At 42.0% G+C, this 1,137,783-nt stretch overlaps 4 protein-coding genes, 2 long non-coding RNA genes and 4 pseudogenes across 27 annotated transcripts; 5 read left to right on the top strand and 5 right to left on the bottom strand.

The window, feature by feature from the left end:
• Positions 1-12,074: 12,074 nt before the first annotated feature.
• On the top strand, positions 12,075-16,254 carry LOC119622110 (uncharacterized). Its single transcript, XR_005238714.2, has 3 exons — positions 12,075-12,384; positions 13,830-13,989; positions 14,218-16,254. It is a non-coding gene; the product is annotated as an uncharacterized lncRNA (long non-coding RNA).
• A 5,829-nt stretch (positions 16,255-22,083) lies between these two features.
• On the top strand, positions 22,084-116,636 carry RGS9 (regulator of G protein signaling 9). 4 transcript variants are annotated; one of them, XM_008012065.3, is made up of 19 exons: positions 22,084-24,026; positions 43,590-43,686; positions 48,200-48,250; positions 49,668-49,774; positions 49,985-50,036; positions 50,303-50,361; positions 52,452-52,528; positions 57,641-57,722; positions 67,291-67,362; positions 79,403-79,432; positions 80,256-80,317; positions 83,655-83,768; positions 87,226-87,341; positions 92,367-92,454; positions 94,557-94,695; positions 98,831-98,916; positions 101,392-101,509; positions 113,894-114,378; positions 116,212-116,636. In XM_008012065.3, the coding sequence occupies exons 2-19, from the start codon at positions 43,611-43,613 to the stop codon at positions 116,342-116,344; spliced, it is 1,947 nt and encodes a 648-aa protein (XP_008010256.1). In that variant the 5' UTR covers positions 22,084-24,026; positions 43,590-43,610; the 3' UTR covers positions 116,345-116,636. The 4 variants fall into 4 exon arrangements, with proteins under 4 accessions (XP_008010256.1, XP_008010255.1, XP_008010254.1 ...); XM_008012064.3 differs by lacking the exon at positions 22,084-24,026 and adding an exon at positions 26,434-26,670 and having other exon boundaries at positions 67,291-67,353; XM_008012063.3 differs by lacking the exon at positions 22,084-24,026 and adding an exon at positions 26,434-26,670.
• A 220,838-nt stretch (positions 116,637-337,474) lies between these two features.
• Positions 337,475-338,342, top strand: LOC140708779 (uncharacterized). The gene is made up of 3 exons (XR_012088983.1): positions 337,475-337,648; positions 337,967-338,049; positions 338,323-338,342. It is a non-coding gene; the product is annotated as an uncharacterized lncRNA (long non-coding RNA).
• A 69,656-nt stretch (positions 338,343-407,998) lies between these two features.
• AXIN2 (axin 2) lies at positions 407,999-441,241 on the bottom strand. Of its 7 annotated transcripts, none has more exons than XM_037993396.2 (12): positions 441,043-441,204; positions 437,347-438,283; positions 429,097-429,237; positions 428,316-428,369; positions 420,944-421,046; positions 417,624-417,764; positions 416,801-417,312; positions 416,346-416,540; positions 415,794-416,027; positions 415,101-415,196; positions 413,369-413,536; positions 408,185-409,520 (listed from the first exon to the last, which is right to left on the bottom strand). In XM_037993396.2, the coding sequence occupies exons 2-12, from the start codon at positions 438,159-438,161 to the stop codon at positions 409,394-409,396; spliced, it is 2,586 nt and encodes an 861-aa protein (XP_037849324.2). In that variant the 5' UTR covers positions 438,162-438,283; positions 441,043-441,204; the 3' UTR covers positions 408,185-409,393. The 7 variants fall into 7 exon arrangements, with proteins under 7 accessions (XP_008010250.2, XP_037849328.2, XP_037849324.2 ...); XM_037993397.2 differs by lacking the exon at positions 441,043-441,204 and adding an exon at positions 440,387-440,811; XM_037993398.2 differs by lacking the exon at positions 441,043-441,204 and adding an exon at positions 439,514-439,918.
• Positions 441,242-517,463: 76,222 nt separating this feature from the next.
• CEP112 (centrosomal protein 112) lies at positions 517,464-1,066,981 on the bottom strand. 13 transcript variants are annotated; one of them, XM_073005103.1, is made up of 27 exons: positions 1,066,756-1,066,981; positions 1,057,920-1,058,033; positions 1,052,681-1,052,871; positions 1,050,532-1,050,704; positions 1,008,683-1,008,776; positions 1,005,746-1,005,823; positions 975,739-975,786; positions 975,411-975,491; positions 954,177-954,263; positions 951,030-951,129; positions 947,446-947,564; positions 938,289-938,432; positions 913,086-913,240; positions 912,342-912,471; positions 911,532-911,624; positions 910,728-910,787; positions 888,744-888,823; positions 845,854-845,989; positions 814,191-814,298; positions 788,456-788,638; positions 731,134-731,364; positions 633,399-633,461; positions 625,497-625,646; positions 570,623-570,712; positions 523,181-523,282; positions 519,012-519,076; positions 517,464-517,897 (listed from the first exon to the last, which is right to left on the bottom strand). In XM_073005103.1, exons 2-27 carry the CDS (start codon positions 1,058,023-1,058,025, stop codon positions 517,894-517,896), a joined length of 2,871 nt encoding a protein of 956 aa, XP_072861204.1. In that variant the 5' UTR covers positions 1,058,026-1,058,033; positions 1,066,756-1,066,981; the 3' UTR covers positions 517,464-517,893. The 13 variants fall into 13 exon arrangements, with proteins under 13 accessions (XP_072861204.1, XP_072861207.1, XP_072861205.1 ...); XM_073005106.1 differs by having other exon boundaries at positions 975,411-975,488; XM_073005104.1 differs by lacking the exon at positions 1,066,756-1,066,981 and adding an exon at positions 1,066,419-1,066,741.
• Positions 525,355-526,483, bottom strand: LOC103243174 (chloride intracellular channel protein 1-like; annotated as a pseudogene).
• On the top strand, positions 536,186-537,809 carry LOC119622157 (dynactin subunit 6 pseudogene; annotated as a pseudogene).
• On the bottom strand, positions 883,640-886,742 carry LOC119622970 (nuclear transport factor 2 pseudogene; annotated as a pseudogene).
• A 5,438-nt stretch (positions 1,066,982-1,072,419) lies between the features above and the next one.
• Positions 1,072,420-1,073,435, top strand: LOC103243173 (26S proteasome non-ATPase regulatory subunit 7 pseudogene; annotated as a pseudogene).
• Positions 1,073,436-1,086,376: 12,941 nt separating this feature from the next.
• APOH (apolipoprotein H) lies at positions 1,086,377-1,104,898 on the bottom strand. The gene is made up of 8 exons (XM_037993064.2): positions 1,104,688-1,104,898; positions 1,103,506-1,103,682; positions 1,101,515-1,101,611; positions 1,099,203-1,099,279; positions 1,096,229-1,096,417; positions 1,092,082-1,092,261; positions 1,089,134-1,089,331; positions 1,086,377-1,086,532 (listed from the first exon to the last, which is right to left on the bottom strand). Exons 1-8 carry the CDS (start codon positions 1,104,830-1,104,832, stop codon positions 1,086,477-1,086,479), a joined length of 1,119 nt encoding a protein of 372 aa, XP_037848992.1. The 5' UTR covers positions 1,104,833-1,104,898; the 3' UTR covers positions 1,086,377-1,086,476.
• Between the last annotated feature and the right edge of the window lie 32,885 nt (positions 1,104,899-1,137,783).

Below are 1,137,783 nucleotides of genomic sequence, written 5' to 3'. Positions count from 1 at the left end.
CACCATGTTGGCCAGGCTGGTCTTGAATTCCTGACCTCAAGTGATCCGCCTGCCTTGGCTTCCCAAAGTGCTGGGATTATAGGCATGAGCTCTACATAGCCATGATTGATTGAATCATTGAACATTGGTGATTACTTCAGTCTCCAGCCCCTTGTCCCTCTCCCCTCCCCAGAAGTCAGTGGGTGGGGATAAAAGTTCCAACCCTCTAATCATGCCTAGTTCTCCTTTTTTTTGTTTTTTGGTTTTTTTAAAAATTATTTATTTTTCTTGGCATGCAAAATAAGAGCTATTGTCTAGGTCTTTCTGGTGACCCCTTCATCCCGAACTAACTAGAAGCCTCCAGCCACTAGTCATTTCATTAGTATACAAAAGACACTCTTGCCACTGTGGAGATTACAGGAGTTTTGGGAGCCATGTGCAGGGAACCAGGAACAAAACCCAAATATTTATTTTTTCTCATCCCACAATGATTGACATTGGTCTGTAATTTTTTTTTCTTGTAATATCCTAGTCCAGTTTTTCTATCAGGTTATGGCCATATAAAAGGAGTTGGGAATTATACTCTGTTTTTCTATTCTTTGGTAGAGTTTGTGCAAGTTTATGCAAGATTGCTATTATTCTTTTTATTTTTTAAAGACAGGGTCTCACTCTGTCACCCAGACTGGAGTGGCAGTGATGCCATCACAGCTCATTCACTATAACCTTGAACTCCTGGGCTCAAGCAATCCTCCCACCTAAGCCTCCTAAATACCTGGGACTCAGGTGCATGCTGCCATGCTCTGCTAATTTTTAAATTTTTTATAGAGGCAGTGCCTCACTATATTGTCCAGGCTGCTCTTGAACTCCTAGACTCAAGTGATTCTCCTACCTCAGCCTCCCAAAGTGCTGGAAGTATAGGTGTGAGCCACCACGCACAGCCCATGATATTATTCTTTAAATATTTGGAATAATTAACTGATGAAGTCATCTCCGGTTTGGAATTTTCTTTGTGAGCAGCTCTTGAATAGATTCCATTTTATTTATTAGATATTGACTATTCAGATTTTATTTTTTTATGTGGGCTTTGGAAAGTTATATTTTTCAAGGAATTTGTCTATTCTATCCAAGTTGTCAATATTTGGGTGTGAAGACAATAATATTCTCTTATCTTTGTTATATTTGTGGGATCTGTACTGATATTCCTTTCTAATATTGAAAATTTGTCTTTCTTGTTTCTGTTGATCAGTATTGTTTGGAGTCTATCAATATAAACAATATTTTCAAATAACCAACTTTTGATTTGGTTGATTTTTCTCCATTGTATATGTGTTTTCTATTTCTTTTCTTTCTTTCCTTTTTTTTTTTTTTGAGATGGAGTCTTGTTCTGTTGCCCAGGCTGGAGTGCAGTGGCATGATCTCGGCTCACTGCAAGCTCTGCCTCCTGGGTTCACGCCATTCTCCAGCCTCAGCCTCCTGAATAGCTGGGATTATAGGCGCCCGCCACCATGCCCAGCTAATTTTTTTGTATTTTTAGTAGAGACGGGGTTTCACCGTGTTAGCCAGGATGGTCTCGATCTCCTGACCTCGTGATCCGCCCGCCTCAGCTTCCCAAAGTGCTGGGATTATAGGCGTGAGCCACTGCACCCGGCAGATTTGTTTTCTATTTCACTGATTTATAATCTTTATTACTTACTTCTATTTTCCTTAGATATAACTGACTGTTCTTTTGTTCTTAAACTAAAAAAATAAATCATTGACTTTCAGCCTTTCCATTTTTCTAATATATAAATTTTTAAGGTTACAAATAGTTCTCTAGTCCCTACATTACCTGCATCCTATGAGTTTTTAGAAGTTACGTCTTTTATGGGGTCACATTCAGTTCAAAATATTTGCTAATATCTGTCTGGATTTCTTCTTTAATCTATGAGTTATTTAGAAATTTCCAGGCCGTGGATATTATCTTTTTATTATTGACTTCTGACTTAATTTCATTCTGGTCAAACAACATTCTCTGAATGATTTCAATGTTTTGAAATTTGTTGAGGCTTTCTTTATTGCCCATCATATGATCAATTTTAATACGTTTCATGTACACTTAAAAAGTAAATTCACACATGCCTGTAATCCCAGCTACTTGGGAGGTTGAGGCATGAGAATTGCTTGAACCTGAGAGGTGGAGGTTGCAGTGAGCCAAGATTGAACCACTGCACTCCAGCCTGGGCAACAAAAGCAACTACTCCATCTTAAATAAATAAATAAATAAATAAATAAATAAATAAATAAAATTCTATCATTACGGGTACGGAATTTGATATATATATAACAACTAAGTCAAGTCTGTTAGTTGTGTCATTTAAATCTTCTAGATCCTTACTGCTCTATTTTCTTGTTCTATAAGTTACTGAGAAATGTATGTTACAGTCTTCCACTATGATTGTGGATTTGTCACTTTCTTCTTTGAGTTGCTTAATTTTTGCTATATGTATTCTGAAGTTATAAGTACGTATAGATTTGTGACTTGATATCTACTAGTTGGATTGACTCATTATAATATGTACCTTTTAATTTGTAGTAATGCTTTTTGCTTCAAAATCTTACTTCATACTGCTATAGATATGCCTGGTTTCTTTTGTTACACTTTTATAGTCTATCTTTCCTTTTCCTTTTTCTTTAATCATCTATCTCCATGTATTTAAAGTGTCTCTCTTAGAAGTTACATATAGTTAGGTTTTGTGTTTTTTATTCAGTATGATAATCTTAGTTTTTTTTTTTTTTTTTTTTTAGACGGAGTCTCGCTCTGTCGCCCAGGCTGGAGTGCAGTGGCGTGATCTTGGCTCACTGCAACATCTGACTCCCTGGTTCAGGTGATTCTCCTGCTTCAGCCTCCCGAGTAACTGGGATTACAGGCACGCACCACCACACCCAGCTAATTTTTGTATTTTTAGTAGAGATGAGGTTTCACTGTGTTGGCTAGGATGGTCTTGATGTCCTGACTTTGTGATCTGCCCACCTGGGCCTCCCAAAGTGCTAGGATTAGAGACATGAGCCACTGTACCTAGCCAATCTTAGTCTTTTATTTTGACTATTTTGTCTATTTACATAATAGTAAAGTAATTATTGATATAAAGTTGGGTTTATTCTTACTATTTGTTTTCTGCTTGACCATCTGTTTTCTGTTGTTTTTCTTCTTTCCTGCATTCTTTTGGATTAATAAAATATCTTCTATCATTCTACTCTCTACCTCAAACTTGTTAGTTATACAGTTTTGTTACATGTTCTTTTTCTTTAGCTGTTATCCTAAAGATTAAACAACATGCAATCTTGACTTATTTCTGTGTAATACAAATTATTACTTTTACCAGTTCCCAAAACATTTAAAACTTTAGGAAACTTTAGTTTGATTTATCCCCTTCCTCATTTTGTGTTGTTTAGTTCTACACATATATTTAAATTCCATAAGACATTATAACTATTGGGTTGGCAATACATATTCATTCATAATTACCTATATATTCATCTATTCTGGTATTTTTTCTCTTTTTTGAGAGACAGGGTCTTGCTCTGTCACCAAGGCTGTACTGGTGTGGTAGCACAATCACGGCTCATTGCAGCCTCAATCTCCTGGGCTCAAGCGGTCTTCCCGCCTCGGCCACCTAAGTAGCGGGAACTACAGGCATGCGCCATTATGCCTGGCTAATTTTTAAATTTTTGTAGAGGTGAGGTCTCACTATGTTGCCCAGGCTGGTCTCAAACTCCTGAGCACAAGCAATCCTCCCACTTTGGCATCCCAAAGTTCTGGGATTATAGGTACTCCTGGCCTATATATATATATATATATATATATATATATATATTTATACACACACATACACATTTTAATTGAAATATATATATACACATTTTAATTGAAATATGGTATTCACTCAGAAAACATGTACAGATCAATACATTTTCACAAACAGAATGTGGTACATATATTTTAAAACATTAAATTCTGTTTAAAGAAGCAAAATTTTGTATTTTAGGAACACATTACTTACTGTTCAAACAGATGGTTTCCTGAGGAAATGTGTGTGACTTCACACTGTGGGGCTGTCTTTGTCAGCCCTCCCAGATCGCCCCATCTGTGACTTGATTTTTTTTTCTCCTTGTCAAGGTGTCCTCCTCAATTCAGTTCACCTCTGTTTCAGGCCAATCGAGACAGTGTCCTTTTGTCAACCTTCTGGCTTCCTTTGCCCTGAGGGATGGAAGCCTTTCTCCACAACCCCCATCAGCTTCTCTTTCTGCATATTGCTGATCTGGAGACCTGCTGTCATTTGTGGCTGCTCTGAGACATGGCCTGGTCATGGGGACAGAGCCTCCCTTTGACTGCACCATTTGTTAGCTGTGCTTTAACCTCCTGTGGAGATTACAACTGGAAAGGCTGGAGACACTGATAACTGATTCAGCAACAAGGGCTTGAACTGTATGGGAGGAAAGACTGAATATTACAATTTTAGCAGTCATTACTGGGGAAGCCGGGCAGGAGGATCATTTGAGCCCAGGAGTTCATGACAGCCTGGGTAACAGCAAGACCCTGTCTTATTAAATTTTAATAATAATAAACTGAATTATGGACAAAATGAAGTTAACAAATTTTTTTTAGCAGTTACCATTCCTTAAGTGCCTACTGTCAGGTGCTCTGCCAGAAACTTCTATAGAGCATCTCATGAATACTCAAAACAATTCTGTGAAGAAAATATCATTACTATCTGATATGGTTTGGCTGTGTTCCCACCCAAATCTCATCTTGAATTGTCATTCCCATAATCCTCACGTGTCATGGGAGGGACCCAGTGGGAGGTAATTTAGTCATGGGGGTGGTTACCCTCACGCTGTTCTCATGATAATGGGTGAGTTCTCACGAGATCTGATGGTTTTATATAGGACTTTTCTCCTTTTGCTCTACACTTCTCCTTCCTGCTGCCATGTGAAGAAGGATGTGTTTGCTTCCATTTCCACCATGATTGTAAGTTTCCTCAGACCTCACAAGCCATGTTGAACTGTGAGACAATTAAACCTCTTTCCTTTATAAATTACCCAGTCTTGAGTATGTCTGTATTAGCAGTGTGAGAATGGATTAATACACTATCCAACTTCAAATAAGGAAGTGGAAGCTCAGGGAAGCAATTTGCCTAAGGTCACACATCTAGTAAGTGCAGAGAGTGTTTGGATCAGATTTAATTCATGCTCTTTGCTTAGGTCCAGTCACATTTTCTATGCCTATCTCAGCTGCTGACACGTGACTCAGTTGCTCTCATTTTCCTTGGAAAAGCAGGAGCTGGAAAGGACCTTAGAGGTCATCCACATCAATCATCTCATTTCACTGATGAGGAAACTGAGACTTGGACCAGGTCAGTGGTTGTCATTCACACCCATGTGCCATCCATACCCACGTGCCAGTCACTCCAAACTATACACATTTCTCCAAAGGCATCTGGGTGTTCCCACCTCTCTGCTTTTGCTAACTATTTTCCCTCTGCTGGAAGTCCCCTTTCTCCTCATTTCACACTGTTAATGATCTTTTCAGCTTTCAAGGTTCACTCCAAGCATCATTTCTCTCATCATCTCCTGAGTATCTGCAGGCTACACTCGGCAGTTTCTACCGTGCAGAGGAGAGTTACCACAGCACGCCTGAGACTGCTATCCTTAGAAAAGCCTGCTTTCAAGGTTGACCCTTCTAAGGCTGGCATGTAGGAGCTTGGGTTTCAGGAGAGTTCCCATGATTCCCTGATAAAAGTGGTTCACTGTGCCTGGACTGTTTGTGCAAACAGTGTGGCTTATGTGAAACACCTGCTTTCCTTCTGGGAGTCTGGAATCTTGGTGCATGCTAGGCAGAGGTTGTCTACATGGCCAGCCCCCAGCAAAATCTTTGGGTACTGAGTCTCTAATGAGCTTCCCTGATAATAGACAACATTTCACACTTGTCACAGTGCATTGCTGGAGGAATTAAATGTGTCTTGTGTGATTCCACTGAGAGAGGCTCTTGGAAGCTTGCCCCTGGTGGCTTCCAGACTTTGCCCCCGTGTGCCTTTTCCCTTTGCTAATTTTGCTTTATATCCTTTCATGGTAATAAATTACAGCCATGCTGATGGCCATACTTTGAGTCCTGTGAGTCCTCCAAATAAATCGCTGAACCTGGGAGTCTTGAGTGGTCTTAGGGATCCCCAGCGCACCTGCCGTATGTTCTGCCATATGCTTGAATGTAGATTTCCTGCATTAACACTCAAATGCTGCAATGTTTTGGTTTATGAATCACTCACTCACACTGTTGAAAAGCAAGTATGTCTCACTCTTCTTTTCTTTTTATTTCAATAGCTTTTGGGGGAACAGGTGGTGTTTTCTTACATGGATAAGTTCTTTAGTGGTGATTTCTGAATTTTGGTGCATTCATCACCCGAGCTGTGTACACCGTACCCCATGTGTGGTCTTTTATCCCTCACGCCCCTCCCACCCTTTCCCCAGAATCCCAAGTCCATCGTATCAATTTTATGCCTTTGCATCCTCATAGCTTAGCCACTTATTTTATTTATTTATTTATTTGAGACAGAATCTCACTCTGTCGCCCAGGCTGGAGTGTAGTGGTGCAATCTCAGCCCACTGCAACCTCTGCTGCCCGAGTTCAAGCAATTCTCCTGCCTCAGCCTCCCAAGTAGCTAGTATTACGGGTGCCTGCCACCACCCCAGGCTAATTTTTGTATTTTCAGTACAGACGGGGTTTCATCATCTTGGCCAGGCTGGTCTTGAACTCCTGAACTCGCGATCCACCCGCCTTGGCCTCCCAAAGTGCTGGGATTACAGGCATGAGCCACTGTGCCCGCCCTGCTTTGCCACTTATAAATGAGAACATACGGTGTTTGTTTTTCCATTCCTAAGTTACTTCACTTAGAATAATGGTCTCCAATTCCATCCAGGTTGCTGTGAATGCCATGATTTTGTTCCTTTTTATGGTTGAGTAGTATTCCATGGCATATACACACCATATTTTCTTTATCCACTCGATGATAGATGGGCATTGGGCTGGTTGCATATTTTTGCAATTGCGAATTGTGCTGCTATAAACGTGTGTGCAAGTGTCTTTTTTGCATAATGACTTCTTTTCCTCTGGGTAGATACCCAAGAGTGCGATTGCTGGATCAAATGGAAGATTAGTTCTTTCAGGAATCTCCACACTGTTTTCCATAGTGGTTATATCTTACTCTTCTTTGCCATTCATGAGTTAGCATGAAATTCAATTCTATCACCCACCAGGGGGTTTTCTCAGGGGACTCATCTAAGTATTTAGGTTCACAAGACCTCCATAAGCCACCCTGTCACTCATTTGCTAAGACAGGAAACAGGACAGACAGGGGCATTCCTTTTCTAGGGGAGTCCTTGCAGTGGTCCATATAGCTATCTTTTCTCCAGGTGACTGCTCAGCTATGAGGAGATGAGATACACATCAGGTGGCTGTGGAAATCAGCCTGGCTTAAAAGCCTCATTCCTCACAGGAGCCAATATTTCTTATAACCACTACACGGGCATTTCTTTCAGGGTCCCTGTAGTTATAAGAGTTGCCATTATCAGGAAAGCCCAAAACTGTGGCTTCCTGTTAGAGGTTATAGGTCTTCCAGCCAGATGCAGTTGACCAGTCAGGGGTCACTTTTCTCTTAGGCAGTAGGCCCAACAAGAAATTGACATACCACCTTAATAGGTTACCAAGGGAACAGCAAGAGAGTTTTGGTAGCCAGCTTCCAAGATGGCTCCCAATCATCCCTGCACCTGTTTTCATGCCTTCTCACACTGAGTAGGGTCCACTTATGTAATCGCTAGGTTATTGGGGAAATAATGGTGTGTGACTTCTGAGGTTAGGCCATAAAAGATATTATGGCTTCCGTCTTACAGACGACTCAGCCTCCCAAAGTGCTGGGATTATAGCACTTTTAAACCACTTATTCCAGGGGAAGTCAGCTGCCATGTTGTGAGGACACTCAAGCAATCCTATGAAGAGGCCTGTGTGATGAGGAACTGAAGCCTCCTGCCAACAGCCATGTGAGGGCACCATCTTGGAAGCAGATCCTCCAACTCCACCCAAGCCTTCAGATGAATATAGCCCTGACGAACACCTACACTACAGTCTCATGAGAGAACCCTAGCCAGCACTACCTGGCTAAGATGCTGCCAAATTCCTGACCCACAGAAACTGTGAGATAATAAATACTTGTTGTGTGAAGCCACTACGTTTTGTGGACATTTGCTATTCAGCAATAACTAACACAAGTTAGCTGAAGGTCACGTTCTTGTTGAGTAGTGGAAAGAGTTTTGTTAACCTTTTACCCACTGTGGTTCACTTGATAAATGGCAGACGAATAAAGAGTGAAAATGAGCACAAAAGTGCCTAAGAAAATGTTCTTCTTTATTGGATGACGAAAGGGTCTGGAACTAAACTAATGTAAAACTATGAAAGGATGATGGGTATAATCAAAATGACATATAAGTAATGAAAATGAATGAGCTAAACACCACTACATATATTAATGTTAGCTGCATAATGTTGAGTAAAAAAAGCTAGTCCCAGAAGATAAAATACAGTAAGACACTCTTTTGATAAAGTTTTAAAAAAGTAAAAGTAACCAATGTATTGTTTAGATATAAATGGCTGTGACAAAACAAAAAACTCCAAAGGCAAGAGCATAATCTTTACAGAGTTTATCATAGTGGTCACCCCTGTAGACAGGGAAACAGGAAGGTTGGTCAGACAGGAGCATGTTGTAACTGTTAAGTTTTTGGTCATGTTGGTTCATGAAATATTCCCAATACTATTAAATAAATCTAAATAGAATAAAATAAATAGAAAGGGCCATGCATGGAACAAAGATGTTTGTGTACCAGGGACTGAGAATTATGACTAACCCCAATTCAATAAGCCTGAGGTCCAATAAAAAGGGTGGTAGTGATGGGGGTTAGTCTAAGGCCTGAAGAAAGGGAGGGATGTTAACACTTTAAATACTGATAGTCAAATATGAAGCAGAGGCAGGTGGTCAGTGGGATGGAGACCCCTATAAACAAAATGTATGGTTTTTTTGCTATTTGGGGGTAAAAGGTAGCACAATTTCAGTACACTTTATTTATTTAGTTAGTTAGTTAGTTAGTTTTGAGACAGAGTCTCGCTCTGTCGCCCAGGCTGAAGTGCAGTGGTGTGATCTCGGCTCACTGCAACCTCCACCTCCAGGGTTCAAGCGCTTCTCTTGCCTCAGCCTCCTGAGTAGCTGGGGTTACAGGTGCATGCCACCATGCCCGGCTAATTTTTGTATTTTTAGTAGAGACAGGGTTTCACCATGTTAGCCAGGCTAGTCTTGAACTCCCGACCATCTCCTTGTTCTGATTCCAAGCTCACTATGTTTCAATACAATATAAGAATCTAGCCTCCCATGTAGATCTTCCTACCGGAAAGAAACACACTGTTGGCAAATACAATGATCCAGTCTGACGGATAATTATATTTTTTCATTAGAAAGGAATTAACTCACTTTCCAGGTTTATACAACTTCTTTTAGTTTGGTTAGCATGTGTCCTCTGGATCCTGCTTACCTCTGTGTCAACTAATGGAATCAGCTTTTTGGCCCTACAGTGAAGCACAGGACACTGGAAGAAGACAGTCCAAGGCATTGTTACCCAGTCATCCCCAGTCAGGTCACGTTTGAAACTCCAACAGTTTAGTAATATACTAGTAAGTCAATTTGTAGCTCTACTTGAAGAAGGTTTATGCCAAACAAGATAGTTTCAGTAATGAAGCTATATTGAATGATATTCAAAACAATTGTTCTAAATTTTACTCTATAATGTCAGAGCAAGGTTCCAATGAATATCAATGCAAATATACAACACATTTAAATGGTTTTTAGTTACATTCTATTTATACAGTTAGAAAATATTGATTATGTCTTATTAAAATAGGTCCATCTAGAAGACTGTGAACAAATTTCTAGGTTTGTCATTAAGAATCCCTGAATCTACTGAATTTTAGAATTTCCTTAACACAATTCACATTTTTCCAAATAATAATTTCTACTGTTTTATAAATAACTGTATATTGATAGTGTTTGCTCAATAATATTGAGATGTTATTTACTGTTCATGATGTATGCGGAGGAAGGTCAAGGCTAGGTTTTGTTCATTTCCTTTTCCAGGTGTTATATGGCTTGTGGCACTTCACTAATTAGAAATCATTTTCTCAAACGTTCATAAAACGGAAACTATCCTTACCGAAATCCAGTCAGATGATTTCAAAAAAGTAGATCTGAAATGCCTTTTGAGAGCCGAGAGTGCCTTCCGAGCAGTTCTGTGCCCAGGTGAATGATTTATGTCAGCATTTTGCAAAATGTGTTCTGGGAAAAACCACATGGGAGGGATATTAATAGAGTGTTACTTTAAAGTTACTGTGGTCAAAATGCTACAGAAACACCAGACTAAACAAAGTTAAGCAAGTTCATTACTGTAGGCCTTCTCTGAGCGATCTAATATTCTATTAACTGTGTTAAGAGACAGGCAGATCCCAAACTTCCTTCTTTCTCATTTTCTCCTCAGGAACACATCATGGTAAATGCTTCTTTATAGGGACTATTTCCCAACACAGTCTCATACAAGTGTCAGAGAAGGTGTATCAGTTTCACACATGAATAGTTTCCATTTTATGAATGGATAGTTTCCGTTTTATGAACGTTCAAGAAAATGATTCATAATCAGTGAAGTGCCACAAGCCATATAACTCCTGGAAATGGAAATGAATAAAACCTGGCCTTGGCCTTCCTCCACCATACATCATGAACAGTAAATAACATGTCGAAATTATTGAGCAACTAACACCTGTGGTAAATGGCTGCCCTGGTACAGAATCCAGGCCAGTATTCTCAAACTAGTAGTCTACACTCATGAGTCCCATTTCTCCTTGGTAAGATTTTTTTTTTTTTCTTAAGATAGGGTCTCATTCTGTCGCCCACGCTGGAGTGCAGTGGCACGATCTCAACTCACTGCAACCTCCGCCTCCCAGGCTCAAGCCTCAGCCTCCGGAGTAGCTGGGACTACAGGCGTGCACCACCCCGCATGGCCTTTGGTAAAGAGATCTTGATTTTGTCTTCACCCTCCTCTCCCACAGGGAGGACGTTAGGACCCTTTCTACCCCTGTACCTCCAATCCTCCTTCCAAGTGGCATTGTCTGCATAGTTCTTGTACTCTTCTCTTCCAGGGTCATAAGAACTAATCTTCTTCCCCATATCTGGTCACAATACTAAAGTGCATTTTTTGTTTTGTTTTAGTTACTTGACTGTTTTTAAAATTGACAAGTCAGTCGTTCTCCTACATACGGGAAAAATGGGTCCTAAAAAAAAAATATATATATATATATATATATCTACAGGTCTCGCTGCGTCACCCAGGCTGGAGTGCAGGGGCACCACCACGGCTCACTTGCAGCCTCGACCTCCCAGGCTCAAGCGATCCTCCCACCTCAGCCTCCCGAGCAGCTGGGACCACAGGTGCACACCACCACACCCGGCTAATTTTTGTATTTTTTAGTAGAGACGGGGTCTCGCTATGTTGCCCAGGCTGGTCTCTAACTCTTGAGCTCCAGCGATCCTCCCAACTTGGCTTCCCAGAGTGCTGGGATTACAGGCGTGAGCCAATGCGCCCGGCCTAAACTAAATACTTTTAAGTTGCAGTGTCACCATTATTTTTTTCGAGCCTGTAGGGGTTATATAGAGGAAAGTCCAGAGCTTAGGTATTTGAGGGGCCGATCTTGAAGTAGCACTTAAGAGAAAGGAATCCCGGCGCTACGGGCTTCAAGGTGGCCCCTCCGAAAAGCCTTCCACCCTGGCCCAAATCCCGCGGCGTGCGAGTTCCGTGGAGAAGGCCCCGCCTGCGGCCCCAGAATCGGCATTAGGGGCTCGCGTCCACCCGGCAAGGCCTCCCCTAAGCCCAGAGCAGGGACCTAAGTAGATGCGAGAAACCCTCCAGTAGACAGAAGCCCGCGAACTCAGTGCACTCGCGCTGCCTGAAGGAAGCCGGAAGTGGGCCGCCGGCAGAAGCCGACTTCCTGAGTTCGCATTTCCTCTCTAGGAATCCGGAGGTTTCTGCATCTCTATGGTCTGGGCCTCAGGCGGCAGAGCCTGAGGTCTCTGGTGCAAAAGAAAGTGGCCTCGCAGCGAGGAGGGGAAGGAGCATCGGTTCATCTCTTCGTGATCCCTTTCCTACCCCTTCACACTCGTGCGCACCTGGCAGTACCACCAGCAGAGTCTCGGAAATTGCTTTCATCACGATTTAACAAAATGAAGACACAGGAACACACTAGGACATCGCCAAAGTCAACAAGTCTCTCTAGCGGTTTTTCCGGTAGTGTATGCACACATGCATTTAAAAATTTAGATGAAGTCTAACATTCATGCAATAACACAGCTGAGATGACTAGTAATAATAATAATAATAACCCAAACATGTTTGACATTTGAAGTTCCTTTTGAGTTTGAACCCCAGGCTGGGTCTGAATGAGCTGGTCTCATATCTCAGCACAGACCCTGCCCTCTGGTCCCTAGGGCCGCGGGCAGGAGAGACACACCTGTCCTTCCATGGGCTCCCAGGGCTCCAGCTGGCCCATCTGTTGATTCGAAGGTTCTTGCTAACCAACTTATATAGACTTTCTTTTTTTTTTTTTTTTTTGAGACAGAGTCTTGCTCTGTCGCCCAGGCTGGAGTGCAGTGGCCGGATCTCAGCTCACTGCAAGCTCCGCCTCCCGGGTTCACGCCATTCTCCTGCCTCAGCCTCCCGAGTAGCTGGGACTACAGGCGCCCGCCACCTCGCCCGGCTAGTTTTTTGTATTTTTTAGTAGAGATGGGGTTTCACCGTGTTAGCCAGGATGGTCTCGATCTCCTGACCTCGTGATCCACCCGTCTCGGCCTCCCAAAGTGCTGGGATTACAGGCTTGAGTCACCGCGCCCGGCCTATAGACTTTCTTATCTGTATTTTCCACTCTAAAAAGGGATAGGGAAAACGATGCAAATACAAATAACTGTAGAATCTAGTAAAATTAGAATTGTCTAGGTTTATAAAACATATGGCATCCAACACAAATAAAGGTGTGGTGAAATTAGTTCATTCTGAGCAGACGGAATGTAAATATATGCCATCCTGTTGAAAAACTACTTGGCATTTTATATCAAAAGCCACCGTGACTCATGGGATCCCATCTGTGAAAATTTATCTCAAGCAAATAATGCAAGAGAAAGGAAAAGCTGTATTTTTGAAGTGATTCTGCAATGGACAACCATTGTTTTTGTTTGCCCAACATTCAGTTTTTCTTTTAATGATTTTAACAGTAGGATTTTTCTGTGGGAAACCTGCTAGCCCTCAATCTACTTCTGGGGTGAGCCCATGACGCAGGTCTGGCCAATGAGAATATCCCAGCATGGTGAGGCAGTAAGACATGAAGTCAGGAGCCAGACTGAAGGCCCCCTAGTCCTGGCTCTGCTGCTTAACAGATGCATGTATGTCAGCTTGTTATTCAGCTTCTCTGACTCTCAGTATACTCATTTGTTGAATGAGCACATTAATAGTCCCCTGCCTCACAGGGTAAAAATTAAATGAATGAAGCAGATATAATAATGCTTGTTACGTCCTACCATCATCAGTTCCTGCCTCTGTGACTCTGATCAATATTTTCTCTGTCTAGCACGCTTTATCACCACCTTTCCTTTCTTTCCTTTTCTGTTTACTTTCCACATGTTGCAATATCATCTACTGCATTATCCTAGACATTTATTTTATATTTTTCTTTCCTACAGGGAATACCCCAAAGGTGGGACTGTGTCTTATTCACCTTTGTACTCTGGGTGCTTAACACTGTTCCCACCCCAGAAATGGTGCTCAATAAAGTCTTCTTGAAGAAAACAGAATAGCCTCGAGTCCAGAGCTGAGAAAGAAGTCGGAACAACTAGTGAAAAGGTAATAAAGCCTAGATGATCAACAAAAGGGGAATAGAGGGAACCACATGAATATGAAGAATTTTCTTTAAAAAAAACCATAGAAACAAAAAACTTGATCCCTGGGGATTGCAGACTGCCTATCTCCCTATCCCTAGACTGGCTCCCATATGGTGGACAGATGAGTTCTAGGGACAGACTTGTGCTTAAGATTCACTTTCTGAATTACTGCTTCCTTTTTCTGCCTTAGGAATCATCTCTTTCCTTGGAGACTAAAAGGAGAAATGAGCATTCTCTTCAGATCCAGATCGATCCAGTCTACCTTCAAGAAAGACCGCCCTGCAAGGCCGGTATTCATACGCAAACATTCAGACATAAAATGCAAAGCGTAGAGGAAGCTTAAGATACAGTCAACAAGGCCGGGCATGGTGGCTCACAACTGTAATCCCAGCATTTTGGGAGGCCAAGGCCGGAGGATCCTTTGAGCCCAGGAGTTCAACACCAGCCTGTGCAACATAGCAAGACCCCATCTCAACAAAGATACAGTAAGACACTAGGGAAGGGGCAGGCTTCATTAGGTGCCTGGAGCAGATGTGTCAGGCCGGCCTGGAAACCCTTGAAAACCCTTTCTTTCTTTTTTTTTTTGAGACGGAGTCTCACTCTGTTCCCCAGGCTGGAGTGCAGTGGCCGGATCTCGGCTCACTGCAAGCTCCGCCTCCCAGGTTCACGCCATTCTCCTGCCTCAGCCTCCCGAGTAGCTGGGACTACAGGCGCTCACCACCTCGCCTGGCTAGTTTTTTGTATTTTTTAGTAGGGACAGGGTTTCACCGTGTTAGCCAGGATGGTCTCGATCTCCTGACCTCGTGATCCGCCCGTCTCGGCCTCCCAAAGTGCTGGGATTACAGGCTTGAGCCACGAAAACCCTTTCTAATGAGTGATTGCTCATCTTTTGATGGTGATACTGAATGAGTGATACCAGCATCAATTTCTCTGCCGTACAAGACTCTCCTGGAATCCATCTGAGACTCAGAAATTCTCAGAGTTGAAAGAGATGGACAGGAGCACAGTTTGCCATTGAGTATAGAGTAGATCTCATCTACAACTTTGGACCATGGCCACTAACGCTGGGAACACTCCAAAGACACCCAGTTGCCTGGTCTGTGAGATCATCTGCTTAGTTTAAAGAACAAAATTAGTTGTTAGAAAGTTTTTCCATGAAGTCCTAATTGGTATTAATGTAATGGTGTCCTAATTCAGGTACTGGTAACCCTTAGCAGCCTTCAGTGAGGCAGCCGGAACCTAACAGATAGAGGACTTCTTGACTTAACTAACTTCTCCTACCACCAGATTCTGCAACTGAGCAAACATTTTCACTTTTTTTTTGTTTTTTGAGATGGGGTCTCACTCTGTTGCCCAGGCTGGAGTGCATTGTCATGATCTCGGCTCACTGCAACCTCTACCTCCCAGGTTCAAGTGATTCTCCTGCCTCAGCCTCCCAAGTAGCTGGGATTACAGGTGTATGCCACCACACCCAGCTAATTTTTGTATTTTTAGTAAAGATGAAGTTTCATCATGTTGGCCAGGCTGGTCTCAAACTCCTTACCTCAGGTGATCCGCCTGCTTTGGCCTCCCAAAGTGCTGGGATTACAGGCGTGAGTTACCATGCCTGGCCTAAACATTTTCACTTACAATATTAATTATAATTTGTTAAGAATAATTTGATTTTCTCATAGCAAACAAATGAATTATTAGAAAGTGGAGGCTTTGCCCAGAGGCACACATGTTAGTAAGCAGCCAAACCAAGACTCAGCCATGGTTTATTTTGTTCCAAATTCTGTGCTCTTTCCATGACTGCAGTGCTCAGCCTCCCTGAACTGGTAGATAACAGTGACATAAATTCAGTGAAATAAATTCTGGCTGTGTTGGCCAGGCACGGTGGCTCATGCCTGTAATCCCAGCACTTTGGGAAGCCAAGGTGGGCAGATCACTTGGGGTCACGAGTTTGAGGCCAGCCTGGCCAACTTGGTGAAAGCCCAAGTCTACTAAACAAACAAATGAACAGAAAACAAAATGAAACAAAAAACCAAAACTCAGCCGGACATGGTGGCATGAGCCTGTAGTCCCAGCTACTCAGGAGGCTGAGGCAGGAGAATTGCTTGAACTTGGGAGGTGGAGGCTGCAGTGAGCCAAGATTGCACCACTGCACTACAGCCTGGGCAACAGAACGAGACTCCGTCTCGAAATAAATAAATAAATAAATAAATAATAAATTCTGGCTGTGTCTACCTGGGTATGGGATTGATTGATCCATGACTGGGAAATTTTGGACAAGTCTGTTAGAGAGAAGGTGAGGGGCTCTTCTTGAGAGGCCCTTAAGAAGGTAGTAGGCCAGGTGCAGTGGCTTGTGCCTGTAATCTCAGCACTTCAGGAGGTCGAGGTGGGTGGATCGCTTGAGCTCAGGAGTTCAAACCTGGGTAACATGGCAAAACTCCATCTTCACCAAAACTACAAAAAAAATTTAGCCGGGCATGGTGGCACGCGCCTGTAGTCCCAGCTACTCAGGAGGCTGAGGGCAGAGGATCACTGGAGCCCGGGAGGTTGAGCCTGTGTGAGCTGAGATCACGCCATTGCACTCCAGCCTGGGTGGCAGTGAGACCCCTGGGCGCAGAGAAAAATAAAAAGAAATGAAGATAGCAAATGTGGCAGACTTAAGCTGAGAGGAGGGAAGACCTAACTCATGAGGGATGGGACACTTGGAGCAAACAGAGGGTCCTGGGACCTGGAGGTTTCATGATGATGAACAACAGGTAAGTGAACCCTGAGCAGGACTGAATGCTGGACTTAGAGGACAAATATGCAAGTTCAAGACTTTCCAAGATGACTCAGCTCAAAGTTAAGATTGGGATATGGCCATGGAAGTGGTTAGCTGAAGTGAAGCAGAAGCAAAGATCGCTGGAAGGGAGGAGGTTGAGGGTCAGAAAGTTGGGAGTTCATCCATTGGGACTCTGAAATCACCCGGGATGGACAAGAGGAGGATGTGGGTAAGGTGCTCAAGTTCTGTGGGGGAAAATCTGGAGAAAGACAAGAGTACTAGGAGGAGTAGGGTGGTGGAGATGGGTGTGTACGCCTCAGAGGAGGAAGGGTTTAGCACCAAAGTGGAAGAACGATGGTTCAGAAGTGGCAGTGGGAAGCTTGGGGAACTCATAATACCAGCCTGGAAATAGGGTGATGACAGAGGAGCAAAGCAACCTCCCCTATAATGGGTATGACACCCCGGGGGACAAGCCCAGTTGCCCTTAGGATGAAGATCTAGTAGAATATTCTAGGAGGACAGAATGCTCCTTCTATTATCATTATTTTTTTTAGAGACAGGGTCTTGCTTTGTCACCCAGGCTGAGGTGCAGTGGTGCAGTCATAGCTTACTGCAGCCTCACACTGCTGGGCTCAAGTGATCTTCCTCCCTTAGCCTCCTAAATAGCTGTGATTACAGGTACATGCCACTGTACCTGGCTTATGTATTTTTTAAAAATTGAGATATAATTCACATACCATAAAATTTACCCTATTAAAGTACACAACTCAGTAGTTTTGGCATATTCACAGGTTGAATCTCTACTACAAATTCCAGAACATTTTCAAGAAGAAACACTAAACTCATTAGCAGTCGTTTCTCATTCCCTCCACCCCTAAGGATTTGTACTTTTTTTTTTTTTTTTTTTTTTTGAGATGAAGTCTCACTCTGTTGCCCAAGCTGGGGTGCAGTGGCACAATCTTGGCTCACTGCAATCTCTGCATCCCAGGTCCAAGCGATTCTCCTACCTCAGCCTCCCAAGTAGCTGGGATTAATGGGCATGTGCCACCATTCCCGGCTAATTTTTGTATTTTTTAGTGGAGACTGGGTTTTGCCATGCTGGCCAGGCTGGTCACAAACTCCTGACCTCAAGTGATCTGCCCACCATGGCCTCCCAAAGTGCTGAGATTACAGGTGTGAACCACTGTGCCCGGTCAGAATTTGTACTTTTTAACACCTCATTTGCTGTCAGCAGGGTGGTTGAAATTTTGAACCCAGAAGGGCTGTCTACTAAAGATAAAGAAAGATGAGAAAAAAAGCACAATTAGCTTTTCCAAGGTTCAGGTGATGTAACAAGACATAGAGATGAAGATGGATGGATGCATGGATGGATGGATGGATGGATGGATGGATGGATGGATGGATGGATGGTTAGATAGACAGACTGATTGATTCACAGATAGAGAAAGCGATTATTAGGTTCACACATCAAAACAAAGAGAAATGAGCCTAGGGAAAGTGGATCTTTAGAAGCAACACCTGAACTGGATTAAAAATGCATTCTTGCAGGAGTTAATGTTTTTATTTTCTTTGTGTCTCCTGTATCAATCATCTTCCTGTGCCCTTCCAGACATTTCCATTTCTGGGAAAACCAAGGGTAAAACGGGCAGGAGTTTTGGAAAATCCCATGCTTTGGAAAACCATAAGACAGATGCTTATTCCCTACCACCCTCTCAGTTCCTTACAAAGAGTGGTGGTGGCTGGTGGAAGCTGAAGGAGGAGGTGGGATCCCCCCCTATCCACACAGCTGTGGTGCTGTAGCCATCCTGTCACAGTCAGGGCAAGGGGGGAACCTGGGCAGTTGGCAGAAACACTGAGGGAGGCACAAGCCTCCAGCTGGATCTTGGGGGCCAGTGTCAGTAGAGGACCCTCAGTTGGCGTGCATTCTGTTTAAGCATCCTTTGCAGGGTGGGAATGTTTGGCCAAAGAAAGGGGCTTCAGTAAGATTAATACAAATGGAGTGCAGCAATTAGTACATTTTCCTGAGGTCTCTTTTTCTAAAGTAGGTCCCTCTTGCCCCATCCCTGATCTCTGTGTGATAACTTGTAGGGAATGTTGTTGGTAGCCTTCAGCTTTTTTGAATGTCTGCCACATGGAGTCCCATTTTGGGGTGGTTGGTCTAAGTTCAGAAGGGCCTTGACTTAGGGGGAGCACTGTTCCCATTCTGCTACACCTCAGGGCTGATTGAGCTTTTTATTCTCCTCAGAATACTGACCTCATAGGATTTCCAAATTTGAGGGGAGTTTTGAATTCATCACGTCTGTTTCTTTTTGAAATTACATATTACTAGTGAGAAACCAGAGAATCAGAGAGGTTAGGTAACTTGATCAAAGTCACCCATCCTCACTGGGTGTGGTGGCACACATCTGTAATCCCAGTTCCTTGGGAGGCTGAGGCTGGAGAATCGTTTAAGCCCAGGATTTGGAGTCCAGCATGTGCAACACAGCGAGACCTTGTCTCTACAAAACATAAAAGAATTGGCCTGGCATGGTGGTGCATGCCTCTCAGCTACTCGGGAGCCTGAGGCAGGAAGATTGCCTGAGCCCAGAAGTTGGAGGTTGCAGTGAGCTATGATCGTGCCACTGCACTCCAGCCTGGGTGACAGAGCTAAAAATAAATAAATAAATAAATAAATAATAATTAAAAAAAAAAACAAAGTCACCCATCCAACTAATCCATAGTGACAGAAAGCAGGTCAGTGGTTATGTGGGGACAGTGTAGGGAAGGAGGCGAAGGTCAGAAGGTGGTGCAAAGAAATTTTGGGGGATGATGGATAATTTCCCTATCTTGATTGTGTGTACAGTTTCATGGGTGTATATATATATGCCAAAACGTATCAAATTGCACACTTTAAATATGTGCAGTTTATTGTATGCCAACTATACTCCATGAAGCTGTGAACAAAAGGCTCCTATCTGGTCAGAGGCAGCGGAGGGACAAGGGCACACATCTTGTGCTTCATGGTCTTCACACCCTGCTAATCCCAGCACTGTCTTAAAACCAAAGCTTATTATAAGTCATAAAAGTACCTTTTCCCATACTGTCATTTTTTAAAACTCTGTATTTCTAAATTTTCTATAATAAAACATAATAATACCCTTAAAACAAGTAGCAAATGCCCTTCAACAGTTCTAATCTGACCTGGTCCTTAGATGGAAGTGTACCCTACAGAATTGGGAAGGGGTGGGGAACAGAGAAAGGTGCGATTTGTTCTTTTTTTGCTATGTTCATCTCGAGCAATGCATGTGAAAAATATCTTTTCTGGATGCATCCAGTGAATTTAATTTAGGATAAAAAAGATTGAGAGGAACCAGGTTTCTATGATAGGACTGTGGTTTGTGGTGGTAGCTGGTGGTCCCCACTAGGTTGAAATAGTTTCTGAACAATCCCTAGATGAGGAAGAGGCAGGAAGCCTTCTAGGAAGTACCAACTCTTCTTTTTCTCCTTCTTTCCCTGATCAAACACCCGGGGCCACCAGGTTTGGCCAGCTTCCAGAGGTCCAACATGGCTTCTTTGTAGAGAATGTGAAAGTGCAGAGATAAAGGTGGGTGCGTCCAACCGTCACTTCCCTTTATTGTTGAACTTGGGCTGACCCATGAGGTGCATAGAGACTCTGCCCAGCTGACTTGATATGCTCAGTGTGGAAAATAATGCCCTTTGGTTTCCCACCAGAGTATGTCTTCATGCTGTATTGGCTACAAGGACCTAAGAAGAAACATTCATGCACCTGAAGGTTTTTCTCTCTGTATAATTTTTTTTTAGAATTGCAAATGTAATATACACTTATAATACTTTACACAAGACAATTAGATGAAACGTAAGCAAGGGCAGAGGATGGGCAGTGACTCCGGGAGTCAGATGAACCCGACACCATTTCTGTCCAGGTCAGGGATATGTCTCTTTGTGCAGGTGTGGGAGGTGCTGTACCTGAGTTGTCCAAAGTGCTTGGGGACAGAGGATGAACTCTGAGACCGAGATCTGGGCGTGCACACTACCATAGACATTTAACCCATGTGCTGCCTCTTCACAGTGTGACTCCCCTGTGTCCTTTCCAGCCCCCAGAATTTTTGCCCTTCTCTGTCTCTGCACTGCAGGAGGCTGACTCTAAAAGACTGCAGACCCATTGCCCTCTGGATTTGGGTCAAGACTGAACACTGGGAGGAAACAGGAGATGGAGGGCAGGAGGAGAGAGAGCCGGGGTACGTATTCCCTCAGGCTTTCTCCCTCCAAGATAACAGCCCCCCTCCCAGCAGGGCTCTGGCTTTCCATCCTTAAATGCCTAGAAAATGGATAACAGCTTCCCATGGTCGCTATTATATTACCTGGGATCTTTAACATCCCTTAGTGGCTCCTTTAACCCTGCCACACTTCTAAGAAGTCCCTTCATGGAAGTCTTGGCTTGGCAGCGATCTGAAACATCCATCATGTCCAAATGAACTGTTTAAGTTTATGTTTCTTTCCCCAGACTTTGAGAGGGGCACAAAGGCAGGCAACAGGTCCTTTTAAGCTTTAGTGCAGCGCTTGGACTGAACTAAATTGTTGGGTTGACTAGGGGTGTTGCGATATTTTATTGAGATGATCTTAGACCTGGACGTTAAAGGGCACTGCTGCTTGCGTGTTCTGTCTGGATGAACACGTGATTGTACTGGGATGAGGTTTTAGCCTACAGGGAACAAGGTCCAGGACTGTGTAGATCACGTTGTACAATACCCAGGGCAGCATGACTCCGCTTAGGGTCTGAATCACACTCTTTTGTTGATAATGATGCAGAGGACGCTAGTCACAAAACTGATGATGATGTTGATGTTGATGATAATGGAACGTCCATTTACTGACTCAGTCAGAGTCACAGGAGGATTTAATTTTAGTATGGGTTTATTGCAAGGTACTATTTGCTTTTTTGGCCAATTTTTTTTTTTTTTTTGAGACGGAGTCTCACTCTGTCACCCAGGCTGGAGTGCAGTGGCACGATTTTGGCTCACTGCAACCTCTGCCTCTTGGGTTCAAGCGATTCTCCTGCCTCAGCCTCCTAGGTAGCTGACATTATAGGCATCTGCCCCAATGCCCAGCTAATGTTTGTATTTTTAGTAGAGCCGGGGTTTTACCATGTTGGCCAGGCTGGTCTTGAACTCCTGACCTCAAGTGATCCACCCGCCTCAGCCTCCCAAAGTGCTGGGATTACAGGCGTCAGCCACTGTGCCTGGCCTGTTTTTTTTTTTTTTTTTTTTGAGGCAGGGTCTCACTCTGTCACCCAGGCTGGAGTACAGTAGTGATCCTGAGCTCAAGTGATCCTCCTGCCTCAGCCTCCCCAGCAGCTGGGACTACAGGTACGCACCACCATGCCTGGCTAATTTTTAAAACTTTTTTGTAGAGACAGCATCTCACTATGTTATCCAGGTTGGGTCTCAAACTCCTGGCCTCAAGTGATCCACCTGACTCAACCTCCCAAAGCATTGAGATGACGAGGCCAACCTTTTACTTGAGGTAAAGTTTATATTCGAGGTATAGTTTACATATAATTACATACTCTAATTTTAAGAATAGTTGGATGAGTTTTGGCAAACTTATTTCCCTGTTTAACCAGCACTCCCATCAAGATATAAAACATTTTTTATGTCCCTTTCCATTTAATCCCTGACCCAAACCCTCTAAATTTTTCTTTTCTTTTTTTACCTTTTTTTTTTTTTGAGATAGTCTCTCTCTGTCACTCAGGCTGGAGTGCAGTGATGCGATCTTGGCTTACCTTGGCCTCCTGGGTTCAAGTGATTCTCCTGCCTCATTCAGCCTCCTAAGTAGCTGAGATTACAGGTGCCTGCCACCACACCCAGCTAATTTTTGTATTTTTGGTAGAGACGGGGGTTTCACCATGTTGGCCAGGCTGATCTTGAACTCCTGACCTCAGGTGATTCTCCCGTCTCGGCCTCCCAAAGTACTGGGATTACAAGCGTGAGTCACCATGCCTGACCCCTCCAAACTTCTTGACCTTGTGTCCAACAAACTCCTAGTCATCACCCTCAAATTATGTTAATCCTTGCCTCTGCACCTTTTGTTGTGCTGTTCTCTGTGAGGAAATTTTGTTTGCCCCTACACCTGGTTAACTTCCTATCTTCTTTAAGACTCCTCTTCCAGGAAGCCTTCCTGATCTTCTCTTCCATTCAGGCTGGGTGAGGTGCCTTTCCACAAAATCCTGTATTGCATTGACTACATCTTCATTACACATAGATTTTATTTTATAACTTTTTAAAAAACATTTCTTTTTCCACTTTAAACTCTGAGCTCCTTGAGACAGGAACTGGATCACATTCTTTTTTTCCTTCTTTATATTTGTATTTTTCTGGTCTTATTCTTATAGAAAGGACTGAGTCATATTCTGCTTTGAATTCCAGACTCTACCACAATGGCTGGCAAACAATATGTTTGTTGATTAAATAAATCGATGAATTAAATCAATTTTTTCCCCCCAGGACACTGGCATGAAACTTTGAATACCATGTTACATGACAGGCTCTTTCAGTTGCAAGAAACAAAGACTCAGATAATGTGGGAGGATTCCCGAAGACACCCTTGCCCTTGGGAAGGCACTGACCCAACTTAACCTGAGGGGCTTGTCTGTGTCATGGCCCCTCCGCTGCTCTCTGTTCAGCTTGTTTGCTTCCCTTTTTTTCTTTTCTTTTATATGTATATTTTTTTGCCCAAGCTGGAGTGCAAATCTCTCTGTTGCCCAAGCTGGAGTGCAAATCTCGGCTCACTGCAACCTCCACCTCCCAGGTTCAAGCGATTCTCCTGCCTCAGCCTCTCAAGTAGCTGGGATTACAGGCATGCACCACCACGCCCAGCTCATTTTTTTGTATTTTTAGTAGAGATGGGGTTTCGCCAGGCTGTCTCGAACTCCTGACCTCAGGTGATCCACCAGCTTCGGCCCCCCAAAGTGTTGGGATTACAGGCGTGAGCCTCCGCGCCCAGCCTGTTTGCCTCCCTTTTCTGATCGGCTTCTTCTGCTCACCTTTCATTTTGCCTACCTCATAACTTCAGCTTGCATTTGGTCTCAGCTTCCTGTGGCCCTGACTTTTATCTGACTCAAGCTGACATTTGTGAAGGGAATAATCTAACAAGCTCCTCTCCGTTTTTCAGATCCACATCATGGTCCTATCGTGTGGGGAACTGGCCTCTGGGTCCCATGCCCAGCATCTCTGGTCCGGTGAGCAAAGGTGGGTCCCACAAAACGTAGTTGCTTGGAGAGCAGGGCCTGATAGAAGGGATGGGGAGGAGAGTGGCAGGCACTGAGGCCTCTCCTATCCTATTAGTGAGCAAAGCGCTTTGTATTCTTGCCTCTCTTTGCTCCTGAATAATTTTTCTCATCCTTCATTTTAGGAAAGCCACTTATCTTCTCGATGCTTAGGGTTTCTAGAGATAAGGGATGCTGAAACTGGAAGGAACTTCATAGCTCATCTTCTTGGTCAGATCCCAGCATGTGCTCTGCATGACAATAGGCTCAAAAGATGCTTTATGAGAAAAAAATCAAGATATTCCAGCATTTTCTTAGGATTTCAGCTCACACGAGCATACTTCTCCATGGTTCTATTTGCTTGGCAGAATCTCTGGTCTTCTGCCTGGATGGATCTCTGCAGCGTCCAGGGTCCTCTAAATAGGAGGCTCTGAATCAGGGATTCCTGAAAAGGCACAAGAGGGCCCAGGCATGAAATTGTTTGCAAACTTCAGTCAGTGTTGTGTGAATGTGTGTGTATGCATGTGTGTATGTGTGTGTGTTCCTGAGTGTCCATAGTTTTCATCAGATTCTTACAGGTAAATATCACCTGTGAGAATGGAGAAGAACCACTGGTTTTTTTTTTTTTTTTTTTTTTTTTTGAGACAGAGTCTGACTCTGTCACCCAGGCTGGAGTGCAGTGGCTCAGTCTTGGCTCACTGCAGCCTCTGGGTTCAAGTGATTCTTGCACCTCAGCCTCCTGAGTAGCTGGGATTACAGGTTGTGCCACTAGGCTGATTGATTTCTGTATTTTTAATAGAGATAGGGTTTTGCCATGTTGGCCAGCCTGGTCTCAAACTCCTGACCTCAAGTGATTCGCCCGCCTGGGCCTCCCAAAGTGCTGGAATTATAGGCGTGAGCCACCACAGCCAGCCAAGAACCACTGCTTTAAAGGGACATTGGTTGACTGTGCCTTTCTAAGGTAAACGCCTTCTTGTTTTCTTCCAACTTAAACATTTTATCTGCTACACTCAATAACCATCGAGTATGTTTAAGAGAAAATGCTTTATATGACAAAGCAGAAGGGCTCTTGATAGTAACTTAGAGGCTTCATCCTTGCCATTTTTCTCAAGATGAAAATGCTGACATAATGTGGTGTCAGTGTAGGTTCATCAATTGCAACAAATGGGCCACTCCAGTGGAGGATGTTGATCATGGGGGAGGCTGTGCATGTGTGGGGAGAGGGAATATATGACATGTCCCTATACCTTCTGCTCAGTTGTGCTGTGAAACTAAAACTGCTCTAAAAAATAAAGTCTATTAAAATAAGCAAACCAGCCAGCTGCAGTGGCTCACTCCTGTAATCCCAGCACTTTGGGAGGCCAAGGTGGGCAGATCAATTGAGCCCAGGAGTTTGAAACCAGCCTTGGCAACATAGTGAAACCCTCTCCACAAACAATTTTTGTAAAAATTAGCTGGGTGTGGTGGCGCGGGCCTGTAGCCGCAGCTACTGGGGAGGCTGAGGTGGCAGGATTGTTTGAGCCTGGGAGGTTGTGGCTGCAACGAACCGTGATCACACCACTGCACTCCAGCCTGGGTGACAGAGCAAGACCCTGTCTCAAAAAAAAGTTAAACAACAACAACAACAACAGCAAACCCCAACCAACCAACCAACCAACTAACCGAAACACTAAGAACCAGAGAAGTAAAACATAATTCGCTCAATGCCAGACAGCTAGCCCCGTGAGGACTACAACCTTCCCCTCTTCCTTCTTCACTTCTTTGCTCTCTCTTTTTAAACCCACATCTTAGCAATTCCTCTATTGGTTCAATAAATCGCCACCTCTAATTTTTTTTCTAAGCATTTATTGAGGGCCAAGCACTGTGTTACACATCTCCTCATTAAAATGGTATAGCAACCTATTCTGTTGATATTATGATCCCATTTTCCAATTTTTACTTTTGAGTGAAGGACATTGACACTTAGAGATTGTAAGGAACTTACCCAGGGCTGCCGGCTTGTTAATGGCAGAGCTGAAATGGGAAAGTCTGTATTTTCCACCGCGCTGCATTAGTGAGGGCTCTTTGTGTCACTTCTGTGCATAACTCCGCCCCAAGTTAAAAGTCTCGCTCATCCCTCCGGGTCCCACTCCTCTTCCTCCCCCCCTCCCCGCCCCTCCTCCTCCTCCCCGCCCCTCCTCCTCCTCCCCCCCCTCCCCGCCCCTCCTCCTCCTCCCCCACTCCCCGCCCCTCCTCCTCCTCCTCCCGGGGCCCTGCCCTGCGGGTCTCACCTGCTGCTCCGCGGGGTGCCGGCAAGGGCCGGACAGCGCCCCCTGGCGGCAGGTGGGCGCCCGCGCAGCGCATGCTAATGAGCCCGCGGCGCCGCTCGCGGATTGGCTGGCGCGGATTCCAGCTGCTTTCCAAGTCAGCGGCGCCTAGTGAGAGTCAGGGGGGCCCGGCCCGCGCCCTCCCCGCCCAGCCGCCTCCCCGTCGACGCCCAGGGCTGGAGCGAGCCAGGCTGCCTTTCGAACTTGGGGGGCTTCTCTTGTCTCCCACTGGTGCTCTGGCTGTGAATCCATCCAGGGGCCAAGATGACAATCCGACACCAAGGCCAGCAGTACAGGCCGAGGATGGCATTTCTCCAAAAGGTAACCCTGGTCCCTTACCTGGGCCCTGGGAGGCAGGCGGGGGACCGCGTCTGCGAGGCGTCCGAGGACACGTGGGGCAGGAGTGGAGGGCACCCCTTTGGGTCGATTTGTGCTGCTCGATTTTATTAAGTGACTTCTTTGCTGTGTGTGTCGATATTGATGACTATAATAATTAGGTTTTCGTGTGCCCTGCCTGTAGTGGAGAATCTGAAGCCAGCGCGGATGGTCTGCGGGAGGTGAAAACAACCTGTTACTCGGGAGAGGCAGGTTCAGTTCAGGCTGTGGCAGATTTGAGACAGCCTGCTGATATTGTTGTAAGACGACCAGATGTGACATTACCATTTTTGCCTTTTTTTTTCTGATTCAAAACTGCACTATTTTAAAGTGTGTGTGTGTGTGTGTGTGTGTACACATAGCCCATGAAAACGGGGTGATTTGTAGGATAAAGGGCCACCTTAAAGAGCCCTCATTTGAGTGTATCTATCTGTGCATCTCCCGCTGTCTGCGCTGGCAGCAGAAGTCCCAACCTTTTCGCTTCCCTTGTGAATGCTTTCCCAGACAAAGTGTCTGGGCACAGGGTGTGCACACAGGATGGACATGTGGGAGGTGGAATGCACCTGTGGGGTGATGTGTGTGGGGACAAAGTGGTTCATTTAGTTCTGAGCTTCTGAGATAATCACTGTCAGAAGAGATCTATGGAGGATTAGGTCCCGGGTCATGTCTTTGTCCTTCCTCCCACCCACAGCCACTTTTCACAGCATAGTGTCCATCTTCTTAGGCTTATCTTGTTAAGTAGAATTAGTTGAATGTTTTGTGACGAGCTGGGCTCTCCCTGAGCCCCTGGAGCTCAGCAAATTGGTATAGTCAGTGACCACTGTCCTGATTTGCCCAGGACTTTCAATGCTAAAACTGGGACAGTTCTGGGGACCCCGGGACAGTTGGTTGCATCTGGTCCTTCAAGATGCTTGTGCTCATCTCCTGGGTAGTAGAGGTGTGGGTATCATCCATAAAGCAGACAGGCTGGATGTTGTTTCCCTCAGAAAGAACCCTGAGAGCCTGTATTGCAGATACCAGTTACTAAAAGCAGAAGAAACTGCCTAAGTTGGCTATCTCAAAGCCACACATCATCTTCCAGGATTTACCCTAGGACTGCCTCCTCCCAGGCAGGACAGCTCTGGCTTGGAGGCTCAGAGAGTAATTGTCTGGAGATATTCAATTTGTTTATTGAATCTCTGGCATTCTTTTCCATCACGACTCTTCTCTAGTAGATTCTCCTCTCTTTACCTTGGTCTTCTAACTGGTGTCTTGGTCTCTAGTCTCTCCTCCACCCCAGGCTGCCCTCCTCCTCCCCAGCCACCCGTCCTCCACCCCAGCATCCTCTCTTCCACCCTAGCCTCCCCTCCTCCACCCAAACTCCCTCTCCTCCACCCCAGCCTCCCCTCCTCCACCCTCGCCTCCCCTCCTCCACCCAAACTCCCTCTTCTCCACCCAAACTCCCTCTCCTCCACCCCAGCATCCCCTCCTCCACCCTAGCCTCCCCTCCTCCACCCAAACTCCCTCTCCTCCACCCCAGCATCCCCTCCTCCACCCTAGCCTCCCCTCCTCCACCCAAACTCCCTCTCCTCCACCCCAGCATCCCCTCCTCCACCCCAGCCTCCCCTCCTCCACCCTAGCCTCCCCTCCTCCACCCAAACTCCCTCTCCTCCACCCTAGGCTCCCCTCCTCCACCTAAATTCCCCATCCTCCACCCCAGCATCCCCTCCTCCACCCTAACTCCCTCTCCTCCACCCAAACTCCCCATCCTCCACCCCAGCATCCCCTCCTCCACCCCAGCCTCCCCTCCTCCACCCCAGCATCCCCTCCTCCACCCCAACATCCCCTCCTCCACCCTAGCCTCCCCTCCTCCACCCAAACTCCCCATCCTCCACCCCAGCATCCCCTCCTCCACCCCAGCATCCCCTCCTCCACCCAAACTCCCCATCCTCCACCCCAGCATCCCCTCCTCCACCCCAGCATCCTCTCCTCCACCCAAACTCCCCATCCTCCACCCCAGCATCCCCTCCTCCACCCTAGCCTCCCCTCCTCCACCCAAACTCCCCATCCTCCACCCCAGCATCCCCTCCTCCACCCCAGCATCCCCTCCTCCACCCCAGCATCCCCTCCTCCACCCTAGCCTCCCCTCTTCCACCCAAACTCTTCCTCCTCCACCCCAGTCTCCCTTCCTCCACCCTAACCTCTCCCTCCTACATTTCAGCTCCCCCTCCTCCACCCCAGCTCTCCCCCCTCCACCCACCTTTCCCTTCTCCACCCCAGTTCCTCTTCCTCCACCCTGTCTTCCCCTTCCTCTACCCCATTGTCCTCCTCCTCCCCAGCCTTCTCCTCCTCCATCCTAACTTACCCCTCCTCTACCCTAACCTCCCCTCCTGCATCCCAGCTCCCCCTCTTCCACCCCGCCTCCCCTCCTCCATGACATCTTTCCTACACACAGTTTTTTTCCCCCAAATCAATGGTGACCTCCTTGACTTGAAACCCTCCACTGGCTTCCCACATTCCCAGGATAAAGTCCAACCTTCCCCTGAGCACCCTGGCTACCCAGGATCCCGCTCCCACCATCTTCCTGGCTTTGCCTCCTGCCTGCCTGCCTTCCACACCTGCCCTCTGGGAAACAACAAAGCAGCTACAGGCACCCCTGGGCTCCTGCCTCAAAGACTTCTTTCCTTTTTAGGAACCTGTGCCCTTTCATGCCTCAGGGTCCGTCTGCTGGGAAAGTCCTTTCTCCCCCTCTCGCTTGCCAAGCTCCACTTCTCTTCCCATGCCCAGCTCAGCTACCCCTCGTCCGTGAAGGCTGGTTCTCCTAATGCCCCTGGGCAGGACAGCTCCCTTCTCTGTGCCCTACAGACCCTGCCGCACCTCCAGCATTTCTCTTTCCCTAGACCTTGTGCTGGTAAGGGCCCTGTCTATTATCCTGTATATCTGTGTATGTATTGGTCATGTCACAGAGCTCCTTGGAGCAGGGGACAGAATAAAGTTCTGCAGAACAGGCCTCAAGAGCCTGTGCCAGGCGATCCTTAATGAAGACCCAGCTGCATTCTATGTCCAGCTTTCTGGAGAAGGGCCTGGAATTAACAAGTGTGGACCTGGGTGCAGCTGTCACTCACCACTCGTTCTGTGCGTGTGATGAAGTATGCTGTGCCCATGATGGGGTGGGGAGGAGCGTTATGTGTATTATCTCATCTATTTCATAAGCTGGAGGTTACGGTCACCATTTCACAAAGAAGAAAGCGGGGGCTCAGAGGGGCTAAGCGGCTTGCCAGTCACGCAGCACTAGATGGTGAAACCAGGAAGAAATACAGGAGTGGTCGTTGTCCGTCACAAGTGGTGATGCAATGCCAGGAGCTTTCCCATGATGTAAGGCAGAGTGTGGAGGCTGCGGGAAAGCCCGGCGCAATGTGCTTAGGGACACAGAGCTGAGACCTGAAGGATACACAGGGGTTTCCAGGCAGAAAGGGAAAGATGTGTCAGGCAGAGGGACCAGTGCAGGCACAGAGGCGTGCGAAAGCTAGCGGGGTGGGGCCATGTTCTGTAATGGATGGATTTTGAAGTGCAAGGGGAGTGGGAAGCTGGAAAGGAAGGCGGAGGTAGCAGGTGCATATGGGCCTTCAAGACCTTTGAAAGGTTTGGTTTTATCTCGTACAGAGCCACTACAGAAATGGGAATGGGCAAGTGATATGGCAGATTTGCAAATTAAGAAGACCCCTGGTGGGCCAGATGCAGGGGGTCATGTCTATAATCCCAGCAGTTTGGGAGGCCGAGGTCAGCCTGGCCAACATGGCAAAACCCTGTGACTACTAAAAATATAAAAATTAGCAGGGCGTGGTGGTGGGCACCTATAATCCCAGCTACTTGGGAGGCTGAGGCAGGAGAATCGCTTGAACCCGGGTGGTGGAAGTTGCAGTAACTTGAGTTCACGAGTTCATGCCACTACACTCCAGCCTGGGTGACAGAGAGATTCTGTCCAAAAAAAAAAAAAAAAAAAAAAAAAAGCCACTAGTGTAAGGCCACCGGTGTGAGCCAGAGGAATGGATGGGATGCCTTCTCAATGAACTAAGAGAGTTCACTCAGGATCCTCTGTGCCCCTGCAGCTCCAGCCTCTTGAGAAATGACAGCTGTCATGGGGCCAGGGAGAGCCATGCTGGTCAGAAAGGCCCTTGTGCGATTCCTGAGGTTCTCACACCCGTGCCTCCATCTCAGTCTCAATGTAACCATGGGTCAGCATGCCCACCAGCCATGCTGCTGCCCACCTCTGATGGCTGGGCTCGTTTAAGATGTGGTAGAAAGAGGCAGAGGCTTTGCTGGGGAATTAGCTGATGGCACACAGTGGACAGATGAACGCAGCTAGGTGGCCTCCTGTGGTTCCAGCACCCGTGGACTCTTGTTCTGGGGATGGCCCATTCCCCTTTGCAATTACCAGATCACCCTCCGAGCCAGTACCACCACCGCCCTTGGGATTCACCATGGGATGGACTTTCTTGGGGAAGCCTTCTGGTAGACAGCTTTGTTTTCCTATGTGGCTTCTGGCAGCTCTTTTTGCCTGAGAAAGGAATGCAGAAGCAGAAATATTGAGGATATTCAGGCAGAGTTTGGTATCTCTTGCTTGTAATGTTCTTTCATTCAATACAGACACATAATTGGGCACTTATGGGCTAGATGCTGTGCCAGGTCCTGGGAGCACCAAGGAGCTTAGAGTCTAGTGGGGAAAGACAGATGTGTAAACAAGGAGACAAGAATTGTTCCATAGGCTGTGACAGACATTGTTAGAGGATACATGTAACACCAAGCAGGGGGTGGTCAGTTCTATCTGGGGTCACGGGGGATCAGGACAGATTTCACAAGGGGGCTTGCAATGGAGTCGAACGATAAGAAGTCAGTAGTTTTTGGCCAGGAGGTTGCGGAAATGAGTGACATTTTAGGCAATACAAAACATGGACATGTAAAGTAGCAGGGTGGTTTGGGAGATTGCCTGGGGGTCGGGAGAGCTGGCTCCAAGTGTGCAGGAAGTGAGCTTGGCATTGATGGAGGGGAAGGTTGGTAGGTAAGAACTCCCCAGAACTGCCTGTGCGGTGGCACACGCCTGTAATCCCAGTACTTTGGGAGGCCGAGGCAGGCTGATCACTAGGTCAGGAGTTCAAGACCAGCCTGGCTAACGTGGTAAAACCCTGTCTCTACTAAAAATACAAAAATTAGCTGGGCGTGGTGGCATGTGCCTGTATTCCCAGCTACTCAGGAGGCTGAGGCAGGAGAATCGCTTGAACCCAGGAGTCAGAGGCTGCAGTGAGCTGAGATTGTGCCACTGCACTGCAGCCTGGGTGACAGAGCGAGACTCAGTCTCAAAACAAACAAACAAAACAAAACAAACACAAAAAACCAAACGAACAAAAAGAAAAGCCCAGAACTGGAGGGCTTCCTAGGTCATGCTACAGAGTTTAATGACTTCTGTGTTTAATGAGAAGCTGTTTGACGTTTGAAAATCAGGGATGAATAAGATGAGTTGGTTTATAAGCTGGAAAGATGATTCTGGTGAGAGGGAATGAGTAATTCTCAACCTGGACTGCACTTTAAAAAACGTTAATATCAACTCACCGTACTTTGAGTTTCTGATTTACTTGGCCTGGAAGTGAGGCTTAAGCATTGGTCTTTTTATGCCACTGGTTTTCTTCCTTCTTTTTTTTTTTTTCTTTTTTTTTTGAGACTTGAGTCTGTCTCTGTTGCTTAGGCTAGAGAGCAGTGGTGAGATCTCGGCTCACTGTAACCTCTGCCTCCAGGGTTCAAGTGATTCTCCTGCCTCAGCCTCCGAAGTAGCTGGGACTACAGGGACCTGCCACCACGCCTGGCTAATTTTTGTGTTTTCAGTAGAGACCCCCGTCTGTACAACACGTTCACCGTGTTGGTCAGGCTGGTCTCAAACTCCTGGCCTCAGGTGATCCACCTGCTCTGGCCTCCTAAAGTGCTGGGATTGCAGGTGTAAGCCACCATGCCTGGCCTGGTTTTCTTTTTTTTAAACAATTTCTTTTTTTAGAGGTGGGGTTTCACTATATTGCCCAGGCCGGACTAAAACTCCTGGGCTCAGGGGATCCTCTCACCTTGGCCTCCTGAGTAATTTCACTTACAGGTGCCTGCCATCATGCCAGGCTTAACCATTGCCCTTTTTGAAAAGTTTTCCAGGTGGTTTGAATGTGCAGTCAGGATGAAAGCCCCCAGGGACATTTGGCAATGTCTAAATACATTTTAGGTTGTCATACCTGGGGGTGCTCCTGGCATCTAGTAGGTGGAGGACATGGATGCTGCTAAACATCCTACAACACTCAGGACAGCCGCCCCCACCAACCCCCAAAGAATGATCCAGCTCCAAGCGTCGATGGGGCCACGGTTGAGAGCCCTGAGCGAAGGAGCACCCCGGAGGCTGGAGACAGATGCCACAGCTGAAAGGCAGAACCTGATAGTTCGGGAGACGGGTTAGAAGAAGTTCCACGGAGGCAGGATTGAGTGGGCAGGTAAGAGATGTGTTGAAAACAAAAGCAGTCAGACTGGGCAACATACCAAGACCCATCTCTACAAAAAAATTAAAAAAATAGCTGGGGGCCAGGAGCCATGGCTCACGCCTTTATCCCTGCACTTTGGGAGGCCAAGGTGGGTGGATCACTTGAGCCTAGGTATTTGAGACTAGCCTGGGCAACATGGTGAAACCCTGTGTCTACCAAAAATACAAACACACACACACACAAATGAGCTGGGCGTGCTGGCAGGCATCTCTAGTCCCAGCTCCTTGGGAGGCTGAGGTATGAGAATCACCTGAACCCAGGAGGCAGAGGTTGCAGTGAGCTGGGATTGTACCACTGCACTCCAGCCTGGGTGACAGAGCCAGAACCTGTCTCAAAAAAAAAAAAAAAAAAAAAAGAAAAGAAAAGAAAAATTAGCTGGGCAGGGTGGCACTTGCCTGTAGTCTTAGCTATGGGACGCTAAAGTGGGAGGATCACTTGTGCCCAGGAGTTTGAGGCCACAGTGAGCTATGATCGTGCCGCTGCACTCCAGCCTGAAAAAAAAAAAGGGATAAAAAAGCCCATTCAACAGAAGTTGGCCACATCTTGGCTGGGGTTGCCTGGAACAATTCCCAGGCTTTTGACCAGGGTGGGAAGAGCAGATTTTGGTGAAAGACTACGAAGCACTGGTTAGGGCATAGTGCTCGTGTCTGAGCGTCTGGGAGACATTGGGCGAGACAGCGGGAGGGTGGCTGGACTCTGTGTGGCCAGGCTTATTAGCAGGAACACATCCTCCTCTGTTAGAAAAACAACTCTGCAGTTCTGGGTCACTTTTCCCATCTCTGTATAGAAAAGTACCGATTGTTATTGTTCCCCCGGGTGCCTTCTCCAGCTTAAAGGAAAATTCCAGCCCCAGAGATCTTCTGCCGTGAGTGACAGCTCCTTAATGTGAGGAGCAGTGTGGGCGTGGTGGGTGGGATGTCAGATCCATCAAAGCCCTCATTCCCGATCCCTCTGTGATGTCGGGGTTCCCTGGCACGCCCACTGTCATGCCTCAGCACGTTGGCATCTGAGAGGGGAAAGGTGCAGCTGACACCCTGACACCCTTCTCCCCAACACGGGGTCAGACAGGGTCCCGCGGCGGCCTGGTTGTGCAACACTGACATGTTGCCTGGGAACGAAGCGGGGCTGATGCTTTGTCTTGGGAGGAGCTGGGAAGCAGAGTGCGTTTGGGAATGAGAGTGTTGGCCTTTGAGGGTGAGGATGCCCCCGAGGACACAAGGAGGAGAGTGCAAGGTCTGCTGAAGTTTGCAGCAGAATAGCAAGGGCATCTCACTCCCTGGAGAACTGGGGAAACAGTTCAAATTCTCCCCGCTCTGTGCAGGGGAAGGGATGTTTCTGATTGAATATAGGACACAGAGTCTGTATGAGTTTGTAGGACTGTTGTCACAAAGAACCATAGACTGAGTGGCTTAAGCAACAGATACTTTTTTGCTGACAGTTCTGGAGGCTGGAAGTCTGAGATCAAAGCGTGGCACAGTTGGCTTCTCCTGAAGCTTCTCTCTTTGGCTCGCAGATGGCTGTCTTCTCTCTGCCCTCGAATCATCTTCCCTCTGTGTCTCTCTGTGTCCTAATCTGTTCTCATAAAGACACTGGTCATAGGGGATTAGGGTCCACTCCATGACCTCATTTCACCGCTTTATTTTATTTTTTTTATTTTTATCGAGACTGAATCTCGCTCTGTTGCCCAGGCTGGAGTGCAACGGCAAGGTCTTGGCTCACCGCAACCTCCGCCTCCCGGGTTCAAGAGATTCTTCTGCCTCAGCCTCTCGAGTAGCTGGGACTACAGGTGCCCGCCACCATGCCTGGCTAATTTTTTTGTATTTTTAGTAGAGACGGGGTTTCACCATATTGGCCAGGCTGGTGTTGAACTCCTGACCTCTTGATCCGCCCGCCTCGGCCTCCCAAAGTACTGGGATTACAGGCATGAGCCATATGCCCAGCCTCATTTTTACTTTTTTGAGACTGAGTCTCGTTCCGTGATCAGGCTGGAGTGCAGTGGCTCGATCTCAGCTCACTGCAACCTCCGCCTGCCGGGTTCAAGCGATTCTTCTGCCTCAGCTCCTGAGTAGCTGGGATTGTAGGTGCCTGCCACCACTCCTGGCTTTTATTTATTTATTTATTTATTTATTTATTTATTTATTTATTTGTATTTTTAATAGAGATGAGGTTTTGCTGTGTTGGCCAGGCTGGTCTCAAACTCCTGACCTCAAATGATCCACCCATCTCAGCCTCCCAAATTGCTGGGATTACAGGCGTGAGCCACTGCACCTGGCCTCATTTCACCTCTTTAAAGATTTTATCTCCAAAAGCAGTCACGTTCTGAGGTACTGGGGTTAGGACTTCAATGTACGAATTTATAGGGGGACGCAGTTCAGCCCATAGAGCTAGAGTTCTGTGGTTTCCTGGGGTGACTGAGGAGACGCCTCAGAGGAATTTGTACGGGGAAAGGTCTGAGGAGAAAGGATCGGGATCCCAATGGGCCAAACTCCCTCAAAATGTTCCTGAGGTTCACGTGACATTCCCTCCTCCCACCCAGCCCTTCTTTCTGTGAAGGGTGACACACCTGCTAGAAAGAAATCTGACTCCCCTCATTGTGTTTTAAAAATAACTCTCATTATTCCTCCTTTGAAGGTTATTTTCAAACTCTTTATAACTCGATTTTTTTTAAATGCAAAGACAAGGAATCAAATCTGCCAACTTTCTATCGGAGAAACTCAGGTTTCTAACTTTTAAAGTGGGATTATATGTCTTCTTCAATATATGGACTCCCTGTTTTTATAACATGCTGTTGTTACATCTAATAAAAACCATTTTGAATGAAGGCAGCCTTTCATCCGGCAGCTAATGTGGGAAAAAGGAGTCTTGGGCCCTCATATTAGAAAACCTTGGCTGGGCATGGTGGCTCACACCTGTAATCCCAGCACTTTGGGAGACCAAGGCGGGCGGATCACGAGGTCAAGAGATTGAGACCATCCTGGCAAACATGGTGAAACCCCGTCTCTACTAAAAGTACAAAAATTAGCTGGGTTTGGTGGTGCACACCTGTAGTCCCAGCTACTTGGGAGGCTGAGGCAGGAGAATCGCTTGAACCCAGGAGGCGGAGGTTGTAGTGAGCCAAGATCCGCCACTGCACTCCAGCTTGGCAACAGAACGAGACTCTGTCTCAAAAAAAAAAAAAAAAAAGAAAAAAAAGGAAATCTTGGCCAGGCATGGTGGCTCACACCTGTAATCTCAGCACTTTGGGAGGCTGAGGCGGGCAGATCACTTAAGGTCAGGAGTTTGAGACCAGCCTGGGCAACATGGTGAAACCTCGTCTCTACTAAAATACAAAAAGTTAGCGTGGGATGTGTGCCTGTAGTCCTGGCTACTTGGGAGGCTGAGGCATGAGAATCGCTTGAGCCTGGGAGGTGGAGGTTACAGTGAGCCAAGATCACACCACTACACTCCAGCTTAGGCCATGGAGTGAGACTGTGTCTCAAAAACAAACAAACAAACAAAAGAAAATCAGGCACTTCTTGGGTACCATGGAGACCTGAGGTCACAGTTAGTGGAGAACTCCAGAAGGAGTCACTCCCGCAACCTGTCGGCTCCTTCGTTCCCTGGGCCACTCCCAGGAGCAGCAGCTCTACCTCCCAGCGCCCCGCAAACACCCTCCTGGGGTTGTCCCTTTGCTCCCCTCATTGCTGCTGGACCTACAGCTGACCCAGTGACCTCAGATGCTGCCAAGTCCCGACACTGCAGATGGCCAAGGACTATGGCTCTGAGTCAAGTCAAATTAAGTATTTTCTGTTCCAAAACAATTCTGTGAGCCGAGAATGTATCCGTGCAGAGGAAGCTGACAGTCAGTCTTGCACTGGGAGTCCCTGGAGCTGCCTGGGTTCTGCATGCTGGCTGGCTCTGTGCTCAGAGTGGCCTCAGCTGTGTACCTGCCCTTGGCCCATTTCTCGAAATCATGGTTCAGCTGCAAATGCTGGTTTAGCAACAAAGATTGAAGTAGGGAATCTCACCCCTCAGCATCAAATTAGGACATGGTCCCACGCTCCTTGGGAAGGTGGGAGCCTTCCAGCTTCAGGCTGCCTGAGTGACAGGCGGCAGGTAGCATTTTTCCACTTCAGGACTCCCTTGAATGACCCGTCACCTTGAATGCACCTGTATCATTCTCTTTCTCTTTTAAAAACTTTTTTTTTTTTTTGAGACAGAGTCTTACTGTGTTACCCAGGCTGGAGTGCGGTGGCGTGATCTCAGCTCACTGCAACCTCCACCTCCCGGGTTCAAGTGATTCTGCTGCCTCAGCCTCCTGAGTAGCTGGGATTACAGGCATGTGCCATCACACCCGGCTAATTTTTGTTTTTTTTGTAGAGATGGGGTTTCACCTTGTTGGCCAGGCTGGTGTCGAACTCCCGCCCTCAAATGATCTGTCTGCTTCACCCTCAAGGTGCAGGGATTACAGGCGTGAGCCACTGTGCCCGGCCTCTCTTTAAAAATTTTTTATTTTATTGCGGTAAGAACATTTAACATGAGATCTACCCTTTCAAAACTAAGTGCATAATACAATATTGTTGACTTGAGGTACAATGTTGTACAGTACATGTCTAGAATGTATTCATCTCATTTAACTGAAAGTTCTTTATGTCTGTTGAGTAGCAACTCCCCGTTTTCCATTCTCCCTGACCCCTGGCAACCACCATTCTGATATTTGATCTATGCATTCATCTATTCTAGGTACTTCATGTAAGTGGAATCGTGTGGTATTTGTCCTTCTGTGACTGACCTATTTCACTTAGCATAATTAACCCCAGGTTCATCCATTTGCTTGCATATTGCAGAATTTCCTTCTTTTCAAAAGCCAAACAATGTTCTTTTGTATGCATAGAACACATTTTCTTTGTTCATCTGATAGTGGACACTTAGGTTATTTCCACATTTTGGCTAACGTGAATAGTGCTGCAGTGAACATGGGGGTGCAGGTATCTTTTGCAGAGCCTGATTTCAATTCTTTTGGATACATACCCAGAAGTGGTATTGTTGGATGCTGTGGTAGTTCTATTTTTAATTTTTCTGATGAACCTCCATACTGTTTTCCACAGCAGCTGCACCATTTTGCATTTCTACCAACAGTGCTCAGGGTTCCCATTTCAATGTCTTTCCATTTCTGAATTAAGAAACCTGAGTCCTTCTTATACCACCCGTCCCTTGGAGTGAAGCTGGGTCCTCACCATCTGTGGAGATTCTGTTGGCCCTCTCTGCACTCTTTTTATGATCATCTCAGCCAGTCTGCAGTTGCTATTTTTTGAGGGGGTGGTCAGGGGGAGGAGGACAAGGGCTCCCTGTGTTTCCCAGGCTGGTTTTGAACTCCTGGGCTCAAGTGATCTTCCTGCCTCAACCCTCCGGGTAGCTGGGATTATAGGCATGAGCCACCATGTCTGACTTGCAATTGCTATTTCATAAATACTTTGTGCACAGAATGATATGAAATACTTTGTTTGCTTAATCTCATTTAGTCTTCACAATATCCCTATGATGAATGGTTTTGGTGTTTTTTTGTTTTTGTTTTTGTTTTGAGACAAGGTCTCACTGTTGTGCAGACTGGAGTGCAGTGATGTGATCTCGGCTCACTGCAACCTCTGCCTCCTGGGTTCAAGGGATTCTCCCACCTCAGCCTCCCAAGTAGCTGGGACTACAGGCACCTGCCACCACACCTGGGTAATTTTTGTATTTTTGTCAGATATGGTGTTTCACCATGTTGACCAGGCTGGTCTCGGACTCCTGACCTCAAGTGATCCACCCACCTTGGCCACCCCAAATGCTGAGATTACAGGCATGAGCCATCACACCGGGCCTGATACTATTGTAAGCTCTGTTTTACAGATAAATGAGTCTTAGTGAAATTTAGCAATTTACCTAAAGCCTCTAGCTTCTAAATTGGAGCAGAGATGTGAACTGAGCTTTCTCTGCATTCCGACTCCTAGCTTTCATATTAGTTAACTTTTTATTTTCATGTAACTGTCTGCTCAACTCTCTGAAGACTGGATATAAGTCTTTTACCTTGTATCCTTGCAGTGCAGGGTTCTTAATACATGCTCCATAAATACCTATACTTATTTGCTTTGTTGACCTGGGTTTCTATTCCTGGGCACCTAAATACAACCCTGCATGCAAAGTTTCAAAATGTATTAGTATGAATGCTACTAATATTAGTAATTCTAACCATAGCAATGAACATATGTCTCTCCTGACACAGCATATATCATTATGCATACATAACATATATCTCTCCTTATAGAGCATTTTACATAATTAAATTCTAAGGGATTATAAAGCCACAAATTAATTAAATTCTAAGGTATTATAGAATCATTTAGTAGTCCACATACTATCATGGTGCCCGTGTTATGGCAGAGAAAGGAGATTCAGAGAGGTTAAGTGAGTTGCCCAAGATCCTACAGTACAGAGAGAAGGGAAATCCCACGGAGCCTGAGTGCTTTTTCTTTGGACCGCAAGCAAGTACCTTCAGATCACAAAAGGATTTTGTAAATTTTAATGAGCCAGTGTTGGGAGATGTTGTTTAATTCAATGCCAAGAGACTAATGATGGTGTAAGCAAGGTGGCTAAATGGAGGGGAGAGGGAAACAGGTAAATGAATGAAATGTTTTACTTCGGGTAATGGTGGGAATGTGGACAGACTGGGTGTGAGAGCAGCCTTCCACATGGATGTCCAGCTGCACGCAGCAGCCCAGACCTCAGGAGAGAGCCCTGGGCTGGGTGAAGGCAGGAAAGCGCTTTGTTCCCCGCTGCTGGTTCACGTTCTGTGCTTCTGCTTCTGTGGCCCTTCCACCTGGAACACCCTCACCCATGCTCCTTTTCTCTTTCTGCTTCCTAATACTTGCTAAACTTTGTAAAATTCAACCTAGGAGGCTGGGCGTGGTGGCTTATACCTGTAATCCCGGTACTTTGGGAGGCCGAAGTGGGTGGATCATTTGAGATCAGGAGTTTGAGACCAGCCTGGCCAACATGGTAAAACCCTGTTTCTACTAAAAATACAAAAATTAGCTGGGCATGGTGGTGGGCGCCTGTAATCCCAGCTACTCGAGAGGCTGAGGCAAGAGAATCGCTTGAACTCAGGAGGTGGAGATTGCAGTGAGCTGAGATCGCGCCACTGTACTCCAGCCTGAGCAACAGAGCAAGACTCAGTCTAAAAAAAAAGAAAAATCAATCTAGGAGGAGTCCTTCCCTCCTGCCCAGCCCTAGGCACTGCTGTGTTCACATGACACCATAGACTCACCCTTGTCATTGCACGTTCTGCATTGTCCTAGAATATGCTTGCGCTGGTCAGTGAGATCTTTGGGCTCAGGGACCACAGCTTCTTCTCTCTGGTTTCCCAGAGTCGATCATGACTGTGCCTGGGTGTCGAATGACCAACTGACCATTGGCAAGTACATCTGGGACACGGGGAGTAGACAGCTTACCCGTTAGTGAGGGCTTTTCTAGGGGAACATGAAGTTTGAAACCTCTGCACATGAAGCTTTGTCAAGGTCAGTAGCAAACACCGAATAACAAGAGAAACACCTGGGTTTTCTCTAGTCATCTTTGTTGACTAGTGTCAAACATCCAGTTTGTTTTAAAAAAAAAATCCTTCAGGCTGGATGAGGTGGCTCACACCTGTAATCTCAGCGCTTTGGGAGGCTGAAGTGGGTGGATCACTTGAGGTCAGGAGTTCAAGACCAGCCTGGCCAACATGGCGAAGCCCTGTCTCTACTAAAAATAAAAAAATTGGCCGGGCGTGGTGCCATGTGTCTGTAATCCCAGCCACTTGGGAGGCTGAGGCAGGACAGTTGCTTGAGCCCAGGAAGTGACAGTTGCAGTGAGCCAAGTTCGTGCCACTGCACTCCAGCCTGGGCGACAGAGGGAGACCTGCCTCAAAAAATAAAATAAAATAAAATAAAAATAAATCCTTCAGTTGATATTATTTCCATTTAATTTTTTCAAGTGGGAAATAATTTTTAGTAATAAAAATGAAAAAAAAAAAACTCTAAAGATAGTCAGGACTGTCGTTGTGGCTGCCTTCCTGCAGTTCAGGCTTCCTCAGACGGTTTCTTGATTCTCTTTAGCTTCAACTCTCCCTGACATTCATGGCTCTAATTCATGTCTCTGACCCTGTCTCTTCTGAACCTGGGGCAGTCATTTCTAATCACCTCCCAGACGTTGTGGGAATCTCAGCAGCCACTTGCCGTCGACCTGCCAAGGCAGATGCCTTTGCTTCCAGAAGTGGCTTCTTCTTTTGCATTTTCTAGTTTGGTAACTGGTAACTCTGGTCGCATAAGTTACAAACCTTGGCATTATTCCGTGTCACCCTCAGTGAACCACTCAGTCACTTGCAAATACAGTTTATTTTTGCTCTTCTAGGGCTCTGAAAGTCATGCCTCCTCACCATCTTCCTGACCACTGCCTCATTTATTTATTAATTCACACATCACCTGCTTACTGGGTACTACCTATGTGCCAGGCACGCTTCCTGACACTTGACATCCAGCAGCAAACAACAACAGACAAAGACCCCCAGGAAGAGCTTACTTTCCAGGAGCAAAGGGAGATGCACCATCAACAATGTAATAACTAGGTCAATTATTTTGTATGTTTGAAGAACACGCATGCTCTTGAGAAACGGAGCAGGGGGTCAGGAATGCCAAGAGTGGAGTTCAGGGTTGCAGCTTTAGGAATGGTCAGGGTGGGCCTCCTGAGACCGTCAGAAGGGGAAGAAGGTGAGGAGGGAGCCAAATTGGTCTCTTGGGAAGACTGGCCCAGGTAGAGGGAATAGCCAGAGCATGGGACCCACCCAAGGCTGGCTGGGAGTGTCCTTGGTATGGCTGGGGGAAGGAAGGTGGCCAGTGTGGCTGGATCAGAGGGAGCTGGTGGGGAGTGGTAGGAAAGAGGTCAGAGAGGAAGGAGGTCCCGAACATGTAGACCAGTAGGGAAACTTTATCATTTACTCGGTGTCAAGTGGCCCTTGCAGTGGAACAGCCACGCAGAAGAGTGACATATTCTAAAATAATGGAAAATCCATCTGCCTGCTCTGCTGAGAGTACGAAGAGTGGGAGTGTTAAGGGTTGAAGCGCTGTCATTTCTTTTCTTTTTTTAAAAAGAGACAGGGTCTCGCTCTGTCACCCAGGCTGAGTGCAGTGGTGCGATCATAGCTCACTGTAGCCTGGAACTCCTGGGCTCAAGTGATCCTCCTGCCTCAGTCTCCCAAGTAGCTGGGAACTACAGGCATGTACCACCATGCCCAGATAATTTTTAAGTTTTTCGTAGAGGCAAGACCTCACTATGTTGCCCAGGCAGGTCAGAAACTCCTGGACTCAAGCGATCCTCCCACCTCTGCCTCCCAGAATTTGGGATTACAGGCGTGAGCCCCTGTGCCTGGTCACTGTTGTTTCTTACCTGGGCTGTATGCAATAGCTTTGAAGAGGTCACTGCACTTTTCTCTACCTCTGCAAACTTCTTCATACTTCTTACTTCATGTTCTTCTCTCTGTCATGGGCCACGTTTCCAAAATGCTCTCCAGGAACAGTCACTGGAACAAAATCCACACTGCAGGGGTGGCTTTGAGGTCCATGTGATCTGGCCTCCACTGGCTATTCCAGCCGCAACTCCTGCTGTTTTTTGTTCCACTAACCCTGGGAGCTGTCATCCTTCCACGCCTTTGCCCAGCACTTTCTGTCCAGCAAAATCCTTTCTTTTTTTTTTTTTTTGAGAGAGAGTCTTGCTTTGTTGCCCAGGCTGGAGTGCAGTGGCGCGATCTCAGCTCACTGCAAGCTCCGCCTCCTGGGTTCACGCCATTCTCCTGCCTCAGCCTCCAGAGTAGCTGGGACCACAGGCGCCCGCCACCACGTCTGGCTAATTTTTTTGTCTTTTTTGATAGAGACAGGGTTTCACCATGTTAGCCAGGATGGTCTCGATCTCCTGACCTCGTGATCCGCCCGCCTCGGCCTCCCAAAGTGCTGGGATTATAGGCGTGAGCCACCGCGCCCGGCCCAGCAAAATCCTTTCTCGTTAAGCTCCATCTTTCCTTAAAAGCCACCCCAGAATCTCCCAGTCAGGATGAATGTGCGAGTCTTCACACCAGGGATGGGATCTGTGGTTGTGGAGCACACCTTAGTCCTGGCTGCGTTAGAGTCACTCAGTGCCCACCTGGCTCCTGTACCAGATGGGGAACCCCGGGGTCCGCCTTTGCGTTTTGAGACCCCTCTCAGTGCAGTGGAAATGGCCCTGCACAACTTTCAAAACTGTTCTCATCAGTCGGCTTTTTCACCTTCTGTCTTACAGATTGAAGCGCTCGTGAAGGACATGCAGAACCCAGAGACAGGGGTCCGAATGCAGAACCAGAGGGTCCTGGTCACCAGCGTTCCTCATGCCATGACAGGTGATGTAGCTTGCACTTTAGTCTTGGCCCGGTATAGACCCCAGAGGCCCAATATGGCCTACCTCCTGTATTTGTAAAAAACTTTATTTCTGAATAAAGTTTTATTGGAACATATCCATGTTCACTCATTTACGTATTGTCTATGGCTGCTCTTACACTACAATGGCAGAGTTAAAATATATAGTTGTGGACAGGCACAGTGGCTCACATCTATAGTCCCAGCACTTTGGGAGGCCAAGGCAGGTGGATCACCTGAGGTCAGGAGTTCGAGACCAGCCTGACCAACATGGGGAAACCCCATCTCTACTAAAAATACAGAAATTAGTCAGGCGTGGTGGTGCATGACTGTAATCCCAGCTACTTGGGAGGCTGAGGCATGAGAATCGCTTGAACCTGGGAGGCAGAGGTTGCAGTGAGCCAAGATCGCACCACTGCACTCCAGCCTGGATGACAGAACAAGACTCCCACAAAGCTGAAATGTTTATTTACTATCTAGCGCTCTGCAGAGTACATTTGCTGACTCCTGGACTAAAGTCTTCCTCTGAGGAAGGGGTTAGGAGGGAGAAAAGGACTCAACAGGTCATTTCCTGAAGCCATTCCTCCCAGAAGTTCATTTTAGAAACCTTCACTGTCATTTTTTGTTTGTTGTTTTGTTTGCTTTGTTTTAATGAAACCAAGTAGCAGGAAAAAAAAAAAAATACTATTTAGCAGAAAAAAGTTGGCCTTTGTTTTGCTCCACCTTCTACCTTCTAATTCATTTCAGGCCCTTCTCAACTGCCCTTTCGGGATGATGCCACTGTCTCCTCTCTCTCTCTCTGTGTGTTGGGGGGGTGACATGCCTGCAGAGCATCATTTGGGGATATTGGCAAGAGGGGCTGGACACCAAACTAGGAGAGCATTTTGGTTAATGTGTTACCTGTTTTCTGATCTTGATTTTGCAGTAAAGACAATGTTTCATACTTAGGTGTATTGCCTGCAGAAGCAGACAGCTTCTCATAGCCCAAGCCAGGGCCTCACCACTGCTGTGCTCAACGTGAGGCCTCCCTCTATGCCACCCCTGACCTGACTATTTATTTTTCACTCAAGGTGCCCTAGTCTTTGCAGAGACAAGCTGGCTCACAGCCTCCCCTTTCCCTTTCTGACTGCTTAGAAGAAAGGATGCCCCCATCAGCAATGTGTCACTCAGGTTTCCTTGCGTGCAAGCAACAGAAGACCCACTCTTTTGTTGGAGCAAAAGGGGAATTAATTGAAACGCTATAGAGCAGCTCATGGAGGAAAGGAAACATTGATAAGCCAGACTTTGGAAAGGCTAAGAACCAGAGTAGCTCTGGGCACCCAAAGAGTGGAAACAGTGGGCAGACTTTTCAGGGTGCCTTTGCATCCCCCATCACCTCAGATGCAACCGGGACAATTCTTCCTGAAGGCATCCCTGACCCCGTCCCCCTCCCTGCCTCTGATTGTCATTAATTTTGGCCTGAATTCTCCACTGGACTGGGGCCCTTCGAGGAAAAGTATCTTGTCTTGCTCATCTGGGTAACCCCAATGCTTAGCAGAGCTGTGTTTGTAACAGATGGTTAGTAAAAGTTTACTGAATGCGTGAGTCACTTCTTGTCTGTCATTGTGTGGAGAGTGCAGGATTAAATCCTTCAGGTGTCTTTTCTAGCTATAGCCCTGGTCTCAGTTTACTCTCTCCATTGTTTTGTTTGTTTGTTTGTTTGTTTGTTTTGAGACAGGGTCTCATGCTGCCTTCCAGGCTGGAGTGCAGTAATGCAGTTATGGCTCACTGCAGCCTTGACCTGCTGGGCTCAAGTGATCCTCCTGCCTTGGTTTTCCAAAGTGCTGGGATTGCCAGCTCAAGTCTTCACAGCTGGCCAGTTTTCTCATTTTTAATGCAAGAATAGCAATCCCTCCCTAAGGGAACGAGTGCAGGAAGGAAGTGAGAGACTGTTGTGCAGGTGCTGAGTGTGCAGTGGGTGCTGGATGGTGGTGGTAGCTAGCGCTTGCCCATGCGTTGTCTGTTAACACCCACGATAAAGTTAAGGGTGGATATGACTGCCCACTTTTTGCACATGGGGCTGTGGAGACCAAAGAGTTTCAGCAACTTGCCTTCATGTCCTTAAGCTCATTTCATGAGTGAACTTGAATTTCAGCCCAGCAGTGTGACTCCAGAGTCCATATATATATATATATTTGTTTATTTATTTATTTAAAATTTTTACTTTTATTTATTTATTTTTTTTGAGACAGGCTCTTGCTCTGTTGCTCGGGCTGGAGTGCAGTGGTGCTATCTTGGCTCATTGCAGCTTCTGCCTCCTGGGTTCTAGCGATTCTTGTGCCCCAGCTCTGAAGTAGCTAGGATTATAGGCGCCCACCACCACTCCCAGCTAATTTTCGTATTTTTAGTAAAGATGGGGTTTCACCATGTTGGTCAGGCTGATCTCAAACTCCTGACCTCAGGTGATCCGCCTGCTTTGACCTCCCAAAGCGCTGGGATTACAGACATGAGCCACCGCGCCCAGCCCAGAGTCCATATTCTTATCCACTGTCAGTGTGCACCAGCTGCTTTCCTTCCTTGCGCACGGGGCACACTTGGTTCCTGGATTTGGGCGAGGTTGCCCATCCTGCCATGTTTTTCCTTGTTCCTCCTGCACAGGTGAATTCCAGCTGCTGTAGAAACAACACAGGGAGAAGCCCTGGTCCTGCAACATCAGCACCGATAAAAACAAATTGTTTAACTTCTTGGATGGCAGGCGTCCCAGGGCTTCCTCGGGACAAAGGTGACTGATGGGGGAGCCTGAGCAGTCTGCCATGCTGTCAGCACAGACTGTGTGGTACAGAGGCTGGTGGCACCATAATCTCATTTGATCTATTTCGGGAGGCAGTCAAGTGGATGAGAAAGCCCTCAGCTCCTCGGTGGAGAGAGCTAATCAGTCTGATGTCTGCCTGGGTCTGTCTCTCTCTGCCTGCGCAACGCTGTGTAGCATTTAAAGAGAGAGACTTGGTGTGGAAAGTCTAAACACCTAGTCCTAGGATTTTAAGTAGGAGTTTAGATGAAGGATTTTGCTTTTGAACAGCCAACCAGGAGTGAATGATGCTAAGAACAACAGAAGCAGAACCATGGAAAGCCACGATGGTGTGCATGCGGACACTGACGGAGATCATGGCTGGACATTTGTGTCCCAGCGTGTGGGCATGAAGGGAGGAATTGCAGGTTGTCTATACCCAGTCATGGTCATAGGCAGGCAGTTATGCCCAGAGAGTATGTATGTGGGTCATAAGAAGAAATGTCCCTGCACCACCTCCGAGGAGGGAAGTATCATTGACAATTATCCAGACATAAGAACACAGGCAGTGGGGTGTCAATCCTGGCCCTCTTCTTTGGTGTGTTTTGTGGGCCTGTTCCCATGCAGCTTAGCCTTTGGAAAGCAGGCTAAGACTGCTGGAAATGTGACCACTGGCGTCTGCATGATGGCCTCTGTGATGGGGTGCTTCGTTCCAGGGCACCTTGTCTGTCTTCTGAGATGCTCTTACCTTGTGCCTAGGAGGCGTACCTTCTGCTTGTGAGGCCAGAGGGCCCAGGCTGAGGAAAGGGGCTCAGAGCTTCTGTGGGGGTGTATGTCACCTCTGGGCTTGTTGATGGAACTTGGCTTGCCTTGACCCTTAGACAAATCTGAATCCTTGAGGGGAGCGGGTGGGTGGGACAGGTGCACGGGTACACATTCTCTCCTGCCTCCAAGCCTACATCTCCTGCTGTTTTTCATGCCAGTTTTTCACTTTTTTTTTTTTTTTGGTGTGTGTGTGTTGTTCCCAAGCCAGCCCCTAAGATTTGCCAGGCCTGGGGTGAGGGTACACATGGAGCCTTCATTCCATCATCTAAAGTTATAAATCAACTAGGATAGGTCCCATCTTCCTACCCTGACAAAAGTACCTTCACAACGTCATGGAAGGCCAGGTTCAAGTTTAGAGTTTTCTGACTCCTCGGAGTTCTGCCTGGGAACTTGGGGAGATGGAGAGCCAGCCCCAGCCCCCAGCCTGTCCTCTTCCCATCCCTGGGTCTGTTTTACTTCCATGAGTCCTAGCTTGGTCCAGAGCCCTGCAAACGACTTGCCTCAGGTCTGCTGTGTGTGTGTGTGTGTGTGTGTGTGTGTGTGTGTGTGTGTGTGTTTAGACTTAGTCTATTTACTATTTAGTTAGTGAATAATAGTCCATGCACAAGTTATTGTCAAGTAAAAGGTCAATAAGAGACGATAAAGATGAAGTGTGTGTGGGCGGGGGCTGGGCCGGGCAGTGTGGTGTTAAGTTGCACATCTGCTGGAGTGAGATCATGGATAGCCTTGAATTACAGGCTGCAGAGTTGGGACTGAACATGATGAGGTGGGGGTTTCCGAAGGTTCTGAGCAAAGAGGAATGAAATTGCAGCTGAACAGGAAGGAGACCAGTCAGGCAACAGCGTGGAGGAGCAGGGATATGTCAGGAGGCTATGACGATAACCGCAAACGTCTCTGTTTTGCAGGAAGTGATGTTCTGCAATGGATCGTCCAGCGGCTTTGGATCTCCAATCTGGGTGAGAGCTCATCTGGCAGTCAGTTATCCAGGACAGCTGTGTGTACAGCACCATGGGAGAAACTAAATAGAGACTTAGCCTGTGTTTCTGAGAAATTTGCATTTTAATTGGAGGGTCATGACCTTCGAGTGTAAAACTGCCAGAATCAAAAGCAAAGGCAGGATAATTTGGGGACAAAAGAGTTATTTTATACCAAATATTTAGAGCATAAATAACAGGGATAAGTGGGGAGGACTCAGTTAAGAAAGTCCTGGAGGGGGTGCTGTGTGTAGCTGGTCTTGAAAGAAGTGATGCTTGTGAATTGGTGAAGAGGAGCTCTGAGGGTCTTCCTATAAGGGGACACTAGCAAGAACAATGGTCTAGAAATGGAATGAGCGGAAAGTGGAGGCGCGACAAGAGAGATTGAGAGTCATGGCTCCAGATGGCTATGGAGGGTGGCAGAGGGGTGGAAGAGCACCTGAAGATCTGGGAGATAGGCAATAGGTAGCCACAGACAATTTTCCAGCATGGCCGTGTGCATGATACTCGTATTTCAACTAGGGTGCCTGGCAGCAATTTAGAAGATGGATTGGAGCAGAAAGAAACTGGAGGGGATTTCACACTAGAAAATAGGCTGTTGGTACAATGAGGCATACAACTTTAGGACTTGGTCTTTGACGGAGGGAGCGAGACCTGGAGAGGGAGGGTTGGGGAGGAGGTCTTCCCACACCTTGGAGGCTGAGCTATGGGATGGGGAGATGGGTTGAGTCCTTGGGCTGGGGGTTCCTGCAGGAATGGAGGGATGGAATCCCCTCCAGAGGATGGAAAGACATCTGCTTTCATTGGTGCTTTGGAGAGAGAACCAAAGAAGTTTGTCCTTTAATTGATATAATTGATAAACAAGGCTGTGCTTCCAAATAAACTGGAGCAGGGTAGGAATTAAAGTGAAATGGGAAGGAGAGGACCTGGGATCAGGTAGAGGTGAGCTTGGGATAGAAGTTGGCAATAAACATGGTGCTCCTCGCTCATTCTTTGAGTGACAAAGTGTCCGTTGGTCCAACAGAGACATTTTCTTCCCAGTCCTGTGACCTTTCCCAGACACAATGGGCCTACAGAGGCTTCTCTAGGCCTTCCTTAACCGTCACCCGCTGCAGCAGACCACCTGTGGGTTCTGTTAACATCCAGGTTTCCTAGTTCCCATCCAGACTTACTGAGTTGTCATTCCTGAGGATAGGACCTGGGAGGTCCTCCTTTTAGTGTGCAACCCAGCTGATGCTTGTCCACAGCCAAGTTCAGGAACCAGTGTCCTCACTGCTCATGAGATGCAGTGCTGCTAGGAAGGGGAACCTGTCCTGGAGTTTGGGGTGCCGTGGGGGCTGGCAATGAGCTCCTGTCTCAGCCCTGCTCTTAACATCTGTGTCTGAACTGCTTTTCCCAGAGGCACAGAACTTGGGCAACTTTATTGTCAGGTATGGCTACATTTACCCCCTGCAAGACCCCAAGAATCTCGTTCTCAAGCCTGATGGCAGCCTCTACCGATTTCAGGTGAGTCTTGGCCTTGACCTTGGCTGTTCATATAGGGTTGATCTCATTTGAAAAGATCTCATTTGTAAAGGTCGGGTTCATAGTTTCACAGATCAGGACTTCAGAAATGGTGGAGGGGGCTAAGGTGGTTCGATTTCTTTAGTCACAGAGTTGGGGTCCATTGAGTCACAATCCAGTTTTAAAGTGTGGTTTCCCTGGTTTCTTTTGCAGACACCATATTTCTGGCCCACCCAGCAGTGGCCAGCTGAAGATACCGATTACGGTAAATACTTCAGTCACAACTATGCCTTTGGTAGTGCTTAACATGCTGCTTATTTACTTGCTGCATTTTGGTGACATTTGTCTTGCTGTCATCATGACCTTTATGTCAGTCCGCATCTGCACTGGGCATGTCCCCAGGGGCAAGGGACTGGGTGTGCTGAGCATTCTCTCCCCCACTCTAAGAGCAGCAGCCTCAGGCTCAGGGAGGCTGCAGATGGGGTTTTGAAAGATGATGATGATGGAAAATGTCATTGCTTTCTTTTCCAGCCATCTATCTGGCCAAGCGAAATATCAAGAAGAAAGGAATTTTGGAAGAATATGAAAAGGTATGGAGGTGCTTTTAAGTAGAGGTTATTATAATTGAGTGGAATATAGTTTTGAGCTGTACTTTCCTCATTCTCACATCACTACATTCATATGCGCCCTCATGATCCATCCAGCCAGCCAGCCAGCTAGCCATCCTTTTACTAATTAGAAGCAGCTAACTGAAGTAAATTCTTTCCCATGTCTAACTTTAGTTTGTCTTGCTGTAATTTAAGCCCTTACCTCAGTGGCTACTGGGCACACAGTGGCTCCCTGCTTCCTTTTGCCATCCCAAAACAATGTGACATAATTAATATGTACTCTAATGGACAACCCTTGGTTAACAGATTTGAACTTGAATTTTTTTTTTTTTTTTAAGACAAAGTCTTGCTCTGTTGCCCAGGCTAAAGTACAGTGGCATGATCTCAGCTCACTGCAACCTCCACCTCCCGGGTTCAAGCGATTCTCCTGCCTTAGCCTCCCAAGTAGCTGGGATTACAGGCATGTGCCACCACGTCTGGCTAATTTTTGTATTTTTAATAGAGATGTGGTTTCACCATGTTGGCCAGGCTGGTCTCGAACTTCTGACCTCAAGTGATCTGCCTGCCTCGGCCTCTCAAAGTGCTGGGATTATAGGCGTGAGCCATTGTGCCTGGCCTGAACTTCAATTTATGATGGGAAAACAATAGTACTGTATAGACTTTTGTTTTAGGCTAGGTGAGTCCAATTTCCCAAAGAACATACGCTAGCCCCCAAAAGGCTAGAATTTCTGGGCAGAGGGTGAAAATCTTGCTGTGTTCTTTTATTTATTTATTTATTTATTTATTTATTTATTTATTTATTTCTGTGACAACATCTTGCTCCATAACCCAGGCTGTAGTGCAGTGATGCAGTCTCGGCTCACTGCAACTTCTGTCTCCTGGGCTCAAGCCTCAGCCTCCCTAGCAGCTAGGACTACAGGGGCACACCACCACACCCAGCTAATTTTCGTATTTTTTTGTAGAGACAGGGGGCCCAGGCTAGTCTCAAACTCCTGGGCTCAAGTGATCCACCCACCTCAGCCTCCCGAAGTGCTGGGATTACAGGAGTGAGCCACCATGTTAGGCCATGTGTTTTTATTCTTACAGGCACGTTTTCAGAAAGGCCGGCTTATCTTTGGTTTATCTTAGGGTTTATTTTTGTGAATTTATGATGCTCTGTTGCTGAATAGTGAGTTTCCAGGTTGGATGCGGTGGCTCACGCCTGTAATCCCGGCATTTTGGGAGGCCAAGATGGGAGGATCACTTGAGGCCAGGAGTTCAAGACCAGCCTGGCAACATAGTGAGACCTTATCTCTACGAAAGGTTAAAAAATTAGCCAGGTGTGGTGGCATGCACAGGTAGTCCTAGCTACTGAGGCAGGAGAATGGCTTGAGCCCAGCACTTTGAGGTTGCAGTGAGCTATGATTGTGCCACTGCACTCCAGCCTGGGCAACAGAGTGAGACCCTGTCTCAGAAAAAAAAAAAAAAAGATTTTCAAATTCTTTTTCTTCTTTGATGCTTTCTTCCTAATCAGATTTGGAATTTATTTATTTATTTATTTATTTGAGACAGAGTCTCGCTCTGTCACCCAGGCTGGAGTCCAGTGGTGCGATCTCAGCTCACTGCAAGCTCTGCCTCCCGGCTTCACGCCATTCTCCTGCCTTAGCCTCCTGAGTAGCTGGGACTACAGGTGCCCGCCACTACGCCCGGATAATTTTTTGTATTCTTTTTAGTAGAGACCGGGTTTCACCATGTTAGCCAGGTTGGTCTCAATCTCCTGACCTTGTGATCTGCCTACCTTGGCCTCCCAAAGTGCTGGGATTACAGGCGTGAGCCACCGCGCCCGGCCGGGATACATTTATTTTTACAAAAGCGAAGAAAAGCAATAAAAGTGAGGCTTCTTATGAAAGCGTTTTGAGAATTCAGCTGCTCTTTGAGTGAACACCAGGGTAAAACCAGCTCAGACACCATCAGGCTGGGTCCATTGTTGCCATGAGCCAGGGGTGTGCCCTTGTTAACTTAGAGTTTGTTGCCCTGTGGCACATGGCATATGTCTTGGGGCTTACTGTTCTCATTTTGTTTTTCTTCTCCAGGAAAATTACAATTTCTTGAACCAAAAAATGAACTATAAGTGGGACTTTGTCATTATGCAGGCCAAAGAGCAGTACAGGTGAGTGAAAGGAGACCGTGCTTATCCTCTCGATGTCTTTCCTCCCTCTCTTCCTTCTTTGTTTCTTTTTATTTATTTAATTTTATTTTATTTTTTAATTTTTTTTGAGACAGAATCTTGCTCTGTTGCTCAGCCTGGAGTACAGTGGCGTGATCTCGGCTCACTGCAACCTCTGCCTCCTGGGGTCAAGTGATTCTCCTCCCTTGCCTCCCAAGTAGCTGAGATTACAGGCGCCCACCACCATGCCCAGCTAATTTTTGTTTATTATTATTATTATTTGTATTTTTAGTAGAGATGGAGTTTCACCATGTTGGCTAGGCTGGTCTCGAAGTCCTGACCTCATGATCGGCCTGCCTCAGTCTCCCGAAGTGTTGGGATTACAGGCGTGAACCGCTGCACCTGGACTCTTTCCTTTTATTAAAATAAACTTGTTCTTGAGCATTTGTGTGCCTAACACTGGGCTGGGCAGGGGGAATAAAAAGACACAGTCTCACAGGTCAGGCAGATGAAGGAATAGGCTATGGTGCTGCTGAGAGATGAGGGCCACCTGGCTGGGGTTTTCAGAAGGAGTCGTAGAAATGGCATTGAACCCGGGGAATGCATAGGAGGGGTCCAGGTGAAGGATGGCCGTTGTGGAGGAAGAGGAGAGGTGTGGTGGGAGGAAGGGGCTCCCAGCAGGCAGAACCAGAGCCTGGAGGCAGGAGTGTGCCCACTTCAAGCAGTTCCTTGCAGGTGCATCTGAGAGTGCAAAGTGTGGAACTGGCAGAAGTTAGCAGGATGTGAACTAGAGATGTTAGCAAGAGCGGATCGTGAGAGGGCTTTGTGCTGAGGGCCACAGGGAGGCACAGAATGATGTTTAAGCAGGGGAGGGATACACAGTGATCAGATTTGCGTGTCAGAACCACGCCTCGCTCACTTGCCTTTGCCTGTTGCCATATCAGAACTGGAACTGGAAGTCCCCTCCAGGGCTCTGCCTTAACGAGAGCCGGATGCAGATATTGGGGACAGGGAGTGGTAGGGAGAGGGTGTCTGTCATGACAAGGTTAGGCTATCATAACAAACAGCCCCCGACTCTCAGGGGCTGGAAGCCGTAAGGTCCATTTCTTGCTGGTGCTCCCCATCCACTGTGGGGCAGCTGGGACCCTGACATGCTTTCCCCACCTCCAGGTCCCATGCAGAAGAAGCAGCACCATCTGGGCTTTGTGCGTTGCTTAGCAGGGACAGGGATTTCCTGTGTGTATCAGAGCAGCACTGTCATCCTGCTCATGAGTCACAAGGCAAAGCAGGTCAACTTCAAAGGTTGGTGGGTGGGGACATAGAATCCTACCAGGTGCCTGAGAAGAGGGACAGCTGGGAACATCTGGTGACCCGCACCGGTGATTACCAAAAGCGATGATCCCCCGGTCCGACCTCACTCACTGTGACAGTCCTGGATCCAGGAAGGTCTAGACTTGCTGGTGCTCAGCTGGGCTGGATGGGGAAGACCTGATTCTCACCCAGCAGCCTAGGTATTGGAATAGTGATGAACACTATTTACGGGACAGCTGGTCCGGGAAAAATAGATTCTTATGGCAGAATAGCTTTATTGCCCTGCATGGGGGAAAATATGTTCTTAGGGTTTAGAATCAGGTAGAACATCAGTGAGAGAGCCGCCACTACTCGTTAGCCACAAGCATGTTTTTACCTGGGCACGTTTGAGGCGAAACAACATGGGTTATCTTTAATCACTTACATTTGCTCATAAAGCTTCATGTGGTGAGTTTTTGGGTACTGTCTCCCTTTATGTTGGTGTGGGGAAATACCATAGTAATTATTGTCACCCTGCATTTCTACAAATGGGGAAACTGAGGCTTAGGGAGGTGAAAGTTACTTAGCTGAGGTCACTTGGTGAGATGATGGTAGAACTTGGGCTGATATTACTTAATTCCATTTGTTGCACCAGTTTTGAGTTTCTGATGGGTTCCAGGACTAGGCTGGGCTTCAGGGACATGGGTGGGTAAGATGTGCCCCTCTCCCTCAGCTCGTCCATCCCCTCCTCCTCCTGTCTGCTCTGAGCAGGACGATCCCAGCAACCCACAGGACTGTGAACCCTGATATCTGCTTTTCTGGGCACTCTGGGTGCTCTTGCAGCTCAGAGCTGTTCTCAGTGATCCCTGCAGGTCCACCACCAAGGCCTTGGCCTCAGCTGGGATAAAGCTCTGTGCTGCCCAGATCCTGGGACATTCCCCTCTTCCGTTCTTCCAGGTGCCTTGGAATGAGTGATTCCTAAAAGGCTTGCTCCACTTGAGATGACTTTTTCCTGCTAATTTTATGGCTTAAAGGCTCCTCTGATTTCAGATTTAGGGTCTCAGCACAAAACGAGGTTGACCGTGTAGGTTGGCCCATGAAGTAGTCGTTTTGTTATGCTGAGTCCCATCTTCCAAGTTCCACACTCAGCATCCAGCTACTTACTCAAGATCTCACATTGCTATCAAACCTCAGACTTACCTTGTCCATATTCGAATATGTCTTTCCCTCACTCTCCAAACCTCTTCCTCCAGTATCACCCATATCAGGACCTCTACTGCCGCTACCCTGGTTGAACCAACCTCACCATCACCTGAACCATGGCAACATCCTCCCGACTGGCCTCTCTGCTCCCAATTTGCCCCCGTGTTTGAAACACAAATAAGATCACCTCACTCCATCTTCTCTAGCTATCAGGGAGAACACTCACTTCCAATGTAACTTCCACAAAGAGGCTTTTCTGATTAGCTGCATTCAGATCATCCTAAAGTTAGTGGCTCAAAACAACAATTATTTTATTATGTGTCCTGATTTCTATAGGTTAGGGATTTGGGAATGTCTTGGCTGATCAATTCTGACTCAGAGTCTCTTGAGTGGTTGCTGGCAGATGGCTGGAGCTGGCGTCCTGGAGCAACTGGGGGCTGGCTGGCATTTCCTGCTCTCTTCTTGTAGCATCTCTTTGTGATCTAGCTTGAGCTCCCTCACAACATGGCTGCATCAGGGAGGGTTGTTAGATAGCTTACAGGTGTTTGGGGACTTCAAGACCACATATTCCAGTAAGGAGGGTGACAGCTGTCCCACCTTTTATGGCCCACCCTCAGAAATTGCAGTGCCATGCCTGACTTCCCATGTTGGCAGAAACCACCACAAAAATCCCACCTGGCTTCAAGGGGAGGAGACGTAGACCCACATCTGTCAACGGAAAGAGTGTCAAAGAATTATAGACATATTTAAAAATCACCACAGAGGCCATCCCTGATGCTCCATGATGGTACCCTGAATGTTTCCTTATGGCACATAATGCAATTTGCAATTCTGTATTGATTCTTTGACTGTGTATGTGATGTTTAGTTTAAAAGCTACTCAAGGACAGGGACTATGTTTGGTTCACCAGCAGACTCCCCGTGCTTGGAACTTAGTGGAAGATCAATGAATACGTGAATGAACGAACGAACGAATGAATGAATAATTAAGCAGATGCTGTTGCTGAAAAAATCGCAATATGACAAACGAAAGTAATTCCTAGGTTACTAACTCTCTTGCATTCCGTTGATCACAACTCTCCTCTAATAACATCTGTCACAGAAAAGCAGAAGAGCAAAGCCGGAAAGGACCCATGGGGTAAATCAGAGAGTGACTCTATTTGCCAGGCTTTCCAGCATTGTGGAAACTCTGTAATGCCTCAGGTCAGTTGTGGCCCATGCTCCTGAGGTCAGGGGCTAGTTAACCTGGTAGAAAAATCCAGTTAGGCTGTCAAGGGGAAGTTTGAAGACAGTGTTTGTATTTAATTTCCAGAGGAGCCTGACGGAACGCCCAAATGAAATGGCGCTGTTCACCCATCTGGCTCCCTGAGTGTTATGATGTTTTTCACAGTATGTTAATGGGGAGATGAATCCGCCGACTCTGTCTAGCAGACGGCATGTGCGTCATCCCACGTTGCCTGGGAAAACAAGCATTAACAAGTGTGAGCGCGGGTCGCCGTGGAAATGGTACAGAAGGGGGCCCATGGCAGGATCATTAGTGTTACTTTGCCCCTGGAGGAAGAAGGCCCTGCATCGTTTTCCATCCAGAGTGGGAAAGGGAGAGAGACTGAGAGATAAAAAGCAAAATAAACAGCTTTTTTTTTTTTTTTTTTTTGAGACAGAGTTTTGCTCTTGTCACCGAGGCTGGAGTGCAGTGCTACAATCTCGGCTCATTGCAACCTCTGCCTCCCAGGTTCAAACGATTCTCCTGCCTCAACCTCCTGAGTAGCTGGGATTACGGGTGCATGCCACCATGCCCGGCACATTTTTGTATTTTTAGTAGAGACAGGGTTTCACCATGTTGGTCAGGCTGGTCTCGAACTCCTGACCTCAAGTGATCTGCCCGCCTCGGCCTCCGAAAGTGCTGTGATTACAGGCATGAGCCACAGCTCTGGGCCATAAATAGCCTTTTATAGCAATAAGGTGTGCTCAGAAAAACCCCTGATGTGGCATGAACTCTTTGCAGTGGCAGAGTAGAAGTCACAGGCAGGGAGGAGAGAGGACTCCCCAGGCCAGCATCTTCCTTGTCACCATCCCACAGGTGGGATGCCCAGACGTTGACTATGTTGTCTGCCCAAACAGGGAAAAGTTAAGAAGCCAGGAGGTCAAATGCCAGAGGGTCACCCATGTGCACTTCGCTCCAATGTTGATGTTGGTGGAGTTGGTTTGATTTAGGGCTCGTGGCAGCAGTGTGATCTCAGTGCAGCACTGTGCTATCCAGGGGAGTTAGACCCTGGCCAGACTCCCACGTGCAAGTGCCACTTGTGCCAGTTGCTGGCAGTGTGACCCTGGTGGGCTGGTGGGGCATTCACCCCCTCTTTGTTTCAGTGCCGTGAACTTTGAAGTGAGAAAAGGCCACTGGGAGGATTAAGTGGAATTAAAAGAGTTAATCCGTGTCAAAGTGGTTAGAAGGGTGCTAGTACTTAAGTGTGATGTCAGCGCTTGCTGTGTTCATTACTATTACAGTATACGTGAATTACTTGGGCAGGTTGGGAGAGGGGTCTAGGTCATCAGGAATCGGCGGCATCACTAATCAAAAGATACAAAGTCTTCCTGGCCTTAAATGTGGCTTTTGGCTTTTCAGGGCTGGAAAGGAGAGGAACAAAGCAGACAGATATGCCCTGGACTGCCAGGAGAAGGCATACTGGCTGGTGCACCGATGCCCGGTGAGTATCCTCCTGCCTGGTGTCCTCTGTCTCTTCCTGTGCCGCCCACTTCCATCCTGTGCTCTCCATGCCTATTTCCAACTCTTCTTTCTCTAGGGTGAGAATTGGATCAGCAGGAGGAGCTGCTCAGTGTCGGGTTAGCATCCCAGGGCCTCTTGACCAGAAAAGGAAGTTCTCTGTCTGGATGGGGTCTGCTCATGGCCCATGTGTTGGTGTTAGGTAGGGAGGGACCTGAATGAATTTGTCTTTTATGAGGGCTGGGACTTTTTTTTTCTTTTTTGCTAGGATATCATACCTTGGGAAAGGAATATAAGGAGAAAAAATTAGAATGTAGGCCCCAATGGAGGCTCCAATGCAGAAAAATAGAGTCCCGTGAGAATGGAAACTGCATGGCCAAAGTTCTCCTTGGTGTCTCCTGCTCCCTCGCCTTTTCCTCTCCTAGACCCAGTTCCCAGCAGCTGAGATGGGAGGAGAAGAAAGAATACGTCTGTGTCGAGCTGCTTCTTGCTTGGAGCACACTGAATCTCTGGCTTTGGGACTTTCAGTGGCCTAGAGAGACAAGCTGTACGGAGCTGGTGTAACTTGCCCCAGATCATCACTGGGAAATGGTAGCCTCATTCCGCAGCACACAGAAGTGGGCTCTGACTGCCACATACTGGGATTAACTCTGCTGCCTCAGTTTCCTCCTGTCTCAGCCCCCTGTGCTGCCTATTGGTCAGAGGAGGTAGGAGATGTGAATGAGATTCTGGAAACCAAAGAGTTACAAAGAAATGTTCTTCCTCCTCTTCCTTTAGCTTCCTTGCCTGCCAGGTATTAGACATTCTCAGAACCAGAAAGAGAACTGAGTGAGGCCTGGTGTCAGAGTTTATGGATTTTTGAACTTCAAGCCCATCTGATTTTGGTTGCTTTGCTTATTTTATTTATATACTCAAAACAGATTCTCCTAAGGTGTTCCACCCTATAGGGGCATGGGTTTGGATGCTGTGTTGCTGAGGTTAAGGTTCTGAGGTTGATCCCCAAGCAGCTTGTTTGATTTTTTCTTGGCTTCAGGATTTCTCCTCTAGGGAAACCAGTTTATAGATGCCTGACACAAGTATCTGGGGGCTGGGTGACAGAGAACAGGGTCCTGGAGACAAGCACCCCTTCTGGTTGGTAGCGTAGAAGCTCTCTGTATGAGAAGGAGCCTCACATTGCTCGTGTGTTCCAGAAGCACTCTGTGGTGAGAATAAGGAGACGTGGTGGATATGCCACATTTGGCAAGACACCTTGGTGCCCAGTGGCACCATGCCTGAGGGAACTCTGGTTCTTTCAAGGTAAAGAATGGCTTCTATATTATATGCAGAGACTCCTCACTGTGGGATTGCCCATGTGACTACATTCCTTGCAAAGTGACATGGACTAGCTATGCAGTAAAATGAAAAACTGATCAGCCAGGTTCTTCTCAGTTCTCCTGGGGTAAGCTCTCAGCCCCCACCAGGCTAGTGGCTGAGTGGCTCTTCACAGCATGATGCGGAATCACATAAATATGACAACGTGTCTCTATGACCACCACCTCCCCACCGCCCATCTCCGCCACCATGACTGTCATCCCACCTCCCACTCCCTCACCTCCCTTATCTCCCTGACCTCTACCACATCTCTTATTTCCACTTTCACCACCACCTCCACCACCCTTATTGTCATCGTCATTGTGGTCATTGTCACCATCACCATCACAGTAGGCGTGAACTGAGAGCGCCCAGTGTGCTGAGCCTTCTGTATTCTTCTTTTTTTTTTTTTTTTTTTGAGATGGAGCCTTGCTCTGTCGCCAAGACTAGAGTGCAGTGGCACGATCTCGGCTTGCTGCAACTTCCACCTCCCGGGTTCAAGTGATTCTACTGCCTCAGCCTCCTGAGTAGCTAGGATTATAGGCGCGCACCACCATGCCCAGCTAATTTTGGTATTTTTAGTAGAGATGGGGTTTCACCATGTTGGTCAGGCTGGTCTCGAACTCCTCACCTCGTGATCCGCCCGCCTTGGCCTCCTAAAGTGCTGGGATTGCAGGTGTGAGCCACCGCGCCCGGCTGCCTTTTGCATTCTTATTGAACCTTTGCAGCCCTGTATGGAAGGGCTTATTATTATTCTCATTTTACTGATAAGCAAGTGAAAGCTCAAGGATGTTGCTAATTTGCCCGAAGTTACACAGCTAGTAAGTGCCAGAGGGTCTGAACCTACATACCGCTGACTGTGGCACCCCTGCGCCGACTTAGCCCTGTGCACTTCTGCCTCTCAGGCAATGTCGTGTGATGTCTTGGCGCAGTTCAGTCCTTTGGTAACCTCCTGGGTCATTAGAACGTTGCCTGGGTCACTGCTACTCTAAGAAGCTAAATGCCTGGGTCCACACGTGCCTGGTCCCTCTTTGACAGCACTGGGGACCCAAGTTCAGCTTGAGGCTTTGATGAACTCAGAGTGGTCCTAGAACTTCCAGGACATAAAACTGCTCCCCACATCTAACCTCTTTCATGACTGCTCCCTAAGCGAAAACCAGACCAGTAGTCAAAGATGAGGCAGGAGAGTGCAGTGGCCCCACTCTCTGCGATTTTCTTAAAATTCTCCCCATCTCTTGATGGCCTGTTGGCCTGAGGGGGTGGAAGATAGCGTTTTTGAAGAGCATCTCAGTCTAGAAATTGAGCAATCTGACTGACAGGCTCAGGAAGCCCCGGAGCTCACAGACTGCCAGACTGTTTCCAGGAGACCCAAACAAACCGTCAGTTCAATGGGAAAAAAAGCCAGCCAAGGCAAACAAAGCACTTGGCGCTGTGGAGTGTCATGGCCACTCCGTGTCAGACTGTAACCAACAGTTGTAGAGTGAGACGCGGCCTGCCATTACTGAACCAACTCATTCACTTGTTCATTTGTCTGTTCATTGATCCATGAAACCTTCATTGAGCCTTGACTTTGTCCCAGGGATGGGGTTAGGTGCTGGGTGTGAAATAACAGTCAAGAGTCATTGAGTGCTCTTCTGTGCCTGTATTAAGCTCTTGGCACAGATGACCTCATTGACGTCCAATGCTATGATATAGGGAATATCACCATCCCCATTATTCAGATGGAGAAATTGAGGCTCATTGAAGTTCAGTTGCCTGCTCAGTTCTGGGAGAGGAAGCCACACCTTTCTGATGGCAAAGCCTGATATGCTACTTCTGTGCAAGGAGGCCCCACCCGTGGTCCCTCTCTCAGCTCAAGGAGCTCAAAATCCAAATTGCTGAAGCACAGGTGAGTAACACTCTCTCAGAGATAAGACCTAAATGCAGAAGGGGCATAGCGAGAGGTGGTTGATTTAGAAAGGCAGGGAGAAATGTCTGATAGATGCTGTATCAAGGAGATCATCACTGGCAAAGGCCAAGACCCCACGTGGGTGGTGGTAGTTGAGGGCTCTGACCTGAATTCCTACCCAGAGCCCAAATGACACCTGTGATTCAGCATCCTGTAATGAAGGAAACTGATGTTCCTCACCCGTTTTTTACCCAAATGGTACCAAGTACAGATCTGAGCACGATGCAAACAACAGTAAGTTTTGTAAATGAACAAAGGGAGAAAGTGCTCCCTCAGACAGTCATGTGGAGGCCTTCCCTGCATCTTTGCTGTGCCATCTGTGACTTCCTGCCTCCCAAGGATGTAGTCTGAGGCTGCTTCCTGGTGGTGGGTGTGCTAAATCAAGTGATCCCTTATCTGCATATCAAGCTAAATGACCCTTGTTTCAACCACATATGCAGACACTTGGCAGAGATGTCTGCCCTCCATTTCCCATTGAGGTTGGGCTAAATGTCCAACCATGGAAAATGGCAAAATAAATTGAGGTATATTAACATGATGGAACATTGTGAAGCTATTCAAATAATATTTTCAAAGGCCATTCATTGACCTAGGAAAATGATCTGACATATAATGTGTTTTTTTGTTTGTTTGTTGTTTTTTGTTTATTTTTGAGACACAGTCTCACTCTGGGGTACAGTGGCATGGTCTCGGCTCACTGCAACCTCTGCCTCTTGGGTTCAAGAAATTCTCCTGAATCAGCCTCCTGAGTAGCTGGAATTATAGGTGCCTGCCACCACACCTGGCTAATTTTGTATTTTTAGTAGAGACGGCGTTTCACCATGTTGGCCAGGCTGGGCTTGAACTCCTGACTCCATCTTGGCCTCCCAAAGTACTAGGATTCCAGGCGTGAGGCACTGTGGCGGCCTGACACATAATATATTATAAAACCAGGGTGGGTGGAATGCTCCATGTGCTGTGGTCCAGGAAAAAAAATAAAAAAGTTAACGTATATTTTGTGAATATCTGCTCTATGCCGGGTACTTACTAGGCAATGGGGATATTTGGATTATGAGCCAAGACAGACATTGCCCATGACCTCAAGGAGTTTCCTGTAGTCTGGTGGAGAGACAAGGACTAAAATGATTAAACCAATGAATGAGTAACATGCAGAATGCCGCAGCAGCTGGTAGGAGGCAGGGACCCTGTGTCCAGTTGGTGGTCAGGGAACATGGAACACAGGATGTGGAGAGTGACATTCAAGCCAAGATCCTCTAGGAGCTGACTTTCCTAATGCTGCAATGTAAAATTATCTCCCTGTTTCACCTCAACTCTATTTCTTTCTTTCTTTTTTTTTTTTTTTTTGAGACAGAGTCTCGCCCTGTTGCCCAGGCTGGAGTGCAATGGTATGATCTCAGTTCACTGCAACCTCCGCCTCCCAGGTTCAAGCGATTCTCCTGCCTCAGCTTCCCAAGTGGCTGGAATTACAGGTGTCTGCCACCTTGCCTGGCTAAGTTTTTGTAACTTTAGTAGAGATCGGTTTTTCACTATGTTGGCCAGGTTGGTCTCGAACTCCTGACCTCATGATCTATCTGCCTCAGCCTTTCAAAGTGCTGAGATTACAGGCATGAGCTACCACGCCTGGCCTCATCTCTATTTCTTTCCCCTGTCTTATTTTGTTTAGAAAACGAGTTAGTGTTTTACTTATTATTTGTTTTCTATTCCATGCATCAGAAAAGTCTGATACTTTTGGGAAGAGAGTGAAGCTAAGAGAAGGAGGGGCGGGGGGACACGGTGGAGTGCCACCGAGAAGTGACCATCAGCTCCCACACTGGCCCTGCTCTGTATGTGGGTTCCTGGGAACGTCGCCTCCTCACCAGCAGTTGTCACGAGTACAGGAGCTCCTTTCCTGACCTGAACGATGAGGCATTGAGCAAATTGCCTCTTCGGCTTACACCCAAGGGATGTTGTTGGCGGTGGCAGGGTCACACCCTGGTGTTCACAGTTCCTCAGGATGAAGGAGGGGAGCTTGCAGGTCTCTGAAGGCTTCCTGCGTGAGGCACCAGGGCAGAAAGCGCCTGCTGCCTCCTTATCTGTGGGCGGCACACCGCAGGATGCATTGGCTGCCCTTACTTCCTGGGTGCTAACAGTCAGTCCTGGTTATCTTCACCTGAACACCCTGTTATGTGCCAGAAACTGCGTCAGCAGCGCTCTGGTGATGATCACAGTGGATCAAAGACTTTACACTACCTGATGAATGAAGAAATGGATGAATGAAAGGAGCCTGGGGGTCTCTGAAACCAGCAGAGGCAGAAAGGCAGCCCCCTCATGAGTTTCGAGGGCAGGGAACTGGAAAAGGACCACGGCTTGATTGGGAACGACTGAGACTCAAGGGCTGCTGCCCACAGAGGCTCAAGAGCCAAGGCAGCAGCCGCCAGAGGACTGTGCCTGGCTGTTCTGTAGGGGAGGCGTGGAGAGCCAGGTTGGGGCTGGAGCTGGACAGGCTGGCAGAATCATGAAGCTCAGTGGGTGGCTGTGGATCTGAGAGTCTAAGGCCGTCTGGTCTGGGCAGCTGAGGGCACAGAGGAGTCTGTCTCAGTTATGCAGTGCACTGTTGAGCACTGGGGCAACCAAATTTATGTCAGAGCCTGGGGCACGTTGGAAGGGAAGAACTAGATAACGAATTCAAGACTTGAGCAGATGACCACACTGAAGTCACTGAGGCAGTGAGCACCTGTGGAAGAGCAGCCGGACAGTGGTTGTAGGGCGTCATGGGCACAGGCTGTGTGTGTGTGTGAGTGTGAGTGCATGTCAGTGTGTCTGGGTCTGCATGTATGTGAGTGAGGGTGTGCGAATGTATGCGTGCGAGTGTGTGTACATGTGTGCATGTATGTGAGGATGTATGTGTGTCTGTGTGTTGGCGTGTCAAGGTGTGAATGTATGTGAGCATGTGTATGTATGTGTGAGAGTGTGTGTAGATGTGTGCATGTAAGTGAGCATGTATGTGAGTATGAGTGTGCATATGTATGTGTGAGAGTGTGCCTAGGTGTGTGCATGCATGTAAACATGTATGTATGTGTCAGTGTGCACATATATATGTGTGAGTGTGTGTGAATGTGTGCATGTGTGAGCATGCATATGTGTGTGCATGTATGTGAGCATGTTTTTGTGTATTCATTCTCATAGTGCTATAAATACTCAAGACTGGGTAATTTATAAAGGAAAAAGGTTTAATTGACTCAGTTCTGCATGACTGGGGAAGTCTTAGGAAACTTACAATCACGGTGGAAGGGGGAAAGGCACGTCTGACATGGTGGCAGGCGAGAGAGAGTGAGTATGTGAAAGAGGGACTGTCAGACACTTATAAAACCATCAGATCTCATGAGAACTCACTATCATGAGAACAGCATGGGGGGTACCACGCCTATAATCCAATCACCTCCCACCGGGTCTCTCTCTCAATCCCTGGGGATTATGGAGATTACAATTCAAGATGATATTTGGGTGGGGACACAGAGCCAAACCGTATTAATGTGTGTATATGTGTGTCAGGTCATGCATGTATGTCAGCATATGTGGGTGTGCATATGTACATGTGGGAATATGCGTAGGTGTGTGCATGTATGTGAGCATGCATGTGTGTAAGTGTGCCGGTGTGTCAGGGCATGTATGTTATGTGAGCATGTGTGAGTATGAGTATGTATGTATGAGAGTGTGTGGGTGGTGTGAGTGTGAGAGTGTGTGAACATGCCAAAGTGGGTGTATGAAGTCTGTCTTCAGTTATGCAGGGGGATTTCTCCATAACAGATTCAGGGGGCAACTCCTAGAACCCTTTTTGGCAAAGACACTGACTTTGCTGAGCCCCTGCCATGTGAGGTTAGATCCCATGGTGTTATGCTTTCAAGACACCTGTCTCAACTGTAATTTATCCTTTGTGTGATTAATTGCTGAGTGGCTACCTCCCCCTTGAGACTGGGAGTGCCTCAATATGCCTGCTGGGGAGCAGTGGTCTCGGGGCACACTCACTATGGGCTCCCCAGGGCTCAGCACAATGTCCGGCACATAGGAAGTACCCCATAGATATTTGCTGATCAAGATCCACTTGTAACAACTAGGGTAAGGATGGCTGTTCCCTTTCCCTGTCCTCCTCCCCACCCACTTTCTATTGCCTTCTCCTTTCTCTTCCTTGTGTCGTCTTGTCTGCACGTATTTGCCTCCATGGTAGCCTAATGAGCTAGGTTGCTAGCAAATAAAATACAGGAAATTTGATTGAATTTGAATTTCAGATAAACAACAAATAATTTTTACGTAAATGTATTTTGTATATTTAGTATAAACATACAATAAGCATCAAAATATTGGGGCAGAAATTATTTGCCATTTATCTTAAATTAACTGGACTTCCTACATTTTATCTGGAAGTCTTACGTCTGAGCTAAAACCCAGTCTGATCCCATGGATGAGGCTGAATCTGATGGCAAGAAAGCCCAGTTGCTTCTAAACTCTTTGCTTCAGTGTAGCCAACCTGGTTTGTCACGTGGGCTGAGCAATGGGTGGATGCCTGGCATCACACCTGCATCAAGGGAAGTGAAAGACCCAAATTATTGGCCTCAAAGAGTCAAGGAGTTGAGAGAGATCAAGTAAGAATTTCTGGAGAGTTGGGTTACCTGCTGGAAAAGGGAGCTAACAGAGATTATAGTCCCAGTTTTGGGCCGTTCTTTTACATACATAATCTTAAAATGACTACAACCCCTTCTTCAGCAATAGCTACCTTCTGTTGAGAGCTTCACACCCTATCTTGTTAAATCTTCACAAGAACCTACCACGTAGGAGGCTTCTTCTCTGTTTCTTAGAGTGGTTAGTGAGTGCCGAGACAAGGAGTGTTTTCCAAGCTCTTCTGCATAGCTGGGAAGTGACAGAACCAGAAGTGGCACCCAGAGGTGCCTGACAAGCCTGGACTCTCCCAAAGCACTGCTTTGTCACTTCTCTTTTCCCACCCAGCCCAAGATGAAACCACAGAGTGTGGGGAAGCACTGTGGGAAGAGTCAGGAGGCCCATGTATTAGTCTCAGTGAACTCTTCTGGAGCCTGAATGTTACCCATCCATATGTCCACTCACTCATCCATCCATCTACTCATTCAACCATCCATCCATCCATCCATCCATCCATCCATCCATCCATCCATCTCTCTCTCCCTCCCTTCATCCAATCATCCCTCCATGTATCCATCCCACTATGGTGCTGAGTTTGACATCCATCCATCCATCCATCCATCCATCCATCCATCCATCCATCTCTTCACTCATCCATTCACCATCCATCTACCACCGATTTACCCATTCATCCATGCATCCGTCCCTCTGTCTATCCATCCCATTATGGTGCTGAGTTTGCCATTCATCTGTCTGTCTATGCATCCATCCATCCATCCATCTGTCCATCCATTCATCTCTTCACCCATCCACTCACCATCCACCTACCACCCATTTATCCATCCAGCCATCCCTCCTTCCCTCCCTCCATCCATTCATACACCATTCCATCCCTCCATCCATCCACCTCACTATGGTGCTGGGGATGCCATTCATTTGTTTGTCCATCCACCCATCCATCCATCCATTCTCCATCCATCCTTCCATCCCTCCATTCATCCATCTCACTATGGTGCTGGGGATGCCATTCATCTGTCTGTCCATCCATCCGTACATCCACCCATCCATCCATCCATCCATTTATTTTCCCACCCACCATCTACCTACCACCCATTTACCTATTCATCCATCCGTCCATCCACCCATCCCCCTCTCCTTCTCTCCTTCTTGCCACCCATCCCACTCTGGTGCTGAGAATGCCATTCATCTGTCTGGCCATCCATCCATCCATCCATCCATTTACTCATCCACCCATCCACCATCTACCTGCCACCCATTTACCTGTTCATCCATCCACTCATCCATGCATCCCACTATGGTGCTGGGGATGCCAACCACCTGTCCATTTTTCCATCCACCTACCCACCCATCTACCCATTCTTCTCTCCATCCATCCTTCCATCTCACTATGTTAGGTACTGGGGATATTGGGAGACAGAACAGCCCTCATGAAGCTCAACAGCTCACCTGGAGGGTTTACACCCACTCAGAACTTCCTGTGGGCTAGGCCACAAGTTCTTCTCAGCTGGATCTCACAATTGGCAGATTAACTGAGACCCACAGTTAACCAGAAACCAGAGACTCCCTGTAATGATCCTTATGTTGTTTTTATTCCGTTTAGCCTGGAATGGACAATGTGCTGGACTACGGCCTGGACCGAGTAACCAATCCGAATGAAGTCAAGGTAAACCAGGTATGTCTCTGCCGCATAGTTTGGGTAGGGCCTAGGTCGGATTCTGGGGCTGGGAAGGTGTCCACACGTCTATTCGTGTCTGTTAGAGCAACGATATCGCCCCTTTGAGACTGCCAAAGAGAGGAGGACTGTGGGCTCTGTGGACTCAGGGCTGGAGGAGAAGTGGGACCATGGCAGGGTGCTGGGTAAGGAGAAATTATGATTGAAGAGAGACAGAGGCTGTACAGTGCAGGGAAGAGCTAATGGGATCTAGATGGCTGGTTTTCAAACTTTTCTGAGTCACTTCCCCCTTTGAAAATCTGATGAAAGTTATGAGCTCATTCCACTCAAAGATGCACAGACAGACGTTCTGTACACACTTTCAGCCAGTTCCTTGATCCTGAGGAGAGTGTAGACCCCAGCCTCAAAACTCTTGAATCAGCTTTGCATTTAACCTTAATCCATGACAGGACCTGGAATCTAACACTTTCTTTCATATCCCAGTGGAGGGGGATCTTTGTAAAGATTCTCCAAGCAGGTTTCATTTAAAAAAAAAAAAATACCCTTTCCTCAAATAGGCCATCTTTCGTGATGGATAACCAATGTCCTATGAGTATTTATTTATTTATAGAAATACAGTTCATAGGCCGGGCGCGGTGGCTTACACCTGTAATCCCAGCACTTTGGGAGGCCGAGGCGGGCGGATCACGAGGTCAGGAGATCAAGACCAGCCTGGCTAACATGGCGAAACCCCGTCTCTACTAAAAATACAAAAAATTAGACAGTTGTGGTGGCGGGCGCCTGTAGTCCCAGCTACTCGGGAGGCTGAGGCAGGAGAATGGTGTGACCCCGGGAGGTGGAGCTCGCAGTGAGCCGAGATCGCACCACTGCACTCCAGCCTGGGGGACAGAGCGAGACTCTGTCTCAAAAAAAAAAAAAAAAAAAAAAAAAAAAGAAATACAGTTCATAAGCTGTTGAGCCCATGGTCCTATTGACATTTTGGGCCAGATAATTCTTTTTTTTTTCTATTTATTTATTTAATTAATTTATCATTTGAGACAGGGTCTCACTCTGTTGCCCAGGCTGCAGTTCTGTGGCATGCTCACAGCTCACTGCACCCTTGACCTCCTGGGCTCAGGTGATCCTCCTGCCTCAGCCACCCAAGTAGCTAGGACCACGGGCACATGTCACCATGCTTGGCTAATTTTTAAAATTATCTGTAGAGACAGTGCCTTTTAATGTTGCCCAGGCTGGTCTTGAACTCCTGGGCTCAAGCAATCCTCTTGCCTTGGCCTCCCAAAGCACTGAGATTATAGGTGTGAGCCACTGTGCCTGGCTCAGATAGATAATTCTTTGGTGAAGTTGTCCTGTGCATTTTAGAATGTTTAGCAGCATCCCTGGCCTCTGCCCATGAGATGTCAATACCTCCTTTCCTCTCCCTGCCCACCTAAGCCCCAGTCCTAACAGTCAAAAACATCTCCAGACATTGCCCAATGTACACTGAGGAGGGAATCAACATTGCTCTGGCTGAGAACCACTGATTCCAATGAACCAGCCTAGATCCATTTAAACAGGTCTTAGATGGGTTCATTGCTTTCTGTCAAACATTGTCTTTAGGTAGCAAGGGTCGTCATCTCTTTAGCCTAGCGTGTATCTATAGGGCTCTGCAGAGCCTTAAGGCATGAGTGGGGACCTGTAGGGGTGTGCAGGGGAAGGAGGAGGGTGGAAGTGGGAGGGGAAAGAAAAAGGAGCCAGAAATGTTGGCAAGGCAGCTCTGGGACAGTGTTTGCTTTTGCTCCCTGGAGAGTGTCACCGGGAGAATCATTAGGTCTCTTGTCCACAAACCGGAGAGACCCTTCCTTTGATACACACAGGGCGCAGTCAGCCTTAACGCCGCTATTCCCAGGGCAGCCTTTCCTGTGTTCCCCTTGTCAGATAACAGATCACTGCTGAGGCCTTGTAGGCTTGGTTGCCATGGAAACAGAATCCTCGAGTAAAAGACTGAACCTGGGTGGAAGGTTTGCTTTTTTTTTTTTTTTATGGCTAACTAGCAGCTCTGGAAACCTCTTTCCTGGGGAGGAGAGAGAGGGTGGAGGCAGAAAGCACATCACTCATTCTGACATAGTGGGTGGGGCACCAAGGGGCACCCATCCATGACCCAAGCCAGGATACTGCTCAGCTGTGTGTGTGTGTGTGTGTGTGTGTTGAGGGTGTTAGGCATGACCTTAACTTCATCCATTTGAGAGGGAAGCTAAGGAGCTGAGCTGCTCCATCCTGGATGTGACTTCCGAGGAGGGTGACCAGATTACTGTCTTTACTGGGGAGGCATCTTTGTGCCCCTTGGCCCTCAGAGCCCATTTCTTGTGGATGTGGATACTGGCAACACTCTCAGCCCAGAGCCCAGTGGGCAGGTTGGGTGTGCGACAGAGGGTGCCTTTGCCATGGTGGGGTGTGATATCGGCCATGTCTCCGCTGTTGCTTACCATTATCTTCTCTGTCTTTCTCTCTCTCTCTTCCCAGCTATCTTTCTCCTGTGCACTCTGGCTGCTGTGGAATAAAAAGTATTAAGAAGAATAAAGAACTGCAATTCTCATGCATGCAGAGCCCCTTCCAGCCCTCCCCTCAGCCAGCCCCAGCATGCTGTGGTTTATCTATCTGCAGCATTTCCCACTGTCTGCGAGTCCCCTGTGTTCCTGGGTTAATCTGCCCTTAGAGGAGAGGGTTGCCAGGAGCACGAAGCATCTCCATGAAGACCTGGGAGTGCAGAGGCTTTGGATTTTTGTCTCACTTCAGAGAACTCACAGTGCCTGAGCTGGTTTGAAGAGACGTCATTTTGAGAAGGAATCAATCCTTCTTCCTTTTTTTCTTTTCTATTTTTTTTTTTTTTTTTTTGAGACAGAGTTTCGCCCTGTCGCCCAGCCTGGAGTGCAGTGGCGCAATCTCGGCTCACTGTAAGCTCTGCCTCCCGGGTTCACACCATTCTCCTGCCTCAGCCTCCTGAGTAGCTGGGATTGCAGGCGCCTGCCACCACGCCTGGCTAATTGTTTTGTATTTTTAGTAGAGACGGGGTTTCACCGTGTTAGCCAGGATGGTCTCGATCTCCTGACCTCATGATCCACCCGCCTCGGCCTCCCAAAGTGTTGGGATTACAGGCTTGAGCCACCGCGCCCAGCCTCTTTTCTATTCTTTTTTTTTGAGATGGAGTCCCACTCTGTCACCCAGGCAGGAGTGCAGTGGCCCGATCTTGGCTCACTGCAGCCTCCGCCTTCTGGGTTTAAGTAATTCCTTGCCTCAGCCTCCAGAGTAGCTGTGATTACAGGTGTGTTCCACCACGTCCAGCTCATTTTTTCATATTTTTAGTAGAGACAGAGTTTCTCCATGTTGGCCAGGCTGATCTCGAACTCCTGACCTCAGGTGATCCACCCACCTTGGCCTCCCAAAGTGCTGGGATTACAGGCGTGAGCCACTGTGCCCAGCCATCAATCCTTCTTTTTAAACTTTTATTTTAGGTTCAGGGATTACATTTCAGGTAAATTGTATGTCACAGGGGTTTGGTGTACAGATTATTTTGTCACTCAGGCAAGAAGCATAGTACTCATGGGTAGTTTTTCCATCCTCTCCCTCCTCCCACCCTCCACTCGGCCTGGATGTCTGTTGTTCCCTTCTTTGTGTCCTTGTGTACTCAGTGTTTAGCTCCCACTTATAAGTGAGACCATGTGGTATTTGGTTTTCTGTTCCTGCATTAGTTTGGTTAAGATAATGGTCTCTAGCTCCATCCATGTTGCTACAAAGAACAAGATTTCATTTTTTTTTTATGGCTGCATGGTATTCTGCAGTGTATATGTACCACATTTTCTTATCCAGTCTACCAATGATGGGCATTTAGGTTGGTTCCATGTCTTTGCTATTGTGAATAGTGCTGCAGTGAACATAGGCATGCATGTGTCTTTGTGATGGAATGAGTTATATTCCTTTGGGTATATACCTAGTAATGGGATTGCTGGGTCAAATGGTAATTCTGTTTTAAGTTCTTTGAGAAATCATCACACTGCTTTCTACAATGGCTGAACTCATTTCATTCCCACCAGCAGCATATAAGCTTCCCTTTTCTCCTTGCCAGCATCTGTTATTTTTTGACTTTTTAATAATAGCCATTCTGACTGGTGTGAGATGGTATCTCATTGTGGTTTTGATTTGCATTTCAAGAATGAGTAAATTCTTGAGAAGATGTATCTGTTTTCCCCAAATAGAGGGAAGTAACCGTCAACCACAAGGAGGAAGCTTATTAGGTTGGCAGGTGTCTCGGGCCCTGGGTGGCCCACTCCCACTGGCTGATGGCTGCTGGGAGGGACTGGCCAGGGGCTGGGACCACACTCTAGAAGTGAGTCCTCCTTCAGCTCCAATACCTTGAGGCATATGGAGCCTCCAAGTCCTCCACCCCAGGAGGTGATGGGGGCAGGGGCTGCTCATGGCAGGGTCACTGCTATCATTTAGGGATGAGGGCAGTGCCGGGTGCTGAAGAGATCCTTGACATAGGCCTGAGCTCCAACTCTGCCACTTCCGGTCCACGTGATCCTGGGCGAGCTCTTTCTTGAGGCACAGTCTCAGTTTCCTCATCTCTAACAGGGGAAGCGTGCTAGTTCCTTCCTCAGAGGATTAAGTGGGATCACTTATGTGTAGTGTCCAGAATGCTAATCAACACATAGAGACACTCCACACACAGCTGGTGTTATTCTAAATGTTGTCATGCTGTGAGAGAGAATTTGTGGAACTTGTAGACCTCAGACTCCATGTTAGGGTGCTGTACCTAGCCGGTTTCCCCTTCTACCTCTTCACCTTCTCATACGTCTCCTCTGGTTGGAGGTGGAAGGAGGGGTTACATGCCACTTTCAATCTCTCCGCTTACTCCAATAAGCAGCTGCTCAGAACCTCAGTCTACACTGGCGAGTATACAGATCTTTCGGTAAAAGGCAGAAATATGGCCCGGCAGTATAAACTACTGTGCTCTGCAGAGGTGCTCAGCCTGCAGCCCTCAGTGAGCAACACCCCCTCCCACACCATATGCTCCCACCAATAGGGGACAAACTGCTTTCTTCTTGTGGCTTCTGTGTGACCATGGCTGGCTGAGGGAAGGGAAGGGGCTGATGTTTGCTGACAGCTCCCTGCGTGCCAGGCACGGAGCTGAGTGCATCACCCCTTGTCACAACTCAGCTAAGACTCGCTACTGCGTTATGAGGTAGATGGCCACATTGACCTCTGTTTCACATTTGAGAAAGCAGGCCGAGAGAGAGGCTGGCTCCCCCAAGGACACACAGCTGAGAAGTTGTGAAGCCAGGATCTGAACCTCAGCTGATGGCCGCCAGAGCCCACTCCACAACCTGCCTGACGTTTTCTAATGTCTTTATTGTGGCTTTTAGAAGTTTTTCTGGATTTCCTGAAATCCATTAACAGAGGTAATGTCAGTTTCCTTTTTCACGTGGAGAAAACAAAGTAGAGAGACACAGCCATTTGCCCAAGGTGACCCAGCCAGGATTCAGTTACGTGTTTCCAATTCTGTAGCTCATGCACCTCCCTGATACCACCACTGCTCCCCTTTCCATCCAGCAAGGCCTATGTCCTGCACCTAGGGCCGGCTTCATGGGCAGGGAGCTTGTACAGCCGCCCAAGACCCCACCCTCAGAAGAACCCTTGTTTGGTTTAATGTTCTGTTACCATCTCAGAATTATCTACACTTTTTTTTCTGAACAGTAAACCTGCATTTTTATTTTGCATTGAGCCTTGTAAATTGTAAGCAGTTCTACCTCTACCTGATGAGGTCGTACCTGGCTGGATGGCTATTTACTTCTCATGATCACAGTCTTGAATCCAAGACTCCTTAGACAGCTGCACCCCCTTAATTTTTTAAAAAAGTCTCTATCTATCTATCTATCTATCTATCTATCTATCTATCTACCTACCTACCTACCTACCTACCTGCCTACCTATCTATCTATTTTGAGACAGTCTTGCTCTGTTGCCCAGGCTGGAGTGTAGTGGTATAATCTCGGATCACCACAACCTCCACCTCCTGGGTTCAAATGATTTTTGTGCCTTAGCCTACTGAGTAGCTGGGATTACAGATGTGTGCCACCATGCACGGCTAATTTTTATATTTTTAGTAGAGACAAGGTTTTGCCTTTTTGGCCAGGCTGGTCTCGAAATCCTGGCCTCGGGTGATTCGCCTGCCTTGGCCTCTCAGAGTGCTAGGATTATAGATGTGAGCCACCACACCTGGCCTTTATTTATTTATTTTGAGACCAGGTTATAAGACTGGCTAATTTTTGTATTTTTAGTAGAGACGGGGTTTCACCATGTTGCCCAGGCTGGTCTTGAACTCCTGGGCTCAAGTGATCCACCTGCCTTGGCCTCCCATAGTGCTGGGATTACAACAGGTATGAACCACTGCGCCCAGCCCCATCTCTTTTCTTGCCTGCTTTGCCTTAACCCCTTGTGTTTCTGGATCTCCCGGTTTCTGACTTTAGATCCCTCTCTGCTCTCAATGCCAGTGCTGCCTGATTCCTCACGGTTCTCCCCATCTCGCCTTTGGCTCCGTGGTTTTCTCGGCCCCGCGCCTGTGTTTCTCTGCAGATACCTGCCCAGCTACCCATTCCCAAGGTCCTTCCTTATTTCTCTCCTGCACTCCTGCCGGTGGCCTGACCCCTCCTGCCCCGTGATAATTGTTTGCAGCCTCCATCCCGGGTTCACCTGTCAGCCAGCCCAGAGCTATGTAAACAACAAGTCTAGATGTGTCCCTATTTGGGCAACTCTGCAAGGGAAAAATGAGATGTTGTTAGAATGCTAAGAATCCAGAGATTCCTTAGGTGGAATCTTCCTCCTGTAGCAAAGTGTGTCGCTGAGATGAGGCATAAAGAAGTGGCTTTGCTCCAGGAGGGCTGGCAGCTAAGAAAGGAGGGAAGTTGTGTGTAAATGCCAGGCTGGAAAAAAACCCCTTATTTCTTATTTTATCATGAGGTGGTTTTCTTTGAGTTGCTTAGAATTGTGTGTACTCTTTTTTTTGTAACAACTTCACTTTAACATAATGTTTCTTATTGCCTTCGGCTAAGATATAATAATATTGATAGTAGTTTTGCAAGACTTAGCAAATAAAAATACAGGATTCCCAGTTATGTTTGAATTTCAGATAAGCAATGAATATCTTTTTCACATAAGTAGGTCCCAAATATTGCCTGTGAATCCTGCGTTGTATCTTACGACGAGGGCTAAAATTGTGCCATGCACATGTTCAGTGGTAGTGTAGTAGCCCTAATGAGTAGGCTCTGTGTGTGGGTCTCTGTTATGCAGCAGGCACCTTATGTCTATTATCTCATTTAGTCCCTCTTTTTTTCTATTCTCCTTTTACAAATGAGAAATTAGAGGCTCTGAGATGCTGAGCAACTCATCCAAGGTCATAGCCAGGAAGTGGTAGGACCAGGATTTTAACCTTTGTCTGACCCCCAAAGCCCATATACTTCTATTTCTTTCCTTCCTTCTTTCTTTCCTTCTTTCCTTCTTCCCTTCCTTCCTTCCTTTTTCTCTCTTTCCTTCCCTCCTTCATTCCCTCCCTCCTTCCTTCCTTCCTTCCTTCCTTCTTTATCTCTCTCTCTTTCTCTTTCTTTCTCCTTCCTTCCTTCCTTCCTTCCTTCCTTCCTTCCTTCCTTCCTTCCTTCCTTCCTTCCTTCCTTCCTTTCTTCCTTCCTTCCTTCCTCCCTTCCTCCCTTCCTCCCTTCCTCCCTTCCTCCCTTTCTCCCTTCCTTCTATCTGTCCCTCTCTTTCTTTCTTTTTTGAGACAAGGCCTTGTTCAGTCACCCATGCTCCAGTGCAGTGGTGCCATCCTAGCTCACTGCCGCCTCAAACTCCTGGGCTCAAGCAATCCTCTGGCCTCAGCCTCCAGCAGTTGCTGGGACCACAGGCATGTATCACCATCCATACTCTTTCCTGAATCTCTTCTCCACCACTCCCTCCAAATCAAATTGTCTCTTCACCTTTTAGAGAAGTTCAGGACTGTTTTCCCTCACTGTCCTCTCCCTGCACGCACTCCTAGAAGAGCAGAGATCCCTGTATGTCAACCTAGAGGAAGCAGATCCCATGGACGGCTAATATTTCCAGGTTCATAATTTATTGTACAAATTGAATTATCACATGACAAGTTGACATGAGCTTCTCCAGGCATGAGAACTTAATGGAGAAGGCACAGACAGTTTAGAATCCATTATGTTGCTTTCACAACTGGAGTTTTTTTAGATCTTGACTTGGAGTGAAAGGTCATCAAAGCAATGCCTCCATATGTGGCCAGTACACAACTCATTCTACTGGTGAGCATCTAAAAGTTGAAATGTATTTTAGTACCTGGGATTGGGCATCATTTTCTGGACCTGCCATGATTTCAATCTAGCCAAAGCCACACATTCTGCAGCCACTGTCCTTCAACGTACGCAACCTGGACAGCTATTTTTAAAGCTAGAAATACAAGCTAAAATTCATGTGGACAATCCAAGGTAGAGGTGGGAAAGTCTCACCTTCAACCAAATCCTATTAATGGAGAGTAGGCTGCAGTTTCATTCCCAGAAGGTAACTGGTAATTCTGGGAATCAGAACACAAAATAGCAAACTACAGCGCAGAGGCAGAGCCCTAGGGAGAGAATAAAATCAAATGAAGTGAACAGGAGTATACAAATTGTAAACCCCTGAAGACTGAGATAATGACCCTAGAAGCAAGTATATTAGGCCAAAGGAAGACCCCCTAGAGGCAGAATGGAAATGAGCATGGCAGAAAGTCCTGCAAATACAGCTCCCTGCAGGGCCCAGAGAACACCAGGCAGCCAGGGTGCGTCCACTCAGGAGCCCTGTGCCCCCAGGTTCTGGCTGCAGAACAGTGACCGACAGGCGGAAAGCTTGATGCTGGGGTCTGGACTCCTTGGAGGTACTTAAGACACTGGCTGCTGAGTATGGGCCTAGAATGATTCTGGTCTTCACCATCATGAGTGTTTAGGACAGAGTGTTTCTGGTACTTGTGTTTGTCTTGTGTTAGGCTCTAATTCACTTTTGCTTTACATATTATTTATTTATTTATTTATTATGAGATGGAGTTTCGCTCTATCGCCCAGGCTGGAGTGCAATAGCATGATCTCGGCTCACTGCAGCCTCCACCTCCTGGGTTCAAGCAATTCTCCTGCATCATTCCCGCCTCCACCACCACGCCCCCTCCTCCCCCTGCCGCCAAGTAACTGGATTACAGGTGTGCACCACCATGCCTGGCTAATTTTTGTATTTTCAGTAGAGATGAGGGGCTCACCATGTTGGCCAGGCTGACCTTAGGTGATCTGCCTGCCTCAGCTTCCCAAAGTGCTGGAGTTACAGGCGTGAACCACTGTACCCGGCCTTGTTTACATTTTAAATTAAGTCACTGGACAGAGTCATTCCATCCTGTAGCACTCTCAGCTTCAGGGCAAGGAAGGAATGGGAAGAGAGCAGGCTAGGAGGAGAAAGTGAACAGGATCAGCTAGTTTGTGTTTCTCAACAATCACTCTTCCGCTTTGCAAAGGGAGGAGCTGGATATGAATCCTGGCCCATCCAATTACTGACCAGGAGGTGTTGAGAAGGTTACTTACTACCTCTCAGGAGCTTTGTTTCCTCAGCTAAAAATGAGTATAATAAAATCTCCTTACCTTAAGCTTTGTAAAGGCTCAAAGAAGTGTAAATTGCTTCACAGTAGTTGCTAGGCAGTTATCATTATGTAAAAGTACAGCTCCCCCTTTGAGCAGAGGGCATAGACCAGTAGATGCTATTCTGAATAACCCACTCCAGCAAGGCTCCAACAGAAGGAAGTAATTATACAGTATTAGATTTGAATGTAAGTCCACTCTGGCCCCAGGGTCCTTTTCTACCTGAAATGTGCATCTTCTAAAACAGTGCCTTATGTTGGAGGAGAATGGGATCAAATAAGTATGGTTGCCAATGCATTTGGATCATTTGGGGAGTGCTTTCCATTTTTTAGTGGAAAAAAATGCTATTAAGCTTAGAAAATGTCCCCATTATTCTAGGCCCCCAAGCACAATGAAGTCATCATTTATTACATATTTACAGAGCATCTACTCTGCATCGGACATTGTGCTAGGGAAGATAGACATGGCCCCCTGCCTTTAATGGTGCCTTCATATTGGTTCATACATTGAACAAAGAGTCACACAAATAAGGATAAAATTCAAATGGTGATCAGTGCTATGAAGGAGCAAGTCAGGATGTATAAGAGCCTAAAACATAAAGAACTACATGAGCCTTACCTTTCTGAGATAACTCTTCCTAATCCCTTATGCAGGAAAAAAGATTTCTTGTGAAAAGCAATGATAGAAAAGCAATCCAGGGAAGCAAAATGAAACCCAGCCTGAGTTAGAAAGGAGAGACGAGTATATCACAGTCTAGATTGGACTCTCCTTTACTCCTTTTCAATGGGCTCATGGACCAGTGTTTATTTTGCTGACTGGCTCAAAGGAAGTAGTGGCCTCCTCAGACTTACGACTCTTTTCCAAGTGAAGACTTGGGGGGCTTAAGCAGCGTGGATATTAGCAAGGCAGGAATTAAGAGGCTCTGCGTGAGGCCGGGCAAGGTGGCTCACGCCTGTAATCCCAACACTTTGGGAGGCCAAGGCAGGCAGATCACGAGGTCAAGAGGTTGAAATGATCCTGGCCAACATGGTAAAACCCCATCTCTACTAAAAATACAAAAATTAGCTGGGCGTGGTGGTGCATGCCTGTAGTCCCAGCTACTTGGGAGGCTGAGGCAGGAGAATCACTTGAACCTGGAAGGTGGAGGTTGCAGTGAGCTGAGATCATACCACTGCACTCCAGCCTGGCAACAGAGCGAGACTCTGTCTCAACAACAACAACAAACAAACAAACAACAACAAAAAAGAGGCTCCTCTTGAAGTGTAAGAGTCAGTACCAACCAGCCCCTGGACACAACCAAACCCAGGAGAACTGAGGCTGGGATCACCACCTTGCCCAACCTCCAAGAGTTCTGTGGAGCAGAAAAGCAGCACAGACGAAGCACAGCCCACTGCAACTGCAGATCTATGTATTTTAGCCAGAGATAGATCTGAATGGCTTCCAGGAGCTTCTAAGAGCCTGAACATGAAGCCCCTCTTGGAGCTGTGCACGCAGTGCATGCTGGCCTCAAGCCTTTCCATTATGTGCTTTATTTTGGGTAACATTGGTTTATTTTTCAACTTATATTATTGGTCAAATTGTTATGACTCTTTGAGGAATGCATCTCACCATTGCTTCAGAGCTCTCCCCATAACAAAAGAAACCAACACCCAAGCTCTGTGCTAGTTTTTCTATCTCCTCTCTCTCTCTCTCTTTTTTTTCTTTTTTGAGACAAGATCTTGCACTGTTACTCAGGCTAGAATGCAGTGGCATGATCATGGCTCACTGCAGTCTCAACCTCCCAGGATCAGGCGACCCTTTCACCTCAGCCTCCCAAGTAGCTGAGACTGCAGGTGCATGCTACCATGCCTGGCTAACTTTTTATACTTCCAGTAAAGACGGGGTTTTGTCATGTTGCTTGGGCTAGTCTCGAACTCCTGGGCTCAAGCGATCCTCCCTCCTCAGCCTCCCAAACTGCTGGGATTACAGGCTTGAGCCACCACACCTGGCCTTCCCCATTTTCTCTTAATCCATATCTCAGATGGGAATCTTTATCTCTCACTCTACAGATCATTCTGTAGGCACTATGCTAAATTGGCACCAATCCCAAACTTAGTCCTTAATTCATCTTGGCCTTTAGGCAAGCAAAGTTACAGTGCCAAATTCTGCTCCTTTGCTTGCCAAATCTCTTAGTTGGTATTTATTCCACAGGGGTTACATAGAATAGAGTGGAGGCAGTAGAAACAGGGAAATCCTACCTTTTAAGAAAGACAATAATGGGCATTTTTCTCATGGGGAAGGATTTTTATTTTTCAAATGGGTGTTTGAGCTGTAATGATTTCATGACATCTGTTTAATGGTTTTGTTTCTTTGTTTTACAGAAACAAACAGTCATTGCTGTCAAAAAAGAGGTAATTAGTCTTCCACTTCCAGTGAAGAATGGTTTTAAATCTTCTGACAGATTATATGTACTTTGCTTTACCCTCTGCGCTTGGTAATGAAATGAAAACCATGTGCTGTGTTCAAACAATTATTTCCAAATTCATGGATGGCACAGAGTGATGAAGCATCTTTTGTAAGCTCTGGCTGGGTCTGAAAAACCCCTCAAAGGCACAGAGCTGAGGGGTGGCCAGAGAGGACTGTGGAACAAATGCTGCAGGCTGTAGAGACTCTACATCCCCAGCATGGCCCCTGTGCCTATCATCACAGGGCCAGAATGTACCCAAGGTGCCAAACTGCCTATTCTGGCAAATCTTATGTCTGGGGCCCAAGACAGAGTCCTGGGAAGCATTGGGCATTGAGGTGGGATGTGCGGTTAGCTATCTGAACGTGGAAGAAGGTGGTTGAGGAGGGGATAACTTGCTTTGGCCAATGCTGCAGAATCAGGAAGTTTAAGGATGTCACCTGTGGTGGGGACCACTCTCTGCTTCTGTCAGCCAGAGGCACGTGAGGGAAAAATCAGGTATTTGTCCCCGTGTCTCAGTTGAATGCTCCTTACAACTTTTTTTTTTCTGCTCATGCTTTTTCCCAGACTAATACATAATGGCTGAAGGAGGCCACTGATTTGAAGTCTGTGGTCATCTGTCCACCGTGGGCCTGACCCACTGGTACTGAGGGGACTGGCTTTGGGCATGGGTGCAGCTGTGGGTAAATGGCTTCTGGGTTTGGGGGCTGTGTGTAGTGACACTGAAGGGTGGGGGGTTGAACACCTTCTGACAACTGCGTCTCTTCCAGATCATGTATTACCAACAGGCCTTGATGAGGTCCACAGTGAAGTCTTCTGTGTCCCTGGGAGGGTATGTCCCTGATTTGTTGATCTTGCTAAAGTCTGAGCAATAGGTAAGACAAGAGGAGAACTTCTGTTTTAAGGCAAACTCAACAGGTCCTGGGCTGATGGACTGAAGATTCAGCAGAACTGTGAGGGACAAAACCAGTCTCTTGGGGGCTTAGTTCCTAGTTCATCTCTCAGGATAAGCCTCCGGGTCTCATCTTGGGTTAGACAAAATCAAGGGTAGGTGAGATTCTAGAAAAGACTGTTATGTTTCTTGGAATCCACTAATGTGTGGATGGGGAAGTTGGAAAGAGTTGGAAGTCCATGGACTGAAGACCCTGTGAGGATCCAAGACAGCCTGGGTTCCTATCGTAACCCGTTCCAATTCATTAGGGGTGTGGGAGTCATGTTTACTGGTTCCATGTGCTACTAAATGTCCGTCGTTCATCTTTGATTTAAAATCCCATTAAGATAAATAGGACATTTATGTTTGATTGGTTGAACTTTCTGGCTACCTTGACCCAGCCCCCCATAGGACATCATCTAGGAGACAAGAAAGAGCTGAGTGCCGCCTCCCACATGCAAGCAGTTATTCCTTTAAAATGCGGAATTTATTTTAGGACCACATTGCTAACTCTGGGATTTTCCTGCACACATGAAAATAAACTTGGCTTATTCCTGGGAGGCACGATGTGACTAATCATGTATTCTGACTGTGTAAGACTCAAGTCATGGTACTAATCGGGACTGAAGATGCTATGTTTTGTTTAGTGCCTTCCTTCAATATGGTTAAGGGTTGGGCTCTTGTAAAAATTTTTTACGTCTTCCTATGTCCCCAGTTTGCAAAAATGCCACCTGCCTGAGAAAATATGCCCTGACCCCACCCACATTTCAGTGACCCTGCTGCTACTGAGCCGTGATCCTAGCTGAGGAGGGCACCTGTGTACTCAGGGGCACTTACTTTGCGTTATAATAATCCTCATTATTCTATGATAAACTCAAAACCATGTACTTCTGTGTTCCATAAACCCAGTTTCATGAAACCAAACAGAAAGAAAATGAGAGGAGACCCAAGGATATTTCTTAGACATACTTTCCAATTTTATTTGTCTCCGGACCTTATTACCATAATTTTGACATCATTAGTGTTTTGACCTGTGAACCAGTTTTGTTTTTGTTTTTGTTATTTTCCTCCAGCTTCTCCGCTGGCAAAGGTCTGGGCCAGGTGAGGTGGTGTGCGCCTGGTAAAGGTCTGGGCCTGGTGTGCACTGGTAAAGGATTGGGCCGGGTGAGGTGCTGTACGCCTGTAATCCCAGCACTTTGGGAAGCCGAGGCAGGCAGATCACGTGAGGCCAGGAGTTCAAGACCAGCCTAGTCAAAATGGTGAAACCCCGTCCCTACTAAAAATATAAAAATTAGCTGGGCATGGTGGTGTGCGCCTGTAGTCCCAGCTACTTAGGAGGCTGAGGCACAATAATTACTTGCACCCAGGAGGAGGAGGCTGCAGTGAGCTGAGAGAGCGCCACTGCGCTCCAGCCTGGGAGACAGCGCAAACTCCGTCTCAAAAAAAAAACATAATAAAAAGGTCTGATTGTGGCCTAAGAGAGTCTCGGGAGAGAAGCAGCCTGGGGGCTTGAGTTCTGCATAGAATTGCAAACCCAGTGCTTGTCGCTAAGGCATCAGTGGTTTATCTCTAAGGCGTGGATCCTGTTCTGTTCAAATCTCAAGGCTGAGGGAAGACTTCAGGGCAGGTGCATTTCACATTCACTGTGGACACAATTTTTCAACTACGGGGAGGAGGCACAGCAGGTTTTCAATACCCAGACAGCAGGAGATGTACTAACTCAGAAGGTCTGACTCAACTCAAGGGAATTAGCTCTTTTTTAGAAAAGTTTTTTTAAATTGACACGTAATTGTACATGTTTAGGGGTACATAGTGATGTTTCAGTACGTACAGTGTATACTGATTGGATCAGGGTAATTAGCATATCCATCATCTCAAAGGTTTATTATTTGTTTGTGTTGGGAGCATTCAATATATTCTTTTCTGGCTATTTGAAAGTATATAAAGTAGAACAGAGGTTACTACAGACTGGGAAGGGCAGTGGGGAGGGGAGATAGGAAACTGTTTGTTAAAGGATAAAAAATTAGGCTGGGAGTGGTGGCTCATGCCTATAATCCCAGCACTTTGGGAGGCCGAGGTGGGAGGATTGCTCGAGTCCAGGAGTTGAAGACCAGCCTGGGCAACATAGTGAGACTCCATCTCTACAAAGAATTAAAAAAAAAAAAAATAGCCAGATGTGGTGGTGCATGCCTGTGGTCCCATCTCATGATCAGGCTGAGGTGGGAGGATGGCTTGAGCCTGAGAGGTCAAGGCTGCAGTGAGCCATGATTGCATCACCGCACTCCAGCCTCAGTGACAGAGCAAGACGCTGTCTCAAAAAAAAAAAAAAAAAAGTTACAAAATTTCAGCTAGACAGTGTTCTGTAGCACTGTAGGATGACTGTAGTTAATAATAATATAGTATGTGTTTCCAAATAGCTAAAAGAGAAGGAATTAGCCCTTCCTCCAAATAGTGTGTTTGGGCCAATTAAGCCCCAGGTTTAAATAATGGGCCTAAGTTTCCAAACCCAGGCATTATCCTGACACAGGGTAGAACCCAACATGGCAAGAGTCTTGGAGTCTATGGCAAATTTGGGCTTCTAAGATGGGTGCAGAGACACAAGTTTGAACACTCCAAGTTGGCTTTGAATCTAAAAACCTATTGATAAAATAGAAACAGGCAATATTTTAATGAAATAGGTACAGAAAGGCTGGGCGTGGGGGCTCACACCTGTAATCCCAGCACTTTGGGAGACTGAGGTGGATTGCTTGAGCCCAGGAGTTTGAGACTAACCTGGGCAACTTGGCGAAACCCTGTGTCTACCAAAAATACAAAAAAAAAAAATTAGCCTGGCATGGTGGTGCGCGTCTGTGGCCCCAGCTACTCAGGAGGCTGAGGTGTGAGGATTGCTTGAACCTGGGAGGCGGAGGCTGCAGTGACCCAAGATTGTGCCACCTCACTCCAGCTTGACTGTCTCAAAAAAAGGAAGAAAGAAAAACAAAAGAAAGAAATAGGTACAGAGGAATGACAGAGGGACTGGATGGAAGACAATGTTTCATTTCACAAGTAAGATTGGGACTGATTTTGTCAAATACCTGCCAATCCCTAGGGTTATTCTATTTGAGGAAGTTTCAAAGAAGACAGTAATAAGTATGTCACCAAATCAATACAGGAAAAGAGGCTGGTCAGTTGACCTGTGTATTGATGTCATATCTTGGGTGTCGAGCTTCTTGGAAATTGTTTTCTGTTTGCTTTTCAGGATTGTGAAATACAGTGAGCAGTTCTCATCCAACGATGCCATCATGTCAGGCTGCCTTCCCAGCAACCCCTGGATCACCGATGACACCCAGTTCTGGGACTTAAACGCCAAATTGTATGTATTTTATATATTGGTGTTTTCAAAAAACCGTTTTTGAGTGACAATTCACATGCCATAAAATTCACCCATTCAAAGCATACAGTTCAATGGTTTTTATTATATTCATAGAGCTACAATGTTAAAACACGTTCATTACACAGAAAAGAAACCCTGGACCCCTCCAGCCTTAGGCAACTATGAATCTGCTTTCTATCTTTACGGATTTGTCTATCCAGACATTTCCTATCAATGGCATCAATTGGAATTGGAGGAATGACAGAGGGACTGGATGGCACACAATGTTTCATTTCACAAGTAGAAGAGGAACTGATTTTGTCAAATACTTGTCAATCCCAAGGGCTACTCAAGTTGAGCAAGTTTCTAAGAAGACAGTAATAAATATGTCACCACATTGATACAGGAAAAGAGGACAGGCTGGTCAGTTGACCTGTGTATTGATTTCATCTCTTGGGTGTTGCACTTCTGGGAAATCTAGGAAAGACTATGGGGTCTTTTGTGACGAGCTTTTTTCACTTAGCATAATGGTTTCAAGATTTATGAATCTTGTAGTATGGATCAGAACTTCATTCCCATTTATGGTCGAATCATCTTCGTGGTATGGATGCACTAGAGTTTGTTTATCCATTCATCCGCTGATGGACATGTGGGTGGTTTCTGCCTTTTAGCTATTATGAAGAATGCTGCTATCAACATTCGTGGGCAGGTTTTTGTATGGGCGTGTTTTCATTTCTCTCGGGTGTATATCTAGGAGTGGAATTGCTGAGTCAAATGGTGACTCTATGTTTAACAACAAATTGGTTTTGAAAATTAAAAAATCATAGGTATGGCTTTGCAAGTTTGATATCTAATTAGAGTAAACTTAAGTTCTGGGCGGGCAGAGCCCTAAACCTGCCCTTTCCCTTGCCCTTTGCCTCTGTCTGTCAGTTTTGAACAGTCTTTGCTCACTGGACCTGCATGCATGTGTTATTTGGAAGAGGGGGCAGAGGCAGAAATGCAGGAGAGTTCCAGCACACAGAGGGAGGAAGAAGAGAAGGGTGTAATGGTCAAGTTAGAGTGAGAGAGAGAGGAGGACAGGGGAGAAAGGACAGGCCTGAGTGTGTGAGGGAGGTGGGGTGATGGGAAAGGAGGGCGTGCCAGGTATAGGTCACCGCTTGGGTCAACACTGCCAAGGCCATGAGGAACACACAGGTGACACTGAGCCAGCTGGGTAAGCAGGCTTGGCCTGGGAGGGTCCCGCTTCTCATCTCAAGCAACACTGGTACCTATTCCATGTGGCCCGCTCTGGGCAGCCAATGGGTTAAGGAGGCCACTCCTCTGGAGTTGGGGGTCCCCTGTCTACTAAGGTCAACTGCAGAGCCAAAGACTCTAGAGCTGTCTTCTGGGGAGGCTTCCCTTATCCTCTGTGGCCTCTGTTATTGGGGTGCTTCTCTGCAGCCCGTGTCTGCCTCCCAGGGTACTGAATGAGAGAGGCGACCTGTGTCTGCCTGTGGACAAGCGTGTGCAGAAGCCAGCTCTCCATGGAGGAGAAGGCAGGGCACCTGGCCAAGGAGAGGGTTGTCCTAGGAGGGCTTGGGGAGGAGAGATGGATGGCAGCTGAATTTTAAGTAAAATGGGGAGCATGGTATCGAAGACAGGTAGAGGTTGCTGGAGAGAAGAAAAGGGTGTGTTCTGTGTAAGAACTGTTGATCAGAGGGCACTGGGTGGGTGACAACTGGAACTCCCCATTAAAGTGGGAAGCCCTGTTCTTTATCATGGATCCTATATGTTTATTGAACCTATTTTATATATATATATATATATATGTATATATATATATTTTTTTTGGTGCACCTGTCACCTGAGCAGTATACACTGAACCCAATTTGTAGTCTTTTATCTCTCACTCCCTTTGCACCCTTTTCCCCTGAGTCCCCGAAGTCCATTGTATAATTCTTTATGCCTTTGCATCCTCATAGCTTAGCTCCCATGAAAGCGGGAAGTCTTGTTCTTAATGGTTTAGATTTTAGAACATTATTATGATTATTGGGGAAGCTTAACAAACACATCAATGTTCAGGCCTTATCCTCCGAAACCTCTTATTTAATTGGCCTGGGTTGCTCTCTCACCCCTATCGGTGTTTTTTGAAAGCTCTGCTGATTTTCACAAGCAGCCAGGATTCTGAGGCTGGTTTAGAGCATTGATTCCCAGTGTGGTCCCTGCACCAGCAGCGTCCGCAGCACCAGGGAACCTGTCAGACGTGCGTATTCTTGGGCCCCACCCACTCCTACTGAATCAGAACCTGTGAGGTTGGGACCCAGCAATCTGTTTCAATGCGTCTTCCAGGTGATCCTGATGCACGAGGAAGTTTGCAAACCACCGTCGTCATTTACAACTCAGCTTCTTACTAATTATGTGAGACTTGGCAAATATTTAACCCCTTTGAGCCTCGGTTTTCTTGACAGTAAAATGGGATAGTAATACTCAACTCATAGTGTTTTTTTAAGGATTCAACGGTATGTGTGTAACACACAGTACCTCACATAGGACAATGCTCTGTGAATGGCAGCTGTTAGTGTTATCGGATTTCTTATTGTTTCTACACTTGTTCTTAAGGAAAGTGTAAAACTTGCTTGGCAGGCTTTATCTTGGATCCCATAGACATGAATTGTGCCTGGTTCTGGTCCTAGCTGCTACATCAGTGGGAAACGTGGTGTGATGGACTTGACACCTTAGTTTCAAAGGTCTGTGTTAGGTTTAGGAGAATTCCATAAGGGATAGGGGAGAAAACTGAGTCTTTTTCTGATTCTCTGGAATGTTAGATCTCTGCTAGCTGGGCTCCAATGTCCTACCTGGGATCAGGGAAATCTTTCCAAACAAGGAACGCAGTGGGACATGCATCTTAGAGGAAGCCCTGAAAGGGAGTGCAGAGACAGCAAATGGGTCTACTCTGAGGCACGTGGCCTGAGGCAGGTACGGGAGGAGCCACCAGCTTCCGCCAGAAGCCAGGGTGTGCCATGGTGGAGGGGCAGCTGTCATGGGTGATAGGCACCCAGCAGGTGGCAGTGATTGTAGCACCCATCGCCAATGCTGCTCCAGAATTCTCTCCTGATCCAGGTGGCAGCCTGACCCTCTGCTGGCCAGGCTCCAGGCTGTTACCAGGCCTTGGAGGAGGCGTTTGAATTCGTTTGTCCTTAAGGCTAAGCGAGCAGGACCTGAGTGTGGGGTCCCCACACTGGGCATGCTCCTCACCTCTGGGATGGTCATGTCTTTGATGTGAGCCCCAGGGGACTTGTCTGTGGCCGCATCTTCCTAGCAAGTAATTACTTGGCTTGTGTGTTATGCAGGGATTGGGAGGAAGAGGAGGATTGGATTGAGCCCTAAGGGCCATTCGACTAAAGCCCCTTACCCCAACCCAGGCCACCATCTGGCACAACCCCTACCTATTTGGTGCATTTACGAATCGTCCTTGCAGGGTGGAAATCCCAACCAAGATGCGAGTGGAACGATGGGCCTTCAACTTCAGCGAATTGATCCGAGACCCCAAAGGTCGACAGAGCTTCCAGTACTTCCTCAAGAAAGAATTCAGTGGTGGGTCTTTGTTTAAAAAAAAAAATTAAAATAACTTACTTTTAGAAAGAGTCCTTTAATGTCTGGCCTAGGGTTTGGGGAATTTCTCAGCAGATGTTTTCAGAGCTTTGCTTATGCCCTCAAACAGTCGCTTCCTTTCACAGCTTTAAGAATGGGACCTGAGCCCAAGACTCGTTCTTTCCATAGACTCAAAGAGGCCGCACTGTCTGGGGGAAAATTGCACCTGCTCACAGAATCCACATTTGGATCCCTCACATTTCTGAGGGCTCCATCCATCCTGGATGTCCCCACTGTCACCCGAGGAGCCCCTGCTCCTTCCAGCCTAAGTATAATGAACCTGGAGGAAGGGAAGGGAGACAGGCAGCCTTTCCCTTTCTTTCTCTTTTTGTCCCCCAGCCTGATTTTCTTTTTTCTTTTTCTTTTTTTTTGTTTTGGAGACAGAGTCTTGATGTGTCGCCCAGGCTGGAGTGCAGTGGGATGATCTCAGCTCACTGCAACCTCCGCCTCCCAGGTTCAAGTGATTCTCCTGCCTCAGCCTCCCAAGTAGCTGGGATTACAGGCACCTGCCACCACACCTGGCTACTGTGTTGTATTTTTAGTAGCAATGGGGTTTCACCATGTTGGCCAGGCTGGTCTCAAACTCCTGACCTCCGGTGATCCGCCCTCCCCAGCCTCCCAAAGTGTTAGGATTACAGGCGTGAGCCACTGCTCCTGGCTTCCTGATTTTCTTTAGCTCAGTGGTTCTGCACATTCAGTCTGCCTGGGGATATTTTAAAACTTGTTTTCCTGGATCTCATCCCTAAAGTTGCTTTTAAATTGGTGGGGGTTGGAATCCCTGAAATTTTGGAAACTCCTCAGATGATTCCAATGTGTGGTGATCGACAGCCATCACCTTCGCTCCTGGTCTGATTTCTTCAGGGCCTTAAGAGGGTGTGGATTTTAGTGGAATGGGCAGGGCCACATTTTATATCCCATCTCTGGATGTCACCTCATAAGGGGCACTGTGACTTTTTTTTTTGATATGGAGTCTTGCTCTGTTGCCCAGGCTGAAGTACAGTGGCACAATCTCGGCTCACTGCAACCAACGCCTCTGAGGTTTAAGTGATTCTTCTGCCTCAGCCTCCCAAGTAGCTGGGACTACAGGCACGTGCCACGACACCTGGCTAATTTTTATATTTTTAGTAGAGACAGGGTTTCGCCATGTTGGCCAGGCTGGTCTCGAACTCCTGACCTGAAGTGATCCATCTGCCTTGGCCTCCCAAAGTGTTGGGATTACAGGTGTGAGCCACCGCACCAGGCCTTTGGCTTTTTAAATATACTGCACTTCCCGGAGAAGCATCCGCGAAAACCATGAGGCCAGATCAGAACCAGGCTGTGCATTCACCACCTTCATTGAAATATTTACCGTTATGGGATTCTTTTATTTCCTTGCTCAGTCCCCAGCCCTGGGGGCATCACGCTTGAGCCTTGGCACTCAGCGGCTTACTACCCGAGATCCACTTGTCTGTGGCACTGCTCCAGAAACGAATCCTACTGGACATGCCTTTAGCCTGGCTGACTGCCGGATGCAGAACATTACATGATAATATGGATTGTTGATAATCCGCCTCCCTAATCAAGTCTAATTGCCACTCTAGAACAAAACCCAGAAAAGATGGATGGACTGGTGAATAAGTGGTTATAGTGCCATCTAGTGGCAAAGGGACAACATACACCCTGAGTTTATTATCTCCACCTCCCACCCCGCCCGCACTCATTCCTTAATGAGAATCCAGCGAAAAGATTTCCCGGCGTTATTTAAACTGTATTGTTAGCAATCTCCTCATGAGATTCCCGAGGCTTTAGGTATGAACAGGGCAGATAAATCATCCATTTGCTCATTTACGTTTTAAAAAGATTTTTAAATTGAAATATTATTTGCATATCATGAAATTAACTTTTTTAAAGTGTACAATTTCAGGGGTTTTAGTGTATTCACTAAATTGTGCAACCATCATCACTAATTCCAGAACATTTTTGCCACACTAAAAAGAAACTCTCTACCCATTAGAATCATCTTCTATTCCTCCCTCTCCTGCACCCCAGCCCTAGGCAACCACAGATCTACTTTCTACCCCTATTCGCCTCTTCAAGACATTTCATATAAATGAAATCATGCACGATGTGACCTTTCATCTTCTTTCACTTAGCATAATGTTTTCAAGGCTTGTCCGTGTTTCAGCATATAACGGTACTTCCGTTCTTTTTTTTTTTTTTTTTTTTTTTTTTGACAAAGTCTCACTCTGTCACCCAGGCTGGAATGCAATGGCGTGATCTCATCTCACTGCCACCTGTGCCTCCTGGGCTCAAGCGATTCTCACGCCTCAGCCTCCCGAGTTGCTAGGATTATAGGTGCCCACCACCATGCCCGGCTAATTTTTGTATTTTTGGTAGAGACGGGGTTTCACCATGTTGGTCAGGCTGGTCTCAAACTCCTGACCTCAGGTGATTCACCCACCTTGGCCTCCCAAAGTGCTGGGAATACAGGCGTGAGCCACTGTGCCTGGCTGCTTGGTTCCTTTTTTTTTTTTTTTTTTTGAGACGGAGTCTCGCTCTGTCGCCCAGGCTGGAGTGCAGTGGCCGGATCTCAGCTCACTGCAAGCTCCGCCTCCCGGGTTCTCGCCATTCTCCTGCCTCAGCCTCCCGAGTAGCTGGGACTACAGGCGCCCGCCACCTCGCCCGGCCAGTTTTTTGTATTTTTTAGTAGAGACGGGGTTTCACTGAGTTAGCCAGGATGGTTTCGATCTCCTGACCTCGTGATCCGCCCGTCTCGGCCTCCCAAAGTGCTGGGATTACGGTTCCTTTTTAAAGACTGCATGATATTTCCTTCCTTCCTTTTTAATGACCCCATACTATTTCCTTGTTTGTATGTACCACATTTTGCTTATCCATTCGTAAGTTAATGGACATTTGGGTTGCTTTGTCTTTTTAGCCATTATGAATAATGCTGCTATGAACTTTTGTGTACACATTTTTGTGTGCTTATTTAATATTTTTGGTGGGAAAATATATGTAACATAAATTTTACCATTTTAACCTTTTTTTTTTCCTTGAGATGGAGTCTTGCTGTGACGCCCAGGCTGGAGTGCAGTGGCGTGATCTCAGCTCACTGCAACCTCCACCTCCCGGGTTCAAGTGATTCTCCTGCTTCAGCCTCCTGAGTAGCTGGGATTACAGGCATGTGCCACCATACCCAGCTAATTTTTGTATTTTTAGTAGAGACAGGGTTTCACCATGTTGGTCAGGCTGGTCTCGAACTCCTGACCTCGTGATCCACCCACCTTGGCCTCCCAAAGTGCTGGGATTACAGGCATGAGCCACTGCACCCAGCGGAAATCTCCTTCCTTTTTAAGGCTGAATGATATTCCCTTGTAGTCTGCACCCTATTTTGTTCATCCATTCTTTTATTGATGGACATTTGAGTGCTTTCCACTTTTTGGCTATCATGAATAATTGCTTGCTTAATTTTACTAAGCAATCAACTGTCTTTTGCTGTGGGCAAGACAGTTTACATGGCATTTGTTGTCAGGTCAATTACATTTTAGTGAAGAGCATCACTGGTCTGTGATCTCGGTCCAAAGAACGTCCTAAAGTTCATGCTGAAGAGGAAGGACCTCCACAGAGCTGTGGGACAAATGCCAACTAGTTTAGAATTGTGCAGCCTTTTCTAATATGAAACACCCAGGAGCTTTAAAACAATACAGTTGAGCCTTGACCAACACTGGTTTGAACTGCACGAGACCACTTATAGGTGGATTTTTTTTTCAGTAGATATATTTAAAAACTTGGGGGGGATTTACAGCAATCTGAAAAAACTTGCAGATGAACTGCACAACCTAGAAATAGAAAAAAAGTTATGAAAAGGTATCATGAATCCATACAATAGATATGTAGCTATGTATCCACTTATGTGTCCATTGACTGTTTATGTTATTAGGCCTCTGGTAAACAGCAGGCTATTTGTAGTTAAGTTTTGGGATTTTCCGCTACATGGGGGGCTGCGCCCTAACCCCTTAGTTGTTCAAGGTCAACTGTACTGAGAAAGGAGAGGAGAGGACTTTGTTGTTTATTTCCCCACACTGTGACACACTCCACGATTTACACACACACACACACACACACACACACTTGCTCTCTCGTGATCATCTTTATTTTCCCAGGCAAAAATTGCCACCTGGGGCCACCGTGTGAACATATGCATGGTGCCTCTGGGCGCTGCAGGTTAGAGAACTTCCAGTTGGAGGGAGATGAGGGATTTGGGGGAACCTGGCTTTTCCTTCTGGGCCAATTCCCTCTGGCTCAGGTGATGCTTAGTTCAGTCCTGCTCCCGGCCAGACCTTCCCTGAGGGTCAGTCCATCAGCACTGCTGCTTGAGCAGCCTCTCCGTAAGAACCATGGCCTGGAATATGCCCGCTCAGGGACTGGAAATGACGGGTTCTCTAAGCACAGCCAAACAAAAGGAGGAAGAACTCACGCACAGTCATTCAACAGGAGCAAAGGAAGGAGGTCTTTGTGAAGAAAACCATAGTGTAGCAACGCATGTATATAAGCCTATTCATGTGCAAACTCATTCAAGCAATATTTGCTACAGCCAAATTCTAGAATAAAAAAGCGTATGACAACCTCTGGGGGGGTGATATGAACACTGGCCTGTGTATTGTTGGAGGAAAGGAAGCCGCCACAGTGTGAATGCATTGCTGCAACATGGTAGGTGCCCATCTAGTTTATTTCGAAGGCCATGTATTGAGCAATTACTAAGTTCCCAATGTTCTCCCAGGCCGTAGAAGTGAAGATGTGACTCCTTTCCTCAAGGAGTATTTTTGTCTAGCATCGCAATATACAACAGCTTGTTCTGCGGCAGGAAAGGTGTTCACCAAGCTGGGAAATGGAATCCATCCCGGCTGACTCATTTCTTTTATTTCCTCTTTTCTTCTCCCAACTTATTTCCTGCCCGGCCCTCATCCACGTGGACTTCTCACCACGCAGGAGAGAATCTGGGCTTCTGGGAAGCCTGCGAGGATCTGAAGTACGGAGACCAGTCCAAGGTCAAGGAGAAAGCAGAGGAGATTTACAAGTAAGCATCAGCCAGGGTGCTGGAAAGCCTTCCCCTGGGCCTCCGAGAACCACCCCATTACGCTTGAGGTGGAGATAGGACGAGAGGACCACAGCCTGGTGGCTGGCTGGGGCCTGGTCAGCATCGGTTCACTGTACTTGCCATGCTAGAAATACTTCCCCGCTGCTTTGGGAGGTTTGGGGGTTCCCTGAAGAAAGCCTGGTGAGACATGCAGTGTGAGTCTCCTGTTTCTATGGGAATGTGTCTAGGGGTTAAAAAAGCAGGCTGTCCCGAATTACAGTGCAGAGTGCTCTGTCTTTGACTAAAGCCTTCTTAGGTGTCCTGAGGGCTGTGCATGTGTATGTGTGTGTGTGTGTGAGAAAGAGAGAGAGAGAGAGCAAAAGGGGGGGGGTGAGGGGGGAGAGAGAGAGAGAGAGAGAGAAGCAGCAACATGGGAAAACCTATTCCTTAGAGATGTGAGGATCACAGGGGAAGGGAGCTCCTCCCACGTGTCTGGGACAGTGAGCGTAGCTTGGGGTACAAACATGGCTGGGCACACCTCACACCTCATTCCTGACATCACGGCTCTAGCCCCCACTTGTTCCGAGCAGCAATAAGTCTGTCCCTCTCCAGGCCTGTCTCTCCTCCAAATTATACAAGAGCCAAGGGTTCCAGGTTAAAAGGGTCAGTCCTGTTTTCAATGGCCAAGTGGAGAAGCGGGGGAAGGTGTGATGAGGCCCCCAAGGTTGCTGAAAGCCACACTCCCCCTCCCCGACACTCCTCCCCATGCAGGCCTGGCGGGTGCTCCTGTCCTGCTGTGGTCCCATCTCTGTGGGTTCTTTCATCTGCACTGGCTGCAGTGGACATGAGTCCTGGACACCGAGGGCCCAGCATTTTTAGTTCATACTCACATGCTTAGCTGTGTTTCCCAAAGCCCAAGCACCATGCTGGGCTGGAACCAGCCCTTTTGCGGCCACGAGACTGTGGTGCTGAACTTCGGGCAGCAGGACAAACAGCCCCTTCCTCTGAGGACTTAGCCTCTGGACCCTGGATGTCCTTCCTGCAAATGAACTCAGGTTGCAACACCCCGGTTTCCAGAGAAGCACCCCCAGCATTGAAGAGAAAAGCTTGAGGTCTCACTTCTTATACTTAGAGGTTCATGCACTCTCTTGCAAATTTGCCCAGCTCCTCCCACAGGGAGGGGATCCATGCATTGAGAGAAATGGGGGTGCGGGTGTGGTGCAGTGGGGAGGGCTGATGGTCCAGGAAGGTTCCATGACATCCTTCGCAGAACAATGGGTGCCTGACTGCCTTACACACAGTGACACACACACAACTCCTGATTCCGAAAATCTGCTACAGGAAGCCTGCTGCCTCTGCCATTAGTTTGATTCTCCTTCTTCCCCAGGCTCCCTAGTTATGTAAATCTCAGTTTGAATTCCAAAATTTTAAGGTACATCTTAGAAAGGTGGGAAAATATTCATGTGAGTATTTCTAATCCAGCAACAGCTCAGAATTGGAAAGACTGAGAGAGTTCTGCATCCCGGCATCCCAGGTAGAGCCACAGGCTCAGGAAGTGTGGCCAAGTTTGGTCTAACTGGGAGCCTTGGCCTGTCTGCCCAGGGGGTCAGACCTCTGGGTTCCGGGACCATGGGCTGCCTCTCACCGCAGCGTGTGAGATTCATTACAAAGCACATCTGGATTGGGAGAGGGAGAGCAGAGACCCCCCAGAACACCTGTGTGAAGGTGTCTTAGCCTGGTCCCAGGTCGGCCCTGGAATCCTGGTGTAGAAGGTGTGAAGTTGGAGGCTGAATTTTTCACCCTCATGGCCAGGGCCTAGTCTGACCTGGCCTTACCCCAGCCCCTTCTTGCTCTCTCTCCTGGAGGCTGGAAACATCAAAGTTAAATATTGGCATTCGCAATACTGGATGTTTCTTGCTTCGAGGAAAAATTGCTTGACGGCCTCTTCAAAAGTTCACGCTCTTTAGTGTCTCCTAAAAAAAACTGCCACCCTCACCTCGGGGAGCCTGAGTCACGTCAGGTCTTCCCTTCCAAGCAGCTGTGAGCTTTTCATGAACCGACTTGGTTTAGTTACTTTTACTAACATCTCCCTCCCACTCCAGGCTGTTCCTGGCCCCAGGGGCGAGGCGCTGGATCAACATAGATGGCAAAACCATGGACATCACGGTGAAGGGGCTGAAGCACCCCCACCGCTACGTGCTGGACGCTGCACAAACCCACATTTACATGCTCATGAAGAAGGTAGGTGGATCCGTGCTGAGGATACGGGGTCCAGAAAGGCCTTCCATCCCTAGGTGCCTGGAAAATTCTTTACATATAGGAAAAAGGGAGATGGTACGTGGATAGCACTTTGCCGGTTGTGGGATGCAGCTAGGCATGGGGGCTCATGTCTGTAATCCCAGCACTGTGGGAAGCTGAGGTGGGAAGATTGCTTGAGCCCAGAAGTTTGAGACCAGCCTGGGCAACACAGTGAGATCCTGTCTCTATATATATTAAAAAAAAAAAGAGAGAGAGAGAGAAAAAAAAAAAACCCCAGAATTGTCAGCCATCTCTTCCCCCTGTCTATTGGAGTGGACTTGCCTTGAGCCCCTCACTCATGGGCCTAGAGGGACTCCTGTAGAAGCTGTGTGCATCCTTACGGGCCCCACTCTGCAGTAGTAGGCAGGTAGGAGTGATGGCATTAGTAATGCTAGCATTATGATAACAACCTTCATTCATTGAGAGCTTACAAGGTGCAGTCACTGTGCAAAACACAGAACTTTATGCTCAGAGACAACCCACAAGTTAGGCTTTGCTGCTCCAGAATCTAGTGGCTTGGTCAAGGTCTCACCAGAGATGGGGCTGGGATTCATAGCCAGGTCTGCCTGGGTTTCAAGGCTGAGCTCTTAGTTTCTGCTGTAGAGTGATGGCAATTCTCACCACCCTGGCCCTAAGCAAATATTACATATAGAGGCATAGTGTCTAGAAGAGACAAATTTGTGTGTGTGTGGTTGTAGTAAGACCCTGTGAGAATCCAGATAGCCCTCTGGATTATTAACAAAGTGTGAAGGTGGTGGTAATGTTTTAAAAAATGCATGAAGTGGACCTAAGAGAAAAATCAATCATTTTCTTAAGAAACTAGAATTGGAGGCTCAGAGTTAGCCTTAGAGAAGTTGACTAGTTTGATTCTTCTTTGGTGCCATCCTTGACAAGACTTTCTTTGGGTGCTTCAACTTCCCATTATGGCAATGATTTCTTTAATGGCAAAGTAACTTTATAGGATATAGGTTATGTGATATAGGTTGTATGAGATAGATTATGTGATATAGGTTATGGATATTGGTTATGTGATATAGGTTATATGATACAGGCTATGTGATATAGACCATCTGATATAGGTTATATGATATAGGTTATATGATACAGCTTATATGAGATAGATTATGTCATACAGATTATCTGATATAGGTTATGTGATATAGGTTATATGAGAGATTATATGTGGTAGGTTACATGATGTAGGTTATATGATAATAGGTTATCATGTGATATAGGCTATCTGATATAGGTTATGTGATATAGGCTATATGAGATAGATTCTATGATATAGGTTATATGATGTGGGTTATATGCTATAGATTATAATGTGATATAGGCTATCTGATATAGGTTATGTGATATGGGTTGTATGAGGGCGATTATATGATATAGGTTATATGATATAGATTATGTAATGTAGGTTATATGAGATAGATTATATGATATAGGTCACATGATGTAGGTTATAATGTGATATAGGCTATCTGATATAGGTTATGTGATATAGATTACATGAGATACATTATATGATATAGGTTATGTGATATCAATTATATGAGATAGATTATATGATATAGGTTATATGATATAGATTATTTAATATAGATTAGATGAGATAGATTATATGATATGTTATATGATATAGATTATATGAGATAAATTATATGATATAGGTTATATTATATAGATTAATATAGATTATATGAAATAGATTATGTGATATAGGTTATATGATATAGATTATGTTATATAGGTTATATGAGATAGATTATATGATATAGGTTGCATGATGTAGGTTATATGCTATAGATTATAATGTGAGATAGGCTATCTGATATAGGTTATGTGAGATACATTATATGATATAGGTTATGTGATATGTTATATGAAATAGATTATGTGATATAGGTTATATGATATAGATTATGTAATATAGGTTATATGAGATAGATTATATGATATAGGTTATGTGATATTGGTTATGTGATATCAGTTATGTGATATAGGTTATATAATATAGGTTGTGTGATATAGGCTATCTGATATAGGTTATGTGATATAGGTTATATGATATAGATTACATGATGTAGGTTACATGATGTGGGTTATATGAGATCGGTTATGTGATGTGGTTTATACGATGTAGGCTATGTGATATAGGCTATTCGATATGGGTTATATGAGATAGATTATATGATATAGGTTATGTGATATAGATTATATGAGATAGAGTATATGATATGGGTTATATGAGATAAAGTATATGATATGGTTATGTGATATAGGTTATATACATTGGTTTGTGTGAATGGTAAATGCTGATTAGCTTTCCTGATTTATATTTCTTCTAATTTACATTTCTTCTACTTAGTCTTTTATTGTATCATTTTAAAATATTTTTACTTTGTTTTTAAAGCATGTAATAATTTAGAATTGCCACCAAGCCAGATTAGCCATTTTCATTCTTTTTTGGATCAGTGGGGTGTCTCTGTGTTTTTGTTACTAGAAGATTCACAGCAGGGTTTCTTCATTAATAATCCTCTTTAATATATTTTAAAACGTTTTAGTTCCTAAAAATGTAGCTTTCGGCTGGGCGCGATGGCTCACGCCTGTAATCCCAGCACTTTGGGAGGCTGAGGCGGGCAGGTCACGAGATCAGGAATTTGAGACCAGCCTGGCCAACATGATGAAACCCTGTCTCTACTAAAAATACAAAAATTATCTGGGCATGGTGGTGGGCACCTATAATCCTGCTATTTGGGAGACTGGGGCAGGAGAATAGCTTGAACCCAGGAGGTGGAGGTTGCAGTGAGCTGAGATCTTGCCACTGCACTGCAGCCTGGGTGAAAGAGCGAAACTCTGTCTCAAAAAAAAAAACATGTAGTTTTCATACAGCCTTTTAGGGGCTGCCCAGGGAGGCCAGCTGCTAGCCAGAATGGAGCAGTCAGGTAACTTCAGAAAAGAATGGCATATATGCCCACTGGACTCTCTATATGCCATTACAGCCATGTCCTATGGCGATACACTCAACGTATCCCGGTGGCTCCATGATCCCTATTCCTAGACTCTATTCTAGTTTTACTGCTCCCACTTAGTCTTTAGAATAGTGCCATTTCAATAACTTTTAAAAATATCTCAATCCCTGGTTTGTTGCAGTGGGCTTTGTCCCGTATTGGGTATGACTAGAGTTTTCCGCTGGCTTAAAAGTGACAAGCATTCATGAAGCTTCTCTGAAATTGCCCAGGGTCCCAGTAAACATCCCCATAATTGGACTCTAAGTGTTGGTTGTTTTTGGTTTTGCTTTGGTATTCTCTTGCCTTTACACCCAAAACACAGGGCAGATAGGGATGTCAGTGGCTTAGAAGTGGTCTCCATACTCCTGGCTGCTCATCTTCCTTGGAAGAAAGTCTTGGAGAGGAGAGGTCGGGTGTCCTCTTGTCTCATGCTGGCTTCACTGAACCACGCCAAGGTGGATCTTCGTGGGTAGGGTTACAGACTGTAGTTCTCAAACTTAAAGGTGCGGCAGAATTACCTGGAGACTGTTCAAGTAGTTGTTAATTGTTAATTGTTTAGGTATCCTCATGTGAGCAAATGATGACAGACTATGTCTCAGTACGTGACCAGCTGTCTCACTTGTTTGGCATGTAGCATGCAGCATATGAGAATCAGTGAAACAAATTAAGCAATTCTGGGTCTGGTGTACTTTTAACTGTAGCAGCTTTTATGCAACTGGGTACATTTACAACATAGGCTGAATCACAGACAACGTTGATAGGATCTGAAGCTGTGAGCTATAAAACATGAGACTGTTCAGGCTCAGGGTGACTCTCCCAGAGTTTCTCATCAGGAGGACTGGGGCAGGCCCGAGAAGTTCTCAGGTGAAATTGATGCTTCTAGGGGGGACCACACTTGAGAACCACTGCTCTCAACACCTCCCCAAACACCTTTCACCCAAGGAGACAAATTCTCATAACTTCTCCGTTCTACTGCCAAGGGAGGCTTGAAAATGGCAAGGGTATTGGTTTGATTTGACCCTTTTTTCCTCTCATAATTACTGTTGTTTTCTTGTTCCCACTAGGATTCTTATGCTCGCTATTTAAAATCTCCGATCTATAAGGAAATGCTGGCCAAAGCTATTGAACCTCAGGAAACCACCAAGAAAAGGCAAGTGGAATTATCTGTAATTGCTGGCTGCCTGCTGTTTAGTTTACAGAGAAGTGAGGGTCTCTTTCAGCCAAATGGCTATTATGGAGATATTTGCTTGATGAAAATATTGGGGATTGGGAAGTATTGCTCAGGGAATGAGTGCCTCATTTGCTTCATAATGCCCTGAAATCACTCTAGCAAGATTTCCTTAGTAATTACCACCAGTGAGTTTTGTTTCCTGAATGCTGGCTTGAAAGAGTTTGGATGATCAGACTAATAATTCCCCTTATCACAAATGGAAGCATCTCCTTGGTTTTTAAACTGCTCCATGTTACCTTCAGACTGATGCATGGGAATTAATTAAGCTGCATCCTGGTATTTAAATTGTTCTAAGACCTCAGAGAGAATACCAGACTGCACCCCAAGAGAAAATGCTCAACGGAGGGGAATCAGACAGTAACGGGCCAGGTATTCCTGCTGCCTCCAGGGACCGTGTTTTAGAAGTCCATTTTAGAATGAATGAGTTGTTCATTCTCACTTTTCTTATTGGAGATGTGGATCATCTCATCTGGTAGAGCCACTGGGACAATGGACGAAATAATGTTCTGAGGGGCAGATTGAACTCTTTTGGGGGGGAGTTCAGTCTGCAAGGATTGAAGATTCAAAATAGTAATCGAATGGCAGCTTGAACAAAACTGTAAGGCTTTGAAAGAGGTTTTTCCACTGGCAATCGTGTGTCCTGTCCCCAACCCCCATAGTGACTGTTCTCCTGTTTGCCAGGTCAACCCTCACTGGGCTCCGTTCCAGCATCTTCCATCAATTCAAACAGGGGATGACTGGACCAGAGACTTTATCAAAGGAGAGAAAACAAAACAAAACAAAACAACCCAACTTGGTTTCATTCTTGAGGATAATGACCCTGTTAGGAAAAGGAGGGAAAGAAGGTCTCTGTGGTGCTATTCTTCTGGGTTTACCAAGTAAGGAAAGGAGTTCAGTGTCCCTGGGGACTTAAAAGCTTCTACTTTAAGCCAGAAGAAAGGCCCGTAATAGCTCCAGAAGTTCTGCCAGAAAGTAATGAAGGGAAAGAAGAGGAGTCTCATACCTCTCTCTCCAGATATTTTAGAAGTTGGGGCAGATGTGAGAATTCTGACTATTGTGAGTGAGAATTACATGTGGATGCATTCGTAAAGTGTGAAGCCTGGTCTGTGTCCATGCCAGGACTGCAGTGGGTATGAATTTTGTTCCATGATCCCAGGTATAAGACAATGTATTCAAACTTACTTTTTCCATGACAAGTTGCACCTAGTTCCAAGCCTTCCCCTTGGCAGGGCTGCTGAGAGATCCAATGTCAATATCAGGCTTTATGTCCTGGTAGGGGAGCCCTTCTTCTCCCTAAGATAGATGTAAGAGTTCAAGGGGCTTATGTAGTCCAGAAATCTGGAGTAGGTTGCAGGTCTTTGTCTATCATTGCTGCTGAAGTGCTGGGCTCCAAGCTTGCGTGGGCCCTCAAAGACAGGTGTCTCTGCTGCTCACTGTCTGTTATATCACTTGGATACCTAGAGCTTTGTCCTGGCTCCTAAGGCCATGGCAGGGAGAGTTTGGTTCCAGGAATCCATGCTTGGCTTTGAAGAAGGTTCTGGCACATGTCAAGATATTGTACCTGAGCAGGGTACCAACAGCCCACCAGCCCTCTTTAGGCCTCTTCCCTCTTTCTCTGTTCATTGAGGCCTAGCTATCTTGGACAGTCCAGCTCTTTGCTTCCTTCCCAGAACCATAGCTTTTGAAAACAAATGCTCTAGCCAGGCACAGTGACTCATGCTTGTAATCCCAGCACTTTGGGAAGCTGAGGCGGATGGATTAGTTGAGGTCAGGAGTTTGAGACCAGCCTGGCCAATGTGGTGAAACCCTGTCTCTACTAAAAATACAAAAATTAGCTGGGTGTGGTGGCACATGCCTGTAGTCCCAGCTACTTGGGAGTCTGAAGCATGAGAATGGCTTGAACCTGGGAGATGGAGGTTGCAGTGAGCCGAAGTCGTGCCACTGCACTCCAGCCTGGGTGACAGAGCGAGACTCTCTCCCCTGTGCCCACCCCGCTACCCCGACCCCCAAAAAAGAAAAGGAAACAAATAAATGCTCCAACTATCTCCAGTACCCAAACCTTCATTACTCACTTCTTTCATAAAGATTTTACAAGAAGTTAAGAAAACAAATTGGTTTCTAAATCTTGTAGAAATTCAATGCAACTTCGCCAACCAAAGGGTCTTCCTTGTGCCTGACCTAAAATCTAATGGAAGTTGGTACTCACTCTGGTCTTATCCTCCAAGTGGGGTGAATGGAGGCAAGGTTGGACCCCACTGGAGGTTCACTGGGAAAAGGAGACAACAAAATCTAGATTTTGGACCTTCCAGCCCCAGCTCCCACCAAGTGTGAGAGTGTCAGTGTTGGGCAAGCTGTGTCATTTTCCTCCAACCACCAATCTGTCCTTCCTTCCAGCTCCACCCTCCCTTTTATGCGGCGTCACCTGCGATCCAGCCCAAGCCCTGTCATCCTGAGGCAGCTGGAAGAGGAAGCCAAGGCCCGAGAAGCAGCCAACACTGTGGACATCACCCAGGTCATGAGCAAGCTGGACCGGAGGAGCCAACTCCAAAAAGAGGGGCCTCCTAAATAAATCTGTGATTCCTGGGGGTGGGGGCATGCACGTGGGAGAGGCAAATGAAGAAGGGTAGGGTCAGAGTCTAGAAGGTTCCATTCCCCATTTATGGAGGTCATCAGGTTCATCCCATACTCCTCTAACTTTCTTCATGGGGGACTTCCTAATACCACAGCAACCAGAGCTTGTTCTCCCAAGCCCACTCATCAGGGGACAGGGTGGGCGAAGATGGTGGGTGGGAGAGGGGATCACCTGACTCAATTGCTGTGTGGCTGCCTAGTATACCTTAGGGAGTTCTTAGGGGAACTGAGAACTCTCACAGTGAGAGCCAGGGGGAAAAAGCTCTCTCAGTGAGAGCCACAGGGAAACGTGGTACACAAAGCTCTCTCTCAGTGACAGCTTTGCTTTGGAAAATTAAAGAGAAGGCCTCTCCCCACCCCCAAGGCTTAGTGTTTTTCAGGGAGATTTGTTTAAAATAGCTTTATGAAGCTCCTCATCCTATCTCTCTAATTTAGACTACTGTTTCCAAATGAGTCTGAGATCCCGCCAAGGGGCTAGTTGCAGGGAAGTACTTTCTCTGAACTCCCCTGCTTTGCCTGCCTGGAAAGGCCCTGCTGAGACATTTCTTCTGTGGAGTTTGTTCTTAGTCATAATTACTGGAGGGTTGACCGGCTCTCTTCTTCCTATATCCCCATCCGCTTGTCCATGCTGGGGAAACAAGTGGCTTTCGGGAATGAAGGACTCGAATGGCCCTCTGAGGAGCATCTTTTTGGCTAAAGAACAAAGGCATTGATGTCTTCATTCATGGGAAGAGGATGGTAGACCTCAAGATGAGTGAGGATCAAAGATGATACTATCTAGGACATTTTCTAGATGTCGATGCTTCCCTCTTCTGTAGGTGTAGACGAGGTCAGCCCTGTAGTCAGGACTTGGGGAGAGGATAGTTCTAACTGACCTTGGGAGGTTTAGAAGGTCATTCTCGAAGTTAAGCTTGCTCCTTACACTTGTGCAAGAATGCAACAGACATAGAACACAGAGGTAAGCAACAGACCAGCCTGACCAAGTAGGAATACTCGCTCATTCAGCACATCTATTGAGCACCTACTATGTGCAAACATCGGTGAATGAAACAGACATGGTTCTCTCTCATGGAGCTTCTGGTCTAGGACTGAGACACAATAATTAAACAAACTATTAGGTAGCTATTGCTGTGTGACCATCAACCAGAAAAACAGAGAAACATACAGCAAGTGTTTATTGTTCATACACGTGGGGTCATCTGTGTGGCTCTGTGGATCTTGGCTGGGTTCACTCATCTGTCTGGGGGTGTCGCAGTGGCCTAGGCTGAGCTGAGTGTGATTAGTTTTCTCTGCTTCATGTACCTCTCATCTCCCAGCAGTCTCGCCTAGGCAGAATCCCATGCTGAGGACTGAATTGCAAGGGAGCAAGTAGAAACACACAAGGCTTCACATAGTCTCTTCTACTTTATTTTATTGGCCAAAGCAAGTCATAAAGCCAGCCTAGATTCAAGGAATAAGGGAATAGACTATACCTCTTTAGTGAGAAAAATTTCAAAGTCTCATGGCAAAAGATGAAATTTCAAAGTCTCATCGCAAAAGACAGGGAAAGGTGAAGAATGAGGGCCATTGTTGCAATTAACAACACAAATGCCTGCCCAAGGGATTATAAAGGAAATTAATGTGGTACTGGGATAGGGAAGATGGGATGTGTGTAGACTACGCCCCTGCCAGGTGGTGACAGAGAAGCAGGGAATGAGAAAGAGTTGGCCGTAAGAGCACGTGGGCCAGGCAAGCAGAACGTTCTGGGGAGAGGGGGCTGTGTGGGCAAAGGCTTAGAGCCAGGAAGTGGCTCCGAGTGAACCGAAAGGCCAGGTGAGTGAAGCCTGCTGGGTGAGGCGGAAACGGTGCAAGATGAGTTTACAGAGTGGGCAGGGGCCAGATCGTTGATGACCTTCAAGGCCGTTCTAAGGAGTCTGTGGTCACCGGTTTCATGTTAGCAAAATGGTTCTAGCCCAGAAGAGGGGTGCTTATGCTTTCCATTTGCACTGGTTGCAGACCAGTTTCCATGCTGAAAGCACACGGAGGGATATGCTTTGCTCATCTCTCTTCTGGAGAACCTTGGAGTCTTCCCACTCTGGAAGGTACCCCAAGTAGAAATCTAAACCATTGTAAACTGGGTGACACGAGTGGAGGGACTGTATTTATTTCATTCATTAATTGGAGCCTGATTCCTGACACCCAGCGGGTTCTGCACCAACATGAATGACGTGAGTGGATGAATGAATGAATGAATAAATGAATGAATGAAAAGAGCTCTGGATTTGGAGAAAGCCTCCTGGTTCCCACTCCTGGCTCTAGCACTAGTCATATAGCCTTAGACAAGTCACTTAACCTCTCTACGCCCTTATTTGTGAAATGAGGGATCGGGACCAGCTCTAAACTTTTCAAAGCAGACTTTGTGAATTCTGACTGGGAACCCGGGCTGGGGCATCCAGTTTACTTGAAGATTTGGAATGGGACGAAAATTAGGTAATTTCAAAAAGTTTCACATTAAAATAATCGTGAATATATTATGAAGTAGAATGCAAAATGTACATGAATTTTTAAAGATACAATTTGAGACATCAAAGGCATTTTGTGCTTGGCTGTGGCAGGCTCAGGCTCTGCCCTCCAACTTCTGGGGGAACGTGTTTTCGGGTCTCCTGCTGTGTGGCCTACTTTTATGGGAATGTTTGAGAAGCGTGAAACCAGAGAATATTGGCTGGTCCTTTTGGTCACTCCATATGAGCTGAGATGACATACCCAGCAGCGTGGTAGTGAGGGTGGTGGTGAGGGCATCACAGGCATTGTGGCTTCTACAGGGCATAGAACGTGTCTTGTTCATCTTTGACTCCAGTGTCCCCTGTCTCACTCACCACAGGTTTGTGCTCCAGTCTCTCTCATTCTCCCACAGGCTACTGTGTGCTCTGTGTCAGGCTCCTACGGGGACTCCTTGTGTATTGATGGAAGCCTGCTCAAGTTGAGACACACAGGATCTCACAATCTAATGAGAGACACAGCATGTAAACAAAGCAGATGAGCATTCTTTATTAAATGAATGAGGACGTGAGCGTCTCAACACTGTCTGTCTAGAGGAAGGAATATGAATGGCTTCATGGCTAAATGGCAGCATTTATGCTTCATAGATGTATTCTATTTATTTTTTTTTTGTTTGTTTGAGACAGGGTCTTGCTCTGTTGCCCAGGCTGGAGTGCAGTGGTGCAATCATGGCTCACTGCAGCCTTGACCTCCCAGGCTCTAGCAGTTCTCCCATCTCAGCTTCCCAGGTAGCTGGGACTACAGGTGTGCGCCACTAGGCTTGGCTAATTTTTTGTATTTTTTGTACAGATGGGGTTTTGCCATGTTGACCGGGCTGGTCTTGATTTCCTGGGCTCAAGTGATGCACCCACCTCAGCCTCCCAAAGTGCTGGGATTACAGGCATGAACCACTGCACCTGCCCCATAGATATATTTTAAGGACCTTTTTTGTGTAAGAATCTGTGGTGGGTGCTATGGTGGATACAAAAATGAACAAAATGGTCTCTGCCCTTAAGGGGCTGACAAGATGCATGGATGCAAATGGCTGTAGCCAGAAGCAGGACGCAGTTAAGACCCGATGATGATCAAGGATGATGATTGTTGACTGAGACCACACGCTGGAGGAACCCAGAGGTGGGAGAGAATTGTTTGGCTGCGGGATGATGATAAGGTTTTTGGAGGAGGCATGCTTGAGGTGGATCTCGAAGGAGAGTAGGGTGTCATCAGATAGCGACTGGGGAGTGAGCACTGCAGGGCATGTGGGCAGAGCCCAGACAGGGCTACTGCTGGCCTCTAGGGAGCTTACCGGGTCAGGCAAAGGTGCTCCCTCCAAGCAGGTGTCCTTATAACACTTGGCTGAATTTCAGTCCCACCTTGCCCCTCAGCCGGGTGCCCCTGAGCAGCACACAGCTTGCATAACCATTTGGTGGCCCTGAGCACAGGGTCCAGGAAGCAAAGCTGGGCGGGTGCTGGGTTGAAGATGTGTCATGGAAGGCTGGCACGTGGACTCTTTACTGCAGTCTCATAAGTGTCATTCCCCACCCACCCCTGGCTGGTTTAGATGCCCCTTCTCTGGCTCTCCTTCCTTTCTGCTCACGCCTCTGTCTGTGAATGCTGCACCGTATTGAAACAATTGTTTATGTGTCTTTTTCTCTCACTGGACTGTAAAACTCCTTAAAAAGGAGAGACAGTGTCTTGTGGGGTTTTGTGTCCTCAGGGCTAGACACAGCATGGGCTTACAGTTGGCATGCCGGGTGTTTGAAGAGCTTCAGCACACTGGAAATCAGGAGCTGAGGAGCGAAGATGAATTAAGAAGTGGTTGCTCTGGTCTCCATCAAGGGAAAGGTGTGGATTAGGAGGGTGATGATGGGTTCAGAGGAAAGAGGAGAGATGCTGGAGGCAGGTGGATAGGACCTGATTGAAATGGGGTGATGTGGGGGAAGAAATTAAAGAAGACCCAGAGATTTTGATCCTCCTAAGATAAGAGTGATGTTAAGAAAGGTATTGATTATGAAAGAGGACTGGATTTTGTGTTAGCAGTTGGGGAGGGACCAGGGAGGTTTGGAGTCCCAGATGAAAATGTATACACTATTCATGTAATAAACATTTACAGAGTTTTTTCTTTCTTTCTTCCTTTTTTTTTTTGAGACAGAGTCTTAGGCTGGAGTGAAGTGGCACCATCCTGGCTCACTACAACCTCAGCCTCCCAAGTTCAAGTCATTCCTCTGCCTCAGCCTCCCCAGTAGCTGGGATTATAGGTGCCCACCACCACGCCTGGCTAATTTTTGTATTTTCAGTAGAGACAGGGCTTCACCATGTTGGCCAGGCTGGTCTTGAGCACCTGACCTCAAGTGATCCGCTGGCCTCGGCCTCCCAAAGTGCTGGGATTACAGGTGTGAGCCACTGCGCCTGGCCATGGAGCTCTTATGTACCAGACACTGGGAGCCTGCAAAGCCCCTCAAGGAGTTCCAGACTAGGAAAGAGATAGACACACTGTACAACTCACTGACACAGAGGATATCAGGACTCATAGCGGAGCAAGCAGAACAGGAGGAGAATGTCAAGGAGGAAGTGATTGATCCTATCTAGAGGCATCAGGGAAACTGGACCTCAAAGATTGAGTAGAATTTTCCAAGTGGAAGGCAGAGAGCTGTGGTTAATTATAGTTCCCCCTTCTTCCAGAAGGGATTTGAGGCAGCTTAGAATACTATAATACCATATGATGGAATGTCTAAAATGATAGATTGAAAACCAGTTTTAAAAAGTAGTTTTTACACAGTGAACCTTGGATGACTGGGTTATCAAAACTGAATGTTACTTTTTTTTTTTTTTTTTTGGCATGAAATTTTGCTCTGAAATTCCTGACAACAACCAAGCAAACAGAGAGACAGATTGGTTTTAGAATTTTGTGTCGGGCCAGGTGCTGTGGCTCACGCCTGTAATCCCATCACTTTGGGAGGCTGAGGTGGGGAGGTCACGAAGTCAGGAGATCGAGGCCATCCTGGCTAACACAGTGAAACCCTGTCTCTACTAAAAATACAAAAATTAGCCAGGCGTGGTGGCAGAGAGAAAGATGTACATTCCGTGACACTCCTTGGTCAGCCAAGCAGCCATTCAGGAAACCTTTGGAATTTCCAGCAGCTTTGTCAATGGGAAATGCTGTGGGATGGCCACAGGAAGGAGGGAGGGGTTGTCTTCCAGTAATCACTGACTGCTTTCCACGCAGAACTTTAAGAAACCCGCTTGCTATCAGCTTCTAGTCAGAACAGCACTTGTAAAGGGTTGATCCTTAAACATCACTGAGTGAACACATCTCTGTCTTGTGGTTCCAGGAATTTTAATCCTTGAAGCTAGATGGTATGAGAACAGTTTTTTTTCTGAAGCCAGGCTTGAATGGGTAGGAGAAGGAATGTGGACTTTGGGGTTAGGCAGACATAGTTTTGATATTTTAGCTGGGTGACTTTGACCTTCAATCTGGCTGAAGTTGTAATTTCTCTTAGAAGGTTATTGATAGTAGAGAGTGTCTGGCATAGGGTGGATGCTCAGAAATAGCTCTGTCTCTCTCCTCCCTCCCCCTTTCTTTCTGCCCTCTTCTTTCACTGTCTTTCTTGCTCACTGTCTTGCTTCTTGTAATCTGCCAAGGCTGGGATCCAGAGTTCTAGCTTCTGTGAATATAGAGGTCAGGCTCTGATACCAGTTTTCCTCTATCTGTTATGAACACTCAGTGTTCAACAGAGACATTCAGCACCTGTTACGTGCCCAGCATCCTGCTAGGTGCTGGGGATCACCAGTGAGCAAGAGAGACACCCTTGGGGCATTTGCTGTTCAACAGAAAAGACAATTAAACCAAATGGTGTGATATTATAAGGAAGCCACCTAATGTTTTGGGAGTGGTTGGCAAGGACTGCTAGCCTGATGAGGGCGGTGGAGACTTGGGGAGATCAGCAGAAGCTAAAGCAGAGGGGCTGTGGGCAGGGCAATTCACTGGTGATCAGGACCAACGGCCAACCAGGACCGTCCATCCTGGAAAGCTCTATGCAGCTCCTAGGGACTCAGGGCTGTGTGCATTTGTGTGACTTCGCCATGATCTCAACTCCAGGTATCAGCTCTTTTCCACTCTTACACCTGCCTCTCCCCAACTTCAGTATATGCCAGTGCTCTGCTCCCCAATCCTGGAGTCCACCAGGCAATTCTCATGTTTGGTAATGAAGGGACTGAAGGTTCTGAGGGCTTGCAAGAGCATCTGTGGCTGCTGCTATTATTCCAGCAGGTGGCAACTTCTCTTGCTAACATTTAAGCTTTGTGTCCCACAGGGCCCGTTGAAATCCCAAATAGCATTAAAAAAAACATTTATTTGGACAATATTAATAATATATTTAAATCATTATGAAAATCTCTATTATGCATTAGACATATTTTAATTTCTTAATGTTATATTTTAAACAACTTAACAAGTCCCTGTATCCACGGGGTGTATAGCTTGTGCTAGGATATAAGTTATTCTGTAAGTACAAGGATTTCCTTTATAGAATTCCATTTTCCAACTTGACTTTTAGCGAAAAGACTGATTTCATTGTGAATATTAAGTAAAAATGTCAGGGCCAGGGACAAAATATGAGTAAAGACCTAGGACCATGCCTGGCCTATTATAAGCACTCAGTGAACACTAGCTGCTATCATCATCATCACCACCATCATCATCACCACCATCATCATCGTCACCACCTTCATCACCATTACTATCACCATTGTCACCATCACCATCACCACCGTTACCACCATCACCATCATCATTCATCATCACCATCATACCATCATCATCATCACCACCATCAACACCATATCATTATTATTATCATCACTGCCATCCTCACCATCACCATCACCATTAATACACCATCATCATCACCATCACCTAGTCTTAGAGTAAGCTTGTGCTTTCTTCCAGCTGTTGGTGTTGTCCAATATAGTAACTCATTATTCTTTATTTAAGGCATTTCTTGAGAGATATTTAAAACGTTATAATCTCAAACCATCTATCTTCTCTGTTCTTTGAGAATTTTGCAGTGCAGTCCTCCAGCTCTCCAGGGAACATTAGGATATATTTGAGGGGAGAAGGGCGAGAAGTTGATGTCATGTCCTCTGTCTGCAGCTTCTAGGAGAGGACTGACCAGCAACAGTGTAGTGACTGGTCAGTCCTGTAGTCTGGAGTTTCATGGCTGAAGTAAGGGTGATTGCTAACTGAGAAGGTCTTGTGCTAGACTGTGTCAAATGGGATGACCAGTATGGGGTCATGCCATGTGTTCACCCATGGCAGACTTTTCCCCATGGGGCTAACTTTGCACATTTGCTTGGGGATGGTGGGGAAGGGGAGAGTGGGAAGGCACTGGAAGAGGGGACTTTGCACACTGCATGCTGCACTTAAATGTGGCCCTCTGCTCACCTTCCTGCTCCCAGGAAGTGGGAGTTCAGGTGGCCCCAAGGTCTCCTTCAAATTCTCAACCACTTTCTAAGGATAGAAAATGAATTGCATCTCTGTGCACTACCTGCTTTGCCATTCATTAAAATGCCTATGATTGTGTTCTCCTGTTTCATTTCATGCTCCTTTACTCCCTTCTCTTGGTTCTCTTGCACAATAAAACAGCAGCATGAAACAAAAGAATGCCAAGCTCTCCTTCACTGCATCTCTGTGGTGTCACATTTCTTTGCCATGTGTCATGCATGCCACTGCTTTGCTGCCTCACACCAATGGTAGGTGGGGCATGGGCTGGAGGGGCTAGGTCTCCAAGCAGAGCCGCCGGTCTCCATGGGAGGGACCAAGGTAGGGAATTGTGGGAGCGGATGGAAAAGACATCTGCTTAGATTGTCCAGGATCAATAAGGCTAATGGTCATTTGCCCAGAAGAAAGGACCATCTCAGGCCAGGTAAGTGGCCATCTTCCTCACCTGTCCGTCATTCATCCCAGCAAAGAGAAGGTGCTAGGGGAGGAGTGGAGCCAGAGAAGGACAGAGAGAGGTAGGAGGGTGGGAGGAGGGCACAGAGTTGGGGGAGGGCATATGGAGAGGCTGGTCTGGTCACTAATTATGATTTTTGTCAAGTTGCATCATATCCATGAGCCTCAGTTGTCTTATCTGTATAGCAGGATGATAGAAGTTTATCACAAATTCTGAGGAAGTGGAATGGAGGTTAATTCTGTATCTCTCTTGACAAAGCTGAGTTCCTAGATTTGGTATTTTTCTATGGCAATATGAATCAGTAAGGAAAGCAAGGCCCTTTGAGTCACACAGAGCTGACCTCAGGTTCTCATTTAGTCACTGCTTCGGTTTTCTATTGCTGCATAGCAATGACCACAAGCACCAGCCAGGTATGAGCTCAGTTTTCCAGGAGACATTTGGCTGATGTCTTGTTCAAGGGGCTGTAAGGAAATTCCATAAACTGGGGAATTTACCAGCAACAAACACTTCCCACGGTTCTGAAGGCTGGGGTGTCCACAAAGGAGGCCCTGAGAGGTTCGGGGTCTGGTGGAGTCGCACTTTGTGGTTCATAGATGGTCTCTTTGCCGTGTCTTCCCATGGTGGAAGGGTCAAGCTAGTGCCCTGGGGCCTGTTTTGTAAGGGTACTGATCCTCTTCACAAGGGCTCTGCCCTCATGACGAATCATTTCCCAGAGACCCCGCTTCCTAATACCATCACCTGCAAGGGGAAGGACTTCAACATATACATTTTGTGGAGGACACAAATCTTAGACAGCACAGCTGGGCTCTCGGCTCAGGGTCTCACACTCAAGGTGTCAGCCAGGCTGACGGGGTTCTTATCTGGATGCTCCTGAGAAGAATCTGCCTCCAAGCTCACTTGGGTTGCTGGCAGGATTCAGTGCCTCATTTAAGACTCAGGTCCCTGTCTTCTTGCTGGCCGTCAGCTGGGAGCTGCTCTCAGCAGCTGGGGGCCACCTGCCTTCCTTAACCAGCTCCCCCTCCATCTTCAACGCCAGCCACGGAGACCTTCTCCACAACTGAATCCTTGCCAAGCTTCCAATCTCTCCGCCTTCTGCCTCTGGCCTCTAGACTCAGATGGAAAGGGCTCCTGTGACAGCTGGAGCTCACCCAGACACTCCCCCTTTTTAAAAGTCAGCTATGCCTTATCACACAGCCTGACTGGGAGTGACTGCCCCATCACATCGATGGTTCACCTGCACAATCAAGGACAGGGGTGGGAATCCTACATGCCACAGTCACTGTGATTCTACATGCCACAGTCACTGACTAGTCATGAGAGCTGGGAAACGGTAAGGAACCCCTGTGGGCCTCAATGTTCTGTTCTCTAAAATGGGGTGGTTACAGATAAGCCAAGTACCTAGCAGGTAGTAGATACTTGACAGATCTAAGAGCCACACTTTTCCACCTAACAATTGTCTCCCAAGTCCCTAATCAAGGCCCAGCTTTCCCTGCTGTGTATTCTCTGCAGAATGTGTCCTAAGTACAGTTGCACCTCCCTATAAAAGGGAAGGGGTTAGAAGCTTAGTGCAGAGTCCCTTAAGCTTACAGGGCAGAATAATCTCAGATGTCAGCTAGAAATGCTTTCCCTCAGTTGTTCCCCCCGATATTCTCTTTCAGTAGGGCTGTGGTGGGGCCAGGTTCTGCCTTTGTACCAAGCACCCTGAGTGATTTTGATGTGACTGATCTGCAGACCACACGGAGGCATCCTGCCAGTGGTGACTGCACCGACTCCAAGTCAGCCAGTTGGGTTTCAAAGTCTGACCCTGCTGTTCCCAGCGGAGTGTCCCTGCAGGGATGGTTGGACTTCTCTTAGTGCCCTCATCTGTAAAATGGGGACAATAACAGTTGCCTCACTGGGTGGCCCTGTGGAGTATGCAATAATCCACAATAGTGGATTTGCAATTGCAATTGCAGTAACTATTGCAAACGCAATAATTCATGATTATTGAGTAAAGTGCTCAGCTCGGGGCCTCACATTTGCTGTGTTCTCACTGTGAATTAATGTGATTGTTATTACTATAATAACGCCATGGCCCTGGGCCTGAGCCTGCCTCTGCTCTGCCGCCCTGTGGGATTCTGGGCAGTGAGGCAGAATGATGGGCTCTGAGCTGCTGTTTGGGAACAGAATCTTGTTTGAACTTCAGGGAGCTGGTGGGAGGGAATGAAACAAGCTCTCCATGCCCTCCCGGCCCTGCCCTCGGTGACCCCTGGCCTTTCTTTTCCCCCGAAAGCTGTTCTTGGGTGTGCCTGCCCTTCCCTGTTCAGGCTGGGACCTGCCCAGCAGGTGATCTGAAAGCCAGGCCACCCTCTGCAGCAGCCGCCTGCTCAAGGACAGGGGCTGCCTCCTTCAGCCCAGGGCAGTGCCCAGACCCCGGGGTCAGGCAGCTCTCACTGAGCAGGGCAACTATGTGGCTGTGCTGTGTGTTAGGCCATCTTTGCTCTGACTGTCCTGGAGCCCCTCACCTCCTTCTCCCAGGGCCAGAGCATCCCCAGCTTGTTCATGCCGGACTTTTTTTTTTTTTTCTCCCCAGACTGAGTCTTGCTCTGTCACCCAGGCTGGAGGGCAGTGACGTGATCTCGGCTTACTGCAACCTATGCCTCCCGGGCTCCAAGTGATCCTCCTGCCTCAGCCTCCTGAGTAGCTGGGATTACAGGCACCCACCACCACATCCAGCTAATTTTTTTTTTTGTATTTTTGGTAGAGACAGGGTTTCTTCATGATGGCCAGGCTGGTCTTGAACTCCTGACCTCAGGTGATCCTCCCGCCTCAGCCTCCCAAAGTGCTGCGATTACATGGGCGAGCCACCGTGCCGGGCCTCATGCCAGGCTTTGATGTGACTTGGACCACAGCAGGCCTTTAGAAGGGAATCCAGCAAACCCAGGCCCATGGGCCAGTCTGTTCTGCCGCGGGCAAAGGGGTGATAGCAGAGAGGCTCCCTGAAAATTCTGATTTTAATTTCCTTTTGTCTGCTTTCAGGCAATTTTGGGCTGTAAATGCCAGATTTACTCCTCTTGCCCTATGCTCTAGGGGCTGGGGCCATGGTGGCCCAGGAAGGTTGAGATCCTTCCCCTTTCTCCACTGAACACCTCCTTGCCATGTATTCCTGTCTCCTTCTCCCTGGCCTGGCCTGGTTCCACATTCAACCTTTCTTCCTGGCCACCCCGGCTCTACCTGAGGGGAGGTCTGGGAAGGTGCTGGGCCTAGACCACCCCAAAAGGGTTGTCACTGTGGACACTGGGCAGGGCTCAGTGCATGGAGTGGCCTCAGGCCTGGAGCAGTCAGGAAGGCATGAGCTGGGACTCCTTCTGTCACCTCCACTTATCCGCTAAAAGTGTTTAAAACGCCTCCAGACCTAAGGTTGGGGCCCGAGGATGGAGAAGGCAGGGCATGGGCTGTGGCAGGTACTACGCATTGGGGGGTGGGGGGAGTTGAGGGGTGATTGGGAGTGCAGCCTGGCCACACTCCAGCATCCTTGGCCTGGAAGAAGGTCAGTTTGTGTCCCAGGATGCAACTGCTTAGCCCTGGGACTGTGACCAGAGCAGGGCGACAGGCAGGTCCCTGGACAGGAGGCCTCTGCGTAGCTGTGCCACTGTCATAGGTAGCTTTGGGCACCGTTCCCAGCTCTCCAAGAGGCAGCCATATCAGGCCTGCACTCTTGTCTCCGGAAGGGGACTAAGTTAACAGAGGACAGCGCAGTTGCTGGCCAGGGCCATGCAACTCTTCACTGAGCTCTCTCCTTTCCTCCTCTACAGCCGGGCCAGCACATGGCTCCCAGCCCCCATCTGACTGTGTACACCGGGACCTGTGTGCCCCCGTCTCCTTCTAGCCCCTTCTCCTCCTCCTGCCGCTCCCCCAGGAAGCCTTTCGCCTCGCCCAGCCGCTTCATTCGGCGACCCAGCAGCACCATCTGCCCCTCACCCATCAGAGTGGCCTTGGAGAGCTCATCGGGCTTGGAGCAGAAAGGGGAGTGCAGTGGGTCCATGGCCCCCCGTGGGCCCTCCGTCACTGAGAGCAGCGAGGCCTCCCTCGACACCTCCTGGCCTCGCAGCCGGCCCAGGGCCCCTCCTAAGGCCCGCATGGCTCTGTCCTTCAGCAGGTTTCTGAGACGAGGCTGTCTGGCCTCACCTGTCTTTGCCAGGCTCTCACCCAAGTGCCCTGCTGTGTCCCACGGGAGGGTGCAGCCCCTGGGGGACGTGGGCCAGCAGCTGCCACGACTGAAATCCAAGAGAGTAGCAAAGTAAGAACCAGAAGGGACGTGCCATACACACGGGTGGCTGTGGGTGTGCAGGCCTCTGCATGTGAACGTGCATGCTTTGGGCCGGGGACTGGGGTGGGGGAGAACAGGTACCCCAGGCAGCCCACTCAGATCCCTTGGCCACTGGAAGGTCTTCAGAAACTCAGTTTTGTCCTCCACTCCCTTCCTGAGGAGGAGAAAGAACAGGTGTCCTTCTTTTTCATCTTCCAAATCTTTTCCATTTTTCCAAATCTTTTTTCTCCTTATATATTCTTCCACTCACCTTATCCCATCCCAAGACCGTCATTAGTTTAAGGAATCCACTGCATCTGTAGAGAGCAGGAAAGACTGATGGCAGCAGTGGGAGCTGCAGGTGGCGGGATGCCCTGGGCATGCTTCCGGGTGCTCCAGCCCCCTCCCTCACCATAAGTGCCCTTGCTGCCCTTCCCCCCACCCTTTAGGAAACCTTCCCACCTTCCTCTCCATCCATTGGCACAGTCTCTTAGAGGGACTTTCAGGGAGCCTTGTCTGGCAGTCATTTCTGTGAAAATGAAAGTTCCTAGCCTTTGCCTGACGGGTGGCCCCTCTCAACTTCATTTTGGGTGGTCTTGCAAGTCTGATCTCTGAGAATCCCAAGTTCCCTGAGACGGCCCAGGGGGTGCAGAACGAAGGCTCTGAGGAGTGCTCCATAATGCCTGGATCAGAGCAGAAAGAAAACTTGCAAGCGATGAACACAGAGAATCAGCTCCCACTCTTACTGAGTTTTGGGGGAGACAGTCAGGGGCACCCCTGCACCAATCAACATGTGTTTGGCCCTGCCTGGGCTTGGAGAAGAAAGCGCCATGCAGAGGTCTTAGGTTGCCATGGATACCCAAGGAACGTGGCCTCTGTTGTGCGGTGTGCATGGGGACAGCCAGGCAGAGGTTGCTATCCCTCCTGCCTGTGTCGCTCAGGGGGAGAGGGAGGAGCAGGAGACTCCGGCAGCCTTAGGAGGGGAGTCAGAATCCGGTGTGAGTGTGTCTATTGATTTTTCCCAACTGGCCCTGCAGAGGGAACATTCCAGCTTTGGGGCCGCTGCTATGCCTCATACATGGGCTTGGGACTTTTAAAAGGCTGTCTTCTCAAGGGCCACTACTACTACCTCAGAAGGCGATCTTGTGTTTGGTTGTTTTTTTCTTTTTTTTTTTTTTTGAGTTGGAGATTTGCTCTGTCGCCCAAGCTGGAGTGCAGTGGTGCAATCTCGGCTCACTGCAGCCCCTCCGTCTCCCAGGTTCCAGCAATTCTCCTGCCTCAGCCTCCCAGGTAGCTGGAATCACAGGCACATGCCACCATGCCCAGCTAATTTTTTTTGTATTTGTAGTAGAGACGGGGTTTCACCATTTTGGCCAGGCTGGTCTCAAACTCCTGACCTCAGGGGATCCACCTGCCTCGGCCTCTCTAAGTGCTAGGATTACGGGCATGAGCCACAGTCCCCAGCATACATGAAGGCAGTTTAAAGGGGTTGATGACTGAAGTCCTGGTATGCCCTACAGGGACCTCCTGAATCCTTCAAAACCATAAAGATTCAAGCACCTCAAAAATGAAAATAAAGCACCGTCAGAATTATCTTTCATTCGACATGAAAATATGACTCCCCAACAAAAAGATTCCACTGAGCCAATCACTATACACACAACCTTTGTAGTCAAATGCTCTACCCCTGAGCTATACCTGCCCCATCAGTGTTTGGCAAATGCACCTGGTATGTTCATCTTCAAAGATGTCAGGATAATTTGGGGATGTGCTGTCCCTCCTGCCCCTGCCCCTACATTACTGACTTTCCTCTCGCACCTGAAGCTTTTTCCAGATCAAAATGGATGTGCCCACGGGGAGCGGGACCTGCTTGATGGACTCAGAGGACGCTGGAACAGGAGAGTCGGGTGACCGGGCCACAGAAAAGGAGGTCATCTGCCCCTGGGAGAGCCTGTGAGGGAAAGGCAGGCAGAGCTGGGGGCTCTGGACCAGGAAGATGCTCTGACAGATGCCATGGGATGGGCCACAGGACACACTCACTCGAGAACCAAAGTGCATTTGGGTGACATTTGAGGGTTGGGGAGACAAGATGGGGTAGATTGTGGCAAAGAATGCTCTGGCTGGTTACCAGGGGCCAACTCCTTCTCCTCCTGACCCTCCCTCCCTTGGGCAGAAGAAAGGCATGTAGACCAGAAGACTTTCCCTGCTGCCTTAAAAACAATAAAAGGTTAACTTTAAGTTTCTTGGAATGTTAGTGTGTGCCTGGTTTTGTTAGTAATTTATGAGCTATTATTTATGAGTTAAACTCACGTCTTCTTCAATCTTCTGGACAAAGGGACATTGAGTCGCTTCCAAGAGCTCTCTCCTTGTCTAAATGGTTTGTGCACAATGCTTTTCTCATTAGCAGAGCTCCCCAGGGGGTGCCCCAGGGCATGGTATGTCACAGGAATGGAGAGAGGGCTGGGAGCAGGTACACTCCTAAAACGCCAGGTGTGTTGTCTCAGGTCCTCCAAGAAGCAGACACCAAGGTGAGATTCTGTGGACAAGAGATTTGTTGGGGAAAACACCTGTGGTAGATAGAGGAGGGGCCGGATCTGGAGAAAGTTCAAGTTGGGTGTTGGGGGGGGGGGGGGTCAGGGCAGGGGGCAGTCCAGACTGTGCTGCAAGTCTGACCTCTGGGCAGGCAGAATCTTAGATGGCAGTGCATTCCAAGAAAGTTTTCACCAGGCTGCTGGGGTGTCCTTGAGCCAAAGTCATTGCTGGAGAGGGCCTGCATCTCTGGCAATGGCCCTGCATTCGTACCCCCACACTGCATGGTCATGGGTTGGGAGATCCCGTGGGAAGCCTGGCCTTGGCATGGACATGTTGGTGGATCCTGAGCTGCAGCAGCTCACCCATCAGCCCACATGCTCCCTGCAGTAGGAGCTCTGAGTGCTCATTTTCACTTCTGCTGCACTAGGCCAGTGGGAAATTCTAGAGCTTTGGGCTTTGGTGTGCTCCTCCCACCTCCTCTCCTAGTTACTCACTCAACAAGTGTTTATTGAGTCCCTACTACGTGCCAGACACTATGATAGGTGCTGGGGATGTTGCTGTGAGTAGGACTCCTTGTCTCATGGAATTAATCTGGGACAATGTTTCTCAACCAGGTCAATTTTGCCTGCCAGGGAACACTGGGCAGTGTTTGGAGACATTTTTGGTTGTCAAGACTGTGCCAGCGGGTGGGGGTTGCTACTGGCGTCTAGTAGGTAAAGGCCAGAGATGCTGCTCAGTTTCCTACAATGCACAGAAGCCCCCACAACAAAAGATTATCAGCTCAAAACATCAGTGGTGGCACTGTTGAGAAACCCTGCACTAGAGATTAGTCTATATACTTGTCCCTGGTTTCTGCCCATGCTCTGAAGTATTACCCCAAAGGGCACTGCTGGGATCATGATTAGATTGGACAGTGGATTGAGATTAAGGGCTACGTGGTGAATAAAACAGCTCTTAAAAGTTGAATGCGAAGTCCTCACAGGAGAAAAAAATCAAGTTGTTTGCCAGACCACTCATTATATCCCTCCCCTTTAGCCCTCAACTTCCTCAGAATTCAATTAGTAGATAAGAGCCCCTGACTTGCTTTTAACCTCTGACAACTTATTCAGCCCATAAATACTGGGGTTGCTGACTCGTCTCTGCACATTTCTACAAATGAATGTTGGGTAGGTGCGTGGCTGAAACCTAAATTTGCTAATTCCTGTAGGGAAAACACAGATGTTTCAATATTTAAAGACCATTGCTCATTTTAGATTTTACTGAATCTATTCCATGGGGCTCACAAGAGTCACTCACAAAGGGCTAATAAAAATTTTCTGCCAGAATGTAAGTGAAAGAGTCTGGTCCTTTCTTGGAAGGGTGGGTGAGCTGTTAATCTGATGCCTTTATTTGCAATACTGCTCTAAAATGAGATAAAAGGCAAAGCAATCCATACCCTTAGTTTACTACCAGCCAATGTCAAGAAATAAGGAGAATCTCAACCCCAGGTTTGGATATCAATGTTTAAGGGTTCCTCTCCTAAGCCCTCAGGGTCCTAAAGAGAAACTAAGCCCACATGGAAACTAAGATCCACATGGATACAGCATCAATGACAGAAGACTCCAGAATCCAATGGTTGGATTAAACAAAGTCCAGGCTAAAGTTCAGTAATAAATAGACCTCAGAATGGAGGAAGTGGGTTCTAACATGAAAGAGTTTCTGTCTGTAACACAGGGTTACCTAAAGGCAGTAGGGCCGTCCAGGTCATGGGCTGTGAGTGAATGGAGACCAGGGAGGAGAAAAAAAAAAATCCAAGGACCAATATATTTTTTTATCTTGTTACTCCACCCATCCCCTGGTCACAAGTATGATGATTCTTCATCTTGTCTGGACATTAGAATCCCCTGGGAAAACTTGAAAGATCCTGCTGTCCAGGCCACATGCACAGAGCTGTGGCACTGGGATTTTTTAAAGAGCCTTTCCCAGGTGGTTTCTATGTCCAGGTGAGCTTGAGAACCACTGCCTTGAGGTAGTGATTGAAGCTGGTTCACCACCCCTACACCCATGCCAATACGCAGGGGGATAACTGAAAAAGAGGCAATGGTGGGAAGGTGGCTTCATCTTAAGTTCATAACCACGAAGTAGCGTGTGAATTTCCATTCACAACCCATTGATTGGCCTTTGGTCACATGACCATTGCCTAGCTGCAAGGGAGTCTGGGAAACGTAGTCTTCAGTTAGAACAGTTTGTGAGTAGCTAAACTTCTAGAGGTTCAAATACTAGGAAGGAAGATGGGGAGAGTGGATATTGGTGGACACTTGGTCTCTCCCACAGTGGAATTATTACACAGTCTTGGGGGGAATGGGTTACCATAACATAACATAACATAACATAACATAACATAACAACATAACATAACGCATAACATAACATAATGCAAGAGGTGGGGCAAGAGGAGACAGGAGTGACCAGTTAGTTTCTATTTGGCCAATATTTGGTAAATAATGTAGCAATGCACTAGACCAGTTGGGTGCTTTTCATTCATTCAGGCTGAACACCAGGTAGGTTTCAAACACCAAGTGAGGTCCTGGGAGTAAAGCTGACTCCCTCATGGAGGTGCTATCATTGCTTGGGGAGCAAGTTGGGGGCATTGGATCTAGTCCCTGCTGGGGGAGTGCAGGGCTGTGGGCTGTGGGAGTCCCACCCCACCCCTTTAAAACTTGGAATAGCTCCTTGATTTCCTCATCTGCGAACTGGGAGTAACAATTTGATCTTCTTCACAGGGATACTTGGGAACCTATGGAATGAGATGATATGGATATAACTGTGTTGCCTGCTCAGAACCTAATATGGTGTAAGAAAAAAAAAAACAAAACTTTGTTTTTTCCCCACAATGCTTCCTTTAAACCTATGCTGCAAGTTATTTCTTTTCCTAACCCTGGATGAAAACTCTGAGAAGGTCCCATAACTTTTCTGGTCACTTTTGGGTAATACAGGTCCTCCAAGTACTATCAGTGACAAGAACAGTCTCCATTTAGCTCTGTATGCAGTTCAAATGTTAGTAAAATAAGCAAAACTTGGAACTTCATTCAAAGGCAAGGTTCCTTCCCTCCTTGGGCTTGGGGTGTTGCAGCTGGAACGTCTGCAGGGAGATGGAGGTGGGGACCCTGGGAAAGCAGAGGTGGAGAGGGGAGAACAAGAAGGTTCTTAGTTGACTAACACATAAACCATTCATCATGGTGCTCCTGGGATCCCCCTGCTGGCTCTCACTTAGGTAGAGGGTTTCCTAGATTTTTGAGGCCTTCTAGCCTGATATGGTTTGGCTCTGTGTCCCCACCCAAATCTCATCTGGAATTGTAATCCCCACATGTTGAGGGAGGGATCCAGTGGGAAGTGACTGGCTCATGGGGGCGGTTTCCCCCATGCTGTTCTCACGATAGTGAGTGAGTCTCGCGAGGTCTGATTGTTTTATAAGTGTTCGGCGTTTCCTTGGGCTCTCTCTCTTTCCTGCTGCCTTGTAAAGAAGATACTTGCTTCTCTTCTGCCTTCTGTCATGATTGTAAGTTTCCTGAGGCCTCTCCAGCCGTGTGGAATTGTGAGTCAATTAAACCTCTTTTTAAATAAATTACCCAGCTGCAGTTAGTTCTTTATAGCAGTGTGAGAATGGATGAATACAGTGGCCCACTAACAGGGTGAAGTCATTGAGTCTGAGAGGAGGCAGTGCTGCTTCCTGATTATTTGCTCAGGAAGAAAAGAAGAAGGATCACTAAGGAGTCTGTACAGGCCAAGGACTCATAAGCTGAGGAGGCTGAAGGAAGCCAGGGACCTGGGGACACTTCATGCCTCACACATCCCAGCTTCAGAGGCCAGCCCTCCCCTCTGGGCAGCTGTCACCTCCTCACACTTCACCAGAAGAGGGAGTCCTAGGCTCACAGATCCCTAAAGAGAGGCGGCTGGGAGTTTCTTGTTAGCATTCAGAGACCTGTGTCGGAGAAGGGAGAGGGGCTTGAAGAACGGTGCCTTCCTTTTTGGAAAGGCAGATTGGGGTGTGGGGGTAGCAGGATAAGCTGGCCAAGGTGTGGACCCATGAAAGAGAAGCGTCTTGCCTGCCTGTGCGACCCTGGGTGACTGTGGGGCCCCTGTGCAGCTCTCCTGGCTACTGTGAGCTTATGCGGACCAGGGATGAGGAGGCTGGGAGGAGGGAGGCAAGGATCTGCCCCGGTGGCTTTGAGTGAGGGTTGGAACCCTTTGCGGAAAATCTCCAGCAGAAAGAAAGAAAACCCCCTCCCTCTCCTGCAGACTGCGGCCAGAAGAATCCCACTCTCGAGGAGCATTTGTGTCAAGCTCTGACTCCTAGGACTGGAGGCCCACAAAGCCTCATTCATTTTTCTTTTTTACAGACAGGGTCTCGCTGGTGGGCAATGGTGATCATAGTTCACTACAACCTTGAACTCCTGGTAATCCTCCCACTTCAGCCTCCCAAGTAGCTGGGATTACAGGCACTTGCCACCATGCCCGGCAAAATTTTTAAGGTTTTTTGTAGAGATGGGGTCTCCCTGTGTTGCCCAGGCTGGTCCTGAACTCCTGGGCTCAGGTAATCCTTCTGCCTCGGCCTCCCAAAGTGCTGGGATTACAGACATGAGCCACTGTGCCTGGTCCCTCATTCATCTTTGAAGACAATCTGAGGGATTATCAGCTCCTCTGCTGAGGGGGTGAGGCTTGAGCTGGGGCACCCAGAGGGACCAGAATGGGGTGGCATGTAGGGGGGATAAACGGGATCAGAAAACAATCTTTTGAACTACTCAGTTGATGGGAGGGACCTGTGTATGGCCTCATGAAAAGCGACTGAAGGAGGCGCAGTCTCCTTTTCTTCTGGGAAGAACAGAATGAGAGTATTCAAGGACTCCTGGGAGTGGGGGGAGTATATTTATGAGGGACAGCTGGCTTGGGATATGGCACTGGTTAGAGCAGCATCAACCACGTCTAAGGAGGGGCGGGAGCCTGCGTGCATAGAGGTGCGCATGTGCAATGCAAGGGCCCAGGGCCACACTCTGGTCCATGCATACTGGTCCATGCAGGCATGGAGTGTCTGCGTGGCACATGCATTGAGCGCTGTGGCTATGCGCCTGGTACTAGCACAGGTGTCAGGGGAACACTATGCAACCCCCAATACAGCGGTTACTCCGTGGGAGCATGGGCAGGCTTGTGGAAAGCATCACCAGGATGTTTGTGAGAAGCTCTTTGCTTTACGAAGCGCACTTCTGTCTCCCTGACCCACCATATTTAGGGAAAGGGGAGCACAGTGTGTTAGACGAGGCAGCTGGGGTGCGGAGGGACTAAACAAATGTGACCAAGGTCATACTCTGGGCTGGTCCTGGGCACATTACAGCAGGTCTCCCTACAGAACCTTTAGAAAACTTTTTCATAGTCCATCTTCTAACTTTGGCACCCTTTATTCTCTCACGTTAACCCATAGGTAGCAACCAAGTTGTTTTGTCGTGAAAGACTCCATCTTGGGGAGTTAGGGATTCAGACAACCACAGCTTACAGGCTTACGTTTAAAGAGCCCCTCGTGAATTCCTGCTCACATTTAATCCTCACTACAGTGTTGGGAGGCGGGAGACCGCTTTCAGTTTGCAGATGTGATTTCCCCACTTACAAGTGGTAGAAACACTCCAATTGAAGCCTAATGGCCTTTATTCTCTCTTTCTCTGTATATATACACATTATATGTTATATACACTCTATATTTAAATTTTAGAATTTTGGTCAACCACAGTGGCTTACACCTATAATCCCAGCACTTTGAGAGGCCGAGGCGGACAGATCACCTGAGGTCAGGAGTTTGAGACCAGCCTGGCCAACATGGCGAAACCCTGTCTCTACTAAAAATACAAAAATTAGCTGGCTGTGGTGGCAGGCGCCTGTAATCCCAGCTACTTGGGAGGCTGAGGCAGGAGAATCCCTTGAATCTGAGAAGCGGAGGTTACAGTGAGCCGAGATCTCACCACTGCACTCCAGCCTGGGTGACAGAGCAAGATGCTGTCTCAAAAAATAAAACAAAGTAAAAAAATAAATTTTGGAATTTTGAAAATACAGAAAATACAATAAATTATATAGTAAACATCTGTATGTATATTACTTAGAATTGCCTAAAGTTAACATTTTGCCCTAATTATTTCTAATGCTTAAAAAAGGTAAAATAATATCTTTATTCTCCTTTTCTCATCTACTGTCCCTCTCATCTTCTATGTCAACAATTTCTTTTTCAGTAAATGGTCAGTTAACAAACATTTTAGACCTTGCAGACCACATTTGGTCCCTCCTCCTCCTCCTTCTTCTTCCCCTTCCTCCAACTACTAAAAAATGTAATATCGATCACCCTTTCCTGATAAAGGTTTAATACCCAGAATATATAAAGAATTCCTCCAACTCAACAATAACAACAAAAACAAACAACTTGATTAGAAAATGGGCAAAGGAGAAGGTATAGTGGCTCATGCCTATAATCCCAGCACTTTGGAAGACCAAGACGGGTGGATCACTTGAGCTCAGGAGTTTGAGACCAGCCTGGGCAACATGGTGAAACCCCATCTCTGTCAAAAATACAAAAATTAGCCAGGCATGGTGGTGCATGCCTGTAGTCCCAGCTACTCAGGAGGCTGAGGTGGAGGATCACTAAAGCTCAGGAGGTGGAGGTTGCAGTGAGCGAAGATCGTGCCACTGCACTGCAGCCTGGGTGACAGAGAGGGATTCTGTCTCAAAAAGAAAGGGGTGGGGGAGGGGTAGTGGGCAAAGGACTTGAATAGACATTTCTCCAAAGAAGATACACAAATGGCCAATAAGCACATGAAAAGATGCTCAACATCACTAATCATTAGGGAAATGCAAATCAAAACCGCGATGAGATACCACTTCACACCAACCAGAATGGCTGTTATAAACACCAAACAAAATAAAAGGGAAAAATGGTGCAGCCACTATGAAAAACAGTACAGTGTTTCCTTTAAAAACTGAAAACAGAGTTGTCATGTGATGTGGTAATTCCACTTCTGGTTAGATATCCAAAAGAATTGAAAGCAGGGGCTCAAACAGGTATTTGTATACCTATGGTCATAGCAGCATTAATCATAATAGCTAAACTATGGAAACAATTCAAATGTTCATCAGCGGAGGAATGGATAAACAAAACGTTGTTTATACATATAACGGAATATTGTTCAACCTAAAAAGGAAAGAGATTCTGACACAGGCTACAACATGGAGGAACCTTGAAGATGCTATGCTAAGTGAAATAAGCCAGTAACAAAAGGACAAACACTGTCTGATTCTGTTGGAGGTGTTCGATCTAGAGCAGCTCCATCTTGAACAGGTGCTGGGTAAAATATGGCTGAGACATACTGGGCTGCACCCAGGAAGTGAAGGCATTCTTAGTCACAGGAAGAGATAGGGAGATAGGAAATCAGCACAAGATACAGGTCATAAAGACCTTGCTGCGAAAACAGGTTGTGGTGAAGAAGCTGGCCAAAATCCACCAGGCACGCCAAAGTGGGAGGATTGCTTGAGCCCAGGTGTTGAAGATAAGTTTGGACAACATAGGGAACCCTGTGTCTACAGAAAGTTTTTCAAAAATCAGCTGGGTGTGGTGGTGCACGCCTATAGCCCCAGCTACTTGGGAACCTGAGATGGGAGGATTGCTTGAGCCTGGGAGTTAGAGGCTGCAGTAAGCTTTGATTGCATCGTTGTGTGCTCTAGCTCCAGCCTGAATGACAGAGTGAGACCTTGTCTAAATAAAAAAAAATAAAAAAGAAGAAAAGAAACTAAAAAGAGGAATTGAGGAATCGCTGGGTTAGAGTATGCATATTTTTTTTTTTTTTTTTTTTTGAGACGGAGTCTTGCTCTGTGCCCCAGGCTGGAGTGCAGTGGCGCGATATCGGCTCACTGCAAGCTCCGCCCCCCGGGTTCACGCCATTCTCCTGAGTATGCACATTTTAAGACCAAACTTCCATGCCAAGTAGTCTTTTTAAAAAATTTATTTTTTTTGTTTGTAGAGATGGGGATCTCCCTATGTTGACCAGGCTAGTCTCAAACTACTGAACTCAAGCAATCCTCCTACCTTGGCCTCCCAAAGTGCTAGGATTACAGGTGTGAGCCACCACGGCGGGCCACCAAACCGCCTTTTAAAAGTCTGTACTAATTTAGATTGCTACCAATAATACATGTATGAGGATAATCATGCCCTTCCATCCTAGCCGGAACTGTTAGGAATACTTTCACATTGTTGGTGCTAGCACTTACTGCAGCAGTGAGACCACGTGGGGCTGAGCAACACATTCTTCTAGACGCCAAGAATGTTAGGAGCCCTGGTCCTCCTGCAAACTCCCAACCCTGGGAGGACAGAGATGATAAGGATGACCAGAGAGACTGCGGGGCATGAGCCTCCCTGCCTGTCCTCTGGTGTGTCCTAGCCTGCACCAGGTGATTCAGCCTCAGTGGGGCTTTTGGTGCTTGTCTTGTGCCACCATCATCAGTGGTCCCAGTGTAAAGCTTAATAGGAAATCAGAAAATCTGTTACATTTCACTTTGTATCTTTTTTTTTTTTTTTAAAAAAAAAAACACAGGATCTCATTGGTTGCCCAGGCTGGAGTGCAGCGGTGTGATCAGGGTTCACTGCACTCAAACTCCCGGGCTCAGGTGATACTTCCACCTCGGTCTCCAGAGTAGCTGAGAATATAGGCATGCACTCCTATGCCAGGCTAATTTTTTTTTTCTTTTTTGGTAGAGACAGGATTTTGCCATGTTGCCCAGGTTGGTCTCAAACTCCTGGGCTCAAGTGATCTGCCTGCCCTGGCCTCTCAAAAGTACTAGGATTACAGGCGTGAGCCACTGCACCTGGCCTGTATTATTTTATTTGTTTGTTTGTTTGTTTTTTGAGATGACGTCTCACTCTGTTGCCCAGACTGGAGTGCAGTGGCCCAATCTTGGCTCACTGCAACCTCCACCTCCCGGGTTCAAGCGATTCTCCTGCCTCAGCCTCCTGAGTACCTGGGATTACAAGTGTCTGCCACCACGCCTGGCTAATTTTTATATTTTTAGTAGAGACAGGGTTTCACCGTGTTGGCCAGGCTGGTCTCGAACTCCTGATCTCAATGATCCACCTGCCTTGGCCTCCCAAAATGCTGGGATTACAGGTGTTAGCCACCGCACCCGGCCTGTATTATTTTAATATGTGATTTATCTTTCTGAGAGTTTGTGAAGTCATTGGGATTGGGGACTATGCAGTCCTCTTTGCATCCCTGGACAAAGAAGAGCCTGTTCCTGGAAGGGACGGAAGCAGGAAGCTGTTTTAGCCTCCTTGTTGGGGTTCCGCCCTTAAGGCTGCTGGTACCCTCATGTCTTCTCCAGTAACACATTTGGTCTCTGGAAACATGAGTGTGACGTCCCACTCCCCTATGGAGTCAGGCCTCAGGATGTCAGTTACGGGGGCAGGTTGGCCTGACCCCAGAAAATGACTCAGATGCCCCAGGCACACCCTTGTCTCTTGTTGCGGGAAGTCTCACGCTGGAGAGGCCGACTCCAGGGTTGTTGAAATAGAGGAGGCAGGTTCTGCTGATGACTGCTTAAAATTCATGTTGCCATGGCAGCGTGGCATTAGGCCACCGGTGATCCTGCTGCACAAAGCTTTGATCTCGGAGAAGGCAGAGTTTCTTTTGCTCTTTAGCTGGTTCTGAGGGGACTGCCTTGGGACCAAGCTTTGGCTTTGCTCCTGGGCCTGGGGATTGTCCTAGAAGCAGAAAGCCGGGGACAGCAAGACAGAGAGCAAGGCCTCAGAAGTCGACTAAGCCCCGAGACTGCGATTCTAGTCGGAGGGAGTTGGCTGGAAACCCTAAGGGCAAGATATCTGGGTCTGAAGAGAGAGCAGTCAGATAGATCTGTAATGAGAGGATGTGTATGCGCTGCTTGACTTGAGAGAAAAGTGCAAATGAAACGGTCTGTGTTTTTAGTAGCAGAGCTAAGAAGAGGGTGGCTTATAAATGGGCTGACTCAGCATGTCTCAGCACCGTTAGTAACTTACACATTCATTCAACACCCATTTATTGAGGATATACTATGTGGGTGGTGCTGAAGGATGCGAATGGCTCACATGGCTTCAGTCCTTGAGGACTTTCTCAGCTGTCAGGGCATGAAAATGCACAAAAATAATACAAGGCAGCCCAGGCGTGGTGGCTCACACCTATAATCCCAGCACTTTGGGAGGCCAAGGTGGGAGGATCACTTGAAGTCAGGAGTTTGAGACCAGCCTGGCCAACACAGTGAAACCCCGTTTCTACTAAAAATACAAAAATTAGCCTGGTGTGGTGGCTTGTGCCTGTAGTCCCAGTTACTTGGGAGGCTGAGGCAGGAGAATCACTTGAACTTGAGAGGTGGAGGTTGCAGTGAGCCGAGATCACAGCACTGCACTCCAGCCTGGGTGACACAGTCAGACTCCATCTCAAAAAAAAAAAAAAAAAAAAAACGCAAAGCAGAATGTGATCAATTGTCTAGAGATGACGACATTTCAGAGGGAGAGAATCACCCCACTGGTGCAATCAGGGTGTCCCTAGATGAATTTGGGTTGGACCTCAAATGACAGGGAGAGAAATAGGAAGCATCTAGTTGGAGGGTAGGACGAGAATAACAGTGTGGCGAGGGGATGGGGGCGGACGTGAGAACCATAGGGAATCTGGTTCATTAAAGGGATGGAAGGAGATAATATTGTAAAGGTAGGTTGATCCTAGAGCTGAACTGAGTTTAGACTTCATTTGTCAGGCCATGGGGAGCCATGGAGGCTTTTGGGACTAGCAGAGGCTGATTGAAGCTGCGCTTTGGAAAAATGAATCTGGGTGCAGCTGTGGGATGGACTGAGAAATGAAGCGGCTATAAGGTGTTGAAATCTCCATGGGGCTGAAGAGGTGAAGAGACTGTGTTAGGGTGGCATGACGGCTCTGGGATGGAAAAGGAAAGGACAGCCTGATGGGGATGAACAGGACCTGGAATGCGACCTGGGGGAGGTGGGAAGGAGAGGTGGAGTCAATGGAGGCTGAGATGTACAACCAAGTTGTATTCTGGCACTGCTATAAAGAAATACTGGAGACTGGGCAAATGATAAGAAAAGAGGTTTAATTGGCTCATGGTTCTGCAGGCTATACAGGAAGCATAACAACATTTGCTTCTGGGGAGGCCTCAGGAAGCTCCCAATCATGGCAGAAGGCAAAGGGGGAGCAGGCACGTCACATGGCGAGATAGTGAGAATGAGAGCAAGCAAGAAAGACAGAGAAAGAGAGAGAGAGATATCACATCTTTATTTATTTTTTTTTTTTTGAGATGGAGTCTCACTCTGTTGCCCAGGCTAGAGTGCAATGGTGTGATCTTGGCTCACTGCAACCTCCGCCTCCCAGGTTCAAGAGATTCTCCTGCCTCAGCCTCCCAAGTAGCTGGAATTACAGGTGCCCACCACCATGCCAGGCTAATCTTTGTATTTTTAGTAGAGATGGGGTTTCGCCACGTTGACCTGGTCTCAAACTCCTGACTTAAAGTGATCCGCCCGCCTCGACCTCCCAAAGTGCTGGGATTACAGGTGTAAGCCACCACATCTGGCCATGCCACATACTTGTAACAACCAGATCTCGTGTGAACTCAGAGCAAGAGCTCACATATCACCAAGGGTTTGCCTGAAGCCATTCATAAGGGAACCACCCCTTCATGATCCAAACACCTCCCGCCAGACCACACCTCCAAGACTGCGGATTATATTTCAACATTAGATTTGGGCTAGGGTGGCGGGGGGACAGATATCCAAACTACATCACCAGTGCAATAGAGGAAGGCACTGCCAGTCCATGGGGCCAGGAAATCAGGAGGAGGAAGCAGTTTAGGGGAGACAAGCTCATGATGTGAGGTTGAAAATGACTAACTTGTACCTGGGAGAGGAAATAGGACTGGAGATGTAGTCTTTGGTGACATCATCCTCTTTGACATAATGAAAATATTGGGGTCCTGGAAGGGAGGAGGCATTGAGGGACAGAGTTGGGGGTGTGGGAGAGGAAGTATTAGGACAGAACCTGGAGGAAAGTTGGCCTTAGGGAGAGAAGCCAGGGAGGGAGGCCGGAGAAGATGAAGGAGGGTCTGGCGGTGGAAGTGCATGGAGAAGGTTCAGGAAGCATCTGGCACATGCTAAGTACTTGCTGCATACACCGTCATTTCCAGTGGAGCATTCCAGGGAACTGAGACTGAGAAAAAGCCACTGCCTTCTGGAAACGAAATTCAAGAGTTAAAGAATGGGCAAGAGTGGTGGCTCATGTCTACAATCTCAACTCTTTAGGAGGCTGAGGTTGGTGGATCGCTTGAGCACAGGAATTTCAGACCAACTTGGGCAACATGGTGCAACTTCATCTCTACAAAAAATACAAAAAAAAAAAAAAAAAAAAAAAAAAAAGCTGGCTGTGGTGGCGTGTGCCTGTAGCCTCCAGCTACTATGGAGGCTGAGGTAGGAGGATCACTTGTGTCTGGGAGGTTGAGCCTGCATTGAGATTTGATTGTGCCACTGTACTTGAATGAGACCTTGTCTCAAAAAAAAGAAAAAAAAAAAAAGGAAAAGGAAAAGAAAAGAAAAAAAAGGAAAAGAGAAAAAAGCGTTAAGGAATGAATGCTATAGGCCTAAGAAATTTGGCAGTGAAGAGAGTGAGAGATGATGCTAACAGGGTCAAGGGAAGATTTTTTTTTTTGTGGTTTTATTCTCTTGCATACTGAAATTTCTTTTTAGAATAGGTAGACCATCTAGAGTTGTTTTGTGACCCAGCCACTCCACTCCTAGGTGTATACCCAAAAGAATTGAAAACATATGTCTACAAAAAACTTATACACGCATGCTCATAGCAGCATGATTCATACATAATAGCTGAAAAGCAGAAACAACCCAAATGTCCATCAGCAGATGAATGGATAAACAAAATGTGGTCTATCCATATAATGGAATATTATTATTCTGCCATTAAAAGAAATGAAGTTCCAATACACACTCCAACACTGATGAACCTTGGAAACATTATGCTGAGTGAAATAACCCAGACACAGAAGACCACCCGTTATGAGTACATTTATACAAAATGCCCAGAAGAGGCAACCCATAGAGACAGAAATTAGATGGATGGTTGCCAGGGACTGGGAGACGGGAGAAGGAGGAGCGGCTGCTGATGGGATTTCCTTTTGGGGTGATGAGAATGTGCTGGAATTACACAGTGGTGACGGTTGCACCACTCTCTGAGTATACTAAAAAACAATTTAATGGTCTGCAATAGAAAAAAAAGAAGGGGTAGATCAAATACTCTCTTTAGATGAAAAGTTCATGGGTTGAATATGGGAGAGGATAAGTGGCAAAGCGGGAAAGATGGGGGAAGTGATCATGACCAAAGGTAAAACAATGTAGTCTAGGAGGGGGATGTTCCTTCCTTCCCAGGGATCAGAGCAAAGAAAGAGATGCAGCAGCCGACTGCTCCTCCAGCACAGCAGGCACTGTGGCCGGGGCCCGTGCTATACTTAGGCGTCCACAGAAATGTTTTATTTTCTTTTAAACTTAAGAAAAAAAGGATGAATGCAATTCAACTTGGATTATATCAATCTTTATACCAACACGGTTGTAACGTACATAATTTTTTATTTTTTTTAATTCTGTGAATGAAAACATTTACGTCAAGGGCCGGGCATGGTGACTCACCCCTCCAATCCTAGCACTTTGGGAGCTGTGGATCACTTGAGTCCAGGAGTTCAAAACCAGCCTGAGCAACATGGCGAGACCCTGTCTCTACAAAAAATATAAAAAATTAGCTGGGTATGGTAGGGTGCACCTGTAGTCCCAGCTACTTGGGAGGCTGAGGTGGGAGGATCACCTGATCCCAGGAGGTGAGGGTTGCAATGAGCTGAGATCATATCACTGCACTCCAGCCTGGGCGACAGAGTGAGACCTTGTCTCTTAAAAAAAAAAAAAATCACATAAGTGCCCAAAGCCCATGAAAGTCATAGTAAGGTCCTGGATGCAGTCTGAGAAGGAAGAGTGAGATATAGAGGGGACACATTGTCTTTTAAGAAAGGCACAAGGAAGGCCAGCAGTGGGAACTGGAAGGAGAAACACCTCATTTCAATGAAGTTTTGGCTTTTCTGAGCACGTTCACGAACTTTCTCTCAGGCAATCCTCAAACATTGCTTGCTATTCACAGCCCCGTTGACCTTTGAACAACACAGGTTTGAACTGCGTGAGTCCATTGATACACAGATTTTTTTTCTTTTTCTTTTTCTTTTTTTTTTTTTTGAGACGGAGTCTCGCTGTGTCACCCACGCTGGAGTGTAGTGGCCGGATCTCAGCTCACTGCAAGCTCCGCCTCCCGGGTTTACACCATTCTCCTGCCTCAGCCTCCTGAGTAGCTGGGACTACAGGCGCCCGCCACCTCGCCCGGCTAGTTTTTTGTATTTTTAGTAGAGACGGGGTTTCACCATGTTAGCCAGGATGGTCTCAATCTCCTGACCTTGTGATCTGCCCGCCTTGGCCTCCCAAAGTGCTGGGATTACAGGCTTGAGCCACCGCGCCTGGCCCAGATTTTTTTTTCAATAAATATACTGAAAAATTAGGGAGAGGGGATTTGTGACAATTTGAAAAAACTCACAGGCAAACCTCATAGCCTAGAAATATGGAAAATAATTAAGAAAAAGGTACATCATGAATTCACAAAATATATGTAGACAGTGGTCTATTTATATGTCAATTGACAGTTTATGTTATAGGTAAGGCGTCTGGTCATTGATGGCTATTGGTAGTTAAGTTTTGGGGGAGTCAAAAATTACATGTGAATTTTCGACTGGGTGTGGGTGGGTGCCCCCAACCCCTGTGCTGTTCAAGGGTCAACTGTATTCACATAATATGCATTATTACAGACGATTGTAACCTTTTTCCTCCAGTACCTAAACTGCAAGCACAATGTTGATGACGTATAGGCAATTTGCACTCTTTCATAAGACTTCAGGTTTGTTGTGTTTTCTTATGAGCTGGTGCCTAGATCCCAAGACTACTAGGGATTGTATGGATAATGTCAGCTCACTCTCCTTGTCACTTAATTTCCTATTCCCTCTCCCTGTGCCCCTGCTGGTCCTTTCAGTGCCTTTGTGCAAATTAGAATAATGGTATCTTCTCCAGATAATCCTAATCCTTCAGGCATGTGGCTTGGCAAGCACACTACCCCTTTGTGCAAATTCCAAAAGGCACCCTTTCTTCTACCATTCAGCTTGTGAAGAGGAGCAAAGGCTGGATTTTGGTCTTTGCTGACCCCCACGGCTGGGGACCCAACCTGTCGACTGTGGCAGGGACCTGTCTCCTCTTCACCTCCGAGCTTAGGATGCGGCATCCTTGCTCTCCTCTGTAGTCATTGGCTTACCCGGCACATCCAGACTTTGCAAATTCTTGAAGAAAAACATCATGGCTTGTCCTTTGCAAAGCTCTGCATCTCTCGACTGCAACATAAGTTTCTTGGTTTTTTTTTTTTGAGATGACGTCTTGCTATGTCACCCAGGCTGGGGTGCAGTGGCACCATCTCGGCTCACTGCAACTTCCATCTCCTGGGTTCAAGCGATACTCCTGCCTCAGCCTTCTGAGTAGCTGGGACTACAGGTATGCACCACCATGCCCGGTTAATTTTTTTTTCTTTCTTTCTTTTTTTTTTTAGTAGAGACAAGATTTTTAGCACATTGGCCAGGCTGGTCTCAAACTTCTGACCTCAAGTGATCTGCCTGCCTTGGCCTCCCAAAGTGCTAGGATTATAGGTGTGAGCCACTGTGCCCAGCCTTGGAATGTAAGTTTGTTATTTGCTTTTTTTTTCCCCATAGGAGATGCCTCATGAATTTTTACTGTTACTACTAACTTCCAGTTGCTGGGTTCTGTTTTAAAGGCTGACTGTGTGTGCCAAGCATTCCATTTCTCTCTCTCTCTCTCTTTCTTCCACCCCCCCAAACACACACACACACACACACACACACTCACACATGCACTCTTATTGAGTCTTCACAATCGTATGAAGCAAATACATCCCCGTATTCTTTCGATAGGCTGCCATGACAAAGTACCACAGGCTGGGTGGCTCAAACAGAAATTTATTTTCTCAAATTTCTGGAGTCTGAAAGTCTGAGATCAAGGTGTTGGCAGGTTTGCTTTCTCCTGAGGCCTCTTTCCTTAGCTTGCGGACGGCCACCTTCTCGCTATGTGTTCACATGGTCATCTCTCTGTGTGTGTGTGTGCCCGGTGTCTCTGGGCTGAGGACAGATGGTGGAGGTGAGGGTGAAAGCAGGAGGACTGTGTAAGAGGCTCTCAGATACCAGGGCGAGAAAGGATGATGTGTTAGAACATAGTGGTGACAGTGGAAGTGTGAGAAGGAGATGGGTTCTGCTTATATTTTGACATGAAAGCTGAGGGATTTCCTGATGGCTTGGACAAGGAATATGAGCAGGGAAAGGGTCAAGAGTGACTCCACATTTTATTTGGCCACAGAAATAGGGAAGATGACATGGCCTTTATTGACTTGGGGGAGAGCAGTTATTGGGAAGAGTTTCCTTACAGACAGGTTAAGTGTGGCTGTTTACTGGATACTGAAGCAGGAAGTTAATATGTAAGTCCAGAGCTCAGAGGATTGTCTGGGACTGAAGTTATAAATATGGGAGTCTCCAACTTATATATGAGATCACCTAAGGAGTGAGTGTTAATGGAAAAATGTAAAGGCCCAAGGGTGGTCCTGAGGTAGTCTACAACTGGAGGTCATGTAAGTGAGGAAAAGCCAGCAAGGATATGGCAAAGTAGCAACAGATGAAGGAAGAGAACTAGACAAGTATGTTCTGGAGGAAGGGAAGAGCGTGCTTCAAGAAGGAGAGAGTGATCAGTGGTGTCAGATGCTGCTGACAGGTCTAATAAAGTGTGGGCTTATTCACCATGGCTTTAATGATGTGGAGAGCGTTGATGGCCTTGATATTATAATAGTAGTTTCAGTGGGGTGGGGGCTGACAGTGGTCCGATGGACTTTTGGGTTCGAGAGAGTAGATACAGAGAGAAATAGGAGACAGTATGGAATAAAAACTTTCTTTCAAGAAGTTTTCTTACAAAGGGAGGATGAAAATGGGGCAGTAGCTAGCATGAGGAGTAGGGGCCAAAGAGTTTTTAATTTAAGACGGGAGAAATAACAGCATGCTTTGCAGTTGATGAGAAAGATTCAACAGTGAGGGGAAAACGAAGATCCAGGAGGGAGTGGGAGGGATTCTGGAGGGATGTTTCTGCTGGGGTGAAAGCAGATGAGGAGAATGTGCAAAGGGAGGGATGAGCTTCTGCTGGGAGCACAGAAGATCAGAGGAGAGGCCAGGTCCACAGGCACAGATGCAGGGGGGTGGACGGATGTGGCAGTGGGAGCAGGGCAGAACTCTCTTCCAGTGGCTTCAGTTTCTCAGACACAGAGAGCAAAGGGACATGGAAAAGGAGTTATGGCAGTGTGTGGAGAGTGGGGATTCCAGATAGTCGTGGAGGAGAGTGGGAGTGAGAATGGGTAAGGTGAGTGCAGAGGGTTGCCTGGTAGCATTAAGAACCCATTTGTGGGCCGGGAGCGGTGGCTCAAGCCTGTAATCCCAGCACTTTGGGAGGCCGAGACAGGCGGATCACGAGGTCAGGAGATCGAGGCCATCTTGGCTAACACGATGAAACCCCGTTTCTACTAAAAAATACAAAAAACTAGCCGGGCGACATGGCGGGCACCTGTAGTCACAGCTACTCAGGAGGCTGAGGCAGGAGAATGGCGTAAACCCGGGAGGTGGAGCTTGCAGTGAGCTGAGATCCAGTCACTGCACTTCAGCCTGGGCGACAGAGCCAGACTCCGTCTCAAAAAAAAAAAAAAAAAAAAAAAAAGAACCTATTTGTGGTGAGAGAGCATGAGCTGGCATTCTGCATTATAAAATGCAGAATTGCACAAGCTTGCATTTTGCTTTATGCTACAAGTTTTCATAGGCAAATGCCTCAGCCCCACTACTAACTTACAGGTCCAAATATATGTCTTTTACTCCACTCTTTGTTCAGGCTGACTCTAAATATTTGACCTCATGAGTAATGTTTCTGGTAACTTTCAACTTCTCCTTTTCCCAAGGCATAGTTAAAATTCCCTCCTAACATTCCCTACTCACCTTTACGTAGTAGGTAGGAAAAAAATGCTTTATCCTTAAACAACTTTTTCTTTCACATTTCTCCATACCTCTTTGACCCACCATGGGTAAGGATACGATTTGGTTCTGTGTCCCCACCCAAATCTCATCTCGAATTGTAATCCCCACAATCCCCACGTGTCGAGGGAGGGACCCAGTGGGAGGTGACTGGATCGTGGGGCGGTTTCCCCCATGCTGTTCTTGTGATAGTGAGTGAGTTCTCATGAGAGCTAATGGTTTATAAGGGCCTCTTTCTTCTTCGCTCCTCACTCTTTTCCCTCCTGCCGCCTTGTAAAGAAGACGCCTGCTTCCCCTTCACCTTCCATCAGGATTGAAAGTTTCCTGAGGCCTTCCCTGCCATGCAGAACTGTAAGTCAATTAAACCTCCTTTTGTTTAGAAATTATCCAGTCTTGGGTATTTCTTTATAGCAGTGCAAAAATGGACTAATACAATGAGCATAAAAGTAACAGTATCATTTTTCCTTTTCTCATACATGTTAATGGTCATTTATATCCCATCTCAGTGATTTCTAAAACTTTGCAGCTATTTTTTTTTTTTTTTTTTTTTTTTGAGACAGAGTTTTGCTCTCGTCACTCAGGCTGGAGTGCAATAGTATGATCTCGGCTTATTGCAACCTCCACTTCCTGGCTTCAAGCAATTCTCCTGCCTCCACTTCCTGAGTAGCTGGGATTACAGGCACCTGCCACCACATCTGGCTAATTATCATAGTTTTAGTAAAGATGGGTTTCACCATGTTGACCAGGCTGGTCCTGGACTCCTGACCTCAGGTAATCCACCCACTTCAGCCTCCCAAAGTGCTGGGATTATAGGAGTGAGCCACTGTGCCTGGCCTGCAGCTTTTAAAAAAGTTATTATTCTATTCCACTCACTTATACCAAGTTTAAAAGGAATTAAGAAATGGAATTTATTTAGCATGTATATGTTTTCCCATTATATTAATTAAAAATTACGTAGCTCTCAATCAGCTCTTCTGATCTGTAGCTTTTCTGATAGTTTCAGGATGTTGTAAGTCATTCATATGGCCAGAAAAAAGTGTGAGGAATGGAGGGACCAGGGACAAAGCTAGAGGAGTGAGCCAGGTTATAAGCACTTTCTAAATAGGGAATTAGTCTGTAAGACACTGGAAAGTCATCAAAAGATTTTAAATTAGGAAAGACACAATAAGATTTCTATGATTGAAGCTCTGTCTAGGAGCAATGTAAAAAATACATTGGCTGAACCAAGAAAGTGGCAATGAGGATGGAAAGAAACAGATTTGAAAGATATGTACATCATAGATTGAATAGAACTTGGGGAATCATTTGAGTGAGAGAATGAGGGTTGAGGACAAGAGAACAGTGTTTGATGGCATCAGATTTAGGGCTGGAACATAGCAAAGTAAGGTCATAATGGATTCCAAAGAAGCAGTCTATCACAGAGAAGAGGCTAGTACCATGGGACACAGGACATATACACTTGCAGGGAAATGTATAAGCCAGGATGTAAATTCATTTATTCAAATATCAATGCCACTAACATTGATCAGATGCTAGCTATAAGACAAACCACCCCTTCTTTTGAGAAAGTGACTCCTTAGGGAACCAGATGTAAAGAAACAAACATCAATACAGTCTATTATAATAAAAGTATAAACAAAGTTTATTTTAATATATTTCCTTCAGGTTGTTTTTATTGCACATACAATATTTTCTTAAATAGTTTACTTTGTTGGCTTCTCTGAAGAGCATGCATTCTTTTTCCCCTTTAGGACTGTGACTGCAAATTGTCAGTCATGCTTTGGATTTGGCTCATGGTCATATTTTTTTGGCTCAGTGTTTTGAAAATAAGAAGAATTTATTTTCAATATATTTTTAATATACTAAAACTGAGCTATTTTTTATATAAATTCAGGTTCTCAGGTCCTCTTGAAAGCTGAAAGATCGGGCAATAATATTCCCATATGGCAATTCCTGATTGAAGCTGAATAGTGACTCCCTTAGACTGCACAATTTCCATGGGTGCTATGAATCATGTGGCCCATCAGGACTCTCTCTAAGCACCAGCTCCAGGGAGATCAGAACTAAATCTTCCATGAGTACTGTGTGTCAGAGCTGTGCATGTGTTAAATGGATAGAAAAAAGAATGAAACACGTATTTAATGTATAGGAAAGAGAATGGAAAGAAATGTGTTAACGTTTTATCAGCAACATCTTAGGTGGGTTTCCCAAAAGTAGACCCCGAGATGAGAATTCACATGCAAGGGATTAACCAGAGAAGCGGTTCCTGGAAAAATTAGTCAGGGATTGGGGAAGCAGGACAGGCAAGGGGAGAAGCCAAGAAAGGGTGGAATGTCAGTACCATGGAGAGTAGCTTCAGTCTCCTCTCACAGGACAACCCTGGAGTGGGAGGTGCATCTGCCAGGGTTTTGTAGTCCTTTGAGCACAATCTGCCCAGTTACTTCCACATCTCTGCATATTTGCACAAAGCAGCTCTGATAACTTGTGTGAAGTCTTTCAGAATCCCACTTGCTGGGAGTTAGAAGCAAAACCACACTGAAGTCGATAGAGGAGCTCCAGAAATGGAAAAAGAGATCCAGGACTCTGAATAGAGCACCAGTGTCCACTACCCAGTGATTATTTCTGAGCAGCAAGATTACAGGTGATTATTATACTTTTTGACACATTTTTGTAATGTTCATATTTTCTCTATACACTTGAAATATGATTTTATAGCTAGAATAAAGACTAAAATGTTAAACCATCCCTTGATCCTGTATCTTCCTCTAGGCACAACTCTTTCTTCTGTTGTTATTTGCTAAGCTTCCCTTAAAAGAACATTCAATATAAATTTAATTTACTTTCTCATTCTAAAAGCAATACAAAGAGAAAATACAGATGAGTAAAAAGTGAAAAATAAAACCCTCGAATCCCACCACACAGAGATAACCACTGTAATCACCTTCAAGTATACAGTTCTAGGTGTGTGCGTCAAATAAAAATGAGATAGTACTATAAATACCTGCTTTTAACAGTATTTAAATAAGGCTGTGCACGGTCACTTATGCCTGTAATCCCTGCACTTTGGAAGGCTGAGGCAGGCAGATTACTTGAGGTCAGAAGTTTGAGACCTGTCTAGCCAACATGGTGAAACCCCATCTCTATTAAAAATACAAAAATTAGCCGAGCGTGGTGGCACATGGCTGTCATCCCAACTACTTGGGAGGCTGAGTCATGAGAATCACTTGAACTCAGGAGGTAAATGTTGCAGTGAACCAAGATCGCGCCACTGCACTACAGCCTTGGGCAACAGGGTGAGTGAGACTCTATCTCAAATAAACAACAAAAAATTAAATTAACTTTTAAATTTTAGAATAGTTTCAGATTTACAGAAAAGTTGAAAAGATAGTACAGAGAATTCCTGTATGCCTCTCACCCAGTTTAATACTTGCTTTTTTTCATTTCATTCATTTATTCATTCATTATTCATTTATGCAATTCATTCATTTCATTTCATTTAACTTGTCATGCACACTTTCCCATACCAATAAATATTCATCTCCACATCATTTTTAATAATGGGCATTCAATTGTAGAGATACAGTGTAATCCCATTTTGTTGGAGATTTGGAATATTTCTAATTTTGTACTATTAAAATTTTTTAATTTTAATAGTGCAAAATGAATGAATTCTCCTGAGAAAATTTTTTACTTTTATAGGTGTTTCTTACCAAAAGTTTCTAGGGGTAGAATTGCTTGGTCAAATGCAAAAAAAATTCTTAAGGCCTGTAATACCAGTTAATCATTGCCTTCCAGGAGAACATGCTCGGTAGAATATGAGAGTTTTCATTTCACCCACTTAAATTTTACTATTCTTTTAATCCCATGGATGGCATGAATTGTGTGGTCAATCAGGACTTTCTCTAAGCACCAGCTGGTATACCAGCTGATATAGTTTGGCTGTGTCCCCACCCAAATCTCATCCTGAATTGTAGCTCCAATAATTCCCACGAGTTATGGGAGGGACCTGGTGGGAGATAATTGAATCAGTGGGGTGGCTTCCCCTATCCTGTTCTTATTGTAGTGAATGAGTCTCACAAGATCTGATGGTTTTTTAAGGGGTTTCCCCTTTTGCTTGGCTCTCATTCTTTCTTGCCTGCCACCATGTAAGATGTGCCTTTCACCGTCCACCATGATGGTGAGGACTCCCAGTCATGTGTAACTGTGAATTTATGAAACCTCTTTTTCCTTATAAATTACCCAATCTTGGGTATGTCTTTATCAGCAGCATGAGAACAGACTAATACACCAGCACTCTGAGTATTATAATTTAAGAAGTACCCTCCCTTTCATCCCACTGCTATGATCTTTGTCTAAATCATGGCCATCTCTGGCAGAGCCCATCTCCTCCTCTTTGGGTTCCCTATCTGTAATCCTTGCTACCCATTCTGCACACTGCCTCCAGCGTGAGTTTTTAAAAACAGATGAGCATGCAAGCACCCTGCTTAAGATCCTTCTGTGGTCCCACACTGACTTCAGAATGGGTACCAAACTTCCTGGAATGACATCTAAGGTTGTCCCCAAGTGGGTTCCTGTCCATCCCTTCAGGCTTTGCTCTTCCTGTATCCCTCCTACAGATTTCCTGCTATTTAGGGGACACACAGCTGCTTGCATTCCCTAAACTCATCATGCTGCTTTCTTTTTCCAGAAGTTTCTCATGCTCTTCTTCCATCCTGCCTGCCTGCCATATATATATATATATATATATATATATATATATATATACACCTTTTTTTTTTTTTTTTTTTTTTTGAGACAGGGTCTCACTCTGTCACTCAGGCTTGAGTGCAGTGGTACAATCTTGGCTCACTGCAACCTCTGCCTCCCAGGTTCAAGTGATTCTCCTGCCTCAGTCTCCCAGGTAGCTGGGATTGCAGGTGCATGCCACCACACCCGGATAATTTTAGTATTTTTAGTAGACATGGGGTTTTGCTATGTTGACCAGGCTGGTCTTGAACTCCTGACCTCAGATGATCCCCCTGCCTTGGCGTCTCAAAGTGCTGGGATTATAGGCGTGAACCACCACACCTGGCCCTGCCTGACATTATTAAGTGTCTTACCCAGTTTTTTAAGACTCACTTCAAGCATTACCTTCTCTAGGAAGCCTTTATGTACTTCTTTTCCCTCCTTCCCCAGCCTTCTACCTGTCCTAATGGCTTTCCCTTTTGTGCCCAACTCTTGAGGTCAACTTAGTCAAGGTCAAGTCTCATTCTCCAGTTAACTGACATTTTAAAAATGTGCCATAGGTCCCTAAGGTGGTAACTAAGGTGAAGACTGATGTCCAGTTATGTGTCTACTCCAGTGATCTAGGCAACAGGCTGTTGTGGATGGGATGAGAGAAGAAGCATTGATTCTGGACATATGAAGGAGATGAAATCACAGGGTTTGGGTGACCAAGGTGAGAGGAGTGAGAGTGAGTGAAAGGAAGGCTGTAGGAGGAGTCCTGGTTCCTGCTGGTGATTGACAATGCACAGTGGTTTCCCAGCACTTTTTGCTCGGCTTTGTCTTCCCATCAGATCATCAACATCCCAAGGCCTTAATTCCCCAAAGCACTAAGCACAGTGTTAAATATTCAATAAGTCCTCAGTGATCCCCTGTGGCTCGTACACCGTGGCTTTAAATTCAACTCAGAAGCAGCACCAGGGCAGTGCAGTGGCTTGTGCCTATAATCCCGGCACTTTGAGAGGCTGGGGTGGACCAACCGCTTAAGCTCAGGAGTTTGAGACCTGCTTGGGCAACATAGTGAAACCCCATCTCTACAAAAATTACAAAAATTAGCCGGGTGTGGTGGCACACACCTGTAGTCCCAGCTACTTGGGAGGTGAGAGTGGGGATGGGGGCTGAGGTAGGAGAATTGCTTGAACCTGGGAGGTCGAGGGAGCTGTGAGCCATGATTTTGCCACTGCACTCCAGCCTGGGTGACAGAGTGAGACCTTATCTCAATTAAAAAAAAAAAGAAAGAAAGAAAGAAAAAAAGAAAAGAAGTAGCACTAAACACCATGCTAGGCTCCTCATTGACCTACAGAATTTTATGTTGTGCCAATGTTATTGATTTGTAAGGTACACCTAGTTAAGTATTAATATGGAATTAATATGGAGTTGTTAAAAAGCCTAGAAGGCTATAGGATATTTTGGTGGTGTGGATGGTGCCTCTCCTACTTTTATCTGCCAGGGCATGGGTGTTTGAACTTTTCTGACTGCCGTGCATGGTAAGGAATACATTTTACAGGGCAAAGCCGATGCTGTTGGTGCTCCATCTGTATCCCCTGGGTCTACCCCGAGGTCACTGTAGACAGCTCTTTTGCACTCCTGTGGATGACCTAGCCCTCTCAAGGACCTTCTCTGGCCATGGGGGCACACTTGGTCTCTGTGAGATGCATCCTAGGAACTAATGCCCAGGCGAGACTCCAACCAACAGAGGACGGGTATCGTGGCTGACACTCCGCTTCCTCACCTTAGATAGGGACAGCTCTGAGGCACCTTCCACAGGGTCCCTCCAAGGGTCTCCATGAGATTGAGCTCCAGGGTCCCAAAGCAGGAGCCCGGTCATAAACAAAGGCTTCACTGACTTTTCTCTTTCGTTGCCTCCTTTCCTCCATTCCCTCACAGTACATTCTAGAATGACCTCCTCCACAATAACCCATTTGCCCTCAAACCTTTATCTCAAACAATAGGATAACTACAGTCAATGATAACTTAATTGTATATTTAAAAATAACTTAAAGAATGTAACTGGAGGCCAGGCGCAGTGGCTCATACCTGTAATCCTAGCACTTTGGGAGGCTGAGGGGCGCAGATCATGAGGTCAGGAGTTCAAGACCATCTGGCCAACATGGTGAAACCCTGTCTCTACAAAAAATACAAAAATTAGCTGGGCATGGTGGCGCGCACCTGTAATCCCAGCTACTCAGGAGGCTAAGGTAGGAGAATTGCTTGAATCGGGACCTGGGAGGTGGAGGTTGCAGTGAGCTGAGATTGCACCACTGGACTCCAATCTGGGTTACAGAGTAAGACTCTGTCTCAAAAAAAAAAAAAAAAAAGACAGAATGTAATTGGATTGTTTGTAACTCAATAGATAAATGCTTGAGAGGATGGATACCCCATTCTCCATGATGTGCTCATTTCACATTACAGGCCTGTATCAAAACATCTCATGTACCCCATAAATATATACACCTACTATGCACCCATGCAAATTTTAAAAAATAAACTCTACCTCAGAGTCTCTTTGTGGGTAAAGGGGCAGTGAAGATATTTGGTGATCCAATGTACTCATATCTGTTTTTTGTTTTTCTTTTTGGAGATGAGGTCTCTCTGTGCTGCCCAGGCTGGTCTCAACTCCTGGCCTCAAGCAATCCTCCACCATCCCCCTCCAGAGTAGCTGGGATTATAAACATGAGCCACTGTGCCTGACTCCATACTCATATGTGAAACAAAAGTTTTGAGAATGCTTACCCTAATATATCAAATGCAGCTGATCTTTTCCCTTCCCCTTCCCCTTCCCCTTCCCCTTCCCCTTCCCCTTCCCCTTCCCTTCCCTTCCCTTCCCTTCCCTTCCCTTCCCTTCCTTCCCTTTTCTGCTGTACAAGACCTACTGAGCTAATTTGATGACCCCCTCATGAGTCTCAGCCTGTAGTTTGGAAATCACCATTCCAGAGGGTAGGTGTATTAAGGAGAATTGGGTCTTGATCACAAGCATAATTTAATAGTCAAACTGCTCCTTAGGAGGCACTGTGAGCCTTGAGGTCAGCTGGGAGGGTTTCTAGTGGTTCGTGGATGCCTCCATTTCATTGAATTTCAAGCTAATGCTTCTTGTCAAGGGGCTACTTTATTGGCTTTGCTGACCATTTTGGCACGAAGCCCAGTAGAAACAATGTCCCCCTTTTCTCTGAATAGTTCTTCGGGTCACCTCAGACAAGACCAGGGCTTGGAATTGAGGGTGGAGAGAGCAATTAGGAAGGAGGAGGAGAAGTGGATGTGGATTTTCAAAGGTCAGGCAGAGTACAATTAGTGAACTCTTAGACTTATTCCAAGTGCCTTTCCTGACTGGAAAAACAACAATAAAAGAAAGAAAGAAAAAAAAAAAAATCCAAACCCACAAGTGGGGTAAAAGTTGAAGAACACTTTAATTCATAAGGAAAAGGACTTGAATAATTGATGCTGCCGCCATGCCAAAGATAATTTCAGCGCTCTCTCTATCTCACAAAGACATTTAGCATTGATTGAGATCAAAGTATCAGGGACCCCTGCTGCTAGGCTGAAAGGCAAAACTCACAGCGGCCTTTCTCTGCTCTGATAATGTCGTCTTTATGTAGTTAATAAACTGCACACTTCAGTCAAACTATATCATTACAGAAGACTTAGGGAGCTAATAATTTAAAAGCAAAGAATTGCCTCTGTTCTTCACTTTGAACTAAACAACATTCTGTTGAAGGAGGAGGACATCAAAGTCTTGTCACTATTACCAGTGTGGATTGAGCAGAAGGCCGCACAGAGAGGGTACTTCAGTCATCAAGGAAAAAAAAAGAGAGAAAGAAAGAGAAAGATTAAAGATATTGGCTTATCAACCCAAAGGCAGTAGCAGGTGTTTTATTATTATTTTTTTCAAGGATGTAATAAGCATCAGGTGGCTAGTCGTCAGTGAGTGTCCTTGTTAAATGGATGTACATGAACCAGCTCACAGACTGTTCCCTTCCCACCTTGGCCCCATTCTGAACTTTGTCCTTAACTACCTTTATGTTCACTTTCAGCCTGACCACCCCTCTTGCCACCCCACCCCTGGCCTCCCTTAGCCTCCTGGGGCTCTGTTTTGGTGCCTTCCGCGACCTCTCTTTGTGAAGAGCAGTAGAACTCCACATCTCCAGCCCCTCAGGATTGGCTTGTCTGTATTTTGCCTCTGAGACTCCACTGGCGTGCTGGAAGAGGTGGAGATGGAACCATTTGAACAGCAGTTTTCTGAGCTCGAAACCCCATTCCACTAGTGTTCAAGAGCGACACTACGTAAAGCACATGGGGCTTCTCCCTGGCCATCCTCACACACTGCTCTTGGAGGCGTTCTTAGTATGGATTCGCTGGAAGTGGGGATTCTCATACAAGCGATTTATGAAGGAAGGCTCTTGGAAGAAAATCCTTTACGGAAGTGATGGAAACAGGGTAGGGAAGAGGAAGAGGCCAAGATGTGATTCAGCTGAAGTCTCGTCTTGGCCTGATCCCAGTGGGAGCTGGAAAGTGTGAAAGGCAACACAAGGTGGTCCCCACTTTTGGCCTTTGTACCCTGTATCAGTCACCCATTAGCTGCAGCTGCCTCTGGGTAGTAAGCTGACATTCCAGACACTTCCTGCCTCAGTGGCTCCTGCAACAGGCAAAGGGCAGTTCTCCTGGTAGCAGCCAGGAGCCTTTTGCATCAACACTCACAGCAGCTGGGAGACGGAGGCGTTGTCCTGGCATAGGGGCTCTGGGCAGGGTACTATGGAGGGTCAATCCAATGATTTACCAGAAGACTGTAGAAAATGTTCTTGTCGTTTAATCTAGCTGTTTTGTGTTTAGGTCTTTATCCTGAGGATTATATCACGAATTTGTGAGAAGTTGTGTTGTTGTCATCATCAGCATAACCGCCGTCATCATCCTCTGTTGAGCGTGTATTTGCAGCGTACTTTACAGATACTGTCTCACTTAATCCTTTCAAGCATTCTCTGAAGTTTAGAGAGATAATTACTCTTGCCTTTGAATGCAGGGCTTGAGAGTGGCATGTTCAGGGGATATTCATTGCAACATAATTTACGGTAATAAAGATTTGGAAAGAATCCATTTCTCCAACACTGGGTACAGAGAGGTAAATTACTTACCTCTGTAGAATGGCATAATGTGTAGACCATAAAAATGCTATAATAATACAGGGGTGAGTCTACAATACACTGCTAAGTGGAAAAATTAGGCCACAAAGCTGCGTTACACCGGTGCGTGCATGCATGTGTGTGTATGTGTGTGTGTGTAGACAATATTTTTTAAATATTAAAGGATATTTTTGTGTCCACATTTCCTTTTACCCTTTGTGGAACCTCCTCCCTACCCCCATCCTCTGTATTAAAGTTCAGCTCTTTGGTGCTGCTCGCCTCAGGGAAGGGAAATAAAATAGTAGGCAGTGGAAAAGTTGGAGGAGTAAGAAGAGGGGGAGGAGCTGGAGGCAAGGCGAGGCCACCTGGTCCTGGGTTCTAACATCCATCCGTGGACCACATCCCCTTGCCCCTCATCTTCTCCCCCTCCTATTCCAAGAAGAGAGATTGAACTGGAGATTTGGAATTCCTGCCTGCAGGAATCAAGAATCACAACAGAAATCAAGCTGAGCTAGAGGAAATAAAGATCTATTTCTTGCCTACCTAAAGCTGTGGATGGGGATTTACGCCCACTGCTTGTGCACAGGAAAAGAGTAAAAGGAAATCCCACAAAATGATGATTCAGTGGTTATCACTGAGTGATTCGTATTTCCTTCTTGTGCTTTCCTGTGTGTTTCGTGTTTTTTTATTTTAATAAAACAATTTTGAAGTCAGAAAAAAAAATTTTCAAAAAATGTAGAGAGTACTTTATTAGTTTCTGTGGTCAGACTCATACAGATAAAACTTTACATATTTAATACAGTGTGTTACCTTTGTACAAAAGAAAAAAATTAAGTTTAACTTTTCTAGAGCAATATGGCTGTTAATTTCTGTACAATGCCACCTCAACATGGTAAACTGGAATATTTTTCCAAAGTGGATAGCGCAGCTAAAGTTTCCGAAAATTCAAATTATATGTAGACCAATAATAGCAGTGTGTTAATCATTAATAGCAGCAACAGCTTAGAAAAAAAGTTACATTTAAAATCTTTCTCTTAAAGGGAATACTTACACACTGTTGGGAATGTAAATTCATTCAGCTACTGTGGAAAACAGTTCGGAGATTTCTCAGAGAACTTAAAACAGAACTACCATTCAACCCAGCAATCCCATTACTGGATACATACCCAAAGGAAAATAAATCGTTTTACCAGTCATACGTTCATCCCAGCACTATTCACCATAGCAAAGACAGGGAATCAACCCAGATGCCCATCAGCAGTGGACTGGATAAAGAAAATGTGGCACATCCACACCACAGAATACTATGTAGCCATAAAAAAGAATGAAATCATGTCCTTTGCAGCAACATGGATGCAGCTGGAGGCCATTATCCTAAGTGAATTAATGAAGGAACAGAAAACCAAATACCACATGTTCTCACTTGTAAGTGGGAGTTAAGCATTGGGTACATATGGACATAAAATAGGAACAATAGACACTAGGAACCACTAGATGGGGGAGAGAGGGAGGGGAAAAAAGAGCTGAAAAACTGCCTATTGTGGACGATGCTGCCTACCTGGGTGATAGCGTCATTTGTACCCCAAACCTCAGCATCACACAATATAACCAAGTGACACATTTGCACATGCTCTGAATCTAAAATAAATATTGAAATTATTTTTTAAAAAATCTTTATCTTCCTCCTTCTCCTCCAACAAGAACAGCAACAACACCAGCTTACATTTATTAAGGGAGCTTCATATGTCAAGCATGGGGCTGGCCACTTCATATTATCCCATTCATTTCTCACAACTCCCCTGTAGGGTAGGTACTATCATTCTTGCATTTTACAGATGGGAAATTTGAAGCTCAGAGAAATCAAGCAACTTACCCAAAGTGGCAGAAATGTGGTGATAGTCCAGGTCCATCTGAATTCAAATCCTGTGTCCTTTCTAGCTCACTCCATTGTCCATCTGGGGAACGTTTTCTGCTAAACACAAAATTAGCCAAGGCATCTGGGGATGGGGTTAAAGACTGCAGCAAAGCCCAGGTGCGGAGCAGTGCTAGCCTTGCCGATAAACAGAAGAGCCCATAAAAAGGGCTGGCCAGTGTGGGGCCTGGGACACAACTCTCTGTATAGTGAAAAAGAAAAATTTGCCATGATGAATGATGTTGATGCAACAATGAAAGGATCATTTTTGAAAGAACTGAATTAAGAGACAAAGGTACATGAATCACATCAACATTGATCTACTTAGTATTACTTCTGAACTAGACAGTTTTTTTTTTTTTTTTTAAGACATGGTCTCGCTTTGTCACCCAGGCTAGAGTGCAATGATGCAATCACAGCTCACTGCAGCCTCAACCTCTTGTGCTCAAGCGATCCTCCCACCTCAACCTCCCGAGTAGTTGTGACTACAGGTGTGTGCCACCACACTGGGATGGTTTTTTGATTTTTTTGTAGGGAAAGGATCTCACTATGTTGCCCAGGCTGGTTTTGAACTTGTGAGCGTAAGTGATCCTCCTGCCTTGGTCTCCCAAAGTGCTGGGATTATAGGCCTGGGCCATGATGTCTGGCAGCATTTTTTCAAGGTACATTTCCATTGAAGTCTGACAAAGAAGAGCACACAGAAAACCAGGATACAGCTTAATGAATTTTCACACATTGGGAGCTGGTTACACACACTCATGTAACCAGCTGGAAATCAAGAAACTGGCATTCCAAGAAACCCAGAAGTTCTCTCATGCCCTCAGCCAGTTACTTTCCCCTCAATAAAGGTAAAAACTATGGTATGTTAATGAGATTTATCCCTGATGTTTATGTAAAGTTTGTTCATGCTCATTGACATATAGCTTTTCACATGTTTATCATATGTGAGTATTTACAGTAGAATTTACCCATTCTTCAGCCCATTCATTATTTACCTATTCATCATTTACCCAGTCATCAACAGTCAATGCTGATTGGCATTCATTTTTTATTTATTTATTTTTTTTGTGTGTTGTTTGGTGAACATATATATACATTTCTTTTGGGCATATACCTACATAGGTGCAGAATTGCTCTGTCACAGGGTTTATGTATGTTCTACTTTGGTAGATGCCACAAAAAAAGATTTCCAAAATGATTGTATCAAGTTACATCCAGTTACAAGTGTGTAAGAGTTTCCAATTTCTTTACATCTTTGGCAACACTTGGTTTTCTATTTTGGTGGGTGTACTGTGGCACATCATTGCCTTAGCAAAGTTAAGTACCTGAATACTTTTTCATGGGTTTATTTGCCAATTAGATATTCATTTTCTGAAGTCCTGTTCACATCTTCTGTATAGAGTAATTAAAGAATAATTACTATAGTCCTTTGTAAATGGTAGAATTCTGATCCTTACTGTTGGTCTTGTTGGACATTGTGGTTCATGTGGTATAGTTTTTGATGTTTTCTTGCTCAAAAGTATATGTGTCCATTAGACTTTTCACTGATGCATAAAATGTCTATGTCACAGTTTCTATTGATTAAGATATTAGTTGCCTACCCAAAAAGTGTAGATGTCAGAGAGAGAACAGAGTGTGGTGTATGATAGGTTCTTTTAAGTTGTATGGAACAAGGGCATATTATGATATGGGTATGCAGGAAACCTAGAGAGACGGCAAATGTCTCAGCAGCCTCGTAGTCAATCTCCACAAAGAACTGGAACATCTCATAACATGAGTACTGTTGTTTTAACAGCAACTTCAGTTACCCAATGGAGTGACCTGACCATATGCTTTCCTTCTGAGAAGAAGGTGTCATTTATCAGCTGCATGGCCAGTGGGCTCTTGCTGTTATTGACAAAGCAGTACTAGATTTTCTTTCTTCCGACTTCCCAGATTCTGCCACATTCAGGCTTCCATAGTCTCAGAGTTTCTACAGCCTCTGCATAATATCTTCTCTCCATGTGTCTTTTCATGGCTTCTCCTACTCCACTAATATCTCTCTTTCTCTGCAGGCCTCACTTTTGAGTGAGGAATCTGACCGGACAGTCATTGTAGGGCACTCTATGAACAGAGCTCTTGCACCAAACCACTTAGTGGGCCACTGGCCAGCCAAGATGGTTGCCTCATGTCAGTCAGCTGTGTCGGCTTCACATGTGCTATGGATTAGATGTCTGTCCCCTCCAAACCTCATGTTGAAATTCGATCCCCAGTGTTAAAGGTAGGGCTGAGTAGGAGGTGTTTGGGTCATTAATCTATGTATGAGGGGTCATGCAGATCCCTCATACATAGATTAATGCCCTCCCTGTGGGAGGGGGAGTGAGTTCTCGCTCTATTAGTTCCCATGAGAGCTGGTTGTTGAAAAGCTGGCACCTCTCCCCTCTCTCTTGCTACCTCTCTCACCATATGATCTGTGCATACACCAGCTCCCATTTGCCTTTTGTCATTAGTAGAAGCAGCCTGAGGCTTTCACTAGAGGCAGATGCCCACCTTTGAACTTTACAGCCATCAGAATCATAAGCCAAATAAACTGCTTTTCTTTATAAATTACTCGATCTCGGGTACTCTTTTATAGCACACAAAATGGACTAATATTTTGTTCATTTCATTTTAGAGAGGAGAATACTGAATGCCAGAACACTTCAGTGGCTTCTGTAATTTACATTCTATAAATGGTAGAGCTGGGATTTGAACTCATCCCTATTTTATTCATTTATTCATCTATGCCATAAATTATGTTATTTATTTTTAACTGACAAAACTACACATATTTTTGGTGTACAAAATTATATTTTGAAATACATATACATTGTAGAATGGCTGAATTGAGTTAATTAACATATTACCTCATGCATTTTTTTATGGTAAGGACATCTAAAACCTACAGTACATTTTTATTAACTATCATCACCATGTTATACAATAGATCTCCTGAAATTATTCCTCCTCCAACTGAAATTTTGTGCCCTTTGACCATTATCTCCCAAATTCCCCTTAAATCCCAGCCCCTGTAAGTTACAATTCTTTTCTTTATTTCTATGAGTTTGATTTTTCAGATTCCATATACAAGGGAGATTGTGCACTATTTGTCTTTCTGTGCTATTTATTTCACTAAGCACAATGTCCTCCAGATTCATTCATGTTGTTACAAATGGCAGAATTCCCTTCTTTAATAGTAGTATCCCATTGTGAAAATGGACATTTTGTTTGTTCATTCATCCACTGATGAACGCTTGGGTTGATTCCATATCTTGGCTGTTGTGACTAATGCTGCAGCGAATATGGGAGAGCAGACATATCTTTGACACACTGATCTGATTTCCTTTGTAGGTATACCCAGTAGGGATTGTTGGATCATATAGTAGTTCTATTTTTAATTTCTTTAGGAACTGCCATACTGTTTTCCATAATGACTAGCTAACTTACATTGTTTCCCTTTTCTCTGCATTTTCACCAACACTTGTTATCTTTTGTCTTTTTGATAATAGCCATTTTAACAAATGTGAGGCAGTATCTCATTGTATTTCTCTGATTGTTAGTGATGTTGAGCATTTTTCAAATACCTGTTGGCCATTTGGATGTCTTCTTTTGAGAAATATCTATTCAGCTCCTCTATTTTTTTAGTTGGGTTATTTATTTTCTTGTTATTGAGTTGTTTGCATTCCTTATAGATTTTGAATATTAACCCTTTATCAGATGTATAGTTTGCAATTTTCTCCCATTGTGTAGGTTGTCTCTTCACTCTATTGATTGTTCCCTTGGCCGTGCAGAAATTTTTTAGTTTGATGTAACCCCATTTGTCTATTTTTGCATTTGTTGCCTGTGCTTTGGGGTCATGTCAAAAAAATCATTGCCTAGACCGATGTTATGAACCCTTCCCTTGTGTTTTCTTTTAGTCATCTTACAGTTTCAGGTCTTTTGTTTAAGTCTTTAATTAATTTTGAGTTGATTTTTGTATATGGTATGAGATAAAAGTCTAACTTTATTCTTCTACATGTAGATATTAGTTTCCCAGTGACATTTATTGAAGAGATTGTCCTTTTCCTGTTGTGTGTTCTTGGCACCTTTGTCAAAAATCAAATGACTACATATGCATGAATTTATTTCTGGGCTCTCTATTCTGTTCTATTGGTCTATGTGTCTTTTTTCATGCCAGTATCATGCTGTTTTGATTACTGTACCTTTGTAGTAGATTTTGAAATCACATAGTATGGTGCCTCCAGTTTTTAAATTTTTTTTTTTGTTTTGAGGTTTTTTTGCCCAAGATTGCTTTGGCTACTTGAGTTCTTCTGTGATTCCATATGGAGTTCAGGATATTTTATCTATTTCTGAGAAAAATGTCATTAGAATTTTGATAGAGATTGCACTGAATCTGTAGATCACTTTGGGTAGTACGGACATTTTATCAATTTTAAGTCTCCCAATTCATTGACACAGAATATTTTCCATTTATTTGTGTCTTCTTCAATTTATTTCATTGATGTTTATAGTTTCCAATGGACAGATCTTTCATGTCCTTGGTTTAATTTACTTTTAAGTATTTATGGCTTTTATGAAGGTAAATGTGTCCTGAAGAGATGTGGAGAAAAACACAGCTGTAGCCTGTGGCAGAATATGCAGGTCAGGGTGGTGGTCGGGTAGCATCTTTATGTTCTTCATGTCTCTCCTTCTGGACACAGAGCCCTCCCTTTCCATTCAGCTACCACCCCAAATCTGGCCTGACCAATCAGAATATTTATTCTAATTTTCTAGTCACGGTGATTGGTTCGGGAATAGGCACCTGATCCAAGCAAAGTCTGTAAGAGTTAGCCTTGGGACTTTAGCTAGAACTACTGGGAAAGACTCTTACTTTTTTCATGATGATCATTGCCTGTAAAGACAAGTAAGCTTGGAGCTACTTGGTGTGCAGCACCTTTTAGGGCTCCATGTTTAAGAACCTTGGAGAATGAAGCCAAAACTGAGGAAAGCAAAACTGAAAAATGAAGAGAGAGTAAGATTTTTGACCGCATTGTTTATGGACCTGATTTCAGCTACATATAGTGGCAAATTTACCTTTGGATTTTTTGTGTATAGATACCAATACATCCTCTGTGGGGCTTAAGTCAGATTGAGTTAGTTTGTTGCCCTTGCAATTAAAAAATGTTCTGATTCATGTAGTCAGCTTCCTACATAAATGTTAACATGGAGAAATTGAATCAGAAGTTTGCAATGTTCTCCTTGGAAAAAGACTTCAAGGTTCCAAGAATATGAAATCATCATGTAAAATAGCTCTTCCTGCTTCAGAAGAGATGAATCTGATGCAAGGCTGGGCCTGAAAGAAATGACCTATACCTAAGGGAGGCTTGTCTGGGTCAGGAAAGATGGGACACATTTTTGCTTCTGCAGTGACACTTGCTTCTGCAGATTTTTATTATGATAGTGTCTTAGTCCATTCATGCAGCTGTGACAGAACACCATAAAGTAGGTAGCTTATAAACAACAATTTATTTCTCACAATTCTGGAGGCTGGGAAGTTCAAGATCAAGGCACTGACAGAGTTGGTGTCTGGGGATGGTCTACTTTCTAGTTCATATATAGCACCTTCTAGTTGTATTCTCATGTGTTGGAAGGGGGGAGGCAGTTTTCTCGGGCCTATATATATATATAGAATTAGTGCCTATATATGAATAGTGAATAGAATTAGTGTCTATATATATACACACATATATATTAGTGAATTCTATTCACTAATATATAGACACTAATTCTATTCACAACAGCTCTTCCCTTATGATCTAATAATCCCTAAGGCTCCACCTACTAATACACATTGGTGATTATGTTTCAACATATGAATTCTGGGGGAGACATAAACAGTTAGATTATAGCAGATATGGAATTCTGGGCAGGATAGAAAACATTTGTTAGTCCAGTAAAATTTCCATCCACCCATCTATCCAACCATCCATCCATCTGTCTCTACTTTTGCCCATTAATTAAACAAATATCTGTTGAGTTTAAATAAGTGCTAGATATAGGACTTCTGAGAGAGAGGGTTTGAAGCACTAGGTCAAGGTCAAACTAGCAAGACGCTTCCTCTCCTGGAGGCCAGGGTTCAGCCAGATGTCCTCTTTTTCGTCTGCAAAATAAGAATATCTAACCTAGAGACTTGCTCACGTCTCTTCCAGTGCTATCATTTGATGATTCAAACAATTTTCAAGGCCAGGCATGGTGGCTCACAACTGTAATCCCAGCACTTTGGGAGGCCAAGGTGGGCAGATCACGAGGTCAAGAGACGGAGACCATCTTGGCCAACACGGTGAAACCCCCTCTCTACTAAAAATACAAAAATTAGCTGAGTGTGGTGGCACGTGCCTGTAGTCCCAGCTACTTGGGAGGCTGAAGCAAGAGAAACGCTTGAACCCAGAGGTGGACATTGCAGTGAGCTGAGATCACGCCACTGCACTCCAGCCTGGCAACAGACCAGGACTCCGTCTCAAAATAAAACAAAAAACAATTTTCAAAAGGGCTGATACCTTCGAGTGTTATCTGGTTCAATTTTCTCATGTTTGGGATGAGAAAATCTAAACCTGGGGAGCTTAAGGGATTTGACCTGAAGTCCACATCACTCTCCTGGTGACAATTACTCAGTGATGCTGTGATGACTGGTGGACATGGACAGAAGAGGCTGTAGGCAAAACGCATAGGTTCCAGAACAGTAGGTTCAGTAAAGACCAGCGGTAGCTGGTATGGAGGCTACCTCAAAGGGCTGGCTCAACCCAGGCACGGAAGGTGGAAAAGATTGGGGGATGGGGACAGAAAAGCTGCCCCCTGGTTTTCTTTCTTTCTTTCTTTTCTCAACAATTGAAACCCAGCACATATCTGTGTGGGCATTGAGAGAAAACAGGCCCAGCTGCCTTGCAGTGGCCCCAGGAGCCTGTGAAACGTCTGCTCGGACCAGGCTCACGGAGGGCGCCAGGATGCTCTGCCCAGTGGCTGTTTCCTTGACTTCTCTCTTCCAAAAAGGAAATTGCAGGCATGTTACTGCTTTGCTCAGGACCGGGGATTATGGAGCTTAAACTCTCTCCTCCAAGCCATGTTCAAGTTTTTGACTTAAAAGGGAAATGTTTCATTTTAGGCCAAATGCATCCCCCTCTTTCCCCCTTCTTGGAACGAGAACAAAGCAATTCAAATCAGAAAACAGGGGGAACTCCATGCGCCCTGTCCACGGGGACCCGGCTCCCAACTGGATCCCACGGAATTTGATTGAAGTGCAACTGAACCCCTCCGCGTTTGTTCAAATGTCATTTAAATAGAAACGTTTCAAATCTCTGCCAAGGAACTACCCAGGGGGCGGCATGGAATGGAGTCAGGCCCTCACTGCTCTGCGGGCTGCGGGGTCCAGACCACAGGGGCGGGACCCAGGCGAGGCTGACTGAAACCCAGCACGAGGGAAAAGCAAAGTGGTGGGAAAAGAGGGGAGAGGGGAAAGAGGAGGGACGGCAAGGGGACAGAGGTGGACTCTCGGCAGTTTTTACACTAAAGATACAAGATATAAATGAGACACAAGATGTCTGCATTTTGGCATTGTATAAAAATACTTTAATATTTTTAAGATAGAGACAAACTCTCAAAGCCTGAAAGGATTCATGATCAGGATTGCAGTGAGCCTTCAAGATTTTGGCTGTCACCCTCTTTGGTGTCATGACGATTCAAACGTGCATGCATCATCGCAGCTGTTTTTAGCTTACCAGTTTGGAAAGAGAAGAACAATGTTTGACTTGCCTGGGTTTTGTCAGGGCTGCTGGATAAGATTTAGCTTGAGGTTTGGGGCTGAGGGTGTGGGTCTTCCTTTCCTTACCTCACTCGATAAAGGCAGCCATGAGTTTGGAGGTTTGAGATACTGTTGGTACCCAGGACTGGAAATCTGCAAGCATTGCCATGGTGTACCCTGGGGGTGCCCAAGAGGAGGAGGCTGGTCTTTCATTCTCCACTCAACTATAATGACTACTCTTTGATTTGTTTTACGTTTTGAGTTCTGGGTAAAATTTTGTGACAAAAAGAAATCTGTCACTAACAGCAGTGTTTAGAAGCACTAAAGTAGACATTTCAAGATTCATGGTTCTGACCTTCTATGAGATCAAAATTGGGGAGAGATTGTAGTGACGGTCATTCCTTCATCCCTGAGGACCCATTAGCATGGGATAGACTTAATTTGCTACATTAAGACCTCCTTCCTGGCTGGGTGTGGTGGCTCATGCCTGTAATCCCAGCACTTTAGGAGGCTGTGGTGGGCAAATCACCTGAGGTCAGGAGTTCAAGACTAGCCTGACCAACAGGGAGAAACCTCATCTCTGCTAAGAATACAAAAATAGCTGGGCATGGTGGTGCATGCCAGTAATCCCAGCTACTCAGGAGGCTGAGGCAGGAGAATTGCTTGAACCCAGGAGGCAGAGGTTGCGGTGAGCCAAGATGGCGCCATTGCACTCCAGCCTGGGCAATAAGAGCAAAACTCTGTCTCAAAAAAAAAAAAAAAAAAAAAAAGACTTCCTTCCCGGCCTGGCACAGTGGCTCAGGCCTGTAATCCCAGCACTTTGGGAGGCCAAGGTGGATGAATCACCTGAGGTCAGGAGTTCGAGACCAGCCTAGTCAACATGGTGAAATTCCATCTCTACTAAAAACACAAAAATTAGCCAGGCATAGTGGCTCACGCCTGTAATCCCAGCTACTTGGGAGGCTGAGGCAGGAGAATCGCTTGAATCCAGGAGGCGGAGGTTTCAGTGAGCCAAGATCACACCATTGCACTCCAACCTGGCTACTGGAAAAACCATGTTGTCAGGACACTAGAACTTGAGAAAGATTCACATGGGCCTGGATCTAGCAGACGGGTGAGTGACTTAGGACTTATGAAACCCCAAGAAAACTCAGTATTGGTGACACTACAATATGAGCCTCCCATGAATTGAAATAACCTGAAGATGTATAAGAAGTGCAACTCAAGAGTTGCTGATGGGGAAATCGCCCCTCCCTCATAGACATTTACTCTTTCATCTTAGAGAACCTCATAAAGCAGCAGGATATGGTCAAGCAAGGCACATCCCCTTTTCATCACTATGTTCAGCCCAGAAGTAGCTCTGAGACTGAAACTGCCTTTGCAAGGTTATGACTAGTGACTGAGACAGTGAAAGAGATCTAACCTAACTGACTCCATCTTGCTTCTAACCTTTAAGCTATCCTTGCTCCTTCCCGGGTGTAGGTTGGACTAACTTTGGGAGGAACTTAATTTACAGTTATAGTTTAACAAAACAAAACAAAACAAAACAAAAAAAACCCTCCTTTTTGCCTGGGGACTCAACTGCCTTTGCAGGACTAACAAATTAGCCACAAGATGAGAAATTATGGTTTAGGAGTCATGCAACTGCAGGCTACAAGATCTGGACTCTCCCTAAACTGTTCCTAAGATCAGTGCCTGAGCCATTTTGCAGCCCCTGCACTTGATGGATCAGGTGGCACCACTCAGATGGATAAACGGGTTCATTTGATCCTGTGGCCCCCACCCAGAAATGGACTCAGCACAACAGGACAATTCTCTGTGATTTTATCTCCTACCTAACCAATCAGCACTCCTGGCTCACTGGCTTCCCCCCACGCACCAAGTAGTCCTAAAAAACCCTGATCCCCTCATCAGGGGATGCTTGGGAAGACTGATTTGAGTAATAATAAAACTCCGGTTTCCCGCACAGCCCGCTCTGTGTGGATTACTCTTTCTCTGTTGCAATTGCCCTGTCTTGATAAATCGGCTCTGTCTAGGCAGCGGGCAAAGTGAACCCATGATACAGTTACAAGACACCCCTTTCAAGAGGAACACCAAGGGAAGGTGATGGCTCATGCACTGAGCAAAGACCCGAGATGTGAAGGAGCCATTCGTTCACTAAAACTTGGCTACTTACTGAAACCGTAGACCTTCAGAACTAAAAGACACCCAAGAACCATCTCCGTTTACAGATGAGAAAACTGAGGCTCACATCTATGAATATTCATACATAACTATTTCATTAATCAGTGATATAATTTGGCATACTTATACCTTCATAACTTTCATCAATTTTCAGTGACTTTGGTTACAAATCACAAAAAAGATTGGGTGCAATGGCTCGTGCCTATAATCCTGGCACTTTGGGAGGCTGAGGCAGGTGGATCCCTTGAGGTCAGGAGTTCGAGACCAGCCTGGCCAACATGGAGAAACCCTGTCTCTACTAAAAATACAAAAATTAGCCGGGCATGGTGGTGGGCGCCTGTAATCCCAATTACTCAGGAGGCTGAGACAGGAGAATCACTTGAACCCGGGAGGTGGAGGTTGCAGTAAGCCAAGGTTGCGCCACTGCACTCCAGCCTGGGTGACAGAGCAAGACTCCATCTAAAAAAAAAAAAAAAAAAAAAAAAAAAAAATCACAAAAGGTATGCCATTTAATTTCAAGATGGTGTTCTTAACCTCAAATCAAACTTACTGTGCATCTTGACACTCTTAGTCATAGATTAAATTTGATGCAAATCAACTCATTCCTTTGCAAGTGGTTATGGAATAAGATAGGCAAATATAAAATGCCCCTTTATTGCACAGATTTGGATAGAAAGCTGTGTCATTTTGCTGTCATTGTAAGGTCACAGCCATATCGGCTTTTATCAGTCAGTGTAAGACAATTGGCCTGAAGAACAGACGTTGTCCTTTTTCCATTATCAGTGTGCTAAGAAAGTTCCCTTATCTGCTCACAGCTTTTCTTCCCTTCCCTTTTCAAAGATAAAATGCTATGGGGTCAAAATCCCCGCTTTCCTTTTTACGGGAATTGTCAAGCTGGTTCAATAATTCCTACGGAAATGCAAGGGACCCAGAATGGCCAAAACAATTTTGAAAAAAAAAAAAAAAAAAAAAAAAAAAATTTGGAAGGCACACACTTTCCCAATTTCAAAGCTGTAGTAATCAAGACTGTGTGATACCGGAACAAGGACAGATCTATGGATTGTTGGAATAGAATTGAGAACCCAAAAACAAACCCAATTCAATTGATTTTAGACAAAGATGCCAAGACAATACAATGGGGGATAGAATAGTGTTTTAAACAAATGGTGGGGTCAACTGGATTTCCATATGCAAAAGAATGAGGATGGACTCTGACCTCACACACCATATACAAAAATTAACTCAAAGTGGATCAAAGCCCTACATGTAAGAGCTGAAACTTTTAGAAAATAAACATAGATATAAATCTTCATGACCTTTTATTAGGCAATGGTTTCTCAGATATGACATCAAAGGAGCAAACAACCCAAGAAAAAGTTAAATTGGACTTTATCAAAATCAAGTGATTCAGAGGACACTATCTACAGAATGGAAGGAACTGTGCATTTCTAATAAATGTCTAGTATACAGAACCCTTACAACTTAAAAGAAAAACAACAACAAAAGAAAACCAAAAACTCAATTTAAAAAATTGGCAAAGTATTTGAATAGCTATTTCTCCAGAGAAGATGTACAAAAGGCCAGTGAGCACATGAAAAGCAGCTCAATATCATTAGTCATTAGAGAAATTCAAACAAAAACCACAATGAGATTCCTCTTTGCATCCAGTAGGCGGACTCTACTCAAAAAGATGGATAATAATAAGTACTGGCAAAGATGGTGGAGAAATTGAAACTCTCATGCTTTGCTGGTGGGAATGTAAAATGGTGTATGAACTTTGGAAAATGATTTGTCAATTCCTCAAAAAGGTAAACATGGAGTTACTTGAAGACCCAGCGTTTTCACTCTTAAGTATATATGCAAGAGAATGGAAAACAAATGACCATACAAAAGTTTGTACACAAATGTTTATTGCAGCATTATTCTTGTTTTTTGTTTGTTTGTTTGTTTGTTTTTTTGAGACAGAGCCTTGCTCTCTCACCAGGCTGGAGTGCGGTGGCGCGATCTCAGCTCACTGCAACCTCTGCCTCCTGGGTTCAAGGAATTCTCCTGCCTCAGCCTCCCAAGTAGCTGGAACTACAGGTGCCTGCCACCACACCCAGCTAATTTTTGTATTTTTAGTAGAGATGAGGTTTCACCCTGTTGGCCTGGATTGTCTTGATCTCGTGACATCGTGATCCACCTGCCTCGGCCTCCCAAAGTGCTGGGATGACCAGTGTGAGCCACCGCACCCGGCCTATGGCAGCATTATTCTTTTATTTTTATTTTTATTTTTTTTGAGACAGAGTCTTGCTCTGTCACCAAGGCTGGAGTGCAGTGGCACGATCTCGGCTCACTGCAAGCTCTGCCTCCCAGGTTCATGCCAGTCTCCTGCTTCAGCCTCCCGAGTAGCTGGGACTACAGGCGCCTGCCACCACGCATGGCTAATTTTTTTTGTAGTTTTAGTAGAGACAGGGTTTCACCGTGTTAGCCAGGATGGTCTTGATCTCCTGACCTTGTGATCCGCCTGCCTCGGCCTCTCAAAGTGCTGGAATTACAGGTGTGAGCCACCGCACCCGGCCTATAGCAGCATTATTCTTAATGCCCCAAAGCTAGAAACAACCCAAATATTCATCAAACATTATTCATTTTTATGAATAAACAAAATGTAGTATATCGTACAATGGAATTTTTTCAGCCGTAGAAGAGGAATGAAATACTGCTATGTGCTGCAGCATGGATGAACCTTGACATCATTATGCTAAGTGAAAGAAGCCAGACATATTCAGGCCATTTTATATGATTCCATTTATAGAAAATGTCCAGAATAGGCAAATCCATGGAGACGGAAAGTGGACTGGTGGTTTCCAAGGACTGGGGGTTGGGGATGGGGTAGAGAGTGACTGCTAATGGGTATAGGATTTCTTTTAGGGATGATACAAATATTCTGAAATTATATAATGGTGATGGTTGCACAACTTTGTGAATATACTAAAAACCACTGAGTCACACACTTTTAATGGGTGAATTTGATGATATGTAAATTAGGTCAATTTTTAGGAAAGGCAATGGAAATGAATTTGGGGGATAGTTTAAGCATGCTAACAGGGACTAATGAGAACTTTGGAGACATCGAGGCTCATTTCTCTTGGTTCACCCTAGGACTTTTCTTAATCATCAAATGTAGGTGGTACAGGCAAGAGGTCACTTGTCCATCATGTCACTGGCCCAAAATGGTGTCATTTCTTTCCTTGCTACATAACTTTCATGCAGTCAATGGATATCTTATATTCTCCTATATGTGTAGGTGGCTTAGTACAGAAGAAAGGATATGAGCTTCAGAGGCCAGCAGCGTTGCGTTGAATTTTGGTTCTGTCCTTTGCTCATTGGGAGACCTCAGGCAAGTTACCCAGCCCCTTGGACCTCAATTTCCCCATTTATAACATTGGTTGGTGGGAAGACTCAATGTCAAGTTCCAGGCACATGGTGCATACCCAGTCCATGTTAGTGTCTTGCTCTTTCCTTCTCCTTGTCTTCCCAGGGTGGTGAGAGCTCAGTGTTTATACACAAGACAGCCTAGGTAGGGGAAGTCTGGTTAAAGGGGCAAATTGCATCCCCTTCCCTCCTTTACTCAAGTTAAATAACAGGAGGGGAATCTGATCACAGCCAAATCTCTCAGGTGTAGATTTTGTCTGAGGGCAACTTCCATGAGCCGTACAAGGATGCAGCTGAGCCGTAAGAATCAGAGCTGGTTGAATTTTCTAAACCAGGTGACTACAATGAGTTTCCAGGCACCCAAGCTTCTGCTGCTTCCTCACCTCCCCTAGAATAATCTGGATAGCTTGCCAGACTCGTAGGGATCTGAACCATTGCAAGGTGTCACCTGACTTCCCTTAGTGACCTCCCTGGCACCCCATCCTTATCATCAGAGAGAGCCCTCAGCAGGGGCAGAAACTGAGTCAGACGCTTCTTCCAGAAGCCAGTCCTTCTCTCATCGCCCTCCCCCGCCACCTCCTCTAACCCACAAGCTGGCTTTCATTTCCCCTCTCTCTCAAGCTGCGAAGAGTATCTCTTCCTAACACTTGTCAAAAATTAAAGCGAGACCTGCTTTCAAATGTTCTGTCTGTACTCGCCGGCCAGGAAGGCGAGTCTGTCTCCAAAGAATTTGCATTTACAATTCCAAATATGCACTCGTGCTAAGACGAAAGAATGTCTCCTCGCTTTCAAGCTGAGTTTGGCATGACCTCTAGGTTTTAATATTTTCAACAAAGTGTCATTTGACAATTCAACCACATTTAGAAAGAAGAGAAAAGTGAATGTCCTCTCATAAATGTGCCAACCGGATTGAGAGTCAGATGAGAAGACTTAGCCCAGAGTCATCGACTTTATTTTATCTTTTGCTTTCACCCATTATTTAATTTTTTTAAATCTCCACAGAAACATGATCATTTCCATTTCTGGGTCTTAACTTCTGTTTTGGTTACAAGGGTCAACATGAGGCTTCCTAAGAAGACCAGGGAATCTGCATTTCCTGATGCAAAAACATTAAGCCAAGTCGTTTTCCCTGTCTGTCTCTGTGTCTTGCATCCAACCCAGCCTCCCTACCTTCCCGATCCTGGCTCCAACAGGAAGGGGATCTAATCACAGCCAAATCTCCCAGGTGCAGATTTTGTCAAAGGGCAATACCCCATAAATGCTACAGGACTTCCAGGGACTCTGTTCTTTGCCCCCAAGCAATGGTGAATAGTCACTTCCAAAGGCCGCCTTGGAGTCTCAGGTCATCCCGCAGGCAGGGAGCCCAGTTTCATGGGTGCAGTCCCTCGAGAGGCCAGGAGGAGGGGGTCTTGTCCTTCAGAAGTCCTGTTATGGGCCGCGATCCCCCTAGCACCGAAGGCTCCATCCTGATGAATGTGTGGCATTGGCTTCACGACTCAGCCTGCAGATCTGCTTGTCACAATAATCAATGACGCCTCAGGCTGTGCCACCCAGCTCCGTTTCACTTAGAAGTCGGTGGAACAGTGGGATTCCTCATGATGGCTTCATTCAGCACTCCAGCAGGCCTGTGGGCGCAGGATGGGGGCAGGTTTACACAGATGCTAGCCTCTCTGGCACCCTAGCAGGTGTCTGCTAACCTCCCTCAGACCACCCTCACAGTAAAGAGCCCACCTCGGGTTTGAGATATAAGAGTCCAGTCTCTGGAGTGGTCTTGGGGGAAGGGATCTGCTACCTGCCTATTGCCCACAGTTTGGCTGGTGCCTGAGGACTTGCATCCACGTGGGAAGATGATAACACAGGGTCCAGCTTTGGCAGACCACACGGTTGCTTCGTGCAACACTGCATTGATGACTCCTGGCCACCCCAAGTGGTATTACATGCCCATTTACCCATGAGGAAACAGGCTCAGATCAATGGCGTGCCCTGCCAGAGGTCACAAAACCAGCAGGTCACAGACCCGGGTCCTGATCAGCAGCCTTTTGCCCATGCGTGGACTGCTGCACCACCTGTAAAAACAGATCGGCCCCTTGGAGGCTGAAGGAATAGCCAGCCACCATCAGATGCTTTAAACTTTTAAAAGGCTTTTCTCGGCTGGGGGCGGTGGCTCACGCCTGTACTCCCAGCATTTTGGGAGGCCGAGGCAGGCGGATCACGAGGTCAGGAGATCGAGACCATCCTGGCTAACTTGGTGAAACCCCGTCTCTACTAAAAATACAAAACATCAGCCGGGCGTCATGGGGGGCACCTGTAGTCCCAGCTACTAGGGAGGCTGAGGCAGGAGAATGGTGTGAACCCGGGAGGTAAAGCTTGCAGTGAGCCAAAATTGCGCCACTGTACTCCAACCTGGGTGACAGAGTGAGACACTGTCTCAGAAAAAAAAAAAAAAGCCTTTTCACATTGACTTCCGGTATTTTTTTTGGTTCTCCCAACACACTCCCTGCCAGACTTAGAACTGATGTCTTCCCTCAAGAGACACTGTAACTGTATTGGGAAGCCTTCTGCCAGGAAGATGCAGGCAGCCACCCTCCCACCTTGACGCCTCCTGAGCTTAATGGCCTTTATTTGCACTGTGAACTGATGGGACTCACCTGTACCAAAGAGGAATGCAACTGAATGACATCCTCCGAGCACCTGGAAAGGCCACCGCCAAGTGCGGTATTTGCAGTGCTTCCCAACAATGTCCACCTGTGTGTCCTTAACAGTGGAGGCGAGGGAGGATATCTGAAAATTCTTTGAAGTGTTATATTTTATCTAAAAACAAATAAGGTTTGTGAGGCCAGGTGCAGTGGCTCATGCCTGTAATCCCAGCACTTTGGGAGGCTGGGGTGGGCGGATTGCTTGAGGCCAGGAGTTCAAGACCAACCTGGCCAAAATGACAAAACCCTGTCTCTACTAAAAATACAGAAATTAGCCCGGTGCGGTGGCGGGCGCTTGTAATCTCAGCTACTCAGGAGGCTGAGGCAGATGCGTCACTTGAGCCTGGGAGGTGGAGGTTGCAGTGAGCCAAAATTGCACCACTCTATTCCAGCCTGGGCAACAGAGCAAAACTCTGTCTCAAGAAAAAAAAAAAAAAAAAAGAAGTTTATAGAAAATTACTTTCTACTTCATCACATATCTGTTTCTGCTTTTTTTTTTCTAAAAAATTATAGTAAAATATGCATACCATAAAATTTGCAATCTGAACCATTTTTAAGTGTACAGTTCAGTGGTGTTAAGTACATTCACACTATTGTGCAACCATCCCGCCATCCGTCCATATGGCCTGTAAATCCTAGAAGATTTGGCTGAGATCAGACTCCCTTCCTGGTGGAGCCGGGATGAGGTATGGTAGGGAGGTCAGGTTGAAGGGGAGAGATGAAGAGAGACTGGACTCTTTTTCAAATTACAAACTGAAACTTTATACCCATTAAACATTCATTTCCGGCCAGGCACAGTGGCTCATGCCCATAATCCTAGCACTTTGGGAGGCCGAGGTAGGCAAATCACTTGAGGCCAGGAGTTTGAGACCAGCGCGGCTAACATGGTGAAACCCTGTCTGTACTAAAAATACAAAAAGTCGCTGGGTGTGGTGCCGCATGCCTATAATCCCAGCTACTCAGGAGGCTGAGGCAGGAGAATCGCTTGAACATGGGAGGTGGAGGTTGCAGTGAGTTGAGATTGCGTCACTGCACTCCAGCCTGGACGACACAGTGAGGCTTCATCTCAAAAATAATAAAAATAAAATAAAATGAAAATGAAAAAGATTCATTCCCCATTTCCTGCTCCTCAACCGCTTGCAACACATTTTTTTTTTTTTGTCTCTATGAATTTGACTGTTCTAAATACCTCATATGAGTGGAATCATACAGTATTTGTCTTTTTGGTGATTGGCTTATTTCACTCAGTGTAATGTTCTCAAGGTTCATCTAAGCGTAGGAATTTCTTCTTTTTTAAGTTGGAATTTCTTTCTTTTTTAAGACTAATATCCCATTGTACATCTATATCACATTTTGTTTCTGTATATGTGTCTTTTAAATAAAATGTATTACATTACTCACCAGTTAAATGAGGTATTCACATTATAATAAGGCCTGACATGTAAGGCCAGGCCCCAGCAAACTTTTTCTTAAAGGACAAGATAATACATATTTTAGGCTTTACAGGCCATTTGGCCTCCATTGCAATCACACAACTGTGAAATTCTGCTGTTGCAGCACTAAAGCCACGACAGACCATGTGTAAATGAATGGATCGGGCTGTATTCCAATAAAACTTTATTTACAAAAACAGGCAGTGTGACAGATTTGGCCTGTGGCGAGTTGTTTTCAGACCCCCGGTCTAGGAAGTCAAACTGGTGTATCATTAAGAGCATAGGCTTTGGTATCAATTGAGTTTTTCAATTCACACAAAAAAACCTTTTTCTTCTTCAGGGTTCACATGTGTCCCCGGGTACCCAACTGGATTACTCTGCTCAGAACTGCCCTCACCCCTGATCTTCAGGTCCTGTGACTGAATCTGACACACTCTGGTCAAACTCCTCCACAAATGACTGATTTTTTTTTTTTTTGGATGACTCACATGTCCTCCCCAACATGATCACCCAAAGTTGAACACATATGCCTGTGAGTGACTGAGTGACGATTGTGTACAAGAAGGTTGATATGGTTTGGCTATGTCCCCACTCAAAATCTCATCTTGAATTTCAATCCGTATAATCCCCACGTATCACGGGAGAGACCAGGTGAAGGTAATTGAATCATAGGGACGGTTTCCTCCATGCTCTTCTCATGATGGTAAGTTCTCAAGAGATCCGATGGTTTTGTGTTTGGTGGTTTCCCTGCATTCATTCTCCTTCCTGCCACCTTGTGAAGAAGGTGCCTTGCTTCCCCCTTTGCCTTCTGTCTTGATTATAAGTTTCCTGAGACCTCCCTAGTCATGCTGAACTGTGAGTCAACTAAACCTCTTTTCTTTATAAATTACCCAGTCTTAAGTATTTCCATATAGCAAAGTGAGAATGGACTAACACCCAGCTTTCCCTGCAGTAGGTCTTCAGACCTGACATAGGCCCAGATGGGTACAGACCCTTGGGAAATTGAATGTCACAACCGCAGATGCTAAGAGTAACCGAAGGTCAGTCCTGGCCCAAACAAGAACTCTATGTCACTCTGTTACAGTAAAATCTTTGTGGTTGTTTGCAAAGTGTCTATTCCCTTCATGGAAGGGATTTTTACTGGGGACAGTTGGCCCTTTATCTTGGGCTCCCAGAGATTCTGACTTTAAACCAAGAATGCCAAATGATGTATCTGATGCTTCCACCAGCATCTCAGGCGGAGAATACATGAGTTTGGGGACCAGGTAGGTTGTATAACCTCCAAAACAAGGTTTCCAAGTGGAGGATTTCTCCCCTGTCTTCTGAACAGTCTTAAGATATTTTAAAAAATAACTTTATTTAGGTATAATTGACATATAATAAGCTGCACATAAAGCATATAATTTGATGAATTTTGTCATAGATCTATATCCATAAAACCATCACTACAACCAAGATAGTGAACAGTTCCATCTCCTGCGAAGTTTCCTCGTGCTCCTTAGTAATCCCTCCCTATCTCTCCAACACCCTTCTCCCCAGGTAACCACCTATTCACTTTCCATTAGTTTGCATTTTTTGGAGTTTTGTGTAAGTGGATGCATATAATATGTACTATTTTTTGGTTCACTTCTTTCGCTAAGCATTTTGAGATTCATCTGTGTCATTGAATGATCAATAGTTTATTTCTTTTTATTGCTGAATAGTGTTCTGCTGTTTGCATATGCCACAATTTGTTTATTCATTCTTCTGTTGATGGGCACTTGGTTTATTTCTGGTTAATTTGATCAAGTTGGATTAACAGTACTGTTCAAGTTTACTGTATCTTTTCTGATTTTCTATCTACATGATTTATCAATTACTGAAAGAGGAGTATTAAAGTCTGGCAACAGTTGTAATTTGTCTATTTTTCCTTGCAGTTCTGTCAGATTTTGCTTCATCTGTTTTGAAGCTCTGTTATTAGGAGCACATATGTTCAGAATTGTTATATCCTCCTGATTAGCAGATCCCTTTGTCCTTATGAAATGATTCCATTTATGCCTAATTCATGGCCCACAAGGCAACATTCTTATTGCTTAAGTTTAATTTTACCAAGTAAGACTAGGGACTCAGGTGAAGTCAATGCATTGTGGGAGGCCAAGTCACACTCATACCTGGCTCACCTTGATGGGCTGTGCACAACACCATCTCTAGTTTCCTTCCCTTGTTTCCCCACTTTGGAGGGGCTTAATGGAAGCCAGATCCCAGATGGAGAAGGATTCGGGTTAGAGGTACAGGACATGGAATATCTCGGTTTATTACTGGGCATGCACCTCAACCTGGTGATATATGAAGACCCACAAGTGGCAGAAAGGTCAAAGTGACTTTGTCTAGACTCTGCATTTATTTTTAAGACAATTTTGGAACCAGGGACCAGACTGTTCAGTGTGTTCTGAGGTGGTGCTAAAAGAATCTACTGTACAGGGGCGACATCCTAGGTTTACAGTTTCCTGACTAATTCCATCATAAACTTAATTGCCTTTTCTTTGGCTTTGAAGCCCGAAGCCTCCCTTGGCACAGGGCTTCCTCCCCATATACCCAGACTCTTGGCAGGAAGTAATGACTGAATATCCAAGTGCCAGGACTCCTTGACTCACTCTCCAAACGGTGACTTCTGCCTGGCCCAGGACCTGGACTCTCCCTCTTCAGGAGATGATGTCAGAGAGAAGTCACTTTGCCAGCAACCCACTGGAGCCTTTAGAAGCAAATGCCCAGGAGTCACTACTTCCAACCTCTGTCTGGAGTGCTGCCCCAAGCACTGCAACTTGCAGCCCATTGTCTTGTCCCCACAAACACAGCCTCTACATAGTAGGAGCTCTGCCAGCTCTGCCAGATGCTTTAGGTGCATTATCTCGACTTCATTTCATTCTCACTGCAACCCTCGGAGCAAGGTGATAGTGTGCCAATTTTACAGAGAGAACACTGAAGGCCTGGGTGAAGGTAACATAGTTGTGCACAGATACACAGCTATGAGGTACAGAGCCAGTTGTTTGACTGTAAATACAGAACTGGTCCCATTACGCTACACAAATCTGTATTAGTTTCCTAGGGCCACCCTAACACATTACTACCAAGTTGGTAGCTCAAGGCAATAGGAATTTACTTGCTCACAGTTCTGGAGGCCAGAAGTTCAAAGTCAAGGTGTTGGCAGGGTAGGCTCCTTCTCGAGAGTCTGTGAGACAAGCTGTTCCATGACGCTCTCCGAGCTTCTGGTGGCTGCTGGAAACCCTTGGCATTCGTTGGCTTGTAGATGCATCACTAGTCTCTGCCTCAGTCTTCACATGGGTTTTTACATGACCTTTTTTTTTTTTTTTAATTTTAACTTTTGGCCGGGCACAGTGGCTCGTGCCTATAATCCCAGCACTTTGGGAGGCCAATGCTGGTGGATCACAAGGTCAGGAGGTGGCCAGGCCACCATCCTGGCCAACATGGTGAAACCCCGTCTCTACTAAAAATACAAAAATTAGCTGGGCATGGTGGTGTGCACCTGTAGTCCCAGCTACTCGGGAGGCTGAGGCAGGAGAATAGCTTGAATCCGGGAGGTAGAGGTTGCAGTGAGCTGAGATCACACCACTACACTCCAGTCTGGGTGACAGAGCCTGACTCCATCTCAAAAAAAAAAAAAAGAAAAAAAAGAAAATTAACTGTTATTTCAAGTTTGGCATACGTGTGCAGGTTTGTTACATAGGTAAACTTTTGTCATGGGGGATTTTTGTACAGATTATTTCACCACCCAGATATTAAGCCTAGTACCCATTAGTTATTTTTCCTGATTATCTTCTTCCTTCTACTCTTCCTCCAATAGGCTCCAGTGTGGGTTGCTCCCTTCTATGTGTCCATGTGTTCTCATAATTTAGCTCCCACTTACAAGTGAGAACACACAGTATTTGGTTTTTTGTTCTTGTGTTAGTTTGCTAAGGATAATGGTCTCCAGACCCATCCATGTTCCTGTAAAGGATATAATCTCATTCTTTTTTTAGGGCTGCATGGTATTCCATGGTTTATATGTACCACTTTTTTTTTTTTTTTAAATCCAATTTACCATTGATGGGTATTTAGGTTGATTTCATGTCTTCGCTAATGTGAATAGTGCTATAATGAACATAAGCATACATGTGTCTTTATGACAGAATGATTTACATTCCTTTGAGTATATAGCCAATAGTGGGATTGCTGGGTCAAATGGTATTTCTGTCTTTAGGTTTTTTAAGAATTGCCACATTGTCTTCCACAATGGTTGAACTAATTTACACTCCCACCAATAGTGTATAAGTGTTCCTTTTTCTCTACAACCTTGCCCGCATCTGTTATTTTTTCACTTTTTAGTAATTGCCATTCTGACTGGTGTGAGATGGTATCTCACTGTGGTTTTGATTTGCATTTCTCTAGTGATCAGTGATGTTGAGCTTTTTTTTTTTTTCATACAATTGCTGTGCATGGCCTTCTTTTGATAACAGTTAAGTAAGTTGGACAGTTGGAAGCACTGTAGGAAAGGTAACCTAAGTTAAAAGAGGATTTAGAGTCAGGGGCTTCTGGGCTGAATCTTGGGCAATCAACTCCAGCTTTCTACACTTGAGCTTCCTCATCTGTAAAATGAGGACAGTAATGGTGTGTACCTTGTGGGGTTTCTTGTAAGAGTTAAATGTTTGTAAAGGGCTTAGCCCCATGCCTGGCACCTAGTAAGAGTTCAATTAATATTAGTCATGAAAAAATATGATTGATAAGATGGCTCCCATCTCACTGTGAATAAAACTCAAAGTCCTTGCCATGGTCAACAAGACCTTCCGTTTATGGTCTCATCCTACCCCCACCCATCTTTCTGATCTCATCCTACCCTCACTCATCTTTTCTCTGCATTTTAGCTGCCCTGACCTCATGCCTGTTCCCTGCCCAAGACCTTTGTGTTTGTAGTTCTTTCTGCATGGCCTGCTCTTCCCGGCATGTGCTACTCACTGTGTTCTGGACTCTCGTTAAAGGTCATCTTATTTGAGACCTTCACTGACATTTCTATTTAAAATACCACCTCCTGCCTTCTGTGTGTCCCTTCCCAGCACTTCTGGCCCCATGCACTGCTTTATTTAGTTATTTAGCACTTATCATTAATTGACATATATATATACACACACACACGCGCGCGCACACACACACACATATATATATACACGATTGTTTATTTCTGTCTCCACCAGAGTGCATGCTCAGTGGGAATCTGTTTGGCTCATTGCTGCATCCCTAGTGCCCATGACAGTGACTGCCAGATAGTAGTTTCCAATAACTCTTTGTTACATGAATGAATGAATGAATGAAATCTGACTGGTCTGTTCCAGTTGGTAATGAGATCCATGTGTATAATCCTGCCCCATTAGCTATCTTTTGAATAAAGGACTCAACAGTTGATCAGTAAAACAGTGAACTACAGCAGAGGGTAGCTTTGCTGGATGCCTGGCCGGCTGAGACCACAAGGGAAATGACCATGTGCGCCTAGCATATATGCCATGCACTGTATACAGTTCCTTGATTTTATCTTCAAATCTACTTTCAAAGCTGAAGAAACAGGCTCAGAGAGGTTAAGTCAGTTGCCCAGGATCACACAGTTAGTAAGTAGGGGGAGCTGGAATTCAAACTCATATCTGCTTGTCTCAGTGCCTGCCTGCTTTCTATCACCCCAAGCTGGGGTCTCCCTCAGCTTTGACTTCTAGAGGAGGAAAATATGGGTAAAGATGGAATTTGTCCCATCAGGGGGCTCCATGGGAAACTCTCCAACCTCAGCTCCCAGAAGAGGGTCTTGGCCTCTGGAATTCTTGGCAGGAGGCATGAGATGTGCCTGGACCCTCCTGTCACTGACCTTGAAGAAGTATCTCTGGAAACTCTTTTAATCAAAAATCCCCTGCAGCTTCCAGCCACCCACATCTGAAATCGTGTCAGCAGAACCCTCTCATATTTGACATTCTTTCCCGGAGTTCCTGACCCCAGCATTCTCCAGCAGAGCTATCTTAAGCATTCCCACCTCTGTGGTTAGTGGAGCACCAGAGGAGGAGGGGCAGAGGGCAGGATGGGCTGGGAGGCTTCAGCCACTCACCAGGGACAAGAAGCAGCAGTTCCTCTGTGACTTTGTCTCAGAAAATCCATCTCTAGAAAGGGTTCCAGAAGTTGTCATGAGATGTTGGGGCTCTTCAAGGGATGTCTAGAATCAAGAGCCCAGGATTGTGATTCAGTGCATGCTGGGTTCAACTTCAGAGGCAACTGACCCACCCCACAGGCCAGCAGAGTCATCTGCCTGCTGTGGCTGGGTCTGTGCTCAGACAATGGGAGGCCGCCCCCCTCCTGCATCTCCAAGTCCATCTTGCATTGCTCCCATCTCCACCATGACATCTCCATTAGAGTGAACATAAGTTTGTTTATGGAGTCAACATATAACTTGTTCCTGGCTCTGGATCCTTCATGCTCACTTGGAATGTACATCCCACTTTCCCTGCCAATCCATTGCTTGGTCAAAACTTAGCTGTTATCTCAGATGCATCCTGAAGCCTTCCCAGGTTAACTTGGATTCCTCCAAACCATACTCCACGTGGTAGCACAGATCTGGTGACCGCAACCGCCCTGCTCAAGAGAATCCGGTGGCTTTCAAAGCTCTTGGAGACCGGGCTGGCTTCCTCTCCTGCCTCATTTTTGCTGCTTCTGCTCTCAAGAGGTGCTCCAGACTCACTGACCCCCTTCTTTGGTCCCACTTTCTCTTTCTTCTTCCAGGCTTTTGCTCCAGCTATCCCCCATGTACTGGGTGGAATAGTGTCCCCCCAGAATTCATGTCCTTCCAGAAAACTCATAATGTGACCTTATTTGGAAATAGGGTCTTTGCAGACATAATTGGCTAAGATGATGTCCTACTGGAGAAGGGTAGGCCCTTGATCCAATATGACCAGTGTCCTTATAAGAAGAGACATGTGGGGAGGAGAAGGCCATGTGAAGATGGACGCAGAGATTGGAGTGATGCAGCCACAAGCCAAGGAATGCCAAGGATTGTCCACAATCATGAGAGTTTAGGGTGAAGCAAGGTGGCCTTCTCCCCTGAAGCCTTCAAAGAGAGCACGGCCACTGCCAAAACCTTGATTTCAGACTTCTAACCTCTAGGCCTGAGAAAGAAAAACTTTCTGTTGTTTCAAGTCAGCCAGTTTGTGATCCTTTGTTATGGCAGTCCTAGAAAACTCATAGGAAATTAAGACAGTAATCCCACAGCCTCAGCATGGACATGCCTTCACCACCGCCCAATCCTATATCCACTCTACCTTCACTCTAGCACCCACATCTTACTGATCTCCCAGGCTCACCACATCAGACATCACCTCCTGACCTCCCCAGACCAGGTCAGATTCCCCAGAAACACATCACGTTTTTTCTTATTGAAGCAATGTTCTGTTTGCTTGCCATCCATCCCTCCCACTCCCATCCCCAGTTGCAAGTTCCTGGAGGGTGAGGCGTCAGGAGTATGGCTCTCTGAGCCATTCCAGGCAGATCTAAGCATATTTTTCAGGGCATTTACTAAGAGATTTCCTCTGAATACTTCCGTGGTTGTAGTAGACATGACCATGAACCCATGTGTCTGCTCAGATTCCCTTCACTATCATTTTCTTCCTCCCTCTGGGCGGGTGTCCCACCTTGCTGGGACACTCTTTCTCTTTTAGACTTCAATGGAAGCTCATACCTTCAGATATAGAATTTGGAGCGGCTACAAAAGAACCAGATGACACAACCAGATGGAGTCAGTTTCTTGTGAAGGGAAATTTGACCAATGGGACCTGGGAAGGAGCTGGACACATATATTTTCCCTCTTTCTTTAGTGGGGAAACTCTGGAGTGCCTTGCCTCCTCATAGACATTCGGGAGAAATCCTGTAGGTTCAGCCAACACACCTGCTGAGCTGCCTCATTGTAAAGGTGATACTGTGACATTGCTTTCCATTTCAATTTGTTCTCTTTCCCTTTCTTCACCTAGCTGCTCTGGGCTTGTATCTTGCAAATAAAGTGCCAGCCTTTCATCTTTTTTTTTTAGGCTTTGCTTTCTACAAGGCCCAGTCCAAAAGAGTGGTCAAATAAGATTAGGAATCATACATACTTTACCCTGCTCCTCACCTAGAGGGCGGATTGCAATGCCCGTAAGCACGTCAAAGGCCCTGAGAAGTTCTGCAGTGGAAAAGAACTCAAACACGTGTTTAACTTATAAGGTAATATTTACTGGACACTTACTCGATGACAAACAGGATTCTAAGAACTTTACTTATATTAATTTGTTAATGTTCCTACTGCAACCCTCTGAGGTAGGAATCATTATCCCATTTCACAAACAGGGAAACTGAGGCACGGAGCTGTTAAGTAACTTGTCTGAGGTAATACAGTTAACAAGTAGAGAAGCCTGGGTTCTAATCCAGGAAGGCGGGCTCCAGAGTGAGTGCACATAATCACCATGCTATATACATGCTTTGCTTGATCTCAAAACTGCCCTTAGTTTTTGATGTTGGATTGTTTTTAATCGGATCACCTGTTATCATCAACTGAACTGGTTCTACTGAAAACAGTTTGCTGTTTACAGTAGAAGTTTATCTTGATTTCCTGCAGAGATGTCGTGCAACCAGCAATGATCTTTCTGCCCTTATCTGCTCAGAGGCCTAGCCCAACCCCCTGATTAGCGCACAACTTTGCACTACAATAAACACTTTGAGGAAGGGAAGGAAGGAACAAAGGAAGGAAAGGTTGTCCTTATAAAAAGACCAGGGCCCCTGTCTTAAGAGAAGAAACCCTGGGTAGAAATTCAGTGGCATTTTCAATTTCTGGTTATGGCCCAGCCATCAAGCTGAAAGTGAGAGCCTTCTTCTAGTACATGCATGGCCATCCATTGCTCTACTTCTTTGTGGCTTCTAAACATGGGCATTGCCAAGAAGAAAACTAGGAAAGTCTGCTGTGATGATGAGGCATGATCCCCTGGTTTCTGGGAGTGAAGTTGCCAGGTACAGTTGCATAGGTTGTATACTGCACAACTGTAGGGGGTACTGTTCACATAATTTTCATTGAACAGTTGCCCTGCATGAGAACTACACTGTATGGCAATTGCAATGCTGAGGTTTGGGTGGGGTGGAGTGAGGGTAATTGCAGGACTAAAATCATTACAAACACAATCTGTCTTATCTGAGTGGCTCAGGGTGTAGTCCGTGCCGTATCACAAAGCACCAGGAAGTTCTGACACTGGCGCCTGGAAACTTGCCCTGTCTGAGGCGAGGCCTGGGTTCCAGCGGGAGTGTCTGAGTGGCATCTCGCTGACCACATGGCATGGGGCACTCACTTCCTCTAGCATTATGTGGAGCTCTGACTTGCCTCTATGGACATTTGGGGCCAGATCATCTTCTGTTGTAGGGGTCTGTCTCATGCATTGTAAGATGTTTAGCAGCATCCCTGGTCTCTACCCACAAGATGCCAGTAGCACCCCTCATCCCAAGCTGTGCAACCAAAACTATCCCTAAACATTGCCAAATGTCCCTGGGAGGAGCCAAATCACCTGGGGTTGAGAAACAGTACTGTAGAGGTTAGCTCAGTGTTCTCTCATGCAGTCACCACTAGCCACATGCAACTTTTTATGTTTTTTTTGAGACAGAGTCTCGCTCTGTCCCCCAGGCTGGAATGCAGTGGTGCGATCTCGGCTCACTACAACAACTACCTCCCGGGTTCAAGTGATTCTCCTGCCTCAGCCTCCTGAGTAACTGGGATTACAGGCGCCCGCCACCATGCCTGGTAAATGTTTGTATTTTTCCATAGAGACAGGGTTTCACCATGTTTCACCATGTTGGCTAGGCTAGTCTCGAACTCCTGACTTCAGGTGATCTGTCCATCTCCCAAAGTGCTGGGATTACAGGCCTGAGCCACCACTCCTGGCCCACATGCAATTTTTGAGCACTTGAAATGTGTCTGGTCCAAACTGAGATGTACTCTAAGTGTAAATTATACACCAGGTTTCAAAGAGCTAGTACAAAAAAATGTAAAAGATCTCAATGATAATTTTTAAACATTGATTACATGTCAAAATGAGAATATTCAGGATACATTGTGCTAATTAAAATATGTTACTTCAACTGTTTCTTTTTAAAACTTTTTAAAATGTGGCCCCTAGAAGGCCAAACATTACATGCGTTCCTTGCATTAGATCTCTACTGGACGGTGCTGAGTTAGCTCGCCTCCGCTTGTATTCAGTCCTCTAGGCAACATTGTGAAGTCAATTTCCGGGGGGCTGCCTCTGTCTTACCCTAACCTTTCCCCTCTCCAATTCCTAGAGAACCTTCTGCTGCATCTTGGCACTCTAAGTTGAGACTTTTATTTTTATTTTATTTACTTATTTATTTTTTTGAGACAGTGTTTCACTCTTACAGCCCAGGCTGGAGTACAGTGGCACGATCTTGGCTCACTACAACCTCCGCCTCCCAGGTTCAAGCAATTCTCCTGCCTCAGCCTCCCTTGTAGCTGGAATTACAGGCGTGTACCACCAAGCCTGGCTACTTTTTGTATTTTTACTAGAGACGGGGTTTCACCATGTTGGTGAGGCTGGTCTGGAACTCCTGATCTCAAGTGATCCGCCCGCCTGGGCCTCCCAAAGTGTTGGGATTGTAGTCGTGAGCCTCTGCGCCCAGCCCCTAAATTGAGATTTTTTCATGACCATCCTCAGACGATCTTTAAAAAGACGGTCTTTGAAAAGATGGTGTTTGAAACTTCACCCCATCAAAAGCATTAAGGAGGAAGGATTCAGTCAGCCTGCTCCTCCACACTGACTGGTCATGCCGTACCCCTGCCCCATAGGCATCTGCATTTTGTGCCCCCGGTCATGTGGTCCTGCTGTTTTTGCCACCCTAGGACCACTCTGTCAATTTCTCAACCACTGTTCCTGACTCTCCTGTCTTCCTTCTGCAAACTCCCAGACGCATTGCTCTGATCCTATTAACCCCTCTTTAACAACTTTCAATGGCTCCCTCATGACACCTGGAGGAGGAAGCCCTGATTCATTAGCTGGAGCTTCAAAGCCCATTGCAAACTGGCCACAATCCCCTCTTCGGGAGGCCATCATCGTCACAGGCTTTACTTCCTGTTCCAACCAAACGGGTACACTTCCTTGCACTGTTTGCCTCTTCCTCACTTGGCATCCTGCCCTCCTTATTTCTGCCCGTCAAAACCTATTTACCTGCTAGGTCCCTTTTAAATCCCTCTTCTTCCCAGAAGCCTTTAAGGTTTCCATAGTGACCTTTCTTATCTTTAGAACATGTCGGCACCAATTAATTGGAAACATTCATCCAATTGTCTCGAGGATACTTTGGTATCAAACCGATCTTAATAGACTGTACCACTCCTTAGATTTGCATCTTTGTTTAGTTAATTTTTTTTTAAGAGATAAGGTCTGAATCTGTTGCCCAGGCTGGAGTGCAGTGGAGTAACCATGGTACACTGTTGTCGAATTCCTGGGCTCAAGCAATCCTCCCTCCTTAACCTTCCAAGTAGCTGGGACTGTAGGTGTGAGCAACCATGCCGAGCTATTTTAAAAATATTTCTGTAGAGATGGGGCCTCACTGTGTTGTCCAGGCTGGCCTCAAACTCCTGGGCTCAAGTGATCCTCCCATTTCGGCCTCTTAAAGCTCTGGGATTGCAGGCCTGAGCCACCATACCTGGCTAATGTTTTTCATTTCTTTAGCTCTTCTTCGCTCTTCAAATGAGTGAAAGACTTCTGTGTGTTTTAGATCTTCTGTAAACACTGCTTATTAAGTTTGTAAAGTACTTGTCTTATGTGAATATACTCACTGGAATAACTAGAGAGCATATTGTAAAGTGAGGGATCATCCTCCCACATTGGAGAGAGATGCTGATCGTATTTAAGCTTCTTGCTATTCCCTAAAACCTCCACACTGGACATGCCACATCTGTGGATTCAGAAATATTTCTTAGTTAGTTTAATGGGGAATGGGGTCCCCATTCAGAAGAACAAATCAAATGGGAGTTGGTTCTGGTAGAAACAGCTGTCTACTGTAACTATGCATGGCCGAGCCCAGCCCAAATGTCCTTCCCTCCGCTGGTGGGGGCCTTGTTGGCCATGGTGGCCCCCAGTCTTTGGCAGCACATCTGAGGAACAATCTTCTTCACTGTCTTTTAGGTTAGTGATTTCCTACGAAGCGAAGTGGCTGTCCCCTCTTCTCCATCCACCTTGCCGCTCATTATTTGAACAGGCAAATGATGGCAATTAACCAGAATGGGGGCCTCATTTCTCTGCATCAAGTGGTGCCAGCCTCAGATGAGGAGTTGTAAACCTGATTCAAAGGAAGGGAGGATAGACAGCGTGCCCAGGAGGGTGGGCCTTCCAGAATCACACGCCCAACATCAAATAACAAATCAACCTGCCCTAAGCGGATACTTCTCTCTATTTGCATTACAGAAAAGCCACCCTCAGTTTATTTGGCTGTGAATGGCCCTGCCTCCAGTCTTCCTGGCAACTTTGCCAAGCTGGGATCAGCCTTGTGCAGGGGACTGGTGCTTTGCTGTCAGAGTTACCTCTTCCCTTTTGCTTCTGTGCTTAGAGCAGGACAGGAGGAAGACAAAGGTCCTCCCAGGCCTTTTTAAGGGACCCGTCCAGCTTGGCCTAAGAGCAGGGATGAACCCAGAGGAAACTCTACCAAATGGCTCTGCTTACCAGGCTCTCGGTGGAATGGGGGCCCTGAGCCAGGTTCCTGCGTTTCCAGGGGCCTGTGCTCAGAGCAGCCAGTAGGTGTCTCCATCACACACTGTTCGAGGACTCGCACCAGAGCTGACTTAGAAAGGCCTTCAGCTCTTTCCCAGGCTGCTCAGGGAGGCTCTGAGGGTTCCTCAGGCACTGCCTTCTTGGGAGGAAGCAGGAAATGGCATTTTAGGGATTGCGAGAGGAACGAAGACTAGCAGGTAGGACCAAGTGTGAAGGGATGGAGGGAAGGGCGAGTGCAGGTTTGCACAGTGGAAGAGGGGCTGGAAGGTGGAACAGTTACTGCTGGGGAAAGGTGAGGAGAAGCGGGGAGAGACGAAAAGGCTGAGGGCAGGCAGGATTTACGGAGGAGTTCAGTGCACAGCCCCTGGAGGAAGGTCTGGGGCTGGGTTTGCACTGAAGTTCTGGCTCTTACTGGCTGTGGGGCTTTAGGAAAGTGATTCAGCCTCTCTGCGGCCACCCACTCATCTATAATTGAAGACCCTAATACCACATAGAGGTGTTGGGTTATTTAAGTGAGAGTCCACATGAATAGTGCCTGCCATCTAGTAAGCACTCAATACATCGCAGTTATTTCTTATTAATTCGACAAGATGTTCAGGAGAGGGTGGTGCAAACTTGTGTGGCTCCTGCCCCACTTGTCCACTCCTCAACCCCCTTAAAGAAGCAACTGGAGGCTGGGTGCGGTGGCTCACGCCTGTAATCCCAGCACTTTGGAAGGCTGAGGCAGGCAGATCACTTGAGGTCAAGAGTTCAAGACTAGCCTGGCCAACATGGTGAAAGCCTGTCTCTACTAAAAATACAAAAATTCGCTGGGCGTGGTGGCAGGTGCCTGTAATCCCAGCTACTCGGGAGGCTGAGGCAGGAAAACCTATTGAACCTGGGAAGCAGAGGTTGCGGTGAGCTGAGTTCTGCCACTTCACTCCAGCCTGGGAAACTAAACAGAGCGAGACTCTGTCTCAGGGGGAAAAAAAAAAAAAAAAAGAAGCAACTGGAAAACTTGGAAGCCAGATCTATTCAAACCAGCAGGACCTGTGGTGATGTTACCCAAGGGGTCCCTAAGGGACTGGCACAAGTCAGGGTGGAGCTATTGTTTTAGTGGCATCACAGAGGACAAGGGTGTCCCCAGCGATGGAAAGCAGCACATGACTGCTCAGCTTTGAAGAAGGAAATGGGAGCACACCAGCCTGTTAGCCAATGGCCAGCAGGCTTAGCCTTCCTTGAGAAGATGCTAGAATTGAACACCAACCGTCCGAGGGACACAGGGGTGATGTAGCTTAGGGACAAAGAGCAGGAGTTCTGCTATAGTAAGAGCCTCAGCTCTTTGTCCCTAAGTTAAATAAATACTAAGGCTATAATTGGTTATGTGGCTGTAGCACAAGTGACTTTAAACCCTATAGTGCCTATTACCCCCAATGAGGGTATTGTAAGGATCCAATGAATTAGTATGTGTGAAGGGCTAAGTAAATGAGGACTATTACTGTGAGACAGGAGGGAATAACCAAATGATGTTGTAAAGACCACATTGTCCCAGCCAAATGATTTATATTCATCTTCACTTAAGGGGAAAACGTGGAAAGTTGGGACTACAAGTGAATCTGACCATTTTGCTGAACCAAGACCCAGAGAAAAGAAAATTATCAAGGTCATAAGCTTATTAAGAGCAAAGGAGGGACCGGGTCTCCTGAGTTTAAATACTTTAATAAATTACTATTATTCTTCATCCCGATGTCAAGATAAAATCTATGACAGCATTTCTTCAAATGTTTCTCAAAAGAATAGTCATAGGTTCTTCTAGAAACAGGATCTGATGGATTATTACATTTGGAAAATGCTGAGTTAGAAAAAAAATCACATAAATTGTAGGACTTCTCAGAGTCTTCTTGTTTTTCTTTTCTTTTTCTTTTCCTTTTTTTTTTTTTTTTGAGAACAGTCTTGCTCTGTTGCCCAGATTGGAGTACAGTGACATGCTCTTGGCTCACTGCAACCTCCATCTCCCAAGTTCAAGTGATTTCTGGCTAATTTTTGTATTTTTAGTAGAGACAGGGTTTTACCATGTTGGCCAGGCTGGTCTTGAACTCTTGACTCAAGTGATCTGCCCACCTTGGCCTCCCAAAGTGCTAGGATTACAGGCATGAGCCACCACATTCGGCCTTCTCATAGACTTTAATATGTCTACACACATTGTGACTTTAAAAATTAATAGATTTTTAAGTTGCAGGACTTCTCAGAGCATTTAATATGTCTACACACATTGTGACTTTCCTAGACATGAGTATAGTGAAAAGCATTTCTCAAAGGAATAAACCATGCTACTCTTGTTTTCCTGGAACATCTCACGGGGCTAGTATTCAAGGAATATAGTTGGGATTACCAATACAGTTGTTCCTCAGTATTCATAGGGAATAGGTTCCAGGTCTCGCCATGGATACTAAAATATGCAGATGCTCAAGTCGCTTATATAAAATGATGTAGTATTTGCATGTAACCTACACACATTCTCCCATATACTTTAAATCATCTCTAGCGACATGATCTCAGCTCACTGCAACCTTGGGTTCCAGGGTTTAAGAGATTCTCCTGCCTCAGCCTCCTGAGTAGCTGGGATTACAGACATACGCCACCATGCCTGGCTAATTTTTGTATTTTTAGTAGAGATGGGGTTTTCCCATGTTGGTCAGGCTGGTCTCAAACTCCTGACCTTGTGATCCGCCCGCCTCGGCCTCCCAAAGTGCTGGGATTACAGGCGTGAGTCACTGCACCTGGCATATTGTTTAAAAAATTTGTTTTATTATTGTATTGTTATTTTGAATTTAAAAGATATTTTCAGTCTGTGGTTGGTTGAATCTGAGGATGCAGAACCTTAAGAATCAATCTAAAAGTTCTTATTACCTATAACAACTTTTGATTTCAGAATGTCTTTATGGCAGTCAAGTGCAAATAACTAGCTCTGGGAACATGCTATATTATCAGATCTGCTAATAAGCATGTCACAGTACAATCCATGCCACTTAGTCTATACTGATTAATGTATATATTTAACAAGCGGGATCCATACCGAATGACAGCATTTGTGTCTTTGTAGTAGGATTACGAATCATTTTTGTTTCCTTCTTATGCTTATCTGTACTTTGTGAATGTTCTACAATGAACATATGTGTCTAGAGCCCAAAAGAAAGCTCAGTCTTTATTGCATAATCAGTGGTGAGGCATCTACTTGAAAGAAAGCCACTCCTCTGGGGATTAACTGCTGGGGCCTATCTTACTAATGACTTAACAACAAAAGGATGGGGCTTGTGTCCATCAGATATTCACATGATACTAAATTTGGTGGGTTGGCTCACACTCAGAGAGCCAAGAATAAAATTTAAAACAACCACGACAAATTGAAAACATGGGCCTACAAAAACAAGATGAAATTCAATAGTGCAATTATAAGGTGATATATTTAGGGCTAAAAGCAGCCACCATATGTTTAGAATGAAGTCAGGACCAGCTTCCAGTCGGTCGGCAACAACCAGGTGAAACCCTACCAGGTAACTGACCTCGAGATGAGGCTTGGTGCCAGGCACAGGTTTAGGAAAAAAAAAAATAGACCTGGTAAGGATCAAAGTCCACGGGCCAGGGACACATGAGCAAGATGGTCCCCAGGATCCCACTTTCTGAATACAAAATCCTAGCGAAGGGGTCTGGCATGAGCTACAACTTCTGGTTTGCATAATGGAAGGATCTCTGAAATCAGAACAACTTTCCCATTCCAGGACTGCCATCGTGTGACCTCACCACATCAGGATGTCATCTGCCCCCTGCCAGGCTAGGGGAACATTTTGGTGTCACGTCCATGTGTTAGAGGCACTCTGGAGTCTGCAGTGGGGAAGCAGAAAAGTTAGAAGTTCTGGGACATTTTACTGGTTTATGGGGACAATCAAATAGAATATTTGAAATCCGAGCCATCTCTGAAGAGCTCGTTTTGGAAAATCCAGGGCATCTGGTCGCAGTCAAAAGAGCGCCTTGCCTTCTTCAAAGCTCCCTGGATTCCGCACACATAAAAGGCCCATGACATGCTGCGGCCCCCAAGTCATCCCCCGTCTCAAGTCTTGCATTAGTCAGCCCCTGATTAGGCTGCTGAGTCGAGTCTATGTCACTCCCTCCTAAAAGAGCTTGGAGAGGCTGGAGGATGTCCAGGCAGGAGACACAAAAATGATCAAAGAGCTGGAAACTGGGCCCTGTGAAGAAAGGTTAAAGGAATTGGAAGTGGTTTGCCTGAAAAAAGCAAGGAAGAGTCTGAAGCACCCAAATTCAGAGATGAACCACACAAACCTCGCGTTAGCCTCGGTTTTCCCGCCACTTGCAGCTTTCATCTGCAGGGTCAAACAGAAGCAAGAATCCATTGCTCACTTTGATCATGAACTTACGATGCTCCCAACTTTCTCAGTACTTGGCGTGGTTATCTCATTTCATGGTCAGGACAGTCCTATAACTTTCAGATGAAGAAGCGGAGGTCCAACGGAGAAGTTATGTAACTAGCTTGAGTTCATTCCACTAGGGAGCGATGGGTGCAGGCTAGGGTGCACCCCAGGGAGTGATGGGTGCTTCGGACTCCATCTCCATCTCCAACAGCAAGTGTTTTTCATGGGTGTCCTTTTTTTTTTTTTTTTTGAGACAAGGTCTTAGAGTTTCATTCTGTCACCAAAGCTGGAGTGCAGTGGCGATCATGGCTCACTGCAGTCTTGAGCTCCTGGGCTCAAGTAATCCTCCTACCTAGGCCTCCCAAGCAGCTGAGAACACAGGTGCTTGCCACCACTCTTGGCTAATTTTTTAAAATTAATTTTTTGTAGAGTTGGGGTCTTGCTGGGTTGGCCAGACTAATCTCAAATTTCTGGCCTCAAACCATCCTCCTACTTCAGCCTCCCAAAGTGCTGGGATTACAGGCATGAGCTGCCATGCCCCGCCTACAAGTGTCCTTTAAAAACGCACCCTCGTCTCATGTGGTACAGCATGAAATTTGCAGATGATTGTTAACAACAAAAACTCCTTAAATGACTGAAGGCATTGAGCTGTCACCAGCTTCGGGTTCAGCAATGTGCCCTATACAATGTAATATCACCACTTCCCCTGTTACCTCAGGTGTTGTGGGCTCAATTGTGTGTCTCCTCCCCCACCCCCAAATTTATGTGTTAAAGTCCTAACCTCCAGTACTTCAAGTTGTGACTGCATTTGGAGATACAGTCACTAAAGAGGTAATTAAGTTAAAATGAGGTCATTAGAGCAGGTCCTAATTTACTATGACTGGTGTCTTTATAAGAAAAGGAGGTTGGGACACAGATACCCTCAGAGTAAAGATCATATGAAAGCACAGGGAGGCAGCCAGGCGCGGTGGCTCACGCCTGTAATCCCAGCACTTTGGGAGGCCATGGTGGGTGGATCACTTGAGGTCAGGAGTTTGAGATCAGCCTGGCCAACATGGCGAAACCCTGTCTCTACTAAAAATACAAAAATTAGCCAGGCATTGGTGGCTCATGCCTGTAGTCCCAGCTACTCAGGAGGCTGAGGCTGGAGAATTGCTTGAGCTTGGGAAGTGGAGGTTGCAGTTAGCCAAGATCGTGCCACTGCACTCCAGTCTGGATGACAGAGCAAGACCCTGTCCAAAAGAAAGGAAGGAAGGAAGGAAGGGAGGGAGGGAGGGAGGGAGAAAGGGAGGGAGGGAAGGAAGGAAGCAGAGAGAGGAAGGAAGGAAGTAAGGAAGGAAAAAAGAAAGAAGGAAGGAAAGAAAGAAAAGAAAAAAGAAAGAAAGAAAAGAAAAAGAAAGAAAGAAAGAAGGAAGGAGGAAAGGAGGGAAGGAAGGAAGGAAAGAAGGAAGGAAGGAGGAAAGGAAGGAAGAAAGGAAGAAAAGACAGGGAGAAGACAGCCAGCTGAACCACGAGAGAGATCTCAGAAGAAACCAACCCTGCTGACACCTTGATCTTGGACTTCCAGCTTCCAGAACTGCATGATAATAAATTTCTGTTGTTGAAGCCACCCACACTGTGGTACTTTATTATGGCAGTCCCTTACAAACAATACACTGGGCAATCCTCAAAAATAACCTGCTATTAACCCCCTTTTAGAAAGAAGAAACAGAGACTTGGAGAGTCTTAGTCACTTGCCCACTGTCACACAGATAGCTGGTGGCAGAAATAGATTCAAATCCCTTTCTTGTCATTCAGAGTCCAGTGTTCCTTCTAATGTCCCTCCAGAACATAGTGGAGAGAAAGAAACACAAACAATGGGCAACACCTGCCTGGGAGGTCAAACCCTCGCTGACATCGACTGTGTTTCCATCCTGCAGCTCAGCAGGCACAGGCCTTCCCATCTCATAATGTGGAGACACAGAGTTTTATTTAATAGGGAACCCAAACGTGGGCAGGAAGACCCTGTCAATTGCAAAGCAAACAGGGGCAGAAGGGCTTCTCAAGGTGCTCTTAAAATGCAAGAGCCAGGTGCAATGGCTCATGCCTGTAATCCCAGCACTTTGGGAGGCTGAGTCGGGTGGATCACTTGAGGTCAGGAGTTCAAGACCAGCCTGGTCAACATGGTGAAACCCCATGTCTACTAAAAATACAAAAATTAGCCAAGTGTGATGGTGCATGGCTGTAATCCCAGCTACTTGGGAGGCTGAGGCACAAGAATTGCTTAAACCCAGGAGATGGAGGTTGCAGTGAGCTGAAATCGTACCACTGCATTCCAGCCTGGTTGACAGAGAGAGACCCTTTCTCAAAAAGAAATAAAAATGAAAATATAAAATAAATGCAAGTCTGAAAAAGCCTAACTGGCTCCTCAGGGGGATAATGCCATGGGTCAGTGCATCTAGAACTATAAGAAAATTCCTTCAGATGAAAGAACATGCTGGTCATCACCATGCTAGGAAAAATGTGGATTTAGGCCTTCATAATCAGACCTCCACTTCAGTACAGGGGCATGATCACCACTGAATTAATAGAAATGGATGACTAAGTTCCACAGTCCAGCTCTAGCTCTCCACGTTAAGGTAGGAGATGGAGCCTACAGGAGAGGGCAGTCCTAGGTGCCAAGGGCTCTAAGGGGCCCCCCAGAGATCATCAGGATCTGGCTTCCCTGGAGGAAGCTGGTTTCTGGATGGGGAAGTGGCATCAGGAGGCGGTTGTGGGATTTGCTCAGGGATCTTGGACCAGAGGAGATCCAATGTCCTCTGATTTCTGCCCATGAAGGGTACAGTCTTTGTATACCACAGTGATGACTACCACTTATAACAGGTGCTGTGAGTACCAAGTACTTTATATCTATTTTATTTCAAGGCTTGGTAACATATCAAGATATTCTTATTTTATATGGGAAGAAACAGAAGCACAGAGAAGTAATTAAACAGAAGCCACACCAACCATAAAACTGGCAGACCCAAGCCTTGAACCCAAGTCTGCTTTATTTTAAGACTCCTGCCCTCTAAAATATGCCACGTTTTCTCCCGACTCCTATCTTTTCTTTGCTTTTCAACCTTCAGCCTGATGCTATACCCAGTATGGGTGCCCAGTTCTGCTGTATCAAATAAGAGCCGTGGTAAAACACAACCCAAAGAATCCATCTCTCCATTGCACCAAAGCATTATTTGAGTGTTTCTCAAAGTGCCCATTGGGATGCGTTGCTCCTCACCAAAAGTGTTCTATGGTGAGATAAGAGTGAGGGCCATGCATATCACAGCCCCTTCTCTGAGAACCACAAAGCACATCAGAGTGTGGAAGGAGCAGAGGATGCTGGGTGGACTCAGCCCAGCTCAGCCCTTGACTTCAGGAGGAGCTCAGCAAATATTTATTGACCAAACAAATGAATGAATGAATGACTGTGTTGAAACCTGTTCACCTGGCTTACCAAAGTGTATTAGCCTGCTCAGGCAGCCATAACAAAATGCGGTAGACCCGGTGGCCTCAACAACAGAAATTTCTTTTCTTTTTCCTTTCTCTTCTCTCTTTTCTTTTCTTTCCTTCTTTTTTTTTTTTTTTTTTTTTTTTTTTTTTGAGACAGCGTCTTGCTTTGTCACCTGGGCTGGAATGCAGTGGTACAATTTCTACTCACTGCAACCTCCACCTCCCAGTTTCAAGCGATTCTCCTGCCTCAGCCTCCTGAGTAGCTGGGACTACAGGTATGCGCCACCACGCCTGGCAAATTTTTTTGCATTTTTAGTCGAAACAGGGTTTATCCATGTTGGCCAGACTGGTTTTGAACTCCTGACCTCAGGCAATCCAGCCTCCCAAAGTGCTGGAATTACAGGTGTGAGCCACCATGCCTGGCCCCAGAAATTTATTTTCTCACAGTTCTGGAGGTTGGACATCCAAGATCAAGGTCTAGTAGGATTGGTGTCTGGTGAAAGCTCTCCTCTTGGGTTGCAGACAGCTGTCTTCTCACTGTATCCTCACATCACCTTTCCTTGTTACACACAGAAAAGAGAGAAGGAGAGAGAGAGGAAGAGAGAGACAGAGAGAGAAAGTGCACTCTGGTGTCTCTTCTTTTAAGCACACTAATCTCATTGAATCAGAGCTCCACCTTAATTACTTTCTTGGAGGCCCCATCTCCAAATACAGACACACTGGGAGTTAGGACCCCAACATAATAATTTTGGGGGAGACATACATATTCAATCCATAGCACCCAGTATCTCAAACTTATTTATCTAGCAAATCTCCCCTTGGCAGGTGTGTATCCCCAAAGCATTGTATTCTGGAAGCCTTATAGAAAGGCTAGCCGGTGTTAGGACTGGCTGGCAAGGCACCCCCAGATAGCTGCACTGGGGTGGGGAATTCCCACAGGGCCAGGTTTTTCAAAGTCTCTCAGTAGAGAAACTGGAGACCGAGTGGTGAATGAGCTCGAGGTTTAGGGAGGAAATTCGGCCACGTCCAGATGCTATCTGAGGGTGTAGTGAACAGAGGGAAACAAGACATAAGACCAAGCTCAGCTGGGGTGAGACAGGCAGAGTTCAGGGCCATTCTTGGGTCAAACTTCAGGTCACTCCACAAAGAGCAGATTTTCCCTGAAGCTGAGAAGTATTCAGGAGACCTAGTGTCTTAGTCTGTTAGGCTGCTGTAACGACAACAACAAAAAAATCCCACAGGCTGGGTGACACAACAGACATCTATTTCTCATGATTCTGGAGGTTGGAAAGTCCAAAATCAAGTCTCCAGCAGATCTGGTATCCGGCAAGGGTGCCCTTCCTGCTTTGCAGACAGTCTCCTCCTGGCTGTGTCCTCACATGGGGCAGAGTTCAGAGGACGTGTCTCTCTGTGTCTCTTCTTATAAGGGCACTAACCTCATCACAAAAGCTCCACTGTCACGGCCTGATCACCTCCCAAAGGCCCCAACTCCTAAAACCATTACTGTGGAGTTAGGATTTCAACATATGGATTTGGGGTGGGGGACATAAATATTTAGATCATAACATCTAGGAAAAGGATCCTAGTATTTTTCTTGGAAATTGAGAGGGGAGAGAAATTGGAGAGAGATTGAAAGAGAGAAAGAGAGAGTGAGGAGAAGGAGGGGAGAGAGAGGGAGAGGGAAAGAAAGACGGAGAGGGAGAGATTGAAGATTGAATAAGCACAGCCTGGACACCTAGGGGTAGACACAAAATGACCCGGCAGGAGGCAAAGCATACAGCAGGATAGAGGCAAAGTCAGTGAGTGCCTGTAAGAACTGAATCCAGTGCCACAGACCCATGCTGAGCCCATGGGTTGACAGAGGCTTGCTCTGCTGCAAACTTTGAACCCTTCATGCCCACTGGTGGGCACAAGGGCAGTGGGGCTGGACAAGTTGGCAGGATGAGGGCTCAGCATCAAGTTGGCAAAGTACCCACTGGTGCCCCGAGTGACTCAGGCTGCACCATACCCAGAGGAGCTCTGGCTCGGGGCTGCTGCTTCCTGGGGAGGGGGCGGCCCCATGACGCCTCCCCTCAGAAAGCGCACTCAGGTTCTCCTCCTGCCTCTGCTGCTGACCCGGTTGCGTTGACCTGCGGTGGTCCACTCTGGCCTTGGCTTTTTACCTTCCCAGGGCCCCTCTGTAAGTTCCCTTCCAGTAGTGACGACATGGCTTTACATGATCGTGAGGGCATCTAGGGAGGCTTAGAGCCCATCGGCCAGGAAGTGAGAAGGTCTGGCTCCATGGGAAGGAGGAAACCGCACCACATCCCCTTCCCTTCTCCAAAGCAGGAGCCCAGTCTTGTTGAATCCATAACATAACAGAGTCAGTTTGGAATATTTTTGTTCCATTCATGGAACTCTAATGGAATCAAGACCAGGCTATTTATATTTACAGATGGTGCAAACTTGAGTGGAACATCAAATGTGCCAGATGTCGTTAGGACAGAGGAAAATTAGTGAACTTGGCTAATCGAAATCAAAGAGCTCCCGCTCCCACCCCGCCGCCCCGGAGAAGGCTTTCTGGTCCCAAAATGCAAAGGGCTCTGAGTGTGCAGAAGATAAGGAACTCGGGGATTGGAGACCCGCTTGATTTAGTGCAACTTCTGCAAACCAGCATGGAAAGTTTGTTCCAGCTTGTTTTGCTTGGGGAAAAAGAAATGCAGTCACTGTCTGCCTCCATTGTTTCTTCTGAGACTGTGCGGGGGACCAAGCAGCAGGCGTTTCATCTCCAATTATTTTCAGCCAAGGGAGAAAACAGATGGTAAATAGCATTGAAAAAATTCTTTTTAGAATTAATATTAATAAAAGATGTGTTGGAGGCTCTGACTGAATCCCAAGGAACTAGGGCCAGCCTCAAGTGTGGGATGGGGGAAGGGAAGGTGGAGGTGTCGGAGGAGGGCCGGGACGGGAAGAGGGGGCACTAGAGGAAGACCAGGCACATGGGTCTAAGCTGAATGCTCCCCAAGTGACCCCAAGGTGCCAGGGGACAGTGCAGTGGTGGTGCACCCTTGGGACCCCAGCATGTGGCCAGGAGCTGGAGCCCTAATGCCACGTGGCGCTTCTGGAGGTGGTGAGCACTGCCGGGGAGGAGAGTGGTGGGGCTAGGCGAAGGGCTGCCCAGTGCTCCCAAGGAACACTGGCGCCACTGGACCCCCTCTTCCAACCGGGTGTGACCCAGATGTCTCTTTTGTGCAACTGCAACACACAGTGGAGGTCGGGGGGGGTGTCCTCACCTCCCTGGCCAACGCCAGACTCTGTTCCCACCCCAAGTGCTATCGAGTGTCCACCAGCTGCCCGGCTGCCCTCTGAGAGTTGAGATTCCACATTCAAGCAGAGAAACTGTTCGGCTCCTTTGGGGTTTCTAGACTTCACTGGGAGAAAGGGCTGACACACAATGGGACATGTGTGGAGGGGGAGAGGCTGGTTCCTGAAGACATTCATTTATTCAGAAGAAAACCTCTTGGGCACTCACTCCATGCTTGAGATTATTCTAGGCCAGCAGTCCCCAACCTTTTTGGCACCAGTCATTTGTTTCACGGAAGACAACTTTTTCCACTGGCTGGGATGGGGGGAGGGGTGGTTTTGAGATGATTCAAGTGCATTATATTTATTGTGCACTTTATATCTATTATTATTACATTGTAATATATAATGAAATAATTATACAACTCACCAGAATGTAGAATCAGTGGGAGCCTGAGCTTGTTTTCCTGCAACTGGATGGTCTCATCTGGGGGTGATGGGAGACAGTGACAGATCATCAGGCATTAGACTCTCATAAGGAGCACACAACCTGGATCCCTCACATGCACAATTCACAGTAGGGTTTGTGCTCCTATGAGAATTTAATGCTGCTGATGATCTGACAGGAGGTGGAGCTCAGGTGGTAATGCAAGCCCTGGGGAGCAGCTGTAAATCCAGATGAAGCTTGGTTTGCTCACCAGTCAATTACCTCCTGCTGTGCAGAAATGGGCCATGGAGGTTGGGGACCCCTTTTCCAGGCCCTAGAGAGACAATGAGGAGCAAAACAAATGAGGTTCAGCCCTCCAGTGAGGGAGAGAAGCAATCATCCAATGCACACTCAAGTGTGTGTGAACTACTGTTTACCAAGAGGTTTCTTCTAGCTTCTGTCTCCCTTCAGCCCAGAGGTCAGGGACACATGAGTTTGGAGAAGAAGCTGAGTAGAGAGTTTGTATTGCAGTTGTAAACTATAGACACTAACATTAAAATAAAAGCTATCTCACAAGATAGAACTCCCAACCTAGGACCATCCCATTGTCCTGCCTATCTATTCTTGTTTCTTTCCTTGCCTTGGCCGCTAGAAAGCTTAGAGGTGAAAGCATGGCTTACTTAAGCAACAGACATGAAGGACTTCAAGGTATGTCCTTGTGAAATGATCGCATCCGCAGCTTCAGCTTCTCTTTTCTCATATCCCCTCTGTTTCATTTATTTCAACTGGTATTTGTGGTTTGTATTTTATCTTATTATGTATTTATGTCTTTTTGTATGCTCTTTGAAATCCTTTCTGAAACCCAGTGTACAGTACATAAACCAAACAGCATGGACATTGATGGGGTTCAATTAAGGCCTAAAGATCATCCTTACTTTACGTGATTCTGGATAGATCATGAAAACAATAAGAATTGCTATAATGGACACATGTTGGGCGTAGCTGATGAAATTGGAATAGAACTCTAAATTAGATAAAGCATTGTCTTAATGGAAATGTCTTGAATTCAGTAATTTACTGTAGTTATATAAGAGAACGTTCTTGCTTTTAGGAAATGCACATCAGAATATTAAGAGGTCAAGGGCCGCAATGAATGCAACCTACTCAAATGGTCCAAAAGTGAGGGAAAAATCTATCAAAATCTATCTATCTATCTATCTATCTATCTATCTATCTATCTATCTACTTATCTACCTATGTACCTACCAGCTGTCTAGAAAACAGAACAGGAAAAGAGTAATGGTTGCAATCTCATACTTGAAAAATGAGAGCACTTGTATGTCCAAATGAATTTGCTCCACAGTTTTAATTACAGAGGGTGCCCCTTTAAAAGGGAGTCTCAAAAAAATGATTCTGTCTTGCTTTCCACACTCCCTTTTCTTACTGCCTTCTTCTATCCTCTCTCCCAAGATTCCCACCCCCACTGGAACGCTAAAAGAAGACCGAATTGTAGAGCGATTCCAGGAAGAATTGTTTTCAGACAATTAGGCATGGTCCGCATTTGCCTCTGGCACTGGTGTAGATATAAAAATCCCATCTGGGTCATCAGCGAGTGTTTAAGCTTTTAAGCATTTTCTTTTGGAGGTTTTTATTAATCCAGGAAGAAACACCCTCAGAGTCTCTCCCCAAGCCCCGAGTTCTTGTCATTTGCAATCCAACTGCTTTGGGCTTCAGAAGAAAAGAAAGAGAACACTGCCAGTAAGGGTAGTCACAGATTCTCTAGAATCAGAAATAAGCACTTTCCACCAGCTCCGCTGCAGCTGTTGAGTCCCTTCCAGCCCTGTGCCCCTCCCTCCCCTTCTCTCATAGCTCACTCTCCACCCCAGGAAGGTGGGCTTGGCCAGAGCTCTACAAGGGAACTGTGAGCTCAAACGTGTACCTGTTGTTCAAGAAAACCCAGTGTGCTCCAGACTTCTCCCCACTCTGTACTCTTATTCCCGAGGCATCAAGTAGTCAAACTAAGGAAACACCCTTTTAAGAAGGTGGCGCACATACACATCCTGCTCCCTAGGCTACCTGGCCAAGTCTTCAGTTCTGGCCAATGCTCCCTCTCTCCAGACGAGCCACTGTCTTCAGACTACAGAGCAAACACCCAGTGCCTTCTGGGCTGGCGCAAGCCCAGTTGAAAGGACTTTGATTTGTACCCAGCAAGAGAAAATTGATTACACCTGCCTCTCTACTGCGCGAAACCTCAGTGGCCTTCTTATTTGTTCACCTTCCTCTTTCTAGTGATCCTCAACCTTCTGTGGGTGTTCCGCTCATCTGCACTTAAGTGAATGATAAAGTGATCTTTGACTCTCTGATGGTCCCTTTCTACAAGTCATGGAAAAGGCTATTGAAACGCATTTCTTTAACCCAAAGCAATTCCAGGTGACTGGGCGTCAGTAGGAGTTATCCCATTCTATGTATGGGGGTGGGGAGGGAGGGAAGAAAAGATGGTAATGGCAGAAAGGCTTTTACTGAATTAAAAGGTGGGCCGGGCACGGTGGCTCATGCCTGTAATCCCAGCACTTTGGGAGGCTGAGGTGGGTGGATCATGAGGTCAGGAGATCAAGACCGTCCTGGCCAACATGGTGAAACCCCATCTCTCCTAAAAATACAAAAATTAGCCCGGTGCGGCGACGCATACCTGTAATTCCAGCTACTCAGGAGGCTGAGGCAGGAGAATTGCTTGAACCTGGGAGGCAGAGACTGCAGTGAGCCAAGATCGTGCCACTGCACTCTAACCTGGGTGACAGAGCGAGACTCCATTTCAAAAAAGAAAAAAAAAAAATAGTGATGGGAATTCAGAGAAGAAAGCAACTTTCCTTGCCACACCTAGAAGTGGCATTTTGTCCCCATAGTCCATTATCTCACTCTTTTCCAACACTCTCCTTTGAACACTTTCATACACGCAGTTCAACGTGTTTTTCCAACTCAGAGCTCTTTAATCCCAGCGATAACTGCCTGACAGTGCAAATGATGATGGTGATTAGACTGGCAGAGGGAGGAACCTAGGCCCGGCAGAACAAGGGGATTAAGCCTGGGACACAGTCGAGTTGACCTTGGCACCCCACAAGCTGCTTCTGGGAGGTTGGGCTGGAGAAGGACTCCAGGGACAGGTGGAGGCATTGGAGGTGGGGAGAGTGGGCTGACCGGGGGCTCCTGGGTCTCTCCAGCCGGGGGCAATGATGGCTGAAGGCCAAGGTCAAGACTGAAAATAGACGCCCTTCATCTTGAATCTGCACAACCTCACTGCTCAGTCCCTGCTCTGCCTCAACCCTCTACTCTGTCCCTGGATCCCTCATACTCTCAGACCATCCATCCTACAGATGCCAACTGGTAGGTTGGAACTTGAGCATATTTTGGTGTCTCTGGGGAGTCAAGGTGTCTGACTTTCTTGAGGTGGTCTGTACCTGACCTGGACAATCTCATCCTTCTCTTACTCTTGTTTATTTATTTATTTTGTTTGGTTTTTTTGAGACAGAATTTCGCTCTTGTCTCCCAGGGTAGTACAATGGCATGATCTTGGCTCACTGCAACCTCCGCCTCCTGAGTTCAAGCAATTCTCCTGCCTCGGCCTCCCGAGTAGCTGGGATTACAAGTGCCCACCACCATGCGTGGCTAATTTATGTATTTTTAGTAGAGACGGGGTTTCACTATGTTGGTCAGGCTGGTCTCGAGCTCCTGAGATCAGGCAATCTGCCCACCTTGGCCTCCCAAAGTGCTGGGATTACCACCACACCCAGCCCTCTCTCTTACTCTTAAATGAGTTTGCTTTTATTTTTCTTGGAGCCCTTCTGCTCTCAGCCTACAAATCAACTTATATTGAGGCTGATGTAGGCAGATGGGTGACTGGGGTTCCCCTTCTGGGAAAATGTTCACATTAATTATTCAGACCTTGTGTCAAGGGCTAAGTGGATGATAATTGGCATGTGTGTTGAAGAGATGCATTGGGCAATCTGCCTCCCCTGCCCCTTAATAATAGCAGTGACAATGACCACCACAGCACTTACCACCAGAGCCACCAGAGCATTTACTAAGCATTCATTCTGGGCTGGGCACCACGCTCATTTTGCCCCAAACCACATTGGCCTGGTGCGGTGGCTCACACCAGCACTTTGGGAGGCCGAGGCAGGTGGGTCACGTGAGGTCAGGAGTTCAAGACCAGCCTGAACAACATGGTGAAACTCCGTTACTACTAAAAAAAAAAAAAAAAAAAAAAAAATTAGCTGGACGTTGTGGTGCCCAGCTACTCAGGAGGCTGAGGCAGGAAACTCTCTTGAACCCAGGAGGTGGAGGTTGCAGTGAGCCAAGATGGCGCCACTGTACTACAGCCTGGGTGGCAGAGTGAGACTCTGTCTGAAAAAAAAAAAAAAACCGTAGGCTGACATCATCCCCATTTTGTAGATGAAGACACTGAGGTCCAACATGTTTACATAACTTATAGAAGGTCCTTGTGCTGGTAAGTAGCCAAACCGTTCCTCACATCTGCCCAAAGTCATCATCTTGAGTCAAAGGCACTTCAAAGAGCTCCCAGGAAACAGACAAAGGGCAGAATTTTATCCATTAATTTAAAAAAATGTGTATTTCCATTGCCAAGATGTGCTATGTCTTGTCCTAGGCACTGGGGAAAAGTGGTATATCAAATGCAGACCAAGCCCTTGGAGAGTTTCCAGTCTGGTGTGGGTTGCATCCTTACAGATTGTGGTAAATTTCCAGAGTGAAGGGGGCAGTACCTGGCAGGGAAGGGACCACTTTGGGTCACGTAGTTTGCAAGGGCCCCATTGAGGAGGTGACATTTGCGCTGAGATCTGAAGGAGGAGAAGGAGCTAGGAGAAGCAAAATCCTGGTGGAGATTACCACAGGGACAAAGGTCTAGAGGTAAGACTGAGTCTGGCAAGTCAAAGGACCCCAAACTGGCCCAGCGTGGCTGCAGAGAAATGAGCTCAGGCCAAAAAGGCCACATCAAGGGGGCCTTTGCAAGTCATAGGAAGGTGTTAGGGTTTTATTTTATTGGTGAGATTCTAGCAGGAAGCAGAATGTTTTGATTCGTGATTTAAATAGATGGCTCTGGTGTTGAGGGATGGGTTGGAATAGAAGTTGGAGACCCATCACGAGTGTCAGGGAGGAGCCTACGCATCTTACACTGTGCAGAGAAGAGTCTTAGGAACAAAATCAGTAAGCAGAACCCTAGCACCTGTATTGACACTTTGCTGAGCCTGGGAGGCAACCGGTGCAAGGCACAAATAGACCACATAGAGCCCATTGGGATGGGGCTCAGCCTGCTTAGATGTAGCACAATGATAAGGTCCATTGCAGGCACCGTTCAGAGGGGTCAGCACCAACTTTGCCCTCCCCAGAGCTCCCTCTCGAAGCAGCCCCTCCAGTGGCACAAACGCTCCTCTGGGTAGACAAATCCCCAATCATTCCCCCTTCCCATCAGCAGCTGCAGTTTTAGCCTCTGTTTTAGCCCCCAGCTGTGAGCTCTTGTCCCACACTACACAACGGGCAAGCTCAGAAGGTGATTAAACCCCTTATGTGGAGCTATCGGGGGCATGAGGCAAGGAGCAGAAAAATCATGGTAGCTGACAGGCTGTGGACGTTTCCCTGTACCAGGTACTCTGGTCTCATCCTCAAACAACCCTATAAGGCAGACACTAGGATTATCCCCACTTTACAGGAAACTGAGGCACAAAGCAGTTAAGCAACTTCCCGAAGGTCACAGAGAGAGAGAGTCAGGGAGCAGCCAGCATTCCAACCCAAGCTGTCTGGCTGTGGAGTTCCTGCTGTTGTCTTATGCTGACTGCCCTCTCAGAAAGTCCTTCCAGGGCCTAAGAACACACAGATCCTTCAAGGTCTAAGTAGCCTCAGCCTTCTGTAACCAGAAGCAATTCATCTTCCAAAATCATGCCATCAGAAAATGAGGAAACCCCAAAGAGAAACGAAAAGGATGAGAATTTTGAGAAACCCTAAGGTGCAAAAATAGTTAAAGAAACACAGTCCTGTGATTATCAGAGGAGAAAGGCCCCTGTTGTGGCTGAGTCCACAGCCTCGCTTCCCTGGGAAGGCAGAGGGCTAGGGAAACCCTCTGGTGGTGCTTGGTTGCTGATGCTGGGAGAACCAAGCCCTTCTGTGGGAAAATCAATGGTGGCAGTGACTTTTTCCCGGTCCCAACAAACCTATACTTAAGCATGATTAAATACACTTTCTGCAAAGGAAATACCCTATGGTTTATCCAAATACGGGGTCACCCTCTCTCTCCCATGCACTGTTCTGGTGGTTTACGTGGCATACTATATTCTGAACGGACTCAAGTCTGTTAGGCCAAGTTCCAAACTATTTTTTTTTTCTAGCAGTCAGGCCTCACTTATGCCAAACAGGTCAGACCATGGGCGCTCCATCCCTGAGCCCCACTCTTCCCTGAGACTGAGGAAGGGCAAACACCAAACGTCCCCAGATGGTTCCTCTCTGTGACTCTGTGCTCCACCTGCGGACTTTCCAGTTCATTTTTCTGAGTCTGAAACATTCAACTTCCCTTCTCCAGGGGGAAACATTGGGAAGAACAGTGTATTTCTAGGTGACAAAAGAAAAACATATATATTTGTCCCTTTCTCATATCAGGCAATTAAAAGAATTAGAGGGTGACTTGGTAAAACCAATCCCCTTCCCTCTCCTCCCACCCCCAATTCAACTCAGAAATAGAGATAATGGTTTCCATTTTCCCTCTCCAGTGTAGTTGGAGGAAAGCCATTTTGTTCCCCTAATTATATGGACACCCACTCACATACATAAATATCCTCATATGAGATGATACGTGTGCTTGTGTGTGTGTCTACACCCTCACGCATCTGCTTCCAGATCCTGTAATTAACACCCCATAAAGGACAATTCTCTGTACTTGAAGACACCAGCCTAGATCCTGGGTGATTGACAAGCCAGAAAACTGAATTTTCCCTCTTTGTAGGAGAGATCTTTTAAGCTACTGTTTGATAGCCTTACCAGATTAGCTAGCTCTGAACTGCTTTGGAGAATATTGTTCCTTTACCCAAACTCCCTGCCTCTCCCTCCCCACCCCTAGAGCGATAAGGCATCTGTAAACACTCTGAAACTCCTTCCCCAATGTTCCTGGGTTTGCCACTTTGAAGTAGAATTGCAGGAAGACCTCTGTATGAGATGAAAATGTCTTGCCAACTGATAAAGAAGTGCGGATCCAGCTAAAATCCACTCGGTAATAGGGATTAGTGAACCTGAGAAGGTTTGTTTGGATTGAAGACTGTGTTGAAAAAAAAAATGTGAGATTTGGATTCCATCAAAATGAACCCTAACCCCAGTCTCCCACCCTCCCAGCCCCACCTTGCAGACACTGTGAGTGCCCCTACCTTCACATTCAGAAAGTCCTTCAATTTCAGAAATGGTTATCACTTTTCCTCTACACTGTGGTTCTCAAATTTCATCAGGTGTTCAAATCACCCAAAGAGCTGGTTAAAATGCAGATTCTTGGGATGATACTGCCGCAGGATCTTATTTGCATAGCCTAGGTTGAGACCTAGTGAATTGGATTTTTAATAAGACTCCAGGGGCTTCTAAAGTGATCAAGACTAGATTTTTTTTTTTTTTTTTGAGAAGCAGTATCACTCTGTCTCCCAGGCTAGAATGCAGTGGCGCCATCTTGGCTCATTACAACCTCCGCCTCCTGGGTTCAAACAATTCTCATGCCTTGGCCTCCCAAGTAGCTGGGACTAGAGGCACACCACCACACCTGGCTAATTTTTGTATTTTTAGTAGAGACAGGGTTTCTCCACGTTGGCCAGGCTGGTCCAGAACTCCTGACCTCAGGTGATCTGCCCACCTCGGCCTCCCAAAGTGCCGGGATTACAGGCGTGAGCCACCATGCCCAGGGCAAGACTAGATTTTTAAAAATACTGTTCTGGAACCAGCTGACCAGTGGCCCCAATACCACATATGCAGGGCTGTGATCCAAAGGGACATCCTAGCACTGGGGTGAAAATATTGAAATACTGGGCTAATGGTTGATAAACAGCCACAGCTTCTAGTTTCCTGCGTGCCATCTGCTGTCCCAACTACTTGCCTGCTCTCCCAGGACCTCCTGGACTTCTCCACATTTCAGACACCTAAGAGTGAATGACTGATACAGCAGAGGGTCTCTGGGTCCCTGAACCTGCTGCTGGGGCCCGCATCTGCTCTGACTGGCCTGTGTCTTATCACTGGCTAAGTATTTTCACTATTCCGCTACACACGCAATTGTACGACAGAAGCATACCCAGCCATGGTTGACATCGGGGACGTGGTTAACCACTTGTTCCTGTCTACAACACCTTCCCTGCCACCTGCCTGGTGTCCTCCTACCCTTGACCTCTGTCTGCTGCGTCTCCTTTGCAGTTCCCTTATTTTTGTTCCGTAAGTGTTGAATTTAAGCTCCATCTAAATGTCCTGAACTCAGAAGGCAATAGACAAGCTTATCAGACTTGTGTAAAAAGTAAAAGTTAATAATTCTGAGGAAGGCAGAGACTCTTTCTCAAAAAGAAAAGATGCCTATGGTTTATTGTGATGGTCCCCAGACACTCATTTGTGGACTAACCATAGCAGAATTACCCAGGACACATCTGAACAATGAAGATTCCTTCAACTCCTTCCCTAGAGGACCTGTTTCAGTAGGTATGGAAAGGGTTCTGAGAATCTCTATTTGTTCAGAAGCAGCCCAAGCAAAGGACATGAATAGATAGTTCTCAAAAGAAGATATGCAAATGGCCAAGAAACATATGGAAAAATGCTCAAATGCATATCACTAATTATCAGGGGTATGAAAATTAAAACCACAAGGAGCTACCTACCACCTTACTCCCACAAGAATGGCCATAATTTAAAAACAAAAAAATAATAGATGTTGGTTTGGATGTGGTGATAAATGAACACTTTTACGCTGCTGGCGGGAATGCAAACTAGTACAACCGCTATGAAAAACAGTATAGAGCTTCCTTAAAGAACAAAAAGTAGAACTGCCATCTGATCCAGCAATCCCAAAAGAAGTTGTATGAAAAAGACCCTTGCAATGCAGGTTTATAGCAGCACAATTCACAACTGCAAAAGTATGCAACCAGCCTAAATGTCCATCAACCAATGAATGGATGAAGAAACTGTGAGATTTATGTATGTGTATATAAACACACCATGGAATACTACTCAGCCATTAGAAGGAACAAAATAATGGCATTTGCAGCAACCCTGGGTGGAGTTGGAGACCATCAGTCTAAATGAAGTAACTCAGGAATGGAAAACCAAACATTATATGTTCTCATTTACAAGTGGGAGCTGAGCTATGAGGGTGCAAAGGCATATGAATGATATAATGACTGAGCTATGAGGATGCAAAGGCATATGAATGATATAATGGACTTTAGGGACTCAGGGGAAAGGTGGGAGGGGGGTGAGGGATAACAGACTGTACATTGGGTACAGTACACTGCTCGGGTAACAGGTGCACCAAAATCTCAGAAATTACCGCTAAATAATTTATCCATGTAACCAAACACCACGTGTTCCCCCAAAACCAGTGAAAAACAAACAAACAAACAAACAAATAAATAAGCAGCCCAAGCTGTTCACATGCTTATTTGGTAACTGCTAGCCTGGTGCACAGGCTACAGGGAGAGGCTTTACCAACTGCCTCTGTGACTTGCCACTATTGACATTTTGGGAGGGACAGTTCTTTGTTGTAAGAGGCTGGCCTATGCATCCTAAGGAGTTAAGCAGCACCCCTAAACTACCTTCTGGATACCATAGCACCTCTCTCTCACTGTGACAACAAAGTGTGTCTCTAGACATTGCTATGTTTCCCTGGGAGGCAAAATTGCCCCTGGTTGAGAAACTCTGCTCTGTTCTGGACAGCTAGATGGTTGATAGGAGACCTCTATATTCTATGGTCTAGAAGATTCAGTTACCCAAAATATACAACAGTATACGCAGCTGCTCATAAGGCCAACTTCTTGTATACGAAATGATTGCCTAAGCTGATAGCCATCTGTGCTGCCTAATTGTGTACACGAAAATCAAGAACAGCTTTTCACTAATCAAAAAGAGATATCCTGGTCAAAGCTTATTTGAAGACTGCCATGTTTTAAAACTCGACACAACTTAAAACAGAATCCTATAAGTTCCTTTGCTAAAATACTTTCAGGATGTGTTAGGTATAACAATAGTTTGCTACATGAAAATGGCTTTGAAAATCTTAAAAGTGTTTTAAAAGAAAAGGGACTTTTTTTGCAAGGCATTAAATCAGATGTGAATATGACAGATTTCAAAGACTGTCAAAATAACGAATTTACATCATAAATGCGTCGGCTTTCTTTTTAAAGGCTCTTCCACCACTCAGGAAGGCATTTAATGGTGAGCAGGTTCAAAATGTCGCCAACTCCCACTGGTACAAAAGGGAGGCAATCCCCACCAGAGTCTCCGGGCTTCAGATAATGTCTCTGCCTCTTTTCAAGTTAATAAACTGCACTCCTGTCAAATTGCAGATAAATGAAAGAGACGGCACCATTGTTTTCTCCCACATCTTGCTAAGAAAGATATCTCCCAATATTTCGGGAGGACCAGTATGCCAAAAAATAAACTTGAAATAAATCCACCCTGCCGTGGCTTTACCGGATCAAAGACGATGGAATTTCCACAGAAGCACTTTTCTGAAGTTTGCTGTGTTTTAGTTCAGATAGTGGCTCATTATGAAGCTTCTAATGCATTTGATTGTTTCAAAGTTAGCCATCTAAATTTTTAATCATGTGTGGATGCAAGATAGTCACAGGGTTGGGCCCAAACACTGCAAATCCTTGATATTCTAAAGAGTCATGTCAATATAATATTTTCCTGAATAATCAGCAGGTAGGCTTGGGGAGGGGGCTGCTTCAAACAGCTCCACTCTTTGATAGAGGGGTGGACAGGTTTCTGAAGTTGCCTTTTGAAAGAAAAATAAGTCTGAGCGTTTGAAATCTGGATTCCTTTCTTTTTCAGGGAGTGAGGCTGCTGGTCTCTTTTCTCCTCTCTCTCCCTTTCTTTTGGCTGAGATGGGACTGCTGTTAATAAGACGGGGAGCAGAAGTGTTTAACTGGGATCCCACCCTCTTCAAGTGGGGTCTTTAGGACAAGAAACACACTCATTTACTCACACTGTCAGGTTAAGTTTCTTCCAGCACAAACCACAAAATGGTTTTTGTATTTACCTCCTCTTTGGGGATAGTCTGGTTTTCTTTCTCAAGACCCTAGTATTTGATTGGGAGCACAGAAGGGCACAGGAGCTTGCTACCCACAGCTGCGTAGCTCTCAGCCTAGTCTCAGGGCATCAGCTGCTTTGTGCATGTTGGAGTAGGAGCTGCACTTATTCTGGGCAGAAGGTGAGGAAGGGGAAGGGGCTTGGAAGAGACCTGTCTGCAACCTCCTTGTAGAAAATATGGCACAGTTGACCTGGATCAGAAGAACCTTGAGGGGCCACCAAATTCATCCCTTGGCCTTGAGACAGCTCTTAAGCCTCTCCATATTTATTAAGCATTTACTCTGTGCTGACCCCTGTTCCAAGCATTTTATACAGATTAACATATTTAATCATTACATCAACTCTATGTGGCAGGTTCTTTTACTGGCTCCATTTTATAGATGAAAGAGCTGAGACTCAGAGCTAGTGAGTTGCAGAACGAGGATTTGAACCTAGGCACTCAGACTCCAGAGTCCATGCCATGGATGTCTGGATGTTGTTCTCATTGATCAAGTCCAGGTAGCAGAGTTGGTTGCCAAGTCTAGAGTTTTTAGAAATACAATTAAACTTTGCTGTTTTCCAGGGCCATGAAACTGACCCTTCTCCCTGGCTCAACCAGCCCTTGACAATGAACATGACCAGAGACAGGAAGTGAGAAGAGCTAAAACACTCAGAGCAACCAACTCTTCCACTGGGAAGATGGCCCTAGACAGGAGATCCGTGGCCTTGCCTTTAAAGATGAAGTGACATTGAGCATCAATGGCTTAATTCCATCATCAAATGACTTGATATTTGGGGTAATGAGATTCTGCCTGTTCATAAATTCCTTTATGCCCAACCTCTCTTTCGTGCTTGGATACCGGATACCTTATACTTTATCTCCTGCAAAAACTGTCCTATTTAAATGCTTTGTTGTCTAAGTGGATATCAGGATGATATTTCCCATTGAGTGTTGCTTTTTACTTTTTCTTAGAAGTTATTATATGTTTTCCAAAGACTCCCATTGTTTTGATGCAACATCCAGGAAGAAATGGCCCCTGTGTTTTATAACAGCAACAACAGATTCCATTTACCAAGTTTTTATTATGTATCAAGTACTGTTTTAAACATTTAATATGTATCAGTGCATTTAATCCTCATGTCTAAAGTATGAGATTTTGCAATTATCACAATGGGAAAAATGAGGCATAGCAAAGTTAGGTTACATAGTTGAGGCCATATAGCTAAGAAGTGGTAGAATCAAGACTATATCTAGATAACTATATCTACACCTGTATCTATACAATCTGTATCTATATGTCTATGTCTATATGTCTTTATCTGTGTCTGTCTATAACTATCTATATCTATATTAGAGCAATATTTATGCTTTTTTTTTTTTTTTTTGAGATGGAATGTCACTCTTGTTGCCCAGGCTGGAATGCAATGGCAAAATCTCAGCTCACTGCAACCACTGCCACCCAGGTTCAAGCGATTCTCCTGACTTAGCCTCCTGAGTAGCTGGGATTACAGGTGCATGCCACCACGCCCAGCTAATTTTTATATTTTTAGTAGAGACAGGGTTTCACCATGTTGGCTAGGCTGGTCTCAAACTCCTGACCTCAGGTGATCCACCCGCCTCGGCCTCCCAAAGTGCTGGGATTACAGGTGTGAGCCACCGCGCCCAGCCTATTAGGGCAGTATTATACCATGACCCACTTTTGTTTGGAGATTATGAATTCATCTTAGATCTTATTTTAAAAACCCTTCCAGAAACACAAGAACTTTTCTAAACTTACAGTTCATCTATGTGTGCTGCTTTGCACAGGACTCTGAACCTTAGAAGGAAGCCATGGCTGTTGTACGGGAGAATGCTCCAGAAAGTCTCCCAGGAGGTCTCAGATGAGGACAGCAGGATACATTTGTGGAGAAAGAATCCATGGTGACTCAGAACCCACTGCAAAGAGATGGGCCAGGTCACTATGTGGGTAGCAGAGCAGGAGCAGCCTCTTATCAGTCCAGCCAAGGGGGTCTCCAAGGTAAGACAAACATGTGAGCAGAGAAGTGCTCATGAATGCTATTCTACCTTTCTGATTAAAAAAAGATAAAACTCAAAGTGGGCACAGATGTGGGGAAATAGGCACTCTCAGTGTCAGGGTGAGACAGTAAATTGGCGCTACCTATCTGGAGGGCAATTAAACCAACATAAACAGCCCTAAAAATGTGCACACTTTTCAATGCACCTAGCAATTTATTCTAGAAGAAGCCTACATATACACAAAGATTTAGCTGGATGTTCCTTGTAGCACTTTTTATAAGAGTGATACGTTTGAAGCCATCTAAATATCCAAAAAATAGAATAGTGTTTATATAATTTGAAGTAGGTCTACAACAAAGAATATTCAATATTAAACATGTTGCAACCACTACATATGACATATGAAAGAGTAATGACATAGTACACAATGCATACCATACAATTAAGATAAAAAGCAACTTACAAAGTAATATATAGTACGATTTCATAAATAGGAAATAAACACGTTCACAGAGAAAGAAGGGTATAGAGACAGTATTAGTCTGCTCAGGCTGCTCTGACCAAGTGCCATAGACTGGACAGCTTAAACAACAGAAATCAATTTTCTCACGGCTTCAGAAGTTGGGAAGTCCGAGATCAAAGTGAAGTTGATTGGTTTCCTGTTGAGGGCTTTCGTCCTGCTTTATAGCCACCTTTTCGTTCTGGGGTGACATGGTCTTTCCTCAGTGCATGTGTGTATTTAATAGAGAGATCTCTTTCTTTTCCTCTTCTTGTAAGGCCACCAATCCTATCAGATTAGGACTCCATTCTTATGACCTCATTTAACCTTAATCACCTCTAAAAGCTCTATCTTCAAATACAGTCACATTGGGGTTAAAGCTTCAACATATGAAGTATGGAAGGACACAGTTCAATCCATAGCAGAGAAAAAAATGTTGAGTAATTATATGCAAATGATGCTGATGATAGATTTTTAGTTCCTTTATTTCCACCTGATTTTTTTTTTTTTTTACAATAAACATAATTTATTTGGTATAATAAGAAAAAAAAACTGTTTATAAACTTCAGACTTTTGGTCCAAGTGATTTTAATCCAGTTGGTACATATGAATCCTGCAGGTCTCACATTTAGCAAATCCTTTGGCCCCATCCCTCCACATCTAGGGTTATTTTATTTTATTTCTTGAGACAGAGTCTCACTCTGTCGCCCAGGCTGGAGTGCAGTAGCGCGATCTCGGCTCACTGCAACCTTCGCCTCCCGAGTTCAAGCAATTCTCCTGCCTCAGCCTCCGGAGTAGCTGGGATTACAGGCGCCTGCCACCACGCATGGCTGATTTTTTGTAGTTTTAGTAGAGACAGAGTTTCACTATGTTGTCCAGACTGGTCTCGAATCCCTGACCTCAGCTGATCTGCCCACCTTGGCCTCCCAAAGTGCTGGAATTACAGACGTGAGCCACTGCGCCCGGCCTAGGGTTATTTTATAACATGGAGCCCTGCCTTTGTCTGCTCTGAAGTAGCCTGAGAAGTGCCTAGATCAGAGCATCTCCTGAGGCTGGTTCCCAAGCAGGCCCTGTGTGTGGCTGATGTTGTTGGGCCAGGTGGAATCTGGCAGTGGCTGCACAGTGGCTGGGACTTCTGTAGATAGCACCTTTTTGTAGCCATGCTACTTAGAAGCGGAACCAAAGTGCATTTGGCAAGGTGGTAACTTGAGAGACAAATATTTGGGGCTTTGTTCAGGAGGATGCCAACAAATCCACAGCCTGAATGTCTGGGAGGAGAAATTCAGCAGACTGGAACAGCCTCAGCTTTGTGGCCAAACCATGAGGTTCAATTACCACGTGGGAGGCCCTAGACAGGGAGTCTCCACTTACAAATTCCACCATTCTCAAGCAGGGAAGCCGAAAGGATCACTGTCCTACCAACCTAGAAAACATATCAAGGACAAGATCCAGGCTTTGACATTCGTTCAAGTGTTTCTTCCCCAAAGTTCAGTCTCTTTCTGAGGTCAAGCCTGCAGACTTCGACTGATTTGCACAGATGAGCAGGAAGCATGAAAGTGAACTCGGATATGCACTGTTGCAGTTATCACTGCAATGAAAAGTATGGCCTCAGCCAGGAGACCTGCACCCTAGCCCTCCTCTACTGCTGACTGCAGGTGTAACTCTGGGCAACCCATTTGCCTCTCTGGTCTCCATTGACTCAGCTTTCAGATCAGAATAAAAATATGTGCCTGCCTACCTTACAGGATTATACTGAACATAGAGTCCCTCTTGTTTACTGTTATATCCCTTGTGGCTTGTGCAGTGCCTGGCAACAGGACAAAGCTGTAGGGAAAGATTCCGTGGTGATTTGGAAGTTGAAACTGCTTAGCCCAGGGCTGGAGTCAAGTCGCTGTGCAGGTAGCAGAGCAAGAATGCGCTCTCATCAGCCCAGCCAGGAGGACGCCTAAGGGGGAGACAAACCTGTGAGCAGAGAAGCACCCACAAATGTTTCTAGGGACAAAGAGGAAGTGCAGAAGGCCACTCATGTCTTCTTGAGCACACAATGGGTGCTCAACAAATATATCTTGAGGCACTGGATAAAGAAAAGAAAAACATGAGTTAATACCTATGAAAGTGGTCTTCAAAGTATAAGGAACCTTAGCCTTTGTGGCAGAGGCTGAGTAGCTAGGCATCTTCTCTCTTTCCTAGACTCTTTTTGTTGTTGTTGTTGTTGTTGAAACAGAGTCTTGCTCTGTCACCAGGCTGGAGTACAATGGCGTGATCTTGGCTCACCGCAACCTCTACCTCCCGGGTTCATGCAATTCTCCTGCCTCAGCCTCCCAAGTAGCTGGGATTGTAGGCGCACACCACCACACCTGGCTAATTTTTTTTTTTTTTTTTTTTTTGTATTTTTAGTAGAGACAGGATTTCACCATGTTGGCCAGGATGGTCTCGATCTCCTCACCTCATGATCCGCCCGCCTTGGCCTCCCAAAGTGCTGGGATTACATGCGTGAGCCATCGCGCCTGGCCTCCTAGACTCTTTTGCTATTATGGCAGTGTGGTAGCACGAAACCTGGCCATGAAAATACCTGGGAAGCCAGGCGTTGGACACAGCTCAGCCATGAGATGAAAGGAGACTACATCTCTGAATGTCCATTTGAGGAAACCCTGCCCCCAAGTCACCAATTAGGCTGACTTCTTTTGATTTTATGTAAATAAGTAACAAACATCTATTTTGCATGATCCCTTATACATCTTGGAGGTTGCTGAGCATCTAGTGATATCTTAACTAACACAGCGTCTCTGATATAATTCCCATCATTGCACTCTGATGTTTCTAGAGGCTGTGGGATGTTGGCAAGGGGGCGGCTCTGGAATGTTGGACCCAATTCTATGGCAGTGACTAGCATGGAAATAAGCCTCAAGAGAGTTGGAAGCTTGTAAAAATGTAGCTGTGACTATGCGGTTTCAAATGGTCCCAGTGCAGATGCACAACAGGATATGCCTGAAGAAACTAAATGTAAAGGGAATGCCCAGAAAGCTTACATTCTAAAGGACACATATAACAAAAGGTGAGAAGGTCACATAACCAAGAACAAAGATGCTAATTGTGGACAGGTAGTTTAGAATTAGAAGAATAGCATCAGGCAGGTGAGACTTCTGAAAAATACTTAGGATGACTCTATTAATTAGAGCAACACTAGCCACTGAAATCAACAAAGCACAGTTCAATGGGCATATCATAATTAAAGCTTCTTTCTCATTCATGTAACAGTTCAATGAGGGTGTTCTTATCACCAGGAGGCCTTTCATGTGGTGATGCAGGGATCCATGCTCTTTCCACCTTGTGTTTCCACTTTCCTCCAGGAGCCCTTTGCTGTCAGCCCACAGGGGCAGGAGTAGGGGACTAGGAAAACAGCACTCACATCGTAAGCTGTTAAGCCCAGAAGTGACACTTATCACTTCTTCTAGCGTTTCACTGGAGAGAACTAGTCACCTGGCCTCTCTAGGTGCAAAGAAGGCTGGGAAATGTAGTCCTTGGCAAGCAGTCATTCACAGGTAAAACCCTACACCATGAAAGGGAAAGGATACATTGCTGATGGATATCCAGCTGTCTCTGTTACAGCAATATGAAAGACTTTTCTTTTTTAAAGTGATAGTTAAAGCAAGAAGATGACCAAGAAAGGGGTAGACCTACCTTCTGTGTCTAATGTTAGAAAATTTATAATGGAAAAAAGAATAGGAAGTTCTTCATCTCCTCTTGCTTTGATTCTCTGGAAAGAGAATAATCAGACTGACTAGAGTAGAGTTGACACTGGTAAGAAGGAATTAAAGCCCAACCTGAAATACTTACTGACTCCAGTTGGATCTCCTCTCTTGACTGGATGGTTCTACCCTAGAGATCTCATGAAGACTTGATAAAATAGCACCAAATCAAGCATCACAAATAACAATAAACACATCAGACAACCAAAGATGGGTAAAATGCACTCCTAATTGTTATAAAAGAGAAGATGGTGTTTTCATGCATGCTTGCTTGGTGTATTGATGACTAATCCCAGGTTAACTCCTAGAAAATCCTAAAAACAATATTTTAAAGGATAGTTTGTATGATCTTAGAAAGGTAAATAGTGATAGTTAAGAGTCAGCATAGGATGGGTGCGGAGGCTCACGCCTATAATCCCAGCACTTTGGGAGGGCAAGGCAGGTGGATCACGAGGTCAGGAGTTCAAGACTAGCCTGGCCAAGATGGTGAAAACCCATCTCTACTAAAAATACGAAAATTAGCCAGGCGTGGTTGTGGGCACACATGTAATCCCAACTACTTGGGAGGCTGAGGCGGAGAATTGCTTGAACTCGGGAGGCAGAGGTTACAGTGAGCCGAGATCATGCTACTGCACTCCAGCCTGGGCAAGAGAGTGAGACTCCATCTCAAAAAAAAAAAAAAAAAAAAAGAAAGAAAGAAAGAAAGAAAAAAAAAAAAGGAGTCAGCATCGTTCTCCAAATCAAGACAGGTCAGGCTAGTTGCAGTTTTATCTTCCATGGTCTAAATAATCTGTAAGTCAAGGAGACACAGTGAACCCTGATAACTGAGTTTTATGCATCATTTAACAAGATCTCTTATAAAATCCAGGGGAGACTATATGGCCTGGCAGGTGGTACAATTAGGTGGATTTATAACTGGTTGAGAAATCAGACCCAAAAGGTGCTGATAAATCGAGAGTAGAGGCTGCTAACTTAATACCTTTAGGAGTGAGACAGATATCATCAATGAGTGCGAGTGGTCAGGTGCTTAGTAACAAGGAATAGTGTGGGAACAGAGGCAAAATAGAGAGCCCATGTCTTGCCTAGTGGCTGTGGTCACTACACGCATCCAGGTGGAATGTGCAGTCTAAAACCTATACAATCACGTATAGCTGCTCTTGTTGTTGAATTGTGAAGTCAGTGTTGAGACATCTTTGATCATCCAGGGAAAGCTAGAAGTCCAGATGTTGGCCACTAATTCAAAGTTTAAAAAAAAGAAAATATTATGCGGGCCAAACAAAACACATCTGCAGGCCACATTTGGCAATCAGACCATCAGCATGTGGCTTCTGACCCCAAGAAAGATTTCTAGTAGCACAGGGCTGTTGTCATTGGTCAGGTTCTATTCAACATTTTTATCAATGGCTTGGATTAAGTTCTAGAAAGCATGCGAATCAAATTGGCTGTTGACCCAAAGCCAGAAGGACAGCTGGATGACCGGCTCGGGATTTTGAATAACCTTGACAGACTAGGGACGGGACTGAGCTGCACAAGAAGGAACTCTTGGGTAGTCTAATGTTAGATCATGTACTTACGTCAAAAAAAAATTAGCAGTACAAGTACAGAATGACTTAACAAGGGCACATGTTAAGAAAAAACAAACACTGTCAAGTTTTAGTTGCCTGCAAATCAATATGAGGCAACAGTGTGGTGTGGTTGCCAAAAAGCAAAGGCGATCTTAGGCTGCAGCAAGAGGAACGTATCTTGCACTGCTCAGGCCAACTGTATCTGGAGCTTTGCCTTCAGTTCTGGGAAACATTTGAGGAGGAACATGGAGAAACTGGAACACATTTGGAGGATTTCAACCAGGAGGGTGAAGAGATTAAAAAGTATTCAAATGAAGGACAGCTAAAGACGCTAAGTCTCCTTCCCTTGGAAAAGGGGAGCCTCAGAGATACATAAATGCTGGGTTTCAACATTTTGGGGAGTTGTCTTGTAGATGAGGATGCAAATGCCAAGGCGGAAATGGTACAGAGAGCCAGAGCTCAGTTCAACGTTCACATGCCCTTCAAAAATGTGTCTGGTTAGGGGAAGGGCTGCCCAGGATGAAGTTAGCTACCCAATCCCACTCCTAAAGATAGAAATGTGGAAGCAGTGGGTGGGTAACCTTTGGCCAGGGATAGGGTGGATGGAATGGGTGGCCATCACAGCAATGATGGACACACCTGAGATGGAATGCAGAAAGAGTCCAGGTGGGGTGGAGGGCTTTCCTAATCATTGCTGAAAATAAATAGCCACACAATAAACCTGTGACAGACAGGGCTGGTAGGGAAGAGCACATCAAAGAAACTTATGGGGGAGGCAGGCTGGGCATGGTGGCTCATGCTTGTAATCCCAGCACTTTGGGAGGCCGAGACAGGTGGATAGCTTGGGTTCAGGAGTTTGAGACCAGACTGGGCAACATGGTGAAACCCTATCTTTACAAAAACACAAAAATTAGCCAGGTGTGATGATGTGTTCATGTAGTCCCAGCTACTTGGGAGGCTGAGCTGGTAGGATTGTTTGGACCTGGGAGAAAGAGGTTGATCACGCCACTGCAGCCTGGACAACAGAGTGAAACCTTGTCTCAAAAATAAAATAACATAAGAGAAAAGAAACTTATGGGAGAGGGAAGGGCAATGACAGTGTGGATTTAGAAGAAATATAAGTATAAGCATCGTTGCAAAACATAGTCTCAAAAGAGTAAATCATGCAAATTAGAGTCAGCTGAAGATGGCACATAGTCCTTTGGGAAGATAAGGGGACTGAATGTTCTGTTGAATTTTCAGTAAGGTTGTGGAAATTCTGGGTCCCCTTATAATTGTCTTCCAATTAGCTTAATTGTGTATCACCAATTGAGCTACAGTTCTAGAACAATGTCTCCTTGAGTCCTTCAACCAGAAACCTCATGGATGAAAGGTTCAACCTCTTTGTAGCATAAATTAGGAATTTGATTCTCAGAAAGGAAAAATGTCTTGTCTAGGGTCAGATAGCTGGTAAATGACAGGAAGAGAACCTGAACCAGGTCTCCTGACCCAAGCTTTTTTCATAATCGTCATGACTCAGTTTGGACATGCCACAGAAAACTTGACCTTGGAATCACATTCATGCTCAACATCGTCCCCATTGTGGTGGCATTAAAAATGGTCTTGGTCGTCATGACAATGGTTTTCAGACATGGAACCCTCAAGAACCTCAGAGATGAGTCTTCAAACACATCCATTCTGGTTTCCACGTATTTTCCCTCCAGGTGGATTGGTTTTGAGACTCATGTTTCATATACATTCTTTCCGTATTATAGACCTCTACTCTCTGTGGTTCCTTTGGCATTTTCTTGCCAAAATGCAGATCCAGTAGGGTCCCTGGGGAGAAACTGGAGCCTTCTCAGTACATCTGCGGAAGCCAATTTCCAAATCCCCTTCACAGTCATGTCTCTTCTCTGAAGTCCAACTGGCATGATGAGGCAGGTAGAGGCTGCCAAGGTCCACCCATCCACCAGACTGGGCCTGAATTCATTCCATGGGTGGAGTTCAGACTCTGCCTGAACTCATTGCCATGCCAATCTCATCCCTTGCTCTCCTGGGAAATATTGCTGAAACACTACTGTGTGGAGATGAAGACAGCCCCTGCCCACAAGGGTAGGGTCACTCCATGCTGACGTACCATCACAGTTCAATGAGTCCCCTTCACCGTCCACCCACCAGTGGCCAGAAAGGGTGATGGAGCAATGCTAACCAGAGAGTCCATGTGTCATCACACCAAGGTCCCCCGGGTAGAAGCTTTCTTTTGGAGGTTTGGATGTTATTCTCTTGGGACAAGGCTTCCTGAGAATAGAGCTGAGGTGGCATCCACAGGGTTTGACTCCTTGCACATCAGCAGAAACCTTGGTTCTCTCTGTTGCCTTTCCCTTCTGTCTTACTGAAGTTCAGTGATTTCATACTTTGATAGTTGTGATTTTCTCAACAAGTTATGTGACCTTTTTCCACTCCCAAGTTCTGAAACAGGAGAAACCTGGACCAAGTAGGGTAGCTTATGCCAGTAATCCCAGCACTTTGAGAGGTCAAGGTTGGAGGATGACTTGAGGCCAGTAGTTCTAGACCAGCCTGGACAACATAGGGAGACCCTATCTCTAAAAAAATGAATAAAAATTAATTGGATGTGGTGGCTCATGCTTGTAGTCCCAGCTCTTAGGGAAGTTGAGGTGGGAGGATCGCTTGAGCCCAGGGGGTCAAGGCTGCAGTGAGCTGTGATCATACCACTGCACTCCAGCCTTGGCCACAGAGCAAGACCCTGTGAAAGAAAGAGAGAGAGAGAGAAAGAAATAAAAAAAGAAAAAAAGAAAGAAAGAAACCAAGAAAAAAAGAAAGAAACCAAGAAAGAAAGAAACCAAGGAATCAAGGAACCAAGGAAGGAAGGAAGGAAGGGAGGAAAGAACCAAGGAACTAAGGAAGGAACCTGCGCCCTTAAGCCTAACTCAAAGCAAAGCACGGGGGATCAATTGTCTTCCAATGACAGGAGGAAATGTACATGTTACTATTGCCAAAGGAGGAAGAGAACCTTTGGAGTCCAGAGTCTTTTCCTATGCTCATGTAGGTCTAAGGCTGCTCTAGGAAGTATTAAAAGCACCTGTCAGAACAGGAAGTGAGATGACCTCCAGGTAAGGCAGGGAATCTGAGCTAGGGCTTGACCTCCTGGTCCTCTTTTACTTCATATCACTTCATACTGACTGTCCTGTGGTTGAACAAAATGGACCCAAATTTGTTGCAGACCATGAGTTTGGTCCTTGGTTTTGCTCAAGAGGGTTCTGCTCATGAGCCTTTGTTGGCAGTGCAGTGATGCTGGCTCGCAGTGAGCAGAGAAGGCCTTTAGGCTGAGACCAATCGTTTTTGTCTGTACCTTTAAGGTGACCTCCAACTGGAGCTTGAGTGTCATCGAAATTGTGCACATCAATGGCACAGTAATTTTCCTGAGTGAAAGAACATCTAATTCAATTTCTGTCCTTAGTACTTGGCCTTGCTCACCACTCTGTGATAGCCAGCCTCCAAGATGGTCCCTAATCATTCTTGTTTTCTGAGGCTCACACCCATGTGCAAATCCCTCCCACACTGAATAGGGCCAACTTGAATAAGGCTGGCCCCTGAGTGAACATGATATTGCAGGAATGATAGAGACTACTCAGCCAAAGTTGTAAAAAATATTGCTCTTTCTTAAATCACTTGCTGTAGGAGAAGCCAGTTGCCATGGTGTGAGGACGCTCAAGGAACCCTACGGAAAGGTCACATGTCAAGGAACCAAAGTCTCCTGCCAACATGTGAGTGAATGAGCCACTTGGAAGCAGATCCTCCAGGCTGAATCAAGCCTTCAGACAACTGTAGCCCCAGCTGACCCCTTGACTACAATCCCATGGAGGACCTGAGCTGGGACCACCCAGCCAAGCTGCTCTTGAATTCCTGAACTGTAGAAATTATGAAAGATAATAAATGTTTATTGTTGTTGCTACATTTTGGGGGTAATCCATCACACAGTAATAGACAGCTGATACATTCTCCACAAATTCTTGGTGAATGAATAAATGAATAAAAAATGAGTGAATAAATATGACAATGTCTTACAAGACTCAATGGTCAGTGCTCTCATTTCTATTGAAAAGAGGCAAATGGACCATGTCCTGCCACAGAATTCCTCAATACCTGTCAATACAGCAGGAAGGAAGTGGAAAACCTGACATGGCTCTCGTTCTGCCAAAATAAACTCATTTTTCACCATTCTCCATCAGGCAAGATCCTTTTTTTCCCCTAAACAGACCATCCTAAATATCTGAAACCTGTTCCTTCATACCTCAACACCATTGCATGGGCTCTCTACCTTCTCTGGGAGGCTCTTCCCTCATTCTTTCTCCTTGTAACTCCTACTTATATCTTTAAAAAATGAGAAGTTATTTTTATTTATTTTTTTGAGATGGAGTTTTACTCTTGTTGCCCAGGCTGGAGTGCAGTGGCGCGATCTCAGCTCACTGCAACCTCCGCCTCCCGGGTTAAAGTGATTCTCCTGCCTCAGCCTCCCAGGTAGCTGGGATTACAGGCATGTGCCACCATGCCCAGGTAATTTTGTATTTTTAGTAGAGATGGGGCTTCACCATGTTGGCCAGGCTGGTTTCGAACTCCTGACCTTAGGTGATCCACCTGCCTTGACCTCCCCAAAAAATAAGAATTAAAAAAATGTCCAGAGTGAACTTATAAATCCCCATAAATCTTCCAGGGACTGTGGACCCCAGTTTAAGAAACTGAACAATATGATGGAATATTATAGTCATTTAAATGGATATTGCAGAAGAGTCCATGAAAGAAAAATGTTTGTAAGATACTGCTAACTGAAAAAGAAAAAACAAACATGCACACTTCAACAACTATTACATCATGTAATGTTTGTAATTACTTATATTATTAATAAGAATTACATAGTTGTATGTATAAATGTATGGATAACAAAATAAATCCTTCCAGGTATTAACTCTTATGTAAAAAATAAAATAAAATAAAATACATCCTCATATAAACTTAGAGGTAAGTCGATTGAGAGAGAGAGATTATACATAAAATGCTAAGAGTTCACATCCCTGGGAGGGTATGATGAATAATTTTTAAAATAATTTTTGATGTTCTGTAATATCTAAATTTCTACCATGAACACATGTACATTGCTTACAAGCAGAAAAAAAATGAGTTTTTTTTTTTTGAAAGGCTGAAGACAGGGCTTGTGGCTGACTCCTCAGTCTCTGGGAGAAACCCTGCTCCTGGGGGCTGGAAGAACAAAGGGACAGTCGTGCCTACTGGTCCTTGGAGAATCTCCCGCAGTTACAGGGCAAGGCCTGATAGGGAGCGGAGGCCTCGCCAGGCTCCCACAGGCACGAGGAGCTGGGAGCAGCCTAGGGGCCACCATCTGGGCTGGAAGGTCAGAGTCTTTTCCTTCTAGCACAGCAGGAGTGGGATGAAGGGGTGTTGGGAGAGTAGGAATACAGAGCAGGGACAGGGAAACTAGGTCACCAGGAAATCGAGGAAATAAACAAAGGGTTCCTGTGGAGGGAAGCTCGCTTTGATCCTGGGTGGGAATGGGATGGACCAACTCTGGGAAGAGTGACCAAGTAACTCTGACATCCTCAGCCCACCACAGGCTGACACAGTGAGAGCCTTAGAGCTGCGCAACTGGGAAGGGGGCAGGGCCCAGGAGCCACTCACCAGCCTCCCTCCGCTCTCTCACTCCCCCACTGGCCACCCCACAGCTCCACTCCCACTTCTGGTGACCACACCAACCTCCGAATGAAGTCTCAATCAGACACCCACCTTTGCCTCTGCCGATCCCTCTGCCCGGACCACTCTCCTCAGCTCTGCTTGGTGAACAAACCTCCCTTAAGAGTAAATTCGGCTCTCCATTATCCAGAGCAGAATTATCCATGTTCATTTTCTTTCTTTCTTTCCTTTAGTCAATTTTTAGAAATTATGGTGCAATGCATATAACACAAAATATACCATTTTAACCATGTTTAATTATAGAGTGGTGTTGAGTATATTCACATCATTGAGCAGCCATCACCCCTGTCCATCTCCAGAATGCTTCATCTTTCCAAACTAAAACTCTGTACCCAACACACACTAATTTCCCATTCCCTACTCCCCCAGCCCCAGGCAACCACCATTCACTCTCTATATGAATTCGACTATTCTAGAGACTTCATATAAGTGGGATTATACAATGTTTGTCCTTTTGGGGCTGGCTTATTTCACTAGCATAATGTCTTCAAGGTTCAGCCATGTTGTAGCATGTATCAGAATCTCCTTCCTTTCTAAGGATGCATCATATTCCACTGTATGTATGTATCATATTTTGTTTGTCTATTCATCTGTCTTTCAATGGACACTTGGGTTACTTCCAGGTTTGGGCTATTGTGGATAAGGTTGCCATGACATGGGTATACAACTGGGTTACACTTTGACTGCAACAAATCTTACTTTGGACTTTGCTGACATCCAGCAACACTATTAGCTCAATCACTAGCTTTATTGATGTTGGAATTTTATATTCTAAAATTCTAAAAATGCTTTTCTAAAAGAGGACATTGGAAACCTTCTTGTCTCTTGTGTAAGATAAGTTTTCAGAAAGGGTAAATCCTAGGGCTGCACCTTGCATCAATCTAAAACACAAAGGCAATTGATACAGATTTTGTCTTCACTGAATACGTACAAGTTAGGCGGAATAATGCCCTCCAAATATGTTCACATCCTAATACTCTGAACCAGTGAATATGTTACCTTATATGGCCAAAAGAACTTTGCAGATGTGTTTGAGTTAAGGATTTTAAGATGCAGAGATTTTCCTGGATAATCTCAGGGGATGCACCGTAATCACAGAATCTTTATAAGAAGAAGACAGGAGGGTCAGAATCAGAGGAGGTGATATGATAATAGAAACAGAGGTCAGAGCAATGCAAGGACGAGACCATGCACCAAGGAATGCACGTGGCCTCTAGATGCTGAAAAAGACACAAAAATGGATTTTCCTGCAGAGCTTCCAGAAAGAACACAGACCTGTTATACCTTTATTTTAGGACATTTGACCTCTAGAATAGTAAGTTAATAAATGTGTGTGTTTTCAAGCCATTACGTCTACAGTGATGTATTGCAACAACAATAGAAGTGAACACACTGACTGCATGCCAAACTTGTTCTAAGCATGTCACTCATTTGTTACCCTTAATCTCTTGCTACCCCAGGAAATAAATGATATTATTGTACTTATTATATGGGTAGGAAACTGAGGAAAGGGAGTGACTTGCCCAGAGCCTCCTGGTGATAATTGCTTTAGCTGTCCAGAATCTTTGCCCCCTACTTTTGGGAAAGCAGCCCCATTTCTTTGTGGCAGATTATTTCTCTCATCGAGGCCAATGTGTGGTCACATGACATAAACCAGGCCAATCCTAGGATGTGACTCTTGAGTTGAGTCACCTAAAGACAGAGTGGTTGCAGCAAATTCTTTCCAACAGAGGCATTTTCATAACTGCCTGCTACTTCTCTCCACCCACTGCATTCCCACTGCAAGAGTGGCCCTGGTTCCAGCTCATTTTCCAAGTCAGAGACAGTTTCTGTTGTTATGTATGAGGAACTTTGCACAAGGTTACAGCCTCCACCTGAGATAAAGTAGACAGCAGGAGTAAGGGGAGCAGATCAGACTTCCTGAATTCCAAAATACCTGCCACGGTCAAATACGGCAGATTTGGAGGGTGTATTAGTCTGTTTTCAAACTGCTATAAAGAAATGCCTGAGACTGGAAAATTTATAAAGAAAAGAGGTTTAATTGACTCACAGTTCGCATGGCTGGGGAGGCCTCAGGAAACTTACAATCGTGGCAGATGGGGAAGCAGGCACATCTTACAAGGCGGCAGGTGAGAGAGTGGGTGAAGGAGGAACTGTCCAACACTTATAAAGCCATGATAACTCATTCTTTTTCATGAGAATACCATGGGGGAAACTGCCCCCATGATGCAATCACCAGGTCTCTCCCTCAACACATGAGTTATTGACACAATGGTGATTACATTTGAGATGAGATTTGGATGGGGACACAGAGCCATACCATATCAGAGGGTCACATTCCCTGGTTATAATTCTGCGCCCCTCATCTGGGCACAGATAGCCAAGAGTGGACCACATGGTAATACACACACTTTTTCATCCCCTTGAACAAGCAGGGGAAGCAGTGACAAGCTGGAAGACCTTAAAGACAAGCCTCTAAACTTGCAGTTACAATCGCATCCAATAGAAGTTCCCCAATCTGGCAAATCTTACAGGTTTTTTTTTCCCAAGAGGTCCCTTAGGGCCCTGAGTTGCCCTCATGACTCTCACCACCCTGCATGGTGATGATGTCATTTACCTGTCTGTCTTCCCCAAAGCCCTATTGAGACTCTTCTTATTTGTTTTGTGTCCTCAGTGCCTACAGAGTGTCTGGTACGGTTTCCATGCTCCCACATTGTAAGTAGGTGAGTGAGCAAATAATTCCAGAAAGAGGATATGCTGTTTGCCTAGATGATAGATTTCTATTCCACGCAGAACTAATCTTCAGTGGCTAGATGCTTAGGCCTGCCTGGCTTTGCTTGATGTTCAGAGCAGCACGTCCCAGAGAGTGCAGGTCATTCTGACATCCCAGCATTTTCCTATGCGAGGCAGAGCTGCAAGCAAGGGCAAGCCACTGCTCATGGTTAAATGTTTCTGCTGTCTTCTTACTTCTGTGTATATTATGCACAGAAATGCATTATTTTAATTTGTACCTAAACCTCCCTACCCCCTTCACATCTATATCCCAAACACATATCCCTTAGGTCCAGGAGGCGGGCAGCATGGTGGCCTCAAATGCATAGCACTACAACTAATTTTAAGGAAAAAATCCAGAAAACAAAAGCAAGAAAAGACTGCCTTTGTCTATTGCTACTCTTTGGGGTTGGCTTGACCAATAATAAAATGAAGACTAATCAGCCTTCAGATTGTCTCTTTCCTTCTCAGACCTGCTAAACACAAGCTACAGTAAGTACAATTTATTACTGAAGAAAGAAATTTTTAAATATTTAGTGTCACCTAAAAGTACAGTGTTTATGTTTACAGTCATGTGCAGTAACCTCCTAGGCCCTCACATTCACTCACCCCTCACTGACACACAGGGCAACTTTCGGTCCTGCCAGCTCCCCTCATGGTAAGTGTCCTATCCAGGTGTACCATTTTTAATCCTTTATATTGTATTTTTGTTGTACCTTTTCTATGTTTAGATATACAAATACTTACCTCTGTGTTACTGTCACCTACAGTAGTCCGTACAGTCACATGTTACACAGATTTATGACTTAAGAGCCATAGGCTATACCATATAGATGGTAAGCTATACCATCTACGTTTGTGTGAGAGTACTCTATGATGCTTGCATAATGATGAAATCACCTAACGATGCTTTTCTTATAATGTATCCTTATTGTTAAGTGGCACATGATGTCTCAATGTTGCTGTGAGGACACGAGGAGCAGATAACTGTCAGGCATGTAGCATGGTGGGAGACACTGTGAAGGCTCTGAATAATGACCACTATGGTTGGATAGCAGTCCCCATGATTCCAGTCAGAGCTAAATTAATTATTTCTCTGGCTCTTGACTGCTTTGTCCATCAAATGAGAGAGGAAAGGGCTAGGCTGTGCACTTCAGCTGTACAGATCCCTCCATTCCCTGTGTGTATCTCATTCCTTCTCACCATTGGGACTTTGTGCTCATTGTTGGGGCACAGAATTAGTTAGGATTAAATTAATTAGTTAGCATAAGTAGGATTAAATTCAGCTGCATAGAGAGAAAAAAAAAAACAACCAGCGTGTAAAATGATATTGGAGTTAATTTCTCTCCAGGTAGGTAGTCTAAAGCTGATCTACCAGTTTCAAAACAATCAAGGACCCAAGCTCCTTCTATCCTGTGGTTGCACTGTTCTCAACCCGTAGTTTCTACCTTGGGGCTAATACAGTTACTCAGTTTCAGCAATCATATCTACATTCAGCTAGCAGAAAGTTGAAAAGATAAGGCAAAAGGCACATCAGCCCCTTTTAAAGACACTTCCTGGAAGTTGCACGCAGACTTCCACCTATATCCTATTGGTCAGAATTTAATCACATGGCCTCACTTCCTGCAAAGGAGGCTGGGAAATATCGTTTTCATGCTGAACAATCGTATACACAACTAAAATTTGTTGAAAATGTGTCAAAAGTTTAGTTAAAACTGAAATATGTTAAAAGTCCTCTAGTACTATCGAGGAAACAATAGATATATCAGGTATTGAGGAAAACTAGCAGTCTGTGATACAGTATTCTCTTACCTTCCTTTTCTTCTCCTAGTAAACTCTCATTCATGAATTAGGTGAACAATTACTTTCACAAGAAAGAATTATTTCCATCCTAAAAGCCTATTCATTTCCTTTACAACATTTATTTCATGTTGTAATTACACATTTTAGTGTGATTATTTAATTAGTCCCTCTCTTTTTTCCTAAAGTATAAACACAATGAGAATGAGGATATTGTCTGATTTTATATACTCACTTTATCCCCAGTGCCTAGCATAGAATCTAAAATGTAGTAAACACTCAGTTAATAACGGAGTGAAATAATCATGTGTTGTAAGGACTCTACTAGCTCTCACTTACCATGGCCCTGTAATGTTTCTTACATTAGTTAGAGTGCCTCATTTGGCACCTCTCTAAGTCAGCACTTGAATTTCTTCTTCACAGACACATACAGTCTCCCACAAGACTCACAGCTCATCCTCAAAACTTACTGTAAAACTACAGCAATCAACTACTGTAAAAAACAAAACCAATATCACAGTGTGATATTGGTATAAAGAAAAACAGATCCACAGAACAGACTAGTCCAGAAATAGACCCATGTATACCTGGGTTCTAAACAACTGACTTTTAAGAAGAGTGTAAATGCAATTCAGTGGAGAGAGAAGAGTCTTCTCAACAAATGGAGCTGGAACAATTGAGTATCATTAAAATGAATTGGATGTAAATTAAGTGGAGAGAGAAGAGTCTTCTCAATAAATGGTGCTGGAAAATTGAGTACCAATAAAATGAATTGGACAAATTGGAAAATATTGAACATGAATAAAAGTGGACAATAAAAAGGGAAAATAAAAAGAAATAAAGTTGATTGTCAATAAAAGTGAACTTGGACATCAAAAATGAATAAATAAATGTTGAGTCATACTTTATATCATGTGGAAACAAATTAACTTTAAATGGATCATTGACTTAAATGCTAATACGTAAAACTATAAAGCATCTGAAAGGAACTAAACTTTTGTGACCTGAGGATTAGGCAAAAGTTTCTTAGAAATGACACCAAAAGCATAATTCATAAAATGATAAATTATTAAATTAGACTTCATCAAAATTTTTAAAATCTGCTCTTTAAAAAAGACTGTTAAGAGAATGAAAAGACAAGCTACAGACTAAAATAAGATATTTGTAAAGCATATATCTAATTAAAAAAACTTAAGTATAGAATATGTAAAGAATGCTCAAAATTCAATAATATGAAAGCAAAAACAAAACAACCCAATTAAAAAATAGTCAAAATATTTGAAAAGAAACTTTATCAAAGAAGATATATGGATGGCAAATAAGCACATAAAAAGATCCTCAACATCGATTAATTTAAATTAAAACCAGGGAAAGATACAATGATATATCTATCAGAATGTTTAAAATTGGAAATGTCTGACCATGTCAAGTACTGGCAAGGATGTGGAGGAACTGTAACTCTCATACACTTCTGATGGAAGTGTAAAATGTAAAATGGCACACTATGGTACCTTGGAAAATAGTTTGCCCTTCCTTCCTTCCTTCCTTCCTTCCTTCCTTCCTTCCTTCCTTCCTTCCTTCCTTCCTTCCTTCCTTCCCTTTCTCTCTCTTTCTTTCTTTCTTTTCTTTTCTTTCTTTCCTTGGGTATCTCACTCTGTCACCCAGGCTGAAATGCAGTGGCAGACAAAGGCTTCCTGCAGCCTTGACCCTCTGGGCTCAACTGATCCTCCCACCTCAGCCTCCCAAGTAGCTGGGACTACAGGTGTGTGTCACCATACCCAGCTGTTTAAATTTTTTAATATATATAGAGAGATGGGGTCTCATTATGTTGCCCAGGCTGATCTCAAACTCCTGGGCTCAAGCGATCCTCCGATCTTGACGTTACAAAGTGTTGGGATCACAGGCATGAGCCACCATGCTTGGCTTCAGTTTAAATAAAATTAAATACTTAGCTACCATATGATCCTACCATTTTACTCCTGGGTATTTACTGAAGAGAAATGACACCATATGATCTACAAGGCTTTTGCATGAATGTCTACAGCAACTTTATTTGGTTTTTAAATTTTAATTTTAATTTATTTGTTTTTTTAATCATCCAGTCCAAAATGTCAAGCAACTTTATTTGTAATAGTCCAAAGCTGAAAACAACATAAATGTCCTTGAACTATGATATATTCATACAATGGAATACCACTCAATAATAAAAAGAAATGAACCACTGATACACATTACAACATACCTACATTATGCAGAGTGAAAATTCAAACAAAAAAGAGTACTAAATTATCTTATGTGTCTAAAATTGTAGAAAATGCAAACTAATTTATGGTGACAGAAAGCTGATCATGATTGCCTGGGGACCATTGGGAAGACGGGAAGGGGCAGGGAGGAAGAAAGGTTCCAGGAAGCATTTCTATAAATACAAAAGAGGAAAGAAGAATTGCTGTGGAGAGTAAAAAAATACTAGCATATCAAATTCAACTCTATATATATATAATTCAGCTATATATATATATAATTCTGCTATATATATAAAATTCAGCTCTCTCTCTCTCTATATATATATATAGTAAAGACTAAGTTGTAAGCCTAACTTCCATAGAAAGTATTCTAGGAATATGTTTCTAATTAACTTTAGAAAATCTAGGTATGTGTGGCCAGGAATGATGGCTCACATCTGTAATCCCAGCACTTTGGGAGGCCAAGGTGGGCAGATCACTTGAGACCAGGAGTTCGAGACCAGCCTGGCCAACAGGGTGAAACCTTGCCTTTACTAAAAATACAAAATATTAGCCAGGTGTGGTGGTGTGCGCCTGTAGTCCTAGCTATTTGGGAGGCCAAGGCATGAGAATTACTTGAATATGGGAGACAGAAGTTGCAGCAAGCTGAGATTATGCCACTGCACTCCAGTCTGGGCAACAGAGTGAGACTCTGTCTCAAACAAACAAACAAACAAAGAAAAGAAAATCTAGGTATGTGATTCAACACATTAACATATTTTTAAATGACAACCATATTATCATCTTAGTATATGTGACATAAAGTATTCAATAAATTTACCACCCAACAAATCAGTAATATAAGGGAACTCCCTCATCCAATAACTTTAATACATTTCATACCTAATGTAGAAACATTACAAGCTTCCTTTTAAAGTCAGAAATGATATAAATATGGTCCCTATCACTGTTTCATATATCTACTCAACATTGCACAGGTGATCCTAGCCAATGAAATAAGACAAGAAAAATAAATGAGAGGTAAAGTTTGAAAAAGAACAAATAGTTTTGGCAAAGATACAATTTTCCACACAGAAAATTCTTAAAGACTCTACATAAAACCTATTCAAACTATTAGTATAATTTTTAAAGTTGATTACTTGGGTATAAATTGCATGTTGAGCCAGAGTCAGGCATCCAGGGCTACAAGGGACTGTGATGAATAAATCTAGTTAACTTCCCTACTACTAAGTAAAATAACAATAACTACTGCTTATTAACAGTCTGCTATACCACACAAGTGCAATAAAAATTACACTTTATTAACCATAATATCATCTACCTATAATGAAAATATAAGATGGAATATATGTATAAGACATAGTATTTATATAGCCTATCCATAGTGCCTGGTGCTCCTGCAAATTCGCTTAAGTTGAAGTAACCTCACCAACCCTAGATGTCTGCAACTAACAGGTTGAGATCCACTGCCATGGAGAATTATAGCTTTTGGAGTTAGTTAGGCTAAACACTATTTCCTTAAATATTTTTGTCCTGTTTATGCATGTGTCTTCTTTCCTTGTATCTAGTAGTAGGGAAACAAAAGCTTTCTTTAGACTTAGGGAAGTCACAATATTTACCTCTTAGAAGAAGTATGTGATGAGTAGCAAATGCCTTTGGTGGGGAAAGGGAGAGTCTTTAGATCATAGATACTGCTTTCCATATTTGCAACAATTTTTTTGAGGCTGATACTGTTACTGTCTACACATTATAGTTAAGGAAATTAAGGCAAAAAGAAGATATTAATAAGTCAACCTGCTTAGGATCACACAGCTACTAAGAGATAGAGTTCAGATTTCATCCAGGTCTGTCTGATCTTACCTTCCAAGCTCTTTCATCCTGCTAGGCTACACCACTCCAAAAAGATGAAAGGTTACACTGTTTTAAAAATATCTTCAGATGACCATAGTAAACAAAGAAAACAGTCAAGCAGGTAGTTCAAACTGGCAGATAATAAAACATCAATGGCTTTGAAGTCAGACGAGTTTTAAATCCCTGCTCTGCCATTTCTACCTGTATGACTAGCAAGTTTCTTATTCCCCTGACCCTGTTACTTTATTTATAAAATGATAATAATAAAATTCCAGTTTTACAGAGTAGGTTTGAAAATTATTTAGTCATTAATTTATTCAACAAATACGTGTTGAACAACTGCTATGTGACAGGTATTATAGTGCTTGAGATTCACAGAACAGACAAAAATTCTGTCTCCATGGGCCTCTGAGCAATAACAACTCAGTAGCAATAATCACATCTGGAGCCCAGATCATGGTTTCTAACACCATTCTCTAATACAAAGAACCAGGACTTATTGGAGAAATGGCTGTTTCTGGGCTTTGGGCACAGAATATACAAGATGAACGTGTAGCATCTTATAGTGTTAGAAAGTAGGAAAGTGCTCAAGGAACAAAACCATGGGGGCATATCAATAACACAGGTGCCAACTAGAAAGGGATCCCAATAGCCAAAACTGAGTAACAAGATAAATAACAGTATTGGGTTACAATCTAGGGTGTAAAATAAATATTCATGAGCCCATACTGATATAAAAATGATTGCATAAATAATTGAATGGGGGCACTGCTCAAAGAAACTAGAGATGACACAAACATATGAAGAAACAGTCCATGCTCATAGACAGGAAAAACCAGTATTGTTAAAATGGCTATATTGCCCAAAGCAAATTATAAATTGAATGCTATTCCTATTAAGCTACCATGACTTTATTCACAGAGTTAGAAAAAACTATTTTAAAATTCATGTGAAACCAAAAAAGAGCCTGAATAACCAAAGCAATCCTAAATAAAAGGAACAAAGCTGGAGGCATCATGTTACTTGACTTCAAACTATACTATACAGCTACAGTAACCAAAACTGCATGGTACTGGTATAAAAACAGACACATACACCAATGGAACAGCATAGAGAGCCCAGAAATAAAGCTGCACATCTACAACCATCAACAAAATAAGTTAAAAAACAAAACAAGCAATGGGAAAATGTCTCCCTATTCAATAAGTGGTGTTGGGATAACTCACTAGCCATATGCAAAAGATTGAAACTGGACCCCTTCCTTACACTATATACAAAAAGCAACTCAAGACGGCTTAAAGACTTAAATATAAAACCTAAAACTGTAAAAATTCTGGAAGACAACTTAGGAAATATCATTCTGGACATAGACCCTGACAAAGATTTCATAATGAAAATGCCAAAAGCAAGTGACTAAACTTGAAAAAGTGGACCTAATTAAAGAGCCTCTGCACAGAAAAAAAAAACAAAAAAACAAAACACTATCAATAAACAGACACCTACAGAATGGGAGGAAATATTTGCAAATGATGCATCTGACAAAGGTCTAATATCCAGACTCTATAAGGAACTTAAACAAATTAACAAGCAAAAAACAATCCCATCAAAAAGTGCATAAAGGATGTGAACAGACACCTTTCAAAATAAGACATATATGTGGCTAACAAGCATATGAAAAATGCTCAACATCTTTAATCATTAGAGAAATGCAAATCAAGACCATAGTGAGATACCATCTCACACCAGTCAGAATGGCTATTATAAAAAGCCAAAAACCAAAGTCTTGCTCTGCTGCTCAGGTTGGAGTACGGTGGTGTGTGATCTCGGCTCACTGCAACCTCAGCCTCCCTGGTTCAAACGATTCTCACGCATCAGCCTCCTGAGTAGCTGAGATTACAGGCAGGCACCACCATGCCTGACTAATTTTTACATTTTTAGTAGAGACAGGGTTTCGCCATGTTGGCCAGGCTGGTCTTGAACTCCTGACCTCAAAGGATCCACTCGCTTCCACCTCCCAAAGTGCTGGGATGACTGGCGTGAGCCTCCGCGCCTGGCCCCACTGTCATTTCTTTAGTTGTGACAAATGTACCATAATAATGTAAGAAGTTAACAATGGGAGAAACTGGATGTGGGGTGCATGGAAACTCCATTATCTTTGCAACTTTTCTGTAAATCTAAAACTCTTCAAAAATAAAAAACTGTGTTTTAAAAAATTTCCTGCCCTCGTGGACTTATATTCTGGTAGGTGGACAGGGACAAACAACAATAAACAATCGGTTTAAATTCAGTACATTATATGGTATGTGCGAAGGACATACATACTCTTTCTATAATTATTCATGTGGCAGCTCTGCTTTCCAAATATTTTGGTGGATGTTCAAATGAATTGCATGATAAAGTCCACATAACAGAGGGCAAGGAGAAACAACCCTAAAACTTGCTGGTTCACAAGAGGAAGAAAGATTTAAACATTTGCCTACAGGTGATCCACAAAATGAGATGAAATTTACCAACACACCTGAGACTGATGGCTGTCTATTCCACTAAAAATCTCCTGGGAAGGGAGGGGAACATCACACACTGGGGCCTGTCAGGGGATGAGGGTCAAGGGGAGGGAGAGCATTAGGACAGATACCTAATGCATGAGGGACTTAAAACCTAGATGATGGGGCTCACGCCTGTGATCCCAGCACTTTGAGAGGCCGAGGCTGGTGGATCACGAGGTCAGGAAATCGAGACCATCTTGACCAACATGGAGAAACCCCATCTCTACTGAAAATACAAAATTAGCCAGGTGTGGTGGCGCACGCCTGTAATCCCAGCTACTCGGGAGGAGAATCGTTTGAACTCGGGAGGAGGAGGTTGCGGTGAGCTGAGATCGCACCATTGGACTCCAGCCTGGGGAACAAGGGCGAAACTCCGTCTCAAACAAAACAAAACAAACAAACAAACAAACAAACAAACAAACAAACAAACATAAAACCTAGATGATGGGTTGATAGATGCAGCAAAACGCCATGGCACATGTATACATATGTAACAAACCTGCACGATCTGCACATGTACCCCAGAACTTAAAAAAAAAAAAAAAAAATCTCCTGGGAAACAGACTTTACAAGAGCCCACTCTTTTAGGTAACAAACTCAAGATTTGGAAAATTCTATTTTAATATTCCCATTGTTGGTGATAAATAATGATAAGAAAAAAGAGTTACAGCTATGTATGGAGCTATGAAAAGAATTATAGTCGTGCATCCTAAGTGTAGAGTATTATATGTATCTTAAGTGTAGAGTATTATAAAGTCTACAGTAGTGAACAGTAACATCCTAGGCCTTCGCGTTCACTCACCACTCATTCACTGACTCTCCCAGAGCAACTTTTAGTCCTGCAAGCTGCATTCCTGCTAAGGGCCCTGTACAAGTGCACCATTTTGTATCTTTTATACTGTATTTTTATTGTACCTTTTTAGGTTTAGATATGTTTTCTATGTTTAGACATGCTTTTTGGCATGCCGACTGGGTGTCATAATAACCTCAGAATAACCCTGTGAAGGAGATCATATTTCACCCATTTTACAGGTGAAAAAAATTGAGGTAGTGTGTGTTTAGAAAACTTGCCCCAAGTAGCCAGTAGCCGGGTGCGGTGGCTAACGACTGTAATCCCAGCCCTTTGGGAGGCCGACGCAGGCAGAGCAGGACTCCTGAGGTCAGGAATTCGAGACTAGCCTGGCCAACATGGTGAAACCCCGTCTCTACTAAAAATACAAAAGCTAGCCAGGTGGGGTGGCGGGTGCCTGTAGTCCCAGCTACTCGGGAGGCTGAGGTGGGAGAATAGCTTGAACCCGGGAGGTGGAGGTTGCAGTGAGCCAAGATGGCGCCACTGCACTCCAGCCTGGGCAACAAAGGGAGACTCCATCTCAAAAAAGAAAAAAGAAAAAAACAAAACAAGACAAAAACTTGCCCTAAGTCGTGGAATTGAAACCTTAGTACCTAAATTCCTCCTGTTAGTCTTTGACGTGGAGGACCAAGTACAAGGCGAGGGCAGCTCATTTGTTCCATTCTTAGGAGCCATGAGGGTCCACTACCCCACGCTCCCTTAAAATAGGCTGGCCAGACACCCCCATCCCAACCCACCTCAACACATGCCAAAGAACCAGAAAGTCTCCATTTATGTGGTCCCACAGGAAGTGAACACACGCAGGGCTGATGACGGTGACTCACAACTTCTAACCCTCCTCCTGGTCCATTGCATAAACTTTTCCAATGTATTGAAGTCTTGTAGAAACAGTGCTTCATGGGAAGATATCAAGGAAGGCGTCCCAGGAGCCAACCAGCAGGACCTACTCGGAATCCTCGGCCCCTTTTTGAGGTTTCTCTTTTTTTTTCCCTCAGCAATTCCTTTCAAAAAAATTTTTTCCCTCACCATTGACCTTGTTAGAGTTGCTAGTACTTTTTCCCCTTACACTGTAGCACTTCTGTAAATGTTTTTGTTCTTTGTTCTACTTCCTGCACTCTTTGAGCTTGGCTGTGATGTCTGTTCAGTGGGGCCTTTCTGATCCAATTGGCCCTTGCCTGTACATCCTCTCCCCAGGTATCAAAAATGAGGGCAGCACGGCCTGGAGAGCCCCTCATTAGAGGGAGGCGGCTCAGCTCTCCCACCAGTCACAAGCGGAGAGGGCAGAGCCGACTCCACGAATGACCAGTATTGAAAAGAAAGCTCCAGGGGTGAGAGAGAGACACAGACTGGCAGAGTCAGAAGCAGAAGGTTAAAAAAAGAAAAGGGGGAGAAAAAAAACCAAAAAAAAAAAAAAAAAAATTCTTTCTGACTGCTTAAGCGGCTCCCTTTCAGGACCTGAGGCTTTCCAGAAAAATGTCTTGTAAAGAGCAGACCATTTCACGCTGCACACTCTTCCATCAGAGGGCAACACCTTGGTACATGGGGCATTCATTCCCAGGCTTTGGGCCGGGCTTGGCTCTCCACTCTGGAGATGAGGAGATGCCTTTTATCCCAGGAAACTCTGTCATGGTAATCAGAGGGTGTGTTGGTGGCCAGCTCCAGCAGGACCAGAGTCCAGGAGCTTTGCTTGGAATCCAGATGAGTCAGTTTCCTTGGAGGGAGGAGGATAAAGAGAGAAGTCTTGGAGCACTGCCCAGGGTGGGCCAGGGCTGGGTGCAAGACCTGGGCAGAGAGCTACTGTGGTTGGCAGGGACGCTGGCTTTCCCCAAAATGGAGAGGCTTGGTCCTCTACAAAGAGCACCATTTATTCTGCATAGTGCAGGCAGCACTGGCTGTGGGCAACTGAAGACCTGGCTTTGAGCCCCGGCTGACCCAATGTGACTTTGAGCAAACCATCCCAACCCTCTGAACTTTATTTCCTTTTCCATAAAATGGGGACAATGCCTTGTCTTTATTCTGCATTGACTGTGTGTTTTCTTGAGCACCGACTCCATGCCAGCTGCTGGAAATAGACAGACATCAAGATGGCAAGATGCCTGCCCTCAAAGACCAATCACTCTAGTAGGAGAGGTGGACACTGGACACTTAAATTGATCATTAAAGTCCAGAGAGATGAGTACAGTGAAACAGGTATGTTCAGGGTGAATACATAACACAGGGGAAACAGGCATTCTTTCTTTCTGGGGAGATTATCGATGCTGATGCAAGTCTTGAAAGTTAACTGAGGAGTTAGATAAGCAGATGAGTGGGGAAGAGAAAATGGCATTGTAAGCAGCCATTTTGACACCCTTGGTAGCAAAGTATGAGGAGCTCAAAAAAACTGGGATGTGTTTTGTAGAGGTGGAGAATAGAGTACCAGTTGCGCGTGCGTTGTGTGTGTGTGTGTGTGTGTGTGTGATGCAGGGCCATGACTAGAGTGAAGCAAGTGAGGCATTTGCCTAGGGCCCCAATTTTAAGTAGACAACAAAAGAACAACCCCAGTCATCAACATAAAGAAAATGTCCATGCAAGATTTTAAAAACTCAAATTAGTGCAAAAAAATCGATGATGAAAACAGTGACAGAATTTTAAATAGAGGCAGGATTGGGCCACACGCTTGCACAACTCCCCTTAGTTGCCTCACCCTAATCGTGGCTCTGTCAGATCCTCCCACCCTTTATCCAGCCGAAACATGAAGGTTCAATAAACGTGGGTATTTCTGAGCAAGCGTTCCGTGTAACACAGCATCTGTTCTCTCTTTTCAAAGAGCATCTTCCTCTAGTCTATGGGGGACGGTGGGGGTAGAAGGAGGTCAGGGCTGGTTAGTTTTTCTGCTGTTTGTCATGCTGTCCCCATTTGACACAGTGCTGCGCTGCTGTTATGGTACCCACAGAAGAGAGATAGTCCGGGGGCAGACCCCGCTTCCCTTGACCGCTTTAATTCCCCTCAGCACACATACATTGCCAACATAAGGCTGTTGTTTATATAGTGGACGTTGCTGAAAGTATAGAGATAAATAGAAAAAAAGTAATGTAAGGAAAAGTGTTTCAAACTGAATATGAAATATGAATGTTTCCAGAACTGAAGGGAATCAGGAAAAAAGAAAATAGGATAAACTCTTCCAAGCTGAGCTTCCTTGCCTTAAGGTATTTTTCTTTCCTTCTTTCTTTAGACATAGAGTCACCTCAATCCTTTTATCTCTGCTTCTCTTTAGGAAACACAAAACATTTTGTTTCTCCTAAAAGTGTTTGAGGCCGGGTGTAGTGGCTCACGCCTGTAATCCCAGCATTTTGGCAGGCAAAGGCGGTTGGACCACCTAAGGTCAGCCGTTCGAGACCAGCCTGACCAACATGGAGTGTTTTTAGTCTCTACTAAAAATACAAAATTAGCTGGGTGTGGTGGCGCATGCCTGTAATCCCAGCTACTCAGGAGGCTGAGGCAGGAGAATCACTTGAACCTGGGAGGCAGAGGTTGCAGTGAGCCGAGATTGTGCCATTGCACTCCAGCCTGGGCAACAAGAGTGAAACTGTCTCAAAAAAAAAAAAAAAAAAAAGAAAGTGTTTGAAGCATGAAACAAAATGTTTGTTTTGTCTGGGAGCTGTTTTGTCACCACCAGTGCAATTCATGGGATGTAATAATCTCTGAACTACAACCCAACCACCTGAGTTACACAGCCTGCAGTAACACTGTAGGGATCTTCTGTGGGGCAAGCCAAGGTGGGCACTGGTGCTGCAAATTTAGTCTCTTTCAAAGTCTTGGCACCAGTGAGACTTTAGATTTGGACAGGATACATATAACTTCCACGGATATCATACAACTCTCAGAGATAGTGGAACCTAAACTCATATTCAGAGTAATAAATATTTTCTTAAAATGACATAATAGGTCAAGGGTTTCCCAGAACCTAATACAGAAATATAGGCAGAGAAATTTCTATTTTTCTTTTTTATGAATTCTTCTGCTTATAGAACATGTCCACCAGACCTAAGAAATGGGAGCTGTTCCATTACCTTCACAAACAGTCACGCACTCTTTATGTCCATCCTAGCTACATGAAGGCTAGGTAGGAGCTTTGAAATTCCACTTTTTCTCCACTTTAGCTAATACAATTCTTAATCATGCCTGTCAGCACTCTGGAAGTAGAAGAAAGGTAGCAGAATCAAGGTTTGTTTGCCTCAATCCAGAGCATGTCTTCAAAAGTAAGGAAAGAGAGGGTTTCTTCCATAAATTATATCAGGCACAGAATTCCTCTGCCACGAATTCTAGGCTTATCATAGGCATTACTGTGTTTTCTCCCTTAAGTAAAAAAGGAGGTGGGAACAAATAGTAAAACTGAAATGTTATGACTCTAAGGCCACTGCAGCTTGAGCCACGTGCAGTTAGTGATAGGGAGAGAAAAAAAGCTTGTATTCTAACAGGCGGTCCAATGATTGGTCCAGGAGATGTTGCTACTTCTAAATCTACCCACTAAATCCAGTGGTTTAAACTATATGTTGAGGGGATATAGCAAAGTCACCTTATAAGATGAGTGCAATTCATAGAATACTGATTATGTGATGATTAAATTATGTCATCTCAAACTTCGCTTCCAGGAATGCAGAACAGGGTAACTTAGACTAATCTCCCAAACTATGTAGCATGAGATAAACTGGATAAAGTAGTCTTAAAATCACTCTAAGGCAGAAGAGTATTAACAAGGTTCTGAAGAATTATTGGGCCAAGATCTAGGAGAGGATGGCAACCCAGAGAGATGAGCCTGGATTTTAGGACTGCTTTCTTCTGTGAGCATTTGGCTATTCTAGAAGAGACACTGAGACACTGAAAGGCTGAACAGTACCGTCTGCAGACTCCCAGTAGTAAGAGAATAAAGTTGTTGTCCAGCGTCTTCCAATGTTAGATGGCACCTGGTAAGACTTCTGCACTTAGAAAGATCTATGACAAAGACTACAGTCCAACTTTCAGTAATCTCAGTGGAAATAGGATTAAGGCAATGCCATATTGCTGATGTTCCCTGCAGAAGCAAATGAAAATTCTTTCTAGAAGATAACCATCATCTTAGTCCACAAATTATTTCCAAAAGTCATTTTTCAAATATAAATCCTAGCTCACAGTCATCATCATCATCATTGTGATCATCACCATCATCATCAAATACAAAAAAGACAAGAAAACATGAATGGGAACTAGTGAGATAAAGATAATAGAAACAGATCTACAGGAACTCCAGATATTGAAGTTATTAGACCCAGATTTTAAAATAACTATGCTTACTACAATCATGAAGAAGAGATAATTTTTGACAAGTAACTCTAAAATACTTTTTTTAAAAAAGAGAGAAGATAGCATATTTTAAAAGAAACCAAAAAGAAAATATAGAACTAAAATACATAATAACAAAAATTAGAACTCAATGAATAGATTTTTTAATAAAATTAGACAAAACTGAAGAGAGAATTAGTGAAATGGAAGGTAGGTAAAACATAATCACAATGAAGGAGAGAGAAAGAGAGGGAGAGACTAAATTGATGTTATAAAAACAATTAGAGCCAGGAGTGGTGGCTCATGCCTGTAATTCCAGCACCTTGGGAGGCTAAGGCTGGTGGATCCCCTGAGGTCAGGAGTTTGAGACCAGCCTGACCGACATGGAGAAACCCCATCTCTACTAAAAATAGAAAATTAGCATAGTGTGGTGGCACACGCCTGTAATCCCAGCTACTTGGGAGACTGAGGCACTTGAACCTGGGAGGCAGAGGTTGCAGTGAGCCCAGATTGTGCCATTGCACTTCAGCCTGGGCAACAAGAGCAAAACTCTGTCTCAAAAAAAAAAAAAAAAAAAAAAAAAAAGTAAGTTAAATAAAAACATTTTAGACGAACAAAAACTAAGTATTCATCACAAACACACTTTCACTAACGGAAATACTGAAGTGTATTTCAGACAGAGGAGAAGTTATCTCAAATAAAAAATAGGAAATGCAAGAAAGAATGAACACCAAAAACGTGAAATTATGTGGATAAATCTAAATGGATTGTCTAAAACAGTAATAATAAAGAGATAGGTAAATAGCCCCCTGCTGATAAAAATTGTTCCAGGGTAATCACTAGAGAAAGAGCAACAGAGTGTGTAACTTGCAAGTTACTAGATAAATAAAATAGGATGATAAAATACACTTAATCCAAATGAACCCTCGCTCTTTCAAAAGGAAAAAAATAAAGACAATAGATTAGTGAAACCATAGGCAGTTCAGAGTAAAATAATAGATGTCAACCCAAATACTTCAGTAATTGCATCAAGTATAAATGGATTAGAATGTGCCAATTAAAAGGCAAAGATTGCCAACTTAGATTATTATTATTAGGTATATATATTTTTTGAGATGGAGTCTCACTCTGTTGCCCAGGCTAGAGTGCAGTGGTGCAATCTCAGCTCACTGCAACCTCTGCCTCCCAGGTTCAAGCTATTCTCCTGCCTCAGCCTCCCGAGTAGCTGGGACTTCAGGTGTCTGCCATCATGCTGGGCTAATTTTTGTATTTTCAGTAGAGATTGGGTTTCACCAATCTCTGGCCTGTTGGCCAGGCTGATCTTGAACTCCTGACTCAGTTGATCCACCTGCCTAGGCCTCCCAAAGTGCTGGAATTACAGGCATGAGCCACTGTGTCTGGCCACCAACTTAGATTATTTTTTAATAACACCTAACTATTTGACTTTCCCCAGAGATTCATATAAAATATAAGGACACAAAAAATTTCAAAGTGAAAACATGGAACAAGGTTTACCGTGTAAACATAAAACAAAAGAAGGCCTGTATAACTATTCAATCAGACAATGTAGATTTTAAGGGAAAAAATAATTACTAACGACAAGAAAGTTTAAAATGCAAAAAGTTAAAATTCTTAAGCAAGTCAAATAGTAATTCTGAATTGTATGCAGCAAACAAGACCACTTTAAAATATATAAAGCAACAATTTTCAGAAGTATAAGGAGAATGAATAAGTTCACAGTCATAGAGAAATATTTTAATACAGTTCATAAGTTACTAATAAAGCAAATAGACAAATAATCAGTAAGAATATAGTAGATTGGAATAACATAATTAGCAAACTTGACTTAACTGATATATATAGAATGCTGGAATTAACAACTCCAGATACACATTCTTTTCAAGCATTCCTTAAAAGCATGATCTGTAAATGAATATATGCTGGATCATAAAGCAAATATCAACAAATTTCAAATATGAAGTCATACTTAATAAATTCTCTGAACACAATGCAATTAAGCTAGAAATCAATAATCAAACAATAAGTAGAAAATTCCCATATGTTTATTAAGCAATATACTTCTAAAACATACACATGTAAAAGAATAAATCATAATAGAAATTAGAAAATATTTTTAACTGAATAATGATGAAATGTGACACATTAAAATTTGTGGGATATAACTAAAGTAATGCTTAGAGTAAGCTACATAGCCTTAGTTTCATACATTAGACTAAAGAAAAAAAAGACTGAAACTCAGCAATGTAAGTACCAAAATTGAGAAGCTAGAAAAAAAGAACAGTAAATTAACCTCCGTCCACCACAAAGTAGATGGTAATAAGAAATAAAACTAACAGCAGGAAAACAAATAAAAATGTAGAAATTAAATAAAGCCAAAAGCTGATTCTTTAAAATAATTAATAAAACTGATAATTCCCTCATAAGGTTAATCAAATAAAAAGGAAAGAAGACAGAAATAACCATTATCAGGAATTAAGTTTAAAAGGAGATATTACTGTGATTCTTAAAGGCATGAAAATGATAATAAAAGAAGATGTTATAAATAACTTTACACTAATACATTTGAAAATTTAAATGTAACAATCATTTAGGAAAATTTAGTTTACCAAAACTGACACTAGAAGAATTGAGAAATGTGAATAGTTCTAAATCTAATAGAAACAATAAATCTGTAATTATAAAGTTTTCCAACATTGAAAGATTCAGGTCCAGATGGCTTCACCAGTAAATCATTTCAAACACTTAAGAAAAAAAACACCAATTTTGTATAACTCTTCGAGAAAATTTTTAAAAAATGAAGTTTTTCAGTTCAATTTGTGAAGACAGTGTAACCTTGACACCAAAATCTGATGAGGCATTTATAAGAAGGGAAAATTACAGACTGATGTATCATATAAATAAGATGCAAATTCTGAACACAAGACTGGAAAACCAAATCCTGAGATATTTAAAAAAGGTAATATATTACAACCAAGTTGAGTTTATTACGGTAATTCTGGGTAGACTTTTATTTTAGTAATAGACTCAACTTTACTTAACACTAGAAAATTAACCACTGCAATTCACCATACTAGCAAAATAAATAAGCAAAATTGTATTACCTCTATAAATGTAGAAAATTTGCTTTATAAAATTTTATAACCATTTATGATCAAAAAATAAAAGTCTTTATAAATTAGGAATAGAAGAGAACTTTCTTAACCTGATAAAGGGTATTTACCCAAAACAACTTACTAGAAGCATTATATTGATAAAGTCTCCCCTTGAGATCAGGAAAGACACATGGCTGCTCACTACAACCACTTCTATTTAGTATTATACTGAAGGACCTAGCCAGTGCAATAAGGCAAGAAAAAGAAATAAAGGTGTAAGAAATATTATTCAGAAACAGCACAATTGTGCTTGTAGAAAATGTAAAAGAATCTCTGATTAACTGAAATAAATAAGATATTTAGAAAATTATTTGAATATAAATTTAATATTAAAAATCTAATGTATTTCTACATACCTGCAACAATTAGAAAATAAAATTTTATTTTTACATACATAAAAAGCCATTAAACATACAGTTAGTCTGAAAACTAGTAAAGCTCTTCAGCACCACTATCATAAAAGTTACAAAAGATTATTGAGGAAAATTGAAGATAATTTTTAAAAATATAAAGTTATATCATATTCATGTATTGAAAGATGTTAATTCTCCCTAAACTGATATGTTAATTCAGTGCAATCCCAATCAAAATCTCGACAGACATTTTATGTGTGTGTTGATCCTAAAATTTATACTGAAATGCATATAGCCACGAATAGCCAAGATAATATTGAGAAAGAATAATAAAATAAAAGTACTAGCTGTACTTGATATGAAGATATTAATTGCTATATTTAAGACATTGTGGTAATGGTGACATGTTAGATAAATGAGCCAAAATAATAAAATGAAGAATTCAGAAACCTACCAATACATATATAAAACCTTTATATATTATAAAGGTGGCACTACAGGACAATGAAAAAAGAAGGATACATCTTCACGATAAATAGTGCTGGGTCAATTGGATATGCATATAGAACAAAATTAATACTGATTCTTTTTTATACCATCTATGAAAATCAATTCTGGGGTAGATTTTAGATGTAAATAGTAAAGCTACTACACAGAAAAACATCTTCACTATCTCAGAGTGAGCAAAGATTTCTTAAACAGATCTCAGAAAGCACTTACCATAAAGTAAAAGTTTAGCAAGTTGGACTACATCGAAATTAGTAACATCCTTTTTTCCACCCCCCAATGACACTATCATAAAGTGAGAAGGAAAGCCACATGATGGTGGAAGATATTTGCAGTAAATATAACAACAAGGAACTCAATGTAAAATATATAAAGAACTCTTACAAATCAATAAGACAAAGCCAGAAATCCCAATAGAAACATGGTCAAAAGATATTAGTGGGTAGTTTACACATTGGATATTCAGACGTCCTCTAAACAAGAAAAGGCGATTAATTTCATTAGCCATCAAGAAATGCTAATTATAACCACAGTGACTTACTTCTATATACCCATCAAAATAGCTAATATTTAAAAAGCAAAAACAACTAGTACTAATAATTGGTAAGGATGTGAAGTAACTAGAACACTCATGCATGGCTTATGGAAGTGTAAATTATTACAATCACTCAGGAAAACTATTTGGCATTCTTTATTGAGGTTGAAGATAGGCTTATCCTATGAGCAATTCTACTCTTAAGTATACGCCTAACAGAAATATATGTACCTGGGTACGATGAGGCTTACACACAAGTGTCCCTAGCAACATTATTCATGTTGGCCAAAAATTGGAGACAAACCACATGTCTATCAACAGCAGAATGAATAATAAATTGTGGAATATTCATATAATGGAATGCTATCTGGCAATGAAATTGAATGAACCAAAGCAACACAAGAGAGTGGATCTGTCTCACGATGTTGCGCAAAAGACATCAAATGCAAAAATATGCATTCCTTTGTATCCTGTATTATTCAATTTATATACAATTCAAAAAAGCAGGCAAACTATAGTGTTTAGGAATGCACATTTAGGTGATATAGCTATAAAGAAAAGTAAGGAAGTGGTTATAAAATTTACTCATGGTGAGGAGGGAAAGATTAGTAATGGGGAGGGGATATGAGGGGATATGAGGGATAAGTGATAGGGAGGGGATATTAGAGTGTGTTTTTTGTTCTGGCTACACGGGTTTTCACAATAAATCTGTGGTAATATGCTGAGCCATACATTTTTGCTTCGTACACTTTTTTGTATGGATGTCAATCTTGTGTTTATGTTCAGCTGCTCCTGCTGAACCTCTGTGGAAGAGGGATGGGTGCAAATACTATGGAACAGGAAGCAACATGCGAGTTCATTCTAATGCCCCATGAGGGATCCACTCTCAGCCTCTCCAAGGAGGAAGTGACTCTTTTCACCAAACAAGGCTTGAAACCCCGGCCCATCTCCAGACCTCAGAAGAAAGTAGACTCTTCCAGTCAACAAAACCATCATCATCTGCTTCAATAGCTACCCCCAGGGAGGAGAGGGGAATGAGGAACCCAGGCTGGAGAGACTGACTTTCCTGGTGGTTTCTTATTATAAGCATATATTACAGTTATTGAAAAAAAATTTTTAGACATGGTCTTGTTCTGTCACCTAGGCTGGATTGCAATGGCTTAATCTTAAGCTCACTGCAGCCTCAAACTTCTGGGCTCAATTGATCTTCACTCCTCAGCCTCCTGAGTAGCTGGGACTATAGGTATGTGCCACTGCACCCAGCTAATTTTTTGTAGAGATGGGATCTTTCTTTGTTTCCCAGGCTGCTCTCAAACTCCTGGCCTCAAGTAATCCTCCTGCCTTGGCCTTCTGAAATGCCGAGATTACAGGAGTGAGCCACTGCATCCAGTCTGAAGACAGAAAAAGAGAGAGAGAGAGATGATGACCATGTTTAAAAAGAAAGAGGTGAGCAGGGCATGGTGGCTCATGCCTATAATCCCAGCACTTTGGGAGACTGAGGTGGGAGGGTCAGTTGAGCCCAGGAATTCAGAACCAGCCTGAGCAACATAGTGAGACCTCATCTCTATTTAAAAAAAAAAAAAAAAGAATGAGGCAGAAGACATGAACTGAAATAGAAATATCAGATAGATAGGTAGATAGAGAGATAGATAGCCAAGTTCAAAAAGCAAGTCACAGAATGATATACAAGTACGTATATATAGGATAATCTGAAGATTTAGCAATAAAAATAATATGCATATGTATATTACAAATTTTGAAGCTCATGTCCAGATGTCCAAAATAATTGACTACTTTGAAATTCAACTTAGTGGTAGGAAATGGAGTCACAGTTGATTCTAAGGAAACTCACTCCATAAGATTTTTTCCTCTTTTGTTTTTCCCCCAGGTGGCCTCTGACCTTGGAAGGAAGACTGCTCAGTGTCCTGCTGCTAGAAGAAGGGTCTCGTCTGGGAGCTGTGTCTGTCCACGCCAGATTCCCCATTGATAGATGCTCCAGTCTGGCCCCCAGGAGAGGCTCACACCACACCCGCATCACTGGAGGGGTCTCCACTGCTCTCTCTCTACCTCTCAGGTCTTCTGAGCCTCCCTTCTAGCTACTGCAGCTATCCTTTTATTCGCAACAGCAGAGGCACATGAGGACGGCTCTCCCTCCAGCTCCCCTCTAGGACCATGGGACACCCAGTGGCACTGCCTCCGGTCCTCTCTAGCCCTGGCAGCCCTTGTGGCTGCCTCTATTGTTTCCACACTGTGGAGACCGAGAGCTCCTCAGTGGTAGCCACTTCCCAGCCAGGGAGCCAGGGGCACGTTCCACTGTGCTGGTGGATTTCCAGACATTTCCAAGGGAGGGTTCTTTTGCCACCTTCCTGCTCTTGCAGCTTGCTGGGAGTGAGGGCAGCACGTGAGTAGGGGTCTGTGTAGGGTTCACGTCCACCAGCCCCCGAATCTCTGACTCCTCCTCTTCCTCTGCCCAGACAGTGCCTGCTCCTGGCTGGTGGGGAAAAACTCCTCAGCAAGGAAGTTGGTCTCCTGGAATCTGGCTTTTTAATACATAAATGCCAAGATATTTTGATGCCTTTGTTCTCTACATTTGTGGTCACAACTCTCCCTCAGGGCAACAAGAAGTAGGAAGAAAACGTGAAGAAGAAAGAAATAGACATTGGTCCCTATTATGCGATATCATCCTGCCACCTGTGTGTGGCTGTGGCTGATGGGGGGAAGATCTGGAAGGAAGCCCAGTGACCCACTCTTGGGGGTTATCATAGGAACTGAAGTGAGCTGGAGCAAAGTACAGGCAGCGAGAGAGAGAGACTTCATTTTTTATCTTATATATCAGGTTGGTGCAAAAGTAATTGTGGTTTTGCAATTACTTTCAGCGGCAAAACCGCAATTACTTTTGCACCAATCTAATACTTCTGCAATGTCTGAAATGTTTACAGTAAGTTTATAATAACACATTCTTTCAGTAATTTTGAAACTACGGTTTTTTGTTTTAAAAGGAAACAAAATTGATAGTACTCAGAGGCTTCTGTGGCTGAATGCAGAAGCACAGGTTAAGCTTAGAGGTGGAGGCTCTGAAGGGCATTTTGGAAATGTTAATATTTCTCAACAGAGAAATGGATGTTTTCATTCCCATCAGCGTAGTAGTACCCTTCTTGGAAATTTGTCCTAAGAACTGATCAAAGATGCATACAATAATTAATATAAAAAAATTTCATAGTAACATTTATAACGGCCAAAAATTAGGTGCAATAATAGGGAATTTGGGTGAGCTGTGGTGTAACCATATTATGAGCTACTACGTGGTCATTAATATGGTGATATGGGCCAGGCGCGGTGGTTCACGCCTGTAATCCCACCACTTTGGGAGGCCGGGGCGGGTAGTTCACTTGAGGTCAGCAGTTCTGGGTATCCAGCCTGAGCATCACAGTGAAATCCCATCTCTACTAAAAATACAAAAATTCACCGGATGTGGTGGTGGGTGCCTGTAGTCCCAGCTACTCAGGAGGCTAAGGCACGAGCATCACTTCAGCCTTAGCCTTAGGAGGTTGCAGTGAGCCAAGATGGTGCCACTGCACTCCAGCCTGGGCAACAGAGTGAGACTCTGCCTCAAAAAATCAAACCAAAAAAAAAATAAATAAATAAAAGGGAGAGAATAAAATGGTGATATGGAAATGTTAACTGAATAAAGTAAGGTGCAAATTGCATATGATTCAGATTGATTGATGGGTGGATTAATCGATGAATGGATAAATAGATAAGTGTGTATCAGTCAGCATTCTCCAGAGAAACAGAACCAATAGGAAATATATGCATGTATGTACGTATAAAGGAATTGATATTGCAGTCTTGCAACAGAATTTCTTCTTTCCTGGGAAACCTCAGTTATGCTCTTAAGGCCTTTCAACTGGTTGGACGAGGGCTGTATTAGTCCGTTCTTGCATTGCTATAAAGAAATACCTGAGACTCTTGTAAAGACAAGAGGTTTAATTGGCTCACAGTTCTGCCAGCTGTACAGGAAGCAGGATGCTGGCCATCTGCTTGGCTTCTGGAGAGGCCTCAGGAAACTTACAATCATGATGGAAGGTGAAGGGGAAACAGGCTCATCTTACAAGGCCACAGCAGGAGGAAGAGAGTGAAGGAGGTTGGGAGTAGGGTGCTACACACTTTTAAGCCACCAGATCTCATGAGAACTCTAACATGAGATAGCACGAGGAGGATGGTGCTAAAACATTAGAAACTGCCCCCATGATCCAATTACCCCCCCATCAGGCCCCACCTCCAACACTGGGAATTACAATTTGACATGAGATTTGGGTGGAGACACAGATCCAAACCATGTCAGGGGCCAGCCAGATTATGGAGGAGAATCTTTTCTATCCAAACTCAACTGATTGCGGATGTTAACCACATCTGCAAAATACTTTCACTGCAACATCCAGATCAGTGTTTGATTCAATAGGTGGATACTACAGTGTCTTAAAATACAGGTTTTATTATTATTCAGGTATTGTATTCAGATCAGGGGGCAACTGCCATTGAACCAATAGTTATGCTCACACATCACATGAGGAGGGGTGCACCATGCCACAGTGGGGGCCATGGGAGGACACACAGGGGAGCACCAGGATCTGTCAGGAAGCACAGAGATTGAGGGGAAAATGCAGGCAAGAGCCTTTTTTGTGGTTTCTACAGGAAGGAATGGGTGAGTCAGGGTAGGCAGGCTTAGGATTGACTCACCTAAATAATTTCACTGGGCTCTGGGGCAGGGTGGCTGTCCCTAGTTGCTGATAGTTGGCTCTGGAATGACTGGAGAACGTCAATAGTAAGTAGCCCTGAGTATAAGAACCCAATTTTATTAGTCCATTGTCACCCTGCTTTGGAGAAATACCAGAAGTTGTGTAATTTATAAAGAAGAGGTTTAATTGATTCACAGTTCTGGATGGTTGGGGAGACCTCAGGAAACTTACACTCATGGTGGAAGGCACCTCTTCACAAGGCGGCAGGAAAATGAGCCGAGCAAAGGGGGGAAAACATCTTATAAAATCTTCACCCCCTTGATTCAACTACCTCCCACCAGGTCCCTCCCATGACACATGGGGATTATGGGAACTACGACTGAAGATGAGATTTGGGTGGGGACACAGCCCAACCATATTATCAATAAGGGAGGTGCTTGGGGTGTGGGCTCTGGATTCGTTGGTTTGCATGTGCAAGGAACTCTAAGTGAATCTCTTACTATCTGTAGAAATTGGCTAAACTTGGAGGAGCCCGTACCTCGAGGGTTAGCAAGGCCTCAAGATGTTAAAGCATTAGAGTAAAGAAAAGGTGTGATTAATTAAACTAAGCATGATAATAGGCAATTAGAAAAATGACTAGAAAGTGTAAACAGAATTGTTAACAATAGTTATCTCTCAGTGAGCAGTGAGATTGTGTTGTGGAGTATTTTCTTTTCTTTTCTGTCATTTCTACATTTTCTGTATAATCATGAATTTCTTATCTGATGGGCACGGAGGAGGAACTAGATTAAATCATCATTTTTGGTGTCCAGAGGGACAAAACTATTAAATAGCTAAGCAGCTGCCCTCTAGAGTTCTGCTCCTGTCTGGGCTGGTGCAGGTGACACAGGTGACACTATGTCCCTGTCCAGCCCTCATTGTCTTCTCTGTCCCCAAGGGCCAGGCTGACCCAAGGATAGCAATACCTCCTCTTTCCTTGCCCAGGCACTCTGAGAAAAAGGGACTCCCTTAGAGGACACTAGGGTGTTTCTTCTGAGGAGCCTGTATGGAAACCTCGGCTTTTGGGGGGCTGTGTGTAAGTGCAACTGTGAGTGCCTGTACATGAGTGTGTGTGTACAGGTGTGTAGGTAGGTGTATATGAGTGTGTGACCAGACATCACAGTGTGTAAGTGTGTGTGTCAGGAAGTATGCATATGTGTGAGTACATACATGTGTGTGTGCATGTGTTAGTATGTGTGTACATGAGTGTGTGTGCATACATGTATGTAAGAGTGAGTAACTCTACGTGTGTGGATGTTTTGGGGTCAGCAGGCAGTGGGAGAAGAGTGGAAGGCAGGAGGAGGCACAGACACCTGCGCTCTGGTGTCCTGGATGAACTACAGTTGCAGAACCCAAGAGCCACAGAAGGAGACCAGTCCCAGTGTCCTGTTCTGTCCAGGTTATATCCATGAATTTTCAGGTGCATAACCCCCTGCCAGGAGGTCTGCATGGCTGGCCAAAGGGGCAGGTCTTCACTGTCACCGAGGCCTGCATTACTTCTCAACCAGGAGAGGGATCAGCCCCCTCAGGGGGCATTTGGAACTGTGGGGGGACATTTCTTGATTGTCGCATGTCTAGGGAGGACTCTGATTTAGTAGAAAGAGGCCAAGAATGCTAAATGCCCCTCACAGTGCAATGGGCCTGTTGCAGCTAGGGGCTTGGTGGCAGCTGGGGGCCTCATTCCCGCTGTCTTCCCAGAGCCCTCACTCCATGCTTGCTGGGTCTGCCTCTGGAGAATGTCAGCTAAATGTGAAACAAGACACTGGTGCAAAAACAGTCTCCAGTGAACCTACCCAGGGCCATCAGCATTCCCGAGGTGCAAACAAAAGCACCCGAGGCAATCACACACCAGGAGAGGTCGTGAGTGCCAAACTCCCACCCCTCCCAGCCCCACCCACGTACATCTTCCTGGACCCAGACTGAGATGACATGAAACAGATGAAACTGGGGGTGGGAAGAGGAGGAAAACAAGGTTTTTCTTTCAAAAGGGACGTCCTTCCCCTCCGCAATGAGAAGGCCTTTCCTCCGGGGAGTCACCCGCAAAGTGCTAAGGCTTCTCTGAGCGGGAGCTAGCCCCCAGTCACACATTATCTTTGAAGCTGACCTCCTGGTGCTGGGGCTGCGAGGGCTTCATGGGATGTCCCAACCCCTTGGTGGGAAAGTATTTGAAGTGTCTGGTGAGGCCGAGCTTCTGAGCAGCTGAAAGTTCTGCATCAGACATTCAGGCAGGAGAGGGATGTGGACTCCTCAGGTGGGGAAGGGCAGGGGATGGAGAAAGGCGCTGAGCCTTGTGTGAAGTTGAACAGGAGCCAAAATGAACAAGGGGCCAGGGGCGGTTCGAGGTCCTTGTCCCCACCCTGCCAGGCTGTCAATCTTGGCAGCTGATCCCCCAGATGCTGGGGAGGTCCCGGGCCCCAGGCGCTTCTGATTCTGCCCTTCCTGAAGTCAAAGATGGGGACCTGTCCCCTAAGCCCCCTATCCCTGACAAAAGCAGCCAGAGACACCTGCTGAAGGGATTCTCACTCTGTGAGCCCCTCCCCCGGCCCCCCTGTCCTCCAGTGCCCTGCCACTCAGGGTGTGGGCCAGGAACCAGCTTCATCAGTTCCATCTGGGTGCTGGGAAGAAACGAAGCATGTGGAGCCCCACCCCAGACCTGCAGAATCGGAATGGACATCTTAACGAGATCCCCCAACCAGAATTCAGGTGCAAGTGGAAGTTTGAGGAGCACCACTCCACAGGAGTAAATAACCTCTTTGCCTGTCTCTGGGAAGAATATATAATCCCTGTCTGGAATAAAACTGCAGTGGAGAGGAAAGTAACCCAAGGCGGCATTAACTGGCACAGGACAAGCTGTCTATTCTGCAAAAATTCCTCAATCCTGGTAACTGCTGGTGAGAGTTATTTTATTTTATTTTATTTTATTTTATTTTATTTTATTTTACTTTCGAGATGGAGTCTCACTCTGTTGCCCAGGCTGGAGTGCAGTGGCATGATCCCAGCTCACTGTAACCTCCACCTCCCAGGTTCAAGTGATTCTCTTGCCTTAGCCTCCCAAGTAGCTGGGATTACAGACACACACCACCACGTCTGGCTAATTTTTGGACTTTTAGTAGCTATAGGGTTTCACCATGTTGGCAGGGCTGGTCACAAACATTTGACCTCAAGTGATCCACCCGTCTCAGATTCCCAAAGTGCTGGGACTACAGGCATGAACCACAACAGCCAGCCAAGAGTTCTAATATGATGAGTGTTTCCATTTTGGAGACAAATAAATTCATCTGGGCTTGTGTAGAGGGAGGTTATGAGATTTAATGAAGCCACACAATCTCTGACAAACAGATATAGGACTGGGACTCAGGTCTCCTGGAAGGTCAGCAGGCCAACTTTCTACCACCCTGGTGACCATTTATCAGCCACCCCAGTGGAAGGATGCTGGATAGGATGGAGAGTCAGGAAACCTCAAATTGTCTCAGTTTGGTCCAGGCTTGGCTGGATGACCTTGATCAGGTCAATTAACCCCTTTGGGGTTGGGACCACATGACCTAGAAGAACAATTTCTGCCCTGAAATTATGTGCCTCTTTCCTCTCTGGAGGAGTTCACTAGAGAATATTTTCTTTGTATATTTCAAAAGGCGATTCAACATATCAAAATGCTGTTTACATCCACCCATTACATAAAACGCGGCACTTGGATGTCCCTGGAGGTCACCAGGGAAGGAGAGTTAGACTCAGGTTTCGCATGTCACTAACAGGGAGGTGATTGTTGCTCAGTGCTCAAAGCAAGGTCAAGAAGAAGCCTGTCTCAGAAGAAAAGGATGCTTCCCAGGTAACCACAGGTCTCAGTGAATGCCCACTGGCAATTAACTATAAAATAAACACTGAAGGTCGGAGGGAAGCCTCCCCTTGCTCACCTCTCCTCTCCTTCCTGTTTTTGTGGCTTTTGTCCCTGTGACTTAAAAACATTTTTTTTTTAATGAATAAACTTTATTGCTTTTTTTTTTTCAGGGTCTGGCTCTGCCACCCAGGCTCGAGTGCAATGGTGTGATCATGGCTCACTGCAACATCTGCCTCTTGGACTTAGATGATCTTCCCACCTTGGCCTCCCGAGTAGCTGGGACTATGGGTGTATCCCACCACGCCTGGCTAATTTTTCTATTCTTTGTAGAGATGAGGTTTCACCATATTCCCCAGGCTGGTCTTGAACTTCTGAGCTCAAGCAATCCTGTCTCCTTGGGCTTCCAAAGTGCTGAGATTACAGGCGTGAACCATCTCGTCCAGTTAGACTTTATTCTTTTTTTTTTTCATTTTAATCCAGATCCTGGCCAAGACTTTCTTTTTTAGAGTGGTTTTAGGCTTACAAAAAATAAGTGAAAATAACAGAGCTCCCATATTACACCACCACCAAATTTCTCCTATTATTAACATCTTGTTAATAACACATTAGTGTGGTAGATTTGGTACAATTGATAAGACCATATTGATACACTATTGCTAACTAAAGTCTATAACTTCCATGAGGGTTTTTCCTTTTTGTGTTGTATATTCTATGAGTTTTAACAAACATACAATGATACGTATCCATGACAGTCTCATACAGAAGAGTCTTACTGCCTTAAAAATGCCCTATGCTCCACCTATTCACCCTCTTCCCTCTCCCTGCCGGCAACCACTGACCTTTTTATTGCCCCTATAGTTTCGCCTTTTTCCAGATGTCATACAGTTGGATTTGTATAGTACATAGCCTTTTCCGATTGGCTTCTTTCACTTAGCAACATGCATTTAAGTTCTTTCCACATCCTTTTGTGGCTTGTTAGCTCATTTCTTTTTAGCCCTGACCCTGACCTTTTGATATGGGGCTGAAGGTCCTGGAGGTTGGGCCAGGATCTTCATGGGAGACCCTCCAGGGTCTGGCTGTGCAGTCTCAGAGCAGCGCACACAGCAGAGCCTGCCTCCATCAGCTAAGATGTGCCAACACGTGAGGGACAGAAACAGAAGAAATGGGCCCAGGCTGTTGCCAAAGCCTAAACAAAATGGGTAGAAGGAGCACCAGGGAGAGCTTGTGAGATGGGCTCTTGGCATCCTCAGATACACACCTCCTTGCAAATGATGCAAAAGCCATCACCTGAATATGGGGTGATGACTTGTGACAAGGTGACCCCTCAGCACCTCCATGCTCTGTCTTGCTCCCTTCCCCTAACTAGGGAAAGATAATTCTGGGAGGAGAAAACCCAACTTCCAACCTGCCTTAAATCACTGTCATTAGTCTGAGCTCACCAGCCCATGAGCCGTAACAGTTGCCCAGGAACTGGCCAGAAAAGCATATTGGCTGTCTCCCAGCCCCTCCCCTGGTAGGTGGTTTTCCAGAGAAACCAGACAGTGTCCTGAACACCCCCAGCATAGGCAGGGTCAGCTTGATCTCATCTGTCTAACTCCCTCCCGGGCCAGGACAAAAGTGTCGCTCTGTGTCTGACACCGAGGCCTGATTTGCTCTCACCCCTGCTGTCCCCGTCAATGACTCCCAACTTTTGAGGCCTCATTCCTGGCTTTAGCCTTTGGCTGCCATTATTTATCACTGCAAAATGAACAGAGGAACATGCTTTTCACTCAAGGACACCACCCTTTGGGAGGAACTTATCCAAAGTTTTGGAAAACTTGGGCAGAATCAAAGTCTCACCTCTTTCCTCTTGATGGGCTCAAGAAGGTTCAGACTCAAAGAATTTCTGCACAATCAACCAAAGGTGGGGTATAGAGGCAGGAGGAAAACAGGAGACACAGACTACCCCCAAAAGAAGAAAAAGTCCTTTAAACACCATCTGATAGCTCCTCTGCACAGGGTTTGGTGGAGCTGTTTTTAAAGTCTACATTTAACAATCTCGTGTACCCCAGGCCTGTGTATCTCAGTTTCAATGCCTCTGAAGCAAAAACTACAAGTCTCTGATGTTTCTTCTTTCAGACTTTTTTTTTTTTCCACGATATGAACTTTTTTAAGGCTCCTGCTTCCCAGTGAACTTGCCTCCATCTCTTTTTCTTGCTGAAGCTGCAGATGTACATTGCGGTAGTGTGAAAAAAGCTAATTAAACTGCAGCGGCTCGGCGGGAGGCAGGGAAGGCCCCGCGGAGCACATGGGATGATTGATTTGCACTGTCACACGGCTCTGCTGGGTGTCATAACTTAGTGACAAATCAAGGATTACAGTGGCCCAGAGTAACTCTCTTCTTTTGTTGTTCCATAGACATCAAAGCAGCCAAGCATATTAGTGTTTTTAATAAGTAGTTAAGTCAGGAGTAGCTTACAGTTTGAAATTACTCTGTGTACAGTCGAAGGTGTTGGGGGGCAAGGGTAAGGAAAACAACAGCCCAAATGTTTTAGTTAGATTTTTAAAAATTTAATAAAATAAAACAAAATAAAATAAAATGCAGGCCATGCACCAGGAGTAAGTTCTTGGTAGGGGTTGTTGGAGATTTTTGCATTATTTGTGTAAGCCACGTGGAGGCCTGCTGTGGTAAGGCATACCCTCTGGAAATTAGGTTTTCTAGGGAGAGAAAAAAAAATGACTATCAATGCCACAGGTCTGGGGGGTTTCCTAAGCAAACGGCTTCATTTTAATCAGCACAGAAGGAAGCTGGGAGGGCCTCGGTGATGTGTTTGAGGATGAATATCCTGTTCCCCAACAGTTAGAATCATAAAATGATTGGGGCAACTCACCTTATCTTGAAAGTACACAGATCCCTGAAGACAGCTGCAGCCAAGGTTTGTTTTTCTTGGGATATTTACCCTCCACCACAGAAGAGAGGCCTGAACATCAGAGCAAGGTGGGAATCTGAAATGTATTCCTGCCTATTACGCAATTATCATCACTGTGCTGCTCATGGTTTCTCCCTGGATGGGCTTGAGTCCCTCTGGAAGATGCCGCTGGGACCAGGGCCGTGATGAGATGCTGGAATGGATGGCCACCTCGCTCTGTGGGTGCCCATTTCTCCTCAGTGAGTTTAAGCTCGGTTAGCCCCGGATATGGAGAAATACCACCGTAATTCCAAGATGCACCCTGAGATGCACACGTTTCCATTGACTGTGGCACAACCCAGCCCTTTTGGACCCAGCCCACTTGGGAGAGGAGCAAAGGTGACTCAGGACAAGTCTGTCAACCTCCCTGGGGCTTGGTTTCTTCATTCTTCACAATTGGAGATCATCCCTTCCTCCTCACTCACTAGGTTATGAAAATCTAATTAAACAATGCTGGTGGAAATATTTCACAAATTCCTAAGCATTATGCAAATCAATCAGAAAATGGGAGCACAGGACAAAGTCATCTTCCTATGCCCACGCTTCATTGGTGTGGGTGGAGGAAGCCTGTCATGGAATCACCCCTGTGAGCACCCATGACAGATTGGAAACTCCAGCATTTCACTGAAATTCACTTTGGTCTATGTTGTGTATAGAATCCATTTGGGGTTAAACAATGGTCTAGATTTTTTTTTTTTTTTTTGGTATATCTATGAATCTATGCATTCCTATTTGCATCATTATGAACAAAACCCAAAACAATTTAAAATTGCAGTCATATGTTCAGTTTTCATTATTATGAATTAAATGAGGGAATTGGCCAGTTTTATGTAAAACAGTGAGGGTGAGCGAGGCGGGCTTCCCCACACAGGGAGAAGGAGGCTGATAAAACAACACCCACTGGGGGAGATGAGGCTTTAAGGAACTGATGGTCCTTCAAGCAAATTCATGTTGACTGATGAGCCAGAGGGGACAGTTCCATCTGAAAACTGGGATTCACTAGTTAGTGCCATGGGTAGCCCCAGCATTCCCTGACTCTTTCTCCTTTGGCTTTACCTCAAACACATCACAATTATGTGCATCACACTTTTGCCTACTTAGAAGAGTCCACTATCTAACAGGAGAAGCACCCTGTATTCACTGATGCATCCCACAGCCTGAGCTCCTTCCATGTATGCCAAAGTTCTTTGTTTATGTGGATTCTTATTTATTAAAATTGCAGACTTGCTTTTTAAAAAATTTAATAAATTCCTTTGTAATGGTTAGAGAAGCTACTTTTGAACCCCGCCCCCGCCCCCCGGAGCTATGTTCCCCTTTCCTAACTACAGAGAGCTTTCTTCAAATGACAGCTCTTCTGGGGAAAAAATAAAATAAAATAGTTCTGTTTTGTCTGATAAAGTTGAATCTGCTCATAACACTTTGAACCAGGAATTCTGTTCACCAGTGTATGTCCATGTGCACCAGGAGGCAGCACAGGGAATGTTCATTACAGCATCGTATGCAATAGTGAAAATCAGAAACTGCCTATATGCCCATCAGTAGAAAGGACAAATTGTGGCATTTTAATATAAAGTAAAACTATTGATTAGAGAAAATATCTAATAACTATGGATACGAGCATGAGTAAATTTCAACAACATGAAAAAATGATGAACAAAGAAATGTGTCATAGAAGAAGCCATAGAATATGTGTATGATTTCATTAATACAAAGTGCAAAAACGGTAACAGTAAACAATAAATTGATGACGGATACATACGTAAAGAATGAAACTATGAGAAGGAAGAAGAAAGGAAACATGGAAAGAGGAAGAGAGAAAGCAAGGAAGGAAGCAAGGAAGGAACAAAGGAAGGAAAGGAAAAGAAAGGAAGAAAAGAAAGGAAGGCAGAAAGGCAGAGGGAAGGAAAAGAGAAGTGTTCTCATTTCTGGGGAGAAGTGGTGTCCTCTCCTAACTCAGAGAATTACTGTGTTAGAATTGAGAGTAAAAATAATGAGGATTTCCTAGGAACTTGGAGTCCTTAGCATTACTACACAACATTTAGATCTATGGTTAGTAGGTACCAAGAGTTTGCTAGCCAGAATGCTTACATAATTGGCTTATTTTCTTTGGCAGTCCTTTGGAGAAACAAAGGAGGACTAAGGTAGTTCACGCCAGGGATGTATGAAAAACAAAGAGCGTCTAAAAGACCGTCTAAGGCTAGCAGACATTCAGGATGGCCTCCCACACTTCCACAATCTCCAACTTGCATCATACACTTTACATATTCAACATGCTGCTCATGAACTCCTCAGATGGAGTGGGGAACATGTGGAGTGTATAAGGACAGGGGAGAATGGGGTCTTAGTTCCGATACAAGAAAGGGGGTGGAGGGAACAATAGGCGGCCCCAGATGGTGAATGGTCTGAGGCTGCCTCTTTGACTGTTAATGTGTGAATGTCAGTGTGAGTCTGTATAAGGGAGAGATGACATACACATGGCATCGGAACGACTCTCAACATTAAGTACTGTTAGAGATTAGAAAGCTAACAAAGAAGGAAGAGATGTACCAGTTATTCATATTATTCACCTTAAAAGCCGCCTGCTCACAAAGAGGGGGAGTGACCACTCAATCACTTACCAACATATCAGAGTCTATTTTAATCCTCTGCATAGTACTTAACACTTAACAGTATCTCACATTTTATGATCTGTTTGTGTGTTTGTTTACGGCTGGATTCTCCGAACCTCAAACCTCGTTGCCTGCCACTATTCCCACCATCAGGACAGAAGCTTTGTTCTCTTTTTATTCTGTTTTTGAAAAATGTATATATCTTTTTCATTTTTTATTTTTGTGGTTATATAGTAAGTATATATATTTACACAGTACATGAGATATTTTGATACAAGTATACAACATGTAATAATCACAACAGGGTAAACAGGATATCCATCACCTCAAGCATTTATCCGTTTTTGTTTGTTTGTTTGTTTGTTTGTTTGCTTTTGAGATGGAGTCTCGCTCTGTCACCCAGGCTGGAGTGCAATGGTGTGATCTCGGCTCACTGCAACCTCTGCCTCCTGGGTTCAAGCGATTCTCCTGTCTCAGCCTCCCAAGTAGCTGGGATTACAGGGGCGGGCCACCACGCCTGACTAATTTTTATATTTTTAGTAAAGATGGGGTTTCCCCATGCTGGCCAGGCTGATCTCAAACTCCTGACCTCAAGTGATCCACCCGCCTCAGCCTCCCAAAGTGCTGGAATTATAGGCATAAGCCACTGTTCCTGGCCACTCTATACTTTTTTAATTGACTATTTTACCAAGCACATGTATTTCCATACTAAAAGTTTACCTTACTTAAAATCTCCTTCTCTGAACTCTCTCTCTCTCTCTGTGTATCTTTTCTTCTGCCTCTGTCTCTGTTTCTTTATGAATTCACCAGAATGAATGTTTGAAACTACCTCATTTAAAGTCCTTTAGACCTGACTAATGACGTTTCAAGGTTCACCTTCAAGTCTCTCCCGCATTTTAGAATTTAGATAAAATATATGCGTGTTTCTTTTGATTTTCTTTTAATCCCCTTCACTGTCTTTTTCCCTGGAGGGGAAAGGAGAAATTTTCCAGAAGAATCTTGGGACATGATCTGCTAGTCTGCCCACCTCCAGAAGCGAGGGTTGGACTTGTTCTCCTGAGCATTTGTTGGCATGAACCGTAGCAGCATAAACAAAAGCTTTCTCCTCTCTCTTGCTGATGTCCTGCTGGGTTGGACCTCTGCACCTGAGCACCCCAGCACGAGTCTCCCCAGAGCCAGTCGGCTCCCTCCTGTCTGCACTGGAAAGAGCTTCACTCTCCCAGAAGGAACCAGGTAGAGGGGACTGTCCATCATCCGTGCCAGTTGGCCAAGTTCCTCCCTCAGCAAAATCAGGAAGCTCATAAAAAGACCTTATCTCTGGGTAAGCCACGACTCTTCAGTTCCCACCCGCCTGGCGCCTGGGAAAGGACAACAAAGGGGTGTTGAGAACAATGACCATCTGTAGAGCCGAGCCTGCACCAGCAGACTCATGGGAACCCCAGGGTCTCAGTGCCTCCCTTCCCCGGCCCGGTGCCCGGCGGGATCAGGTATCCTCCCAGGTAGACAGGTGGCCCTGGTGGCCACGTGTGCTCTCGGGCTTGTGGTGTTACCCACATCCTATCTTAAGTGTTACACCTCTCCTAAAACAGCCTGATGAGTGGCCTAGACTTCTCCTTTTATTTCTTAGAATACTCCTAGTGTCGCAACTGCAGAGTAACTGTGCCATTTCATTTCTTACCACCCCCTTCCTGAACTGGGCTAAAGACAATGTCCAGTGCAACATGCCACACCCTGCCCCTCACTTGCCCCCTGCCCAAGTTGAATCCTCTGTCCACTAAGACCACAGCCCTAGGAGTTAGGAAGTGGTTCCATTTTCCTCTGCCTTGCCTGAGCCACACAATTACCTGTAAATGCCAAGACATCCAGTCGTCTCTCCCGTGAGATATGGTTTCCCCTGACCCTTCAGGCATTTAGGTCCTCAAGGTAGGCCTCCAAACTCCCCCATCAGGGCCCTCACCCCCGCTGAGTAACTTCATAATCTTTTCTTTACAATTCCCGCCTGCTGTTTCACTAGCAATTTATTCACCAACCTGAGATATAAATAGACACGTGTTTTATGGATAAAGAGACTCAGGCACGATTTGTCTAAGGTCGTTATGTGTTGCTGACTGACAGAGAACTCAACACCTTTGACAGCTAACCTAAGGCTTTTTCAATTCTATTACCATTTTGGGTACACATCACTAGATTTCGGTCCTAGTCCATGTCTCTATTCACATCATAGACTGCTAGGGCTGGGAAAGACTTCAGAGTGTATCCTTGTCCCCCATCCTCATGGTGAAACTAAGCCCCAGAGAGAGAAGTGGCTTCCAAGGTTACGTAATGAGTTGGTGGCCAAGTTCGGACGAAGTGGTTGGGCCAGTCCCCAACTCGGCCTCATGCCAGACCTCCAGGCTCCCTGTTGCCAGCATCCAAAGCCCTTTCACCCTGAGCCCTCTCCTCCCCTTCCTCCCTGCCAAGGTCAGCAGGTTTGCCAGGCAGTCCTTGGCCTCCTGGCCCACAAGTCCTTCTGCGTGGTGCTTGTTGGTGCTGGTACTCTCTGAAGGGGGCAGGAAGCAGGGAGAAAGTCTGGGGGACTCCTGGGGTCCAGGGGACAGAAGGGGAAGAAAGCGAGAGGTGAGAGACATAGGAAAAAGGACAAAAAGTGCAGTCATAAGGGACATGAGACCTTGGGAAAACCCCTCACCATTTATGCTGATTATTGGTTCAGTCCAGAAGAACCAATAAAATGAGAACAAACAAACAAACAACAGCAACAACAAAAACGATGTTGGTTCTGTAACACCACCACAAATTAGAGGTGATGAAGCAGAATGCTGTTCCCTGGGTCTGGTTGCCGTGTGGCTCCATAACTGTGCGTCATCAAGAATATCAGACGGACTTGCTGCACGCCGTACTTTAGTAGAACGGTAAGCTGTATCCTGCCTGTTCAGTCTTCCAAGCAGGTTGTCTCGGCAACACGGCCATAGCTTCAGGGTTAGAAGGGACTTGAAAGGACAGACCCCTACTTAAAACAAACCTAAGCGAAAAGATGGTGTCCTTGAGTTTTGCCTGTGGCTCCTTCCCTTTCTGGTTTCTAAGAGGTCACACTGAGTAGCCAGCGGGGCTGCTTAGGTCACTTATCAGCCCTGAGTTAAGTTCTACAGAAGCTGGGGTGAAGAGCAAGCTGCTCACTGACCTCTTTCATTCCTGAGCAAGAGGGGTGAGTCACCTTAAAGTGGGGACAGGAGCACCATGCAGCCAGGATGGCAGGGACACTGAGTTCGGAGCATGCAGGGAAAAGGGTACTTTCTAGCTTTTGGCCTGGAGGTTGTAAGTTTAGTGGATTTCCTCACCTTCCTTTGATGGGAGGTGTGAAACTGACATCCCTCCCAATTTGTAGCAGCTCCTCCCAAAAGCTGCCCAAACTATTATGCTTTCCAGTAAACACATGCTTGTTTTGCAAACACAGCTTTAAGACTTGTCCTCCAGCCTCCCCTTCTACCAGAACGCTGTCCCCAAACTCTCTCATATGGAAATCTGGGAGCCGTCACATAGGCCTAGAAGTTATTTCCCTGGAGAGTAAAAAATTCTATGCAGAAAACACACACACACACACACACACACACACACACACACACACCCCTAGAGGGAAATACTCTAAATATTAATGGTGATTTTCTTTCTTTGGTTGGTGGGATAAAGCCTAATTTTTTCCCATTTATTTTTTTCAATTTCTAAATGGGCTATAATGAGTATATAATATCTTTATGCTATAAAATATAAACTAAAATTTTTAGCAACACTAATTAGCACTGTCGTCCATGTAACAAGAATACAGTGAGCTATCTCCATGCAGACAGAGTCCCCAGAGGGAAAGTTCTTCCCCGAATGAAAGCAGGTCCTGAACTATATCCCCAGTGCTTTCTGTGAAAAGCTCAGTTTAAGGATCCTTAAAGAGGTTTACATCCTTCAAGAGCTTCTCATTCTCTCCTGACCTCACAGAGATAGGGCCATATGGGGAAAGATAAATCTCATTATCCTCCAGCTCAGCTAAATGGTGAGAAAATATAGACTGGTGCAGGCACCCGCGTTTTACTATGAAGTTTCAAAAACTGCTTCTAAGTCTTTCTCTGGCTTGCTTCTCTCCCCCATCAGGTATAAATATCCTCAGATAATAAATAAATATCTCTTCAGGTAGCTCCAATGCAGTGAAGGATTTTAACCTTTAATGTCCTGCACGAGCTCTGATCTTAACTTCTTTAACACATTAAAAGCTTTAGCTACTTTAAACATAGACTTACCAGGGGATTTCTGGAGCAATTCTATTCCTAGGTATATAATTAAGAGAGTTGGAAACATACATCCACATGAAAGCCTGCACGTGAATATCTATCTGTAGCAGCATTATTTATCAGAGCTGAAATGTGGAAACTACATAAATCTCCACCAACTGTTGAATGAATAAATAAAGCATTGCATATCCTCACAGAGGATCATTATTCAGCCACCAAAACAAATGAAGTACAGTCTGTCCTCCTTATCTGTGGGTTCCACATTTGTGAATTCAGCCAACTGTAGACCAAAAATAGAAAAAAACAAAAACAAAAACAAACAAACAAACAAAAAAACTCCATGAAGCTCTAAAATGCAAAACTGAATTTGCCATACCCCAAGTACTACACTGAATCCAAGTGAATGAAGAGATGTGTAGCCTTGTTTGGGGGTATTTATAAGTGATCTAGACATACATGAGAGGATGTGCATAGGTTAGATGCAAATATTACGCCATTTTGTATAAGGGACTTGAGCATCTGTGGATTTGGGTTTATGAAGGGAGTCCTGGAACCAATCCTCCTCCTGGATACCAAGGGACGACTATAATGACACATGCTACAACATGGATGAACCTTGAAAACATTATGCTAAGTAAAAGAAGCCAGACACAAAAGGCCACATCATATATAATTCCATTCACATGAAATGTCCAGAAAAGGGAAATCGATCTACAGAGACAGAAAGTAGACTAGTGGCTTCCAGGGAGGGATTAAGGGGTTGGGGGAAGTAGGGAGTGATAATTCAAGGGACTGGGAGTTCCTTTCTCATCATTGACGATCATATTCTCAAACTGATTGTGTTGGCTGCACAACTCTGTGAATATACTAAAAACCATTGAGATGTACACTTTCAGTGGGTAAATTGCATGGTAGGTGAATTATAACTTGACTTATTTTTAAAAAGCTTAGCTAGTTTATTCACAAATAAATCACATGCACACGCTTGCATGCCAGTTGTGTAGCAGCTCTGAGGCAGGGCAAGAGAGAAAGTCAAGGTTGAGCCCAGCTCCTAGGTGGCCAGATCAACAATCCATGCAGAAAGCAAACATCCGGCTCAGGATCCAGGAGGCCAGAGAGATGTGCCAAGAAGTCAGAGCAGGCATGGGAGGGCTTTGCAGACATCCTGGAAACCCCTAAGTCAGGTGCACCCAGTAAGGGGTGGGAGAGGAGCAACTGCTCAGAAGAAACCAGAGGTTGCAAGAGGGGCTGGATTCTTTTCTCATGAAAAGCAGCGCAGTTCCCTTCAGCCATGCTGGCCCATGTTTTTTCACCTGGACTTGCTCCACCCAGGGGCTTTTTTGCTCTGAGGTCATGCTCTGTGCCCTAGTTTCTTGGTGCCCTGGGTGGGTTCCCTTCTCCCTGGAAGGCCGACACGCAAAGGGGAAGGGGCAGCACTCAGATCACCTGCACAGAGTTTTGTGAGGGTTTGCTTTATGGATGCTGACCCCTGTACTTTGGAACATTTTAGTTCTTGAACTAACTTGCAGGCCAGGAACAAGAATTTCTTTGTACCAGGCGAGGAGTGGATCTTGACATTCCCTATTTTCCATTAGAGAAAACAGGAGACTGATTCAATGTCACTTCCACACACAAAACCTTTGCAGAAAGGTTGCTGCTATGGGGCAGAGAAGGCCACGGTTAGAATCAAGGGGAAAACCACTCACTATGTGCTAGGCACTGTGCTTTATAGACATGAACTCATTTGAGCCTCTTAATTATCTATGAGCTTCAGTTTCCTCCTCTGTATAGTGAAAACCAGGCCTCAACCCTGCAAGTTATTTCAAAGAGTTGAGTGAAGTAAAATATATGAGATTTTCCAGCACTCTTAATGCATCAGAAATCTTAGGTCTTATCATTGTATAGGATATTTAGATACTGTAGGCATGCTTTCATTTGATCCTGGCTGGAAGATATATTATCTCCCTCTTAAAGATCAGAAAGCTGAGATCAAGTAACCAACCCATGGCTATACAGAAAACTAAGGAATCATGGAATTAAAACCACCTCCCCTAGTGCCCCTCCCATCACCAAGGGTCTCAGAGTTCACTTACATCTGAACCATGCGGGCACCTGTCAAAAACAGAGGCCCAAGACCTACCCCAGACCTATGGAATTCAAATCCCCAGAGTGGGGCCTAGCCACCTGCATTTTTAAATATTCCTCAGGTGATTCATGTGCATACTATAGTCAGTCTCTGCACTGGCAAGAAGAACTAGGCAAGAGAAAACCTGAAGGAAAAATAAAGAAGTAACCAGAAAAGCTAAAGGGTAAAGAAGAAGCTAGAAGATACAACCTGCTTATATATTACAGCTTTTAGGCAGTGTTTACCACATGCAGAGTATGGTTGTAAGTGCTTTGAAAGTCTTATACGAACTTAGTTGAGTCTCAGAGTAGCACCCTACGACACAGGTGCTATTATTAGCCCCATTTTACAGATGAGAAAATTGAGGTTCAGAAAAGTGATAAGTTGTTTGCCCAAAGTCACATAGCCAGTAAAGAAAGGCAGGAGAGAATTTTTTTTTTTTTTTTTTTTTTTTTTTTTTTTTTTTTGAGATGGAGTTTCACTCTGTCATCCAGGCTGGAGCGCAATGGTACAATCTCGGCTCACTGCAACCTCTGCCTCCTGGGTTCAAGCCATTCTCCTGCCTCAGCCTCCCAAGTAGCGGGGACTACAGGCATGCACTACCACCACTGGCTAGTTTTTGTGTTTTTAGTAGAGACAGGTTTTCACTATGTTGGCCAGGCTGGTCTCGAACTCCTGACCTCAAGTGATCCACCCGCCTCAGCCTCCCAAAGTGCTGGGATTATCCAGCATTGTGAGTCATTGCGCCTGACCAGCAAGAGAGAATCTTAACCACCTTGATACCGCTGTAGAGAGGAAAGTGAGCCGAGATAATGAGAAAGGAGAAAGGGCAAGAAAGAGGCACCATGGAAAGCTAGCATGAATCAAAGCTGTGTCCAGATCCCGATCTATGTCTTCAGAAACCCACCTGTGGACTTGGCAAGTTTGAGAACGGGACTTGGGTACCTGTAAAAATGTTCATGGTGTGTGGATGGCAAAGCCAGTCCAAATGCTTCCCTGCCACTTGGGGGCGGGGGCACCCCACATTGGCTATAGTGGTTTGAATGGTGACTCCTAACTATATGTCCATGTTCTAACCCTCAGAACCTATGAATGTGACAGTCTATGGGAAATGTGACAGTCTTTGCAAATATAATTAAAGATCTTGATTTTTGAAATTATCCTGGATTATCTGAATGGACTCTAAATCCAATGACAAGTGTCCTCATAAGAGGAGAAGACACAGAGAGGAGGAAAAGGTCATGTGAAGATGGAAGCAGAGACTGGAGTAAGCAGCCACAAGCCAAGAAATGCTGACCACCCCAGAAGCTGGAAGAGACAAGGAAAGGAAACTCCTCTGGAGCCTCTGGAGGGAGCGTGGCCCTGACAACACCTTGATGTTGAACTTCTGGCCTCATGTTGCTTTAAGCCACCAGATTCTGGTCATCTGATACACAATATAGCAGCCCCCAAAAACTACACACTGGGCAATGTTCTATTGATAACTGTTTTGTTTGTTTGTTTGTTTGTTTCAGACCGCGTCTTACTCTGTCACCCAGGCTAGAGTGCAGTGGTGCGATCTCAATTCACTACAACTTAGCCTCTCAGGTTCAAGTTATTTTCTTGCCTCAGCCTCCCAAGTAGGTGGGATTACAGGTGTGTGTCACCACGCCCACCTGGCCTGATAAATGATTTAGTGGACACTGCTGTTTAAGTCTGCCTAGCATCCCTTTTTCATTTTCTCTGGTTATAACTCCTCCCTCTCCCTAGACACCTGTTTCCTAAAAGCTCTTGCATGTGATTCTGGTGGCCCATTCTAGACACAGGAAGTGCCATTCGTCCAGAACTGGCCAGTCAGAGAACCCCATCTCTTTAGCTACAGTGATTGGTCCAGGGGTGGCTCATGACCCAGGCTGGGTCAATCAGAGTCTTTCTCCAGATTTTTGTAGAAGTGAGCTGTGAGAGTTATATTTCTCTTTCCTTTGGAATTGTTAAGTTGATGCACCACTGAGGGGCATGTTTTTCTGTATGGAGAAAGCCCATCCATGTACAGTAGGCAGGAACGAGGCCAATGTGCAAAGGGAGACAGAAATGAGTGGTGGAGTTAGAGCATGAGGGAATCCTGATAGTATCTAAGTTTTTGGAGCACCTGTAATGTAGTACACACCCATCGTTAAGTGTGAAACAATGTTTCGCCCTTAAGTGAAACAATGTTTTGGCTTAGGCTACCTTAAGTTAGCTTCCTGACCTTGTAACCATCAGAGCTTGGACTAACACAAGGGACTCAAAGCAATTGCTGTTTTCTTCAGGCAGAAGAGAAGCATCTGGGGATAAACTTTACTGCACCATTTGCATCTCATCCATTTCAGAGAAGATCTGAGGATAAGGTCAAGAGCTAGTGGTGAAGAAAAGACTTGGTGAAGAAAAGAAATGTGAGAGAAACATGCTTGAGAAAATCAGTCTCCTTTACCTTGATAGCATCAGGCAGAATGTCCCAAAGACTGAATGGGGACCATCTCCAGGCAGAAGCAGGTTCATTCTCATTTGGCAGAGCATGGAAAAGAGAAGGAAATGAAAAGATTCAGACAGGGAAGCAAGTCAGGGGTGGGCAGAGAGGTCCTGATTCCCCTTTTCATAACCACGCGAAGCTACCTCTACATCCAAACGCCAGCCTCAGGATCGCAGTGACATCTGAAACTTCATTTAGCCATTTCCTTCCCTTTTCAGGTCTCTTTGGGTTGCTCAGCTCATACGCTGCTAATTTTTCATCTTTTCAAAACTCTCCATCGCATGTAAAGTCAGAATGCATCCTATTCATCACTTCTGAATTTGAGGCGGTGGAGCACAGAGGTCAGCAGGCCTTGAACATAGAAAGTAAATGAGCAAGCGAAGCCGTGCATGAACATGTGTGTGCATGTGAGCACACACATAACTTATTATTTCTTGCCTTAATCCACTTTTCAGCTCCACTGTGCAAGATCACAAGAAAGACTTGGGCAGTACCTCTTAGAAAGGTTCCTCACTTCTCCTTCAAGAAGCTTCTTCCTAAAAGTTGCCTTTTGTTGTTCACCAGGTCTGCTGTGCAGGCTTCAGCCAAGCTAATTACTGGTCAGCCAGCAGTCGCTTTGAACTAGTCACACACCAGACACCCTCCAAGGATCTTGTTTGCTAGGTGACTGTTTTCATACAGTGCCTATTATGTTTTCACGTGGCAAAGGGCTCTTTCTCTCTCACTTGAGGCAGAGCAGAGAGGAAGCCCCTCCAATTAAAGCAGCGACAAAGAAATGGAGGAAGGCTGGGGCACATGGTCTTCTGACAAGGCTCAACAGAAAAGGGGCTCACAGAGAAACCAAATTTGGCTGCTATAATCCACTTAAAGGAAAAACTAAATCAAAGGAAGAGAGTGTGTGGAATAGGGGTGTGAGCCATTGGTTTCCTTCAGGCATAACCACTAGATTTCCAATCTGTTCATGGCCATCTGCACCATCTGCAGAGTTACCAAGGGAGTTGTATATAGGTTTGGACATAAGGATCCTACTCACCTAAGGTAGCTTAGAGTGGATGCCAGGAAAAGAGAAAAGTGTCAGAGGTCATTCCTTTTACCAAATCAGGCCTTTACAAGATAAGCAATAGGGAAAAAATAGTGAAGACCAAAAAGTTGATGGCATTCAGTCCCAGGCTGTTAATAAATTCATTATAAATATGACCTTAATTTCTGAACCAAAAGTGAAGACAAATGGTCTTATGACTAGGAGTATACATGGAATCCATGGAATAGAATTTTTAAAATTTGACTGCTCCTGAAATTATAGAGTAGTAGTTCTCAACTAGGGGCAGTTTTGGCAATGTCTGGAGACAATTTTGATTGCCATGATTGGGAGGGTAGGGTGTGTGTGTAGTATTGGAATACCTTGCATAGAAGCCAGAGATACTGCTCAACATCCTCTTGGGCACAGAACAGGCTCCAACAACAAAGAATTACTTCGTCTTAATGTCAAATGTGCCACTTTTGAAAAATCCCGAGTACAGGTTGTATAATTGGCAAACCCATCAGAGTCATCTGATACGGTGTGGCTGTGTCCCCACCCAAATCTCATCTTGAATTGTAGCTCCCATAATTCCAATGTGTTGTGGGAGGGAACTGGTGGGAGATAATTGAATCGTGGGGGCGGTTCCCCCCATACTGTTCTTGTGGTACTGAATAAGTCTCATGAGATCTGATGGTTTGTTTTCCCTTTTGCTTGGCTCTCTTTCTCTCTTGCCTGCCACCATGTAAGACATGCCTTTTGTCTCCTGCCATGGTTGTGAGGCATCCCCAGCTATGTGCAACTGTGAGTCCATTAAACCTCTTTTTCTTTATATACCCAGTCTTGGATATGTCTTTATCAGCAGTGTGAAATCGGACTAATACCCCATACGAGACCATTTTAACCCCTAGGCAGTATCTTCCCTAAATTACGAGTGCATTTCTCACTAAAGACCTTGGATGCCTCCTCTCTGAAGAGTAAGATATTTTTCTTACAAACTCTCCTTTTGGAAATGATGAAGCCAGGTACATTTTAATCATGATTTATGTCAACCCCAACTACATCTTATTGAACTGAGATGGACAACTGACCCAGGCTAGGTAGCTCAGATTCTTCCACCAATAATTTATATTCACACAGGGAGACAGTCTATTAATTAGGAAAGGATAGGATATGCTGCAGTAGTAAACAACCCTCAGATCTTAGTGGATTAAAAATAGTTTATTCCTTGCTCACCTGTTTATTCCTGGCATTACATGCAAAGGTAGGTTGCCAAGTGTGGGATGTGGGCAGGAGACTTTCTCTGTTCCACATAATCACTCAGGCCCCAGGATGACAGAGGTTCACCCATCTTACGACACTGTCATCTCTACGTGAGGCTTCAGGGTTCACCTTAGCAGAGGAAGAAACCACGGAAGGGGCTCCTGCTGGCTTTAGAAGCTTCGACTGGTAAGTGACACATGCTCCCTTCCTCTCACAGCCCATTGGCCAGAGCTAGTCACATGGCCCCACCTGCTTGCAATGGTGTAGAGGTGTGCAGTCTTCCCAAGACCCAGGAGAAGTGAGGAGCCAGTGAACTGTGAGAAGGTGGGCTGCAAGGCCATGTAGTACCAGGGCTTGAGTGGACATCAGAAGGAGCCAAAGCTGAGGTTACAGGAGAGCAGACCTCAGGAGAAAACAGAAGAGGCTGGTCAGAAAAGAGAAAATGAGGCAGGGGTGCAGGGAAAAGCAGAGAGCAGGAGGTTCCTGAGAGATCCAGAAAGTAGATGCTTCAGTCTTGGGCAGCTTTCTGCTCTCCAAGTAGCCTGCTATGCTCTGTTTCATGAGAACTCTAGGTCAGTACACCAATGCCTTGCTCTGAGCCAGTGTGAATAGATTTCTCTTCCTTGCTACCAAAACAGCTTTGACTCAGCTTTGACTGTAGTACTACAGCTAGTACTACAGCTTTGACTGTAGTACTCATGCTTGCCATTTGTCCTTCTTTAATACGTAATTCCCTGTTACGATTGTTGGGTTGTGGAAGGAAGCTGGACTCTCAAACTAATGGAACTGCCCAAAGATGACGAAACTCCTGGGGTGAGCTTTTCAGAAGAGCCCAACTTTCCAACACCCCCAGCCTAACACAGCCAACTGAGCCCAGGCAGGTAGCAGCCACTGAGGCAATTTAAGAGGCTCAGAAGGACAATCCCTATGTCCCAGTGCCACCCCCACATCCAAAAGATGCTGGTGCAGGGCTTCTGGCCTGCTTTGTGCCATGTTCCCTTCTCAGAAAAATGCTTTTCAATCCTTTAAATATTTTTAAATGCAAGAAAATAAAATACATAGGATTACAAAGCAAACCAATTACACTGAAAAACAGTTAAAATATTTTAAAATCGAGACATAGTATTATGTGCACTTGTTGTTATTCCTTTTAGAAACTCTAGTGACAGATTTTTACCTATCATAATTTTAGTAACACTGAGAATAAATAACTTCAAGATACATGCAACTACTACAACTTCATATGAAAATATTTATTTGTTTTGATGGTAACAAAATCAACAAAATCACAGACACTTTTACTATGTAAATGTTTACTCTGTAAGTGTTTATTATGTAAGTGTTATTTTACTATGTAAAACAGTAAAAACCATTTTACTATGGTTTGTTGCCTGCATCTGTAACGAAAACGTGTCAAATTTCCATTAGAGGTTTGTGAAAGGAATGATGTATTTTATTGTTTAGTTAAAAAAATACATATTTTGTTGTTAGTGAAAATAAAAACATACTTTCCCAGACATGTTCATGGACCCCTTGAATTCTATGACCCGTTGGCCGTCCGTAAACCACAGATTGAGCATCTCTAGCCACAAAGCCCCAGACAAAATTCAAATAGATTTTCTGAGCAGGAAAACAGTTGGTGAAGAGGAAACAGAAATTATTTATTATTGTAAGGCTAAGCCATAAACAATAAACAATGAGTGATACCTAAGGCAATATTAATTGATCAACTTAGCTCTTGTCACCCATTAGAGACTTGAGTATGAACAGAAGAGGTAAGTCTTAACGAGAACTTGGTGTCTGTAGAGGATGCTGAATCAGAAAACACGAGTGTGGGCTCACTGGGGTGGAACAGCCACTGCCTGCAGCACTATCTTCAGGAGCAGGGACACATTGGAAGTGCCACCAAAGCAAAGGAAGAAATATATGCCACTAGGTTTCAGGCCTGGTCACTTGAAGGAAATGTTCAAAATGTTCTTCAGAAATTAACCTGATAATTGAGCAAAGAGAAAAAGTGTTGGGGGCGGGCGGTGGTGGGGAGTCAAGGCAGATGGAATGAAATTCATGGGAACCAAGTTTGTAGAGTGGAGGTGGGGAGGCCAAAGTCAAATTCCTCAATCACTGCAACCCAAGCCCTACATTCTTTCTGTGGCTGAAGGTGCCTGAAAAAACAAAGGTTGTATGTGTTTGGGAAAGAACCGAAAATTTTCTGAACACATTTACAAAAGAAGAAACAATGAACTGGGTTCTGATTTCCCTTTTGCCTCTCTCATCTGCTGGGCCATCTGAGTCAAGTCTTTTCACCTCTTTGGGCCTCGGTTTGCTCGTGTATAAAATGGGAGAGTTAGATTAGATAATCTCATGGGCAATTATTTTACAACTTTAAGAAACAGCCACCGATACCCTAGCACTGTGATTCTCAATCCTGGCTGCACATGGAACTCTCCTGGGGAGTTTTTTTCAAAAAACAAACAAACAAATACTGACGCTTGGGTCCTGCTTCCAAAATTCTCATTTAATTGGTCCGATGTGGCTTGAGCATGCAGAGTTTTAAAGTTCCCCAAGTGATTCTAACATACAGCTAAGGTTGAGAAGCAGTGTTCTAGCACAAGTTTGTTTATTAGGTTGACTCTATTCACTCAATAGAGCACTTTGAGCTTGGGTAGAGGACAAAAATCAGACACCTGGGACAGACCAAAGGTTCAATAGGCTCAGCCACATTGAGACATGGGAGGACCCACAGAAGACAGTAGACATCGTGTAGGGGTGAGCAGGGAATGAGGTAGTTTGGGCCTGGAATGCAAGGAACGAATCTGTCCAATTAGCTGAGTGAACTTGGGCCAGTAATTTCCTCTTTCTGAACCTCCATTTTTTCATCTGTAAAATGAGCCCTGTGTAGAGGAAGGGGAAACCAACATATGTTAAATACTCCCTAGGTGGCAGGCCCTGCCTGAGGTGCAGTACCTCTGTTACCCAATCTAATTCTCACACTGCATTTGACAGATGAGGAAACTGCTGATGGAGAGGTTAATTAATCTCTTTCCCTATCTCATTGAGTTACTGCAGAGCCAAATGAGAACAAGCGTCGGAAATAGTGTTGCCACCTTCCACAAATAAAAATACAATATGCCCAATTAGAGTTTTAGATAAACAATAATTTTGTTAGTCTATCTCAAATGTTTTGTCTGACAACTCAAGTTGGAAATCATTTTATTAACCATGAAGTATCATTTAGAGTCTTATTGGGTTATTTGGCTTACTAGTAAGAAATTTTTCTGTATTAGGGATATTAACCTTCTGACATGCGTCCTAAACATTTTTTTACTTTGTTTTCAGTGTTTGTTGTACAGAAGTTTTTAATTTTTATGTTGCCACATGTTCCAATCTTTCTCTTTTGGCTTACGGCATTTGTGCCATGCCTACACGTTTCTGTCCAAAGATTATACAAGTATTCATCAGTGCTTTCTTTGAGCACTTTTACGGCTTTATTTTTTACATCTAAAGCATCTGGAATTTATTGAGGGGGATGATGGCACCTTCCCCCCAAATGGCTAGCCAGTTGTTCCAATAGTGTTCAATAAATTATCTTTTCCCTTGCTTGTTTGAAAATATCCTTTATCGTAGACTGAATTCTGAGATTTACATGTTGATATTTCTGGAACCTCTAATCTGTTCCACTACTTTGTCTTTTCCTTTCTCAGTGACACTATTAAAATAACTGCAATTGAATAGCACGTTTTATTATCGCGGGTGGGGATGGCTACTTTTTCCTTGTTTTCCTTCTAAGGATTTCCTGTTTATTCTCACTTTTATATTCTTCCAGATTAATTTTAGAATTATTTTTATCAATACCCAAAACACTTGTTGAGGTTTTGATTAATGTTGGGTCGAATTTGCATAATAGTTGAGAGAGAAAGGACTTCTTAACAATACCGTATGTGCCTATCCAAAAACAAAGGATATCTCTCCATTTAGTTTTCTCTTTATGTTAGAAACATTTTCTTCATGTAAGTTCTGCACAATTCTTATTAAATTTATTCTTAGTGTTTGATATTCCATTGATATATTCTATTTGATTATTATTTTTGTGCAAAGTGTTTATCTTTTCTTTCTCTCTCTCTTTCCTTCTTTTCTTTCTCTTTCCCTTCCTCTCTCTCTCTTCTCTATCCTTCCCTCCCTCCGTCCCTTTCTCTCTCTTTTTCCTTTTCTTCCTTCTCGTTCTCTCTTTCTTCCTTTGTTCCTTTCTCTTTCCTCTCTCTCTCTCTCTCTCTCTCTTTTTTTTAATAGGTTCTCATTCTGTTGCCCAGGCTGGAGTACAATGGTGTGAAGCTTCAAAATCCTGGGTCCAAGGATTTTCCTGCCTCAGCTCTCAGAGTAGCTGGGACCACAGGCATGCGCCACCGTACCTGGCTAACGTTTTTATTTTTTTGTATCGATAGGGTCTTGCAGTGTTGCCCAGGCTGGTCTTGAATAGCAATCCTCCCAACTCGGCCTCTCAAAGTGCTGGGATTACAGGTGTGAGCCACCACAGCTGGCATGAGTAGTTTCATTAATGGGAAGAAGGCAGGAGTAGCAAAGAAGGAAAGAGAGATAAAGGCAAATTTGGTCAACCTCAGAGTGTTACCTTATCTTCCCAAGAGATTCTAGGGAAGGTTCAATTCATGATGGTGACACCCCTAAAGGAAAGATGGTATGTTTGAGGACATCATTTTAAAAACTGGAGAGTCAGAAGAACCAGATACAATTCTCCCACACCGTTCTACAATAACAGACTATTTCTCAGCTAAGGACAGGCTTGGAGAACAAGGACCCAGCCCCTTCCCACAGGAGCCTGCCATCTTTGCCCTGACCACGCCAGGCATCCCGTTGGCTCTCAGGGAAAGCCCTGCCCCTTCCTGCTGAGGCTCCACTTCCGGTTCAGAGGAGCCAGTGTTTTCTGGAAATTCTCTCTATCGTTTTTCCTCTCTGAGCTTCTTTCATGATAATTTGCTCCTCTGAAGGGAGTCTGGCATCTGCCTGACAAACACGTTTGCTGAAAGATTTACATTTTCGATTTCCTCACCCATTTTCTGACTGCATACATAAAAGAGAATTGTAAATGTTTAGAAAAATCAAAGTTCTTCTTAGACACCTGCGGTTCCACCCAGTTAGTTTTCTCAATAATTCATGCCAAGAAAAGGCTGAAGAAATGAGGTGGAATAACCTGGTCATTTTCTTGCTGAGGTTTTCCAGACTTTATTTCCTCTCATTCTTGGAGTAGCTTCAAATTCTCAGGGCAATTGGGAAGCTTGTCAGATAGAGCTCCCTGCTTTCCTGGGGCTAGAGGTAGTCCTGGGAGCCCCCGGTCGCTCCTCATGGGTATAAGTGCCAGGGGAGGAAGGGTACGGACAGCAGCCACTGCTGAGGCTTGGAACATTGGCCTGGCCCTGGTTAAGGGCTGGTGCTCAGCATGTCTACTAGACACTGCCGTTCCCACGCCACAGTGTAGACCCTCTTGCCAGACCCTGCCCCTGTCCGTCCTTCTCTGCCCCCTCCTTCCTTCCTTCCTTCCTTCCTTCCTTCCTTCCTTCCTTCCTCTCTCTTTCTCTTTCTTTCTTTCTTTCTTTTTCTTTCTTTCTTTCTTTCTTTCTTTCTTTCTTTCTTTCTTTCTTTCTTTCTTTCTTTCTTTCTTTCTTTCATTTACTTTTTCTTTCTTTCTTTCATTTTCTTTTTCTTTCTTTCTCTTTCTTTCTTTCTTTCTTTCTTTCTTTCTTTCTTTCTTTCTTTCTTTCTCTCTCTTTCTTTTTCCCTCCCTCCTTCCTTCCTTCCTTTCTCTCTCTCTCTCTTTCCTTCTTTCTTTCTTTCTTTCTTTCTTTCTTTCTTTCTTTCTTTCTTTCTTTCTTTCTTTCTTTCTTTCTTTCTTTCTTTCTCTTTCTTTTTCTTTCTTTCTTTTTCACCCTCCTTTCTTCTTTAGTTTCTTTCTTTCTTCTTTCCTTCCTCACTCCCTCTCTCTTTTCTTTTCTTTTCTCTTCTCTTCTCCTCTCTTTTCTTTTCTTCTTTTCTTTCCAGAGTCTGTCTTTATCACCCAGGCTAGAGTGCAGTGGCATGATCTCGGCTCACTACAATCTCTGCCTCCAGGGTTCAAGCTATTCTCCCGCCTAAGCCTCCCAAGTAGCTGGGACGACAGGCCCATACCACCATACCTAATTTTTTTTGTATTTTTAGTAGAGACGGGGTTTCACTGTGTTGCCCAGGCTGGTCTCAACTTCTGACCTCAAGTGATCCACCCGCCTCAGCCTCCCAAAGTGCTGGAATTACAGGCGTGAGCCACCACCGCGGGTCTCTGCATATTCCTTTTCTTTCGTTTAGTGTCTGTGGGGTGCCAGTGGCCCTGCAGAGGGCATTCAGGGCTGAAGAAGGCTGCAAGCTGTTGACAATTAGCAAACATTTGCGTGTTAATAAAACATTTGAGTGTTAATAAATTCACACTCAGAAAAAGCATAAGCTGGGTTGTCATTTCCAGTTTTTCAGATGGGCAAACACAAATGCTGAGAATCTCAAGGCTGTCCCTAGGAAGATGTGGAAGGGGAGTGCCCTTACTGGTCTCAAGAAGGACCAGTCCTAGGCTCATGCTCTTGGCCCATTGCAGGGAATACTTGCTGAGTGAGTCTAGGACTTCTAGGCTGAGTGACATTTATCTGTGGAACACTGGCGACGAAAGCTGATTGCACAACTCTCTACAGGCTCCTTGGACACTAACTTTCAAACCACCCCAACCCAGATTGCTAAGAGAACCGCACTATCACGTTTCAAGTTCACATCACATTGCCTTAAAAACCCCATGCTGTTCCTACGACCATACCTACAACTTTCCCTTGAAAATGGAAAACTCCGTTCCATAAAACAGGTTTCCTCTTTCAGGTGCCCCACCAGGACCCTTCAAGAGAAGTTTGAACTATAATGAATCAAAATTTCCCACATTTCCCACATCCCAGTTACGAAGGAGTGGACCACATTACGATTTCCCCAGGGCTTATATAAGACATCTTTCTATTTCTCACTTTCCATTTAAAGGAAGGACCCTTTTGGTCATCTTAATCCTCTGGGCAGAGACAGAAGAAAAGACCCTATTCTCCAATTCTTTCCCCTGTTAGACACAGTTCCTTTGAATGTTACAAAGAAAAGATACAGACCAGAAGTACCTTTCCAGGAACTGATTTCAAATGTTGATTCCATATACTACCAGAGACTGCTGGCATCCACAGCTGCAATCTTCATTGAATAGTGTGTCAGGAGAAAATTGTCAAGAGCTTGAGACCGTTTTGATTGCATGGAGAGTTGGGTTGGGCAGTTTGTGCTATACTCAGCAGTATAGTAAGTTTGGACACACCGAAGTTAAAGAAAAGAATGAATTCTGGACAAGGACCCTGCTTCTATCCCTGGGACGTTCACAGTGCTCTTCCTTTTTGGCCTACTTATGTACCATTCATGGGTTCTAATTTCGTGCAAGCTTCTTATCCTTCAACCCAGCCTATAAAAATGAGAGCATCTGGGAATTCCAAGGCAGGGTGATAGGGGAAACAATCTCATGGCTCCTCTCCCTCTCCCAGCCTCATAAGTTTTTATTGCTTCACAATTCATGATCTCACTCCTTCCTCCACCTCTCACCACCATCCTTCTGTTCACACAGGTCCTATGGGACAGTTCATCTGGAGGGGGATTCATGTTCCTTTGGAATAGCCACTGGATGAGGATAGGCTCAACCAAAGGCCCAGCTAGGAATATCCCTGCCCCCTTCAACATTCCCTCCATCTGGCTTACTGTGGAGCAATTTCAAGGCTTGCCACAGCTAAGGCTTGGGGTGTTTCCTTGATTTCTGCTTCTCATCTGTTGTACATTCCGCAGGAACAGTCTGGGGATGAGAGTCAGGTAGCAGCAATGCAGTGAGTCTCTGAGACCAAAAGATAATTGAAAAATCCCAGTAAGTCCATTCCCTTTGGCCTTGAGTTCACATATGGTCACCACATTAGAGACCTTGTCCAAAAGACCAGCTTGGGACATGGGGTGGAGGTGATTTCTGTCATTAACACAGCCACATCTTCCCCCAAGTCAATGGGCAATCAGGGCTCTGTGTACTCTGATTCATTGCAGGGCTGACCATGTCACTGGTTTTAACCCAACATGATGTCCTTTCTAGAATGGTCCTCACTCTAGGAGATAAAGTAGCTGTCTTCATGAGTGATTGCTTCCAGACCCAATGAAGAGAAACTCATGTGTTTGAAATGCCTGCCATTCTTCTCCGTTTCACCATAAAGTAGCCAACTTAATTTTGCACAATACCGTTTGATAACAACCATGTGTGTGTCTTCTGTATTTATATACTCAGGAAAGGACCTACTTGGTCAGTGTGAGATGATTTCACAAGAAAAATGGAACCAGATGTGACTCCTTTTTATTTGACTCTTCAAGCTCAAGAAATCTAATTCCGAGGTCAGCCTTTACGCGGGTTTTCGGTTACCTTGCAGAAGAGGATACTTTTACACTACAGCGTTTGCTTTTCCAAGGTCCCTGACAAGCAGAAGTAGGCAAAAGATTTTAGGGAATTTGTTCTCAGCTTAGCACTTTCCAACATTTCCAGGCATAGAGATTCAGTGGGACAGACTGTTTCCTCTTTTGGAATAATAGAACATGCCTTTTCGGTAGTAGACATCCCCACCTTTAATTCAACCATTCTTCCAGCTTCCCAGAATGCACAAGCACTTTGGGCCTGGAACCCAAGATCAGATAGTACTAAAGTGACTCATTCAAAACTCCAAAGCCAAGGAGGTGGCGGGACTGACATCAGAGAAGGGCAGGCTTTTCTCCTTTCATCTTGGTTCTTCTTTTCCTAAACAAACAAACAAACTTTCATCCCAACTTCTGCTGGTAGGCCTGCCATGTACAGTGGTACAGTTTGTGCACTGCACAAAAATGCTTAGCCAAGGGAGCAATCAGGGACTGAAATGCAGTCTGTGCTACACTTATCAAGCCATGTACCCCAGAAAGTGATACATCTGCTTGGAAGAAGAAGCACCCCCCACGAACCCCTCCCCCCAAATATTAACTGCTCACCAAGTTGGCAACCCTGTGCATGCATCTTTGCAGCAGTGCACTTTTCTAAGAAGCAGCATGTGCTAGTGGTACCTTGCATACTGGTGACAGCCTGAGATATGAATAAATATGCAAACCCCAGAGGATGTGGCATCTACTCCTGTGTATATTAGTACTGTTCAATGAGCCACACTCAACCCCAAGATAAGTCATCTAGAGAGGCTTTAGATGCAGGATAATGGCTACACGGCACTTCTGCCATGACTCCTACAGCTGATGTGACTATCAGTCCTGGAGTTCTCTCACACTCAGCCCAAATTCGTCACAATCCTTTTCCACTCAGTGGATCACTCTGCTCAATCACTACCAATTGAACGGAGTTGACATTCAAGAGAACACCTATCTGCCATCTGCCCCAGCTAGCTCTTGCCACGAAAATGCTGCATAACAAACTACCCCACAACTCAGTGGCTGAAGACAGGAATCATTTATCTTTATTCTCCTATCTCTGTGGGAGCTGTACTTTGGCTAATCGAGGCTGACAGGCCAAGAGTGCTCTGCTTCGAGCTGCCCTCCAGCTGAGCTTGTCTTCTTGCTGTGAGTTGGACTTGAGTCTGCTCCATGTGTATCCATTCTGGAGTCTGTGTGAAAAGTCAGCAGCCAGCCAGGGGCCATTCTTCTCATGGCAAGAGAAGAGGCACAAGAGGGCAAGCCCAGCCACACAAGCGCATTTTCAGTCTTTGCTTACATCGCATCCACTAACGTCGCATTGACCAAAGCAAGTGATGTAGCCGAGCCCAAAATCAAGGGGTGGAAAGGCTGCCCTCTCACTCCAACACAAAGGCCGGGGTGAAGAATTGTGAGAAAGGCCGGGCACAGTGGCTCATGCCTGTAATCTTTGCACTTTGTGAGGGCAAGGCAGGAGGATCATCTGAGCCCAGGAGTTTGAGACCAGCCTGGGCAACACAGTGAGACCCCATCTCTGCAAAAATTAAAAAATTAGCCAGGCATGGTGGCACAAACCTGTAGTCCCAGCTATTTGGGAGACTGAGGTGGGAGGATTGCTTGAGCCCAGGAAGTCGAGGCTGCAGGGAGCTATGATGGTGCCACTGCACTCCAGCCTGGGTGACAGAGTGAGATCCTGTCTAAAAAATTTAAAAAGTGAGCAAGACTTAGAGCTGCCACAGCATCTGTGCCATAGGCAAAGGGGCAGGAGAAGTATCAACCCACATTTGGTGTGATGTTCCCTGCTTGGCTGGTGCTCCTATAAAACTGTCGTTAAACCCACCTTCCCTGGACAGCCAATCAACCTCTTGGCCTAGTGAGGGAAATAGCTGGGAAGGCTGAACTTCAGAGCCCAGGATGAGGGATACAGTGGCTCTTTATATAGTCCAGCTGGTGAACCTGCTGAATAATGAGAATTAAGCTGGATCTGAAACAGGTGTTTGCTCTAGGAAATGGGTCCATGTAAATAAGTCAGAGGGCCAGGTGGCTTCAGGGTGCTCAAGCTTCAGGGTGTGTGATTTGGAAGAAACAAGAGAGTGAAGTAACAAGAGCAGGAGTGATGGCTGTTTAGGACAGAGCAACCCAGAGCATGGAAACCCCTGCTGGGCCACGCCTGAAGGGCTTTTCATTTTCACTCATCAAAAGGAAAGCATCCCTTCAGGCCACAACATCTCTGATGATGGTGCCCGTCATCAAAGGCTAATCTAGAAAATTACAGAGCCAATGTCCTGCTCTTCAGGACATCACAATCTGAGATGGAAACACAAGCTGCAACTCTGAGTAAAATATAAACAAAGAACCAAGATGGTGTGAGGCAGACAGGTGGCAAAGGAAGTTCCAACTGTGGAGAAGAAAAAGCAGGGATCGATCCCAGCAGGCTCCTGGGAAGAATGGGCATTCAGAAGCTCCTCATGGGAGTGCTGCGCAACCAGAACAAGGATGCGACTTAACAGAGGACAAGGAAGTAGAGGTGAGGGGTGGGGAGAGAGGGCTTTTACTGTGGATCTGGAGAGAAGAGAGTAGAGGGAAGGGGCTGGATCAGGAGCTCAGTCGTGTGCTGCTCAAATGATGGTCAAGAGCTTTGCACCAGCCTGACAAGGAGGCTTTAGAATGGTTGTAAGGGGCCGGGCATGGTGACTCACACCTGCAGAACCAGCACTTTCAGAGGGCGAGGCAGAGGGATTGCTTGAGGCCAGGAGTTCAAGACATGGCAAAACCCTGTCTCTACAAAAAATACAAAAGTCAGTCAGGCATGGTGGCATGGACCTGTAGTCCCAGCTACTTGGGAGGCTGAGATGGGAGGAATCGCTTAAGCCCAGGAAGTCGAGACTTCAGTAAGCCATGATTGCGCCACTGCACTACAGCCTGGGTGCCTTGTCTCAAAATAATGTAATAAGTAAATAAATAAAAGAAGGGCTGTAAGGATTTCCCTCTAAGAGAAGTTTAGCTGCCTCTTAAAAAAAAAAAAAAATTACAATGCTGAGTACAAAACAAAAAAGTTGACAGAAAGACTTGTTACCTCCCAATCGGACATCTTAGAAAGGTGAAGTAAAAAGGGAGGAGGTCACCAAGTCTGCATAACCCCCACCCACAAGGACACCAAACCAAATCTAACCCGCCTGTATCCCATCCTAATCATGTGGATCCATCAGGCCAGGCTCTGTGGGAAGTACTTTACATATTACCGCAAAACTGTGAAGTAAGTACTATTATCATCCCTTTCTACAGATGAGGAAATTGAGGCTTCCAAAGTCAAGTGGTTAGAGAATGCTAGTCCTAGGAGTTGAACCCAGGCCATCTGAATTTAGAACCCACATCCTTAACCACTGTGTGATACAATTCCTAAGAGGCTTCACTTGCTTAAAAGACACAACAGACCAGGCCAGGCGCGGTGGCTCACGCCTGTAATCCCAACACTTTGGGAGGCCAAGGCGGGTGGATCACCTGGGGTCAGGAGTTCGAGACCAGCCTGGCCAACATGGTGAAACCCTGTCTCTCCTAAGAATCCAAAAAATTAGCTGGGTGTGGTGGCACACACCTATAATCTCAACTGCTAGGGAGGCTGAGGCAGGAGAATCACTTGAACCCGGGAGGCGGAGGTTGCAGGGAGCCCAGATCGGGCCATGGAACTCCAGCCTGGGCAACAACAGTGAAACTCTGTCTCAAAAAAAAAAAAAAAAGGCGCAACAGACATTGAATTTACTTTAGCTAGGCCCAGCCAGCAACTGTAGGACATGTTTGTCAATCAAGATGCCGAAATATGGCTGTGAAGTTTTCAGCCACCCAGAAAATTGATGTGGCCTCATTTTCCACATTGTTCTGAAAAGCATGCTTCCTAAAACATCCAAGACCCTTGGGAATGTTCTTTTATCAAATGGGTCCCAGGTTTTTCCCTCTGTGCTGCAAAATCCTGGCATGTTTTCTTTAGGAGAGAAGTAAAGTGTTAGTGACAGGCAAAGAGAGGCTGAGGGAAATATACTCTTCCCTTTCAAGCCAGGTTAACCGAGTCTGGTTTGTAGGCAGGTGAATCATTGATTTTCCTCTCTTCTCCAGAGAGCACTGCCATAGTTACATGGATAAAAGCCGAGGAATAAAGACAGAATTGAATGGTCCAGGTTGAAAGGAAACTTTTGAAACAGGTTAGAAGACTCCAGTCGGGGGTTGGTTTGCAGTGTGAAATGTCTACTATCCAAGCAAGATGCCCAACATTGTTTAGTTGTGGTTGAGAGGGAGGAGAGGTTACATAATTATCATGCCTTCCGAAAGCTTAAAGGAAACCATTTTCTTTTGTCTTCTTTGTTGTTACTTGCAGCTTGTACCTGCTGTTCTGCAAGTCTGACTTTGAGCCTGGATTTTTCTAAAAGAGTTTAGGATTTTTGCTTTTATAATGCCAAACTTCACACAATCCACAGTCAACTTTCATTGATACTGAGGCTTCCATCTTGCAAATAACAGTCTCAAAATCATCAGAGAGGGACTGACAATGCTAGGACAGGTGGGTGGGAAGGAAGCCACTTTGCCGGGATGCCCGGTGAAGCATGCCCTGCTCTGGGACCCTGGGAAATATTCTTGGAAAAATTGTCTTCCAGTAGAGATCAGTCAAGATGTTATCACATCTTTCATGGGAGGTAATTTGTCTTTGGTAAAAAGAAGGTAGAGGGAGGTGGTGGGTGGGACTGCAAAATAGGAAACATCAATTCACATCCACATATATTCTTTGAAGGCCAGAAAATGTACTAAATAATGCAAAGAACCAAATACATTTTAGCCACTTTTCATGAGAACCTCAGGAAACAATCTTAGGAAAAGGTAAGAAAACAAATGAGCAAACTGGGTTCTCTTTCCAGGCCAAAGAACCACAGATTTTTTTTTTTTTTTTTTTTTTTTTGAGATGGAGTCTCACTCTGTCACCCAGGCTGGAGTGCAGTGGTGCAATCTTGGCTCACTGTAGCCTCTACCTCCCAGGTTAAAGTGATTTCTCAAGCCTCAGCCTCCTGAGTAGCTGGGATTACAGCCACCCACCACCACACTGGATAATTTTTGTATTTGTAGTAGAGACAGTGTTTCACCATGTTAGCCAGGCTGGTTTTGAACTCCTGACCTCAGGTGATCCACCTGCCTCGGCCTTCCAAAGTGCTGGGATTACAGGCATGAGCCACCGCACCCAACCATAACCACAGATTTTGAATGGAATCAGTTAGGAGAAAGAGAATTCTATGCATAAAAGTTTGTGATAGTTGATGTGAGGGCTACATCCCTGTAGCCCCATGTGCCCTCTAAATAAGCCAGAAAAGTCAAGATAAAGATAATTCTGTGGACCCATCATCAAAAGAGCACAGACTAGGAGGTGATTTTCCAACATGAGATGGGGTATGTTGAGTTGAACCATCTGTGCTTCTCCACTGAGTGTGTCTTGTGACAAACCGCAGATATTTGCAAGGTTGAAGATCAAGGTTAAAGATTTGGTCTGAGCAAAACTATTTGGTCCATCTGGCCCAAGGCAGCCCCTCAAGTCTTGGCCACATTAACACTGTTCTTGCTTGTCAACCAGTTCATGCTCTAGTTTGCTCACTTCCTTTTTCTTCTAGGTTTCTTGACACATGAAAGAATTTTCACCCAGTTCTTCCTCACTAAACTCCATTGTGGTTCTCTTTGGAAAATAATGACTCTCCTTCAGCCCTTACTTAGCTGGAGAGACTCAGAGATTGGGCCAAGTCATAGAGTTCCTTTGGGCTCAGCTTTCAAGACCACTTCACAGGTCAAGCTAAGTTTTGAGGGTGAATGAAAATTAGAACAACCTGTGCAGCCAAGTATGTGGGGGTGAGGACTTTGGGACACACAAGAGTCCTTAGAGCCATCTGCCTGGACTGCAGAAGGAAAGCCGTCTGCGCTCTGCAGATGGCAGAGCCACTTCTCATGAGCAGGAATATTGTTTTTGCACTTTTCACCACTAGCAAAGGCTGCTAGTAGCCTTTCTTGCCTGCTTTCCCAGGAATGGCACTCTCCCCTAGCTCTTTCAGGCTGGGCATGTGGCCTGATGATTATATTGACCATACTTTCTTGCAGTGACTAAGCACTAGCCAGTGAGGTACAGGAAGCTGTAGGTGCCATGCTGGGAACATCCTCAAAGGGAAGGGAGTGTGCTCTTATCCTCCTGCTTTTCTCCTTCCTGCTGGCTGCAATGCAGATGTGATGGCCTGAACTAGAGTAACACTTCCATTCTATGAGGACAAGGGTCTTACCCTAGGTCTTCAGATTTTTTGCTCTTAGGATCCCCTTGTTATGGTCTGAAGGTCTGAATGTCTGTGTCCCCCCAGAATTGCTATGTTGAAATCATGCCCCTCAAAGTGAGAGTATTAGGGAGGTGATCTGGTCACGAGGGTGGAGTCCTCATGAATAGAATCCATGGGATGCCCTTATTAAAAAGAGCCCAGAGGGCTAGCCCCGCCCTTCCATGTGAGGACACAGTGAAAAGTCACCATCTGTCATAGACAGCCAGACTCCAGATTCCTCATGGGAGAAAAAGTAAATGAAGTTTCTTCGTAGTTGAAGAGGCTGCTATTTGGGGCCTTTTGTCCTTTGTGGAAAAACATAATCCTAAGTCATCTGCTCTTTGAGGGGAGGATTAGTGGAACATACACAGTGTCTCTGGCCCTATTTCTGCGATTTTTTTGTCTCCCCAGAGGCTAAAAATAACACTTGCATTCTCACGCAATTTGAGCAAATTTTTAAAAGACAAAAATTTTCAGGAAGGCATTCCTTTTTCTCTTTTGTTAGCTTTTAAGATAAAATACCTTCTTACATGCATACATATGTTCACTGCAGCACTATTCACAATAGCAATGACATGGAATCAACCAAATGCCCATCAATTATAGACTGGATAAAGAAAATGGGGTACGTATATGCCATGGAATACTATGCATCCATGAAAAGGAACAAGGTCATGTAATTCGCAGACATATAGATGGAGCTGGAAGCCATTATCCTCAGTAAGCTAACACAGGAACAGAAAGCCAAATACCAAATGGCCTCACTTATAAGTGGGAGCTGAACAATAAGAACACAGGGAGGGGAACAATACACACAGGGGACTGTCAGGGAGTGCGAGGGGAGGGAGAGCATCATGATCAATAGCTAATGCATGCGAGGCTTAATACCTAGGCGATGGGTGGATAGGTGCACCAAACCACTATGGCACACATTTACCTATGTAACAAACCTGCACGTCCTGCACATGTATCCCAGAACTTAAAATAATAAATAAATAAATAATAATAAAAATATCATGTTCACTTTTCCTACATAATGAGGGGAGCCGTACATGGAAATTCTGAGTCACGGGGTTCACTTGATGTGCAGTTGCACCACATCATTCTAAATATCATTCCTGAATTTAAAAGCACAACGCAGGACAGAGTTAACATTGATTTTCCCCACACCCCTGCGAGATGAGTGTGATTATCCCCATTGTGCAGATGAGGAAGCCAGAACATGAAGGAACTTGCCAATTATTATTATATCATGCTTGCCATTTTCAAAGCATCCCTGTTCATTAATTAGCACATCCTCTCAATAAGCCTGTCAGGTACATAGTGTACTTTGTCCTCACATCCAAGCACTCCTATATCCTTTATGAATCCTGAGCTCATTAATAATCTTCTAACAACCCCTGAAGTTTGTGGAGTATCTGGAAGAAAGAGGAGTAGGTATGCAGAGGAAGGAAGCTGCAACCCCCTGGTTAAAAAGGAATGAATGAAGTGGTCAGGTCATGCCTGAAGCAAGATCACAAGATTGTTAAATATTAACCTGTTGTCCAGATCATTAGAACGCCCATCTGGGACTCTCTCCACTCCTACTATGAGCTCCTCTCTCAGAGTCCAATACCAATTATGTTCAGGGTAGGACCTACTGCAGCTAGCTCCCTGTGAGTGTGTCTTAAATACAGATCCATGAAACGTTGCTGCGAGGCCCAGCAAGCCTCCAGCTTCACCTGTATTCTCTTGGAGGCACCCTTATTGAAGAAGTACTGAGACCATTCAGTGGTCTCTCCCAACTTCTCCCAAGGTATATTTCAGTGGGTTTGAAATAGACTAGGGAAAGGAAAAGCCATCAAGCTATTAATACTCCTCTAATGACTATAGGTGGTTGAGAGAATGACTGCCAAAAATCTGGTAGTGGATCCTGCTGTAAAACATGACATGGTACTTATAGCACGCAACATACTGCCATAAATTGTGCATGCTCCAATGCCATAGGGCATTCAATTTAATTTTTTAGTGCGGGGAAGAAGAAATGGAAGTAGGGCAGCCTTCTGGGGGTTGGGCATGATATTCCCCAAGCACTTTATAAGTCTATAAGGAATGAAATAGTCCAGTTACAGATAACATAATTGATCATATTACAAGGGAAAATGAATAAAGTAGGTAGCCATAATTTTTCAGAAGAATGAATTTTAAAAAATACGTGTTGATTTTTTCCCCATATCTCTACTCCACAGATAATTTCAGCAAGGCAAGAATGTATTATTGATGAATGAGCAAAGATGAACATGATATTATGACTTAGGATAACACAGATAATCTACTCATTTTCAATGTGATAATGCAAATAATATTATTCTCGCTCATACTTCATCTCTCCTTGCCTTCTTCCTTGCTAAAAATGTATTCATGGGCAAAATAAAAAATACCTATCTCTATCAACATCACAGCTCTTAAGGGCTATAATAAGTCACAATTGGCACAACTCTCAATGATACATCAGTATTTGTAATTCATGACTGGCTTGGCACTCTTATAGAGATACATAGGAATCCATCCTAATCCATTGATTAACGTAGAGACCAAGATGATAACCTCTTTCATTCCTTCCCATTATTACGATGTCCATCACCGACAGAATTATGCATCCATTGTATTGTGAGTAACAAAGTAACCTGCAACACCTGAAGTAAAAATTGGAGCTGTTGAGAATGCCTCCTCTAGGCCAAGGCACTCAAAGCGTGGTCCACAAACTGATGTTGGCCCATGAACTGATCTGACTTTGCCACAACCTCTTAGATGATCCCAAATGATTGTGGATTTGTGTCATTGAACAGTGTATAGATCATTTCTGAAGCTGTCTGACTTCCTTGGTGAGCCATTTTGGTGACACCTGACACCAGTTTTATGCAGTAGAACAGCATGTTGGTCTGCAATTGACTGAAAATTAATGCAAACAAAAATAAAATAAACAACCACAGTGAGGTTAAGAAGCACCATGGTAGCCCATTTTCATCATGGAACCAGTATTCTCTGCAGAGGTGAGTATCTTGCTGCTGGACAGAGTTGAATATAAAGATTTGAATTTCTTTCTTTTTGAGACGGAGTCTTGACCTGTCACCCAGACTGGAATTCAGTGACGTGATCTTGGCTCATTGCAACTTCCACCTCCCAGGTTCAAGCAATTCTTGTGTCTCAGCCTCCTGAAGTAGCTGGGATTACAGGGGTGCACCATCACACCCAGCTAATTTTTGTATTTTTAGTAGTAAAGACAGGGTTTCACCATGTTGGCCAGGCTGGTCTTGAACTCCAAGTGATCCACCCGCCTTGGCCTCCCAAAGTGTTGGGATTACAGGCCTGAACCATGGTGCCCAGCTGAGATCTGAGTTTCTAATAAGTAAACCCCTTTGGGTAAACATGTCCCTCAAAGCTAAGAAGTGGGCATTTGGGAGAGAATGGAGTTTATTTAAAGGGGAAGGACATAACTCTTTTGTTCTGGAGATTGCCAGGACAGTAAATGGAACATGAATTGAGTCCATTATGTGGATCAAACCGTCAGCCCAACAAATCTAATTTCCCAGGTACATCCAGATCCCCAGCTTTCCAATTCCTGGAAATTGTAATGCAAGGCTCAAAACCTCTCCCTTTATAAATCTCTTCACAGACATAATACTTGATCAGAGAGAAGTTTGAGTCCATTCTTTTGTCATTGAGTGGCTCAAGAATATAACAGGTTTGCTCATCGAGGAGAAGTATCAGAGGTGCTTAATGACGGTGTGGCGATGGCAAGCACAAGCACAGTTCTTCCTGGTCCCCATTGTTGTCAATGAATTTCCTTGATCATTTCCTAGGTTTATATTTGTGAAGTTGAGTTTGCACCAATATGTTCACTCGGGGTCTTTAGAAACTTCCAGCAGCTGGAGGCATGGTACCCAGTATCATTCTTCTTCACACCACCTGCCAATCCTCTTTGTCATCCCCAGATCCCCAGATCTTCTTTTTTTATTTTTTTCTCTCTTTTTTTTTTTTTTTTTGAGATGAAGTCTTGCTCTGTTGCCCAAGCTGGAGTGCAGTGGCACAATATTGGTTCACTGCAACCTCTGCCTCCCCGGTTCAAGTGATTCTTCTGTCTCAGCCTCCTGAGTAGCTGGGACTACAGGTGTGCACCACCACACTGGCTAATTTTTGTATTTTTAGTATAGACGGGCTTCACTATGTTGGCCAGGCTGGTTTCGAACTCATACCCTCAGGTCATCTGCATGTCTCTGCCTCCCAAAGTGCTGGGATTACAGGCATGAGCCACTGCGCCCAGCCTACCCCCAGATCTTCTAATAGCCAAGTTAGAATCAAACACCCAAGAGAAAAATATCTTAAAACACCATCCAAAAACAGTATGTCCGTAATTAAGAGAAGATTTTAATCCTTAAACAGGCAAACCAACATATGTTAAATGCACGGAGAACCAGACCAAAAAAAAAAGAAAAAAAAGCTGAAAACTTGAAACGTTTCATTTTTTTAAATATGCAGATTTCTAAGAAAATGTTCCTGCTGAGGGTATCTTAAATTTTGGCTTAATATTAATTGACAGTCACATCAGCATGAAAACAGTGGTTTGAAGAAAATTTCTTTGGCCAGAGTGTTACATACTGCTTTGTTCTTTCATACTTTTCAGCAATTACGAAAGAACGGTTAAGTATCCCTTAGTGTTGAATCGTAACAGAAAGAACTAAAATTCAAGAATGATCTTAACAGGAATAAGTTGGATACAGCTCTTCCTAGAAATGGGCATGACCCAGAAATGGGAGCTAAGATTCCTTCCAAGTTTAAACTCCCAGGATAACTAACTTGAAACTAAGGATAAGTCTATTGATTGATTCAGAGAAGCTTAATTAAAAATGCTTTTCCTAAATGTACTTTGAACTTGAGTTTTTACAGAGCCCTTCTCTTGAATACCTTATCAACAGGCAGCCAACAGAGCCTTCCCTTCCTTCTTCTTTCCTTCCTTCTTTTCCTTCTTCTTTCCTTCCTTCTTTTCTTTCTCCTTCCCTCCCTCCTCTTTCTTTTCTTTTCCTTGTTTTTTCTTCCTTCTTTTTGTCCTTTCTCCTTTTTTTCTTTTTTCTTCTTTCCTTCACTCTTAATCCTTCTTTCTCTTAATTTTACCTTTCTTGCCTTTCTTCTCTTCACCCTGTCCTCTTTTCATCCTTCTTTCTTTTTTCTGTCTTTCCCTCCTACTTTTTTGTTCCTCTTTTCCTTAACCCTCCCTTCTTTTCTTCCTTCCTTCCTTTCTTCCTTCCTTCCTTATTTCCTTCGTCTCTCTTCCTCCTTCCTTCCCTCCCTCCCTTCCCTCCTTCCTTCTTCTCTCTTTGCATTATTCTTTCCTTTTTCTGCTTTATTTCTCTCCTTCATGCTTTTCCTTAGCTTTCTTTGTCAACTTCCTTTATTTTCTTTCTCTTTGCTTTCTTCTATTACGTCTTTCTCTTTATTCTTTCCTGCTTTTCTTTCATATCCTTTTCCTTTCTCCTTGCTTTTTTTTTTTTTTTTTTTTAAATTCTAGATGTGTGGGCAAAACACTTTCTCCAAATTGGTTCCATGCAATACTTATTCATTAGCTCCAAGTTGTGAAAACAAAAGCAAAAAGCTTACAATCACTTCTTATTTCCAAGACAATAAAATGTTTTGATATTATAGAACATAACTTAGTAAAATTAGTAAAAACATTGCCCCCTACTAACGCTTTCCTTTGAAAAGTTGCTCTGTGCAAGTTTCTTTAAAACCTCAGAAGCATTAAATCCTCATTAATATAAACCCAGTGTATTTATGGTGTCAAAATATGTTTTAGAAAAGCCAAAAGCAACCGTTACACAAGTTGCCTCATTATCAATAATCTAGCATTATGCCTTTTATGTGTCATTTCTTTACACAATATACTATCATTGATGACTTTTAGCAAATACATCATGGCAAAGGATTACTCTCATCAGAGGCAGCCTTTGAAAAGGATATGCTAATTTCTAGGGAGCAAGAAAACATCAAAACAGTGCCAGCAAATAGCCAAGGGACTTTTATGTCTTAATATCCCTCAGAAGTGCTTTATCTCCTAGTGCAACGTGTATCATAGTATAAACAGGAAATGAAACAGCCACAGCATCAAAGAAGCGCCAGGCCATGGCTGTAATTTCAGATCAGGTTTAATAAAGGTTATCTATAGTAGGCTAATCAAACAAAAGGGTGCATGTTTTAAAGAGCCATTTGATAATTTCCACTTAAGGTGCCCTATCAAAGAGATCCCAACAATGTCTTAAGACTCCCACTGAGTCCCAGCACCTCCTTTCCAACACGACTCCCTTGGATGGTTGCAAGCCTATCTAGATGTCCTAATTTTTAGTTGATTCTAATTTTGAGGTGATCAGCTTACCAGAATTTGACTTCTTGCAGGCCTTGATTTAAAATATATATATATATTTTTTCTATGTATGCATATATATATTATATATATGAACAAAAGAATCAAAACTGGAAAAGAGTTTGAGCACCAAGAGAAGAGTTTCTGGAAAGGCACCAAGCAATTATGTCCAGATCCACAGCTAAGCAAAGGCAAGTATCAGCCTTTTACCTGTCCGTAGAAAAACTTGGTGCCTCCAATACGGCACTGAATTTAAGTCTAGTGCAACATCAACTCATGGCTTTCACCAGAGCCTGAACTTGAGAGCAACCACAAGAAACAGTCCTTCTTCTACTTATCAGTTAGGTAGAGGAAGTGTCATTAAGTAGTTCAGCCTTCAAGGTTCTCATTTAGGTACCAAAAATGTGTCTTGGTATACCCGTGTCAGTGAATGACCAAGAAAGCAAATCCAATCTTCTCTCTGCTCCCTACTGACCATAAACGCCTGGACAGTCATAAACCTGAGATCTGCAGACCGAGAGCAGAAGGCAGAGGCTTCGACATCGGGCTCAGCTCTGAGCTGGGAGTCATCCTGTGTCTTGGGTGACACGGCACCATACCCGCGTCCCCATGCAACCACGCTGCAGTCCAGCTGGGACTCGGCCCCGCTTCCCAGCTGGGCAGAGAACACCCCTAACATTTGCAAACCAAACGCCCCATTCAGCTCCTCCCAGTTGATGACCATGGAGATGCTGGAGGACAGATGGGCCACCTGTCAAAAAATCTCACCAGGGGAGAGACAGTCGGGAGAGAAAAGGTCATCTGCTCAGATGAGGTCCTGGCTCAGCTGGGGTCCACGTAAGTCATTCTGCGGAGTCCTCCCCTCCAGGCATTTCCAAGAAAACTGAGCAGGCTATGGCCAGTCTCTGGGCTTATTCTGTTCCATGGGGGATATGGGGGGTAGAGTGGGTAGGGGAGTTTCTGGCTGGGGACACCTACAGTTTTGGGTCCCCCCACCCCCACCAATGTCCTAGCTCTAAGCTTCTCCAGAAAGCAAGGCCTTCCTGCTTTTCCCCAGGCTGTGCCCCCGAGCCCCTCCACAGACCCCAGGGAGGGGCAAAGACGAGGGCCTCAGGCACATGGCCGGCAGCCCATCCATCTCAGCCCATCAGGCAGGCAAGGCTGAGCTGCATCTCCCCACCCCCTCCCTTCCCCCAGCTGTTGCCATGACAGGCCTCTGTGCAGTGGAGATCCAGGCAGCCCAGACACTGGTGGCCAGGGCACAGAGGGTCAACGCCATGGCTGGGGCAATGCCATATGCCAAGGCCTGCAGCACTGGGCTCTATCCACCAACAGTCGCCGACTGGGACCCCTCCAGCTCATTGTTGAAGCAGCTGGGGGGCGGGACATTTTATGCTTTGTTGAGAGATAGTCTGCCTTTTTCATCTCTTCCCTAGACCTCTGGCCCCCAACAGAGGCCTAACTGTGTTCAGTCGAAGCACACCAATCGGCTACGAGCCGGGGCTACGTGAGGGCAATGTTGATGGGGCCAGGGTCGCAGAGTGGAGTCAACAGTCCACACCCCCCACTCCCACCCAGGCCCAGAATCTAGCCCCCACAAGCAAAACTCAAGTTTGACACATTCCCACAGCACAAGCGACCCAACCCATCCGAATTCCAAACCTGTACTGTAATTTCTCCACCCTATATTCTGTGTGTAGGAATCTGATAAAACAAAAACTCAGTCACTCCCACAAACAATGCCTGCCGTCCCATCCATTCAGGGTAACAGATCAAAGGCACCAAGGACAGATAGAGTCATAAACATCAATCTCAATCCCCCAAGAGCTTTATCCCTGGATCTCCACCCCACCCATTATAAACGTACAAATGTGGTCTGGAGGCTCTGGGATGAGTTTCAGGACAAGTGTCTTCCCTTGCTGTGAAAACTGGCCATGGGAAAAGTTCCAGGGAAAATAAGCTTGTCAAAATCAATTTTTAAAGGCTTGCTTATAACGTAACTGGAGTGAAGCTTTTAGTTTTTTTCCTTCCTTATAACTTAACTTTTAGCCAATAGGGAAGTTGCCTGGCTAACAGGTAAGTTTGTGTCAGTTGGGGCTACAGGTAACTACCTATTACCATTATTTTAAATTTTATTCAATCATTAAGTATTTCTGGGAGGGTTTCTTTCTTTTTTTTTTTTTTTGAGACAAGGTCTCACTCTGTCCCCCAGGATGAAGTGCAGTGGCGTAATCTCAGCTCACTGCAGCCTAGACCTCCCGAGCTCAAGCCATCCTCCCGCCTCAGTCCTCCAAGTAGCTGGGACTACAGGCATGAGCCACCTTGTCTGCCTAATTTTTTTTTTATTAGACTTTAAGTTCTAGGGTACATGTGCACAACGTGCAGGTTTGTTACATATGTATACATGTGCCATGTTGGTGTGCTGCACCCATCAACTCGTCATTTACATTAGATATATCTCCCAATACTATCTCTCCCCTCTCCCCCAACTGCACGACAGGCCCTGGTGTGTGATGTTCCCCATCCTGTGTCCAAGTGATCTCATTGTTCAATTCCCACCTATGAGTGAGAACATGTGGTGTTTGGTTTTCTGTCCTTGCAATAGTTTGCTGAGAATGATGGTTTCCAGCCTCATCCATGTCCCTACAAAGGACATGAACTCATCCTTTTTTTATGGCTGCATAGTATTCCACGGTGTGTATATGTGCCACATTTTCTTAATCCAGTCTATCATTGATGGACATTTGGGTTGGTTCCACATCTTCGCTATTGTGAATAGTGCCTCAGTAAACATACATGTGCATGTGTCTTTATAGCAGCATGATTTATAATCCTTTGGGTATATACCCAGTAATGGGATGGCTGGGTCAAATGGTATTTCTAGCTCTAGATCCTTGAGGAATTGCCACACTGTCTTCCACAATGGTTGAACTAGTTTACACTCCCACCAACAGTGTAAAAGTGTTCCTATTTCTCCACATCCTCTCCAGCACCTGTTGTTTCCTGACTTTTTAATGATTGCCATTCTAATTGGTGTGAGATGGTATCTCATTATCATTTTGATTTGTATTTCTCTAATGGCTGTTTGGCTAATTATTTAATATTTTATAGAGATGTGGTCTCACCATGTTGTCCAGACTGGTCTCAAACTCCTGAGCTCAAACGATCCTCCCGCCTTGGCCTCCCAAAAGCACTGGGATTACAGGCATCAGCCACTGAGCCCAGCTAGGGTTTCTTTTTACACGAGCTCAGAAGGACACCTACTAGAGTTCAGAACCCACTCTGTTTTACATGAATATAATATTCCACTCCTCAGAGGGCTGTTACAGCAGTAGGTTACTCTAATTGCTATATTACCATGACAGTTTTTTTGGGGAGTCCAAGTGACACATGAGAACTTGGATAGACCTGGATTTCAAACCATCACTGCAATTCATTATCTGTGAGATCCTTGATCTCCTCTTCTATAAACCTTATAAGACTGTTATAAGGATGAAATTGTCAATAATTATAATGGCAAATTCACTGAATTCTTAGTATGAACTAGGCATTGTACTAGACACATAAACCTTTCTTGTTTAATCTCAACTACACTATGAGATAGGTACTATCATTATTTATATTTCAAAAATGAAACAGGAACAGAGAGGTCAAGCAAGCTGCACAAGATCACACAGTTACCTAATGGTGTAGTTGAGATTTGAACCCAGACAAACATGCATACATATAAAATTACAATGTGGAGAACAAGTGAAAAAAAGATAAATCTGTGCTGTCTGATACACGTAGACAGCACAGACAGAACATGTCCACCATCACAGAAGGTTCTATTGGAGGCCAGGCACTGTGGCTCACGCCTGTAAATCCCAGCACTTTGGGAGGCTGAAGCAGACAGATCACGTGAGGTCAGGAGTTCAAGACTAGCCTGGCCAACTTGGCAAAACCCTATCTCTATTAAAAATACAAAAATTAGCCGGGTGGGGTGGTGGGCACCTGTAGTCCCAGCTACTCAGGAGGCTGAGGGAGGAGAATCGCTTGAACCCGGGAGGTGGAGGTTGCAGTGAGCTGAGATAGTGCCACTGCACTCCAACCTGGGTGACAAAGCAAGACTCTATCTAGAAAAATATATATATATGTGTGTGTGTGTGTATGTGTGTGTATATATATATATGTTACATGAAACCTCAATGTATCACATAAACAAAAGTGCCACTTCAATTAGCATTTATTTATTTTCTAAAGTCAAATTAGGCCAGGGGCATTGTTTCACGCTTGTAATCCCAACACTTTGGGAGGCCAAGGCGGGTGGATCACCTGAGGCCAGCAGTTCGAGACCATCCTGGCCAACATGGTGAAACCCCGTCTCTATTAAAAATACAAAACTTAGCTGGGCATGGTGGCATGTGCCTGCAAGCTCAGCTACTCGGGTGACTGAGGCACGAGAATCGCTTGAACCCAGGAAGCAGGGAGTGCAGTGAGCTGAGATTGTGCCACTGCACTCCAGCCTCCACTGCACTTCAGCCAGAGTGAGACTCTGTCTGAAAAAAGTAATAATTTAAAAATTAAGGTCAAATTAATAACATTTACTAATTACGAAGTCGGTGATAAACATGATTTTTGTATATGTTAATTTATATACTACTTATTTTAAAACAATTTTTATTGTGAAATATTACATATGCATATGAAAATGCATAGAAAATAAATGTGGATTAGCGAATAATTACAATGTCGACACCCAGGTAGCCACCCCCATGGGAAGAAATTGAACATTGCCTGAAATTGAGTTTCAATTTCCTTTCCACCCCCACATCTCTGCCCCTTTCCAATCACATCCCCTTCCACCCCCCAGAGTTTTTTGCCATCATGAAGCTATTTCAGTTGATGAAAACAATATTAAATTTAGGGTTATAGATGCAAAATCAGCAAACAGCTTGTGAGTTAAGAATGATTTCTAGGGCTACAGTGGCTCACACTTGTAATCCCAGCACTTTGAGAGGCTGAGGTGGGACAGTCCTTTGAGTTCAGGAGTTTGAGACCAGCCTAGGCAACATAGTGAAACCCCGTCTCTACAAAAAATAACAAAATTATTCAGATATAGTGGCACACACCTGTAATTCCAGCTACTCAGGAGGCTAAGGTGGGAAGACTGCTTGAGTCTTGGAGGTCAAGGCTGCATTTAGTCCTGATCTCGCCACTGTACTCTAGCCTGGGTGACAGAGCAAGATTCTGTCTCAAAAGAAAAAAATAAAAAGGCTCTACCTTTTTACACGGTTTCAAAAAAAAAATCAAAAGAACATTTCATGACACATGAAAATATATGAAATTCAAATTGCAAGGTCCACAGTCCACAAATAATGCTTTATTGAAACAAAGCCATAATCATTCTTTTACATATCGTATGTAGCTCCTTTTCTGCTGCCAAGGCAGAGTTGAGTAATCAGGACAGAAATTGCATGTTCCACAAAACCGAAAATATTTATCATCTGGCTCTTTACAGAAAGAGTTCGCCTACCCCTCTTCTAGATGATAACTCATTCTTAAACCAGCCTCAGCATCCAATGTATAAATTATTTCTACATTTTATTTTGGCTATACATTAATAAAAAAACTTTTGATTTGCACAGACTAGAGGTTGAGAATGGTTTGTTTGTTATACATCTCACCTTGCAATCTCAGAATACTCTTCAATTTTAAGTGGATCTGAAGACTCAAAAGAGACGTAGCTTGAAATTTTATTTTCAAGTTGAAATACATACAACATCTAACCTTGGTTTACATGCTTTATCATACATATAGAAGTGAAAGAGGAAGCATCTTAACCTAGAACAAGTGCAGAAAATATCTATAATACATATTATCAGGACACATGTTATGTTTACTCATTATCGTGCAACTGACAAGACAATGCCAAGAACATGCGCTGAGCAGATGTGCCTGAGTTCTGTCTGCCTGTGAATGGAGTTGAGCCCATGTCAGCTGTGGCAGTACAAAATTTCATGTGAGCAAACCTGCAAAACGTGAACTTAGGAAAAAAGCAATTCATTCTTTCCAATCAATGACAGATTGATAAGGATTTAAATAGACCTACAGAGACAATAAGTTAAGAAAGATATGGTGGTTTCTGATGTGTTACAATTTGGGAGATAACACTCATGTGTAGACCTGTTGTTTTTTGATAACAGTTTTTTGAAAGTCTTGATTTTTTAAAATAGAAATTGAATTCAGTGAACGGGGAACCCCCAGTTACTCACGCATGTTCCACGGAATGTTCCCAGGATGAGAGAAAGAGTTGGGATTTGTTGTTGATGATTCTAAGGTAGTAATTTTCAGAGTCCCAAGATGGAGATGACTCTGCTCTGCATATCAGAATTGGGGAAGGAGATGTTATATTCGTAACACAGACCACACAGAGTCAAGTCCAACAAAGCCTTCTTGGGGCCTATGTTGTAAAAGGTTGATGAGCTCTGCCCTGGGACTGAGCTGAGCTGTCATTAGCATGCTTTGTGGAGAGAGGAATAAATTAGCACATAAGCAATGGCTCCATCATCTTCCCAGTACCTTCTAAAATGGGCTGCTAACACTCCCTCACTCAGCCAACTATCTTTTCTCGTTTTTTTTCTTTCCTGTTCTCCAGCCCCACAACTTTACTGTCACGGACCACAACTTTCCTGACCTCCTGCTGTTCTTTCCTTTCTCAGTGCTTGGCCCAGCTGTACCATGTCATCTGCAGACTGATTCCAGGGCCCCCTACCGTCTACCAGGTGATGGTTAACAACTGAAACTGGCCCAAGACCGTCAGTTCTTGCTCTGTCCCACTCCAAAACTACATTTTCCTGGACTGATTCAGTATGCATCCTTGTGCCAGCTTCATACCTTTCGCCATATATAAGACTCATCAATTTTACTCAAAGATTCTTATTATATTATTAATGATTAAAATACTATTAAAGTTATTGACTTATTTATTTTCAAATATTGTTTAGATTTTTAAATTATTTCAGTATTATTAAAATACTTATTTTAAAAGGAAATGTTCTATTCACCCCTTTGATGGAAAAGAAGCAGGACTGCCATGCATAAAAGATACCTCATAAAAATCAATGCAGTAGGAACAAAGCAACATTAAATTAGATTCTCTGTGGGTCCTATTTCAGCTGAGGGTTCTAAGCCTGGATCTTGTTCTCTGCCGTTTAAAGGTAGGGGAGATTAGCAGGTTAGAGGGGTGTTAAAGCCACTCTCATCCCAGACTGAGCCTTTCTTCTTGCCTGAGATCAAGAGGATTTAAAGAAAGTTGCAAGGAGGGGTAACTGTCTTGCTGTGTGATTCGACACTATTTAGGCTGTATTCCTTTACAATCTAAAATCATCTCTCCTTCCTAGAAATCACACACATCCCATAGATTGGGAAACAACGCACAGGCATACCTCGGATATTGCGGGTTCAGTTCCAGACCACAACAATAAAGTGAGTCACATGAAATTTTCGGTTTTCTCAGTGCCTATAAAACTTATGTTTACACCATCCTGTGGTCTATTAAGCGTGCAATATCATTATTTCTGGGGGGAAAAATAAAGGACATAATTAAAAAACACTTCATTGTCTAAAACTACTAACAATTATCTGAGCCTTCAACCCGCCATCATCTTTTTGCCTTGATGTTGATGGCTACTCACTCATCAGGTGGTGGTTGCTGAAGGCTGGAGTGGCTGTGACAATTTCTTACAATAAGACGACAATGAAGTTTGTCACATCAATTGATTCTTTCTTTCATGAAAGATTTCTTTGCAGCGTAAGATGCTGTTTGATAGCATTTTACCCACTGTAGAACTTCTTTCAAAATTGGAGTCAATCTTCTCAAACCCTGTTGCTGCTTTATCAACCAAGTTTGTGTAATCTTTCAAATCCTTTGTTGTCATGTCAACAATGTTCACAATATCTTCACCAGGAGTAGGTTCCATCTCAAAAAACCACTGTTCTATCAATGGAGCAGAACAGAGAACCCAGAAATAAATCCACATATTTGCAGCCTACTGATTTTGACAGAGATATCAAGAACACACTTTGAGGAAAGGACAACCTCTTCAATAAATGGTGCTGGGAAAACTGGATGACCATACACAAAAGGTGGGAAGTAGACCCCCGTCTCACACCATATACAGAAATCAACTCAAAATGGATTAAAGACGTACATGTAAGACCTGAAACTATGAAACTGCTAGAAGAAAACATAAAAGAAATGCTTCAGGACATCTTCTAGACAAAGATTTTATGAGTAAGACTAAAAGCACAGGCAACAAAACCAAAAATAAACAAATGGGACTACATCAACTAAAAGGTTTCTGCATAGCAAAGCAAGCAACAAGCAGAGGGAAGAGACAACACACAAAATGGGAGAAAACATTAGCAAACTATTCATCTGACAAGAGACTAATATCTAGAATATACAAAGAACAGCAAAAAGGTAAATAATTCAATTTTAAAATGGGCAAAACATCTGAATAGACACCTCTCAAAAGACATACAAACGGCAAACAGGTATATAAAAATGCTCAACACTACTAACCATCAGGGACATGCAAATCAAAACTACAGTGAGATATCCTCTTACCCCAGTTAGAATGGCTACTACAAAAAAGACAAAAAATAATAAATGCTGGTGAGGTTTCAGAGAAAGGGAAACACTCATGCATTGTTGGTGGAAATGTGAATTGGTGTAGTCATTATGGAAAACAGTATGGAGGTTCCTCAAAAAACCAAAGAGAGAACTACCATAAGATCCAGCAATCCCACTACTGGGTATTTATCCAAAGGAAGAAAAAAATCAGAATACCAAAGAGTTACCTGCATCCTTGTGTTTATTGTGGCACTACTCACAGGAGAGAAGATGTGGAATCAACCTAAATGTCCATCAACAGATGAATGGATAAAGAAAATGTGATATGTATACACAGTGGAATACTATGCAACCATAAAAAAAGAATGAAATCCTGTCATCCACAGCAACATGGATGAGCCCGGAGGACATTAGGTTAAGTGAAATATGCCAGGCACAGAAAGATAAATACTTCTTGTTGTCTCTCACATGTGGGAGCTAAAAAAATATTGAGCTTACAGGAGTAGAGTAGAATACTGGTTATTAGAGGCTGGGAAGGGTGGGTGAGGGGAGGATAAGGAGAGGCTGGTTAATGGATGCAAAATTACAGCTAGATAGGAGGAATAAGTTCTAATTTTCTAACACAGCAGTCACTAGCCTTTCTGGCACCAGGGACCAGTTTTACGGAAGACAGTTTTCCCACTGACCAGATTTGGGGTGGGATGGTTTCAGGATGAAACTGTTCCATTTTAGATCATCAGGCACCAGTTAGATTCTCTTAAGGACTGTGCACCCTAGAACCCTCGAAAGTGCAGTTCACAATAGGGTTCAGGCTCCTATAAGAATCTAATGCCACCACTGATCTGAAAGGAAGTGGTGCACAGACGACAATGCTGGCTGGCCTGCTGCTCACTTCCTGCTGTGTGGCCTGGTTCCTAACAGGCTGGACCAGTATCAATCCACAGCCCAGGGATTGGGGACCCCTGTTGGGTAGCGCTATAGGGTACACATGGTTAAAAATCATTTATTGTATGTTTTCAAAATGATATAATTTTTTTTCTTATTTTTTTTTGAGACACAGCCATGCTCTGTCACCCAGGCTGAAGTGCAGCGGCTAAGATCTTGGCTCACTGCAACCTCCGCCTCCCAGGTTCAAGTGATTCTTGTGCCTCAGCCTCCTGAGTAGCTGGGACTACAGGCAGCCACCACCATGCCTGGCTAATTTTTGTATTTTTAGTAGAGACGGGGTTTTGCCATGTTGGCTAGGCTGGTCTTGAACTCCTGACCTCAGGTGATCCACCTGACTCAGCTTCCCAAGGTGCTGGGATTACAGCTATGAGCCACTGCACCCAGCTCAGAAGAGAGATTTTAAATGTTCACAACACAAAACGTGATAAATGTTTGAGGTGATGGATATACTAGTTACCCGGATTTCATTTTTACATATTGTATACATGTATCAAAATATCACTCTGTATCCCATAAATATGTACAATTATTCCATGTCAACTAAAAGGAAAAGAAGTTTTATCATGAGATTGCAGCAATTCAGTCACATCTCCAGGCTCCACCTCTAATTCTCTTGCTATTTTTCCTACCTCTGCTGTAACCTCCACTGACATCCTGAATCTCTCATAGTCATCCATGGGGGTTAGAATCAACTTCTTCCAGACTTCTGTTCATGCTGATGTTTTGACCTCCTCTCATGAATCACGAATGTTCCTAATGACATCGACAATGGTGAAACCTTTCCAATTGACTTTGCCCAACTCCATCAGAGGAATCACTATCTATGGCAGCTACAGCCTTATGAAATGTATTTCTTAAATTATAAGACTTGAAAGTCAGAATGACTCCTTGATCCATGGACTGCAGAATGGATGTTGTGTTAGCAGACATGAAAACATTAATCCCTTTACGTATGTCCCCCAGAGCACTTGGGTGACCAGGTGCATTGTCAATGAGCAGTAATATTTTGAAAGGAATCTTTTTTTTTTTTTTTCCTGAGGAGTAGGTCTCAATAATGGGCTTGAAATATTCAATGACCTATGCTGTAAAGAGATGTGCTGTCACCCAGGCTTTGTTGTTCCATTTATGGAGCACAGGCAGAGTCAATTCAGCATCATTCTTATGGGGTCCAGGGTATTCAGAATGGTAAATTAACATTGGCTTGAACTTAAATTCACCAGCTGCTTTAGCCCCAAACAAGAGAGTCAGCCTGTTCCTAGGAGTTTTGAAGCCAGGCATTGACTTCTCTCTAGCTATGAAAATCCTAGATGGCATCTTCTTCCAACAAAAGGCTGTTTCATCTGCATTGAAAATCTACTGTTTGGTGTAGCCAAGTGCATCAATGATCTGAGCTAGATCTTCTGGATAGCTTGCTGCAGCGTCTCCACAGCACTTGCTGCTTCGCCTTGTATTTTTATGTTAAAGAGATGGCTTCTTTCTTTAAACCTTATGAACCAACCTCTGCTAGCTTCCAACTTTCCTTCTATAGCTTCCTCCCCTCTCTCAGCCTTCATCGAATTGAAGAGTTAGGGCCTTCCTCTGGATTAGGCTTCAGCTGAAGGGAATGTTGTGGCTGGTTTGATATTTTAGCCAGATCACTCAAACTTTCTCCATATCAGCAATAAGGCTTTCTCACTTTCTTATCATTTGTGTGTTCACTAGAGTAGCACTTTTAATTTCCCTCAAGAACTTTTCTTTTGCATTCACAACTTGGCTAACTGTTTGGCACAATAGGCCTAGATTTCAGCCTATGTCAGGTTTCAACATGTCTTCTTCATTAAGTTTAATTATTTCTAGCTTTTGATTTAAAGTAAAAGATGTGTGACTCTTCCTTTCATTTGGACACTTAGCGGCCATTGTAGGGTTATTAACTGGCCTAATTTCATTATTGTTGTTTCTTAGGGAACAGGGAAGTCCAAGGAGAGGGAGAAAGGTGGAAGAACAGCTGGTCAGTGGAGGTCAGAACACACAGCACATTTACTGATTAAGTTTGCCATCTTACATGGGTCCAGTTCATGGCACCCAAAAAAAATTATGATAGAAACATCAAAGATTGCTGATCACTGATTACAGATCATAATGGATAAAGTAATAATGAAAAAGTTTAAAAATTGCAAGAATTAGCAAAATGTGACACAGGGACATGAAGTGAGCATATGCTGTTAGAAAAGTAGTGCTGGCCAGGTGTGGTGGCTCACGCCTGTAATCCCAGCACTTTGGGAGGCCAAGGCAGGCAGATCACTTGAGGTCAGGAGTTCAAGACTAGCCTGGCCAACACGGCGAAACCCCATCTCTACTAAAAATACAGAAAAATTACCCAGACATGGTCACGCACGCCTATAGTCCCAGGTATTTGGGAGGCTAAGACAGGAGAATCGCTTGAACCCAGGAGGCAGAGGTTGCAGTGAGTCGAGATAGTACCACCGCACTCCAGCCTGGATGACAGAGCAAGGAAGGAAGGAAGGAAGGAAGGAAGGAAGGAAGGAAGGAAGGAAGAAGGAGAAAAGGAAAAGAAAGAAAAGAAAAGAAACAAAAGAGGTGCTGATACATTTGTTCTACACAGGGTTGCCACAAACCTTCAATTTGTAAATAACACAGACTATCTGCAACGTGCAATAAAGTGAGGTGTGCCTGTAGTTACTGGCACAGAGGGCAAGGCTCCAGGACTGCTGCTGCCACTCCTGAGCTCTGTGTCCCTGGCAAGTTCTTACAGTTACTATGCCTTCCTGGTCCCTTCTGGACAAGGATAGTAACAGCCTCTACTTCAGAGCGACAGTGCCGGCATTAAATGTGAAGTTTTTAAACACGGCTCCCATCACATAGTATGTGTGCAACAAATGCTTCATTTATTCAACAAATATTTCTCGGCTACCTGAAATGTGCTGAGCACAGCTCTGGGCATTGGGGATTCCACTGTTAAAAAAAAAAAAAAAGCCCGAAGAAACTCCCTCTCCTTGGGGAGTCACATGCTGTTGTTTAACTATGGCAGCCACAGACAATCTGATGAAAAACACTTAGATTACTCCTGGTCTTCAGAGTGACATCATTTTGGTCTGAAACTTGGGGCAGGCTTAGGATCTGACCACAGTCTAGTGTTCTGTGCAGTTGTTCCTGCGTCATCCTCTCCCGCTAATGCTTTTGTCAGTGAGCTTACAGGGGTCATCCTTTGTGCATCAACGGAAAGCTTCATGGTAAAGATGCCTGCTCTCAAAAATGAGATCAAAGACTCCAGGTAACCAAGGCAACCTGTGAGAGAGACTCCAGGATGCCAGCCTCCCGTTCTGAATCATCTCTGGCTACAGCTGAGCTGTGTGGCAAACGTTTTCCTAGTGGGGCTGGTGTGCTTGGAAGAACAAGGTCTGTGGAACACACAGAACCTTCCACTTTTCCTCTTGTGAGGAGGGAGGGCCTTACCAATACTGATGATGCCTGAGTTTCAGGACCCCTCACTCACGTGGGCCCCTCTGAGTGCTGGCAGGTGCTAGGAGTTCTTGAATGTTCTAGTGGGGAGGAGAAGCCAGGTGGCGATCAAGACACATTTCTCTGTAAGCATTTCTGATACTTTAGTAAAAATTTGTATTCTTTCTCTTAAAGAGGAGACCCCAAAACTGTGTAAGCTACAGACCCTAGAAAACCTGAGTTTGGTCCTAACTGGGGGTTTCTAGACATACTCTCTGGAGGATGCCAGTCCAGGGAAGAGCAAACCATGAGGCAAGCAGGTTCTAGCCCCAGCTCTTGCCACAGACAAGCTGGGTGAGCGTGGGCAAGTCCCTCTCTGGACAATCACCAGGTAAAGGGGACAGGAAGGCTGGCTTCTCTGAGCCTTCTTGCTCTGTTTATTGAGTCACTCTTCTCTGCCCCGGCAGGCCCTGGAGCCAGGGGAGCCACAGGCAGAGGGAACACCAAGAGCACGGCTTCCACACCACTGTGAACTGGAGGAGGGTGGGGGCTTCTCCCATCCCAATCCCACTATAAGGACCACCCCCACCGTAGGCGTGACTGAGGAGTTTCTGTGCATGCGTTTTCCACTGCACTGTCTCCAAACTGGCAAGTAATCTAGATATTAATAACCACTCTGTATTTTATTCATCAGAGTATGAATTGAGATGGGCATCTTTATTTTTTGTTTTATTTTATTTTTATTATTTCTTTTATTATTTATTTTATTTTATTTATTTATTTTTTTCTGAAATAGAGTCTTGCTCTGTCACCCAGGCTGAAGTGCAGTGGCACCATCTCAGCTCACTGCAAGCTCTGCCTCCGGGGTTCACACCATTCTCCCGCCTCAGCCTCCCAAGTAGCTGAAACTACAGGCACCTGCCACCATACCGGGCTAATTTTTTGTGTTTCTGGTAGAGACAGGGTTTCACCATGTTAGCCAGGATGATCTCGATCTCCTGACCTCGTGATCCACCCGCCTCAGCTTCCCAAAGTGCTGGGATTACAGGCGTGAGCCACTGCGCCTGGCTGAGATTGGCATCTTTATAATGAGTATGAATTGAAACGTGCATCTTTATAACGAGTATGAGTTGAAATGTGCATCTTTATAACAGGCAGTACATGATTAAAGGTTGCTGATACACACAAGCATGCCCCTGTGTGTGGAACTTTCTTTCGTTTTTTCTTTTTCTTTTCTTTCTTTCCTTTTTTTTTTTTTTTTTTGAAATGAAGTCTCACTATGTTGGCCAGGCTGGAGTTCAATTGTGTGATCTTGGCTCACTGTAACCTCTGCCTCCTGGGTTCAAGCGATTCTCCTGTCTCAGCCTCCCAGGTAGCTGGGATTATAGGCAGGCACCACCATGCCCGGTTAATTGTTTGTATTTTTAGTAGAGATGGGGTTTCACTGTGTTGGCCAGGCTAGTCTCAAACTTCCAACCTCAAGTGATCCACCCACCTCGACCTCCCAAAGTGCTGGAATTATAGGTGTGAGCCACCACACCCAGCCTGTGCATGGAACTTCATGATATATGACATCTCAGCTGAACCAGCCCAAGGTCATTTTGGTTAAGCAACTCAAGGAAATTCCATGTAAAGAAGGTGTCACCGGTCCTGAAGCTTGCATGCATGACTTCATTCATTAGTCTGGTATTTAATACAAAAAATGTTATTTATCTAAATAAATGGATAGATAAATCTCCATGTAGCAGTGAGGATGTTTTTGGCTACGAACGGCAGAAAACTCATATTGAGCTAGCCTGAATACAAAGGGAAGTTGTTGATTCTTATAATGAAAAGCACAAAGATCATGTGAGCTTCAGGAGCGGTTTGATCCAGACATTCAAACTATCATAAGGACTAATGTATTTTCTCTGCCCTTTATAATATGTCACTATCTTTGGTTGGGTGCCTGGAGAGGCAGAGTCTGATAGCAGGATTCTCAGAGGCAAGTGGTTTATTTGGGATTCCCATAAAACTCCAGTAGGAAGTGGGGAGATGAGACGGGAACAAGGAAGATGGTGAAAACAGGGAGTGTTGTCAAGCAAGTGACCACTAAGGGCAACTGGAGCTTAACCCACAGAGCAATACAAAGAGACAATGTAGAGCATGCATCTTCAAATTACCCTGCCCAAAGAGCAAGGGAGGAGGGCATTTATCTGCCCATCCCAGTCAGTAGTTATTGGTTTAGGGTAGAGTTCCCTTATGGTAACAAAGATTCCAAAGCAGTCAAAGGCCTCACTCCTCACCCCCCACAGAAGGAGAGTACAGCTCTCTCCCAGCTTTCCACACCAAGACGGAGAGCCACTCTGACACACTGATGCATTGCACACTCAATCAATCCTGAACGAACTGTATGGCAAGGGAGGGGACAGGATGTGCTGAATGGCTTAGTGCAGAGTAGTGCTGTCTTTCCCCAACCACTACGTGGCTTTCCAGCACAGACCGAGGACTTTAGAAAAGGGGAAGGGAAAAGAGGATGCAGGCATCTACTGCACAATAATTAAGTAATGGTCTGGACTAATTAACAAACACTAGATTATTAAACTCGAAGGTACCAGAGGTCTCCTGCACGGTCATAGACCAAAATGCTCCAGTGTCAGGCAATATTGCAAACGGTCAAAGTGGGCCAGCGGGAGGCTGCTGTGTTCTGCAGGCGCACATCCCAGCCAGAGCAACCAGACCCTGCACTCAGCCCTGGCCAACGGCTGCCACGAGAGAATGTGGGCCCAGGGGTGCCAGATTCTCTGATATTTCAAGAGTAGCCAGAAATCTGGATTTTTAAATGAAATCTCCCCCTCTGAAATGTTGGAAATGAATTCAAAATGTTTTGGATACTTCGTGGGCCAAATGACACACATCTGTGAGCCAGACGCAATCTTGGATTGCCAGTTTGCAGTCTCTGATGCAGATCCACCCCTTAATTTTACAGAAGGGAAAACGGAACAGTTCCAGAGACACTCAGTGACTTACCCAAAGTCACGCAGCTGGTCAGTGGCAGAGCTGGGACTAGAACTGTTGTTTCGCCATTGTGGTTTTTTGTAATCGCTGATCAACTGTGCTTAGGAAAGATCCACTCAGTGCCCAAACTAAAGATGGCAAACTAGAACCCCTGGGGCCAATTCTGACTGGTAGTCTGTTTTTGTAAATAAAGTTTTATTGGAACACTGCCACACACATTTGTTTACATATTATCCATGGCTGTTTTCCCAATACAACAGCGGGACTGAGTCACTGGAACAGAGATCACATGGCCCACGAAGCTTGAAAATATTTACTATCAGACCCTGAACAGAAAAAGTTTGCCAATCCTTGTTCTAGACTCTTGATATTTTTAGATGTCGTAATTTTTGTTTCAACTACTCATGAGATGTCTCAATGGTCTGAGGATATTATTTAATAACCCATCTGAATGCTATTTGCAGTGTGGCAGGTCTGGGTTGCAGGTCCCAGGAAGGAACAGTGATTGAGCCAAGCAGCTGAAGCTTATCTCATCCTATGCAAGTCATTCCCATGAGATGATGAAAAGAAAATTACTGCTATCACCACCACCATCAGTGATGGCAACAACAAAAACACCTTCTCTCAATAGCCCTGAAAGAAAAAAAGAATTAAGAGGTCTAAGAATATAAAGTTTCTTTTCTTTTCTTTCTTCTTTTTTTTTTAATTGAGACAGACTTTTGCTCTTGTTGCCCAGGCTGGAGTGCAATGGTGTGTGACCTCGGCTCACTGCAACCTCTGCCTCCCGGGTTCAAGCGATTCTCCTGCCTCAGCCTCCCACATAAAGTTTCTTATAAGTAAACAGAAATTTTAGATAAATGGTAGAATTTGGTGATGGCAGTGAACAGGAAAGGCACATGTACACACAACCCTCTGGAAACAAGAAAATGTGATTTGTGAAGCAATTTCAGAGACTGCTCCAAGCTGCATAAAAATTGCATGCAGCCAATGAATGGGACAGCATTGATGTGGATGAAAAAGTTGCCAAACCAAGTGAGACTCAGCCAGGACTTCCACCTCTTGCAGGAAACATGATCTCAGGAAGGGCTTCTGTTAGGGGCACTTCATCCCCCTGGCTTCAGGCTTCCACCAGGGTGGTGTCCAAGCCTTTCTCCCCACCCACCTCTGCCCTGCTCCTGGGAGCAGGGCTTGCTGGTCTGATTGGTGAGGTTGGCAGGAGAAACCAGGCATACTCAGCTCAGTCCCTCCTGGGCTCACGTTGGCCACAGAGTGGCAGTGCATTCTCAATGCTTCTCTACCACATGGAAGGCTCTCACCCTGGCAGAGGGGACCTTTGCCTCTGCCCGGGTCTGGGTGGGTAGGAATGTCCAGCTCAGGGATGAAATATTAGAAAGCCCATTGGGGCCGTATGCCTAAGCCATGCCTCCAATCCAGCTTCAATCACTATCTTCAGCCATCTGACTCCTCTCTCTTGATTTGGAACTTGGAAAAAGGAAAGAGGTGCTATTTATTAGACATGACTGTTTATAAGGTAGCAGTGCTACTATTTCACAATGCGTTTTGTAGGGGAATTATCTGCTATGGCTGAAGTCACAGACTTGGAGATTTTTATGTTCCCCACTCAAATGCCAAAGGCCCTATTGCTGATCTAGAAGCTATCAATGCGGGACAAGAAGCCCGGCCCACAAGATGTTTATCATCTATCCAATAGTTAGTAGATGATCAATAAGTTAGTTGATGATCAGTTAGTAGATGATCAATGTGTTGCTTAATATATTAAATAAATTGTTGAATAAAATATCACAAAATAATTTGGAACATTATAGAGTACAGGTTTATATATATATATATATATAAAATATCAAATCAAATGGATATTTATTAGGCATTTGCCATCTGTGATTCAAACTCTGATATACTACTGATACATGCTTTTTTTCATCAAATAAGTGTGTAAATAAAAGTTCTTTGGGAGGAAAGGAACAGCTTCTCAAGTCCCATCAACTAAGAAGTAAAATCACGTTGCTTCAAAGGACAGGCTTGTAGATAAACAACTAGAAAATAAAAGATACTTTAAAAAATCTACATGCTCCTGGCCAGGCACAGTGGCTCACGCCTGTAATCCCAGCACTTTGGGAGGCCAAGGCGAGTGGTTCACAGGTCAGGAGTTCGAGACCAGCCTAGCCAATACGGTGAAACCCTGTCTCTATTAAAAATACAAAAATTAGCTGGGTGTGGTGGCCTGCACCTGTAGTCCTAGCTACTCTGGAGGCTGAGGCAGGAGAATCGCCTTTACCTGGGAGGCAGAGGTTGCAGTGAGCCAAGATCATGCCACTGCACTCCAGTCTGGGCGACAGAGCGAGACTCCATCTCAAAAAAAAAAAAAAAAAAAAAAAATTCTACATACTCCTCTGACATCATGCTCTCCCCTGTAACCAAAGGGTCATTCTTCACTTGAAATCAATTCATTAAAGCTCTCAGAATCCACCAGAATGCATGGGAACTGAAGTGAAGCTTGTTCAAAGAGCTATTTCTTCTGGTCTTTCATTCTAAGATTCGCTAGAACCAAACAGAGTTAGAAGGCTAATTTGGAAGCATGTGTGTATGTGTGGGTATTTATTTACATAGACATTATCTATATAACACACACACACACACACACATATATATATACACATAAATAGCATTTCATTCTAACTTTTCTGAGCATGAATCAACTGACGGCCAGTGACCGGGACCTTTCTGGGTGGCCTAATAGAAGTGAGATGTGTTATGGAGATATGTAAATGAGCAACTAATTGCAGGTATATGAGCTAGTGTAATCTATCTGGAGAACAAATTAGCAATTTGGATCAAGTGCTCTCAAGTTCAAAGACTTGGACGCCGTAGTGGGAACCTAGGGCTCTATGCTACAGGAAGAATCAGGATGCAGAAAAAGATGTACTTTTTTTTTAATCAGAAAAAGATACAAGACTGTTTGTTGCTGCTTTATTTATAATAGAGAAGAAAGGTATTGATCTGAATGTCCAACAAGAAGACAACAAGTAATTGCGGGTTTTGCTACTGAAAGTAATGGCAAAAACCACAATTACTTGTGCACCAACCTAACATCCAATCAATTGCAATTTGTTTATATGGGGAGAAGCAGGGGCAGGTGTCATGATGCCTGACCAGAAAGACAGTGTGGCAGAGTAGTTGAGCATGTGACCTCTTAATCAGATTGTTGATGATCCCTCATGATGTTAACCTAAAGAAGTTAGCTTTTTGAGTTTGGTTTTCCTCCTCTGCAAAATGGGGATAATGTTGATAACCAACCTCATAAGGTTTGGTGAGGATTAATTCACTTAGTACGGGCAGTCCTTAGAACAGTCCCTGGCATGTAGTAAGTGATCAGCCATTGTTAGCCATTTTATGAAAACGGGACATTTTGTAGTCACTGGACAGCATGTTTTAGAAAAATCTCTAGTGACACAGGGAATCTCTGTAAGTACATTCATAAACATTGAGGTCTAACATAAGTACATAAATCTTAAGCTTACAGTCAATGAGTTTAGGCACATAGGTAGTCCTATGTAATGTCCACTGCACACCCACCTGAGAGCTAACCACTATTCTGACTTTATCATCATACATTTATTTTGCATATTCTTGAATTTCATGTAGATGGAATCGAACTGTCTGGAGACTTGTGTTTGGCTTCTTTTGCTCAACTTCATGTCTGTGAGATTCATGTATGTTGTCATGTGTAGCAGAAGTTGATTTTTTAGTGCTGTATAGTATTTCATTGTATGAATGTATCACATTTTTAAATCTTTTCTACTGCTGTGGGCGTTGGGTTACTTCCAATTTTTGGTAATTATGAATAAAGCTGCTATGAACATTTTTGCACATTCTTTGGTGAACATAAGCACTTGGGTATTACTAGGGAATAAATTGTACCCTCTCATTCATATGTTGAAGTCTTTTTTTTTTTCTTTCTTTTTTTTTTTTTTCAGACAGAGTCTCGCTCTGTTGCCCAGCCTGGAGTGTAGTGGTGGGATCTCTGCTCACCACAACCTCCACCTCCAGGGTTCAAGCAATTCTCATGCCTCAGCCTCCTGAGTAGCTGGGATTACAGGCGCACACCACTGTGCCTGGCCAATTTTCACATTTTTAGTAGACTTGACCAGGCTAGTCTCAAACTCCAGAACTCAGAGATCAGCCCACCGCAGCCTCCCAAAGTGCTGGGATTACAGGCAGGAGCCACCGCGCCTGGCCCTATATGTTGAAGTCTTAACCTCTAGTACCTCAGAGTGTGACCATATTTGAAGACAGAGTCTTTACATAAGTAGTTAAGTTAAAAATGAGGTGATTGGGGTCAGCCCTAATCCAATATGACTGATCTCTTAATAAGAAGAGGTAATTTGAACACACACACGTATAGAAAGAAGACCATGCGAACGCACAGGTAGCGGCCATCCACAAGTCAAGGAGAGAGGTGTGGAAGAGATCCTTCCCTCACATCCCTCAGGAGGAACCAGCCCTGACACCTTAATCTTGGACTTCTAGCCTCCAGAACCATAAGGAAGTAAACTTCTGTGTTTTTAAGTTACCCAGTCTGGGCTGGGTGCAGTGCCTCACATCTGTAATCCCAGTACTATGGGAGGCAGAGGAGGGTGGATCACGAGGTCAGGAGTTCGAGACCAGCCTGACCAACATGGTGAAACCCCGTGTCTACTAAAAATACAAAAATCAGCTGGGTGTGGTGTCGCATGCCTGTAATCCCAGCTACTCGGGAGGCTGAGGCAGAAGAATCACTTGAACCCAGGAGACAAAGGTTGCAGTGAGCCAAGATCGCACCATTGTACTCCAGCCTGGGCAACAGAGCAAGATTCTATCTCAAAAAAAAAAAAAAAAAAAAAAAGGTTACCCAGTCTGTAGTACTTTGTGATGGCAGTCCTAACAAACTAATATAGGCATACACCTAAGAATTGAGTTGCTGAGTCATAAAGTACTTATATCAATCATATAATCATAAGCTCTGGTAGATACCACTGGACAGCACACAAGTTAAATTTAAAAATCAGGGGAAATTATACATGCTTTATGTTTCCAATTGTATGTGTGTACATAGATATAAATACAGACACATATATATCCAGATAGAAATATAGTCAAATAGAGATATATGATAGAAAGAAATTGATCTGAAAGTTAACTGTAGATTTTTTTTTGTCTTTTTAAAAATAATTAACATGACTCACTTACGTAATATAGAAATGTAATAGTTACTACAATTTTAATAGTGGTCATTCTGGGCGATGTGATTATCAGTGTTTGGTAGTTAGTATTACACCAGTTTCTGTAGTTTCAGATTTTTCTACAGGGGACACAAGTTCCTTTTCTCACCAGAGGAGGGAAGTGTTCCTAATAAAGAAAAGAGAAAAGGCTGGAAGAAAATATAGTAATGTGTTACTGGCATTGACCTCTGGGTTGTGAAACTTGGGATTATTGTTGCCTGTCCTTCATTTTAATTATCTGCATTTTCCATGTACTATAATGACCATATGTTACTGTTATCAAGGGGGGGGGGAGAGAAGAAAGGTTTTTCTAGAAAATCAGCAGGAAATAAACTACAAATCTACAATAAACTACAAATAGAAATCGTGGTAATATCGTATTTCAACAATTGTTGACATACGACAATTGTATGATGCATTATTATTTTATTTACTAGTACGAAGAAAAAACACTTTCAACTGAACTATAACCTTTCATCAGTTATAAGATACATACTGATTTCAGGGATGTTCAATTGTCGGGGGAAAAAATGCATCTCACCACTGAAGACATTCAGTGAGTAGCGTCACACACACTATATAAGAAGCAATGTGATTTCAGAGTCCCAGAGCCTAAGCAGTCCTCGCCACACCCAGTAGCAGAAAAGATTGAGGGCTGGGAAGGTCAAAACAGAGCCCGGCAGAAGACTGAAGCTGGAGGAGCTGGGGTCTTGGCTCTGACCACCACTTCCTGGTGGCCAAGGGGGGAAGGAGTCACCCACTTGCTGCGTGGTTCCCTCCCTGGAGGACACCCACTGACTGGGCAGAGAACTGTGACGTTTAATTGGCTAATGTCTGGAGAACACTTTGAAGATGAAAAGTACCAGGTGGGTATCATCACCATACACTTCTTAAGATGATGCATGAGAATAATAATAAAGTTCTCCCCAACTGGGCCTTTCATCCACGGATTTCAAAGCACTTAGCAAACCTTAATTAACTCTCCCAGCACCTCTATGAAGTAAGCATTAATAGCCTCTTACATTAGAGGGACACAAAGAGGAGGTGAGTGACCTGGCCAGGCCCTCAGAGAGTTAGAGACCAGGTGGACAATATGCGTTCATCAGGCAGGCGTGCATTCAGTGTCTCCTTTGTGGCAGATCTCATGCCAAGCGTTGGGGAAACCCCATGGGGTGCCAGAGCTGGTCAGTGCCAGCTTGCAATCTCCAGTTGTCAAATTTTCAAGAATTTTGCAAACCAGTTATGAAACAAAGTCATTATTCAAAGTTAAATTATATGAATGTATAATTAAATAAATTGTATTGGAAACACAGGTAATGAAAGCTCAAAATGTATCACTCCTAATTATTTTACAACTTTCTACTGTTATCTACACACTCGGGGTTATTCACCTGTAGAATATCTGTGGGGTGGAAATAGTGCAGAAAGCCGTGCTGCTGTGCACCCCTTCCCAGCTCCCAGTTCAGTGACATCCCAGTGGTCCCTTGAAATTGACCACAGTGAGAGTATTTACACCACGGAAATTGGCAGATGCTACAGACCAAGGCTTGAGTTACTGTCTTCTGGACTTCTAGACTTTAAAAAGCGATGGAGAAAATGTTAAAAATGCAGGTTAATATTAAAAGTGTGTCATTTCTATAGCCATTACATTGTGAATGGCACACACAAAAGATTGAGGAAAGACTTCCAGGCTTCAAAAGCCATTATCCAATTCAGCAAAGAAATCACTCACAACGTCCTAGACAAAAAATGAGTGAGGTTCCTACGTACATCCTCGTTGTTTCACTTCCATCTTACTCCGGACCGAGGAACACATTCCACCAGTCTCCATCAAGAGGGCCAAAAGCCAAGCATGGGCCCTCACCCAGCAGAGAGGCCCAAGATCAGGGACCTGGACAGTAGATGTGTCTGCCCAGTCCAGTTTCCCATCCTGCCACCCCCTGCCCCCAACCACCATGTGACTAGCATAGAAACAACTACTTTATATAACAAAACCCTGCTGCCTTCCTGGCCACATTTGATTGGTCAAAGGCAGGCTCCTGGTCTCTTCTTAAGAAATGTGGGACTGGCACTGAGAAAGAGAGCCAAGCCTTCTGGTAGCTGAAGCTGTAAAATATCAATCTATGAAGCTGTGGTAGCCAGGTCACAAGGAATCCACCTTACAGATAAAGCCAATCAGGGGAGAGCAGAAAGAAGGCAGCCAGAGCAGAAAGATTCGGGGGAGATATATGATACAGTTTGGTTGTGTCCCTACCCAAATCTCACCTTGAATTGTAATAATTCCCATGTGCCAAGGGCAGGGCCAGGTGGAGATAACTGAACCATGGTGTGTGTGTGTGGGGAGGGGGGTTCCCCCATACTGTTCTCGTGGGAGTGAATAAGGCTCACAAGATCTCATGGTTTTATAAATGGGGGTTCCCCCTCACAAGCTCTGTTGCCTACTGCCATGTAAGATGCTACTTTGCCCCTCATTTGCCTTCTGCCATGATTGTGAGGCCTCCCCAGCCATGTGTGAGTCCATTAAACTTCTTTCCTTAATAAATTACCCAGTCTCAGGTCTATCTTTATTAGCAGCAAGAAAATGAACTAATACGAGATATCTTGGCAATGTGTTGGTCCCTGATTCCAGGTGGCCCTGAATCCATGTGCTTTCCTGACCCTCTTGCCACTTGGAGTTCAACTTTTCTTTGGATTCTACATTATGCCCCACTGATATGGTTTGGCTGTGTTCTCACCCAAATCTTACCTCGAATTGTAGCTCCCATAATTCCCACATGTTGTGAGAGGGACCTGGTGAAAGATAATTGAATCATGAGTGCGGTTTCCCCCATACTATACTCATGGTAGTGAATAAGTCTCATGAGATCTAACGGTTTTTTAAGGGGAAACCCCTTTCACTTGGCTCTTATTCTCTCTCGCCTGCTGCCATGTAAAACGTGCCTTTCACCTTCTGTCATGATTATGAGGCCTCCTCAGCCACGTGGAACTGTAAGTCCATTAAACCTCTTTTTCTTTATAAATTACCCAGTCTCACGTATGTCTTTATCAGCAGTGTGAAAACAGACTAATATACCCAGTATTTTTCCAGCAAGTTCCCCTCTTTTGCTAAGCTAGCTAGGTTTCAGTAACTTCAATTAGAATTGTCCTAACTATTATAACCACCAAGGATGCTAAGTTGATTCTTTCAAAAATCTTCACTGGGCTTCTCTCTAAGTTCATGGCGTGGTATAAAGAAATTGTGAGCACTCAATACCTGAACACCGAAGTTGACCACCTAGGATATACAGCGGGGGGATATATGCATCCCAAAGACAGACAATTGGATAAAACCCAAGAACAAATCCAAAGCAAAAAAGGTAATTTCACACAACATCAGAATTAGAAGTGAACTTTAAGGCCACCAAATCCAGTGCCTATCTGACATATGAAATGGCTCTAAATTTCGACGTCCTGAAGGATTTCAATCCATTTTCAGTGCGTTCTTATGACAAAAAGATTCATCTAGGTTGAACCAAAATCTGATTCCTTGTAACTTTGAACCACTGGTCTTAATTATATGCCTGGGAGCTATACGAAATAGATCAAAGACTTCCTTCACGTGATAGCCCTTGAAATATTTAAAGTCAAAATACTATTATTACTATTTCCATTTATTGAGTAATTACTACATGCCAGTACATGGTTATCATGTTTAATCTTCATCACATGCTGAGAAGTAGATGGCATCTGGAGCCTTATTTTACAAATGAGGATACTGAGACAGAGCTGGGGATGGGAAGGGAAGGGACTGAGGTCTGATCACTGTCATATGTCACCACCTTCCAGCGAGGCATTCTGAAGACTTCAAGAATTGGACCTTCCAGGTTGTTCTGGACTTACACATGTCACAATGGGAGGATGGAACATATTTCATAGTTTGTGGGCTTGATTTGTTCAAGAGCTCTTCCTTTAGGCTCTTCCATCAAGAGCCTAAAGAGTGAGCATTTCCAGAAAGCAAGGTGGAATTGTGTGATATTTCTTCGCTCTAACCCCAGGAGTCACACAGCGTCACTTCGGTCATAGTCTACTGGCAGAGGAAGTGAACAAAGGTTTTCCCAGGCTTAAGGGAGGGGACATGGGCCCCCACTCAATGGGAGAATTCTACAGTATAAGAAGAGCATGGCATGGGAGATACTGTTGTGGTCATTTTGGGAAAATTTTATTTTACACAGGGAAGAAAAGAAGAAAGGATGGAAATGATGCTTGAGACCACGCTCTATATTCGATTCTCTGTACTAACAACTCCATTGACCATGCCACGTGGGGGTCCTTATTCTGAATTTGCAGGTGAGCAGATGAAGGCTCAGAGAAGTTCCAGTTCTTCACTCCTACACTGCTGGTGGGAATGTCAACTAGTACAACCACTATGGAAAACAGTGTGGAGATTCCTTAAAGAATTAAAAGTAGAACTACTATTTGATCAGCAATCCCACTACTGGGTATCTACCCAGAGGAAAAGAAGTTATTATACGAAAAAGATACTTGTCACGCATGTTTATAGCAGCCTAATTCGCAACTGAAAAAATGTGGAACCAACCCAAATGTCCATCAATCAACGAGTGGATAAAGAAACTGTGGTGTGTGTGTGTGCATATATATGTGTCTGTGTGTGTGTGTGTGTATATATATAAATGCATATATATGGTATCTCTTCCACAATGTCTGATGCATATATATATGCATATATATACACACACACACATATATAGATATGTTATGGATGCAAAGGTATAAGAATGACACAATGGACTTTGGGGACTCAGGGGGAAAGGGTGGAAAGGGGGTGAGGGATAAAAGGCTACAAATTGGGTTTAGTGTACACTGCTCAGGTGATGGGTGCACCAAAATCTCACAAATCACCACTAAAGTACTTACTTATGTAACCAAACACCACCTGTTCCCCCAAAAACCTATAGACATAAAAGAAATAAATTTAAAAAAGAGAAGTTCGGGTTCTTGCCCAAGATCACACAGAAAGTGATAGCATATACCAGTGGTACTCAAACTTTATGGAGTAGCAGAATCAAATGAGGGGCTTATTCAAACACAGATTGTGGGATACCACCCCCAGGGATTTGGAGTCGATCAGTCTGGAGTGGGCCTTGAGAATTTGCATCTCCAACAAGTTCCCACGTGATGCTGATGATGCCAGCCCAGTGACCACAGCTGGAGAACTGCTGGTATACAGTTTTTGAAGCCATATCTGGGTGAACTTCTGCCTCATTATGCTTGTGTTGGAGAGCATTGGTATTCCTCACCCAGGACCAGAGAAACAGAAGGATGACTCACAGCCATCATGTCTTTAATTCTAAGAGAAAACATTATATGTAGCAAGATAGGATTTTCATTATTCCTTAGCCACTTCTCTCTCTCTTCCACTCACCCTTGGAGTTCTTCAGTAAAACAGCATAAAAGAACACAGACTTTATCAGCACGATAACCTACCAGGGTATTCTCTGAGAGGCCATCGATAATAGCAAAATCAAGGGGGATCTAATTTGGAGCTTCATTCTGAAAAACCAAAGATGTCCCGTTACACGAATGTTTAAGATTGATATAAGATGTAATGTGTCCATTAGCATTCTTCATGGAATGGGACTCCATGAAGAGAAAAGAGAGGGGCAAAAAAGAAGAGAAAATCTTGAAGAAGAGGAAGGGACATTAAGAAATTGTAAGTGCTTAACATCCATGGTTTCCAGTTCTTGCATAGGTAAGATTGCATGTCCTGGCCCACTTCCTGTTGGATGGGGTCAGGTGGCTAGTTCATGCCAACTAAACCAAGAAGAAGTGATGGGCATTGTTCCCCTGCTGGGGTATTTGATTACCAATGAGAGACCCTTCAGCGCTTTCCTTTTCTGTTAGCATGGTAGCTGGTGATGTTCACGATGATGGCAGCTACATCAGTCTGGGGCAGAACACCTGCCAACCCACGAGGCACAGGTGAAGTGGGTGAGAAACAAACATTTGCATAGTTTAAACTCCTAGATTGGAGGGAGTATTTGTTATGGTAGCATGGCTAGCCTATTCTAACTGATACAGGAGAAAAGAGAGAGAAGGAACATCCAGGTGTCTCTCCAAGGAGCATTATGAAGACACCAAAGTAAGACTGGTTGGGAAAAGCAAATGAATCCTTTGTATCATTCCCTGGCCCCTGTGAGATTAATGACCTTCTTATAGTAAGACTCGTACGTCTCTTCCAGATTTTACAAGGGCATCTAAGGAAATTTGGATCTGCACTTCCTGTCATTCTCCACCCCATCACTTAGCCTTAACCATGTTAAACCACAACTAAACCTTCAGAGTACAGATGCCCTCTGAAGTGTAACTTCAATACAACCTCCTGTAGCCAGATTCAAGGCTGAGATTCTATGACTCCTGCCCCTCACTGAACCTCAGTTCTGGGTCCTAACAGAGCTTGCTCAGCAACACACTGTTTTCCGCAGGTTGGTGAAGGTGCCAAGGCTTTGTCAATGCTGTGCCTGCAATATTTCTCCCGCCACCTACTTACTGAGCATCCTTTGGAAGATGCCCAGGGCTGCAGCAGCCGGCATTCATGGCATTCCTGAAAGTATGTCCTGCCAGGCAGGAAAAAGGGGAAGCTTTGTGCTGCTGGGTTCTCAGCTCCCAGAACTGCACCAATGACCAAGGGGCCTGGTTCAGACCATTGTCTTGCTTGATGGACATAGAGGGTCCGAGTTCCAGCAGAAGCAGCTGGGATCCAAGCCTGGATAACAGAGGGTGGGCCGGAGCTACCCCAATCCCCCCACCTCACCATCTGCCTCTCTGGGTTTCTGTTGCTGTCTGATTTTTAAAAATAAGTTCAAATGGAAAACAAAGCAAACTTGTGAAAAACAATGTGAAGCACTGAAATAATTTATGTTTAGAGTCTGACCCAAAAAATGTATCTCCCCCATGTTTAGCTCTATAGTCCTATGTTTTTCATCAAACTTTGAAAAGGAGAACAACAACAAATTATGGCATGCCTTTAGTGTACTTGGTGTCACTCTAGGAGTCTCTGTTTGGTCTCCTCACACCCTCATAACATTATCTCCAAACTACTCCATGTTGGAAACAGACCCTGAAACGTCGCCTGTGAACAGTAGCCACACCCCACCCCACTGCATTCCCTACATAGTTATTTTCCTCTTCATGGTCTGCATCTCACCAAGACAGAAGCCAGAAATTTACTTTCCCATCCTCCTCTGCAGCAGGGGCATGGTCATGTGACTTAGGCTCAGCCAATCAGAAGCACCTTCATGGGATATGGATTCAGGGGCACCTATAAGAACTGGGCACAGCACAAGATTCATTTAGTAAAGGATGACTGTGTAACCAAACATCTGGCTTCCAGCATAGACGTGGAGCTTCCAGAGCAGAGGCTGCAGGGGCAGTTAAGTCCCAGGCTCTGCCTGCATTTCTCAAGTAAAATGACCAGGGTTTTAGGGTCATTTGGACATCGTGTCAGGCTGCAGAGCTTCCAGGCCTGGTTCTCTGGTCTTTGTTAATATTTTTACGTAAATTTCTTATCTGTTTATACTCTCTAGAGAGAATTCTGTTGTTTGCAATTATGAATGTTGACTAACATGATAGTTAACACAGCATCCCTGTTATCCAAAATGTATGTTCCCTTTTACGTAACCGGCCTCATAACAAAGAGAAAGATATTTTCTTAAGGCTCTTCTATCCCCTCCGATCCTGGTGTGGTCCAGAGAAGCATCTGGATTAGGAGGCTTTAGAAACTTTATTCATGGCTGATGTGGTTTGGCTATGCCCCCACCCAAATCTCATCTTGAATTGTAGCTCTATAATTCCCATGTGTTGTGGGAGGGACCCAGTACCCTCAGATAATCGAATCATGGAGGTGGTTTCCCCCATACTGTTCTCGTGGTAGTGAATAAGTCTCACAAGATCTGTTGGCTTTATAAGGGGGAACCCCTTTCACTTGATTGTCATTCTCTCTCTTGCCTGCCACCATGTAAGATGTGCTTTTCACCTTCTGCCATGATGGTGAGGCCTCCCCAGCCACGTGGAATTGTGAGTCCATTCACCCTCTTTTTCTTTATACATTACTCAGTCTCAGGTATGTTTTTATCAGCAGCCTAAGAACAGACTAATACAATGAACAGACTAATTCCTTTATTCAAAAGATAGTCACTGAGTACCTTCTGTGTTTCAGGCAGGACATGATGATATCCTGGATGCTAAGTTGATCCTTTCAAAAATCCTTTTTGGGCTTCTCCCTAAGTTCATGATGTGGTGTAAAGAAATTGTGGGCACTCAATCCCTGAACACTGAAGTTGACCACCTAAGATACAGAGCAGGGGGATATAGGCATCCCAAAGACAGACAATTGGATAAAACCTGCACTCACGTGGCTCAGAGTGTGGTAAGAGAGACAGACTTTAACCAAAAAGCCACACACACTACTGCAAAGCTGCAGTTGTGACAGAGCTCTGAACCAGAGAAAAACAAAGTAATAGGTGCCTACACGTGGAAGACTTCACTTTATGCAGAAAGTAACGAAAGACTCAGTTGAGGATATGGCACTTGTGATGGAAACAATGCTATGTAGTCATCAAACTTCCATTTTCCTCCTGGACACATAAGAAGACTACATTTCTCAACCTTCCTTACACAACTAGCTGGGCCCATGTGACTAAGTTTAGGCCAGTGGAATAAAGGCAGAGTAAGGTAAGTCATTTCTAGGCCTGGCCGTCAAATATCCTTCATGCAATCTTCCATAGCCACTCACCACTGCATTCTAATTTCTCTTTGAAATTGGCATTCTCAATTCCAAGATGACAGAGCTATGCAAAGGTAAGGTCCTGGATCCTTGAGTGATTGCTTCAAAGAGACACATCAGCCTTTAATAGTACCAAAAAGGCCAGGTGCAGTGGCTCACATCTGTAATCTCAGCATTTTGGGAGACTGAGGCAGGGGGATCACCTGAGGTCAGGAGTTTGAGACCTATCTGACCAACATGGAGAAACCCCGTCTCTACTAAAAGTACAAAAATTAGCCAGGCATGGTGGCATATGCCTATAATCCCATCTACCCAGGAGGCTGAGGCAGGAGAATCACTTGAACCTGGGAGGCAGAGGTTGTGGTGAGCTGAGATCATGCCATTACACTCCAGCCTGGGCAACAAGAGTGAAACTCCGTCTCAAAAAAAAAAAAAAAAAAAAAATTGTAGCAAAAATTAGACTACTTGTGTTGAGCCATTGAGCTTTCAAGGGCTATTTGTTACTGCAGCTTAGCTCATCCTACCCTAATACGCAGTTGAGCAGAGAGCTGAATAATGAATAGGGTCTAAATAAAGAGAGAGGAAGTGAAAGCATTCTAGCAGAGAGAATGGCCCAATGCAAAGGCTTTGTGGTGGGAGTGAGAAAAGCAAGAAGGAAGAATTGAGAAAGGCCAAGGAAGGTGAACAGAGTGAGAGAAGGTGGATTCAAGATAAGGCTGCAGTGGTTGGCAGAGTCGAGACTGTGCAGGCCACGTATTGGCCAAGTGAAAGCGTAGCACCTGCAAGATTCATACCTGTTCACATTCCCACTATCCAGAGACTCTGGCTGAGGTCTTGTCTATTTTCAAGAAAGAGACCCTGGAGTTCTTCACTGTTAGCCTTCCTCGCTCCCAGATGCTGAGAGCCTTGAGAAGACGCTGTACTTTTCCGTTCTACAGTAAGCTGCCCACATCAAAGCCCAAGAAGCCACAGGCATTTGGGGGAGTTGTGGGTCAGATATTTAATTATTCTAATCTAGAAGTCTATTCTCCCGACACTGCCAAGAACAGAAAGTTCATTTTGGAAAAAAGAGGGTAGTTCCTTGGAAGGACTGAATCTCATCTTTGATCTGCAAAGCTCTCAGACCCACCTCAAGATTTCCAAAGCCCAGAAACCCACAGACACTATCCCTCGCCCACAATAATGGACAAAACAAGAAGCCGCTAGTGCTTGTGGTCGAGGGAGGTGAGGGAGGTCTTGGACGTATTTCACTTTTATTTATTTCTAAGAAATACCACCTTTAAGATGAGGAGACGTGAGTGGCCATACATTTCTAAACAACTTTGTTGATCTGATAAAATCAGATAAAGAAATTACTGTAAAAATATTGCCTCATCTACAAAGCTCAGGACATTTTTTTCCCTTTTGCTTTTTTTTAATCTTTGAGAAAGATAATGAAAGAGGAAGCTTGAAACCCCGTTTCCATTGATGTTCGAACACACAACTGCTGGGTTTAAAAACCAGAGGAGATCAAAGGGAATGGGGCCCATTCCGATAAAATTATAGCAGCGCTGGCAGAGGGTGTGGGCTCATTTAGGAACTTGGAGGCAAGGAGTTGTTGACGCACCTTCATCAGAGCTGAGGACAGAAAGAAAAATGCCTGAAATTCCAAGGGATTAATTAGGAGTGTAGCTCATAATGTTACAGCAGCCGCACACACAGTGAGCTGATACGTTTCCCTCGGTGAACACCTCGAGCCCCGGATATCAGTACCGTTCATAGGAAAAATGGATGGTGGTGACTCCCAGTTCCAAAGGAGAGGTCTTCTGCCCTGAAAATGTAACTGGCCTAGGCCCAGTTATATTAAGTCTGGGGTGAGAGATTGGGAAAAACAAATAAATTTGGAAATACAGTGGCAAGTAAGGAACCAAAAACATTTTGGGTTTATATTACATTAAAGTAACAACATTTTGGTATTTCATTAGCCCCATTTTACAGATGAGAAAACAGATTCAGAGAGGGTGAATAATTGTGTATAACTGTGCATAGCCACTTAGCCAGCTTTGACTGAATTCTTACTGCTTTCCACTTAAAATGAGTATTCCAGTGGTTTTCTAGCCCCCTTCAATCACTGGTGGGTGGGACCTCCATACCCAATACCTGACCATTAGGCTGTTGAGCAGGTATGACAAATCAGGTGGGAATGTTTGGGAAAAACCCACCTGGATGGTCCTTGCAAATGCTATCAACAACTACATAAATCTAGTGCTGATATTAAGAACTGACTCTCTGTATTAAATAGTAGAGACGTGAACATTCCACACTGCTGTCCTAATCCTGTACTCCTTAGTCCATGCCAATTTAAAGGGCACAGGAAGTTGAAAAGCCTAGCCAACCGTTTTTATCCTAAACCAGTCATTGCAAATGAAAATATGCACTCAGGGATGCAACTTCTGACAATTGGTTGAAGTAGAGTCCACAAAAACCAAATGACTTTAGTATTAGCTTAATTCAAGTGTAACCAGGAAGGTGAATTAATTTCAAAAAGAGGGCCAGGCACGGTGGCTCATGCATGTAATCCCAGCTCTTTGGGAAGCCAAGGTGGGAGGATCATTTGAGGCCAGGAGTTCGAGACCAACCTGGACAATATAGCAACATCCCATCTCTACAAATTTTTTTTTTTTTTTTTAAGTAGCCAGGCATGGTGGCACACAACCGTAGTCCCAGCTACTTGGGAGGCTGAGGCGGGAGGATCGTTTGAGCCCAGGCTCTCGAGGCTGCAATGAGTTATGATCACGCCAGTGTACTCTAACCTGGGTGACAGCACAAGATCCTGTCTCAAATATATGTGTATGTACCTATATATGCTAAAAACATATTTTAAAACATAACATCCCTGTTTCTTTACCACCTTTTTAATGGAAATAATAATATTATTAACAACTAGAATTTGCTTAGCTACAAAGGGTACTGTATGTCTGATATGCCATTTAAATCTTCTAACAACCCATGGAATAAAGTAATTTACTATCCCCATTTTAAAGATGAGGAAACTGAGACTTGGAGGGGTTAAATCATTGTGTATCAATGTGCATAATCAGACAGTGAGTGGGAGGGCCAAGATTTGAATCCCAGTCTATCTGACCACTTTCCCGCCTCCAATGCCCCAGTCAGCACTCTCAGCTGGCTCCCCACCCTGCCTCTCAGGAGGAAGCTCATCAAGTTCCCAGCAATAGAGACTGTAATGATCAAATCAGCAGAGAGTGGGGCAGAACTGACAGATGATTCCAGAGCAGATGATCCCATTTAACCCCTGAAAATGAAACTGCTCTGAAGAAAAGTAGCAACTCCCGCGCCACCTGCCATGCTTTAGTTGGTCAACCTATAGTAGAATGAATTACTGAGGAAAGCAGCATTTCTAACTTAGCTGCAAATAGCAGTCCAAATTTTAAACAAAACAAGGCCTGGCACAGTGGCTTATGCCTTGTAATCCCAGCACTTTGAGAAGCTGAGGCAGGCAGATCGTTTGAGGTCAGGAGTTCGAGACCAGCCTGGCCAACATGGTGAAACACCTTTTTTACGAAAATACAAAAATTGGCGTGGGGCGTGGGGGCACACACATATAATTACAGCTACTCAGGAGGCTGAGGCAGCAGAATCACTTGAACCCGAGAGGCAGAGGTTGCCGTGAGCCAAGATCGTGCCACTGCCCTCCAGCCTGGGCAACAGAGTGAGACTTTGTCTCAAAAAACAACAACAACAACAACAAAAAGTTTACCCTCCCAGGGTGTACTTGCTTCTTTGCATCTTGGAAAAGCATTCACAGTAAAACATATTGGGATTTAATGTTACCCAATAATAATGATAGGATAAGGTAATGTAGTTACTGTGTATCATGCTCTTGCTAAAAGGCAGGCACAGTGACAGGCATTTGAAATCTCTCATGCCATCCAACTCACAATTCCATATGTAGGTACTTCCTTTCATCTCATTTTTCAGATAAGGAAACAAAGCATCCAAGATGTGAAATAATCTGCCAATTTCATACGGCTCCTAAGTGGTAGAGTTGGGATTTGAACCTGCATTGTTCCAAAATTTTTCCTCTCTCCTACGACTACAGGCTGCCATTCCTGTTATGACCTGCTTCTATCCCAATCAGTTTCTCCTGCCCCGTTTTGAGCAAGGCACCACAATCCAGGCTTCCTACCCAAAACCCGAGAGTCTGTCTTGTCTTCTCCACATTTGGTACCGCCCACTTCTAATCAGTCAATGTATACCATCGACTCTAATTCTATTACCACTCAAAAGTGTCCCCTCCTGTTTGGATCCTTTACCAGAGGACTACAGGAATGGAAAGAAATCACCAGCACCATGAGGGCGTTGGGGATGATAAAAGAGCATTTGTGGCCAGGCGTGGTGGCTCACGCCTGTAGTCCCAGCACTTTGGGAGGCTGAGGTGGGTGGATCACTTGAGGTCAGGAGTTCGAGACCAGCCTGGCCAATATGGTGAAACTCCGTCTCTACTAAAAATAAAAAATTAGCTGGGCATGGTAGCGGGCCCCTGTAGTCCCAGCTACTTGGGAGGCTGAGGCAGGAGAATTACTTGAACCCAGGAGGCAGAGGTTGCAGTGAGCCAAGCCAGGCTGCACTCCAGCCTGGGCAACAAGAGCGAAATTCCGTCTCAAAAAAAAAAAAAAAAAAGTGCATTTGTACTTGAAAACCACTTGAAACATAACTACAGGTTTAACTTTCCCCATTACAGGCAGGAGAGGAAAAAAAACGACACAATAAATTATATTTTGAAATTTTTAAGTCTTGCTCCTACTCTCATTGAAACATACTCCTACATCTCTTATGGCTATGAAAATTGATACAACCTTTTTGGAAAATAATTTGGCCATATATATCAAGAGCCATAAAAATGTTCATCCCCTTTGACCCAGTAATCCCAGTCCCAGGAATTTATCCGAGGGAAATCATTCAAAATAAAAGAAGAAAAAAGAGCTAGTTGTGTACAGATGTTTGTTACCTCTTTGTAATCGTAAGAATCTAAAAGCCAAATAAATGTAGAATTATAGTGGAATAATGGAGCCAATTTCAGTGTAGTTAACTCAATGGTATATTAAGCAGTTGCAAAAATAATAAATATGGGCACCAGGTAGAACTTTGGAAAAATACACAGGAAATAATGCTGAATGAAATATATATGTTCTGTAATTATAACTACATAAAAATATATTTTTACAGATGAAAAATGAAAGGGGTCATGGAGGAATGTAAACAATGCATATGATTGATTAGCGGGATTACAGACACGGCTTCTTTGATGCTTTAGAGTTGGATGAAAATGTTATAAAGCCTTTTGGAAGCTCCCTAATGAAGGGAGTGGTTGTGACCATGAGAAGGGACCCCAGCCCCAGACCTGGGGAGGGAAGCGGCTTCCTGCTACTTTCTGTGCTGCATGTAGGGAGGTCGGCCAGCCCCGCAGACAAGACCATGACTGCCCTACGGTAGGCACAGCCGGCAGAACCCTCAGAGGCTTTTCTCGTCTTGGGCTGGGATGTTGGTTCAGCAGAGTAGCGACAGAATCAGCTCCTTGTCTCCCTGGCTTCTGGGTCTGTGAGAGCAGCCTGAGGCTCTCATTTTACCAAGGTCGGGGACTGGATACGGACCCTCCCCTTAGGATAAAGCTTGTCCAAGTTCCAAACAGCAAGCAGAAGCACGGTCAGGCCTCCTGGCCAAGGCGAGGAACCCAGATGAAGATCCCGGTGAGGGCTGGTGGAAGATCAGAGAGATGCGGCAAAGCTCCCACAGAAAGGATTCAAACCCCAAAGGGCCTTGAACCTGACCTCACTGCCCACTGCCCAATCAGGAGGAGATCGAGCGGCGGTACCAACCTAATGCCCAGCCAATTTGCTCAGCCGTCCCGCATGGCAGGGCCCTCTTCCCTCTTGTGTGCCTCTCCCTCCTTTTTATCCTTCCCTTTTCAGCCCTCCTTGACCTCAGACCTGTGAATGACACACACCCAAGGACACAGCGTAGTCCCTCAGTGCGGCCCAGTGCTGAGTGGTGAGTGACTCATTAGGAGCAGTCCTTGCAGATGCAGTGTTAGATTCATCCACCGTCCCTGCTGAGCAATTCCAGAACTGGCCATTTGCTGGAGGCATGGGCGAGGCTCTCCCCAGAGCCATCCTGTGAGTAAACACCCCTTCGTCACAAACAGGATGCGTGCCGACACTGGCTTTCATCTGGCTGCACATAGAAGAGATGGAGAATCCAGGCTTTGGCTGATCAAAACAGTGGGCAGGAAGCCAGCAGGGGTCCATTGTCCCTTTCCGCCACCCTGGACTTTGCTCCCACACAGCTGCCTTCGGATTTTTAAACAGCATTTGTTCAGGAGACAGTGTTTTTGCCAAGGCTGGCACTGGACTCAAAGGAGTTGGAAAGTGGGTAGCTCTGAATCACAATGATTTCTCTTAGCCCTTCCCTCTCTTGGCAGGTGTCCTCTGCGTCCACAAGAAGACGGACAGATCCCACTTACAGAGAAACTTGTGGAGAAGAGGCCAGAATTAATTAACAAGAAGATATTGTTATAAACAACATTTGCTTAAGAAATGCACTCATTACTTTCATACCCAAAGGTAATAAATCAGGCAAATCCAGAAGAGACTAGGAAAGAAACTGCTTCAAGGATATCAGAAAAATGACGCGTTTCTGCGTATCGTTTGTAGATCGGTAGGTCCACCTAAGTTCTCAAGGGCATTTAAAACATGAAAAGCTTGTTTGTTTGTTTGTTTGCTTGTTTGTTTTGAGATGGAGTCTCGCTCTGTCACCCAGGCTGGAATGCAGTGGCATGGTCTCAGCTCACTGCAAACTCCACTTCCTGGGCTCAAGTGATTCCCCTGCCTCAGCTTCCCAAGTAGCCAGGACTGCAGAGGTGCGCCACCACACCGGGCTAGTTTTTGTATTTTTTGTAGAGATGGGGTTTTACCATATTTGGCCAGGCTGGTCTTGAACTCCTGACCTCAGGTGATCCGCCCGCCTCGGCCTCCCAAACTACAGGGATTACAGGTGTGAGCCAACACGCCCAGCCCCAAAAAGCACTTTTAAATATTCCGTTTGAACTCTTCTTATACTTTGCAGCATTTGGTGGTGGCGGTTGTTAATTTAAGGCAGGGTTTCTCAACCTGGGCTTGATGGACATTAGAGGCTGGATCATTCTTTGTTGTGACGGTCCTGTGCTGTCAAGAATGTTTAGCAACATCCCTGGCCTCCCCTCACCAGATCACAGTAACACCCCCTCGGTTGTGACGAGCAAGTATGTCTCTAGACATTCCCAAATGTCCCTTGGGCAGTAAAGCTGCCCCCTCCTTTGAGAACCATTGATTTAGGAGGGAGAAGAAGTCAAGGAGGAGAAAGTTTTCTAATTCAAAGTAAAATTCAACCTAGTTCCTGCACAGACCGTCACTTCCTTATAAAAAGGCAGACCTTTATGAATGGGATATTGTGGTGCTTTATATTGGAGCTTGACTATATAGGCAAAGTTTCTAATGTTGTAATCTCCAGAGGAAAAGCATTCACTGGAAAAGGCAAAGCTGTTAACGTTGGTCGTGTAGGCACATCTGAAATGTCCCTGCTTTTTAAATGACCCCTGTTTGGGCAGGTTTGCTTACAAACTGACACAGCAGACAAAGTAAGGATATTTCTTCTACAAAAAAAGATTCATCCCCTGGCTCCTTGAAATGAACCCCCTTAGAACTTTTCCAGTTCTCAGTGTTTGGTGTTATTAACTTGACAGACTGTCTAGGCTGCAGAGAAACTGAGAAGATTAATAGAAATGAAGAAAGCATTTATAAAATTCTTATTCACATCAATTTTGTGTAAAGTGATATCTCTGTAAAGTGATATCTCCCTAATGGTTTTACTCCTGCCTTTTTCAGCTAACATCTATTGGCCAAACTGAGGCTCAAAACAAGGGATCAGGTCTCTGAAAGTTTGCCATTTTACAGGGATTCACCCTTTGAACACTGGCTGGGCCTAACCTAGACACTCGGTAGTAATGATAAAAGAGTAAAGTATTAGTCAGCCATGTTCAAGGTGCACGTGATCTGTTAGGAGAAGCAGAACATTCACTTTTTAACCAACTATGGAAAACAAGTCAGATAACAAGTAAACTCTCGTTGTATGGATTGCACTGAGCAGAACATTCTTCCAAACAGGTGAAGTAAATCAAAGGAGACTTCCTGGAAGAGGGGGCTTTGAGTCGGGCAGGGATCAGTAGAGAGTCTCTGCATACCCCCACTGGATCCCAGGGAACACTGCTGACCACCAGAGCCTGGATGAGCAGTAACTTCAACCTTCTCACTTTCTCCTCCCCTCTTTCCTGTGCCTGGCAGATCCTTTTTCAGGGACTGCAGTGAGTACAGCCATTTCCTAATCATGTGATCCCATCCTCCTGGCCACAGTTGGTTGGTTCAGGGGTGGGCATCTGACCCAACCTGAAACCATCCAAATTCCCTCCTCTGGCAATTTGGAATATGAACTACAACCTTACATTTCCTGTGACTCCAAGTCATATCCTGTTTATCTAACAAACACATATAAATGCTTACTATGTACCAGGCACTGTCCTAAGTGGTTCATAAATACAAATTCATTTAATCCTCATAACAGTTCTATGAAGTAGATACTATCATTGTCCCTCATTTTACAGATGGGCACACAGAGGTACAGAGAAGTTAAGTAACTTGCCCAAAGACACACAGCTGGTAAGGGGCAGAGTTACTAACCATTTTGCCTTGGGGAATTAAAAATAAGCGTGGGCCAGGAGCAGTGGTTCATGCCTGTAATCCCAGCACTTTGGGAAGTCAAGGTGGGTGGATAAGCTAAGGTCAGGAGTTTGAGACCAGCCTGGCCAACATAGTGAATCCCTGTCTCTACTAAAAATACAAAAATTAGTTGGACGTGGTAGCGGGCACCTGTAATCCCAGCTACTCAGGAGGCTGAGGCAGGAGAATCACTTGAAACCGGGAGGCGGAAGTTGTGAGTCAAGATCGCACCACTACACTCCAGCCCGGACAACAGAGAGAGACTTCTTCTCAAAATAAAACAAAATAATATAAGCACATACAAAGCTGGAGTCAGCCTTCTTGTCCCATTTCTGCCACTTTCAATTTGCCCTTGAGTAAATTGCTTAGCTTTGCTGCCCACAGTTTCCTCAGCTGTAAAAGACAAGGGTGGATTAGATCAGTGTTTTCCAAGTGTGGTGTAGATACTGGTGGGATGAGAGATTATAATATTTTTTCCATAGCTATATATTTATCTTCATGTATATTAGAAAGGACACATAATAGATGATAGAGGGATAGATAGATAGATAGACAGATAGATAGATTTTACATACATATAGATATCCCCAAGCCTGTGATATCACAAATAGTATTGCTTGAGATGAAACCAGAGTGGGTAGTAACATCATAGTTTAGAAGGGAGTTCAGGAAACACAGGATCGTACAATGGGAAGCGTGGCCCTTGACGTTCACATGTGCCTGCACTGCCTGAGTCGACGTGGTTTCAGTGGGGATGACTCCATTCCTGCACGCCAAGGTGCATTTATGACCCCGGCCAGCCACAGTGATTGTCCTGGGGAAGGACATGTGATCCAAGAGGACAAGTGAGGCCCCCTGGGGAATTTTGCTGGACCAATCAGAAAAGCCCGGTGCTGCCAAGGGCATCTGCCACCACCCAGAGAGGACGGAGGCAAGGCAAAGACACCGTTAAGGGCTGGAAGAGGGAGAGGAGGGCCTGTGAACGCGCCATCTAGCCTCAGAACCAGTGGAGCTGACATCACATCTACCCCCAGGGCTTTCCCTTACCTAAGGCAACACAGTTTTCTTTGTGCTTTCCACTGACTGTCGTTTGAATTTGCTTTTTGTCCCTTGCAAATAGTTTTGATGAACACAGGCAGGCAATGCAGTCTTAGGACTTAGTGAACAACTGCTACTTTCTAGTACCAGGTGGTGACACCACAGTCTAAAAAGCCACAGTGACTTCGGTAGAGAGAAAGGACAGACATCACAGCTTCCATGCTGAAAGTGATGACTCTGTCTCAGGCAGCATGGGGGAGAGAAGAGAGGCCAACTTTGACATTGACTATCCTCAGCCTCAGTTTCCTCCTCTGCAGAGTGGCAATAATAGTATCTCCGATGCATGGTCATCCTAGGGACAAATGGCATAATAGAAGCAAGCTATCTAATGAAGTTTCTTAACTCAACAAAAGGTAGCTATTACCATGTTGTGCCAGGAGTTTTATATAAAGTATTGTAGCAAATTCCATGTGATCCTCACCAAAATCCTGTACTTTAAAATCACCAGCTTTACTCCAGAGAAACTGGGATTCAGAGAGGTTAGGTGACTTGCTCTCAAGCAAACAGCCAATAAAGAACAGAGCTGTCCTTCAAGCCAGATCCAGCAGACCCCATCCAAGGCTGGGGGGTGGGGAATATTCCAAGGTTTTGGAAGCAAGACTCCAAGGAGCCAGTCATCAGGGGCAAAGGAATGTGAAAGCCACTGGTAGGGGCAAGTGAACCAGACAAGATAGCACAGGAAATTCCCTGAGAGCTCTCCTTACTTCCTGCCCACTTTGGAAAGTTCCTTGGAAAATCCTGGGGCTCAGATTTGGAGGAAAATCAGCTTCGTGGAACAAAGGCATAAAATAATCCAGCAAAGCACCCAGTCCTGGTGCATCAGGAGGAACTAACATTAATACACGGCCACAGATCCCAGATGTTGTTATGGTTGGATTACACGGACTTGGAAAGTTCAGGCATGAGATGCCTGAATGATAACAATAGAAAACAGATCAAAAGCCCAAAGAAAGAAATCAAGAGAAATGAAAAACAGAAGGAACTGCAGGGGAAGATGAAAGAGGAGAATTCTAATTCGACACTGAAGGAGAGCCAGTGTTTAAGGTTTTCCTGGCAGTTGATCCACAGCCAGATGAGACTTTTTGTAGCATTACTGGCAGTATGAAGTTACAATCCTTGAGCCCTTTTGTAGACTTTGGAGACCTTAGGGTTAAAAGAGTTCCCTGAGAATCTCCTAAGTCCATCTCTTCCTTTAAATCATCCTGGAGGTGTTCAGTGCCTGAATCTGCATAGATCTTGTCATATTCAGCTCGTCCATCAACACCAGGGAGAGCAGTAAGGTATAGGAGGAATTCAAGGTAAGGTGGTACAATGCCCTGGCCACAATCCCCTAAGAGTCTCAGTGCTCCAAGTGTCAGAAAACTCCCAGTTTCTCAGTTCAGATAATAGAGAAGCTAATTTACACTGACAAACAAGAGAGGAAATGAATTGACTCAGGAAACTGAACAGTTGAGCAAGGTCTAACTAGCTTCAGGTATGGTTTGATCCAGGAGTTCAAAAGATGTCACAGGGCTCAGTATCTATGTTTCACTCCATATTTGCTTTTGTCTCAAGCTCCACATGGTGACAAAATGGCAAATTTCATATTTGTATCCTCCCATGTTTGAGTCCAACAGAAAGAGAATATGCCCCTCTCCCAAAAGTCTAAGCACTAGACTCATCAAGACCCATTGGCTCTAATAGGGTCATATGCCCATCTCAGTGGCTAGAGCAATATGATGCTCTGATTGGCCAAGCCTGTACCTAGAACCAGTAGCAAAGTCAACTCCATCCCCAGACTGAGAACTGAGGGTGGAAGACAAGTGATTCCCTGGGAAAAAGTGAATTGCATCATCAGGAGTTGGTAAATGAATGCTGGGAATCAAAAAATAACGGGTCTCCACTATTTCCCATCCCAGCTCTGTCTCCCGCATGTGACACTCTTTTGCCATTTTCTCTCCTCACAAGAAAATAGGAAGTAACAGCATTATCATCTGGTCCTGAAATATCAATGGCATATACAATTTCTCCCTGTCAGTTAAAAAACTAAAGCCCAAGTCATTTTACATTTGCTTTTCCAAAATGTATTAAATTGGATGTTTTTGAGTCTTTATGTACAATACATAAATAAACAAATAAAAATATACCAGCAGCGGCAGGGCACAGTGGCTCATGCCTGTAATTCCAGCACTTTGGGAGGCCGAGGCAGGTGGATCCCTTGAGCCCAGGGGTTTGAGACCAGCCTGGACAATGTGGTGAAATCCTATCTTTACAAAAGGTAAAAAAAAATTAGCTGGGTGCGGTAGCATGCACCTGTAGTCCCAGCCACTTGGGAGGCTGAGGTGGGAGGACTGACGGAGCCTGGGAGGTCGAGGCTGCAGTGAGCCATGATCACCACTCACTGCACTCAAGCCTGGGATATATATCATCTGCATAAGAACCACTCGTTGACATCTACTTTTGACCATGCAATGTCTTAAGCACTAGGGGATACAAAAGGGTTACAAGACCCCAGTTCCTGTTGCTGAGAAACCCACACTCTAATAAGGTTTAGGGAAGCATTGGCCTTAATGGCAAAATATCAACCTGAAGTTTCTCATGAAATTTTTAGTTGTTTAATTAAGTCTCTCAGAAAGAGACCTGTCCTGGCACCCTTCCATCCCTCAAATTTTAACCAATGGCTTGACAGTTAATAACACATTTTTACATTTACTTTTGTATCTGAGACTTCCAATATCTCTAGGAGGATTGATTCTATTTTTAATTGGCATTTTATGGATGAGGGAGAAAATTCAGACAGGTTGAGTGACTTGCCTGGGGTCACATAACTAAAAAGTGATTATACCCAAACTTGACATCCACTCCCTCATTCCTACCTCTAGTCATGTGAACCTACCTGAAGTCAAAAACATCATTACTAACACTGGATACAGAGGAAGCCAGAGGTCCACCAAGAGGTTGTCCCAAGACAGAAGAGCCCAGAAGCAATTTGAGGTCCATGCTGTTATCTTGCATTCTGTGCTACTCAAGCCACATGGATAAAACTGCAAGCTTTCCTCCATCATTCTCAGCAAGCTAACACAGAAACGGAAAACCAAACACGGCATATTCTCGTTCACAAGTGAGAGGAGAACAATGAGAACACATGGACACAGGGAGGGGAACATCACACACCGGGGCCTGTCAGAGGGTGGGTGGCAAAGGGAGGGACAGCATTACGACAAATACCTAACGCATACGGGGCTTCAAACCTAGATGATGGGTTGATAGGTGCAGCAAACCATGGCACATGTATACCTATGGCACATGGGTATGGCACCTGCATACCTATGTAACAAACCTGCACATGTGTCCCAGAACTTAAGGTAAAATTGAAAAAATAATTGTAAGCCTTCCTAAAATGGAACAAGGAAACAGCAGCCTTTATTTCTTTGTTTTGTTGGCCTGTCTACTAGATGCCAGGCCTTGGGCTAAGTCCTGAGATTACCCCGACACAATGAGTCCCTGTCCTCCAGGAATACACATTCTTAGGAAGTGGAAGAGAAGGACTCTTGACAAAGTCATGAGATGAAGACAATGGTTAAGAAGTGCCCAAGCAGCTCAGGGAGCTTGGAGGAATATACCTGTCCAGACTGGGAAGGCTGGAGGAAGAGGGAGAAGGTGGGATCTGTCAGGTAGCAGGGTTGGACATGCGAAAGAAGGTTCGTGTGAACTGAAGTGGAGAGTAGGAACAGGGGTCAAGGCGGTGAGGCTGGTGATTCTGGCAATGCTTAAATAGGCACAAAGGAGATGGCCCAACTGACCCCTGAAGACCATCGGCAGCTCCAAAGAGGACAGAGGCTTTTTTTTTTTGTTATTTTGGGTGCCTTCCAGATGCAGTGCAGTAGGTGAGTTGGACGTGGGCACGTGTGCAGGTGGAGAGAGCTGTTAAGAAGCTGTCAAAGTTACCCAGGTGAGAACAAATGGTCACCAAAGCTAAGCAGTGCTGGGGCCATGGGGAGAAATACTCAGGTTGGAGAGGGATTCCAGGGCCAAGTTCAGACAAGGCCAGGAGGGCTGCTATAGGGGAGCAGGAGAGTGGAGAGTCAGAGGTGGCAACCAGGGTCCTGGCACAAGTGACGCTGTTGTGAGACGGGTGGGGGGCACAAGAGAGGAGGATATGAGATATTTTATGATGTTTTGAGATTGTGGTGCTCACAGGAAAGGAATGAGACAAGTCTGTGGAATACAGAGGAGTGGGGCTTCCAACCTGGGCTGGAAAGACAGCTGGGAGTCATCCCGGGGTGTCCACGGCCACGAATGTGAATGGTGGCTAGAGCACTAGATTGAATGCATCACTCAGGGGAGAGTTTATAGAACAAGAAACAGGACAAGTATAAAGTCCCAGAAGACAAATGAAGGGGTATGAAGAAAACCTGGAGAGAGGGGTGACCTAGGAGCCCAAGAAGGAAAAGCTTCTTAAGGAGAGGGTAATAGTCAAAACCTGCAGGAAAATTGGTCAGATAAGGACTAAACAGTGCTTACTGGATTTTGCAATAAAGAAGTCCCTAGCTTTGCTGGCAAGCATGTCGGGGAAATGGTGGTACCGGCAGCCAGTACGCAGTTGATGGATAGGAAGATGGGAGGTGATGACATGGCCTTGTGGCTGGGGACAACTCTTTCAGGAAGCTTGGCAGGGAAGGGACAGAGAGAGATAGGGCCACAGGATGGAGAGAAGGTTTAAGGCTTAGAGTTTAGGCTGTTGTTATTTTAAGAGAGTAAAAGGCTTGGACATGTTTATAGTATGCCTAAGGACCCTCAGCAGGTGTAGGGGTGGAGGGGGATTGATTCGAGTTTAGAAGGCAGGGTGCACCTCCTCTTCTGAGGTTGGAGGAAAGAAGAGAAGGAAGTGTCAAGATTTAGATAAATGTGTCCATGGGAAGGCAAGATGTCAACAGAGGTCACCCTGATAAGCTGGATTTTCTTAAAGAATTAGTGGGCAGAAGTGTTTGCCAGAAGTGAGGGGACAAGCATGGGGTGACCAGGCTAGCTCTGAGACAGTGGTAAAGATTCTGAGCAGCACTGAAGGGGAACAGGAGAGGCTACTGAGCTGTGCCAGGATCATGGAGCTTAAAGCCTCTGAGGTTCCTAGTGGACCAGAGCAGCCCAGTTGTATGGTTTTCCAATCTTTTGATTTGGAATTCATGGCAAGATCAGTAGGGACTAGGCTGAAATATCTTGCTTATGAAGAAAGAATGAGCTAAACCAATAAAGACAATAAAATGAAATTAAAGAGAAATGTTTAATCTACTCAAGGGAGCAAACTTCTCAGCATTTTAGCAGGACCTGTCTACGGTCCAAGCGATACGATTATATAAAAAGACACTCATCCATTCAATGAGGTAGGTCTGCAGAATTTCTACTTGACAACACTTCTTAACCTGGATTGCTTTACTAAACGCTTTTGGAAGTAAAACCTTCCCAAATGTACCCTAATTTATACTTTTCAATAATTCAGATGGGGCAATGAGAATGAGTAAAAATGCTGATCTTAAAATTTAATGGAATTCTACATTTTAAAAAATTAATGCTAAGAACTCAAATACCAGCTACTGGAAAGTTCAAGTCATATAAGGCACGCAAGCCACACTCTGGATATGTGCTTTAGACTTGGAGCGACATATGTCAATGTCCCTGTCAACCCAAAATAGAGTCACTATAGGGGAGGACTAGGGAGGGTGAGCAAAGGTCCATCCTCCCAGCCCTTAGAAGCACTGTATTCTGTAAGATGAGAATGAGGGTGGGGGTAGGAAAGAGACCCAACCTCCCTGATAGAGACCACTGAAAGGAGCTGTTGTTAATTAGCAGGCACCCTGGTTGGTGACAAAAGCAAGAGCCCATGTTTATTGAGGATTCCCTCTAGTCTGACATTGTGCTAACGACTTTACGTTGGGCTATCTCAGGTGATTCAAACAACAGCTTATGACCTGCTTACCATTATTATCGTCCTCATCTTGGAGATTAAAAAAAAATGGAGACCTATTGAGGTGAAGAGTATGTCTAAGGGTGCATGGTCAGGACAGGGCAGAGCCAGGACAGAAGCCCAGATTTATCTTATTCAAGGCCAGAGTTCTAAACCACGGTGCCTTACTTTTTCTAACCTTACATGAAGTCACCACTGCCCACATTTCTGGCTGTCTCAGAGAGGCCCAAGCAGCTACAGACAAGCCTATGAGCTTTGAAGCAGGTACTGAGTTCTGAGCATAAATATTAACATAACTGGGTGGGGGCCACTTAGTGATAGGAGCTTTCAATGGAAAAGGTGGTTGCTCTTTTCTAAGCATGATATCTTATAGCTGGGGTGCTGCAAGATGTGAGAGAGAGTGGGAGAGTCAACAAGATTGTGTGTCCAGCACAAGGAAGGCACTCAGTCATGTCATAGAGGTGAAAAAAGAGAAGCAACTATGGCAGGAGAGGAGGAGGTAAGAAAGGTTCCCGGCCACTAAGTTTGAGATAGCAGGTTTCTTCTTTCTACAAACATGTATGCAGTTCCTAACATTTGAGTTCCTAACATTCCTAACTGCAGAAGGAACTTATGTAGTTCCTAACAGGTGCCAGATTCTTTTCTAAGCAATGAAATCGTTGTGGAGGCAGAGGGGGTGGAGACTGTGCCTGATCTCAGGGAGCCACAGTCTAGACCAGCAAGGACAGCACCCTTACAATAAAGTATGAAGATGCCATGGCCAAGGACACTTGGGACATAGAGTATAAAGGAAGAGTGGGAAATTCACCTTGGGGTTAGGGATGGACAGATTTTAAGGGGGTCCTGTGAGCCCCACCTCTTTATATCTATGCCTTTGTGGGTCCCTTCCCCTTGAGTGTGGGCAGAACCTGTTAATCACCTCCGGTCTACAGAATGTGGCAAAGGTGAAGAGATGTGCATGACCACGTGTATGTGACTGTGTTAACATAAATTTGCAATACCCGTCTTGTGAAGAGACTTCCTCTTCTTTGCTGCCTTTAAAGAAGCCTGCTGCCAGTTGTGAGCTACCATCCAGAAAAGGCCACATGACAAAGAGCTGAGGGCAGCCTCTGGCCAACAGGTAGCAAAAACAAAACAAAACAACTGAAGGCTTTAATTCTGCAGCCTGCAAGGAACTGAACGTTGCCAAGAAACACATAAGCCTAGAAGCAGATCCTTCCCCAGCTGAGCCTCAGATGAGACTGCAGCCCCAGATGACATCTCTATTGCAGCCTTGTGAGATCCTAAGCAGAGAACCCAGGTAAACGGTGCTCAAACTCTTGACCCGCAGAAACTTTAAGATAAAGAATGCCTGTTGGTTTAAGCTGTCATATTTGTGATAATATTGTCATGCACTGATAGACAACTAATATGGGGGCCAAAGGGACCTTCCTAGAAGATGGAATCTTAATGTCTTTCTTTCCCAAACTTTAGCCATTTGGCTCTACCTTTCACAGAAAGACTAGTCTACCCTCCAGGGTGATTCCTCTTCTCAGATTTTCCAAAACAGCCCAGGTTTTGTGTGCTATTCCTATTTTTAAATAAAAGTGATTCTATGTACAATAAAATTTAATAGAAAATGCATCATTCATATTCTAATTTATATACCAGTGTAATACTTTTTGGTGGGGAAAAAAACCCTTGCAATTCAGGAAAACAATTTTTGTCAGACTATGTTTCTTCATTTGGGGTTTGGAAAATACAATTTCACATTTCCTTTTTCTGACACTGGGGAAAGCCACAAATGTGCTAAAGTTGTAGTTTGGGAAACTGAGTACAATGTTCAGGTAAAGTTTACTGGCTCAAGCATTCTGTCTAAACTACAGGCCAGTTCTACATGATTTCTGAGGAGGGAGAGGTTATTCATGCCAAGTGGCCACAGTCATGACTAAGCATACAGGAGGCAAGCCTAGTTGATCAACCCAGAGGGAAAGAGAAAATTCAACAAGTTAGCTGGTAAGAGCTTTCCAAGAAGTCCTTTTTTTTTTTTTTTTTTTTTTTTGAGACAAGAGTCTCACTCTGTTGCCCAGGCTGAAGTGCAGTAGCTCAATCTCTGCTCACTGCAATCTCTGCCTCCTGGGTTCAAGCGATTCTTATGCCTCAGCCTCCCAAGTAGCTGGGACTACAGGTGCATGCCACCACACCTGACTAATTTTTTTTTTTTTTTTTTTTTAGTAGAGACAGGGTTTCACCATGTTGCCCAGGCTGGTCTCAAACTCCTGAGCTCAGGCAATTTTGCCCTCCTCAGCCTCCCAAAGTGTTAGGATTATAGGCATGAGCCACAGTGCCTGGCCAGTTACCTTGGGTTTTGAAAGCAGAAGGGATAGGAAAGAGGCTCTGGAAGAAACCAGGGCAATGAGGATGCTAGATTTCAGGAAGTGCTTGGAATGAAAACAGTTAAGGGAAAATGCAGCCAGATGCTTGAATTGAAATATGGGTATAAGAAGGAAACAGCTGAGAGGAGGGTCTGGGTGTCAAAAGGACACAGGGATAGAGGTGCCTGCCTCTAGGACAAAGGAGTAGGCAAAGAGCAGTGTAGGAGAGAAAACAAGTAGAGACACAGAGGGCAAAGAAGGAAGAGGACAATGTTGCCCGATGCAAAAGATTACCGGAAAGATCAACAAGAATATGCAGAAGCAAATGGAGCACCATAACATAAATGCCACAGAAGCAGGGTTTTGTCTATTTTGGTCATTGCTATATCCTGAGCCTGAACTCTGTCTGCCACCGACACTCAATAAATATTACTGACTGACTGAACAAAGACCGAAAGAAATAAAAGAAGATAATACAAAGATACCAAAGGTGGGGCAGAAGAGAGGTTTTACTCAGTTCATCCATCCATCCATCCACCTATCAATCCATCCACAAACAGTTGTTGAGCCTTTTCTTCGGGCCCAACACTGTAACCATCAGGAATAAAGCCACAATCAAAACAGCCAAGACACCCTGCTCTTGGGAAGTTCACATTCTACTTGGGAAAGACAGGTGTCATACAGGCAAGCAAATAAAATAAATACAAAAATTTTAAAAATGCTATGAAATAAATGAATCAGGATTTAGTAGGGGAGAGTAATTGGGTAGGGGGCAATGAGCATGTGCTCAGAGAAGATCTAGCAGAAGAAGAGGCTGCTGTTAGAGCTAGAATAAGATAAGAAGCAGTAGCCAGTCATATGAAGAGAGAGTAGAAGTGCATCCCAGTCGGGGTGAACAGCAAACACGGTCTCTGCTGTGACCTGAATATTGGGTCCCCCCAGGATTCTATGTTGAGACCTAATCCCCTATGTGATGGTATTTGGAGGTGGCCCTTTGAGAGATAGTTAGGTCATGAGAGTAGATCCCTTATGAATAGGACTAATGTCCTTATAAGAAGGGACACGCAAGAGCTGGTTTCTTTCTTGGCTGTGTGAGGATGCAACAAGAAGGTGGCTGTCTACACACAAGGAGGAGAATGCTCACCAGATACCAGATCTGCCAATGCCTTATCTTGGACTTCCCAGCCTCCAGAACTATGAGAAATAAATGTTTATTATTTATGATTATTAAATAAATGTTTATTTAATTCAGTCTATGGCATTTTCATTATAGCAACCCAAACTAAGACATTCTCAAAGATGGAAATCCATTTAGGCACACAGAGGGACAGCAAACAGCCCATATGGGTACAGTAGGGTTCAATGGGGAAGAGTCTAAGGTGAAGTCCTAAGCCAGCAGGAACCAGATGGTGTAAATGGCAAGGAACTTGAGAAGATATCAAAGGTGAATAAATGTCACCTGACTTACTTACTTGAAGGTCACTCTCGTGTCAGGGTTGTGAAGGGGCAAAAATAGAAACGAGGAGACCACATAAGGGGACTGATGAGACAGGACAGTGGCTTCCACCACTGCAAATGATGGCCCTGGGGAGCAGAGAAGTGGGCAGGCTTCTGACCTGCTTACTGTTATTATCGTCCTCATTTTGGAGATGAAAAAATGGAGATTATTGAACGTACCTTGGAAGAGGAGTGGACCCATCTTGCTGAAATGTTGAAACAAACTGGAAAGGAAGAGAATAGATCAGGAATGACTGGCATGTTCCTAGCTAAGAACTGAATGGATGGCAGTGCCATGGCATGAGATGGGTAAGGGTTGATGGGGACCATGCTGAGGAGGGTGCTCCTTGGGGAGATATGCAGAGTTCCATTTAGGACTGGTTGAGTTGAGATGTCTACTGAACATCTAAATGGAGATGTCTACCCACTTGAATGGATTGGGAGTTACGGGCCCACATGACACCATGCAGAGAGTGTAGAGAGAGAAAGTCATTGATTTTTTAAAAAGTTTTTTTAACAAGACAGTTTTTTCCAGGCCGGGTGTGGTGGCTCATGCCTATAATCCCAGCACTTTGGGAGGCCAAGGCGGGCGGATCATGAGGTCAAGAGATCAAGGCCAGCCTGGCCAATATGGCGGAATCCCATCTCTACTAAAAATACAAAAATTAGCTGGGCATGGTGACACGCGCCTGTAGTCCCAGCTACTCGGGAGGCTGAGGCAGGAGAATCACTTGAACCCGGGAGGCAGAGGTTGCAGTGGGCTGAGGTGGTGCCACTGCACTCCAGCCGGGTGACAGGGCAAGATTCCGTCTCAAATAAAAAGACAGTTTTCCCCCCTTTCAAATTAGCTAAAATGAAAAAGAACGGGAAGACTCTGTTTCTCAGTTTTGGCAAAGATGTGGGAAAACGAACACTTTCAAACACAGCCACCGAGTGAGCAACCGAGCTATGTGTATCTAATGCCTTAAAAGTCAACATGTCCTTAAATCCAGCAATTACAGTTCTAGGGATGTGGTGGGAAGCAGGGATGTGGAATGTGCTCAAGTATGTCTGTATCCATATGTATGCTCCTGGTAGCTTTGTTTAAGTACTGAGAAATAGAGTAGTTTGGTACAATGGAGTACCACGTACCCATTAAAAAATGATGTGGTAAAATTTTACTGTTGTGTCAGAGATAATAACGAAAGATTTTGAAACCGAGCAAAGGAGTATGGAATGTCATTTGCATGGAATGCTGCGTGGCATCTAGTGCGCCCTTTGAGGTAATCTGATTCTATAGGTGTCTCCACCTTGCATTGTCTTTGATGAGGCTATTTTGCAACTCTCTAAGTTGTAAAAAAAAAAAAAAAAAAAAAAAAGGTAGTCATGCAAATCAATCTTATTCCTAGAAATACAAATGAATTTTGTCCTAATTGTTGTCCACCCTGCAGAAAATATGATTCCAAATGTAACATTTTATGGCCATTGAGATAGTAACCCATTTGGCATCTGTTAACAAATCATTTTGGATATTCTGATGGCCTATAGGCTACAGTTTCATGTGTCCCCTCCAAAATTCGGGTGTTTAAAATTAATGGCGAGTATGCTAGCATTAACAAGTAGGAGCCTTTAAGAGGTGATTAGGTCTTGAGGGTGTCTCCCACGTGAATGAAATTAAGACCCTTATAAAAGAAGCTTCACGCAGCAGTCAGCTCTCTTGCCCTCCACCTTCCCCACATGAGGATACAGTGTTCCTTCCCTCCAGAGGATACAGCAACACGATGCCATCTTAGAAACAGAGACCAGGCCCTCAACAGCCTTCATGTTGGACTCCCCAGCCTCTAAAACTGAGAGAAAGTAAATTTCTGTTCTTTATAAATTAACCAGCCTCAGGCCAGGCGCGGTGGCTCATGCCTGCCATCCTAGCACTTTGGCAGGCCAAGGTGGGCAGATCACCTGAGCTCAGGAGTTGGAGACCAGCCTAACCAACATGGAGAAACCCCATCTCTACTAAAAATACAAAATTAGTTGGGCGTGGGCATGCCTGTAATCCCAGCTACTTGGGAGACTGAGGCAGGAGAATTGCTTGAACCTGGGAGATGGAGGTTGTGGCGAGCCGAGATTGCGCCATTGCACTCCAGCCTGGGCAACAAGAGTGAAACTCTGTCTCAAAAAAAAAAAAAAAAAAAAAAAATTAACCAGTCTCAGGTATTTTTTATAACAACACAAACAGACTAAAATGCTATACATATGTCTGTTCTTCAGATTCTCCTTGAACAGGTTGTAACATATTACTGGGATTCCTAGTTAATTAATGAACTGAATAAAATCTTTGACATATGTCTATCTTATATCTGCATGACAGTCACAATTTTGCTTTTTGAAAATTATCCTGTAACAGTTGGCACAGAAAGGTGTTTATGCTACAGACCAAGGACTGGCAAACTATGGGCTGCCAGGCAAATCTGGCCTGCCACCTATTTTTGTAAATAAAATTTTATTGGAACACAGACATGTCCATTTGTCTTCATACTTGTTTTGTACTGTAGCAGCAAGGTTGAGAAGTTGCAACAGAGGCCTTATGGCCTGCAAAGCAAAAAATATTTACTATCTAGTTCTTTAATGGTAATGTTTACTGACCTCTGCTATAAATGAAAAACTATTACCAAGCAGGATTCCAAAAATGCATTTTATGTGCATATATATACACACACACACACAGAGTCAAAAGTGTAGGAGGGTATACAGTAAAACGTTTTCTAGAAATCATTGTGGATTTGAACATCTTGCCTTTATACTCCACCCACCAGTCATGACAGAATCCTCTGAATACTAAAGGGAAGTCCAACCTTAGAATTCTCATAAAATGTTTAATATAAAGTTATTCAAAATGATTCATGAAAGCTACAAGATGGAGTGGACTTGGAATCAGGTAACTAGTTTGTCCAAGCTTGCCCAAGACTTATCCAGTTTTAAAATTAAAAAGTCCCATGCTCAGAGAACCTCGTCACTCCCAGACAAACTGGGGCAACTGATCACTCCAGCAGGAAATCGTATACTACCGTGGCTTAGGTCCTAGATCTGCTACTCACCAGCCACTTGACAGCATTTACCCTCTCTAAGCTGCACTTACTTCAACTGCAAACATATACTCCCCTGTTCTGATATCACTGTGAGTATGAAGTGAGTTAGTACACGCACATGTGCCCAGTAAACCATGATGGCAAACAAAAAAGGTCATTATCACTTGGTCCCCTACATAAAATGATGCAATGGCTAGACATTGTGTGACATTACAACATAGACAGGATGACAGGAAATTACCTAGAAGGTTGTCATGTAATTATAAGGTTACCACATAATATAATTTGTTGTCTAAACCAGGACAGTGTTGAGAGTGGAAGGGGGACCCTATAATTACATTGGCATAACAGGAGCAAACCAAGCCCCTCCTGAGCAAGCCTTTACATACTGTCAGGGATCACAGGGTAACATGGTATTAAGGCTGGCTTCATGGGTGTCAACCTGTACAGTCACACATGGCCTCACACTCAGAGGGCCGTGTGCTTGGTTTCATGCTCTGATACTTCAGAGCATGAAAAATTGCTCTTGAAATGCCATCTTGAAATTCTTAATAATTTTTCAACATGGGTCCCCACATTTTCATTTTGTGCTAGGCCCTGCAAATGATGTAACTGATCCTGCATAGGGAGGATCCTATTGGGCAGAAAGACGAGATGGTATGACCTCTGAAACCCCTTCCAGGCCTAGGCAGCTAAGCTTCCAAGCCCCTAAGGAGAAAGTTTCAGTTTTAACATCAGCTAGTTCAGATCCCCTGAGGTTAAAAATAACAGCGCATGATGAGGCAAAGGATGGAGGCTGGGGTCCCCAAGCAGCCTCTCTGTCCCACTCAGAGCAGGTGCCAGCCTGCTATGAGGAGCCAGCCAACATGAGCTCAGAGGTGCTGCTTAGGCTCCACCTCACGCCTGTTTGAACTCTGATTTTGTCCATGGCCAACGTTTCTGCAACCTGGCAAAGGCTTGGGTAACTGAGCAGCTGGACAAACCCTAGAGGGCATTGGAGTGTTAGTCATCCTACAAAGTTCAACTTACCCATCTGGCAACCCAGCCCCGCTAATGGCTGTGAATGCCATTTATGGGGCTTTCATGGGCAGTAACTGTAGAATCCAGCTCACTGTCTTAACAAACCAGAACAAAGCCGGGTGGCATTGCCAGAGAACTGCAGCTGCTTGCACGGCAACTAAAAAGTTGATTTTAAACTCTGGGGTGAACCCTAGAAAAGACAGCAAGATGTAAACCAATAGAAAAACCACTCCAGGCTTATTTTGGAGAAGGGGAGTGGCCGTGGACACTGACCATTTTCAGGTTGCACCTCCCAGAGCCCCAGTCATTCCCATGAGTTACAACAGACTTTCCCAACCCCAGCGCTATTGACTTTTGGGCTGGATCACACTTTGTTGTGGGAGCTGTCCTGTGCACTGAAGAATGTTTAGCACCGTCCCTGCCCTCTGCCCAGAGATGCCAGTAGCACGTCCCCCACTCTCCCACACATTTGTGACAATCCAAAACTGTCTCCAGACTTTGTCGCATGTCCCCTGGGGTGCAAAATTGCCTTCAGTTGAGAACCCCTTGTTTACGGCATCAAAGACTATCCACATGAATGGTGATTATGGGAATGAAATGAGTTTACAATGGTTCACCCTCTTAGGACAGTACCTAACAGGTTAAGCACTACCTGAGTATTTGTTAAATAAATGAGATTATTGTACCCCACTACCCCCACCCAGCCCACGTGCCAGCTGAAGCGCCCCACTCACCCTACATAGCAATCATACCATGCGCTTCTCTGTGTCTGTACAGCACCTCCACCTCTATTTTTTGCTTTTGCCTCTATCTGTGGCTCAGCCACTTGCTACCAGGGCAAATGTCTTCACTTCTCTGAGTTTCTCAGCTGAAAACTGAGAAAATCGTATTCATCTCATGGAATTGTTTTGATAATTAGATGTGTTCCTGTATGACAGGCACCTGCAACAGTGGCTGGCACACAGCAGGTGCTCAGGGCCTAATGAAGAGGTATTGTTTTTACCACCCAACATTGCCTGACAGGTGTTTGAAAAACAAAAAAAAAATGCACCTACATTGCATGGACACTGTGTGTGTGTTTCAGACTAGGAACTTGGCAATGGATTCCGAAGATCAACACGGGAGTTTTCTTTCTCTTCCCTCTCTCGCTTATAAATGAGGGCACAGCTGGGTTCTGTGATAAAATGCCCAACTCCACCTGCTCTAGATGTGACAAGGTAAGTTTGGGCTCCTATAAGTCTGCTCTGTGACACACCTGCTTCTGCAGCTCCTTCCTGGGGTGGGGAGTGGGGTGGGGACACCTGATCATAGGGTGAGCAAGCGGCTCACCAGGACCAAGGGGGTTTCGAGGAGGTGGAACTTTCAGTGCTAAAACCCAGAATGTGCTGTCCCAACCAGGAAAAGCTGATCACCTTCCCTGAGAGTTTGGGATTCTATGAGGACTCCTGTCTGGAGTGCAGCCCCGCTGCTAGGGCGGCCCTTTGTTGTCAGAAACCTTATTCCCAGAAGGAGACATGAAGTGGAAACTGAGTGTCCTCTGCCCTGCGGTGCCCAGCTTCATTCAAGGCAAGCTTGGTCCCCCGGCTTTCATGGGGATGTGAACGCCTTGCCAGGCTCCTCTCTGCTCCCTCCTCACTCCTTAGCACTGGCCTTGGCATCCTCTAGCTGAGCCCAGGTCCTGTCCCTGAAGAGCTGCTGCCCCAGCCCCACTGCCAGCACAACCCCTCCCACCCCACCTGTCCCAGGGCCACCTGCGCTCACTTAGGCTCTATCTCTGCTTGGGGGCCACCCTAACACTGGTTCTCTTTTCACCTTCAAAAGAGTTGCTGGAACTGAACCCCAGTGACTTGTCAGCATTCACGCCACTCCTTCCAAACCCTCCAGAAAGCACACCTGTGGACGAGAGGCGCAATTAACGTTATCAGTCATAAAGGATCAGAAGGAAAACCCAGTGGCCACTGGGAATTGTGAGTGCCATAACCACTTCCAAGCATTTGGGGTTTTGTTTTATTTTCTCTGGCCTGGAGGGGTGTGGAGAGGGACCATATATAAGACAAAGCCAGTTTTCTCTTTTTGAGACACAGTCTCATTCTGTCACCCAAGCTGGAGAGCAGTGGCGCAATCTCAGCTCACTGCAACCTCTGCCTCCCGGGTTCAAGCAATTCTCATGCCTCAGCCTCCCGAGTGGCTGGGACTACAGGCACACCCCACCATGCCCGGCTAATTTTTTGTATTTTTAGTAGAGATGGGGTTTCGCCATGTTGGGCAGACTAGACTCGAACTCCTGACCTCAAGTGATCCACCCGCCTCGGCCTCCCAAAGTGCTGGGATTACAGGTGTGAGCCACCGCGCCCGGCCCACTTCAAATTTACCACTCCAGACCTTTCTTCTAGAGGGGGAGAACTGGAACCTACGAGAAATCATATGGATCTGAAATTCACCCCTGGAAACTGACCTGGGGTAAGGACACCAGGTGGAATGAACCCCCAAGCAGACCCTACAGAGGCAAGGAAGGAGATTGAGACCTGTCTGTAGAAAGCTGTTATGAGCCTAGAATTTTAACTTATGCCATTGACACCATGCCAAGTACCCAAGGAAAAGGAAAGAGAAGAACCTACACCTCCTCCCCCTTGCTAGTGAGTGAGGTAAAATGATCTGGGGAGGAAAAACAAAACAAAACAAAACAAAACGAGGTAAGGAACACCAGATGGAGCAGAGAGGCTGCCCAGAAATTGCTGCTTTTGTCAACCTAGATTTGTTTGCAGGTGAGTGCAGTGTTGATAGAAAGCAAGTCTATTTCGAGAGGGGATCCCCAGGATCTCCTATCAAAGAACAAGCTCTGGAACTAGTCCCCAAACACAGACAGATCCACTGACAGAACCACAATCACTCCAACCCCAATCTCCCAAGAGGTTCTGAGGATACAATAGTTCTCAATCCTTAAGTGCACATATTGTTCACAGAGGGTGACTCAGTGGTTAGTAATGGCTTATTAGGTTGTTCCTGGAGGTAATTTACATCTCGTTTGAGCCTCTGCTTTTCAGGCATTTTTCTGCAATGGCTCTAGGCTTTTTTTTTTTTTTTTTTTTTTTTAAAAAGAAAGTGAATCCATTTAATACTCATGCATATTCTCCAAAATGCCTTAAATCAGTACCTAAAACTTGAAACTAGTTTTTCCCCCAATGAAGAAATTATCTGGCCCTGTTGTCTCTTACTTGCTGTCCTATGATTGAAAAGCACCTTTTGTGGGGGAATTTTTAAAATAATTGCCACCAAAGACTTCAAATGGAATTCAGATTGCAACCTATTTCACATTTCATGCTTTTGTGACATTCTTGTTCAGGAATGAATCTTTTATGAAAGGTCTATTTTAAGTTGCACCTTCCAGAACCTTATTTTTGTCTCTGAAAGGAAGAGGCAGAGCAGAACCTGGATTCTTCCAATTCACTGATTCACTGTGAGCTTAGCATTGGCTCTCCTGGGGGTCGGCAGGGTGGGGTTGATGGGCTCCAAGCAGAGGCAGGGGGCACTGGCTTTGCACTCAGCCTTGCCTTTTTTTTTTTCAATCAGGCTGTCTTATTCAACTGAAAACAACCCCCCAAGGATTTAAGCACGCTTTCTCGTGCTTTCTCCAGCTCCTCCCCGAAGGAAAAACTCACTTGATCTTAAGCACCAACTGCTGTCCAGTCAAATTTCTCACCTCTGCCAAGGAGCCATGCCTTCGAGTTCCCAGCACCTCGTGGGGACTGAAGGCTAATTGTGGCCTCTGTCAGTGGACCCAGAGTTGTTTTCCCAGGTGTGGGGGAGGGTTTTCCCAGTGGGGAAGGGTTTCCCCTGAGACTTCTCCACCCACGCTTGTCTGTTCATTCCACAGATTTTTTTTACTATCTTCCTTAAGAGAAAGTATCTAGAAACTTGAAAATGAGGCAAAAAGATGCCTTCATGCCCTTTCCCCAAAGCCATCCTAGCATTGTGTAATAAGTCCTGTGTTAGATTGGTCTCCCCTGATACGGACTCTGAGACAGGCAGGTGTAAGAACAGGGTGTGGGGGCTGCTCCAGGTGGGAACTCTTGTGGAAAGGGAGGCAGGGGTGAGGGAGAAGCTCACCCACAGCGAGGCTACTGCTGAGGCCTCAGCCTGTCCCATGGAAAGCTCTGGAGCCCAGGTGGCCATTGGTGTTGTTGCAAATTAAGGCAAGAGCACCAGGCTTTGTATCACCTGTTCAAGACCAACCAGGAGTAAGGGAGGGAAGGTGTACACTTGGGGGAGGAAGTTTCCTTCCATCTCAGGTGATTTCCAGGTAAGAACAGAGCTGTAAGCCGTCTACCCATATCAGCAGCTGATACTCCCAGCAGCTGCGGGACAGGGCTGAACCCCAAAGAGGGTATCTGGGTAATATCCAAGGGTCCGTCAATGTGAAGGGATGGGCACTTTGAGTTAGTATGCATTATTGATTAAGGCCCAGATTCCAGACACTAATTTAAAGGAAATTGCTAAGTTGCAAATGATGTTTGTCTGGTAGACATGCAAACAGTTCCTGTCTGATAGAAAAGATAGCCCCGGGCTGGGCGCGGTGGCTCAGACCTGTAAGCCACTTTGGGAGGCCCAGGCAGGCGGATCACCTGAGGCCAGGAGCTCCAGACAAGCCTGACCAACATTGCGAAACCCGAAACCCCGTCTCTACTGAAAATACAAAAAAATTAGCCGGGCAGGGTGGCAGGCACCTGTAATCCTAGGTACTTGGGAGGCTGAGGCAGGAGAATTGCTTGAGCTGGGGAAGCAGAGGCTGCAGTGAACCGAGATCACGCCACTGCACTCCAGCCTGGGCAACAAGAGTGCAACTCCATCTCAAAAGAAACAAAGCCCCAAAGGTTATGGTTTCATTGTCCTATATGTAGGACATAAACCAGTTTTGAATTTGATTTAGCAAAACCATTGTCAGTACTCCCTCTTTTAACAGCTACATCTACATGTGTCTGTCGTACACTCCTGGGACCAATGTTACTATCGTGCTGGTTTCCTACTCCCTTGCCTCACCCTAGTCCTGGCCCCAGCCCCATGTTGCCTATATTTGCCTGAGTCATGATTTCAACATTTTTTTTTTTTTTTTTTTTTTTGAGACAGGACCTTGCTCCATTGCCCATGCTGGAGTGATGTGATTATAGCTTACTGCAGCCTTGGCCTCCCAGGCTCAAGCAATCCTCCCACCTTAACCTCCTGAGTAGCTGGGGCCACAGGCACACACCACCACACCTGGCTAAGTTTTTTTTTTTTAATTTTTAGTAGAGATTGGGTCTTGCAATGTTGCCCAGGTTGGTCTCGAACTCCTGCACTCAGGTGATCCTCCCACCTTGGCCTCCCAGAGTGCTGGGATTCCAGGTATGAGCCACTGCACCCAGACATGTTTTCAACTTTGACATTTCTGAGTGCCTCCTGTAGAAACAGTGTTGATGCAGCCACCCTCCGGTGAGCTCTGGGGATTTGTCAGGGTCTGTACTTCACTCTAGATGTGATCGGAGGTAGACACGTGCCTACTATGATCCAGGCGTTGTCCCAGATGCAAGGATGAAGCCAGGAAGCTAGCTCTACAGGTGTGTTGCAGCTGAGACCCTAGGGCCAGTCAAAGTGCGGCTCAAACCTCACTGCTCACTGTTAGCCGTGTGACCCTGAACAAATGATTGAGACTTTCTAAGCCTCAGTTTTCGTATCCTTAAAACAAGGCTAGTAACAATGAGTGCCTTGAAGAACTAACGCCCATAAAATGCTTTGTCTAGGGAATACTATATTCAACAAATGGCAGATATTATCAATAACCATTCTCTATTTTTACTGTGGTAAAATGTGTGACAAAATTCACCATTTTAATCATTTTCAAGTATACAGTTCAATGGAATTAAGTCCATTCACATTGTGGTACAACCATGGCCACCATCCATCTCCAGAATGTATTCACCTTTCCAAACTGATCCTTTGCCCATTAAACACGAACTCTCCATTCCCCTCTCCCTCCAGCCCTGGGTAATCACTATTCTACTCTCTGCCTCTATGAATTTGGCTACTCTGGGTACATCTTATAAGTGGAATCATACACTATTTGTCCTGTTGTCTGTCTTTTTTCACTTAGCATAATGTCCTCAATGATGTTGTAGCAGTATCAGAATTTCATTCCTTTAAGGCTGAAAATATTCCATTGTACACCTATATATCACTTTGTGTTTATCCATTCCTCCATCAACCGACATTTGGGTGGTTTCTGTCTTTTGGCTATTGTGACTAATGCTACTATGAACACAGGGACACAAATATCTGTTCAAATATCTTCTTTTGATTATTTTTGGCATATATCTAGAAATGGAATAACTGGATTGGATTGTAATTCTATGTTTACTTTTTCGAGAAGCATCCATACTGTTTTCCATAACGACTGCATCATTTCACGTTCCTGTTAGCGACGCACAAGAATTTTAACTTTCCCACATCCTCATCAACACTTGTTATTTTCTGTTTTTTGTTTTTTGACTTTTTTTTTATAACAGGCATCCTAATTGGTGCAAACTGGTATCTCATCATGGTTTTTATCTGCATTATTTGCATTTCCCTAATGATGAGTGATGCCGAGCATCTTTTCACATGTTTATTAGCCATTTGTAAATCTTCTCTGGAGAAATGTCTACTCCAGTTCTTTGCCCATGACTCTAATTGGGTTGTTTGTATTTTTTTTGATGTTGAGGGGTGGGACTACTAGCTCTTCTTAAGAGGAGGAAAGCCACTCTGTGTTGTCCCAACAGACATTCATACACACACTCCAGGTGATGGCCATAGAGTTGAGCCAATGGGACAGATCCCTGAAACACAAAGCAAGGAACTGCTGCAGCAGTGCACAGACTTGCCTGGAAATCAGCCCCACGAGTCAGGGGTACAGGCTGTACTCATAAGCAGGATACTCCAGCCAACCTCTGAACACACTGGGACATTGGTTTCATGAGTGCAGCACACTCTAACCCAGTGAGATAAGAGACTACAGATGAAGCAACTCAAATACCAAGACAACTTGGCTCAGCACCCACTGGGAGAGAACGTGGTCTTTTCATACCCGCTTCTGTACTGGGCTTGTCAATCTCACCTTGCAGAGAAGCTGAACAAACCCTGGCCTGCCCTTCTCACCCTACCTGATGCCAAGACGATGAGGTAGCCAGTGACCAGGAATGTCTGAGCTTCAAATAGAGATGCCCCATGCCAAAATCAAGGTTTTCCTTTGGAGTAAGTATAAGCACCCTGATGTCTTCTAAAAGTCTGGTCTGGTTTCTTTGGGCCATGCATCTAGCACAGAGCCTGGAACATTAGAAGGGGTTTAACAAAAGTTGCATAGAACTTTGTGGCCCTGGGTGAAACCTGGGGAGAGCCCACAGAAAAGTGACTCTCCCCCTTTGTAATGAAAATCAAGGCACTTGCCTTCCTGAAAATCCGACATCCTCACAGCCACTGAAATTGTTTCCATGGCAAAGCAATGAACAACACATTACATTCATATTAATTTGCTAGGGCTGCCATAACAAAATACCACAGGCGGGGTGGCTGAAACACCAGAAAAAGTTCTGGAGCCTAGAAATCCAAGCCCAAGGTATCGGCAGGGGTAGATTGTTCTGAGGGCTGTGAGGGGAAGTCTGTTCCATGCCGCTCACCTGACTTCCGGTGGTTTGTGTTCTTTGGCTTCTACTGCTTCACCTCAATCCTGGCTTCACCTTCACGTGGCATTCTCCCTGTGCCTCTGTGACTTTCCATAGTCATCTTCCTATATGACACCAGTCATACTGGACGAGTGGCCCGTCCTTCTCCAGTACGGCCTCATCTCATCTTAATCACGTCTGCAATTACCCTGTTCCCAAATAAGGTCACTTTCTGCAGGACTAGGGGTTAAGACTTCAACATATGAATTTTGGGGGACACAATTTAACCCATAAAAGCATCTGAAATCTATTTCAGCCTGTATCAAAACATCTTATGTACCCCTAAATATATACACCTATTATGTACTCACAAAAAAATTTTAATTAGAAGAAAATTTAAAAAGAAAATCTATATCTGTCACCTCTTTTCATTCTGAAAAGCCACAAAATAGCAATGATAATATTTCTCAATTAATGTTTGCAGAAGGTTTCTTTTCATTTGGGGAATCCCTACCCCTTAGCACAGGCCTTATAGAAAAGGTAACAGCACAGGTTTCAGAGTCAAACAAGTTTTGCCTTGAAGCCCGGCCTCAGCATTTCCTTCCTGGATGACCTAGAATGTGTTACTTAACCTCTCTAATGATCAGACTTCTCATTAATGTACAGAAGATAAAAATATTGGGTTGGTGCAAAAGTAATTGCAAAACCTACAATTACTTTTGCGCCAACCTAATAATCAAATTGCAGTGTTGTTGGGGGCAAAGAAGGTAAAATATAGCACTTAATCCATAACAAAAGCTTAGATGCATCAGTGCGGGAGAACGCTAATTGCCGCCTTTTCTCATAGCAATAGAGACCCCAATTTTTAGTGGCATATGACCACCCAACTTCTCCAAGCTGCTGAGTGTGATCCTGTGGCCAAATTCAGCCAATGGCATTGAAGCGTAAGTGTCAAGTGGCAGCTTCTAGGCATCTTCACTAAGCAAACACTGGGCACGCTCTGACTTTCTTCATTATCTCTTCCACCTGTCTGTTGTTGAGGAACATGATGGCTGGAGCTGGAGCTGCCGCCTTAGACCATGAGGTGATATTGGGAGTGGAGACATGTATGGTGGACCAGAACAAGACAGAAGGAATCCAGGTCGGTAATGCTTCCTAGAGCAGAGCCCCACACCAACCCTGGACCACCTGCCTCTGAGGTTTTATGGGAGAAAGAAACAAATTGGCATCTTATTTAAGCTGCCGTTACTTGGAGGGGGAGCCTCTATTACTTGGCAGCTGAACATAATCCTGACTGGTACAGTTGGGTCCTTTCCCTGGCTCATTCTAAGTGATCATTAAATGTGTGTTGAATTGGATTATGCCTGTGGTGTTGCATACAATTTCACAAGTTTCCATGGTTGGCCTTCAGGGTTAGGTGTTCTGACTCTGAAGAGCAGAGGGGTAGGTGCCTCTCCTTCAATCCATGTCCCTATGCAAGTAGTGGTGAGTTTGTGACTCAGAATACAAACCCCTGTAGCCCTCTGAGCACAATGGAGCCTGTTACTGAAGGCCTGTGAGGTAGTTTGTTCTATTTGCAATAGAATGAGGGTGGGTAAAAGGGATAGAGAGAAAGAAGTAGAAAAAAAGCAAAGCAGTTTTCTGTGCCATTCTGCTTTCTCTCCCAATCTCCCAGGAATAGGGCTACTCTTTCTTTTTGTAATATAATGCCCTTTTTTTTTTTTTTTTTTTTAATAAATACAGGGTCTCACTGGGTTACCCAGGCTAGATTCAAACTCCCGGATTGAAGTGATCCTTCTGCCTTAGCCTCTCAAGTAGCTGGGACTACAGGCATGCTCCACCATGCCCAGTGTAGAGTTGCTATTTCTTGAACACAGTTTATATCCATGATTACCAATCCTGCAGGCCAGAGAACATTTCCCCCGTTTTGCACACGGTGTTCTACAGTTTGCTCAAGGCTCACAGCTATGGAACCACAGAGCCAGGATTGGAGTCCACGTCTGCTGGGCTCCAAAACCTGAGCTCTCCTCAAACCCACATATTATACATCTCCCCCAGAACCCTGTCTACCTTGCTGTTTGGAAAAACTTGTAATCCCAGGTCTGCAATCAAGTTGTTCTGAGTTACTGTCAATGCAGGAGCCCACCACAATCCAGGACACACAAGGTGGCAGAGAGGATGGGCTTCTGAATGCTGGGAGATCAAAGTACAAATCCCTGCTCTCCGGCTTAGCATTCATGTGAGCTTTGGGTACATTTCTTGGCCTCTCCATATTCATTTCTTCATCTGCAAGTAGTAAGAACATCCATCTTAAGGGTTTTCCATGAAGGCTAAGTTTTAACCAATGTGATAACTTACATAAAGTGTCTAGCAAAAGAAGGAGCCTGTATTAGTCCATTCTCACGCTGCTATAAGGACATACCCAAGACTGGGTAATATATAAAGGAAAGAGGTTTAATTGACTCACAGTTCCACAGGGCTGGGGGGGCCTCAGGAAACTGACAATGACGGTGGAAGGGGAAGCAAACACTTCCTTCTTCACATGGTGGCAGCAAGGAGAAGTTCAGAGAGAAGCAGGGAAAGACCTCTTTTAAACCCATCAGGTCTCGTGAGAACTCACTCACTATCCTGAGAGTGGTATAGGGGAACCACCCCCATGATTCAATTATCTCCCTGTGGTCCCACCATTACAATTCAAGATGAAACTTCGGGTAGGGACACAGCCAAACCACATCAGAGTTCAATAAGTATAAACAGTAACTCTCTTCCCCTTGGTTTTTTCTAGAAATTCTGCCTAGTAAGGAATATGCGGGCACACATGGGTAAAATCTAACTGGTCCCTCCAACCCACCCCCAAGCCCTTTCTGCCTCTTGCATTGCAGCCTGGGAGAGTGGATGGAGATGAGTTAGAGAATTGGAAGACTCATGAGCCAGTACTGTCTCGGCCACTTGCCCGCTGGGTGACCTTGGGCAAGAAATATAACCTCTCTGGAGACCTGAGATTGCACACTGAAAGAATTTTATTTTATTTTATTACACTTTAAGTTCTAGGGTACATGTGCACAATGTGCAGGTTTGTTACATATGTATACATGTGCCATGTTGGTGTGCTGCACCCATCAACTCATCATCTACATTAGGTATATCTCCTAATGCCATCCCTCCCCCCTCCCCCCACCCCATGACAGGCCCTGGTGTGTGATGTTCCCCTTCCTTTGTCCAAGTGATCTCATTGTTCAATTCCCACCTATGAGTGAGAACATGCGGTGTTTGGTTTATTGTCCTTGAGATAGTTTGCTGAGAATGATGGTTTCCAGCTTCATCCATGACCCTACAAAGGACATGAACTCATCCTTTTTTATGGCTGCATAGTGTTCCATGGTGTATATGTGCCACATTTTCTTAATCCAGTCTATCATTGATGGACATTTGGGTTGGTTCCAAGTCTCTGCTATTGTGAATAGTGCCGCAATAAACATACACACACTGAAAGAATTTTATAAATGATAAAAGGCTGGTCAAACAAAGATGGCAACCCAGCACTCAGATGTAGAGTGGGGATAGAAGCCATCACTCCATGTTTTATTTTTAGAGGACAGCTGGACAAAGGACTCTCCTCCACAAAAGACTAGGGAAGGCAGTTTGGTTAATGGTCCTTCACCCACAGGCCAAAAGGTGGAAGGTCACAGCAAGGCCTTGTCTACCAGGAAGATTCCTGCTGGGAAGCCTGGGGGCTAGCTGCCCTTGCAAGGCTGGAGCAACTGGTTTTCCAACCAAAGAAAGGAACACTTTGTATTCAGGATTCTAGGGAAGAAGAAAGAGGAGGAGAATGGAGAGCCTGAGACTGCCAGAGTCTCCCCCTTGCTTCCTCACTAACTGAGCAGAATCCAGTGGCTCATTTAATGGCGGCCATTGTTGCTATTATTAGTTAATACCTACTGAACACTGTCTAGGGCCTGGCATGGTGCTAGATAAGCACTGTCTCATTGAACCCGCATGACTGCCCAGTGCAAGGTTGAGGTATTCATTTGGCTGATCTGACAACTCCTCATTTGACTGATCTGGCAACTCAGGTTAGAGGCACTTCCCTGCCTGACTCCAAGTACGTGGCATCTTACGTAGGTGCTCATCACCCATGTGCCATCCTACATAGGTATCCATCACCCATGTGCCATCCTACGTAGGTGCTCATCACCCATATGCCATCCTATGTAGGTGCTCATCACCCATGTGCCATCCTACGTAGCTGCTCATCACCCATGTGCCATCTTATGTAGGTGCTCATCACCCATGTGCCATCCTATGTAAATGCTCACCACCAGTGTGCCATCCTATGTAAGTGCTTACCACCAATGTGCCATCCTATGTAAGTGCTTACCCATTACCTGCATGCCATCCTACATAAGTGCTTGCTCATCACCTGCACTCCATCCTATGTGAGTGGTCATCATCTGTGTGCCATCCTATATAAGTGCTCACCACCCATGTGCCATCCTATGTAAGTTGGGCTCATTACCTGTGTGCCATCCTATGTAAGTGCTCATCACCCGCATGACATCTTATGTAAGTCCTCATCACCTGCGTCCCATCCCACATAAGTGCATACTCATCACCCGCATGTCATTCTATATGAGTACTCGTCACCCACATGACATCTTATGTAAGTGCTCATCACCCAAGTGACATCCTACGTAAGTGCTTACTGTAGATCAGGGTGTGCCAGTGAAGCACTGAGGAGATAGGAATGACCCTGACAAGGTGCCTGGGTCATAGTCCATGAAGCGGGCAAAGGCCTAAACAGAAACAGGGTCGCACATGGGGCTTACAGGACCCCACATCCTATCTCCTCCTTGTTCTTATGCTCAGTTTGGGAACCACCACCCACCAACTACCCCAGGATTCTAGAATCATGGGGTGCAGGGTCTCCTTCTCCTCTCCCCTACACTCAGCCACTTGTCCAGGTCAATCAGTTTGATGCAAGGTCAAGCTGCAGGTGCCAGGCTTAGGAGTGACTGACAGTCTTTATTATTGGGTCCTATCACTGAGCGTCCAAAGGCAACCAGTACCAGTTTTGTTACAAGGAAAGGAACAAGACGGAGAAAAGGACCTGGGTGCAGTGGTGCATGACTGCAGTCCCAGGTACTCAGGAGACTGAGGCAAGAGGATCACTTAGCCCAGGAATTCAAATAAGCCTGGGCAACCTGGTGAGAACCTGTCTCAAAACCAAACCAAAACAAAACAAAACAAAGATCAAGAAAAGGGCAGGTCATTGCAAAGACAGAGTGATCTTCTTGGGCATCTTCACTTAATTGGTCATTTCACGGGCTCTCTTTCCATCCTCTCAACAGCTCTGGGATGTGATTGGTGTCCCTATTTCATAGATAAGGAATCTGAGGATCAGAGAGGGAAGGAACTTGCCTAGGATCACACAGTGAGGAAGTGGGCAAGCCAGATGTTCCCATTCTAGTTCATTTCCATCTAGATCTACAGAGCAGGGAGAAGGAAACCATTAATTAGGCTTGTAATAAATGCTTGTAAAAGATGCTTCCAAAAAGACTTCTCAGAGGAGGGGCCTCATGGGCTAAGGGGTAAACAGAATGGATTTGGAAGTCCATCTGCCTGGGTGTAAGTCCTATCTCCACACTCACTAGCTTCCAGACCTGTTTCCTCTTGTAAAACAAAGGTGATAATAGCACCTGCTTCTTGGAAATTGTTGTGAAAATTAAATAAGCCAATGAAGATAAAGCACTAGAATAATGTTTGAAACACAGTAGCTCGGGCATTATCTTATCATTGAAAAATAATAATATTATTCCCACTATATGACTATTGAAGAAAGATCACAATTTGTTGAGCATCTATTGTGTGCCAGGCACCATGACTGATGGTATTTCTATTATCACTACTCCACATTATAATACTACAAAGTAGGTATGGTTATTATGCCCAGAGAGAGAAAATCAAAACCCAAAAAGAATATGTAGCCAGCCTCCAAGGTGCTTCTCAATGTTCCTTCCCCCTGGTATTCATGTCCTGCTGTGACCTTCTCCCACATCAGATAGGGCTGGCTGACCCATGTAACCAACAGGATGTGGTGGAAAAAAGGATGCATGACTTCTAAGGCTACATCATAGAAGACATGGAAGCTTCCATCACTTTCTTAGATGGCTAACTTTGGGGAAGCCAGCCACCATGCCATGAGGGCACTCAAGCAGCCCTGTGGAGAGGCTGGCATGATGAGGAACTGAGGACCCTTGTCAATGGCCAGCACCAATTTGCCAAGAAAGTGAGCTGCCAGGGTAGCAGATTTTCCAACTTCAGCTGACGTGTTTACCACAGCCTCATGCGAGACCTGTAGCCAGAACCACCCAGGAAAGCCACTCTTAAATTCCTCATCATAGAAACTGTGAGATTAAAAAAAAAATAAGCCTCTCTCTCTCTCTCTTTCTCTCTCTCCCTCTCTTTTTAGTAATGGGGTCTTGCCCTGTTGCCCAGGCTGGAGTGCCGTGGTGCAATCATAGCTCACTGCATCCTCAAACTCCTGGGCTCAAGCGATCCTGCTACCTGAGCATCCTGAGTAGTTTTTTTGTTTTTAAGTCTCTAAGGGTTGGGTAATGTGTTACAGAGAAAATGACAGTGAATACAGAGGATGGACAACACGCCTGGGAATAAGAAGATTGAGATGCAGGTGTGCCTGGCTCAAAGTCCATGCCCATAACCCCCACATCATTAAAAAGAAGGAGAAGGATATTCAGGTTGTGCCATATGCCTTCCTCCCCTAGCCCCTCTAACCAGAGTCCAGCTGTCTGGGGAATAATGGCACACAAAGACCCCATGCTGAAGGCTAGAGCCAGTCCAGACCTGGCTCAAGAGAAGAGGTGGGGCTGCCCAGGGACTGGAGGCAGCCGGCTGTCTGCCCCCTTCCCTGTTTTGAGAGGCCCTGCGGAGAGGAAGGGGTATTCACCTTGTTTGGAAGCTGCCCGCTCAGGCCAGTGGCCATGGCAACCCTCACCATTCAGAGCTTCTCCTCCAAGCCTGAAACTGCCCAGAGTACCAGCTGCCACCCTCAGATGTACCCACCACGGCCCAGTCTGCCACCTTCCTCCAGGCAAAGACTTCCACAGCTGCTGGAGCCTCCCCTAGGAGCTCCAGTGGGGAGAAGCAGAGGTCCTCTCCTACCCCTTAGCCCTGGGGTCTGGAATTCAACCCTCCCCCACTCTGTTCCCAGTTGCCCTCTGTTCAGCAAGAGGAGCCTGGAAACCACCTCAATCCGAGTCCTCAAACTCCCTCTCCCCTGTGCCGCTCTGAATTCCAGGCTATCACCACGACATAGCCAAAACACCCCGGCTCGCTTTGAAAGTGTCTGGGGAGTTTTGATCCCCTGAAAAAAAAAAAAAAGGCATTTATTATCAGAGACTGTTTGGACCAGATTTTAGTGTCCTCAAGAGACAAAGAGAATTCTCTCTGCAGTTGAGGAAGCTTCAAAATAGAAAATCGGAGGGTGGGGTAGGTGACGGCCAAAAAGAAACCATCTATCAACCAGCAGGGAAGCGAGGACCATAAACCTCTTTGGTGGCTACAGATTTCATCACAGCCTGACTTATGCATCTAACTCTGGAGAGGAGGTGAGAATGGGGTGTGCAGAAGTCAGAGGGTCCCGCAGTCTTCCCTCCTTCAGCATTGGTGGCCACAGTCCGTCTGTGGTCACCTGCTCCCATAGCTCCCCGCTCTGCCTTCCATTTATTGAGACCTTCCCTTTGCATTTGCAGAGGGGGAAGAAGCAGAGGTTAGGTTGCTGACATTCTGCACACCCCACCACTCCCCAGAGAAATCCTGGGGCCGATCAGTAGAATCCAGCCACCTCTCACTGGTAGAAGGCACGTGTTTTTCTCCCTGGAGGTTTTTAACCTGTTGCTTCATGTAAGCCTCCTATTGTCAAGTAGAGAGAAACTGAGGGACTTTGGAAGCCAACAGACTTGTGAAATTCTTGGCAAATTCTTAACTCTGTCTCTTTGTGGGTGACCTGGGATATGTTCCCGGTGTCCTCAGCCTCTGAGTGCACTTGGAAGATTAAATAGGATAATCCATGTGGAGTGACCAGTGCAAGGCCCAGCACGTTCTAGAAGCTCAAAGGAATGGCTACCATAGGTCAGGGTAAGGACGCTACCACTTTTCACAAATGATACAACTGAAGCTCAGAGAGGGTGAGTAACAATCCCAAGGTCACAAAGCATATTGGATGCAGAGCCCAAACCAGAACCTGGGGCCCTAGGTCTCCGTCCACCTTGCCATTTGTTTCTCTCACTCAGCTAGACATTTTCATTCCCATCTGTAAAATGGGGATAGGGATAGTACCTATTTGTAGGATAGCTGGAGGGACAGTGTGGGAGGTGGTCAGGTGTGTGGACTCTGGTACCAAGTTCCTAGGTTCAAATCCCAGTTCTCCATCTATGAACTTTGTGACCTTGTGTAAATTATTGACATCTGGGTGCCTCATCTCTCCCATCTGTAAACTGGAGCTAATATGGATCTAGCTCACAGGCTTGTTGGAGGAATAACTTGGGTTAATAGTCAGTAAAGATCCCTCAATAATCTAAAACCCTGCTGCCTGGGGTTCCCACACCCAGAGGTCTAGGCTAACCAAGCCCAAGGCAGGCTTCTGGGAGATAGTGAAGCTGGCTGCAGACCGTCCAGACCCCACAGAGGGCTTGATGGGATGAGGAGAGGCACTGCCCCAGCAGGACTGGGACTGGGAGGGAAGGTCAAGGGGACTGGAGGCCTCTATCCCATGCCACTTTCGGCCAGTATGACCCGAGAATTGCTCCCTCTCTAGCTGAGTGGAGTGTCAGGCATGCGGGCCAAGTTCTTGGGTAACCCAGTTTTAAGCAATTCTCTAAAGGAGTGTTAAGCCCCAGAGGAATGCATGTCGGCTGTGTTGGTACAGCTTCTGGGTTTGATCTCTGTTTTAAAGACATTCATTAATCAGCCTCCACTCTATTTTTAGACAACTCATGCCTAGCCATCCACCAGACTCTGGCCCCTCTCTGAGACTGGACTTTGTTTTCTGATTTAAAAAAGAAAAAAAGTGAGAGAGAGAACTGAAGCAATTTTCTTAATGCTCCTTTAAGAAGGGGGTAATACAGAAATCACTTCTCAGCACATCAGCAGTTTGCTAAATGTACACCAAATTGCTGTCCTGATAATGCTGTGTTCATTCCTCTATATTTGGGATGTTTTGCCTGTTTTGTGACTGTTTCTTTAGGAGTCAGCTTCCTCTACCAGACTGAGAATAAGCAGAGAGTCTGTCTGTCTTGCTGTTGACATGATTTCTTTATTGGTGTCCCCAGCATCTAACACAGTGTCTGGCACCAAGGATCTCCATGAATATTTGTCAGATGGATGCCCATTCTTCCTGTCCCTGTCCCTTCTTTCTCTTCAGCAAGACATATGGCACCTTGAGGGTGGTCTCTGAGGGATAGAGATTTTGCCAGTCCAGCTAACTCTCTTTCCTCTACTTTTCATACAGAAATCCCCTTTCCACTAGGATTTCCACTAGGGACCCATTTCATGTGGTTCAGACAAGGTGAACCTTGTTCACGGGGTCAGACATATGACCCAGACCTGGCCACAGTTCCCAATCTCCGTGAACACAGTTGGTTCAGACATGGCCCCATGAGCTAAGAAAAGCTGATGAGAGCACCCACAGGAGAGTAAGGTACAGACAGCACAGTTTGGGATCTAGATCTGTGCTGTCTAATACAGTAGCCAGTAGCCATGTGTAGCCATTTAGATATAAATTTGAATTAATGAAAACTAAAAATTAACTAAAATAAAATAAAAAATTCAGCTCCTCAACCACATTATTCATATTTCAAGTGTTTTAATAGCCATGCATGGCTAGTGGTTACTGCACCATACAGCACAGATATAGGAGAGTTCTATTATCATAGAAAGTTCTGTTGGACAGCACAGACACTGCCATTTCTGAACCAGGTCCCAAAAGATTTCTTGATCTATCTATCTTTCTGCCTTCCTTCCTTCCTTCCTTCCTTCCTTCCTTCCTTCCTTCCTTCCTTCCTTCCTTCCTTCCTTCCTTCTTTCCTTCCTTCCTTCCATCCTTCCCTCCTTCCTTCTTCCCTTCCTCCCTCTTCTCTCTCCTTCCCCTTCCTCTTCCTCCTCTTTTTCTTCTTCTTCTTCTTCTCCTTTTTATATTAAATTTGTTTGAGTTGGCTTTCTATTATATAGAACCCAAACAGTCTTGACCAAGATAGACAGGACTAATTATAGTTCATCAAGCACTCCTAGATGCTAAAGTTCATCCAGATGAGATCATTTAACACCCACAGAGTCATTGAGTTTCCAGACAAGCCCTTATCAGTGGATCACAGAATACCAGTTTATCTTCTCAACTTTGACCAGGCAAATATCTCACCCTTTCTTCCAGATATTGATGATTCCAGATAGATGATAGATAGATAGATAGATAGATAGATAGATAGATAGAGCATCACTCACTCACCTGGGACAGTAATCTTACACCTTTCTTCACTTAATTACCTCCATTCTGATCTGATATTCAAGTTGTTCCTATTTGCACAATGAAAACCTCCTGCCTTTGAGAAGCAAGGATCTGAGGCTTAATTGGACCCCCTTAAATTTGAGGGCTCCCTCAAATTTAAATTAAGGAACTTGGGTCAGTAAGAAAGAGAATTCTCACAAAAATCATAGAACAACTCCAAACTCAGTCTTTCCAAAGGTTAAATGTGATGCAGAAGATGACAGGAAGACCAGGAATCAAGACACTATTCTCTTGCATCTTCTGTAGCACCTGATTATTAATGTGACTCTATCCCCACTACTAACTGCTAGACTCTCAACTTCTATACCTTCAGCTCAAATCTTAAAGACAGAGACTCTGAGGAACCTAATTTGCCCTTGCCCCTGTTAAGAAAGTTCCAGACCAGACCTCTCCATAGACTACCAGCCAGCCGATGAACTGGTTGCTCTTGGGTCAGATGCTTTCCTCTGGTCCAATCAGCTGAGGTGGAAGGGGTCACATGATATCAGAACAATGACAGGTCTGATCTCTCAGCAGAGATGGTGGATGGAGCAGTGGTTCTAAATATACAGTGTTAAAAAAGTATCAGTGGGATCAAGGTTAAATGTACCGACTGTGAGGCCAGACTGGGCTCAAATGTAATTCTTCTGTTCATTAACTGTGACCTTGGGCCAGTTATTTCAACTCTTATCTCTAAAATGGGGGTAATAATACTTATCTCACCAGATTGGTTAGCAGAGAGCCTGTTGGCAGCAAGCACGCATACTCTGTTAGCTATGTTTTTATTTATTTGTTGAATTTATTATTTTTTGAATTATATTATTAGCCTGTTCTGGATACCAAGGAAGTTGTCCACAGAGGGAAAAAATTATACCAAGAAGCAAGAGAGCCTGTTTTCTGACCCCCTCTCAGTCACTTGGTAATTATTGTTCCTCAGTCTTCACATCTGAGAGTATAACAATTTTTCCTGACTGAAGACAGAAGGGGTATACCAGATGGTTTCACCGAGATCCATCAAATTCTAGTCAACGATTCTTGTACTTTAATTAAGCCCATTCCTTCCTGTTTGATCTCCTAAGGGCACAGAATAACCATGTAAGCTCTGGCCATTTTAAAAAATCATCATTCCTGCTCTAATCCTATCAAACCATTCATTCACTGATCACCCTGGGAAGGTCAACAGCAATCTCTGAAGAGTCTGGTACCATGCCCTGCTCACAAGTCACTGCTATAAGACTGACATTTATCGAAATGTCTGCCCATCTCCGCAGAGACGCTCCTAATGTGACTTGTTTCTGCTTCATGACAATGACCTTGGTTACAGCCAATTGGTCCAGGAATAGGCACCTGACTCAGTCTGGGCCAATCTGGCTCCCTCTCTTGGGAATGGTGACCAAAAGAGTCTGTCTCAGCAGAAACTGGAAATGTAACATAAACAGTCATAAGCCAGGGGCCTGCCGGGAGTGCCGTGGGCGCTAAAGAACAGAAAAGCCTAGTCTACAAAGAAAGAAGAGAATGAAATTGATGTCCAAGAAAACTGGATTCAAGACACCAGAGAGAAAACGAGTCAACCCCTTCACACTTCCAGGCCCTTTCTGAGGCGTGACAATGTGGCAGAATGTGTTTTCCAGAATGGTTACAATATTTTTCATCCCACACGCTGTTCCAGAACCTTGCCACTGCATCAAAAGATGGTGTCTATATCCCTTCCCCCTGAAACGGTGAGCCTCTGTGACCGCCCACAGTTCTAGGATGTGGCAGAAGTGATGCTGTGTGATTGCTGAGTCTAGATCATAAAAGGCAACACAGCTTGCACACAGCTCTATCTCTTTGGACACTCATCCTTGGAACACAGCCACCATGCTCTGAGGAAGCACAGGTCACATGGAGCGTCCCATGGGGAGACAAATGGAGGCCCCCAGCCGTCAGCGCTGGCTGAGCAACCAGCTGACAGCCAGCACCAACCTGCCACCAGGTGAGTGCGCCATCTTGAAAGCAGATCCTCCAGTCCCCGTGAAACCAGCCCAGGTGACACCACGTGAAGCAGAGGTGAGACTTCCCCACTGAGCTCCATGTAAACTGCAGACTCAGGAGCAATATATGATTGTCATTTAAAACTGCTAAATTTGAGGTTGGTTTGTTAAGCAGCAATAGATCACTAGAACAATGATGTCTCTGTCTTCAGTTTACAAAAGACAGTCCTATATCCTTAGAGCAAAGCCCCCATTCTGGCTTAAGCTAGTTCACATGGATTTATTTGACCTGCAACTAAAGAATGAAGGCTATTGAAGGCTTCTTTTCCCACTTTAAACAGAAGTGAGAGGAGGGAAAGGAAATTAAGGCTCTCTTTCTACTCTGTACCCCACCACATGCATTCAGGTAAGAGTCCTTAGTCCTTTCCACATGTATGTGTATATTTGCATAGCTGGAACCTTAAACTTTTTTACTCTCTTAAGGATTAGTTATGAGGTTTTGCTCACTTCACCCCAAAGACGACTGTCAGTCACAGAGTGGTAACAAAACCAAAAGACTGTTTCCGTTAAGAACAATGATCCTGACCGGGCACGGTGGCTCACACCTGTAATCCCAGCACTTTGGGAGACTGAGGCGGGTGGCTCACCTGAGGTCAGGAGTTCGAGACCAGTCTGGCCAACATGATGAAACCCATCTCTACTAAAAATACGCAAAATTAGCCAGGTGTGGTGGCAGGCGCCTGTAATCCCAGCTACTCGGGAGGCTGAGGTGGGAGAATCGCTTGAACCTGGAAGGCAGAGGTTATAGTGAGCTAAGATTGTGCCATTGCACTCCAGCCTGGGTGACAAGAGTGAGACTCCATCTCAGGAAAAAAAAAAAAAAAAGCTGGGCATAGTGGCTCACGCCTATAATCCTAGCACTATGGGAGGCTGAGGCAGGTGGATTACCTGAGGTCCAGAGTTTAAGACCAGCGTGGCCAATATGGTGAAACCCTGTCTCTACTAAAAATACAAAAATTAGCGAGGTGCAGTCATGCGCCTGTAATCCCAGCTATTCTGGAGACTGAGGCAAGAGAATCACTTGAGCTCGCGAGACAGAGGTTGCGGTGAGCCAAGATCACACCACCGCACTCTAGCCTGGGCTACAGAGCAAGACTTCATCTCAAAAAAAAAGAACAGTGATCCTTCCTGGCACAGGCTTCTCTGCCCAGCCACCATCACATAACATGCATCACATAACACAGACCACATAACATGCATCACATAACAGACATTACATAACTTTGCCATATAACACATCACATAACACTTAACATAGCACTGCATCATAGAACATACATCAGGTAACAATGCATCATATACAGCACATAATACCACATAGCATAACATACACACCACATAACACTGCATCATGTAACATGCATGATAAAATACCACATCACATACCTTACATCATCATATAACACACATCACATAACACTGCATCATATATCATATAACACTGCAACATATAACATATCACATAGCATGCATCACATCATATATCATATAATACTGCAACATATACATCACATAATATCATATCACATACCATACATCATCACATTACATACATTACATAACACAGCATCATATACATCACATAACGCTGCAACATATAACATACCACATACTATACATCACATAACATATATCAGATAACACAGTCTCCCATAACATTTATCACATAATTGCAATATATGTATTACATAACATAACACATGTCACATCACATATACCACATAACACCATATCACCAAATGTACATGCTTCAGTAACTCATTATCTTGTGCAGAAGAAAAAACAAAGACACAGAGTCTGGGTGTCCTGGATGCTGCCCCCTTAAAGTCAGAGTCTGAGCCACTGCCAGGGACACTCAGGACTCCTGGGTACCTTTTGGTTGAGCCCAGCCTTCAGTCACAGAGACTAAGGATCCACCATCAGGAAAGAGGTGAGAAGAAACTGGAAACAGTTGTGGCCCGTCAAGAAGTTTCGGCCAATCAGGATGGACCCACCATACATGGTTACCACAAATCCCATCACAGCAAAACCTCTATGTCATATAAACATTTCCAAGCCCTGACAAAAACCAGTATACTGAGTTCCAGGGAAATCAATACATTTCAACAGAGTCTTCATATATCTGGCAATGAGATTTGACCCAGTGTCATCTCCAGGGTTGAAGAAATGTTGGAAATGAGTTCCAGGGAAATCAATACATTGCAACAGCTTTGGCATATATGGCAATGAGACTTGACCCAGTATCATCTCCAAGGCTGAAGAAATGGCAGAGCAAAAAGCTGTTGCTATGCCACTCTCCTGACCTGGCTGTGGAGTAAGGACTAAAATTAAGGCCAATAGTATATGCTGCCTTGATATCTGGTGAGACTGGGAGGATGCTGCGTGGCCGAACCACAAGTTCCTCTCCCCACTCCTATGGGAAAGATCCCCTAGCCAAGCAATCCTCTTTGGCAAAGGCACCAAGTGCAGTTCTTGCTTATCCTTGAGTAGTAGGTTTCAGTTCTCTGCCAATCATGGACTTATTCAAACAAGTCAATCACATCCCCTCATGGAAATCAGGGGGCACCTCACCCTCTTGATACCACAAAGCCTGCCTCCCACAGCCCTATTTGTTCCTTCTGTGCCTGTCTCAGCATAACCCCTGCACTCAGCTGCTATTGGGCTCATCTGCCCAGTGTCAGCTGCTATGTATTTGGCCATCGCAGTAACCCTAGTGTGGGAGTCCCCTTCTCACCCATTGGGTGAATAGGAGGCAATTAAACCACTGGTCTTTCACAAGGTTCTGGTGCTTCCCATCCAGGAGTCTTGGTGGTGTTGAGCATCAGGATTCACTGGCTCTGCAGTCCATTTATTCAACAACAGTTATTGCATGGGTTTTGGGGCCAGGCACTGGCCTCCAGGGTCATATGCCCAGTTGCTGAGACCTTGTCCCTGACCCATTGTGGACATTAGTCAGCAACATTTACTGACGACACACACGCACCCAATTCCCAATCATTGGGAAGCAATTGGCCCAACAAACCAAATCCCACTGTGGGATGTGTATGACATGGGGCTGCAGTAAGGTCCTTGGTGCCATATTTAAGCTTCTACATATTCTAATCCTGGCTCTTTCTTCCCCTCTAGAAGGCTGGAAACTTTTAAAAGAAGAAGAGGGTGTTACTCTGACCATATTAGCCATGAGCAGCCACAGTGAAAGAATTAATGAATTAGTTGCCTTTGCTTGTCTTGGCCCTGGACTTCAGGTGTCCTTCAGGAGCAATGGAGGGATCCAAAAGCCAACACTGGAAGACGTGGATGGTGCTTCCAGCTCAAGGATGTGGCCTCCAGCAAGTCCCTGAACATCTTTAAGCCCTCACCTGTCAGACAGGGTTGATGATTAATTTTTTTTTTTTTTTTTTTTAGATGGAGTCTCACTCTGCCTTCTAGGCTGGAGTACAGTGGTGTGACCCAGGCTCACTGCAACCTCCGCCTCCCAGGTTTAAGCAATTCTCCTGCTTCAGCGCCACCCCTACCCACCCCCCTCCCACCACCAAGTAGCTGGGATTACAGGCATATGCTACCACGCCTGGCTAATTTTTGTATTTTTTTAAGTAGAAACAAGTTTTCGCCATGTTGGCCAGGCTGGCCTTGAACTCCTGACCTTAAGCGATCCACCCACCTTGGCCTCCGAAAGTGCTGGGATTGCAGGCATGAGCCGCCACGCCAAGCCAATGATTACATTTTCCTACCTAACTCCCTGGGCTGCTGGGATAGCAGGTGAGAATGGGTGAGGGGCTCTTTGGCGAGTGAAGGTGGTGCTGTCCAACAGCTATGTCAGACTACTATGGTGTGAGTGTTTGTGTCCCACTACCCTGAAATGGGTATGTTGAAATCCCAAGCCGCGATGTGATGGTATTCACCTTTGGGAAGTGATTAGTCATGAGGGTTCTGCTTCATGGGGTTAGTGCCCTTATGAAAGAGGCCCAAGAGGGCCGGGTGTGGTGGCTCATGCCTATAATCCCGGCACTTTGGGAGGCAAGTGGGGGGCGGGTTTCACCTGAGGTCGGGAGTTCAAGACCAGCCTGACCAACATGGAGAAACCACATCTCTACTAAAAATACAAAATTAACCGAGCGTGGTGGCACATGCCTGTAATCCCAGCTACTCGGGAGGCTGAGGCAGGAGAATCACTTGAACCCAGGAGGCGCAGGTTGCAGTAAGCCGAGACTGTGCCACTGCACTCCAGCCTGGGCAACAAGAGTGAAACTCCGTCTCAAAAAGAAAGAAAAAGAAAAAGAAAGAGGCCCAAGAGAGTTCATTCACCCCTTTCATCACATGAGGACACAGCAAAATGATGGCTATGAATCAGGAAGCAGGTCCTCACCAGACACCAAATCTGCCGATGTCTTGACGTTGGGCTTCTCAGCCTCCAGCACTGTGAGAAATAAATGTCTGACGTTTATAAGTCACCCAGTTTATGATATTTTGTTATAGTGACCCGAACGGTCTAAGACAGTCACCCAGTAGAAGGCAGCCCCTGTGTGTGGGCAGGTTCCACACAAAGGCAAGCCCAGCCCCAAGGTCGCCACCAACAAACCCAAGAGCCATTTTTCCATGGGGCCTGAAAACTACACCATTAGATGCTGCTTAGTTTAGGACTTTGTATTGGGTTGAATTATGGCTCCCAAAAAGGATGTCTGAGTCCTAATCCCTGGCCCCTGTGAATGTGACCTTATTTGGAGAGTCTTTGCAGCTGCTATTAAGTTAAGGATCTCAAGATGAGATCATCCTGGATCAACCAGGTAACCCTAAATCCAATGATGAGTGGTTTTTTTGTTTTGTTTTTGTTTTTGTTTTTGTTTTTTTGAGACAGAGTCTTGCTCTGTTGCCCAAGCTGGAGTGCAGTGGTGCAATCTCAGCTCACTGCAACCTCTGTGTCTCAGGTTCAAGTGATTCTCCTGCCTCAGCCTCCCAAGTAACTGGGATTACAGGTGTGTGACACCAAGTAACTGGGATTACAGGTATGTGACACCACACCCAGCTATTTTTTGTATTTTTAGTAGAGATGGGGTTTCACCATGTTAGCCAGGCTGGTCTTGAACTCCTAACCTCATGATCTGCCCACCTTGACCTCCCAAAGTGCTAGGATTACAGGCGTGAGCCACCACGCCCAGCCTATAAATGCATTTTATAAGTTCAAATTGGCATTTACTTGTTATGGAAGGTATTCATTGAGAATAGTTAGTGATATGGTTGGGCTGTGTCCCCACCCAAATCTCACCTTGAATTGTAACAATCCCCACATGTCAAGGACTGGACCAGGTGGAGATAATTGAATCATGGGAGCAGGTTTTCTGTGCATTTCTCATGATAGTGAATAAGACTTATTAGATCTGATGGTTTTCTAAAGAGAAGTTCCCCTGCACATGCTCTCTTGCCTGCTGCCATGTAAGACATGCCTTTGCTTCTCCTTCTGCCATGATTATGAGGTCTCCTAAGCCATGTGGAACTGTGAGTCCATTAAACCTCTTTCCTTTATAAATTACCCAGTCTCCAATATGTCTTTTTTTAGCAGCATGAGAACAGACTAATACAGTTAGGCTATTAAATAAATGCACAAATCTGTAATATGGATTATAGATACAGTGAACATATTGCCCAAACCTGCATGAAATTAATTAAATGGGATGACAGGAACTGTCTGCAGATGACCAGGATCAAATGACCCTACTTATTAATGACGTTTTTCTTCCATCAGACCCCAGGGCCCGTTAAACTCAAGTCAAACATTTTTCCAGTTTCCCAGGCACCTCTGTGGAATCCAGTTTGAAAAACAGCGTCTTAAGCTACTCTTGGCCTGCTGATGTTATCACATCACACGATACCCCCAGCAGATGTGAAGATTAGAACCCTGGGCCAGGAATGTCTGAGGAGGGAGGCTGGGGGTAGGTGAGATGGCAGAGGAAGCTAATGGGAAGCAAAGGAAAAGAGGAAGAATCTGAAAGGTCTGCCAGGGATGGGTTTTGGAGTTCAGGGTAAGAAAGAAGAAAGACTTCACCCAGGAGAGATGTGGAGAGGACACCACCTCCCAAATCTGTGCTGTTCATGAGGGTACCTGACAGTAACCTTGTTGATCCCCCAGGGCAAGCAAACATCTGAGGCTCAGTGAACCTGGAGGGAGAGCAAGCTGGTGAGGTTCTGCACATCAGGTGTGTTTTAGGAATTATTTGCCAGGCTTTGAGAGAATGTTCTCCAGGCTTATCAACTGTGTTCAGCTTCCATGGTGTATTAAACAAACGGAGAGGTTTAAAACAACAAAAAGCGTGTTCTTTCACAGTTCTGGAGGCTAAAAGTCTAAAGTCAAGGTGTTGGCAGGACCACGCTTCCTCTGAAGGCTCCAGAGAAGAGTCCTCCTTGTCTCTTCCAGATTCTGGGAGCTCCAGGCTGTCCTTGGCATTCCTCGGCGTGTAGCTCATCACCCCGATCTCTGCCTCTGCCTTCACAAGGCCTTCGTCCATCTGTGTGTCTCTGTGTGCACTCCGATTCTTATAATATAATGACTATAGTCATTAGATTTAGGGCCCACCCTAATCCAGTATGACCTTATCCTAAGTAATTACATCTGCCAAGACCCTATTTCCAAATAAAGTCACATTCAGAGGTTCTAGATGGACGTGAATTTTGGTGGAGGGCAGACACTATTAAACTCACTATGCATTGCATTCATTAGTATTGTAGATCAATACCTTACTGGTTTATCTAGTACTGACTCCAGCTAAGGAGAAGGCAAGCTTTCTGTAAGCAGTCTGCTGCTTCTAGTTACCCCAGAATATTCTCCCTTCAATCCATCTTCTGAACTCTCCGTCTTCCTTCTTTACAGGTCCCCCTTGTCCTACATTCCCTATGTTGCCAAATAGAGCAACCACATGTTCAGGAACTACTCATGCTAAAAACTTGCAGGTCAGTCTCAACAGCTCACACCCGCTCACTCCCGCCACCACCGATCCTAAAACTCACACAAATCCTTGCGTGCTTATTCCCATTTCTGTCATTCCCCTCTCTCATTTCTGCTTTATGTCTTTATCGCCGTTCACCTGGACTGCCATGAAAACGCCACGTCCCCGTCCACTCAACACTTCACTGATCTCAAATGCAAGACTAGCCATGCACTCCACAAGCCCCTTTAGGAATCACTTGAAAGTAATAAACCCTCTGCTTCAGAACAATTTACATAAGCACCTACTGCACACCACACTGAGTAGCAGCGAGTACATGCATAATTATGACTCCTTCCATCACAGTAATTGTACCCATTATTGTATCATCTTATTTAATCCTTCCAGCAACCGTACAAGACTGGCATTATCATGCCCACTTGATGGGTTAAAGAAACAATGACAACAAAACAGGTTTGGCCAGAGAAAGTAAACCATCCAAGGTCATATCACCAGTAAGTACCTTCAGAGCCAAGATTTGTACTCAGATCTACCTGTGTCTATATTTTTGGCTCTTAAACCAATATTAATGCCCCACCCCTCTTGTCATCAAAGCAGACGAGATGTCCCCTCCTTGGTTACCCATAGCAAGGACTTCTTTCAAGCACTGTTAACGTTTCAATCCTAGTTCCTTGTTCACAGATTTGTCTTTGGTGTTTTTGAGTTCCCAGCACTTGGGCAATGCCTGGCACAGACTAGGTGCTTAACAAATGTTTTAGTCATGGAGTTTTTCTTGTGCCCCACTGAGCTGGGCCCCCGTCTCTCAATTCAGTCTGAAATTAATTGTACTTTCTTTTTAAGTCAGCAGGAGACCCCTCGAGATAAGCTACACTAGCCTGGGGTGGCAGCCAGGCACAACACCTGGTCACTGGCCAGGGAGGGAGACTCTCTAGACCAACAGGTGGCCCCCAGCCCAGATCCTCAAGGAGCCCCACCCTCTAAGAGACCATGGCTGGGAGGCCCATCTGGCCCAGGCTGCGCCTGAGTGCTGAAGATCTTTGTGTCTCCAAGCTGAGAACTGGGTCCCTGCTCCTTGCCAACCATTCACAGGGGAGAAATGATTAAAACGCTGGAGAGACTGACTCATGGGGAAATATGAAAAAAGCACAACAGTCCCCAAATATGTTTAGCTTGGCCCCATCACAAAGGGGGGATGTGATAAGGGCTCCAAGCTAAAGGGAGGCAAAGTAAAGGCGGGAGAATCGTGCAGAGCCAGCTGGCTGGGAGGGACTCAAGGGAAAATGAAAATGAGGCAGAGGGGAATGAAATGGGGCATCGAGTTGGAGGAAAAAGAGTTTCTGGAGCTCAAGGGCATCTTTCCATAAGGAGATCAGAGTTGGGAACCACTGCCAGAGATTTGAAACAACTCCCTCCACACTGGCCAGGCATTGCCTCCTACTCTGTGCCAGGCATTGCCCAAGTGCTGGGAACTCAAAGACACCGAAGACAAATATGTGAACAAGGAATTAGGATTGAAATCTTCGGCCAGGCGTGATGGCTCATGCCTGTAATCCCAGCACTTTGGGAGGCTGAGGCGGGCAGATCACCTGAGGTCAGGAGTTCGAGACCAGCCTGGCCAACATGGTGCAATCCCATCTCTACTAAAAAATATAAAAAATTACCCAGGGGTGGTGGCGGGCCCCTGTAATCCCAGCTACTCCAGAGGCTGAGGCAGGCGAATTGCTTGAACCTGGGAGGCAGAGGTTGCGGTGAGCTGAGATCGCACCACTGCACTCCAGTCTGGGTGACAAGAGCAAAATTCCGCCTCAAAAAAAAAAAAATTCTGGAGCTCAAAGGCATCTTTCCATAGGGAGGTCAGAGTCGGGGACTACTGCCAGAGATTTTAAACAACCCCCTCCACACTGGTCGCTCCCGGCTTTGGCAGCAGGAGACTAAAGTCTCATTCATTCCTTCAGCAAACACTTCCATGCCCACCCCAGGCCAAGCACAGTGCCAGGCTTGAGGTTGCTGAGTGGCGAAAACAGTGCCTCTACTTTCAGACAGCTTATATTCTACCAGGAAGAAGCAGTCCCTGAGGCCTCTGCCTTAGCCGTGCCATCTGCCTAGAACGTTCTTCTACCGGGTGTTCGTATGGCCACCTCCCTCGTCTTGGTCAAGTTTTATTCAGGAAGCCCCTACTCCATGGGGCAGACCCTATTTATTATGGAAACTGTCTTAGTCTGTTCAGGCTGCTAGAACAAAATGCCTTAGACTGGGTCGTTTATAAACCTCAGAAATGTATTGCTCACAGTTCTGAGGGCCGGAAAGACCAAGACCAAGGGGCCAGCAGGTGCTGTGTCTGGTGAGGAGCTTGCTTTCTGCTTCAAAGATGGCACCTTGCGGCTGTGCCTCACACGGCAGAAGGGGCTAGGGAGCTCCTTCCAGCCTGTCTTATAAGGGCACTGAATTAGTCTGTTTTGCATTGCTGTAAAGAAATACCTGAGACTGAATAATTTATAAAGAAAAGTTTAATTGGCTTACGGTTCTGCAGGTTGTACAGAAAGCATGGCCCCTGCATCTGCCTCTGGTGAGGCCTCAGGGAAGGCGAGGCAGAGCCAGTTCATTCCATGGTGAGAGAGGGAGAAAGAGTGGGTGGGGGAGGGGGGAGAGGAAAACGGAGTTGGGGAGGAGTAGAGGGGAGGAGGAGAAATAGAGAGGGGGAGAGAGAGGAAGAGACTGAGGGAGGGAAAGGGAGGAGGGGGAGGGAGAGGGAGTGGGCAGAGAGAGAGAGGGGGAGGGAGAGGGAGAGAGATAGAGGGCGAGGGAGAGAGGGAGAGAGACAGAGGGAGGGAGGGAGGGAGAGGGACAAAGAGAGGGAGAAGGAGAGAGAGAGGGAGGGAGAGAGGGGGAGAGAGAGTGAGGGAGGGAGGGAGGGAGAGAGAGAGAGGGAAGGAGAGGGAGAGGGAAAGAGAGAGGGAGGGAGAGAGGAAGGGGAGAAAGGGGAGGAAGGAGGGGGAGAGAGAGAGAGGGAGAAGGAGAGAGAGGGAGAGGGGGGTGAGGAAGAGGGAGAGGGAGAGAGAGAAGGAGAGAGAAAGAGAGGAAGAGAGAGAGGGAGGCAGGGGGAGAAAGAGAGGGAGACGGGGAGAGAGAGAGGGAGAGGGAGGAAGAGAGGGAGAGAGTGAGGGAGGGAGGGAAGGAGAGAGAGAGAGGGAGGGAGGGGGAGAAAGAGAAGGAGAAGGGGAAAGAGAGAGGGAGAAGGGGAGAGAGAGAGGGAGAGGGAGGAAGAGAGGGAGAGAGGGAGGGATGGAGAGGGAGAGAGAGAGGGAGAGGAAGAGAGAGGAAGAAGGTGCCACACTCTTTTAAACAACCAGATCTGGTGTGAACTCAGAGGGGGAACTCATTCATTACCACAAGGGCAGCACCAGGCCATTCAGGAGGGATCCACCCCCATGACCCGAACACCTCCCACTAGGCCCACCTCCAACATTGGAGGTCCCATTTCAACATGAGATTTGGAGGGAAAAAACATCCAAACCATATCAGGCACTGATCCCATTCTGGAGGGTGGGGCTCTCACGACTTAGTCAATTCCCAAAGGCCCCACTTCTTCATACTATCACATTGGGCATTAGGTTCCAACATACGAATTTGTGGGGGGGACACCAATATTCAGACCACAGCAGTCACCTTATTATTGACCACATTATTCAATAGGGTCACCCACACAAAGTTCCACCACGCCCGCTCCTCTATGTGGCTCCACTTGTTCTGTGTTCTAGGGGATTTCGCATGCTTCAACACACTATGTAATTGCTCTTATTTTGTTTGTCATCTGTTTCTTCCCACCTTGGGAAGACCCACAGGGCCTCAACTGAGGGCTGCAGAAGTTACCTAAGGAACAAACACAGTTATCCTGTCTCAGAGCTCGCCCCCTCCTCACTGTCTCTGTTACCTGCAGCCAGGCCATCTGCAGAGCTGGCCAGCAATGGGACAGACGTGGAACTAATGCTGGCATTGTCTTTCTGGTTTTGGGTCTGAACCAGCGCTCCCGTGTGAGAGTCAAAACACCTCTTCACATCTCTTGCCTCCGTCCTCACCTCCTTTGGGCCTCTTTTCTTCCAGCTGTCTGCGAGCCAGGCTGAGTTCCCACAAATGTAAAGCAATAAGAAGTAATCATCAGGCTAATGAGGCTGAGGGTGATTGTGCAGGAACTCCCTGCCACATGACAAACAGCCAGCTGCCCATTTATCATAGGACAGACGTAAATACTCGCCTCTCCCCTGAGCAGGAACACATGTTCTTAGTCATATAGTAGCTGCTGAAAACACCCCATTGGGGTTGTTCAACCTCTACTGAGATGAGATGGAGGCAGAGGGGCCCAAGCTTTGCCAGGAATGAACGGTGGTTAAAAGGGGAAGGTTCTTTCTCTTTCTTCAACCTGGCCACCAATTAAACAAACTCAAATAACCAGTGAGTCTAGCATAGGAGTGAAGCGTCAGTTCTAGGCCCAAAAGCTCAGGATGCTTAAACTCCAGCTGCCACCCAGTAGGGTGTGACCTCCGTTAAGTTGCTTAACAACGATGAGCCTCAGTTTTCTCCTCTGAAAATAGGTTAATAATAGTATCTTCCTTCATTGGGTTGTTGTGAAGATCAAGAATGAATGTCAACTGTCTAGCACAGAGTAAAACCTTAATAAATGGATGGCTGGGCATGGTGGCCCATGCCTGTAATCCCAGCACTCTGGGAGGCTGAGGTGGGTGGATCACCTGAGGTCAAGAGTTCAAGACCAGGCTGGCCAACATGGTGAAACCCTGTCTCTACTAAAAATACAAAAATTAGCTGGGCATGGTGGTGCACACCTGTAATCCCAGCTACTCAGGAGGCTGAGGCAGGAGAATTGCTCCAACCCAGGAGGCAGAGGTTGCAATGAGCCAATATCATGCCACTGCACTCCAGCCTGGGTGACAGAGTGAGACTCTGTCATAAATAAATAAATAAATAAATAAATAAATAAATAAATGGAGCACAGTCAGTGTCAACATGCTCCATTGTTAGTCAACATGATTCTTGCTCTTATCCTGGAAGACCCCTTGCTCTCCCGTGGGTACTCACTCCATCCCATCTTTGTCCTCACCCAGAGCCCCTCTCCTCTTCCCTCTTCCTGTCCAAATTCTAACCATCCCTCCCAATGCCTGCCCCATTTTTTCCAGCCATTCCTGATTCCTCCTCACCTTGATCTTGTACTGGAAATAGTAAGTGACTTTTAAACATTTTTTTAAGCCACAGATCCCTTTGTTACAAGGAAATCATACCCAGAAATAAACACAAATAAGACCAAAAAGGCAGAGCTGTGAAGGAAAGGAGAAGTGAGAACTGAGTCTCTACCATCCACGGACTTACCTTAGGGTTAGGAAGATGAGCCCCTCCCCCATGGACGTAGAGGGAATCAGATCATCAGATCCCGGTGTCACCATGTTCTGCCTTGGACTTTGAGTCAGGCAGCTGCCATCTTCAGTCCATAGTGCACAGTCCTGCCCCTTCACCCTACTTTATTCCCTTGTCCATCTTTCTCTCTCCTCCAATAAGCTTCTCGGGCAAGAACCATGCCTCCTTCATGTCTTCCTACTTACATCCCAAAACTCAGACAGGGCTCTGTACCCTGGCAGGCACCCAATATACATCTGTTAACATGAAATGAGATATATCCAGACAGTTTATAAATACACCTAAGCAAAGCCTCTCCTCATTATAGATGGGGTAAACTGAGGCAGGGCAACCCAGGTATTTATCAACAGAGTCAGTCCTGGAATAGGAGCCCCCAGATGCCTAGCTCCAGCCTCACCCACTAGCCTCGGAGGCTCCCAAATGTAAGTGACTTGCTGTTCATATTCCCTGGCATCCAGCAACCCAAGAATTTTGTTTTTGCTATCAGGAGGATGGAAGGATAGGAGCTTAGGGTGAGTAAGACAAAAGCTCTCTGGGAAAGAACTGCTGCTGTCTGAGCAAGAGAGACAGGGAAGAGAACCCAAGAAGTTTAAGACAAGAATGAAACACGTATCTTGTTAAATACTAAGTTCTACTGTCTGGGCCAGGGGTTTTGAAGCCACAAGGACTTCCCAGAGCAGATGGAAGTAGGAGGGAAGCCAGGAGTGTGTATAAGGGAAAAGACCCCAGTGGGGAGGGTTCCAGACAGCCTCCTCCCGTACCCTAGCTTTCTTCTGAGCAGCTCTGCCTTTATCAGTCTTACTTGTGTTTATTTCTGGGTACGATTTCCTTGTAACAAAGGGATCTGTGGCTTAAAAAAATGTTTAAAAGCCACTTACTATTTCCAGTACAAGATCAAGGCTAGGAGAAATCAAGAATGGCTGGAAAAGATGGGGCAGGCATTGGGAGGGATGGTTAGAATTTGGAGAGGAAAAGGAGAGGGGCTCTGGGTGAGGACAAAGATGGGATGGAGTGAGCATGACCAGGTGCCCACAGGACAGCAAGGGGTCTTCCAGGATAAGAGCAAGAATCATGTTGACTAACAATGGAGAATGGAGAGGGTTGGGTATGAGAGGGGGTGGGATGAGGGAAAGTATAAGGGTGGACCTTCACTCTGTTCTCCTGCTTCAAATGCCTTCTTAGACAACGGCTCCTGATGGGCCTTGTAGATCCAACCAACAAAGCCTTGTTCCCTTCTCCATCAGACATCCCTAGTTGCCTCTGAACCACTACCAGTCAATCAAATATAGGAGGATGCCTTTCTCATGACCCTTTGTCATGAGGTTGCCAGAGTCACCCCTGCCAACTACCTCACGTAATCACCTGTCAGCTGTGTGAACCTTGATCAGGTGACTTAACCTCTCTGAACCTCAGGTCCTCATGTGCCAAATGGGATGACAGTGTTGTGAGAATTATACGTGAGATAATTTATAATCACACATACCGAGGTGCCTGGCCCTTGAGGAATTCTCAATAAATACAAGGTAGTTGGCTCTAGAAGACTTTGGGAAACCAAGCTCAGGTTGTGGTTGATTATGGGTTACCATGGAAACCAGATCTAAAGGCTGGAGAACAGACAGGCCTAGTGTGTCCAGAGCACCTAGGCCTGATTCACTTTAGGATCTATTTTCTTGAGTCCTTAAATGCACCTTGGAGTTCACACAGGCATGAAGGAATGGCTCAATGCATTGTCCTCAGCCCCTGAGCAAGGCAGTAAGCCCAGTTCCACACAGGGGCAATTCCTGAATACACATTCACTGCATGAAGAAAGTGCTGAGGACCTAGCTCGGTGACGTGTGTGGACAGGTGTGATTGATGAGTTTAACTTCACGCATCTCATTGCAGCCTAAAAGGATGTGACAAGTCCCGGCGCGGTGGCTCACGCCTATAATCCCAGCACTTTGGGAGGTCAAAGCGGGTGGATCACCTGAGGTCAGGAGTTCGAGACTAGCCTGGCCAACATGGGGAAACCCCGTCTCTACTAATAATACAAAAAAATTAGGCGTGGTGGTACACACCTGTAATTTCAGCTACTCAGGAGGCTGAGGCAGGAGAATCGCTTGAACCCAGGAGGCAGAGGTTGCAGTGAGCCGAGATCACACCATTGCACTCCAGCCTGGGTGACAAGAGTGAAACTCCATCTCAAAAAAAAAAAAAAAAGATGTGACAAAAAGTTAGGTGAACTTGCTGCTCTCATTCTATCTGAGTTGGTGTCTCTCAGGGGTTCTTTGTTTAGTTTGATTTGTGCTGGGGTTAATGGAAGATATGCATCAGTAACAGGTGTTTTTCATTCGATACTTTGATACTCATCACCAGCCAGCAGATTCCAAGGTTGAACCACTGCTGGTATGTGTGTTCTTAAGTGTTGAACTGATGGCTGCTCTCTCCCTGGTAATAGGGTATCTGCCACATCAGTAGCTATCAGTGGGAGGCACTCAAATGGAACCCACATAACTACCACTTCTAGCTCTATGAACTTGGCACCGGTCACTTAACCCTCTGAGCCTCCATTTCCCACTCTGAAAAATAGGTATGGCACTGACACAAGCTGCCCTGCCTGCCACTGGTTTGCTGGAATGAAATCAAAGGTATAGAAATGGACTTTGGGAGGTGGAGGCAGGTGGATCACCTGAGGTCAGGAATTCAAGACCAGGCTGACCAACATGGTGAAACCCCGTCTCTACTAAAAATACAAAAATTAACTGGGCATGGTAGTGTACACCTGTAGTCCCAGCTACTCAAGAGGCTGTAGCAGGCAGATCACTTGAACCCGGAAGGAACAGCCTGTTCCCCAAGCCCTTCCATTTCTATACTTTTTTTTTCGAGCCAGAGTCTGTCGCCACTGCACTCCAGCCTGGGCGACACCGCGAGACTCTGGTTCACACACACAAAAAAGTATGGAAATGGAAGGGCTTGGGGAACAGGCTCTGTCTCAAGCCATCATTACCAGATGGTCAGCTGATCCCACACAACTTATTGTGAAAACACAGTAAGTGTGTTCCTGAGAATTAAGGGGTTGTGGGGAAGAATGCATCTTTCTGATATTCTAAAAGCCACTCTCTAGAGAGATTAGTTATAAACGCAACACAGAGGCCTTAATACAAGTGTAATATACTTGACCTGTTCATCATATGGTGCTGGCAAATCGCTTAATGTTTCCAGACCTCAGTTTCCCCATGTGCAAACTAAAGGGACTTGGGTGGATGGTTTGCTCCTTAGTTCCAACTTTCTGTGACTATTGATAGGCACTAGATTTTGAGAAACATGAACCATAATGTCTACAATTCCACCACGGTTTGAGCACAACTGAATTATCTCAGCAAGTGCATGCCTGGCTTTGGATAGGTTTCATCCCATACTTCCTCACAACACATTAAAAGAGACGCTCAGGGAAGTTCAATTTCCAAGGTCACATAGCTAATAAATGACTGGGCCAGGATTTGAACCTGGACCTGCTTGTCCCAAAACCTATGTATCTTCCAAAACACAGTGCTTTTGCAAAGTGACAGAGATTTTCCAGATTTACAATGAGATGTTTTTATGTTGTTTTGTAGGGAAACCAGATATACATAATAATATATATAAAATTAGATATACTTATATAATTATATAAATTACATATACTATAATTATATATAAAATTACATATAATACATTTATAATTATATGTAATATATAATATATGACATATAGTGTATAATATATAATATATATTTTTCTGTTATATATGGGTTTTTTTGTTTTTTTGTGGTTTTTTTTTTTTTTTTTTTTTTGAAACAGAGTCTTGCTCTCTCACCCAGGCTGGAGTGCAGTGGCGCAATCTCGGCTCACTGTAAGCTCCACCTCCCGGGTTAACACCATTCTCCTGCCTCAGCCTCCCGAGTAGCTGGGACTACAGGTGCCCGCCACCTCACCCGGCTAATTTTTTTGTATTTTTAGTAGAGACAGGGTTTCACCATGTTAGCCAGGATGGTCTCGATCTCCTGACCTCCTGATCCGCTGCCTCGGCCTCCCAAAGTGCTGGGATTACAGGCGTGAGCCACCGCGCCCGGCCTGTATATGTATTTTTGAAACCCTTTAGAAGGTCAAGACTCTTCAGAAGGTCAAGGTCATTTAGCTGGGTGAACGATTAATCCCCGCAAGCAACAACACCCTGTGTCTAAACTGCACCCAGAATGCAGCCCTTTCAAGATGGAGAAGGAGGGGCCTCAGGGAGGGCAGCACGCCCAGCACACCTGCCAGGTCTGTGAAAGATGGGAGAGGTTGAAGAAGAAAGAGTAGGAAAAGGCTTTCTTCCCCCCTCAAGTTAGAAAGCGGGCAGAGCAAGAGACAGAGATCAAAAACCACGAAAGGTCCCTCATGTCAACCTCTCCCTGTTTTAATTAAGCAGAGAGTCCACACCCCACCCCCACTCCCTCAAAAATGCTTTGCACTCAGCAAGAGCTGCTTCACAGCAGGTTGCAGTTAAGCCTTCAAACAACCAGCCGCCTCAGGAAATGCCAGCAGCCCACAGGTGCGGGGCGAGGCGGGGCCCCTCCTGTTCTCCGCACCCAGGCGGAGCAGTCACAAGATGGACTAAGGAGCTGCAAGAGCATTCCCTGAACCCTTCTCCAAGGGGCCGTGATTCTCAGCAGCGAGCCTCCAACTGTGGCAACCCTCGGTAAGACAGGTATCTTCCGTGGGGACCCAGCCAACACCTACAGACATCCATACATATTAAGCTCAGAAAAGCTCACAAAACAATTCTTGCCGCTATTATGTGCAATGCATTCATATTTTCTACTTTTTTTTTTTTTTTTTTTTTTTTTTAATGCTGGCTGCAGCTTTCTATATTAGCGTCACGATTCACTGAGGGTTTCCAAACTCATTTTGAAAATGCAGTCTGCTGGAGGGAGGCATTAATGTCCTCCAAGTTAGGCAGAGACTGACCTGCTCTCCCTCCTTGCCTCATTAGCTCTACCCAGCCCAGGTCCCTGCTCCGGCAAACTTGCAGCTCTGGAAGGTCTTTAACTCCTCCACACCTCCAGGCCAGGGCCATACTCCTTGCTCAGCCCGATGCCCATTCTCCTATCTTTCTCTTCTTCCTACAGTTGAGACCACCTCTATGTCTCTGAATTTCTTTTTTAAAATTTTATTTGTTTTTTTCTTCTTCCTTTTTTTTGTTTGTTTGTTTGTTTCTGCTGGGGTTTTTTATTTTGTTTTGTTTTAGATAGAGTCTCACTCTGTCACCCAGGCTGGAGTGCACTGGCACGATCTTGGCTCACTGCAACCTCCACCTCCCAGGTTCAAGCGATTCTCCTGCCTCAGCCTCCCAAGTAGCTGGGACTACAGGCACACGCCACACCTGGCTAAGTTTTGTATTTTTAGAGAGACGGTTTCAACATGTTGGCCAGGTTGGTCTCGAACTCCTGACCTCAAATGATCTGCCTGCCTCGGCCTCCCAAAGTGCTGGATTACAGGCGTGAGCCATGGCGCCCGGCCTCCTCCCTGAATTTCTCATGTGTAACTGTTGTGGATTGCAAGTGCCTCTGTTCTCCACTGATCACCCTAGGTGTGGCTGTTCTATGGGGAACAGGTTATGAGTCCTCCAGGGTCTGTTTATTCTGTGGCCGGAGTCCCACTAATCAAAGTTTTTCCATCAACATTTCTAAATGGAAGAGAAGACAGAAAGTGGGGTGGGAGTGGGAGGGGTGCAGGAGGAGGGAGGACTGGGACCTCCTCCAGAGACAAACCCCATTCCTAAGGCAGGAAAATTGCAACTTTGTGTGGGGGGCCTTCCATGCAGGAAAAGGACAATGGTTTTCAGACCCAGCATTGATGGCAACACCTGCCTTCCAGGTGGGAGGCAAGATTCCTCTCAGAGACGAGATGCTGAGGAAGATGCTGAGCGACGCCTTTGGGGACCTTCTCAGAAGAGAAAAGCAAGCCCCGCTGGACCTTCCAGAAAGGCAGGAATGAGGGGAAGGCAATGGTTAGCAGCCAGCCACTGGGAAAACACCATGCAGGGTGGGCGCCTGGGGAGCAGGGGGAGCTCCAGCGATGTTGAGGAGGGCATGGCGGGTGCATTGGGGGCTTCGTCTATTCCATCAAACCCACCCAGAAAGGCAGGCTCCATGTCCCACTGGCCAGGTTCAATCCTGGGACCCTGGACTACTTACCAAACCCCTCTGTGTTTCTGCTTCCTGGCAGTCACGTGGGTCCTGCCTCTTAGGGTTCTGTGAGGACCCAATGGGTTAATACAAATTACACACTTAGAGCATGGCCAGACACAGGAAAAGGGTTCCGTCCATTTTAATTCATCATCACATCAACTCTGCAAGGTACTTTTTTTTTTTTCTTCTTTTGAGACGGAGTCTCTGTCATCTAGGCTGGAGTGCAGTGGTACAATCTTGGCTCACTGCAACCTCCGCCTTATAGGTTCAAGTGATTCTCCTGCCTCAGCCTCCCATGTAGCTGGGACTACAGGCGTGTGCCACCACAATGAATTAATTTTTGTATTTTTCGTGGAGATGGGCTTCCACTATATTGACCAGGCTGGTCTCGAACTCCTAACCTCAAGTGATCTGCCTACCTCGGTCTCCCAAAGTGCTAGGATTATAGGCGTGAGCCACTGCACCTGGCCCAAGGTGAATATTATCCCCATTTTGTAGATGAGGAAACTGAGGCTCAGAGGGCCCCAGAATAAATGGCCTCACAGAATCCACTACACAAAGAATGTTTATTGAGCAACTATCACGGGAAAGGCAGGAAATTCAGAGGAGGTTAATAGACCATTCTGTCCCAAAGAGGTTTATGTTTCTAGTGGGGTGATGACTACAAACCCCAGTACAGTTTTTCTGCTTTCAAAGGGCAGAGAGATCCCAGGAGAAGGAAGGTGGGAGAGGAAGGGGATTGGGGCTGGTTAGAGGAAGCTTTGCTAGAGGAACTGAGCTCCAGGATAATCAGGGTTTGTGATGGGGTGGGGAGAGAAAACCATCAACTCAGAGGCAGGAGAGGCTTTCATAGTATTTGTATCCTCTCTCCTCAGACTCTGCATTGGCTGGTCCTGATTACAGAAAAAAAAATTGCTCTGCTTCAGAGTGGGTCAAGAGACCCACTGATTAAAAGCTTCAAATGTATGAATACATATGGGCGCCAAGAAGGGAACAGACACGGGGCCTGTTGAGGGTAGAGAATGGAAGGAAAGTGAGGAATTAAAACCATCATGCTTATTACCTGGGTGGCAAAATAATCTGCACACCAAGCCCCTGTGACATGCAACTTACCTGCACCTGTCCCTGTACCCCAAACCTAAAGTAAAAATTAAAAAAAAAAAAAAAAGAAAGTTGAAATGACTAATAACCAAAAAAAATGATTTTTAGAGATGGGGTCTTGCTATGTTGCTCAGGCTGGTCTTAAACTTCTGGGCTCAAGTGATCCTCCCTCCTTGGTCTCCCAAAGTGCTGGAATTATTTTTAATGACGTTGGTTCATACTTTCTTTGTTATACTTATGGAGATTCTCACCCACTGTTACCAGTTAGCTTTCCCAAACTGTGCTTTAACGGCTAATTTTGTAATAAAAAGCAGTATCTTCAAAAAAATAAATAAAATGAACAATTTGAAAACACAAAGAAGGCCTCACTGTAGGTTTTCGATCTCCAAGCGAGGCTGTATACGCTCAGCCAGGGAGGAAAGGATCCATGATCATTGTTAGAGGTAAACATGGAAAAGAGAGCACAGTGACTAGCCAGTGGCCCTCAACCTTGGTGGCATATCAGAATACTCTGGAAAGTCCCACCCCACCCCAATTAAGTCTGAACCTCTGAAGGTGGGGCCGAGGCATCCGTAGGTTTTAAAACTCCTGGGGGCTGCTGTGCAAAGGCAGACTTGAAGCTCTGTTCCTTCATTTCAAAAAGAAAGAAAGAAAATGGAAGTGGCCAGAGCCTCTCTAGGCGAAGAACAGAAAGCAGAAAAGAACTGGCTTCTTTTTGTGATCTTGGTCCAAACCTCTTTTTCTCTCACTGAAGGATTCTCCCAGCAACCTCCAAGCAACCAGCCAAGAGACGCTGCCCTGAATTTTTGGTCCTCAGCTATAGAACAAAGAAGTCTTTGAGGTTTAACAAGAGGCTGCTCAGCTCTCTGGCCCCTGGGCTACTAAGATCGAGATTGGGAGCCTGGGCCGCCACATGTGTGAGGGAGGGAGCCTCGGAGCAGGGCTGCCAGCTGGTACCCTCCAAAGGCAGCACCTTACCTCCTGCCCACCCTCCTCCCAACCCTCAGGAGGGTGCTTGCAGTGAGATGAGCTGCCACAGGGAATAAAAACCAGCAGCACCCCCTCAGCATCCCTCCACTGTGTCAGGATCACAGTGAGCCCCAGCCCCCAGCCCAGCCCTCTCTCCCCTGGAGGGAAACCAGCTTAAATTTGACTGGTTATCAGGAATCCCTCATCTGGTCAGTGCCAAGATATCCCCAGCCTCCTGCTCCCAAACCCAGCTCCTCGGGGAGTGCTCCTCCAAGCAGGTGGAAACATAGCTTGCCTGAAGTGGTGGTGAATCTCCTCGTGGTGAGGGTTGGGAGGATAGGTGGTACTTGGACTAGACTTGGGAGTATGGGAGTGGGGAGGGCAGGGGAAGGGGGATTTTGTTCCATCTTTTTTTTTGAGATGGAGTCTCGCTCTGTTGCCCAGGCTAGAGTGCAGCAGCGATTTGGGCTCACTGCAAGCTCCACCTCCTGGGTTCACGCCATTCTCCTGCCTCAGCCTCCCTAGTAGCTGGGACTACAGGCACCCGCCACCATGCCCAGCTAATTTTTTGTATTTTTAGTAGAGACGGGTTTTCACCGTGTTAGCCAGGATGGTCTCAATCTCCTGAACTCGTGATCCGCCTGCCTTGGCCTCCCAAAGTGCTGGGATTACAGGCGTGAGCCCCCGCGCCCGGCCTGTCCCATCTCTTTTTGTTGTTGTTGCTGCTTTCTCCAGTCTCAGAGGTAGGAGATGTTGGGCAGCATTCAAGAAAAAGTTCACCTCTCCAAGCCTTAGCGTAGGCAACTGGCCACCACCCTGCTCACTCTGGCGGTTTTAATGGCTTGCTCCTGACTGTGCCCTCTGCATTTGCCTTCATCTACCTTCACTTTTCTTTAGGGTCAACATGCCAGGACCCTACATCTTCCCCCACATCACTTGTTCACAAGGGCTCCTTCTCCTGGAGTTCTGTCTAATGGCTTCCCAGACCTGAGTCTCATGGACACGTCCACTCTTCGTGTCCAACATCTCAGGAGCCTTGAATACTGCTGACCGCTGTGGTTGTAGGATGGTGGTAGGGTGGTGTAGGGTGGTGATAAGGTGGTTGTAGGGTAGTGTACAGTGGTGGTCAGGTGGTGGTAAGATGGTATAGGGTGGTATAGGGTGGTGATAGGGTAGTCGTAGGGTGGTGAAAGGGTGGTTGTAGGGTGGTAAGGTGGTAGGGTGGCGTAGGGTGGTGGTAGGGTGGAGGTAGGGTGGTTGTAGGGTGGTAGGGTGGTGGTAGAGAGTGGTGGAAGGATAGTGGTAGGGTGGTGTACGGTGGTGGTAGGGTGGTGGTAGAGGGTGTGGAAGAATAGTGGTAGGGTGGAGGTAGGGTGGTTGTAGGGTGGTAGGGTGGTGGTAGAGGGTGGTGGAAGGATAGTGGTAGGGTGGTGTAGGGTGGTGGTAGGGTGGAGGTAGGGTGGTTGTAGGGTGGTAGGGTGGTGGTAGAGGGTGGTGGAAGGATAGTGGTAGGGTGGTGTAGGGTGGTGTAGGGTGGAGGTAGGGTGGTTGTAGGGTGGTAGGGTGGTGGTAGGGGGTGGTGGAAGGATAGTGGTAGGGTGGTGGAAGGATAGTGGTAGGGTGGTGTAGGGTGGTGGTAGGGTGGAGGTAGGGTGGTTGTAGGGTGGTAGGGTGGTGGTAGGGGGTGGTGGAAGGATAGTGGTAGGGTGGTGGAAGGATAGTGGTAGGGTGGTGTAGGGTGGTGGTAGGGTGGTGGTAGAGGGTGTGGAAGGATAGTGGTAGGGTGGTGTAGGGTGGTGGTAGGGTGGAGGTAGGGTGGTTGTAGGGTGGTAGGGCGGTGGTAGAGGGTGTGGAAGAATAGTGGTAGGGTGGTGTAGGGTGGTGGGAGGGTGAAAATAAAGTTACATGTATACATTGAGGTCTGGCACACAGTGTTCAAAACATGTTAGCTCTCTCTCGTCATACACTCTCAAGAGTGTATGGCGTTGAGTATACCCTGGGCCCTGGCTCTGTGTCATTCAGCAATAACTGAGGAGGGCTGGAAACAAGGAGGTGCCCATGGAGAACAAACCCACTTCTGGTTACTGGTTTGAGGCCTGGTAATAGTGGCCACCCCTGACCTTCCTGGGCTGCCGTCTTTGAAGACCACCATCCCTAAGGTGAGCAGAGATGGTTCAGAGATTTTTCCTTTGTCTTTCCGTAGAGGAAGTACAACCAAAAGTTGGGATGAGTTGGTCTTGAGATGGAAGAGATTGGAGATACCCCACTTTTTCCGGTGACTGCTTTGATCAGCAGACAATCTTCCTTTCTCTTTCCTTTGAAGATTTTGGTCCAGTTTGCAAAGGAGCTAGTATCTCAGTTCTTTTAAGAATGTATAGTCCTGGAGGAAGACACCAACTGAGAAAATGGAGCACCTAGAAAAAGGCAGATAAGGGAATAAAAGAAATGACTAAATTCTTTAGCCTTTTAAATTTTTAGCCATTTAAATTTTTTAAATTATGATAAACAGAAGAAAATAGTTATGAGCTTAAGTAGGGAAGTACTTCTAAGCACACACATATTAAGAACATATAATGGTAATAATGATATATTTGAATACATTTTTAAAATGTATTTCTCTATGTTAAAAAAATTTTATTTTATTTTATTTTAATTTTTTTTGAGATGGAGTCTTGCTCTGTCACCCAGGCTGGAGTGCAGTAGTGCAATCTTGGCTCGCTGCAACTTCCACTCCCTGAGTTCTGGCAATTCTCTTGTCTCAGCCTCCCTAGTAGCTGGGATTACAGGTGCCCACCATCACACCTGGCTAATTTTCCTATTTTTAGTAGAGACAGGGTTTCACCACGTTGGCCAGGCTGGTCTCGAACTCCTGACCTAAAGTGATTCACCTGCCTCGGCCTCCCAAAGTGGTGGCAGGCATGAGCCACTGTGCCCAGCTGAAAAACAATTTATATAGATAAAAAGAAACTATATATCATTGTATAGGTTAAAAAACAAAGTATTTGAAATATATATAACAAAATTAATATCTTTAATATGTAAACAGCTTTTACAAATTAATAAGAAAAAATCCCACCTAAAAAGTTCAATGGACATAAATATGCAATTTACAAATAAAGACATACAGATGTATATCCTGGCCGGGCGCAGTGGCTCACGCCTGTAATCCCAGCCACTTTGGGAGGCACAAGGTCAGGAGATTGAGATCATCCTGGCTAACACGGTGAAACCCCGACTCCACTAAAAATAGAAAAATTAGCCAGCGTGATGGCGGGCACCTGTCGTCCCAGCTACTCGGGAGGCTGAGTCAGGAGAATGGCGTGAACCCGGGAGGCGGCGCTTGCAGTGAGCTGAGATCCGGCCACTGCACTCCAGCCTGGGTCACAGAACCAGACTCCGTCTCAAAAAAAAAAAAAAAAAAAGTATATCCTTTGAGTAATAAATACAAAGTAAAATAACAGTGAAATTCCTTTTTTTTCCCCACTTAGCTTATTGTCAATGATTAAAAATAAACGCTTAATGTTGGTAAGATTATGGGAAACAGAAACTCTGATTCAAAGCTACTGAAAATATAAAGTGAGGTAACATTTCTGGGGGCAGTTTGCCAGTATGAATTAAAACTTTTATATGATTTACTCACGCTAGTAAGTAAATGTCTCTTAAGAAATGTCTTAAGAAAATAACTAGAAGTGTTTTCTTAGGAATGTCTCTTAAGAAAATAACTAGAAGTGGCTGGGCACGGTGGCTCACGCCTGTAATCCCAGCACTTTGGGAGGCCAAGGCAGGTGGATCATGAGGTCAGGAGATCAAGACCATCTTGGCCAACATGGCGAAACCCCATCTCTACTAAAAATATAAAACTTAGCCAGGCATGGTGGTGCGTGCCTGTAATCCCAGCTACTCGGGAGGCAGAGGCAAGAGAATCCCTTGAACCAGGGAGTCAGAGGTTGCAGTGAGCCGAGATCGCGCCACAGCACTCCAGCCTAGTGACAGAGCGAGACTCCGTCTCAAAAAAATAAATAAATAAATAGAAGTGTATACATAGATTTGCATATAAAAATGTTAGTCAAAGAGTTCTTCATAATAATTTTTAAATTAAGAACAACCTAGGCCGGGTGCAGAGGCTCACACCTGTAATCCAAGCACTTTGGGAGGCTGAGGAGGGTGGATCATGAGGTTAGGAATTCCAAACCAGCCTGACCAACATGGTGAAACTCCGTCTCTACTAAAATTACAAAAATCAGCTGGGCGTAGTGGTGCACGCCTATAATCCCAGCTACTCAGGAGGCTGATACAGGAGAATCGCTTGAATCTAGGAGGCAGAGGTTCCAGTGAGCCAAGATTGCGTTACTGCACTCCAGCCTGGGCAACACAGCAAGACTCCATCTCAAAAACAAACCAACAAACAAACAAAAAAAACTAAATGCTGAGGCAGGACAATCACTTGAACCTGGGAGGCAGAGATTGCAGTAAGCCAAGATGGTGCCACTGCACTCCAGCCTGGGTGACAGAGCAAGACTCTGTCTCAAAAAAAAAAAAAAATTTTAAAAAAAGGAAAGGAAAGAAAGAACAACCTAAATGTCTGCAAATAGAGACTTGGTTTAATATACTTTGGCATAAATATATTGGATAGAATGCTGTGCAGCAATAAAAATCATAATTTCACCAGGCGCGGTGGCTCACACCTGTAATCCCAACACTTTGTGAGGCTGAGGCGGGCAGATGACTAGGTCAGGAGTTCGAGGCCAGCCTGGTCAATATGGCAAAACCCCATCTCTACTGAAAAATACAAAAATTAGCTGGGCACAGTGGGAGGTGCCTGTAATCCCAGCTACGCAGGAGGCTGAGGCAGGAGAATCATTTGAACCTGAGAGGCAGAGGTTGCGGTGAGCCAAGATCACGCCACTGCACTCCAGCCTGGATGACAGAGTGAGATTCCATCTCAAAATATACGTATATATAATATATATATATACCCCCACACACACACACATATATAATTTCAAAGACTATGAATATACAGAAATATTCACAATATAATATATTGGAAGGAAGCTGGGAAGCTAAGGAAATGTGGTTTACAAAAAACTGGCTGAAGGAAATGGCCAAGAGCGTCCTTGAGTGCTCTGTGTAGATCTTTTGTCCAGTCTTTGGCAGGAAAGGTAGGGCTCTACGATTGCCAGCTCACCAGAGTCACCTGGAGTGGGGCAAGGAGGTTTCCCCAGGAAGGGGGCACAGGAGAGACAAATATATAGGTCATCTGTGCAATTGAGAAAGTTGATTGTGGTGGTGGCGGTGGTGGTGATGGAGGTTGGGGCAGGGGGAGATTAGGGTGGCATCTGTGATGCTGGAATTCTCAGTGACCTTCGAAGCATGTGCTTTACAGTTACCTACAAAGCAGGGTCCTAAAAAGTAATTTTGCTGTATTTCCCAAAAGCTTTGAAATAGGGAAAAACCCAAAACCGCTAATTTCCTTATATTTATTTTGTTGTTTAGCAGTCTATTTGTTTGCAGCAGAGTCTCAGTCTGACCTCCAAGCCCATCCAGAGGGCCCCGGCGACTGCAGGAGGGCCGCCACTCCTGCCCGTGGCGCCGGAGCGGGGACCAGAGACAGAGACTGGGGCATCCACCAGGAGAGTCCCAAGGCTCCCAGGCCGGAGCTCCATACAAACCCTGGAGGGCAAAGCGGGGAGAGGGAGTGAAGATGAAGAACCTGGGAGCCTGGAGAGCGGGGATCCTTTGTCTGAGGAAGCTCCAAGGAAACGGAGGGGATTCCCTGAAGTAGATTCCTTCACGTCTTCAGGGTGGCTTTTTAGGCTAAGCCCCACCTGGGATGCTGGTGTGCTGAAGCATTTAGGGAGCTGGCCCAGCAGAGGGGATGCAGGGAGAACCACAGACCCCACCATCTGAGAGCTTGACACCAACAACAAGCCTGAGGCCAAAGCACTGTGGGTACTGGGTTTTGTACCAGGAGTTTCTGGCCGTATAACAACCCACTCTTGTGAGAACTAATCCATCCCCTTAAGAACGAATCCAGTCTTTATCTAGCAAGAGCTCACTCGCTACCAGGAGAACAGCATCAAGTCATTCATGAGAGACCTACCTATGACCCAGCACCTCCTGCCAGACCCACCTCCAACACCACCGCGTTGGAGATCAAATTTCAACATGAGTTTTGGCGGGGACAAACAAACCATGTCCAAACCATAGCAAACGCCGTCGCTGAATGCCAGAAGCTGAAAGCCTAAGCGTGGCCCTATACCATCTAGGCTCCTGCTCTGCCAGGGACCAGATTCAGCCGCGTGGCAAAGTCCCCAGCTGGTTCATGAGCACATTTCAGAAGCACTGAGGATCGCGTTAAACTGCAGGTCTTGATTCAGTGTGTCCGGGGGAGGGACTGAGATTGTGTTGCTAAACAGATCCTAGATGACCCTGATGTTGCTGGTCCATGGATCACACTCTGGGGGGAAAAGGGGGTCTACTGTATCTGTTCTATGCCCCACCCCCCATTTTGACGCAGGCTGCCCCATCCCTCTCACCTGTACCACCACCTGGCTCCACCCTCTAAGTGGAGCCCCTCCCTCTCTCCAGGCTCAGAGCCTCTCCACCGCCTTCCTCACCCACTTTCACTGACAGGTTCTCAAAAGGCTCCTGACAGTCAGGCGTGGTGGCTCACACCTGTAATCCTAGCACTTTGGGAGGCTGAGGCAGGCTGATTACCTGAGCCCTGGAGTTTGAGGCCAGCCTGGGCAACATAGCAAGACCCTATCTCTACAAAATAATACAAAAATTAGTCGGGCATGGTGGCGCATGCCTGTAGTCCCAGCTTCTAGGGAGGCTGAGGTGGGAGGATCGTCTGAGCTCGGGAGGTTGAGACTGCAATGAGCCGTGACTGAACCACTGCACTCCAGCCTAGGTGTCAGAGACCCTGTCTCAAAAAAGAAAAAAGAAAAAAGAAAAAAAAAAAGGCTCATGACACTATCTGCTTCGTTTTCCTTACCATTTCCCTCCTACGAAAGCCTAGCAATTAGCCTTTGCCTCAGACCTCTCTCTCTCTCTCTGTGTGTGTGTGTGTGTGTGTGTGTGTGTGTGTCTCCGGAACAGACTTTCAAAAGTCACCAACAACTTGTTAAAAACCCTGCTTATTGCTGGGTGCGGTGGTGCACGCCTGTAATCCCAGCACTTTGGGAGGCCGAGGCAGATGGATCACCTGAGGTCAGGAGTTCAAGACTAGCCTGACTAACACGGCGAAACCCTGTCTCTACTAAATACGAAAAAATAAATAACCGGGTGTGGTGGTGCATGCCTATAATCCAAGCTACTTGGGAGGCTGAGACAGGAGAATCGTTTGTATCTGGGAGGCAGAGGTTGCAGTGAGTGAGATCACGCCTTTGCACTCCAGCCTGGGCAACAAGAGCAAAACTCCGTCTCAAAAAAAAAAAAAAAGAAAAAATCCTGCTTATTGGTCTTTTCTTAGTCCTCTCTCTTTAAGAAAGGGGACTTCTGTCCCATTAAATGCTATTGACCAAACCCCATACAGTTTAGCATAGAATTTTTGCCCTGGTTTGTCCTGATTTCTCAGGCCTATCCCCTTTATTTCTACCTCTCAGGCCTATCCCTTTTATTCCAATTCTTCATTCTACTCCCTGAAATTGTATTCCTACCTCCAAGTTCAGACAGCATGCAGAACCAAATCTGCAGCTCTAACTTTTCTCTGAATCTCAAACCATGCATTTCTGATTCCTGAAACTCAAGGTCTCAAAGGACACTGATTATTTTTCCATTTAATTCAGTGGAATGCAATAAACATGTTACTAGGTATTGCGCTGTGAAAACAAAGTGACGGAGCCTGCCTCCATCAAACCTTCCTGAGACCAGTGGTATGCTGGTAAACCAGCTCTCTTAAAAAAAAAAAAAAAAAAAAGCCCCAATGTATAACATTTACCAGTCTCCACCATGGCTTATTTAAAGCTTCAGCTGTAACATTACTGAACACAGATAAGAGATGCACAGAATCGGCTCTCCAGAGCCAGAATGAGCCAGCTTCAGCACAGCACTGTTGGCCCTCACACAACTACCAGTTATTATCCCAGTCATCCACCCTCAAATCTTAGAACCAAAGCATCCTTGATACTATGCTGTCCCATTCACCCTCACATCTAGTAAATCAGCAACTGTGGTGACTTTTACAGCAAGGTCCTAAAACTCTTTGAAGGTAAATTATGATAAATTAGAGAAGAAAAGAGAATTAATGGCAAATGGAAAAATGTAGCAAGATGGTAGGGACTTAAACCCAATCATGTTGATAATTACATGACATGTAAATGGTCCAAACACTCTAATTAAAAGACAGAGACCTAGATTTCTTCCCCGCTGGAAAAAAACAGCAAGAGCCAAATTTTTGTTGTCTACAAAGACACACCTTACATTGTAAGACACAGATAAGCAAAAAGTATGGAAAAAGATATGACATGCATAAGCAAGCTGCCAGTTGAACAAACTTAAGAACAAGGAAGATAAGAGACAAAGAGGGATACTTCTTTTTTCTTTTTCTTTTTTTTTTTTTTTTTTTTGAGATAGGGTCATCCTCTGTCACCCAGGCTGGGGTGCAGTGGTGCAATCACCGTTCACTGCAGCCTGGGCCTCCTTGGCTTAAGCACTCCTCCCACCTCAGCCTCCCGAGTAGCTGGGATTACAGGCACGTGTCACCATGTCTGGCTAATTTTTGTATAATTTTGTAATTTTGCATAATTTGGGGGGTTTGGTATAGTTTTATAATTTTTTGTAGAGAGAGGGTTTCACCATGTTGCCCAGGTTGATCTTGACCTCCTAGGCTCAAGCAATACACCCACTTCAGCCTCCCAAAGCTCTGGGATTACAGGTGTGAGCCACCACGCCCAGCAGATATTTCTTAATAATTTAAGAGTTAATTCATATGTACATCTATTATACATCCATTAGAAGATTTTAAAAAATAAAACAAGAAGATATATCAATCAGAAATGTATATGTACATAAAGACAGAGCTTCAAAATGCATAAAATATCAACTGACAGAATTTAAAGGTGAAATGAAGAAATCTTCAAATCTACCTAGAGATTTTTTTTTGAGACGGAGTCTCGCTCTGTCGCCCAGGCTGGAGTACAGTGGCCTGATCTCGGCTCACTGCAAGCTCCGCCTCTTGGGTTCAAGCGATTCTCCTGCCGCAGCCTCCCAACTAGCTGGGATTACAGGCACTTGTCACCATGTCTGGTTAATATTTGTATAATTTTGTAATTTTGCATAATTTGAGGGGTTTGGTATAGTTTTATAATTTTTTGTAGAGAGAGGGTTTCACCATGTTGCCCAGGTTGATCTTGACCTCCCAGTCTCAAGCAATACACCCACCTCAGCCTCCCGAAGTTCTGGAATTACAGGTGTGAGCCACCACGCCCAGCAGATATTTCTTAATAATTTAAGAGTTAATTCATACGTACATCTATTATACATCCATTAGAAGATTTTAAAAAATAAAACAAGAAGATATATCAATCAGAAATGTATATACACATAAAGACAGAGCTTAAAAATGCATAAAATATCAACTGACAGAACTTAAAGGCGAAATGAAGAAATCTAATCTACCCAGAGGGTTTTTTTTGAGACTCAGTCTCGCTCTGTCACCCAGGCTGGAGTGCAGTGGTGCGATCTCGGCTCACTGCAAGCTCCGCCTCCCGGGTTCACGCCATTCTCCTGCCTCAGCCTCCCCAGTAGCTGGGACTACAGGCGCCCACCACCACGCCCGGCTAATTTTTTGTATTTTTAGTAGAGACAGGGTTTCACCGTGTTAGCCAGGATGGTCTCGATCTCCTGACCTTGTGATCCACCCACCTCGGCCTCCCAAAGTGCTGGGATTACAGGCGTGAGCCACCGCACCCGGCCCTACCTAGAGATTTTAAACTTCTTCTCAGAACTGATAGAGCAAACAGAGAGAAAATCAGTAAAGGCATAGAAGACTTCAACCACCCTGTTAACCTAACTGGCCTAATTGACATGAATAGAACACTCCATTGAGCATCAGAAGACACGTTCTTTTCAAAGGCACATGGAACATTCAAGATAGACAGTTTGCTATACCATAAAACAACTTCCAATATATATGAGTTGAGATCATAGATTATATTTGCTGACTACAAAAAAAGTTAAAATTTAAAAAAGAGAAAAATATGTTTGAAAAACCCTGAAATAATGGGAAACTAAACTAAATACATTTAAATAGCAGCACATGCATCATAAAAGAACTCACATGGGAAATTAGAAAATATTTTGAACTAAATGATAATGAAAATACAACATATCAACATTTGGAAGATGCATCTAAATCAGTGCTTAGATGGAGCTACATAACTTTCAATGCTTATAAGAAGAAAGATCTAAAATCAACATTTAAAGCCAGGTGTGGTGGCTCACGTGTGTAATCCCAACACTTTGAAAGACTGAGTCAGGCGGATCATCTGAGGTCAGGAGTTTGAGACCAGCCTGGCCAACAGGGAGAAACCCTGTCTCTACTAAAAATGCAAAAATTAGCCAAGCATGGTGGCACATGTCTGTAATCTCAGCTACTTGGGAAGCTGAGGCAGGAGAATGGCTTGGAGGCAGAGGTTGCAGTGAGCTGATATTGCACCACTGTACTCCAGCCTGGGTGACAGAGAGAGACTCCATCTCAAAAACAAAACAAAACAAAACAAAAAAAACTATATTTAAGCTAGTAAATAGTAAGAAACTAGTAAAAGAAGACCAAATTAAATCCAAAGTAAGCAAAAGGAAGAAAACAATAAAAATAAGAGCAGAGGCTGGGCGCAGTGGCTCACGCCTGTAATCCCAGCACTTTGGGAGGCTGAGGCAGGCAGATGACCTGAGGTGAGGAGTTCGAGACCAGCCTGGCTAACATGGTGAAACCCTGATTCTACTAAAAATAAAAAAAATTAGCCGGGCGTGGTGGTGCACACCTGTAATCCCAGCTACTCAGGAGGCTGAGGCAGGAGAATCACTTGAACCCAGGAGGTGGAGGTTGCAGTGTGCAGACATTGCGCTATTGTACTCTACCTTGGGCAACAAGAGTGAAACACCATCTTAAAAGAAATAAAAAAATAAAATAAAAACAAGAGCAGAAATCAAAGAAATAAAACACAGACTTATAGTTTAAAAACTCAATGGAACCCAAAGCTAATTCTTAGAAAATATCAATAAAATTATAAACCTCTAGCTAGACTAGCCAAGGGAAAAAAAGAGAGAGAGAAAACACACAAATTATCACTATAAGGAATGAAAGAGAGACTTCATTAGAAATCCTACATATAACGAAAGTATAATAAGCAAATAGCACAAACAACTTTATGTCGATAAAGTCAACAATTTAGAGAAAAGGGACAAATTACATGAAGGACCAAAATCACCAAATCTAGCTTAATAAGAAATAAGAAGTCAGAAACAGGTCTAATCTATTCAAGAAATTGATTTTCTAATTAAAAGTTTTCCCTGAAAGAAAACTCCAGGCCAGGTGGCTACACTGGTAAATTCAATCAAACATTTAAAGACATCTAATGCCAGCTTCTCTCAAATTCTTTCAGAAAACAGAAGCGAGATCTCTTCTCGACTCATTCTAGGAGGTCAGCATAACCTGGTGCCAAAACCGGACAGCTATTACAAGAAAACTACAGACCGATATTTCTCAAGAACGTGAACACAAAATTCCTTAACAAAGTATTGGCAATTTGAACCAAGAATAAATTAAAAGAGATAATACATCATGACAAAGTGGGGTTCATCCCAGGAACACAGGATGATTTAACATTTAAAAATCAACTGATGTAAATCATCCTATTAACAATAAAGGAGAAAAACCATGTGGTCAACTTGACAGATATAGAAAAAGGATTTGATAAAGTACAACTTGCATTCATAATAAAAATTCTCAGAAAGCTAGAACTAGATAGGCACATCTTCAACCTAACCTAGAGTATCTACAAAAAACCATCAGCAGCAAACTTTGTGATGAATGACTGAATACTTTTCACCTGAGATCTGAAATGAGCAAGGGTATCTAATCTCATAACTTTTATTTAACATTTATAGCTGGTTCTCGTTTGTGCAGAAGATGATTTTAGACATAGCCAATCTTTATAAAACTTAACAATCTAACAGAAATAAGTGAATTCAGCAAGGTTATATGACACAAGGTCAAAATAAATCAATTATATTTCTATATGTTAGCATAGAACAATTGAAAAATAACATTCAAAATACCATTTAAAATAACATCTAAAAATCCATAAATACCTAGGGATAAATTTAACAAACTATATCCAAAATACATAGATGAATATAATTTTGGTAAACAAAAAAATTACTGAGAGAAATTAAAGAAGACCTAACCAAATGGTAAGATATGTTGTGTTCATGGGTTGGAAGACTTGGTGTATTAGTCCATTCTCACACTGCTATAAAGACACTACCTGAGACTGAGTCATCTATAAACAAAAGAGATTTAATTGACTCACAGTTCCACATGGCTGGAGAGACCTCAGGAAACTTAAATCATGGCAAAAGGCAAAGGGGAAACAAGGCATGTCTTACATGGCGGCAGGAGAGAGGGAGAGAGAAAGTGTCACGCTTTTAAACCATCAGATCTTGTGAGAACTCACTCTCAGGAGAACTGCATGGCAGAAATCCACCCCCATGATCCAATCACTTTCTACCAGGTCCCTCCCTTGACATGTGGGGATTACAATTTGAGATGAGATTTGGGTGGAGACACAGAGCCAAACTATATCACTTGGTGTTGTCAATATGTTAGTTTTGCCCAAATTGATCTGTAGATTCAGCTCAGTCCCAATCAAAATCCTAGAGGGTTTTTTTTTTTTTTGGTAGAAATAGACAAGGTGATGATTACATTTATATGGAAATACAAAGGACATAAACTGACGTCCCAGAATCCTCAAGTTTTTTTAAAAGAATAAAGTTGGATGACTTACATCTAAACTGATTTCAAAACTTATTATGAAGCTAGTAATCAAGACAATGTGCTACTGGCATAAAGACAGATCAATATATAAATGGAACAGACCAGAGAATCCAGAAAAAGATTCCACACATATATGGTCAATTGATTTTTAATGAGAGTGCTAAAATAATTTGACAGAAAGAAATAGCTTTTTCAAAAATGCTGCTGGAAAAACTGAGTATACACATGAGAAAAAAATGAACCCTGAATCTTACCTCACACCGTAGGCAAAAATTAACCCAACATCAAGCAGAGAGCTAAACTTTGTAAAAACTAAAACCACAAAGAATTCTGGAGGAAAAATAGGCAAACATATTTTTGATCTTGGCACAGGCAAAGATTTTTTAGAAAGGATACAGAAAGCACTATGAAAAAGGAGAAAAATGGGTGGATAAATCAGACTTCATCAAAATTAAAAATATCTACTCTTTGAAGACATCATTAAAGAATTGTAAAAGAAAGCCACGGACTGGTAAAAAATAAATAAATAAATAAATTTGAAATAAAAATATCTGATGAAAGACTTGTACCAAGATATACAAAGAACTCTTATACCTCAAAAATAAAACAAAGACCTAATTTTTAAAATAAGCAAAAGATGTGGTCAGACATTTCCCAAAAGAAGACATATTAACAACCAACAGCACACAAAAAGGTGATCAATGTCATTAGTCATCGTAGAACTGCAATGAAATGTACTACACTACATAGACACTAGAATGTTTAAAATTAAAAAGATTTATCAAACGTTAGAGCAGATATGGGACAACTGGGAATCTCATACATTCGCACATACTGTTAGTGGAAATACAAAATGATACAATCACTTTGGAAAACAGTTTGACAGTTTCTTATAAAGTTAGACATATACTTAAGTACAAACCAATGATTTCACTCTTAAGAGAAGTGAAAACATATGGCCATCCAGACTTGTAAACAGATGCTCATTGGGCATTTACTGAGCATCTTTTTTATTTTATTTTATTTTATTTTTAAAGACAGGGGCTCAGTCTGTCCCCAAGGCTGGAATGCAATGGCACAATCTCCGCTCTGCTCACTGCAGCCTCAACTTCCCCAGGCCCAAGTTTTTCTCCCACCTCAGCCTCCCAAGGAGCTGGGACTACAGGCATGGACCACACCACACTTAGCTAACTTTTGTAGTTTTTGCCATGTTACCCAGGCTGGTCTTGAACTCCTGAGCTCAAGTGATCCACCCACCTCAGCCTACCAAAGTTCTAGGACTACAGGTGTGAGCCACCACACCTGACCCCACTGAACATCTCAATGGATGAATAAGTCTGAAGTAGCAGACTTACTCGTAATATCCCCAAATTTGAAACAACCTAAATGTCCATTAACAGGTAAACGTGTTATGGTATATTCATGCAAGGGAGTAATAATCAGCAATGAAAAGAAACAAACTATTTATGTATACAATAAATCCCAAAACTATGCTGAGCAAAAGAAGCCAGATATGAGGCCGGGCGTGGTGGCTTATGCCTGTGATCTCAACACTTTGGGAGGCCGAGGCAGGCAGATCACGAGGTCAGGAGTTTGAGACCAGCCTGACCAACATGGAGAAACCCTGTCTCTACTAGAGTTATAAAAAATTAGCCGGGCTTCATGGCACACACCTGTAATCCCAGCTACTCAGGAGGCTGAGGCAGGAGAATCACTTGAACCCAGGAGGCAGAGGTTGCTGTGAGTCGAGATCGTACCTTTGCACTCCAGCCTGGGCAACAGGGCAAGACTCCATCTTAAAAAAAAAAAAAAGAAGAAGAAGAAAAAGCCAGACATGAAAGAGTAGGTGCCATATGATCCATTCATAGGAAATTCTAGACTTCTTAACAGCAGATGATTTTGGCCTCCAAGGGACATTTGGAAATGTCTAGAAATATTTTTGGTTGTCACAAGTTGGGATAAGCTACTGACATCTGGTGAGTGGAGGCCAGGGATGCTGCTAAACATCCTTTAATGCACAAGACAGACCCCCACAGCAAAGAATTATCCAAATTATCCACTATTGAACCAAAATGTCAACAGTGGCAAGACTGAGAAACCCCGGACAAAACTAATCTATAGTGACAGAAAACAGGTTGGTGATCGCCACTGGCTGGGGGTGGGAAAGTGAGGGTTGATCACAAAGGGGCATGCGAGTGGAGAAAATGTTTTAGGTCTTGATTGTGGTAAAAGGGACGCATTTCATTTTATACAAATTATACCTTGGAAAAATTGACTTTTAGAAAAACGACTCTGAATGTTACTTTAAAATACTTTTTTTTTTTTTTTTTGTCATTCCCATCCATCAGTTAACTACCCTGTAAATTACCCTGAGCAAACCTCTCAGTAGTGAAGCTATTTTCTTTACTGGATGAGACCTTAGGTACAGAAATTGGGAAACACCACACATCCCACAAAATTGAATCCATGTTTTCTAATTGGAATTTGAGGAGAGTGGAACCAACAGAGTAGCAAGAACAAAGAAACCGGCCGGGCGCGGTGGCTCAAGCCTGTAATCCCAGCACTTTGGGAGGCCGAGACGGGTGGATCACGAGGTCAGGAGATCAAGACCATCCTGGCTAACCCGGTGAAACCCCGTCTCTACTAAAAAATACAAAAATCTAGCCGGGCGTGGTGGCGGGCGCCTGTAGTCCCAGCTACTCGGGAGTCTTGAGGCAGGAGAATGGCGTGAACCCGGGAGGCGGAGCTTGCAGTGAGCTGAGATCCGGCCACTGCACTCCAGCCTGGGCGACAGAGCGAGACTCCGCCTCAAAAAAAAAAAAAAAAAAAAAAAAAAAAAAAAAAGAACAAAGAAACCTCCCCGTCAACCAATAGTTATAGTATCATATTGTTACATACATACACATGTGTGTGTATGGAGACACACATAGCCATTGGCACATGTGCTATTTGCATGGTGCCTGGTACAAAGAAAGGATAAAACGAGTGTTAATAACCTTTGCCTCAGTAACACATTCTTTATGCTTTTATTTCTACATCCATTGATGCTTTAATAAAGCCAAAAGGCTGGACACAGTGGCTCACACCTGAAAATCCAGCACTTTGGGAGGCCGAGGTGGGCGGATCACCTGAGGTCAGGCGTTCAAAACCAGCCTGGCCAACATGGTGAAACCAGGTCTCCACTAAAAATACAAAAATTAGCCAGGTGCGGTGGCATGCACCTGTAATCCCAGCTACTTGGGAGGCTGAGGCAGGAGAATCCCTTGAACCTGGGAGGTGGAGGTTGCAGTGAGCCAAGATTGTGCCACTGCACTCCATTCTAGGCAACAGAGTGAGACTCTGTCTCAAAAATAAATAAATAAATAAATAAATAAAGCCAAAAGACTCTTTAGCCTTTTAGCTAAGGTGCAGTCTTTTGGAATGAGGGTACTGTGAAGAGAAAGCAGCTTCTACAGGAATCCTCTCAAAAACTCACCCGTTTTGGAGTCCTTCTCAGTGGTGAGCTGGAGTGAGCTCACACTGGCTTCTGAGAGCTGATCAAAGGCTTCTCTTACAAACTCCTGGTTTAGCAACCTCAGGTTGGCAGTTGGAAGTCAACCATAGTGGAAGTCTTTACACCATGGAAATTGGCAAATGTGACACATCAGGGCTTGCTCCCCTGCAGAGCCAGGCGTTCAGTGCTTGCCGGCACATCACTGCCGCTGACTCAGAAAGAAGTGAAATTCATACGGAAGAGAGAATGCACGTGGGTGTGAACATGAACATTGTGGTTTGAAATGTGTGAGTTTTTTTCCTCTTATGTCATAAAGACAGTTGGAATTGCCCGGACGATCCATCTTCCCATGAAAACAAAAACAAAAAGCCAAGGGGGTGTGAGTGGGGAGCCTGGATAGGTTCCATACAGTATTTTAATAAAAAATTGTGATGTAGCCTGGGGGCTTCTGGTTAAACAAAACAAAATGTTTAGTTTAAAAACTTGTTCTTTGCGTTAGAATAAACGTGAATGAGAGTATAGAGTTGGGTGAGATCTTAGCCATGTTCTCAAAGGAAGGACAGAGAAGCCCTAATTCAGGGAGGGCTTGGCCACAGTCCCTGTGTGATGTGCTTCAGATATGCGTCATCCTGCAACATAGAAGATAGAGGCGTTTTGCTCAAGGTCCCCAAGGTGAGTGCCAGGCAGGGCTGTGGCATCCTGCCCAGCGCCTCTTGCCCCTGACTTCCTGGCTGTTTCTCCAAGCTAGCAAGGTCAGGATGGATGGAGAGAAATATTCCCCAGAGGCCAGAGTTGCCCATGAGAAGTGGCTCTGCCCTGAACTGTCTCTCATTTTCTCGGGTCCAGGCTGGCCTGTGAGGCAAAGTTGACTTCTTTCTGATGGAGGAACAAGGAGATCAACCAGATATCCAAGTGTGGTTGGATATTGCTGAGGCTTGGGAGGGAGGTGGAAGCCAGAGAGAGTTCTGTGGCTTGAGGGTTCCTCTACGGATTTTATTTAAACCTTTTTTTTATTTTTATTTTTTGACATGCCGTTTCACTCTGTCACCTGGACTGGAGTGCAGTGGTACGATCTCGGCTCACTGCAACCTCTGCCTCCCAGGTTCAAGCAACTCTCCCACCTCAGCCTCCCAAGTAGTTGGGATTACAGGCACACACCACCATACCTGGCTAATTTTTATATTTTTAGTGGAGATGGGGTTTCGCCATGTTGGCCAGGCTGGTCTCGAACTCCTGACCTCAAGTGTCCTGCCCACCTCGGCCTCCCAAAGTGGTGGGATTACAGGCCTGAGCCACTGTGCCCAACTAAACCATCTTTCAAATGGGATTTTAGGAACAGTGTTGGGTCACTACCAGATACTAGCCCACGTCCCTGGGCTTGGAAATCAGGCCTGGAAAGTTGATTAAAAAAACTTGATTAAAAAATAATAATAAATTAAAAAAGAAAAAAAAGAAAAGGCCTTCTCTGAGCCTCATCTGAGGGTGTATGCAGGAGAGCCTAGGGTGCTTCCATTCCCTGGGGCCAACAAGTAAGAGCAGAGAAAAGTGGAGAACCCCACAGCCAGCAGTTCCTCTGGACAAGCCAGAGCTGGGCCCAGAATCCAGCCCACAGCCTTTGCCTCCAAAGAACCTGGAGGTGGGAGCATCACCAGCACAGTCCCCAGCCTCCCAGCACAACAGCCAACAGCAGGGCAGGGCAACCTGCTCTCCCGGGTGGGGCTAGGGAAGGAGACCGCTCTCTCTGCAGCCTCCTCCCTCTGATAGTGGGACTTTTAAAACTTGATTAAAAAAATAATAATAAATTAAAAAAGAAAAGAAAAGAAAGCAAACAAGCACAAAAGAGCAGGCGGGGAAAACCCTAGGTAGGAATCAATGAAGCCTTTAAACCTTCTTCCCTGCAAAAGTCTGCATTTCTCTGTTGTCTTTGGGAACCCGCTGAATGGCTGGGAAACTGTTTTTAATAAACAAGAGTTCAAACGCTGAGTCTCCATAGCCAACAGTCACGCCTTAAACGCTAAACTTTACATGAAAACTCTCCCAGTCCCTTTGAACTCTCCTTCCCTCTCCGACAGAGCATTCCAGTGTTTATGCATTTTTTGAGATTGCTGGCAGGATTGCGAGGCGCTTTGAATACTTTCCCTCTCTTTAGCAATCTCCTGCCTTCAGAACCCATTAATGCCCCACTCAGCAACATCAAGGTAATGCTTTGAAGTCCCTTCTGGCTACAGGCCTCTCACACTCTTTGGTTACTGTGCAATCAAATAATTAAATGGATTCTCAGGGAAAAAAAAAAATCATTCTTTTCCTTGGTAATTAAACACTCCAGGTTGGACAGGAGCGCTGTGTTGCCAAGGGAGTGAGAATCTGTAAAGACTGCAAGCCCAGAAGTCTATGCTGGTGGCCCCCAGGGGAGAAAAATAATAACAAGAAAGTCAGCTCAATCCTCACTTCCCTTCTTGGCTGGCAGCAACCCTGGCCCACCCCAGGCTCTCCTGTCTCAGGGCCTCCCTTCCTAGAGCTGGGGATGGGGGCGGCGGGGGCATCTTTTGGCCAAAATAAGCTTGTCAGAGGCTGTGGCTGCTGGAGGTCAAGGAGCAGGTTCTACTCCCGTCCCAGGGGGATTATGCCCCTAAGGAGGCAGAAGGGGGGCAGGAAGAGGAGGGCAGAGGGGGGAGGGAGGGAGGGTAAAAGGAGCAGGGGAGAGAAGAAGGAAGGGGAAAGAAGAATGAGGAAGAGAGATGAGGAAGGCAGAGAATGGGTGAAAGGGGAAGGCAGGGAAAGGGGAGAAGAAAGAAAGGAAGGAGCCGGGAGAGGGGTGAGGGAGAGGTAGGGGAGGAGGGAGAAAATGGGGGAGGAGGGGAAGTGAAAAACTGTTTAGGTGGCAGCTGCAGCTATTGGTTTCTTGCCTCTCTGTCTTCCACGCCTCCACCAGGGTTTGCTTCTCCCAGAACAGATCTGACCCCCACTCTTCGTCTGGGTAGATCCCCAACCCGCTAAAGTCCAGGGCACCCCTCACCACCTGCTTTGCCCTTATAGCCTCAACTTTCACTTCTTTCCCACCTTCTTGCCTTTGCCCAAACTGCTCTCTCTACCTGAATTACCCTTCCACTCTCCTTCTGACCACCCCCAGGACCCTCGAAGTCTCAGCTCAGCAGTGACTTTCCTCTGGGGAGCCCCCTGGGTGTTCAGACAAATTTTATTCAAGCAACTCCCCTCTTGCACCCCCCCACCCCCGCTGGAGATGGAGTCTCTCTCTGTCCCCCAGGCTGGAGTGTAGTGGCTCCATCTCAGCTTACTGCAACCTCCACCTCCCAGGTTCAAGAGATTCTTCTGCCTCAGGCTGGGGTTACAGGCGCCCACCACCACACTCGACTAATTTTTTGTATTTTTAGTAGAGACAAGCTTTCACCATGTTGGCCAGGCTGGTCTCCAACTCATGACCTCAAGTGATCCACCTGCCTCAGCCTCCCAAAGTGCTGGGATTACAGGCGTGAACCACTGCACCAGTCAACTTTTTTTTTTTTTTTTTTTTTTTTTGAGATGAGGTCTCACTAGACTCCTAGACTCCTAGAGACTAGAGTCAATAACTCCTAGATTCAAGTGATCCACCCACCTCAGCCTCCCAAAGTATTGGGATTACAGGCATGAGCCACCATGCCAGGCTATTCAAGCAACCTCTCCAGTGAATCATAATCTCTCAATCAGGTGCTCCTCTGGGTTTTCACAGTCTGTTTCCCCACCCCCTCCACAGGCCCATAATAGTCCTCAGCAGGTGCTGGTGATGCTGGCAATGACAATGATGTGCACACGACCGCCAAAGAGGCTTAGGTCCAAGAAGCACTTTTAAAAATGGCCACCGTATACCCCGTGCTTTGTTTGTGCGCATCTCTGTGACAGGAACATGGCATCCTCTGTGACAGGAACTTGAGGCATCTCTTCATCACTCCCGTCTTGTATCCCAAAGTGGCCAATTTCCCCTCTCTAACCGTCACTCCGCATGTGGTGTATGCACCTGAATGTCCAGGAACTTGGGCTCCCTGACATCCAAATTGGCCTTGAGAATAGATTCCCCCCAACCCCTAGGACAGGAGCCATATTATTAGTCAGAATTATTTGGGTTGGCCATGACAAAAACCCAAGACAAATTGACTGAAGAGAAAAAAAAAAAAAAATAGATGACAGGATTTATTGACTCCCAAGGCTGGGCTTTCAGAGCAGTTGAATCTAAGGACCCAAGTGAAGTCATAGGACTTAATGGATCTTTTTCTCTACCCCCACCCTGCCACTTTGTGGCTCCGATTTCCACCTTGGTGGCTTCAATCCCAGATAGGAGCTCTTCATACCATGACCCCCAGAAGCCCAAGGATTTGGTTATTCCATTTCAGAAGCTTCAACAGGGAGAGCGCACCTCATTCTCTGAATTCCTGGCACAAGTCCCAGGTGTGACTCTCATTGGAACAACTTAAGTCACATGTCCCTCCCTGGACCAATCACAGTAGCCAAAATGATGGGCTCTACTAATTGGCCAGATCATATGAGCATCTTTGCAACTGAAGGGTGTTCCCCAAAGGAATACCGAGATGTTAACATCAGGAGGTGAAAACACGGATGTTGGGCCAGCTAAAACAACAGATAACCACTGCAAGAACAAATCTTACTGGTGCCATTTATGGAGATTCTTAGAGGGAGGTGGCTGGGAAGACGTTGTGTGTTAGGGACGAAAGGGTGAAGACAAAGGTAGGATCAGAAACAAGATCTCATCAGATCTTATACAAAGGTGGAAGGTGTGGAGCAATGGAATCAGGCAAGTAGTAGACAAGCCAAGCAGGTGACCAAGGAGCAGGCCCTCCCATTAGGTAAGGGGGTAGGGCAAGGCAGGCAGGAACTCCAAGCCAAATTCTGTCCCAGTCCAGAAGTCAATGATACAATTCCTAGGGAGTCAGTAGCCTATCCTGGGCTCAGCCTACCTCCTGCCTCCAAGTGGGAGAGGCTATGCTATGCGTCTTGTTAGAAAAAGTCGAGGCATCAAAGCAGTTCTAGATGGGGATGGAGGTGGTTTGCAGAAATGTCCACAAACTCTGCTTGAAGCAACGAAAGTCTTCACACATGGAGAGATTTACACTGAAAAATTATGAGATGCGCAGAACGCTTTATTTGGTCAAGAGAAAATGTCATCTATTGAAAGGATATACACCAAAATATTATCAGATGGTATCTCTGGATAGTGGGGATTACAGTTGAATTTCTTTGTCTTTTTCATAATTCTGTGTGTTTTCCAAATTTTCTACCATGACTATTTATTTTTGTGGTCAGGAAAAATATAAATTAAAGGGGGGAAAACATCCCTAAACTGTTTCTATCAGATGCTGTATAAGTCAATCTTTCACGCTAATAATCCACTTTTCCATTTATTTTATTTTCTCGCCATGTCTCTGCTTGTCACCCTGGGTATCCCTCAGTCTGGATAATTGGCCTCCGGCTGCCTGGAAGCAGCGGCTGAAGCAGTCCTATTCCCTAAAGTGAAGTGGGGAGGGGGCCCTGCTTCTCCCAGCTGAGGCTGGGCCAGGAAGCCCTAGCAATGGTTCCCACTGAGCCTGGCTGCTGCTGATGAAATAGGACTCAGATGTCCAGCAGCTGTGACCCTCCCCAAGCTTAGATCCCTCCCCCTCCTCTCACCTCCTGGGCTTCTTCAGGCAAGATGAATGAACAACAAAGGCCTTGTGGCCATCTCAGCCATGCCAAGAAATGGGTGTCATCTGGAGGACGTGTCAGCCCAAACCTTTTATGTTGACAAGCCATGTAGATCAGAAGACTAATTGCTTCTTGCTGTCTTTAGCCCGCCAAGGGCTCAACAATGATCCACAAATCATTTATACAATTGATAATCACAAATGACTTTACACTAGTGGAACTAGACACCCACGCACCCATTGCCTGATTGGGGATGGGAGTTGAGATTTAATTTACAAATGAAGGTCCCAGCCAGCACAGGAAACCCTCCCGAGAGTCAATAAGACCACTCTCACCCCCAAGCCACCCAGTAGTAAATTCCTTCCCTTGGAAAAAATATATGGTGGAATGACACTCACCGACCTGTGCCAGACTCAGAATCCTAGAGAAAAAGATTTGGACAGCTAGTGGAAGACACAGCCTCCAGGCCAGTGGCAGTCCGAAAGCCACGGAAGTTCCAATGCTTTACATTATCTCCCTGGAAATCTTTGGAGACAGAGATTTCATAGTTTCTCCCAATGACCTACTGCAGAGTTTCATATCCTGGTAACAGATGGTTTTTGGAGGAACCATTGCATCTCCTGCTTTTCTTCTTCTTCCTTTTTTTTTTTTTTTTTTTTTTTTTTTTTTTGAGACGGAGTCTCGCTCTGTCGCCCAGGCTGGAGTGCAGTGGCCGGATCTCAGCTCACTGCAAGCTCCGCCTAATTTTTTTTATTTTTAATAGAGACGGTGTTTCACCGTGTTAGCCAGGATGGTCTCAATCTCCTGACCTCGTGATCTGCCTGCCTCGGCCTCCCTAAGTGCTGGGATTACAGGCGTGAGCCACTGCGCCCAGCACATCTCCTGCTTTTCATCCTGTTTTGCCTTCCATGAGCATAGAGGGAAAGGCTCAGATCCTATCTTCATCTTCAGCTGGGGAAAGACAGGCAACTTGGATTTTCCAGTTTGGCCCAGGCTGGGTAGCAATGAAAACTAGAGCTGTGTGTAGTAGTCAGGAAAGAGCATGTCCAAGAAAATCTGGCTTAGCCTGCTCAGGTTTGTGAAGGGAGGTAGGCAGGTGAAATGTAGTTATGAGACGATTTGCAGGGAGGAGTGCTGATGTCTTGCACGTGGTAGTGAAAGTTTCTCCTTGAAGTGATGCTTCAAGTTTTGTTTTTCGAAAATCTGTCCTTTTCTTTTTCTGTTAGGATGGAGAAAATGACAGCTGTGACAATTTTATCAGTCCAGAGACAGACAGCACTCTAGGTCATCGCTACGGGTTGAATTGTGTCCACCCAAAAAGATATGGTGAGGTCCTAACTCCCAGTACCTCAGAATGTGGCCTGATTTGGAAATAAGGTCTTTGCAGATGTAATCAAGTTAAGATGAGGCCAGGCGTGGTGGCGCACACCTGTAATCCCAGCACTTGGAGAGGCCAAGGCAGGTAGATTACCTGAGGTCACGAGTTCGAGACCAGCCTGGCCAACGTGGTGAAACCCCATCTCTAAAATACAAATGATTTTGTACTAAAAATACAAAATCAGCCGGGCATGGTGGCGCATGACTGTAATCCCAGCTACTCAGAAGGCTGAGGCAGGAGAATCACTTGAACCCAGGAGGTGGAGGTTGCAGTGAGCCAAGGCCGCACCATTGCACTCCAACCTGGGCAATGAGAGTGAAACTCTGTCTCAAAAAAATAAAAAAGAAGAAGCCAGGTGCATTGGCTCACACCTGTAATCCCAGCACTTTGGGAGGCTGAGGCAGGTCAATCGCCTGAGGTCAGGAGTTTGAGACCAGCCTGGTCAACATGGTGAAACCCTGTCCCTACTAAAAATACAAAAAATTAGCTGGGTGTGGTGGCAGGCGCCTGTAATCCCAGCTACTAGGGAGACTGAGGCAGGAGAATCACCTGAACCCGGGAGGCGGAGGTTGCAGTGAGCCGAGATCATGCCATTGCACTCCAGCCTAGGCAAAAGAGCAAAACTCTGTCTCAAAAAAAAAAAAAAAAGGTGGGGTGGGGGGAAGGGAAATTTGATTTGGACACAGACATGTCCAGAGAGACAACTGTGTGGAGGGATGCAGTGAAGACTGGAGTTGTGCTGCCACAAGCCAAAGAATGTGTGGGGCTACCAGAAGCTGAAAGAAGTAAGGAAGGCTCCTTCCCCACCAGGTTTCAGAGGGACCATGGCCCTGTTGATAACTTGACCTCAGACTTCCAGCCTCCAGAACTGTGAAACAATACATTTCTATTGTTTTACAAGCCTTCCCGTTTGTGGTACTTTGTTACAGCAACCGTAGGGAACTAATACAGTATTTTAAACAGAAAGTAAATTAATACAGAAATTCTGGCACTTTGAATTTTGTTTAAAGAGTTGACAGAGATTACAGGCCCACGCCTGTAATCCCAGCACTTTGGGAGGCCGAGGCGGGCGGATCATGAGGTCAGGAGATCGAGACCATCCTGGCTAACACGGTGAAGCCCCATCTCTACTAAAAATACAAAAAATTAGTCGGATGTGGTGGCGGGCAACTGTAGTGCCAGCTACTTGGGAGGCTGAGGCAGGAGAATGGCGTGAACCTGGGAGGTGGAGCTTGCAGTGAGCCGAGATCGCACCACTGCACTCCAGCCTGGGCGACAGAGCGAGACTCTGTCTCAAAAACAAACAAGCAAACAAACAAAATATATTTACTCCCCGTCTCATAGATAAATAAGTATGCAATTAAATAATCAAAATTTCATTACAAATGAGAACTTGCAGGGAAATAAATGAAGCAAGTTCTGCAATGGAGAGGATCAGACGACCACACACATGGATCCCATGGTCAGAGAAGACCTCTGACGTTTGAGACAAAACCCGAAGGCTAAAAGGAGACAAACGTAGGAAAGGGTGAAGGAGGGTGCGTGCCCAGCAGAGGGGCTGCATACACAGAGCTCCTGCGCAGCAGGTCACTTTAGAGCAGTGGTCCCCAACCTTTTTGGCACCAGGGACTGGTTCTGTGGAAGACAATTTTTCCATGGACGAGGGCGGTGTGGGAGAGATGGTTTCGGGATGAAACTGTTCCACCTTAGATCATCAAAGCATTGGATTCTCATAAGGAGCACACAACCTAGATCCCTCGCGTGCGCAGTTCACACACAGTTTGCACTCCTGTGGCGATCTAATGTCACCGATGATCTGACAGGAGGCAGAGCTCAGACAGTCCTGCTCCCTCGCCCACCGCTCACCTCCTTCTGTGCAGCCTGGTTCCTAACAGGCCACAGACCAGTACAGGTCTGCAGCCCAGAGGCTGGGGACTCTGGTTTAGGGGAACTAGAAGGTGAGCGTGGAGGGAGCACAAAGGATTTTTTCCGAAACTAGGCATTGGACGAGGTAGAGGAGGCCCTGTTCAGGGGCTGTGGTTCTACCTGGGGCAGACCCTTCTAAAACAGTCCCTACACACTCGTCTCCTAAGCTGCCAGACCTAAGGTTCTGTGCCGATTCTGCCTGTTTGGTCCGGGGACTGTGCCAAGCAGGCGGCCTGCTCCCTGGGATAATTCTGGTAATAGCTAACGTTTATCAAAATGCCTTTTTTTTTTTTTCCAAAAATTAGCCAGATGTGCACCTGTAGTCCCAGCTACTCAGGAGGCTGAGGTGAGTTGGGAGGATCGCTTGAGCACAGGAGGTTGAGGCTGCAGTGAGCCATGATCGTACCACTGCACTCCAGCCTGGGAGACAGAGTAAGACTCTCTCTCAAAAAAAAAAGAGAAAAAAAAAAAAGCTTTTTTTCTTTTTCTGGCTGGTGGCGGTTGTTTTTGTTTGTTTTTAAACCAAGTCACCATACCCACTTCCTAAGACAAATCATGGAGTAGCATCCAGTCATATCAGATTTCTAAGAAATACGGTTGATAAAGCGAGATAATAATCACTAAGAAGGATGTAAAGCATTCTTTTGAAGCTTCTGTATAATTTGGGGTGTTTCCATACAACTACATTATCTACTAAAAGTAAAAAAAAAAAAGGGGGGGACATTTTTCTAAATCCTAAAACAAAAACAACTTTGCCTGATTATTCAAGTAGACAGTAATATTTTCTCAGGGGTAATTGCCAATTTCCTTCTTTTTGACAGCATGATGATGGCCCCAAAATTTTCTAGAGTGGGGAGAATAAAATGGGATTTCCCCCCCCCCCAAAATCCAACATTTCAGGCCCTTCCGTACAAACTGCCTTCCTGGCTGTGAGCCCATAGAGAATTTCCAAGTACTGTAAGGCCCTGGGCTTGATAAAGAAAAATTTACAGATGCTTTGCGGCCAAAGGCTGCCTCGAGCAGCAGCAAGTCTGTTTCCAAATAAAGCAAGCCACAAACCCACTCTCCCACTACCTTGGGCAAGACAGCAGATGGCAGCCCCCAGGTGATACAGCAGGAAGGCTGAGAGGGTGGATTCCACACGAGGAGCAAATTCTAACAAGTGGTGAGATCCTCACCCATGTCACCATCACAGCCACTCTAGACAGAGGACTCACATATTCTCCTCATTGAACAAACGAGGAAACCGTGGCTCCCTACGCGGCCCAGCTCCGAGTGGACTCAAACCCAGGTCTGCTCGACCCACAGCCTGCTCTTGACCTCTGATCATCTGGTTAAGAATTAATCAGATAAATAAGGCGGGAACATAGAGAAAAGCCCAGGAAGTGAAGATTAAGTTATGTGACTTGAAGCTAGAGACGAAAAAGAGGAAGATCAGAGGGGGATTAAGGCAACAGGACGCTGGTGTGCACGAGTCCCCCTGGAGAGGCGGGAAACACGCAGGTCCCGTCTATCCCATGGAATGGGGTGAGCCTCTGCCTTGCTCAGGCTCCCACATGAGTCCGCTTCATGATCTTCAGACCACACTAGCGAGAGCCTGCAGGGAGGGACGGAAGGGTTTCTGGAAGAGTTGCGTCTTAAATGATTTGGGGACAAGGAAGAGAGAAGTTGACAGCCCAAGCCATGGGTTTTAGCATTTTCTTTGGAGGCGCAAATCCCTTTAAGAATCTAATAAAAAATACAGATCCTTGCCTCAGAGGAAGGCATGAGCAGGTGATACTGTGAACCGTTTCAAGGGCTCTCAACTCCTGGAAGCACATCCACACCGGATTAGGAGGCCCTACATGTTAATATGAGAGAAGCACAAACATGGGCCCCTCTTAGAAGAGGCAGAAATACATAGTTCCAAAATATATAAGAGCTCCTACAACTCAATAACAAGAAATCTAACAGTCCAATCTTTTTTTTTTTTTTTTGGAGATGGCATCTCGCTGTGTTGCCCAGTCTGGTCTTGAACTCCTGGGCTCAAGTGATCCTCCCACTTTGACCCCCAAAGTGCTAGGATAACCCAATTTTTAAACGAGTTAAAGACTTTAATAGACATGTCTTGGCTGGGGTCAGTGCTCATGCCTGTAATCCTAGCACTTTGGGAGGTTGAGGCAGGGGAATCACCTGAGGTCAGGAGTTCAAGACCAGCCTGGCCAACATGGTGAAACCCAGTCTCTACTAAAATACGAAACTTAGTCGGACATGATGGTGGGTGCTTGTAATCCCAGCTACTCAGGAGGCTGAGACAGAAGAATCACTTGAATCTGGGAGACAGTGGTTGCAGTGAGCCGAGATCACACCACTGGACTCCAGCCTGGGTGGCTGAGCGAAACTCAATGCCAAAAAAAAAAAAAAAAAAAAAGATATTTCTCCAAAGACATACAAATGGCCAACATGTATATGAAAAGATGCTCAGTGTCACTAACTATCAGGGAAATGCAAATCAAAATCATAATGAGGTACCATCTCATACCTATTAGGATGGCTGTTATCACAGAAACCAAGACGAGTGTTGATGAGGATGTGGAGAGATTGGAACTCTTGTATACTGTTGGTGGGAATGCAAAGTGCTGCAACCACTATGGAAAACACTACAGAGACTTCTTAAAACATTTAAAATAGAACGGCCATATGATTCAGCAATTCGACTTCTGGGTATTTATCAAACATCACTGAAATCAAGGTCTTGCCGGGCATGGTGGCTCACACCTGTAATCCCAGCACTTTGGGAGGCTGAGGCAAGTGGAATATTTGAGGCCAGGAGTTCAAGACCAGCCTGGCCAACATGGAAAAATCCCGTCTCTGCTAAAAATACAAAAAATTAGATGGGCATGGTGGCCGGTACCTGTAATCCCAGCTACTTGGGAGGCTCAGGCAGGAGAATCACTTGAACCCAGGAAGCGGAGGTTGCAGTCCATTATACTCCAGCCTGGGCAACAGAGTGAGACTCCATATCAAAAAAAAAAAAAAAAAAAAAAAGGGAAAGAGATCAAGGTCTTAAAGAGATATTAGCACTTCCATGTTTATTGCAGCATTATTCACAATAGCCAAGATGTGGAAATGACCTAAGTGTCCATCAATGGATTAATGGATAAAGAAAATGTAATATAAATACACAGTGGAATACTATTCAGCCTTAAAAAAAAAAAAGAGGAAAATCCTGTCATTTGTGACAACACAGATGAACCAACAGCACATTGTGCTAAGTGAAATAAGCCAGGCACGGATTGACAAATACTGCAGGATTCCAGTTATATAGGTATCTAAGTCGACTTCACAGAATTAGAGGACCAAATGCTGGTTGTCAGGGCTGCAGTGAGGGGGCAATGAGTTGCTGGTCATTGTGCATAAAGTCTCAATTATGCAAGATAAATAAGTTCCAGAAATATTCTGTGCAACACTGTCCCTATGGCTAACAATACTGTATTGCATACTTAAAAGTTTAAGAGGGGCCGGGTGCGGTGGCTCACTCCTGTAATCCCAGCACTTTGGGAGACCAAGGAGGGCAGATCACTTGAGGCCAGGAGTTCAAGACCAGCCTGACCAACATGGTGAAACCCAGTCTCTACTAAAAATACAAAAAATAGCTGATGTGGTGGCACATGCCTGTAATCCCAGCTACTGGGGAGGCTGAGGCACGAGAATCACTTGAACCCGGGAAGCGGAGTTTGCAGTGAGCTGAGATTGCACCACTGCATTCCAGCCTGGGCAACAGGGCAAGACTCTGTCTCCAAAAAAAAAAAAAGATTTAAAAATGAAAACAGGGGCTGGTTGTGGTGGCTCGTGTCTGTAATCCTAGCATTTTGGGAGGCCAAGGTGGGTGGACTGCTGAGCTCAGGAGTTTGAGACCAGCTTGGGCAACACAGCAAAACCCCATCTCTAGTAGAAAAAAATACAAAAATTAGCCAGGCATAGTGGTGGGTGCCTGTAATCCCAGCTAATCAGGAGGCTGAGGCCTGAGAATAGCTTGAATCCAGGAGGTGGAGTTTGCAGTGAGCCGAGATTGCGCCATTGCACTCCAGCCTGGATGACAGCAAGACTCTGTCTTAAAAAAAACAACAAAAACACTGAAAACAGAAGGTAGAAACATGAGTGATCAACTAGTCCAGTTGTCTCTCACAAATGCACCTTAGAAGTACCCAGGAACCCGCTCACGGCCCCCAGAGAGTGGTGGTGCTGGGCCTTCAGTCCAGTTTGTCTGAGGCCCAAGCCCCAACCTCATCATTCTCCTCAATCAAGAGGCCTGAAGATAGAGATGAAAAGCCATCCACAAACCCCAATCCTCACCACACACAATAGGTTGCATCCCTTTACCCTTTTGTCTTGGAAAGAAGCTTATAATTCTGAAAGTGGGTGGACACCCTGGTGTGAGCCCCCATTCCAGCCAGGAGGGGAGGACACAGCAACCTTCATGGTTAGGGGCAAGTTCAAAGAATCAGAGAGCTCCTCCAGCCTCTCGCCAGATGCCCTCACACCCTCGCCCTCTGGGAAGGTAACTCAGGACTCTCCAAGCAGCCTTGATAACTCCTACTACTGCCACCACGCCGAGGCTACTGGGTTCACGTCCATCCCTACCCCGCATGGCCAGAACCCTGGCCTTTCTCTATGCTGCCGGCCTGATGCCAGTTGGCAGCGAGAAGAACAAGCCAACCAGACCCACTGCAGACCACTGAGTTCGTTTCATGAAAACTCAGCACACAAGAAGTCCAACTGCAGTTACAGATCCTCTCTTTTTAAAAAGGGTTCTTCCTAGGACTCCACTAAAAAGACCTGCTTTCCCAGATCTGAAGAATGGCCTGGCATGCCAAGTGCTCAGGGTACAGGGAGGGCATGTTTGTTCAGAGGGCAACTGCCTGCTGAGGTCCTCGGCCACAGAAGCACACCTATCCACTGAGTGGTGTAGAAGCTGCTCGTGTCGCCTCCTCCTGCACCGCCTGCTTGCTATATTCCTGACACCTGACCAGCCCTGGGCCTGATGGCCCACGATAAAATAGTCAGATAGGATTAATAGCCTTGTTGATCAGCTCCCAGAATGGGGAGGGTGCCTGGCTAGCTTTGATCTCTAAGTCCACTGGCCCCACGTGGACATTCCAGGTCTATGAAACCATCTGCTGAACGGCTTTCATGTCGGAGACCCCTATTGAAATGCCAAGTACTCCTGGGAGGGCCTCCTCTCATCCCCTAGTCCCCTGCACCTACCTGGCTGGACTGGAGACAATCTGCCCAGGAGGAAGAGGCTGAATGGAGGTGTTAGAGGGAAGAGGACTCCCGAAGGAGATGTTGTCTACAGCCTGCTCCAAGGCAACAAAAGCCTCAGCCAGTAGCCAAGTGATCTGAAGAAATGATTTTACAAAACCTCCAGGTGGGTCCAGATCAGGTCAGGGCTCGAGGTCAGAGACGGGCTTGGGCAAGGTGGGAAATCAAGCACAGACGCCTACACATGGAAGGGCCCCTTGGCCCTGTTCCCACCCTGGGGATTCAAACGCAAGGCCAATGTTTTGAAAAATATAAAATTTTAATAAAGGCTACATCTCTTAATTACAATAATTATTGTACCAAGTCGTTTTCCTTAAATGAACTCTTTATAATGCATAATTTACAGTATAAGTAGAACAAAATGGCATGACAAAAGTCATTGAGTACAAGACTTGTAATAAAAAGGCATAAAATATATTTATACATAAACCCCTTTCAAAAAACAAGGGAAAGCTTGAGCCCTCAATATAGGGCGACACACGGAGCGGGTGACCGTGCAGGTACAGGTACTGTACTGATTTAAAGTCAAGCACTAGAGATAGTGGATTAATACTCTTTTGCCGTACACTATATACAGATGTATAGTACAAGTAACAATGGCAAACAGAATGTACAGATTAACTTAACACAAAAACCCGAACATCAAAATGAAGGTGTCTGGAGGAAAGGTGCTGCTGGGTCTCCCCACAACTGTTCATTTTCTTTGCGGGGTACGGGGTAGTTCCTGAATGGCTGTGGTCCAATGACTAATGTAAAACAAAAACAGAAACAAAAACAACAAGGAACTGTCGTTTCCACAAAGCACAACGGCAGTGATTCTAGCAGGCCTCAGCCACAGGGCCCTGGGCCTGGGGAGGCTACGTGAGGTGGAGCCTCAGTCACAGGATCAACCTGGGGCCCCAAGGAGCGGGGTTCCCTGCCTCTCCCTCTGCATCCCATCCAACACAACCCCCAAAATGTTGATGATGATGCAACATGGTCAACCCTCAAGACCTTTAAGACAAAACAGAGCAGCATAGGAAAAAAAAAAAAAAATGCACCAATTTCTGCGTGTGTCAATGGTAGGGCACCATTTTTAAGAGTCTGTCTTCACTTGGAGGGGCGTAGTGCAAAGCATAATTCCTCTGTTAGTGAAGAAACCATGAACGCACTCCAAGCTCAACTCCTAAGTTTAGTCAGAACAATTAAAACTTCCTCTCTCCCCCTTCCAAGTTTAAAGCAGCATATCCATAAACTGGGGATGGGGGAAATCAACTGTTCTATAAATATCAGTAAGGATTCCCGTTCAGGTAAGCTATACAGTTTCTCTTAGTTTATGGATTTCAGATCCCTAGGAAGTCATATATTATGTATGGCAGTCTCTCAAATACAGGCAGTATCTTCAATAGCCAAGAGTGGTCATGTTTTTAATAAATAGTTCAGGCTTTTCTCATCTCAGTCAGTACCCAGCTCATGAATCATGAAAATCAACCTCCCCCCGCCCTCCCAAAGGCCCACTGGCCTATTCTTCCTTAGAGTTTGTCTTCTTCATTGGTTTAATTTTCCTTCAAAATGTTTTGTCGCAGTTGCTCACGGCCAAGACAGTTCACAAGAGCTTCGGGCTCCAACAGTTCACCAAAGCCAGACCCCCAAGGCTCAATCGATCCGCTCCACTTTGCCCAGAATCCGGCCTTCATACATCGGGAGCACTGTCTCATCCTCCCAGATCTCCTCAAACACCGCTCCACAGGCAAACTCATCGCTTGCTTTTTTGAAGTAATACCTTAAAAGGAAAACCAGAAAAGCTTCTTGGTAAACTGCATTTTCCACATTGTTGAAAAGAAAAGCATGCCAACATGGAGGACTGAGGTATCCTAGGAATTTGCTATGGCAGGTGTGCATGTACACTGTTGCCCGTAACTGCTTTAAGATGGCAACTGGGACTGGCCACACCACAAGAAGCAGGTGGGCCGAGATGACGAAAGCCGGGCACCCACTGAGCAGCAGCCTGGGCCGGACCTGCCACCTGCAATCTTCAGCCCAGCACCTCTGCTATCTCCTGACACACATACATGTTGGAAAACAGACCTGCTTTTCCCCCCAACCTTTTTCAGCAGCGGGGTGGAGGAGGGAAGGGGAGGACAAATGCCTGCAGTTAATTTGCAGCAGCCGCCAAGCAGGTCCTTCAAAGAGACTCCAGACTATCTTTAGGTTCAGCCACATCCTGAACCCACCACCTGGAGAGCCAGGACCTGCCGAAGTCTGTGAACCCACCACCTGGAGAGGCGGAACCTGCCGAAGTCTGTGAAACGCTGAATTCCAGATGCTTGAGCAGTCCGGAGGCCTCCATCCTCCAGGGCCCAAGTGCAACAGTCCTGGACAGCCCTGGCACAGCCACACAGGAGGCAAGCCACCCCAGCGCAGCTTCCCAGGGCCGAACAGACGGCACAGGCCCCATGATGCCCTCCCTCTTCTCCCCATTTCCAGGCCTCTTCTCCCATCCCACCCCTCCAGGGTCAAACACCAAAGGCCCTTCTATTATGCCCGTTGATTAAAGGCTCCTTTTATCCCTCCCCAGCATTCTTTCTTCTGAGGCTGTTTAATTGTACAGATGCAAATGCCTGGCCTCTCTCAGGAGCGCCACATTCGGAAACAACTGCTGTCCTCTCGGGCCAGGCCCACCCCCAAACCCCTTCTGAGGAAATTAAGCGAGGGCCTCTTCCTTCCCTGTCCCCAGCCAAGGGAGACCCCTCAGAGGGATTAAACTTGCCCCTGCAAGCTGTCATTTCCAGCCCATAAAGGCCACTCACAGAGGGAAGGTCACCGTCCCCTGGGAGGATGGGAGACCCTTTCAAACATTTAATTGTGTCTCAGGGTTATGGTTGGGCTTTGTTTTTGTCTTTTCCCTTAAAAAAAAAAAAAAAAAATGACCTCCCCTTGGTTAGAGCTCAATTTTTTTCCTCTTTAATAAAGGCAAGCCAAATACTTTCGTAGGAGATAAGGCTAAATACAGTGAACAGCTGGGTTTAGTCAAGGTTCTTTGTTTTTAGCATTCCTGACCCAGCTAATGCACTGGGGTGAACAACGGCATGGCTCTGACTGGGCAGCACTGAAGACACTTCATGTCAAGGGGTCAAAATTCTCGGGGGAGCGTGAGAGGAGACAGTGAGAAAATGGGGAGGGGCTCTGTGCACAGGAGACCTGGGACAGTGGGGGGGAAAAGTCACTTCTCCACGTAAGAGGCTCAAACCTCAACGCCACCCTCCGTCAGACCCCTTTGGCCCCAGCTCCCCCAGCTCCGACCCCTCCGGGGTTCACCAAGTTGGGCTTTCACAGCATGTCTGAGCAAACACGCAGCGACCTTTTACATAATTGCAACCTCCTCCAGAGAGGAGAGAGGCCACATTCTCTCGGCCCCACCCCCAGGACTTCAAACACACTGCACTGCCCTCATTTTCTCCAAGAAACAGGCTTTTCCACTGCAACATGCTTTATGTGGCAAACTTTGCTTTCTTCTGACATCTGGCACCAATAGCGTCTGGCGCGTCTGAAGGGACTGTTTGCTTTTTGAACCCCTGCCATGTTGAGATTACTCAACGCATCCCAGGTCCCCCTACCTCCCACCCCTGCTCCACGGCCCCAACCTCACTGGGTCTTTCTTATTTTTTTGAAGGGGGATGTATCTGTACAAATTGAGATGTTGGAGCACCAGCCCTGCTGGGAGGGTGAGGCATGACACCCTGTGTCCCTGTCCCACCCCAGGAGGGCACTGAGTCCAGCTCAGGCCCTGCAGAGAGAAGGCGGCTGGGAGGGCCTTCCCACAGCCTGATGCACTCAGGAAAGAACTGGAGAGGATCGGAGGGTTGACCATTTGTGCAAGTCTTTGTGCATTAGAGGGGAGGCCAGAGCTTCAAAGCCAGGCTTATTAACTGTGCCTCAGGGAGAAAAAAAAAAAAAAAAATCAGAGCCAGATGTGGCCAGAGCAGCTGAGGGAGGCACCTTCCCCGCAAGCTTATGCCAGCGCCACATGGCTCTTCTCCGAGGTCACCTACAGTTCCACTCAAAGTCCAGCCGAGACAAAGCCAAGATCAAAATGAATCCCCAGAGGGGCACACTTGTGTCATTACTTTCACCTTGTGTCTTTTCAAGATAAAAGCAGCAGCAGCAGCAGCCAGGCCTGTTCCCCCATCCCTTTGATACCTTTTCACAACTGTCTCCGCCCAGGTGTAAAAGGGAATATCCAGGCCCAGCAACACGCCCTGCTGGCCAGTCACCTCCAGGGGCTCAGTCCGACCTCCATCCCCTCCCCCTCCAAAGAGGGGCTCACCTTGAGCCCCTGCCCAGAATAACTCCCAGATGAAGGTGGCGGTAAAACTACACAGGGCCTGCCCTAGACGGGAGGGCGCCTCAGAGCCCTGCAGGTGGACTCATTCCCATCCAGGAGCCCATATGCCCACCTGGCAGGTTACCAAGTGCTATTCAGAGTTTTCCACTCACACCCCTGGCCCTGGTGGCGGCAATGGGTTCACACCTGGGCATAGACTGTGGTCCTGTACAGGGTCCACGGCACACAGCTGAGGAGTTGGAACTCTCTCTCGGGTGTAGACCCCAGAGTGAGCACCTGCTTAAACTAGGTTGCCCCCATCTCACCCTTGTCCCAGCCTGGAGCCCTAACCCTGAGACAGAACTGGAGCAGAATCCACAGGTTCTCTTGGGCTGCAGGCCATGGAGAGGGACAAGGGAGGACTCACGATGAACTGAGGCAGTCATCACCTGCTGTTAGGAGGAAGTGATCAAAAGAAGGAATGGCCTAGGGCTGGCCCTCATGCTCCTCAGCTCTTGAACCCTCTCAAGGGCCCTAAAAGGTCAGCACGGACCTTCTCAAGGGCACCTCCGTCCACTCTGCAGACAAGGTGAGGAGACCAGTAAGTTCCCTTCCTGAAGCCCCTGCAGGGGAGAAGACAACGAGGCCCAGGCCCGGGCAGGAAGAGTGGACTGCCTTATTCACCCTGTGCCCACTCACAGGTCCAGCCCCTTCTTTGTTATGGACAAAGGCACATCCCTGCTTCTAATGGCCCATAAAACACAGGGAGGTTCTTCAGGTGGAAAGGCAGACTGAGAAAAATAGGGGCGACCTTTCCCAGGCATGGTTCCTGACTATTTGGAGCCTTCAATGTGAGGGTCCCTCCTAAACTCAAGCCAGGAGGTTGGCGCTTCCAGACCCTCCCTCCTAATCAACCTGCCTGTCCCTCTTTTTTCTCCGTGCTCCCCGCTCGCCCACAAGCCCTTCAATTGCAGGTAAAGCCTCTGCAGTGCGGCCTGAGCCCCACTCTCCTCCTGTCAGAGCAAGCGGCTGCTCCTTTTCTCCTCAGTCTGGTTCACCTGGTGGAAAGAGCCTGGCCAGGTCCCCCAGGGAACCCTCCATGCAGCGTCTCTCTTGCGGCTGCTGCTTCATTGTTCTGCTAGTGGTGAGGGGGGACAAGAAACGAGAAGGAGCCTCCCCCAGCGCCTGCTGAGCCCCCTTCCACCCTGCCCCGCCCAGGTCTGCTCAGCCAGGGGAGCTGCTCCAGGCTCTGGCTTTTGGCTCTGAGCAAACAAACTGAAAGCAGAAAAAAGCCACAGGACTCTTACCTATAATTTCCCTTTTTGCTGAGCTGCTCTTTAAAGTGGCCCAGGGTCAAGCTCTGAGCCTTCAGCATCCTCCGGTATGGAATTTCTTCCCCACAGAAAAAGTAAGTGACAACCAACTCACTGGCCTGGAGCGCGTGGACACCTGCCAGTTTCTTTGGCTCTTTGTGACTGAAAATAAGATGGAATGGAACAAGTTCAGCATTTTAAAGCAGACACACATCTAAAGCAAACACACACGTGCGCACATGTGCGTAAGTGACGGGGTATCCAAACACTAGGGTTGCAGTTAAAGTGGGGGCTGGGGCAGAGCCCCACATCTCAGAGGCAGGCAGCTCTGGGGGACACACAGTCCAAGCCCACATGCTCTGCATGGAGCATGCGGAAAAGGATGATTTCCTTTCAGTTGTACGAATTGGTATTGCTTTCCCCACTGCCACCAAATGAAGGTACACAGCAGCCTCTTTCAGGTTAGCATAAATGGCGTGCTTCCCCAAGAAGATGAGAGAAGAGAAATTATCACAGAGATGCCGGGTCTCACCTGGACTGGAGAGTGCTAAAGAGACAAACCCAGAGCAGGACACCTTTGGGATGGCATGAACTCAGAATGCCTAAATCCCACCCCCTCTTATTCCAGTAGAATGAGAACAACTAATGGCGGGTAGCCCCCAGTCATGTCCATGTCCCCATTTATTCTGAGATTTTGTAGAGTAGCCTGAAAAAAAAGCTGCTAGGCTGGGCGTGGTGGCTCACACCTGTAATCCCAGCACTTTGGGAGGCTGAGGTGGGCAGATCACTTGAGGCCAGGAGTTCGAGACCAGCCTGGCCAACATGGTGAAACCCTGTCTCTACTAAAAATAAAAAAAAAAATGAGCTGGGCGTGGTGGTGGGTGACTGCAATCCCAGCTACTCGGGACACTGAGGCAGGAGAATGGCATGAACCCGGGAGGTGGAGCTTGCACTGAGCCGAGATCGCGCCACTGCACTCCAGCATGGGTGACAGAGCGAGACTGTCTCCCAAAAAAAAAAAAAAACAAAGAAAAAACAGAGGAAAAAAAGTGGTCGGCCCAGACCCGGACGGCTGGTACACTTAGGGTCAACCAACTGAAACAATGAAAGGATCCAGGGTAGTGACCTACTGAGGACTTCAAACATTGCTCACTGCTCAGGATGAAGACACAGAAAGAAAACTTTCTACGGACCATTTCAGGTCTCTTTAGCAGATTTCTTTTTAATTGCACCATCCAGTAACTAAACTGAGCAGGCTTCTCTCAATCTACTCTGAATGAGACTAAATTTACAGAAAGAATCACTGCCCAATTTGGGGGAAGATATTCTGTCTTCTCCAAGCAAAAACACAAGGATGGTCCCCTCCGTCTCTGCCACAGTGGAGAATGATCCTCCTGCTCAGGGTGATAAATGTTTTCAGTAGTACTAACTCGCAAGTTGAATGGCGGCGACTTTTCCAGCTGAATTTGAGGTCCCTTCTACCCTTCTAATGGCTTCGTGTCCCAGCTTTTGATTTGTGTATGACCAAAAAAACTTTCGCTATGATGCATTTGTCAGTAGGACATGGATGGCCACATCTATGTTTACTGTTCCTCATCACTAGCACTAAAATCAAGGTGATTTCAAAAACCAAAAAAAGTTTCACGAAAATGAAACTCCAGATGGCGAATACTCTGAAACATAAACCACTCGGCAGATCTCAGTAATGCCAGGTAAAGACACTCACTCTTCTGGAGCCAGGCTTGGATTGGAGAAGGGCGTGGCTCCCGCCTGAACAGTGGCTGAGTGATTCCTGTCCCTCTGCTGACTGGCCACACAGCACCTGAGGACACAGCCAGGGCGAGGGATTTAGAGGTGCACTGTTGTCCCCAGAGCAATTGAGGAGCAGACAGAAAATTACTCTTTGGCCTCCTGAAGAGACACGAAATCGACTTCCATCCCTATGGAAACCCAACCAAGACCCTGGGTTAACAGTGGCTGAAGAGGCTGGGAAGACATCTTGGAACAGCCATTCTAAGCCCCTCTGGGAGCCCAGGACGGGACACTTAGCCCCAGCAAAGGGCTGAGGACTCTTGTTCCTCCATCTCGTAGTTTCTTATACGCTCAAACTAACCAGCCTTAAACAATCAAGACATTTGTAAGAAATGGCCTTTGTAAGGAATTACTGAAACTCATTCTCCCAATTCTAGGCATGACTTGCCTCACAGATCCTGGCTTAACTCTGGTAGAATGAACATAACTGAAGGGAACAATTTCTAGAAGCTGGAAAGGAGAAGCTTACTCATCCATAAGCAATTCTTCCTCTCATGGGAGGGTTTGAGACCCAGGCAGAAAGAGAGGCCCTCCCCATTAGCCACAGACCAGGCCACCACCCAAACCCAATCCCTGCCCCAACCTAGGATCCCTCACTTCCACTCACCGCTGCTTTGGGGGCTTTGACACCTCAGCCAGCCTGCGACAGGCCTCCTCCAGCTGAGCCAGAGTGTTGGGTGGCGTCAGGGGAGGCATCGCAGGGTCCTGGGTGAACAGGTGGGCACGGGGGGTGGTGCGGGGGTGCACGCTGTTGCCCCCCCACAGATGGTGCCGGCTGGCTCGTTCGCCTGGAGACGAGCGGGCAGACTCCAAGGGGTAGGCCTTTTTTGTGCTTTGGGCACTAAACAAGGAATGAGCAGAGAGAAAACAGAAGGAAAGAAACTGGGTTAGAAGAACTGGAAAATGTGACTTCAATAGAAACTTGTCTATTCTGCTCAGAGGGAGAGAGAAGAAAAAAATAACTACCATAACACGAACAGGGGTCAGTGCCAAAACATGACATTTTTGTGGTCTGCTCAGTCCAGCGTTTAATATTAAGATGGCAGGAGCAAATAGTCACATTTGTATTCGGCGGACTGCAAAAACAGCCATTCCCACAATACCTCCGTACTGAGTGCCCATGACCCTCGCGGCCGCGGCGGCGGCAAGTGGTGTTTACCTATGGGGCTTGGGCTTGCTCTGCCGCTCACTCTCCAGCATCCACTGCCAGACATCCTGCGACCTGTCTCCTTCCTCTCGGGGAAGTTGCAAGGCCCCAGCTCCGCCGGGGGCCCCTCCTTCCCTGGCGGGCAGGGCCAGGCCCGGCTCCGTGCCTTTCCCATTGCGTTTGGGCAAGGTACTGCCTCTGCTGCCGCTGTGGGGAACCAAGAACCACACCCAACCCAGAGACCCGGTTAAATCTCCGGGACTCCTAGAATCAGACAATTCAGCAAGTGGGGGGGGCGGTGACACGAAAATCCCATGCACCTGCTCCCCACACCCTCACCCGGCCGTGCCCTCTGCTGCCCTCTTAGAAACTAAACGCCTGTGATGCGGCTCCCACCTCACACCTGCCCATGGACCTGGCTGGGAGAGAAGCCCCACACGGGACACTGTGGTCTACCCGGCACTTACCCAAATTGCTCGCCGGGCATGGTTTCCAGGGCCTTGGGGTGGCTTTTGCATTTCGAGTAGCAGTAATACTCCGGGCCCCCAGGGCAGAAGCAGTGCACCCGCTGCGTGGCCTCCGCCTCGATCTCCTCCTTGGTCTTGGGGACGGCGTGGTGGTGGATGTAGTGGTGGTGGACATGCTTCGTCGTCTGCTTGGTCACAAAGCCCTTGCCCCCGAGGAGGGGACAAGCGCCCGGCGAGGCGGCCGCGGGAGGCAGCTTGCCACTGGGCGGGAGCAGGGAGTGGTACTGCGAATGGTGGTGGTGGTGGTGGTCCGGAGAGCGGGAGCGGGGGCTATAGCGGCCTACGCCCGGGGACTGGCAGCCAGGGGTCTTGAGGACCCTGGACAGGTGATCGTCCAGTATCGTCTGCGGGTCTTCCTCGTAGCTGCCGGAGGGCAGTAGGGAGAGGGGGTGCTGCGTGGGCGCCCCTTCCCGAGAACTGAGTGTGAGCTCGGAGCCCTCCTTCTCTTCATCCTGAAACGTAAGATGTCAGAAGGGGAAGTGACCCAGGAAGCAGGAGGGCCCGAGGCCCTGGGCTTGCCACATCGCGCCCTATGCAGGAGCACGTACACCCATGTGCACGCCCACAGCCACGCCTATGCGCACACGCACAGGCCCATCTAGAAAAGCGCAATTCACACGCATGCGCACATCCACACGCAACACGCACATGCGCACGCAGCCCACACGCATGCACACACCCACAAGCAGCCCACACGCATGCGCATACTCATAGTGCGCGCACACCGTGGACGGAAGCAGGGAGACGGCCTAGGCCGCATTACCTCTCGGATCTGCTGCAGGCGCTCCTCCAGGCTGTGGCGGCTCTCCAACTCCAGCTTCAGCTTCTCCAGCCTCGAGATCAGTTCAGCCGCAAAGGTGGCGGGTTCCACGGGGGTCATCTCCTTGGGCAGGCGGTGGGTTCTCTACAGGACGTGGAAAGAAAAGGGAGGAGGCACGTTCAGCGGGCCGGGCGGGCGGTGGCTTGGCTGGAGCTTCCCGCACCGGGCGCTGCATACCGCAAACCCATGTTCGGGTGGAAAGTGGATGGCAAGGCGGCCTGGGCTGCTCGGGACTTTTATGCGCTAACGCCATGGCCTCATGGAGAGCCATGGTCCCCACCAGCGTTTGCCTTGGGCAGGAGCAGTTGGTCGCACTCCGAGAGGCCCTGCTTGTTCTCTCTGTAGTACAACCAGCCCATCAGTAGCTACTCTGAAGTAGAAAATCTTCAAAGACTGTTGTCAAACATCAAAAAAAAAAAAAAAAAGGCAGCCCTCTGAGGTAGGGAGGGGAGAGACCAACTCAAGGAATAAAAAGTAGAATCTAAACAGAAAGGGAGTTGAAAATTTAAAAAAATAAGATTGGAAAGGAGGTGGGAGGGAGGAAAGGGGGGGGGAAAGGGAGTCAAACGGCCTGGATCAGAGAAGAAGTGGTAATTTATTTCCTGGCCGCACACTGCGCACCTTTGAGGTGGTGTTGTCTCAACACTGTCCTCGATCTCCCTCGTTTTTCTCCTTCCCTCCTCCCTCTCTCTTTGTACAGAAAATGAAGAAAGCTGCTGCAGGCTAGTAGCAGAACACTGCTGAGCTTGGCTGCCTGAAGCTGATCTATCAAGGGAAAAGGGAACATCTCCAAATCAAGTGCAGAATATAAAAAGGCACCGAGTACGCCTGCCAAAAGCAGCAAACAGAGAGAACCCCTGCTGCCCAGCTTTCTGTCCTTTTCCTGTCATCTCGCTCCCCCCACCCAACCCCCCACCTCTCCAGTTGTTCTACCTCCTTCTTCCTAATCTCCCTCTTGCTTGGCTCCTTTGGGGTGGGGTGGGGGGAGCAGAAAGCTAACTTGCAAAGGCTAGCATGTCCCCCAGCTGCAAAGATGGGCCTTGCCACGGCAACCACTTAGCTGCAGAAACTGAGAGGGGAGAGAAAGGCTCCTGTGTAGGTGGCCATTCTCACACAGGCTGGCTCCTTGCAGCCCCCGATCAAAGCGCTGCCTGATGGAGAAAGTCGATTTGCACACCCCAGGACAAAATCATCTAATTTACAAGCCTGGGTGATAGAACTTTTCTTTGTTAACACACATATCCCCCAGTCAAAAAAACAATAATAGTATGTCATCAATACTTACTATCTGTGGAGGAGGGGGAATGCTAGAGGTCCTCAGAAAAGCAATTTCACTATGCTAATTTTAAAACAAGGTAAGTGTGCCCTTGTCCGTGTGAGGGGCTTTCAGAGAAGAGCTACAGTTTGTGCACTAATGCAACATGAGTTTAGCAATTCAATGTGTTAATTTTTTAAACACAACATAACCAGACAGACCAATGGGATTCTCTGAAGCTGGCAGGAAGGATTCATAAACACCTGCTGTGAGCTGGGTGCTTTCTTCCCCTCCTTAAAGAAGAGTGTCACTGCAACCTGGATTTGAGGCTATGGTAAACAGCACAGCCCTAAAATGGGAATGTAGATGGGGAAGTTCTCTTGAGTACAGCCATGTGCTGGCTGCTTTAGCAGGCATGGAAATAAAAGGAGAGGTCCCAGAAAAGCCCTTCATCCACCATCTCAGTTACAGGAAGAAGCTGCTCAGGAGATCCTCACTTCTAAACACTTCGTTCATTCTGTATTTGATAGGCACAGACTCACCAACAGGTACCAAGCCGAGTTCCAAGCCGAGTTCTGGAGTTGGAAAGGAACAGCTACTCTCCAGGGCTTTAGAAGCCAGGAGGAGAAATGGTCAATCAATACATAAATGAATGACTAAAATCACTGACTAAAATGACTTGGAGTCCTGTGATTGACACAAGTAGAATGTCCCAGTGAGGAGGGCAGGAGAATGTCCCAAGGGGGCAGAGGTTCCTTATTCACTCAAATGTTTATTGAGCACCTATTATGTGTCTGTCCCAAGGGGACAGAGGTTCCTTATTCATTCACTCAAATGTTTACTGAGCACCTGTTATGTGTCAGTTAGTGTTATAGTCTCTGTGCATACAGAGGTTAACAGAATAGACAAAACTCCTCCCCTCCCCCCAGAGGGCTTCCATTCTAGTGGAAATACAGTGAGCTCACCAAGCTGTAGAGAAGCATGGATCATCTAGCATTTCTTGGTTTCTGGGAAATAAGTGCTTCAGTTTCTTTCTCATAGGGAATTTTTTTTTTTTTTTAATTCAGAAAATGCAAAGGTTCAAAAATAGGTCATCAAACCTGTGACATACTTTGGATATTTGTCCCCTCCAGATCTCATGTTGAAATATGATCCCCAGTGGTGGAAGTGGGCCTAGTGGGAGGTGTTTGGGTGCTTGGTGCCCTCCCTGCAGCAATGAGCAAGTTTTCCCTGTTAGTTCATATGAGATCTGGTTGTTTGAAAGAACATGGCACTGCCCACCACCACCCCCAACCCCAGCTTGCTGCTTCTCTCCCTGTTACACAGTGGCTCCCCTTCCCCTTGCATTATGATTGAAAGCTCCTTGAAACCTTCACCAGAAGCAGATGTTGGCACCATGCTTCTTGTACAGCCTGCATATCTGTGAACCAAATAAGCCTTTTTTTTTCTTTTGAGACAGTCTCGCTCTGTCGCCCAGGCTGGAGTGCAACGGTATGATCTCAGCTCACAACCTCCGCCTCCCAGGTTCAAGTGATTCCTCTGCCTTAGCCTCCCAAGTAGCTGGGACTATAGGCGCGCATCACCACACCCAGCTAATTTTTGTATTTTTAGTGGAGGTGGGGTTTCATCATGTTGGCCAGGCTGGTCTCAAACTCCTGACCTAGGGTGATCTGCCCGCCTCAGACTCCCAAAGTGCTGAGATTACGGGCATGAGCCACTGCACCCAGCCATAAACCTCTTTTATTTATAAATTACTCAACCTCAGGTATTCCTCTATAGCAAAACTGATTGATAACCTCATAATCACATTACTGTGCTCACTATCACAACCCAAAAAACATGTAATGCCTATTGTCCAGTTCTTCTTTTCTCTCCCTTTGCCCTAGGGGACCTTAGGGACTGCTCTTTTCTACCTTCCCTATACCTCCCAACTTCCACCTCCCATTCCTTTTCTTTAGGACTCAACATGGCAGAAAACAGCTGTCTCCTCACTCCAGACTGTACTCACCGGGAAATGAGGTAGAGACACTTGACCATTGGCCTTCACACTTCGATGCATTTCTCTCTGGAGCTGTTTCTTACTCCCCACACGATAAGGAGGAATTCCATCTCTAAGGGAAAGAAAAAGGGAGAATCCACAGGCTTACAAGGATGTTTTCAGCACATGGGCTACTCTCATATGCCATCTTGAGATCCCACCGACAGGGTCACGTGCTTCCATAGGAGTGTCACATGTCTCCAGATATCATCTGTTCCCACAGGGAAGGATCCACCCAAGATCAAATTTAAATCCTGCCCATCAATCATCTATGGAAACTTGGCTCCCTCGGATGCAGGAGCATCAACTTGGAAAGAGCCTGGAAAGTTCATCTCTTGGGCTGTTGTCTTAGAACTGGGTTACACTCCAGCCAGCCTAGGCAGAGCAAAGGCTCCCCTATTATATAGGTGCCCCAAGTAGGAGATTCTCAGGCCCCATAGGTCCTCCCACTTGTTCCCACTGCTTCAAACCAGGAACCAGTACCTTATGGAGAGGGCCAGGGCAGAAAGTTGTAGGGATAAGGACCAAATCTATAGAGGGCTAAATCAGGCATTAGTGAAGTATGCATAACTCTCCAAGTCAACTTCCCAGTCATTTCCAAATGTATTCTTTTTATAAACCAGTACAGGGTGATTAATAAAAAGAATATATAACATTTTGGCCCCTTCTCTCAGCTCCAAACCCTGCCACCCCCCAACCAACGAATTTTCAAAGATGCATGACCAATGTGGGCATGAAAAGAAAAGCCCCTACTATGTGGTGGTCTGTGCAATCCATTTAAAGATTAGCACCTACTATGTGCCAGATCTTCTCCTAGGCACTAGGCAAGAGAGCAGCAGACAAAGTGGATACATAATTCAAACAACTGCTTTCTTGAAGTCTATATTCTAATGGGGAGGCACAGGCAATGAACAAAATAAAAAATAGTATGTTAGTGATATGTACTATGAATAAATACACAGCAGGAAAAGGAGAATCACTGGCGGGTGGAAAAGCTGCAAATTTAAATTGGATGTGGGTGTCAATGAAGTCCTCATTGAGAAAGGGACCTTTGGGCAAAGACCTGTAAAAGTCTGGGCCCCTATCCATTATATTTTTAAAAGCAAAACATTAACAAGTAGAAGAATGTTTAAAAAGCCTCCGCTCCGGCTACTGTTCACTATAACCATGACCTGGAGTTGCCATGATTTTTTTCCAGAAAGAATTTCCTTCTTAAAAGCAGAATGGTCAAGGTGTGACTATTTTCCCATTGATGTCCCTTCAGGAGGTCCCTTATTTACAAAAGCCTCAGGGTGCAAACATTTTCATAATGAATCATACTTGGAGGCTGTAAATATTGAAACTGGGTGTTTGGCTACTTCCCTTTCCCCAATGTTTGGTTCATCATAGGGTGGAAGAAAAATACTTTAGGATAATTAGCAATGTCTAAAAATACCCAGGAGGCAGCCAGGAGTAACTGGTCAACCTCTAGCTCCTTATCTCAAATGCCCTAGAATTCTAAGTAGCTGCATTTTCAGGAAGTCTGCTGACCTAGGTCAGAAAATGGGGCCACACAAGGGACAATGAAGATTCCAACAGATCAACAAACCAATGTATGTTAACCAAAGCCTGGCTAAGGAGTGCATAAAGGATAATTGCATTGAGGGGAGTAGGGAAGGGAGAGAAGAGAGATCAGTAGCCACAGCAACAGCTTACCCACAAGTGTGAGTACTGCCCCAAAGAAAGGTGAATATGGAGCAGAGACAGAGCACTGTGGGAAAGATTAGCAGCAGCTGGTTGACCAGTGCTGGAGAAACATATCTCCCAGTCAGCCTCCTACTCATGAGGCTCGGCACTTGACCAAGCTCACCTAAAGATTATTTATCAAAACTCTGTTTCTTCACCTTGGGTAGTTTAGCAGGCACAGTTGAAAATGGGACTTCAAGCATGCCTGGCTTGACCAAAAACCAAATCGCACCCAAGGCAACTGATCCCAACCTGAGAATGCCAGCTCCTACATACTGAGTCCCTAGTGTAGGTCAGACATCAGACCTATAATCAGACTTCATTCTCGTAAGAACCTTAATGAGCCACATTTTACAGATGACCAGAAACGCTCAATAGCTCACCTAGTGTTACAGTCAGTAGCAGATTGAGAACTCATACCCAAGCCACTGCTGGACTCCAGAACAAGCATCTGTTAACAACCTACACTTGGTCCTCATTTCAATAAGATGCCCTTCCCAGCCCCAACCAGCAGTCAAGCTTCCTGATGGTCTGAATGTGGAGGTGCCATTTCCTAAGCCCCATGCAGTCACCTTTCAGAAGGGATGAGGAGGAAATTTGTGGAATGTTCTGGAAAGTCCTCCCCAACTCCACAGTACTCACTAGCTATGGGGCTTGCCAGGTAGTTTCCAAGCCATGCTGAATATCCCCATCTCTCACCTAAAATACCTTGTATGGTGGGGGTGGCAGTATCCCACAGATTGGGCTCATTCTGGTCTAACCAAATTCTGCTGCCCTAGAGCTTTAAGACAGTCTACCCTCTCTCTTCCGGGGACTTAAGACAGTGGATGACTCTGCTCCAGGCCTCTTCCTGACATAAGACAGTGGATGACTCTGCTCCAGGCCTCTTCCTGACATAAGACAGTAGATGACTCTGCTCCAGGCCTCTTCCTGACAGTCTTGGGGGCAGCAGTCAAGCACTCCATGGACCCCACCATGACAACTGACATAAGGCTTCAAGAGTCCTAGAAGAGTCCCCCATTCACCCCCTCCAAGACTCTGACGTTTCCACTGGTAGCTTTCACTCTTTTCTCCTTTTCCTTCTCCCAGATGAAAGTCAATAGTAGAGCTTTTATGCCTCTTTTTCTTCTTCCATATAATAAGGTTAAAAAAAAAAAAAAAAAGCCAGGATGGGGGTAGGGATGGGGAGGGGAGTAGATAACTGCAATATTGAAGGCAAAAGGAACAAATTATTTCATAAGCACCTCATACTGCCCCCATCACCACCACCACACACACTCCATTACCCAGGGCAGGTGAAGGACTAAACTGCTGGAAAGGCAACTTGTAACCAGAGCAGAAAAGGAAGATGTCAGCCCATAGAGGCTCAGAAATGCTAACAGACGCCTTCAAGGAAATGTGGCTTTAATTCCCTTCAGCCAAGAATCTTCTTCCAAAACAGCCCCTCATTCCAAAAGGGGGCCTCTCTTCTTTTATTCAAGCTCTCAAAGTCTATGATCAGTTTCCTGGCTGCTCAAGCCTGTGGGCTGGAGAGCACCAGAGTTTCGGTCCCTATACGGTCTCCTTTAATTATAAACATTTTAGTTAACGAGCCTGCTGCTAGGCCCAGCTGTTTCTGGGGAGCATGGTTTTGAAGTGTGGACTCCACTTAGCTGCCATTTGAGTCGAGCCAATTAGCTTAGCCTTTTGACTTCACCATGCCCGACCTACCCTGAATGTCATTTTCTGGCGACTTTGAAATAGCAGACTCATGAACACATGCGTCCACTCGCGTCTTCATTTGGCAACCACTCTGAAGGCAGCCTCTGATCACAGCCAACATCAAAAGCCTGGTGTGTAGGAAAAGGTTAATATTTGAAGTTCACTCAGATGCATTTCCTGGTGTCCAAAGTAAACCCCCATAAATAAGAGATAAAGAAATACAAATAAATAACTCGCGACATTCCCTGTGTGGAACACCAAAAAATCATCTTGTGCTGATCTGGGGACACTCAGAGCTAAAGCAACATACAAACGTAACTGATCCTGATTATAAGAGCAGCTCCTAGCAGAAAGGGACAAAGGCCTCCACGCCACTGACTTAGCTTTCATTTCCTGGCAACCTCTAACTATGGCTACACTTGGGCAGCAAAGAGTCTGCTGCTTCTGATGTTTTCTGCCCCTTCCCTCCATCTTTATAAGCCTGATGCCCTAGAATGGCCCCACAAGCCTTCTGCCTCCAGTGCTGCAAGAATTTTGGTGGGAGTCTGGCAGTTAAAGTTAAAAAACATTTTTTTTGACAGGTCGCGGTGGCTCATGCCTGGGATCCCACCACTTTGGGAGGCTGAGGCGGGCGGATCAAGAGGTCAAGAGATGGAGACCATCCTGGCCAACATGGTGAAGCCCCGTCTCTACTAAAAATAGAAAAATTAGCTGGGCGTGGTGGCGCACGCCTGTAGTCCCAGCTACTCGGGAAGCTGAGGCAGGAGAATCGCTTGAACCCAGGAGGCAGGGGTTCCAGTGAGCCAACATTGTGCCACTGCACTCCAGTCTGGCGACAGAGGGAGACTCCATCTTGAAAAAAAAATTAAGCCATTTCTTCCGAGAATGCAGGTTTCAGAGTAATAGGCTCATAAAACAGCCTTCTCAGAGGCCCAAATCCCCAGCCATCTTTAACAGGGCAGGAAAACAGAAGTCAGCAGTAGGCTTTGGAAGAAGGCAATGATTTCTTTAAAGCCCCTGCCCGCTCTGCACACTCAGGCCCCGGCGTGTGGCTCCCTGGAATAACCAAGTGCAGGCCAGCACTGCCCCAACTTCTACGCAGGCCTCTTGCAAAGGCCCCCGGGACTTAATTGGTTCTGTCGCAAATGAGACGATTGCTTTCCTGGGCTTGTGTCTAATGAACTCCAACCTTCTGGAGTCTATTGAAGGCTGCCTGTGACCCCCTCTCCCCCCCTCCCCCCTCCCCAGCCCTGTTCCCTTCCCAGCTCCCAGCAGGGCAGCCAGCCCCCCTCCCCAGCCCCTCACAGCCCGCACTGGCCATTGTGACGGGGAGAAACAGCCAGGGCTCTTTTCATGCTTTATGGGGCGCTCCTATTCACTTGTTCAAGGAAATTTCAAAGGGGCCTGCTACCCTCTTATCCCCTCTAAGCTTCCCGGGATGAACAATGGGCTGAAAGCGATTCAGTTCAGCTTTTCATCCCCCACACACTTTATTTCTCGCCCGGCGCTCTCATCTGCACGAGGCCCACAATTGGCAGAGCTCTGAAGAGGGGGTCTGATCCCAGCCCTGGGAATCCCGGGTGACCGCCCAGCACTGGGCAGGATCACACACACCCAGGGCCAGTCGGCCAGAGAACACGTTGCATCGCCAAGTCTGCTTGTAGCAGAGTGGGGAGGGCCCCAGAGACCCCCATGCCTGGCACCCAATGGCAGCTTGAGTCAGTGCCAACAAGTCTGGAGACCCTTCTGATGTTTTCTAGTGAGCCCCACTAGAGGCAGCGTGAGACAATGCCCAAGAGACAGTGATCCCACATGGATGCCAAATGCACTCCCAATTAGTATAAATGCCCAGGTGGGCACAACTGTGACAGTTAACCTGATAACCTGCGCACTTGGTTAGCAGAGAGCACAGAGCCATGCAACACCACCAGGACGAACAGAGCCAACACCATGAGCCCACGGGTCTCCAGGCCTTGCAGGCACTTCCTCCTGGCTTACTGGTTTACTCATTATCCTTCCAAGGCAGCTTTGCCACAGGATAGGCTTATTAACACTAACAGGTTCTGCCACCAGGGACCTAAAGGTATCTACTATGCCCCCAAAGAGAAAGCTGCTATGTGAGGGACTTGCCCTTCTGTCTCTGTATCAAAGTGGACCTCACTGACCTACACACTAACCCTTGCCACCTAGAATAGGGACTGGCAAAGGTAACCTTTCTGATCCCTGAAAAGTGGCTCCCCCATGCTTGGAATCCAAAGTGCTTCAGCTAAAGGGAGAAGGGTGAGAGTTGTAAAGTCACCTCTAAATAAAAGAAAGTTTTTCTTCTGGGAAGAGGATAAAAGAAGAGGAAGTAAATGGGGAGGCTGCAGGGGAGAACTTAGAACCTGCTCCCTTCTACCCCTCCCTGAACCAGTCTTCCTAAAAAGCAGTCTTGATTACTAAGAAATATAAATAAAAGAAACCCAAAGTGGCTCAAAGGTCTCATGACCAACTGGTCCTATTCACAGATCTCATGTTGAGAATGCTCGTGCCTGGGGGGAGGGCAGAGCGGGCAAAGTGCAGGGCCTGTGTGTGGCCTGGACCTGAGGTGTATCTCAGAGGTGCATGGCTGTGGAAGCACCAGACCTTATTTCCTCATCTGTAAAATCCCAAGTATCTGCCTGCCTACCTTTCTGATTGGGTCTTGCTAGGATCAAACAGAAATAACTATGGGACTACACCCAAATTATCTCATCATGAACCCAGAATAACACCTCAATGATGGGGACTGACACGCAGCCAAGGACCAGGAAGCAAGCCAAAAATAGTCTCTAAGAAAACTAAACAGAAGTCTTATCATCTTACGTAAACTGCATTTGACTTAGGAGATTCACTCAATGCCGTCAATCAATTTCAACTTACTCTTATTTTACACATAATGCTAAGATTCCCACACAATGCACAAATTAATATACGCTACAGGAGGAATGTTTGCTAGAAGCAAGCACACAGACAGCAAAACACCACAGCAGGGAGAATGAAAAGAGAAAAGAGAGAAACTTTTCAAAGGGGAAAGGGTCAGATAACCCTATGCACCCTCACTGACTATGAGAGAACCACTACCACAAAGTACACAAACAGATCTTGGTATTATTTGGATAACTGAGAGATAAATTATGCCCTGTTTAATACTATTCAATAATGACAGAGCAAATGTATTCTAAGAAATATGTCCACCAAAAAATTATCAAAGCATAATTTTTTTCAAGTATGGATACTGAAAGTTCGGTCAATATGGAAAACCGACTTCTGTGAAACTTCTCATATCTCCATACTGGATGAAAGGTGTGTACTTTCCTGTTTCCACACTGGATGGAAGATGTGTATTAATGCCAAAATGCTATTTTTATTAAAATTGAACCTTGCACCTTAAGGATCTCTCTCCCTTTACTAACAAGGGAATTTGAGGTAACACAATAAAAGCCACCAGCAAAATAAATAGTAGGTTCCCAAACTCACCTCATCAATTTTCCCTCCAATTGGTCCCATGCCACCCACAGGCCAGGCAACAGGACATTGGCCAATGAAAACCAGATAGTTTCAAACAAACTGGAAGAATAGATGGTCCAGTTTTAGGAAGCTAAAAGGAACAAACTCTAAATAAGTGTGCCAGAACTTACACGGTTCAATGGGTTTGCCTTTCAAAATTGTTCCCTTAGCAGGCGAAATTCTGACTCCAAAACATTGAAAAGCTTTCAAAGACCATTTCTGGAACAATGAGTCTCAACCGGGTGTTGGGTGCGAAACCTTTGGGGAATTTCAGCCATCCCCCCCATCCCCAGGCTCCACTCTGGGTCTCCTGAACCAAAACCTCAAAGGATGGCAGGAGACGGGGATACCCAGGCCACAGCTACACATCCCTCCTCATGAGACTCACTGAGGATCACTGCTGTCCATCCACAGAGATTGCCATGACTTGACTTCAGATGACCTAAAATTCAAAACGTTACCTTGACTAAGGGCCTTCTGACCTCACCAGACCACGCCAATATCTTGGATGACTTTCAAAAATCAAAGGCTGTCTGCCAAAGGTCCAAGGTCAGACACGACTTTGGAGACAGCCCCTACTTAGGGTCCTCAGTATCTAACACTCCACACGCACTTACTGAATAAACGATGTCCATTTAAAAACATAACAGTGCGGAATGTTACACGCTGTGGCTCTTTAGAGATTTCTGGCTTTCTCACCCCCACTTGCAATGCCTTTTCCTCCAAAAACAATGAATACCTAAACGTAGACCCTTCTAAAGCCACCTTGTCTCCCAGCTGTTGGTTCTGCAGACAGGATACCTGGATTTCTGGACCAGCCAGGCAACTGTTCCCACAGGGACAACCAGATGACAACCAGAAGAAGGTTTTTTAAATTCAAGGCATCTATGAATATTCATTCATCCTAATCTTCTACTGTCCTTTAGTTTTCTTCTGTTACAATATCCTCCCAACTTTCAAAGCTCTAAGCTTTACCCTACCCAGATGACCATGTCATCCTCCTTAACCAGCACCATACCCTTGTCATACTCCCCTCCCACCAAACCGATGTCCATACACGCACAGGTGGGGTCTGCAAAGCCAGGTGAGGATGACAGACGATTCTGGCCAAGTGCCCAGGTGGTTTCCATTCCCAAGCAAGCCCACGGAAGGGCGGCCAGGATACTCACACACTGCTGTCCGTCATGGACATGGAATCATCCGTCAGCGCATCGCTGGATATCTCACTGTCGTTGGCGCTGGTGGCTGGCGCAAAGACATAGCCGGAACCTACATGATAAGGATTAACAGGATCGCTCCTCTTGAAGGACCTATGGGCAAAGTACAACGGTGGTTCAGTCACTGACCCTCACCAGAAACCCAGGTAATCAAGTGACCCCAGGACAATCCAGCACACCATCCCACAATCTGCTCAACGGCAACCTGCTGCCCGGGTCCAGCTGCTCACCTGGGCAGAAAGCAGAGGCCACAAAAGGGAGGCCTCCTGAGCCACCAGCTCATCACCCTGGGGAGAAAGCAAGCTGGTTCCTCTGCCCCCAATGGTGGGTCTGCCAGGGCAGAGGGTATTCCAGAGGCAGCCCAGGGGATCCTGTGAAGTTCTGAATGCACTTAGAGAGAGGAAGGAACTGGACTCTGCTTTAGGAGAGGAGGCCATGGAATGGAACAGGGGAACAAGTCAGTGGAGATGGAATATCTTTCTCCGCTCCACCTCCCTATCCAATCCTGCACCAAAGAATACAATTTCAGGGCTCCAAGACATCTTAAGTATCCAGACTCCTTGTCTGGGGTCTGTTAGCCCAGTCCAGAGATGCAAACACCTAGAGGCCAGTGTGGTCTTCTCACTTCGACCCTGGGTCCACGGTGAGCTGGACAGATGGGACAGCAAAGTTCAAGACAACGTTCAGGACTCCAATCCCACCTGCGAGCTCTGCCATGAGCCGCTGCCATGCCCCTTCCCCCATCCCCGGCTTCCTCTCCCCAGGGCTGGCTAGTGCAGCAGGATTGAAATGAGCAACACAGCTGTTTCAAAGGAAGGCCCAGGCCCCTCCTCCGGTGTCTCCAGCCCTTTTGTTTCAATGGCCTCTGGCTCCTCATTTCACCCTCTTGATCTCCTTCCAGAACAACCAGTGTGCACGTCTCCTGCTGGGCTGCATTCCTCTTGTGTCACCAGTGAGGGGCTTAAGTAGGGGGGAGGGGCAGATAGGTCGGCAGGCTGCAGTAAGGGACCACGTTAAGGCCTGAAGTCGCAGGAGGCCTGTTCACAAAGACCCTGGCATCCTCCACTGGTCCCACCAAGTCTATGCCAGCAACAAAGAAATCAAGTGAGGGAGAAAAGAAAGGCTCAGAAAAGAGAAAATATTCTATGAGTCCACAGCAGCTGGTCTGTAAAGATGGCCATGGGGTTGGCAAATGAAAAGGACCCAGAAAGGTGACAGTCAGCTGTCTGCACATGTTCACCAAGCACCTACTCACTTGCTACGTGCTGAACTCTGGTCTCCTGGCACTCAGGGCCTGGTGGGGGCATGTCAGCATACTGTGGGGGTGTCATGAGGGAGGTACGCTCAGTGTTATTCCAGGCCCACGAGGAGGGGAGAAGGAGCACTGGACTGTGCCCATTCTACAGATGAGGCCCTTGGAGTCCAGAATTCCAGCAGCCTGCCCAGATCACACAGCTGGAGCCGGTGGGCATGGATTGAGTCACCTGGCTTTCAATCAGACTGCCTCCCAATACAAAGACTAGACTCAACATGTTTCCAGGTTCTCATAGAATAAAAAGCAGGAAAGGAGTGGCTTAGTATAGGTAACCCAGATGATGGATAGAATGTTTCTAGGAGGGACGGCTGGGGACGGCTCCCTGGGACAGATGGGACTAATGGGACTCCCTGGGATAGATGGGACTCATAGATGAGCAGGAATTTGAGGAGATGACACCCAGGACTAGGTAAAGGGAAAGGCAGTGAAAAGCTCTCCCTAGACTAGGGAGAGAGAGGGGTCTAATTAGCCAGGCTAAGAAGGCCTGGCAAAGACATGGAGGTAGGTCTTCAGTGCAAAGTCAAGAGTCCTGTCTTAACTGGATGGGGAGGGGCCGGGGACAGCAGGGGTGCCAGGGGACTGGCAGGGAGAAAGCACATAGGATCCAAGGTCTTTTACCAGGCTGGACCGAAAGGAGGGGTGGGTGCAAGCAGGGAGCCCTGGGGGAAGCCACCGCCACAATTTGGTGTGAGGGTCTGTCTCAGCAGGGGATGGTGGGACGGAAAAGGTGGGAGAGGCAGTCCCCCTGCCTTTAAGGAGTCTGCACTAGGTGGAGTCACCAAACAAACACAAAAAGTTACAGGGCCATAAACTTTTTAAGCCAGAAGGGACCCCTGTAATCATCACAACCACCCAAGGAGGTAACTGAGCACCACGTGGGCCAAAGGCCTTGTCAGACTTGGCCAGAGGAGCTGGACCACAGCTGTGCCCTTGATCCTGTCCAACTGCATCAAGTCAGATCTTAGAAATATGCTGTAGGCAAAGAACTGACCAGAAGGTACAGACCAGCAGCGCTGCACATGAACCCCTCAACACTTTTGACCAAGTGACTTGTGACTGTCACGTGGACACTCTGACCCTGTTCTCATATCTGTAGAGGGCAAGAAGTCTCACGACATCCTAGGACTTTTTGGTGAAGATTAAATGAGAATGGTAAGATCTTCCAGGCCTTCCTCCAGGTCCATGTGTCCTCAATCCGGAATTCCCCAACACCAAGGGCAGAGAGGAGTGGTGAGGGTGAAAAGAACAGTTCATTCTTCTGGAGAAGAGAAGGTTGATTCAGTGAAAAAGGCCTCATAGTTGAGAAGGAGGGCTCTCTGTTCAGCATCCCCACTAAAGGAAGAACAAGGGGAAACGGGCTTCAAAAGTTAGAAAGAAAAAAATACTTCTAAATGGTCAGAGGAAATCCATAAAGTAGGTGGGGACAGGCTGTGAAATCACCCAAGTCTTTAAAACAGGCCGAAGTGCCCGGCCATCTGGGTGTGTAAGTGAGGCCTCAAAGCAGGATGCACAAGATGACTTCCTTGGGGCCTTTTCCTCTGGTTAGGAATCCAGTGATGAGGCCATTCTGTAAACTCTCAGTAGGGATCAGAAGTCAGAGGCTGGGCACGGCTGCCTACTTGGCTGCAGTGCTCACTGCTGGGCTGAGTCACAACCTCTCCAGACGTGGGCACCCACCTGAAGAGCAGGCAGTTGGATCTTGGCCCTCTGCACCAAGTTCTTAGGTCTCCAAATGAACCAACAAAGGCACAGTAATTTGGGGAAAATCACAGGAAAATTCCAAAAAAAAAACCAAGCGCCAACAAAAACAGAGAGCTCCAGCCAGGCGTGGTGGCCCATGCCTGTAATCCCAGCACTTTGGGAGGCCAAGATGGGTGGATCACCTGAGGTCAGGAGTTCGAGACCAGGCTGACCAACATGGAGAAACCCCGTCTCTACTAAAAATACAAAATTAGCCGGGTGTGGTGGCACATGCCTGTAATCCCAGCTACTCGGGAGGCTGAGGCAGGAGAATCGCTTGAACCTGGGAGGTGGAGGTTGTGGTGAGCAGAGATCACCCCATTGCATTCCAGCCTAGGCAACAAGAGTGAAACTCCATCTCAAAAAAAAACCAAAAAACAAAAAACACACACAAAAACAAAACCAGAGAGCTCCTATTTTCTCAAATACCCTAATTTCCTTCATCATCTTTATCATGATTTATAATGATTGGGCACTGGTGTTTCCATGTTGAACACCTGTCCTGTGAAACCAGACTGTAAGCTCCATGAGGGACAGCCCTGTCCTCATACGAATCTCCGATGCTGAAAGTAGCGAGTGGCACGTGGCAGGGACTCAAAACCTTGTTGACTCTCCTTAAAGGACCTACGACCATCAGATGGGTTGCTGGAAAAGATTTTTAGTTTAACAGGCATGGTGCAGCACCGAAAAAGCCAAAGCAGCCTTAAATAGCATTCAAACACTCTTTCTTCCATGCCTTCAGTCCTGCTATCTTGGTGGTATTAACACATCAACCATGTCTCCAGTATAAGAGCTATACTTCAGCCTCTGTGGGGAGAAAATGACTCAATAGAAAATTCCTTCCTCCCAGCAAAAAAGACACCTAACTCAAACCCTATGTGTGCTCACACAGCTTTGCACTCGTTTAACACATGGATCCCAAAATAAACTTGTCTCCCTTCACTTCCAAAATAGAGGACTACTGTGTGACCAGTAATTAAAAATGGAATATACTGCTCTTAACTCAGTTGACTGCAATAAAGTACTTGGATTTTCCTACCATCATAACAAGACGGGGCAGAGAAAGGAGGCAGGGTTGTGGGGAGAGGCAGAGACTCAGTTTTTCAGAACTCAGACCTTTGTCAAAAGTGCCACATAATTTTAAGAAAACGGAGTGGGGCTGTTTTCTTGTGATTACTTAAAAAAAAAAAAAAGGTGGGGGAAGAAACTTAACCACGCTACGGTAATTGTACCCAGATGCTTTATTTCTTCAGGACTGTTGTGCTTCCAGTTGCTGCGAGGATTTTAAATTCCTACACAGAGTAGAGGCCTATGGTGCAGATTTTGCAACAGCCTCACATCCACAGACCTGGTCTGCAACCTCAAGTAAGCAAGGGCTTTTCAGCCTGCAGGTGGCAGAAACCCCTGGAACCTTCAGGGAAAGGAGGTGCCGGCTGCTTTGTTTTCCCCCATCCTGTTCTTATCTCCTCTTAATGAGATGCTGTGGCCGTGCCCTGCCCCATATGCCAGAGGGGAGCCTCCACGTAGGGAACACAGAACTGATCCTACAGAACTGACCATAAGGGGTCCTCCTCCTCCTCCTCTTCCTCTTCCTCCTCCTCACGTTCCCTTCTCAAAACAATGCAATTTCAAAAGTATATGCTTCTAAGTCTATGCGTTCAGGCCTTTCCAAGAGCCCTCTGAAAATGTACTCACAAGGTCACTGCCCAAAAGGCAATACCCTCTTCAACAAGCGTTTTCTAAGGCAAGATCAAGGGACACTCGGCAAGGGGCCAGGACTCCAACAGCACTGGGCAACGGGGCCTTTTGAAAACAGGCAAACTTTTACAAGTGGATCTTAGCAAACTGCCCTCACCAGAGCTTCCATCCTCTAATTGCGGACTACTGCTTCCAGCATATCTTTCCTATGGCATCATTTTCTTTGATAATTGAAGCCAAGCTTGATTCCAATGGCTCCGCACAAAAACGGGCCTCATCAGCGAGTCCTTTCAGAGAACTGGAAGCAGCACTCAGAGCCAGCAGAGGGCCATCTGCTGGGCCCGACTTCTTTTAAGGGAGGCCAGAGCAGAGGGCCCAACGGGAGGCAGATGAGCCCCACCTTGGGCAGGACACACAAGGGCCCGTGCAGAATGGCGAGGACACAGGGAGGGCTCTGTGCACCCAGCACCGTATTCTCCTCCCTAAAATAAATGCTGGGCCCAGTGCCTAATTCCACAACCCCCCTTCGCACACACCTCAACACTGTGCGTGTGTCTGTGTGCTGGGTTTTTACACGTGCTGCTACCAACAAGTTGCTTTTGCTCTAGGTTATTTATAGCCATCGTCAAAAGCCCAGGCAACCCCCTCAACCACTCAGACCAGAGTCCTGCCCTCTGAGGATAATTCCTGCTCTTCCGCCCCAACTATTTATATTAAACCTGACACCAAATCAGTAAGGACACAAACAAGTCGTCAAAAATGAGGCTCCTTTGAGTGCCCAAGGTAAACACAGGGCTTGCAAGCCTGGCCAGTGCTCCGGGCATCCAGCTGCCAAGACCGCTCCTCAGAAGCTGATGAAGCAAGACCCTCCTGAGCAGGACTGACGTTTCTGTTTCATTCATTTTACTAACTTATTAAGCCCATCCCAGATGCCAGGTACTCTGCAGAGTGAGTGAGTGTGCGAGGGAGGGAAGGGGGGCACTTAAATCTTACATGGGGATCTCTACATTCCAAGAACTAGCTGGAAAACCAGACTTCAGTTCAACAAGAAAGTTGAGGCATGGAGGACAGGGGGCCATTCTAAAACCTTACAATGGAAAATGGGCTAAGCCAAGAGTCACCCTTTAAAAGTGACATCCCAACCTGGTTGCCCTTTTGACATTATCATTACTAATTATACTAATTATAACACTTTGCAGCTGTTCAAAACGTTTCTCTCTACAAAAGGCTTTCATGTTTATTATTTTGGTCCTAATAACAATCCTATGACACAGACAGAAGGAATGGTGCCCACCCATTTTACAGATGGACACATGCGGTTCAGAAAGCCTTCAACACCCAGGTAGTAAGTGGTGGACCGGGCTGGAACGCAAGCCTTGGAATAACTCAGCAGACCTTTTGATATATTGTGCACACACTCGAATGTCTTGCACGTTAAAATGATGTTAGATCATCTGGCTATGTCTTAAATTCTCTTTAAATATACCCAGTTAAGACACATGAGCTTCAGAGTCCATGAAGATGCTTCATCTCAACTCAACAGTGGGAGGAAGCACACATGAATCTAGTATGGAAACTCTCAGGTCAATGACAAGCTGTCACCTCTTTATCAGTGATGTCCACAGTTCACAGCCAAGAAGGCAGCCCTGGAAAACAGGAGCTTCTGCCCCTGCCTTCTGGATCTCAAAAGCTTCAGGAGTTGAATCCTGGTAATATCCCAGATGAGGCAAGCCCAGGCTGGGTCTCAACTGCCCACCCACAAAGGGGAGGGTTCACAGCAGAGCCCTGCCTGGGGAGAACATCCAAAACCACACACTGTGCTATTTACAAAGGTGATACTCTGGTCCCGACAGTGGGAGACACAGAAGCCCCAGTCAGGAGGCCCCTGGAGAAGGAGCCTTTACCACGGCCCTTACGTAGTCTCAGCTCTGGCTGCCAGACTAGAGGGCAAGGAGGCCAGCGCCAGAGGCTTACCCAAATGTTTTCATAATGGTGCCGGCAGGCATAGCAGGTGCCCAGCGACTGACCCACTGCAGAGGCCAGACCCAGGGTCTTCCTCCCAGACAACCTGACTCCATAAGCATAAAGACGCTGAAACACCTCCCTGGAACCTGTGCTTCCTTGCAAAAGTCAACCTGGTTCCACTTAGGTGTAGACCAGATGTCTGAGTAAAACTGGTTCCCAAGCCACAAGCGCGCCCCCTGGTGGTTGGAGAACAAGCCCTTCCCCTCCTCGCCAACAGTCAACTCTCTCCGCCACCCCTAAAATCATGGCCCGCTAGGCTCAGACCTGGCCACCGGAGAGGCTCAGGATCAACCATCTGGTGCCCACCTCTCTTCCTGCTGCTGAGCACTAGAGACCACACCCTACAGAGAAAGGGAAATCCAGAGGCAGCTATCAGATCGCATCCTGGGCCCCTAACACACAGAGAAATCCACACAGGCAGCAAGACACACCATTCAGAGAGCAGTCAAATGCGGCCCCATTCCCTGCCTGTCATGAACCACACCCCAGAATTAAGAGGCTCATTCTCTTTTCGGATATCTGGAAGCCGGGAGGAGGGGAGAAAACAGAAAAACTCATTCTAACAAGAGGTCTGAAGTTGCCTCCAAAGGTCAAGAATCTTAAGACTTGGCCATTCTGCAAAGAACTATTTGTCTTTGAAGCCTCAAAGAGAAAGTACTCCCGGGCCCCAGTACTCCCCGGCCAAGATCTCTTCTCCATCAGCACTAACAAAATAATCAACTGAAGTCTGACCCTCGGACTCATGAGCATTTAAAACCTGGATTAATATGCCAGCAGGCTCTAAAGCTAAGGGTCCTTCATTCGGGAAAGTCACAGGACCTTCCCTAGTTAGAGGCCTTTCTTGCTGGGTAAATATCTAGTTCTACAAAGAGAACCACAAACTCAGTTAAGCCAATTGCTGGCTCTTATCTTAACAGAAAAGTTCAAAAAAAAAAAAATCCCACTTACCCCTCAATGGGTGCACACATTATTTCCTGTGCCTCCACCACAACCCAGCTGCCTCCCTAGCCACATTAATTCCACCCCCTACTGATTAGTGGTGAAGTGACCCCTTCCAAAACCAGCGCTTAGTGGATCTGGTGACTCAGAGGCATCAAAAGCTGCTGTCCTCTCTCTCTCTCTCTCTCTCTCTCTCTCAGCCCCTTCTGAGACACTAGCCCAGGAAAATAAGTAACCCACATTAGTGAATACTCCTTGCCACTGTTTGATGTCAGCACTGGAAGACTGCAGGTATTTAGCCGTATGTTCATCACTTTCCCCCTCTTCAAACAACAAAAAGCAAGATCAAAAAGAGTTCATGGCCAGCAGTCCTAACTCTCAACAGACCTGTCAGTCTCTGCAGCACACCCATCCATCCATCCACCATACCTAAAACATCTGCAAAGTCCACAGCATCAAACCACCCACCCTCATCCAAGTCTCACCTGTATCCACTGTCAACAGTTTCCATGGACCTCACACTCGCCGTCGCCCTCAGAGTTTTGCTGGACAAGCCAACCACAGTTGGCGAAAGTTTGCACTTGAAGTCGGCACAAGTCCACTCCTCTTCTTCATTCAAGGTGGGGAGATAGCCACACACGACCTTTAGGCTCCCGAGTCCCCCATTACTCATGTAAGCTGTGTTTTCTCCCCCACTCCTCACATATTCGAGGTATATATCAGAAGTCAAAAACATCTGGTAGGCATTTTCCTCCATCACCGACTGGATCTCGGTCTGCGCCTGGTCAAACATGATGGAATCAATCTGCTGCTTCTTGATGCCATCTCTTATGTAGGTCTTGGTGGCAGGCTTCAGCTGCTTGGAGACAATGCTGTTGTTCTCAATGTACCTTTTGTAGATCGCTTTGGCTACTCGTAAAGTTTTGGCATCCTTCAGGTTCATCTGCCTGAAGCCATTGCAGGCAAACCAGAAGTCTAAGGTATCCACGCATTTCTCCCTCTCCAGGAAAGTCCGGAACAGGTAAGCACCGTCTTGATCGCCCAACAAGGAGTGTAAGGACTTGGTCCACCGGGTCAGAGGGGAATCCGGAGATGCCCGCCCCTCCGGCTCCCCCAACCCGTCTTCGTTCCTCCTGGTGTTGGAAGAGACAAGCACAGGTTTGGTGACCTGGCCCTTGCCCACCCCTAGCTGACACGGTGGGGTCTCCCCTTCTTCCCCTGGCACTGGGGGCCGCGGGGCATCCTCACGGAAGCTGCTGCTGGGATCCGGGAGGCGAGTCACCAACATAGCGCTACTCATGGTGAGGGAGCTCTTCCCACAGAGTTTGGGAATTTTTTTTCTTCCTCTTCCAGTTCCTCTCAGCAATCGGCGTGGTCTCTCTGTCTCTCTCAAGTCAGCAGGGGCTCATCTGAGCCTCCTCTCTGGAAAGAAAAGGAAGGGGGGAGGTGGGGAGAGAGAAAAGGGTATTGATCTAATCAAAACCAGATCTACCCAACATCAAAGCAAGAAAGTAAACAGGCTTTTCAACTCCTCAAATTCAAATCAAGCAACCCAGCTATCTGCGAGGTGCTCATCTAAAGTATCAGGCGCTGCTTTTCAAAGGCGAAATCTGAGCTCCCTGCACACTTTTCGGGGTTGGGGGTGGGAGGGAGCTGTAGGGAGAGGCGGGGAAGGTGAGAGGAGGGCAAGTGCTGGGGGCGGCAGGGGGACACCGGAGGTGTAAGACACAACCTTCCAAAAACCCACTCGGCCAGGGCGCACGCAGGGCAGCTCAGCCCGCGCCTCGCTTCCCCTCCTTTCCCCTCCCCCGATACCATCAACTCCAAAAGGGCGCACTCCCAGCCGCTAGGCTGTGTGCAGGTGAAACCAATTTCGGTAAATTTTCCCCACTCGGCTCTGCACAGATAACTCGAGCTCCAAACGTGCCCTTCCCCGGCATCTGGTTCCCATTCTCCCCACCCACCCCCTCCCTCTGCGCTCCCTCTTCCCACTCCTTAAAAATTCAGAAGATCCTCGCCCGAAAGAAGCCCGCCCAGCATAGGCGGATTGGGCTCCCGGACTCCCAGATTCAGCACGCAAACGCCCCCTCCCCAACTCAGATGTGAGTGTTCGCTGCGCGCCCCCTACCCCCGCCAAGAATCCAGCTCAGTCAACACCTCTGTCTTCCCTGACCTCCCCCAAACCAGAAACCAACTCACTCAGTGGAAACTTTGATCTTCAAACTTTGAGAGAGAGCTGAGAAGCCTCGGACTCGCAACCATCGCCCCCGTGCCCCCAACCCACCTCCCGGAGCCGCGAAACCTATAAAACTGGATCACCAGCCGTCTCACGCCACTACTGCCTGTGCCAAGAATCCCAAACTCTACTGATTTCAAGCCTGTCTTTTTTCCAAAAGAAAAAAGTCTTATCTAACCAATAAACAAGCTGCTTTCCCTAGCACGGAAAGGATCAAACTAGGAAGGGTAGGGGCGGACCGGGGGACGGGGTGCAACCCCGGGCAAGGAGCCAGGGACCCCGGGTCTGGGATGGGTGCACGCTGACCCCGACCGAACCTTCGAGCCGCGGGGCTGGGCGGCGCGGCCCACGGAGTAGTGGGGCTGCCGTTAGCACTGCGCTACCCGGGCGGCGGGGAGGTGGGGCGGCCCCGTTACCTGGAAAACGAAGGCCGCCGAGGCCGGGCTCTCATGTCCTCCGAGCCCCTCCGGCCCGGTCCCCCGGCCCAAATGCAACCGAACGCCTCCAGAGCCCAGGCGGGCACACCTCGGGGCCGGAGCCCCGGGACGCGCCAGCAGCGTCCCGTGCCCGGGCAGGGGGTCGGTCCCCAGCGCCGCCGCTCGCAGAGGCGCCCGCAGAAAAAGCACAGAAAGCAGCAGCCTAGTACAGAAATGGCGACGCGCGGAGTCTCTGCCTCTCCGCAAAAGAGGCCGGGGCGGCCACGGGCGCGGGGCCCGGGCGGGGAGAAGGGACGCGAGGGACGCGGGCGCCCCGGACTTGGGCCGGTCCTGCGCGCAGACTGAGCCTCCGCCAGCGCTGTGGGCCCCTCAGCGCGGACCCGCGGCAGGGAGGGGAGAAGGGGAGGGGGGAGAGAAGTAGGAGGAGAGGATGGGGCGGAGGAGAGGCGGGGGGCGGGGGAGGGCAAGCGGGGGGCGCCGCTACCCTTTCATCCCACCTCTCAAAGGCACTCCCGCGCGCACTCACACCCCGACTCACATCCATAACCGCGACAGCGACGCGACCCCCGGGGGGTATCTGCCCGCTCTCCGCCCCCGCCACTGCAGCCACTCGGAGAAGTCTCCTCTCCCGGCCCCCCGCCAACCTGGTCCCCGCGCTGGGGAGGGGGCTCCGGCACAGGGCGCGCGGGGCTGCCCGGCCAAGTCCCCCGGGAAGGCTGGGCGCTGAGGTCCACCGCTCCTCTCAGCGCCTGCCCCTAGCGCGCCCCGAAATAGCCGGCCTGCCAACTTCAAAGGGCCGCCCCGCACATCAAAGCGCGCGGGCCGCCCGCCTGCCTCGGCCTCTGCACTCACCATTGATCCCCGCGCGCGATCCGTGGCGAGACCTCGCAGGCGCCCCTGGCAGGGGCCCGGCCCCGGCCCCCGGCTCGGCTCGCGGCGGCAGCCCCAGGCCCCCCCGGGCCGGCTGCGGCGTCGGGGAACATGGGGAGTCGCGCGGCGGGGGAGGGGGTGCGGGAAACAACAATCCCGGGATCAGAGCTAGAACCACCGGCCGGGGAGGGGGAACGGCGCGCCCCGCCGCCCCTTTTATGCAAAAGATCCGAGAGGGCCTCCGCCCCCGCCGCGGCCGTCCCCGGCCCCTGCGGCCCCCGCCCGGCCCGGCTTTCAACGCAGGTCCTGTTTCCAGCAGTCACTCGGCGCACCAAATGTCCTCCGGGCGCTTCCAACAAAAACTGCGCTGTGGATTTAACTGTGCACTTCAAAGGCGCGAGCCGAGCGCACGGTCCTGAAAGGGAGGTACGCGCCGGCCGCGCCCCGGGCCGCCCCCCACAGCCCCGCCGCTGCTCCTCAGGGCCGCCCCGCCCGCGCGCCCCTCTAGGGCCGGCCTCCGCCTGGCCGGGCCCCCTCCCGCCCCCAGCGCCCACGCCGCGGCTCGGCGCGGCCTCGCCCCCTGTCCGAGGGGGGCTTTCTTTGAAGCGGCTCAGCTGGGGCCGAGCCTCCACCCCCACCTTTTACAGCAGGGCCTTCGGCGGGCGCCTCGGCCGCCGGGCGGCCCCGAAATCCATCGCTCTGAGGGGTTATTTTTATTTCCCGGCTCTCGGGCTGTTACTGAGTTGCCAGGACCTTATCAAAGCGCAGCCGGCTCCAGCCGACTCCCCCGGGCCGGGCTCGCGGAGCCAGTGATCCCGCCGCGCCAATCACAGCCGCGCTCGGCCGGCCCGCGCCGCCCGCCTTAAAGGGACAGCGCCCCGCTCCCGCCCCGCCCCGCCCCGGCCCGCCCCCGCCGCACGCTCCGCTCCCGCGTTAACCCTTCCCCGGCTTCTCCTCCGCCCCCTGCCAGCCCCCCGCGGCCCGGAGGGCGTTCTCAGCCCGAGTTCTGATTTCTTCTTTCAAGTTCTCTGGCCTCTTTGCTCCCGCCTCCACCCCCTGCCTGCCCTCGCTCTCCCCCGCTCTGGAATGCAACAGTTTCTTGTAGCATTATGGCCATCGCAAGAACTGCAAGCAAGCAGATTTTTTTTTTCTATCATCAAACACTTTTCTACTTCTATTCAAGTTTCCCTGGGAATTTGGGCTTGGAGGACTTTATAAAGGGAGTTCTGGCCCTGGGGTTGGCTGGCCCGCTGTCATAGGGCGGACTCGGGCCCAGCCGCTGTAGGCGTGTGCATGCCTGTGCGCGATTGTGCACGTGCATCTATCTGAGTTCGGGTAAATATAGGACTGCAGTTGGTGGATGAATTGCGTTTGTACATGTGTGAAGGTGGGGTGTGAATCCGCCAGTAGAGGCCTGAGTGCTAACACCAGTTAGGAGGCATACCTCAGTGCCCTGAAGACCTAAGTCCAGCTTCCTAACCTGCTGGCCATGAGACCCTAATAGCGGCACACATTGGCCATCTCTGCCAAACAACTGCATACCCGTTACTCTTCCGAAGTCCCCTCTTCTGCCATATGTTACATATTAAACCGATATGGAATATCTTTTTTCCCACTCCAAACGACAAGGCACGCCGTTTTAATGTATCGAAAACTCCTCACCCCATTGTCACCTTTGAATTTCTCCCACATTTCCCCAAAACGTTTATAAGGCACACACAACCTTCTCCCTTAAAATGAGAAAGTGTGTCACAAACCCAGAGCATTATGTATTTATTCATCTGCTGCTATAGAATGATCCCTTATGAGCGAATAATTAACTTTTTTTCCTTTTAAAAAACATAAAGGGCCGGGCATGGTGGCTCATGCCTGTAATCCCAACATTTTGGGAGGCCCAGGCTGGAGGATCACCTGAGGTCAGGAGTTCGAGACCAGCCCAGCCAACATGGTGAAACCCCGTCTCTACTAAAAATACAAAGATCAGCCGAGTATGGTGGCGCATGCCTGTAATCCCAGCTACTTGGGAGGCTGAGGCAGGATAATCACTTGAACCTAGGAGGTGGGGGGTTGCAGTGAGCCAAGATGGCGCCACTGCACAGCAGGCTGGGTGACAAAGCAAGACTCCCTATTAAAAAAAAAAAACAAAAACAAACAAAAAACCAAAAACCCATAAAGGTGTGAACCAAAGAGATCCAAGAAGTGAAAGGCAGAGTCCCAGCCTCAGAACTGTGCAAGGCTCTTACTCTCCAACTTAATGGATGACAAGCCCTTTTAAATGCGAGATGGCCTGTCATTAGGCCTTCAGAACTTCAAAACATGCAAGAATTGTGGCTCTATCTAGGTATCCATAGAAAAAGAGAAGGAAGAGGCTGGGCATGGTGGCTCACGTTTGTAATCCCAGCACTTTGGGAGGCCAAGGTGGGCGGATCACCTGAGGTCAGGCATTCGAGACTAGCCTGGCCAACATAGTGAAACCCTGTCCCTACTAAAAATACAAAAATTAGCCAGGCGTGGTACTGGGCGCCTGTAGTCGCAGCTACTTGGGAGGCTGACACAGGAGAATCGTTTAAACCCAGGAGGTTAAGGTTGCAGTCAGCCTGGGCAACAGAGCGAGATTCCATCTCAAAAAAAAAAAAAAAAAAAGGAAAGAAAGAAAAAGAGGAGGAGGATCCACCACCCATTATCTGCTGGAAAGGGGCAGGCGGCAGGACTGTGCGCCACCTGCCCTCAGCCGAAGGGGCTGTGACAAGGGACTAGAAAGCTCTTAGAGCCATGCTGCTGGACTCTGGCTCATGGGTGCCATGACAGGTGGCAGCTCCTCCCCAAAACCTACCTCTCAGTGCCCATGGTCTGCCCCTCCAGGCTCTCGACCCCAGGCAGCCAGGTTGGCATAAAGGCAGCAGTACTGGCTCTGAAATGTGGCCGTCAAGCCAGCCAGGAAGGCCAGGGAAAGAGTGTGGCCCGATGACTCATCTTTGCCTTAGGACAACTGCTGGTGTGAGGAAACCAGTGGGCTCTAAAAGCCCCAGCGTGCTGGTATTCTGGGGGGTCAGTGGTCCATGGCCCCTCTTAGCCACCAGCTCTGAGCTGGCCCAGGGCCACGAACACAGCCACCCCCTTTGGCCACCCCAGGAGTGCCAAGAGTAAAACTGTCACTGGGTTCCAGGGAGTCTTTAGGCCACAGAGGGTGTTATTACTGGAACAGAAGTGTAGACAGAGGGGTATGGATTGCCATAGAAGTGTCTGCCATATAAACAACAGTAAAGGTACACACACAGACACACACACACACACAAAATGTGGGGGGCGGGGGAGAGAGAGAAAAATCAAAACATCTAAAATCAAAATAAACAATGTTCAGAAAAAAGAGGTTTTCAAAAAGGAAGTGGAAACTTGGTCTTCAGGGGTGGTTTTCCTCTCCTCCCAGTTGTCACCACTGACCGTCACTGCCTCCCCCAACCAGTCCTAATCACTGTAGGCTCAACTTTAACCAAAGGACTAACTCATTATCCCTCGGCTGCGACCGCGACAAGAGGGGACTGGGACTGGGGACCCAGGAGCAAGGCCTGGTTTGGTTTGGATCTTCTCAGTCAATAGTAACGCCTTGGGCCGGGCGCAGTGGCTCACACCTGTAATCCCAGCACTTTGGGAGTCCAAGGCAGGTGGATCACCTGAGGTCAGGAGTTGGAGACCAGCCTGACCAACATGGAGAAACTCTGTCTCTACTGAAAATACAAAATTAGCCAGGTGTGGTGGCACATGCCTGTAATCCCAGCTACTTGAGAGGCTGAGGCAGGAGAATCGTTTGAACCCAGGAGACAGAGGTTGTGGTGAGCCGAGATCATGCCATTGCACTCCAGCCTGGGCAACGAGCAAACTCTGTCTCAAAAAATAAAAAAATAAAAAATAAATTAAAATAAATAGAAAAACAACTCCTCTGAGAGCATGGTTTCCAGAACAGGTGCTGGGGTCGCCTTAGGGCAATGACTCCTTCCACCATCACCCGTGGCCTGTCCCGTTTCCTGCAGCTTTATATCTGGTGGGACAGTTCCCTTCCAGCAGGAGGCCAGGCCAAGCGCTAGAAAGGCCTCTCTGTAGCCTCTGAGTCTCTGACTACTTGTTGATAATATTTCTAGAGGAGAATCCAAAGTCCTATGCTTATACCAGCCCCTTTCTCAAGATAGCACATTTTCCATTTTCCCCTTCTGCCTGGCAGCAGCGCTATCATGTGACTTGTTGTAATCCTGCACGGTTGCCTGGAAACTGGAAAGCAAGGTGATGGATTTCTGCACATGCTCACTCACCCCCCGCTCCACCTTTAAAGAAAAACCCTGCAGAGGATAAACAGTCCACTTTGCCTAAGTGCAGACAAGTTTAATAAAGCAGAGAGTGATTCTTTGCTGGAATTATATACTGGACTGAAATCCTAGAATCCCAGAAAGCAAGGACTGAGGGCTCCCTGGGAGGCATCTGGCCAGATCTCTGACCTTTAGTCAGCTTCACAAAAACCACTGTGGAGGGGAAGTCACACCAGCTGGGACTTCAGAGGAGCTGAGACCCAGGACATTGCTCTCTCAGATTCAGTAACTTTGTCTTTTATTCCTTTGGAAAAGTGCCGCCGTAGACAATGTACCTTTGTTTGGGGAGGAAGGTGGAGAGAGACACAGGTAACCTTTCCTAAGACCGAAGGTTACCTAACCACGCTGAGTTTCCATTTGTTCACCTGTAGACTGGAGGAAACCTCCCCTGCAAAGGCTGTTGTGAGCCTGAGCAATACGATAAATGCCTGGCACAGAGCTGGACACACAATAGAATAGATGTTCAGAACATGGTGGTTATTTTTGCAGAGTAACTCTGTTCCCTCAATAGTCTGTTACCTATTCTGGGAAGAAACTCCACATCTCCAAAGCAAAGATACCTTCCATTGGGAGCGACAACCTGGGGGAGTGTGACCCCAGGAGGCTGACCACAGGGGGCCCAGAGGAGACAAAGGAGGCTGTGCCCTGCTACAAGGACAGTCCTATGCAGAAAGAAATAAGCCCAGGGGCCATTCAAGTCTTATCTAGTCCAGCCCTTCATTTAAGAAACCAGACAAATTGGCTGGGTGTGGTGGCTCACACCTGTAATCCCAGCACTTTGGGAGGCTGAGGTGGGCGGATCACCTGAGGTTACGAGTTTGAGACCAGCCTGTCCAACATGGTGAAACCCTGTCTCTACTAAAAATACAAAAATTAGCTGAGCATGGTGGTGCACGCCTGTAATCCCAGCTACTTGGGAGACTGAGGCATGAGAATCGCCTGAACCCGGGAGGCAGAAGTTGCAGTGAGCGGAGATCACGCTACTGCACTTCAGCCTGGGCAACAAGAGTGAAACTCTGTCTCAAGAAAGAAAGAAAGAAAGAAAGAGAGAGAGAGAGAAGAAAGAGAAGAGAGAGAGAGAGAGAAAAAGAGAAAGAAAGAGAGAAAGAGAAAGAAGGAAGGAAGGAAGGAAGGAAGGAAGGAAGGAAGGAAGGAAGGAAGGAAGGAAGGAAGGAAGAAAGAAAGAAAGAAAGAAAGAAAGAAAGAAAGAAAGAAAGAAAGAAAGAAAGAAAGAAGGAAGGAAGGAAGGAAGGAAGGAAGGAAGGAAGGAAGGAAGGAAGAAAGAAAGAAAGAAAGAAATCCGACAAAGTAAGCAAAGAGAAAGTGAGATTTCCCAGGATCACTTTGCCCGTATCAGAGATGAGCTGGAACTTCTGAGGGGTCCTGACTCCTGGCCCAGCCTCTTTTTCCTCCACATCATAATGAGGAGACGCAGGGTGGGGCTGGCTGAGATGGAGGGGGCAGGACCATCTGGAGGTCTTGACTTTTACAACAGGACTAATACATACAACCCTGGGATGCTTTCCTAAAAGAATCACAACAGGGCTTCTGCCTGCAATCCCTCTGAAGCACGCTTCATCCAGCCCCTACCTGTAGGTAGGTTGCCTTGACTCTGCCAGCTGGGCTACCTGATCTGGGTAGTGCCTGATCTCTGCCTAATCTGGGACAGTGCGACCCACGTCTTTTAGAGTGGCAGCCGTTTACGTGGACATCTCCGTGAAGTTGATCCACCTAAAGGGGAATGGACCTACTTCCTCTCCCCTTTGCAGAGGAGGGATTGGGAATGCCAAGGTGGAGATTTTGAAGCCACAAAGAGAAAAGTAAGGTTCCCTAAGAAATCCCATCTTCAAGGCCAGATGCAGTGACTAACGCCTGTAATCCCACCATTTTGGGAGCCCAAGGTGGGCGGATCACCTGAGGTCAGGAGTTTGAGACCAGCCTGGCCAACATGGCAAAACCCCATCTCTACTGAAAATACAAAAATTAGCCTGATGTGGTGGCGGGCACCTGTAATCTCAGCTACTCATGAGGCTGAGACAGGAGAATCGTTTGAACCGGGGAGGCGGAGGTTGCAGTGAGCCGAGATCGTGCCACTGCACTCCAGCCTGGGCGACAAAGTGAGACTCTGCCTCAAAAAAAAAAGAAAAGAAATCTCTTCTTCAGAAGTGTTGGGGGAATTTATTTGTTGATAAAATATCTATTTTTATATATGAAATTTAAAACACAGTTAAACAGTAATTTAAAACTTCCTAATTGCGTTGACTTTCGAGTGCTTTTATTATGGATTATAAATAGAGCTGCAAACTGCCAATTTTTTTTCAGCATCTCGCCCTTCATGGTCTTCAAGTTTGGCTTTTAGGAATTGGCTTGAACTTGTAACCAGAGGAGAGCACTGATATGCCTATATTAAAACAAATCCAGAAGGAGGTTTTGTGTTCCTTTTTCTTTCTTCTTATTATTTTATTTTACTTATTTATTTATTTATTTATTTTTTTGAGATGGAGTCTCATTCTGTCGCCCAGGCTGGAGTGCAGTGGCATGATCTCGGTTCACTGCAACCTCCGCCCCCCGGGTTCAAGCAATTCTCCTTTCTCAGCCTCCCAAATAGCTGGGATTACAGATGCTCGCCACCACGCCTGGCTAATTTTTTTTTTTTTCTTTTTTGCATTTTCAGTAGAGATGGAGTTTCCCCATGTTGACCTTGTGATTCCCCCATCCTGACCTTGTGATCCTCCTGCCTTGGCCTCCTAAAATGCTAGCATTACAGGCGTGAGCCACCACGCCCGGCCCAGAGGTTCTGTTTTCTTAAGTGATCTTCTCCACTGAGAGACACCAAAACAAAGGGTGAGGTGGGGAAAGAAAACAGCCCCCCAAGGTCATTTTTAGAAAAGGAACTGAAAAATAAAAAGGAATCCCCCTAAAGTCATCACGCCAACCTGCGACACATGAAGCTTTGCCGATCCATGATCCATACGTCTGTGTTCCTAAACCATCCCCCGTAGACATTTTCCTCACCTCCTGATATCTTATTTTGCTCATTTTAAACAACTTCTGGAAAGCAAAGTTTAGCTGAGCTTGAAATAAATTGCCTTATTCTCCGCCGGGCGCGGTGGCTCACGCTTGTAATCCCAGTACTTTGGGAGGCTGAGGCAGGCGGATCACGAGGTCATCAAGACCATCCTGGCTAACACAGTGAAACCTCGTCTCTACTAAAAAAATACAAAAAATAAGCCGGGCATGGTGGCACGCGCCTGTAATCCCAGCTACTTAGAAGGGTGAGAAAGGAGAATAGTTTGAACTCGGGAGGTGGAGGTTGCAGTGAGCTGAGATCGTGCCACTGCACTCCAGCCTGGGGGACAGAGCGAGACTCCGTCTCAAAAAAAAAAAATCTAGACTCTGTCCCTCCCTCAAACGCCTCCATTCATTCACCCAGCCCTGTTGATTCTGCCTGTAAAGAATCTCCTAGCATCACCCCCTGCTCCACAAATCCACAACCACTATCACAGCTCTTGCCAGGAATAGCCAAATGTTCTAATGATGCTTCACACCTACAGTTTATAGCCCCAACCCCTGACCCCCCTTACATAGTGCTGCACTGGTAAACATTGTGAGTGCAAAGCCAACCAGGTCATTCCCCTGCTTCAGATCCTCCCCGGCTGCACATAACCTTCAGGATAAGGCCCAGAACCCTTTGTGTGGTGCACAGGTAGACAGCCCAGGCCTAGGCCCTTTTCCAGCTCTATTTCTTTCTCTTTTTCTTTCTTTCTTTTTTTTTTTTTTTTTTTTTTGAGACGGAGGAGTCTCGTTCTTGTTGCCCAGGCTGGAATGCAGTGGCCCAATCTTGGCTCACTGGAACCTCCACCTCCCGGGTTGGAGTGATTCTCTTGCCTCAGCCTCCAGAGTAGCTGGGACTACAGGCGCATGCCACCACGTCTGGCTAATTTTCATAATTTTAGTAGAGATGGGAATTCACCATATTGGCTAGGCTGGTCTTGATCTCCTGACCTCAGGTGATCTGCCCGCCTCAGCCTCCCAAAGTATAGGGATTACAGGTGTGAGCCACCATGCCCGGCCCTCCAGCTCTATTTCTTGCTGACACCCCCTTGTCCCTACCATATGCATGGTGGCTTGCCTCTCCTTTTCCTCCCTGGCCGACTGCCCTCCCTCTGCCACTTATTCAGTCCTCTCCCACCCCATCCCCTGAGACCAGGCTAGAGCCCGTCCTCCTACTCCTATGGCATCTGGGGCCCACTTCTAGCTAAAACTGTGGTTGATCTACTTCTCTGTCCCACCCACTCAACCATGAACTCTCTGAGGACAGGGACCATGTTTTGTGATACTTGCATCCTTTGAACTAGATTGTGGGAAGGGGGGACCTGGGAGATATTTAACAGCAGGTGAAACCTGTTCACCGGCCAATCAGAACTGATACCAGCCTAGGATCTGGAACAGGGTCTTGGAAACCCTCTGCCAGAGTCAAGCCAGTAGGTCACTGTGTCATAAGGAGCTGTGGATGGCATCCTCTAAGTTGGGCCCTGATGATCCCTGCTTCCTGGTTCTACACTCTGCGTACTTCCCTCCCCTTGAGCATGGATGGCATTTGACTCTCTTCTAACAAATAGAATGTGGCTGATGCAACAGCACATCCCCTCCACATTAGGCTATCGAAAGGCTGCGATTTCTTCCTAGGTGCTTTCCCTAGAATCTTGAGGCATCCCTGTTGAGGGACCCGTGTGACGAGGGACAAGCCCTGCCACCAACCAAGTGATCTCAGAAGCCGAACGCCACCCAGGCAAGCCTTGACATGATGCAGGTCCAGCTGCTGGCTTGCTGGTAGCCTCAAGGAGGAGGCAGCTGGTTAAGCCATATCCAAATTCTGGACCCACAGATGAAGATGTATCCTCTAGGGAGGGGAGTGGCGAAAACCGACCTGCCGATAAGACTTGGCCCTGTCAGTTAACATTGCTAATGGTAAGAACCCAATTGCAAGACATACAGTTTGTGAATCTTTTCTATAATTATTTTTTATGTTTTCTTTTATTGAGACAGAGTCTCACTGTGTTGCCCAGGCTGGAAGGCAATTACATGATCTTGACTCGGTGCAACCTCTGCCACCCAGGTTCAGGCGAATCTCCTGCCTCAGCCTCCCCAGTAGCTGGGACTACAGGTGTGCACCACCATGCCTGGCTAATTTTTGTAGTTCTAGTAGAGACGGGGTTTCACCATGTTGGCCAGGCTGGTCTTGAACTCCTGACCTTGAGTGATCGGCCAGCCTCGGCCTCCCGAAGTACTGGGATTACAGGCGTGAGGCACTGTGCCCGGCCCTTTTCTGTACTTTATGAAATGACAGCACATTGATGGTCGATGATGACAAGCATAAGCTACTGGCAGTAATTATCACATATTTGGGCCAAGCCCAGTGGCTCGCGCTTATAATCCCAGCACTCTGAGAGGCCAAGGCAGGTGGATCACCTGAGGTCAGAAGTTCGAGACCAGCCTGGCCAACATGGCAAAACCCCATCTCTGCTAAAAATACAAAATAATTAGCTGGGAATGGTGGCAGGCGCCTGTAATCCCAGCTACTCGGCAGGCCGAGGCAGGAGAATCGCTTGAACCCGGGAGGCAGAGGTTGCAGTGAGCCGAGATGGTGCCACTGCACTCCAGCCTGGGCGAAAAGAGCCAGACTCCATCTAATAAATAAATAAAAATAAATAAATATCACATATTTGAAGTTCTTCAAAGGTTACTGGAAATTTCTATTGAAATATATCAAAATTCTCCCAATAGATTAAGAAATATCGAATTATTTTGAGATGTTACTGAGTTACAGGGTAGAGACATTTGGTCACACTCAAAAACAGTATTTGCTTTGCTGCCACGTTTTTCTTCCCAAATGGAAAGAACCCATTGGTCTAGGCGGTAAATGTCTGGTCCTTGCTAACTATTGCATTCAAATTAGAGGAGAGGAAATGAATCTTCCCTATGGAGTGACTAGGAACCTGGGAAAAAGAAGCTAAGCGTATTGTGTGACTTAAATGTGGTGGCAAAATTAGCGGGGACATGGGCTCATTCTATGCATGATGATGGTTTTTAGAAAACAGACCTCAGAGTCCTTGTCACTGAATTTGGACGGGAAGTGGTGGGGGCGGGGGACGGGGATTGGCAGAGAGGATTCCTGAATGTTATGGCTCAGAAAGACTTTGAAGAAATCTTGGCATTTGATGACCCTTTTAATGACAGTGTGTCCTGGGAGTATGTTCTCTAAACAAACAAGGAGAAATGGTCTACAGATCAATATGGTTGAACGTTAATAGCTTTCTTAGCAAAAACATTACTATCACAAACAATAAAATGTGTAGATTGGCCAGGCGCGGTGGCTCACGCCTGTAATCCCAGCACTTTGGGAGGCTGAGGCAGCGGATCACGAGGTCAGGAGATAGAGACTATCCTGGCAAACACGGTGAAACTAGAGACCATCCTGGCTAACACGGTGAAACCCTGTCTCTACTAAAAATACAAAAGATTAGCCAGGCATGGTGGCGCGTGCCTGTAGTCCCAGCTAGTCAGGAGGTTGAGGCAGGAGAATCACTTGAACCTAGGAGATGGAGGTTGCAGTGAGCCAAGAATGTTCCACTACACTCCAACCTGGAAGACAGAGCGAGACTCCAACTCAAAAAAAAAAAAAAAAAAGTGTAGATTGAGCCTCACCTCCTGGTAGTCATGCTCTTTTGGTAAATACTTTTGCTGATAACTTTTGAGCATAGAAAAAGATACAATAATTATTGAAACTAGAAAAATCTATCCTGATAGCCTCAATGAATCACCCAAACACCTAAGGGATGTTGGGGGAAAAAAAAAATTGGTCAGGTGCAGTGGTGCACGCCTGTAATCCCAGCACTTTGGGAGGCTGAGGCAGGATGGATTGCTCCTGTTGCCCAGGAGTTCAAGACCAGCCTGGGCAACATGGTGAAACCCTGTCTCTATAAAAATACAAAAATACAAAAATTAGCTGAGGGGGGCAGGGGGAGGGAGAGCATCAGGATAAATAGCTAATGCTGGGCTTAATACCTTGGTGACTGGTTGACAGGTGCAGCAAACCACCATGGCACACTTGTACCTATGTAACAAATCTGCACATCCTGCACATGTATCCTGGAACTTACAATAAAAATTGGCCAGGTATGGTGGCGCACACCTATAATCCCAGCTATTGGGGTCGGGAGGCTGAGGTGGGAGGATCGCTTGAGTCCAGGAGTTTGAGGCCGCAGTGAGCCGAGATCGCACCACTGCACTCCAGCCTAGGAGACAGAGTGAGATCTTGTCTCCCAGAAAAATAAAAAAGTAAAGAAAAGAAAAGAAGGAAAGAAAAAATTCAGTGAAAAACAAGTATTGAGCTAGCCCAGCTTTTCAGATAAGGAAGACTGGAGCAAGACATCCCACCAGCTTCAATGGGTCAGGCAGAGTGAGGTTAGGTGACAAGGCAAATCTTTTAGCTGATAATATTGTTCCCTGCCCCCACACCACCCCCACTGAAACGAGTCTTTCTTTTTGTAAACTGCCTTGTTTTCAAGAAGCTCAATTTGTTAAATGCATTCATCTATCTACCTTTGTATAACTTTTCACAGGAATTCATTGGTTCACAAAGCAGAAAATGATCAAGACCTGGCGGCCTGACTTTGGGGTCAGAAAATACGGTCACAAAGAGCAGAGTGCAGCAAGTAAGGGGCTCCATTCCCATCCTCTCTTCTACTCCAAGGTCAGAGAGGAGCCAGAGCAATTTGTAAGAGCACAGAGGTGTGAAAGGCAGGTGCCAGACGCGGCCTGCCCAGGGAAGGAGGGGGAGGCAGTGTCGCTGTCTGCAGAGTGGATACTCAGAGCATGCCCTTGGGGACACCCTCAGCTGTAGAACAGATTCCTGAGGTCAAGACCAAGAAAGGCACCAGGGCCACCCAGGAAGGGAGTATGGGGCGCCGTGGGGTGGCCTTGGGATTTCACCCATTTCCGCTCGCTCAGGCAGCCACCCACTTTGTGCAGGTCCAGCAGCTGCTCCAGCTGAACTTGGTTTATATGTAATAGACCTGGCCCTCCCCCAGTCCGTTCCCATCCCTTGAACTTTGACCTTTTCTCCCCAACAAAGGCCACCTTCCTGCCCTTCTCTCACCGTCCCCAAGAGATGCCCTGCTCTGAATTTCCCTGTGAAAAGGCATCAACCTTAAACTCTACAAGACAATGGAGGGTCTTTCATGCCCCTAGGGAGGCAGTTGTGCCTGGGAAGACGGGGCTGGGCCTTTTCGCAGGGAGCCAGGGTGGCACGAGGAAAGCAGGCACCCAAGGCAGTGGGCGCTGGGGCCCCCAAGTGGAACCTAAGAGCAGTGTCTCTGCCCTCAGCAGCCCCCAGTCTGGGGGAGGGTGGGAAGAGGACACCGATAATCCCTGTTTTGATTTTTTTTTGTGCCACATGATCGGCAGGAGAGGTGAGACAGACACAGGGCACAGGAGAGTTGGAGGCTGTGGGCAGCTGGGAATAGGACCTGCAAAGACCCCAGGCAAGAGGAAGCTCTGCCCTTTCCAGAAATTCATAAGAGAACCAGGGAGAGCAGGGAGGGGGAAAGGTGAGGTGGGGCCAGCTGGCTTAGGCTGGCTTGGCAGAGCACTGTGGGCCACGGGAAAGAAGTGTTTTCTTTATCCCACCGTGTCTGGATGAGCCAGGGGAATGTGGCTCAATGGTTCAACACAGAGGCTCTGGAAATGGACGGCCACACCTCCTATGGAGAGTCTGTCATTCCTCTGTGCCTTGGTTTCCCCGAGTGTATAATGGAAGGAATGGCAGTGCCTGTCTGGAGGGTTGTTGGGAGGATTAAATGAAGAAGTGATGCAGCCGAGCATGGTGGCTCGTGCCAATAATCCCAGCATTTTGTGAGGCCGAGGTGGGCAGATCACCTGGGGTCAGGAGTTCAAGACCAGTCTGGCCAACATGGTGAAAACTCACCTCTATCAAAAAATACAAAAATTAGCCGGGCATGGTGGCATGTGCCTGTAGTCCCAGCTACTCGGGAGGCTGAGGCAGGAGAATTGCTTGAACCCAGGAGGAGGAGGTTATAGTGAGCCACTGCACTCCAGTCTGGGTGACAGAGTGGGACCCTGTCTCAAAATAAAAAAAAAAAGAAGAAGAAATAAAGAAAAGAAGTGATGCAGTAAAGTGGTTAGAACCCCCCTGATGCCCAGGGAATACCTGGTAAGGGTTAGACATCTTTGGAAAAAAAACAAAGAGAGTAACCTGGCCTAGGGCCCTGCTCCCCCGGCTAGGGAGGTCCTCCAAGTTATTGGACTCTTGAAGATCTCCCTCCCTTCCCTATAAAGTGGGAATGAAATATGACAGATTTAAGGTGAGGTTTGAATGGAAACAGTCTAGCCAGTACATTTCGTTTCTGAAAGATGTAAGTGCTCAGCTTTCTGGCACAAATGGCTTCCCAAGGCCCATAAAGGTCTTGGCGCATATTTAATCTTTTCACTGCTCATTACAAGTCTTCAGCTAGGGGTAGCGGCTGCAGCCAGGTGACGCCTGGTGAGTCTCTGTCAGAATGTGCCCACTCCCATGCTCAAGTCTTGCTGTGATGACAGCGGGGACTTCTAGGTACTTGCAAATGGTCAAGTGTTCTTTGAATTTAGGAGTCCTGAATCCCGTACAGCATCACAGCCCCCAGCCTTGCTAGGTGCCCCCATCACCACGACCCCTGGGCCTTCCTCCGGCGCCAAAAGCTGCATTGATGTGTTTTATAATTTTTTTTTTTTTTTCAGATGGAGTTTCGCTCTTGTTGCCCAGGCTGAAGTACAATGGCACCATCTCAGCTCATGGCGACTTCTGCTTCCTGGATTCAAGCAATTCTCCTCCCTCAGCCTCCCGAGTACCTGGGATTACAGGCATGTGCTACTATGCCTGGCTAATTTTTGTATTTTTAGTAGAGATGGAGTTTCACCATGTTGGCCAGACAGGTCTTGAACTCCTGACCTCAGGTGATCCACCTGCCTTGGCCTCCCAAAGTGCTGGGATTATAGGTTTGAGCCACCATGCCCGGCTTTGTTCTCTAATTCTTGTTCCTCCTCCCAAGAGCTGTAAGGTGGGCCCCAGGGGGTGAGGCCAGGAAAGTCAGGGTGCCCATCTTTAGGCCCGGCTTATCCCTCAAACATTCGTGCAGTGCCCCTTTCTCCCCATCGTCCACAGACCTTTCCATAATTGGCAACAGATATACACTGCAGCATGTCGGGTCTCTCTTAAGAATTTTGTAAGTATCGAGGTATGATCACCAAGTTCAAGAGGACTTCCTTCTGCACCTTTGGTGCCTGCTTTGTAAATCCTGCAGGAAGCTCTGTTTCAACCATTCTTTTGGGTATGGATTCCATTCCTCATTCACATTCTGCATCAGAAAAAGGCTTGTTCAAAGGGAGCCCTTGGGGCAAGTATTAGGATGGCCACAGACATGTCACACGTCCCAGACACCGTGCATTTTCTGTTGCTGACCAGGCAGTATGCCAGGTATGGGCACGTTTTCCTGAAGAGTGGGTGTGTCTCGCCCACAAACAAGGCCTCTGTGTAACTTTGAGATATGCTGAGTGTGATATCTTGATGTTACTGTGTCATCGAGGCAACCCCTAGGTGGATGGGAGGTGGTTTAAAATATGGCGATCATTGCCAAGTGCGGAGGCTCATGATTGTAATCTCAGCACTTCTGGGAGACCGAGGTGGATGGATCACCTGAGGTCAGGAGTTCGAGACGAGCCTGGCCAACATGGTGAAATCTCATCTCTACTAAAAATACAAAAATTGGCCGGGCATGATGGCATGCACCTGTAATCCCAGCTACTGGGGAAGCTAAGGCAGGAGAATGGCTTGAACCCGGGAGGCGGAGGTTGTGGTGAGCTGAGATCGCGCCATTGCACTCCAGCCTGGGTAACAACAGTGAAACTCTATGTCAAAAAAAAAAAAAAAAGATGGCCAGCAGGACCAAGCCCTCCAGGCTCCTCTCCAGTCCTCTGCATGCTGAACTATTGACTCAACATTTCTTCAACACCCTGTTCACACCCAACCTCTGCGCACTTTGCCCTGCCTCGGCTGTCTGTCCTCTTTCCATGTGTGCCTGGCACCAGTCTACATCCTAGAGGCTCCTTGTCCTGGGTTCCCAAGGCTCTCTGCCAGAACCTCACCAAAGATGAATGCAAACCCACACAAAGATGTGTGCAAACCCACTGGTGTTTCCCATTGTCTCTGAGGCCAGGACAGTGCCCAGCATGGCGGGCATTTAGTGTTGAAAGGAGGTAAGAAGGGAGGCAGAGAGGGAGACATGTGCTTATTCATTCTGAAAGTACTTGACTTTGACAGTGTGTGTGGCTGTATCTGCGTGACTGATAGCCATCAGTTTTCAGATTATGTTTCTCTCTCGTAGGGGTTGGTCGGGGCTGGTGGCAATGAGGGAGGCTGGATGGCTTTAGGAGGTACAGTGGACCCAGCAAAGGCATTCTTAGACTTGTCTTCCTCTGCTAGAGTAACATTTGATGGCGGAAGAGGGCAAGGAGAGCATTTGTTTTTGGTTTTCCAGCCAGGCTGTCTATGCTTGGCTTTGCCCACTTCAGTAAAGTGAACAAAGTTCCAAGGGCTTGGGGACAGAATTCAACGGGCACTTCCCTTCATTGTCTGCATCTTCCCACCACGCTTCTTGGGGCAGGTCTGTTCCATCCTTTGTTGGACAGCCTGGTGGGCTGTGTCCTTCTCTGCTGGCTCTGGTTGGGGGCATGCTTGCCCTCCACCCCTCCCGTTTCCATGGTGGGGTAGGGACTCCTGGTCTGTGAAAAGGAGGAGGGATCCCAGGCCTCATTGGGAGAATCCAACATTGTTCCTCTAAACTAACTAGTATCTTTGTTTTTTTTGTTTTTGTTTTTGAGACAGAGTCTTGCTCTGTCACCCAGGTTGGAGTGCAGTGGCGCCATCTCGGCTCATTGCAACCTCCACCTCGTGGATTCAAGCAATTCTCTTCCTCAGCCTCCCGAGTAGCTGGGATTACAGGTGCCCGCGACCATTGCTGGCTAATTTTTTGTATTTTTAGTAGAGACGGGGTTTCACCATCTTAGCCAGTCTGGTCTTGAACTCCAGACCTTGTGATCCACCCGCCTTGGCCTCCCAAAGTGCTGGGATTACTGGCATGAGCCACCACATCCAGCCAAACTAATGTCACACAGTGTCTTAGTCAGTTTTCTGTTGCTTATAACAGAATACTTGAAACTGGATTATTTATTTATTTATTTATTTATTTATTTATTTATTTATTTGAGATGGAGTCTCACTGTGTTACCCAGGCTGGAGTGCAGTGGTGCTATCTCGGCTCATGGCAACCTCTGCCTCCCAGGTTCAAGCGATTCTCCTGTCTCAGCCTCCTGAGTAGCTGAGATTACAGGTGACCGCCACAACACCAAGCTAATTTTTTTATTTCTAGTAGAGACGGGGTTTCACCATGTTGGCCAGGCTGGTCTCAAACTCCTGACCTCAGGTGATCCATCCCCCTCAGCCTCCCAAAGTGCTGGGATTACAGGCATGAGCCACTGCGCCCGGCTGAAACTGGATAATTTATAAAGAAGGAGAATTTATTTCTTATACAGTTATGGAGGCTTGAAGGGGCTATATCTAGTCAAGGGGCTATATCTGACGAGGGCCTTTTTGCTGGTGGGGACTCTCTTCACGGTCCCAAGGCCGTGTAGGGCATCATATGATGAGGGGGCTGAGCATGCTAGCTCAGGTCTCTCTTCCTGTTCTTATAAAGCCCCTAGTCCCACTCTCATGAGAACCCATTCACCTGTCAATTCATTCAGCCCAATCACCTCTGAAAGGTCCTACCTCTCATTACTGCCACGTTGGAGATTAAATTTCAACATGAAGGCCAGGCGCAGTGGCTCACATCTGTAATCCCAGCACTTTGGGAGGGCGAGGTGGGCAGATCATGAGGTCAGGAGTTCAAGACCAGCCTGGCCGACATGGTGAAACCCCATCTATACTAAAGATACAAAAATTAGAGCCTGTAATCCCAGCTACTGGGGAGGCTGAAGCAGGAGAATCGCTTGAACCCAGGAGGCAGAGGTTACAATGAGCAGAGATCATGCCACTGCACTCCAGCCTAGGTGACAGAGCAAGACTGTATCTCAAAAAAAAAAAAAAATAAAATAAAATAAAAATAAATAAATAAATGAATTTCAACATGAGTTTTAGAGGGAACAGGCATTCAAACCACACCAGGTAGTAACTGTGCCTAATTTGGGATCCAGCTCTAGAATGCTCTTACTTGATCTGAGGTTTTGTTTCCATCTGTCTGGCTCCTGTGTCTGCTCTCAATTTGCTCTCTGCTTGGTCAAGGAAAAGCGGTACTATTTATTAGCCCCTAAAACCTCAACACCCAATTTAGAAGTTGTTTCCTCATTAAGTTTATTCTTTGAGTTGGGCCTTACCCCAGGGAACCCAAAACCAGGCCCAAAAGGGACAAAGGAGGGGATGCACAGAGGTGGGAAGCCACAGTGACCCTCTCTCAGAAGGATTTTCTGCCACGTGTCTGCATGCAGCCCCGGTGAGGTTGTTCGTATTGTATATACGAGGTGCCGGATCTTATCCTTCCCTATCCTTCCCTTCCCTTCCCTCCCCTCCCCTCCCCTCCCCTCCCCTCCCCTCCCCTCCCCTCTTTTTGAGATGGAGTCTCACTCTGTTACCCAGGCCGGAGTGCGGTGGCGCAATCTCGGCTCACTGTAATCTCTGCCTCACGGGTTCACGCCATTCTCCTGCCTCAGCCTCCCCAGTAGCTGGGACTACAGGCGCCCACCACCACATCCGGCTAATTTTCTTGTATTTTTTAATAGAGACAGGGTTTCACCATGTTAGCCAAAATGGTCTTGATCTCCTGACCTCGTGATCTGCCCGCCTCGGCCTCCCAAAGTGCTGGGACTACAGGGTGCTGGATTTTTCTAAAGGTGCTTGTCCAGACAGCCCAACCAACATGGAGCCATGAAAGTTGCCAGGACCAAGCCTTCCACTTGTTTTGTATCCAGCACCATGTAATATTAAGAAACAAGCGGGCCAGGCGCAGTGGCTCACGCCTGTGATCCCAGCACTTTGGGAGGACGAGGCGGGTGGATCACAAGGTCAGGGGATTGAGACCATCCTGGCTAACACAGTGAAATCCTGTCTCTACTAAAAATACAAAAAAATTAGCTGGGCGTAGTGGCGGGCTACTCGGGAGACTGAGGCAGGAGAATGGCGTGAACCCAGGAGGTAAAGCTTGCAGTGAGCCAAGATCGTGCCCTTGCACTCTAGTGTGGGAGACAGAGCGAGACTCCGTCTCAAAAAAAAAGAAGAAACAAGCGAGGAAATTAATGAACAAGAAGTAACACCACACTATGGACTTTGGAGTCAGAAAGACGAATCAGATTTCAAATCCTAACCCTACACTGACTAGCTGAGACCTTGAGTAAGTTGCACATCCTTTTTAAGCTTTAATATCACCATCCATTAAATGGATCTAAGGATAAAGACTCACTTTGTGAGGGCATCTTTTATCCGCTGTGTGAAATCATCTGTGAGTTATTCCTTTCTTTTCTTTTTCTTTTTTTTTTTTCTTTTTTTAAGATGGAGTTTCACTCTTGTTGCCCAGGCTGGAGTGCAATGGCATGATCTCAGCTCACCACAACCTCCACCTCCTGGGTTCAAGTGATTCTCCTGCCTCAGCCTCCCGAGTAGCTGGTATTACAGGCATGTGCCACCACGCCCAGCTAATTTTATATTTTTAGTAGAGATGGGGTTTCTCCATGTTAGTCAGACTGGTCTCGAAATGGCCACCTCAGGTGATCTGCCCGCCTCGGCCTCTCAAAGTGCTGGGATTACAGGCATGAGCCACTGCACCCAGCGGAGCTATCCTTTTTCATATGTTTCCCACCTAACAGGCCCAGAATATTGTGGGTATCAAGATAATATATGCAAGCCGGGTGTGGTGGCTCACGCCTGTAATCCCAGCACTTTGAGAAGCTGAGGCAGGTGGATTACCTGAGGTCAGGAGTTCAAGACCAGCCTGGCCAACACAGTGAAACTCTATCTCTACTAAAAATACAAAAAATGGCCGGGTATGGTGGCACACGCCTTTAATCCCTGCTACTTGGGAGGCTGAGGCAGGAGAATTGCTTGAACCTGGGAGGTGGGGGTTGCAGTGAGTGGAGATCACACTATTGCACTCCAGGCTGGGCAACAAGAGTGAAACAACGCCTCAAAAAAAGAAAAAAAAGAAAAAAAAAGATAGAAAGAAAAAAGAAAAGATAATATATGCAAAGTGCCTACCACAGTTGCTGGCACACAGGGAGCAGAATGTCTGCTGGCATTGTGGTTGGTGTTAGCATCTTCCTCAGAGGTGCTCTGATCCAAAAAGCCGACCTTGCATACCTGGCCATAGTGATCAGGCTGTCCTGTAAGTATGGCTGCTAGGCCGAGTCAGGCGCTCCCATAGACCCTTGCAGACTGGCCTGGCACCAGCCACAGGGAATCCACTGCCCGGCCCTCAGAGGGAAGGTGGACCAGCAACACAGCTCAGCTCCTTGGCGCCATCTTCCCTCACAAAAGAGCGGCACTGTCTGAACCCCCAGGGCCAAGGAGCAGTAAAAGGCCATAAAGGCAGAGGGAGGAGCCGCCATAAACTGGAGCCAGAGTCCTTAGCAGTTTCCTTTCTGATAAGGGCTTCAAGGGTTTGGAGGAGACCTGCTGTGATTTCCTAGTCTGGGCTCGCGTGCCCTGGATGTTTGAATCCTTGGGTCAGAGTGCACAGAGGGAAGATCAAGGAGGAGAAACCGTCAGAGGGGACAGGAAAGGACAGGAGGGGGCATCCGACGAAGGCCAAGAGGCCGGCTACAGAAGGGGCCATGGAATAACACCACAAGGGTGTCTCGGGCGAAGGCCACTTCCTGCACGCCAGGTTCCTGTAAAGGGATCACCTCATTCACTCTCCCACCCAACCGAGAGTGAGACGGCCCCCCCTATTACCAACCTATTTTTCAGGAGACCCGGGTTAGAGGCAGCATCTGCTCCATCATGAGCAGGGTACAGTGCAAAATGCAAACGTCAGCCCCCTTGTGCACCATTTGTTAGGAATTTCAAGATGGCAGCCACAGAAGGTTAAAGCTAGTGGGCAGCCTTCTGAGTGCGGGGCCTCGTGTGACTGCACCGATCTCATGTCCGTGAAGCTGGCCTTGTCTGGAGGGGTTGAGACGCTTGACAAAGGTCACACGGTAGTAAGAAGCGGTGGCTCTGGTGTGAACACAGTGCAGTGGGACAGGACAAAGCCCCGGGTGGGTCTTTTATTTCCTCCCATCCTTTCTATAAGATGGGCAGTGCTCAAAGAGGGTAAAGGAGCTGTTGAGGGTCGCACAGCTCCCTGAGAGGTGGGTTCTTCCAATAAGGCAGGGAATTCAAGATGGGCCATTGTCTTGTAAGATGTCAGTCTCTACTTGCTTAGACAAGCAAAACACACACCCAAAACATGCCCAAACCAGGACACCAGCAGCCTGGAAACATCAGACAAGAAAATGGAAGAAAATATATAATGAGGCCAGGCATGGTGGCTCACGCCTGTAATCCCATCACTTTAACACCCAAAACACGCCCAAACCAGGACACCCGCAGCCTGGAAATACCAGACAAGAAAGTGAAAGAAAATATATAATGAGGCCAGGCATGGTGGCTCATGCCCATAATCCCAGCACTTTGGGAGACTGAGGGGTACGGATCACTTCAGGTCAGGAGTTCAAGACCAGCCTGGTCAACGGGGCGAAACCCCGTCTCTACTAAAAATACAAAAATGAGCTGGGTGTGGTGGCACACATCTGTAGTCCCAGCTACTCAGGAGGCTAAGGCAGGAGAATTGTTTGAACCTGGGAGACACAGGTTGCAGTGAGCCGAGATCATGCCACTGTACTGGTCTAGGACGAGCAACAGAGTGAGTGAGACTCTGTCTCAAAACAAAAACAAAAATCACAACAACAACAAAAATACATATATATAATGAGTTTTTATAGAATGGTAAATTCATTTTCTGAGCGAGGGGATTTTTTTCAGTGAGTACAAACAGGAGTGGTAACTTTCCGGGCCCTACACTCCTCTAGCATTTCCATCCCCTTAGACACCCTGTTAGGGCAGTGGTAGTGGCCAGGGCTGGAAGGAGCTGCTGCATAAATGTCCTCCAGATTGGAAGTGTGAACTCTACCACCAGGAACTCACCTGCCTCGGGCCCAGGGCACAGATCTGCCTGTCTTGTGCCCTCTTACGCAGAGAGGCGTTTCCTTAAACCCCTGGTCCAGTGTTAGCTTTCCCTTCTCTGAGTAACAGGCGTCAGTGTCCATAGCCCCACAACTCTGAAGGCAGCTAGTCCGAGCTGCTATTTTTAAGAACAGAGCCATCAAACTAGAGTGGCATTTTTATTAATTTTCCAGCTGACTACATGTTCTTATCAATTAAATGGACAGTCAGGAGGGTTAGTGGTGAGAGTCCAGGTTGGGCTCAGAGGCCCAAGTTCCAGTGATGGCTCCAGCTCCCTCTGTGACCCCAGACACTCTGGGCTGCCAGAGGTCCTCATCTACACAAGGAGGGGCTTCAACATCAGCCTCTCTGCCTCCATGACTCTTACGTTAGCGGCTCTCCTATCCCTATTCTTCTTCCTCGCTGCATAATCTTAGCCTGGGAGGCAGCTCAGCCTCACCTCCAAGGTGGACAGACTCATCAGAGCAAAGACTTCAGAAGGCACCCACTCATTCTTCCTCCCTTTTCACAGCCTGGGTTGTCCTTGGCCTCCTTGGAGCCTGGCAGGGAGAGGAGAGGTCCTGGCCTGGGCCTTGAGTCTGGCTCTCAGGTACACCATTCAAGGACAATAGCAAGGATATAGGCAGATACTAAGAGGTTGGGGCCAACCAATGTATTCCTGCTTTCCCTGTGGCCTCTTCCAAAAAGCTGTCATACCTCCGCTTCAAGAGAAAGAGCCAGGTTTCCTAAACACTCCTAGAGTTAGTGGAGTCTAGGATGTCATCCTGTACATTCCTGAAACCATTCCAAGCATGTAGGGTTATGTATAATTATAGGAATTAGGAAATAACATTTATGCCTATGGGGATTAAGAAAACCATGGACGCACATGGGAACATTATATAGTCATTGAAACGGTAATGGTGTTGTAATGATATCAGAAATGCTTATGATGTAATATTAACTCAGAAGAGCAAGGTGCAAAACTGGATAGAATATGTACTCAACCAGGTAGAATACATAGAAAAAAACCACCAGGATCGGGCGTGGTGGCCTGTAATTCCAGCACTTTGGGAGGCCGAGGCAGGTGAATCACCTGAGGTCAGGAGTTCGAGACCAGCCTGGCCAACATGGTGAAACCCTGTCTCTACTAAAAATAAAAAATTAGCCGGGTATGGTGGTACGCCCCTGTAGTCCCAGCTACTTGGGAAGCTGAGGCAGAAGAATTGCTTGAACCTGGGAGGTGGAGGTTGCAGGGAGCCGAGATCATGCCGCTGCACTCCAGCCTGGGTAGCAGGGTGAGACTCTATCTCAAAAACAAAAAACAAAACAAAACAAAAAACAACAACCAGTACAGATGATGGGATTGTGGAACATTTTTTTCTTGCTTTTTGTATTTGCATTAGTATGTTTCTGTTGCTGGCCACCCCAGCCCCTTCCTGAAGCCAGGCCTGGCTGGCTATATTTTGTACCATGTGACCCCCACCCACTTTCCCCTTCCCAGGCACAGCTGACTGGGATGTCACTTGTGGGTAGCCAGCTATAGGCAGACCAACACCATGTGACTTGAGTAGTCCGGCCTAGAAAGATGAGCTGAGTTATTTGTTCAGTTTTCCTCTTGAGCTCAGAAATGTGAACTGAGAAACAGAAAAAAGTTTGCTCCACTGGATTGAAGCTGCGGAGGGGACCAGAACACTGCTAGAGGAATGGCCACCTTGGGCGAGGGGCTTGTTGAGGCTATGAGGGGGCAGGGGCCAGAGGGCAGCAGAGAAAGCCAAGTCCTAGGGACAGAGAAGTCAACAGCCACCTTGGCCAATTCCCCCACAAGCAACCTTATTCTTGCAACACACTCCCATTTTCCCTTGTGGTCATTTACATGTGGTCTCTGTACTGCCTCACACACCCTCAGCTCTCTCTCTGTCTTTGTCTCTCTTTCTTTTTTTGATGTTGTTAAACTCTGTCGCCCAAGCTGGAGTGCAGTGGCACAATGTTGGCTTACAGCAAACTCTGCCTCCCAGATTCAAGCAATTCTCTTGCCTCAGCCTCCTGAGTAGCTGGGATTACAGGCACCTGCCACCACACCCGGCTAATTTTCATATTTTTAGTAGAAATGAGTTTTCACCATGTTGGCCAGGCTGGTCTTGAACTCCAGACCTCAAATGATCTGCTCACCTCGGCCTCCCAAAGTGCTGGGATTACAGCTGTGAGTCACTGCGCCCAGCCTCTCTCTTGCTTTCTCTCTCACACACACAGACACACATGTGTGCACGCACCCATGCATATGTTCTCACACACACACACACACACACACACACACACAGATGCTCAGACACACCCAAACCAGGACACCAGCAGCCTGGAAATACCAGACAAGAAAGTAGAAGAAGATATATAATGAGTTTGATAGAACTGGAAGTCCATTTCCTGAGCAAGGGGACTTTTGTGAGTGAGTACAGACAGACGGGAGTGATAACTTTCCTGGCCCTAGAAGCCTCTAGCATTTCCATCCCCTCACACATTTCTTCCCTTGAAGTTTCTGTTCTTCACACTTCCTGCTATCTCAGGCTCTTGGCCAGATCTGCGGACTTGAAAGGCACAGCGGAATGGCCTCAAATGTTCTTCCTGCTGGATAAAATGCACACAACCACGCTTACCTATTAGCGGACTTTCTTCCTACTTGCCTGAAATGTGGATTTCTGAACAGAAGAGGCCCGGGGTGGATGAAGTGGGAGAGAAGGACTGAGGAGAAAAAGGGGAGGAGTGTGGACTTTTTTTTTTTTTTTTTTTTTTTTTGAGACGGAGTCTCGCTCTGTCACCCAGGCTGGAGTGCAATGGCATGATCTTGGCTCACTGCAACCTCTGCCTCCCTGGTTCAAACGATTCTCCTGTCTCAGCCTCCTGAGTAGCTGGGATTACAGGTGCCTGACACCACACCTGGCTAATTTTTGGGTGTTTTTAGTAGAGATGGGGCTTCACCACGTTGGTCAGGATGGTTTTGAACCCCTGACTTCAGGTGATCCTCCTGCCTCAGCCTCCCAGCTGTAATCCTCAGTTGGGATTACAGGCGTGAGCCACCACACCTGGCCTATCTTGAGCAAATTTCTCACCCTTCCTGAGCTTCACTTTTCCCAACTGCAAAATGGGAATAAGCTGCTCTGTTACAGGAAGGATAAAATGAGAAATAGACATAAAGGTCCATGCATACCGCAAGTGACTTTCTTCATCTTAGGGAGTCAGACTGTGACTGCCTTCCCTTCCTACTCCCCTCTGGACTCCTCCTGGGAATATGTCCTTCCCAGGAGCCTGGTGGGGGCTGGGCAGTCACCCCAGGCTAGCGGGGCGTCCACCTTGCAGACTTTTCCATAGCAGACTGACTGCTTGCTTTGCAGACTGTCAATGGGCAGTGCAGTCCAGGCCCAGGGAAGGGCTAGTGGCGGCTGCAGTTCTGCGACCAGGTTTGGAAACACGTGTCAAACCCAATTCCAACCAGATGAGGCTGGCCTGCTTCCAACGGCCGCTTTCCATCCAAGGTCTGGCCAAGGGGAGCTTTGCCCAGATCCCCTCCACAGGCAGTCCAGGCAGCAAGGCCTATTTGTTCCCCCGAGTCCTCGGGTCCAGACTGTCAAGCTCACCTCTCTGTTCCGGAGGCTCTGTTCAGAAGGTCCAAGCCATGAGTCATGGAGCCCGGTGGCGCTGGGGAAGGTGGGAAGGGTAGGTGCAGGCTCCAGGGCACACAGCAACTGGAAGAAGCCATCTGCCCATCCTGTAGTTAAACAAGGCTGGTCCTCTCCCTCACAGGCAGGGAAAGGAGCTGGGGAAAAGAAGAGGACGAAGAGATGCTCTCCAACCACTACAACATGGGGCAAACATAGGCCTCCTCCAGCAAAAGGAAATATCCCATATGAAGCAGATGGGCCTGAGGCAGTTGGCCAGAGAGCCAGTGACTTCTCTTTTTGCTGCTTAGAAATGGTGGCTGAAAAAAACACACACACCACCACCACCCAAAAACACTAGAGAATGCAGCATACCAGCAAAGAGTCACAGAAGGAAAGGAAATCCAAATGCTTTGAGTTTAGCTATTAAGCATAGTTTCCAGCGAGTGTGCTCATGTCTTGAAATGAAACAGATGAAAGCAACATGTGTCAATGGTTGTAGGAAGGCAATAATGTCATCAACAGGAAATAAAGAAATTGAACACTGAAGCCTCAGCCCAGAATTTAACTCTTCTCTTGCCCAGGTCCCCAAGGCTTTCTGCGTGAAGATGTGAGAACATTTCCTGTAAGACTGGGTCACTGCCCCTCTCCACCTGCCTGGAAGGTCCTTGAGGCACCCCCTGCAAGGATCACGAGCACCTGAGAAGGACTTGCTTTCTTTCTTAAGGGATGTGGCCTTGGAAGAAAGGGAACCCCAAGGGGCCCTGGACCAGCTGAAGAGGAAGCTACACAGCCTCTCTCTCTATGAAGAGGCTACAAAGCCTTGGCTGTGGGATCACAGTTAAGAGTTCCTGGCAGGGACAGTGCTGGCTGCTGGCAGAGCCAGCAAAGCCAAGGCCAATGTGCTGGCACTAAAAGGGCTGGTGGCGCCACCAGGGAGTCCCGCAGGCCCCAGGAGGCTCTGAATGTTGCTCAGGCCCAGAAGCTAGATCCCTTCTCAGCCAATCCCCCAACCCAAGGCAGAATGCAGAACGCAGGCACTGGCCCCTCTGGTCAATCCAAGAGAACCTTAGGAAGAGTGGGGACTTTGGGCCTTGGAAGGTGAGGCTAACATTCACATGCCTTGAGAGTGGCCAGGATGACTCCTGCAAGCCAGTCTCGCTGGCTGCTTTTATCTCGGATGAATCCACCCTATTTGGCTTTGGGGATGTCTGACTCACTGTGGACATTGTATGTCACTTGCAAACAATTCATAAAACTTAAATATCAAACACATCATGCTGTATCAAATAGATCAAACAGATCACGTGGGATCTTGGAGTGAGAGCATTCATGAGTTCAGTTTCAGACCTGGCCTTAGAGCGCTTAAGTCCAGGGGTGCCAGACAGCACCGTGGGCTGCACCTGTTCACTGCATCAGAGTCCTCGGGGAGGTCTACACAAAGCCAGATTCCAGAGCTTTTCTCTGGAGACTCAGGAGGTCGGGCTGAGGGCTCAGCAGCTTAGCCCAGTGATTTTTTAGACCACCCTGGATCAAGATAGCCTAAAACAAACGGATGTAATTGTCATTACATACAGATAAAATTAATGGACAGAAATGCCTCAGTTCTTTCTCTCATAATTAAGAAAACCAACCCTAAAAGATGTTTGGTAGGTCTTGACACTGAATTCTAGTATAGGATCTTTGGTATTTGCCCAGAAATATACATTTGGGTTTACTGTACCCGTGTGCATTAGTCAGCTTGGGCTGCCATAGCAAAACACCAGACACTGGATGGTTACATCACAGACATTTACTTCTCCCAGCTCTGGAGGTTGGAAGTCCAACATGAAGATGCCGACCCCTTTGGTTCCTGGTGAGGGCTCTCTTTCTGACTTGCAGAGGGCTGCCGTCTGGCTATGTTGTGCTATGGCTGAGAGACAGAGAGCGAGCAAGCTCTCTGGCATCTTTTTTTTTTTTTTTTTTTTTTTTTTTTAGATGGAGTCTCGCTCTTGTCACCCAGGCTGGAGTGCAGTGGCATGATCTTGGCTCACTGCAGCCTCCGCCTCCTGGGTTCCAGTGATTCTCCTGCCTCAGCCTCCCCACTAGCTAAGATTACAGGCACACATCACCACACCTGGCTAATTTTTGTATTTTTAGTAGAGACAGGGTTTCACCATGTTGGCCAGGCTGGTCTCAAATTCCTGACCTCAGGTGATCTGCCTGCCTCAGCCTCCCAATGCTGGGATTACAGGCATGAGCCACTGTGCCTGGACTTTGTGTGTCCTCTTACAGAGGCACTAATCTCACCAAGAGGACCCCATCCTCATGACCTCATCTGAACCTAATCACTGCCCAAAGGCCCTGTCTCTGAATATTGGGGGTCTGGGCATCAACATGGGAATTTTGGGGAGACACAGTGGCGTCCATAGCACCATGTTTCATGGAACTCCTCCGGGAGCACCACCAGGTTGATCTGACCCACATGTCAGGGGCCTGCCAGGTGGGCACTGGCATAGGCTTGGGGGCAGTGTCAGCAATGGTCAGACCCAGGCTTTCGCTCTCCAGGAGCCCTCATTGTGTGAGAGATCAACATAGAAACAGGGTAATGACCAAGGCGGAGATGTACCCAGGGTGCTGGGGGAACAAGAAGGGGCACTGAGTCTACTTTAGAGGAGATGACAAGGGGTAAAATCAGCTCAAGGAAACTGAGAAGGGCAAACCTGGAAGATGGAACCGCACGAGCACAGGCTCTGAAGCTCGACGCAGCCTGGGGAGAGGGGATGGTTCCCTGTGGAGCTGGACAGCACGTAACTCACAGGGGGCTGTCTGGAGTGGAGGTTGTTGTGGCCAGATCAAGGAGAAACGCAGGGCTTTGCGAGGAGTATGGCCTTGACTTCGCAGATAAATTGTCTTAAACCGGGCAGTTGGGGAGCTGTGTAACCCGAGCTGGGTTTTAGAAAGCTCCCTGTTGTGGGCGTGTTGGGGCTAGATGTAATGAGAGGTAGGATTCAGGCAGCAGGGACCCCCATGGGAGTCCATTACACCAATGTAAGCAATCGTATTTGTTTAGATATTCATATTTTATTTCAGCAACTGTCTTAGGTCGGGCTCCCCAGAAACTGGCCCTGTGAGGGGGAATGCATGTGAATTACTAGGAAAGTCTCAGGAAAACCCTGCAGGGGAGCGAGGGAATGGAAGGGAAGGAAGCCAGGCAAGGCTGTGACACCGAGCAGTGTCCACAGAGGGGGACTTTGGTTCCACCCACGGGGGAATCTCAAGACAGCGTAGGTCACGGCTCACCACTGTCCTGGCTTGGGGACAAGGGAGCTGGAGGATTTATACCCCAGCATCTGTCCACCACTGGTTAAGGGCTGAGAGGAGGTTAAGGGTATGCAGACACTTGTTGCTCTCCAAGTTGCTGGCACAAGGCATTCTAGCAGCTTCTACCAGAGAGGCAGCAGGAAATGCTGCGAGTAAAGCAGGAAGAAGCTGGTGTCCAGGGTGGGGTGGGGGTGAGGGGAGAGGGGGTGTGAGAGCAGAGCTCTGAGGGCATCTGGTGCCATGTAAGGCTGCCCAAGGACTTCCAGTGCATCTCATGACTAGCCAGGGCCAGCCAGGAATCCCTGCTTGGGAAGAACTTAGTATGGTTCAAATCTAGAATGTCGAGGAAAGCCCAAAACAGGACAGCCACATCAGCTCCTTTTCCGGAATTACGGGGACTTTATGACTCTAAAAAATTTTTTCCAGCCGGGAGTGGACGAGGGATTTGGCAAGCAAGGAATGCCCCACACTGACCTCACCAGCTAACCATGAACCACATCAGTGGCTACAACAGGGCTTTGCTGCAAGAATCAGGGCCCATCCAAGGACTGCTACTGACTGGCTAACTGATGTGGGGAAGGCCAAGTTCTCATTCATCGGTCACTCAGTGCTCTTTATCTCCACAACCACGATGGCTCTGCATGCCCTACTCATCTCTAAGATGGTTATAAAGATAAAAATGAGATTCCAGCTTGGGCAAGTTTTCCAAGAATGTTCAAGGCTTGCTGTAAGTCCATAGTGTATGCCACTTCTGAAATGCTGAGTAATGTCAGACAAGGGCCAGGAGGGAGAAAAGTGACATTTACTGAATGTCCCCTACAGGTTGGCGGCTGCCTTCGCAAGCTTCACGCAGGTGACGAGAAGGTGCATAGGGAGAACTTTGACCTTCAAGGCTGGATACTGACAGAAACCTTGGTCTGTCCCTGTGGCCGCAGCTATCACTAAGGCATGTGGTCTCCACCCAAAATGCAATTAATCACTGAGCACGGGCGTTACCTCTTCAGACTTGTGAATAAACAGAGATCAAAGACAGCCAGTCAATGAGACTCTGATAGGCCTTTAACCAGGCCCGGTGCCAGCTCGCTGGCCGCCCGCACTCCTGATCCAGCCAGACACACTCAGCCACCCATATGTCAACTCCCTGTCCTGCCTCCCACCCTCCAGGGCCAGTCCAGCCTTCCACAGTGTCCCAGAGCTATTGAGCTTCCAGGTTAACCTCTTCCCTGTTATAATGGTGCATGGAAGTCAGCTTTCTCTTGGAAAATCAGGACTGGATGATGTGGCCGGGACACCATCCCTTTCCCCCTTCCTCTTGACAGCCCACTGGGTCCTGTCACTGATAGACCCAAAAGCAGAGCATCTCCCTGTGAAACATTCAAATCTGCGCCCCAGGCCCATTTGCAAAGCTGACTTGTCTTGGATCCTCAAGATTGCAAGAAAACGACGAGACTATGACTGTAACATCTGAACTGTCAGGGAACTCCTGTATAATCTCCGTCGGCCTCTCTGCCAGGGTTCATGTCCCACCTCACTGTGGGAACCCTGGTGCCCCAGATGTGGGGATGAGAGTGAGGGGGCGGGAAGTCTGTGCCATGCTCCAGGATGGCCAGGCTCTCCTGGCCACCCCCAGTGTCTACATCAAAGTCTCCACCCCATTGCATGGCACGGGAACCTCTGCCCACAGCTCTAGAATGTGAGCTCTTTAAGGGCAAGGAAAAGATTCACTCACCTTTGCATTTCCAGAGCTTCACCCAAAGCGGGGGCCCAGCACGGGTAGGTGTCCTTGATGCAGGACTCACCACACGCCACCGGAAACACTGAGGATCTGAGAGCCTGTGGGACTTGCCCAAGCTAAGCTGGTCAGTAAATGGCAGGGTCTGGACTTGAACACATGTCTGCCTGACTTCAAAGTCTGGGCTTGTTCCAGTACATCACACGTATGTCTGAGCTAAGACATCTGGGTTTACAACATCATAAAAATCAAAGGTTGGCAATACGTTCCCAGCATCCAGTTTCACACATGGACCAGTTTTGTCCCAGAGCCAGGGACTGGTGACCCTGGCTTCAGGCACCTCTTTGCTGACAGGAGCTCTGGGGAAGAGACTGCAGAGGGCGCTGTCCATGCAGCCTCTCTAGGGGCCACACTACGGATGTTTTTGGTTACCAACAACTTCTCTCTTCTCTAAGAGGACGTAGGCTGCCTTGTATAATATCTACATTAGCGGCCAGGCACGGTGGCTCATTATAGGCATGAGCTACCAGCACTTTGGGAGGCCAAGGCGGGTGGATCACCTCAGGTCAGGAGTTCGAGACCAGCTTGGCCAACATGGTGAAACCGTCTCTACTAAAAATACAAAAATTAGCTGGGTGCGGTGGCATACACCTGTGATCCCAGTTACTTGGAAGGCTGAGGCAGGAGAATCACTTGAACTGGGGAGGTGGAGGTTGCAGGGAGCCAATATTGTACTACTGCACTCTTGCCTGGGCAACAAAGCAAGACCTTGTCTCAAAAAAAAAAAAAAAAAAAAAAAAAGTCTAAATTAGCGGATGATTTTCAAAGTTTTTGGATTGGGTTGTGGAACAAATCATATCATTTCCCCATATCAGTCTACATTGAATATTCGTCATAATTTTATTTATTTTTATTCTTAATTTTGAGGCAGGGGCTCACTGTGTCATCCAGGCTGGAGTGCAGTGGTGTGATCATGGCTCATGGCAGCCTTGAACTACTGGGTTCAAGTAATCTTCCCACCTCAAACCTCCCAAGTAAGCTGGGATGACAGGTGCACATCACCACGCCCAGCTAATCATCATAATTTTCCAAGAACAAATCAAATGCAATGAACTGACCAAACAACCCTCACTGGCATCCTCTGGAGAGTGCAAAACCTGTCTGTGATCAAGGAGAGTCTGTGTTACGCACCACTACACAGTACCTGCCCTTCTTCAGGGAACACTCTATGATACTGTGGCACAGTTGGCCACAGTATTTCTTTTTTTCTTTTTTTTTTTTTTTGAGACGGAGTCTCACTCAGTCACCCAGGCTGGAGTGCAGTGGCACAATCTCGGCTCACTGTAACCTCTGCCTCCTGGGTTCAAGTGATTCTCCTGCTTCCGCCTCCTGAGTAGCTGGGATTACAGGCGCGCGCCACCACGCCCGGCTAATTTGTGTATTTTAAGTAGAGATGGGGTTTCACCATGTTGGTCAGGCTGGTCTCGATCTCTTGACCTCGTGATCTGCCTGCCTTCGCCTCCCAAAGTGCTGGGATTATAGGCGTGAGCCACCACGCCCAGTCACAGTGTTTCTTTCTGAGCTTGAAAAACCAGAAAGGGGGATAAACAGTTGGAAGTGAAATTTGGCCAGCCGGTTAGATCGAGTGTTAAAAGGTGCTAAAATCAAGGGGGCCACTGGCTCTGGCCAGGGTCATCTTCCCAACACAGCCTTTCTGCAAAGGTCTGGCAGCTGCAGGGCAGCCACACCACGATACAAGAGTCAGTTGCAGAGGGAGTAGGAGGTCCCCAGCTCTCTCCTGCCCTCCTTTGATTCTTCCACCTGAGGCCCAAGTATGACTTGTGTCTTGAGATGCTGCAGTCCCTTTCCCTAGGGTACATTTATACTACTTCAGAGAAGCTTTTGGTGTTTTTGGTTTTTTTAGAGAATAGAAACAGAGGCCAGGCATGGTGGCTCACGCCTGTAATGCCAGCACTTTGGGAAGCTGAGACAGTTGGATCACTTGAGGTCTGGAGTTGGAGACCAGCCTGGCCAACATGGTGAAGCCCCTTCTCTACTAAAAATATGAAAATTAGCTGGGCATTGTGGCACACGCCTGTAGTCCCAACTACTCGAGAGGCTGAGGCAGGAGAATCGCTTGAACCCGGGAGGCAGAGGTTGCAGTGGGGCAAGATTGAGCCATTGCACTTCAACCTGGGCGACGGGGCAAAGCTGCATCCTCCCGCCCCCCCCCACCCCCGCAAAAAAAGAAGCAATTATTTCAGCCTGACACGGCAGGGTGGCTCACACTTGTAATCCCAGCACTTTGGGAGGCTGAGGCGGGTGGATCACTTGAGCCCAGGAGTTTGAGACCAGTCTGGGCAACACAGTGAGACCTCATCTCTACAAAAATTTTTTTTTTTAATTAGCTGGATGTGGTGGCGCACACCTGTAGTCCCAACTCAACTGGAGAGGCTAAGGTGGGAGGATCCCTTGAGCCCACCTCAAGCTTCAGTGAGCCACGTTCAAACCACTGTACTTCAGCCTGGGTGATAAACTGAGACCTTCTCTCTCTCTCTCTCTCTCTCTCTCTATATATATATATATATGTGTGTGTGTGTGTGTGCGCGCGCACGCGCGCGCACGTGTGTGTGTGTGTGTGTGTGTGTGTATATATATATATATATTTTTTTTTTTTTCCTACAGAGACAAGGCCTCACTCTGTCACCCAGGCTGGTCATGAATTCCTGGCCTCAACCAGTCCTCCTACTCAGCTCCCCCAAGAGCTAGGGTTACAGGTATGAGCCACCATGACAGCCATCTTTTGTAAGGACTGGAGTGATGGCTGCAGATGGATGGGGCCACAGTCTTCTCAGGTGTGCTGGTGACTGTCTCCTGAGAGCTGGACAGAGGCCTCTGCACTCTGCCTGCATTCAGGGAACATTTACAGAATCACGCTCTGTGTAGGGCACTGTGTTGCCCTGGTGGTCTGGGGTGCATTTCCTGGTCCTTTGAGGACTCAGATGGCTCTCTGTAGAAGCCCGAATGAGGGTTGGTGGGGCTGAGGCATGTTGGCAGTGGTGAAGGTAACCTCCCCCAGCACCCAGCCTTCCCCACTGGTCGGGTCTAGGAATGTGGTCGAGAGCCCTGCCGAAGTCTGCAGAGAGGCCATAGCTGCCCTGGCAGCTGTTCAAGTGTCTATCCATTTCAAAGGCTTTTTGTTAAACTTCTAACAGCCGAAAGGACAGCCTGAAGCCATGCACCAGGAAGGCCTCCCAATTTCGGTGACCAGGAAGTCTATTGAGCTCCCCTCCAACCCCTCCAGCACCTAGAATGGAGACCTGAACTGGGCAATCAGCCCAATAAATCAGGGGATGGCACCCCAGGGGCCATCATGACCCAGGGGAGGCCCCCTCTGGCTTTGGGATTTACTGAAGGGCAACACACAGGTGTGCAGGGCAGGAAGGCGACAGGAGGCTTTGGAAAGATGCTAGCAGGGATGATGCCAGTATCATACAAGTGTTGGGTCTCCCCGGGGCGATGTTTGATGCAGTCTTCCTTTCTTCTCGGGCTCCTGTCTGCTCATCCAGCTCTAGCTGCGGGAGGCAGCTCTGCCTTTGGTGGGGGTTCTGCTACTACCAAGTCACGGGTGCTCTCCAGGCAAGTCATCTTGGCTTTTGAAATGTTATTTTCTCATTCACACAATAAAGATGTTGGCCCGGTCACCAGGTCTGCTTCTCTCTGATGGGTGTCAGGGACATCTCAGAGGATGCAAGGAGAGTGAGAGAGGTGGGGGATGTGGGGGAGGCCCCTGAGGGATTAAGCCATGGTTGTCCTGGGCGCACCCATGAAGACCCAGGTCCACTGACACCAAGAAAGGAAGGCTTTCCTCCCCTCTACCCCCAAACCTTGTGCCTTTAAGTGTCTTTGTTTGATTTGAACTCTTGATTGCCATTGTGGAGGGGTGTGGCTGAGGGGGACCTTTGATCTCGCCTCCCCAGAGTTTCTGGGGTCTGTGGTTCGGCAGAGAAGTTTGGGGTTAGCAGCAGTCACTGCCATCCGTATGAGGGGGGCGCTCAGGCCCAAATTGATGTCAGGTTCCCGGCCAGGCGGAGTGTTACCTGGAGCTTTGAAGCTTGTAATGACTCCAGACCGTCTTCTCAAGTCAGCGGCTACAAATGTTAATAAAATTAAAGCCACCTGAGAGTTCAGCTGGGCGATCCTTTGAAAGCAAGTCTGTGATGGGTTATTACCCTCAATTACCTAGTTGTCCACTCTCTTCGCTTGGGGTTAAACTCTTAACTCTTCCCTTTGAAGTCATTATCCTTTTATCTATGACTGGACCAAGGAATTTCAGGACAATAATCAATGGAAACTTCATAAGAATAGAAGAGCCGGGAGGGGTAAAGGTGTGAATATCCCTTTAACTGTTGGGGGGAAGGGGATGGGGGGATGGGGGGATGGGGAATGGGGGATGGGGGCCGAGAAGGCCCTGTGTCCCCAACTTGAAGAACTAAAAAAGGAAGTGGGGGTACCTGATAATGACCCAGCGAGCAATTTTCAGATCTTCTAGAAAATGAAGAGAAAACGATAATTTGGGGGCGATCAGAGAGGTGCAGCCTTCATCAAAGGAGAAAGGAAAGTAATGAAGCAAAAAGACACAATTAAAGAATGGGTTTAATTAGGGCTTTGATGTCTGACATGGTGCATGACACTGTTAAAGGGGGAAGGGGATCAAGTATTCAAGCGCCAGGAAATGGCTTGTTAAAAAGATCCGTCCCCCAAAGACGCTGTCAGAAAGAGGGGAAACTTTCCTGCCGCTTCCCCACCAAAGAGGAAAGTCAGTTTCACTTGGATCCTCACCATCAGGAGGAAAAAAAATCACAACTTTTTTTTTTTGGTAAAAGTGTTTCTGGGTTCCTAGAGGCAGCAGCTCTTTCAGGATCATTATACTCGGTGCTGGCCTCTACCTGTTTAAAGAGAGAAGGAAAGAGAGAGACAGGAGAAAAGAAGGAAAAAAACAAACAAAACAAAACAAAACAAAAACGGAGTGTGTGTGCGCTAACGAATGTTGGCAACGTGTGTTTCATTTCTCCTTTTCATTTAATCCCATTTGGAATGCTTGTCTACACGGAGAAGATGAAAACACAGGAGGGAAGAGTCTGTCTCTGCAGTTTCCCAGTCGCACTGGAATGAGCAAGAAGCCTTCTCCAGTAACGAGCAGCAGCCCCAGCCTGGCTTTAGATGTGACAGCGCCGCGTCTGCCCCTCCACCACGCAGCCCGCACCTCTCAGCCTGACACACACATGCACACACAAACACCGCCAACTGAGGATTTGAAAGCTCACATTTTGCCCTTGTTACAACTCCCCCACTCCTCATTAAAAAAAGAAATAATAAAATAAAAACTCCTTTTATTGTGTGCAACATCTGGAAAGCTCCCTTCTCCATCTGCTGGGTCCTGACAGTGTTTGCAACCACAAAGCCAGCATCTCCTCCTGCAATGTGTCACGAAGGCTGGGGGTTGGAGGCCCTGGTGAGGAAGCCTGGGAGGGGGTCAGACAAACAGGCCTGCCCTCTGCCTGCTGGAGGCTGGAGCCAGCGCCAGTCCCCTTGGCCTGGGTTCTGGGGCCTGGGCTTCATGCGACTCCTAGTTTAAGGGAGGCAGCCGGTAGCCCCCTGAGTCTGTTCAGACAGGAAGCAATGGCTGAACATTCTCATGTTCCTGGGAATAACTTGAGTCAGGCCCTTCTGCCAGTGCCGGGAAGAAGGACAAACAGCTTGGAGACCCTAATGTGTATGCTTGGGATTCAATTTGAAATGAGCCTGTTGGGTTTTCATTTCAAAACGCTCCTGTCTTGGGTTTTTATTTCCTCTCTCTTATTTACACACACACTCAGCTAGCACTCTGGAAGAAAAAGAAAAAAGACAGCAGGTTTTGAAAAGTAGAGTGGTTTATGTGAAAGGATCGAAATGTTGAAATGTTTCTCATACTTTCTCCAAAGGCCTAGGGCTCTTTTCTCCCAGGGACTGAACTTTTTCTCAGAGACAGTAATCCTTTAAAGCCTCAGCCCTCATTTCTTTTAGGTCACTCTTCCATTTCTTGGATTTAAAGAAACCAGAGGGGTCACAGATGTGGACATGTCACTCAAAATGAGCCACAGGGCTCTGGTCATTCTGCTTTGGAGGATGAGGGTTAGTTAGAACGAGAGCCTGAGTGATGATAGGCTGGTGGACAGAGGCACATGATCCAGGCCCAGCCAATGAGAAGTCACAGAAATTTAGGATGGCTTGAGCGACGGTCAGGGTGGTGATGTCCTCAGCTGTGCTGATCTTGGACACGGTGCCTAGACAGACATGCATGTATTTATATGTGAACCAAACGTGCTGGGCTGTCTAGGATGCTATGATGTATCTGCTCCTGATGAAAGCGAATGCTAAAGTTAGCTCAACAAAAAGCAAACCTCTTCAAATCAAGTGTCATTATTCTAGATTCCTGAAAGCTGCTTTATAATACAATTTATGCAGATGCTGGAGGAACTTCTACTTGAATTGGAGGGACTCCTTTGCTTTTCTGCCCAAGGTACAACTGCTCAAACGTTTCTACCGTGAAGAAATAAAATATTTGAAAAGCACGGTAAGGCCAGGCACAGTGTCTCATGCCTGTAATCCCAGCAGTTTGGGATGCTGAGGCGGATGGATAATTTGAGGTCAGGAGTTCGAGGAGATCAGCCTGGCCAACATGGGAAAACCTTGTCTCTACTAAAAAAAAAAAAAAAAAAAAAAAAAAAGCAAAAAAATTAGCCGGGTAGTAGTGGCGCACACCTGTAATCACAGCTACTCGGGAGGCTAAGGCATGAGAATCCCTTGAACCTGGGACAGGGAGGTTACTGCGAGCCAAGATTGCACCACTGCACTCCATTCTGGGCGACAGAGTGAAACCCTGTCTCAAACAAACAAACAAAAAACATGGTAAGCCTAAATCGGTCCACATTAAGAATAACGGTAATCTTTCCTCACTTTAGGATTTTCCATTTTATGGTGGTTTTCTAATCTTTGCACCTTGGAAAGTAAGATGCTTGGGGATCAGGATCCTTATAGTAGGAGGGGGGAAAAAAACCATTATGGAGGGCCTGGATTTTGTAAAGAGTTTTTAAATGCCCTGGGTTATTCTAAGTTTCTCTCCTCACAAAAGGAAGATATGACATGAAGTATACATATATTTTTATTTTTTTAATTTTTTTATTTGTTTTTTTTTTTTTTGAGACAGCGTCTCACTCTGTCGCCCAGGCTGAAGTGCAGTGGCATAATCTCAGCTCACTGCAACCTCCACCTTGCAGGTCCAAGCGATTCTCCTGCCTCAGCCTCCCAAGTAGCTGGGATTACAGGCACGCACCACCACACTGGGCTAATTTTTGTATTTTTGGTAGAGACGGGGTTTCACCATGTTGGCCAGGCTGGTCTCAAACTCCTGACCTCAAGTGATCTGCCTGCCTCGGCCTCCCAAAGTGCTGGATTACAGGCACAGTCACCATGCCTGGACTGAAGTATATTTTTGATGATCGGTTTTGGGACGGTCTCATCTTGGCTTCGGATATGTAATTCTGCTGGGCAGAAAGGACTATGGGGGAAGAGGGCTCTGGGCTGGCACCAAGGTCCCAGGAGTCTAGCTGGGCAATGTTGAAGGCTTTTGGGGAACTGGGGTCAGGGACTGGCTTGATCCCAGCATCACTTTTCCATATTACCCACTGGAATATGCCAATATTTCACCTTTACATAGTGTTGGTGGTGGGGGCTGTTTGTTTATGTGACAAACATTTCTGCAGCAAGAGAAAATGGATGTTAATTACCAAGCGAAGCTAAACCCCAGTTTATGAAGAGGCTTCTCCAAAAAAAGCTACAGGCTACAGAGAGAAGTCTTACTTTAGGAACCAAGTAAAAGGTTTTCCTTTCATGTTGTTTTCAGAGAGGAAGTCTTCGTTTGTGATGAGAGTAGGTGTCAGGAACAGGCTCCTATTAAAGGTGGTTTTGCTGGAAGCAGGAGAAGGACCGAAGCCAGGGGTATTCTTTTTAATAAGTCCCCAGCCTCAAAGCAGAAACAGGGCCTCGGTCCCAACACAGAGGATAGATGCTTCCCGCCCAGTCTCACACTGGAGGTGGGGCGGGGTGCATGTGAGTGTGTGAGTGTGTGAGTGTGTGAGTGGAGGTGTTATTCTGAGGGTGCTGGGGACACTCCAGAAGGCTTTTCACTCTCATGGAAGGTAAGAATGAACTTAAGACCCACAGTCCCCAGGGTAAGTCACACCTGCCACCCCAGGAATCTGGGCTTTGCAGAGTTTTATCTATCAGGTATAGCCTGAGTCTATGCCTCACTCTGCCACACACTGACTGAGGATAGGTTTCCTAGGACAAGTGACCCAATCCCTCCATGCCTCAGTTTCCTAGCCTGTAAGACACAGGAGGACTCCTGCGTCATAGGATTGGGGACTATTAGAGGTAGTGTACTGTCTTTGCCACATTATAGCAGGCACTCAGTATACTCATTATTTTTCCCTTTTTTTTTTTTTTTTTTTTTTTTTATTGAGACGGAGTTTTGCTCTCGTCACCCAGGCTGGCATGCAATGGCGCCATCTCGGCTCACCGCAACCCCCGCCTCCCGGGTTCAAGCGATTCTCTTGCCTCGGCCTCCAGAGTAGCTGGGATTACAGGCATGCGCCACCATGCCTGGCTAATTTTCTATTTTTAGTAGAGATGGGGTTTCTCCATGTTGGTCAGGCTGGCCTCAAACTCCCAACCTCAGGTGATCCGCCCACCTCAGCCTCCCAAAGTGCTGGGATTACAGGCGTGAGCCACTGTGCCCGGCCTTATTTTTCCAGTAATTCTTCTGTGTGAAAAAAAACAGGTAAGAATGGGTTTTGTTTAGGCTCCAAGACTGTAAGCTTTCCGAGAGTAGGTACTGCATCTCACTTTGTAGCCTCAGGTTCCAGCACACTGCTGGGAGTATGATGGACTCTAACACACGGTGGTGGTTGCTGGTATAGATCACTGAGGAACTGCTGTTGGTCAGGAGAGGGTAGGGGATGAGAACTACAGTAGTCTTTGCTTTACAAAAGCAAAATCTTGGCTGAGTGCGGTGGCTGTAATCCCAGCACTTTGGGAGGTTGAGGCAGGTGGATCACCTGAGGTCAGGAGTTCGAGACCAGCCTGACCAACATGTTGAAACCCCGTTTCTACTAAAAATACAAAATTAGTCAGGCATGGTGGTGCACACCTGTAATCCCAGCTACTCGGGAGGCTGAGGCAGTAGAATTGCTTGAACCCAGGAGGTAGAGGTTGTAATGGGCTGAGATCACGCCATAGCACTCCAGCCTGGGTGACAGAGTGAGACTCTGTCTCAAAAAAAAAAAAAAAAAAAAAAAAAAGCATAATCTTATAGGATTGTTAAAATTGGAAACATTACTTTTATCGAACAGACAGCAAGCTTTAAGGACAAGTTGAAGTCTGTGATGTATTAAACAGGGGCACCTACTGATAGAGCTTGGAAATGCAACCTGAGTCTATTAGACATTGCAAAGGAGGAGGAAAGGAGTAGGTTCAGAGTTGAAGGATGCTCAACCCCTAAAATCAATAGAAGAGGAGGTAAAGGTGGAGGAGGCATTTCAACTTAGGAAGAGTCAAATGCTACCAAGTTCTCAAATTGCTGGCAGTCTGCCACACCTGGGCCACTAAGCACATCCAACATGCCACAGACGTCGTTCCCACATGAATCTGATCCTAGGGAGTGGCTCTGCCTGGCCAACAGTCGAGATGAATCTGCCTCCATCTGCCCTAGCTATCTTGTCTGAGCTTCATGACCCGCCACAAGCATGTAAAATGCCTGACTAGGGCACAATTTCTAATGGTGGCACATTAAAAAATGGGATGCACCAAGAGGGGTTCAAAACCATGGCCTTGATGGATGGTCTGATGGACTGAACTAACCAACCGGAGAGGCTCCCCTCCTCCACCTGGAGACAGTAACTCCATCTTGTAATAGAAGTCAATGGGAAAATAGGATTCACTTCGTAGTGATCTTTGCTGGAACCTGTGAGTGTCATGCCCTTGCCTTAGCGTTTACTCTTGGGAAGAGTTGCTGTGCAGATAATCTGATGAGGTTGTCTATTCGCTTGTTTCCATGAACAGTCGCTGAACACCTACTATGTGCTGGGCACTGTGCTAAGGACTGAAGCCCTCCTAGAGCACCACAAAAGAGGTACTTTAGGGGACACATTTGTTGTTGTGCTCACCTTGTGTTAGAGTCATTGGAGCAGTTCAGCAGTACTGATGATCCCTGGCTAGCCATGTGGCTGTGGCCAAGCCATTTACATTATCTGTCAATTAGTTACTTCTTCAGTAAAGTGAGGGGTTGGACTAGATCATCTCCAAAGTCTCTTTCAGCAAAAACATTCTAAGCATCATGCTGCCTGTGGAAAAGATCAGGTAATCGCCCTCACTCTGGATAAACACAGTGTTACTAAAGGGTGGTAATAAATTTTGTCACTGTCTGTCACAATCATGTTCTGCCACATCATCTCTCCTCACACACAGATGTTTTTTTCCTCTATCAAAAGCCTGCTCCCTCCCTCCTGAGCGCCTCATCACTGTTGGTGCCATCCATTCTGGCAGGCTCCTTATTGGAACTGCCAAAGCACTTGATGCCATGCCTGTCCCCTGACGCGAAGGGAAACAATTTGGGTACGTGACAGCGCATCCAGTCTTCTCTGAGCACCTCCTGAAGGGAAGGGGGAAGTTGGGCTACTTGAGGTTGAAGAATAAAGACAGGGAGAGTTCTTTCTCTAAAACAGCCGTGTTGATGGCACAGTGGCTCTTCCAAGACGTTCCTCGCCTTTGCGGGGCTTCTGATAGTTACCTGATTGACTGCCTAAAACCTGGGGACTTTTCTGGGAGCTGCTGAATGACATTTGTTTCCATATCTTTGGAGAAGATTATCAGGTATGCGCCTTAACATCTTAGCGTTTTTGTAATTAGTATTTCTCCACTGAAATGGAAATGTCTTCTCTCCTACCCTGTTTTACTAGAACGTTGTGTACGGTAGGTCTTCTGTTGTTCAAAAAAAGAGAGACTGTTTGGAACAGTTTGAAATATCTTTAAAGGAACAGTCAAATCATCCATTCAACTAAATAGGAGTCAACTCCCCTAGAAATCACTTCCAAAAACTTCTTTGGAGTATGACATTTTCAAAGCAAAATTCTTTTCTTTTTTCAAAATACCACAAGCAATGCATTGAGTTCAGGGAATACTGCCTGCCAAACTTCAATTTTTATATTTAACCTTTCTTCTTCTTTTTTAATGTCTTGCAAAAACATGCTTGAAACTCTTCAAAAACCTTTTCAGCTTGAAAGTTTCGGGAAAGAGTCTTAACTGACGAAACTCTCAGTTCTTAGCTTCCCTGTGTCTTCGCTTCCCCCTCCTTTGGTTAAGGAGAAAAATTAGTATTGTCTGTTCACCAAACAAGGTCAACTCTAATCAGCATGGGAAAGGGACGGACATTCGGTGCTGGTTGCTGACTTTTCACGTCTACACTACCTGAGTGACTCTTAATCAGGTCCCAGTGTATCTTTTTAAAGCAAAAACTCATAGGTTCTTGGGCCATTAAGAGTGAGAAACCCTAAAACTATGATTGTGGTAGAAACACGACATTGAACACACCCCGCTCCCCCTGTGTCAGGACACGTAAGCATTGTGTAGTCAAGTTCTGCCAAAGAAATTGAAAATATATCTATAAAGTGGGGCTACTGGCTAGTCAGTAGAAGAACTGAACTTTTAAAAAGGTGTTGATAAAATACTTGTTAGAACAGGAAAATAGGATTAGTGGTGGTGTTCTGGGCATGACGTCCTCTGGGCCAAAAAAAGAAAATAATCATGTTGTTCTATTTTTCCTGGGGCCCAGCAAAGCAGTCTCAGCCCAAACATCAGGCCTCTAATCTTATTTTCTTTTTCTCTAGCATGTATTTTATTAACTCATTTTCTCATTTACCCACTCTGAATAGCTCAGTGGGTAGCATCCTTCTCAGAAAGTGAAAACCTCCTTGGAGATGCTGTGTCGAAGCAGAAATGCACACAAACCCCCAGCCCTAGTTGCAGCAAAGAAAAGCCCCTTCTGTAATCCTGTCTGGTGAATCCACACATTGTATTCCAGCCTGCCAGGAGTGCTCATGCCTTATTAAAACATGGGCCATCAAGGAATGCAGCTGGCAAAAGGCTGGCAGCTTGCAAAGTGATTAATATCTAGGTAGGGATGAAAAGAAGTCCTTCCCATCCAGGGCCCAAGGCAAAGGGTTTTCACATATCTGCCACCTGGCAACAGGCTACTACCCCAAAATAGGATGGGTCTAGAGCTGACGGTCTTTCGAAGGCATCAAAGTGCAGCTTGCCTTGGACTGCATGTTGTAGGGGATCAGCCATGGGTTTAGATGCAGCCAGGTGACCTGTGTTCACATCTTATTTTTGTTACCATCTTGATTTAATGACCTTCGACTGCCACTTTCCTTCTTGGAGCCAAATTATAGGGGTAGTCCTGAGTGACTGATCTCACTGTACAGATGTGTTGTGAAGAACTCTAGATCCTCAAAATAAAGGGTCTAGAATGCCCAGTTCTAGGACCCTTGGAATAAAGATGTAGACATAATATCCCTATTTCAAAGGCAAAGACTTAAGGTGGGGGATAGGTATGTATCCCTGCTTCCCCACTACCAATTTCCCATTTTGACTTTTGGAAAAATCTGTCCCATAGTCTTTTTGCAAAAGTGAGATAGGGTGGAGGCTGATGGAGAGCTGCACAGGAAGTGAGCTCACTCAATCTAATCCAACAAACCCTCAGTGCCCACTGTATACTCCAGTCTGCGCCAGTTGCTGGACAACACCACATGTACATCATGTTGTACTGGGGAAGACAAAAACCACAATGAGCTAACACTACACTTTCACCAGAGTGGCTTAAGTTTTAAAAACTGTCAATACCATGTGTTGGCAAAGATATGAAGCAATGGGATCTCACTTACCTTGTTGATAAGGGTATAAGTTCGTTCAACCACTTTGGAAAATTGTTTGGCAATACCTGCTAAAGCTAAACATATGTCTGTCTATGTCCTGGTAATTCTACTTCTGGTACATATCCAGGGGAAATAATTGTACATGTTCACCAAAAAACACATACAATAATATCCATAGCAGCTATATTCATAATAGCTCCAAATGAGAACTAGCTCTATTACTGGAACTGGAACTTCACACAATTTTTATGATCTTTGTCTCTTAATCTTTTATATAATTAACGTATTCCTTCATCTAAAAAATAAGAAAAATGCTGTGGAGGTGATTCTTTATTTCTTTTTTCTTTTTTTTTTTTTTTCTTTTTTTGAGACGGAGTCTTGCTCTGCTGCCAGGCTGGGGTGCAGTGGCATGATCTCAGCTCACTGCAACCTCCACCTCCTAGGTTCAAGCGATTCTCCTGCCTCAGCCTCCCGAGTAGCTGAGATTACAGGCAAGTGCCACCATGCCCAGCTAATTTTTGTAGTTTTAGTAGAAATGGGGTTTCACCATGTTGACCAGGATGGGCTCAATCTCTTGACCTCGTGATCTGACCACCTCGGCCTCCAAAAGTGCTGGGATTATAGGCGTGAGCCACTGCACCCAGCTTTTTTCCTTTCTTTTATTTTTCGGATGGGAGTCAGAGTCTCGCTCTATTGGCCAGGCTGGAGTGCAATGGCAAGATCTTGGCTCACTGCAACCTCCACCTCCTAGGCTCAAGCGATTCTCCTGTCTCAGCCTCCTGAGTAGCTGGGATTACAGGTGCATGCCACCACACCTGGCTTACTTTTGTATTTTTAGTAGATGGGGTTTCACCATGTTGGTCAGGCTGGTCTCGAACTCCTGACCTCGTGATCCATCTGCCCTGGCCTCCCAAAGTGCCAGGATTACAGGCATGAGCCACTGTGCCTGGCCTGTGGAGGTGATTCTTATGCCTTGGAACATCTAGGTTATGTGCATGTTTCTGTGTGTGTATGTTGGAGGTGGCAGTGTCAAGGAAAATGGCATCCAAGGAGATGGCTGGATCTGCTCCTATCTGAAATTTTTCTAAGCATCTGTGGGGGTATGGCATTGGATAAACACTGGGGATTCTTCATGGTAGAAACCTCACCATCTGTTCTTCTGAGGCACTGGGGCCAAGAAAGCATCTTCCACAGAATCGAAAGTCAGTAAATGTTGACCTGAACTGAATTTCCTGCTCTCAGAGACCTTATAACATTTTCATAGAACAACAACAACAACAACAACAACAACGAAACTTCACCCAGAAACACAGCAACTTATGGCAAATCATTTAGTCCCAATTGAAAACAGCTGTGTGGTAAGGTACTTTACGCATTAAAAAATTTACACCTGTCTTAGTTCATTTTGTGTTGCTATACCAGAATACCATAGACTGGGTAATTTATAAAGAAGAAAAATGTATTTCTCACAGTTCTGGAAGCTGAGAGTTCACTATTAAGGTGTTGGCATCTGGTGAGGGCCTTCCTGCTGCTTTTTCCCATGGTGGAAGATAGAAGGGGAAAGGGCAAGAGAGCATGAGAGCAAACAAATGGAGCTGAATTTTTTATACCAAAGCCACTCTGGTGATAACTAACCCACTCCTGAGATAACAATATTAATCCACTCATGAAGGCAGAACTCTTATGACCTAATCATCTCTTATTAGGCCCCACCTCCCAACACTGTTGTGTTGGGAATTAAGTTGCTGACACATGATCTTTGAGGGTGCATTCGCACCATAGCAACATCTAATCTTAGATCCATCACTAACTGGCTATGTGATATTGGGTATCACCTGACCTCAGGTGATCCACCTGCTTCGGCCTCCCAAAGTGCTGGGTGGGATTATAGGCGCGAGCCACCACGCCCGGCCAGGCCAATCATTTTGGAGCTATGCTTACATTTTATCTGTCACACGACATATCTCATCCATCAAGAAATCCCATCACAGATGATTTGACACCATGGGCTGTGATTGCGCTGCTCTTCCAAATGCCTAAGTCAGCCTCTCATAACAATAGTGATGTATTTGCTTCCCTTTGTTTATTTGTTTGTTTTTTTAACAACTCAAAGAAAAGGCATTTTAGTGGTTCACTAATTCAATTGACTAAATAAAGCCACACGACTATGGCTTCAGGTCGCATCAGGCTCAGTTCTGCAATTTTCTAGTTTGTGAACTCGGGCCAAAGCCCCCTTCATAAGTTCACTATGATTACCTTGCCCCATCCATCCCAACTGGCCTTGACCTAAGGATGTCCCCAAATGCTTCCACTTTTGTTTTGCTTCAGCCTGCAACTCTCCCCTCCTCCACCTTCCACAAGAGCTTGGGGATGCTTGGCATTGCTTGGTCTCTTAGGATGAAATTCGTCAAACTTGGTCTCCATAATATTTGTGGGCAGTGTCTCTTCATTTCCTCAGGGATCAGATAGCGGGGATTAAATCTCATGGTGCCAGGGCTGGAGGATAGGTGACTCTCAACCCGAATCCCTTCTGCCAGCACTAACCAACTCCATAAGGAAAAAGGCCACTTATTACATTGCATTGGGAATTAAGCTGCTGACACATGGTCTTTGAAGGACACATTCACACCACTATACCTTGGAATATCTAGAGTATGTGTATATTTCTGTGTGTGTATGTTGGAGGGGGTGATGTCAAGGAAAATGGCATCCAAGGAGATAGCTGTGTATGCTCCTATTTGAAATTTTCCTAAGCATCCATGGGGGTAGGGCAGTGGGATGAACACTGGAGATCCTTCAGGGTAGAGACCACATCATCTGTGGTATGTGTGGGGACCCGCCGTAATTCTTAGGTCACCCATGAGAGATGCTGCCACTGAAGGGGGAGGGGCGTTTGAATTGGATACATAGGCTGTAGATTTAAAGGCAATACTTGCTGTGGTTTCAAAATGGAATTTTAAAATGAAGTTTGAAAAGTCCTATTGATTTTCAATTAGAAAAATTTCATTTTGGGCTGGGTGCGGTGGCTCACGCCTGTAATCCCAGCACTTTGGAAGGCAGAGGCGGGTGGATCATGAGGTCAGGAGTTCGAGACCATCCTAGCCAACATGGTGAAAGCCTGTGTCTACTAAAAATACAAAAATTAGCTGGGCGTGGTGGCAGGCACCTGTAATCCCAGCTACTCGGGAGGCTGGGGCAGGAGAATGGCTTGAACCCGGGAGGTGGAGGTTGCAGTGAGCTGGGATCATACCATTGTACTCCAGCCTGGGTGATAGGACAAGACTCCTTCTCAAAAAAAAAAAAAAAAAAAGGGCCGGGCACAGTGGCTCATGCCTGTAATCCCAGTGCTTTGGGAGGCCGAGGCAGGTGGATCACAAGGTCAGGAGATTGAGACTATCCTGGCCAACATGGTGAAACCCCATCTCTACTAAAAATACAAAAAAAAAATTAGCTAGGCGTGGTGGTGGGTGCCTATAATCCTAGCTACTCGGGAGGCTGAGTCAGGAGAATGGCTTGAACCTGGGAGGCGGAGGTTACAGTGAGCCAAGATCATGCCACTGCACTCCAGCCTAGTGACAGAGGAAGACTCTGTCTCAAAAAAAAAAAAAAAAAAAAATTCATGTTAACCTCTTGTCCCCTTTGGTCATTATGAAGACACCGTGAAGGGTATAATAGGATCTCTGTTTAAATGGATTTGGTTATACAATGCTCCCTGGGATCTGGAAGCGAATGATGATGCATCCTAAAGTACTTTCCACTTGAAACAATGATATGCTCTGGAGCGGAACTGAGGACAAGCTGCGGTTTGTGTGGAAACTTTGAAGGGGTAGGAGGCAGAGGACTGATTCTAGGAGTCAATTTGAGGGATTTTGATAAGAGGTGTATTTGCCTGCCAGTCCCAACTGTCTACTCATCTTGGGACTCTAAAGAAGTATTTTGTCTGGGTTGGGGTGATGTGTCACCTTGGAGGGGAAGAGGCAGTGCTAGGCTTAGTGCAATGAGGGACAGGGTAGGTGCGATATCCCTATTCTGCTGGCGGACAGGGTAAACTCAGTGTGACCAAGTTGGCAGAGTTAGTCAATGCCAGAAGCAGACCTGAAGGCAGCTCACGCTCGAGTTAGGTCTCAGCCATGCTCTGCCCTGGTCAGGCGCGTGCTGGTTCCTTATTTTTCTTTCTTTTTTTTTTTTTTTGAGACGGAGTCTCGCTCTGTTGCCCAGGCTGGAGTGCAGTGGCGCAACCTCCGCTCACTGCAAACTCTGCCGCCTCCCGGGTACACGCCATTCTCCTGCCTCAGCCTCTCTAGAAGCTGGGACTACAGGCGCCCGCCACCTCGCCCGGCTAATTTTTTTGTATTTTCAGTAGAGACAGGATTTCACCGTGTTCGCCAGGATGGTCTCGATCTCCTGACCTCGAGATCCGCCCGCCTCGGCCTCCCAAAGTGCTGGGATTACAGGCGTGAGCCACCGCGCCCGGCCCCTTTTTTTTTCTTAGGAACAGATTCCTTAGCACCCACCGTCCCCTGGCAGGAACGGGCCAGTCCCAGGCTGAGCCGTAAGTGAAGACAGAGATAAGGAAGAGTCTAGGTTGCTGGTGTTGGGCAGGGGACATCTCAGCAGGAGGGCTCTGAATCGAGTGCCTTCCTGTGTATTCCTAAGAATCTGGTGTTGAGACCCTGGGCTTGGCAGGAGTGGCAGGGCACCAAAGCAGAGATGCACACTGGAAAAGTAAAGGGTGTCCTCCTCCTCATTGCCATCGCTCCTGTCGCCATGTGTGGGGTGCTCTGCAGGTACTAGGCCCTGGCTTGGCATGACGGTCACCACTGCCTTTAATCCTACAGCAACCACATATGGCAGGTTCTCTGACCTAAGGAGTGAGGCTTACGAGGGAGGGGTGGGGGATCTGAGGACAGTGCCTCTGTTTCTTTGCTGGCACCAAGGGCTGGCAGACACGACTGCACAGATTCTCATGAGAAGTAGGTATCTGGGAGAGCCTCCACTCAGGCTGGGAGAGGCAGGATGTGTTCCGTTCACCCCCAATGCAAGGGGTAATGAGAGCAATAAAAGCATCTGCAGGAAAGAGGGCATCACCCGGCAGCTCCAAGTTCACAATGGACTTCGAAGCAGTGCAGACCCCAACTATTCATTCCTCCCCCATAGACAGCCAAATGGCCACACTGTGCAGGGGGTCCTCCTACCTTCGCAGATTTATCTCCCCAGTATCAATAGCTGAGGCAGGGACACGTTTCATGAATAGCTCATAGAAAACCTCATTCCACCACAAGGCATCCGCTCCCAGTCACCAGAAAAGGCTTCAAAGCGGCAACCAAGCCTTGATCTAGTGGCCAGTTTGGGCACATTCCCTTCTCCTGGGTAACTTCCTTCTCCATTCTTATAGGAAATTCTTGTAAAGCTCTATAAAGTCTAAAATGGGGGCCGGGCATGGTTGCTCACACCTATAATCCCAGCATTTTGGGAGGCTGAGGTGGGCGGCTCACCTGAGGTTGGGAGTTCGAGACCAGCCTGGCCAATATGGTGAAACCCCGTTTCTACTTAAAAACAAAAACAAAAACAAAAAAAACTAGCTGGGCATGGTGGCAGGCACCTGTAACCTCAGCTACTTGGGAGGCTGAGGCAGGAGAATTGCTTGAACTCAGGAGACAGAGGTTACAGTGAGCTGAGATCACGCCACTGCACTTCAGCCTGGCTGACAGAGTAACACTCTGTCTCCAAAAAAAAAAAAAAAAAAAAACCAAAATCAAGAAGTGTGAAATCAGAAGGTCTTCTAACAGTGATTCTCATCCTGAACACACCTTCAAATCATTCAGAAGCTTTAAAACCATTCGCAACCCCAGCCCTGAGCTTTTAATTGGTCTGCAGTGGGCTCTGGGCCTGGGTGTGTCTTGGAAGTTCCTCTGGCGATTTTGGTGTGCAGCCTGGGGTGAGAGGCACTGTGCCCTCTCCCTGAGTTAGTAGAAGTCTTCATCAGGCCCTGCTGCATCACCATGGCTGCTTTTCCTTGAGAGATAACCTCTCAGACTCATTTCTTCATCTGCAAAGAAGAGTGAAGGGACTCTACCTCATACAGTAGCCATGATGAGGGTTTAGGGAGCAATGCCTGTAAAAGGGCCATGCCCTCCAAAAATAGATGATTTACAATCAGAACTGATCCACACTTGAAAACTTTGAGTTCAAAGTTTTCATGTTTTATGTTGTTCAAGAACAGGCCGGGCATGGTGGCTCATGCCTGTAATCCTAGCACTTTGTGAGGCCAAGACGGATGGATTGCTGAGCTCAGGAATTTTTTTTTTTTTTAATTATACTTTAAGTTCTAGGGTACATGTGGATAACGTGCAGGTTTGTTACATATGTATACTTGTGCCATGTTGGTGTGCTGCACCCATCAACTCGTCAGCACCCATCAACTCGTCATTTACATCAGGTATAACTCCCAATGCAATCCCTCCCCACTCCCTCAGGAATTTTTTAGACCAGCATGGGCAACATGGCAAAACCCCATCTCTACAAAAAGTGAAATACAAAAATTAGCCAGGCATGGTGGTGCACACTTGGGAGCACTCCCATGCTACTTGGGAGGCTGAAGTAGGAGGATCGCTTGAGCCCAGGAGGTTGAGGCTGCAGTGAGTCATGATCATGCAACTCCACTCCAGTTTGGGTGGCAGAGTGAGATCCTGTCTCAAATAAATAAATAAATAAATAAATAAATAAATAAATAAAACACAGCCATTGACTCAGGAACTGTCTACACCCCGTTTTTCACCTCTGTGTAAACTACAGAAAGTGGGGCTCCAGGCTTATTCTGAAGGAAACTTGCCTCCTGACTTTTAAGGGTTTGGAAGCTGCTGGCTCCTGAGATATGATTTGCACATTATGCTCTCTTGGAGCATTTTATTTTAAGCAAAACAAAAAAAAATGTAACATTTTGAATCTGTTTTTGGCCACAGAGAGAATCAAACTTGGAAAAGAGGGGGTTCAGCTTCTTTCCTTCCTGGCTGCCCTAGGAACCAGAAACATTCCATTTACATCTCTCCTCAGCTGTTTTTCCATCATCTCCAAACAGAAAATCAGAGACATCAGCAATGTGAAAGCCAAATCCTATGTGTCTGAGGCGTTGTGAAGGCATCCAGTTTTAATAATGTCCCAGTGTGGGGACATCTGGCTGGACATCAAGGATCTGCTGATTGCTTCACAATTTCCTCACCCATTGCTCAAGGTTAGCTACTTATCTGCTTCCTAAGATTTTGTCACAGAGTCTTGGCATTACAAAGACCTGAGAGATACAGATCATGGGCTCACAGAATGCAATTTCCCATCTCCTACTGCTTCCCTGACACCAGTGCTCCAACACTTAGAGGAATGAGGGCCCGCTACCTTCAAGGACAAGGGAAGACCTACCTCAAATGGTAACTCTAACCTCGCAAATAATGGGAAAGGCTGCAGCTTCCTCATGGATCCTTTCCCCACGGCCCAGAGAAATCTCTCTCCAGAGAACTGGGAGGAAACTGAGGGCCCAGGCGTGGAAGAATTACTTGTGAGCAACAGTGAGCGAAGCCATTTGGAAGGGATGCCAGGACTCCCCTCTTGCAATTCCCACTCCATTTCTCAAACTCTTACCCAAGAGCAGACTCTTGCACATACCACTGTTTGGGACTCTGGCCAAGTGCTGTTCTCCTATAAAACGTCTTATCAGATGGTTTAGGAAATTAAGCTTTGTTGCTGTATCCTACATTTCCAAACAGACACTGTTCCCAAGGCCACGGTGGACAAAGCCTTTCAACCTTTCTACATCCCAAGACACATAACATCCTGAAGAAACTAGTAGATGGACATTGGCCCATGAGTGACCATTGGAAAGAAAAAAGAGTTGGCTCATCTCATCATGGGTTAAGTTGACGTGTCTAATACTCCACAGTAAGCTGTGGGTGTGTATTAGTATGTTCTCACACTGCTATAAATAAATACCTGAGACTGGATAATTTATAAAGAATATAGGTTTAATTGGCTCATGGTTCTGCAGGCTACACAGGAAGCACGGCTGGGGAGTCCTCAGGAAACTTACAATCATGGCGGAAGGTGAAGGGGAAGCAGGCACGACTTCACGTGGCCAGAGCAGGAGGAAGAGAGATCTTCTGATAACTCACTCATTAGCACAAGAACAGCACCAAAGGAGAAATCTGCCTGAGTGATCCAATCACTTCCCACCAGGCCCCACCTCCAACATCAGTGATTACAATTTGACATGAGATTTGGGTGTGGACACAGACCCAAACCATATCAGGATGTCAGGGAGTAAGCAACAGGAAAGACACTTTGAAGCCAAAAACTTGGATTCTAGACCTAATTTTAGCAACTAGGTAGCTGACCTTTAATCTCAGAAAAATCATTTTACCTTAGAGATTCTCAGCTTTCTCGTCTGTTAAAAAAAAGGGGGGGGCATTAATAATACCAGCTATAAGGGTTTGTCCATACCTTTGGGAAAATTGAGTTAATGGATGAAACAAGAGTTTTATAATGATAAAGTCAAATGAAAGGGAGGTGGTATGTTTAATTCCTAAGACAAGAAGACATCATTATAACAAGGGGGACCAATTCTGGAAACAAATGACGGGTTTGGGTCAAAGAAACCAAGCAGAGGCTTTTTAAAAGTATGAAAGTAAAAGGAAGGAAAACGAGGAAAAGGCTTCTGGTTGGCCACAAGTCAGTAGAAGCCAAAACAATGGACTTTGATTGCAAGGAGCAGAAACTCCTGTGTCAGCCTTGAATAAGGCGGGTGGCATCACCAGCACATCAGCCCATTCCTTTGCTAGCTCTGAGCTTTAACTCTGGTCAGTGAGAAACTTCTTGGATGAGGCCGGGCCACAGGTCACCGGTCCAGCGACTGAGAAGAGGGCTGGGTTGGCTGCATCTAGAACAGGGGCTAGGGGAAGGGCAGGTCCCCTAAAGAGGCTGCCGTGAGTATAGCAGGTGTCTTGAGGTTTAACCTGATGCAGCAACCAGGAAAGTATACGTAGCCCTAAGCTGCAGTGATACATGTACAGGATCCAGATCAAAGCGGGTAGAACCGGCTGGGCAGGGTGGCTCAAGCCCGTCATACCGGCACTTTGGGAGGCAGAGGCAGGTGGGTCACCTGAGGTTGAGAGTTTGAGACCAGCCTGGCCAACATAGTGAAACTCTGCCTCTACTAAAAATACAAAAATAAGTTAGGCATGGTGGCATTTGCCTGTAATCCCAGCTACTCAGGAGGCTGAGGCAGGAGAATCACTTGAACCTGGGAGGCGGAGGTTGCAGTGAGCCGAGATCGTGCCATTGTACTCCAGCCTGGGCGACAGAGCAAGACTCCGTCTCAAAACAAACAAACAAACAAAACAAACAAACAAAACAAAGGGGATGAAACTCATTCATTCATTCCTCAACAAACATTTATTGAAAGTCTACTATGTGCCAATTCAAATTTTATATCTTTGCTTTCAAAGAGCTCAAAGTCCAGGGAGACCCAGAAATAAACTATGATCACACATACAGTGCATTAAGAGCTATGAGAGTGATGTGGACATCACATTGTGGGAATCAGAGCAGACATTCTTTATCCTGAGGAGGTGATGGTTGATACAAGCTGAGTCCCGAGGAATGGGTGGGCATTAGCCAGGGGGCTTCCTGGAAAAGGGAGCTCCAGACAGAGGGAATGGCATGTGACAATGCCACAAGGCATGAGGCCACATGGCCCCGCCAGACAGCTGTAAGTCAGTAACAAGGCAGGGACGCCTGTGGGTGGGATGGTAGAGGTGGCTACTGGAGGTCAGACTCCTTCACTTGGGAAATACTGAAATTAGCACCTGCGAAGTGCCTGCTAGATGCCAGGTTCTGTCAATACAAAGATGGAAACAATACAACTCTGCCCTTAGGGAGTTTCATTCAGTTGGGGAAGACATCCAGGCATGGACAACATTGTGTGCGTAGGATGTACTCATTGCCTGCTATGGACTCACAGAGGAGGCATCTCAGATGGTAAAGGATATTGAGTACTATGATATGGAGAATGGCCTTGATTAAGATCAGCTACAGCAGAGGCCACGGGAAACGGAGGTTAAGGAGTGCAGGCAGGAGAGTAACAGGGAGAGAGCTGGGTTCCCAGGAGATAGGCTGGAGGCAGTGGGGAAAATGGACAGCAGAGCAGTGAGGCTGCTGAAGAGGCTATTGCAATAGTTGAGAAATAGCAGAGGCTTGGGCTACAGTGCTGACAGTGAAGACAGAGAAAAGGAGAAGAGCCAGAAAGCTCTGTAGATGCTTGAACTTGCAGAAATTGGGTATTAATCAGTTGTAAGCATGAAGGGAAAAACAGGGTTTAGGTGTCTGCTGGGCTTCTGATGTGGGTGACTAGTAAAGGGGACAACTTTAGTCCTAGACATTTTGAAATTCAGTCGCCCATTGGGCATGAGGGTGGAGACATCTAGCAGTTAGTTGAAGAAATGGCTGTAAGTTCAGAAGAAAGGACTGGGTGGGTGTCATAGTTGGTGGGTAGAAGCTGAAGCCTGGATACGGAAAGGATCATATATGGAATGAAGTCTACAGAAATCAACAATTAAGGAAAGCAGGAGGCCGGGTGCAGTGGCTCACGCCTGTAATCCCAGAACTTTGGGAGGCCGAGGCAGGCGGATCACCTGAGGTCAGGGGTTTGAGACCAGTCTGGCCAACATGGTGAAACCCTGTCTGTACTAAAAATACAAACATTAGCTGGGCTTGGTGGTGGGTGCCTGTGATCCCAGCTATTCAGGAGGCTGAGGCAGGAGAATCGCTTGAACCAGGAGGTGGAGGTTGCAGTGAGCCGAGATCATGCGCCACTGCACTCCGGCCTGGGCAACAGAGCAAGCCTCCATAAACAACAACGATGACAACAACAATAAAACAAAACAAACAAAAAACAAAAACAAACACAGAAGAGAAGCCCATAAAGGAGACTGCAATGGCAGAGACGTGGTGGTGAGGGTTGGGGGTGCGGGTGAACCAGCCAAAGGAGAAGAGTTTGAGAGAGCAGAGGGTGGAAGAAAGGCAGATGAGGCAAAGCCGGGGATATCCTTTGGATCTGACAATGGGGTAACTTTAGCCGGCGCAGCCTCAGCAGTTACAGGCGTGGGAAGTGAGTCTGTAGTGGGCTGAAAAGTAAGAGAAGGGTTGGAGAGTGGAGACCTACGTGTAAGAGCTTTTATGAAAAGCTTGGTTGAAGGGAAGAGACCAACTCAGACCACGTCTGGAAGAAGGTGTTCAGTGGGCACCGCTTTTTTTTTTTTTTTTTTGAGATGGAGTTTCACTCTTGTTGCCCAGGCTGAAGTGCAGTAGCGGGATCTTGGCTCACTGCAACCTCCGCCTCCCGGGTTCAAGTGATTCTCCTGCCTCAGCCTCCCGAGTAGCTGGAATTACAGGCACCCACCACTGCGCACGGCTAATTTTTGTATTTTTAGTAGAGACGGGGTTTTGCCATATTAGCCAGGCTGGTCTCGAACTCCTGACCTCAAGTGATCTGCCCACCTTGGTCTCCCAAAGTGCTGGGGTTGCAGGCATGAGCCACTGTGCCCGGCCTGGGCACCGCTTTTTAAGAGGATGGTCAGCAGACCGCGTGTGCCCAGGAGGTCCCAGAAGTTGATGAAGGATCTGGAAACAAGGCGCCTGGCAGCTACTAAAAGAACTGAGGATTCTTCATTCGAGATGGTGGTTGAGGGAGCCTTCTTCAAATACCCACATACCTGTCATAAGGGAGAAGAACTCATTTCCTTTCAGGTATTCCTAAAGAGCAGAATTAGGACTAATGGGTAGAAGTTATAGGAAGGACAATTTTGAGTCAATACAAAGAACAGCTTCCAACGAAGAAGCGCTTCCTACAATGAAACGGATTGCCTTGGAAGATAAAAATGTTACCTTTTCACTGGAAGCATTTGGCTGATTCAAGACCAGCATATGATGATCCTGGGGAACCATCCAGAAGCAGCCTGACTTGGATGCCACTTTTCCATCATCCATCGAACCCCACCCCTCCGTCCTGGGCCTCATTCCACAAGAGACTCAGCCAGAAGTGACCTTAAGGGCTCCTAGCAACCTAGAGATTTTATGAGCCTAAAAAGTTTCTAGGCCAGGCGCGGTGGCTCGCCCTGTAATCCCAGCACTTTGGGAGGCCGAGGCGGGCGGATTGCCTGAGGTTAGGAGTTCAATATCAGCCATGGAGAAATTCTGTCTCTACTAAAAATATAAAATTAGCAGGGCATGGTGGCACAAGCCGTAATCCCAGCTACTTGGGAGGCTGAGGCAGGAGAATCGCTTGAACCCGGGAGGCGGAGGTTGCAGTGAGCCAAGATCCCGCCATTGTACTCCAGCAGGGGCAACAAGAGTGAGACTCTATCTCAAAAAAAAAAAAAAAAAAAAAAAAAAAAAAAAAAAAAAAAATTTCTAATTAAAAGCATGCACATGAGGAAATCAATCCACTGCAAGCTTCACCTGTGGGCCAAAGCCTGTCTGCTGTCTGTTTTTGTGAATAAAATTGTACTGCAATGCAGATATACATGGTCTATGACTGCATTTGCACTGCAACTGCAGAATTGAGTCATTGCAACAGAGACCATATGACCTGAAGCTGAAAACATTTGCTATCTGGCACTTTATAGAAAAAATTCGCTGACCTCCCCTCTACATCCCTGAGATAAAATGGTTGAACACACTGGTCTCCCAGTCTAAGCTATACATCTAGCTGAGATTTCTCAGCTTATCTTAGACTTAGTATACATCTTTGGGAACCTGAATTTGTAACACAAAAAAAGAGCCAAATAGAGACTCAGACCTGGAGCTGTCAAACAAACCCAGCTACAGCTGCATGTTTTATTTGGTTCAGGCTGGGTTTCAAATACCAACTGTGGGCAAGGCAAACTTTGCACACTCTTTTGTTTTTGAGACAGAGTCTCACTCTGTTGCCAGACTGCAGTGCAGTAGTGTGATCTTGGCTCACTGCAACTTCTGCCTCCTGGGTTCAAGTGATTCTCCTGCCTCAGCCTCCCGAGTAGCTGGGACTACAGGTGTGTACCACCATGCCCAGCTAAGTTTTGTATTTTTAGTAGAGACAGGGTTTCACCATGTTGGTCAGGATGGTCTCGATCTCTTGACCTCGTGATCCACCCGCCTCAGCCTCCCAAAGTGTTGGGGTTACCGGTGTGAGCCACCGTGCCCATCCGGCACACTCTTAAAGTAGAAACAAAATAGCCAAAGGAGTCCAGCGGCTTCCCTTGAAGGCGGATGATGGGGCTTTCTAAACCACACAGACTTGGGAGTTCTCGCCAAATTCAGACAACGTTTCTTCCCCCTGTGTCTACTCTCTGGCTAATGGTGACATGGACAAAAGCTCTTGCACAAAGTATCCAAAATCTGCCCGGTACTGCAATCTAAGAGGGTCTGCTCAGCCACGGGCTTCTGGGAGGCGTGTATGAACAGCTAGCCCGACCTTTCTGACCCGAGTTTTCTCTTCCCTGTAATATCGGGATTGGCTGTTTGCACCAGAAAGTGGCCTTTTCTTTACTCCCATCCAGTTCTACTGACGTCCACTTGAGAATATGAAGCTGAACCTGTAGCTACCCTGATGGGGTCGCACTCATGCAGGGCTGGGAACGACACGCGCTGACCTTGCCTACACCAGTGTTTCTCCAACGGAACACGCTCTTCTAGAAAGGGAATAGGTTCTCACTCGTCCTGCATCGTGGAGCATTATAGCTACTCTTCCTTGAACTCTCAGGTTAGGAGACAGCACTTCTCCTGGGCTCCTATTTAGAACCCTCTTATGAAATGTACCACCAAATCCTATACATTACAGGTATTTATAGACCACTTTATTTTTTCTAGACTGTGACCTCCCTGGCCATGGGACTTGTGCCCAATTCATCTTTGGGTCAGTGCCTGACACACAGAGGATGTGTCTTGAATATACACAGAATGAATCACGGAATCTTTAAAAAAATTTTTTTTTCAGATGGGGTCTCACTCTGTTACCCAGGTTGGAGTGCGGTGGTATGATCACAGCTCACCACAGCCTCCATCTCCCTGGGCTCAGGTTATCCTCCCAACTCAGCCTCCCAAGTAGCTGGGACTACAGGCTTGTGCCACTGTGCCCAGCTAATTTTTTTATTTTTTATTTTTTTGCAGTCCCAGTATGTTGCCCAGCTTGGTCTCAAACTCCTGGGCTCAAGTAATCCTCCTGCCTCAGCCTCCCGGTGTTGGGATTACAGGCATGAGTCACTGCACCTGGCCTGAATCACTACATATTTTCTTTTCTTTTCTTTTCTTTTTTTTTGAGACAGAGGCTTGCTCTGTCACCCAGGCTGGAGGGCAGTAGCATGATCTCGGCTCACTGCAACTTCTACCTCCCGGGTTCAAGCGATTCTCCTGCCTCAGCCTCCCGAGTAGCTGGGACTACAGTTGCGTGCCACCATGCCCAGCTAATTTTTGTATTTTTAGTAGAGACGGGGTTTCGACATGTTGGCCAGGCTGATCTCAAACTCCTGACCTCAGGTGATCCACCTGCCTTGGCCTCCCAAAGTGCTGGGATTACAGTCATGAGCCACTGCGTCGGGCCTCGCTGAATCTTAAAATCTGCTAAGTAGTGGCCACCTGGATAGGCTACACCAAAGGGAAAAACTGGCCTCATTCCAACCAGGGTGAATCACTCTACGGGGGGCTGGGAGAACTGGGAGAAATCCGTCTCGTTAGAGAATTATGACTGTGCCCAAATTTGTGACTGGCCAGTTTGGCAACACTAGGCACAGGCTCGGTATTCATCTGCCTGCAGGATGAATCTTGGATGAAAAATTATATGAGGCACGTTATTCTTATAAAGCAAAGGAAGGAAACGAGGAGTCTGAACATGAGCAGTGTATTAGTCTGTTCTCATGCTGCTATAAAGACATACCCAAGACTGGATAATTTATAAAGGGAAGAGGCTTAATGGACTCACAGTTTCACATGGCTGGGGAGGCCTCACAATCATAGTGGAAGGCAAAGGAGGAGGAAAGTCATGTCTTACACGGTGGCAGGCAACAGAGCGTGTGCAGGGGACCTGCCCTTTATAAAACCATCAGATCTCATAAGATTTATTCACTATCATGAGAATCAAACAGAAAACCCTGCCCCCATGATTCAATTACCTCCCACCGGATCCCTCCCGTGATTAGGCGAGCTATAATTCAAGATGAGATTTGGGTAGGGACCCAGCCAAACCACATCAAGCAGGCTGGAAAACGTCCCCTGAGTTGGTGAATGAGAAAGGGAACTGGTTACGGCCTGGGCAGACGAGGTAAAGTACACCATGCCATGCAGAGTGTGCAGCTCCCACAGTGGTATGTGGAAGGCACGGTGCCCTCTGTTGAGGAACGTGGCCCAGTCTGTCACCCAACTTCTCCTAGATGGTGTGGGTCACTTCTTAGCCAGCTCCGTCCTCAGAGTGGCACTGAACCGCTGATGAAGGGTATCTGCCAAAGGAGCAGTCACATGGCTCACTCGCTAAGCTGATCTGAGGAAAGGAATCTTCCAGACACATTCTTGGAAAGTTCTTGATTCAGGAAAGGTCATTTTCTCTGACTACCCAACAGCTCTACTCTTTCCACCCTTCTTGGGTTATTAGAATGAAAAGTTCTACATGTTTTGTCTTTATAAAAGTTGGAAGAAGTGAACGTAACAATTCTTGGTTCCAGATTCACTAAATAAAGGCAAACAATCTTCCACAACCTAATTGGTTGCCAAGCTGGTAACAAGTTAAATTCTTCTTCTTTCTTTCTTTTTTTTTTTTTGAGACAGAGTCTCACTCTGTCACCCAGGCTGGAGTGCAGTGGTGGGATCTTGGCTCACCGCAACCTCTGCCTCCCGGGTTCAAGAGATTCTCCTGCTTCAGCCTCCCAAGTAGCTGGGACTATAAGTGCCCACCATCATGCCCGGCTAATTTTTGTATTTTTAGTAGAGATGGGGTTTCGCCATGTGGGCCAGCCTGGTCTTGAACTCCTGACCTCAGGTGATCCGCCTGCCTCGGCCTCCCAAAGTACTGGTATTACAGGCATGAGCCACTGTACCCAGCCTGAAATGTTCCTTTGCGAAGGCTTTTCTTCATGGGCTGAACTAGTTGAATATTCTAAAAATATGAGCTCAGAAAATATTACCTTCATATCAGCATTTTTCATTGAGCCAAGGGCCTTGAAACTGTGTTCAAAATTAGAGTCATCTCTAGAAAATAGTTACTGTGGATTTACTGTGCATGGATGATCTAGAAATCCACTGAGCGGTGACTGCAGGAAGAGAAACATTCCCTTGCCTCCTTCATTGATTTTTCTGCACAATTCTTTGATGCTTCTGAATAGGTTTTTAAAACTTTCTCTTGTCTGTTGACATCAAGCCACCAAGTTCATTTTTGGAAGTGATGAAACACTGCTTTGGTGGTGCTAAAAATGTCTACGTGTTCTTATGTGTTTAGAAGAGAATTGTTCTAGGCTGGGCACAGTGACCGGTGCCTGTAATCCCAGCACTTCAGGAGGCTGAGGCAGGTGGATCACTTGAGGCCAGGAGTTGGAGACCAGCCTGACCAACATGGTGAAACCCTGTCTCTACTAAAAAATACAAAATTAGCTGGTGTGGTGCTGCACGACTGTAGTCCCAGCTACTCAGGAGGCTGACGGAGGAGAATCGGTTGGACCTGGGAGGCTGAGGTTGCAGTGAGCTGAGATCATGCCACGCACTCCAGCCTGGATGACAAAGCAGGACACTGTCTCGAAACAAAACAAAACACAACAGAACAAAACAAAAATTAGCTGGGCATGGTGGCGCATGCACGTAGTCCCAGCTACTCGGGAGGCTGAGACAAGAGAATCATTTGAACCCAGGAGGCAGAGGTTGCAGTGAGCCGAGACTGTGCCACTGCACTCCACCTGGGCAACAGAGCGAGACTCTGTCAAAGAAAAAAAAAAAAAAGGAAAAGAATTGGTTCTTTTGCTCAAACTACTGCTTGATTCTGAAACATATGGATTCATCTCATCTGATTAGGTTCGTTGTATCCTATCAAAATGTTTCCTCCTCCATAAATGAGTATCACATTCTCTTATAACTGAGGAATTGGCACTTTACATGCTTCAAATACTTTGTGTCCTTCAAAATTGTCCTCACCATCAAGTGAAACCTCTTACTTTTGACTAAATGAGTTATTTCCAAAACGATGGTCTTTCTTGATCATTTTATTGATTTGAGAATCTGCACATCACATTTACTTTCCTTAAATATAGTGAAGCATGAAAACATTTTAATACTTGAATTTAAAAAAAAATGAAGAGTTGCCAAAAAGATCTGTTTTTTTTTTTTTCCTGAGGCTCAGGATGAATCATTAGCAACCTTGACTCTGACTGGTAAGACTGATATAGGCGATAGTAAATACAAGTTTTGGTGGTTAGTAGGGATCTTAACTCTGGTTAAGAAAAGACCTTAAAGAAGGGACACATAGGGCCAGGCGCAGTGGCTCCCACCTGTAATCCCAGCACTTTGGGAGGCTCAAGTTAGGGGATCACCTGAGGTTGGGAGTTTGAGACTAGCCTGGCCAACACAGTGAAACCCCATCTCTACTAAGAATACAAAAATTGCCGGGTGTGGTAGTGTGTGCATGTGATCCCAGCTACTTGGGAAGCTGAGGCATGAGAATCACTAGAATCTGGGAGGGGAAGATTGCACCACTGCACTCCAGCCTGGATGGCAGAGTTATAGCAGTGCAATTCGCAATTGCAAAAATATGGAACCAGCCCAAATGCCCGTCAATTAACGAGTGGATAAAGAAACTGTGGCCTATATATACTATGTAATACTACTCAGTCATAAAAAGGAATGAATTAATGGCATTCACAGGAATCTGGATGGAACTGGAGACTATTATTCTAAGTGAAGTAATTCAGGAATGGAAAAGCAAACGTCATATGTTCTCACTCATAAGTGGGAGCTAAGCTATGAGGATGCAAAGATATAAGAATGACACAACAGACCTTGGGGACTTGAGGTAAAGGGTGGGAGTGGGGTGAGGGATAAAAGACTACAAATTGGGGCTGGGTGCAGTGGTTCACACCTGTAATCCCAGCACTTTGGGAGGCTGAGGTGGGTGGATCATGAAGTCAGGAGTTCAAGACCAGCCTGGCCAACATGATGAAACCCCACCCGTCTCTACTAAAAATACAAAAATTAGCCAGGCGTGGTGGCAGGCACCTGTAATCACAGCTACTGTAATCCCAGCTACTTGGGAGGCTGAGGCAGAGAACTGCTTGAACCCGGGAGGTGGAGGTTGCAGTGAGCCGAGATAGCGCCACTGCATTCCAGCCTGGGTGACTGACAGAGCAAGACTCTGTCTCAAAAAACAAACAAACAAACAAAAGACACCAATTGGATTCAGTGTATACTGCTCTGGTGATGGGTGCACCAAATTCTCACAAAGAACTTCATGTAACTAAATACCACCTGTTTCCCCCAAAACCTATGGAAATAAATTAAAAAAAAAAAAAAGACTCTGTCTCAAAAAAGAAAAAAGAAGGGACAGATAGTAAGACTAGCTGTTGAGTAAGAAGGGTGAAGGGTTGTACACAGTCAAATATCAGCTGCAGGTAACATTTCTCTTTCAAGATGGCCTAAGCGGGCAGGGCATGGTGGCTCAGCCTGTAATCCCACCCGGCACTTTGGGAGAGCGAAGCAGGTGGATCACTTGAGGTCAGGAGTTTGAGACTGGCCTGACCAACATGGTGAAACGCTGTCTCTACTAAAAGTACAAAAACTAGCTGGGCATGGTGGTATGCACCTGTAATCCCAGCTACTTGGGAGGCTGAGGCAGGAGAATCGCTAGAATCCGGGAGGTGGAGGTTGCAGTGAGCGGAGATCATGCCACTGCACTCCAGCCTGGGTGACAGAGTGAGACTCCACTTCAAAAAAAATACAAAAAACTAGCCAGGCGAGGTGGCGGGCGCCCGTAGTCCCAGCTACTTGGGAGGCTGAGGCAGGAGAATGGCGTGAACCCGAGAGGCAGAGCTTGCAGTGAGCTGAGATCCGGCCACTGCACTCCAGCCTGGGCGACAGAGCGAGACTCTGTCTCCAAAAAAAAAAAAAAAAAGGACGATCTAAGTGATTTCTACATTGTGGTTTGTACATATTAAACACATCACCAGTTTGATAAGGCTGTAGTCATTATCTCTTGTCTATTTATCTGGACGGGGAAGCTAAGCATACAGAATTTAAGTGGCTAGCCTAAAGGCCAACTTAACCAAACTGTGAGAAATGGAATCTGGCTATCAATACAAGCTCTTTCCTTAAGTATTGTGAACTATACTTTCACTATACAAAATTTGATAACACGCCTGAAGATGCAGTAGAATTATACCTTCTTTTCTCCATGGTCGGAAGGCAATAAAGTAAAATTCAACTATCCTTAGGGGTGTAATCACTTTATTAATACAGATAAAACCATTATGACGAAGTAGGAATTATGGCACAAGCTCAGCACATAAAATGGAATTATTTAAACTATATTACAGTGAAGCTAGTCAGGAATAAGACTCCATTTATTTTTGGCCTGAACACTTCTTTCAGATGAAGAGAAATGTTACTCCCAGTTTTACATATATTTCTGGGAATGAAACTCAGGGCTTGTCCACAATACTACAGTTTTCCCGTGTTGGGATCCTCTCTACTTGAAGAGCCTGGGAGAAAAGCACACCCTCCTCAGCAATGAGTGGTAAGTAGTCTAAAATCAAGCTCACCATCATCCCCAGCATTTCTTAGCTTGATTTCAGTCAATGCCACCTGGCAGAAGAGTGGCACCACTTTTACGATACCAGCCACCGAAAAATCCCAAGTCCATGCTACCAACCTGTCTCTCACTGTTCGATCTCTGCAATCGACTAGCTAACTGACATGCCTTTAAAGTTGCAACTGGGTCCCGACTTCTCTTTTTGCACCTGGGAGAGGCACATTCTATTACTAAAAGAGAAATCCAGGGCTGGATTCATGGTGGCACAGCCCCCAGTTTTTGGCACATCTACTCAAACCATAGTCAATTCTACAGACATTTCCAGTGGGGAATGCTACCCCCAACACCCTCTCAAAGCTATGCTACAGTCTGCTGGAGTTGACGGAATTCACCCAGCATCTCAAGGGCATCACGGCTAGTTGACTTTCCTTTGCCACTTCTTTGAAGGACAGTCAGCAGATCCAAAGCATTTACTGAATTTACTTCTATAGCTCCCCCCGGAGACTGTAAAGTACCCAAATGCTGGAGTGCAGTGGCGTGATCTCGCCTCATTGCAACCTCCGCCTCCTGAGTTCAAGCAATTCTCCTGCCTCAGCCTCCCAAGTAGCTGGGATTACAGATGCACACCACCACGCCCGGCTAATTTTTTGTATTTTTAGTACAGACGGGGTTTCACCACATTAGCAAGGGTGGTCTCGATCTCCTGACCTCGTGATCCGCCTATCTCAGCCTCCCAAAGTGCTGGGATTACAGGAGTGAGCCACCGTGCCCGGCCCCTCAATTTTCGTTAGTAGCAAAAAGTCATTTTCCCCCTTCCTGGCTCTAAATAAGCTCACAACCTAAACTATCTGACAGAATTGTAATGTCTTGCCTTGCTTTGTAAGTCTCTATTAATAACTTTTAGTGTTGGCATGAAGGAATTTCAGTGCAAACTATGAAAAATATAGGCAAAGGAAGATATTTATGACTTCTAGACATTGTAGTAAGCATTTACAAAATTTACTAAAGAATTTAGGATATTACAACGTTTTTATGTAGTGAGAAAGTCTTACCAGTATTTCCAGAATTTTAACAAGTTTAATTTCCCTTTTAAAGAGTTGTATCATCTTCTGGTGTTCAATACTAAAGCCCCTTACATGGCTGTTTTTTGTTTTTTGGTTTTTTGAGACGGAGTTTTGCTCTTGTTGCCCAGGCTGGAGTGCAGTGGCATGATCGCAGCTCACTGCAACCTCCACCTCCCAGGTCCAAGCGATTCTCCTGTCTCAGCTTTCTGAGTAGCTGGGATTACAGGTGCCTGCCACCATGCCAGCCTAAGTTTTGGTATTTTTTTTAGCAGAGACAGCGTTTTTACCATGTTGGCCAGGCTGTTCTCGAACTCCTGACCTCAGGTGATCCACCCGCCTCAGCCTCCCAAAGTGTTGGGATTACAGGTGTGAGCCACCGCACCCAGCCTACATGGCTGTTTTTAATGCAATCTTCTCTACCCCCAAAATGCTTCCATAGTTGGGATGTGTGTTTCTGCCCAAACCTCATGTTAAAATGTAATCCTCAATGTTGAAGGTGGGTGGGGCCTGGTGGTGGGAATTGACTGGGTCACGGGGACATATTTCTTTTCTTGTTTTTCCTTTTTTTTTTGAGACAGGGTCTCATTCTGTTGCCCAGGCTAGAATGCAGTGGGGCAATCATGGCTCACTACAGCCTTGACCTTCCAGATTCAAGCAATCCTCCCACTTGAGCCTCCCAAGTAGCTGGGACCAAAGGCACACGCCACCACGCCCGGCTAAGTTTTGTATTTTTTGTAGAGACAGGGTTTCACCATGTTGCCCAGGCTGGTCTCAAACTCCTGAGCTCAAACAATCCAATTCGCCTCGGCCTCCCAAAGTGCTGGGATTATAGGCATAAGCCACCACGTTGGGCCAACGGGAAGATATCTAATATATGATTAAGCACCATCTCTTTGGTGCTGTCCTTTTGATAGTGAGTTCTCATGAGATCTGGTCGTTTAAAAGTGTGTAGCACCTACTTCCACCTCCTTGCTCCTGCACCTGCCATGTGAGACGCCTGCTCCCTCTTCACCTTCCACCATGATTGGAAGTATCCAGAGGCCTTCCTAGAAGCTGAGCAGATGCCAGCACTGTGCTTCCTGTATAGCCTGCAGAACTGTGAGCCAAGTAATCCTCTTTTTCTTTTTTTTCTTTTTGAGATGGAGTCTCGCTCTGTCGCCCAGGCTGGAGTGCAGTGGTATGATCTCGGCTCACTGCAAGCTCTGCCTCCCGGGTTCACGCCATTCTCCTGCCTCAGCCTCCTGAGTAGCTGGTTCTACAGGCACTCGCCACCACACCCAGCTAACTTTTTTTTTTTTTTTTTTTTTGTATTTTTAGTAGATATGGGGTTTCACCATGTTAGCCAGTATGGTCTCGATCTCCTGACCTCGTGATCCGCCCGCCTCGGCCTCCCAAAGTGCTGGGATTACAGGCCTGAGCCACTGTGCCCCACCCCCTTTCTTTATAAATTACCCAGTCTCAGGTTTATTTTTTTATAGCAATGTAAGAATGGCCTAATACAATGTTTTCACAATCATTTGCCTGGGTTAACTACTGTTTGCTTGTTTTTTGAGGGGAGTGCTGGACATGATTAATAAGAGTAGTTTTGTGAATAAGTATACTAACTTGACATGAAGTTCTAACTAAATATCACCTTAAGTCAAAGTTGGCATTTTGTTGTTGTTAGTAAGGATAAAAATGCCTGAAAATCAATGATAATTCCAGAATTTAATATTAGTAAGGATCAGAAGCAAAAACATTTTGCTGAGTGCAGAGGAACTTCTCTTTCAGAGGATCCATTTTATCAGGATTTATCCTGAGGGAGGGCTAGCTGGCAAAGTGGCTAACTTCATTTAGCAACTCTACAAAATTTATAAATTGGTGCAGACTGTAGGATGAGAGAAGAGCTGAACTTTCAAGAACATTTCCCTGAACTTTCATAAATAATCCAGTATACCAATTCACATGGCCAGGTCTGTATGAGCTCCAGTGATTTTGTGGGTTTAGTGTCTGGTGGAGCCACCCCCAACTGCAAACTGTTATCTAGCATCAAAGGAAAGAACTTCCTCCAACTCCTGAGGAACTCTCAGAATGCCTGGTCCACTCGCCACTAAGCTCAGGTCTCTAGATGTCTGGGAGCCACCACACTCTTTAGTTTGGACCCTCAAGGAATTAGATGTGTCTTCTCTAACCCACTGCCCATTCTGACTTCTTTCTCAAGGGCAAATTCAAAGGACTTTATCCTCTTTGAAGCACCCTTTGTCTAACCCTGCTGGCCACCCCTCTCTTATCCACTACTTCTCTTTCAAAAACTCATGTGGTGCCTCATGCCTATAATCCCAGCACTTTGGGAGGCCGAGATGGGTGGATCACAAGGTCAGGAGTTTGAGACCAGCCTGACCAACATGGTGAAATCCCGTGTCTACTAAAAGTACAAAAATTAGCCAGGCGTGGTGGTATGCACCTATAATCCCAGCACCTATAATCCCTAGGAGGCTGAGGCAGGAGAATCGCTTGAACCCAGGAGGTGGAGGTTACAGTGAGCCAAGATCACACCACTGCACTCCAGCTTGGAGAGTCCGTCTCAAAAAACAAACAAAAAACAAAAAACTCCTTTCCTCAGCTTCCAGAAAGAACAGTGCACTCTCCCCTGGTCCTCTCCTATTCCTCTTCCTCTCCTTTTCTGTTTCCCCCAAGACCTTCCCCTTCTTGGTGAAACCACTGGCTCTCCCAGCATCAACTGTAACCCAGATGTTCCTGGCTTGACAAATCTCTGGGCCCTGACCCAGGTTTCCAGTTGCCTGATGAAGCTCATTATGTCTAAACCCAAACTCATCCTTCTTCCCTGACTCAAACCTGTGCCACACATCTTTTGAGGCTAGAAGCCTTGGCCCCACGTCTTCTGAAGCTGGAAGCCTTGGCCCCACATCCGTTTCTTTTTTGCAGTCATGTCATTTATTCAGGTGTCATGGTGGCTACTGAATCTTTGCCCCACTTTCCATTCACAGAGAAATGCCTCTCTCACTGAGGACTTGGACCGATTTATGGGAACACTACACACATTGCCTACATTTTTCTTTGCCTGCAGCCTCTTGTCTCTTCTAAGCCAGGGGTCCCCAACCCCCGGGCTGAGGACCTGTACTGGTGTGTGGCCTGTTAGGAATGAGACCTCACAACAGGAGATGAGCCGCCTTGGAGCAAGCATTACCACCCGAGCTCTACTCCATCGGATCAGGGAGGCATTCGATTCTCATGGGAGTGTGAACCCTATAGTGAACTGTGCATGCAAGAGATCTAAGTCACATGCTCTTTATGAGAGTCTAACTAATGCCTCATGATCCGAAGTGGAACTGTTTTATCTTGAAACCATCCCCACTGCGTCCTACCCCCTACCCCTACCCTGTCCGTAGAAAAATTGTCTTCCATAAAACTGGTCCCTGGTGCCAAAAAGGTTGGGGACTGCTGCTCTAATCCATCCCATCTCCACCAGGTGCAGTGGCTCACGCCTGTAATCCAAGCACTTTGGGAGGCTGGGCTGGGCAGACCACTTGAGGTCAGGAGTTCAAGACCAGCCTGGTCAACATGGTGAAACTCCGTCTTTACTAAAAAATACAAAAATTAGCCATGTGTGGTGGCAGGTGCCTGTAATCTCAGCTACTAGGCTGAGGAAGGGAGAATTGTTTGAGCCTGGGAGGTAGAGGTTGCAGTGAGCCGAGATCGTGCCACTGCAATCCAGTCTAGGCAACACAGTAAGACTCCATCTAAAAAAGAAAAGAAAAGAAAAGAAAAAATCCATTCCATTTCATGCTGTTGCTGGACAAATGCTCATACAGCAATTTCTGATGATGTTCAAATGACTCTAATTGCTGTTCAAATGACTCTAATTGCTCCCTCTTGCTTATAAAATAACCTCCAAACTTTTCCTGCATGGAGACAATGCATTGTAGTGAAACGAGCAAAAATGAGTGAATCAGAGACACAAGGGTTCCAATTTCTGCTTTTGCCAGATGTTAGATATGTGGCTTTGGACAGGTTTCCAAACTTCTCTTTGCTTCAGCTTCCCCAAATATAAATAAGACTTATAAACCTATTGAGAATTGTCATAAAATTAAAATAGCCTTCATTTATTGAAAGTTTATTGCATGTTAGAATTTTTAAAATGCAACACCTCATTTAATCTTCATAACCATGTTCTACTCTTCCTCTATTTTCTTTTTCTTTCTTTTCTTTCTTTCTTTCTTTTTTTTTTTTTTTTTTTTTGAGACAGAATCTCTCTCTGTCACCCAGGCTGGAGTGAAGTGGTACGATCTTGGCTCACTGCAACCTCCGCCTCCTGGGTTCAAGTAATTCTCATGCCTCAGCCTCCTGAGTAGCTGACACTACAGGCATGCACCACCACATTTGGCTAATTTTTGTATTTTTAGTAGAGATGGGGTTTCGCCATGTTGGCCAGTCTGGTCTTGAACTCCTGGCCTCAAGTGATCCGCCCACCTTGGCCTCCCAAAGTGCTGGGATTACAGGCGTTGAGTCACTGCACCTGGCCTTATTCCTCTATTTTCTAGGATCAGGAAACTCGGACTCAGAGAAGCTAAGCACCCAGCCCAATTCCAGATCCTTAACTGACCTGTGCTGAGGCCTCTCCTAGTACTGTAGGTAGTCAGTATGTATAGTCCCCTTTGTCTTTCATAATCTGACTCTGGTACACCTTCAAAAGCTTATCTCATGCTACTTTTCTCCCAGCAGTTGTAATCTCCATGGTCTGAACTACCTCACTGGTTGTGGCTCCACCTACAAGGCCCTTCCCGCATTTCCACCTACTGAAATCCTACTGCTATCCTAAACTCTAGCTAAGTGTCACCTCTTCCTAGAAGACCTGATTGCAAACATTCCTGCCTCCCTGGAAATCTCATAATGCTTGCCATTTCTCATATGCAAAGATCATGTTTTCTCTTGTATTACCATTTTTTCCCCTTTTGTGCATATGTTTTATTTTCCTTCCTGAATCACAAACTCTTTCTGGGCAAGGAGCATGTTGCCAAGGTCTTATTCAACCTTGTTTGCCTTTTAGTTCCAGGCTCAGTCCCTGGGACAGATGAAGCACTTGCAAAGGTCTGTAGAATATTTAATTTTTGTGCAAATTTAATCCAGCTTTGAAGAGTTGAGCTCAGTCTACAGTTTGCATGAAGTGAATGTGTTCCTCATGTGTGAGAGGTGATATCACACAGGGAGAACAGTAATTACAGCGTGAGATGGAGATGGGGCCAATTAATCTTTCTCCTTTGCCAATAAAAAGGCAGAGAGAGTGAACATTATATGGTTTTAGGCAAAGTACCTGACAGCAGGGACCAGCGGTAGGTCTACTTAGGTTTGCTATCTTAATTAGCCTATTTAAAAAAGATTTCTGGCACTATAAAGATGTGTGGATTTGCCTTTGAAGGTATATGGATTTACCATCACTCTTGCGTGCGCACACACACACCCTCCCACACATACCCCACAATCCAAATAAGATGGTATAAAGGGTTTTAAAAGAAAACTCTTAATCCACCCCATTTATATTTCAGCAGCTTCCAAATTCAATAAATAAAAATACTGGAGAAGAAAATCAGATAACACAAGTGGGAACTCAGTCAGAGAAAGGTTCCCGAACATTGCAGGAAATATCACTCTAGGCAGAAAACTGCTACCAGATCCTTAACTCTGAGAAAGAACAGGTGGAGACGTGATGAGTCAACGCTGCTGAGGCTTCACGCAGCAACCACCGCGGCCCCGCTTGGGTAAATATTTTTATTACAAACACAGTGATGTGTAATGGGCCAAACGATCCGTCCTGAAAAAGATTGCACACAGGATTGTGACACTGCAGTAGCTGGGAAAGTGGGCCAGAACCCGAGCTTACATGTAACCTGACGAGCAGCATCAGGGCTGATGTCAGGTTAGTGACAGCTGCCGTCACCTCACAGGAAGCAAAACTGGGAAATGCAAAATTCAGCTTTGAGAAATCCCAGTTGATGGCAAGATATTTCTTTAAAAAGCGCAAGATTTGCAGGACCCTCCACCATCCTCTTAGGGAAATATTTCTTCTTAAGGAAACAGTGTCTTTTCTATTTTCCTTTCTCCCTCAAACTCTCACAGGCTCTGCCTGTTGGACTGAGCTGAATTCCAGCCAAACCAACGTTTTACATGTCTCCTTTTTCTTTCTTTCTCTCTCTTTCTTTCTTTCTTCTTTCTTTCCTCCCTTTTTTTCCTTTCTCTTTCTTTCCTTCCTTCCTTCCTTTTTCTTTCTCTTTCTCTCTCTTTCTCTCTTTCTCTATCTCTCTTCACCCCTCTTTCTTTCCTTTCTTTCTTTCTTTTTTTTTTTTTTTTGATGGAGTCTCACCCTCTCACCCAGACTAGAGTGCAGTGGTACAATCTCGGCTCACTGCAACCTCAGCCTCCCAGGTTCAAGAGATTCTCCTGCCTCAGTTTCCAAAATAGCTGGGATTACAGGCATGCACCACCATGCCCAGCTAATTTTTGTATTTTTTTTTTTTTTTTTTTTTTAGTAGAGACAGGGTTTTATGATATGTTGGCCAGACTGGTCCCAAACTCCTGACTTCAGGTGATCTATCCGCCTCGGCCTCCCAAAGTGCTGGGATTACAGGTGCAAGCCACCTCGCCCAGCCTATTTAGATATTTTCAAACCACCTGCGGATCACAGGGTTGGACCAATTGTCTGGTGACTGCGGCATTCAGTAAGATGTGGAGAGTTAAGAGAGCAGAGGGGCCACCCAGCCCCTGCACCTGGCTTCCTTTACACAGTTACCTTCTCCCCCCGACCCCCAGGCTCAGGCTGAGAAGAATGAGATCCAGGAGATGGGCTAAGAGGCCAGGAGAGAGAGAACTGGGCTGTGGTAGTGAGAAAGTGAGAAAGCTAACGGGAAATTAGAAGGCTGATTCATTTGTTTATCTACATGATTATGCTCTACTTAGCTGAATAGTTTTGAAGTGCTCTGTGGTTCAGGAAATTTCCTCTCACAGGCTTATCAGGTCCACAGCCTTCCATGTGCCTGACAGTTCCACAAAAGAAGGCTCCTGAGCACAGGGTATGGGTTTTGAGGGACATTTTACTAATACACTTGCTAATATAATTAAGACAAGTAATGCATACCAAACCTTAAGCAGAGGAGAGGTGAAAACAAATTCAACTAAGGTTGCTTCCATCTTTTAAAAGAACAGAATAAAAAGACATGGCCTTCTTAAATATCTCTAACTCAGGGTTTCCCAGGAAGTGTTTCTAAATCCCCAGCTGGACCTGTGATTCTAGAAATGCAACATAGATTAACAGAATTTTTGAACAGGAAGGAACTTTTAAGCAATATCTTAGGTTTGGGCTTCTCTAATCAATATTTCACAGAACTCTACAATAAAATACGTGAGTCACAGAAGAAGCTGAAAGATAATTTCATGGATCGATCACATCATTTTAGGAAATTGCAGATTAAAGAAAGGTAGGCCGGGCATGGTGGCTCACGCCTGTAATCCCAGCACTTTGAGAGGCCGAGGTGGGTGGATCACCTGAGGTCAGGAGTTCAAGACCTGCCTGACCAACATGGTGAAATCCCGTCTCTACTAAAAATATAAAATCAGCCAGGCGTGGTGGCGCATGCCTGTAATCCCAGCTACTCGGGAGGCTGAGGCAGGAGAATCACTTGAACCAGGAGGCGGAGGTTGCAGTGAGCTGAGATGGCGCCATTGCACTCCAGCCTGGGCAACCAAGAGCAAAACTCCATCTCAAAAAAAGAAAAAAAAAAAAAGAAAGGTAAATTGGTTTCTTTAGCAAAGGGTGTGACAGCTTACAGATGGCAACAGATTATTCGCCTTTGCTGGGCTACGTGCTCTGCCCTTGTCTCTGGGCGGGTTCTGTCTTTGACAGTTGAAGTGATCCTGCCAGTTTCTGGGTGCTGGCCTTATGGGGTTGGTGGCTTCCATGTCTGGTCTCTGGCTGGCTCTGGAGGGTTCCTCAAAGCTGCCGTTCCCCAGCAGACAGGCAGCATCAGTTGCCTACCATGTGAATGGGTTTTGTGGGCTTGAGCCCTTGCCTCCCATGACTGCCACCCCAGCCAACATCTGAAACCCAAGTGAGAACAGCCTAGCTGAGCCCGACGAACCCTCAGCACTGAGAGAGATGATAGGAAGTTACTGTTTAAGCCATTAAGTTTTGGGGAGGTTCACGTTGCTGTCTAGCACACAGCTGGCAATCAGCAACTATTTATTCAATGAATGAATGACTGAGTGAGTGGTGTAAATGCGAATCTTTGCCACATTTCCTAAATATGACACCTGAATACTTCAAGACAAATCTTACAGAACAGGGCTTACAGAATGCTAGTCTGAGAAACAATCAATGAGAAGATTGAAATGGTAGAGTCTGGGAAATATTGGTCGAGTTATGTCCTTCTGTTATAGATTAGAAAAGTGAGCCAGACAGGTCAAGAGAATTACCCAAGAAAATAAAACTAATTGTTAGACTCCACCTATGAACGAATTTCCTTTCCTAGCTAAAGTAAAGGGTATGGATACAATGGTTTCCCTCCCATAGCCACATTTTAGCTAATTAAATAGATCAGGCTTCTAACTTGGTAGCCCTTTCTTTCTGTTCCATGATAAACTCTTTGTGTCCAACTAGCTATTTTCCATGCGACCTCTTTTACGTGGCAGACTTCCAAAGATGATATAAGAATATGAATTAGACTAGGCACAGTGGCTCACACCTGTAATCCCAGAACTTTGGGAGGCCAAGGCGGGCAGACCACTTGAGGCCATGTTTTCGACACCAGCCTGGCCAACATGGTAAAACCCCATCTCTACTAAAAATAAAAAAAATTAGCCGGGTATGGTGGCGCACAACTGTAATCCCAGCTACTTGGGAGGCTGAGGCAGGAGAATCGCTTGAACCCACAAGACGGAGGTTGCAGTCAGCTGAGCTCGTGCCACTGTGCTCCAACCTGGGCGACAGAGCGACAGTGCAAGACTCTCTCAAAAAAAAAAAAAAAAAAGAATATGTATTAGTCTAAAGTCTAGATTAAGCATTCTTAAAATAGCAGAATCCATAGCAACATCTTGGGTCTTTGGTTTTAAAACATTTGCCTGGGCTTGGCGCGGTGCCTCATGCCTGTAATCCCAGCACTTTGAGAGGCCGAGGCAGGTGGATCACCAGAGTTCAGGAGTTCGAGACCAGCCTGACCAACATGGAGAAACCCTGTCTCTACTAAAAATACAAAATTAGTTGGGTGTAGTGGCGCATGCCTGTAGTCCTGGCTACTCGGGAGGCTGAGGCAGGAGAATCGCTTGAACCTGGAGGTGGAGGTTGTCGTGAGCCAAGATCACGCCATTGTACTCCAGCCTGGGCAACAAGAGTGAACTCCGTCTCAAAAAAAAAAAAAAAAAAAAAAAAAAAAAATTGCCTGATGGAAATCCTTGTTTAAAACTGAAATGTCTGGAAGAAGAGATTTTCAGCAGAACTAGATAGTGGTGAGGAATCCAGATTTTAAAATTCTTTCAGTCTTATGTTACAAATTTCATTTCTCTTCCTCCATATGAGAAGTAAATAATATGATCTGATTTTAAAACAATATAGTGAAGAATGTTAACACTAACCAGGTCAAAATCTAGGGTATTCCATTTTACTTTTCTTTTTCTTTCTTTTTTTAGACAGAGTCTCGCTCTGTCGCCCAGGTTAGAGTGTAGTGGTGCGATCTCAGCTCACTGCAACCTCTGCCTCCCAGGTTCAAGTGATTCTCCTGCCTCAGCCTCCCGAGTAGCTGGGATTATAGGTGCATGCCATCACGCCCACCTAGTTTTTGTATTTTTAGTAGAGACAGGATTTTACCATGTTGGCCAGGATGGTCTCGATCTCCTGACCACATGATCCGCCCACCTCGGCCTCCCAAAGTGCTGGGATTACAAGCGTGAGCCATGGCACCTGGCCTCCATTTTTACTTTTCAAATACTATTACAGCCTATACCACCACTTCCTAATCAAGTCTCCAAAGCCAAGAACCACTTCAATATCAGTTGAAAAAAAGTTTTACCTAATTATCTTCATTCCCTACTTTGAATTGACCAACCATGTATCTTTTTCTGGTTTTATCAAAGGGGCTTCCAGGACAAAAGCACATCCAATTTTAAGTAGGCTTTAGTTAGCAGACTTAAAATTGATCATGCATTTTAGTTTCAGTAACTTGCAATTTCTATACCCTTTGATAATTCACTTTAAAGAGCAAGCCATCTTTAATGACAAGGCTTAAAAGAGACGACCTTTCTGAACAAAATATGAAAGCTCAGAAGAGATAGTTCTTTTAAGGAAACTATGAATTAAAATGACCTTGTGTTCTGAAACTTTTCTCCCACCATTTTTGATGTTTTACCTTTCCTTTTTACTCTTAGAAAGAAAGCTAAAACACCACTGCCTTCTATGGATGGTGATGCACTTCAATAAGAGAGCTGTTAATTGTTAATTCCAACTCACAGTTCCTTCTGTCTGCACTGTCTCTGCAGATGCCTTTAATGAGGTTGCTCACCACTATAAGCATATACCCGTTTCTGAAGAAATCACTGTTGATATGTGACATTACAGGATAATGTTTGAATCTGAGCTATTTCCCTTGAATCACAGTCAATTCTTTTGTACAGTCTTAGAAGCAAGTCTGTCATTCTCTGTTCCCTCTTAGTCTTCCTGTTTTCTTCATTATGCCCCTGATGGCTGCCCTCTGTGAAGTTCATTGGTGAATGGGGAGGTTGCAAAATCAGAGCTCAGACCCCTGAAAGGGTGCACTGCTTGGTGATGCAGAAATGGTGGACTTGAACAAAATTGTGACATACATGGATGACTGAATAGCTAACTTTGCTGTTCGCCCTTCTCTTCCCTGACCCTGTAAGTGGATGACAACAAACACCAAGAACCCGGGGTTGCAGACTGTTTCTTCTGCTTGGCTTATTCCAAACCCTTTACCAACCACTACCTGTTGACAATTACTTGTTGGAATAGAAAAAGCACAGGTGGATGACTCCGGTACAGCAGCCAATAATGATAACTTGAGATCTAACGAAATTAGGTACTTGTGATGAACAATTGCTCTTCCAGCAGATAAAAGAACGGATGGAATCTTAGATGATTTTATAATAAGGCACGGTGTTTATAATTTATTTCCTGAGCACTAGTTTTTTTCTCCCAGTAGCCATTTCTATACTCACCACTCAACTCAGTAAGGAATTTCAAACATGCCAAATGCAATTTTTCTTTCTCTTCCTTTATCAGAGAATGTTCACAAAGACATTAGTGTCAACTATCCATTCCTATCACATCCAATCAAAGTGACCTAAAGTTTCATTCCCTTTACTCCCAGACATACATGACATGGTTCAGAAGGGAAACAGGATCTGGGTAATGTCAAAGGTTCACCAGTGTTTGTAATTTCATAACCCTTGAAATAAGGAAAAGAAAGAATGGCAGGCAACCTTCCAAAACACCTACTGATATTTACTCATGGAAAACAAATAGTCTTGAGTGGGAGTTCCAAAGCCAGCATTCAACACAATTCACAAAGTATTTTCACCTCGAGCAGCTCATAACCTTACTAATGAAATCTGGTGAGCTTCAACTTGTTTTCCATGGTCTGTACAGAAAGAAGTACTTAACAGGAATCCTGCAGGAATCTTTCCCTTCAGACTAAATCACAGTCTGAGTACCAATAATCCTCATTTGTTTTAATAGCGTCGGCAATGATTTTGCTTTTTCCTAAATATTCTTGAAACCAGTACTATAATTTATTGTATATGCAGGAAAAACCTCATCTTCCAAAGGTCACAGACTTATATTCCTGGAGGAGGTGTCAGGGTATCTGCACATTACCAGTAGCCCCACAGAGATGAGTCAGTGCAAGAATCCCAGGCCTCCTACTGACGGCCACAGCCCAGTCCTGTTTATGCCAATTCTCGCCCTGGCTTTGGAAGTGGCTGTAAAACCTGTTACTTGCTTATCATCTTTGTGGCTCAGTTACAGTACAAAAAGGGGTAATTAATCCTTGGGCTGCAAACAACAGACTTGGGCGTGGGAAAGAGAAAAGAATTTTGAAAAAGTGTAAATAAACGTTGTGTCTTTTACAGTAAACCAGAGTATTACAGCCCCGCCCATGGGCCAGATTTTTAGAGAGCTCAAAATGCCCATGGCGCACACCACAATGCAGTCGAAAGAATTTGGAGCATCCATTCACTCATTAGCCGCAATTCAAAATTTCCTTGGCAAATGGGTTGACCAATCATCGCAGAACAGCTCTGGGCATTTGGGTGGGGAGAGGGACCCAGACTTCACCATCCATTCATGGAAGCAACACCATGTGGTGCCCACATGCAAACCGGACCAAGTAAAGCATATTCTGTGGCTACTTGCCAATGTGTCGTGTCCTCATAACCTCACCTCACATTTTTTAGGCTTTCTTAAGGATCATCGATTGATATTATAATGAAAACAACAACCATAAAAAGGCAGATCAAGAAAGTAACAATAAAACCACAGCAGCCATCTAAAATTGTCACACCATATTCTGCCTCTAGGGTTCCAGGACATGATTGGAGACCAATGAGACAAATACTTGGACTGATATCAGATGATCCAGCAATTTTATCCTAAACACCAATTCATGCACTAATTATGGATTTGATTCTTGACATGATATAAGGTATATTTTCCCGAAGTACAATTTGAGATTGCTAGCATTTGCTGGGGAAAAATACCATATATATGTCACATTTATTTTAGCAAATGAGGTTCAATAAAAAGTAGAAATAAAACTGATAAGTACAAAATAATATTTTAATAATATATGAACATGAACATGAAAACAATGTAAACAGGTCAGAATTTTTGATAGGATACTATCAACGTGATTTTGATCGTACGCAACTGGTAAAATTCTATGCAAAAGGATTAACAAGGCGTATCATAAGAAATCATTTCTTTGCCCAGTATAAGCAGTTCTCAGCACATACTCAAATGCACACAAACATGAAAATCAGAAATAAAGGAATGTTAAAAAAATAACTTAGGCAGACACAAATAAAACCACCCCACTAGCGTATGAATGATGCATGTGTTTATGATCTTAATTACATTTAAGGATTTTAAAAATGCCACTGATCTCACAGTTTACAATATCCAAATCTTCAAACCTGCCGGAAGAAGTCCACAGCGCAGCCTGGAAGTTGTATCCATTGCATTCTCTTGTGCAGTTACCTGTAAACCAAAAATCACAGTCACGACTTTCTCTAGGTTTAACAGGTATGTCAGTCAAAAAATAAGCTCCAATTCTGGAGAAGTTGATAGGGGTTGAAAAGGATATTTAATATCAAAATTTCATCATTTATGCTTATCTATAAGGGATCAAATCTTACCGACATCAAGCAAACAGAATCTTTTGAAAAATGTGTGATCCATAAGATCTTTCCTTTTAATTCAAAGCCAAATAAGTAGTTCAGTCTTTCACTGCACAAACAGGAAGGGTGTTTGATGGAATTACAGGAGGTAAACATAATCTGTGTTAGTGATGTCACTGGGAACCTTGGACTACAAAAGGTCTCATGCATCCCCAAAAAGAGCACTGAGGGTACTCAAGTCACTGTGAGTGCCGGATCACTGAGCTGTTGATCTATTCTGGTCTGGAGAACAACGCCAAACCCTGAGGGGAAAGGACTTTGAAGATGTGAGCTATCCTAGCAAGCATTGCAACATCTCTCTATCTTAAAGGAAGATCGTGTCTCCTTCACTCCATCACTGGGCCTCAAGACAACATCTTGTCCTCTTGTCCAGGTAAGGCCTGGACTTGCCACGCCCCTGCAGATCCGCTCATCTTTCTTTTTTTGAGACAGAGTCTTGCTCTGTTGCCCAGGCTGGAATGCCATGGTGTGATCTCAGCTCACTGCAACCTTTGCCTTCCAGGTTCAAGCAATTATCCTGCCTCAGCCTCCTGAGTAGCTGGTATTATAGGTGTGTGCCACCACACCTAGCTAATTTTTGTATTTTTAGTAGAGACAGGGTTTCACCATGTTGGCCAGGCTGGTCTTGAACTCCTGACCTCAGGTGATCCTCCTGCCTTGGCCTCCCAAAGTGCTGGGATTACAGGAGTGAGCCACCATGCCCAGCAGATTCTCTCATCTTGTTCTGATAGTACAGACTAAGCACTGGGATGAGAAGGGGGGTGACTTCTTAAAGACATGCTACTTATTAAAAACAAGTCTTTTTCAAAACTTGTATTATGTCCAAGCATTTTAATAAAGACAAAGGCCAAACGAGGAGGCTCACAGGTACCACAACACAAACTAATCAGGAGACACCTGCTTATGGGCTGTACCTTCTGCCTTGGTATGTAGTCAGTTCTTCTTGAAGGATGGAGGCTCTCTTTTGCAGAAAATTAACCTAGAAAAGACACCTTGTGTGAGAAGAGGTGGACGTGGCTTACATGTCAATATTGTGCAAATAGTATGGTAAGATTTTATTTAAATTCAGACAATTCCCTAGATAAAACTCAGAGGATTTATTGAATGTCAATGTTGTGTTTTTTACATTTGGTCACATCCCATCCTTATTGAAAATCCATCAGATACGACAGAATAAAGTTCAAACTTCTCATTGCAGCGCCGTTTTGATCTGGCCCGCCCCCATCACGGTGGCTTTACCTGTCCTCACGCCCTGTCCACCACTGCTGTTTCTACACCATGTCTTTCTCACTCCATTGCTCTTTGGCCCAGGCCATTTTCTCTCTTTGGAACACTTGTCTTTCTGTCTCCTATTCATTCTCCACCATTTGGTTTAAATGTCATCTCTCCTGTGGAATCGTTCAACTCCTCCCCAACTGCTCCTCGCCTCCTAGCCCCAGGCAAAGCCAGTGGTCCCCTCCTCTGTGTTCCTCCCCTCTATTACTGGTACTTCTCACACTGCTTTGTGGGTATTTGTTTTCATATGTCTTCCCTAAGCCTGAGAGCTTCTCTTGGGCAAGAATGACTTTTCTGTCTCTCTAGCCCGGTTTCTCTTACAGGGCTGGGCATGTAGCTGGTTTCACTAGCTGCTGAATGAATGGAGGAGTGAGTGAGTGTAAAGAAAATTGCTGCTTTCTGGAAACCTTAGTCCATCCTAGGGATTCCCTGAGGTTGGAGAGACAGAACTTCATAGTGGAAAGAGCCTGAGCTTTGTCTGGAGTTGGGCCAACTTGGGTTCAATTCCTGGCTTGCCATTTGTGACTCTAGGAAAATTACTTAAGCTCTTGATGCCTAATCTGTGAAATAGGGTTAATGACAGCTACTTCCCAGGGTTATGAGGATGACATGAAACAACTAGAGAAATCACCTAGTGCTGAGCTCATAGCAGGTACAATTGCCAGACCACCATTCTTAGGGGGCTGGAGGAAACTGCGTTGTTTAGCATATTCTCTTCAATCAGACCTTTACAAAGCATTTGATTATTGTGAAGCATACATTTCTATACTATTAAAGATGCCTGTATCAGGCGTGGATTCAAAAGTACCTCACACAACCCAATATAAATGGTTTGGGGCTAACTTATACCATGGCTTAATGTAATCAAGAGTCAGTGGTATTTGATCATTTCAGAATTGTTTATTCTTGTGTCTTTGGTCTGAACTGAAACCATGGCAACGGTTGATCCCGAAACATAGTTATGCAAGAGAATACAGCTGGCAGAACAGAAAATGTGCTTGAAAGAGAAGAAAACACAGTCTTTCTAAATGGGTGCATCTCAAAGTGGTCCTCCTGGTTTTGCTGATTTGTATGGCACCCTCATCTTCATTTTATCCAATTGCTCAAGTGACCCATAGAACAATTGATAATTTTGACAGATGCAGGGATTACACTGATTCAACTTCCCTCCCCCAACCATACTCTGTAATCGGAATTCCAACAATTCTCAAAAAACACAGGCACCTGTGCTTTCAAACTAAATTTGCTCACTGTATGGCCTGTGACTCCTCCGTGCAGCTGCCAACTCTGAGGCCCTATCGCAGCTGGCAGCACTCTCTTTCTGGGTCAGCCTGCAGTTTTAGGAGGCTGAAGTGGCTTTTATTACAGTGAAATGATATGAATGATAACAGAAGCCCTGCAGGTAGGTATCAGATTTCTTTTTTTTTCCTCTTCCTAAAAAAACCCCTCTGAAGGCGTCAGGTCCTACCTAGCTGACACTATCTGTAGCTCACCTACAAACTTAATGGGTAAACCACACCTGGAGTGGAGCTTTTCATGTAAATAAAGATTACTTAACTCTTTGTATATTCCCATTCTCCTCCAGTACTTATTTTTATATGCAGGCGTGAGCAAATTTCATAGCCCATAGAAGCAATCGGAAACAGTAGCATACGGATTGAGATTATGAACATTTCATTATCAGATTAGAGACTTTTTACTAGGGGAATATAAAAGGAGCAGCTAAAATGTGTTCCACATTTTATCTTACATATTATAAATAGATAACGTGGATATCATCAAACCATATCATTTATTTTATTCATAAATATATTTATTAAGCACCTGTTATGTGCCAGGCACAGTACTTGATACAGGGAGTAAAGAAATACTTTCTTTCCTTCACGGAATTTTTCAAGGAAAAAATATGTCTGAAACTTCAAAGTGGGCTGGGTACGGTGGCTCACGCTTGTAATCCCAACACTCTGGGAGGCTGAGGTGGGTGAATCGCTTGAGAGCAGGAGTTCGAGACCAGCCTGGCCAAGATAGTGAAATCCCGTCTCCACTACAAATACAAAAATTAGCTGGGCGTGGTGGCGTGCGCCTGTAATCCCAGCTACTTGAAAGGATGAGGCTGGAGAATCGCTTAAACTTGGAAGGCAGAGGCTGCAGTGAGCCAAGATGGCGCCACTGAACTCCAGCCTGGGTGACAGTGAAATTCCATCTCAAAAAAATGAAAAAAGCAAAATAAAATTCAAAGTGTATTGGAAATGTGAATATGTAAACTCTTTCTCATGATACCAACAATATGTAAAACAGTCAAACAATACAGAAGTATGTAGCAAAAACATGTTAGAAGTTTTCTCACATCATGAACCGCATCAAGAACCACGCATTTCTTTCTTTTTTTTTTTTTGAGACAGAGTCTTGCTCTGTCGCCCAGGCTGGAGTGCAGTGGCCGGATCTCAGCTCACTGCAAGCTTCGCCTCCCGGGTTTACGCCATTCTCCTGCCTCAGCCTCCCGAGTAGCTGGGACTACAGGTGCCCGCCACCTCGCCTGTCTAGATTTTTGTATTTTTTAGTAGAGACGGGGTTTCACTGTGTTAGCCAGGATGGTCTTGAACTCCTGACCTCGTGATCCACCCGTCTTGGCCTCCCAAAGTGCTGGAATTACAGGCTTGAGCCACCGTGCCCGGCCGCATTTCTTTTTTTTCTTTTCCTTTTTTTTTTTAGATGGAGTCTTGCTCTGTCACCCAGGCTGGAGTGCAGTGGTGCGATCTCAGCTCACTGCAACCTCTGCCTCCCAGGTTCAAGTGATTCTCCTGCCTCAGCTTCCTGAGTAGCTGGGATTACAGGCATGCACTACCATGCCTAGCTAATTTTTGTATTTTTAGGAGAGACGGGATTTCACCCTGTTGGCCAGGCTGGTCTCAAACTCCTGATCTCAGGTGATCCACCCGCCTCGGCCTCCCAAAGTGGTGGGATTACAGGCGTGAGCCACCGCACCCAACCATATTTCTTTTCTTTTTTGAGACAGAGTCTTGTTCTGTTGCCCAGGCTGGAGTGCAGTGGTGTGATCTCGGCTCACTGCAACCTCTGCCTCCTGGGTTCAAGTGATTCTCCTGCCTCAGCCTCCCAAGTAGCTGGGAGTATAGGCACGGGCCACCATGCCCAGCTAATTCTTGTATTTTTAGTAGAGACGGGATTTTGCCATGTTGGCCAGGCTGGTCTCAAACTCCTGACCTCAAAAGGTCTGCCTGCCTCAGCCTCCCAAAGTGCTAGGATTATAGGCATGAGCCACCACGCCCAGCCAAGAACCATACATTTCAACAAGAACTATTTAACCTAATTGTTTGACTACCTTGTCATTATTTTGCCTTGAACATAGAATGTATCTTGTTATCTCTAACGACCATGTAAAATACACCAGAATAAAAGTGCTTCTAACATAACTGTGCTTTCAATTTCTTTGCACATCTACACAGTGAGGAATTAGCCATATGCTAAGTGATGGCATTTTGGACCTGAAACCAAGAATAGAAGAATGAGGCTATATTGAAAGGTAGACTGTAAATGAATCGATGTTACAACTGACTGAACTTCTCAATTTTAAGGGTGCTTCAAAGAAATTCTTATTGAGACAATGAGTTATTAAACAATAAAAAAAATTTAAAAAAAAAAACGAAAACAATTTATCCTGAGTAGCAGGTTATACAATGACATCACATTGATTTCTGGCATCAATTTGGAATCAGATTTATTTGCAAGTTTCTTTTCAGAGTATGTTTATCACCTAATCCTTGGAAAATGCCTTGATTCTAGTAATTACCTGTGATTTTAGGGAGGAAATGGTGTCTTCAAGTTCTTGTCTTAGGGATGCTGGCATCAACCCTTTCAATTTTGTTTCATATTCTTGTCGTATGTAAGTTATCTAAATTGGAAAAAAATTAAGAGTTATCTTTTTACCACATAAACAATTGTTTTGAATTTAAGAAGTCCCAGAATAGTATCTGTTCATCACAATGAAAGGTTTGTTACATGAGGTCAGAAACCAGACAATAAAGATGAAATAAGAAGAAGAGTTAAAAACTGAAAAGGCTGCCCAGCCTGACCCTGTGACTCTGAGAGAGACAGTCCCTGTAACAATACTTTCTTTAAAATCCTTGTGAACACAATTTTCAGCATCTGATAAGTTAAATAATTGTTTTCTCCTCTTCACTCATGAGGGTCCCCACTATGCTAGCCCTGCAGCCTCTCCTTGATCAGGATGTGAACTCCAGCCATACTAAGCTGTGATCTGAGGACAACTCATAGCATGTCTCCGCTTTGATTAAAATACTCCTTGAGGGTGTGGTGGCTCACGCCTGTAGTCCCAGCACTTTGGGAGGCTGAGGTGGGCAGATCACTTGAGCCCAGGAGTTTGAGACCAGCCTGGGCATCTCTAAAAAATATATAAAAATTAGCTGGGCATGGTGGTGCACACCTGTAGTCTCAGCTACCTGGGAGGCTGAGGTGGGAGGATCCTTTGAGCCCAGGAGGTCAAACCTGCAGTGAGCCAAGATCGGGCCACTACACTCCAGTCTGGGTGACAGAGTGAGACTTTGTCCCCCAAAACCCCCAAAAAATCCCTACTCCCCCAAACTGACAGGTAGTTGGGGCACTAAGTGTGATTCATATAATCATGAAGACATGAATGAAGGAGAATCTGCATAGCTGTGTCTCCAACCCCCTTTGACACAAGTAGACAGGTAGAGTGCACTGGGCATAGGAAGGTTCCTGGTTCCCTTCTGCCTCCTGAATACTATTGGGCCTGTGTTTAACTAACTGATGCTCACTGGGCTAGTAAAAAAAACAGGTTGGTGGCTCATCCCATTCATATCTCTCAAGGCTAAAGCAGTGAGTGAGAGGGTAGAAGAAAAGCCTTTGGAAGAATATGCCTGAGCAGGATGATGTGCATGGATGAGACATGAATATGCATGTGTAGATATTGGTGCGTTTTTCCAGCTGTGTTTCTGCATTTCTCTTCCTCCTACTATGAGATATGATAGAATTAATTATTTTTAAAATCTGTTGCATGTGCTGTGACTTAACCAAACATTAAAGCTGAGCTGCAGTGTATCATACCAAGTGATTCATCATACACACCTGGAAATAGGCAATATACTATGAAAATTGTGCACAACTGAGTTGAGTTGGATAAGCCTATCAATTTGCTGAAGATAATTTAAAATGAACGGTCTTTAAGACCCAACTTTTCTTACACTAAACTGAATTAAGGAAGAAATGTGCTTAACAATTCATTTCATTACCTACTAAAATCCTGTGGCCACTGTTCTAGAATACAAATTTTCAATTTTTGGCAAAGTGCCTTTTTTGGGATATGCTATAATCCTGTGACTTATACTTAAAGGAAAAAAAGAAATAATAAAATATGATCTCTCCCACAGATGCAAAGTCTTTGCTGATGAAATATCTGTTGATTCTCCTATCTATTGATTTTTCTCATCTTCTCTTCTTCAACTTACTTCCAAGTGAGCCAGTTCCAGCTACTCACTTACTTGAGTCAGTTAGCTGACTCAAACGAAGGAAAAATGCAAAGCAAAACACATGCTTTATAAACCAGACCTCAGGGTAACATTTATTGAGGGTTCGTGGGTTATATATAATTGTTTTTTTTCTATCACTCAACACTGGCTCTGGAAGTTTGAGTTTCAACTCTTTTAAAAACAACTCATGCATGCCCTATTCCCTTTTTAAACAAATTTTATTCTGTGTTTTATTACTGAAATACGTTGTCCTACCCATCCCACCCCACAGTAAAAATCTCACCCAGGCTCCCTATTTCTTTCCCTCATCCCCTCTTCCCCACACCATCCCGGGACAAATGCTCCAAGGTTCCCTGCCCACTGGCCATTCTGGAGTGTGTCCATTAGGTAGTAATGTGGAAACCACCAGGGCCTTTGTGGAGAAAATGGAGGGGGTTGAAGGAGTCCCAAGAGGGCCTTATTTCAGGGCGTTGGACCCTTACTCATAGGCGAGCTTGATCTCATCATCTGGACAGGTGGAGGCAGATTTTTCCTGAACATAGGCATTGCTCAAGTACTGATGCATGCCACAGAAGGCCTCAGGGATGGTGAATCCCCGGTACTTTTTTTTTTTTTTCTTTTGAGATGGCATCTCACTCTGTTGCCCAGGCTGGAGTGCAGTGGCGTGATCTTGGCTCACTGTAACCTCTGCCTCCCAGGTTCCAGCAATTCTTTTGCCTCAGTCTCCTGAGTAGCTGGGATTACAAGCACATACCACCATACCTGGTTAATTTTTTTTGGTATCATTATTATTATTATTATTTTAGTAGAGACGAGGTTTCAACTTGTAGGCCAGGCTGGTCTTGAACTCCTAACCTCAAGTGATCTGCCCACCTTGGCCTCCCAAAGTGCTGGAATTACAGGCGTGAGCTATGACACCCGGCCCCCCAGCCCTTCTTACACACCACTTGTACTATGTGGAGCTTTGGCAACAGGTTGCAGTCAGCCAGGGTGAGCTCATTGCTATCCAGAAACTTCCTCTGAGAGATGCCTTCATCTTCAGCACTGGTTTCATCCACTTCTTCTGGGTGGGAGGATGTCAAGTAATTGTCTAAAACCTTCAGGGCTTTCAGGAGTCCCTTCTCCAGACTGTCACTTAGTGCTGGGTTTGAATTTTTGATGTAAGCAGAAAATCTGGCAAATATGTCCAGCTCAGCTGTGTTGGACTCAGGGTTCAGAGCTGACAGCTTGGGGTACCTGGGAGGGCACAGCATTGCCTACAGAAATTTCTCAGTCTTTTTGGTGTCCTTGTGCTCTTCCATGCCATACAGCAGGAATGGGAGCTGCCCTTCTGGGTACAGCTTTTGCACTATCTCGGTCTGCCTCTTGGTGTCAATGATGGTGACACTGAAGGTGACTCCCTTGAACCACAGCACCATGAACAGTCTCTAGGAGAAGGGGCAGTTCCCAATCTTGACCCCATCACTGCCAGCCTTCATGAACAATTCAACTTGCAGTTGTTCTTCAGCTATGGTTGCGCTAGGGACCAGAAAATGGCCATAGCTGGGGGAACTGGGGCATGCACTATTTCTTACATCCTTATCTGTTTAGAATGTCTGTTTTCCTAAGCTGGCACTCAGCAAGAAGGCCATGTTCCGTTTGAGTGCCAAGATGGTGAAGCCCAATGATGAGAAGCCAGGCAAGTTCAACTCTGACATTTTCCAGGGTCTTCTGAAGCTGGAGATGGCTTAGCTCGGTTGCATTTACAATGCAGTCTTTGAGGATTTGGTCTTCTCACATGAAACTGGATGGCAGCCAGCTCATAAAGGTTCATTTGGACAAAGCACAGCAGAACAATATGGAACACAAGGTCAAAACTTTTTCTGGTGTTTATAAGAAGCTCATGGGCAAAGATGTTGATTTTGAATTTCCAGAATTTCAACTGTAAACACAAATTATAAAGTATATTCACAGTAAAAAAAAGAACAAAGCCTATCCATTGCCTTTACATTTAAAAGACAACTTTGCTGGGTATAAAACTGCCTCAATCCCACTTTCTTTCTCTCATAACTTTGTGAACACAAAGATCAAGTTAGCTAGGCATGGTGGTGTGCACCTGTAGTCCCAACTACTTGGGAGGCTGAGGTGGGAGAATTACTTGAGCCCCTCAGAACATTTCTCCAGTGTTTTCTGGTATTACATATTGCCATGATAAAGTCTGAGGCCAATCCGATTTGTTTCATGTTGAATATAACTTCCTTTTTCTGCTTGGATGCTATGATTTTCTTTTGCCTTCATTTACTAACTTCACTGGGAAATGCTTTGATACTAATTATTTTATATTAATTTTCCTGAGACATTGTGTGTGCCCTTTCTACCTTTACATTCCATTATTTGAACAAAAGTTTCCTTTGTTAGAAGGATTATTTGTATTGTATTATATACATATATATTTTCCTGTTGGTTCTCTTCTTCAGAGACAAAAACTTTGCGAATGTTGGCTCTTCTTTGACAATCTCCCATAATTACACATTTTCTCTATTATTACTTTTACTTTCATATCATTTTATTTTGAGACAGGGTCTTGCTATGTTGCCCAGGCTGGTCTCCAACTCCTGGACTCAACCGATCTTCCTGCCTCAGCCTCGTGAGTAGTTGGAATTACACGCATGCATCACTGCACCAAACTCTTCTTATCATTTTATATCTATTTTATATTTTCATTTCATTTTATATAATAGCCTCTAGCCTAATTACTATATTTCCTTGGATGGTTTTAGTTATGATTTTTCTATTTTGGTTCTTCTACTATGGTTTCAATCTTTTGCTTTTGTCTACCATTTTTCCTAAGCCCCGAGAGATCACTTTTCATCTGTCTGTTGACTTATATAATCTTTAAATATGTCTCTTCTTTTTCCTACTTCTCTATCGCCCTCCACCATTTTCCTTGAGAGAGAGATGTTTAAATGTGTTTTGTGAATGCTTTGACACTGTGAAGAGCTGTTATAAAGAACTGTAATTAGTCTGAACTTTCCTCCTGTAATTTTCCATTTGATATACAGAACATTATTTGCTTACATTCTTTCTTCCCTTCTCTTTTAATCCAGCAAAGATCATATGCTAGTTCCTTTTTCCAAAAGAAAAATTACACCTCATTTTTGAATGGAACCAGCTATTTGCTGAGAGTTGAGGTGTGGCGGGGGTAGCTGGGGTCAGGCCACAGCTATGATTTGGTTTTGTTGTCTTCATTACTCTTTGACCAAATCTATGATTTCATTTGCTCTGGGGGCCTATGTCCCTCAGTTTTCAAGCACTTTGGAGGTCACAGCCAAGTACTTAAGCCCTTTGGTTCATGCTCATGGCTGGTTTCTCCTGACTCTCCTTCCTCCCGCCCTGCCCACTATTCACATATGATGGTTTCTCTCTAGTAGGAGGCTAGGCCATCGAGAGTAGAAGATTGGGTGTGTCCAAGGTTGCTCTTTGATCACCATTATTCCTTCCATCACTTTTCAAATTCAGAAGTTACATTTTCAAACATTTATTGAAGATTCGTGCTTTTATACTTCCTGTCTACTCCTTTATTCTTTGTTTTTGTGATTTTAGTGAATTTGAATGAATTTAAAATAAGCCTCTGGAAAATATGAAATCACCTCATGTATGAGTGAGACCGTCAACTGGGAAAATATTACTACCCTGAATCCTTAAGCTCAAATACTGAATTTAAAAATCATTATATAAAGCTGAATCCTGTTACTTTAATAAAGTCATGAAAAACTTTAACCAATCTGTTTTCATTCTGTTTATGAGGTTAATAAAGTTGCCACCAGCAAACATTTACTGAGGACTTTCTGTGTTGACTCTCCATGTTTTATATGGACTTAATCCTTCTGACGACCCAATGAGGGAAGCACAGAGTGGTAAAACATGATTTGAACTCAGGTAGTCTGACTCTCAAGCACATATTATTGTCCACTTTGCTCTACAGTTTCTCAAATAATCCTTCTAAATGCTGAGCTGATTTTTCCACCCCAGGGGGAAGAGAATGCCAGAGACAAGTGCATTAGAGGAGTCTTTGCTATCACGTTCTAGTGCTTTCACCAGGACAACAGGGGCCAGGGCCAGGGGGTGGGGCGTTGAACTGCAGTGCTTCCAGACATCCATCTAGTCATCAATCTTTTTAAAAAAGTGACAACCATGAAAACAACACCTGGTTCCAGAGGACTCCCCACACCTTCCTGTTGATTTTAAAATTTTAGCTTACTACGGATTTATATATGACCAACTGGAGAAAACCTCTACAAATGCAACATACATGTCTGACCTGAAAGTTCCACAAATTCCCCAAAGAAGCACATATTCAAAATCCAACCAGTGAAGGACACATGTAAATTTGTCATATGGCAAAATGACAAAAGAAAAAGAAATAGTTTATATTCCTATAGATCACTCTTGATTCTTGTGACCTTTTTTCTTGAGATTGAGTTTCGCTCTTATTGCCCAGGCTGGAGTGCAATGGCGCGATCTCGGCTCATCGCAACCTCTGCCTCCCGGGTTCAAGTGATTCTCCTGCCTCAGCCTCCCGAGTAGCTGGGATTACAGGCAAGCACCACCATTCCTGGCTAATTCTGTATTTTTAGTAGAGATGAGCTCTCTCCATGTTGGTCAGGCTGGTCTCAAACTCTCGACCTCAGGTGATCCACCTTCCTTGGCTTCCCAAAGTGCTGAGATTACAGGCATGAGCCACTCTGCCCGGGCTTTTTAAAAATTTTATTATTTTATTTTTATTTTATTTTATTTTTTAAGAGACAGGGTCTTGCTCTATCACCTAGGCTGCGGAGTGCCATGGCACAATCACGGCCCACTGCAGCCTCAACCTCCCGAGGCTCAGGCAATCCTCCTGCCTCAGCCTCCCGAGTAGCTGGGACTATAGGTGTGTGCCACCATGCCCAGCTAATTTTTTTTTCCCCCGTATGGACAGTTTTTCACTATGTTGCCTAGGCTGGTCTCAAACTCCTGGGCTCAAGTGATCCTCATGCCTTGGCCTCCCAAAGTGCTAAGATGATAGGCATAAGCCACCATGCCTGGCTTTTGCTACTGCTTTTCTATCCCCACCTCTGACCCAGGCTGCGTTTAAGGGGAAACAATGAGGTAATGAGAACTTTTACTTATGGACTATTCATGAATTTGGAACTGCCCAAACAATCTGGCCTTACAACAGACCACGAAGCAAGAGGAGGTTGAGTGGAGTTAAGCAAAGGGTTTGATGGACACACAATTCCTTTGATTCAAGATCAAAATTTTTACACATACATGTATTTTATTATTACATTTGAATATTAGATTCATTAGCATAAAGTATCTTATTATACCAGTGTGATGTCTATTAAACACTAAGGCATTCAAAGGCTGTTCTGCTGTGGCTCATTTCCATCCTCTCTCCATTTCCACCATCCTCAAAAAGCACTGTGGATAATTACGTGCTCTTCCATGTCCCTCAACCACATCGCACCAAAGAGAGGGGCTTCCCTCTCTCCACCACGGTTACTTCTCTCTCTACCTTCCTTCATCTTCTTTCCCTTAGCAAAATAAAATTAGGAAACTCACTCAGGACATTGTGATAATGACATTTCTAAAATTAGTAATAAGACTCCTGTAAGCTGAGTGGAAATGGGGTCTTTATAACACGGTGCCCATGTGACTAACAGGCCGTGCCCTGCTCCGTGGCAACAATCTGCCTGCTCTTCCCTCCAAGGCATGGCACTGACACTATGATTCCCTTAACTTTTAAAGTAAACTGTGAAGACCAAGACCATCCCTAACTAGAGTTTCATGTTCCAATCAAGTAAAACTGAAATGATGGGTAATCAGACAAATCCTCATTTGCATAAATAAGAGACTACAAAGTGTATGGAATGTGCAGTTGACTTGAGCCAAGGGGTCCCTAGAGATAAAAATTCCAAGTGACATTAGAAAAAGGGAGCCTTGAAAATCTGTAATTTCATTAAAAATAGCGAAGGGAGAACTAAAAGATATTTTATGATGTTTTTATTCAAAAAAACACTGTATTGACTGGGCGTGTTGGCTCATGCCTGTAATCCCAGCACTCTGGGAGGCCGAGGCTGGTGGATCACCTGAGGTCAGTAGTTCAAGACCAGCCTAGCCAACACGGTGAAACCCTGTCTCCACTAAAAATACAAAAAGTAGCCAGGCATGGTGGCAGGCGCCTGTAATCCCAGCTACTCAGGAGGCTGAGGCAGGAGAATCGCTTGAAGCCAGGAGGTGGAGGTTGCAGTGAGCCAACATTGCGCCGCTGCACTCCAGCCTGGGCAACAGAGTGAAAGTCTGTCTCAAAACAAACAAACACACACTGTATCAACCAGTCATGTCCATATGTCAAAACCATGTCAAATATGTCATCTTGTTTACAATGAAACAAAAACTAAGATTGAAATGTACAGCTCTGTGCAATCAGCTTAGGCACAGGCCTCAAATGCGAGTTATTTTATTGCAAGCTCCAATGTACCCAACACAGAATTGTCTTTTGAGGAGCTGAGAAAAGAGGAACCTCCCATTGCATTGCCACTGGCTTATGCTACAGTAGCTGTTTGTATATCTCTGCATAGTCATTTATTATCACATTTTGAGGTAAGGGTGAAGCAGTTCAGGAAAATAAGTGTGCCTGAGGCCAGGTGTGGTGGCTCATGCCTCTAATTCCAGCACTTTGGGAGGCTGAGGCAGGAGTATCGCTTGAACTCAGGAGTTCAAGACCAGCCTGGGCAACATAATGAGACCTCATTTCTACTGGGAAAAAAAAAAAAAAAAAAATCTGCTGGGCGTGGTGGCATGCATCTGTGGCCTCAGCTACTTGAGAGTCTGAGGCGGGAGGGTCGCTTGAGCCCAGGAGATCCAGGCTGCAGTGAGCTATGTTTGTGCTACTGTATCCAGCCTGGGCAACTGAACGAGACCCTGTCTCAAAAAAAAAAAAATGTGCCTAATATTACTTTACAAAGCCCAACAAGCATTTCTGGGGTCAGTTCAGCAGAGAACAAGGGAAACTATGTAAGAATTCTATTGATGTTATCTCCTGAATCTTTCCATTTTGCCACTGGAACCATCCCAGTCCAGAATACATTCAATACATCCATCTTGCACCTGGATGACTGCAACATTGGTATGTTGGTTTTGCTTTTCAAGCAGAATTTGCTTAACCTTTAAGATCAAAATTAATATCCTGTATATGGCCATCAAGGCCCTGTACTGTCTGGCCCTATTCACCTCCTAACCTGCAACTCCAGAGTCACCTGGCCTTTGGAATACTAGACATGTTTGCTTTCTTTCAATTCATTCACCAATGCCCTGTGAATTAGGATGATTCTTGTTTTTCTCTGATTCTTCTTTCTTGTTGTGTGGGGTTTTGCCACTGTGTCCATCTGGACCTCTGGATATTGGGGGTCCCTGCTCTGTGGTGATATCGGGGGGGGGACAGATCTAGGCACCCAGGGGGAGGGAGTTTGGCCAGGCCTTCATGATGAGGCTGTACTGGGGCCAATGACTCCCCTTTAGACAAGTCATAGCTTTGACTGTGGCAGGCACCAGCTTCATGACCAAGAACAGGCCCCACACGAGACCTTGCTTTCAAGCTGCAACCCAGGCTCCTGGCACTTTCCTGGCAAGGAGCACTTCTAGCATTTTTAGCCCCTGTCATCCCTAACAGGTTTCCTTCCAGCTGCCTCTGCCTGCTGCTGGGCTCAGTACCTGGAGGCTGTGGCCTCACTCACCACTCAGGTTCTGTTCTGTTTCTACATCACAGAAATGTTCGTCTTGCTTTTAATACCAAATACCGGCTGGGCGCAGTGGCTCATGCCTGTAATCCCAGCACTTTGGGAGGCCAAGATGGGCAAGAGTTCAAGACCAGCCTGGCCAACACGGTGAAACCTCTTCTCTACTGCAAATACCAAAAAAAAAAAAAAAAAAAAAAAAAAAAAAAAAAAAAAAAAATTTAGCTGGGCCTGGTGGCAAGCGCCTGTAGTCCCAGCTACTCAGGGAGGCTGAGGCAGGAGAATTGCTTGAACCCAGGAGGCAGAGGTTGCAGTGAGACAAGATTAAAAAAAAATACATCTTTCTAATTCTCTTTCTTGCTCTCTTTCTCTCTCTCTATAAATATATATATTTTATGTATATATTTTTTATTTCCATGAGGTTTTCGGGGAACAGGTGGTATTTGGTTACATGAGTAAATTCAGTGATGATTTGTGAGAATTTGGTGCACCCATGGCCCGAGCAGTGTACACTGAACCCAATTGGTAGTCTTTTATCCCTCACCCCCTTCCCACCCTTTCTCCCTGAGCCCCCAAAGTCCATTGTGTCATTCTCATGCCTTTGCATCCTCATAGCTTAGCTCCCACTTATGAGTAAGAACATATGACGTTTGGTTTTCCATTCCCGAGTTACTTCACTTAGAATAATAGTACCCAACTCCATTCAGGTTGCTGTGAATGTCATTAATTCATTCCTTTTTATGGCTGAGTAGTATTCTATTGTATGAAGACCACAGTTTCTTTATCCACTCATTGATTAATTGGCATTTGGATTGGTTCCACATTTTTTGCAATTGCAAATTGTGCTGCCATAAACATGCATGTGCAAGTACCTTTTCCATATAATCACCTCTTTTCCTCTGGGTAGATACCCAGTAGTGGGATTGCTGGATCAAGTGATAGTTCTACTTTTAGCTCCTTAAGAAATGTCCACACTGTTTTCCATCATGGCTGTACTAGTTAACATTCCCAGCAGCAGTGCGGACATACTCCCTTTTCACTGCATCCACAGCAACATCTATTATTTTTTGATTATGGTGTTTCCTTCTTTCTTTCCTTCTTCCCTTCCCCTCCCTCCCTTCCTCTTTCTTTTTCTTTCTTTCTTTCTTTTTTTTTTTTTTTGAGATGGTGAAGTCTCACTCTGTCACCTAGGCAGAAGTGCAGTGGCATGATCCGGCTCACTACAAACTCTGCCTCCCAGGTTCAAGTGATTCTTCTGCCTCAGCCTCCCGAGTAGCTGGGATTAAGGCATGCACCACCACTACACCCAACTCATTTTTATATTTTCAGTAGAGACGGGGTTTCACCATGTTTGCCAGGCTGGTCTCGAACTCCTGACCTCAGGTGATCCGCTTGCCTTGGCCTCCCAAAGTGCTGGGATTACAGGTGTGGGCCACCACACCCAGCCAATTATGGCCATTCTTGAGAGTGTAAGGTGGTATACAAATGGCCAAAAATGCTCAACATCACTAATGATCAGGAAAATGCAAATCAAAACCACAATGCGATCTCTTTTTATATTTTATCAATCATTGTAGAGTGTCTGGAACGGAGGGGTGTCTGGTAATATCCCCTAATAGAGCCATCCAGTAGAAAAGGACAGACTGGTTTGTAACCTTTTGATTTAATAAAGTGTAGGGGTTAAGAGCCCAGACGCTGGAACTGGTGTGTCTGGAGCTGGGTCTGAGTTGTGCCCTTAAATCTGTGTGCTCCCAGAAAGAGTAACTTCTCTGTGCCTCAGTTTCCTTATCAGGAAAATAATTTTTCAAGGCCACTGTGAAGATTAGATGATTTAATACCTGTAAAATTTGTATAAGAGTTGCACATAATAAATGTTCAATAAACATTAGTTATTATTATATGACTTAATGGAGATTTTTATTATATATATTTTATTATATTATGTATATAGTATGAATTATATTTATACATATTCCATTTAGCCAATTCTCTATCATTAGACTTTACTGTTTTTTCCAATTATTTGCAACATTAGAAATCCTTATAGCAAATTATTTGCTTAAATTAATGATTAATTGAGGCCTCCATTGAAATGTTTTTGTATTTTTTAGTATCTGTGGATTGAGAAAGTACCTTACCAAAAGCTCCTATGAATTCAGAATCAATTTTAAATGAATTTAGATTTTATAATTTAAAACAATCCATATACATTTGAAAAACAGTAGTGCCTGTTTATCCAGGCTACCAACAATGGCTTAGTTTGGGCTGCTATAACAAATACCATAGATTGAGCGGCTTAATCAATAAGCATGTATTTCTCACAGTTCTGGAGGCTGAAAGTCCAAGATCAGGGTGCCAACATGGCCAGGTTCTTGGCAAGGGCTCTCCTCCTGCTTCCAGTTTATAGCAATGAGTATGTGGACCTCCCTATATGGCCTTTCCTTGACGCACTCTGGTCTCTCTTTCTCTTTTTATAAAGGCATTCATCTCATTATGGGGCATCTACCTTCATGACCTCATCTAGATCTAATTACCTCCCAAAGGCCACCTCCAAATACCATCACATTGGAGATTGGGGATTCAACACATGAATTTGGGAGGGGATACAAACAGTCATTGTATAGCAGTGTGCATACGGATTTTCTCGGATCCTTGTCAGTAACTCCGGCCCACAGGTGGGGAACCATTGCTTCACTGTAAATGACTTAATTTAAGGGAAGGATCTCAGCTCAAAACTCTTTCCAACTGGATTTCCACCAATACATAGGAGGATTAAGGGAAAATAACATATACTTCTACTCATTGTGGATTAGTTTATTCAGAACCTGTTCTCTGAATGCCTGGCTTAGCAGAATGTGTTAAGCAAAGTGAGTCTGACTGGTGAGGAGACTGAAGCTGGCTGGAGGACGGGAGGGAGAACAAGAGGTGACTTTGGAGCATGGCATGTAGTCTGAGGGAGGGTGGACAAGGGCAGGCACTGCAATTGGCCATCTGGTGTAAGAAGAGTGCAGCAAAAAGACACAGGGCTTCTGAAGGGTGGCGAAGGGCCAGAGGAGGTGGGCAGGAACTGGGCACAGGAAGGAGGCTTGCTGGGAGGGATCAGATGTAACATAAACAGGAATGTGGAGGATGTTTCTGAAGGATGGGGGCCTCTATGCAGCCAAATGTTTTTGCATAGGCTTTTTAGGGAAATGAGTATATTTTGGTTTCAAGAATAAGAATGAGGGCTGGGCGTGGTGGCTCATGCCTGTAATTCCAGCACTTTGGGAGGCTGAGGTGGGTGGATTACGAGGTCAGGAGATCGAGACCAGCCTGGCCAACATGGTGAAACCCCATCTCTACGAAAAATACAAAAATAAGCCAGGCGTGGTGGTGCGCACCTGTAATCCCAGCTACTTGGGAGGCTGAGGCAGGAGAATCACTTGAACCCAAGAGGTAGAGGTTGCAGTGAGCCGAGATTGTGCCACAGCACTCCAGCCTGGCAACAGAGCGAGACTCCATCAAAAAGAAAAAAAAAAAAAAAGAATAGGAATGAAAGAAATACTAGTAAAAGATGATGCCAAAAAAAATGCTGTAGTACAGGTGAGAAAATGCACCACCTTCTAAGAAATTCCATTTTTATTGGGGTTAAGGTACCATGTGTTACTACAGCAACTGCCAAGAAAAATCCATTTTAAGAAAGGTGTTCTGCTGCAGAGCTCGTGTGCTTTGGTTCTGAAATATAAAGTGAAAATGTAAAAATAACTGCAATTTTCTTAACGATCTTAAAAATATTCATTTCCCCCCTTTCTTCAATACCATTTCCTCTTCAGGTTCTTTATTCTAACTGGCGTCTTCTCAAAGTAAGCACGCAGCGCAATAGGAGTCCTCCGTTCCCTGTTCATAGGAACTGTTCCACCGCAAGGGAGTGAAGCCTGCTGCTTAATGGGCCTGGGACTCTAAGGCAAGGGGGTGGCGATGCAGGAAGCAGTTGCCGACCTCTATTGTTTGAAGGGTGGCATGAACTAGTTTCTGGAAAGGGTTATATTTTCAGGACCATTTTCTGATCCCGTGGAGAGAAAGTTGGCTTTAGCATGAGTGAACGGTTCAAACCTAGCACTTTAATTAGGTTTAGATGCTCTAAATCCAGCTTCAGGTAGTTCAAAAGATTCTCTGACACCAAAAAGAAAACAGGGGTCTGGTAAGTCTACCTCTAAGGATTCACACACAGAGAAAAGACAGAAAATGGGTAAGACAGTCGAAGACCAGAAACCTACTAATAAACTGTCTGAATTTGTTCATGAATCAAAGACTTAAATTCTGAATAAGATTGAGGTTGTCACTGGGGCCGTACCACGGCAGCAAAGACTCAGAAGAGGAGCTCAGACAGTGATCCATCCTAAAGCACAAATTATTGCGGAAGCTGGGCCAATAGTGATTGGCAAAGGGAACCTAATAGAAGAACAGGCCCTTATCATAAATGCTCCCTCGGATAATATCACTCCTGACACTGAAGATCCAGAACCAAAACCTATGATCATTGGCACCAATAATGTGCTTGAAGTTGGTTGTCATTCCCAAGCCATGAAAATGGGAGATAATAATGTCATTGAATTAAAAGCATATGTAGGCAGAAATGTAATATTGACAAGTGGCTGCCACACGGGGGCTTGCTGTAACCTAAATACTTTTGAAGTCATCCCTGAGAATATGGTGATCTATGGTACAGACTGCCTTCGTCGGGTGTAGGCTGAGCGACCGCAGCCCCAGACACTACAGCTGGATTTCTTGATGAAAATCTTGCCAAATTACCACCACCTAAAGAAGACTATGAAAGGAAGCTCAGCTCCAGTAAAGAACTAAGAACAGTACATGACATGAAGATAACATTTTGTCTTTGACTGCTGTCTTTTGAATGGGCCCCAGTGTTTATGTACTCCTAGCAATTCACAGAATAATACATATTGACTTCATTTTGTAAAATTGGGTTGAGAGGAGAGTAATGGATTTTCATTGTAACTGTCCTTTATAATTCATATAAAATGTATTATTTTCCTATAACCTTGCTTCTTTTCTGATAATTGGCAGATTTAGCTTTCTTTTGTTATATAAACTGCTAGCCACAAATTTTAGTTATGTAAAAGACTACCCATGATAAGAAAGGACATATTGTTATGTATTTATATTCTAGCATAGACTAAACTGAATAAAATGCTGGTAACAGGGAAAAAAATTGAGGTTGTGATATAAAATAAACATGTGAATATTAAAATTTTGGACAGTATTTTGCATATAAGCAGTACCCTTTACTTCCTGATGGAGATGGCAAAGCTGAAACCATATTACAGAGCTCCTATTAATAAATGTGGCCTTGGGAGGTACTCATTTAGAATTTCACAAGACACATGTAGCGGAGATTTTATTCAGCAGCATTCATTCCAGCATTTACTCCAGCATTATTCACTAGTTTTCTGGTAACTGGAATCTACCCCTCTCCCATTCTCTGTCCCACCCAAGGGTCAAGGGTAGAGTATGTGACAGGACCCTAAGGCAATCATCACATCACATTATCTGGAGCCATAACTATTTAGGGCCTGGGAACATGATTCAAGTCCAGGTAATCAGAGTCACTGATAGTCAAAGGATGCAGACTCTCATCCACCAGACTTTCCCCGTGGATGTCATTCTGGAACTGTGACAACCGTCTTGCTACCACGGAGTAAGAAGTGAACTGAGGGTTTTGGCAATCCAGGGGAAGAACTGAGAAGTGGAGAAAAATAAACTAAGCCCTTTATCCATCCGTACCTAAAGTTAGCCCTGTCCTTGGATTTTTCAGCTTGGGTTAGATTTTCTGTCCCTTGCAACCCAAATGGTCTGAATTGACACAACACGGAATATGCAAAATGTTCACTTACATTTATGTATGTCGCATCTGTTAGACCAGGGGTCAACAGACTTCAGCCTGCAGAGCAAATTTGGCACACTGCTTGTTTTTGTAAATAAAGATTTCCTGTAACACAGCCATGCTCATTTGTTTACTTATTGTCTGTGATTGCTTTCTCATGACAATGGCAGTATTGAGTAGTCTTGACAGAGACCTTATGGCTCACAAGCCCTGAAACATTTGTTATCTGGCCCTTTATAGAAAGTTGGTTGACCCCTGCAACTAGACAGAGCTCCACTAGGTAGGGACTGTGTTCGTTTTGCTGACTGCTACGGCCTCAGCATTTAGCTTGGTGTCTGGCACATGGTAGCAACTCAATACAATAAATATTTGCTGATGAATGAATGAATCAGACAGAGCTTACAACCTTTGGTGTTAAGTCAGTCTTTGTCTCAAAATGACAAGGTCTTCAGAATGTCTAGAGTAAACTCATCACACACGCTTTCCCTAAAGACAAATAGAAGATTCTGTCATCTCAGTATTGCAGTTCTTAATCAGCACAGTGGCTATTAATAAGTAGGCTGGCTTCAAAGCTGAGAAAGTCGGAGGCAAACACCAGGGCCTACAGGGCTGCGAGATCAAAGGGGATCTTAGAGATTCACCCTGAAGGAGGGGAGTTGGTTTCATCATGTTCTTTCCTCCTCTGTGCTTCTCCGGTTTACTCACTATCAGACTTTTTATATGGTTGAGATAGTCAATGACTCATGCCTCTTTTCTTCTAAAACCAAATGCCAGCTCCTTTCTTGCTAGAATATATAATTTTGGTCTCATTTCTAATGTTTTTCTTCTTACTAATAACATTCCTAATATGTTTTCTTTCCTTAGGTTGATATAGACTATGAATACTCCACTCTTTCAAAGAAGAGCTGGTACAGGTCCTAAAGCAGTTTGAACAGTTCAGCAATTCTATAGGCATGGGATGAGAAAGGCTGAATGTAGAAAGTCTGGACAGGTATGTGTTGAAGAACGTGAATATTTGGAGGACCAAGTTTAAACAAGTTGGAAGGAAGCACCTTCTCTGTGTTGCAAGGTACATCCCTGAAAGCGTTTGGGGAAAACCTGGGGGAGGGATAGGGTGTTTTTCACTTCTGTTTATCATGTCTGACTTTCCTCTCAGAAAGAGGGTGACTAGACCTTTTTGGTTGGGGCTAGACTTCCTAAAAAAGGTAGTTTTCATCAACAAAGGACCAAAATCCCAACCAAAGGGTAGGTGGAGAAAGACTCTTGAGGTTTATAACTGACTTTGCTAATAAAAGACCCAAGAAGACCTACAGAATAAGGCTGATACTCAGAGAGGCTCATGGGGGTTTTGGAGTCTCCCTGATATTTACAATTTGTACACAGAAGTAAGGTTGGAGCACTCGGAACATAGCAAATGCTTAGTAAATATTGCTTTAATGAGTAAACGGCTGAACAAAGTTGTTGTTGAATAGGTAGGTGGCACCTTGAAATTATGGAAGGTAGTAAAGGTTATATCAACAAATTGAGATGGAATGTAGTAAAAAATAGAAAAAGCAAAGAAAACCCCACATTATGAACACCTTATATGTGCCAGATACTGTATTAAGCAATTGATGCATAATCTTTTACATGCTGTGATGATTCTAGTTAATTCTTACACACAATTTGGAAGACAGACATTATCTACTCACTTCATCGAGAAGGAAATAGGTTCACAGCGCGTTAACTGCTGGAACCACGATTGAAACCTGACATCTAACCCTGTACTGTGCCCATTTATTACTGGGAGGTGGAGAAGGGAAGAGGATTGATCTGGAAGTATTGTGATGAAATCTCAGGACAGGAGATTCTGGGATTCAGGGGGGCAGCTGGGAGCTGCTGGAGTGATCTAGGAAAGTGAGGAACTCCTAATCTGATCTCAGGTGACGGCTATGGGAAGGTCATAAAATAGAAGCTGATTAATTGCCTGTCTTCGTAGAATAGAAACAAGAGATGAGTTATATGAGAATATATGCTTCAGCCATGTGCCTAGAAGAAGGGTGATGTCCCTGCAGAGCCAAGGCAATGGGTACAGTACAGGGAGTTGGTCTGGGTGTGGGTAGAACACAAGGTATGTTTGGGGGTTTGCATGTACTTAGTTTGAGAAGCAGAGGAGACATTCATGAGGAAATATGCGAGTGGAGCTCAGGAGAAAAGCAGGACTAGAGACCCAAGAATCACAGGCCAGAAGAAGAAGCTGCAGCCCTATGAATGGAAGAGCTCTCTGAAGGGGAAAGGGGAGAACAGGAATGTCCCAGGAGCCAAGGCTCATCTATAAGGGACTTCCACATTTAGGATGCAGGAGAAGGAAGCAGAAGCAGGGAATGACTAGAAATGGCCCTAGAGATGAGATGAAAGTCAGGAGAGTGGGGAGCAAGGCTTTGGGGTTCCCAAGGGTAGGAGGGAAAGTAGGTGTTAGGTGCTGCCGAGATCAAGGAAAATAAGCAAGAAGACCAGGCCATTTCCGCTGCAGTGAGCCGAGATCGCACCACGGCACTCCAGCCTGGGTGACAGAGTGAGACTCCATCTCAAAAAAAACAAAACAAAACAAAGAAAGACTAGGCCATTTCTATCCCCTGCCTTGAATATCACCACCGCATAGGAAATAGAGTGGTCTAGATAGCAGATGAATCACGAGAGATTTTGGTGAGCAGTAGTGCTACAAATAGGGGAGTTTAAGAAGAAATTAATTTGTTGATAAACATATAGTTTCCTATTTTAAAGCAAAACTTAAAATAAAAGATCCGCATCTAACCTTCAGTTAAATATCATTCAAAGTATCTGATTTAGACAGAGTTCTGACCTGGTTTGAGGGCATTTTTCAAAAGAGGCAAGCTATGACTGCTCTTTCTTTTCTGCATATTTAAACTCTCGACAATTATAAATAAGCTAAACCTCTCCCTCAAAGTACCAATTATCTCCTTATGTTTGAGAAGGCATGAGTTGCCAGATATGGTATTCTATACAAAACACAAAATAGGAAGACAAAGGCAGCCGTTGTCCCACCGGTGCACCCTGGATTTACTTAGGCAGTTCGAAGGAACACTAACGAGGATTTTGTGCATAAATCCCCCCACCTTCCAGGTAAAGGGAACCGAGACCCCACAACCTCACAGCAGAACATTTCTTAACACCATTGTAAACACTGACTCTGTTCAGGAGTTTTCACCTTTACACAGCAGAGAGAAAAGAAATTTTTGTTCAATTAAAACTTAGGGAGTGTGACATCATCAAAAGACTTCCTTTACACTTTCTGAAAGAAAAAAGCTTATACTTTTTACATGAGGAGTAAAAAGGAGCTTCAGAAATACAGAACTGACATATAATAGGCCGGGAAGGGAACAGGAGACATCAGTAACTCCTATGTTACTGATGCAGGATAATGGAGGCCTTTACAGAGGTGATGAGATTTGACTGGAACATTGAAGAACGAGTAGGAACTTTCAAGATGGATGAGAGGAAGAAAAAACGGCTAGCCTGGGAAAGGGCAGGAAGCATAGGGGTGACTGTGTGTGGCATGCTTTGGGACTGTCACAGGGTAGAGTATGGGTGGAGGTCATGGGGTGGGCAGGGGATAAGTGAGATAGGTGGAGATAAGGTGGTTAGGACTTTGAAGCTTATGCCAAGGTACCTGGGCTTTATTCTGAAGACAATGGAAAAACTAACTCAAGGTTTCTGACTGGAGATTAATATATCTTGATTTCCCCTCCCCTCCACTCCCCTCCCCTCCCCTTCCCTTCCCTCCCCTCTTTCTTCTCATTTCTTTCTTTTTCAGACACGTTCTCACTCTGTCACCCAGGCTGGAGTGCAGTGATGCAACCACAGCTCACTTCAGCCTCCACCTCCTGGTCTTAGGTGATCCTTCCACCTCAGCCTCCCAAGGAGCTGGGACTACAGGCATATACCACCATGCCCTGCTGATTTTTGTATTTTTTTTTTTTTTTTTTTTTTGTAAAAACAAGGTTTTTGTCACGTTGCCCAGTCCAGGCTCGGCAATTCACCCACTTGAGGTGAGCTCAAGCAATCCACCTGCTTTGGCCTCCCAAAGTACTGCCTGGACATACCTTGATTTCTGTTACAGGAAGAAAATGCTTTTAGTTTTTTCTTCTCCAGCTGATTCTCCAAACTGTTGCATGTTTCTCTAAAATGCAGATCTGATCATCTCACCCCAACTCCACTCCCATATAAAAACAGTTCTGTGATTTCTTTTATCTGTAGATTAAAGACAACCTCCTTTGCATGGATCATCTAAGAACCTTCTCATATGATCTTAGACTAATTTTCCAGGACCTTGTGCTCCAGTAATGACTTGGCATTTTCCCCAAAAGTCCCACGTCATGTTGTGACTCACGCCTTTGCACATGGTGTTCTGTGCTCCTCTGCATCCTTCCTTCCTCCGAACTGGCTAGAGAACCGCTCTCCATTCTCACATAGGACCTTCTCCATGACACTCTCCCTCAACCTTCCAGTCACGGTAACCAACCTCTCCACTAAAATGCTTTGGTATTATGTTCATCTAACAGTTATTGGTTGACACTTATGGAGTGTTTTCTATGTGCTAGGCACCATATTGTACTCTTTTGCATATATTATATTTCATTTAATCTTCTATGAATGCTATATGGTACTTTTATGGCTGTTTACATAAGAAGAAATAGGCTTATCCATAGTCACATAGCTACTTGGTACCTGAGTCGGGACCTGTGTGAGGTCTTCCTTACCCAAGAGCCTCCGCTTGTACTTCATTATCAGATACTATTGTAACTATGGATTTGCACACTGCTTTCTCCTATTAGACTGTGGGTTCCCTGAGAGCAAGTTCTATGTTGAACCGGAGAGCAATGCTATTTCAAAATTATATAAGATTAAATAATTATTCTTTTGAAGTTTGAGACCATTACATGGACTGTCTTTGCCAATGTAAAGACATTTTTGCTAACCTATTATGTAGGTTGGAGTTTGCATGAAGCAGAACATATCCAACCACATAGACCTGGGCTCACTTAATCGGCGTTATACCTGCTCTAGGTAAGATGGAGAAACGGCAGCCAGTTAGTAGTTCACTTTCCATCTTTCAAGAGAGATTGATGTCTATATATTTTTTTACACAGCAGATAAACTGGTAATGAATATATATACACACACACACATATATATATGTTTATTAAAAACATTTTTTTGAGATAGGGTCTTACTCTATCACCCAGGCTAGAGTGCAGTGATGTAGTCATGACTCACTGCAGCCTCAACTTCATGAGCTCAGATGATCCTCCCACCTTGGCCTGCTGAGTAGCTGGGACCACAGGTCAGCACTACTACGCCTGACTAAATTCTGTAGTTTTTATAGAGACAGGGTTTCGCCATGTTGCCTAGCCTGGTGGTAACGAATATTAACTTGGCTTGGTCCACTTAGACATAAATGAAAGTACAATTTCTGTTAGAAACACTTACATAAGAATATGAAAAAGATAAGTACACTGTTACTGACTTAGACAAAACCAGTGCAACCTTAAGAAATGGTGCCGGGAGAGCAATAGTTATGTTAGATTGAGCAAGAGGCTTCATCTTCTAATCTTTTTTTCATGATTATTTTCACTAGTGTGCTCTTTCAGGAATGTCTCCGTGCATTCTTTATAAAACTGTTGCCCAGATCTTTTTCTAAATCACATCAAACCAAAAAAGGTCAAAAAAAAGAGCAGGAAGATTTTGTTCTTTCCGTTGAAGGCATTTCTTTAATATTAAAAATGTACTGAAATGTAGAAATCATATTCTGATGATGTCTGAAAAGAATTCATGGTAAAGAGTAAAAAGACAAAGAAAAAAGCTCTCAACAATCACTGGTGGCTGAGGGCCGCGGGGTCCTCATTGGGACAGCTTTTTTCTGTACTTCAAATGGCAGAAAAAATTCACGATTTAAAATGAGAAAAAAAATCCTAAACATGTGTGGATATTATGATGAATGCCACTCTTCATGTTTATTGGCCCACATGGTAAAACATACTATGGTGAAAATCCCAACTTCATTTATAAGTGGAAACAAACAGAAAGGGCATCTTTTCTTATTCAAATAGAGTTCTAGAGGGTGTGTTTTTTGCTTTATTTCCAACCATAAGAGGCTCCCATCTGAAGGATCTTTCTGTGTAGCTTGAGGGCCCAAGTTGGAAACTTAGGTCTCTACAGCAATTCCATTCCCTCTTTATCTTGCACATGTATTTAAAACTGATGTCGGCAGCAGAGGGTAAGATTTTAGGGTTAAGGATACTATTTTATCTTGCATGATGTTAACTTTTTTCATCCAGCTTTGAGAAAACTCTTTTTTTCTCCTTCATTTTGATGAGCTGAATTAATCTTGCTTCTTTATGTTCCTTAGGAAGCTTTAAAACATGAAGACAGGTGAGACCAAATCCCTGTACTAAAGGCGGCTTATGTGATCTTTGTCATATCCAGTAATCTTGGAAATATAAGAGTTGTTGTATTGTAAACTTAGGTTAATATATATTTTAAATGTCCCTTAAGGCAAAGTAGATGTTTGATGGAATGAGAACTTTCAAAAGACTTGTCTGAGATTTTTTTATTTAGTCTACACATGGTATAGCTCAACTTAGTTTGTGGATCACATATGGCAACCATAAGAAGTCTGAGAGAAAAAGTGGGGTGGCCAGTAGAAGGTAGGAGCTCCCTATATTTCTTAATTTAAACTATTCTGAGCCAATTGAATGGTAGAGACTGGTGGGTAGTTAGGTGAGAAAGTGCCAGGATGGTGGAGCTGCGTAGGAAACCCAGCTCACAACCCAGCACAGAACTAGACATCTGCATTTTATGCCAGCTTCCTCCTTTGCCTCCCTGATCAATGCTGAACGCCTAAGAGCTGACCAGAAGTAGCCTCTGTTCTGTGGAGAACCCAAAGAAAGAATCAAACCCTGTCTTCAAGGGAGTAACAGTTTTGGGGGGAAGCAAAATTAACCTATAAACATTATACAAGGCCGAGGAAGGCAGATCACGAGGTCAGGAGATCGAGACTATCTTGGCTAACACGGTGAAACCTCGTCTCTACTAAAAATACAAAAAATTAGCCAGGCGTGGTGGTGGTGGGCGCCTGTAGTCCCAGCTACTGGGGAGGCTGAGGCAGGAAAATGGCATGAACCCGGGAGGCGGAGCTTGCAGTGAGCCGAGATTGCACCACTGCACTCCAGTCTGGGCAACAGAGCGAGACTCTGTCTCAAAACAAAAAAAAAACAAACAAAACAAAAAACAAAAAAAATTACACATCCAGCTACAGGGAAACTCAGTATAATAGACATTTGGGGAAGGAAAAAGATCTTTGGGCCTGGCATTGCTCGGGAAGGTCTGTGGGAGGTGAGTCTTGAGCTATGCTCCCAAAGCTGAGTAGCAGCTGGACAGGCAGAAGTTTGGCAAAAGGAAATTCCAGGTGAAGGAAAAAGCATGAGCCAAGGCAAAAATGAGTATGGCTGGTGTGAGAGCTGAGCACCCGCACTTGGCTGAGGGCTTGACAGGAGATTCTGGGGAATGCTTAGAAATAATATTGGACAGTCCATTAATTAAGTTTTAAGAGAACTTAAATGTCTGGCAGAGAGATCCAATAAGTGAGTGTGAGGCAGTTGTTTTTCTGAGCAGGGGAATAACATGATGACAATGGTATTTTAGGAAGATTGCCCAGATGTGACGCAGCTAGGAAGAGACCGTTTTGTCCAAATGCAAGGTGATTAGGAGTCAAACAAAGATGTCCATGGGGAGAACGGAGAAGATGAATAGAACTAAAGTGACATTTTGGAGTTAGAAATAACGACTTGGTGATGACATAGTTACAAGATGTGACTGATGCAGCAGGTAGAGCCCAAGACAATGAATGCCAAGGTTTCCAGCCGTCTTCCTCTCAATCCTGATAACACTCAGCGTCCCCACTGAACTATCTTTGATGTCTTTGGTTTCCTGGTTTCCACTTGTCTTAGTCAGCTCAGGCTGTTATAACAAAACACTGTAGATTGGGTGGCTTAAACAACAAACATTTATTCCTCATAGTTCTAGAGGCTGGGAAATCCAAGATCAGGGTACCAGCATGATCTGGTTTAGGTGAGGGCTCTCCTGACTTGCAGATGGCTGCCTCCTTACTGTATCCTGACGTGGCAGAGAATGCAAGATTTCTCTTACGTCTCTTTTTGTAAGGGCATTAATATCACCATGAAGGCCCTACTCTCATGATCTTCCAAAGGCCCAATTACCTTCCAAAGGCCCCATCTCCAATACCATCACACTGGAGCTTAGAGCTTCAATATTTTGGTGGGGTGAGAGGTATTAACATTCAGCCCATAACACCACCTCAATTTTAATGCCTTTTTTTCCAGACCATAGATTTTTTTCACCCCCACTTTGCTGTGTCATTGGCCTCCTTTCCATTGGCAAGCCTAGCCCTACACCAAACTGCTAAGACAATGCAGGTCAGGACAGGAGGTACATATAGGAGCCTCAGTCCATCAGCTGGAGACAACTGAATTCTTCTTGCTATTGCAGACCCAGTATCGGGGTCTCAGGATCAACTCAAGGGTATGCTTCATTAACCCAGTTCATATGCATGGGCTTCTGCCACTCCCTCCTGCCTACTGCTGCAGGTCCTTGCTAGAATTAGAGCACAGGGCAGATGAAAGATGAGCCTAGGATACTGCAGGAGGTTCTGTGGAACAGAACTTTCTCTTTCCTTCCAATACGAGCCTGGAAACATAGGCTAAGGAACTGATAGCAAGTATCTTGCAACCATGAAAAAGACAATTTGTGGAGAATGGAGCCAACAATAAGGGAACAGAGTTAAAAAATGGAGAGAGAATAATTGGCTTTTGGTCACATAATTTCAGCTATTAGACTAAGCCTCCCCTGAAGCCAATGCTACGTCTCAGTTTACATGAAGCAACACATTCTTCTTATTGGTTAAACCATTTGTTCTCCAACCAGTTATTTCTAATAAACTATTTGACTGGGGCTGAGATTCCCTGCCAAGGACCTAGACTTTGCACCCTATAAGCTGGCCCCAGCAGTCCCCCAGCAAGGTAGTGAAGGCCACTCGATTTGAACTCTGCCACACCCTACTGGCTAGACTGGATTGCTTTGGGTACTGACACCTGCCCCAGCTCCCAAACCAACTTCCACATCTCCAAATACCTTGCCTACCTCACTGTTTACCTGCATTTCAACTGTGATCACTCAAAACTTGCCTACTTTCTGAATTAGTGAGTTACTTTCCTCGTGTAGTCTCTTGGTGACTTAACCTACAATTTATACACAAAAACTTATGTTGCCGGGTTTTTGGGCCAAACCTGAACTCTGGGAGCTCCCTGACACCTGCATGCTTTATCCCCAAGCTACCTTCTGTTGCTACAGAAAGTAAATAGCAATAATAAAATACACGCTTCTGTTTCATTAGGGTCATCTACAAATTCATGCTATTTAACCTCGATGGACCTTCTCCATTGCTGGGCAACCTTTAACTGGTCTCTGTTTTACATAGTGTGGGGGCCTTTTTCATACAATGTCTATCTCATGGGACACCCACATGCTTAGTAGCCAACATTACTGGTGATCTGCTGATGAGTGACCCTGCTGTAATCTAGGGTTCATTAGTCTCTTGTGCTGGGTGAAGCCTTTGGTAATACTTAGGCAGCACCAGAGAAAATAAATTTACACAAAGACAAAGAGTTTTGTTATTTGCTGTATGTCTTAATTGATGCAAGCCATCAAAGTAGGAATTGCAGAGAACAAGGTATAAATCAATAAAATAAGTAAATGGAAGTGATTAAAGGACAGAGCCACTTTAAAGCAAGCGTTGCCCAATTTCCTGAAAACATAACCAAATTGCTTTGCAAAAGAAATCATAATGGTTTGCTTTTAATTTTTCCTAAAGAGCACTAATAACAAATAATGCAAAGTTCAATTGATAATTAAATTTAAAAAAACAACACTTCACTTTTGGGCACTCATTCATCAGTGAGGCAGTATTCTTTTCATTTATCAGTGAGGCAGTATTCTTTTCAAATTATTATACTCCAGCAAGGCATACTCAAGGTACTTGGTTCCTTCGTACTCTTTCCCTCTGTATTTCAGATTTTATATGAATGAAACACAATGAGTCATTCCTTCTCTTTGGATCCTTCAGGATATTATTTAAACACTGGCATCTGGTCTAAAGGAAACTTAATGCTAAGTCAGAGGAGTATTTGAAAAATAGTTTACATCTGGTTTTGTACTACCCATCCCTGGAAGTATGCAGGGAGGGTGGAGGAAATGAACACATTGCTGGCTCTCTGGGCTGTGGTGATGGTGGGGCTGGGTCTTTTGGTGTAATGTACACCACAGCATTCCCTTTTATAAAGTGAGGGATTAGTGCCACCTTCTTTGTAGCAATGTCGTGACCTCTATAATGCTTCTTAAATTGAGGACAATGATGGACCCACCAAGCCTTAACACATGATTTAAATCCGATCTGACAGTACTTAAACCCAGAACTCCAGAAGGCTAATGGTTGAACAAGCTTGGGAGAATGTCCAGGGAACCAAATGTAGAAGCCCGATGAATTACGGAGGAATCACAACTCCAGGGCAATGGAGCGGGGAATAACATGACATATTCTGAGTTGGTATCTTTTATAGGATTGACTAAAATTGTTGTCCCACTATAATGTGCTAGAAAGCAAAAAAATATTTATTATTTTCACTTGTACATCTATAACTTAAGAAGGATATGAGTTTTAACAACATTTGCACTGTTACACACACACACACACACACACAAAACCTATCGAGAGGAATCTTTCATAGAGGCTAAAAATTAGAAGCAATACTATTTTAGGGTGGTCATTCATTTTAGGTACAGGTATACAGTATTTTAAATTTCTCATACTTAATTAGACCAACTTAGAAACCTGATTAAAATCAGTTTGTGATATTTGTATACTGAGGATAAACATAACTTGTAGAATCATGAAGAGGAAAACACGCAATAATGAGTCACAGCAGGACCCATGGAAGCTCACCTAGCAGTGACGTCTGACCTGCAGCAGCCACCATGCTCAGAGGGAGGCCGATGCCTGCGCCACTCCCTTGTGCACATTTTTTTTTTTTTGAGACTGAGTCTCGCTGTGTCACCCAGGCTGGAGTGCAGTGGCGTGGTCTCCACTCACTGCAACCTCTGTCTCCCAGGTTCAAGTGATTCCCCTGGCTCAGCCTCCCAAGTAGCTGGGATTACAGGCATGCACCACCATGCCTGGATAATTTTTGTATTTTTAGTAGAGATGGGTTTTTGCCATGCTGGCCAGGCTGGTCTTGAACTCCTGACCTCAAGTGATTGGCCTGCCTCAGCCTCTCAAAGTGCTGAGATTCCAGGCATGAGCCACTGTGCTCGGCCTCCTTGTGCACTATTCTTAGGGGACCTACTCCATTTCAATAAACTACAAGTTGGTGACAGGGCCAATGTTTATTTTGTTTTTGGCTTGTAAACAATTCACACATCGAAAACATCTCTGCCCTGCTCCTTCAGTAATCCCCAGGGCCCTCCAGGTATGCTGAGCTATTCAATATACACGTTAAGCCTTCGGCATTTAGTCAGGAACTTTCTACCCACATCTAAGAGACCTTATTACCCCTGTGACTTGTATTTCCACATTTTTCTTTTCCTAACTCAGATCCCCCACCTGGAAGATCTTCTGTTTGTAGTTAAGCACTAGAAGTCTATATAATTCATAACTGCAAGGGCAGAGAAGGCAGAGAAAACTCTAAAACCACCTGATTGCGTGTGTCTTCGGGAAGCAACCTTCTCGGGATCACACAAGCTGACAAGGAATAAAAGTGCTTTCTGACAACAGCACCAAGTTAGAGTTACTTTCCCTTCTTTCCTGGGATGGAACAAGAAGTGTTTCCTTTCCTTTCCATGTTTGTTAGAATTTGGATGGTTTCTATTCTCTCAACTCAGTGTTATTGATTGGCTGGAAGAGTTTGTTCCACCCTTTTAGCCAAAGTCACTTTTGAACAGGCTGTTTTCGACTGCCAGGCAAGCACCATACAAAATTGGCAAGAGATGCTTTTCTTTGGATCATTTGGCCTCTCCTTTCTCTCTCCATCACTCCACTTACGGAATCTTGCCCTCCCCATCTAATGCTCCGCATTGTCACATTTTCTCCCCATTTTCTCCTAGCAGACTTCTTTTGGTAAAGTCTCTAATGTGTGACCATTTCAATGGGTAACTTGCATTAAAAAGCCTCTGATTGTCAAGTAAAGGTCTAGTCCCTAATACCTGAATGTTTTGGCCCCCATCAGTTCAGTTTTCGGCAGGTAGGCAGGGGAAGCATTTTGGGACAGGGGCAGCTGGCCCTTCTCTCCTCACCGAAATCGTGCTACCAGTTTGACTTCGCCTGGTGTTAAGATTAATTCTTTTACTACTGCCTATTACTGACTCATTTCTCTTTCCTTTTGAAAAGATGTTATGAGATCGAGCCCCAAATTCAAGCATAAAACTAGATTTGGTGGCAAGAAATTCTCTTCTAAGGAATAGTTTTAGACTTTAGAGTCTGATGTGCCAGAGTGAAATGCGTGTGTTACCACAGGGGTATAAATGTGGGGCCGGAGTTTGAAAAAGAGTATGCATAGCCTGGCGATAACAGTTTGAGAATCGTCACAATAAATGAGACCTGAAGCCAATGGGGATAGATACCACTGAGGGAGAGAGAATGTATAGCTGGAAGAAGTAGGGAATAAATACCAGAAAACAGAGGTTATCTACTGTATGGGGAAGGCCCAAAATCAGAAGTCAATAGGAGAGATTGAGAAGCTGAGGTCTAAAAAAGGAGAAGAAAAATAGGATTATGTTGGGGTAAGAAGTCAATGCAAATTAACCTCAGAAATCTCTTCTACTTGGCTATGAGCTCCTTCAGGAAAAAGACTCTCTTATTTATCTTACAGTCCAAGGCTAATGGCTCCTGGTACATAGTAGGTGCTGAATAAATGTTTGCTGGATAAGCACTTTCTCTTTTTAAAAATAACCTGCTTGTTGCTTCACTGGGGCATATGTTCTTTGAGGTGTGTGTGTTTTTTTTTAATTGATGCTTAAAAGAGGGTCTGAAACTTTCGTGTTCTGTCATTTTCAAAATATCCTCTAATTATACCCTAATAGTTATATAGGTATCATAGTTAAAATTTCCCAACAGGTAGGATTTCAACTCACTGTTTGGGTCCTGTTACTTTCTGTATATTTTTATAACTCAGTTGTAACTTAAAAAAAAAAAAACCCGCATAATTGAAATTCTCAAGAACTTTTCTATTTACTGGCAGTATATTAATATACACAAATGCAAACACATTTATTATTCTTTGTCCCCTATTTAAAAACTGAATACCAACAAGTGTCAACTTTTAAAACCCATCATGCATTCTTCAGGCTTCACCTTAACCCCACCTTCCTCCAGACTTAGAAGCTCCAAAACATCACAGCTCACAAAGAAATAGAGCCTGCAACAATTAACCAATTTAATTTTCACAGACGCTACCATCAGTCAATACTTATTACATATTAATTTTCACATATGCTACAATCAGTTTTTCACAAGCTTCACTAAAAAGGTCAGTATACACCTATGCAAAAATGTAGCCATTTTAAGGATTAATGAAAACTAAGTAGATGCTACTTCAGAATTGTGACTCTGACTGTCAGCCAACTCAGGGTCCAAAACCTTATGGAATGTATTACTCCTGTATTTACTGATCATGCAGCTGAATGCCTGCTTTGTACAAAGCACTGTGGTAGTGGGGCGGGGGGAGCACCGAGATTAAGCTCAATACAGATAACTGGGGAATCAACTTACACTACAGTTGTTGAAAAAATAACCCATTATTATAAAGAAATTTATCAAAACAACATAATAGATATAAAGAATTTAAATATATAAATATTCACTATTATTTCTAAAGGGAAGCATATTTCTTAGATGTCTGTTGGGGTTGTTTGGCTGAGAAGGGGGTGGGTAAAACAAATAGTACGCAGCTGGTGGAAAGAGAAGGAGTATAAGCAGGTGGCAAAAGGGAAAACAGTAGTCGGTGGGGGTCAGGAATCTGAAGGTCAGACCACAGGGTGACATCACGGAAAAGAGAGCCCTGACTACACTTTAAGAGCTCCCGAAGGGGACATTGGGAGGTAGCATCAACAAGGGGAGAAGTACCCCCACGTACGGGAAACGCTACGTCTCAGAAAAGAGGATCTTGCACTGTGTCTAAGGGAGCCAATGATAGGTGTAAGAGAAAAGGGCCAAAAAGTCTCTTTGTGACTGATGTAAGGACAAGAAGAATGGTGTTTCCATCCTGCCTGTGCAAGAGGACCTCAAGGCTTTCTGTCTCTCACTGGCACAAACTCCCTGTACCAACTGGAGAAAAACTCTGTTCATCTTCTATGTGGTGAAAGTTGACTGTGGAACAAATAGATACACTATATACACCAACACACAACATATGTATATGTGCGTGTATGTATATATATAGTACATATGTGTATGTGTATATATAATATGTGTGTATTTATAGTGTGCGTGTATGTGTGTATATATCTATTTAGTACATATGTATGTGTGTGTGTATTCCTACTATAACATATTCACTGCCTTCAGAGGAGCCTTAGTCTAGTGGAAATGACAAAATATGTCCACAGGTAATTAGAATGAAGGTGATGTGTCTGAACTCAACAAAAGGTAGCTACTAGAAATCCTCAGGAAGCAAACTCTTTCAGTGAAACTTAGGCATTCTCATTAAAGAAAAAGACAGGACACATACTATCACTGGTACTACTCGATATGGAACTGGAGGCCTCACCTGTGCAATATGACAAACATTAATAAATAAGGATGAAATATACGCAGGAAGATACAAACATTTTATCTGTTTAGGAATGATACAATTGCCTACTTAGAAAATTTAAGAAATCAACTGAAAGATCATTAGAAGTAATATTGATAAGAGCTCTGGTGAGACAACTGTGATACTCCTAAATATCAGAATTATCCATTTAGGAAAAAACAAGGGAAATCCATAAAGAGAAAATATACCATAATACATTTGGGAATAAGTTTAATAAGAGATGTACAACACAACCATTCATATTAGGATAGATTTCAATTGTAATGAAAAGACCAATGAAATGCAAAGAGATGCAAAGTTTCTGAATGGGAAGACTCAATACTGCAAAGATGTCAATTGTCCTGAGACTAATTCATAAATTCAATACAGTCCCCATAAGACAATCAGTGGGATTTAAAAAAATGAACTCTACAATCTTAGCCCAAGATTCATGTGAAGGAGAAAATGCTTAAGAATAACTAAGACAATTCTTTAAAAAGATGATGAGAGGAGGCTTCTCTTTATAGAGGATATTTACTACATATCAGTATTCTTCCAAAAGGTTTTACTTGTAATACCCGATTGAATCCTCACAACAAATTCATAAGGTGAGTACCGCTATTAATCCTTTTTCAAGATAGGGAAACTGAGGCAAATCAAGCCAGTATCTTGCTTGAGGTTCCATAGCAATTAAGTGGAAGTGGCAGAGCTGGGACCTGAAACCAGGCACTGTGACTCCGTAGCTCATGCTCTTAAGTACCATAATAGATGGCTCATACTGGCACAGGAAATCAATGAGTGGGAAGGAAGAGAAAGTCCCAGATTCACACGCATATCAAAAATTTGATTTTTGGAAATGATGACATTTCCAAAAAATGTGAGAAATATATCTCAGTCAGTACGTGGTATTAGTATTAATAACTGGCTATCTATTTGGAAGGGAAACTAGTAAGATTCCTGTATTAGTTTTCTATCATTGCTGTAACAAATTACCCAGTTAGCAGCTTAAAACAACACAGATTTATTCCCTCACAGTTTTGCAGGTCAGAAGTTTGAGGGAGCTCAGCTGGATCCTCAGCTCTGGGTATCACAAGGTCAAAATCAAGCTGTCAGCTGGCCTGGGCTCTTATCTGGAGGCTCTCGGGGAGAATTCACTTCTAAGCTCATTTGGGTTGTTGGCAGAATTCACTTCCTTGGCACTACAGGGCTGAGGTTCCCATTTCCTGGCTGGCTGTGAGCTGGGGGGTCCCTCTCATCTCCTTGCAACTGCTACTCCTCATCAAGTTGTCCTCTCCCTCTTTAAAGAGGCAATGGCGCAACGGTTCTCATGCTTCAAATCTCTCTAGCCACCCCCCACCCCCTTTTGCCACATTTGCCATGTTCTTCTGCCTCCAGTCACAGAAAGTTCTCGGCCCTTAGTGGTCATGTGCCTGGATCGGCCCCACCACTTGGATAATCTGGGATAATCTCCCTTTTTTAAGGTCACTGATTAGGAACCTTGATTATATCTGCAAAATCTCTTGCAATGCAATGTGCATAGTCACAGATGCCAGGGAATGGAGTATGGACCTCCCTCAGGGGCCATTCTGTCTACCCCAATCCTTATCCCACATAATATCTCACATAACATAATAAATTTGAGGTAGATTAAAGAGTTAAATGTATGAAACAAAACTCTCAAAAGTATAAGAAAATAAAAGACAATATATTTCATAATCTAGGTTAGGGAGGACCTTCCTAAGCAAGCTTGGAAACCATAAGGAAAAAGAAGATAGTCTTCTCAAAAAATTAAAATATTGAATAAAAATTAAAAGATAAGCAATTCTGAGAAAGTATTTGCAACTTATCTAACTAGCAAATAATTAACATACAGACTATGTGAAAAATAAACTTTTTTGTTTTTTTGGAGATGGAGTCCCGCTCCGTCACCCAGGCTGGAGTGCAGTGGTACAATCTTGGCTCACTGCAACCTCCGCCTCCTGGGTTCAAGCCATTCTCCTGCCTCAGCCTCCCGAGTAGCTGGGATTACAGGCATGCGCCACCAAGACCAGCTAATTTTTGTATTTTTAGTAGAGAAGTGGTTTCACCATGTTAGCCAGGCTGGTCTCCTGACCTCAGGCAATCCGCCCGCCTCGGCCTCCCAAAGTGCTGGGATTACAGGTGTGAGCCACCATGCCCGGCCAAAAAATAAACTTCTATAGATGAAATTAGAAAAACAAATCAATAGAAAAAATTATTGTGATCAAGTAATTCATGGAAATGCAAATGCTTTCCACTCTTATTAATGAATGTTTAGATAATCCATTCGCAGGTCTGTTTCAAAATGTTAGACAAAGCAGGGAAGAATTATGGGGTCAAGATCCTGGAGATGACATAAAGCAGGAGAATTTGTAAAGCTGGCATGTGGGGACATTTTTACATGGTGGCCTTTGCCAATTCTAGAGTGGTTGGTGAGAGGCTGAGAAGCTGAACAAATCTTTCTTTTAACAGTTTCACACACAAAAAATCCAAAGAGACAAAAATTGCAGTCCAGGGCTCACTAAGGGGGAGTGTCTGATAAAATCCCTATGCTTTGGGTGGATTCCAAAGGGCTACACTCTAGGAGTAGGAGTGAATTGGAAATAAACCAGCTCTCTCCAGAAGTGAAATTTAGCTTCAAATCATCTCAATCTCTGAAAATAAATTAAGGCTATTCAAGATTACAAGTGCCACTACCTGTCTATCTAGAAACAAATGTAAGTTCTCTGGAGGAAATTAACATCATCCTAGGTCTTAAATTGTTTCTATAAATTTTCATGTAAAATATCTGGCACTCAATCAAAAACAGCCAGACTCACAAGAAGCAAGACAACATGCCAAGAGAAACAAAAGACAATGAAACAAGATCCTTGTGAGCTCCAGATCATGGTTATGAGACTTAGACTTTACAAGAACCAAGACACAGGTCCAACAGAATAAGAAAAATGATTGTGAATTTTGATACAGAATAAGTAATTCAAAAAGAACTAAGTAGAAAGTCTAGCTCTGGAAAATATAATAAGGAAAAGTAAGAATGAGTTTAAGAGTAGGTTAGACACAGCTAAGGAGAGAGTTAGTGAGCTAGAGGCTGGGTAAAAATAAAATATCCAGAATAAAAACAGACATAGGAAACAGGGCTAGAAGGTCTAACATATATATATAATTGTATTTCCAGAAGGAAGACACAGAGACAGAGTTAGGCAGAAGTAAAAACAGAAAAATCTAAATACCCTAACTACTAAAAAAAGTATATCCATAATCAATTACAAATCTACCAACAAAGAAAAGTCTAGGTCCAAATAGCTTCATCAGTGAACTCCACCATATATATTACAGGTGTCCACCACCATGTTCAGCTAATTTTTGTATTTTTATTAGAGATGGGGTTTCACCATATTGGCCAGGCTGGTCTCGAATGCCTGACCTCAAGTGATCCACCCACCTCGGCCTCCCAAAGTGCTGGGATTACAGGAGTGAGCCACCATGCTCGGTACCCCAAATATTTCAAAGGAAGAAAGACTATCAACTTTATACAAATTCTTCCAGAAAATAGAGAGAGAATAATTTGTTTTATGAGGCCAGCAAACTTTAACATCAACATCTGATGAGAAAATTATAATAAAAGAAAGCTATAGGCCAATCTCCCTGAGAAACATAGATGCAAAAATCCTAAACAAAATATTAGTAGACCAAAATCCATCTACAGGTTAAAAAAAGGGATAACAAATGGGATTAATTCCATGAATGCAATATTATAATAATATTATTATTATATCAATAACATTAGAAAATAAACCTGTAAATTTTATTGCATTCACTGAATAAGAAACAAAATTCATATGATTACTTCAAAAGATGGAGAAAAGGCATTTAAGAAAATTCAACATCTACTTGTGATTTTAAAAATGGAAAATGAACTCTTAGTAAGGATAGAAAGAAAATTCCTTATTGTGATGAAAGGAGCCTATACAAAGTCAATTGTATTTCAGTATGTCAGCAACAAACTGTGAGAAAATGCAATTTTAAAAAATGCCATTTAAGGCCAGGTGCAGTGGTTCACGTAGCACTGTGCACTCTGGGAAGCCAGAGGCGGGCAGATCACTTGAGGTCAGGAGTTTGACACCAGTGTGGCCAACATGGTGAAACCCCATCCTACCAAAAACACAAAAATTAGCCAAGTATGGTGGCATGTGCCTGTAATCCCAGTTACTTGTGGGCTGAGGCAGGAGAATCGCTTGAGCCCAGGAGGCGGAGGTTTCAGTGAGCCAAGATCATGCCTCTGCACTCCAGCCTGGGTGAAAGAGTGAGACTCTGTCTTAAAAGAAAAAAAAAAAAGAAGTCATTAAAAACAGTATTATGTTAAATAAATAGGAGCAAATCCTACGACCCCAAAGATGTTAAAGATATCTTCGTAGAAAATGTAAAACATAATAGAAAAATTAATTAATGTTTAAATAAAGTACAGGGATATACTGTGTTCACAGTAATGACTGGAAGACATTAGAAATTGACAAACCAAGTCTACAATTTATATAGAAATCAGAAGAACCTACCACTGACACATAAACTTCACAAGGGCAAAGATTTTTATTCGGTTTGTTCAGCAATGTATATCCACATCATATAGTAGGTGCTCAGTAAATGTTTGGTGAATTGAAGGTTCAAACTATCTAAAGAGATTATAGTAAGAGTTCACGCTGAGCTTCATTCAGTTACCATGGCACATTCTGATATACCATCTCATTTACCTTCCTGTTTATGAAATCACACAAAGCCTCAAAATCTTATGTGCCAAATGGAGCAGTTGGGATCATTCCGTTTAGTTTTTCATTCTTTCTTCAGGGCATTCAGGCAAATAAAATCTTAAGCTGAACAGCAGAAAAATAAGATAAATTGCTGCTCTGGTTTCAACTGGGGGAGCCTGGCCTGAGCACCACCCCTTGGATTATCAAACGTAAGACACAGGACAAGCATCTGAACACGATGTCTGTGCCCTTTCCACCATGGCTTGCTACCTAACTGAGCTGACAAGAGTCCCCCAAATAAGTTTGTCAGGGCCAAGACAAGCAGGCTACAAATTCCTTCTTATTAACAATAAAAAAACTAGACAATCTGGCTGTCAGTGTGCTCTTTACCTCCTATTTCTTCTCACCATTTTGGAATAAACTCAGCAGTAAATCTCACATACAAAACCTAAAAAGGATCTTTAAACTATTTATTTTCCTTTATTATAATAGAAGCTCCTAGAGTATGACCAAGTTTTCTATGCTATTTGTATATACTGAGAGCTAAGTATGTATTAAGTTGCCGGATTCAAAAGAAACCTTGCACTTACTAAAATTTAAATGATGCCAATTACATTATATTCTTTACTAATTCTTATTTTTTCATTTAATTCAACAAATTACGTGCATTTGAACATTTTCTAACTGTATTTTTTTTTTCTACTGGAACTATGCCGTCTAATTTTGTATATAAATCCAACAGGGTATCTACATGGAACATATATTTAAATGGCCTTTTAAACTTCTGAATGGTCTGTTGTATTGAAAAATCACCTTTCTTTCCTTGTTTCTAGTTTCAACTGATGTGTATCTGGTACCTTTAAAACATCTCTGCTTTGGCTGGGCACGGTGGCTCACGCCTGTAATCCCAGCACTTTGGGAGGCTGAGGTGGGTGGATCACTTGAGGTCAGGCGTTCGAGACCAGCCTGGTCAACAGGGTGAAACCAGGTCTCTATTAAAAATACAAAAATTAGCCAGGTGTGGTGGTGCGTGCCTGTAATCCCAGCTACTCAGGAGACTGAGGCATGAGAATAGCTTGAGACCGGGAGGCAGAGGCTGCAGTAAGCCAAGATTGAGCCACTGTACTCCAGCCTGGGTGACAAAGCAAGACTGTCTCCAAAAAGGATGGATAAATAAATAAATAAATAAATCTCTGCTTTTTTGTTTGTTTGCCAAAAAACAATTACAACTGCTTATACCTCAAAATAGCCCTTTCTCAACAGGAAAAGGGCTGGACTATAGCAAAAAAAGGAATTGCAAGGTAAGTGGCCTCTCGGATGTTTGATACATTTTTCTGAATATGACAAGCACAATCAGTAGTCGTCAAACATTTCTCTCTGCTGACTCACCCCCAACCCTCTTTTTACCATCACTGTGTTGATCTCTACTTTCTCTTTCTACCTGTTCACTGAATTCCATGAATTCAGTGCTTAGTACTGTCAGAACAGTAAGACTTGATAGAATACTGTGGAAACATATAGAAATATATTCATTTTATCTTCCTGGGAAACTACATTTGATCACCCAGGTTAATGCTTGATAATTCTGCTTGCTCACCAATTTTAAAAGCTGGGAGAGGACACATCTTGGTTTTAAGCTTTTTCTATTTTATTCTTTAAGAGCCTGCATAATTTACTTGTTGGGAGTAAATCATATGTTTTAATCGAAAACATGATTTTTAATAAGGCAAAAATTAAAGCCAAAACTGTCTTAAAAATTAAATGGAAAGAAATGAGACTATACCCATTACTTCATTCTAAGAATAGAAGATGAGACCTGGCCCCAAGGCAGGCACAGCCTGGCTTTGAACCCTCCAGTCCCAGGTCAGAGCCCTGTGTGCTCCTGCGCCCTCCCTGTGGTCTTCATCATCCCTCAGTATTCACTGGAGGGACGAAGAGCCACTTCAACAATGTAGAAAATGCTTTATGGAAAAACAGCTGCAGCGATGCAGTCGGTGCTTTGCTGACACGTGGATTTGATATGTCAGCAAAGCACGGGATTAAAAACATGCAGCAAGCACAGAGAGGATCCCGCCTCTTCTCTCCTCCCCCAGCACAGTCAGCCCAGCGAGGTTAAAAACAAAGAGAATCTCAAGAAAGCAAAGATGAAACAGAGCACATTCACACCAGAAGAGTACTTTAAGTGATCCTTTAAAAATGGCATTGCAATCATTCTATATGGCTTTTAGTGAGGGTTTTGGGTACAAGTGTTTGACTTGCTTTGCCACCAAAATCTATTAGAATAACTGATTTATAAGAAATATTTTGATAAGATGATATTTAATAAAAATACTAATGTCCTTGACACTGGTTCAAGGTTTTTTTTTTTTTTTTTTCCAGAAAACAGAGGCAAGTATTCAAACTGTCACGGAGAATAACATGTGGCCAAAATTAAATGTGGTTCTATCTCTCATAACAAGTCTTAGAATGATGCATCATACCAGCTGTCTGGGAACAAATGTATTTTGTTGGCATGGGAACAAAAGAATTAGGCTGAATTTTGTAAATAAACTGTGGTTATTAAAATTACTCGAAACAAACCAGAATAATAACCATTAAACATGAAAAGTCAATAAAAGTCTTTGAATTACATTTCTGTTGCAATTCCTGTTTTCATAATGTGCTTTGGGATGAAACATAGCTTTGAGTTGTTAGTACTTTTAAATAGACTTCACTGCAGATGAGTTGTCCAACAGCAGCTAAGACTGTGAAGTTTTAAAATCTTTTATGGAAAATGGAAATTAAAGGCTTAGAAATCTGTAGAAGACCAATTCTTTTCAACAATTGTCACAATTGTTGCACAATTGATTTTCTGTCTCTATAGCATCTTCTTCTTTAAGGCTATCTGTGACTCCATAGATTTGTTGGTTACCCTTGATGATGACTGAGGTAGTTTAAAGATAAGCAGTGCTATCCACTGAAAGCTTTCAATTTATTGGTTCTCCTAATATCCACGCTACTCCCGGATAGATCACTGGGCATTGTGGGAGGCAAATCAACTCTTTGGGAATACAAATGATACCAGTTGTAATGGTATAACAGGCAGAAGGAAACAAGGCGCTTCTAGAGACGTCTAATATTACCCGAAAGCTGCCTATACTAAACGGACCAAGTTTTATTCTTTAAAAACCCAGAGACCCAAGAAGGAATCAGCAGAATGCTAAGTTCATCTGTAGAGAAAAATCAAGGACTTTTTTCGTGTCTTCTGCTTTGGCCTTCTTACAGGAGAGATTTGAAAGAAAAATCTGTCTTGTTTTAGGGGACAGCAGAAAGGTGGGCCGCATGAGCAGGGCACTGGCATTTTGCTTTCTCTTCATCTTCCCCTGACCTGTGAACCCTTTTGGTGCTATAATGTCTGAGGAATAGCTGAGGGCCCAGAGAAGCCATGAATGATCCTAGCAGATGAAATGACCACCCCGGATGAAAATGATAAAAGAATATCTTTAATATATTTTTTTTTTTTAAGTCTAGACAAGAATACACTTAGAAAAAGTCACTTAGAATATATTTAGGAGGCCCAATACCAAGGGCCTGTGATCAGTACCCAATTTCCCCAAGTTCAGCAGCTTTTGGAACTCTTCGTCCTCAAAGTCCCTGTGGCCTGTGATCTGGCTAATTCTTCTTCCCTCTTTCTCTCCATCTGTCACCCTCCCTCTCCCTCTTTCCATCCCTTCTCTCTTCCTCCCATTAATTCACCGAGCACCATTGGGTCTGATGCTGAGCCAAATGCTGGGATACAAGGAGAAACATGACACAGTCCCAGCCCAGGTCCCACCCTCAGAGTGCACCAAGTACTGAGGGAGTTCGATGGAAAAACCTTTAATTGTGATGGTGGGGGGATTTTAGTCCGTTCTCACACTGCTATAAAGATATTACCCACGACTGAGTAATTTATAAACAAAGGAGGTTTAATTGACTCACGGTTCTGCATGGCTGGGAGGCCTCAGAAAACTTACAGTCATGGCGGAAGGGGAAGCAGGCACCTTCTTCACAAGGCGCAGGAGACAGAGTTAGTGAGAGAGAGAGGGGAAGAGCCCCTTATAAAACCATCAGATCTCGTGAGAACTCACTCACCAACACAGGAACAGCATGGGGGAAACCGCTCCCCATGATCCAGTCACTTCCCGCCAGGTCTCTCCCTCAACACCAGGGGATTACAATTCAAGATGAGATTTGGGTGGGGACACAAAGTCTAACCACATCAGGGGGCTACAGGAAGTGCTGCTAAGGCACAGATAGATAAAAGTGGGACATTAGTTGGGTACGGTTGGTTTGAGGATGGGGGCTCGGGAAAGCAAAGGCCTTACAGAGTGATTCAATTCAACAAGCGCTGGTGGATGCCATGAAGATGACGGATCGGGCCCTTACCCTAAGGGGCGTAATGTTTAGTGGGAAATTCTCTTTGGTTTTCCTGGCTTTAAATTCTCCTGGCTCTGCTCTTCCTGCCCATTCCTTTACAATCCTCTTTGCATCCTCCTCTATCTTATCTGCTCCCATGGCTGTGGCCCTGCTTACCAATCTGCTCATGGCCCTCTTATATCCCTCTATGCACTTCCTTGTCAATATTATCCACACATTTTGGGTTTCTGCTATATCTGCATCAAGATGACTCTGACATGCTTAAAGTCTTAGGGCTCTTTCTTGACTTCTGGATTCAGATTTTCATTTAAATGCCTCCAAATGAATGTCCTCCTGCTAGCATCTAGGATGAAACATCTAAAAAAAAGATAGTGTCATTGTCCACTATACACCAGCTTATCAATGAAAAAACATGGTATTATTTTCAACATATTCCTTTCTTCCACTCTCCAAATCTCTATATTCTGTAAATTTTACCTTTTAAAAAAAATATATATATGTGTGTGTGTGTATATATATGTGTGTGTGTGTGTGTGTGTGTGTGTGTGTATATATATATATATATATATATATATTTTTTTTTTTTTTTTTTGAGACTGGATCTCCCTCTGTAGCCTAGGCTGGAGTACAGTGGCGCAATCTTGGCTCACTGCAACCTCTGCTTCCCTGGCTCAAGGGATCCTCCTACCTTAGCCTCCTGAGTATCTAGGACTACAGGTGCGCATGACCACACCTGGCTAATATTTTTGCATTTTTTTTTAAGAGATGGGCTTTTATCACGTTGGCAAGGCTGGTCTGGAACTCCTGGGCTCAAGCAGCCTGCTTGCCTTAGCCTCCCAAAGTGCTGAGATTACAGGCGTGAGTCACCATGCCGGGCCTGAATTTTTCTATCTTTTCTTTTCTTTTTTTTTTTTGAGATGGAGTCTCACTCTGTCACACAGGTTGGAGTGCAGTGGTGTGATCTCAGCTCACTGCAATCTCTGCTGCCCGGGTTCAAGTGATTCTCCTGCCTCAGTCTCCTGAGTAGCTGGGATTACAGGCACCTGCCACCATGCCTGGCTAATTTTTGTATTTTTAGTAGAGACAGGGTGACCAGATCTTGACCAGGCTGGCCTTGAACTCCTGACCTTGTAATCCACCCGCCTCGGCCTCCCAAAGTGCTGGGATTAAAGGCATGAGCCACCGCGCCTGGTCTGAATTTTTCCTTTTAAATGCGTCTTCACATCTACCCTCTTCTTTCTACCCCTTTTGACAATATCCAGTTCAAGCCTTCCATATTTCTCTTGTGACCAGTGATGTGAATTTTAGGCAAAAACATCTGAATTGGTCTCCTTTCATTTCTTGTTCATCTTCCCTGCTGGACTAACCTTTCTGAAATATCACCTCAGTCATCTAGCACTCCCCAGCAAAGAAAAAGTTCCCCATTGCTGGCAACTGCTTTCTAACAGATGACTGAACCGCTCAGCATTCCATCCAGAACTGGCTGGTGGTCCTGACACACCACCACAGTGCTCAGTGAAGAGTAGATACTCAGTAACAAAGGATCCCTCGTCTCTTTTTTTAATGGACGAAATGAACAAAATGAACTTTCTGGTCTTGTTTTCCTCTTCACTGATATCACACCTTCTGGTCAAGATGTTACTCAACGTCCCTTGAACACTCGGCATGTTCTGCTCCTCACTCTGCCCTCTAACTAGAACGTCCTTCCTGTCTGTTAATGCCCAGCCCAGATGTTCCCTTCTCCTCTATAAATAACTACATCACACACGTTGCATCTCTATGATGTTTTATCGTTTTTGAAATATTTTTACACACTTTATCTTGTTTCGATGTTCCCAAGAACCCTGTGGGAAGATATTTTTACTAACGTTTTACTGATTAGGAACCCAATATCCAGAAAGGTTGAGTGGCTTACCCATGACCACATGATTAGTAGTGACAAAGGTAGACTGAGAACCAGCAGTGCTTCTCCCATTAGATCATGACAGTCCTTGAAGCCTCTTCTGATTTCTCTCCCTGTGCCTTGGTGAGGGTCTCTGGGACCCTGCAGCCCAAGAGGGAACCTCTTTCCCCACCCTGCAACTCCTAAACACACAATTACCACGGAGACTGTCTTTGGTCACTAGTGTCTCCTAAATTAGTTGATGTGTCTAGGCCTTAAACATGAAGTTAGTTGCCGCAAAGCTGTGATCGAAATGTTAAAGTGTGACTTTTAGCTATTTTAAAATAATGTATGAGTCACTTGTGCCTGCACAGTCCAGGCCTTTAATGCTTGCAAAACCAGATGAGACTTAGAACTAAACCAGCTGGCTGCAAAAAATACTGAGCAGAAAACCAAAGAGGACCCCAGGGGCAGCCCAAGACAGCAAGACAAGGTAGAAGCCAGGTGCCTCCAAGAGAAGGCTGGCAGAATGCTGATCCCTTCTGACCAGCTTTGGAAGGACCCAGTTCCCCTGAGGGCTGCAAGCTCTTGAAAAAACCCCAAATTAGAAAGTGCCACACACTGCCTAGGCAGTGGGACCATAACCTTCCCCTGGTTAAAGATCCTCCCCTTCCTTCCCACAGGATCAGGGAAGATGGAAGGAGGACCAGTGCTTGTGTTCTTTCTGCATATTGTGATTCTGAGCCTCCAAGTCATTTAGAAAAAGAACCAACTTCCAGCTGGGTGTGGTGGCTCAGGCCTGTAAATCCCAGCACTTTGGAAGGCTGAGGTGGACAGATCACAAGGTCAGGAGTTCGAGATCAGCCTGGCCAATATGGTGAAACCCTGTCTCTGCTAAAAATAAAAAAACTAGCCAGGCATGGTGGCAGGTGCCTGTAATCCCAGCTACTTGGGAGGCTGAGGCAGGAGAATCGCTTGAACCCGGGAAGCGGAGGTGGCAGTGAGCTGAGATAGCACCACTGTACTGCAGCCTGGGCTACAGAGCGAGACTCCGTTACGGGAAAAAAAAAAAAAAAGAACCAACTTCCATTCCATGCCTGGGGTCTACATTTTATACACATCCCATTTACTCTATCAGACTGTAAACTCCTTGAGGGCAAAATCTGTAACTTATTCATCTTCGTTTCTTCTCAGACCTAACACTGTTTAGCAAAACATACCTGTTAAAAGAATAAAGTGTTGAGTAAAAAAAGACTGAGTCTCCTGTGAAACACTCAGCATTGTATTTTATTTATTAGAACATCTCTAAAGTATTGTATTTTTCCCAAGAATTTGTTTAATAAAATATTCTTCTGGGAAACTGAGTGATCAACATAATTAAGCTATTCATACTTTCAAATTTTAAGATAGCCAGTTTGAAGCAGGGGTTTTGCTCTGTGAATGTTAATATCCACATATTGTTATGTTAGAATCTGACATTGTTTGGTGTCTTTGTTATAAACACATGCTTTACTCAGTGTTAAGAATACCAAGAAAACTTCTAGGCTATTTATTTTCTTCCTTTTCTTTTGTATAATTTATCAAGCCAAATTATCTAGTCTCATTGTGAATAACAAACATTGTTTGCTCCCCATTGTGAATAATGAAACTCAGTGAATTTTAGTTTTACCCATAATATTTTAATCTGTACCTGCACCCGAGTGACAGATGGCATATATCCATTTTACAGAGTGTTTAACACAGTGGAAAATAACATTCTGGGAGTAAGCAGACCACTTACAGACCTACCCTGGGTCTGCCACTACTGTGTTGTACATTAGGGAAGTCACATCCTTCCTGATGACTCAGTTTCTTTGCACAATGAAGAAGTCTGACTCAGGTTCTGATCTCCCTTCTTTGATAAAATTATGGGGTTCTTGCTCAGATTAAACTGGAATTAGAAATTATTACCTCCTCTTATGAATAAAAATAATGGTGATTTTAAATTGCTGTTTATTGATTAGAGAAAACATCACGCTTTTGTAAAGCTGACTTAGATAATTTATTTCCTGATTCTATTAGTGTTATTTCTCTTGAATCTGCACAAGGAGCAAATTAACCCTTTGTGCCTCCCAATGAGTACACCTTCCCTGGGGACTCCATGTGCTGATCTGTCCACATGAGGGGACAGAAGAGAGAGTTGGTGGCACCAAGGCATGTGGTGGGCAACGAAGATGCCACCCACCAAGACCTGATGAGAAGCAGCTTTTTGTTCTTAATTAAAAACATAACTTTTAAAATGCCTCATTCATTTCTTGTTTTTATAGAATCAAAACAGAAATTTTTCTTAAATGAAAACCAGAAACCATTTAAACTTTTTTAAAGCAAGCAAGTTTAAAAAAGCAGCTTAGGAAATTGTCTTTTGTAATTCTGCCAGTTTCAATTTTGATTCCTTAATGCAACTAGTATCAGGATAACAATATTTGCTTGAAAAGAAAGAGAAGATAGTCCTCAGGAGCTGTTTCAAACACATTTTAGTTGTTTGATTGGCTGATGTGAGACTAGCTACTGTTACTGAAGTTGCTTTGATGAACAACAAAAAAATACATTCATAATGTAACAATCTCAACTCAACATTTTAGATATCCTTAGTAAACTCATACTTAGCAGATCCTAAAAAGTGTCTATGACAATAGTTCTAATTTTTTTTTTTTTTTTGGGGGGGGGACAGCATCTTGCTTTGTCACCCAGGCTGGAGTGCAATGGCACAATCTTGGCTCACTGCACCCTCTGCCTTCCAGGTTCAAGCGATTCTCCTGCCTCAGCCTCCCGAGTAGCTGGGATTACAGGTGCCCGCCACCATGCCTGGCTAATTTTTGTATTTTTAGTAGAGATGGGGTTTTACCATGTTGGCCAGGCTGGTCTCGAACTCCTAACCTCAGGTGATCGACCTTCCAAAGTGCTGGTATTACAGGCATGAGCCACCATGCCCAGCCTAGTTCTAATTATTTTTGACTATTTGTATTAGTGTCACAAATTTAAAGGGGGACATAGATCAAATTCGGATAAAAGATTAAGTTAAATATAGATGAACAGTATTTGTTAAATATCTATTATTTGTTGTTCAGTTTAATTGAAACAACTGGCATTTTTTTTTTTTTTTTTTTTTTTTTTTAGCTACACCCTAGGACCTTATGGAAAGAACCCAACATCTCATGGTTACAAAGATTATGAGATATTCTGCTTTACCCATGGGTATTTCCTGACATTTCTTTGGTAAACTGTAGCCTAATAGAAGATATCAGGAATTAGTGTAAGAAATATTCTAAAAAGCTATTGTCATTACAAAGATGAAAGCAACTTTGATGATCAAAAAGAAGTCAATAAAAAAAGACTGAAAGTAGTTCCTGAATCCTTCTCTATTGTTCATTTGGGATTTCTTAATTTCCCTACTCTCAATATATTATGGAATTTTCTGTGTGAAGTTTTGCCATGAATTAAATTGATGTCAACAAAAGTTTTACCTTAAGTCATATTTTACCACAAACTAGAGAAGCCCCAGTCCTCCAGGGAGCACCTTTTCCTGCCTTTAAGAAGCTTGTCTTTTCTCCTTCTTTTAGTTACAAGCGTCATCTACAGAGGATGAGGATCAGTTGACCTTCAGTGACAATTAGACCTGCTGATTTGACACGAACAAATCCATGCTCCCATCTGAGGCGGCATTATCATCTCCTTGACTTGGCACATGAAGGGCAAGTCTGCTATGCTTGTGCTTCCTTTGCTCACTGCTTTTCTCTGCCCATGGAAAGTCAATGGCATTTGCTCCTCTACCAGGAAGCAGGAACACAATGTCTATTTGCCTGCCATCCTTAATAAGTTACTTTCTCTATCATTGCTATTCAGGTTTCTTTTTGCTAGATATGTAACTTGAGAATTGTCATGAAAGGAACAAAAGTTTGGAGTTCAGATAAACATGGATCTGAATACTCCTCTATTACCATGTGATCTTGGATCTACTGCTGTGTGATCTTGGATGAGTTACTCAATCACTCTGGATTTTGGTGTGCTATTCACGAAATGCAGATGATAATAATGATCTTACGCGGTTATGGTGAAAATTAAATGAACCAGTATGTGTAACATTTCTTGTACAGTCTCTGTCATCTTGTCAGCATTTGATAAGGTATAGTTATTATTAATTTTTTTTTTGAGATGGAGCCTTGCTCTGTCTCCCAGGCTGGAGTACAGTGGCGTGATCTCGGCTCACTGCAACCTCCACCTCCCCAGTTCAAGCAATTCTCCTGCCTCAGCCTCCTGAGTAGCTAGGACTACAGGTGCCTGCCACCGTGCCTGGCTAACTTTTGTATTTTTAGGAGAGACAGAGTTTAGCCATGTTGGCCAGGCCGGTCTTGAACTCCTGACCTCGTTGATCCGCCCACCTTGGCCTCCCTAAGTGTTGGGATTACAGGTGTGAGCTACTGCACCCGGCCTAGTTATTAATTTTTTATTCTAGTATTATTCTATTTTGTTATCCTATACATAGACATTGTATAAAACATATACATATATGTGTATATTTATGCGTATCTTATATACATGATATGTACACACATATGTGATATACATATGACACAGAGTTTATTAGCGAGTAGGAAGGAATTATAGGAGGGCAAGTCAATTCATTACGTATTAACAGTCAGCATCTATTAGGTGCTTACTTTCATCATTTTGTGCAATCCTCTACCGTGGGATCCTGTTTGTAAACATCTCCAGAGATTAAAGAAGAAAAAAAAGCTTCCCTATTAGCCTTACTTTTGTGTTTCACCTTCCCTGAAATTCAGAATAAGCTAATATAATATGCCAACATTCCTGTACTGAGTTTTACAACCAAAGTATAAACAGTCAATTCCTATGACTGTTTCTGTACATAATGGATTGGTGGCACTTAGATCAATATTAGCAATGCTATACTCAATGGCTGAGGACAATGCATTTATAAAGGGTTTCATCAAGATTCATGGTCTCTATTGATACATGTTGACTTTTTACTTTAAATTGTCAAAATTACCACTAAGTGTAATTTATTATAACCAGAAGAGTTGGTGAAAATAATGCTGCCATTTAAAAATAAAATAGGTCATTAGCTATTGTCATAGCCATACTATTCTGGGTTAAATTACATTATTTTGAAAAGAATGGAAAGAAAGAGGAGAAAACTGAAATTTAAAAGAAAACATGATTTATGCCTCTAAGCAAAATAATATCCATTTATTTTGAAATGATGACACAGCAGACACTGTTGGCTGCATATTCAACACTCCATTTCCTCTCCTTTTTGTTCCAGTTTTCCTTCTTCTCCCAGTTTCATCACCAGCATGTGGGTCCTGATTACTCTAGGCTAGTTTTGTATACTTGGTTCTTTTGCCAGGGATTGGGTATGCCAGGCTAAGCATGTGATCTTCTCTGGCCAATGACGTGTAAAGGGAGGGGGTCTTTCCGGGAAAGACTTCCTTACGCATTAGGCCCTAGAAACTGGCGCCCCTTTCTGCCTCCGAATAGTGCAGATCTGGGCAGGATGCCTGGCACTGCTGCAGCCATCTTGAAACTTCAAGAATGAAGTTTCTAGAATGAAGCCAGCACCGGCAGAGCCATGAGAATGCTTTACTTGTGGACTTCTTGTTCTGTGAGGTAATAAACTGCTTTATTTTTTATGTCAACCATGGGTGGGATATTCTGTTACTTGCACCCAAAGCATCATAACTGAAACAGGTAATGCGTAAACTGTTTTTTTTTTTTTTTTTGAGACAGAGTTTTGTTCTTGTCACCCAGGCTGGAGTGCAATAGTGCGATCTTGGCTCACTGTAACCTCTGCCTCCGGGGTTCAAGTAATTCTCCTGCCTCAGCCTCCCAAGTAACTGGATTACAGGCACCCGTCACCACACCAAGCTAATTTTTGTATGTTTAGTAGAGACAGGGTTTCGCCATGTTGGCCAGGCTTGTCTCAAACTCCTGACTTGAGGTGATCCACCCACCTTGGCCTCCCACAGTGCTGGGATTGCAGGAGTGAGCCATTGCACCTGGCCGCACACACTTCTTGACCTAGAGAAAGTAAACAGGAGAGTCAAATAGGAAAGGAGAGGGTACCTGTTCCTGTGACTCCAATTCTTTGTGTTGTAATTTTTTCTCTGCACATCGCACCTGATTAGAACGGTTTTCTAATTCATCTTGTAAAATCTGAAACGGTATAAAATAAAGATATCATTAATAATTAGCACACTTGAAAAAATAGTTTTACACCATGAACTGGCATTAAAAAGGCCTCAGATTTCGAGTTTATTACTCTTGTTCCAAAGCATTCAGGCAAACAATATCAGACTTTTGCGTGTCAGGCCAAGATGTTTTCTGCTTTAAGAATACCTAGTACAAAAACTTTCAAAGTTATAAAATAGACAAATTGGCAGATGTCAATCATATATTAAAATGTCTCATATCCTTCTAGCGCAGAACCACAAGCGTGTAATAAAGCATATGTAATAAAGCATAACACTACTGCAATGAAAATGGTTCCCTCAGGACACCTGCAAGATACACTTACACTCTGAATATCATTGTGACAGATAGGAATTGTAATATCTGACTAGCATAACATTTTTCAAAATTATATTATGATAATTTGAGTAAATTATAGTAGCCATAAATGAATTTCTTTATAAAGTCAGAGAGAATGGTATGGAATTTGAGGAATTTGTAAGAAATGGACAGAGGTGAACTCTTTCAGTTACCAAGTAGCTGTTTGAAATAGAATTCAGGTTGATATGGGAAATAGAAACGACAAAGACCAATAATTATCACTGTATCAATTACTATGTTAGGTAAAGAGGTGAACTAGAAAAAGAACTTGTGGTTTCCATGTACTGTTTCTATAATGACACTGGATTGTCCATTCAAACAATCCAGTGTCATTATAGAAACACTACATGGAAAGTTACAGTGAGCAGAATGCATGGGGTGGTAACAGCAAAGGTGTCAAATTCACAAAATTCAATTCATCCAGTCAATATTAGTGAGTTCCTGCTCTATGTCAAGAATTGAAATAGGTACTGTAGACATAGCAGTGAAAGAAAATAGGCCGGGCGCGGTGGCTCAAGCCTGTAATCCCAGCACTTTGGGAGGCCGAGACGGGCGGATCACGAGGTCAGGAGATCGAGACCATCCTGGCTAACACGGTGAAACCCCGTCTCTACTAAAAAAATACAAAAAAAAAAAAAATAGCCGGGCGAAGTGGCGGGCGCCTGTAGTCCCAGCTACACGGGAGGCTGAGGCAGGAGAATGGCATGAACCCGGGAGGCGGAGCTTGCAGTGAGCCGAGATCCGGCCACTGCACTCCCGCCCGGGCGACAGAGCGAGACTCCATCTCAAAAAAAAAAAAAAAAAAAAAAAAAGAAAGAAAATAGACCAAACCAAATAAAACAAAACAAAAACCCTGGTCAGGCACAGTAGTTCACATCTCTAATCCCAGCACTTCCAAAGGCTAAGGCAGGAGGATCACTTGAAGCTAGGAATTCAAGACCAGCCTGGACAACATAGCAAGATCATTTCTACAATTTTTTAAATTTAATTAGCTGGGTGTGGGGGTGCAAACCTGTGGTCCCAGCTACTCAGGATGCTGAGGCAGGAAGATCACTTGAGCCCAGGAGTTTGAAGATGCAGAGGGCTATGACTGTGCCACTGCACTCTAGTCTAGGTGACAGAATGAGACCCTGTTCTGTTCAAAAAAAAAAAAAAAATCCTTGCATTCACATGCTTAGATTATAATGGGGTGGAGGTAGGCAATAAGCAAACAGCAAGTGTATTATATATCTGTGATGAGTGCAGAAGAAAAATAAAGCAGGGGAGGGGACATTCTAGAGTGGTGTGAGGAAGCGGGGATTGCAATTTTAAACAGATGGTCCAAGAAGGCCTATCTGTGCAAAGACCTGAAGGACAAGAGAGAGCAAGTCACATGTAAATTTCCAAAGGAAGAGCCTTCCAAGCAGTGGCCGCTGCATGTGGAATGACTCCGAGATGGTATGTTTGTGGAAACCATAAGGCCACTGTTGTGAGCAAAGCAGCAGCAGTGAGGTCAAGGACATAACAGGGTTCAAGTCACATCAGGTCACATGGAGTCTCGCAGGTCAACGGCTTTAGATTTTGCCTAGAGGTGGACAGGAAGCTGCTGGGGGGTGGGGAGGTGGTGCTGCTTTCATTGCTGTCTGAGGAGCAGACTGAGGGGCAAGGCAGAGGCAGGGAGTAGGGGAGAGGCAGGAAGCAGGGTGGGGAGGCCTGAGAGGAGCAGACTGAGGGTCAAGGCAGAGGCAGAGAGCAGGGGAAAGGCCACTGCAACACTAGGAAAGGGAAGATGGAGAGCGGGGCCAGGTGGTAACAGCTGATGAAGGAAGGATCAGGTCCAGGTATGAAATAGAGATGATGGCCCCGAGACAGTGGAAGCAGAGAGGAATAAACAGGACCCCAGGGATTCTGGCCTGAGGAGCTAAGGCTGCAGTTGGCATTCACAGAGACAAGGCAGGTTCGGGGAGAGGAGCTGGAGCTCAGCCTCAGCTGGGTTCAGTTTGAAATGCCTACTACACATCCAGACGGAGACAGGAGTTCAGACACAATGGCTAAGTTAGTGTCCATTAAAGATTCCTGCAACACAATGCCAGTCTTTTTTATGTCCAGATAAATAGTGGTTCTTAACCTTTTGGGAGGTTCTAGACTCCTTTGAGCATCTGATGAAAGCTAAGTAGTTACTCCCTAGAAGGAGAAAAACCATAGTTTTATGATTTTGCCTCTCACTGTAGGGCATTCCTAGATTGCCTGAAGCCCATTGGTGAATGGACCCCAGGCTAAGAACTAATTTAAAAAGTGAAATGGTCTGTGAATGAGCTTGCATGCTTTAGGGTGTCTTTGATATGAGACTTGATTATAAACCTACAATTCAACCAGGTCTGAGAATGAGCTTAGAAATCTGTCCATTCTTGAATTGTCTATAATTCTGTTGTGTTCTACTTCCAAAAGGATGAATGTAATAGTTCCTGTGCTTGTTGATGAGGTAGCCTTTCCCCTGCTCCCGACTTTCATAGCTACCAATAAATAGGATCTCATCAGCTTCTCTTATGGCATAATTGGGGAAAGTAATGATTACTGTATCGGGAAGAATATTTATCCATTTTTTTTGTCACCACTTTTTCCTGCTCTCTAATCCATCCTCACACCACTGTCACAGTGATCTTGTTAAACTTAAATCTGATTATGTTATTCCCTGACTAAAATTCTGAAACAACACTCCAGCCCCGCTGAGAGACAGCTCTCGCTCCTTAGCGTAGCATCCAGGGGCCTCCAGCAACTGGCTTGGTCTCCAGCCACGCTGTGCCGTAGGAAGCCTTGGCGTGCCGTGCAGATGTCATTACCAGCAATAATAACAGGAGCTATCATCCACAGAGTGGATTTTGTTTTTAACCCTTATGACAATTTTGTGCACCCAGTATTATTTCATCGATGTTAGAAAGGATGTAATTGAGGCTGCATGCAGTTAACTACTTTGCTCAAGTCCACGTGGTTAGCAGTAAGGCACTAGACTGGGATTTGTCTTTTTTTTTGGGGGGGGGGGGTGGAGTCTCGCTCTGTCACCCAGGCTGGAGTGCAGTGGCACAATCTCGGCTCACTGCTACCTCTGCCTCCCGGGTTCAAGCAATTTTCCTGCCTCAGCCTCCAAGTAGCTGGGATTACAGGCGTGTGCCACCACGCCCGGCTAATTTTTTGTATCTTTAGTAGAGACGGGATTTCACCATGTTAGCCAGGATGGTCTCGATCTCCTGACCTTGCGATCCGCCCGCCTCAGCCTCCCGAAGTGCTGGGATTACAGGTGTGAGCCACCATGTCCGGCCTGGACTGGAATTTTAACACATTTCTGTAACTTCAAATTCAATATGCTTGTGCTACTCCATGCTGCCTCTTTCCCACTCTGTACTGATTTTCCCTTTTCTTTGCCTGGAAGTCCCTACCGCACCGACTCTGCTCAATGATGTAATTGCCCTGATCTGTACAAGAGCTAAATATGGACTTCTCCGGGCTTTCATCCATCTAGTGTTTAAGAGAATTAATTTACGTGTCTGGGTGGCATGCAACTGTCTGCATGAAACTGCAGCTCAGGGATCTCCTTTCTTTATTTCTGCAAGCCCAGTGACAAGCCAGCTCAATGCCTGGTACACGGGTGACACTGAATTCATGCTTGTGGAAGGAAGTCATAAACATTTAAACTCTACTCCCTAAAGATATTTACTTCAATCATCAGGGCTTCTGACTGTCCTTCATGTGGCACATTTAACCAAAGGTGAAGTGTCCTGAGACACAAAATATACAAATATATCCTCCAAATATCTATGTCTATCTCTGAACATACACACACATATCACAATAATAATAATTGATAATATATTGTCTGGTTTCTGCTACAATATAAAATACTCCTTTAATTTTTTTTTTTTTTTTTGCTTTTAATTTTATTTCACAGAAAAGAAAGATGGTGTGCCTCTCCCTTCCCTTAAATGAAGAGTTGTTCCCCACCTCCCGGCTTCTCTCCCTCCTTGCCTTCACCTGCAGAACCCTGAGAGTGCCACACTCGGCATCCCACATCCTCCCCCACTCACTACATACCCCGTTACACCTGCCCCCATCCCCACTGCTCTCCTGAGTCAGTCTTCACACCAGTCACTTGTCATCTCCCAAATGCCAAAGCCAGAAGCTAACTTTCTTCCTTTTTCCACAGAAGCATTTGGTCCTACTCATGCCCAATTGTGTGTTTCTCTTGAGTTTTGAGGAAATAATTCTGCTCAGTGAAGTCAAGGGATTAAAAAAAAAAAAAAAAAAAAAAAAGAGGATGCTGCAAAAGTGAAAGTCAAACAACAGGCCTGGAAAGAGGGTGGTGGATATGGAGAAGGGGATGGGTGCAGTGGAACCATTGACAGGACATTGGAAAAAAGGGACTCAGAGACACCCCAAGGCTTTGAGATGGAATGACCAGAGAATAGTGAATTCTTGCTAAGCACAAGTCAGAAGCGGTGGGGCTGTGTGCTTTCTGACATGCTGGACTGAAGGTGCTGGTGGGACTTCAAGGAGAAACTATTGCTAGAGTCTGAATATTTGTGCCCCCTCCAAATTCATATGTTGAAATCTTAACCCTCAAAGCTATTAGGAGGCAGGACCTCTGGGAGGGAACGTCCTCAAGAATGGGACCGGTGTCCTTCTAAAAGCTCTGAGTGAGGTCCCTGGCCCCTTCTACCACGAAAGGACACAGCACAAAGATGGGTGTCAATGAACTAGGAATCGGGCAGGCTCTCCCGTGACACTGAATCTGCTGGTGCTTTGATCTTGGATGTCCCAGCTTCCAGAGCTGTGGGAAATAAGCTTTTGTGTTTAGGAGCCACCCTGTCCAAGGGATAACGGTACAGCAACCAGCGCTCGCTAGGACCCCTAGCTAGCAGATCACATTGCTCAGTGGGTCTGAAGAGTGGGGCTTGCTCTCAGACAGAGGTGCAGAGGCTCTAAAACCTGCCCTTTGGGGGATGCCCACACTCACACAGGCAGAGGAGGAGATGGAGGCCCAGAAAGCTGCTGAAAGTCCAGATAGGCAGGAGGCAATTGAGGAGAAGTTAGGATGACATATTATGCAAATCTAGCTGAAAGAAAGTTCCAAGGAAGGCAGCGTAGTGAAGGAGATCTGATCCTTTTTCTGTACTTCATATAGTGAACAGACTACGAAGTCGACTATGTTTTATCAATATTATTAAAATGGAATTCAAATTACATTCGCTTTTCAAAAAGGCAGGCCTTTAAAAATTTCCTCATAAAGATGTAAAATGTGATCTTTCTAAAGTTAATCAGAGAAAGCAGTTGTATTTAGAAATGACTTCCGTTAACTATTAAAGATCAGTTAAAAAAATTGAAAAGTCACCAAATAATATTTCACTTTCAAAAAAGTCAAAATGTACTGCATGAAAGGAAAATGACAGTTTATACTGGCAGCTGGTACTGGTTTTATATTCTAAAAAATTATTAGGTTATTAGAGTTCCAACCTCAGAATTTGACATAAGGACTATGTGAAAATGACCACAATTGCTCAATAAGTACAACCAGGGACTTTAAGTTGTGTCTTCTTTATTCAAAAAAGCTTCAAATTCGACATTTCACACACACACAAAATCACAACTTTTAGTTTCTTCCGGAGAAAAGCCCAAGATAATTAAAGAATAGAATGTCCAACACTGGGTCAAAAATATAAAACAAAATCCAACTTGAACAGTTAAACTGTTTATTCTGCAGAACTGTCCCTACTCTCCTAACTCTGCAGTGTTAACTGGCATCATTACTGAAAAGACAGTTCTTTTCTCCCAATTAAATCTGCCTTTAAATATGATGTAAGTCAGCTGGCTGTGGGAAGCTACACCGCTCCTGACTTTCAGAGTGCTTTCTCCTGGTCGGGAGTAAAGAATGACACTTTCCAGAAGAAAAATGTAAATGACATAATAAGCTCCACAAGAACAACGAGCGCACACCGCACTCTTTCAAAGGGAGAGCGTTGTAGGATAATTTGATTTGTTTGTTTCAAATCTGAAAATAATGAGAGCAAATGAAAGTGTAAAAAATTGAACATGTTAATGGGCTCCTCAGGGTGAGGAAAAAGACCTGGTAGCTAATGTGCCCACTGAATGGCACCTGTGACAGTACAGGGCTTTTCTGTGAGTTTGGGGAAAAAAGAGTAACTAGTCAATGTTATTTTAATAAAATGTATGAACATAATTCAGCTCAAGCCACTCCTTAACTTGTAAAACTACGCATTAAGGAATTATTTGGAGTCTTATTTAAAAAACAAAGTTTTCTCTTGTAGTTCTGAGTCAATTAAACAAGAATAAAGTGATCGCAGATACATGCCTTTTAATAATGAATAAATGAAACACAAATTCATTTTAATTATAAAGTGGTTTAAAGGTTATTTAATAAAGGAAAACTTTATTGGAAGACAGATATACTATGTCACAATGATAAAAAAAATTTTTTTACACGGCCGGGCGTGGTGGCTCACACCTATAATTCCAGCACTTTGGGAGGCCAAGGTGGGCAGATCACAAGGTCAGGAGATCGAGACCATCCTGGCTAACATGGTGAAACCCCGTCTCTACTAAAAATACAAAACAAAACAAAAATTAGCCGGGCGTGGTGGTGGGCACCCACAAGTCCCAGCTACTCGGGAGGCTGAGGCAGGAGAATGGCGTGAACCCGGGAGGTGGAACTTGCAGTGAGCTGAGATCGCCTCACTGTACTCTAGCCTGGGCGACAGAGCGAGACTCCGTCTCAAAAAAAAAAAAAAATTTTTTTTAAAAATGTTCCCAGAATACAAGGTATATAACAGAGAGAGGCTTTCAGATGTAGTACTGTAGCAAGACCAGACATCTTTCTAGAGATTTCTGATCTCGCCTTTGGCCCACTTCTTAGCCAACTCCATTCCAGCAACCCAAGAGCTGTTACCTTACTACCCTTTTCCCAACAGGCTGTCTAAGCATACAAATTGGTCTTCAGCTTATAGCTCAGAATATTGGTACTCTAAGTTCATATCAGAGAGTACAATTTCAAACTCTACTTTCCCATCTTTATCAAAACTCCATGTATGAGAAATTTGGAAAAATCCACTTGCAAATCAAGACAGAATCATCAGCAGTAGAAAAGTCACCCTTCTGAGTCAGTGGTCCTGGAAACACTGTCCTAGCAGAGTGGACTCCAGAGACACATTCTCTTACACATTTTCTGTCATGTAGCTCGTAGGGTCGGGTTCTTGTCCCCTTTTAGAGAGTTTCAAAGCAGTTCTTATTGAGTTGAAATGTAATGTGTTTGACACATATTCTGCCTCATTCTGTGTTGTTAAGTCTTGGTAAAATCATGAGGTCTATGAGCACATTCTTCTGGGCCTGCCCTACCTGAAGGGCCTGAAGGGGCAGAGGGTAAATGGATCCTTTCCTTGGTTCTGTCCGTAGGTTCATCCACATGTCCTCTGGGAAGTGGGAACCTTGAATGCTATAGTGTTCTGTTATTTAAAATAAACTGGATTGAACCATATGTAAGCAGAAAGAGTGTTGATTAAAGTTTTGCCCTATATAAATATAAAACTGGGGTCGGTAGAGTTGTGGATTTTTAGGGCCTTGGGTACAGTCTGTGGCCGTGAAACAAGGAACCAGATGAACCTCCGCTGGGTGAAGCGCAGAGAGGGGGCCTTGCGAGCTGCAAGCTCTGCATAGCTGAGTTTTAACAAGAAGAAAAAGACAGAGTATTTATACTGAAGATGCTGCCAAGAAAAAGTCACCCTGGCAAACTGCGGGAAACTGCTGAAGCAGGGTGACGGGTAGACGGCGGTTCTGTGTACTCTTCTCCCTACTTTTGTGTATGTTTAAAAGCTTCCATAATAAAAAGTCAAAACACTGAAAAAAGAAAAAAAGTCCCACTTAAAAAAAAAATGAGGTATCCTTTCCTTCATGAGGCTTGAATTTACTATCCTACTTTGGAGAAAACAGATGATTCATTCGCCACTCAGTGGGCAGGAGGGTTGCGGGAGGATTGACCCCATGAATGTTTTGAAGACAGAATGAAGAGACCAGGGGGTAGGATGTGCATATTTTGACTGAAGGAGAAGATAACTAGAAAGGGAAGGCCTATTTTTATTTTTAGTGAGGTATAATTTACATACAATCCAATTCAATGTTTAGTTTTTCATGGTAATGGTCTGTTTTCCATTTAAAACATGTAAGATGATTTTTAAATGTATGTCATAAAATATTTGTTAAGTTATAAAATCTTGACGTAAACTTCTCTTCCCCTGGCTGCTTGGTCCTTCAGACAGGCGTGATGCCTGAGCTGTGACTACAGTGAAGAGACACTAATTATAAAGGTGAAATAAGGGTGACTCTCATTTAAACCTTAATTACCTTCTTAATAATGCCCACACTTGTTTAAGTAGCATTACTCCAATTCAATCTATTAACTGGGCTGATAATATTTCTGATGAGGTCTCCTTTTGCAATGTAAATTGACACCGAAACAGTAAATGTTTTTCTTTCTACTACTGTTAAATGAAGGCTAAGGTAAAACACAAATAAAGCAGTAAAATCTCGCTCTATTTTCATGTGAGATTTACAGATTTTTTTTTTTTTTTAAAATCATATTGTAAATGACTAGGACAAAGCGAGAGGATCAAGCCCTGTCATCCACACAAGGAGAGATAAATCTGGGGCTACCAAAAGTGACACAGTGGCAGCGTGACATTTTTACTGGGTGGTCTCACGGGCTATTTACAGAGGCCACTATAGTTTCTGTTTTATTATTATTTTAAAATAGGCTAAATCTACTAACAAAAGTAACTAGTCTTCTTCAACTGAAATGCCACTCAAGATTTCTTTTAAAGCGATTTCTTCATTCAGACCTACCCAGGATGAATAACAAACCATAAAAAACAGTTTTATTAGTGATTCTACAGTCATGGAAAACGGGTTATGCTGCAGATCTAAAGCCAGAGCCGCAGTTACTACTGCAGAGGCCACTAACGTATTCACAGCAGAACTGTATACTTTTTTTCCCCTATGGCTTATGTTCAGGTTTTCGGTTTTTTTCACATTCCAAGCAACATTTATTTATTTTTCTTAAAAAAAAAAAAAAAAAACCCTGATAATTTTGTCTCTTTTGTGATATTGATGTGAAGGAAAAGAGATCTTTGGAGGTTTTTACCCAATACAAATGTTGCTCCTCACATAAGGCAAAATTCCTTTCACATGAAAACTTTTTAGTTGTTGTTGCGACAAACGACAAACGACAAACCACATGGACGAGAAACAGCACTTGCATATGAGCTGTTGCTGTAGTACTTATTAGGCTACTGATTCAACATAAAAGGCAAAAAACTGTGGACACTATACAGAGCAAGAGTTTTTCTTGTTTGTTATTCTTCAAGTAAAAAAGTGTTCGCGTTTTCTCTTCTCTCTCTCACCTATTTTCAGTCCTTCAAATTCCTAAAGGACTTCCTTTAAAGGTCCTAAAAATGCACTTTTTTAAAAAGTTAATGTTTCCTGGTCTTAACAGGGGTTCCAGGAAAATAAATCATGTTATTTCAAGACTTTGATGATCTAAGGAAGCCGGAATCTCCTAACGCACCTCATTCGTGTTTTCCTAGTCACACAAAAGACCATCCTGACATTACCCACATCTCCTCTTAAAGGGGCCAGTCTGTTTCTACTCAGGAAATTCAAAGCACATTTCCCCACCTTCGTCGCTCGAGACAGCTTCACTTGTGAACAAGTTCTTATCTCGGGTGGTAGAAATCTAGGATCAAATTCAAGAACCACAGCTAGGATTTTGCAAGATCATAGAGGCATTTCCTTGTCTGGCCAGGGTGATAAGCACTGGAACTTGAGTTCAGTCTCTGCGGAACAGTGTTAACTGTTAAATCCTCACAGACCACCCCTCTTCAGTGCAAGTCCAGGGAAGAGGGAGGACCCATAAGCCATTCATTTAAATTTCGATTTTTTTACAAAGAGTAATCACTCACACATGCCATCCCCTGAGCCTGTAGTATCATTTCCGATCCCCTCCACCAGACTGTATTTCTCCTCCATGAAAACTGAAGTTAAGATTCATTTCTTCCACGAAAAATTTCCAACACAGATTAAACTATTTCCCATTGTCATTATATTCCCTATATGGTAACATATTTATAGATCTCTTCCTATTGTGAATTTATCTAACTTCTTTTCTCATTTTAGGCTCTGAACTTCACAAGAGCAACAGCCTTTGCCCCGCCATTATTTGTTAAGTGGTCTCTGAAATGCTTGGGAAAGTGTTATTTACACTACGGTAATGAGCATTTACTGGTAACATTAACCAACTCTATAAAGAGCAAGTTGCCTTTCATTTAAAACAGTTGGGGGCCGGGCGCGGTGGCTCAAGCCTGTAATCCCAGCACTTTGGGAGGCCGAGACGGGCGGATCACGAGGTCAGGAGATTGAGACCATCCTGGCTAACACGGTGAAACCCTGTCTCTACTAAAAAAATACAAAAAACTAGCCGGGCGAGGTGGCGGGCGCCTGTAGCCCCAGCTACTCCGGAGGCTGAGGCAGGAGAATGGCGTAAACCCGGGAGGCGGAGCTTGCAGTGAGCTGAGATCTTGCCACTGCACTCCAGCCTGGGCGACAGAGCCAGACTCCGTCTCAAAAAAAAAAAAAAAAAAAAAACAGTTGGGGTACTCCTACTAAAATTCTCGGATTTTTTTCCCCCTTAAGCTACATTTCCTCTCATTCTGTCCCTAGAGAAAAATAACTGAGTTTTATCCAGTCTGCTCCCTCAAGTGTCAGAAATGGCCTCCCTTCTTGTTTTTTAATAATAACACATCTATCAGTACCCTCTCTTTCACGCTCTAGAGGGCTGGTCACCACTGCTGCTCTCTCCCTTCTGCTATGTCCCTCTCAGCGTCTACACTGGTATGTTGTCTTTACCCACCTGCCCTTCAGGAAATTGGCCACATTTCTTTTGTTTGTTTTAAGAGATGGGGGTCTCACTATGTTGCCCAGGTCGGAGTGCAGTGACTCACAGGCATGATCGTAGCACCCTAGAGCCTGGACCTCCTGGGCTCAAGTGATCTTCCCACATCAACCTCCCAAGCAGCTGGGACTACGGGGGCACGCCACTGCACCCGGCTGTTTTTGTTTTTCTTGGCCACATTTCTCAAGTGTTTGACTCCAGTATCCTTATTTCTCCCTCATTAGTGAACTCCTTCCTCATCAGTGATCTGATTTTGGTTTCTAACTAATTATGAGACTTGTTCTCTGCAAGGTCAGCAATGATTCTCTTGTTGATGAGCCAGTGGCCTTTTCCACAACTCTATTCTCCTGGACCTCTCTGTTGCACTGGGCACTATGAGAACACTCTCCTTCCAGAAATCCTTCCCTTTGACACCACCATGTCATGCTGTCCTCCTCCTTCCCACATGCTTTCTGCTCCTCCTCCTCTTCTCTCTCACTTGTGGATATTTCCCTAACTAGGTTCTTACCTCTCTAGTCTTCTTTCTATACACTGTGTCCTTTGGATCATTAATTTCATAAGTTAATGGAAATATTTCTATATTATGGGCATACAGCATGTACTAGACGTGGTACTAAACATTACCCTCAAAAAGCATCTAATCTAATGTGTATGGCAAGCTTATAAAGGAACTATTACAATACCACATGAGTACTGCTAAAAAGAAGTCTTACCCAGCATTGCGACTGAACACAGGAGGAAGGCAACAAATGCCGGGGAAGGTTTACTCAGTGAGCTTCCTTGAGGAGGCAACGTGGGAGCTGGAGGGTTTCCCAGGAGGAGAGGAGAGTGGTCCTGGGGAGTCAATCGCAGAGGGAAAGACACGAAGGCATAGACCTGCAATGCGCATTGGCTACACTGAAGGCACGGCCAAGCAGAGGGGTGGCTTTGAACCAGGAGAGGCTGCCTGGGTTGCTTAGAAGGGCCTTGTGTGCCAGGAGGACTACAGATTTTACCCTGTAGGAATGGGAACCACGAAAGTGCCTAAGATGATCAGATTTAGAATACAGGATGAATGTTCAGGTGACAGTGTGGAAAATGGTGGCAGGGAGGCCTGCTGGGGACAATTAACAGAGTCTTGGCAAGACATGGGTGAATCTATGGGACAGGACAGAGGCAAGGATCCGTTTCCACTCAGCCCTCTCAGTACACAGGAGAAAACCAGGCCCAGAAAAATACACCCGTAAGCTTCATGATCATTTGTTAAAAGGCCAGGAATACAGAATGAGGCTTAGGACATTAAATTTTTGGTCAATGAGAAATGCTTTAGAAACTCTGAAAATGAAAAGAATAAAAAAGCACAGTTTTACAGACCGTGTAACCAAATATGCAAGAAAATCTGTCTCAGGAGTGCACTCTGCCATGGCTGGGAGGCCATCAGGAGGCCATACAATAACACGTGGGAGATGAGCTTGATTTGGATAGGAGATGGTAGGAAATGACGGGCCTGGGGGAGTGCATGTGCCAGGATGCAGCAGAGCCACAAGACAGGCTGCAGGGCTTGGTCATGCGACGAATGTGCCAGGTGTGAGAAGGAGGTTTAAAGAAGGACTCTGAGGCTTTCAGCATAGGTGGCTTGGGTGCTGTCATCAACTAAGGCAGAGAACACAGTAGAATTAAAATATACAGAAAGGAAGGGGAAAACTAGGTTTCTGCATGACACGGATTCAAAAGGAATGATGATGCCAATGGCTTGACCATTAGAGTATGGTGTCAAAAAAGAAACCATGGAAGGAACAGTTTTGGGGAAGTAAGATCATGAGTTCCATTTTAGAGCCACTGAGTTTGAATGCATATTACGACATCCAGCTCTCCTGCCTGATGGGCAACAGAAACACTAGCTCTAAGTAGGGCTTGCCTGGTGACGACTCCTACACTCATCTCCATACTCAGGATCCCACAAGTCGTCTAATTTGACATCTCCAACTGTCTCTCTTATGTGTATATATGGTGGCCTCACCATCATCTCAAACTTATCAAGTCCAAGACCAAACTCATAATTTTCCCCCTCAACCAGCTTCTCTTCCACCTGTCCTGCTGATCAATGACAAAATCATTCATTCAATTACCCAGTTCCTGGTTTTAAATCTCACAATCATCTGTAAGCCCCACTCTCTCTCTGTTCTCCCTCCTAGTTAGTTGCCCACATTTCTTCAATTTCTTTCTTTTTCTTTTTTTTTGAGATGGAGTCTTGCTCTGTTGCCCAGGCTGTCACTGCAACCTCTGCCTCCTGGCTTCAAGCAATTCTCCTGCCTCAGCTCCCTGAGTAGCTGAGATTACAGGTGCCTGCCACCACACCTGGCTAATTTTTATATTTTTAGTAGAGATGGAGTTTGGCCAGGCCAGTCTTGAATTCCCGACTTCAGGTGATCCGCCTGCCTCGGCCTTCCAAAGTGTTGGGATTACAGGCATGAGTCACTGCACCTGGCCTAACTTCTATTTGAAATGACTCCACTCTGCGTCCTGATTTCTGCACACCAGGATTCCAGACTCTTTCCCAGTTGTGTCCTTCTGCATCCTGGCATGCAGGATGGGTCAAGGTTAGCATCCTGCACCCTGCATCCTTATCCTGTCAAGGTTAAAATTTCTTCCCTGGCTCTGAATCCCTTCCTAAACTAGCTTCATGTATCCATTTGGACTTCTTTCTTACTGTGCTCAAAATATGGGAATCCCCATTTAACTGTGGTTTTATTTTCCCTAGTTTCAGTTACCCATGGTCAACTGTGGTCCAAAAAGAGATGAGTACAGTACAGACAAGAATATATTTTGTGAGAGAGGAGAGAAAGAGAGAGAAAGGGAGAAAGAGAAAGACCACATAATTTTTGTCACAGTATATTGTTGTAATTGTTCTATTTTATTATGGTTGTTAATCTCTTACAGTGCCTAATTTATAAATTAAACTTCATAATAAATGTATTAGTCCACGCTCATGCTGCTAATAAAGACATACCCGAGACTGGGTAATTTATAAAGGAAAGAGGTTTAATGGACTCACAGTTCCACATGGCTGGGGAGGCCTCATAATCATGGCGAAAGGTGAATGAGGAGCAAAGGCACATCTTACATGGAGGCAGGCAGAGAGAGAGCATGTGTAGGGGAACTGCCCTTTACAAAATCATCAGATCTTGTGAGACTTATTCACTATCACAAGAATAGAATGGGAAAAACTCGCCCCCATGATTCAGTTACCCCCCTTCCAGTCCCTCCCATGACACGTGGGAAGTATTACAATTCAAGGTGAGATTTGGGTGGAGACACAGAGCCAAACCATATCAATAAGTACGTATATACAGGAAAAACATATGATACATCAGGTTCATTGCTGTCTGTAGTTTCAAGCAACCACTGGGATCTTGGAATGTAACCCCTGTGCATACGAGGGGATTGCTGTCCTAACTCAAAGCTGTCATGCTAGCTCCAACGTGTAGGCACTGTGCTGTGGTTTTAACAGCTTTATTGACTTTCACAATGTCCCTCTGAGGTAGAAACTTCACCTTATAAGAAAGAGCAAAGGGCCGGCCACAGTGGCTCACACTTTGGGAGGCCGAGGCGGGTGGATCACAAGGTCAGGAGTTCAAGACCAGCCTGGCCAACATGGTGAAACCCTGTCTATACTAAAACTACAAAAATTAGCCAGGTGCGGTTGCAGGTGCCTATAATCCCAGCTACTTGGGAGGTTAACACAGGAGAATCACTTGAACCTGGGAGGTGAAGGTTGCAGTGAGCCAAGATTGCACCACTGCACTCCCGCCTGGGCAACAGAGTGAGACTCCATTTCAAAAAAAAGAGAGAGAGAGAAAAGCTAAGGTTTCTAGAGGCTAATCAAGGCTACACAGCTGTGAAGTCTTGCAGACAGGAAATGGCCCAGGTCCCTCTGCCTCTCAGCCTCCACCTCTCGCCACCAATGGGCCCAGCTCCACACATTGCCCTGTGAGCTCTGTGGGTCTTGTCTTCATCATATCTAGAATGCCATTCTCCTGCTATTACTTCCATCCTTCTGAAACCTTCTGTGTCCCCAAATGCTCTAGATTTACTATTAATATTAAGATGTTTAGTCTTTAACGAATTAAAATGTACAAAAAACAAAAAGAAAAACAAGTTTTTGTGTCACAGATTCAACAGTCATAATGATTCTGACGGCTTCCCTATTAGAGTGTGGAGCCAAAACTACAGGGTATTACACAAAGTGATGAGTTGAATTATATCCTCCAAAAAAACATGTTGAAGTCCTAACTCCCAGTACCTCGGAACATGGTCTTATTTGGAAAAAGGATCCTTGCAGACATAATCAGATGAGGTCACCCTGGAGTAGAGTGGGCTTTTAATCCAGTATGATGGGCGTCCTCACAAGAAGAGACGCACAGGAAGAGGTCGGCCCTGCGATGACAGGGCCACAGATGGGAGTGATGCATCTACAAGCCATGGATGCCAAGGATTGCTGGGAAACATCAGAAGCTGAAAGAGACAAGGAAGAATTCCTCCCTAGAGCCTTCAGAGGGAGCACAGCCCTGCCCACACCTTGACTTCGGACTTGTGGCCTCCAGAACTGTGAGGTAATAGCTTCTCGTTGTTTCAACCCACCCAGTTTTTGGTTCTTTGTTACACATGGGAAGAAACGTCCCTTGTTTCCATTTTCTCTTCGAAAATGTGTAAAATACACACACGCACACAAACATTTCTTTCAACTACCCAGTCCTACTAGACCTCATTTTACCCATGTGAGGGCCAACAGTCCACTCTTTATGAGACAATCTGGAAAACGGCATTAGGGTATTACTATGTTATATTTATCCATCGGTATTTTCTTAATTTTGTGTGTGTACATGGTCATATCAGATTATTAAGGAAGCCACTCCAATAGAATGATGGCTCCTTCTTCGATGATGAAGAAGACACTGCTTGAGATGCAGAGGTGGAGAACCTCAGGTGGGCCTGCCTCTCACACCCCACATTCACAGGACGGATAGAAATCATTCACGCCAGATACAGTGTTTTTCTTTTTCGAACCTTAGGATTCTGTGGTATCTGGAGCCAATACTCATGAAGGAAGAAGTTTAAAACTTTCCGTTTCAACCACTTAGAATGAGAGGATTTACAAAGATCCTGTTTAATGTTCAGCTGACACATTGTCAAAAACATTTATCATGCAACCTTTTGAAGTTTCTTCCACTCCCTTCTAGTTATTAAAGCCTGGATTGCAGTTAGTTATCAACAACAAAGCATACACGTGATGGTGGTTTTAGAGTCAGCCTTTCAGTGTGATTTCTGAACGACGAAGCAAAATTCAGTTCTCCTGATCAGAAACATGATTAGTGACCTAGTTTTCATGCCGAATGCACAAAACAGCTGATTTCTGAAATCACTTCTGTACAGGCCTAGAGATAATGCAAGGGACATGGAAATTTCGTTTGTGTCATAATGCTCCCAACTGCAGGAATTTTCAGAGATAAGGATGTGCCACTTCAAGTGAGGCTGTCATTCTTTCAGCGCAGATGAGGAAACAGTGACCTACATTATTGAGAAGATTCCTCTGGCAACTGAATTCCTAATGTAAATTTCTTCAGATTGAGAATAAGCTTCAGTTCATGTTTTGGCAAGGGGAATAAAACTCTTTCTGGATAACGCAAGCCAATACTATTTTTTGAGTCTGTACAATGTATTAGAAGGTAGAGTTGGGTAAGACATAGTCTCACCTTTTACGGCGCTTACATTATCATAGAAAGTATGTGATAAGGACAAAAAGCAGGAGAGCATGGTAAGTGTGTTAAGTGTTCAATTGAGAGAACAAAAAGAAAAAGGAAGGACAGAGGAAGACGTTCAATGACACCACAAGGAAGCAAGCAGATAAATCCAGAATGTGGGACATTCTACAGGACAACTGACCTGATTTCTGCAAGAAGTCAATGACATGGGAAAAAAGCGAGGAAGGGTCTGCTTTAGATTTGAAAAGACATGAGAGCTGTAACAATCAAATGTAATGTTTGGATCCTGATTCAGACAAATCAACTGTAAAATGATACTTTGAAGTTAATTTGGAATACTTAGTTATGAAGTAAATACTCGATGATACTAAAAGATCATTGTTCGCTGTCTTAGGTATGACAATGGCACTGTGACTGTGTAAGACAAAGCCCATGGTTTCTGAGAGGCATTCTGAAATATACAGTGTGAAAAGATTTGGTGTCTGGAATTTGCTTTAAAATATTTTAGCAAGGAATGAGGGGGAAAAAACAAAGTAAATGTGGCCAAATCTTGATAGTTACTGAAGGTGGGTGACAGGCTACTATTCTCTCTACTTTTGGGTATGTCTGAAAATTTTCATAATAAAACTAAAAAAGAAACAAACATTTTATGTACAGTAAAATGATATGAGAAAAACGCAAAGAGATTGGGAACGTCTTCAGGAAGGAAATAGCATTTGGGAAAAGCCTTGAATAATAGCTACAATTCTGACAGGCCTAAGGTGGAAAGGGGAAAGAATTGTCTGTCAAAGAAGTTGCATTTGCAAAAGTAAATACAAGGAAAATGGGGGTGTGCTGAACAAAGGGTGTGCAGTCCATGGAGCAGGACCTGGAATATGTGAAGGGGAGGCAGACCTGAAAACAGGTCAGCGCACAGTGAACTTCAGAGTGCAGGCTTTAGTTACACTTGGTGAAAAGGAGAGGGGCTTTTGTGCAATGTCTAAAATCAAGAAAGATACACACGGTTACTTCCTAGACATTTACAACATGTGTCCCAGGCTTCACAGGTTCAAAACTGGACATATTATCAGTTTTCCCACTTTATTTCCCTCTCCTTCCACTCACCCCTTTGCCTCAATCTAATTATGTTCCTATATATTCAGATCTAGATTAAGGGAACCCATATTCACCTAGTTATCCAAATCAGGAACTGCAAGGACACCCTTGAATTTTCTCTGTCATCTAACCATTTACCAGCCTTCCAAATATTTCTCCTCTTCAGCCCTATGGCTATTGTCCTTGTCTCTTTTCCTCTGGACGATGACTACAGTCATAGATCACTTCGTTCCAATTCATTATTGCCAGAGCAGTATTCCCCATCATCTTCTAGTTTCTCTACCTCACTGCACAGTACCACTACCACATACACGAGGCATCAAGTTATCCGAGGCAAAAACTCAGGAGATCTCTTCGACAACTTGCTTCTATTCCACCTGTTCCCTCCCAAAGGCTCCTGTTTATTTGCCACTAACCCCTGTGATTCAATCTCTTTTACTTTGGTCCACTTCATGCCATTTTTACTGACATTCTCTGATTATATGGTCAGAACCCCCTTTCTGGTCTCCATCCATTCCTCTGGGTTTATCTTCATACAGCAGTCACTTATTTTGGAAGTCATTATTTAGGAGTTATCATTGAATCCCTTCTTTCCCTAAAGGAAACTTTACCCTGCCACATTCAGTTTTCACTAGGAGTAGCACATGATGAATAGAAAATTGTAAGTCTTTGATAAAGAAAAACCTTAAAAACATGCATAACCTACCCACTTCTCTCCATCTCTAGTACTACCTCCTTGGTCCAAGTCATGGCCATCTTTTACCTAAAGATGACTCCAAGAGCATAACAGTCTCCATCTCCCTCCCATACATTCTACATGTCAGGTCTGTCCATTCATGTCCCTTACCTGCTCAAAGTTCTCTAACGACTTACGATTACACTTAGAATATCTAAGCTCCTCATCATGCTTAGAAGGTCCTACAAGGCGTGGCTTCCACATGCCTCTCAGGCTTCTCCTTGTACCTGTCTCCACTTTGGTCCAGTCACACTTGCCTTCCTACTATTCTCTGAACCTTACAAATTCATTACCAATAGCACTTCCCTTCTTTAATCTTTAATCTTTCTGATTAAAGTTTCTTGTTAGGAATGTATAAGCATTTTCTTCTTGCACTAGTAGTATATAAGGAATAGAAAAACATGTTTTACAAAGAAAAACTCTTAATATTGTTTTAACACCTTTCAAAGTAACTTTAATCAAAGAGACAATGTGCAAGATGAATCAGAACTTCATGTACTGGCCGGGCGCGGTGGCTCAAGCCTGTAATCCCAGCACTTCGGGAGGCCAAGGTGGGCGGATCACGAGGTCAGGAGATCGAGACCATCCTGGCTAACATGGTGAAACTCCGTCTCTACAAAAAATACAAAAAATTATCTGGGCGTGGTCGCGGGCACCTGTGGTCCCAGCTACTTGGGAGGCTGAGGCAGGTGAACGGCATGAACTCAGGAGGTGGAGCTTTCAGTGAGCTGAGTTGGTGCTACTGCACTCCAGCCTGGGCGACAGAACGAGACCCCATCTCAAAAAAAAAAAAAAAAAAAGAACTTCTCGTATTGTGTAAAAACTGGTGTGATTCCACACACCCAGCATACTTAACAGAGGAATGCAAATAGTCAAAAATACATTATTAAGCACAAACCAAGACTGGTTCTTGGCAGTATAGCCAACATTTTAACAGTGTAGTTGAAAATGTGTTCAACCTTCACCTTTCATCTAAGGCTTTTCTTTGCTAAGGAATCATGCCTGTAACTCAAACTCTAAGGTGAACATGACTTCTTTGAAATGAACCACCAGAAACCAAACATCTAAAGCTTAGGATATAGTGTTTCTCTTCAAAACTGACAACCACCCCCCCGCCCTTGCTTTTGTATTACATGACCAGTCTTCTTGAAATAAGTGTGGTCTAGGAAATCTGACTTTCAAAATTAATTCTGAAAAATTCTATTTCCCCGTTGATGTACTGTTAGTATGGTTTGCCCGTCCAACTTCTGAAATGCTAAGTCCATTTGATCTCCTACTAAGGGATCAAATCCTATTTTAGGACCTAATATCAATTTTAAAAATTTATGTTTTACTTCAGATTATAAAATAATACAGGCTAATTGAAGAAAAATGGAAAGGCATCAAGAGGAAAAAAAAAAATTCCATAATCCTTGCACTCAGATATAACCACTATTAGCACAGTGCCTTCTTTCCACGTCTTTTTCCTATTCATATGAAACTGGCATGTTGGATCTGTAGGACTCCCTGAGTGTCATCATAGAAGCTTCTCTCTCTCATCTCCCACTGTTCCTTTAATCCTGCTTAGTGGAGGTAGCTCTTCTCTTGCCCCTTGGTGAAAATTCAGAAGGGTGCCTTGATTTTTCAGGTCACTCTAGTCCTACAGTCACTTTAAATTGCAGACAAAGTTTTAATCCATTTAGATCATTCTCAACCGAAACTTAAATGGTTCCTAAGGGCAATTTAATGTAAGGCAAGACATATCTAAAGGATTCCAGAACACCATTCTTTGACCTGTCATCAAAGTGATTTTACTTCCTGTTTGTCTTTGACCCAGGGACTTGAACCCCAGTGCAGTGGTTATGGTGCCTGCCTCACACACCAATGTCCCTAACGATGACTAAGATTGGACTGGATGTGTTGGTGTCTCCTGGCCTCACCCTCCTAGTTGTTATATTCTGTTCTTCTCTGGGAATATCCCTCAACGTCTGTTTCACTCTGTTTGCCCGGCTTCAGCTCTTTGTTGCAGGTCTCTGTGCATTTTTCTTGGCCTGCTGGATGAAGAGTCCTCTTCACTCTCGTCTCCCTTCTGCAGATAAAGGTCAAACATAACAATAATCTCCCCTTCATAGTGAAATGAGATGCCTGAATTCCAGGTTCTTGCAAGAGAGTAAAACATCAAATCTGCAGCCTAATTCTAACAAAAAGATTACTTTAATTAACTAATAACATTAATAAAGATTTGCAATATATATGTTACAACAATTCTTAGATATTTGTATTAGTCTGTTTTCACACTGCTGATAAAGACATACCTGAGACTGGGTATATAAAGGAAAGAGGTTTAATTGACTCACAGTTCCACATGGCTGGGGCGGCCTCACAATCATGGCAGAAGAGCAAGGCACATCTTACATGGTGGCAGGAAAGGGAGAGAATGAAAGCCAAGCGAAAGGGGTTTCCTCTTATAAAACCATCAGGTCTTGTGAGACGTATTCACTACCATGAGAACAATATGGAGAAACCGCCCCCATGATTCAATTATCTCCCACTGGGCCCCTCCCACAACATGTGGGAATTATAGGAGCTATAATTCAAGATGAGATTTGGGCGGGGACACTGCAAAACCATATCAATATTCAAATTTTAATTCATGGATAAAACTATCATCTGGTCCCAGGTGGAAGCATGTGCTTTAGGTGTGTGCCATCAGTCCACATTGAGCAGCATTATACAAAATTGCTCTGAGAAACTTGATACTGCTTTTCCTGTAAGAATATTAAGAACATCAGTTACATCTTACAGTTTTTGTTCCACTGAGCTTTCTTTGCTCTGTAATGTCTTCTACATTGCTACTGATGATCTTTCCAAAACAAACCTGACCTAGATCCTCTGCTGAAAACTCATCAGAAAAGCTGTGCTTCTCCTAAGCTCTTGACTTGGTTTCTGTTAAGGACACGGGCTACTGAAATTCGATTTCTTCTTGTCTTTAGCTGCTACGAAGCCCAGGCCAAACATGGAGCTCTCCTTTTAGCAGCTTTATTGGACTTCATGGCAGGCATTTTGTTTGTGAATTCTATTCTTGATTTCGTATTATTTTCAAATCTTTTTGTTTTACTGTGATTTTCTTATTAATTTTTATCCTGTTGTACCGTATGCATCTCTCTAAGTCACCTGAAATACTTTTGGGGATTTGGTGAGGTATAAGCCCATGATATTTGTATGTGTGTAAGACAGCAAGAAAGTAATAAAGTCAATACATATTTCATTTCCTGGCCTTCCCTTGCCCTAAATGGTATGTTTAACACCAGTGCTAACTTCTCCCAATCCAACCTGTCTGTGTGTGCAGAAGTCTCGTGTCAGTTTTCATCACAAACCTAGAGGTATTTTCCACAGAAACCTCTTGTGTAAGAGGAACTGAAGATATGAAGGCAAAAGAGCATTGGTGGTAAGGCTTGTGGCAGGCTGGATGTCACAAGAAGTGTGCTGGCCATCCAGGTCCCAGCTTACTCTGCGTCTCCGCTCTTTTGTAAATAAGGACTTTCTGCTCTTGGTCTTTTCTGTCATGAGCTTGGCTCCAAAGTGGCAATCTTCATTAAAAAGTAAAAACTGGGTGTTTCTGTCTAAAAACTAATTAATTCCTGTGGTGACATAAAACAAAACACAAACGGGTTCATGTAATGATAGTCAACTGCTTGTGATGGCATTCCTGGGTAAGACAGCATGGCTCGTTGGTGGCAACAAGTAGGTGGCGAACCTGGAGCTCTGCTTTCTCTCTAGCAGCGTGGCTGGAGGCAAGACACGTGACCTCTTTGAACCTGTGTTTTCATCTATACCACAGCGAGACATTTGAGAGTCATCTTCCAGCACTAAGTTCAACTGTTACACGATCAATTGAGTTCCTAGTATTAGAGAGGCTGTTCAGTCTAGTGGTGAAACATTCAAATGCATGGTAGAGTAATGAAGCATTCAAGGTTTCCAGTCTGGCTGCCTGAGCTGGAATCTCTGTTCCAACTCTTTGCTAGTTATGTGACTTTGGGAGAGTTATTTACATTTTTCTGGGCCTCAGTTTACTCATTTGTAAATGGGGAATAATAACAGTGCCTATCTCATATGGTAGACATGAGGATTATTACATAAAAACTCAGTATTAGCACATATAAGAGCTCAATAGGTGTTAGTTGCTATTTTATCACAACTGGGGAATAAGAAATGGGCAACCATATTTACCTATATGATTCCATATCACACTTTTGTTAAGTTTTTGTAATTATTTTTCTTACGGAAACTCTATATGAGGGCCATCTAACGGTATACTGCTGACCAAGCTAGGACTCTCCAGCTTTTTAGAGATTCATCAAGGTTTTATCAAACGTCTGAGTCAAAGCATTTGTGAAGTCAAAACATTTTTAACATACATTTTCATTCCCTCTGTCTCCCCCTCTATAGTCACAAAAATGAACAAATGGCAATAAAGTACAAGAAGTGCAAGAGGGTTAGGAGCTCATTCATGATCTTCTGGTAGTGCAGACAGATTCCACTTTCTGTTTCAGGTACCACATCCATTACCAAACAACCACATGACTGAACACATAACTCCCCCGACCCTTTGCCCATTGCCAAAGTAGCATGCTCACTGCATGCATTTTGGCAAAGTACCAGGGTAGAAACAAAGCAAAAATAAAATACTACTACCACTTTCCCCACAGCCAGAGGCACCTACTGCTCAGGTTAATTTGCATAACAGAGTCCATCTACTACTGCGAATGCTGCATGCCCAGCAGCCCTTCCCTGCTTGGTCAGAGGGCACTGCCACCCTCACACCAACATCTGAGAGTCAGCATGTTGAAAGGAAGACTCACCACCACCCTCTGCTCATTTAATGGATAGATACTTGAATGCCCACTGTGCTCAACAAAATAATTTTTGAGATGCCATAAGTAAGGAAAATCAGGGTATGAAATTAATGGTTCTGGCCCCCATGGGGCAATTATGATCATTTCTTCCATAATTCACAGATATGATATACAGAAGATGAATAGTAGAACAAAAAATAAACACCTTCTTATCCACTTCTTTTAGATCTCTAAGGAGACTGAAATATTCTGTATTTATGTGTCAGGTGGAAAGTAGCTGGAGAAATGATGGCTAACATTGCTTATATCTCAGGCAGAAATAGTTCCGAGTACTTTTGATATATGGCATATTAAAAATGCTTACAGAAATAACATAAAACAGGACAGGGTTATTCGCGTCACTATCCTCATCATGTAGTTGCCGCCCTCTTCCATCTGACTGGCAAAGCCCAGACAAACATGTAATTTCTGCTGTGCTGTGGGGCTTCAAAAGGGCTTTGAGCAACAACAACAACAAAAAACCCTCTGCTTTTTTCACCAGCAAATGTAAATAGTGACCAAAATAGTACTAGAAAGTAAGCTGGGTTAGAACTGTCTGGGTCCCGGTCTAATTTTCACTTTTGATGAGAAGATGTGAAGAAAGACTTTGCCTTCTGTGTAGGTGGGTGCTGTGGGTGATATTCAAAAGCAAGAACTGAGTAAGGTAGACAGCTGTGCTGATCGGCAGCAGAACTATAACGAAGCTTGCATTCCTGCCAAAAATCACCTATGCCAAGCAAAACTGGCTAATGTTGGGTCAGGAAGGAGAAAACTGGACATAAAAAATATGAATGGCGGACATAAGGCAGGAAATAATTGGAAAACACATGCAAAGTATAGCACACTGACAACCGAAACCACAGTATAATCACCATACATTGGTCGTTCTCACTTTCCCTGCACGCTCTTTCCATTGCTGTGCTTTACAGAAAGGTAGGTAGATAGTACATGGCAACTCTGGATTCTGGCAGCTTTATGGAAATGCATAATATGTGAGTAGGGTGTGCCTTTCCACCAGCTAGTGGTGGTCCGGGGGGTTACCAGGTATGCAGGCAATTAGAACCTGCGGAAATTATTAAAATTATTACGTAGCCTTCTGAAATTGCTGTTTTTATTCTGGGGAACAGCAAATCCAAATCTGCACAGGATACAAATTACATTAACTTTGGAAACAAAAACATAAGAAAATCTAAATATAGTTAATGAAAACCTTTACTGTCTAAAGAACAATTTAGAATTTATTTTAAGAGCTGTACCAAAGTGTTGTGCTACACATTGGTTCCTAGAACACACACTCTTGTGAAGGCAAAATTCAAAGATTTCACAAATAATAGTTCATTTCGATCCCTCCATTTCTTTAACAGCTATTATTCCCTCTCATGTCAAGTCAATTGCTTTTTTTTTTTTTTTTTTTTTGAGACGGAGTCTCGCTCTGTTGCCCAGGCTGGAGTGCAGTGGCACCAGCTCAGCTCACTGCAAGCTCTGCCTCCCGGGTTCACGCCATTCTCCTGCCTCAGCCTCCCGAGTAGCTGGGACTACAGGCGCCCACCACCATGCTTGGCTAAGTTTTTTGTATTTTTAGTAGAGATGGGGTTTCACTGTGTTAGCCAGGATGGTCTTGATCTCCTGACCTCATGATCTGCCTGTCTCGGCCTCCCAAAGTGCTGGGATTACAGGTGTGAGCCACCATGCCTGGCCGTCAATTGACTTTCCTTCTTCCATAAGTTCATCACGAAGGAGCTGAAGAACACCGAAGCCACCTTTTCTCTTTTGGTCTGGCCACTCTTCAGCTGTCAGTTGGGTTTTGTTTTCTTTTTTAGGCCACCCTTCTAAAGGAGCCTTCGAATGTCAGTTCTCTAAGCCTTGAATATGCCCCTTGCCTAAATTATGCAGGTATCCTCTACCTTCTCCTCTTCAAAAAGGTTTGATGATTCCCAAGAGAACATATCCCTTTGAGCTCTAAGCATCATCTCTCTCCTGTCATTCTCTTCCATACATAGGTAAACACACACACACACATATAGGCGTGTGTATATGTATACATGCATATTTCTCTCTTCATGTACATATGTACATAAATCTTGCCCACAATGTAAAGGTGTAATGTATTTAGTTAATTCTGCTTGTTACATCTAATTTATTCTGGGTTGTGACAACCCAACTGATTAAAATGTGAAAAAGTCAACACTATATATTTTATGATCTTATTATTCTTTGGATCCATGTGAATATCAAAGTTTTTTTAAAATAACTATTGGCCATTTAAATGAAGATGAACATTCTTTAATGGTAGATATATCTGTCGGTTTACTCTTGTCCCCTGACTGTCAGTTCAGAATGTGAGCCCAGACCTAGCATCGCTTTCCCCAGCTCCTAACAATTACGTGACTTTGACATCTTCATTCACTAGCCACCTGTGTACCCAGCCATACTATCAGTTCTTTCATTTCCTCTCCTGGCTTCACCTCCATTTTGGAAACCCATCTGACTACTTACAGCAGTATTGTATTATTATTTGGAATTGATGCATGTCTGAAAAACTAAGCAGTCCCATATTCTGGTAAAAATAGCATTACCAAATTTATATACAAGAAAATATTGGTATATTTAGGCAGAAAAAAATAGTCTACACTAGATGATGTTTAGGGCACATGTAGGTACAATGGAGGATGAGGGGTAGGCAGGTTAGTGGAGCTGTTAGCCAGCAGGGAACAGTTGAAAGTTTTTGAGTAGGGGAGCTGTATGATTAGACCTGAATGATGTATGGTTGACTTATTTGCAGTGGTGATAATACAAGCAGCAGGCGGAGCAGAAGGAGCAAGGAGACCCAGGAAGAGTCCAGGGGAGAAGCAGTAGTGTAAAGTGGACTAGGGTAATGGTAACAGAAAGGAAAGGAGTAATACAGAGCCAGGAAACAACTGAGTGATGTAGGAAGCGAGAAGGGAGAAAGTCAGCTGACACTGTCAGTCCAATTTAAGTCAGGAGTAATAAGGATGGATGGGAAACATGCTGAGTTCTAGAGGCCAAAAGATCATCCATGCAGACGTGTCTATTCAGTCTGGAACCTGAAGAGAAGCCAGGGTCAGGTGCTCAGTTGGGATTGTTCTGCAAGAGGAATTAGAGTTGAACTTGTAGGAGTGAGTTTGCTAACAGAGAAAGAATAGAGAGAAAAACAACATAAAACTTTGGGGCAGAATGTATAGTTAGAGTCCCTGAAGAGAAAAAAAGAGGCAGTAAATGTATTAATAACCACAGAAGAAACTTTAAGTGTAGTGTAGAACCTGGGGAGTCAAGGGAGAAGAGAATTTCCAGGAGGGGGTTATCAGAATTGAATGCCGATCAGGGGAGTTAGGGGGATTTGTGATTAACATTATCCTTACAATCATCACCAACATAACAACGATCACAAGAACAACTACTACTACAGTACTACAATTACTGTTGCTAATACTAAAAATATGTAGGAGGAAGTTGATTACTTCTAAGCATGCAGTTTTATTGGTTGAAAGATGTAAATAAACAAATCAATTTCTTCATTCAACAACAATTTACTCAGGGCTTATACCAAACTGAGCACTGGGTATAAAGCAAAGAATAAGAAATGACCGCATGGTGAAAGCAGAGAATATAGGCATAGTCCTACTCTTTTTTTTTTCCTTTTTTTTTTTTTTTTTTTTGAGACAGAGTCTCACTCTGTCACATAGGCTGGAGTATAGTGGTGCAATCTTAGCTCACTGCAACCTCCACCTCCCAGGTTCAAGTAATTCTCCTGCCTCAGCCTCTCGAGTAGCTGGGATTACAGGTGCCCGCCACCATGCCAGGCTGATTTTTAAAATATATTTAGTAGAGATGGGGTTTCACCATGTTGGTCAGGCTGGTCTCGAACTCCCGACCTCAAGTGATCCGCCTACCTTGGCCTCCCAAAGTGCTGGGATTACAGGCGTCAGCCACCGTGCCCAGCCAGCCCTACTCTTTTAAGAGTTTGGTGGTTGAAAGAGACTGAGAGGGGAAAGGAGAGCAGGGCAGGGGAGGGATTACTTGGAGTCCAGTAAAAGTTTTAGGGAAAGACCTGAATCTGAAACAGATTATTTAACCTTTATGTGTCTGAAATACTATATTGTGCTAATTGTACTGTGAGACTCATCCACTATTTATTATAATGTTTCTGTTGGAAAATGTGTTCAAAGTTTCCATCCGGGATACAAGCAACACATCCTTCCTTACAACAGTCTTCGTAGCGTAATCGATTCAAAATGTGGGGATAATGATGAAAATGAGAAAAGGAACAGGAGACTACGAGGATAAAAACCAACTGAAGTGCTGCAGAGGGGCGTTTCAGGGACAAAGGGTTCCAAGGCCCTTGCTAGGAACATGCTGGGGCAAGAAAGTGGCAGGAATGGAAGGCTGGGAGTCACACTTTCCTGTCTACAGGTCTGGATTCTAGAAATCATTTATTATTGCCATCACCTATAAATAAGAAATTGCATTTAGAACCTTCAGAAGCCAGGAGTCTGTAAACAATGGTGCAAACAATTCAAACTCGAAGATATTCTCAGCTGTAATAAAATTTCTATTTACATGTTCCATTTTTTAAAATTCCTAGAAAAATGCTACCTTTATGACTGGGCTCTCATTGGGTAATACAATTTGCTCAGCTAAATAAATCTGTATATTTCAGGACATGTAACCACATCACACTTACAAGTCTTTGCTATGAATTGAAAAAGGCTCCTTGCCCCTGGAAACGGCCTTTTAAAGGCTGTTGTGGGCCTTAGGCAAGTGGCTAGATGGGCGGTATTCAGCACACATGTCCTCTCTTTAATCTAGAATGATCTCACAAACACAAAAACAAGTCAGTCCCAGAAGAGAGAAGAGTCTGCCCCTCCGCCACAAAAAATACTAGAAATAGGACAAACATAAGGTTTTGAAACTTATTTGCTGGTTTTTAGAACTGCCATATTATGACCACTATCCTTAATATTTATCTTTTCTTTTGGTTGGTTTTTCCTCCCTAGCTTTTGAATCCTAGCTCTTCCTTCTGGTTCCAGGGCTTAACCTAAAGGCAGATATTTGAAAGCACTTATTCGTGTTCAGTGTCCAGCACAGTCGGCCTACTTTATGGACACTATACAGTAAATACACTGCTTTCCAATTTTTTTTTTTTTTCCCTCAAACCCTTCATCTCAGGCTCTCACAGTTTTTGAGTTTTAATTTTCCCACTCATCATTTCTTGGAAAGCTTGCAGCTAGAGAATATGTGCTCAAGTGAAGGCATGGGTGGCTGAAGGTGAAAATGTTTACAAGGGTCCCTGACTTCTTGACCAGGAAGAAATAAGCAACACAAAAGCAGGGAAGCCAACCGAACTGAACCGTCCACTGACTGTCATTTAAGGTGGTGGGCTCATGCGTTAAAAACCAAATGGAACAAAAAAAATCCTGTACATTTTTTTTTTTCTGATAACTTTTCTCTATTAATATAAAATTTGACTTGTCTCTTCAACTATCCATATATAACTAAGCAAAAGCACAGGGGCATAAATGTGATATTTTGCTATATTTTAACTAGAAGTTACATTTACTGTTTAAATTTCAATAAAATCTTTACTATTTTTGGCTGGGCATGGTGGCTCACGCCTGTAATCCCAGCTCTTTGGGAGGCTGAGGCAGATGGATCACCTGAGGTCAGGAGTTTGAGACCAGGCTGGCCAACGTGGTGAAACCCAACATGGTGAAACCCCGTCTCTACTAAAAATACAAAAAAACTAGCTGTTTGTGGTGCTGGGTGCCTGTAGCCCTACCTACTCAGGAGGCTGAGGCAGGAGAATTGCTTGAACCCAGCAGGTAGAGGTTGCAGTGAGCCAAGGTTGTGCCATTGTACTCCAGCTTGGGCAACAAGAGTGAAATCCCGTCTAAAAAAAAAAAATTACTATTTTTTTCTATAGAATATAATCAATGATGGGGTTTTTGCAAGGTGCCTCCTTTAACTCATCCCATTACAATACTATGTTTTCATGAGTCCCTTGATTTTAATGTCTATTTTAGTAGAAGTTCAATGAGTATCTACTAAATTGTATTGACTTTATTTTGGGAGGGTTTAGTTTAGCTTTCTTTCTTTTTTGATCTATTTGTTTATGCTTATTGATAAAAATCAAAGGGATTTTTATGTCATGAAATAATATGGCCTCAACATGGATGAAAGAAAAACTTGGATAAACATCACAAGAAGAAAGGAAAGGGAAATCCAACGTTGCAGACCTTCTAGATAGTTTAGGGACTGACGATTGAGAAGGGACAGACCAGAAAGTGTTCTTATCTTGGGGTTAAGCCTAAAGTGTGATTGTTCTCTTAGCCCTAACAATTTTGTCAGATGTTTCCATGTGAAACATTCAGAGAAACACTATAAATAATTTGCATCAGAGAGAGGTAGAGAGAAAGGGAAAGAAAAGGCAAGTGGGAAACTAGATCTGAGGGCTCACTCCCAAGCATGGAAAGTCGAGGATTTGGGGATACTTAAGAAGTTAAATTTCTTGTTTTCTCCGCATATGTGTTGTCACATCATTGAAAAAGAAGGTGCTTTCTGAAAGGAACTCTTTTTTGTTGTATACTTTTCACACAACAGTGGGTTTATTTGACAGTGAACACTAGGCATGGGGCTCTGCTGTGAACAGCCCTGTTCTTGCCGGGATTAGGGGCCAGTGGGAGGTGCAACAGCATCCAATCCGTTGCACCTGGCTCTGCTACAGCAGGAGAAATAAAGGGCACAAAAGGTGAATAAAGAATGGAACATTAGTCCGGGCACAGGGGCTCACGCCTGTAATCCCAGCACTTTGGGAGGACCAGGCAGGCAGATCACTTGAGGTCAGGAGTTCCAGACCCGCCTGGCCAACATGTTGAAACCCTATCTCTATTAAAAATTAAAAATAAAAAAAATTTATCTGGCATGGTGGTGGCCAGCTGTAATCCCACCTACTCGGGAGGCTGAAGCGTGACAATCACTTGAACCCGGGAGGCGGAGGTTTCAGTGAGCTGAGATCATGCCACTGCACTCCAGCCTGGGCATTAGAGTGAGACTCAGTCTCAAAAAAACAAACAAACAAAAAAAAGAACATAAACCAGTCCTAGAGGCTTGAATAGTCCAGGAAATCTGTCTAGAGACACAGACATCCAAGATGGGACCTGTAGGAAGAGTAGGAGTTGGCAAGGGAAAGGGGCAAAAGGGAGAAGAAACAGCATAGGTCAAAGGCTGAAGATGAGAGGAAGCTCATCCTAGCTGAAGATTTTTTAAAAGATCAGCAATGGTAGGGGTGTGAGCAGCAGGAAAGGAAGAGGAGAGAGAGAGGATTGGGGCAGGCAGAGCAGCCTCGCGAGTGCATCTGGGCTGCATCCTCAGGGCCATGGGGACCCAGTGAAGAAGGATCACTCTGGATGTGGTGTGGAGGAGGGGTTGGAAGGGCACAAGCCTGGGGGTGGGAGCCTGTTCAGAAGCAGGGGAGAGTTGGTGCTTTCCTGAACTAGGGGAAGGGCCTTGTGAATGCACAGAAGAGGATGAGCCAAGGTGAGGCTCAGAGGGCTGGGTGATGGACTGCTCATGGCAATGAAAGAGAGGAGGAAAGGAAGGGTTGGGTCAAATGGGAGGACGCTGCCATGAACTATGTTTGGGAACACAGGAACAGCAGCAGCAGGTTTAAGGGGGTTCAGATAATCATTTCCATTTTGGACACAGAGAGTTTCAGTTTTCAGTAGGACATGTCATCTGTTTCAACATCCAGGGAGGTTTCGGAAAGGGCTAGAACACACTATGATCTGAAAGATCTGGGCTAGAGATAGAAAGTTGCCAGTTGTCAGAACATAGGTGGTAGTGGCTGAGGTTGCCTAAGTGAGACTGCAGAGCCTAGCGAGAAAAGGAAGCCAGGAACAGTTTCCCTGAGCAGCAACAGGGTTTCAAGGCAAGAGACAAAGAGGGGCCCTGAAGGCTTCTAGGAAAGAGCTATCAGAGAGACAGAGGGCATCCCATTGTGTCAGATGCTTCAGGGGAGTCAAGCTGGTAAAGACAGAGGCAGCAAGGACGTCACTGGCAACGGGAAGAGCAGTTTCTGTGGAGTGATGTCGACAGAGGCCGGACTGTAAAGTAATAAGAAATGAGTAGGGATGGAGCAGACAGAAGCTAGAAGAGAAACGGGATTAAGATAGATTTATTTAATATGGGTTACACTTGAACATATCTCAACACTTATTGAATAGGGCCTTTTTCAGTAATTTAACAGTTATGTAAATAAATGCAGGACCTATTAAGTAGCAGACACTATTCCAATGCTTTTCAAGCATTAATTCACTCGATTCTTGCAATTCCTATGAGACAGGCTTTATTGTTTCTCTCATTTTGGAAATGAGGAAACTGCTACACAGAGAGGTTAAATAACTTGTTTGAAGTCACATAGTTTCTAAATGGTGGGTCTGGGATTTGAACTCAGGTAGCCTGGTTCCTGAATCTATGTTTTTAAGTTCTATCTCTCTCTCTCTTTCTTTTTTTTTTTTTTTTTTTTTTTTTTTTTGAGATAGAGTCTCGCTCTGTTGCCTAGGCTGGAGTGCAGTGACGTGATCTCAGCTCACTGCAAGCTCTGCCTCCCGGGTTCACGCCATTTTTCTGCCTCAGCCTACGAGTAGCTGGGACTACAGGCGCCCACCACCATGCCTGGCTATTTTTTGTATTTTTAGTAGAGATGGGGTTTCACCGTGTTAGCCAGGACAGTCTCGATCTCCTGACCTCGTGATCCGCCCGCCTTGGCCTCCCAAAGTGCTGGGATTACAGGCATGAGCCACTGCGCCTGGCCTTTAAGTTTTATATCTCTCTTTAACCCAGCACATGGAAGATCATCTAAGAGGACGCTTTAAGCCTTAAGAAAAATGAAACAGTGGTAGCATTTAAAAAGATTGGGTTCCATGTAATACTTCATAGCTTGGCAAAGATTGAAAAATTACTTAAAGTAGCACAGAGCCTGACATCTTCATACCACTGTGCTGGTATCCTTCCAAAAATAAAGAATGCTGCTGTATTGATCCCTTTTATTTATACATTGATCATTTAGCATCATAGAAATAAAGTCATTTGAACTAAATGGATTCTCAAAACAACTGGCTTCCTCTTAGAAAACAAATTCCTCAGGCTTCTTGCAAATCAATCTTGGTGTAAGTGTCTTTGCTGAGCCTCCACATCTATGTGGTTGCAAGAGATCATTATTGATCAACAGTTCCTTCCTTTGGAACACTCCTTAAATCAGTTACAGTGTTTAAAAAGATGCCTTTTCAAATCATAACCTCTTTTCTAAATTGGCCTTGGACATTTTGTTTGCAAGGACAACTAGTACAATTAAAAAAAAAAAAATCACAGCAAGCAACAAAGCCAACTACTGAAGGAAAGAAACATTTCTCAGACAGACCACATGAGAAATGGCTTTGTTGAGCCCCACTCTAAAAGCCAAGGGAAATTTCTGTTTGAATCACAAGGAACCACAGTAGAGGTGAGAAAGATGCTCCATCCATTTTAGCAGCTCACATATATTTTAAAGTAAAAGTAGTGTTTGCATTTTCTTGCACATTTGACTACATGGAGTAGGAGGGGAAGACCAGACTTAGAAGTTCTGGATTTGAGACTTAGTGTTGCTAAGAGCTGCCTAAAAAGAACCAGGCACTTCCCCTCAGGTGGGCTTAAGATTTTCACTTTTGAAATGGGGGATGAGGGTAGAAAGACTGGGAGCCAATTTTCTTTCTTTCTCCCTCCCCTCCCCTTCCCTCCCCTCTCCTCTCCTCTCTTCTCTTCTCCTCTCCTTTCCTTTCTTTCTTTTTTGAGATGGAGTCTCGCTTTGTTGCCCAGGCTGGAGTGCAGTGGTGTGATCTTGGCTTACTGCAATCTCTGCCTTCTGGGTTCAAGGGATTCTCCTGCCTCAGCCTCCCAAGTAGCTGGGATTACAGGCACGCACCACCACACTTGGCTAATTTTTGTATTTTTAGTAGAGACGGGGTTTCACCATGTCGGCCAGGTTGGTCTTGAATTCCTGACCTCAAGTGATCTGCCCACCTTGGCCTCCCAAAGTGCTGGGACTACAGGCGTGACCCACCATGCCTGGCTGGTAGAGTCAATTTTTTAAAGATTATTTTCAGCTTCAAGACTCCATTAATCGATGAAATAAGATGGAATTATGATTTTAGCTGGTATAAAAGAAAACAGATTCACCTGAATCCAGTATAGTTAATACTCTGCTCATTAAGTTTTGTTAAGGATAGGGGAAGAACGGATGAGAACATGACGTTTGAGAACAGAGTGATGGTGAGCTTAAGTGGAAAACTGCCATTTAGAAGAAAAGAAGATCAGAATAAAAACCTAGCTAGAAAAAATGGGGCATAGGATTTGAAAAGACAAGTCTGATATTTGAAGTGGTTGGCGCTCAGGATCAGTCTTCATGCAAAAGCCTTAGGTCAAGAAGTGAAATGGTAGATTTGTGAGCAACAAGGCTGAAACAGAGGCCACAACATGGAAGAAGATCCATTGTCTAGCTGGGAGGGATTTGAGGTCAAGCACACATTCTGCGCTTCTCTAGATAAGCCTATCTACACAGTATCTAACCAAACACTACACAGTGTGTTCACAAAGAATACATGTGCATGAGATGTAGAACACAACCATCTTGTGATGTTAATGACACACTTGTTTTATATTCAAACAGGGAGCCCAAACTGTTTCCTGTGTTCTGTTCCATGACAGGTAGACATGAACTTACAACGAGATGCTATTTATTAACCATACCAAAGAAAAAAAATAGGCCAAACTTAGAGACATTGTAAACAAGAATTTGCTGACGCTATTTTCAAAAACAAAATGAAATCAGATAAGCCAACATGGAAAATAGAGAGGAAAGTAAATATATCTCTCCAAAGAACATCAATATTTGCTAAATTATGGAATAATTAGTTTTTTAGGCAGCAATGAAATACTACCTACAAAAATGATTCACTGCATTAAAACTGGCAGTCCAGTTGAGGTCTTGTAAGAGTTATACAGGAAGCCAAGTTTATTGGGAGGAACCTGAGAACAGCTCAGTTCTCCAGATGAGAGAATACAGGCTAACATCACTTGTGAATTTGGAATGAATCTGCTACTAGGAATGGCAAGAATATAAAAGATGGGAAAAAAGCAATTGGGAAGAAAAGAAAAATAATGCTTGTTTCTAAGAATGCTGCTGCTTTGGTTTATGAACTAGTCTATTTGTTTTGGCTCCAACTAAACTAAAGAATGTTTCTGCATATTTTACAATGTAGTTTATAGACATCAAAGGAACAATCTCCCCTTTCATCATTATTTACACACAAAAATAATGCAATTTGTGGTACATGTAAGATGTTACTTCTTAAAAAGCTCTCGAGTCTAATTTATTAATTGCTTGAGATTTAAAGTTAAACAAGGGTGAGATGCAAATCATCTGTTACTCTGAAATATTTTACCATCAAATCCTGTTTTATTAATGAGAAGTTGAACAGCCATATGAATATTTATTTAGGTGGTTAGAGGGCTTTATGAAGAATCCTACAGCAAGTGACAGAGACATAAAAGCTGAAGGGTTCTGCTTCTCTTGAAAAAATGGGGGTTGTTCTTTTTTTTAAATTCCACTTTTTCCTCTGTGTTTCCAACATTAAAGCATTCCTGTAACCCACCAACTATCCCGGCCTTCTTGCTCCAAATCTTTTGCTTTTGCTGCTACTACTGCTGCTATTATAGCAATAGCCTCCCATTGACAACTCGGGAAATAACAGCTTGGTCTTTTTGGATGGCAGGACTGTATCACATTAATTTTTGCCAATTACATACAGTTGAAAAACATGATACATGTGCACTACTAGGTTTATTTTGCTGAATTTATTGATTTTGGTTCAGTTCCTTAGAAACTGTATAATTTACCATGCTATTTTATAGATTTCCTGATGCAATAGCAACAAGTCCCTTAAAAATAACTCTATATAAATGTAAAACAGAATGAGCTAGAAATGTCTTTAAATTGTTCCACGATTGATAAGGCACAGTTATGCAGAATCCCAGTTATGATAACACAACTGTTTATTCATAACTTCACTTTTCTCTCAGTAGCATATAACTACTATTGGAAAATATACACATATATATGCATACATTCATTCATTTTCTAGAAATGTTTAAACACACGTACAACATACATATACATTCTCCTTTCTTTTAAAAAAATTATACATGTCTCAACCTATACATGTAAATATAGGATCAGGTACAATAGTGTTTGAAGACTTCTGAAGTCAGGTGTTAAAAGTTCTACAGCAAAGAAGATGATCTGAAATGAAGTCCACCAACAGGTTGGCTCTCAGCCCAGTCCTGCCCTGGGGGCAATTCTTCCCAGTTCAGTCTAGTCCCTTCCCCTCTTCCACTGAATGGCCTCTCCTGCTGCCCCCAAGGCTGCCTGCTCCCCTCTAGCAGACACCTTCAAGCTCTATTCCTCAGGTTCCTAAATGATTTCCTCGATCTCTTCTCCCTCCCCGCTCCAAATACCACCTCCTAGTCCTTCAAGTGAGATGATCTCATCTAATTGTTAGGAAGAGTCTCTGATTAAACAGTTTCACATTAGAGTGTGAATTACTTCAAGTGGTTTAATAAGTCAATACATCAAGGCTGTCTGAATCTTAAAAGAGGAGTTCGTTAAACTGAAGGCTTAGATATTTAACTAATGCAAGAACTAACATTTTGTGGGGGTGAGGATTTGGGGTCCCTACTTCTTTTAATACCAAGGTTGGTGTTGATGTGTTTAAAGCTGCCTTGAAAACAAGCAATAATAGGTATAAAATAAATTAATGTATTTAGTAACCAGGGATTATACGTATACGTATTTTTTGAGATAGAGTCTCACTCTGTCACCCAGGCTGGAGTGCAGTGGCACGATCTCAACTCACTGCAACCTCCACCTCCTGGGTTCAAGTGATTCTCCTGTCTCAGCCTCCTGAGTAGCTAAGATTACTGGTGTGCACCACCATGCCTGGCTAATCTTTTGTATCTCGTAGAAATGGGGTTTCACCATGTTGGCCAGGTTGGTCTGGAACTCCCGACCTCAAGTGATCCATTTGCCTGGGCCTCCCAAAGTGCTGGGATTACAGGTGTGAGACACCGTATTAGTCTGCTTTCATGCTGTTGGTAAAGATATACCCAAGACAGGGAAGAAAAAGAGGTTTAATTGGACTTATAGTTCCACATGGCTGGGGAGGCCTCAGAATCATGGTGGTGATAAGAGAAAATCGGAAGGATGAAAAAGCAGAAACCCCTGATAAACCCATTAGATCTTGTGAGACTTACTCACTACCACTAGAACAGTATGGGGGAAACTGTCCCCATGAGTCAAATTATCTCCCAATGAGTCCCTCCCACAACAAGTGGGGATTATGGGAGTACATGATAAGATCTGGGTGGGGACACAGAGCCAAGCTGTATCAGCCACCATGCCGGGCCAGTATCCTGGGAATATATTCTTTAAATCAATAAAGGCTTTATGTTTGAGCCCTCAGTACTGTGGGTGTTATGCAGAAACCAAAAGTGTGAGACATGAAATAATAATTATTGGCTGGGCATGGTGGCTCACTCCTGTAATCCCAGCACTTTGGGAGGCCGAGGTGGCCAGATCACAAGGTCAGGAGTTTGAGACCAGCCTGGCCAACATGGTGAAACCCTGTCTTTACTAAAAATACAAAAAATAGCTGGGCATGGTGGTGGGTGCCTGTAATCCAAGCTATTTGGGAGGCTGAGGCAGGAGAATCCTTTGAACCCAGGAGGCAGAGATTGCAGTGAGCTGAGATCACACCATTGCACTCCAGCATAGGTGGCAGGGCAAGACTCCATCTCAAAATAAAAAAGAAAAGAATTATTAAGGATTAATAACAGGACCTCATGAAAGTGTAAGGTTCCTGAGGACTGAGGCAGTCAGCAGAGCTTCATGGAGGAAGGAGATAAGACCTTCAGATGCTAAAACTTGACAAGTCTGAGGGTTAAAGATGCTGCTGAGGAGGAAGGTGAACAGCATGAGAGAGGGCAGGCTGCGTGGCTGGCAAGGTGCTTGTGGATGGTGAGAACCAGCTTGATTGGAAGAGAATGTGTGTGTCAAGGAATACTGAGAAACCTGGATGGGCTCTGAAAGCTAAGCAGAAGAGTTTGATCATGATGTTATAAGCAACCCTCTAAATTCAATTTAGTCATATGATGTTGTAAGAAATTAAGACATCATCAAAAGATATAAAATAAAAAATGGAAAGTCCTGTTCCCCCGAAATAATCACTATTATCCATCTGGAGACCTACTCAGGACATCTTTTTATGTATATGACATGCTGCACTCTTTTCACTTATTACATATTAGCAACCTTGCCTCATTTGCAGAGAGATTTACTTCATTCTTTAAAAATAGCCTTATAATATTCCATTGTGTAGATGTGTCATAATTTGTTTTCCCCAGCTTTTTGCTCAAACAATCCTGCAAAGATATTGTATAGACTTGCAAGTATATCCAGAGATAGATTCCTGTTGGGGGAACTGCTGGCCCAAAGGTTATGTGCATTTGAATGTTGGTAGATATGACCATGCTGCCCTCCACAGAGGCCACACTGACTTATACTCTCAGAAATGGGGCTCGAGCCTGCTGGTTTCCCTATATCTTCACCATTGACCACATTTTCGAAACGAAAACTTATACTGGTCAGATGGATGGCAGTCAGTCCCTTCAAAACTTTGGATTTCTGATTTACATTTATTTGATTATGAGTAACAATAAACATATTTTTTTCATAAGTTTGCTGGACACTGATGTTCTGTCTGTGAATTCTGCATTCATGTTCTTTGCTCTTTTTGTCCACTGGGTTGTTAAGTTTTCTTATTGATTCCCAAACCCTCTTTGTAAGACAAGGACATCACAGTGATTTAAGATTTCTTTGGCAGAGTTCTTCACACTGGACTGAAGCTGAGAGCCTTTTGGCAGGGATATCGGCTGAGAGGAGGCTGTTTTAAATCAATCACAAGTTGAGAAGGGCTCTGAATAGGGTCATATCAGAGGAATAAGAAATACATTCAAGGACTCTGGCAATAGACTTGAGATAAATTGGGATGAAGGAAAGGAAGGACAAAGATGAACTCAAAGTTTCTAATAGGAAACAGAAAGACTGGGGGTAACCCCGATAGACTGGAAAGAAGGGCCAATCTGGAAGGGAAGATCACAACTCAGTGTTGTAGATGGTGATTCTGAAATAGTAGTGCATCTTCAAAAGAAGAGGATTTACAGGCAGTGCAAGATATAGGACCCAACTAGGAATCAGGCCAGGGCTTCTGGGAATCATCTCTATAGAAGTGACAGCTGACATCACAGAGGAGATGATCTTAGTGTGGAAAAGAAAAGGAGAAGCAAAGCCCAGGATATAGACTCAAGGAACACCCACTGGGAGGAAGAGAGACCAGCAGGAGATAGACAAGTAAAAGAAGTATCATATAAGCTAAGATAAGCTAAGGGTTGGCAAACTACAGCCAGCAGGCCAAATCTAGCATTTACCTTAGTTTTGTCAATAAAGTTTTATTGGAACATAGCCATGCACATCTGTTGACATACTGTCTATGGCTGCTTTCAGGCCACAATGCTAAAAGCTAAGTAGCTGCAACTGGGACTATATGACCTGCAAAGTCTAACATTTTTACTATTTGGCCCTTTACAGAATAAGCTTGACAACCCCTGTTCTAGAAGGAACACTGTTGATCAATCAATACAGTCAAATGCTGCACAGAGCTACAGGATGATGAGAAGTAGAAACACACTGTGGAATTTGGAGAAGAGGTGATAGGTTACTCTGTAAACTTTCTATATTAAGGTGGGATTACAAAAGGGATTTTTAAGAGAGTAGATGGAAGAGTTGAATCATATACACATCAGAAAAAGAACAAGAGGTTGGCTGGTAGTTAGGAAGGGTTGCAAGAGAAACAATGCCATACAGTCTATCCACTTGTCTAGAGACCATACTCTGCTTGTTGAGCTTAGCGGTGACCACAGGGCCTGGAGCTGTGCGTCAATTTCAGCAAGGACGTGGGAGAAAAAGAACTGTTGTACCAGTGGTACTTGAGTAAATGTATTCAAGTACATTTCCTGCACCTTATGCCATTGTGGTATAATTGCCTATAGTACAGCTGTTACTATACTGTAACATTACTGTATCATTACCGCACATTAGGCAATTATCTAAATATATCTAAACATAGAAAAGGTACAGTAAAAATACAGTATAAACGATACAAAATGGTGCACCTACATAGGGCACTTACCATAAATGGAGCTTGCGGGACTGGAAGTTGCATTTGTGAGTCAGTGAGTGAGTGGTGAGTGAATGTGAAGGCCTAGGACATTACTGTATACTACTGTCGGCTTTAAAATACTCTACACTTAGGCTATGCTAAACTTATAAAACAACATTTTCTTTCTTCAATAATAAATTCACTTTAGCTTACTGGAACACTTTCACTTTATAAACTTAAAAAAAATTTAAACTTTTTGACTCTTTGGTAATAACACAGCTTAAAACAGAAACACACTGGCAGCTATACAATACTTTTTCCTTTGTTAAAAATGTATTTTCATTTGACGAATAATAATTGTACCTATTCTATTTTTCTTTATATCCTTATTCCATAACCTTTTTTCTATTAATTTTTTAATTTTTACTTTGTAAACTTTTTGTTAAAAATGAGACAAAAACACACACATTAGGCTAGGCCTACAAAGGGTCAGGATCATTAAGAAGTTACTAGGTGGTAAGAACTTCCCATCATTTACTTCATTATAATCTTATGGGACTACCATCATCTATGTAGTCCATCTTGCCTGATTTGTTGTTATGTGACATATGACTGCATATAATATGTGCATATACACCTATGTAGCATATATTAGGCTGCTGCAAAAGTATTGCAGTTTTCGCCATTACCACAATTACTTTTGCACCACCTAATAAATATTAAATTGATCATTCAGTAATTTTGGTTGCTGAGGCTTACATTTATATCATTCAATGATCATTATGTCCATTATGCTGCCTTTGAACTATCTCTGATACAGTTTAGCATTATTAAAGATTAACAATGTCCAAGTCGTTTTTTGTTAAATTTGTAAAATTAAAAAACTAAATTATCCATATATATTCCAATAGTTTATTAACCAAAGTACTTCATTTTGGATCATGCAATACTACAATTAACCACCAGCCTGGGTAACATGGTGAAACCCTGTCTCTACTAAAAATACAAAACCTAGCTGGGCGTGGTGACGCGCATCTGTAGTCCCAGCTACTAAGGCTGGGGTCTGAGGAGGGAGGATCGCTTGAGCCCAGGAGTTGGGGGCTGCAGAGAGCCAAGATGGTGCCGCTGCACTCCAGCCTGGGCCATATAGCGAGATCCTTTCTCAAACAAACAAATGAAAAAATCAGTTAACCATATATAGTCACCTAGTGACTTCAAAAGAGTACAATTTAGCCATTGGTGAAGAGGAATCTATTCTCACCTGTGTTCTTTTCATCACTCTCTCTACTCACACATTTGTACATTCGCTCATCAAAACTTAATTGATTCCTTAACATACACAAGGCAGCGTTCCAGGGGCTAAACATATTTCTCATAGCACTTGAAGGATTTTGTCCACTGAACAAAGAATCTTATTTGACTAGTTTTAAAATAAGATAAAAATTGCCAGAGAATAGAATCAGAGGGAAGGTATGGGGTAAAAAAAACCTTTGAGAGAGAACCGTTCATTTATTCTCTGCTCATTCATTGCTATTGCTTCTCCTTGCTCTAGGAAGCAAGGTCATAATTCACGGCCACAGTGTATCCAAGCTTATCTTCCAGAGCATTCTTCCTGAAAAATGGCACTTACGCTTTATGCTACTATGACTGAATGGCTCCGTCTTCCTTTCTGAGTGAGTAGGCAAACCTTCTTAGGTGGGATGGAAAATACATTTCTATTCTTAGCATTATTAATTCTAATTCAAGAGGGCATAAAGAAAATGCCACTTTCCTTGTGCCCTTAGGACGTGCATACAGGGGAGACAAGAATTAAATAGTGAACAGGTCCCAAACAATGCCATTTGATGCTAGGCATTGAGATTTCTTTTTGTTTCTCAATGCTACTAAAACACCACAATGAGGTTTGTAATTTTATTCTTTGGGAATTGATTCCTGTAAGCTTTTAGCACAGTAAAAATTGCCCAATCTTATGAAATATTCTACACCCCCCATCCCCTGCCCCCAACCAAGCCCTTCTGGTAACACAGACCAGATTGCTAGATGTCCTACTGGCAGCTGACCTTTTCTTGTGAACTCCAGTCAGTAGCCAAGGGAGAGAAGCATCAATGCTGTAAAATCTCTTTTCTATGCCTGCAAGCAAAAATTTTACAACATTTCTCCTTGATATGAAATCTCTGCTTGGACATCTGGCTTCACAGTGAGAAACTTTCAATACACTAGCTTCAAAGAAAGGACTTGGCCCTGGTGGTGCAGTGATGCCAGAAGAATGTTCCACAGTCTCTTTAAAGAACTATTTCTAACGTTTCCCCAAATGAACTTCTGTGAGCTCAGTGGATGGTGCTAACTCACATTTAGATAACTTGGCTTTGGCATACAGCCTTTTGTGGGCATTGCCCCTAGAGTATACAAATTATGTTCTTAGATAATACAGGCATACCTCGGAGATACTGCAAGTTCAGCTCCTGACCACTGCAATAAAGTGTATACCATGATAAAGAGAGTCTCACATATTTTTTGGTTTCCCAATAGCATATAAAAGTCATGTTTACACCACACTATAGTCTATTAAGTGTGCAATAGCATTATGTCTAAAAGAACAATGTACATACCTTAATTAAAACTTTCTTATTGCTAAGACATGTTAACAATCATCTGAGCCCCCAGAAGGTCCTAATCTTTTTATTGGTGGAGGGTCTTGCTTTTGATGCTGATGGCTGCTGACTAATAAGGGTGGTGGTTGCTGAAGGCTGGGATGGCTGTGGCAATTTCTTAAACAGATAAAAATAAAGTTCACTGCACCAACTGACTTCTTTCACGGAAGATTTCTGTGTAGCATGCAATGCTGTTTGATTTAACCATAGTAGAATTTCTTTGAAAATGGGAGTCTATCTTCTTAAATCCTGCCACTGCTTTATCAACTAAGTTGATATAATATTCTAAATCCTATGTTGTCATTTCAACAATGTTCACAGCATCTTCCCCAGGAGTAGATTCCATCTCAAGAAAACATTGTCTTTGCTCATCCGTAAGAAGCAACTCTTCATTCAAGTTTGGTCATAAGGTTGCAGCAATTCAGTCACATCTTTAGGCTCCATTTCCAATTCTAGCTCTCTCCCTATTCTACCACATCTGCAGTTACTTCCTCAAAGTCATTCGTGAGAGTTGGAATCAACTTCTTCCAAACTCCTGTTAATGTTGAGATTTTGACCTCCTCCCATGAATCAAAAATGTTCTTAATGGTTCTAAAATGGTGAACCCTTTCCAGAAAGTTTTCAATTTACTTTGCCCAGATCCATTAGAGTAATTACCATCTATGGCAGCTATAGTCTTATGAAATGTATTTTTGACATAACAAGACTTGAAAGTTGAAATGAATCCTGGATTCATGAGCTAGAGAATGGATGCTGTGTCAGCAGGCAAGAAAAAAACATTCATCTCCTTGTACATCTCCATCAGAGCTTTTGGGTGACCAGGTGCATGGTTAATCAGCAGTCATTGTTTTTAAAGGAATCTTTCTTTTCTGAGCAGGAGGTCTCAATAGCAGACTTAAAATATTCAGTAAACCATGCTGTAAACCAAGTTGCAGTGCAGGCTTTCTTGTTCCACTGAAAAAGCACAGGCAGATTAGATTTAGCATCATTCTTTAGGGTCCTAGGATTTTTGGAATGGTTAATGAGCACTGGCTTTAGTCGCACTTGCCTCGAACAAGAGAGTTAGCCTGTCTTTTGTAGTTTTAAAGCTTCTCTAGCCATAAAAGTCCTAGATGGCATGTTCTTCCAATAGAAGGCTGTTTCATCTACATAGAAAATCTGTCATTTAGTGTGGTCACCTTCATCAAGGACCTTACTAGATCTTCTGGGTAACTTGCTGTAGCTTCTACTTCAGCACTTGCTGCTTCACCTTGCATTTTTATGTTATGGAGATAGCTTCTTTCCTGAAACCTTATGAACAAACCTCTGCTAGCTTCAGACTTTTCTTTCTGCAGCTTCCTCACCTCTCTCAGCCTTCACGGTATTGAAGAAATTCATGACCTTGCTCTGAATTAGACTTTGGCTTAAGGAAAGGTTGTGGCTAGTTTGATCTTCTACTAGACTACTAAAATTTTCTCCATATCACCACAAAGCTGCTTTACTTTCTGCCATTCATGTGTTCACTGGAGTAGCACTTTTAATTTCCTTCAAGAACTTTTCCTTTGCATTCACAATGAGGCTGTTCGATACAAGAGGCGTAGCTTTGGGCCTGTCTCGGCTTTCAACAAGCCTTCCTCACTGAACTTAGTAATTTCTAGCTTTTGATTTAAAGTTAGAGATGTGTGACTCTTCTTTTCACTTGAACACTTAAGAGGCCACTGTAGAATTACTGACTGACCTATGTCAATATTGTTGTGTCTCAGGGAAGAGGGGGGCCCGAGGAGATGGAGAGAGATGGGAGAATGGCCAGGAAGTGGAGCAGTTAGGACACACGCAACATTTACTGTTTGTTGTCTCCCATGGGTGCAGTTCGTGGTGCCCTAAAACAATGACGACAGTAACATCAAAGATCACTGATAACAGATCAATCGCCATAACAGTTATAATAATGAAAAGGTCTGAAATATTGCGAGAATTACCAAAATGTGACACAGAGACACAAAGTGGGCACACGCTGTTGGAAAAATGGTGTCAATCGACTTGACACAGGGTTGCCACAAACCTTGAATTGTACAAAACACAGTATCTGTGAGGTGCAATAAAATGAAGTGTGATAAAATGAGGTGTGTCTGTATATACAAGGCACGCGGTATTTTTTTAAAAAATCTGCATAAATTAGGCAAAATATATGATGGTTACCACAAGATCTGAGTTCTCTCCCCATATCTGCTATACCATTACAGAATATTTATGAGCTTGCTGCCACTAAAAATAAAATGACATGAGAATAAAGGGACACTATTTGTTATCAGAACCTTTTATGATTCATGAGTGAACATCTTTCATTTATTCTGTGTATTTCCAGCACTTCCATTGAAAGAAACATTGCACTAAAGCTTGCTCTCAAAAACCTCATAGTCTAGTTGGTGAGAAATAGAATTAATCTACATACATGTCCACAATGTTCTGTCTGCAATCCTGAAATCCAAAAATCCTCTGGAAAACACAAATTCTTTTGGAAAGTCTGAGTTAACTTCTTCGGGAACAAAACCTGACTGATGTTGGGTGAGACTTACAATCTCGACTTGTCTCTTTCACTGCGGACACTCACACGTTTCACGGTTCCTGTATGTGTCTGAGTAGACTGTGCGGTCCCAGGACCCACTGCAGATACAGCACAAGCACCACCTTTCTAGAACCTGCAGATTCAGACTGGGTGAGGGATTGTGGATCAGCACCGTAATACAGCAAACACTTTGTTAGAGGAATGGACGAGACTGGCATGAGTTTCTCACTCTGATGCTTCGCAGAAAAGATGACCTTTAAGTCAAAGGGAAAGGCCACTTTACACAGAGCTCAGGGGCATTTCCCATGGGGCATGGGATCGTAGAGAACACGGCATCTATGTTGAGCACTGGCAGTTGACGAGGGGGAGTGGAGGGTGATGTCTAGACAAGTGGTTCTCCACGTGTTGGGTTTCAGGACTCCAGTCCACTCTTACAAACTGACAACCCCAAAGAGGTTTTGTATATGTGCATTACATCCACTGAATTTATCATATTACATATTAAAACTAAGAAGTATTAAAACATTTTATTCATTAAAATAGTAATAAATCCATTATGTGTAAACATAAATACAATATTTTAATAGAAAAATCACTATTTTTCCAAAGCAAAAAAAAAAAAAATTAGTGAGACAACTAGCTATGTTTCATTTTTTGCAAATCTTTTCAATGTCTGATTTGATAGAAGGCAGCTGGATTCTCAAATATGCTTCTGCATTCAATCTCTTGCAAGATGCTACTTCGACTGAAGAACAGGAAGAAAATCTAGTCTCATATAGATAAGTTAGAAAAGGGAGGAGTATTTTAGTAGCCTTTTTAGATGACTGTGGATAGTTTTGTTACTATGGTAAAATTTGACAAGTGGTAGCTTCTAAAAAGTTAGTTGCAATGTGGAATCTGAAACTCTCTCAGTGAACTTTTCATACTATTACCTCAACATCCATTGATCTCTTTTGTATTTTCAATGGATCTTTTACTCAGGCATGGTTTTGTGACATCAGGTGTTTGTCATTTGGAAAACATGGTTCTGTGAGTTATACAAATCTTCCAAATGTTGATACGCTTCACTCTCTTCCTTCCCCTTTCTTCCCATACACATCGCTCATAATATCACCGATCTCATCAGAAAAGTCTGTAAGTATTGTGAGGCTGTCAGGCTCACAGTGGTGGTATTCGTTTTCCAAAATTCTAATTTCTGCTTGAAAGCTCAAATTTTATCATTAGCAACAATATAGTCAGTTATCCTTGAAATGTCAGGCTTGTTTCATTGCATTCATTTTCAAGAAAACATCTGCCAAATACTCAAGTGTGAATATGCACACGTTGCCTGTCAGTCTTTCTTTCAGAGTGACTAGAGTTCAGCTCATACTCATACAGACACAGAACTGCTTTTCCCTAAGACAGTCATTCTACTTTATGCAGCAGAAGTGCTTCATGTGTACTTGCTATTAATATTAAAAGAGATGTGTCCTCGAGGTTTGAGATTTAACAAAATCAACACAGATGCTCTTCAACTAAGATGATATTAAGTCTCAATAAACCTAATGTAAGTCGAAAATATCGTTAAGTTGAAAATGCACTTAATACCCTGATTAACCTATCATAAAGCTGAGAAATTGTAAGTTGAGCCACTGTAAATCAGGGACCATCTGTACATTTTATTGCTTTGTTGTTTTATTTTTTTTTTAACCATAAGTACATGGTAGTGAAGAAAATAATGACTAGTCATATGGTTTCATGTTAAAGCCTTGTTTTGTGTGAAGGCACCATTGCTTCTATATCATCTGTGCAAGTATCAATATAGTAAAAAAGGAAAGTGATGTCTTTGTGTTATTATGAAAATAGTTTTGACCTTGTGGGGCCATTGTAAAGGTCTCAGGGACTCATCGGAGTCTGCAGAGAATACCTTAAGAGCTGCTGGTTTAGATCATAACGTGCTTTTGTCTTTTTTTTTTTTCTTTTTTGAGATGGACTCCTGCTCTGTCGCCCAGGCTAGAGTGAAATGGTGTAGTCTCGGCTCACTCCAACCTCTGCCTCCTGGGCTCAAGTGATTCTCCTGCCTCAGCCTCTCGAGTAGCTGGGATTACAGGTGCCCGCTGCCACGCCTGGCTAATTTTTGTATATTTATTAGAGACGGGGTTTCACCATGTTGGCCAGGCTGGTCTTGAACTCCTGACCTTGTGATCTGCCCGCCTTGGCCTCCCAAAGTGCTGGGATTACAGGCATGAGCCACTGCGCCCAGCCTAGATCATAAAGTGTTTTATATGCCATATTGACAAGTATAGGTTTTATCCTATAGGCAACGGAAAGCCATTGATGAATTTTAAGAAAAAACAACATGCCCATATTTGTGTTTTAGAAAAGTTACCTTAGCCATAGTGTGAGGCATAGATTCGAGAGGGCCAAGTTATTGGCAGTGATTCTAGATAAGGGTGATTGTGCTAGGCAAGGTCAAAGATGATGATGATCTGACCTAGAAGGTAGGATCTAGTGATTGGGGAGTGGGGTACGAGTTTGGAGATATTTAGGAGTTTTCTCTAGGGACTGACCTGTGAGAGGTAAGGGAAGGAAAGAATTCATTCAGAGAGATTTCTAAGAATCTGACTTCAGTGAGTAGGTAGATGATGGTGGTACTTTAATTCAGATAATCAATACAAGAAGAAGAGCAGGCTAGGGCTGGGAGAAGAGCAAGAGGAAGATAAATTCAGTTTATGACAGGTCTAGATTATGCAGTCTATGGTCCATCCAAATGGAAATGTCCAGTAGTAGTCAGAAATGTGAATTGAGGGCTCAGGAGAAAAGTTTGAATGGCGATGAAAATTCAAAATTCATTTGTCTGGAAGTTAACGTGAAGGGATGAGATTGTCCAGGGACAATCCAATATATATAGATAAAACAAAATAGGCCCTAACTAATACCATTATTTCAGTGCAAAAAAGAAAAGATGGGAATAAGAATGGGAAAGAGGGGTTCCGAAAGGTAGATGCCCCAGGAAAGTGCTGCCATAGAGCTAAGAAAGTTTTTAGAGGCTAGTCCATGCAGATTAAATCATTGTTCACAGGTGTTCATGGTCTTCTAACTAGAGTCAGTATATAATTTCCCTGCCTCATTGGCGTGGACAGAAATGAGGCTGAGGATGCAGGGCTTTCTTTCAATCCATCCTCTTGCACTTCTGTAATTTACCATGAACAGGATATCCTAGACAACTACTAGTCCAAGCCAACTGTACAAACGCGTAGAGCTGGCCTGAATCTGATCTAAAGCCTGGAGTCAAACCCAGTCAGTCAATGCATATTCTGAATCTGAGCCACAACAGCGACCCGCAGACATGTTGCAAAAAAAAAAAAAATAAATGTGAGCGAAAGTCACTGAGTCTTCAAAAGTGTTTGTTAGGCAGCATTATTGTGGTAATATCTGAGCAGCAGAAGATCCTTGTTAAATGTGATAAAGAAGTCAAATAGGCTTCTCAGATTAGATAGTAGATTTAATATCCCTCTCCCAACACCAAATAAAATGAGTCAAGAAGAGTAAAAGCCAGCAAAAATACACCAACAGAACAATATCGGGTGATAAGGTAGACATCATACAAAAAACCATCAAAAATCTGGGGTCAAGGAAAGAAACATAATTCTGGAGCACAGTGAAGAGTTGCACAGGGGCTTAACTTCAAAACTTGCCGTGCCTCTAGGATCATTATTTTGTTATGAGTCAAAATCCTGAGAATTCTCAATACTATCACCAAATTTGGAGGAAGGAAATGGCATGGCAGCCTCATTTTTTTCCTCTTCTGGCTGAGAGTAGGGGAGATGGATGTGGCAGAAAAACAGATAAACATCAGGGCTGGCCACCTCAGAGGAAAGGACATCAGGGATATACACAAAATTGGGATCATTAAAAACTCAAAGGAAAAGAAGATGCCGCTCCCATGTCGGCAGTGTGAACCCTGAAACACACTTAACATAATCTCAAAGCGAGAACAGTCAGTTCAGCCAGATTGCATGCTGGTTTGTGCGCCAGCTCTGCCTTCCCCTTCCCTCAGGTCAGAGAACACACAGAGACACTACAAGTCAGTTTCACTTACAAGGAGAACCAGTATGCTTCATTTGCTATTTGAATACTGAACATGTAGACATATCTCAGTCACTTATTGAATTTATCCTGGTTAATCTACTACACTTACATGAGAAAGAAAGACTTCTTCAGGAATGCCTCAGAAAATGCAAATCACTTCCATGGAGGAGCACTCTGTCTATGTCTGCTGGTCTGCAGACAGAAAAGTCTGTGGGTCATGTCTGCTGGTCTCTCTAGCCCAGGCTTCTCACAACAATCTTAAATGCTCGATGAGCCGTGTTTACACATGGGAAGAAAATGTGAACAGGAACACTGCACCCATGTAACATGCCATTCAATCATACAGGTTAGCCAGCAGACATTCTTAAACATGAAAAAACTCAGGGAAGACAGCACCATCCAGCCAATTAAGAAACAAATGAAAGTAAAAACTGTGGGAATGGAGACACTATGGTAAAAGGCCTAGTATAAGCACTGCATAGATGGAAATATAGCATGAGAATTAAACTATAGGATACGGTTTAAAAATGGTGAATATCATAAACCCTGACAGTGTGAAAATACTACTACTATCCAAGGTAGGAAGGGTTCTCTCCTCATATGGGAGAAACTATGAGGGTGCAAATGTACATGTTTTTCAGCCGAAATCAACATATTTTGTCCAAAACTTCAACAATTCCTCTGTTTTACTCTAGTTTCTTTCATCTGTTGAATTAAAGTAAAATTAAAGATTTTTCTAAAACAACAACAAAAAATCTATAGTATTCATTTCAAAAGCCTACTCAGCTTTCTGTTCTTTTCGCCTTATACATAGTAGGATATCGGAAATAATGTTTACCTTAATTCTATGATGGTTATTTCTGGGTGATAGGATTTGAGGTGACTTTAAAAACTGTTACTTCTTTATTCTTGCATTTTAAATATTTATAAATGAGCATATGACATTTCTACTTCTTCAAAAACAAGAGAATAGATTTTCTTTATAAAAAAGATGGATGCAAATATGCCACGATGTTAATTAATGTTGATTATGGGTAGTAGGAATATAGATATTTTCCTCTTTGTACTATTTTGTATAGTTGAGGAATAAATGGGAGATAAAAACTGGACCGTTAGTATCGACTACTGTGGTAGATTTAAGATGGCCTCAAAATCTATGCCATTCCTCCCGCTGAGAGAATGGCCACTGTTTCTCCTCTCCTTGATTCTGGGCTGGCCCTATGATCTATCTTGATCAATAGAACGTGGTGGAAGTGAGTTTGTGAATCTTCCCAGGGCAGGGCTTAATGGAAATGCAGGTTCTGCTTTTACCCCTTTTAATTCTCTCTGACATCAGCTACTAAGTGAAAAGTCTGATTAATCTATTAGCGAGAAAGGCCATATGGCATGGGCCTGAAACCAGCTCAGACATTCCAACCCCAGCCAAGCTTTCTGCTGAATGTAACCTCATGAAGTACCCCAGCCAATGCCATACATCGAGCAGATGAACCACCCAGCTGATCCCTGCCCAAATTTCTGATCCAAAGAATTATGGGCAGATAGCTATTGCTCTAAGCCACCAAGTTTTGGGGTATGCACTGGTGATAACTCTTTTGAAAGGTGTGACTTTGAATGTAAGGAGTGAGCTAAGGCAGTAAATAAGCGATAAAGTTTTTTTGCTGTTGATTTTTAAAAGATAGTGTGTTACAGCATAAAAGATCTATTCTTGGCCAGATGTGGTGGCTCATGCCTGTAATCGCAGCACTTTGGGAGGCTGAGGCAGGTGGATCACCTGAAGTCAGGAGTTCGAGACCAGCCTGGCCAACATGGTGAAACCCTGTTGCTACTAAAACTACGAAAATTAGCTGGGCATGGTGGTGGGTGCCTGTAATCCAAGCTACTTGGGAGGCTGAGGCAGGAGAATTGCTTGAACCTGGGAGGTAGAAGTTGCAGTGAGCTGAGATCGTGCCACTGCACTTCAACCTGGGCAACAGAGCGAGACATTATCTCAAAAAATAAAATAAAATAAAATAAAATAAAATAAAATATCTATTCTTATGAATTTCATTCATTTGTGTAACTCTTTTTACACTAAAGGAATTCCGTTTTTTAAAAGACCTTACTTCATCTGTTGTTTCTTGGACAGTGAGGATCATGCCTGCTGTTAGTCTCACCTACAAGTATTCCCACAATGTTCAATGGATTTCTTCAGGCTGGTAGCTTTTCCCTTTTTACCAATTTTTATTGCTTCTCATTGCAAAAGTGTTGCTATAGTTTAAATATAGACAAAACTAAAAAAATCTTAAATTCTGCCACTTAGAGATATCCACTAGTAAAATTTTGATATAACTGTAGTCTTTTTTTCTCTTGAGTCATACTTTTGTTTTGCAAAAACGAGCTCATATCTATATGTTTTGGAATGTGCATTTTCATTGAAAAATATCTTGTGAACATTTTCAATACGCTTAAATATGCTCTCCAACATCATTTCCTATAGTGCTATTTGGAAATGATGTTTTCAGTGTATTTGCTATAGTTAAAAATATAGAAAGGATATAGAGAATGCCGGTGTTGCAGGTACCTGTCACATAAAAGGAGCTTAATAAATAATTACTGACTGAAAGGATGAAAGCCAGAACAAGCATTTTTTGATTAGCTAAAGTTTAGTACGATTATTAATTGCCACCTTTGGGCAAATTCTGAAAATGGGTCAAAGACTAGGTATGTCTCTCAGGCAATTTAATAATGATAGGTATTGCCAAATTATCCTTCAGAAATGTTTTATCAAGTTATATTGCACCTGACTGGTGACCCTTTAAGTGGATTTTAGTATATTTCAAATTTTCTCTAGAATTAGTTTAATGATTTATCTGCAGAAATATTATTATAAGCTCTGACAGAATGAGTACTAGGTTTACTCTCCGTCTCCATTCTCGATCACCAGCTTGAAAGAGCTCAGTTCATCATCAACCCAGAAGTGGAGTGAAGTATGTTTCACAATTAGCATGCACACTACTTTTATGTCTCTATTGAATACATCTGCAGACAAATGTATTTGGTCCCAGAAAATCAAGCCTCATAGTGGCTGTGCCTCTTTCTGAGTATCAATATCTACTCATGTACCTAAATCTATGTATACAAAACACTTAAATATAATCAGAATGTCCAAATCAAACAACTGCTGCAAAAATGTTATATCATTCATGAAGAGAGAAAAACAGAATGACAATATCTAGGTTCATTTTGGCACTTGGTCATTTGAGTCATTTTCATGGACAGAATGTACTACACTGGGGTATGGTATAATAGTTAGTAGTTGAGGCTCTCAAGTAAGACAGATTGTGGCTTGAAACTGTCTCTGCCAATTGTTCAGCAGGATGATCTTGGGCTAGTTATTTAACCTCATAGTCTCAGTTTCCCCATTTGTAATATGGGGATAACAGAAATACCTTCCTCATGAAGATTACTATAAGGCTTAAATGAGATAATGGAACATGAGATGAATGAAAATGGCAGAGCGTGAAACATGGTACATGTTGAGTAAATATCAGCTATTTTTCGCAGTACTTTTTGTGATATAGCCTTAAAAAAGGAGCCAAGGCAATGAGCGCTAATGAATCAATGACCTTAGCAACTTTAATGTAGGTTAGTAAAAAAGAAATGTCATTTACTTTATGTATAATCTGAGTGAGTGAATCAAAACTTAGCTATATCTTACCTACATTGTAATTTTAATTTTTTATTTTCAGGTAACATATGGTACATATGGTTTCTATATATATTATAAAACTGTAAGAATTAATTAAATTATTATTAAATAATTTAAAAATTGATTATTAAATAATTTAAAAAATAAATAATTAAAACTGTAAGAATTAGTTTAAAATGAGCAACTGTACTAATTATAATTCTTTCAAGATTTTTTAAATCATCAAGTAACTACCAGAACTACGTTGTCAGGAGTACATTAATATTTTCCATTTTTGCTTATATTGAGATTTGATTGTTCATTTAAAATTTGGATATTACCTATCACTTGGTATTTGGACATAAAGTGAAAAAGAAATCCACCTAATATGGAAATTTTATAGAACTAAAACAATTTAAACAAAATATGCAACACAATTTATGTGAAGCGAGATCTGTTACACAGATCAATGGGGGCGCTTCCTGTACATTTGTAATTGAAAAAAAACTTGAAAGATGTTTCTAAACCACCAGAATATGAAAAAAAAATCTTTTTTTTTTTTTTTTTTTGGTCTCCATAACACAGGTAGGGGAAATAAGCTTGCAGGTGGAAATATATAGGAAAAATGTCATTAACAAAAAAATAAGTCCTCACTGGTAAAGTGAGGAGGCCGGATGTAAAGGCCTTGAAGGTTTTGTCCATCTGTTAAGGCTTTTTATTCTGTCTACTGTTGTCTCAGCTTAAAGGGAATACATAAAAAGCAACTGACATTAACACTAACTCTTCCCAACGTTACTCAGATTGCCTGCAATAGGCTATAGAAAAAGAAGATGCAGAGGTCAGGCAGGAAAGGGCAGCTATAAAACCCAAATTTTTCTTCTATCGTTCTTTGCTTTGTATGATGACTCTACACTCTTTGAGTATTGTTATGTCAAACTAAAGTCGCTGAAAAATAATCTTTTGCTGGGAATTCTTTAAAATTTTTTTGTTCTCTTTTAAGCCTTATTTATAAAGGTTTCCAGATGCTTATCCTCACAGATTAAATCCAGTATGATGTAGACACTTACAATAATATTCACTGCTATGAAGCCAAGAAAAAACTACTTGGAGATCTAACTGCCTATCACCGAAAGAATCGGGGTCCAGGGAATTTTCTGTTGCTATTAAGGGTGTGATTCTCTGAAGTCATTTGGAAACAACCTAGTTTCTCAGCAAAAACACATCTTTCCTGTACTGTGTCGAAGCACATCAAATGGTTGGCATTCCAAGCTTCGAACAGGTTATTTCTCATTATGCGAATACATAATGAAAGGATGTGGGCAAAGAACAGAATGCAAATTGGAAGCTGACTTCTGACTTTAACAGCCGGCAGTGCTAGGCTCAAACAGTCATTCTAATTTCAAGAGACAGTTCCAAAGTGGTTCTCAAGAGAAAGGACAGGGTATTTTTAAAATATCTGTTCAATGTGAATGGACTGGGCTTGCCAAAAATGACTGTTTATGCTGGCATGCGATCTCTTCGAGGGAAGTCACCCTGAGTCACTGGATACATCAAAGGTAGAGTCCAGTGAATGGAATTACTGCAGGCTGTGTGAACAAGCCAGATACCCGCATTCATCTGCCCACTGCTGGGATTTCAGCCCTCCTTTTAATTACATTAAAGCAGCTGGTACCACTGGTTACTGAAGTCTTCAGATTACCTTGATTGCTTGGTCATTATCTCTAATCAGCTGCTTCTTCTCATCTTCAAACTTTTGTCTAACATCCTGGAGCCGCCTTTCTGCAGCAAGCTGCTGCTGGCTGTTCTCCTCTTTCAGAGAGGAAATGGTTGTCTGAAGTTCTGCTATGATCTAAAATGAAAACAGCATGCTATAACTTCAAATTCTTCTGGGAGAGGCATCTATTTATATGTATTGATGCTTAACAAAAGAATGGATTTGACAAAACTCTATTCCACAAATTAAATATTTTCAATTAACATATCACACACTATAATGCATGAAATTCCATACAATAAAAGACTTTAATAAAACTGTGAATGGTGAACAACTGCTGAACCAAATATACTTGGAAGACGTTTCCACTCTAACATTCCACAATATTTACTCATCAGAAGAAAGAACATCTGTGATCTCAAAAATATGAAAAGTGTCAGATTTTATTTTACTGAGAAATATACTTATTAGAATGAGAAAAGCTATTCTGCTTTTCATAATGCTTTGAACTGTAATAACCAAAGAAAATAATGAACAGAGTTTATTCTTCAGTCACCTAATTCTAGACAGTAATTTCTGGGAATTCACTAACGTTTGTGTATTGTGTTTAACACTTTACATTCTTATGTCATATACTACTGTGAGACAAGAATTATTATTGCCTATCTTTTATTTTTTTTTATTTTAATTTTTATTTTTGAGATGGAGTTTCATTCTTGTTGCCCAGGCTGGAGTGCAATGGCGCGATCTCGGCTCCCTGCAACCTCTGCTTCCTGGGTTCAAGTGATTCTCCTGCTTTAGCCTCCTGAGTAGCTGGGATTACAGGTGCCTGCCACCACGCCCAGCTAATTTTTTGTATTTTTAGTAGAGATGGGGTTTCATCATGTTGGCCAGGCTGGTCTCGAACTCCTGACCTTCAGGTGATCCATCCACCTCGGCCTCCCAAAGTGCAGGGATTACAGGTGTGAGCCACTGTGTCTGGACTGCCTATCTTTTATAAATGAGGACACAGAGGCACAGAAAAAGGACAAATATCTTACATTGTTGAAAATGATATCCAACTAAAGAGACAGGAAGGATTTGAACTATGCAGTCAGACCCATCACTGCACTAACTGGGTCCTTTAGCCTGCCAACTTTATGTTTGTTTGTTTGTTTGTTTGTTTCTTTTTTTTGAGAAGGAGTCTCCCTCTGTAACCCAGGCTGGAGTACAGTGGTGCGATCTCAGCTCAATGTAACCACCTCCTGGGTTCACGCCATTCTCCTGCCTCAGCCTCCTGAGTAGCTGAGACTACAGGCCACCATGCCCAGCTAATTTTTGTATTTTTAGTAGAGATGGGTGTTGCCATATTAGCCAGGCTGGTCTCGAACTCCTGACCTTGTGATCTGCCCACCTCAACCTCCCAAAGTGCTGGGATTACACGTGTGAGCCACCATGCTTGGCCACTCCGTTATGTTTCCTTAAAACAAGGTTTTGGTATTGTAGGGAAGTTTATACTTCCAAATAGTTGTCTTCTTCCTAACTCATGGATAGTTATTTTGGTTTACATGGTGCCATTTTCATTCACTCCTGTAGTATTCCCTACATTTAAGAATCTGTTCTCTCCCAGACAGGGTTCTTCCAACTTCTCAAATTAACCATCTGATGAGAAACTTTTATATTGAATTAGCCTTCTGAGAGCACTGTCCTTCCTTTGGTTTGGATGTATCCATTTCCTTGCAACAATAGCGATGACTTTTTAAAAGCAGGAAATAGTCATTTCTTCTAATAAAAGAAACAACATTAGGCCCGCATTAGACTATAATTCTTTTGGTCCTAAGCACGGGGGAGGGCAGTTGGTGAGAAACACTGGACAAGTTATCTTTCTTGCAGCTCAGTTTTTCCAACTACAAAAGGAGATTACAGCATTATAAGGCAATAAACAGAAACTGTCTGGAGTCCCCCAGAAGCCAAATGCTATAGAAATACTAGTTGTTACTACTGACACAAATAGTAGCATCTTGACAATAAAATATGGAGTATTTATGCTTTGAGAAGTGAGTAAATTCACTGTACCAAAGTTTGACACTTAGAATTTGTCAATAATCAAATATTTAGCCAATTGTGAAATGACAAAATATATAATAGCAATGTCAATATTATTATATGCAAACTTGAGCCTTCTGCTATGAGTGGAGACATTCATTTACTGAGAATGAAGATGTTTTCATCCATTTTCTGAATTTTGATTAAATATTGTTTTCATTCTGGCATCAATTCAATTAATTCTCATAGCACTTCCGTGAAACAGGAAAGGTTAAATTCTCATAGTAAATGTCAAAAATTGATGTGCAGAACAGTCAACTCACAGTCACAGAGCCAGAGGAGCCAGGGATGAAAACAAGTCAGATTTCCTTGGCCTACTATGAAATTTAAGATTGATCTTTTATGAGAACATGGGACCAAATAGTAACAAACAACTTACTATTTCAATGTTTTAAGCTGAGTAAACTATAACTTTGTAGAAGTGGGTTTAATTCTGGAGCGAGAAGAAGGGCAAGAGAGAGACAGGGTGTGTGTGTGTGTTTAGTTCTGTGCAGTGTGACACATGTATAGATTCATATATCCACAACCGCAGTCATGCGATATATTTTTAAAGTACAAAGTATTTTTTTCTTAAAACAATACTGAGATTGAGACTAGCTTGTAACTGACCAAAGAATAAAGATAAAAATATACTGGGATACTTCAAATAGTCAAAGGCCATGGAACAGGGATATTTCTCATTTTCAGAACATATAGGACAAAATAATTCAGGTTTTGAGGTGGGCAGATCACCTGAGCCCAGGAGTTCGAGACCAGCCTGGCCAACATGGCGAAACCCTGTCTCTACTAAAAATACAAAAAATTAGCCAGGCGTGGTGGCACACGCTGGAATCTCAGCTACTCGGGAGGCTGAGGCTGGGGAATCACTTGAACCTGGGAGGTGGAGGCTGCCGTGAGCCCCACGCCATTTCACTCCAGCCTGGGCAAAAAGGGTGAAACTCCATCTCAAAAAAAAAAAAAAAAAAAAAGAAAGAAAGAAAGAAAGAAAAAAATGCAGGTTTTGGAAGGGACTACAAGTGAAGTCCAGGATGTTCTAAGAAGGACATGCTTGCTTTTGTGTGGAAAATAAAACCTTATATTCTTTGGGGGAACAAGGAGAGTTTCCTTTGGGGGAAATAATGAGATTATTTTTGGAAAGCTATTTTTAAAACTCAGGAAGGCGACATAAGGGGGAGAATGTTAAAACACTTCAGGTGAAACAACTTGGCTAGATAAATAGATAAATTATTTGGTTGAATAGATTCACAGGTGATACGGATATGGAACAGTAACTAAAATAAGGATAATTTAAAAAACAAGATTTAATACTTTAAGACTGAGAAATAATCATAATAATCAGATTAACATGCTTCAGGTAAGGAACAAAACTCTACTGGTCGTAGACCTAGAGTATAAGAAAATGGACTACTTTCTCCTAAGCTCAGTGTATATAATAACTGGCACCCAGTTTAAGTGGTAGAACTATAATCGGGGTAAGTAATAAAAAACCGTCACCTGGCAAATTGTATTCAGTTAACCTACCCTTCTTGTAGAATAATAATGTTAAAAAAAGGTTCTAAGAAAAATGAAAGCTAACATATACAATCATAATCAAAACCCTCCAGTTTTGATTGAATCATAATTAAAAACCATAAACAAAATGCTACCACTCAACTAAATGTTTATACTGTATTAGTTTCAATGAAAGAAGTGGATTAGATAATTTTCATATGGATATCAAAAATTAGTATTTTCAGAAACAAAAGGAGAGCTATTTTGAGCTGATGGCATAAGCACCCGAACTCATGAAAGTCATAATAGTTAATAATAGTTAACAATAATTATTAAGCAATTAATGCTTTGCAAAAATGTTAGTGGTCTTAAAAAAAAAATCAAACGAACAGGATCCTAAATAGGCGTTAGGATTTCATCTTCAACTCATTCTATTGTTTTTCAGATTATAGTACAGTTTGAGAGTTTTATAAAACTCTTCTTTAAAACATGATACAATAGAGAAGACATGCCACTTAAGAAGCCATGCTTAGGAAGGTTAGGTGAACACTGAAGCTTCTCATAAAATAAGTGGATGCCCCGTGCATTCTGGGTTGGCCCCCAGGAGGCTGGCACAGAGATGGGCACAGGGGTCATGCGGAATAGTCCCAGGTACTAATACGCCTCAGGTGTTGGGCAGTGTGGGGCAGCAGTAGGAGACACTCGTCCCTTGGCAGCAGGCAAGCTCAACTGGCATTCAAACTTCAGTCCTGCCCATGTTTCTAACTGTGGACATTCTGGCAAAATGGCAGTATCTTTCCTTGAAAAATGGCCACTAGATGACTGGGCTGAGTGGGGAAAACTGTATTAATATTGAAGAGACAAGGTAAATATATAATCACTTATTATTTCAATGTTTTAAGAGGAGTAAACTCCAGCATTCATCACGACCGCAGTGTTTGCATCATCTGCATTCTTTTATTAAGATTAAAAAATATGTGATTCTGATGGAAATGATATTTGGGGGCATGCCCAGAGATGATGCAAACACTGCAGTGGTGGCGAGGGTGAGTGCTGCAGATCTCAGAATGGGCACGGTTCTCAGGTGTGCCAAGGGTTCAATGTACATGCTCTATTAGGCCCTAAAGGCTTGATAAAATTGTGAAAAGTAAGCAGCTTCCTCTAAAGGAGGAAAATCTTTAAAATATTTTCCAAATTTAATCTTATGCTCTCTGAGGTACCAACACATTCATTACTAATGCATTCATTTTCTTTTTTTCAGAGAGGGATTTTTGAAAACCCAACAGAGTTAAGCAACTTTGGTTTTAGTGTTCTCATCAGCTTAATGAGATATGAGTTAGAGATTCCAACAAACTATCACTGAAATATGGAGAGATCCAATCCACAGTCTTGTTTCACAATGCTCATTTTAAAATAATCTGACATGCTTCTCTGAACTGACTGGCACTGTAGACTAATGCTTCTCAAATGCCAGTTCACAGATATAAATATTTAGAAGTTGGCAAACAAAATATTATCAATGTAAGGTTATCATCCTAACTTTTATGAAAAGGATGGACTATCTTTTATTATATTACACCCTTTCTAAGATTTTTTTGGTGTTGCGCTGTCCCTTGATTAATGAAATGACGGTAATAGTGTATGACAGTTGTTACTAGTTGGTTTTTCCTTCTCCACCTTCAAGTCTTTCCTTGGGAAAACAGTTAGCAACCCTATGCCTCTCCAAGCTTTTCAGGGAGATTTTATCAATTTGTGAACACCCAAAAACATGGTGTCTGAAGCAATACTCTGTTCCACCTTCCTAACTTTTTTTCATTCTTCCCTCCCTCCTTTCCTCTTTCTCTATGGCAATTTTAGTGCTGATACTACAATAGTTGACACTCATTAAGTGCTTTAGTGTGTGCTAGGCACTATACTGAACACATTTTTGGCATTGTTTTACTTCATAGTTAAAACCATCCTATGAGGTTGGTACTGCTCCTCTATTTGACAAATGAGGAAACTGAATTCCAAAGAGGGCAGGTAACTTGCTCAAGGTCATGGAAGTGGTAGGGCTGGTATTCAAATCCAGGGGTGCTGGACTCCAGAGCTCAGGCTTTCTTCTGCATTAACTTATATTTAATTTGTTTTAATATCAACTAATCAGGCTTCTTCATACATTCCTTTAGATAAATACTCCTGTTTACACTCTCATTATTCAGGCATTTTTATTAGCTATCTTATATCTCACTCTCGGTCTGTTTCCCTCATTTAACATAAAGCGAAATAAGCAGGATGTTAGGATATGCCAACTGGGGATTTTTAATGTTTTAATTTAAACTTTAACTTTTGGCCTAAATAGATTTCTTTTGATTGCAAGAATCTTTTTCAGTGGATTAAAAGGGTATTTCTCATGTTCTTTCCTCAAGGAAGGGTTGGAATAATGGCAGTCAAGACATAATTATCATTTCTTACACAAACACATATGACTCTTCATTTGGACAAAGACTTTTTGCTTTTCTAATGGGATGTGATTTCATAGAACTGAAATTTTAGGCCAGGTGTGGTGGCTCATACCTGTAATCCCAGCATTTTGGGAGGAGGGCGGATCACCTGAGGTCAGGAGTTTGTGACCAGCCTGACCAATATGGTGAAACCCTGTCTCTACTAAAAATACAAAAAATTAACTGGGTGTGGGGGTGTGTGCCTGTAATCCCACCTACTTAGGAGGCTGAGGCAGGAGAATCGCCTGAAGCCAACTTGGAGGTGGAGGCTGCAGCGGGTCAAGACCATGTGATAACACTACAGCCTGGGCGACAAGAGCGAAACTTCTGTCTCAAAAACAAACAAAAAAATGAAATTTTATAACTATCACCAAAGTTTTGTCATATTAAAAATGGAAGGGATGGGCCAGGCGCAGTGGCTCATGCCTGTAATCCCAGCACTTTTGGAGGCTGAGGCAGGCGGATTATGAGATCAGGAGATCGAGATCATCCTGGCTAACATGGTGAAACCCTGTCTCTACTAAAAATACAAAAAATTAGCCGGGCGTGGTGGCAGGAGCCTGTAGTCCCAGCTACTCGGGAGGCTGAGGCAGGAGAATGGCGTGAACTTGGGAGGTGGAGCTTGCAGTGAGCCCAGATCGCGCCACTGCACTCCAGCCTGGGCAACAGAGCGAAACTCCGTCTCGGGAAAGAAAAAAAAAAAAAAAAAAAAAAAAAGGAAGGGATTGGACCAGGCTGGTAATGTTAAGGTTAAGAACTTCCACTTTGAAGTCAGATCCAGACTGGGTCCCGGCTTAGTTACTTGCCAACTTATGTGATCTTATCTCTCTGAATCTTAGTTTTCGCAAATGGAAAAATGGCACCAATAATAGTTCCTAATTCCAGAGTTATTGTGAAAGACTGAATGAGTCAACATGGTTAGTGCCCCATGAACATTAGATATTATTATTGTTTTGTTGTTGTTACTACTATTATGTGGCAGTATGTGGTAGTATGGTAAATTCTAGTTTACTACCAAATACCACTGTATATATAAAAAAATATGAAGACAAGCTTGTTTTACCAATCATTAGATATGCTCACAAAACCAAATGGCTTAACTTACCTACCTACCTGCAAAGTAAAGATAAGTAGTATTTATTTGTTCTAGAATCACTTACACAAGTAAGGAATACTTGGAGTTCCTTAAATGACACTATTGGATATCACTGTAACGACTTATGCTGAAAAAGTACTCTGAGCATCGTATTTCAAGTAGAGACAGGCATTCAATTATTGGCCTTTCTTATACTAAAACGACAACAGTAAGTACAAATAGCAAGTTATGGATGTAGGGACTTAGAATTCTCTTTTTCCCAAAAGGAGTCAACAGTTGAGCTGCAGACTTAACCTAGAATTATTTGTCATTTTGAATTCTGTTTGAAGAAGGCTTTAGGTAGAGCAAAATGGAATATTACCAAAAAAGCACAGATAGTACCAAACTGCTTACATCACAAATGTAGGTGTGTATCTCCTGTCCTTGTGAAGTATGTTTCAGCCTGGGCTTGTTCAAGTGTACAGGCTGGTTTTACAACATCTGAGTGTGTATGTGTGTGTGCGCGCGCGTGCGCATGTGTGTGTTGTTTCAAGTGGTTAAATATGCCTAATTTTTCTTGATTTTTAATGACTGAAATATTAAAACCATATTCTGTTTATTTGTATACGCATAAAAATATACCATTTCACAAAAAAACTGAAAAGAATGAAGTTTAACTTGTACAAAGGTTGATGTGGAGGTTTCATTTTTGTTTTGGTTTTACCTGGTTTTCTGTCTTTTAATGTTGCTTACCTGTGAAGATTTGGCAAGCTTCTGAGTGTATTCCTTCTCGATCTGCTTCAGCCTGCTGTTGGCCTGAAAAACACACGTACATGAACACATACACAGTGACCTGTGAGCCTGGTATCTCTTCCACACGCCTGTCACCAGGCAGCTGGGATGCCTGCCAGCTGCACCGCCCTTCTGGGGCAGCCAGAAAACCACAGGGCTTGTCTTTGATGTGACGCCAACTATTCATCGCTTAAAAAGCGAAAAAAAAAAAAAAAGATCTCTTCTGCCAATTATTAGACAAACATAAGACTTCTGTGGATAGAAAGAGAAACGGAGAAAGAGAGACAGAAATAGACGCAGCAAAAGTATGAAGGCTCAGAAGGTAAAGTAAGGGAAAGGGAGAAGAAACAAGAGGGGCAAGGGAAAGGGAGAGGGAAGTAGAGGAAGACGAAAGGAAGGTAAATTTAATACTTTTTCACGTTAATTAAAAAATAAAAGAAATAGATGCTTCTGGACAAAGGAGAGATGGGATTTTGAGAATCACTGAGCAAAGAGTTGAGCCCCGACTCTGCCAAATGCATAAGAGCTACTTTTTACAGTGACAAGTGTATCTAAATCAAACAAGTTTTATGTCCTGGAAATAGGGTGTCCTTTCCAGAATCAGTCCACATTGCTTAGAACTTGGTTATCCCCTCTGCCACTCAAGTTCCAATTCTTTTTATGTGATCTGTTTTCTGCTCTCTGGAAACTTTTGGGATCTTTATTTCATCGTCAGTGTTTAAAAATGTCAGTGTCGTGCCCTAGACTGGGTCTTTTTCCATCAATCATGCGGGCACTAAAGAGGCTCTTTCAGTCTGAACTCGCGTCCTTCACTACTGGGAAAGGTTGGTCATTCCTCTCATGATTTCCTGTCTCTCTGTCTGTCCATCTGTCTCTCTCCCTGTGTATGCCTCTCCCTGCAACTCTGATTTTGTACCTCTTAGGTTTAGTGTCTCTTTTTCTTGTTGTTTCTATGTTCCATTTCTTTGTCTTTTTGATTATTCTTAGAATTTCCTCAACTTTTCCCTAAAACTTTATATTCTGCCATCATATTCATAATTTCCAACAGTTCCTTTTTGTTATTTGAACAGCATCATCATCATCCCTCTTTTTACAGATGAGAAAACTAAGGGACAGAGAGGGTAAGTAACTTGCCCAGCATCACACAGCTAGGAAGTGATGAAGCCAGGACAGAAACTCACACTTTGGCTGCAGAGCACAGGTGCTGCACCAGTGAGAGCACTGTATCATGCCTTGCAATATAGTCCTGATATCTATCTATCTATCTATCTATCTATCTATCTATCTATCCATCCATCCATCCTTCCTTTCATCCATCCATCCATCCACCTATCCATCCATCCATCAGCTATCTGTCTATATGTCTATAACTATCTATCTATCTACACATACATTTTAATTTTTTTCTGCTCAGTAGAATGTGTTTTTTTTTTTTTTTTTCTGAGTTCCCTTTGTTTATTTATTTTCACCTGTCTGTTTTGGTCTTTGTCTTTCACTTCAGATACTTTCCTCAAATATCTGGTGATCTTTGATGTCCTTTCTTATTCAAAATGAGGCCTCCAAAGCTGTATAGAAGAATCTTGCATGTGGACGGGTTTGTGGATGGGTGGGAATCACCACAGGGTGTGCTACAAAGGGGCCTGCACTCTCCCATGCCAGCATCTGACTGGATTTCCCTCTTGGATCAGTTTGCCCAGAGCTGCATCCTCCCGTTTCCTGCCAGGCAGCACCAATCTGACGGCCAGTATTTTCAGAAGGACATTGAGGTGTTCAGGAGAGTGACTCTAGTGCAAGGCCAGCCTCACATTTCCCCTCAACTATACCTGAGGCCCTTTCTCATTCCATATCTCCAGAGAGCAAACCAGGGGGAGGGATGGGGGCAGTCTTGGGATAAAATCTGGGCCTTCTGCTCCAAATACAGACTTTCAACCAATCCTCCAGGTCTTCACTTCACCCCACACCCAGTCTCTCCAATTCCCGAACCTTCCCAAAGTTCTACCATGGGAAAGATCTTGCTGCTTCTAATTGGTATCCTTCAAGCCTCCCTTCCCCCAGAAATTGTTCAGTTTTTAGGATTCTTAGTTCTGCTAAGTTAATTTCAGGCCCAGCCTTTTTCAAGTTCTCAATGCTATTGATTTCTTATGTGTAAGGTTGTCTCTTATTTTCTTTGAAAAAAATTATAGCATAAAACTCTTGATACCTGAGTCTCATCTGCAGAGGTTCTGATTCAATTTGTCTGGGCTACAGGCTGGGCACTAAGATTTTTAAAAATCTCTGCTGCTATTTCAAAAGTTCAGCCAAGGTTAAAAACCACTGGTTCATGCCTTTTTCAATTTCATTACTTTCATTTTGATGGGACTTCCACAGGGAGCAGAGATAAAAACAGGTGAGCTCTGTTCCAACTACCTTTAGTTGGAAGCAACTGATTTATTTTCATTTATTTTCATATCACAAATAGGATGAGGAAGCAATCCAATGCTCACGGCACTCTAGGCTCACCTCTATGGCAGTACTAAGGCTGAATTGGTCACTGTTGGTTAATCCGTCTCTCTCCTACTAGATTATGAGATCCTAGAAGGCAGCTCCTAGGCCCTAACATAGTGTTTAGGGCATAACTATTCATCTAATGAATGAATGGATGTCATATAAGCCCTTTTCCTCTTCTATTGCCTCAGTCCGTACCTCTGAAGTTTTCTTTTCATAATCATTTTTTTAATGGACTTAAGTTTAAAACCAGTTCTTTAGAGTTCATTCCATAAATCTCTTTGTATCTATAATCCCATCGAGTACACAGGGTAGTTTTGCTTCTTCCAGAATAGAGAGGGCATGTGACTATCGCTGTTTTTCTAGTAAGTCATCAGACTTGACTCCAGCTCTAGGATGATTAAAGCTGCTCTCCATCAGAATTAGGGCTACTCTGAACCTCTTGAGGTTTATTTGTCTTGGCTCACATTCTGTCACTATTTTTTTTGTCACAAAATGCTTAATAAAGTATTTGTTGCTTTTAAAATAAACACTTATAGAGCTCATACCATGTCCCAGGCACTGTTCTAAGTGCTTTAAAAATATTCACCCACTAGAAAATCTAAAAATTAATTCTAGTGTCATAAAGATGAGGTTACTTTTCCCTAAAAATGCTGGAGTCACGGATAATAATTCGTGCAGGAAAGCCTGTGTCTTGGTGGCAGCTACTCTTCAAGAGCTTATGGCCAGTCCCCAAATCTCACAAACCCAATGAAGCTCCTTTATAACTAAATATCCAATTCATTCATCCATTCTAGGCAGCTGGACAATAGCAATGAACAAAACAGCCAAGAATCCCTCTCTATGTTTATGAAACATCTAGAGAGTAAACAAAGTAACTTTGAAAAGTTATATGGTGCATGTGCTATGGAGAAATATCCATCAGGAAAGAGAGAGAGGAAGTGATAAAAGTTAGGGGCTACTTTATAATTTTAAAAATACTGAAGTAACAGATGGCCTCCCTGAGAGGTTGACGTATGAACAAAAACCTGTAGGGGATGAGGGTAATCTCTAGGGAAAGAGCATTCCAGGCAGAAGAAAGAATCAGTGCAAAGGCCTTGAGGCAAAGGCATGCACAGCATGTTCAAGACACAGTATGGAGGCTGCGAGCAGTGGCTCACACCTGTAACCCAGCACTTTGGGAGGCTGCGGCAGGCAGATCACTTTAGGCCAGGAGTTCGAGATCAGCCTGGCCAAAATGGTGAAACCCTTTCTCTACCAAAAATACAACAATTAGCCAGGTGTGGTAGTGCACACCTGTAATCCCAGCTACTCAGGAGGGTGAAGCAAGAGAATCACTTGAACCAGGAGGTGGAGGTTGCAGTGAGCCAAGATCACACCACTGCACTGCAGCCTGGGCAACATAGCAATCCTCTCTCGCCAAAAAAAAAAAAAAAAAAAAAAAAATCAGAGTAAAGGCCAGTGTGGTTGGATCAGTGTAACCAGTGGAACATTGGCTCCCTCAGACAACACAGGGCTGTGAGAGAACCAGGTCCTGCACGGCATTGAATGTCATTGTAAGGAATTTGGCTTTTAAGATCAGTGAAACAGAGAGTCACTGAAGGGGTTTGTGTTAGTCCATTCCCGCACTGCTATAAACCAAACACCGCATGTTCTCACTTGTAAGTGGGAGCTGAACAGTGAGAACACATGGACACATTGGGGCAGGACCCACTGGAGCCTGTAAGGGTTGCAGGGAGGGAGAGCATCAGGAAGAATAACCAATGCATGCTGGTCTTAATACCTAGGTGATGGGTTGACCTGTGCAGTAAACCACCATGGCACATGTTTACTATGTAACAAACCTGCACATCCTGCACATGTACCCCAGAACTTAAAATAAAAGTTGAAAAAGAAAAAAAAATATATAAATACAAATAATAAAAAGAGAAATACCTGAGTCTGGGTAATTTATAAAGACAAGAGGTTTAACTGTCTCATGGTTCTGCAGGCTATACAGGAAGCATGGCTGGGGAGGCCTCAGGTAACTTGCAATCGTGGTGGAAGGTTAAGGGGAAACATGCATATCTTCACATGCCCAGAGCGGGAGAAAGAGAGGTGGGGAGATACTACACACTTCCAAACATCCAGATCCCATGACAACTCACTCACTGTCATAAGAACAGCACCAAGGGGGAAATCCGCCCCCATGATCCAACCACTTCCTACCAGGCCCCACAGTCCAACACTGGGGATTACAATTTGACCTGAGATTTGGGCGGGGACACACACCCAAACCATTTCAGGGTTTCAGTATAGGAGAAATACATGATTTGACATAGGTATTAATAGGGCCACTCCAGCTTTTGTTTGGGGCAAGAATGAAGCAAATAAGACAGTTAGGAGGGTACTGCAAATAATCTAGGATGGCAATAGAGGAGGTGGTGAGAAGGGGTCAGATTTGGAGAAAAATTAGAAAGTAGAACCAACTGGATATACTGTATAATGGAAAGAGATGAGTCAAGGATGACTTCAAGATTTTTGTCCTAAGCAATTAGATGAATGAAGTTGTCATTACCTAACATGGGAAAAACTATAGGTGAAATAGGTTTTTGCAGAGAAGATCAAGAGATCAGTTTGTACTTATTAAACTTGGAGATGCCTATTAAATGTGCAGTATTGAAGTATTTGGGTATTCAAGTCTCGAGTTTATGGTTTAAGGTCTAGGTTAAAACTTTAAATTCAGAAGTCATCAGTTCATACAGGGTGTGTGAAACCATGCTACTGGATAAGATCCCAAGATTTCCAGTGTATATACTGGATGAGATCCCAGGCATACACACAACAAAGCAGAGGTCTAAGTATACTCAGCCCTGGGCCTGCAAATGTTAGGAGGCTGGGACATGAGGAGGAAACAGAAGTAATAGCCAGAGAGTCAAGAAATCAGGATAGGCTTGTGGCTCATGCCTGTAATCCCAGCACTTTGGGAGGCCAAGGCAGGTGGATCACCTGAGGTCAGGAGTTCGAGACCAGCCTGACCAACATGGTGAAACCCCGTCTCTACTAAAAATACAAAAAAATTAGCTGGTGGCGGGTGCCTGCAATTCAAGTGACTTGGGAAGCTGAGGGAGGAGGATCACTTGAACCTGGGAAGTGGAGGCTGCAGTGAGCTGAGATCATGCCATTGCACTCCAGCCTGCCTGACAAGACTCTGTCTCAAAAAAAAAAAAAAAAAAAAAAAAAAAAAGAAAGAAAAGAAAGAAATCAGGATAATATGTCATCCTGAGCCAAGTGAAGAAAAGTGTTTCAAGGACTACTCAGCTGTGTCAAATGCTATGGGGAGGCCATAGAAATTGAGGCCTGAGAATTGATCACATCAGTTTGGCAACATGGAGATCACTGGTGATAAGGATAAAAGAAATTTTGTTGTAGTGGGAGACATGACAGCTGGATTAAAGGAAGTTCAGAGAGGAGAGGCACTGGAATTTGTTCAGAATTTTATTATAAAGGAAGGTGAGAAATGAGATGGAAGCTACCCGAGAAATGGGTAAATAGAGAGATGATTTGTTTTGTTTTTTGGTAAGCTGAGGAAATTAACAGCATGTTCGTAGGCCGATAGGAAAGATCTAGCAGTAGAGAGGGGGGAAAAACCAGATGATGCTAGAGCTTTCCTAGAGACATGTCCTTGAGTTAAGGGGAGGGATATGTCATGGAGTGAACTGTGTCCTCCCCAAATTCCTATGTTATGTTGCAACCCTAAACCCCAATTTGACTGTATTTGGAGATAGGGCCTTTGGCGAGGCAATTAAGGTAAAATGAGGTCATAAGGGTGGGGCCCTACTCCAAGAGGATGGGTGTCATTATAAGAAGAGGAAGAGACACCCATCTCTCTCTGCCTGTCTCTCTGTACACACACACAGGAAATGCCTTGTAAAGAAACAGTAAGAATGCAGCGAGAGGCCTCACCAGAAAGCAATCCTGACACCACCTTGATCTTGGGCTTCTAGCTTCTAGAGTTGTGAGAGAATGAATTTTCATGTTTTAAGCCACCTAGTATGTGGTGTTCTGTTACAGCAGCCCAAGCCAACTACTATGGGGTGGGACCTCGAGCACGAGGGGAAGAGATGGCCTTTGCTGGAAGTCAAGGCAAATGATTCCCCAGGAACAGCGATGGGAGCTTCCAATCGCTCTCATTATCTCTACAAAGCAGGAAGAAAGATTCATCAGCTGAGCATGAGGATGGTAGGAAACATCTTTGGGAAATTTCAGAAGTGAAGGAAGGCATAAAATAGTCATCTAAAATAAGGAGGAAAGGGAAAAGAGAGAAATCCAGTATGAGTCCCAGGACTCCAGGAAGCATCAGGACCCACTCGAAACTGCTAAAGCTGAATTTAAAATGAGGCCAGTCTGTAATACAGAAACACATTTGGAACTTGCTAACAGCTAAACAAAGTAAAATCAGTACTTTGGAGAATAAGAGTAACCGAAGGAATAAAATTAATTGATCAACTTTTGAGGTTTTTACTATTAATAGTTACTTGAGCCTAAATCATAGCTGCCTGAATTCCTGAACCCCTCTTATATAAATCTAAACAGCTTTAGTTTATCGTGGTTGAAAATTCATGGCTAACTTATCAGGCAAACTGTCCCTAAAGCATTTTTTGAAAAGTTTTAGTATCAAGATGGTACTGAGTGTACATTTCATTTCCCTGCTTAAAGGAAGGCTTAGTTATTTTAAACCAAGTCTTATTTTTATAGCTATCATTTGTATATAGAAACACAATTTTCAAACAACTACCAGCGGCATAACCTAAACAAATATATAACAGAAAAGGATGAAACCACAATTTTGAAGTGAGCAAAGTAGTAGGAGAAATAGTAGTAGTAGTACTGGTGGTTGTTATTTTCATCTTTGGTTCTTTCTCACTGTTGCCATTTCTGATTGGTTGTGCCCATCCTCCTCCAGACAGTACTCAGTTCTCATCTGTTTTTCTAGGGCTGCTTCCTCAGATCATTCTCCTTATTAAAGAGCCCAATGTATTGGTTCACTTTTCCTGTGTAATTCCTAACAAAATCTTGGGTTTAAAACTCAATTAGAAAGGTGGAAAATACGACCAATTTACAAAAGTGTCCATGGTTGGTAATTATCTTAATGTGCTACCTTTTTCTTTGCATTATGCCTCAATTTTTAAAGAGTCCTTCATTCCTTTATTTTCCATTTCCTACCATTAATGGTGAAGGTTCAGGCATTCATGATTTCCAGGAAGGTGATTTGGAGAGAAGAAAATTAAGAGATTTGTCTAAAATATTTATATTTAAGGCAAACCCAGATCTTACAATGATATTTTTAAAATATAATAGCTATGTCTTTAAAATCTTCAAATATCTTTAAAATGTAATAGTGTAAGTGTCTGAATAAAATAGTTGTTTTAGGATGAAAGAAAGCAAGAATGTTTCCCAGATTCTTGAAACATGGCATAAAGCTCAGAAAATTATGCAGTACTTTCTATTCAAAAGCTTTGTAGGCATCTATTTGAACCCTCTTGGAACACTATTGTCAGAAGTGTATGAACCAAAGCAACTCCATCTTGAATAGGGGCTGGGTAAAATGAGGTGGAGACCTACTGAGCTACATTTCCAGGAGGTTACGACAGTCTAAGTCACAGAATGAGATAGGAGGTAGGCACAAGATACAGGTCATAAAGACCTTGCTGATAAAGCAAGTTGCAGTAAAGAAGCTGGCCAAAACCCACTAAAATCAAGATGGCGACGAGAGTGACCTCTGGTCATCCTCACTGCTACACTCCCACCAGCACCATGACAGTTTATAAATGTTATGGCAACAACAGGAAGTGACCCTATATGGTCTAAAAAGGGGAGGCATGAATAATCCACCCCTTGTTTAGCATATAATCAAGAAATAACCATAAAAATGGGCAACCAGCAGCCCTCAGGGCTGCTCTGTCTGTGGAGTAACCATTCTTTTATTCTTCTATTTTCTTAATAAATTTGCTTTTACTTTGCAGACTCAACCCTGAATTCTTTCTTGCGCAAGATCCAAGAACCCTCTCTTGGAGTCTGGATGGAGTCCCCTTTCATGCAACACTATGAATCTAGTCATGGCCAGCCTGGTAAAATTCTGCACCATCCAACCAGCAAAAATATTTAGAAAATTTATAACAAATATTTATATTTAATTTAAAATATTTACAGAACATTCATACTTGAAAATATCTGTGTTTTACTTCAAAATAAATGTGCAAATTTGTAAAACAATAAAATTCATGACTGCTGCCCTGGCTGTGATGAAGTAACTGGGACCACATTTTATCTGCCACAGCAAACAACAAGAAAACTGGACAAAACAAAGGAGAAACTGATTTAGGATATTAGGCAACAGGAAGCAGAGGACTGTGACCCAAAGAGAAGGGAAATAAACGAGGTAAGTGCTCATTTAGTTGTTCTTTGATTTAATTCTTCTCTGATTCTTTCATCAGAATTCTACAGTTTTCATCATATAGATCTCATACATACAGATGGTTCTTGACTTGCAAAGGCATTTCACCCCGACAAATTTGTTGTAAGTACAAAATTTCTTAAGTAGAAGATGCATTTGATACCTCAATAAACTCATCGTAAAGTCAAAAAAAATCATTTAAGTTGAACCTTTGTAAGTCAGGGACAGTTATTATAGACATATATCTAAGTATTTAATTTTGAGGGTACTAATGTAAATAGTATTGTGTTTTTAGTTTAAAATTCCACTTATTCATTGCTGGTATAAATGAAAGCAGTTGATTTTTATACACTAACCTTGCATCCTGTAAACTTGCTATAATCACTAATCAGTTCCAAGAGTGTCAATTCTTTTGGATTCTCCACACAGACAATCATGCTGTTTGAAAACAAAGACAGTTCTATTTCTTCCTTTCCAATCTGTATACCTCTTATTTCCTTTTCTTGTGTATTGCATTAACTAAGATTTCTTTGATGTTGAAAAGGAGTGGTGAGAGGGGAATCACAATCAATGCCGTGTTTCTGATCTTAAAGAGAAAGCTTCTAGTTTCTCACCATGAAATACAATGTTAGCTCTAGGTTTTTTGTAGATGTTCTTTATCAAGTTGAGGGAGTTCTCCTCTATTCCTAGTTTGCTGAGATTTTTTTTTTCATGAATGGCTGCTGAATTTTATCAAATGATTTTTCCACATCTATTAATATGATCATGTGATCACATAGACGTGATTGATTACATTCGCTGATCTTCAAATTGTTGAGACAGCCCTGCATACCTGGGATACATCCCACCTGGCTGTGGTGTATAATTCTTTTTGTACATTTTAGATTCAATTTGCTAAAATTTTGTTAAAGATTTTTTCATTTATGTTAATGGAATATAATGGTCTGTAGTTTTCTTGTCTTATAATGTTTCTGTCTGGTTTTGGTATCAGGGTAAACGCTGACCTCACAGGATGAGTTAGGAATTATTTCCTCTGCTTTTATCTTTTGAAATAGATTGTAGAGGATTGGTATAATTTCTTCCTTAAAAGTTTGGCAGAATTTAGCATTGAATCCATGTAGGCCTGATGTATTCTGTTTTGAAAAAGGAGGGTCATTAATTATTGATTCAATTGCCTTAATAGAGATATCCATTCAGATTATCTTTTTCTTCCTGTGTGAGTTTTGGCAGATTGTGTTTTCGGCAGATTGTGTCTAGGTTATCAAATCTATAAGCATAGAATTGATCATGGTATTTATTTATTATCTTTACAATGCTCATGGGCTCTTCAGTGATATCCCATTTTTCATTACTTTTATTAGTAATTTATATTCTCTTTCTTTTTTTCTTAGTTTGCATGGCTAAAGCCTATCAAATCTATTGATCTTTTCAAAGAACTGGCTTTTGGTTTCATTGATTTTCCCTATTGATTTCCTGTTTTCAAGTTCATTGATTTCTGCTCTAATTCTTTTTAATTTTTTTTTTTTTTTTTTTTAAAGACAGGGTCTCACTATGTTGCTCAGGCTGGACTCAAACTCCTAGGCTCAAGGGATTCCCCAGCGTCCCAAGTAGCTGGGGTTACAGTTACATGACACTGCCCTCGGTTCTGCTCTATTTTTATTATTTCCTTTCTTCTGCTACTCTGAATTTAATTTGCTCTTCTTTTTCTTGCTTCCCAAATGAAAGCTTAGGCTATTGATTTTAGATATTCTTGTCTAATAAATACATTCTATGCTATAAATTTCTCTTTAATCACTGCTTTCTCCATATCACATAAATTTTGGTAAGTTGTGGTTTCATTTAGCCCAAAATATTTTTAAATTTATATTGAGATTTCTTCTTCGACCCATGTGATTTTTAAAGTGTGTTATATAATCCCAAAGTATTTGGGGATTTCCAGCTATCTTTCTGTTGATTTCTAGTTTAGTTTCACTGTGGTCTGATATCAGATATTGTATGATTTCTATTCTTTTAAATTTGTTAAGATATGTTTTATGGCCCAGAATGTAGTCTATCTTGGGGAATGGTCCATGTGAGGTGCAAAGAATGTGTATGCTGCTGCTGTTGGATGAAGTAGTCCAAGATATCCATTATTTCCAGTTGATTCTATGTCCTTACTGATTTTTCTGCCTTCTGGATCTGTCCTTTTATGATAGTGGGTATTAAAGTCTACAACTATAATAGTAGATTCATTTATTTCTCCTTGCAGTTCTATCAGTTTTTGCCTCAAATAGTTTTTGTTTGTTTGTTTTTGTTTTTTGTGCCTCATGTATTTTGATGTTCTGTTAGGTACATACACACCTGTTAAGGATTGATATGTCTTCCTGGAGAATTAAACCGTTTATCATCATGTAATGGCTACCACATCCCTGATAACTTTCTTTGTCCTAAAGTCTGCTCTATCTGAAATTAATATAACCACTAACTCTTTCTTTTGTTTAGTGTGAGCATGGTATTTTTTTTTTTTTGATCCATTTACTTTAAACCTATATAGGTCTTATATTTAAAGCAGGTTTCTTGGAGGCAATATATGGTTGGGTCTTATTTTTTGATCCACTCTCACAATCTCTGTCTTTTAATTGGTATGTTTAGGCCACTACATCCAAAGTGATTACTTGATACAGCTGGACTTGTGCATTTTCCATCCCCGACATAGAAGGCTAGAGTTGGCTGTAGGTGGTTATCTCCCTTCCTCCAGATTGGTTAGGCTCTGAAAAATCCCCAATAATTTAGGTGCTTGTAAAACAGTTTTTCTTGGTAGGCTTTGTGAAGGGCAACATAAGTGCTCTGGTGTATTTCACAATGGTCACTTTTCTCCTCCCCCTGCCAGAAGCACAAATGGTTTTTTCCACAACATTCATGGTGAGAACCTGGTCAAGCTCCTGGAGGCAAGACTCACAAAAGTGCTATGAAACTGCTATGGCTGCTTGCAAGCCATGTTAGACCCAATACCAAGAGAGTTTCCCTCAGCTAAGAGTCTCTATTGTGGGGAACATTTAAACAGAAGGACCTCAAGAGTCCCTGCTACTGTCAACTCTCATAGTCTGTTGCTGCCATTGCTGCCCTAAACTCTTATAGCCTAGGGCACTGAGGTGCCCTCGGTCATCTGTGGTACTGATCATAGCTGAAGAAGCTGCAGGGAGGCTTGACCACTGCGTTTATTCAGAAGCAGGGCCAGCACACCCTTTTCAACCAGCACATTAAGGCCTATCTGCAGATGAAAGTCTTTTCCTATGAAAGTAACTCTGTAAAGTTTGGAAGTGGTGACTGTTTCATCAGATGTGAAGATATCAATTCAGAAACACAAGAAACATGAAAAAGGAAGGATATATGACACCACCAAAGAACACAATAATTCTTTAGTAACTGACCCCAAAGAAAAGAAAAGTTATGAATTGTCTGAAAAGGAATTCAAAATAAGAAAAGGAAACTCAAAAAAAATACAAGAGAACATAGAGAGACAATTTGATGATATCAATCAGTTTATGATCTGAATGAGAAATTCAACAGATAGGTATCATAACAAAGAACCAACAGAAATCTTGGACCTAAAGAAGTCAATAAATGAAATTTTAAAATAACAACAGAGAGCTTCAACAGCAGACTAGATCAAGCAGGACGAAGGATGTTTAGAGTTTTTGTATGTGGCAAAAATTAAGTTGTTATCAGTGTAAAATAGTCAATTATTACATAACTATAAGATGTTTTATGTAAGCTTTGTGGCAACCACAAAGCAAAACACTACAGCAGATACACAAAAAATTAAGAAAAAAGAATAAAATCTATCACTATAGAAAACCACCAAATCATGATGGCAAATAAGGAAAAAAGGAACAAAGGATATACAAAACAACCAGAAGACAATAAACAGCACAGCCATAGTAAGTACTTAAATGTCAGTAATTATAAATGGATTAAATTTTCCAATCCAAAGACACAGAGTGGTTTAATGAATAAAAAATCAAGACCCAATTATATGCTTCCTATGAGAGACCCACATTAGCTTTAAGGATATACATAGGCTGAAAGTGAAGGGAGGGAAGAAGACACTCCATGTAAATGGTTAAAAAAAAGAGAACAGGAGTGGCTATATTTAGATTTAAAATGGACATCAAGTCAAAAACTTTCATAAGAGACAAAGAAGGACACTAATGATAAAGAGGACATTCATCAAGAGGATATAACAAGTGTAAATATGTATTAGACATTAGAACACATTAGACATTAGACGTTAGAGTACCTAAATATATAAAGCAAATATTAATGGACACAAAGGGAGAAATAGATAGCAATACAATAATAGTGGGGACTTCAATACCTCCTATCAACAACAGACAGACCAATAAGACAGAAAATTAAAAGAGAAATACTGAAATTGAATTGTGCTTTAGACAAAATGGGCTATATATAACTTTCTATCTAACAGCAGCAAAATACAGATTCTCCTTTAGTGCACATAGAACATTCTCCAGTATAGATCATATGGTGGGCCATAAAACAAGTCTTAAATTTAAGAAGATCAAAATCATGTCAAGCATTATTTCTGGCCACAATGGTATAACATTAGAAATCAATAACAGAATTAATTTTGGAAAATTCACAAATATGTGGAAATTAAATAACTGGCTCTGAATAACCAATGGATCAAAGAAGAAATCAAAAGAAAAATTGAAAACTATCTTGAGACAAATGATAATGAAAACACGACATACCAAAACCTACGGGATGCCCAAAAGCATAAACTTCCCATAAGAGAAATTTATAGCAATAAATGTCTACATTAAAAAAGAAGATCCCAAATAGCCTAACATTATGCTTCACAGAATTAGAAAATGAACAAATTAAACCCAAAGTTATCAGAAGGATGGAAATTCATAAATACCAGAAAAGAAATAACTCAAATAGAGAATAGAAAAACCACACACACAAAAAAAACAATAAAACTAAGAGTTGGTTTTTGAAAAAATGAACAAAATTGATAAAGCCTTAGTTAGACTAGCTAAAAAAAGAAAGAAAGAGAAAATTCAAATATATAAACTCAGATATGAAAGTGGAGACATTACAACAGATGTTCTCAGAAATGAAACAGATCATAAAGGACTATTATTAACAATTATATATCAACATAGTTGATCATCTGGGGTAAACAGATTAATTCCTAGGAAAATATAACTGAAGAAGGTTGAATAAAAAAGAAATAGCTTGAACAGGCCAATAACAAAGGAAGAGATTGAAGTAATAATTTAAAATCTCCCAAGAAAGAAAAGCCCAAGACCAGATGGCTTCATGGCTGAATTCTATCAAACTTTTGAAAAATAATTAATACTTCTTAAATGCCTCCAAAAGAAAGAGCTGGATAATACAGTTGACCCTTGAAAAACATGGGGGTTAGTGGTGCTGATCACCACCAAAATGCAGTAAAAAACCTGCATGCAACATTTGATTACCCCAAAACTTAACTACTAACAGCCACCTGTTGATTGGAAGCCTTACTGATAACATAAACAATCAATTAACACATATTTTATATATTACATTTATTCTATACTTTATTCTTACAGTAAAGTAAGCTAGAGAAAAGAAAATGTTATAAAAATAATAAAAGAGAGAAAATATATTTAATATTCATTAAGTGGGAAGTAGATCATCCTAAAGGTCTTCATCCTTGACATCTTCCTGTTGAGTAGGCTGAGAAGAAGGAAACAGAGTTGGTCTTGCTGTGTCAGGAGTGGCAGAGGCAGAAGAAAAGCTGCAGATAAGTAGATCCATGCAGTTCAAACCTGTGTTGTTCAAGGGTCAACACTACTTCCTAACACATTTTATGAGGCAGCATTACCTTGATACCTAAGCCAGACAGAGCAACATAGGAAAACTACAGGCCAACAGTTCTGAAGAACATTGATGCAAAAGTCTTCAATAAAATATTAGCAAACCAAATTCAACAACACATTAATACATCATGATTAAGTGGGTTTTACCCCTGACATGCAAGGCTGGTTTAATATACACAAATCAATCAATGTGATATATCACATTAACAAACCACATGATCATATCAATCAACAAAAAAGCATTCAATAAATCTCAATGTCTGATTTGATAAAAATTTTTAACAGTTTAGATATAGAAGGAAAGCTCTTCAACATAATAAAGGCTATTTGAGTAAAACGCACAGCTAACCTCATCATCAATGGAGAGAAACTGAAAGCTTTTTCTCTAAGATCTGGTATAAGGTAAGGATGCCCACTCTTACCACTTCTACTTAGCAGAGTACTGGAGGTGCTATGAAGAAGAATTAGACAATAAAAAGAAATAACAGGTATTCAAGCTGGATTAAAAAGAAGTAAAATTATCTCTATTTACAGATGACATGATCCTATATGTAAAAAATCCCAAAGATTTCACACAATAAAACTATTAGATAGAATAAATTAACTCAGTAAAGTTGCAGGACATAAAATCAACATATAAAAATTTATGACATTTCTATACATAACAATGTAGCCAAAAAAGAAATTGAGAAAACAATCTCATTTACAATCACATAAAAAAAAAGTCAAGCCTGTAATCCCAGCACTTTGGGAGGCTGAGACAGGGGATCACGAGGTCAGGAGATCAAGACCATCCTGGCTAACATGGTGAAACCCCATCTCTACTAAAAAATACAAAAAACTAGCCGGGCGAGGTGGCGGGCGCCTGTAATCCCAGCTACTCGGGAGGCTGAGACTGGAGAATGGCGTGAACCCAGGAGGCAGAGCTTGCAGTGAGCTGAGATAGCGCCACTGCACTCCAGCCTGGGCGAGAGAGTGAGACTCCGTCTCAAAAAAAAAAAAAACCCAAAAAATTAAATAAATAAAATAAAATACTTAGGAATAAATTTAACCAAGGAAAGACCTGTACACTGAAAACTATAAAACATTAATGAGGCCGGGCATGGTGGCTCACGCCTGTAATCCCAACACTTTGGGAGGCTGAGGTGGGCGGATCATGAGGTCAGGAGATTGAGACCATCCTGGCTAAAATAGTGAAACCCCGTCTCTACTAAAAACACACCAAAAAAAAAAAAAAAAAAAAAATTAGCTGGGAGTGGTGGCGGGCGCCTGTAGTCCCAGCTACTCAGGAGGCTGAGACGGGAGAATGGCGTGGACCTGGGAAGTGGAGCTTGCAGTGAGCTGAGATTGCACCACTGCACTCCAGCCTGGGCGACAGAGCAAGACTCTGTCTCAAAAAAACAAAACAAAACAAAAAACAAAATTAATAAAATCAATTGAACAAAGTTAATAAAAACACAAATACATGAGAAGATATTCCATGCTCATGGATTGGGAGAATTAATATTTTTTAAATGTCCATACTACTCCCACAGGGATATATAGATTCAATGAAAACCCTATGAAAATTTCAATGACAGTCTTCAGAGAAATAGAAAAAAAAAATCCTAAAATTCATAAGGACCCACAAAAGACCCCAGATAGCCAATGCAATTTTGAGAAAAATGAAGTTGGAGGCATCACAAATCTTGATTTAAAATTGTATTACAAAGCTATGGCAACCAAAATTGTATTGTACTGATATAGAAACAGATGCCTAGACTAGTAGAACAGTATAGAGAACCCAGAAATAAATCCAAACATATATGGCCAACTAATTTTCAGCAAGGGCAACAAGAAAACACAATGAGTAAAAGATAGTCTCTTTAATAAATAGTGCTGGGAAAGCTGGATTTCTATATGTAACAGAATAAAATTGGACCTTTATCTTATATCACACATAAAAATCAACTGTCTCTCCAAATTTGGGGGCAGCAGTTTGCCCTGTGAGTTTACTTCTCTGATAAATATAAAAAATGTTGATTTTTCAGTCTTTTTTTTCTGCTTTTTACTTGTTGTTAGGATGAGTGGCAACTTCCAAGCACCTTACATGCCAGAGAAGAAACTGGAAATTAACCTAGAAATAACATTTTAAATATCCAAATGGTTCCCAGAGAGACAAGGAATAAATTTATTGAATACTTGCAGATATCTCTGATATAGTATCACTTCATCTAACATATGTGCAGTTGTATCGCAGAAGGAGAAAGAGGTTTGGAAAAATATTTGCAGATGGAATGGCTGAAAATTTTCCAAAATGAAAAAAAAAAAAAACCTCTAAGACCACAAGTCTAAAAGATCGTCAAACAAACAAACAAAAAAAACAAAAAACCAAGATAAATACAGAGAAAACCAAATCAAGGCATAACATAATAAAATTGCAAAGAACAGAAATAAATATAAAATCTTATAAGCAGCCAGAGAAAACAGATACATTAAAAAGAGAGGAATCAATGAAGATTTCTCATCTGAAACTAGGCAAGTCAGAGAACAACACAATGAATCTTTAAAGGGCGGAAATTGGAAAAAAACTGTTAATCTAGAAATGCATATCCAGTGAAACTATCTTTCCAAACTGAAAGTGAAAAGCACACATATTCAAAGAAAAATTGGAGAGAATTTTTCACCAGTAGATGCGCACTACGAAAAAGGTTGAAATAAGTTGCTCAGGCAGATGGACATGATATTAAATGGAAACCCGGATGAAACCAAGGGAATAAATAGTACTGGACATAAAAAATGCATGTAAATATAAATTACTTTTTATTCTCACATTAAAATTTCTCTAAAAGACAATTGAATACTTAAAGCAATAACAACAGGAGTATATTGCGAGGTTGTAATACTTGTAGAAATACAGAATATGAATGGGGAAATGGAAGTATACTTTTAAGAAACTTACATTTTATATGATCTGGTACAACAGTAGGTGAAGATAGACTGTAATTAAGATGTATATAATAAAACCTAGATCAACAACTATAAAAACCAACAGTGAAAAGGTACAGCTAATAAGCTAATAGTAGAAATAAAATAAAATTTTAAGAAATAGTTAATTCAATATAAGGTAGGAAAAGAGGAGAAAGAAGAAACCAATAGAAAAGAAATAGCAAAATGGTAAGTTAAAACCTAACAACATCAATAACTATGTTAAATATAAGTACCCTAAAAATTCCAACTAATTGGCAAAGCTTATCAGACTGTGTTTTTTAAAAAAAGTTTAACTACGGGCTGGGCGTGGTGGCTCACGCCTGTAATTCCAGCACTTTGGGAGGCTGAGGCAGGTGGATTATGAGGTCAAGAGATCGAGACCATCCTGGCTAACACGGTGAAACCCCGTCTCTACTAAAAGTTCAAAAATTAGCTGGGCGTGGTGGTGGGCACCTGTAGTCCCAGCTACTAGGGAGGCTGAGACAGGAGAATGGCGTGAACTCGGGAGGTAGAGCTTGCAGTGAGCCAAGTTCGCGCCACTGCACTCCAGCCTGGGTGACAGAGTGACACTCTGTCTCAAAAAAAAAAAAAAAAAATTTAACTACATGGTGCTTTCAAGATAAACACTTAAAAATCTTTTTAAAAAGGTTAAGATTAACAGGATGACAAAAGATGTACAATGCAAATAGTAATCATAAGAAAAGTGGAGTCAACATATGAATATCAAACAAAGTGGATTCCAGAACGAAGAAGCTGCTCTGTATCTCTGTAGAGATAAAGAGGGGCATTTCAGAATGATAAAAACTTAATTCATGAAAATGACATAATAATCCTAAATATGTATGTACCTAATTTTAAGGGCTTCAAAATACATGAAACAAAACCTGAGAGAAATTAAAGGACAAAAAGGCAAATTCACAAATGACAACTGAAGATAATTCAAAACTCCTTTCACAGGAATTGGTAGGACAAGTAGACCATATTAGTGAGGATATAGATAATTCGAAAACTGCTATCAACCTACTTGACTAATAATCAAGATAGACCATATTCAGCGTCATAAAATAAATTTCAGTAAATTAAAAAGGACTGATCTCATACAGAGTAAATGCTCTGATCATAAAGAAATTAAATTAGAAATCCGTAACAGAAATTTATTTTAATTTTTGTAAAGTAAAATATAAACATATACTAATATTTGAGTCAAAGAAAGAATCGTGGCTAGGCATGGTAGCTCATGTCTATAATCCCAGTGCATTGGGAGGCCAAGGCAGGAGAATTGCTTGAGGCCAGAAGTTCAAGACGAGCCTGGGCAACATAGTGAGACTCCATATCTAAGAAAAAAAAATTTTTAAATTAGCCAGGTGTGGTGGTACATGTCTGTATTCCTAGCTACTTGGGAGTTGGGAGATGGGAGGCTACTTGAGCCCAGGAGTTTGAGGTTACAGTGAGCTGTGATAGTGGCACTGCTCTCCAGCCTGGGCAACACAGCAAGACCCTGTCCCTGAAAAAAAACAAATTGCAAAGGAAGTTAGAAAATATTTTGAAATGAATGAAAATGGAAGCATATATTTGTAGAATGCAGCTAAATCAGTACTTAGAGGAAATTTTTAGCTTCTGAATTCTTTTATTAGCAAAGAAGGGAGTTCAAAAGTAAGTAGTATAAGCTTTCAATTGAAGCAACCTGAAAAAGAATAGCAAATTAAAGACCAAGTAAGCAAAAGAAAGAAAATAAATATAAGAGTTGAAATCAATGAATTAGAAAAGAGGAAAACAATAGAGAAAAATTAATGAAACCAAAAGCTGGTTCTTTAAGAACAATAAAATTGGCCGGGCGCGGTGGCTCACGCCTGTAATCCCTGCACTTTGGGAGGCCGAGGCGGGCGGATCACGAGGTCAGGAGATCGAGACCATCCTGGCTAACACGGTGAAACCCCGTCTCTACTAAAATACAAAAAATTAGCCGAGTGAGGTGGCGGGCACTGTAGTCCCAGCTACTCGGGAGGCTGAGGCAGGAGAATGGCGTGAACCTGGGAGGCGGAGCTTGCAGTGAGCTGAGATCGCGCCATTGCACTCCAGCCTGGGCGACAGAGTGAAGACTCCGCCTCAAAAAAAAAAAAAAAAAAAAAAAAAAAAAGAACAATAAAACTGATAAATTTCCAGATGGATAGGTCTGAAAAAGAAGATACAAATTACCAATATCAGAAATAGAGACAGGGGATATTACTATCAGATTCTGTAGACATTAATAGGGTAATAAGAAAATATGAACATCATATTTACAAATGTTTGAGAATTTAAACAAAATGGATAAATCTCTTAAATGATAGAAATTACTCAAAGTGACTCAAGAATTAGAAAACTCAAAGACCCCTCTATTACACACACACACACGCACAAACACACACACACACCCCTTTCTGAAACCCTGATACACCTCTCTGCACTGTGTTAGTTTCGGAAACATTTACTTTGAGGACCTTCTCTGGCTTAGGCACTGTATGTTTACAGAAGTAAAAGATTTAATGCACTTGGGGAGGGAAGAGATGGATGAGTGAATAAATAAAATACTGCATAATAAGTGTCATGAAAGAGATCTGCACAGGGTGTTATTAAGGAAAAAATATGAGATGCCCTACATGAGAGAAGACTTCCATAAGGAGGTGAATATTAAAGGGTAATGATGATGATGATGATGATGATGACAACGATAATGATAGCAACAACAACAAAATAAGTAATGTTTTCTTTTCTCTTACTGTATTGACACATATTTGCTAAATATGTTACACATATAAACAAATCTAAACCTCTCAAAAACTCTGTGGTAGGCACTATTATCCTCACTGAAACCGAGAGACATAGCAGATAAAAAACTTGTCTATGGCTATGCAGCTAGGAATGAATACGAATCAAGTGACTGAAAGAGAGAGAAGAAAGTTTCAGATGACTGAAGTGACGTGCAAAGGTACAGATGCTTGAGGAAGCATGGTAGGTAGATTTGAGGCTGCAAGCTTCTTTCCTTCCTTCACAGGCACATTTCTTGAAAGGTAATCTCTACCCTCTGCCTTCATTTTCATTTCCTTATTAGTTCAAGAAATATTTACTGAGCTCCTTGGTGACTACCTAGTCTTTCCTTAATGACCTGAAATTTGACCCTGTCCCTTCTATTCAACTTGCCAACAACCGTTTTACTGCTGTAATAAGAGGACTTTTAAAAATAATACTCATTTTCTTTTGATTATAAAAGTAAATTCAGGTTGTGGTGTTGGTGTAGAATTCTGTAAATCTGTTAAAAATCACTGAACCCGACACAAAACAAAAATGTCTCCCAATGTAAATTATACTTCAATAAAGATGGGTTTTCTTAAGTAAATAACTGCTCATTGTAGAAAAACCAAGAAATAGAAAGAAATACATATGGTGGCCATCTCCTGTAATCTATCACTGCATGTAGCTTGTGATTTTTCGGTGCAATGGTTTTGCACATTACCTGGATATTTCTGAAGTCTTAAACCTGATATTTTCTTCTACTCAGCCCTGGCCAGGTTGTTATTCTGCCTTCACTGCCTCATGGAAAAGGATGGCAGAAGTATAGAAAAAGCAAAGGAGGTTGGGCACAGTAGCTCACGACTGTAATCCCATCGCTTTGGGAGGACAAGGCGGGGGGATCATCTGAGGTCAGGAGTTCAACACCAGCCTGGCTAACATGGCAAAACACTGTCTCTACTAAAAAAATGCAAAAGTTAGCCAGGCATGGTGGCACGTGCCTATAATCCCAGCTACTTGGGAGCCTGAGGAGAGGGAATCACTTGAACCCGGGAGGTGGAGGTTGCTGTGAGCCAAGATTGCACCACTACACTCCAGCCTGGGTGACAAAGTGAGGCTCCATCTCAAAAAAAAAAAAGAAAAAAAAAAAGGAGTCCATTTTTGGATTTAAACAATAACCAGGGCAGACTGGATCCAGGGCAAGGCATAAGAATATTACTTGAGAGGCCGGGCGCGGTGGCTCAAGCCTGTAATCCCAGCACTTTGGGAGGCCGAGATGGGTGGATCACGAGGTCAGGAGATCGAGACCATCCTGGCTAACACGGTGAAACCCCATCTCTACTAAAAATACAAAAAAATTAGCCGGGCGTGGTGACGGGCGCCTGTAGTCCCAGCTACTCGGGAGGCTGCGGCAGGAGAATGGCGTGAACCCAGGAGGCGGAGCTTGCAGTGAGCCGAGATAGTGCCACTGCACTCCAGCCTGGGCGACAGAGCAAGACTCTGCCTCAAAAAAAAAAAAAAAAAAAAAAAAAAAAAAAAAGAATATTACTTGAGAGTTGGTTTTACCTCCCTGCTTCCCTCACCCCCAGACTAGAAAAGAGTCCGCGGGCCATGGGGATGGGGCATGATCGGGAATGAAGGAGAAAATGTTTACCTGCTTTTTTGTTCCCGAGAAAAGACCCTATTTCTTACCCTGCCTTCTCCATTAAGCCTGGGAGATGGGGAAACAATAGAAGCCCCATACAGGTCAGGGGTCCTCTGAGAGCAGAAGGAGCTGGTGGTGTTCACAGACAGGTCAGGGGAGGTGAGAGGCTGTGGGCCACGCTGTAGAGCAGAGGCAGAAGCAGAGATAAGCTTGGCAGCGTGTGTTCAGGCTGGCCAGCAAGACTGCAGGACCTGTTTCCTGTGGCTCCCCACTACCCGCTGACCACACAGAGGAAGAATACAACATTTCCTGGGTGTCTGAGAGCAGCACGGATACAGCCAAAATAACGTCAAATCAAAGATTAGTGGGGATAATCGATGTCTCTGTGGGTGCCTGGGTGGGTAGGTGACATCCAGGATCGGAGGCCCCACCCCATGGCAAGATAGAGCCACTGGGACTTACATGCTATCCTGGAACCAGGGGAGTGACTGAGGCCTGAGGTGATGAAAGGCAAGTAGCAAGTTTCTGCCGCACAGCCAAATGGTGATTCAAAACAGAAATGGATTACAGTGAAGTAGGCACCTCTGCGTTTGTGGCCTGACATCCGGGCCCTTCACAGCGTATCAGCAGGAAGGGTTTGGCGGCTTTGGTGGTATTCGGCTCAGATCCTGGTTTGCTGCCCTGCTTCCTCTTCATGAAGGAGCTGCGCAGGAAAGGAGTAGTAACAGCAGAGACACAAAAAGCTGCTTTATTACAGGCTGCTTCTGTGCTCAATACCCCTGATGTGGTGAGTGGGCGGGAACAGGAGGCTCAGTTTCTGAGCCCCATGAGGTCAAGACTCTCTCCTCCCAAACTTGAAAATCAGCATTTGACCATCTTTCGGCCAACCATAGGGTAGAGGAACCTGAAGCCATAGCAAGCTCACTTAGGCCTAAAGAGAGACAGCGAGACAACTGGGCTTGCCCGGGAAGGCTCCAGCCCTGTCATACCCGCACAGCTGGGACAAGGAGTCAGAGGAAGCTAGGGCCATGCAAGTGTGACACCAGGGACCCTGCTCACCCTCAAGCACAGCAGAGAAAATGTCCTCACCAGATCAGTGCTGCCTCTGCACGCAGAGGAAGGGGGTTGAGGAAGCAGAGATGGCAGGAAAGCACAAGCATCTTTATTATGCTTTTCCCCACTTTGCATTATATCATAAACATATTCTCATGCAATTAAAATTATTTCAAAACCTAATTTTTTAAAGTTTATTTTTTTGAGATGGAGTCTCAGTCTGTTGCCCAGGCTGGAGTGCAGCAGTGAGATCTCGGCTCACTGCAACCTCTGCCTTCCAGGTTCAATGTATTCTCCTGTCTCAGCCTCCCGAGTAGCTGGAATTACAGGCATGTGCCACCACGCCTGGCTAATTTTTGTATTTTTAGTAGAGATGGGGTTTCACCATGTTGGCCAGGCTTGTTTCGAACTCCTGACCTCAAGTGATTCACCAGCCTCAGCCTCCCAAAGTGCTGGGATTACAGGCATAAGCCACTGCGCCCAGCAAAACCTAATTCTTAAAAACTTAGTATTTTATCATGTGAGTTGAGACTTTTAAAATGTTCCCATAAATTCAGGAAAAAACTGATTCTTCTGTAGCCACAGTAACATGTAGCCATCAGAACTGGTTTTAAATCTGCCCAATTAATCAATGACAACTGGTTTGGTGAACACACTTTCATAATCAACCAAGAGGTGTCAGCTCCTGACTTCGAAAAGCCAGCTAATCAGAGATGGACTCACTGCAACAAACATACCTCTGAGGCCAACCAATCGGCAACAGTCTCACACAAGTGGCTGGACTTCTACTTGACAATGTCAAGCCATGGCTTTGAAATGACCTCCCACCCCCATCTTTATGCCACCCCAAACCCTATACAAGATGTACCATCTACTCTGTTCGAAGGGACTGTGCCTGACTGGCATAGCTGCCCGTTTTTATAGTTAGTAAGCAATCACCTTTCTCTTTTTATTTGAGATACTGACAGGAGATACTATGACTTATTGAACCATTCTTCTATTGCTGGATATTTAGATTATTTCCAATACTTTATCATTATAAATAAAACTTGGTATTTATCTGAACATAAAAATGTTTCATTGCACCACTGATTATATTTTTAAGATAAATCCCAGAAAGTGAAATGACTAAGTCAATGGATAGAAATGATTTTATAGATTTTTATAAATATTGTCAAAGTGCTTTTCAAAGAGATTTTATCAATTTACACTCATATATATATATCATTGTCTGGGATGCCCATTCTGCTATATGCTTGTAAGAATTAAGTATTTCAATTAATACAATCTTTGCCAATGTAATAATAATTTCTTATTTTAATTTGTATTTATTTCTGAAAATGAATATGCTAGTTGTTTCCATAATACCTATTCCCCCTTCTTCCACAGGAATACAATTTCTGGTTGGGCATCTGCTGTCCAGAATAAAGACTACATTTTCCAGTCTCCTTTGCAGCTGGACATGGTCATGTGACCACATTTAGGTAACATGTAAATGGAGGCACTGTGTGGCAGCTTCTGGAAACTTCCTTTTGAGGCACCATGTAGGTGAACTTGGATTCTTCTTTGTCCACTTCCCACTCGTCATTTTGATGCCTAGGCTTTAATGCAAGCTTGGACCACAAAGATGAAGACTGCATCATAGGGATGGCACAGGGTAAGCCAGACCGTGACCTGAACATAAGAGACATAAACTCTCTTGTTTAAGCCACTATTTAGATTTGGAGTTTTCTGCGACTCACTGATGATTCTAATCATAATGAATACACCCCTGTTTATTGGCCATATTTCCTGACTTTCTGTTCTGATTTGCCATCTGCTGACTTGCCACTTCCATCTAAGCTGTCCCCCTGAGAACATAAAAATTTCACATCTCAACAGTTCTATGTACTTTGAGGGCAGGAGCTGTGCTATAGTCATTTATCATCCCACTACCCGCACCTACACACCAAAGCCAGTGATCAATAAGCAGGTGCATATCAAAGTACTCAATATGTGTCTAGTGGTTGAAGTTCTCCTCCCCTTCATGAATATTCTTTTTTTTTTTTGGAGATGGAGTCTCGCTCTGTCGCCCAGGCTGGAGTGCAGTGGCACGATCTCGGCTCACTGCAAGTTCCGCCTCCCGGGCTCACGCCATTCTCCTGCCTCAGACTCCCGTGTAGCTGGGACTACAGGCGCCGCCACCACGCCTGGCTAATTTTTTTGTATTTTTAGTAGAGACGAGGTTTCACCGTGTTAGCCAAGATGGTCTCGATCTCCTGACCTCGTGATCTGCTCGCCTCGGCCTCCCAAAGTGCTGGGATTACAGGCGTGAGCCACTGTGCCCGGCCCATGAATATTCTTAATCTGGAGCTATGGATAGGCTTTAAGAGCCCATAGACCACTCCCTAAAGTTTTATTCAAACTTTTAATTTTATTATATTTTATTCATATATAAAGTTTATATGTATATATCCTATTTTTTTTCTGGAAGAGAATCTAAATATTTCAACATATATTTTCAAAGGACTAAATGACTCAAAGAAGTCTGAGTGGCATTGTACCTATGACATACTGGAATCACCATTCTGCCCTACCAGTAGGCTTAAAACCATTACTTTTTCTTCAGTTCATTGGTCCAGCACATTTCCACTGCCTTACCCAATTCAGTTATTTCTCAATCTCATGTCGACAGTATTCTTCTGACCTGTCTCCCAACCTCAATCGTTAGCCCATCTCTAATGTGCTGGACCTCTATGGTGACTGTCCTGCCAAAGAATCAGTCCTGCTTACCAAGTCCACAGTCCCCGGCCTGGTACTCAAGGTCCTTGGTGATATGGAGCCCATGTCTCTTTCAAACACCACCTTTATCCTGTTGGAGATCAACTTCTCAAAGACAGGAATCTTTTGTCTGTTCTGTTCATTGATACATCCCAAGACCAACATACAACACAACCAATAATTGCTGAATGAATGAATGAATGAATGAATGAATGAATGAATGAATGTTTTCTAATATGGATTAATGGGGGTTTTCCAGACCACTTTTTTGCTTTGCAGTCTCTGTCCCTCTGTCATGATCCTACCAATATACCACGACCAGTTCAAATGCTAACATTGTTTTCTTTGTTTATTTCCCTTAGAAGTGATTTACTTTTTGCCCTTTAGTATTTAGAGTCCTGGTAACAGGCATGGCTGTTCCACAGTCTTTTGAAAATGTGTCTTCTTTCTGAATAGGTTATTAACATAGCTCATGGCTTTGGCATCATTGTTCGGCCCTTAGTAGTTGCTTGAAAAATACTGTTTAATGAATTAATTAAAAAAGAGAAGGTTGTGTGGGCTGAATTGGTGAGATTTTTATAGCTTTTAGATTTAAAAATGGCTATTTATCTCCACTTAGCATATTAAAGGTAAGGCAGAGAGGGAGAGGTAGAGGTGAAAAGGTTTCTAAGTATAGAAAAATACTATTTACTATACTTTTTGTTTTTTATTATTTCTTCTAAGTGGAGATAAAAGAGAATTTGGGGTACAATGAAAATTGGACATAAATTTACCAAAAGAAGGCATCTTTCAGGGTGCAGTGACTTGCACTTTTAATCTTAGCTACTTGGGAGGGTGAGGCAGGAGGATCATTTGAGCCCAGGAGGTGGAGGTTACAGTGAGCTATGATTGCACCACTACACTTCACCCTGGGTGACAGAGCAAGACCTTGTCTCTTAAAAAAAAAAAAAAAAGGCATTTTTTCTCTTGGTAAACAATTTGTTTTATATGCCATAAATAGTTTAAGGCATTTAAAAATAATTCAAATATTTAAAGAAAGTTGGTAAAAAATAACCTTTTAAAGATGTAATTTAATATCAATTCAAAGAAAAAACTCTCACATGCAGTTATAACCTCCCCAAACATTGTACTAAACAATGAAATCTTACTTAGTTGAAAACACAAAAGCTAATAATTGTTCCTCACAAGTTACTATTAAGTAGTAGGCAGACTGTCACTTACGACACTTCTGATGATCACATTTCTAATTTCAAAGGCCCTTTTTGAAAAGAGTAATCGAGACAGGAGAGTAGCAGGAAGCGAGCAAACATTTGTGGACTATCTGCTAAGAGTCAGGTATGAGTAAGATGTAGTTCTTGATGTTGTATCCTAAGACTTTTGAATCTTAAGTCAAGGACATGTTCTTAGTTTGATGTCATCACCACAAAAAAGGGTACTTTAATTCAAGAATTCTTGTTCTTTTTCATCATTACATATAAATCCCAACTCGAGAAAATGGCAAACTAGTTTAAATAGCAAAACATCTGCAAATGTCACTGATCCATATTTCATGACTCCTCAGTTTCAATTCATTTCTAGAAAATTGACGGAATCATGTTAGATGGCTGATTTAACCCAGAAACAGAAGCTAATAATTAGGAACTACAAGTGCTCAGGTTTTTGTCACTGCCTATTCATTTTATAAGAATCCCACGGAAAAGCCACATACTTTATTAAAGAAGGAATAAACAAGACCATTTTTGAGAAGTGTTGTAGTGTATGCTTATCAATATCCCTGTTTACTAATATTTAACAAAAGCTCTTTTTCCTATACTGGACCTACTGAGTACCTACTCATTAAATACTGACAAATCCATTCTAAGAAGAAATGCCCATATATTCCTGAATTTGGCCCTATTTCTGAATATGTCTATTGGTATTGGATACATTCTCTGTCCACAAAGTCAGTAACTGCGGTCAGTTTTGTGGACTTTTATAGTATTTATTTAATGGCAGTAAACCTAAGGAATAGCATGGGACAGTTGATTTTCTTCTCTCACTATAATTCAGGACTAATTTTCTCACCATTGCAACATATATTTACATGGTTAACACCCATAAGTGATCACATAAGATTTACATGCATTTCCCCACCCTATTCACCAAATAAGAAAGAAAACTGTGAAACGAGCTTATGGAAATAGTTAAAGAATTAAGATCTAATCATATTTCAAAGCTCACCCTCAGAGAAGCTCTGTGAAGCAAAGACCACAGAAACTGAAACTCATTTATTACTTGGGCTGAAATACAAACTTTAAGAGAATGAGGGAGAAAAAAAAAAAACTTTACTTTGCTCTAGGGAAGAAGCAACTATTCTCTGATATGCAAAAAAGAATTTATCATCAAAGACCAAATGTAAATGGGGTCAATTAATTTTTTTTTAAATCTCTACCTTCTGTAATATTTTTCTAAGTGTTTGACACTGTTACACTTTATACTAAAATCTAATGTTGTGTGATTTGACAAATGTCAAAGGAAATTGACTACTGTATTTAACAAATTTTAATAAGCATAATGTAATACTTTAAATATACTTAACACAAAATTTACATATGAGTGGCCATTTGGTGGTATAGTACTCTTAGGAAGCAGATAGAACACCTATGTCAATTTTGACTTCAAAGACTTAAAAAATAGTGATATTGTTCAATGATCAAATGACATGAATCAGCCAAGTAATAAAGCATTTGAATTATAAGCTTTGAATCCAGGCATTAGATGCCCCAATTTGGCATGCTCATAGTATCTTCCTTTCTGCTTTTAAAATTTTTTGCTTTTTGGTTCATTTGGGTAAGAAAAAAAGTAATGTATATTAATTGGAAAGTTCATAAAATAATATATTTGCACTAAGCTATGCTATGTCAGATTTATAGACAGTTCAATATAAAACAGTGATCTCAATACTTAACAAAAGCTCTGTTTCCTATACTGGATTATTCTGAGTTTAGAATAGCTGCTGAAAGGATGTTCTTGAGATTTAAGCATTAGCTGTTTCTAATTTAAAATGACCTAGACTCAAGGATACAAAATCAATGTACAAAAATCAGTAGCATTTCTATACACCAATAACGTCCTAGTTGAGAGCCAAATGAAGAATGCAATCTCATCTACAATAGCTACACACTCACAAAAATAGGAGGGGAAAGATCTCTGCAAGGATAATTACAAAACACTGCGAAAATAAATCATAGATGAAACAAACAAATGGAAGAACACTTTTTTTGCTCATGGATTGGAATAATCAATATCATTAACATGGCCATACTGCCAAAGCATTTTACCATCTACAGATTCAATGCTATTCCTATCAATCTACCAATGTCATTTTTCACAGAATTGGAAAAAATAAAAACTATTATAAAATTCATATGGAACCAAAAAAAAAGCCCAAATAACCAAAGCAATCCTAAGTGAAAAGAACAACGCTGGAGGGATCACATTACCTGACTTCAAACTGTACTATAAGGCTGCAGTAACCAAAACATCATGGTACTGGTACAAAAACAGACACATCGATTCATGGAATGAAACAGAGAACATAGAAATAAAGACACACACCTGCAGCCACCTAATCTTCAACAAAGTCAACCAAAATAAGCAATGGGGAAAGAACTCCACATTCAAAAAATGGTGCTGGGATATAAATAGCTGGCTAGCCATATGAAGAAGAATGAAAATGGATCCCTTTTACCGTATACAAAAATTAACTCAAGATACATGAAAGACTTAAATGTAAGACCTCAAACTATAAGAATCCTAGAAGAAAACTCAGGAAACACCATTCTGGACCTTGACCTTGGGAAATAATTTATGATTAGGCCCTCAAAAGCAATTGCAACAGAAACAAAAATTGACAAGTGGAACCTAATTAAACTAAAGAGCTTCTGCACAGCAAAATAACTACCAACAGAGTAAACAGACATACTACAGAATAGGAGAAAATATTAGCAAACTGCATCTGACAAAGGTCCATCCAGAATCTATAAGGACCTTGAACAACTGAGCAAACAAAAACAACCTCATAAAAAAATGGGCAAAAGGGCTGGGCACAGTGGCTCACGCCTGGAATCCCAGCACTTTGGAAGGCCAAGACGGGTGGCTCATGAGGTCAGGAGATTGAAACCATCCTGGCTAACACAGTGAAACCCCGTCTCTACTAAAAATACAAAAAAAAAAAAAAAATTAGCCAGGTGTGGTGGCGGGCGCCTGTAGTCCCAGCTACTCGGGAGGCTGAGGCAGGAGAATGGCATGAACCCGGGGGGACAGAGCTTGCAGTGAGCCAAGATCGCGCCACTGCACTCCAGCCTGGGCCACAGAGCGAGACTCCGTCTCAAAAAAAAAAAAATGGGCAAAAGACATGACCAGACATTTCTCAAAAGAAGACATACAAGTGGCCAACAAACATATGAAAAAAATGCTCCATATTACTAATCAGAGAAATCCACATCAAAACCACAATGAGATACCATCTCACACCAGCCAGAATGGCTATTACCAAAAAGTCAAAAAACAGATGTCGGTGAGGCTGCAGAGAAAAGAGAATGCTTATACACTGTTGGTGGGAATGCAAATTAATTCAGACACTGTGGAAAGCAGTTTGGAGATTTCTCAAAGAACTAAAAATGGAACTACCATTTGACTCAGCAATGCCATTACTGGGTATACAACCAAAAGAGACACATTCTACCAAAAAGAAACAGGTACATGAGTGCTCACTGCAGCACTATTCACAATAGCAAAAACATGGAATCAACCTAGGTGCCCATCAATGGTGTATTGCATAAAGAAAATGTGGTGCATATATACCATGGACTGCTATGCAGCCATAAAAAGGGCAAAATCATATCCTTTGTAGCAACATGGATACAGCTGGAGGCCATTAGCCCAAGCAAATACCACATGTTCTCATTTATAAGTGGGAGCTAAACATTGGGTACTCACGGACATAAAGATGGCAACAACAGACACTGGGAACTACTATAGGTGGGAGGGAGAAGAGAGTAGGGGTGGGAAAACTAACTGTTCGGTGCCATGCTCAGTAACTGGGTGACACGATCATTCGTACCACAAACTTCAGCATCACGCAATATACCCAGGAAACAGACCTGTACCTGTACTCACTGAATCTAAAATAAAAGTTGAAAAAAAATAAAATTGAAAAATAAATAGAAGACTATGCAAACTTTTAAGATAACATATATTATCTGCACTAAAAGTTTACTACTTTTCAAGAAAAATATTGAAAAAATAAAGAATAATTCACATTTAAGCAATGGGTAAAGAACTTGAATAGGCATTTCTTAAAAGAAGATACACAAAAGGCTAAAAGCACCTGAAAGTTATTTAACATCATTAGTCATTAAAAAATGCAAATCAAACACATTGAGGTACAACTACATACACAGTAGAATGGCAATAGTAATAATAATAATAATGATAATGATGAAAATAACAAGTGTTGATGAGAATGTGTCAAAATGTAAACTCTCTTAGATTGTTGATAAAAATGTAAAATGTTTGAGCTGTTGTAGAAAACACTTTGGAAGTTCTTCAAAGATAAGCATAGAATTCTTATATGATCCAGCAATTACACACCCAGGTAAATACTCCAAAGAACTGAAAATAGGTACTCAAACAAATACTTGTACACAATTTATCATAACAATAGCTAAAAGGTGGAAACAGTTCAAATGTACATCAACCGATAAATGGATAAGAAAATTGTTGTATAAAAATAAATAAAATAAAATGACCTAGAGTGTATCTAGTTTTCCAGAATCATCTACATCGAGACTGAATTACTTTGCCACTTCATTTTAATATAATATTCAAAATGTTTGAAAGCAATGAGTATGATGCCCATACAAAATGTGTCCTTTTTGTCAGTTGACAAAAATAAGGTGTCCAAGTTGGCTCTGTTGCTTTATAGTTGAATTTCCCATCACCCCAGACCCTAAAATCTACTCCCACCATCTTTTTCATTACATAAAGTTCCTTTGATCAACTATTTCAACTGTTGCCAGGTGGTAAGCAGTAGAGCATGTGGTTAACAGCATGGGCTATGAAGTTAAACCAACCTGGGTGGTGTGACCATGGGCAAATCATTTAACTTTCCTGGGTATTATTTTATAACATGTAGATAAAGTGGACAATAAAGATTAAATAGGACTGAGGTTTAGCAATGTAGGAGTGATGCTAGTTCAACATGGCAATGGATCAGAGAGTAGTGAGTCAGCACTGGAATGAAGACAAAGACCAGGTTCTTTATGCGTGAGAAAATGGGAAAAATAAAATGCAAGGCAAGAGTGATCAAAAGGAGAATTTGGTAGACTGAAATCTTGGAGGTGAACTAGGCAAGTAATGTTAGGTCTAAGGCATGGCTGCATTTTTGCATGGTCTAAAGTGGAAACAAGATATAACAGAAGTTACTTTACTATAGCTGAGCTTCTAAACTTGCAGGGTCAGACTGTTAGAAAAGACACCTACCAAAGCAGTCTTTTACAGTCAATTCTGGTTACTCTTTCTTATTCATCCTTCCACTTTAAGCCCGAAAGAACTATTTGCCTCAGTTTCTTTACTGGGGAAGCAATTTTCTTCCTGGCATGTCCCCAAGACTGGGGCGCTCTGCTACATTTTTTGCTTGTTTGAGACGGAGCCTTGCTCTGTCGCCCAGGCTGGAGTGCAGCAGTGTGATCTTGGCTTGCTGCAGCCTCTGCCTCCCGGGTTCACGCCATTCTCCTGCCTCAGCCTCCTGAGTAGCTGGGACTATGGGCACATGCCACCATGCCTGGCTAATTTCTGTATTTTTAGTTGAGACGGGGTTTCACCATATTGACCAGGCTGGTCTTGAACTCCTGACCTCGTGATTCACCTGCCTTGGCCTCCTAAAGTGCTGGGATTGCAGATGTGAGCCACCATACCCAGCCAGATTTTCTATTTTTAACAACAGCTGTAGTAAGATATAATTCACATATCGTAAAGTTCACGTTTTTAAACTGCACCATTCAGTGGTTTTTAGTATATTCATAGATCTGTACATTTATCACCAAGACAAAATTCTAGAATATTTTCATCACCTCAAAACAACAACAACAACAAAAACAACCCATCCCTATTAACAGTCACTTCCCATTCTCCCATTCTTTGAGCCACTGGCAACCGCTAATTTACTTTCTGTCTCCAGGGATTTTTCCATTCTGGGCATTTCACATAAATGGAATCATATAACATATGACCTTTCATGACCAGATTCTTTCACTTAGCATGTTTCCAATGTTCATCTGTGTTGTGGAGTGTATCAGTACTTCATTCCTTTTCCTAGTCAAATCCATTGTGTGGATATACCGCATTTTGTTTATCCACTCCTCAGTCAAACATTTGAGTTTTTTCCACTTTTGACTACTATGAATAATGCTGCTGTAAACATTCTTGTACAAGTTTCTTTGGGAAATATTTTTTCAGTTCTCGTGTGTGTGTACTAAGGAGTTGAAATGCTGAGTCATGTGGTAACTATGTTTAGCTTTTTGAGGAACTGCCAAACTATTTTCCAAAATGACTGCACCATTTTACAATCTCACCAGCAAAGTATGAAGGTTCTAATTTCTCCACATCCTTGCCAAAACTTTCGTCTGTCTTGTTGATTATATCCAGTCTAATGGGTACAAAGTGGTATCTCATTGTTGTTCTGATACATGATTTGTGATTATTTCCTTCGATTCTGTGGGTTGCTCTTTTACTTTCTTAGAAGTTTTCTTTAAAGGTTTTCATTTTGATGAAGTTCGGTTTATCTATTTTTTCCTTTGTCATTTGTGCTTTTAGTGTTATATCTAAGAATTCTTTGCCTAATTCTGAAATGTCATGAAAATTTACTTGCACGTTTTCTTCTAAGAGTTTCATAGCATTTTTCTCTGATACTGTTTCTTTTCTAAAAGTTTTATAGTTTTACCACTTATATTTAGGTCTGTGATTGACTTTGAGTTCATTTTTTGTGTATGTTGTGAGGTAGAGGTTGAACTTTCACTCTTTTGCATATGGATATCTAGTAGTCCCAGCACTATTTGTTGAATTTCCATATAAAGTTTAGGATCAGCGTGTCAATTTATACTAAAAAAGGCAGTTGGGATTTCGGTAGGATTCTGCTAAATCTGTAGGTCAATTAGGGTAATACTGGCATTTTAACAATGCTAAGTTTTCTGATCTGTAAATATGAATGCTTTTTCATTTATTTAGGTTTTAATTTTTCTCATTGATGTTTTGTAGTTTTCAAGATACATATTTTGCACTTTTTTTGTTAAACTGTATTCCTAAGTAATTATTTCATGCTATTTTAAATGAATTTGTTTTCTTAATTTCATTATCAGATTGTTTATTCCTAGTGTATTGGAATATAATTGATTTTTGTATATTGATCTTGTATCCTGCAACCTTAGTAGACTCTTATTTTTCAAATAGGTTTTTTTTTTTTGGTAGGATTCTTGAGAATTTTTCTTTACACAAGATTTTGTCATTTGAGGATAGAATTTTACTTCTTCCTTTCCAATCTGGATGACTTTTCTTTTCTTGCCAGACTTCCTAATTTCTGTCAATCTATTAGATAAAACATTTCATTAGTGTCTTATTTTTCATTTCCTAGGTTACTGACGATATGAGCAGTTCTTCATGTATTTGTGGGCTACTGATATTTACACCTCTGTAAAATGCTGTTTTGTCTTTGGCCAATTTTTTTTTTTTTTTCTGTTGTTGTTGAGGCAGGGTCTCACTCTGTCGCCTGAGCTGGAATGCTGTGGTGCAATCACAGCTCACTGCAGATTTGATCTTTCGGGCTCAAGCTATCCTGCTGCCTCAGCCTCCTGAGTGGCTAGGACCACAGGCATGCACCACCACACCTGACTGCTTTTTTAATTGTAGTAGAGATAAGGTCTCACTATGTTGCCCAGGCTGGTCTCAAACCTTTAGGCTCAAGTGATCCTAAAAGTTTTGGGATTATAAGCATAAGCCGCCACATCTGGCCTCAGCCAATTCTTTCAACAAGCTCTTCATTTCCGACACATGCCAAATTTCTATGGCGTGTGTCAGCAATGAAGAGCTTAATAAAAGAATATTATGCCAAGTTTCCATAACTACATCTATATCATCTATATATATCAATATATGGCTTTATGTGCTCTCTATTCAGTTCCTTTGGTCAGTCTATCTATACTTGTACCAGTACCAAACTACTAATGTCCATAGCTTTGTAACAAATTTTGATTTTGTATGTGGTAGGAGGCAAATACTTTTGACTTTTTCTTTTTCAGAATAATTTTGGCTGCTCTTGGGCTTTAGGCCAGGCACAGTGGCTCGCACCTGTAATCTCAGCACTTTGGGAGGCCGAAGTGGAAGGATTGCGTGAAGCCAGGAGTTCAAGGTCAGCCTGGACAACAAAGCAAGACCCCCGTCTCTACAAAAAATTGTAAAAATTTAGCTGGGCATGGTGGTGTGCAACTGTAGTCCCAGCTACTTGGGAGGCTGAGGTGGGAAAATCACTTAAGCCCAGGAGTTCAAGGCTGCAGTGAGCTATAATCGCACCACTGCACTCCAGTGTGGGTGACAGTGACACCCTGTCTTAAAAAATTAGATTTATTTTTGTCAGATAAATCCAATGAATTGCATTAAATCTATAGGTCAAATTGAGGACAATTGACATCTTTAAGATACTAAAGGTATTCAAGATATAGTGGGTATATCCCTCCATGATTTAGATCTTTGTTAATTTCTTTTAATACAGTTAAAAGTTCTCCAAATAGGACTTACACAGCTATTCTTAGATTCATTCCTATACACTTTCTATTTTGCTATGTTAGCAGAATAGTTTTTAAAATTATGTTTTCTGTTTCTTGCTGGATCATATATTTAGACAACTGCTAAACTATCTTATTTTTTCCAATAGTTTATTGATCCACTTAGGTTTTACGTATAGATTTTATGTATAGACAATCACATCATCAGTGAATAATATCAGGCTTCCTTCCCTCTTTCTAATTTGTATCCTATTTCTTTTTCTTGTCTAGCTGTGACCAATGGCATCTGTATTTCATTGTTGAACAGCAGCAGTGATAATGGACATCCTTTTCCTTTCCTGATTTTAAAGGGAATCCTTCTAACATTTCACCATAATAATGATGTTTGCTCTAAGTTTTTGATTAATATTCTTTATCGGGGTAAGGACACTTCCTCCTATTCCTAGCTTATTGAGATTATCACAGATATGAGTTGAATTTTACCAAATGCTTCTCTTTACCTGAGATGATCACATGGTTTTTCTCCTTTCAGTGTGGCAATGTGATGGATTATATTAATGGATTTCTAACATGAAATCAGCCTTGCATTCTTGCATTCAATCCAGCTTGGTTGAAATGTATAATCATTTTTATATACTGTTAGATTCTACTTCTAAATTTTGGTTAGGAATTTTACACTTAAAATTAAATGTAAGATTGGTATGTAATTTGCTTTTTACTGTTCCTGGCTGACTTTCATATCAAGACTACACTGGCTTTAGAATAAATGGGGGATATTCCCTCTTTATTTTCCCGTCACAAATTTTGTTTATTATTGGAGTTATCTATTCCTTGAATGTTTGGTTAAGAACTTGACCAAAATCATTTGAGTCTGATATTTTCTTTAATAAAACATTTAAAACTAAATGCCATATTTATTTAATTTCTACAGGACTATTGGAGTTTTCTATTTCTTCTTTCATTTAATAACATTTTCTAAAAATGTTTCCATCTTATCCAGATTTTCAATTTTACTGGCATAAAGTTATTCATTATTTTATCTTTTCTATGTCTTTGACTCAATCAGCAGTCATTTTTCCTATTTCCTCCTTTGCCTATTTGTTTCTTCTCCCTATTTTTCTGATCAGTCTTCTAAAAAGTTTATATTTTACTATTCTTTTCAAAGGATCAAACTTTGCATTGACCGAATTACTGACTTTTAAATAAAACCTCTAACTCCTTTGGCATCTATGTCATTATTCCCTCCTGGTTCTCCAGGGACCTCTCTGACAATTGCTTATTGATCTGTAGCTGATTTTAAATAATCGCCCCATGCCATCTGCCCTTTCCTTACCATAGCAACCTCTCCCTTTTTAATCCATTCTGATGGCAAATCATCTTTTTGTTGATATGACTTCCAACTCCATCTCTAGCCTCTACGGTCTTGGTACCCAGATCCAGACACCTCTCTGTGATGTCCCAAAGGCACTCAACTAACTGAACTCAGTCATTTTTCCTTGAATCTGTTCCTCCTCATCTTAGTTAGTGGCACTTACATTTAGACACCCAAATAAGAAACTTAGTAGAATTTCTTAGACTCCCTCTCTCTTGCTCTTGACAGTTCTGCCAGCTTTTACTTCTAGATTTTCACCTTTCTCTCCGGAATTTTTCCAATAGACTTCTCACTTACTGTCCTATTCACTCTAGATATTTCATTTTTGCTGTCTGATATAGATCCAGCACAACCCTTCAACTGGTATTCTATCTAAAGTATAAATATGATCATATCACTTCGTAATTTAAGAAGCAATTTTCTTTTTTTTTTTTTTTTTTTTTGAGATGGAGTTTCACTCTTGTTGCCCAGGCTAGAGTGCCATGGCACAATCTTGGCTCACTGAAACCTCCACCTCCCGGGTTCAAGCGATTCTCCTGCCTCAGCCTCCCAACTAGCTGGGATTACAGGCATGCACTACCACGCCCGGCTAGTTTTTTTGTATTTTTAGTAGAGACGGGGTTTCTCCACGTTGGTCAGGCCAGTCTCAGAACTACCGACCTCAGGTGATCTTCCTGCCTCGACCTCCCAAAGTGCTGGGATTACAGATGTAAGCCACTGCACCCAGCTTTTTAAGAAGCAATTTTCATTGCTTCTTAGCAAATACTAAAGTTCTAGTTCCTTAATGGGGCATGCTGAATGGTAATTCAGGGCCAGGACTTTACCTCTCCAGCTTCATGTTTCTCTACTTCCCATCCACACTTTATACCTCTGTGAACACCAGACTGTAGTTCCTTGAATATGCTATTTCATACCTTGTATTTTTGTCCCATCTTTTCTTTTTCATGAATATCATTCATTTCCTTGGTAGTATCTTAATCATTTTGCAATAATCATTTGAACATCATCTCCTCCAGGAAGTCTTTCACAAAACCTCAAGAAATCTCAGTTTGGGCCAAGTCACATTTCTCTATCAGTCTATACATAATTATTTTATTGCTCATTATATTATGTTAAAATTATCTATACAACTAGACTGACAACTCCTTAAGGGGAGGGGGAATATGTTATACGTGTTAACTCCAAGCACTGAGCACATAATAGGATGCAAATTTAGCTTCCTTGAGAGAACTGGATCATAGCCCACCCTTCTGCTCCAAGTCTATATCCTAACTGTTGCCTGACAGGCTCAGTGTGCGTCACAGGAAGGGAGCAGCAGCTGAAACTGAACAAAGGAACAGAGGAAAACAAAATGGGTAGCCTTGCCTCTTCCCTGCCTGTAGAAGAAGCTGGCAGCTTAAACCCTGGGCAAGAGTAGATTAGAAAGTTTGCTATCGAAAGTGCTTAATTTGAGAATGCAATATGGGACTTGGAAGGCAGAGTTTCTAGACAGGGGTAGTTCTTGCCATTTGTGTCCTAAAGGAAAGAGAGCCATTTTTGGCTTTGTAAGAAGAATCAGAAGCAGAGACTATAAGGGATCAAGGTTTCCAACAAACCAAGCTAGGGATCAGGGTCTGATTCAAATTCCAGCACGGATCTATGATGGGAACTGAGACCAAGGGCTCAGGTAGCAGCCTGGGGAATAAGGGCAAAGGTGAGCAGTAACTAGGGAAGATGCAGATCATGACTACAAGAGCTCCTCAGGGGTCAGTTCAGTCGAGGCCCAGCAGGTACTGAATGTGCAAGCTGCATTTCTATACTCTTGAAGCAGCAGTCCTCAAAAACCACCAGCTTGGGCCCAGCTGGCTTCAGTGACTGGGCCCAGTCTAAGCGCTCTAAATCATTCTCTCTTCAGTCTTCACCTCTCCAGTCCTCAGCTCCTTTGATTCGTTGCATGGAAATAGCCTGAATTAGGACCTGTATTTTCAAACACAAGGCTCAGGCCATTTTCTGAAAGCTCTGCTTGCTTTTGGCTTTTCACAGTGATTCTCTAAAACAGTGGCTCCCACCCAGGGGCCTTAGATTTAGGAGGTATCCCAGCATTATCAGAGGACCTGACAAAAAGCCTGTTAGAAGAGCTTGGGGCTCGTAAATAGAATCTCTGTGATCCTTTACTAAGTTCTTCAAACTGTTCAGTCTCTTCTAACTAGGCCTTGGCAGCACCACTGCGAAACCTTGCATCTTAGTCTAACACCCTCGCACTGGGGACGTACCTGACATACAGTCAGCAACTGGCCTTTTATTTCCTTTCAGACCAAACTCAGCACTGCAGGCTACCCTATCTATATCCCAATTACACTTTATTTTGATCCCATTTGGAATGGGGGGAGATTTAATCTTCATATGATTTGGGGGGGGGAAATTTGATTAAATCTAATGTCAGATTGATTTATTACAGCATTAGTGTAAATCTTTTAGATTTCACATGAGGAAAAATATCAATAAAAGGATGACAGTACAAGACAAAAAATAAAACAAGAAACCCGAATCTTGAGAAATAATTTTGTAAAGCATTTAAATGTCTGTTAATGGGCTATAGCATTTAAAAGTATTTCTCAGAACAGCATTAGAATGAATAAAGAAAGTAGAAAAGATGATGCCAGAGTAACAGGAGAAAAACGCTTTTGAGTTTTTTCTACTGAATCAGCCACCAGGATCTTGTGGCTCAGGAATCTGATTGAAAAGCTCCCTGGTTGCTTCTGATAATCAGCTTTAGCTGAGGAACCACTGTTACAGCTAATGAGGACAAAACAGAGGACACTTTCCTAATAAAAGCATAAGGACAATAATTGATACAAAACACATGATTTCTGCTAACCACTTCTGCCATATTATCTAGTGTCTATGAAAATTTTTTCTCTGAAAAGAACCCAACCAGTTGAGATTGTCTATTCCAAATAAATGAATATCATCAACTTTAATAACCCCTAAAGAGTTTCTATAGTAGCACAGAACAAAGATAATAACCATCAAGATCGAGCTAATCAAGACTGCTTAGTGTGCTTAAACTGGCTTACTTTAATGGTTTTTAATGCAGTAAAAACCAAACAGCTCAGCTCTAAGGAGTCAGACAGCATTGCTACAAGAATATTTAATTATGTGGTCCTCCTAAAAAAAACCCAAATAAAATACAATGAAATATATTGTTTAATCACAAAAGCAATTAAAATACATAAATACAACTTTCACTGAGTCCGCAACTCTCGGCATGTAATTATTTATCTAATTCAAGTCATGCAGCTAGGTGCTGGAATTAACTTCTCTGAACTAAATACAAAAATGGAAAGTCATTTTGGGATTTGATCCTCATTCATTTTCAACCAAATATCCAAATTCATTTCAAATTCACACAAGAACTGCCGCAGCTTTACCTAAATCAGTTTTCTACAAGTTAAACAGCGCTCCTACACTCAGATGTGATTGTGGAACTACTTTGATCTTTATTCCCAAATTTATTGCTCCGTGTAATCCATGACAAAATATAATGTGATTTACTATATCTCTATATGACAGCCCAGCAGCTGACAGAACTTAATAATTTAGCATAAGAAAAAAACCTTCTGGGACCAAAATACACAGATCGTAATGGGGACTCTTTAGTATCAGTTTACAATGAAGCCTATACAAGCTGATCCTAAGAACTTCAAAACAATTCTTTTTTTCATCATGCATTTAATGAAGGAGATTTTTATTCCTTAAACATGCTTTGTAGCTGCAAGCAAGTTATTCTGGAACATTTTGTTTTTGTTCTCATTAAAACAATGCAGAACTAGTTACATACTGATGTCCTTTTCTCAAAGAAAAGTACTAAATTTCTCCATTTTCAAGTAAGTGAAGAAATACATCATACGGGAAGCTAAACACTCTTAAAAAAGTAAATTTACGTTGTGTTACGTTACATAAAAAGCAGAGATCAGATAATTAGGTACTGTATAGAGAACCATCGGAATTAGGTGAAATCAAGACCTGTCTCTGAAGCTGCTAGAGCTGAATTTTCTCTGACCTGCACATGTACCCCTGAACTTAAAAGTTCAAAAAAAGGAATAGAGGCTATATACGAAAAGAAGGTACTATTAAGTCAGATCTTGTGGCTGGCACTGATATTTTTTAGTAGTGGCTATTTAAAAAAATTATTTCATGGAGGAAATTACCTACACCAATGATTATATAACTTCCTTAGTAATCTAGAAGGTACTGTTAATTCATTTTTAATAATTAAGAAAATACACGATTGAACGCCTCTTTTTAGCTGGACAGCGTAGTGGGCACTGAGGATGTAGCCATGTCCAAATCAAAGCTCCTGTCTACAGAAAGCTTACCCTGCACTGGTAGGGGGCGAGGGAGGGGGCACACATTAGTACATAGAGACCATAACAGAGTAACAGAGGGATGCATGTAATATGAAATAATAACCCAGAGTAGGAGAGTGGAGAGTGAAGGTAGCTTATTTCTTTTTAGCACTGAATAATATTCCATCGTTTGGGCTGTACAGTTTATTTATCCATTCATTTATTCAGAAAACCAGATACCACGTGTTCTCACTTATAAGTGGGAGCTGAATGATGAGAACACATGGACCCATGAGGGGAAACAACACACACTGGGGCCTGTTGGAAGGTGGGGAGTGGGAAAAGGGAGAGCATCAGGAAGAACAGCTAATGGATGCTGGGCTTAATACCCAGGCGATGGGATGACCTGTGCAGCAAACCACCATGGCACATGTTTACATACGTAACAAACCTGCACGTCCTCACGTCCTGCACATGTAGCCCTGAACTTAAAATAAAAGTTGGAAAAAACAAAAAATAAAAACTAAAAATGTGTTCCTCTAATTCCTACAAGAACTCACACTTTATCTCATATATTCTCTCTCTTTCTCTCTCTGCCCTTGAGGCAATAGGTGGCAAACTTACCTGGATCTGCTTTGCTAATACTTTGAACATAGACACATTTTCCTTCATTCCTCATCCTTACTTTGTTCATCATTTATGAAAACTGAATCTAAAATTGAGATAAATCTGTACCCTCTGGTTTGTTAATATATTCTTCTGTTCTACAGAAAAATAGCATTTGTGTATTCTTGGAAAAGTTCTTCTGGAAAGGATAATTTTTGACTGTTGTACAATAATCCTAACTTCATTACCTTTCTCTTATTCCTTCAGTTTGACCTATATCTCATTCTCTGTGAGTGCCCGCATTCTACTCTCCATAGCTACTAAGCAATGATTATGGAAAAGAACTATTCTTGAAACAAAAAGAATGATAGTTCTCTTGAATAATTCAGATATCCTCCTTCCGCTGAAACGTTTGTCTATTCAATATTTATTAAATGTCTGCTATATTCTAGGTACTCTTCCAGGCACTGGGGATACAGCAGTGAACAAAATGGGCAAAATTTCTGTTGTCATAGAAGTTACACTCCAATGGGGAGTAATAAAAAGCTGTATTGGCATGTATAGTCTTCTGTTGTAGGGTAAACTCACTTAAGGCCATATTCCATTGTTTTAATCTTTGTACGCCTCCCCATGACAAAGTGTTTTGCAAACCGTAGAAAAAGGATAAATATTCATTAAAAGAACAGATAAATCATCTGCTTCATAGGTTCAATCTTTCTCTTTCCACTGGCTCATTTCCTTTGCCAAATCTGAAGACAGAATAAGCTACTTCTCAAGCTGCTTTCTCCTTTCCTTTCCTTCCCTCTATAATGCATTTAAAGGTTGGTCTGTGCCTACAATTTCTACTCTCTACTTTCTCCACACCCCACCACTGTACTGAAATTGGTGTACTGAGGGTCACCAATTATCTACAGGAAACTCCCCCCGTCCCCCCCTGCAAAACTCTCAACTTCTCTAATTTCAGGAAAATATTTCCCATTGCCTACTAGAAAGCTCCAAATGGGTATTCTGATGGCATTAAGCATGTGAACTCCATCATTTTCTCCTTCGAATGTGCCTTTCCTCCATGCTCCCTCTCTAGGTTAATGGATGGCATGACGATCTTGGGCATCCTCCTCAAGCCTCCCTTTCCTTTCCACCCACACCTAGCCAGGAATCGCACATGCGGCTTCTACCATCTCCCCTTCCACCACCACTGCCCTAGTCCAAAACCTGTGCCACTTCCCAAGACAACTGAAATAGTCTTTCAACCAGTATTCCCTTTCAACAATAACAGTGGTCACTTAGAATGTAAGATCCACAAAGGTTGGGACTGTGATCTGTTTTGTTCATTGATATATTCCAAGTACACGGAACAGTATATGACACAAGGCAGGTATTCAGCAAACGTGTTGAAAGAATGAATGAACTAAGTGCTAGGCATATAAAGCCCTTTTATATATACTCTCTCATTTGATCACACAAAACCTATGAGGCTGGGATTGCCATCCTTATTTTATAGATGGCAACACTGTCACTTGGTAAGTTGTCCTAGTCAGAGAGCTAATAAGAGTGGGAGGTGGGATTTGAAGCCAGGTCAGTCAGTCTCACTCTGAAACACCAGCTCATAATCACACTACTAACTCTCTAAACCACTCAGATTCTTAAGAATTTGTTATTCTGATTAAAGGGGTAGCTACTGTTTAATGAATTCTTACTAAGTGCCAAGGCTTTGCATAATTACTTCACTAATTACAATTCTACAGGAGAGGTATTATCCCCATTTTACAATTATGTAACCTGAGGCTCAGGGAGTTGAAGCAACTTGTCAAAGAACAGTAAGCTATAAAGCAGGAATTCAGACTCCAAAAGTCTAGACTACCCCTGGTTCCTTACAAGTACTACACCAGAATTATCTCTCTAAAACTTACCATTTTGGCCAGGCACAGTGGCTCATGCCTATAATCCCAGCACTTCAGGAGGCAGAGGCGGGAGGATCACTTGAGGTCAGGAGTTCAAGACCAGCCTGGCCAACATGGCAAAACCCCTTTCCTACCAAAACTACAAAAATTAGCCAGGCATGGTGGTGCGCACCTGTAATCCCAGCTACTCGGGAGGCTGAGGCATGAGAATCGCTTGAACCCAGGAGGCAGAGGTTACAGTGAGCTAAGATCGTGCCACTGCACTCCAGCCTGGGCAACAGAGTGAGACTCTGTCTCAAAATAAATAAATAATAAAAAATAAAACTTATCATTTTATTCCACCCAAAAATCTTCAATGGTGCCTAGTCCACAAAAAATAAGGGCCCAACCCCCTGAGTAAGGCATTTAACACTGTTCACACTTTGCTAATTAGCTCTCATTCCTGTAGAGTTTGCCCTGGCCACACGGGGTCTGCCCTCTGAATGTTTTCTGGACCCCTATATCCTTCCTCCAGTTGCTCCCAACAGTTAGAAAGCCTTTGCCACTTGTTCCAGCCCATCCCAGAAGAACCAGTTAGAGTTACATCTCTTCCAAGCTTTCCCAGATTCCACACTGAGAATGATGAATTCTGCTTCCCCCTTGATTATGCGAGCACTGTGTACCTCTAATGATGGCTTCTGTAAGTTTGTCTTTAGCAGAGTTATGTAGATATGTTTGTCTTCCTTTATTAGACTATGAGTCCTCAGAAAACAGGAACCTTCTCTGAAACCCTTGTAAGGTTAGCACAGTTCTTTGTGCAAAATCAACCACTGCAGTCTGCTGAATGAACTGAGAGAATGGCCTGGGGCTCATCTGTTGCAGGTAGGATAAAACACCAACTCTGTATATGAGGGTATTTTTCTTTTGTACTCATTGATCATTACTTTAAAAATTAGCAAACAATACTTAAGCAATATAAACATTAAAATTTCTTCTATGTAGAAATCAGATACTAAATTCTATTTTTTAAAAAACCTCACTGAAGCAAGAAGATCCCTTGAGCTGAGGAATTCAAGGCTGCAGTGAGCTCTGATTAACCCTGACTCTAAAAGCAAAACAAAACAAAAATGCCGCAAACACCTCATCTACTTTGAAAATACCAGTTAAAGTAGAATATTGTAAAAATGTATATGTCTTTAATATTGGTGCCTTGGTCATTCATTATATTAATAATATCTTGGGTTGGGCATGGTGGCTCACGCCTGTAATCCCAGTACTTTGGGAAGCTGAGGTGGGTGGACTGCTTGAGTCCAGGAGTTCAAGAGCAGCCTTGGCAATATGGTAAAACCCCATCTCTACAAAAAAAAAAAAAAAGAAAAAGAAAAATTAGCTGGGCTTGGTGGTGCACACCTGCAGTCCCAGCCACCTGAGAGGCTGAAGTAGGAGGAACACCTGAGCCTGGGGGAAGTTGAGGATGGAGTGAACCGTGATTGTGCCACTGCACACCAGCCTGAGTGATGGAGTAAGACTCTGTCTCAAAAAAACCCCAAAAAACAGAAAAACCATCTTTGATAGCCATCATGGTATGTACCGTGATATTCATTTGGATATTAAGACTGATGATCAGTACCACTGATTTAATATTCTTCTATTCCCATTCCTTAGCTTCCACAAGAGTGACTGGTTCTGCTGGAGCAGCGTAACCATTTGGGGTCATACACTCGCCACCCAAGCCCAGACACAACTTTGTTGATATTCATTTGCAAAGAGATTGTTGAGATGTCCACTGATTATAATGTTAGCTTCTAGACATAGATGTGTCTTCTAGTACCTGGTACCAGCATCTAACCCTGGTTTATTTGTTACTGCTTGTTTGCTAGCTTATTCTTGCCTACTTAAACAGTTTGTTTACCATTTGGGAGGATAAAGATACCTGCTGATCTCTTAGGCTGTCATACCTACCTCACTAGCATGTTTGTTTATCCTATCTGCAAATTCAGCTTATGATTTTCCTTCACCAAAATGTCTTGCTTTTTCTGTATACTTGACTCCAAAGTCATGCTGACAGACGTGAGTCATATTTCCAGTTTCAAAATATCACTTGATTATAAAAATGTCCAGTAGCTTCATAACACACACCTGAACAGCTTAGAAAGGAAGACACGGCCAGTTCAAGGAAGGCTCATTGACTTTCTTCATTGAATCTGGTTAAGTTTGAAGAGGATTAAGTCATTTTTTAAGCCCAGTTGAAAGCTGGTTCAGTGCTTATGCTAGTCACCTCTTCTATCCAGTGATGAAAATCTTCTTTTGCCTGACAATCATATTTAATCTTGTTGTTGACCCTGATAAATCTGTGGAGGGACCCTCCATCAAGAGTATCATTGTGGTTCTAGTAGTGGGGGAGGCTGCACACGCATGCGAGGGTCTCTCAGGCTACTGGCTAAAGTGGACCAGTGGGAGATGCTGGCATCTTACTGGCATAGCGCCCCCTGGAGATGACTGGCGGGTATATGAGTGTGGGCCTCAGCCATTTGGTCCAGCTGAGTTTGCAGAGCTTCAAGGTCCCTTCTGGAATCCCACTGGTTTTCTACCACTGTGGTTCTCAAGAAAATGCCCCCAGCCCTCTACACTCCTTGGAGCTTTAGGAATTGTCAGCCTATGACCCTGATCAATGGAGAGTTACCTCCTGATCTCCTCTCCAGGTATTTAGTCATTTAAAAAAAACACATTATATATTCATAACTTCAAAAATTTGAAACCTATTATCTTCTCATAATTATCTGAGTGAAATATTCTTTATCTGAATTAGTGTATACTGGGGAGAAAGGCTAGTTGGCTGGCTGGTTTCTAAGAATACTCAAGCACCTTTTCTGAAATCATCAGTAAGATCCACCATGCATCATAATCTGATTCCCTATTTTGTGTACAAAAATTCAATGTTATGAGTACCCCTGTGTGGTTATTTTAAAAGACTGACTCACAGACTAAAGTTGTAGTAGACCTAGGTTCTAGGGATGTCTCCCTACTCTCCTATGTTCTACTCATTATTCAATTTCATTTAGATTTGCACATCACCTTGCTTGCATTCTAAACCAGCCTGATGACATGCTTAATATCTGTTATTTGTCACAAGCACTGATCTCCAGTACTGTAATCATAGAACAGAATTTGGAAAAATCCAAGAATTTTTACTGTCTCTTATTTAGAAAGGTTATAGTTAATTGCTTTAGAATCCAAAGCTACTGACATCCTTGAAGTGCTTTTCTGATGAACTACGTGACTACGGTTTTCAATTCACTAAAAAGTTAAGAGCAAATAAAATTCTACATGAAAATGCATTATGAATCAGAATTTGTTCTGGAATGCTTTAGTGAATCTTAATTTTTATTAATGACCACAGGCCTTCAGAATATTAAAACACACACAAAATCAACTAACTCATTTACTAGCCAAAGAGGCAGAAACCAAATGTTTGAATTTCCTCGACTGGTCAAAAGTATAATACACGTTTTACCCTAAATTAGACTCAAAAGTTGTTCCCTTCCACTTGGTTTAAAAGGTTTAAGTATATGATAATGTAGTATTCAATTCTCTAGTGTTACTTCCCTTTTATTTTGAGGTGAAACTAAGAGAAAATATTTTCTAGGCAAAAAATTTCCTGAATAAGGTGTATTTTCTTTCCCCTCCACTTCTGAAACAAATCTGTGGCTCTCAACAGAAGGTCTTTAAGAATATCTACCAATAGAAACACTTTCCTCTTGACAGCTTAGACAACAAGCTTCCAATGCTGGGATAGGGAGCTGGGAATGTAAGCTGGCACCGGATCCTCTACCTTACCCACATACATCTCATTGTTGGTTATACCTCATGTCGGTCTCCCACTCAATTCTGGGGCTTCAGGGTCAACAATTCAGGGTTTTGGTGAAATCAAGGGGTCACAGGCCAAGAAACTGTATTTCATTCTGGATGCAGTGGGATGAGGAAGAGGTCTGTGAACAGGGAATAAAATGAATAGAAGTCCACTTGGGAAGATGAATCCTCTGGAACTGTGGAGAATGAACCAGAAGAGCAGAGGAGATAACTGTGGCCAGAAGAGCACTGCTGCCGTTAGCCAAGGGCTTTTGTTTAAAGTTCTAAAGCAACTACAGTTCTGAGGAGACAAAGCCAGTAAAATGGGGCTATCTCAGCCTGTGCCTCTTTCTGAAAGAGAAAGCCACATTGAGGCAAGTCAAACAACTGAACAAAAGGAAATAACTAAACAAAAAGGTAATAATCCTTTATGCATCATCCACCTTTCTGCCCTTCTACCATCGCTCACACACACACACACTGGCACCCACACACTGACACATTCACAAATAGATTTTCCTATAGTTGTTTTATGTTTAAAATTTTTTAAGTTTGGGTATATTTTTCAGACTGCAACTAGAAAAAATGCAAGATGATGTATTAAGAGATTTATATAAATTCCAGGTGAGTCATACACAATTCCTCAGAAACTGAGAATAATAAACTTGTCCTCTGAACATGAAATCAATTTCTCACATGTTCTTCTGCCTCTTGATAGACTCCTTTTCAATATTACTAACTGCCTTTTTTCCCACAGCCAACTCACTTTTAAAAACTGAGATAGAACTCATTTACCACAAAATACACATTTTAAGAGTATACATTTTAATGGTTTTTACTGTATATATAAAGTTGTACAACCATCACCATGATCTGATTCTGATTTTTTTCACTACCCCAAAAGGAAATCAATAGCCATCATTCCCCATTTCCCTCGACTGAAACTCTAATCCACTTTCTGTCTCTATGGATTTGCTTATTCTGAACATTTCATATAAATGTAATAATACAATATGTGGGCTTTTGTGTCTGGATTTTTTTATTCACATAGTATTTTCAAGGTTTATCTGTGTCATAGTATGTATCAGCAACTCATTACTTTTTACAGCTGAGTAATATTTCATTGTATGGATATACCACATTTTCTTTACCTATTCATCAGTGAATGGGAATTTGGGTTGTTTCCACTTTTTGGCTATTTATGAATCATGCTGCTTTGAACATTTGTGCACAAGTTTTAATGTAAACCTATGTTTTCAATTATCTTGGTATATCCCCTAGGAGAGGAAATGCTGGATTTTATAATTCTAAGTTTAATTTTTGAGAAACCATTAAACTGTTTTTCTAAAGTGGTTGGGCTGTTTTAAATCCCCATTATAAAATACAAAGATTCCAATGTGTATTCCTGTCTTTTCCAAAATTTGTTATTGTTTGTCTTTTTTAATATAACCATCCTAGGGGGTGTGAAGTAGTATCTCATTGTGGTTTTGGTTAGCATTTCCTTAATGACTAATGGTGCTGAGCATCAATGATGTTGATCTGCTTAATGGTCATTTGCATACATTCTTTGGAGAAATGTCTATTCAACTCCATTGTCCATTTGTCAGTTGGATTATATGTCTTTTTATTGTTGACTTGCAAAGTTCTTTATATAGTCTATTAGGTTTTTATCAGCTGGATGATTTTCTCCCATTCTGTGGGTTGTCTTCATTTTCCTTTTTTTTCTTTCTTCTTCTTTTTTTTTTTTTCTCTGTCACCCAGGCTGTAGTACACTGGTGCACTCACTATAATAACCTCCACCTCTTGGGCTTAAGCCATCCTCCAACTTCAGCCTCCTAAGTGGCTGGCACTACAGGCACACGCCACTATATCTGGATAATATTTCTAATTTTTGTAGGGATGGGGTTTCACCATGTTTCCTAGGCTGCTCTGAACTCCTGGGCTTAAGCAATCCTCCTGCCTTAGCCTCCCAAACTGTTGGGATTACAGGCATGAGCCACTGCACCCAGTCATCTTCATTTTCTTGATGTTGCTGTATTCTTCAGAGTACAAAAGTTTTTAATTTGGATGAAGTCCAATTTACCTCTTTTTTCTTTTATCACTTCTGCTTTTGTTGTGATATTTAAAAAATCATTGTCTTTTCCAAGGTCATAAACATTTTCTGGTATGTTTTATACTTTTATTAAGTTTTATAATTTTAGTTCTTACATTTAGGTCTCATAGGTTGCTATTGACAGGTTATCTCAGTTTGTGTTTATTTGAGAATATTTTCAGTTTAAAAGGACATTACTGGAAGTAGAATTCTTGGTTAACGGTCTTTTTCTTTAAAGGCTTTTAGTATTTCATTCCACTGCTTTCTGACCTTCATGGTTTCCAAAGAGAAATTAGCTGTTAATCTTTATTTCTTTAGACACAATATTTCAGTTCTTTGAACATATTTCAAGTAACTTATTTAAAGTCTTCTTTTATTAAATCCAACAACTGTGCTTCCTCAGGAATAGTTTCTATTATTTTTCCCCCACCCATGGGAAATAAAGTGTGCCCATGCCACACTTTGTTTCTTTGCATGTTTCATAATTATTGTGCAGAAAACTGGACATTTTGAATATTTTAGTATGACAACTCTGGAAATCGGATTCTCTTCCTTCCCCCAGGGTTTGCTGTTGTTGATGGGGATTTTTGTTGTAATAGTGGTGGTGATAGTGTTTATTTAGTGACTTTTCTGAACAAATGCTGTAAAGTCTGTGTTCTTTGTCATGTGTGGCAGCTGAAGTTTCTGCTTGGCTAGTTAGTGGTCAGCAAATGATTGGGTAGAGGTTTCTTTAAATGTCTGCAAACAATAAGTCTTCCAGTTTGCTCACTGCTTTTATAGAGAAGAGACTTTGTGGAGGCTTTTATTGTCATTTTCCCTGACATCCTCTCAGTACATTTGTTTACTATTGTTTTCTACAAGGTGACATTCTTTCCCCTCTTCTCTTCCTCCACAGAATTTCTCTGGGCAACATCACACACATTTAGGTCTTAAAATTCTACCCAGAATTTATCGACTCCCAAAACTACATCCTCAGCACAAACATTTTCCCTGGAAGATGTATTTGGAAATGACCAATAGTAATTTCTATGTGTATGTTTTACAGATGTCTCTAGCTCAACGGGTCTTAAACTACTCACCCATTCATCACACAAACCAGAAAACTGGGAGACATGCTAGACAACTCCTTTATCTTTAATTCTTCACTAAAACACCTCCTATCAAATCTTACAACATTCCACCGAGCTCATCATTATCTTATCACATTATACATACTCCCATATATAGCATTTATTTACATGGATGTTCTTACTAGACTGTAGGCATCTTGTGAGCAGGAATTGTATATATTTATCATCTTATTCTAGGACTCGTCATAATGCCTAACTCATTATAGTCAGCCAAATGCTTTATCTGTGTAGCAGATTGTATTTTCCAAAGATGGCCACATCAATATATTCCTCTTCCCACATGCTCTTCTCCCTATATAGTGTTGATGCTCCATCAAGGGGCGGATCAAGGAGTTCTTATCTCTTGAATGTGGGAAGACCTTTACAAGTGCCTTAACGAAATGAATGTGACAGAAATGACACCACTTGAAATTTAAGGCAAAGTCTAAAAGGTGATATGAATTCCACCTGGCTTTCTGTCCCAGGACATGAGCCACGGAGTACTGAGCTAACATCCAGCTACCCTGAAGCTGTCATGTGGACAGACTACACAGAGATAGAGATGCCAGAGGAGCTCCAGCTACATGTATCTTCCCTCTCCAAGCACCAGGAGGGTAAGTGAAGAAGACTTCAATATGACCTCAATTCCAGTTACTGACTGAGACCACATAAGACACTCAAGGCCAGAACCACTCAGTTAATGAGCCTCCAAATTCCAGAAATAGTAAGAGATAATATTGCTGTTTGAAGCCACTACACATTCTGTGGTGATTTTGTTATACAATGTTAGATAACTAAAACAATAAAGGAAGAAATGAAGATTAGAGTGGAGATATATCAATATCCCCCTTTCATTTCTCTGGCATGAATCATTTTAAAGTGGAAAATAGTTTTAAATATGTGCTTAAAAGTATCTCATATTTATATCAAAAAGTTTCAAGATGTAATTAATGAGGATATAAAATGAACATACATCTAGCAAGGAAGTCCTTTCTCCAAATACCTTAGGCATTGCATTATTTTCTCAAAATATAAATGACTACATTATTTAATCAAGTACCATATGCCATCTGAAAAGGTAAAACCCCTGTTTTTTACTCCCTCCCAACAGATAATTTCATGAAGATAATCTCTGGATCATCCACATTAGAAGTTTCTAGTACTATAATATCTAAGTGCATCATGTTCATGCATTGACTGCTCTTAGGCAAACTTTTGCTAAATTAAATGTCTTACTGTGTTTTTGTAGTTTCCTAGTCAAAGAATATATATATATATATATATATATATATATATATATTTTTTTTTTTTGAGATGGAGTCTCGCTCTGTTGCCCAGGCTGGAGTGCAGTGGCCGGATTTCAGCTCACTGCAAGCTCCGCCTCCTGCGTTCACGCCATTCTTCTGCCTCAGCCTCCCGAGTAGCTGGGACTACAGTCAAAGAATATTTTTATGAATCATGAGCATTTCTGTTGGTTCTTATTTTTTACACAGCAAAATTTAATAAACTTAAAAACAGTTTATAATGATGGACTATTCAATATATCCTAGATGTGGAGAAATCCACTGTGTGTGTGTAACACATGTTTAATCTCAAGCTAATAGCTGTTAATATCTTAAGTTTCTTTAGAACAGATGCTTACTTAACAGAGATAAAAGAAACAACATTAAATGAAGCCTTATCCAGAAGAATTTTCTACCTTTCAATAACCTCTCAGCATGTTTTAAAAAAGAGTTGGGATTAATTACTTATAATTTCTAAAACTGTGTTTCGTCTGGTTTCCCTAAGCGAAAAGACGTTAATCTAAATAAACACAAAAGAAACTTTGTATTTTGATTCACAAATACAAAAGAAAATTTCTCTTATTAAAATTAGATGAGCAATTTATGCTCATAACACTGTTTTGTATTCTATATCTATAAAGCTCTTTTCAAAAGAACAAATTTCAGTCATTTTTCCATTTCAAATGTAGATGAATACATCTAATTATTCACTCAACACGTTATGTCGGGAACCCTATATCAACGCAAAATTTCTCCTAGAGGAGATATTAGGAAAAATTTCCTTAATCGACATTTCATTTTGCTTAATACATTAATCATAATTTCCATTAAGTGTGTTTCTGATGACATCATTTAAAAAGTATCTTCTCTGAGTTTTAATTTCTAATTCCAGTCTACTGCATTCTGGGCAGAATAAGAGACTGAATGAAAGAATTACTACTGCTCTGTGAACTTTTTAAAAGGCATCATATAGAAGGTAAATATAAAATTTATTGCCCAAAACTAGACAAATTTTGAGAATAAATGTAATGTTAAGAATTATACTGAAAAACAAGCACTGAAACTGGAACCTGTGGTCATTCTAAACATGAATCATATCCTCAGTATGATATTAACAATATTAAATATCACCATGTTAGGTGAGGGCCACAGTCCATCTAGCAAAGGACAAACCCTGTACAATTAATTTTTTTTTTTTTTTTTGAGACAGGGTCTCACTGTGTCACCTGGGCTGGAGTGCAGTGGTGTCTCAGCCTCCTCCTCCCGGGTCAAGCAATCCTCCCACCTCAGTCTCCAGAGTAGATCGTAGTACAGGTGCACACCACCACACGTGACTAATTTTTGTATTTTTAGTAAAGATGGGATTTTGCCATGTTGACCAGGCTGGTCTCAGACTCCTGGGCTCAAGTGACCCGGACACTCTGACTCCCAAAGTGCTGGGATTACAGGCAGTAGCCACCATACCTGGCCTACAAGTAACCTTTATAGTGGCAGGAAGAGTCATAAATGTCCTCATTAACATCATCATTTTCATGCGTTTTATGTTATTTTACTATTTCCATGACTACCATAATACTTCCCTTGCCCAGGGATCAGAGTTCCAGTGGCAATGGTATATATTATTTAGGAGCTGCCCTTAGGCCCTTGTTCATGCTACTTGGTGTATAAACTCAGTCGACAAATTAAAAGCATCTGCCAAAAGCATAAAGTAGCAACTGAAAGAAAAGGGAGGAGATGGAAGAACTATAAAAAGGAGAGAAAACTGGGATAACAATGTATAGTAGATTTTACTGTAGGGAATCTTTTATGTGGTATCAAAACATTCTCAATGATGACTCTGAGTTGATGTCTTTAGCATTTTTTGTTTAAAAGAGTAGAGGAGTAAGTAGAGCGTGCTAGAAAAATATCCTTCAAAATGGTAAGTTTTGGCACATGTATTGAGATTACATTTTAGTTTTTTGGAAACTGACTTACGGAACATTTTATTCCTGGACAATATCTGATAAATGAGGTATTCCTGTACTTCCTTTTATTTGGCTTGAAACAATCTCTTTAAAACTCTTCTAAACAGTGCTTTGTCGAAACAATAATCTGAATTAACCTATCCATGGATTTAGCAAATTTCGCCGTAGAATCTCTCAATGTTCTGCCTAAAATCAAAACTCTAAAAAAATCTTCATATGGAAACAGTATCATTCTCTTTATCACTTTAGTTTTCCTGTTTCAAATGTTTACCAGTTCTTTATTATTTTCAGAATTTTAAGCTGCATTATGGATACATTCAAATAATATTTGACACAAAAACAGAAAAAAATATTATTTTGTCCTATTCTGTTTCCAGAGGGTTAGAAGTATCTGTGTCAATATTACTGTTTGGTGAAATCAAGACCCAAGAATTATTCTTGACAGAATCTTTTCAGTCTCAATTAGGGTGCTACAGTTGGAAAAACTTTAAAGATTCATCCATCTATCTATTCAATACACTTGTACTGGTGCCTAAAACATGCCAGGCATGTGCCTAGGGGAAACAAGCATGAATAATAAACAAGTAAACTAATAATAATAACAAAAACGGTAACAATAAATCCTAAGAATTGAGAAGTAGTGTAGAGAAAAAAGGTAGTGTACAATCATAGAAAGTGATGGGGGATATTCTAACATTTGGGTGGAGAGTAGGTGGTCATTGGAAGACACAAGATCCACTACGATTTGAATGTGTCCTACAACGTTCATATGTTGGAAAGTTAATCCTCAATGTAACTGTGTTAAGAAGTGGGAACTGTAAGGGATGATTAGATCATGAGGGCTCTGCCATCATTAATATGGTTTGGCTCTGTGTCCCCACCCAAATCTCATCTCAAATTGTAATCCCCACCTGTTGGGGGAGGGCCCTGGTGGGAGGTGACTGAATCATGGGGGCGGACTTCCCCCTTGCTGTTCTCTTGATAGTGAGTGAGTTTTCATGAGATCTGATGGTTTAAAAATGTGTGGCACTTCCCCCTTCTCCCTCTCTCCTGTTCCACCATGGGAAGATATGTCTTGTTTCCCTTTCACCTTCTGCCATGATTGTAAGTTTCCTGAGGCCTCCCCGTCATGCCTCCTGTTAAGCCTGCAGAACTGTGAGTCAATTAAATCTCCTTTCTTCATAAACTACTCAGTCTCAGTTCTTTAGAGCAGTGTGAAAATGGACTAATACAGAAAATTGGTACTAGGATTTGGGCACTGCTATAAAGATACCTGAAAATGTGGAATTGACTTTGGAACTGGCTAACGAGCAGAGGTTGGAACAGTTTGGAGGGCTCAAAAGAAGACAGGAAGATGTGGTAACATTTGGAACCTCATAGAGACTTGTTAAATGGTTTGATCAAAATGGTGACAGTGATGTGAACAATGAGGTCCAGGCTGAAGTGGTCTCAGATGGAGATAAAGAACTTATTGGGAACTGGAGTAAAAGTCACTCTTGCTATGCTTTAGCAAAGAGACTGGCTGCACTTTGCCCCTGCTCTAGAGATCTCTAAAACTTTAACTCTAGGGAAATGATTTAGGGTATCAGGTGGAAGAAATTTCTAAGCAGCAAAGCATTCAGGATGTGACTGGCTGCTTCTAAAAGTGTATGTTCATATGCATCAACAAAGAGATGTTCTGAAATTGTAACTTATATTTAAATGGGAAGCAAAGCATACAAATTTGGAAAATTGGCAGCCTGATCATGTGGTAGAAAAGAAAAACCCATTTTCGGGGAGAGATTTAAGTAGGTTATAGATATTTGCATAGAGGAGCCAAATGTTAATAGCCAAGACAATGGGGAAAATGTCTTCAGGGCATGTTAGAGACCTTCGTGGCAGTCCCTCCCACCACAGACCTGGAGGACCAGGAGGGAAAAATGGTTTTATGGGCCCCTCTGCTCTGTGCAGCCTGGGGACATGCCACCCTGTATCAATTAAACTTCTTTTCTTCATAAATTACCCAGTCTCAGGTAGCTCTTTATAGCAGTATAAAAATGAATGAATACAATCATGAATAGATTAATGCCATCATTGCAGGAGTGGGTTTGATACAAAAGTGAGTTTGGCCTTCTCTTGTTCTCTCTCACCATGTGCCTTCTGCCATGTTATGACACAGCAAGAAGGCCCTTACCAGATGTAGCACCTTGATCTTGGACTTCCCATCCTCCAGAACCATGAGCCCAAGGAACTTCTATTCCTTACAAATTACTCAGTGGTATTCTGTTACAGTAGCACATAATGGACTAAGATAAGGTCTGAGGGGGAAATCCAGACAAAGAGAAAAAATAAGTTTAAAGGCCTTAGGTAGGAACAAGCTTGAAATACTTATAAATGGCAAGAAAACCACATGCTGGATCCATGTAACTGAGGGGGAGAGGAGTAGGGGATAAGTTGAAGAGATGGGCAGGGGAGAGATTTCTATTTTGTTTCAGTAGTGATGAGAAGCCATTAGAGGGTTTTGAGCATGGAATTATATAATCTCACTTATTTTCCAACAGATCTGATTGTTGTACAAACGAACTGCTGGAAGAAGTAGTTGTGAAAATAGGAAGACCAGCTGGGAGTTACTGCAACAGTCCAGTGAAGAGTCAATTTAGATTTATTTTAGACTTGGGTGGTAATGACAGAAGTGATGGGAAGTGGTTTGATGTAAGATATATTTGAAGCAGCAGGACTTTTTGATAGGAAGAATGTAGGTGTGAAAGAAAGAAATGCATCAAGGATGACTCAGTACTAGTTGCTGATATGAAGAATATTGGGGAAGAATCAAGAGCTCTGTTTCAGAAATATTAAGTGCCAGACATCTATTAGAATTTCAAGGAAGATCTTTAGGAAAAGGTTGAATACCAGCCTGGAACTTCAGAAAGACACTAGGGCTAGAGATACAAACTGGAAGTCATCAGCATATAGATGGCATTTAAAGCAGCGGGACTGAACAAGATGAGTTAGGGACTGAGTAAAGGAAGTGGGAAGGGAAGATAAGGTGGTGTTACTAATGGAGATGGAGTAGGGGCAGCTAGCCAATTAGGAGAAATTCCTGGAGATCATGATGTTCTTCCTAACTGATAATGTGATTAAAACCTAGCAGAGAAGGAGTGATCAATGGTGTCAAAACTTCTGAGAAGTCAACTGTGATGACGACTAAAGACTGAGCACTGCATTTAGTGCAGAGATCACTTGTTGATTGGACAAATGTTTCAACATATTGAAGTGGCTAAGAGCCTCATTGCCATGAATAAAAGAAAGAAGAGAATATAAGGCAGTAGAATAATTAAGTATTAATAGAAAGACCTTTTGAAGACTCTGGTTACAAAGATAAACAAAGACGTGGTACAGGGATTGAAGTGAGATTTGGATTAAAAAAGAGCATTTACTGGTAGCTGAATATACACCCCCCTCCCTATTACATCTCCCCTTCCTCACACACATTTCCTAGCCCCTTGCAGGTAGGTGGAGCCCTTTGTCTAGTTCTGGCTAATGGGCTGTGATAGGAATAATGGGTCATTTCTGGGTCAAAGTACAAAGAATTGGGTGTGAGCTCTTCATATCCTGTCTTCTCTAGCCATCAGTGACCAGCAGTGTTCAAGATAATGGAATCTCTCTATCAACCAACATTGAACTTACAATCTGGAAAAGTATTAATCACATTAAATTATTGATAACTAACCAGTTTAGAGCCATAAAAACAGCACTTATGGTTTCACTTAACAAATCTTTGCTGAGTGAAGCCACTGAGATGTGGGGGTCAATTTGTTACCACAGTATAACTTAGAATAATTTGGCATAGGTGATGAAAGAATTCTTTACCATATTATTTCATATTTTCATATTTTGGAAATAATGTATCAGAGAGAAAAATGTTGATGTAAGAGAAATGGTGCATAATTGTAGGAGAAAAACCCTTGAATAAGGATGAGGAGTGTAGTGCACTAGTGAAGGCCTTAGACAGAGGTACACATTTCCATAAGGAAGAAATCCATCTATCCTAAAGGAGGGAAGGTGGAACATGGATATAGATGCAATTGCAGAGTAGATTTGGGATGGGCAGATAAAGTGGTTCTCTTCTGTTTGCCTCCACTTTTCCAGTGAAATTGAGGTTGCCATCTCAGAATAGAAATGAAAAGGCAGTGCTGGAGGTTTGAGAAGAAAAGACGGAGATTAAATTTTCTTAGTGGGAAAATGAATTCACATTGCAGTGCTGAGGGCTCCACTCTAGCTTTTGGCCTTAAGTTCAAGGGAGGATAAGTGTCTCTTCTCTTGAACCATGGTCAAATGTTTAGATACTGTAGTAGGGTACATGAGTTTTGGTTTAGCCAGGGTTGGCGACTGCCAATGAGGAAGGCCGAGGTAAATAAGGGCAAGGAAGTTGAGAGTAGCTCAGGAAGTGGTTACTCTGATGGACCATGAAATCTAAGCTGAGAAGTGAAAACATGAAGGAGTTAATGGAAGGTGGAAAATGATGTTAATCGATTGCAAGTCCCACAAGGCAAAAAACTGCTGGCGTGAGGATGCTAACCTAACTGAGTTAGAAACGTGGGCGTTGGGGAGGGCAGAGAGAATGGAATGCCAGAAATCAAAATTTTCAAGGTGATACAGTTACTGGAATTGTTAAAGACGCTAGTCATACCATGAACAGGTGGCTGAGGAGGAGAACTGATGAGTTCAAGAAACCGAGAGGCCAATGAGTTGTAATAATTCTCATTCATGGGCTAATTCATCCAATGTCATCTTGGCTATGAGCAATTATGACTTAGGGTAGGACATGCTTTCTTCTTCCTGTGCTAGTTTTATCACATACAAGTTATAGCCATTCAAGTCAAGCGCTGTGAATGAGACAGTGTGAAGCAATATCTAAATTTTTACAAGCAAACTGTTATTTCAATGAAAATTTCTTGAAATATTGCTTTTCTTAACTTTATAAATCTCCTATTTAAAACTGAAAACTAAAGAGCCTTGCTTTTCTGTAGTAACAGAATGCCTCATTTTTGGTTTACAACTCTAAATTGAAGTGGTATTTTACTGCTAAAATACGTGTATTCTCTTTTTCTTTCCATAATTAATACATAATTTTCTGTCATCACTGCTTTCCAATCCTAATCATATGTATTAAAAGAATTTTTTTTGAGATGCAGGCTCCTCTGTTGCCCAGGCTGGAGTGCAGTGGTGCGATCTTGGCTCACTGCAAGCTCTGCCTCCCAGGTTCATGCCATTCTCCTGCCTCAGCCTCCCGAGTAGCTGGGACTACAGGCGCCCACTGCCACGCCCGGCTAATATTTTGTATTTTTAGTGGAGACAGGGTCTCACCACGTTAGCCAGGATGGTCTCAATCTCCTGACCTCGTGATCCGCCCTCCTTGGCCTCCCAAAGTGCTGGGATTATGTGAGCCACTGCACCCGGCCATTGAAAGAAGTTTCTATTGCTGAAAAGTATCTTACTTTCCCTTGATTTTCATTTTCTCTGTTCTCCAGGATATTTACATGGGGAAGAAAATGGCCCTTTCCTCCTCGTAGATGATTCAGTTAAGAAAGGAATAGAATTGGCTTATACCTCATTGCTCCAAAACAGACCCTAAGAGCTCCGAGAAAATTTTTCCACATTTATCAAAATCTGCAGTCTGAAGCAGCTGACAAGGGCACCTGAAGCAATCCAACAAGTCAGCCCATTTATAATTGAAGGCTTTTATTGAACTATTTTTGGATCCTGTTATATATTATCTCCACAAGAAAACAACCAGATTAAAATGAAATATTACAATGGAACAACAAAATTTCAGTTTTATTTAGACAAAAGGCAACCTTCTAAACAAGCATCCCTAATCTCTCAAAGTCAATGATAAGGCAATCTGGCAGCTTGAAAAGTCAAAGTGACTTTCAAGCATTACTGTTTAAACTGACAGAAATTTCTACAGATGCCAATGCAAAATTTAAAAAAAGAAGTAACATGTTTAAAATGTATACACTTTGGAGTTTATATAGAATAAAAGCTTGTTTTCAACATTTCTAGGATTGAAAACAAAAGCAAACATTGCTTTTCCAAAGCCATTATTGAGCAGAAAAATATTCATACAGAAGTAAAAATCTACAGTGCAAATTAAAGCACAGAGAAACAATCTAGAATATAACATTATTTCAAATAATAAGATAATACATGCATGAGTGAGTATTTCCTCTGAATCCAGGTGACTAGCAGGGCATGATGGGAAGATTACACTTCTGGTCATCCTATACAGAAACACCAAGAAAAGGTCTGGTGTCTCTCCAGGGACAAGGACCAATAATTCTTTGAGAAAAGGCATACTGAGAGGATTCCTTAAGTCAAATGGATCTAAGACCAAGTCCAAAGTGATCAAATAAGAGCTGAAAGATCAGTCAAGTACCAAATACTCAAAGAAACTCATCAATGTAGAAACAAGAAACAGGGAAGGGGACTCGTGAACAAAAGGTGTGGACAATGAGGAGTTAGGAACCCAATCAGAGACTCACAACAGGATGTGGCAACAGGCATGAATTGGTTCATCAAACCAATGATCTTGTGAAACAGGAGCTGCTTCTATCTTTTGCTCATGGTCACCTGTCTGAGCCAACAGACGATTGGATTTGCTTGGAAATAGTATGAGAAGTCAACATTCCTGACATAGGTGTTGGGGAAAGACACACTAGAATCTTGGTTCTGCAAGTTGTAGCTGTGTAACTCTGAGCCAGTTGTGTAATCCTCTGAGCCTCAGTACCTCCTACAATTCTAAGGCAATAATTACTTTGATGAGTTGGGAGAATTAAAGTAGATAAGGTACCTGAAAGTGCTTGACACATGGAAGGCACACTATCAGCATCTTCTTCCATTAGGCCAATATACCTGTATGTTGCTTATTGCTTAACTTACACCAATTATCTTCAGGAATTTATTTGAGCACAAGGAAGTGTGGAACTGAGGATCTGTGTTGTCTGACTTTAAAAAATACAGAGAAGATCGTTCTTTTTTTTTCATGACATTGACAATGTCAACGTTTAACACAAACAATTCTATTTTAAAATCTTGTATTTCCTGATCAATCTGTTGGGAGTGAAAATCAGAAGAGAGGGTAGTAAACAAAGTAAGAATTTGTAAACATAGTTGAACTCAGATAATAAATACCTATATTCTCTACAGATGCCCTTTTCTCATAATAGAAAAGATGAGAAGACATGAAAAGTGAAAGCTTAAAAATATAATACCCATGTAAGACAAGAGCAGAATCTGTTCAGAGAGGTTACTTGTCTAGTGTGGCTTAGCTAGTTATTGACAGGGGCTTTGCTAGAACTCACATCTCTTGTGGAATGTGTGTCTAACATTCATTCTTACCAAAGAAGGAGCGTATGCATTAGTTCCTCAGGGAAGCCCTTTCTTGGTCCCCAAACCAAGCTGTCTGCTCTGTACGCTCTCATAGCTTTCTATATTTCCCTTTTCAACACAGTCATCAGGTATATTGTTACCATGTGGATAATGGAGTGAGTGGTTAAAAGCACAGGTTCTGGTGTCAAACTGTGTTTGAATCTTGTCTCTCTCCAAATTATTTAAATGATTTAAGCATCCACAAAAGAATAAAAGCACTTAATTTATAGAGATGTAGTGAGGAGACAATAAAACCTTTACAACAATGCTTGACACTTGGTGCAATAAATGTTGGCCATTTGTATTATTAGTAAGGATAATTAAGGCAAGGAGTGTTTAATACTGGATGTCCAACACAGAGTGGTGCTCTCCCCAAAGATAACACAGGATGTGTCCCCTGTCAAACACTCAGAGGAATTGTAAACCTATAATATTAATAAACTTTGAAAGTAGTTGTGTGATTATGTTTGTTAAATGAAGCCAGTTCCAGTTGGCATAAATTTCAGTTTTCATGGTTTAAACAAACTCAGTGCCCCACCAATACAGTTAAAATTTCAGTTACCACAGCCTATCTTCTGCCATGAAGAGCCTATTAAATCATTTTCTGATTTTTAAACATATGTTTTCTTCTTATTGAGTTCTTTATATATGCTGTATAAAAATACCTTATCAGGCACATATTTTGCAAACTTTTTCTTCAAGACTGGTTTGTCTTTTTATTTTCTTAAGAGTGTCTTCTGAAGAGCAAAAGTTTTATTTCTGATGGCGTCATTTATCAATTTTTTCTTCCATGGTTCATAATTTGAGTCTGATTGAAGAAATGTTTGCCTAAATCAACATCACTAAGGTGTCCTATGTTTCTTCCAAGGGTTTTATACTTGCAGCATTTATGCTGAGGTCTACAATTAATTTCAAGTTAACTTTTTTGTAACTGTGAGGTAAAAGTTGAGGTCTTCTTTGTCTCCATGTGAATACCCAATTGTTCAGAACTATTTGTGGAAATACTATCTTTCCCCCATTCATTATCTTGGTGTGTTTTTGTCAAAAAATAATTGATTATAAATGTGTAGGTATATTTCAAGATTCTTTATTTTGTTCCATTGGTTGATATGGTAATCTTTACACCAATACTACATTCTCTTGATTCCTATAGCTTTATGGTTAGTCATGAAATCAGGAGGTGTAATTTCCCCAACTCGGTTCTTTTTCAAAATTGATTTGACAATGCTCTAATGAAATTTAGAGACAGCTTGTAAAATTCAACAAGAAGACTGCTCACGTTTTGATGAGGACTGCACTTGATCTAAGGATCAATCTGGGAGAAATGACATTCTAACAAGGTTGAGTCTTCCTGCCCAGAAACTTGGTGTTTCATTCCATTTAATTACATCTTTACTTTATGCCACAAGAGTTGAGTTGTCAGCATACAGATCTTGGATATATCCTGTTAAACAAGTATTTCATATTTGTGATGATGTTGTAAATGGCTGATTTTAAAAAATTCAATTTCCAACCATTCATTGCAAGTACATAAAAATATAACTGATTTTGCATATTGACTTGGTACACTGTGACCTTGCTAACTTTAGTTATTGGTTCTTGTAGTTTTGTATTTTTGCAGATTCCTTTTATCTCATGTAGATGACATGTCTGCAAATAGAGACAGTTTTACTTCTTCCTTTCTGATTTGTATGCCTTTTATTTCTTTTTCTTGCCTTGTTGCACTTGCTAGGACCTCCAGTATAAAGTGAATAGAAGTGGTAACAGTGGATGTCTTTTCCTTGTTACCAATCTTGGGAAAATAATATGGTCTGTCATCATTAAGTAAGATTTTAGCTGTTGGTTTTACTTTTTCTGGCATCTGTTCTTTTTTAAAAAGTTTTAAAAAAAATTTTTGTTGAAATATAAATCATATACCATAAAAATCACCCATTAAAATGTCCAATTCAGTAGTTTTGTCATACTCACAAAGTTGTACAACCATCACTACAGTCTAAGTTGTTTTTTAAAAACTTTTTAATTTTTTATTTCCATAGGTTATTGGGGAACAGGTGGTGTTTGGTCACATGAGTAAGTTCTTTAGTGGTGATTTGTGAGATTCTGGTGCCCCCATCACCTGAGCAGTATACACTGCACCCGATTTATAGTCTTTTATCCCCCACTCCCTTCCCACCTTTTTCTTCTGAGTCCCCAGAGTCCTTTGTATCATTCTTATGCCCTCTGTTCTTTATTGGCTCTTTGAATAGGTGTTAAACTTTTAACGCTTTTTCTGCATCTACTGATATAATATGATTTTTCTTTTTTAGCCTTAATATAGTGAATTACATTGATTTTTTAAAAAATTTTTGAATCAACTCTGCATTCCTGAGATAAATCCCACTTGACCTTGATGTGCTATCTTTTTTATATATTGATGGATTTGATTGGCTAATATTTTGTTAAGAGATTTTTTTGTGTGTGTGTCTGTAGTCTGTGGTTCTTTTTCTCTTGCAATATTAATGTTTAGTTTTGTTATCAGGATAATGTTAAGTTCATAAGGTGAGTTGGAAAATGTTTCTCTTTTATTTTCTGAAACAATTTGTGTTGAAATGTCATTATTTCTTTCTTAAATGTATGGTAGAATTCACTGGTGAAGTCATCTGGTATAAAATGCACTTGTTTATTCATTATTCCTAAACTAATTCCATAAAAACATTGTGGAGGCAGTTGCTTATAATTCTTTCTTCCAGCAAATGCTAGAAGTTACTTTCATACAGAGATTGCCAAATAAGTATTTGTGAAAGCAAAAACGAAAATGTTACATACGTTTGTTTTTTCCTGCCTCACTTAAAAATATTTTGTGTGTGAACAAACAATATACGTGATGATTTATATAGGTATAATATTATTCAAAATTAATTTTAAATGAAGTATAATATTAAGGGCTATTTTGAAAACCCAGGTATAAGGAGACTGCTACTTATTATTTGACATAGATATTCAGCATATTGACTAATGTTCTTCATTTAATTTAGAGGTTAATTAAACCAATTAGGTTATGAGAACAAAATCAAAATATTGTCTAGTTAAAAACATTTCAAAACAGGGGCTAAAATATGAGACTGAAACAACCAATAGCTATTTAATGGAGAAAGATTACAAAATTGTTTCCTAAATAACTTTCTTCTTTCTTTCTTGCAAGATCAGATCAAAGCAAAAATCACATTCCCTTCATGTTCATGCAAGTTCCTGTTCCCGTGATTTTTAAAAATCTGATTTCTCCAAAAATTGTCTTCCAAAAACTGTGCTATTTATTTCTAGCTTCTTGAACAGTAACGATTAGATTTATAAAAATTGCACAAATTTTGTTTTGGCTCTATTCATTAGATCTCACAGGGTATTTCAAAAATAAACCAGTTCCAACATCTGGATTTTTTATCAAAGTGCTTGGCTATATAAGGCATATTTTAAAAAGATGGTACAGAGCAGTTAAAAATCATGCTGAAACACTACTCTGGAAACTTTTATAGTATTTTATTTTCAGCTTATAACCTAGTAAATGCAGATAACATGGAAATTCTACAGAGCCTGACAAATGTAATTTGCTTACCCTGGGTAAGCTTTTTATCTGATTTGAGCAACTATGTTGGGGCTATTTTATTCTTAGCTATATTTTATGTGAAATAAACTAATTTGTATTTTTTTTACAAACCTATGTTAAAATATATTTTCATCCTTTAGGTCCTGATCAGTGATGATGCCTTTTCTTCTTTGTATTGTCAACACTTAACACGCTGCCTAGTTTACATCGTCATTACTCAATAAATGCTAAACTTGAACATGAAGTTTAACTGAACTAAACTGGTCTTGTAGCAATTTACAAAGTAACCCAGAGGGTCAGATATCAATGTGATATTCAGTGAAGGAAGTAATTAAACATTTTCTTTCACTTGAAATGGTTCTGAATATACAAATATATTTACTTTGCATTCCTCAGGTAGGCAGCCATTTATCTATCATGAAAAGAGTTTTTAAAAACTTTTTGTTAAAATAACAAAGCCCTCGTTGCAGAATACTAAAAGTCACATATTTTAAGATACCAAAATCTTAAATATTTTTAGCTCTTTAGAAATAGAAAACTAGCAAAAGATAGCGTAATCAGCAAATAATCTCTCATCCCCTTCCTTACTACTCCCCCACCATCCTGCCTCAGGATTCAGTTCCAGTGAATGATCATCAGAAGCAAAACCTGAAGCCAAAGTCTTTCAAAAATTAAACAAATAAGGCAAATGCTTGGCAAGTCTCAATTTTGTTATAACTTTCTCCTCAAGGTTACTATTATAAGACTATCTTGTAATAAGGTTATTTGGGGACATCCCCCATTCAATCCCCCTTAGATGGTCTGAAACTAAATGATTTCTACTTCAGAAAAAAATACTTCTATAACAGGGTTTTGGTTATTTAGCACAGTAGCATTCAAATAGCAGGAATTTAATTTTTGTTCAAGTAAATACTATCTGCTCATTAATTTGTTTAATCATAAAATGATTTCACGAAATAATACAGTTCGTGACTTCTTAAAGAACTTCCGGAGTTCAGATTGACTTTTAATACATTATGTCTCACACTAATAGTCGCTCTATTTTTAGAAAAGTTAAAATCAAAATAATACCTATTACACCTCCATTCTAAGGAAAAAAAAATGTTCCCTGAGGATGTTGCTGAAGATGTTAATTAACCATATTACACTTGTCCTCTTGTTGAGAATCTCTTGTAATTTTTTCTCTAAAGATTTCAATCCAATAATTTTTGAATGATGACTTTTAAAAGTTTATTGCACTGAATCTTGTTTTAATTGTGATGCTTTTTAAATTGACATTTGCTACTGAAAAATGTGGAATCAAATATAGGTCCTTCAGCAGAAGTTATCCAACGCTCAGAGTGCGTTGTGTTTTCATGAGCACTACCACTAGCCTCACCTTATTTTTTCTTTTATTTTCTGTTAGATGTGATTCCTTACTTTAAAAGAATCTTGCATTTTAAAAGCGACCTTGAGCTTCCAATATTTTCTCTCCTAATGATATGAAACAGTAAAAATAAAAACAAAACAAAATCCCACACCCTCAGCATAACTTAAAGCTAGAAAAATAATACAACTTCAAAGTAACTGTGAGTAAAAGAACAGATAATTATTTCAGGTAAGATTCACCAGTGGTTCAGACAAAATTAGTGAACAAAAGTCTAAGAATATGTGCATAGTCTCAAAGTATGTCTCGCAAGATATTTTCATCTTAGAAATGGAAAACGATTAATTTTACAGCACAGAAACCCGGCAGATACCATCTTTAAAAAGTGATCAATGTCTGCATCACTAATAACAAGATATTTTGATACCATGCATCCTTTGATATAATGCATCTGAGAAAGGCACAATATCCCTTCTGTATTATTCTTGCCAGAAATTCATAACCTCAATCGAATCATAAACAAAGTGAGAAACATTGTACAAAATAACTAGCAGCTAATACACTTCAAAAGCATCAAAGTAATGAAAGATAAGGAAAGACAGGGGAGGTGATTGAAGGAGAATAAAGAGATATAACAACTAAATGCACTGTGAGATCCTGCATTGGGTCCTAGAACAACAACAAGAAAGGACTTTAATGGAAAAGCTAGTGAAATTAAAATAAGATTTATAGTTATTTCATAGATTGTGCCACTGTTAATTTCCTGGTTTTGGCAATTGTACTATAGATAAATAAGATGTTAACATTAGGGGAAGCTGGGTGAAGGACATATGGCAATTCCCTGTACTATTTTTATAACATTTTAGTAAGTGTAAATAAAAGTTTAAAAACAAAAAAGTTAAAAAAGCATCTTCAATCTTTTTAAAATAAGTGGGATTTTCATAAACAATTACTGTCTGACATTCTTCCGATTTTTCCTAAGCTCATAGCTTCCTCATGTTATCCCCTTTGACTGCCTCAGAAAATTCTTCATATCTAGTGCCAATTCAAATATTGTCTCTCTTCCATAAAAGATCCCAATTCCTACAGACCTTCTCAGATTTCCCAGCACTGTACCCTAAAGTAGAAGTTTACCATGCATGATTAGATAGTCTTCTAGTTCCTTTTTTACTTGTATTTCTCATTGTCGCTGCAATAAGAAAAGCCCCCAAAATGCAGTGACAATGTCTTTTTGTGATTTTCCCCAGCACTGACCTAAATATACAGTAAATGCTTGTTAAATATATGTTGACTCATTCACTCATAAATTATTTAAGGAAACTAGAGATTTGTAAGTTCACATCATCCATTTTACAGCCTCTCTGTGAAATTAGATATCAAATACAGGACTGAATGGGCCATTAGTTATAATCTAAGTATGGCAATTCTGGTAATTTCTTATTCCGAAGAAGTCTCTAAATTGTAAAATGTATGATACTTCCTTCAATTTAATAAGGTAGTTGGGGTTGAATAAACACCAGAATCCCTAATATAATTACAACAATTTATAGATATATAGGCCTAAATTACAAACCCTTAGAAGCTCATTGAAAACTGTTAGAATTCCGCATTTAATATTAATATGAAATGTACAATAACATAAGCAATTGTCACAAATAAGATTCAAAGATACCAATGTTTGATGAGATATTTTCCATGACCCGGGGTTGCTTCCTTAGAGTATTCCTAGGATGTCTACTGATCTGTTAAAGTCATGCAATGGGAACAAATGTCCATTTTTTTTGCCAAGAAAATACCATAGATGAATATTAAAAACAGCTCTGTAAGCCAAAATTCACATCTGCACACGCTTAAAATGTAGCTCTTTTTTAAAATAATAATTTGTAATACATTCTGAAAAAACCCAAAAAATGTTGTACAATGCTCTACACCTGGCTGGGTAACCAGTGTTTAGCCATAAGTGCAGTGATACAGGCTATGCAATTACTGAAATTGATTAGTGTACTCTAAATTGTGGAAATATGAATGTGTTTATGTACTAGTAACTCTTTTTGGCATCTATTTCAGGCTTGTTTATATTATACTATGTGTATATATATACACATATATGTAGAATATAAAGTTCAACATATACTCTACTGAGGTAACCAACCAATTACAGGAAATAAAATATGTTTAAGGGGAATATAATGTGTGGAACTTAAAGGGATTTTCTACACAATTAGGGATTCCAATTCATTCATATATATATATATATATTTTTTTTTTTTTTTTTTTTCCCCTGAGACAGAGTCTTGCTCTGTCACCCAGGCTGGAATGCAATGGCACGATCTCAGCTCACCACAACCTCTGTTTCCCAGGTTCAAGCTATTCTCCTCCCTTAGCCTCCTGAATAGCTGGATTACAGGCGCATGCCACCACACCCGGCTAATTTTCTATTTTGTGTAGAGATGGGGTTTTGCCATGTTGGCCAGGCTGGTCTCGAACTCCTGACTTTGGGTGATCCACCCACTCTCAGCCTCCCAAAGTGCTGGGATTACAGGAGTAAGCCACCATGCCCAGCCTAATATTGTTTCTTTAAAAAAACTTTTAAAAGGTCACTAATTCATTAAGAAGATATCACAAGCAATGCTGTAAAAAGCTTTTTTTAAAACCATTTTTAAAAATATGTGTAGGGAAAAATATATTTTGGTCTGATATTGAAGAAGAAATGATTTGCAAAATTGTAAAAATATTTAAGTACTCAAAATTCCCAATTCAATGGAATATTTAGAATACAGGCATATATAATACTACTTTAAAATATTTCTATATCATTTTAGTTTTAAAAAGGATTACTACAGCACGTTAAGATGAAGAATAATTTGTATCTTAAAAATAGGCATTTAAAAACATAGATCACTTTTTCTATTCCATATTAGTTTATATTGTTGTTATTTAAAAAAAAAAAATCAGATGTATGGCATAGGACACAACAAAGTGCAGTCTTCCTCAGGTATTCACAGGGGATTGGTTCCAGGACTCCCGTGATACCAAAATCCAAAGATACTCAGCTCTCTTAAACAAAATGGCAGAGTATTTGCATGTAACTGTGAACGTTTTCCCGTATACTATAAAACATCTCTAGATTATTTTTAATAACTAACACAATGTAAATCCTATGTAAGTGGTTGTTGTACTGTATTGTTTTTATATTTGTATTACTTTTTATTGTTATATTGTTATTTTTATATTTTTAAAAACATTTTTGATCCACAGTTGGTTGAATCCATGAGTACAGAACCTACAGATACAGAGGACAGGTTATAAACTGAAAAATTACAAATGCTCATGTATTTTCCCTGGTACATTTGATTCTTCATAGGTTAGATTTGTTTTGAGGAGTCATTTTCCAAAATTCACCAGTTTATTAATAACATATACCACTGTGAAAAATAAAATATGTTGACATATGTGGCATAATTAAAATTGATCCCTCATAGGGAAAACTTGTAAGCAACAGGTATTCAGCTAATTATATATGTAGAAAAATTCCAAGGAATCTACCAAAAAAAGTGACTAGAATTAATAAATGAGTTTAGAAAGGTAACATGTTACAATATCAACATTAAAACATATATTTATATATTAGCAAAGTTCTTTGTGCAACCTCTAGATGTTGAAAACTATAAATGTTGATGAAAGAAATTAAAGAAAACCTAAATAAATGGTAAGATCTTCAGTGGTCATGGATCAGAAGATGCAATTTCATTAAGATTTCGACCTTAATGTAGATTAAACACAAATTTTAAAAATATCCCAGTAGGACTTTGTGTAGAATTCATTATGCTGATTCTAAGAAAAGCAAAGAAACCATCATAGGCAAAACAATCTTGAAAAAGATCAGTGTTGGACAACTTACACTACCTCTCTAAGACTGACTATAAAAGCTACAGTAATCAAGACAGTGTGGTATTGGAAAAGGATAGGCATATAAATCAATGGAAGAAAAATAGAAAGTCCACAAGTAGGCCACACATATGTGGTCAAATGATTTTCAACAAAGCTGCAAAGGCAATTCAATGGAGAAAGGATAGTCTTTTCAACAAACAATACGGAAACAATTGAATTTTAATCCATACATTGCACCCTCCACAAAAATCTACTCAAAATGGACCACAGACCTAAAAATAAAACCTAAAACTATAAAAGTTCTAGAAGAAAACAGGAGAAAAGCTTTGTGACCTTAAGTCAGGCAAAGATTTTTTATACACAACACCAAAAACATGATCTATAAAAGAATAAACTGGTGAGTCAGACTTCATAAAAATTAAGAATCTCTGCTCTTTGATTTGGGAGAAAGTGTTGGCAAATCACATATATTATAAACAACTTGAATCCAGAATACATAAATAACTCTCAAAGTTTAATAATTAGAAAATAACAATAAAAAATTAGAAAAATATTTTAATAGATACTTCACCAAAAAAGATACTCAGATGACAAAATATACACAGGAAAAGGTGCTCAATATTATTAGTCATTAGGGAAATGCATGAATGGTGAGATATGTGTATTTGGATGACTAAAATAACATTATGAACTCCACAATATGAAGGGTTCAACCTAACTGGAACTCTCACATACTGCTGGTAGGAGTGCAAACTTAGGTAGCTACTTTGGGAAACAGTTTGGCAGTTTATAATAAAATTTAAAAATATACTTAACATACAGCTCAGCAATCTCGTTTCTATTTACTCAAATTAAAGTGTACATTCATACAAAATCTTTATGTGAATGTTTACCAACCCAGATATTTCCCAGCTGGAGAATGGATAAGCTTTGGTACTCCCATACACTGGAATATTACTAAGCAACAAAAAGGAACAGATTACAGTGACACACAACAACATGGGTGAACTTCTAATGTATTATGCAAAGGGAAAGAAGCCAGACTCAAAAGGCCAGCTACTGAATATTTACATGACATTCCAGAAAAGGAGAACCTATGGTCACAGAAAATAGATGAGTGATTACTAGGAGCTGGGGCATGAGAAAAGAAGTGGGGCTGATGACAAAGGTCCGGAGAAATGTTTGAGGGGATGGAACTGTTCTTTATCTTGATGTGGTGGTGGTTTGTCAAAACTTGCAGAACTGCACATAACCTATGTAAGTTTTATTTGTCTTAAAAAGAGGAATAAATGAAAAGTTAGAGGAATACAAGAAAGAGCTTGACTGCTTCTGAGTTGGTGTGGAAAGGAGGAAGGCAGGGACATCTTTGAGGAAGAAAGATGAGTTACCAAGTCTTCCAGGCAGAGGGAAAAATGTGTGTGAAGCCACAAAGGGAGATCGTTTATAGCCTATTTATGGAAAATGGAGTTGTCTGGGAGTGGGTGCAGCACAGAATGTTATCTGTGGTGGGAGAGACAGTTAAGAAAGGTAGAAGATATCAATTCACACCCATTACAATGGTTATTATAAACAGTGTTGGCAGTGATGGCACTGCCGCTAGGAATGTAAAAGGATGTAGGTGCTATGGAAAATGTATGGCAGTTCCTTGAAAAATTAAAAATGGAATTATCATATCGACCAATTCCTACTTCAGAGTATAGACCCCAAAGAACCGAAAGCAGAAACTAGAACAGATACTTACATACCCATGTTCACGAAAACATTATTCATAATAGTCAAAAGTTGGAAGCAACCCAAGTGTCTGTCCGTCGGCCAATGGATAGATGAACAAATGGGATATACACATACAATGGAATATTACTCATTTTTAAGAGGAAATTCTGACACATGCTACAGCGTGGATGAACTTGAAGACATTATGCTAAGTGAAATAAGTCAGTCATAAAAGAACTACTACTATATGATTCCATTCATATCAGGCACCCCAGAGCAATGGTCCCCAGCCTTTTTGGCACAGGTTTCACGGAAAACAACATTTCCACAGGATGGGGGTAGAAGGATGGTTTTGGGATGAAACGGTTCCACCTCAGATCATCAGGAAGTAGCTCGCCTGCTGCTCACTTCCTGCTGTGCAGCCTGGTTCCTAACAGGCCACAGACTGGTACCGGTCTGCAGCCCAGGGACTGGGGATCCCTGCCCTAGAGCATCAAGTACATAGAGACAGGAAGTAAATGATGGTTGCCACGGGATAGGGGTAGAGAAAATGGGAGTTATTGTTCAGTGGGCACACGTTTAGTTTTACAAAAAAAAAATTCTGGAGACAGACAGTGGTGATAGTTGCACAACAATTTAAATGTACTTAACACCACTGAACTGTACAGTAAAAACACAGTTATCATAACTTAAAATTAATTAAAATAAATATGTAAGAAAGAAAAACAAGGAAAGGTACAGAGGGGAAATGAAATTATGCAAATCCTTGACCAGACAACTAGGAAGCTGTGGCAACTTCACTTTTTCTTGGGCTATAGCACTTTGTAAGTTTTTGAGCAAGGGAGGAAATGCCATTAGCTCACAATCTACCCCTTCCAGAAAGTTCTGCTGGATTCTGCCTGTTGCCCCCAGATGTCAGACACCAGCATATCTAGATGACGGCCCTTATTTCTGTTCAATGTGATCACAGTTTGTTCCATCATCCCTGCCCCATCAAATTTCATCTCCTTGAGGGGAGGGGCTGTTTTTATATTACCAGTGCCTAAGTCAGGTCAGCAATGAGATTTATTTTTTCAGCAAGATCCTTATGTCAGGAGGACAGAGGTGGTCTTGTTCTTACCTTCTTCTCTTTGAGGTTAGATTTTCCTGTATCCCTCAGAGGCCTCAAACTTCCTGCCTGCTCTGTCTTGGGGACATTACCATTCTCTTCTTTCATCTCTATCAGTCTCAGGGCTTGGTTTTCCTTGGCAAATGGATGGTCTAAACTCAGAGAAGCCCACATCTTCGTTGACCCCCATTAAGATCTCAGAAGCAGTGATGAGAACCCTCAGTGCAAGCTGTAGGGCAAGCAGAACTTCTAACGAGAAGCTAGTGAGAGCACAGCCTTCCTCCCCTGATAGAAAGGCGACTTGGGCCCAGAGGGTTAGAGTCTCTGAGATTCCCCACCACAATCTCTTAGGTGGGGGTGAGGTGAGATAGTGACATCACAACCACACTGCTTTGCTCAGTTTCTGATGTCAGCTAATGTCATGCCAGGGCTAAAGGGCCAGCACATTCCTCTTTGTGATTCTGGTCTCCCAGGGGCAGAAAATAGGAAGCAGGCTAAAGATGCCCTAGGACTTACGGACAAGGCAATGGTATGATGAAAGCCTGACTTCTGTGCATCACCGTTCACCTTATAACATGCACAGTAGAGAACGTTTAGAAATACAGAAAAATATAATTGAAAATTCACATATCCCATCTCTCAGCGAAATGAACTAGCATATTTCTTTCCAGTTTTCCAGTTTGTAAGTGTGATGATTAATACTGAGTGTCAACTTGACTGGAATGAAGGATGCAAAGTGTTGTTCCTGGGTGTCTCTGTGAGGGTGTTGCCAAGGAGATTGACATTTGAGTCAGTGGACTGGGAGAGGCAGACCAACCCTCGATCTTGGTGGGTACCATCTAATCAGCTGCCTGCATGGCTAGAATAAGGCAGGCAGAAGAAGGTGGAAAGAGCAGACCTGCTGAGTCTTCTGGCCTTCATCTTTCTGCCATGCTGGATGGTTCCTGCCCTTGAACATCAGACTCCAAGTTCTTTAGCTTTTGGAGTCTTGGACTTACACCAGTGGCTTGCCAGGGGCTCTCAGGCTTTCAGCCACAGACTGAAGGCTGCACTGTTGGCTTCCTTACTTTTGAGGTTTAGGGACTTGGACTGGCTTCCCTGCTCCTCAGCTTGCCAAAGGCCCATTGTGGGACTCCACCTTGTGAGTCAATACTCCTTAATAAACTCCCCTTCATATATACATCTATCCTATTAGTTCTGTCCCTCTAGAGAACTCTGATTAATACACTAAGCTTATCTACGGCTTACTTTCTTGCTCTCACGCCCCCTATCAAATCCATCAGAAAACCATATTTACTCTTAAAGTATATTTTTAAAATATATCCAGAATATGATCACCTCCCCAGCTACTCCTCTGGTCTAAGCCACCAACATTTCCTCTCATCTGGATTACCAAAGTTGCCTTCTCATTGGTTTCCCACCTTTGTTCTCATGAAGCTAGAATGATCTTTTAAAGCCTAAGTCAGATCATATCCCTTCATGGCATAATACCCTCTTACTCTCTCATTACTCAGAGTTAAAGTCAAAGTCATTGGAACAGCCTCAAAGGTCCTACATGACCAGGCCTTGGGATGCCTCTAATGTCATTTCCAACTCACTCCCCCTTGTCCACTATGTTCTTGTCACACTGGCTTCCTTAAGTCCCCTAGCCATGCCAGCCATGCTCTTGCATTAGGGTGTCTGCACTAGCTCTTCCCTCTATCAGCAATTTCTTCCTCCAAATATCAACATGCCTCACTCGACTCCTTCATCTTTGTTTGAATGTTACCTCTTTGATGAAGCCAGGTTTGGTCACATTATATAAATGGTCCCAGTCCTGGTACTCCAGAGTCTCCCTGAATCTTCTCTATCATTTCCTTTTCAATAGCACTTTGATACTTTAAAAAATTCTATGTAAGTTACTTATGTGGCATGTTCATGGCTAACAATGTATCTCTCCTACTAGAATGAACTCGGAGGGGAAAAGAATATATGCCTTTTTGCTCACTGCTATATCCTAAGTGCCTAGGGCCATTGTACAAAAATTAGGCACAAAATGCTGAAAGCAATGAGTGTGTGACATTCGTCTGTTAACTGTTCCCCAGTATCTGCTCTTCATTTCTTTTCAAAATAGTCTCCCTGCAACTTTTAGCACAGTGCATGCAAACAGGTCCCTGCTGCCCCAGGTGTGGTCCTGGGACTGTTTTCTCCAGTAAAATGTGAGAATGATATGTGCAACTCCCATGGCCATTCCCTACAAGGAAATATTTGTCTTCCTAACCTTTTTCCTCTCTTTCTGCTGGTTAAGAAATGGTGTCCATCGGAACAGCAGCTTTTAAAGCAGAGATGGAGACAGCATGTTGAGGATGACAGAGGAATCTTACTAGTCAGTCTAGGTTCCTAAATGAACTCATGAAAGAACCATTTGATCCTAGCCCTGGGCAATCCTAATAAATCTGGATTGTTATGTATGACAGAAATAAACTTTCTTATTTAATTTCTCCACTGCATTTTGGGGTTCCCTCTTACAGTAACTTAGGCTTACTCTAACTAGTATATAAAGGATCACAAATAATTTTTCTTTTTTGATTTATCAGTATAGTGATTTATACTATTAATAATAGTGCTCCTAATATCAAACCATCTTTGCATTCCTGGAATAAAATCTATATGATTATGATGTATGGTATTTTAAATGTGCTACTAGATTCTCCTGCCTAATACTTAGTTTTTTACAATATTCAAAAGTGAGATTAATATGTTTTTAGAGAGTTTTTTTTTTTTCAGTTTGACATTGATGTTATGCTAACTAAGGAATAGATTACGAGGTCAAAAGATAGGGATATTTTTAGGGTTCACAATATAGATAACCAAAGGCTTTCAGGAAGGTTGTACCAATTTATATTCCCACCAATAGCATTTTAGAGTGTTTATTCACTGCACCCTAGGCATTTTGGTATTATTAATTTAAAATGATGCTTGGTATTATTTAAACTAATTTACTTTTTCAATATATTAAAAAATTGTATGTCTTCATTAGCATTTTCTTTATTACTAATGAGAATGAAGAGATTGATTTAAGCCAACTACACTTTTAGTGGTCATGTACTTTCTATTTATTTATTTTTACCATGTCCCATAATGTATTCAATTTAGTTAAATTACTCATACAGTTTCAATTTTTAATTTACTTAATCTGCACAAAGCTGGATCAGGCAAACCAGGTCCACAGAGAATTTTTTTTTTCCATTATGAATAAGGGTTAGAACCAGACCTGACTCTCAACCCAGAACTCTTCCACTGTACTAGACCCATAATATATCTATGCAGCTTTATGCCCATCAGCTCATTCTATTGTCCTCCCCTCAAAGAAAGTCTAAACATAGGAGCCAGGAGTCTGAAATAAGAGGCTCTGTCCCTTTATCCCAACATCCCTGAGTCTCTCAATAAAGACAAAATAAGTTTGGTTCTAAGTGCATAAAATGCTATTTGAAATGTTGATGTGATGTGGAAAAAACATCAGAAAGGCTGCTTGGAATATTAAAATAATTACAGTCTAGCTATCTATGACCTACTGTCAAAAGAGCATGAATTTAAAATATACATAATGACCACAATGATATTCTATAATTAAAGTACAAAAAACATAAAAAGAAAAGGTGCATCTTTTACATAAAAAGTACTCTTATACATATAACTTAGCATGAAAGCTGGGACATATTTAACAGTCAAAGGGATAGCAGGAAATGCTAAGTCACACAAGATACTGGGACAACAGGTAAAAGTGAGAATGTTTTGGTCAAATCAAGATGATACACACCCTATTAATGGTAACATATCAAAGTAGTACCATAAGTAATTATTTCTGTTCTTATTTATAATCATTTCTTCACTGATAAAGATCCTAGTGAAATATATTTTTTCATTTTATTAACTTTAGTGTTATAAAAAACAGATGCACTGTCCAATTAGGCTATTACAAATTTAGCCATGAAGTTGAAAGGATCAAAAGATTTATACAAGCAAAGACTGGGATTGGCATTAGCAAGATGGTAGAATAGATTGTCTGGCATCACTCCTGTCACAAAAATATAACTAAAAACTATCCAAAGACAAGAATACCATCCTGAGTTCACCAGAACTTGGAGGAGAAGCAGAGAATCGAAAGAAGCCATGACTGGTAAGAGAAATATTCATGTTGGACTGTGCTGCCCTCTCCAACAAGCCATCATAATATCCCTCAGACAAAATTTCTCTAGATTCAGTTTCCAGGGTAAGAGGTTGTAGACATTAGATCTCCTCAACAGTCTGGGAATCTTCACATGAAGACCATTCTGGTATTGTCCCACAGGAACTAATGGAAATGCCAGGAATACTAAACCAACTGGGGTGAATTGGGGACAAACAGCCGGCACTGATTACATGAACTAGTATATGGATCTTGGCAGCTACTCTGTACTTCAATCAGTGGGGAAGCCATATTAAAGAGACTGGTTGGTGCTGTATTGCTGCAGGGGGCAGAATCTGTGGGAAGACTCAAATTCCTGGCTAGATTTTTCCACAAACCCTAAGTGCTCTATGGAGCCTTACACTGACCCAGAAACGACTAAAAGGTTGGGATTAAGTTCTGGTGCCTGCTTAAGTCTTCCTTACACTGGAAAACAATGGCAGGTCAGCAAGGTAGTTCAAAGGCAATGTTTAACTTCCAATGCTCACGATAAGTCTTCCCCAGACCAGAAAACAATGGCAGGCAGTGATTTTGTTTCAGAGAAGCATTTAAGTTCTTGAGTTCACCATAAATCTTCACCACACCAGAAAAAAATGGCAGGGCAATGAGTTAGTTCCAGTGCAATGTTAGTTCCAATGCTCACTATAAGTCTTCCCCAGAATGGGAAGTAACAACAGGCCAGCATTTAACTTCTGATGCTAAGTAGCAAAGGTCTGATACCAACAAAGAACACGTGCATAAACTGGAGGAGGTGGATGTCTCCTCAAATGTGCACCCATCAACATAAAGTTGCAAGGATTGTGAAAACTCAGGGGAAATGACACCACCAAAAGAAACTAACAATAGACTCAGAAGAGTTGACGAACTATGAAATATCAGATAATTTAGAACAATATTTTTAAAGAATTTCAGAAAATCACAAGCAAATATGGATAGAAAACTAAAAGAAATTTGGAAAACAATCCAGGAACAAAGTGAGAAATTTGACAAGGAATTGAAATAAATAAAAAACCAAATAGAAATATAAGAAAAGATAATACAATAATAGAACTGAAAAACTCTATTGAAAGTTTCAATAGCAAACTTGACAAAACATAGGAAAGAATTAGCGAGCCTAAAGATAGAACATATGAAATGACTCATAGAAGGCAAAAGGATAAAGAAAATGAGTGAAGAAAGCTTACAAGACTTATAGGGAAAACAACAGAATATACATTCATCTCCTTGCCACATAGAACATACTCTAAAATTGATGACATAATTGGACAAAAAACAATCCTCGGCTAAGGCAAAAGAAAGGAAATCATACCAAACACACTGTTGTACCACAGTGTAATAAAAATAGAAGGCAAGACTGACACTATCACTCAAAATCATGTAATTACATGGAAATTAAACAACATGCTCCTGAATGACTTTTGGGTAAATAATGAAATTAAGGCAGAAATCAAGAAGTTTTTTGAAACTAATGAAAGCAAAGATACAACATACCACAATCTCTGGGACATAGCTAAGGCAGTGTTAAGGGGGAAATTAGACAGAGCATTAAATGTCCACATCAAAAAGTTGGAAAGATCTCAAATCAACAACCTAACATTACAACTGAAAGACTTAGAGAGGCAAGAACAAATCAACCTCAAAGCTAGCAGAAGAGAAGAAATAACCAAAACGAGAGCTGAAATGAAGGAAACTGAGACACAAAAAGCCATTCAAAAGATCAATGAATCCAGGAGTTTGTTTTTTGAAAAAACAAACAAACTAACTAATAAGATAGATAGGCCACTAGCTAGACTAATAAAGAAGAAAGAGAGAAGATCCAAATAAACACAATTAGAAATGACTAAGGGAATGTTACCACTGAGCCCACAGAAATAAAAATAACCATCAAAAACTCCTATGAACACCCCTATGAATACAAACTAGAACACCTAGAAGAGCTGAATCAATTCCTGGACACATACATCCTGCCAAGACTGAACCAGGAAGAAATTTATTTCATGAACAGACCAATAACAAACTCCAAAATCGAATCAGTAATAAATAGCCTAACAAACAAAAAAACTCCAGGACCTGATGGATTGATAGCCAAATTCTACCAGATAAACAAAGAAGAGCTGCTATCATTCCTACTGAAACTATTCCAAAAAAATTAAGGAGGAGGGACTCCTCCCCAACTCATTCTATGAGGCCAGCACCATCCTGATACCAAAACCTGGAACAGACAAAAAAAAAAAAAAAGAAAAGAAAACTTCAGGCCAATACACTTGATGAACATTGTTGCAAAAATACTCAACAAAATACTGGCAAACTGAATCCAGCAGCACATCAAAAAGCTAATCCACCATGATAAGTAGACTTTATCCCCAGAATGCAAGGTTGGTTCAACATACACAAATCAATGAATGTGATTCATCACATAAACAGAACTAAAGACAAAAACCACATGATTATCTCAGTAGATGCAAAAAAAAGGCTTTCAGTAAAATTCAACACCCCTTCATGTTAAAAACTCTAAATAAACCAGGCATTAAAGGAACACACCTCAAAATAATAAGAGCCATCTCTAACAAACCTACCACCATTATGCTGAATGGGTAAAAGCTGGAAGCATTTCCCTTGAAAACCAAAAAAGACAAGAATTCCCTTTCATCACTCCTATTCACCATAGTATTGGAAGTCCTAGCCAGAGCAATCAGGCAAGAGACAGAAATAAAGGACATCCAAATAAGAAAAGAGAAAGTCAAACTTTGTTTGCAGACGTGATTCTGTATCTAGAAAACCCTATAGTTTCAGCCCCGAAGCTCCTTCAGCTGATAAAAAACTTCAGCAAAGTTTTAGGATGCAAAATCAATGTACAAAAATCACTAGTATTCCTATACACCAACAACAGTTAAGCCAAGAGCAAACCAGAAAGCAATCCATTCACAATTGCCACAAAAAGAATAAAATACATAATATACCTAGGAATACAGCTAACCATGGAGGTGAAAAGTCTCTACAATGAGAATTACAAAACACTGCTCAAAGAAATCAGAGAAGACACAAACAAATGGAAAAACATCCCATGCTCATGGACTGGAAGAATCAATCATTAAAATGGCCAAAGCAATTTACAGATTCAACGCTATACCTACCAAACTGCCAATGACATTTTTCACACAATTAGAAAAAACTATTTCAAAATTCATATGAAGCCAAATAGAGCCTGAAGCAATCCTAAGTAAAGAGAACAAAGCTGGAAGAATCACCTTACTCAACTTCAAAGTATACTACAGAGCTATATTAACCAAAACAGCCTGGTACTGGTACAAAAACAGACACATAGACCAATGAAACAGTATGGAAAGCCCAGAAATAAGGCTACACATTTACAACCACTTGATCTTTGACAAAGATGACAAAAATAAGCAACAGGGAAAAGACTCCCTATTCAATGAATGGTGTTGGGATAACTGGCTAGCTGTACGCATAAGACTGAAGCTGAATCCCTTCCTTACACTATAAACAAAAATCAACTCAAGAATAATTAAAGACTTAAATGTAAAACCTAAAACTATAAAAATGCTGGAAGACAATCTAAGCAATACCATCCTGGACATAGGAACAGGCAAAGATTTCATGACAAAGACACCAAAAGCAATCACAACAAAAACAAAAGTTGACAAGTGGGCTCTAATGAAACTTAAGAGCTTCTGCACAGCAAAAGAAAGTATCAACAGAGTAAACACACAACCTAAATAATGGGAAAAAATATTTGCAAACTATGCATCTGACAAAGGTCTAATATCCAGCATCTATAAGGAACATAAACAAATTTACAAGAGAAAAAACAAACAATCCCATTAAAAAGTGGGAAAGGACATAGACAGATACTTCTCAAAAGAAGACATACATGTGGCCAACAAGTATAGGAAAAAAAGCTCAGTATCACTGATCATTAGAAAAATGTAAATTAAAACAACAATGAGATACCACCTCACACCAATCAGAATGGCTATTAGTAAAAAGTCAAAAAATGACAGATGCTGGCAAGGGTGTGGAGAAAACGGAACACTTATACACTATCAGTGGGAGTGTAAGTTAGTTCAACCATTGTGGAAAGCAGTATGGTCATTCCTCAAAGAGCTGAAAACAGAACTACCATTCAACCCAGAAAACCCATTACCAGGTGTATACCCAGAGGAATATAAATCATTCTACCATAAAGACACATGTACATGAATGTTCACTGCAGCACTATTCACAATAGCAAAGACATGGATCACCTAAATGTTCATCAATGACAAACTGGATAAAGACAATAAGGTACATATATACCATGGAATACTATGCAGCCGTAAAAAAATGAGATCATGTCTTTTATGGGAACATGGATGGAGCTGGAGTATATTATCCTTAGAAAACTAACAGGAACAGAAAACCAAAGACCACATAACAGGAACAGAAAACCAAAGACCACATGTTCTCACTTGTAAGTAGTGGCTAAATGATGTTACCAATGCAACAAACCTTCACATGTACCCCCAAACCTAAAATAAAATTTAAAAAAAGACTTATGAGACATCATCAAGTAAATGAATCTCCACATAACAGAAATTCCCAAGACAGAAAAAGGTCCACAAAGCATATTTTAAAAAAATAATGACTGAACATTTCCCGAATCCCAAGAAAAATTATACCACCCAGGCACAGGAAGAAGTAATCAATCAAATTTAACCGAAAGGGGAAATCCCCAAGGCATACAATAACCAAATTAGTAAAAATGAAAGACAAAAAAAGAATACTCAAAGTAGCAAGAGAAAAGACACATATAATATTCACTGGAGCCCCAATATGGCTTTCAATGGATTTCTCAACAAAAACCCTGAAGGCCAGAAGAGAGTAGGATACTATACTCCAAATTTGGGGGTTGGGTGGGGAAAAGGAGAGACTGGCAACTAAGAATACATACCCAACTTAGCTATTCTTCAAAAATGAAGGAGAAATAAAGATTTTCCCAGACAAATCAAAGCTGGGGTTATTCATCAACACCAGACCTGTCTTACACAAAATGCTAAAGGGAGTTTTTCAATCTGCAAGAAAGAAATGAATACTAACATGTAACAAGAAAACATCTAAAGACATTAAACTGACTTGGAAAAACAAGAAAACAGACACATTCAGAATAGTCTAATACTGGAACAGAAGCAATTAAACCACTTATGTCTTGAGCGTGCAGACTAAAACACAAAACTATTTTAAAATAATAACTACAATAATTGGCTAAGAGACAGGCAATATAAGAAGATGTAAATTAAAGCATCAAAGAGTCAAAATGTGGTGAAGAGGATGGTGTTAAAGTGTAGTGGGTTTTTTTGTTATTTTTCTTTTGGTTGTGTTCAAAGTTAAGTCACCATCAGTTTAAAATAACCTCTTATAACTAAAAGATGTTTTTTGTAAGCCTCATGGTGGCCACAAAGCAAAATAAATACACTAAAAATAGCACAGAATCAATAGATACACTACAAATAGCATAGAATCAAAACATACTACCAAAGAAAATCACTTAACCACAAAGGAAGACAGTAAAGAAGGAAGAAAGGATTTACAAAACAATCAGAACACAAGTAAGAAAATGGCAGTAAACTATTTCCTACCAAAAACTTTGAATGCAAATGGGTTAAATTCTCCAATTAAAAGACAAAGAATGGTTAAATGGATTTAAAACAAAACAAGATTCAACGATATGCTGTCTTCAAGAAACTCACTTCACCTATAAAGACACACACAGACTGAAAGTAAAGAGATAGAAAAGGATATCTCATGCAAATGGAAACCATAAAAGAGCAGGAATAGTTACACTTAGATTACATTGACTTTAAATAAAGAACTGTAAAAAGAGAGACAAAGAATGCTATATAACAAAGAAATCAATACAGAAAGATAATATAATAATTGTAAAAATTGTAAATATACCTGCACCCAACACTATAGCACCCATACATAAAAAACAAAAATTAATAGACCAAAAGGGAGAGACTGACTGCAATACAATAATAGTAGTAGACTTCAACATTCCACTTTCAGAATGGACACATGATCCAGACAGAAAATCAGCAAAGAAATATTCGAGGTAAACTGTCCTCTAGACCAAATGGACCTAACAGACATTTACAGAATTTTCTGTGCAGACATTTACAGAACATTTCCTCAACATGGAATAGTCTCCAGGATAGACCAAATATTAGGTCACAAAACAAGTCTTAACAAATTTTTAAAAATCAAAATCATATCAAGTATCTTTTCTGATCACAATAGAATAAAACTAGCAATTAATAACAGATAGAATGTTGGAAACTGTATAAATTCATGGATATCAAACAGCAGATCCCTTGATAAGAAATGGATCAATGAAGAAATTCAAAGAGAAATGTTAAAATTTATTGAGACAAATGAAAATAAAAATACAACACATTAAAACCTATGAGATGCAGGAAAATCAGTTCAAAGAGGAAAGTTTATAACAATAAATGTCTACATCAGAAAAGCAGAAAGACATCAAATAAACAATCTAACACTACACTTCTAGGAAATATAAAAGGTAGAACAAACCAAATCCCAGATTTGTAGAAGAAATGAAATTATAGATTAGAACAAAAATAACTGAAATTGAAACCAAAAAAAGAAAAGTCAACAAAAAGTTGTTTTTAAAAAAGATAAGCAAAACTGACAAACCTTTAGCTAGACTAAATAAGAAAAAAGAGAAGAGACCCAAATAAATAAAACCAGAGATAAAAAGGGAGATACTAAAATTGACACCACACAAATACAAAGGATCAGTAGAGTCTATTATAAACATCTACACACCAACAAAATGTAATGCCTATTAACAGAAGAAATGGATAAACTTCTGAGAACATGCAACATACCAAAATTCAACTATGAAGAAACAGAAAAACAGAACAGACCAGTAATGCATAATGAGATTGAAGTAGTAATAAAATCTTTCATCAAAGAAAAACCCAGGACCTTAGAGCTTCACTGCTGAATTCCACCAAACATTTGAAAAAGAACTAATATCAATTCTACTCAAAGTCAACAAAAAAAGGAAGAGGAGAGAATACTTCCAAACTTATTCTAGAAGGCCAGCATTAACCTGATACTAAAACCCAAGAAGGACACACACATACACACACACAAAGAAAACTAGAAGTTAATATCCCTCATGAACATAGATGTAAAAATCCTCAGGAGCATACTAGCAAACTGAATTCAGCAACACATTAAAAAGATCATTCATCATGACCAAGTGGGATTTATCCTGGGGATGCAAGGATGATTCAACATAAATACATCAATAATACACCACATTAATGAAACCAAGAACAAAAACCATATGGTCACTTCAATAGATGCTGAAAAATCATTCAATAAAATTCAACATCCCTTTATGATTAAAAAAAAAACCTCTCAAAAACCTGTGTATAGTAGAAACACTTCTCAAAACAGTAAAGGCCATATAGGACAAACCCAGAGCTAACATCATAGTGAAAAGGGAAAAATTAAAAGTCTTTCCTCTAAAATCTGAAATAAAACAAGGATGCTCACTTTCACTATTTCTGTTCAACATAGATAGTATTGGGAGTCCTAGTCAGAGCGATTAGGCAAGAGAAAAAAATAAGGGGCATCCAAATTAGAAAGGAAGAAGTCAAATTATCCTTATTCACAGACAACATGATCCCATATTAAGAAAAACCTAAAGACTCCACCAAAATAATGTTAGAACCAACAAACAAATTCAGTAAGGTTGCAGGACATAAAATCAACATGCAAAAATCAGTAGCAATTCTATACACCAACAGTGAATAATCATGAAAAAAAATCAAGAAAGCAATCCTATTTACAGCACTATAAAAAAACTAGGAATACATTTAACCAAAAGTAGTAAAAGTTTCTACACTGAAAACTTAAAACACTGATCAAAGAAATTAAAGAGAACACAAAAATGGAAAGATACTCCATGCTCATGGATTGGAAGAATTACCAATGATAAAATGCCCACACTACCCATAAAAATCTACAGATTGATTGCAATCTGTATCAAAATACCAATGAGATTCTTCAGAGAAAAACAAAAAACAATTCTAAAATTTGTATGGAACCACAAAAGACCCCAAATAGCCATAGTGATCTTGTGCAAAAATTATAAAGCTGGAGGAATTGCACTATCAGGCTTCAAAATATACTGCAAAGCTATCATAACCAAAACAGCATGGTAATGGTAGAGAAATATACACATTGACCAATGGAACACAACAGAGAATCCAACACACCTTTACAGCTGACTCATTTTTGACAAAGGTGCCAAGAACATATTTTGGAGAAAGGACAGTCCCCTCATAAACAGTACTGGGAAAATTGGATATCCTTATGTAGAAGAATGAAACCAGGTCCCTATCTCTCACCATATAAAAAAATCAAGTCAAAATGGATTAAAGACTTAAATGTACGACCTGAGAGTATGAGACTACTTGAAGAAAATATTGGTCTAGGCAAAGATTTATTTTTTTGTAAGACTTCAAAAGCACAAGCAACCAAAGCAAAAGCAGAAAAATGGGATTATATCAAGGTAAAAATCTTGAAAAATATTGAAGTAAATATACATTAGTACTGACTTTCTGCACAGCAAAGAAAACGATCAAGCGTAAAAAGAAATCAGAGAACATATTGGCAACCTATCTATCTGACAACAGATTATATAAGGAACTCAACAGCAAAAAACAAATAATCCAATTTAAAAATTGGCAAATGATCTGAACAGACATTTTTCAAAAGAAGACATACAAATTGCCAACAGGGCATGTGAAAAAAATGCTCCATATCACTAATCATCAGAGAAATGTAAACCAAAGCAACAATGAGAGGATATCTCATCCACTTAAAATTGCTATTATCAAAAAGACAAAAAACAAACGCTTATGCGGATGTGGAGAAAGGGGAACGCTAATACACTGTTTGTGGGAATACAAATTAGTATAGTCACTATGGAAAACAGCATAAAGGTTCCTCAAAAAACTAAAATTAGGTCTAGCATATAACCCAGCAATTCCACTGCTGAATATATACCCAAAAGAAAGGAAATTAGTATACCAAAGAGAGATCTGCACTCCCATGTTTATTGCAGCATTATTCACAATACCAAAGATATGGAAACAACATAAGTGTACATCAGCAAAGGGGTGGATAAAGAAAATGTGCGATATATACACAACAGAGTATTAGCTATAAAAAGAATGAAATTCTGTCATTTTCAGCAACATGGATAGAATTAGATGTCATGTTAAGTGAAATAAGCCAGGCACAGAAAGACAAATATTGCATGTTCTCATTCATATGTGGGAGCTAAAAAAGTGGATCTCATGAAGGTGAGAGGAGAATGATAGTTACCAGAGGCTGGGAAGGGTAAGGAGGAGAAGGCATAAAGAGAGGTTGGTTAATGAATACAAAAATACAGTTAAACGTAAGGAAGAAGTTCTAGTGTTCGATAGCACAGTGGGGTGACTATAGTTAATAATTTATTGTACATTTCAAAATAGCTAGAAAAAAAGATTTGAAATCTTCTTAACACAAAGAAATGATAAATGTTTGAGGTGTTGGATATCCTAATTACCCTGATTTGATCACAACACATTGCAAGAATGTATAAAAATCTCACATATATCTGATAAATATGTACAATTCTTACATATCAATATAAATGTTTTAAAGGTTTGCATAATTATCAGCACTAATCTTAAACAAACATACACACAACAAAAAACAAACCAAAAAAAAACTCCTCAGACCTAAACTGTATGTGCGTGTACGTGTACACACACACACACACACACACGAGACTTAGGACACAAATATCTGCTTATTTTACTCACTCCCACTTCTCTCCATTTAAATATAAAACTTTGACGATAGCAAATACGCTCTTCTACTTTCAATAACTTCCCAAGTCGAGTCACTATCTTTTGCTGTATTGACCTAAGGCATTTTCATTTATTCTAAATAGAAATTTTTTCATCACAGGGCATCCCAAAAGACAAAACCAAACACCTCTGAGGAATTCAGAACTCCAATTTTTAATGCTTCTATTAGAATACTAAAAATGAGGCTACAGAAGAACAAAGGAGGATTAATCTTGTAATTTTTAAATGCCTACTTTAAACCAATTCATTTATAATTCTAGGTTTTATTTTCAAATAACCTTAACATAAAATATACTCTCTCTTAATTTTCTCCAAGTAAAACATAGTTTGCTAGCTTCAGATAACTAGACTTTGAAGTTAAGCTATTGATTTGCTCTCCTGGATTGCCAGAAAATAAAGTGCTCTTTAATGCGCAGCAGAAGGCAGAGGGAGAAAGGGGGAAAACTTTGTTGGGAAACTGTGAAAGCCATTCAGAAGGGAGCAGTCTATTTCTATCTACATCCATGACTCCACATGACATTGAGCTTTGTAGTCCCTCTCAGATAAGGATGATAGACCTTTGAACATGTAAATATTCAAGCATTAATGATGATAGGTACCCCTGCTTTTTTTGTTAATAAACAAATGATCCAGATATTATTCTAATATTTGTTTAGTGGACTCACTGTGATACGAGTGCCTCACATACAAATGACATAAAGTAGGAGAGCTGGGGCTCATGTACAAAAGGGTCTAAGGAACATCAATTTCTTCTTGTTACATAGGAGATACATAAATATGTTTAAAATATTTCATTTGGCTTGATTTGTGTATTTTGTCAAAATAACAACAAAAGTCTTAGTTTTTCCTTTTAATCATGCCAATTATTATTTTTTAAGGTTTTTGGCTATTTAATTTTTTATTTCTTAAATACTTATCCTACAATAGTACTCCAAACCTCAGCATCACACACTATATCCATGTAACAAACCTGCACATGTACCCCCTGAATCTAAAATGAAAGTTGAAATAAAAAAATTATCCTATAAAAAGGCTTAGTTTTTGTATAAGACAAGATTATAACCCCTGTCATATTCAAGAAAGCTTTACAATTTAGGTCATTCAAAAGCACATTAATATAAACCTTAGTATAAATGAACATCAATTCATCACATTCAAATTATGTACACATCCTAAGTCTTCCAAGTTATTTGTGTATTTTTTTACTTGGTAAATTAAATTATTGTTATATTTAGAGGTGCCATTATCTATTATACCAGGCTATAGCTTATATATCCAGAGGAAAATGCCGACTTTAAGTTCACCAATATTTATGGAACATAATAAAAAATATACAGGGTATTGTTGGCCAATCAATTTTATAATTCTAACCTGAGGATAACATTTAATTTAAAGTTTAAGGATATAAAACTCCACATTTTTCAGCAAAGGAAAAAGTCATGGAAAAGATGAAAGTAAAAAGAACAAAATGGAGGTTGGAAATCCATCTTAAGCCGAAATGACAATGTCTTCATAAGTTAATATTAATCCTTTAATTATAAATTTTAAAGGTTTAAGTAGTTTCTATGGCCTTAACTTCGAATAATTACGCCATATGGAGCTTCTCTTAAATTTGAAAAAGATGCTGAATTGTTGCTCAAAGCCTTTTCATGACTTCAGGCTGGCAGAATTCCAGTATAATCCTTCAGACACCACTTAAAATTAGAGACCAGGAACCCAAGCTGGTAAATGCTATGTCAAAATGCTAAGAGCTTTTTACTGAGTAGAGTACGTTGTAGAAAACGTTTGATGTGTTGGTATATTTATAAATATCAAAACATGAAGCTGAAAACAACTATTTATAGTGGAGAATTTACAAAGGAAAAGATGAACAGATTAGACTAAATTTAAATAAAATGTTTGTGTATCATAAAATTAAATCATAAAAGGCAAATGCCAAAGACATTTGCCACAAAGATAAGGGTCTTACCATTCTAAATATAAAAGGAGCTTATTAGATGAACTGATGAGAAAAACAGTAGGACCCTAAAAGAAGAAAAACTGGCAAAAGACATGAACAGGCAATTTCCAGAAAATGAAATATAAATAAGTAACAGGTAAATCCACTGTAAATGTTCAATCTCTCACATTTAAAAATACAAATTAAAACAACTGTTGTTCACAAACATGTACTACAAATTAGGTAAAACTACTAAGAAATCTACAGACTAAGTAGATACTCTACTGAAGTAAATATACATTAGTATAAACTTTCTGAAATGCAATTTGACCTGTTAATTCTACTAGGATTTCAACCTAAAAAAATTGAAATTGAAAATGTTAACAGAAGTTTATGTATAATGATGACAATCTCCACATTAAACAATTTTAAAAAAATCTAAATGTTTGGCTGGGTGCCTATAATCACAGCACTTTTAGGAGGTCAAGGTGAGGTCAGGAGTTCGAGACCAGCCTGGCCAACATGGTGAAACCTTGTCCCTACTAAAGATACAAAAATTAGCTGGATGTGGTGGTGCATGCCTGTAGTCCCAGTTACTCGGGAGGCTGAGGCAGGAGAATCATTTGAACCCACAAGCCAGAGGTTGCAGTGAGCCGGGATCAGGCCACTGCACTCCATTGTGGACAACAGAGCAAGACTCTATCTCAACAAACAAACAAACAAACAAACAAACCCCCACAAAACTAAATGTTCCAAAATAAAGAAATAACACAATTAATTATATCTGGCTGGGCGCAGTGGCTCACACCTGTAATCCCAGCACTTGAGGAGGTCGAGACAGGCGGATCACGAGGTCAGGAGATCAAGACCATCCTGGCCAACATGATAAAACCCTGTCTCTACTAAAATACAAAAAATTAGCCAGGCATGGTGGCACGTGCCTGTAGTCCCAGCTACTAGGAAGGCTGAGGCAGGGGACTCGCTTGAACTCGAGAGGCAGAGGTTGCAGTGAGCCAAGATTGCACCACTGCACTCCAGCCTGGCGACAGAGCAAGACTCCGTCTCAAAAAAAAATTATGTTATACCAAAGACTGGATGAGGTGGCTCACGCCTGTCATCCCAGAACTTTGGAAGGCCAAGGCGGGGTGGATCACCTGAGGTCAGGAGTTCACCTGTCTCTACTAAAATACAAAATTAGCCAGGCATGGTGGCACATGCCTCTAATCCCAGCTACTCAGGAGGCTGAGGCAGGAAAATCACTTGAACCTGGGAGGTGGAGGAGGTTGTGGTGAGCCGAGATTGCGCCATTGCACTCCAGCCTGGGCAACAAGAGCGAAAGTCCGTCTCAAAAACAAAAACAAACAAACAAACAAAAAACCACATATATATATATACACACACATATATATATATAGAGAGAGAGAGTTATATCCATGAAACAGGACATCATGAAACAATGAAAACAATATTTTCAAAGAATTTCAAATGACATTGGAATATTCTTAGTATAATACTTTAAAAAGCAAGAGACTGAGTTGTTTAATTAGTATGCTCTTGGGCAGCTAAGTTAGTATGGTTATTTTATATATACATTAAATTATTACTATTATAGCTGGGTGGTGGTAGGAACAAGGAATTTTACACCTTTCTCCACCTTCCCTATTTTCTAAAATATCCTCTATTTCAAGGAAAGTTATTTTTAAAATAGCTGAATAGGTTTCTAAAATAATGGTCCAATTTAGATACCAAAGTTTTAATCAATCTTCTGCAAATTACCCACTATCATCACTTAGTAATGTTCTTTAATTTTTCAAAAGTTCATATTTTATGGGCTTTGTTTCAATTCAGTTTGAAAAGATTTTAAAAGGCCACAAAAAAAGCTTTCACTTTGCAAATGTCAATCCTTTACTCTCTTGGATTCTGTACTGGAAGCATTTTGACCTTATGGAGATATTTCATGTTTCTCTTAACTCAAAATCATTGAAGATATCATCTGGGTCTAAATTGCTGCTGACAGAAACTCAGGTAGGATCTGGACTTAGGAATTTTTTTATAACCTTAACACTGTAAGCGCTACTGAAACAACACAGACCCATATAGAATGTTACATTGAGATTATTTATTATTCTGGTGTTACTGTCCTCTCCTCTTTGAACCTCAATTTTATACTCAACGAGAGAAAATGAACTTCTAAACCTCTGAATTCTTGACTGGGTTTTAAACTGCTGGCAAATATTTTAAATTTCATATTTATTTAAACACGATAAAAACATCAAACTTTTAAAAAGATATAGTGAAAAGAGTTCAAGTAACTGGCAGAATGACACAACAGACTCACAACAGAATTAGCAGCTTGTTAGTTTTAATTCAAACTCTTACAGTAAAAACTCAAATTTTAAAAACTTTATGTAGAAAAATTCAAACTATGTCTGAATAAATATTAATGCTGTGTTTTCAACTTATTAAGTGATATGAAGGAAATCAAAACACTAAAATAACATATAAATGAGTATTTGAATACAAGGATGTATCATACCCTACCTAAAGTATTTATAATGAGTTGAAATCAAATGTGGATAAATCAGTAACAGTTTATTCACATGACCAGGCACAGAGGCTATTCTTGAATTTCTCCGTAGATTATCATTCTTGTTTTTTCTTTTTGAGACGGAGTCTCGCTCTGTTGCCTACGCTAGAGTTCAGTTCAGTGGTGATCTCGGCTCACTGCCAGCTCCGCTTCCTGGGTTCACGCCATTCTCCTGCCTCAGCCTCCCAAGTAGCTGGAACTACAGGCGCCCACCACCACACCCGGCTAATTTTTTGTATTTTTTAGTAGAGACGGGGTTTCACCATGTTAGCTGGGATGGTCTCGATCTCCTGACCTTGTGATCCGTCTGCCTCAATTATCATTCTTTTATTCACTCACTTAACATTTAATGAGTTCTTACTTTGTGTAAGGCACCATGAAAGCTCCTGGGGCATTAGAAACAAATATTTCCTGCTTTCAGGGAATTCAGAGTCCAGGTCTTCACTGCATTTGGAAATGCTAAACTCCTTTGACTATTTATGTAAAAATATCTATCAATTGGAAATACAAATTACTGTTGATGTGAGCACAGCATTTAGATTTCATCACATGGACTTTGAGGTTGGTGAAGTCCACCAACTGGGCAAAAACTGAACTCATCGCACTAAACACCATCCTATGTAAAAGAGAGTCTTCCCTTTCCCCAGACTCTCCCTTTTTGTCAACAAGTCCCTCCATTCTGGTTCATCTCAGTACCTCCATCCATGTCAGCTAAAAGTACTGTCCTTAAACCTCCTTTCTACCTTCTGTGTTCTCACTTCAATCCAGGAGCATTCCATTCTTCCAGATACAGGATACCCATGCTCCCTCCTCTACCTGTAGAACTCCAGTTCTATAGGAACAAATTCCCTTACATCTTCTTCCTTTCCAAGGCATTTCACTGTTCCGCTGGAAGCCTGTTTCACTTTTCTTGAAACTCTTCACCTAAGCAGATTATTCTGATTCTTTACTAAGAATACAGATGCTATTAGCTACAAGGTCTTTTCAAGTCTTGTCAGAGAGCTTCTCTATATCTTTACCAATCTTTGTCTTCCTCCCTCCCATGGTGAAGGTCATGCCTCCTGTCACTCATTCACGTAATACATACCCGAAGGGCACCTGCCCCAAGCTGGGTTTTCTAGGCACTGGCGGTACAGAAGTAAACAAGCTCAACAAGGACCTGCTAACAGAGCTTATGTTCTAGTGGGTGGGAGGAAATAAACAAGCGAACAAATAAAAGGATGATTTCAGGTAATGCTATGAGCTATGAAGACAATGGGACAAAAATAGGTGGCATAGGTAGGCTAGACTTTGGATGAAAAGGTCAGGGAAGGATGCTCTGAGGAGTGTAGAATGATGACAAGGAGGTTGGCCATTGACAAAATCATGTGGAGAAGTATTCTGGCAGAGGATGACAGCAGCTGCAAAGACCTGGAGGCAGGGGAGAGTGTTGCACATTCTGGGAAAAGACAAATGGACCCTTGCAGCCTTGTAGCCATGGGCTGAGGTGGGCCTGTGCTGGGTCTGTGCTGGGGATGCCATTCCCACCTACACCACCTCACAGATCACAAGCCATCAATGATCTCTGATCCTTCACATCATTAAGCTGTTCCTCTCCATTAGTCCCTTCGTATGTACTGCAAAATGCTCAACACATGTTCAGCCCCCAAATATACTCTCTTTCACTCTTGCTGCTCTTTGGAATTGCATCTGCCTTTCAGCATCATATTTTCCCAAACAACAGAATGTTCCCTCACTTCCACTCTCAGACTTATCTTTTGTAACCCTGTTTCTGGGCACATGATCGTTTTCAGCACACTGTCCAAGATCATCAATGACTTCGTGGTTTCACATTCAGTGACCTTCCTTCAACCCCCATCCTTCCTGAGTTTGGGTCACATTCTTGACAATCCCCCTTTCCAAATAGTCTTTTCCTCTATTTCCATAAAAATGTATTCTTCTCATGTCCCTTCTACCTTCGTGACCCTTCTTTGACTGTTTCCTCCCTAACCTCTCAAACGGAGTTGTACCCCGAAGTTCTTCCTTCACAGTTGCCCTCGCTCTCCCTCCCTCCCCCTCCTCTTTCCCCCTTGCTTTAACAGTCCCACTCACTCGCAAGGCCACAGGCCGGGCCTTCTCTGTGGGTGATTCCCACAGCTGTTTGTCTCCAGTCCTGCCTGCTCTTGGGATATCCAGAAGCATTCTGTCAACAGCAAGGGAAAGTGGAGCGTCACCTCAAACTCCACAGGGAAAGTGGAGTGTCACTTCAAACTCCACATGTTCTTAACTCAGTTCAGCTTCCTCCTCCTCCGACCAGAAACTTCTACATTCCTGATCGATTTATATTTAATCAGCCTAATCAGTGCTATCTCTATGATGATTTTCCAACATCCCCTTTGTCCCCTTGCTACTGCCAACACTCTCACTGCCTTCTCATGCACATCTACTGTGCCCTCGAGGACCTCCTGCCTAGATTAATCCAGTCCTTGTCACCTCCTGCTGCTGCTACCACACCTTGCCAACACCAAGAGGATGATGTTCCTAATAATCACTGGAATCTTGACACTTCATTTCCCCAAAACCTTTAGCAGCTCCTCATTGTTTACCCAAATGAAGCAAAAACGCTCATCACAGCTTTAGAGACTTTCGATGATCCGAAGCTATCTCAGCTTGGTCGCTAGCTCTCTCCTTGATCAACCTCTATGTCACGGAAACGGTTTTGTTTGCTCTTGCTTTCCTTACTCTTTTAACTTAGAATGCCACTCAACATATCTACTAGTTAAAATCCTACTTATGTTACTTACGTCTCATTCAAATGACATCTCTCTCAATTAATTTTCCCTGATTTCCTCAGCAGAAAATGATTTTCCCTGTAGTCACACTGTCTTGTATTCTAGTTATCTGCAGAGTGTACTTGCAGTCTTTTTCTTGCAGTCACTATTATTTTATCTATTTGAGGACAGTGGCCCGCTCCCTCATTTTTTATATACCCGCAGTGCCTGGGATAATGCCTTTCTGGGATATAAAAATTCAGGTTTCTAATACTAATTTTTAAATTATCTTTACCCTGTAAATTAGTTAGCATCATGTATAAACCTACGTTTGACAAAGTTCATCTCTTATTAAAAAGAGGCATTTGGAATGTGAATATATAATGCAAGAAAATTAAGGCCTAAATTGGATGTGTTATATGTCTGAGTTTGGCATATCCAATTTTCTTAAATCAAGGTGCACAGGTATCTGTGCCATTTAAGAACATTTACTTAGAAATACTTTGAACTGCTAGAAGAGTCGACTGAAGCCAAGGTGAGGTGTGTGTAAGAGTTAACAGAAAAGATAAGTGGCAACACCACTTTCTTTCCATCAGTGTCTCTTTCACTTTCCATCAGTCTCTCTTTTATCTGCTATTGTCGAAGTCTGAGACTATACCATATAAGAATATTTCCTGGCCGGGTGCACTGGCTCACGCCTGTAATCCCAGCACCTTGGGAGGTCGAGGTGGGTGGATTGCCCAAGGTCAGGAATTTGAGACCATCTTGGCCAATATGGTGAAACCACATCTCTACTAAAAATACAAAAATCAGCCAGACGTGATGGCGGGTGCCTGTAATCCCAGTTACTCAGGAGGCTGAGGCAGGAGAACGCTTGAACCCGGGTGGTGGAAGTTGCAGTGAGCCAAGATCATGCCACTGTACTCCAGCCTGGGTGACACAGTGAGACTTTGTCTCAAAAAAAAAAAAAAGGCTGGGCGCGGTGGCTCAAGCCTGTAATCCCAGCACTTTGGGAGGCGGAGACGGGTGGATCACGAGGTCAGGAGATCGAGACCATCCTGGCTAACACAGTGAAACCCCGTCTCTACTAAATATTACAAAAAACTAGCCGGGCGAGGTGGCGGGTGCCTGTAGTCCCAGCTACTCGGGAGGCTGAGGCAGGAGAATGGCGTGAACCCGGGAGGCGGAGCTTGCAGTGAGCCGAGATCTGGCCACTGCACTCCAGCCTGGGCGACAGAGCAAGACTCCGTCTCAAAAAAAAAAAAAAAAAAAAAAAAAAAAAATTTCCCTAATTCCTGACCTGTATATTTTAGCATCGAGACATTATTCTTTTATCCTGCTGTGAGGGAATTATCACTAACATCCAGTTAGCCTGAACATGTCCTGAGTGGCCCAACCTATTGGTCTTGTAGTCTTCTTCCTTTCAGCAAAGAGGAATTCCATCTGCCCACTGGCTTGGGAAAATAGCCTAGGTGCGACCCGTGACTGCTCCACGCCACTCCCCATGCCCAGCATATCCCGTGAAGCAACAGTGAATGCTGTCAGCTCTACCTACAGAACATATCCCAAATCTGATCAGGTTTTACTACCTTCACTGCTACTGGCTAGACCCAACCCTCTATTACCTTTCCTCTATATTTTTGCAACAGCATTTTAACCGGTCTCTCTACTTCCTCCTTTGCCGTCAATTCAGTCTATTCTCGCACAGCAGATGATGACATCCCATTCAAGTGTGAGTCAAATCATGTCACTCCCATGCTCAAAATCTGCCAAGCTCCCCTACTCATAGAGAGTCAAAGCAAAACCCTCTCACTGGCCTACTCAGACCTACCTGACCTGGACCCACGCCCTCAGGTTTCTTCTCTGGCCCCATCACTTTCCCTCTTCTTCTCAGTCATCATTTCCAGACACACCACTTCCCTGCTGTTCCCCCAAGAAGTCAGGCTCACTCCTGCCTATTTATAGTCCTTTTTCCTATTTATTTCTGGGTTCACAGCTATGCTGTCAGGGGCCAAATCTGCTGAAATCTGCCTTTCAAATGAATTAACGTACAATAAAGCAAGTACCTTAGGATCTCAGTCTATGTAAAATCAATGAAGTAATGGCTAGCATGGTATTGCATACTCTTTAAAGGCTCAACACTATTTGAAGATAAAGAGGGATAGGTGGAAGGAAATTAAACAAAATTAGATGATTCTTAAGTTACCCTTTTCAAGTTTTTTATTCCCAAGATAAAGACTGGTCTTAAGAAATTCCAGAGGCAATTTTGGAAATAGCAATTCACATTTAGTACCGGAATAAAATAGTTATACTTTTTCTGAACATCAAAAGAAAGAATATTTGAGATTGCACCTTGAATATAAGTCTAATCAAAATGTTTAAACATTATATTGACGTTTATTCCAATAATAAATAATTTTAAAATACTTTTCTTATTTCTACCAAAATATCAACCTGGGAAAATAAGTCATCATTTATGTGACACTGTTGTAAAAAAATGGTAAAATCTAGAAAAGCTTATTAAGACAACCGAGGGAAGATCTGAAACTTAGTCTCCATCTAGGAAAATTTAGGGATACAGCCTCAGTATTTCTAATCAAAATAATATTTGACAATATTATAATATCACTTTATTGCAATGTGTATTTAATTACTATGGAATAGGATATTCCATATAATCCCTTCCATGAAAGTCAAGGGAAAAGTTAGGAAATTCCCTAGATTATTTTAGTGGTACTTAGACATAGGAGCAAGATACTTAAATTCCTCGATTGAAGAGTTTATACATTTAAAGAGCAATGCCATGTCTACTGCCTGTTGGAGATTAAATATAAGGGTGGTGGCAGTGGATTTTCAACATGGGTTTCAACTGTCTATTAAAAAACCAGTCAAATATCTTACCTTTTCCAGTGTCATCTCTGTCTCAGCGGCATGAGTCTTTTTCAGCTCTATTTTCATCTTTTCTGATTCAGCCTTCAGTTTGTTGACAACAATCTCGTGTTCCCTTGTAGCCCTTTGCTTTTCCTCTTCACGAAGAAGACCAAGCTCTACCAGCTGCTGTTTCCGCTGTGAGTTCACATTGATCAGTTCTTCTCTCAACTTGTGAACCTGGGCTTCCATGTCGGCAATAACCTTGTTTTAAAACATGGAAAAATGGGCAGAGGATATGAATAGGGAAGTCACAAAAGAAGAACCAATGGGCAAAAGGCCAATAAATGAAATATAAACATATGGAATAGAAAGCTTAGATTGCATTCCATCCTTCCTTCTTTCCTTCCTTCCCTCCCTCTTTCCCTCTCCCTTTCTCCCTTCCTTTCCTTTCCCTTCCTTCCTTCCTTCTTCCCTTCCCTTTCCTTTTCCTTCCTTCCTTCCCTTTCCTTCCCTCTCTCCCTCCCTTCCTTCCTTCCCATTCCTTCCCTCTCTCCCTTCCCTTCCTTCCTTCCTTCCCTTTCCTTTCCTCTCTCCCTTCCCTTCCCTTTCCTTCCTTCCTTCCCTCTCTCCCTTCCCTTCCCTTTCCTTCCTTCCTTCCTTCCCTTCCCTCTCTTCCTTCCCTTCCCTTTCCTTCCCTCTCTCCCTTCCCTTTCCTTCCTTCCTTCCCTTTCCTTCCTTCCCGCCCTCCTCCTCCCTCCCTCCCTTCCTTCGTCTCTCCTTCCCTCCCTTCCTCCCTCCTCTACTTCCTTCATTCCATACTCCCATGTCATTCCTTCCCAGCTCAGAGGCAAATACCACCTGGAACATTTTACCATACATTTGGATCTTTAAACAACATATTGTTTAGTTTTACTTGTTTCTAATATCTATGTAAATGGAATATTATATGTATTTTTCTGAAACTTGCTTTTTCAAATATTCAACATCATCATGTTCCTGAAATTCATCCATTGTTCCCTATTTGATTTTTGCTTTTTATTGATTGATTTCTGCTTTTATTTTTATGTCCTCCTTCCTACTTTCCTAAGGTTTATTTTGTATTCCTTCTTCTAACTTCTTATTTTGGATACTTAACTCATTTATTTTTATCATTTCTTCTTTTCTGATTTATAAATGTAAGACTACAAATGTCTCTCTATTGATTTAGTTCCATCTCTTTGGTTTAGATATGTGGCATTTTCATTATCGTTTAGTTCAAAATATTTTTTTAACTTCTATTATGATTTTTTTATTTGACTTATGAACCATTTAGAAGTATGTTTCTTAATTCCCAAGCATATGGGACATATTAGTTTCCCAGGGTTGCCATAACAAAGTAGCACAAACTAGATGGCTTAAAAGAACAGAATTTTATTCTTTCCTAGTTCTGGAGGCTAGAAGTCTTAAAATCAAGGTGTTGGCAGAGTTGGTTCCTTCTGGAAACTCTGAAGGAGAAGCTGTTCCATGCCTGTCTCCTAGCTTCTGGTATTTCCTGACAATCCTTACTGTGCCTTGGTGTGTAAATGCATCATTCCAGTCAGTGCCGTGGTCTTCAGATGGATTTGTTCTCTCTGAATGACTGTGTCTCTGTGGTGCTCTGTTTTATAAGCATACTGGTCATACTGGATTTAGGGCCCACCTTAATCTAGCATCACCTAATTTTAACTTGATTACATCTGCAAAGATCCTATTTGTGGCCGGGCACAGTGACTCACATCTGTAATCCCAGCATTTTGGGAGGCCGAGGCGGGTGGATCACAAGGTCAGGAGTTCAAGACCAGCCTGGCCAAGATGATGAAACCCTGTCTCTACTGAAAATGCAGAAATTAGCTGGTCGTGGTGGCGGGCACCTGTAATCCCAGCTGCTCGGGAGGCAGAGGCACAGAATTGCTTGAACCTGGGAGGTGGAGGTTGCAGTTAGCTGAAATCGCGCCACTGCACTCCAGCCTGGGCGACAGAGCAAGACTCTGCCTCAAAATAAAAATAAAAATAAAAATAAAAATCCTATTTCCAGTTCTGTGTAGACAGGAAATTTTGAGGGGGACACCATTCAACTCAGGAAATGGACTTCAATGGTTATTGTTTTGTCATTCTCTTTTAATTGCATCGTGGCCAAAGAATGTAGTCGATCTCCCATTAATTCTTTGCAAATTTTGAGAATGTTTGATGGCAAGTTAGGTAGCCAGTTTTTTAAAAGCTTCATGTATGATTACTAAGAAATGTGTATTCTGTATTTTCTAGTTTTCAGTGCTATATTCTATATATGCCCATCATGTCAAGCTTGTTACATTGCTGAAATCTTCTATCACTTACTTACTGCCACTAACACATTAGTCAGCAATGCAACATTTTCCAAAACACAATGATAAATGTTTCATTTCATGCCTGATGTAGCTTCAACAAGCACTGCATAAACCAACATTTCCTTGACTGGAAACCAGAAAGATAAAAAAGTGACAGGAATCCAAATGTCACATGATGATGCTGGGAATAAGAATACAAAGCTAAATGATGAGAAGTTGCTTTGGTCAAAATAGCTACAAGAATTATTTCATTTTCAATATAAATATTATATTCATCCTATTTCTAATTTTAACAATTTTGTGATTTCTACATGATAAATAATAATTGCTATAATTTTGAGTGTTTACTTTGCACCAGGCATCTTATACAGATTATTTTAATCTTTGTAACAACCCAGTATGATAGATATTAATATACAAAGTTTTTCCTTATTTCAGATAGTGTTCAGTATACATTAGCTCAACTATTAACCCTGTGGCCTCTCTACACTAGACTGGAAAGGACATCTAGAACAAAAACATTTATGTTAGAGGAAAGAAAACCTGAGCCTTCGAGGCTGGAGGTGATAGGATGTTCCGTTTTTGTCCGGCCTCTCTAAGAAAAGCTTACTTGGACTAGTCCCAAAGGAACGTGTGACAGGACTTCACATAAAAGGCTGATCCTTATAAACCTGAAGTGGAAAAATTAGTCATTTTTTCTTCCGGAAATCTCTGAAATATTTTAACACTTATTTGTTTCTCTATTTCAAAGATTGATATCTATATATTCACAATCAGCTGTAGATCAATTGTCCATGAAAACAGTCTTTTACCTTTTGTTCTTTGTTTTATAATGATTCCTTTGAACCCAAGAGAAGAGATAGTCAATGCAATCAGATTCTGAAATAGGGGATACATCTTCTAAAAGCAGATAGACTTTAGCAGTGACAACAGTTATGTTTTTGGGAGGCAGAACATTTAAAAAAAAAAAAAAAAAAAGCTCAGGGATATCAACATGGCAGACAAGGATGGGTTGTTGGCTCCCTTCCCCAAAATCAATCCTGGAGAAAGCACAGGAATCATGAATCTGAGATACGAATGATTATAACAATAATAAACATAACAAAAGCAAATTCTGAGAAACTCCTGGGTGGAATAACAACAGTCCCAAACTGGAGAACATACTGTGCAAAAGGGAAGGGGGTGCAGCCTGGGGAAGAAAGTAATAGAAAACTGCTGTAAGAAGGTGGGTTGCAGGAATGCTTTACTTTCTGCTCTTGTCTCTCTCTTTTGTTGCCAGGTAAAATCGTATCTGTTCCATTACCACGCTGGGAGCAAGAACTCAACGTGATGTTGACATCAGTCACTCAATACCAAGGAAAGCAAAGCCTTCCTTGGGTGAGGAATTGAAGAAAACAGGCGCAGACTTCTGTGAACTTCCTGGGAATTCCCCCTTCCATACCCTTCCCTCCAAATGCCCAGGACTAATGACTTAGTCATTAGACACTTATTTCTAGGAGCTTAGGTAAATTCCCGAGCAGCAGGTTTTCCTGATGAAGTAACTGTGAAAGGGAGTGGTACGGCAATGAAGGGCTCTGTCTTGGGGTTCATAATCTCCTCCTTCCATAAGCTCATCCAACAGGTCAGGGACTAAAGGTGGGCCTTGTGCTCTTTCCCAGTCAGGATATCTGATAGTCCCAGGGGAAAATGGGCTCCCTGGCCAAAGTAAATAAACCTGAGGAGCAAAACTACTACCAAAAAGAGACACCTAAATAACATATATTATCTGAGGCAGTATAATTGGAACAGATGAAACAAGAATTTTTTAAGTGCATAATAGGCCGGGTGTGTTGACTTATGCCTGTAATCGCAGCACTTTGAGCGGCCAAGGCAGGTGGATTGCTTGAGCCTAGGAGTTCAAAACCAACCTTGGCAATATAGTGAAGCTCCTTCTCTATAGATAATACAAAAATTAGTTAGGTGTGGTGGGGTGTGCCTGTAGTCCCAGCTACTCAGGAGGCTGAGGAGAGAGGATCAGTTGAGCCCAGGAGGGTGCAGTGAACCATGAGCATACCCTGCCCTCCAGCCTGGGTGACAGAAGGAGATCTTACCTCCAAAAAAAGTCCATAACAAACACACAAATAGTAACATATATACTTAATATACTGAAAAGTGTAATGGAAGAAGTTACAGACATGAAGCTGTAATTAATAAGTCATAAAAGGAAAAAGTGAAAATGATAGGAAAAAGAGCAAGTTAGCTAGAGCCAAAGAATAGAACTGTGCATTGGAAGGATGGTAAGACTGAAGAACTCCCTTGGAGGCAGCAGAGAAAGATAATAATACAGAAAACGTAAAAGAAAAGCTAATATTTGTGGAGGACAGAGGAAGCGACAACATCTAAATAATGGAGTCTGAGAAAAATAGATATGGTAAGATTTTATCCAAGCTCAAGCTGATTTGAAAGTCTGCTTTTTGTCATATACTGTATCATCTCAAAGTATTAAGAATTTCTCATAAAGAGTACATATTTATTGTACTTTATTAATTTGTTATTATGCATTTCTATCCCCCAATTTTCACTATGGTTAGTACAAAGTTAACATCCAAAAGCCATAAGGTCATAATGTCTGTTTTTGAAAATTAAAAAATACAGACATTTTTATAGATTTGGGAGCACAAGTGCAGTTTTGTTACTTGGGTATATTGCATAAGTGGGAAAATCTGGGCTTTTAGCGTAACCACCAACCAAATATTATACATTGTGACCACTAGGACAATTTTTTAAAATGAGGAAAACTGTTAGTTTTCCAAAAGCACTGAGACCATCCCAAATTGAATTTCAATCTCTGTCAAGGTACATAAAAGTGTTTTATGTACCCATTTTTAATTCAATTCCCATTTATTAGCATATTTGTCACATTTAGTGGCTCCCTGGTACTTCATCCTTCCAGTCCAGGCATATCACAGAGATACCATGGGTTTGGTTCCCGACCACCTCAATAAAGCAAATATTGCAGTGAAGTGAATATTGCAATGAAGCAAATATCTCAATGAAGCAAATATCTCAATAAAGTGAGTCACATAAATTGGTTGGTTTCCCAGTGCATATAAAAGTTATAGACTATTCAGGAGTGCCCAAAGGAGAGAACACAGTCGTGGGTTCTTAGTTTCTGTTTCTGGTTGGGCCAGTAAAGCCCCTTCCTCATCCCTCTTTTCTGCTTATCACTAGAGACAGAAACTTAAAAACCATGGCTTCTGGCTGTTAAAAGCCTAAAGCAAAACAAAATAGAACAACAACAACAAAATAAAGTGGGTTGGACAAGCTTGCAGTTTATTCAGTGAGCATTATGTCTAAAAAACAATGTGCATTCCTTCATTTAAAATACTTTATTGCTAAGAAGTGTTAACAATCATCGAAGTCATTCTTAAGTCCTAATCTTTTTGCTGGTGGAGAGTCTTGTCTTGATATTGATGGCTTGCTAACTGACCATGGTGGTGGTTGTTGGAGGCTAGGTGACTGTGCCAATTTCTTAAAATAAGACAAAAATGAAGTTTGCCATGTTGATTGATTTCCATTCACAAAAGATTTCTCTGTAGCATGCAAAGCTGTTTCGTGGCATTTTATCCACAGAAGAACTTTTTTCTAAATGGAAGTGAATCCTCTCAAACCTGCTACTGCTTTATCAACTAAGTTTATCTAATATTCTAAATCTTAGATAAACTTTTGTATTGTCAGGTCAACAGTGTTCCCAGCATCTTCACCAGGTAGAGATTCCATCTCAATACTTTCATTGATCACCCATAAGAAACAGCTCCTCATCCATTCAAGATTGATCTTGAGACTGCAGCAGACGACTAGAAATTACAGCAATTCAGTCACATTTTCAGGCACCATTTCTAGTTATAGATCGCTTGCTATTTCCATCACACCTGCAGTGACTTCCACTGAAGTCTTGAACCCCTCAAAGTCATCCATGAGGGTTGGAATCAACTTCTTCCAAATCCTGTTAATACTGATATTTTGACCCCCTCCCATGAACTACAAATGTTCTTAATGGCATCTGGAATGGTGAGTCTTTTCCGGAAAGTTTTCAATTTACTTTGCCCAGATCCATCAGAGAAATTACTATCTATAGCAGTTATAACCTTATGAAATATATTTCTTACATAACAAGACTTCAAAGTTAAAATGACTCCTTGATCCATGGACAACAGAATGGATGTTGCGTTAGCAGGCATGAAAATGACCTTCATTTCCTTGTATATCTCCATCAGAGCTCTTGGGTGACCAGATGCATTGTCAATGCACAGTAATTATTGGAAGGAATCTTTTTTTTCTAAGCGGTAGGTCTTAAGAGTAGGCTTACAATATTCAGTAACTGGTCTCTAAACAGATGTGCTGTCATCTAGGCTCTTATTTCATTTAGAAAGCACTGGCATATTAGATTTAGCATCATTCTTAAAGGCCCTAGGATTTTCAAAATGATAAATGAGTATTGGCTTCACCTTAAAGTCACCACCTACATTAGCTCCTAACAAGACAGACAGCCTGTCCTTTGAAGTTTTGAAGCCAGGCATTGACTTCTCCTCTGTAGCTATGAAAGTCCTAGATGGCATCTTCTTTTAAAAGAAGGCTCTTCGGCTACACTGAAAATCTGTTGTTTAATATAGCTACTTCCATCAATGATCTTAGCTAGATCTTCTGAATAGTTAGATGCAGCTTCTACATTAGCACTTACTGCTTCACCTTACACTTCTATGCTATGGAAATGACTTCTTTCCTTAAACCTCGTAAACCAACTTCTGCTAGCTCCAGACTTTTCTTCCACAGCCTACTCACCTCGCTCAGCCTTCAAAGAATTGAAGAGAACTAAGGCCTTTCTTTGAATGAGGCTTTGGCTTAAGGGAATATTGTGGCTGGGTTGATCTTCTATTCAGATGTCTAAAACTTGCTCTGTATCAGCAATAATGCTGTGTTTTTTTTTTCTTATCATTCATGTGTTCACTAGAGTAGCAGTTTTAGTTATTTAATTTCATTCAAGAACTTTTCCTTTGCATTCACAACTTGGCTAATTATTTGGCACAAGACAACTTTCAACCTGTCTTGGCTCTCAACATGCCTTCCTTTCTAAGTGCAATCATTTCTAGCTTTTGATTTTAAGTGAGAGATGTGTGACTCTTCTTTTCATTTGAATATTGAGAGGTCAGTGTAGGGTCAATTGGCTTAATTCAATATTATTGTGTGGCAGAAAATGGGGAGGCCCAAAAAGAGAAAGAGAGTTAAGTCAAAGTACAGGAATACCTTTGTAATGTTTTTTCCTAGTTGCTCTACAGAAACACTGAATCCATTTCCAGTGTGAACAACAGTGTATGTTTTGGTAACTGAGAGGAAAACATTTTTAATTGACAGCAATAGGCAGTATGCAATGACTTTAGTTCAATAGTGATGTTCAAATAGAAAAATTATACTGAAAAATGCATTGGCTGGGCGCGGTGGTTCACACCTGTAATCCCAGCACTTTGGGAGGCTGAGGAGGGTGGATCACGAGAGGTCAGGAGACTGGGACCATCCTGGCCAACATGGTGAAAACCTGTCTCTACTAAAAATACAAAAATTATCTGGGCATGGTGGTGCACACCTGTAATCCCAGCTACTCAGGAGGCTGAGGTAGGAGAATCATTTGAATCAGGGAGTCGGAGGTTGCAGTGAGCCTAGATCATGCCACTGCACTACAGCCTGGCGACAGAGTGAGACTCTGTCTCAAGAAAACAAACAAACAAATAAAAAACATTAATGATTCATGGAAAAAATAGAAAATTAAAATGAAAGAACTTAATGCATAAGATCTATATGCAGAAAAATATGAAACTGAAGAAAGATGATATAGTTTGAATGTTTGTCCCTGAAAAATCTCAGGTTAAAATGTGATCTAAAATGTTGAAGGTGGGGCCTGGTGGGAGGTGTTTGGGTCATGGGGGTGGATCCCTCATTAATGGCTTGGTGCCATCCTCGTGGTAATGAGGAAAGAGTTCTTTGTTCATGCAAGAGTCAGTTGTTTAAAGGAGTCTGGCATCTTCTCCTCACATTTTTTTGTTTCCTCTCTCGTCATATGACGCGCCTGCTCTTCCTTCACCTTCTGCCATGAGTGGAAGCTTCCTGAGGCCCTCACCAGAAGCAGAGGCTGATGCCATGCTTGTACAGTCTGCAGCACCATGAGGCAAATAAACCTCTAGCAATGACCTGATACTAAAGCTCATATGGGAAGCCAAAAGACCTGGAATAACCAACACAATACTGAAGAAAAGAACAAAGTTGGAGGATTCAAATTACCTGATTTCAAGACTTACAATAAAGCTCCATTAATCAAGACAGTAACAACATGGTATTGTCAAAAAACACCAGATACATAGATTAATGAAACAGAATAGAGGGTCCAGTAATAGACCCACAAAAATAGAATCAACAGATCTTTGATAATGAAGCAAAGGCAATTAAATAGAACAGGGTTTTTCAACAAATGGTGCTGTAACAATTTAAATATCCAAATGCAAAAAAAAAAAAATTCTAGACATAAAGTTTATATCTCACACATTTCACAAAAACTCAAAATGTATCATAAACCAAAATGTAAAACACAAAACGTTAAAACTTATAGAAGAAAACAAAGGGAAAAATCTAGTGGACCTTGGATATGACAATGTGTTTTTAGATACAACACTAACATAATCCATGAAGGAAAAATATTGTTAAGTTGGACAGTATTAAAATTTTGAAAACTTCTGCTCTGTGAAAGACACAGTTAAAAGAATGAAAAGATAAGCCACAGACTGGGAAAAAATATTTGCAAAGCATATATGTTGATAAGGAACTTGTATCAAAAATATACAACAAACAATTCGAACTACGGGGAAAACAGACAAATCCATTCTTGTAGTGGATTTCATCATTCATGAAAAATGTATTAACTATTTATGGAAGAAATAGAATATTAAATGAAAGAACTTAATGTATAAAATCTATATGTGGAAAGTCAGGAAACTGTGAAGCAAGTTTATATTTATATGTTTATGTAAATACAAGTGTCCACACACTGCAAGAAATCGGTGGTCTCAGAGACATTTTTGACAACACTGCAATTAAGTGAGAAACCAATGACAAAATAACACAAACAAAAGCAAAAATAATTCCCCATATACTTTGTGGACATAACGAGTTATTTTAAAGAGATGACAACTTATCTTAGATACAAATAAAAGAAAAAAAAAAGACAAAACACACACACACACACAATTCTACACTTTAACTCCACCCACCCCCAATACACATACACAACAAACATTTTGGTTTTCTCAATTTATATAGTTTAAAATCACCTATGTCTTAACAGATTGTTGTAGCTATTATTGTGATCGATTTGTCTTTGGGGTTTTCTACTAGAGTTATGAGTGAATTGCATACCACACATACAGTAAAAAAGTATTAATCGTTTGTCCATATACTTAATTAAAGTACATTAAACCAGGGGTTTCATGCCTTTGAAAGTTTTCTTTTGCACATTATTTTTTCTCCTTTAGTTTGAAGAAACACCCTTTAGCATTTCTTGCAAGATGGGTCTGGTGGTGGTGAATTCTCTCAGCTTTTGTCTGTGAACAACTTTAACTCTTCTTCACATTTGGATGACATGACAATTTTCCTGGATACAATATTCTTAGGTGACAGTTTTTTGTTTTTTCCTGAGCACTTTGAAACTACCATTCCACTCCCTCCTGGCCTGTATGGTTTCCATTGAGAAGGCTGTTGCCAAATGAATTGGAGCTCCTTTATGCTATTTGCTTTTTGAGATGAAGTCTCACTCTGACACCCAGGCTGGAGTGCAATGGCACAACTTTGGCTCACTGCAACCTCCACCAGGGTGCAAGCAATCCTCCCATGTCAGCCTCCCAAGTAGCTGAAACTACAGGCTCAGGCCACTGTGCCTGGCTAATTTTTGTATTTTTATAGAGATGGGGTTTCACCATGTTGCCCAGGCTGGTCTCAAACTCCTGGACTCAAGTGATCTGCCTGTTTTGGTCTCTCAAAGTGCTGGGATTACAGGCATGAGCCACCGTGCCCAGCCTGTTATTTACTTCTTATTTCTCACTGCTTTTAGGATCTTCTCTCTGCCTTGACCTTTGAGAGTTTGATTAAATGCCTTGGAGTAGTCTCATTTGGGTTGCATCTGCTTGGTGTTCTAAGACCTTCATGTTCATGGATACTTATATCTTTCTCAGGAAAGTTTTCTATTATTATTTCCTTGAATAATCTTTCTACTCCTTGTTCTTGGTCAGCTCCCTCTTCAATGCCAGTAACAATTCTTAGATTTGGTCTTTTGAGGTAACTTTCTGTACCTTCATTCCTCTTCGTTTTTTCTTTTTTCTCCTCTAACTGTGTATTTTCAAATAGCCAGGCTTCAAGCTTACTGTTTTTTTTCTCTGCTTATTCTACTGAGAGCCTGTGTAGAATTTTTCAGTTCAGCAAATGTATTTCTCAGTTCCAAGATTTCTGTTTGGTTTTTCAAATTATTTCCTTTGTTAAATTTCTCTGATAAGTTTCTGAATTGTTTTCCTGTGTTATCTTGGAGGTCACTGAGTTTCATTAAAACTGCTATTTTAAAAAACTTTTAAGTTCAGGGGGTACATGTGCACGTTTGTTACAGAGGTAAGCTTGTGTCACGGGGATTTGTTGTACAGATTATTCAGTCACCCTGGTATTAAGCCTAGTACTACCCAGTAGTTATTTTTCCTGATTCTCTCCCTCCTCCCTCCCTCTACCTTCTGACAGGCCCCAGTGTCTGTTGTTCCCCTCTGTGTGTCCACGCAAAACTGCTATTTTGAATTGTCGGATAGAGAGCTCACAAACTGCCCTTTTGTTCAAGTCAGTCACTGGATTTTTGCTTTGTCCTTTTGGTACCGTTTGCTATTGTTTCTTGTGGGTATATGTCTATATCATTGCATTGAAAGATTATTTATACAGTTTTCTCTGTCCAGATCATTTGGGTTTTGACTGAATATACTTGCTTAGTGAATCTTTATTGCTAGGTTTCTTTAGCTCCAGATGACACCTTAAACCCAGGTTCGCCTTGGCTCTAGTAAATAGTGGAAACACTGCCTTTCCCAAATAGCGGAAGTCCCAAAGTGATTATCCCAGCAGTGTGGGAAGGCTGGCTAAAGGTTTCTGCCCAGGTTCTGTCCGGGGGACCTGGAAAACATACGTCCTACAGACACTCACATCTGGTGTCCTTTGGCCGAAGGTGGGTAGTCCCACCTTCCCTGTTTGTCTTTGCCTGTCCTCAGGAGGAGTTCTCCCTTCAGTCATAAAGCTATCCATGGGTTAAGGACCAATCTCCTGCCAGGGAACCCAAGAAAGTGGGGAAACTGGCTGACCACCTCAATTTCTCTTTTTCCAGTATAGAAACTGTGAGTTGAGGGGAGATTTTTCATGCAGTTGGTGCCTGGCAGAACGGGGAGAAGGGTACTGCAGATGTGAAAGTCCAATGATCCTACTGTCCGCTCAGTATTTTTCCACTTCTCTATGGCCCCAGGAACTCTCTCATACTCATGCTTGAGCTCTGGGTTGCTGTTGGTGAAGATCTGTATATTTTGTTTTTGGTTTTTTTTGGGTGTGTGGGGAAGACAAGTCAGCTTGGTTCTACAAAATGGTCATATTTGTAACTGCAAACAATCCCCATATACTTTGAAATTACAAAACACACATTTATTTATTTATTTATTTAGAGATAGCAGCTAGTCAATGGGAAACTCTCCCTGTATAATTTGAAATTAAAAAAACAACACTATCTCTTTATCTTTCTATCAGTCATCTATCTATCTATCTATCTATCTATCTATCTATCTATCTAGATATTTAGAAACAGGGTCTTACTCTGCCACCCAGGCTAGAGTGCAGTGGCACACTCATAGTTCACTGTATCCTTGAGCTCCTGGGCTCAAGTGATTCTCCTGCCTCCCTCCTAAAGTAGCTGGGACTACAGGAATGCACCACTATATCCAGCTAATTTAAATAATTTTTTTATTTTCTGTAGCGACAGGGTCTTGTTATGTGGTGCAGGCTGGTCTCAAACTCCTGAGCTCAAGTGATCCTCCTGCCTTGGTTGCCCAAAGTGGTGGGATTACAGGTATGAACCACTGCACCCGGCCACGCATACCCAGGCTGGAGTGCAATGGCGTGATCTTGGCTCACTGCAACCTCTGCCTCCTGGGTTCAAACGATTCTCCTGCCTCAGCCTCCTGAGTAGCTGGGATGACAGCCACCCCACACAGCTAATTTTTGTATTTTCAGTAGAGACGGGGGGTCTCACGATGTTGCCAGGCTGGTCTCGAACTCCTGACCTCATGATCTGCCTACCTCAGCCTCCCAAAGTGCTAGGACTCCAGGCATAAGCCACCGCACCCAGCCAGTGTTTTTTTCTTTTAATGCATTAATGGAGTAAATTATATTATAGGTTATTTTCAAATGTTATATCAACCTTAGGTTACATTCCATTTTTTCCATAAGATAATATTACTGGATTCAGTTTGCTAATAATTTGCTAATGATTTTTGAGAGAATGACCTGAGGTGTTTTTTTCTGGACTCTCCTTGGTATATTTTTTTAATTGATGTTACGCTAGTCTCATAAATTGAGTTGCTGAATGATGCTACCTTTTTTATCCTCTGAAAGAATCAGTATAAGATGAGTTATTTGTTCCTAAATATTTAGTGGAACTGGCCAGTAGGGCCATCTGGGCTTGATATTTTATATCTGGAAAAAATTTTGACTACTATTTTAATTTTTCTGATGGTTATAGGATGATTCACATTTTCCAGTCTTTTACAGAGTCAGTTTTGGTAAATTTTTATAGTTTAGGAATTTTTCCTCTTCATCTAAATTTGATATTTGTTGAATTTATAAATTTTTATGTCCTTGCATTCTCTACAACTTGGTGATTACATACTTTATTTTTACACATTATTGGACTTGATTTGCTAATAATTTGTATGTGTGTGTTCATGAGTGAGTTGGCCTGGAATTATTTATTTCTTTTCCTGTATCAGTCATCTTTTGGTATCAGTATTATAATCTCTTAAATTGGTTTGAGAGTATTTTTCTCTTTCTCTCTTCTCTGGAAAAGTTTGTAAAAGACTAGAGTGACCTGTCCCATGGGAGATTTTTATAGAACCCACCTGTAAAATTACATGAACTCAGTGTTTTCTTTGTTGAAAGATTTTTAACTGTTTTTAAAATTTGCTCAATTATGTTAGATTATTTAGCTTTCTGTTTCATCTGGTGACATTTTATGTATTCCTGGAAATCTGTCCATTTCACCTAGGTTCTCCAATTATTGGCATGATGCTTTTTTAATATCTTATTTTTTAATCTCTGATGATCTGCAATATATCCTTTTTAGAATTTAATGTTATTAATATATATTTTATTGATAACATTACCATAGCTTTATTTTTATTCCCAATATTGTTTATTTGCACTTTGTTCTTTGATCAGTCCTACCTATCAGAAATTGCTTCATTTTTCTAACTTCTTAAGCTGGTTGCCTACCTCATTAACAATTAACCATTTAAAAATAAATGGCAGGTTAAGTGTACCCATTTCTCTCATTTTAGCTTCATCCTTCAAGATTTGAGAAACTGATTTTCATTATCAATTATTTCTAAGTATTTTAATTTAAATGTTATGAATTTATTTTTGATTAGGAAATAGGTTGACATTGATAAGAATTTATAACCCACAAAAGTAGATACGGTAAACTATCCTCCACTCACCCCTGACTGTCATCAATAACTACCTCATCCTCACCCAAAATAGTACCAATGTAAAAAGTGTCAAAAGTATCTTGGGTCTCCTTCCAGAGATCAATTCAAAGTGCTTTTAATTTTACCTTAATTTTATCTTATGGAAAAAAATTGAATGTAACCTAAGGTTGATGTAACATTTGAAAATAACCTATAATATAATTTACTCCATTAACACATTAAAAGAAAAAACACTGGCTTAGCACTTTGGGAGGCCGAGGCGGGCAGATCACGAGGTCAGGAGCTGAAGACCAGCCTGGCAACATGGTGAAACCCCGTCTCTACTAAAAATGCAAAAATTAGCTGGATGGGGTGGCGGGTGCCTGTAATCCCAGCTACTCGGGAGGCTGAGGCAGGAGAATCATTTGAACCCAGGAGGCGGAGGTTGCAGTGAGCTGAGATCATGCCATTGCACTCCAGCCTGGGTGACAGGGTGATACTCCGTCTCAAAAGAAAAGAGAAAACGTTATGATTATCTGAATACACAGAAAAACATTTGATAAAATTTAACAACAAAAATTCTTAGCAAAATAGAAATAGAAAAGATCATTTAACCAGATAAAAGGTATTTGCCAAAAGAGTCATCAAATTTCATGCGTTCTTTATTGTGAAGTTTTAAAATATCCCTTTTAAACTAGGAAGAAGAAAAGAATGTCTACTATCATTACTCGTATTCACAAGTGTATGACAAGAACATAAAAACAAAACTGGGCCAGGCACGGTGGCTCACAGCTGTAATTCCAGCACTTTGGGAGGCCAAGGTAGGTAGGTGGATCATGAGGTCAGGAGTTTGAGACCAGCCTGGACAACATAGTGAAATCCCGTCTCTACTAAACACACACACACACACACACACACACACACACACACACAAAATTAGCTGGGCATGGTGGCAGGTGCCTGTAATCCCAGCTACTTGTGAGGCTGAGGCAGGAGAATCACTTTAACCTGGGAGACAGAGGTCGCAGTGAGTTAAGATTACAACACAGCACTCCAGCCCAGGAGACAGTGCGATACTCCATCTCAAAAACAAAAACAAAAACAAAAACAAAAACAAAAAAAACCTATCTCTAATAATAGATGTCATGATGGTATATATATAGAATGAAAAGGAATGTACAAATTATTAGAAATAAGAGCTTAGAATGATGTCTGAATAAATGATCAATGTTCAAAAATCAACTGCAATTTTTATACATCAGCAAAAAAATTATAAAACATTTACAACTATGACAACAAATAAAGAATCTTATAAATAAGCCTCTCAAAAGATGTGCAAAACCTTAGGGAAAAAAATATAAGGCTGTCTGAAAGACATAAAAGGACAATCTAAATAACTAAGAGATAAATCAGGGTGATGAAAGTCTCTTCATCAGTTCTCTGCAGATTAATCTAGGGTGTAAGTCCAATTAAAACTTCAAGAAGAGTTTTCAGGAAACCTGACAAGGTGAATTTAAAAGGTACAGGGACAAACATAGTACCATGACACCCCTAAAAAGAAAAAGGTGGTGTGATATTCCCTACAAGAAATGTGGGTCTAACATAATGTTATCATAATCAACACAGTATAGTCTTATCATAGAGAATAGAAAAAATTCGACCAATGAAACAGAATTGAGAGCCTAGAAACAGGCTCACATTGGACAGAGCTGGTATTACAGTGTTGTGGGGATGGGACAAGCCAATGTATTCTAAAAGTTATGCTGACACAAGAAGTTATTCATATGGGGAAAAATAAAAGCAGGCCCCTATCTTACACAATAGACAAAAATAAGTTATTTCCATTTTTAGGTCTATATCCAAGAGAAATATAACCCATGTTAACTCAAAAACTTGTAACATGAATTTCATAGCAGCAATATTCATAACAGTCCCAAAGGAGAAACAATCAAAATGTCCATCAACTGATGAACAGACCAATGAAATACAGCATATCCACACAGTGGAATATTATTCAGCAATAAAGAGAAATGCAGAACTAACACATGCTACAGTATGAATGAACCTTGAAAACATGCTGAGTGAAGGAAGCCAGTCACAACATACTGTGTGATTCCAATATTTTGCATGAAATATCTGAAACAGGCACATCTATAGAGAGAGATTAGATGAGCAGATTGCCTAGGTCTGGGAGTATTGAGTGGAAATGAAGAGTGACCACTAATGGGTCTGAGTTTTTGGACAGAGGTGATACAGTTTATGGTGATGATGGTTTCGCAATCCTGAAGATACTGAAAACCACTGAATTGTACAGTGTCAATAGGTAAATTATATGGTATGGCAATTATATCTCAATAAAACTTTTTTAAAAAATCAGTTCTTAGTGGATGAGAGACCAAATGTGAGACAAAACTTTTAAAAATATGGGAGATGGCTTTATGACTTCAAAGTAAGGAAAGGCATGACTTAAAGGGCACTAACTTGAAAAGATTGATGAATTAGATTGCAATACAATTAAGAACCTTTGTTCATCAAAAGACACAAGAAAGAGAACGGAAAACTAAATCACAAACTGGAAGGGAACATCTGCAACATACGTATCTTACAAAAGAATATTATCCAGAATGTCTAAAGTATATCAACAAGTACAAGATAAATAACCCAACAGAAAATAAGTAAAACAATACATGACCAGGCCCGTCATAAAAGGCAACATTTTAATAGGTAAACGTGAAAAGGTGCCCAACTTCATTAGTCATCACAAATGCAAATTAAGGCTATTTTGATATCATTTTACAATCACCATATTTGCAAAAAATAAGAAGTCTGACAATACCAAATGTTGGCAAGAATGTGTATCAGTGGGTATTCTTACACATTACTGATTTGGTCATAATATGATAAAACCTTACTGTAAGTTAAATTGGCACTACCTCGGAAAGTTGGACATGTTCATAAGCTATATCCTAGCAATCTGTCGAGAATCTCTTACACATGAACACCAGGCACATGCCCAAGAATGTAGGCAGCAGCATTTGAAGAACTACGTAACTCAACTGGTCCCTCGTGGTTGTCACGATTTATCTTGATACAGTGGGGCATCATATACAGCAAAATGAATTAACCAGAGCTGTGCACAACACAATGGGTGAATCTTAAATGTAAGTTACTGAACGAAAAATGCAAATCAGATTATCTACAACATGCAACCATTTTTACAAAGTTCAAAAACAAATAAAAATAAACAATATTTTGTTCAGAGAATATATATATATATGTATGATAAAGCCATAAAACATTATTAGGTAACTATTGACACACAATTATGAATAATGGTTACCCCTGGGGCAGGGTGGTCAGGAATATGGGAAAGGAAGGAGCACACAGGTATAGGCAGCAGTTTTAATAATGTTCCAATTCTTGGCTGGGTGTGGTGGCTCACACCTGTAATCCCAGCACTTTGGGAGGCCAAGGCGGGCGGATCACGAGGTCAGGAGATCGAAACCATCCTGGCTAACACGGTGAAACCCTGTCTCCATTAAAAATACAAAAAATTAGCCAGGCGAGGTGGCGGGCGCCTGTAGTCCCAGCTACTCGGGAGGCTGAGGCAGGAGAATGGTGTGAACCCGGGAGGCGGAGCTTGCAGTGAGCCGAGATCGTGCCACTGACTCCAGCTTGGGTGACACAGCAAGACTTTGTCTCAAAAAATAATAATAATAATAATATTAATGTTCCAATTCTCAACTTGAGTGGTCAGTTCATGGTCATTTTGTTGTATGCATTAGCATTTAAATATTAATCATGACACACGTTCTTTGTACGTATCAGACACTAGATAAGAATTTTAAACAGATGACGCAGAGGTTTTAAGCCCAGCTGACAAGAAGAATGCTTCTAAAAGATAATTTCTTAAATTTTAGGACAATAATTATTTTTAATACACTGTAAGAGTGCTACTATTTATTATGGAAATGCACATATCCCAACAATTTTTTTGTGAATATTTCATAGGAGATACTTAATTCTAATCATGTTTCTGAATACTACATGGCTTCATTATTCCTTACTTTTGTTTAGTATTTAATAAAGTTAATTTAAAAATAATATATTCTCTTCAGAATAACACACTAGTAGTTCTAGCATACATTTTAATTATGTATTATTAATATTAAGGCCACCAAATTTATTATTTTAAATCATATGAAATGTATCAATATTACTCCTCCATTTTCATTATTCTGGACACAATAAATACACATACTTGGATTTAAGCTTATAAATTCAAAAAATACATTATTTTAATTTATGGTCTTTTAGTCTCCTAATATTATTTTGTAAATGTCATATGCAAAATAATTTTCTTTCATTTTACAAACAACTCCCATAAGACCTTAAGCATAAAAGAATTTAACCTTATAAGAAAACATGGCTTTTGCCTTCCAAAGATAAAAGTTACTACTAGAAATAATGACAGATGGTTAATTTGTTTCTAACAAATTAAATACAATAATTAAATACTAGTCAGCTCTGTTTTGAAGCAGGAAAATGGTGTGTCATGAGGATGACAGGTTCAGGCCATAGGCATGATGAAAAAGAAACAAAATGGTAGAAGATGGGCTATTAGGAGGTTTGAATTCAGCACAGTCTGAGGCAGAGGTGTTCCTAGAAAGGTGAGTGTCTCCACAGCCAGGCGCAGTGGCTCACGCCTGTAATCCCAGCACTTTGGAAGGCCGAGGCAAGCAGATTATGAGGTGAAGAGATCGAGACCATCCTGGCCAACATGGTGAAACCCTGTCTCTACTAAAAATACAAAAATTAGCTAGACAGGGTGGCGCACACCTGTAGCCCCAACTACTAAGGAGGCTGAGGCAGGAGAATCGCTTGAACCTGGGAGGCGGAGGTTGCAGTGAGCCAAGATCGCACCACTACACTCCAGCCTGAGTGACAGAGTGAGACTCTGTCTCAAAAAAAAGAAAAAAGAAAAGTAAAAGAAAGGTGAGTGCCTCCTGGGAACTCTGGCTTTGACACAGGTTTCAGATCTTTCAGATTTTTGATCCTCGGGCAGTTTGCCACTCCATGTGTCCACCTAACTATCCATTACCTCTTCGAGTCATATTTTAAGATGCTGGATGTCTATGTGAATGTGCCTGAGTGTCCCTTTCAGAAGAGCTGTAGCCTTATTTATACCCAAGATGTATCAAGGAAGCAGAATTCTCAAGATGTGGATTAGATTTCAAGAGAAGCAGTCCAAGCTCCTGACTTCCTCGTCACTGGAAATTTCTTTCCAGTGAAAGCCAAGGACCCTAATAACTGGGGCCCTGACACCATACTCCCCCCTTCCTCGACATTCTTCAGCTGGTCACAAACACAGTTAGTGAGCGATACAGTATGGAAGTGACTAACCTTTGGTCAGGCATGATCAGCACTGCTTCATTCAGGCTTCTGAGAGTACGATGTCACAGAATTCAAACGTACCTGTGCCTTTTATGTGAATTATGGGTGAGCGCAGACTAGAAAGGCAGAGGTGTGCCTGCTCATGGCTGTTGGCTAAAGGAAAGAGCAGTGCACCACCAACGGCATCTTTATTATTACAAGGACGTAAATGCCATAGGACTGAAAACCTCCCAGATGAGTAAAGATGTAAAGCGACCACCTAATTTCTCCACTGGTCACGCCATGTAGAAAAGGTTAGAGTGCTACTGTAGCCACTACAGCCACTCCTGCAGTGTCTGTGTGTGTGTGTGTGTGCGTGTGTGTACGTATGTATGTACCTTTTACTCACTTGGTCCTTTCATTTTACTTTATACAGGAAAGACTTTTGTTTTGTTTTGTGGGTTTTTTCTTTTGACAGGGTCTCACTCTGTCGCCCAGGTTGAAGTGCAGTGTCATGATCTCAGCTCACTGCAGCCTCCCTTTCCCAGGCTCAAGCGATCCTCCCACCTCAGCCTCCCCATTAGCTGGGACCACAGGCGCATGGCACCACGACTGTCTGATTTTTGTATTATTTGTAGAGACAGGGTTTTGCCATGTTGCCCAGGATGGTCTGGAATTCCTCAGCTCAAGTGATCTGCCCGTCTTGGCCTCCCAAAGTGCTGCAATCCCTCCCAAAGGGATTACAGGTGTGAGCCACTGCACCCAGCCAGGAAGGACTGTTGCAGTTGGTGTGTGTGGCTTGTATGTAAGTGAGATAACCAGCTTATGGTAAGTATCATACAGTGAGAACTAAGCGTACTATATTGAGGAGGACAAGTTGCTACATATACACCTATAATACTGATGGCAGCAATGGGCCGTCCAGATCCCCAAGGCAACCTACTGCACTACCCACACCCTTGCACAGCTGGGCAGGACCCGCTCCCAGGCCTGGAGCCCCTGCTGCGGCCTCAACCTCCCTCCCCACTGGTCTCGGGAGCCCACCAGCATGTGGCTGAAGGTGCAGCTAGGGACTCGTGAAGCCGGTCCCAAGAGCATCAGGTTCGTTTGGGCAGGGTTGGCTGGGGTTGCCAGGCCACCTGCCCCTCACCTGCCACCGCTGCAGGGAAAATGCAGAGAGAAGGTGGGCAGTGTGCAGAACCCATCCCTGGGAGCCCCCCAGAGCCTGCCACTCTGGGAGCTGTTGTGATGGGGCCCAGCCGAGTCACCTGACAGTGGGGGAGCAGCACGATTGGGCACAGAGGGGCAGACAGAGAGGTGCCCTGAGGCGGAGCTGGGCCCAGGGCGGTGCTGCACTCTACAGAGCCGGTGGGAGCTGGGAGCAGGCAGGAGCCCTGCCCTCCTGGGCGCAGCTGCAGTCACTCAAGTCACGGCTGTGGACCTGGACCTCCCTGTGCTCTTGGGGTCTAGGAGCAGGCAGGAGCCCTGCCTTCCCGGGTGCAGCTGCAGCCACCCAGCCGCAGCCATGTACCCAGGAATCTCTGCACTCTCAGGGGCCTGGGAAGGCCCCCAGTTCCCCAGCAGGGTCAAAGATGCCTGCTCCCACCGCCTGGCCTCTGCCTGCTCCCAGCACCCACTCCAATCCCAGAGCAAGGCTGGGGCCGAGCCCAGGTGCTGTTGCAGTCTGGTCGGTTGTGCTCACCGTGGAGGCACTGCGGACACATGAGCCCCCTGCCACCTCAGACCCCTCCAGACTTTGGGCACCAACAGGCATAGGAGGGAGGCTGAGGTGGGGCTGAGGGCAGCTTGGTGCTGGCATGCAGGCACCCCTTGGCACAAAGAGCCTGGGCACCATGAATGGCAGCAGGAGGCAGACAGGCTTCTGGGCGGAAGGAGGTGGGTCCCCGGTGAAGCCCCACCTTCAAGCCGGGGAGGGCCTGAAGCCTGGGAGCCAGGCTGCTGGTCCCCGCAGACAGCAGTGGAAACCTGTGGTGCTTTTTCCTGGCCTGCCATGGACGTCCATGCACCAGTTGCAAGCATTTCCTCCCCTCTGAGGCCCATAAAAGGCCCCGAACTCAGCCAGATCAGAAGAGACAAAGGATGACCAGCTGCCAAGAGGAGCTACCCACCTCAGGGTTCCCTCTCTGCTGAGAGCGGAATGCTCATTGGGACGATCTGCCTGCAGAGAGGAGCTACCCTCTCTGCTAAGAGCTGAACACCTGTCTAGACAGCCTGGCTACGGAGAGGAGCTACCCAGTCTGGGTCTCCTCTGAACTGTTCTATTGCTCAAAAAAGCTCCTTTTCATCTTGCTCACCCTCCACTTGTCTGCATACCTCATTCTTCCCGGACACAGGACAAGAACTTGGGACCTGCCAAATGGTGGGGCTAAAAGAGGTGTAATACAAACCCATGCCCCTTGCTCACCACATTGCAGGTGACAAGAAGGAGAGAGGAGAGAAGAGAGAAGGACAGAGGAGAGAGGAGAGAAGCAGAGAAGAGCTGCAGCCCTTCAGGAAGCCCAGACCCAGGAGCTCCCCAAGCCAGGGCTGTAACACCCTCTTTAAAGCTCTGCGGTTCCTGATGTCCCCGAATTTCTGGGCGCCACACCACATTCCCTGTGTCAGCCATGGCAGCTGCTTATGGGATGCCCGGTCCAGCCGCAACCTTGCAGGGAGCTAGCATGCCTGGAGCTGCCCGCCCCACCGCTGCCGGCGTGCCGGCCTGTGCACAGCAGCTGGACCCCATGCTCGCTCACATACTACTCACCACTTTGGTGGGATCCAGGCAGGTAGTGCAAGCTGACATAGCCTGCCAGGCCAAGTGGGCAAAACAAGCCCAGAGTACCACAGCAAAACCCAAGCAAAGATGCCACTGGCCACAGAGGTTTCCAGCTGGTGAAGCAACACCCCAAGGATCCTGTAACAATACTCTAATCTTACTTCGAAGAGTTTGAAAATACTCCAGGACCATACAGTGATTCAAGGTCATTATTACAAAGACCAATTATCAATGTAAAGTCACATAAATGTATAAAGTTTAAGAGATTGGGGTTAATCTACAGAAGCCAGATGAATATCCTGTAAGTAATTTTGAAAAAAAAAATTCTTGTTATTAGCTATTTACTTTTATGGAGCCTATACACTTAAATTCTCCTTACCTCTTTTTCTTTAGATTCTAAATAATAAGGAGCTTATTATTTCATAACTTAGCTTTATTGCTATGTATTTTCCATTTTAATATGTTTGTATACAAATCACCCCAAATTTGTTCTTAGTTATACGTCCTTAAAATTTCACTGAGAACTTTGTCAAGTGGAAATACTGGGAGATAACTTTTAGTGACTGCAGCTCCCCTCTTATGAAGTAAAGGGGGAATGAAGTCACCCATGAATATTTTTTCAAATAATGTTGAAGGGGAAAAAATCCTGCTGACTAGGTTTGAAAATACATATTTCTGTTGGTTAGAGTATATAATCAAAGTATGTATTATGAGTTTATATTATTATATGTATTAATAAATTTTTTAAATTAAAATACAAAGAATATTCTTTCTGTTATATTTGGTTCATGTTCCTTATGTCAAAGTTATTAATGTGGCAAAACTTCAGACTTTTATTCATCTAAAACTTTTACTCCACCAAAATAAAACATCTCATTTTATTTTTTAATAAAAGAAACACATTGATGGCTAGGTGCAGTGGCTCACACCTATAATCCCAGCACTTCCCAGAGGGCGAGTAAGACGGATCACTTGAGGTCAGGAGTTCAAGACCAGCCTGGCCAACAAGGTGCAACCCCGTCTCTACTAAAAATACAAAAATTAGCTGGGCACGGTGCCGGACACCTGTAATTCCAGCTACTCGAGAGGCTGAGGCAGGAGAATTGCTTGAGCCCAGGAGGTGAAGGTTGCAGTGAGCCGAGATCGTGCTACTGCACTCCAGCCTGGGCAACAAAGTGGGACTCTGTCGCAAAATTAAAAAAAAATACATTGAATGAAATATGCATTTTGAGATTTATCAAATACATAGAATTGATGTTTTGAAATTGAATATTCAGATTTCAAAGGACAGCATACATATTAAGAAAACAATAATAGAATATATTAGGAAAATACTGTTGTATCAATAAAAAAGAATATATTGGATAAGTTTAACCTGTCAATTTATTTCACGGAGATTAAATTTATATAATGCATACAACTATATATATGTTCATTAGCATTTAAAAACTGAAATTCATTTAAACAGTTAAAATAAAAAGCATATTTTACTATACAATTATATAATATGCCTTTTAATATTTTTTGGAAATGATTGATTTCAAATTAAGTCACAAGTTATAAGTTATTTTGTAGGTGAGGCAATGTTTTGCTGTAAGTTTCTGAAATAAAGTTTATATTTTTTATAGTATTTTTATAGGGCCCAAACTTGAACACGTGTTCTCATAAGTTATTGCATACACAGGTAGCTGGTAATAGTAGAAAAGAGACACATTAAGGGATACAGGTAAAGTCACATAAAAGTCTGGGCAAGAAACCAGCTCTTCAGATGCCTAGGCCAGCACATTTTCCATTTTCAACCTGCTGCATTCTAACCTGCAAACAGAACTTTCTTCACTAATATTGCCTCTGCTTTATCAAGTGGAAAACATTTTTAAGATCCCTTAAATGACCAAGAGCTATTTAGAAATACAGCCAATGGATTACCTTTAAAGTGATTCAAAAATGTTTTGAGAGCCAATAAGGCATATTTGGTATTATTTGAAGTGCATGTGTGTTTTGTGACTCTTGTTCTACCATTATTACTAGAACTAGTAATTGGAAATGAAATCATTAGCCCGTCTTGTGATTCAGTGAAAATATTTCCTCTGCAACTTGTAAAGATGAAGAAGAGGCTTAAATTCACCCAAACTCCAAAGAATAGGTTAGCTGTGGCAGGAATTCTATACAGAAGACTCAAAGTGTGGCACCATTGTTCACAATGACACTAGTAAATTACAAGATGAAAGACAGGACAGAACTTAACATATAGGAAATGCAAGAAAAACTTTAATTTGGTTGAAAATTTTAGAACAATTAATACCCAGGTTTGGAGCACACTACAAAGTCTAATGTCAAGGAAAAAAAATTATCTTACCTGCAAAAGAGGAGCGTACTCTAGGTAGAGAATAAAAAAGAAAAAAAGAAAGAAAGTGAAAATACAAAAAAAAAAAAAAAAAAAAAAAAGCAATCAGTGTATATGCTTATCTGAAGGGGGAGAAAACTTCAAAAGGAGAATTAAAACATGTTATGAGTCACATGAACTGGAAAGCATTAATGGCCACATTTGGTTTTTTTGGTGAGGAATGATACTGCTAAAGATTCATAACTGATGTTGAAATTTCTAGTTTTATTTTAAAAGAACTACCCAAATCATCTAATTAAAAATAGATCTTAAAGAAAGTGAGTTAAAAATTCCATAACAATTTGCTCCTAGGTTAAAACTAAAAAAGAAAAAAGAAGGTTCATAGCATATTGGCCTATTTTGGAAAATTGCAAATGAAATATCTACTACACGTAAAATAGCTATGTAGAAGCATTTATTCTATCAATTAAATGATTTAAAAGATAATAGAAGCACAATATATATTTTTTCTAGACTCAAATAGAATTATAAAAGTAGAAATATTTCACTTGAGACTGAATTACACTGGAACAAAACTACCTCCAAATTGCACTTTTAATAACCTTATGCTGAAAAATGCAGAAAATCAGTATTAAAAAGCCAATACAGGTGCATTATCCATAACTCACTCTGGCGCAACATCAGGGCTCACAAACAGAAGGACTAGGTGTCAGGAAGATGTTATTTGCAGCATCTAGAAACACCTTAAAAGTTATTTTCTTGACAGAGTTTCCAGGAGTGACAGGTAACCTACTTGGCCTTCGAAGAAGAATAAAATTCAAGCTGAATTCTTCTTCACTAGAAAACTACTTTTATAAAGAATGTCATTCAAGTAATTGGAAAGAAGGTTTTCAACACCCTCTCCACTTACTGTACTTCCCCTTTCCAGGAAGCAGAATTTTGACCTAGGTTTTTTGCCAGTTCTGTATTAGCTGCTCGACCCAAACACGCTACACACTAAGGTTGCAACCACCCACCCACATTATACGAGTGTCATTCAGAACACACTAATTACTGTGCTAACAACGGTAGGACATTACCAAAGTAAAGTATTCTAAAGTTTTGGTTGCTTAAATATAAGAAAATCTAGAACACTGGGACACAAAGAGTTGAATTTTTAACAATGAGCCAATGAAAGGAAGGAGAGTGCTGTCCCCTGTGAAGTGGATTCCAGTGGCTGCCTCGGTCAGAATCATCATGGTGAGCCCTCCCTTATCATGACTTCTAACGGCATTTCCCTCCCATTATGTGCACATTTTGGTGCACTGTGTTCACTCTGTGCAACTACCACTTTAAACACATGCAGGCTGGACGCGGTGGCTCACGCCTGTAATCCCAGCACTTTGGGAGGCCAAGGCGGTGGATCATGAGGTCCGGAGATTGAGACCATCCTGGCTAACACAGTGAAACCCCATCTCTACTAAAAATACAAAAAATTAGCCAGGCATGGTGGCGGGTGCCTATAATCCCAGCTACTCGTGAGGCTGACGCAGGAGAATGGCATGAACCCGGGAGGTGGAGCTTGCAGTGAGCCGAGATGGTGCCACTGCACTCCAGTCTGGGTGACGGAGCAAGACTCCCATCTCAATAAATAAATAAATAAATAAATAAATAAATAAATAAATCAACAAACAAAGGAAATCACTCTAATGCTACGAAGGCACTGGTGTTGAGTATCTCCAGGACAGCAACACAGTATCCTCGCTATACAATTTGACCTCAAAGGACAACTTTGCTGACCAGGTGGGCCTCCCCAAGATATCACCAATGTCAGATGACCTTGCATTATGTTTATAGTGTCAGAAGAGAGTGCAGTTACCTTGCTCTTAATCCCTGCACTTGTCAAAGCTTGGACAACTTCTACATCAACAACGCAACCCCATGGGACTATGCAACGGTGAATTTACTATCATAATTTGTACTTTTGTACGTGACCTTCTTATTTGTTGTTATTTTTTCTCTATCCATAAAATGAATTCACCTAATATAAAAAGAAATTGTGTGGGCAAAGCCAAAGCAAATAACTAGAAAAAATGCACTAACTAAATTCAAGGTAATATTATTTGCCTCTGGTTAAAAATATAAAATACATAATTGTTAATTTTAAGTTATTTATCCATTTTCAACATTTAAAATTACCTTTTAATTATGTTAACATTTTTGCATTTCTTTTAGCTGAGGCTTTTATAAGATTTAACATAAAAAGGCTATTCTTAAATAAATTCAAGTGTATATTCAAAAGGTATAAATAGCTCTATAATGAAAACTGGCCTATAGACATTAGAATCATAATACAATGATTATTACATATACACATGAGAACAATAATATAATATAAAAATAAAGGTTTTAAGTTAATTTATAGAGGGCTTTAGACTACCATTTTAAGAATCCATCTTACTAAATATAATGTAAATCTTGTCAACGTTATATTCTTGCATCTGGTAAAACTAGACAGTAATTGAAATTTAAGAAAACTTAATCATCTTAGATATTCAACCATTTAGCTACAGACACAATGGTCCTAATTATAACAGTGTTTAAAATAAACCAAGCAACAAAAACTACCTAGATCAAAACCACGGATATCAACAGATTTTCAAAACCCACAGAGAAATTCAGTAAGCAAATTTAGAGATGAACAACTGAAAACGTAAATGCGATTTCATTAGCTTAACATTTTAAAATAGCTATGTGAGTTAATTTTTTCACTGAATACTAATAAACATCAAATGTATTTTGAGATTGACATTTTTGATAACAAAATCTTCTACCCAATTTAGATTATAGCTCTTCTAAAAACATTCTGCAGTTAGAAAGCTTTGTCCATGTAACTTCTACTAATCCGTATTCAATGGGTTTCCAATCCCTGTTAAAATGATCGGTAGCCTACTAGTTGCACGTTGTACTTACCTAGAGTACAGAACAAGGTCACCTGATAGTAGATGAGGTACATAATTTATGAGATTGTTTTCCTTTTTGTTGACCTAAAAGGTCCAGAAACTCCTTTCATCCTCTCTATCCCACGCAACCTCAGGCACCAGCACGCACTCTCCCTCCCATTCACTGGATCATTCCCTGGGAAGGAACGACACACACTCGAGCCAAAATGAATCTGGCCTCCAAGATGGGCTCGCAGCTAGCTCACCTGCCTGACTAAACCTCTTTGTTACCCTCAATCTCTGATCTGGATTTCTGACCTTACGCTTGCTCCTAAATCGAGGTTACCACCTGTTTCTCAAATTGTTTTGTGATTAGGTTCCTGACTTTCGGTAATTATGTTCTTTTATCTCTTGCTTTAACTACCTGGACTCTTGAAGTTTATTCTTTGACCTCTTGATCTGACTTCATTAACCTCAAACTGACTTATTTGAGCTTCTCACCCATTATCTGACTCTCCTAATAATTTAATGGTCCCTACTAATGCTTAGCTTAGCTATCCAGCTTCTATTCTCCTCCCTTTGCCACCCCCTGCAGTACTGAGATTACTAGATTTATTCTGGTAAAGAAATATCCATTTATCCCCCAGCACACCTAAGTCAGTTCTAGCAGGAAAATAACTACCTGCAAAATGTTGAAACAGAAATGCATGTTGCCATGGATACAGACTATATTTATGACCTAACCTTTATTCCATGCAGTTCCAAAGCAAAGAACTAGCCAATAAGGAGTCAGGAACTTAACTAAGAATGTAATCCAAGAAATCAGAAACTATATATTACGTTTATTAGAGGAAAATTATATAAAGGGTTGTTTGGTTTTTGTTCTTTGTCCATTAAAAGATGCCTTGAATATGGGTATATAGCATATACCGATTTCATGTCATAAGGAAAGAATTTTTTCCAGTCCTGTATGATTACAATTGAGTGTATATATTATATAAAGTAGATACTGTTGATTAAAATGCTCTGCTTAATACAAACCATGTCAGTTAAATAATACTCAGGATTTCAATTCTACATTTTAGAAAACCATTCTATGTGTGCATATGTGTACAGATATTCTATTTGCTTCAAAATTTTACAAGTAGCTTCACAGACTTATTTGAAATCTTTATAAATATGTAGGTATTGTCATTTCCATTGAAAATGATAAAAATGAGTGCTCAAAAAGATGGGATTAAGGTATCTGCTTTAGTTCACAAATCTTGCAAGTAGCAATCAGAGTTGACACCCAGACCTTCTGATTTCACCTTTTTGTACTATTAGACAGCACTGTGTTTTAGTTAACAAAAGCTTATTGCTCTAGATATCATGGAAATTATTTACAGAGCCTTAGATTTCAGTGACTAGTGCACTTTCTTAAAATTTTAATAAAATCTTTAAAATTCATTATTAATTTTGTTTTACTTTATCAACAGTGGCCAGATGGACCAATAACACTGATTCAGCTAACACATCAATACAAAAGAAATCCAAAGTAACATTAGTGGGGAAAAGCACATGTTGGTTTCACCCAGATGAAGTTACTTCCCATGTATTGGCAAATTATCTCTCTGAAATAATGTCATTTTATTAAAGCCTGTAATTTTGCTTCTCTCCTAAAATTTTATTGCATCATAAAATTACATTTCAACAGGATGTTCAAGATTTATTATGAAAATTTTGACTCAATCCGTCTTTGATTGATTGCCACTAATATTTTGGTTTTCCGTGCAGTTTCTATTTCTTACAGCATTTTTCCTAATCCTTCTATTAGATTTGGTATCTTCAACTCATTGCCCATGTAGACAACTATATCGTGGGGATTATCTAATGTATTCTCTATATTGACAAAATTATGCCTGTAAATTATTCTTTACATTGTAATCACAAGTGTGTCAATATTTGTTAAAGTATCTATGGTTTCCCTATGCTACCTTAACTGCTCATGATAGTAATGGCCCAAATGATACTTATCCCCGTCTTCTTAACCCGAAAATGTATATACCTTTGTTCCACCGACAGTAGATATATCTTACTGACCATTCTCATAAGAACACAGTAAATGATGGTATCAAAAAATGTTTTACAGGAGGCAAGACAGCTGCACCCCCAAACATCAGATAGAGACCAGAAATGTCTTTTAAATATCTCCAAATTTCTCTGAAAAAACTGATGATGAATTAATTAGTCAGAAATTTGTCCAAACCACATAATCTAATTCTGTGGAACATGTCAGGAAAAGTTGACGCAAATAGAAAAAGAACAGTTAGACCACTGCATTGCCAAAAGTTTTCTTTACAAACTTTTCCACTGAAGTGTTTGTTTTAATTTAAAAATACACATAATCAAACCAAGTAGTACAGAAATGCTCTTAATAAAATCATTACGTTATGACTTATGACTACCCATCTGCAAGTCACTCCCCAGAGGTAGACACATTTTACTCCTTCAATTATCTGTTTTCAACTCTGATGATCATACCTTCATACCTTTAATTACTTCATAAATTAATTTATTCACAACCCATTGATTTTCTGCTATGAGAAATATTTATTTACTTACACCATTTACTCTTTTTCACTTCAAAATATAGTTGTGTCACAATTTTTAATTCCTTTATTGGTTATTTCTATAACTTTCAATAGAATAACTTAACTTTTATTTTTCCAGAAATTATGTAGCATCTTTTAATTCCTCACTTCATGCGATGAGAATACTAGTACTGCCTAACCTTGATTTAGCCTACTCATTCTCACAACCTCTGCTATCTAAATTTTCACTTTTGTTACCTGCACTTTGGTTAAAGTTGAAAACATTATGTTGTGTCTGTAACCATGAGTATATTTTCTATGCTTTATGGATAAACTGATTTCAAAATGTGAAATTTAATACATAGAGTCTAATCATTACACAAAACACAACCAGATAATATGTTACATAACTACATCTTGTTTCTGGCAGAGTTTTTTGTTTCTCCTGAGGCTTCTAATTTTCTTCTTTCTCCCTTGCATCTTCTGCTTTTACTGCCTCCTAACATTATTGAGAATTCTTATGGGTAGCATCTAGATTCTTCCTCCTCACACTCCACTTCTGTTCCAATCTGGACTGGATCTTCTTTCCAGACTCACTGCACAGCTATACTGTGCAACTTCTCTCTTCTCTTCTCCTGGATAAGATCCACTGTTCAACAAATCTTCTGTATTTCACTTTCATATTTATTCCTTCATTTTATTTAAGAACATCCATGGGAACCTCCAAAGAAATGCAGAAGATAAACTTTCCAAATCCTGGCATGTTTGTAACATCTTATCCAACCTGCAATTTCTATACAATATTGAACATTGTCTTATATACAGAAGTCTGACTTGTAATTTTTCCTTTTCATAGTTCTAATAAAGGCATTTTCTCTTTTACCATTTATTATTTGAAATCTGATGCCAATCTATCTTGTTCCTACATAGAGGACCTGATTTTCCTCTGGGAGTTTTTGGGATCTCTATCTCTCTTTTTTTCCTTCTGTTCTGAAAGTTAACAATGATATGTGGAGACGTGGACCTTCTTCTTTTGTGATGCTGGTACTTATTAACCCTTTTCAACCTGTAGACCTGCACCCTTTGGCCCTGTAACTTCATTGACTTCACTATCATTATTACGTAGCTAATTCCTCCACTACGTTTTCTGTTCCTTGAACATCACTTAATGAGCATCTTGGATTAATCATCTATGTCTTAGCTTTTTGAAATATATTTTTACACTCTATTTTTGTCTCTGCTTGTTGTTCTGTTTTGTGAAAGATATTCTTGATATCAATTTTGGCTGGCCTTTAAAAAAATTTAATTTCTAAGAGCCCCTTCTTATTTTGATTGTTACATTTTCAGAGCAGCCTGTTCTTTTATGAATATTATATCATTTTCAGTATTTCAGTTTTGCTTTCTATCCTGAGGTTCTTTTTTTTCTTTGTGGTCATCTGTTTTGTTTGGTTCGTCTTTCTCATGCGTCTCAGGCCAGCCTTAAACTGCAGATAATCTGGGATTATCTGTCCATATTCAAGGCAGTAAAAGCAGGTGAGAAGCTCTGCACATGTGTGTGGCTAGAGTCTGCCTGGTAAGGGGTTTACTGCAGTGCAGGACATCTCCTTGGTCTGTCCGATTGCAGCACAGCTGCAATTCAAACCTAATCCAGTTTTCCCACCTTGGGCTTTCTCCAAATCCAGGGAAGGTGCTAAGCCCAAATGCTGGTGTGACCAGGAAGTACAGGAAGAGGCAGGAAGTGCAGGGCCATGCAGGAAGTACAAGTGTGGCCAGGAAATGCCCAGGCAGATGCCCTCTGGGAGCACCCTCAAACACAAAGAGCTGGAAGTCCAGGGTTAAGTGCTATAGACTCCCGTTCTTTGGTGGGACAACTCTGTGTACATTCTAAAAGATTACCCGGGGTCCTCAGTGGAATGGAGTCTCCCCTTACTCTTAGTAGTAGCTTGCTCAAGGAGGCACCCTTTATTTGTTCTCCCTTTTCTGTCTCACTCTCCTCATTCCCTCACTTCAGACTCCTAGAATCCCCCATCTCAAATAAATTGCCTTAGGGGCTGTATTTCTAGAATAACCCAAAACTAAAACAATACCATGCAAACTGAAGCTCTTAATAAGGTTCTTTGTAACACTATGCAAAACTGCAGAGGAAAATGGTAGGCTGATTTCTATGAATATGTCTAGTTATCCTTCATTCCAGTTGATTTCAGTGGCCATTAGTTTAAAAATCGGTAGGCATCAAATTATGTGATGTGATATGACATGTACACCCACAAACACAAATAAATATTATTCACCCTTTAAAAAAATCTTCACATTTGTGACAAAAATGGATGAACCTGGAGGATATTACGCCAAGTAAAAAAAGCCAGACACAGACAGACAAATACTATATGATGCCACTTGTATGTGGAATCTAAAATAGTAAAACTGATAGAAACAGAGAACAGAATAGGCAACTCCTCATTCTAGGGAGCATTGGAGGGTGTTGGTCAAATGATACCAAGTTTCAATTACACAAGATGAATAAGTTCTGGAGATCTAATAAATACCAATGTGACTATAAATAACAATACTGTTTTGTATACTTCAAACTTGTTATGAGGGTTGATCTTACCTGTTCTCGAAGGAAGGAAGGAAGGAAGGAAGGAAGGAAGGAAGGAAGGAAGGAAGGAAGGAAGGAAGGAAGGATCGATCGATCTGGGAAAACCCACAGCTTCTAGTATAGCTTCTACGACCCCAGAATAAAGCCTCTCTTCATTCCAGCCCTTAAGGGGCCTGAATTCTAACACATCTATTCCCCACAATCCAGAACTCACTCTAAATTCACACCCAGGGAGAGATATATTAGGAGGAGGGATGGAAAAGAAACTCTATTTACACAATGAATCACTATCCCTTCTCTGTAAACTGAATAACGCATCCCTTTCCCAAAATGTTACCTTATGTGTGAAAAGGGACTCAGCAAATACGATTAAATCCATTATTTTGAGATGGGAAATTCCCCTGAATTATGTTGTAGGCCCAAGGTAATCATAATCATGAGGGTCCATATCACAACAAGGCCAGGAGTGTCAGAGTCAGAGAGAAGGCAATGTGACAATGACAGCAGCCAGAGGACAGGTGACATGACATAGGGCTGCAAGCAGGAATGCTGTGGGCCTGTAGAGGCTGGAAAAGTCAAGGAAACATACTTTCCCTGGAACCTCCAGAAGGAGCCAAACCTTCCAACAACTTCATTTTAGCTTTGTAAGACTAATTTCAGATTTCTCACCTTCAGACCTGTAAAATAACAAATTTCTGTTCTTTTCAGGTACAAAGCTTGTAGTAATTTGTTACAACAGCAATAGGAAACTAATACCATTTCCTTTTCGTAAATGTGACTCAAAAGCAAGAATCATCAAGCAGATAAGAAAAGCCAAGACAAATAACTATGAAAGATAAACAGAAAAACCAACGCTGAAGGAAAGAGATATATCAGAGAATAGAACTTAAAAATCAGTCTAATTCATAAACTTGGAAAGAAGAAAATTTATTATATTTATTAAATGAAAACAAGATGCTCTGAAAAAGAAATAGGAAAAGTACAAACAGATCTTTTCAAGTTTAAAAATATGATTCCAGCACATAAGGGAAAGCAAATCTACAAAAACATTGAGTGAAAAGACAAAATTTAAAAAAAAATTTTGCAAAAAAAAAAGGCTTCTAGGCAAATCCAGGAGGTTCAATATACAACTAACAGAAGACCAGAAAAGACAATAAACAACAACAACAAACCTAGAAGAGAGACATTATCAAAGAAATCATCCAGGGGAATTTTCCAGATGTGGAAAGGAACCTGCACCAAGTCACATGAATAATGAAACTTTAGAAGCCCACATATTTTATTAGATTTATTTCTGGGAATCTTGTGGTTTTGTGCTATTGTAAACAGTATTTTTTAAAAAATATGTTGTATATTGTTACTTATGTATGAAAATACAGTTGATTTTGTATACAGAATTGATTTTATAGCTAGTTATTTTGCCTCATTATTAATAGATTTGGGAACTGTCAAACCATTATTTAGATTACCTATAATAACGATAGTTCTGTTTCTTGATTTCCAATCTTCACTTAGTTTTTCTCATCTTACTATGGAGACAGGGACTTCTTTAAAATATGAGATAAAGTCATGATGAATGGATATCATCATGATTTCTGTTACTATGTATGAGCAAATACTATTTTGAAGAACATATACATTAAAAATAGGTTAAAAACCAACAAACATCAAATTTAAAAAATGGGGGGCTATCTTATGGAGGCAAACAATGTCCTGAAGGCAGCATCCATTAATTCAACTGACTGTGCAAGTTATGACTTCTTTCCTATAACATGTGATGACTATTTACTGTCAAAGACCTTTCTAAGCTAGGCTCATGGTCTCTTCTAAAGAAGTGAGCATTGTCTGCTTTCTGAGTTCCTTGTCTGCTGAGTTCCTTGATTTAGAGTTAGAACATGACTGATAGAGGCAATGAACTACCTTGTAACTGTGAGGTGTGAAGACGAGCTCTGAGGCTGGGGCTAGCTCACACCTCTGACCAGAGTATAGACATGTGTGGCCAGTGCTCAACACCAGTTAAATGTCTTAATGTTTCTTATTCAAGCAATAAAATCTTTTGATTGTTCAACCTCAGGTCTTTACCTAATAAAGGAGCAGCACTCATTAATTCCAAAATGAACTCAATTTGAAGTGAGAAAGCTTATAATTATGATAAAAACACAAAAATGGGCCAGGTGCGGTGGCTCATACCTGTAATCCCAGCACTTTGGGAGGTCAAGGAGGGCGGATAACGAGGTCAGGAGATGGAGACCATTCTGGCTAACATGGTGAAACCCCGTCTCTACTAAAATACAAAAAATTAGCCAGGCATGCTGGCATGTGCCTGTAGACCCAGCTACTCGGGAGGCTGAAGCAGGAGAATCACTTGAACCTGGGAGGCGGAGTTTGCAGTGAGCCGAGATAGCGCCACTGCACTCTAGCCTGGGCGACAGAGAGAGACACCGTCTCAAACAAACAAACAAAACAACAACAACAACAACAAACAAAACACAAAAAAACCCACAAAAATGGAATGGAAAGTCAAACGCTCTCTGGAACATGGAGGAACTCTACTTTTTTTTTTTATAGCTGATGTATTTTTCCCTTTTGCATCATTTTTATGAGAATAGACATAGGCAAGTTTTACACATTAACCTCAGAGGCAAAGCAGAAAACACGTGTGTGTGTGTGTGTGTGTGTGTGTATGCACATACATACACATTCATATTGCATGTTTTCCCTTTGGCCATCAGACATAGCTTCAAACAACCATCTTATTATTTTATCCCTTAAAAGTTAATTTACTGCCTTGGAAAGAGCTAAAGAGGTTTCTGATGATGATCTCAGACAATCTTTTCTTTGTCAATTAACTATCCTTAATTATAACATCATACTCACTGGACATGGATGAAAAGAACAAGTGATGGCTCTGTGGTACAGTAGTGCCCCATGACACAAATACCACATTCATCCTCATAATGACAACATGCCAACGGTATAAGAGAAGTCTCTCTAAATGCTGAATTTAGTTTATGTACCACAGAAGCACCTAAAGAGTCAAACCACATCAATCTCAATAATCACCACAAGGAGACCAGAAAATTAAAAGCATTCTCTATTCTGAACCGCATTTTGAAGATTTCAGTATAAACTATGGAGGAGAAATTAAAACTATGTAGGAATACTAGGGTTCCCTCACTGCAGATTCAGTAGTACAATTCACTCCTTGGTTGATTGTGGTAGCTTTTAGCAAAGAATGAAATATTAGACTTTTGTTGACTGTGTTCCTGCTTTTCATGGACATGGTAGCCTTCGCAGGGAGAAATTATATGGAAGTAAAATAATTTTGTACTTACTGAAAAACATCAAAGGAGCAATAAAGGGGGAAAATTATACTCGTTTTGATGGAAACTAAAGTCCACAAGAGCAGTCAGTGCTCACAGCGCATGCACTATTGAAAAGCAGAACCTCCCTTCCGCCTGCTGCCCGCTCCCAGAATGGCCTGCGTCTCCTTCCTCGTGGTTCATAACAACTGATTACGTCTCTGATACTGTACTGAGCACATAATTTTATATGTATGCTTCTTTGCCTTTTACCCCTTAGGATTAAGTGTGTCTTATTCATTTTGGCATCTTCAGCAGCTAGCAATGTGCCTAAAACTGAGAAGGCCCAGAGTACATGCTGGACAAATATTCTTTCATTTGAATCATATTACCAGAATGGTTCTCGGAAATCATTATTATTTGGAGATGTAATGACCATCTCTGCATATTTTAGAAATTTGAGGGTTAAAAAATATGATATGGAAACAAGCAAAGCCCAGATCTAAAGCAATCTCTGCAGCATAGTTCAATGTATTGATTTGTGTTCCCTCATTCACTGATCAAGCATCGGCACTGGGGCCAGGTGCTCTAGTAGGTTATCGGGATTCAAAACAGACAACATATAGTCCCTCCTCTGGAAAACACAAACGTGCACTTGATAATGACATTATGGTAAGTATAGGCTTATGTTACACATATGTCTTTGTCATTGTATGTTAAAAATTTTGTGAGAGCTCAAAGAGGTGAGAATGATAAATACACCGGCAAAGCCACCATCCACTGATGAGAATGATAAACACACTGGCAAAGCCACCATCCACTGAAGAGGAAACAAATGAAAGCAAAACACTAAAACAAGTTGGTGGCTTCTCTGAGAGCACAGCAAGCCGTGACCCAACTCAATTCTTAGTTTCACTCCTCAAGGGGCCCTTCCTTGGCTTTTCTGTGGCTCCAATTCATCAGAGAATCTGCCTTCATTAACATAGCCACATGCATATGTTTGCTGAGGTCACAGTCTGTACTAGGAACCTTTTAGGTAAAGGGTATACAGAAGTGAGGAAAATTATTAAGGTCTCTTTTGTTTCAGTCTCTGGGTGGAACAGACAAATAGAATAATAAATCTGCAATTTAAACGGAAAAAAGTGCTATGAAGTTCACAAACAAGGTGCTCTGATAGAAAACAGCAAAAGAAGATGCTGGGAAGGTAACAATTAGGTCAGATCATACAAGGTATTGCAGTTCATGCTAAGAAGTTTACATATATATATATTCATATATATAAATGAAGTATGTATGTGTGTGTGTGTATATATATATATACACACATTTTCCCCCCCAAGACAGAGTCTTGCTCTGTCACCCAGGCTGGAGTGCAACGGCACAATCTTGGCTCACTGCAACCTCCACCTCCAGGGTTCAAGCGATTCTCCTGCCCCAGCCTCCCAAGTAGCTGGGATTACAGGTGTCTGCCACCATGCCCAGCTAATTTTTTGTATTTTTTTTTTTTTCAGTAGAGACAGGGTTTCACCATGTTGCCCAGGCTGGTCTCTAATTCCTGACCTCGTGATCTGCTCACCTTGGCCTCCCAAAGTGTTGAGATTACAGGCGTTAGCCACCGTGCCCAGCCAGAAGTTTATATTTTACTCTAAGTGCAAGCTATGAAAGGATTTTAAGCAGGGGAGTTTTCTAATCCAATGTACATTTTGAAAAAGATCATTATGTCTGTTGAAAAAAATAAGAGGGAAGGCAAGATTATCAGTTATAAGATTACACAGAGGCCTGGACTAGAGGAGTGGGTGGCAGTGAAGGAAGTGAATGAAGTGAATGGATTGGAGATCAATTTGGGGGACTGAATCTATAGATTTACTGACAGGTTAAGAGAAAGGAAAAAAATCTTCCAAGTTCTGCCTTGAGCACTGAATGTATGGTACATAGGGAGGTTGGGAGGGAGAGGTTTCAGTTCTGGACCTATGAAGTTTGAGGTGTTTGTGAACAAGTTGATAGAAGATGTCAAGAGCACAGAACACAGATGAGAGATGGGAACTTGAAGGTTATTAGCATAGAGTTGTTAAGGCCACTGACATGCAAGTAATCACTTAACAGAAACATGAATAGAGAAAAAAAGGTGGGGGGCAGACTCCAGTGTTCAATATGAAATAGAGGAGCTAGTGGAGAAAACAGAAACTAACGTGGAGAAGTAGAAGTGGCAGAAGCAGGAGGAAAACTAAGAAGAATCGGGAAGATACAGACAATTCGGTAAGATAGCATGAAAGGGATATGTGCAGTGATGAAAATCTAGCTACCTGGTGAAAAGCAATGAAGACTAGCTAGTCAGGGTAATAAAAAAGAGAGAACTAAAACGGAATTACAGAGTGAACAGAATTATACTGCAAGAAACCCAGCTTCTTCCATGTAATTCAGTAAACTCTTACGTATCTACAGAAAATACGTAAGGAGTAGGTAAAATATATTTCCTGATACATCCTATACAAAAGTGTCTTATTTCAGGTTTTCTTCTAAAAAGGGAAAAAAGTCTATGAAACATTCCAGAATATGAGATAGGCTATAGACTGTCATCTATAGAACTTTTCCCAAAGGGTTAATGTTTTGCAAATTTAAAATCATACATATTCAGAATTTATTCCAACTATAGTTTGGATATTAATTTGTAGTTTCTTTTTTTTTTCTTTGTGAGATGGAGTTTTGCTCTTGTTGCCCAGGCTGGAGTGCCATGGCGCCATCTTGCCTCACCACAACCTCTGCCTCCTGGATTCAAGCGATTCTCCTGCCTCAGCCTCCCGAGTAGCTGGAATTACAGGCATGTACCACCACCCTGGCTAATTTTGTATTTTTAGTAGAGATGGGGTTTCTCCATGTTGGTCAGGCTGGTCTTGAACTCCCGACCTCAGATGATCCACCTGCCTCAACCTCCCAAAGTGCTGGGATTACAGGCGTGAGCCATCGCACCTGGCCTAGTTTGTAGTTTCAAATAAAAATTAAATGTGAAGAGCTTGAAAAGAATGTTGTATAATTATTAAGACTGCACAATTAAATGGTACCTAACCTCCCAAGTAAATGGAAGAACCATTTTTATATTCTGAGAAATAGCAGATTTCGAATATAAAGCAAGTGCAGATTATCTTGAGAAAATTTTTCTAATGGATTGAGATTATACTGATTTACATTTAGAACATTAAAAATTATCACTTTTTACTTTAAAGAGAACTTGGATTTATCTTCCAGGTTTGTAATGTCCCTAAACTACTCATTCAGTTACTTAACTATTTGGCTCAAGACAATATTTATCATTCAGCAGTAGCAGGGCAAAGACGATGTTGAAATCTGCTTTCATAAATGATTTTTTTCCAGATCAATAGCAGAGTAAAGGGAACTATTTTAATGCAAAACAAGTCATTGTTTTAAAGTTATGTTGTTTTCTTTTTTTAAAAAAAAAAAAATGGTTTGAATTAACTGCCTATGCTTCATTACCCTGCAATGCACTTCAACACATTAACACTGCAAGAAGAATATGTAATAAAAGAGAAGTTGCATCTTCGAATCCTTCTTGTCAAATCTGAAGAGATACCAATCAACCAAACACCTCGCTAATAGTCATGAGACTGCTGTTTTAATTAGCTGGTGATATTTTTGACTAAGACTCTCAGATGATGAAACTGTTTTTCCTTGTATTGAACCAGCTTGGCCCAGACTAGCCTGTCCTGCAGTGACATGTATGTTGAATACAAATCAGACAGCACAGCTTTAAATCTGTGTTGCAGCTCTCATTTCCAATTCGAGAACTGTACTGTAATCATAAGCTTCTGGTGGATGAAAGGAAATCAGCTCTCTGAATATTAGCTAATGCCACATTTGCAAGTCCTGAAGAGATCTGTGCTGTTAAAAAAAAATAGATCATTTCACGTGAACCTATATATATGAATTGCTTTGTACTGCTCAACTGATAGAAGCAATGCCTGTGCTGGGATTAAACCCTTTTCATCATAAAACCTCATCTGGTTCGGAGTCCAAGTCCATCAAACCTTTTTCCTTTAAAGTCCCGCCTTTGGTTCCACATCAATTTATTCAAACCGCAGCTGGGTGGCTGAAAACGAAAGGACAGCATCATTTAAACCAACCATGTTCCCAACTTGAAAGAGGGGCTATAATTAAAAAAATGGGCATAAAAGAATGGAAATGGGATAATATTTTTTAATGGTAGTTCAAAGGCCGACAGATGTCAGAGCCTTTGAAGATGTCAGTACACTGAGTAAGAAGTTGCCATAAAAGAGCTTGCCGGAGAGGTGAAGCAGCTTTTTAATGGCTAAAAAAACCTTGCAGACACATCCTTGTGTTTTTAATTTGTCAGAGTTTCTGCAGTATTTTCTGATTAATGACACATGATTATAACGACATAGCAGGCATATTTTTATATTTGGTTAAATGAATAGTTTATTTCACATTCTTTTAGAACTAGATAAGAATAGGGACACTTTCCTAGGAAGTCCAAAACTATTCTGATTGATTCACATATTTATGCTAATTTTGTGGGACTGGCCCAATTCGGAATTACTATATGTTGCCAGCTTTTGTTCTTTAACAGTCTGTTTGCTAATAACATTACAGTTCACATGTGGTAGTTAAAATGCAATTCACTACAGTTTCATTCTTTTTATGTACATGGAACAGTATGTGCCTGAATAATTAATTTGTGCACCAAGTCATGTCAAACCAAATTAATGTTTTAAGGCATTCCTGAGCTCAATCTACACAACCGCGGGCTGCCATAGGGTTCAGAAGAGAAAAGGTTGCTTAGGGGGAAAAATGCAGCTGTAACTATAACATAACATTAATGCTTACTCAAAAAAAAAGAGCTGGAATACTATGTGCAAAATGCTGGGGGACACTCTTCTAAGATTTGGGGGAGGGACTTAGAGTACTTCCAAACTATATGCCCTTCTAAATAGTTCTAACATGTCAATTTGATTTGTTCTGTGAAACTGCCCTCACAATATTCATGAATGTTAACCACAAGTCTCTAGTGAGTAGTAGCAAGAAAAAAAAAAAACAGGTTTCCCCACCAATGGATATGCCTGTAACTTATAAGCATGATGAGGTGCAGGGGAGACAGAGTTCACGACTTTGAAGTCAGACATATTTGGGTTCACATCCTAGCCTTTGCACTTAAGAGCTGCATAGCTTGGGTCTGTCTTCCCACCTGTGAAAACTGAGACAATACATAAGTGCCTCCTCCTAGAAAGCATATGAAGGTGTCCAGCATGCAATATTGTTCCTTTCTCAAACTACATGATATACAGAAAATTTAAAATTAGGTCACTTTCTGATTGAAAATGTTTATATGTCACAAAATCACATTTTAATAAGAATAACCATTCTTTTAAAAGTGGATGTTGCAATTTCCCGCTGTTTCAGGACCAATAGATTATAAGTACTGTCTCCATCCTTATATTGTAATCTTATATAGCCATGACTAGTCAAACCTGTAAGCATACACCTATTTGCGTCTGACATCTAACCTCCAGATGCAAGCACACCCATGGAGGCAGCTCAGCAAATGGGGTGCTAGGGCTCAGGCTGGGGTACAGGAGAGAGAGAACATGCTCATGCAAGATCAGGAAAGAGACCTAGGAAGCAGAGAGGTGGAGTAGGCAGTGCCCTCAACCCAGAGAGAGCAGATCTCACAGCAGGCAGGAGCCCTGCAGCCTGATCCAGAAGAAGCTGACCTGCCGTCCTCTCACCACCCCTCAGGTTTTCTCTGGAAACAGGAGCATCCTAGGGTTTACTTTCCTCAGGGAGGGGGTGTTTCGTCTTTCAGGTGTCTAGGTGACTATAGTTTTGGTATCACTAACCCTAGGAACAATTTCAAAGCAGGTAAAGTTTGCCTTAAGCATCTTCCTACCCTCTTGTTTGCACTTCCTTGTTTTTTTTCTTGCCTTAATCCAACCCACCTCCAGAGGTCCACGTCTTCCAAAACCTCCCCCAGGGCATTCCACCAGGAGGTTATCTTCTGGCAATATCACTCTTCCTTCTCCCTTTACACTCTTTCCATCCATCAAAACTTCCATTTCTTGAGTGTAATGGATTTCAGCTTGATGAGAGCAATTTAATTAGAAATAATTTCACAATATGGTACGTACAATAGCTATTTTCCTGTCCAACTCAATGCTGTTCAGATCTTCCCTGTGCTATGAAGACTCCCCCGTTTCCTTCAGGCAATTAGTCTTCTGGCTTGGGGTACAGGGCATATAGCCTTTATCCTACTTATCATGCTGCATCCACTTGCTAAATTTTCTGCTAAGAACCCTTGCAGGGGAGGCCTTTGTCTTGTTTCTCTATACTTCCTCTTAGCGCAGTGACTGCTACACGAAGGTGTTCAACAAACAAACAAACGAACAAAGAGATCAATGAAAGAAGATACAATTTCATCTTTAAAATGATTTTTTTTTTTTTTTTTTTTTTTTACTATGTATCGTTATTCATTTAAGTTTTAACACTGTTCAGGAATTATCTATTCAGGTATCCATTTTACTGTATATATTGATCCATTTTGAATTTTTGAATGCATTCATGAGTTACTTATTCAAGGCAAATGCATTAAATTAAAATCAAGAAAAGGGCAAGCAACAGAGAGAATGTTATTCAGCCCGAACAAATTCTACTTAGAGATACTTCAAGCAATGTAACGGGCAGATTCCAGGCACGGTGAAGTATGTGGGGTAGCAGCTTTCTCACACTGAGTGACTCCGTCTCGGAACCTGGGCATTTTAGAGGAGCTTCCATGCAGCTTGTGGTCGGAAGCTCCTTATCTTCCATTAGCTGATCCAAGATATGTTCTCCCGCTGATCAGTTCCTCAAACTCTTGGCTCTTAGATAGGACCAGGCAAAACTTATTCCTTTTTTCCCGTCAGAATTGAGCTTGTGCTTCATTGGGTGATCCTGCCAGTTAATCCCTGCTTCCCTAGGTGAGGCGTGAAAGCTTTCTTAGTACCTAACTGGCAAAGTTCTCTGTGGACATGAAACCTTTCTGCTCAGGAGCAACCACAGGACTGGAGATGCTGGGCTGGCTGGGTGTGGTATTGATCCTCCCCATATCACTAAACAAGCCCGGTTTACTGCTGCCTGAAAATCATGCCTGTGTCTGTCACTAATGGCCCGAGTTGCTTCCTTCATCAGGATCTCGTTTTCTACCTCTAAAATGGACTCCCTGATCTCACGGCCCACAACCACTTCAGAATTAGGTGAGAAGCAGCCAGTGTTCATGGACTGCCGTTCACTTGGTGCAGTAGTCCATTTATGTTGTATAACCACAGTTCACAACTCAAGAAAATAAACTAATATTGACAGTTATTCAGAAGCATTTGCCCATTCCAAATTCTCACAATAATCCACGAGTTAGTATTATTGTTACTTTTTTCCTGGCTCCTCAAATACCACTTCCTCATGGTTCCCTGCCTCTCTCTCGACTCACCTTCCCACTTTCTCAGTCTTCTTTCCCGGCTCTGTTTCCTACACCTTCTCTTTAAGCAGTGTGTCTCTTCTTCTAATTCTCTTTCCCTCCGCAGGAGATCTCATCTTCACTGTTAGTATCCATTACCCTCCATGCTCATGATTCTTTAGTCTTATTTTTCAATAGAGATGGAGAGCTGTCTTTCGAAGTCAGTCCTATATTTCTACTTGCTTAAGTAGCATCAACACATAAATGTCCTACAGCATGTCAAACCATAACTCGTGGTCTGCTCTCTCTCACTCACTGCCACATCAACTTTCCCCAATGTCACGCCTTGGCTAAGGCCCTCATCATCTCTCACGAGGGTGACTCCGACTAGTCACCCAGGCTCCAGTCTCACTGCCTGCTAATTCTTAAATCTTCTGCTTAAAATTCTGCAGTGACTTTCAACTGTTGACAATTACGGTCTCTAAACTTTTTTGGGACACTCCTATCATAAAATATACAGTGTGGGTATATATATAAATTTGTAGCATTACTATATTAATATGTTAAATACATTATACAAATTTGTACAAAATAAGTATTTTTAAAGACAAAATTCGAACACACATTAACAGAAGTGCTGGGTTTTTTCTTCATATACCCTAGTGAACCCCACTTGGGAGAACACTGGTCTAAATAATTACTAAATGGGATAATAAGTGTAAGAAGTGGAATATTAGTGGAGGAATGGTAGAGGCATTGCAGATGGTGGCACAGACAGTATAAACCACAAATTGGAGATCACTGGCCAAGGGGACCCAGTCCAGACTTCTCAACATGGTACGTGGTTTTCATATATTTATCATGCTACTCTTTCTGTTGATAATGCTTTTTCCATTCTAATTTGCATAGAACATTTCAGTCATTTTTTTAAAACTCAAAGCATCTGATGTCTACTCTAATGGAACCTTTTCTGATGACCTCCTCAGACCTGATGCCCCAACATCCCATAATTTCCATCTCTACTTTTCTTGGGATCAGTTTCTTTATGACTTTGTTGTACTTTGCTGTAACTCTAGCAGGCCTGAAGGGTGAGCACGCTAGAGGAGGCCACAGAATAGAACCTTCTATTTCCATACTCCCTCTGTCATTCTCAGAAAGATGCTGGCATTGTCACCAGTTACACACCTGGTTGGCAAGTAGGCATAGAGTCAATATTTCTAGACAGTAGAAATGGACCAAGACGGTATTAATCTCCTTACATACCAAAGGATGGTAAAGAACATTCCTTAAAGGGCCTGATTGAATCATCACAGCAATCAGGTGATATCATCAGCAAAGGGTGCCTTCACAACCACGTGTGAGGGAGGGGAGCTTGTTCTTATATCATCAGCAAAGGGTGCCTTCATAACCAAGTGCGAGGCAGGGGAGCTTGTTCTTCTGACCAGGGTTATTGTTACTGTGTCCCCTATTCCACACTGCCTTTGATGTGTGGTAAGATGCATCCTCTGTCTATGTTAAAGGAAGACATTCTTTACTCATATCTGTTGGTATGAATCATCATATTCTTCATTTATGACAGATGCACAATGCCTGTTTCCCCATAGGTTGTAAGCTTGAGGGAAAAACCATTCCTTTTTTATATACTTAGGTCCTGGCATAGGTCCTGGCTCATAGTAGGAGCTCAATGAACGCCACTAAATGAATGAATGGATGTCACAGGTGTGGAAAATGATGATAGGGGTATTGAGGTAATTAGCTAATATGAACTCGGGTTTATAGAGCCAGTAAATGATAGAGACTGGCCATGAACCAGCATCTCTATCTTAATATTCAATAAGAAATTGGTAATTGCATCTAGGCCCTTGCTTTAATTATTATCTATATGTCCAGTTCGCATCTCTGGGATCTCAACCTGCATATCCAACTCGCTCTCTGACACACTTCCCTCTGGATGTTTAACATGCAGCTCACACTCAGCTTGGCAACAAAAGACCTCTTGCTTTTGCTTCTGTTCCCGGGCAATCTTCCTTGTGTTTGACACCACCATCTACACAGCTGCTCAAACCAAAACTCCAGGAGTTACCCGTACTTCTTCTTCCCCTCATTCCCCACACCCAACCCATCTGCAAGTCCTGCTGCCTCACATACGCATGTCACATAGGCATCTAGGACTGTTCGCAAACAGAGCGATCTATTAAGAACATGAATCAAATCATGTCACCTTACTGCTTAAAGCCTCTGTCTTCCCGTCACAGTTAAGATGCAATTCAAACTCTTCACCAGGGCTTAAAAAGCCTTGTGTCTGCTACTCCCCACCCTCTTTCTCACACCTGCTATGCTCATGCCAGACAGGTCTCCTTTTTCATTTCAAGAACACACAAAACTTATTTTCCTACAGGGTCTCTGCACCAACTGTTGCCTCAGTCTGGCTGGCTTCTCATCAATCAGATCTTAAATGAGATATCTATTCCTTGGAGAGGCGTTCTCTGATGGCCAGCTAACACAATCATCACTGTATCATACCTCTCAATTTTAATTCTTCACCTACAAGTTATTGCTATGTGATATTCTCCTTGTTAATTTGGTTTCTGTCTTATCATGTCTTCCCCAATGCAACTCTAATTTCCTTTAGAGCAGAGTACTGGTCTATCTTGCACTGGGTACAGGAATACCCTTACTGCCATATAGGCCATGCCCTGTACAACTCTGGGGCAACATTCACATAAACCAGGATGTGAAAGGCACCTCCTAAAGGTGTGCACGCCCAGCTCTAGGGCCTGGCACAGGGTAGGCACTCCAAAAATCTTAATGAAATAAAGTTGAAAAAAGTTGATGTCATAGGGGAGTTCTGCCTAATTTTTAGCCAGTAAACTTATATGGAAATAAATTTGATTTACATGTTATCTGAAGGGTCATAATTATAAAATGTCCAAGTCACAGAGTTCAATTTTTTTCTATATCAATCTGCAAAAATGAGATTTCAAAAAGCAATCAAAACAGTTAACAATAATTACAATTTTTCTTGAGAAGATATTCTCTACTACTCTTGTTCCTGAATTGAATAATTTTTTAAAGAAACACCAACATTATGGCAGTAGATGGTGATTTTTTTTTTATTGCTTGCCATAGAAATGGTTAGAGAGGTGACATCACAAGAGTGCATTTCCTAATTTTGCTAATGTTCCAAGTCTGAAACATCTGTGCACAGTCCGGACTTTAACAGGGGAGCCTGGAACACACTGCAGCTCTTGAACTCATGGCATTTGTCTAATGACAACTTTGGCAGTAATTGGTGGATAATTGAAGAGCAAAACTTTTCAGCCCTCACACTCCACTTCTCTTGTTCCACATGTCAGTGTCACTATAACTGGAGCTACCATTTTAGCCAACAAGTGAGGATAACATTTACATTTCAAAAAATTAGCTTTTCAGGAAACATTTGGTGAACACATGCATTTTGTACATTAAATGACATCTTTGCAAATAACAAAATAAATAAGGTCCCACTTGACCCTAGGGATCTGGGGTTTGTTTTCTTAATAAATACTGACTTAAGGAGCAAACTTAAGATGAATGAATCACCAATTTAATTTTAACCTTTTTAAAGACCTGCAATTTTCAGGTCTTTCCACTGGAAAATTCCCTTGTTTTGAGACAGTGGGCCTGGCTGAACTACTGGATCTCTGTTCACTGAAAGCTTTTCTGCATCACAGAGCCACAATATCTGGTGAAAGGACACACATACTCCTCAAGACTAGTGCAGGATTACGACTGTCCCTACAAATGAGGGAAGAGACCCAGATCCAGGCCACATAATTCAGCACACTTCAATCTCTGAGGACACCATTGACTCACATTCAAATAGTACTAATACTTTCAGTATTACTTGACTAATACTTGACTTCATACCTAAGCAAAACAAATAAAAATAAACCAGAAAAATAACACACATTTTCAAACCCTGGAAGCCTAATTGTGTATTGTTTCTTTGTGATTTCTTACGATTTTTCCCAACCTCCCAGTACACAAATATCTAAAAGCACTCAAGAGATCAAGATGTAATTTAAAACAACTATTAAAACAAGTGAAAAAGTATAATTTTCCTTGAACTTTAATATTTGTTTCAACTAAAAAACATTATCTCAAGTTGCACACTAACCTACTGATTCAATACTTGGGGGCTCAATTCAGTCCATTTTTATTATCTAAAAGTTACCACTTAATGACTATTTAGAAAATATTTTCTGTACACATATTACAGTAGTTTGAAAACAGACTATTATTTTCATACAATGCTGTGTTCTCTTCTCCAAATAGGCATTTAAGGTCTCCCTGACACCAATTTATGACATTTTTGCCATGAAAAAAGCTCAGGTGTTAAATATCTTTCATATCACGCAAGTAGGCATGATTCCAATTAGTCCTGAATGGAAGACAAAATGACAGTTTAATAAGCTTCAATTTGCCAGCTCTTTGAACATTTGATGATATCATCGTTTTGCCAATCATTTCTTGCACTTTGGCTTCAACCTCTCTGTCACAAAAAATTACCATAAATATACGAAAGCAGACATCAGCGATGTCTCTTACAGAAACAATTGAGTCAGAAATCCAAAAATGACTTGTCCAAGACATTAAGAAGAGCTATTCATCCAATACTTTCTCAAGAGATAATTTCTGCCAATATTCCTAGTAATTTCATCGATGCCTCAGTGAAAAGGAGAAGGAAGAGTAATATGCTAAAAATAACTCAAGGCATAGTTCCTTATGTCAATGGAAATGATATTCTGCATGTAGAATAATGCTTTATCTCTGGAGTATTTATTTTAAAAGAGAATTCATCTTAAAAGTTTTTACTTTGAACAAAATAGCTCTAGGATGAAGCTAACACTGCATCAACATAAATTGTTTTTGAGGAGTCTAGAAGAAACACATTTTCTAAATATACCCTTGTATCAGTATGAAAAAATCTCCAGGTTTGAACTTCATAATCTTTGACCTCATTTCTAAGCGGCTTTTATTGGATTCTGTCATGCAAGAGGATCCTCATTCAGGTTCCTTTAGGAAAAAAATACTAACAAACATTGAACTCTGAGAGTTAAAAATTCATTCTATAAATGAATGGATCATATGTAATATTCTAAATTAGTATGTGACTATAACAAATATCCACAGATCATAAACCATTCAGAAAAAACCATACCTTACCACTACTAAATGCAAATTCCTATGCTGTTTTTATCAAGACTGGTAGGCCTCATCGACCCAAAAACTTGGTGGATTCTTTTTTTTTTTTTTTTTTGAGACGGAGTCTCGCTCTGTCGCCCAGGCTGGAGTGCAGTGGCCGGATCTCAGCTCACTGCAAGCTCCGCCTCCCGGGTTTACGCCATTCTCCTGCCTCAGCCTCCCGAGTAGCTGGGACTACAGGCGCCTGTCACCTCGCCCGGCTAGTTTTTTGTATTTTTTAGTAGAGACGGGGTTTCACCGTGTTAGCCAGGATGGCCTCGATCTCCTGACCTCGTGATCCGCCCGTCTCGGCCTCCCAAAGTGCTGGGATTACAGGCTTGAGCCACCGCGCCCGGCCGGGTGGATTCTCACTCTGGGTACTCCTTCTTATTTCAGTAATAATGTGAAACCAAAAGTGAACCCATTTCAAAAATGTACTCACTCTTCTATTCTACAAATTCTGAAACTTGGAAGAAACTATATTCCAAAGAAAATATTAAGAATTGCATTTCTCAAAAGAAGACATTCATCCAGCCAACAGACACATGAAAAAATGCTCATCATCACTGGCCATCAGAGAAATGCAAATCAAAACCACAATGAGATACCATCTCACACCAGTTAGAATGGCGATCATTAAAAAGTCAGGAAACAACAGGTGCTGGAGAGGATGTGGAGAAATAGGAACACTTTTACACTGTTGGTGGGACTGTAAACTAGTTCAACCATTATGGAAAACACTATGGCAATTCCTCAAGGATCTAGAACTAGAAGTACCATATGACCCAGCCATCCCATTACTGGGTATATACCCAAAGGATTATAAATCATGCTGCTATCAAGACACATGCACACGTATGTTTATTGTGACATTATTCACAATAGCAAAGACTTGGAATCAACCCAAATGTCCATCAGTGACAGACTGGATTAAGAAAATGTGGCACATATACACCATGGAATACTATGCAGCCATGAAAAAGGATGAGTTTGTGTCCTTTGTAGGGACATGTTTGCAGCTGGAAACCATCATTCTTAGCAAACTATCACAAGAACAGAAAACCAAACACCACATGTTCTCACTCATAGGTGGGAACTGAACAATGAGATCACTTGGACTCGGGAAGGGGAACATCACACACCGGGGCCTATCATGGGGAGGAGGGAGGGGGGAGGGATTGCATTGGGAGTTATACCTGATGTAAATGACGGGTTGATGGGTGCTGACGAGTTGAGGGGCAGCACACCAACATGGCACAAGTATACATATGTAACAAGCCTGCACGTTATGCACATGTACCCTAGAACTTAAAGTATAATAATAATAATAAATTAATTTAAAAAAAAAAAAGAAAAAAAAAAAAAAGAATTGCATATCTCTTTAGAGTTTAATTTACCTCAAAAGAAAGACATAGTCATGGCTTGTGGCCTTGGAGAAACAGTGAAACTACTGGCTAATACTTGATTTGGATATACATAGTTCGAGTTATGAGTATCAGTATTTTAAATCTAGTAAGGTAGTAACAATCCAAAATTAGGAATATAATGGACTTATGCAGAATAAATAAAATTCAGAGACAATATGCTCATACACTAGCAGGCATATGGAGTAGAGGACTTTGCTATGAGTTCCAGTACACTAACTCTTAGTTACATAACCTTGGGCAATTTATTTATGCTTTCTGAATCTTTCCTCATTGGTAAAATGAAAATACATATAGTCATCTTCTGACCCAGGTAAGAAGATCAAAACAGAATTTCCAGATAGGAAATGTCATCCTCATAAGGTATTAAAGGGTCGCGTGAGAGAATGCAATGCAAAGGACCCAGCAGAGAGCTTGGCACATGGAAAGCACACCATAAATAGTTGTTGTTGTTGTTGTTGTTGTTGTTGCTGTTGCTACCGCTGCTGTTAAACACATACAAACTTTAAAAACTCAGTGTTGTTGGAGGAGCTACTCCTTACTCAAACTGGAATTCAAGCAGCATTACTCAAGCATTATTATGACTTTGGAGCAATATCAAATATGGCAAATCGCTGAAAGAAATGCAAACTGCTATGAGAAGCTCAGCAGGGAAGCAGAGTACCAGTGTCTCTCTCCCATGCCAGGCAAAGATTCCTATATAACCTGCTCCTTTTTCGCCATGTCCAAGTCTCTCCAAAAATCTAAACTCTTTCTTGGAGGAAACTGTGAGAGAAAGAACACTAAATTCAGATTAAGAAGACCTGGTTTGCTAATTCCGTGACCTTAGGCAAGAGATTGTCCTTGAATCATAGGTTTCTTATCTGTAAATGGAATACAGTTGGAGGTGGTGATCTCTTTAGATTACCTAATCTGACTATACTACTGCTAGATGCTTAGACACCTGATATAACTAAAAGCTTCATCTCTGGCAGAACATATGGTATACAATGACTTGTGGTCTCTTGCAACCCTCCCAGTTCACACCACTGCAGTGATCATATTTTACTCCCTATTTAAAATCTCTTCCATATTTAATTACTTCTTCTTCAAGAACAATTTTAATATTTCTAAAGAAATCCGTTAAATATAATGAGAACAAAAGACAGATTTTTAAAGCAATCATTATTAGCTGACACAAAGTTACTAATTCAAATGGAACACTTTATGTTATTATTTAGAAGGTTTGTCTTTAAAAGAAATGCTCCCTATCTAAAAGTGGACCAAATACCACAGAATGTGGTTTCCATGGTAACTGCCACATTTAAAAAATATGCACAGGACTAAAGATACACTGTATCTTCTACAAATGGATCATTCTTAGAAAAATCATTTTTCTTGCCTCAGCTTGTATTTTTTGCTTTTTAAACAATATAATTTTATCCACGATGAGAAGAAAGTTAAATTATTTGTAACAGTTTAATCACAAGTATATATACACTAGTTTTATGTCTTCAGGATGAAAACAATTATAGAATTTTAGAATTATAATGGAAAAAGAAAGCTGGTGACCTACACAAAATGTAAGCTTTACTTAAAATGGCATTTTCCTATATTTTCTGCTAACTAAATACTTAAGAAATATTATTCTTTCACATATTAATTTGCATAGTAATATATAAATAATGCAAATGTATTATTAAATTCACATGTAATACTAATAGACACAATATTATTGCATACTAATGAAACACGATCTTCACATCAGTGCATCCAAGCCAAAATATGCTGAGAATTTTTGCCCCCACTATTTGGAAAATTCTGTATGACCTATGCTTTTGGTGTCAATAAAACAGTATTTCCCCCACAGGCTTTTTTAAATGGCCTAGTTATGAAAAACTCTATCAATATTTTGAATATATACAGAAAGTTCCTGGGCTATCTTAAATACAGCACTTAGATAATACGATAAAACTTCATCTAAAGAAAATAGAGAATTGTAATGTGTGGTTTTACCAGGAGTCCACCAAAAATATCTTATTTTTTTTTTACAAAATTAAAGTGAAATGATAACTTTTCCCACCAACCTTCTAATGCCTGATGTTAAACTTTGTACATTGCAGTAAAGCCCACTCAGTACTTAAAACACGCTCTGTCCTCTCTAATACAAATAACTCAGTTCATCAGGGGATGAGTAGCACAGCTTGGTGTGTACACAGCTGGAACACCAGGCCACCACTCTGATGTGACCATGTGTGTCACCAGGGAGATGAGGGGAACAAAAAACAGGGTTACATTAACAGCAACAGCCTCATTAGGCTGGGGGAAAAACAGAGTTTACATATCTTGGTTTTTCCAAGCAATCACTCCAGTTTGATCCAAAGAAACAAAAATATATACTACCTCAGGACCAAGCAAATGTCATTAATGAATAAAATATCAGAGATGAAGTACTATTTTGGTTATGCAGGTAGGATATGAATCATTTTAATACAGGTGTAAGTATCTTTTACTCTTGGAATGAATTACCATTTGATTTTATAATCTCTTTTTATAGTTTTTCATAATAAATTCAGAGAACAAGAAAATAAGATATAAGAAAGAGATAGTAACACACTTGGAAATTAATATTAGGCATTAACTCCTAAATAATTTCTAATCTCAACTATGTTTGTCATTTCTACTTCCTAAAGACACTTTGTAAGCATCCCTGGCACAGTAGTAAAACAACTACACTAGAATTTGCTAGGCTGTGACTTAAAATATACTTTCTTATGATTCATAGTATCTACAAAATTGTATTTCTTAAAGCACTTTGTTTTTTGATTTGAGAATAATAATATTCTCAATAAATTAAAATGAAATTTTGGCACATTAAAATAAAATCTGGTAATTACATTTTATGAAAGTACTAAAGAAACTAAAGTTTCCCCACCAGATTTTCTTCCCAACGTTTTAACATATGGAAAATATCATCAGTTATATTGGTCAATGTCCTTTAAATTAAGTCTAATGGCATAAATTTTTCTCAGAACTGAGAACTAGAAAAAAAAGAACCACTATGATTTTTTTCATTACATAATTAGAATTATACAATTCACCATGTTACCCTCTTTGCGGTGGCTTCCAGGCAAGTGCAGAGCTAAAATTTCCACTTAACTGTAATATTTTTTCTTCAGTATAGATTTTCTAATGTGGTTAATATAATTTATTGCTGAATTCTTATTTTCATTTATTTTAAGTGTATGTTTATTATAAAATGCTGCTTTAGATCCTTTTGACAGTAGCTGGCATATAAAAAAAATTGAAATGTTTTCACCAGAAAAATGCTACCAAAGACCAAAAGCCATGTATAACGAGAATGTTCAGACTGTACATATTGTCACATTCACCTTCAAGTAATCTTTAAAGATGATAGCCAGTGTTCAAGCCCCTGAATGCAGGCACACACTCAGTTTATAAATGGAGATTTTTATCTTAGGCCCAAATTTGCAAACGCATGGAAAATCAGGTAATGCAATTGAGATACGATTTTTAAAATTAAAATTGTCCTGTCAATATCTTTCTAGGAAAACTTTTTTCCAAGTAGAAGATAATTACTACAAATTCTGCATTTTGGAATCAGTGATAGGTTCAGCTCTTAATGTGAATCATATGCCAAAATCAAGATAATCTGCCCATTTATTATGTCAAAATTGTTCATATTAGATTTATGATTCTCAGTGTAGGGAATTGAGAAAGGCATTTAGATGCCAATGTTTTGCAAGAGCCACTGTACTATATGCAAATGCTAAATTCAATATATTTCTCAGATATGGCTGATGACCTTCTGCAAGGTTGCTGCATTTAATGTGCATGATACTGATGGTGATGCACAATGGTTGCTGGTTACCCCAGATGCCTGAATGTCCCTACAGCAACAAGTCACATAGCGGTCCTAAGATGGCAACACCACCTCTGGGGAGGATCACAAAGGTTCTATGCAACAATCTCTACAGGAGTCACACACACCACTTACTGTGGCAACAAACGTAAAACATCAAACAATCTCTAAATGGTTCAGGGCCCTAAAAGGACAAGTAAGGGATCAAGGAACCTATGCTCTATTTTTCCTCTAATTCAACAGGATACACTATAGAAATTCTTTCATTATATTATAGTTCAAAAGCAAAATGGGAATTACATGTAGAACTTTCATGTTAGAAGAAGCTATTATATTTATAAATTTTCTTCATATTAAAATATGATTGAATCAATGAGATCATTCTCCAAACTAATTTCAATAAGAGAGACCTGGTAAATGAGAAATGTTTGACAGTGAGGTTATGAATTTCTACAAGTCTGGATTTCTACTGGTCTGAATGCTTTTTCTTAAACATATGACCTTAGATAGATACCAGATTGAACATCTTGTACGATGGTGGTAAAATTTAGTATGCACATTAGCAAATTTAAGTATCATAATATAATATATCCTGCCATTGAAAATCAAAGTACTATAACAAAAATATGATACACACATAAAATAATTAGCTAACTGAACCAAATAAAATGAGGAGACTAGACTAGTTCATTGTCCTTGGTGCATTTCTATATCTTACCATGGCCCTTTAAAACAGAAATTATTAGAATAACAATTAACCTATAATAATTATAAAACATATTCACCAAAAGGGAGTCCCTAGTTGGAATGATTCACCTTAAGGTTGGTAACTATACTTTATAATAATGATTTTCTAATCAGCATACAATCTACTACATATTTGGAAGAAGTCAAAAATAGATTTTAAGGAAACTGTACTCAGTTAAGAATCTGGTGGAAGGGAAGCAGCAAACAAAGTTATAGATTTCAAAATAGATATTTCACTGGTCCTCTTTTGGTTAAGTATTTCAAATAGTCCTTTTTACAAAATGGCCTCCATTGCTAAGCTAGAATAGCCACACATTAACTGAAAATCAAATCTCTCTGGAATTAAAATTTTAAAAATTATACAATCTAATATTTAATATGTCTGTTCTGCATCAAACTACAACAGTGATTTGAAAAAGATCTTCTATTTTGAAAATTATATGCCTACTTTGTTTTCTTGAAATTTGTGAATGAATTTAGAACTTAAAAGGTATTATACATTACATTATTTAGACCACAGCCATGAAGAGATAGATTTTGAAAATTTAAGACTTACCTGAAGGAAACTTTGAATTAATATCCTCAATAAAGAACCAAAGATAAATACAAATTATGAGTATTTTGGTACACATAAGATTTTTTAAAATATAGCTCATTGCTAAAAGTTTTAGAAATTGTATTCTCTAAGAACAACTAAGTACAACATACACAAAATTATTTTCCTTTTGAGCAAGAATGCATTTAGCCTGTTTCCATTGCTTACTGGCATTCCCTTGACAGCAATTCCAATTAGTAAAACGTTCCAAGAAAGACACGAAATATGAGAAATATAATCTTAAACTACAGCATTTGAGGAGGTCATATAGTCCTCATACTTAATGTTTCAATAGGAAGAAATTCAATTAATAGCCTCATTGTACTATCCCTGTGGCTTTATTATACGTAATAGTACTAAAATTTCCCTTTTGTTATGATTGGATGAACCGCACCCTATATGGCAGATACGACTCATGCAAAATCACAAAGGTTCCCTCTAAATTTGGCCTCCACTTGTATCGGCTTCCCATAACAGCCCCCAAATAATAGGAAGTTATGTAAATTAGTGTATTTTATTTTATCCATTATACAATTATACCACGCAAACAAATCCTACACTGACTCAGAACCCATATCTCTTGCCATGGGAAAACAATGGTAAGGTTTAACATCATATTTGAAAGAGAATATGAACTAGAAAATATTCCTAATAAATTGAGTCAAAACACCAATTTTGACATATATTTCATAAAGGCTTTAATGAGGTTGGTGGCAAAATATAATACACGATGATTTAACAAGAACCACCTGAGTATTCTGGTACCATGGGCACTACAATGACTACCTTTTTAGGTAGCAAACCACCGTAAAACAAGTTGAAAACAATTGTACTGTAAATGTATATCATTGACAGCAAAACCTGTGCTGAGTATATTCATATTGCATCAGTTATTCTCTGAAGATAGAAGACAACTCAAGGTCAAGTGAAAAATAACCAATAACTCCTATTCTTTGCCTTACCACCTCCCGCTGTCCACTCAAAAAAATTAACATCTTACTTAATTAGTAGTGTGTTTATGTTTAGATAATTATAAAATTGTTGAAAGACATAATATAACAGAAGGTTTGTTTTGTTTGAAAATTATATTATTTGGGGAGGAAGGATAACTAGAGGAAGAAGCTTGTGTGGTATGGTTAGCATGGTTAGATTTCAATGGAAAAGGGGTATTTAGACCTAGTATACAATATGTTTCTATTAGAAAAGAACATTATCTTTTTATTGTTATCAATTGCTCTTAAATTTTTCTTTAATACAATTTCACAGCAATCTCAAGAGGATACACTAAAGGCCCTTGATTATATATATTCTAAAGAATGTATTGTATCACAAAGATACACATCCAGTAAGATTTCTTTTTTCATCTGAAATTTATAAAGATAATTTTCCATGCTGACAGTGCACATTTCATCCACAAGTTTGAGGAGTCAAATGCTACCACAGCTGGGGGTTATTCTGCCAAATGGCTTCCAACAGGGACTACAGAGATGTGGGCTAGTAGGCGTGTGTGTGTGCAGGAAAAAGCAACAGACCTGATGGGAAATAGCCCTTTTCTGGAGTCATTTTTATCAATTACCATCTGAGTGATCTAATCAAATATAGTCTAATGAAAACAGCAACACTAGGAAGGAAAAGCAAATATTAAAACAGCTGTTTGATTACCTACAGAGATTAAAACAAAAAGCAAGGAGTGAGGCTGATATATTTCATAGGGATTTGCTAAGGCTGAAGGGAGGGGTAAGGGGCAGATACCTTAAAAAAATCCATCATGAAAGGAACTGAGACAAGATTATAAAAAAGGGGGCCAAGTTATAGCGCGCCATGGGATTTTTAATCTGGCTACCTGTGGTTTCTGTAGTTAAGGCTTTATTCATCCCAAAACGGGGGGGTGGGGGGGAGGAAAACAAAAAAAAATCACATTTATATGTCAGTTTTGCAAATGATCAAACAGCGTGCATCAACAAGAATAAGAAGAAAACATTAAACGCTGATGACTTTTTAAAAACAGATACCCGTTTCATCAAATATTATTGATAATTACCTGTGCATCTCGTTTCTTGAACTCCTGAATTTGATCTTCGTGCTCCATATTGGCAGCGCGAAGCTGTTTTTCCAGGTTTTCAATTTCCCGTTCATGGTCTCGGACTAGGCTATCCTTCTCTGCGTTATGCTGCTGTAATAGGTGCGTCTTCTCCTGTTCATGCTCCAGCTTCAGCTCTACTATCTGATTGGACAATGAGGAGGACAGTTCATCAACAGAACATCCTTGTCGTCATGACAACTCATGTACAGCTTAATTTTTCTCTAATTTGTCCAAGTTGAAAATTTTTATTTTTGCATCATTATTACCTCACCCTTGAAATACTCTCATTTGTTGGGGTGGTGGTTATACAAACCTCCTAATATTCAAAATAGTTGGACATATTCAGTAAATCCTTCTGCAATCTGTTGACACAAATGTCTGAACATTGAAAAAAATTATCTCGAATGCTAGTCACTTCCTCCCCAAGAATTCGGGTATTACTGATCAGCAATGGTTATAAATGGTTAATAGTCAGTACGCTTTGCTTTTTGCTTAAATATACACATGTAAAAAGCAGCAATTAAATCGATCAGCTTTCTTCATGATTTACAAATAAAAGATCGGAGCTAAATACGCATCTGGATTCTTGTATATACAGTTGTCTTTTAAAAAATAAAATGATAAATTTCAAAGCTCCATTATCTCGTTGTCAGCTACGGTATACCAACATAAACAGATGTTATGTGTTCCAGAAGGGCACCTGCTGTGCTGCAAGCTTGCGCCATGATTTCATAAAGAGCATTCTATTCTCAGGATCCTTTCCCAGTCCACTCCACACTGGAGACTGTGACCTTGGCCAGTCTTAGCCTCTCCCTGCTAGACTGAATGGCAGCCCGAGACCAAGGGCCTGGTTGCCGCAGCTTTGATACTAATCCTCCCAGACTGTGCACAATGGCACCCTACCTGGCCTGCAAACTATAGCCAGCCAGGCTGTCTTTGAAGCAGGTGATGAATAGGGGACGGCAGGAAGCCAGCTTCCCCAGTGAACTCCAGGCCACACAGCTGCTAAGAACAGTCACTTGGATTTTTCTTCAGTTTTGGTGGATTTCAGGGGGGAAAAACTGCTGTTATCTAGAATATGTTGTGTTATTTTCGGCGTGAGAATCCATCTTCAAAAAAGCTAACAGTAGGAGCCTGCTCCAAATCGATCTTGTTTCGTGCAATGAATCACCAGACTACCTTATCTTAAAGCTATAGCATTCATTTCTCCAGGCATGCACACTGCACTAAATTTCAGAAGTTTTCTTTTTTAAATTTGGAATTCTTATCTCCTTATGACAAATCAAGAATCAAAACACAAACGAAATTTGCTTTAAAACATGGGTTTCAAAATGTTTTCTTAATGTGATTAAAGAGGAGCTGGTACCATTCCTTCTGAAACTATTCCAAACAACAGAAAAAGTGGGACTCCTCCGTAATTCATTTTATGAGGCCAGCATCATCCTGATACCAAAACCCAGCAGAGACACAACAAAAAAAGAAAATTTCAGGCCATTATCCCTGATGAACATCGATGCAAAAATCCTCAATAAAATACTGGCAAACCAAATAGAGCAGCACATCAAAAAGCTTATCCACCACGACCAAGTTCGCTTCATCCCCGGGATGCAAGGCTGGTTCAACATACACAAATCAATAAACGTAATCTATCATATAAACAGAACCAATCACAAAATACACATGATTATCTCAATAGATGCAGAAAAGGTCTTTGATAAAATTCAACATCACTTCATGCTAAAAACTCTCAATAAACTAGGTATTGATGGAATGTATCTCAAAATAGTAAGAGCTATTTATGACAAACCCACAGCCAATATCATACTGAATGGGCAAAAGCTGGAAGCATTCCCTTTGAAAACCAGAACAAGACTCTCACTACTCCTATTCAATATAGTATTGGAAGTTCTGGCCAGGGCAATCAGGCAAGAGAAAGAAATAAAGGAATTCAAATAGAAAGAGAGAAAGTCACATTGTCTCTGTTTGCAGATGACATGACTGTATATTTGGAAAACCCCATCGTCTCAGTCCAAAATCTCCTTAAGCTGATAAGCAACTTCAGCAAAATCTCAGCATGCAAAATCAATATGCAAAAATTACAAGCATTCCTATACACCAATAATAGACAAACAGAGAGCCAAATCATGAGTGAATTCCCATTCACAATTGCTACAAAGAGAATAAAGGAATACAACTTACAAGGGATGTGAAATACCTCCTCAAGGATAACTACAAACCAGTGCTCAAGGAAATCAGAGAGAACACAAACAAATGGAAAAACATTCCATGCTCATGGATAGGAAGAATCAATATCGAGAAAATGGCCATACTGCCCAAAGTAATTTATAGATTCAATGCTATCCCCATCAAGCTACCATTGTCTTTCTTCACAGAATTACAAAAAACTAATTTAAATTTTATATGGAACCAAAAAAGAGTCTGTATAGCCAAGACAATCCTAGGCCAAAAAAAAAAAAAAAAAAAAACAAAGCTGGAGGCATCATGCTACCTGACTTCAAACTATACTACAAGGCTACAGTAACCAGAACAGCAAGGTACTGGTACCAAAACAGATATATAGACCAATGGAACAGAACAGAGGCCTCAGAAATAATGCCACACATCTACAACCATCTAATCTTTGACAAACCTGACAAAAACAAGCAATGGGGAAAGGATTCCCTATTTAATAAACGATGCTGGGAAAACTGGCTAGCCATATGCAGAAAAATGAAACTGGACCCCTTCCTTATACCTTATACAAAAATTAACTCAAGATGGATTAAAGACTTAAATGTAAGACCTAAAATCATAAAAATCCTAGAAGAAAACCTAGGCAATACCATTCAGGACAGAGGCATGGGCAAAGACTTCATCGCTAAAACACCAAAAGCAATGGCAACAAAAGTCAAAATAGACAAATGGGACCTAATTAAACTAAAGAGCTTCCATGCAGCAAAAGAAACTATCCTCAGAGTGAACAGGCAACATACAGAATGGGAGAAAAGTTCTGCAATCTATCCATCTGACAAAGAGTTAATATCCAGAATCTACAAAGAACTTAGACAAATTTAAAAGAAAAAAATAACCCCATTAAATAGTGGATGAAGGATATGAACAGACACTTCTCAAAAGAATACATGTATGCAGACGACAAACATATGAAAAAAAGCTCATGATCACTAGTCATTAGAGAAATGCAATCAAAACCACAATGAGATACCATCTCACGCCAGTTAGAATGGCAATCACAAAAAGTTACGAAACAACAGATGCTGGAGAGGATGTGGAGAAACAGGAACACTTTTACACTGTTGGTGGGAATGTAAATTAGTTCAACCATTGTGGAAGACAGTGTGGCAATTCCTCAAGGATCTAGAACCAGAAATACCATTTGACCCACAATCCCATTACTGGGCATATACCCAAAGGATTTTAAATCATTCTACTATAAAGACACATGCATGGCTGGGTGCAGTGGCTCATGCCTGTAATCCCAGCACTTTGGGAGGCTGAGGCGGGCAGATCATGAGATCAGGAGATCGAGACCATCTGGCTAACATGGTGAAATCCCATCTCTACAAAAAATACAAAAACAAAAACAAAATTAGCCGGGCGTAGTGGTGGGTGCCTGTAGTCCCAGCTACTCAGGAGGCTGAGGCAGGAGAATGGCGTGAACCCGGGAGGGGGAGCTTGCGGTGAGCCGAGATTGTGTCACTGCACCCCAGCGTGGGCGACAGAGCGAGACTCTGTCTCAAAAAGAAAAAAGACACATGCACATGTGTGTTTATTGCAGCACTATTCACAATAGCAAAGACTTGGAACTAACTCAAATGCCCACCAATGATAGACTAGATAAAGAAAATGTGGCACATATACACCACACTATGCAGCCATAAAAAATGACAAGTTCATGTCCTTTGCACAAACATGGCTGAAGCTGGAAACCATCATTCTCAGCAAATTAACACAGGAACAGAAAACCAAACACCCCATGTCCTCACTCATAAGTGGGAGCTGAACAATGAGAACACACGGACACAGGGAGGGGAACATCACACACCGGGGCCTGTCGGGGGGTCGGGGGCTAGGGAAGGGATTGCATTAGGAGAAATACCTAATGTAGATGACGGGTTGATGGGTGCAGCAAACCACCATGGCACATGTATACCTATGTAACAAACCTGCACATTCTGCACACATATCCCAGAACTTAAGCTATAATAATAAAAAAGAGTTGGAAAAATCAACAAGATATTTCTAACCATAAATGTATTGTTATTTAGAAGAAGAAAAGTATGCAAACTCTTGAACATATACACTTATAACAATAAAATAATGTATGAAAAATAAGGCAAAATGTGTTTTGCATCTCAGAAGAGTGAAGTGTTATAGTGATTTATATTTATTTAAAATTTAGGGGTTTTCCCCACATTATTCTACTATTGGCAATATTCAGAAAAAATAGTATAAACATTTTCTCCTAATAGATACTACACCGAGTAAGAAAGTTTTCTTTATTTAAAATAAATGTATATGCTTTGTTCTGTGTCTCACACAACTATGTTAATCCTAACAAAAGAGATATTTCCAATTGTATTGCTGTTATGACATTTTGCTCAGGAAGCTGAGTGAATGAATAACTGAGCTGGAATATTTTTAGTTCTTGGACACGTTATTTCTACTCAGTGTTACACCACCAAGGATCATTATAATAAAATTATACACCTGAATCAAAATCATTTAAGTATGTAACACACTGAAGGGAAATGGGAGGTAGAAAGTTCTACTGAGATCTTCTTGAAAGCCTCAGAAATATTGGAAGAAGGAATGTGACTTAAAACTGATTAAAAGCAAAATATTTTATAATATTCTAGAATGAGAAAAGTAACCAAATGAGCTATAATTGGGGCAAAAGAATTGCAGAATTTTCTCCCAACAGAAAACACATGACTAGAACTAGCTGTGAGACCGTTAGTAATGATACCTCCTTGTTCTGGTCTCTAGTATTAATGCACTTTCACAGTAACTTTCTAAACAGAGACATTTGAAGTTTCTTATAGACTCATGAATGATCATGCCCATGTTCAAATTTGACTTTACTCATTTTTAAAAATTAGGAAAAAAATGAAATAGTGATCATCACATTTCAAGCCTAAACATAAATAGTCATAAATGATTATTAGTTTGATATTTTGCCAGGGCCTATTGCTCAGTGATTCTACTTAATGAACAAATCTCAAGGTTGCCAAAGCCTTTTAAATAACATTCACTTTTACCTCTCCTGCTTGAGTGGAGAATAATTTTATATTTAAAGTGCAATAGCTCAGGCTTCTCTGCTAAGTGCAACACTATGTGGCTAACTTCTGGATGTCATAAGCCCTTTCTGGTCTTTTCCTAGGCTTCCGCACTGTCAGTATCTTCTGGCAGGGGTGTCTTCTCCAAATAAATGGTAGAGTCCAGAGGAGAAACCCTAATGTTGGGGGAATATCTTGATGATGGTATTCATAACTGCAAAGGACATCTTCAAGGTAGATCTGTAAATAAAAAGTTTTACTGGTGCCTAACCCCATCCGTGTAAATAAATGTTAAAAGAGTCATTTGGACTTTCCATTTGTCCTTTACTTGTGGACACATCTCAAAGGTAAACACAAAATAGCACATCTTCTTCGTGGTGGACTAGTAGATACTTTGGTTGACCAACAGTAATGTCTAATGGAGTTAATGATGACCAGGAGGTGGTAAATTCTGGACATTGTAGAGGACATAAAAGCACACAGAACCCACAAAATGAGTATTAAATGGTTAATAAGCCTTCTAAGTTAAGGGGTGTGGGGTGTCCAGACCCATAATACATGCTACAAGGGAGAACTGGAGGCACCATGATCGAGGACCCTGCTTAATTAAGGCTGGCTAAGGAGTTCCCTGTAATAAAAGAGGGAAGGCTTCAAGTTCCACAATCCAAAAGCACTGAGCTATGAGACAGATAACAACACCGGGTATGTGCCCACCATAAACATATTAAAGCAGACTGGCATGTCTTCCAGGGACAACGGTAGTGTCAGCACTCACTTGCAAGCACCTGGTGGCAACTGATAGTCCTCTGAGATGCTAGGGTTGACAGCTTGTGGTTGGGGTTCATCGCCTAGAAAATACTGGGTTGACTTGTAGGAAATTGTCATTTTTGTAGGTCAAACAGGAGATGAAAAAGGGGCCGGAGGCAGTGGTTTACACCTGTAATCCCAGCACTTTGGGAGGCCAAGGTGGGCAGATCATCTGAGGTCAGAAGTCTGAGACCAGCCTGGACAACATGGAGAAACCCTGTCTCTACTACAAATACAAAATTAGCCGGGTGTGGTGGCGCATGCCTGCAATCCCAGCTACTCTGGAGGCTGAAGTAGGAGAATCGCTTGAACCCGGGAGGTGGAGGTTGCAGTGAGCTGAGATTGCGCCATTGCACTCCAGCCTGGGCAACAAGAGTAAAACTCTGTCTCAAAAAAAAAAAGAAAAAGAAGAAGGGTCCTGCTCCATCCACTATGCTACTCCATAACACATGTTGAACTTGAAATTCAAGAGTAAAGTTTTCCAGTTCTGAAGTCCCTAAAAGCATCAGCCTCCATTTCAGAACAAATGAAATCCTTCTACAGCTTGATGATGATGTCTTCATTCCAACTGAACTTTCATGTAAGCGCCTAAGGGCAAGAGCACATTCTAGGTCCCAAGAAAGACCAAGATGGAGCCACTGGACATCCAAGTCCCGAGGGATCTTGGGATATATAGTTTAAGTCCTGGTAACTGTTTTACAGTGAAATTAGTGCTAGCAAATATGGCCTGAACCACTTTTAATAATCATTTAAAGAAACAGAAAAGGAAATGGAAAAAGTCATTTCTTCTCAATATACAATATGTAGAAGACTAATACATCCCAATAACATAACTTAATGTGAGGAACACCAGCGCTAGAAACATAAATTATAGAAGGATGCACCATAACACATTGAAAAGGGGAAATGATGGTATAAAATACTAACCAAAATAATCTTGAAAGTAATCAAATTATAAACTCTATATTCTACATAGCCCTGGTGTAAAAATGGGTTAAAACTAGAGAAAGTAGGGAGAGTGGTTCTCCATATTCTCTGGCTAGAAAAGGAGGAAGAGAGGCAGTCACAGTTAGATGCCCTGGGGTTATATCTGTCCTACAAGTCAACAATAATTGCTCTCCCTTAAGTGAATAGAAATACGGAAGTTTAAGAATTTGGAGGGACTTAGAGGCTAGCTAGTACAATGTTAATCTTAATCTAAAAACCTTCCCTATAAAACCATGATGGCTGGTCATTCAGCTGCTGCTGGAATGACTTTACCAACAGGAGAATAACTGTATTCCAAGAGAAACCGATGCCTCATACTGAACATACTTGGCACTGAAACTTCTGGGTAAAGATAATAGGGAAAACTGAAAATTGTGAAAAGAACAAAAACAAATGTTTAATACAGAACATGAGAACATTCACTGGCAGTGAACAACCAAGGAAAGAAGAAGAATAACTTGGCCATAAATTTCAAAAGGAGGTAGTCAAGGAAAGAAAGAGAAGATTCTGACATGGTTTGATGAGACATACTCTTTTGTCCCTATACCCTAGAAGTAGAACTGGTAAGTTGAAATTATGCTGAGGATTATTTTCCAGTATCCCAGTTTTAGAGAAAAATGAACTGAAGATGTATCATTCAGTTGATATTTTCCCTTCTGCCTGGGTGGAAGATAAGGAGGACAATTTCAATGGAGTAAAAATGGCTACGGGAGAGAGATAAATAAAGTTAGGAAAGTAGGAAACTTGGGCTGATTCTCTCTGATAGAACATAAGATTTAGAGTTCACATAAAAAATAAAACACTCTCTAATACATAGAAAAACCACAGTGTAAGACATTAATAAATTGATAAAAGACAGAGCCAGTATCAGTTTCTCTAACAGAAGTTGTTCAGAACTGCAACTAAGCTCTTTTTCTCCATCCCTATCATGATCTCATAAAAAAAGTAAATGCAATGAAATACCTGTGCCTTCATACTGAAATTCAGAGGAGGACAGACAGGCTGAAAAGTAGTCAAAGAGAATTCATGAATATTATATCAGTCCATTTAACAGATTTGGACACAGGTGCCCACGTTAAGCCCAAGCAAGATGAGGGAGAAAAGTATGAAAACTAGAGAAACATCAATTACATTAGGAGAAAGGTGAACTTAGCGACAAAGAAGAGGAAAAGAAGAAAGTAGGGAAGAGGCCCATCGTTAAATATGAAACAATTATAAGAGAACTTAATAAGAACATGAGTGTAATGAAAGAATAATGCAAGGATAACAAGATAAAACAACAGAATTAACTAAGGACCCAAATAACTCCATCACAAAATTGATTCTAAATCAGAAACAATGAGCTGAATAAACATGGTGAAAAATCAAATCGTTGACATAGATAAAGGCTTGAGGTAATCATAATAAAGGTCCAGGAAAAAGACAAAGAGAAGCTAAAGTAGAAAGAAAACGTGAAAAGAAAATCCATGTAAACACAGACTATGGTATCCGAAAATTTCCCTAAAATGAATGAAGAGATGAATGTGTATATCAAAAAGACACACTGTAGACCAAGAAAAATAGATTCCAATTGAGGAAAAGAAACATGAAAAAAACTCAAGGACTATAGTCCCCAAACCACTCTTGAAAAAAAAATAAAATAAATTTTAAAAATTGGGGATAAATTTCAAGCAAGAGATGACCAGAGAACCTGTTTTAAGACCAATGTTTGCACCAAAAGGCAATGGATGATGTGTACAAAGTGTCAGGGGAAAAAAAAATGATCAAAAAATTTTATGCCCAGCTAAGATATCCTTCACAAATAAGAGAACACATAGTGATGCTCAAGTATGCAAAAACGCAGTGAATACAACTCTAAGCCCTTCTTGGAAAAGCTACTTGATGAAATCTCAGTAAGTCAATAATAGACCAAAATAAGAACTCAGGTATGAAGTTGTGCAAAAATCCTGGTGGTGAGCACATAATCGATTTAAATAAAAAGCTAAGTTTATGTAACTGTGAGAATTATGGTTATGGAACAAAATATAAATGTTATAAACTTCAACAATGTATGAATAATACTATGGTTGATAAAATAGACTGATATAAGTAGGTGGAAGGAAGTATAGGCAGTTTAATTTTTCTCCAATAAGGAGTAACTAATGCCTTCAAAATTGAACCACAAAATTTGAAAATTACTCTAACTTCAATGTATTTTTAATTTCTAACATTCTAAGAAATAATCTCTTATGTGGTTAAAAAAATGTTTTTCTAAATTTTAGAAATCTTTCCATTTCCACTGGGCACAGTGGCTCACTCCTGTTATCTCAGCACTTTGGGAGGCCAAGGTGAGATGATCACTTGAGCCCAGGAGTTTGAGACCAGTCTAGGCAATGTACCAAGACCCTATCTCTATAAAAAATAAATAAAAAAGAAAAAATGAGAGAAATCTTTCCATTTCCCTTGTTTCTTCAAATAATTTCACATGTAATTTAAAATTTTAATTAAAAGTGGCAAATGTAGCACGGTCCTGTTTCTAGAAAATTGTTTTTGTCTATATATCTACTTATTCTTCTATTTATCAATCTCTCATAGAAATTTCTAGAATAATGCTCACCTAAGATTAATAGCAGTTGTTTCTGGAAGGTAAAATTTGGGTAAAATTATTGCTTTCTTCTTTGTGTGCAGGACCACGTCAAATGCAGCAGCTCCCTTCGGGGGCAATATTTACTTCTGGTGGCAGTGCAAGACTCTTAAACAAGGGATGTGGTTTCTCTTATAACAAATGGGTTCTGGGTCTGTGAACTGACTCAGATCTGGGAAACTTGGTAGAGGACTATGATTTTCCACCCTAAGTGGAAAACTGTTTTAATTTCACTCACCAGTTCTGGACGTTTTTCTTGATGTTGTACAAGCCAAGTAGTATTCTCACTGGCTCTCTATCTTATCTCTCAGAACCCAGCTCATTATCACCACAGATCCCTGCAGGGCAAGACACCTGAAGGGCCTGTCTAGCCTTACTGTCCAGTACAGTAATCACGTCTACCTTCCATCTGATATCCGAGTGCCCCACATAGTGCCTGCCATTTTGGAACCCAACTTTCCTGTTGAAAGTCGGCAGCTCAGTTCCATAGCGCATCTCCTACCGTTAGCCCCAGAATACAGAGGAAACCACCATGGAGCTGGCTCAGTGCTATCAGTGCCCCTCCCACCAGTGCACCTTAGCACCCTAGTAAAGGGCCATATCCTCTAGGCCCTCTCATGCACTGGCTTCTCTAGCCTAAAGCAACAAAACCACTCGCATATTCTCACTTTTCTGATACTTTGACCCTTCCCTCATAGTAAGCCAAGGCAGTTCTGTCGTGACTGAAGTAGCAGGAAAGTAAGTAGCAGAAAAGACTACTGCCTAGTAAAAATCACAATTATCAACATGCCACATTTAAAAAAATAAAGATGAAGGACAGTTCAAACATTGTAAACTTTATCCAAAATTATATTGATCATCAGATTAACTGTTCAAGGGACACGTTGCTTTAAAGTGTTAGCATTAATAGAGATTTTTCTACAGGGCTTGCCAGGTAACACTTTCCTCTCATGTTCTACTCAAGGGCTCTCTGTGGAAAACCTTTGCTTCTTGGTTGTAAAATTTAGTACCAGTTTTATTAGGTTGGTGCAAAAGTAACTGTGGAAGTAATTGTTGTGTTTTGCCATTACTTTCATGGCAAAACCCGCAATTACTTTTGCACCAACATAATATGTAGGTCATTAGACTCATGATGTTAAGATGCATACTAAGAAATAGGCAACAGGTACATCAGGCCCTGGTATTTTTCATGTAATGAGATATATTTAACATCATCAGGTTATGTCTCTGAACAGTTTGCATCTGCAAAATTGCACACTTGAAATGTCAAAATAAGTTACTAAATTTGTTAGAGCTGCAGACATTTTGTGCTAATGGGGCAGAGTCTACCATAAAGGCAGTAGTTTCACTAGACTGATTTCATATCCTCACTAAAAGATGTTGGAATCTTTCTTTTTAGTCGCAGTTATATGATATAAAACATGCTATTGGATACTTCACTATATGAGAAAGACTCCCTTAAAGATAAAACTAAGGACATATACAATCTTCTCTGAGTCTCTGGAGTCAGAGTAAAGCTACATTTTAGCACAGAAAATACTACAATCTGGTCTGACTTTCTGAACACTTTAATAGAAATAGGCACAAAAAAATTGTAAAAAGCAGGCAGTGTGTCAAGAACAGAAATAGAATGTGTCATTTGGGGATGGCCATGTGGCTCCCAGAGTAGATACTTGCTACAACAAAAAGGGCCATCCATGAAATCTGTCAATCAACAGTTCAGTTTAGGTATGGAAGTTCTCCTTATTTAAAAGTTTAATGTTGCTGTGATAACCGCTGTTAGAGATGGCACAAGGGCCTGCCAGCACACACTGCTTCTTCATTCCTTTTCCTCTCCAGCCAACCATCAACAGCCAGGACTACTGCCTGCCGAAGCTCCCGAAGCTCATGATACAGGGAAAGTAGAAGGCTGGAAGCACAGCTGTGATGAGCAAGCTGATAGATGAAGCAAGGCTGGAAGCAGGCGCTATCTCCTGCAGTTATCTTCCCATTTAACACTTCAAAACACTTCTCTGGCACCTGTAGGTGATGAGTGACAATCACCCTGAGCTTTTAAAACTTTTTGAAAAATGAGCTATTACTTTCTGTGTTTTTATCTGCCAGATCTCAGTTGAAACTCAGGAGGAACCCAGATAGTCAAATGCTTCAAAAGGAGTTTTTGTTTTCATGGTTTAATAATGGACAACTTAAGCCACACAAATTGAGAAAAGTAACTAAATTTAATTAACATTAATTAACTAATTAACTAAATTAATGAACTCCATATAGAAGGAGTTCAAAATTTTTAGGAAAAAAAGTCTTAACTGTATATTTTAATTCATTTTACTTTATGTGTTTCTCTAAAACACATTCAGTTCTTGATGAAATGTCCATGTATTAATCTAGTATGTCACTGCTTTTGAATGAACATGAAATATAAAAATCATGTAAGTTTGCCAGTTAGAGTTCATAATTTAGAAGGACAAATAGGTCAACCAGGTTATAAACTCCTCCAATATATAGCACTATGTCTTTACTTTCTTTTTACCTTCCTTATCTTGCCTACCACAATGCTTTGTAAATTATTCATCATTTTGAATGAAACAAGGTAGCATTCGAAAAACAGAATTACAAGTAGGCAGAGACAGCTGCTTCATCTTCCCCATCACCAAATTGGCTGGTCCACCTGCAAAGACCCTGCCTTACCTATGGCTTGGACGCATGGCTGGCCTTGCAGCTACCTAAGGCGAGTTCCTTCATCTTTACACTGGATTCCATTCTTTCTTGCCAAATTAAGCATGTTGCTCTTGAAATTATCCCACCACTCTCTGCATCATCAATATTTCCTTCTCCAGTGGATCAGTCTCATCAACAGCAAACATGTCTTTAGTGTATCTCATTTTTAAAACACTTTCCCTTGACCCCATATGTCCCTCTAGATACCACCCATTTCTCTGCTCCCTTTCCTTTCAAAATTCCTCAAAACGGCTGCTCACAACCCATTGTCTGTCCACCCACATAATTCAGGCTTTGGTTCCCACATTCTACTGAAACCAGTGTTGTCGAGGTGGCTGAAGACCTCGCCATCCAGCGGTCATTTCTCAGTCCCCAACTAACGTCCCTTCTTGGCAACACCTGAAACAAGTGGTTACTCACATCCTCCTTCCTGAAACACTGCACACAGCTTATGGGAAATCCCACCTTCTTAGACTTTCCTTTTACCTCACTGGTTGTTCCTTCTCAGTCTCTTTTGCTGCTTCCTCCACCTCTTCCTCATATGTAAGTGTCGGCAGCCCCTAGACTCAGTCCTGGAAGTTCCTTTCTCTTCTCTCTACTCATGTCTCAGTGTCTGTCACCACCATCCACCTGGCTGCTCAGCTGGAAAACTTCTAGGTCACATTTTAGCCCCCTCTTTACCTTACATTCTATTTCACATCCATTGACAAGTCCTGCCTGCAAAACAGATCCCAAATCTGACGACTCGCCATCTCCCCCACCATTCCCACCCTAGTCCCAGCCCAGGTAACCTCTAACCAGCCCACTGCAATCATCCTCTAACTAGGTCCCCTGCTTCCTCTCCTGCCTCCATCATAATCAAAGCTCCACACAGCAGCTGGAGAGATCTTTCAAAAATGCAAACCAGGCCAGGTGCAGTGACTCACGCCTATAATCCCAGCACTTTGGAAGGCCGAGGTGGGTGGATCATGAGGTCAGGAGTTTGAGACCAGCCTGGTCAACATAGTGAAACCCCATCTCTACTAAAAATACAATAAAAAATTAGCCAGACATGGTGGCAGGCACCTGTAGTCTCAGCTACTTGGGAGGCTGAGGCAAGAGAATCACTTGAACCCAGGAGGTGGAGGCTGCAGCGAGCTGAGATCATGCCACTGTACTCCAGCCTGGGTGACAGAGTGAGACTCCACCTCAAAAAAAAAATGCAAACCAGATCTTGCTCAAATGCTCCAATGGCTTCTCAACACACTCAGAATAAAATCCAACCCCCCACCACAATCCATAGGATGTGATAAAATCTACCCTGTACTGTACCTTGGCTCCTACCACTCTCTTCCAAGTTCACTCCATTCCAGCTACAAACTAACCCATCTCTCATGGCTGTTGCAACTGCTCTTCCCTCTGCCTGGAATGTTCTTTCCTTACCTCAGGTTTTTGTACGGCTTCCTCCTTTACTTCATCCAGGTCTTAATTTGAATATCATTTCAGTAGAGTCCTTCACTAACAATCTTAACTACAATAACACCTTGTATAAAATAATAACCATTTATAAAGTAGCCCTTTCACTCACACTTTAGCTTGCTTTATTTTTCTTCAAAACAGTTATTATTACCTCACCCTACCTTAAATTTTGTTTTGAAAAAGATGTGCGTGCGTGCGTGCGTGCGTGTGTGTGTGTATGTATGTATGGTAGTAGTGGTGGTTGGTAGTGATAGCGGGTAGTGGTAGTGTTTTTCTCCTTCATCATAAGGGTAAAGACTCTATATTTTGTTCACTGTTATATCCTAAGCACTTGGAAGAGTGTTTAGCACAAAGTAGTCACTCAATAAACATGTGTTAAATAATGAATGATTGAGAAGGCATTAGTTCTACTTTGTATTTTAAATGTACTTAAAGAAGGTACTACTTTATATTTTAAATGTACTTAAATAATGAGTTAGTCCATATAACTATCCAGGAAAACTTTTTTTTTTTTTTTTGAATGGGGTCTTGCTCTGTCACCCAGGCTGGATGGAGTGCAGTGGTGCTATCAAAGCTCACTGTAACGTTGAACTCCCAGGCTCAAACAACTCTGGAACCTTAGCCTCTAAAATAGCTTGGAACACAGGCGCAAGCCACCATACCAGTCTATTTTTTTTTTTTATAGAGATAGGGGCCTCAATAGATTGCCCAGGCTGGTCTCTCACTCCTGGCTCCAAGCAATCCTCCCTCCTGGGCCTCCTGAGTTACTGGAAATACAGGCAGGAGCCACTGCACCCAGGCCATCTTTGCTCTTTTAATATTCACTCTAGCTAAAGGTGCCACTTGTTTTAACCTAGATGAGAACAGCTTCAGGTCAAAAGAAAAAAAAAAGAGGAAGAGAAGGCTCTTCAATTGTCTTTCACTAAATATCAGCGCCCATTCTATGACTCTAGGCTCCAACCACTGGACCTGGACACAGGGGCCCAGGCTCTGTAGCATCACTGCCTGGGCCTCTGAGTCTGGCAGCCTAACAGCTGGGAATCTGGTACTTTGCCATTGCCTGCAGGACCAATCTGTGACTTGTGGTGTAGCTGCATTAGGGAATGCAGGGAATTTGGTGTTTATTCAAATAAGTAATTTGAAAGGAAGCATCATTAGATCAAGGATTGCATTTGTCTTGATCACCACTGAGGACACCACAGGGGCTGATATGTAGTTGGGGTTCAAAAATTATTTATTATGAACTGGAAGAGGAACGTCAAGCAAAAAAAGACTTTCAAAAAGAGTATGATAAGGTGAGCAAGAATAAAACAAAGAGAGTAATAGCAGCATACTGGACATACAATAAATCATATATATCTAGAAATCAATAAGTCATATGGAAATCCATTTTGAAGGGATTTTAGGGAGCCCCACAAATCCATGGTCATTAACCTCATCTGGAACCTCAGTACCAAAGAGAAAGTTTACGAAGTCTTTCTACTCAGATCAGTCTTGCTATCACCCAAATAATATCACCAAACAATTCCCACTTTTATTTGCTCTCCTGTCCATGTAATTCCTCCAGTCTCAGCAAATGATCTTGCCACCTATCTGACAAAGAAAAACCTCAGTAATAAGAAAGTCTTCATCTGCCTTTTGCAGATCCACAAACTTCTACACACCTGGCCTTCCCTTCTTTTCTCACGAGGCACAGGAGAGAGACCTGGCCATCATCAGAGGCTAGCAGCTCCCTGCGTAATGCGGGTCCTGCCCAGTATCTCTACCTTCCTGGGAACATATGCTAGTGAGTGTCTTCCTTCTTTCCTCCCTCTCTTCCTTTCCACCATCTCCTTTTCCAGTGTAGACTAAATAGTTTCATTTAAAAGAAGCCTGGCCGGGCGCCGTGGCTCACTCCTGTAATCCTAGCACTTTGAGAGGCCAAGGCGGGCGGATTGCCTGAGCTCAGGAGTTCAAGACCAGTCTGGGCAACACGGTGAAACCCCATCTCTACTAAAATACAAAAAAAAAAAAAAATTTAGCCGGGTGCGGTGGCATGTGCCTGTAGTCCCAGCTACCTGGGAGGCTGAGGGAGGAGAATTGATTGAACCTAGGAGGCGGAGGTTGCAGTGAGCCGAGATTGCGCCACTGCACTCCAGCCTGGGTGACAGAGCGAGACTTTGTCTCAAAAATAAATAAATACATAAATAAAAATAAAAAAGCCTAAGCTTGAAGGTTATACCACCTAGCTAATTAACGACTAGAATATTTACAAAGGACAAGGATTGGGAATCGCGTGCTATCTGCTTTTTAAATATCCCAACTGACCTTCACTTAAAATTTCCTACTTGCTTATCCTTGCATAATTTGTTTTGTCTTTGCTACTATCTTTGCTACCAAAATATTTTAAGTTTTAAATAATGGCAGCTTGTAAGAAGTTGGCCCTTCAGTGGTTTTTGGTTTTGTTTTGTTTTGTTTTATTTCTGTAATCATTGACAATAAGCACTTATTCTTTCTGGAGAAGCTGGCCACTTGTTTATCTGCTGAACTACATTTCTCCTTCAAGGCTTTGTAGTGGAAAGCAAAGATATAAAATACAAGATTAAAGAATGATATCATGGAGTTGCCAAAGAAATCTCTATAGTCCAGGAAGTCCTAGCATGCCTGCTTGGTTGTTTGTTTCCAACTTGAATGAGGTTTGTGAAAAGACAATTAGAATTGTCTTTTTGTTCCAATGGGTTATACAGGAAAGAAACAGGAAATCTTGATGAAAGCTTGGGCTTTACAGGATATTTGTGTGAGCATTTAGCCCATGTGTTTGATGTTTTTCTTTCCACATCTGCACACTTTATGCCTGGATTTTGGCTACGATACTTTAAAATACTACTTTGCTGTTTTCACTTCATTACAGTTCCTGGCACGATGCTTTCTGTAAGAGAGGGGCTCAAAAATTAAAACTGGAGAAGGAAACTGAGGCCCAGAAGGCACAAGTCCATTCATCTCCTCTGAATGTCAGTCAGTTCCCTCATTATAAAATGTGAGGATTAGACCGGATAAATGCTTTTAAAACTTTTCCACCAAAGTACTCTTAGCAGCAGTGAAAATGAATAGGACCCCCCTGGGGGATCTGAAGGCATAGCCTGAAGCAGCCTCTGCAAGCTGGAAGTTTCTTTGAAATGTCCTATTTTGTCTTAAAAATTCATGAGAACTTTGCATTTTACAAAACAGGAAAGTCTATGTTTGTTTTAATAGGAATGTTACCTCAATAGTAAAACTACGTTGCTTTCCCACAATCTAACTGAGTGAATGCAACACTCCAAGAAGCATGTACGCAGCCTCAGGAACTCCTAGCACTTGCTCACACTCCCCCCGGGATCACCTTACCTGAGTTGGAGAAGCGAGGGCCCAGATGCTCGGCATCTAAATCCCCTCCTGATGTGAAATGCTATCATCATAACACTTACAATTTTACCTTTTAGAGAAAAAAACAAAACAATAGAAAAATGTTCACACTTCCATTTGAATGGCAACTGAGAAAGTAGGCAAGAGTCCTGACACGGGGAAATCCAGCCAGACAGGTACCTAAGTGAATGAGTCGGCGGTGGAATGAGAGAAGTCGGTCTGTCAAGAGGGTCTGGGAACTAATCAGGCAGATGAACAGAAAGTCCCAGAATCCTGGTTTTGGAAGAGACCACTGCAGTAGGACAGCCCCCGGAAGGCACAGTACCCCTCCATAACACTCCAAAAATACACCGCAACCCACTCACACTGGAAACTTACTTTCTCACAAGAAAAACTGTTGCACATTTGAAGGAAGAGTTCTTCAGAAAAGAACTACCTTGAAACAATACAAAATATTCCTCACGGTACCATCTATATATGGGTTCAATTTCTGCCCCCTGGAACTCCGTGGGAGTGCATTTAGAGTGGGGTCAAGAGCAGGGCTCTATGAACTGTGTGGGACCCTGGGCCACTTCCTTAAATGGATACTTCAGTTTCTACAACTAGAAGATGAAAACAATAAACAGTGGTAGCTATCTCACAAGATTTCTGTGGGTTAGGCGCAGTGGCTCACGCCTGTAATCCCAGCACTTTGGGAGGCAGAGGCGGGCGGATCACCTGACGTCAAGAGTTTGAGACCAGCCTGGCCAACATGGCGAAACCCCGTCTCTACTAAAAATAAAAAAATTAGCCAGGAGGGGAAGCACACACCTGTAATCCCAGCTACTTGGGAGGCTGAGGCAGGAGAATCGCTTGAACCTGGGTGGCAGAGGTTGCAGTGAGCCAAGATTACACCACTGGCACTCCAGCCTGGGTGACAGAGCGGGACTCTGTCTAAAAAATTATATGTATATATGTAAACTGTGAAGATGGAGAGTGGCTGAATATGTGTAAAGCATGCAGAGTAGTGCCTGGTCCAGGGTAGATCCTAATAACTGTGGGTTTTTAGGATTTTGATCACACAGACCAAGCCCAATGCTACCTGAAATTCAGACCTTAAATTGACAGAGAGATATGCAATCCTCCCTTTAAATATCCCCTCTGACATAGTTTCAGACCCTTCTATATTCTGAAAACTCTTCTCTGAACATGTTCAAGTTTGTCAGTGGCCTGCTTAAAATGTGGTGACCAAAATCGACCTATTCCTTATGTGACCTGAAACATAAACAATACCTGGGACCGTATCTGCCAGCTCTCTTGTCCCCTGTGTCCCAGGCACCACACTCCCCTTATCTCTGTGGCTCTCTGTCTTCCTTCTACTTTTGCAACTGATTTTCTAAACCAAAGCATGGCATTTTATATTCAACCCCAATAAATGTAATCTTCTTAATTCCAGCCTGTTTAAAGCTGCAGAAAACTCATTTTTTTTTTTATCCTGCATATTAACTATTCCTCAGAACTCTAAGCATTGGGAAACTTTAAACTTTTTTTTTAATCCCTTATCATCCTCGACTGACTGAGAGACACAGAAATCTCACTTCAGGTTGACACTAATCATTCAGAGATGGCCCTTTGAACTATCACTTAACCACATAAAGGTACCAATATTCGAACCATATTTCCCCAAATTGCCTTCATGCAGACACCGTCAGATGGCTCCATGAAAGCCAGATATATTACATCTACTCCTATTTCCTTATCTACCAGCCTGGCTACCCTGTTCAAAGAAGGAAATGAGCTTAGTTTAATCGGCTTCATTCTTAGTGTACTCATGCTGGCTTGTAGAGCTCACTACTGTATGCCTATCGTTTGTCAGGATAAACTTCCACAGGAAAAAATCCGAACAATGTGTGGAGTGGTCAGGGGGAATACCGTTACAGTTAACAGAATATTCTGCTGGGAAAAAAAAAAAAAGCTAACTAAAAATGTTTGTATATTGTCACATCAATAAATATTCTCTTAAAATGTACTAGTTCATACTCCTGCCTTCATCTTTCCTTAGTGAACTACCACCTGGGATCTTCGTTCTCAGCATTGATTCTAATGTATAGGCCTCTAGATATAGAAAAAATAAAAACAGGTGAAATCTGCACTCACCTGAGGTATGCTTGTATGTGTTTTTTACATTCCTGTTATATACTACATTTGTATCATCTCTTTTTCATGAAAAAAAAAAAAAGAAAAATTGATGCAGTGGTATATGGCTTCCATTAATAGTATCAGTTCTTTAAAGAATTCATCAGTATCCCTTACTGTGTTAGTATTATTTTTGATCAAGAAAATACAAAGACAAAAATTTGATAGATTTTAAAATCTATCATTCTGAGAAAAGCCTTTGAAGTTTAACATGCTTCCAGACAAATTTATATATATTTTTTACATTAAAAGAGTGAAACTGTCACAATGTGGATAATAGGGAGTATACAAAAAAAGAATTCACCATGATTTCATTCTCTAAAAAATAATTAACAACATTGTTTTTATATTTCTGTCTGATTTTTGAGGTTAAGGATAATTGGGTCAGAGGGTGTAAGCGTTTTTCATGACTCTTGATAGAAACTGCCAGAATCCTTTCCAAAAAGCCTATAATGCCACTAGCATGTATAAAAGTACCAATTTCACTAAACTTTTACCGACTTTAGATGGCACATCATGGTTAATTCTAATTTGCATTTTTATTAACACCAAGGCTAAAGATGTTTCTACACAGCTGTTCACTTGATTTATTTCTTAGCCCTTTCTTTCCTTTGCCAGGTCACTTATTGTGACATTAATGATTTTCTTATGATTTGTGCTAATTACTATATTTATCTGCTAATTATCTTTATATATTATACATTTACTAATTTTATAAGGAAAGTTACTCTTTGCCTAAGATATCTGCTTCAATTATTTCTTCAATTACTTTTTTAACTCAAAATACTTTTTATTTAGTCAAACGCATTTAAATTTTCCTTCGTGTTTTTTCTTATTGTGTCTGACTTTCAAAGTCAGTGGTGTGCCAAAACAACTACAATGTAAATGCAAATCAGGTGCTGACATCATTTGGCCACACTTGGTTATAAATGTGTGACCCATGTGATTATCATCAAAATGGGAATATAATTTTAAAACTCCCACAGAGAATTCTGTTACATCTTATACTCACCTTGTAGTATAATAACCTCTGATTAGCATTTGTGTTACACAAAGAGCTTTAAATTTGGTTTTCCCTTCTCCCCTGTTCCTTCATCAGTTTACATAGAGGAACTGACATTTTTCTTATTTTTCTTAGTGCTTCTAATATTGTTTTTAATCCCAAAATACCTCAATTATACTTTGTAACTATAGTATAATAAAAAGTAACATTCATTACCCTTCCTTAATATTTTTATTTACATTTGATTAACAATTACCCCTGTTTCCCTCCCTCTTACCACCCCTTACTCCCCAGTTCCAGCCTCCGATTCTTCATATAGTTTTCTAAACCTAGTTTCTAAAACCAGTTTCCAAGCAACTTCCTCCCATTACTAAAGTTGTGGAAAACATCCTCCATGGCTCTTTAGATAAAAGTGTATTTCAGGAGAAATACATATTTTTAATTTGGCATGTGTTAGAATGACTTTCAGTTGCCATCACATATTAATCGGAAATTAACTACTTCATTTTTATATCAAACCATTTTTTTTTAAATCTGATAGAATAACTCCATTGCACTGGCTTTTGCAGTTAGAAAGTCTGAAGTCATCCATACTTTGGCACTGTTGAAAATAATGTGTCAGCTCTATCTTCTTTTTTTTTTTTGAGACAGAGTCTCGCTCTGTCGCCCAGGCTGGAGTGCAGTGGCCAGATCTCAGCTCACTGCAAGTTCCGCCTCCCAGGTTCGCGCCATTCTCCTGCCTCAGCCTCCCAAGTAGCTGGGACTACAGGCGCCGCCACCACGCCCGGCTAGTTTTTTGTATTTTTTAGTAGAGACGGGGTTTCACCGTGTTAGCCAGGATGGTCTCGATCTCCTGACCTTGTGATCCGCCCGTCTCGGCCTCCCAAAGTGCTGGGATTACAGGCTTGAGCCACCGGTCAGCTCTATCATCTATCTTTTCTTCTCTTTTAGGCTTTTCATTTATTGGTTATTTTTTACATTGCATATAAACTGTTTGAATTTATTTTCTATTTCATTAATCCAAATTTATTACCCACTTAAAATGCTATAGAATACAACACAGACCAGGCACGGTGGCTCATGCCTGTAATCCCAGCACTTTGGGAGGCTAAGGTAAGAGGATTGCTGGAGCCCAGGAGTTAAAGGTTGCAGTGAGCCATAATCGCACCACTGCACTCCTGCCTAGGAGACAGAGCAAGACCCCATCTCTAAGAAAAAAAAAAAAGAAGATAATATAAATGCTCCAAAATATTTATTCCATTGTATTGTTTCTTAGCACTCATAATTTTAATGTTTTACTTATCCAAGTAATGCATAACATATGCTCATTACGAAATTTGAAGTAAAAAAGGTTATTTAGAGCATACAATGAAAGTCTCAATTCATCATAACCCTAACCCATAATTCCAGGCCAATTCCATAGTCGTGTATAATCTTACAGAATTTTTTCACTGAATTTACATATCTAACTTTGAGACACAGTTTTAATTTTACATCAATGGGATCATAATATACAAAGTGTTCTAAGAAGTGCTTTATTTCCCTCACCAACATGCCTTAGAAATCTGCGTATGTTGGCACCTTCAGATTTATATCAATCTTTTTAATAAGTATATTGTATTCCACAGTAGGTATTTAGCATTATTTATTTATTTATTTTTGAGACAGAGTCTTGCTCTGTCAAATCCAGGCTGGAGTGCAGTAGTGCCATTTCGGCTCACTGCAGACTCCACCTCCCAGGTTCATGCCATTCTCCTGCCTCAGTCTCCTGAGTAGCTGGGACTACAGGCACCCGCCACCAAGCCCGGCTAATTTTTTGCATTTTTAGTAGAGACGGGGTTTCACTGTGTTAGCCAGGATGGTCTCAATCTCCTGACCTTGTGATCTGCCTGCCTCAGCCTCCCAAAGTGCTGGGATTACAGGTGTGAGCCACCACACCCGGCCAGCATAATTTATTTAATCATTCATTTTATTTACAACTTTTCTTAATATTACAAATAATCCTCCCAAAACATGGATGAACATGCATCTTTTTGCACATGTATAAATATTTCTATAGGATAGCTTCTAAGAAATAAAATTTGGGGATTAAAATCTATATGAATCAGTTTTTTTGGAACAGAACATATATATCCTATATATGAATATGTAAATATAAAGTATACATATTCATATATGCGTATGTGTCTGTATATGTGCACACGTGATTTTTAAAAATAAAATGGTAAACCTCGTCTTCTAATAAAAAGTAACAGGTCCTTAAGGCCCCATCCCACTCCTGTCCTGGTGGCAACTCTTTTAAAACACGTCTGTGCTGCTTTCTCTGGTGATTACTTCCCTGCCTCTACAAAACATGCTACAGAGCTCTCTATTTACCAAAGCTAGACACTCCTTATAGGTTTTCTACTAGGACAAATGGAGATTTAGCTCATTTACACTCCCTCGCTCCTTTCTCCCACTCTTGTCACCATTTTACTAGTTACTCCATTCCTCTCAGTTCCTCCAATGGTCAACCCTGTAATGAGGAATATACTAAAACCTCTGTGTTTTGTTTCATTACATGGGCAGCTGCTCAAACCCACACTTCATGATAATACCTCAGTGCTCTCACCCTTCCCCTCCCAGGCCCTCCATCCCTTTCTTCCACTTCCATACCTAGACCATCTTAACCTTTACTGTTAGAATAGCAAGGCTGGTGATATGGTTTGGATGTGCCCCCACCCAAATCTCACCTTGAATTGAAATAATCCCCACGTGTGAAGGGCTGGACCAGGTGGAGATAATTAAATCATGGGGGCGGTTTCCCCCATGCTGTTCTCATGTTAGTAAGTAAGTCTCACAAGATCTGATGGTTTTATAAATGGGAGCTCCCCTGCACAAGCTCTCTTGCCTGCCACCATATAAAAGGTGACTTTGCTTCTCCTTTGCCTTCTGCCATGATTGTGAGGCCTCCTCAGCCATGTGGAACTGTGAGTCCATTAAACCTCTTTCCTTTATAAATTACCCAGTCTTGGGTATGTCTTTATTAGCCTTGTGGGAACAGACTAATACAGTTGGTAACATCTATGCCCTGTTCTGTAACCCTAAGCTAGTTTTTAAAGTTGAAAACAATAAATGTCATCTAATTATTGTGTCTATGTAATATTGTTCAATGATGAATATTTTGTCTGCCAAGACTACATTTCCTTTTTTATTGGTCCTGTGTCATAACACCTGTGCTGCTTGATAAAGAATGTACCTTTAAAACCCAGTTCTAGCATTTTCTACATTTTTACATTTTCTAAGTTTGCAATTGTAGTCAGCATGGTAAACTGTTTTATGCTAACCCCATTTGATGGTCTTCTCTGTGATGCTCCTTCCAGGCGGAGGATTACACCAGGGAGGCCATGTTTGCTTTGGCCAATAAAATGTGAGTAAACTTACTTCTGGGTCAATGTTAGAAGCCAGCAGATGCTCAAAATATTTCCTTTTCCATTTCCCATAGCAATGTTCCAGATAGTTCATTCTAAAAACTGGACTCAAGATGACATGACATGGGTCCGAGCTGCAGTCAGTCCTCAAAGGACACATGACATAAGTATGAAATAAACCTTTTTTGTTCTAAGCCACTGAGGTTTAGGATCATGTTTACCAAAGGAAAACCAAGCTAAAAATTAGTCGTAATTTTAAGTATTTTGGGAATAAGCAGAAATATATTTTTAAAAGAAGAAAATAAAACTTTGTATTACTAAGTAAGAGGCAGACCACTGAGGACAAAATCTCAACTCCTTACACATCCTGGTCCTAACCTCCCTCTTCCCCTTCATCTCCCACAGCAGGAACTTTTCTCCTCATATTCTGGCTAATCTGGTCTTCATCATCAGTTATCTTCCTTGAACACTTCCAGCTTGCTCTCTTCTCAGGATCTTTGAACGTGCTATTCCCTGAGACTGGAATACTATTTCTCCAGAGCTCATGGCTGGCTCCTTCCTAGTTTTCAGAACTCAGCACAAATATCAGGGTTTCCCTGATCAGTTATTCAAGGCTGGTAATCCTCTTCCCACCCTCCATCTGGCAAAGGCTATAAAGGTACCATTTTTTCTTCTACATAAGTCACTCTTCAGGCCGGGTGTGGTGGCTCACACCTGTAATCCCAGCATTTTGGGAGGCTGAGGTGGGCAAATCACCTGAAATCAGGAGTTCAAGACCAGCCTGGCCAACATGGTGAAACCCCGTCTCTACTAAAATTACAAAAATTAGCCGGGCGTGGTGGCATGTGCCTGTAATCCCAGCTACTCGGGAGGCTGAGGCAGGAGAATCGCTTGAACCCAGGAGGTGGCAGTTGCAGCGAGCCAAGATGGCGACACTGCACTCCAGCCTGGGTGAGAGAGTGAGACTCCATCTCAAAAATAATAATAATAATAATAATTAAAAAAAAAAAACTCACTCTTCAAAATTATTTCACTTTTTAATTTGTAGACTGATTAGTCACCAAAAAGCAAACTCCATGAGAGAGGAGGCATGCTCTCTGTTGCTGTTCTCCCTCATACCAGGGACAGCACCTGGCACATAGTAAGTACTCAACCCTATTTCTCAAATTAATGGAGGTTTCACTAGTGCTATGACAGGACAGAAGAGTTACTGACATTGTTAGGATACTTGTTCCCACCCAGATCTCATGTTGAAATGTAATCCCCAGTGTTGGAGGTGGTGGATCATGGGGTGGGAGATGTTTGAATCATGGGAGCGGATCCCTCATGAATGGTTTGGGCCATCCCCTTGGTGATAAGTGAGCTCTCACTCTGAGTTCACAAGTGATCTGGTCATTTAAAAGTGTACGGCACCTCCTCGCTTCTCTCTCTCTGTCTCGCTGGTTCACTCGCTGGCTCCTGCTTTTGCCATGTAAGGTGCCTGCTTCCGCTTCCTTCTGCCTTGATTGGGAGCTTCCTGAGGCCTCTCCAGAAACAGAGGCCACTATGCTTTCTGTACAACCTGCACAACTGTAAGCCAATCAAAGCTCTTTTCTTAGAAATTACCCAGTCTCATCAATTACAATCGATGTTTCAAACATTCAGATAAAACAAACTGTCAGAATACACTTCAGTGGAGTGTTAAAATTCTGTTTACAGATTTTATTGAAACAAACATTATTTTAAATATGTTGGTAATAACAGCTCTTAGTAATATTTTCATTATGCAGATATTTTGTGATAGCAATTATATATGTATTTTTAAAATTTAATGGCAGCATCTAAATGAAAGACCAACCTGTTGTTCATACCGCTGTCTGATGTCCTCCAGTTGCCATAAAAACTCCTTTGATTGTTTCTCACGAAGAGATTTGGATCTAGTTAGATCTGCCTCCACTTTTTCCATCTATAAAATTTAAAAATCAAATATTAATTTTTTAAACAAAAATGTGTTCCATGTTTTTGTAATTTGTCCATTTGTTTAAATGACAGATTTTAAACACCTCACCAATAATAATGATGAATTTAAAGGCATTAAAATAATGAGACATTTATCAATTTATCTTAATACATTTTAATTATTTAAGGAGGGAAATTAAAATTGGTATATAATTGGCTAAATTCTAAAATTACAACAATAATGTAGTGAAAATATAATTTAGGATGTTCTAATATTTATTTGACAAAATTTAATTAAGCCCTTGGTATGTGCTGAATGAGATAAAATATTTCCAAATCATATCTTTGATAGGAGACTTATATCTTGAATATATAAATAACTCTTATAGCCCAATAATAAATGGATAATTAAACTCAATTTTAAAATGGGCAAAGAGCCTGAATAGACATTTCTCCAAAAAGATATACAAAATGCCAAAAAGCATATGAAAAGATGCTCAACATCACTGTCTTTAAGCAACTACAAATTAAAACAAGAATGACATATCACTTCATGCCCCAAAGAATAGCAATAATAAAAAACGACAAATAGTAACAAGTATTGGTGAAGATGTAGGAAGTCAGAACCTTCAACACTGATGCTGGGAATATAAAATGGTATAGACACGCTGGAAGACAGTCTGTCTGACAATTCCTCGAAACGTTAAATAGAGTTACCATGTGTCCCAGTAGTTTCATTCCAAGGTAAGAAATGAGAACATACATCCACACAAAACTTTGTCTACAAATGTTTATGGTAGCCTTATTCATAACATCCAAAAAGAGGAAACCACCCAAATATCCATCAGTTGATAAATGAATAAACAAAATGTAGTATATTCTTAGAGTAGAATATTATTGTATTAGATCTAACATTTGTCTCTAATCCATCTTGAATTAATTTTCATATAAGGAGTAAGGAAAGGATCCAGTTTCAGCTTTCTACTTATGGCTAGCCAATTTTCCCAGCACCATTTATTAAATAGGGAATCCTTTCCCCATTTCTTGTTTTGCTGAGGTTTGTCAAAGATCAGATGGCTGTAGATGTGTGGTATTATTTCTGAGGACTCTGTTCTGTTCCATTGGTCTATATCTCTGTTTTGGTACCAGTACCATGCTGTTTTGGTGACTGTAGCCTTGTAGTATAGTTTGAAGTCAGGTGGCATGATGCCTCCAGCTTTGTTCTTTTGACTTAGGATTGTCTTGGCAATGCGGGCTCTTTTTTGGTTCCATGTGAACTTTAAAGCAGTTTTTTCCAATTCTGTGAAGAAACTCATTGGTAGCTTGATGGGGATGGCATTGAATCTATAAATTACCTTGGGCAGTATGGCCATTTTCACGATTAATTCAAGATGGATTAGAGACTTAAATGTTAGACCTAATACCATAAAAACCCTAGAAGAAAACCTAGGTAATACCATTCAGGACATAGGCATGGGCAAGGACTTCATGTCTAAAACACCAAAAGCAACGGCAAGAAAAGCCAAAATTGACAAATGGGATCTAATTAAACTAAAGAGCTTCTGCACAGCAAAAGAAACTACCATCAGAGTGAACAGGCAACCTACAGAATGGGAGAAAATTTTTGCAATCTACTCATCTGACAAAGGGCTAATATCCAGAACCTACAAAGAACTCAAATTTACAAGAAAAAAACAAACAACATCATCAAAAAGTGGGCAAAGGATATGAACAGACAGTTCTCAAAAGAAGACATTCATATAGCCAACAGACACATGATAAAATGCTCATCATCACTGGCCATCAGAGAAATGCAAATCAAAACCACAGTGAGATACCATCTCACACCAGTTAGAATGGCAATCATTAAAAAGTCAGGAAACAACAGGTGCTGGGGAGGATGTGGAGAAATAGGAACACTTTTACACTGTTGGTGGGATTGTAAACTAGTTCAACCATTATGGAAAACAGTATGTCGACTCCTCAAGGATCTAGAACTAGAAGTACCATATGACCCAGCCATCCCATTACTGGGTATATACCCAAAGGATTATAAATCATGCTGCTATAAAGACACATGCACACGTATGTTTATTGCAGCACTATTCACAATAGCAAAGACTTGGAATCAACCCAAATGTCCATCAGTGACAGACTGGATTAAGAAAATGTGGCACATATACACCATGGAATACTATGCAGCCATAAAAAAGGATGAGTTTGTGTCCTTTGTAGGGACATGGATGCAGCTGGAAACCATCATTCTCAGCAAACTATCACAAGAACAGAAAACCGAACACCGCATGTTCTCACTCATAGGTGGGAACTGAATAATGAGATCACTTGGACTCAGGAAGGGGAACATCATACACCGGGGCCTATCACAGGGAGGGGGGAGGGGGGAGGGATTGCATTGGGAGTTATACCTGATGTAAATGACGAGTTGATGGGTGCTTATGAGTTGATGGGTGCAGCACGCCAACATGGCACAAGTATACATATGTAACAAACCTGCCCGTTATGCACATGTACCCTAGAACTTAAAGTATAATAAAATAAAATAAAATAAAAAAGAATATTATTCAAACATAAAAAGGAAAGAAGGATTAATACATGTACTTTGGGAGGCTGAGGCAGGAGGATCGCTTGAGCCCAGGAGTCCGAGACCAGGGTAGGCAACATAGTGAGACTGTGTCTCTACAAAAAAGAAGAAAATCAGCCGAGCGTGGTGGCACGTGCCTATAGCCTCAGCTATTCGAGAGGCTAAGGCAGCAGGATTGCTTAAGCCCCAGAGGTTGTAGCTGTAGTGAGCCATGACTGCCCCACTGCATTCCAGCCTGGGCAAAAGAATAAGATCCTGTCTCAAAACAAAAATTAATTAAAAATAGAAAAAAAAAACTAACACATGTTTTAATATGGATGAGCCTTGACAGCATTAAGCTAAGTGTCACAACAGACCACATACTGTAGGATTCCATTTCTATTAAATTTTCAGAATAGGCAAATGCATAGAAACAGAAAACAGATTAGTGGTTGTGTAGGGTGAGATGGCGATCTGAGAGGGTAACTGCTAAAGGATATGGTGTTTCTTTTGGGGAAGATGAACATTTTCTAAAATTGACTGTGATGATGGTTACATAACATCCTGAATACAATTTTAAAAACCACTGAATTGTACACATACGAGTGAATTGGTGGTATGTAAATTTTATCTCAACAAAGCTGTTATTAAAAAAGAAAATGGAAAAAGGAAAAGTCAAAGATTCCACCACACCCAATTAAGCCTCACTTAATCCAATCCCAGTGACCTCTCACAGCTCATCTTTACTGCTCTATCCCACCACCACCACCACAGTCCACCTGCCTGCTGCCCAGGCCTATAATGTGTCAGAAGTGCTCTCACCTTGGGGGCAGGAGGTTCTGCCTGATAGTCACACAGCACTTTCTCAAAGTATCGAGGCTTTGTTTAGCATCACCTTTGTACCGAGACCTCCCAGACCACTCACTTTTAAATTGAACATTGCTATTCTGCAGCCCCTAAGTCCACCTAGTTCCCCTTTCCCTGCTTTGCTACCCTTTTGTTCCACAGGATATATCACCTTCAGACTCACTATATAATCTACATCTTCATTAGGGCTGTTTGTAATGTCTCTCTCCCCCAGTGTAACATCACCCCATGTCCACTGTCATCAGTGAAATAGTATCAACCATTTATCACAGTGCCTGGCACATACAGGGAATCAATAAATACTAATCAAATGAAAACAAAGATTGCACAGTGAACCCAACTTGGTTCAAGACTTGCTGAATTTACAATTTTCAACATTTAGTTCCAAATTCTTTAAAACACACACAAAGTAAGTAAAAGCATGTTGGATCTAACTTTTTCTATCACTTTGTCCATGTTATGATCAGATGCTTGTTTACATGCAATAAGAAAGAGATGTTCTTACAGTCATGAAAAAGCTCTCCATGTCAACAACATGAAAATGATGTCTTTTATTCAAAGCAATGCAGTATTTTATTTGTCTTTAAACCCCTGCACATTTGGGTATAACTTAAGACAATATTTTTTGTCTGAGGCAATTACCAGTTAACGCAGCAACCATTCTACCACTGGCTACTTTATATTACTTATTATTCTGCTTCACTGGTATGTGGAACGACTTCTACTTTGTTCAACTTGTACACAATGCCTTCTTTCAGGTTACCTTTTGGTAAGCACTAAGATTAGTTAAGACATGAATATTGGAGGAAATGAACTATGAAAAATCCTTCTTTCACAGTTTTCCACAATATATTTGAAAAAACATTTCAATGCATTTATTCAGACATGATTAGACTTTAAGGTTCTAGGAACAAAGATGTTCAGTGAAAGGAAACCAGTTTCACTGCATGAGAACAAAATGCATATTACCACCCACTACTGTGTCTAACAGCACATTCCAGCTTACGGTTCTTACACTGAAGTTTGAATACCCTCCAGATTATGGCATGATATTTAGCACCCAACTATTTCTTTGTAAATACCAAGGACTGCAATCCCGAAAACATTAAGTCACCAGTGTAAAATTCAATTAGAGTTCTAGGATTACTGATTCATAGGTAATTAGTATTGTGGTCAAGAATAAATTTAAGGAATGATTAAAGGAAGCACAGTCAAGCACACTTTAGTTTTTTGTTTCTAACTCAAGACTTCAGTTTCAAGGCTCTCTCTCCTTCAATGCTTTTCATATTGAACCTCAAGTGGGAGGCTCCTTAATCTGTCCTCAGCAATCCAGACTCCAATACCCTTGACATTTTCCAAGCAAGCCATGGCTGTTCTGGATTCTAGGGCCTTTTGTCCATCATACTATCCGTAGGTCCTTTCATTTTTTTTTTTTTTTTTCATCCAGTCACTCTTTTCAAGGTTGATTCAAGTTTCTCTTCCTCTCTAAGGTGTTCTTTAATCCCACTAACTGAATAAATGCCTTCCTTCTCTATATGCTCTAGGACTTAACATCTTTATTCTCCTAGCACATTGTGCATTTCTCTATAAAATGGAAATGTTTCAAATGTGTAAGCTTTGTTTAGTAATCCAGATAATGAACCCACAAATATAAGAACTATAACAAGTCTTTCTTTTGCATATTTACTAAATAGCTGCCATGGTATGCGAAGTAAAGATGTATTAAATTCTTAAGGATGAGGAGGAGGGGCATCAGCAAGATGGTGGAATAAAAGTTCCCCAGCTCCAGTCTATCTCATAGAAATCCAACTAGCAACCATTCACAGACAAGAAAACCTTTGTGAATATTCCAGAACTTGGGAGTGAGTCTGAGACATGCTCTTGGATCACAGAACTGACAAAAGTCACATTACAAAAAAAATAGAAATGGTTTCACATTGACTGTATTGTCCCTCCCACAAACCACCATAGTGCCACACAGAGAGGATTCCCCTAGGCCCATGGTTTCTACAGTGGGAAAGAGATCTGGAGGTGAACATCCAGCTTTCCCAGCATTCCAAGATGGTTGGCAGGAGGCCCACTTCTGCCTTGCCTTGGGAGTATTAGCAGGGCTAGAACATCTGAGATCAGCTAGAAACAAAGAAGAGAAAATGGAGCTCACAGCAACCTCTGCATTCCGGCCAGTAAAGGCATCCAATCAGAGAGACCAACACATAGCATCACTGAGCAGGAAGCACGGTTGAGAGATCTGCCAAGCTCAAGTCCCTAGCCAGATCTGCCACCCAGCCTTGGAGCTTGGCATACTTCCCCAGGCCGAGAGGCAAGCCCAGATCCCTGCATATCTGCAGAGCAGAGCATGCAGTCCAATCCAATCATAGCAGTGATTGCCCCTGTCCAGCATTGGAGCCCAGCCTGAGGTGCAGGCAGGGAGGCAAGCCCAAAACTACACACAACTGTGGGCACAGCATCTGAGTGGCTGGCGGAGCAGCAACCCCAGAGACCTTGCCAGCACTGGAGTCCAACCTTCAGCCCCATCCAACTACAGATTTCAAACATGAGTACCACCATGCCAGGGAACCCAGACTGCAACCCTGCCTAACCAGAGGTTATCACAGAGCCCAGCCAGCAGCTGTGCTTGATTGTGCAACCTAGCCAATGGTCTCACTGGACTGTGAAGCACAACCAGAAGCAACACCTGACTTCATAGAACAGGCAGCAGCCCGTTGTAATTAAAGAACCCAAGAGCAAAATCTGCTTGCTCATGGTCACTGTCAGCTGGTCCATCCAGAATCTTAGGCTAGACTAAATATTGAAAGTGTCCATTCCCACCAAAGGACATCTGCAAAGGCCAAAAGAGGAAGCCAATTCATCAAATGCACAGACACCAAGGTAAGGACACAACAATTACAAAAAAATCAAGGAAATAAACACCACAAAAAGAAACTAAGAGAGAAAGCTCCAACAATGATCCCTAAAAATATGAAGGTCTACAAAATGACTGACAATTCAGAATAATCCTTCTAAGAAGATCACGGATGTATTAGTTTGTTCTTGCATTGCTATAAAGCCCTGAGAGTGGATAATTCATAAAGAAAAAGAGGTTTAATTGGCTCACAGTTCAATAGGCTGTACAGGAAGCATGATGCTACCATCTGCTCAGTTTCTAGAGAGGCCTCAGGAAACTTACAACCATGGCAGAAGGCAAAGGGGGAACAGGTGCATCACATGGCTAGAGCAGCAGCAAGAGAAAGAGAGTGAGGGCGAAGGTGCTACGCACTTTTAACAACCACTAGATAGTGATAGTGAGAACACCCTCACTATCACAAGAACAGCACCAAGGGGATGATGCTAAATCATTCATGAGAACCCACTCCCATGATTCAGTCACCTCCCACCAGGCCCCAACTCCACTGGGAATTACAATCTGAAATGAAATTTGGTTTGGGACACAGATCTAAACCATATCAACAGAATTATAAGAAAATATGGATAGAAAAGTAAAACTTGAAAAACAATATACAGACAAAAGAATTAGTTTGACAAAGGAACGGACACTACTTTTAAAAACAGAAATCCCAGAGATAAAGAATACAGTAACTAAACTGAAAAATTTTATTAAAAGCTTGAACATCAGGCTCAAACAAATAGAAGAAACAATTAGTGAGTTCAAAGACAGGACATTTAAAATTATCGAGTCACAGGAGCAAAAAGTAAAAAGAATAAAGAAGGCTTATGAAAATTATGGGACACCATCAAGAGACCTAACTTTCATATAATAGGAGATCCAAAGGAGAAGAGAGAGAAAAATGCCCCCCAAAAAAAGCATATTTAAGAAAATAATGCCTGAAAGCTTCCCAAATCTGGAGAAAGATGTCAATATCAAGGTACAGAAAATTCAGAGGTTACAATAGAATTCAACCCAAAGAGAGTTCACCAAGACACATCATAATCAATTACCAAAAATCAAAAACAAAGAAAGAATTCTGAAAACCAAAAGAGGTAAGATACATATCACATACAAGCGAGTTACAACATGGCTATCAGTAGATTTCTCAGCAGAAACCCTGCATGCCAGGAGACAGTGGGAAGATACATATTCAAAGTACTGAAGGAAAAAAGCTCCCAATCAAGAATACTTTACCTGGCAAAGTTATCCTTCAGAAATAAGAGAGAAGTAAAATCTTCCCTCACCTCCATCTTCCCCCCAAAATAAGGGAGGTCATCACCATGAGCCTCATCTTACAGGAATTACAAAAAGGAGTTATTTAAGCTGAGAAACAGTCACTTTCATATGTTAATAACAAAAACATATGAAAGTAAAAAACTCAATGGTATAAATAATACATAGTCATATTCAGAATACTTTAGTGCTGTAAATATGGTGTGTAAAGCAATTTTATCTCTAGTATGATGGTTAAAAAACAAAACTTTAAAAAGCAACTATAACTACAATAAATTGTTAAGGGAGGCCAGGTGTGGTGGCTCATGTCTGTAATCCCAGCACTTTTGGACGCTGAGGTAGCCAGATCACTTGAGCTCAGGAGTTCAAGACCACCCTGGGAAACATAGTAAGACACTGTCTCTACTAAAAATACAGAAATTATCTGGGCACAGTTGTGCATGCCTGTAGTCCCAGCTACTCGGGAGGCTGAGGCACGAGAACTGCTTGAACCTGGGAGGCGGAGGTTGCAGTTAGCTGAGATTACACCACTGCACTATGGCCTGGGTGACAGACCAAGACTCTGTCTCAAAAAAATAATTGTTAAAGGATACAAATTATAAAAAGCTGTAAATTGTGAACTCAAAAACATAAAATTAAGGGAGAATAAAAGTGTACAGTTTTTATATGCAGTAAAGTTATTTATCATCTTGAAGTAGCATGTTGTAAGTAGAAGATGTTTTATATATTCTCATGGTAACCACAAACTAAAAATCTATAGTAGTTACACAAAACATAAAAAGAAAGGATTCAAAGCATATCCCTACAGAAAATTATCAAACTGCAAAGAAAGATAGCAAGTGAGGAAGAAAAAAAAAAAAAAGAATCTACAAAACAACCAGAAAATAAATTACAAAATGAAAGTACTGAGTTCTTACCTATCAATAATGACTTTGAATATAAATAAACTAAATTCTCCAATCAAAAGACTTAAAGTAACTGGGTAAAAAAAACAAAACTCAACTATATGTTTCTTACAAGAGACTCATGTCATGTTTATGGACACAAATAGACTAAAAGTGAAGGAATAGAAAAGATATTTTGTGCAAATAGAAATGAAAAGAGAGCAAGGGCAGATACATTTAAATTGGATAAAATAGAGTATATTAGTCCGTTCTCACACTGCTATCAAGAAATACCTAGACTGGGCAGTTAATAAAGGAAAGACATTTAATTGACTCACAGTTCAGCATGGTTTGAGAGGCCTCAGGAAATTTACAATCATGGTAGATGGCAAAGGGCAAGCAAGGCACCTCCTTCACAGGGCAACAGGACAGAGTGAGTGTAAGCAAGGGAAATGCCAGATGCTTATAAACCATCAGATCTCATGAGATTCACCCACTATCAAGAGAACTGCATAGGGAAAACCACCCCTATGACCCAGTTACCTCCACCTGGTCCCACCCTTCATTTGTGGGGATTATGGGGATTACAATTTGAGGTGATATTTGGGTGGGGACATAGAGCCAAACCATATCATAGAATTTAAGTCAAAACTGTAAAATGAGAAACAGAAGGTCATAATATACTGATAAAGCGCTCTACTCATCAAGAGGATATAACAGTTCTAAATATATATGCACCCAATATAATGGTACCTAAATATATAAAGCAAACATTCATAGATATGAAGGAAGAGATAGACTATAATACAGTAACAGGAGAGAACTTCAATACTACACTCTCAGCAGTAGACAGATCATCCATATAGAACATCAATAAGGAAACAGAGTTAAACTACACTTTAAAGCAAAGGTACCTAAAAGACATATGCTCAGCATTCCATCCAACAGCAACAGAATACACATACGTCTCAAGTACACATTAAACATTTGCAGAACAGATAATATGTTAGGCTACAAAACAAGTCTTAACAAATTTAAGAAGATTTAAATAATATAAAGTGTTTTTTCAATCACAATGGTATGAAATTAAAAATCAATAACAAGGGCCAGACGCGGTGGCTCATGCCTGTAATCCCAGCACTTTGGGAGGCTGAGGCGGGCAGATCACGAGGTCAGGAGATCGAGACCATCCTGGCTAACATGGTGAAACCCCGTCTCTACTAAAAATACAAAAAATTATCCAGGCATGGTGGTGGGCACCTGTAGTCCCAGTCACTTAGGAGACTGAGGCAGGAGAATGGCCTGAACCCAGGAGGCGGAGCTTGCAGTGAGCCAAGATCGCACCACTGCACTCTAGCCTGGGCAACAGAGCAAGACTCCATCTCAAAAAAAAAAAAAAAAAAAAAAAAAGAGAAGCCTTGGAAAATTCACAAATATGTGAAAATAAACAAAATACTCCTGAACAACCAATAAGTCAAAAAAATCAAAAGATAAACTTGAGACAAACAAAAACGGGACACAGGATACCAAAACTTACGGGATATAGCAAAAGGAGTTCTACAAGGGAAATTACTGGCAAAAAAAACACCTGTATCAATTTTTTTAAATAAAAAAACAAAGGCAAACCTCAAATCAACAACCTAATGTTATACTTTAGAACTAAAAAAAGAAAAAATGAACTAAGCCTAAAGTTAGGAGAAGGAAGTCATAAAGATCAGAGCAGAAAAAAATGAAAGAGAGACTAGAAAAACAAAAAAAAGATCAATGAAACTATGAGTTGGTTTTTCAAAAAGATAAAATTTATAAAACATTAGCTAGACTAAGAAAAAAAGAGAAGACTCAAATAAATAATATCATAAATGAAAGGGCAGACTTTAAAACTGATAATATAGAAACACAAAAACAAGGGAGAATTATGAACCACTATACACCAACAAATTGTATAGCTGAGGAAATGGATGAATTCCTACACATATAGAACCTACCACGACTGAGTCATGAAGAAATAGAAAATCTGAACAGACCAGCAATGACTAAGGAGACTGAATCATTAACAAGACACTTCTCAACAAAGAGAAGCTCTGGACATGATGGCTTCACTGCTGAATTATACCAAACATAAGAAGAACTAATACCAATTCTGCTCAAACTCTCCCCAAAAAACTGAAGTAGAGGGAACACTTTCGAACTCATATCATAAGGCCAATGTTACCCTGATAACAAAAAACACAAGGACACAAGGAAAGAACATTAAAGGCCAATATCCCTAATGAACATAGATGCAAAAATCCTCAATAAAATACTAGCAAAAAAAAAAAAAAAAAAAAAAAAAAAAAAAAAAAAAAAACCCTGATTCAATGACACATTAAAATGATCCACTAACCATGATCGAGAGGAATTTATTCCTGGGATGCAAGGGTGTTTCAACACATGCAAATCAATAAATGTGATACAACACATTAATAAAATGAAGAACAAAAACCATATGATTATCTCAATAGATGCAGAAAAGTCATTTGCCAAAATTCAACATCATTTCATAATAAAAACTCTTAACAAATTAAGTATAGAAAAAAAAATGTACCATAACATAATAAACACCATGTATGACAAGCCCACAGGTAAAATCCTACTCAATGATGAAAAGCTGAAAGCTTTTCTTCTAAGATTTGAAATTAGACAACGATGTCCACTCTCAACACTTATTTTCAACATAGTACTGGAAGTCCTAGCCAGAGTAATCTGGCAAGATAATGGGGAAAAAAGGCATCCTAGCAGGAAAGGAAGAAGTAGAATTGTCTCTGTAAGCTGACGACATAACCTATATACAGAAAACCCTAAGGATTCTACACACAAAAAAACTGAATCGATAGATGAATTCAGTAGAGTTGAATAAAATCAACATTCAAAAATCATCTGTGTCTCTATACAGTAGTAACAAACTATTCAAAAAGAGTTGTGTTTTTGTTTTTGTTTGTTTGTTTGTTTTTTGAGACAGAGTCTCACTCTGTTGCCCAGGCTGGAGTGCAATGGCAAGATCTCGGCTCACTGCAACCTCCACTTCCCAGGTTCAAGCATTTCTCCTGCCTCAGCCTCCTGAGTAGCTGGGATTACAGGTGCTCGCCACCAAGCCCAGCTAATTTTTGTATTTTTTGTAGAGATGGAGTTTCACCATGTCAGTCAGGCTGGTCTCGAACTCCTGACCTCAGGTGATTCACCTGATTACAAGTGTGAGCTACCACACCCAGCCCAAAAAAGAATTTTTTAAGAATCTCATTTATAATAGCAATAAAAATAAAAGAATTAGTATTCATTTATCCAAGGAGGCAAAAGATGCATACACTGAAAGCTATAAAACACTGATGAAAGAAATTAAAGAAAACATGAATAGAAAGATATCCTGTGTTCTCGGATTGGAAGAATTAATAGTGTTAAAATGCCCGTGCTACCCAAAACAATCTACAGATTCAAGCAATTCCTATCAAAATGTCAATGTCATTTCTCACATTGAAATAGAAAAAACAATCCGAAAATTTGTATGGAACCACAGAAGACTCCAAATAGCCAAAGCAATCTTGAGCAATAAATAACAACAACAACAAAGCTGGAGGCATCACACTACCTGACATCAAAATATACTAAAAAACTGTATTAATCAAAACAGCATGATATTGGCACAAGAGCTGACACATTAGCCAGAGGAACAGGATAGAGTTCAGAAATAAACTCATCCATTTACAGACAATTGATTTCAATAAAGGTGCCAAAATTACACAATAGGAGAAAGGATGGTCTCTTCATTAAATGGTATTGAGAAAAGTGGCTATTCATACACAGAAAAAAATGAAATTGGGTTTTTATCATATACCATAAAAAAAATATACTCAAAATGGATAAAAGACTTAAATATAAAAGTTGAAGCTATAAAACTACTAGAAAATACAGAGGGAAAGCTTCCTGATATCAGTCTTAGCAAAGATTTCTTGGATATGACAACAAAAGCACAGGCAACCAAGACAAACACAGACAAACGGGATTACATCAAACTAAAATGTTTCTGCACAGCAAACTAAACAATCAACAAAGTAAAGAAACAATCTACAGAATGAAAGAAAATATCTGCAAACCATACATGTGATAAGGGATCGATATCCAAAATATATAAAGAACACAAATAACTCAATAGCAAGAAAAATAAATTGATTAAAAAACAGGCAAAGGACCTAACCAGATATTTCTCAAAATAAGACATAAAAATGGTCAACAAGTTGATGGGAAAAAATGCTCAACATCACTAATTAGGGAAATGCCAGTTCAAACTACAATGAGATATCACTTCACAACTGTTAGAATGGTTTTTATCAAAAAGATGAAAGTTAACAAGTGCTGCTGAGGATGTGGAGAAAAGGGAACCCTTGTACACTGCTGGTGGAGATGTAAATTAGTATAACCACTATAGAAAACGTATGGAATTTCCTCAAAAAATTCAAAATAGAACTACCATTTTTTGATCCAGCAGTCCCACTACTCAGCATAAATCAAAGGAATTGAAATCAGAATTTCAAAGAGATATATACACTCCTAAGTTTATTACAGCATTATTCACAATAGACAAGATATGGAATCAACCTATGTATCCATTGAAGGATAAAGGGATAAAGAAAATGTGTTATGTATATACCTTGGAATACTATTCAGCCTTGAAAAATAAGGAAATTCTGTCATTTGTGACAACATGGATAAACCTGGAGGACATTGTATTAAGTTGTATTAAGCTAAATAAGCCAGGCACAGAAAGACAAAATGTCATGCTTTCACTTACAGGTAGAATCTAAAAAAGTCAAACTCAGAAGTACAGAGTACAATGATAGTTAGGAGAGGCTGGGCAAGAGTGGGAAAAGAGAATTGGAGAGACATTGTTCAAAGGATACAAAGTTTCATTTAAACAAGAAGAATACTTTCTAGTTATTTTGATATGTATGTCAAAATACCACATTGTATCTCATAAATATATACAATTATGATTTGTCAATTAAAAATATAAAAAATTAAAATTAAAATTATTTGGGGTCACAAAATCTCTTAAGGATGAATGAAATGGTAAGCAAAAGTAATACAGGAACTAAAAATAAGGTAAATCAAAGATGGTAGGCCTGATACACTTAGTATTTTTAAGACAAATCTACATATAAAATTGGTTTTTGTTTCTTTTACTTCGGGCAAGTTGAAATATTAAAAATAAATAATAAATGTTAAAATATTTAAAATGTTAAACAATTAAATACTTAAAATACAAGAATTTTATGTACTCAAAGTTGGTAAAAATAGATTATCTTCTATCTAAATAATTTAAAACACATTAAAAGGCTTTTGCACGAAAACATTTTTAAAAATTCAAAGTAAATAACGACTGATATTATAACAAAATAAAATACACGTTATTTTAGATGATACTGACCGAAAATGCTAGACCCCATTCCATTCTCTTTCACAATTTAACAAAAATTCAAAAATCGTCTTATAAAACAGTTTGTAGAAAAACACAGCGTTCTCAGTTACCATAGACACACAACATTCTGCTTCATCATGCATCATTCCATATTCCATTCAACTTCAAGTAAAAGAAATAAACAAAGGAAACTCCTTTATTATGTAACACATATGCCAAAAAATCTATGCCAAAAAAGGTACAGAAAAGGGCTTGAGTATATTTTTGTGGCTGTTTAGTGTTCAAAGATAATAAAGTGTGTTAGTTTTTTCGGGTTTTTTTTTTTTTTTCTTTTGACAGTGTCTCGCTCTGTGGCCAAGCGATACAGTTGGAGTGCAGTGGCATGATCTCAACTCACTGCAACCTCTGCCTCCCAGTTAAAGTGATTCTCCTGCCTCAAGTCGTGTAAGTAGCTGGGATTACAGACAGGTGTGAGCCAGCACACCCGGCTTGAAGTGTATTAGATTTTCCTGATACGGTGCCTCAAGAATTACTTTTTGGTATATGTAAGAGAAAGCCCACATATCCATAGCTTTAACCACAGGTCCCCAACCCCTGGGGCCATGGATTGGTACTGGTCCTTGGCCTGTGAGGAACCCTGCATACAGCAGGAGGTGAATGGTGGGGTGAGAGAGCACTACTGCCTAAGCTCCGCCTCCTGTCAGATCAGTGGTGGCATTAGATGCTCACAGAAGCCTGAACCCTATTGTGAACTGCGCATGCGAGGGATCTCAGTTGTGCTCTCCTTATGAAAATCTAATGCCTGATGATCTGAGGTGGAACAGTTTCATCCGGAAACCATCCTTCTGGTCCGTGGAAAAGTTGTCTTCCACAAAACTGCTACCTAGTGCCAAAAAAGTTGGGTACCGCTGGTTTAAATAGTATAGGTGCTTATTTTTTTTCCCTTATGTAACAAAAAGTTCAGAAGTAGTCTGCTACATCAGCAGCTCAAAGATGTCAGGGTAAAGGTCACCACAATTCAACCTTCTCCTAGTGGTTGCAAAATGGTTTCTGTAGCTTTGCACATCTGGAAAAGGAAAGGTAAAGGGGGAAGGGTAAAGACTGAAGGGCAAAGAGAAAGTATCAGGTGAGTTGAATCCCCTTTTAGGGGACTTTCCTGCAAGTTCCTGCCGACAGCAAATTAATTATCCTATTTGCATCTCAACTCACTTAAACTACATTAAATGTCCAGCTCCATCTACAAGGTAAGATATAGTTTTAAAACTGCGTCTCATGTTGCCCTAAATAAAATCAAGGTTCTATTACTAAGAAAGTAGAAATGTATATTGGATGAGCATCTGGCAGTCTCCATCAGATACAGTCATAATAAGTCACTGCTCTTTCTCCAGCAAAGTACTACTGTGTTATTATATTCTAAGTAATTTGACATATACAATTCATATTATGCAATTATGCAATTGTATATAAGTACACAATTCAAAATATATTTTGTTGTATTTAATACATATTTAAGGTGTAAGAAATAATCCTTCAAATATTTTCATATGTAGCTAGCTAGATACATAGATATGACTAGATAGGCAGGCTGGCAGATAGATATAAATGGCAGAAAAATAAACATTTATTTCTGTGCCTGGCTAAAGAACCAATTGGAACTAATGTTCTCAACAAGGAAAATCAATGACCATGTTAATTGATGATATCTATAGTCCATTTGTGAAAGACAATCATTAATTGATATAAGACAGACAACATGTCTCATATGTATGTTAGTGTGGGTGAAGAAAGGTATGAAATAGGAGAGATAGGAAATGTAGAAATATTTCTAGACATTTAACTACATTACTAACATCATGAAAGTTTACCTAAACAAAATAACAAGCCTACTATATCTATCTGTTTGTCTGAAAAGGATTTTATTTCTCCTTCACTTATGAAGCTTAGTTGCCAGATAAGAAATTCTGGGCTGGACATTCTTTTCTTTAAGAATGTTGAATATTAGCCTCCAATCTCTTCTGGCTTGTAGGGTTTCTGCTGAGAGGTCTACTGTTAGTCTGATGGGCTTCCCTTTGTAGGTGACCTGGCCTTTCTCTCTGGCTGCCCTTAACATGTTTTTCCCTTAATGTCTACCTTGGAGAATCTGACGATTATGTGTCTTGGGGTTGATCTTCTCATGGAGTATCTTACTGGGGTTCTCTGAAGTTCCTGAATTTGAAGGTTGGCCTCTCTTGTTATGTTGGGTAAGTTCTCCTGGATGATATCCTGAAGTACGTTTTCCAACTTGACTCCATTCTCCCCATCTCTTTCAGGTACACCAATCAGACATAGGTTTGGTCTTTCTGCATAATCCCATAATTCTCGGAGGTGTTGTTCATTTATTTTCATTCTTTTTTCCATAATCTTTTCTGCCTGTCTTATTTCAGCAAGATAGTCTTCAAGCTCTGAAATTATTTACTCTGCTTGGTCTACTTACTATTGAGACTTGTCGTTGCATTGTGAAGTTCTATGCAGCCATAAAAAGCAATGAGATCACGTCCTTTGCAGGGACATGGATGGAGCTGGAAGCCATTATGCTCAGCAAACTAACACAGGAACAGAAAACCAAACACTGCATGTTCTCACTTGTAAATGGGAGCTGATCAAAGAGAACACATGGACACAGGGAGGGGACAGCATCAGGATAAATAGCTAATGCATGTGGGGCTTAATACCTAAGTGATGGGTTGACAGGTGCTGCAAACCACCATGGCACGTGTTTACCTATGTCACACCTGCACGTCCTACACAGGTATCCCAGAATTAACATCAAATCAAATTACATTTTTTAAAACTCCATTAATAATTAACTATTCTTCCCTGCTCAAAGCACTGCCCCTGATTTCATTATTTCACTACTTTCAAATAATCAGCTTTCGTATATCTTTAGAATCATATTTTTTATTAATACAAGAAAAGGAATAAAGTTAAATGGGTTATTATTACAGTTATTTTCATGAACATTATAATTGTGGCACAATATCACTAACGTTTTGGAAACATAAAGAAATTAAAACTTTTTTTTTTTTTTTTTTGAGAAAGGGTCTTGCTGTGTCGCTCAGGCTAGAGTGCAGTGGCGTGAACATGGCTCACTATAACCTGAAATTGCTGGGCTCAAGTGATCATCTTACCTCAACCTCATGAGTAACTGGGACCACAGGTGCATGCCATCTTACCAAGATACTTTTCAAATTTTTTGTCAAGATAAGGGGTCTCCCTCTGTTTCCCAGACTGACTCCTGGGCTCAAGTGATCATCTCACCTCGAAAGTTCTGGGATTATAAGTATGAGTCACCATGCCTGGCCAAAACACTTTCTTACAGATTAAAATAATAAATTCCTTTTGGACAAGTATTAACATTCTAAAAATCATTTTGTTGAAATATAATGATTTCAATCAAAGGGAACATGGATGAATTTTCTCAAATTGAATCTGTCCATGTAACTAGCACTCAGGTCAATAAATTGTATCTCAGAAGTCACTACCTCTCCATCCAAGAATAACTTGCATTCACTAATTTTGTTTGGTTCTGTTTCTAATATAAATGGATTCATATAATAAAAACTATTTGTGATCTTTGTGGTTGGTTTCGTTCAACTTTACATCTGTGAAATTCAAACATGTTATGAGGTAGATTTGTAGAGTCTTCATTCACATTGCTGTATAGTATTCCATTGTGTGACTAGACCACAGTTTACTTATTCATGTTACTTCTGATAGATTTGAGTATTTTCCAGTTTTTTTACTATTATAAATAATACTGCTATTAATATTCTAGTATATGTCTTTTGTCAAGTACATACATATTTCAGTAGGGCATATACGTAGGTGCAGAATGGCTGAGAATAAGGCACACATATATTTAGTGTTCTTAGATATTGCCAAATAGTTTTCCAAAATGGTTGTGCCCATTTATATTCATATTAGTAGTATACATCAGTTTCATTATTCCACCATTCTTGTAAACACTTTTTATTTTCTGTTTCATTTAAGGCATTCCATTGGATGTGTAACAGTATAGCACTGTTGTTTTATTTTTGCATTCCCCTGATGACTAAATAAACTAAGCCCCTTTTTATTTATTTTTTATTTTTGAGATGAAGTCTTGCTCTTGTTCAAGTGATTCTCCTGCCTCAGCCTCCTGAGCAGCTGAGATTACAGGCACCTGCCACCATGCTTGGCTAATTTTTGTATTTTTAGTACAGAGGGGGGTTTCACCATGTTGGCCAGACTAGTCTGGAACTCCTGACCTCAGGTGATCCGCCCGCCTCGGCCTCCCAAAGTGCTGGGATTACAGGTGTGAGCCACCACGCCCAACCCTAAGCCTCTTTTTATATGTTAATTGGCCAATATGAAATCAACTTTTGTTAAATATCTGTTCAAGTATTTTACCCATTTGTCCATTTGAAGGCAGCCCTTATTGATTCATAGTACTTTATTCTGGGCATGAGTCTTTTGTTCAACATATGAATTTCAATTATCTTCCCCAACCTGGAGTGCCTTTTCACCTATGCACTGCTCTCTTCTGACGAACAGAAGTTCTTAATTTCAATGAAGCCCAATTTTAAAATATTTTGTTTTTTATGCCTTTTTGTTTCCTATTTAGAAAATCTTTACCTATTCCCAACTATCAAAAATGTTCCTACAACTTCTTTTGAAAATTTCATTGTTTTACCTTTTATTTGTATATTTACAATCCTTCTGGAGTTAATTTCATAAATGGGGTAAAATAAGGGACAAGATTCTTTTCCACCCCATATGACTATCTACTTGATACTGCACCATTTATTGAATTGGTGATTTTTTCCCCCATTTCACTGCTCTAGCTCCTTTTCACACAAATCAGACTGATCATATAGGGTGGGTGTTTCTGGTCTCTTTCTTCTGTTCCACTGGTCATCTTGTACCAATACCACACTGTATTAATCACCATGGTTCAACAGTATCCTCAATATCTGATCATCTAAGTTCTCCAACTGCATTCTTCTTCAAGATCGCCTTCACTTTGCATTTCATACACGTCTTGAAATCAGCTTGAGAGTCCCCCTCTGTTCCCCTAAAATGGCACTGTTAAGATTTTGATTTTTTTTAAATTTTTTTATTTTTAAGATTTTGATTTTTATAATTGTGGTGATTCTATAGATTTGAGAACTGCCATTTTTATAACATGGAGACTTCAAGTCCACACACATGATATATCCCTCAACTTATTCAGGTCTTCTTTAGTTTCTCTCAACAACATTTTCTAGTTTCAGAACAGAGACCTTGTGCATCTTTTGTTAGATTTATTCTTGGGTAAGTGATGCTTTTTGATATTTTAAATGGCATTTTCTTCAAGTTTTATTTTGTATTTGTGCTGGTAGGTAGGAATAAAATGCATTTGTAAAGTGTAATTCTATATTTGTATACAAAATTTATTTGTATATTTATTTATATTTAGTGACCTAAGTTCATTACCAACATTTTAACAAGTAAACATTTTAAGAAACTCATAGTCACACAAAGATGTCACAATGCAGATAAATGCGTAATTCATTGGGCTGCCGTAGATGACTCTCCTCTGTGCTCTCTTAATGACCTATGAACTCCACTAGTTACACCACCTATTATAATCACACACCTTTATGCATTGGTCTATCACACAGGCCGCAAACATGCCTGTAAATAATCTGTGTATTCCCAGAATCTACAACAGTGGCCAGTAGAGAGCAGGTATTCATAAATTTTTTATGAATAAATGAAAGGAAAAATCCAATCTGTTGAATCCTTTGACCAGCCAGTAAGTCAATAAAACAGTCCCTGTATTAAAAAATAACAATGTTACTATTTTCGCAAATCAGCCAAGTAGAGACATAATGACATGTTTTCCAGCCTGACATTCTCAGTAGATGATTATTTTGCTTATTTTCTTTCCGCAAAAGAGATTAGTCACTGATGAACATTAGTAGGAAAAAGCTTCACTTACTATCCAGTTAAGCACTTAAAGATACAAGTTTTTATTTTAAGTGTGTTGCTTATTTTTTGTTTTTCAAAGCCAAATACTTACACATATTCTTTGGAAGCCGTCATTTAGAATTCATTAATTATCATAATATCAGCTATTTAAACATTTAAAGGTATTCTAAAATTTTACCTCTGCTACCTAATCTTATTTAAAGACAATATTTAATAGAGACATTTCTCTATTATCATCAATAATTAACCGAGAGAAAATGCTTCTATTTATATTGGGTCTCTTATTATCATAAAAGTAGTCTTTAAAAGCTTATTTAAAATTACATGAGCTAATACAAGCCTAAAAGGACAATAAGACAAAGGTCTAAGTCATAATGAATGGTTTGTATGATGATTGGTTTTGTTCGTTAAGTCTATTTCTTATCCAATGACATATGACACAAATATATCCAGATAGCATTCTTGCTTCCTTGTAAGTTGATAATTCTTTTCATTAATTCAATAGCAATAATAGGATGATGCACTAAAACTTAAAATCTCTAAGAATGCAAAGAACTGACTAGTCAGTTTCAATTGTGCTAGAAGCCAGGATAAACCCCACTTGTCAATAGCAGCGCTTTTCAGAACTTTGTTTTCATGACAAACCAGTGGACTTTCCAGGTATGAAGTTAGCATCGTCTATCTAATGACTGTTAAAAAGAAAAGGAGAATTTAAAGCCAGATATTTAGCAGCAAATGGCATTTAATAAGGATGTATTTTCAAGAGGAGAAAAATAAATTAGGAAAGTCAAGTGGCTAGTGGAAGCCGCGGGAGGAACTAGTTAGCTGACATTCATATTGTTGGTATACAAGATTTAAAATATTTACTTTAATAGAATTGCTGCCAATACTTCAGAGAACATAGCTGTCTTTTTCAGTCATTTATGTGTTTCACAGAGAATAGGTAAATATAGAACACTATTTCTTTGAAAAATATGATTTTATGTATATACACATATAAAAATAATTCTAACGATAATGCATTTTCACAATTAAAATATGTACATTTTACACAATTAGTTGCTGAAAGCTAAACTTATAATAAATTTCGCCATTTAGGTATAAATTAGGTTATTATTTAAGCAATGTTAAATGAGATAAATGTTCTTCAAAGTGAAAGAAAGAGTGTGCAGCAATTTTTTAAAAAGTTTAAGTCTGTTACATTTTGTCTCATGGGCCTCATTTTTGAAACAGCAATTCTCTTTCTAAAACAAACTCAAAGCTTTTATTTTTTAATTCAAAATCCCACTGTCTGCAATCTGCAGCAGTTTCCAAATGGAAAAAGATGCCCTACAGCTCTGCTGGCTTTTACACAACATATTTCTTTAAGAAGAGAAAAGCAGTTCAAAACAAGAACAGAAAAGGAAGACTTAAAAATATAGACTATGGAAAAACCCAAACACATTATGATTCTCCAAATAACGAATCTGCTGATTGATTTTTCTTTTAAAATTTGAGTTATAGCAGATTCACATTTTTTAATCAACTGATAATCTGGAATCAAAGACATAATCTACCATGTTTGACATATATATTTTAATATTTTAACATTTGTTCAAATTTGCCATGTAAGAATTACTTGATTTGTGAATGAGCCTAGCTACAAGGATTATGTTCTAAATGGGGTCCCTTATTACTACACTAATACCAAAGGTGCTTTCTTTATTTCAGAAACCCAACTGCACTTGGCAAAACTACGTATAATTGAAACCACTGAAGAACATTTCTTCAACAGAAGATGACTAAAAGAATTTCCTGTTCATTGGTTGCTGTTACTATTCGTTTTCAAGGAATCTGAATCTAGCACAGGAGACAGACAGATCAGGCCTGGTGAGGGCTGCTCAGAAAGATGGGACATAGGAATCAGGTATGTAGGGGGAATTTGGGGGATCCTAGAGGCACGCACCAAACTGGGTTCTTCATTGGATCATTTAACCAGTCCACAGCAATGTAATACCAACAAGGTAGGAACACATGAACTCTTAGGTATGGAAGAAGAAGACTCAAGTAGGTCTGGAAGAATTGAAGAAGTAAGATCGAATACAGACCATAAGCCAGGCATTCAACAGAACAGTCAGAGATGATATGAGGAGTGGACCAATTAAAAGGGTAGCTCCAGAACCAATTCCACAAACAGGATCTTTCATCCCTGGCTATCCTTATCTGCTAACAGTCTCATTTTGTCTGGATAGGGTTCTTAAGGTTTCTGAGATTATATTATCTCCGGGGCTTTCAGTTCTCCCACAGAAATAGGAGATTCTTTTTTTAACTTAAAAAAATTAATCATTTCTCCATTCTCTCCAATTTTTTGACATGTATTTTATAATTTTTCCTCATTAATAACATCACAATAAACATCCGTCAGCACACATCTCGCACATTGTGTTTTTTAAAAATAAAGTCTTAAAAGTAGAATCAACAAGTAAATGGAGACACAGTGTTAAAATGATCCTTCAAAAAGGTTACACAACTTCACATGCCCAGCAGAAATGCATGTCACTACCTGTTTCCTTAGGCCTTCACGAATTTCTATCTGTGAGTTAGATGGAAAATAGCTTATTGCTGTTTTAATTTTTTAAAACTTTACCAGTGAAAATAAAGATTTCTTATTGTCAATTTCTAACAAAAATTACATTGGAATTTTGAAAGAAATTGCATTGAATTTATAGATCAATTATGGGAGAATTACCATCTTGACAATATCGAGCTTTGTAATCCATAAACAGAGAATAGCTCTCCTCTTATTTAGATATTTTTAACATTTCTCTCAGGAATATTTTGTTTTTAATGCTTAAGTCTTCAATTTATTTTGTTTACTTGTAAATATTTTATTCTTTTCAATGTCATTATGAATTAAATGGCTTTCTTAATTTCATTTTCAAATATTTCACAGATAGTATATAAAAGTGCGATTTTTACATATTTTATCCTGTAAGCTTGTTTAAATCAGGTATTAGTTCTAGTATATCTTTAATAGGTTTTGTGGAATTTTCACTATACAGGATCATAATATTTGATACATTTGTACTTCTTTCTTTCCATTCTGGATACATTACTACTATTATTATTGTTATTATTATTACTATTATTTTGCCTTGGTACACTGGCTAGAACTTTCAATACAATGTTGAATAAAAGTGGCAAAAGCAGACATCTTTGCCTTGTTCTTAGGAGGAAAAGAATTAAATCTTTCAACATTAATTTTATTAGCTGTGGAGTTTTCATAGATGTCCTTTATTAGGTTGAGTAAATTTGCTTCTAGTCCTAATTTGCCAAGAATTTTTAAAATCATAGATTGTGCTTGATTTTTTCAAATGCTTTTTCAGCCTTTATCAAGACAATCATGTGATTTTTTTCCTTTATTCTATTAACATGCTGTGTAACATTAATTGATTTCCTAACGTTAAAACAATCTTGGATTCCTGCGATAAATCCCACTTGGTCGTGGTGTATAATTGTTTGTATATGTTGCTAGATTCCGTTTACCAAAATCTCATGAAGGGCTTTTGTGACTACTTTCATGACAGGTATCAATCTATAGTTTAATAGTGATATATTTGTCTGGCTTTGATTTCAGAGTAATACTTGCCTCACAGAATTAACTGAGAAGTATTCCTTCTTCCTCAATAGTCTGAAAGAGTTTTCAAAGAATTAAAATTATTTCTTCTCTAAATAGTTGATATAATTCACCAGTGAAGCCATTTGTCTTAGACTTTTCTTTGTGAGAATATTTTAACTGGCAATTAAATTTCTTACTATATTTCAATTCAGATTTTCTATTCTTGGGACAGTTTTGATAATTTGTATCTCTCTAGAAATTTGTCCATTTATCTATGTTGTACAAATTGTTGGCATACCAAGTTTTTAGTAATATCACTTTATAATCCTTTCGTTTTCTATAAAATCAATAGTGGTATCCTATGCTTTGACTCCTAACTTTGGCAATTTCCAACTCCTCATTTTTATGGTTTGTCAGTCATGCTAAAGTTTGTCAATTTGGTTGATCTTTTCAAAGAACCAATACTTGGCTTCATTAATTTTCCATATTTTTATGTATTAAATCTTAGCTTTTGCTCTAATCTTTATTTTTTTAATCCTTTCTTCCTCTTGCTTAGAAGCTTGCTTTGCTTTTCTTTTTCTGGTTTCATCAGGTGAAGTTTAGGTTACTGATTTGAGAACTTTATTTTTGGATATCAGTGTTTAAAGCTATAAATTTTTCTCTAAGCACTGCTTTAGCTGCATTCTATAAATCTTGATATGCCATATTTTTGTTTTAATTCACTTTAAAATATTTTCTAATTTCCCTTGTACTACCTTCTTTGACCCATTACTTATTTAAAATTGGGTTATTTAATTTCCAAACATGTGAGGATTTCCCAGATTTTCTTTTGTTGTTTACTTCTAATTTATTATTGTCGAGGTCAAAGAATACACTTCATATTTCAACCCTTCTAAATTTTAAACTTGTCTTGTATCCAAGCATATGGCTATCCTGGAGAATGTTCCATGAGTGCCTGCAGTCATTGGGTGGGGTGATTTAAATCATCACCCAAGTCTTAGACGCACCCAGGAGTGGCACAAGTACAAACAGATCCAAAGAAGCACAGCAAAGGCTTTGAAACAACTGAAACTGGAATCCGCCCACAGAAGATGAGACTTTCTCACTGAAAAGAACTGGGAATTCTAACAGGACTCAGAGATTACAAAACATTCAGTATATACTCTTTCTGCTTGCATATTCTTTCATTCAGTACGATTTTGAGATCCATCCATGCTGTTGTATCAATAATTCATTCCTTTTCACTGCTGAGTAATATTTCATTGTACGTACTACATTTCATTTATCCTTTCACCTTCTGAGGAATATTTTGGTTGCCCAAGTTTTGAGCTTTTATGAACAAATCTACTGTCAGTATGTGTGCACTAGTCTTTGTCTAGACATATCTTTATTTCTCTTAAATACATAGGAATGGAATGACTGACATATGGTCATTGTGTATTTAGCATTTTAAGAAAATTGGCAGTTTTCTAACGTGGCTGTACTATTTTATGTACCCATCAGCAGTGTATAAGAGCTTCAGTTGCACTACAACTTTGTCAGCACCTGGTATTGTCAACCAGTCTTTATCATCTTAGTCATTCTAATGAACGTGTAGTGGCATCTCATTTTGGATTTTAATCTGCATTTCCTTGATGAATGATGATGATATTGAGCATCTTTTCATGTGGTTATTAGTCATCTGTATATCTTCTTCTGTGAAGTGTCTGTTCAAATCTTTTGCCTGTTTTTAATTGGGGTGTCTTTTTATTATTGAGTTGTAAGATTTCATTTATATTTTAGATGCAAGTTCTTTGAAATACATGTATTGTAAGCCTTGTCTTCCATTTTCTGGTATGCCTTGCTTTTGTTTTTTTAATGATGTCTTTCAAAGAGCAAAAGTTTTTAGTTTTGGTGAAGTCTAATGTAGCAATCTTAACTGAAATTTAATTTCCAGTTTTATTGTATTGTGGTAAGAAATATGTGTTCTTGGACATGTTAAGTTTTAGAAATATACTGAGGGTTCCCTTACAGTCTACTAAGTCTGTTAACTGTTTTATGAGAACAGAGATTTAATACGTTGTATCTAAATGGTGGAAAGTTGAAATACAGATTAAGATGGCAGACAGGAGGCAGGACTAGCTTGCAGTTCCTCTCCGACAGCCAGAGCAGTGTGTGGGGACTCACATCGTGAACTTTCGCTCCAAAAACTACTGCAGGAACATAGCAGGAAAGCTGAGGGAATTAAAGCAACCACAGTTAAAGAAGACAAACAGGGACATTGTATAATGGCAAAAGGACTAGTCCAACAGGAAAATATCACAATTCTAAATATGAATGCACCTAACACTGGAGCTTCCAAATGTATAAAACAATTACTACCAGACCTAAGAAATGAGACAGGTGGCAACACAGTAATAGTGGGGTACTTTAAAACTCCACTGACAGCACTACACAGTTCATCAAGACAGAAAGTCAACAAGAACAATGAATTTAAACTATACCCTACAACAAATGGACTTAACAGATATTTACAGAACATTCTACCCAACAACTGCAGAATATACACTCCATTCAGAAGGACATGGAACATTCCCCAAGATAGACCATAATAGGCCACAAAACGAGTCTCAGTAAATTTAAGAAAATCAAAATTATATCAAATACTGATGGGAATGTAAAGTAGTACAACCACTATGGAAAACACTGTAGAGATTCCATAAAGAACTAAAAGTAGATCTACTGTTTGATTCAGCAATCACACTTCCAGCTGTCTACCCAGAGGAAAAGAAGTCATTATATGAAAAAGATACTTGGGCACACATGTTTATAGCAGCACAATTTGCAATTGCAAAAATATGGAATCAGCCCAAATGCCCATAAATCAATGAGTGGATAAAGAAATTATGATATATATATGTACATACATACATACACACACACACACACACATATATACACACACACACACACACACACACACACACCCCATGGAATACTACTTGGCCATAAGAAGGAACAAAATAATGGCATTCACATCAACTTGGACGTTATTGGAGACCATTATTCTAAATGAATGGAAAACCAAACATCATATGTTCTTACTCATAAGTGGGAGCTAACATATGAGGACACAAAGGCATAAGAATAATACAATAGACTTTGGGGACTCAGGGGAGAAGGGTGGGTGGGGGAGGTGAGGGTTTAAAGACTACACACTGAATACAGTGTACACCACTAGGGTGATGGGTGCACCAAAATCCCAGAAATCACCACTAAAGAAATTATTCATGTAACCAAGCACCACCTGTGCCCCAAAAACCTATTGAAATTAAAAAATTAAAAAATTAAAAATAAATACATAAGTAAATAAAAATGTTAAACTTGATCAGCTATTCCATTCCTAGGTACAGTAGTCTCTCCTCATATGTTCTAAGACCCTCAGTGGATGTCTGAACTGGATAGTAACAAACCCTATATGCACTATGCTTTTAGCTATATAGCTGCAATGTAGAGGGCAGGTAGGGTATACAGCATGGATATTCTGGATAAAAGGATGAGTCATGCCTTGAGTAGGACACAGCAGGATGGCATGAGATTTCATCAAGTTACTCAGAACAGCGTACAATGTAAACCTTATGAATTCTTTATTTCTGGAATTTCCCGTTTAATATTTTTGGACTGTGGTTGATGGAAGGTAACTGAAACCATGGAAAGTGAAACTTTGGATAAGGTGGGACTACTGTACTTATTGGAATAAAATGGAAACATATGTCTACAAAAGTAAAAGTAAAAAAATAAAATGCTAAAAAAGAAAAAGTCAAAATACAGCTGTCATATAATTTGTTAGTTACACCCCATTTAGATTTTACCCACTGACCTGTCAAAGATGGAGAAAAACATATGAAAACATCCCATGATTATCTATGTCCATTTCTCCATGTATTCCTAACATCTTTTCATATTTCAATTGAGTACTCTTGCGTTTAGCATGCAAAAATATATCCCTTTGTCCAGTTTATTGACTTGTATTGATCTAATTTGTATGATAGTGTTACAATCCTACTTTCCTTTTTTTCTGAATACAAGTGATATATTTTCATCATCAATTTAATATAATTTTTGTGTTAACTTTTAGTTATAACTTCTACAAACAGCATATTCATGGATTTAAGTATTCTAATCAATACCATTTTACTAGAAAAATTTAACCTATTAATGTTTATTATTACAATTATATACTCTATCTTATTTTGGACATTTTATAGTATTTCTGCTTCTGTTCCTTTGGCAGCATCTCCTCTCAAGCTTTGCTTTTTATCTTTTCAAGATTTTTATAAGAAAGTACAACTTGCTAATTTTATTAATGCTCATATTTAAACATTTCAAAATTATTTTTACCTACATTTCCCTAATTTTAAGAATCTTATGAGTCTCACATATTTATGACAAAGAGTTTTAGTATACTTTGCTTCTCCAACTCTTGCTATTCATCTACTTTTGGTCCTTATTAATGTAATCTAGGGATATAAATTCAAGTTGTTAATACATTTGTATTTTCTGTTTTATATACCTTCCTTTTCAAAAAATAAATTAATATTAGAATTCTAAGTATATTTGTAACAATTATTTAAATTTGTTTCTACTTCTTTGGGGTTCCAGGGTTCTCTACTCATCCTTTCATATGATGGTTCCTTATGTGTGGGAAGTCTTATGCTTCATTTCTGGATTGGTTCATGTTTTCATACAAATTTTTTCCAGAAAAATGTGGTATATATTATGTGAGCTCTTATACATAAGAACATGCTTTCCTATCATTTTTGTAAGCAAAAAACTCCTTGGCTGTGTATAAAATGGAATCATCACATTTTTTTTACTGCATGCATATTATGTACATGTATATTACATGCATTACATTATATGTAACATGAATGGTGCAGTTTCAGCCTACCATACCATGGCTGTGGATCCAGGCATTTCCGCACTCCTGGAGGCTGGGGAAGGTCCCCACTTCCCTAGCTGGCTCAGAAGTGCTTGCTCCTGCTGTCTGGCTTCTTCCTGCTGTCTGTGCCCACTCTGATGTTGGAGCAAAGTTAGGGCTGAGCCTGGGTACTGTCGCAGCCAGCCAGGTGGGCACACACTCAGGGCAGTACTGACATGCCAGCCTCCTGTTGCCTCAGCCACCTCTTTACTTTGGCTGCCAATAAGCGTATGAGGGAAGCCAAGGGGGTGCTGATGGCAGCTCACTGCTGGCCTGCAGGCAACCCTTGGCACCTACAGCCTGGGCACCATGAACAGCAGCAGGGGGCAGACAGGCTCCTGCTCATAAGGGGGTGGGTCCCTAGTGAGGCCTCAGCTTCAGGCTAGGGAGGGCCTAAAGGCTGGGGGCCTGGCTTAAAGTCCTACAGACTGGAGTGAAAACTCCTGGTGCCTTTTCTGGGCCTGCCCATGGCCACCCATGGACCAATCACTGTGCACTTCCTCCCATCTGAGGCCCATAAAAGCCCCAGGCTCAGCCAGACAAGAGCAGATGTGGGGACAACCAGCTGCAGAGGGGAGCTACCAACTCCAGGGCCTCCTCTCTCCTAAGAGCTGCAGATGTCAGGACAACCAGCTGCAGACAGGAGCAACTCATCCCAGGGCCTACTCTCTGCTGAGAGCTGCAGAGACATTGGGACCATCAGCTGCAGAAAGGAGCAGCCCACTCCATGGCCTCCTGTCTACTGAGAGCTGGGGAGATGAGAGGACGACCTGCCTAAAGAGAGGAGAAACCCACTCTAGGGCCTCCTCTCTGCTGAGAGCTGCAGAGATGATGGGACTGCCTGTCTGCAGAGAGGGGCTTACCACTCCAGGGTCTCCTCTCTGCTAGGAGCTGAACACTCAGTGGGACACCCTGGCTGCAGAAAGGAGTTAGCCACTATGAGTCTCCTCTGAGCCGTTCTATTGCTCAATAAAGCTCCTCTTTGTCTTGCTCACCCTCCACTTGTCTGTATACCTCATTTTTCCTAGTCGCGGAACAAGAACTCAGAACCTGTCGAATGGCAGGGCTAAAAGAGCTACAATACCAGCGGGGCTGAAACATGTCCCCTAGCTCGCTTTGTTGCAAGCACAGAGGAGGAGAGAAGAGCTGCAGCCCTGTGGGGACCCTAGACCAGGGCACTCCCAAGCCAGGGCTATGACTTCCTCTTTGGGTTCCTGTGGTTCCTGGCATCTCCAAGCTTCGGGTACCACCACGTTCCCCAGTGACAGCTGTGGAAGCTGCTTGCAGTATACCTGGTCTGGCCACAGCCTCACAGAGAGCTGACATCCATGCTGGCACCTGGAGCTGCCCACCCCACTGCAGCAGGTGGCATACCTGACTGCACAGTGGCCAGACCCCACACTTGCTCACACATCCCTCGCTGCTCTATGCCTGACTCACCTTTGGCAGGTGTGGGATCCAGGCCAGTAGCATGAGCCAAGAGCAGCATGTCAGGCCGACTGGGTGGAATAAGCCCAGTGGGCCTGAGCAAAACTCAGGAAAAGGTGCCACTGGCCACAGAGGTTTCTGGCCAAAAAAGTGATACCCCAGGGATCCCATAACCTAGGGCTCAGTCCTCAGTCAGATTCAAACATGAAACTTGCCTTAGGGACATTTCTCCCACCCAGTGTGTGCATGGGACTCCTAAGGAAGATAACTATAGTATAAAATCATAAATGAGTATTGAAACATTCTTTATAATCAGGAAAAACTGAAAATAAACTAAATATGCCTGAGTACGGGAGCTGATAAAATACAGTATATTCATATGATAAAATAAATTTAGTGTTAAAAAGATTGCACTAAAACAACATGGTTAGCACACAGATACACAATACTATATATAAAAGGGCAAACAGAAATAGTACTTAAAATCTGTTCATATTTATCTAATTTTTTAAAAAACAAAAAACATTTATGCCTATAACATATTAATGCATAAATAATATATACATGCATATTATCTATGGACATTATATATGCATATAAAATAAACTGAAATAATGCAGCCCTCCCCAGTATCCATGGGTGATTGGTTCCTGAAACCCCTCCAGATACCAAAATCCACAGACAGTCAAGTTCCTTATATAAAATGATCTAGTACTTCCATACAACCTGTGCACATCCTCCCATGTACTTTATCATTGCTAGATTACTTCTAATGCCTAATATAACATCTACATGTCACTTCTATCACATGGATTCAACATAGTCCTTTGCACATGGCAAATTCAAGTTTTACTTTTTGGAGCATTGTCAAATTTTTCCAAATATTTTCGATCCATGGTTGGTTGAATCCGTGGAGGCAGAACCCATGGATACAAAAACACATGGATACAGAGGGCTGACTGCATGCACTCAATTAATTACAGTGGATTTCTCCAGGGAAGAAAGAATAATGTGATTAGACATGAATAACAAATTAAACTAAAGCTTCACCTGAATGTTTTAGTTTATATAAACAGCATTAACAATTATTACATCTTTGCAATGGGTACCCAGGTATTCATAATAATTCCTTTTATTCTTTTACAAATTTTGTATTTTCTTTAAAAACTAAAAAAAAAAAACTACCACCCATCTTGTATGAGAATTGGAGACAGCCTTTGTTCTTCACAACTGCCAGTTGAAAATAATTTACTGTAGCTGATCAACAGGACACTATTTATAGAACATGAAGAAACACAGACATGGTTAACTGGAGCCCCTGCTCTAAAGAAACTGATCAGTCACGGGATTTTTCTCTTAGGCTTATCTATCCTTCCAAAGCAAGGCACATGCTTGCCATTACTGCATTTATACAGGGGACTTTTAAATGATCATTCTGGCATCGCTTGAAGGATGAATCAGGTGGTAACATCTGTTTCTCATTCTGAATCTCTGACCCGATTGTATGGTTAATTTTGACACAGCTCTTTTAAAAAGTGAAATGTTTCTGTCATATTTAAGATGAGAATGTACCTTCCTACTGAGAGAGTGACTTTCAAAAGGGATGGTGTGGCGGCCTCCTTACCTGCTCTTTCATTTCAGCATAGACTTTCTCTGAGTTCAGTTCCACCTGCCGCTTAAACTCTTCCAGAGCGGCATCTGCCTGCTGGGCCTGCAACCTCTGAACTTCAGTCACACGAGTAAGCTGCTCCTCTTTTTCCCTAGAAAGGTTCAGAGAAGCTTCAGAGTTAAAATATAAAAGAACTAATGTGAATGAAAGAACAATATTTAACTCCCTCTAAAATAAAATCCAGATTTTAATTTTTTTGATCCAAATCCTACAAAACTTCCCTTTAGAAATTTGACAATAATTCATCTAAAGAGAAAAAGGGTATAAACATGTACTATGTATTCTGATGAAGGGAAAACTACTTTCAAAGATTTCCCTAAAAACAAAACTGAGTAAAACTATGTGTCTCCATCAAGTGATGAATGAATCAACAAAATGCGGACTAGCTATCCAATGGAGTATTAGTCATCCTTAAAAAGTAATTAAGTTCTGATACCTGCTACAACATGGATGAACCTTCAAAACATCCAGCTAAGTGAAAGAAACCAGTCACAAAAAGTTACATATTGTTTGATTCAATTTATATGAAATTTCCAGAATAGATAAATCTATAGAGACAGACAGTATACTAGTAGTTACTAGGGTCTGAGAGGCTGGGGAAATAGGGAGTGATTGCTAACAGATATGAAATGAGGAAAATATGAAAATGTTCTGGAATTAGATAGTGGTGATGTTTGCACATCCTTGTGAATATACTAAGATCCACCAAACTATACACTTTAAAACAGTGAATTTTATGGTATGTGAATTACATCTCATGTCTTTTGGTTTTTTAAAATGTACCAATAGAAAGACGTATGTCTACCAGAAGTTAATCTGCAGTGAAGTCAATGCAACACAGAAACATGATGGCCTAAAATTATTTTACTGCCTTCTAGCAGATTGCCTAAAAGAACGGATAACCATCTCATTTCTTCATACCTTAGGCAGAAATTACATGGCTGAAAGGGTCCAACAAAACAAAAGGAATCTTTGCATGTTGATAGAAGAAAAAATTAAAGGCTTCAGTTTATAAATGCATGCCATTGAACAATAGTTAACTCTGAGTTCTAACTAGGTGCCAGGCACCGTGCAATGGAATTTTATATGGTTTGGCTCTGTGTCCCCACCCACATCTAATCTTGTAGCTCCCATAATTCCCACGTGTTGTGGGAGGGACCTAGCGGGAGATAACTGAATCATAGGGGCAGGTCTTTCCCATGCTGTTCTCATGTAGTGAATAAGTCTAATGAGATCTGATGGTTTTAACAAGAGGAGTTCCCCTGCACAAGCTCCTCTTTTTGCCTACCGCCATCCATGTAAGATGTGACTTGCTCCTCCTTGCCTTCTGCCTTGATTGTGAGGCCTCCCCAGCCACATGGAACTGTAAGTCCATTAAACCTTTCTTTTGAAAATTGCCCAGTCTCAGGTATGTCTTTATCAGCAGTGTGAAAATGGCCTAATACAGAATTTTATGTCTTCTCTCATTTATTCTCACAGTAAACCAGTATAAGAGTGTTATGATAGCCTTACTTACACAGAACAGGAAGGTAGGGCTTAGAGAATACTTCCAAGGTTACACACCTAGAGTAACAACAGGTCAAGCCAGGATTCCAGCCCTGACAGTGTGCTTTTAGAGTTCCTGTTGTTGGCTGCTATGCCACACTGTTTTCCTGATTTTCCAGATGCCACAGATAAGATTAACTTACTTCACCTTCCCTAAATGGGAAAGCTTAGACACATATAAAACGTGTTCTTACTATTAGCTGTAACACTGAAGAATGCTGGGCAGGGGTGGGTAATTTAACTCACTCAAACCAAATTTGAGAGGAATATCATAAAGGGGAGAAAAGACATTTCTAAAACAAGAGGATGCAATCTTTTAAGACTTGGGCAAAAAGTAATACGAGTTTTTCCAGGTTATTTATCTGAGTTCAAAATCCACTCTAAGACACAAAAATGTCTAGGCTTTTCAATAAGAACGTACATATCATATAAAATATCAAAATACCAAACCTTCTTCTTCCCCACCCACCAAATTGAAAACCTCTTTCAAAGCTTAAGTGGTCACAAGACTAATAAGAAAAAGTGTTACCTAATTTCTACTTCAGCAAGACTCTCTTGTTCCTTTATAATGAGGTTATCATTGATATAGATATAGACATATAGATATAGATGGAAAGATGTGTGTGTATGTTCTCTCCTCGCACCCATATCCCATCCCCACCCCTGTATTTGGGATCCGCAAATAGGCAAATGTTTGCTGACAGGCTGAAAGAGCATGCTGTGCATGTTTACTTGTCATTTTAAACACCACCTTGTGTCTATCTCTTCATATCCTATGTATCCATCTACCTGAAGGTGACAATAATCATTGCAATCCCATGATAAACAAAACAGTTTTCCCACTAAATCCCTGCTCCTTTATGTGTCTGTTTTACAGATGTAGCCACCATTTTTATGACTTACAGAATTTAATACTGCCCCAAGGTGTGTGATGCCCTGCATGAGAGTTAAGCCATTCCAGGTCATGATGCATGCCACATGTGGCTCTCAGTGACTGCATTTTGCAGCAATGGGGTACAGGATTCTGGATGTTTTTAAAAGCTATTCTTCAACTTGTCCACTTTAATGAACTGGGACCTGAATATCTTGTTGTTCACCACGTTTCTTACACGTTGTTAAAGGAAAATGGCCTTAATGTTAACTGGCTGTTAAATTCTGAGGTCCTAACATTAGTGAGGCTTTTTTGCCACTTAATGTGAGTATTAGTTCAATGATAATGGTGATTAATAGCTGGATATCATACTGAAGGCTGACTGCAGGGACACCACTATATGAAAGACTGAGCACTCTGATGGCTATAGAGAAGTTTAAATTGCTCTAGTGCATTTTCACTCTTCCTATATTATTCTGTGCAAGAACAGGAGGCTTTAAGTTGTATGTAGGATTTCCCTGCAACAAATGTTGGATAATTTGTTTGAATATAAAAATATTTGAATGCTAAAACAGCATATGGGAACAACATAAAGTCATATAAATTGTTATTGGGTACCATGGTCTAGACCTGGCTTGGCAAATAGATGTTCTCTGGTGTGGTGGTCCCAACTGACTGGAAGGGGCTGCCTGGAATGCTCTGTTTAAAGGATTCTGAGAGCAAGCTCAGAGGGAAAGGGTGCTGTGGTTGATGAATGGTGGCACTGTTTCCAAGGCACTGGAGTTAGGCAGTTCAATGACCATTTCAGAGATTATAGCGACTAGTTTATCTTATGTTCCTCTTTACTTTTTGAGGCCCTTCTAAAAGCACTTGGGAAGACTCTTATAATTAAGATGAACATTTATCAAAGGATTACCTTTGGTCAGTTTGTATATAAACACAAAAGAAAGTACATTGAACATGATTTGAAAACTTTAAAAGTTTATATATCATTTACTTTTTAATTACGGAACATTAAATAGCCAAAAGAAAGATAACAAATTTTATAAAAATATATGACCTATAGCTGAAATAGCAACTTTGTCCTATCTATGTTGAAAGTCAGTTTTTTATAATATTTGTGCAATAATTTGCATGAACTATTAGTTAAACACTTTTAATTTAATAGGACAAATCTTTTTCTCTATAACATGTCATTCTTACCTACTAAGCTTAGCTCATTTACTTTATAACTAATTTATGACCACATAAATCAAAGTCATAAACTTCAGCTATCCATCAGGTAATTAGAGGCCATTTTAAAATGTGAAAACCTTGCACAATAAGGCACACTGCTTTTAATTGATCACGTCTACCCTGATTTACAAATAGCAAATATTGTTTTACACTCAATTGTAAGCACAGGGAAATATGTAAAATCTAGTTTCCAGTCCCACCATACTGTCTGAACTAACCTAATAGTAACGCTAAATATCAAAGGTGGCCTCATTCAATGTAATTCAATGTTCTTGTCCAGTAAAACCATCATGAATACATTGAGCTCCACTAATATTTAGAAATCTTCTGCCCCCTTTTTTTTTTTTAGACAGGGTATTGCTCTGTTGCCCACGCTGGAGTGTGCAGTGGCATAATCAGGACTCACTGCAGCCTTGAACTCCTGGACTCAGGTGATCCTCCCACCTCAGCTTCTGAGTAGCTGAGAATATAGGTGCAAGCCACCACCCCTGGCTAATTTTTTTCTTTTTTGTAGAAATGGGGTTTTGCCAAGTTGCCCAGGCTGGTCTCGAACTCCTGGACTCAAGCGATCCACCCACCTCGACCTCCTACAAAGCTGGGATTACAGGCATAAGCTGCTGCACCTGGCCCCTCTGTCTTACTATAAATTAAATCTGTCAATTCAAATAAAGAGGTCATAATCATTTTAAGGAGGGATCCATTTTAATTTCTACAAGGTAATGAAGCAGAAGTGAAAATGCTGAAGCTTTGAGACAGACAAAGGTCTGCTGCTATCACAGGAACAGCGCTCCTTTTTACTATGATCCCAATAGTGCATCCTGCAAGGAGGAAAAAAGGACTTTGAAGATTTTTTTTTCTCAGTGGAACTAGTTGTTGGGCCAAGTAGAAATGCATCACTCAAATGCCTTAAAGCTGGGCCTCCATGAAGATAAAAAGGTGGAAAGAAAATTTGCTTTTTAGCTCTGATTTATTTATAAAGTGCAGTAAATTTTCCTCATCTGAGTATATAAAGGATAAAGAAAAAAAGAAGCTGCATTCTTAAACAACCACAAGCTAGCTCGGATTAAAGGATGTTCTGAAGTACACGATTATTCCAAAAAGGGCAATAAAATATAGGGAACTAATGGATGACAGTTTAGTATTTTTGAGCTTTACAAGCTAACACGTATATGGACGGGTGAACCTTAATTTGAAAATCTTCCTTCTGCACATTTCTGTTCCAGTACGTTTAATAAAGATGGCTGCGATCCAACATGTATGTATAAGGCTTCACATTACAGTCTACTTCATTTGCTGCCAGCTTGGCATCTCCCCTGGAAACTCCAAGAAAAACAACACAAAACAAGAAACTTCAAACAAGTCTGAGAAACAGCTAGAAGAGTCCCCATGCCCTTTCCAGCTGGGCTGGAAAACAAGACTTCCCAGCAGCAATATCACCTATGTTCACGGCTGCGGGTTGTTCCTTAAACTGATTAAATGGAATGAGTCAAAAATATTTAAAATAATACATTTCATAAGCATGATAAGTGAATAAACTGCTTTGGCCTCTTCTTCACTTGACTTTTAAAACTAGTAATCTCTGCTAAATTCTAGTTTAAAAATGGTAAACCCTGTAGACAGCTAAACATTTGATACTTCAAGAGTCAGAAAAAAATGCCCAGTAAAATGAAAGTTAGTACTGGTCTTAATATTGAATATATGGTAATATTTCCCAAATTGATCTACAGATTTGACACTATCAATGCATGCAGAGCCACAAGCCAAGGAACAGGGGCAGCCTCTAGAAGATGGAAAAGGCAAGGAATGGATTATTCCTATAAGCTCAATGAAACTATGATGATCCAAAACACGAAATCAGAAGTTATTCTCTCACTACTAAGGGAAAAGCTTGAAACAGGTATAATAACAGCATAAAGAAGTTCTACAGAACTCTGTTCTGACAAAGTCCTTTTATTGCCAATGTAGGCTTACCCAGAGAGCTTGCTCCCAGGGTCAAACACCAGTCTTAAAAAACCATGCCTGTCTGTTGGTTGAAGCATGTTAGTTATGAATAGAAATGAGGAATCTTATTAAACAATTCAAAAACTTCTTAAGAAGATATGGATGTCAGCTAGGACGTCCATAAATCTATGACGCCAACTGGATTTGAATCATAATTCAAAAGAACTAGTTCTGGCCTCAACCTTGTAGCCTTCATTCTCAGTAAGTTAGTTTTGTTCTGGGAGCAGAGACAAGGGTGCTGGCAGCAAATTCTAAGATCTGCTCATTCAAATACTATAGAAAACATAAAAGAAGTGTAAGACATGCTTCCTATCTTGCAGAAACTATAATCTGACTAAGGGAAAAGATGAAAATACAAGGAGAAAAATAAAATTATGCAATATCGTACACATTAAATCTTGTGACAAATTTTAAGTGCTAAAAGAATACAAAGAATGTAACAATGCAGTAAGAGGCTATATAAGAAACAGTTCTCAGAGGATCAAATTTATGTGTAAGGTAGGAAATAAAGATATGTAAGTAAAATTAATGAAAGGTTTAAACAGTTTAAAGTTTACATAATAATTTTATGCTAAACTAACTTCTGCCTGTAATATGGGTCCATAAATAAAACAAATTCTAGCTCAGCAAATACAAAAGCAAGTAATACTTTTATGGTAAACTAACAAAACATTGAGAAAATTGTCCTTAAAGATAAAGCAGTCATGGTTTATGGTCAAAAAAAATTCCTTTAAAATCTTTAAATTCTTTAAAATTCAAAATAAATCCCACATATGATGCTATTTTTGTTTATGTCTCTATATTTAACAAAGGATTAAAACTTCCATTTATAAATTGTACATAATATACGCAGAGTTTACATACATACCCATTAATATATTTCACTATAGATGTAGAGTTATATCAGTAAATAATAAGGAAATATATGTTATTCTTGTAAAACGACGAAACCTAAATATTCTGGAATAGGTGAGGACCACTTCTTGTTACTAGGAGAGGAAGAAAGACAGTATGAAGTCACTCAAGCAGAATGATAAGTAAACCAACGCCAGATCAAAGGAATAAAGAAAAAAGGCTGAAATGTGAATCTGAAATATTTATTTCCTTCAAAAACATTATCCATGCCTTGTCCCAGGGCAGTTCAATATTTCAAAGTAACTGGAAAATATTCACTTATATTCATCACTATGCACAAATAGATCAAATTTTAAGCAGGCAAATTTTCTCCTATTTATCAAATATAAATGTAATATTTATCATGTGAGAGAAGCTTTTCTGCTCATTAGAGATGATTTCTAAGTGATATGAAATGAAAAGTCGCAATAGATATGTCCCACTACTTTTAGAGAATTATATTGCTACAAAATATAACATTTATAGTGTAGCCATATTTTTTAAATCTTTGCAAATGATAAAGCAGAGTGAACATTTATTGAATGTCTACCCTGCTTGTTACAGTTAGGGCAGTTCACACATTATTTCATCTAATTTCTATTAGAAAAGTTACAACATCTTTTAGAAGAAAACCCTGAAACTTAGAATAGTCAAGTTCACATAAAAGTGCCAGAACAAGCGATGAAAACAACCCAACTGACGGGAAGTACAAAGTAGTTTCACTACACGTAACATTATTTCTTTAAATCTGTACATACATTTTGTATTTAGTTACCATTTCATGTTAATTAGCTGAATTTATAACTAAGTACTTGCCATAATTTATCCTTACATAGCAATATTTCTATATTAAATAACTTCGAGTATTTGAAAGCTAAAATGTTCATTAGCATTTACCTAACATTTATCACATGCCAGGATCTGTGCTCAGTATTAGAAATGCAAAAACGATCAAGACGTTATATCAGCTTTGTGTGTGTGTGTGTTTGAGACAATGTCTTGCTCTGTCGCCTAGGCTAGAGTGCAGTGGTGCGATCTCAGCTAACTGCAACCTCTGCCTTCTGGGTTCAAGTGATTCTCTTGTCTCAGCCTCCCAAGTAGCTGGGATTATAGGAATGCCGTACCATGCCTGGTTAATTTTTGTGTATTTTTAGTAGAGACGGGGTTTTGCCATGTTGGCCAGGCTGATCCAGGAAAACATCATAAAGGACTTCTCATTTTGGTAAGATCATTACTAAAAATGTTTAAGAAGATTAATGCATTACATGTACATTGTATACATGCATATCACACACATATCACATACAACCATATTACATGTATAATACATGTATATAACATGCATACACATCACATATGTATCACATGCATATTACATGCATGTATAATACATGCATGCTACAAACGTATGTTGTATTTGCATTACATACATGTATGTTGTGTGTATGTTATCTAATGAATATTGCATGCATGCATAATACACACATATACATGTATATTGCATGCACAAATAATGCATGCATATATTACATGTCTATTGCATGCATATTACATATATGCAGGAATATCACACATGTATATCGCATGCATACTACACGAATGCTTATTACATGTAAATCAAATAGATGCATATTACATACATGTGTAACACATGCATTTTACAAGCATGCACATTACAGGCATATCACATATGTTGCATGTATGCACATTACATGTGCAATACGTGTATATTACATATATGCTTAACACATGCATATTACATGCATATCACATGCATATCACATGTGCTACATGCATGAATATCACAGGTATATTAAATGCATGTATGACATGCATATCACACACATATTACATACATATCACATGCATATCACACGTGTATTGCAAACCTGAATGCCACATGTATATTACATGCATGCATAGCACACTTATATCGCATGTATATTACATTTGTGTATTTTGCATGTGTATTGCATACAACTATATTACATTTGTATTGCATGCATATATGCCACATGTGTATGACATGCATGCATATACCCATGCATATTATATGCATGTATATTGCATGTGTACTGCATTCATGCACACATGTATATTACATGTGTATCACATGCATATCACATGCAGATTACATGTATGTACATACAATGGCTGTCACATAGTGCACATGTATTACACAAATGTATCACAGGTATGCATATACCTGCATGTGCACCACATGCATATATTACATGCACTCATATTGCATGTATATTACATGCACGCATACTACATGTATATTACATGTGTGCATATTAAATACATGTATAAAGCATGTATGTTACATGAAAGTTACCTGCATATTACACGCAAATTGCAAGCCTTTTATGTATTACCTGTATCTTGCAGGCATCTGAAATGGATGCATATCACATGCACGCATGCACGTATATTACATGCATACATATTGCATATTACATGCATGTTGCACACATGTACAATACATGCACGTTACACACACGTACATTACATGTATGCAAATGACATGTATCTTTATCACATGTGGGTGTTAACACCTGCACACTATAGGCATGTTACATGTTTAGTACATGTTTGATACATGCACGCATACAATGTATATTATACATGTGTAAGACACATGTATATTGCATGCATGGTGTGTGCATACAGCACACATGTGGCTTATTGCACGTATAACAAATGTAAATCACATGCATGCATGCATATTACATTTCCATTACATACATGTATACCACGTACATGTATCACGGATGCATGTCACATGAATATTGTATACGTGTTACATACATGCATATTACATACATGCCGCATGCATATTGCGTGCACTTTACATTCCTGCCACGTGTATAATGCATGCATATTACATGCATGCACATTACATACATGTTGCATGTATATTGTGTGCATGTTGCATCACATTACATGCATGTGCAGTGTATGTATGTTGCCATATTATATGCATGCGTATTAAATGAATACCACATGCATATTACATACATATATGTTGCATATTACATACATATATGTTACATATGTATGACATGCAATGTATACTGTATATGTATCACATGCATGCACATTGCATGTATACTGCATGCATGAATGTATATCACATGCATGTGTACTCATGCATATTGCGCACATGCATGTTGCATGCACATTACATACATATATCACATATGACATCCGTATTACACGCATGCATATTACGTGTGCATTTTGCATGTACAACACATGCATGTTACGTGCATGCACATTGATATTGCATGCATGTCACATGTACATTACATGTATAGCACATGTATATTGCACGCATATACTGCACAATGCACGATGCATACTACATACATGCATAGCATGCATATCACGTGTACTGCACACATACATAGCACATGTATATAACATATATGCATGTTACATGTGTTTTACATGTGTCTTACAAATATACTGCATGCATATGTATTTCAGGAACACATGTGTATCGCATGCATGTACATCACACGCATATAGCATGTATTTTGCACCCATGCAGTGTATGTATTGGATGCATGTAATGTTGTGTGCATGTTGCATGCATGCTATATCCATGTATATCACATGCATGCATCATACATGCATATGACATGCGTTTCGCACACATCAGGTACCTGCAAATTACATGTGTATCACATAAATGTATGTTGCATGTATATGTGTATTGCATGTATGTCACACGCATATTACATGTATCTACGTATCTCACATGCCTGTGGCATATTACATACATGTTACATGCATGTATATTACATGTATACTACATGCATGCAGACATATATTGCAGGTATATTGCTATATCAACACTAATCAAAAGAAAGCTGGAGTCGTGATATTAGTATCAGACAAAGCCTACTCCAGGGCAAAGAATCTTGTCAACACTAAAGAAAACAAATTGACAGTACTTAAAGAGTCATATCAACAGGAAACAAATGTTGAAAACAAAAGAAGCAAAAACTTATTGAAATGCAATGGTGAATAAATACATGCACAATGACATTTTGAGATTTCAATATCCCTCACTATCAATAATTGATAGTACAAGTAGACAGACAAGAATAAAGAGATAGGATAAATAGAATGTGAAGAACACTATCAACCAACTAGGCCTAATGGACACTTACAGAATATTCCACTCAATCAAAGAAGAATACACATTCATTTCAAGAGTACATGGAACATTATCAAGATAGACTATTCTGGAACATAAAACAAGTCTCCATAAATTTAAAAGGATTCATATCATGCAATGCATATTTTCTGATCATAGTGAAATTAAAAATCAATAAAAGATATCTGGGAAATACCCAAATATTTGGAAACTAAATATTTTTCTACACAGCCCATGGACCAAAGAAAAAACAAGATGAGAAACTAGAAAGCATTTTGGATTAATGAAACTGAAAACAAATATCAGAATTAGAGAGATGCCACTAACACTGTACTTGAAGGAAACTTTATAGAATTAAGCATTTGTATTAGAAAATAATATACAGGTTTCAAAACAATGGCATTAGCTTTCACTTTAAAGAACAGTAAAACACAAAATAAGTAGAAGAAAGGAAATCATAAAAGTCAAAACAGAGATCAATAAAATAGGAACAGAAGAACATTAGGCAAAAATCAGTGAACCCCAAAGCTGGTTGAGAAGATCAATAAAACTGATAAACCTCTAGCTAGACTGGTCAGAAAAAAAAGAAACAATACAAATTATCAGTATTACAAATGAGAATAGTTATGTCACTACAGATTTTATATGTGTTAAAAGGACAAGAAACCAGTATCATAAGAGAAAAAATAATTTTTGTTTTGTTTTTGTTTTTTGAGACGGAGTCTCACTCCTGCCCAGGGTGGAGCACAGTGGTGTGATCTCGGCTCACTGCAACCTCCACCTCCTGGCTTCAAGTGATTCTCATGCTTCAGCTTCCCGAGTAGCTGGGATTACAGGCACCTGCCACCATGCCCAGCTAATTTTTGTATTTTTAGTAGAGACGGGTTCCACCATGTTGGCCAGGCTGGTCTCAAACTCCTGATCTCAGGTGATCTGCCCGCCTTAACCTCCAAAAGTCCTGGGATTACAGGCGAAAGCCACCGCTCCCAGCCTGAGAAAAAATTTTAATCCTTACTTCTTCCCAGTATATACAGAATTACTGAAAAGTGATCAAAGTCCTAATGTAAAACCCAAAACTATAAAACTTGCAGAAGAAAACTTTTGTGACCTTGGGTTAGAAAAAGATTTCCTAGATATGACACCAACAGCACAATCTATAAAAGAACAGATACTGTAAACACAGTAGACTTCATCAAAATTAAAAACACCTGCTTTTTGAAAGAAACCACTAAAAGAATAAACAGGTAAGTCACAGACTGGGAGAAAATATGCAAAAACATCTATCTAATAAAAGACTAGTATCCAGAATATATAATTAAATCTCAATACTTAATTATAAGAAAACAGTCAACCCAATTTAAAAATGGACTAAAGATTTGAAGACTCTCCAAGGTAGATAGGCATATGGCCAATAAGGACATGAAAACCTTTTTAACATCATTAGTCACTAGGAAAATGCAAATGAAAACCACAATTAAGATATTACCACACACTTATGAGCATGGTGAAAATTTAAAACACTGATGATATGAAGTTTTGGGAAAGATGTGGAGGGACTGGAAAAACTATACATACTGTCTGCTTCCATTTATCTAAAATTCTGGAAATTAAAATATAAGGACAGGAAATCAGTGGTTGCCTGGATATGGGGAGGTGGAAAGGGGGAGACCAGAAGGATGGCATGGGAGGAGAGAACGTTTGGAGTTACACATATGTTCACACATATATTATTTTTGTATTGGTAGTTTCACGAGTATGTACATAGTTCAAAATACATGAAAACTGTATACTTTAAATATGTGAAATTTATTGTATGACAATTCTAACTAAATAAGGCTGATAAAATGGCCCTTAAATGTAATAAAATGTTTCATCTCACAAGAGTACTGCAAATTAAAACCGTGTCATTATTTCTCACCAACCAGATTTACAAAAATTTTTAAATTGTAACAACATTCTACTTGGGAGTCTAAAAGGCATTCGCTTTTTTTTTTTTTTTTTTTTAAAGACGGGGTCTCACTTTGTCACCCAAGCTGGAGTGCAGTGGTGAGATCACAACTCACTGCAGCGTCACAACTCACTGCAGCCTCAGCCTCCCCAGTTCAAGCAATCCTCCCACCTCAACCCCTCAACTGGCTGGGACTACAGGCACGTGCCACCACGCCAGCTACATTTTTTGCGTTTTTTGTCGAGACAGGGTTTTGCCATGGTGCTGGAGCTGGTCTCAAACTCCTGAGCTCAAGCAATCTGCCCGCTTTGGCCTCCCAAAGTGCTGCGATTTCAGGTGTAAGTGACTGTGTCCAGTCCAAAAGGCATCCTTATTTGCAGCCAGGGGAAATTTAAGTCAGTGTAACCTTTATGGAGGAAAATTTGCCACTATGTAACAATACTACATACACGTAGTTTTGACCCACTATTCCCAATCCTAAAAAGTTACCCCGAATCTATATCCCAAACAATACAAAAATTCATATCCATTAGGTTATTCATGACTGCATCACATGCAATTACAAATATCGGGAACAACCTGTATACCCACATATAGAACAGTGGTTGCATAAACACACTGGCATACTACACTGATGTAAAAAGAACGAGTGACTTCCAGGTTACAATAAATGAAAAAAGCAGTGTGTACAAAAGTGTCCATGCCTTTCGTGTAAGGAAGAAGAGAAAACAATGAGATATACATGTATCTGCTTATTTGTGCAGGAACAAACACAGAAATGATCAACTAGCGACTAATAAGATCATATATCCACCGTGACTTGGAATGGGAAAGACAGCACAGAAGGAATCAAGGTAGGGCGACACCTCTCTGAATATACCTAAGAGTCCATGTGTGGTGTTTGGAATCATATTAATGTTTTATTTACTAAAAAAAAAAAAAGAAAAGAATAAACAAGGACAGGAGAGGGAAATCCTGAAATGAAATACAAACAGAAACAAATAAACGTAATTTTATTTCAAATGATTAATAATCACACTGAAGGGGGAATAAATAACCAAATTAACTTTGGAATACAGTCTTTGGATCATGTGCTCTTAGGCTGAAGATGAAAAGAACAGAAAAGAACTCTTAGACTTTAGTTACAGGTTTCTTTCTTCACAGAGGTATGGTCTATCAATTGAAAAACCAATTCCTGGATTCTAGGTTTGAGTAAGTAAGTAAATATATAATGGAAGTCAGGTTTCTCACAGTCAGAGGGTAATAAAACAAATAAGAAATAAAATAAACCCTGTTGAATTTGACTGGAAATGGAATTAGTGTAAGTTCATGCTTTCTATATATTTAGTAAGATGCAGAAATATAGACGTATAAGTATAGGATATGTATATGATATCAAAATACACATAGGTAAATACATAAACACACACACAAATATATACACACACAGGGATGTATATGCATGTGTCTAATATTCATTTGTTTCCTAATTCCGCCTGTTGAAAGGGGCTAAAAGCAACTTCTTCAAAAAGGAAAAAAAAACACACTTTTAGATAATTTCTCAGTGTCAAATAAATCATACTGAAAATCATGAACTATACTGGAACTGAACCACAAAAAACACACTACATATAAAAATGTGTATGATACAACTTAAGCGTTTCTTAAAACAATTTAAAACCTTAAATGCATAAGATAGAATAGGAAAAGCAACTGAAAGTCTTTTTTGGAATATTCTGTTTTACTTAAGGTACACTCAGGAGGAGTCCTAATTTGGGACTAAACATAGCCTTGAAATGACATGGTAAAAGCATAAAATGTGGAAAAGAAAGGTGATTATCTCCAGGGAAGGAGAGAGAAGAAACCCATAGCTACCATAATTTTTTCTTTAAACAAAAAGAATCTGAAATGAATATTCCAAGAAGTTACCATTTGTTAAATGCGGACACATGTGCTGGATGTGCCACACAATCCTCCCACCTGCCCTAATTTGACCTATAAAGTAAGCTCTTCAGTGCTTTCAACAAGAAGAGAACTGCTGCCCTTTCTTGGCATACACTAATCACCATGGACTCGGATAAGCAAGTGTGAACAGTGTTCAGCCCCCTGCCTCTCTCTCCAGGGAGGGCCTATTGTCAGAACGTCCTCCTCCCCTGCCTTTACAGGCTCCAGTGGGCGGCTCTAGCTGTGCCCTGATGAGCACATTTAATCAAATGAGAAAGGACTCCCAACCTTCACCTGGCCACACACCCAAACCACAACTTCATCTATAGGATTCTTCTATTTTTCTGAATGTGTTCTAAATTTGAGAGGGGAAGAGCATGTTATTTATTGGCCTTGACTGTCTCCCAAATCAAAAACGTTACCTTTTGTTTTAGGTTCTATACAAATGTACAATAACTAGTTTACAGTTGTTTAGAGTTTATAACTACAGAAAAAACCTGAAATGTGTTGTTCCTAATAAAGCAGCAATGTCATCAATTTTATTTGCATGAATAATCTTTCTTAAAATTTCTAAGGAATCTGTAGAAGTATGCCATCCACATACTGATTCAGACTTTGTTAGTAAGAATTTGTGATAATTTTGACAGGGGTGAGATATTACAGTTCACCTTTGTTCTTTGTTCTTAAAAAGGTCTTTTTTAAAAATATATATATTGTAATAACATTATATAGGCCATATTTAATCTATTTTTTAAAGTAAACTTATAACTTTTTTTTTTTTTTTGAGACAGAGTCTTGCTCTGTTGCCCAGGCTGGAGTGCAGCGGTGCAATCTCAGCTTGCTGCAACCTCCGACTCCCAGGTTCAAGCGATTTTCATGCCTCAGCCTCCCGAGTAGCTGGGATTACAGGCATGTGCCCCCATGCCCAGCTAATTTTTGTATTTTTAGTAGAAACAAGGTTTCACCACGTTGGCCAGGCTGTCTCAAACTCCTGACCTCAGGTGATCTGCCCACCTAGGCCTCCTAAAGTGTTGTGACTACAGGCGTGAGCCACCGGGCCCGGCCACTTTTTAAACAAATGGTTAAAATGCCTTTTAACTCATGGTAACCAAATAAAAACAGCTGTATATTATAAAGACATGAGCTCTCAGTGAAGGTGTCTCTTGAGAAGGAACTGGAATAAACCAGGCTCTGCTATGCATGGCTGCGTTTCTCACAGCATCTGTGCTGCTCTCTGTGCATCTGCCCTGCTTTCCTCTTGGCATCAACACAACTACTCAACACTTTAGCTCGCGTATGGCCCATAGTGGCTGCCTAGTCAACCTTCCTCATAGTAACGTTCCAGGTTTTCAGCTTCTGCATTGAGTCAGTCTCTCGGTTTTCCAGTTCCAAATTTCCAAGCTTCAGGGAAGAAGAGCAATGCATATAGCACAGTGGTTAAGAATAGAGGATTTAAAGTCAAACACACACAATTTCAAATCCTGGCACCTCCACCAGCTGTGTGACTTAAGCTCTTTGTACCTCAGAACAAAATGACTCGGCTGCCTTTGGATCAGGTGTCCACTCTAGACCCAATGAACGTGGCAGAGAAGGGAAGATGGTCCTATAGCAGAGAATATGCTGGGCAGCTGTCAGAGCTGTGGGCAGGGCGGATTCCCCAATGTGGGGTTAAGTGAGGAATAAGTGGCTGAGTGCAGTGGCTCACGCCTATAATCCCAGACACTTTGGGAAGCTGAGATGGGAGGATCCCTTGAAGCCAGGAGTTTGAGACCAGCCTGGGCAACAAAGTGAGACTCTGTCTCTAAAAATAAAAATAAAAGGGCCGGGCGTGGTGGCTCACGCCTATAATCCCAGCACTTTGGGAGGCTGAGGTGGGTAGATCACCTGAGGTCAGGAGTTCAAGACCAGCCTGGCCAATATGGTAAAACCCCATCTCTACTAAAAATACCAAAACTAGCCAGGCGTGGTGGCAGGCGCCTATAATCCCAGCTACTCAGGGGGCTGAGGCAGGAGAATTGCTTGAACCCAGGAGATAGAGGTTGCAGTGAGCTGAGATAGTGCCACCACACTCCCACCTGGGGGACAAGAGTGAGACTTGTCTCAATAAAAAAATTTTTTAATAAAAAATAAAATAAAAAATAAAAAAATTAGCCAGGCATGGTGGTACACACCTGTAGTCTCAGCTACCTGGGAGGCTGAGGCAGGAGGATCACTTGAGCCCAGAGGCTGAGACTGCAGTGGGCTATGATCATGCCACTGCACTCCAGCCTGGGTGACAGAGCAAGATCCTAGCTCTAAAAGAAACAAGAAAGAATAAGTAATGACGTATCTAGTATATGTTGCCATCTTTGAATGACTTGGATCCAACCATTTAAAAAGCGCAAAAGGAAAATGACTTTGGTGATACAAAGGTAAACAGTGGCATTCTATCAGGAAAAGAGCAATGAAGTAGGACTCCGCGTGCCCCGGGGCAAGGCCCAGCTCAGTCATGTGTCAGCTTTGCAATACTGGTCAAATTGCTTGAACAATCGGTGAAATCTCCATGAACCTCAGTTTCTTCTTTTCAAAATGCAGGTAATAACAAACAACCACATAGGATTCTTTCGAGGATAAATTAAGAGAATACATATTAAAACCATTTTGTTAACTTGAAAACACTCAATGAAGTACTATTGTCCTTTATTAGCATATTTTACTCCCCATAAGGGTTACATTTATTTCACATTTCATTGCTAATCCAAATGTTGACTGTAGTAAAACTCAAGAAGCTAAATATATAAACTGCTAAAAAATGGGTTTTGCAAACTCAATTAATTCCTAAGGAAAGCATCCAAGAAATGTAAAAATATGTTCCAAATTAAACCTATGGTGTGAAATTGTGTCACAAATGTCTCTGTCAGGAGAGGCCTCTTGACCAGCATATTCTACTGACACTCATTTAAAGCAGTGTGTTTTTGTGAGAAGTGCTGAGCTCTACAAAGACATGTCTACAAAGAAATACTTCATAGAATGGAAATGTCTCTCTCAACTGGAAGCAAGGTCACCACACATCGCTCTCTTCTCTTCGAGCTTTACATCGTGCTTCCTGGAGGGTTAAGCCAGTATGTTCACTGGAGCTAAGGAATGTTTACAATAAACTGGAAACCTTGCCTGCTCTGGATCTAAAATGGTTGCAGATGCTCAAGCAGAGAGGAGAAAAGAGAACAGCTGCTTCCCACCCCAACCCTTGATACTTAAGAGAGTTATTTTTAAGAACAAAATTATATTCAGAGGTTTTAGGCATTTTGTTTATTTTTAATTTTATTTATTTATTTTTTGTTTTTTGAGACAAGGTCTCACTCTGTCACCCAGGGTGGAGTGCAGTGGCAATCAGTTTACTATAACCTCGAACTGCTAGGCTCCTGCAATCCTCCTACCTCAGCCTCCCAAGGAGCTGGGACTACAGGTCCACACCTGTATGCGGGTCTATTTTTATAAAAAAAAAAAAAAGTCTTGGTAAAGATAGATAGAGTCTCACTATGTTGCCCAGGCTTGTCTTGAACTCCTGGCCTCAAGCAATCCTCCCATCTCAGCTTCCCAAAGCTCTGAGATTACAGGTATGAGGCCACTGTGCCTGGCCTTAGGCACTTTCTAAGTGGTAGGGATAACTTTTCTCAATATCATACAAATGTTTATATCCATACAAAACTGAATACCTTAAATCTGCCTATCAGAAAAGAATGTAAATTCTTGTTAATGCCTTCTAGTAATTTAGCTACCATTTTTAACTTAAAACATAATTATTCCAGTTGCAAGAAAAGCAAACTATTATATTCCCAGTAAATTTAGAAAATTATTAAAATGAAACATCTTTAATATATAATAAACACATATTCACATCATAGCCACAACCTGCAAAATGAATGAGTCCCCGGTATGGATAAGACAAGCCTTGCATGATGAATTGGAACATTCTCTGGTAAACACGGTGAATCTCCTCAGTAATAGTTTCAAACACCACCACCATTCTACACTACATGATTTTGTCATAATAGAGCAAGCTAAGGAACAATCCACTTCCCAAGTAAAGAGCTTAAAATGTTTCTAATTATAATCACATAACACCCCTTTAAAAAAGAAAAAGCCAAATCAAAGAATCAGACATCAAAAGGCCAATAGGTCTCTCGATACAGACCATTGCCAGACCTCGTTTACTCCACATAAAACTCCGTTGGGGTGTTTTCATTTTTCACTAAGAATAGAGATATATGGTTCAGATTACTGTGTCTTCAAAGTCCCTCGACATTTGGGTATTCTACAGCTAAAATGAATAAATTTTATATCAAGTAATAAAAAACTTGAGGATTCAGGCTTTAACAGTAACCAGTTTTAAAAGACCATTGTTAAAATTCATGACATCAAACTTCAGGGACTATGATTTAGGAAGGAATAAAGGAAATTCAGTGAGGAAATAAACACAAGTTTTTGAAGGATAGAAATGTTTGACATTTATTTATCTATTGTTTATTATAATCTGACAAAATCTTTCTTCCAGAAAATCAGGTCTGTTTGCTGTACTTCTAACTTCATGCTTGGACATTAATATGTCATCAGACTCATGCCCTTGGAACGTTATTCCTTCTGGTTGGAAAATTCTCTCTCCTTCACCAGTTTATTTTCTGTCCCTTCCTTCAAAACAGCTTATTGGCAGGAAATAGTCAGGAAAGTAAGCCTTTCTCCAATGTCACTTTGATCATATACTCTGTTACCAATTCTTCAACCATTCACCATTTGGGGGAATTTAAGGTCTCCCTCAACATGCACCACCAGGCCCTGCGCTTTCTGTTCCAGCTGGCTCATCTTCTCAGCTTTTTTTTTTTTTTTTTTTTGAGACAGAGTCTCACTCTGTCACCCAGACTGGAGTGCAGTGGTGCGATCTCCACTCACTGCAACCTCCGCCTTCCAGGTTCAAGTGATTCTCCTGCTTCAGCCTCCCAAGTAGCTGGGATTACAGGTGCCAGCCACCACGCGCAGATAATTTTTGTTTTCAGTAGTGACGTTTCTACTAAAGAAATGTCTTTAGTAGAACACAGAGAGGGGTTTCTCCATGTTGGCCAGGCTGGTCTCGCACTCCTGACCTCAGGTGATCCGCCTGTCTCAGCCTCCCAAAGTGCTGGGATTACAGGTGTGAGCCACCACACGCAGTCACCTTCTTAGGTTTCTTCACATACACCCTTGCACTCTCCATCTCTACATATTACTTCATGATCTTCTAACTTCCTGGGTAATTTTACTATACGGAAGAATAAATCTTTTGGGTATACAAGCCACTGTGTTCAGGATATAACTTGGGAACACCGTTAGGAATAGATCTACTATTAAAATTAGTACCAGATTAACAGTTAACTTATGGAAATTTATTACTTATGAAACTTATTTTCTGAGTCTCTATGAAGAAACCAGCATATCCGATAGCTAATAGCCAACATATCTATGAGAAGTCACCAAAATGGAAGATGTTTTTCCTGTATTTCAGAGCATTATTTAACTTTGCTTTCTTCCTTTAAGATTTAACACACAGGCTTAAGTCCAATGTGAACCTAATTGAGGTTAAAGAAGTATTGTTTCAGTATGGCTGATCTTTTCTCAGTCGTGGTTTTTGTTTTTTGGTTTTTTGGTTTTGTTTTGTTTTTGAAATAGAGTCTCGTTCCGTTGCCCAGACTGAAATACAGTGGCACAGTCTCAGCTCATTGCAGCCTCCACCACCTGATTCAAGTGATTCTCCTGCCTCAGCCTCCCAAGTAGCTGGGATTACAGGCACACGGCACCATGCTGAGCTAATTTGTGTATTTTTAGTAGAGATGGGCTTTCACCACATTAGCCAGGCTGGTCTCGAACTCCTGACCTCAAGTGATCCATCCACCTTGGCCTTCAATCATGTTTTGGTTGTAAAACTTCATTTATCATTGTGATTGGCATTATTTTTTGTATTTGCAAATATACAAAAAAACTTTAAAATAAATACATAAACGGGATGCTACAGGAAAAGATGGCAATATTGACACAGTAAAAATGGCAAGAAAGTATAACAACCTAACAATTTATTTTAACTTTCTGGGTATAAGATAATGATATTTTTATTTACTATATATTTTTAACTATTTTTCTTTTTAATTTGTATGGGTACATAATAGGTATATATATTTATGGAGTATATGGAATATTTTAATACAGGCCTAATATGTGTAATAATCACATCAGAGGAAATGAGGTATCCATCACCTCAAGCATTTATCCTTTGCGTTATAAACAATCCAATTATATGCTATGTTTTATGATAATTATACATGGATGGATACGGAAGGTAAAATTTTGTCAGAGTGCTTTTGGCACTGATTAGCAGAGAAAAATGTGCTTTATGATGCCTGGCACAAGACATATAGGCAAAATATCCCCGAAGTAGAGAAGGGTAACTTGCCCAACTTAACTGCTTATCCTAATTAGATAGAAACACCATTTAAGAACACCCAATTCTCTTAGTTATAATTCTATGATTATCAGACAACCTTTCAACTTATGGTTTGAATTCTTGAACAGACTAGCCCACTAGAAAAACATATTTTCATCAAGTGCCTGGAAACCCTTTAAATAATTTTCAATGGCTCGTCTCCTTTTGTGGGCTATAGCTGCAGTTCCAACTAGGGTAAAAGGGAAATGTGTGTGCCAACTGCTAGAGTATTATTTTGGAGACCAGTAATGAAAGCCAAGTATACAAACAGTAAGCTGTCCCAGCAATTCCATTCCTGGGTACATACACAAATAATTGAAAACAGGTACTCAAGCTACTAATTATACATAAATATTCATAGAAGCACTATTCACAATAGCCAAAAGGTAGCAAAAACCCAGACGGCCATCAACAGTTGGACAGATAAACCAATTATGGTATATGCACACAATGGAATATAATTCAGTCATCAAAAGGAATGAAGTGATATTTGCTGCACTGTAGATGAACCTAGAATACATTACACTAACTGAAAGTAGCTCCAGACACAAAAGGTCATATATTGTATGATTCCATTTCTATGACATATCCAGGAAAGATAAATCCCTAGAGACAGAAAGCAGAATGGTGGTTAGGAGGATTTGAGAGAAGGCGGGGAATGGGAATCCACTGCCTAATAAGTATAGGATTTTATTTTTGACCATGAAAGTGATCTGGAACTAAACAGAGGTAGTTGCACAACACCATGAATGTACTAAATGTCACTGAATTGCTCACTCAAAAATGTCATTTCATGTTATGCAAATTTTACCTCAATTTAAAAATAAATGACTGTAGCTGTAACTGTGGAACAGGAGTCCAAATTCAAATGCCTACAGGGGCCAGCTAACAAAAATGAGGAGAGTGAACCAAAGACCGCAAGCCCATCATGTAATTATATTCCTTTAATGTTGTTTAATTTTTGCCTTTTAGTCTTTGATATAGTTGGGATATTTGTCCCCTCCAAATAACATGTTGAAATGTGACCCCCACATGTTGGAGGTAGAGCCTAGCAGGAGGTGTTGGCTCATGGGAGTGAATCCCTCATGAGTGTCTTGGTGCCATTCCCTGGGTGATGAGTGAGTTCTCACTCTATCGGTTCATGCCAGAGATAGTTGTTTAAAAGAGCGTGCAACCCTTCCTCTCTCTCTCTCTTGCTCCCTCTCTTGCTTTGTGACACACCTACTCTCCCTTCACCTTCTAACCACGAGTAAAAGCTTCCTGAGGTCCTGACAAGAAGCAGATGCCAGCACCAAGCTTCTTGTACAGTCTGTAGAACTATAAGCCAAATAAACCTCTTTTCTTTATAAATCACCCAGCCTCAGGTATTCCTTTTATATCGATGCAAAATGATATAAGGGAATCAGAGAAAATGGCGACTAATACAGTCTTTTCTCTGCTTTTCCTGACCAGTCTAACAAGACCTGTTTAATTTGTTCACTTATTTCATTAAATTGGTTTTGGTATTTCTCTACATTGTGTTTCTGATTTCACTGATCTCTGCTTTTAGTTTTACTATATTTTTCACATTTACTTTGTTGCTTTTTATCTAGCATTTTGAGGTTAAGGCTTAGCTTATTTCAGTCTGGATACCAATTTAGAGATACTCTACAACATTTGATGAGTAATGCTGTCATTATCTTTCAATTTTAAATATTTGACAATTTTATTGTGATTTTCTTTTTAACCCTAACTTATTTAAAAATACAATTTTAAGTTTCCAAACTTAAATCCAGTGTTTTTTTTAAACTGGCTGCTTATTATTGATTTCTAATTTCATTGCACAGAGAACATAAAATGTTGTCTCTATGACAGTGATACTTTAAAGGCAATTGTGACTTCTATTATAACCAATCAGTTCCGCTTGTTGCCTTGACAAGGCAGGGGTCAGTGTTGCCAGATCTCACATAGTTCAAAAGAAACTGGAAACCTAAAATTTATGTGAAATCTTCTGATTCTATAATGCTGGCAACTAATTGAAAATTTTCAAAACATTGCGCAGGCCAAACTAAATATATATGCAGATGACTCAACCTGCAGCCCAGGAATTTATAACATCTGCTGGAAAGCCTCAACCTGAACAGAAGACCAACAAAACAGACAAGAAAAAAAGCACAAAAGAAGCAAAGATAAGAGTAAGCTACAGAAGAATATTATGAAAGAAACGAATGGCTTATGTGACACAATCCTGGAACTCTGCATAACACAAATTTTAAAGTCGAATTTTAAATTGGAACATACATAAAAATATTAAAATGTCATATAGTAGTAAGTGCCATAAAGAAAAGTAAGCAAATAGCCCCAAGGCCAAGATACACATTTGTATATCATTGCTGTAATGATAGCACAGAATGATAGTTACTGAAGCTATAGTTTCTAATTGGATTGTCTCATGAAAGAATCTAGAGTAAGACAAGAGTAGGATGAACATGCAAAGAAGACCAAGTGGGATGAGGAAAATCAAAAGAATGTGTGCCACAGAAAATGAAGAAGAAAACGTCCTAAGGAAGAAAGATTGAACGAAATCTAGATTGGAGGTCACTGGTATCCCTGGGAGGAGAAGTTTTGGTAACATTAGGGAGGAGCCCAAACTGCACTGGCTTGAAGGTAGATGATGAGAAATCTGAGGCGATGAGTAAAATAACTCCTTAAAGAAACCTGACTGTAAAAATAAAGGAGAGAGCAGCCACAGTTAAAGGGGTTGGAGTGAGATTAAGAAAAAAGTTTTAAGATGGATACTTACTCATATCTAAATGTCGAAAGGACCAATGTAGTTGAGAGATACCAAGAGGGCCCTGAATTACATTTCAAAATGGAGGAAGATGCAATCATTGTAAGAGGAAGCAAAGAACTGGTGGAAGGATTGGTACAAAGACAACACTCTATAAACTAACAAAATACGAGAAGGCAAGAGTTAAAAGAAGAACATTAATGAAACCAGAAACAAATATTTTGGCCTGGAGTCACAAGAATAGAAATAGTGCCACTTTTGGATGACAGGAGAGGTAGAGGAGGACCACCTGTCAGTTTAAAAGTGATGGCTAAGGCTTTACTATACACTCCATGAACAAACAGTGGTGGGAATAGTTTTTTAAGGGCTCAAAGCTTCAGAAGAAGTTGTCTATGGTCTACTATATTAATAAAGCATATATTCAATGGTGTGAAAAATCAAAGAATGCTTCGTGACAACAGGGAAAATGATGATTTTTCTGGAGTAAAAGAAAAACCATTTGGGAGATCATAAGTCAGCCTTTGATTCACTTATTAATTTTGTAGAAAGCTAACCATGTTCCACTGCTCAGGAGGTCATGCAGCTCCACAGGCCTCACTCTGTCCTCTTGAAGATGAGGCATAAGACCACAAAGCAAGCTGAGATCAAGGGCTTTTTGTTTTTATTTTTTTTAAGAAACCAAGCTTCAAAGTAACGGAAAGGTCAGTGTGCATTTACATTTTAGGCCTACAAAGCAATCTATAATTGAATCTATAGAAAATCACAATAATTTATTCCAAAAGTGATGATGCTGACTTATCCTAAACTTGTTCATTATGCAACTGTAAAGAGAACTGAAGTAACAGATCACATTTCAAAAAGAATCCTATCAAAAAATCAGAGTAAGAAGAGCTCTAGGTTTCATAGATAAAATGATATCTGGCTAACATCTCTCCAATAGTCTCCCCCAAGTGCTCACTAAAATATCTAGAAAGAGAAAGGGGGAAAAAATAAAACATCGCAATAACAGCAATAACTCAGATAAACAGAAAACACAGTCAAAGAACGTGGGCAGAATCTCCAACAACTACAAAGTACATGGAAATAGACTAATTAAAAATATATCTATACAGATCTACCTGAAAGCAAATGTAAATTAGCTTCAGGAAACAGAACCTAAGAAAAATTACATAGGAAGACAAATTCTACCTCCCTCAAGTCAAAGATTCTGTGTTGAAAAAAATCAAAATATTTACTATGTGTGATTCTTCTATGATAATGCTTTTTCCTTCCATGGTGGTACGTTTTTCTAACATCTACCAGTGTTTTGTACACAACCATTCAGAGCCAGCAACTCCCAAAACACATCGGATTAAAGTAAAGTACAAATGATGTCGGTGTACTATATGCAGGGAACGATTATCTCCACAGCTAAAGGAGTACACATGGACACAAAAAGAGGAAAAAAATCTGAGTTCAAAACATACTGAGAACTATAAAATTCATTCTTTCATTCAAAAAATCAAAGACTTATAAAAAGATGTATCACCAGTAAAGCAGAGTTTCTGCAGGTAAAATAATCCTAGAAACTTGGAACTTCATTGGCAGCTGAGCAATGTTTTTATCCAGCTGAAAATCTTCAAGAGAATATGACTATTATACAAGTTAACATGGAGAAGACACAAGACAATCCATACCCAAAATACACAGTAGACTAATGTCAGAAAGTCCCTAGAAAAGTGTACAAACAGTGAGAGCTCAATAAGTGTTTGTTAAATACATAAAACACCAAGACTGGACAAAATCTCCCTTATTCATTATTGAGTAATGAGGAAAAAAATACCAACTGGAGACTAAAAGCTATTGTAGAAACAGGGGAAAAGAACAACATTCTATAAACATGGAATAAAAATCTACCATCAAAATAATCTCATATAATATCCAGAAGAAAATATCAAAAAAGTATGAGGAATCTGAAAGAAGACCATCTGTATGAAATAGAAGGTAAAATCTTAAGAATTAGCTACGACAAAAAGAGAATAATATTTAAAAGGGGGTATGATTAAGATAAAAAATAGAAAAGAAGCAAAAATGCAGAGCACCGTAAAAATTCATAATGGAAGTGGCAAAGAGCAAAAACGCAAATCAGTGATGTTGTAAAACATCCCATATACTCAGAGGACAAAAACAACATATGAAAATATGAGAAAGAAACTAGAAATATGAAAGAATGATAAAAGAGCTACAAAAGTGAAAATGGAAAATAAATGCTAAGAAAGAAAAACAATATTAGAAATAAACTCACTAAACTTACAATTTTTAAGGGAAAATTTAAAATGTTGATGTCTTACTGTATCCTAGCATAAACAGAAAAAAAGAGAATTACATGTGATTCAGATTTCTGGTTTCAAAATGGCGGCATAGAAGCTGGCTTCACTCTCCCACACAGAAAACCAAAAACAAACATACAGCATAGAGATTATCACCAGCAATATCACACAACTCAAATATGAGAATGAGGCAGTTCCCAGGACCACACAGAAGTAAAAAAAAAAAAAACTCTGAGCAGAGAGTAGGAGAACCACGCTTCCATATATACAATGTACCTCCCCTCCAATCTGCCCAGGCATGCAGAAAGTATCCCCTCAACTCAGAGTTTCTACACTAGAAAAAGATCAAGGTGAACGACCAGTTTCTCCAACATCTTGCATTCCCTGGCAGAAGACCTGTCCCTGCCTTAAGCCACAGGAAACATTGTGAGTTCCTGAAGGGAGAAATATTCCTGAGAATAGCCAGAGACAAAGGGAGAGGTGAGTCTATCATTCTCAATGCTGGAAACTCTGTTCTGTAACTTGGCCAAAAAAGACATCAAATCAGAGTGACTATTCAACAGCACAGGTCCCCTAGGCACAAACTCCTAACCCGCCTTCCCACACTACTACGATATCCCATTTAGGACTTCCCACATTCAGGACAGGTGGCACTCTGTTTACTAGAACCAAGCAAAACCTGGGCTTAAGGTGCCATCTAGTGACAAAAAGGAGGCAGTGATCTACCCGGATAAAAAAGAAAGAAATCAACAAATCCCTAAAGCAAACATATCCAATAAAAAACAAAACAAGTCAGGCAAGGAAAACTGAATAAATAATCCTTCAATGCAAAGACACAAATGAACATCCTCAAGGAACAACAGCAAACAATGAACCATGAACTCCTCAAAGAGAGAGAGCAAGGAACCAGCAACTGACTAGTGTGAAATGGTGTGAAATGGTGATATGTGAACTCTCTGACCAAGAATTCAATACAGTATTTTTAAGAAAACTCAGTGATTTCCAAGATAACACAGAAAAGCAATTCATAAATTTATCAGAGAAATCTAACAAAGAAATTAAAGTAATTTTAAAAGATCAAACAAAACTTAGAGTTGAAAAATACATTTGCTGAACTGAAAAATTCATTTGAAATTCTCAATAGCAGAATGGATCAAGCAGAGAAAGACCTGTGAGCTTGAAGACTGGCTATTTGAAAACACACATTGAGAGGAGAAAAAAGAAAAAAGAATGAGAAAAAAAGATCTCCTACAAGATATAGAAAATTATCTTAGAAGACAAAATCTAAGAATTAAATTGGTGTCCAAGAGGGAGTTGAGAAACACTGAGAGGTAGAAAACTTATTCACAGAAATAATAAAAGAAAACTTTCCAAAACTTAAGAAAGAGATAATGTCCAGGTAAAAGAAGGTAAGAAAACACCAAACAGGCTGGACACGGTGGCTCACACCTGTAATCCCAGCACTTTGGGAGGCCGAGGCGGGCAGATCACGAGGTCAGGAGATTGAGACCATCCTGGCTGACACATGGTGAAACTCTGTCTCTACTAAAAATACAAAAAAAAAAAAATTAGCTGGGTGTGGTAGTGGGCACCTGTAGTCCCAGCTAGTCAGGAGGCTGAGGCAGGAGAATGGCATGAACCCAGGAGGCGGCGCTTGTAGTGAGCCAAGATCGCACCACTGCACTCCAGCCTGGCCGACAGAACGAGACTCCATCTCAAAAAAAAAAAAACCAAAAAAGAAAAAAGAAAACACCAAACAGATTTAACCGAAATAAGACTATCCCAAGGCATATAAACATCGAACACTCAAAAACCAAGGACAAAGAGAGAATCCTAAAAGGAGCAAGAGAAAAGCAGCAAATAATATAAAGAAGTTCCAATTCATCTGGCAATAGACCTCTCAGGGAAAACCATACAGCCCAGGAGGGAGCAGGATGACAGTTTCAAAGTTCTGAAAGAAGAAAAAAATTGTCATACAAAAATACTATATACAGCAAAACTATCCTTCAAATATGAGAGGGAAATAAAGTCTTTCCCTGACAAACAAAAGTTGAGAGAATTCACCAACACCAGAACCATCTTACAAGAAATGCTAAAGGGAGTTTTTCCATTGGAAAGAAAAAATACTAATGGGCAAAAAGAAAACATTTGAAGGTATGAAACCCACTGGTAAAATTAAGTATATGAACAAACCCAGAATAGTCTAATACTGTTAACTGTGCTGTGCAATTCACTCATAACTCTAGTATGAAGCCAAAAAGACAAACCTATCAAAAACAGTACTACCTACAGAGGAACCTGTTAGGAGACGGGCAATAAAAAGATGTGTAACTGAGACAACATAAAGTCTAAATGTGGAGAGATAACTTATATATGTTTTTTCATTTTTTGAATAGTAAGTCCTTACTGATCAATAATAAAATTGAATGTTAATGAACTCAATTCCCCAATTAAAAGACATAGAGTGGAGGGCAGAGCAAGACGGCCAAATAGAAGCTTATGTAATTCTTCCCCTCAACAGAAACACCAAATTTTAACAACTGTATACAAAAAGCACCATCACAGGAACCACAACTCAGGTGAGCAATCACAGTACCTACTTTTAATTTCATATGGCTGAAAGATACATCAAAGAGGGTAGGAAGAACAGTCTTGAACTGCTGATGCCACTCCTCCCCCATCCACCAGCCAGATAGCATCTGTGTTCTTGGGAGACGGAGAGCACAGAGACTGTGAGGCTTTGCATTAAACTTAGTGCTGCGCTGTCATGGTGTAAAAGAGAACCAGGCTGTAGTCAGCTGACATCTGCCTGCAGAGAGAGCACCTGGACTGGCCCATGCCCAGAGGTGAATCGCTCATCCCAAAGGTCAGAACTTGAGTTTCAGCAAGCCTTGCCACCACAGGCTGGAGTGCTCTGGGACCCTAAGTGAACTTGAGGGGCAGTCTAGGCCAAAAGGACTGCAATTCCTAGGGAAGTCCCAGTGCTGAGCTGGGCTCAGAGCCAGTGGACTAGAGGGGCACACAACCTACTGTGACACCAGCCAGAAGGCTAAGGGAATGCCTTATCAGCTCTCCCAAGCCCTGGGCGGTGGCCATCTGGCATGAGAAATCTGTGTGCTTCGGAAAGGAGAAGAGCAGCGACTGCGGAACTTCACATTGAACTCAGTGCTGCCCTGTCACTGTGGAGATCTGGCAGGATTCATCACCTGCTAATTAAGGAGCCCCTGGTCCCTGAATAACCAACAGCAATACCCAGATAATACACCTTGGGCATCGGGCTCTGAGATGTCCTGGCTTCAGAACTCTGGATAGGTTCATTTTATTATAACCTTCTATTACAATGGAATACAAAATAATTCTCTTTTGGATTACCCTAGAACTCGAGTGGCCATGACAAGGAATAAAGTTTTTAAATAATTTAACTATAATATAATTCAGCAATTTCTGGTTACTTTTAATCAAACTTTGATATAATTCACTGAATTCTAGTTAAGTGAAATCCAAGTTCATTTCACACATGTCAAATATTTCCCTCTTGCTCCCCAACTCCATACGGTATCTATGTTGCGAGACGTAACGTTACACTCAGATATGAAAATCTGACATATTTTGGTTGAATAATACATTATAAATTGCATGTGTTCCTACTTTTAGCAAGAATAACAATAGAAAAAATATATTCAAAAGTTACAAACTTAATAATCTTTAAATATATATATGCATCAGTTAAAAACAGCACCATATATTCTGTATTAAGTATCACAAGTTACAGGCTACTTTTACATTGTGGTAGAATAGTGTTTAGAACTAATCTTTCAAGAATACTTTTTGAAAGTTCGAATTTGTTTTCTAAACAGAATAAAACTTATCAAGGAGACTCTACAAAGATTTTTTCATTTACTTATTAGGTACAGAAATCTTTATGTTTACTATTCAAGTTCGCAGGCTTCCTTTCTGCCTATTTCTAGATGTTTCCTCAATTCATTTTTTTCTCCATTTTAAATATCACTATTAATTCCTTGAGATATTTTTCACCAACCTTACAAACAAAATGATCAAGTCACAATTCCTCATTTTGGCAATCTTAAAACTAAATTCAGATTTATACTATTCAGTTATACTTTAAAATCCCATACAAGACCAATTTAAGCTAGCTCTCCCTGTCTACCAAAATTCAAAATTCAAGCTCCTGGGTAAACTGGAAAGCTGTCTGCTTTTAATGCAACTTCATCCAAATTTTTGCAGTAGGCAATGTTCCATTAAAAAAACAAACCTAACCAAAAGGAAGTTCACTCTTTCTATGAATAATCACAAGATTGTTTAGTATTCCATTTAAGTCCTTTATTAAGATTAGCGTCTAGCAAATGAAAGTACAAAAACAGTCATAATAACTTTGCAGTTTTAGTATCTTTAAGGTATTCCTATTTGACGATTAATCCCTGTTTCCACCAATATTATAAATGTTGATTTATAACAACAAGCAAGCAACAAAAGATAAATGAAGAAGATTTAAAAGTGCTATAGGAAAGCTTTTTCACTCATGTTTAAAAATATAACTTCTTTAAAAATATACCTTTAGGGGTAAATAACGTTTCTCCACCGTAATGGAATATTATAAAAACTATGCATATTAAGCAAGAAGAGATATGTTTTCAAGAAGCTATACGTCAGTTTGTTGGAAAAATAACAAGTAAAAGTGAGAAAAAGCCTCCAATAACTCCAATAACTTCTTCCCTTTGGTCTCAAACCGACTGGGTCCACTCACTTCTATTGGTTCTTTGATAATGCCACTGAACAGTCTAAAAGTTCTGCTTACTCCAGGGACTGAACATAGGGCAAATTCTTCTCGTATACGTGTATTCTTTTTTTTAATTTTTAAGTTTGAGGGTACATGTGCAGGATGTGCAGGTTTGTTACACATGTAAATGTGTGCCATGGTGATTTGCTGCACCTATCAACCCATCACCTAGGTATTATAAACCCAGCATGCATTAGCTATTTTTCCTAATGCTCTCCCTCCGCCACCACACCCCCTAACAGGGCCCAGTGTGTGTTGTTCCTCTCCGTGTGTCCATGTGATCTCATTGTTCACTTCCCACTTAAAAGTGAGCACACATAGTGTTTGGTTTTCTGTTCATTAGTTTGCTGAGGATAATGGCTTCCAGCTCCATCCATGTCCTTGCAAATGACATGATTTCATTCTTTTTTATGGCTGCATAGTATTCCATGGTATTCCATGGTGTATATGTACCACATTTTCTTTATCCAGTCTATCACTGATGAACATTTGGCTTGATTCCATGTCTTTGCTACTATGAATGTGCTGCAATAAACATACATATGCATGTATCTTTGTAATAGAATGATTTATATTCCTTTGGGTATGTGTATTCTTAACAAAACATAAAAGCATGATGAAGATATATATCCAGCAGAAGTGTGTATATTTAGTTGCCAAAAGAAACATATAAGAATGTTCACTGCAGCACCTATTAATAATATCCCCAAACCAGAAACAGCCCAAATGAATACTGACAGTAGAATGGAGAAATATGTGGTGGTATATTCACTTTGAAATACTATTCAACAAATGGGCATGTAAAAAGTACAATGATACGCAACAATATAAATGAAATCTCACAAACCTAAATATTAAGCAAAAAAGGCCAGGCACAAAAAAACTGCATTCTATATGATTCTATTTATGTGTAGTTCAAAAACAGAAAGTCAAAATAGTGGCTGCTCTTGAAGGTGGGGCAGTGACGGTTAGGGGCTCGGGAGGGAGGCTTCTGCAACGCTGTTAATATTCAGCTTCTTGATCTAGGAGCTGCTTACATGGGTGTGTTCAGTTTGTGTTCTTGTTGGCATGCATGTTATACTTCAATAGAAAGTTATAAAAACTATGAGACTGCAGGATGAGTCCCCTCAATAAACTTCAGTTCATAGGAAAAAAACTACAAGGAGTCAGAAAAGGGGTGTTATATGTCAATATCAGATACATAAGAGCAGAAGGCATCTCCAGTTCATGGCCAATACGGCTTGTGGCTAGGGTGGTTTCTAAAACCTATAATCTGAGAGGAAATAAACATCCTAATCTGGGCATGACAGTAAGATTTCAAAGGACAGGATTAGAGCAAGTCCAGAAACGTCACCATGCACTTTTCCCCTTGCACAGTTAGGCTTTCACTGAGTTGACCGCACATGTGGTTCACCTCTCAATCTGTGGGACCCTAAAACATCATTTGGCTTCTTGTTGTTGTTGTTCTTGAGACAGGGGCTTGCTCTCTTACCCGAGCTGGAGTATCACAGCATGGTCATAGCTCACTGCAGTCTCCAACTCCTGAGCTCAAGCAATCCTCCTGCCTCAGAGTCCTTAGTAGCTAGGACTATAGGCATGTGCCACCCAGCCAGCTAATATTGTTATTGTTGTTTTTAGAAATGGGGTCTTGCTACATTGCCTAAGCTGGTTTCAAATTCATGGCCTCAAGCAATCTTCCTGCCTTGGCCTTCCAAAGTGCTGGGATTTCAGACATGAGCCATTGCACACAACCCTCATTTAGCTTCTAATAGGAATTTTGTCCATGATTTACAGCGAAATAGTTCTAGGAGAATAGGATGTGGGGGAAAATAGGAAACACACGGAGAGCCAAACATGTAAAAAAGAACCCACTCATGGCACTTCCTTGAAAGGAAATGAACATTCCAGTTTCAACACTCCCTGTCAAGTGATTACAATACTAAGTGACCATTTGGGGCAGTTCATTTGTATCCCTGCCTGCTGTGGGGCCACTTTTGGTTCTCTTTCTCTCTCTGGTGCCATTGGCCTAATCACAAGGGAGAATGTTGTCTCTAAGGGCTCCACCATCAATCCCTAAACTAAACATCTTTGATGTGCCCCTTGGGCACACTCATTACCCTTTTCCACCCAGTTCTGTGCCCCAGAGGTGAGTCTCTTTGATCTCCATCAAACCCGAAGGGCTCCCATGCCTTCGGGTTTCAAGTTGAATTCAGCAAGGAGCCTGATGATCAGAGTCCCATGCTGTTAGGGATTAAAAGAAAATGGAAAGGCTAAAGAGTTCTTGGAGTGGGGCGGGGTGGGGGGTGGGGAGGCAAGTTTTATTCCCCATTCCTCTTAGAATTCTAACCTGGCCTTGATTGTTTTTGTTCTTCCTTCCTTGGGGGCAAGAAAGTGGGTAAATTGATCTTCAAAGATTAAAACTTCACAAAATGTTAGACAAAGGAGAATGATATACAGAAGTGATCATTCCAAAAAAAAGAAAAGGCAAAACTGGATTCTGTTCAAACAGACATCTTTGATATAGGTGGGAAAATAGAAGAGGGTACACCTACCTTACATGTTCTCCAGATAGCAGCTCCCTTGGCTGAGGTTCAAGTATAGTTCAAAATCTACTGCTCCATCTCTGATATGTGACCAATTAGGGCATCAAAAAGTCACCCAGGACAAGTGCTACTGTTCCAGGACCCACCCGGCCCTTCCCTCAGCAGGCTTATTCAGTCCTCGGAACATTCTGGGCATTTTTTAGGAAATACAAGAAACAGAAACAGCTAAAAACAATGTATCTCTGAAATGTTATTGAAATTCCTCTTTTGAAAAATGTCTGATTTTTACCCTAACAACTGCATCCTCACCCAAATCTCATCTTGAACTGTAGCTCCTATAATTCCCACGTGTTGTGGGAGGAACCCAGTGGGAGAGACCCAGTGGGAGATAACTGAATCATGGGTATGGTTTCCCCCATGCCGTTCTTGTGACAGTGAGTAAGTCTCACGAGATCTGATGGTACCTAAGGGGAAACCCCTCTCACTTGGCTCTCATTCTCTCTTGCCTGCTGCCATGTAAGACGTGCCTTTCACCTTCTGCCATGATTTTGAGGCCTCCCCAGCCACATGGAACTGTCGAGTCCAACAAACCTCTTTTTCTTTATAAATTACCCAGTCTCGGGTATGTCTTTATCAGCAGCATGAAAACGGTCTAATACAATTCCTAAATATTTTTTCATCACGGCATGTTTTGACTCAAATCCTACACCATGGGAAAAAATATACGTGTGTGTGGGTGTGTGTGTATACAATACAATAAGTTAAATTCCAGTGTTTCAAAGTTTTTAAAATCATTACATTTGTATCTTTATAAATGACGAAACAGTATTTAAAAACTCAGTATTTCACTAGAAGCCCAAACCCCACCATTAGGCAATATGTCCATGTAATAAACCTGCACATGCACCCCCTGAATCTAAAAGAAAATATTTTTTAAATCAAAATTTATACTTCAGATTTCCATTTACTCAATCTATGTTATATCTATATAGAACAAAAATGTGAAACAATGCAGCTTTTCGTCAGCTGTCTCTTTGAAATTATTTGTGAAAGTTTATTAACTGTGATGAAGAAAAGGTACTCAGATGAGACTGGAGAGTTCCAGAGAAGCTCCTTGTCCTGGCACATCTGATCTGCTGTGGCTGCATCCATCCTCTCCACCATGGGCTCACCAGTGTCCCAGAGTCACTGTCTCTTACATGGACTATTACAATGGCTTCATCTTCCTTATTTTCCTGCTTCTACTTTCTCATTACTTAAATTTATATTTTCTTTCCTGCCAGGGTAATCTCCCTAAAGTATAGTTCATTCATGAGATTTACTTACCCTGAAATGTTAGGATATTTAGGAACCAAAATAAGTACGCTAAAATCAGATTCAAGATTACAAAGTAATAAACTAAAAGTAGAAGATGAATCTATGTATTACACATGAATTCACACAAGAAAAAAGCCTGAAGAATATTACATGGAGAATATTTTTTCTTTTCATTAAAAAATCCTGGATGGGCGCAGTGGCCCATGGCTGTAATCCCAGCACTTTGGGAGGCTGAGACGGTGGCTCGCCTGAGCTCAGGAGTTCACGACCAGTCTGGGCAACACAGAGAAACCTCGTCTCTACTAAAATACAAATAAATTAGGCGGGCATGATGGCGTACAGCTGTAGTCCCAGCTACTCAGGAGGCTGAGGCAGAAGAATTGCTTGAACCTGGGAGGCGAAGGTTGCAGTGAGCTGAGATTACGCCACTGCACTCCAGCCTGGGTGACAGAGTGAGACTCCGTCTAAAATAATAACAATAATAATAATCGTACACTTATTAAAAAGCTCTCTTTCCTATTCTATATTCCATAAGCCTCCTAATAGCCTCTCTTGACAGGCTATGGTAGGGTGTCCTTTCATTATAGGTGAGAAAAACTCTCATCTGTTTAAACAAAAGTGTGTCATCCCTGACAACTCTCCATTTATTATATGAAATACACAGAAGGCTGTTCAGTCAAAAACTCAAAATAGACTTTTAGCTATTTCCAGAAACTTGGTTTACACTCTGCTCCACCCCTTACTGGCTTAAGTGATTTGGGACAAATTGAAAGTATCTCAGGACCTTGAGGAATCCTTGGACACGTTTAATTAAAAATATATGCAAAACATAAATAAATTTTTTAAAACCTTATATGCTTCCCAACTAGGGTGAGCATACAATATTTAACTACCATTAATGTTTTATTATAATTCTTCCTTCTAAAACTTTATTGGTTTGTCTTTATTATTGTCATAAGCTATAAAACATATGTATATATGTATGTTTTTATATAATGTCAAGATCCCTTTCAACGCATTTATACACACACTCTCAACACCTTACTCTGGGTGACAGAGTAAGGCCTCGTCTCAAAAAAAAAAAAAAAGAGAAAGAAAAAGAAAATGTTCTAAAATTGAATTATGGTGATGGTTACAAAACACAAAACTCTGTGAATTTACTAAAAATCATATATTGTGCACTTAAAACAAGTTATTTTTACGGTGTAAGAATTATACCTCAATAAAGCTATTTTCTTTAAAAAGAAAAAGCAACTGATGCCAGGAAAAGATTACTTCTTCTGGAGAACCCGTTGATATGATTTTACAAGGCAATGAGAAACTAAGTAAACAGAGCTAATATACGTCTATAACAGAGTCCTTATAACAATAATATTAATAATACATCTATATAACAGACACTATTCTATATGCTTTATATAAACTCTTCTAAGCCTCTCAACTATCTTAGAGGGAAGATCTTATTATTATCCTCATGTTACAGATGTAAAGCCTAATCACATGGAAATTAAGCATCATGCCTAAGGTCACACAGTTAGTAATTTAAGTTAGAAATTGGAAGGGTGACAACTGGGTCCAGAGTCCATGCTCTAAACCCACACTAAATTCAAACTGTTCCCAAAACCACCTAAAAGAGTTCAAGTCAAAGCAAATTTAGAATTTAAATACAGTAATACTTTTATATCTAGTACAATATCTACCATTGTCTACATGTTTGTTATATTTTAATTACTTGTTAATATGTTTATACTATAAGTCATTTAAGTCTGTTCTAGAACTAAAGACAAATGTTTTATTCATCATTTCTTATAAAACTATATCAGTGTTTTATAAACGCAGGAACTTGCTGAAATGAACTCCAATAGAAATTACTAAATTATTTTTCCTATATTTACTCATTATTTAAGTGATATAATCCTGAAAGCATTTTTTTAACTTTTAAGTCTGGGGTACATGTGCAGGTTTGTTATATAGGTAAACTTGTGTCATGGGGTTTTTGTACAGATTATTTCATCATCCAGGTATTAAGCTTAGTACCCATTAGTTATTTTTCCTGATCCTCTCCTTCCTCCCATCCTCCATCCTGCCATAGGACCCCGTGTGTGTTGTTCCCCTCTATACATCCAGGTGTTCTCATCATTTAGCTCCCACTTATGAGTGACAACATGCAGTATTTGGTTTTCTATTCCTGCATTAGTTTGTTAAGGAAAATGGCCTCCAGCTCAAACTATGTTCCTGCAAAGGACATGAACTCATTCTTTTTTATGGCTGCATAGTATTCCATGGTGTATATGTACCACATTTTCTTTATCCAATCTATCATTGATAGGCATTTAGGTTGATTCCATGTCTTTGTTATTGTGAATATTGCTGCAATAAACGTACACGTGCATGTGTCTTTATAACAGAACATGATTTTCTATTCCTTTGGGTACTTCTCAGTAATAGGATTGCTGGGTCAAATGGTACTTCTGTTTTTAGGTCTTTGAGGAATTGCCACACTGTATTCCAATGGCTCAACTAATTTACACTTCCACCAACAGTATATAAGTGTTCCTTTTTCTCTGCAACCTCACTGGTATCTGTTTTTGTTTGGTTTTTTTTTTTTTTGCCTTTTTAGTAATAACCATTTTGACTGATGTAAGATGGTATCTCATTGTGGTTTTGATTTGCATTTCTCTAATGCTCAGTGATGTTAAGCTTTTTTGCTTTTTAGCTTTTTTAAAAAAAACTGTTAAGAAAATGTTTGTGGTTTTATTGTATCATCAGGCATTGAAACATCTGAACAAATCAATGTCTGGGTAGTTAAGCAGCTGCTTTCTCCTTCACTTCTTTGGATTACTAGAGCAACTTGTCAGTAGTTTTAAAAAAAAAAAAAAAAAAAAGGACAACTTTTGCATTACTTAAGTCTTTCCAAGGCTGGGCTGGCACAACACTAACTTATCCCATCAAATGTAACTAGTCTAGTGTCCAAACATCAAGCATAACACCTCAGTGGCAGCAGAGCACGGCACCCACTCTCACCGTGGCGCTGCTCATTTGTGCAGGATATCTGGAGCATCTGGAGGAGTGGGAATAGTATTGGGAAGAGGACGGAGGAGGAAACAGCGTGCTTGGCTGAGAGGAGGTCAGCCGAAGTTGTGCAGGGCAAGTCTGAACGCGTCATTGGTGCAAACCCAAGCATCGTTAGTGTTCTTTAATAGGAACATGTGGTGGAACCCCATGATGGGATCTTCACGTCTTAAGCTGGCCCACAACCGTGCTGATGATGCAGCTGTGTGGCATGGGCTGATAGTCCCATGCCATGAGGCTGTACTGGATTTTCTGGAACGGAAGGCTAGACAACTTCTCCACAGCGGTGGCTTTCCCATGGAACTGTTGTCCTTCCGACGTAAGGCATGACGCATCAATGTAAATTGCGCCTAGTTGGGTTCTATCTTTATCAAATAACTGGTAGCAATGTTGAATGAAGCTGGATCCAATCTGCTCCCAAATGGGCTTATCTCCTACTCTGGAGCATCACCCAGCCTCGGGGAGACCTGAGGGGCTGGCATGATGGTGGCAGTGGTGGCAGCAAACCAGTGTGGTGTGCGTGAGCGTTTTTTCATATGATGGGTGACCACACGTATGTCTTCTTTTGAAAAGTCTATTCATGTCCTTTGCCCACTTTTTAATGGGTTTTCTTAATTGTAAATTTGTTTAAGTTCCTTATAAATGTTGGATATTAGACTTTTGTCAGATGCATAGTTTGCAAATATTTTCTCCCATTCTGTAGGTTGTATTTCTTTTCATATTCTAGTGAACTACTACTGTACATATATGTAATACTAACTGAAAAATAGAAAGCTTGTCCATATTAGTGTCAGGGTTAAAAATATTTAGAATGTTTATGACAATGCAGAAAGAGTTTAAAATATCAGAATAAATATGTTAAGGCATTTTTGTATTTTATTATAAAAACAGAGTTTGAAAAAGTTAATCAAAAAGATGGTTTTGGAAGTTTTAATCGAATACTTTAAAATAGACTATACACTGTCTCAAAATAATGCTTTATTATGTTTACAGCACCAAAAACTTAAAAATTAACCAAACTTATAATATCCACATTTGTTGTTTATGAATTTTAGCTCCTTCAAAAATACAATTATTTGGTTTTATACCATCATCTTCCTTTCATTAGAGTCTATTTAGTTCCCCATATGCTTTAATAGCTTATCTTTGAAAAATGAAAAGTGAATATGTACAACTCATACCATTAAAGTTTCAGATAACTTTTCCTTTCGGGAGGTTATTAAAATTATTTTCTACAGCAAAAACCAAATAGGAAGCAAAAGTGTTTAATACATATGTAGAACAAAAATTGAAAAGAATAGTAAGGCAACAACATTAAACTAGTTTCATTTCTTAGAAACAATAGCAACAGGCAAATGAGCTTTAAGGAGTTGGCATTTAAAGTGAAAAATGCTAACTACAATCCTCCTTCTTAAATAATGATAGGTTCTGAAATATCAACTTGAGCTCTAACCCAAAGATGAGTTGACAGTTTCAATTGCTTGGAGAGAGTATAAATATCAAGTACATCATCCTCTCATAGAACAGTTCCCAGCCTTTTTGTCTTTGATACAATTACTATGCCAGAATAAAGCCACTCAACTTTTCCATTAACATCTCAAACACATTATATTTCACCCCAATTCACAAGACTATCCCTAACATGGTCGCAAAATTCTATAATCTGAGAGAATCAAAGAACTTGACACTTAGAAGTCCTTAGGAAAAAAGGAAAGGAGAAAAGGAAAGAGTACATCTGGTCATGTAACAAGATGAAGAAAGAGAGCTGGGAAATAGAGAGAGACAAAACTAGTAGAGGCCAGCATCTCTACAGAGACAGGAGAGGACGGCACCAAACTCCCAGGACAATTTATTCTCCACTTTTCCTTCACAACTCAGTTAAAGACTTTTCCTTCTCTCAGATGCCTCCCATTACTAGTCCATCTTGCCATTACCTCATGTTTTTAAAGTATTTTGCCTTATACAGCATGTATCATGTTTTCATACGCATACAAATTTATATTTATATATCCCTGTTTTCTCTGATAGCCTCTCTACTGTATGTTCAACACACACAGAAGAAATAAACCCTTATTAAATGAAAGAAAGAATAACTACATGAATGAATAGCACTACATTCTAAAACTGAAATTTTCCATCTTTGTGTATTTGTAAGGAAAAAAATTTGTTATTAGTAAAGGCAAATTTCTACATCACAAAGCTGTCTTGTAGCAAAATGGAACTGTCTCTGGGCCAAGCAGATCTAATGCTATTCTTAGATTCAAAAGCCGTAGCAGTCACAATATTCTCCTTTGGGGAAACAGCCAACTTATGCTGTTTACTTTGAAGTTAGACCTCACAATAATTTAGCCTTTTACTTTCAGACTACATTATTATTACTATGCTGGGGACTGTACTGTTAAGATCATTCAGACATTTAGCCAAAATGAAAGTAGTAACTATATGGAAGATGGATAAATAATCTACAGAATAATTTTATTTAGCATTCTAAAATATCTTCTTTTAACTCCAAGTAAAATTCAGTATTTTGGCAAAGACCTTTGAAGTACCTAAAGAGGGTTACTTGGCTCAGAAAATGATTATATTATATATAGAAAACTGCAGAAACTTCAGGGCTCTTTGACTATCTACCAGCACCACTAAAAGATACTATATTGTTACATACATAAACTCCTAATATTACACTGAAAAGATCTTTCTGAACTTTAATTGCTGTTATGGTCAACAAGTTAATACCTAGTTATTCTAAGTACTTCCAATGCCTAACCTGGACTGGAAAATCATTAAGAACATCATTACATCCTGAGCTGTCTTCTCAACCTTTTATTTCCTTTAGTATGATATTACAACATGTAAACATTGTAGGTACTAAACAAATATTTGTTGTCTTACCGCTATTTAAAGCAAAGGTCCCAAATCCCCAAGCACCATACAGGTCCATGGCCTGTTAGGAACCAGGCCACAGCAGGAGGTGAACCCTGGGTGAGCCAGCATTGCCACCTGAGCTCCGCCTTCTGACAGATCAGCAGCGGCATTAGATTCTCACAGGAGCGTGAACCCTACTGTGAACTGCGCCAACAGGAGATTTAGCTTGCACACTCCTTATGAGAATCTAATGCCTGATGATCTGAGGTGGAACAGTTTCATCGCAAAACCATTCCCCACCCACCCCCTATCCATGGAAAACTTGTCTTCCATGAAACCAGTCCCTGGTGCCAAAAAATTTGAGGACCGCTGATTTAAAGAAATTACCTCTTCCTTAGACTTATAAAATATAAATCAATAAACCAATGAAGAAATGAAGAAAGGATAAAGACATTTAAAAAGAACAAAGGCAAAGTAGAACAAGAGAGGAAAAGTATGGTACATTTCATGAAGTTCATGGAGAAATCTTCATGAAGAAAGCTGTTAATTATTTTAAAGAGAAAAAAAGCAAGACTGGGCCAGGTGTGGTGGCTCACACCTGTAATCCCAGCACTTTGGGAGGCCAGGGCAGGTGGATCACGAGGTCAGGAGTTCGAGACCAGCCTGACCAACACAGTGAAACCCAGTTTCTACTAAAAAAAAAAAAAAATACAAAAATTATTCGGGCATGGCGGCATGTGCCTGTAATCCCAACTACTCAGGAGGCTGAGGCAGAAGAATCATTTGCACCCAAGAGGCAGAGGTTGCAGTGAGCTGAGATCGCGCCACTGCACTCCAGCCTGGGTGACAGAGTGAGACTCCATCTCGGGGGGGGAAAAAAAAAAAAAAAAGCAAGACTGCCCTAGTTTTGTTCGAGATTTATTTAACTTAATACCTAATGAATATTATTGTTCTCTCCTGATTTCATCTAATTCATATTGACAAGGTAAACAAATAAGTCCCTCTGTAGATTAAAAAAATGGGTATCTTGTGATGCCATAGTTTACAAATCACATTAAAATGTTCTATTCAGGAACTGAGCCAATATATTTTATTAATAAGCAAAGTGAAAGAGAAGGAATGGCCATGCCATCTTCCCAGGCAGAATTCGATGTATTTGATCTTGGGTATTCTTTTTGGCCTTTCTGTAAGTCATTCTTATTTGGAGGTTTAGAGAAGCAAGTAAAATAAAATTACTGATTATCTGGGAGTTAGCTAGGTATATTAAGCTCAAGAAAGCTTCTCCTCTTAAATCACTTTTTTGGGTCAGTCAACCTATTGACCTTCCTCCAATTAAACTTTTATCATTCTGTACCAAATTGCCAAATGTCTTGAATATCTCTCCAACTAGACTGTATGGTTCTATGGGAACGTACTACACACTGGCTGACACACGGTGGGAACTCAATATTTACTGAGTTCAGACCTCACAATAATTTACGTTTTAAGTTATCTAAATGAATCAATGTTTTTTCAGCTAAAAACTGCAAGGTCAAATCTAGTAATAGGAGGACCCAATCAGTTTAGTAAATGAATGGAGAAGACAAATAAAATCTAACATTTTAATGTATGCCTAAGTACACTAAAACACTAAAATACCAAGTATATCATAAGACAAAGCCTTTCCTAAATAATGCCTGTGTAGTAATCCATTTTCAAATATAACAACTGAAACATTTCATTTCTCAAATTGCTCAACAAAATCTACAGAGGAATTTCTAAATGTCCTAAGACCAAAATCTCATTTTTTAAAAAATCTGTTTTCGTTTAAGAGGGAGAAAGCATCTGAAACCACTAAGTTCTATTTTCTTACATTCCTATCACTTAAAAACAGCTGAACTGATTTTTCTTTTTTTAAAAAAAAAATTACTGGCTAGTAATAAAATCCTGAAGATAGAGATTTGTGATGGGAAACCGATGCAAACTAATCCATAGCAAAGCTCTTATAAAAAGATAGTGTTTAGGTCCCAGTTACTTAATTTGGCTCACAGTTTAATAAAGGGTAGTTTTAAATCAAATGCATTGCAATTTTACTCACTTCAAAGCTTCCTCAAATTTATGAATTTTCTTTTGAGTATCTTCTTTTCCTTTATCAAGTTCACTCTGCAAGTCATGAGCCTGCCATGACAAGAACATGGAAAATTTATTGGAAGACAAGTAAAGTTTACTTAAAAGAGACATACAAACAATGAAATAGTCAGTGATCACAAATCCATTTTTAATATTAAATTAGATTTAGATATTTCACCATAGAAACTTGGTCTACCATAGAATGATTTCAATACTATACTCAAATACCTATTTTCTGTTCAAAGTGAATTTCTTGAGTCTACCCGCAGGTGAATTCTTTTAAAATAAATTCATAAGTTAAAAGAAAATGAAAAAAAGGAACATTTTTAATTTTTTAAATTATATTTTAATCAAAGAAAAATCTTACAAGATTCAAGAGAATACAATAAACAATGTGTCTATATTCCCTGAACACATAATGTGTATGATGAAATGGTCTTCTCTTCTACAGCTGGGAATAATTTGTATAACCATTTACTAAGTTTGGAAGGAAACTGCCACCCCTCCCCACCCACCATGTCTACCTCTTTCCCAAATGTGGATCATTCAAGTAAATGAGATGGCAGCATCAATAACAAGGGCTAAATGAAAATTTGTCTTCAGCCGGGCACAGTGGCTCATGCCTGTAATCCCAGCACTTTGGGAGGCCGAGGCAGGCAGATCACAAGGTCAGGAGTTCGAGACCAGTCTGACCAACATGATGAAACCCTGTCTGTACTAAAAATACAAAAATTAGCCTGGCATGGTGGTGCACACCTGTAATCCCACCTAATCAGGAGGCTGAGGCAGGAGAATCACTTGAACCTGGGAGACAGAGGTTGCAGTGAGCCAAGATCGCACCACTGCAGTCCAGCCTGGGCAACAGAGTGAGACTCCATCTCAAAAAAAAAAAAAAAAAAAAAAAAAATCTGTCTTCACAAAAAGCCTTCATATCCATATGCAGATAAACACAACCAATGTGGACATTATACGGATCTTAAAATATAAAAGGGAAACTTTGGTACAGTGGACGAAAAGGAAGGAATGAAACAGCAGTCATGGCTCCACATACATGGCAACTGAGGATGCAGAGCCCAGCTGGGAGGGGAGGCAGGAAAGCTCAAGTTACTTGGTGGGGCGGGAATACCCACTCCAGACCTGCTGGTAAGCAAGGTGAGGCAGAAAGGGAAACGAGTGGCCAATAGGTTCAAGAGAGAAATGACAAGAACAACAACAAAACACAAATACACTGCGACAAACCATATCAAACTGAATCAGGGCTAGCCAAAAATACCTGTACTTAGCTATTTATATCAGTTTAAATAGAGACCTATTTAACTCAACCCTATCTTTAACCTCTTCTTTTTAAAATTCTTTTGGATTTCTTCTCTGTTTTAGTAAATAAATACATTAATAAAATCAGTTCGCTTATAAACTAAAAGAAAGTGAAGGTAGACAGGAAATTTTCCAAGATAATATCGAAAAGCTTCTATGGGCTGCTATGATGATAATCTCAAAACTAAGAATACACCGAGAGGCAGAGAAGAAAAAGCAAGAGAATTACAAACCAGTAGCCACTCTCCCCCATATTTTAAATGGTAAATTTAAAGTATCTCATAAAGACTATTTGTCTTATGAGAAAGAGAAAGACCCACTTGCCTTGCAAACTTTTGCCACTACATTTATTTTATTTTACATGGGGGGAAAGGAAGTCTGTTGTTCAAGGTTTTAACATGTTCAAGTCTCAAATTATTATTTTGGATCCCTAATATGCATTACAGTGTTTGGCACATAGTAAGCACACTACACTGGAGTACAAACGTTACTAAAGCACCAAAAGCACCATTTCAGTGCAAAACTAGTCTTTTTAACGTGGAGAGTCAAAGACTAAAACCTCAAAATGAAATTCAGATCCAACCTAATGCAAAGATCCTGGAAACATGTTTTTATATCAGTAAAAAATAAAATCTTAAGTGAAAAATCACCCAGCAGCTTAGGAAAAACACACAGAGAAAAGTAAATGTATTCAAGTAAAAGGTTGGGGGAAGGACAATTCAGAAGAAAGTTAAACGGAGAAACTAGTAAGTGAAATGTTATCTTACACTGGTGTTTACTTACACATATTTACCTATCCTTTTGCTTTAATTGTTCTTTGTTAGTCAAGTTCTCCTGCAAGCTGAATTCAGCCCAAATCATACACTTTCTTCTTTTAATAGAGGATGTTCTTAGATTTATTGCTAGCACTAAAATATTATTATTTATGCCATTTTTTCCTGTTTCCTAATTTTTTATGTTACTTTTTATACAAGGCATTTTGTTACTGTCCCCAACTCCTCCATGTTCTGACAGATTGATACATAGAGACAGAAAATGGCTTTTCCAGCTTTATTGCCATATAATTGGCAAAAAATATATACATTTTTGAGGTATACAACAGTTTTTAAAATTTATTTTAATTGACAAATGACAAATTGTATATACATACGATATGCATGAAGTTTTGATACATGTACACATTGTAGAAATATTAAGTCAAGCTAATTCACATAGTCATCATATCGTATATATACTTATTTTTGTGATGAGAACATTTAAAGTTTGTTCTCTTAGCAATTTTCAATTATACTACAGATTATTATTAATAATAATAATCATGTTATATCTCCAGATACTTATTCCTCCTGTCTAAAACTTTTTTGTTTTTTTGAGACAGGGTCTCACTGCCACCCAGGCTGGAGTACAGTGGCACAATGATAGCTCACTGTAACCTCAAACTGCTGAGCTCAAGTGAGCCTCCCACATCAGCCCCCCAGGTAGCTAAGACTATAGGCATGTACCACCACATCTGGATAATATTTTTTTAGAATCAGGGTCTCACTATGTTGCCCAGTCTGGTATAAAATGCCTGCCCTCAAGTGAACCTCTCTTGGCGTCCAAAAGTGCTGGGATTATACTCATGAGCCACTGTGACCAGCCTAAACTAAAACTCTGTACTCTTTCAACAGCATCTACCCATTCTCTGACATCCCTCCCCACCCAGCCCCTAGTAACCACCATTCTATTATCTGATTCTAGGAGTTTGATTGTTACTTCAGATTTCACGTATAAGTGAGATAATGCAGTACTTGTCCTCCAGGACCTTCCATGTTATTACAAATGACAGGAGTTTCTTTTTTAAGGCTGCATAGTATTCCACTGTGTATATATACCACAGTTTCTTCCATCCACAGATGAACACTTAGGTCAATCCCATTCACCCATAGACAAATACTTAGCTTGATTCTGTATTTTGGCTCTTGTGAATAGTGCTGCAATGAACATAGGAATGTAAATATCTCTTAAACATACTGATTTCATTTCCTTTGGATATAAACCCAGAAGTGGAAATTGCTGAATGATATGGTAGTGCTATTTTTAATTTTTTGAGGTACTTCCATACTGTTTGCCATAATGACATTCCCACCACCAGAGTACAGAAGCTCTCTTTCCTCCACATCCTGGCCAATACTTGTTATCCCTTTGGGGTATGTGTGTGTGTCTGTGTGTGTGTGCGCGTGTATATGTGTGTGTTAGCAAAAGCCATTCTAACAAGTATGAGGTAATATTTCATTGTAGTTTTGATTTGCCTTTCCTTGATGATTAATGATGTCTAGAATTTTTCATATACCTGTTATTTGTATATCTTCTTTGGAAAAGTGTCTATTCAGGTCCTTGGCCCATTTTTTAAACATCAGGTTATTTGTGTTTTTGCTATAAAGTTGTTTTAATTCCTTATACATTTAGGATATTAGTCCCTTATCAGATAAATGTTTGCAAATATTTTCTCCCATTCTGTAGTTTGCTTCTTCACTCTGTTGATTGTAAATCTTTGCCACTTTGTATATCCAGAATGGTAATTTCTAGGTAAACTTTCAGGATTTTTATAGTTTTCACTTTTACATTTAAGTCTTTAATCCATATTGACTTTATGTTTGCTTATGGTGTAGGGAAGGGATCCAGTTTCAATATTCTGTATATGGCTAGCCAGTTATCCCAGCACCATTCATTGAAAAGGGAGTCCTTTCCCCATTGCTTGTTTGTGTTGACTTTGTTGAAGATCACATGGTTAAAAGTATGCAGCCTTATTTCTGGGTTCTCTATTATGTTCCAATGATCTATGTGTCTGTTTTGTACCGTACCATGTTGTTTTGGTTACAGTAGGCTTATACTATAGTTTGAAGTTGGGCAATGTGATGCCTCCAGGTTGTTCTTTTTGCTTACGATTGTCTTGGCTATTCAATGTCTTTTTTGGTTCTATATGAATTGTAAAACAGTTTTTTTCTAACTCTGTGAAGAATGTCATTGGTGGTTTGATAAGAGTACCGCTGAATTTGTAAATTGTTTGGGGCAGTATGGCCATTTTAACAATATTGATTCTTCCTATCCATGAGCATGAAATGTTTTTTGATTTATTTGTGTCATCTCTGATTAGATTGAGCAATGTTTTTTATCCCATTGTAGAAATCTTGCACCTCTCTGGTTAGGTGTATTCCTAGGTATTTTATTCTTTTTGTGGCTAATGTGAATGGAACGGCATTCTTGATTTGGTTCTCAGCTTGGATGTCGCTGGTGTGTAAGAATGCTAGTGATTTTTGTACATTGATTTTGTATCCTGAAAAAATAGTTTTTTTTATCAGATGAAGTTGTTTATCAGATCAAGGAGTTTGGGGCAAAGACTATAAGGTTTTCTAGGCATAGAATCGTATCATCTGCAAAAAGGGATATTTGACTTCCTCTCTTCCTATTTGGATACCTTTTATTTCTTTCTCCTGCCTGATTGCTCTAGCCAGGTTTTCCAGTACTATGTTAATTAGGAGTGGTGAGAGAGGGCATCTTTACTTTGCTGAGGTTTTTAAGAGTATGTCTCCAGCTTTTGCCCACTAAGTATTATGTTGGCTGTGAGTTTCTCATAGATGGCTCTTATTATTTTGAAGTATGTTCCTTTAATGCCTAGTTTGTTGAGAGTTTGTTTAACATGAAGAGATAATGGATTTTATCAAAAGCCTTTTCTGCAGCTATTGAGATGATCTTGTGGGTTTTGTCTTTAGTTCTGTTTATGTGATGAATCACATTTATTGATTTCCACATGTTGAGTCAACCTTGCATCCCAGAGATAAAGTATACTTGATTGTGGTGAAGTAGCTTTTCGATGTGCTGCTGAATTTGGTTTCCTAGAATTTTGTTGAAGACTTTTGTATCAATGTTTATCAAGGAAATTGGCCTGAAGCTTACTTTTTTTGTCATGTCTCTGTAAGGTTTTGGTATCAATATGATGCTGACCTCACAGGATGAGTTAAGGAGTTCCTCCTTCAATTTTTTGGAATAGTTTCAGTAGGAACAGTAGCAGCTCTTCTTTACACATCTGCTAGAATTAGGCTGTGAATCCCTCTGGCCCTGGTTTTTGTTTGTTTGTTTGGTTGGTTGGTTGGTTGGTTGGTAGGCTTTTTATTACTGATTTAATTATGGAACTCATTATTGGTCTGTTCAGGGATTCAGTTAATTCCTGGTTCAGTATTGGGAAGTATTCTTGTATGGTTTTTCGCATCTCAGTTTCCTTCAGTTCAGTTCTAATTTTGGTTATGTCTTGTCTTCTGCTAGCTTTGGGGTTGGTTTGCTCTTGTTTCTCCAGTTGCTCTAGTTGTACTATTAGGTGTCTTTCTAACTTTTTGATATGAGTGCTGAGCACTATGAACTTCCCTCTTGACACTGCCTTTGCTATATCCCAGAGATTCTGGTACATTGTATCTTTAATCTCATTAAAGAATTTCTTGATTTCTGCCTAAATTGCATTATTTACCCAAAAGTCATTCAGGAGCAGGTTGTTTAATTTCCATGTAATTATATGGTTTTGAGTGATTTTCTTAGTATTAATTTCTATTTTTACTGCACCGTGGTCCAAGGGTGTAGCTGGTATAATTTTGCTTTTTTTATTTGCTAAGGATTGTTTTGTGTCCAATTGTGTGCTTGGTTTTAGAGTATGTGCCATGTGCAGATGAGAAGAATATATATTCTGTTGTTTTGGGTGGAGTGTTATGTAGATGTCTATACATGCATTTGGTCAAGGGCCAAATTTGGGTTCTGAATATCTTTGTTAGTTTTCTCCCTTGGGGTATTGAAGTCTCCCATCATTATCCAGTGGTTGTCTAAGTCTTTTCAGAGGTCTCTAAGAACTCGCTTTATGAGTCTGGGTGCTCCTGTGTTGGGTGCATATATATTCAGGATAGTTAGGTTTTCTTGTTGAATTGAGCCCTTTATCATTATGTAATGTCCTTCTTTGTCTTTTTTTGATATTTGTTGGTTTAAAGGCTGTTTTGTCTGAAATTAGAATAGCAACCCTTGCTTTTTCTGTTTTCCACTTGCTTGGTGGATTTCTCTCCATCCCTTTACTTTGAGCCTATGGATGTCACTGCCTATGAGATGTGTCTCTCAAAGACAGCATACTATTGGGTCTTGCCTCTTTATCCAACTTGCCACTCTGTGCCTTGTAATTAGGGCATTTTGCCCATTTACATTCAAGGTTAGTATTGATATATGCTGATTTGATCCTGTCATCCTAACATCATGTTGTTAGCTGGTTACTATGCAGCTAGAGTTTGCCAGCCCCACCTTAGCCAGAAACCCACTGCTATGCCAACGCTGCCACCAGTGTGAATGTACACACAGATGCCAGTGACCCCTCCCCTCCATGGTGCCACTGATGCCACTGTGAATGTGCATATAGAGGCTGGCAGTCACTGGTCTGCCAGTGCCCCACTCCAGCTGACAAGGGTGAAACTTGCTGTACTACAGGTTTGTTTGTGTGGTTGCTCTATCGTGTCATTGGTCTATGTACTTAAGTGTGTTTTTGTAGTGGCTGGTAATAGTCTATCCTTCCCATGTTTAGGACTCTCTTCAGTACCTCTTGTAAGGTAGGTCTGGTGGTAATGAAATCCCTTAGCATTTGCTTGTCTGAAAAGGATCTTATTTCTCCTTTGCTTATAAAGCTTAGTTTGACTGGACATAAAACTCTTGGCTGAAAATTCTCTTCCTTAAGAATGCTGAATATAGGCCCCCAGTGTCTTCTGATTTGTAGGGTTTCTTCTGAAAGGTTTGTTGTTATCCTGATGGGCTTCACTTTGTAGGTGATTTGCCCCTTCTCTCTAGCTGTCTTTAATATTTTTTCTTTTATTTTGACCTTGGAGAATCTAATAACTACATGTCTTGGGGATGGTCTTCTTGTGTAGTACTTTGCAAAGGTTCTCTGCATTTCCTAAATTTACATGTTGGTCTCTCTAGCAAGTTTGGGGAAATTTTTATGAACGATAACCTGAAGTATATTTTCCAAGCTACTTGCATTCTTTCCCTTTCAGGGACATCAGTAAGTCATAGATTTGGTCTCTTCACATAATCCCATATTTCTCTGAAGTTGTTTTCATTTTACTTTTTTTTTCTTTATTTTTGTCTAACTAGTTATTTCAGATAGCCATTCTTCAAGTTCTGAGATTCTTTCCTCAGCTTGGTTGATTCTACTGTTAGCACTTATGATTGTATTCTGAAATTCATGAAGTGAATTGTCCAGCTCTATCAGGTAAGTTTGGTTATTTGTTAAAAAGGCATTTTCATATTTCAGATCCTATATCATTTTATTGTATGCCTTATAATCCTTGGATTGGGTTTCAACATTCACCTGAATCTCAATCATCTTCATTCCTGTTCATATTCTAAATTCTACTTCTGTCATTTCAGCCTGGTTAAGAACCATTGCTGGGGAACTACTGCAGGTGTCTGGAGGTAAGAAGACACTCTGGCTTTTTGAGTTGCCAGAGTTCTTGCTCTGGTTCTTTCTCATCTGTGTAGGCTCATGTCCCTTCAACCTTTGAAGTTGCTGCCCTTTGGATGGTGGGGTTGTTTTGTTTTTTGCTTTTATCTCCACTGATGTCTTTGGGGGTTTGTGGCTTCCACCAACTGGAAGGTGGGGTCCATCAACTGGCTTCACTTCTAGTAGATTTTGAGGGGGCCAAGGTTCAGCTCAATACTCCCACACTGTATACTCTAACTCTAAGGGGCTGGTATCGGGTCACTGGCTTTGCTCTCTGGTCCCTCAAAGTTGGGAACCTGCTGTGTTAAATGGGCCAAAGTGTTCCTGGTCTGATGGCCACAACACTTCAATGAGTGGTGCCAGCCAAAGTGCTTCATCAGGTAGTGGCAATGTGATTCATGCTTGTTTGCATCTGCCAGCAGCAGTGGTAGTACAGCAGGTTTCACCCTTGTCAGCTGGGGTGGGGCACTGGCAGACCAGTGACTGCCAGCCTCTATATGCACATTCACAGTGGCATCAGTGGCACCATGGAGGGGAGGGGTCACTGACATCTGTGTGTACATTCACACTGGTGGCAGCATTGGCACAGCAATGGGTTTCTGGCTAGGGTGGGGCTGGCAAACTTCTTGTGCATATTCACACTGGTGGCAATGGTGGTGGGAGACAGGGCCACTGGACTCCCTGAGTGCTTTCATGCCAGAAATGGCAGCACTGCAACACAGCAGCACGTGGGGGACAGGTGCATTCACGCTGGCAGCAATGGCGCAGTGGGGTGCACGCACATCACCACACCAGCATGGAAGGGCAAGGTTCACCCACGCATACATGTGTCGATATGGAAATAGCGGGATGGCCATGTGTGAGTGCTTGCTGGTAAAGCAGCATGGGGGAGGCTGCAGTAGAGGGAGAGTGTAAGTAGGCCGGTGCATGTCAGTGGGGCCACTCTGTAGGAGCTCTCTGACAATCTGGCACAGTCTGCCAGCACAGGAGCTATGATGAGGACCCGGGGGTGGCATCCTGGTTGGGCATCTGAAGACTGCACTGTAAGCAGGCAAAGCCAGGCTATGGCCCTAGGAGAGGCCAGCAGATGGGAAAGTTCAGGTAAGACTGGCCCCATCTGCTCTGTTCAGGTTCAACCATTTTTTAAGGCTAGAGTCTCCCAGAGGAACATGGTCAGCCTTAGGGAATAGGTGACCCCAGCCATGCTCCCCTGCAGACATTCCCACATCAAAACTCTCTGGGCTCCGTACAGGTTGGAGTCCTGCCCCAACCGTCTCTCTAAGCAACTCTCTCTGCCAGCTCAAGTGTGGGAGTCACGGGGTCTTCTGCTGCCAGGATTCCAGAGGTCCAAGGCAAGAGCAGCTCGCTCCTTGCCTGCTCAACTCACCCATTCCCCAGGAGTCATTAGGAGCCAGGAAGAAGACCCAGTGCATGGCAGCCCCATGCAGGGTTCCCAGCTTCCTCCCCTTTCAGTCCAGTGTCTCTGTCCTCCCACTGTCCACTCTCAATAACTTCCCTCTGAAGATTGACTTGGAATGCGCCAGTCTTCCCAATGTCCTACACCGTGGGGGCAGACATTCTTTCTAGCTGCATCTAGTCAGCCATCCTTTCTCACATTTATTGATTTACCTATCTCGAGCAATCCTTGCATCCCAACAATAAACCCACTTGGTCATGGTGTCTGATCATTTGATGTGCTGTTGAATTTGGTTTGCTAGTATTTTGTCAAGGACATTGTCTTTGGAAACAGATTTTAACTACACCAATGATGCCATAAATATTTCACAATTATTTTTAATCTACATCCCTCTAATATTCAGCAAGTTAAAAATTAATACCTATGCCCTGTTAAAAATAATAGCTTGGCATATGTTTACTTCTCCCTCTCCTAGCCATTTTGGTTTTCTTGTATATCATCTCGAGATGCTGAGGCAGATAGTGGTTTTAAATTGTTTTAACTTCACATACCTTCTTTTAACTTCACATACCTTCTTTTTCAAGATTCTCTTCTGACATTTCCATTGTTTATATTGTGGTACACAATAAATATTTAAATTCATCTCTATTTTAATTTTGGCATTCACCAGTACTTTTTCATTCTTGAGTAATTTTTTTGTTTGATTTGATTTTTTGTTTATACTTAGGTTGATTAAAGTCCATCATCTGGTAATTTTATTTTTCAAAAAGAATATCCAAGTGCTGTATCTTTTGAGGCTTTGCACATTCAATACTGTCATTCTGCTGCATTTACGCATATGGGTACAAGATTCTTAGGTCACAACATTTTGGCCTAAAACACAGCATATGTTAGTTTCTCTATTGTTTTATGACGTTTAGGTTTGCAAATAAGAAGACTAAAGTCACCTAATCTTTGCTTTCCCTTTCCCCTGGTCTGGACATTTATAAACATCATTCTCTTTATACTGTAATTCAAACGTTTTTTAAAATCTTCTTGTATTGATTTTTAGCTGATAAAGAGTGGAAACTTTAAAATTACATACACAGACCTTCTGAAAAGTTTTCTCATATCTTTAGTTATTTCTGTGTTACTTTATTCTGAGCGTTCCTTCAGAAATATCAGTTGTTGTATACTGGTTTTATATTTTCTGCCTTAACATCACCTTCCTCAAAATTTTTGATTCTTTGTCCCTTTCTTTTGCAGTCTGAAAGGTCATTATGCCTTGCCTTCATATCACTGATTTAATTCTTTACAAAATCTGACCTAACCCAACCAGCTCCTATGTGATCTTAAGTCTGCTATTGTACTTTTGGTTTCCTTACGATTTCCTTATGACAATTTTCACTTCATCCCTTTCTTTCCTTATGGTATCTGTTCCTCCTTCATAGATATCGTATCTTCTTGTATGCTACTGGTGAATTTTTAAACATTTTCTTCTGGAGTAATACATTTTCAGGAGAAACTCCTTCCTCTGAATCTTCTGTATAATGCTCTCATTCCTTTCTTCTACAATACTTTCCCACAGACTCCATTTTGGTTATGTTCTCCTCCTCATTCTTGAACACCATACACCACTCAGATTTGGTGCTTGACATTCAGAACACCATTCAGTTTGCTGCTTGACAAAAACTACAGGGGCTGTAACTGTGCTTCTATTATGGGTCTCTAAGTGTGGTCTCCCTCGCAGAGATACAGCTAAAACCAATTCCCAGGAGGGTTTGCACTAGGTTACGCTGCTCTACCGAGGAGGCACGTTTCTCCTCAAGCCACGGCCTGCTTCACTGGTAGTCTAAAATGATACGTCACATGGGAAACCAACAAGGAACTGCTATCAGAGTTGCTGACAAGTCAATAGGTATTTTGCACATTGGCACTGTGCCTCCAATGTACCATGTACCAGTAGTTTCCCCTCTACTGCTGATTTTTTTTTTTTCTGGGACTCAGAACTGCCTGCATAAAAGCACAATTGAGATTTATCCCTTTAAATGGGAAGCTTCAAAAAATTAACTTTTTGAGAAAAATCTATCTCTAAAATTGCACACTGATTATGAGTCCAAGCTCACAATCAGATGGCATGGATTTGTGTCCCTGTTCCTTCACAAACCACATAACATTCCTTGCCTCAGTTGGCTCCTCTGAAAAATTGCGATAACAATGAGTATATCAAAGAATTGTGATAAGTTAATAAATTACTTGATGTAAAGACCTTAGAACAACAGGAGGAACATAATAAATGGTCAGTATATGTGAAACATTATTATTACCTTCTCAGATTGAATAACTCAAGGTTATTATGAACACCCAAAATCACAGTGTGCCACAACACAGTAATTCCCTTAGTCTGTCTACCTTTTCAGAAAGTAGTACCTGAATTGCTAAGCATTTTGACTTTTTGTAACTGCTTTTTATCATTCATTATTGAATCTTCACCTCTGACAAGTTTTCAGCCGCCATTTCTTGATACTTGTCAGTGTGCTAACACAAGCACCTTGATCTAATTTATTGCTTCTAAAATTATTAGAATGAAATTCTCTGGGCAGGAAAATGAGGGACTCCCCTCTGAGGTAAACATCAACATGCCAATGACCATACTGTTGAGCTGGGGGTTTCTTAAGGTAGAAACTGTTTCTCATTTTTATATCCCTAGGACACAGGATAATATCTAGCCCGTACTCCAGTAGTCAATAAGTATTGTTTTAAATCTGTTTTTTCTTAATTGAATATATCTGTATTGTTTAAGAGCCTTTTTGGATGGCATTTTTAGTTTTTACCTATATTCCAGATAGTTGTGGGTGATACAAGTAAACACCAGAAAAGGGAGAAATCATTGCATACAGATCTCGGCAAAACAGAAGAGATCAATACTTTTGGTGGGTTTCAAAAAAAAAAAAAAATCCTTGTTTGCACTGGGCACGGTGGCTCACACCTGTAATCCCAGCACTTTGGGAGGCTGAGGCACACGGATCACAAGGTCAGGAGATCGAGACCATCCTGCCTAACATGGTGAAATTCCGTCTCTACTAAAAATACAAAAATTAGCCAAGCGTGGTGGCACACGCCTGTGATCCCAGCTACTCGAGAGACTGAGGCAGGAGAATGACTTGAACACGGGAGGCAGAGGTTGCAGTGAGCTGAGATTGTGCCACTGCACTCCAGTCTGGGCAACAGAGCAAGACTCCGTCTCGGGGGGAAAAAAAAAAATCTTTGTTTGTACATAAAAGAAACAAACAACGTAGAAGGAGATAATACTATTGCCAACCATTCCTTTTTAATGTACAAATGGTAGTAAGCAATAAATTATTTGCTTGTAATCCTTTCCCCACTATAAATTGTTAATACCAGAAAAGAACTTAAAAGTGATACATAATGAAAACACAAACCAGATAGTCAAGGATACATAATATATTCTCAAAAATGAGAATTTGCTATAAATAATTGACTTAAATAACCATAAGCACATTTATTGAATATTCACTAAATATTTTTTTGTTCCCTTGCATCCCAAGAATTTAGGTAATCACAAAAGGAATATTGTGTAAATAAGAAAGAGATTGTGCTATACATCAGAAACTAGATATACTGTGACAGACACCATAGCATAGTAAAGTGCACAGACGAGGTACTGACCCAAACACTGACTAGCTGAATAACTCCGCAATGCCTCTTAACTGCTATGACCTCTGCTTCCCTATATGAAAAATATGGGGGATTAGGTTGCATAACTTCTGTAAATCTTTTCACTGCACAATTTCACATTTTAAAACATCACTAAAGGTATACATACTCTTAAAAATTATGTCAGTAGTAGTTCAAAAACACTATCCAATATGTTAAATATAAAGCTGTGACTATTTTAAACATGATTTTAAAAAGTACACATGATTGCTAGGCATTGGAATAACTATATTTTATGGATTGTGAACTCCATTAGACTTCGTATCTCATTTGTTAAACAGTTCCATCAGAATGATTGTAAGTAGATATTTCAATTCAGTACATTTTAGAACATAGGTGCTTAACATATGTCTGGCATGTTTCTCTAGGTAAACAGCACCATCTTTTACTCTCTGGTAACTGTTTGGAAAATAAGCAATAGGTTATTTGTAGGGGGCAGGTGTTTCCTTGCTAGTAAAATAATTTAGTCTAACCATTTCCTGATTTAACAGATGAGGACACTTCATCAAACAATGACATTTCAGTTTACTACTTATTATTTGTTTGATGTTCAAAGATCTTAAGAGCAGGCAATAGCCACTAGAGATCACTAAAGGCCATTACATAATATGTGTGTGCTTAAATTAGGGACAGCATCGGATGCTGCTTCTTTTACCTCAAAGACAAGTTAAAATCCTATGCTCCTGTCCTGCTGCTGTCTCATAGGCAGCAGAGAACAATGTCATTCAATGGCATTTCCTCCTCCTAAAGAGGTATTTAGAACTAAGTTTTATACCGAAAGTTATTGAATGTGCACACCCGTAACACTAACAACAACAACAAAAAACCCTATACATCCCATTTAGTTCTACAGTTACACAGTCCAGGGCTACGGAAGATTTATGTCAGGTCTTTGAGCTATCAAAAAGGATATTCCCTGAGAGGGATATAAGACATCAAAACTTCAAGGCTTGAGAACACAGCAGGTTTAATAAAGAAAGAAAAACAGATGTCAATGTAAAAGGGGGAGATTATGAAATTAATTGTAAAATAAAAAGTAGCATCCTGAGCAACATTTTCTTCCAATGTAAATAATGCTAGGAACATATGCAATAGGAACAACGATGGCTATTTTTCTTTTAAAGATTGTTATTATTTTAAACAAATCTTATTTACAGTGAAAACAACTAATACACTTTAACAAGTAATGTTATTAAAAAGCAAGGTCAATTGATACCGCATGGAAAGGGAATCACTGTAGTTAAGATACCTAATAAAAAGGATTTAGGTCTGCTCCTTCAAGTGAAATAGAGTAGGAATGGTCAGCAGGCTACTGGATACAGATGAACTGAGCTCTAATATTCACTTTCTAGTGTACATTCACCAGGGAGGGAGACTGATAGCAGAAACCTTAGTTTACTTAGAAGCTAAATACCCAAGAAAAGATAAAGGAAGAAGAAAGACTTCCTTTCTAGGTCTATCTCTATGTGTGTAACAGTCCTCAGTAGGATGTAATGAAGCCTGGGATAGGAAAACCTTATTTTACAAATAGCCAGTGCATCTCTTTCTCCTCACCACAACCCGTCTGTCTCACAGGCACATACATACCAGAATATCAGGAAGACGGCTTACCAGACTGCAACAGAGCAGGAAGCCAGGAAGCTCTTCCTTAATGGATGGACAGCCAGTGATCTGCCCAAAGAATGAACAGTGGACTAACAAGTACACCCAGAAGACTCTGATGCCTTATACAGGAAGCAAGGATTATGAAAAAGTATGTCCATTTCATATGAAATATACTTAACATCTTGTATTGAGCTGCATTAGAACTGCAACAATAAGGAAATCTATTATGATTTTTAAAAACACACGTGCAGGTCAATACATGTTACTAGAAACACTTTTCCAAATGACAGAAACAGATTTCTTCCTATACATGAAGCTCATGGAGGGCAGAATCTATGTCTAATTCATCCTCAACCCCACCCCAGTACCTAATATAATACCTTCCCCAATATAACCATTTAATGGGTATCTGTTGAGTGACTATATGGATAAACAAGATGTGGTACTACAAAGCGTCTTTAACATTTTGTGATATAAACCATATTTAATTTTAATTTGTATTTATTCTAAATAAATGTTAACTTTTTTCATTTTCTATTATTTTGTATGTTACAAGTTGATTTGATAAATGTTGAAATAGCAGATAGTGATAAAAGCAGCAACAAAACCTTTGCCATTTAACTACTCTTTTACTTTCTACATCTTATACCAAAAAAAACAATTTAGAAACTTAAGTTTCATAGTCAGAAATCTATAGAACTCTGTTCTTCCCGAGATGGTGGACCAGAGACCTTCCCAACACGCCTTATCTACTTGGAAGAATTTTGTCCAAGAAGGGAATGAAAAATCAACAGAAAGTGAAAGAAAACTTCAGATACTGGGGAAGAGAAGGTGAGCAGGGAGACAGTGGCTAGGTCTGGTTGAGAACTGAGTGAAGCTCCAATATAGGAGAGGGGAAGAGAATGTCCCTCTGTAATCTACCTGTCTATTGGGGAACTGTGCAACCTAGGCCATGGGGAACACCCTGTCCCTCCCAAGCCCTAGATATAACTAGGAGAGAGGCCAGAAAAGTGTGAAAAGGAATACCAGGAAGTACGCCAGGCATTGTCTCAGACCTGGGACCCAACAGGACAATGTCATTCTTGATTCTAATTCATATCAAGCTGAGTGGGCCTGAAACCTAGCAGTGGCGGCAGCACCAGCATTAGTCTTGGGCCAGGATTTGGAGTGCTGGATCTGGAGCAGGCGAAGAGCTCTCACAGCCAGAACTTAGAGGTAAGTGTGGTGTGCAATCCAGTTGTGGGTGCTAGAATTGGGATACCCCTCCTTCATAGACTGAAATAGGAGGAGAGTTGCTGAAAAGGCATGGTTTTGCCTGGGTAGTGGGTTTTGTGGCCACAGGCAGCTTAGAAAAATAAAGTAAAAAACTGCACGTAACATTTCTGAGTGTTCCAATTGGCTCCCTTACTTGGAATAGGGATGTGAGCTCCCTCAGGTCTAAAGAGTGAGAGGTGGGTCCCTCTCCCTATTACCCGGAGTAGGCACGTGGGAAACCCATCTCTTCCCATGCAGAGAATTCGGTGCAGCAGTGGCTGCTCTGTTTCTTGCCTAGCCTTATCTCCAGTCACATGCTGACTGCCTCTAGACCCCTGTCAGGGTTAGCGCTTGTGCCCACTGTTAGGAGGTATGAATGCAGACTTGCCCAGTCCGGCTCTGCCCAGATTTGGCCTCCACGAGACTGAGCACATGACCCAGTCCACTGAATATTCTATGGCCCAGCCATTGCCTGGGCAATGAAGTACCTCTCATGGTTAACAAAGATCAAGCATAAACTTTATTCCTACAAGGGCAACTGGCTTTTACCTGCAAGTGCCACCTACTGGTCTGGAGGCTGACCTGCAAACCCCATAGTAATCTGCTGACACAAATGCACAGTGCTTAGGAATAACATAAGAATTCCATGTCCTTTGCTACCACAATCATCAATGCCACTGTGGCTTCTCAGGAGGCTATGAGCCCGCTTACCTTCCAGGTACACCACTACTACAACCAGTATTTGAGAAAGTCACCACACTAAGCCTGTTTACAACCAAGGAAATCATGCAAAGCCTTAACACTTAACATATCCAGAAGTAAACAGCTCTACTCAACATACTTCATAGTTATATCCGCAAGAAAAAAAGTTACATTTCAATGAAATTCAAAAATAAGAAGTTACTCTTTCTCCAGATGTGAATAAATCACCATAATAGTACCAGAAGTATGAAAAAGCAGGGTAGTATAGTACCCACAAAGGAACACACTAATTTTCTAGCAATGGATCCTAACCAAAATAAAATTTTTGAAATGCCAGATAAAGGCCAGGCACAATGGCTCATGCCTGTAATCCCAGCACTTTGGGAGGCTGACGTGGGTGGATCACGAGGTCAGGAGATTGATACCATCCTAGCTAACATGGTGACACCCCGTTTCTACTAAAAATACAAAAAAAAAAATTAGCCGGGCATGGTGGCGGGCGCCCGTAATCCCAGCTACTCGGGAGACTGAGACAGGAGAATGGCGTGAACCCAGGAGGCGGAGCTTGCAGTGAGTAGAGATCGCGCCACTGCACTCCAGCCTGGGCGACAGAACGAGACTCCACCTCAAAAAAAAAAAAAAAAAAAGAAAAGAAAAAAAGAAATGCCAGATAAAGAATTAAAAATGCTGATTTTAAAGAGATTCAATGAGATAAAAGATATTCTGAAAACCAACACAAAGACATCACAAAATCAATTCAGGATATAAATTTTTAAAACTTGCCAATGAGATAGATATCTTAGAAAAAACAATTTCTGGAAATGAATAATTAAGAAATTACAAAATACAGCTGAAAGCTTCAACAATTGACTAGACCAAGCAGAAAAGAAAATTCTCAGAACTTGAAGACATGACTTTTGACTTAATGCAGTTAAACAAAAATAAACTAAAAACAAATTTAAAAAGAATGAACAAAGCCTTTGAGAAGTATGGGACTACATAAAGCAACTGAAGTTACAAATCACTGGCATTCCTGAAAGAGAACAAAAAGCAAAAAGTTTAGAAAACCTATTTGAGGAAATAATTGACAAAAACTTCTGTAGTCTAGCAAGAGATTTAAACGTCCACATACAAGAAGTGCAACAAACACTAGAAAAAGATATTGCAAGATGCAATTCACCATGAGAAATAGTCACCAGATGTTGTCTAAAGTCAACACAAAGGAAAAAATCCTAAACTCAACAAGACAAAAGCATCTAGTCACTTATAAAGAAAAAAACATCAGACTTCTCAGCAGAACCCTTTTACAAACCAGAAGAGATTGGGATCCTATCTTCAGAGTGCTTAAAAAGAAACTGTCAACCACAAATTTTATATCCTGATATAATAAGCTTCATAAACAGAAGAAATATAAGGTATTTCCCAGACAAGCAAATACTGAGGGAATTTGTCACTATTAGGCTGGTTCTATAATAAATGCTCAAAGGAGTTCTAAACATATAAATGAAAGCTCTGTATTCAACATCATAAAAACACAATTACGTATAAACTTACAGGTCTTACAAAGCAATTGCACAAAGGAGGAAGAGAAAGAAATTAAATAGCGACATGACAAAACACCAACCCACAAAGACAGAGAAAAAAGAAACAAAGAATTTATGAAACAACTAGACAACATTATAACAAGAAAAAAAACCTCACATATGAACATTAACCTTGAATGCAAATGGAATGAATGTTCTACTTAAAAGATAAAGATTGACAAAATTGATTTTTAAAAGCCTGAACAACAAAAAAAGTACAGACCAATATCCCTGATGAACATATATGCAAAAATCCTTAATAAAATACTAAGAAATCAAGTCCAACAGCACATCAAAAATGTAATACACCACGATCAAGTGGGTTTTATTCCAGGGAGGCAAGGATGATTCAACATATGCAAATCATTAAATGTGATTCATCACATAAATTGAATTAATGCAAAAACCATATGACCTTCTCAACAGATGCAGAAAAAGTATTTGATAAAATTGACCATACCCTAATGATAAAAACCCTCAACAAATTAGGCATAGAAGGAATACACTTCAAAATAATAAAGGATCTGTGTGGCAAACCCACAGACAACATCACGCTAAACAGGGAAAAGTTGAAAGCAATCCCAATAAGAACTGGAATAAGACAAGGATGCTCACTTTCACCATGCCTATTCAACATAGAACTAGAAGTCCTAGCCAGAGCAATCAAGCAAGAAAAAGAAATAAAAGCCATCCAAATAGAAAAAGAGGAAGTCAAATTATATCAGTTATTGATAATATGATCTTATACCTAAAAAAATCCCTAAAGATTTCTCCCCTCCAAAAAAACCTCTTAGATTTTATAGCTGAATTCCGTAAACTTTAGGATACAAAATCAATGTATAAAAACCAGTAGCATTTCTAAGTATCAAAAACAAGCTGAGAACCAAATCAAGAAGCAATCCCATTTACAAAAGTTATAAAAAAAAAAAACTAAGAATATATTTAACCAAGGAGGTAAAAGGAGGCAAAACTACAAAACACTGAAGAAAGAAGTTGTAGATGACACAAACAAATGGAAAAATATCTCATGCTCACAGATTTGAAGAATTAATATCGTTAAAATGACCATACTGCACAAAGCAATCTAAGATTCAATGCAATCCCTACAAAAATATCAATATCATTTTCTCAGACTTAGAAAAAACAATCCTCAAATTCATATAGCATTAAAAAAGAGCCAGATTAGCCAAAGCAATCCAAAGCAAAAAGAACAACACTGGAAGCATAACATTATTTCACCTCAACTTACACTACAAGGTTATAGTAACCAAAACAGCATGGAACTGGCATAAAAATAGATCTGTATTCTATTAGGTAATACAGAATACAGAACCCAGAAACACCACCACATAACTACAGCCAAATGATCTTTGACAAAGTCAACAAAAACATATACTGGGGGAAGGACACCCTTTTCAATAAATGGTGGTCAGTAAATTGAATTGCCATATGCAGAAGAATAAAATTGAATCCCTATCTCTCACCATATATAAAAATCAACTCAAGATGGATCAAAGAATTAAATGTAGGACTTGAAACCTTACAAATACTAGAAGAAAACCTAGGAAAACTCTTCTGGACATTGGTCTAATCAAAGAATTCATGACTAAGACCTCGAAAGCACAAGCAACAAAAACAGACAAATGGGACTTAATTTTTAAAAAAGCTTCTAGAAAGCAAAGTAAATAATCAATAGAGTGAAAAGACAACCTGCAGAATAGGAGAACATATTTGCAAACTATGCACCTGGCCCAGGGACTGATATCCAGAATTTACAAGGAACAAACAACAACAGCAGCAACAAAATAATAATAATAATAATTAATAACCGATTATAAAGAAGGCAAAGGACATGAGTAGACCTTTTTCAAAAAAGACATACAAAAGGCCAACAGGCCTATGAAAAAATACTTAACATCACTAAACATTAGAGAAATGCATATTAAAACCACAATGAGATACCATCTTATTCTAGTCAGAATGGCTATTATTAACAAGCCAAAAAATAACAGATGTTGGTGAGGATGTAGAGAAAAGAAACACTAACACTCTGCTGGTGGGAACGTAAATTAGTATAACCTCCAAGGAAAACAGTATAGAGACTTCTCAGAGAACTAGAAATAAAACTACCATCTGATCCAGCAATTCCACTTCTGGGTATCTACCCAAAGGAAAAGATCAGTACTCATAGGTTTCTCACAGCATTATTCACAATAGCAAACTATGGAATCAACTGTCGATAAATGGATGACTGGATAAAGAAAACGTGGCATACATACACACGCACACACATATAGATATATATAGACCACACACACACACACACACCATTTGCATGTACATTATCTTAAATGAAACAACTCAGAAAGGGAAAGTCAAATGCCACATGTTCTTATTTGTAAGTGGAAGCTATATAATGGGTACACACGAACACAGATTGTGGAGACTGTGGAATGACAGACCCTGAAGATTTGGAAGGGTGGGAGGCTAGGAGGGGGCGAGGGATGAGAAATTACCTAATGGGTCCACTATTTGGGAAATGGTTACACTAAAAGCCCAGACTTCATGCTTATGCAATATATCCATGTAAAAAAACTGTGCTAGTACCTGTCAAATTTACACAAAAATTTTAAAAATAAATCTATAAAACTCGGCACTTTACTGCCTAAGGTATTAAGTGTGTCAATAACCCCCTAGTTATTACAGGAGGGATATCAACATATATCAGTTGAAATAGTACTATAAACAACAAGGAACAATTGCTAATCTTTTTCAAGTAGTAGTCAGTACTTTCATTGTTTTAGGTTCCTTTGTTAAATGTTTAAAGTTCTTGTTGCACGTATGACACAACAGAATACCAAATACATCCCATTGATTGTATATTTTTAAACTGGTAGAAAGAAAATACAATTTCAACATGTTATTATGAGAGGTTAAGATAATAACATAGTTGTCCCCCAGCATCCATGGGGAATTGGTGCCAGGGTCCCCTGAGGATACCAAAATCCATGGATGCGCAAGTCCCTTTTATAAAGTGGTGTAGTATTTGCATATAACCTACACACATCCTCCTATATACTTTAAGTCATCTCATAATAACTTACATAGTACCTAATCTAATGCTTACACATCATTTCATTCACATGAATTCAACATAGTACTTAACACACGGCAAATCCAAGTTATGGTTTTTGAACCTTTGTGTAATTTTTTTTCCTGAATATTTTTGATTCGTGGTTGATTGAATCCATGGATGTGAAATCCATGGATATGAAGGGCCAGCTGTACTCTTCACTCATTAAATGTAACATGCAAGCAGTGTTTTAATGTTGATATAACTAAAAATTGAACTGAAGCAGTTGTTTATTATATAAACAGGAAAAATAAATAAGCAAAATTTAATTACTGGTTAGCTGAAATTAACTTAGAAACAAATTATTCTTGGCCGAGCGTGGCGGCTCATGCCTGTAATCCCAGCACTCTGGGAGGCTGAGACGGGCAGATCACTTGAGGCCAGGAATTTGAGACCAACCTGGCCAAAATGGTGAAACTCCCTCTCCACTAAAAACGCAAAAATTGGCCAGGCATGGTGGTGCACACCTGTAGTCCCAGCTCCTCAAGAGGCTGAGGCATGAGAATCCCTTGAACCCGGGAGGCAGAAGCTACACTGAGCCGAGATTGCGCCACTGCTCCAGCCTGGGTGACAGAGCAAGGCTCTGTATAAAAAAAAAAAAAAAAAAAGACAAAGAAACAAGTTATTCTTTAAAGGTGAGAATGTATGGTTTTATAAAAATCAGTCCGCCTTAATGCCTCATTTGCTATTTTAAATATTTTATAGCTTCCCATAAAACATATTACCTTTTTTTCATAGGTGTGTTTTAAATGACTTTTCTCCATTTGAAACTTATTTTCTTGATCCTGTGAATGATAAATGTTTATATTTACTATACTTTAAATTATACTAGAGTCAATAAAATTAGCAACCTAATGAAATCAGTCAATCTACTTAATGTCAAACTTTAGTTCAGAGTTTTGTATATTATTGAGTAAGCCCTACAGGCAGAAATTTGAGTAGCTTTATACTACAAGGCATAAAATCTTAGTCATCTGAAGATATTACTATTCTCAGAAGTACTTGTTTTACAGTATAAGAAAATCTTTCTGACCCTTAAGATTAAGAGATTACTTTAAAAATGACTAAGTCAATAAATATAGAAATGATAAATTTGAAGTTACATCATATAACAGTCCTTGGTATTTTCTGATCACTAGAGAAAAGATCTAAAAGGTGCAAAAGAGAGAGACAGAGGGAGAGAGAGAGGCGAGAAGAAAGAGGGAAAGAAAGAGAGAAATTATGAAGATTGGCAGGTAATTTAAAAGGAAATTATTCTAAAATAATAATACATTTTTAAAAAATTTATTTTTAAAACTAATCTCAAAAGAGATCATTCCAATTCAAATATTGTACTTTATTCTCTACATCTCATTAGCATCAATCTCTATTAAGATAAATAAAATGTAAAATTATACAATGCGATAAAAGAATCAGAAAAGACGACCTGCATTTCTGAGTTTTATTTTTTAATTGACTTTCAACTATACATCTAAATCAAGAAAACTGTGTTTGACCATTGTTCTTCTGTGTAGGAATACAAGACTCACCCTTAGTTGTTGCTTTCTTTGAAGTTCTGATTCCTGTAACTGCTGTTTTAATTGACAGACATTCTGTTCTAATTCTTCAATCATACTAGATGCCTAGAAGGATTTTAAGAAGAATAAAAAGCAGAATATTGATTTTTGCACCATATTACACCTTCTGATTGAAAAAATGTCCCTTTTTTTTTTTACCTCTGAAAGTTCAATCAGAATTAAAATTATCTAGAAATCTGAATGAAAAATGTTTTTAAAAGATACTAGAAAAATTAATCTTTTAAAGTAAAAGTATAAATTAAAAGCAGCAGGGTATTTAATATTATGAAAATGTAATGCTGATATAAAAATAAAATATTTTAAAGTAAAAACAGAAATTAAATGCTACATAATATTTAATGTTATGGAAATGTAACACTGACATAAAAATAATAGCTTTACAGAAAACTTCAAAATGTTAATTATAAAACTAAAGCAGAACCAAGATTTCAAAATAATAATAACGCATATAATTACTCTATAAAATGTATTATTCATACAACTAAGCATTATTTGTTTCCTCCTTTTAAAACTTCGGCACTTAAAATGATTAGCTTATAGCAGAATTCAGTTTATTAAACATTTGTGTTGTGCTATATAGTAGACATTTAGAATTTTAAACATTTTAAATACCAATAAAAATTCCTGAAGTTCCTGTTAATTTAAGAATAAAGTGAAAGAGAGACTAATTTCAAATGCCAAATAATTTCTACTTGGCTATCTATGGCTCTAGGCTGAGAGAATAAATACTTCACGTGGATTATCTACCAACATAAATAATACCTTAGAAGCTGAAAGAGCATGTTCTTGTTTTAGAAGGTTTACATCAGCATCGTATTTGGTTTGTAACAGTTTCATGTTTTGCTCATAATCATTTACAAGATGGTCCTTCTCTTTATGCAGTGTGTTACGCCTAAAAACAAGAGAATAAAATAGACTTCCAATGTATTTAAAACCAATCTCTAAAATGAATGTTTTTAACCAGCAAAATCCAAATACATTTCCATTCAATATATTAAATAAGTATCCATCATTTTGTCAACTGCTTCTAAACATTCTGCTTATGTTAAAAACAGGTTAGGTACAGTGACTCATGCCTGAAATTTCAGCACTTCAGGAGGCCAAGGCAAGAGGATCACTTCAGAAAAAGACTTTGAGACCAGCCTGGGCAACAGAGTGAGACCCTGTCTTTACAAAAATAAAAATAAAAACAGAACAATTAGGCAGGCACGGTGGTGCATGCCTGCAGTCCTGGCTACTTGGGAGGATCAGGAGAGAGAATTGCGTGAGCCCGAGTTTGAGATACAGTGAGCCATGATCACGCCACTGCACCCCAGTCTGGGTGACAGACAGAGACCCTGTCTCTAAATAAATAAACAAACAAACAAACAAGCAAAGAGCAGTATTTAGTTTAGGAACTTCCCATGGCTAAACGCACAAGGTGTAATTAATTTTGGCAGATAACTTATACAGTTAATATCAGCACTTTATAGCTACACCTGATAGATATCTGATTTCAGACAATACCTTGCCTTTACTTCTTGTAATTCACTACACGTTATCTGGTAACATCTTTCAAGTTCCGCTTTTTCTTGAATTAATTTCTGCCTCTGTAAATTACTGTTCTCTGCTTCTCCAGTCAGCTGCTGGACACGGGCCTCCAGTTCTTTGATCATGTGGTTCTAAAAGACATGTCATGGTTAAGAAAGTCTCTCACTCAGTTGTAATACTTTTGTATCAGTAAGAAGCTTGAGGAAAATGTATAATCTATAAGAATAAATAAAACAAATGGATCATAAACCATGGTAGTAAAAATTAAATCAACCTTGAAATTAACCAAGTCTTTAAAGAAATAATGCTTACTACCACAAAAATAAGAACATCATAGTTATACACTTTTAGCCTTTTGTTCATTTAATGAATATTTACTGAGGCTGGTAATATTCAAAAATGTAGATAGGCTGGGTGTGGTGGCTCACGCCTGTAATCCCAGCACTTTGGGAGGCCCAGGTGGGCGGATCACAAGGTCAGGAGATCGAGACCATGCTGGCTAACACGGTGAAACCCCGTCACCACTAAAAATACAAAAAATTAGCCGGGTGTGGTGGCGAGCACCTGTAGTCCCAGCTACTTGGGAGGCTGAGGCAGGAGAATGGCGTGAACCTGGGAGGCGGAGCTTGCAGTGAGCTGAGATCGCGCCAAGATTGTGCCACTGCACTCCAGCTCCAGCCTGGGTGACAGAGCGAGACTCCGTCTCAAAAAAAAAAAAAAAAAAAGGGGGGGCCGGGCGCGGTGGCTCAAGCCTGTAATCCCAGCACTTAGGGAGGCCGAGACGGGCGGATCACGAGGTCAGGAGATCGAGACCATCCTGGCTAACACGGTGAAACCCCGTCTCTACTAAAAATACAAAAAACTAGCCGGGCGAGGTGGCGGGCGCCTGTAGTCCCAGCTACTCCGGAGGCTGAGGCAGGAGAATGGCGTGAACCTGGGAGGCGGAGCTTGCAGTGAGCTGAGATCCGGCCACTGCACTCCAGCCCGGGCTACAGAGCAAGACTCCGTCTCAAAAAAAAAAAAAAAAAAAGGAATGTGGATACATAGCAGTAAATAAGACAAAGTTCCTATCATCAGGAAGGTTTCAGTCTCTACGCTTCTTTATACGTATGCCCATTAGCTGACTACTTACCAGTGTTCTTTGCTTTTCATTTTAGTTTTTGAAATGTGTTATAATTATAAAAGTAATGTAATAGTATTTTTAAAGGAAATTCGTATCCCCAAAATTGTAGCACAAGGGTGCTCACATAAGTGATACAAATATTTTTAAGCGTATAGGAACATTTAATTAGTTGTAGTGTTAGTGCACAAGATTTTTATTCATTTTTTAACATCTTTGCCATTTTATAAAATGCACTTCTCCACTCTTCCACAGTATTAAGATTATCACGCAACTAAATCATTTCTCTATTATTTAATATTTATTTAGAATTTCCCCCTATGTAGAACTGCAATTTAAAACGTGGATAAAGGTATTTATCATCTTTTAGATACTTTATCTAAAATTAGGGTAAGCAAGCATTAGATGAAGGGACAATTAATTTTCAGTTTTAAAATTAAACTTCGAATTAGTTTGAGTACTAGTGACAGGTTAGTATGATGTTGCACTCAATTATTGTGTTACACTTGTTCTAAGACAACCATTTTAAAGATGCAGTTTCAGCATGAAATAATATTACAACCCTGACATCCTTTCTTCATTTCATCCTTTCTTCATTACAAAACCAAATAGGTATGCAAGTTAAATTTTGGTGTAACAGCCTCCAATCTAGGTAAATGACTTATCTAACTTAAAAGCGTAGTTTATAGATTAAATTCTTTAAATGCATACAATTCCAAACTGACAAACATCAGAAGTTCCGATTTCTTCTTCATGCATCTTTTTCACTTTGTCTCTTCATTATCCCTCTGCTTTAGGAGCTCCTTTCAGAAAATCGTTTCAATTTTCTAATATATATTCTAAACACCCTTTGTGTCCTGCATATTCATTAACTGGAAGAAACAAAGAACACATACTTTGCTTTCCAGTTTTAGATGGCGGAATAAAGATGATTTGTATTCCTTCTTCTCTTAGAAACCAAAAACAGACAAGATGAACTAGAAATAGAAATAGAAATGCAAATTCCATCCTAATAAACCCTGTAAGAGGATATTACAGGGTTTGTAATAAGTTGTAAGTTGGCTATAAAAGAGTAGCTTGCAGTGGATCATACTTTCAATAGTAACAACTGAAAAACCCAGACAGACTTTTCTTTTTTTGAGCAGGGTCTCACTCTGTCACCCAGACTGGTATACAATAGTGCGATCTTCGCTCACTACTGCCTTAACCTCCCAGGCTCAGGTCATCCTCCCACCTCAGCCTCCTGAGCAGCTGGGACTACACGTACATGCCACCACACCTGTCTAATTTTTGTAGCTTTTTTGGTAGTGATGAGGTCTTGCTATGTTGGCCAGGCTGGTCTCAAACCCCGGCCTCACGCGATTTTGGTCTCCCAAAGTGCTAGGATTACAGGCATGTGCCACCATGGCCAGTGAAAGATTTAATTAGTACGAAAGCACTTGAGAACTTCTAAGGCAGCCTGGAAACCTCATAGAGATGAGGCATCATCCTGTGAGGTGCTTTTACACTAGAAGTATTTTCCAATAGTAGAAGATGAGGATGGGGCAAGGAAACAAGGGCAGATGGTGGCCGAGGCAGCCAGGACTTGAGGAACTAAGGTCTCTCAGAAAAGCAATGCACAGAGAAGTGGGCACCACACCAGCAGTTTACTCCTCAAGAGAATTTGTCAAATTCTTTTTCTTTTTCTTTTTCTTTTCAGAGATGGAGTCGTGCTTTGTCCAGGCTGGATCTCGGCTCACTGCAAACTCCACCTCCCAGGTTCAAGTGATTCTCCTGCCTCAGCCACCTGAGGAGTTGGAATTACAGGTGCACACCACCACACTTGGCTAATTTTCGTATTTTTAGTAGAGGTAGGGTTTCACCGTGTTGGCCAGGCTGGTTTTGAATTACTGACCTCAAATGATCGGCCCACCTTGGCCTCCCAAAGTGCTGGCACTACAGGCATGAGCCACTGCGCCTGGCCGAATTTGTCAAATTCTTAGCATTTACAGGGCAGGAAGCCAAGAAACCAAGTGAAAAAAAAAAAAAAAAAAAAAAACTCAGAAAAGCACACTAGAGTTTTCCGCAGTATCACTGTACTTAGAAGTAAAATAGATTGTCCAAGGAGGAGAGCTCCTAGTATTAATAATATCACAGGCTTTCAGTTGAGACCTGTGTTGAGGACTACCACTAGGAGCGAAAGTTAGTCAAAAGCATACCAAAGATTACAAAGACTGCAACTCAGCCTTGAGTCAATTCAGTCCCTGAATGGATCCAGTGATCTGTCTCTACACCAGCTGCCTCTCAGAAGAGACAGAAGAGCCTCTCTGGAAGAAGATAACAGCATCCAGAGCCTTTAATATTTCTGTGCATAATGTTTGGCAAATAATCACAAAATAACAGGCATACCAAGAAATAAAATCAGAGGAAAAAACAGAAAATAGAAATAGACATGCAGATGCCCCATATATTGAAATTGTAAAACATATAAGGCATGTGTTCTCCTGACTCAAAATATATGAGACATCCCACAAAACTGAGTGAAGAACAAATATAATTACAGGAATAGTCCAGAAGAAGAAGTCTCATGGCTGGAAATCCTAGAAAATGTCATCAGAAAACACTTACACAAACTAAGTGGCATGCAAATAACACAACTGGTTCAATAACAACAGATGTACACGTTCTAACTGCAGCTTCTTTCAACATAATCTGGCACGAAAAAGAAGCAAGAAAGATTATGCTGAATGAAAAAACTATGCAAACCATTTTTGCACAAAGCAATCTATGGATGAGATTAAGGGAAAGAAATGACATTATGAGCAAGTAAAAATTATAAGAGCAAACAACCAACATAGAAAAAAACAAAATGGAGATCCAGCATTTACCTAGTTGGTGTACCTAAAGAATAGAAATGGTAGAAAAAGAAAATGTACCAAATGACATACTACAAGAAAACTATACATGAAAATAATATACAAATAGAAAGGATAAACTGTAAAAATCACACAGAATGAAGAATGCCAAGACATAGGTAAAATCATTAAACTTCAAGGAAATTATCCTTTTAAAGCATTAATCAGACATGTCACTCTTTTGCAAAACCCTCCAATGGCTTCTCTTATCACTCAGGATAAGAAGTGACTATCATGGCCTCTGATTTCATCTCCTACCTCCCTCCCTCTCATTTACTATACTCCAGTCATACGGGCCTCCATGCTGTTTCTCAAAGTCATCAAGCTAGCCTCAAAGCCTTTTCATTTACTGTTCTTTCTGCCTAAAGCATCTTCCTCCACTGGCCTGCATAGCTCACTTTCTCACTTCTTTCAGTTCTCCACCTAAATGTCATCTTGTGAAGGAATCTTTCCATAGCCACTCTACCTAAATAACCAGATCTCTACTGCCTATATTTCTCCGACCTCTTACCCTTTCTTCTGCTTTTTCTTTCTTTGTTGTTTTCCACAATAAAGTATAAGCTCAAGACAGCCAAGACATCGCTTTATTTGCACTAGATCTCCTGTTTCTTTCTAGCACACTGCTTAGCTTGTAGTAGGTATCCAATAAACATTTGCCAATTATCAAAACAGCTGACCTTGAACAACATGGGTTTGAACTGTGTGGTTCCACTTATACACAGATTATTTTTTCAACTAAATGGTGATCAAAAATACAATATTCACAGGATGTGAAACCCACTTACATGAAGGGTCCGCTTTTCCTGTACCCAGACTCCACAATGCCGATTGCAAGACTTGAATATGTGCCAATTTTGGTATACACAGGGGTCCTGGAACCAATCACCTGCATATACCAAGGCACTATTGTATTCTTAAAAAATAAAAACAGGATAATTGCTAAAATGTCAAAATGTCCCTTCCATATTCAAAACTGGAGTGGTTTCTGGCCATATTACAGAAAATATTAGCATTTTATATGGTTATAACTGGGTTACAATGAGGAAATAACAAAAATCTATCCAATATAGAATATGTCAAAATGTTTTTTGCATATTTTATAAAAAACAGAGATAAAATACAAGAAATTCAACATAAAGGTAAAGATATTCCCTTCTATATTTAAAATAATTTCTGGAAATCTATTTCTTTTTTCTTTATATGAATCCAAAATAAATGTGAACATCATAAAATTTTAGAAAATATCAAATTGCTAAAGAAATAAACCAAGGCAAAGGGGGATGAATTACACAAATAAATAAATCCACAGACTTTGCCTAAAGAAAAAAGGTTTCTGTCAGCCAGAAAAACCAGACAGCCCTCTTTCTACAATGTGAATAATTAAATACAGTGGAGATGAGAGAAAAAATGCTCAGATAAAAGCATAAAACTATTTTTATGAGAGAAAGAAAAAAAGAGATGAAAGAGAAAGATATCCAACAAATCAGATAAGAAAATGATAGACATTGAAGCAATATTGTGACCTCAGCTATCTGTACATCACTGAACAAAGTAACAGTGATTAAGGGAACTTGAATTTTTTTTTTTTTTTTTTTTTTTAGTAGAGATGGGTTTTCGCCATGTTGGCTAGGCTGATCTTGAACTCCTTACCTCAAGTGATCTGCCCACCTAGGCCTCCCAAAGTGCTAGGATTATAAGCATGTGCCACCATGCCCAGCCTTAACTAGAAATTTTAATTAAGGAATTATTAAAATGATGAAAAAAATTACCAGATCTGAAAGGAAGAGATTTGTGACTAAGATAGTAACCCGTGGACTGTACCTATTCACAAGGAGCAGAACTATGAGAGGACGTGATTCGTGTTTATTGCCCTATTAAATGCAGTGGTTTGCACTACTGGCCAGACTTTTTGAGGATATGCATGTATTGTAAGTACCGACAAGTGAGTACCTCTGTGACTATGCTACTTGCCCATCCTTATTTGTCTCCACCTGTTGACAAACCTGCAGGTTCCAACAGAAAACAACAACTGTTGGTGAAGATGTGGAGAAGCTGGTACCTTTGTGCACTGTCAGTGAGATTGAAAAATGGTATAACCATTATGGAAAACAGTATGGAGGTTCCTCAAATATTTAAAACTAGAACTATCAAATGATCTGGCAATCACACTTCTGCTTATTTATCCAAAAGAACTGAAGTCAGTCAAAGAAATATTTGTACTCCCATGCAAAATTATTCACTATAGCCAAGATGTATAAACCGCATAGCATTAACCAGAGAAAATGGTGAATAGGAGATAGGATTAACATGTAGCTCTCTCTTAGACAGACAGAACAGCATCTAGAGACTCACATTGTGAACTTTTTCTCCAAGAACCAACACAGAAACATACCAGGAAAACCAAAAGAATTCACAGACCCTTTGAATAAAACAGCTTGCCACTGCAAACAACACAAGACAGCCGAAAAACTGTGAGCTCCTGAAGTGTGACGAGGGAAAGTCAGCCTCCAAACACACATCCACACTGGGCAGCCTGAACAATGTAAATGTCCATGGATGAATGCATAGCTAAAGAAAATGTGGTATATACATGCAATAGAATATTATTCAGCCATTAAAATGGGAAAGCCTGTTTTATGTTACAACTTGGATGAACCTTGAGGACATTACGCTACATGAAATAAGGTAGTCACAAAGGGATAAATACTGCATGATTCCAGTTACAGGGAATATCTGAAATAGTCAAACCCATATAAAAAAGTAGAATGGTGATTGCCAGGGGCTAGACGGAATGGAAAATGGGAAGTTGCTACTCAAAGGGTACAGAGCTTTTGTCACTCAAGATAAAAAAAAGTTCTAGAGATATGCCATACAATATCATGCCTACAGTTACTAATACTGCATTGTAACCTTAAAAATGTGTTAAGAGGGTAGATCTCACGCTGTGTGTTTTTTACCACCATAAAAGGAGAAAACAATGGCTAAAACTTAACACCACATTAAATGTGCATATATGTAAAATTCTTGCCCAATTGAATAACCAAGGCTTCATGGACCACCAACATATTTTGATGATGAAGAATATAATGACAGCAACCACCACTGAACCCTCACTATAGGTCAGGCACTGTGCTAAGTGTTTTACCAGCTTTAGGCCATTTTCTCTTCCCTGCAAAAACTATGAGGTAGTTATCATTAACATCATTTTAAATATGAAAAAAATAGGACTTAGCAAAATTGATTAATGTGGCCACGCTTGCCCTACTGGTAAACTGGTAAGCAGCAGCAAATAATTTGATCCAAGATCTCCTTGAATCAAAACCTATTCCACTGCATTACATCTTCTCTAGGACTTTGATATTCTGCTCATAGAATTAACATAAAATAAATTTGCAAAAATACCTTGGGTTTACACATATCATTTCAAAACATAAGGTACACAAAGAAAAGCTAAAGTGCAATACTGCAATACTTGAGGTCTCTTTCTTAACCTCCCACATTATTACCGCTATTATTACCAGTCCCAAGATATTTTTTAATTGTATAATTGGAAGGCTGTAGTGTTTTCTACCTTGAACAATTTATTATAATAAAGGGCTGACTAGTGAAATTCTATTCATTTCTAAGCCCCTTTATTAAAATGCTCATTCCAGGAGAAATGAGACTCAAAAATGGGATATTATAATCTATTTGCTAAAGGAACAGACCAGTAGAAATAATCTGTTACCATAAAATGTTTCCTAAATATGTGTTGAAATAAAGGTGCCTCATTATCCAATGATTTCTTAAATGTATACTTTAGTTAGTTTAGATTAATAAAGTCAAGAGTTATCAGGTTTAAAATATAATAATTTTTAAGAAATAAATTTTAAAATATACAAACAGAATGCTCTGAAAATAAAATTTCAATATCCATCCACTCTCCATCTCTCCTTCTTCCCGTGACCACCTCTCTCTCTCCTCTCCCTGTCCTCTCTCCTCTCTCTCTCCTCTGGCTCTCCCATGCTGGTCATGCTAATGTCACTGGGGCATTATGTGATTATCTTCTGGCTTTTGCATTTCAAAGTACATTGAATAATTCTAACTATAATGCTAAGTAATGATTAAATCATCTTTCTCTCTAGTATTTATGCAGTCTTTTCCCAGTTTCAACAAATTAAACTGCCCATTCTGAATTTTTTTCATGACTTCCACAGGATGATTTTTCTAATACTACAAGATTATGTTTGTCTTTTCGTAACAAGTCTTACTCTAGTACCAAAAAAGTATGAAAAGTATATTCCCAATTACTTCATCAGTAATAGAAACGAAAAGAACAGGCCCCAGAACCAGTCCCTTCAGCACACTACTCACCATATTCCACCAGGCTCATACTACTTTTTAAAATGAATTTTACAACATACCTGAGGCCAAACTTTACCAGTTTGTCAAAAGACTACTTCTCCTGAGAATTCTTCAGAAAATAACTCAAAGAATGCTATGTATAATATAGATTTTAAGTATATACATACATATGATTATCATATATCTGAGGCCCACCAGATAAACAAAACCAATCTAGTTGGTACTATCTGTGAAGGCTGACATAAGATTAGGAAGTCCTGGGGCTGTACCAGATACAACAGGAAGTCGGAGGTGAGCCGAGATTGCGCCACTGTACTCCAGCCTGGCGACAGAGCGAGACTCTGTCTCAAAAAAAAAAGAAAAAGAAAAAAGAAGATTCTGATATGATTTATTCAAACACTGAACACCTGCCAAGACATAACTGTTGTTAGAAGCTGGCATGTTTCCTCACATGCAGATAAGTATTATATGAAATGAAAAAGTGGCCTCAGCATTAAGATCTATATTTGTCAAACAAATACTTTTGTATATACTGATGCCAAGTTTCTGACTGAAGAAGCAAACTATGTGATGTCACTTATTCATTTTATTTTTGATTTTTAAAGCATTTTCTGAACACTAATGTTTTGCACACAATTCTACACACAAAGTACCTAAATTTTGAACCTATAACATCAAGGGAAAGCCTAAAGGCATATATAAAGTATCTTAAAAACAACAACATTTGCCAAATTAATTTTTTAAACAGAATAAAAGAGCTGAGAGGATGCAAAATAGTGGAGTTCTTAAAATGGAGTAAAAAATTATTCAAGAAAAAGAATGCCGATATAGAACTATGTTTTGCCGCTGTAACAGACAATGCAGAAGCAGAATTCAGTGGTATATGACAACAGAATCCAGGAAGAAATAAGTTACTGTACAGAAAGTGATGAACAGATTACCTTGTATGAACAGGATATCTTCCCACATTGGGAACTCAAAGGTAGCACTTGGAAAACTAGGTTGGACTTCGTGAATTGATGTAACTTGTAAGCATTAATAATAATAGGCATGATATTAGGAACTCAGGTTCTTAATCATGGGAAAATGAGAAAAAAATGCATTTGTTGGCTATGGAGTAAGAGGAGACAGGGAGAGTAACCGGCAGGTTACTGGAAGAGTCAGGAATGAGGCAACAATGGCCAGGACTCAACTGGTATCTGTGGAAACAGAAGGGAAGAGAGCAGATCCAAGAACATTTCCAGAGAAGTAAAATGGATGATTCTGTAACATACTAAAAAAAGGAGATGAAAAGTGGGGAAACACATAAATCTTCCAGGTTCAAAATTTAATGTGCCAACAGAATGATGATGATGCCAACTGACAAGGGGGGATTTAAGAAAGGGTATTATTTTGGTATTAATTATCATAGATATGATTTTCTATAAGTCTTAGAAAATATAAAATATTCCATGGTGTTTTCATTGTACAACATCGATTGATATAAGAAATCAGTACTGGAGATATAAATGTTGGAGTTTTACATACAAACTTAATTTGAAACCTTGTAGGAGTTAAAAATTAAAAAGTGTTAGTATTAGGCAACTACTTAGTATCCACAGTTCTCCTATGGCAAACTCATATGGCAAAAAGAGCAACTAATTTAATCTTATTTCACAAACTTCTTATGAAAATATGTCTATTTTCATAAGAAGAATAACTTATCCACGAAAATAGGACTATTTTCATAAGAAGTTTGTGTGCCACTGCACTCCAGCCTGGCCAACAGAGCAAGACTGCATAAGTCTTAAAGATAGAGTTTATGATTTATGACAAAAGGTGCTTAAGTCTTAAAGATATATACATTTATGATTTATGAAGTTATAAAACATAAATCTTAAAAATAAATTCTGATAACATTTTTACAAACTGAAAACTCACAAGCCACTAGAAGATGTGAACATTGCCAGCCTCTCTAAAGGCTTATTAGTTACCCTCCACCCGGAGTTAACCACTCTCTTGACCTCTATCAGTACAAATAAATTTTGTCTTTTTTCAAACTTTGTATAAATGGAATCACGGAGTATGTAACTCTTTTGGGTCAGGTTTCTTCATGCATATTATATGCCTATGGGATTCATCCATGTTGTGGAATGTAAGAGTAGTTTAATTTTTTTCAATACTATATATAGCCATGCTAAAATAATGTATCCATTCTATTGATGAGTTGTCTTCAGTTTTTGACTATTAAAAATAATGTGGCTATGAAAACTCTCATACATGTTTTATGATGCATACATGCACAGATTTCTTTTGGTTATACATGTTACAGTGAAATTGCTGTCGTAAGATGTGCCTACATCAAGCCTCAGTAGTTACTACCAAAGAGCTTTCCAGTTTTACAAAAATTTGAACTCCTTATAGCAGCGTATGAGACTTCAAACTATTCTGTATCTTTGTCAAAACTCCATACTGTGATCTTGTTTTTGTTAATTAACCCTTTTCATAGGTATGTAGAGATACTGAATTGATTTACATTTCCCTGACTATTAATGATTTGAGCACCTTTTTAAGTGTTTATTAATCATCTGAATATCTTCTTTTGTGTGCTGCCTATTCAAATATATTGCTCTTTTTTATTGAACTGTTCTCTGTGTTGATTTTTTTCTATATTTAAAATGCAAGACCTTTATTGAATAAAGCAATTGCAGATATCTTCTTCCATTCCGAATTGCCTTTTCCCTTTCTTTTTTTCTTTTTCTTTTTTTTTTTTTTTTTTTTTTTTTTTTTTTGAGACAGAGTCTTGCTGTGCTCTGTTGCCCAGGCTAGAGTGCAGTGGTGCGATCTCAGCTCACTGCAGCCTCCACCTACTGGTTCAAGAGATTCTCGTGCCTCAGCCTCCCGAGTAGCTGGAAGCATGCGCCAACCACACTTGGCGAATTGTTGTATTTTTAATAGATGCAGGGTTTTGCCATGTTGGCCAGGCTGGTCTCAAACTCCTGGTCTCCAACTCCTGGTCTCAAGTGATCTGCCTCCCTTGGCCTTCCAAAGTGCTGGGATTAAAGGCATAGGCAACCATGTCAGCCTCTTCTCCCTTTCTTAATGATACCTTTGGTGACCAAAAGGTATTACTTTTAATATATTCTAATTTATTAGTATCTTTCTTTAAGGTAAACATTTAATTTCCCTTTTAAGAAATTTTTGACTAGTCCAAGCCAAGAAGATATTCTAAGATTTCCTCTATAAGTTTTACCATTTTATCTGCACATTTAATTCTAGGACGTTCCTAAAATGGGTTTATTAAATGATGTGAAGGTTCAAGATGCATTTTTTTCTACATGAATATTCAATTGACCAATTTATTGAAAGAACCACTTTTCACAGTAAATGGCTTGCTAAAAAAAAAAAAAAAAGTAAATAATTGTCATTTTCATTAAAACTATAATCCTATATTACTAGTCCCCAAAATTTAAAAGAACAAGGATAAAATGATTTTAGAATTATTATATAATGAATATACATTGAGAAACAAAAAATATAGCCATCACCAAAATAAGTATTGTAGGAAATTACAACTTTTGTCAAACAAGGAAAAACATTATGTTTGACCTAAGTAGCAAATACAGCAGTGTTTAAATGTTAATTTATGAAAAAAAAAACTTTAAGCAAAACAGCATATAGCAGGTCCTCAAATAACATCATTTCATTATAATAATGAGAAAAAAATTTTGTTTCATTATATGTCACTTCACTTATAATCAGTTTCCAAAAACCTATCAATGACATTAAATAAGGACTTACTGTATACACAGGCTAGTATATACTGTATACACAGGTCAGTATTTCCTTGGTCTGTCAGGTGAGAGGGTGCAAAAGAAATGATACCCCAACAACAACATGCATACCTAGCACATAGATATTGGTTTCCAATACCATTTCTCCATATAATCCATACTGATGGGGACATGTCCAAGAAGCACAGAACCCAAATGAAAGAGCTCCCAATGGCCAAAGCTGGAACAATTTGAGCAACAAAATGAAGAAATATCGGCTTATAACCCAAAGCATAAGATAGATATCCACATTTTCATACTAGTATACATAAAGAATAGAATAAATTGATAAACAAGGGAGTAAAACTCCCTACTTCTTAAATGGGGTACCAAACGGTAACTTCAAGGAGTACAGTATGAAAAGGTGGGAAGTAACTTTACACTGGAGAAACCTAATAAACACTACGTCAGCCAGATGATCAAAATTAATATGCACAGGTATGATGTCATGTAAATAATATGTATTCATGGCTGGGCATTGTGGTTCACATCTGTAATCTCAGCACTTTGGGAGGCGGAGGAAGGCAGATCACCTGAGGTCAGGAGTTCGAGACCAGCCTGGCCAACATGGCAAAACTCTGTCTCTACTAAAAACTACAAAAATTAGCTGGGCATGGTGGCACACACCTGTAATCCTAGCTACTTGGGAGGCTGAAGCAGGAGAATCGCCTGAACCCAGGAGGCAGAGGTTGTAGTGAGCTGAGATAGTGTAACTATACTTTAGCCTGGTTGACAGAGTGAGACTGTCTCAACAAAATAAAATAAAATAATAATAATAATAATATGTGTTCGTGATATGATGTGATAAGAATAGCACTTTACTTCTGAGATCTTCCTGCCTAAATCCATAACCCCAGTCTAATCATGAGGAAACCATCAGACAGTTTCTACTAGATGAGCATTTTACAATATGCCTGACCAATCAATATCCCTCAAAACTGTCATGGTGATAAAAAACAAGGACAGTCTGAGAAATTATCACAAGCAAGAGGAAAGTAAGGAGGCATAACAACTAAATCTCATGTGGTATCCTAGATGAGATCCTGGAAAAGAAACAGAACATTAGGTAAAAACGAAGAAAATCTGAACGAACAAAAGACTTTAGCTAATAGTGTATCAATATTGATTCATTTATTGTGAAAAGAGTACCAAGATAAGGTAAGATGTTATCATCAGGAGAAACTGAGTGCAGGTTATATGGGAATTCTCTGTACTATCTTCTTAAATTTTCTGTAAATCTAAAACTATTCAAAAAAAGTGTCTTTTTTAAATGGCCATTTTATTCAACATGATGAATTGGTGTTATTTGGAGATCTTCTGCATTATAATCATTGTGAGCTTGGGAGAAGAAATGGTGATAGAAACTATAAAATCAAATTCTAGCTATCTCAGTGCGTCCATGAGTAGTTCCATGAATTATCATATGTCACTACTAACAATAGTTAAATATTTCAGATGTCTAAGGCTTTTGGCACTCTTTAAAGTAAAGGATCTTAACCTACCTTAACCTACCATAGAGGATCATGGATGGAATTCAGACTGTCGCTGAATTTGAATTTTTCTTTAAAGTTCATTTTCATTTTCACCACCCTAACTGAAAGTTAACATTTCCCTTCAATTGTGAATGTAGTCATCAGACAAAGGTAGCATTAGCAATACCTGGAACAAATAGAAATCATGGATATTTTTATAGTTCATTACACTACTGAGCAATCACTATATATTGTTTACCCTCATCAGAAATTACTATCAGGCCTACTGCTAGATTTTTATATTTACTGCATTAATTTAGAAGCATATGTATTACTTTACTGTAGTTTTGATTTATGAATATTTTAACAACTGTAACTCAATACAATTTTTCTTTGTAAACTTTTATTTTTAAAATACTATTCTGAGAAGGACTACATAGAATTTACCAGATTCCCAGCAGGGTCCATGGTACAAAAAATGTTAAGAACTCCAGTAAGAAAGCCTAGAATCTCAATAAAGCCACCCACAGACCTTCAGTGTATCTAAACCCTAATGTCAATAGAGCCCTATCATTTTACAGCCTTCATCTTCCCAAGCATCTAGCAAGGAAGCTATACTTTTTATAATTACATTTTAATATTTGTTTTAAAAATCTATTGTTTACATATTTTCACTAAGAGTTTCTCATACGAAAATCCCTGCCAATACCAAAATGCATAAGTCTCATAATCTATACAAGTGTCTGCTTACAATAAATGGCAATAAGACAACACAAGACTCAACAAAAAAGAGAAAAGCCTGAAAGAACAGCAAAACAGAGAAACTGATTCTCATTGACAGTCCCGTCTTTCATCTTAAGCCAGGCCTTGAACTCTACCTTGTTTAATTATTAAATCAGGAGCTGCTCAGCAAAACCTGTCTACTTTTGACGTTTCTTAAATTCAATCCTGCTGACAGAGTCCGTCCATTTTTCTCTATATTTACTAGTATTACCTATAACAAGGTCTGAATGCTAATTTTTAAAATTCAACTTTCATTAAAAATAGAATGAAGGTTCTCTGACAGGTACCTCTTGGCTCCAAAGCATGACTTTTCTTTTTATCCCAAACTTATAAAAATTAAAAATTCCATTGTGAATGATATGTCTCTCAATATTATTTAATAAATAAAATATACCTATGCGATAAACATTGAAGCAATATATTTTACAAATTTCCATTGCAGGCCAGGCATGGTGGCTCACGCCTGTAATCCCAGCACTTCGGGAGGCCGAGGTGGATGGATCACGAGGTCAGGAGATCAAGACCATCTTGGCTAACATGGTGAAATTCCTTCTCTACTAAAAATACAAAAAATTAGCTGGGCATAGTGGCAGGCGCCTGTAGTCCCAGCTACTGGGGAGGCTGAGGCAGGAGAATGGTGTGAACCCGGGAGGCAGAGCTTGCAGTGAGCTGAGATTGTGGCACCGCACTCCATCCAGTCTGGGCGACAGAGCAAGACTCTGTCTCCAAAGAAAAAAAAAATTTCTGTTGTAATATTATTTAATATCTTTATTAAATATAGTCACTTTGTGAAGATTAAGAATGTTGAAATAATGAAAATGTATTTTAGATTTAAATTTGTTTTTTGTTCATGGCTTTAAATATCAAAGAGCTATCTTATACCCACGTACACGGCAGCATTATTCACAACAGCCAAAAGGTAGAAGCAACTCAAGTGTCCATCTGCCAATGAATGGACACACATGTGGTACATGCATAGAGCGGAATATTATTTAGCCTTTAAAAAGAAATTTTGACACAAGCCACAACATGAATGGACCATAATGACGTTATGCGAAGTGAAATACGCCAGTCACTGAAGGACAAACATTGCATAATTCCACTTATATGAGTTTCCTAGAATGGTCAAATTCGTAAGAGACTGAAAATAAAAAGGTGGTTGTGAGGAACTGAATGAAGAGGGCAAATGGAGAGTTTATTGTTTACTGGGTACAAAGTATTAGACAGGAAAGAAGACAAAATTTGGAGCTGGATGGTAGTGACAGTTGCACCACAATATAAACAGACTTAATGCCAATGAACTATATACTTACAATTATTAAATTGGTAAATTTCATGTTATGTCTATTCAATAAAAAAAGAATGAGGAAAAAGAATCTGACAATCGATTTATTTGTATCCTAAATATGTAAAATGTTCCTATAAATCAAGGAAAAGAATAACTGAATTTAAAAACAGACGAAGGGGATGAATTGACAATTTTAAAAGGTCAAGAAACTAAGAGCAAAACGGGAAATGGAAATTAAAATAATACATTTTTCAAGTTAGAAACAAAAAATAATTTTTTTTGAAACAGGGTCACACTCTGTCACCCAGATTGAAGTGCAGTGGCGTGATCATGGCTCACTGCAGTCTTGGTTTCCTGGGCTCAAGCAATCCTCCCACCTCGGCCCCACAAGTAGCTGGGACTGCAAGTATGCACTACCATGCCCAGCTAATTTGTGTATTTTTTGTAGAGATGGGGTCTTGCTGTGATGCCCAGGCTGGTCTCAAACTCCTGGGCTCAAGTGATCCACCTGCCTCAGCCTCCCAAAGTATTGGGGTTACAGGCGTGAGCCACCATGCCTGGCCAAAATATTTTAAAATTTGTTAAGTCCAAGTGTTGGCAAGGATGTGAAGACAATTCCTACTCTTGTTGGGCAGTGCTATAAACTAGTATAACCACTTTGAAAAGCTTACTATGGATCCAGAAATTAAACTTAAATATATAATACCTAAAGCAGTGATTTTCAAATCGTGGGTCTCAACCCATGTGAAATAAAGTTGTAAATCACAACCCAGCAACTTTTAAATGAAATTAAACAAAATGAAAAGAACAGACTATGTTAGGTAAATGGCCAATAGTAAAAATGAAAGTTTTGTTTCAGTTATAGATATGCGGACAGATGTGTGCTCATATGTGTACTTGTGTATGTGCTGGGCATAATTTATAAAATGTATTCCTTACTGGGAGTCATGGTCAAAAATGAAATGAAAGCCAATGGCTTGGAGCAGCAGTTCTCAAAGTACGGTCAACAAACTCCTGAGCTTCCCAAAGACTCTTTTAGTAGATCCACAAGATCAAAACTATTTCTATAATTAGATGAAGACATAACTTGCCTATTTCACTATCATTTCCTCACAACTGTACAATGGAGTTTTCCAGAGGCTACATGACATGTGATATCACAACAGAATAAATGCAAAGACAGATATGAGAAGCCAGCTGCCTTCTAAGCTAGAGGTTAAAAAGTTGTTTTTGGTTTTCTTTGGTTTTTTTTTTTAGACAGAGTCTCGCTCTGTCACCCAGGCTGGAGTGCAGTGGTGTGATCTCAGCTCTCTGCAAGCTTCACTTCCCGGGTTCACGTCATCCTCCTGCCTCAGCCTCCCGAGTAGCTGGGACTACAGGCGCCTGCCACCACACCCAGCTAACTTTTTGTATTTTTAGTAGAGATGGGGTTTCACCGTGTTAGCCAGGATGGTCTCGATCTCCTGACCTTGTGATCCGCCCACCTCGGCCTCCCAAAGTGCTGGGATTATAGATGTGAGCCATCTCACCTGACCAAGAAGTTTTTAAAAATACAGTCCCCAAAGAAAGCATACACCACACTAGTGTGTTTAGCTACTAAAAATGGGTCCCAAATTTGACTCTAAGCAACCTAAACAAAATAGAAAACATGACCGTTGGCCGGGCGCAGTGGCTCAAGCCTGTAATCCCAGCACTTTGGGAGGCCGAGGCGGGCAGATCATGAGGTCAGGAGATCGAGACTACCCTGGCTAACATGGTGAAACCCTGTCTCTACTAAAAATACAAAAAACTAGGCGGGTAAGGTGGCGGGCGCCTGTAGTCCCAGCTACTCGGGAGGCTGAGGCAGGAGAATGGCGTAAACCCAGGAGGCGGAGCTTGCAGTGAGCCGAGATCGCGCCACTGCACTCCAGCCTGGGTGACAGAGCAAGACTCCATCTCAAAAAAAAAAAAAAAAAAAAAATGACCGTTTACAAGGATCTTGCATGCGCATATTAACCTCTTCTTCTTTTTAAATCCAATGATTTAATTTTCAGTATTTTCATTTATAAGTGATAACATAATTAAAACAAAAATTATATCACATTTTTTACCTATTGTTGTGAGCTGAATTGTGTCCTCCAAAAAGATAGGTTGAAGGACAATCCCCCGTACCTATGAGTGTGGCCTTCTTTGGTTGGAAATAGGGTCTTTGCAAATGTAAACAAGTTAAAATTAGATCATACTGGATTAGGGTGGGCCCTAAATCCAACAACTTCTGTCATTATGAGAAGGCCATGCGAAGACACCGAGACACAGAAATACACAACGAAAATGCAAATGTTGACACAGCAGGACTGCCATGCTGCAGCTGTAAGCCAGAAAATGCTGAGGACCACCTGCAGCCACCAGAAGCTCCAAAGAGACAAGAAGAATTTTCTTCTCCCAGAACCTTCAAAAAAAGCAGGTTCCCATTGGCGCCTTGCTTTCATACTTCAGGCCTTCAAAACTGTGAGGCAATAAATTTCTGTTGCTCTAAGCCACTCGGTTTGTGGTCATTTGCCACAGCAGCCCTAGGAAATCAACATATCTATCAAATTGGCCAACTTTCATTTTTTGGGGGTTTTTGTTTTTTGTTTTTTGTTTTTTTTTTGAGACGGAGTCTCACTCTGTTGCCCAGGCTGGAGTGCAGTGGCATGATCTCAGCTCACTGTAACCTCCACCTCCCGGGTTCAAATGATTCTCCTGTCTCAGCCTCCTGAGTAGCTGGGATTACAGGCACACACCACCATGCCTGGCTAATTTTTGTATTTTGAGTAGAGACAGGGTTTCACCGTGTCGGCCAGGCCGCTCTGGAACTCCTGACCTCAAGCGATCTGCCCACCTCGGCTTCCCAAAGTGCTGGGATTACAGGCGTAAGCCACTGCACCCAGCCTGTTTTTAATTAAAAGACCCATCCTTGGTTTGAAAATGTGGAAGAACACACACTCACATATACTTTCAATAAGAGAGTAATTTTATTATGTAGATATTAATCTTTTTCATCATCTTTTCTAAAGTTTCAATAATGAGCTTGTACATCTTTTGCAATAACAAAAACTTTCATTTTAAAACTACTATTGTCACCATTATTTAACATTTTTCTGTAAGTTCTAGTCAGTGTATGATAAATTATAAAATATTTGCTACATACATGTAAAGGGTTGAAATTTCTAACATACATTTATTCTTGAGTCTTTTATACAGCAGAAATATAAAACTTTATACAACAAAAGTTTGAGACTCAGGAATAAATATTACAAAAGATGTCCTAAAGACCCCAGAGTTCTGTTTTCTTTATTAACTTGGTAAATTGATTCTAAACATACAATCATCCCTTGCCATCTGTGGGAAACTAATTGCAGAACCACAATACCAAAATCCAGAGATGCTCAGGTCCCTTATGTCAAATGACATAGTACTTGCATATACCCTACACACCTCCTGCTGTATATTTTAAATCATATGCAGATTACCTACAATGTCTAATACAATGTAAATGCTATATAAATAGCTGTTATGCAGTATTTTTATTTGTATTATTTCTATTGTATCATTTTTATTTTTTTTTAATTTTTTGAATATTTTTATGTGTGGTTGGTTGAATCACAAATGAGGAACCCACGGAGCCAAACAGCTGACTGTATTTGTAAAAGGAAAGGGCCCAGAGTGGCCAAGACCCTTCTGATGAACAAAGAAGGAAGACTTCCTTATCAGGCATCAAAAGTAATTATGAAGCTATAATAGTGATAACAGTACAATCATTGCAGAGCCAGAGAAATTATCCAATGTTCACATATATAGAAGTTCAATATATAAGAGTAGGTATGACAGATCAACGAAGGAAGGAGGAATTACTCTAAAGTAAAGCTGGAAAAATAAAGTTATCCACATAGAAAAAAACAAAATTAAATCTCTATCTTGTGTTAGTCACAAAAACTAACTCCAGAAGGAGTAAGGCCTCAATGTTAAAGGTGAAATTTTAAAGTTTTTCATAGAATATACAGGTAACCTTGCACTTGCAATAGAGACAGAATTGTTTAACAAGACATAAAAACCACTATTTTTTTTTTTTTTTGAGACAGAGTCTCACTCTGTTGCCCAGGCTGGAGTGCAGTGGCTCGATCTCGGTTCACTGTAACCCCTGTCTCCTGGGTTCAGGTGATTCTCCTGCCTCAGCCTCCCGAGTAGCTGGGATTACAGGCATGCATCACCATGCCCGGCTAATTCTGTATTTTTAGTAGAGATGGGGTTTCTCCATGTTGGCCAGGCTGATCTCGAACTCCTGACCTAGCCCTCCCAAAATATTGGGATTACCAGTGTAAGCCACCGCGCCCAGCCAAAAAAGCACTAATTATTAAAGACTTATAAATTTGATAAGTTAAAATAAGAACTTCTTTCATCAAAAGACCATCTCTCCCTCCAAATCCTATCAGCTGATGTATTACAATCTAGGAGACTGTCTCTCTCCAAAGTTGTATTTCTCTCCCTTATGATTACAAGGCTTGCTGATTGCACATGGGAATTTGCAAAGGAGCGTTCAACAGTGGTCATGTGCTATTGTGCAGATCTCTCCCTGAGGTTCACCCCATCCTTGCTACTTGAACAGACTCTAATTGACCAACACAAGGACCTGGTCTTCCAGGTTTTCCCCAATATGCATAAGAATAACTTACAAACCCAAGGGACATGGGTTCACAGTCCAAAATACCTAGATATCAGCAAAAAAACACTATGAAAGAAAGTCAGCAGTACTTGCACATATATAATAACATTATCATCTACATTACCATTCGTAATACACAGCACACCATGATTCTAAAGATAAATTATGAGAAGAGATGAACCTAATAATTTTAAATAAGCTTAATCAATAAAGAGTCAAATGAGGCCAGGCGCAGTGGATCACACCTGTAATCCCAACACTTTGGGAGGCCAAGGTGGGCAGATTACCTGAGGTCCGGAGTTTGAGACCAGCCTGGCCAATACGGCAAAACTCCATCTCTACTAAAAAAACGAAAAGCAGCCACACGTGGTGGCACGCAGCTGTAATCCCAACTACTCTGGAGGCTAAGGCAGGAGAACTGCTTGAACCTGGGAGGTGGCGGTTGCAGTGAGCCGAGATCGTGCCACTGCACTACAGCTGGGCGACAGAGTGAAACTCCATCTCAATAAATAAATAAATAAAGAGTGAAATGAAAATACTAGGTATAAAAAATAATCGCTGAAATAAAAAGCAATAGATCCTTAAGCAGGATTAACTCTACCAAAGAATTAACTGATGAGAGTAAGATCAGAATTAGAAAGTATCATAGTAATAAAGAATACGAAGAAAACACAAAGAGATAGAAGACATAGCATAAGACCTAAGAGGTAGAAGGGAGAGATCTTTTCAAAGAAATAATGATTGTAAATACACTGCTCAGAACTAAATTTAAAAACTCAAATTTAAAGGGCTCAAAATAATGCCAAAATGTCCATTAACTAGAGACATTATAGTGATATTTACATATATAAAAATCAAAGAGATGATGTTCAAAACTGCTCATCTCCTTCATACTTGAAAATCAAGTGGGGTCACATTTTTTTCTAATGTTTATTTTGTATTAATAGATGTGGCGCCAATTCCTTCTGGCAATGGATATTAAGGTAAAGAAACCTAAAGGTATTTAGTATTTTTTCTCACATTAGTGACTTAATTTTCTACTGTTTTTTCTTTAGGGTAGGGGAATGGGGAGAGGATGGTGGTGGTTTACAATATGGACACTCAAGGGATTCTAGAGCCTCAAGGACTCCCAGGGATCTGTCCACCACACTTGGCCAGTTGCCGTTGTAAAAACCTCAACTGTGCCTGAAGTCTCCCAATCCAGACAGTGTTGTATTCTCTCCAGAAAATAACCTAATGTCTTCTGCTGAGTTGTAGAAGAGACAATCTCATGCTTCACAAAATGGGGGAGAAGATATAAAGATTTTGTCATATTTTTGTTATTTTATTATTTTTAAAAAGTTGTATTATGGGATATTTCAAATATCTACAAAATTACAAGGAAGAGTATAATAAATATCCTTGTACCCAGCACTCCAATTAAACATCTACCTGCTTCTTAAATACGACTTCTAACAATTTATGTGTTGAAGGGCCACTTATCACTCCTCTTCCAGAGATGCCTGGAGCCTCTGGAGGTCCCATGATGTAATTAGTCTTGCTTCTCAGGTTTCTTCACTGCTGATTTAGGGTTATGCTTTCTTGAGCCTGCTGGATGAATTTCAACAAATCCATTGCCTTTCCAACTCCAAAAACTGCATTGCTCTCTCATTGTCTTTGTCCATCAGGGCTTATGCCTTTTTCTTTACCCTATTCCTATCATTTCCATGGAAGGGAATGGAGAACCAAAAAATTTTCACCTCTTCATCAAACAAATGTGTTAATTTTTTCTTTTTTTGGATCCACTGCCCAAGCTGGCATCCAGTAGCACAATCACACCTCACTGCAACCTTGACCTAATGGGCTCAAGTAATCCTCCTGCCTCAGTCTCCCAAGTAACTGGGACTACAAGCACACCCCACCGGGCCTAGCTAATTTTTTTTTTTTTTCCAGGGACATGGTCTCGCCATGTTACTCTGGATGGTCTTGAATTCCTGGGCTCAATCGATCTGAACACCTCAGCCTCCCAAAGTGCTCGGACCTTCTTAAACTGAGTCCTTCTTTTTTCATTTGTATGTCTCTCTTGATTGTCATTCTTGTATGTTTCATTTTTGAACATAATATTAACAATGATCTGTGGGCTTATTATTGTGTAACTTAATTTATGTATATTAATATAATATTTCCAACAACTTACATTATATTGTACTACTGTTATTCTGTTCCACAAATAAGAACAATTAACATCTGAAGAGCTTACACGACACCCAAGCTATTAAGGACTTGGGATTTGAACCCACAACTGTCTGACCCTGAAGTCCAGGTTCCACACAACTGTGCATACCACTTCTCATTTCTTTTCCAATGTGAGGTAGGCCTTAGTGCCTGTCTAAGGGTACAAGGTAACACACTCTAAGATGTATGTGTGATATGCCTGGGTAATGACTCTTGTTCAAATTCCACAGCTTTAAATTCAAGAAAGTACTTGGACCAAGCCAGGCTGGCCTGGGGAGGTTGTGAATGGTAAATGAGACAGAGCTCATACCTGGGATACAACACTGGACCATTCTATGAGGTCATATTACACACAGATGCTCCTTGACTTAAAATGAGGTTTTGTCCCAATAAACCCATCATTAAGTTTCAAATATCATTAATTTAAAAATGCATTTAGGCCGGGCGCGGTGGCTCAAGCCTGTAATCTCAGCACTTTGGGAGGCCGAGACGGGCGGATCACGAGGTCAGGAGATCGAGACCATCTTGGCTAACACAGTGAAACCCCGTCTCTACTAAAAAAATACAAAAAACTAGCCGGGCGAGGTGGCGGGCGCCTGTAATCCTAGCTACTCGGGAGGCTGAGGCAGGAGAATGGCGTGAACCCGGGAGGCGGAGCTTGCAGTGAGCTGAGATCTGGCCACTGCACTCCCGCCTGGGTGACAGAGAGAGACTGCGCCTCAAAAAAAAAAAAAAAAAAAAAAAATGCATTTAATACACCTAACCTACCAAACATCATAGCTTAGCCTGGCCTATCTTAAATACGCACAGAACATTTACATTAGCGTACAGATGGGCAGAATCACCTAACACAAAGCCTATTTTACAATGAAGTATAGGGTATTTCATGTAATTTACTGAACACTGTATTGAAAGTGAAGAACAGAATGAATGCACCGATAGATGGTCCCCAACTTACAATGGCATGACTGACACGACTTTGACTTCATGACAGTGCGAAAGCAATATGCATCACTTTAAGTACCCATGCAACCATTTGGGGACATAAGCCCATAGTAAATTGAGGAGCATCTGGTATTCTACTAAATGCATCTTACCTTTCCACCAACATAAAGTCAAAAAATTATAAGTCAAACCATCGTTAAGTAGGGGACGATTTGTATCAGTAACAAGACCGATGCGATGCACTGGCCGTGGACATGAGGAGCTCTGATCCACGTGCAGAGTAACCTTCCAGCAGAACTGTTCCAGGCTTATGGATCTTAGGATGTAAGGCACGTTCCTAAAGAGCTGAAGACAGTCACTTCCTCAGACCTAGACTCCACGGCCACATATAATCAATGAACAGTCTCTTTGGGGGATCCTCTGTCTCACCCTGACCAGTGTCATGGGTCTCTCTGCTGTGTAGCCTGACTGTGGTGACCTCCTTCTGAATTATTTCAGTAAGGAACATTTTGGGCTTACCCATGTGACGTCTATGTCTGGTTCCTGAGTCAATATGATCTATTAAGAACACTGGTCAGAGTGGTCACACTACTCCAATCTCCCTCTTTGATTTCCTTCACATGAGCATTATTTTCAGAAAAACAATCAAGTCTTTATTTAAAAAAATGAAACAAACAAACAAAAAAGACAGAAAAGAAATGGCCAGGTGTGGTTACTCACGACTGTAATCCCAGCACTTTGGGAGGCCAATGGGGGCAGATCGCTTGAGCCCAGGAGTTCAAGACCAGCCTGGTCAACATGGCAAAACCCTGTCTCTACTAAAAGTATAAAAATTAATCGGATGCTGTGGCATGCACCTGTACTACCAGCTACTTGGGAGGCTTAGCCACAACAATCACTTGAGCCTGGGAGGCGGAGGTTGCAGTGAGCCAAGATTAAGCCACTGTACTCTAGCCTGGGCAACAGAGCAAGACCCTGTCTCAAAGGAAAAAAAAAAGAAAAGAGATTATCTCTGAACTGAAAGTCAATGGAAAAAAAAAGAAGAAGAGGAAAGATTTATAAAGGCTTCTGAGGGTTAAAAAATAATAAATAAGGCTAGGTGCAGGGGCTCACGCCTGTAATCCCAGCACTTCCGGAGGCCAAGGAGGGTGGATCACAAGGTGAAGAGTTCGAGACCAGGCTGGCCAACAGGGTGAAACCCTGTGTCTACTAAAAATACAAAAACTAGCTGGGCATGGTGGCAGGCACTTGTAATCCCAGCTACTCAGGAGGCTGAGGCAGGAGGATCATTTGAACCCAGGAGGCGGAGGTTGCAGTGAGCCGAGGTTACACCGTTGCACTCCAGCCTGGGTGACAGGGCAAGACTCCATCTCAAAAAACAAAAATAAAAAAACAAAAAATAATAATAACAAATAAAAAGCAGCATCAAACACTCTATAGAGTCAAATTCCTCACAGACTTCAAGGGTCTGTCCATGGACACACATAAATCTGTATGGAGTAGGAAGGTAAAGTTTTTCTTTTGATTCTGTAACACCTTTCTACACCGTGCACATCCGGGAAGCATGAGGACATGGAAATTGAGAAGACAGGTTCTAAGATGTCAAGAACAGGTTTAATGACTCACTGTGGACTGTGTTTGCGCCATATATTCACTCTCCATTTTATTCAGACGCACATTTGTATCCTCAAGCAATTCTTGAATGTTTTCAGTGTGTCGCTTTTGAAGATCAAACTTTTCCTGTTCCATTTCTGCTACAGCATTGTGAAGCTACATCAGGAAATCAAGAGTTAACTCTTTTACTACTATGGAATTGACTATTTTGTAATTCAGGGGAAAAATTGTTTCCTATATTCCTCTATTTATATATATGATGACCTGAACACCAAAAGATATTAAAAACCACCAATACACATTCAAGGTAAAGATATCATATAAAAAGCAGGATAAGAAATACTTAATTTTTCCTTTACTTTCCTGAATTGAAAATTTTAATGGATTAACCAATATTAAAAGGAATTATCTGCCTCAGGTAGAAATGGTAAATAAACCAGGCAGATAACACAAGTAAACAATACTAGAATTAGTCTGAAATGAGAAAATAGAAACATTATAATATTGTTACTTATTAGGAATATTATCTCACTGACCCCATTATTCATCCTATTTGCATGGAATTTTGTACAACAGTAATGTTAAAAACTGCTTTCTCTCCTACCCACACCTCAAACAAGAAATTACTTCTAGTCATTCCCTATTCTATACAAAAACAGATAAAAAGATCACAGTTATCAACCAAACAGAGTATGGGTAGGGTGACTAAGCAGAATTGTATACTATATGTACAGAGGTCTTTACTTATTTTTAAAAATCATTATGTATACACTGTTTAAATGGATGAGGCTTTAAAATTTTTACACAAACTAAGGTAAGGAAAATAAAGGCAAATACAGGAGGTCCAGACAAGCTTCAATGGACAACTTCCAAAAGGGGTTGAAAATCTGTGCTCCCAGCCTTGTGGGCCTTTCCTCATTTATCTTAATGGGGGTACAATTCCGAGTCTAACTTCCATTCCCTGCATCAACCCCACACCTACCCAACAGGTGAAGAGAACAGGAGTCCAAACAGTCCAAATGATATATTTGGCTTTTTGTTTTTGTTTTTGTTTTGAGATGGAGTCTCACTGTCACCCGGGCTGGAGTGTAGTGGTGCAAACTTGGCTCAGTGCAACCTCCGCCCCCAGGTTCACTTGATTCTCCTGCCTCAGCCTCCCAAGTAGCTGGGATCAAAGGTAGCCACCACAACACCTGGCTAATTTTTTTATATTTTTAGTAGAGTTGGGGTTTCATCAGGTTGGTCAGCCTGGTCTTGAACTCCTAGCCTCAAGTGATCCACCCACCTCAGCCTCCCAAAATGCTAGGATTACAGGTGTGAGTCACCATGCCTGGCCCCAAATGATATATTTGATTCACTACCTATAAATAGGGAAGAGAGAAAGGATACCATACAGGCAGTGCAGACTCTTACTTGAGTAGGAAGACACTGGAAGGACAGGGAAAACCTGTGAGAGATGGAAGCTAGGGCAGAATGCAGGCAATAATTATGATATTTGTACTAGTAAAGGTCTCAAGAACTCTTCTTCTAGTTTCCAGCTGAATAGGAAGAATGAGGATGCTCAGCAATAGCCATATAGAAGACTCCGGGATTTTGCAAGTTTAACATACACAGTTTTGGTCATTTGTAAGTGGTCCCCAAAATCCCTGATGTATCTAATTTTTAGTTTTGCTGAAATAAACATCGTAAAGCAGTGTTAGGTCTGTCGTTCAAAAGTGAGTCACGTAGCTGGTACATTGCACCCAAATCTCAGTGCTCCTTCACAGCTGTTGAGTGACATGATAGTAACTCAGATAATGGGCTCTAAAGGAGTCACTTAGAATTTTACAGTTGTACTTACAGGAGCAATTATACGATGTAGTGGTTTCTTCATGTTATGGTCTCCCAAAGTCCCTAGAACATATGCCTGCCGAATGTCAAAAATCTAATAGCCCATCAACACTTGGTGGTTTCTCACGTATATTCCACAGTTGTTTTATAAAGGGACTGTCGCTGTTGGAGGGGTGTCTGTAAGTCAGTCTACAACACTCATCCAAGGAATTTGCAGTTGAGACTACAAGGGTAAAAATGGCACTGGCAAAAACAAGTATGCTATTACTTGGCTGATGTGTTTGAGGACTAGATAGGCATCTGGTCTAATAGTCTAACTATACTATTAGTATGTATTCACTCAACAAATTTTATTAGTACCTGCTATGTACCAGGCATAATGCATCAGTGAGCACTTTCCCAAACCTAACAATGAATTGGAGTCCAGGTCACTCAGTCTAGGAGGTTTTAAACAGCAAATGTTCCTTTGAGGGATAAACTATTTTAGTAGAAAATATTATTAGGCTATAGGATACAAATCCTGCTAGAGTTTATGAAACCACAAGATATAACAATGAGTTGATCCATATGAATTCTCAAGAAGAATTTTTACCCAAAGTTTGATAATGGGCACAGGAGACACAAATGCCCTTCCCAGCATCCTACATATTCGTCTTTAACCATATAGTTGGCTCATGCCAGAGGAGACCCAGAGGCAACAGGAATCTGTCCCAAAAAAAGGGAAAAGTATTATAAAACCCCAGAGGTCAATGGCGCAGCCACTGTGGAAAACACTTTGGCAGTTCCTCAAAAAATTTATCAAAAAGATAAACAGAGTTACCACATAACCCAGGAATCCTACTCCTAGGACTACACCTAACAGAATGTAAAAACACACACAATGTTCACAGCAACATTATTCATGATATCCAAAAGGTGGAGTCCACTCAAATGTCTATCAACTGATGAATGGATAGGCAAAATGTGGTCTATCCATACAACGCAATATTATTTGACCATAAAACTGATTGAACTATTGATTCATGCTACAGGGAGGGTGAAACTTTAAAATATTATGGTAAGTGAAAGAAGCCAGTCACAAAATGCCACATATTGTATTATTGCTTTTATATGAGATGTCTACAATAGGCAAATCTATAAAGACAAAAAGTAGATTGGTGGTTGAAGAGCCTGGGGTATGGGGAGTGATAACTGACTGCTGATGGGTAAAGGTTTCTTTCTAGGGCGATGGAAATGGTCTGCAAATTATATTGTGGTGAAAGTTGCACAACTTTGTGAATACATCAAAAAAACAATGAATTGTATACTTTAAGAAGGTGAATTTTATGGCATATAAATCATAACTCAATATTTTTTAAAGGCCCACAGATTAGAACAGCATAGTATAGTCAGGTAACTGGAAAACATATTGACAGCTGGGGCAAAAGTAAAGACAGGAAGGATTGTGAGAAAAGATGAGGCTTGAAAGATCACCAGAGTCTTTATCATGAAAAGCCTTGTAAGGCCTAAGAACCAAGGAAACAATGGGAACCACTAGGACAATGGGAACCACTAGAGTAATTTAAACATGGTTGTGAGGTCAACCAGATTCGTGTTTGTGAAAGACCAATTTGGCTGTATTGTGGGACATGGAATGACGAGGGACAGACTGGAGGCAGAGTCCAGTGACGGGTGATCTAGGCAAGAGACAGGGGTCTCCTGAACTAAGAAGGAAGTGCGGAAGATATATTCAAAAGACGGATAATTAACAGAACTTGGCAAGGCATTAGATGTGTGAGCTGAAGCAAAAAGAAGAGTCTTTAAGTAGCTGAGTTGATCCCTATCCCATGGAGAATACTCTACTGGGTAGGTATATCCCTCCATGGGATAGATATTCTCCATGGGACAGGGGAAAAGGGAATGCCCATTTTAGCAACAAAGGAAGAAGATGAAGTTTAGGGACAATTATGGAATTCAGACCAAGGAGAGATTTTAAATAGGTAGTTGAATAACTGGGACTTAAGGTGAGAGATATAGGATGCATATTTCTATTAGGGAATACACACGTGCGCGCGCACACACACACATCACTTTGTCCATATAGAATACATAATTGTTGAATGAACGACTACATAAATAACAAAGTGAATCTATGATGTGCTTATTAATGTTGATGCCCGGCCTGCTTGCACTCAGTTTTCATCTCAGCCCAAATTTACATGAAGTTACACTTCACACACACACACACACATATCCACACACACAAAGCCTTCAATGAGGGGGCAGGTGCAGTGACTCACACCTGTAATTCCAGCGCTTTGGGAGGCCAAGGTGGAAGGATCACTTGAGGTCAGGAGTTCGATACCAGCCTGGCCAACATGGAAAAACCCCGTATCTACAAAAACTACAAAACTTAGCCAGGCAGTGGTGGCCACACCTGTTATTCCAGCTACTTGGGAGGCTGAGGCATGAGAAGAAGGTTGCAGGGAGCTGAGATTGCACCACTGCTCTCCAGCCTAGGTGACAGAGCAAGACTCTGTCTCAAAAAAAAAAAAAAAAAAAAAAAAAAAAAAAAAAAAAAAAAAAACCTTCAACCAGATTTACGTATTTACACATCCACTATTTATTGTATAACTAGAAAAAAAGCTTTACTAAACCAGCAGAAAGAAGAAGATGTACCCTTATAAGTGGTAGAAGCCTCTTCTCTTCAAATACCTGACAATTTAAACTAGAATATATTAAATTAGGGAATTCAGACAAAGGAAAAAAGGGGACCTGCTAGGTACACAATGTCCTTGAAGCAAATTTAAAAAATGCCAAATGTATAGAAAAGATAGAACCAAAATGTGAGAAAGAAAAACCACATGACTAGAAATAACAAAATAAAAACTAGAAAAGAACTAACTAAAAAGCAATCTATAGATTCAACACTATCCTATCAAATTACCAATGTCATTTTTTACAGAATTAGAAAAAATGATTCTAAGATTCATATGAAACCAAAAAAGAGTCTGAATAGCTAAAGCAATCCTAAGCAAGAAGAACAAGCCAGGCATGGTGCCTGACGCCTGCAATCTCAGCACTACTGGGAGGCCGAGGCAGGAGGATCACTTGAGGTCAGGAGTTCAAGACAAGCCTGGGCAACACAGTGAGATCCCATCTCTACAAAAAAAAAAGTTTTAAATTAACCAGGTGTGGTAATGCACACCTGTAGTCCCAGCTACTCAGGAGACTGAGGCAGGAGGATCACTTGAGCCCAGGAGGTCAAGGCTGTGGTGAGCTGTTATGGTGCCATTGCACTCCAGACAGCGTGACACAGCAAGACCCTGTCTCAAAAACAAAATACAACAAAAGAACAAGGCCAGTGGGCATCACATTACCCAACTTAAAACTATGTTACAAGGCTACAATAACCAAAACCACATAGCACTAGTATAAAAACAGACACATAGACCAATGAAACAGAAGAGAGAATCCAGAAATAATGATGCACACCTACAGCCATCTGATCTTTGACAAAGTTGACCAAAAAAAAATGGGGAAAGGACTCCTTATCCAATAAATGGGGCTAAGATAACTGGCTAGTCATATGCAGAAGAATGAAACTGGATACCCCACAAAATACAAAAATTAATTCAGGATAGATTAAAGGTTTAAGACCTAAAACTATAAAAATCCTAGAAGAAAACCTAGGAAGTACCATTCTAGACATCGACCTTGGTAAAGAATTTATGATTAAATCCCCGAAAGCAATTGCCACAAAAGTAAAAAATGGACAAGTGGGATGTAATTAAAATAAAGAACTTTTGCACAGCAAAAGAAACTATCAAGTAAACAGATAACTCACAGAATGGGAGAAAATATTTGCAAACTATGTATCTGACAAAGGTCTAATATCCAGAATCTATAAAGAAAACAACAATTCAACAAGAAAAAACAACCCCATTAAAAAGTGGGCAAAGGACATGAACAAACAATTCTCAAAAAAAGAAATACAAGTGGCCAACAAACATATGAAAAAATGTTCAACATCACACGTCATCAGAGAAATGCAATTCAAAACCACAATGAGATACCACCTCACACCAGTAAAAATGGGTGTTATTTAAAAGACTAAAGACAACAGATGCTGGCAAGGTTGTAGAAAAAAGGGAATGCTTATACACTGTTAATGTGGGAACATAAAGTAGTTCAACCACTGTGGAATGCAGTTTGGAGAGTTCTCAGGGAACTTAGAACAACTACCATTTGACCCAACAATCCCATTACTGGGTATATACCCAAAAGAAAATAAGTCATTCTACAAAAAAGGCACATGCACTTGTATGCTCATTGCCATGCTATCCACAATAGCAAAGACATGGAATCAACCTAGATGTCCATCGATGGTGGATTAGATAAAGAAAATGTGGTATATATACACCATGGAATATTAGATGGCCATAAAAAATGAAATCATGTCCTTTGCAGTAATGTGGATGCAGCTGGTGGCCATAATACTAAGCAAATTAATGCGGAAACAGAAAACCAAGCATGTTCTCACTTACAAGTGGGAGCTAAACATTGGTATATATGGACATAAAAATAGGAACAATAGACACTGAAGACTCCTAGAGGAAAGAGGGGGACAAAGGCTGAAAAACTACTGTTGGGTACTATGCTCACTACTTGGATGATGGGATCATTCATATCCCAAACCTCAGTGTCACACAATATAACCATGTAACACACCTGCACATGCACCCTCTGAATCTAAAATAAAAGCTGAAATTATTTTTAAAAATGAAATAAAGTATCCATAATACTCAAAGCAATATACAGACTCAAATGTAATCCCTATCAAAATATCAATGAAATTTTCACAGAAATAGAAAAAGCAATCCTAAAATTTGCATGTAACTACAGAAGATTCTGAATAGCCAAAGCAATCTTAAGCATGAAGAACAAAGGTGGAGGCATCACAGTAACTGACATGAAAATATACTTTGAAGTTGTAGTAACTAAAAGTGTGCCATTGGCATAAAAACAGACACACAGACCAATAAAACAGCATGAAGCACCCAGAAAAAAATCCACACATTTACAGCCAGCTGATTTTTGACAAAAACGCCAAGAACATACAATGGGGAAAGTATAGTCTCTTTAATAAACGGTGCTGGGGAAACTGGATATCCACATGCAGAACAATGAAATTAGACCTGTATTTCTTACCACACACAAAAATCGACTCATAATGAATTAAAGACTTAAACGGAAGAACCAAAACTATGGAACTACTAGAAGAAAACATAGAGGAAAAACTCCATGACATAAATCTAGGCAACAATTTCTGTACAGGACCTCAAAAGCACAGTCAACAAAAGCAAGAAAAAAAAAAAAAAAGACAAACGGGATTACATCAAACTAAAAAGCTTCTGCACAGAAAAAAAAAATCAACAGAGTGAAAGGCAACCTACAGAATGGGAAAATACATTTGCAAACTATACATCTGACATGGGGTTTATATCCAAAATATATAAGAAACTCAAACAACTCAATAGCAAAAAAACAAATATTCTGATGATTAAAAAATAACCGAATGACTTATTTAGGCCAAGGACCTAAACAGACATTTCTCAAAAGAAGACACAGAAACGGCCAAAAGGCATGTGACAAATGTTAACCTCACTAATCATTAGGGAAAGGCAAATCAAACTTACAATGAGACATCATCTAACTGTAGTTAGAATGATTATTATTAAAAAGTCAAAAGATAACAAGTGTTGGTGAGGATGTAGAGAAAAGAGAACCCTTATATACTGCTAGAGGGAATATGAATTAGTACAGCCACTAGGGAAAACAGTGTGGTTCCTCAAAAAATTAAAAATAGAACTACCATATGATCCAACAATCCCCCTACTAGATATATATCTGAAGAAAATAAAACCAGTATGCCAGAGATATCTGCATTCCCATGTTTACTGCAGTATTATTCACAATAATCAAGATATGAAATCAACGTAAGTGCTCATCAAAGGATGAATGGATAAAGAAAATGTGATAGATACGCACAAACATACACACACGCGCGCGCACACATTTGAATACTATTCAGCTACAACAAAGAATGAAATCCTGCCATTTGCAACAACATGGACAAACTTAGAAGGACATTGTGTTTAGTGGAATAAACTGGAAACAGAAAAACAAATACATAATCACACTCATGGAATTTTAAAAGTTGAGCTCATAGGAGTAGAGATCAGATACCGATTATAAGAAGTAGGGGAGGAGAGGGAGGAAAGGCAATAGAGAGAAGTTAAAGAGGAGGTATGATGTTACAGTTATTGACAGGGTTTGGCTGTGTCCACACCCAAAATCTCATCTTGAATTGTAGATGTCCCCATAATCCCTATGTGTCAAAGGAGAGACCAGGTGGAAGGAACTGAATCATGGGGTCAGTTCCCCCATGCTGTTCTCATGATAGTGGGTGAGTTCTCATGAGATCTGATGGTTTTAACATGTGTGGCAGTTCCTCCTGTGTTCATTCTCCTTGCTGCCTTGTGAAGAAGATGGCTTGCTTCCCCTTCACCTTCTGCCATGACTGTAAGTTTCCTGAGGCCTCCCCAGCCATGCTGAACCGTGAGTCAATTAAAGCTCTTTCCTTTGTAAATTACCCAGTCTCAGTCAGTTCTTTATAACTGTATGAATATGGGCTAATACAGTAATATAGGAGAAATAAATTACGGTTTTCTAACGCACAGTAGAGTGCTTATAGTTTATAATAATGTATTACATATTTCAAAAAGTTAGAAGAGAGGAATTTGAATATCCTCACCAAAAAGAACTGATAAATGTTTGAGGTGAGAGAAATGCTGATTACTCTGGTTTTATCAGTATATAATGTATCTATGTATTGAAATATCACACTGTACCCTAAAAATATGTAAAATCACTACATGTCAATCAAAAATAAAGTAAGTTTATACAATAAATTCTAGTCCATATGTTATCCAAAATTTCAGGAAAGAAATGCTTCAATGGCCCAAATTCAAAATTAAAATGGCTTAATTAACAAAAATTGTTTTAGTGTTGTTTAACTAATTTTGTTTAAAATCTGTTGGCTATGATAAGAAATCTAGAATATTAATTAAATTCAAGAGCTAGTCAAAATAATATTTTCTAAATAAAAACAATTTTATAGACCATAGACTTCCAGAAGAAAATATACCAAAACATGAACAGTAGCTATTTCTAAACAGCCTAGAATTTTAGTTATTTTTTATACTTTTCTGTATATTCTGTGAAATCTATTATAATTAAATATGTTACTTGGAAGCATAAACTTTTATATTTTCCATTACTATTTTATGTAGCTTACCTTTTTTTCCCAGTCATTATTTAGAGATTCTGTGCTTTGTTCACATATCTTTTTTAGTTCTGTAATCTGGTCTTCTTTAGTCTCTCTGATAACTTGACAGTCACGTATCAGTGTCTGAACTGTCGAAAATGATGAAAACATACTTAAACCAATTCTAGATACATAGAGTTTGATTATATAAAATTTAGTGCACCAATTAGTAGATAATTCAATTTTTCACCAAGTCTTCTCAATGCTTTCTTCTAAAGTATCTTTTATTCCTTGCTTTTTTTCTCGATTTCTACCACCACAGACTGGCTTGGTTAAATTCATCATTACTGGCTCCCTAGACAATTTTAACAGTGTATTGGCCTCAAGCATCATTCCCCTCCAAGGAGTCCTCTGTTGCTTTGAGGAAACCTTTCACCATTATTCTAAGTGAAGTAACTCGGGAATGGAAAACCAAATACCCTATGTTTTCACTTATAAGTGGAAGCTGAGCTATGGGTATGCAAAAGCATACAGAATTGTATAACGGACTTTGGAGATTCAGAAGCAGGGGGTGGAAAAGAGGGTGTGGGCTAAAAGGTACATATTGGATACAATGTACACTACTTGGGTGATGGGTACACTAAAGTCTCAGACTTCACCACTGTACAATGAATCCATGTAACCAAAAGCACTTGTACCCCAAAAGCTATTGAAATTTTTAAAATTTAAATAAATAAAGAGGCCTTTCATTGGTGCAAATCTGGTAGTTACGCCCAGGCTTACAAACGTTCCACAGCTCTCCTCATCTAAAAAATAAATACAGGTCAAAGCCTCTGACAAGGACAACAGTTCCTCGTGATTCTGGCCATATCTCTTCCCATTTGCATGTTTTAAACCAGTATTATAAACACACCAACCTATCTGCAGATTCCTGAGTTCATATTCTTTCTCATAGCACTGCCTAAATATGATTGTCTATCTACCTAGAATGCCCTTCCCTCCCTTATTGAAAAACTCCTACTCATCCTTAGACTCTCAACTCAAAAATCACACCTTCTTTATGAACCAGTCATAAAGAATCACTAAATCATGATTTACTCAACCAGATTTCTCCCCTTACAGGGACAGAAAGAAATTCCTCTTTATTCCCATGAAACCTCGAGTATTTCTCAATTAAATCACTTATTAACATTATAGTGATTTACTTGCCCGTTTCCTCTTTAATGAGACTATGTTCACGGAAGAGAAAGAGATTTCAACTTTTTATCCACAGGGCATAACAGTGCCACACAGGCAAGTGCTCAAAAAGATGCATACTGAATGAATAAATAAAGGAACCCCTCATTTCAATATATTGTTGCTGCTAGATACTTTTAAATCATTTTCGAAGTTTATGTTACTAAAATGAAATAGGTTTTAAATTAGATAAAATATTTGTCTTATAAATCATTTATGTTTCTACTTTACTATAATTATTTAAACAGTCACTGATTTAAGTGAAAATGTGTTAATATATTCATGTCTTCTGGATAGTAAAATAAATTCAGCTCCATTTTTAATTGAATATATTATCATAGTTTACTAAATACATTTTTATTCATTTACTTCAAGATAGCAAAATTTTTGTAAATATTTCCCTAAAAATTGTTTTCACTCTTATACCTCAACTACGCAACAATGAAGGAGACAAGATGAATCCAAGTTAACCTAAAGTGAGTCTTTACCATCTACAATATATTTTACTTTACACTTCCAAAATTAAACTAAGATCTGGTTGCAATTCAAAATGCCTTTAGAAACATTATTTTTAAAACCTCGTCATTTTTAAACCTTAGGCATGTTTGAATTGCCTATTTTGAATCAGGGTAAAGAAAACCTGGAAACAAATTTAAAATATTTTTCTAGCCACGGATAATATTTGGAGAAAAAACCTAAACGAATTTAGAATTGCTTTTACCAACATTTAAGGGTGGAAATGAATCTAAAAGTTTTTATTTCATTGGTTAACTTATCTATGTAATTGCTGTCCTAACTTGTCAAAGGCATTATCATCCATTCAAATATACTCAGGTTTGGTGAATTGGGGGAGAGCCAGTAAGTTCCATACAGAAAATCCTAAATGAAAACCTTCCCTTCTCCTTTTCTCTTATTCATTGCCTAGATCGTCTCATTCACTAAATTACGATTCACTCTTCAAAATTTCTTCTTCGGTTCCATTCTAACTACTCCCAGTGCCATCATTCAGAAATCCTTCTCACCTTAACACGCAAAATTACAGCAGCACAGAAGCAGAACATCTCTGAGTTGGCAGGGACTTTATATATTATTTATTCTGATCTCACCATTTTATAATGAGTAAACCAAGGCCCAGAAACGACTTGCTATCATATATTGGACACTGATAACAGAGCTGAGATTAGAGCCTATGTTTTCTAATAAGTAGAATGCTCTCTCCCTCACTCCATTCTGCCTCTGCCTAACAGACTTGGAATTGGCCTACTCTGTTCAACACACCCTCCATTACCAGGCTACTCCTCCCAAAACATGAGGTCCTAAAACTCACATCTCAAAATCCTTCCCTGGCTCTTTACATCCAGCACCTACAGGACAAAGTTCAAGCTTCTAAATCTAAAATTCAAAGTCATACTTAATCTAGCCCCAAGTCAACTTTCTTAATATTTTAAAATCTATCTCTTAATGCATAGGGTATCCACTCTAGCTAAATATGGTGTTATTTTTCTCTTTCTTTTACCACATTACTTCCCTTAGAATAATGGTGAAAGGTTTCCTCAAAGCAATAGAGGACTCCTTGGAGGGGAATGATGCTTGAGAAGTACCCTTCCTACAACTTACCTATTTCAGCATTCTCATCCCAGTAACTGCAACTCTTCTCTCCAACTAACCAAGACTTTTAAAACTTCACAAGATTTTACAAAAGTTCCTTTCCTGAAACAATATTTTCAACACTCTCTCTCATGACCACCTATTGATGTAGATATTTCAACCCATAGTCATAGTCAACTAGGGTCAGAGTTAGCTCAAGCAGTTACCTCCTTATGCCGGACTTTCCATCTGTCCATAGTCAACTTAATACTTGATTACATGCTTTCTTTTTCTTCTTAATAAAAGTGCAAATAGGAAATACTTTTTAATTTTTCTGTCAATCACAATACCAGCATATACTATCAGACATAAATGTAGATACTTAATGTAATGAATTTTACTAGATAAAGAAGAATAATTTCCTTTGACTTCCTCATGAATGCCTGTAAGTCCTAATTCTATGACTGCCCTCAATACTCTATGGCAGCTGTATCCCAGTGAGGCTAGAGTTAAGAAGAGGGAGTGAAAGCAACACACTCTTCCAACTCCGTATCTAAACCAACCACCACTACTACCCCATCACTGTCACTACACAAACACACAGAGACACACACACAAACACAGTTTTTGTCCCTTCATATGGAAGCCTACATAAATTTATACATTGATGAAAGCCCACATAAACATTCCTACCTCATACTATAAAAGGTCAGAAATAAAATTTTATTCTCCACATCGCTAAAATAAAATGGAAATGTTATTAAAAGATGTATGTAACAACACAACATCACCTTTCTTTTCAAGCTTTCTAATAGTCTCTTCAGTTTCATGTTGTTTACTCCTGTATAAAGTTTTCAGTTCCTCTATTTCATTATTCTTTCTTTCTAAAATCTGCAAATAAATTTAAAATGTTTCAGTATACTGTATTACTTTACATATAGGACAATTTTTTGAATCCTGATATATTTAATTCTAAAACATAAATAGAAAAAGTGATTGTAGCAAATATGACTACACTGTGAAATTATATATATATACACACACACACATAAAGTAGTATCTCTTATCCATGGTTTTACTTTCTGCTGTTTCAGTTAGATGTGTGTGTTTTTGTGCATGTCCATGTTAATAATTCTAGCTTAGTCAGAAGTTCACATTTTGCTCTTGCAGCAGCTAGGAGGTAAAATCTATATGATCTGCCACACTTGGAAGCTTCCAAGTTGCCTGAAATTGTGAGATTTCCCTCCTTTTGACTAGTGAATATTGCCACAAATTGGCATTGTAGTGATTTAAGTGACTTTTTAAATTGATTCTCAAATGTCAGTGTTTTGTAAATTAGGGAGAAGTGTTTTGTCCTGAAAGGGAGTTAGGGATTCTTTTTCTCAGATTAGCATAAAAATAGGTGAAATTGTATGTGTCTAATATTTCTCTTCACATATTTTTCTTACACTTATGTTATCTACTGTTGTTTATCTGCTAGCAAATGCCAGCAGATAATAAGTGAACGGTGAATTAGCAGGTAGATATTAATAGAAACTCACAAAGAACCAATCATATAACTTTTCAATGAGCATAATATTTTTGTAAGTCTACCTCAGCTAATCTAATAAATGGTTTTCCCCAAACTGTAAAAATTATATTATAGTGCATTAAGAAAATTATTAAATAGATAAGAATAATTGGTTATCTGAAAGAAATACGTTATCTGTTGGAGATTTTCATACAATAATTTGTTAAGGACAGTATAAATAATAATTTAGGTGATTTCCTAAAATATAATTCAGAAATTAAGCTGTCATAAAATGGCAGAGAGAAGCCATCAGAAATTTGCCAGGTGGGGAGAGTATAATTTATCACACTGCACTGGAATAGAACATTCTTCAGCTGGGCATGTCCCTGGATCCGCCTACAAGCACCCTTCTATCCTCATAGTGCACAGTAAAAGAATTCCCAGATACATGAAGAGATGACATGTAATCGGCCTCTTTTATATCTAGCTCTGCTACTGTGAATCAGAAAAATCAGCTCAAAATATGTCAAAAATTGCATTAAAATCTATTGTGAATTTATATTATGTCAGAAGTTTTAAATGTAATCATTTAATAAAATTTAATTGTGATTTTATACTTCAAAATACTTTATACTCACAAAAACTACAGAAATAACCAAAATGTAAAAAAGATAGTAAGTAAGAGAAAATGCTAATCAAGGGGAAAAAGGAATATCTACTTTTCTTATGGTTGGGTCATATTTTCCATACACCCAAAAGTCAGCTTAACAACAACAACAAAAAAGAACGGGGTACAGTAGTACATGCCTATAGTCAGCTACTCAGGAGGCTTACAGATCGCTTGAGCCCAAGAATTCAAGGCTGAAGTGAGCCACGATCATGCCTGTGAATAGCCACTGTTCTCTTCCAGCTTGGGCAACATAGCAAGATCCCATCTCTGGATAATAATATCCATAAAGAAGTAAAAAAGAAAAAGAATGTATACTAATAGGTAAAACACTCCAAATTTTACACCTCGCCAATTCCTGATGCTTAGAAAATGCCAGACAAGCAATAAACTGATGAATATACTTTTCAAATCTAGCATAAAGTCAAGGATTTTATTTATATTTTACCTGGTACTTCAAACTAGTTGCATTGTCTTCTGCAAATAAATTTCAGGATTTATTTTAAAGAGAAATTTCTGGAAAGAATTTTATTATTAAATATGTTACTTAGAATAAATCTTTGTAACAGACATACCAAGAAACTTATTTCAAATTCCAGCCCCATAATTTTTCCAAATAAATTTTTATATTCATTTATCTTATACATCAATAGACTCTATTTCAATTGTACATGTTATATTGAAATTATATTACTGATTCTCTAACATACTTATGATAGAGAACTTATTATCTAAACAATTTAAACTAAAGTAAAACTCTAGTAAGAGCAAAAAAATATTTGCCTGTAATGTCTGAATGGGCGAGAGGAAACTGGAAAAAGAGAGTTCAGTTTTTTTTCTCTAATATCCAATCAGTGGTTTCCTCCTTATTGCTTTGAAGGATGAGCCAAATATGCATTTTACTAAATATTAATATATATATTAACCTTTTTAAAAAGCTTGGATACATAATCCTGATGTTATAACTACTGCAACTACCTGCCTCTGTCTCTAGTACTCAGTTTTGGGAAGCAGAATCATAGTCTTAGCTTCGAAACAGTAAATGCAGTTTCCATTTGGATCAACCTTCATGTATTTTGAAAAAACACATACATACATTATTATCACTAAATGTTTTAATCATTACTAAAATATAGTAACAACCCAAATCCCATGTAGGATAACCATAATTAAAGATTTTTGCTGTGCCAGCTAAGAAAAAAGAATTTTATTTGAAAATACAGGCTGAAAGATTAGAAAGCATCAATCCCAATGAGCTACTTAAAAAACAAGGCTTTATTGTCAGTGCCAGCATTAAAATGCATGCAAGTCCAAGAGTTCCTTTTTAATTAAAAAGGAAATTCAATTACCAGAAAACCAAAAGAATACTACAATAAAACAAATCCTAGTATTTACCACTGATGTGTTATTTCAACTTTCATGAAACGTAATGATAGAATGCAGATAAAAGACTATAAGAAGATCAGCCTAAATGCAATAGTTAAGAAGAACTAAAAGGTAATGTAAATATAAGGTTTTAAATAAACACATATGTTTAGCTAATAAAGTTAAAAAATCAACTTTTGCTGGGATATTAGTTTAGCATATTCCATTTTATAACAGAATGTTATAAAGTACATAAATAAGTGGATGGATTGACAGACGGATGGATGGATGGATGGATGGATGGATGGATGGATGGATAACTGGATGGATCATCATAAGACCTAGAATATTTTTAGTATTCAATATAATTAAAATAATAAAAGATATATATCCTACCTTCTGAACATCAGCATCATGTTTCTGTTGCAGCCTAAGCTTTTCTTCATGAAATTTAGCTTCCATCATTTTTGTTTTCATGTCCAACTTCAAGAAAAATATTTCAAAGGTGTGTTAATTTACCTTCCCTTTGGCAAAAAATACACAATTAAATTAAAATAATTCCCTAAAAGAGGACAGTTATCGTTTTCCACCTTTACCTTGTAGTCACAGATTCTAGCAATCACATTACATATACCAATATGTTTACTTCAGTCCTCTAATTACTTTCAAGCTAATTAAAAGTCTTTAAAATAACTTTCACCTAATAGGCAAAACAGACAATACTAAGTACAGATTCACTACTCTCCCCATTCTCTCCCGCACAAAAGAAAAAGGCATTTTAAAGTGACATTTTGCTTTTACATTTAAATCCACACAGTATTTTGCTCTTCATTATTTTTCATTTCAGTAAGTCTCTTCCAACCTTTTATTTTTTTCCTTTGGTCTACTTGCTCATTTTAAAATACTCTAATTAACCTACATATGTAAATATAACTTGAGAATGAATATCCATAAAAATGGCAAATTACTGATAAGTGCGTATCTTTTGACAGTTTTCCAGCTCTCTCTCCCAGAATCACAGACTCCAGCTCCCTCAAGGGAGTAACTTTATCTCCTTTCAAGCATTCCTTAACTTCTATCCTCTCCAAACCAACACCACGTGCAATGGTGCTCTGAGCAAAGCCAAAAATGTAACCAATCTTGTTAATAATAAGAAGTGTATCCTAGAATTAAAAGAGCAGTAGTGACAGGTTTCAAGAAGTGCAACATAAAATTGATTATCTCAAATGTGAAAGTATTTGGCCACATGATTTCTCATAATTTAAGACAGTATTATACATTGAAGTCTGGCAGACCTCTTTTCCGGCTCTAATTCCAATCCCACCATATATTCACTGTTGCGACTTTGAGCAAGTGATCCTTTGACACTCTAGTTCCTCTTCTGCTAATTAAGAAAAAGTATCTTTACCTCAATGGATTGTGAAAATTACATTCAATAAAATAATTTAAATGACCATGCCCAGGACAGTGTGTGGCACAAAGTAAGTATGCAAAAATATCAATCAACAACATTTAGGAAAAAAATTTTAATATTATTAATGTATCTTCAAAATGTTTCCTTGAAAATTTTTGAAACACACTTTATATTTTCAATTACTGTTTCAAATACAAAATAATATAAATTTAGCAAGATAAACATGCATATCATATTAACATATCAAACTGAGATTTTATAGTTCACAAACAAAAGTTAACATAAAACAAATTCATGACTTGAATGTTATGAATGGTGGAGAAAGAGACAGTTATCTACTCACTATGCAAAAAAAAAAAAAAAAATCAATTCCCTTGCCTCTAAATCACACAATATTTCTTCTTCCTTTTTTCAGAAAGGAGGCTGGACAACCAAATTCCATGCAAAGATTCTTCACAGAAGCACTTTTGGGATCTACTAAAAGGGAACTAAAGCCAAAAGACAATATGACAAAGCTGGCCAGGTCTAAGAGACATGATTCATTGCCAGATCTTTCCATAACACCTTCTAGAGAACTTGTCATACCTCAGCTTCTGAAGGTAAGCCCTAAATATCATGTGAGTGTGCTACCATAACCCCAACCCAACACCTCTCACCGGCCCCACCTCATTATTTATTGAGCAAGTTAGGAATAAATACCTGAGACATGCTTAAGCAATCCATTAGCTAGCAAACAATCATTCAGATTCTCTCCCAAGAATCTAAACTAACACACCAAGTTAGCTATTTTGGGGAGCAAACCCAAGTTCTAAAGTGCAGCAACCAAGAGAAAAGCAGGCGAATCCAGTATATAGAAAAAAGTAGAGCAAATACACAAAAAAAGCAAAGATTAGAAACCACATAGCATCTGGATATGAGGAAAGTAAACTCAGGCTCCAGTGATCTCAATGACACCAGGGTTAGTTGAACTCAAAAGGATTTTTGTGTCTCTTTTTATTTTATGTAGCTTGATGGATCTCTGTTCTTACAACCAAAGATATTTCTCTAAATTCTATTCTTCTGGCTATAACTTTTTGCCTTGGTATAATACTAAACTTACAGAAAAGTTGCAATAATAGCACAAGGAACTCCCATATACCCTTTCTTTACCTGGATTTACCAATTTTTTTATATTTTGCCCTATATGCTTTGTCATTTTATGTCTGTATCTACCTCTACAAATATATATATAAATACACGCATATTACTTCCTCAATCATTTGTAAATTAGAAGCATCATGCCTCTTTATCCCTAAAAACTTCAATATATATTTCCTTAGAACAAGAACACTGTCTTTGATAACCAAAGTGCAGTTATCAAATTGAGGAAATGTAATATTAACACAATATTATCTACTGCACAGTTTATACTCAAGTTTTACAAATTATCACAGTAATGTCATTTATAGCTATTATTTTTCTCAATCCAGGATCCAACCCGGAATCACGCATTGCTTTTAGTTGTCACATCAACTATTTATTTCTCCTTTAATCTGGAACAGCCTTTCTTTGTGTTTAGTGACCTTGACATTTTTTAAGAGTACAGACCATTATTAAATGTCTCTCCATTTGGATTTGTCTGATGTTTCCCTCATGACTAAATTTATGAGATTTTGGCAAGAATGACACTAAAGTGATACTGTGTCCTTTTTCATTGCATCGTATTAGAAGGAGGCTAGTTTGGCCCAATATCTCCAATGTACAACTCAGTAACTTGGTTAAGATAGTGAGCACCAACTGCCATCCTTTTAAAAAGGTAAGAGTATCTCATCTCTGGAAACTCTTACCTTGATGCTACAGAATAGCTCTGTATTTCCACCCTGTACTCTAGGATAGAAATCCTAAATGTATTATGGACAACTAGGGCATGATGCCTGATAAAACATCAGGATTAGAATATGGAAACAATCTTATTACTATAGTATATAAAGACAATATAAGGATACAGATTTAGATATAGATGTAGATATAAAAATAGATATGTACCTATGTGTTCATCTATATAGACTGAAATTGAAAAACATTTCTAATTAGTTTGACCTCCAAGGAAGCCTGACTTCAAAAAACATTTAAGTTTTCTTTTTCTGAGATCAGAATATACATTATCAATTTCAAATTTAAGATGTAAAAATTAGGCTTGCAGATCTACTTCAGGCTATAATGAAGTAGGGTACCACACTAACCTCCCACTGTTAACCATAAAATGGGATAAAATACATGAGATAACCATTCTCAAGGATTGGACAACAGGCAATGCAGTACTGTGATCCTCACAAACTGAAGCCCACGATAGTCCCAGCTTTCTGCCTGGGTACAACAACTGGAGTCCGCGTAGAGCACCACAGGCCTCCTGAGCTGAGAAGGCAGAGGTCAGAGTTCAGGGCAGTTAAAGAATCTTAAATGCAGGGCACTAGAGAGATATAAGCTGCCCAGAAGATTTCCCTGTCACTCCTCAACCACAGGCTAAAGGCTGGGATGTGTGCGCCCTAGGTGAATAACAAAACATTACTGCTACAAAGTAGAAAATGTAACAGCTGCTACAGGTTAAAGTGCTGGGAGGCTCCAAAGACCTGCCCAGCCAGGTGGAGACAGCTTCTTAATTTGCAAATACCTGGCAATTCAGCTGAAATAACATAAAGGCCACACCTCTGGACTACTCTAAACCTGCCTCCAAGGACTGAAAGCAAGCCTCAGAAAGCTAGTTTGTAACACAGGTCCCATGGGGTTGGATAATATCTTTGGCTTTCTATGTATTTGCCTTAACAGAATGTAAAAACCAAGTCTACACAACTTAAAGGTGATTAACTACTAATTGAACAGCCTATAAGAACAACAACAACAAAAATATTCTATGGAAAAAAATAACAGAATCCAGAGTCCCTACAAGGTAACAACCGCAAGGTCCATTGTCTAGAAAGTAATAAAGATGCGCCAAAAAAAATAAAAAAGAAAAGAAAATCTTGTCCATAGGCAAAATCAATATAAATAAATTAAATAATAAGGCCCAAGATGACCCTACTTCAGCACACAAGAGTTTAAAGAAGTTCACATAAATACTTTCAAAGAACTAAAGGAAAACATATTTAAAAATTAAAGGAAAATATTATTTCAATGAGAGAACGGATAGGGGATCTCAGCAGATAAATGGAAATTATAAAATTGAAACAAATGAAAATTCCAGAATTGAAAAGTGCAATAATTCAAAGGAACAAAAATTCACTAGATGAGCTTAACAGATTAGAGAGAGCAGATAAAGGAGTCTATAAATTTGATGACAGAACTACAGAAATTCTCTGAGAGAAAAAAGATTGAAGAATTTATTTTTAAAAATCAGTAACACTTTTGGAAACTGTGAAACAAAATCCAAGAGTCTAATATACATGGAATTGGGGTTCCTACAGAAGCAAGTAAGAATAGGGAAATACTATTTAAAGAAATAATAGCCAAAAATTTCCCAGGTTTGATAAAACAAAAAAATACTGAGTTAGAGAACGAGATGCTCAATGAACTCTATGCAGGATAAATGCAAGAAAACAGCACCTGGAAACATCACAAACTGTTGAAAACCAAAAACAAAAAGAAAAATCTTGGCCGGGTGTGGTGGCTCACGCCTGTAATCCCAGCACTTTGGGAGGCCAAGGTGAGCAGATCATGAGGTCAGGAGTTCAAGACCATCTTGGCCAACATGGTGAAACCCCCGTCTCTATTAAAAATACAAAAATTAGCTGAGTGTGGTGGCATGTGCCTGTAGTCCCCACTACTTGGGAGACTGAGGCAGGGGAATCACTTGAACCTAGGAGGCGGAGGTTGCAGTGAGCCAAGATCGCGCCACTGCACTCAAGCCTAGTGACAGAGTGAGGCTCTGTCTAAAAAAGAAAAAGAAAAATCTTAAAAGCAGTCAGAGCAAAAGAGGCATTACATTCAGAGAAACAACAAGCTCTCCAGCAGAAACAATAGAAACTGGAGGACAAAGGAATAATATCTTAGAAGTGCTAAAAGAAAAATTCAGATAAAATTCAGATGACATATCACCAGTAGAACTGCACTAAAACAAATAATAAAAGGTATTCTTAAAGATGAAAACTTAGAAATTCTGAAATGAAGGAAAGTACTAGAAATAGTATGTAAGCAGAGATACATAAAAGCCATTTTTATCTTTTCATAATTCCCCAAAACACAACTATTTAAAGACAATACAACAACCTTGAAAGTTAAGTTTCATCAGGTATTTAGAATTATGACAAGAGCACAAATGATTGTAGGGTTAAATTAGATTTTGCTGTTTTAAAGTTATTAGATTTATGAGGTGGAAATTAGAAAATGGGAAAAGTCCAGTATAAGTGGCACAATATTGACACTAAAAACTGACTTTGATATGGTAACGATGCATAATTTTAGCCCACAGCAGCCGCAGTAAGAGCTGCCCAAGGAGAGTCTGAGCTCAGACACACCTAGCCCTGCCCCCACCTGCTGGGCCTTCCCTATCCACCCTGACAGCTGAAGACAAAGGGCACATACTCTTGGGAGTTCTAGGGCCCTGTCCGCCACTGGTTTCTCGCCATAGTACTGATGCTGATGCTCGCCATAGTACATAGCTGATGCTCTCTGGAAAGTGCCACCCTCTGGCAGGAGGCCAACCAGCACAAAATAGAATTGTAAACCACTAAAGCTAAGAACTCTCACAGAGTCCATTTCACCCTCGTGCCACCTCTACCAGAACAGGTGCCGGTATCCATGGCTGAGCCACCCATAGTTCACATCACAGGACTCTGTGCAGACAACCCCTAGTACCAGCCCAGAGCCAGGTAGACTCGCTGGGTGGCTAGACCCAGAAGAGAGATGACCATCACTGCAGCTCGGCTCACAGGAAGCCACATCCGTAGGAAAAGGTGGAGAGTACTACACCAAGGGAATACCCCATGGGACAAAAGAATCTGAACAACAGCATTCAGTCCTAGACTTTTCTCAGACAGCACCTACCCAAATGAGAAGGAACCAGAAAATCGACTCTGATAATATGACAAAACAAGGCTCTTTAATCCCCCCAAAAAATCACACTAGCTCACCAGCAATGGATCCAAACTAAGAAGAAATCCCTGATTTACCTGAAAAAGAATTCAGGAGGTTAGTTACTAAGCTAATCAGGGAGGCCTCAGAGAAAGGCGAAGCCCAATGCAAGGAAATCCAAAAAAACGATAAAAGAAGTGAAAGGAGAAATATTCAAGGAAATAGATAGCATAAAGAAAACACAATCGGTCGGGCGCGGTGGCTCAAGCCTGTAATCCCAGCACTTTGGGAGGCCGAGACGGGCGGATCACGAGGTCAAGAGATCGAGACCATCCTGGTTAACACGGTGAAACCCCGTCTCTACTAAAAAATACAAAAAACTAGCCGGGCGAGGTGGCGGGCACCTGTAGTCCCAGCTACTTGGGAGGCTAAGGCCGGAGAATGGCGTGAACCCGGGAGGCAGAGCTTGCAGTGAGCTGAGATCCGGCCACTGCACTCCAGCCTGGGCGACAGAGCTACACTCCGCCTCAAAAAAAAAAAAAAAAAAAAAAAAACACACAATCAAAACTTCAGGAAACATTGGACACACTTAGAGAAATGCAAAATGCTCTGCAAAGTCTCAGCAATAGAATAGAATTGAACAAAAAGAAGAAAGAAATTCAGAGCTTGAAGACAAGGTCTTCGAATTAACCCAATACAACAAAGACAAAGAAAAAAGAATAAGAAAATATGAACAAAGGCTCCAAGAAGCCTGGGATTATGTTAAACAACCAAACCTAAGAATAATCGGTGTTCCTGAGGAAGAAGATAAATCTAAAAGCGTGGAAAACATATTTGGGGGAATAATCGAGGAAAACTTCCCTGGCCTTTCTAGAGACATGGACATCCAAATACAAGAAGCACAAAGAACACTTGGGAAATTAATTGCAAAAAGATCATCACCTAGGCACAGTGTCGTCAATGTATAGATTACGAAGACTTTCTCCCACTCTGTGAGCTGTTTACTCTGCTGACTGTTCCCTTTTACCATGCAAAAGCTCTTTAGTTTAATGAAGTCCCAACTATTTATCTTTGTTTTTGAGGTTCTTGGTCACGAAATCCTTGCCTAAGCCAACATCTAGAAGGGGTTTTCCAATGTTATCTTCTAGAATTTTTATAGTTTCAGGTCTTAGATTAAGTCCTTAATCCATCTTCGTTGATTTTCATATAAGGTGAGAGATGAGGTTCCAGTTTCATTCTCCCACATGTGGCGAGTCAATTATCACAGCATCATTTGTTGAAAAGGGTGTCCTTTCCCCATTTTATGTTTTTGTTTGCTTTGTTGAAGATTAGTGGGCTGTAAGTATTTGGGTTTATTTTTGGGTCCTCTATTCTGTTCTATTCTGTGGTTTTGTATCTATTTTTTTTTTTTTTTTTTTTTGAGACAGAGTCTCACTCTGTTTCCATGTTGAAGTGCAGTGACATGATCTCAGCTCACTGCAACCTCCACCTCCCGGGTTCAAGCGATTCTCCTACCTCAGCCTCCCAAGTAGCTGGGACTACAGATGTGCGCCACCATGCCCGGCTAATTTTTGTATTTTCAGTAGAGACGGGGTTTCATCAGATTGGCCATGATGGTCTTGAACTCCTGACCTCATGATCCACCCGCCTTGGCCTCCCAAAGTGCTGGGATTACAGGCGTGAGCCACTGAGCCCAGCCAGTTCTATATCTTTTAAGTGGAGCATTTAGGCTATTTACATGCAATGTTAGTATTGAAATGTGAGGTACCATTGCATTCATCATGCTCTTTGTTGCCTGCACACTTTGGGTTTGTTTTTTGTTTTTGTTTTTGTTTTTTAACTTGTATTTTTGTTTTATAGGTCCTGTGTGATTTATGCTTTAAAGAGATTCTGTTTTGATATGTTTCTAGGATTTGTTTCAAGATTTAGAGCTCCTTTTAGAAGTTCTTGTAGTGGTGGCTTGGTAGTGGCGAATTCTCTCAACATTTGTTTGTCTGAGAAAGACTGTATCTGTCTTTCATATATGATGCTTAGTTTCACTGGATACGAAATTCTTGGCTGATAATTGTTTTGTTTGAGGAGGCTGAAGATAGGGCCCCAATCCCTTCTAGCTTGTAGGATTTCTGCTGAGACATACGAGGGGCCAACAAACATGTGAAACATCAATAATCGTCAGAGAAATGCAAATCAAAACCACAATGAGATGCAACTTCACACCAGTAAGAATGGCTATTACTGAAAGGACAAAAATAATAATGATACTTAACATACTGGCAAGGCTGCTAAAAAAAAGGAATGCTGCAGGGCACTGTGGCTCATGCCTATAATCCCAACACTGTGGGAGGCTGAAGTGGGTGGATCACTTGAGGTCAGTAGTTCAAGACCAACCTGATCAACATAGTAAAACCCCGTTTCTGTTCTTGCATATGTATATCAGGATACACATATAAGGTTATTCATAGAATTATTATTTGTAAAGGCAAAAAATTAGAGTAACTTTATCAAAAAAAAGGCAAGAAATATGATATTCATTAAACAGAAAACAGTGCAAACAAACCTATTACAATTATATGGCACAATATGGATGAATGCCTCTAACATACTATTGAGCAAAAGAAGCAAGACATAAAAGAATATCAAAAGTTTAGTTCTCTGTGGACACAAACAAATGAAAAAACATTCCAAGCTCATGGATAGAAAGAATCAACATCACGAAAATAGCCATACTGCCCAAAGTAATTTATAGATTCAATGCTATCCCCATCAAGCTACCATTGACTTTTTTTCACAGAATTAGAAAAAAACTACTTCAAATTTCACATGGAAACATAAAAGAGCCCGTATTGCCAAGACAATCCTAAGCAAAAAGAACAAAGCTGAAGGCATCATGCTACCTGACTTCAAACTATACTACACCAGAACAGCATGTTACTGGTACCGAAACAGGTAGATAGACCAATGGAACAGAACAGAGGCCTCAGAAATAACCCCACACATCTACAACCATCTGCTCTTTGACAAACCCCCCCAAAAAAAACAAACAATGGGGAAAGGATTCCCTATTTAATACTTGGTGTTGGGGAAACTGGCTAGCCATATGCAGAAAAATGAAACTGGACCCCTTCCTTACACCTCATACAAAAATTAACTCAAGATGGATTAAAGACTTAAACGTAAGACCGAAAACCATAAAAACCCTAGAAGAAAACCTAGGCAATACCACTCAAGACATAGGCATGGGCAAAGACTTCATGACTAAAATACCAAAAGCAATAGAAACAAAAGCCAAAATTTACAAATGGGATCTAATTAAACTAAAGAGCTTCTGCCCAGCAAAAGAAACTATCATCAGAGTGAACAGGCAACCTACAGAATAGCAGAAAATTTTTGCAATCTATCCATCTGACAAAGGGCTAATATCCAGAATCTACAAGGAACAATTTTACAAATTTACAAGAAAAAACACAAACGACCCCATCAAAAAGTGGGCGAAGGATATGAACAGACACTTCTCAAAAGAAGACACTTATATGGCCAACAAACATATGAAGAAAAGCTCAACGTCACTGGTCATTAGAGAAATGCAAATCAAAACCACAGAGAGATACAACCTCACACCAGTTATAATGGCAATCATTAAGAAGTCAGAAAAGAACAGATGCTGGGAGGATGTGGAGAAATAGGAACACTTTTACACTGTTGGTGGAAGTGTAAATTAGTTCAACCATTAAGGAAGACAGTGTGGCGATTACTCAAGGATCTAGAACCTGAAATACTATTTGCCCCAGCATTCCCATTACTGGGTATATACCCAAAGGATTATAAATCATTCTCCTATAAAGACACATGAACACATACGTTTATTGCAGCACTGTCACAATAGCAAAGACTTAGAACCAACCCAAATGCCCATCAATGATAGACCCTGGAGAAAGAAAATGTGGCACATATACACCATGGAAAACTATGCAGCCATAAAAAAGGACAAATTCATGTCTTTTGCAGGGACATGGATGAAGCTAGAAACCATCATTCTCAGCAAACTAACACAAGAACAGAAAACCAAACACTGCATGTTCTTACTCATAAGTGGGAATTGAACAATGAGAACACATGGACACAGGGAGAGGAACATCACACACCGGGGCGTGTCGGGGGGTGGGGTGTTAGGGGAGGGATAGCATTAGGAGAAACACCTAATGTAGATGATGGGTTGATGAGTACAGCAAACCACCATGGCACGTGAATACCTATGTAACAAACCTGCATGTTCTGCACATGTACCCCAGAACTTAAAGTATAATAAAAGAAAAAATAAAATAAAATAAAAAATAAAAATAAACAAAAAGTTTAGTTTTCTTCATACAAAGTTCAAAATCTGGTAAAATAAAAATATTTCCATTTTCAAAGATGCAGGTATTAATGCTAAAATCAACATTAAAAAAACAAATAGGTGAAAATTATCATCAGAAAAATCAGAATAGTGGCTACTTCTAGGAAAGATAGTATGATTACAAATGGTCAGACAGGAGGCTTCTTAGGATATTGGCAATTACCTAATTCTTGCCTGGGTGGCATTTACAATGGCATTCCTTTGTACAACTATTTAGCAAATTATGTGACAATATGCATATCTGAATGCTATGTTTCATAAGAAATCTATACCTGTTCTCTCATTTATTATGTTAATAACTGTGACTTTCTTTATCCTAGAGTTATTTAAATTATACATTTGACTAACAGACTCATATACAAAAAAAAAAAAAAAAAAAAAAAGGCCTAATTCCATGCACGGTGGCTCACGTCTGTAATCCCAGCACTCTGGGAGGCCGAGGCAGGCGGATCACAAGGTCAGGAGTTCAAGACCAGCCTAGCCAACATGGTGAAACCTAGTCTCTACTAAAAATACAAAAATTAGCTGGGCATGGTGGCGAGCGTCTGTAGTCCCAGCTACTCGGGAGGCTGAGGCAGGAGACTGGCATGGACCCAGGAGGCATAGGTAGTGGTGAGACAAGATCATGCCACTGCACTCCAGCCTGGGCAACAGAGTGAGACTCCATCTCAGGGAAAAAAAAAAAAAAAAAAAAAAAAAAAAGTCCTACTTGGCATGTAAGAAAGAAGCAACATCTCTTTTTAGGCAATAGATGGAAACATTCAATATGGGTGAAAAGAAAGTTCAAAGGAAATTTTCTGTTTTATTTCACAAAAACAGGAATTTTATACTCTGGTTTCTCTTCAGATTGTATAAATCCTTTGCCTTTTACCAAAGGAGCAATTTCTACCATCTGTTCTCTGAAAACTGACAGTTGCTCTGAAAATTGACCTCTTCTTGTTGTGTTGTCTCTTCTTTCATTTTCAGTGAAAACACTTTTCCAAATGTCATAATGTCAAAAAGCCTTTTTTCAGATTACTAAAAAAAGAAAGAAAGAAAGAAAGAAAGACCCACTGCTTGATGATGCTCACTGTCACACAATTCTGTGATGTCGATATCAGAGAAAATGTGTTAGCAATTACAAAGGCAAGCAAGTCCAAGTATGTTTGTGAGTGATAGGCTAAAGTTAAAATAAAGGATCACTGTCACTGAACATACGTTTTCCCATAACATATGAGAAATATGTCCAAAATAAATCAAAAAGTTTTAAGAATATCTTAAAATATTTAATATGTGGGTCAGGTGCGGTAGCTCATGCCTGTAATACTAGCACTTTGGGACGCTGAGGCGGTGGATCACCTCAGGCCAGGAGTTCAAGACCAGCCTGGCCAACATGGCAAAACCTATGTCTACTAAAAATACAAAAATTAGCCAGACGTGGTGGCGTGTGCCTGTAATCCCAGCTACTTGGGAGGCTGAGGAACAGGAATCACTTGAATCCAGGAGACAGAGGTTGCAGTGAGCCAAGACTGCACCATTGTACTCCTGGGTGACAGAGCAAGACTCTGTCTCAAAAAAAAAAAATTTTTATATGTGTATCTGTAGCCACCAAAACAAACCACTATAATTCTTTAACTCCAATAAAATTTGATATTAATAGTAATATTAAATTAATATTAATTAGTAAATTAGGTTAAATAATTGCATTAATTCAATTAGTAATTTTACATATTTTATTCATGTAATATCTAAGGTATCTTCTGAACAATTATGAATCTAAAATGGAAGTTGTAGTTTATTAAATAGCTCCATTTCTAAAGGCTAGTTAAATATTTTAAGACTCTCTAAAACTTCAACAAAATTAAATACTTTAATAAATGCTTCATGATTGATATGGTTTGGCTGTGTCCTCACCCAAATATCATCTTGAGCTGTAGCTACCATCATTCCCATGTGTCATGGGAGGGACCCAGTGAGAGGCAATTGAATCATCAGGTCAGATTTTCCTCATGCTCTTCTCATGATAGTAAGTCTCATGAGATCTACTGGTTTTATAAAGGGCAGTTTTCCTGCACATGCTCTTTCACCTACCACCATGTAAGATGTGCCTTTGCTCCTCTTTTGCCTTTCGCCATGATTGTGAGGCCTCCCAGCCATATGGAACTATGAGTCCATTAAACCTCTTTTTCATTATAAATTACCTGGTCTTGGGTATTTCTTTATTAGCAGCATGAGAATGGACTAATACAATGATACAGATGAACTCTACAATCTGTACAACATTGGTATCAATTAATTATCTCCAGACTTACTGGATCCTTTAATATAAGTATTTCAAACTCCTAAATCTTTATTTTATACCATTAAGAACTGACTAATGAGGTCAGGCGTGGTGACTCATGCCTGTAATCCTAGCACTTGGGGAGGCCAAGGCAGGCAAATTGCCTGAGCTCAGGAGTTTGAAACCAGCCTGGGCAACACAGTGAAAATCCATCTCTACTAAAAATACAAAAAAAAAAGCAGAGCGTGGCAGCGAGCAACTGTAATCCCAGCTACTCAGGAGTCTAAGGGAGGAGAATTGCTTGAACCTGGGAGGCGGAGGTTGCAGCGAGCCGAGATCACGCCACTGCACTCCACACTCCAGCCTGGGCGACTGAGCGAGACTCCATCTCCAAAAACAAAACAAAACAAAAAAAAGAACTGACCAACAAAGATTATTATCAGTATTTACAGCAAAACCTCTGAAAGAGATCTAATATTTAAATAGAAAAATAAAATTTTTAAATAGACCAAAAAAAGAGGTATTTTTTGTTATGTTGGAAGGTGAAAGGCTTTTCTAAGCATAATACAAAAACCAGAAGCCTAGAGAAAAGGCTGACAGATGCAACTATTTAAAAGAAAACTTCTCATGCAAATCAAAACTACCATGAGATATCATTTCAGTCCAGTTAAAATGCCTTTTATCTAAAAGATAAGTAATAACAAATGCTGGCAATGATGTGGAAAAGAGAACCCTTGCACACTGGGTTGGTGGGAATGTAAATTAATACAACCACAATGAAAAACAGTTTGGAGGTTCCTCAAAAGAAAATAAAAATAGAACTACCAATCCACCAATCCCACTCCAAGGTATATACTCTAAAAAAAGAAAATCAGTATATTGAAGAGATATTTGCACTCTCATGTTTATTGCAGCACTAATAACAATAGTGAAGATTTAGAAGCAAGCTAAGTATCCATCAGCAGATGAATGGATAAGGAAAATGTGGTACACATACACAATGGAGTACTACTCAGCCATTAAAAAGAATGAGATCCTGTCATTTGCAACAACGTGAATAGAACTGGAAGTCACTATATTCAGTGAAATAAGCCAAGCACAGAAAGACAAACTTCGTATGTTCTCATTTATTTGTGGAAGCTAAAAATTAAAAACGATTGAACTCATGGAGGTAGAGAATAGAATGATGGTTATTAAGGGCTGGGAAGCATGGTGGGAAGGTAGCGGGGGAGTTGGGATGGTTAATGGGTATAAAAAGTAGAAAGAATGAAGAAGACCTATAATTTGCTGGAACAATAAGGTGACTATAGTCAAAAAATAATTTAATTGTACATTTTAAAATAACTAAACGAGTATAGATTGTTTGTAACACAAAGGATAAATGCCTCAGATGATGGATACCCCGTTTATCCTGATGTGATTATTATGCATCGCAGGCCTGTATCAAATATCTCATGTAACCCACAAATATATACACCTACTATGTACTCGCAAAAATTCAAAATTAATTTTAAAAAGTTAAAAATAGAAGAAACCTTCTCTACACTAAAAAGTAGCACAAATCAAAAGACATTTACAGAGAAAAATACTTGAAAGACATATAAAAAAGAAGTGATACTTTAACATGCAAATTGCTCCAGCATTGATAACAAAATGGAAAAAGAGACTCTCTATACCATTAATGTTTACTTAAATAGACATAACCCTTTTTAACAGTTCTATTGAAATATAATTTATATATCATAAAATTCAAACATTTAAACAATACAAATCAAAGGTTTTTAATATATCAGAGAGTTATAAAACCATTAGCACCATCTAATTTTAGAACATTTTAATCACCCTGAAAAGAAACTCTATATCCACTAGCCAACACTCCATGCACTCCCACGCCTGCAGCCCTACGCAGACAGAACCTTATTTTAAGGACAACTTGTCAATGTCAATCGAAAATGTGAATGTGCCACCCTGTGACTGAGCTATTCCATTTCACATAATGTATTCTGCAAGAAAAGATACATAATACACAAACATATGGACAGGGGTATTCTTGAAATACCATTTGTTATAGAAAAACACTCTAAACGGCCTATATGCATCAATAGCTTAATAAAATGTGACATATCAGTAAAATAAAATTTATGCAATTATGAATAACAATGGGGTGATATTTCTGATATGGAAAAAAATCATCAGAATATATATGTCAGTCAAAAAGCAATGAAATAGGCCAGGCACGGTGGCTCACGCCTATAATCCCAACACTTTGGGAGGCCAAGGCAGGCGGATCATAAGGCCAGGAGCTTGAGACCAGCCTGAGCAACATGGTGAAACCGCGTCTCTACTAAAAATACAAAAAATAGCCAGGCATGGTGGCACACACCTGTAATCCCAGCTACTCAGGAAGCTGAGGAAGGAGAATCACTTGAATCTGGGAGGCGGAGGTTACAGTGAGCTGAAATTATGCCACTGTACTTCAGCCTGGGTGACAGAGCGAGACTCAGTCTCAAAGAAAAGCAATGAAATGGTCTATATGTAGTATATGATCTAATTTTACTTAAGAATGAAGTAATCCTAAGAATTTTAAAGAGAATATACATTAAATTTTCAGCAATATTATCTCTGAAGAATGAGTTGAGAAAGTGATGATTAAATACTTGAGAGCTAATATTTAATTTTAAATAAAGTTGACTCACTTAAAAGAATACTATTTATGGTTTTAAAAATATTACCCAGCAACAATAAAGACATTTTTAGATGAGAACATGCACAAGAGTTGTTTTATAGGGACATGTAAGGCTCTAACAAACTTCAAAACAGAAGAACATTCATCCTCATACCGACAATTGAATGTTGAATAAAAGGGATTTAAACAAGTAGACATAAGATTTTACTTTTTTTTGAGACAGAGTCTCGCTCTGTCGCCCAGGCTAGAGTGCAGTGGCGCGATCTCAGCTCACTGCAAGCTCCGCCTCCCAGGTTCACGCCATTCTCCTGCCTCAGCCTCCCAAGTAGCTGGGACTACAAGCGCCCGCCACCAAGCCCGAGTAATTTTTTGTATTTTTTTAGTAGAGACAGGGTTTCACTGTGTTAGGCAGGATGGTCTCGATTTCTGGACCTGGTGAGCCGCCCGCCTCGGCCTCCTAAAGTGCTGGGATTACAGGCGTGAACCACCATGCCTGGCCATACCAATTTTCTAAAGAAAAACATATGTTTATAGAACACATAGAGAAAAGAAGAAAAAAACATAGAATATATTACCAGTATTTTTTATTTCTAGGTGTTGATTCTATAGGTGATTTTATTTCCCTCCTTACATATGTCTCTATTTCCCAAAGTGTCTTTAATAAAAATCTATATACTTTCTTTTATAATCAGACATGCTAATTTAAAAGATAGATGAAACTAACATAGTTTTTACACAGGGGCAAATCAGCAGATACTTTTAAATATTGTACAATGGAGAAAAATATGATTAAAAAACTTCATCAAAATAAGTCAGAAACAATTATGTAATTGCACAAAGGATTATTTTAGAAAAATGTACAGTGAATATATTTTAATATATGGAATAAGTTTATGATTAAATGCAAACTTCTCAATGATGTCTCAAATATTTTAATACTATGCCCAAAAGAAAAACAAAAACATAAGGATTTAGGAAAAATAAAGTCAAACACATTTAAAAATGAATTTCTGATGCAATGCATGATAGCTTCAAATGTTTTTTCTTTGAAAACATATGTGGGTGGCATTGGTATGCTGACTCCTGCCCCAAGTTGTCATCAACAAAATTTTCAAGTGACCACTTCCTTTCAGTTTGTTTAATTATTTTATGGTAAGCAGCCTCAATAGTAAGAATTAACACAAAATAAAATTAAAAGGAAAAATAGTTGGGAATGACTCAAAATGATTTATATAATTAATGAATGACAATTTTTAGAAACAGAAATTCAAAACAAGAGCTCAAAGGAAGGTATGTCTGAGTATAAGAAATATTACTCCCAAATTTGCTTTTTAAAATGTCATTTACTTTTATTACAACAGGTTTTTTAACACCAAAATTACACATGAAAGAAAACCCTGAGTCTGATGTCAGCAAGATGGCAGACTAGGACTTTCAAGCCCTTGTCCCTCCACAGAAAAATCAATTTGAACACAAACACGCACAAAAATACCTTCATAAGAGCTAAGCAAACAAGGTGAAATATAGCACAAAATAGGAAAAGACATAACACAGAACGTAGAAAGGACAGTTTTACTCTGCAGTCCGAGGCTGCAGATTTTAAAATACTCACATCACCCCTCCCCCAACTCCAGACAGTAAAGCCTGGAGAGACCCTCCACTTGGGAGGAGGAAAGAAAGGTGAGCACTAGACTTAACTCAGACCCCAATGCCAGGTCAGTCCCAGTAAAACGCAGGACCAGGCAGGACTCTTCAGCCCTAGACTCCCAGCCAGTACCCCAGGACTGACCCTGCAAATCCACCCTGGTACAAGGAAAATCTCACAGCCCCAGGTTCCAGACTGGCCCAGTAGATTTAGTCCCTGGGTCCACCCCAACCTATGCTGATCCCAGCAGTCACAGCATCCAAACCAACCCTAGTGCTAGACTGAACCCAGCAGCCTAAACTTCAGCTCCACCCCAGAGCCAGACCAGCCTCTACAGACTAAGGTTCCTGGCTAGCCTCTGTAGCCCCAGGCTCCAGGTCAGCTCCCAAGACCCAAGACTCCACGCCAGTACCCATAGACTGAACCTCTAGGCCTAACTTGGCACAATGCAAGATCCCACAGTCCCAGGTTCCAAAGCCAGCCCAGCAGACTCAGTCTCTGGACTCACCACATTGCCAGGCGGGCCCAGCGACCTTGTGCTCCAGACTATTCACAGCACAACGCTGGCCCCGACAACTTCAGGTTTCAGGCCTACCCAGGAACCAGGCAAGCCCCCAGAATCCCTAGTCATCAGGTCAGCACCCACAGACTCAGCCTCCATGCTGGCCCATGTGAATATAGGTTCCAGACATACCCAATGACAGGCCAGCCCATCTGGCCCCAGGCTCCAAGCATAACCCAGGATTCAGAGCCAGGTCAGCCAACACAATCCCATGCTTTAGACCCACCCAACCTCCCAGTCAACACCTCTGGCCCAGATCCCAGGCTGGCCACTGGGGCCCCAATATCCATATTAACCCCTGTGGTCCCACATTCCAGGAGACTCAGGGTCCAGGCCTGACTAACAGACCCAGGGTCCAGGCTCATCCCATTAAACTCTGGTGCCAAGCCAGCCCTCAGAAACTAAGATTCCAGGTCCATCCCTACAGAATCATGACCCAGGCCCACCCCTGCACACTCAGGCCCCAGGTCTGTCCCAGTGAACCAAAGAACCAGGCCCATCCCAGAACCTGTCTGGCCCCTGCAGATTCTGGCTTAAACCCACCCTAGAACCAGGTCAGCCCTTGTGGATCCAGGTTTCAGGCTAGCCCTAGTGGATACAGATTTCAGGCTTACCATGCAAACCCAGACTCCAAGCTCACTCCCATGGACCAAAACAACACATCTACCCAGTGGATCCAGGCTCCAAGCTCAAACATGAGGACCAAGATACCAGGCCCACCCACTTTCTGACTCTGCCTGAGGATTATAGGAGAGAGCCTACCAATAGGCCAAACAGCCTGCCCAGAATCTCTGGACAGGCTGAATAGTGACTGGCTTTCTCAAATGAAGCCAGTCTACAAAGACTATAGTAATTTCCTACTTCTTCAAATGTGCAGACACCAACATAAAGCCACAAGCAACATAAAAAAACAAGGAGACATACCCCAGCAAAAGAAAATAATCTCCCAATAGCTGACCCCAAAGAAATGAAAATATATAAACTGCCTGACAAATAATTCACACTAATGGTTTTAAGGAAGCTCAGTCAGCTTCAAGAAAATACAGAGAAATAATTTAATGAAATCAGAAAAACAGTAAGTGTACAAAATGAGAAATTTAACAGAGAAATTTTTTAAAAAATCAAATTCTGGAGCTGAAAAATGAATGAAAAGAAAAATATAACAGAAAGCATTCACAACCAAATTGATCAAGCAAAACAAAAAAATTCTGTAAACTCAAATATACAGGTTATTAGAAAATACGCAGTCAGAGAAGAAATAGGAAGAAGACTGGAAAGGAATGAAGAAAGTTTACGGGACATATAGGATAGGATCAAAAGAACAAATATTCAAGTCATAGGAGCTAAAGAAGAAAAAAAGAGACAAAGGTGTAGAAAGTTTATTTAAAGAAATAATAGCTAAAAACTTTCCAAATTGAGGGAAAGATATATATATCCTGGTACAAAAAGGTCAAAAGTCTCCAATCAGATTTAATTCAAGCAAGACTATACCAAGGCATGTTACAATCAAACTGTCAAATATAAAGAACAAATGGAGGATTCTGAAAATATCAAGAGAAAAGCAAGTTATACACAAGAGACTTCCAATAAGACTAGCAGTAGATTTCATGGAGGAAACCTTACAGGCCAGAAAAGAGAAAGATGACATATTCCAAGTACTGAAAGACAATAACTGCCAACCAAGAATATTGTGAGTGGCAAAGCAGTCTTTGAGAAATAAAGAAAAGATAAAAATGTACCAAGACACAAAAAAGCCTTAGGGAGTTCATGACCACTAGACTTGTCTTACAAAAATGCTCAAGTGAAATCTTGATGCTTAAAGAAGAAGACACTAATGAATAACAAAAAAATACATATAAAAAGATAAAACTCACCAGTAACAGTAAGTAAACAGTCAAATACAGAATACTCTAATAATATCATGTTGTGGAAATGACTTATATCTTTAGTATGAAGATAATATATTGTTTAAATATCATAGCAACAATAATTTCTTTCTATACAATATAAAAAGATGTAAACAATCAACAGAGTAAAAAGACAGCCTACACAATGAGAAAAATATTTGCAAGCCCTATATTGAATAAGGGGTTAATATCCAAAATATATATGGAACTCAAACAACTCAATGGTAAGAACACTAATAACCTGATTTTAAAATGGGCAAAGGATCTCAAGAGACATTTCTCAAAAGAAGACATGCAAATAGCCACCAGATATATGAAAAACTGCCCAACATTCCTAATAATCAGAGAAATGCTGATTAAAACAATATTGAGATATCACGTCACACCTATTAGAAGGGCTATCAACAAAAACAGCAAGACCAGCCCCTACAGACTAAGGTTCCTGGCTAGGAATTGGATATTGGCGCCCCAGCAGCCCAAAAAGAAAAAAAGATCAGTATTAGAGGGGATGTGGAGAAAAGAGAACCCTTGCCCAGTGTTAGCAGTAATGTAAATCAGTGCAGCTATTATAGAAAAACACCATGAAGGTTCCTTGAAAAATTAAAAATAGAAATATATGATCCAGCAATCTCACTATTAGGCATAAATCCAAAGAAAATGAAATCGGTATATTGAAGAGCTATCTGCATCCCAATGTTCATTGCAGCAATAGCCAAGATATAGAATCAATATAAAGTGTCCATCAACAAATAAATGAAGAAAATGTGATATACACACACACACGTACACACACATACACAATGAAATGTTATTCAGTTTTCAAAAAGAAGGAAATCTTGTCATTTAGTACAACATGGATGAACCTAGAGAACACTACGTTAAGTGAAATAAGCCAGGCACAGAAAGGCAAATACCACATGATCACACTTATATGTGGATTCCAAAAAAGGTGAACTTACAAAAGTAGAAAAATGGTGGTTATGAGGCCAGGCGACAAGGAGTGGAGTTGGGAGATACTGGTCAAAGGATACAACATTTAAGTTAGATGAGAGAGATCAGTTCTAGAGATCTATTGTACAGCATAGCAACTTTAGTTAATAACAATGGATTGTATTTCAAAAATCACTATGAGAGTACATTTTAAGTATTCTCATTACAAAAAAAATGATAAGTCTGTGAGGTAATTCATGTATCAAGCTCAATTTAGCCATTTGACAATGTGTACATATTTCAAAACATCACGTTGTACACATACAATTTTGTCCAGGTGCGGTGGCTCATGCCTGTAATCCTAATGCTTTGAGAAGTCAAGGCAGGAGGATCGCTTGAGGCCAACAGCTCAAGACCAGCCTGGGAAAAACAGTAAGATCCCATCTCTACCAAAAAAAAATTTAATTAGCTGGACGTGGTGGCACAGCTATAGTCCTGGCTACTCAGGAAGCTGAAATGGGAGGACTGCTTGATCCCAGTGAGCTCTGATCGTACCACTGCACTCCAGCTGGGCAAAAGAGAGACTCTATCTCTAGAAAAAAACAAAAAACAAAAGACAAAACAGAAAGACAAACCCTGCCTACCATGCATCACGTTTCATATTTGTTTCAAATGCAACCTCTTCCTAGAATATACCATTATTTTAACTAAAACCTGAAAACCTAGATTATATAAAATACTAAAACTATATTATCAATTGGGTTTATAAGCAATATCTCAATCCTACCTCTTTCTCACGTATTCGAGAGAGAAAATGATCATCATGGAAACTGCTGGATTTTCTCAGGCTAAATTTCGGTGTCATCTGCTGAATGAACAGGAGTTATTTAATACGTTTTGAGATCTGGTTTATCCTTAATCCCAAAGAAAACTCCTAAATCGCCTGTGGCCCACACCAAAATAGTACTAACATTGCAGGAAAAAATCACGTCCAAGTGATAAAATTCAATTATCTTTCCTAATGTAGATCTGCATTATTTTCTATAAATAACTTGGTGATTATTTTATTTTAAAATACCTGCCCCTAGAAAATGTCCAATGGATTTCTCACATACCAGAGAAACTGGGATAGGCTTCTGTCTCAGGTATCGAGGATTTTCTATCTGAAAATTTAAAAATAAAACAAAATAAGGATTTATTAATTTTGGAGTTTTAATTATTATTTAATAAAATATAGAATTAAGTTGCCATATGAAACATTTTCTAGATTTCTTAATATTTAATTCATTTTTAGAATGGGTATTGTATGATACATTTTTAGTGGTTCCCTACAAATAAAATATAATACATAAACTCCTTTGCATGCCAAAATGAACCTACATGATCCTCTCACTGCCTAACTGCCCACTCTCATCTTCCATTACCCTTCACCTCACATTTTATGCTCCCAGGATCCACAATGACTTATATTGCCAGAACGTGGCAGATGTTCTCATGCCTGTCCACCTCTGAATTTCTCTGCCCAGCCCTCCAAACCCTATAAGCACATACCTATTTGTTCTTAGAGTCTCAATTTAATCACTGCACTCCCAGACATATTTGGTATATGAATCCTTAAACATACCTTTCCAATAGCAAAGAGAACACAAAATTCCTTTATGACTCTCCCTAAATCTCCCTTTCAGATTCATCTATCTCCACCATACCCCACATTCCCAGGACACCAGACAATTTGTTTTAACTTAAAAGCACTATACTGTCTCCCATGTCTGAGTTTTTGCAACCTGTAAGATCATTCCCCCAACTTCTACACATGGTTAACTTACTCAAGACTCACAGTTTAAAAATCATCTCCCCCAGGAAACTTAGTTCCTACTACTCCAGTAGTAACCCTGGATGCTGGTTCCCTTTTAAAATCTGGCATCTCCCTGTTTCGAAACAGTGTGGACTCTGAAAGCAGAGACCATGACTGCCCTGTTCACCACTCTATCCCTAACACCCAACTCAGCACCCAATGAATAATTCTTCGGAAAGAAGGAAGAAACACGAGGAGAGAAAGGAGTAACCTGTACCTGATTCCACCTTCTTATCAGCTCCTAAAGTATCCCATGCCCACTCTCTCATAGCCCTTATGTAATACTTTCAGTGTTTATCAGTATGTCTCCACATCTCTCTCTTTGAACAGAAGGAGTACAGGGATGACGTCTTCTAAGTTCTGTATCTCTGGTACCTAGCACAATATCTAATGTATAGTAGCCTTTCAATAAAGTATTTATTGCATGAATATACTATATGATAAAGTAGACACACTGATAGTTATCTCTACTATTTCACTCACAAATAAAGTAATAATTAAAAATCATTACCATGAAAGTCTAATTTCTTCATATCAGAAACCCACAAATTACTACATGGATAATCTCACAAAGTACATGAACACTAACCATCGCTTCAACCTAGGGTAGCGGTTCTTACCCTTGTTAAATTAAGATTAACCTAAAGCTGCCTCGTCACATATTTTTAATTCAGCCTAATTTCTCCATACATGGTGAACTGTAACCTAACTGGATGTGTAAACAGACTACAGCTTACTCTTGTGCCACTCACTGAGTTTTGGCCAAAGGCAATCAATTGTTCAAACCAGATTCAAATAAGGCAAAAGCAGAGCTGTAACCAATCCTGCTGTTTCTGTACCTCGCTTCCATTTTTTGTACGTCACTATCCTTCTGTCCATAAATCTTCAATCATCCAGTAGTGCTGCAGCTTCTCTGAACCTATTATGATTCAGGGACTGCCTGATCCATGAATCATTCTTTGCTCACTAAACTCTGTTCAGTTTAATTTCTTTAAGGTTTTTCTTTTAACATCCTGGAGTGTACTATGAGGATCAAATGATAAACATTTCAAATACAAATTACTGGATTCTACTTCTCCAAAATCGCATTGTGTTTTCAAAAAGCTCCCCAAATTATTTATTATGGCTAATAATTCTTGAAAATGAACAATCCACACCCAATTTGACAATAAAGATAAGGGTGAATGAAGAATCAATTAATCAAAAAATGTAGAAGTCATAACATAATAGAATGTAATCAAGTAAAACTTAAAAAGAGTATAGCAATAGACAGGATATAAAGTGTAATTATTTTAGCATCTAGATTAAAGGAAATACACAAAACAATTTTCTTTCATGTGAATGCCAGTTTCTAAAAGGTAATGGCAACTGTATGAATTTAAATGTCTCTCCCCATCCTTCAAAGACGCAAACAGATTGATAAAGAGACCAAATAAAAATGCCCATCATCCATGACTACATCATAAAAAGGAGAAAGAGAATACAAATCCCTGGATTAACACGTAGGTGGCTAAATAAAGACACCAAATCAGCAGAATTAGATCCTGAGCCAAACCAGAGTGGTAGCACGGGGGGAAAAAAGAAAGTACCTCAGGGTCCTAGTAGTGGTGGAACTAAATATCATCAAACAATGACCTGTCAAAGAAGAGTGGCCTACCTTAAGCAGGCCACACAAAAAAACTTAATGGCTCAAAGTGCCAGAGATGGGCACAAAAGGAGGAGCTTGGAAACTACGAAGAAACCAGAAAGGCAGTTCTAGGAAGGAATCACTTCTGAGATAGAGAGAAGCACCTTTGAAGGAAGGCTGTTCATGATAAAGGGAAAGAAAAAAGCAGCTGAAGATAAGGGCCCTACAGAAACAAGACAGAATCAACGACCAAAAGAAGACAAGCCATGGCCGGGCTCTGTGGCTCTCGCCTATAATCTCAGCATTTCAGGAGGCCAAGGCAGGCAGATTACCTGAGGTCAGGAGTTCAAGATCAGCCTGGCCAACATGGTGAAACCCTGTCTCTACTAAAAATATAAAACTTAGCAGGGCATAGTGGCAGGTGACTGTAATCTCAGCTATTCAGGAGGCTGAAGCAGGAGGATCTCTTGAACCCAGGAGGCGGAGGCTGTAGTGAGCTGAGATCACGCCACTGCACTCCAGCCTGGGTGACAAGAGCGAAACTCCATCTCAAAAAAAAAGAAGACAAGCCAGGCTAACAACCACAAAAGGCACCATTTGTTAAAGAAATTAAACTTCAGTGTAGCAGAGGAGGAAATAAAGTAATAAACTGTCACTATAGTTACCTTTTTTCTCTTGTACAACTCTTTTTTTTTAAGATTAACTAATTAATTAATTATTTTGAGACGGAGTCTCGCTCTGTCGCCCAGGCTGGAGTGCAGTGGTGTGATCTGGGCTCACTGCAAGCTCTGCCTCCCAGGTTTACACCATTCTCCTGCCTCAGCCTCCCAAGTAGCTGGGACTACAAGGGACTGCCACCAAGAAATAAAGTAAGCCACCCACTACCACCTCCCACACGGTCACTGGCTATTACTTGTTCAGAAAAATCTAATAGATAATCATGAACAGAAAAAGAATCCAATATCCATAAAAACTTACTATATAAAATAAAAAAATCAAAATCAAGACCTGCCAGCAGAAGGAAACACTTTTTTAAAAAGCTATAAATACAGGAAAACAGTAATACAGCCTTCCTTTTCATTCCCATGTCTCCCCACTCTCATACATCAGGGTTTTTGTGCAACCCACTTAAAGTAGGACACTCCCCTACATGTCAATACTTCATAATATTTTTGTTCCACCACCACTAGGACAACACATATTCAAATATAACTTTTAAATAACTTCAGGCATAAAAATACTACAAATCAAAATAAAGACAAAAATAGAAAGATCTTAAATAGGAGGTGACTAGATTCAGGAAAAAAAAATATGGAACAGTAACACAAAAATCATCCAAGAAATGAAGACTAAATTAAGAGTTGTACAAGAAAGAGGCTGGGCGCGGTGGCTCACACCTGCAAACCCAGCACTTTGGGAGGCCGAGGCAGGCAGATCACAAGGTCGAGTTCTAGACCATCCTGGCTAACACGGTGAAACCCTGTCTCTACTAAATATGCAAAAAAATTAGCCGGGAGTGGTGGCAGGCCCCTGTAGTCCCAGCTACTCAGGAGGCTGAGGCAGGAGAATGGCGTGAACCCAGGAAGCAGAGCTTGCAGTGAGCCGAGATCACGCCACTGCACTCCAGCCTGGGTGACAGAGCGAGACTCTATCTCAAAAAAAAAAAAAAAAAAAAAATTCCACAACCATTCATGATTTTTTAAAATATCCTGACAAAATAGAGACATTCTTAATTTGATAAATGGAACTTACTAAAAAAACTGTAAGTAAGAAAAAAACTACAAGTATGAAAAACCGGCCAGGTGCAGTGGCTCACACCTGTAATCCCAACACTTTGGGAGGCTGAGCTGGGCGGATCACCTGAGGTCAGGAGATCGAGACCAGACCGGCTAACATGGTAAAACCCTGTTTCTCCTAAAAACACAAAAAATTAGCCAGGCATGGTGGTGCATACCTGTAATCCCAGCTGCTCAGGAGGCCGAGGGAGGAGAACTGCTTGAACCCAGGAGGTAAAGGTTGCAGTGGACCGAGATAGTGCCATTGCACTGAGTGAATAAGAGTGAAATTCGATCTCAAAAAAAAAAAAAAAAAAACATGAAAAACTGAAAGCATTCCCTTTAAGATTGGGAACAATACAATGAGTACCACCCACTATGAATATGCTCCTATTCGACAATGTAGTAGAATCCTAAACAGCATTTTTTTAAAAAGAAGAAAAAGGAGGAGGGTAGAAAGAGAGAAGAGGGTACAAGATTAGGAGTAAAAACTAGAACACCTCATCATTTGCAGATACCTCTCTACATAGAACTCTATGAGTGAATAAATAAACAAATAAATGATAGAACTAATAAGAGTTTGGCAAAGTTGCCAGATGCCAAATCAACATATAAAAGTCAACTGCGATCAAAGAGGCAAAGCAAAATGTTCAAATAGAAGCCTTTAGCAATTTTCCCCACAGCACGAACACCAAATTGAACAACTATTCACATAAAAAAGCACCTTCATAAGAAGGAAAAATCAGGTTAGTGATCACAGCACCTGGTTTTAGCATATTAAGGAATGAGATGCCAAAGAAGGTAGGAAAGACAGTCTTAAATCGCCGACATCACCCTTCTCCTATCCCCCAGCAGTGGCTACGCGGCATGAAGAGAGAATCTGTGTATTTGGGGAAGGGAGAGCACAGTGATTGTGGGATTTTGCGTTGAAACTCGGTGCTGCCCTGTCACAGCAGAAAGAAACAGCAGGCAGAATTCAGCCTGCACCCACAGATCTATCCTACAAGAAACGTTAAAGGAATTTCTTTGATCTGAAAGGAAAGGACATCAATGCACAATAATGAGTCATCTAAAGGTATAAAACTCACTGGTAAGTACACAGAAAAACATAGACTATTATAACACTGTAATTGTGGTATGTAAACTACTCATATCTGAAGTAGAAAGACTAAAAGATGAACCACTCAAAAATAATAACTGTAACAATTTTTCAAGACATAGTGTAATAAGATAGAAACAACGAAAAGTTGGCCGGGCGCGGTGGCTCAAGCCTGTAATCCCAGCACTTTGGGAGGCCGAGACTGGCGGATCATGAGGTCAGGAGATCAAGACCATCCTGGCTAACACGGCGAAACCCCGTCTCTACTAAAAAAAATACAAAAAACTAGCCGGGCGAGGTGGCGGGCACCTGTAGTCCCAGCTACTCGGGAGGCTGAGGCAGGAGAATGGCGTAAACCCGGGAGGCGGAGCTTGCAGTGAGCTGAGATCCAGCCACTGCACTCCAGCCTGGGCGACAGAGAGAGACTCCATCTCAAAAAAAAAAAAAAAGAAAAAAGAAACAACGAAAAGTTAACAAGTGGGGGGATGAAGCTAAACTGTAGAGTCTTTTTATTAGTTTTCTCTTTGCTTGTTTATGCAATCAGTGTTCAATGATCAGCAGTTTAATATAATGCATTAAATTACATGCACACTTCATGGTAACCTCAAGCCGAAAAACCTACAAGAAATGCACAAAAAATAAAAACCAAGAAATTAAAACATACCACGTGAGTAAATGGCTTTCACTAAAAGGAAGACAGGAAGGAAGGAAAAAGGAAAAGAAGACCACAAAACAACCAGAAAACAACCAACAAAATGTCAGGAGTAAGTCCTTACTTATCAGGAATAACATTCAATTTAAATGAACTAAACTCTCCAATCGAAAGACATAGAGTAGCTAAATGAAAACACACCTGGGTCAGGCACAGTGGCTCATGCCTGTAATCCCAGCACTTTGGGAGGCCATGGTGGGTAGATTACTTGAGCTCAGCAGTTCAAGACTAGCTTGGGTAACACTGCAAAACGCTGTGTTTACAAAATTTCCAAAAATTTGCTGGACTTGGTAGCGTGCACCTATAGTCCCAGCTACTTGGGAGGCTGAGGTGGAAGGATGGTTTGAATCCAGGAGTCAGAGGTTGCAGTAGCCAAGATCATGCCACTGCACTCCAGCCTGGGTAACAGAGCCAGACTCCATCTCAAAAAAATGAACCTAAAAAATATTTACAGAACATTTCATCCAAAGGATGCATAGTAAACATTCCTCTCATCCACATATGGATTATCCACAAGGACAGACCATATGTTAGGCCACAAAACAAGTCTTTAAAAACTTTTTTGAATTTAAATTGCATCAAGTATCTTCTCTGACCATGAGTTAATAAAACTAGAAATCAGTAACAAGAAGAATTTTGAAAACTATACGAATAAATGGAAATTAAATATGCTCCTGAATGACCCATGGGTCAATAAAAAAATAAAGAAGGAAATAAAGAAGGAAATCTTCTTGAAACAAATAAAAATGAAAATACAACATACCAAAATCTATGGGATACAGTAAAAGCAGTAGTAAGAGACAAGTTTATAGCAAGAAGTATCAACATGAAAAAGGTAGAAAAACTTCAAATAAACAACCTAGTGATACATCTTAAAGAATTAGAAAAGCTAGAGCAAACCAAACCCAAAATTAGTAGAATAGAAATAATAAAGATCAGAGCAGAAATAAATGAAATGAAAATTTAAAAAACACAAAAAATCAACAAAACAAAAAGTTAGTTTCTTCAAGAGATAAAACCAACAAGCCTTCAACCAGATGAAGTAGGGAAAAAAGACAGAAGATTCAAATAAAATCAGAGATGAAAAAGAGACATTACAACTGATATGGCAGAAATCAAAAAATCACTAGAGGCTACTATGAGCAACTACATGCTAATAAATTTGAAAACTTAAAAGAAATGGATAAATTCCTAGATACATACAACCTACCAAGAGTGAACAAGAAAGAAATCTAAAACCTGACCAGAACAAAAACAAGTAATAAGATTGAAGCTGTAATAAAAAATCTCCCAACAAAGAAAAGCCTAGGACCCAATGGCTTCACTGCTGAATTTTACCAAACATTTCAAAAAGAACTAATATCAATCCTACTCAAACTATTCCAAGAAATAGAGGAGGAACAAATATTTCCTAATTCATTCTACAAGGCTAATATTACCCTGATACCAAAACCAGACAAAGACACATCAAAAAAAGAAAACTAGAGGCCAATATGACTAATGAACATTGATGCAAAAATCTTCAACAAAATACTAACATACTGAATTCAACAACACATAAAAAAAATCATTCATCATGACCAAGTAGGATTTATTCCAGGGATGTAAGGATGGTTCAATATAGGCAAATCAATCCATGTGATAAATCATAACAACATAATGAAGGACAAAAACCGTATGATCATGTCAATTGATGCTGAAAAAGCATTTAATAAAATTCAGCATCCCTTCATGACAAAAATCCTGAAAATTTTGGGAAAGAAGAAACATACTTCAGTACTTCAAAAGTCACATACAACAGACCCACAGCTCATATCTGTATTGAATAAGGAAAAACTGAAAGCCTTTCCTATAAGATCTGGAATATGACAAGATGGCCACTTTCATTAATGTTATTCAACATAGTACTGGAAGTCCTAGCTAGAGCAATCAGATAAGAGAAAGAAATAAAGGGCATGCAAATTGGAAAGGAAGAAATCAAATTATGCTTGTTTGCAGATTATATAATCCTGTATCTTAAAAAAACTTAAAGACTACAACAAAAAACTATAAGAACTGAGAAACAAATTTAGTAAAGTTGCAGAATACAAGATCAACATACAAAAATTAATAGCATTTCTATATGCCAACTGCAAACAACCTGAAAAAGAAATCAAGAATGTAAATTCCATTTACAATAGATACAAATAAAACACCTAGATATTAACTTAAATAAAAGAGTGAAAGATCGGTACAACAAAAACTATAAAACACTAATGCAAGAATTTGAAGAAGTGACAAAGAAATGAAGATATTCCATGTTCATGAATTGGAAGAATCAAAATTGTTAAAATGTCCATACTACCCAAAGCAATCTACAGAGTCAAGGCAATTACTATAAAAATACCAACAACATTCTTCACAAAAATAGAAAAAAAAAAATACTAACATTTATATGGAACCAAAAAAAAGACTGAGAATAGCCAAAGCTATCCTGAGCAAAAAGAATAAAACTGGAGGAATCACATTACCTGACTTCAAACTATACTACAGAGCTACAGTAACCAAAACAGCATGGTACTGGCATAAAAACAGACACACGCACCAATGAAACAGGATAGAGAACCCAGAAGTCAATCCATATATTTACAGGGAACTTATTTTTGACAAAGATCACAAGAATACATACAATGGGGAAAGGATAGTCTCATCAATAAATGATGCTGGGAAAGCTGGATATCCACATGCAAAACAATGAAATTAGAGCCCTATCCCTTGTCATACATAAAAATCAAATAAAATATAGGAAAAACTTAAATCTAAGACCTCAAACTAGGAAACTACTAAAAGAAAACATTGGGGAAACTCACTAGGACATCAGAGTAGGCAAAGATTTCTTGAGTAATTACCGCACAAGCACAAGCAACCAAGCAAAAATAAACAAATGAGATCTCATCATGTTAAAAAGCTTCTGCACAAGCCGGGCGTGGTGGCTCAAGCCTGTAATCCCAGCACTTTGGGAGGCGGAGACGGGTGGATCACGAGGTCAGGAGATCGAGACCATCCTGGCTAACACGGTGAAACCCCGTCTCTACTAAATATTACAAAAAACTAGCCGGGCGAGGTGGCGGGTGCCTGTAGTCCCAGCTACTCGGGAGGCTGAGGCAGGAGAATGGCGTGAACCCGGGAGGCGGAGCTTGCAGTGAGCCGAGATCTGGCCACTGCACTCCAGCCTGGGCGACAGAGCAAGACTCCGTCTCAAAAAAAAAAAAAAAAAAAAAAAAAAAAAACCTTCTGCACAACCAAGGAAACAATCACAAAAAATGAAGAGACAACCCACAGAATAGGAGAAAATATTTGCAAACTACCCCTGTGACGAGGGATTAATAACCAGAATATATAAGGAGCTCAAACAACTCTATAGGAAAAAAAACTAATAATCTGACTTGAAAATGGGCAAAAGATCTGAATAGACATGTCTTAAAAGAAGACATACAAATGTCAAACAGGCATATGAGAAGATGTACTTATCATCAGATAAATGCAAGTCAAAACTACAATGAGATATCATCTCACCCCAGATAAAATGGCTTCTATCCAAAAGACAGGCAATAATAAATGCTGACAAGGATGTGGAGAAAATGAAACTTTTGTACAATGTTAATTTCCATAGTGGCAAATTAGTACAGCCACTATGGAAAACAGGGTAGAGGTTCATCAAAAAACTAAAAATAGAACTAACATAGATCCAGCAATCCCACTGCTAGGTATATACCCAAAAGAAAGGAAATCAGTGTATCAAAGAGATACCTGCATGCCCATCTTTGTTGTAGTACTGTTCACAATAGTGTAGATTTGGAAGCAAGCTAAGTGTCCATCAACAGATGAATGGAAAAAGAAAATGTGTTACTTATACATAATGGAGTACTATTCAGCCATAAAAAGGAATGAGATCCTGTCGTTTGCAAAAACTTGGATGGAACTGGAGATCATTAAGTTCTGTGAAATAAGCCAGGAACAGTAAGACAAACTTCACATGTTCTCAAATATTTGTGGGAGCTAAAAATTAAAACAATTGAACTCTGCAGATTGACAGTAGGATGATGGTTCACAGAGGCTGGGAAGGATAGAGGAGGTTGGGGAAAGTGGGGATGGTTAATGGGTACAAAAATATAGTTAGAATGAATAAGATCTAGTATTTGATAGCACGATAGGGTGATACAGTCAAGAGTGATTTACTGAACATTTTTAAATAACTGTAAGAGTGTAATTGGATTGTTTGTAACACAAATAAAGGATCAATGTTTGAGATGACAGATATCCCATTTATCCTGATGTCATTATTATGTATCATACACCTGTTATCAAAATACCTCATTTACCTCATAAATATACATACCTACTATGCTCCCATACAAATTTAAATTTTTTTTTTACATTAAAAAAAATCAACTCCATTTCTGAAATGAGTAAAACTCATCTAGGAGAAGAGTTTACAAAGATATAATTTCTAATATACTGCACAATTCTAGATAAACTGACAAAATGATACCCTAGACCTTTATAGAGCAAACAAGCTTTATCAAAAGATTAGGGCTAAAGACTGAAAAAAAAATAGACAGTAGAATCCATTTTGGACAGTCTCAATGTTGCAAAAAATGTCAGTTCTTAAGTTGATCTAGCAATTAAATGTGATCCAAACCAGAATTCCAACAGGGTTTTTGTAAAACTTATAATGACCTCATAAAATGTATATAAACAAAAATGGGGCAAAAGTAGCCAAGACATGCCTGATGAAAAAAATCAAGGTGGGGCAATTGGCAATTTATAAAGATATAATTAAACCATCCAGGCATGGTGGCTCACACCTGTAATCTCAGCACTTCGGGAGGCCGAGGTGGGCAGATCATGAGGTCAGGAGATTGAGACCATCCTGGCTAACACAGTGAAATCCTGTCTCTATTAAAAATACAAAAAATTAGCCAGGCATGGTTGCACACGACTGTAGTCCCAGCCACTTGGGAGGCTGAGGCAGGAGAATCACCTGAACCCGGGAGGCGGAGGTTGCAGTGAGCAGAGATTGCGCCACTGCATTCCAGCCTGGCAATGAAGTGAGACTCTGGCTCAAAAAAAAAAAAAGAAAGAAAAGATACAATAAAACTATAGTAATGTAGACAAACCAGTTGAACCAACTAGAAATTGGTAGAAAGAAACTCAAGTATACTTATTTGATAATGTGATTTGTGAAAGATCTAGCATTGCCAATTTTTGAGAAAAGAAGGGAGTGTTCAATAAATAGAAGAATATAAAATCAGATCACTTCCTCACACCACATATAATAAATTCCCAATGGATTAAATGTTATCATTAAAAGCAGAACTACAAAAACTTTCAGAAGACAATTTAGAAGAATGGTGTTATGGCCTCAATCTAGAAAAGATTTGCTAAAACAAGAAATGAAAAAAAAAAAAAAAAGCATAAATACAAAAAATCAACCCAAGATGGATTAAAGACTTAAATGTAAAACCCAAAACTATAAAAACCCTGGAAGAGAACCTAGGCAATACCATCCTGGACATAGGTCCTAGCAAAGATTTTATGACAAAGACACCAAAAGCAATTGCAACAAAAGCAAAAATTGGCAAGTGGGATCTAATTAAATTTAAGAGCTTCTGCACATCTGCACCACAAAAGAAACTATCAAGAGAGTAAACAGACAACCTACAGAATGGGAGAAAATGTTTGCATCTGACTAGGGTTTAATATCCAGCATCAATAAGGAACTTAAACAAATTTACAAGAGAAAAACAAATAACCCCATTAAAAAGTGAGCAAAGGACATGAACAGAGACTTCTCAAAAGAAGACATACATTTGGCCAAGAAGCCTATGGAAAAAAAGCTCAATATCACTGATCATTACAGAAATGCAAATCAGAACCACAATGAGATACCATCTCACACCAGTCAGAATGACTACTATAAAAAAAATTAAAAAGTAACAGATGCTGGCAAGGTTGTGGAGAAATAAGAACACTTACACACTGTTGATAGGAATGTAAATTAGTTCAACCATTGTGGAAAGCAGTATGGCCATTGCTCAAAGAGCTAAAAGCAGAACTACCATTTGAACCAGCAATCTCATTACTGCATATACACCCAGAAGAATATGAATCCTTCTACAGTAAAGACACACGCAAATGTTCATTGCAGTACTATTCACAATAGCAAAGACATCGAATCAACCTAAATGCCCATCAAAGACAGATTGGATAAAGAAAATATGGTACATATACCCACGGAATACTATGCAGTGATAAAAAAGAACGAGATCATTTCTTTTGCAAGAACATGAATGGAGCTAGAGGCTATTGTACTTAGCAAACTATTAAAAACACAAGAACAGAAAAGCAAATACTGTACACCCTCACTTATAAGTGGGAGCTAAATGACAAGAACATATGAACACTAAGAAAGAAAAAATGGACACTGGGGTCTACTTGAGAGGGGAGGGTGGGAGGAGGGAGAGGAGAGAAAAGGGAACTACCGGGTACTGGGCATAATACCTGGGTGATGACATGTGTTTTCCTATGTAGCAAACCTTCACATGTACCCTCAAACCTAAAATAAAGTTTTAAAAAAGCATCAACTAGAGAGAAACTAATAAACTTGACCATTTTAAGAACCTCTCCCAAAAATATATCACCAAGAAAATAATAAAAACAAGTCATAACTGAGAGATGTTTGCACAAATGATTAGTCTCCAAAACATGTAAACAAGTCCTTTAAAAACCAATGAAAAGGCCGGGTGCGATGGCTCACGCCTGTAATCCCAGCACTTTGGGAGGCCAAGGTGGGCGGATCACCTGACATCAGGAGCTCGAGACCAGCCTGGCCAACATGGTGAAACCCCGTCTCTACTAAAAATACAAAAATTAGCTGGGTGTGGTAGCAGGCACCTGTAGTCCCAGCTACTCAGGAGGCTTAGGCAGGAGAATTGCTTGAACCTGGGAGGTGGAGGTTGTAGTGAGCCAAGATCACGCCATCGCATTCCAGCCTGGGGGACAAGAGTGAGACTTCATCTCAAAAAAAAAAAAAAAAATTCAATGAAAAAAAGATGTCAACAGACTTGAAAAAAATGAGGAAAAAAACTTGGGGCACATTTCACTAATGAGGAATTATGAATGGCTCATAAACATATAAAATATGGTCAATACACTTACAAATATAAAAAATATAAAGTAATATCACAATGAGGTGATATTTTACAATTTTATAGATTGGCATAAATTAAAAATTTTCAATAAAAATGTTCAAGATGTGAAACACTACTAGTGGGGTATATGAATTGGTACTTTTACTCTGGGAAACAATCATTAAGATAATAATACAATCTACCTCAACATGGTACCAAAGAAATGCACATATTCTTCAGTAAATAACACAGTACCAGCCGGGTGTGGTGGCTCACGCCTGTAATCTCAGCACTTTGGGAGGCCAAGGCAGGTGGATCACTAGAGGTCAGGAGTTCAAGACCAGCCTGGCCAACATGGCAAAACCCTGTCTCTACTAAAAATTTTTTAGAAATCAGCAGAGCATGGTGGTGCGCACACCTGTAATCCTAGCTACTTCAGAGGCTGAGGCAGGAGAATCACTTGAACCCAAGAAGCAGAGGTTTCAGTGAGCCGAGATCGTACCATTGCACTCCAGCCTAGGCGCCAGAGTGAAACTCCATCTCATAATCCCAGCTACTCTGGAGGCTGAGGCAGGAGACTCACTTGAACCTGGGAGGTAGAGGTTGCAGTGAGCTGAGATCGCACCATTGCACTCCACCCTGGGCAACAAGAGCCAAACTCTGTCTCAAAAAAAAAGTAAATACATAAAATAAAATAAAAATAAGTAGCACAGTGCCATATACACATTGCAACTTGAAAAATAGAGGCAGCAAATTTCCAGCAGGAAGCAAAGTACAGGCAATTAAATATGTACCAGCTGAAGGTATATATATGTATATGTATATATATACACATATATTAGGTAATAATTCTTTATTTTTGGAATGTTGCAGGGTTTTGTATAAAGCAGCATAGAAAGTAACTTCTTCAAAGATACATGCAATTCTGCAGATATACAAAACCCTAATTCATGAAGCAGAATCAAATATAAAGGAAAAAATGAAGAAGAAACAGGAACTTTCAAAGATGCTCAAGCTCTAATTAAGTTTAAAATTTAAAACCAAAAGCCAAGAAAACCATCTGAGATTTATTTTTATTCAGCTCTACATTTACAAGCAGGGTACAAAATATTGGTTCAGCTAATTACAAGGTAGCATTTCAACTATGCAGAAGTAACTCCTATTTCATCCTCTTCATCTTTAAAAGCCATTAAATAAAGAAGCTAAAGACTCATTCTAGCACCATAAATTTCCTTTCTCAAGTTGACAAATAAATAGAAAATGTCTATTCTGATTTTTTAAAGCAACAATAAACACTGTAAACAACAGTGAATTATGTTGTTATTCATTTACAATACACTGGGTTTATCTCATAACCAATTTTAATATGCAATGGAAATTATTCATGGTAAAGCATGTTCTTGAGTCTATTTGGGGGAAATAAGCAATCTATTTTCTGATTTTGTAACAGCAGCCAGATGTGCTTTGAAGTTCAATGTTCCCACTTCGTAATCCACAAGTAACATGGAACTTGAAGCAATCTGTAAACAGTCTTAACATTTACCTTTTTTATGCTCTTTTAGAAAAGTTCTTGTTCTCTCATACTACCTCAAAAAAAGAATACCACAATAAATGTCCAAAACGGAAAATAAAAAGGACTTAAATGAAACACTGAAGTCAAAGAAAATATTGTATAGAAAGCAAAGCTGAAAATAATTAAGTTCCAATGGCACGAATAAATAACATGTCTGCACATTTCTTGCTTAACAGGCAAATAGAATCACAATAATAAAATATGTAATAACTTAGGCTAGACATGAAAACAGACATCTGAATACTTTTTAATGAAAACTGGCTTTTGACATTTTATTTTGTTTATTTTTGTAGCAGATTTGTTTGTTGGTTGTTAGGGTTTTCTGTCCACTTGTTTTTTAAAATTACTTGGCATTTGGTCAAACTGACATAAGCAAAGAACCTCTTATAAAGTAATGGTTATCAAACAGAGAAGTTTTACATTTCCAGAAAACTTAAAAGGCACTTTATCTGATATACCATCTTAGAGAGAAGGACATTGTCAAGCAATATATTACCAGCAACACAACTAAAATAAATGTTTTTAAATCATAGCATCAGTCAGAAGTGACAAAACTCTCTCCATAGAACAAAATAAATTCACTCTTCAACAATGAATTGAATATGCTCCAAAATTATGTTCTTAAGTCAGTATTTTAGAACTTTAAAACCATTTTCCACAGAAAATTTATAATACTATATTCCAAAAGGATTCTCATATAGAAAAGAGAAAAAGCTCTTATATAGGAATAGGAAAAAAGGCAGACAACAGGGGAACTGACAAAGCTTTCAGTAAACACATTACTCTGAGAGGCTATCCAAACTGACAATAAACATATTAAAGTGCACCTAACTTTATTAGTCATCAGGAAAACACATAATAAAACTACACAATACATTGTCACTAACTACTCTCAAGAATGGTCACTTTTTTTAATTACAAAAAAAAAAAGAAAATTACCTGGACAGGCGCAGTGGCTCATGCCTGTAATCCAATACTTTAGGAGGCCAAGGCAGATGGATCATCTGAGATCAGGAGTTCGAGACCAGCCTGGCCAACATGGCAAAACCCTGTCTCTACTAAAAGTATAAAAATTAGCTGGGCATGGTGGCGGACACCTATAATCCTAGCTACTCAGGAAGCTGAAGTAGGAGAATCACTTAAACCTGGGAGGCAGAGGCTGCAGTGAGCCGAGATCACGCCACTGCACTCCAGCTTGGGTAACAGAAATGTGAGAAGCCTGGCCATTGTACTCAGTGTGGCCTTCATTTTGGGGCTAATGTGACAGCTGCCCTCAACAAGCCCCGAAATGAAGGTTAAAGCAGGTCTCAATCAGCCCCAAAATGAAGGCCACACTGAGTACAACGGCCAGGCTTCCCACATTTCTTGCAGGAAGAACAGAGGAAGAAAATTTTGACCCAGCAGAGGGTTAGAAAAAAATTGACCCAGCTACAAGACAAGGGAAGGGTAAGTAATGAAAAAAGTATTTACCAACTTTTCCTTGAAATTTGTAATGTTCCTTACACACCGATTCATAATATCAGCAGATACAGTGCTTACCTATAATTGTGAGAGCTCTGTATCTACCATTATGATCTCTTTTCAATAATTAACATTGTTCTTTTTTGTCCTCTCTCGTTTCTAGATCACACTGAAGACACCATAAAGTTTTCTGTTTTATTGTTCTTTGCAAAGATCCAGCTTCTGTTGCATTGATTAGTTCTAATGCTTTGGGGGAAATTTTGATTGTTTCTTGTATGCTTTTTTAAAATTTTGGCTTGGTTTGTTTTTTTAATTGATTAAATTAAATAAGGGATCTTTGATCCTCAGTTATCACTTTGGGCACATCACAGAATGCTTTGTCAAATTTTACCATTATTTATTTTAGTCTGCACTTGATTTTCATTACTGTTTTTACACAAAGCTATTCAGGAGTGTGTACTTCATTTTAAGCTTTCAGGTGAAAACATGGAAAGGGAACTATCTTTTTGATGTTACTGTCTAGCTTTATTTAAATGAACTCATTTAATTAGAATTTCTTTATGCCCCAATTGAATCAGTTTTATAACTATCCCATGACTATCTGAAGAGTCTATAAATCCATATCCCATTTTTTCAGTTGGTCTTTCTTCCGGAACCATACCTTGTATTCACTTTTAGAAACTGCCATACCATTTTAAAAATAATATATGAAGCACAGTAATTTCTCCAATCTCCTTTTTTTTTAAATTAATGAATTTATTTTTTGAGACAGAGTCTTGCTCTGTTGCCAGGCTGGAAAGCAGTGGCGCGATCTCGGCTCACTGCAGCCTCCGCCTCCCGGGTTCAAGCAATTCTCCTGCCTCAGCCTCCCAAGTAGCTGGAACTACAAGTACATGCCACCATCCCAGCTAATTTTTGTATTTTTAGTAGAGATGGGGTTTCACCATGTTGGCCAGAATGGTCTGGATCTCTTGACCTCATGATCTGCCCACCTCAACCTCCCAAAGTGCTGGGATTACAGGTGTGAGCCACCCCACCCAGCCTCAAAATTTTTTTAGTTCTTTCAAAAAGATAACTCTAGGTGAATCATGGTTTTTAAAAGGAAACATACTACATAGAAAAAGAGAAATTATTAGTCACTCTGATAGGCTTCAGCTCTTTTACCCATCGTTAGCTGTAGCTATAAATAGAATATATCCTTGCAGGTCAGGAGCACAAATAATTTCTTTCTTTTTCTTTAAAACAATAAATAAAACACAAGACAAAAAAAATAAAATGTTGCTCATGGCTGACTCCTCATGGAAAGAACAGAATATATTACCTTTTTTCATTTTTTAAATTTAAATTCACTCCATGGCTCTGTGAGCTTTGACAAAAGCGTACAGTGCTATAACCAGCAAAATACAATGAAAACAGTTCTGTTGGGGAAAACACTCCAGGACATTGGTCTCTGCAAAGATTATTTGAGCAAGACCTCAAAAGCACAAGCAGCCAAAGCAAAAATGGACAGATGGGCCACATCAAGCTAAAAAGCTTCTGCACAGCAAAGGAAACAATGAACAAAGTGAAGAGACAACCCACAAAATGGAAGATATTTGCAAACTAAGCATCTGACATGGGATCAATGACCAAAATATATAAAGAGTTCACACAACTTAATGGGGGGGGGGAAACCCTCATTTTTAAATGGGTAGATCTCAATAGACACTTTTCAGAAGAAGACATACAAATGGCCAGCAGGTATATGAAAAAAATACTCAAATCATTAATCATAAAAGAAATGCACATCAAAACCACAGTAAGATACCATCTCACATCAGTTAAAAATGGCTTGTATCAAAATGACAGGCAATAAAGAATGCTGGCGAGGATGTGGAGAAAGGGGAGCGCCTAGACACTGGTGGTGGGAATGTAAATTAGCACGGCCACTATGGAGAACAGTATGGCAGTTTCTAAAAAATACAAATAGAACTACCATAAGATCCATCAATCCCAATGCTGGGTCTACATCCGAAAGAAAGGAAATCAGTATATGGAAGAGATATCTAACAGTGCTGTAATAAACATGGGACAGATTATTGCATGTATGGTAAACTCACATGTTTACTGCAACACTATTCACAGTAGCCAAGATATGGAATCAATCTAATTGCCCATCAAAGGATAAATGGATAAAGAAAACGTGGTATATATACACAATTGAGTATTATTTAGCCATAAGAATGAAATACTGTCATTTGCAACAACATGAATAGAACTGGAGGACATTATGTTAAATGAAATAAGGCAAGCACAGAAGACAAATATCACATGTTCTCACTCATATGTGCTAATGTGCCAGCTATAAAAAATAAAATGAACTCATGGAGGTATAAAATAGAATGATGGTTACCAGAAGCTGGGAGGGATAGTGGGGAATGAGGGTTAAATAGGGGCTGGCAAATGGGTACGAAAATATAGCTAGATAGAAGGAATAAAATCTACTGTTCAGTAGCATGGTAGGGTAACTATAGTTAACAATAACTTACTGTATACTTCAAAATAACTGAAAAATGGCATTGAAATATTCCTAACACAAAGAAATGGTAAATGTTTGAGGTAAATGATATCGAAATAACTCTCATTTGATTATAACACATGGTATGCTTGTATCAAAATATCACGTCCCCATAAATATGAACTAATATGTATCCATAATTAAAAATTTTAAAAAAACAAAATAGTTCCATCAAACCAAAAAAAAAAAAAATCCCTAGTTCTTATTCACAATAGCAAAGACATGGAACCAACTCAGATGCCCATCAATGATAGATTGGATAAAGTAAATGTGTTACATATATACCAGGGAATACTGTGCAGCCATAAAAAGAAAAAAGATCATGTCCTTTGCAGGGACATGGACAAAGCTGGAAGCCAGCGTCCTCAGTAAACTAACACAGGAATGGAAAACCAAACAGCACATGTTCTCACTTATTAGTGGAAGCTGAACAGTGAGAATACATGGACACAGGGAAGGGAACAGCACACGCTGGGGCCTGTCGGGGGAAGCTGAACAGTGAGAATACATGGACACAGGGAAGGGAACAGCACACGCTGGGGCCTGTCGGGGGAAGCTGAACAGTGAGAATACATGGACACAGGGAAGGGAACAGCACACGCTGGGGCCTGTCGGGGGAGGCTAGAGGGTTGTGGGGAGAGCATTAGAAAAAAGAGCTAATACACGCTGGGCTTAAGTGTTGGGTTAGTAGGTGCAGCAAACCACCATGGCACACATATATAACAAACTTGCACATCCTGCACATGTACCCTGGAACTTATAATAAAATAAAAATCCCTAGTGCCATTTATACCCTTGTAGCCAAATTCTAGCTCGACACCTAGAAACTACTAACCTGTTGTCCATCCTTATAGTTTTACCATTTCCACAATACCATATAAATGCAATTAAAAAAAAAAAAACAGCCTTTTTAGTCTACTTTCATTCAATTTAGCCTTTTCATTCAATATAATATATTAGAAATTCATCCACTTTTTTGTGTGATTTGATAATTGAGTCCTTTACATTACTAAAAAGTATTCCATTGTATAGATGCACATATAATTTGTGTATCCAGTCTCCAGTTGAGAGGCATTTAGGACTATTTGCAGTTTTGAACAATTACTAAAAAAGAGGAGACAGAGAGCTGTTATCAATACTTGCATATAAGGTTTCTGTGTGAACACAGACTTTCATCACACTTGAGTAAATACTTAGGAGTGAGATTGCTGGGTCATGTGATAAATGCGTTTTAATTTTTTTTAAGTGCCAACTGTTTTCCAAGTAATATTTTGCAGCAAGAGGTGAGGGTTCCAGTTGCTTCTCATCCTCGCCAGCATTTTGCATTGTCAGGTCTTTGTTTTCACCACTGTAATAGGTGTGTAGTGGTGTCTGATCACAGTATCTTTTGTCCCATCTTTTAATTAGGTTGTTTTCTTATTGTTGAGGTTTTAGAATCTTTATATATTCTGGATAAAGGTATTTGCCAGATATGTGAATATCTCCCTAAGATGAAACTGACCTCACAACATGAGCTGGAAAGTGTTCCCTCTTCTGGTGAGGATGGTATAGAGTTGGTATTATTTCTCCCTTAATTGTTCAATTAAATTTGTCAGTGACACCATGCAGCCCTCAAGTTTGCTTTGTTGGGAGGCTTTTGTTTTTGTTTTTGAGATGGAGTCTCACTCCATCGCCCAGGCTGGAGTACAGTGGCACGATCTCAGCTCATTGCAACCTCCACCTCCTGGGTTCAGGCAATTCTCCTGCTTCAGCCTCCCATGCAGCTAGGACTACAGGCATATGCCACCACACCCAGCTAATTTTTGTATTTTTAGTAGAGACAAAGTTTTACCATGTTGGCCAGGCTGGTCTCGAACTCCTGGCCTCAGGTCATCCGCCCACCTTGGCCTCCCAAAGTGCTAGAATTACAGGCGTGAGCCACTGCACCCGGCCTGTTGGGAGGTTTTAAAATACAAATTATATTTATTTAATAGCTATAGGACTATTCAGGTTATCTATTTCATCTTAATTTTGGTAGTCTGTGTTGCTCAAGGACTTTTTCCCTTTCATCTACAGTGTCAAATTTATGCCCATAGAGTTGCTCGCAGTAATCTCTTATTATACTTTGAGTGTCTACAGTGTCTGTAATGATATCTCCTCTTTCATTCTTGATACTAGCAAATCCATTCTTCTTTTCATTCTTTGTCAGTCTGGCTAAAAGTTCATTGATTCCATTCATCACTTAAAAATCAAGCTTTTGGTTTCACTGATTTTCTTTATTACTTTTTTGTGTTCAATTTCATTGATTTCTACTGTAATCTTTATTATTTCCTTCATTTGCTTACTTTGGGTTTAACTTGTTCTTTCACCAGTTTCTTTAGATGGGGACTTAGATTTGTAATTTAGAACTTTCTTCTTTTCTCTCTTGGTGCTTTCAAGATTTTCTCTTTGTCAGCCGGGTGCGGTGGCTCATGCCTGTAATCCCAGCACTTTGGGAGGCCGAGGCGGGGGGATCACCTGAGGTCAGGAGTTTGAGACCAGTCTGACCAACATGGTGAAACCCCATCTCTACTAAAAATACAAACAATTAGTCGGGCGTGGTGGCGCCTGCCTGTATGTAATCCCAGCTACTCGGGAGGCTGACACAGGAGAATTGCTTGAACCTGGGAGGCAGAAGTTGCAGTGAGCTGAGATCGTGCCATTGCACTCTAGCCTGGGCAACAAAAGCAATGCTTCATCTCAAAAAAAAAAAAAAAAAAAAAAAAAAAAAAAAAAAAAAAGATTTTCTCTTTGTTTCTCAGCAATTTTAGTACTGTTGCTAGGTGTGACTCTTTATATTTAAACTTGAAGTGCTTTGAGCTTTTTGGATGTGCAAATTGATGTTTCTCATCAAATCAGAAATTTTGCAGCCAATTGTTCTTCAAACATATTTTCTGCTCCTTTGTCTTCTCTTGTTCTGGTACACCCATTACACATATGTTGGTGCACTTAATGGTATCCCACATTTACCCAAGGCAATGTTCATTTTTCTGCATTCTTTTTTCTCTCTTCTTTGGCCTGCATAATCTCTATCAATCTATCTTCAAGTCACTGAATCTTCTGCCAGTTCAAATCTATTGCTGAGCCCCTATAGTGAATTTTTCACTTCGGTTATACTGTTTAACACTGTAATTTCCATCTGCTTTTTTTTTTTGCTTTTTGTTTTTAGCAATGGGGTTCTCACCATGTTGCCCAGGCTGGAGTACAGTGGCTATTCGCAGATATGATCACAGCACACTACAGCCTCAAACTCCTGGGCTCAAGCAATCCTTCCTCCTCTGCCTCCTGAGGAGCTGGAACTATAGGTGCATGCCACTGTGCCCAGCTCTGGTTCTTTTTTATAATTTAAATCTCTTTAGGATATTCTGTATTTGATGAGATATGGTCATCACAACTTTCTGTTTTTTGTTTTTGTTTTTGTTTTTGAGATGGAATCTCACTCTGTCGCCAAGGCTGGAGTGCAGTGGTGCGATCTCGGCTGTCTACAACCTCCACTTCCCAGGTTTAAGTGATCCTCCTGCCTCAGTTTCCCGAGTAGCTGGGACTACCAGTGTGTCCCAGTATTTTTAGTAGAGATGGGGTTTCACTATGTTAGCCAGGATGGTCTTGATCTCTTGACCTTGTGATCGGCCCGCCTCAGCCTCCCAAAGTGCTGGGATTATAGGCATGAGCCACCACGCCCGGCCCATCACAGCTTTCTTTACTTCTTTAAACATCGTTTCCTTTAGTTCTTTGAACACATTTCTAATGGCTATTTTGAAGTCTTTGTTTGTTAAATCTGGTCTCTCGGCCCTCTCACAGGCCATTTCTGTTCCATAATTTTTCTCTGTATAAGGGCTATATGTTCCTGTTTCTTTGCATGTCTTGTAATTTTTTTTCTTGAAAACTGGACATTTTAGGTAATACAATGTAGCAACTTTGGACACTGATTCCCCTCTCCATGAGTAACTTTAGTTGTTTTCGTTTGTTTATTTGATTAGTGGCTTGGCTAGACTATTTCATAAAGTATATTTCTCCCACAGTGTGAAGACTTTGGAGTCACCCCTCAGTGCATGCAGCCTTGGGCATGCACACAATCACCTGTGATGACAGTGGATTCAGCAGGGATCCTCTAACTGTTTTTTCCCCTTATCATTTTATTAAACTATATATCTAATTTGGTATCACACCCAGCTCTTATGTCTACTAATTGCTGGCCATTTGTTCTATTATTTTCAACAATACCCTGGGTCATAAATTGCTCCATAGCCTGATTCAATTAAATTCAGGCAGGGATAGATGCTGAGGTAGTCTCTGAGAATTGTTCTGACCCCAGGAGGACTCTTCTTAGCTGTCTCTGTCCCTGGTTCTCTCTGGTGAATGTACTAGCCTGTGGTTTAGCTTATTGCTGTTAATTAGTAGGAACTACCAGACTCCTCTTATCTGTTGACCACTAAAATCTCCATTGTTTTCTAGAGCATCCTTAGGCTTGAACTTCCCCACACTGTTTCCATTAGTCCATTTCTTGGAGGAGAGCTGCTTATCTCACTGATCTTCAGACTTCCTCTCCCCCTGTGCAAAAATCTCTGAGCTACTACACTAGGCACTGTGCAGAGGGAGCTTTCTTGTTCCCGGTTTGCGACTCCTGGAGTGAAATCTCTATCCTATGAACAAGTCGAGGTAAAGACAATCAAGGCCACAGTATTCTTGGCCTACTGTGTCTGGGGTAGAGCTTCTGCCGTATCAGTCTTGGCTGAGTGGAGGAAGACAGCCCTCTCCCTCAACCACTAAGCTTCACTCACGAGGAATTTAGCCACCTCCACTCAGACTTCAAAGGGATAAGAAATTTAGCAGCATGCCCCTCCCAATACGATACTGTATCCCTCGATTGGGAGCTGAGGGGAGAGAAACTTCATCTTCTTTGCCACACCCACTGGGAATGGAATTTCTGCGAAGCTGAGCTTGAGGAGGAACAGGGGAAAAGTGAAAGCAAGTTGTGGTTCACGTGCCAAAAACTCTTGCTGTTCTTACCAAGCTGTAGTTGATTTTCTTGAATAAATGTCTTCATTTGCTCTATGCCTTTAGGACAATTTCCAGAGACTTTTAATTACCAATTACCAATGATGCTTGTTTTGCTACGGAGCACATCTGTGGAGCTCCTCATGCTACCATTCTAGAAATAGAACCCCCCTCTTCTTTTCTAAAGTAAGTATTTCATGCTGTAAATTTCCCAGTGAAACCTACTTTGGCTACATCCCACACATTTAGATATGCTGTGTTGTCACTTAAAATGTTTTCTCATTTCCCTTAAGATTTTTTCTTTTACCCCTGGATTATTCAGATGTGTGTTAATTTCTAAATCTTTGTGGATTTCTCAAATAATTTGTTGCCAATCTCCAATTTAATTCTCTATGATCTGAAAAATTATCATCTTAATCATTATAATTATATTGTGAGGTTCTGAAAAATGGTGATGCTTGTTTGTTTGTCTCAGGGGGACAATCAACTGCCTTCAGATCAGTCTGCAAATTCCATCTCTCCTTCTACAGACAGAAGCTCTGGTGTCAGTTCCAAGTTTGAAGTCTTTACTATGTCATTTGAGTCTGCCCCTCACATGTACCACTTGGTGTGGTCTGGGACTAGGGCAATAGTTTATATCACAATTCAGTTCTCTAAGACTTCTATGAGACTATGATTTGGGGGGTATGTTCCACATGTGTCCACCTTGGAGAAAGGCTGGAACTTGTATTGGTTCATCCACAGAACTAGCAATCCCCTTCTCCCACTCTTCCCATTCCTGGATTTCCCTGCATACCTCCAAACTCTGAAGGAACCTCACTGCACTATTCACAGTTCCATGGACTAGGCCCACTCTCAGAGCAAAGTATAATCGCAAGCGAAAAGACACAGGAAAAAAATTGTATATAAAATGTTCCTCCCAATTCTTTGCATGAACAGAGGTTTCTTTTATCTGTTGATCTATCCAAACAGATGGGCGCTAACTGCTGCCCTGAGACCACAATAGCATAGTTTTTCCACTGGGGCTGGTGTAGAGGCAGGGCCAGGAAATTTAAAAAAAAAAAAAAAAAAAAAAAAAAAAAAAATCCCTTCACATTCTTCCATTCTCCCACTTCTCTGGCCAAAAAGACGGACTGCTCTGTAAGTTTCTGCCATCCACGCCTGCTACACAGTCCCTCAATTTGGCCCACCATGGAGTCAAAGTTGGGAGTTAAGGAAGAAAAAAACACAAACAGAAAACCAGGAAACTTCCTTCCACTGTATCAGTGATTCTTCAGAGTCCAACTTCCCTCTCAATCGGCCTGTTATTATTGACTTTTCAGAGTCCCCAGGTGGTTTGCTTTCTGTATTTTGTCCAGAATTCTTGGTTGTGGGAGAACCTGGCTGTAATAGATTTACTCATGGCCAGAAGTTTACATTCACTTTTAAAACAAATAAATGTCAACTTCTCAAATAAAACTCTGAATATAGTTACACTCCCCAAATGCAAGCTTTGGGGAAAATGCTATAAATACTGTTATGGCTTTGTTTTTTATGAATAATAAATACTTAATATTTTTTAAAAACACTTAAAATGTTAAGAAAATAAGCGCTTATATTTTACCATGTGGAATTATCAGTTACTATTTTGAGTAGATACTTCCAGATATTTTTATACTCTAGAGAAAGACAAAGAGAATTTGTCTTATCAAAGTATTAATTTTTTACGTAAACCACTCTCATAACTCTTCTTCATTCGGGTAACTTTGTCCTAGTCTCAAAATCTGACACTTTCACTCATTTGTGGAAAACTACAGCTGAATGAGAAGCCTAAAATACCGGAATGTTCAGCTCAGTTTCTCTCCAAGACCATTGTGTAGTATGAAATGGACAGGAGTCAGGCATGGTGGTGTGCACCACCAGCTACTCAAGAGGCTGAGGCAAGAGGATCACTTGAATCCATGAGTTCAAGGCTGCAGTGAGCTATGGTCTTGCCACTGCACTTTAGCCTGGGTGACAGAGCAAGACCCTGTCTCAAAAGAAAAGAAAAGAAAAGGAGAAAAAAGAAAAGAAAAGGGGCAGGTTTCTAACCTACATGAAAAAAACCATGAAATTGCCTAAAATAAAACTAGATAAGACAGCTGAAATTACATGCTTACTTAATGAGAACTGTCCCAACTAATCATACCACAAAGTACCTCGTTAATGAACACAACATATTTCCCCTCTCTGTACCTTAAGTAAATTATAATAAAGACCCATGAAGAAGAGGAAAAGAAAAAAAGAAGAGAAAAAAAAAAAGAAAAGAGAAAGGAGGAAAAGGAAAAAATAACAAAGACTACAAATCTATGTATAATTAGAATTGCAAAGAAAATATTATCAATTCAATTACCACACAAGAGTAACAATAACATAATTTTCTTAGGATAAAAGTTGGTCTTTCTATGTATGGTCATTTTTCTTTTAAACCATCAGTCAGTAATGACCATGATTTTTAGTGATTCAATTTAAAAGCTTCATTCAATGGCAGGTTTCAATTGTGTCAGCAAGCTAATGTTTCCCATCCATTTCTATACCTATAAAGTAGATAAAGGGATTTAAATTCAAAGGGAACTTGTTTCATGATTGTGATTTTCATTGAATGTTAATATTATACGCCTCACTTATCAAAGAAAATTCACAAGCACATTCTAGAAACCAGAATGAACATACTTAGGACTTTTTCCTGCTACCTTAAAACTACAGCACTTTAAAAAGGAAGCTACAAATAATTCCTAGTCAACATCAAAAACTTCCAATATTCCTGACATAGATCTTAAGATATTATATTAATCACAAAATAAATAATAGAATCTAAAACTTGAAAAACCAAATAAGACATATTTTTTTAAGTTTTTTTTTTCAAATGGGTACACATAGAGTGTTTCACAATGATCCATGAGTCACTAAAGGGAGAATGTTCCAAAGCCTCCATCCATGCAAGTACTCAGATGAACTTACAAATAGCGAATACCCACAGCACAACCTTTCAGCTTGTGACTTAGAGAGTCAGACACGAAATAGGTATAAAATATATTGAGAAAGCAAGAAAGCGTCACAAAAACTAAATGTTGAAAAGGTTAAATATTAAGAAAAAATACAAGAGAAAAATATCATTGCTAGTTTTTAATAAATAAAGCTCTACTTGAATTATGTATTCCTAGAAAAAAATACTAAAATACTCCTGGGAAAATAAAGAATATATTTGGGATTTTGATTTCTGGGAAAATAAAGAACATATTTGGGGAAATTTTGATTTTTTAACAAAAACTAGACAATTCAAATTCTACAACATCTAATGCATCAGAATGAAGGTGCTGACAAGAACACCAGTAATATAAGAAATGTATCCGTAGTCCAGAGCACAAACATTAACTCTAGCTCCTAATGGATCACTCAGAGGAGAAAGAAAAAAGCCAGTCACGCAGTCTCATACAAAACTAAAATCAAAGCAAAATCTAAGCTTTCTAATAAGTTGGATACTTAAATTATTCTACTGTAATAAAGAGATATAGCTCAGCCTGATTAATGCCTATATGGTAGAAATACATAAAAATGCAAGACTTGTATATTTTACACTGTTATTGTATTCTTTGAACAATAAAAATGTGAAACAAAACCCTAGACAGACCTACTTCTAAGGTATTACCTCACAATATCTTAAATGTTATATTTTAATTTTATTATACCAAGAAAGATTTAATTCTCAGAACAGTTAAACAACCGTGAAAAGTACTCTATGTGCTAAGTAATGTATATCATGGTTCAAGTGGCTAAGGGAAAAGGCAAGTTTAAAAGGATAGCTCCAGAATTTTCTTTTCCACTTTGATGTTGCTCTCTGGCAAAAGGAATTTGTCTTTCTGAACGATTTCCTGTGCTCTTCTCCCACACTGGTAACAGGACTTCCCTCCAATGGCAACTTCCCCTGCACCTTAAAACATGAAAACGTTTTTCTTTTGATTTATTATCCTCCTTTCATCAATTCTACTTCTCTCTTTCTCTAGAAAACTCCCAAAATTAATAGGAGGTCCACATTACTTTAATTTCCTATCCATTTCCCAACCTTCTAACTGTGCCCATTCCACGAGCCAGGCATCCTCCCTCACTCTGCTCTCCACCCAGACCTCCTGACTCTCCGAGCTCTCCAAAGACTAGAGCTGTTCTAGTTTCTGGGCGCAGCTGCCTTCTCAAACAGTGTGACTCCAACATATAACTCCAGCTCTTGACTCTCAAGAAACTCTAGGCCTTGAACTACCCCATTAAACCTTACCAGTTTTCAACTCCACTATCTAAATTAAAACCTTTAAAATGGGTCCGCCCTCATCTGACAGTCAATTAACTGACGAAAGGCCAACATTTCCATTTCTCAAAACCAAGCCTTTAGGTGCCCTTCAGTTCAGTCTTTCGATCAGTCACTTAGCACATTTTACTCTCAAAAGTTTTTCCTTTTTACTTTTCCCTCCTCCCGGCAATCATGCTAAAATGGAGTCCACTATAAGACCTAAACAGCCAGGCGCAGTGGCTCATGCTTGTAATCCCAGTACTCTGGGAGGCTGACGTGGGCAGATCACCTGAGGGTCAGGAGTTCGAGACCAGCCTGACCAACATGGTGAAATCCCCATCTCTACTACAAATACAAAAATTAGCCAGGCATGGTGGCACGCACCTGTAATCCCAGCTACATGGGAGGCTGAGGCAGGAGGATTGCTTGAACCCGGGAGGCAGAGGTTGCAGTGAGCCACGATAGCACCACTGCACTCCAGCCTGTGCAACACAGGAAGACTCTGTCTGAAAGAAAGAAAGAAAGAAAGAAAGAAAGAAAGAAAGAAAGAAAGAAAGAAAGAAAGAAAGAGAAAGAGAAAAAAAAGACCTAAAAGATAATCAGGACCTTTTCTCCATTTCTACTCATATCCAGTAGAACTTTCATAATCCCACCAAGTCAATTTCCCTAAAGCACTGCTTTCATTAAAGACCATTATTAGTAGAAAGGTTTTAAGTTTTTTGAAATAACAATCCCTAATGTCAGTGAATAGGTGGAAAATGGACAACTGATATACTGCTGGTGAAGAAAATGGACAACTGATACTGCTGGTTGAAATTGGTATAAACCTTGTACCAAAAGATGTACCAAAGATGTAATGTAAGCTAAGAAAGTAACCAAATATGTATAAAAAGACTCGTACAAGGAATTTTACTGCAAAATTACTTGTGTTAAACAAACTGGGAGCAACTCAGATGTCCAAAAATAGCAGAACACTTAAAAAGCTTATGGAATATCCATCCAAAAGAAAAATAAATGCTACCATTCACAGTCTTTTATATAGAGTTCTTACAAACTCATATAAAATGTTAAATTGCATATAAGATAGTATTTATAATAAAATTTTATTGAATCTTATAAAAACACACAGAAAAAAAGGGAGGAAAAGATATGTTATATAACAAAATGTTAACACAGGTCTCTGTTGATTTTTATTCCTCTGATTTTTCTACATTTTTCAAACTACAAATTATTTTTACAATAAAACATATTCTAAAATCATTTTAAGCACTTTTTGTTGTTTCCTAAAAGCATTTAAACAGTTAGCATATATGTAAAGTGAAATGAGGAAAAAAAAGCCAGGGCTCAATATTGCCTAAAATTTAAAAGCTAAACTTCTCAATTTAGCATTCAAAGCTCCAATGTAATGCAGGCTGACACAGTGCTCACAGATTCCATACATAAATTCTAAACACCCAATCATGACAGCTCACTTACTCCACCACGTCATTCTTAGTGCCTATTTCTGCCACCAATTCCCACCTCTCTACCTCTCCAAATACCTTCTTGACCCACAGCCTCTATAAACTGCTGTCCGTAACAGCTGCTCATCCATGGGGTCCCCTTGAGTGTTTTTAATCCAAATGGCTGTGTTGCTTCAAGTTCTCCCTTCCCTCCCCTCCACTTCGGGTGACTCACATAACTCATCTTGGTATTCTACCATATACTATCATAAATTATTATTGTTACTTAACTATTTTATATGTATATCTCTTATTTCACACATAAGAAAGTTAGCTTGTTGGGGACAGGGACTATTTTATGTTTGTTCAGAATGTTATTTATTTCCTATACTTAAGCCTTTCTCAAGGCCACACAGTAACAAATGTCTAACATCCAACGTTCACTGAATAAAATCAAATTAGTTCAGATATTATCCACATACAATATGACTTTGACACATCTATATGTACATAAAGCAAATACTTTTTTTTACCCCAAGATTCCAACTATTAAGGCGAGCTTCAATGTCACTATCATCCAAAGAAACAGGAGACTTTTTCGAATAAACTTCCTGAAATACAAAAGGGAAAAAGGAAGAGGAGAGGGAGAAAAGAAGGAAGAAATAAAAGAGGAAAAGATGAAAGAGATAAAAGAGGAAAAGATAGAAGAGATAAAAGGGGAAACAAAGAGGAAGGACAGGAAAGAAGGGAGGAAGGAAAGAAGGAAGAAAGGAAGAGAGGAAAGAAGGGAAAGCAGGGAAAGGGAGGGAGGAAAAGAAGAGAAAGAGGGGGGAAGGGAGAGAGAAAAAAAGGACAAAATACATGTCATTCAGCGCCATGAGAGTTTTGTGTGCTTGTCTGGTAATGCTGTATTGCCCTCAGAGGAAAGGATTGGGTTACAACTGAACTAGGGTTCTCAGTTCTTTTTTTTTTTTTTGAGACAGAGTTTCACTCTTTTTGCCCAGGCTGGAGTGCAATGGGGCGATCTCGGCTCACCTCAACCTCCGCCTCCCAGGTTCAAGCGATTCTCTTGCCTCAGTCTTCCGAGTAGCTGGGATTACAGGCATGTGCCACCACCCCGACTAATTTTGTATTTTTAGTAGAGACGGGGTTTCTCCATGTTGGTCAGGCTGGTCTTGAACTCCCGACCTCAGGTGATCCACCTGCCTCGGCCTCCCAAAGTGCTGGGATTACAAGCGTGAGCCACCGCGCCCGGCCTGGTTCTCAGTTCTAAATAATGACTAGTACAGCAGCTTAGGGCTATGAGCTGCCTTAAAAATATATTCACACAGTAACTAGATTTCAAAAAGTAAAAGATGAAAAAATAAACCCAGGCTCTTCTCTTTAAGTTCTTTTACAAAAAGTTTTGATTGTGGTATACCACAGTAGCTTTAAAGTGTGTTGTGCGGGGGAGGGGCGATGTGAAAAGATGAATTATTCTCATAAAAATTAGTTAACAGGAAGTTTTGTGCTTATATCCAAGAAGCTCTTTGTTCTTAAATTAATTCTCACTCATACACTGAATATAAATAATCTTTGGACTCACATCATAAAAACACAATTATGGCCAGGTGCGGTGGCTCACGCCTGTAATCCCAGCACTTTGGGAAGCCGAGGTGGGCAGATCACAAGGTCAGGAGATCGAGACTATCCTGGCTAACACGGTGAAACCCTGTCTCTACTAAAAACACAAAAAATTAGCCAGACGTGGTGGCGGGCGCCTGTAGCCCCAGCTACTCGGGAGGCTGAGGCAGGAGAATGGTGTGAACCCAGGAGGTGGAGCTTGCAGTGAGCCAAGATCATGCCACTGCACTCCAGCCTGGGCGATAGAGCGAGACTGCATCTCAAAAAAAAAAAAAAAAAAAACACACACACACACACACAATTATGGTGATTCTTTACTTTTTAAAACATAACGATTCCATGCTTTTTTTCCCTCCTGTATAATTTCTGTATTACACATTTATCAGCCCAGATTAAAACTATAATGAACTAGAGACAGCCTAAGATCTGTGCCCAGAAATTGACTATGACCAGAAAACCCTAAAAACTTAGAAAGGTAAGTCTGTGGAAGAGAATGGCTAGTTTCCAGCCCAGAAAGAATATTTGAAATTAGATTTGTTGATACAGCATTCTCATGCTTTTAGAAAGCTTAATTGCTAACAAATGTACCTATTTATATCTATGATCATTTAAATTAATATGAAGTAATTTTTTTAAATGCACTAAAATGTTCTTCATATTTTACTGAGTTTCTTACATTTCTTTTCAATAAAATATTGCATTATTATTATTTATAAAACTATATTAAAATTCATTATCATTTCTACTAGTGGTCCTCTGCTTTTTGTATGCTTTTTCATGAACAAGAATTTCTTAAATAAGAAAATGTACCTGCCTTGCTTATTCTGAGTAAATAAAATGATTGTAGTTTATCACTACTGAAAATGTGCTGCCCTTTATATTTTTTAATTCCAAATTATCACTGGATAAAATGCAGTGAGTTATGTTTATAGTGCCATGTGCTAAAACAGTCATGCGTTATACATGCTTTCTCTTGTAACGAAAAGTCACGTAACTCAAGACAGCCAGAGTTAGGCAATAAGACTGGAATAAGCAGGCACAGTGTTTCTCTTTTCAAAGCTAACTGGGTCCGGGCGCAGTGGCTCAGGCCTGTAATCCCAACACTTTGGGAGACTGAGGCAGGCAGAAGGATCACTTGAGGTCAGGAGTTCAATACCACCCTGGCCAACATGGTGAAACCCTGTCTCTACTAAAGATACAAAAATTAGCCAGGCGTGGTGGCGCATGTCTGTAGTCTCAGCTACTTGGGAGGCTGAGGCAGGAGAATAGCTTGAACCTGGAAGGCAGAGGTTGCAGTGAGCCAAGATTGCACCACTGCACTCCAGCCTGGGCAACAGTGAGACTCCATCTCAAAAAAAAAAAAAAAAAAAAAAAAAAAAAAAAAGCTAACTGGAGTGCTCATTAGCACCTTGTCCAAACCAAATCTATGTTGAATAAATAGATGCAAGACAGACAGTCTTATTTCAAGATATATACAGTTTACCTTCATTAGAAAAGCAGTGTTCCCTACTTCACTACAATACCAATTTCTTCTTAATTTTATGATTACCAGGTATACAATTATTTCCATATATACTCTGAATAAAGGGAAAATGTCATTCTTTGTTACACAGGAGAAACAACAGACTGATGAATATAACACCTCAGAATCATTGAGGAAGTAGAAGGGATACTACGCTATATACCAAACACCCCACTTTCTTTGACATCAGGATGTTCACCAGAATCATCCAACTTTATTCCATTTTGAAGCCAATCATTGGCACTTCAACAAGTGAAATTAAAACTTTGTTCAGCTATTTTAAAGCAACAAGCAAAAACCAAACAAAAGTAAAATCTAATCTTACACAAATCTTTGGGGTAATATTTTGTCCATCTTCTCTGTGAGTTGGACTCATAGAATGTGATCTCATTCGGAGCTTCCCAGTGTACTGTTCCCTGCTAAGAGACCAAAATAATCAAATCACAATTTGGAGAATTCAGAGGACACAAAGTATTAGAATCTAGGATTACCATTTTTTTTTTCCTTGGAAATGAGATGATAGTTTGTATTAACAATGATGTTCCATAGCTGGGCATGGTGGCAAGCACTTATGATCCCAGCTACTTGGGAAGCTGAGGCAAGGAGAATCGCTTGAGCCTGGGAGGCACAGGTTGCAGTGAGCTGAGATTGTGCCACTGCACTCCAGCCTGGGAGACAGTGCGAGACTCCATCTCAAACAACAACAACAACAACAACAACAACAACACAAAAAAAGATGTTCCACATTAAAAAAAAAAAGAAATACAAATAATAACCTTTTTATGTATCATATTTCATTTCATTTAAATTATAAGAGGTTACATAAATGCCACAGACTTGCTTATGCAAATGCTGTTTTTAAGTCACACTAAAATAAATCCCCTGCATTTAAATCTTTTCTCCTCCTTTCCCCTTTTCCCAAGTGTAAAAAGAGAGAAAACGAAGCATATATTCTATGGGAAGAACATTGTTTCAGGGTCAGCAAACTTGGTTGGATTCATGTTCCACATCAACATGAAGCCTTACAATATATAAAATAACAAAATCTTCACGTAGTTTAAAGTTTCAATTAATTTGAAAGCATGTCAGAAACCACAGGTATATCAAAGTCTTCTATTTAAAAACACGCCCTGTTAATTTAGGTAAAATGTGAAATGCAGGCTAAGTAGGAAACCAGTTTAAATGGACTTCATCAGAAAGACTTCTCTCATATAAATATCATATAAAATACATTTTTAAATAGCCTCCTTTAGCCTGGAGTCTCTCTTATATGATTTTATTCAAACCACTTCAATGAAAGTTCCATAATTATGAACACCTATTCTCTGAACAACGGCTTCAAGATATATGAAATGGAAAATAACCAATATACAATAGACTAAAGTCACTAACATTCAACCACAAACCATATCAGGATTTCCTTCACAAACTGTGACCTACACTAAGTATTTCCAAAAGACAGAATACTAATTCAAAAGACAATATTAAAATCAATGTATTTTGTAATTAAAACTGATAGAATAACATTCCTTAGACGAGTTAATAAGTAATGTAAAATGGCTGAAAAAGCTGTTTTAAAGAGAGCTGTTTATTTTTCATAACCCATTCAGTATCAAAAACATCCAAATAGTTAAAAGCAAATGAGAAAAATGGGCAAAGTTAATATTTTGAGTATAATTTTACCAGTCAATGTGCATCAGCTGATATAAGCATTTAAAACTCTATGAGGAGAGGTAACCTGATATGTCATACTAAGCAGTGGCCTATTCTTCTTTAAGAATAGATTAAATAATCATAAAAAGATCTATACTTAAAAATTGAAAAATGCTTAAATATTAAAATTCTTCTCATAAAAAATACTAATTTAAAAAGAAGCCTGAAATATTTATCTATTTATTGCACAGGGTTGCATACATAAAACAACACACCCTCTTAAATCACTTGTAGCTGTCCTTCTGTACCAACCTTTTTACCCTCACGATAAATTTTCAAAAATGTTATTGGGGCCATGCTCTAACCTGTCATATATTTTCAATCAACTACAATATGACTTGCATTCATCCCAAAAGTGCTATAAGTAAGGTCATCAACAGTCTCCTAGACACTCAAGCAAATGAGTCATAACCTGTCCTTAATTTAGTTGATCTCACTACAACATTAGAGACAGTAGTTTAAAGATGCTGCATTAAATGTCTCCATAAAACCACTCTTCTGGCCAGATGCAGTAGCACACACCTAATCCCAGCACTTTGGGAGGCCAAGGTGGGCCTATTGCTCAAGCTCAGGAGTTTGGCACCAGCCTGGGCAACATGTGAAAAAAAGTAGTCAGTCGGGCTTGGTGGTGCATGCCTGTGGTCCCAGCTACTTGGGATGCTGAGGTAGGAGGATCACTTGAGGCCAGCAGGAGATTGAGGCTACAGGGAGCTGTGATTGTTCCACTGCACTCCAGGCTGGGTGACAGAGTGAGACCCTGTCTAAAAACAAATGAACAAACAAAAATCATTTTTCCGTGGTTCTCATCCTATCATTCAGAGATCTCCTTCACAGTAACCTTCACTAGCTTTCTTTGTCCATCCCATACATGCTGTGATCCCAAAGTTCTGTGTCTAAACTAATTTATTTTCATTTTACAAGTTTTCTCTGGATGATCCAATGTATTAATTTTTCAAATAATAAGAAGTTTTGCTTACAAAATCTATATCTGTAGTCCAAATTGCTCTCTTGGTCTCCAAACTCATTACAAATACAAATTGAATAGCCCTACTTCCAATTAAAACATGTCCATTATTATTAACTAAATTTATTATGTTACCCCTAATACGTGCTCCAATGAAGGCCAAGTAATGGAGAATCATTGCAGAAGCCAGCTTCTTGTGAAGGCATTTGAGCCAACTGAAGAAGGTCAGTATTTGTTAAAATCTGGCTGGCACAAGAAAAACAGGACATTAGGTACAGAAATTTCATTTTCTGCCATGAGACTGTCTCCAGCTGGAAACAACTTAAACTCTAAGTAAGCACAAAGGCTGAAATTCAGTGATGGCGCTGGTGGTCAGGGTGAACAGCGAAACAGAAAGTGGGAGAAAAGTTCAACCCTAAAAGCGTTTTTGTGAATAACAGGTGCCACATGCCACACAGAATAGCAAGTCCTGGTGCTTATAAGGACAGCCTACAATTGATACAGGGGACCTGATCACAGTGAGCTCATAATATGGTACTTGTGCCAAGCAGAAAAGGGGTATTGTGCCTCAGTTAATTTCAGGATGCCAAAACCAACATGGAAAGAAAAAATTCAGTACATTTGTAATATTCCCTGACATGCCCTTTACTACTCTTAAGCCGTAAAACTAGGCGAATATAAATTTTCCTGTTCACTTTTTCCTAATGAGAAAATATTTCAACAGGAATTCACAAACACTAAGTATCAATGCTGATTCTTAATACTAGAAAAATATTAACTTATCCCTATTAACTTATCTTACATATAAAGAAATAAGGAATGATATTATACGTATAAAGATATAAAGGCTAAAGGAAGACCAATCAAATGTCCTCCTGTAAAAGAAAATTACTTTACGGGGTGATGTCAGCAAGACTCTCCTTCTCTCAATGGACACATAAATTCAACAATAATACATGGACCAAAATTCCCTTTGTGAGACATCCAGAGACCAGATGAGAGGCTCCTGTACCCCAGGCAAGGATAAAACCAACCACACTGAAGCCAGTAGGAAAATTTGTGGAATCCTCTTGTGCCATAAGCAAGGTTACTTAAGGGACTTGTTGCTGTCTTGCCTGAATCTTAGCTCTGAAAGGAAAGGGTCCCATGTTGGGAACTGCTGAGAACAAAGCCTCCAGTTTGGACTAGTATGCAGTAACTGACCATAGTCCCTTCCACCAGCTCAGAACTAGCAGGTGGAAACCCCCAATCCTAGCTTCTCCCTGAGGAAGGAAAAAATTGAAGCATCTGTCCAACACTCTGGCTTTTGGAAGGGGCTGCCTAAGGGACCGGATTCTGCAGGTACTCACAGAACTGGCATTCTCTAAATGCCTGGGTACCACTGAGAACGAAGGTGGTGGTTTGAACTGGTAAGCAATCACGGCCAGAGCTCCTACCCCTGGCTCAGCATAACACAATTAGAAAAGCTCATGGTCCACAGCTTCTCCCTGGGGAGGGAAAGAGAAGACTAAAGCATACATCCAACATTCAGACTCTTGGGGGACTGCCCAAGGAACTGGTTTCTGTCTCATCTGTCTTGAAGCACTGGTGGGATACAGCATAAACTAAGTGCCTAGGGGCAGCTGAAAATAAAAGAGCAAGTAATAACCAAAAAAGGATTGAGCCAGTGTGCTACTAGCTTCAGAAGGCCCATAGTACATGACACAGAATAAGAAGGAACAAGAGATTATGATCTCCTAAAAACAGAAACTAGCAAATCCCACTACTTAGAAATTCACACACGGAAGTCCAGAGAACACATATCCACAGAAAAAGTTTATGAGGACCCCAGAATCTCTACTCAGGCCAATTCTTGAAGGTTTGCCCCTGTACAAAGCCAGTCCATAAAGACTGGGGGAAGTGGCTATTTTTCAAATATGTACACATTAATAAAAAGGATCAAGGAAAATAAAAATGGCCCAAAGAAAGGAACGAAATAAATCTCCAGAAACCAACCCTAAAAAAATGAAGGTAAATGGATTAGCTGATAAGAATTAAAAATAACCATAATCAAAATTTCAATAAGCTTAGGATAAATTATGCACAAACAAAATGAGTATTTTAACAAACAAAATATTTTTAAAGAGAAAAATCTGAGGGCTGAAGAATACAATAACTTGAACTAAAAACTTATCTAGAGGGGCTCAACAGCAGCCTTGATCAAGTACAAGAAAGAATCAGTAAACTCAAAGACAGGACATTTGAAATTATACATTCCACAGAGCAAAAATATTTTTTGAAAGACTGAAGAAAACATAGGAAACTTATGAGACACTATCAAGCAGGCCAATTTACATATTACTAAAGTCAGAGAAAGAGAAGAGAGGGAAAAGCAGTAAGCTTATTTAAAGAACTAATCTGAGGAGAAAAATGGACATCCAGATTTATGAAGCTCAAAGAATACCAAGTAGGTTGAATGTAAAGAGATCTACACCAGGACACATTATAATCAAATTGCCAAATGTCAAAGAGAAAAAAAGAATTTTGAAATCAAAGAGAGAAAAGCAACTCATTACATACAAAGGAAACTCATAAAACTGGCAAAGGATTTTTCAACAGAAACTTTATAGGCCAGGAGAGAATGGGATGATATATTCAAAGTACTGAAAGAGAAAAACTGCCAATCAAGGATATTATGATATACCCTGCAAGTCTGTCCTTTAAAAATGAAAGAGCGATATGGTTCCAGACAAACAAAAGTTGAAGGAGTTCATCACCACTACACTTGACTTAAAAGAAATTCTAAAGGGAGTTCTTCAAGTTGAAATGAAAGGACACTAGTTAGTAGCATGAAAACACATGAAAATATGAAACTCACTGATAAAAGTAATTATATATAAAATACAGATTACTCTATTGATGTAATAGTGGTTCATTAAACTTTAATATAAAAATTAAAAGATGAAAGTCTTAAAAATAACTGTAACTGTTACCGAAACACCAGGGGTCCAGTCTAGGTCCCATTGCTCACCGTATATAAAGCCAATCAATGAGACAATGAGTATTGCTAGGGAATAAGGCTTTATTTGGGCAGTGCAGCCAAGGAGATGGGAGATCAGTATCAAATCCATCTCCTCGCCCAACTAAAATTAGTTTATATAGCAGGGAAGAAATATAACTACATGGGGGAAAATAGGAATTAGGGAATGGTAAGGAAGAGGAGTTCGTCAACAGGAAGCAGGTGGTTGGTTAGGCAATCATGATAGGTGAGGGGTCTGGCATAACGTTGTCTAGATGCCGTGATCTGGTAAGTTTCAGTTCCTTGATACTATCTGGGATAACTGATGGTTGGTTTCCAGAGAAAGGACCTCAATTAAGACAAACGTTAACTTTCTCGAGTGTTAAGACTGGGAGGGTTAATTTCTGTGTTTATTCAAAAAAAAATAAACATCCATTTTATGGGACAACTTGGATGGTTTCATATCACACAATAATTTGTTAATGAATACAGAATATTAAAAGGTGAAAATTGGGACATTAATAACATAAAGTGTGTGAGTGAGTAAAAAGTATTGAATGTTTTAATACAATCGAAGTTATCAGCTTAAAATAGGTTGTTACAACTATAAGATGATTTATGTAAGCCTTATGGTAACATAAATTTTTTAAATATAGTAGGTACACAAAACATAAAGAAAAGGAATCAAAGGAAACTACAACAACAAAAATCATCAAATCACAAAGAAATATAAGGAAGAAATGAACAAAAGGAACTATATAACAGAAAGCAATTAACGAAATGATGTATTAAAGTCCACAAATGTGTGAAAATTAAACAACAAATTCTCATCAACCAATGAGTCAAATAGGAAAGGAAAACAAAGGAAATTAGAAAATATCTTGAGACAAATGAAAACAAAGACGCAACACACCAAACTGTGTAGGATTCAGTGAAAGCAGTGCTAAGAGGAAAATTTACAACTGTAAAAGGTTACATTAAAAAAGAAAAAAAACTCAAATCAACAACCTAGATGTACACCTTAAGGAACTAAAAAAAGAACAAACTAACTCAAAGCCAGCAGATCGAAGTAAATATTAATAGTAAGGATTAGAGCAGGAATAAAACAGAAAATAGAAAAACAAAACAGAAAATGAAACTAAGAGTTGATTAACTGAAATTGAAGTTGATTAATTGAAATGATCAACAAAGTTGGAAAACCTTTGGCTACACAGAATAAGAAAAAAGGAGAGAAGACTAAACAACTAAAATCAGAAATGAAAGATAAGACATTACACTCAATCTAACAGAAATAAAAAGAATGACTGGGTGCAATGGCTCATTCCTGTAATCCCAACACTTTGGGAGGCTAAGGCAGGAGGATTGCTGGAGCCCAGGAGTACATGACCAGCCTCAGCAACACTGTGAGCCTCATTTCTACAAAAATAAAAAATAAAAAAAATTAGCTGGATGTGGTGGCACACACCTGAGGTCCCAGCTACTTGGGAGGATGAGGTAGAATTGGTTCAGCCCAAGAAGTCAAGGCTGCAGTGAGCAGTGATTGCACCACTGTGCTCCAGGCTGGGTGACAGAGCGAGAACCTATCTCAAGAAAAAAAAAAAAGTAATAAAAAGAACTGTAAGAAAGTACTATGAGCAACAGTATGCCAATGTATTGGATAACCCAGATGAGATGAACAAATTACTTGAAATGCAAAACCTACCGAGATTGAATCATGAAGAATAGAAAATATGAACAGACCAATAATTAGTAAGGAAACTGAATCAGTAATTAAAAATCTCCCAACCAAGAAAAGCCCAGAACCAGATGACTTCACTGGTGAATTCCACCAAACATTTGAGAAGTAATGCCAATCCTCCTCAAACTCATTCAAAACACTGAAGAAGAGGGAATACTCCCAAATTCATTTTACAAAGCCAGCATTACCCTGATACCAAAACCAGACAAAGACACTACAATAAAGGAAAATTACAAGCCAATATACCTGAAGAACATAGATGCAAAAATCCTCAACAAAATACTAGCAAACTGAATTTCATGGCACATTAAAAGAATCATACACCATAATCAAGTGGGATTTATCCCTAAGATGCCAGGATGGTACAATATATGCTAAACAATAAATGTGACACCCCACATTAACAGAATGAAGAACAGAGATTATACGATCATTTGGATCAATGCAGAAAGAGTATGACAAAATTCAACATTCTTTTATGATTAAAAACTCAATAAATTAAGTACAGAAGGAATGTACATCAAAATAACAAAATGCATATATGACAAAGCCCATACCTAGCACAATACTCAGACAGTGAAAAGCTAAAAAAGCTTTTCCTCTAAGATCAAGAACAAGGCAAGAAGGCTCACTCTCACCACCTATTAAACAGTACAGAAGTCCTAGCCAGAGTAGTCAGGCAAGAAAAAAGCATCCAAATCAGAAAGTAAAAAGGAAAATGGTTTCTATTTGCAGATGACATAATCATATATGCAGAAAACCCTAAAGACTGCATTAAAAAACTATTTAAACTAATAAATGAATTCAGTAAAATTTCAGGATACAAAACCAACATACAAAAATCAGTAGCACTTCTATACACTAACAATGAATTATCCAAAAAGAAATCAAGAAAGCAATCCTATTTACTGTTGTTTTTGCTCTTGTTGCCCAGGCTGGGGTGCAATGGTGCGATCTCGGCTCACTGCAACCTCTGCCTTCTGGGTTCAAGCGATTCTCCTGCCTCCCGAGTGGCTGGGCTTACACACACGTGAAACCACGCCTGGCTAATTTTTTTTTTTTTTTTTTTTTTTTTTTTTTTGTATTTTTAGTAGAGTTGGGGTTTTACCATGTTGGTCAGGCTGGTCCCAAACTCCTGACCTCAAGTGATCTGCCTACCTCAGCTTCCCAAAAGTGCTGGGATTACAGGCATGAGCCACTGTGGCCAGCCCTAAGTTGATTCTTGAAGGCTCTTTTCTATACAATCTTGATGGGCATTTTGAGTACTATTTCTTTATTGCTTCTCCAGTTTCTGTTTGTTTCCTCTTGGAATTCGTATTATTCTGTATTGGGGATTTTGAATCTATATTCTTCATCTCTTACACTTTCATTTGTTATAGCCATCTTTTTATGCTTTCCTTTGTTTTCTCAGAGAATTTTTTGAGCTGGTTTTCTAATTCACTGATTTGATTTTCTATAATATTTAATCTGCTGTTTTCTGTTTCCATTGTGATTTTCAGATTTAGTAATCATGTTTTTCAATTGTAAGCACATCTTTATGATCAGACTGTTCATCCCCTTTTCACATATGAAATGTCTACCTGAATCACATTGAAAACAAAAATTAAATAAACGTTTAGAAGCTTCCCTTTTTAAAATAATTTTTTCTTTTATTTATTGTAGTAAAAATACACAACATAAGATCTACTTGAGATTTTAAGTGTATACCACAGTATTGTAGCTATAATCACAGTGTTGTGCAGCAGATCTCTCGAACATTTTCATCTTCTGTACCTGAAATTTTATATGCATTGAACAGCAACTCCCCATTTTCCCCTTCTGTAAGCCCCTGGCAGCTACCATTCTACTCTCCTCTTCTAAGGGTTTGACTACTATATAGTATTTATCCTATTGTGATTGGCTATTTAACTCAGCAAAAGTCCTCCAGCTTCATCCATCTTGTCACATATGATAGCATTTCCTTTCATTAATGTTGAATAATATTCTATTATATCTATATACCATATTTTGTTAATCCCTTCATTTGTAGATGAACATAGAGGTTGTTTCCACATCTTTACTATTGTGAATAATGCTGCAGTGAACACGGGAGTACAGATAGCTTTCTGAGATCCTGATTTCATTTTCTTTAGCTTTATACCCAGAAGAGGGATTTGCTGGATCATAAGGTAGTTCTATTTTTGATTTTTTGAGGAACTTCCATACTGCTTTCCATAATGGCTATATCAATTTATGCTCCTACCAACAGTGGACAGAGATTCCCTTTTCTCCAAATCCTGGACAATACTTGATATCTTTTCTCTTTTTGATAATAGTTATTCTAACAGGTATGAGGCAATATGTGGTTTTGATTTGCATTTTGCTGATGATTTCTGATGTTGAACATTTTATATATTTGTATGTCCACTTTGGAGACACATGTATTCAAGTTCTTTGCCCATTTTAAACTTGGGTTGTTTTGGGGTAATTGAATTGTTTGAGTATTTTACATAGATTGAATATTAACCTATTATCACATATGTGGCTTGCAAATATTTTATCTGATTCTGAAGCTTGTCTCTTCACTCTGTTGATTGTTTGCTGTGCAGGAGATTGTTAGATTGATAAAATCCCATTTATCTATCTTTGCTTTAGTTGCCTGTGTTTTGGGGTCATACCTAAGAAATTACTGCCTAAACCAATGTCAAGAAGCTTTCCCCCTATGTTTTTTTCTAGTCGTTTACAGTTTCAGATCTTACGTTTAAGTCTTTAATCCATTTCTAATTGATTTGTCTGTATGGTGCAAGATAAGGGCCAAATTTTCTTTTTCTGTGTGTGGACTTCTGGTTTTCCTAACACCACTTATTGAAGTGATTATCCATTAATCATTGTGTGTTCTTGGCACCTTTGTCAAAGATCAGTTGACTGTAAATGCGTGGGTTTATTTCTGGGCACTTTATTTTGTTCCATTGGTCTATATGCCTGTATTTATGCCAACATCATACTGTTTCAATTACTATAGATTTGTAATATATTTTGAAATCAGCAAGTATCATTTCTCCAGCTTTGTTCTTCTTGCTCAAGATTGCTTTGGCTATTTGGAGTCTTTTGTGATTCCATATGAATTTTAGGATTTTTTTTTTTATTGCTGTGAAAAAAGCCACTGGAGTTTTGATAGGGATTGCATTGAATTTGTAGATTGCTTTGTGTATGGACATTTTAACAATATTAATTCTTCCAATCCATGAGCACAGGATATCTTTCCATTTATCTGTGTCTTCAGTTTCTTTCACTGATGTTTCATAGTTTTCAGTGTATAGATCTTTTACACCTTTGGTTAAATTTATTCCTAGGTATTTTATTTGATTTTTGTTGCCAAATGGATTATTTCAGCTGTGTATGAAACAGAAGAAATCAAGAGAAATAAAATAGAGAAGACAGGCTCAGATTTCAAGCAGGGTCCAGAGATATATTCGTATGTCTAACATAGGACACATAAGATGGTAAAAGCAAATTATTTTTCATTCTCAGCTTCTTCCACTAGCAAAAGGCTCTGAAGGAAGAAACAATCCGAGGGCAAAGGTCAAATCCAAGGTTTTGCCAGTAAAATATGGATTCAGGATCAAAATTTCAAGGACACATCTTTAAACACTTGGTTAAGACCTCAGAAAGATTTGGGCAATGCCTGAAAAAGGCAAAACAAAAAGGCTTCTAAACATTTCCATGTTGTACCTCTTAGAAGCTCTCTGACAGGTAAGAGGGATTCTAAGAATCATAAGGGTATTGTACCACAGCATCCTGATTCTTGGACCAAAACAGAAGAAGCCTGTCTCAAAGAAATTTGTGAATATGGTATTTGTCTAATGGAATGGATTATAATTTGATACACAGCTGCAAAATTTTTAAAGGAATTATAGCTTCATTTGAAAGAGTTCAAAATGAAAATATGCATTTGGTTCCCCAAATTCATACAAACAGAAAGCAGGCTGAAAAAACTATTCAAGTGAAAGCAAATTATTTCTTATGGTAACAGAAAGATAGCTCAAGGGGAAGAGCCAAGATCGTGAAAGACAGAGCAAACAGCCATGAAGAACCACTCCCAGGAAGCAGCACTAAGACCTATCATGAAACAGGCAACAAATGCCTGGCTAGATTTCAGAACTGCTATAAACTATCATTGCAATCTGCCTCCCATTTCTCTGCTCTTTGAATGGGAGTTTACTGCAGTTCTCCGGTCCCTCTCTCACCATTGTTGGTTGTGTAGGTGAATGTGTGGGAAAGAATAATGTCTTTAGTTTACAGGTTCAGGCTGAAAGAAGCCACACCATGGAAGACTCAGCCACACCTGTACCTGATTTTTATTGTTTATTGAGATATAGTTTGCATACAATAAAACCATATCCTTGTAAAATGCACAGTTTGAAGAGTTTTGACAAAAATATACAGCTGTGTAACCACCACAATAAATATATGTATTATTTCCATCACACCCAAAAATTCTTTTGAGCCTGAGAGGTAAGAGTCAATTACCTCTTCCTCCAATTCCAGACACACAGTATTTTCTAGAGTCTCATATGTATGAAGTTCAACAGTATGTACATATTTATGTCTGGCTTGGCCTGGCCAAGAATATTTCTGAGATTTCTCCATGTTGTTGCATGTATCAAAAGTTCATTATTGGCCGGGTGCGGTGGCTCATACCTGTAATCCCAGAACTTTGGGAGGTCAAGGCAGGCGGATCACCTGAGGTCAAGAGTTCAGGACCAGCCTGGACAACATGATGAAACCCCATCTCTACTAAAAATACAAATTTAGCTGGGCATGGTGCTGCACACTTGTAGTCTCAGCTACTCTAGAGGCTGAGTCAGGAGAATTGCTTGAACCCAGGAGGTGGAGGTTGCAGTAAGCTGAGATTGCACCACTGCACTCCGGTGTGAGCAACAGAGCAAGACTCCATCTCAAAAAATAAAAATAAAAAAGTTCATTATTGCTTTGTAGTATTCCATTATATACATAAACCATAATTTGCTTTTCTATTCATGTGTTGATAGACATTTAGATTGTTTACCCATTTGGGTTATTATGAATAAAGCTGCTATGAACGTTCAAGTATTATGTGGACATATGTTTTCATTTCTCTTGACCAAGTATCTGGGAATAGAATTGCTGGGTCATATGGTAAGTTAGCTTAAAATTTATAAGAAATAGCCAAACTGTCTTCCAGAGTAGTTATACAATATCATACTCCCATCAGCAGTGTATGAGACTTTCAGCTTCATCACCTCACCACCATACTTGGTTTTCTCAGTCTTTATAATTTTAGCCATCCTAATGGGTATGCAGTGGTATCACATTGTGCTTTATAATTTGCATCTCCCTGATAAACAATGCTGTTGACCATCTTCTATGTATGTATACTAGCCATTTACATATTTTCTCTTGTGAAGTGTCTGTAAACTCTTTTGCACATTAATTGGATTGTGTGCTCCCTTAAGTTGTAAGAATCCTTTACATATTCTAGCCACAAGTCCTTTATCAGATATACGTGATGGAAATTTTTCTCCCACTCTGTTCCCTGCCAGGTAATTTTCCAAATGGTGCCTTTAAAAAACAAGAAAGTTTTGATAGTTTAGTTGGTAAATTTTTTCTTCATTGTTTTGTATTTTTTTATATCTTATTTTAGAAATCTTTGCCTGTTCCAACATCACAGAGATTTTCTGTTTCCTTCTAGAAACTCTATACTTTCAGCATTTTCAGTTAGGCCTATAATCATTTCAGTTTTTCCCCAGTGGATATTCAGTTATTACAGCATAATTTGATAAAAAGACCTTCCTTCCCTCCCTGACATCTTTGTGGAAAATCAAATGACCATGTATATGAGGGCTCACTTTTGAAATTTCCATTCTATTCTATAAATCTATCTATCCTTTCACCAATACTACTGTCTTCACTACTGCAGCTTGATTTTAAGCCTAAAAATCAAGAAAGTGAAATCCTCTAACTTTCTTTTCTTTTCTATAATTGCTTTTATTTCTCATGGATAATGAATCAGGCTGAGGAAGTTCCCTTCCATTCCTAATTTGCTGAGAGTTTTTATCATGATGAATGTTGCATCTTGTTATATGCTTTTTCTGTATCTAGTGAGATGATTACATTATATTTCTAAAACTATGATGAAATACATAAATTTTCAAATGTTAATCTCAAATTATCCAAAATATAATATCCTTTCCATATATTAACAGATCCGATGTGATAATTAAGAATTTTTAAATCTATCTTAATAAGGGAATGCTGCCAGGTAGGTTCTTGTAAGGTCTTTGTCTTCTTTTGGAAGCAGAGTAATACTGACCTAATAAAACGACTTGGGAAGCATTCCCTCCTTCTCCATTTCACATAGGAAAAAAACTCAGGAAAGATTGATAAAATTTCTTCCATAAAAGCCTTAAAGAATTCACCAGTGATACCATCTGGGCTTAGAGATTTGTGAGGTGGCTACTTACAAATTCAGTTTGTTTGGTATATATAGAGCTATCCAGATTTCCCATTTCTGAGTCAGTATTTAGTTTTTGTGTCTTTCAAGCAATGTGTCTATTTTATCAACAATGTTGCTGGTCTAAAGTGGTTTACAACATTCTCTTATCTTCTTAACGTCTGTAGGATTTGTGTCAAGTCCCTGCTTTCATTCCCGATATTATATCTTCTCTTTTTTTGATTTTTTTGATTTTTTATTATCAATTGTGGTAAAATACATACAAAATTTACAATCTTAATCATTTTTAAGCATACAGTTCAGCAGTATTAAGTGTATTCACATTGTTGTGCAATAATCTCCATCATCTGTTTCCAGATTTCAACCTGAAAAACTGACACTCTACAGTCATTAAACAATAACTCCCTATTCTCTGCTTCCCACTGCCCCTATAACTACCATTCTACTTTGTTTCTATGAATTCGACTACTTTAGAGACCTCATAAAAGTTAAAGAGTATTTGTCTTTTTGTGACTGGTTTATTCACTTAACATAATGTCTTCAAGATTTATCCATGTTGTCCCATGTGACAAGACTTTCTTCCTTTTTAGGGCTGAATATTATTCATTCTAAAGGTACCACATTTTGCTTATCCATTCATCTGTAGATGACATTTACATTGCTTCTATCTCCTGACTATTGCCAATAATGTTGCTATGAATATGCAAATATCTATTCAAGACCCTGCTTTCAATTCTTTTGGATGTAAAAAGAATTCCCAGAAGTGGGAATGTTGGATAATATAATTCTATTTTTAATTGTTTGAGGAACCACCATGTCATTTCCAACAGCAGCTGTACCATTTTACATTCTTACCAACAGTGCACCAGGTTCCAGTTTCTCCACAGTCTCCCCAACACTTTTTTTTTCCATAGTAGCCATCCTGATGGATGTAAGGTAACATCTCATCATAGTTTTGATTTTTATTTCCTTAACGGTTAGTGATGTTGAGCAACTTTTCATGTGCTTATTGGTCATTTTTATATCATCTTTGGAGATACGTCTATTCAAGTCCTTTGCCCATCTTTTAAACTAATTTTTTTTTATTGTTGTTGAGATGAGTTCTTTATATATTCTGGATATTAACCCCTTTCCAAATATATGCTTTGCAAATATATTCTTCCATTCCATTGACTGCTTTTTCACTCAGTTGATTATGTCCTTTGATGTACATGTTTTTAATTTTGATATATATGATTTTCAATTTTGATGTAGTTCAATGAATCTATTTTTTCTTTATTTGCCTGTATTTTTGGTCTCACATCCAAAAAAGAACTCACTGCTAAGACCAATGTCATAAAGCTTTTCCCTATGTCTTCCCTGTGTTTCCCTATCATAGCTCTTATGTTTAGGTCTTTGATCCATTTTTAGTTAATTTATATGTGATGTAAAGTGAGAGTCTAACTTAATTCTATTGCATTTGGATATCCATTTTTCCCAGCACCATTTATGGAAATCACTGTGCTTTCCCCACTGAATGGTCACAGCACCCTTATCAAAAATTATGTGACCATATATGTCAAGGTTTATTTCTGGGCTCTCTATTGTATTCCACTGGTCTATATATTTGTCTTCATGCCAGTACCACACTGTTTTGATAACAGTGGCTTTGCAGCAAGTTTCCAAATCAGGAAGTGTAAGATCTCCAACTTTTTTTTTTTCTCAATTTGTTTTAGCTACTCAATGTCCCAAGTGATTCCACATGAACTTTAGGATACTGTATTAGTCCGTTTTCACATGCTGATAAAGACATACCCAGACTGGGGAGAAAAATAGGTTTTATGGGCTCACAGTTCCACGTGGCTGGGGAGGCCTCACAATCATGGCAGAAGGCAAAAGGCACTTCTTACATGGCAGCAGCAAGAGAAAACGAGAATCAAGAGAAAGGGTTTCCCCTTATAAAGCCATCAGATCTCGTGAGACTTATTCACTACCACAAGAACAGTATGGAGGAAACAGCCATGATTCAATTATCTCCCACTGAGGTCCTCCCACAACATGTGGGAATTATGGAAGCTATAATTCAAGATAAGATTTCAGTGGGGATACAGCCAAACCATATCAGATGCATTTTTCTATTTTTGAAAAAAAACACACTGTTGGAATTTTGACAGGGATTGCATTTCATCTGCAGGTCATCTTGGGTAGTATTAACAGCCTAATAATATTTAAAGTCTTCCAATCCATGAATACAGGATGTTTTTTTTTTTTTTTTTTTTTTTTTTTTTTTGGAGGCGGAGTCTCGCTCTGTCGCCCAGGCTGGAGTGCAGTGGCACGATCTCAGCTCACTGCAAGCTCCGCCTCCCGGGTTCACACCATTCTCCTGCCTCAAGACTCCCAAGTAGCTGGGACTACAGGCGCCCGCCACCTCGCCCGGCTAGATTTTTGTATTTTTTAGTAGAGACGGGGTTTCACCGTGTTAGCCAGGATGGTCTTGATCTCCTGACCTCGTGATCCACCCGTCTCGGCCTCCCAAAGTGCTGGGATTACAGGCTTGAGCCACCGCGCCCGGCCAGGATGTTTTTCATTCATTGGTGTCGTTTTAGATTCTTTCATCAAGGTTTTGTAGTTCTCAGTGTACAAGTCCTTCACCTCCTTAGTTAGGCTTATTTTTAAGTAATTTATTCTTTTTGAAGCTATTGTAAATGAGATTATGCTTTTAATTTGCTTTTCATATTGTTCATTGTTAGCATATTAAAATGTAATTAATTTTTAGCACTGATTTTGTATCCTGCAACTAAGCTAAATCCATTTATTAGTTCTAACAGCTTTTGTGAAATCCTTCGGGTTTTCTACATACAAGATCATGTCTGTGAACAAAGATAATGTTCCTTCTTCCTTTTCACTTTGGATGACTTTTTTTCTTTTTCTTGCAAATTGCCTGGCTGGGACCTCCAGTACTATGTTGAATACACAAGACAAAAGAGAGCATCCTTGCTTTGTTCCTGATCTTACAGGAAAAGCTTTCAGTCTTTCACTATAAGTATAATATGGCTACAGGCTTTACATATATGGTGTTTATTTTGCTGAGGTAATTTCCTTCTCTGCCCAATTTAAGTTTCTTCTTATCAAAAAAGGGAGTTAAACTTTGTCAAAAGATTTTTCTACATCAACTAAGATGATTGTGTGAGGGTTTCCTCTCTTCATTCTGTTAATGCTAATGTACTGTATCACATTTACTGATTTTCACAAGTGGAACCATTCTTGCATGTTATGAATAAATCCCATTTGGTCACGATGTGTAAACCTTTAACGTGCTGTTGAATTCAATTTGCAAGTATTTTCCTGAGGCCTTTTCAGCAAATATTTGTCAGGATATTGACCTATAGTTTTCTTTCCTTGTACCATCTTTGTCTACTTTTAGTACCAACTGGCCTCACATGATAAATTTATAAGTGTTTCCTCTTTAATGTTTTTGAAAAGTCTAAAGAAGGATTGGTATTAATTCTTCTTTAAATGTTTGGTAAATTCACCAATGAAGCCACCTTGTCCTGAGTTTTTGTTTGTTGAGAGGTTTTTGATTATTGATCCAATCTGCTTACTAAAGGTCTGTTCAGATATTCTGTTCTTCATAATTTAGTCTTGGTAGGTCGTGTGTTGTGAGAAATTTGTCCATTTCATCTAGGTTATCAAATTTATTGACATATGGTTGCTCATAGTCCTCTCTTACAACCCTTTTTCTTTGAGTTAAATTTCTCTCTGATTTTAGTTATGGAGTCTTCTTTCTTTTTTTCTTATCCCATGTAATTAAAGGTTTGTTCAGATTGCTGATTTTTTCAAAAAGCCAACTCTTAGTTTCATTTTCTCTACTATTTTTCTGTTTCATATTTTATTATTTCCTTCCTTCTGTTAGCTTTAGGTTTAGTTTGTTCTTCTTTTTCTAGTTCCTTAAGGTATAAATTTAGGTTGTTGATTTGTCACCCAGGCTGGAGTGCAGTAGTGCGATCTTGGCTCACTGCAACCTCCGCCTCCCAAGTTCAAGTAATTCTCCTGCCTCAGCCTCCCAAGTAGCTGGGACTACAGGCACGTGCTACCATGCCCGGCTAATTTTTTTTAGTAGAGACGAGGTTTCCCTGGGTTAGCCAGGATGATCTCGATCTCCTGACCTCATGATCTGCCCACCGTGGCCTCCCAAAGTGCTGGGATTAAGGGCATGAGCTACCGCACCTGGCCTTTTTTTTTTTTTTTTTTTTTTTTTTAAAGATGGAGTCTCACTGTGTCACCCAGGCTGGAGTGCAGTGATGTGATCTTGGCTTACTGCAAGCTCCACCTCCCAAGCTCAAGCAATTCTTGTGACTCGGCCTCCCAAGCAGATGGGACTACAGACACGAGTCACCATGCCCAGCTAATTTTTTTTGTATTTTTACACTACAAAATACAATACCCCTAGTAGAGACAGGGTTTCACCATGTTGGCCAGGCTGATCTTGAACTCCTGATCTCAAGCGATCCACCTGCCTCAGCCTCCCAAAGTGCTGGGATTACAGGCGTGAGCCACTGCACCCAGCCACTGGAGTGTTCTTTGTATGTGCTTGGTTCAACTGGTCTATTGAGTTGTTCAAGTCCTCTATTTATTAACCTTCTGTCATTTGTTCTATCTGGGGTATTGAAATTCCCCACACTGGGGTATATGCATTCTACAGTTATTGGATGGGGTATTTTATAAATGTCAATTAGGCTGTGGTAGTTCAGAGTATTCCTCAAATCTTCTACATCCTTTTTGATTTTTTGGTTAACTTGCTCCATCAATTCCCAAGAAAAGGAATAATAAATGCAATAATGTTTATGCATTTGTCTGTTTTTCCCTTTGGCACTATTAGTTTTTGCTTCATGTATTTTTGAAGCTCTTTTGTTTGCTAAATACACATTTATAATCAGTATATCATGCTTATGAATGGATTCTTTACCATTACAAAGTAACTATTTGTCTTATAATTTTTCCTTGTTGTGAAAGTCTATTTTATCTGATATTCAATATAGCCATTCCAGCTTTTTTATGCTTTTTGTTTTCATGATACATCTCTTTGCATCCTTTTACTTTCAACCTACTTATCTTTGTATTTAAAGTATGTCTCTTATAAATAATATAAAGTTGGTTCTTGCTTTTTTATCCAATCTAAAAATCACTTTCTTTAGCTTCCAGTGTTGAGTTCATTTATATTTAATGTAATTATTTATGATTCCATTTGGTCTGTGATTTTGCTATTGGTTTTGTCATGGCTCTTCTTTGCTCCTTTGTTTTTCCTTCCCTGCCTTCTTTTATGTTCATTGAATATTTTATAGTATTCCATTTGAATCCTTCTAGTTACACATCTTTCTAGCTATACCTAGCTATATGTCTTTTCATTATATACTTAGTATTTGTTCTAAGTATGTGCTAGGCAACATCTAAGATGGCTCCCAGTTTTCCCCAACTCCTGGTATGCATGCCCATGTGGTATGCCCTTTCCCTTGAGTATAGTATGGACCTAGTAACTTGCTTTTAATAAATAGAATCTGACAAAAGTAGTAAGCTAGAATTTCCAAGATGAGCTTACAAAAAGATTCTAGCTTCCATCATGCTTACCTCTCACTTGCTCTCTTGCTTGTTCACTTCGATGGAAGCCAGCTGCCATGCTGTAGACTACCCTATAGAGAGGCCCAAATAGAAAAAAACTGAGGGAGGCTTTTGGACGACAGCCAGCCAAGACTGAGGCCCTCAGAGCAATACAGCAGCAAGGACCTGAATCCTATTAACCATATGAGTGAGAATAGAAATGGATTCTCCCCCAATCTAGACTTCAGTTGAGACCACAACCCCAGTCAATACTTTGTTTGCAACCTTATAGGAGAACCTAAGCCAGAAAACCCAGCTAAGCCATGTCCATGAGAAAAAAAATTAAAAATTGAGAAAATTAAAAAATAAATGTTGCTTTAAGCTGCTAAGATTTGGATTAATTTGTAATGCAGCAATAGATAACTGTAGATATCTGTATTACAGATAATACAGATTTGGGTATCTGAAAGTGAAGTACAGCCTAAGAATATGGAAACATCTTTGTGTGTAGTGTGTTAAAGACAAAGTCGGTACGAAGAGGTCATTAGTAGGAATCTGGAATTTGAGGATGTTGCCTGTGGGGCTAGAGGAAGTAAGAAACCTGTTATTGAAAATGGGAAGAAGGGGGATCCTTTTTATATAGTGATAGAAAGCTATACCATCATCTTCATCATCTTCAGTAACATGAAAATTAGAAAATATGCCTGATGAACTAGGTGAGTAATATAGCTAAGAAGATTTACAACGTACTTGCTATTGCTCTTAGGTCCAAGAGTAGAGTAAAATAGAGTCAAGGAAAATTAAAGAAAACGGAATTAAGACTTCATGGTTTTAAAAATTCTCGGCCTCTCTAGATGGCAAAATACACTAAATTAAGAAATGGTGTTCAAGTAAACTTTGGGCACTGCATAGAGATAAAGCCAAGTGTATAAATGTAAAATATTTTGTGAAGATCAAAAAGATAAAAGATGGTATGCCTCAGAGAACTACGTATTCATACACAGATCCCCTCAAAAAGATTGAGTATGCCTCACAGATCCTCTCAACCAAACAAGAGGGCCTCTAGAAAACTTAAGAAAGATTTAACTAAGAAACTCCTACTACTTGCCTATCTGGATTTCAGAATAGTTAGGAACTAGTGACTTTTTAGAAATGTCTGTAGAGGTTATCCTCTGCTTGGCTCATTGTATGTTGGGTGTGTTAGGAGCAGATAACTATTAGAACAGACATTTCTTCAAAGAAGATATACAAATGGCCAATGAGCACATGACAAGATGCTCAGTGTCATTAGTCACTGGGAGAATGCAAATTAAAACCACAATGAGATACCACTGCATACCAACTAAAATGGACAAAATCAAAGCCACTAACAATACCAAGAGTTGATGAGGATGTGAAGAGACGAGAATACTCATGTGAAGAGACTGGAATATTGGTAATGGGGATACAAAATGAAACGGCCAGTTTGGAAAATAGTTTGATGATTTTTTAAGTCAAAAATGTATTTACCACACAACCCACTCTTAGATATCTGTCCAAAAGAAATGAAAAACATGTGTCCGAATAAAAATTTGCAATGAATGTCCAAAGCAGCAACATTCATAATAGCCAAATACTGAAAACAATCCAAATATCCATTAACTGGTGAACGGATAAACAAAATGTGGTATACTCATCAATGAAATACCACTCAGGAACAAGAAGGAATGAACTACTGATACAAGAAACAATATGAACTCCAAAAACAATATTGTAAGTGGAAGAACTAGATACACAGGACTACATATTACCCATGAAATTTCTAGAAAAGGCCAAAAAAAAAAAAAAGATCATTGCTTGCCTGGGGCTCTGGGTATAACTCCATACTATAAAGATATCAATTCTTCCTAATTGATCTATAGATTCAATGCATTCATAATAAAATATCTCAACATACACATACACATGCCATCACATTTATATGCAAGTAAAAACTGGTGAGCTAATCCTGAAATGTATATGGAAATGCAAAGAACCAAGAACAGCCAAAGCTTGAGGAAGAAAAAGAAAGCTGGAAGGCCTACACCACACTACAAAATACCAAGATTTATTTTAAAGTTACAGTATTAAGGCAGTGTAGTATTAGCACATCGACAAACAGGCAAATGAAAGAAACTAGAGACCAGAAAAAACCCACACAAACAAGATCTCCTGGCTTACAAAAATGGTGCCAAGGGCCAGGTGCAGTGGCTCACACCTGTAATTCCAGCACTTTGGGAGGCAGAAGTGGGTGGATTGCTTGAGGTCAAGAGTTCGAGACCAGCCTGACCAACAGAATGAAACCCTATCTCTACAAAAAAATATATATATACACAAAAATTAGCCAGGCGTGGTGGCGCATGCCTGTAGTCCCCACTACTCAGGAGGCTGAGGCAGGAGAATCATTTGAACATGGGAGGCAGAGGTTGCAGTGAGCCGAGATCATGCCACTGCACTCCAGCCTAGCAACAGAGTGAGACTCTATCTCAAAAAAAGAAAAGGGGGCCAACTACAGCAGTGTGAATGACATTTAAAAATGGGCTGGGCGCGGTGGCTCACACCTATAAACCCAGCATTTTGGGAGGCCGAGGCGGGCAGATCACGAGGTCAGGAGATCAAGACCATCCTGGCTAACATGGTAAAAGCCCGTCTCTACTAAAAATAAAAACAAAAATATTAGCCGGGCGTGGTGGTGGGTGCCTGTAGTCCCAGCTACTCAGGAGGCTGAGGCAGGAAAATGGCATAAACCCAGGAGGCGGAGCTTGCAGTGAGCCGAGATCACCCCACTGCACTCCAGCCTGGGCGACAGAGTGAGACTCCATCTCAAAAAAATAATAAAAAAATTTTTTAAATTGCTAGGCTGGGCACAGTGGCTCACATCTTTAATCCCAGCACTTTGGGAGGCCAAGATAGGTGGATCACTTGAGGTCAGGAGTTCAAGACTAGCCTGGTTAACATGGTGAAACCACGTCTCTACTAAAAATACAAAAATTAGCCAGGTGTGGTGGAGGGAGCCTGTAATCTCAGCTACTCAGAAGGCTAAGGCAGGAGAACCACTTAAGCCCGGGAGGCGAAGGTTGCAGCGAGCTGAGATCGCACCACTGCACTCCAGCCTAGGCGACAAAGCAAGACTTTGTCTAGAAAAAATAAATAAATAAAATAAAATAAAAATAATGCTAGATCAAATACATACCCATTGTGATAGACAGAGAGAATTAGCCATGACCCCTACCTCATTTCATACATAATAATCAATTCCAGATGTACCACATACCTAAATGAGAAAGGTAAAATAAAAAGCTTCAAGAAAATAACATAGATGAGTACTCTCTGATCTTGTAACAGGCGAGGTAAGAAATCTCAAACAGGAAACAAAAAAACACAACAATAGAGTCAACTGACAAAACTGTATTAAAATAAACAACATTCAACAGAAGATACCAGTTGCTATGGTTTGTCTGCTCTAAAACTCATGTTTAAATTTAATTGCCATTATAGCAATCTTAAGACGTGTGACCTTTAAGAGGTGGTTAGGCCATGAAGGCTTTGCCCTCATAAATAATTATTGCCAAAGTGGATCAGTTATAGAAGGGTTAGTTAGGCCCACTTCTCTTTCTCCCTCCCTTCCTCTCTCTTTCTCTCTCCTCTCACTTTCTGCCATAGGATGACACAACAAGAAGGCCCTCATCAGATGCCAGCACCTTGATGCTGGATTTCTCAGCCTCCAGAACTGTGAGTCAGGGAGGAATAGAAACAGCTCCAGTCAGCAGCTCCCAGTGAGATCAATGTAGAAGGTGGCTGATTTCTGCATTTCCAACTGAGGCACCCGGCTAATCTCACTGGGACTGGTTAGACAGTGGGTGCAGCCCACGGAGGGCGAGCCAAAGCAGGGTGGGGCGACGCCTCACACAGGAAGTGCAAGGGGTCGGGGAACTCCTTCCCTTAGCCAAGAGAAGCCGTGAGGGACTGTGCCATGAGGGACAGTGCATTCTGGCCCAGTTACTAGACTTTTCTCATGGTCTTCACAACCCACAGACCAGGAGATTCCCTCAGGTGCCTACATTACCAGGGCCCTGGGTTTCAAGCACAAAACTGGGTGGCTGTTTGGGCAGACACCAAGATAGCTGCAGGAGGTTTTTTTTCATACCCCAGTGGTGCCTGGAATGCCAGTGAGACAGAACCATTCATTCCCCCGGAAAGGGGGCTGAAGCCAGGGAGCCAAGTGGTCTTGCTCAGCAGATCCCACCCCCGCAGAGCCCAACAAGCTAAGATCCACTGGCTTGAAATCCTTGCTGCCAGCACAGCAGTCTGAAGTAGACCTGGGATGCTGGAGATTGGCTGGGGGAGGGGCGTCCACTATTACTGAGGCTTGAGTAGGCGGTTTTCCCCTCATAGTGGGGAAGTTCGAAATGGGCAAAGCCCACCACAGCTCAGCAAAGCCTATGTAGCCAGACTGCCTCTCTAGATTCCTCCTCTCTGGGCAGGGCATCTCTGAAAGAAAGGCAGCAGCCCCAGTCAAGGGCTTATAGATACAACTCCCATCTCCCTAGGACAGAGCACCTATGGGAAGGGGCAGCTGTGGGCACAGCTTCAGCAGACTTAAACCTTCCTCCCTGCCAGCCCTGAAGAGAGCAGTAGATCTCCCAGCACAGCACTTGAGCTCTGCTAAGGGACAGGCTGCCCCCTCAAGTGGGTCCCTGACTCCTGTGCCTCCTGACTGGGAGACACCTCCCAGCAGGGGTCGACGGAAACCTCATACGGGAGAGCTCCGGTTGGCATCCGGCAGGTGCCCCTCTGGGACAAAGCTTCCGAGGAAGGAACAGACAGCAAACTTTGCTGTTCCACAGCCTCTGCTGGTGATACACAGAAAAACACGGTCTGGAGTGAACCTCCAGCAAACTCCAGCAGACCTGCAGCAGAGGGGCCTGTTAGAAGGAAAACTAACAAACAGAAAGGAATAGCATCAACCTCAACAAAAAGGATGTCCACTCAGAAACCCCATCCAAAGGTCACCAATATCAAAGACCAAAGGTAGATAAATCCATGAAGATAAGGAAAAACCAGCACAAAAAGGCAGAAAATTCCAAAAACCAGAACGCCTGTTCTCCTCCAAAGGATCACAACTGCTCACCAGCAAGGGAACAAAGCTGGACAGAGAACGAGTTTGACAAATTTACAGAAGTAGGCTTCAGAAGGTGGGTAATAACAAACTCCTCTGAGCTAAAAGAGCATGTTCTAACCCAATGCAAGGAAGCTAAGAACCTTGAAAAAGGTTAGAGGAATTGCTAACTAGAATAACCAGTTTAGAGAAGAACATAAATGACCTGATGGAGCTGAAAAACACAGCACGAGAACTTCGTGAAGCATACACAAGTATCAGTAGCCAAATCGATCAAGTGGAAGAAAGGATATCAGAGACTGAAAATCAACTTAATGAAATTAAATGTGAAGACGAGATTAGAGAAAAAGAATGAAAAGGAATGAACAAAGCTGCCAAGATATATAGGACTATGCGAAAAGACCAAATCTATGTTTGATTGGTGTACCTGAAAGTGACGGGGAGAATGGAACCAAGTTGGAAAACACTCTTCAGGATATTATCCAGACGAACCTCCCCAACCTGGCAAGACAAGCCAACATTCAAATTCAGGAAATACAGAGAGCACTACAAAGACGTTCCTCAAGAAGAGCAACCCCAACACATAATGGTCAGATTCACCAAGAATGCAATGAAGGAAAAAAGTGTTAAGGGCAGCCAGAGAGAAAGGTCAGGTTACCCACAAAGGGAAGCCCAGCAGACGAACAGTGGATCTCTTGGCAGAAACCCTACAAGCCAGAAGACAGTGGGGGCCAATATTCAACATTCTTAAAGAAAAGAATTTTCAACCCAGAATTTCATATCCAGCCAAACTAAGCTTCATAAGTGAAGGAGAAATAAAATCCTTTACAGACAAGCAAATGTTGAGAGATTTTGTCACCACCAGGCCTGCCTTACAAGAGTTCCTGAAAGAAGAACTAAATATGGAAAGAAAAAACCAGTACCAGCCACTGCATAAACATACCAAATTGTAAACACCATCAACACTATGAAGAAACTGCATCACTAACAGCCAAAATAACCAGATAGCATCATAATGACAGGATCAAATTCACACATAACAATATTAACCTTAAATGTAAATGGGCTAAATGCCCCAATTAAAAGACACAGACTGGGAAACTGGATAAAGAGTCAAGATCCATCAGTGTGCTGTATTCAGGAGATCCATCTCACATGCAAAGACACAAATAGGCTCAAAATAAAGAGATGGAAGAATATTTACCAAGAAAATGGAAAGCAAAAAAAAGCAGGGGTTGCAATCCTAGTCTCTGATAAACCAGACTTTAAAACAACAAAAATCAAAAAAGACAAAGACATAATGGTAAACAGATCAAAGCAATAAGAAGAGCTAAGTATCCCAAGTATATATGCACCCAACACAGGAGCATCAAGAGGTTCATACAGTAAGTTTTTAGAGACCTACAAATAGTGGGAGACTTTAACATCCCACTGTCAATATTAGCCAGATCAACGAGACAGAAAATTAACAAGGTTTTCAGGACTTGAACTCAGCTCTGGACCAAACGGACCTAATAGACATCTACAGAACTCTCCACCCTAAATCAACAGAATATACATTCTTCTCAGCACCACATCTCACTTATTCTAAAATCGCCCACATAATTGGAAGTAAAACACTCCTCAGCAAATGCAAAAGAACAGAAATCATAACAAACAGTCTCTCAAACCACAGTGCAATCAAATTAGAACTCAGGACTAAGAAACTCACTCAAAACTGCACAACTACATGCAAACTGAACAACCTGCTCCTGAATGACTACTGGGTAAATAACAAAATTAAGGCAGAAATAAAGATGTTCTTTGAAACCAATGAGAACAAAAATACAATGTACCAGAATCTCTGGGACACAGCTAAAGCAGTGTTTAGAGGGAAATTTATATACCAAATGCCCACAGGAGAAAGCGGGAAAGATCTAAAATCGACACCCTGACATCACAATTAAAAGAACTAGAGAAGCAAGAGCAAACAAATTCAAAAGCTAGCAGAATACAAGAAATAACTAAGATCAGAGCAGAACTGAAGGAGATAGAGATATTTAAAAACCCTTCAAAAAATCAATGATTCCAGGAGCTACTTTTTTAAAAGATTAACAAAACAGACCACTAGCCAGATGAATAAAGAAGAGAAGAATTGAATAGACACAATAAAAAAAAAGATACAGAGAATATTACCACTGATCCCACAGAAATACAAACTACCATCAGAGAATACTATAAACACCTCTATGCAAATGAACTAGAAGATCTAGAAGAAATGGATAAATTCCTGGACACATACACTCTCCCAAGACTAAACTAGGAAGAAGTCAAATCCCTGAATAGACCAATAACAAGTTCTGAAATTCAGGCAGTAATTAACAGCCCATCAACCAAAAAAAGTCCAGGACCAGACGGATTTACAGCCAAATTCTACCATAGGTGCAAAAAGGAGATGTTACCATTCCTTCTGAAACTATTCCAAACAATAGAGAAAGAGAGACTCCTCCTTAATTCATTTTATAAGGCCAGCATCATCCTTATACCAAAACCTGGCAGCAACACAACCAAAAAGGAAAATTTCAGGCCAATACCCCTGATGAACATCAATGCAAAAATCCTCAATAAAGTACTGGCAAACCAAATCCAGCAGCACATCAAAAAGCTTATCCACCATGATCAGGTCGGCTTCATCACTGGGATGCAAGGCTTGTTCAACATATGCAAATCAATAAATGTAATCCATCACATAAATAGAACCAATGACAAAAACCACATGATTATCTCAATAGATGCAGAAAAGGCCTTCAATAAAATTCAACACCCCTTCATGCTAAAAACTCTCAATAAACTAGATATTGATGGAATGTATCTCAAAATAATATGAGCTATTTATGACAAATCCACAGCCAATATCATACTGAAAGGGCAAAAGCTGGAAGTATTCGCTTTGAAAACCGGCATAAGACAAGGATACCCTCTCTCACCACTCCTATTCAATATAGTATTGTAAGTTCTGGCCAGGGCAATCAGGCAAGAGAAAGAAATAAAGGGTATTCAAATAGAAAGAGAGGAAGTCAAATTGTCTCTGCATGCAGATGACATGATTGTACATTTAGAAAACCCCATCGTCTCAGCCCAAAATCTCCTTAAGCTGATAAGCAACTTCAACAAAGTCTCAGGATACAAAAATCAGTGTGCAAAAATCACAAGCATTCCTGTACACCAATAACAGACAAACAGAGAGCCAAATGATGAGTGAATTCCCATTCACAATTGCTACAAAGAGAATAAAATACCTAGGAATGCAACTTATAAGGAATCTGAGGGACCCGGTGAACTACAAACCACTGCTCAAAGAAATCAGAGAGGACATAAACAAATGGAAAAACAGTCCATGCTCAGGGATAGGAGGAATCAGTATCATGAAAATGACCATACTGTCCAAAATAATTTATAGATTCAATGCTATCCCATCAAGCTACCACTGACTTTCTTCACAGAACCAGAAAAAACTACTTTAAACTTTATATGGAACCAAAAAACAGCCCACATAACCAAGACAATCCTAAGTAAAAAGAACAAAGCTGGAGGCATCATGCTACCTGACTTCAAACTATACTACAAGGCTACAGTAACCAAATCAGCATGGTACTGGTACCAAAACAGATATATAAACCAATGAAACAGAACAGAAGCCTCAGAAATAAGTCCACACATCTACAACCATCTGATCTTTGACAAACCTGACAAAAACAAGCAATGGGGAAAGGATTTCCTACTTCTTAAATGGTGTTGGGAAAACTGGCTAGCCATATGCAGAAAAATGAAACTGAACCCCTTCCTTACACCTTATACAAAAATCAACTCGAGATGGATTAAAGACTTAAACGTAAGACCTAAAACCATAAAAACCCTAAAAGAAAACCTAGGCAATATGATTCAGGATATAGGCACGGGCAAAGACTTCATGATTAAAACACCAAAAGCAACAGAAACAAAAGCCAAAATTGACAAATGGGATCTAATTAAACTAAAGAGCTTCTGCACAGCAAAGGAAACTATCGTAAGAGTGAACAGACAACCTACAGAATGGGAGAAAATGTTTGCAATTTATCCATCTGACACAGGACTAATATCCAGAATCTACAAGGAACTTAAAGAAATTTACAAGAAAAAAAAAAAAATTCAAAAGTGGGCAAAGAATATGAACAGACACTTCTAAAAAGATGACATTTATGCGGCCAACAAACATACTTCATATAAGAGGCTATCCAAATGGTCAATAAACATTAAAAAAGATTTTGATATCGTTAGTCATGAGGGAAAATGCAAATTCAAACTATACATCTGCCATACCAGAATTGCTAAAACCATAAAAACCTTACAGAGTTTCAGCAAGGATGGAGAGCCACGGGAACTTTCAGTCTTGCTAGTGGAAATGTAAACTGGTACAACCACTTTGAAAAACTTTATCAGCAGTGTCTACTATGATTACACTTCTAAGTCAACACTCAAAAAAATGTGTATACTTGTGTACTAAGAGACACGTAAAAGAGTATTCACAGTACAATCACTTGTAATGTCAAAAACCAAAAGTCCAACCACAGTACAATGGATACATAAATTGTGATCTATTCATACAATAATTTAAAAAATCCATTGCTAAATGCAACAACATGGATCAATCTCACAACACAATGCTGAGCAAAAGAAGACAGAAACAAAAGGGAACATGCTTTATGAATCAAAAACAATGAAAACAAATCTATGGTGACATAATACAGAATAGTGGTTCCTTCTTCAAGGAAGAGATAAATGACAGGAAGAGAGCAAGAAAGAGTTTCTCAGGAGGTAGCTATATTCTCTATCTTGACCTGGAAGGAGATTTCGTGGATATATACATTTTGTAAAACTTCATGAAGATTTACACTTTGATGTGTCTTGTATGTGTGTTACATTTTAACAGTTTGCCAAAAGACAAAGAATGAACTATAGCTGTATTTATTAACATGGATAAATCTGAAAAATCTGATGAGTGAAAAGAGCAAGTCTCAAAATAATAGATACAGTATAATTCTACTTATATGAAATTCAAAATAAAGAGAGAGGTAAATAACTGATTAACACAAAATACAGGATAGTGATTTCCTCTCAAAAAAAGGGAAGAAGAGGCAATCAGAGAAGGGTACCCAGCGGTCTTCTGGAGAAATGTAATATACTATTTATTGGCTAGGTTGAAAGTATAGAAATGTTTATCTTCTAGTGGCTCTTTAAACTGTACCCGTGCACTGTACACATTTTTTGTATGCATGCTATGTTTCACAGCTATAAAAAATTTTAAAAGCAATACAACTACTGAATTATAAATTATGAAAAACCAAAATGAGAACTTCTGATTTCCTGTCTTTTCATTCATCTGAGCAGCAGGTAATATTGTTTTTTACCATCTGCAGAACAGTCTTCTTTGGGTGTATTACTAAATATACTTATGAAACATAAAAATAAATAACAATAATTCAGTAAAGTACCAAATAATGCTGAAAATAAAAAAATGAAAATAACTTCCAACGATCCACAACATATTTATATTAATTTTTCAAAAAGAACTTTGTTAGAAAGAAAAAGAAAACTAAATGAAAAACATAAGATGCTTAACAAAACTAGAAAAAGGTGAGCATAGATCCATAAGCACTTTAAGACTTCATATTTCCAACTACTTACTTTAAAATGGCACACTTGATTTTAAAACTTAGAAATAAAAACCAAATTTAAAAAAGCGTACATTTAAATCATTGTTTATTAATATATCTCTGACTTAGAATACTCAATATTTAAATTTGGTTAAAATTAAATGTTAAAATATAAGCTTACTGTTATCCATTTTTGTTTATTAAAAAGGACAACCCAAACTGTTCAATATTACCTGACAAAGAGAAACGTGTTTGTGAAACTAAAAGATGTTATTACAGGCCGGGCGTGGTGGCTCACGCCGGTAATCCCAGCACTTTGGGAGACCAAGGCAGGCGGATCACAAGGTCGGGAGATCGAGACCATCCTGGCTAACACGGTGAAACCCCATCTCTACTAAAAATACAAAAAATTAGTCGGGCATGGTGGCGGGCACCTGTAGTCCCAACTACTCGGGAGGCTGAGGCAGGAGAATGGCGTGAACCCGGGAGGCAGAGCTTGCAGAATGGCGTGAACCCAGGAGGCAGAGCCAAGACTGCACCACGGCACTCCAGCCTGCAGCCTGGGCGACAGAGCGAGACTCCATCTCAAAAAAACAATAACAATAAAATAAAATGAAATAAAAAGATGTTATTACAAAGCCTCATTCATTAGAAGAAAGAAAGAGAGAAATGTGACTAAATTGTCAGAAAGTTCTCTTACTGGGGGAGAAAAAAGCCTAAGAGAAATAATGGCCTAAGGACCATTATTTTCAAAGCTGCTCCATCCCAGTTACAAATAGTTGCCACTGCCTCATCTTAGTAAGTACCTAAGAGTGACATTTAATTAGCACATTAATGTTGAAAATTAATGAGTAGCTAAGTGGTTTTATATGTGTGAAATGTTATATTTTACTGAGTACTCTAAGAAGCACTTTTTGCTTCTCATTTATGTAGCAGTCCTATTTCTAGAGTACAAGGTTAAGTGTCTATCAGCAAGTGTCCACTGTATAAAAGATTGTCAAATTAGTCAGATTTGGCCAGGCACAGTGGCTTACACCTGTAATCCCAGCACTTCGGGAGGCCAAGGCAAGAGGATCATTTGAGGTCAGGAGTCAGAGCCCACCCTGGCCAACATAGCAAGACCCCGCCTCTACTAAAAATACAAAAAATTAGCTGGGCAGGCACCTGTAATCCCAGCTACTCGGGAGGCTGAGGCAGGAGAATCGCTTGAACCCGGGAGGCAGAGGTTGCAGTGAGCCAAGATCGTGCCACTGCACTCCAGCCTGGGCAACAGAGCAAGACTCCATCTCAAAAAAAAAAAAAAAAAAAAAAAAGGCCGGCATGGTGGCTCACACCTGTAATCCCAGCACTTTGGGAGGCCGAGGCCGGTGGATCATGAGGTCAGGAGTTGAAGACCAGCCTGGCCAAGATGATAAAACCCCATCTCTACTAAAAATACAAAAATTAGTCAGGCGTGGTGGCAGGCACCTGTAATCCCAGTTACTCAGGAGGCTGAGGCAGAGAAATGCTTGAACCCAGAAGGCAGAGGTTGCAGTAAGCCAAAATCACACCACTGCACTTCAGCCTGGGCAACAAAGCGAGACTCTATCTCAAAAAAATAAAAAAATAAAAAATACATATATGTGTGTGTGTGTGTTTATTAACAGTTTCTTTTTTGTTAGTAGGAGCTCCTCTGACAGTGGAAATTGACCAAGAGAAGAGCAACTAGATGTTGATCATGGGTGATCATCACCAAAAAAGAGAGCTGCCCATGAAATGCAAGTAAGCACAGAAGAAAGGTCTCCCATGTGGCAGAGCCAGTTTCTATGCACCAGCTCCCAAGCCCTAGTCCCCATCCCCACCCCACAACGCCCCCGAGACAGAGAACAGGCCACCAGCTCTCCATCTGGTCAGTCAGGTTTTGCAGTGGCCAAGCAGAAGATTCAGATCTGGTACTGTTCTGCCCAACACAGTAGCCCCTAATCACATGTGGCTATTTAAGTTAATTGAAATTAGAAATTCAGTTCTTCAATCACACCAGCCACATTTCAACTGCTCAACAGTCACGTGTACTGGTGGCTACCATACTGGACAGCGCTGCCTATAGAACATTACCATCAGAAAGTTCTATTGAACAGCACTGCTGTAGAACACATATTTGCCCTAACATTGGGATTATTCACAAATAAAATGAATGTACTTTTGGCAGGTAATATTTAAGAAGGTTTTACTAAGAAGGAAAGGTATCGATTGACTCCCTGATAAATTCATCCAACAATCTCAGCAGGAGCAATTTATAATGTTAATATCATTTACATATAAAAATGGAGTTTACAAAGTAAAAAGATTCTTTTGCATCCACAGACTAAAAAATTAAATCAATATTTTTAAAGCAAAAAATGTTTTCTCACATAGATTAACTTCTTCAAGCACAAGTGGGTTTTCATTATACTTGATCACCATCTGCTGGCCATGTTGTTAAACTGCACACACAAATGAAATGTTAGCTATATTGGGATAAGACATACAGAATCCCAGCTTTTTACCACAATGCATTCCCGGAAAACCACATCATAAAGAGGATCATTGTAAAGCAAGTCACATTTTCCATAAAGGCAGGACCATAATTAGAATCTTCATTCCAAACTCAAATCTAGCATCAAATAACCCATGGCAAAATCTCATTAAAGCAAAGATGTAAAAACTATAGTCCTCTATAATTATTTAAAATAGAATAATTACTCTCCAAGTTCTTTCTTATAGGTATGAACACATGTATTATTCAGATGACCCAACAGGAGTTAAAAGATAAATATAATTTATATAAAGTTAGCCTAAATCCGATATGGTAAAAATAGTAGGTAGTTAATAATTATTTGCACTCTCCTGGAAATCCTAAGCAATCTGGTGGAGGCTCCTAATAAAATGGCACCTAAAGAAATCTAATTAAATGCCTTATTTTTCATCAATAAATTCCTCTCAAATAAGCAGAAGCGATGTGTTTCTTCCACTGTAAAGCAGCATTTAAAGGTCAGGGCTTATTTAACATTACTCCTCTTCACCCTACCATAACTTTTAATCAAAGTTTTCAGTAAAAATAATAAGTGCTATTAAATCATTTTTTTAAGTCTTTCCCTATCCCAGAACCTAACTGCACTTTGGTAATAAGCCACCAGACCACACATACTTCACTGAAAAGACATAAAATAATTACAAGCCATTAACGAGAAGCTTCAAAACATTTTTCACAGAATTGTAAGGCAGGAATACAACCTATTGCCTTTGTGTTCTGTCTTTGAGGTAAAGCATAAAGAGTATACAGACGATGTGAACTAAAATCAAACTGGTAGTTACCGGCCGAGCACGGTGGCTCACACCTGTTATCCCAGCACTCTGGGAGGCCGAGGGAGGTGGATCACCTGAGGTCAGGAGTTCAAGACCAGCCCCGCCAACATGATGAAACCCCGTGTCTACTAAAAATACAAAAAAAAAATTAGCCAGGTGTGGTGGCACATGACTGTAATCCCACCTACTCAGGAGGCTGAGGCAAAAGAATCGATTGAACCCGGGAGGCAGAGCTTGCAGTGAGCCAAGATCGCGCCACTGCACTCCAGCCTGGGTGACAGAGCAAGACTCCATCTCAAAAAAAAAACAAAACCAAAAACAAATTAGTTACTTAGGCAGTTTCAAATATATGGCATGAAAAAATGTAAACAATGAGGCCAGCCACTCTGTGTTCCATCTATCCTTGAAAAAGAGGCCTGTTATGTTGTTTAAATAAAGATTCCTATAAAGACTCTTTTAAAATACAATTACCATTCTTTATTTTGATATTGTGCAGGGTTCACACTTATAATCATAACTTTTCTGCATAGTCATAATTTATTTTTCTCAGGGAATACAAAATTACTTTTAGTAACTGAAAATAATTAATGACCAACGGACTTTAAGATAATACCCTTTGGGAGGATTAGTAATTAGAGAAGCAAAAGAATGGTCAATCTAACAAGCAAGGCCATGATGAACTATTACAATAACGATCACCATACCAGTGATGATGGCGGCAGCAGCAGCTAACTCTTAACAGGCCCTCTGTCAAGGGCTCTACATGCCTTATTTCACTTCGTCCTTACAACTCCATTTGTAAATGGAGATAGTGGTAGTACCAACCCCCAAGTTAGTACTACCACTATCTCCATTTACAAATGATGAAGCTGGGGTTTAGAGAAATTAAGTAATTTGCCTGAGGACAGATGGTTGCCAAGTGTCAGAAGTGGAATGTGAACAAAGGCAAACTGCTTCCTTTCAGCTTAACCTAGAAATAACCAAGAACAAAGGTAGAGCTGCCCAGGATTGCTGATGCAGGTCAAGTGGGAAAAAACAGATAAAACTAAAATTTCCATATTGGCTGCATGAAGTACTTATGCCTACATGATACACTAGAAAGAACATGGGTGTGAAATCAGAAGGCCCTGCATTCCAATATTAGATCCATACTGGAAAAGTCACTGGACTTTCCGGAAGCTGTTACCTCATCTATAAATACAAAAGGGCAATGATGTCAGCCTCACTGGACTGTAGAGAGGATTCAATCAGATGATTTGGAAAAGATTTCTAGGACAGTACCTAGCATACAGTAGGAGATCCATAAATGGTATGACTTGCCCCACTTGGCCACTGCTTTCACAAATTAAAAATACAAGTGGAATCCACAAACACTTATTTACTAGAAATTTTTGTCATTTTTATGTTTAAATGTATATATATTTCTTACACAAATTTATTAATTTGCAAAGTGTATGCACCAACATTTTACGAAGATGATATTTCGGAAGGCAACTGGACAGTATCTATCAAAATATAAGAGTGTGATTATTAGAAATACCACAGGCACTTTTTTTAAAAAAGAACATTTTTAAATGTACACTCCAAAGTAGCCCCAATCCCTAAAGCTAACCACCTTTCACAGTTTCATGTGTGGTACCCAGAAAGATTCCATGCACATGAACACATATGTATCCAGAGAGCCTCTAAAACACACATACACAAACACAAGTGGAAGTTTCCTATAGTTTATGTACTTCTTTTTAACTTTATCTTATTAGATCTTGCCATAATAATGCATATATATTTTATATATTTTTTAATATATTTGTGTATATATATTTATATATATACACATATCTATGTATATGTGTGTGTGTGTATATATATATATTTTTTAACCATTGCACAAGGTGTTGAACCAACTAATAACCCCACCAACAAAGCAATTTCTCATCTAAGAATCCATAATACCCCAAAACACATGCAGGCATATAATAATCATTCTTGGTATTCTAATTGATAATTTGGCATCTTGAAATCATGGACCAAACTAACAGCCAAAGTTGTTCACATCCTTACCATCCCTGTCTTTTTGTGGGCACTTGGAAATTATATTACAAACCCTCCAACTACAAATCCCAACATCAGTGTTTCACTTTCTGTCCAATAGGGAACATCCCACCACTATATAAAAAGGCTCTCTCCCATATTTCTCCTTGCTCCTTCTGCCTCCTGACCAACCCTGGTTCTTCTCCACCTGGCCTGCATGGTGTGGCATGCCTCCCTCCTCTTGGAAACTGTGAGAAATAAACTCTTCTTTCAAAGGCAACTTGTCTCTGTGTCTGTCATCGTGTAATATCTGATTAAAACAAACACTGGGTGCCTTTTTTTTTTTTTTTTTTTTTTTTTTTTTGAGATGGAGTCTCGCTCAGTCACCCAGGCTGGAGTGCAGTGGCATGATCTCGGCTCACTGAAAGCTCCGCCTCCCAGGTTCACGCCATTCTCCTGCCTCAGCCTCCCAAGTAGCTGGGACTATAGGCGCCCGCCGCCACGCCTGGCTAATTTTTTGCATTTTTAGTAGAGATGGGGTTTCACTGTGTTAGCCAGGATGGTCTCGATCTCCTGACCTCGTGATCCACCCGCCTCGGCCTCCCAAAGTGCTGGGATTACAGGCATGAGCCACCGCGCCCGGCCGGGTGCATTTTTAAATAAGGCGCATGATTATGTATTACTAGGATGTTAACTCATCCATTCTTTATAACAATAAAAAAATTAAAAGCAGAAGAGACAGGTTAAATTATAGTATATCCACATTACAGATTATCTGCAATTTAAAAGTCCACATGATACGGGTTTAAGACAAAGCTGAGTAAAAAAAGAGCAAGTCTCAGAACAGTACGTACAGTATGAGTCATTTTGTAATATTTTTGTTTTTGATTTGAGATGGAGTCTTGCTCTGTCGCCCAGGCCGCAGTGCAGTGGTGCAGTATCAGCTCACTGCATCCTTCGCCTCCCAGGTTCAAGCGATTCTCCTGCCTCGGCCTCCCAAGTAGCTGGGACTACAGGCACCCACCACCATGCCCAGCTAATTTTTTGTATTTTTAGTAGAGACGGGGTTTCACCATATTCACCAAGCTGGTCTCGAACTCCTGACCTTGTGATCCGCCCACCTTTCCCTCCCAAAGTGCTAGGATTACAGGTGTGAGCCACCTTTTTTTGAGACGGAGTCTCGCTCTGTCGCCCAGGCTGGAGTGCAGTGGCCGGATCTCAGCTCACTGCAAGCTCCGCCTCCCGGGTTCACACCATTCTCTTGCCTCAGCCTCCCGAGTAGCTGGGACTACAGGCGCCCGCCACCTCGCCCAGCTAGTTTTTTGTACTTTTTAGTAGAGACAGGGTTTCACCGTGTTAGCCAGGATGGTCTCGATCTCCTGACCTCGTGATCCGCCCGTCTCGGCCTCCCAAAGTGCTGGGATTACAGGCTTGAGCCACCACGCCCGGCCTGTAATTTCTTAATTATATAGGTGTGGATGTCTATTGTAAAATGATATGCACAAAATTGTTAATGGTGATTACCACTCAAAAGGAGAGTGGGATAAAGAAGACACAGAGACAAGGATTGTGACTTTTTACTCTAAATATTTCTATACTGAGGTTTTTATAAACATGTATTATATATACAGATTGCATAATTTTCTAAAATGAGGATAAAGACTGTACTAGTCATCTATTGCTGTATAACAAATTGTTACAAATTTAACAGCTTTAAACAACACACATAAAGTTTCTCGTGTTTCTGCGGGTCAGAAGTCAAGGCACAGCTGAACTGGGTCCTCTGCTTAGGGCCACAGAAGGCTGCAATCATGATTGGACCAGGCCTGGGTTCTGATCTAGAAGCTCAACTAGGGAAGGATTCACTTCCCAGCTCATGTGGATGTCAGCAGCATTCAGTTCCTTATGACTATCTGATTCACGTACGATTCACGGCAGTTGCTTCTTCCAAAGCCAGCAAAGGGAATGATCGCAAGTCTACTAGCAAGATGAAGTAATATAATCCTGGGAATAATATCCCATTACCATTGCCATAATCTACTGGTTAGAAGCAAGTCACGGGTCCTGCCCACACTCAAGGGGAGGGAATTATATAAGGGTATGAACCCCAGAAGGAGGATCATGAAGACCACTATCAAGACAATTAAGGTCTTTACCAGACCTCCATGTTAAGTGTCTGAAGGCTGATCAGAAAGATAATATATATTGATATAGCTCATGATTGTAGATCTAAATGAAATTAACCAAACTATACATGCATGAGATCTAAGTCTATGGTCTCCTTAGTAACATTTTCTAAAGTTATGCTCCAAACTCAAATATAACTAAAATATTTCACTGTCTAGAAAATAGGCAGATAGGCCAGGCATGGTGGCTCATGCCTGTAATCCCAGCACTTTGGGAGACCTAGGTGGGCATATCACTTAAGGTCAGGAGTTCAACACCAGCCTGGCCAACATGGTGAAACCATGTCTCTACTAAACACAAAAATTAGCCAGGCATGGTGGTGCATGCCTGTAGTCCCAGCTACTCTGGAGGCTGAGGAAGCAGAATCGCTTGAACCTAGGAGGTGGAGGTTGCAGTGAGCCAAGACTGTGCCACTGCACTCTAGCCTGGGTGACAGAGTAAGACTCCATCTCAAAAAAAAAAAAAAAAAAAAGAAAAGAAAATAGGCAGATATTTGACATAAAAATGCAGTAACAGATATATAATAGCAATGCTATATATAGAAAATATGGGTAATAAGATTATCTTAAACCAAGAAATATGAAAAATGAAAACAAAGAAGAGAACCAGGACAGGACTACTAGTTAAGTGTTGAAGCTGTTTGGTGTGAAATGCTAAGTACACTAGTATATGATGTATACTTGGTGGAAAAAATAAAGTGTGAGAATAAGCCAGACGGAATATGACCTTACCATACTTCTAACAAGTTTGGAACAAGGCTATATATCATATCCTACAGGAAGAATAAAAGTAAAGGAAAGGTGCCATCTCTACTGAATAGGGAGTCCTAACAAAAAGGCTTCAAAAGGACTCTGCATCTTTAATAATATAAAAAGGCTAGGACACAAACAGCATAATCTAAAATGCCATTAGAAATACTTCACATACAAAAAGGTCTAAGTAAAGCAGGATTTTATAAAGTGATCAAAAAAGAAACACTAAGGGGGAAAAATCTTTTAAGATTAAAGAGGTTTTTCAAAGGACAAGTTGAAGTGGCTGTAAAATTTATGAGGCAGCATTAAACTTCAGTTCTAAGTAACAATAAATTATTCACTATAAAAACATACATGTGTCAAATATTATAAGCCTCTTAAACTTTTTAAAACAATTTCTTGCAGAACTGATTAGATATATTAGGTCAAGATTAGCAGATACTAACTTTTTCATTAGCACATTATGATCACTCAGAGTAAAGGGGCAAATTTAGAAAAGAAATAAGAAGACAGAACCATCAACAGCTGATACACTACCACATGTGATCTGATGTCACACATCATATATATTTCACCTTAAAATCAGTTTTCTTGGCTTCAGCTAAAGTACATGTTATTTTTAAATGCCTTCATGTATGTAAAAACTACAAAAATCTGTTAACTAATGTAAATCAAACTGAAATTTTAAAAAGAATCAAGTTGAAAGTATTAAATTAAAAGAAACATATGATACCCTGAGATCTTTTGTTTTGGCAGCCCTAATTGACCTTAGTGATTCTGACATTTGACAGATGATATTTTAAGCATGTCCTTTCCAGCTCTTTCATTGTCATATTCCTCACAGTGCGTGAAGGCAATCGCTATAACCTACATCCAAGCTTCCCTCCATGTTTTCTAAAATTTATGCTTCCCTCAACATTTTCTGAAATGTTAAAAAGAAAAAAAAAATCCTTTTAGGCCATTTCCTCTGCCACAATATACCCGTCTCAAAGGGATTTTGTACAGATTAAATATGTGGCAGTGTCTAACACAATCTACTCGTTCATGCATGCATTCACTCTTGAATATAGATACTTACAGAATTCCTAACATGTTCCTGCCCAGTGCTAGGGGCTAGAAATATAGCAAATACGGCAAACAGCAAAAACACAAGTTCCTACCTCATGAAATTTACAATCTAGCACACAGGACAGATAGTAAGCCTCTACGCATAGGACGAAGGCAGCAAAGAAACACAGAGAACGAAAGGAGTAAATAACGGGGTCACCTAAACTGCCCTGGGATATGAGATAAGGCTTTTTTCACTTTGCGATCTCTGAAGGATGGGTGGACTATCTAGCAATCCTTTTGCATTAAAATGTCATTTAATAACAGGTGACCAACAAAGAGAATTAAGTTATTTTTTACAATTCTGGGGATTTTACTATGGTTTCATTTCTCAAAAAAGTCAATGAGTAACAGGTGAAGGATATTCTCATTGTATTTTCTCAAACTTTATCCTGTGTTCCAAAGAAGAAAAAAATCTATTCACCTCGACTCCCTGGAAATCTCAAGTCTATTTCCTATCCTGAACGCTTTTCTTATACACACCTGAATCTTTGCAAATATTTCCATGACTATGCATAGCCACTGCATTCAAACTATCCATGTGCTCATCTCTCTCCCCCACTCATCTAAAGCAGTGGTTATAAATCAAATGTCCGGAGGACTTAACAGATGAGTGATTTACTGCCAGATAAAAGGATATCTTTCACTTCTACAAAGACATAGTGTCTGTCTCTCCCCTTCTGTTTTTTGTTCACAGATGAGGTCTCACTCTATTGCTCAGGCTGGCCTCACACTCCTGGGCCCAAGCTATCCTTCTGCCTCCACCTCTTGAATAGCTAGGACCACAGATGCACAGCTGTGCCCAACCCTCTCCCCTTCTTAAATCACAAGATCCCTCTTTCCTACCTTTCTTCTTTCACTTGATAGAACATAAAATTAGAAAAACAAACACTTCATTTTCCTCTTAACTCTACTTAAAGGGGAAAAAAAAAAAACTCAAGCTCAATAACAGATGCAATAGACATCAAATTTGGTGTCAGGAATTAGCAGGAAATCGTGAAGGCATACACTAATGGGGGTAACCAAGTACTACTTAGCTCCAACCTAGGGCTGTCTCCTGGAAAGATTTCTAGGTGTCCAGTTTTAAAGAGAAGCCAGAAAGTTGGGCTTTTATATGAAATCCCCCAAATGTTAATTTTGACAACTCAGTTAAAATTGTTAAAGACACTGTTGAAGTCCAACAAAACAAATCTATGATTCATTCAGTCCTGGAAGATCACAAATTTTCAAACTATGCTCTAAGCTCTAAGATACAGGAAACTACTTTAGTTCACCTTTATACCATAAACTCCACATACATTACATCTAGAAAGGAACCCAGAATTTAGCTGGACTCTTAGCAGATATTTTGGCAAACAACTGATGTCTTTTGCAGCAAAACTAAGAATTATATTTTTCAGACCACAATCTCTTTATACCTCTATATAAAGAGATTGCTTCGAAGTCTACAAAAATTCTACAATTATACCTCTTCTAATTGTAATTCTCCTATAAATATAAAAATAAGTATTTTAACACCACACTTCCTATAGACTCATCTATTCGTTTCTTTTTACTCTTCTGAACATAATTATTTCATATATTTCTTCCTTAATTATTTCACCTCTTCCTTTTTGCCTCCCCATTTTGTTTCTCCTTTCTACTGAAATAATTTCATATGGACTGGATATCTCGCTTTTGTTTATCTTTTTCAACCATGATATCTCAGGTCTGAAAAACATATAAACAGACTACATCAACTGTGGAGACATTTCAAATTACTAATAACATTTCTAGATCTGTTTAACGAATAAACCAAAAAAATTATAGTGGACAAGAAAGATTATACTGGTAACAGAAATAAATTTCTAAAGTTAAAATTACCAAGAGAATGATGAGGAGTGAAGTATAAAGTATGGTGCATGGTAATTGACACTGTCCTATATTTTAACATTTCAAGGAATAAGGCCAAACGGAAAAGTAAAAATTTGATAAAAGTCCAGATTTAAATCTATCCCTTCCCTGAAGCCAAAAATTATGATACCATAATAATGGCCTTTTGGTACATTTCAAAAATTCAGAAATTTTTTTTTGCACTAAAAAAACCTATTTAAGTAAGAGTAAGAAATACTCGAGTAAGAAAGCACAGTCTAATGGAGTTTATGCTTACATTCATTACACCATTAAGTGAAAACAAATATTGTTCAAGTTGGATTTGCAGGATATTATATTTTGTTCAAGTTATTGATAACGCTTTTAATGTATGCTTGTCATAAAGGAAAATACATAATTGTGTCATTTAAAGATGCTCAGGGACCACTTGTCAAGCAATCAAAAATATATATGAAGTTAATAGGTATCTATTAAATGGCTAAAAATATAAAATAATCTTGAATGTGCACTTAAGGGAAAAGTAAACTACTTACTATTTAAAAAAAAAAAAAAAGGAAAAACAGAATGTATAAATCAGCTCCAAAGACAGACTAAATGATGAAACACATTCAAAATCCCATTCTCTTAGCATACCTGTAGACATCAGTTGGCGACTGTACCAAAGTGTTATCTTCTCCAGAAGAAAGTTTCCATGATTCATTTAATTTGCGTTCACTTGTCTCCAGCTCACCCAGTACCCAGGCTGGTAATCCCTCTGGGCTTGAACCTTTTGCTTGTGCTGGATTTGGTTCATCAAAATAGATGGACTGATTTTTAAAAATTAGAAAAATTATTCTTTCAAAATGTACTATAATAAAACCACTAAAATTTCCATCAAGTTTCAAGTTTGATAACAGCCTTTCAAATACTCAAATTCAATTATATTCAAACATTTTAAAAATTCAATATACAATGAATTATGAGATATTAAAATACATTAAGTGATAACATATTTACATTTTAGTTGCACTCTACTGTCTAAGAAATACAATAAACAGAAGTACATAACAGATAAATCTGATAGTTATGTTTATATTACAAAAGGAATATTAGTTAAATATGAAAAGTTAAATACAAAGTTTTTTTTTAATTATGTGCTATCTTATCTCTTTCTGTAATCACTAACTACTTTACACACACACACAAAAAGAAATCAGTGGGAAGAGAAACACAAAACAATGCAACCCAGGAATTAAAGTTCGGAATCCCTTGACAAGATGGGAACAGCAGAGTGAAAAACCTGGGATTTAGTTCTGGTCATACTACTAACTAGCTGGGAAACCCAAGAGAGTTCTCTAAACTTTCTCATCATTATGATTTGTTAAATCAAGCCCTTCCCCTTGACTCTATGAAATTAAGTGTGAATGGGAAAACATGATACAACATACTCATATCTTCACATCTATATGTGCTTCATAATGTTCTACCTTTACACATTTCTAAAGAAAACTCTGCATTGACTGCACACCTCTGCAACAATTCTCCCAATCCTACAGACAAAATCCTCAAGGCACTGTTCTTTAGGGAAGATGACACAAGACCCTCCACTCCATATGGGACATGCACAGAAATTTCTTTTTTTTTTTTTTTTTTTTTTTTTTTTTTTTTTTTTTTTTTTTTTTTTGAGACGAAGTCTCGCTCTGTCGCCCAGGCTGGAGTGCAGTGGCCGGATCTCAGCTCACTGCAAGCTCTGCCTCCTGGGTTTACACCATTCTCCTGCCTCAGCCTCCCAAGTAGCTGGGACTACAGGCGCCCGCCACCTCGCCCGGCTAGTTTTTTGTATTTTTTAGTAGAGACGGGGTTTCACCGTGCTAGCCAGGATGGTCTCGATCTCCTGACCTCGTGATCCGCCCATCTCGGCCTCCCAAAGTGCTGGGATTACAGGCGTGAGCCACCGCGCCTGACCAGAAATTTCTTTTAAATGATATAGTCATTAAAACTTTTGGCATTGTGCCACAGAAAAGAGAAATTATTCTCTAATGTTCAGCATGCCACTTGACTAAACTATGCTTTAAGTAAACTGATAAAATATAAAAAGTTTTAAAATACATCACACAGAATTCCGCAGTTCATTGAAAAAATACATATATATCCTAATAGCAACTACCAAAGTTACCAATACCAGGTACTCCAGATCTCTCAAGTACCGGCACTCAAATGCCACACAAACCAAGGTATATTTTATGGTTACAAGGACCAGGACAGTGACAATTTATCCACCAAGCATAATCATAACTGCCTTTGCAATAAAGTTGATTTTGACAATGAAATTAATTTAAGTACAGAAAATGACTTTTAAACTCCAACTTATTACTGTCATTTTATTAGAGTAGAAAGAATTTTTACAAATCACGCACTTCAACTTCTCATGAATGTTTAAATAATGTATATGAGTTTAAAAACTAGAATGTACTGAATTACATAAAAATTACCATTATAATCCAGTGAAAATTAATAAAAAGTAAAGCTCAATATAAAAAATTTCATTTTTAGTTTTTTAGAAATATTATTGAATATTGAGGGATAAATAAATCAATAAGGATACTCCTCTTATAAGCAATACATGTATTTTATCAAAGGTGGAAAAAAATGAATCAAGAAGAAAAAAACAATTTTAATATATTACCTAGCACACACAACCTAATAGTATTACCATTCCCCAAAGGGATGGTAACTTGATGCTTTTTATAAAAAATGAAACTTACATATTATATATATTTTGTTGTTGTTCATTGATACCTACCATGTATGAAGGTAGAATTTTTAGTGTCCCGGGTTCAGGTCGGTGTGTAAAAGGGCCTTCAAGCACACCCCGTTTAAGCATATGCAATAACAATTTTGCATACAGGTTCCGATTCTTCCTCCCCATTATTCCTGCACCTGTTCCTGAAGGCTCACACAGCTTTCTAATCCAAAGAGCACACCTCTGCCGTTCTATAAATACATAAGAACTATTAGAAACTTGATTTTTTATAAAATGAAACATTCGATTACAAAGACCTATAATAGCACCTGCTTTAGTCTAAAAGAAGGACCAACAAACCTTTTCTGTTAAAGGCCAGAGAGTACATACTTTAGGCTTCATGGGCCATATGAGCTCTGGCACAACTACGCTGCCACTTTAGCGTGAAAGCACTCAGAGACTGTAGGTAAACAAATGGCATGACTATGTTTCAATAAAACCCGACAAAAAAGACTGTGGGCGGGAGTTGGCCCATGGGCCATTGTCTGCTAACTCCTGGTCTACAATTTAATGTTATTAGGTAATTGGTTAATGGGAAAGACAAACGCAAAGAAACATTTTCACAAAAATAAAATCTCTAAATTATCATTAAATAACTTTTTAAATTTTTAATTATTGTGAGTACACAGTAGATATATATATTTAGGCAGTACATGAGATATTTTGACACAGGCATGTAATGTATAATAATCACATCAGGATAAATGGCGTATCTATCCATCACTTCAAGCATCTATCCTTTGTGTTACAAACAATCCAATTATACTGAGTTATTTTTAAATATGCCATTAAATTATTATTGACTGTAGTCACTCTGTTGTGCTGTCAAATACTAGGTCTTACCCACTCTATGTGTTTGTACCCATTAACCATCCCCACTTCCCTCTGTACCCATCCTTCCTAGCCTCTGGAAACCATTCTTCTCTCTATCTTCATGAGTTCAATTGTTTTAATTTTTAGCTCCCACAAATTACTGAGAATATGTGAAGATTGTCTTTCTGTGCCTAGCTTATTTCACTTAACATAATGTCTCCCAGTTCCAGCCATGTTGTTGCAAATGACAGGGTCTCCTTTTTTATGGCTGAATAGTACTCCATTGTGTATATGTATCACATTTTCTTTATCCAGTTGTCTGTTGATGGACATTAGGTTGCTTCCAAATCTTGGCTATTGTGAACAGTGCTGCCACAAACATGGGAGTGCAGATATCTCTTCAATACGCTAATTTCCTTTCTTTTGGGTATATAACTAGCAGTGGGACTGCTAGATCACATGGTAGTTCTATTTTCTAGTTTTTCTGAGGAACCTCAAACTCTTCTCCATAGTCACTCCACTAATTTGTATTCCCATCAAAAATGCAGGAGAGTTCCCTTTTCTCCACATCCTTGCCAGCATTTGTTATTGCCTGTCTTTGGATGAAAGTCATTTTAACTGGGATGAAAGATTATCTCACTGTAGTTTTCACCTGCATTGCTCTGATGATCAATGATGTTGAACATCTTGTCATATGTCTGTTTACCATTTGTATGTCTTCTTTTGAGAAATGTCTATTTGGATCTTTTGCCCATTTTCAAATCAGATTATTTGATTTTTTTGTATAGAGTTGTTTGAGCTCCTTATATATTCTGGTTATTCCCTTCTCAGATGAAAAGTTTGAAAAGATTTTCTCTCATTCGCTGGATTGTCTTTTCACTTTGTTGATTGTCTCCTTTGCAGAAACTTTTTAACTTAATGAGATCCCATTTGTCCACTGTTGCTTTGGTTGCCTGTGCTTTTGGAGTATTACTCAAGAAATCTTTGCCCAGACCAATATCCTGGAGATTTTCCCCAATGTTTTCTTTTAGTAGTTTCCTTGTTTGAGGTCTTAGATTTCAGCTTTCAATCCATTTTTATTTTTGTATATGGTGGGAGACAGAATGCCTTTAAAAACGTTTGTATTTTTTGCTGTGAAAATTATGTAATCACAGAACAAACTCATGAAATATTGGGATTACTTTGTACTAGAAGAAAATTTAGTAAAATTCATCAGTGAAGCCATCAAGTCCAGGGATTTTCTTTGCTGGGAGACTTTTTATAAATTTCTGTGATAAAATTTTGTTATAATTTTGCATCTCTAAAATAATTTTAGATATATTGAAAAATCTTTCTACAATTTTAATTATGTAAACCTTGAAAGAGATAAAATGCAATCTCTGATTTATCTAAGCATTTTCAAATTACTCTAAAATTAAATCTTGAATGTTTTATTTATGAAATTCAATAATATCCAGGGAGTTGTAGCTGATGGGTTGAGGGTTTTAACATCTTTAAAAATAACTGAGCACTATTTACATGCCATTTTGTAAAATAATTATTCTTTTCAAAATCTACCTAAAAATTACAGCACAGTTTAATCCCCATATAAAGGTCTATATTATCTTGCCATGACACAGGATTGTTTTAGGTCTCATGAAAACTATTCTGGTAATAATTTTTTATCAGTCTAAGTCAATTTGAGGATTACATATCTAATGCAAATCATAAATCTGCTCTAATCTTTTAGTTTACCAAGGTCATATTCATTTATTGTTTTACCTACAAAAATCACTAAGACCAGATTTACTATGGTGCAAATATCATTTCAGGTTGGAAACCTATGCCTTTAAAAATTTTTGTATATTTTGCTGTGAAAATTATATAATCATGAAACAAACTTCATGAAATATTGGGAACACCATGAACATGAAGAAAATACAAAAGTGTGGCCGGGCGCGGTGGCTCAAGCCTGTAATCCCAGCGCTTTGGGAGGCCAAGGCAGGTGGATCACGAGGTCAGGAGATCGAGACCATCCTGGCTAACACGGTGAAACCCCATCTCTACTAAAAATACAAAAAATTAGCCGGGTGTGGTGGTGGGCCCCTGTAGACCCAGCTACTCGGGAGGCTGAGGCAGGAGAATGGCGGGAACCTGGGAGGCAGACCTTGCAGTGAGCCGAGATGGCGCCACTGCACTCCAGCCTGGGCGACAGAGTGAGACTCCGCCTCAAAAAAAAAAAACAAAACAAAACAAAAAAAAAAACGAAAATACAAAAGTGAAACTGATAAACTTAAGTAAATAGTTCTTTAATCTACATACTTTCCACATCCCATAGCAAATTTAAATCTATATAATATTCTAATGCCCAGAATTTAGTATAATTTGGTTAATGAAAGAATGCATTCCTCTATGTAAAATAATGGGAAAACCCATTATCACAAGTAGAATTTAGCAATAAGATGTAATTTATTATTAATTTCTAGTTCTTGATTAAGATGTGAGTTTCAGATTGCTTATTATAAACTAAATAAAAGAAAGCCATGGATGTACCAATACCGACAACATGTCAAGGAATCAAAGATTACAATTAATGAATTTTATGTAGCTAAAATCTTTTTTTTTTTTTTCTTCTGAGATGGAGTCTCGCTCTGTCGCTCAGGCTGGAGTGCAGTGGCATGATCTCGGATCACTGCAAGCTCTGCCTCCCAGGTTCATGCCATTCTCCTACCTCAGTCTCCCAAGTAGCTGGGACTACAAGTGCCCACCACCACGCCCATCCAATTTTTTTTTTTATATTTTTAGTAGAGACGGGGTTTCACCGTGTTAGCCAGGATGGTCTCAATCTCCTGACCTCATGATCCGCCCGCCTCGGCCTCCCAAAGTACTGGGATTACAGACATGAGCCACTGCGCAGGCCTGGCCCCTAAAACCCTTTTTTTAAAGAAGATAAAATATGAGGATGGTTTGACTTGAAATACATTTACAATGAGAAATTTTAATGCAAATGTTTCCTAATCAGCAAATCTAAGACAAAAAGAAAAAAAGGTAGTGAATATCAGAAGAGGATGCAATATAAAAATATCATTAGATATCATTCAAATAATCATGAACGAGTCATGGGACATGAAATATTCATTTGAAAAATAGCAGAGGAAGAAAGAAGAGGTTAAAGCCTGACAAGGTCAAGAGAAGAAGGCAGAGGAGGAGATCTTCAAGGGAAGACCATGCAACTTATCCAGGACTAGGAAAGGCTGAAGGCCCTAGAACAATAGGTGACCACAGAATGCATCATTTATATATCATACTCCCTGCTCCTAACACAACTCCCTGGAATAAATACAATAGTCTCCACTTATCCATGGTTTTACTTTCCTGCATTCACCCACACTCGAATGCAGTCCAAAAATAGGTGAGTACAGTACAATAAATATATTGAAAGAGAGAAATTACTTTCACACCATTTTTATTACAGTATATTGTTATAATTGTTCTAGCTATTGTTGTTAATCTCATACTGTACCTAATTGATAAACTAAATTTAATCATCAGTGTGTATGTATAGGAAAAGACAGAGCGTATATAGGTTTTAGTATTATTAGCTGTTTCAGGCAGCCTCTGGGGGTCTTGGAACATATTCCTCAAGATAAGGGGGGATTACTATATTTAATACTGAGTCAGTTCCTCACTGAATATAGAGTCCACTCAGACATCTCAGCGAAACAGGCAACTTGGAAAAAGTAAAAGCCATAGTTTCTTGATCTCACTCCAAACCTACCCCTCAAAAGCTACCAAGTCACATTTACCTTTACAGGCAATCTTACACCTACTATGGCTTAGAGAATCTTCCCAGTCCCCAAAATTCTCTCCAATTGCTCTCTAGTGCCTTAAGTTACATGAAAATTCTCTAACTTGGGAAAAAGACTTTCATTCCATAATTAGAAATAACAGGCCAGGAATTGGAGACAAGATAGCAACAAAACTTTATTCACACTGGATTTTGTTCTGCCAACCAATAAGCATAAAAGACCAATAGATTATTTTCTGCTTTGATAGACACAAGGGCCGGAGAACAGGAGAACAGTAGGCTCCTCCTGTCTCTGGCCCTTTCCATAGAAAGATGAAAAATTTGCGAGAAAAATTTCCGTAGAGAAAAGGAAAAGATGTGAGAAAAAAGGTTGTAGCTAACTTTAGAGATCCATGTGCTGTAAGCCCATGACATGTGAGAGGAGGCATCACAATAAGATCTTTCCATAGTTTGGCAGGACATTACCACTGAATTTCTATCTACCCTTGAACAACTCGGTGCAAACAGTCCCATGTCAATGGCAAAAATTGTTACTAGAGAAATTCAGTTTTTCTTCCATGTTGATAGTTCATTGGTTTGACTAAATAATATAAAGAAAAAAATTAATCTTAAGAATCTAATTTTCAAACATAATCTTACCTGTCCTATGGGGTAATTTTAGAACATAGGGCTTCATATCAACCACAAAGTGATCAAATTCAGCATCCAGCTTCTCCCATTTTTCTTCTTCACTTCCCACTTCCATAATCCAATCTGTAAAATATTTTAAATCAAAATATTAAGGATATGTATGCTGAAAACTACAAAATTCTGATGAGAGAGATTTTTTAAAAACCGAGTTAAATATCAGTTCTCCCCAAATTGACCTGTAGATTTAATGCAATTCCAATCAAAACCTAGCCGTATTATTTGTAGAGATAAGCTTAATTCTAAAATTTACATGCAAAGGTAAAGGAACTACAGAGTCCAAACAATTTTGAAAAAGTACAAAGTTGGAGAACTTATACATTACCAGATGTTAAGATGTACTCCAAAGCCACAGTAGTCAAGACAATTGGTATTGGTGAAAGGACAGACAGATCAATGGAAAAGATTAGAGAGTCCAGAAACAGACCAAAACAAATATGAACAACTGATTTTCAACAAAGGTGTGATCCATGAAGAAATGACAGTTATTACAACAAATGATGTCATAACAACTGGATATCCATATACAAAAAAAAAAAAAGAACCTCAACCTAAACTTCATCCTATATATAAAAATTAACTCAATATGAATCACAGACCTAAGTGTAAAAATGTAAAACTATAAAACTCTCAGAAGAAAGCATGGGAGGAAATCTTTGCAAACTTGAGTAAGGCAAAGATATCTTATATACAACATTAAAAGCACTGTCCACAAAAGGAAAACCTGGCTGGGCATGATGGTTCATGTCTGTAATCCCAGAACTTTGAGAAGCCCAGGCAGGAAGAATGCTTGAGCCCAGGAGTTAAAGACCAGCCTGGGCAACATGGTGAGACCCCATCTCTACAAAAAAACAATTAAAAATTAGCCAGGTGTAGTGGCATGTACCTGTAGTCCCAGCTACTTGGGACGCTGAGGTAAGAGGATTGCTTGAAAGTGTGAGAGGTCAAGGCTGCAGTGGGCCATGATTGCACCACCAAACTAGCCTTGGTGACACAGCAAGACCCTATCTCAAAAATAAAAAATAAAGCTGATATATTGAACTTCACAAAAAAATAAAAACTGTTCTGCAAAGGACTCTGTTAAGGAATTGAGAAGATAAGCCACAGACCAGAACAAAATATTTGCAAATCATACATCTCATATGAGACTTATATCAAGAACACATAAGGAACTCTCAAAACTCAACAATCAGAAAACAAACTACCCCAATAATCAGCAAAAAAATATGAGTCCCTTTACCAAAGAAGAAATACAGATGGCAAGTAAGCACATGACAAGATGCTCAACATCATTAGTCATTACAGAAACGCAAATTAAAAACTATACTGAGACACCACTAACGTTAAAAATGCAAACAATACCAAGTGCTAGTGAGGATGTACAACAACAGGAACTCTCATGCATTGCTGGTAGAAATACAAAATAGTACAGGCACTCCGGAAAACAGTTTAGCAGTTTCTTACAAAAATAAACATACACTCAGCCTATGACCCAGAAATTCCACTCCCAGGTATTCAAGTGAAAAGAAAAATCTATATACACACAAAAATCCAAGGGTGATCTTTTAAAATAACCAACAAACAACTGAAAAAAGCCCAAATGTCCCTCAACTGGGGACTAGATAAACTGTGGCATATCCACACAATAACACAGTACTTGGCAACAGAAAGGAATGAACTACTGATACACACACAACTTCAAATCCTTATGCTAAGTGAATGAAGCCCTTCTCAAAAGGCCACATACTGTCTAATTCCATTTGTGTGACACTCTAGAAAAGGCAAACTGTATAGGCACAAAGAACAGATCAGCAGCTCACAGGGTTAGCAGTGGGGGCAGAGTCTGAACATAAAGAGATGGCACAAGGAAACAATTTGGCATGTTGGAATTGTTCTGTACAGTCAATGGAGGAAGTTATAAGAACCTACACATGTATAAAAACTGATAGAACTATATGCCAAATAAAAGTGCATTTGCATTTGCTGTATATAAATTTAATTTTTTTTTTTTTTTTTGAGACGGAGTCTTGCTCTGTTGCCCAGGCTACAGAGTGCAATGACACAATCTTGGCTCATTGCAACCTCCGCCTCCTGGATTCAAGCAATTCTCCTGCCTCAGCCTCCTGAGTAGCTTGGACTACAGGCACACACCACCATGCCTGGCTAATTTTTGTATTTTTAGTAGAGACAGGGTTTCATAATGTTAGTCAGGCTGGTCTCGACCTCCTGACCTCGTGATCCACCCACCTCAGCCTCCCAAAGTGCTGAGATTACAGGCATGAGCCACTGCACCCCGCCAAATTTAAATTTTTTAATCCTCTTTAAAAACTGTAAAATATTGGTCATCATACTTCTTTCTAATTAACAAGAAAAACACTGAATACAAAGAAGGTGAATCCCAAAAATCAAAAGTGTAGGTTTTGACAAAATCTGTTAAGTTAAAAATACATCCACACTCTACATGTTCCTTTAAATTGTGAAATGTCCTGATAGGGATGTGCACTACCTTTACATTATGAATGGTGCCAATTTATCATTTATTCCATTTCCAAATTCTGTATTTGGTGAAAAGCTTTGTTCTGCCTCATAAGCTATCTTGCTCCACAAACTGCCCTCTCTCTGCTAAACCAGCTTCTAATATTTACCACATTATCAAATGGTTTCCACCATTTCATTATCAACAACCTCTTCATAGAAAGAAGAGGTTTCTACCCTGTCTCTGTAAGTAAATCCTAGCTTTCGCTTGCTGACTTTACTTTCCTCAGTCATCAGAGGTAAGCCAAAGTCTCTCATAATCTCTCTCATTCTCTCTCTCTCTCTCTCTCTCTGTCTCCTCCTACCCCCCCCCCCCCACCTACTCTCGCATGCATCCTCTGTAGTCTTTCACTTTCTCCACCCAACCACGCACTGAAAGGAAAACACTTACCAAGATCCATCCTGCCACTTCCCAACTACTGCTCTTCCTCCGCCAGCCCCAAAATCCCTCATGAGGCTCGAGGCTCCAACCATCTGACTACCATGTACTCCCCTTTCTCATCTCAGTCATCTTGCAAAGAAACCCTTCTGATACCAGTCTCTTGTCCTCTTTTTTCTTTCTTTCTTTCTTTTTTTTTTTGAGATGGAGTCTCACTCTGTCACCCAGGCTGAAGTGCAGTGGCACAATCTCAGCTCACTACAACCTCCACCTCCGGGGTTCAAGGGATTCTCCTGCCTCAGTCTCCCGAGTAGCTGGGGCTACAGGTGCGTGCCACCACGCCCAGCTAATTTTTTGGATTTTTAGTAGAGACGGGGTTTCACTGTGTTAGCCAGGCTGGTCTTGATCTCCTGATCTCGTGATCTGTCTGCCTCGGCCTCCCAAAGTGATGGGATTACAGGCGTGAGCCACCGCGCCCAGCCGCCTCTTGTCCTCTTAAATACTCTCTTCTTATTCCACTAGATCTTTCCTTTCTACTTGGCAAGGCTGCAATCCCTTGATGCCCTCCTTCATGCTCTACAGGGTTGCTGGAGAAAAATGGCACTGCCTTGTAGTCAGATGGCTTCCAACATTACCTGAACCCTCAGGAGTCTTGCTCTTTCCTACTCCACAAAGCAGCTTTAAAACTTTTCCCAAATATCTTACAGCCCCTTAAATAACTCCAGCCTCTCCTAACTCTCAATTTAAAAATCATACATCTTGCTGCATGGAAAAAATAATAGGTGGTACCACCCCAAGATGTTATTCCTCCCACCTCTCAACTTACCTGTCAGAGAAAACACTCTTCCACCTCTGCTCCTGTATCAGACGCAATAACTCTCCCTCTACCTGTCCTCTATCAATTGCCTATTCGCTATGTAAAATTATCCATCTCCACGGACTCCTTCGCCTCTGATGGCAGCTGAGAAATATCTCAAAATCTGCCTGCTTCCCTATTCTCACTACCACGATCTCAGATAAAGCCCTGCCCACCACTTCCTTGAACTATGGCAGCCTCATCGTCTGTCTCCCTACTGTCAGTTTTCTGTATTTGAGTCCATTTTCCTCACCTGCTCCAGAATGAGTTTCAAAGCTAAGCCTATCGCTTCCTGTTTAAAAATCTCCCCTCATTCTAGCATTCCACTCACCAAATCCACTTACTTTCTCCACTTCATCAACTTCTATCCAGACCTCACCCCCTGTATATTACCTCTTCTATCCCCATCATGGTAGTAAAAATCTTTCAAAGTTCGCCAATGATCCACTAATTGCCAAATCCAAAGGGCTGTCTTCAGTTTGCATCCTATTTGACATCTCCACAGCATCTTCCACTTCTGACAACTCCCTACTCCTAGAAACTCCTCTTTGACTTCAGTGGTTCCATTCACTCCTGGCTCCCCTACTGCCTCAGATCATTCCTTCTCGATCTCTCAATGGCTCTGGCTTCTCCAGTCGATATGGACTCTCCAGTGCTCTTTCCTTAGTCTCCTTTCAATCTGACTCCACACTCTCGCTTAGTGATTGCATTCAGTACCATCACTTCAAATACTCATTTCATGCCATTCACCCTTAAATTTTATTTCAAACTCCAGCTTCTCTTTGCAACTCCAGACTCATTTACAATAGCTCCTGGACCTATTCACTAATGTCCTGTTTATTACTTAGATTGATATGTCCAAGAAAAAAATCCTTCATGTTTTTCTCCATAAATCTATTCTACATTGTACTCTGCTTGATGACATCATCATCTACTTCATCTCCCAAGCTAGAAGTTTCAACGTTCCCATCCTCTAAACCCCTATAAACCAATACATCAATAAATGCTGAGAAATATCTCAAAATCTGCCTGCTTCCCTATTCTCACTGCCACAACCTCAGATAAAGGCCTGCACACCACTTCCTTGAACTGCGGCAGCCTCGTCATCTGTCTCCCTACTGTCAGTTTTCTCTACTTGAGTCCATTTTCCTCACCTGCTCCAGAATGAGTTTCCTAATGACAAAGCTAAGCCTATCGCTTCCTGTTTAAAAATCTCTCATGACTGCCTAAAACAGAATACTATCCAAACCCAAAGTTAGCCATAAAAGTACCTTTGCATTTAGGCCTGTCTCTCATAACACACACACACACACACACACACACACACACACACACTTACTCTGCCTAACTACACCAATGCCCACTTCCCTCTTGCCACAATGAACTCCTCACCATGATCAAACCCCCTAAGCCCTTATCTGATCCCACCTCCTTTTCATAGGCTATTCCCTCTACCTGGAGTCAGGTAAATGCAGCTCAAATGTCACCTGAGTGAAGCTGGCCCCCCTTACCCTAGACTGGCTGTTGCTCTGTACTCAGTGTAAACTGTTCACATCTGTGTACAGCATTTATCATGCTGTTATTTTTTTTTACACATCTGTGTATTATTATTTACACATCTTCCATTATCTCTGAGAAGCTCCTGGAAGGCAGGGACCATGATTTACACATCTTAGTAAGTACCTAGCTTATTACCAGGTACTCATCATTTTTTGTTTGGTTGGTTGGTTCTGTTTTACATCTGTACAATATACTCCATCAGTTATGTACTTGGTAACAGAAGGCTATGATACCAGCGCTGGATGTGAGATCATAATGTTGAAAAGCAACAATTCAAATGGATGAACAAACCCAAGGAAACTCATAAACCCAGAGTTTAAAGCACAGCTCTGGCCTAGATGTACTCCAGGGCTGAAAGAGTATATACTGCCCATGGACTCAAACATTTGCCTGAGAACATCTATAGCTAAAGTTAAATAAAAAAGATTCCTCATAATCACTAATTCTCAATAAATCCTTTGACATGGGCAGGAAATGTTAGTGTTTAACATTAGAGGAAACTAAAATTTAACCATTAAATGACTAACTCAAAATCAAGTTTTGTGCATGAAATCAAGCACAAAGCTCAGATTAAAATTCTGAAACCTCTAGCTCGCAGATCCATTATATCTGACCATTTAAATATAAGTGAGTAATATCTCCTACTAATTAAAAAGTATTTTGAAGGCCAGGTGCGGTAGCTCACACCTGTAATCCCAGCACTTTGGGAAGCTGAGGCAGGCAGATAACTTGAGGTCAGGAGTTCAAGACCAGCCTGGCCAACATGGTGAAACTCCATCTCTACTAAAATTACCAAACAAATTAGCTGGGCAAAGTAGCACACGCCTGTATTCCCAGCTACTCGGGAGGCTGAGGCAGGAGAATCGCTTGAACCCGGGAGGCGGAGTTTGCAGTGAGCTGAGATGGTGCCACTGCAATCCAGCCTGGGTAACAGAGCAAAAAAAAAAAAAAGTATTTTGAAAAGTAGAAAGGCAATTGGAATTGCTATATTGACATGCAATACTGAAGTATACATTTAAAAAAAAAAAAAACAAGATAAAGAATCAAAGTAACATTTGGTAAAAACTAAAAATCTGCTTCTTCTTGTCCCTTAATTATTCTCCAAAAAAATAAAGAAATGGAAAAAGAAACAAAAAAACTAACATTTCAAACCTTCAAGGAATTCTTGCTATACAAATTACATCTTATTGGCCAGGTGTGGTGGCTCACGCCTGTAATCCAAACACTTTGGGAAGCCAAGGTGAGTGGATCATTTGAGCCCAGGAGTTCAAGACCAGCCTGGGCAAAATAGTGAGACCCTGTCTCTACAAAAAATACAAAAATTAGCCAGGCATGGTGGCATGCATCTGTAGTCCCAGCTACTCGGGAAGCTGAGGTGGGAGGATCACTTGAGCCCAAGAGGTCAAGGCTGCAATGAGCCGAGATCATGCCATTGCACTCCAGCCTGAGCAATAAAGTGAGACCCTGTCTCAAAAAAAATTGAAAATGGGCCGGGTGCAGTGGCTCACACCTGTAATCCCAGCACTTTGGGAGGCCAAGGCAGGAGGGTCACCTGAGGTCGGGAGTTCAAGACAAGCCTGGCGAATTAAAAATACAAAAACTAGCCGGGCATGGTGGCAGGCACCTGTAATCCCAGCTACTCAGGAGGCTGAGGCAGGAGAATCCCTTGAACCCAAGAGGCGGAGGTTGCAGTGAACTGAGATCATGCCACTGCACTCCAGCCTGGGTGACAAGAGCAAAGTTCCAACTCAAAAAAAAAAAAAAATTGAAAATGAAAAATACATAGAAATTTTAAAACAAATTACATCATATTCACAAATTATATCTACTTAGTTCCAACTTATCAAAAGTTTCACACCATTTATCAGAATTGAAAATCTAAATTACTAGAATTGAAAAATAAGTAAAGCAACATCTTTGGCTTAGGCTTAGAGTAATTATAGTGTGCCTATCAGTTATATAAATTATTTCAAAGGTAACCAAGGTGACGGACGCTGCAGTGAGCTGAGATCGCACTGTTGCACTCCAGCCTGGGCCACAGAGTAAGACTGTCTCAAAAAAATAAATAATTTCCAAGGTAAAAAAGAAGTAAATTGGGTGACTCTTGCTTATAGCTACAATCTATATTTGGATCATGTCTTTTATTAAACTCGCCCATGTTGTCTCTTTTTGAACTTGTTTCTTTTTGGACAGCTACAAAATGGGCTAAGACTTTCTCAGGTGCTTACCTACCCTAGAGTCAGCAAACATAACCAAGCCACAAGTACTAAAAGGTCTGGGGAAAAAAAAGGAGTCACAACTGCCAGGGAAAGAATACACTTCATTCATATCACACTCCTTGCCAAACAAAACAAACGTTCTTGGAAGTTGTGTAAAATCCATTTTGGTCAATCAAATCATATTTTAAATATATTGTGGGTCATTAAAGAAAACTGGAAATGTCGACAAATAAAAAAGGTTTACAGGTGCACGTTTTCTCCGGCTTTCACGTGTGGATGTTTTGAGAGGAGCCTTCCCTGACTCTGCCCGAAGCTCGGGGTGTGCTTTAGAAACAAATCTCAGTGTATTCTCTGGCCCGGCCCTACCATTTCCGCACCATTTCCATGGTTGTTTCACAGAGGAGGAAGCTAAGACTTACGTGAGGTGAAATCACTGACGTAGGTTCTTAGGGGACAGTGACAGCTGGGCCTGAAAACTGCACAAATTATTAATACCAGGCATTCCACTAAGCTGCAGCCTGACCACTGTGGTGAGGCTCATGGAATTTAATGTGCCTCTTCTATCTTATTTTGACTCATCTTAAAATATTAAAGACATATAAAAATAGCCGTGCAATGGTTAGAAAAGTTGTTCACATTTACTTATGTCGTTCTCTTGAACACTTAAAAATAATTAACTCAGAAACACAGGGTAGCATCCTACATGCGGCGGTGCTGGGCTAGGGCCTCTCCAAGCGGCCTAGGACTTTCTGCAAACCAACCAGCGCCCTGGTTCTGTCCCCGCAAATCCAGCTGATTGTTCCGAGACTCTTTTCTGGGACGGAATTGAAAACTCCAGCGGCGCCGTTCCTGGCAGTCCCTTCCTCGGCCCGCCGAGGCCCAGGCCCAGGCCGCGCTCCTACCTTGTCCAGGACACAGATTTCCTCTCCCAGTCGCAAACCCTTGGGTCAGACTCCTGGACCATGTCAGACCGATCAAACAGGCTGATCAAACTTTACTCAGAACTTTCCCAAGCCGTCCCGGCCTGGACTGCGCTCTGCCTACCGGGGATACCACAGCGGACAGCGCCGGAACCCCCGGGGCGCGCGCCCCCCAGGCCCGGAGAACGGGCCCAGGGCCTAAGGGCGACGCCCCTCCCCGAACGGGCCCGCAAGGGCGGGGCGGCGGCCACTGGCGCAAAATTCCACTCGAGAACCTGGTGTGAAGGGCGGGGGAAGGAAATTCGGAAAAAATGAGAACCTGGCGCCACCACACGCAAGCTTTCCGCTCGGCCGCCGCCGCCGACACCGCCCGGGCCAAACGGTTTCAAATCCTTGCGGGCCGCTGCTTGGCCGCCGCCCAGCAGCCCGGGGGCGGGGACTTTCGCTCTCGCATTTCCCCGCCCCCTACTCCACCCCTCCAGCCTGCGGTGCCGTTGCCATGGCGACGTTCCCGGCGGCGGAGACCACCGGTGCCCCAGGCTGGGGGCGGAGACTTCCGCGCGGGCATTTCTCCGCCCATCCGCGGCGGCGTGTGCGCGGCTCCGTTGCCATGGCGACGCTCCTGCTTGCCTAGCAGCAGCCAGACTCGCACCAGAGCTTCCTGGCCCCTTGGTGGGTCCCAGGTCGAAGCTTCCGGAATAACCCGACTGCAGTTTGAATGCTGCAGCCCTCCCGCATCCCGCGCAGAGTCACTTATGATCACGTTAGGGGCCGTGGCGAAAGAATAAGGGCACAGAAAATGGGGCGACTGGAGGATGCTCAAGAAGGGGCGATCCGTTATGTGGACAGACGTCAGAGTTGAATGAGTCTCAAGTGAAAATTTTCTCACTCTCTGATATATCAAAACCCAAGTCAAATTCTTTAAATGGTTCTTTTTAAAACCTATCCCACTGGACGTAAACACCAACAGCTCTTCCTTGTCCCAAAGACAAATCATGCTAAGGAAAATAAAGGGTACAGAATGTTTTTAAGAATGTTTAGTTTTGAAAAGCATATTTGAACATGTTTATAACTAAGGAATGACCTATAATCCAGATCATTAGTACTGAGAATCAAGGATGCAAAATCAAGCATGCAATTGCAGGAATTTAACCACTCAGTGAATACATTAAAGATAGATAAACTAACCGGGCGTGGTGGCTCACGCCTGTAACCCCAGCCCTTTGGGAGGCCAAGGCGGGCAGATCAGGGGGTCAGGAGATCGAGACCATCCGGGCTAACACGGTGGAACCCCGTCTGTACTAAAAATACAAAAAATTAACCAGGCATGGTGGCACACTCTTGTAATCCCAGTTACTCGGGAGGCTGAGGCAGGAGAACCGCTTGAACCCGGGAAGCAGAGGTGGCAGTGAGCCGAGATTGCGCCACTGCACTCTAGCCTGGGCATCAGAGCGAGACTCTGTCAAAAAAAAAAAGACAACCTACCCCACTCCAACCTCAGGAGGAGGAGGATATTGGTCAAAAGATACAAAATTTAAGTTAGATGGGAAGAATAAGCCCAAGAAATCTATTGTACAACGTGGTGACCGTAGTAAATGACAATGTATTGTGTCCTTGAAAATTGCTAAAAGAGTGCATCTTAAGTGTTCTCATCACAAAACTGGTAAGTATGTGAAGCAATGCTTATGTTAATTAGCTTGATTTAGTCATTTCACAATGTGCATAATAAATATATGCAATTTTTAGAATCATAAACTGCATTGCTGAAAGAATATGAAATGAATTTGACAAATGGTCTCTAAATGAATATGAAAAGAAAAACAGAAGATAAATAACTCAAAGATAAATCAAGGAAAAAATGTAATGAGCTCAAGCTCATCTCAGAGGAAATAACTATAGCAGAAAAAATATAACTGAAAATGAAAAATGTCTTTAAATATTTCCTCTACTTCGGTGAAAATAGGATGAGATCTCCCTTCCCACTTTTAAGAACAAGCTGATTGTTACTTTTTTCATATATATATATCATTTTCATTTATGTATTTTTCATTTAGATATATATACACATATGCAAATAAAAATATTAAGATATGCACATAGAGTTTTATTATTTATGTTATGCATATATAACATGAAAGGGATACCAGCTTGAGCCTGAGCTGTGTTCACCTTAGAATTCAAGCCTATATGTCACGTTTAGATGACTGGTAGGCAAGGTTCACTTGGAACCTCCTTACCTGAGAATCAAGGAAACTCCCAGAAAGTAAGTCATCCTGGCTGGGCACAGTGGCTCACGCCTGTAATCCCAGCACTTTGGGAGGCTGAGGTGGGCAGATCATGAGGTCAGGAGTTCAAGACCAGCCTGGCCAATAGGTGAAACCCCGTCTCTACTAAAAATACAAAAATTAGAAGGCATGATGGTGGACGCCTGTGGTCCCAGCTACTCAGGAGGCTGAGTCAGGGGAATCGCTTGAACCCGGGAGGCGGAGGTTGCAGTGAACCAAGATCGCACCATTGCACTCTAGCCTGGGTAATAGAGTGAGACTCTATTTCGAAAAAAAAGAAAAAGTAAGTCACCCTAAAGAGATCTGGTTCAATGGCAATATGCGAAATTGAAGGAGAAGGTGATGCTGCATGAAGCACAGCACTGGCCATAAATTGCCCTTCATGTAGCATCTTTGTATAAGAGAGTGATTCCTAATCTTACAGTGTGAAGAACTTCCTTTGAGAATTTTCTTTTTTCTTTTTTTAGAGGTAGAGCCTGGCTCTGTCACCTAGGCTGGAGTGCAGTGGTGTGATCATAGCTCACCACAGTCTCCAACTCCTGAGCTCAAGCAGTCCTCCACCTCAGCCTTCTAAGTAGCTCAGTCAGAGACAGAGTACTATGATCGAGTAGTTCCGTCATATACAGAGCACCCATGTGACTCACTCTGGGGACCTCTACAAATATTTGGGAAGAAATTGCTGAACTCAGAGCCTATTCAGGAACCTCAAGGATGAAGCCAGATAAATATTCTCTTGTCGCCCAGGTGCAGTGGCTCACGCCTGTAATCCAGCACTTTGGGAGGCCGAGGCGGGCAGATCGAGACTATCCTGGCTAACACGGTGAAACCCCGTCTCTACTAAAAATACAAAAAATTAGCTGGGCGTGGTGGCGGGTGCCTGTAGTCCCAGCTACTCGAGAGGATGAGGCAGGAGAATGGCGTGAACCCGGGAGGTGGAGCTTGCAGTGAGTCGATATCACACCACTGCACTCCAGCCTGGGCAACAGAGTGAGACTCCGTCTCAAAAAAAAAAAAAAAGAAAAAGAAAAAATTCCTTGTCACTGTTGCAGTGTAGCTCCAGGCTTACGTGGTCTAAAAAATGCAGTGTCTCATAAATGTTTTATGGCCAAATACCCATGGTAATCAATGAATTTTCCTTCTATGTCTAGTTACTGCATAAAGATAATAATCTTCCAACTCAATGTACATTTATTGAACACCTGGTATATGCAGGCATATTAAGGGAATGTTTCCTCCACTGGAAATGCTGTCACACTTTGCTCTTCACCTTAGCTTAAATGTCAGTACCTCAGAGAGGCCTTCACTGATTCTCAAACCAGCCTTTATTTCCTTTCAAATCCCCTGATTCTCTTTTCTTCATTGCATTTATCAAAATTTGTCATCAAATATTAATGAGTGTAATCTATTTATTTATTTATCTATCTGACATGGAGTCTCACTCTGTCATCCAGACTGGAGTGCAGCGGTGCAATCTCAGCTCACTGCAACCTCCGCCTCCCAGGTTCAAGCAATTCTCCTGCCTCAGCCTTCAGGGTAGCTGGGATTATAGGCTCATGCCACTACGCCCAGCTAATTTTTTATATTTTTGGTAGAGATGGGATTTCACCATGTTGGCCGGGCTGATCTCAAACTCCTGACCTCAAGTGATCCACCCACCTCAGCCTCCCAAAATCCTGGGATTACAGGTGTGAGCCACCTGAACGCAACCCAGGTGTAATCTTTTAAAAATGTCTATAGTTTCCAAAAGAATGAAGATAATACCTGTTAGATTCACCATTGCACAGACAGCACCGTACAGTGTACCTAGCACATAGAGACAATCCATAAATGTCATTGAATCACCAAATGAATGCACATAGTTTTCGTGCTTTTCTCTGCACATGTGGTAGAATATGGCCACCCTATGCACAAAGCTTCCAGTCGAGAAACCCGGAAGACTAACTTTTCTGAATATAAATCTCTTGCTACGGAGAGTGAAACTGAGTAGTCTAATTTGAAACAGGTAAGCACAATTAGTCCAATGAGATATGGCCAAGAGATTGGGCCTCCTATTGTATAAACATGACTTTCTTAGCTCATCTTTGCACTTTGGGGAGAGGAATTTGGGTTATTTTCTCAGAGAACGGAACTGATGGGTAACCCCAAATAGTTCTAACTACAACAAAGATTCCAGGCTTGTGAGAAAAAAGACAAGTCTCCGCCCTCCAAAAATGTATGAGATAGTAGGAGGTCATAAGACCGAATAACCACATTTCAACTCAGATTATGTCACCTGGCTTAAAAGGTATATAAATGTGGCTGGGCACAATGGCTTACTCCTGTAATCCCAGCACTGTGGGAGGCCACGGTGGGCGGATCACAAGATCAGGAGTTCGAGACCAGCCTGACCAACATGGTGAAATCCCGTCTCTACTAAAAATACAAAAATTAGCCAGGCATGGTGGTGGGCGCCTGTAATCCCAGCTACTCAGGAGGCTGAGGCAGGAGAATCGCTTGAATCCAGGAGGCAGAGGTTGCAGTGAGCCGAGATCTTGCCACTGCACTGCAGCCTAGGCGACAGAGTGAGACTCTGTCTCAAGAAAAAAAAAAAAAAAAAAAGGTATATAAATCATGTTATGGGATAGAGAGGAAATAAAGAAAACACTGTACTGTAATTATAGGAAAATATATACAGAACCTTGTTTTATCTTTGATAAAAAGATAGTGACATTGAAACACTATTTCCATTGCAAATATTGTTTCCTAACAGCTACAAATGACTTAAATGAAAGTAGGTTTGTTTCAAAAACAGATGACATCTTGCCTCAATTTTTAAAAATCAAATGGTGACATTGTTGATAATGGTAGTATAAAGAGGACCCTAAAAAAAAAAAAAATTGTTTTTCTTTCCTGTGTGGGAAGATAATTGTGCTATACTTCCCATGTTGAAAGGGACCTACTTATTTTCAAAATATAAACTTAAGAATTAGTCTAGATGACATTGAACAATGTGAATTCAATTATTCTCTACAACAAAAATCCATAGGAAAACGTGAGCTTTTATTAATTAGAAAGATAATAATTATTCATATGTAATTTGAACTAACCTACATCTTGAAGGATTAAATCTGATAATCTGTGTGTGTGTGTGTGTATGTGTGTGTGTGTGTATATATATATATATATATATATATATTTTTTTTTTTTTTTTAAGACAGAGTTTTGTTCTTGTTGCCCAGGCGGGAGTGCAGTGGCACTCTTACTGCAACCTCTGCCTCCCAGCTTCAAGCGATTCTCCTACCTCAGCCTCCCCAGTAGCTGGAATTACAGGCATGTGCCACCATACCCGGCTGATTTTTTGTATTTTTAGTAGAGACGGGGTTTCTCCATGTTGGTCAGGCTGGTCTCGAACTCCCGACCTCAGGTGATCCACCACCTTGGCCTCCCAAGGTGCTGGGATTACAGGCGTGAGCCACCGTGCCCGGCCAATCTGTATAATTTAAACTCTTGCTCCATAAAATTAAAGTAACTGTAGTAGGAGACCTAGAGATTACTTTGGTTTGTTTAAGCCACTGTTATCTGGATTTTTTGTTTTGCAAAATGAAATGTAAACCTGAGGGAAGAGGAAGAGCCTGGGTCTGATGGAGCCCCAGGGAAATCGCTGCTGCTGCTGGTGTTTGCAGGTCTCGGGGAGCCAGGCCTGGGCGGGGTGTGTCTCGATGCCAGAGCTGGCGGTGCAGAAGGTGGTGGTCCGCCCCCTGGTGCTGCTCAGTGTGGTGGATCATTTCAACTGAATCGGCAAGGCTGGAAACCAGAAGCATGTTGTTGGTGTGCTTTTGGGGTCATGGCAAAAGAAAGTACTTGATATATCAAACAGTGTACAATTCCTTTTGATGAAGATGACAAAGACAATTCTGTGTGGTTTTTAGACCATGATTATTTGGAAAACGTGTATGGAATGTTTAAGAAAAGTCAATACCAGAGAAAGAATAGTTGGCTGGTACCACACAAGCCCTGAAATACACATGAATGACATTACCATCAATGAACTCATGAAAAGATACTATCCTAAGTCGGTATTGGTCATTATTGACGTGAATCCAAAGGACCTAGAGTTGCCCACAGAAGCGTACATTTCAGTGGAAGAAGTCCATGATGATGGAACTCCAACCTTGAAAACATTTGAACACGTGACCAGTGAAATTGGAGCAGAGTAAGCTGAGGAAGTTGGAGTTGAATACTTGTTACGAGACATCAAAGACATGACGGTGGGCACTCTGTCCCAGCGGATCACAAATCAGGTCCATGGTTTGAAGGGACTGAACTCCAAGCTTCTGGATATCAGGAGCTACCTGGAAGAAGTAGCCACAGGCAAGCTGCCCATCCACCACCAGATCATCTACGAGCTGCAGGACGTCTTCAGCCTGCTGCCAGACATGAACCTGCAGGAGCCTCTTAAGGCCTTTTACCTGAGGACCAAGGACCAGATGGTGGTAGTGTACTTGCCCTCACTGATCCATTCTGTGGTTGCTCTGCACAACCTCATCAACAAGATTGCCAACCAGGATGGAGACAAGAAAGAAGGGCAGGAAAAAGAAAAGAGCAAAAAGATAGAAAAGTTGATAAGGAGAAAGATAAAGATAAGGAAAAGAGTGATGTAAAGAAAGAGGAGAAAAAGTAAAACGTGTATTAAACAGCTTTTTTATACCTGTAATCCCAGCATTTTGGGAGGCCAAGGCGGGCGGATCACCCAAAGTCGGGAGTTCAAGACCAGCCTGACCAACATGGAGAAACTCCATGTCTACTAAAATCACAAAATTAGCCGGGCATGGTGGCGCATGAGAATCGCTTGAACCTGGGAGGCGGAGGTTGCAGGGAGCCGAGATCACACCATTGCACTCTAGCCTGGGCAACAAGAGCAAAACTCCGTCTCAAAAAGATAAATAAATAAAATGTAAAAAATAAAAATAAAAAGTTTTCATGGTTTCAGGGTTTCATTTCCCTTATAAGGAAATTGAAAAATACTGAAAAGTTTAAAGGAGAAAAAAAATATGTGTAATCCTGCCATTAAGTAATAACCACTATTAACATTTGTATTATTCAAATTTTTATATCTATATTATCACTTCTAATATCTACTTATATCATCACATGGATATGACAATTTTCTTAATTACTCTCCTGTGGTTACCAATTTTTTGCCCTTATAAATAATGTTGCAATAAATGCCTTTGAATATAGACATCTTGGTTGAAATTTTAGCTCTCTCCATAAAAGATATTCCTATGGGCATTATAAAAGCATTAAGGCTTTTGATCAGTACTGCCAAATCGCTTACTGGAAGTATTTTGCAAATTTGCAACTTCACTCAATGGTCTGTGCAAATGGCTGTCTCATATTGATGGTTTTTTAGATCTGTGCTAATTGTATGTAAAAAAAAAAAAAGCATCTGTTTTTACTTTGCATTTTTCACTATTAGAGAAGTTGAAATATTTAAATATCTCTATTAGTCTTTTATTCTTCTGCAAAGTATCTCTTTTGTCCTTTATCTTTTTTCGTGGAATTGTATATATAGTTATATAGCTATATTAGACAGATATAAGTATCTTCCATGTTTTTAATTTGTTTCAAAACTAGCAATATGCATAAGCTAACATTCAGAGCAATCAAACTGCCATGATTCACCATTTTGCATTATTAAGATACTCTGTGTCATTAGAGTGAAATATGTAAATGATTTTAGCTATCTAGATGGAAAACAACTTGTAAATACCAAGAATTGTAATTATTATATAAACACATTAGAGATAAATATGAAAACAATCCTGTACCTGGTAAATTCCTTAAACTGAATAGTAAGTAATGCAGAACTTTCTATTTACAGACCACAGAAGTATAGATTATACCACAAATGAATGCATTATAGGCCAGGCGCAGTGGCTCACGCCTGTAATCCCAACACTGTGGGAGGCCGAGGCAGGCAGATTACTTGAGCCCAGGAGTTTCAGACCAGCTTAGGCAACATAGCAAGACCTTGTCTCTATTTTTTTTAATAAAATAAGTAAATAAATACAGTATAAAGATTGCAGAAACTAAGAATGACGAGACATATTTTCTTTTCTTCACTACTGAGAAAAGAGTCACTGCCTCTAGCACAGTGACTTTGGATTTCTTCCTTATGCTAGAATTAAGCAATATTCACCATTTCATTCCTCCTTCTGCTGCTTATTCTATCTTAGCCTCTTGGGGTAATTCATGCTGTAGGTTATTAACAGAGATAAACCGGCTACTCTTTCTCCCTTCTCTTCAGTGTTATACATATTGCCATAATGCCCTAGCCAGTATCCATAAAAACTAGTAACCTAGGATACTTCCTAGCCTTGCATATACAACAATCTTTTCTACCAACTTATTTTAGGAGTAGGCTGTAAAACTCCAATTTAGAGTGCAAATATTTCCAGGAAGCCACTGGGAAAAGTCGTAGCTTAACTAGCAGTATAAAAATGGTAGAAAAGACATCATTCTGAAGTTTGGATATCTGGTACTGTCACTTACTAGCTTTGTGACCTGGGTAAACTAAGTTACATAATCTTCCTGAGTTTCAGTTTATTTATTTTCCTTATGGGATGATTGGGGAGATTGAATTAACATAGGTGAGATATATAGAAAAATGTACCCAGTGCCTGACACAGGAGACTTCAATATGAGGGCTTCTTTTCTTTCTGAACTGTTTTGCCAGCACTTTGAAAAGGAATAGATGCCACTAGGAGGCAGCAATAGCACACAAAGAACTAATTATCATGTGCACGTGCATGCCCAGACACACACACACACGCACGCACGCATATGCATGAGCACATATACAAAGCACACACATTCAAACCACATACACAAATCCACATGCATACCACACATACCACATATATACTCACACATTCACACAAAAGGGACAAATATGTTCACACACTCACACAAAAGGGACTAATACGCTCACACACTCACACAAAAGAAACAAATACACTCACACACTTGCACAGCAACCACATACATACTCTCTCACCCACACACAGGCATACTGGCACACACATGCACACAGCTCAAGCCACTCTCTTTCCTTTTCTTTCTTTCTTTTATCTTTTTAATCTTTTATTGAGAGATTAAAGCAGGGAATGATCCTCAGGCTAGTAGATAGAAAACGTCACTGAGGAATAGTACTTACTATTAAATTTGGGGCACAGGAAAGAGAGCCTATATATTGAAAGATTGGTCCACGTATTAGAAACTAGAGAATTATGTTATAAACTTCTTGCAGAAATATAGCATAAGAGATGAGTGAAAACATTGATTCCTTTGCATTTAGAACGCTGTCCTGCCATAAACCAAGAGAAAAAAGATGGTCATTGGAAAGAACCTTCTGTGACCTATTTGTCTTGGAAGAAGACCGCTCTAGCCATATGCATTTATAGAGTTCATAGTTATATAGTTATATGCATTTATAGAGTTCATAGTTATATAGTTATATGCATTTATAGAGTTCATAGTTATATAGTTATATGCATTTGTAGAGTTATAGTTATATAGTTTATAGAGTTCATTTGGTCTATGATTGCTAGGTGAGTAATATTACTTTGGAAAGATTCAGTACAACTGTGCAAAAATAGAGGATGGGCCGGTCGTGGTGGCTCACGCCAGTAATCTCAGCACTTTGGGAGGTCTAGGCAGGCAGATCACGAGGTCAGGAGATCGAGACCATCCTGGCTAACACAGTGAAACCCCATCTCTACTAAATATACAAAAAAATTAGCCGGCTGTGGTGGCCGGCGCCTGTAGTCCCAGCTACTTGGGAGGCTGAGGCAGGAGAATGGCCTGAACCCGGGAGGCGGAGCTTGCAGTGAGCTGAGATTGCGCCACTGCATTCCAGCCTAGGTGACAGAGCGAGACTCCGTCTCAAAAAAAAAAAAAAAAAAGAGGATGATAACCAGCTCCTTCTGGTTGTAGTTCTTCACTAGGCTGCCTGTGGCGGCTAGTACTTCCGGTACCATCTCCAGCAGGGGGAGATCACTGCTACTGTAGCTAGGGAGGGTACAGCAGAACTGATGACAGGCAACCTGGTGATCAGAGCATTTAAGAAGAAAAACACTTGAAAAAGGGAATCTACTTATGGCACAAAATGGACCACATAATCACTAAATAGAAGGGCTGCAATTGGGCAGTTTCTACCGATGGACTCCTCAAATCCAAATTGCCTCTTCCAATTACGAAAGTAGCAGATTTTTATTTCTGTGAATACACCATTAAATGAGAGGAATCAGGACTATCATCTAAGCTCTAAAGTCTACTCTGATTATTTTCCGGGGATCCAAACCTATCCAGCAGCCTAAAATGCCTTCCAGCGAACAAAATGGCACAAAACACAACCTTCAACAAACTTGCCATATCCCAGGAGCTTCTTTGTGGAATAGGCTGGGGAAGGGAGCAGTGTTGGAAAGGCGCTAAGGGTTTAAAACAGAAGCGCTGAGGTGTCAAAGTTAGGCATGCTGAATATCCGATGCTACCAAAATGCAGACCTAATTATTGTTTATAGGAGTAGTGTATGTGTATATAAATATGTGTATGTATTTTCTAGCTCTGTCTGTTGAAGAGGACCTAGAAGCAGTGATGCCTCAGTATCAATGAGCACATCCAGACACAATGCACACCTTGATTTCCAAACACCATTAACTTCAGTTCATTGGGGAAATGGTTGAGGTTTACAAATTATGATAAGCTTGGAGTAATTGTGTTTTAACCAAAAGCATGGTGGTGCGTGCCTGTTGTCCCAGCTACTTGGGAGGCTGAGGCGGGAGAATTGCTTGAACCCAGGAGGCAGAGGCTGCAGTGAGCCGAAATTGCGCCATTGCACTCCAGCCTGGCTACGGAGTGAGACTGTGTTTCAAAAAACAAAAAAGAAGTGCTCAAAGGTGGGGGTGGAGCAAGATGGCCAAATAGAGACCTCCAGTGATCATCCCCCTCATAGGAACACCAAATAGAACAACCATCCATGCAAAAAAGCACCATCATAACCAAAAATCCCTGTACCCAGCTTTAAAATTATATCAAGGAAAGAGGCACTGAAGAGGCTGGGAAAGACAATCTTGAGTTGTAGACACCACCCTTTGCTCATCCCCAGCAGCGGCCATGTGGTGCAGAGGGAGAATCTGTGTGCCTGGGGGAGGGAGTGTGAAGTGTTTGTGGGACTTTGCATTGGAATTCAGTGCTGTCTGTCACAGCAGAAAGCCACACAGGGCAGAATTCACCTGGTAACCATGAGGGAGCATGTAGACCAGCCCTAGCCTGGAAAGAATCATCCATCCCAGCAGCCAGACAGAACTTGAGTTCCAACTAGCACCATGACCATGGGGTAAAGTGCTCTGGGGTCCTACATAAACTTGAAAGGTGGTCTAGGCCACAAGGACTGAAATTCCTAGGCAAGTCTTAGTGCTGGGCTGGGCTTGGAGCCAGTGGTCTCTGGGTACACACAACCTATGAAACACCAGCTGGGGTGGTCAAGGGTGTGCTTGTGTTACCCCTCCCACAACCTCAGGCAGCACAGCTTGCAGCTCCAGGAAAGACTGCTTCCTTCTCCTCCAGGAGAGGAGAGGGAGGGGTAAAGAGAACTTTGTCTTGCAACTTGCATTCCAGCTCAGCCACAGCAGAATGGAGCATCAGGCTGAATCCTGGGGCCCCCATTCCAGGCCCTGTCTGCTGGACAACACTTCTTGACACACTCTAGCCACTGCCTTAAAGAGAAGTACCAGTTCTGGCAGGATTCATTACCTGATGATCCAAGAGCCCTTGGACTTGAATTAGCACCACCAGTTGCCAGGCTGTACTCACCACAAGACTTGAGTGAGACCCTGTGCCATGCCGACTTCAGGTGTGACCCAGCACATTTCCAGCTGTGGTGGTCACAGGGAGAGCCTCCTTTTACTTGAGGAAAGGAGAGGAAAGAGTAAAGGGGCTTTGTCTTGCACCTTGGGTACCAAGTAGGCCAAAGTGGGATAGAGCACAAAGCAGGATCCTGGGGTCCGTGATTCCAGGCCTTGGCCCCTGGGTGGCATTTCTGGACTTGCCCTAAGCCAGAGGGGAGCACACTGCCCTGAAGGAAGAGACTCAAGCCTGGCAGCTTGCACCACAAGCTGACTGAAGAGCTCTTGGGCCTTGAGTGAACATCATTGGTAGCCAGGCAGTAGTCACTCACTGCAGGCCTGGGATGGTGGTGACCAGGGGGAGAGACTCCTTGAGGAAAGGAGATGGAAGAGTAGGAAGTACTTTGTCTTGCAGTTTCGGTGCCAGCTCAGGCGCAGTAGAAAGAGCATCAGGTCAATTCCTAAGGTTCCCAACTCCAGGCCTTGCCCGGACAGCATTTCTGGACCTGCCCTGGGCTTAGGGAGAGCTCACAAGCCTGGCTGGATTCACCCCTGTTGACTAAAGAGCCCTAGGCCTTGAGTGAACAACAGATGGAAGACAGACAAGACCCAGTGCTGTGCTGGCTTTAGGTCTGACCTAGTACAGTCCCAGTTGTTGAGGCCACAAGGCTGCTTGTGTCACCCAGCTCCAAGCAGTTCGCATGGAAAGACAGACTCTGTCTGGGGGAAAGTAAGAGAAGAGAGCAAGAGTCTCTGGTTGGTAATCCAGGGAATTCTCTTGGATCTTACTTAAGACTACCAAAGTGATACCTCAAGAGGTCTGCAAGAGTCATCATTACTGGGCATGGGGTTCTCCTCGTGCACATATAGTTGCAGTGACCAAAGACTTAGATCACAACACTCAATTCCCTTTGAATACTTGGAAAGTCTTCCCAACAAACAAGCCCAGACTGCAAAGACTACAATAAATACCTAACTCTTTAATGCCCAGACAACAATTAACATCCATAAGCATCAAAACCATACTGGAAAACATGACAACTGGAAAACAAATGAACTAAGTAAGGCAACAGTGGCCTATTCTAGAGGGAGAGAGAGATGTGACCTTTCATACAGATAATTCGAAATAGCTGTTTTAAGCTTTCTCAAAAGTCAGGATAATACAAAGAAGGACTACAAAAGGATAATACAAAATTCAGAAAAGTGAGAAGAAGGAATTCAGAGTCCTGGGCCAGGCACAGTGGCTCACACCTGTAATCTCAGCACTTTGGGAGGCAGAGGCAGGCGGATCACCTGAGGTCAGGAGTTCGAGACTAGCCTGACCAACATGGAGAAACCTCATCTCTACTAAAAACACAAAATTTACCAGGCATGGTGGTGCATGCCTGTAATCCTAGCTACTCAGGATGCTGAGGCAGGAGAATTGCTTGAACCCGGGAGGCGGAGGTTGCAGTGAGCCAAGATCACGCCATTGTACTCTAGCCTGGGCAGCAAGAGCGAAACTCCGTCTCAAAAAAAAAAATTTTTTTTAATAAAATTAAAAAGTACCCAAAGGATATGGAGACATATCAAAAAGACACATGAGCCACTTGAAGTGGCTCCTACTGATCAATTCTGTGACAGTTCAAGCATTAAAATAATTATATTAGTGAACCATAACTCACTAAATAAGAATCCATGTGTTCACACTAATATTAACTAACTAATTAATTTGGGAAAGTGGGAAAGTACTTCCTTACAGCAGAATGAGAAATAATAAATGTAGAAGGAATGATAAATTTAAAAATTACTCATTGGCAACCATCACAAAAACAAGTGATTTAGGTAAAAATCTAAAATTACTGGATGAAAATTTGATGAAAAGCAGGATATTCACATAGTTGTGAAGTATCTCCCCATGAGATACTGATTAATTAATTACAAAGGACAATATAGTAAGATTACAATGTAGAAATCTGGCAGACATCAGATTTCTAACCAAGTAATCATAGTTAACACTACCAATAGTAACGGCATAAATTGATACCATGTACTTCCTGATATGATGCTCTAAGAAGATTACAATCTCACCTCTCTTGTAATCCTGGCCACAATACAACTGAAATCTCATCATAAGGTAACATCAGACAAACCCAAATGATTGTCCTCTACTCTTTAAAAAATTAAGATTGTGAGGGGGCACAGTGTCTCAACCCTGTAATCCCAGCACTTTGAGAGGCCAAGGTGGGAGAACTGCTTGAGATCAGGGGTTCAAGCCTGGCGAATATGGTGAAACCCTGCCTCAAAAAAAAAAAAAAAAGTTAAACAGGCATGGTCATGGGCACCTGTAATCTCAGCTACTTGGAAAGCTGAGGCAGGAGAAGTTGCAGTGAAGTAAGATCGTGCCACTGTACTCCAGCCTGGACAATAGAGCAAGACTCCATCTCAAAAAAAAAATATATATATATATATATAAAGATTGTAAGAAAGGAGGAAGAAAAATGGAGGAACTCTTCTAGATCTAAGAAAACTAAAAAGCAGGGCCATCTCATCTACAGTGGAGAATTAGATGCCACTTGAGAAACAATTTCTAATATACTGGATGCTGCTAGGCACCAAATGACCAGGCAGTTACAGCTGCCCATCACCAACCATATTCTGTCATACCCACCAAGTCATAAGGTCAAATGTGCCTAGCAACAACCCATGATAAGATGGTAATGGATATACCCTGAAGCTATATGATCAGAGGGTCAAAACTCCACATCATCCATCACTGTTGTACTAATGACATTCCTAAGTGCACATCTATAGCCATATGACCCCATATGATCCCGTAGGACCAGCTTAGAGCGGAGGAAAAAGCCTGAGCTTGGTTCATGGATATGAAGGTCTGTACGTGTGTGCAGGTAAACAAAAGGATAGCTACAATACAGCTTATTCAAAGAGCATCTTGAAAAACAGTGGTGAGAAAAAAATCCTCCCCATGGGAAGAATTTTGGATGGTCATCTTCCTTGTGTGGAAAAAGAAGTGGCTGACGATTAGAATATGTATGAACTCATAAGCAGTGGCTTGACAGAGTCTGAGAGGTGAGAAGAAAGATGGGTAGATCAGGTACCAAGACGACTGGAGTAGAGGCATGTGAATGAATAAATGGGGTGGGCACAAAGTATGAAGATCTTTGATGCACATATTAACTCCCACTAGCAAGGTACTACATAACCAGATAGAGAAAAAGACTCAGCCAGTTGACAGCATCTGGCCTCTATCACTGGCCACCCCAGTGCTGGCATAATGGCCACATGACTGAAATGGCTATGGTAACAAGGATGGAGATAATTCATAGGCCCAACAGCATGGTCTCCTACTTACATAGATTGATCTGGATACTGTCTTGGTTGAATGTCCAACCTGGCAAGCAACAGAGACCAAAGGCCAACGTTGAGCCTCCAAGATGACACCATCTCTCAAGCAGACCCACTGGCACGTAAGGTATCGAGGTGACTTCATTGGATCTACCTCTACTGAAGGAGCACAGATTCATTATGCTAGGAATCAATACTTATTTGGATATGCATTTGTTTTTCCTGCATCACCATCCGAGGACTTATGAAGTCGAATCCACTGATACAGGATCCCAAATAACATTGCACCAGATCAGGTAACCCAATTTATAGTAAAGGAGGTATGACAATAGGCCCCTGACCACAGGACCAACTGATCACATTATCTACCAAACCATCCAGAAGTTGCCAGCTGACAGAACCTTGAAATGGCCTGTTGAAAGCATAATCAAAGCACCAGCTTTGAGATATGATCCTCTATGATGAAGTAAATACTTTAAATCAAACATCTTCATTGTCTCCCCAATAGGAAAAACACATGGGTCTAGGAATCAAGGATTTGAAGCAGCAGTGGCCATGTTATTATTTCTCCCCTTGACTCACTTGGGAACATTTATGCTTTATTCCACATCTGAACTCTATAAGTTTAAAAGTCCTTGTTTCCAAAAGGGAAACACTTCCACTAGGGGCACAGCAAGTCCCATTGAACTATAAACTACAAATGGTGCCTGGCTACTTTGGGCTCCTTTTGCCAAGGAACCAGCAAGCAAAGATCTCACCGTCTTGGAAAGGGTCATTGGCCCTGATCATCAGGAGCAAATAGGGCTGCTGCCTCCTTAGTACTCCTTCATACAATTTTGATTATAAAAATCACAGAAACATCAGAAAGGCATAGAGTCCTTTCAGACCCCTCCAGGATGAAGGTCTTTGTCACACCACCAGAAAAGCCAGTGAGACCAACAGAAGAACCAGCCAAGGGTGAGGAGAATATGAAATGGATGGTGGTGGAGGAAGAAGATGAGTATCAGTTGCAGTTCGAAGGCCAACTACAGCATTGGGTGTTGTAGTTTATCTTACTAACCTTACTCTACTGAGTTTCACCCAAGAAAAGAGGTCTATCAGAATCCTGGAGGAGCTATTCTCAGAAAGCAGTGGATCAAGCAAAAAAAAAAAAAAAAAAGAAAAGAAAAAAAAGAGTGTATTGTCATGAGTACTATAGTGTGCCATCCAATTTTCCTTTAAGGTCTGAAGGGCAATGAATTGAGGGAAGTCACAGGTAAACAGTAAGGAATTGAGGTTCTCTTCCAATAGCCCAAAGGGAATTGAATCATGCCAACAACCTCTGACTGAGCTTAGAAGCAAATCCTCCTCCACTTGAGCCTTCAGATAAGACTGCAGCCCTGGCCAACCCCTGACACTTCTGTAGAAAATCGATTGACTATAAATGTGTGAGTTTATTTTTGAACTGCATATTCTCTTACATTGGTCTATGTGTCTGTATTTGTGTCAGCTGATTTGATTACTATAGCTTTGTAGTGTATTTTGAAGTTAGATGATGTGATGCCTCTAGCTTTGTTCTTTTCATTCAAGATCACTTTGGATATTCAGGGGCCTTTGTAGTTTCATACAAATTGTTTTTTCTATTTCTGTGAAAAATGTCATTGGAATTTTGATAGGGATTGCACTGAATCTGTAGATCACTTTGGGTAACAATGACATTTTAACAATATTAATTCTTCCAATCTATGAACATGAATATTATTCCATTTATTTGTGTCTTTTTTAATTCCTTTCATCAATATTTTATATTTTTCAACTACAAGTCTTTCACCTCCTTGGCTAAAATCGTAAGAGTGTGTGTGTGTGTATACATATATATTTGTAGCTATGTGAATGAGACTGTTTTCTTAATTTCTTTTTCAGATGGCTTGCTATTAGTGTATAGAAATGCTACTGATTTTGTGTGTTAATTTCATATTCTGGAACTTTACTGAATTTGCTTATTAGTTCCAACATATATTTTAAATTTAAAACACAATAAATGAATTATGAATCATTTGCAACAAAAGGTGGGATAATACAAAAATATTCTCTCCCCTTTTTCAGAACCAATGCAGTGATCGTGTGTGGGGCAGAAGACATTTTAATGTTTACTGCCCTCTTTCCATGTCTAGAGCTGTTAGGTAGGATAAGAGAGGCCTATTTTTAAATTAACATGCAACAAGTTAAAGAAAACAATGGTTCTAAAGCTTTGTGCTTTGAGAGGAGGAAACCAGAGCAGATGGTTTTTTGTTTGGCAAAAATCCCTAAATAGGGCTTTTGGTTTAGAAACGGGAAATACCACAGTCTCTCAAACTCCACCTTCAACACACACACACACACACACACAGAGAGAGAGAGAGAGAATGAGAGAGAGAGAGAGAGAGAGAGAGTCTGAAGGAAAGAGTTGGGGAAGAAAAAGTAAAATTGGGTTTGTTTGTTTGTTTGAGACAGAGTTTCGCTCTTGTCGCCCAGGCTAGAGTGCAATGGCGCCATTTTGACTCACTGCAACCTCCACCTCCCAGGTTCAAGCAATTCTCCTGCCTCAGCCACCCAAGTAGCTGGGGCTGCAGGTGCCTGCCACCACGCCCAGCTAATTTTTTTGTACCTGCCTTGGCCTCCTAAAGTGCTGGGATTACAGGTGTGAGCCAACGCGCCCGGCCGTAGAATTGTTTTTTAAGGTTAAGTAAAGGGAATTTGGAGCTTTTCAATGAAAGCATAGAAGGAAGGGGAGCCACTCTGGTTTCTGTAAAAGGAGGAGGAGCAGAGAAGCATCTTGGAGAAAAGATTCAGTCCACATCACATGGAATTGGGTTACGTTCTGAGAAAGAGGCATGGGTGGGAAATCCCATGGAGAACACAGATTGTGAAGTGATGGGTAGCACATAGTGCAGATGGCAAAGGGAAATAACTCCAGGACTTTTGTAAAAACAGGGACTAAAGAGTTAGAGCTGTAGCTGGAAAAAAGATGTGAAGTAACAGGGCTTCTTTTTTTAATGGGTGACATTACCATATATCTGTATGCTGATTGAAGTGTTCCAATAGAAAGGAAAAAATAAACATGGATGAGCATTAATTTCAGGAGTAAAATCCTTAAGCAGGAGAGAGAAAATGGGTCCTAGCACATAAAGAGAGGGTTTGTCCTTAGATGTTCATCCATTGTAACCTGACAGAAGGCAGATTCCGTGGTTGTCGATACTGGTAGAATGATGGATTTGGGAGTGGAAAGATTAAAAAAAAAAAAGATCTTTTCTATTTTCTCAGTGAAATAAGGAGCTAAGTTATCAGCTAAGGATGAGGAGAAGGAAGGTAGCTTGAGGAAGGTTGAGAAGAGAAATAGCCACTTTAGAGAGTAAGGGAGTGAACAAATTAGAGAAATAATAATAGGATTGTTGGGCAGAGCTGGAGGCCCATGTAAAGTTTGTTTATGAATTTAAAATGGGACCTATTGGCATGGTTGTGAGTTTCTCTTTTTTTTCTAGCCACATTCAGCTCCTCAGGTGCAGGCATAAGGAAGGCCGACAGCGCCAGCGGTGAGTTTGGCCAGCAAACACTACCGAAGGAGAGAAGGGCAAGGGAGTTGAATATATGCAAAGGAGCAACGTCAATGATGGGCCATGGAATTGTACTGGATACAGAAAAATTTTTTGGCACTATGTAAACCCAGCATCAAGGATGCAAATTCAGTCCTATTGACCTGGAAGTCCATGCTTACTTCTGTATGGCAATGCTTCTCAAACTTGAAGATGCACAAGAACTATCTGGAAACTTTGTCATAAATGCAGAATTCTGGGTCATTCTTAACAATTCTGGGGCACAACACTTGTTCTTTGGAATAAGCAGATAGGTCATAGTAATGGGGTAGGGGGTCTGTGGCCCATTCTATGAAAAATATTGTATTGCAGGTGTTTTACATGAAAGTGCTTGACAGTAGGATTTATTTACTTGTTTATTTATGTATTTATTGAGATGGAGTCTCACTCTATTGCCCAGGCTGGAATGTGGTGGCACAATCTCGGCTCACTGCAACCTCCACCTCCCAGGTTCAAGCAATTCTCCTGCCTCAGTCTCCTGAGTAGCTGGGATTACAGGCCCACATTACCATGCCCAGCTAATTTTTGTATTTTCAGTAGAGACGGGGTTTCATCATGTTGCCCAGGCTGGTCTCGGACTCCTGACCTCAGGTGATCCGCCCACCTCCGCCTCCCAAAGTGCTGGGATTACAGGCGTGAGCCACCGCACCCAGCCGAGAACAGGACTACACACAGGAAAAGTGGGATACCTAGACAATCGTTTATACTGTCAATTTCACAGCCATAAAATGATGATGTTCCAAATATTTGCATTTCTTAACCAGATGACATAACTAACAGTACGCTACCGTGAAGAGTAACACTGCAATGGCTGAGGCAATAAATTCAGTAGCTTTATTTTTAAATTTCCATTAGGTTCCTTGGATGAACAAGATACAAGTGTGACATTTTATGTGGAATCTGAAAACCACTTTAGCATGGCTTTACATCGGACGCATCAGTTTTCCAAAAAGCCAGAGAACTGTGTTCTGTTGGGGGAGAAAAAGATAAACATTCTAAGAGAAACAATCATTTCCTGAATGTGGTAAATAGCTAAGCCAAACCAAATACATTTTACAAGTATATAGAATATATGTGATTACGTGAATGAAATCATTTAGCGTGAAGTTTAAGTGATGGGAGAAAACATTAGGGAAATGATAAGACCCTCATTTTCTTTTTCTTTTTCTTTTCTTTCTTTTTTTTTTTTTTTTTAAGATAGAGTCTCGCCCTGTTGCCCAGGCTGGAGTGCAATGGCACAATCTCAGCTCACTGCAACCTCTGCCTCCCAGGTTCAAGCGATTCTCCTGTCTCAACCTCCTGAGTAGCTGGGACTACAGGCACATGCCACCACGCCTGGCTAATCTTTGTATTTTTAGTAGAGACCGGGTTTCACCATGTTGGCCAGGCTGGCCTCCTGACCTCAAGTGATCTGCCCGCCTCAGCCTCCCGAAGTGCTGGGATTACAGGTGTGAGCCACCACACCCGGCCAAGACCCTCATTTTCAAGAGATAAAATTAAAGGTTCTATATACAGTGAAGACTTTTCTATAACAGTCAAGATTCAAGGGGAAAAAAACTGTATCAGCCCTTTACAGTACTGCATCTGTCTAAAGACCATAAGGGAGAAGACCCTGAAGAAATATATCAGTAAAGCTAAGACTTTTTCAATTATTCTTTTCTCGTATTTTTTCTACTGATTTTTATTTAAGCTTATTGTATTTTGCCATGTTTTGTATTTAACATCTCACCGGGGCTCTGCTGTCTTGTGAACAACAGTAATTTATTCAGTGCATTTCTAACTATTTGTAATTAAAATTATGTTCCTCCATGTCATGCATATTTCTAATAATCAAACCAACCCCATGAGGTGAGTATTTTTAATCAGTTATCATTCCCTTCTCTCCCACTAGCTGAACACTTCTCAGACTCCTCTCTTCTTAGCTTTGTCTGCTCCCTACTGTCCTCTCCCAGTTGCTAAAACAAGATTGTCAATGTTTTTGAAAGATTTCTAAACCTAGAGCCAACAACAGCTTCAGCCTCTGGCTGGTTCTTACTTCCTGGCATCAGAGACATTTAAACCCTAAATCTGAAACCTTAAAAGGTTAGCAGCTCTAAATGCTGGCCATTACACACTTCTTTATCTCCCACAAACCTGGTATCATCTTCCTTAAAATATTTTGCTCTAATGGACATTTTGCTCTAATGGATACTTTTCAAACTCTAGGAATTGCTGGAGAAAGGGGGAAATATTAGATCTTTAGACCAATTATCACTGCCATGAGTTGTTTTGTAACTTGGGGTGAATTCTTTATAATGTGGGACCAAGACGAGGTAGATATTTTTATTATTCAATATTTGGTTCGTTACTATTCAAGCTCAACTTGGAATTACACAAGATGGTGTAATTCACCTTAGCATTCATTGAATAAAACCACAACCCTGAGTTTTACAGAAAAGAATTGGAAAAGAGGCTGGGCACGTAGCTCACGCCTGTAATTCCAGCACTTTGGGAGCCTGAGACAGGTGGATTGCTTGAGTTCAAGGGTTCAAAACCAGCCTTGGCAACATGGCGTAATCTCTTCTCTAATAAAAATATAAAAAAATAGCCGGACACGGTGGTATGTGCATGTAACCCAGCTACTCAGAAGGCTGAGGTGAAAGGATCACTTGAGCCCAGAAAGTCAAGGCTGCAATGAGATGTGATCACACCACTGCACTTCAGCCTGGGTGATGGTGAGACCCTGTCTCAATAATAATAATAATAATTTTTAAAAGGCCAGGCGCGGTTGCTCATGCTTGCAATCCCAGCACTTTGGGAGGCCGAGGCAGGCGAATCACGAGGTCAGGAGATGGAGACCATCCTGGCTAACAGGGGGAAACCCCGTCTCTACTAAAAATACAAAAAAATTAGCCGGGCATGCTGGCAGGTGCCTGTAGTCCCAGCTACTCGGGAGGCTGAGGCAGGAGAATAGCGTGAACCCAGGAGGCGGAGCTTGCAGTGAGCAGAGATCGCGCCACTGCACTCCAGCCTGGGCGATAGAGTGAGACTCCATCTCAAAAAAAAAAAAAAAAAGAATTGGAAAGGAAAATTCAAGTGGGGACACCATCTGGAGCTCACTGCTTCATATCATTGTTTCTCCCTCTCACCCCTCTTTTTAAAAATCCAGTGGTCAAATTCATCTGTTTTTTGTTTGTTTGTTTGTGTTTTTATTTTGAGACAGAGTTTCACTGTATTGCCCAGGCTGGAGTGCAATGATGCGATCTTGGCTCACTGCAACCTCTGCCTCTCAGGTGCAAGCGTTTCTCCTGTCTCAGTCCCCTGAGTAGCTGGGATTACTGGTGCCCGGCACCACACCAACTAATTTTTGTATTTTATGTAGAGACGGGGTTTCACCATTTTGGCCAGGCTGCTCTCAAACTCCTGACCTCAGGTGATCCACCCCGCTCAGCCTCCCAAAGTGCTGGGATTACAGGCGTGAACCACCATGCCTGGCCTCATCTGGTTTTTGACAATCATTATATAACAAGGCTCTGATTATGATGAGGGGCAAGTGGGAGTCCTAGCTAAACGTTCCAATGCAGACTTACCCTTGAAGCATTTGGGGATTTCAAGAGTGCCATCTATACACTGAGCATCCTCTGTATAGCTACACTTCTTTTCCTTATTTTTGCAGAAGAAAGAAACTTTATCACCATGCAGCATTCCATTCTTAAATTTTTCCTGAATCTTTACTCTCTCTCCTTGGTACACCACAGTGGCCTTTTTCACAGGTACTTTACAAGATGCTGAAAGAGAGAATACTTGTAATCAGGACTTAAGAGTTCAGGAAATCTTTCTGAAAGAGAGTTTAGCATTTGAAACAGTAGATGAGTACACCTACACAAATTGGTCAAGGCAAGAAAAATCCAAGAATGTACATAGTAAGTAATGGTAATATGATTGCTAATTGTAGTTCTCTATCAATAGAACCACCACTCACAGCTTCCAGGATGGCCTTCTCTTCCCCTACAGTAGCCACAGAAGGTCAGAACAGAAGCATCAGAGCCTTCATTTCAGTGGGAAAAAAAAAAAAAAAAAAACTTCTAACAGATATTGACATTTCATGGAAGCCTACACTGCCTTCTCAGATTGCATTCATTAAGCAGGTGCATCTATCCACCAGCCACTGCAATTGTTGGCTGATAACAGCTCATAAATACTCTGAAAAATTGCCTTCAGCCATAGGGAAGCCACCTCTCCCTGGAAGTTGTGCAAACCACCCCCATCGCCACCCTCAGGGTCAGGGAAGGGAGCAGCTCAAAGCCAATGACTGATGAGGAAATATAAAAAACAGGTCCCTTGGCCGGGCGCGGTGGCTCTCGCCTGTAATCCCAGCACTTTGGGAGGCCGAGGCAGGCGGATCACAAGGTCAGCAGATCAAGACCATCCTGGCTAACATGGTGAAACCTCATCTCTACTAAAAATACAGAAAATTAGCCAGGCGTGGTGGCGGTCGCCTGTAGTCCCAGCTACTCGGCAGACTGAGGCAGGAGAATGGTGTGAACCCAGGGGGCGGAGCTTGCAGTAAGCAGAGATCCGGCCACAGCACTCCAGCCTGGCGACAGAGTGAGACCCCGTCTCAAAAAAAACAGGTCCCCTTGGGTTTCAGTGGGATTAACTCAAGGGTGGAATTCACACTCCAGAGCTCAGTGGGATCAAACTGAACCTCATTTTAGCAGAGACCACAATTCTTCCTGGCTTGGCAGCATTAGCATCACCAGGGAACTTGGCATAAATGCAAATATTCAGGCCCCCTCCCAGATCTACCAAATCAGAAACTCTGAGAGTGGAGCTCAAAAATCCTGTGTTAAAACAAGCCTTCCAGGTGTTGCTGATCCACAGCGAAGTTTGAGAACCGGTGCCTTACCCTCTCAAATCTGCCTCACTCTTTCTTCTCCTGAGACACTCACTAGATCAACCGTACTCAAATCCGTCTCAGGCTCTGCTTCTCGGGAACTATAACCTAAGATGCTAGTTATTTGTCATCTTGCCTGCTGCCCCAGAGTTCCTCTTTCTGCTTAAACTGTCCAGCCCATAGCGACCTGAGCAGAGTTCTAATGCCAGGCTATTGTTCTTTGCTTAAGCATGGCACTAATGGGATCAAGGGTAGACACCTAACTCAAAAGGAACCAGTGTCTCCAGGAAAAGATGCCAGTTGGTGATGAATCCTTTAATTGAGAGGGTCTGGTATATATCAAGCCATGTTCAAGATGAATAAGCAGAGAGACAGAGATGGGAGAGGCCACTGAGATATGGAAAAAGTAGGAAGAGTTCCTGCCTTTCAGTTCCAATCTTCAAGAGTGTCAGTTGTACTTCATTTCCTCATCTTCAATACCCACGTGATCAACTTGCCTGTTGCCTCCTTATAATATCCCCAATTTCCTTGAACTCGAATGTGTGGCTGGTTTTTGCAATGAGAAGAGCCTTGGCTAGGCAGAGCACAAAAAGAGGTGGGCGTGGTGGCTCACATCTCTAATCACTCGAACCTGGGAGGTGAAGGCTGCAGTGAACTGAGATTCTATCATTACACTCCAGCTAGGCAACAGAGTGAGACTCCATCTCAAAAAAAAAAAAAAAAAAAAGAATCCATGTGTCCACAATAATACTAAAAAAGCTCTTCTCTATAGAAGCTGAGGCAGGTGGATCACCTGAGGTCAGGAGTTCAAAATCAGCCTGGCCAACATGGCAAAGCCCAGTCTCTATTAAAAACACAAAAATTAGCCAGGCGTGGTGGTGGGCACCTGTAATCCCAGCTACTCGGGAGGCTGAGGTAGGAGAATCGCTTGAACCTGGGAGGCAGAGGTTGCAGTGAGCCGAGATCGTGCCAATGCATTCCAGCCTGGGTGACAGAACAAGACTCCATCTCAAAAAAATAAATAAATAAATAAAAGGTGCTCAGAGGCAAAGACTTAAAAGCAAATAAAGAAAGCCCACAGTGGCCGGGCGCGGTGGCTCAAGCCTGTAATCCCAGCACTTTGGGAGGCCGAGACGGGCGGATCACGAGGTCAGGAGATCGAAATCATCCTGGCTAACACGGTGAAACCCCTTCTCTACTAAAAAATACGAAAAACTAGCCGGGCGAAGTGGCGGGTGCCTGTAGCCCCAGCTACTCGGGAGGCTGAGGCAGGAGAATGGCGTAAACCCGGGAGGCGGAGCTTGCAGTGAGCCGAGATTGCGCCACTGCACTCCAGGCTGGGTGACAGAGTGAGACTCTGTCTCAAAAAAAAAAAAAAAAAAAAAAAAGAAAGCCCACACAATCTCCCACCACATCACCAATGCTTACAAAGGATCTGTTTATTTCATCCTGTTTAAGGTCAAGCATGCTTCCTAAGCATGAGGCTTCCCATGCACATGTGAGTCCTGAAGTCACCTGCCAGCAGTTTCCTAGCAAGTCTGAGCAACAAGTGGAAAAGTATTGGAACAAGAAAATAGCAAGTAAAGGTGACCCACTGTATCAATTCAGAGATCTTATAGGACCTCGCCTATATTTCCATACCTTTACAACTTGGCATGGCAGACCAGTTTCCCAGTTTGGTACATTCTACTTCTTCTGGGCCATCCAGGGAATATCCATCATGGCAGCCAAATGTGGCTTTATCCTTGTAATAAAGTACTGGTTTTGCAGGATAGTTCACAAATCCATTGTCTGGTCTTAATGGGAATGGGCATTTTACTTCTAAAACATTTATTCAATAAGACATATTAGTAATAAATAGTAGTGCTATCCAATAGTCATGAAATAGTCACATTCTTATCTCTGTCACACCACTAAATCACTGGGTGTTCCTGCAACTGGAAGCAACTTATAGTTACCTTGTGCTTAATTCTGTCCCCACTCCTCTTATATTCATGGTACCCTGGATATTAAAAAAGAAACAACCACACTTTGAAAGTAAATTAATGAGACTTCACTAAGTTCTCTGGGTTTTCACATATAATCATAAGGTATTATTTATTGCAAACTTCATCTTTACACAGTCTAAGATAGTGGGTTTGAAAGAAGAAAAGCAAAGTCTATTTCTAACAAACCATAAAATTAAAATGTAAAGACTGAACCCTCTCCCGATACACACTTAGTACACCATTATTTGGCTTTAAAATAGTAAATCTTATTGTTATTCAATTCAGAGTATGCAAGAAGCCATCATGAAATATGTCAGAGAACAATGGTGCTGCTTCCTGGCCTCCTGAAGATCCTCAACAGTAGAGGCCCAAACCCACATCCTTATGAGCTGCAGTGCGAGAAAAGCAAGGCTGGAGCCAGGAGCACAATATTCTCAGAGGTAGTTTAAGGAGGTAATTAAGCGTACAAACTCCAGAGTCAGACTGCTTGACTCAATTTTGGTTCTGCCACACATTAAATAAAAAAGAATTCATGTGGCCAGGCACAGTGGCTCACTTTCGTAATCCCAGCACTTTGGGAGGCTGAGGTGGATGCATCACTTGAGGTCAGGAGTTAGAGACCAGCCTGGCCAACATGACAAAACTCCATCTCTACTAACAAAAATTAGCCAGGTGTGGTGGCATGCGCCTGTAATCCCAGCTACTCAGGAGGCTGAGGCAGGAGAATCCCTCGAACCCTGGGGGTGAAGGTTGCAGTGAGCTGAGATTGCACCATTACACTCCAGCCTGGGCAACAGAGTGAGACTCCACTCAAAAAAAAAAAAAAAAAAAAAAAAAAGAATCCATGTGTCTATAATAATACTAAAAAATGGTGGATGGAGGGAAAGCTCTTCTCTATAGAGGGAAGCCGGTGAATAAATGTAGAAGGAAAGATAGAATTAGAAAGTCACCATTTTCAGCCACCAATGTCATAATTGACAGATTCAAGGATCACCGTTGGATTCTACGATGACTGCCCGACAGTGGATATTTGCATGGTTTCAAAGCATCACCCACAGGTTGCTTACTAATTCCAAAGAAAAAGCAGTGCCTTTACCAAAAGATGATCTAGGACACCTCACCTAAGGATCAAGCTAAGCATGGCCAATGGTGGAACAGCTGACACTATGTGCCTCCTGATGTCCTGATGCGACAGAATGTATTCCTTTTTTTTTTTTTTTTTTTTTTTTGAGATGGAGTCTCACTCTGTCACCCAGGCTGGAGTGCAGTGGCACAATCTCAGCTCACTGCAACCTCCGCCTCCTGGGTTCCAGTGATTCCCCTGCCTCAACCTCTTGAGCAGCTGGGATTACAGGCACCCGCCACCACGCCCGGCTAATTTTTGTATTTTTAGTACAGACAGGGAGGGTTTCACCATATTGGCCAGGCTGGTCTCGAACTCCTGACCCCGTGATCCACCTGACCTGCCTCGGCCTCCCAAAGTGCAGAATGTATTCTTTTTTTTTTTTTTTTTTGAGACGGAGTCTCGCTCTATCGCCCAGGCTGGAGTGCAGTGGCCAGATCTCGGCTCACTACAAGCTCCGCCTCCCGGGTTTACGCCACTCTCCTGCCTCAGCCTCCCAAGTAGCTGGGGCTACGGGCACCCGCCACCTCGCCCGGCTAGGTTTTTGTATTTTTTAGTAGGGACGGGGTTTCACCGTGTTAGCCAGGATGGTCTCGATCTCCTGACCTCGTGATCCGCCCGTCTCGGCCTCCCAAAGTGCTGGGATTACAGGCTTGAGCCACTGCGCCTGGCCAGAATGTATTCTTAACAATAATATTTAACATGAATCTAATCATGAGGTAATAACCAATCAAGTTCACATTACAGAACATTCTAAAAGACAACTAGCCTGTACTCTTCAAAAATGTCAATGAAAGACAACAAAAGACACAAGGGCTTATTCTTAATTACAGAAGACTAGGCTCCCACCTGTAATCCCAGCAGTTTGTGAGTCCAAAGCAGGTGGATTTTAGTTCAGGATTTTGAGACCAGCCTGGCCAACATGGTGAAACCCACCTCTACTAAAAATAAAAAAATTAGCCAGGCGTGATGGCAGGCACCTATAATCCCAGCTACGTGGGAGGCTGAGGCAGGAGAATTGCTTGAACCTGGAAAGTAGAGGTTGCAGTGAGCCGAAATCACACCACTGCACTCCAGCCTGGGTGACAGAGCAAGACAGCATTTCAAAATAATAATAATTATTATTATAGGAGACTAGAGAGACATGACAACTAAAGATGTGATTCTTGATTAGATCCTGCATAAAACAAAATTCATGTATAAGAGATACTTCTGGGTCAACTGGGAAAATTTGCATCTGAGATAAATGTTGCATGATATTGTTGTTAATTGTTTATGTTAACAGAATTGTTTGGATTATTATTGTTAATAATCCAAAACATATTAAGTGATGATATAAAATGTCCTTGTTCTTAGTATATTCATGCTGAAGTCTTTATGGGCAAGTGCCATAATATATACAACTTATTTTCAGATGATGCAAGAAATAAAAAGGATCTTTCTATGGAGAAACAGAGAGAAAAATGTCACAACATATTAACAGTTGATACGTCTAGGTGAAATACTGAAAAAAAAAAAAAAAAAAGGAACCTACTTTTTAGGATTTGGGAAAATAAAGTCAGATGACACATATGTAGCAGGAGACCAGTGCCTGGCCCATAGTTGAGTGTCCAGAAGGGTGCAAGTTACTACTGTTGTTGGTAGCTTCTCCATGCTGAAAATCACTTATGTTTGGACTCATTCACTGGATATCTGTAATATCTACCACTGGATAACTTAATAGTCATGAGAATAACTCTTGGCCGGGAGCAGGGGTTCACACCCATAATCCCAGCACTTTGAGAGGCCGACACAGGCGGATCACTTGACGTCAGGCATTTCAGACCAGCCTGATGATCAGGGTGAAACTCCATCTCTACTGAAAATACAAAAATTAGCCAGGCGTGGTGGTGGGCGCCTGTAGTCTCAGCTACTCGGGAGGCTGAGGCATGAGAATCGCTTGAACCTAGGAGGTGGAGGTCGCAGTGAGCCAAAATCGCCCCACTACACTCCAGCCTGGGTAACAGAGTGAGACTTTATCTCAAAAATAAACAAAACAAAACAAACAACCAAAAAAAAACTCTTTGTGCACATGATAAACTCTGTAATTTATCTGTTATGCAACTGGCAAACTTAAAGATAGTAATGACAGGTCAAGTTAAAGGAGAAAGAATTTCCATAATTTCTTAAAAATCAAATATTTCTGTGATTCTTAAACTTGGGTAGAGATTTTTAAAATGTATAACAATCAGACTGCAACCCAGGCATTACCTTCATCTCTTAGGACTCTCCAATTTAACCCACGGACTTCACCCAGAAAAGAACTTTACCAGACTCGCTGAAATGTTCAGCTGTCCACGGAGACATCCTGCTTTCGTGCCTCCCCCATGTGAGGTATGCCTTCTCCTCATTCTCTACTCCTCCTCCAAGGCCCATTTCAAAGGTCACCACCTATGGGAAGCTGTCCCAGGCAGCTCCAGACAGTTCATTGCATTATTTGTAATTCCCTTGGGTCAGAAGCCAGGTCTCATTCACCTGGAATCCCCAGCACCCAGCATACTGCCTGGCATATGGTAGATGCTCAATAAACAGCAGTTGAATGAGTTCATTGGAAACATTCCATGATAGTCAGAATTTTCAATACCTTTCACAAATGGGATCTTGCCCTACCATACATATTTTGTCTTATTGCACTTACCCCTGCATTCTGGTAATTTAGTCCAATTTCCATGGGTTGTGCAGGTAATTGTATCATTTCCAAACATCGCATGTTGTGGCAAACATTCAAAAACTGCTGTGTCCTGATAGAACGAATTGTTTCCAGCTGATGGCTTATAAACACGAAGTGTTGCAAACATAGGTACGGATGGTGGAGGGCAGGTGATGGCTAGGAAAAGAAAGAACTATCATTTCTATGAAAATAGTTAAGGCTTTTAAATATACTCTTTCCATAAAGAAAAAAAAAACTCTAAGGATAAACTTGAGAAAATGCAAACTGATCAAATTACCAGGGTAAAAATAGTCAATTGTGGATGCGTAATAGGAAAACATGACCTGCCGGGCACGGTGGCTCACGCCTTTAATCCCAACACTTTGGGAGGCTGAGGCGGGCAGATCACTTGAGGTCAGGAATTTCAGACCAACCTGGCCAACATGGTGAAACCCTGCCTCTACCAGAAATACAAAAATGAGCCAGGCATGGAGGTGTGTGCCTGTGGTCCCAGCTACTCCAGAGGCTGAGGCAGGAGAATCACTTGAACCTGGGAGACGGAGGTTGCAGTGAGCCAAAATCGCACCACTGCACTCCAGCCTGGGAAACAGAGAGAGACTCTGTCTCAGAAAAAAAAAAAAAAAGAAAGAAAGAAAAATAAAGAAAAAAGAAAAGAAAATATGACCCTCAAATCAGATGTCCAAACCAGTCAAAACATCAAAAAATGAAGGAAATTTAAGTCTTGCCACCAATAATTTGTCATTTGCAACAACGCAATGGTTAGGTTTTATAAAATCTTTTATTCAAATACTACCTTGGAAGATGCTTCTAGAAGGCAGAATTTGTCCCTCAGTGCTGAGGACCATCCTAAAATAATGGCTGATGACAGCAACTTTGTACATAGTTGTTTGGGAATGAGTTCCATTACCAGTTCAGTCTGTTTCTCTTGAATACCTCCCTGCTTTTGGACTCTTGGTATGGATGGAGCTTACCCAAGTAGCTTCAGGAACCCAGAGAGATAGTAGTGGCTTGTCACCCTGACCTGAGTACTATAGAGCTTCAGCAAGTTATACTAGCATGAAAGAAGATGGTGTTGACCAAAATATGATTTACTTTGAATTCTCTGGATCCCTGCTGCTCAAAGTGTGGTCCAGGAGCTAGCAGCACAGGCATATCCTGGGAAAATAGCTTGTTGGAAATACAGAAGCTCAGATCCCACCACAGGTGCCTGAATCAGAATCTATATTTTAACAAGATGCCCAGAAGATTCATATGTACATTCAAGTATGAGAAATACTCATTTAAATTAGATTAAAGCTAAAGTAGTCTTTCTCTCTATAGCCCTTTTGGAAAGTGAGTTTATGGCTAGGCACCGTGGCTCACGCCTGTCATCCCAGAGCTCTGAGAGGCTGAGGCAGGAAGGTTGCTTGAAACCTAGAGTTCAAGACCAGTCTGGGCAACAACAGAGCAAGACCCTGTCTCTACAAAAATTTTTTTAAATTAGCCAGATCTGGTGGTGCTCATCTATAATCTCAGCTGCTCAGGAGACTGAAAGGATCACTTGGCCCCAGGAGTTCGAAGTTACAGTGAGCTGTGATCACACCACTGCACTCCAGCCTGGGCAACTGAGCAAGACCCTGTCTCTAAATAAAGAAACAAATTTACATAATCAGTATAAATCTGGTTTAAAATAAAACTATAGGAACCATGGTGATTCCTACTGCTGAGTGAAAATTTTTACTTAATGTATCCTTTAAAAACTTTTGTTTTTGTTTGTTCAGGTTTTCGTAAACAATTATTTATTTGAAATTGCTTTACTTTCCACTTGCTTTTTTTTTTTTTTTTTTTTTTGAGGAGGATGAGGAGTTTCACTCTTGTTGCCCAGGCTGGAGTACAATGGCCCGATCTCGGTTCACCACCACAACCTCTGCCTTCTGGGTTCAAGTGATTCTCTTGCCTCAGCCTCCCAACTGGCCGGGATTACAGGCATGTGCCACCACGCCCAGTTAATTTTATATTTTTTAGTAGAGACAGAGTATCTCCATGTTGGTCAGGCTGGTCTTGAACTCCTGACCTCAGGTGATCCACCCTCCTCGAACTCCCAAAGTGCTGGGATTACAGGCGTGAGCCACTGCACCCAGCCTCCACTTGCTTTTGCTAAGGACAGACATACTGACATGTTGAAGAACTATAACTAGTATTGTAATGCCTGGGTCTCCTGGTCAAAGATGTATAAATCACAAGTTGGGGAACATAAGAATGTCCTTCCCTACATAAGCAAAGCCCAGAGATGACTCTGACAGCTTGGCTGAGGGTCCTCTGAAAAAACACCAGTACTTTTTAGAAGAATGCCAGTCAGCTCCTAGAATGCAAGCCCCTTTGATGGGCTCTTAGCTTACTGTGAGGGTGACTTTCCTCTGCGTCTCGCCTGTCGCTAGGCTTACTCTCTGAAGGCAGAGCTGTCTCCTTTGTCCTTGCAGCCTCAGTGCTAACAAGAGGATCCAGCATACAGTAGATCCTCAATTCATGTTTACTGAATAAGTGAATAAATGAATGAAGTTCCAGAGTGGGAGGAAGATGTTTGTTTGATCTCACTGTTTGCAGAAGTTCCCCTAGTTAAGTGGTGACAGTCCCTGATAGACCAATGCCACACATATCCAAGCCTCTTTCAAAGCACTATGAGAGCACTGGAGTCGACACACCCAGCAAAAACTGGCTTGGATAGAGTAATGACCACCAGGTGAAGAATACAGAATGTGTTTGTGCGTAAAATGCTTCCCTTCTGTCATTCCAAAGTGGTTGTCTCATCTTCTAGAGCAAGATACCAGGACAAATATCCCCCACAAGGGTGACCATTCATCTCATTGAGCTGCGACTGAAGAGGTTGCAGATGTGAGACTTTCAGTGCTAAAACCAGGACGGTTCTGGGCAAACCAGCTGATCACCCTCCCCATAGACTTACGAGCACAGACAGGAACCCCTGGGCTCCATTGTCCTTCCTCTGTGCACTTGGCAGAATTAGCGCCATTCAGATAAAACCTGCAAAAGGAAAATTTAATCTATCAAGGAGTAAAATAATCCATCACTGACATCTCAAATATCTTCTCCATTGAGCATTGCTTCATATTAATGCTATTGACTTCTTTTCCATTGTATAATGCTCTCTTCCTGACGATCTTAGCACTCATCTATCGCTCATGGAGTCTCCCAACCAATGATGCAGGTGAATCACTGCAGGGTTCCACAGCTGATGAGTGGAGAAGCCAAATCCCTAAATCCCTCATCTTTAGAGAGCTGGCCAAGATTACTGCTTCTTATATAAAGCAAAGAACTATCTCTTTTTCAGGATGACAAAAGTGAACCAAACTGAGTAATCTTCACTGTTCATTTTCTTACAGTCTACTGACACCAGTGAATAAAAACAATGCAGTCTATTTGCAATGAAAATATAACATCCTAACTGGGTACTTTGGCTCATGCCTGTAATCCCAGCACTTTGGGAGGCCAAGATGGGCGGATCACTTGAGCCCAAGAGTTTGAGTCTGGGCAATGTGGCAATGCCCCAGTTTCTACAAAAGTCACCAGGTCATGGTGGTATGTGCCTATAGTCCCAGCTACTCGAGAGGTAGAGGTAGAAGGAAGGATTCAAAAGGATTCAACCCAGGAGGTCGAGGCTGCAGTGAGCCATGGTTATGCAACTGCACTCTATCTAGCCTGAGCAACAGAGCAAGATCCTGAAAAAAAAGGAAGGAAGGAAAAAGGAAGGAAGGAAAGAAAGAGAGAGAGAGAGAGAGAGAGAGAGAGAGAGAGAGAGAGAGAGAGAGAGAGAGAAAGAAAGAAAAGAAAAGAAAAGAAAAGAAAAGAAAAGAAAGGGAAAGAAAGTAAGAAAGGTGGAAGGAAGGAAGGAAAGAAGGGAGGGAGGGAGGGAGGAAGGAAGAAAGGGAAAGAAAGTAAGGAAAGAAAGGTGGAAGGAAGGAAGAAAGGAAGGAAGGAAGGAGGGAAGGAGGGAAGGAAGAAAGGAGGGAAGGGAAAAAGAGGCAGGATGCCGTGGTGGCTCACACTTGTAATCCCAGCACTTTGGGAGTGTGAGGTGAGTGGATCACAAGGTCAGGAGTTCTAGACCAGCCTGGCAAAGATGGTGAAACCCCGTCTCTACTAAAAATACAAAAATTAGCTGGGTGTGGTGGTGGATGCCTATAATCCCAGCTACTGGGGAGGCTGAGGCAGGAGAATTGATTGAACCCAGCAGGCAGAGGTTGCAGTGAGCCAAGATCGAGCCACTACATTCCAGCCTGGGCGACAGAGCAAAAAGAAGGAAGGAAAGAAGGAAGGGAGGAAGGGAGGGAGGGAGGGAGGGAGGGAGGGAGGGAGGAAGGAAGGAAGGAAGGAAGGAAGGAAGGAAGGAAGGAAGGAAGGAAGGAAGGAAGGAAGGAAGGAAGGAAGGGAAAATGTAACATTCTGTCTTTGAAGCCAGTTTTTAAAATCATTTGTTACCAGACCCATTGGTAAACCGGTGTTTCAGATGAAAGGTGTGTATTTCTCTCTCATACATAGTATTCCTTAACCTCCAATCCCAGTAGAAACTTACCCTAATGGATAGCCAATGTGCTCTCAATAATGTCACAGGGGTGCCTTTGCTCCCTACGAGTCTGTGTCCACCATACCTGATTGCCTCCTTTTGCTCCCAGATGAGTCTGTAATCCCAGCATTTTGGGAGGCAGAGATGGATGGATCACTTGAGCCCAAGAGTTTGAGTCTGGGCAATGTGGCAAAGCCCCCAATGTGGCAAAACCACCATAAGTGATTGCTTCCTGGGGATGTGGTACTGCATTGCATTCTCCATCGTCACACTCCCAACCTTCTCCATAGAATTCTCTTCTATAGACTGTCAGGTTGGTCAATCAAATTAGCCTCATAACTAAAGCCCATGTCTTATTCCTAAAGTACTTTAACCCTATCCAAGATTTGGCCCAGAGATCATATGGAATTATCATCCAGGTTCAATTATTTTAATGTACCTCCTCTGATAGGTAATTAATCAGGAGCAGAAGAATCAGATACAGTGGTGACTACGTATTTCATTAGTCGTTATGTTCTCTAATCCTTACCCCACCCTCAACGCTACTGATATTAAAAGCAGGACTAAAATTGATTTGCATGTGGCAAGTCCAACCTAAAGGCTGAAAACAAAATATGGACCAGTCCTGATGTTTAGCTTAAGGATATAAAAATGCGCTCAGTCTGTTAACTGCTTAGTTCCATGAAAATTCTTACCCAGTATTACAAGAAAAATTGATGGTGTTGGGATATTCAAAAGTTGTATAGCGTACTGCTCCATTTTCTAAGATTCCAGCAAAAGGACATACTCTGGCTGTGATATAAAGATTTAAAAAATGTTACTTTTGTTTGGGTTTTAAAAAAAAACAGGTAAATTTCTATTTATAAAATTTTTCATTAAATAAATCATATAAATTCATTTTCATCCTTCGGTTCAATAACTTTGCTGGTAACTATTCTAAGAAAGCAATTCAATATAAGACAAGTGATTTACGTACCAAAGTGTTCATTACACTGTTTCTCCTAATAACGAAATTTGGATGGGCAGGGAGCAGTGGCTCACACCTGTAATCCCAGCACTTTGGGAGGCGGAGGAGGGTGGATCACTTGAGGTCAGGAATTTGAGACCAGCCTGGCCAACATGGTGAAACTCCATCTCTACTAAAACTACAAAAATTAGCCAGGCGTGATAGTGGGCACCTGTAGTCCCAGCTACTCTGGAGGCTGAGGCAGAATAACTTGAACCCAGGAGGCAGAGGTTGTAGTGAGCCAAGATGGCACCACTCCACTGGGCAACACAGTGAGACTCCGTCTCCAAAAAAGAAAAATTGGACAGTCTAAGGGTTCACTATCAGGGGACTGTTTTAATTAAGCACGGCAAATCAACAGTTGAACTATTATGTAGCCAATAAAATATGAATTGTGAAATTTGTGGAGATATAATTTTTATGATATGCTGATGAAAATAGAAAAATACAAAATTGTATTACTCTCTGCAAAAATGCAAAAATATACGCATGGAAAATTTTTTAAAAATGAAATTGTAAGTGTTCCAGAGTTATAGCTGATTTTTTTTTTTTTCTTTTTTAACAGAGTCTCACTCTGTTGCCCAGGCTGGAGTGTAGTGGTACAGTCTTGGCCCACTACAACCTCTGCCTCCCAGGTTCAAGTGATTCTTCTGCTTCAGCCTCATGAGTAGCTGGGACTACAGGCATGTGCCACCATGTCCAGCTAATTTTTGTATTTTTAGTAGAGACGAGGTTTCACTATGTTGGCCAGGCTGGTCTTGAACTCCTGACCTCAGGTGCTCCACCACCTTGGCCTCCCAAAGTGCTGGGATTACAGGCATGAGCCACCGCACCTGGCCCTGACTTAAAGAAAAATTTATCCTAATGATGTTAAAGTGGCTTTTTATTAAAAATTATGTTTAGACTCTTTAAACAAATAGCATAGTAAAATCAACTTGCATGAACATGCATAACTTTGACAAAGGTCCTGTTTGTATAACCAAAATCACCAGAGCCCAGATAGGTCCATACATCTATTTTTACTGCTTAACTTCTACATATAATTCAATTTACCATAAATTCAATCTGGTTGATTGCATGATACTTGACTGTAAAGAATAATGCTAGCATGATATCATAGAACCATGTTCTGAGAAATAAATAAAAGCAACCATTTACAATAAAGCCATAATGAGATTTATGTGTTTTACATTATATTATTGATTTAATTTAACATACTTTCTTGTATTTTATTACAATATGATATATACATAATGTAGATGAAATTTGTATTCATTTCAGTAACTATTAAGTCTGCTTTCATTTTCAGGTGAAGTCCAAAGATATGAGGATTCCCCAAATTTTGTTTTTCCAAATGTCTCTTTGGCATCAGTTGACGTTTCAAAGCCTCTCCACCATTCTTTTAACTTCTGTAGTGTTTCTCCTTTCGTCACACCAGATCTCATTTTTAAACCTCCCCTAGTTCCAGGCAATGATCTTCTCCTCTTCTATCAATAGTACCTATTACCCTTACTCTCTTTGCACAGAGAAATTCCCCAAGACCCTCTCATTTCTCTCCAACCTGCCTTTCTGCAACGTCTACTGGCCCTCTGCACTCTGAGCATGATGAGGTAGCCTATTCCCCCAAAATACCCAGAATCCAAATGAGGGGAGAGAATGTGAGAGAAGGGGCTGACTTACGTGTACATTTCAGAGTGTTGATGGGCCACATTCCTGAGAGAGGGCAGATAAACCGTCTCATCCCTCCCCGGGACACATAGCCCGGCTTGCAGGAATACGTAATCTCCTCTCCTGGCTCATAGAATGTTTTTAATGGGACCACTATGGAAAAGGGTAAATCATCTGGCTTGGGACAGGCTGAAAGAGGACACAAAGCAGATGGTTAACAAATCTCTATTTGCATTTTAAAGTTCAGCTAAGCCCACAAATGAAAAATGTGTGCACTGTTACCAATTATAAGTACACCGAGTTCCACGCCAAATACCTCATATACACTCTCTCATCTAATCCCCTCAACAACCATTTGAAGGAGGTATTATAATTATCCCCATTTTACAAGTCAGTATGCTGAGGCTTAAGTTGGCTACATATCTTACAGAGGAGCTTTACACATAGCAATATTAAAGAATCCGTATCAATCCAGCCTCTCCAGCACCCACTCTAAAGAGAATTTAGTTATCAGCCGGGCGCGGTTGCTCACGCCTGTAATCCCAGCACTTTGGGAGGCCGAGGCGGGTGGATGACGAGGTCAAGAGATCGAGACCATCCTGGCTAACACGGTGAAACCCCGTCTCTACTAAAAATACAAAAATTAGCCGGGCATCATGGCGGGCGCCTGTAGTCCCAGCTACTCGGGAGGCTGAGGCAGGAGAATGGCGGGAACCCGGGAGGCGGAGCTTGCAGTGAGCCGAGATCGCGCCACTGCGCTCCAGCCTGCGTGACAGAGCGAGACTCCGTCTCAAAAAAAAAAAAAAAAAAAAAAGAATTTAGTTATTGTTATTATTATTATTTTAGACTGAGTTTCACTCTTGTTGCCCAGGCTGGAGTGCAATGGCGGGACCTCGGCTCACTGCAACCTCCGCCTCCCGGGTTCAAGCGGTTCTCTCGCCTCAGACTCCCGAGTAGCTGGTACTACAGGCGCCCGCCATGATGCCCGGCTAATTTTTGTGTTTTTAGTAGAGACGGGGTTTCACCATGGCCGGGCTCATCCTGACCTCAGGTGATCCACCCGCCTTGGCCTCCCAAAGTGCTGAGATTACAGGCATGAGCAACCACGCCCGGCCTAGTTATCATTATTGATCCCTGACATATACTAGGGGGTTGGATATATTAATTATTTTTTCAAAAGCAAAAAGTACTTACTCCGTCCTGCAATAGCAACATGGCAGAGAAAACTCGAGAACAAGATGAGCACTGGAGAAATCATGGTGGATGATTCACACTGGTACCACCGAAGTGGTTTTCCTCTGCTAAAAAGACAGAGCCAAATATGAAAGCGCTTAAACATTAACCATTTTCTGGTGTACTTCTCTCTCTGTAAACAGAAGATAAAGTAGCATGATTTGAATGGAACTCTGAGACCCACATTCTTTAATCATTTACTCTCTACTTGCGTGGCTCTGTTATGAAATCTTTGGGAGATGGTTTCTGTCTTCATAACGTTTTTGTTAATGGCACAAAACAGTTCATTATTGCTTTTGACAGAAACTTGGTGTTTCCTGGGTTGCCTGGTCTTCTCATTGTCCATCTTTTGTTTTGTGTATGTTGTAGTTGGAACACCAAAAGATCAAAGCTCCTGTTTCACTCACAGCCTTGGCATATAAACTTTGGACAAACACCTACTCTCCGTTCTCTGTCTCCACCTCTCTAAAATGTTGTTCCAGTTTTCAGATGTATAATTACAAAGAACGTCTTCAGGAGGCACTTACAACTTTCATTCCCTAAAAACTGAGTTCAACATCCTCTCTCACAAGCTCCTGTAGCTCCAGTTAGGACCTTAGAGCTATCCTTGAATTCTCTATCTTCTCTCATGTCAAATCAACACAAAGTCCTGCTCATCCATTCTTAATATGTCTTGGATCTGTCTAGACAGGTTTCTAGATCTGTTTCAGGAATTAGAACGTTGATATGAAATTAACAACTTGGGACTCAAAGAAGAAAAAAAACGAGTAGGATAAGAGAATGGGCCAATGCTGATGTTGTTGCTTGAGAGGGTTTGGGAAGGGGATTGTCTCTGATTCCCTAGTTCTCTTCTACATCGTTTGCTCTAAAAAAAAATGGATATATAAATGGACAATAGTCAGGCCATATGTGAAAATAGATCTCTGACCCACACATCTGTAGCAACGAGTCTAGAAAGTCAAACCCACAACCTCTATACCAGTTGGCCCAACGTAAGGCCAACCAGAGAAATCCAAACATATTTCTCTAACCAATGACATGGACATTCCACTTCTAGTTAGTTTCCCTCCATCCTCCCCATACGGGAGCACACCCGAAGCCTTTCCTTTTTTCTGTTATAAAGCTTTCCCACTCCTCTGCCTGACTTTGAGTCTCTGCCAAACACAACTGTTAATGACTGCCTCCCTTGCTGTAGCAAGCTCTGAATAAATAACCTCTGCTTGCTGTCATTTGGGTGATCTTGGTTTATATCCATAGGTCTAAAGTTCCCTGAGACACATCAGCTTGAGAAATCTCCATCTGTCAGGCAGATGATTCTTAAATTACACTCCTAATGAACATTATGTTCCATGATAAGAAGAGTGTGTTGCCACTAATGTGAAATAACAGAGGTCCTTCCCTATTTGTCCTTCTAAGGGGAAGGAGATTCTTGTTCTCTGGAAAACTCCCAGGTTCTATTTTATTGTGGAGAATCTCCTTGATTAGTGAAGAAGAAAGAAAACTAATGAAGTCAGGAGGAGCCAAGTCATTCTGTGTAGTAAGATCTGAAATAGATGGGGAAAAGGAGAGAGAAACCAAACAGGTTGGGCATCAGTTAAAGAAAATTTGAGAAAAGGTTAAAATTGAGAAGAGAATGTTTTCGGCAACAGCTACAAACTGAGTGCTCGATACTGAGAGAGGGCAAGAAGGGTTTTTAATGATGTTTCCTGGTGGATGGGCTCCCTTGTATTAGGAAACTTGGGGTGGGGGTGTCGAAATAGTTTATATTCTATTTTAGGTGGTTGTTACTTGGCTACATGCAATTTTCAAAAGCCATCAAGCCAAATATTTAAGATCTGTGCGTTTACTTAATTATGCTTCAATTGGAAAACAATGCACTCCTTTCCTCCTACTTGCCTCCCTCCCTCTTCTCTTTCCTTCCCTCCCTCCTTTCTCCTTCCTTCCCTCCTTTTTTCCCTCCCTCGCTCCCTCCTTCTTTCCTTCCTTCCTTCCTTCCTTCCTTCCTTCCTTCCTTCCTCCCTCCCTTTCTCCTTTCCTTCTTTCCGCCCTTCCTCCCTTCCTCCTTCTTTTCATCCTAATTCAGTCTAAAAGTCACAAGGAAGGCCTCAAGGGGAAAGTCATGCTTATCTGTGTAAGAATGGCAGCGTGATAGTGTCAAAAGCTTAGCTGCATATAGGGGATTGAGCAAACAAGCAAATATATTGAGGATAATGGGGGTCAGGTTTCTCACTGACTAAGAGAGGTAACGATGTGGAAAGAAGGAAAGTTAGCATAAACTTTGAGGTGCTGGATTGAAAATGGAGACAGTACAAATTGTGCATACATAAAAATCGATACAGAAATGAAAATAGACATAATGGTATGTACATGTGTGTGAATGTATGCCTGAATATACATATAATTCTTAGTTCTGTCCACTAGGATAATCTGCGAGCAGCAGTACATCCAGGAGCAATGAGCACACACAGTGCCTAAATCTTGGTTGCTAAATGCAATTCTTGGCCAGTCATGGTGGCTAATGCCTGTAATCCAAGCACTTTGGCAAGAAAGAAAGATCACTTGAGGTCAGGAGTTCAAGACCAGCCTAGCCAACATGGTGAAACCCTGTCTCTACAAAAACTACAAAACCTAGCCAGGCGTGATGGCAGGTGCCTGTAATCCCAGCTACTCGGGAGGCTGAGGCAAGATAATCACTTGAACCCAGGAGGCAGGGGTTGCAGTGAGCCAGTGAGATTGCAACACTGCACTCCAGTCTGGGCAACAGAGTGAGACACTGTCTAAATAAATAAATGCAATTCACCATCAAAAGGCACCAAAGCTCCTTGGAAAATTGGCTGATTCTTGAAGTGGGTCAGGGAAAAGTACAAGATAAGCCTGGAACACCATCTTGAGCAACTTAGGTAATGCTCAGAGAATGATAGGGACATGTCCAAAGGACAGAGAAGCCATTTGAAAGGGGCTCTCTTGACCGGGCGTGGTGGCTTACACCTGTAATCCTAGCAGTTCAGGAGGCCGAGGTGGGTGGATCACTTGCGGTCAGGAGTTTGAGACCAGCCTGGCCAACATGATGAAATCCCATCTCTACTAAAAATACAAAAATTAGGCCGGGCGCAGTGGCTCACGCCTGTAATCCCAGCACTTTGGGAGGCCGAGACGGGCAGATCACGAGGTCAGGAGATCAAGACCATCCTGGCTAACACGGTGAAACCCCGTCTCTACTAAAAATACAAAAAAATTAGCCAGGCATGGTGGCGGGCGCCTGTAGTCCCAGCTACTCAGGAGGCTGAGGCAGGAGAATGGCGTGAACCCAGGAGGCGGAGCTTGCAGTGAGCCGAGATTGTGCCACTGCACTCCAGCCTGGGCAACAGAGCTAGACTCTGTCTCAAAAATAAATAAATAAAATAAATAAAATAAAATACAAAAATTAGCTGGGCGTGGTGGCATGTACCTGTTATCCCAGCTAGGAGGCTGAGGCAGGGGAATTGCTTGAACCCGGGAGGCAGAGGTTGCAGTGAGCCAAGATTGTGACACTGAACTCCACCCTGGGACAGAGTGAGATTCCGTCTAAAAAAAAAAAAAAAACCAGGGAGGTGCTTTCTTTGGTCAAATCTGTGACAATTTGTCCAAATAAGTAATAATTGTGATGGATCATAATCTACTGAATAAAACAGGAATCAGTGAGTCCACAGTGATAGTAATAAACAGATTAACAATTATGTGAAGAGATAAGAAAGTTATTCCTTAGAGTATAATGCCAAGCAATTAATATAGTAGGAATACTGGACTTAGAAAATTGTAATTTGGAAATAATTATGAAAATATTTAATTCTGGCAAAGAAATATCAATGGATGCTAGAACCAGGGGATACAAGTAGGATGAGAAATGTTCATACAGCATTAAACATGTCTCCACATAAAATAACTATTTATTTTAAAGGAGACAAAGAGAAACTTAGATGGGGGAAGAACCTGGCAGACACCATCTTAATTAAGTAATCAAAATTAATGTCACCACTTAATTTTGGGGGATAAACTGGCATGTATATCCTCCACCCAGAGCATGCAATGAGAAGGACACAACGCCACTTCTGTGATATTCCTGCCAAAAGCTTAGTAACCTGGATTGTGTCATGAGAAGGCACTGTATACACACAAATTGAAGGACGTTATTCAAAATGACTGCCCTGTTGTCTTCAAAAGGGCAAAAGCCAAGAAAGGCAAAGAAAGACTTAGGGAACCCAGGTGGTCATGAGAAGTGGGTGCACAGCGTGGGCCCCAAGGGGCATTTGGTGACACTTGAATGGAAGGGTCTAGGATCTCTGGGTAAAGAGAACAAGGAAGTTTTTGTTCTATTCTTACAACTTTTCTATATGTTTGTAATTTGAAATCATTTTAAAAATAATGAAAAAGAAAAAGAAAGAGAAGGAAGGAAGGAGAGAGCACAAGAAAGAAAGAAAAAGAAAGAAAAGAAAAGAAAGGAAGGATGGAAGGAAGGAAGGAAAGACCCTTTTTGTGGTTTCCTTGAGAATCCTTTTATTGAGATGTGATTTTCAAACTGGATCATATGAGGCCTCGAATTTTATTTGCATTACCCCCTAAAAAGGAATACAAGCTTGGCCCCCATCCACTTGCCATCACTGACACTCAGCTCCTATTTGCCAGCTACTGAGCTTTGAAAAATTATGCAAAATAACAGTGACAGGAAAGTGGAGAAACCACTAAATCAGACTTTGTTTGACGGCTTTTGTGGGCTGTTACATGTATTTGTGATTACAACTTTGATGTTTACTCTTCGGCTGGTAAAAATTGCCCTTGTTTGTACGATTAAATACAAAGATAATGAATGGTAATCTGCATAATTAATAAATTATGAGTATAATTATTATTAATTTATTAATAATCATAATTTTGGATTACGATTATTATTAGCTGGCCACCACGCCCAGCTAATTTTTGTATTTTTAGTAGAGCTGGAGTTTCACCATGTTGGCCAGTCTGGTCTCGAACTCTTGGACTGAAGTGATCGGCCTTCCTCAGCTGCCCAAAGTGCTGAGATTACAGATGTGAACCACTGCCTCTGGCTGAACTTGAACACGTCTCAGAACTGCAGGGTATTCCTAAAACTCTTCCAGAAACACACATGACCCTAATGAGGAAGTCTTTGGGGAGAAAAGATGCAATTGCACCTTTCAATTATTTTCATCTTCCAGTTTGTGATACATTGGTCCACATAACTTTAGCACCATGTGGTTGATCAGTTGACTGATCTATCTTCCTTCTGCACTTCAGTTCACATTCCCAAAACTAACCTATGATAATAACTGGGGAGCTAGCTGATAACCAATGTTAAATGACAGTTTTAAAGACACATTTAAACTTACCATTGAAATTTTCTTTGGCAGAGCAAATGGAAAAACTGTTAACAAAAAATATATACAGAATTTTGGCAGTCAAGTGGCTGTCTTGTATGTTCAGGGTTTATACTCACCAGTAAAGATTGGCAACTCTTGGGTTTAATGTTACACTTAACATGCTATTAATATATTTTAACAGGCCGGGCATGGTGGCTCACGCCTGTAATCTCAGCACTTTGGGAGGACGAAGCAGGCAGATCACTTGAGACCAGGAGTTCGAGACCAGCCTGGCCAACATGGTGAAACCCCATCTCTACTAAAAATACAAAAAAGTAGCTGGGTATAATGGTGGGCACCTATAATCCCAGATACTAGGGAAGCTGAGACAGGAGAATCACTTGAACCTGGGAGGCAGAGGTTGCAGTGAACCAAGATCGCACCACTGCACTCCAGCCTGGGCAACAAGAGCGAAACTCCGTCTCAAAAAAATAATAATAATAAATATATATATATATACACACACACACACACACACAATCATGATCAAGAATACCTGAGAATTTAAGAATATATAAAATAACAACATTTTTTTCACAAGTAGCATAGGACCTCGTCTTTTGAAACTGTTAATGACTTTATAGCGTTTCTTACCCTAATTTGTAAATTAAACTATAGAGACCTGGATTCAGAGTCCAAGGTTTTTGTATTCCTGAAACCATATTGCATCACACGTTCAAAAAGTTTCTTATTTACTTCCCAAGCAGAGACTTTGACCATGACATTAAACATTTAGCAACAGTTTAGATTATTTTTTAAAACACCTACTTTCAATGTTGTCTCTTTCTGGGTTGGAATTCTAGTCAGTATCTACCAACCACATTTCAGAGAAAAGATTCAAATGCCTTCTCTTTATGATAAAATATGTCAGGAACTATATATGCATTGATAAGGGGTATAAATGTATCACAGGGCGTTAATGGGCATGATTAAATATGTCTAGAAATGGATAATGGGCCTAAGTCAGCACTGGGACACTTTTGTGTGGACACTGGGATCCTCTGAATATAGGCAGCTTTTACCTTGAAAAAAACTAATATCCATATGTTGCAATTTCTATTTTTATCTAGAGCAGTTATTCTTATCCTTGGCTGCATAGTAGATGTTCCCAATTGTTTGTTAAAAATACCAGTACTCATAATTTCTGGGTATAGTGCTTTTTAAAACAATTGTCCAGGTAAGTAGGATTGAAGTAAGGATAAAGATCCACTGATCTAGCATGTCAATGTTTACCTAAGATGAGTTCCACTAATACGGTTCTACCACATACATTTTCTCTCTTGCCAAAGTGAGACTATTTTCTGTACTTTGAATATTACACAGCTCTGAGTCTCTGGTGAATTTTCTTGTAGGTGCTATTAATGCTTTTATTTATTTATTTATTTATTTATTTGGGTGTTGTTTGTTTTTGACAGTGTCTCACTCTGTCGCCCAGGCTGGAGTGCAGTGGTGTGATTACAGGTCATTGCACCACCATGTCCGGCTAATTTTGTGTATTTTTGGTAGAGACAGGGTTTTGTCATATTGTCCAGGCTGGTCTCGAACTCCTGGCCTCAAGTAATCCACCCGCCTCTGCCTCCCAATGTGCTGGGATTACAAGCGTGAGCCACCACGCCCAGCCTTATTTCTTATTTCTTTGTTTTTTGTAGAGATGGGGTCTCCCTATGTTGCCCAGGCTGGTCATAAACTCCTGACCTCAAGTGATCTACCTGCCTCAGCCTCCCAAAGTGCTGGGATTACAAGCATGAGCCACCGCACTGGGCCCTTTTATAAAATTTTTGAATAAATTATTTCGTTAGGATAGAGTCCTAGATGTGAAATTATTTAAGCAAGGGCTAAAACCTGTTTAAGGATCTTCAAACATATTGCCTAGTTGCCTTCCTGAAAGATTAGCCCAATTTTTGTTCCCACTGACAAGGATGAAGTTTCTAAACATAACATAAGGTTAAAAGCTGACAAAGAGAGAGACTGATTATTTAATGGTTAGTTTTCTTCTGACTTATTGGTAGAGTTTGAATATTTGTGCCCCCAAATCTCATGATGAAGTGTAATCCCCAGGGCTGAAGGTGTGACCTGGTGAGAGGTGAGTGGATTATGGGCAGATTTCTCAGAAATGAAGTAGCACCATTTCCTTGGTGCATGGGAGTGAGTCCTCTTGAGATCTGGTTGTTTAAAAGTGTATGGCACCTCCTCCCAGCTCCTGCTCTTGCTTTCTGCTCCCTCTTCACCTTCTACCATGAATAAAATTTCCTGGACACCTCCCCAGAAGCCCAGCAAATGCTAGCTGTGTAAACAGCCTGCAGAACCATAAGCCAATAAAAACTCTTTTCTCTGTAAATTTTCTAGTCTCATATACTTCTTCACAGCAACCCAAGAACAGACTAAAACACCTATCTAGCAAGAAAAGAAAAAGGAAATTACACTCACACTGAAAAATTAAAATGGACATCATGAAGATGGAATAAAAGTCCAGCTAGAAAATAATATAAGAAACTAGCTGTCCAAAATGAATTTAGGGCCTAGAAACCCAGGAAAATATATCCCAAGTTGTTAAAACGCGTAATTGTGACCCTGGGAACTTCACTATTAACAATCTTTACAATATAGGTTGGTAAAGAGGACAACCTAATAACATGAAAATTTTATTTTAAAATTCATGTACAATTGGCTGGGTGAGGTGGCTCATGCCCATAATCCCAGCCCTTTGGGAGGAAGACAGATCACTTGAGCTCAAGGGTTTGAGACCAGCCTGGGCAACATAGTGAAACCCCATCTCTACCAAAAATACAAAAATTAGCCAGGCATGGTGGCACATGCCTGTAGTCCCAGCTACTCATGAGGCTGAGGCAGGAGGATCACTTGAACCCAGAGGCAAGGTTGCAGTGAGCTGAGATCATACCACTGCACTCCAGCCTGGGCAACAGAGCTAAAACCTGTCTCAATTAAAAAAAAAAAAATACATGTACAACATGTGATACTGTTAAGAATATATACCCACATACACAAACCTGCACATTCTGCACGTGTACCCTGGAACTTAACATAAAGATTTTTTTTTTTCTTTTTGTTTTTTGAGATGGAGTCTCTCTCTGTTGCCAGGCTGGAGTGCAGTGGCGCAATCTCGGCTCATTGTAACCTCCGCCTCCCGGGTTCAACAGATTCTCCTGCCTCAGCCTCCCAAGTAGCTGAAACTACAGGTGTGCGCCACCATGTCCAGCTAATTTTTGTATTTTTAGTAGAGATGTGGTTTCACTATGTTGACCAGGATGATCTCAATCTGCTAACCTTGTGATCCGCCCACCTTGGCCTCCCAAAGTGATGGAATTACAGGCGTGAGCCACCGCGCCCAGCCTAAAATTTTTTTAAAAATCATATATCTAGAAAATATGCTGGAAGTTACTGTACCAAAATATTGAGTATTTGAGTTAGAAGGAGATTTTTTTCTTGTTTTCTCTATTTCCAAATTTTATGTAATGTGTTTGTATTATTTCATCATGGGAGAAAAAAAACTGATTTTTAAAAACGATGAACAGGAAAGATGCCTGAAGACACAGGAGGAAAAGCAATAGATTCTGACAGCCAAGCCTCAGTAAGTTTGGCATAAATTCACAGCCCAATGGTATGAATTGTTAAACGAATGGTTTATGGGTATGTAGGTGAATGGGAAATAATGACTGAAAAATAACATCAACTCTCTTCAAACATTTGAAGGTTTCAACAAATTAAATCCAATTATGTTTTTTGACATTGTTATTAGGTTAGTAGAAAAGGGGAAATACTTTAGCTATAATGTATATCCCTCTTTTAGCAAAGCATTTGATGAGTTATCTACTGGTGTCCTTGAGAGTAAGATACGGAACTGTGGATTGGGATATGGTACTTCTAAATGATTTGACGGCTGCTTGTACAAACTGTATATGAAAAGTTCTGCTCAATAGCTATGACATGAAACACCCAAATTCCACAGAGGTTTATTAGCTGCCATAGGTCTAGATTATATGAAAGTAAAATGAGGATTTGGAGAATGATTCATTATTTTTTAAAAGAGTAGAGGTACGAATGTCTCCCACAAATATCATCTATCGCTTTTTGTTTTAAGCTTAAATCTTTTTTTTTTTTGTAGATGGAATCTCGCTCTGTCGCCCAGGCTGGAGTGCAGTGACGTGATCTCGGCTCACTGCAACCTCTGCCTCCCAGATTAAAGGGATTCTCCAACCTCAGCCTCCCAAGTAGCTGGGATTACAGGCATTCCCTACCAGGCCCCGCTAATTTTTGTATTTTTAGTAGAGACAGGGTTTCACCATGTTGGTCAGGCTGGTCTCAAACTCCTGACGTTGTGATCCACCCATTCGGCCTCCCAAAGTTCTGGGATTACAGGTGTGAGCCACTGCACCCGGTCTTGAGCTTAAATCTTTAAATTTATTTATTTATATTTATTTTTGAAACAGGGTCACTCTGTCACCCAGGCTGGAGTATAGTGGGATGATCTCCACTCACTTTATCCTCAACCTCCCAAACTCAAGTGATCCTCCCACCTCAACCTCCCAAGTAGCTGGGACTACAGGTGCAAGCCACCATGCCCGGCTAATTTTGGGTTTGGTTTTTTTGTTTTTTGTTTTTTTTTTGATAGAAACTGAGTTTTGCCATGTTGCCCAGGCTCGTCTTTAACTCCTGGCCTCAAGCAATCTGCCGGCCTCAGCCTCCCAAAATGCTGGGATTACAGGCTTGAGCCACCCCACCTGGCCTAAATCTTTAGTTTAAAGTGAGTATGAACACCTACCGATGTTGATTCTGGCCTCTTTGAGAGTATCGTGGATCTTAAGAAGCAGTCTTATGATATTGTGAAAGGAAAATATCTTCGGCCCCCAAAGTCACTAAGGAAACCTCACACTGGAAACTGCTTAGGGCAAATCTGCCCCCCATTCTGTTCAAAGTCACCCCTCTGCTCACTGAGATAGATGCATATCTGATTGCCTCCTTTGGAAAAAACTAATCAGAAACTCAAAAGACTATAACTTCTCTGCTTTGAGTCTTCCTGCCTTTGCTTCAAGTTGTCCCGCCTTTCCAGACCGAACCAATGTACTTCTTAGATAAAGTGATTAATGTATCTTGTCTCTCTACAATATATAAAGCCAAGCTGTGCCCCGACCACCTTGGGTACATGTCATCAGGACCTCCCGAGGCTGTGTTACGGGCGTCCTCAACCTTGGCAAAATCAACTTTCTAAATTAACTGAGACCTGCCTCAGATGTTCTGGGTTCACAGTGTCTAGATATGTGAACAAGCACAAATACATCAAGGAGTTTGACAGATGACTGCCCTTGTCTCCTAGATCAAAAGAAATTCAGCTTATTATTTAACCTGTCAAGAATATCTGTGCTTTCCCCTTTGTTTCTATGTGTTCCCTCATTAATTTTCTTCAACATGGCATGTCCCCTTCATCTACTTGCTCTGTTTGAAAATCTTCACTTTTATCTGTCTGCCAATATCCCACAGCTAAGGAACCTCACACTACATACACACGAATATACTCCTCTACCCCACAGTTCATTATTTTAAAAGCTGACAGGCAAGAAAAAATTTCAGACCAGGCACACTGGCTCATGCCTGTAATCCCAGCTCCTTGGGAGGCCGAGACGGGGGGATCACCTGAGGTCAGGAGTTTGAGACCAGCCTGCCCAAGATGGCGAAATCCCGTCTCTACTAAAAATACAAAAATTAGCCAGGTGTGGTGGCACATGCCAGTAATCCCAGCTACTCGGGAGACTGAGGCAAGAGAATTGCTTGAACCTGGGAGGCAGAGGTTGCAGTAAGCAGAGATCGTGCCACTGCACTCCAGCCTGGGCAATAGAGTAAGACTCTGTCTTGGCAAAGACAAAGGAAAAGAAAAAATTTCAAGAATAAGACAATAGGCTGGGTGCGGCAGCTCACGCCTATAATCCCAGCACTTTGGGAGGCTGAGGCGGGTGGATCATCTGAGGACAGGAGTTCAAGACCAGCCTGGCCAACATTATAAAACCCCATCTCTACTAAAAATTCAAAAAAATAACTGGGTATAGTGGTGCATGCCTGTAATGCCAGCTACTTGGGAGGCCGAGGCATAAGAAACTCTTGAACCCGGGAGGTGGAGGCTGCAGTAAACTGAGATCACACCATTGCACACCATCCTGGGCAACAGATTGAGACTCTGTGTAAAAAAAAAAAAAAAAAAAAAAAAGACTATAGAATTCTTTCCTTAGCCCTATTCTGTTAAATATCTTCAACAAAATGGATAAAGAATAAGAACAACGGCCAGGCGCGGTGGCTCACGCTTGTAATCCCAGCACTTTCAGAGTCCGAGGCATGTGGATCACGAGGTCAGGAGTTCAAGATTAGCCTGGCCAAGATGTTGAAACCCTGTCTCTACTAAAACTACAAAAATTAGCTGGGTGTGGTGGTGGGCACCTGTAATCCCAGCTACTTGGGAGGCTGAGGCAGAGAACTGCTTAAATCTGGGAGGCAGAGTTTGCAGTGAGGAGCTGAGATGGCGTCATTGCACTCCAGCCTGGGTGATAGAGCAAGACACCATCTCAAAAAAAAAAAAAAAGAGTAAGAATAAAACTACAAATTTTCAGATGTTACATAACTGAAAGAACACAGATAGAGTTTATCTCAAAAACCTTACTAATTCAGTCAGAAACCACAGGATACATTTCACAAGATCACTGCAAATCCTAGCATGCAGGTGAAGTGGAGGAGGAAGAAGCATCAGCTTGAAGAAGTTCCAGATGTTTCCAACAACCACAAGTTTAGCCTGACCCGCTAGTGACACAGCTGAAGTGTAATTGAATTAGACTGTGTTCAGACATAGAAAACTCCAGTCTTAAACACAATTACTGCTTTGTCCTGTGTTGGTCAGACCAAAGTTTGGCAGTTCTTCAGGAGCATACTGAAAAACCAGGCCCCTCTGAAAGGCAATGAAAACTCTGAAAGTCATGTAACAGGATAATAAGTCAAAGTATCATGAAAGCCTACCCGGAGAAGACTAAAAGGCTCCAAATATTTCAAAAACCATTATGTGGAAGGAGTTTTAAACTTGTTTTCAGTGGATTTTGAGCACAGACTTTGGGTTAATGGGTACCAGTTGTAGAGAAGAAAGAAAGATTCAATGTGTGAAAAAAAATGAGTTCTTTTGTTTTTGTTTTTGTTTTTGTTTTTTTGAGACAGGGTCTCATTTTGTCCTCCAGGCTGGAGTACAGTGGCACAATCTCAGTTCACTTCTGGGGTTCAAATGATCCTCCTGCCTCAGCCCCCACCCCAAGTAGTTGGAACTACAGGTGCTTGCCACCATGCCGGGCTAATTTTTGTATTTTTTTGTAAATACAGATTTCACCATGTTGCCCAAGCTGGTCTTGAACTTCTGAACTCAAGTAATCCGCCTGTCTCGGCCTTCTAAAGTGCTGGGATTATAGGTGTGAGCCACGGCGCCTGCCCTAATGTTTAATAATTAAAGACTTTCAGCAATGAAATGGGTTTCTTCAAAAAGTGATGTGCGTCCTGTCAATCATAACATCAAGTTCTAGGCCCTGGAAGTTCAACTGAGTGATCATCCTAAGATAACAGATTGGGTCACTCTTCTGCTTAGACTCTCTATGGCTCTGCATTAAAATTAGAACAAAATGCAAACTCCCCATCCTGGTCTACCAGGCCCTGCATGGTCTGGCTCTGCTGACCTACATCAGAAGCTCTCTCTCTTTTCCCACTTTTCATCCATGTATTCATTTACTCCAGGACTGTTCTTCAAGGTCAACCATGTGCTGGCACAGTTGTGAACACAGCAGGCAAAATCTCTGCCCTGAAGTTACTGACATCGCAGTGGAAGAAAGACAAAAATAAATAAATAATAAACAAATAGATGAAGGGTTAAGGTAAGTGCTATGCAGAAAAATGAGCAGGGCAGGCCAGGCACGGTGGCTCACACCTGTCATCCTAGCACTTTAGGAGGCTGAGGCTGAGGCTGACGGATCACATGAGCTCAGGAGTTCAAGACCAGCCTGGGCAACATGGCAAAACCCCATCTCTACGAAAAATACAAAAATTGGCTGGGTGTGATGGCAGGACGTGGTTCTTCTGTCCAGCCCACCGCCCCTGGACCACTTCGTGTAGAAGTCCTCAATAAACCCTATGTCTTGCTCACTGGCTCCGGGTGTCTTTTTCAGCCTCTCAGACATGGTGTCATCCTTATTAGGGCCAGTAAAAGTCCAACACAACACATGACCCTCAAGGGCTGACTCTGTCTTTGCTGGCTGCATCCCCAGCACCTAGACCAGTACCTGACACAGTCAGTGCTCCAGAAATAGCTGTTAACTGACTGATAAGGGAAGCAAGGAGTGAAGTAACATGGTTGCTCAGAGCATTTCCCTGGCTACACTTGCCAACTGGAACTTTACTTCCACTAAAAACATTCTCTTTGGAAAATACAAATACAGCCTGGGCAACATGGCAAAACACTATCTCCACAAAAAAACTACAAAAGAAAAAAATTAGCTGGGCATGGTGGCATGCACCTGTGGTCCCAGCTACTGAGGAGGCTGAGGTAAGAGAATTGCATGATCCCAGGTGTTCAAGGCTGCAGTGAGCCATGATAGCATCACCATACTCCAGCCTGGGTGACAGAGCAAGACCCTACCTTAAAAACAACAACAACAAAGGCTGGGCGCCCTGGCTCACACCTGTAATCCCAGCACTTTGGGAGGCCGAGGCGGGTGGATCACGAGGTCAAGAGTTCAAGACCAGCCTGGCCAAGATGATAAAACCCCGTCTCTACTAAAAATACAAAAATTAGCCAGGCGTGGTGGTGGGTGCCTGTAATCCCAGCTACTCAGGAGGTTGAGCGAGGCTGAGGCAGGAGAATCGGCTTGAAACCGGGAGGCAGAGGTTGCGGTGAGCAGAGATCATGCCACTGTACTCCAGCCTGGGCAAAAGAGTGAGACTCTGTCTCAAAAAAAAAAGAAAAGAAAAGAAAAGAAAATACAAATATGTCCTGGAAAAGTTAAGCCTCATTCATATTGTAATATGAATGAATTAATCAGATGACATAAATAAATAAATATATATACACACATACACACACACACACACACACATACATAGCAGAATAGAGTAGCATTCAAAAGGTAAGAATTTTGGTTGAAACGGAAGGGTTTTTTTTTTTATGGAGTCTTTCTCTGTCACCAGGCTGGAGTGCAGTGGTGCAATCTCTGCTCACTGCAACCTCCAACTCCCTGGTTCAAATGATTCTCCTGCCTCAGCCTCCCGAGTAGCTGGGATTACAGGCACACACCACCACGCCCAGCTAACTTTTGTATTTTTAGTAGACAGAGTTTCACCATGTTGGCCAGGATGGCCAACTCGATCTCCTGACTTCGTGATCCGCCTGCCTTGGCCTCCCAAAGTGTTGGGATTACAGGCATGAGCCACCACCCGGTCAGGATATCCCTTTTTTTTTTTTTTTTTTTTTTTGGGACAGAGTCTTGCTGTTGTCACCCAGGCTGGAATGCAGTGGCACGATCTTGGCTCACTGCAACCTCCACCTCCCAGGTTCAAGCAATTCTCCTGCCTCAGCCAGCTCCCAGCGAGTAGCTGGAATTATAGGCGCCTGCCACCATGCTCAGCTAATTTTTGTGTTTTTAGTAGAGACAGGGTTTCACTATGTTGCCCAGGCTGGGCTCAAACTCCTGACCTCAACTGATCCGCCCAACTCGGCCTCCCAAAGGCATGAGCCACCGCACCCGGCCCAGGAGAGTCAAAGCATGGAAGGAAAGCCAGTGTGACTGGCCCAAAGAGAGAGAGGGCGGAAATGGAAAAGATTCAGAAAAGAAGGTGGCTGATGGGACTCAGGACACACACCCCAAAATATGACTGCAGGAGACCAGAATATGCTACCCCAAAATATGTCTCTTTTATCTGTGGGTTATTTCGAGCTGGTTATTTTGAGAAACTGCAGACACAGAAGTATTTCAGAAAAGTGGCCCTTTTGTAAGGAAATTTACATCTATAAAGAAAATCACTAGAAACTCCTAAAGGATAGAGAAGGCCTGGACTTAACTCTGCATAACAAACCTGACCCTTGGCCAGGCGCAGTGGTGGCTCACGCCTGTCATCCCAGCACTTTGGGAGGCCAAGGCGGGTGGATCACCTGAGGTCAGGGGTTCAGGACCAGCCTGGTCAGCATGGGGAAACCTTGTCCCTACTAAAAATACAAAAATTAGCCGGGCGTGGTGGTGCATCCTTGTAATCCCAGCTACTCAGGTGGCTGAGGCAGGAGAATCGCTTCAACTCAGGAGGCGGAGCTTGCAGTGAGCCGAGAACCCGCCATTGCACTCCAGCCTGGGCGACAGAATGAGACTCCATCTCAAACAAACAAAACAATAAACCTGACCCTGGTTTTACAGCACTTTTTCTGGCCATCTTGAAAGACCGCAGGGTCTTTCTCCACACCTTTCTTTCTTTGGTTAATAAAACGGGCAGCATTTAAACCTGAAGATTAAACTCTTCCTCCCAGCATTTAAACCTAAGATTAAACTCTTACTCTGGAGGTTTATTCATTTCTCCATGGTTTTCTTCCATGTGTACATGAGGTACATGCGCTAATAAACTTTTGTTTGTTTTCCTCTTGTAAATTCGCCCAGGGAGTCCCAGTTAAGAACTATGGAGGGTAGAAAGAAAATTGTTTTTCTTCCCCTACATAACCAAAGTTAATCTTGTCATCTTATCACATCTCTTGAGGCCCCCGCAGCAGCTGCGTGCAAAGCCTCAGTTAAAAGATCAAGATTGCCCCTGAATAGTGTTTCTTAACCTTTCTCAAAGTCATTTTTTAAAATAAACCAGTGCAGTGTATTATTTAGTGCTTGTCTTCAGTTAGTAGCAAGATAGAGCTTCATGTGGCTGTAAATGAGGGAAGAGGTTACTATACCTCCTGACCCTGCTTTTCTTCCACACGTAGATGTTAGTCCCTGAGATGTATTTATCAAAATCAGCATGATAAATGTAAAAATCTTGGCTAGGCGTGGTGACTCACGCCTGTAATCCTAGCCCTTTGGGAGACCGAGGCAGGTGGATCACTTGAGGCCAGGAGTTCGAGACCAGCCTGGCCAACATGACAAAACCCAGTTTCTGCTAAACAGTACAAAAAATTACCCGCGCATGGTGGCACATGCCTGTAATCCCAGCTACTCAGGAGACTCAGGCATGAGAATCATTTGAACCCAGGAGGTTGAAGTGTCAGTGAGCCAAGATTGTGCCACTGCACTCCAGCCTGGGTGACAGAGTGAGATTGTCTCAAAAAAAAAAAATCTTATGCCCTCATTTCATGTTATTTGAACAAAAGACCATGGCTAATACTAGATCACAGCAATGGACATAAGCGAAAAATGTTTTGTCTTGAATTATACATATTTAAAATTTGGGCCATATAATAGTGTGAATTGTCTATTTCTATTTACATCACCTAAATCAGCCACTAGACTGTGATCTGCATCAACCAACCGGAACTCAGCAAGTGTTGACCAATCAGAACTACATTAATTTGGATCCTTCATTTGCATAAGCAGACCAGAGTGGGAACCTGGTGGAGATCTTTCTCTATAAAAGATAACTCCTGTCTTTATTCTCTCAGCATGTACGTTTGTTTTGTACCAAAGACTGCATCTCCCTGGTTTACAAACTGTTTACTGGGATGAATTCTCTTGATTTTCTTTAAAAAAAATATTTTTTAGTGAATTTGTCGATAATAGTCATGACAATCTAGAACTATAGCAGGACACTAGTTTTTAAAAGTTATTTGAACTTTTTAACATGTGTTAGGCAATAGTGATGAAACATCTCTATCTATAGAGATGTATTAAATTTCTGGCCGGGCGTTGTGGCTCATACCTGTAATCCCAGCACTTTGGGAGGCCAAGACGGGTGGATCACCTGAGGTCAGGAGTTCAAGACCAGTCTGGCCAGCACAGTGAAACCCCATCTTTACTAAAACTACAAAAATTAACTAGGCATGGTGGCAGGCACCTGTAACCTCAGATATGTGGGAGGCTGAGGCAGGAGAATCTCTTGCAGAGGTTGCAATGAGCTGAGATCGTGCCATTGCACTCCAGCCTGGACAACAAGAGTGAAATTCTATTTTAAAAAAAACAACAACAACAACAAAAAAAAACACAATGTGGTACAATTTTATTTATTTAGTCTATATAACCAAAATGAGGCTTCAAGTCAGCTTAGTTCATTGTCATCCAAGCATACATATTAGGGTTTGGTAATACAAGCACATATTAAAAAGTATTTATAAGTCAGGTGCGATGGCTCACGCCTGTAATCCCAGCACTTTGGGAGGCTGAGACAGGTGAATAACCTGAGGTCACAGATTTGAGACAAGCCTGGCCAACATGATGAAACTCCATCTTTACTAAAAATACAAAAAAATTAGCCAGGCATGGTGGCAGGAGCCTGTAATCCCAGCTACATGGGAGGCTGATGCAGAAGAATCACTTGAACCCAAGAGGCGGAGGTTGCAGTGAGTAGAGGTCATGCCATTGCACTCCATCCTCGGAAATAAGAGCAAGACTCAGACTCAAAAAAAGAAAAGAGTATTTCTATAGTACAACATGTAAATAGTGAGAGATAAGTTACCTTCTCATTGGTGATCACCTTGGTTCTTGTCCTCAAAGTCAATCACTGTTACCACTTTATTGAGTATCCTTTGTAAACCAACAAGTATCTGAGACAAAGCTCAACAAATTTACGAAGTTTATTTTGGCCAAGGTTAAGGATGCAACTGACACAGCCTCAGGAGGTCCTGATGACATGTACCCAAGGTGGTCAGCAGGGGGTGGCATTGGGGGTGCAGCTTGCTTTTATACATTTTAGGGAGACATAATACCTCAATCAATATGTGTGAAATTTACATTGGTTCGATCCGGAAGGTGGGACAAGTTGAAGCAGTGGCGGAGGAGGGGGTGCTTCCAGGTCATAGGTAGATTTAAACATATTGTGATTAAGATAAGGGATTGTGAGGCCAGGCACTATGGCTCATGCCTATAATCCCAACACCTTGGGAGGCCAAGGCAGGTGGATCACCTGAGATCAGGAGTTCAAGACCAACCTGGCCAACATGGCAAAACCCTGTCTCTACTAAAAGATACAAAAATTAGCGAGGCATGGTGGTGGGCGCCTGTAATCCCAGTCACTTGGGAGGCTGAGGCAGCAGAATGGCTTGAACCTGGGAGGCAGAGGTTGCAGTAAGCCAAGATTGCGCCACTACACTCCAGCCTGGGTGACAGAGCAACATTCCATCTTAAAAAAAAAAAAAAAAGATAAAGGGTTGTGGAGACCAAAGTTTTATCATGCAGATGAAGCCTCCAAGTAGCAGTAACAGGCTTCAGTGAGAATACATTGTAAATGTTTCATATCAGACTTAAAGTCTGCATTGATGTTAATGCTGGAGGGGTATAATGAAGCATATCTGACCCCCACTTCCCCATCATGGCCTGAACTAGTTTTTCAGGCTAAATTTTAGGTGCCCTGGCCAAGGAGGAAGTCCATTCCTATGGTTGTAGGGAGGCCTTCAAATTTTATTTTTGATTAAACCTTCTAGAGATATCCTATGCATATATGAACATTTTTATACACATTTCAGCATATTACACACATTGCTCTTTTTTTTTCTTTTTGAGATAGTCTTGCTCTGTTGCTGAGGCTGGAGTGCAGTGACATGATCTTGACACATTGAAACTTCCACCTCCTGGGTTCAAGTGATTCTCCTATATCAACCTCCAGGGTAGTTGAGACTACAGGTGCATGCCACCATGACTGGCTAGTTTTTGTATTTCTGGTAGAGATGGGGTTTCACCATGTTGGCGCCAGGCTGGTCTCAAACTCCTGACCTCAGTTTATCCCCCTCCCTTGACCTCCCAAAGTGCTGGAACTATAGATGTGAGCCACCACACCCTACTGATATGTTGTTCTTGATCATGTTTATTTCACTTAACAATGTGTTTTGGTGCCAGGTGCGGTGGCTCATGCCTGTAATCCCAGCACTTTGGGAGGCTGAGGCGGGCAGATTACCTCAAGTCAGGAGTTTGAGACCAGCCTGGCCAACATGGAGAAACTCCGTCTCTACCAGAAATACAAAAATTACCCGGGTGTGGTGGTGTGCATCTGCAGTCCCAGCTACTCGGGAGGCTGAGCCAGGAGAATCACTTGAAGCAGGGTGGCGGAGGATGCAGTAAGATCGCACCAGTGCACTCCAGCCTGGGTGACAGAGTGAGACTCTATCTAATGTGTGTGTGTGTGTGTGTGTGTGTGTGTGTATATATATGTATATAAAATATATATATATGTATGTATGTGTGTGGGGTGTGTGTGTGTGTGTGTGTGTCTTGGTGATCATCCCATATCTGTAAATATAGATTTGACTTATTTTTCCAACATGGATGCTTAGCTACTCATGGATGTTTAGCTTGTTTCCAGTCTTCTGCTATTACCAACAGTGCTGCTAGGAATATTTTTATATACATTTCTTTGTGCACATGTACAAATATATCCAAAAGATGAATTCATACCAGCGAAATTAGTATTCCAAGGGTATGTGTATTTTTCTTCTTAATATATATTCTCAAATCATCTCCTATTGGAATTTGGCAGAGATTCTGGAATTGCTTTTCATCGAGGTTGTAACACCCACCACCAACACAGGCAACACTGACTGGTAATCTCATGATGTCTCTGAGGATGTTTCCTTCAATGAACACCAGATGGCAGAACAGACCCTAATATGTTTGCCTTGGCTAACAATGAACTGGACTTGAAATCTCGTTTTAGTTATGTAGACTGAACAAATAAAATTGGAGAACCAGTTGTATATTAATAAATCTCTATAGATAGAGATATGTCAATTCCTCAGTAATATCATCAGTAATAGCAGATGGTAGCTTATGCCTTTTTTCCTGTCTACCTGAAAAAAAAACTAAAAAGATCATCTTTCGCTCTGTAATTCTTCCCCATTACCCAAACATTACCTTTTCTCCAGCTGAATAATATAGAGAACATGAGTTAGCAATAATAACTCATGGAGTTTCATTCATGTGTGAAAGTGACTTATTTATTTCATGTTGTTACAACAAGGAAATGTATGAACATATGTGTGTCACATAAGAATATTTATTTAAGCAAATAGAAATGAATAATTAAAGTTGATGCCTTTACTATAAGGCTTTCATTTGGCAGAAACCAGCAAACCAATTTCAAAGCAGGAAAACAATTTTTTCTTTTTTCCTGGAGAGTATGTCATCTGAGCAGAACAAATTCAATTAGAGTTGTACCTGCTTTGCAACTTATGAGAATGCTTTTATGAGTCTGGGTACCTGCTCGCAACCCTCAGCCCACAGCCCACAGCCCACATATACCCAATAGAGAAAGTACTCATGAACTTGTATATGCTCTTCTGTAAAACCCTTTTCAGTCTTCAGGATGAAGTACTTTTAAAATTAATCCCTCATTGCCCCAAAAGATAAACAGGTGGGAAGTTAATGAAATTGGCGTCCTAAGCTACCTGCTCAGGATCAAAATTTGCTACCTACTACAGAGTTTATTATTGCCCTTCTTGAGCAAATGACAGACGTCTTATTTTAAAGGTTCTAAGATAAGATGTATGTAATTTTAGGGGCAGTATCATCTAGTTGCTGTAGTTCCTTAGAACACCAAAAGTCCTTAAGCTAAATAGGAAGAGACTGCCCCAAAGAAGGCAACATTGAGATTCATGAAGATTTATTGGCCGGGCACGGCGGTTCACGCCCGTAATCCCAGCATTTTTGGAGGCCGAGGCGGGTGGATCACTTGAGACCAGGAGTTTGAGACCAGCCTGGCCAACATGACTTAATCCTATCTCTACTAAAAACACACACAAAATTAGCCGGACGCAGTGGCAGGCACCTGTAATCCCAGCTACTCCGGAGGCTGACACAGGAGGATCACTTGAACATGGGAGGCGTTGGTTGCAGTGAACCATGATCAAGCCACTTCACTCCACCCTGAGTGACAAAGCGAGACTCCATCTAAAAAAAGAAAAAAGAAAGATTTATTAAGTACTAGATCTTTCCCGACTTCCATATCACATTACAACTTTATCAGGCAAAAGTTACCATGCCCCTGTTTCAGATTAGGAAACTGTGGCTCAGAAAAGTTAAATAACTTGCCCAAATTAACGCAACTGCCAAGGGGCCAAGTAGAAATTTGGACGCAACTGTATCTACCTCCTAGACTGATGGTTCTCGATGTATGGCCCCCAGACCAGCAGCATCGCCATCACCAGCATAACCTGGAAAATTTTTTCGAAACATCATTTTTCAGGACCCAACCTGCTCCTACTGAAGTAGACACTCTGGAGTGTCCCAGCAATCTATCTATCTATATATATGGGGAGGGAGGGGCGGGGGGAGAGAGAGAGAGAGAGTTGTTTTTTGTTTTTGTTTTTGTTTTTTTGTTCTTTTTTTTTTTTTTGAGACAGAGTCTTGCTCTGTCACCAGACTGGAGTGCAGTGGCTCAATCTCAGCTCACTGCAACCTCTGCCTCCTGGGTTCAAGAGATTCTCCTGCCTCAGCCTCCCGCTGGGATTACAGGCACATGCCACCACATCCAGTTAATTTTTGTATTTTTAGTAGAGATGGGGTTTCACCATGTTGGCCAGGATGGTCTCGATCTCTTGACCTCGTGATCTGTCCACCTTGGCCTCCCGAAGTGCTGGAATTACAGGTGTGAGCCACCACACCCGGCTCAGCAATCTGTATTTTAACAAGTCCTCTAGGAGATTCTGATGCAAGTTCAAGTTTAAGAACTATTGTCCTAGACACATTCTGCCACAATATCCTGATACGTGGGGGGGTGCATGAGAGAGGAAACTAGTGTTCCTCGAGTTTCACCATCACGAGCCAAACACTGTCATGAGTGTGTTGCATCCTATTTCCTTTAATCCTCACAATAGCTGTGCAAGTTAGGTGTTTTGTTCTGTTTTGTTTTGTTTATTATTTATGTACTTATTTTGAGACAGTCTTACTCTGTTGCCCAGACTGGAGTGTAGTGGTGCGATCTCAGCTCACTGCCACTCTGCCTCCCAGGTTCAAGTGATTCTTGTGTCTCAGCCTCCCGAGTAGCTGGGATTACGGATGTGCACCACCATGCCTGTCATTTTTATATTTTTAGTAGAGATGGGGTTTTGCCTAGTTGGCCAGGCTGGTCTCGAACTCCTGGCCTCAGGTGATCCACCTACCTCGGCCAAAAGATGCCAGGAATATAGGCATGACCCACTGCACCCAGCCTTGTTTTGTAAATTTTACATTGAGGAAACTGAAGGTACGCTGAGGAAATTGAAGATGATAAGGTCACTTGTTGAAGCTCCCAATACCGATAAGAGGCACTTTATACTTGGGCCTATCTGATTCCACGGTGTAAACTTCATGCCAAATCCACTAGTAAGTTCTATCCTAACAGTCATATTGGTCGGCTAAGCGTCTGTCTTAAGGGTATTCTTCAAACACAATTGCAATTAGCCTGATTGTGTGGTTTCCCAGCCTAAATCTAGATGAATGATTATAAATGAGAGGGATGCTGCTAGAAATACATTACAGAGAGACAAAAGGGACAACATGCCAGGCAAATAGTCTAGAAGGAGATAGTAAAAACTACAGAAAAAAATATGCATAACTTTAAAAAAATTTAAGACTGTATCACTTTGTAATAAAAAAAAGCAACAAAGATCAGTTATAAAAGTTGAGGGTCTGAGGCTGTTTTGTGTATGGGTCTACACTTCAACAATTCCTGAGCTTGTAACTATAATAAAGAATATCCTGATGATGATTATGAAATCCATTGAAAATAGATTGCATTTTCCATATAAAAGTGTGTGAAGTGCATTTCAAAAAGACCTGCATGAGAAATGGTTAAAATGAGAAATGTTGACTCGAGACACAAGCTATAGGTTACCGTACAACTGATCCGTCTGGAATATTACATTCATCAGGGCTGCTATTGCCTGAAACCAATTTGGACTTGGACTGCTGAACCTTCCTGATATGACTGAATATTTGTGTGCCTCCAAAATGCATGTCAAGGCCCTGTGAGGTGGCTCATGCTTGTAATCCCAGCACTTTGGGAGGTTGAGGTGGGCGGATCACCTGAGGTCAGGTGTTCGAGACCAGACTGGACAACATGGTGAAACCCCGTCTCTACTAAAAATACAAAAATTAGTCGGGCATGGTGGTGGGCACCAATAATCCCAGCTACTCAGGAGGCTGAGGCAGCAGAATCGCTTGAACCCCAGACGTGGAGGTTGCAGTGAGCCAAGACTGTGCCACTACGCTCCAGCCTGGGTGAAAAAACAAAAACAAAAAGGCATAGGTCGGGCACAGTTGCTCACGTCTGTAATCCCAGCACTTTGGGAGGCCGAGGCAAGTGGATTACCTGAGGTCAGGAGTTCTAGACCAGCCTGACCAACATGGTGAAAACCCATCTCTACTAAAAATACAAAAAAATTAGCTGGCAGATGCCTGTAATCCCAGCTACTCGGGAGGCTGAGGCAGGAGAATCACTTGAACCTGGGAGGTGGAGGTTGCAGTGAGCAGAGATCACGCCTCTGCACTTCAGCCTGGGTGACAGAGTGAGGATCTGTCTCAAAAAAAAAAAAAAAAAAAAAAGACATATCAAAACTTAATCCCCAATTCAACAGTATTAAGAGGCAGGACCTTTATGAAGCAATGAATGCCCTTATAAAAGGGTTTGAGGAAGAAAGTTCAGCCGGTGTTTGCCTTTCTGCCATGAGAGGATATAGTCAGTGTTCATGCCTTCTGCTACATGAGGATTCAGTGACAAGACTCCATCTTGGAATCAGAGACCAGCCTTTGCCAGACACCGAATCTGCAGGTGCCTTGATCTTGAACTTCCCAGCTTCAGAACTGTGAGAAATGAATTCCTGTTGTTTATAAATGAACCTATCCAAGGTATTTGTGTTATAGCAGCAGGAACAGACCGAGACACTTCTTTTTGTCCCATCTTTATTGTGTGTGTTTTTTTTGTTTTGTTTTGTGCTGGAGTTTTGCTGTGTTGCCCAGGCTGGAGTGCAGTGGCAGTGATCTCGGATCTCTGCAACCTCCACCTCCAGGTTCAAGAGATTCTCCTGCCTCAACCTCCTGAGTAGCTGGAACTGCAGGCGTGTGCCACCATGCCCAGCTACTTTTTGTATTTTTAGTAGAGATGGGGTTTTGCCGTGCTGGCCAGGCTGGTCTTGAACTCCTGACCTCAGGTGGTCTGCCCTCCTCAGCCTCCGAAAGTGCTGGGATTACAGGCATGAGCCACAGCACCTGGCCTCCCATTTTTATTGGTAAAAGGACCTCTTGTTTCATGCAACCCTAGAGCTTGCTCTCCTAAACTCAAAGGTGGGAAACAGACTGAGGTCATGAGCTGGAACCAATTACATGGAAAAGGTCTGAAGCTCAGGTTTAAGTAAAGACTCCTGAAATAAAAGATAAGAATCCTGGAGGAGCTGATCCATCTTTCATCCTTCTGATACAACAAAAAGGCCCCATGAGACTGCTGTAGAAGAGACTTCAAAACTTCAAATGCCTTCTAAGCCATTGTGGCTACTGTGGGATTGGTCACAGATTAGAGAAGATTTTTTTTTTTTTGTTTGCAACATTTCTAACCAGGATTGTTTTTGTTCTCACTGAGTTATACCAGGCTTTGATAGTTACAAATAAAAAATGAGCTAGCCTACTATCAGAGTCTTGAATGTCCGGGAGAAATAAGACTAAGACTGAGAGTTGTACAGACAATTCTCTTGAATTGGCAAAAAAAAAAAAAAAAAAGCCAGTCCAGTAGCCTTTCATGAGGGTTCTGCCCTCTACCAGCATCCTTCAGCACAAGATGTACATGCTCCACCAGTGACAAGCCATAGCTGCTAACAAGATCACGGTAATTCAGAGCTCCTGCTGCATCTTGCCTGGGTAGTCAATGAAGTCTCACCAGGGGAAGAAAAGAATGTTCCTTCCTGAATTGTTCATCAGGATGGACTCATTACTGGCTCCTCTCTACCTGGACTGAAGCGACAGGATAGCAATTTAGGGATGGCTGATCTAAAGCACATCAAGGCACAGTCACTGAGCAGGTGCAGCGGCATCAAATTCAAGGAAACCCCATAGGTGGTTCCCACCAGCAATATGGGTTTCAGCCTTTATACCAGCACCATCTGAACAAGCACTATAAAAAGTGCAGATTACAAAGTAACATTTTCCATGTGGGCTAACGCATGGGGTGGTTGAGCAAAAAAGCAGTAGAAGAGACAGCCGTGCCCAGAGGCCAGCTCAGTTCCTGATCCAGAAGTTACTTTCTGCCTTTCTTCCTGTCTCTGTTTCTACTGGAAACCCCCTTTCTTCAATCTGCTTTATTTTTTATTTTAGAGAGAGTGTCTCACTGTGTCACCCAGGCTGGAGTATAATGGCACAGCCATAGCTCACTGCAACCCTAAACTCCTGGGCTCATGCCAATCCTCCCACCTCAAACTCTGGAGTAGCTGGGACTACAGGTATGCACCATCACACTTGGCTAAATTTTTTTTTTTTTTAAGAGATGGGGTGTTCCTATGTTGCCTAGGCTGGACTTGAATTCCTGGCCTCAAGTGATTCCTGCCTCCCTGGCTTCCCAAAGTACTGAGATTACAGGTGTGAGCCACTGCACCAGGTCCAATCTGCTTTTTTTTTTTTTTTTTTTTTGAGATGGAGTCTCGCTCTGTTGCCCAGGCTAGAGTGTAGTGGCACACTCTTGGTTCACTGCAACCTCCACCTCCCAGGCTCAAGCGATTCTCTTGCCTTGGCCTCCAGAGTAGCTGTGATTACATGCACCCACCGCCACACCTGGTGAATTTTTGTACTTTTAGTGGAGATGGGGTTTCACCATGTTGGCCAGGCTGGTGTCAAACTCCTGACCTCAGGTGATCCACCCACCTTGGCCTCCCGTAGTGCTGGGATTACAGCTGTGAGCCACCGCACCAGGCCCAATCTGCTTATTAATCTAATGTACAGTTCCTACTATGGGCCAGGCATCGTGCTAAGTGCTTTCTATATCTTATCTTATGTGATTCTCACAATTCACTAAGTCCTATTATTTCCCCCTTTCTCAGATGCAGAAACTGAGGCCCTCAAAGGTTAAGTATTTTGCCCAGGGTCATTGTCCAGGGTCATGTGGTTTTTATGAGGTAGAGCTAGGATTCAGACTCAGGTATTCTGACTCTAGAATCCCCTCACCCTTGCCATTCAGTGTGGTCTCTGAACAGGGACATCAGCAGCAGAAGCTAGTATCATCCTTTGCCTCAGAGCTGGTTAGAAATGCAGTCTCTGGGCCAGGCGCGGTGGCTCACGCCTGTCATCCCAGCATTTTGGGAAGCTGAAGCAGGCGGATAACGAGGTCAGGAGATCGAGACCATCCTGGCTAACACGGTGAAACCCCGTCTCTACTAAAAATACAAAAAATTAGCCAGGTGTGGTGGCACCTTCCCAGCTACTTGGGAGGCTGAGGCAGGAGAATCACTTGAACCCAGAAGGCAGAGGTTGCAGTGAGCCGAGACTGTGCCACTGCACTCCAGCCTGGGTGACAGAGCAAGACTCCGTCTCAAAAAAAAAAAAAAAAATGCAGTCTCCAGTCCCACTGCCACACCCGACACTGAAAGAAAATCTGCATTTTATTTTTATTTTTTATTTTTTGAGACAGAGTCTTGCTGTGTTGCCCAGGCTTCAGTGCAATGGCACCATCTCTGCCCTCTGCAACCTCTGCCTCCTGTATTCAAGTGATTCTCCTTCCTGAGCCTCCTGAGTAGCTGGGATTACAGGCATGTGCCATGACACCAGGCTATTTTTTGTATTTTTAGTAGAGACGGGATTTCACTGTGTTGGCCAAGCTGGTGTCGAATTCCTGACCTCAAGCAATAAACCCGCCTCGGCCTCCCAAAATGCTGGGATTACAGGCACGAGCCACCACACCTGGCCAAAATCTACATTTTAACAAGATCCCCAGATGAGTCCTGTGTCATTAATCTGATCTAGTGCCCTATGCCTGTTGCCCACTGCTGTGCCTCTCCTCTTCTCGTCCCAATCCACCTCCACACCCTGGCAACTAAGTGCTGGGACAGGCAGGAACCAGGGAGTGCTGGGGCAGGGGTGGAGAAGGGGCAGGTGTTCAGCTAGAGCTGGAGGCTGGCACATACAATGGGTAGGATCCAGAGGGGTGCTGAGCAAGGGCCCATTACTTCCATAGACACAGAAATGACTTTTATCACCACTTCCCGAGCCTGGCAATGTTTCATGATACGAATGGGTTTGACCGCTCATCGTTCTAATGTTTCTCTTCCGTGCTTGAATCATTATCAAGACACAACCACCTATCACTGACCTCTGTTTCTCAGAGACTTTGGATAGTCATTAGAGCCCATTTTAGTGCAGACCTTGTCCCTTTAATAAATGAGTTGAAACTTAAACTCCTTGGCCGGGAATGATTATCCAGTCCTCAAATGGAATAGATGTGGTGTTGGGGTGGAGATTAGCTAGCATCTGGTCCGCTGGCTGCTCACCCTGGGGTACATCTCCAGGTGTCCAAGGGTTCTTCTGAAATATATCCCTGGGTCCTCTCCAGTGTCAATAAATTAGACTCTGTAGGGGTTCCTGGGAATACACGTGGTTTTTTTCTTTTTTTTTTTTTTCTGAGATGGAGTCTCGCACTGTTGCCCAGGCTGGAGTGCAGTGGCGTGATCTAGGCTCACTGAAACCTCTGCCTCCCGGGTTCAAGCTATTCTCCTGCCTCAGCCTCCCCAGTAGCTGGGACTACGCGCACACACTACCACGCCCAGCTGATTTTTGTATTTTTAGTAGAGACGGAGTTTCACCATGTTAGCCAGGATGGTCTCAATCTCTTGACCTTGTGATCCGCCTGCCTCAGCCTCCAAAAGTGCTGGGGTTACAGGCATGAGCCAACTGAAGCCCAGCCGAATGTACATTTTAAATGCTTTCCAATTGAAAACAGTTATTTTGGCTGGGCGCGGTGGCTCATGCCTGTAATCCCAGGACTTTGGGAGGCCAAGGTGGGCCGATCACTTGAGGTCAGGAGTTCGAGACCAGCCTGACCAACCTTATCCAGGCATGGTGGCACACACCTGTAATCCCAGCTACTAGGGAGGCTGAGGCAAGAGAATCTCTTGAACGCGGGAGGCAGAGGTTGCAGTGAGCCAAGATCACCCCACTGCACTCCAGCCTGAGTGATGGAGTGAGGCTCTGTCTCCAAAAAAAAAAGAAAAAAAAAAAAAAGAAAAGGAAGGAAGGAAGGAGGGAGGGAGGGAAGGAAGGAAGGAAGGAAGAAAGGAGGGAGGGAGGGAAGGAGGGAGGGAGGAAGGAAGGAAGGAGGGAGGGAGGGAGGGAAGGAAGGAAGAAAGGAGGGAGGGAGGGAAGGAAGGAAGGATGGAGGGAGGGAGTGAGGGGAGGAAAGAAGGAAGGAGGGAGGGAGGGAGGGAGGGAGGAAGGAAGGAAGGAAGGAAGGAAGGAAGGAAGGAAGGAAGGAAGGAAGGAAGGAAGGAAGGAAGGAAGGAAAGACAGACAACAGTTTATTTCTATTACATCACCTCCCCTCTCCCAACCAAAATCCTGGGGACCAGGAGAAATCAGCCTTGGCACCTGATTATCTGAACGATGCTTGGTCACGTCCAGAGACAGGTAACATTCCCTGATGAAACCCCTCTTTCATTTTGCGTCAGCTCCAAAGATGAGAAGTTTTTCTCCAGTCTCTGAGATTGGACCTTACCTCTCTGAAACCTCCACTGATCATCTCATTTCTAACTCTTTGACCAAACAAAATATGCTTAATTTCTCTTTTACCTCCCAGTCATTCCAATATTTGGAGGCAAACGGGAAGTGGAAGGAGCAAGGATTTCAAAATCTATTAGAAATGGGCTCAAATTGCTGCTCTGTCTGATACATGTTATAGCATGGATGAACTCTGAAGACATGCTAAATAAAGTAAGACAGACACAAGAGGAAAAAATTGTGTCTGAGTCCTCTTACATGAGGTACCTTGAATAGTCAAATTCATAAAGACAGAAAGAGAACAGTGGTTACTATTGGAGGGATGGGAGAATGGGGAGTTAGTGTTTAATGGATGCAGAGTTTATGTTCAAGATGATGAAAAGTTTCTAGAATTAGATACCAGTGATGAATGTTGATATGGTTTGACTGTGTCCCCACCCAAATCTTATCTTGAATTGTTGTTCCCATAATCCCCATGTGTCATGGGAGGGACCCGGGGGGGGGGGTAATTTAATCATTTTGGGGTGGTTACCCTCATGCTGTCCTCATGATAGTGAGTGATTTCTCACGAGATTTGATAGTTTTATAGCGGGCTTCCCCCACTTGTTCTCATTCTTCTCTCTTGCCTGCTGCCATGTAAGACCTGCCTTTGCTCCTCCTTCACCTTCCACCATGATTGTGAGGCTTCCCCAGCCATATGGAACTGTGAGTTCATTAAACCTCTTTCCTTTATATATTACCCAGTCTTGGGTATGTCTTTATTAGCAGTGTGAGAATGGACTAATACAAATGTACAACATTGTAAATGTGTTTAAGGCCACTGAATTTAACATTTAAACATGGATAAATTTTATGTTATATATATTTTACCACAATAAAAAATAAAAATTAAAAAGTGCAGCTGTCATTTACTAGCTATGTTGTTTCTCTGAGTTGCAGTTTTCTCATCTGTAAAATGGGTACTGTTTAATTATAACTACTGTGCATGTTGTTGTGAGGGTCAGATAGATTTAGTTAATTAAAGTACCATCCTTGTTTTTTCATGGAAACTTTGAGAGTAGAAATGTTAACACATGATGACTGACGGGAAATCTGGATTTATAATAGCTGGCATTATTAACACTGTCATAAAATCAAAATGAGTCATCCGTCATCAGTCATCAGAATTCATGCTTTAAGACATCAGAATAAAAATAAGTTTGAAGATAAAACACCAGGCTTCAGGCCCGGCATGGTGGCTCACGCCTCTAATCCCAGCACTTTGGGAGGTCGAGGTGGGTGGATCACGAGGTCAGGAGATAGAGACCATCCTGGCTAACACGGTGAAACCCCATCTCTACTAAATATACAAAAAAATTAGCCGGGTGAGGTGGTGGGCACCTGTAGTCCCAGCTACTTGGGAGGCTGAGGCAGGAGAATGGCATGAACCTGGGAGGCAGAGCTTGCAGTGAGCCGAGATCCTGCCACTGCACTCCAGCCTGGGCGACAGAGTGAGACTTTGTCAAAAAAAAAAAAAAAAAAAAAAAAAAAAAAAAAAAAAAAAAACCACCAGGCTTCAAAGACATTTCATCTTTTAGTAGGCAGTGGAGCTATGGACCCAGACCCGCTCCAGGGGCTCCTGGCTGATTCTCCTCTGGGGTTAGGAACTTGGCAGTCTGAGAAGCTCCGCTCGAGACAATGGTTCAAAACCCTGCTGTGCTTCAGAACTGCCTGAGACAATTATTAAACTGAAGACACCTGGTCCCATCCCTGGAGACTACAATTTAGTCAGGCATTAGTTCAGGATCTGGATGCATTTTTACTTTGCTCCAAGTGAATCTGAGGCACTACCAGGTTTGAGGACCACTGCACCAGGGACCTCTGGCTGCCTCTGACTGCCCAAGAGTAGTTCAAGTAGCTGAGTGAGGAGTTACGATCGGAGACCTGAGAGATTGTCCTAATGTCCCAGAAGGCCCCTACAGGGCTAAGAAAGAGAAGGCAGCCCTAAGTTGGGAGCAAAAGTCAGTTGAAGGTTTGTATTACTCAGGGTTCTCTACAGAAACCTAACAGTAACGTTCTGCTTATTCATAGGATTTATTAGGTTGATGCAAACATAATTGCCATTACTTTCAATGGCAAAAACTGCAATTACTTTCGGGTTTTTTTTTTTTTTTTCTTTTTGAGATGCAGTCTCAGTCTATCACTCAGGGGCTGGAGTGCAACGGCACAACCTCAGCTCACTGCAACCTCCATTTCCTAGGTTCAAGTGATTCTCCTGCCTCAGCCTCTGGAGTAGCTGGGATTACAGGGATTACAGACATACACCACCATACCCAGCTAACTTTTTTTGTATTTTTAATAGAGACAGGGTTTCACCATGTTGACCAGGCTGCTCATGAACTCCTGACCTCAAGTGATCTTCCCGCCTCAGCCTCCCAAAGTGCTGGGATTCCAGGTGTGAGCCACTGTGCCCGGCCTGCAATTCCTTTTGCACCAAGCTAATATGAGGAATTGGTTCATGGAATTATGGAGAAGTTCATGATCTGCCAACTGCAAGCTGGAGACCCAGGAAAGCCCATGGTATGATGCAGCCTGAGTGTGAAGGCCTGGAACCAGGGGAGCTGGTGATGGAAAAGTCGCTCTGAGAGCAGGGGAAGGGGAGAAAAGAGGAGATGCTCTGGCTGACACAGACAGGAGAAAAGGAGTAGATTCCTCCTCCTTCTGCCTTTTGTTCTATTCAGGCGTCCGGTGGATTGAATGATGCCTACCTACACTGGGGAGAGCAATTTACTGAGTCCCCAGGTTCAAATGCTTATCTCCTCTGGAAACACCCTCACAGACACATCCAGAAATAATGTTGGATCTGGGCACTCCTTGGCCACTCTTGTTGATACATAAAATTAACAATCGCAAAAATCAAAGATGGAAAGTAACCAGAAAGAGATGACAAGGAGACTGCGGCCCAGCTTTAGAGACCTGGTGGAGTTCAGATTAAACTTCATTTGATTGAAAACATGTAATGAGGTTGAAAAACTACCTACCGGGTGCTCTGCTCACTATCTGGGTGATGAAATCATTTACACATCAAATACCAGCAACACACAATCCACCCATGTAAAAGACCTGCACATGTACCCCCTGAACCTCAAATAATAGTTGAAAAAAGACAAAAAAAAAAAAAAAAAACCAACAGGGCCGGGCACGGTGGTTCACGCCTGTGATCCTGGCACTTTGGGAGGCCAAAACGGGTGAATCACTTAAAGTCAGGAGTTCAAGACCAACCTGGCCAACATGGCAAAACCTTGTCTCTACTAAAAAATACAAAAATTAGCCAGGAATGATGGCTCATGCCTGTAGTCCCAGCTACTTGTGAGGCTGAGGCAGAATAATCACTCGAACCCGGGAGGCAGAGGTTGCAGCGAGCCAGGATAGTGCCACTGCACTCCAGCCTGGGCGACAGAGCAAGACTCCATCTCAAAACAAAAACAAAAACAAAAACAAAAACAAAAAAACACGTAACATAGGTAACATAGCTCCACTGTACAGCGTTTACTTACAGAGGTTGCTTCTGCAGTGAAGAGAATTAGGCATCTGACTTGAGGTACAATTACCGACTGCAGTGAAAGCTGGAAGTTGAAAAGTGAAAAGGTTGTGTGCTGAGTATAAAATCTGGTGCACCAAAGGTTCTATTACTTTCTATCTCAAAATCAAATTTCATTTGCTCTGGGCTCCTACCCAATGACTAGCAGAAAGTTCAATCCTCAAAGATTCCTGAGGCTGTCACTCACTCCTCCTCCACTTGG

The sequence above is a fragment of the Chlorocebus sabaeus genome, chromosome 16 (genome assembly GCF_047675955.1).
Source record: "Chlorocebus sabaeus isolate Y175 chromosome 16, mChlSab1.0.hap1, whole genome shotgun sequence".
NCBI lineage: Eukaryota > Metazoa > Chordata > Mammalia > Primates > Cercopithecidae > Chlorocebus > Chlorocebus sabaeus.
The sequence above is the reverse complement of the archived record's forward strand: the minus strand, read 5'-3'. Positions and strand labels throughout refer to the sequence as shown.

Excerpts from the sequence above, each read along its gene's own strand:
- RGS9 (XM_008012063.3), top strand. The coding sequence starts at position 26,614 with ATGACAATCCGACACCAAGGCCAGCAGTACAGGCCGAGGATGGCATTT. Across the intron at positions 50,037-50,302 it reads AGCTGAAGATACCGATTACG|CCATCTATCTGGCCAAGCGA; the intron begins GTAAATACTTCA and ends TTTCTTTTCCAG. Across the intron at positions 94,696-98,830 it reads TTTACATGCTCATGAAGAAG|GATTCTTATGCTCGCTATTT; the intron begins GTAGGTGGATCC and ends TGTTCCCACTAG.
- APOH (XM_037993064.2), bottom strand. The coding sequence starts at position 1,104,832 with ATGTTTAAGCGCTTTCATATTTGGCTCTGTCTTTTTAGCAGAGGAAAA. Across the intron at positions 1,089,332-1,092,081 it reads TGCCATGCCAAGTTGTAAAG|CATCTTGTAAAGTACCTGTG; the intron begins GTATGGAAATAT and ends TCTCTCTTTCAG. Across the intron at positions 1,086,533-1,089,133 it reads AATCCCCAAATGCTTCAAGG|AACACAGTTCTCTGGCTTTT; the intron begins GTAAGTCTGCAT and ends CTCCCCCAACAG.
- AXIN2 (XM_037993396.2), bottom strand. The coding sequence starts at position 438,161 with ATGAGTAGCGCTATGTTGGTGACTCGCCTCCCGGATCCCAGCAGCAGC. Across the intron at positions 416,541-416,800 it reads ATGCCCGGCGAGCAATTTGG|CGGCAGCAGAGGCAGTACCT; the intron begins GTAAGTGCCGGG and ends GGTTCCCCACAG. Across the intron at positions 409,521-413,368 it reads AGCAAAAAGGGAAATTATAG|GTATTACTTCAAAAAAGCAA; the intron begins GTAAGAGTCCTG and ends TTTCCTTTTAAG.
- CEP112 (XM_073005103.1), bottom strand. The coding sequence starts at position 1,058,025 with ATGGAAGTGGGAAGTGAAGAAGAAAAATGGGAGAAGCTGGATGCTGAA. Across the intron at positions 975,787-1,005,745 it reads TTAATAGTTGGAATCTTGGG|ATAGAAAATCCTCGATACCT; the intron begins GTAAAAAAAAGT and ends TTAAATTTTCAG. Across the intron at positions 947,565-951,029 it reads TAGAAAGCTTGAAAAGAAAG|TTCAGACACTGATACGTGAC; the intron begins GTGATGTTGTGT and ends CATTTTCGACAG.